Source organism: Argiope bruennichi, chromosome X2 (assembly GCF_947563725.1).
Source record: "Argiope bruennichi chromosome X2, qqArgBrue1.1, whole genome shotgun sequence".
In the NCBI taxonomy this organism is placed as follows: domain Eukaryota; kingdom Metazoa; phylum Arthropoda; class Arachnida; order Araneae; family Araneidae; genus Argiope; species Argiope bruennichi.
The window spans coordinates 9991579-11001829 of NC_079163.1; the positions used below are offsets into that span (position 1 = coordinate 9991579).

General features: G+C 29.1%; 5 protein-coding genes across 9 annotated transcripts; 4 read left to right on the plus strand and 1 right to left on the minus strand.

Annotated features, from left to right (window-relative positions):
• The first annotated feature begins 23194 nt into the window (after positions 1 to 23194).
• Positions 23195 to 71106, plus strand: LOC129960053 (tyrosine-protein phosphatase non-receptor type 2-like). 2 transcript variants are annotated; one of them, XM_056073102.1, is made up of 10 exons: positions 23197 to 23425; positions 32044 to 32140; positions 32434 to 32534; positions 32738 to 32836; positions 40948 to 41097; positions 42939 to 43148; positions 43953 to 44138; positions 46743 to 47080; positions 58148 to 58258; positions 70969 to 71106. In XM_056073102.1, the coding sequence occupies exons 1-10, from the start codon at positions 23369 to 23371 to the stop codon at positions 71012 to 71014; spliced, it is 1395 nt and encodes a 464-aa protein (XP_055929077.1). In that variant the 5' UTR covers positions 23197 to 23368; the 3' UTR covers positions 71015 to 71106. The 2 variants fall into 2 exon arrangements, with proteins under 2 accessions (XP_055929076.1, XP_055929077.1); XM_056073101.1 differs by lacking the exon at positions 70969 to 71106 and having other exon boundaries at positions 23195 to 23425; positions 58148 to 65864.
• A 1919-nt stretch (positions 71107 to 73025) lies between these two features.
• On the minus strand, positions 73026 to 79830 carry LOC129960750 (ubiquitin thioesterase OTU1-like). Its single transcript, XM_056074360.1, has 2 exons — positions 79688 to 79830; positions 73026 to 74452 (listed from the first exon to the last, which is right to left on the minus strand). Exon 2 carries the CDS (start codon positions 74442 to 74444, stop codon positions 73521 to 73523), a length of 924 nt encoding a protein of 307 aa, XP_055930335.1. The 5' UTR covers positions 74445 to 74452; positions 79688 to 79830; the 3' UTR covers positions 73026 to 73520.
• A 30818-nt stretch (positions 79831 to 110648) lies between these two features.
• On the plus strand, positions 110649 to 128956 carry LOC129960631 (uncharacterized). 2 transcript variants are annotated; one of them, XM_056074176.1, is made up of 4 exons: positions 110649 to 110883; positions 112087 to 112153; positions 117045 to 117097; positions 125111 to 128956. In XM_056074176.1, the coding sequence occupies exon 4, from the start codon at positions 125184 to 125186 to the stop codon at positions 126615 to 126617; it is 1434 nt and encodes a 477-aa protein (XP_055930151.1). In that variant the 5' UTR covers positions 110649 to 110883; positions 112087 to 112153; positions 117045 to 117097; positions 125111 to 125183; the 3' UTR covers positions 126618 to 128956. The 2 variants fall into 2 exon arrangements, with proteins under 2 accessions (XP_055930151.1, XP_055930150.1); XM_056074175.1 differs by lacking the exon at positions 110649 to 110883 and adding an exon at positions 111297 to 111616.
• A 6672-nt stretch (positions 128957 to 135628) lies between these two features.
• LOC129960454 (uncharacterized) lies at positions 135629 to 150670 on the plus strand. 3 transcript variants are annotated; one of them, XM_056073899.1, is made up of 8 exons: positions 135629 to 135716; positions 136078 to 137166; positions 140057 to 140132; positions 141993 to 142652; positions 145550 to 145627; positions 147312 to 147452; positions 149492 to 149587; positions 150533 to 150670. In XM_056073899.1, exons 2-5 carry the CDS (start codon positions 136180 to 136182, stop codon positions 145582 to 145584), a joined length of 1758 nt encoding a protein of 585 aa, XP_055929874.1. In that variant the 5' UTR covers positions 135629 to 135716; positions 136078 to 136179; the 3' UTR covers positions 145585 to 145627; positions 147312 to 147452; positions 149492 to 149587; positions 150533 to 150670. The 3 variants fall into 3 exon arrangements, with proteins under 3 accessions (XP_055929874.1, XP_055929876.1, XP_055929875.1); XM_056073901.1 differs by having other exon boundaries at positions 141993 to 142171; XM_056073900.1 differs by having other exon boundaries at positions 135633 to 135728.
• A 43181-nt stretch (positions 150671 to 193851) lies between these two features.
• Positions 193852 to 957682, plus strand: LOC129960585 (carbonic anhydrase-related protein 10-like). The gene is made up of 10 exons (XM_056074079.1): positions 193852 to 194239; positions 310820 to 310867; positions 430966 to 431102; positions 653356 to 653550; positions 761085 to 761186; positions 783043 to 783109; positions 890931 to 891085; positions 944483 to 944614; positions 951420 to 951462; positions 957027 to 957682. The coding sequence occupies exons 1-10, from the start codon at positions 194179 to 194181 to the stop codon at positions 957053 to 957055; spliced, it is 969 nt and encodes a 322-aa protein (XP_055930054.1). The 5' UTR covers positions 193852 to 194178; the 3' UTR covers positions 957056 to 957682.
• The last annotated feature ends 52569 nt before the right edge of the window (positions 957683 to 1010251 follow it).

Sequence of the window (1010251 nt, forward strand, 5' to 3'; positions counted from 1 at the left end):
AGAAACGAAACAGCGCACTTCGATTACTTGTTAAGAAAAGAAAAATCATTGAATGAGCGCTGAATCGGCACTAATCAACGAATGATCTCTTTAAGTAACATCACTATAGAAATTATAAATATAATAATTTTAAGTACAATTATGTCTTTGTTGTTGCTTATGACACTTGTCATAGACAAGCCGGTGACGAAGTCGGGGATTTTAAACCGAGTTTTAGCATCTATTGTTTCAATAGCACCATCTAGGGCCAAGAGAACATCTTAGCTACTCATGAGTTCGCAGCCTTTTTTCCCATGGCAGACCTCATTCACACATTCATTCATTCACTCACACACAGATCGTTATTTAGACCTGAATCAGCGAAGATCATTTCTGATCCAATACCCCCAGTAGTATGGTCTCGATATGGAGGATTTGTTTTAGTAACCAAACTCCCTGGGCTGTGACTACGACAGATTTATGTGTGCACCCGCCACTATGTACACTGAGAATCTTTGGCTGGCGGGGTGCAAATCCAACACCTTACCAACCAGGCTATCCCGGCCACAATACTATTGAAATTAAGTACTATCGCTTTTTTCAAAAGACAATCACGACAACTGAAAATTACAAATAGAAAATATTTTCATGTAATCAGTCGTTGAAACTTTGCCATCAAAACTGAACCGAAACCAAAAGTCAATGGGTATGAGGATAATGCAGCAACCGTTGCGAAATGGACACCTGATGACCAGAAAGTGAAAGCTGACATAATCCTATCAGTTCATCTTTTAATTAAGCTAAATCAAAAACTTCAAAACTTTACATGAACTCTGCACTAAATTAGAAAATATTTACCAGTCAAAAGGAGAAATGCGAATGCAGCGCTCTTGAAATAACTTTTCTTTACAAAAATGACTGATTAAAATATGAGTGAGCATATCAACGAATGCTTGTGAAGAAATTAAAGGAAAATGAAATCGAAATTTCTAATTATCTAAACACTATTCTAGTATCATACAGCATTCCCGAGTCAAACGGAAATTTCCGAATCGCCATTGAATCCAGAGATGAGTTATTGTCTACCGAAACACTGCAAATCAAACACAATTTTTTTTTTTAAATTCGACTTTCTACGATTCATAACAAGCTCTCTACACGAACTAAAGAAAATATGAATTTCACCAGCAAAATGAAAATCGTCAACCCTACACCGACGGAATAGAAAGCATACATAGCAATAGAAAATTCAAGTTAAAATATAACTGCGGAATTTTCGGACACAAAATAAAAATCTGATGCTGCATAATGATTTAAAACAGCAGTGCAATAATAGCGGAAATGAACAAAATAAATAGCTTTTGACTCTATGTTAAGTGTTGTTGACTCGCAAAGAAATACTTTCAGCCTTAACAACGATGCAATAAGCTTATGTGTTTTGACGAACATAAGTTTACTGATATTAATCCTATCGATGATTTTTTTTTTTAATTTTCAGTGGCACAACAGCCCCATGTGGGCCAAGGCCTGCAGTGCCAATATCTGCTCCTATCTATGATACATAGGTAAAATTAGCCATAGACAAAACGGTAAAAGCTCTCGACAAATGAATTGTTAAATTCAATATTCTTGTCGGAAATGAAATTAAAAGAATTATTCTTAAAAATATGTTATATATTCCTGACATAAAAATAATTTCATTTCAATTTCTAAAGTTACTACCGACAACTTTACTTTGAAATTCCAACGAAATCATGCTACTGTGATTGATTCTAAAGGCGAAATTGTGCTCATCGTTAAATGCTAAAAAAGGCTTTATTGTGAGATTACAATAGAGAAATCTGTCAATTGTGAAAAAAAATCGAATAGTGGTACCAAAAGTTAGGTCACCTGAATGAAAAAGATATGAAAAATTACAAGTACAGACCTTGGTATATGGGATGAATATTAAAACAAATAACACTTTGCCGGATTGTAAAGTTTGTATTCAAGGTAAACAAACTGCTACTTTTTTTTAAAAAAAAGCTGGAAAAAAAATTCAGAATTGTTAAATTTTGATTTGTGTAGACCTATGTATATCGAGTCAAAAGGAAGATTATTTTATTTTTCAACCTTTATTGATGACTTTTTCCAATTTGTTAACGTCTATTTCCTTAAATAAAAGGATGATATAAAATTAGCATTGTTTTGCATTCAAAGTTTACATCGAAAATATATGTTGAACCAACTGGATATGTTGAAATATGTTGGACCAATTTCCACCACTACTTAGTCGAAAAGTCTACTTAGTGCGCGTGCACAGGTGAAAGCAGAGCAGAATGAGAAAACCGGACATTGGTCAGTATGGCAAGACACCCACTCCTTCAATCTGGGCTCCAGATGAAATTCAGGGCTGAAGTAATAAATTGTATTGTGTATAAAAGAAATCGTTGTCTTATCCATGGATTACAAGATGAAAACCAAACCCCTTTCCAAAAATTATTCGGCAAAAAGCCAACTGTGGAACATTCCCAAATGTTTGATCAGAAAGCATTCGCTTTAAATAAGCAAAGTCAAAAGGACAAATTTGATAGAGATCAACCAACTTTATCTTCATTGGCTATTCCGAAAAAAACAGTGTTTACAAACTGATTGATTCTCAAATTCAAAACTTAATAGCTAGCAGAGACGTAAAATTCATAAACGGATTTGAAAAATGAGGAATTGTGAAGAACTATTTTCTCCGGAAATTGAACCGCAGAAAAAACAACACCTGCAGCTAAAAGATATAAAAAGAATCCCAGCTCTGACGTCATCGTAGCGACTCAAGAAGAACCAAACAGTCAGAGACACGGAAGAAACACACCCAAAGTCGAATGATCAGATAAGATTCCTCTTGAAAGAAATTTATCAAAAGAATGAAAAAAGTTTAAGATATAAACAAAGATGACACAATCAGTATTGACGCTCAAAGAGCTCATGGCCAGCCTAGAAAGCAATATAATATCTAGGAGGAAATCGAAAAAACTCAAATCGCTTTTGAGTACTTCAATCCATCTTTGAAAGAAGCTTTGATTTATTTTTTGAAGAATGGCTTCAAGCCGTGCGGACAGAATACAATGGACTATAAAAGAATCGAGCCTGGAGGCGAAACGACCCAAGGATAAAAAAATATAATTGGTTCATAGTGGATATTGCGTACCGAATACACTTAACACCACTCCGCACCTCCGTTTCTAGAGCTCATGTGGCCCTTTTCCGGTTTGGTATAGATGTAGGTGGACTTTATTAAAAAAAAAAGAAATTACACTGCAATCAATTGGAAAGAAACATACAAATAACAAAATACGAACGCATAAAACATGACAAAAAATGATAAACACTAAAATGAAAAATATCTGGAGTACAATAAAACTGGATGAATGAACATGATAATGTACAATATGAGTGAAAAAATAAAGCAATTATAAAAATTTGGTAACTGAGGAGACTTAAGGATATATTCTGAATAAAATGCGCAGTGTATTAAATAATACGCGGAAAAATTGATATGGTTAACCTAACTGGAATGATTCTTCATGATCAAATAGGAATCTAATCATGTTTATGATTCTTTTATTAGAAGATGAATTATTAAGGCCTCTTTTGCACCAAAGACTTTCTAGTGAAGAGGAAGGTTTTCGGAGGTGTCATGAAAAAGAAAAAGGGCAGGATGTCGCAAAATAGATGGGATCGTGGACTTCTCCACAAGAGCAATAGTCATGAATACAGCTCAGTAATTTTGCTTTACGAAATTATCTTATTACTAAAGGATACTTGACGTCGACTATCCAGAATCATTTGCTCCTTTTGCCATACCTAGTTCTCTCAGTATTAATAACCTAATGTTCAGAAAATAATTAAAAAAATTTTCAACTAAATTTTATCTCAGCTTATATGAACGGTGACCCTGATGAGGACGTTTTTATAGAACAAGCTGATCATTTCATTAATCAGAAATACCTGAATTACGTCTACAAACTACAAAGATCTCTCTGTGGAATGAAACAGGCTGGTAGGCAGTGGTTCTGTAAGTTAGATGAAAAACTTAAATCTTTCGGTTTAAATCTTTTATCTTCTGTTAAACGAGTTTATAAATGAAAGAACATTAATGGTAATTATTTATGTTGATGATTTAATTTGTTGCACTAGTGATTTAATTTTACATTTTGAATTTAAATAATTTATCAAATGAGTTTGCAATTAAAGAACTGGGAAAATTAAATTTTTCTTTAGGAATAGAGTTTCTACAAAATTAATATGATTACCATGTCTCAGAGTAAATACATTTAAGATGTCATAGAGAAATTTGAACTCTAGAAATGCAAGATGCTAAGAGATTGAAAATATTTTTGAATCCTAGTGTCAAACTAACTACAGGATTAAAATAGAAGTAGAAAAGGCTGAAATATCATTCTACTTTTATCAATCTTTAATTGGATTATTTATGTATTTAGCTGTTTGTACTCGCCCTAAAGTTTGTCATGTTGTTAACTATTTAAGACAATTTTATGAAAATCCAGGCATACTTCACTGGATAGCTGATAAAAGATATCTAAAACAGATTTTTAAAAAAATTAAATGGTACAAAAATGGTGATTTAATTTTCCGTGCTACAAAAAGGCCTTTATTTGGTTTTGTAGATGCTGAAGGGCGTCATATATTACAGAAAGAAAATCTTATAGCAGTTGTGTGTTTAAATTTGCTAATGGAGTCATTTCATAAGAAAGTAAAAAGCAATTTGTTTTGCTCTTTCCAGCTCCAAAACGGACTTTATTGTACTGTCTGAATGTGCCAAAAAATTCTTTATTTACGCCGTTTCCTAAATGAATTGCATGACTTAGCAGATGAAACTCTAAGTGTTGTGTTTTCTGAGAGCCAAGCAGTTCAGAAATTTGTTAAAACCCTCATTTTTCATTCACGTACTAAGCACGCTGGTTTTCGTTGTCATTACATTCGTAAAGTTTATGAACATGTTGAAATAATAAAAAATTATATTCCAACTTATCAAATAGCTGTAGGCATTCCAGCTAAGATTTTAACATTTCAAAAGCACTACAGATACTGTAAATCAATTAGTGTTAATGTCATTATTTTTTTATTACTGTTTTGTATTTTATTTTTGGAAAGTTAATCACGAAAGGGGGATTTTTGGAAATAAAACGCTGCTTACTTTCCTTCTTTCTCTTTGCTTAATATTCAACCTATCATGAACAACTGTAATGATGTCATATGTACGATAATATTATGATGCGATACATAACTGCGTGACGACGTAGGTATCCCATGATTTCGTTGCCACTGTGAACCGTTAAGATGTATTTTTATGTTCTTGTAACCGTCTTCATGTTTGTGACATTATAATTGTCTGAAGTTTATGTGCTCAAAATAAACGATGATTTCAGCTGTTTCTCATCTCTATAATACACTCTGCTATTTCCCCTTCGATTTAGGTAACTGTTTAAATTCTGTTAATTCATTTTTCACTGCAAAGTTTTAAATGTATTTCATCTTATATTACTTAAAAATTTCTAAGTATTTTGCAACAGAAACTAAAGTACTTTCGATATTTCAAATAGTGTTTGTCCCTTATTTAATGACATTGGAAATATTTGGCATTGAGTAAAGAATCATCATTATTTTTAAAAAATTCATTTAATTCTCATAAAATAAGAAATAATTGAGAAATCTAATTTCTGAAAAAGTGAGAACCTAAAATAAGGAGCTCATAAGGAGTTCGAATCATTCATGATAGAAATACGTTGAGAAATATTTAAATACTGGAAGATTAAAATCGAGAGTTATGAAGGGTAATCATATACAAAAAAATATTATTTCAAAATAGTATCACTGTTTTGGACATCATATATCATTAGATAGCTAAAGCCTAATACCAACTGCTATACAACGAAGAGGGTCAAATTAATTTTTTCTCATCCAGTAATATTATGCCTAAAAATAAATTATAATCAGGCATATATTAGCACTTTTTATTGAAGCATTAAAGTTATTTTGGATCCCTTAATAAGTAGCTGTATTTGAAACTGCACTACTCTAAAATGCTAATTTGTATTATATTGCAAATAAGTGTTATTCCAGGAAAAAAAATCACAACGGTTTGTTTTCCAAAATACTTCTTTTGGAGAAAGAACTTTTATAAAATATATTATTTTGAAAAAAGTTAAGGAGCTATTTAAAAACAAATTGAATGGGGAAAGGCAAGGTTTATTTTATCGCAGGAAAACATCCAAACGGGGGCCACCATAGGTATAGGGATTCGAAGCTTCACATATTTTGGTTGATTCTCGCCGACCTGATGGATATAGAAATAGTGTGGAGTCAGCTATTCCCTACAGATGACGTGACGTACCTCCTACAGGGTGAGTTGTACTGTAATCGATGATCGTTCTTAAGTTCCAACCATGGTTTTCGCCCATGCCATCGTGGCATTTCGATTATTTATCAAATATGAAAGCCTAAAGGCAGGACGGAGTAGCCACTTTTGGTTACTACAGAAAAACAAAAAAAAATTTTTTTTTTTTGTAATTACAAAAATGTGTTTTTACGTGTCAATGAGCTATGAAAGTTAAACAACATTTATCTAATGAAAAGGCTAAACGATTAGAAAGCCAAATAATGAGAACAGAAAGCAAATAAAAAGATTAACGGAAGACATTATTTAAATGATGTACACTTCCGAGTATCTGGTTCGTGACTATCCGGCTTAGTTTTTCAAAAACTAAAAACTGTAAGTTTTGACTTTAATCATAGGGTTGTGTTTTCATATCTGTGTATCATTTATCAGTGAAAGATAAAATCAGTTTGAGTCAATTTTCTCAAGAATTAGGCCTAATATTTACGTTAATGTTTTGTTTATGTTTCCTTCATTTAAGTGTGGTATTACATAATTTATGTTAAGATGTGAACAGTTTATATCCTTTAACTTACTTTTTCTCTAATAAATTCTTGAAACATGCTCTGCAGTATATAACTACATATAAATTATCAATACAGAGGCTTTTATTTTAATTCGATAGATTACCGTCAACGGTTTCTCTGATTCATCGTGACGTGGTCACGTTCACATTTTACGTGGCTTGAGATAAATAAAGGGCTTAGTACTCAATAGGAAGTGAGAAAATGCATATTATAAAAGTGAGTTTGGTATAAAAACTTTGTCTTCTGGTATTGGTGGGCAAAGAAATAAGTTCATAGAACTCCGGCCCATCCGGCTTTTTTGTTATTCCATCTGCCCTTCTGCCACATTAGGATACTCGCAAGTGTACATCTATAGTAGATATCGTCTGTAAACTTTTATCAAACATTATCATGATTTATATAAACATCTGACAATAGTCAGGAATTATTTTATTTTATTGTCAAATAATAAATTTGTTTTTGATGAGACAAGAATTTTTTCTCTGTTATCTTTCTGAAATGATGAATGTTATTGAGCAAGAAAATGCATTTAATTTTGTTTTCGTAATAAAATTTCTGCTACAAAAGCATATCAAATATTGGCAAAAGTCTTTAAAGACGATTTTTTATCAAAACAACAGCATTTGATAAGCGTAAAAAGCTTAATGTGGTCTTTTGAAGGCTTTTTTAGGTCGATTTCCATCACCAGATGTAGCGAATCACAAGTCGGTCAGAGCGACGTGTTTACACATTTTGTTACCCAATATTTCTATGGTAGGAATGAATCTAAATTTTATGCATGCGCTCTAAAGATTTTTTTCTAATGTTTTTCTTGCTCATAAATAAATCAGAAACGATATTAGAAAGCATGCTCATTACGTAGTTAGTAATGATATATGGATAATTTCGCTCACACTTGAACCAGATTTTCTATCACAGCTTTAGTAAACTATTTTATTTCGCAAACATTTTTTTCGGGAAATCAATCTATTTAAACAAGAAATAAACAGGAAATCATATATTTAAATAAATAAAATGTGTCGCCTTTTTCTGAATGATTTTGCATTTATTGTAAGACGAAGCAATGTGAATAATCTCCATTAGGCTTGAACAATATTTCTTTAAGATTCAAAATATTGTTTTATTTTTGTAATCCATTTTTTTCTGTTTTACAAGTTTCATTTGAATTTTCTAAAATATGTGAAGTTAGGAAAGGGCTTAAATACACAAAGAATCTATTACATTTACATATACAGAGTGACCCCCAAAAGTAGAACCATTTCTAATTTCTCTAGATATAGTATCTAAACATATACTACCAGCTACAGAATATCGTTACTGCATGTACCAAGCAACAGGAAAGGAATACTGAACCAAATGTCCTTTGAGAAAGGACAAGCTTCTTTACAAAGAGAGGCATAGTTTCCACTGCATTTTACATGAAGTCTGGAAGCTTTAAAAAAGGAAAAACGTGTCAGGTTATTTTGGACTTAAATATCACACAAACAATTCAATAAATTAGCCAATATATTTGTACAATGATAGAAGTCGGGAGAGCTGCAGTTCCACGGCGCCTAAGGACAGGCAATAATTACTTGTAAAAATTTATTTTTGAGGTGCTTTAGTTTAATTTTTAATTTTCGTGGATTAAATTTCTGAAAAGCTCCTGTAAATGCGCTTCTCAATAAAAAAAAAAAAAAAAAAACTCGAAGATGCTTTCCCTTTCTTTAAAGACGTTTATTGAAAATAACCTCTTTGATTACGACCATCTATAGCGTTGATAAGTCATCCGTCCCCTCCGAAGTAAGCAGTTTGTTCTTTTACGGTTTTTGCCCATATCAACCCTAGAAGTGGCTTTGCATCACAGAATTCAGTTATTTTGAAGGATAGATTTTTAAATTAAATATTATAATATTGAATAAATTATAAGATATTTTGCTGTACAATTATTCAGCAAATTAAACAAAATTTCTTCGATTTTATAATTATTTATATAGATAATACGAATAAAACGATGCACTGCGCTTATTTTGGAATTTGAAAGTTATTAGAAACTCAATAAATTGTTCGAAATTTGAAACTACGATTTTAATTCTTTTAAAGCTTGGAAACTATAATGTGAACTTTGTTTTCTTTTTATACTTCTAGATGATCAATGTTTGATTTTTTTTTTAAAAAAAGCTATTTATGTATAATATTTCAAGAATATAATTGTTAATAATTTATTTTTTAAAATTTCCACATAAATCTCTGTGCATAGCAATGGATACACTCTACCGCTATTCTGTAGATTAAAATCATAATAGAACGCTTTAATATTAATATACTTTGTAAATATTATTATTCTTAACATAGTTCGAAATTTTTGTGACATAAATAAATAGTAGCGCTTTTTATTATAGTGTTAATACTTTGAATACATGTTGAAAATTTAATTTTTTTGCTAAGAACTTGAATAACTTGTTACACGTGCCGCATTTATTAAAAATTTTCTTAGAGTTTTGTACAAAATCTGCAACCGAATTGTAATGAAATATATATATATATATATATATATATATATATATATATATATATATATATATATATATATATATATATATATATATATATATATATATATATATATATATATATATATATATATATATATATATATATATTTCTATGCAAACATTTTCTAAAATGCAAATAATCATCAGATTTATAATAGATACGGTTTATTCAAAACGATATATTGTTGTAATAATTGCATACATGTTAATTCATGATTGTAAGTCAGTACAATTGGTAAATTGTTTATAACTACTATTTTTCAGCGTAATAGTACATTTTTGATAATATTACGCTGAAAAGTAATTTACTCTGTTTCTGAAAAGTTTTTGCTCTTTTTGCGAAAATATCATTTTACAGTTTTTCTCTGTATGACATTCTCGATATAGGTCAGCATTCGCTATAAAAGAATAGTATTTTTATACTTATAAAATGATATAAAATTGAATGAAATTAATCTTACTCATTCGAAACTGCTAAAACTGCTTCTTTTGCTTGAAACAAAAAATTGCTCACTTCGAAATGCTTGAAAAAAATCACCAAAACATAACTCATAAAATGCTTTAAGCCGTCGCTGATTATGACATCTGCTGGTCGAAATCTTCTAACACTGTGGAATACGACACAATTCTATAGGGCAATTGTTTGAAAGCTGAAGTTAAAAGAAAGCTGAAAGTTAAGCTGAAATGTTTGCACGAGGGAATTAAACCCCCAAATGTTACTGGTACAACAGTTATACTAGTCCGTAAGCAAAGGTAAAAAAATTTCTTGTGCAACAGTTTGGCCTATAGGCAAAAGATTGAAGAATACAGCTTTGTATAGATATCGTAGAATGCTTTATTACTTTCTGACCTTTTAATAATCTTTTGTAATATGTATATTATCCCTGAAAAATACCTTGAGATTCGTTCAAAAATCGGTGAGAAGTATGGAAAAACGGTCTGTCAATAAATTTGCCTTTTAATATCTCAGAAAGTTTTAACGATAGAAACATGAAACGTTGTGTCCTAATAGAAGAGTGTAAAATATATATAATTTGACTCATTGGCAATTTTTTGCTATGAGGGCCGTATAAAAATAAAATTTTTGTAACATTTTATTTTTTCTTTCTACAGAAGACTCAGTTTTTACATACATTTAGGTATCTTGTTTGATGAAACTTTGCAGCTGGAAGTATATGTCTAATTGCAATAGTTAAAGAAAAACATAATTTTGGTTGAGGCAGAGTGCAGGTTTGAAGACATAGACGAGACGTTGTATTTTTAATTCTCTTTAATATCCATCTCAAGAAAGCAATTTATTTACAAGCAGACGCAACGTGACACAAAAGCAGAAGTAAGAAAGAAGCGCGAAACAAATGATCACTAGTCTTATATAACATAGGATTTCCGGCCACGCGCCGATGGAATACGTTTTGACCTCTGATAAGGGCAAAAGTATAACTTTCATTTGATACGCAGTACTGATGGCGCATTATTTTTATTATTTTAAACCGAAAGGGGAATTGGATCACGAAATAAGAGACTATTTTAGAATGAAGTTACGATGGGCTAAATTAAGATATAATCTTGGAAATTAATTTGGATTAAATTAAGAGTTATCATTACATACATACATACATACATATATATATATATATATATATATATATATATATATATATATATATATATATATATATATATATATATATATATATATATATATATATATATTGTTAAAAAAAGAACCACTGGTCAGAATGAGCTAATATTTCATTTGAGAAAGCAATGAAAATTTATTTTGCGAAAGTAAAAAATAGTTCAGAAATTTAGCAATAGATGGCATTGTACTTGTTTTAAGATGTTACAAAACGATTACTTTAAAATATATGTTAATTTTAAGATACTAATTAAAAGATGTGACATGTGCATCGCACATTATATTTCTGATTAAAAAGCGTTGAACACGCTGTTACTTTTACTCTGCGTCTGAGAAGGTATTCATAACTCTATAATTGAAGGATCTGGCTCTGTTTTTTTTTTTTTTTTTTTTTTACCAGGATGGTTACTGTCCGTCAATTGCATTGATCAATTGATGAAATTCCGGACATTAAAGGATTTAAGAAGTGGCTGTGATCCGATGATTGCATCCGGTGTGAAGAATATGACTGATTAATTCGAGGAGATGCATTCATTTGGCGAAGAATGTACCAGAGGGTGAGAAACAATTCCTTCGATGTCAGTGGAGATGCAATCACAACAATACTGGACGCGTCAGGCAGTTTTTTGGAAACATCCACTGTACATGGGACGTCCCGAATTTTAGACATCCCTGTCAGCAAGGTTGGTTCGAAAAATTTTACGAAACTTCCTGCAATGCTATCCATTCAAAATTTCACATGTTTAAGAGTTACCTCTTACTGATCTACCAAAATGTGAGCGTTCGCTCTGCAATTTCTTGTTCATATGGAAATGCACAATGCATGGCCATGAAACATTTAGTGGAAAGCTGAGCTCATTTCCATCTCTAAAGTACTGTCAATACTCAAAATTGCAGAATATGTGCGAGAGAGAATCCGTTCCAAATGTCTCCATTTCCTCTTCATTCTCAAAAAGTTACTGTATGGCGCGAGTTTATGGCAGCATTTATCGTTGAGCCTTTCTTTATAAAAGAAATTCGCCTTTTGGGTCTTGTAACCTGCATAGTTAGTAGGATGTGTTATGAATCTAGTTTGCGCAATTAGCTAATTTCAGTACTGCAACAGCGTGGATGTTTGCTTAGCACAATTTTTATGCAAGACGGTGCTCCTCCACACACACACACACGCACACACACACATATATATATTCGACCGACAAATTCAGAGGGGTGATAGTGAGCATCAAGGGGATAAAGAATCATCATACAACGTGGGGTCCCAAACGACGTTTAATAGGTAAAAATCACAAAAATATAGGGAGTAGGAGGACTGTTGGAAACTGTAAAAAATTAATAAAAAAAATAACAAATGGTGTTTTAACTATGAATTTTTTTAAGTGAAACAACATTCTTAAAAAAAATTTTTATGTTGATAACATGCGGATTTGATGATTTAGGGGGTCGTAAATTATTGAAAACGAAAAGTAATTTAGAAACAATATTTGCAAAAATATTAAATCTGGAAGAAAAATAAAAGCTTGAAAATGTAAGGAATTTTATATTCTATAATATGATATATATAAAGCTCAATGTGTGTGTGTGTGTGAGTGAGTGTGTGTGTTGGCGCTCTACAGGCCAGGCCATTTGACCTACAGCTACCAAATTTGGTACATGTATACCTTAGAGGTCGGGAATGTGCACCTGGGGTCCCTTTTTTGAATTTTTAATTAGAATTTTAATTATTAATTAAAAACTAACTTTCCCACCAAAAACATTTTCCATTTTCCCCACCGCCAAATGAGTAAGGCTCCAGTTTTTTTTTTTTTTCTTTTTTCCCAACAGTAATGAGGCTAGGGTTACCATTTTTCTGCCGATTATTTCAAAAGATTCTGTTTATTTTCTTAATGTTTTATGCATTTAAAGTTAAACATAATTAATTAATAGATCTTTCAGATTCATTCTGAAGTATTTTTGAATTAAAATAACACAGAATAAAGGAAATTAAAAATGTCTAATTTGCATAGCGTTACCCCAACTGGCGTAGAAAAATTCACGCATTTGCGTTACCGTAACTGGCGTTAAAAATTCACGCATGCGCATTGTGTTCTGATTGCTGACAATATTATCAACGGATGCGGAGTTGATTTAAATTATTTTTAGGTTAGTTGCATGCTTTTGTAATTAAATTGTATTTATGTTAGTTATATATTCTTTGTATATGCTTATAGTTTTAAGTACATCCTTTTTAAGTAGTTTTTTTAAACCTGTTTTCGACCAATTATTTTAAACGATTCATTTTATTTTCTTAGTGTTTGATGCATTTAAAATTAAACATTGTTAATTAATCGATCTGTTTATGATGAATCTGAGAAAATTTTGATGACAAATTCTTGAGATATTACATAAATTAAGAAAGATATTCTTTAGTGCCCATAAAGTTTAAACGCTCAGTGACACTGTTATCATTAATCATATTATAAAAAAATGCTTTGTTTCAGTAAAAAATATTATATATTAATTGCAGATTCATTCTTTCCACTTTAATTTAAAAAAGCATAAATTCTAAGGGAGTTAACAGAAAATTAGAGAGATACATATTACGTTATGACTGAAGGCCTTTATAATATTATGAGTGAATTATATGACAATCAAAATTTGAAGTTTTAAAATATTTTGATGAAGAATCTATTAAAGTAGGAATTGCGTAAAATATTTAATTATTAAAATTTAAACGAACATTAAGATTGGCGAACCAGCTGGTCGCCAAAGGCGGCTAGTATGATATAAGTGTGTAGTTTGAGAACTGGGGAGTTTTAAAGATTTTCAACAAAAACTAAAATGGAAACCAGAAAACATCGCTGCAACATCAGTATTGATGCTAGCAGAGATCGCTGTCAAATTCAAAACATAAATTCAAACCAAGTATAATAGGAATTAAGTAGATTAAAATTTAGCAGAAAACATAGGGTCGTTTATTCAAGGAAAATCGCAAAAACAGACGTTGAAAAGACAATGTCTGGCGAAGAGAATGACCCTATGAATGCGAGGATTATGAACAAGGTAATCCAGAAGAAGAAGCCTTCTCGTACGTAAATTTTTCATGCGTTCGAGAAAAATAAACGCAGCTAGCAAGCATTCATTAATGAGCATTGCAGAATTGCTAGTCGTTGAACTTCATTCGCAAACAACAAGTCAAATTTCAACTAAATGTGGTGGTGTAACATCATGCATTAACCAAATGTTCTGGCGTGCAATTGTCGGTATTCCCTGCAGTAAATCCGAAGGAACGTGCTGGAAGAAAACAAGGTATTTTGTGCAGCTGATGCGTTCGGGCAGAAGATACGGTCCCCATAGATGACTCTGTCCAGATGTTAATATCAAACTTGTGTTGTACATTCAACGAGATAGTGACGTGGGGATTTTCGAATGACCAAAGATTCGCATTGTGCGTGTTGAAGACCTTTTCTCGTAAAGCAGGCTTCATCTGATAATAGAACTCTAGCAGAAAAGTATGCATCTTCCTGTGTGGCATCAAGCATTCAGTGTGCGAACTCCACCCGATTTATGATTTTCATTGAAACTCGTTACCTCCGACTCTATGTTTTCTGGTAATTTTTTCATCTACTTAATGCCTATTATCCTTGTGCAGAATTTATTGTTCGAATATGACAACGCTCTCTGTGAACATTGGTACTGATGTTGCAGCGATGTTTTCTGGTTAACATTAATTTTTGTTGAATATCTTTAAAACTCCCCAGTTCTCACACTACACACTTATAACAAATTATAGAATATAAAATTCCTTACATTTTCAAGCTTGTATTTTTCTTCCAGTTTTAACATTTTTGAAAATATGGATTCTAAACTACTTTTTCGTTTTCAATAATTTACGACCCCCATCATCATAATCATCAAATCCGCATGTTACCAACATAAAAAAAAAAAAAACTTTCAAGAATGTGTTTTCACTTTTAAAAAATTCATAGTTGAAACACCATTTGTTATTTTTTATTAATTTTTTACAGTTTCCAACAGTGCTACGACTACCTATATTTTTGCAATTTTCATCTACTAAACGTCGTTTGGGACCCCATTTTGTATGTGATTCTTTATCCTTGTTAGAGTTTTGATTCTTTCCGGTGGGGAAAAGTGAAAAATCTGTTCCCCTAATCAGGTGTATTTGTGACGCCGACACGGCGACATGTACATTCTCTCTCTCTTGTTTTTGCACTGTGTTGTGCTTGTGTGGTAGTTTAGAAATGTCCATGTCCATATATGTGTGAAAATGAAACTTATGAAAGTTTCAACTCCTGCTTCATCATTAATGGAATTGCCATGCACTGACTGTACATCGTGGTGTACCCTGGGCGTGACATGTTGAAATTTGAAAATTGGAATTTTTTTGGAAAGCACGACAATTTGGAAGAAGCGCAATGAGGAGCTGAAACCAGAGGTGGGCACATTTTTTATTTGCTCTAAGTTTTTTTAAAATTATTTCTTTTAAAATTGATATTAATAGATTAAAGGAAAAAAGGAAAGGATTACGAACTATCTTCACGAAACATTGAACTAAAATAAAAAATGCTTTAAGTAAAGAAATTTTTAATGAATATACAAAAGAAACAAAACTTAATGAGCTTGAGAGTTTAAAAGCTCAGCTCACGGAAAAATTAAAGGATTTTTTTAGCTTGGATGACAGTATTCAATTAAATATAGACTTAAGTGAAATGGCAGGCGAAATTGAGTTATGTGAAGACTACAAAGACAAAGCAATCGATCTATCATCTAAGCTAGAAAGACAAATAGAAAATTTGAGTGATATTCCACAAGTAAAGACAAACAGTCCAATTACAAATAACACGGAAAATGTTATTCTTTAAGACATCAAAGTGTTAATTTAACGAAATTAAATATACAAACCTTTCTGGACGATTGCAATAAATTTATAGACTTTTCGAATTCCTTCGACGTCGCAATTCATAAAAATGATTCATTAACAAAAATTGAGAAATTTACTTATCTAAAAACGTATTTTGGTGGAATTGCCTTAAATGCTGTATCGGATTTTCATTAATTGAGCAAAATTATGATGCGTCGAAACAGTTATTAAAAGAAAGATTTGGCCGAACAGATATAACCATATCTTCTCACATGCATAAACATTTATTGATTGATTCTTTAAAAACTTGCTCAAATGTAACGGGCTTAAGAAAAATGTATGATGCAATAGAAACCCAAATTAGATCGTTGCAATCATTAAATGTAGCTACAGGTACTTATAGTAATCTATTGTTTCCTGTAATACTACAAAAGTTTCATGAAGAATTAAATTTAAATTATAATCGCCAACGTAAGGCAGGTGAATTGTTTGATATAACTAATTTAGTAGAATTCATAAGAATTGAAGTAGAATACAGGGAAGCTTTGTTATTATTAGCAAATCCAAAAATTTCTGATGCAAAAGAATATTCATTTAGAAACAAAACTGATCAAGGTTACAAAAATAGATATTCTTCGCATACGAATGCCTTAACTACACACGCTGACTCATTTCAGCATAAATATGAATCAAATTGTAAATTTAATCAAAAAAGAAACTATTATCCTTCTTCAGGTGACAGACTGAGTAATCAAAAATGTATCTTTTGTACTGAAAAACACATGAGTCATGATTGCTCACTTAATATTAAAGAAAAGAAAAATCATTAAAGGCTAAAGGAAAATGCTTCATATGTTTTCAAAATCGTATAAGAAAATTCTGTAATAGTAATTATCAAAATTGTAAGCTCTGTGGTTCTTTTTCGCATAATTCTTTAATTTGCGAGAGACCACAATCCGAAACCGAAACTAAGAATATTCCCCCCTCCAATAGAAGTAGGGACTTTTATCTCTAAAGAAAATAATACCGCTTCTACCATGATATCTTTCAGCACCGAATCAAATAGAAGAAAAAGTAGGGTCCCTGGATCAGTTTTATTACAAACATTTTCTGCTTTAATGAACGGGAAAAGGGGAAGGGCGCACTTGCGTTGTATGTTGGATTGCGCAGTCAATAAATCCTTGAACTTGTAAAAGGTGATCGAGGAAATGGAATTGAAAACAGTGAGCAAAGAAGTTTTGGCTATTCACACTTTCGGAAGTGAAACCGCAGAGCGTCATGTTTACGATATAGTGAAGATTACGTTAAGGAATGTGCAACACCCGACTCGGTATGTTGAAATACAAGCGGTTGTTTTTGACTCGATTACGTCTGCGAAAATTCATACTCCATCACAGTTTATTAGAAACATAGCGTTGGAACAGGTAATTGAGTTAGCAGATGTTAGTACTTCTGAGAGGATTGATGTCTTGATTGGTTCGGATTATATTTCAGAGGTTTTAGGCGAAAGGAATATAAGGATTGGTAATAGATTGATTGGAGCTGATAGTATTTTCGGATATTTACTACTGGGAAAGGAGATGGGAATTGATTGTAAGGAGATATCTGCTAACCATTTGATCGTCGAGAGTGAGGAATCGAGCTTTGATAGGGTAAAAGATTTGTGGTTATTAGAAACGATTGGGATAAATGTGGATAAAGAAGTGTCTCTATCAGATAAAGAAACTTTAAAATCTTTTGATCAAAATACGTTGTATAAAGACAAAAGATACGAAACTCGTTTGTTATGGAAGGAGGATAATAAAGCATTAAACAGTAATTATGAAATTGCAAAACGTCGTTTATTCAGTTTTAAAAAAACATTAAATAAAAACAAGGAATTATTTGTTAAATACGACGGCATCATTAAGAAACACTTAAGGCAAGGTATTATAGAACGAGTAGATTTGAATTTAGACCAAAATATATACACAGGTTATTTTCCTCCGCATCATGTTGTTGTGCGAGAACGGAAGAATAGTACAAAGGTTAGGATTATCTTTGACGCATCATCAAAGAGAAAAGGCGTGTTATCGCTGAACGATTGTTTAGAGAGGGACCAAACTTAAATCCTGATTTACTTGAAATCTGTTACGGTTTAGGTTACACAAAACTGCATTTAGTGCAGATATTCAGGGCCCCCTTTTAGAAGTAGGGATCGCCGAGGAATATAGGCAATTTCTGAAATTCTTATGGGTAAAATGAGATGGTCCTAATCTCGGTTTCAGCCCTCACAATATTGAAACATTCCAATATAAAAGAGTCACCTTTGGAATAAAATGCAGCCCATTCTTACTTGCCGCAGTTATTAAACATCATTTAGAAAATTTCGAAAGTGAATATGAAGAAGCGTGTAAAATGTTGAACTATTGGTACGTAGATGACTTAGAAGAGGGCACTTCAAGCGTTTCCGAGGCTATAAAATTGAGCAAAGAAATGATTTACATTTTAAGTCATGCCAGCATGAATCTTCGAAGATGGACTACGAACTCCCCAATTCTACATGAAGCTTGGGAACAAGCTAATGTTGATCGCCGTGAAACATCCGAAGAATTAGGTGTGCCATTACAAATTCTTGGACTAATTTAGGACAATATCAACGACAACTTTACCACAGACATTCATCAAATTTCTAAGATGAAGGACAGTAATCTTTCAAAGCGATTGATTCTGAGCATCTGGGGGATGCTGTTTGATTCACTGGGAATGATAACCCCTTTCACTGTCAGAATGAAGTTGTTACTACAGAACACCTGGGAACGGGAGCTGAAATGGGATGAACCACTACCGCCGGACATTCAAGAGACATTTCTGTCATGGCTGGATGAGGTAAAAACTATTCCTCAGATTTCTTTGCCTCGTCCTTACTTCCTTGCAGAGACTTCAATGGATGAAATCCACATTTTCTCCGATGCAAGCCCAAAAGCTTATGGTTGTGTGGCCTACTTCAGGAAAGTGACCAAAGGGAAGATGAACTCCAGTTTCATAGTGGCGAAATGCCGCCTAGCTCCATTGAAAAAATTGAGTCTGCTCAGACTCGAACTCATGGAGCTCTTGTTTCTGCCAGATTAGCAGAATACATAAGACGAGCATTTTCCTGGATTACATCTGACCATATCTTCTTCTGGTCGGATTTGCAAATAAGCCTTCATTGGATAAAAAGAGACCTCCTACGATGGAAGGAGTTTGTGAAAAATCGCGTACGAGAGATCCAGGAGAAAACCAACCGAAACCAGTGGAATCACTGCAGTGCAATGACTAACCCCGTAGACAAGCTAACCCGAGGACTGTCTATCCGAGTGTTAGTTCAAGATGATGTTTGGTGGCATGGTCCAGTCACTGGTTGTCTAACCGAGATCTATGCCTTGACAACACGCTGAACAGCGAATTCAACGAAGTTGAAGCAGCAAACGAACTAAAGAAAGACTATATTCCAGCGAAGAACCTAGTAATGACTGTAACCGGAACTGATTGTGATGATTTTCTCGATAAACTTCTCAAAATCACAAATGACTATGTAAAACTGATTCGTATTATTTCATATATTTTAAGATTTTCAGCTAATTGCAGGTACCCTCAGTCAAGGACTGTAGTGCCCATTACGGCTGATGAAAGGATTCAGGCAGAAAACCAAATGGTTCAACGTGGTAAGTTTAAAGAGGAGATCAGAGATTTGAAAAGAGCTAAGAATGTTTCAAAGGAAAGTAAACTGTCAACTTTAAATGAATTTTTGGGTGAAATGATATTATAAAAGTGGGAGGCAGGTTAAAAAATTCCATTTAAAATCTTTATTAAAAATATCCTGTTGTGTTACCATCGAATCATATTTTAACTTACAATATTTTAGTGCATTATCATAAGAACTATTTACATTTGGGAGCACAAGCTTTGTTGTATTAAGTACGTCAGAAATTTTGGCCAATCAATGGTGAACATAATTGTAAAAAGATGATATTTAATTGCATTACTTGTGTGAAAAACAAACCTGTTTTAACATCCCAATTAATGGGTGATTTATCAGCTGATTGTGTAACTCCTAATCATGTATTCAATATTACTGTTATTGACTTTGCTGGCCCATTCTTCTTAAAATTCAAAAATTAGAAAAAAGGTATATTGAACAAAGTTTATGTTGTAATTTATGTGTACTTATGTACTAAAGCCTTACATCTTGATTTCGTAACTGATCAAACATCTGACTGTTTTATTGCAAGTTTAAAGCGTTTCTTTGGAAGGAGAGGTAAATGTACAAAACTTCTTACTGACAATTCCACAACATTTGTCGGTGCAAACACAGAACTTAAAAAGCTGTATGATCTTGTCAATTCACGTGATCAATATTTAAGTGAATTTTCAATTTCAGAATCTATTGAATGGAAGTTCATTCCACCTAAATCACCGAATTTTGGAGGTATTTGGGAAGCCGGAGTAAAATCCTTTAAATTCCACTTAAAACGTGTACTAGGAAATCAAAAACTAACTCTGGAAGAATTTCTAACAATTTTGGCTGAAATTGAAGGCGTCCTAAATTCTAAACCTCTTACTCCGCTATCTACAGAATTCGACGATTTTGAAACTTTGTCATCAGGTCATTTTTTGATTGGCAGACCAATTAATGGAATTTCCGAATCATTATTAGTTAACTTAAATGAAAATCGATTATCAAAATGGCAAAAAATTACAAATTTTTCGCAAAATATATAGAAAATATGGAAACGTGACTATCTTTGCAGTTTACAACAACGTTACAAATCGAAATTCAAAAAAAAAAAAAAAAATGATGTAAAACTCGGAACACTTGTTTTCTGATAAAAAATGAAAATTTACCTGGAACAAAGTGGTTGTTAGGAAGAATTACTGAAGTTTTCCACAGTAATGACAACCAGTCGTCAATATTAAATTACCAAATGATAATATCCTAAAACGAAATGTTCGTGGTATAGCTTTTTTACCCTATGAAAATTAAGTGTATTAATGTTAATGTTATTTGTTTTAGTTTATACCATATATAATGGAAATTAATAATCAGAATTGTATTTGTATTTATACTAATTGTATAATTTTTATTATTGTGAATTTATTGTTTTATTGTAATTACAGTATGCAATTTTATGAAGGTCTTCATCCTGGGGATGGATGTTAGAGTTTTGATTCCCTCCGGTGAAGAAAAGGGAAAAAAATCTGTTCCCCTAACCAGATGTATTCGACACGCCGACGTGGCGACATGTACATTCTCTCTCTCTTGTTTTTGCACTATGTTGTGCTTGTGTGGTAGTTTAGAAATGTCCGTGTCCATACATGTGAGAAAATAAAATCTATGTAAGTTTCAACTCTTGCTTCATCAATAACGGAATTGTCATGCACTGACTGTTCAATCCTCTTGATGCCTACTGTCACCCCTCTGAATTTGTCGGTCGAATTCGATTTGTTGGCGATATGACACCAAAAAAGGCCAGATTTCTCACAAGTCACATGGCTCATGTTGCGTACACTTGTTTAGACTAGAAACAAGCGACTAGCTTCCTCCATTTATATCAGCTCTATGGAAGAGATAAAAATCCCTAATACCTACGCATTCTTTTCAAAGATACCTAAGATTCCCTTTCCTAAGTCTATACGTGCCAAAGAAATCTCTATCAGAATACCTCAGTAAAATCGTTCAAGAAAATTTTTTCTTTCACTTTGCTGTCATGTTTGGATGTACACAGATGTGTCACTTTATCAGCGATGTCCCCCGTGAACAAATTATGCCCCCCGTGTGAAATAGATTGAATTTTATTCCAGAAAAGTTTCTTCTTTTCGGCCACTATTCTGCGAAATTATGCTTATAAATATATAAAATACATAGCCGTAACTTGGGGTAAATTTAATGTTGGAGTTTGACAACAATGGAACCTTTAAGTAACGATTTGGACTCTTACTTTCTATTGTTTCCTACGAAATAAATCAACTAAAATTAAAAAATATCAGCTTTAATTTTGCATTTAAAATAAAGTCATAAAGTAAATAACGGCAAAGATTAATCTCAAACGCCTCATTCTGAACTGATTTGGTGTTTTTCCCTATACACCCTAACCCCTTCAGAAAATATCCGTACCTACGACTATATTCTTGAGCATACCTTCACTAAAATGTTAATATGTATCCACCCCTGTATACAGTGTTGTATAACATGGCGAAATAACATTAAAAAAAAACCCTTCATATTATTACAAAATTATTGCATTCTTCCCGGTTTCAATATTGAGGAAAATATATATTAAGAAAATATTATGAAGTGTCATAAATAGTTACTTGAGTATGGATAATAGAAAAATCGGAAGATAACCCCTGTTGGTGAGTACGAGTCGTAAGTGCACTTCAATTTAATCATACTTAATTTAATCACAATAGATAATTCAGCGTTGACGACGAACTAATCGATCTTCAAGCATCAGATAATTCTAATCAAGATTTTGAAGTAGTGAAAAAAGTGTGGGTGGGCAATGGAAAGTTACACAATGATTACAGCAAGTACTCCATTACATTCATAACGGCCAGACAAATGTCACTGTGGAGAACTACCCCACATAGTTGAAATCTTTCGAAATATTCCACTTATTTTTATACTTTAAACGTTTATATCAATATTTCTAAATTTCACAATCCTTTTCTAATTAGAAATTAGAAAATAATTTTTAGACTCCGAAAAGAATTCGGAAATCTCAAACTGGATATTTTCAAAACGTCCCCAGATTCCATTGCTTCTTGCTGATAGGGCTTGTTGACTTCATATTTGCCATAAGCATTCAGAAGCAACTGCATTCTTTTTTCTTTCATTAGCTTCTTCACATCTGAAATATAAAGTAAGGAAACAACAATCTCCCTCTTTTTTTTCTGGTGTACCGATGTTTGCCATTTTTTGCTGGATTATTTCCAAAGTTGCCCACTTTGGGTCTATGGGAGTTTTCATTCATTTTTAGCTTCCGAAGACATACAGACGAACAGAAACATTGCAATTGAACTCCTTGTTCTTTAACTTGAGCTTACATTTTATTTAAATTTAGTTTAAAATGTTAAAAAACAAAACTAGAAATGCAAGGACGTGGAATTTGCCCTTCAATATATTGCCAGAAACTTTTTCAGACATGTTATTTAAAAGTATTCCTACTACTATAAGGGTTATTTTTTTTCATTATTATTAGCTATGAATACAACTCAATTTTACTCGAATAACTTCCTGCTCTTTAATAAGTGTAGACTTTTAATAATTCAACAATTTTTGAAAATGGGAAAAACAAATTTGATTCATTGTGAAGAGAGAAATTTTTGTGTTTGATTGATTTTATGTAATTATAAAAGCTGAATACACTATTTTATCTGATGGAGGTAGAGTTTTACGAAATAGATAGAAAAAACGCCTGGAACACTATTTTCCAGGTAAGAAAAATTCGTAATTTCTTATAAATAAAAAAATATTACGAATATTAACATTTGTCATCATAAAAACAAATGTAAACATTTTATTTTATGTAACGAAAGATATTTCTTCGTTGCATGAACTTAATTGTAGCATCTAAAGTTAGTATTATCAATCTGAAAGTAAAAGTAACTGGCTGATAATAACCGAGCTACCTGCTTTTTAAAGCATTATGCCCGAAAGTTATTAAATTTATTGTAAATCCATCACTGTGATGTATATGAGTTTGACAATTTGTTTTTATAATCGCATTTTCGAATGCATGAAATGTCTATTGAAGATTTTACCATTTACTATCCGCATGTTTTTAATTTTTGAAATAAAAATAATATGGCAGAATTCAGAAATTTTTCTAAAATTGTAGAAATATTGTTTGAGACATAGAGTTCAATTGGTGATATAAAATGTTTTTAAAATTATTACAAGCGAAACGTTCTTTTTTCATCCTTAATGTCTTTCCGAATTTTGAAAATCTTTTATTAAATTGTTTATAATTAATAGAAATATATTCTTAAACTAGAAAGTATGAATACTAGATATGGAAATTAAAGAAAAGTACTTCATTCTCACGAAAAATTGTTTTTTTTTGAAAAAATCAATCATTTTTGCATTTGAAAAGGAATCTGTTGAATAAGATATACTATTTGAAATGGTGTTTGGCCGTGTAATACAATGAATTTCATAAGCATTCCACGATTAAAATCAATATCTCTTTTTGAAACTACTTCATTTTGTGTTGGTAAAAATTGATTTGCTTTTCTTATGGTAAATAGATATTTTGATTTACTGTTATATTAAAAGTGACAATTACTGGTAAGATCTTATAATTTCCTTGGAATGTCTGAAAAAAATGAATTTTAATTTTTTATTAATTTTTGATGTGTTTCCAAATTTTTCACTTGAAGATTTTAAGTAAGTGAAGTTTCTCATTCATAACTTTTACCAAAAGAAATGCGATTGCTACATTGAGTGTCCCTATTGAAAAGAGCGAGATAGTTTTGGTATTTGATATTTTATGAAATTTTGTTTAAATATCTTCTATATTTTGAGGTTTTTGTTACACGATAAAATATATTGGACAAATGTAAAATGTAAATATTTATATGATTGAAAAATTGCATTAGTTGTGAACACTATGGCATTTTAATTGCCAATAGATGTGCACATGTGCAGCTTCATATTAAATTTATGTAGCTGCACCTGTTGAAAAATTTAGGAACATTATTTTTGTAGTTTTTTTTTCTTTTTTTAAAGTTTGAATTATTAATAAAATGAATCAAAATCATTATCATATTAATTGTTGTTAATTGAGTGTATTTTTCCAAAATTGCATACCATATTCTATATTTTGATATTTCCTCTTTATATCTGTTACATTTTTTATTAATTATTATGTACTGAATTTTTTAAAACTACTTTATTTTTTTGCAATAAACATTCAGTATTTAAAAGTTTTGAAATAATATTGGTTAATATGAATATTGAATAACACTCAGATTGTACTTTGCTTTCTGTTGCAGTTCTGTTTTAAATTTCAATTTGAATGAACATTTTTTTTTTTGTAATTAAATGATTGTTACAAAAATTTTATATCCATATGTTGTGGCTTCTAATAGTAGTACAAGAAAATATCATTAGCTGGGTCCTTCTTTCAGAATATGACTACACTTATATAGGTGGTTGTGATAAAATATTTTTCTCCTCCATAATCCTATAATTATAGCAGAACTACTTATCATTAAGAAAACTATAATATATTCCAAGTCTTGCTATGAATCAGAATAGATCGTATACAGTTGTATTGATTTCATTGCATAAAATTGCTACAAAGATGCATCTCTGTGCTATGAAAGATTAAATGCTATAGTGCCTTCATAATTGCATTGTTGGAATTGCCACTGTTTCTGAATATTTAAGTGTAAAAAACTGACAGGGTATATTGCATCATGAAAGTGCTTAAATTCGAAAATCATTTTAAGAGTCTTAAATGCTTAATTTTGAAAAATGTCTTTAAAAAGTGCTTAATTTTCTCGAGAAGTACAGAGAAAACTTTTGTTTTGTTTTGTTTTCCTACTCATTGAATACAATAATTGAGAAGCATGATCATAAAATCCTATTTATTGGATGTATCAATAAAAAAAAGACAAAAGAGAAGAATTCAAAGTAAGAATCCAGAGTAAAATAAATCCAAGGATTTCAACACACATTAAAATAAACACTAAATGAGCTCCCCCTCTCCACACTCTCTCTTTCTTCAACAATATGCATTACTGTTAATTTAAATACTGGAATAATTATTTGGAAGAGCCAGTATGAAATGCATACTGTGCCATACTTGTTGTGACTCGAAAAACATTCAAGCTGCAAATTTTAATGTTTTAGATGTTGAAGAATTTATTTAAATTATTCCTGGCAAGTGTAAGAAGAATACTCGGATTTGGCTGATAACAGAAAATAATTATACAGTAGGATGAATTTGGTGCAAGAAAGAGATACATTGAACATGGAAGAAGCTACTCTAAAAACACTTACTGTGGTTTCTTCAGTACTTCATGCAATTGATAATCATTCTCATTAATATGTCATTTTGGAGTAATCTCTTAAATAACCTATTAAAGTGATTTTAACTATATTATATTAAATTGTAATTAATTGAGGTGTATAGTTATGTTAATCAAGCACTTAAAATCTAGTGCGATGAGATTTTAATTTGAAGCCATTAGTTCAATTATTGCAATTTCTTTTGCTATCATTGAACTTATGTTTGTTCTTTAATATTCCTATATGCTACGTTTTTTCTTTAATATTCCTATACATTTGAAAATTATTATTTGTTGGTCCAATCTTGCTAAATTTTAGTTTTTACAAAGGAAAAAAACTGCTAGATCTGGTACTTAAAGAAATATAATATATAATTATATTATATTTATTATATAAATTTAATTTTAATAAATTTAATATTTTGTTATGTAATATTAAATAATAATATATATATATAAATATTTTTAAAGAAACAACAAAGTTTTAAAAAACCTTTATTCTTCATGGTTCAATTTCTATTATTTTATAACAATTTTTTCTTTTTATAATTCTGACCCCCCCCCCCCAAAGATTTCTCTTTACATATAAAGGTTTACTCTGATTGACATAGCAATGTGCCATATAAACCTTTGAAGGTAGGAGCAAAGAATTTGGGAAGTTACTTCTTGGGTATTAGAGGGCCACTAAGAATGGATCTTCCAAAATTTTATTTAGAAGTTTAAATAAAAACAAAATTTTACATGTTTTCGCCATAAAATCAAAGCATATTATTATGCAAGAAGTATTTGTATACCATTTTAAAAGTTTTTTTTAAAAAAAGCTTTTCAATTATACCAATTTTATTTGAATGAATACAATTTTCTTTAGTTTTAATAATTTTTGAAAAATTAGTTTTGGATAGTATTTGTGACAATGATTTTAATTATAATGAAATTCGAAATAATATCATTGCTTTTTTGAATCATTAAACCATGTTATTCTTGATAAAAGAAAAAAAAAGCCTCTCTTCACTTTAAATAATTTTTTTTTTAATGTGAATTGAATAAGATTCTTCATTTGAATAATACAATTTTTTATATTGTCCTGTACTGATGAAGTCCTGTTCTGAATAAGATTCTTTATATTGTTCTGTACTGGCTTTAAAAAATACTTGAACTGGTATTTTTTTTTTTATTTTCATTTAACTTATATCTACAGAGCTGGCTTACTTTATGTATTTATTTCGATTATTTATGAAAGCTAGGAGTTGTTAAAGGATTTTCACTTCATAAAATGTATAATCATATTTGTCTGTAATTTTTTAAAGCTAAAATAAGATTATTTTTTTTCATATGGTTAAAAAGCAGGTTTTTAATTACATTTTTAGAATATTAAATGTTTAATAAAAACATTACTAAACTACAGAAATAAGAAGAGATAAAATCATTTTTTTTTATTATCTGACCATTTCTGAATGCTGCTATTCTTTTCTATTAAAAAATGACTTGAGAAAAGCCAATTTAGAACATGATTGACAATTTTGCCAGTCTTGTGATGACAGCCAATTTTGAATGCTTTAGTTCTTAGCTTTATAAGACTGTAAATTTAAATTACTAAATATAGTGAGTTAGTACAGGAAGAAATTTATAATTTCCATCCTAGCCATGTCGAATCTTATTTGCTGTTGCTTATATTTTCAGAAATAATGTATCCATCTAAATGAACTAGTTAATTGTAAGAAATGTTGAAAACGATCATAGATCTTTATCATTAATCTTATAAAAGTTGAGATAATTTTTCAGTATTGATAGTTTTTCCACTTTTATGATTTTTTTTTGTTAAAATTAAAAAGACATTTGTTTTTCATGAGAAATTATAAATGTGTATTACAAAGTCATTGTGCAAGTATAGAAATATTAAAACTGAAAGAATACACATTTAAAAATTTTAAATAATTGCAGTAAAAGCTATGCATTATTAAAAAAAAAAAAAAAAAAAAACATCCTATGCTTAGAAAATATGCTGGTTTATGTATGTATGCAAGTAGAAAGGTGGTTAATTATTTTGGATAAGGTGCTTAAAAGTACTTTATTTTTTGCAGACATTTCTCACTATGTACCCTGACTGAGAGTAATGGTGGTTTTAAGTTGATATTTGTAATTTCATTTTTAAAATACCTTTGAAAAATATAAATTTTATCTGATTCTTTTATTATGTTATATATTTATCTTCAGATGAAAGAGAAAATTTTCACTTACGAGAGGTTTCCAATAAAACTTAATTACGCATTTTAATAAAAACATAATTAAATAATTACACATTTTAAACTATATTTTCTAAAGTAGTACATAGACTTTAATTTTGTTTGAACTTTATTAATAATGAGACTAAAAAATGTTCCTATTTTAGACATATCACTATTTTATTAACAATATCTCAGATACAATTGTATAATATATTTCAAAGCTGCCATATTTCTACTGAGAAAATATTCCCAAAGATAAGTTAAGAATAATTTTTATTTTTGTTCATACAAGCATAACATTGAATTAAACATTCCATTCTGATTAAATTTTTTAGTTGTTCTGTATTGAGTTGAGTTTTCTTATTTTCATATTAAAACCACATTAAAAACCTTATTGTACACATTCACATTAAAACCATTATTGCTAAATTATTATTACATAATAGATATCACAATACCCTCTTTTTATAAGAATTAAAAGTCACTGTTTCAAATTAAAAGATGGTTATAAATTAAGTCTATTTGCCTTCTTTCTGATTTGAGCTGGGTGATGTCTGTTTGGGACACCAACAAGGAAATTACCCAGGAATTTCTTTATTTGGGATGTTTACAATAGGTATATCTTCAGTAAGAAAATCATCGGTGGATTGTTAAATATCAGAAGTAGAAGTTGGATCAATATGTTAGGATTCTGTATCAGAGATGCTGATGGGCATAGGTTAAATAGAAACTTGAGATGTGACATGCAAATCCTTAGGAATGAGAATAATTGATATTTAGGGCTAGAAGAGCAGGCTGGATAGATTTGATCAATATGTGCAAGTTATCCTCTGTTGTTTATTTTGATCAACCAAGTCTTGGAACCTTTTGGCTGAATTAATTTACCGTGAATCCACTTGTTCAGAGGATTGCTGTGGGATTTTACCCTAACATATTAGTCACAGGATAGACTTTTGTTACTGGTATGAGCTCTGTCAAAGTATTTTTGACTCATTTTTTCGACCTGCTTTTGCTGTACACAGATGTAATAACTGCAAGACAATTCTGATGGGATGCTTGAGAAACAGCTCTGCTGGAAATAAACCAGTTGTTGAATGAGGTGAAAATCTGTACCAAATTAAAAATGTGTTTACCTTGGCATTATTGTACTACTATCATTAGAGTCAAATTGCATCTTACTTAGTAAATTTTTAAAAGTCTGAATGGTACATTCCACTTGACCATTTGATTGGAGATGATATTATTGGAATATGAGTCTATAAAACATCCAAGGATTAATAAAATGTTCTGAATTCTTTGGAAATGAACTGAGACCCATTATCAGAAACTATATCTAGCGGTAAACCATACCTGGCAAATAGTTGTTGCAATTGTATTTGCTGCTGATGTAGATGATATTTTTGCCACTTCTAACCATTTAGAATAGCTATCCACTACTATCAAATATTTAGTTTGATCTTTCATTGCAAAATCTAAATGAATACAGTCCCATGGTGCCTTGGGCATGCTCATGGTTGCTTTGGTGTGACTGGTGGAGGTTTCGCTATAATCTGACAAGCTTTGGAATTAGCAGATATGTGTTAAATATCTCGGTCTAAATTAGGCCACCAGAAATATTTTTTAGCAACAGCTTTGATCTTCATAATTCTAGGGTGAGTATTATGAAGCAATTCATGCAAATGTTTTCTATCTATCAACAGATAATTCATCTTTTCTGTTGAAATATGGCTTAAGAACATAATTCTTAGTTTTGGATGGAAAATCATTCTGAGCATATTTAATTATGATTCCCAAAATTTTATCAGCTCTAGATGTACTATAGTCTGTATATTTTCTGTAGCCAGTTCAAAGTCACATTTTCTACCTTGTTGGTTGTCTGGTACCAGTAATGCAATAGAAAATGTGACCTTGAACCACCTTCAGAAAATACAGACTATAGCAATGTCATCGAATGTTGCAGGTAATTCTGATAAATATGAAATCGTGTAAATATCTGATGGGTGCACCTCTTTGTTTAGGTCTTCATTGGGCAGTTTAGAAAGAGAATTCAACATGCAGATTTGCAGTACCTTTTTTATACTTGATGGTATAGTTATAAAGGAGATAAGAGTAATGTCCATCGTTGTAAGCTAGCAGTAGTCATGGTTGGTACTTCTTTTGTGGGAGAACATATAGAAACCAAAGGTTTGTGATCAGTGAATAATACAAAATTTCTTCCAAAGAAATATGGATAAAATTTTTTGTGAACAAAAATTATTGCTAGAGCTGCTTTTTCAGCTTGTGAATAGTTGACTTCAGTTCTTTGATAATGTGCGAGAATCATAGGCTACAGGTTTTTCACATTTCGAATGTGGGATAAAATTGCACCCAAACCAATTGACAAAGCTTTGCAAGATATTTGTAAAGGAAGATTTTCTTTATAATGAGCCAATACAGTATCAAATGTTAGAAGTTGTTTATGCTTTTCAAATACTTTTGCTGCATTCTTTAGACCATGTCCAGGGAATTTTTTTTTCAGAAGGTTGTAAAGGGTGTTCCAAAATTAACGCAAGATTTGAATTTGCCACCATTTCTGCAGGAAAGTGTTCACAACCATTTAAAAGAAAACACTATTTTACAGCTGATAGTTTAGGTTTAGTAAAAATGGAACATTACATGATGGAACAATGTGTTTTCGTTATTGAACAATGTTTAAAAAATAATGAAACTCTGACAGCCATAGTTTGAAAATTTTGAAAATTGGCCTACTAGATCGTGTGATATAATACCACTGGATTTTTTTATGGGGTTATTTGAAGTCAAAGGTCTTTGCGAACAAGCACACATGCATGCAAAGAGGAAATTCAGTGCAGCATCAATGAAATTCAGCCACGTTTATGCAAAATGGTCGTGGAAAATTTTGATAAAAGAGTGCTATGTGCCAGCTACGCCGTGAAGGCCATTTGCCCTATGTGTTATTCGATATGTAACCCTATCCTGTGTACTTTATGATTGAATAAAAATATAATAATTTATAAAAGAAAAAAAAACTTTGTTTATTTCGTTCAAATCTTACATTTACATGTTGTTCTATCATGCAATGCTCCATTTTTATTAAACTATCAGCTGTCAAATGTTTTTTTAAAAGGGTTGCCAACACTTTACTGCACGAATGTTAGCACATTTAAATCTTGCGTTAATTTTAGGACATCCTTCATAAACGAGATAATCAAATAGATGAATTCTTTATGAATTTAGAGTAATAGTATAATAAGCCTAAAAATGATTCAAGTTGAGTCAAGTTTTGTGAAGTTTTGATCTTTCTAATTGTCTTTAGTTTCTTTTCACTAGAATGAATACCACTTATATGCACAGTTATATGCTCAAGAAATTCAAATTTCTTTTGAAAAAATGGTACATTATATTATGATGCATTATATTTTTATAATCTTGGCACTACAGTCTCTATATAAAATTACTTGAACCTAGCAACTCAAATTCTGTAACACTTCTTCAGAAATAAGTTCTAAAATGCACGTATTCTACCTTTAATTCTATATTTATAAAAAACAATAGTAAGATATAAAGTTGGTGGAATGTCTCATTGTATGCCTGCTATATATTATGGAAGCAAGCTCATGTCTTAGAATTTATTCTTAATTAGGGACTGATATAAATTTCGTTTTTTTCTAAAAGAATTTGAATATATGAATAAACTTTAAGCATCTTAATTTCGTTCAGTTTCTGTATGATAACAAATCTAAAGTTTAATGCTTTTCTGAAATGTAATAGATTTTAGTATAAATCTGAAATAAAACATAATTTTGCTTTTAGGAAATAAGAAATGAGTCCAATAATTTTACGTACATCATAAAAGATGCCAAAAAGTTAGAGAATAAGAATTTGAATCGATATCGGGATGTCAATCCATGTAAGTATATTTTTCTCATATCTCAATTTTCTTATAATGTGCTAATTTGTGTTAGTGCATAAAATTATTTGGTGTGCTAAATTATTTGGATGCTAATTTTTTGCTGCTTCTAACCATAATTACACTTTTTTTTGTTAAGAAATTTAAAAAAAAAGTAGATATTGAATTGGTATTTCAAACTTTCCTTTTTATGATAAGCAAACATTTCTATATTTGAATCATATTAAGTATATCTTTATGCAATTTTGATTAGCATGAATTTATTCAATTAACATTTTTATCCCTTTTCCCAGTTGATCACAGTAGGGTTCGTTTACAAAGAGGTGATAAAGATTACATCAATGCTAGTTTAGTTGAAGTTCCATCTGCTGATAGATCGTATATATTGACTCAAGTAAGTTGTTTTTAAATTTTTATTTGTCATTTAACAATTATTTTCACTTATATTGTCAAAAATTTTTTTTTGGTAATGACATTACTTTTTAAAATGAAATTTAAAAAACAAAATTAATGTAATTTTAGAACATAAAGTGGTATACAATCAAATGTATTGTTTCTTTTGTGCAGTAACAAAGTTGTTTCCGTGTATTTTACTAGGGTCCACTGCCTGTAACTACAGGTCATTTTTGGTTGATGGTATGGGAGCAGAAGTCAAAAGCCATATTAATGCTGAATCGTATAATAGAAAAAAATACTGTAAGAGCATTTCTTTGTTTTATTTCAACATGTAAACATTATTTTGCAATAATGTTAACCTGTGTATTAAAATGAATTCTCAATTTTTTATGGTAAATATATAGATGTTTTCTAAATTTATATGATGAATTCTATAAATATTTACATATAATTCTGTTAAACAATAATCATTTGCACAAACGTTATTAAACTTACAATTTCCAGGAATTCTTGTGCATGTTTTTTTATATATATCTAAAGTTTTTTTTTATCATTTAAATTATTATTTTAGAAGTGTGAATAATTTTAACAAATAATTTTAACACTCATTATGATTATACTACAGATTTTGCTTTGGCAGTTAAATTTTTATCAAATTAAGAGAATTTTGATTGTTTATAAATTTTCAAGATAGTTATTAAGTGGTAAATGCTAGAAAGATCATAAGTTTTTTACTTTTTGATAAATTTTTATGTAAATTTTAAAACGGCATTTTAATTAAAATTTTTAATCTCTCCCCCCCTTTAACATTATTACATTGAATTGTTCTGAATGCAATTCTGAAGCTTAAAGTAATTTGAAACATAAAGTGAAGATAATTTTATTAGTTATGTCTCCTCCCTATTTAATTTCTAGAAAAGTAATGAAATCAATTATCCCCTGTAAAATTGGACGATTTAAGCTCATTTGTATTTGCTATTTGTTTCTTTTCTGAAAATTTGTGTCTCTTCTGGAGTATTCATAGTGAAAATATCTCCAAAAAAACTTCAATTTGTCTTTGACTGTCAATGAATATATGATGCTATCTCATGATCTAAATCTGAAATAAAACCAATATTTTCACCTCTTAAAGAATGAGAAGGGATTAATGCATAGGGATGCTAGTGATTCTGCATCATCATTGGGTGAACCTAAAGGCTGTGGATTGCCTCTTGGTGCTCGTTTCATATATTAATCATGTATAGATCAAGTTGAGTATTTAATTTGAAATTTACATATTCTTCCTAATTCTTTTGAATTGATGTGAGGCAGATAGGATAGAGTGTTTGATGATTTCCTTTCGATCGTTGAAAAGAGCATTTTAGGATTGTAAATGAGTGTTGAAAGAAAATTTTTAATTTTGCTGTTTTGACAAAATCCATTGTGTTATTACAATATGTGTGTGAAGGGCAACCATACAATGAGCTTAGCCTTTTAATTGCTGAAATGAAGGAATGACTAACTAATTCCAAATGTAAGAAGATGTTTAGCATCATGAAAAGTGCGTAAATTTGAAAACAATTTTTAATCACTTTACAACTGCTCAATTTTGGGAAGCAGGTCCTTAAAAAGTACTTAATTTTCTCAAGGTGTGCAAAGAAAAAAAATTTCCTCAGACGTTGAATAAAATGAATCGTAAACAGTAATAAGTCTTTGTTTACCATATATATCAATAAGAAAACTGACAAAAGGGAAGAATTGACTGATGGAATTCAGGAGAATGAACTTTTTTTCCCGCTCTTTCTTTCTTCAACAATGGGCACCGGTATATATTGAAATATTGGAACATTTATTCTGAAATAGTGAAATATTCCCAACTTGTTGCAACTCAAAAAATGTTGGAATTTCTTTTACTTTCAGTGTTCTAAGTAGTGAAGAATTTATTTTGGTTATGCATGGTAAATTTATATTTAATCCTGTATGGGTTTCATAAAGAGTACATAGATTAGTTCCGATCGACGAAAAATAAGAATAAAGTATGGTGTGCAAAAGGAGTAGATACATGAGACATGAAGTTGTTCTAAAAGTGCAGAAAGATATGTATGAAATTTAGCCATTTTTATTCTTATTACCTTGAAGCCTCTTTTGCATGTTACACATTCAATTATCGTTCTTGTTAATATGTTGTTTTGAGTGATCTCTTGAATGGTCTTCGAAAGGGAATTTATTGTGCGATTATTTACTGCTATTGTAATTACTATAGTCAGTTGTGTGAAATCCAGTGGGATAAAAATTTAATTTGAAGGCATAAGTTTTCATAATGGCAATTTCTTTTGCGGTGTACTTTTTTTAAATATCCCTATTTCTTTGAAAATTATGGTTTGTTAAACCAGTCTTGTCAAATGTTAATTTTTATTTAAAAAAAAATCTCCTAGGTCTGATATTTAAAATTTAAATGAAATAAAATAAAATTTTAAGAAACCTTTATTTTTCAGTAGATCATTTTTAGAGGCTTTTGTACATGAATTTTTTTGGTTTTCCAGTGATATCTTTTTCTCAGTATATAATGGCTTGCCTGGTACTGACAGAAAAACACACAGCTTAAACCAATAAGTACATGAAATTTAGCGCTAAGTTACTTTTTGTATGTTGGAGGTTTACTAAAGGTAGATTTTGCAAGATTTTAGATAGGAATTCTATTAAAAAATTAACAAAATTTTAGCATATTTCTGCCATTACATCAAAGAATATTATCGCATAAAATTTTTCACACCTTCTTAAAGTTTAAATATATGTATTACAGAGAGAGAGAATATTTTTCGAAATACTTCTGTGACTTGGGTTACTGTTTATTACTTCGCCTCATTTACTTTGATAGCCTTGGAAAGTTAGCATTAACTGTGATAGTAATAGAATGATTTTCACATTATCAACTTTCAAATCTGACACTATAGTATTTTGATAGATTTCATCCAACAGAAGAAACAAATTCGTTGTCAGACTGTGTGTTTGTAATTATTTAGTTCCAATAAAGAGACCAGATGCTGACCAGTTCCACAAAGTGGAAAGTCAGGATTGCCACGCCACCGAGAAAACACAGGGGATTTAAAAATCGGGAAAATTTCAGGGAGATTTGATCATTTTCATAAAAACTGGGAAAATACAGCATGTATTAGTCTATTCAATTTATGAATACACGATAATACTGTCAGATTTTTGTCATTTTAATGTTAACATTTGAGTACTTTTATGTGTAAATTTTTTAAAATTGTACACATAAGGAAATAATTATTAAGGCAAAGAAATTATTGGGTTATATTTTTCTGATTTTAAATTTAAAATTGTTAAAAATCTGTCAGCATTATCTGGTATTAATTTATAATACCAGATAAATAATCAATAAAGATAATATACCAGATAATAATATTAAATTAATATTATCTTATAAATATCAGGTAATAGAATTAAATTAATTTATAACACCGTTTTCTGAACTAATCATAAATGGCAATTGATTAATTATGGTTCTTTTGTGTTAGGGAATGATAGAAGTCCCCCCCCCCTCCTACCGCCAATGTCTTACGAAAATAATTTTTTTAGCCCGTTTTTGTCCAATTTAAAGATTTTTTGAATCTTCATTGTGTTAACATATTGATTTTATTCAATTTGCTTTTAACTGAGAATTTCTTTGTAATAATTATTGCCTAAAGATAATGTTGCAAATCTAAATAAGATAATACTGCATTCAATTTCTAAACAAATATGTAATCATTTTTCGAATTCTCATATCATATTATAATATTCCGAATAAAATCTGATGGTTTTTTGGTCAAAGATTAAAATTTAAAAAATAATTAATTTTTTAAATATATATATTTTTAAATTTTTCTATAAAAATTATAATTTATTATATAAGACATAAAAAAAATCCTGTATGTAGAAAATACTTGAGAAAATACCACCAGGAGAACCGAGAAAACGGGGAATTTAAAAAACGACTAAAAAGCAGGGAGAATGCAGGGAAATTTGAAAGCTTTCATAAAAGCCGAAAATACAGAGAAATTTAAGTTTCTTAGTTATTTTTTTCCCATCGAAAAAATGCCGATCTCTAAAGATTGCAAGAATAAGAGATCGTAGTCATCGCTTCAAAAACGAAACAATACCATTCGCGAGTGTGTAATGCGGAGACTCGCACCTTTTCTACTTTCCCCCTTTTTTGTATAGATCAGTCCAGTTTCAATTTGTGAGAGAGTTGTTATTTTTCCATAAGATTTCCGAATTGCAGCTGATGAGCATGCGCGAGACTTCTGTAACTGTGTGAAAGATTAGAATACTTTTCTCTGACTAGAATAGCAACATTCAATCTGTGGACGCATTGCGGTGGTATTTAGTCATTCACACGTGACTTTGTTGAATAGTTTGTTTATCATTTGAGAAATTGCAAGCGTATTCAGAATTGTACAGATTAAAAAAAAAAATCAATCCCGATTTTTCTGAAAAAGGTTCGAGAAGTCCCACAAAATCCGTTTGTTGTGTTCTAATGACTTTGTAAGAAAATAATATGCCTAAGTTATATGCAAAAACAGGCTCTTATTAGTCATGCCAAAAGAAAAAGAAATAAAACTGCGTGTCAGTTCGAAAAAATCATAATTAATATTAGATTTTATATCTAAAAGAATGAACGAGAAGGTGATATGTGAAGTCCGAAAACGTCAAATTTAATGTCCGAAAATAAACCGATTTCAAACTTCTTAGTTCAAGAACAATAATTTAAAGCTGAATATTTATGGGCATTAAAACTTGTTGAGTCACATTCGTCCTTTAATGCTTTTAATGATATATCGGGAATATTTTCACTGAAAGTGAAATATCTAAAAATGTGCGTTAGGCCGTACAAATATGCCGTACCTTATTTATTAAGGATTAGCTCCATGAAACCGATAGTTGAAAAATCTGCAGAAATTCATGCCCAAATATATGAATTTGCAAAAAGGAATGAATAAAAAAATGTAATTTTGCTTTGTAATTTTTTTTTGTTAAGTAATCATTAATTGATTTGTATCATGGTAACAAAAATGTTTTGTGTTTTATTTCACCCGAGTCCATAATTTTGTGCGACTTACAATTAAAGACCATGAGAGGTAATATATTCCTCCTCCCCTTTGCGTATAAATTTTGTCTTCGATAATATGTAAAAAAGATAAAATAGATAAGATAATATGTAATAGATAATGTCTTCTAAATAATATGTAAAGAGAAATTATTTTTTTTTGTATGTAAATAGCAAAATTCTTTTAATATGTTATTATTTCAAATAATGTTAAATTGTTGCTTCCTTTCTTGCTTTTTCCACTTCTTTAAATCATATTGCATTATACATAGCATGCTAGTGCTATTTTCGCATTTCCTCGTATCTGGAATATACGTAAAAGAAAAACACAGGGAATTTTTTCTCCAGATTTTAGTGACAACCCTGTTTGGACTCTGAGAGGTCATCAGTGTCTTACTTGATACCTTCAACAGACTAAATATTTTTAAATAATTTTTTGAATCAATCTTTTAGCCTTTATAATTCAATACTTGTACATCATTATGTTATTGAGGAAGCTAACTCCTACATGAAGATTAGTAATATGAGTTTCTCTTAATAGCAATATTCTAATTTTATGCTGTTGAGAAATAAAATTGAATTTTTTAGAGTCATATGGTAAGTGTATTCTTAGATTCAAATGTTTGACGTGGTTACCTGTCTGTAAATTATCTTCATTGATGACAGATGATGAGCAATAACGGACTTTGCGATGGAGCTGTTTCTTTTGAGTGCATATAATTTCAGTTTCTCCTTAAAATGTTTCTTTAACCCATCTAAACATCTTTGTCTTGTTAGTTTTCTTCGGAGTTGCATGGACATTAATTGGAATACCAGTTTCTTTTTGATATCTACATTGAAACGGAACTTCAGTTAACCCTTTGCCCTTGAGGCCGTTTTCGCGCTGACAAACCAGCTACTCGAGATGTTTTGTAGCGCTCTTATGGAATATCTTACCTCTAACTTAAAATGATTACACATACAATTTAGCATATAAAACTTTTATATTTACTCACTTTATTAATCTTTAAACCTATACGCGATATTTTAAATGTCTGCTGAGTTTCTAAAACGAAATAATAGTTATCGCCGCGCATCGAATTTCAGCACCAAACAAAGTGGTGAGTGAGAGTCACCTTTGACGGGCAAATACGTTAATACTTGAGCAACGTGGAAAATTTTTGATGATGAGAAGAATCTTTGAAATAGACCTTATATTAACAGCGCAAATAAAAGAATAGGATAAATTTTTCTTCTAGTACTTGCAAGTTCGTGAAGTGTTTTTCAGTGATATGCAAATTTGGATCAATGATCAGAATTTGTATGTCATTGAATTGAATCGAATGTTTAATCGCCTCTCTTACATATATGCAAATCTGCATTAAAAAAATGATGGTGGGGCGGGGGTTACGGAAAAGGCTCAAATAGTACGCAAACAAAAAGGAATGAAGGGAAACTATTGATCGCAATTATGTATGCGAGAATGGTTGTTACATCACCCTAAAGATATCTATTTTATTTTCACAATTTAAAAAAAAAATGTGCCTTTGTTTTTGTTAGCTGTTTCATTTTTGTTCCCTTGCATCATTATGACGACTGTCATTTCTGATAGTTAAAAAAAAAAAAAATGACTGATATGTTGTTTGTTAATGAGCCTGTTGATCTGTTTCATCAAGCATCCACTGCAATGAATTCTGATTTTCGGATTAAACTTTTCCTAACGGTATAAATAAAGTTTTTACATGATTATATTTTCTTTGTGAGAAAAATTAAACTATTTCTTTCATTTTTGTCATAATTTTTATTTTAGCAAAACTTTTTTAGTAATTTATTTTTCATTTATAAAATTTCTTTTAAATAATAATTCTATAATATTTTTGACACTTTTTTATACACAATGTATAATATTTTCAAACACTTTTTGTTTGAATTTATTTTATTTTTCTTCTAATCAAATGCATTTTACTTCTTTGTGTTTGTGTTCCATATAATACGGGACACAAATACTGAGGAACGTGAATATTCCGTTAACACTACGGTTCCATAAGCACTACGGAACGTTAATATTCCCTATGTTCATTATAATGGCAGTGGGAATATTACTCATTAATTCTCTTAATTCATCGGATTTTCAGTAATTCCAATATTTTCATTATCTACCCTAATCATTCATCTCCTTATCCCAAGCACAAATCTTTAAAATGAAGACAATTCATGCAACTGCCATCGAAAACAAGAATATTGAGTCATGGCATTATAAAATCATTAATTGTTCTGGAACTTGCATGTAGATATTGTGAGCCAGTTAGTGCAAGTTCGTTCAAACAAGAGTTTCTCTTAACTGCATTTGCTGCAAAATATCCCACCTTTAAAGCTGCAATTTTCGGTTGCTCATCCAGCAGTTTGGAGTATTTGCAGTATTTATCTAAAAATTTACCTTAAATGTTCCCAAATGTTTTTTAATGTGTGTCAGTTTTAAAGTTTGCTTTAGTAAAGAAAGTTTCCAGATAGATCAGTGCCGACTTTTCAGATTCTCGTAGTTTGACTAGTTCTGCAGTTCTCATCATTTTGCACTATTATGTATCGTAATCAAAATTTGAGAAATACAAATTCGGTCTAGAACTCCATTCTTTGATCTCTGCATCTATTTCTCATTTGAAGAGGCAGAGGAGGAGCACGTACACTTTCATTAGCAACGTTTTACCAAAATCTCAAAACTAAAACATAGTTTTATTCGATTCAATAATAACGTGATGTGCGAAAGCCAAGCGCATTTACATAAATTTAGAAACGGGTCTTCATTAACATAAAACAAAATTCAGCATATTAAATAATTTTATGTAATTGTATTGGGAAAAAAAGTCGTGAAATTGTCGTGATCTGTTTAATGCACTTTTTTGTTTTTCTTTAAGAAAAGATCACTCATTTAATGAAGCTGGATTAAATTAATAATTTAGTTAAAGTTAATATTTATACTAAATTTCCATTTTTTTTACGTGAGATTAAACTTATTTTGAATTCATTTTATGATACAGATGTTTGATTGAGTACTGATAAATTAACATTTAATGTATATTAATTACTTATCAAGATTAATTTTATCACAAAGCTTTGTGAACTTGTAAAAAAAGTATATAATTTGACATTCGTTGTAATATTATTGTTGCCTGATCTTCATTCAAAATTATGAGGTTTATTCCTATATACTCCCATGTAGGTAAAAATGATAATTTAACTAAATTTACATATTTATAAAAGAATCAAAAGTTTGTGCTATAATACTAATGTAACTTCTTAGAAATTATATGGTAATTACTTTATTTACTGTGAGCATTATTTTCAGGTGAAATGCCATCAGTACTGGCCAGTTGGTAGTGAAAATGGTGGCAGTGATGACTTAATTCTGCGAGATGTTAATTTAAAAATAACATTTTTAAGTCAGAAAAATGAATCAAATTATGTTGTCAGAAATTTTCTGATAACTGATCTGGAGGTAAGTAAACCCTAGAAGTAATCTTTGCTTCTGTTATTTAGAAAAGTTGTTTCTATGTTTATATTCATCAAAAATCCTTTGTGAATAACATTTGTCCCCCCCCCCCAAATTAATCAAATATTTAAGTCTATAATGGTAAATCCATGCTCCAGATTTGACAGTTTACTTTTAGTTTTACATCAATTATTGGTTAGTTTTATAGCATTTACTTTTCCTTGAGTTATAAGAAATGGTTAAAAAAATATTTTATCAAGCTACTTGTGAAGATAAGATGTTCTTTAGATGCTTGGAAAATTTATAAGACAAGAAAATCAATATTTTCTTTGTCTTTTTACAAATTAAATTTGAAAAAGTATACAGCATGAAACAATACATTTTGACACTATAAAGGACAAAGTTTGTAAAAAATATATGATTCATATTAATTCTGTAAATGCTGTAGATATTTTGACACATTTGAAAAATTAGCCTTTTGCAGCAAAATTTGATTAATCAAACAATGATAAACACTTTAAAAAAATGGTCTTATTCTTATTGTGGTCTTTTTGTATCAATATATAATTTCAAAGTTCGAGATTTATAATCTTTATTCAACCTCAATGATATACTAATATAAAATCTGCATGATTTTAATTTGATTGGATCTTTTCTGTGATAGATTTTTCTCTTGCTTTCTGATGTACTAAAATTTTTAAATTATCTGATGTCTTTTCCAGGTGAAATCATAATATTTCAAGAACTTAATTATCTGTTAATTGATCAATTGTAATTATATTTTCTCATATGATACATGCTATCTAGTGTTGCATTTGAGAAAGAAAAAAATGATTAAAAAATTCCTTTATAATTAGTTATAAATTATATTAAAGAAAAAGGTTATAACAATAAAAAAAAATTAATGTATGCCTTTCTATTAATAATATTCAGTAATAAAAATTTTAATCAAAAATTTGGACGCCAAAAACAAAATTGTAAAAGTGTGAGTTGTCAATAATAATACTATAAAGAAATTCAGCTTCGATGAAAATTATTTGAAAGGAAATTTTGAAATGCTTATTAAAAATTAAAATGAATATGTATAAAAGTCGTTTACTTTGAATATTTCTATTTATATCTCTCAACTTTATTTTGATGTCTGTATTTTTGATGAAAGATTTATTTACAAAAGAAGAACTTCTGCATTTCAGTTCATTATTAAAAACTTGTTTTTAAAAATTAGTTTCATTTTTCTCAATTACCCAGCTAATATTATGTAAGAACAGTGTTTTGTGTTATTTTTGATGGTTGTGATTGAACATGTAAATACTCATTTTGTTGACAGCTTTTGTGAATTGATACATTTTTGAAGTTGTGCTAACTGCTGTAAATTTCAGAATTTGTCATAATATTTTGAAATAATAATAAACAGCCTTTTCTATTTGAGGTATCTTATCTTGAGGTATTCCAGGTCAGTTAGATCAAAAAGAGGGAAAAGATATGTTTGTTATGCAAAAATGAAAATATTAAGTAATGTTTTCTTTTTTTCTTAGCTGATTTTTTTTCTTCCCACTTTCCTAATATTATTGGCTTTTAATGTTCAATTTTTTTTTTTAGCCTTTGCTCTTATGTGAAAAGTTTTAAAACCATCTTTATATTTCAATCAAATGAATTATTTTCAAAATTTTTAATTGTGCATAGAGTTTTAAGAGAATAATTAATTTTTTTGTAGATTATTTATTAAGTCTGGCTACATACTTGACAGAGTGTTAGTTCTTAATGCTTGCTAACTTAAGATATGGATAAAAATTTATTTTAATAGCAAGTATTTGCTTCAATGGTATTTATTCTATTTTTATTTATAGAGTGAAAATTCAAGAGAAATTCTACAATTTCATTATACAACTTGGCCAGATTTTGGTGTTCCTGAGTCTCCTGAAGCATTTTTAAATTTTCTTTTCTCTGTTCGTGCATCTGGTGTCTTAAATAGTAATTATGGTCCTCCAGTAGTTCATTGTAGTGCTGGCATTGGACGCTCTGGAACTTTTTGTTTGGTTGATTCCTGTCTTGTTCTTGTAAGTACATTTATTTTTTAGGATGATTTGAGTTTTGTTAACATTTTTTTCTTAAACTTGAAAAATTGTTATGATAGAATTGCCTTTTTGTTATATTATTTGCAGATGAATATAAAAATAAAGTGCATGTCTTCATTTTTTGGAGCATTTATTAAGTGATTGGTCAAATTAGCAAGTTGGGAAGACAAAATGATTTATGTGCATGATATTTTTTTTATAATGAACACATTATCTTATAAAATTCTTCTGGAGATAAGTTATATAGAGTTGAAATATCCATAACTCATTCCCTGGATCACTTGATGGGTGATGACATTCTTTATCTTAACTTTAAAGCATTTTTCTTAAGAGTATTAAAAAGTTTAAACATGCTTAAATTTTAATATTTCCTCTTCCAGAACATTATACTTTGTAAGTGATAATGAATTAATTTGTTTGAAATTCATGTATAATGATTAATATGTATATCTTTTCATGATAGTTCTATTCTTAGCATTGATCAATTGTAAGAGACTAATTTGGAATTAGTTTTTATGTTGAGAGATACTTTTCTTTTAGGCTTTCTTGATTTATTTCTTTAACTTTCTTTTATTTAAGGCATTTCAAAGGATATTGAAATGTTAAACACATATACAGCCTAATTTTCTCCCATTGTCAGAATTCTCTCCCCCCCCCCCTTTTTTCTCTCTCCTTAAAGTAGAATTTAGTGTGTGATATTAAAATAAAAAAAAAATCATATTGGTATATAAGATAATGGATTATTTCCAAATTCTATTATTAAATAAATTTATTTTTCCTTTTTAGATTGAAAAAAATAATGACCCAAATTCCATTAACATCAGACAACAGTTATTAGAAATGCGCCACTACCGTATGGGGTTAATTCAGACTCCTGATCAGTTAAGGTTTTCATATGTAGCCATTATAGAAGGTGCCAAAAGAGTGCTGTCCATGCCTAATGTGCCTTCAGGAAATGAAAATCTATCAAAAGTATGAGAGGATTTTATTTTCAATCATTATTCTTTTATTGTAAGATTTCTCTATTTAATTCTGAATGATTTTTAAGAATTTTCATAACGATGAATTGAATTTGTAAATTTATTTCCAGATTTTAGAATTTCTCTATATTGCTTGTTGGCTTTTCTTTTTCCTTCAAAATGTCAAAAATGCTAAAATATTTCCAATATTTCTAATTAATATATTTACCTATTTGAGGGTTCTATTATTTTTTTATCATTAAGAAATGAATGGTCAAAGTTCTATCCTTTGACAATAAAATATTTTAGATTAAATAATTTTTCTGCTTTTTAATTTTCTCGAAATTAGTGGGTCCTTGTATATCTCATTATTACTCAAGAAACTTTACTGAATCCTGTCCATGATTTGTGTCATATGTTATTTCTCATTATCATCAAGAGTATACAATTGTTACTTGGTCCATTTTCTTCTAATGCATTGAACATATGTTTATTTATAATTGTAATAGAAAGACTTTACCGCAATTGTTTTTTAAATATGACACTCTTAAAGTCCTTTGAGGGATGTCATTCTTTTCGAAATCTTCAGAACAAAGATGGCAACTCAGACTAGATTTTGCTATTTGTAATTTTCTCTTGGTTTTTTAGAATAGAAGAAACAGGAACCGGTTGTTTTCACACGTATTTGAGTGTCCAATAAAGAAGCAAGGTACAAAAATGCACTAGTGGACATTTAAAATCGGTGAAAAGCATTAATAAAAATAGACCCCTTCTTTCAGTTGTAAATTACACCATGAAGAAATGTTATGCTGATTTTTCTTGAATATATTCAGTAAATCCAATTGTATTATGCACAGTAGAGTAGGTTTTGCGAAATGCGAGAGCAGTTTAATCTTTCCTTCTGCTTTTGAAAACGTAAAGAAATAATCGATCTTTCTGAGGAACCGTTGCTCATGTTTTTGAAAAAGGAATGATTGAAATTTAATGATTTGGTTTTATATGAGCTGTGAAGTTCTTTATTTCATTATAGTTCCATTCAAAATAAATTCAGATATAACATTTGAAAAAAAAATTCTTTTCTATTTTTGAATTATTTTTCTTTTGATATACTTTTAATCTGCAAGGAAGTGTATTAATAAATCGTTTATATTCGATAGAAAGTTCTTACTATGGTCACATGTTTACCAAAAAGTTTCTGAGAAATTGAAAAGTATTTACGTTTCCTGGAATAGGCATAAAGTTTGTTTTTCGATCAGGAAGAAGATTTTCAATTTTTTTTTTTTTTTTTTGAAAATGTAAATAGAAAGAACATTTTTGTTTTCAGTTACCAAAACGCAAAGTTTAGAATATTAATTAACAGTTAAAAAAATTAAATGTTACATAAAATTTAAATATCCTGGATTAGTATTAAAATTATCGTATTTCTTTTTTATAAGCTAAAGGTTTATTGTAATAAGATGGTACTCCTCCTCACTACATGATAGCTATAAAACGGTGGTTAAATGCAAAATTTCACAACAAATTGATTGGCATTTAAGGATCTGGAGAAAATTCATCATCTGATTTGATGCCTCTTCATTTTTATTCATATGGTCTTGTGGTGGTAGCTTCATAAGCCAGTTAACAACCTCCGGACACGAGTGATCACTTTTGTCTAGTGGTTATGTTACGTGGCTACGAACCCTAACGTTGCGAGTTCGGTCCTTTGCAACTGAACCACGACAGTCGCTTGCATTCGTCTATATATAATACACCTTATGTTGGCAGATCTTTGTGACAATTTCAAGTAGTTTATCTTATTGTCACAAATGATTTACTTGATAGAGTGTGAGCAAGTATTGTTAGAGCAATTCAACTCTCTTTAAATGTTGAAGGTGCAAGAAGAAATTATACTTCAATCAATATGTGAATTTTAATTAAGATTTAATAAATCCATTATCATTTTTTAATCCTGCCTTTTAATAACCTATTATGGTATGTATTATCCCTGAAAAGTAGAGTCAAAAGGCAACTAGTCATATGTGAAAAAGTGGGCTAAATGAATAAATTTTCTTTTTAATATCATCGCAGATTTTATAGATACATGAGACTATAGTGCATAGATGTTTGTAAGAGAATTATTTTTCTAATTGACACTTTAACACCATAGCAGCTGTATAAAAAAAAATTATTTATTAAACTTTTTATTATCAGCTTCTATAAAAATGAAAGTGTGTTCATGCAAGCGTCTACATTATGTAGTGAAAATTTGTAAGTAAAATTATACGTTTAGGTGCAATATTTAAGAAAATAAATGCTTGTCTACTTTTTTGAGATACTCTGTGTATCAATTTTGCTAGTGTTAATATCTCAAGGAAATCAATCATGTACAGTAGCATGTAGTCCAGTCAAAGCATTTATTTAATAAGGAAGAAAATTAATTTTCAATGGAATTGCACTTATCCTAATTTTAACAAAATCTTGGGAAAAAATAGAATCTCAATACACAATGTAGAGTATAGAAAATTCCGACTTATTCTACAATGCAGTTTTGTCTTATTAATCTATTACTAACATGTTATTATATATTTTTCATCTCTCACATTTTTAAATTTCTGATTTATTATTTTATTTCCAGACACACAAAAAAATTTGCTTTTCATCTGAGAACTGCAACATAACTGAAAATACTGATGATTCAGATGTTTCACCCCCTCCCTTGCCACCCCGTTCTCGCAATTCTGATGATTTATCTCCATCTATTCAAACTGATATTAACAATTTTTCTGAACTTAATGGAGATATTATGAATAGTGATTCCAGTTTGTCTAGCATGAAGCAAAGTGAATCAGATGCAATTATAAACTCTGAGGAAAATAATCAATACTCATGCAAATCTCGAATTACAGATGAAGAAATGAAGCAGTCAATAACTGGAACAAGTTTTAACAGTTCTGTTTCTCCTGCGTTGGAAAGGTATTTCATATTTTTATTGATCACTTTTTTCCTTGCTCTTTGATTTTTTTTTTTTCACTTTTCATCTTTTTTATGTTTAACTAATGAGTCATTTTCACAATTGCATATCTTTAAATTTCCATAATGAACATTTTGTATTTTATTTTTTTACTAGCCGTCTTTGACGACCAGTCGGTTCGCCAATCTTAATGCTCGTTAAAATTTTAATAATTAAATATTTTATGTAACTCCTATTTTAATAGCTTCTTCATCAACATATTTTAAAGCTTCAAATTTTGATAGTCATGTAATTCATTCATAATATTATAAAGGCCTTCAGCCATAACGTAATATGTATCTAATTTTCTGTTAGCTCCCGTAGAATTTATGCTTTACATTAAAGTGGAAATGGTTAAATTGCAATTAATATAAGAAAATTTTTTACTGAAACGAAGCATTTTTTTAATATGAGTACTGAAAACAGAATCGCTAAGTATTTAAACCTTATGGGCACTAAAGAGTATCTTTCTTAATTTATGTAATATCTCAAGAAATTTACGGAATTACATAATGTTTGGTTTTAAATGCATCAAACTCTAAGAAAATAAAGAGTCGTTTGAAATAATCGGTCGGAAACATGTTAAGCCTTCAAAACCAAGTCCGTATCTGTTGAAAATAGAGTTGTCAACAATCAGAACACAATGCGTATGCTTGAAGTTTCAACGCCAATTATGGTAACGCAAATGCGTGAATTTTCTACGCCAGTTGGGGTAACGCTACGCAGATTAGAAATTTTTAATTTCCTGTATTCTGTTTTATTTTAATTCAAAAGTACTTCAGTTCTTATGGTTAAGTACTTTTTCAATTTGAAGTTATTGCAAGCTAATATCCCCCCCCCCAAAAAAAAAAAGTTTTGGGAGGAATATTAACTTGGTTTCTGGTTCTCGTCATTGTATACCCCTTCGTTTAAAATGGCGAGTTCTGCCTCGCGTATGGAATTATTAAATTTTTAATTTTAAATCTGCAATTAAATGAAAGTATTAAGTAATTTAAAATAAAAAAATCACTTGAAAACGCATCATTATTTCAAATGCCCTTATATTATTCTAGGGATTAAAATAATAATAATTGTCATAAATAAGATCAGCCATCTAATTAGGAAGTAAAGTAAATTCGTATGTCAAAAGGTTAATGTGTTATTTATGAATATTCTATGAATAATTATTTTAATCATCTTTTTATCAAGACATCGTTATTCAAAGTCTATTAAAAATTGAGGAGTATCTGAAATTATATAGTTTTTGCCGCGAATAGTAATTGGAAGGAAAAAAAAAATATAAACGATACATTCCCCGATTACATAGTCGTAATATTGAATGCAGAGTCTGGAGAATATAGGTAGTAATTTATTTAACAAATTTAGTGTATACTTGAATAAACTCTTTTAGTGTAGCTAAAAAGCTACCATATCACAAATATTTATTTTTTGTCGTCAATTGCAGTCGATAATATTTCTCTTGTGCATTAATGGTTGCCTGATAAATTAATTAGATCGCAAAAGAAAACAGATATTCTACTGTTAAATAAAATAATTTACAATTATACAATTTACTTACTCCTGTGATTTATAACGAATTTACATAATTTGGCTACAGCAAAATAACTCTTTTTAGCATGCATATTCACAAGAGTGTATAAAAAAAGTGTTTTATTACATTTAGTTTAACCATTTACTAGATTTTAATCAGACAATTCTCATGGTGAAATGAATAAAAATAATTTATCGTTCCTCGTTACCGAGGAAATAATTAGATAAATAAGATGATGATTAATTTTAGAACTTGAATTTGAATATGAATTATGGAAAACAACTCTATCTTCCTATTCATGAATATAAAAGCATCATTTTCTCTAATAATCCCACTGGCAAGTAATCGAAGTGCCCGCTCAAAACAATTTTTTTTTCATAATCTATGATAAAACCTTAGCCGAAAGACAAAGATTAGTCGGGAAAATGTGACATCTTATTCACTTGCCAGCTTATTGATTATTCTGCTAAATATAGTATAAATTATATGCTGAACGAACATTATAACATTTAAATCAGATGACAGAAATTGGAATTAACGTCGTCGACATTCATCGCATTGAATTCTTAATCGATAGATCAAAATTTTTCGACAAAATGCGACATACCTTATGTCTTATTCACTTATCGCCTTGTCGGTTATATTTTCAAAAGTAGTGCAAATTAAAAGTTTGATGAATGACATTTGAATCAAATGTCTAAAAATCTGTGGATATAGTCTTCGACATTCATATTCAGTTCATAGTCGACAAATTGTCGACAGAATGCGATATCTTATTCACTTGTTGGATATATTGCCAAAGCAAGTGCAAATTATAAGATAAATGAACGACATTTCAATTAAATGTCAGAAAATCTGTAACGTCTTTGACACTCACCGCATTGAATTGACACTCACCGACCAAAAATTGCCTGCAAAAGGAGACTATCACCATGTCGATATCTTATTCACTTGTTATTTTGTCGGTTATATTGCTAAAAGTACTGCAAATTATAAGCTTAATGAAAGACATTTGAATCAGATGTATGAAAATCTATGAACTTAATGTTTTCGACATCCATTGCATTCAGTTCCTAGTCGGTCTATCGAAAATTGTCCGTAAAATACGGCATAGTATTGACCTACCACCCTATCCATTATTTTGCCAAATATAGTCAAAACACTTTAACCGTTACTTGGATATTTCGACTGTTTACAAATATTAACTTTAAGGTAGTTTTTAAATAATCATATTCGATAAAGCGCAATTCTCCACAATCATTTTGAAACAGTGAACACTTCTGCCGACGAAACTCTCAATTTCTCGCCGACGGGGGGAGGGGGCAATCCTCCCCCCTGCTACCGCCGCCTCTGTTAGATATATACATTGGGGTATTATTGTTAGTTTTCTTGTTTTAATGGAGTTTTTTATTTTATTAAAAGTTGTTAAAAATCGTTTTTTTCCCCTGAAAATATTTTTTAAAGCTTAAAATTAAATTAATCATTAAGACTTTTTAAAGCTTTTGATGATTTTTTTTATTGTAGTGACAAGTAATACATGTGTTTTATAAGTTAACATATAATTGTTTACTTCTCAAATTACTTATGAACTTTCAAATAAAATATTAATATATTTAATATAAAATTAAATTTTACACCAACTAATTCTTTTGATAAAAAAGAATTACTTTCACAGCTTGTTTTTTCACATTAAGAATTGTTTTCATTTAATATAATGTAATTCATACATTTATAATTAATTTCAATTCAATCTGCAGAAATAGTAATAGAAAACACAAACAAAAAAAAATTGCACACTATTTGAACCATAACATTTTATTTTCAGAGAGACAATAACAAAATGCATTTTGTTTTCCATCTTTATTATATATTTCACACAGACAAATGAAAATTATAATATTAAATAAAGTTAAAATACAAACTTATAAATAAAAGTTAATTACAATATTAAAAGAAACAATTGTGATAAAAGTCAATAATAAAATTTAAAATCAACAGAAACATTCATTCATCCAAAATAAATATTATGTTATGTTAGAATATCTAAAATAATTATTTATACTACCATTGAAGTAATACAATATTCTACATTAATTAATCAATTGATTTTACAAGGTATGAAAAATTGATTTAAAAACAGTAACTTTCCGTTACTTTAAAAAAAAATTTTAAGACATTTTGTAAAAGTTGCATTCATTTATAATTAAAGATTGTGTATAACTAATGACATTTAAAAATAATAATGAATATTAATTGTTTTATATATAATCTGATGTTTTATAGATAAACAAATAAAAACTACATTTTCTAAACCTATATGAGCATGCAATTCATATTGTTTTACAACTATATCTAACTTTTTTACATAATATTTTAGAACAAAATATAAGTTTAATTTGCTTTAATCTACAGTCATGATATATGTAATTCAAAAGTAAGTTTTATTATTCATTAGATGATTTTAAACTTTTTTTATAAGAGCATAATAACAATAAATCTCTCAAGTACTTTGTAAGATTTTGGTAATAATTATTAAACATTTCTAAAAAATTTACCTTTTACACTCCAGTGGCACTTGAATAAGTTCTCCTGTGCTGGTATTAAACGCTTCTCTAACTGTTAAAAACTGATTTTCTTGAAAATGTTTAGCACAGACCTACAAATATGAAACAAATATTAGGCCTAAGTCAGATTTTAAAAAATATGTATGACATATAATCAAAAAGACGCAGAAACAAAACATTTTAAATATTAAGAACAAATAAAAAATGACTATCAGAAGTAACAATAAAACAAAGAAATTTTTTATTTAGCTCAAGCAAACAATACCAAAGTAATTGAAAGCATAAGCAACTAAATGTAGAGTAAACAAAAATGACAGAAGATAAATGGAAGTTATACATAATTTAAAATGTTTCGCAGTTCAAAAGAATTATTTAACTAAAAACTGTACCCAAAAAAATCAAACTTACCTTACTATATTTAGTTGGCACGAAATTGTCCCGCTTTATTGCAGAGATCCATGCTCGTCTAGTGTTTTCATCGCTTGGAAACGAAAATACAGAAACATTGGAGCTATTTTTTGTGTAATTACTTTTACAATTGGGAACACAGCACGCAGTATGCATCTTTATTACGATAAATTAAAATTAATATGAAAAAAGATCAGAAAACTTTTAAACAAAGCCAATAACACATTACCCGTACTTCAATACGACAACGACTACCGTGACTAACCGCACCCTTTTACACCACTTCTTTCAGAATTTTCTAGAGAATTCATCGAACCTCATGACGTCACGGGCTGAAAGCGATGGGAGTTGTGAGGCCTTATATAACGAAGGTCATGAACAAACACTAAGAAAATAAATAGAATCGTTTGAAATAATCGGTCGTAAATATGTTAAGCCTATCCTCTTTAGCGTGGGAAAAAAACTGAAGCCTTACTCATTTGGCGGTGCGGAAATGAAAAGAATTTTTGGAGGGAAAGTTATTTTTTAATAACTAAAATTCTAATTAAAAATTCAAAAAAAAGGGACCCAGGTGCACATTCCCGACCTCCAAGGTATGCATGTGCCAAATTTGGTGGCTGTAGGACAAGCGATCTGGCTTGTGGAGCGCCAACACACACACACACACACACATTGAGCTTTATATAAGTATAGATAATTTACCTAATTAAATTGACACATGAAATAAAGATTGATGAGTATATACTACCATTTTTTGTATTTCTATAGGCAAGTATGTGATAGTTACAACTTTTAATGAACTACAACTTTTAAATTATTCAAATTTATTGAATTACATGAAGTTTTTTGGGATGGAGTATAAAACATTTTTGAGGCTTTATTAAGCTTTTTTTTAATGGATCGGACAGGTGCTAGGTCGCAAATACATTAGAAATGTACTCCCTTGTCACTTCATTTAAATACAAAATCTTACTCAAGAAAACAAGGAATAGGCTATTTCACAGCAGACCTAATAAGTACTTGGCTTAAAGAAGCATTTTGATCTCAACTGGCTGAAATCTTTGTTAAGTTAAAGTTCCCTCCAAAGCTTTATTGTATCTCACACAGTGTAACTGTTTAAGAAAGAGCACTAAGTAGTATTCTGTATTGAATTGTTCTTTGTTATGGTCATTAGTTTGTAATGTATTGTTGCAAATATATAATGTTGCTTCCCAGCACAGTTAGTTCCATCGTAGGAAAGATAGTTTTACAGACAGTTCTATTGGATACTAATCAGATATCTGATCAATGATCCTCCGGATTCGGCGACAAAATGGATGATATTGGAATCTTCAGGAATTCTGTCGATAGGACCAATAGGAGGCGAATTATGTCTGTAGTTTGCTCCTCAAGCTATAAAAGACAAGCAGTCCAAGTCGAAGTTAGTTATATAGGTAGAGATGAGTTAGCGATGAAATAGTTAGAACAGTCCAGTGAAGCGCAAACATTGAGTGGAACTTAAGTGATTAGTGGATTAATGATTAAGCCTTGCATTGAGTCTTGGAGACAAATATTGAAGCAGCATCGAGTCGTGCGTTGAGTAGCTAGTCCTATAGTTGTGAATAGGCAATTGATTGCAGCTAAAGTGAGGAGACAATGGAGAATGGCGGGTGTTTTGAGACACCTTAATGAATAGTTACGTGGATTCTCTCACCTTGCTGAGTTATGTCTGGCCTTTTTGTGTGCTGTGGTGGTTGTTGACTACCGATCACTGCTTGTTGGTTGCTATTTGTTCTAAGTGCTGCTGTATATTGCTTGTGTAAATATAACCGGCACTTTTCTGCTTCGAATTTCCATTAATTGATGTTAGAATATTTCAGCTGGTCCATAGTTTTGCAGCTGGACATACATATTTGTGTGTCCACATCGAACGATTTGTTTTGTGTGCACCATTGTATTAATCCCAAACAACAAGTTTGCATTTCTGCAATGCATTTTCCGTGCCGAATGCTTCGGAAATGTTGCACATGGTAATTTCAATGATTTCATATTCATTGACAGTTTCAAAGTGGAACGAGAAGTGTTTCCAACTGGTAGCAATGTCATTGCTACTACGGACGACGCAAGAGCTAAGTCTGTTATTTTCGGATCGAATTGTTTCCAGAATCATTCTAAGTAGTAACGTGTTACCAGTTCTTCCTGGCGCATTTAATAAAATTTCACCAAACCCATTTTTGACAGTCTGCATTATTAGATCGTAAATGCCACTTTGCTCAAGCATTAACTTAGGCATATTTGATTGCACCTACAACAGAAGATCACCGCTGTTATAATTTTCTTCACGACGCAGTTCTATATTGAACGAAGTAGCAGCAGGCCCTGGCGTTTCTCCAGCTTGAGGCAATTTAATTTTTCCGGCACCGCAACACATTTCTTCCGTTTGTCCATTAAATTTCAGAACCGTGAAATTAGGAAACATTAAAGTCATAGCACCGATGAAACATACCGGTTCAAACTGTAACTTTAATCGATAATTATCAACTAGGTTATACTAATGGAGAATATGCAAGGCGATTGTAATCACTGAGCATGAAGTCGTATTTGACGCTGATCTGTTTCTCGTTGACATCTTTCAGCAACTGTTAGCCTTTCGCGCTCAGATCGAAGCTGATCGAAAGCTGCGTATCGTGATCGCTGTGCTCGCAATCATGCATCCTCGACTGGCTGCATGCCGCTATGTTACTTCCTCGACACGTAACTGAGTCAGTCTTTGTCTGCTTCGCTCGTTTGCTGATGCTCGTTTTTTCTCATTTTGATTTGCAATTTCTCATCACATTGCTTCCGCTCTGCGAATACGACGACTTATATTTGGTCTTTTGCGAGGAAGCACAAACTAAAAAAACAAAGAAAAAAACTAAGCAAACCAAAAATTAACTATTACAAAAAAAAAAAAAAAAAAAAAAAGAAAAGAAAAGAAAACCATATCAAAATATTTCAATTCAAATCAGTTGACATGGTGCAATTCCGTCGCTAATTGCACTGAAAAATAAGGGGGGAAAACACAGTTAAAAAAAACGAAGTTGGAAAAAAGAAATATATATTTTAAAAAAAATGAACACTATGGTAAGCCGCATAGCTCACTTCCATTGCATTGTCACACGAAATAATGAAATCAAAATGATAATAATTCGAAATCTATGAAAATTCAATTTAACAATACAATCAGAAACATTAAAAAGGCTTGTGTTGGGCTTTCGTCCAACAAATGGCATTGGTTTACAAAAAAAGCTTGTTTTTACTTGTCACAGGTATACCATTTATATAACAGGTATATAAAATTACGAATACAACGTTGTTTCAAAATTTCAAAGCAGTTGGCGAAGAACTTCGGAAGATGTAAGATTTTAAGCAAACGAATGTTTATATAATTATTCATGTAGATTTATTTCAGAGTTTAATATATTTTAACAAAATTTAGAGCTGAATTTGGAAATGCTGGCCTTTTGCTTATTAATCAATTTCATTAAAAGCATTGCTGAATTTGTGATTATGTGAAATCTGTAATTGAGCTTTAAGAAGAATACTTTTCAACCTTATCTATTAACAAAGTAACATCTCTAAATGATAAGGATAATTTGATAAATGATAGTTTTGATCTGATCTAATCAAGTATAAGAATCATGCTCTAATTTTTCATATACTTTATAAAAATATGAGTAAATTTTATTGCTTTTGAGTTAGTACTAGAATTTTAGATTTATAATGAAACTATTGCTCTCTCTTTTTAAAGAGAGCTTACTATGAAACATTTTGAAAAATAAATTTAAAATTATATAAACAATGATTTTCAGCTGTGAAGTATGTTTGGCCAAGATAAATGTTTTTAAAATGGAAATTATTCAGATTTTTATCAAATGTGTTGGATGAAATTAAAAATGTTGTATGGTGCCTAAATATATATTTGTGTTAACTTTATAACAGGCAATCATTCCTTATCCTTTTGTTTATGGGCATTATTAAATATTGGTACTGGTACAGCAATATTTACAACAGCCGTATCAATATTTAATCAGTATTTCATTACCCTTGTACACTTGCCAGCTCTGTCCGAATTGCCCTTTAAAATCCCTTCCCTATTTTGTTATACCCCATAAGTCAGGAGATTTCTTCCTGCTGTTGTTTCCTCATTGCTCCATAAAATCCCTTCCCTACTGCATTATATTCTATAGGTCAGAAGATTTCAGCCAACTATTTCTCTAATCAGTGTTGGTGCTACTGAGTTTTGTAAGCTAAGTTTTAGTGACTGTTTTTTAAATTTTAAGCATTCTTAAGTTTGTGGAATTACCGAAAACGGATTGCTTTTTTTCCTTGTTCCTTAATTTTGCAGTATTAGTGTTGCCATATCAATTATTCTGATCTTAAATGGGGAAAGCTGATCTATATCAGAATTTCAAACAGAGAAAAGTTGTATGATATTTTCCGAAATTATTTTTCAGTGTAATAATATTGAAACTATGTTACTCTGAAAAATAGTAATTACAAATAAATTATTGGTTATAAGCATGTGTTTAGCTTATAATTGATTATTAATACATGTATATCAAATTCCTATTAAACCATGTCCAATATTACTTTGGTTGAATTATCTGATAATTATTTGCATTTTCGTAATTTTTATAAGTAAAAATAACTTTTTTATTATAATTGCCGGTTATATGCAAAACTGAAAAATACAAAGCGTATTTCTCAAGAATGCAATGAATAATTAAAGTACTCATCAAAAAAATTACATTTTTAGCATGCATTCTAAGCATAATAATGTAGTGGGAAATGCTATTGTTTATTTATATTGCAAAAGGTTTGAGCTATGTTAAGTTTAAAGGTATATTCGATTTTGTACTCGGCATGTTAATATTAACACAATCAGTTATGGTTTTAGTCAGTGGAATAGCAGAACAGTGCAACCAATATGATGTATAAAAGTAGCAGTAAACATTTTTAAAAAGAAATTACAAGCAATTATAATCTCGAAATATTCTACATAAATAGCTATCTTGCCTATCAAAAATTGATTATCTCGAAATATAAAAATAAAATGAAGTTCACATTTTGCAGTGCCTTAAAAGAAATAAGCTCGTAATTTCACCTATCAAATAATTTATTTTCAATAATGTTCACATTCCAACATAATTGTAGTTCATCTTTTTCATTGGCTTATTCGTATTATCTTTATAAGTGATTATACAAAACGTTTCCAATTTTATAATGTGCCAAATAATTGTACAGCAAAATATCTTATAATTAATTCGATAGTGTTGTATTTAATTTAAATCTTTTCTTCACAATACGTGAATTCTGTGATACAAAGCCATTTCTAAGATTCATATAGCCAAAAACTGAAAAAGAACAAGCTGCTTACTACGGAGGGGTCCGAATGATCCATTAACGCTGTAGATGGTGGTAATTAAAGAGGCTATTTTCAATAAACATCGTTAAAAAAAGGGAAAGCTTCTTCGAGTTTTTATTATTTAGAAACTGCATTTACAGAAGCTTTTCAGAAATGTAGTTCTTGAAAATTGAAGGTTAAATTGAAGTACCTCAAAATCGGATTTTTACAAATAATTGCAGCCTGTCTATAGGTGCTGTAAAACTGCAGCTCTCCCGCTTTCTATATTTGTATGAATACATTGGCTAATTTATTTAATTTTGTATGTGGTATTTAAGTCCAAAACCAAGCTGAATAATTTTTTTTCCTTTTTAAAGCTTCCAATCTTCATGTAAAATGCAGAAAGGGAAATTATATGCATCTCTTTGTAGAGAGATTGTCTTTTCTCAAAGGATTTCCATTTGATTCAGTACCCATTTCTTATTATTTCTCACATCTTGTAGCAGGGCCTTTGATTTTACCACAAGGTCGTTGTGAAGTAAAGAAGTTTCTGTCATAAATATAGCTTTAGAAATGGTGGGGAGTGGGATCAAATAATAATAATTATAAGGTTGTATAAATTTTATAAATTATATAAAGTTGTTTAAAGTTTTATAAACAAAAATGAAAGACTACAGGGAAATAATAAGAAAATTTTATTTTTAAGTTCAGTTGTAATTAATAATTGCTTAGTTGTAATTTCATGCCAAAACTTGTCTATATCATATAAAATATTTATAAAATTAATAATTAAATTATTCAAAATTAATTTTTTGAAAAGCAAAATTTAAGTTTGAGTGCCTCTATGGCTATAATGCTCCAGCTGCCAATGTTTACAAGCTAACAGAACTTTTGAGAATAGATATTGTTAGTCTCCAAACAATTTCACAGAATGGTTAAATCTTTCCTAGGAATGATAAGAGATAGAATATTCTAGAGTTAGGTTATGTTGGATTCAATTTTGATTAACTTCTAGCCATGTCTTTTGTTTGTGCATGAGAAAGACTTAATTTTATCCTCGTAATTTTAATCATGTATATGTAATGTATTTGTTTTATATTTTGTATGCCAATGATTTTATAAGACTCTATTTTTTCAATAATAAATAATTTATTCTTTTCAGTTTGACTGAGCTGAGAAAACGTGTACGTAAAGAAAGGGAAGAAAAAACTGCTCTGATGGTGCAGAACATTAAGAAAAAGCAAAAAGAAGCTGAATTGTGGGAGAAGAGAAGGTCAATTATTAAACTTTCTTTAGGTTTAGTTCTTATAATTGGCATTGGTTATTTTGTTTATAAAAATTATTCAAAAAGTTAAAATTCACTTCCATTTGTAAAATTATTATGCTTTATAATACACTCAAGCTATTTTTGTTACTTAATAATGACATTATATTTTTCATCTGTGAATTTATAAATATATTTTAACTGTTTCATAGTTGCAGTGAATTGTGAAGCTTAACAGTTTAATTTTTTGCAAACTATGTTCATTCATGTTTGCAAAGTTTCATGTACAACATCAGCATTTTGATTTCAGCTGAGATGAACAAATCTGTATAATCTATCTGGTACTGTGTAAATGTTTTTAATAACTTTGTATATTCTTTACAACTAAGTGATTAATTGAAATAATCACATAAATGTATAGTATTTATCTTTGTTGCTTGATGAATAAATTTTCTGAAAATAATAAGCATCTGGACTTTAGCTTGTGATTTGTTTCATGCATAATAAAAACTGCATGTTAAATTTTTGTAGTATATAAGGAAATTGATATTGCCTGTGATATGTATAGCTTTGCTCCTCAATTAACAGTAATCTTCAAAATTAGATTGGAGATCTGAATAAATATAATTGTAGGACCATGATTAGCATTCTTTTAATAAGTTAGCTAATCTAAATCCATTGCTTTGAATGTAGATTGCATTTCAGTTGTTACTGATTTATATTAAACTGTTTCTGTAGTTGCTGCATGTTTTGATCTGAATCTAAAGGTGTATTTTATACTAATGGAACTATTAATTTTGTAAAAGAATTGCAAGGTGATGTGTATTTCGACTTTTAACTATTTTTTAAAAATCTTGAATTAACAATTTCATCATGAAATGATATCATCGTCAAAAACTCTCAGTATAAGCTCTTCTATATATAGATATTTGAGAGTACCAGCTCTCAGTATAAATTCCTCTATATATAGATGTTTGAGAATACCTGCTCTCAGATTTTGGATTTTTTTCTAAAGATTCTCTACACTTTCTGAAATATTTATCTCTTAATTATAACATTGCAAAAAAGGTATTAGAGTTAAAAAAGTTATATTAAAGACAAATATATCATTAAAAACTTTTAGTTCATGGTTTAACTATTTGTCGCATGAAACAAGGTAACTTTTCAAAACATTAACCAATTTATTATAAAACTTTAAAGTCGGATTAAATCTTTGAAAAGATTTGGACATTCTTTTTGAATTTAATCACTCAGTGTTTTTATGAGTCTTGAGAAATAGTTTGTTCGTGATTATTTCTGATTCATTTTATGGACAAATATTTTAATATAAGTAGAAAAAAAATTGAAATCTGAACTAATAAAAATTTGTTGTTTTTTTGTAAACAGGGGGCAGGGAATTTAAACAGATAAATTTAAATACTTTATAAAAAACTAATTATAACCTAATTTTTAACTTTTTGCTACATGAGAAATTCACATTCATTCTCATTTAACTTGCCTGTCCGAACATTTCTATGATCTTATAAAAATCGATGAGTTTTTAAATCGCTCTCTATTGAGCTGAAACTTTTAGCTGTTTCAAATCGAAATCTATACATTTTTGTTTGTTCCCTAATTATGCAATTTTAAATGTGTTTTGACTATAGCATTAAAACAAAATATTATCATTTTTCAAAATGAAATTTGGATTTTTAAGTTGAAAAAAAGATTTTAATTTTCGAAATTAAATAAAAGATTATATTAAATATTTTTTTTAGTATTATGAATAAAAATTTGTGTGATTCAAGGAAAAATATAATGAAATTAGAATTTGAATTTTCTTATTCATCTAGATTAAATTAATAAGCGAGGTGACAAAATCTGAGGTAAATGTAAAATCTTTAAATGAAAAAACTGAGATTTTTCTTTGAATATTTGGTATTTTATTGAATTTGTGGCATTCTTTCTTCTGATAAATAGAATCGACTCTGTATATCTTCGATATGTTGCAAATAACTTCAGTCCGGCTTTTGAGTTCAAAGTTAACTTTATAACTTTGATATTTGGAATTGAGTGGCAGTATATTTAATAGATAGATATTTTCGTGAGTTGTATGGAATATGCAGGAATAAGGAGTTAATTTTAATTTATAAAATAATGATGTCAGTGCCCTAAGATTTGTTTAATCACAATAATTCACAGAGAAAAATATGTTATGAATCTTATGGTGAAATGTTTTGATAAAACAAGATGCTCTACACATCAAAAAAAATTTTCTCAAAAAAGATAGCCTTAATGGTATCTGAAATAATTTATTTATTCACCAGATTTGATCTCAAGTAATTTCTTTAAAAGGTGTAATAATTGTCCCATTAGTAGTCCATATTAGTAGAAATGGCCAAAATTTTTTGTTAAGTCTTTCATGATGACCATAAACTATGAAACATCAGTTGCATAAAGTTTTCTCCCTCTATGAATTATGTTTTCTGTCATAAATTTTTATGTGAATATTTCAAGTTGATTTTATGCTAAGTCATACATATCTTGATCATAGTTACAAATTCTAATAAAATTGCTGTATTTTGTGCCATTAAATTGTTATGAGGTTTTAGCGAAACTGAAGATCGTTTCCACGATTTCTGTAGAACTCTATCAGTGTTTTGCTATCTGTGTTTTTGCATGCATATTTTGTGAGTGTATACATAGTTTTTCATAAAGGTTTGTAGATATTAATTTAAAGATACTTTTCAAAAGAAGATCCCTTGAATCTTTTTTTTTTTTTCATGAGTAAATTGATTATAAAAGTTAACATATATAAATGTGTGTTCAATTTGGCGAATTATTGAAAACCATTCAATGTTCAAGAACTTAAATGTCAGTTGTCCTAACTCTAATGAATATGCTGTTTTCATTTCTAAGTGGTGACAGCATTGTCTGCGAAGAATAAAATGAAGTTACAGTGAAAGCATTAGTTGAAGTTTGTATTTCAGTATGCATAAAATTGTGTAGTTGTTAATATGTGAACTTGTTTCCTTACCCATATTTAAATGTTATGCATGTGCATGCAATTATTTAAAAAATTTCTTCATAAACCATAATATTGTCCAGATAGGGTAATGTTGTTATTCTGAAAGTTTTGAGGTATCTTGCATCTTTTAAGTTAAAGAAGCATGTGTAAGCAATTAAAATATTATGTATATGAATTCAGCAATTGGATGATGTATGATAGCTGATTTCTTAGTTTATAAAAAATTTCGTAAGTGACATGAAAAGTAGCATCTTTTCTGTTAAAAATCATTTTTTAATTTCTTTAAATTATATTGTCATAGTAAAAAAAAATAATAAATTCATGTGTTTCGGTTTGAGTTGTAATTGTAGCCATCAGAAAGTGTATTTCCTTCTCAAATATTTCTAGCAAAAGATTTTGAATGAATTTTTCGAAAAGATGGAATAATCTTGCGATTTTTTTAAAGTTATGTTAGTGTTTTAATCATTTTTATGTATGCAGTTTTGTATTAGGCTCTGTTAATGCTTATCAAACTTGTAGTGTCCAAATTCTTACTTTGTTCAAAATTGGATGATTTTTCTTCTTGAAGGTTAAAAAAAATAATGTATGAATGCTAAACATCAATGTTTAATGCACTTGGAATTAGCTCTCTTTGAGAAATCTGAATTTAGAATTTATAGTTAAAAAAATTACGATTTTATATGTCAAATAAATAAAATTATTAGATGATAAATTGCTTCTGGGAATAAGCATTCATTTAAAATTGTAACTAAAATATAATAGCATATTTATTTAGGAAATGAAAGAAAACTGAAGATGTTGTAAAAAATTTTCTAAACAATTGATAAAATGGCTAGAAACCTTTTTTCCCCGAAATAGTTTGAAGTCCGAGTGAAGGAGATCAGTGTGCATATTAATAGAATTGAATGATAGTTGATAAAATATCTTTTTCTGGTTTGAGTAATATATCATTAATCTCGCTCAGATATGTCCTCCTTTTATCACTCCCAATATCATCTTTTATCTTTTCTTGACATTTAATGGATCAGTGAATCATTTGATGGCTTGTAGAATGGGCTATTATCTGGCAAAGTAATTGTCTAAAAAACAAAATTTTGGAAATCCATTAAAAAATTTGGATTTTATCGTCTTTTGTGAGAATTTGAAACTGCATGATGGCATATTATTGCAGAAGGGGAAGTATGTGAAAAATATTTAAGCATAATTTTATTTCGGTGGTTAGCAATAATTCACATTAAAACGCGGACATATTTCATATAGACACTTTGGTTTTTCTAAATGTATGGTAGGTGTATTTTTTTTATCAACCAAAAATAATAGATGATTATTGATTTATTTAGTTAAAAAATCGTTTTATTGTTTTATGTTGACTTTTAAGACATATTATGCAACATTTCTTTTTAATTTATGACAGATTTTACTTTATTGTCAAATATGATAAATCGAATGAGTGAAATAAAATTTATATATTACCCATTGTTAATGCTGAAGCTGCACAGTTTCTTGTTTGTAAAAAAATGATAATCGCCTGTTGCTGAAATGTAGCCCTTTATTCAAGTTATGTATAACAGTTTTTTTTTTTTTTTTTTTTTTTTTTTTAAATCTGTAATTTCAATTTAGTGATTTAAACTCCTAAAAATTTCTTAAGCTCCAAATCTTTTATTATCCTTATTTTTTTAATTCTCGCAGCATTGCATACATGCTTCATAAATTCATTTTATAATTTATCATAATTTTTTAAAACCATTATAATGCTATTTGATATATTTTGTGATGTTAGTTTATTCCTCTGTATCTTTGAATCCCTAATGCAGTTATTGTATAAATTTATTGTTTTTTCTTTTCTTTTACTAGCTTGAGTAGGATTTTTGCTATGTATTATTGCTAAATGTTCTTTGCATTAAATATTTGCTAGTGTTGCAAATTCTGTATTGTATTGTAAAATTTATTCTTAGTATGGCTTTTATTCTTAATATGGTCTCTTATTACTTTACATTTTTTAAAATTTACTTTTGGGGAGCTATTTTAGTTACAAGTATTTTTTGAAGCAATGTCTTAATTATTTTTCTGCTGTGCGCAATATTTTACCAAGTTTTTAAGTTTCTTTGCGTATTTAAAAAAAAAATAATAATAAGGTTTTTCTTGCAACTATTGAGCATGCATAATTTGCATAATAATACATAATTAAATGCATTTTTAAGATCATTTTGACTTGTACTCCAGATGTGGGAAGTGTTAATAATTGAAATATACAAATTAATATTTTTTACTAATTATTAATATTAACCATACGATCTAAAAAATGGACACCTCAGATTAAAATTACTCTTTCATTTTCTTAATTTGTCGGATTTTTGTTACATAATTTACAAAAATAGTCTGTGTGGATTATGTCGTTTTTAAAAGAATATGATTATAGAGATGAATAAGATGGTATTGTACATGAATACCATAAATCATTATTCAATATTTTCCAAAGTTATTAAAATAAAAAACGAATGAGTATTGTGTGAGAGAAAATTATTTCATTAATTACTGTCTCATTTTCATTTCTTCATATCAAGAATTTTCTATCATATACAAACAAAATATTAAATATATGCCCAGTTTAAAATGTTTACATACTAATGATTATATAATTTTTATTTACAATAAATTGAATATTTCTTTACACAGATAAAGTATTTTTCATCAACATCCTGAATCTACAATAATTTGAATAAAATCTGCATTAATAATTAATGAGATTAATGCAAAACAATCTATTTTATTTGATAAATTCCTTGTAATTTGAAATACAATTTTTGTACCTTTTATGATAAAATAGCTCAATATTTTTTTTTTAATATGCAGGGGTGTTTGTGCTCCGGGGAAACCCCGGAATTCCGGGGATTTTGAACTTCGATACCCGGAAATTCCGGGGATCGTCGTTCAAAAGGAAGTAGGAATAATAATGAATTATTTATTTTGATCTGGGTAATTTTGTTTGCTTTGAAAGCAGAAAACGCAAGGTCAGTGTGTGTGGTGAAAACTTTTCCTTTCTTTCTCCAAAGGCAGTGATAATGCGTGAAAAGGGGGAAAAAACTTCTTTTTTGTTCTTTCCTTTTTGCTAGTTATGACTCATTCCCCTGGTTCTCGGACATTCTCTTCTGGATTCTTTTCGGCAAGTAGGCGCGGCAGAAAAAAAAGGGAGAGACTTCGTTCGACCAGATGTGCGATCACGTGACCTGGGTTCAAAGGTCTTAATTTTGCAAAATTAATGGTTATTAATTTTGCAAAAAAAGTCATTCATTGAACTTTTATAATTAGGTCTTTCAATACTTCATAATTGTAATTTTTCATTTCTCCCCCCCCCCTTCGCGAAACTCCAAAATGTCGGTAGTAAATCCGTAAAAGTTTCAGGGGATTTTTTGGGGTCCCACAAACACCCCTGAATATGATCATTTAATGAGCTAGCCATTTTTCAATAAAAAGTGTTTATTAATATATTTCTTTCTTAGAAATAATATATATATTTTGAGAAATAAATTCATTGTATATTTTAAACTTTATAATGTTTGTCTGAATATAAAATGTGGAAATCATACATCTAAGCTCCTTAGTAATTACTATTGGGATTTTATAGTTATATTAATTTAGAGCAGTAAAATTAATGGGCTTTGATATCATTTTTTATACTCAATGATAGATAGTCTGTTAGAAATAAAAATTTGCATCTCTCGACATTATTTTTAAAATTTATATCTTTGTTTTCACTCTTATTTCATCACTTTTCATCTAGAAAATTCAGTAATATGTTGAAAGACTACTACGTCATACTACTTTGCAGCTCTGGTCTGATTCTTCCCCTTTTCTTGTCCGCTATTTTTAGTTTGAGTTTCATTGTTATGATGGAAACGCATCTATTTTAAAATACTAATTTTCTTTTGTTAGAAGACCCTTATCAAAAAAGATGTGTCAGCATTTTTAAAAATAAAATAAAAGTTTTGAACTACTTAGGAGTAAAGTTGCTTTTTTAAAAGTGTATTTCAATTGTTATTCTTGAGAAATATTTTTTGTGGGATTGCCCATTTCTGAAAGGGTGAGCTGCCACTGTTCATACTATCATTCATTATTTATCTGGCAAATTTGTCTTATCTCATGTATGAATTTTTATAGTTTTATAATAAATTCTTTTAGAATGTTATGCGTATTATTTATTTTACTAACATCTTATTAAGATTGAAAGATATAAATAACAAAAAAGCCATCAAAACCCACAAGTTTCTGTGAAATTACTGAGAAGGCAATAGTAAAATTTTGTTCTAATTTCTGTTATGAGAACGATAACATAAGGGTGTAGGGCGATTTTTCTCAAAAATTAAGCATTTTGAGAACCTTAGCTTTTATAAAACTGTATTGAAGCAGTCAATAGACAAAAAGTGCTCAGTATTGCTGACAAAGAAATATTGTTTGTATCAGAAATTGGCATTATTTGCAAGAAACTAAGTTGATTTTCAATTTATGTGTCATTTTGATCTGTTTTGGATAATTATTTTACTCTTATGTTTGAAACCAGGTATATAAATGCAGTTGAGAAGCACAATGAATAAATATTTTTCAAACTCATTTAGTGTCTTTTATTATTCTAAAATTCTGATGTTGTACATTGTCAAAATTGGTAATTTTGAGACCAAAAAAAGTTTTGTATAATTTATATACTGACAGTATTATGGCAGGTTCGATTATAGTTTATTTTTGCAACCCAAAATTAATTTAGCAGTAATTTTTTTTCATGTTGAATTTCTAAGAATTTTTTGAAAATATAAATTAGTATGTATGCAAGTTTTATTTTCAAAAATTCTTGATATTATTTTTTGCTTTAACTCTATACAGGCCGAATTCAGATCCAGATGTATTGTAACTTCTTTTGAATATTTCACTATTTAATGTTTTATCTTAAGATACAAGTCATTAAAATAAGTGAGAGAATTTTTTTATATGTAATATTTATGATGCTCCGTTCCATTTAGAAAAATTGACCACTTCTGACTTAAGCTCATTGCACTAGACATAAAAGTGGAATATAATGATGATCAGACTAATCAATAAGCAAAGTAACTAGAAATTTATTTTTCTCTGTACAGATATGAATTCAGTTGAAAATTTGTGAATTTAAATGTTCAAGAAAAATATTTTTGCTATTCCCCCTCCTCCCGCAAAATAAAATCCAAAATCTTCAACTGCCTCATGGTACTCTACAAAATAGCTTATACAGAATATATTTTGCGCTCATGGTACCAAAATTGTTTCTTTGATGTTGCTCTAAGTCGTCATTTTTCCAGTGCTACATTCAACTTTCAATTTTTGATCCTGGCTGATGTCTATTCTTTATTCCCCCATGTTTGTAGTTTTTTTTCTTTTTTTCGATGAAACTCTAGATGAGTGAGTTGGTTATCTTTTCTCTGTGCATTACAGGATTTAACAACCATCCAGTCACAAAAGCCATATTTAATGTAGTAAATATGGCTTTAAACAATTAAATTCTACTATCATATCTTATTCCGAAGTTGTGACGATAGGTACTCAATATTTTATGCAAATGCTAACTCCACCCATACCAGGATAATATTTATGAATCAAATTTGTTTTTTTCTTTATACACTTTTTTTTTCTTTTGTGGGTGAGAATATGAGTTAATTGATTGGACGGAAAAAAAATCACAAAACCGTTCCATACTTATCTGTCATATTTGTAATCAATTTATAGATAAAATATTTTCCTTCAAAATTAAGGGATTTATGTTTTTAAAATAGAATGGAATTCTTTCATTGTGGTAATGGGTAATTTAATGCATGCCCACACTCAAAATAATGACAGTTTATTAAATTACAGTAGACTCCCGATTATCTGCGCCTGCTGCACTAAGTTTTTTTTTGCTTCCAAGCAAAGAGAAAATGCTTCAAAAGCAAGAAGCAAACACAAATGACTGATTTCTTCAAAAAGGTGTAGTTTTACAGTTATGCTTTTGTAATTACATAATACATTACAGTATTAAAACAATACATATGTATTAATTTTTCTGTGTATCCTTGACGCCTCGTAAGTACAAAGCACTTTTCTGTTTTCATTAACAAAATGCATTTTAGGTTAGTTTTGAGTGATATACGAAAATATTAAGCGTTAGTTAAACATTTCCTGCTGTTTATTTGACGTTTTATTGTACATAAAAAGATTTTTCAAAGTTGGAATGACTGTTTTCTCTTTTGCTATACCCGTTTTTAGCTTTTTTCGGATTATCCGCGGCGGCCGCACCACCCAATTCCGCGGATAATCGGGAGTGTACTGTATATCCAAGGCATTTCTTTGTCATGCATTATTAGTTATGAGGACCTTTTTAACTGTGTCTACAGTTCTTTTTTAAACATTTTGAGCTATTTTTCAACATCGTATGAATTCTTATATTGCAAAAAAAAAAAAAAAAAAGTACATTGCCTATTAGAAGTCTAGATCATAGTTTACATTTTTGATAAATCATGTCTCAATCATAAATGAACATTTTTTTTTCAAATTAATATGAATGACATTTTCTTTTTAAACCAAATTTCAGTTTGATTTTCCTAGTTGAGAATTCTTATATGAGATGTCAACTATGACTGCATTTTGAATTTTCTCAAGATTATTACTTTGGGCGACTATCAATTAGTATGGTAGATGAAATGAATTTTGATAGTCAAGCTTTTAAAATTGCAAAAACATTGCATCGTATCAACAATATGGCAATTATATATTGTATCCTCAGTGCTTTCGTGGAAAAAATGTTGTTTTCTGGGATGACCTGATCTCTTTAAGAAGCTATGATGGATAGCTTCAAATTATACAAATACTCTTATTTCTAATCACCAATATAGATCTTTCCAACAGCATCCTAGACGTCAGCAATTTCTTTCCGTTCTAAGATTTTATTTCACTTTAAATTTTGTTAAATTTCGATAATTTTTTATAGCTATACAGAGTGAGAGAAATTCTGCTTTTTGCAGATCTAGCTAAACTCGGATATTCTTTGATTAATTTGGTATATTTTTCATGTAATAAAAGGGGTTATGTGAAGGTGTATAAAAAAAAAAATCCTAGATCTGATGTATCTGACGAATTTTAATATTTAGTTTGTCAATAACAAAACTTAAACAGATTACACAACAAAGAGAAATTTTTATTTCCCGCTTTCTTTACATTAACAGATTTGTTAAGTATTGGTTTGTTCTACAAATTTGATGGTTTTTATTTTTTAAAGAAATGATTTAAAATCTTTTTCAAAAGTTGCCACTTATATTTCATTAAAGAAAAGAAAGACATTAACAACTGATCAATCATTTTAACTTCAAGACAATATGTTTTTAAGTTTCTTTTTTAAAGCTAGGAAATTAAAATAGGAAAAGCATTACATATTGTTGAAAGTAATGAAGAGTTTTGTTGAAATTTAACTACTGATAACCATTCTCCCTGCTGTATGCACTAGGTATTTTTTCAGTCTTTTTTAATCACATTTTCTGCTTTTGTGTGTGTGTGAAAGAAATTATTAGAAGTCATGCTTTAAAAAAATATTTCATCATCAGTACTTTTTTTTTTTATGAATTTACTGTAGATGATTGTGAAAGTTTGTTTAAATATGGTATTTAAAATTTTGATGCAATTTCAAACAGTAAAAATTGATTGTTCAGAATATTGAAATTCCTCTCCCCTTCAATTTGCTTAACATATTATTTATTGAATTTTCATATAATAAATCACATTTACTTGATTGTAAAATGATTCTGAAATTAAAGTATTATGTTTTTTATGTGTGATAATTTTTAGTGAAAAAAACCTTTTTTTGTTTATTGAATCTTTATTTTACTATTGAATCAAATATTCTGAAATGTATTGAAGTTATTAAATAGTCATTATTTTAGATAATTTAAGGCTGAGAGGATTTTCATTTTCTGCATAAACATGCCTAAGATAGATGGCTTAAAACGAAAAACTGCTTCCCGTACTAAAGAAAGCTAGTTTTATTACATTTATGCCTTTATATCTTGAGGCAGTGCAAGCAATCGCAACTTATTTACATAAAATTAATGCATTTATTTTTTTGATAATTTAAAATAGATCTTTTTACAAGGCACTCTTATTGTTTAAATGCATTTTAAATTTAATGTTTAATTTAAAAGTAACAATTTATGTTTCCTCGATTTATATTAATTTATTGACCTTTTGAAATATATCATCGAATTGATAAATATATGAAAATTTCTATATTCCTAAAATGAATAGTGATGCAGCTTTTAATTTACAAACTAAGTTGTATGGTTTTATTAAAAATACAATACAGCAGCATACAGCTTTCATAGCATTTTCTTTCATTCATTATTTGATTATTTTTTTATAATAGCTTTTAGCAAATTATCTGCTAGTAGAATTAAATTATTGCTTATTTTCTTAGTATTTGTAAGCTGAAAAGCCATGCTTTATTATATTGGTATCACAGTACAATTTTTTCTTTTGTTTGACTGCAATAAATGCATGGAAATTAAAATAAAAAATAATACTTAATCAAGCTACCAATATAAGCTGATTATAAAGAATACTGAGCGCTATTTGATTAACTACTACATTTTCTACAAACTTAACATTATTGAATAATGAAATCATTTCTGTGGTGCAATTGTTGGTTTTAATATCTTTACATTCAAACTGTACCCTTATAAATGATATAAAAGTACTAATTTTATCTCCTCAGACTAGGTAATTTTTTTCATTGTTTGTTCAACTGTTATAAAAACTTTCAAATTTATGGGTTCTATTAGTCCAGTAATATCCAAGCATTATTTTTTAAAGGACTGAGCCAATAAAAATTTCTCAATTTTATTATGGATTTCTGAAGGGAAAAAAAGTAAATCTTTAACTTGTTATAACTAATAATTTTAAACATAACTTTAACTTGTTACGTTTAAAATTATTATTTATTGCATTCAATAGCAATTAAATAAAACATTCATCTCGACTATTTATTTCATTGATTGACAATTTTTATCCTTGTTTTCTATGAATTTAAAAAATGGTATTTTAATATTAACAAAACTTTTCATAGTAGCAAGTATATTTTAATGGCAAACAATGAATTCAGTTTTACTAGTATAGGCATATTATATATATATACACACACACTGAAGCAGGACTTTTAAAATCGTAGGTTGGAACCTAAGATTTCGTTAAGAAAGCATTTCTGCATTGAAGTCTTATTTTTTAACTATGGGTCACCGTCAAAGTTTGATAGAAAAGATTTCAAGCCAAAAGAATTGGTTGATAATTTAATTTAATACAGTATAATACATAAATATGAAGATGCAAGGAAAGGTACATGATTTTAAATATAAGAATTTATAATTTTTTTTATCATTTCTACACAATTTATACTTTTTTTTTTTGTTAATTGCCAAACTTTTATTAATAAGTATACTTGACAAACTCATTGCAAATGAAACTCTTTCTAATCTTTATTCAAATCACATTCTTTTCTTGGCACTTTTTTAAACGATTTTTTTTAAGTGGAACAATTTGCTGTGACTTTATGCAGAATAATAAAAAAAAATGTGTTCAAATATTCTTAATCAACAATTCACAATGTATTAATATAATTTATATCTGAATTTTTTTAAAAATTAGTAAATAGTTTTAGTTTTCTTTTTGACAGGTTGAAAAGAAAAAGAAGAATGTGTTTTTGGAAGCAAGCGAGTTGATTTCCTGGTAACTAAAATTCATCTTGTGGTATTAATAAAATGTATGTAATTGTTAAATATGTAACGACTTTTAAATAAAAGTTTTTGTGATACACTGACAAATGTTTATTCAAAAAGTCCATTTGCGTGTTCTTCATCCTAACTGCTTTTTGAGACTTCAATCTAAAAAACAAGCAAGTTTATGAAACAGTTTACTCTATTAAACTGTTGATATGCAAAAAAGATGGAGTTTTTATTTATGATTTATAGAGATTTACACAACTGTGGATGAATATTTAAATCGTGCAATAAAATTTTCCTATTGTTTTACAAGAAAAATTATATACTATTATTAAATAATAAAATACAGCAGTTTTAAATTTGACGCTTGCTTGGTTTTAGAAATTAATTGCAGTGCATGTAATATCCCAAATTATTTTAATGTTGAAGAGCTCAAGGAATAGCAGAGATTAAACCTAACAGATGAGCTGGGATATTTTTTATACGTGAATATAATTTTCATATTTTTATACTAAGTTGCATTTCTCCAAGCTGCTCATGTGTCATTCAAAGTTAGGTTTCTTAAACTTGGACTATTTTCAACGTCTCATTTCAGGTACAAAATTTAACAGCAGAAAATTAAAAAAAGATCAAATTTTATCTAAACTAAAATTTTTAAAATGCATTAATTAATCATATAAGTTTTGGAACCCTTGTACTAACAGAAATGGAAGTCTCAAAAAAGAAACAATTTAGCAAGCATTTATGTACAGTCAGTGCTGGAAAGAGGCATGCATGTTATTAAATGTTCCATATAAAGAGACTAGAAGTAATTTTTTTTATCAAATTGATACAAATACTCCCTTCTCCCAAAGAAATAAACAAATTTTATGTTAAAAAATGAAAATTGCATTAAATTTATTAATGGGTTTAAATATGTATAAAATTAAACTAATAATTGCAATTTTTTTTTTACACAAAAAAATTACCTGCAAGAATTCCACAAGCTACTCCTTATTAACACTAGAACTACTTACTGACTAGTCTGATAGTTCCAGTGTTAAAGCCCAGGTCATACACTCTTTTTCTCTCTCATGCTTTTATTGTAGAATATTATGCAAACTTGAATTTTTAATTAACAAATTAAGCAATAAATTTTTTTTATAAAATACATTTTCTGAACTTGATATTATGGCAAATAATTAACCATTTTATTTACATTTCTGAAATAATTTATATTAATCATTGATTTTAGAAATTATAAACCAGAATTATTGTTCAAAATTTTATTTCAAATAGTTGAGCAAAAATACATTAATTTTGTACACTCAGTGGGGAACATACACAACCATAAGGAAATGAAAGTTGTAAAAAAAAAAAAAAAAGTCACAGAAACAAATGCAATAATAAAAGAGATTCAAGCTAAACCATACAGTTATACAATCAAAAGGATAAAATTGCAACATACATGGCAATTATTTCTAAATTATGAATATTTAAATGTATAAAATCCATCAATGCACTGCAATTTAAGAATATAGGTGAAATATTTTATGGGTTAATATGATTTTATATCACTTTTTACATACAGACTGTAGATATCATTTGTTAGGCAACAAAATTATAAGTCAGTACAGTTACAGTAATGGCCTACAATTGCTTAAGTATGATACTCATTTATTTTATCTTAAAAATATCTTTGATATTAAGTTCTGTAAAAGTTTTACTCAAAATAATCTAACAGTTTGTATTGAGAAGCAGTCCAACAAAATGTTTCCCAGAATCACATGCACGATTATAAAAATGAATTTCAGTCAAGGCAAAATTTCTTAAATGAAAATTAAGTTTTGCATTGTATTGCAAAACTGAATTTTCATTTAAGTTTGTCTTTTTATCAGTAATGAAAGTAACTTTATGATCAACAGTATTGTTAATAAGAAGATTCATAAATGCAAGTAAAAGCAGAAAACTATTTATGTATGCATATAATTGGGATATTAAAAGCATGCAATTTTTTTAAAAAAAACTTATAATTTACAGATTTCATCTAATTTAGATTTTCTAGCCTTTAGCAACAAATTTTTTTTAGGAAAACAGGAAGACCTGCCTAGGTTCATGACTAAAAATTCAATTTTCCCTATTGATACTTAATTTCTGATAAAAAAGACATATTTTAATTACCCACAATCTTGTATAACATCAAAGCAAAAAGACATTAGCTTTTATGAAGTAAGATTTCAGCTAATATATTGCACTTAATCAATTCAGAAATCAATTTACAAAAACCAATACTACAGCCGTATTAAGTAAAAATATTCAAACAAATTTGTTCTTTATAGGAGTAACAACTATAAGATAAATCAAAATACTACTAATAATTTCAACAATTTTTAAGTAAGTGCTTTGTAAACTAATATCTAACATAACATTTATAAATCCGAAATAAAAACTAAAATGTATCAAAAATGATAAATAATGAATCAATCACAAAATGGAATGAAAAAAAAAAAAAGTGAGAAACAATGATTCAAAATTCGCCAAATTCACAATGTCCAGTGACACGAGCATGCTCAGCAACTTGTCTCTCGCCAACAAATCTTTCTTGACATATTTTACAAAATAAGGTGAAATTTGTAATGTCAGTAAACTGACGACTTGATTTAGCTTCTCTTGCAATCTCTAGAGCCATTTCCATAGGTCTAGGATCACTTGCTGGAAATACGGTTTGAACAGTATTACCAAGCTCCAAGACTAAAGGATCATAATGAATACCATCATATATAAGAAAAATTCGGTCTTCAAAATGATTGTTTTCCCCAAAGCGATGGGCTATTAAGCTCATAGTATCAATTGCCACTATTTCCAATTGGAAATGCTCACACAGAATTGATAATTCAATAGCTCCACCCCAATGAGCAGGATTTTTGATCCATTCACAATATTCTTCATTCGGTTTCCCAAGAAAGGCAGTAGTGTACTTTACACGATTATTTGCAACAACTTCAGAAATAATTCCTCGCAAACTGTTACTTTTTTCAAAATCCATAACACCATGAGAGAGAATAAAATAGACGCTAGTGAAAAGGCATGAGTTATTTGAGGGTACAACATGTCTCATCATTATTCCAGATTGGTCGAATACAATCTCATGCAAAGACCTTTCTCTGACAAAAGACAATGGACTTTTAATTTCTTCAGACATTTTTTGACATTCAACAATCAGAGTGTCGCCAGATTTAATGTCCAATTCACATAACTTCAAATTATCATTTTCAATAATCAAAGGCTTCGGTGGATACCCATTTAAGAACTTCATATTCTCAGGCTTTAACTGTGTTAACTTTGCTACATTAGACTTAAGTTCCTCAATTGTACTATCATATGTTAACTCTGTTAATGTTACAGGACCCTTTTCAGTCTTGCATCGGAGGATAAAATGGTTAGATGCCATTTTTTTCTCTGCAAAAAAGTTATTTGAAAGATATAAAATATTGTTACTTTTACCAAAATAAAAATGTTTTAATACTAAAAACACTGAAATACAAGCACTTTTTTAAGCAGGGAAAAAAACAAACCCTAATTTACAATTAAAAGAAAATAACTGAAGATGAATCAGTAAAACGATCATTTCACGACAAAAATTCACTAAAAAGAAGGGGAAAAATTATAATTCAAAGTTAAATATGTGAAAAATTAAAGAAATATAATATGGAGGTAATATAAAAATCTTTTAAAAAGTACACCTCAGCAAGATAGATCAAATTCTTTTTAATCGATTAATATTCAATTGAATTAGAAGCATAAATTTCTGTATATTTTTAAAAAATTATATCCAAAAAGAACACATTTTAGACACCTGTGTAGAAAAATTAAATTCTAAAGAAAAAAATTTATTTTATCATTTTTCTTAATTTTTATCTAAATTAGTCAGTTACATCAGTCTTTTCAAGAAACTTTTTTTAAAGACTAATATATATTTAAAAAAAATTAAAATATATTAAAAAAAAGATTTTTGCATTTCTTCCATAATCCAGAAAAATAAAGTAAATCACACATTTCAAAATGATGACTTTTTAACTTGAAAATCTGACTAATGGGCAACAGGTACAGGTTGAAAATTACTTAGGAGATCAGGAAAATATTGACTTCTTACTCAAAAAAGGGGGGGAGGGGCAACAAACAAATAATAGAACATATTTAGTTTAACCATAGAAGTGAAATGTAAATAAATGGGATGCTGAGAGTTAATAGTTTAAATTTTTCAACCCATAGATATTTATTTATGCTCTCATTTACATTTCAGAAACACATATAGATTAAAGTTCATCATAAAAGTAAGACAGGCTCGGGAGGTATAAGATCTGAATTTGTTAGAAGATATAACTATCACTTTTTATACAAAGAATACAGAATCATTTGATATATAATTGTAAAATTGAAACTGAAGAAATCACTAATTTTTTTCTTATTCTTTAGAATTTCATGGACATAGTCCATTTTTTAGCCATTGTCAAAATTTCTTTCTCCAAGACACAAAGAAAGCAGAACAGCAAGCTCAGTATTCAAGCAGAAAGGATGAAAGAGAGAATTTATATTTTGCATATTTTTAGAAGAAATTTTCAAACCTTAATGTTTTGATTCCATAGGAAAATTAAAAGCCTGCACAGTTCAAAGTCAAAGTTAGTGATGACAGAGTTTACGTGAGTAGAAAGTTATTTTTTGAGTAGCTCATTTCATATTATATATATAAATACTTGTGCATGTATGTCTATGTGTGTAAGCATATTTTAGCAGCTGTGTGGCCAAATAGAAGAATCTTTTGAAATTTTAAACTCGATTTATTTCATTGCAGAATGCATATTATGAACAAAGAAGCAATGAGATACGTCAGCCTACATAACGATACAAGAGCAGAAGAGACAAAAAATTTTCCATTTAACGGTTTTACTATGAGATTTTGATAGGGATTTCTTTGACATGTGTAGTCTTAAGAAAAGGAAATTTAGGTATCTTTAAAAGAATGTGGTAACATTAAGGATTTCTATCCCTTCTCTCGGAGTGAAGGAAAATGCTGAAATGAGCAGTTTTATAGAGCAAATAGACAATTAAATAAAAAGTGGAAATTGATCAGGAAATAAGAGAACATTTTAGAATTAAGTTAATATATGGGCTGATTTCAAATAAAAATTAGGAAATTAAGATTTAAATTAGATTAAAAGATATTATTATATATATGCATATATAAATCATAATGCTAAAACAAGTAATAGTATTCACATGCAAATAAATCCTTTTTAGGTTAAAAGGTGATAATAACAGCCAATATTCTTTAGTCTAGTGGCAACTTATTGCACACACAATCCATTTTTCAAACTTTTATTCAAAATTACCAATTTTTGTTAAAATAATATTCAACTAACTGATGATGGGAAAAAATTAAAATGAATTTTATAGCATTTAATTTTTTGCAGAATAAAGAATTATGCTAAATAATTTTTAATCTCATACTTACTGCACCCCAGGGCCCTCGGTCAAGAAAGCATATATAGGCACTGTAGGCCTTGGCCACATGGGGTGTTGTGCCACTGAGTTTAGTAGTAGTTAAAATGTAATTTTAATGTCATCTGAAACAAGCGAATATTACAACTCCTCATCTTTCACTATAGACGATTTCAACATTAAAATTTTTTTAAAACATGAATAGGGGACAGTAGGAAGGAATGGGGCACTCACATTTATGTCTAAAAGATTGGAAACCATTTATAGTTTGTCCATTAGATAAAGCAGCTACAGTCCCTTGCATGATCATAAATGTTACACCAACTATAATATTATTTGTGTTTAAAATAGGAAACCCGATGTTAAATATATAATAAACTCAAAGTTATAGTTTTGACAAATTAACAGTTTAAATTAAATTTGAATAACATTCTTTATGCAATATGCAATTTAAAAGAAAATTTTGCCATAAGAGAAATGGGACATGCTCAATTACATTTTCTAAATAGCTGAATATGCTAATGATTAAAGTTTTTAATTTTTCTTAATATTGTTTAATAAAATTAGTTGTTGGGGTGTTACAATGCAATAGCAAGTTGATAATTTTAAATTTATTACAATATATAGGTTAGCATACATCATATTATATATAAAGCACAATAAACAACAATGAAAAAGCCAAGCTTCCATTGACAACAACAAAATAATAATAATAATAAATAAAAAAAAATCCATTCTTTTTCAAAAATTTATTTCTGAGCACCAATGTATCTAGACATATTTCGTTATTCTTTATTTTTGTTAATAACTGTATCATATAAAGCATGAATACATACTGTAGTTCATTCAGTATCATTTTGCACACAAAAAAATTAGGATAAAGTGAAGAATAGTGTGCTCCCGAGTTTGTCGCCAATATTGCAACCCATCGGAATGCTTCTAGCAACCCTAATGCTGTTTTGTTTACTACTTTTTGCAATGGTTGAGTTGTACATAAACTATAACTATATTATGAAAAATATTAAATTAAAAGTTTATTAAAGAAAGTCAAGCTTATAATTAAAAGTTATTTTCTTTCCTTTTTTTTAATATGAATAAAAAACAGAAAATATTTATTCTTTAGCAATTTTTAATTGTCAGTATGCGTTTTAAAAAATCGTCTGCATTCTCACTTTAAAAGACAACTGCAATGCAATTCTTTGCTGTTTTCGTAATTCTTTTGGTGTTCTAACTGTTGGTTCCCTTCATAATTTGTTATGTCGGCAGTTTTTGTGAACCTGTATATATATATATATATATATATATATATATATATATATATATATATATATATTTTACGAGTTGATGAAGTTAGGAAAGGATGTTTGTTTGAAATTTTGTATTGAGAATGGTTTGATATCGAACTGGCAGAATGGATGAAGGGTGAGTGGAATATATTTTTTTTATGAGTTGATGAAGTTAGGAAAAGGATGTTTCTTTGAAATTTTGTATGGAGAATGTTCTGATTGCTTTTTTTCTCCATTCTTTCTTTTTTTTTTTGGTTATGTACTGTTTCTGTTATCCACACAGTCCTTATGTTCAATGTGCTAGCGAAGCCACTAGGTTCCTACTCCCGCTGCTAGCGAAGCAGTAGGATGTTTTTTTTAAGTTAAAAAATTCTGCCCGGGCAGTATGGGAAGGAAAAAAAAAAATACTTATCAGTAAAAAGTCCTAATTATATGGCAGGAAATGTAGCCATAACTGACCCGCGGAAGTATTTGTTTATTTTGTCCGTCATCTTTATTGGTAACTTGGCACAGCAGGGGACACACTATAATTCACTTTTACCAAAAATTATTTTCTACCCAACATCTTGTTCACCACTTAATTACAGTTAAGGGAAATTCTAATATAAATACAATAAAGTAATAAACAATACAATGAACATTAATTAATGAAAAAAAATGAAGTTAAATTATAAAAGTTATTGATTAAAGCTTTTGTCATTCTACATTAAATAGAATTACTTATATATATATTTTTTAATATAAAAATGACACGAATATGTAACTAAAAAGCACCCAGAAAGAGAAATATATATTAAATAATAACATACTGCAATCAATAGAAATGTTTGCAAAAGAAGTTTTCAAGATGTGGTAGCACCAATGAAGATTTTAAAATCAGCTTATTTGGCATATACAAAAACATAAATTATTAAATGAAAATGATATAAAAACACAAGATTTATTAATTTTAATTTTCTTAAACCTTGTCTCATTCCTCTGTTATACGTATCCCATACCTCCCCCATATAAGGAAGGTTGTGGGACAAAAATGTTACTTGCTATTTTACAGTTCTTGTTTTTAAAAAAAAATATTAAAGAATATTGTGTTAGAATACTATAAAATGCATTCTTTAATTTACTAAACTAGTGAATCAAACATTTTTTTGTGAAATCCGTTTCATTCCTCCCTACTTATGTTTAAATTCTATTACAATGTTACAAGTTATGGCATGGTCATTTGAAATGTCTTAGTTACACTCAGAAATTATTAAGATATTTTCACTGCCTTAAGACATTTTCACTGCAATATATTTTTCATTCAAGATAAAAAAATAAATAAATTCGAAGCATTTATTATAATACAAGACCTTCGCAGGAAACACGGAAGTGAAAGCAGTTCTTTAAAACAGGCATTAAATTAAATTACATTCAACTGATTTCATTCGATTTCTAGATATTTTTTGGAAACAAATTAAAAGCAATCTCTTCCAAACGGTACCGTACTCAACACAGCAAGAAATAAAATTACACCTTGATGAAATGAATCGAAATAAAAATCAGTTGCTTATCGGCACAATAAACAATGCTTTATGAACAATTATTATACATTAACCTGTTTCATTACAATTTTTAATAAATGCTTGATATAATAAAAAAGTAATAAAATCCATAATTATTCATACAGCCATTTTAAAATTTACAACCAACTGGAATACTTACAGACACAATTTACACACAATAGAAAATTCCGTAATTTATACGGCAAATATAAGATTTCAAAGTAGAATAAAGAAACAAACAAATTTAACTAAAAATAATTAAAACTAAATAACAAATAAACAAAATAAACTCTTTAAAATTTATATTCATATAAGTGTTTGATGAGTCGATAGAGATAAATCAAATACTGGCAGAAGTAAGAATTTACCTTATATGATAAGAAATGTAGAACTTAAGCAATAGCTGCTGCGTTTTAAATAATAAATCTTTTAAAAGACTGCAAAAAAAAATTTCAGTATTTACAGTATCACTAAATCATTTATCATTACACTTCTTGACTAGAATCGATTATTTGATCTGTTGAAGTTGAAGTACATCTTTATTGAGCTTAGCATTTATAATACCATCATATTCTGGAACTAGTGGATAAAAAAATATTATATTCTGAATTAATCTGATTTCAATATGAAAGTTTTTAAGAGATATAACTATAATTATTCATGAGATTTCTGATAATCGCACATTTCCTGAGATTTTTAAAAATAAATGTTTTTGCTTTTATTTTCAAATATCTGCTCCAAATAACTGTTATTTCAATCACCTTTTTAATTGTTAAAAAGGTTTTAATAAAAGTATGTAAAGTGGTTTTAAAAAATTTAAATAATTTTCATTTCTTTTTATTACACTTTTTTCAAACATTGTGTTTTTAGTTCCATATACCACCAATAAATAGCATGGGCGCTTATAGACAATGGCAGTATTGGAAACTACAAATAAAGAGATTGATCTATAGATATAAATGGATAATAGGGTTAATTTATATTCAGGCGATAGTTATGATATGATCGGCATCAAATGAAATTTCGATGATTCTTCGTATTTTGGGATATTACTTTGAAGCAATAAGAACACAAATCTGTTTATTTCCCAACGATCGAAAGTAAACAAACTTGTTACGTGAGAAGCCATGATCTATCTTCACATCTAAATATGGCCGAAGTCCCTTTTGCATTCAGGTATTAATAACAGATTTAATGAAATATTTCAACGTGATTTCAAGCAATACTTCTTTAGTTCATTCCAACGCATCGAAGTCCCAACGTATAATTTTAATGGTTGGTGTTTCGGAAAACTCCCCATTTACTTTTTGAACCCATCCCATCAACATAATTTTCATTTATATGTCAGGTTTTTATACCCATGCTATATCAGATAGGTCATTGATTGTTCTCAATGACGCATTTTCAGTTCTGATAGCATTACAAAAGTTTTCCTCTAATCTTTTTTCTCTTATCCACAAGTTCAGAAAATTGTTTAAAAAATCTAAATCAAATAAACACATTGTTCTTTTTTGGATCTCAATGTATTCTAAAAGCTCATGGAACGAATAGACAGATTGTGTCTCTCATTCTATTACAAAATATAGCCCAGACGTTGATTGGATTGCACCGGAAGATATTATTTTCAACATCAAACAAAATTAAACAGAAGGAACCCATATACTATTTTAAGCATAACAAGCACTTTGAATACTTGGAGAAATTCCAGATATCAGAACCATAAAAAAATGGACAAAGAACAGAAGGGAAGTTATAATTTAAGCAGGAATTTTCAGCAAAGCATTAATAGTACCTAGCTTTTAAATAAATTTAATCTTTCGAATATTCCAATATGTAATACATGAAAATGCAATTAATAATTTTGACAATACCTTATTGCTCGAGATTTTCAATCATTCCGCTATTTCTCAGAAATAAACTGAGTTTGAACAATTCAGCAACCTTCACATTCAAGGAACTTATTAGCTCTGGAATAAACTGAGTTTCAAGCATTTAGCAACCATCAGATTCAAGGAACTGATTAGCAAAATATTTGAAACACAAAATCCCCATAATTTCCTTATAAATTTTTTTTGTCACCTATTAGACAGAACTAATGGGAATGCAGATATGACAGCTTTTGTTGCTGAGAATCCTAAAACTTCCGTCAAACAAACAATCAAGTACATTAGAAGATTGATGCATATTCTGTTTCGCATTTTCTAATTAGAATGATAGAATTTTGGGCTTTTATTAAGAAAAATTGATTTCAATGAGACTTCGTATAAATTTTCTAATATATTTCTTCTTTGTATAATTTTATGGAAATAAATTGCATTTTTTGTCATTGAATGCTGAGAAAAAATTGATTGTGAATATTATTTGCATCATCTGTAAACGTTCGTTAAATTTGTCGCTGACATTGGAAAATAGACAATATAATTACCATAATATATTAACATATTTTAGCTTTATAACTATTTAGCTATTTACACTTGCAAGTTAAAAAATTCCGCAAAGTTTATACTGATAAAAAAATCACTGGACTCAAGAAAATTTTGAAGTATTCTACCCCTGAAGTTTGCTTTAACAATTATAACAATTGTTTTGAAAAAAAAAATGTTTTTTTTTTCTTTTGATATTAGTGGTTTTTGGTAATCAGCTGATTTGCTTAGATTGGTAGTTATCAAAATTTTTAGTAACTAGTTTTGTGTAGGACGTAATAGCTTTATTGTCCAAGTATTTTTAAACATTAAATTTTGATAGATATCTAGATGGTATTATTTTAAAAGCCTTACACCGTTCTTTTCATTATATAACGCATCTCTCAAATTTTCTGCCATTTTACATAAAATTTGAGCATTACACTGAAACAGACATGATTAAATTAATTTTCTTGCTCAGGCTAAATATATTCATTGAAAATCTAAGGATAAAAAGTAGAATTATTCAGCATTGAAATTTTGTGGGTACTACAGAATATGCTTCATAATTTCAAATACTCAGAAAATTATTGGTTTCTTTCATTAAAATGATACAAAGAATAGCTAGCACTGATTAAAGAGTCGGTATAATTTTTAAAAAGATAATTTCCGTAAAATAATAAATAATTGAAAAATAAACCTAATTTCAGAAATAATGTGGAAATTAAAATAAAAAAAATATTACAGAAGTAAAATGAAAAAAATTAATTATTAGAAAAATAAAATCAAGAGATATAACTAGTAATCATACTTAAAAAAAAAAAAAAAAAAAAAAAACTATTCAGAATATATACAGGGTGGTTATAAATAAAGTTCCACTTTGAAATGGTCATAAAAGGAAAACTACTGGACCAAATGTTATCAAACTTGGTAATAGTTTAAAGAAGCACATGGGAATTTCTTTTCCGACAAAAAAGTTCAAAAACTCACAACCAGGATAGAAATGGCGCTGTATGCAATATTGTTAAAAAAATAGGACATGAAGACAGCGGTTTAAAATGTGTTTAATCATTTTTGAAACGTGCTTGCAAAGCATGTTCAATGAGTATTGTCTCGAAAAGCACTGTTTATGGTGATAATCTGAACAATTTGGCGGAATTGAAATATGCGATACACCGACATGTGCGTAACATTACTCCCGATATGCTAAGACTATTGCTGAAAATACAGTAATGCGATGTAACTTGCTTTCATAAAATGGTGGACGCCACATTGAACATGCTTTGTAACACGTTTTAGAAACGGTTAAATACATTTTTAAATAATGTCTTCCTTCATGTCCTATTTTGCTTAACAATATTGCATACAACATCATTTCTTCCCTGGTGGTGTGTTTTTGAACTTTCTTTTTCTTTTGGTAGAAAAGAAATTTCCATGACCTTCTTTAAACTATTACCAAGTTTGATAACAGTAGTAGTCCAGTAGTTTTCCTTTTATGACCATTTAAAAATTACTGTTCCGGATATTAGAAAGGATTATGTAGCAGAAACCCAATATCAAATGCTAAACAATATCATAATAGATATGCACTTGTATGTTTAAATGATAGCTAATAAATGTGATTATGGGGGTATGAAAGACGAACAACAATTATGTAATAAATAGAATTCTCGATTAAAAAGCACAATGATACACTGCAAAATTAAACAACTGGCAGAAGTTGTTAACGATAGATAGCGATGCGAGTGGTTTGATTTGGCTTAATTATATTAATGCCCCATTTTAAAACAACACTAAGGATATTTTGGGATGGAACTCGTAATTTTGAACAGCGGTCAGATGATGAGGACGCACCTCAACTGGTACCTTTTCTCCATACTTCCCCATCATACCATAGTGATTTTGGTGATAGTGACTTTAGAAGATATGGTCAATCGGAGATGTCATGTAACTTCTAAATTATGTGAAAGACCCTGTTGAATAACAGCCATTACAGGAATATGCGGTTTTGAATCTTTATAAGGATACTACAATTCAAAAAATTACAGCGTCCTTCACTTTTAATCTCATTTGCGAAATTCTATCTTTTCCTCTCTCTCCTTGAAAATTTAGTTTGTCATTGTTTTCTTTTCTCAAGCAGCCATGCTGCCATCGTTTCCTTTCCTTAAGCAGTCAATCCACGTGAATTTTTATTACACAATGTTTATATAACGGATCCATCTTTTGCATATTTGTGTTGCCTGAAACCCATGGATGTTTTTATTTTTTCACTCAAATAAACAATTTTGCTAATTTTGGAAGTCGAATTAAACATTAACATCGTATATAAAAAAGCAAAGTGATTGGTCTCCTCAATAAACTTTGAATCCTTGTTGAATAATTTGAAAATTATCAGTTCTTTTTCAGCAGGGGTAAAAATACCAGTTGTATTGAAGTTTGACATTCCTTTCTTCGAAATTTTAGTGATTTCAGAGTGAATTCATAAATAATGCTTTTCATGATTCTAGCTTACTTAATTTTTTTTTTAATGACAGAACATTATCTAGTGTTGAAGTGATTTAAAAAATACATTTTCTTTTTGAAAGTGTACTCCTTTCATTTAATATATCAAAAATATGTGCATCTTTCTTATTCCACTTATTTTGAAAACGAGTTAATAAATGTTATCGTGTAAATTGCTCATACAAAAAAAATTATATATTCATACACGCCATTTCTTTGATTTTTATTGAACAATTATTTATTTCTTTTTTCGCTAGAATTAGGTGGCTGTGCTATAGACAACTGATTTTATATCCATTTTTTAGATGGAATTAAATAAAGAATATGATAATTTTTTTCATATTCTCTCTGTTTGAAATCTAGTTTTCAAACATGGATATTAATGCATTATTCTTTATGTATTTATGCATTGTTCTGAAATGCAATTCCTCTAGAATAAAGTATCATTTCTCGATTCCCTGCATTGTTTTGTAGTCTGGACATCAACTTAAAGAAATAATGCACCGAGTAAAAAATACAGCCTGATAAGGCTCCTATGAATTTTTAAAAATATTTTATTATAAATAAAGCCTCCTGAAATTCTTATAACATTACAAACATTGAGATATTTTTTGAATTTTTATCTTTTCTTCATACGCAGAATGGGGCATTCCTAATAATTAAAGCAAAAATGATAAAAATATTGCATCCATAAAGATACTGAAATTTTTAACTTAAATAAAAGTAAATAATTGAAACTGATGTGGAAGGCACTTTAAAAAAAATTTGAAATCCCAGGTAACTATTTAAAGATGAAACAATCTTAAACTGTTCGAAATTTAAAGCTATGAGGTCAAACCACTTGACGTAAAAGTTACATGGTATTTACGACTGCGCATATCTTCGGAAGTTTTATCCACATTCGAGATGAGAATTGTTTGACATCAATGTTCTTCGGCCAGTGTTTGTTTACATGATTCAGATCTTTCGGATTTAAATAATTTTGAAAATTTCCGGTGCAGATGTTAAAAACTTATATTTAATCTGAATTCTGTTACATTTTTATGTCTGTACGTTCTCTCTTATTTTTTTTTCCGTACTTACGATTTTAATTCTCGTATCTAATTCCTTCATGATATTTTTTTTTGTTCTGAGAATTTTGATTTTTTTGGAGCATACTTATGTATAAAATTATTATTAATCTGCAATACAGCTTCCATCCACTGTTTGTTACATAGTAAGGAAGAAAGTTTTACAGATAGCTAGAATGGATGCTGAGTCAATGATCCCCGGCCATGGCGACAAATCTAATGGCCATTTGACGACAAAAACGAATGCTCTTGGCAATATATCTATTAGTACTAGAGATCGCGATTTCTCGAACATTCGAAGCCCTGTCAAAGGAACTATATAAGTGTAGGCATATACACGAGAGTAGTAGTCTCGTTATTGTTTCTTTGAGAGTGCTGATCTCCAAAGAGTTCTCCCTGAACCCTCTGTGATGCTGTGGTTGTTTAATAATAATTTGCTGCTTGCGTGCTGTGGATTTCTGCTAATTATGCTTTTGTGTACACTTCATCTGTGTTCACTAAACATATTTCCGTGCTTTCTTAATGAATATATCAGCGTTATTCGTTATCGAGCTTGTTCAACTTTCCACTGTACATTAATCCCCGGGGAGCACCTAGAAATGAGGATGAGATGCTTCCGGTATGGTGGTGGGATGCTTCCGGTATGATGGTTGGATCTCGCCACCCTGGAGGACACACAAAAAGGTGGGGGATCTGGCTCCTCCCATCGATGAAGGGACGGAGAAGGATTGTACCGCGGCCGCTGATGCCCTTAGAACTCAACCGCAGTTCTCGCCAGTGTTGCTGTTTCGGCGGTCCGGTCATTCAGTATTATTTATCCGAGTGCCTTAGTGCTGGTCGGAGAGTCAGTGATATTACTTTCCACTGTGCATTCACCGGATGGGTGTTCCATAACACTGGTATGGGGAATGGAATCTGCAGTGTGTGGTACTAACGAGATCTCAAAAGAAGACAGTTGAAAATATAGATCTGATCGCTTCGTAATCCAAGTTAAAGAAACTGTGGAAACTGAACAAGAGAAAAGACTAATAGAGATTCAAGCTGGACAGGAAAAAGTGCAAGCAAGGATGGAACAAGGACAAAACGAAATTAAGGCACAAATGGAGAGTCAAGTGTGGTGATTTTTTATTTAGTTAATACTTATCTAGAAAAATATATCTAAACACATTGAATAGCTTTTTAATTAAAATTTCATAAAATAGAACATTTAAGTAAACAATTCACCACAATAAGAGTGAATATCATTACCTTCTTTTAACAATTAAATTTTTTTCGTGTATAACAACAACCAGGTCCTCAATCATAGGATCCAACATGGAAAAATTCTAGTGAGGCTCCGTAATGATCGGAAATGAATGACAAATACAACTGATTGTAAGTCTAACGTTTATGTACAATTAGATGGTCAAATTATTATACAGAATAAAAGAAATGTATTTAATGTACACGGTTTAGCAAATGTAGCTAAGAAAATAATATCTTAATGTAATGAGTTTCTTTGCAAAATTAAGCAAACAAATATTAACCATTTAATTGTTTTATTTTCTTTACTATCTAATAAGATGACACTTTCTATTATGGGAATATTTTCTTATTTTGATTCAAATAGAAACCCATTGAATACTTGACTTATCTACGTATTCGAAGTAATTTTAATATAGAATTTATAAGTAAGTAAGTAATTTTAATATAGAATTATAAATCGACGCACGTATGGCATACAGGGAAAACAATTAAGCAGTTAGACAAGAATTAAAACATTTCTGGTCGCATCTTATTACGAGTTCATCACTCGTCAATCCATGCGGACAGGACATGAGGGGGCACAGTCATTAGCGGGCATCTTTTATATGGCACCAAATATCAAATTGGTCTCTTACTTACTCACAAATATTTGGATAATTCAGTATTACATCCAGGTGGGTTTTTCTATTCGTCAACGAGGTCGAGAGACATCATCATTATAACTTAGAGTGCTAGCATCTCTATTGCCTTTTCACTTGTCCAGCAGTTTGATATTTCATGTGTACATGACCGCCAATTTACATCTTTTATTGTACTGGTCATTGGTTAGAGAACCGAAACAGCACACGCGTTGGCTTAAAAGTCACCTCCCTTCTCCATCACAGAGGGGTCCTTTCGAAGGAGTTGCTGGTCTCTATGCAGTTCACACCGCGAGGGGATCATTCCGGGATTCTTGACCGCTTTGTACTACTCGGCACATTAGTTCATACTTCCTCTGACGAATTGCCGATGAGGATTCTCTGCATCACGCGGCCATGTGGGGAAGTTCACATCGAGTGTTTGACGAGGGATGTCCAGTCCCTCAGTCGGATAGCCAGGAGCTAGTCCGCCTTTTCGATTTCTCTCACCTTTCCCAGCTACCAATCCTCCTTCTTCTCCTCATCGCCACTCCTTTTCTTCAGTTTTCTCTTTTATGTTCGCACACTTAGCTATTTTTTCTGGTCACCACGTCAAATTTCTCCACTCCCATTGGAACATTTTTATTTTAGCAGCTTTGGCGATATTGGTGTAACCCTATAAAGGAACTTACGTCTTACTTCTTTATTTGCCGACTTCATACAGACAGCTGAAAGTTCCTCAGAGGGTGTGGATCAAAGGACCTGACGTAGCTGTAATCAAAGACAGTCACCTCTATAACATCTCAGCTAAATGCGTCAGGGAGGAGATAATCAGACGTTCGCGTAAAGCTATACATAATTTTAGCTGGATAGGAGGTCTAATTCTCAGAGTGACTGAGAATTTGGTTAAACACTCTCAGAAAGGACAGAATGTCGGTTTCTTAAAAAAATTACAACAATTGAAGGAGAAAACCAAATGAAAATAGAAATACATAATTTTACCAGAAATCAAAAATCATTACAAAAACACATCATATGATGAACACATTTACCAAAACTTTAGAAAAACATACATTATTTATATCATTATCACGAATATTTACAATATCAGTACCATCCAAGTTGGAAGAATTAAATAATGCGTTAATTGATTTAATGGAAAAATAGAAGACTTCCAAATTATGAAAAGTGAGATTAAAGAAATAAGGGAGAAATGAAAAAATAGATGTTTAGGGAGTGACAGGAGAATTTTAACAGATGATCAGTGGTACAGAGGATAGAATTCGCATACTCCAAACTAACAGTGAAACCTCTGATCTTAGCTGGCCGAAAATCCTGGATTATTTTCAAGACCCAGTTCAATATGGTGGACGGATTTTGAGAAAGCCAGTCAACTTGTATCCTCTGTCCATCGAAAAGCAATGGGTATTCTAAAAGGAATTCAAGCTGATAAACTGATGATTCTGACGACGATTGAGAAAGCACTATAATCTTGATTCAGAGATAGCCGTTTCATCCAGTTTTACAGAGTTGATCTGAGGATAAAATGATAGTAACCAGGTGCAAATCTTCAAGAATTAGCCATTGATGTGGAACTACCATTGAATGGGGGTTAAGTTGACTATCCTATATATGTTTCTAAACCATCTTTGCAAGAAATAACTCGTGAGCATTCTATCACAACACGATCCTGGATTCTTTGGGACTCCTTAAATCTTAAGGATGATGTTTTATATGCAAATGAGAGAGTGACGAGGGAATCTCTTTTTGATGGCAATTAATTCTCCCGAAGAGGAGAATTCAAAAAGCTGTGGAAAAGGTTAATGACGGTGCAAGTTGAGGGTTTTTTGGCATTTTGGAGTCATAGCATTGAGAAAAACTGCAGAGTGATCTTACTGGGACTTCATGTTGATGTTGAGAAATGGTGTACAAAACGTCATGCTTGTGTAGCTAAAAAATGATTTAAAATCGCTTATAGTGCTATAATGAGGGTACCCCTTTCGAAATAATGACTTCAGTCATTCTAAGACTTTCCTGGTAACTTCAAAGGGCAATCTGTACGTTCAAATGCTGATTGACTATTTTGCCAAATAACCAGAATCAATACCAATTCCCGTTCATGAAGTCTTGACTATAGTTGAAGAATACGTTCAAAGCCAGATTTCGAGCCATGGTGTGCCGATTATTACATTGGAATAAAGTATTAAATTTTAATTTTTCGCTTCTTTTGAGCTCTACAAATTTCTGAAAACTCTAAAATTCGAAAGAGACAGCGTTACATGCTGAGTCCGATGGCATGATCAAAAGATTTATTGAATGGCTTTAATTCATTTTTTGTTATTTGTTCCAAAGAAGCAGTCTGATTGGGATATAATTTGCTACTTTTTTTCCTAGCCTTTCGGAGTGCGACCCACAACGTGACTAGATGGAATTTACATAGATGTTCTTTAGTCGAAAGTTGCGATTGAACTGTAATACCCTCTTTAATAGCCCGAGTGATATATCTTCCTCGCCAAATAATACATATAAAATTTAGAGGCACAATCGAAAAGAGTATACGAGTTTGCTAGAGAAGCGAATTAATCTGTTAAATGAATGAATACGGACTCATTACAATATCCACCAATTTAAGGAAAGTAGTAAAGCCTGAATACAATATTCGAACAAGTGATAGAGAGGTCTGAGCTTGAATCTGAAGCAGAATTGGGATGGATTTAGATTATCGTCAAGAACCTGAGCGATGTTGTCTGCAGAATTCAGAGGTTATCCACTGACAAGACAAAATTTCCTCATGAATTGCCTATCTCTATATCGAGCTATGGTAAAGAGACTGTCTGCAGGTCAATCTTTGAAGAAGGGAGAAATGCTCCGAATTTGTAATATTTTTTTCCAGTGAAATTATTTTTATGGCAAGGAAGAATGTTTTACAGATAGTTCTAATGGATCCTGAATGGATGCCTGGTCAATGCCTTCCGGTATGATGACCATTTGGTGACTTTGACGACAAAATTGAAGGACCTCAAATATTCGAGAATTTTGGTGATATCTCGATTAAGAGAGAAGATACAATATATTTCTAAAAGCGTTTTTGTCATATCTTGGAAACTATAAAAATATATGAAGACAGAGCAGAAATCAGTCAGTAATCGAGTTGAGAGAGAGTAATTGAATTCTCTCTGAGCGCTTTGTATTGTTGCAATCTACCAATTGTGAGATGATGTTTATTGCTAGCACTGTTCTTGTATACTATACTATGTCTGCATTTTACTACAATGTATTCGTGCTTTTGCGTAGAATAAAGCTTCGTTTTCACTTACTGAGCCTATTGGACTTTTTGCTTTACCACCCACAGACGGACTTCGGATATTTTCCTTAACAATATTAGCATTTTAAACCAAAGCTTGGTGAATGAAATATATAAAATTTTAAAATCTGAAGTTAATCTTAGACATTCCATCCATATAAGCATTCCATAGGCAGGAATTGATTTCAAAACATCTTATAGATTAAATATGACACAGCATAAAAGAATAATATTGATATTTTGTTTTTAATTTCAAAATTTTAATTATTAAATTAAATAAAATGTGATTTTTATCGTATAAAGCGATACAACAGGAATTTTCTGTTTATGTCCCTTTTAGATTCATGCATTTCGAGAAGTATACCCTTCAGATTCTCACCTTCTATTAGTGGATACGAGTGTCACAATCCAGATGTTTCCAGAGATCTTTACTCCCTTTATATTTATTCTTTTCTATGGCTTCTGTTTTGGCTGTCCTTTTTTATCCCTCGATGACAAGTGAAGAAACTCTCCATAAGAAGCTGTTACTGCTCTGTTTGCGTTTTGCTTCTCACGGACCTTCAAAAATTCCCCATGTTAGCTGTGTATGGCAAGCCATTAGATGAGTAATACTTTTCGGTCTCCAATACATCAGTCAGTCAATATTCCAGTTTCTGGGCTGGTCTGCTCACACGGATTACGCAAAAATGTGAAACTTCCAGGGATTGGCGTTAAGGATGGTTAGCTTTCCGGAAAGTAGCCCTGAGCGGATAGCTCCCAGTTACCATCAAGGTGGGTATCGAAGCTAGGAATGCCCAGAGCCCCCTCCCACTGTTGAATTCAGTGATAGATGGTGCTGTCGGGGGTCTGAAGTTTTGTTATATTTGAATAGGTACGTTTTATCAGTGTCAACATCTAGATTCTTCTCGTATCTTATATTTAAATTTTTTAATGATACTCTGAAAACTATGTTGCCCATTTTAATTCAAAAAACAATTCAGAACAATAGCTGGTGAACTAAAACATATCAAGAAACATTTTTCTGGTGACTTTGTCGAAGTTTCATCGGCTGATCAGACTAATAAAATCATGCAAGTAAGGAACATCGGAAGTCATGAAGTGTTAGACATCCCTATGAAGTGTTAGACATAATTCTTTCAAAGTTCCTCGGGGAATTATATTTCAAAGGGATTTTCTAAACGATTCTAAATCTTCGATAAGAAGTCGTGAAATAATAAAATGTAAGCTCATTGGAAAGAATCGAAATTTAACATGATGGAAAGCTCTTACCAACAATGCTCATTAAATTAACATTTAATCTGTCTATCCTTCCCGATATAATTCTTTTCCTTCTAAGTTCGATCTTCTATTCCAAACCTGTTCCGTTGTTACAATTGCCAACAATTTGGTCCCACAGTGCTAAGTTGTTAGGGACAAGCGTTCACCTCTCCGAAATCTTGTATGGTAGTAAAATATCCAAAGATTTCTCTCCAAAGTGAGTAGTGGAAATCATCCTGCTTTCTCTAAAACCTGTTGCTGTTAGATTCAAGAGTGAGAAATCCAAAATGTGAGTATAACTCAAAATCTACCATTCTCCGAAGCAAGTGAAAAAGTCACCAACAGAACCCCGATCCATGGTAAATTTTACTCATATATCTTAAAACTTCATCCAGATCTACATATATGCAAACTGAATTATCTCCTGTAAGAATACCTACTACTTTAATAGGGGATGATGTTAATTATATCTTAACAAGTACAAACTGTGGAGGTAGTAGATCATTTCAGTATACTGAGGTAAATTCTTTATCTATATAGTATTATGTCTCAATCTACTGACATTTTCCATCACATCATTTCAGACTCCATCATCTTATAAGACAGTCTCTGAACAACGGGTTTCTCTTCCTGTTCTACCGAAGATCAGAAATCCATTACCAAGTACCTCTTCAAAATGCTCAAGTAAGAAGGAAGAGAGAGAGAGAGAGAGAGAGGTCTGATGATGTCCTTTGATGTAATCCTTTGATGAATCAAGAAGAGTAAAGATCTTCTCAAACAATTAAAGAAACAAACCTTAGCATTGTAAGATTTTACAAAAAATAAATAACAATACCTGAAACCCAAAATGTGGTGATGATTCTCTCAAGGCGCAAGTATTTGTGAATGATTCAATGCCTGGGAGTATTATTCCACCACTCACTCCAAACATCAGTCAGCTATTTTTGTTTTTCTGCGTCTTTACTTTCTTTTTTTTTGCCACGGGAATATGGGCACAATTCTTGAAACTGTCGTAGAGTGAATAAGAGAAATTCTGATCTCAAACATATTAATTCTTACCAATCTGCTTCCATTGCTCTACAAGAAACATTTTAAAAATCTAACATCACTCTTTTATTACACTATCCATAAAGCTAATGTTGGCGAAAAAGTTTCGAGAGGCACCCTTTGATTGCTGTTTGCAGTCTTTACTTACCATCAAACACATACATTGATCAGCCTAGTCTAAATAATCTTGTTCCCCACCCCCTAAGCTTTTCATTATTCTGGGTGATTTTAATGGACACAATCACGTTTGGGGGAAACAACAACGTTAACTTCAGACATCGTCAGACAGAACAGTTTTTGGCCGATCATAATCTTTTTATACTTAACAATAATGAGTAAATTTATTTTCATTTACCGACAAAAAGCTTCATACATTTGATCTAACAATATGTTCTCCATTCCTCTACTCTCTTTTATGCTCTGGATAAGTTATGTAACATTTACCATTTCCCCTTAATATTATATAATAGTAGACGTCATCGGTCATCTACTACTCCCAGTTCTCCCAGATATAATTCTGATGCAACTAACTGGACCAAATTCACTTTATTAGCCAATATTGCTGAAATGGCGAAAAACATTAATATAGATACTGAAATAGTCGTAATTACACGGGTTTTGATAATTTCAGCGAATTCCTTAATCTCTATAACTTTTATAAAATTTATAAAGCAACGTAAAGTGTGGTGGAAAAATGATTTTCAGATGTCATATAAGATGCATAGAAAAGCCTGGGATACGTTCTGCAGACACTCCACTACTGAGAATTTCATTCGCTTTAACCAAAATCAATTCTAGACGGGCTAAAAGATATTGTTACGAATCTGCGATGCGGCTTTCCAGCATAGTTGGTTCCATGGGAGGTCCCAGAGCTTGGCGACAAACTTGGCGATCATTTGGCTACTTGGCGACTTTGGCGCCAAAATAGATTATACCTGAAACATCGAGAATTTTCCCGATCCGTCCAGTAGGAACGGAGATACGCCTCGAACGTTCCTGATTGGTTAAGAGGCTTCTAGCCCCGCCTCCTGAGACCTATAAAAGGAGGCAGCTGCAGCGGAAAGAGCAGTCGTAGTGGTGAACCAGTGGTGAATTGAGTCGTGGACCAGTGGAGTCGAAGAGTAGTCGGAAGCGACGGTGAAGAACTCGTCTTCCAGGGACTAGCAGAGCAGCGACGGAGTAGAGCTGCTGTGTATACTGTTGTATGCTGCACGTCTCGGCTGAAGATAATCGTCTTTTGTGCTGTATATAGTTGTCGTATTTGTGATGTCCTGTGTGTCTTCGTGTAAATAAACGTCGTTGTTTTATTTTCTACTGCTGCCTGGTGATTGAGCGTTCTTCACACCATATAACCCCCACTATCCAAACGAACCTCGGAAATTTCATAACAACATAGTAAACGGGATTTGTGGGAGCGATATATGAGCTCCATCAGTGTTTCATTTTCGAGCAATAAACTTTGGAATAAAGTGAAAAAAAAAAAAAACAGCATCTGGAACATATGCGAGTCATAAAATTCCGATTTCATTTAAAAATAATACTCCTGTAAGTTCTTTACGAAACACAGCTAACTCAGTAGTTTCGACTTATAACATAAGTCATCACATAAGTAGTAATAATGGCAGTATAATTCGATTTCAAAATCATAAAATTTTAATGGAAAAGCTATAACTAAAATTCCAAACTGCAACAGAAGCCTCGTATAACAAACTTTTTTAACACTGTATGGACTTAAAACTTGCCTCAATAGTGTTCACAAATCTTTAGCTGTGCCCGGTACTATAAGTTACGATATGCTTAAACATCTTTATGAAACTTTACTTAAAAATTTACTCTTTTATAGAATAAGAGTAAATTCCCATTTCTTCATTTATACATAAAAGCCAAATTCCCATTTCTTGGCAGGAAGCAACCGTTATACCCTTCCGATACTTGGTAAAATTCCCTCGGACCCTTCTAACCAAAGACAGTTGTTCATACAAGCTGATATTAAAAAACTGTTAATAGCAGACTTATTGTACACAATTCAGAATATAATAAATTTTAAAACATTTTTCAAAGTGGTTTCAGGCGAAGATGATTAACTATGGGCAATCTTTTGACTCCAGAAACTGATATGCGGAATGCTCTCCGTAGAAAACAATTAGCAGCAATTTTCTTTGATATTGCAAATGCTCATAACACAATATGGTGCTTTGGCATCTTGAAAGATCTCTATGACTGTAATTTAAGACGAAACTTGCTGATCATTACAAAAAACTTTTTTGAATTTGAGGATTTTCGGAGATAAGATGGGTTCAAAATTTTCTTATTTTTTCTTTACAAGAGGAAAAAGTGCCATAGGGAGATGTGCCGACTGTAACTTTTTTTGTTCTAAAAATTAACTCTACTTTATACCATTTGTGAAAGGTCTTTTATCGTCGACGATCTCTACATTTCTTGCATTAGGGATAATATGGCTTTTATTGAAAGACAATTTCAATATGCAATAAATCAACTCACAGCTTGGTGTAATAAGAATGGATTTCCATTCTCTTCGGAAAAACCACATTGTACACATTTCTGTAGGCAACACATCCATTCTGAACTAGAGATTCATCTGAAAGGGAATTCTATTAAAGTTTTTGATAAGGATACATTTCTGGGTATGATTTTTGACAAAAATCTCATGTTTGCTTCTCATGTAATTTATTGAAGAAATAGAAGATCTCTGAATATATTAAAGGTTCTTTGCAGCACCTCTTGGGGAGTTAATTGCTTACCTCTACTTTGCATCTACAGAGCAGTAATTTTATTGAAACTTGACTGTGGATGCAGTATTTATAATTCTGAAATGCAAAATATTCTCCGAAAACTAGATATTGTCCACCATACAACTGTTACATTGTGTTTTGGGGCATTTCGAGCCTCACCTGTACAAAGTTTGTAAATAGAATGTAATGAGCATTGCCTAAACATTAGGAGGCAGATATTGTCTCTTCATTTTTATTTAAAAATCTTATCAAACCCTGGTCATCCCTTTTATAATTTTAATCAAAGGCAGTTTTTATAACGCCTTCAGGTTGCTAGACTATCAATAATACTATCATTCTTTGAGAGAATGTATTTCATACCTTCAGAACTATATCTAGAGAAGGTGCAATAGTAGTTTCTCAGCAGTTTTTCTCTTACTCTCTTGGAAATCTCATGATATCCAATACTTGAATCCATTCTACATTTTAGCTAACAAAACATTGCAGATATCATTTATCAGCAAATCTTTGTTGATCATCGTCAAAAATACATTCACTTCAAACCAATTTTTACTGATAGTTCTACTAATTAAGATCATACTTTTTACGCTTGCATCGTTTTAAATTCTACAATAGCTTATTAAATTCATTCAGTTTTTTTTCTATTTTTACAGCAGAACTAATTGTTATTTTAAAAACTTTATCACTTATTTCAGATTGTTCTGCTGAATATAATATATACAGATTCATTGAGTGCTCTGGATTTCCTTTCATCTTTACATAGCCATGCCTTTCTTTTCAATATTTTAGACTCGTATGATAAACTTACCTGGAAGAGCTCTCAGTTTATTTTATGTTGGATCCCTGCTCCTGTGGGAATTTTGGAAAATGAAAAGGCTGGCATGGCAACTAGATTACCTACTACTTTCTTTCTAATCCAGATGCATCTCCGGATTACAAGAACTATGTATGTCGTAGTTTATATTTCCAGTGGTAAACTGATTGGGAGGCACAGAATCGTAATGAGCTTCATACAACTGAGCCTACGATAGATCTCTGGGCCACATTACTAGGCAGAAAACTGTACACCATTTCAACTAGGTTGAGGATTAACCACATCCGATTCATCCACTAGCATCTGCTGCTGAGGGAACCAGTACATTTTTGTTCAATTTGCAATTGTTATATGTCTGTTTTAAACATTCTTGTAGAATGTCCACGATTTACTTCACAGCGTTTAATATTTTTCAGATGTCTCGCCTTGATTTGAGAGAGTCGCTTTCCAAAATTTTTCTTGTTAATATTTTTAATAATTTTAAATATATAGGTTTTTATAACCATATTTAAACTTCAGCTGAGCTTTTTAATAGTGTGTCATACCTAACATCGTCATTGTTTCTTTCTTTCATAATTGCAATTTTTTACATTTTTAGACATTTAGATTTTATTGACATTCTGTGTTTCGATTTTAGTATAAATTGCTATAAATATTTTAATACCAGGAGTTTGGCGCAACTTAGCCAAGGAGGGCTTTTGTGCCAGAAAAACATAAAAAACTCAAATTCAAGAAGTATAGACGACAATACTAAATTTGAATACGTCCATAAGAGAGAAATCAACAGCTGTTGATACAATGATTGATAGAAATAATATATCTTGAAGAAACTTACAAAAAGTTCAAATCAATTATTTTCGTGATAGAATGCGAAAATCTTATTGCATCAGAAGAATAACAGCGAAGATTGTATTACTAAAATTGCCACAATTCGAAGCACCTCTAATCAGCATTAAAGAACAAGAAGATCGGATCGTTTAAATTAAGGAACAAAATAGCAGTAGCGATGATTACGACGTTAAAGTACGTTTAATGGAGACTGCATATGCATTTGTTTGGAGTATAAAATATCTGCAAAGATTTTTTTAAGCAATTTTTTTCTATAGAGGCACAAAGACAGTGCAAAAGAAAGTTTAATTAACTGCTCATATATTGCACAGTAAAATTTTTTATGCAAAGGGAACGTGATATCAATCAATGTCTGTAAGAAATCTAGTTTTATATATACTAATATTTTAACACAAATTAATGTTCTCATCATATGAAAATCTCCCCAGCAAGCCTAGTGATCATAGATGAGGCGTATTATTTATATAGACACAGCGATATCTTTTACGTTTCAAGTTTTCCTTTTTCCCAGAGTCTAGGTCACAGCTTTATTTTATATAATTCAGAGCTTTTTATTGAAAATACATTATGCCAATAAGATATTGGGATTTCTTGGCGCAAGAGCTATACTTGCCTATGCTGTGACAAATATATGGTGGATGTATAGAAACAAGGCAGTATATAAAATTTTTGAAATTCTTAAATATTTAAGGTTAGTATTAAGCACAATAAAATCTTATAAAATCCTAAAATAATAATAATAATAATAATAATAAAAACAGCAATCGCTATTGACAAACCTCATGAAAAGTAGTTAGAAGAAGGAAATTGTTTCAAAAGTGTTAGGGAATGTTCTCGATTTAATCTCAAAAAAAAAAAAAAAAAAAAAAAAAAAAAAAATTAAAATGAATAAAGAAAAAAATAATTGTTCATTGCGATCTTTTAACTTGGTGTCATTTAAAGTACTTTCTCTAAATTTACTTTTTGGATAATTTAACAGTGTTATTATGTTATATTTAGTTTTTAATCAGACTTGACCCTTCACAATAAGATAAACGTTTCTGGAGATTATGTTATTCATTTATTTGTTTCTAGCGACCTTTACGACAAGTTTTTTGGCAGAATTGATGATTGCTGGGATTTTCAATTAAATATTTTATGTAACTTCCTCTTAATTATTTCCTCAGCAAATTATCTTTAAACTTCAAATTTTGATAGGCATGTCACTTGTACTATTTGAGAAACTTTACACCGTTCTGTTTATTGAGCTATGCATCTCTCAAATTTTCTAACATCTTACCTAAAATTTGTATCTTCATTTGAAACGAAGATGATTAAACTGGTATTAATGCAAAAACATTCTTGCAGATATTATTTAAAAGCAGGCGCACAACAAAAAACTTTCATCATTGCTTACTTTTAAGGTTAAATATAATTGTAAATACAAGAACATTTCAAATTTCTTTTTCTAAAGCACACTTAAAACAGAAACCTACTCATCATAGAAAAATAATATTTATTCTTTCATCATCAACAATGGACGAAAATTCCTGGATGAAGTATTTGTAGCAACAATGAAAAGAATTCCAGTTCCTTTATAACAGTGAAATAGCATATTGTTGTAAAATAAATGTAAAATATTTTAAAAATTAATTAAAAATTGACAAACAACAATTAATAGGTATCGTTTAAAAGATAATTTTTTGAATTTGAAGATGGTATAAACTTTTTTTCTTTTATAAGACTTTCAGCAATTATGAGAAAAAAGCGTCAAAATTTTATTTAATTTTCAATTAATTAAAACTTGAAAAAGTAGCTCTAAAGTGCGCATTCCCACTTTCCAGATCATATATGTGCCAAATTCGGCAGCTCCACCTCTTCCATTATGCCTGCTCCCATGAAATCTTTTCGCCCCCGTTCAGAACCTATGATTTAACGCTATGACCTATACTGCCCAACAAACACACACACTTTCATCTTTATTAATAGTAGAGATAATATTAATTTTAACTAAATAAGTTATATTATTGTAAATTAAATTCGCTTCATATCTAACCAAAAGAAAAATAATCGTCGACTAATATCATGCTTTTTACTATGTTATATTCAGAAAAAAAAAAAAAAAAATTGTTCAAATACCAATGCATTTTCTGCGCATTTCTTTTCATTGCATGTGTGTAACTAATACATTTCTTGGTCTTTATTTATAACTTATTTTTTGAACTTAGGTAAAATTAAGTTGGAGAATTTAAAGTTGATTGATATAATTAAATTAATATTAATCATAAAATGTACGAATTAAAATAACTGCTGAAGGCGGCCAAATTTTAACAAAAGCAATGTAAAAATAGAGAAACAAAAATGTCAGTCGCCCCTTCAGGAAAAAGAGGAAGGTAAGTCATATCACTGACTCTTCAACCCGCCTGAAGGCACACGGATAAAATTACTGATTGAGCAGACCGCCGCAAAAGCAATACTGGCGGGAACTGTGGTTGAGTAATAAGGGCCATTACAGTCCACGGTACGTCCTATCATCTATGGGAGGAGCCAGACTTCCTCTCTTCGTGTACACTTCAGGGGGCCAGAACCACCCACCATGGCGGAAGCTTCTCGTCCTCATTTCGAGGTGCCCTCCGGGGGTAATAAAAGAGGAAAGTAAGCATGTCTTTCTCTCTGCTCACTAAAAACAGGAATATTACATTTTCCACCAACTGTTTTCCTCGAAAGAATATTCAGAAATCTCTTCAGTAAGATTGGGGCTCTTTTGGATTTACCGACAACACTACAAATGTGATCAGATAAATGCTCTTACAGATATAAAAAACTTCAAAATCGCTTTTACTGTATAACAAATATAAAAACTTAAAAAAAAAAAAAATCTGTTATCAGTATAGTAAAGAAAAAAAAAATTTTTTTTTATCAAAAATTTGGCGATCGAAACAAAAACCACAAAAGCGAGAGTCGTAGATAGAAAAGTTTTGAATAAACTGAAATCGTAATCACATTAATAATGAATTTTAATTTTTATGCCTGTTGCTAACTTTTAAAAAGTATTTATTTGAAATCAAAATGGGTGAATTGATCACCTTTGTAATAAAATTTGGCAAAACCTATCTAGTGAAATGGAAACCTTACAGTTCTGTTAGTATGAGTTCAATTGGGGCAACTTTAGATTAACTTAACCTCGGACAAAAGAATTTGATGGAAAAAAAAATAAAAAGACCATTTCAGACAAAAAAAAAATCGATTAAAAAATAATAATATTTTAAAATTATATATAGGTTACAAGAAAGAACATTGAAAACAAAAAGCAACGTGTTTCAAATATTTTTTTTTTTTGCTTTAACCGTAAAAGAATATTCAATAAAAAGATTTTATGCAAATGAAAAAGATATTTATGAGAAAATAATTTCGTCAATTTTAAGCTGGTGTAAATACCACTGACGGGCGATAATAATCTCCAAAATAATTGCCGAAAAACATCAAAATTTCAGTTAATTTAAAAAGAAATAAAAAAAATCTATTAAAAACTTAGAAATTTCTTTCTTAACGCACATCTACTATGCAAGAAGCAATTCCGTATCAAATTTCAAGTTTATATACCTAATAGGTACGAAAATTTTGTGAAAGTGATGTTGGTTTAGTTTAGTTTAGTTTAGTTATATTAACGTCTTGTTTTAAAGCAATACTAAGGCTATTTTGGAACGGACTTAGCAGTTTTTAAACACGATCAGATAATGAGGACGACGCTTGACCTATCACCCACCTCTCCGAACTTCTACACCACACCAGCGTAAGGACGTCTGGCCTCGACAGATTTAACGTGCGCCAGACCCACTTACACGACGATTCTTCTGTGTAAACGGATGACGAACGTGAAACTCTCCAGTTCCGAAATCGAGACCTTACCACCAGACCACCGCGGCCCACACCGCTATTAAAAAAAAATTTCAAGTGATTTTTTTTTGTTTCTATAAAAGGTGAAATATTAATTCATAACAAAGCTCGTTCTGGTCATGTCTCAACTTCCCGAATGGGAGAAAATGTTGAAAAAATCCATACACGTGTTTGAGAAGACGGATGAGGGCCATTGAAGAAGTGGGGATTCTCTTGGAGCTCGATTTAACGAATTTTAACGGAATATTTGGGAATAAGAAGATTCTCTGGGAAATTTGTGTCTCGGGTTCTGAAACCAGCAAAAAGAGTATCGAATAGAAATATGCTGAGTATTAAAAGAACAATTCCACTTTTTTTTTGTAAGATTATTACTGGTAGGAAAAAGGTTGGATCGCTTCTAGAGCAGGAGAAGCAATTTCACAGCCACAGGCTGTTTTCTTAAATCAGTCGGAGTAAGAAACTAGAACAGAGTAAAACTGCATTTTTCTAAAATATTCATTGCAACCAAACAGAATCAAGTGAACCTTCTTGGTAGACTTAATTCGAAGAAAGTTGCTTTATAATTACCTAGCTGGAAAAAAAAAATAATAATCCTGCTTTAGAAGAAGAAAATCCTACTCTGACCAAAGAAGCATTACTCCGGGGTTATGGGGGGCGGGTATCACCTAACATATAAATGATTTTAGCCATTACACCTGAAATAACATTATAAGACAATGAAGTAAATTTATTTACAGGATAAAATAATAAATTCAAATCACGTGAAACTTTAATTATTAATCTTTGTGACATCCTTTGGTTCTGTTTACCTTTTTAGTCATTCTCAAATAATAAATTTTAAATTGATAAGAAGATGAATTTTTCATTTTGGTTTGAAAATATTTCTTTTGTCGCTATTTTTGTAAAGAAATTTTTTTGCAGCTCTTCAACTTTCAAAGCTCTAGAACTTAAGGTATTTTTTTTTAATATATATATATTGATAGATTCAACTTATGCATCAAACTTCCTTCAGCTAATGTTTCAAACTTATTTCAGCCAACTTTTGTAAAGAAAACGAATTTAAATCCATATTATCCTAATTAATTCACTGGTACAAATTAATAAGAAAAGTCAATAAATTTGATATTATTGATATAATTGATTTGATAATATTTGATTTAAAATTTACTAGATATTTAATTAAAGTCTACTTTGTGTAGTTCCAAAAGATAGCCTATATATATTAAATAATAATTACCCCCCCCCTGTAGTTCATTAAAAAACTAGTTACTGATTTCGAAAATTTTCATTTCGTATGAAAGCTTATGAATTTTAGATGTATCATGGATTTTAGGTGTAGGGGGGAAAAATCCGATGGTACACTCCAATCCCACTCATTTAACTGGTTTCACTAATTTTCATTTCATTCTGAAAGCTCATGATCTATGGATGCCTGTCCCCTTCCATTTTTTAAAGTTATTACAAAATAAAACTTTCATATACCCCAGCCTCATCAATTGGACAGATTTCGCCAATCAATTTTGCCTCTTTTCGTGCACATCTGATTAATCAGAATGTTCTACGTTTACTGAGCAAGTATAATGTAAAATGGTACTTCTATTTCGTCGAATAAGATAATAGTTCATAAAAAGTGGTTGAAATTACCAAATGAATGCTAATAATATCATGAGAGACCAATAGGACTTAGAAGATGCTTAATAAATGTAATAATTTATAATTGTGTATTAAATGGTGAAAAAAGACTTTAAATATAAACAAATTCCCATAATAGTTTTGTAATACAGTTTATGTTTTCTCAACAGTATTTCAATTAAACGGGTCCTCAGAGAAACAAGAATTTTTAATAATAGCAATAATCACTCCAAAACGAAATAAATTGTTCCTACTCGTAGTTTTAACTACAACCGTTATATATAGTTATTCACATTTTAAAAATATTTCGGAGAATCAATCCCTAAAGCTCCAATCACTAGTTCGATTTCGTTAATTTTTTATTTCATTTGAAAGTTAATGACATCTAAATTATCTAGGCCACACGATCCTTTTAGTATCGTGGACAAAAAACTAGTCACCCAAAAGCAATTATTTGAAGAATTAAAAAAATTAAAAAAAAAATAAATAAACGTTGACTGAATGTGAAATATTGAAAAAGGGGCTAACTTTTATAATGAGGAATTATATATCTATAAATTAATTTAGATACGGATACGAAACCAAGTTTCGTATTGGGTTTTTAAAGATGAAAATTGTAATTGCGGTAATGAAATTTCATACATAAGTAATATGGTTTCAAAAAACGAATTATTCTAAAAAATATTCACAATTATTTAGAAATTCCAATAAAGCTAACTGGCAGCAACTGCAAAATTATTTTATCGTATTAGAGACTAAGTAGTGAATCCAGTCATTTACTTATTCTCATTAAATGAATTTCGAATAAAAATACATTTTCATGAACGTGCAAGTGCATTTTTCTTTTATTACAAACAAACATCATCTTCAAAAATCGGGTAAACTATTTAAATATCTAAATAAATTGTTTATTATTATCTTTATCTGTAATCAATTCTTTCAGAGTTGGAAACAAATGAATTCAATCAATTCAAAAAATCTTTCTAAACTAATTTTCTTTTGAGAATAATTCTTATCGATTAAATCGAGTTTCTTAATAAATTAATCCTTAAAATATAAATGACTTAAAAGCAATGAAACAAAAGTTTTAATTCATTTTAATAGCATTTAACCTAAATGAAAGTTCAGTTAGGTTAAATGCTATATAACCTAATTGTAGTTTCAGTGAAATGAAATGAAAGTACAGTTTAGAGTTGTTTCTTTCTCTTTCATTTAAATTATGAGCATATTCATAATTATTTAAATTGCGACTTAGTAAATCAACTTCATTATTGATATTTAAAGTATATTTTAATGATACAGGTAAATCATAATCTTGTTTTGTTACTTTATAAGTAAGCCTTTTTTTTATTTTTAAGATAAGATTTTATTTTTATTTTTCCATCAATTCAGCATTACGTTTTAACTTTTAAAATCGATTCAATTTAATTGTCATTCCATTCTGTTCCGCTGTTAATTACATATTCAAATTATTTACACAAAACATAGAATAATATATATATATATATATATATATATATATATATATATATATATATATATATATATATATATATATTAACAGCTTAGAGATTCATATGTGATCAACAATAGCACATGCGATTATCATTATCATTTTTTAATAGTATAGCAAGTCATGCTGCATTACATTAAGCGAATTTTTTTGGAGGGGAAAAAAAGTAATATTCTGTTTAAAAATTGAAACTTCCTGATTACTTTAATGTTTGTTTTCAATCCTTAAGTTTATTGAAAAATTTGCATTTTGCATTTTAATTTTTTAGTATCAATTCATGGAATCCTTAATTGAAATCATTTTTTAACACATGATATAAAAGGATTAAAAATACCGACTCATTATATTAATTAATAATGCTGTTTCCAGGAAAATATTAAAATTAATCGTTTCATTCGAAAATTCATAGTCGCCATTTTTCCTTCAAAAGATGGACCAGAATAGTAGATTTTGATGGCGCATGTGATATCTCCACACTCTGGCTTCTTCCAGTTCTTCGGAAAAGCATCGCTATTGGTCTTCACTCCTCCTACGCAAGCATCTGATTGGTTCTGAAAACGTAGGCTTCAGTAGTTCTAAAAGCGGCGTGGGCTGTCGGCACGTGCCTACCTTTCGCTGTATAATTATTGATTTTTCGATCGAAATCCAGCAGGCGGTCGAATTTGACGCAACAGTTGCTATGGAAGATTATCTTCGGTTGCGAGGTAGAAAAAGTTGTTATTGAGAGAGGAGAATTTCAGGCTACATTTTAGTCGCAGAAAGAGAAGGATTTCAATTCTATCGATTTTAATGAGAATGATATGATTTTGAAGGAATATGCATGAGAAATCATGAATATTTAATTTTTATATGATGGGAAACCACATGATATACATTTTCGGTGGGTATTTTCGTCTGAGCAAAAGTTAATTTATGAATATTCATAATTAGCTATATCAGCGCAAATACAGGAAGCATATGAAATACTTATTTGATAACTGAAAAGTTACTTTTTTAGGTTTTTATTCCAGATGAAAGTAATAAGCTTATATTTTCTTGGAATCTTTTTTTTTTATATTATTGGTTAGAAATAATTCGACGAATTATTTATTCACTGGATATATTTATTTCTATGTATTCATGAAAAATGCCATTTAATTTTATTTTTTAGTTATGCATCGCCAAAAGTCTTTTCAAATTCAAATATTTTTCTTCATCGTTTATGCCAGAAATTGAAAACTGTCTAAGTAAATTTATTTGGATAGGGTATTAGAATAAATAATACAAAAACTATTTACGAATAAAAAATACAAAAATTAAGGAAACGTAAACATAAACGCAAAACAAAAAGAAATTATAAATGAACAAATAAGAACAAATCATTAGGGAATGTTGCAAACAAGTTCTTAATGCAAAAACATTAAAATTTATTTAGATAGTTAGAGAGTCATTAATGCATTTCTATTAAAGGTAACAATTATATGTTTCAGTTCTTTTAAAAACCGACAACTATAATCTATCCACATTGATAGAAAAGAATACTATGTAATTAGCCTCATCAGTCCTCTCTCGATAAATAACATAAATAGTCTGTCCGAAGAGATACTGAAATTTAAACAAAAATCAATAGTTGCTATGAGTTTAAGAGGTATTGTTGAGATTTGTTTATTTCAAAATACTCCGTCTTTATTTATGCACCATTTCCATCGTTTCTTCTAAAGCTGGTATAATTTTTTGAATCTTTTTTTTAATTTATTTTTTTTAGATACCATGCAACTTTTGCTCTGAATTTTTCTTTCATTCTTTTAGTATTTTAACTCGTCAATTTTCTCCAGATGAGTTTCAACTGTGGGTATGAAAAAATTCATGGAGGGAAAACCTGCTAATTTGGAGAATCATACCAGTTTCAGAATTTTTTTTTATTGACATTTAGATAACCTTAAAGAACCTTCTTAGAATCCCCCCCCCTTTTTTTTTTGAGATAACATAATAACATATAAGTTTTGCTTTGACTTTTTCTTTCATTCTATTATTATTTTAAATCGTCAATTTTCTCCAGATGAGTTTCAATTGTGGGTATAAAAAAATTCATGAAGGGAGAACCTGCTTATTTGGAGAATCATACAAGTTTTAGAAATTTTTTAATCGACATTTAGATAACCTTAAAAAACCTTCTTAAAATCTTTTTTTTTTTTTTTTTGAGATAACATGTAACTTTTGCTCTGAATTTTTCTTTCATTTTTCTATTATTTTAATTCGCTAATTTTTTCCAGATGAATTTCAACTGTGGATATAAAAAAATCCATGGAGGGAGAACCTACTAATTTGGAGAATCATACCAGTTTTAGAAATATTTTTATCGACATTTAGATAACTTTAGATAACCTTCTTAGAATCTTTTTTTTTTAGATAACATGTAACTTTTGCTCTGATTTTTTTTCATTCTTTTATTATTTTAAATCGTCAATTTTTTTTCGGATTTAGAAAATTTTTATCGACATTTAGATAACCCAGAATTCTTGACTAGTTGCGGCAAGCTTTATTATTTTCCTCATCGATCAAGAGACAAAATGGATTGATGATGCAGTGAGATACTTCTTCAAAATTATGTGAAATGGGCTTTAGCTGAAACCTAGATCTTCAGTAATTACGTGGACATTCTGACAATGATTTGTATGAATAAAACACATATGTCCTCAGCGCGAATTATGTTCATTGATGCGGATTAATTTAGTTGAGTTATATTAACGTTCCATTTCAAAACAACACTAGGGCTGTTTTGGGACGGACCTCGTAATTTTGAACCGCGGGCGACACCTTCGCTGGCGCCTCCCTTCCAAATTTCCACACCACACCAGCGGGAGGTCGTTTGGCCCCGACGGATTTAGCGTGCACCGGGCCCGCTTACACTACGGTTCTTCAGTGGAATCAGAACTCAAGTCTGAATCCTTCTGATTCCGAAGCCGAGACCTTAGCACAAGGACACTGCGGCCGCAAGTGATGTTGAATTTTTATGTAAGAGAGGTACCCAAAAAACTCGGGAGTCATGTTTCTTTGGAGGGAGCTTCTATTACAGATTTTTTTTTCTGCTAGAAGAGCACAGAGCGTTTCCTCTGCAAGTTCACTACATCAAGAGGCTACACTTGAGAACGTTCTGTTTGTTTGCAATGAATTTTTTCTTCAAAGCAGTTTTTGTTTACTCCTCGTCGAGCCTGAATTTCTCTGGTTTCCAAAACCGAAACTTTACCATTAGGGCAATGTGGACCCCCTCAATTTTCAGATTGCTATTGATCGGTGTTCAGCACAATCTGAAATGTCTTCATTCATGGTATTGGGACTGCTAAAATAATCCTTTCCATTTGCCTGTTGTGACGTTTAAAATGTTTCAGTAAAGAGTTCTGCCACTTTTAAGCCAAATTAAAAAAAAAAAAAAAAAAAAAAAAAACACCCGGGATACTTTTTTTTTTGTGAAAGTTAGTTTTCTGTTTATAACTAAAAATCCGGAGCCCCCGAAACTTTCTCGCATTCCCTCGCATAAAGGTTTTATCCACCACATAAAAATGTGTACTTTGGGTAAAGCCTCAAATGGTAAAGCCGTTGCACTGATGAACGACAGTAACGAAATATTTGGTGTGAATGTAGTATTTTTGCAGAATCAATCGTGAGAATATGTATTTTCAAAATCTTTTCGACAGCCAGCCGATTGACCAAATTGACAAAAATTAACACATTCGATTTAAGAAAAACCTGAAAATGGTTAAAATCTTTTAATATCTTATATTTTTGACTTACACAAAAACCAATGCCCAAGTTGATGAATGTAAATGAGAATTTCAACACTCGGAAAATGCACAGTTTGAATTTGAAAGTTGAATAATTTATTTGATGTAAACATGAATTCTTGTTCATATCATTATAAGATTTGTAAACTTGAGAATATATATTCGAATGGATGCCAGCAATAAAATTTAAATTCCTAACATAAATTGTTCATTATTTATTAATTATATGTTATATTTATTACTAGGCTTCTAATGGAAATTTTTTGATTTTGCAAATAAAGAATGGACTTCCCCAGAGGAAGTTTGTGGAATTGAGGGGCCTGGATTATGTCTTCGGTAATGAATTCAGTGGCCTTAAGAATCCTCAGGCTGTTTGAATCATCCAAATGATTGCCACATTTTTTTAGTATGATATTATTATTATTACTAACATAAATCATTCATTGTTTATTAATTATATATTATTTTTATTATTACGCTTCTAATGTAAATTTTTTGATTCCGCAAGTAAAGAATGGACTTTCCCAAAGGAAACCTGAGGAATTTGAGGTGCCTGGATTGTGTTTTTGATAATCAATTCAGTGACCTCAGATATCCTCAGGCTATTGAATCATCCAAATAATCGCCAGCACCTTCTTAGTATGATATTAATATTATTATTAGCATAAATTGTTCATTATTTATTAATTACATTTTGCTTTTATTATTAGGCTACTAATGTAAATTTTTTGATTCTACAAGTAAGATTAAGACAAGACTATTAATTTATGGATTAGTCTTTGAGTCCATACTTTGTAGAAAATGTTGGCAATATTAAGGAACCCAACCTCTAAGGTATATATGCACCAAATTTGGTATCTGAAGGTCTTACCTGTTGAACGCCAGCAAACGCACACATACAAGCATGCATGTATATATATATATTGTAACCATCTTTTTTTTATGCGTTGCCAAAAAAGAGAAATTTTTGAATGTAATTCACTTTATTTTACTCGGGAGGCATATTTTGTAAATGGGAAAGTAGATCGATATTAATATTTACATCGCGACGCAAGTGTTAAGTGAAAGTACTTTTTCCCTGAATTATTTTACTATGAGATTCTGATAACGATTTCTTTGCCTCATGCAGTCTTTTTAAAGGGAATCTTAGGTATCTTTGAAAGGAATGCGTATAAGGATTAGGTACTTTTATTCCTTCGCTCGGAGCATGAGAAATTACAATATTCATCAGTTTTCTAGAGCGCCTGTTAGAAATAATAAAATGAAATAATGGGATTTGGATAAGAAAATAAAGGAAAATTTTTAGAATGAATTAACAAAGGGCAAATTGAGATAAAAATTAGGAAATCAATTATGATTTAGATTAGATTAAAAATATTACTGTATATAAATGTGTGTGATTCTAGAGTGGTGTGGGCACTGATTCCAGAGTGACACTGTGGTTTGGATAAGATAAAGTCCTATTTAATTGTGCATTAAAAATTGCGAGGTTGCCTACAAGAATCTTTCACGCCGCTTCTACACCGAATATTAAACTAACTATATCGAATCAGAATGAGACAGCAGAAAATTCACTGTAGTTTTCCATTTTGAATCGAAAAAGGAATTTAGAAAGAAATATCATTATTAAATTAAGATATTTAATTTTATCATAAGAAATTAAAAAAAAATATCATTACAGACACACACACACACATATTTGACTTTTGGTTAAGTATGAAAAACTTTTTACATGGTAGGATTACCAAGTGTGTTTTATTCAAATTATTAATTTCTGTATGGCTGTGAAGATTGTCAAGAGACTTATTTGGGATTTCAAAATAATAGTTAAATGCATTTCGACTGAAAGTTTAGAAAGCAACTTTGTCTCATGGCATGCGAGCATAATCTTGTTTATGTTTCTTTAAATTATCATCTATGTAATTGTAAGATTTATTTCGCTGTATGGATTAATTTTTTTCAAATTATCAAAAGTTTATTTAGATAAGGTACTTTTTTATGTGTTAAAAATAATATATTAATTTGAAATTTTTTAAAAAAATTATAAAAATTTGAAGTTTAAAATATTTTTTTTTATATTTTAGATATTTAGAAATTATTAAATATTAGATATTTAGAAATTGAAAGATGGCCATGAGGGAACTGCTGTTACATCTTGGGAATAAAAAAAATATTTTAAAAAACGTATTTTACTTATTTAATACGTTATTTAACATGCTGCTTATCTGCGTATTATGCGTAACATAACATGCTGTTTTTTAAACGAACATAGTGTGTTATTACCGAAATCATCACATCAATCATCAGAAAAATAAACAGGTTATATGCTTTATGAGTTTTCTAAATAGAAATAATTATCTTGTAAGTGCGTGCAGCCAAAAAGCAACTATCGCTATACAGAGATTCCAAATGCCTTCAGTAAAGAGGAATTTCACCGGGACCAAAGGGAAATATCATTACATACAGTACTGTTGTATGCAGTTTTCACTGTATTTGCATATTTTCTCTGTTCATTGTTGTATCGTTATGATTTATGCATTTTTGTTTCGATTCGTATGCTTTTATATTTTAATATGATGAAGTATTTTACAATTTTCTCTTTTTTCTCTTAGATCTCTCTTTATCCTTTTCTTGGCGCATCACAGCGAAACATGGCGCTGGCGCATGCTCTTGGGCAGCCAAGTCAAGCTGAAGCTGACGGCCATCTGTTGATTCTGACGAGCTGGTTCGTGATAGCAGACCTGAAAAGCTGATTCGCTCCAAGATTAAATATTTAATATAAACAACCACACTCTAAGCAAGAGTAACTTTGCTGTCAGCGTTGCTTCGTTTATTCATTTTATAGAAAGAAGATAAACAGCTAAATACAAATTCTGGAGTCAATAGATAGGATTGGAGATAGCAGTAGCTGTGGACAATGAAGTATGGTACTCTTATATTCTTTCAATTCCAATATTTATAATGCTAGATTAAATTCTGAATCAAAATTCTTGATATTTAGTTCTATTTAACTTAATGAGCAGTCGGTTTCCCCCTGCAAATTATTAAAAAAATTTATACCATATATAGTACTTTCCATTAAAGAATGTTTGATGATTAAATCATTGATCATTAAATTACTCATAGAAAAGAGAATTCTCTTTTACATCTTCTATGTATTTTTTTTTTTTGCTAAATTTTAGAGTAATTCAAAGATTCAAAATTTAGTATTTCTAGATAAGTTTTTTTTTTCTCATTTGAACTAGGCTAGTGTTTATTATTTCTTTTAATTTATCTAATGTACATATGTTACTGAAAACTGTTGTTCTTTTGTATTGACTTCATACTAGCAATTAAACACCAAAAACGCCCTCGAATATATCACGGTTTATGATAATAAATGTTAAAAAAAAAAGCATTATTCTACTGGTTTATTCGGCGATACTTCTGATGCTGTGGATGGTCGCCAAGATGATATCGCCAAGTCGCAAATAAAGCGATCGATATCTCACCGATGTCGGCAACCCAGTTGTTTCCTCCCAGGGAGCATCATCATCCGCTGACATCTTGGATCTGGATCAGTTTTTGCGCATTTACTTTGGCAAACAGTTCGGTAAATGTCTACTCTGGCTGTAATACGATTTTGTACTTCTGCTTTGGTATAAAGTTCCATTTAGTAAGTTGTATGTTAATTAGTAAATTAATTACTTATATAATTAAAAATATTTTTTTAAAAAAATAAATTACTCCTATAGTAATAAATATTTTGTTCAAATATATTCTTTTAGTTCTTAATGATATCGATAATTTCTTTCATTATATTTTAAACATTTAGTATTATTTAGTTAAATCGCGTTCTATTCTTTAAGTTTTATTGAATAAATTTTTCCTGAATTATTTTCACTTATTTTTTATATCAATTGATATTTTCCCTATTTTTTCAATTCAAGTTTCGGCATAAAACTGACGCTAATGGTGACGACAGGAATGAAAATTTAAAAAGTTATTATATGAATCAAGTACTGTAAAAATGTCAATATGAAAATGCAAAATTGTGTTTACATTATCTCTGTTCAGTTATACATCTATGTCATTTTTAGGCTTCCTTTGTTCATTATAATAATATTTTTATGTGTTTCTTTTCAGAATTTAGGTTGGAAATACTCCGATTGAGGAGGGAAAGAGGGCTAAAATTTGCATTGAATCAGAAGATGTAAGTTACATTTTTTTAAAAATCTTTTGATTATGTATTTTCATGAAAATAGAAAAAAAAATCCTACATAATTTTTTAAATAAAAAAATAGCAATCAATATCATTAATTTTATATTCTGAATATTGCTGAAGTGTTTATACCAATTTAAAAGAAGTATTAAATACGGCATTTTTACAGGATTGTCTACAAATAACAGTTAGATTTAATCTGTTGATACAATTATTTTTTGGACCCAGAAATTGGAGACAATAGCATTCATAACTTTTGTTTACTCAAGATATAAAAAAATGACATTTTCTTTTTGAAATTTCGAATTGTAAAATATTGTGAAATATTTTTATTGTTATGTAATTATTATTAACAAGCACAGGCGTTTTTTTAATCAATGGATTTGAACAATTTTTGTTCATGAAATGCAAAAGTTCAATGAATCTCCCAAAACAAATTTCGTATAGTTTAAAAAAGTAAAGATATTTTCAAGGTTTTCATTTACATTATCTTCTTTACTGTTATTTAATCAATAAATGAAAACGTTCTCTTACAAAAAAATTTATATGGATCAGGCCCACTTCAAAGCAGTGCAATCCATGTCTAAGTAATTTCGCGTAAGATTGAGATGCAAAAGTAGGTTGAAATAAACAGAGACTCTCCTATAAATTTTAATTCCCAAAATAAAAAAAAAAATTCTTCTTGCTAACTTTTCTACGTTTTTTAAAGTTTTTGTAAAGGTGAAGGGATTTTTCTGAATGAAGGAGTTTTTCGAAATAAAATCTGAAGCTAACAAATGAAGCAACAATAGTATATTCATCTAAAAAGTTCTGAAAAATGAATTAAGTTTATCTCACTATTAAGTAGAATGTTTCAAAACAAGTAAAAAATGAGGATAATTCCAGAAAATCCTGAATTTCTAATTTTCTTAATAGATAGATATGAAGATACATTTTGAGAATTCCTTCATTATTTTCAGAAAAGGGTATGAAATGAATGTTAACCTAATTTCGCCATTGTTTGGTTAATTCAATTTCGTTAAAGATTAACATTTTTTTTAAAGATTTAACAACATAAAAATATTTTCTTCGAGTTTTATGAGATGTATAGGCGTTGCATAGATAGTTCTTTTAAGTAATTTTTTTACCCTTGTTTAAGAATATCTTTTAATTAGTTTATATAAGAAAGTATTCAATCTCAGTTCATTAGAAATGCAAAGTATCAGGTTGTGTTTGATTTCCTCAATGGATCCATATGCTATTTCAGTTTGAAATTCTTTCATGAAAAATTTTCGTAAAATCTATAAATTCCAAATTAATAATAGTAAGTGATAGAGAATTTTTTTATAGGTAAAAGAAATTCATCTGATTAGAGGAAGAAGAAAGATTAAATACACGATTGTTAATTTCAGAATTAAAGAAAAATCTTTTGCAATTTTTAGTATTTAAAAAAAAAATTAATTCAACAATAAAACTTGAAAAAAAAAAAACTTTCTGTTTTATTACTTTTCTCAAAAGAAACAATACATCGGAAACCGATTAATGTGATAACTGTTAATATTAATATTCACTTTATATTACCAAAATTCTCTCGCACCGAATTGATGTATTAGAATGTATACAAAAATTTCATTTTCGATTGATTACAACATCGTGTAATGTTATCAGTTATGAAGTAGAAAATTGAGCCGTTTGTCATTTTAAACAAGATATTGGCATTCTTGGAAATCCATGCTTCTCTTCTAACTGAGAAAACATCTGAATTTTCCTCATGAGCTGGGGATTCACATTCTTATGTCCGGTCAAAAGCGATTTGGATTGCAGAAATCTGATGAAGAGACATACACTGTTTCTTGCGATGAATTGCAAAAGCAAAATGGATTTAAAAAAAAGGAAAAGAAAACTGATTTGAGTGTTTAAAAAATTGAAATTCTTAACTGGTAGGAAAGTATATCTGAGATGACTTACAGTGCAATTGAAATTTTCAAGGATTTTTCTATTGAAAATTTTGAAAAGTCATGAGATTTTTGTGAGCAAACCACACAATAAACGTTAATAATTCCAACGAAGACAAATGTATTAAAGAAAGCCCACCAACATAAATCGAAATGTGTCAAGCGTTTGATATTTTGAAACGTGGTGTGCGGCATTGATCAATAAGTTTCAGAAAACAATACCAGTAAGAAATTTATATAAGTGAATTATTAAGGAATAATTGTTAATAATTAACAATTAACGAATTTTTTAACTGTTATATTTGAAATAAATTATCTATATTCCCGAAGCGTTATTTCCCCCCCCCCTCCTTCCTTTGATCTGATAAAAATATAGTTGATTTTACCCAATTTATTGAATGCTATCAACCCATGAATATTATCAAAATTTTTTGTCCCGAAATGATCATATTAAGATGTAGATACTGTACATCAATATATACTGAATGTCAAATAAAACTATTTTTAAAAATCTATAATTCTCAAAGGTTAATTTTGTAAGAGTGATTGGATATCTAACATTCTTTTGGAATATTATATTAAGTTTCTTCCTTCATGAAAAAAAGTGATAAACAAACTGAATAAGAATTTATCATAAGAATATATTCAATTTTTCTACAGAAAAAATTTAAACATCAATCCAAATAAATGTAAACGGCTTTACTCTGCTATTTCTTTCTGTGGAATAACAGAAAAAGTTCTGGATTGGTTAACGAAAAAAAAAAAAAAAAAAAGGATATATTGGAAGAATATATAGTTTAAAACGATGAGAATAACTGACTTAGAAATTGGTAGGAAACTATATTGAGAGAAAAAAAAAGTAATATATAGAGATGAAATTTTTCAGACTTGAATCACTAGTCATAAATTGTTAATAAATGATTTCATCAATATTATAAGATATTTTTTAATGATTTGCACTGCTTTGAAATAAATATTTCATTCCTCTTGAGAAAAATGGTAAAATACACATGAAGAATTTTTCTTTTTAATTAGCTTTGTTAAATGATCTATTGAATATGAATGAATGATATTGGTATGGTGTGGAAATTTGGAGAAAAGTGGAAGCTCAATTGTTGTCCTCATAACTTGACTACGATTGAAAACTGAGTTTTACATTAATTTTATAAAACAATATTTAATTTCTGTGTGTGCATATTTTTGCTTTTACTCCATGTATTAAATGTAAAAATTAAAATCTCTTTAGAAAGAAACTTAATATTAACAGTGGCAGAAATGCGCGAATAATATATGCGATGAACGAATGAACTAATTTTAACTTTTCGGCATTTTCCTGCTATAACTCCTGAAAATATTTTGACAAAATGATAATTTTTACATCATCTTATAATTCAAAACATTATCTGTTTAATGATATGAATTTTTCGGTATGCAAGTTTTTTTTAAAATTCTAAATCAATTAAAATATACCTTAAGCATGTTTTGCAGCAATGAATTTCATTGTTGTTGTGAAATTGAAATCGTTTTCATTGTTGCTACTAATATTTCATCTTGGCTTTTTTCCCATCGTTTCTGAACAAAATAGAGGATTTGGCTTCTTTTTCCATGTTGAGTAATTTTCAGTATGAAATATGGTTTTAATAAAATTTTGTTTTCTTACAATTAAGATTTTAATTTCAGAATTCAGTTATGACGACTGCTGTCTTTTTTTTTCGTAATATAATTGGATGTATAAATTCATAGGTAGAAAATGAAGGACATGCATAGCAAAATGAACTAAGCGATGTAAGGTTTCTAAAATGGGATGAGTTATATGTATCAATGTTTGAAGATTGTCCTGAGGAAGCCATTAAGATATAATTACACACACACACAAAAATATTTTAAGTGAAATTTTTAATAACCATTAATTCTTGCGAATTAACTGGTCCACATAGACGGACAGTATTTCAAGAAAAAAAGGAGAAAAAATTTGCTAGTTATTTCACTCTAAGTAGTTGCATTTGTAACTTATATATAATCAGAGATCTTTAATAATTACCTAGATAATAGGATACTGAACTAACAATCAAAATTTTTTTATCCTCTAGAAAGCTTTTGCGTTAAAAATAGTTAAAACTTAAGAAAAAATTATTTGAAGTAATAAATAAAAATTAACCAGTTTAAATATATTAAAACAAAATCTTTCTTATTTTGACGGAATTTAATTCTCCTGATCTGCTAATAAGAATTTATTAAAATAATACTTTATTATGTACGATGTTTTTTTTAATTAAATCTTATTTCCGATTTTTTACTTGTTAAAAACCCTAGGTTAAAAAAGGAATTATGGATTCGAAACTGAATTTCAAAATTCTTTCCAACCTTCACAAATCAATGTGTGTGCATGTGTAGCACACACATTGTGCTAGGAAGCTTTTTTTTCTCACCTAAAGCAGGAAGTAGGGTCATAAACTTTCCACCCCTCCTTTTCCCATTGAGGGAGAGAGGTGCCGTTTTTCCTTTCCGATGGGACCCCGAATGATTATTTGGCGGGAAAATTGTATAAAGTAGAAAGCCAGCTTTTAGCGACCAGATCAACATAAGCTTTGTTCTATAAAGTACACTGTGATGCCATCTATGAAAATCGGGAATAGCTTGTGCAGTGGTCTGATATGATCGGTTTGAAGAAGGGATTTGATGCTTAGATATTTAGTATATTTTATCTTTTTCACGGACAGACTACCTTTTCTGTCGAAGGTACTAGAATAGCAAGTTAATGTGAGGAATATCGTCTAAAAGTTGCACTAACAAAATAATTTTTTCCCCTCAAAATGTAGCTTTTGTATGAGTTTCCTTCTTCAGCCTGTTAATTTCATTTGTTGTTGCATCTCTTGTTTTATTTGTAGATTCATTTGTTGCAAAATCTACTTTTTATTTTCATTTTTTAACTTGAATTTTTTTTCTAGCCTTTTCCATGCCAAGTGATGAGATTGTTAATATCCTTTCTGGCATTTTGAAGGTAAGTAACTTGCATCATTTTGTTACAAAAATAATATATAATAATAATAATATATATATACACGCACTATTATCATTGAAATAAAAATCACTTGGACCAAAAATTTCATCATCAATTAATTCTTTACGTTAGAGTAAAAGTAGCTCACTCCTTTTAATTTCTATCAATGAGAAACAGAGATTTGTGCATTTCACTATGTCTCGTAAAGAATTTTATTACCTGATAAAATATCACTAATTCCACATAGTAACTTACTGTTGATGTGTATGATTTACTAAGAAACCTTTTTTTTGCATTATAACTTCACAAAGTATTTTCATACCCTGTCTTGCAGACAATTTTCTAACTCAGTTTATGTTATCAGTTTTTACTAACACTGTCTAACTCAGATAATTTTCTTTTATGCTAAGCTATCTTAAATTACAGAAATTTGTTGTTTTCAAATTTGCGATTTTTTAAAGCTAGAACACGAGGTTGTTTATTTTTCTTTCCATTGAGATCTTGTTAGCTTTTACTTTCTGTCCCTTTATATTTTAAGCTATTAGTAGTTTTTCTCATATCTATGACTTAGAATATTTTATTTACTTATTATATGTTATATAATTTTTTCCATGTAGAATTTTTAAAAAATATAACCGTATTCTGTGGACCTCCTAAAAAATCTCATTTCCATCAGCTATTTAACCACTTCAAACTCTAAGGGCGCCTCACCTGACAGCTATAAAGAAGTTCGTTGTGCTCACACGGGGCATTTAATTAATTGGTGTTGGCAAGTGACACCATATATTCAGTTGGTTTCAACTTTGCGTAAATGTTTAGGCAAAGCGATAAGCATCCTGAATATAATAGATAAATTTAAAAAAAAATGTTCACAATTAGTGACTGTGGCAAAGTGAAAATATTTATAATTCGTGCATTGGAGACATATTTTATTGTTAAATACTTACCCAGTGCAATAATTATTTTTTAGGAATCTTCCTTCAGAAAAATTATGATACATTATACTAAATTAAATAATTGCAAAAGTCGAATCTTATTTGTATTTATCAGCAATACAGGCATTTAACTGATTTTTAAGACTTGTATACTGAAAAGAAAATTGTAGGTGGCTTTTATTTGTAAAATGTTGTTAGAATGAGCAAAATATTATATTAAGAAATCCTGAATATAATGGATAAATTTAAAAAAAATTGTTCACAATCAGTGACAGTGGCAAAGTGAAAATATGTATAATTCGTGCATAAGGGACATATTTTATTATTAAATGCTTACCCAATGCAATAATTTTTTTTATCCGAATCTTTCTTCTCAAAAATTATGATGCATTATACTAAGTTAAATAATTGCAAAAGTCTAATCTTATTTGTATTTATCAGCAATACTGGCATTTAACTGTTTTTTAAGACTTGTATACTAGAAAGAAAATTGTAGGTGGCTTTCTTTTGTAAAATGTTGGTACAATGAGCAAAATATTATATTAAGAAATCCTGAATATAATGGATAAATTAAAAAAAAATGTTCACAATCAGTGACAGTGGCACAGTGAAAATATGTATAATTCGTGCATAAGGGACATATTTTATTATTAAATGCTTATCCAATGCAATAATTTTTTTTATCCGAATCTTTCTTCTCAAAAATTATGATGCATTATACTAAGTTAATTAATTGCAAAAGTCTAATCTTATTTGTATTTATCAGCAATACTGGCATTTAACGGTTTTTTAAGACTTGTATACTAGAAAGAAAATTGTAGGTGGCTTTCTTTTGTAAAATGTTGTTAGAATGAGCAAAATATTATATTAAGAAATCCTGAATATAATGGATAAATTAAAAAAAAAATGTTCTCAATCAGTGAGAGTGGCACAGTGAAAATATGTATAATTCGTGCATAAGGGACATATTTTATTGTTAAATGCAATAAAATGCAATTAAATGCAGTAATTTTTTTATCCGAATCTTTTTTCTCAAAAATTATAATGCATTATACTAAGTTAAATAATTGCAAAAGTCTAATCTTATTTGTATTTAATAGCAATATTGGCATTTAACTGTTTTTTAAGACTTGTATACTAAAAAGAAAATTGTAGGTGGGTTTTACACCCAGAGGTAAATATACTATGGCTACACGAGAAGATATTTGATATTTTCTGTTAAGGGGTGGTTTTTATTTGTAGGTGTGCATAATTGATATCATATATAAACACATTGTTTATATATGATAGTAGCTAAAATCAAGTGGGCACGATATCGCTGTCAATTCTGATAAGTTTTGGCATCCTAGCCATAAAATTTGCATAATCATATCCTAAGTAAATAAACAATGCATCATACAAGACTTGTTGTGTTGGAACTTAGATATAATTTTAAGTCATGGAAAAAAAAAAAAAAAGACAATCCTGTCACTCTAGATTTTCTAAAAATAACACTGCCCCTCTTGTAGACTCTGCTGCTGACAGCTACCTTTCCAGTGTAGGCATGTATGTCATAATAGCAGATCATAATTTTATGTAAATGCTTGAAAACTATTAGTATTTGAAATGAACTGATCATTGTTTAAAATGCAAATTTTAGCTGGCTGCGATTTTGCATATTCTCAAATTTATTTTAAAATGTCAACCAATGATTATTTTACACATATGTGTCTTTTTTACACTAGTTTAGAAACCTCTTGATAATAATATGCGCAGTATATGTTTTTGTTAATGATTCTGTAAGAGATTTGATTTATTATAGAAGATTTATTTTATTTTTTTATTAACTGAAGTTTTAATGAAATTAATTGTAGAAACTGTTATTTGAAAGTTGATCAATCTTCATTCAACTCGTGATTTTCTTTTTCCTCTAAATGATCCTTCCTATTCATTTTTGCTTAAAATTTGGTACATTCAGGGACGGATTTTGACAATATGAGGCCAAAAGCGCTGAAATATTTTGAGTTCCCTCCTGGAAAAATTATATTGATGACAAAAAAGTAACAGAAAATGAATTTATTTGAGTTTTTAACTTTATCGTCATGCTTATTTCCTAATATCATTTTATAGTTTGAAGGCAATTCCTGTATGTTATTTAACGCATCTATAGTTATTATTTCTCCTCAGTTGTACAGAAAATATTGGCTGACAACGTGGGAAGAAAATGAAATGACGAATAAAAACTAAACAACTATCTTCACCTAAACAACTGATTAAGGATTACATTTTATGGTACCGAAATTGTCTGGTGAAACGAAGTGTAGTACTTGATATCCTTGATAAGGAGCTAAATTTCACATCCCATGTTCAAACTTTCAGGGAAATATACAATAAGGCTTTCGAAGTTCAATGTTTACCCACATGTAGAAATTCTAGCCCTCCTCTCGACGACAAATAGCCCATTTATCCCTCCTGTCTACACCCCATTCATTCTGGCTGCCCGATCTGGGCTTTCACAGCGAAAAAGAACTTGAATGATTGTTCAGGTTTCAGAGAAACGCAGAGATAGGAAAAGCCTTAAAGGTTCCCCCATTTGACAATTCATGCTCAGTTTGGTAGAAAACACTTTATCAGTTGGCAGAATATAAGTAGCCCAATAATAGTAACCCAACAATAGGCAAATTTCCCCTTTTCGATCCAGGTGCAGGTTCTAACAAAAGAAGGTCCCTCTGAGCTTTCAATCTCTACAGACCATGTGCTTGTGCAATCTTTTGTACTTACCTTTCTGGCAGTTACTAAAAGAAGGGGAAAATGCATATATTTACATCTTCTCACTATCCATCATACAATGCATCTACTTTCTAACCGTTGATGCTGCTTCTAGTTCTGTAAGAAGGAACTTTTACTGTAACGACGTATATTGTTTTAAATTTGTTGCTCCATCCGTGATTAGAAGCTTGAAGTACATCGATACAGATATGATTATAGGAATAATTATAATACATTCAATTATAGGAATAATTATTATATACATAATTATGAGAATAATTATTCTATAGAATATCTTTATAATCAAATGGACAAATAATAACTTCATAACAAAAATTTGTATTAGTTTTTTTTTTTTTTTTTTTTTTTTTTTATTAAAACAGAACAAAACGAATTCGATAAAATTCGCTTTGTCTCGAAATAGAAACTTTATAGCCTTTATCAATCATATGTTTAAATAAAGTCATAAAATCAATAAAAAAAATAAAAATTGTAAAAAATCATTTAAATGTAATTTAAAAAAATAACAATTATATTTAAAAGTCAGAGTAGCTATAGGCTTTATTTTCGCATTCGCTCTAAAAAATTTAAAATTCTTTTCAAAAGAAGAAGAACAGCGCTTTAATTCGCTAAAAGTGTTGTGTGGAAGTTTGGTAAGGGGGATTCCAGCTCAGGTGTTGCCCTCGTCATCTGACCGCGGTTTAAAATTAAGAGTTCCGTCCCAAAATAGCCCTAGTGCTGCTTTAAAACGGGATGTTAATATAGCTAAACTAAATTGAAACTTAATTCGCTTAAATAAAAATATTTGACAAATTACGAATGTTAATCTAATCACGAAAGTCAAATAAAGAATAACCGAATAATAACATTTTAAACCGAATAATAACATAACCGAAAGAATAACATTTTAAAAGTCACTTATAATATGTTGTCTTCTTTGTAAGTATCGAATCTTTAAAAAAGTAATAAAAATGTATTTCATTCGAAAATTTGTGTATTATTTTGTAATCAAGTATTCTTGCTTATCAAAAGATATTCTTATAAAACTTTATTTTTCAAGAAGTTATTAATTTCAACATTCAAGTAGAAGAAGATTGAAATTTTTTGTTGAAAGATAGAAATTTATTATTTTAAAATCTTATTTAATGCACGTTTGTTTTTCATTTAAAAGTAAAAAATTAAAAATGCATGAATTTATGTTGACAAAAAATGTGGTAATCTAAGATATAAATCAATACCTGATGAATCTTTAAAATCATTTGAAATTGTTCATTTTCACATATTTATGATGTCATAAATGTAAGATATTTTTGCATCCAAGAATTAATATTAAATCTATTATTTAACAATGTTTTTATTCCATTTATGATGATTATAAACAATGTCGTAAAAATTGCAAATACGGCAGATTAATGTTATGAAATTTGATTCTTTTGTAAAAAATCTCGAATGCATAAAGAAACAACAATAAATACTAAATATACAAAATTGACCCTTTTCTTGTTACAAAACGTAGAGCTCATTTTGAATTAATTATAAGTAAGTATGTTTGTAAAATTAAATAATTATAATCCTACAAAGTATTTATTAGGAAAAAATTCCATTCTTCATTGTCTTTTTATATTCTGTAAGTGCAAATCTATGAGCCAATGACTAAAATAAATTAACTTTCCACAAGAACAGAAACTCACCGTCAGGTTCAAACGTAACGACTATTAATAAAATATTACTGCACCGAAATGGATTTGTTAACTTTTATTTGATATTTTTTGTAATTTTCGAAATTTTCTTTATATATTCTTACATTACAACAAGGTAGAAAATAAAAAACAGACAAAAAAAAAAAGAAAAAAAAAAGAAGTAGCATTTCAGTGCCAAATGAAAAGCAAAGCAATGTTCAAGCATTACTTCTTGGTTTATTTTTGCATCTTTTCCATTTATATCTAATGTTATAAAGATACTGGCGCAAAGCTTTCATTCTTTTGAAGTTCATTGTTTCTTTAAAAAAAGTAAGCAATTTTTTCAAAGAAGTGGCTTTTGTTTCCTTGATATGAGAATCATACACAGTTCACCTGATAACACTGCAGTCAAATTCAATCAATTCATTAATCAATGTTTTTTTAGAAAAGCCCCTTTCTTTGGATGAAGCAGAATTTGGATTAATGTCATTTGCTTCGCAGCGAATCTTTTAATGGCACAAACAGTGTAGCTTATTTTTATTAGCGAGCCGTTTTGAAGCAACACAAAGGCTGTTTTGGGGCAGCTCTCGTAATTTTGGACCACGGTCAGATGACGAGGGTGGCATCTAACCTCCCGTCTCCTCTCCAAACTCCCACACCAAACCTGCGGGAGAGCCTTTAGCTCCGACAGATTTAGCGTACACCAGGCCCGCTTATGCAACAGTTCTACGGTGGAATTGGGTATCCAACCTGAGCCCCACCGGTTTCGAATCCGAGACCTTATCACCGGGCCACCGCGAACCTCAACGGCAAACAGAAACACCAGCAATTGAACTGGCGCATTTCTTAGGATATGTGACAGGAATAAATAATTCCCAGTTTTCGGCTTTTTGGTCACAGTGCTTGATTATAATATATAAAATATTCTTAAAAGCGTTTTTAACTTTTGAAGTTGTCTATAAGCAATCAATATGCAATTACCAATTATAACGGTCCAAAACGAAATGACAAAACACACACAGAAAAAAATTTAACTTAAAACCATCTAATGGAATGGAAATAAGGGTCATAGAATTCAGGAAAAGCGTTCATCTTCCTGTGTATCACCCCTTAGCGAAGTACAATTGTCAAAAAGTGGTGGTCTCAGAATCCTGAAAAGAATAGTAGTTAAAAGATGCTGATTACAAAGCATAACAAATTTAAAATAACAAGCTTAAAAATCATTTTATTAAGAACACAATTGGAGAAATATTTTCTTTCCGTATTTTGTTGATTTATAAAAACACAATCTTTAGTGCCTTGTCCTTATAACAGTATATAGTAACTAGATGTATTGGAAGTAAAACTATGAACATAGTACACTGCACAAAACAGTACAATATATAACATATTGATAATACAATGTAGTCAATTCACTCCAACTTAATTTAATATTAAAAATTATAGTTATATCAACTTGATACACAATGGCGTATTTTGACAACTTGAGGCCACAAGCGCTAAATTATTATGTATCCCCCCTTCTAGGTAAAATTATATATATATATATATATATATATATATATATATATATATTATATAGTAAAAATCACAAGTCGTTGGAATGATAATTGTTTGCTCTTTAATTTTGTAATTAAATAATTTTTATACGATAATTATTTCCAAAGTTATTGGCGAAAAATTGAAGAAAAACAATAATGTTTGTATTATTTTTTATTTGATTGTTTTTAGGAATAATTTATTTTGAAAATAAAATAATTAACATATAAATGGAGCCTGGTATCTCGAATGTATGATTTTTAAGCCGCTGAATGTGCTATTCTCTGTTTCGGAAATGTTGTTGTAACAGGCAAATAGGCAGATACATGTATTTTTTTAAATTTATGTTATAAGTATGCATTATCTTGTACATTACGGTGAAACGCTTTGCGAAGGTGGATGGACTACTTGAACTCAAGCTCATGGACATGGGAGTTGTATGGGAGAAATGTGACTGACAATGCCATTACTTAGAGATAAAATGAAACTAATGGATGTGTCTACAGGAAAAATAAATGCAAATTCTTATTAAATAAAAGGAATTAGAAAGTAGTAATTATATTTATATTATCGAGATGGTGTCTTTCGTTACATTGTTACATCTTAATAGAAAGATGTGTCAGTTCATTGGATTAGAAGTGAACTCTTTATTATATTTTTTATATATTGGTATCAAGATTAATTCATAATGCCATGAATCTGTGGGGTATCCTGACTTATTTCCATAATATTTTAGTCTAATTTGTTTTCCTAATATTTTCGCCTAGTTTGTTTTCCTAATTTTTTTACCAATTTTTTTTATCATGAACCTTAATTTTTTTTAATATTTATCTTTTTAGAAGAACTGCTTATTTTTAAAAAAATGTTCGCAATTTAAGATAATGTATATTCTATAAATGCAAGCTGAGCACTTTGAAACAGATTTTTCTCATTTAATCTTTAATTTATTTAACATTTTATGCGAGTCTTTTTTTCTTTTTATTTAACAACAAATCATGTAAATTCCAACATAAATCCTATTTGCATATAGCAGTGATTTTTTTTAAAAAAGCAAAACAAAAACACAAAAGTGTTTAACAATACTTTAAATTATTCATTTTCATCTTTTTCAGGTAGGAGCACTTTTTAAGCTGAGCAAGGAACTCATATACAGTCAAATTATCTTTGTTAACTACTGACAGCTTTATGGAGAACCCATTGCATACACAGAATGCGTTATCTCTTAAAGAACTTACACGGCGTAACGCTGCCATACTTTTATGGCAACAAAACATCCACTTATTACCAAAGTTCCATCTTGGGAAGGAATATTTGGAATTGACAACGAAAGATTGGAATAGATTAATAAATAAAGTGAAGAATAAGATACCTGAGCTTCAGTTAGTTCGATCCGAAGCAAAAGAAGTGGAACTTTTTATAAAACCCATTTGCTTCGAAATAGTAAAATGGGTGAGTTATAATGACTTTAATTTTTTTCAAAACTGTGCAGATTTTGTTTATTGTTTGGATGTGCTTAGTTGGTCCTCAGAAGGAACTATTAACTATAAGAAAACAGCCGAAAACTTAGTGCGGTTGAAGCCATTTGACCGTCGTTTCCTTTACGAATATGCTTGCGAGTTTTGTTTGGAAGATGAGGTTGAAATCACATGGAAAAATTTAAGTGATGAAGAAAAGGCTATGTATAGTGAAAAAATGCAATCTAGAACCCCTCAAGGCCAGATACTTCACCACTGGACTAAACATTTCGATTATGAAATGGAAACGCATGATATGATTTTCTCCGCCTGCTATGATGCTGCTACGAAAGGTAATCTTGTAGCTACACAGTATTTTTTTCCAAAATTAGAGAATGACCAAAGAAAATTAACTGTTCAAGTTCTCCCAGGCTTGGCAGATGGATATAGTTTTAGCCTTCCCATTGAACCTGTTTATTGTTCACTTGGACATAATCGGGATATTTTAGACTATTTATTAACTCGGTTGACTTTTGAAGAATTTATGGAGTTTTTTGAAACACATTACCAAGATATTCTTAGCTGTTACACAGATTGGAATCGACAGAATAAGTTCTTTAAAATTTTGGAAAAAGTAAGGTCTTCACTTCCACCGGAGTTTTACGCTGATTTATTATCCTCAATAGTTGGCAATATGGATACACCAGTGTATAACTATCAAAGTTTTTTCAGAGAATTTTTTTTAAAGAGTCCATTGGCAGATGGAACGTTGGATTTAAAGACACAATGTCCGCAGACCTTTTATTTTTCCGACCTTTTTCTTGCTGGTGACATTGAAAACATTGTGTTTGTTCTTAGAAATTTGAGCTCCGCTACGAAAGAGCAACTTTTCACTAGTGATTCGGGGCTTTACATTTGTCTTGCTCTAATATTCAAGGATGAATGGGCTTTACTTCAGTTATTTATCACAGAATGTAAGTTATCTATAGATGTTAGATCAGAAATTCCCGAAAAATTTCAATTATATATTACTGAAAAAAATTACCATAAACAAATAATAATTTTAGATACTAAATTGGAGAGATTCTTTAATATGCTATTACCGACTGAGGAAATTGATCACAGTAAGCAAAAATCGGAGGAAGAAAAAGAGAGTCCAAAATAAAAGTCCAAGTTTTGTCCAAAATAAATCGATTTTGAACTTTTTAGTTCAAGAACAATAATTTAAAGCTGATCTTTTATGGGCATTAAAACCTGTTACGTTACATTCGACCTTTAATGCATTCAATGATTTATCGAAAATATTTTCACATATGTTCACAAATAGAGAAATAGCAAGGAAAAAAAAGTACTCTAAGTCGCACAAAAATGTCTTACAATATTTGTTATGGATTAGCTCCGTTTTTTCAACAATCACTCAAAAAATCGCTAAACAATAAAAAATTTGTAACATCCTTGATGAAGCTCACTAAAATACCAAATGTATCTTATTGCAAACTATTGAGGTGAATAACCAATAGAGTTTCCACAATATTTCAATATTTTTAAGGCATACGGCTGTTTAAGAATTGTTTTGAGAATTTTAAAGAAATATCAAATTTGGATCTTCAGTTACTTTTACAAATTAGTATGGGTGGATCAAATGTATATTTAAAAATTTTAAAACATGTCAAAGAACTTTCGTGCGAAAATGACTGTAAATAACTGTTTTAGACCTAGGTGCATATGGACTAAACATAATCCACTGAATGTTTCTGTATGAACATAAATCTCGTGAATCGAAAGTAGATGTTATTCTAAGAGCAATGTATAGAATATGTATAGATAGTCCAGGTAGACGTGCCGATTTCCTGTAAGTTACTGGTTCTTCTCACTTTTAATTGAAACTTGTTCTTTCCACTGGGTAGAAAATATCACTGTTTGCGAAAGTACTCTAAAAGTTTTTGACAACATAATGAAATACATAGATTTCAATAAAGACTTTTCCTGGCTCTATCACAAGTGATAACGTTATAAATGTTGTTAATATTCTTCAGCCATTTTTTAAATAAATTCAGACATCTGAACTAATGGTGCCTGTCTTATGTGGAAATCTTTTCATTTTTGTTAAACAATTAATAAAAACATAGTTAAAAGAAATATAGTTGAAAAAACATATTCAACTCTTATTTTTGACAGAACTTAATGATCCTAAAAATCTCTGGCTGAGAAAAAAAAAATGCCGATATTGGAATAGTGACTAACACTGAACTTTATTCCTAATGAAATTACTGAAACTGAAAAAAAAAAGACGATTTTAGCAGAGTATTTTATATTTGTGAAGTGATAACGTAAAGTTTATCTACACATCAAGTTTATGTAAATATTTCTGAATGTAATGTGATGTAAATATTTGAACACATATCCAAAAATTTTGATGTTCATAAAACTGCATTTTATTTAAACCCATATTTATTGAAGAATCTTATTTTTTCCTCTTATTAAAACTTAGGTGTATTTTTATTCCGTTATAACTAACACATGAGTGCTGTTTGCGCATTTCCTCTTATTTTGCATATAAGTATAGGAAAATGCAGGAAAAACACAGGGATTTTTTCCCCAAATTTAAGCGGCAACCCTGATACATGTATGAGATCTATTTCTTTAACTATTATGTATAAAATTTATTTGTTTCGAGTGGATATGATTAAATCTTAGCAGATGAGTGCAGGTAAATAACCGGCCAAGTGTTTTTCCTGCCACCGACTCTAATCTGTGAATGAGGAACGGCGCCAGGAAAGTAGTATTAATAAAAAGTTTCTTCACTTTTTTGTAATAGTTTTTTTTTTAACTGTTGTGGCAAGTATTCAAGTATTATTAAATAAATGTATAATGTAATTGATATTTCTGTATGTAATTGATATTTCTGCATGTATTGATATTTCTGTATGTAATTGATATTTCTGTATGTAATTGATATTTCTGTATGCATTGATATTTCTGTATGTAATTGATATTTCTGCATGTATTGATATTTCTGTATGTAATTGATATTTCTGTATGTATTGATATTTCTGTATGTATTGATATTTCCGTATGTAATTGATATTTCTGCATGTATTGATATTTCTGTATGTAATTGATATTTCTGTATGTATTGATATTTCTGTATGTAATTGATATTTCTGCATGTATTGATATTTCTGTATGTAATTGATATTTCTGTATGTATTGATATTTCTGTATGTATTGATATTTCCGTATGTAATTGATATTTCTGCATGTATTGATATTTCTGTATGTAATTGATATTTCTATATGTATTGATATTTCTGTATGTAATTGATATTTCTGTATGCGCTTATAATTTAAATGCGACTGTATTATTAAATAAATGTATAATGTAATTGATATTTCTGTATGTAATTTATTTATGCACTTATAATTTAAATGTGATTGTATTATTAAATAAATGTATAATGTAACTGATATTTCTATATGCAATTTATTTATGCGCTTATAATTTAAATGTGATTGTATTTGAGTAGAATTTAGTGAAATAAACATGTTTGAAATGATTTTCTTTGTATTCTTATTCTGTCTTCTAATTTATTTAACTTGATATTTTTTCACATCGAAACTTGGTTTCCACATGAGTGATTATTTCTTAATCATTATTTTGTGTCTGAAACATGCACTTTGCATCTTGCCCTTCTTAAAGTCTTTTTTCAAAGATAATTTCTGGAAAAGAAATCTACAATATTTACTTTATCAAGGACATTTAGATAATACTTTTAAATGTTTGCTACAGTAAAATTACTTGAAAAGAAGTGGGCTGACATTCCATAATAAGTTACCTAAGATTTAACTAATTCTGTTTTTACTTGTTTATTTCCATTAATGTATGCATGAGAACTAAATTTTTTTTATCAGCGACGAGTGTCTGTTTTACAGTTTTTTTAAAATCTTAAAAAAAAAAAAAAAAAAAAAAAGCGCTTTTTTTTTCAATTTCTTGGAAGCACAAATACATTTGGAAACTTGATTAGTTAAAATGAATTGGATGCCTACTGGCTGTCAGTGACATATTAACTATCCCTATACTCACATGAAACATTGAAATTTACGAACTTCTTCATTTATTGGTAGTTTCGACATTTTATTTCACAAAATTTACTCAAAAGCTTTTTTTTCTTATTACAGTTCTAATCACACATTTGTATTATTGTTGAATAAAACTAAGCAAATGTTGGTAGAGAATTTTATTTCAATTCAATTCACTCTTTACTTTAAAATTATTCAATTCCTTTAGATAAAAAAACAATCTGTAAATGAGAATCTTTGTATTCCAGATACAGATTATTCATTAGGCAAAATTGGATTTAAGTCATCTAATAATGTATTTAAAAGAGTAGTAAAAAAAAAAAATCATTTCTAATTTTCTAAGTCATAATACCACTTTATTGGTATAAGAAGCTACACAAAATTTTAAATTTGACGTTTATGTATCTAAGTATGTGTTAAAAATTAGTTTGTGGAAAATTCATATTTTAAAGAACTTTGCAGTGATTTTATGTAGAAAAATTCTTTTCCCTCTCTCCTTTAAAAGTCCCATATAAAAGCCAGAAAAACATTATGTTGTACATACAGATATTTTTAAATCACTCTGTTTTTAGAGACTAATATTAATATTTTAAGGCCCTTTAAACATTTAATGGGAGCAGAAAGATTGATATTTTCTGTTGGGTTTTAAGGGTATTTTAGTATAAAAACCCTAAACATGATTAAAAAAAAAACTTGAAAATTATAAAAAGAAAAGAAAAAGAAAGAAATTTTAGTAAGAGTGAAAAAAATAATTAAAGTTGTTTTCCTTTCTGTTTCCTTATATGACAAAAATTTTTCGGAATATATGTTTTAGAAAAAGTGATTCGATTTATTTTCTTAAAAAAAATCTTTCTTAAATATTTAATAGCTTTTAATATTCTTATTTTCTGTTTACAAATAGAAAGTTTTTTTTAAAAGTATTCTTACAATATATTTTAACTGTCCTATGAAGAAATACATACGTTTTCCTCAGCATCAGGTAAACTTACCATTATGTTATTTTCCCTCCTTCTCTCGAAAATTCACACTTTTATAAAGGTTTATAAAAGCAAATACAGAAATATTAACAATGAATTTTTTAATCTTGAGTTTTGAGTAGGTTTTTAAAAATTATTTGGCCCATCATCCAACAATAATAATTTTAAATTTGTCCTCAGGTGAAAAACTCATAAGGAGATTTTTCTCAAATTTAATATTCTGTAGATAAAAAAATAACATCTAGCTCAAATGTGTAATATTTTTCGAGCTGTTTATCATCGATTTTAAAAGATTATAATATTTTTCCAAGAGAATATAAATGAAAGTTCAAGTAATCATATTTATTCCTGAAACAAATTCCCATTAATGAGAAAGGCCTTTAGAAGAATAGAGAGAGAACAGTTAAAATACCATAATGAAATTTTGTTTTAAAAACACATATTTGCATTAAAATATTGTTACAAATTTGTAATGTTGCTTCCCAGCACGGTTAATTAAATTACTGGAAAGACCTTTTTACGATCAGTTCTGTTGGATGCTGATCGTATGCCGAATCAGCTATCCCAGGGCTTAGTGATCATTTGGCGACTTGGTGACAAAATAAATAATACTAGAATCTTTTAGAATTTTGGCGATATAGCCAATAGAAGCTGACATATGCTTGATTGTTACAGAACTTTCTCTGCCCGGTGGGAACTATAACGGGCCGGTAGTCCAAGCCGAAGACAGTCATGTATAGAGTCGTCGAGAGGTTTACAATCGCATAGCGAGTCGATGGCGAATTAGTTGGATTCAGTGCAGCGAAGTGCAAGCGTTGAGTGGAGCTCAAGCTAATGGTGAATTGAGCTGCGTGCCGAATCCTGGAGTTTATTATAGAAGCAGCAACGAGTCGTGGGAGGAGTAGCCAGTCGTATAGTAGTGAGTCGGCACTTGAATGCAGACAAAGCGAGGATACAGTAGAGAATTGCAGGCGTTTGGAGAGACTGTAGATAGTAGCTACGTAGATTCCCTCTTCCTTCTGATTCTGTCTGGCTGCTTTGTGTGCTGTGGTTGTTATTATCACAGATTATTACTTGTGGGCTACTGTTTGTTGTAGTGTTCTGCTGTGTATTGAGTGTGTACATCTCCGCTGTGTATTTGTTATGTGAATATTCGTTTCTTCGTATTAATTAAAGTCCTCGTTTGTTACTGATGCCTGTTGATTGTATTACACCATACACCCATTACAAACGAACTTGTTGACTCTACGGACTTAGTGGCCGAAGTTCCGCAATAATATAATTTAATATCTCTTTGTATTCGGTTGGTCAAGTCTTACTTTTGTTACTAAGGAATGTTTTCTATTTTTTTTAAATTTGGAGAACTCCAGTTGACCGACCAACTGGGAAGCATTTACTACTCTTTGTAATAGATGCAGAGGGGCTTTTATTGGGTGTGGATTGAACAGAAATAGTTGCACCACTCCATCTAACGCCTGCATAATTACCAACAATACGCAAAAAAAAAACAACTTCTTAACTGTCAGAAGATTTTACGTTTTGCAGTCTCTTCAGAAACTTATTTAGTTCACTTAGGAAAGATTTATGCTTTCAGTTTGGCAATAGTTTTTGGCATTTTTCTTCATAAAATTTTTTTATTGTCGTCAGGCACGTATAAAACCAACAAAAATTCTCCTGTTATAGCCGAATCAGTCTCTTCATTACTTGCTGGTAGGAAGTTTCTAGAAGGGGAGGGGGGAGGGAGGGCGATGAAAAATGTATTCATACTTATTTTGGAACGATACAGGTGGGGAATTGCTTGGGGCAATGTCCCAGCGTTCAAAAAATAATATTGGCTCTTACAAAAGTGACTGTATAATCCTGCAGGATATGAAAAGCATGCACTTTTCGTGTTTACTATGTATAAATATTCATCGCTTTTTACTGAACGTATATTGTCGCTAAATAATGTAATGTCCTCTTTCTTTATAATTTTTATTAAAATTCAATGTTAGCAGAAACAATTTAGGAGTGGCAGAACGATTGTAAGTTCCGAAATTTTCTTCTCATAATGTTTTTCTAGCTGCGATGCCACAAAATCTAAAACTTAAAAACAAACAAACAAACATCATATGCTTTGACGCGACAAAGAGCCTCATATTTGAAGATGCGTACATGTACTTAAGTAAAGTTGCTCCTGATTTCGGAAAGCTAGGCACCTCAAGTGTTTCTAAATCAGTCAGTTGTTTAGGTACTGGTTGTAATTTTCATATATTAGTAAATATATTTTGACATAATTGCAAGCCTCCTTTTAAGCTTCTTTGATTGCTTGTGTTGTCTGATAACATCATAACACGTTAAAAAATTAAAGTAAATTGATTTTTGTGGTCTTTCAGAATTTGATGACTTGAATTCCATATCCAGTCTTCTAATGGCTTCAAATACATGGAAAATGCATAGTAAGTGCTTACAAAGATGTTTGCAATTACGTTGGAGTATATTTACTGACATATGAAAATTGGAACCAGTACCTAAACCACTGATGGAGAAAGAAAATGTTATGGTACAGTGTTTTCAGATATGAAGATGCGGGTGAAACATTTAGCAAAGCTTTTATTTCTTCATCCGTCATAAAAATTTCTGAATATCCCTTATGATTAAATGGACATACAAAAGCTTAACTAAAAAGGCTGGTAACTTTTTATGTATGATTGTTTAATCTGCCCTTTAGTTATAATAACTGCAAGAGGAACAGCATCAGCTGAACAAGGACATAGCATGAAAGTAATGTTGTAATTATCAGTGTCTTTTGTAAATTTATCCTTTAACTATAAAATTCATGATATTTAGTTACTTTACAATACTCATGCTATTATCGGAGAAGAATTCCAGAAATTTTGAGATTGGAAACGCTACAGCTGCTTCCGCTATATTTAAGCCGTGGTTGTGTGTGACAATAACTGTAATAATAGCAAATAACCGTTTCTCTAATAAAGATATAAAATACATAAATATTTTCCGTAGAGGATTTCATCAAATTATTATTGTTCTACTGAAATATTTGATAAACGAGCGTTTTATAACAAAAAAACTCGCATTTGCAATGCGTTTTTTCATTTCATGAGCTGTTAAACTAAAATTTAAATCTAGAAAATCATTTAGAACGGAGAAAAATTTGAAGGTTCAGTGAAATGTATACTTGCTAGAGATTTAATATAATTATAAATAAACAAACAAAATGTTATTAGGACCTTTTAATAGTTAAAATGAACCTGTTTTTAAAAATTTTAAAAACTCAACAAATATGAAACGTCTCTTATGAATAAAACGAAATAATTTTATTTCTTTTACTTACAAATAATTCATTAGAATGAATTAAATTCTTTTTTTTTTTTATTTAAATGGCTTATTTTCATTTTAAAGGATGAATTAATATAAAAAAACTATTTAGGAAAGAAATTTAGAGTAAATAAGATACGTAGGTAATCCAAAAAGTGAATTCTATTTTCCCCTTTCATCGCTAAGAGTTGAACTAAGACCGTGGGTGCCTGGTGGTAAGGCCTCTGTTTCGAAACCGGAGGGTTTCAGGTTCGAGACCCGATTCCACCGAAGAACCATTGTGTAAGTGGGTCTGGTGCACGTTAAATCCGTCGGGGCCAAACGTCCTCCCCCTAGCGAGGTGTGGAAGTTTGGAAAGGGTTGTCAGCTCAGCTTTCGTCCTCGTCATCTGACCGCGGTTCAAAATTACGAGGTACGTCCCAAAATAGCCCTAGTGTACGTCCCAAAATAGTTAGTGCTTTAATACGTAACGTTAATATAACTAAACTAAGCTAGTTGATTTGATGAGAGGATTTTGAATCAGTAATCGGAAGCAAATGTTCGCATTCGAAAATTTCGTTTGATAAAAATTCCAAAAAGATGGCCTTAAGAGTAGGCAATAATTGCACATATTAATAAAAGCCATTAAATCGACTAGTATATTTGATTGCAATATATTATCAGTTTCTGAACAGTGAGAAATTTTTGAACACTTCTGAGATCGACTGTACAAGGAATATTAGAGAGAAACATCTACTTTCGTTTCAATAATTGAAGACTTCTTTGTATTCTAAGAAACATAATGTTCAAATTAATTTTTCTGAAGATTAAATAGAATCATCTCGATAAATGAACCAGTTAATGCAAATTTTTCTCATTTACTTCAGATTCGACCAGAATTTGAAACTGCTTGAATTTGTTTTTTTTTCTTCAAAACAGACTGATTAATTGATTAGATAAGCGTACTGTTTTTGAAACAACACGAGTGCTGTTATAGACGGAGTTAATAATATCTCGCCGGTACTGAGATAACCAAGGATTTCACTTGAGCTGATATCCAAGCGTTCAAAATTTCGCACCAAAAGACGATTTACTCACGGAAACAGATTCAACGCACACCAGAACTTTATTCAAGGTGAGCCTTCAAAAGAACCGGGTTTCGAACCCCCAGACGTTGAATTTCTAATAATATCACCAGACTATCACAGCTTCTTTATTTAAAACAGATTTCACCTATTAGCCATTATTTATTGTGCATATCTTTCCCTATAAGTTTCTAATGCTAAAGTTACATAAAAAGGGCTAATTGTGCTATTATGACCGTATTAATAGATATAAGAATCTGATTTAATTGAATATGCTGGATTTATTTCTTGTTTTCAAGAGAAAATAAAGGAATGTTAGTGTAAGACTTTATTATTTTGATTTCAACCGATGACAAAGCCGACAAAGATGGCATTTCTTCAAATTCACATCGCATTTGCTTGAAGAAATCCAAGATCGGTTCCGAGATATATATATATCTGTATCCGAGAGATATACATCGATTTATTTTAAAGAAGAATTTTAAAAATATTGATTTGGATATTCATGCCCATATCATCATTTCATATATCATTTTTCATATATCACCCTATATCATTTGGATATTCTTATCATAAAATGGATATCCATGTCCAGCCTTAACCGAACACGAAATTCAAACTTTCTTCTGCTAGTTACTGCAATCAGCCAAGTTTGGAAAAAAAAATCCTCATTATGATAACGAAGTGAAGAGAAGCAAGAATTCTATCTATATCTACCAGTTTTCATTGAAAATTTCTTTCAATAATATCCACACTTACACAGGGAAGTGTTCCTTTTTTAATTTTGCAGCTTTCCGACAAGAAGCGTATTGTTCTCAATGATTGGTGAGTGACGAGGTAATGGCTTTTAATATGCTACTAGATATTTAATGAGTATCTACTGCGCAAGCAAAATGATCTTCTAAATGTCGTATTATGCGTTTCGTCATTTTAAATTCTTAAGTAGGCTTTCGCTAAAATATCGAAAATTTGAATTTAAATATTTTCGAATAAAAATGAGTGCTTTGGTTTGATGTAATTTAACGAAACTCATCATGATTCAAAAATTTCGATTTTATATTTATTTACTGCTGCTGTTTAGTATTGAATTATTCCAGTAAGCTTAACATTATGTCGATAAGTCTGTGAATCTTTCCTTTTTAGTACAATTACTTGAATAAATAATCCTCTTGTATACCTTTTCCAGGTACTCCTTGAAAAAGTACGGTGTATGATATTGCTTTCACCTTTGAAAACTACTTGTGAATAATCTTGCCTTTTTTGAATTCAGTCTCGATTTGTAAAAGCTATGATTGAAACCGTAAGTTCCACTTTGAATCCATCGGCAGATATTTTTGTTCCTGGCAAAATTTCTAACTTAAAAGATGTAATGAACAGTGATGAAATGAAAAATATTTCTGCTCCTTTTTGGACAATTTCTAAAACAAAGGGTATTAAGAACTACACAGTAAATCAAATGAAAGAAATTGCTAAGCAGCTGGTTAAAGATTATTTGGCTGAAAAGAGAAATCGAGGAGAGAAAACAATCACGAAGCAAGAAATAATTAAAATCTTTGAAAGAGTGATATTAACTAGCAGTTGTAAAGTTAATCCCAAGATCATACCCATTGAGGATCATCTCTCAACGTTTCCCGAAGTGGGAAAATTGAAGTACATGGGAGTGGACATCGAAGCAATCAATTATTGTACAGGGAAATCGTGTACTTTTGACTTGTCCGTCTTTAAACCACCGAAGCCTTCCATATTTCTTTCCTCCCTCTATGGATTGTATCGCCACGAGCAAGCTACTCGACCACTGCTTTCGTTAACTTTGCCACCAAGAAATTTAGAAGACAATTTGTGGTCTGTAACTCCAAAAGATCTAAGTTTATGGAATCCGAATTGTGATGAACCATGTAGATGTCCTCCCATGTTTGGATATTGTATGCCTCCGAGCGTTTTGGGCAATCTTTTCAATTTAGATCATAATTGCTCAAAAGAAGGAATACACTTCTGTCGATATCCTCCTTCTTCAAATGGAAATGAAAGCATATTATTTGACACGAAGCCTGACTGTCCCGTAGAAATGGAGCTACTCGAGGACTGTACCGAAAATGAAAGCAAGGGAGAACTTAATCTGGAGTCTTGTTTGGAACAGCTAAAAACTATTGTTTCTGGTATATGCGATTTGATTTCAGCTGAAACTACAAAGAAGCCAGAGACTTCATTTATAGATATCGATGAAGTAACTGAAGATTATAAGGTCAAGTTTTGGGACACTGATCCATCAAAATTCGTAAGTATTGTTTCTCTTGATATTATACAGCAAGATGCATAAGACGGTTTTAATTGTTATAAATAAAGTTATTTAATATTAAGTTCGTCTGTGCTAATAATAATGAATAACACAACTATTTGTCTAATTTTCTACAGTTTTTACGCATTTATAGGTATGAATTGACATGCGTCTATTTATATCCTTCTGTAGAATTCATCATAATTATACGAAGATTCAAGGGTTGAATCCTAGTTTAGTGTGCCTCGAATTGTCGCCAATATAATGCAAAAAGCAGCGGATAAACTTACTAGCAACCTTTATACCGTTTTGTTTACTTTTTCGCTTGTTGAGTTGTACATATATTGCAATAGTCTTGCAAGAAATTAAAAATTGACAAACATTCATTAAAGAATTAAATTACGTTTTAAAATTGAAAGTATTAAGGCTAACAAAACATTCAGTGTTATTCTTAAAGTGAACTATGAACAGATAATATTTATCCTTTAATTCTTACCGAGTTATTCTTATTAAAATTGTCTGTTTACGAATGTTATGAGAGCAGAAAATAAAAACTAAACACCTACTCGAGTTTTTGAATCGCTTCCTTTCAGTTTTTCATTTTAATATTATCTTGCCATTCTAACGGAATTCATTTCGATCCGTTCTTTTCGTGGATTACTCATGATTATTCGATTAGTCTAAGTGTTCAATAATCTGTCTGATAATTGGTATAATCAAATATTATGAGGGATATTTTATTTTGTAAATTCGATGTGTACGTTTTGAAATATATATATATGGCACTTACATTACCGAAAAGTTCTGCTGCTTTTTTTATGGAAATAGTTTCCTGTTCAAACTGAGTTATTAAATTAAGTCGAATTAGTTGAATCGAGTAAGTATTTATTTCTTCAAACTCCTTTAGAAAAGCATCGGTCTATAATAGAAAAGTTGAGAATGATTGCTTTCGTTTTTCTACTTGTGCTGTTCTTGCTCTCAGAATCCTTGAGCTAGCGAAGAAACTAAATTCCCAATCCCACTAAGATATTTTTAAGTTAAAAAAAAAAAGAATTCTACACTTAGCTTCGGATGCTAGCGGCATCGCGTGTTTGAATTTTGCTGTCGAAAGTACAGATAGGTTAAGCCGGTTTGTAGAATTTCGTTATTCGGAATTTAAAGGGGATTCAGCAATTGTGATCCATAAGGATTTACAAAGTGTTCTTGGGTAAAACAATCGCTATCAATAAATCCAAATTCTTATTAAAATGGCGAGTAGCTGTTTTATATTTATGATCAGCAGTCTTGATTGACAACTTTGTTTTGTTGCATCCTTAGCCGAAATTAGAGGCGCACAAAATAAGGATTTTAGCGATTCCAAGTTTATTAAACTGTTGGAAGAATCTCTTGTAATATTAAGCCTCTTAATAGAGAAACTGAAATTCAGCTCGCTGAAATGACGGTATCCTTACGAATCTTAGTTGCATTGAAATTCCATTTAAATACCACTAAACTGCCACATATTTTTTGTACAAAATCAAAACAAGATCACTTAAGTTATTTTCTAAATACTCGCATTTTCTCGTATTATAACAGAATTCACTTAAAATTGTAATGTTTCGATAACGCTCTGCCGTAATCTGTTTTTCAAAATGCAGATCAAGCAAAAATTCAATCATACAAGTAAAATTTTCGAAAAATGAAGTATTTTCAGGAAATTTTTCTCTTCACAATGCATGCAAATGTACCCCACAGCAAACAAACTCATTGTTGAAGATTCAGATTCCAGATTTGCTTTCTGCGATATGGGAATCGATCGCTTCAATTTCGTGCATTTTACAACGTGTTTAAGTTTCATTGGTTGGTGATGGAATTAGAATTCTTGTTGGGAAAATCTGCCTTATTTTTTTAGTTTGTTTTAAATGTTTAAAAGCAAACAATGTAATCTTCCTGAAACTGTACCTAAATTGACTTGTATTTCAAAGAAATCGTTTATTGGGATTTTTGATATTTCAATGCTAACTTTTCTCATCCGGAAATTTAAGAAAGATCAATGAAACTAAAGTTCCACCTTCAATGGACTCGTTTTAAATATACAGAAATGCTGTCTGCTTTTCTCTTAAAGTATAATGAGCATTGTAAATTCTTTAGCTTTTTATCAAGTATCGCATCCAAATACAAAGTAAAGGTAATTAACACTAATTTTATCTAGAAAACTAGTATGGGAAAGTAGTGCTTACTTTAAAACACATCATGCAATCTGACTATAAATGAAACAATCTAAAATGCCAAACAGCGTTACGAAAATTCAAATGTAAGCAACAGCAGTGCATGAAACCTCAACAGCTCTCATCTTCAAATAGTAAAAGTACTGATCAAGTGCTTATACCAATCTTTCTGTTCTAATTTAATAGCTCATAGCCATACTCGCAAATATTTAGATTCCAGATGGAATAGCGAATCACTTGAAAGATTTCTGAAGTTGTTAAATATCCAAACCTGTCTCCTGTCCATGTCGGTTAAAAAATTAACATACTAGACCGGAACAAAAGTAAGCCTTTCTATCAGTGAAGCAGTTTGAGGCATGACCTAATCGTGCAATACTACTGAAATTAAACGGTCTTATAAAGGTTTATTCGTTTTATTGTGGATTGCAAAGCTGGTGGAAATAAAAAGGACACTCCAGCATTTTTTAGCTAATGTCAAATTATTGATGCATCTTCATGTTAAATCGGTGAATCTCGAGTATTTCTACTAGTATTTTGAGCAATATAACCTTCACTCAATATTTTGAGCAATGCAGCCTTTTGAATACTTAAAGTACGAGTAGTTTAAAATTTCAACTCGCATTTTGAGCAATATATAGATATATATATACTTGATTTTGTTTCATGTCAATATTTTCTTATAGGTACGTACAGATGAAATTCTGGAAGACGATAACTGTCACCCTCTATTAGAAATGGACTATCCTGAAGCAAACGAAGGTAAAGTGTTGAAGGTGTTGGGAGTTTTTGTGTATGTCTTTATATCTGGTGTTCTCTTCGCTTAAATTTAATATGAAATGCCCGTTTTGTGTAATTTTAATGTAGATTTTAATTGCCGTATTAAGGATTATTTTGATGCGACCTTTATGAATATTTCATACTGATTGAAATTATGAAGCTCAGCTATGACAATAAGATTCAACAAGCGAAACAGTCGACTGTCATCTCTCGACTTGCCTCTGATTTTAAACCAAAATTTCATCAACTGGTGGATGATTTCAGAATGACACTGATAAGGCCGAAACTCTCCTATTTTAGAATTCAGAATTGATTTTATTTGTCTCCTTTAGTTGCAATATCGGTGTAGGTATGCAAGATATCAATATAGGTATGCAAGATTAGGTTAATGCACTGTGTTATTCTATTTCGAACGGATTTGAATTTTCTTGCAGAAAACGCATTTGCATCCTCATTTTTATTATAAAAGCCTAAATTGTCAAATGAATGCAGAAATCGGGTTTTGCATATGATTATTTAAGAAAATAATTGATTAATGAAACTTTAAATTGAGATTTGTGAATCTTAATGTACACTAAACTAGTGTTGTAGTTTGCGGATTTAAAGTTAAGTCTAGAAAATGTATGAAAGTCGCATTTCGAGGATTGTTCTCAATTTTATTCTTCTTTCATTTCTGTCCTTTAGAAAGATTAAGACCCATGAGATGCATGTGAGCTGGGTAGCTTTTGCATTTAATCTAGATTGTTGTCTTGGTTATAATTTCATTTCGAATGCTGCAGGTACTATTGCATTGCTTTTGCTTTGTAACCTATTATACCGATTGTTGACGTGATATTCATTACAATTTCAGTTTCTCCCATTAATAGTATGCATTAGCGCAGTGAAAGTAAACTTTAAAAAAATTAAAACACGAGAAACTTTTCAGTCGGATTAAAAGACCGCGAATTCTTTGCAAAAGTGGTTATAAAACCATTAGCGATTTGATATAAGACTACGAATATTAATTTTCGTAGTTTACTATAAAATGTGCTAAAAGTTTGGTAAAAGCTCTGGTAATTTAGTAAGAGCAGGTTTTAAAGTTTTACCGTAATTCCATAAATTAGTCTTTTGTCTTACGTTAATGCTTAATAATCGAGTAATAGTTGACCATTTTCAATCGCGAACATGGGTAGCAGAAATTGTTTTTATCCATCGGATAATCGGATTAAATGCATTATTTTCAAAAATCTGAATTGACTCGGCTCTAAAAGGGGGTTAGAACACACTTAACTGATTACATTGCCAATCGCGTACTTGATAATTAGTTGACCTTCTCTCTGTCCCGGATATCGCATATACACTAGAATGTAGATCTGAAGAAAGTCTAACTAGGTCGAATCGGATCCATTTTCACGTTTACAGAAACCTAGTTAAATCGTTTCTGCATCTCAATGACTCTTGCGATGTAGTTACAAAAGGCACTTCAAGCTTAATTCGTATTGCTAAACAGTACGTGGATATTTATCTATTTAATTGACATAGATAGCAAACAACGTCATGCCAGTATTGCAGTTCTTAAATGTTTTAAAGTAAATGTTCTGCAACTACGTTATTTTGTTTGTATACAAGCGAATTCCGGAAGTCTACTTTTATAACTCAATTCTTCCTAAAACCAATTGTATATCATATTCAATTGTAAACAATGAAAGTTTTTGCATAAGAACTAAGCTCGGTTCTTGTAGTAATTTGAATCGTAATTCTGAACAGTTTTATTATGACATCATCGGTCTGTTAGATTCTATTTTATAAGTTAGCAAGGTTTTCATCAAATTTCTTATGTATAGAAATGATTTAAAATTTCAGGAGTAACTGCAGAAATAGAAGAAATGATCCGAAGATGCTTTTCGCCCGACAGCAAGAGGAATAGTGCTAAGCAGTCTGAAGTCGATGAAGGAATTAACACGAGTTTCTGCGATCCTCCGTGTAGTGTCTGGTGTCACGACAGCCCGAAAATCGAGAGACAGGATTCTATCTCAAGCAGTGTAAGTGCCAATATCGGCCTACTTACCGATACAACAGATTTTTTATTGAACGCGTGTAAAGGGACAATAACTCCAAATGGAGAAACGGGCTTAGAGTCTCATTTCCACAAGCGAATTTTCAAGAGATCTTTCTCCGCTAACGACTGTGATCTTTCATACGAAGAAAGGTACAAAATAAATTCTACAGTGCCACACTCAGCTACGTCTTCCAGGGAAGATCTTGAATTTTTGAGAAGGGATCCCATTAATTTTTTTAAAAATCTGCGAAAAGGCGACTCCTGGAAGGACAGTGACAGTGGTATAGTTTCTCACTGGTCATCTCAAGAGGATATCGACATTTATTCAGACATGAGAGGAGATGGATCTTATTTTGAACATGATCATGCTCCTATGTGGTCTCTCTTCAGTTCAGAAGACAGCCTTTGGAAACCTTTACCTGAATGCTCCCAAGATCAGCATTCCAAACTTATGCCCAAAAGAGGTAAGGAATGACCTCTCTGTAGAATGTTATGTGAATACTTTTCCAGGCTTCCAATTAAACTTATTAGAATATGTGAGAATCGGGGAATTTCTAGCTTTTGTGTATTAGCCGAAGCTTCAGCGATGTTAGTTAAAATCTTCTAATTCTAAAGCACTTTAGTTTCGCATTTAAATTTTAACGATCACTCACGATAAAGTATTTTGTAGCTTAAAAAACACCACTTATCGCAACACTCTTTAATAATGAGCAAGAATGAACAGAATTTTTTCAATAAAGAAATGCCCGATTTTTTTCGCTCTTGGGGTAAAATCGCGACTGCTTTTTCTTGCCAGATATAGGAGAAATTGAGTTGTCATTTACGAAAAACGGTTTTTGCCTCGCTTTCGTAAAACTTGCATTTTTAATTTAAGTGAAGATTTGAGAAATTTCTTCGACTCTTATTTCCTAAGTGCAGAACAGAACATAAATCTTTCCCAAAGTATTTTGATTTTTCTCGCTTTAAAAATTGATTTGCCTTCGTTGGTGCTGTAAAGTTTTGCTAAATGCTTCTGATTTGTAAATATACAGTGTACTCGAAAGCTGTTTCAGCAAAAGGAGAGATGTACCACCAAAATGAACTATAGTTAGCCCCACTTAGCCATATCTGACACCATTTTTTCCTTCCAAGGTAACCAGCCTCAAAACGGGGCAAATTTTTAGGTAAACGTTGGGTAGAATATCAGCTAATTGAATTACGATTCAAAAGTATGGTAACTAAAAGTGCAAGTGTTGAATCTTCTGTGCTTCAGATTGCCATGATATTCTTGCCATTAAGATAACATGGGAACAGCAGATATTAGAAATGCAGTTTTTAGCCGTTAGCTTTAATAGTATAATTGTTTCATTATTTGGGGTTCAGTAAGTCTTTGTTTACTTCAGAATATTTACTGCTGTCGACAACCGTGTCTTGGTTTAAGACAATCTTCGTGATTTCTCGCGGGACAAAAATTTGCCACGAGCTATATACATCCTTCGATTGGCTGACGAGATCTTAACTATTAGATCATGTTTTACTGGCATAGCTTATCGCGGTCTTCTTGGAAATGTTTGGTCTGTTGCAGGCTGCTTCGCAAACCACACATAAGGGTATGTGTGCAAACCACACACAAGGGTATGCATTATACATTACACATTATTCACATGCTTAAGGATTTAATTGTCGAACTTCAATATTGAAAATCGTGGACAAACATTCATGACCAGTAGCTTGGTTTTCTGGCTCAGCTGAACTAACTCTTGCTATTTCTTTTTGGAGTGATGAACTTGTAATATAATGTATACAAATTTCTTCAGTCTAACATCTCGTCTCAAGAATCTTTTTTGTAGCAGTCGGGATACGAGTCTACGAGACCGTGAGCCAATCTTTCAGTTTTGTGAATCGTGCAATGATGCCCTTGGACGACCCTTTGGGGTTCTATGTTTTTTTACTTGATCCTAGTTGAAAATTGCAAGACGACTTGATTAATTATATTAAACTTGATGAAAATGGAGCCATTGTGGCCTAAAAAGGTTTCGGCTCCGGAAATGGAGGGTTTTTGCTAAATCGGATTCCAGAGAAGAACCACCATGCAAGCGAGTCTAGTGTTTGTTAAATCTGTCGAGGTTGACCCCGACGGATGTCCTCCCATTATTGCAGTAAGATAGTTTTCAGGAGGGTGGAGCAGTTCTTTAAGTATCGTTCTAACCGCGGTTCAAAATTGAGGTCTGTCCCAAAATAGCATTCAGTGTTGCTTTTAAACGGGGACATTAATATAATTAAACTTTATGAAAATGGAATAAATACTTGGATCACGCTGCTAATATTGTTCGTTTTGATGAGTATTAGCACTCGCATCCCGTCTCCATCCGATTTACGAGCTCTGTATGAAGCTTGCTGAAATTTTACCTTTCAATCTTTTTCCAGAATACTTCTGATTTAATGAATCATTTACAACCTATTTTAATGTTTTGGTAAAAATATGCGACTTGAGAACATCTCAAATAACCGGGACTCAAAATTTAGCAATCCTTCTGAATCTTTAACCAAACTATTCTTTTAAATTAATCAACGTGTTATAAATCTTACTTTTACTCGAAGTTTCCAAAATTTACTTGCGTGCGGGTTTTATGCAATTCCTTGTTCCTCTTAAATTACTTTTTAAAACTTTTAAAACCGATGTTATTCTTTATCAATCGCTTTATTACATTTAACACTTCCTGTACTTTGATTTTTTTTTCACTTATTTATGAAGAGATTATTTAGGAGAAAATTAATTCGTATGACCATTTTTCATTATTGCCGGAATCATTTTAGTTTCTATATAAATTTTTAAATTGCAATGAATGCCCAACGTTAAATATCTTTTTAACGATCATTAAACCATCGGTGAAGGCATAAAACGAACACAATGTAGTTCCCTAATTTCAATGAATTTCCATTGCGGTTGTAGTTCCATTTCATATTTGCATTACTCCTTCTCGCAAATGTATTCTGTTCCAGTATTCTTTGGGAAGGGGAACTTACTGCACATTTCTATTGTATTTTTTAATGTATTGCTTATCTGCTGCAACTTCGTCTTTTTTCCTTCTAAATGACTAGTCTTAAACTTAATTTTCTAAATTGTTATTTTCGTGGAAGTGCCTTCAAAATTCAACATTTTAAAAGTAAGATCTGCTACCCTGAACTTGCAAGGATGCACTAGATTACAATAAATTTTCATAACTTTATTTCTTGTACCTTGCGTTAGTCTTACAAATTTGTATGAATCAATTGTGCTGTATAACTTCAAGTGTCGCATGAAGAAACCTTTTTGTATTAAAAAAAACGCAATTTTTGAATTGAAATGTTTAGAAATATAATGCTAGAAATTTTATTTCAGTGCGTGATCTACGACGTCAAAGATCAATGAACTGAACTGAATTGTATTTGACAATGAAACTAGCATTACCAGGCTACGGTAAGTAGTAAAGAATCCTTCATGAGTTTCGAGAAATTGAAGTATTTGTTCTTTAGATGTTGAATTGCCCTCTTGTTAGAAGGAATGGATTCTAGAATATTAATGAGCATTATCCAGGATTCTTAACAAAGCTATTCTTAGAAATTTAATAGAATGATTATAGAAAATTAGTTTACTTTTGAAATTTGAAAATTCCTATGAAAAGAATTTTACTTAGTTGAGCGAATCCCTGTTTACTATAGCAGATTGTTGAGTTAAAGCTTCTGTCAAACTCGCCGGAACACTGAATTATGCTGTTAAAAAAATGGATCGTTGCCATAATGGGCGAATGCGGAATTTGTGAAACTGCATGTTGAAACTTCACAAATGTGCAAATGTTAATCTTTTTGCAGAGATTAATGCATTACGAGAAAGCACATTACGAGACAAAAAAAAAAAAAAAATCACGTGTCACAAATCAAATTGTCATTGTTTCACGCAAGCATAACAAAACATTAACACTGAATATCTGGCCAGTTAATGAGTGATAACTCGTATCAAGAGAACGATTTATGCTACACTAATCTTTTTACTATCAATTACTCCGGTCTTTCATTCTCGGTTTAAACGATCGCTTTTCAAGGTTTTTACATTTCAAATATTTGGGACGTATACTGCCTTATGGGCCTTATGTAATGAATGTATTTACACGGTTGCATTCACCATTTTGGAAAATCGGCGAAGATAATTTTCTCATTAAAAAAAAAAACTTAATGTCTGAAAATTTTGCTTTAAGCATTTGGCGAACTTAACATTTATCAACTATCATTACGAGTTATAAAAATTTGCTTACGATTTCTTGAATATTTGAAATCTAAATGTACAATTGATTCTTTTATATTTGTGTATTCATTTATGAATAAGTTTGTATTGCTTTAAAATAAAATGAATAAATAGGCTTAGAAGATTTAAAGATGGGTTTAAATATATCCCGAATAATTTTGGGAACCAAGTTTTCTCGGATTTGTCTGCAATATTTTAAACGTATATCAACATTTGAGACTTTAAAGTCTCCTAAACTCTTACTGTACTCTAAAATCTATCCATTGATACTTTATGGTTCTGATAACTATCGTCCAGTTTTAATTGAAGAGAACGGGGCTTCGAAATCTTAATACAATGTATGTACAAAATGATTTTGTAGCATTCAACTTAACCTTTTGCAGTCAAATGTCTTATCTCAGCCACCATTCAAGACGGTGCATCATTTTGACATTTTTATTTCTTAATTTGAATTGTTAAAAATGCCTACATAATGAATCTACATTATTTTAACATTTTTCAGGGAAACTCAACTTAAAGTAGTTGCATGTATTTATTTGGTGTAATAAACGGGTCATGTATTAAGTGAATAATTATACATAGAATTCTTTCCGACTGAAAAGGGTTAAGTATCCCGATTTGTTCGAATTGCATTTTGATTATTTTTCAGTGGATTGTACACTTTTAAATTAAAATTGAGAATTTAAAGGTCCTTTTTAAGTGTTTTTAAATTTTTTCATTAAATTGTTATATAAAATATCTTGTAACTCAAACTATTTAACCTTTGTAAATTTCCTTAATGTATCGCTAGTCTTTTAAAATGAGTGCCACTCATGCTTACAGTTTATGTTGAAAACTGAAATTGCAAAAATTATATTCATAGGGTTCTCATGTGAATTTTGTACAGTGTCTTGTTACTGCTGTTTACCATTTAAAGGTAAAGCAGTTTGTGGAAGTGCTGAAAGCGAAGCTAGCTGCTACGACCACTGACACTTACAGCTGTCCGTATGAAATACCATAAAAAGTAAGTAGTTAAATGAAACGTATTTGATTAAAGCAATTCTGAATTTTACCCGTTTCTCATTGAGTAAAATTGACTACATTCTGTATTGGATTTGTATTTGCATAATTTTTTAGACTGTTTTGAAAATTTGCTTCGCAGAATGTTTTCTACTTGCCAGTGTGGTTGTTAGGTTTGAAATTCATTGATTAGTAAAGTGGTAAATTCCAGTAAATTAACATCTCATCGCTTGCTAAACAAAGATTAATTTATCAAGTGGGATCTTTCTATAATCGGCAAATAAACGTTTCTTTTAAAACCTCTTTAAATATAACGCATCAGAAATGAAAAGTCGATGTTTAATATCGGGACACAACGTTATATTTGATACTAATGGTGAATATATAGGGCTAGAACGTTTACTTAATTTTCTTGCGATGGAAAAAATACCGTAGTTTCCAGTCTTAAACTCACCCACGGCAATTTGAAGTAAATTGTTATTTGAAGATTTTTCATAGATTTTAATTTGTTTTGAATATAAACGTTAATTTATTACGACATCTGAGACTTTATTCGAATTTCAGAATTTGTATATTTAAATTGAATTGATCCCAAGTTTCTACTTTAATTCAAGACTGTTCATCGCATAAACTTTGAATTAATGGTTATTTATTACGAATATTACCATTCATAAAAAGAATACTTTTAAATTCAATGGAGGTGATCTCTTAACGCAATTGCCTTATTTATGTCTATCCCTACACTGATATAATCTTCGGATCATGAGTAATGCAACAAATTGATTTTTTCGGTGATTTTCATTGATACGTGTTATTTTATAAACCACTGTTACCCGAATTCTGAAACGAACATCTTGAAGATTGTGTATATTACTTTTTCTGTACAATTTTCGTGCATCTTGTTTGTCGCAGGCATTCTTACAGAAATTCATTCTGTGCTATTAACTCGCGGATGTAAACAGTGATGTCATCATAGACTATCTTATAAGCACCCTAATGACTCTCCCTTTCAAGCTTTCTCAAATTAAGATAACCAAATCGCACCTGAGTGAATTAGTTTTCCTTTAAAAAAAAGGTTATTATCAACTCTCTAGAAGACGTGTACTATTAAACTATTACTCTATTTTTATTATAAATTTAGGACTTAATCCAAAGCGATTTTCAACAGGAGATATGCCTTTATATGAAATGAACTTCCAAGTACTTTAATTTTCCTATGCGAAAGGGATCGTGGCTTCACTGTCGTGTATTTTGGTTTATTTTCAACTGCGCACGAATCTCTTGAGGTGAACACTTAAAATGTGTACCCAGAAGAATATTAATACAATTTTCGTAAGACAATAATAACGAGGATGAATGTTTTTTAAACTCGTAACAAAGCAAAGTTAACATGCTATAAGAAGTTTTGCGCATTAAATCTTCGGGTGCGGATGAAATGTTAATTTTAGCTCGAACATTCGAAACATTATCTTTTTTGAATTGAATTCCATTGGTAGGTTCCTTTTTAGGTTACGTCTTCTCGTAGAATAGATGGACATCAATGTAACAAACCTATAAGTTCCAAAAATTATCCAACTTAAACGATTCCATTTCTTTTTATAATATTGACCGTTGTAGAAATTTATCTAGAATTACTATGATTAAAAAATAGGTCACAGTATCTTAGAGTCTTGCTGTTTAGTTGTATTTTTTAACTGTACAAATTAGCTTGATAGTTTTGTCAAATCTGTCGTGTTCATACTTAATTTTCCCTCGGTTATGAAACGTCATTTTTTTTTGCTTCGAGCGCCCTTTCATTAAACAAAGATGATTTTAATGAGAATGCCATCGGTTTCGCGTTGATACTCGAACGAAAAATTTGGAAATTATGCATATATTGATGTACGATGGGTTTTGGAGTTGATGATTTTAACGAATTCAAAATGTGGCAGTTAAACAATGTACAGCTTAAGCAACCTTTTTAAAATTCAAATATTCTATTTCCTGCAATTGCTTCTTGAATTGCTTATATATAATAAATCGGATATGTTCATATTTTAATAGGTTAGATCGGAGTCCTGTTGCTCTTAGCAGCGGAAATTTTACTCGTGCATTCGTTTACAGAGGAAGTTCATTTGCGATTCTTTTCATGATGCGGTGGTAAGTATAAAGTTTTTAAAAACTTTATAATTATACATAAAAAGAAGACGTATTTTGAACGAATTGTATTCCTTGCAAGTGTGAGTGAACGGAAAAAATTTGTATGTTGCAAGAATTTCGGTCAATATGAAAGATTATATCATAGAAATTGTTCTCGGCTATTTAAGGATTTCTTTAATTTGGGATATTGCAGTTGACTTTGGAGTAAGATAACTTCGTGCAAGAGATAAATTCTTATTCTTGCACTTGTATCTAGCCCATGCATCTGGTTGACAAGAATTTAGGTACTTGCGGAGGAAAGGCATACATATCTCATTAAGATTCTTTTATCATAGAATCATCATAAACGTGCTCATACGACAGCAGCCAATTTCAGTGTTCGCGACCCGTCGATTGAGACGGACGGAACAGCATGCAGGAGCAGTCTCGGGTCGGAAATTTAGAAGAATCATTTTTAGATTTCTATTAGAGATCGAATACTTCTTGTGGCCTTGTTGTGAGTTAACGGACTGTTTCTTTCTTGCACTCACACCTGTGAATTTTTTTGCTTAGTGATAAATAGAAATGGGCAAGGGTGAAATTAAGTGTAAGGAAAATTTTTGTAACGATACTTTAGAAAAAGCAGCACTCTTAAATTTTTAATTGTTTTACATTATTAAAATGTAAGGGAATTAATTGAAAGCCTGAAATTGTAAAAGAATAACGAATGTTTCATTTCGATTCTTTAATATTTGACAAAACAGCACTTTCTCTAACTTAAAGGACAATTTTAATTTCCCAAGAGCAAAATAGTATATTTGAAGTTTTCCAATCATTTTACTTTCGAAGATTTTTAAAGATAAAATAGAGCAAGAGTGGTCTTTTGTATGCTTTTTATCTTATCTATGAAACTGGATTGATAATTATCTAAACAGATATCTGTATTAAGTTTCGTATTTTTTATAGATTAGACAAGCTTCAGTTACAAGTGAAGTGATTTTATCTTGTAAGTGTGGAAATTACACAAGATGAATACATTTCTTTCAAGAAGATGGAAGATTTTAGCAGTTTTTAGAAATGGTTTTAATTTTTATGTACTGGACAAAATAAAGTTTAATTTACAATAAGTCTGTCTTTCATTTAATTTCGGAATTCCCTTCATTCTTATAATTGATGCTTTAAGTTTTATTTGACGATAGAACATGAACTCAGCAAGGGCAATTTGTTACATAAGCTTATAATCGGGTTTGTTTACTGGACGTCAGGCTCATAGGAATTTCAAATTCTTTATGTAAATAATCTTCGGCTTCTAAAGAATGAATAATAAAATACGATAAACTAAATGTGGGAGTACCAATATCAAGTTCTGAATAAATTTTACATGAAGAAAAAGGCTGGAAGGTGGTCTGTAACCCATGATAGCGAATTGGTAGTCAGATTAAGCAAGTTTGCTCATTTTTTAAATATTTCCTTTAGAGTATTTTACAACTGCAACTTAAGTTCTATAAATTTCTTATGCTCTAGTTATTGGAATAAAATACTCATTTCTTACGAGTTTCAATCACTTTATTAACACAAATCGCAGCACAAAGACTTTCCCTAACACATGAAAGGAACATTAACAGAGCTATGCCTTAGCATTTTTAACATCGCATCATGCTGTACTTGAATTCTGACATCATGGAAGACCAATCAGATTGCCAAGAGATCAGAGAAATAATTCAATGGCATCACAACGGAGTATGTGAATCAGATGCTAATCGAGGGAAATTATGATCAAGACCTATTTTTGTCTAATTCGGCACGCAAGTAATTATTCCCGAGTGACTGCCACAAATATTTCAAGAGCTGGCTCGAAGTTCCAAATAGAAAGCGATATCGACTATAAGAATACTATAAATGCAGTCAGAATATTAATATGTATTATATCGACGACATATTTTCTTTCTTGACAAGCTCAACTGAAATGGTTAGGGCATATTAATATGAAATTCTTTAGCAATATCTTGTCTGATCTCGGTTAGATCAGATATGAAATGGGTTCTCATTTTAATCGTTTACTTCACAATACTCTTTTTATTGACAAAATATCGTTGACTCTCCTTTCTCCCAATGCACCATTTTAATAGAAATATATTGCAATGTTAACTTCACATGATTATTAAAGCCTTAATTCTACCGCCAGTGTTTCTGAATTTATAACCATCCTATGCAAATTCGTGGGCTGCAAAACGAATTTTAGAATTGTGCTGTTTACTACTGTCAAGGCAATAAGCCTTTTTAATTTCTAAAGCTTTCTGAATTAGCTTCTGTAGTGAGTGACTAGGGTACCCAACAACCTAGAAATTTATAAACATAAATTAAAATATTTGAGATTTAGCGAAGGTCTAAATATAAACTTCAAAATTATGATTATAATTAGCCCAAAAAATCTACACAAGTGATAGATTTAAAGAATTAATCTACCTCTTAAGCGTTTGGCAAATATTTCTAATGAACCAGAAATCTGAGCCATAGAATTTGCTAAACATGATTCTGAGGGAATAACTAGCATACATTCGCTTGTTTCATTATTCGAATTGTTATCCGTCAGGCTTTAATGAAATGTTCTCTTCAGGAACCATTAAAAGGTTAGAAAGTTAATATTAATATCTTGCTCTGAAAACTGGTGGATGGCAACCTCAAACTCCTCATAACTGAAACAGATTATCAATGGAACTTACTGGGCAGCAAGATCTTTCATTTTCCCTTGTTTAACGTTCACCCATAACTTACTTCTCTAAGGTTTTTATTTACCTTCAGTTGGTGAAACATTCTAAGAAAAATATCTTGTAATGTTTTTTTAATGGATGTCGTGGATATCTTTCTAATCTTGTTGCTGTAATTTTAAAATCGGTTGAAAAGCTTAGCCTACCCTTCGTTTCAGAAGGCAATAATAATGGACGGACGTAGCAATACTTGCAAAAAAAAAAGTTGAAATTTTTTTTGTACTTTTTCAATAGAAAGAAATAATACTGCAGCAAGGAACGTCTCTTCTAATTCTTTTTATGCTCCACAAAGACTATTAATATACCTATCGCCCAAGATGAAGCAGATTTTCAGTAAACTACCTTTTAGTGTTCAAAAACTTGTTCCGATTGCTACATAATTTTAAGAGCAGAGATCTGATCAAAGCTCTCATAAAAAGTGGGTCTATTATACATAAAATATAGTATGTAAAATGCATTAATGCAGGGTTGTTCGAAATGCTGACCATTATAAATCATTGAAGGTTGATAATGCTGGTTGATGAAATCGCACATATCGGTCGACATAAGGCGCATTCTTCAATGACATGTGTCACACTATTTGCTAGTTTTTAGTTGCAAGAATTGTTTGCGGTGTCTCCTCCATGAAATTCTGGTGATTGTAAAGTGTACCACTTTTTTGAAATTCAAAATTTCAAATAGACAAAGTTGTCGCTATGCTCACATATTTGTTGAGTTTTAAATTGAAAAATAGATATCCCGAGATATGCCGATAGCTAGAATTTTTTGTCATAAACGTAGATTTTCTATTTAAAAAACGCAAGTAGAAAGAAAGTTTTGGTTTACAAGTTTAAAAAATATATCGTGCAAAATTATCGATTTTTCTCAAAAGGTCTATTTTTGGCTTAATTTGCTCTTAGTCTATTTTATTAACAAATATCTTTGTAATCATGCAAATACAAACTATCTCAAAATTGAAATATGTTCCTTAGACCCAATCTATTTTTGGACTCTTAACTTATTTTTTGGAATGAAACTACATTAAATTTTAAATAAAGAGATTATGATTGATATTTTTGAATATTGAATAATATTAAATATTTATGGAAAGTAAATTGCTTTTTCGTGTTAATTACTAGACTATTGTAGTTGCAGATGTGGTGTGATACTTCGTTTCAAATTTTGAGTAGTACTTTGTAGCCAGTAATCTGGATCTAAGAACATACTTCGCTATTTGAAATCCCAAATGTGCTTAGAAAATTTTGTAATCTATTTTGAAATAATTTCTACTGCTTGTAAAAGAAAAGGAATTTTTAACTACCTTAATCTCTTGCGCTGTTCCATGGAATAGTTTTAGCTTTTGTTTTCTCTATTTAGTTTTGATCAGAAGGTTTTATTACCGTTATAGACTGCCAAGTAATAAGTTCCATATAGTTCTCTTCCTCAACACTAACTTTAGGCAGTTTGAAGACCTTATTTGGTCTTAAGTCTGTTTGTTGAGCATTTTGTACCTTTTACACTCGAGTCATTAATAATTTTTCATGAGTCAAACAACACACACAAAAATTTTTTTGGGTATACCATAAAAGCTTTTCTTTGTGGAGTCAATTAAACACTAAGTTCATCTTCTGAGTACAAGAGTCATTGTATTATCTTTAAAAATTGTAAAATTTAAATGAATCTTGGATGACATTTTACATGGCTGGAACATTTTGAAACATGGGGCTGGAACCAGTCATGCAATATATAATTCGTTAAATTAGATTTCTCATTGTCAGATGTCTTGTATGTAAGATGTTTCTATGGTTTCTGCGTATCAATTGTTAGAGGTATTCTCCCATTAGTACAGAGTGGTGTATATATTCCCTAAATATTTTAGATCTGTGCTCAGCTTAACTATTTATTGCTGTGCTATTTTGTATTGAATTGTACTCAATGACTGGTAAATCTTGACAACATCTTTAGCAACTTCTTCCTGCACGACTAAAGAAAGTAGGCCCAGAAGTGAGACCAACGAGAATAACTTTCACGAGAGGAAGCTCGTTTAAATGAAGCTATTAAACAGCTGCTTGAATTAGGGTTTTAAGGAATTTTCGAGCTATGAAATTAATTCATTACACGTTCCAGTATTTATTGCCTTACAATCAGAGTAAGAATTTAAATATCTTACTCATCAATGCAATTTTCTTCCATAAATTTTAAAATTGATGCTACAATATCTTTCTGGAACCACTGTCTGGAGTTTTGAGTTCAAAATATGTTGAAACTTGTTCTTAATATCTTGACAATATTTCGTTCTTTCATAAAAAACATTTGATATCATTTACTATCACTAATTGATATTTTGGCATAACTTTTAAATCCCGCAAAGGAGCACCTTTTAGATCAGCTAATATCATACTGGGAATGGCTCTACGCTTACATGCTAAAGAAAAACAAGGTAACATTTCTGGCACCTATGTCCAAGATAGCGGAAAAGTGAGATGACTTATTAGAGTGTAGTTATTCGTCATCTCGGAAAATAATTTTTTCACTGTCTGAGAAAGTTGTACTGCAATATAAAGAATAAATAAAAAAAATTATTAGCTTAAATGATGAGATGAAAAATTTTAAAATATGCTTATGTGATTTTTTCAAAATTAAGATTTTAAGTAGAAATTAGGACACTTAAATTTTACATGATTGATATACTATTTTTTTATTGTTGATCAACATCTTAAACTATATTTTTTAACATGAAAATTCAATTCGTATTCTTTTATTTCAATATGTCATTTTCATTAGGCAAGATTATGATATTTCATTATGAATGAGTCATATATATGATCTTTTTTAATAAAATTAGTTCAAATATTTCATAGTTTTCATATTTTCGTTTTTCTAAAAACCGGCTTAATTTTAAAAAATAATAATAAAAAAAGACATGTGTAGTGAACATATTTAATCGACAATTATTTTATCAAAAATTAATAATTTTAATGCTAATCCTGTATAACTAAATTTTATGATACTGATCTATTTTTTTTTACTGTAAATTAACATTTTGAATGTTACATTTTTCCTTTTGAAACAACAAAAATTTCATTTCTATTAATATTTTTAAATTAAATGTTTACGTTTCTGGCAAAAAAAAAAAAAAAATAATTGGACCTTTTTCAGGAGATCTAAATATTTTTCAACCAGACCAAAATATTTTTTTGGTAAATATGTAACCATAGTGACAACATTTGTCGAAATCAAATTTTGAATTAAAAAACTATTTTTTTATACACCTACTGTAGGGAAATTCAATGTTCCTACCTTGATTATAACTATACTTGCTTCAAAAATCCACCAAGATAACTTTTAATTTATTCATAATTCAAATGAATTTTAATATTAATTAATAAGTTACGAAAATCGGATGTATATATTTCATTATTTGTGGACGAATTACTCAATACAAGCTTGTATTTTTAGAACTTATAAAATTTTACATTTGAAGGAAAATATCATTTTAATATCAAAGGATGAATAGTTTGATATCCTTATTTGTAGCTTAGAATTTTTTAAATTATTAAAAAATTCTAAGAAGTGATTTATTCTGCCTAATTTATGAGTTTTTCCTTAGAATATATATATAATTTTTTGGGAAAGAAAACTTGATTCTTAAATGTAATTGTTAACAAATTTGTTTCTCCACTTTTGTATTACAAGTGGAAATATATTTGTATAGCTTTGGAATCTTGCTGGCTGATTATATTGTAGGGGAATTATAGTTTTGTTTTTGTGTTGTGATGTTAGAGTTCGGAACATGGATAATTATTCTTTGAAAATGTTTTTCTTTTCATGAAGGAATTGTTTGCTATCGATAAAGCACGGATTTCCGAAGCAGTTCCAAACCTTACTTTTGTGAATGCTTTTAGAGGTTACTAATGTTTTTAAAAATTTTATGAAATCCCAAGAAAGTTTTTTTGAAGCAATCGTAAAATTAATGGTATTGCTATCATTTTTTTTTTATTTATCATGGTTTGTTTTGTTTGTTGCCTTTTTTAGGGTTAACGAACAAGTATTATTTACAAAGTGTGTGTCTGAGAAAGAAAATAAGAAACTTGAAATGCGTTGTTTCATTTTACCTTCTAGCCGATAGATGGCTGTCATGTTTGGTTGATGCGAATGACGGATGAAAGCGATCGATTGAATGGAAGGAGAAACGCTCAAACTATTGAAACTCTTCCACATCTACTTGCAGTTGAAAAAATAAAAATCAAAAGGTTGAAAATGTGAAGTGATTGCTGAAGACTCTCTATTATAAAATTTTAAAATCTTTTTCGAATTTATTTTATTCCGAGACCGGAATTAGAAAAATTCTCTTTATTTTGATCGTCTGAGGTCAGACGATTGCCTTCCATCTGTATAAAACGAATCTCTCATTCAAGCAATCAAAGAAAATTTTATCCATACCTTTCAACCTTTTAACTAGCTTTTTTCTACTTATACCTCAACACACAATCGGTACAGTTTGTTGATTTAAACATGGAATTTGTTTTTGTTTGGAGAACTTGGACTTTTTTTCAGACCCCCCATACCATCTTCTTCCAATAGTTGTTTCCATTGATTAGTGCTGCCCTCTCTTGTTCAAATGGAAAATCAAACACATATTATCTAAGTTTAAAAAGGCAATAACAATTGATCTTGTATGAAACTACATCTTTCTTTTCTCCGAAATAATTTGCTATGACTAATATGGTTTGCTTTCCTTTCTGAAAATTTTAATTATTAAATTATTGAAATCACTTCCTTTAGTCATTCATACTTGACACAATATAAACAGGAATATTTATTTAAAAAAAATTTAAATTGGAAGGGTCATTACTTGTATAAATCAACGGAAATTGCTTTCAAATAATTGCATTACGCAAATAAACACATTTCTTATTTATAACACTCTTCAATCTATTCCTTCAGATTTTTTAAATATCAAAATTGTATAACTGACTCTTACAACTATTTTTTTCATTTAAATCTCTTTTATTGAAATAATTAAATTTTTTTCCCGCCAAGAAATGACTTCCAGTTATCGAAAATAATAATACAGAGAAGAAATTTTTCATCAAAGTGGTATACACTTCTTAAAAAGAGTATAGATATTGGTTAAGGAAAAAGTGGAAGTAATTCTTTAATATCTACCCACCTAAAACAATTGTGTAGAACATTGCATTAATATGTTTTGCTGTACGTCTGCCAAAACATACAAGATTAAAAAGGATAAAGATTGGTTATCCAAAGTCCTTCTATTTTTTTAAAAAAAACCAAAAAATGCCTCATGGACTATTATAGTTATCTTCTGAAATGTCATTTCTCTTAGAAATTCTTTACATGAAAATTATTCGCTGAACTTCATAGTCAATAGGAGAAACTAATAATAAGAATAATAAAAAAAGAAAGTTGATATAAAGTTTTATTAGACGAGTTAAGATGAAATTCGCACGTGGAATGATATTCACTCGAATTTTGTTATTTTCGTACCTTAGATTGATAATTGAAGAAATTCTTAAGAAAATTATATTCAGCAAAAAGGTCATTGCAGACTGCTGACTGCTTCATTTAATGAAAAGGCAATCTCAAGATCTTCGATGTGCATTTTGGCTTGATGAGTGTTTAAAGTGGAAATAGAATAGTTTATGGAATTCGGAGGGAAGGATGATGACTCAGGGATCGTCCTGATGCAATCATGATTCAAAATTTAGGCTTTCATTTTCAATAGTCGTTATGCAGGAACTAAATGTCGGATTAATATTATAAATGGACTAAGTATTTAAAAAAGAAAAACTGTGTTTTGAGGAGAAAATATTCACGTGAAAAGCAATTTTTCCATTTATTGCATTAATGGGAGGAAAAAAAAAATGAAAATTAATGATTCGAAGCACAAAAATGAAGCAGAATTAGAGATGATGTTGAGCTGCCCTTAGTCTAGCAGGATTTAATATTTTTTAGCTGAGATTGATATAAAATATTTGCAGATAAATTTTTGGTTAAATGAGGTGATTATAAAATTCCTTGCTGATATATGAAGCCCATTAGATTATAAAAGATGACTAAAATCAAAATGACGCACTTACAGACCGGTAATTCTAATTTTACAGAACGGATCCAAATAAAATTTTCATTTGTAAGTCATGCAGCTGAGGCTCAAGTCTAAAAATAGTTTGAAATTTTACTGATAGATGGCGCTTTGCTGCTAAAAGCTATGCAAGTGAGTAACTTCTGTAACTTTGTTCTAAAAGAAATTCTACAGTTATAACAAATCGTTCTAAAAATTAAATATTGAAAAATGCAAACGCTATTAAACTTAAAATGCGTGAGCTAAGACATGGTAAAAATGCATAACCTTGGCTTATTATTAATACAGGAAATCCACATGAGATCCGGGAAAAAGATCAGCATTGAAAATTATAGATCCCACTATAGTTATGGAGACAATAAAGATCTTTATCATTCGAGTAGTGGAACAGAAATATTTATAAAAAAATTCCATCCTCTAACATCAATTAATTAACTAACCATTAATTAACGTAGAAGCTACCATAGCATTTATTAATAAAAAATAATAAATTAATTACATTAACCTAAAATCATATACATCAAAATTTGAACACCTAAATGTTTTACCTCTGACATAGAAAACCTATCACAAATGAGTCCTATTCAAATTATCTTTGGAGATCGAAATGTTCATTATGCGTCATGGAATAATTACCATAACTGTGCACGAAGAAACACCTCAAGGAGAATGGCAGTTAATTATGAATTAGAAATTATTGCACTAACAAGCCCACAAAATTTGTAGCTATAAGTGATGCCGCAGCAGACATAGCAAATGTAAAAGACTTTTTACTTTCATATGAAATTATCCCACTACTTGAATTGAGCTCTAGATAAAATCCGTTGGCTGTTAACTTTATTTTTAAACACCCACTGCCAAATATTTTACGCAAAAATAAAATCAACTCGAAAAAAATTCAAAAATGATCTCCCAAATTGTTATTAATCCTACTAAAATTAATAATCCGGAAAAAATAGAAACTAAGGCCCAACAGTTCGAAAAAAATTATTAACTCTAAAAACAAAAATTTTACTGAAATAAAGAAAAATCAAAATTATACAGGTCTTAAGCTTAAAAAATTTAATTTAGAAAGAAATTATGACGGGAAAATTTTACTAGAGATTTCGTAACTCAGACAGCAAAACAGAAGTTAATAGGCTCAATAAACAAATTTAAAAAACTAGATCAATAACTCGAAAATAGAGGTTTTATTATCTAAGTAAACAGGGGAAATGTAAATATATCGGGCTTTGAAAAACCTTTCAAAAAGGAAATGAAAATGATAATAATAATAATAAAAAAAATGAAAAAATTTCGGTTCTTAGCTGTCCAACCAAAATTACACAAACTGATCTTAACACAGATTTCCAGGCTAATAACTTCAAATTAAATTTAATTTAAACACACTTACTCATGAAAAAACAGAAATCAATATCAAGGAGAAGGGCTGATAAATTTAAAAACACTCAACTTAAATTGTATACATATAATGACCTCCTCTTACCGACTGAAATTTTATAATACACAAATGAACTCAAAAGTAGCAAACAAAAATAATCTAATAAAAACAATATCAACTTTTCAACCAGAAGAAACGGTTACAAAATCACAGCCAAAGTTACTCTTAACTCAGAACTATGGAATAGACAAGACAATTTTTTTCAATCATCCTCGCTCATTCCTGCAATCGGCCACGCTCACTTCAAGTGGTTCCATATTAAAGATTCAGATTGCTGGTTGCAGAGAAGTGAGTGATCCCTGCATTACGTTACTAGCTGCCCACGTATCACATCTTTTCACTTTAACAAACCATCCAGGACCTCAAACCAATCTGGTGGAATAGCGTAAAAAAATATCCAAGATCATAACTAGAAACCTACTACAGTCCCTCCAGTATAACGAAGATATCCCAGATGCTTTTCCCAGATCCTAGTCCAGAATAATATGCTTCATCGATATCCCTAATCAAGCCCTTCTTAAAGCAAATTAAACTTCGCACCAAATTCCATAAACTCGTTTTCTTTACTAAACAGTCTTTTTTATGGTTGTATTGTGCATTTTATAGCTGTTATAGTGATTTATTGTGTATTGAAGTAACCTTTAACAGTTTTTTTTTGTTTTTCAAAAAAAAAAAAATAAAAAAAAATACCGCGTATACCCATTTAATTGATAGGGATATACATTGGAGAAAAGAAAGAAAAAGCGTTATAAGTCACCGTTTTATCACAATCAGGAAGCATGAACTGAAGAAATCTCATTAAAGCTTTAAAAATCCAAATACTTCTAGATTGCGTTAACGTCAGGCAGTTTTTTTTTGTTTTCTGGAAGCATAAATTTTTAATGACACGATGTTATCCAAAGGTCCTCCTACTTCCAGAAAAAGAAGAAACAATTTAGATAAATTTGGTCCGATTTTGTAAGAAAAAAATACGTTACATTTTGCGTAATTAATGGTACATCACTCAAAACGGTACGTACAAAAATTACGGTATATTTGCGTTTTTTTTTTTTTTAAATCGTCATCCGTTGGGGAATAGAGTCAATAAGATAAGTTTTAATTGATATATAATTATTTAGTCGGATTACACTTGAAGTTAATATTTCATGGAATTTCTCGCCTACAATTATATAAGCTTATTCATTGCCATTTAAGAAATACACAAAATAATTTATAATTTTATGAAACAAACTGCATCATAATAATTATATTGTCTTCATCTAAATAAGATGTAAAATTTTTAATATTTAAAAAAATTCTTTATTATTTAAAATTAGCTAATGTACCTAATGTTGTTTAGAATGAAGTTTTTTCTTTATTTTAACCAAAGAAAAATAGCTTACTTCCTTAGATAACATAAAATCTTCGTTTAAACCTTTTTTTATATTTCAATATTCTTGAGTGAAATTTGAAGTACATATAATAGTAGAGATTTATAACAAAAGTTTAAGTTCCTACATATCAAATTTATTTTTGAAAGATATATATTATAAATAACATATGCGAGAAAGAAAAAAAGTATTTGATATTATGGTTCGAAGGAATCGAACCATAATATCAAATACTTTTTTTTTTAAGTTTAAGTTAAGTAAGTTTTAAGTTTAAGTTAAGTTTAAGTTCCTACATATCCTATATATTTTTTTATTATTAAAATGCAAAAATCGGTTGTACCAAACAATTTAAAAATATCGCAACGTCTCGAAAAATTACAGACTGTTCAAATGATTTTCAAAAACTAAAGAAAGCCAATATATTATTAGTTTTCAATGACCTATATTTAAAACCATGATGACCGATATATCCCGTAAGGTACAAGACATCGATCGTCGGTGACATTCTTAAGTTAATAATTAATTTTGAAGAATAGTAGAAAATTTAATTAGACGTTGTTAGTAGCAACAGAAATATACACTTACAATGTGAATATGTAGGCAACCATTTTGATGGGGAATCTAAATTTCTCGACCACTAAAACAAGAATCACGTTTAGAATAAATTTATAAGTTAATGAAACTTCAAGACAATTTTTATATTAAAAATAAAATTTTCATTATAAATAATCTAAAAATTCTCCGTTTCCCAAGTTTTAGTTATTTTAATTCAAATTTCTTAAGAAATCTTGGACGTTGTCATTTGTTTTTATTGGTCATGTTATAACTAGTACACCAGACTTTCTCCACACAAAAGAAAATTATTGATAACACTTTAAAAGTTATTTGTTTGATTTTAATTTATTTAGGTGAGATAAGACCATTTGTCGGCTTTCCCAGAGTATTAATGCTCTTTTGTTCTCTATTGTGGCTATGAAGAAGTCATGCACCTTGCAATGGACTCCAGCCACGTGGGCATTGAGGGAAACGAGCAGGCAGATACTCTTGTCAAAGAGGCCAGAGCAGTAAATCCCACCCTTCTATTTACTACTGCTTTGGATGCTAATGCCGTGGCAAGGCAGAGGCTCTGTACCAATTGAAAGAAATTCTACATGACAAATCTAAATTACAAAAGAGACATCACAACCACAATTGCAAGTCTCAGAACAGGGTACTTGAGGGTCATGAGGATCATGCCTGATGGTTCCAGATTCTATGAATGCAGACACTGTACAAAAGTACAGCTGGACCCGGAGCATATTTTTAGCTGCCGTTCACCCATTTCAGTTCGCTTCAAAATAGACATTGACTGCACCAGTGATATTCTTTATTCCAATAAAGCTGAAGATGTGGCCAGGGTTGTTCTGCATGCTTTCGGCCCAATCTAATTGTCCCCCTCTTTCCCTTTTTTTTATTGCACTTGTCACACGACGACAACAACAACAAGACCATTTGTCTAGAAAAATTGAGACCTGCACATCAAACCGATATAGATATTATATTATTTGGAGCAGTTCTTATTGCTTATAAAAGACAACAGAGAAAAATTCAGTAACGTAATTGAAATGTATAAAGCCGCAAAAGTGATATCAGCATTTTCTAGGATTGAAATAATTGTTCAATTCTTAAAAACTATTATAGAAATTCAATGTCAGATGAAATGGCATGTCATTACTATAGGTGGAACAAGAATAATTAAATGGAATGATGTATCGAAGGTAACTAAAGGATTTTCAGAAACATTTGGCAAAAATTTATTTAGTTTTTTTTATTTATACGTAATTTATAAACTTTTCCTACGTAGGCATGCATTTGAGATCAATTTAAACATTATTTTTTATATCGCTTTTAATAAGCAGAGTATTTTAAAAACTGAAAAGTAATTTTTTATTGATTATGATTAAAGGTTTTCTTTTTAATTTTGTGAAATATATCAAAGTATCCTGTTATTTAGAAATTAAATTTGTCAAAGGCTTAAAATTTATACTTTGAGTTTTTTAGAATTCATGCTTTGTACTTAAAATTATGATTTATTCAAATAGTTTTTTTATTCTGTATAAATTTCATTCTTCTAGGTATCCTAAAAAGTTTTGGTTTATTATGATTAATTCAATCAATATAAGGCAGTTTAAATTTTTTGAATTATAAAATAATCTGCCCGAATTTTTAAATGATGGGAATACGATATCAACCTTTTGTTTACCTTAAAGTACTTTATAAAATACTTTTAATAAATACGGTCCTTTTTTGTACATGATCTCCTGTCTTTAAAAATTCCAATTGTTAAAAAAAAAAAATAGAATAATTTTTAATACACTGTGGCCACCAAAGAAAGGAAAAACTACATCGATTATATTGGTATGATGATATAAATATTATATTTCTTGTTTTATTATTCTTACTTAATTATGATTCAACATTTAGATTGAAACTGATCATCATTTTGAACTGTGTAAGTAGATGAATACAATAAGTACTTATTGAACAATTCTAATTTAAGTAATTTTAGTAGGAAAATGCAAATTACTTGTTCTTTTATACAATGAATCGTATGCAAAATGGATAATATGCATCGTAAATATTTAAATTCAAGAATTATGGACAAAAATTTTGTAAATTCATTCATTGAACTCAAAGCATATTAATTTTCAACTAAATTTATATAGACTAATTAATTAGGTAAGAGATATCAAGCAAACGAGTTATTATGAAACAAAATTTCCTTTTAAACTACTTTAAATTAAACTATCGATTATGTCAGTATTATCAAATTTTAAAACTTCATAATTAGCAAATTGTAATTTATAAGTTCATATGTTACTTTCAGAAGGCCCCGAAGAACATCAGCGTCAGGAACCCCAAACAAGCTTAATTCGCCCCGTCTTAAAAAGGAGACCGAAATTCAAAATGTACACATTCAATCCGGAAACTGTACTAAGTTGAAATATGCCATTAAACATGAGCTTCGCAGATTCCTCTTGCCACAGTGTGTGCCTTAAAGCTACCCACCATCTGTAACAGGCAAAATGTCATCGTGCATGAAGACGGATACGTGGAAAATTTATGAAACATAATAAAATGATTTAAATGTTTTACTGTCCTATCTTTATAGGCTGTTTTTACACTTTTCTTAGTCTTTCTCTAGTATGATCCGGCAGCTAGTAAAATTTCTAACTGACAACGAATGTGTCCTTCGCAGGCAGTTTCTTGGTTACAGATTTAAGTCCATCTAGTGTCATCATATTTTGCAAGACTTCTAGCGTTCTAGAAAGATTGTAAACACCAAATATACTTGCCTAAAAACGCAACTCTCTTTTATTCATTGAGCGCAACGGTGAACTTTTTATTGGAGAAGTTTTAATTAATTATTACCCACTCAAGTAAACAGCCAAACCAAATTATTTAAACAGTGGCTTTCATGTATTTAGAATTTTATAACTTTAATTGTAATTTCTATTTATAGCCCGTTTACATTATTTTTAGGCGCAAGTTTCCATGCTATTTCATCGGGCTTCAGTTCAAAAAATGGTTCCTAGATGTCAGCAGTGTGGCTCCAGAGCTTGAGATACATTGCAATTATTGCACCAACGCATTTCGATCGGCCACGGTCGTCTTTTGAATTTGCCGATAATTTCTTCCAATAATCTTTCAGGGCTAACAAGATCTTAAAAGTCTAAAATTTTTTGCTTTCCCGAAACAATGAGTGCCAAAAATTAAATACAATACGATGTTACTTTTCATTTTTTACTCCTTTGTTCAAACCTTTTCTTTTGCATATAAAGTTGACATGTTTTCCTAGGCCTCCTCAATATCTTTAGCGAATATTCGCAAAACGTTTCAGAACATTATCACTTCATGCGATCAGCTTGACTCGTGCGTCAGTCCTTTGATTATTCATCTTTGAGCAATGTGTTTTTGTAGATGGTTGTAACGTTGAAAGTTTAATAATTACTCCCGAATGGGTGAAAGAAGAAATTGTAGCATTACTCCTTATGAACTCATTGAGATGTTCCTGAATCATGCTCGTTTCAAGTTGTCAGTCTGGCGTTCATTTGACAACGAATTATTTAGAATTTTTTCTATGCTTCAAGAATAGCTAAGTTACAATAATTTTTTCAATTCGTGGAAGCGAGGTAAAAAAAATCGAATAATGGAGAAAGATGATTTGATTTCTCATACAAATCTAAAGTCTCTGTTAGTAACAGAGATTTTAAATTTGTTGATTGATTCTATGACTGAGTTTTTAAAAGGACAAATTCCTTGTTCATTTACGAGGATAGAACCCATAAAAAAGTTTAAAACAGCTTCTGAGGAGTAACTATTCTGTTGGGAATATTTTATCACCAGAGTGGCAATGTATAGTGCATATTGTCTTACAGCAATTGCGCAGGTAGGTAGTGCAAGGTCTTAGATATGTCAAATGGATTGAAAAGGGTATGACGTTTGGAAAAGTATTCTCTTTTGTCTATATGACCCATGATTTCTTTTGTCTATATGACCCATCGTCCGCATCTGAAATTCACCGTGAAATCGTGATATTTTATAGAGAACAAGCAATGAGCAGATAACAAGTAGATAAATTATGTCGCTGTTTTCAATCTGAAAGAGAAGTGAAAAAATGCAATATGTAAGAGAGGAGTTAGTTCCTTCAACAACAAAAATGAACAAGGTGCGAATTGTAAAAAATGATTCAAAACGATTGATTGGTACAGTTGTATCAGAACCTAAACTGATCTACGGTACCGTGCAGCGTATGGATTTCGATTTGTTGTAATATTTTATGGTTTATGCTTGCTGGTACCAAATATGCTGTATGAGGAATAGAAAGCAACCAGAATGATGCAAAATTTCACGTTTTTCTGATAGCCACTCTACGTTAATCACATTGTTACTTGGGACGAAATTGATTTCATCATTTTCTCCCCACAACCAAAAGAGCCATTCATCATGGAATGGAAACCCACTCTCTACTGATAAAAATATGATAATTATGTTCTGGGATTCGTACTATGTTACCATGATCGAGTTTCTGGAGTGTGCACATATCGTTGCTGCTGATAGTTATTGTACTATTTTGACAAGGTTACAAAATGCTATCCGATGCTAATGCCGTGGAATGTTAAGTAGTGGATTTATATTTTTATATATTAAATACTGCTAAAAAATTTAAGATTTGTTGAAAAAGTTCAAGTGGGAAGTCATAAGTTACTTCTGCTCCATACAGGCAAGATTTGGCATCCAGTGACCATGACCTTCTTTCCGAAATCGAAAGAATTCTTACCTTTAACAAAGTTCTCTTCAGATAGCAATGTGAGAACAGCTATCAAGAAATTACAAAAAAGACAATGATATGATTTCTACAAAACCCTGTTAAAAAAGTTGAACCTGCGTTCAGATGAATGCCTAAATAGATTAGGTGATTATACAGAAAAGTGATTGGTAAATATGTCTACTAATTTCCTTTTGTATTTTCTGTATATTGGTCATAAGCAATTTATCACTGTTGTAATCATTTTTTGGATTCACCCTTATATTTATGAAAGACTGTAACAAGCGAAGAGATTTTACGAATTGATGCAGTTAATTTTCTCTAATTTTATAAATAAATTTGTTTTCAACCAATTTTCCTGCTTGTTTAAATTTAAAGATTACTTGACTTCAAAACAAGTTTTCGGGCTATGCAGTGTAGTTGTCTAAATACATGGCAATATAAATAAGAAATAAAATAACTATAGTATCAGTAACTATAGTAGAAGTTTCAGAAATATATGTATATATTTCTGAAACTTCACACACACACACACACACACACACACACACACACACACACACACACACACACACACACACACACACACACACACACACACACACACACACACACACACACACACACACACACACACACACACACACATATATATATATAAGTTAATCCGAAAGTCGAGAGAGATATATTTGATAATTTTGTGAAACATTTTCAAAATGTATATTTTTTCTGTACCGAACAGGAGAGGGAACTACTTCTATCAGTACAAAATTATGAACGACATTTTTAACGTTCTTGAAAGCAAAGCCTTTCGTCATTTTACTTTGGGTCAAGGTATAAATTGACTTAATTATTAACGGAGCCTGAATAATAGAAGGAAGATGCTAATAATTTAACAGGTCTAGTAATTAACATTTTTCTGTTTAATCGTTGTACAAGCCTAGGGAGAAGAATTTCTCCTTTCTTGAGTAATTACAAGAAGAAAATACTTTGTCAAATTGATGAGGCGTTGCACTTAAGACAAAAAAATTAAAAATAAAGACTCAAGCATTAATTCATCCATTCCAGCTTCATTTGTGATTTAACGAACGTCAGTTCGATGTACGTTAAAATTATGTTTCGGTTAGTGGCATCAAAGAAAAAGATTTTGTATGATTCCCGAGAATTAATTCCATTTCTATACATTTTGTTTAATTGAAATATTGCAAAGAAATAAGTCTGGAAGTTAAAATGGATTAATATTTTGCTTTCATATGTATTTATTTAACATACTAATACATAAAAAAATCCTACTAAATCAATGGAAAAACCTATTTCCAAAACTTCAAAAGGATGTCGTGTTGGAATTCTAGTGAATACTCTGAAAGTTTTCTATAACAATATATGGTTTAGTTATGAAAATATTTAGACAACAGTTCACTGAAAAATTAAATTGAAAAATTGCAAGTCAGTTTTATACAAAGCTAATAAAGTTAATAAGGTGAGATATAACTGTGATAAAATATTCATAGAATACTTTATTTAAAATACATCTATGGAACAAATAGTCAGTAAAATTTTATCAAACATTTTTATAATTTCTATAAACATCTAACAGCAGTCAGTTTATTTCATTTTATCGTTTGAAAATAAATTTGTTTTTAATAAGAATTTTCACTCTGTTAATTTTTCGAAAATGGCAAATGTTATTGAGCAAAGATTATACAATAAATCTTGCTTTTTTCAGTGAATTTCTGTTAAAAACACTTGAAGTGTTGCAAGAAAATTTCAGAAATGGATTTGTTAGATATAAAAAGTTTATTGATGATAGAGATTTCGTCGTAAGTGGTCCAAGATGTGGTAGATTATCCACTTCAATTCATGATGAAGATATCAATGTCAGAGAATTGCTGCTTGTGATCGTCGTCTGACAATAATAGACATTATTGAACAAGTTCCTGTAACAACAGGTTCTTGTCAAGCAATTTTAAAATATCACCTAGGGATGTTATACATGGCTTCTCGAGTTGTTCCAGAACTTTAAAATTGTTTTAAAAATAAGAACACGCTCAAGTAGCCCGAGAGATGCTTTCTAGAGGGGATTCCTTCCTTTATAAAGCGCATTATTACCGGTAATTAAATGAGTGATTTATTTTTTACGATTTCAAAGGTATAAGTGCAATCCTTCTAGATCATTCCGACTCCGATTTTTTATAAAAATTTCTAGATATTGGTGAATTTGTAAGGAAAATCCGGGCAATGCAGTCTATAATTTCTTTATTTCTTGGCAGTTGTATAACATAGTTCTAACATAATAACACTGTGCTTAAAAAATTGCAGTCGAGAGTTTAAATTCACGTCATGTTTGTCAAAAAGCACAATGTCTATCTCTATGTTTTTCCATATGCATGTGAACTCGATAACTCAGACGAACTAGACAAATGAAATTCGGTATTTGATTTTAATGACAAAATTGTAGATTTCTTATCTGTCTCGTAAATATTTATGTTTTTTTTAGAGGGAATTTAAAAATAAATGCCCTATTAATTTAGCTCGATTGAGGAAAAAATAACATAGATGAAACAGTTACTTTTCTCTTTTAGTTATATATTATATTATAGACAGAATGAGTTATTACTTCTAAATTGCTAATTTAATTCTGATTTTCATGAATCCTCCTATAAAATAGTTTCTTTGACATGGCAGTGTGATGTAAAGTAGAGCAAATGTAAAAAAATTAAAAAAAATAATGCAGATTAAGTAAAGACTAATAATAATAATTCAAATATCACGAAACAGCACCTCTCATCAATATAATTTATTGCAAATGTGAAAAAAAAAATTGTTTCGTGCTTGAGATTTTTTAAAAACTCATTTTGACTATATTTCCTAAGCTTGTTTAGTATATAAAATTTCCTTTTTTTTTTCTATCAGCTCTACTTTTTGAAATGAAATGTAGCGAAGCTGTGGAATGCTGAAAATCTTAAAGAATAAAGTATTCTTTGAACAGATCAGTCACATGAAAAGAATGAAAGAATATTAATATCTGCTGTTACATAGGAAGCCTTATGAAAAATGAAGGAAGAATAGGATTTCATTGAATTGGTCATGATGATGAGAGAGCTTCATGAACATTCATGAGAAACGAATGTGGATTTAAAAATAGTTGACTTTCCTTTTAGTCAGAAGGAGAGTGCACGAATTATCCTTACGTCCTGTATAGCAGAGACAAACGCTATCATTAGATAAGAATGTTCTCGCTTACATTCCTGGAGAAAGATATGCCATTGAGGAATTCTTAATCGAACGAGACAGAATTACGTTGTTCCGACAGCATATAAAGCTACGGATTGACCACGAAAGCTCTTGTTCAGGATAGTCTTTATTTTACATGCATGGATCAAAAAATTCCTGGAGTAAATACAAAAAAAAAAAAAAAAAAAGTTGGGGCGTTTTATGATCTCTACGCCATGCTTCTGCTGATGGTATTTGTATCGTTGATTTCACAAATAAGATAAAGGGAAATCTCTCTCTTTTTTGCTCTTGTTGTTAAGAACTTACTAGGCAATAACTAGGCGGAAAACTTTGATGATTGAATTAGAAGCATGGTTAACTGTTTCAGAGATTTTGGTGGTAATATCAATATAAAAATGCATTACTTGCACAGCCATTGACACCATTTCCTTAAAACTTTTGGCAATGCCAGCGAAGAACAAAGTGATGATTTCGACAGAAAATAAAGACAATAAGTGATCAATACCAAGGATTTGGGTTATGCATGCAATAGCACCTAACTGTTGGAATCGGAAAGAAGTCGATGGAAACAAAATTCACCAAAGAATATTATATAAAAGAAGATTTCGGAGTGGAATAAAATGATTTTTTTTTGTATTTATTCGATTCTTTTCATTTTTAAATTTTTAATTAGGCTATTATAAATTTACATGATTGTAACTGTTTTCTATTAACTCAAATGTTTTACAAAAAATATTAAGGAGAAAGGTTTTTTAATCAAAGCTTAATTTAAAGTGTTGGCATAAATAAGCCTTTTTTTTCATACTTTACAAATAAGAAGTGATGAGCAAAAATTAAAATTATATTTGCTTTCAACATATGAAATGCGCATTAAATCAGTTAAAAAATCCATATGTATACATTCTTATATAACGTTAATCCATGTTTAAATTATACATTGATATGAACCCCTTGATTATTATTAATATTGTTTGATGCTATAAAAAATTCAACTCACTAATTTTATTTAAATTTATCTTTTTATTTCCTTATATGAGAAAACTTATTCATTTCATAATGCGATTGAGTATTTCGGGTATAAAACATTCATTTCTTCCATGTCACTATTTTCAAGGTACATTGAACCATTGAGTTCTTTTAATGTTATTGATATAGCAGATTAGAAACTTCTCTCTTGAGAACCTAGCTAATCACTTGTGGATGACAAAGCGTTTAATCACATAATTTTTAATTAGTATAAAGATTAAATCACCATTTCTTTGAATTTAAGTCTTATGCCGCAGCAAAAAATTATAACTCGCAATTTTTTTTGAGATGCAAATTTAAATTAAAATATTTTTATTACAGCTTTATATTCACATTATAACATTCAAAAAATTTCGAAGCTTTCTCTTTGTCAGATGGATCATTTTGAGAATGATATTCTTATTATTCCAAAATATATCATGAAAATGCATTATTAAATCTAATTATTTTTTTAAAAAAGAAATCCTTTAATGCATTATTCATTTCTATCATTTATGAAATTTGTTTGCTCTGAAATATTCGGAGCATTTTTTGAAATTCATAAATTCTCTTTCTTTTTTCTAATTTCTCTTTTTGATTTTTTTTTTATGTCTTTGCTTTTCAGTCTTTCAAACTTTCTTCTACGGAATCAACTTTTTTTTTCTCTTGATTATTAGCTTCTTGCCTTTATTTTTTTAGAAACGTTATCATAGATGTTTATTTCATTCTTTGACTTAGGTCGGAATCCATTTTATTTTTGTATAAAAATGATATTCTCGAAATCATTTAAAATGATTGAATCATTCTGCCTTTGATTTCAACGTGCTAAAAATACTTCCCTTTTTTTAAAGCGAATTTCTGTGACGCATTCTTATGATTATACAAAAGTAGCTGGTACCTGGCGAGTTGCTGTAGCAGAAGATACAATTTTGGAAATATCGTTTGAAATTTGAATTAGTTATCTTTTTTAATTAGGAATGATAGAAAGAATGATATTTATATTCTTGTCGACAATGCATACATTCATTGAAATTGAATGATATATAAAGAAGAACTGTAAATAATATTTATTCTATTTTTTTCTTTATTATTTAAGTGCACTTTAGGGTACACACTATTTTTTACATAACATTTTTTGTTTTTCCATCTTCAATAATAATAATAATAATAATAAAAATCTTGGCTGTTTGACTCGTGAGCATCCAACATACAAATGGTCATGTGAAAAACGTGGATTTTCTAGGTTCAAAGCAATAAGGTTTCAAATTTTATCACAATCGGATGAACGGTACGGCAGGGCATAAAATAAACAAAAATTCATCTTTATATATTATATACTAGCCGCCTTTGGCGACCAGCCGGTTCGCCAATCTTAATGTTCGTTTAAATTTTAATAATTAAATAGGTTGAACCGGAGTTTAACCCCCTTCTTCGCCAAGTTGCGATAACGCGCCAAAGCTGGCAATCCTTATTATGCACTATAATTTTAACATCTGCTCCTTTGCTTTTGAACATTTCGCAAGACCGTTGTTGACGATTTTTAAAAATTGCGCCAAACAAATAGTTAAAATCCGGTCGTACCATTAATATTTTACGCAATTCCAACTTTAATAGATTCTTCATCAAAATATTTTAAAACTTCAAATTTTGAGAGTCATATAATTCACTCATAATATTATAAAGGCCTTCAGTCCTAACGTAATATGTATCTCACTAATTTTCTGTTACCTCCCGTAGAATTTATGCTTTAAATTAAAGTGTAAATGATTAATCTGCAATTAATATAATAATATTTTTTACTGAAACAAAGCATTTTTTTAAATAATATGATTACTGATAACAGAGTCACTGAGCGTTTAAACTTTATGGGCACTAAAGAATATCTTTCTTAATTTATGTAATATCTCAAGAATTTGTCAACAAAATTTTCTCAGATTCATCATGAACAGATCGATTAATGAACAATGTTTAATTTTAAATGCATCGAACACTAAGAAAATAAAATGAATCGTTTAAAATAATCGGTCTAAAACAGGTTTAAAAAAACTACTTAAAAAACGATGTACTTAAAACTATAAGCATATACAAAAAAATATATAACTAACAAAAATACAACTTAATTACAAAAGCATGCAACTAACCTAAAAATAATTTAAATCATTGAAAACAGGTTAAAAAAAACTACTTAAAAAACGATGTACTTAAAACTATAAGCATATACAAAAAATATATAACTAACATAAATACAATTTACTTACAAAAGCATGCAACTAACCTAAAAATAATTTAAATCATCCGTTGAAAGTGGTTGTCATGACAACAATCAGAACAATGCGCATGCGTGAATTTTCTTCGCCATTTAATTAACGGAAATGCGTGAATTTTTCTACGCCAGTTGAGGTAACGCTATGCAGATTATACATTTTTAATTTCCTTTATTCTGTGTTATTTTAATTCAAAAGTACTTCAGAATGAATCTGAAACATGGATTAATTAACAATGTTTAATTTTAAATGCATAAAGCATTAAGAAAATAAACAGAATCGTTTGAAATAATCCGCCGAAAAATCTTAACCCTAGCCTCATTACTGTTGGGAGAAAAAAAAAAACTGAAGCCTTACTCATTTGGCGGTGGGGAAAATGGAAGATTCTTTTGGCGGGAAAGTTGGCGGTGGGGAAAATGGAAGATTTTTTTGGCGGGAAAGTTAGTTTTTAATTAATAATTAAAATTCTATTTAAAAATACAAAAAAAGGGACCCCAGGTGCACGTTCCCGACCTCTAAGGTATACATGTACAAAATTTGGTAGCTGTATGTCAATTGACCTGGCCTGTAGAGCGCCAACACACACACACACACACACACACACACACACACACACACACACACACACACACACACACACACACACACACACACACACACATTGAGCTTTATTATAAGTATAGATAATAATTGTGCTATGCCTATAACCATCGCGCTGATGCAAGCGATACTTTGGCAGTTTTATCACAATCGAAAGAACGGTATGGCATAAATTACGAATAAACAAAACTTTATTTTTATATATTAGAAGAGAAGATTAGCCATACCTATTTTCTAAGATTCTTTGGTAACTAGATTTGTCCGAAATTCGGGCCTGAATTATTAACATCATCTGATGCTTTATAAATTGTGTTTCTGATTAGAAATTGATACCAATATTATTGGCTTCTTTCTTTCTCTTAGAAATTTTCTGTTTTTGCAGATTTTCCTTTCAGTTTTGATTCGTAAAGAAAGAAATATTTTCCTTTAATGAAAGCGTATGTATATTCTTTTAATGAAACCTGCAATGTGTTATCATCTGTGGTAGTGGACATATGGAACACATATTGCTACAATAAATGGTTTGGTAACATTATTTTTGTTATTTGCGTGTCTTTTCTTTCACTTATGTACGCCACTCCACCTATCGGATTTTCTTAATTAATTTTTTTTCTTATCTTAAAAAGAATCCGGTGGCTTATCGATCCTAAACCTGCAAACCGTTTTTTATTTTGCTTCATCTTCCAGGTTTTATAAATTTTTAAAGTTTTTATGGACTTTTTGACCACCCTGTGCTTAAATATTCTTATAAAAGAAATAAATATTTGAAAAGTTTTTTATGGCAATAGCATTGGGCATGTTGTTTGTAAAATTAACGTACTTACGATGAATTTGTGAACTTTGAATATAGAAATAATAGTAACTCAAACCAAAGTAAATACGTTGTTTATTCAAGAGGACTTTGAAATAAGAAAAAATAGATCGAAATACGATTTTTTTTATTGTTTCCTCACCAATATATATATTTATATTCAAGTAAATTTGTATTATAAAATGTATTGTTCAATAAAATGAAAATTTGAAAAGTCATGTGAAAAAAGTACATTTTAAAGACTTTTGCTCAAAATAATGTTCCTATTAGAATTAAATACGTTTGAAATATTCCATGTGTCTTAATTTTTGAGGAAAGTAAATAAATTTAGTCATGAAGATTTCGGTTAAACAGTAAAAAAAAATTGGGTTTGTATTTTTTGTTTCGAGTTTTTTTTAGATAGTTAAAGTTTAATTTTAGTTCAGGAAAACGAAAAATTCTTATGAAAATTCAAAGCGTGGGCATAAAAATATTTCTAATAAATTAACTTTTAATTGGAATTACAAAATATTACATATTTTTATTCTAACTTAATTCACATAAGATAATAAAAAAAAAGTCGAATAGAAAATTTTGAAATTTATATGTTTTAATTAAAACAACAACAACAATATATTTCTTTTGAAGGAGTTTTTTAAGGAGATATTCAATATATTTATATTTAAAAAAAAGGCACAAAAAATTCATAAACCTAAATGAATAATTCTCAAAAGTGCCTAATAGAGTCCACCGTCACCTTAATTTGCAAAGTATGTAAAAGAAATCGAAAGTATTTTTATTTTATATCTCCTAATTCAGTTCGAATTTATCGGAAAACGGAATTCACTTTGTATAATTATTGATAAATTCTTAAGAGTTCTGTTGAGATTGAAAAACAAATGAACTTGCACTCAAGTGAAAAGAAATGTAGAAAAATGAATAATTATCGATAATTTTTTTTCTGATTTTCTCTTTTAACCAGAAAACTATTACTGAATGATAAGAAATTTTTTTTGAAGTTTTGGGGCTATGCAGTGTAGTTTTCTAAATACATGGCAATACAAATAAGAAATAGAATAACTATAGCATCACTCTTATTAGGGGAAAAACATACTTAGAATGAAGAAAGAAAGTATTCTTTACAATGCAAGCAAACTAGATGGTTTACTTGTAATTAAATAAAATATATTCTTTAGAAACTATTCCATCGGAAAAACTGCTTGCGTTCCTAAAGTAATCGTAGAAATCTAAAATACAAAAAAAAAAAAGTTAAATAATGTCTTAATTACTTCTTAAGCACATTTACAGAGGCGTAATCAAAAATTCCTTTGATTTAAAATTTATTTGGATTGTGGCAAGGAAATGACACTGGATTCCCCACACCAAACTAGCTGCAAACTAGCTAAACAAAATGTTATATTAGAATCAATATTTAGATTAGAAGAGGGGATCTATGAGGCGGAGATGGATTTGCCTATAGTAATAGGAATACTGGCGAGCCGTTCGCGTTTTCCCACAAGCTGCATTGATTTTGGTTAATTAATATCCACAAGCTTGGTAGCTGTCGTTTGTTTAGCTATTGGCGCCGTCAGTTTAAGACCCCTGCTTTTCAATCATTTGAGTTAGGATACATATTTCAAAGCAGCAGCTGACTGACTGCACCCTACATTGGCATCACGTGCTGTATATTTGGTTTAATTTTCGTGGAAATGATTTATTTTGTTGTGTAAAAAAGGATTTATTTATTGGAAAGACTTATTTCATAATTGCTATTTTATGACATGCCAATATTTGTTTTTGTGTTATTAATTAGTTTTATGTAATTTTTAATGTCTTAATGTAATTTTAGTTAGATATTGCAAATATTCAAGAAATATCTGTCTTATACAGATAACTTTTTAATATATCGTTTGGACAAATAATTTAATTCAATTTAGACATTTGGCTGTTTGCGGTAAAGTAATGAAGAAAATCTTTGTCTTTTCTTAAAATATATCAATTTAATTTTATTAACGTTGAAATTAATAAGAAGAAATTCAATTCAATTTAAAATAATTTATTTTGAAGGCAAAAATAAATAGATCTGAAAAGCAGATGTTTGGAATATGGAAATGAAGTAAATAAATAAGATAATTTTGTTAACTTATGGCATTTGAGAGTCAAGACGTGTAAAAACACAATCAATGAAAAATGTATTGTTTTAAAAATTGCCATATTTTGACACGGAACGTTCTCTATCTTTCGGTGGGATAAATTAATTATTTGGTAGTTTTGAAATAAATGAAAACTCTATTTTCAGAAAGTAATTAAAATACATTTATCGAAAAATAAAATTCATGGTTCCGTGAATCGCAACAGCTTGCATTTAAAAACAATTGAACATTGTAATCTTATTACGTTATATTCTTTTTAGCCGAATAGCGCACATCTCGCATTTTTAAATAAAAGTCTCATTAAAATTGAGTCGTATGTAGTTCTTACTTCTCCTATGATTCATGCTTTAGATGAATACGAAATTTCTTTATTCAAACACTTTTAATCTGTTAGTAGATAGCAGATTTTATCAATAGAGCTTTTCCAAACATCTATGAAGGGATTGAAGATATCAAATCTTTATCGTGGATGAAAACTCATTACATTTGTGTCTCCTATCCATTACTAATTTACCATTCACATACCCGACTGCAGTGGTGCGGAAGCATAAAAAAAGGGTGCCAGTTCAGGCACTGTTTAAAATTGCGTAGTCTGTTCCAAAATAACCCTAACGTGGTTTCAAAATGGGATGTTTTATTAATGTAATATGATTCAAAGTTGCTGCAAGTTTCTCTGCAAGCCAAGGTAATTCCATTTCTATTTTTCAAAATCTGTATATTAGTTCACAATTCTCTTTTTCATTTTTTCCTTTATTTTCTTTTATGCATTTTTTTTAAACTTTTCATTTTCTCTTATCCTTTTTCCGTGTTTTCATTTCTTATTTATTACGTCTCCATGTTCCTTTTCAATTGTTTTTTTCTTCAGGTGAGTCCATAGGAAAAGGGAGATTTTAAATTTTTTTTATTTATTTATTTTATTAAATGAACCTTTGTTAAACTCTTCTCAAGGTAAATCCTTAGAAAAGAATTGATCTTTGAGGATACATGCTAATATTTTAAGCAAAAAGTCAAACTATTTGAATCGAGCCAAAACCAAGATAAATATTGCAAGTTGTAATTTGTTACAAATTGAGGCATATAACAGCTTCGGATATTTTTATTGATTAATAAAAAATATTGATATTAGAATAGAAATGACATTTTTAATAGAAATAACCTATTTTTTAACATTTAATTCATAAGCAAAATATTATAAGTAATAATCTTTTTGAAAAAATCAGCTAGCTTATCTTAATTCATATTTTACGAAATGTTTTTTTTCTTCTCATTAATTTACTAAAATGTAGTACATGCTCAAGGGCATTAACTTAACTGATGTTATAAGGTCTTTCATAAAAATCATATTTAGAGGAAATTCTGATTAAAATTTTTAAAAGCTCTGCGTATAGTGCGTAACCTATTACAACTAGCTCTGAGCTCCATTGTACTTAGTACCAGAAACTGAAATTCACTCCTAATATGCAAGATTTTTCAGTTTTAAGAAATAAATAGGAAATTCTACACAAATACTTGATATAAATAAAGAAAAATCATTAAATGTTTTGTACAAGTTTTATCACGACGCGTTTTTGCATCAGTACATTTAGATACAATCTTATTTTCAAAGAAGTGAAGTAGTTGTTATTTAAGAACAGCACAATCATAATAGAATTCGTTCGCTTTTCTTTCACACATTATTATTCGTTGCAAAACAGAAAACTTCCGCTTTTTTGTTTGTTTCTTTTTGTAGGGAAGCGTTGGCCTGATGGTGAGATCTTCGTTCTCGGAGTCGGAGGATTTCAGACTCGAGACCCGATTCCACCAAAGAAACGTCGTGTAAGCGGGTCTCGTGCACGTTAAATCCGTCGGGACCAAACGCTTTCCTGTTGGTGTGGTGTGTAGATTTGGAGAGAGAGATGCCAGCTCAGGTGTCATTCTCAGCATCTGACCACGGTTCAAAATTATGAGGTCCGTCCCAAAATAGCACCAGTGTTACTTTAAAAACGGGACATTAATTAAACTAAACCTTTTTCCCTTGTATTTGAAGATGTGCCAATGGAGTACATTTGCTATTAGTATTCAGATTTTTTTTGGATATATTTCATCTAAGATATAAATGCCAAGAATTTTTGAGAGTTATACGAAATAAATTAGAGAAGGAATTTGAAACGTTCTCTATTTTTCCCTAAATATTTATTTACGTCAGCTACCACATTTCTAATATAAAAAAGAGACAAACTTGGTTACTTTTTATTGTTCATCCAGCAGACATTTTTTTTATATATACTTCATCGAAGATACAAATGCCAGGAATTTATGAGAGCTATACGAAGCTGATTTGTGAAGGAATTTGAAATGTTCTAGATTTTTCCCTCCTAAATATTTATTTACGTCAGCTACCACATTGCTAATATCAAAAAGAGACAAACTTGATATCTTTTTATTGTTTTTCCAGCAGATGATTTTTTAATATGTACTTCATCGAAGATACAAATGCCAGGAATTTATGACAGATATACGAAGCAAATTAGTGAAGGAATTTGAAGTGTTCTCGATTTTTTTAAACCAGGTTTCCAGATTTTTTCCTCAAGCGTTCTTTTTTCCCCCCTCGATTTTATAAATTAAAACGTAATTTTTTTTCTAAATATATTTTTTTTTTACGTCGGCTACCGCATTGCTATTATCAAAAAGAGACAGATTTGATATCTTCTTCTTGTCCATTCAGTAGATAATTATTTATTACGATATGTCCACGGCCTTATAAATGGGAATCAATTTCTCAAATGCCTTGCTTTTTAATATTCTTCCTGCAGCTTCGCTTGATAACTTGCTAAATAAAACCCTGTTTCTCCATACTGTTCATAGGAGAAGTAAGGACGCGTGATAATCATAAAAATACAGATTATGGAAAGAATTCTTGGAATATCTTAAGATAGATGGCCAATAATGTTTCTACTTATCCTACGACTAGGTACTTCCCAAAAGTGATTTTTCGATCACTTTTTTTTCCCATTTTTTAAATTTATAAGATATCTGAAATGATCAAAAATACATCCACGTCACTTGTCATTCACTAATCACTTCTCAAATAAAAGAATTTTTAACCACGTAAGCAATGTGTGATGGCTTATGTTAGTTCCTTCTCAAATAAAGGAATTTTCTCCAGAAAAGTTTATAACTGATTTGAAATTTAGGCGTTCTTTGTTAATTAAATTATTATTTCATCACTTATTTTTTACTTATCATTCACTAATCTCATCTCAAATAAAAGAATTTATAATCACGTAAGTATTATATGATGGCTTGTGTTAGTTGCCTGTCAAATAAAGGAATTTTCTCCAGAAAAGTTTATAACTGTTTTGAAATTTAGGCGTTCTTTGTTAATTAAATTATTATTTCATCACTTATTTTTTACTTATCATTCACTAATCTCATCTCAAATAAAAGAATTTATAATCACGTAAGTATTATATGATGGCTTGTGTTAGTTGCCTGTCAAATAAAGGAATTTTCTCCAGAAAAGTTTATAACTGTTTTGAAATTTAGGCGTTCTTTGTTAATTAAATTATTATTTCATCACTTATTTTTTACTTATCATTCACTAATCTCATCTCAAATAAAAGAATTTATAATCACGTAAGTATTATATGATGGCTTGTGTTAGTTGCCTGTCAAATAAAGGAATTTTCTCCAGAAAAGTTTATAACTGTTTTGAAATTTAGGCGTTCTTTGTTAATTAAATTATTATTTCATCACTTATTTTTTACTTATCATTCACTAATCTCATCTCAAATAAAAGAATTTATAATCACGTAAGTATTATATGATGGCTTGTGTTAGTTGCCTGTCAAATAAAGGAATTTTCTCCAGAAAAATTTATAGCTGTTTTGAAATTTAGGCGTTAGTTGTTAATTTAGTTATTAGCTGATTACATATTAAAGAGAAGGTATTCCGGTATACTTCAGTCAGCCCTGATTAATAATTAAAACTCAATCCACTCTTCTCTACAAAGAAACACTCAAAGTGTAGATAAAATACATTGTTAGTAACATAGTAATAACATTTGGTATAGTTTGAACAAAAGTTTTTATAAATTAAAACGTAATTTTATATTCTTAAAACAACAAAATTTTTGAGTTTTGATACAAATGAGCATCATTGCGCAGTGTAGAAATGAACAGAAATGTAGTCTTTTGGTTAGTAGATAGATACTGGTTATACGAAGCAAATAAGGGAAGGAATTTGAAATTTCCACTCCCTCCCCCCTTCATCTACTACGGCTACCGCGTTGCCATTATAAAAAAAAAGGGAAAGACTTGATACCTTTTACTTGTCCATTCAGCAAATGTAGAAAAGAACAGAAATGAAGACTTTTGGTTAGTAGATAGATCCTGGTTATACGAAGCAAATAAGGGAAGTTTTCACGTTCATATTCACGTTTTCCCCCTTAAACATTAATCTACTACGGCTATCACATTGCCATTATAAAAAAAAGGGTCAAATCTGATACCTTTTCCTTGTCCATTCAGCAAATAATTCTTGATTACAATATCTCTACAACCTTATAAAAGAGAATTAAGTCCTACTAACGTTAAAGAAAGGTTATAGTTAGTGGATAGTTCCCATCTTTTTCTAAAAGAAAGGTGCCTCAAATAGAGTGAACCGATTTGCAGAGAGAATATCCAAGAGTTCTGTCTAGTAACAAATATAGAACAGAGTCTATGATATGATAAATTACTGTAATATTTAGCAGCCAAAAATACAAAATTTCTATCCAGATGATGAGATAATTTTACTCTGGTTCTCAATCTGCACTCGAAAGCTAGAATAATCTATTATTAACTTCAGAAAATACCACAGAAATAATAACCCGCAGCTTTCTTCTCTCTTTGTCGCTGTCAGGATTTCGCCTAAACCCGTTATCTTTGCCATCCAGCATATCAGCCTTTGTTTCTTTTCGTTATAAAAATAATTTCTTTATCTCTTTATTGATCAGTAACTTGAGTCGATCTTACAACCTGTAAAGGAATGAAAAGGGAAAACCAATGTTTTAGTACCAAACAGAAAAGTTGCAGATAGGAGACATAATTGGATATGCATTCCGAATTTCAGATACATACGAAACTTCAAACACACATGTTACGTTACACACTTACAGACGTGCATTCAAAATGCACAGAAGACCATGAAGAAGACCACACAGAAAACGTGACAAAAATTCTGAGAAAAAAATCTATTCTTTCTTTTTCAGAAGTGCTGAAATCACATCTCTGACTGATGACATAATAAAGGACATTGCTCTGATACATTTGTCATGAAGGAACTTCAGAAAAAAATGAAAGTAATTTTAGTTCCAGAAAAAAGAATATTAAATGCTGAGATAAAAATTGTAAAATAAATATAAGAACTACAACTGACGTTCCAATCTTTATCATATGCATTGAATTTCAGATACGTCTGCTGAAACATTAAAGCTTAAATGGTTTAACAGATGGTATATGTCCAAAAAAGGAAGACTAACTTACGATTTTATTCCTAACCCAGAAATAAAAGTAAGAAGATATCATCCACTGGTAATTCAAATTATGTGAGGACATGGGCGATTTCCTGCATATTTCCAAATATTTGGAAGAATGCGGGAAAATACATTCATTTGTGGAGGAATCGGTACTGTTTATCATTATTTAAAGGAATGCATAGAAATTTCGGAATTAAGAAAGAATCTGAAAATTGAAAATGATGACTTATTTATAGTACTGATAGTACCAGATAATCTTAAAACTCTGAAGGTTATAATGTTAAAAATTGTCAGTTTTTTACCAACTGTTTGAAAGTTTAAAAGTGTTTGGATTTCTGTTGTTGTGAAGCGAGAATTTGGAGAAATATTGAGAATTTCCTGGAGATTTTCTTTAAGTGATGGTCTGTTCCTTGTTTAATAGGAAGAACGGGAAGATGAGGAGGAAGGTCAGTGATTGTTATAGCCGGACTATGCTAAAGGTAGCAGTCGACCACAATAAATTCTGTCGATATTGCTACGTTCAGTGGTGACGGGGTAGTCGACTGTACACAAGAAGAAGGCCGTTGATACGGTTAAATTTCCTATTTACAAGACATATCTAAAAATTGGAAAATGCAAAGCAAAAGGAATTTCATTAAATAAGTCCAATGCGAATAGAGAAGAATATAGTACAAAGTGAAAACAATGTAATATATAACGGGTGATAAGAAAATCATTCATTGCTGTATATTTTGATGGATCATAAAAGAAACCTTTCAATCAAATCAAATACAAAACTTTTCAATACAATCAAAAGTTCATTAGTAAGACGTTAATTACTTATGTAAAATATTCAGAATATTTTTGCTTTCACTGTTTACGGCAATTGTCGCAACATATAAAATGAATAATGTAAAAGGTAACATTGTTAAAGTGAGACAAAAAGTAAATTATGTCATTTTATTTTATTGTAGATTAACCTCTTCGCCGTCCGTAACGCGCTTCAAGCTTTCTTCTACAGTTTAGAACTTTTAAACGTTTAAAACGCTTTGTAAATGTTTAAGTTTTTATCTTTGTTTGTTCTAATATGTACAGAGATATCTGTACTAATATACTATAGTATACAGGATATATATACTAATAATATACACTAATATAATATAATTAGTACACAGAGATATATACTAATCTGTACAGAGAAAACAACACTACATGCGGCGAAAAACAGAAGACCGCTGGGAAAAAATTTTCGCGGACAGGAGAGGACGGCGAAAGGGTTAGTAATTATCTATTATTATAATATTTTTTCCCAATCAATTTAACCTAAATTATAGAAAAGAAACAGACTATTGATTCAACAAGAATATTTAGTTTAAATGGAATTTCAAGTAAATTGATATCATGCAAATAATAGTAGTAAAGAAAGAAACCAATTACGGTTGCAGAGGTGTAGTGATTGTAAAAATTAAAATCACAACTTTGAAGTGTTTTAAGTGCTATATTTTGCAATGAACCATACAATTTTGTGACATTTCAAGTCAGAATTTTTCAAGAAAGATATTATGAACTTTCTTTTACAAACAAATAATTCTTATATTTTTATTGTAGGAAAATAAAATAATGTCTTTAACTGAAAGCACAGAAAGCACCATTTTATCGTTGATAAATGTTGATGAAATATAAAGAAATTTACAAAAAATAAGTCTTTATTTATATTTGTAAACAAGCAAAATACAAATTAAACTACTTTTATTATCATCTGAAACAATTTGAGAAACATAATTTATAAATAGGTTTATATGATCCTGTTTCAGCCGACATTTTTTTTTAAAGTTATTTTTTAAATGTCTGTTAAAAATGCTTTTTGATTTTATGGGAAGCCAATTTCCAAATTATTAGCATAATAACTGATTTCAAATTTAGATAACTTTTTTTTTAATCTGGGATTGCTAATTCTATAAATTTTATTTACAAATGTTAATCCTTAAAAGACACATTTAAAAATATTCTAAAAACCGATATAACTTATGAGAAATTTGTATTTTGGAACTCAAAATGTTTACTTTAAATACAATTTGCTTTCAATCAGTTTTCCATGTATAAGGCTATTAAATTTTGCAAAAAGTCATTTTTATTCTTTTTCCTCCAATTCACATGCATGTCTACCAACGGAAACAGTTCTCGAAACATGTCTGCGTTCGCCGACTGCTATAGCATTTAAAGATCGTAGCTTTCTTACGTAAGCAATATTTGCAAGTATTGCATTCATCAGTGTCATATCTAAAGGTACTTTTAGACCTTTACATATGACAATGTACACGATGAAAATCGTTTTTTGCATTTCTTCTTGAAACAATATGAAACAATTTTCTGTGAAGTTTTTTCGTTCTATTCTGTTCGACTTATTGTCTTGAATTTCCGAAAAAAAAAATGTTTCACATATAGCCAAATTTTCTGCAGCATTCTTTTTACTCGAAAATGACTGATTACAAAACGAAAGAGAGAATCGTATAAGATGTAGAAAGATTGATATGATTTCAATTTCCAGCGAAGTTGTGAAAACTTGTAATGATAATGTTCCATTTTACATTAGTTTGGTTTAGTTACAAAAGTTACGTCCCGTATTAAAGCAACATTAGGACAGACATAGTAATTTTGAACCGCGGTCAGATGACGGGGAAGATACTTGAGCTGGCATCCCACTACACCAGCTAGAGGATATTTATCTCCGACAGATTTAAGGTGCACCAGCCTCGCTTACAAAACGGCGTGTCGCCGGTATCGGGTCACGAACCTGAAACCCTCCCGTTCCGACGCTGAGACCCTGCCACCAGGCCACCGCTGCCCCCATGGTTTATTAACACGATATATAAATGTGACGAACTTCATAATAGTGAGCTAAAATAAGATGATGGAAAATCTGTATTATTCGTGTTTTTCCTACAGAAAGAAATTTAATTTCTTCAAATCTCTGTTTGGTCTAAATTTAATCTATCAGTTATTACCTTAGCAAATAGTTTTTAGCATGCTTTTTTACAAAATGAGCTATTTAGGGTTAAAATATGATAGAAGTCTGCATATGTAGATGATCTGGGGGAGGGTAGTTGTAACAATATTTAGAAAAACATTTCTATTTTTAAAAATACCAGTGATTTCTCACTTATAACTGCTTATTTTTATAATAGAATTATTCATTTATGGTATACAAGAAAAGAAACAATCGGCAATTTTGATTATTTTAGGATAATAAAGATTTTTTTTAAAAACAAATCAGCTGTTACAATATTATTGAAAAATATTTTTTCTTTAACATTCTTTTATTATTGAAATAAAAATGACATCTTTTAATCATTATTATTTGATATAATGACAAATAAATGATATCAAGTGGTTTCTTGAAAAAAAAATGATAAAATTCTTTAAAGAATCAATATAAAAGTCAATCTTTAACAGAATTACACTTGAAGCAAATAAATGACAGGTGATTACCCCTCACAGATTTGAACATTAAGTATCACATTCATTTTTCATCATCAGAATTGATTAGCTATTTTATTTTCATGCCATGGATGTGGCGTATTTTGAATGCTAATACTTCCACATTCTGATAAGCCAACTTTCTTACTTCCAGTGGAAGCAATCCGTAGTCCACATTTCAGCAAATATGATATTTTCTCTTCTTCCGCAGATGTAAATATTAACCTTGCTTTGCATATCCATAAGTAAGATGAACATTTTGGTTTTTCTATTAATATATTTAAGCAGAGACAAGCAGATGAATATTGAATAACTCAGCTGCATTTCTAATGCTTAGTATTTTTCTCTAAGACTTTGATTGTAGCTAACTCCTGGGGCCATGGTGGTCTGGTGGTAAGATCTCGTTTCGGAACAGGAGGGTTTAGGGTGTGAGACCCCAAATCCACCAAAGAACCGCCGTGTAAGCGGGTCTGGTGCACGTTAAATCCGTCAGAACTAAAAGTCCTCCCGTTGGTGTGCTGTGGAAATTAGGAGAGGGAAGTGCCAGCTCAGATGTTGTCCTCGTCATCTGACCATGGTTCAAAATGAAGAGCTCAGTCCCAAAATAGCCCTACTGTTGCTTTAAAACGAAACGTTAATATAATTAAATTAAACTGTAGCTCTCATATACTTCTTGAGTTTTTGAAGGTCATTCAGATTTCCTTTTATAGTTTCCTATAAAATCCCTGATAGTTTAGTTTCTCAAAATAATAAAATAATTGGATAGAATCATTCAGGTTTCTAATTTTTCTGTAATCACTTTTATTTCCTCTATTAAGTTCTCTGTCTTGTGATGCAAATGGATTGGATAATATCTGCTATACATGTGTGTTTCCTTTCTACTCTGTCATCTTTTTTGTAAATGATAGTTTATTTTTCCTTCTTCCGACCAGAAACTGTTATTTTAATAAGAATAAAGTATTTGGCATGACATCCATTAAAGCAGAAAGTCTAATGACACAAATTGAAAGACGAGGAAACCCCATGTTGCAACTTGCCACAGAATTTTTTTACAACCTGCCCAATTGTATGGTTTCGAACATTTATATTGATTTACAAAAATATTGCATTTATTAAAAAAAATAAAACTGTATTATATAACCTGATGCATAGGAAAAATAAATAAAATTTTTCTACGAGATCATTTAATTTATCTTAAATTAAAATTTAAGAAATATTTTTTTTCCATTAACGAGCTAAAATGGAGCATGCTCACACAATTTTTCACTATCTGTTTTGGCAGGGTACTCACTGTTCTTATTTAATAGGCCCAGTCATAAAACTCATGATTAATGAAACCTCTGATTAAAAATTTTAAAAATCATTGCATAAAGTGCGTGTTACAATTTACCTCTGCTACAAAGAGCCCTTGCTTTAAATGTTTCCTCTGTTTTTCTCTTGCTGAAATTATTTTATACAGTTTTACTAAGGAAAGCATATCTAGACGGGAAAATATTTTCTAGAGAAATTAAGTTGCATCTAATTTCTAAAGAAATTTTCATATATCAAAAATATATTTTAAGCATTTTTAAATTACTCTTTATGATTTTATGGGTTTAATTTTCAACCAAAAATTGCTTTACCAATGGGGCTCTTAAAAAATATGATTTTAAAATAGAAAGCGTCGGAATACTTATCAGACACCATTTACAACATATACCAATTAATATATCTTAAATAAATATATTAACACATTGTTACGAGATTTCTCGTTTTTAGCAGGCTGAACGTTGTGGCCGTGTCACGAGATATCTCATTTTCTTGTTTTTTCTGCAAAATCGATACATAGCTAACCAGAGGCAAATATTTGACACATTAAGGGCCGCAAAGAAATTTGTAAAACGTACTCCCGGGACAACATGTTTTTTGTCAAACTTGTACATTCTAAAATCACCATAATTTTGTTATTTATGAAGCAATAACAGACGGACATGCAACACGAGAAAACTCGTGAGCGGTCCGTAACAGATGGGACGCGAAACACGTGAAAACTCGTGAGCGATCCTTAATGGCATTAAAACAAGATACTGCTGCAAATCGTGTCGAACACCATTGCACAAGGGAATATGCTTTACAAAATATCACACTCTAAAGCATTATTTAAGTCTGTGAAATAAATAATAGTTAAAAAGTAAATAATCTTACATAATAAAAGCATGTATAAAATATATAATAATATTTAAGAATACTTTATGTAAATATAATACCAAATGATAATTAAAAATGTACATATATACATCCTATTGCTTGCTAAGCATGCTTCTAGAACGTTAAAAAATGTGAGGGCCCTGGGAGTGCGCAGAGCGCCGTACGCAAAAGTGTTAACTTTGATGTAAGCAAAGATTCATCATATTTTGAAGTAAAAACGAACAAAACTTTTTTATATTTTAAATGAAGTTTATTAAAACAAATATGTTATGTTCAGGCCAATTTGTCATATTTTTTGTTAAACATCGTCCGAATAAGGAACAAATATGATATTTAGTAAAACACATGATCAACTGATAAACAAATTTTAGAAGGAATGAAACGAATAATAGTCTGAGACAACCTACCCGCTTCTGGCCTTATAATCTTTGAGATAGGCTAGGTTGGTGTGGGTTTTCATACCCGCCTGAGGCTGCAAGAGCAGTGGAATGCAAAGTAGCTTCGTTATTTTGTCCGTATCGTCCTCGTAATCTGACAGCGTTTCAAAATTACGAGGTCCTTCCCAAAATAGCCATAGTTTTGCTTTAAAACGGGACGTTAATATAACTGAACTAATCATTTGCTGGCAAACTCTTTACTTTTCTCGCCTCCGTTTGAGTTTACTTATGCTTACTTTTAGATATTCTTAAATTGCTAATTTGTCAACCTGGCAAAAATATACATTGAAATAAAACAGAAAAAAATAACGGTTGAGTAGTTCAAAGTTAACATAAGTTTTAATTCGTTTAAATTAAAAAAATTAATAGAACTGAAAGAAACATTGAGGAGGAATGAAATTGATATCATTAAGACATTAAAATTTTGAATTTTAAGGTGGTGAAAAAAATGGTTGATTATTTCTAGAATAATTTTCGCTGAAATTACTATAAAAAAAAGGTGATATTTTGGTTAATTTTTAATTAATTGAATACTGAATTAATTTTTAAAAAGTTAACAGCATTCTTTATCTTTTCTTCAATAATAAGGAAGAAGAATTCGGTTGAATTCAATCCAGTTGCTTAGGATGAGATGTTTTAGTTACATTAACGTCCCGTTTTAAAGTAACACTAGGGCTATTTTGGAACGGACCTCGTCATTTTGAACCTCTGTCAGATGACGAGGACGACACCTGAGTTAGCACTCCCTTCTCCAAACTTCCACCCCACACCAGCGGGAGGACGTTTGGTCCCAACAGATTTAACATGCACCAGACCCACTTACACGATGATTCTTCTGTGGAATCGGGCCTCGAAGCTGAAACTCAACCTGTTTCGAAGTCGAGACCTTAGGAAGAAAGGTGGAACATGCATACATAGCCATGATAACTTTTATTTATATTAAGATGAAAATAGAGATAAACGTGCCAATTAGCCAAAAAGCACGATGCATGATTTCTTACTACTCGACCACAAATTGTGATATTGCCTTTTGTTGTTTTGTAAGGCTAATTTCCTTTTTTCAAGGGAAAAAAAGATTCTTGTTGTAAATATCCTCCTTATTTTGTCACCAGCTCTAAGAAGTTTCCAAAATTGAAATATTTCATTTTATTTATATAACGACATTTTAACCCCTAAAATTTCTGAAAGGCAATGCAGCATTGTACAATTTTTTATTTTCTAATATCAGCTGTGAAATGTTTTATAACTGAAAGTAGGAAATAGAAGATTAAGATGAATAAAAATTGTTTTTAAACATAAATTTTTATTAATGTATTAAAAAGAAGTGAAAGATTTACCTGATAATTATTTAAGATGATAATTATTTTAGACATTAATACTATATGTAAATTGCGTCGTATAAATTCATTATGCAATAAAGATGAAGAAGATAAACGAGTAACATAAAAAGTTGCTATAAGACAGACATATTAACATTCTGTGTGTAAATTGTGTGACATAAAAAGTTTTACTCACAGAGACGAACCAACAAAGAAACACTACGTTTCGGACTATAGGTTAAACATTTTACTTTATCGTATTTAAAGTATTCCAATAAAAATTATTGTAATCGTCGAAAACTTCGACCAGGAGATTTTGACGAATATTCCCGTTTCAGATCTCCCTGAATCAGAAAAACGCATTTTCGAAAAATTTTTTTTCTGTCAATGTAAAGAATAAGTCAAAACTTCTCTGAGCTGGATGAATGAAATTTGGTATGCGGTCTTTACACCAAATCTGTAAATTTCTATTAAATTTTGAACGAAACCCTTTCACAGGGAGATTATCTGTATTTCTGTCTATACGTTCTAGTATTTGAAGTGTACAAAGAAAAAGTACTGTAATCGGCGAAACATTCGACCAAAAGATTTTGAAGAATCTCCAAGTTTCAGATCTCCCTGATTTTCAGATTTTTTTTTCTGTCAATGAACAGAATAACTCAAAATTTCTTTGAGCTAGAAGAATGACATTTCGTATGTGGTCTTACACTAAATCTATAGATTTGTATAAAATTTTGAATGAAATCCATTCATATGAAGATTATCTGTATTTCTATCTGTACAATTGCAAGTTAACGCGATAGTTACAAAAAGCAGAGGCAGATGGATAAAATTTGATGCACAGTTTTAGCTTCTAAAGTGTAGATCCAAGTCACATTTAGAATCAAATCTGCCAAGAGTTAGGTTGCACATTTGCATATATGTAAACGCGATAAATCAAAAATGCAACGATAAATAAATTTAATATGTGATATTTTTTCTATAATTGTAGCTGTATATCAAATTTTGTCCTCCCGCTGATGTGGTGTGGAAGTTTGGAGAGGGGCATGCCAGCTCAGGTGTCGTCCTGGTCATCTGACCGCTGTTCAAAATTACCAAGTTCGTCCAAAAATAGCTCTAGTGTTGCTTTAAAACGGGATGTTAATATAACTAAACAGAACTATATCAAATTTTGGATTCAGTCTGAACAGAAAAAAGAGCCCAAATGCATACTCAGCTTTCTTCAGTGTATTATATAGGATAAAGCGCTCTTATGCGAGAAAATAAAAATCTAAGAACAGATAGGGTTCACGGCTTCATTCTGCTATCCTAATTTCTATGTGGGAGGGAGGGGGATAAAACACTGATTAGAATGTAAGCGAGAAGATTTCTGGGTGGCAATTTTCTCTGGTTTAAAAATTATTTTTAAATTTTTTATCTTTAATCTAAAATTTATAATTTTAAATATTGTGGAATTCTGAAATCAATTTTTCTTCAGCTACGCTATCAAGTCTTTCTACTGGTAAAGAATCAAAATTTAGTCAAATTCATCAAAAATCTCAGTGATGAGCTCTAAAAATGCTAAAATAAGTATTATCACCTCAAACACACTAGTTTGGCAAAAATCCAAAATTAGGAAACGTGTAAAAAATCAATCACAAATTTACATTTTTACAAATTTGAAACAAGTCAAATTAAATAAAAATCATTCGAAAAACAAGTTTTAGAATTTATATATATTTTAAAAAAAGATTAAACTTGTAATTAAACAGGATTATACAAATAATAAAATGACATGTGTAAATCACATGCTCTAACAAAAACTCACCATAAAAACTAAGAAACATAAAAAAAAACCTGTTTCAAATATATTGATATTTTATAAATAAATAAAACATAAAACAAAATCTTTCCTTGATGAGGCTTACAAAATGAGACACACCTATTGCTAAAGTATAGTATCAGATGAATATTCTGCTTCGGAAGTGGTACAAATTAGAGAATAAAAAAGCATAGTTACTTAAAAGGCTCTGAATTCAATTTTATTATTAATTTTGATAAATAGAACAAAAATGGGAATGGATCATACATGGGGATACAAAATTTAACGTCTTAAATAACAGAAGAGGAACAAAACTCATGAACAAGAAAAAACTACATAAGAAAGCTTTGCAGGCAACGTCGATCAAATGAGCTAGAACGCGCTGTATGTCGGTGCTATACTTGGATTTTTGACCTAGGAACTCAAAGTATCGGTTACATACAGAGAGAACAACAGCTTATGAATGACGAAATGACGTGGACATCACTGGAAATGTCCATGATTTATGAATAATTTTCGAAGCTGTTTGTCAGCCCTTTCGTTATCTCTGCGACGCGTGCACAACTGTGTATGGCGAGAAATTTATTGTGAATTTAAAGTTATTGTGAATTTATTGAGAAAGTTATTGTGAATTTAAACGAATGCATTCTCAGCACAAAATGAGTTGAAAAATTATATAGATTTTCACTAGTTATTGTAATTATTGTCTTCGCGATTCTTCTAACTCATTTTTAGTAACTCGTTTGCTATCATGATGATGACTATATGATTCTGGCTTATTTTCTTAAACTTTCTAAATCTCCTAATAGTTCAGATATTGGATTTTGAATCATTCTGTATATACATCATTACACAGTGCTGAGATAAACCGAGACGTACCAAATATCGTTTTTTCTCAAAACTAGCAACTTCTTCAAGCAACTTTAGAATGTGATGTTACGTTAAGAATATTTATGTGTTAGTTTTTAAAATTTTTAACAAGATTATATCAAATTTTTTTCAGTGGTGGGAGATAAAAATAGACGCGTCTTTCTCTTAGCTTAAAACTCACAATGTCGAATCAAAAATTGCAATTTAAAACATTTCATAAGCTTTGAGCCATTCTTACTGAATATGTATCATGGCCCCTAATATGATTGTTTTACATTCCTTTCGTTATTAGAAAAATTTCATGTATATTTTTCCCACTTTTAAGGCACGATATTTTTTCACTGAATGAACATATTTCAGAACTTTGTAATAAAATAGGAAAGGTAAGAAGCATGTACTACAAGAATTGAATTACCGGATACCTAGCTATTAAAAATGTGGAAGAGATTATTTCAACTATCAAATCTTATACAAATCTGAAATTTTATTACAAAAGTTTTCCAAGAATTGTGAGATTACAAAACTTTTTTGTGTGCAGATTCCTATTTTGAAGCTGAATATTCGATTCGATATTAAAATAAATATTTCAGAGACGAGGAGCTCACTTTCGAAATGCAGAAGACAATATGAAGCAACGGTTGCAAAATTATTTGAAGGCCCCAATCAATGGCGTTGATTCACCGTTGGATTAGCACTGCGTTGTCAAAGGAATTTTGAGGCTTCTAAAAGCATAAGGCGAGCATCTTTAGTGCATGTGCGAAAAAATCGCCATTGTCCTTTAGAAAGCTATTTTGTAACGCGTTTCATCGACGTGACAGATCCTCAATGATATGAGTTATAGAATCAACATTCTGCCATTCAAAACGAGAGTATGTCATCAGGACACCGTCATATTTAAAATTGTGATCAATTGATGGTGAGATTATTTGAGACGATATTATGTTTTATCTGGTTTGGAAGTTTGAACCACGTCTAGAGTTGTGCCCCACTCTTAGGGGGACTTGGGCTTTGGAACCATAGAGTTACAGATTCGAGACCCGATTCCACCAAGAACCGTCATGTAAGGGGGCCTGGAACACGTTAAATCCGTCGAGGCCAAACGCTCTCCCACTGATGTTGTATGGAAGTTTGGAGAGGGGTTTCCAACTCAGGTGTCGTCCTTGTCATCTGACTAAGATTCAAAATTATGAGGTTTGTCTCAAAATAACCACAGTGTTGCTTTAAAACGGGACGTTAATATAACTAAAAATATTGAATATTAGATGGAATCTGGTTTCAAACCTGTCATTTCCCACCCCCCGCCAGAAATATCCACTTATTTTTGGTTAACGATCATGTTAACCACGCATAAATTTTGCAGACTATTTTTGTAAACTTCCGCCAGAAAAAGGTTGAAAGTAATAAGAAGTGTGTTCTGTCAAAAAGAGAAGTCAATAAATCAACTTCAACAAATTGAATTTCATCGACTCTTCTTTTGAAACAAATATAAGAAATGACCACTTCTTTCGACTGCTTAGCTTACGATGTTCAGATTTCTCGCTGTCCGTGGAAATCAGTCCTTTCTCCTAGCGTCGATTACTTTCTGTGACAGAATGGACAGATAGCTCCACTAGGTAGTATCACTAGAGGGCGCTCTATTAGCTTAAAGCGTTCCTCACGAGCTTCTGTTTCGGACTTCTCACTGTGCTCCGTGAATTCGGAAACTCTAGTTTGGTAAGCGAAGACCGTCAGAGTCACAGAAGTGAGCGACTTCGAAACTTCATTTCCAAAACTTTTGATAGTTTCAAAACTTGCCGTTCGCACAGTTTAAACTTGGCTGAAAGTACTGTTATGTCTTGTGGTATTATGAGTGGTTTTCTTTATTGAAAATATACGAGAAAATTATTAAAACACGAGGTTTCCAGGATCTTTTCTGAAGCGCGTTTTTTGAAAAGACATGTGCTAAATTTCGAGCTCTAGCTTTTAGGCTAGGATTATTAAAAAGTTTTAGCCGTATTTTGGGCGAAAGTTTTCAAGTTAACAGCCTACAGATGAAAAAGGGTGAATTTTGTTTACCTTTCATGCTGTGGTATGCTTTCATCCAAATTGATGGTAAGTTAATTTTTAAAGTCCTTTTTGATTTTTTATACGAATGTTTTAACGTAATTATTTAAACATGAGATCATAAAAAAAAATAAGGAAGATTCTGTAAAATTAAGTATCTTTTAGAAATATAATTCTGTCTTAATTTAATTTATTGGATGTTCTTCCGTACGTCTTTATAACTTAATACTCTCTTTTTGTTAGATAATATTAAAGTTTTTTTTCTTCTTATTTTCTTTTGATGATATGTATTGGAATTAAAAAAATTAAAAGTGATAATTTTTCCTTCTGCTTATTGTGATATAGATATAAATTTATAAAAGAAGGGAAATAAAATACAATGTTTTAATTTGTTGTTAATTATTTTTTTTTAATTTTTGAGTAAGTTGATAATTTTTGATTAGAAATTTTGAATATTAATGTATATATATGCATATATGCTACTGTTCTTATTAATTATGGTACCTGTTGAATAAGCTAGGGTGTTTTTTTTTTCATAGAATATGCAGCTTTCTAGCTGATAAATGTTTTTTCAGATTTTTTTTTTATGATACCCTCACAAAAAAAAATTGTTATTCAAATTTCACGTCATTAATAATATAGCTGAATATTCTTTTAAGGAGTTATTGATATTTTTACCTCTTAATGTATTGAATGGATATATTAATATTTTGAACCAAGGTGATTATAGGTTTGCTAATATAATATGCAAATTTTCATTAATTAATTATTTCTGTTGCAATTTACATTCTTAAAATACTATATTTAATGGAAAAAGGGTTAAAATTTCAGTGATTTGAAATTCTAAGTTTCAGAATTTGAAATGAAAATTTATTTGAAACTTGAAAATAAATTTTTATATCCTATTTTTTAATTTTGGGGATTTAATTCCTTCTATTTGACGAAAGGATAAAATTAAAAAAAAATGAATAAAAAAATTGCATTAGTAAACAAAAATAGCACCTAAAAATTATCTTTTATGATATATATAAAATTCTTTGTGTACAGAGCTCTAGCAATAATAAAAATTCGTAATTAGTTATAAAAAATTGTTACGATATTTAATAATACTAATAATAATTACCAACTGTACATTTAGCAATATTATTGTTTATCTAACTATTAAATAAGAATAATTTTAATTATAACCTAATAGAGACACAAGTTATGAAATTTGTTGTTCTCAGTTCTCGTTCTCAATGGAATTTAATTTTTAAAATCTAAATTTAAATTTTTACAATGAAATTATTAAAATTTAAATTTACTAAAATTAAACTTTAAAATATAAATTATTAAGACAAGGTTTCCAATATTTGTAAAAATAATAGTACAATGAAAAGGACCGAGAATGAATTTGAACGATTAATCCTTTCTTTGTCAATTCGAATTTATCAACTTTCACATTACTGTCAATCATTTTATTGATCTCAAATTTTTCTTTCTTCATTATTTGCCAAAATAATTCAGTTTTATATATTCGACTCTTTTCAACTTTTTTATACCATAAAAATTAATGTTTGGAACAAATGCTTGGTTTTTATCTTTGAGATCTGATTCAAAATTCCTCATAATCAAAATTCATATCCTGTTTTTGATGATTAGTTCTGTGAAATCAGGAAGTTGATTTATATTCTAAATTTCTTTTTTGTTTCCAAAATGTTTTAATGACTGTGGGTACTTATATTATAGCAAAAATTTCTTAATTTATTATCTCTGGATGGCTGATTGTTATTTCCACTGCTATAAAACTTTCTTGTCAGAATAGGCTTGAGAATTTTTAAATATTCTTTTTAATTTTAAAATGTTAATGATAAAAATGATAGAATAAATAATAAAATGATAAAATAATAAAATAAAATGAGGATGAAATGAATTAAATAATAAATGTAAATTTTGATAAAAAATGGAGTTTACTGAAATGTAGTTTTTTTGTTGTAAGTAAATTTGACTGATGAGCAATCCACAAAACATGTTTCTTTAAAAAAGTCGTGTTTTCTTTAAAATAAAGTTAAATATTTTAGAATTTTTAAAAATAATTTCTTTGTAAGTTAGAGAATTGAAATTTGAATCGATACAAAACATCAGTAAATTTGTTTTGCTAAATTAAAAAACAAACTGATTTCCTGATATTTTAAGGTGTATAAGACATCCAGCAATTGTTTTAAATGATCCATACTATTAGAAAAAATGATGTAACTGAAATCAGCATTAATCCAAAAGCATAATTTTTAGCAACTATTAAATAAATTTAATTAACGCCATGAAATGATAAGTCAAGATCATAAAGTTTCTTCATTGGTAAGAAATCTCGTCGAAATCATTTCAATCGAGACTAGAAAAACATGGCTATAATTAAATTTTTCTTCGAGTTATTTTGGAGTCAGAAAAAAACTTCCCACCTAGTCAATAAGAATTTAATTTTTTTTCATTCCATTCTAATTAGAGAGGTTTGTTTTCTCATCATCAGTTTAAATTTTTGAAATTTAGAAATTCCCCAACTCAATATAGATTAATCCTTTCTTTAATTTTATCAGCTCTCCGAATCATTCATTAGTTAATTTTGACATTTCGAATTCATTAAGTGTTTTTCAGTCATCAATAACATTTACATTTATATTCCCGACTTTAATCAATATTCCTAAAAGTTTAATTAAATTCTGCCCTGCCTTTTCCATCAATAAATATCTTACTGTCCGATTTTATTTGTGTACACTTCGGCATTTTTAATGGTTCTTTCAGGGTTGATTAAGCAGCTCTTACATCATAGACAAATACTTATTTAAAAGGAAAGATATTCAATTTTTAGCCAGCAGAATTGATTACTTTAAAAATGCTTAAAATTTTCACAAGCATCGATGATGTTTAAGAGCATTTAACTTGTTTTTATCAGAATTTTCCACTTAAATATTAAATTGATGAAAGCCAAAATCGTGACATTTTTTCTATTCTATAAAAGAACAAAATATTGATCAAAATTCTGAAGCCGAATTTCATAAAGTTAATTTCTTAAATAATCGAAATTAATTATAAAAGAAAATGCTCCATTTTGCAAATCCGTTATATTGGCGACAGCCTTCATAATTTCGACTGATGGTAAAATTAAAAGGATAGCATTTTGACCTTTATTTGATTCGCTAAAAATAAAGTTTTATAATGAATTAAAAAATTATCATATAAAATAACAAAATAGCATACCATAAAAAAATATATAACAGTAACGTAACTTATACTAGCAAGAATATTTTTAGGACCAGTTTTGAAGTCAGCTCACAATTTTATTTCGATGGTATATTTGCCAGCATTTGTTGATAATAGTTGTAAAATTGCAGAATCGAATATGTATTTAATTAATATTTATAAATGTTGATATATTATAATGGAAAGTATTTAAATAGTAAAAGCAAATATATATAATGATAAAAATTTAAATTAATTTATTTATAAAATAAAATGACTGAAAATCTTTATCATTTTTATCACAGTTAACAGTATTTTTTATAGATTTGAATCGGGTTAACAGTGAGAACAAAACCGACTGAATAGAGGGATTTTACATAATTAACAATTTTTTGAACATTTCATTTCACAACTGATTATGCAATGTAAATTTACAACTGCACAACCAGTTGTTAATTTTTGTCTACATCTGGGCATATACTTATATAATTCATTTTGGATAGCATTATCAACACTAGTAATTGTCACAATATATTTTTTTTATCCCGAATTCCAGTTAAAACACTTTACAGCATTATTTTTAATAAAAAAAACGCATGTTTAAGGAGGGATATTAAGTCAGTATTGAATAAATATTAATATATTTGCCATTTTTTTTCTTGAGGACAACATTCACTAAACTTTTAAATACTCTTTGTGCGCCATAATGAATTTCTCCTCCAAATGACTCAAATTCCAATGTAAGATTTAAAAAAGTATTCAGGAATGATATTATTATTTGAATTGAGTTACTTTATTGCTGTTTTACACGATGCTTTAAAGAAATTTCAGTGCGTATATAAAATAACTTGCTTTGAAAATATCCTGTTGCGAAATTTTGTTTCGGATAAAACATTTTTCTTCCATATTTCAGAGATCATAGCGGTTATTTGTTTTTTATTTTTTACTCATTAACTTAAAAAAGTTGAAAATGCTCCTCTGACAATTATTTACTTCATGTTTAGGCAGACATGCGATGTATTAAACAATTTATTAATGATTTTGTCATAATTGCTAACTATTAGAGATAAAAATATAAATATAGCGATGGAAAAAAATTAGGAAGAGATTCGTGCAAAGCAAATTTATTTAAAAATCTTTGAGGGAAGAATTTAAATATTTCATAAAATTATTAATCTGCAAATGCGTAAGTATGATGTTTTGCTTTTAAGCATAAGTTATTTCATAAGTTATAATATGGTTAAATTATTACAACAGCGGTATGGTTAAAATAAATTTTCATTAAAGTTCATGAAATAAAGTTTTAAAGTAATACGTTTTATCATATACTCTATGGAAAAGCCTGAAGAATTTATTTATACAAATATATCCATTACGAATTTTGAACGTACCGATTTTTATCTGATGTTAAAAAGTGGAATTTACTAAATATTAAAATCAGCTTTTAAATACAAATTTTTATTAGTGTAGTAACAATAGAATATTTCCTTACTTATTTCCCACCTTTTAGTCAATAACAATTTTCTCACAAATTCATCATTAGATGGTACATTTATAAGGTGTCCAAATTAAATTTCCTTAATATATTAGCTGATAATTTAGTTCCGAAACTATTAAATGCATCTTGAATGTGTGTTCTAGCCAATGAAGATACCCAAGTCTACGAAATTTCAGAAGTAGCGATTCAAAAGTGAAAATGTGATTACAAAATTGCGTTTTTACAAACACGAAACTAATAGTTAAAAAAGTGCGTAAAAAGTTGAAGTATAGAAACAATATAAGTCCAATCATTGCTTGATAACTTTTATTTTTTAATGCATTTTATTACAATTTTTCAAGTACAATGCAGTAAAACATTTTTGAAAGTGTCAGAAAAGACGTATTTCATTGCGTCTTATAAAATGAATGGCATTTTTTTCTGTTTAGACTGTGACATCTGAGGAGAAAGGTGATAAATACTTTCAAATGTTTTTGAATTAAATCAAATGATATTCTGTGAAAGGCGTTTTGTTTAAAACTATTCCTCTGCAATTTCAGAAAAGATCGAGAGACATTTTTTGCCCAATTCCTCGAAGGATCCTTTAAAAGCTTACAATGGTATACAGAAACCAGTCATTTTTGCAATAGAAAGTGTGATCGGGAATTTAAAGGTCCGTGAATTTAGTGACAGATACACGATAAAATGTACAACCTAAATTTTAATGGAATACTAATTTACAATTAATTGAAGTACAAAAGATTCAACAAAAGAAATAAAAATAGGAAATTTTTAATAAATATAAAAACTTTAATAAAATGTTTTTAATAAAGACGATTTTCTAGACTATTTTTGTTTACTTATGCTGGCAAGTTAAATTTAATTATGTTTAGATGCAATCTGTTAATTTTCTAGTAACCCACTTAGTTAGTTTTAAGTCTGACTATACTGTTAAACGATTAACTATCCATTGATAACAATGAGCAACTTTCAAAAATCGTTGTAATCAGTTTTGAAATTGTAAATTTGGCAATTTCAACTATATAGTTAATAAGTGTGACTCCACTTGAGCTCGGGAATCAAAGTGTAAGATTTCTTGCTATTAGACAATAAAATTCTTTTCGACAAGATTTAAAGACATTAGAAATTTGATTTTTGCAGAACAGGAGGACGTATGTTTTACGATATATTATATCAAGTAATACAACAAAAGAAATTACTTGTTGTCTAGCACTAACTATGTAATCAACCGAAATATAATTATAGAGAGGTGAGAATAATAGAAATTACCCTACCACATTTTCAACTTCAGGTAATATGGAAGTCACGGATACAATAACGGCTAGCATATCTCGCAACAAAACTGAAAGAAGCGGCGTCAAAAATGTCAGATATGAAAATGGATGTCACTCTAATATAATCCATCATTCTTGCAATAAAAAAAAGATAAAATGATTTTTTAAATGTTGAGAAATAATCGCGTTGTGTCATTGTCATAACTGTCTTAAATTAAATATGTGTAACATTACAGCTTCCATTTCGATAAAATATTTAGAAAAAGATCAATTTTTCTTTTATAAGAAAATGATGCATTGTTTGAGGCAGAAAAATGGCTAAAATTTGTTAAAAGTGCATGTTTGGTATCTGAGAAAATATTTTAGAAATATTTTTTAAGCTAACTTTTCGTGAACTGATAGAAACTGCCAATTAAGCTACATAGTCATCTTATAAAAAAATAAATGATATAGTATTTCTATGTCCGGTTACCGATACTGATTTTTGCCATAAAACCTGATGTAATTTGGAAATAAAAAAAAATGATTGTAGAGCTGATAATATGCTGGTAATCGTTGGAAAACCAACTTTAAAATATATGCATCGTGCCGTAAATTTTTAATGGTAGACTAAAATAAATTTCTAACAATCGAAAAAACAAGCTTACCTCTTTATTGAAAAAAATAGTTGCATATAAAATTTCATATTAATATATCTGGTTATCAATTTATAATTTTATATGAAAAACAAAAGTTTTTCGTGAAGGTTAAGAGATTTCAATGGGTTTTGAACTTCGTCGCTATATGGATCATCTAGTGAAAAGAAGGCCCATTTTTTATTTATTGTAGAGGGGCAATAAATAGGTTACTAATTTTTATACACATTGAAAAAATTCCAACACAAAAAATACCAAAACAAGAGAAGAAAAGGAACTTAACAACATTGGTTCAAAAGAAAAAAAAAATGAATTCCATTTGGCATACAAACATTATTTTTTCCGCACTGTGAGCCAAATTTGCTTTATTTTGTGGTTGATGATTAGATGTAAACTATGCAAAAGTTGGAATTTTAAAAAAGTATTTCATTTTTAGAAATTAAAAAATGTTAAACTCTTTTTTAAAAAAGCTATTTTTTAACCAAAAAAATGCATCTTATCATTGTATTCAATATTATCTCATCAAATTCTTCTTGAAGAATCCCAATAATGAGGTACCCGATTTTGAATTTTTTAAATTTATTTTTGGTGAAAATACGTATTCTCAAATAATTGTGTAATTTTAAGAAAAAAAATAAATGTTTTCGCTTTTAGCATTTAAATTTTTTTAATAATAGCTTCGTAAATCCAGCACAAATTATATTAAGTGATACGAGTTTTGTTATTTTTTTTGGAGGCGTCACATCGGAAAAATGAAAGGGAGAAAAACGGATTAAGATTTCAACACAAAATGTTATTAAACACAGGTTCATTAATTTTATTCTATAAATGTGTTTTAATGCTCAAACACAAATTCAAACTATTTTAATTAGATATAAATCGGTAAAAAAAAAATCTTGAAACAAGCAAAATTCTCAGTAAGGTTTATTGAACAAAAACGTGTTTAAATGCTTGTACGGAAGATTTTAAATGACAAATTTTTTGATATGAAACAGAACTATATTGGAAAAAAGACTTTTTAATTAAAAAATTTTAATTAAAAGTTTTAATTAAAAATTAAGTTTAAATTTTTCTTTAGTGAAACTAAATTTTTCTAGTGACATCCACTGTGTCAGTCATTTTGGTTTCATTGACGATTTTGAGCTTTTTTTTTTAATCTGGTACTTTTCGATTTTGCGCCTTCATAATAAAATGACTTTTGACTTTCTTCTGACACTGACTTTCATAATTAAATAATATACCTTTCTGTTAGATCAAAGCATTTTCAAATTTCTCAGAATAAAAGTAAGCATTGAAAAAACTGACTTTTTCAAAAAATTTTCATGCTTGAAGACAGAAATTAAGATTGAAAGACTATTGAAGTAATCAAAATTACAAGCAAATAAAAAGTAAATAAAATATTTTAGAAAAGTGTTTTGTAGTACTTCACGGTAAAAAATTCGGTGGTTTAGTAATCAAAACATAAAATAAGTCTGAAAGACCCTAGCCTGCGATATTGTGTTTGATAAAATGATTTCGTATCATATTTGTCGTATCGTTTTGAAATTTTTGTATAATTAAGTTAACCTTCATAGATAATTTTAAACTTAAAATTCAAAAATTGGTATGGTTCTTCAATTTTAAGGTGCCAAGTTTCTGGAGTCAATAGTCGTGGCATCATCATGTCTTTCATCAAATGCCATGGCATCTCACTTTTTTGAGACTGAAGTAAAAAAAAAAAAAAAAAAAAAAAAAAATGTCTATCCGAGTATGTAAAGCGCCAAGGGAGGGGCCAAGAGAATCATAGGTTTTTGTACAAAAGAAATGCAGATTTGTTCTGAATTTTACTATTTGTAATCTATACTTATATAAAGCTCAATGTGTGTGTGTGTGTTGGCGCTCTACAGGCCAGACCGTTTGACCTACAGCTACCAAATTTGGTACATGTATACCTTGGAGGTCGGGAAGGTGCACCTGGGTTCCCTTTTTTTGAATTTTTAATTAGAATTTTAATTATTAATTAAAAACTAACTTTCCCGCCAAAAAATCTTCATTTTCCCCACCGCCAAATGTGTAAGGCTCCAGTTTTTTTTCCCAACAGTAATGAGGCTAGGCTTAAAATTTTTCGGCTGATTATTTCAAACGATTCTGTTTATTTTCTTAATGTTTTATGCATTTAAAATGAAACATTGTTAATTAATAGATCTTTCAGATTCATTCTGAAGTACTTTGAATTAAAATAAAACAGAATAAAGGAAATTAAAAATTTCTAATCTGCATAGCGTTACCCCAACTGGCGTAGAAAAACTCACGCATTTGCGTTAACGTAACTGGCGTTGAAAATTCACGCATGCGCATTGTGTTCTGATTGTTGACATGACAACCATTATCAACGGATGATTTAAATTATTTTTAGGTTAGTTGCATGCTTTTGTAATTAAATTGTATTTATGTTACTTATATATTTTTTGTACATGCTTATAGTTTTAAGTACATCGTTTTTTAAGTAGTTTTTTTTAACCTGTTTTCAACCGATTATTTTAAACGATTCGTTTTATTTTCTTAGTGCTTGATGCCTTTAAAATTAAACGTTGTTAATTAATCGATGTGCTCATGAGGAATCTAAGAAAATTTTGTTGACAAATTCTTCAAATATTTCATAGATATTCTTTAGTGCCCATAAAGTTTAAACGCTCAGTGACTGTTTTCAGTAATCATATTACAAAAAAATACTTTGTTTCTGTAAAAATTATTATTATATTAATTGCAGATTAATCCTTTCCACTTTAATTTCAAGTATAAATTCTACGGGAGCTAACAGAAAATTAGAGAGATACATATTACGTTATGACTGAAGGCGTTTATAATATTATGAGTGAATTATATGACTTTCAAAATTTGAAGTTTTAAAATATTTTGATGAAGAAGCTATTAAAGTAGGAATTGCATAAAATATTTAATTATTAAAATTTTAACGAACATTAAGATTGGTGAACCAGCTGGTCGCCAAAGGCAGCTAGTATTCAAATATTTAGGAAATCTTAATTTTGATATCGAATTTTCTGAAATGGCAAATTTATTATCTATTGCCAGATAACTGTCGCTTTTTCTTTTGAACGGTTTTTATTTTATTAAACTTTATTTTGAAGTTAATGATAGCTAATGTTTTGAGGATGATCGGAGAATTTTTAGCAATTGGCAGATGAAGAAGACGGCCTTTGAGCCAGTAAACCTCTTGACACTTCCATAACGCACACAAATGAGGATCTTTGAACTACGACAGCTGAATTAAATTTATCTCATGGTAAAAGTTTCCGAATATTCGAGTTTTGAGGATGCAATTTCCGAATCCATATTCTATCTCCATACCAAAGTGACTTTAAGGAATCGTATTCTTTTCTGCTGGAATATTGAGTTTTGGAGGGTTAGAGAACTTGATGAAGACTATATATTCTTGTACAAAAGTAAGAGCTGCAATCAAAATGAAAAATTTTTAACCAATAAATAAACCTAAACAATTTAGAAGAAATTTTTACTTTAGAATCATCTGCATTAAAGACATATTCTTGTAGATATTTGTAGTCACTTAATAAGTTTGAAAGATTCTCCTGTTTTTGAAATTTGTAACTTTCGGAAAATTGAAGTAGAATTATTTCTATAAAATTGCCATAGCAAGCGACTAAATGCTATATTTCATGAGAACTGCAATTTTGATATGTTAAAGGCTAAATTTTGATTTTCTGATTTGAAGTATTTAAAAAAATGCCTGATTAAAAAAAATATTTTTAAATCTCCCGTAAAATTGAAAAATATATTTTAAATTTCTTAAGCTATTACTAATTAAATTATTAAAATTTTATTGTTGTAAAATTCTCTTTAAAATGTTAATATTTGCATTAATAATCCGGCAAACTTTTATGAAAATCTATCGAATGTTATGTTTATATATTTTAGTTATCTTTAATAATCTATATTTAAATTAAATTGGTGCATCATTTACTTCTTAATTTATATAAAACTAAGAATTTTCTTAAAGGCTGTATAAAACAATTAATATTGCTAAAATTTTAAAATTATTCCAAGAACAATCTCATTAACTTCTCAATTTATATTGAATTTTCAAGATGTTATCTGCTGAAATCCTTGAAGTTTGGAACTAATTAATGATTGAATTTAATCACAAGTAAAAACTACAATAAATAAGAAATAGGTAATATCTTTGTTTCCAAAAAAAAATTTGATATTTGTTATAGTTATAATTTGAGATTTATTCATATAAAAATTAGAAAGATATTTTTGTATGCTAGAAAGCCAAAATCAATTTCTTTTTATCAAAATTTCCCAGAACGAAATAAAAATTCCATAAATTCAATAAAAGCATTTTTAGGAACATTTTTATTATTAATTCACTAAAAAGTAGATTTTATGTGTTCATTGTTTCTTACTTTATAATTTTTAATCTGCGCATCAGTTTTGTAAATAATATGGAATCTTGTAACTGACATTTTCTCGAATTCATTACCAGGTAGGACATTCATGTGGAATAAGGGGAAAACCGAATAAGTGAACCGAACTGTTAAGTTTAAAGATATTAAAATGTACCGTCATCTAGAATTCACGAATACACAAAAACTCAACTTTTAATCAGGAGGAAATGAGTAAAAAATAAATAATACAATTCCATCAAGACAAGCAAGAAATACACAAAGTTAAATAAAGGAGATTGAAAACCTCAAAATATTGATGGAAAAATTCTACTTATATCGGAACTTTAATAACATTTAAGTTAAAGGACGATTAAATATGTTATTGATTCTAGCTTAATTCCTTATATTTTGCTTATTCTTATTATTATCTTTTTATTAAATTAAGTATTTCCATTTTTCACATTCTTTTTTTGCCGGCCGCTTGACATCAAACTGTGACATAAAATTACAGTTGTTATCACATGATACCATACCGAATTTCGATGATTTAAATCATTGGGTTTACAAGTGCGAAAGTACAGACCGGCAAGTGGGAACCCTTTAGACGGATTTGATCCAAAATTTGATAAATATCTATATTTTAGATGCGAAACTGGCATACGAAATTTTATGTTTCTAGCTCGTTGTTTTGTAGTTATTTAGCTCACTTGTACTCACCAGATAGACTTTTTGCGATTTAATTTCGCTCAAAATTTGATAGAAATCTACCAATTTGATCGTATGTCCTATACCAAATTTCATCCCTCTAGCTCAAAGCGTTTCGATTTATCATGACACACACACACGCATACAAACAAAATGTCAAAAATGTGCTTTTAGGACACAGTGAGGTGGAGAGTCGTTAAAGGCGAATGCGTGTTGAGTTGTCAAAATCGAGATTTTTAGCGATTACTATACTTCCTCTGTACTTCGTACAGTAGATAACAAAAGCAATGAAATTGCATTGGGAAAAATCTAGTTGGGTTTTACATTAAATAAGACCAATATTTTTATATTGACCTTATTTATTTTACCGGATATTTATTAACAAAAAATATACCTAAATGAATATCGAAAATTAATAAGTTATACATTAACTCGAATTTTCATTGTAATTTGTTAACATTTCTCTTTCAAGTTTTCGATGTTTTGAGCATTTGCTTCAGCTTGTACCACGGAGTATTTCCTTTGTGGGTTTTACCTATTTTTGGAGATAAAGCTAATTCCTACTGGCTAAAATTTACTTGATATTTTTCTGACAATCAGACTTACGAATTCTCAGACTTTGCTGTAACTAGTACTTTAAATGAAATTGGTAATGGTTAACAAACCAATGGCTGAAGAAAGAACGACGACTTGGTGTAAATATATATATATTTCAAGAAAGTAAGGCTATATTTTGTAATGGTTCTTTAAGTTTATAGTTTATTAATCAATTAAAATTAAGATATCCTATGAGGAGGCGTCTGAAAACTATCTTGCAGTGTTTTAGGGATCTTTTTTAAAAATATAATAATCTGCATAATCAATGAATTCACTTATATTTAATTTTTCTTGCATCAAAGTATTTTTTGTTTATTGAAGAATCATGCTCATTTCTCCTAATTATGTTGACTTTTCTTCTTATTTAGCAGTTTTCCTTTATACTAATATGAATTGAAAGAGTGAATAGCTAATATGAATCTGATTATTTCTTCAAAAACGTTCTCTCTTATTAACCCGTTTTCTTCTTAATAACAACAAAATTTGATTTTTTTCCCTTGGAAATAATTAGAATGTCTTTTAAATATCATTGAAATGTGAAATTAAAAATATACAGAAGAGAAAAATATACTAAACTATCTGTTCCTTTATTATGAATAGTAAATTTAATAAAAATAGTTTTTAGGATTACATTTTTATTAGAGTACTAAAAAGTAGAAATCTCATTTAATTATTGTCTAATTTTCAGTCTTTACAATTCCTTATTATAAAATTATGGAATTTTAAAATATATTTTTCTTAAACTCATACCAGATGACACGTATGGAATTAAAATTTAATGACACTGACCGATTTACTAATGGCACAAATTTTTAAAAGCCTTAAAATATTGTGTTGTCATCGAGTACACTTAAGTATACAAAATTTCGAAACTAACTCATCAGGAGACGAATTGATTACAAAATTTCATTTTTGGAAACATAAAATAAAAAAAAAAATGCTTAAAAACTCGATTCCAATTTTCAGCTTGATCAACATGAAACTAAGCAAATTAAATTTTAAATGGTATTGTGCATACCACATGAACTCAAAAACACAAACCGTTGAAGATATCTTAATGGAATTTCTGATGAAAACTCCAATCTTCACAAATTATCGATTCTTATCATGGCTAAATGATGCATAAGAATCACCAGGTTAGAATTGATTTAGGATGATTGTTATAAAATTATAATGCTTAAATAGTAACTCGTTTAAATTTTGATGGCTTTCAGTTTAACCTCCATTTAAATAATTTCGGAATTATTTTTCTAGATAAGTTGCCGTATATGCAAAAATGTTTAAAAGAGTTTTATTTTTACTTAAGCTCAAAATGTAACAGCATTTCACAATAGTGTGAGAAAATTGTAATTTCACTGATCGATAAAGATCTGGTGCAATTCAAGAGTACTTTGGAAATTTTCAATTTAAAAAATCGTTTTGGACGAAGTGGAAAATTAAGTATATCGGATATTTTATTAGATGAATAAAATATTTTTGCTTCAATTTAGATGCATAATAAAAAGATGAAAGCATGTGAATCTATAAAAACTTGCTAACTTTGCTTTACAGCATGTTAAATTCCATGTCAAACGATTAATAAAAGTTCAAAGCGAGATAAAGCAATTAAAAATCACCTGTAGTCAAAGAAACAGCCAGCAGGATTCAGCAACAATATTTGTTCAGAAGCTATTGCTTGTAGTTAAAATTAAGAAGTGAATAGTCATTTTTTTTTGTAAATACTATCAAATTATATATCTAGTTTCGAAGACTTGTTTTTGTTCTTTTTTTCAGTAAAATGATTGCTTATATACTTGATGATGAAATTTAATGTTTTTATGACATCATAAATCGACATAAATACACGATGTTTCTACCACATGATTTTGAGTGCTGAATTTAATTTAATTTGCTGGTGTCAAAATTTTAACTGAAGCGTTTAGATTTTTAATCAGATATCAAATTTTCAATTCTGACATACTCCATCTCTATATACAAAATGGTATATCTTTTTGTTTATTCGAACATCCCTTGACAGAGTTGAGCATCAACCATGTTTTTTAAGGAGACGGTGTACTTTGAAATAATTAAAAATGGGCGAAACGTGAAATTTTTTTGTTTCCAGACCAAAATGTTAGTTTATATTCAACTAAAATAGCAGTGTAAAATTTATTATTCAATAAAAAAAATATTTGACGGGCATAGAGAGAAAATGAGTATATTTTAATGACTTTTCTCTAAAAGATATTCTAATTATATTTCAGGTGTCTTAATTTTTGAAGAAATTAAATAAAACTGATCATGAAAACTTAGGTTAAATATTAATAGAAAAAGGGGTATGCATTTTATGTTACGAGTTCTTTTAGGTACCTAAAATTCAAATTTAGGTATCTAACTAAAATTTCTCATAAAAATTCAGTTCATGAGCATAAAAATATTTTTAAAAAATTAACTTTTATTGGAATTACAAAATTATCATCAGTTTTGTTCCAAATAAGTTTTTAAAGAATAATAAGGTAAAAATAATGGAAAAAAATTACATCGCTTAGAATATTTTAAAAATGCATTTTCATTTTTATATTTGATATTTTCAATTAATATATTTTTAAAAATAATATAATAATATAAAAATAATATATAGAAATATATTTAAATATTAAAATACGATATATTTCGTTTCTAAGAGTTTTTTTATAGATATTTGACAGTTTATATTTTAATATACATACATAAAAAAAAAAAATTCGTCATCCTAAGTCAATAATTCACAAAAGTACCTAATAGAATCCACCGTTCCCTAATCACAGAAGGATTAAAAAAGGATAAAACATTTCATTGTGTTTTTTAACTAACTTTGAAACATTTCACCGCAGGAAAATTATATTTACTTTATTTCAAAATTAAAAAAAAAATTAATTTTTAGTGACACCAATTCCCTTTTCGCGTAATTATTCTGAGTTTTAGCCAACTAATTAACAATGAATGAAATACGTAACAATTATCTTTAAAATTAAATGAGACTTTTTTCACCCACAGCTATTTAATTACATCCATCAGTTGCGTGCCTTTGCTAATGTTAAAGCTGCTGTCTACGGACATTTTAATTTTTGTTTTTATTAAGTAGAGTAAGTACCTTTTATGTGCGTGTATAGGATTTAAGCTTAAATCAATCTCTTATAAAATTTTTGAAATTTCTTTTACTGTATAACATTCACTACTGTCTTATTGTATTTTAGACCGTTTAAATTTATATGTTGGCAGATTATATATATTTTTAATGATTGTTTTTTAGCGTGATCTTGCAATGGTATGTGTAATACAGGGAGGTTATAATTAAAGTTCTATTTTGAAATGGTCATAAAAGGAAAACTGCTGAATCAAATGTTATCAAATTTGGTAATAGTTTAAATTAGGACATGGAAATTTCTTTTCCACCAAAAAAAGTTCCCAAATTTACCACCAGGAGGGAAATGGCACTGTATGCAATATTGATAAGCAAAATAGGACATGAAGACATCGGTTTAAAATGTGTTTAATCGTCTCTGAAACGTGTTACAAAGCATATTCAATGTATGTTATCTCAAAAGCACTGTTTATGGTGATAATCTAAACAATTTGGCGGAACTGAAAGATGCGATCCACCGAAATGTGCTTAACATTCCTCCTGATATACGAAGAGCTACTGTTAAGAAAGCAGTAATGCGATTTTATATGCTTTCAAAAAGTGGTGGACACCACATTGAATATGCTTTTTGACACGTTTTAGAAGCTATTAAACACATTTTAATCCGATGTCTTCATGTCCTATTTTGCTTAACAATATTGGGTACTGTTCCATTTCTCCCCTGGTGGTGAGTTTTTTAAACTTTTTAAACAATTATTGATTCTTCCTAAGAAGTAAAAGCAGATTGAATTAGATTGTTTTTTTATGTTTTGGTCAATTTTTATGACTCTGTTATATATTTAATCATATCAGTATCCAAGTTATACTTTTTAAAACGTGTCGACGCACATCTTTTTTACCTTCCACTTCATAACTATACATTTGTGGCCTCATTTTTTAATTTTGCAATATTTAGAATTCAGAAATTTTTTCCACTTTTAAAAATTACCATTATATCATCGAATTTTCATTATTAACATTATATCCTCGAATTTTAATAATAACCATCCTCTCATTTTTATGTATAGGTACCCAGTTTGAAAAAACTAATGCGAAACTTCTCCAAACATTTCAAAAAGTTTGTTAATTCCATAAGATTATGTCCAAAGTAATTAGTGAAGCTGCTTTTTAAGATAATATTAAAAGAGAGGGTTTATATTTCCCATAATTCTCTTATCTGAAGTAATGTCGTTCGATTTGCAACGCTTTCAATATCCACTTCGTTTTACTTTTACAATACTTAATAAATCTGTAGAACAATATCCTAAAATAATCTTTAACCTAGAAATCCCATTCTTTTCCCACGGTTAATTGTATACTGCATATTTGAAAGTGGAAACTCTAATCAATCATTACTTACATACGTTAAATGGTAAGACTTAAAATGGCATGCAACGAAAAGCTAGTAGAGTAGTTATTAATTAGGTATTATTCATTAGGGGTGAAGGCCTTGAAAGTCGTTGAAAATAAAACATGTACTCGAAAACTGTAGAACGCAAAATCATATGCTTTATTTTTCTTAGGCATACAGAACCGATAACTTGGGTTTAACCGCTGCTATACCGGTTAGTTTCTTAAAAATATCGTATTCATTCTCAAGGAATTTTAAAACGTTAGTCGCCTAGAGCGATTCAGTTAAGTCTCTCGCGGGGCCCAAATCCGACTGTCAGAGAGGCAAAATGCAAACGCAGCCATAAGTGAGAATAGCAACGATGCAACTTGAGTAGGCCCTCGTATTGTCTTGGATCCAAATGTTAAAGAGCCTTCGATCTATTATAACATGTTCACTGTCATGAATTATGCCCGTGATTCGGACCACATGAAGATATGAAATAAACATAGGCGAATTAGCAGTACAAGCCTATAAGACAGATATGCATCTTTATGTTGTCAGAAGAGGCAAATTGTCAAACATTAAGAAACAATGAAAACTTAAAAAAAATACTTACAACCTATTATTCCAATTTTCCAAAATCAATTAAAATGCATTCAGAATATTTAATTAAAATACCATACCGCATAGTATAATGTAATATTTGATCCTAAATATAAATTAATAAAATTATAGTATGATATGTATATTTCAATCTTTTATATTGTATATCCTATATTTATATTTCAGTACTTATGCTATTAAATTCGTTTTAAAAGTCCAACCATAAATGATATTTAAGTTGAACGAGAAGAGTGGAGAATGTGGGAGACCGTTACCCATATTTGAATGACCGGCCTCCATGAAAGCATACCCGGACCCAAATCTGGGTGACGGGGTGATGAACAAGTTAACAATTCCTTTTCGGCTATCGGAAATTCAAACCCAACAATTAAATCGGCCAATTGATAAATTTTCATTGATAAAGTGTAGAATTATCTGCTAGTAAAAATGTTAACATAAAACGTTAAAAAAAAATTCAGATTTTCAACCTCAAATTCTTGTGGCTCAGTGGATAGAGCTTCAGTTTTTTTATCCGCCGCTTGCAGTCCGTACTCCAGGTTTTGAGTCCTTTTTGACAGACTGTACCAGCATTTATTATTGATGGTAAATGAATGTGCAGTCAGTCCTTGAAAAAAATTTCTTGAGAATTTATCATCGTAATTCCACAAAATTGATGTCGATAGAAGCGACTTAAGGGAGTAAGTTTATTTAGATTGAACAACTGACTACTGAGTTAATTAACATAATTGATTAATTAGTATCTCAAAACTTTCTCATTACGAAAACCGAGATTTTTTTAACATTCCGATATGCTATGCTTTTTTATATACATGTATCAAATTTTGTTCCAAAATATGCAATAATTCATAAGATATGATTAATATTGTTCGCTTGAAACTCCGGCTGAAAAGAGCCAATCCACTAAGGAATTGGCTCCACAATTAAGTAAATTTAAGCTTTTTAAAGCACCTCCTCCATAAAAAAAGCATTTCTTTCGTTTCTTTCCTTGATATTTCGAAAAATCAGCCAAATATTATTCAGACTGATCTTTAATATGATTTTCAATTCTAATATATGACTTTTCGTTCCACATTTAAGAACTTATTTACTTTTCAAAAAACTTTAGAGTCCACCTCTAAGGTTGAAACTGCTCCAAAGAAGTTTCAGTAATACCCAGAATTTTTTTTATTGTGAATGAAATGTATCCGCTTTCCAAAGTTTAAAAATGAAACTTTACCCCAGTACTATGAAGCTAAAATGTATGTCATTTTAATCCAATGAAATTTATTAGGCTTCTTTTTTAAAGGCGAAAATTTTATTTTCAAGTGAGAGAATTTTTAATCAAATAAAAAATTAACCAAGAAGTACTTTTGTTAAGAATAAATATATTACGCATTTGGTTTTAAATGGATTTAATAGAAATAAAATTTTAATAGAATGCCGTCTATTCCTTCTCGTATGCATCATTTACCTTTTCGAGAATCTGGGATTTCGGATAATCTTTATAACATTTATCGTTTATAAAATTTATACTTAAATTCATTATCAGAAAAATTAAAAATGACTCCTTTTTTAATTACTATTCTTCATACAAAAATGCCCTCTGAATTAAAAGTTTTTAAAAGTACAGTATACTTAAAAGAAAATTGTTTATTTTAGCTATTTTCTGTATATTAATGTTTAATTGATAATTCTTTATTATATGTTGGAATGTTGCAATAATTTTTTCGAATTTTGTATTAGGGATCTATTCGTCCGAAATGAAATTTATTAAACTAACCAATCAGCTGATAGTAAAATTCCAAAAATATTAAAATAACGTGATCGAGAGCCCAAATGTATACAAAATAACAGAAAGGAAAATTCTTGTAAATGTCTTATCCATTACAACAATTCCTACCAATACTAATTTATAATCAGATACAAATAATGTTTTCCGAAATAACTTATAAATATTTTGCATCCAATAATGTATCATATATCTTTAAAGGGTCAAATTAAATGTCAATTGTGAAATAAAAATCAACGTTGTAAGTATACTTCAAATATATTATATTCGTCGATTGAATCGTCTTTTATTTTGCAATTTATTTGTATATATTTCATTGGAGAGTAAAATCCAATTTCTCTAGGATTAGATGGAGCATTTTAAAATAGGATCTTAATCCAACACATAAGGAAGCATATGCTTCCGGCGATAAAAAATAGATCAAGTGAAAGACTGAACACCTTTACTAAAAACACCATGTTTATCAGTAAGATTTTCCACAAAACATTTGGACGCTGTAGACAACACAAAAATGGAAGATTTGGGTAAAGAAAAAGAATTTGGGATTAAAATTCTAACTTTCAGTTCATTTTTTTAATGGTGGTTTATGGAATTCTGAAAACTTCGTGTAAAAATTTATTTATCAAGTTATTATCGAAGATTTTATTTTAAAAATGCAAATATACTCGAAATTAAATGTATCTATCAATAGAAAAAAGTAACAGAACAAAATGTTGGCTATTTGAAAATATATACTATTAAATGTCTTAATATTACATTAAATTATAATTTTTCTAAAATGTAAAAGATTAAATACTTATTTAATATATGATAATTGATTTTAATTTTATAAGCAGAAAGAAAATAAGCATACAAATTCGATTCTATATATTTAGTTCATTCTATTTCGGAAAATTATCTGTGCTTCCTAATTTCTATTGATAAAATGATAGTTTCACTGAAAATTTCTTTTTTTAAAAAAAATTTCAAATTTCTAGTTCTTTTTGAAACGCAGTTTTTACATTAACCTCTTATCAAAATGGAATATTTTACTGGTGATGAAATGAAAAGAATCATTATCACCTACTTAATGAAAAGAATGCCATTTAGGGAAGAATTTCGTATATGGCTCACAATATATTATCAATCTCATTAAGAAAGGTGCAACATATTTGCACATCTTTATTCCTTACGTTTTTACATAATTAAGAAAATTATTTTCTTGGATTTTTTCATCGTGCAAAATTAAAATAAACCCTTTTACAAGTTATTTCTAAAGTAATAAACTAATAGTTATGGAGCTGAGGTGTATCGTAAAAATAGTTTCATTCATAGATAATTCTTCTCAAAACTGAGTGATGTATTTAATACGATTTCGAATATTTGTACATAAAAAGTTTGTATTTAAAAATGATGTTTATTCCTTCAAATGAAAGTTATGTTGAGAAAACAGCACATTTTAATGTCAGCGGACAAGTGGGATCTTCAACATTCATTAATTCTTAGCTTCAAAATATTGGAGTTGTGGGTTAATTCACTGCTTCTTTATTCTGTAAAAAAATCACTGCTTCTGTGAAAATATTTATGCTAATAAAATTAATTTTAATTTAAAAATTAAACTACAAGTTCATGCTAGATAAAATCTTTAATATTAATCTATTTTTTTTTTTTACCAACGTCATTTTAACCTGAATGAATGGCGTATTGAAAAAAATGTATATTTTGAAACCATATTTCTTTATAGGAGTCTGGTGGTACAAAATGGAAATCATGTTATTTATAATGCTTATATATACAGATTGGTTATAATTAAACTTCATCTATAAACAGCATCATACAACGCAAACGGGTGAACGGATTGAAACAAAATTTGGCATATAAACTATACACGATATGCGCTCACGGAATTTGAAAAAAAAAAAAAAAAAAAAAATTTTAGTTCCAAAATGTCTACCAGAGGGTGCCTTTTCCGGAAAAACAATTATTTTTACACAATAAACAACCAAAATGAAATACAGAAACAATATTAATATTTAATGACTAATTTCTGATCACCTTGCCATCGAACCATATTAAGTAAAGATAAAGAAAAAGTAACAGTACGCTGTTTGAGAAAAACAGTTCAGTTTGCAGAAACCAGAACAGATTAGGACGAAATTGCGCAAGAGGAGCAGTTGTTAATCATGTGCAGGATGTTGCAGGGAAAGGTGCTCCATGTGACCACCCTCATTCACCTGCAAAATTTCAAGTCGATGGACAGTGTGTTCAACACCAGATCGTAACTGATCCGTTTTGATGTTTCGCACATGAAACGTTATGGAGTTCTTTGTCATTCAATGTCTCAACAACATACCGTCATCATTACAGTTGGAAACATCGACATAAAAAATGACAATGACTGCAAACGCTTCTTACCCTTGCCAGTTTTGCACAAAGCTTTCTCGTCTTCGCAAGCATGCAGATCTCCATTTTTTTCCCCTAGAATTGATAGCTTTTCTTGGTTTTACATTTTATTAGTCATAATTCTTCTTCTGGATTGTTAATATTGTGTCTGTATTCTGTTTTGGGAGTTTATTGTGTTAAAATTTATATTTTTCCGGAAAAAACGCCCTCTGGTAGACATTTTGGAACTAAATTTTTTTTTTCGAAATTCCGTGAGCGCATCTCGTGCATAGCCTATATATCAAATTTCGCTGCAATCCGTTCATATGTTTGCGTTGTAGAATGTTGTTTATAGGATAGATTTAATTATAGCCATCCTGCATTTTAATCAATGTGTTCGTGAATACGCCCACGATGTTTACGCAAATTCTTTTGAGGTACACAATGCTACTAAAACAAGCAATTTGCACCTTAATTTATAATTTAGTATTGACTCTTTGATTTGTTAGGGAAACAAATGTTTAATTGATGAAAAGTGAAAGTAGTGGTGTTGGAATATAAACATTATTTTTGTAATTTAAAATAAAAGGATTGGTCATGTAAATTTTCAAACCTTTCACAGAAATGCGGAATGCATTTATGGAGTAGTTAACGTTAAATGATATAAAGGTACTAATCTTTGACGAAGAAAATTCTAGTACATTTCGATATGTAAAAATTTCGATTGTTATAGAAGCGCGTGGGACGGTAATCAAGAAACCTTTGGTTTTTTTTTAATGAAAATAAAATATTTACGTGCGTGAAAGATTGATAAAATACAATTGAATCCAAACTGTTGTCGTAATTTTATACCCTGTCAGATGTTTTAATTTTTAGAATAAAACAATGAGATTGAGAAAATGCCAATCTCATACAATATCATCACTAGAGCTATATAAAATTCCCTTCTTAAAAAAATAATAATTTTAAAATTTTCTTCTTAAAAATAATTTTAAAATTTGCGGTAGTTTTTTTTTCTTTTATTTAATCTGCTACATAGTAAAGATATGACACACACACACACACACACACACACACACACACACACACACACACGCACACACGCACACACACACACACACACACACACACACACACACACACACACACACACACACACACACACACACACACACACACACACACACACACACACACACACACAATAGTATTTGCAGTGAGATAAGAGGTGAAAAAGTGAAAACGAAATTCGTGTCTTTTTCCTGATAAAAGAAAAGCTTGATCTGGAAATTGGCTTACATTTGTTTCTGCAATCCTATCTTTACTGACCACCGCAAATATCTTCTAGAGACATTGAAAACTAAAAAAGTGAAAAATACGGGCATATCGGCGGATTAGGGTAGAAAAAAAGTTATTCGAGTGGAGTTCCGGCAGATCCGGGAAGTCGTATTTCTCTGCACCCGAACGATGTTTAGGCCAAACTGTCAAATGGTTAATTTTGGTCATTGAGAAAAGATGCTTGTGACTATGGAGACGAACGTTTCATAGACAATAATGCAGCAGAATGTGCAAACCGTCGTTGCTACCTGAAGCAGTATCGATAAGAAACATTTTAACGAAAATTGTAAAAAGCTATAGGCAAAATGAAGAATAAAGTATCAACGTATAAAATAACAGAGTTCACTTAGAATCAGTCTATGGGAACATGAAGAGATTTTCTTACGACATGTTTGTTGTTTATTATTTCTACACCATTTTCATGCAACAGACAATGAATAACTAATGCACTTGTTGAACCTTCATTCACCTCATTCAGTATGCAAATTATTGTCCTTTAATTACTTCTGAGATGACCATTAATTTTACTGGAAAATATTTGATTTCAAAGTATTTGTAGTAATCTAGATTAAAAAAACTCAAGTATGTATATGATGATGATAGTATTTAGTAATAAGTTTTCTCCAAGTAAAAAAAAATCATACCATGTATTTGATAAACAGTGCAAAGCACCTATTTCATTTCATGTTTTACCTATTGCGGAACGTTTAATTTTATCTATTTATCATTATAATTTCTATTTAATATGTTTTATTTCATCTACCTCTTAGAGTTTTTGTATTATTTATATGCCTGAATTTTACATAGTATCATGCTTTTTTCTGCATTACACGTGGAGTAATGTTTTTATTTATTTATTTTCCATATCTTATGCATATTCCTTTTCGTACACCTTTTGTGATACATATATTTGTGCAATATTTTTTTGGTAGCAGAATATACCCAGTGCAGTGCTTATAATTGATCCTATACTTTATATACAATAGATATTTTAAGCCTTTACTCTAGAAATTCACATTTAATATAATGGTTACCCCCTCATTTTGGAGTTCCTTATATGTTGCACTGTTTTTGCATCTTGATTTCTGTAATTCAATGACAGAGCAGTGGCATACGATTCATTCTCATAGAGCATTTTCGTTTTTACCGTTATCTTATTATCATTGCATAATATCTTATTTTTCTTTTATCTAAACTTCATATTAAGCCCTTAGTTCTCATATACTTTGTAATTCACATGTTGAGTAATATTTTTTAATAAAGTCCGCTTCCATATATACCAAATCATATTCGAATCACACGAGCTTTAGTGACAGAAGTGGGACCCCATGGTAAACTAGCGTAGGCTGAACATTACGGGTTCGAAACCAAAATACCCCTTAAAACCGCGCATTACGGGTTCGAAACCAAAATACCCCTTAAAACCTCGGTATTGTTACAAACCTGTAAAGTTGCTTCCCAGAACGGTTATTTGAGTCACTGGAAAGACGGTTTTACAATCGGCCCTGTTGGGTGCCGCGTCAGTGATCCATTTGGCTACGAATTTGGTGACTTTGGTGACAAAATAGAGAATGCTGGAAACTTCGAGAATTTTAATAATCCAGCCGATAGGAACTGAGATACGCCCAGAACCTTCTCGGCTCACCTCCCGGTAACTGTGAAAGGCCAGCAGTCTCAATCTGCTAAGTGAATCACAGTTGGAATCGTTGGAGTTGGAGTCGAGAAACGAGTTGTCGAGAGGATAACGAAGCAACGGCGGAGTAGTCCAGCGTTGTGTGGAGCTCAAGCGAATGCTGAACTACTGTGTATCGAGTCGTGGCTTATATTGTAGAAGCAGCGTCGTGTCGACTGTGGAGTAGTGAGTTGGCTGTTGGATACAGCTAAAGCGAGGAGACAGTGGATAATTTCAGCCGTTTGGAGAGAGACCGTAGAGCGAAGCTCCGAGGATCCCCTCTCCTGCTGAATTCTGTCTGGCCGCTTTGTGAGCTGTGGTCGATTACTACTTAGGGCTACTGCTTGCTGTAGTGTGCTGTCCTGTGTTCGTCTCGGCTCTGTATATTTGTCGTCTCTGTGTATTCGATTCTTCGTGTGTAATAAACCTCGTCGTTGTTTTCTACCAAAGGACTGTTTATTTCAGCATCGACCAACAAATCTTAAAAGAACCCCAGTGGAAGTAGTGATTTCGTAACAGTATGTTCCGAGTGCATGTTAAATTAACCAAGCCAGAGTGAGATTCTAGAATATAAGTTTTGAAAGTGAGGAGAATGCTTGGCTGTAGTTATTATTTATAGTTCGTATTTATCTCCAAGCGGGTACGCTAATATTTTACCAAACAATCAATTCAAACACACTTAGCAAAGTAATTAATAACTTACAGTGATATAAGACAAGTAACAAAAATAATTATTAAGTTAATTAGTTACGAGTTAAAGTTTCGACTCGAAAAAATAAAAATAGCTGTAAGTTTTTCTTGAAATAAATTATTGCAGTTCCTTGATGCAAAACTCGAAATTCCGCTTGTGGACAAAATGAAAGACAAACAATTTGATACTTTCTTTTCTTTTTAACATCACGGTATACAAGCGGAAATTGATGTGTATAAAATTCTATTGCAAGAGAATACTTGTTCTAAGTTAATGGTTTACACAGAACAAGGCGGGGAATTTATTTTTCTTTCATTTCCATATTATGAAAGAGAGGCTATATACTTAGTTTGTATGCATATTTGTATCATTTCCAGACGATGTTCTATTAAAAAGTAATAAGGGTTTCAACAAAAAACACATATTCCTTTTAATACTTTTTCTTTCTAGGTACGTAGTGTGTAATGGCACAGTTCTTTAACTCCCGCATCCAAGTTAATAGCCAAGTGATGATTTTTCTTTAAAGTATTTGTTTCTTACACGGCGGCTTCCAACTTCTTCCCATATTAAATTTTATTTTTCTTTTCCTTCCTTTTAGTCGCAATTGGATAGATATGTTCGCTGCAAAAATTTTAAATAATGTATAGTAAAATTTTAAAAAATGAGAATTAGAAAATTCACAAAAGTTTAAATACATGAAAACTGGTATTTCAGTTATTTTTTTTAAGGGCTGAGGCAGCCTCGTCGTAAGGTCTCAGCTTTGGAACCGGAAGGTTTCAGGTTCGAGACCCGATTTCACCGAAGGGAGAACCGTCGTGTAAGCGGGTCTGGTGCACATTAAATCCACCCGGGCTAAACGTCCTCCCATTGGTGTGGCGTGGAGAGGGGGGGTGTGTGTCGTCATCGTAATTTTCATTTTCAAATTATGAGGTCCTTCCCAAAATAGCCCTAGTGTTGCTTTAAAACGGGACGTTAATGTAACTAAACATTCAGTTTTGAAAAGGAAAGATTATTGCTAGCTAATAAAATATTTTTATAATTGTCTAATTAGTTAAACAGTGAGTATTTTTCTTTTGTTCTGAAGAGCGCATTCTTTTCAGGTAGATTCCTATAGGAAGACTTCCTACTGCAATGGTTCTCATGACATGACATGACTTTTGGAAAATTTCTTCAGTTTTTCATTGATCATGGTCATAGAACCCACAATCACTTTTCATTCAAAAGTTATTTAATATAAAGTATAACGATTTGTCCATGTTATCTTGTGAACAGGATAGTTAGAATAATTTTTCTTGGATATTAAATAGCTTGGAAAATGTTGTTAGAAATGTAAACTCGGATAATTTCGTATATGGCCCATCTCTCTCAAAGGCAGTAGAAATGGTGAGGGGTTGAAATTTTTATATCACTATAACTTTCATAATATTGAAAAAATAAATTCAATTAGCCAAATTAGCGCCTTATTAAGACAAATAACTTTTGTATTAAAAGTTTTTCGATAACTTCAATATCTTAAAAGTGAAGGGTGGGAAAAGTGATTTTCACGCACTCATTTTTACTGCTTCTAACATCAACATTTATGTTACTAGATAGTTACTCGGATGTAAAGGAATGCACCTTTGACTTCCAGCTTCGCGAGAGGAACTTTTTTTTATCCCAAACAGTTTTAATACATTACTAATGATGCTAATGTTTTCATAATGATACGAGGTCACGTTGTCATAATGGTATAGTGAGCTTCTTTACTAGCTTCGCTTAATCAGATTAACGACCGTTTTGTAGTTATACGGTGAATATTTCTGGATTGGATGGAGTATTTTCAAAGAGGATCTTAATTCAACCCCTAAGCTAGCATATGCTGCCGGAGATCAAGTGAAAGACTGAACCCCTTTACTAAAAACGCCCTGTTTATCAGTCAGATTCTCCACAAAACATTTGGACAATACAAAAAATCGAGATTTGGGTCCCGGCTTCTTTAGCAGATATGCTTTGGAATCGGGTGTAGAATTGAAACTTCTCTGCCTTAGAAACCGAGACAACAATATCAGGCCCATATGTATAGTAATGATTCAGTGAAATTAGGTTTCGAACAAAAAAAATCTTGCCGTTAGATTATCAAGGCCTCACGTAGCTAAAGCTTTAACATTAGGATAACAAGGCCTGTCGAAACTTTGCCACTAAGTACTTTTAGTTTCGCAGCCTAATACAAAAATGTAAATCTTACATAAAAATACTCTTCATTTATCCTCTTGATCAAATTAGAATTTTAATTAGGGTCGCTTATCCGTTTTTCTCAATTTCCAAGTCCCTTTCTTTATTTAATTTTTTCTTTCTATAATTTTCTATTAATTGTTAAGATAAATTAACTCACAATTTCTACTTTTGTTGAACAAAGTACATTTTGAAAAAGATATGCAATGGTTGATCTAATATTTATTATCTGGGTGTGAAATCAGAAGAACACTAAAAGGATCTCAAAATATGAACAAACGAAGAATAGAAAAACAATTTTGCTTCGTCGAGACTTTTCCACGTATTCAAGATGAACTAATACCCTTGTAATCGGATTATGAAGCGCAGCAGAGAAATTTTCTAAAACATGATACATTGAAATCAGCGAAAACACCTTACATCTAACACTTTCGGTAGAATAGGCTTTGAAATAAGCGAATACAATACTGAATAAAATCATTGCGTCGAATCTCTATTTATTAGAAGAACGAAAACTGAAGATTATACACTTCCAGAAATATTGTTGCAAGTTTTAAGACTTGTTTTGAATTTAGAATTTCTCGCTTTTAAACAATTTCCTTTGTATCTCTCGAAGTTTATAGAAAGGGAGTTTATTATTTTCACTTTTATAAGTTGAGCAAGAACTAAATTCATTAGCAATAAATTGTATAACAAAATGTAGCTTTATTTTGAAGTAAATATTTGATATTCTTAGGTATATATTACCACAAATATGCCAGTTTCAATATTTCATATTATTAGTTGCAGTAATTGTGTTAAATTAACCCTTTGTCTATCTTAATAATAGCAGTGAGCATGGCTCACTGCTATTATTAATATGCTCTAAATGGGCGTTAATTTTCAATTAACTTTGGTTTGGAAGTCTTATGGTTTAATTTCAAGTACTACAATAATCCTTCCGGAAAATGAGCCTCATAATTTAATTGAAAACTGCTTCTAATCTGTTTCAACTTTAAAATCAAATTTTTCTAACTTATGGTAAAAATAAAAATTGCAGTAAAGAAAGTCAGTTTCTATTGAGTACGCTAAATTGTGGAGACGATAATTATCTAAATATAGAGATGTTAAATATTTTTAAATTACGGTGTTGAAAGGGAAAAACAACGTTTCTACTAAATTAGAAATACTTTGTCGTTAATGTTATGATGAAGCATTCAATCGGTGCTTGTAATTTTGAAGTGTCACCGACAGTATACAGTAATCTAATTTATAAAAATGAATTTTTGTTTGTTCGTATTTTATGTGTTGCCATACTGTTCAACCGATGGCGATAAAACTTTGCCAACTTATTGCTTTGAGCCTAGAAAATCCATGTTTTTCACATGGCCAGTTGTATGTTGGATGCTCACGAGTCGGCGAGTCAGACAGACAAGATTTTTTTTTTGCTTAAAACGGAAAAACAAAAATCATTGTCTACCCTAAAGTATACTTGAATAATAAAGTTAAAAAAAATGGAATAAATATTATTTATACTTCTCTATTATGTATCATTAAATTTCAATGAATGCATTTATTTTCGATAAGGAAATAAATATTATTCTTTCTATCATTCCTGATTAAACAAGACAGCTATTTCAGATTTCAAACGGTATTTCCAAAATTATTTCTTTTGCGGCAGCAATGCGCCGGATACCAGCTAGTGGTTTATAAAAAGGTATCACTCTGCTTTGTGGTATTTCAAACATAAAATGAAAGCAGATTTATTCATAATAACACAAAATAGTAAATAAAAATCTATAAATCTTTCTATAAATCTATCAAAATATAAATCTTTGGTGTGAATATACCATTTTTTCTGAATCTATTATGAGAATATATATTTTTGAAGCATATTTGCCAGCCAATTGACATCAAAATTTGTCACAAAACTGCAAGTGTAGTGACAAGACCATATACCAAATTTTATATATTTACGTCTATGATTTATTGCGTTTACATGTTTGTGGCCTATTTTTGGCAATAAAGGGGGTATAAAATAAATTCCTTTAAAGATGTTCATCAAATAATTTGCTTAAAATCTTGCACATAGCCTAAGAAATATATTAGTTCCTGAACTAAAAAATAAGCTGTTTTTCTATTGTTCTTTAAATATTGGTGTTAGATTAATAATTAACATGAGATTTTCAATATCTTTAAGCATAGTGAGGTATTAAAACAGCTATAGAATATTTCTAAGTGAATAATTACTTATTCTATTGTTCAGTGACTGTAGAACATATTGCGAAACTATTATTACAAATTTGAACAGGAAATATACATTAATTTTAATTTGAGATTTTTCATTCAGAAACTCTACCAAAAATTAGAATTTGAGAAATTAGCATTTAGAGAGGTAAAATAGCATTAAAACATATGTAAAAATGCAAATATATAAATAAATTTCAATAAATGGACTTAGAAACAAAATTCAAATGGTTTTATAAAGAAAAATTTTCAAAAATTAAGAATATTAAATAAAATTGTTTCGTATTTTCGCAAAAAATGCATATGCATATTATAACGTTGAATTAACAGAGCGTAGCTAAGATTTAAAAAAAAAATAGCGAAATTTTATCTTCTAGATCGTTTTCAATTTCTGTGCGGGAACAGAGAGTATCTGCGAATACTTTCAGTAAGTCGATAGATCGGCGGTTTCCCATCTGGGTTGGTACCGCCTCTCAGAGGGCACTGGAGCCTTCCATGGGGGCAGTCGTGGATTAATTACCTTTCCTTTATCGTATATGGTTGAGCCTGTTTCATTTCGGTACCTTATTTACGGTTTAAGAAAAGGAATCGATTGCACATCTGTGCACGTGGCAATTTGCAGCTGATGTTAACGAAATTGGAATCCTATTCTGTTAGCAGCTGATGTTAACAAATTGTTAAAATTCTATTAGCTTCAACCGTTTCATTAATTATTTTTTATTTTAATTGTAATTGCTTTTGCGTTTAATTTTAGATCATTAATAAAATTTTTAACTACATTATCTATTTAGTAGTCTATTTATTAATTCTTGACAGTGAAGTGTGAGTAGAATAGCAATTTTATATTTTTATCGTCTGGCTTAAAGTAACTTTTCTTTCGAAATATTTATGGACCAATGTACTAGAGGATGCGGCAACTATAAAAAAAAAACATCTTTGTAATTTTTTTCTTGACATGTATAGCAGTCATATTTATTTAAGGATGGGATAATTATTTGGCTGCTGTGACCGTACTATCTATGAATATGTTAATGGATAAATAGATTAAATACATGTGTATAATATGCTGCATTTTTTAGTATTTGGTATGATTAACAGGGAGGGTGATTAGGATTTTTTTCTTGTAAAGGAGGAAGGGGTCTTAACCTTAAACCGGCTATCCGCTCCGCTTTGAGGCATCTGGAAAAAATCTGACTGACTGGACCGTCACAACAGCAACACTGGTGGGAAATGTGGTTGGGTCCTAAGGGCCATCATGGAAGGAATCATGGAGGCGGAGGGTTGTACTGGTCACTGCATAACCCTTCTTTCCCTTGGAAATTACCTCCTGTAATCGATGGGAGGATTCAGACCACCTTTTTCTGTACCCACCAGGGTAGCGGGAACCAACCACCATGCCGGAAACTTCTCATCCTCAATTATGAGGTGCCTCCTGGGAGAGGAGGCAGTGATCTAAAAAGGCCATCAAAATGCCTAAAAATGCTTTCAAAATGCAACGATAAGCATGTTAAGTCACCTGTTGAGAAGAATTTTGTTTGGACACAAAATTCTCTGTACTCACTGCTCATTTTACAGAGACGAAAAAATTGAAGTACAAAGTGTCACTAAACTTCGTCGCGTATTTTGTTGTTTGAATATTTCTTGCTTGGAACAAAATCAGTATTATGGGTGAAAGGCTGCGCCAGTTTATCCTTCGTATGAGTGAGACACACAACAATATCAGCCGAAACAACTTTAATTATTTTCTTTTACCATTTTTCGTATTAGATTTAAATGTTAGCTGAGTTTCTCCTCTCTAATAAAAGATCATCGTGGACAAATGATACTCATTCAGTTTCTTGTTTCGTTTTTGTCAGTAGCACTAGACAATTAGTGACACCAGTGACGACAATACTAATTGTCTTTGCAGAATATACAATATATATTTTATGCTACACATAAATAAGTTTTAAATTTGAATAGGATCTACAAAATAATCACAAAAGTTAATTGGAAAAATGCATTTTCTGCCGATCACTTTATATGTAAATGCTAGAAAATGTGGAAAGAACATATGACGATTGCGATACTTGAGTGGATGAATATCGTTATTGTGATTATTAAAAATTAAAATCAATCGAAGACTTGAATGTATGTAAATGTAATGCGAGTGAGATGTATCTTTGTTTAAGTATCAGTATTTTATTTAAAAAAATGAAGTGCTAATTCAGATGAAAATAATTCAAAAGTGCTCTCCTAATCTAAATGTTGAAAATTTCTAGATTCTTTCACATCATCGTACGTATTACTTCAAAATAGAAAGTTCGTAGAATAAATTATGTACTTAATGAAGAAAATGTCTCTAGAGATAGAGGAATCTACCTTTTACTAAATGAAATGTCGCCTTTCCGTTTCTCACATCTGAAGAATCGTTAAGTAAATCCTAATTTTTCTTCGGTCACAGTGGCCGGGCGGTAAGGTCTCGGCTTCCAAACCGGAAGGCTTTAGGTGCGATACCCGATTCCACGGAAGAACAGTAGAGTAAGATTCCACGTAGAACCTAGTGCACTTTAAATCCATTGAGGCCAAACGTTCCTCCGCTAGTATGGTGTGGAAGTTTGGAATGGGGATACCAGCAGAGGTGTCGTCCTCGCCGTCTGACAGCGGTTCAAAATTTCGAGGTCAGTCCTAAATTATGCCTAGTGTTGCTTTAAAATGGAGCGTTAATATAAATAAATGAAACCAAACTAAACCCGAAAGAAGTTTTAAGCTGAAACTAGTTATTTGGAAAGAAATCAGCATCTCCAACGATTATATGCGAGTGAGTATAATATTAAATGTAACGTAATATTTTTTAATCTATGGAATGAACATATCTGTTCTATAATAATTTAATGACTGAAAATAACAAATTGTGATGCTAAAATAATAAGGATGAAGGCCTTTTCATGTCTGAAATTGCGTTTGTGTTCTCTGAAAATCTAAAAATACTTTATGAATGGCAGGTCTAAACTATATAAAAAAAACTAAATGCAAAAATTTTTGATTTCTGTCGATTTATGCGTGAAATGTCATCAAAAGAATACATAAATTTAAAGCATTTTAAACTAGCATAGATTTAAAAGAATTGTCTTGATTTATTTAGTTTCAAGAATGCTTGAATCTTTACTTTGGTAATTACATTCAATTTTTATATTTAGAAAAGTTTTTTGAAAGATTTTCCAAGTGAATATTGTTATCAAAATATGTATACATGTAGACAAAATCTTCTCAAAATTTGTTCAATGAAGTTGTTTGAGATTAAACATCTTTTCTTGGCATATTTTCTCTCCCACTTAATTTTTTATTTGAACTGGAATTTAAGTTATTTCCTTCATGCTATAAATAGAATTCCATTAAAGTAAGGTTGATTGCAATTTTATTAACTTTTTGTAAATCTTTTATTTCTTAAATGACGAAGAATTTTAAATGTCTGCAAAGGAATTTTATTGATTCAACATAAAATTTTCGAACCAATTTTCACTTAACCAGTAGAGAAACCCCTACATTATTTTTTATTTTGTTTTCGATGCTCTTTCTAAAGAAATTTGCCATTATGTTTTGAAATTAAATTCAGAAAGTTTAGATTTAGTTCTTTATAACCTGTGGAAAATTGAAGTTCTATATCTATTTTTAGTCGTAATTTTTATATGTGTAAATATCCCAGAAATAGCACCGTATTTTATATTTTAAATATTTCTCAACTATGACAATGTCAAAAATAACTTTTATCTTAATAAAAGAGCGGCAGTTATTGCAAATAAAAATAATCTTATGCTTCTTTTAAAATTTAAATATTCATTCCAGCACCTACATGCTATTAACCATTTTTCAAGTATTTTATGAATAAAATCTATGAATGTTTGAAAATAATGCATTGTAATACAAGTTGCCTGAACTTATAAGTAAGAGACCCCCCCCCAATCAAGTTTTATATAAAAAAAGTAACTATGAGTTTCCAATGTTTTTTCAGGTTTCAAGAAATTTCGATGATTTAATATATAATATACGTAGGGGAGATAAAATATGAAAAGGACACACTAAGAGTGTACAATATTTTACAATAGCAGTATAGCCGTAATACCTGGCACAGAATTCTACCTTTTATTATGAAAGCGAATGCATCTATTTTAGAGCATCTGCAATAGTATTTGCCATTATATATGATAATATCGTCGTAAGTGAAGTTGAAATGTCAGATGGGCAGAATTCCACAGAAAATTTATTAATTTGTGTTTAATTCCAGCTTTCTTTCAGGAAACCTTTTAGAACGCTAAAGGTACAGGGAATGATATGTATCGAACAGAGTACATGAAAAAATTGAAAGATAGCTTCTTTTAAGCATTGCATCTACTGACTGAGATTATCTTACAGACTGAGGAATTTTAATGAGGATTGAAAATGAAAGTATCCTGGAGAACACGCAATGGAAATTTCAGTTAAAAACCAGTCATCAGGATGATTTAGTTCCAAACAAATTCTCAAAATTGAAGTTTATTTAAAGTAGAGTGGTATTCATTAATTATTGATTGATTTTATATTATTACCAAGCATATCCAGCAATGCAGAGTTGCCCGAGGCCAGGCCACGTAGCATTAGCAACAATTCATCAATCTTTATTTGCGACTTTCGCATGTGAACTGACATAGAGATGGCTTTGTGCTTATAGGATGTGGTATCTTTGTATAGTGTTCGCACATGTGTTATTTCGCAAAGAAAAATCAAAGAAAGTTGCTATCGGAACATTTTGTGGGATTACTTACATTAAGATGGGCAAAAAAAGTATTGCGAAATGGTAAAAAAAATTATAAACAATAAAAAAATTAATAAAATTGATTGCTGTCTTTCGTTCTTGCTTGGCACTTAAAATTGTAAAAACTGGAGAAAATCGACTGCTTTTCATTATTTTTTTAAAAAACTAAAATTTTTGTTCGTGAATTATAACAATAATTGTAAAACTTTTTAAAAAGAATAAATTTTATTTTACTGAAATTGGCTAATAGCTTTCCACTGTAATGTCTCTGCAAAGTAAACAAAAATACGTGACATTTCAGTGTGCAAGTTTTAATTCTTTATCACCATTATGATACTCCCACATTATCGATGAATGACAGTACTTTGATGCATGTACACAGAATGAATTATTTGGGATCTTTTATTTTCTTTAATATAATGTATTGCAAAAGCAAACCCCAAAATAAGTGTCACTTTTGTTTGCAAAGATCAAATGGTAAGAATACAGAAAGTAACAAAGCCTTAGAGATCCCGAAGAAACCACTTCAGCTATTAAAACGTTTTGCTTTAAATTTCATACATGCATTTTATTTTTTCTTATCACCAGATGATAGGTGGAGGTATAATTAATGTAAGTAAAATCAGTAAAATTCAAAAATATTTTATCAATGTTTCAGTTGTCATAAAAGTCAACAAAACGTATTAGAGAATAGGTTATATGCGATAATGTCAAAATGTCACTTTTAAGGTGATTATCAATGCCAAAGAAAATACTTAAATGGTACTGAAAGAAAAAAAAAGCAATTTTGAAATCATCAATGCCTTAATTAAATATTATAAACAGGGTATACTTTACAGTGTCCGAGTCGCATGTTTAAAACCATTTAAATAATTTATTACGTTTCTGTAAAATTATTGATAATAATGGATTCTGTGAATGAATATGATGCATTCTTTCCTATGCTGAAAATGTGATGTTGGAAATCGTGACACTGAATAACAGAAAACACTTCAGTGAACTAGCTTTAGAAAAATTTGAATGGCATGTTAATTTCAGAACAAAGAGAGAAAGACAGAGAACAGAAGCTTCAGGCGTAATCATTTGGAATATTCCGACCGCGAATAATGCAGAACCTATTCACTTTTATCTTTTAAAAGTGAATAGTTTGTTGATTTAACATGTATTTTCTCTCCCTAGAGGTTAGATTCTTATATAGATGTACTGAGATTCATATATTTTTCTTCGTAAAGAAATCATTTTCTCTAATTTATAAAAAAAATATATTTAGGCTTGGTATCCTTCCCTATTTGTGCTCAAGGCGCAAAATTCAAAGGAAGCTTTGATCAGAAACGAAGCGAAAAGTTTGGAAAGCTGGGTACAGGAACAAAATTATTGCCCGTAATAACCATGATATTTCATCAATTAATTTCCAACTAATCTCAGCAGGTGAGAAGAGATGGTAAAATGCCCTGCCAAACAAAATTCGTTTTATTTTGTCATCAATTCCGTTATTTATATTCCCAAAGAATACAGATATTTTATATTTATTCCGAAAAATGTCTGGGGCCGCGGTGACCTGGTGGTAAGGTCTCGGCTTCGGAACCATAGGGTTTCAGGTTCGAGACCCGATTCCACTGAAGAACCGTTGGGTAAGCAGGTCTAGTGCAAGTTAAATCCGTCGGGGACAATCGTCCTCCCGCTGATGCGATGTGGAAGTTTAGAGAGGGGGATGGTGCAAGCTCAGGTATCGTCCTCGTCATTTGACCGCGGTTCAAAATAGTCCGTCCCCAAATAGCCAAAGTGTTTCTTTAAAACGGGACGTTAATATAACTAAACTAAACCAATTCAAAAATGTCTACAAGTCTATATCTGAACAAAGATATATTACATAAATGACAAATGTTCCCTGCAATAATCATTTCCTTTGAAATTTCTGTACCAATATTTCTAAAATTTATTATTACTGGATGTTATTATTTTCAGCTGAATTTTAACCAGTTAAGTGCCTTCGACGTGTATACAAGTCAAACCAAATCTTCATTTTCTCGCTTTCGATGTGAAATTTTTTATTCAATAAAAATGAAATCTTATTCTCTTTACTATGATTTTTTTGCACATTTTACTATGCAACCATTTGCATTGCATTCGCCGTGTATATGCATCATCTCTTGACTTTAAAAAGGGGACTTAATGGACTTTAAACAATAAATTCTGTAATTAGCTGGTTAAAGTAAATGTCTTATAAACATATTTTGGATCTAAAAGACTTTGTAGTCGAAATGTTGTATTTAAAAGAAACAAGACAGGAAATCTCTTTATTGCAAATTGCGGTAGTTAGTGCATAACTAGAAATTCCGGAATTTATGGCATTCTAAAAAGTACAAATTTTAACCTATTATATGGGTGAAATAATTGTGAACACAATGAATCTTCCAGAACTGAATTACGAATCTTATTAATATTCATAGAAAGTATCAAAAATCGCATGAATCCTTATGATTTGTCAGGACCGCGATGGCCTGGTGGTAAGGTCTTGGTTTCGGAAACGGAGAGTTTCAGGTTCGAAACTCGATTCCAACGAAGGAGTGTCGTGTAAGCGGGTTTGATGCCAGTTAAATCGCTTGGGGCCAAACGTCCTCCCTCTGGTGTGGTGTGGAAGTAGAGAGAAGGTGTCTGTTGAGGTGTTGCCCTCGTCATCTGACCACGGTTCAAAATTGCGCTCCCGTCCGTACCAAAATAGCTTTAGTGTTGCTTTAAAAAAAATGGAATGTTAATAGAACTAAACTAAACCCTTATTATTTGGTATGGTGAAGAGTTTCAGAAGTGTTAATTCAGATGATGAATTCATGGGCAATATTTGGGAAGAACAAACTTCCAATTAAATAATGCATTCAGTTGAAAATTAAATTTCTTTTTATACAAAGGCCTTAAGGATGTGTGCAATGTTTATTGGTGTAATTTTTGTTTTGGAATAAATGTATTTAATTAAAGATTTCGGTATCAAACTTTTTATGACTGAAAGCATATGTCAGACACGTGATTGTTCGAGAAAGGAAGTGACGTGAGGGTATTATTTTCTTAGTTTTTGATAATGACTTTCCTTTTCTTCACATCTGAATGTAAAGTTCACTTTAATATTTTCCGTTAGAATTCGAATTGCGATGAAAAGATCCAATTCTTTTATTTGCAACAAGGAAATACAGACACTATTATGCTTTAAATAAGTATATTAAAAACACTTGTTCTCTCTTGCTAAAAAATTTCGACTATTGTTTTTCTTTTTAACTCTTGATAGTAACAAGTTTCTTTTGATAAGTAATTTCAATTCCGATAATTATGAGATGTGAAAACATAGCTTAACTCTCCAGCTACTTATCCCGTGGTTTGGAAATCAATCCATTTTCTATTGCATCCCGCGTTTTCCGCAGTTTAGAGTGTTTATTTTTGCGATTATAGATTTTTATTATATCATTATTATCGTCTGCATATAGTATCAGTTCACTTTGTGTGAAAAATATTTGAACTTATTTGAAAACATCACATCTAAGTAGTGATTTTAAAAAAATGCGCGGTAAGAGGGTTAATGTATTGATAATATAAACGAAACAAAGCTTTGACGTTTTTTTGAATAAGTTCAACAAATGAAATATGATCTAAGATTGATTCACTAATGTAATTAATTTTGAGCAATACGTTTAAAATGGGGAAAAAAGTTTCCCCAAATCTTTTCAGATTGGAAATATTTGACTAAAACTACCTCTAACAAATACAGTAATAACTGATACACGAGACTGGCATACATAGACTGATTGAATTTAATCATAATCCTTTGGAGAAATACGAGGTCGTGGGATGAAGCCTTTCGATAGATAGCGATTGTCTGGGACTTAGTAACAAGAAAAGAAATACGGTAACTCGCTACAAATACAGATCAAAAGTGGAATTTGGAAAACATGAACTTAATCATGAAGGAAACTTTGTTTTTAAGAGAATTGTTTCCCTTTTCTCAATTTCTGAAAATAGAAAGAATCTATATGAAGTTTGTGATATCTAGATATCAGTAAACTAAGCTGTGCTTAGTAAAAGGTTACATTTCTTATTAAATAATCCACTTTTTTTTGAGTAATATTAATATTTTGATTTAATTTTCGGGGTTATATTGGTAGAAAATTGCAGGGGGAGGTTATGCAGGGGGAGGTTAATAGATCCGATGTTCGTGATATTGAAATAGACAGAGTTGATATAAATGTGTGAAGCACACTTGGTGTCCCATGAAGAAACCTGTAACTAGAAAATTTAATTTAGAAATTTCCATTCTCGCTGAAGCAGGAATAAACATTTGTTGATATCGAATTAATTTTTCTGTACATTCTAAGAAAGGTAAATTTCTCATTGATTTTACATAAAGAATTTTCTTTAAAAAAGTGTTTCTACGCATGGAAAAAATAAACTTCTAAATACTTAGAAGTAGTCATAAAATATTACAAGAAATTTAAGGTAATAAGAGTAATTTTTGATTGAATTCATAATTAAAGGAAAAAAAATATTAACTTTAAAAATCTTTCTAAAAATGCTTTTATCTATGTATTAAAAAGAACAATAATATTTTTATCAAAGCTAACGGTCTAAATAAAAATAGCGTAAGCGTGAGGCGCAAAAGGTTTTAATTCAAATTTAATTAGAATTAGAATCACACATTTTAACGTAATGAACGACGCATAACGAATGTTCAGGATTTTTTTCTTTTTTGTAATATTCAATGCGGTTTTTATATCCTCCAAGTGCTTTACGCGCCGTTTTTTGGATTTTCAGAGTTTTAATACGAAAATTACATTTCCTTTCTAATGCAATGATAAAAGCTTTTTCTTAAAATAGATATTTATTATTTTATTTATTTTATAGTTTTCAATCTTTAGTAAGCTCATCATTATCCCTTTTTCGAAGAATCTGAAGGTCAGACTTTTATCCCTATAGTACATCTAAGCTTTATGTAGAAAGAAAAGTTGGTTTTACTGAATTGAAGTGTGAAACCAACTTTGTTTTACACGTAAGATGTGATTTATAAAATTTCATTGCGAAGAAAATTACCTTCAATTAATATTCAGATTTCTAAAAATATTTATTTTAATTCTACAAAATCTATATTTAATATTCTGGTTTACATTAAGAAATTATTTATTCTAAGAATAAAGATTTTAGTTTTCTTTTACCATTCTTAATTATTTTTTAAAAATAGTTTAAAAAAAATTTGTATATCAAAACCAAACTGCAAAAACGTGCGATTCTGGTAGAAAGAAAATGCAACTTCAATCAAATCTTAATATAGGAAAATTAATTTTTGCTTGTTCATATTTTAATCGCTGCCATACCGTCCATCCGGTTGCGATGAAACTTGGTCATCTTATTGCTTGCACTTGCGCAAGGATGATAGGCGTTTAAAAATTATTAAATCTAACATATAAAAATTAATTTTTGTTTGGTAGTATTTTATGCGCTGCCGTACCGTCGTTCATCCGATTGCGTAATGATCCGTTATATAATATATAATGTCTAACCTAAAGTGCTTGAATAATAAAAGCTAGAATTAGAATAAATAATATTTATACTTCTCCTTTATACATTATTCTATTTCAAAGAATGTATTCTTTGACGACAAGAGAATATCATTCTTTCTATCATTCCCAATTAAAAAAGACAGTTATTTCAAAAGATATTTCCAAAATTATTTCTTCTGCGGCAGCAACGCACTGGGTAAAGTTTATAATATATATTAAATTTTAATGAATGTAAGGAATTTATTCGTATAGTATACATTGTATGAAGTTCCTTATCATATTGCTAAAGTTTCAATTAAAAGTTAGTTCTTACACTGAAAAAATCGCGTTTAAAACTTTTCATTTTTATTATTTGCTACTTTTCAATCTTTTATATTTCATAATTCATGATTATAAATCTTACGATAAAAATTAAGGCGTCACTAGCATGAAATCATTAAATCAATACATAAATTGATAATTAAGGAATAAAAAAATGCTGGAAATATTTTTTCATCTAACTTTAACTGCAGCGCAACTATCAAAACTGCAGAGCGTTAGTACATCAGGAGTGAACAAAGGAAGCTGTTTACAGAATTTTATTATCATAAATCTATATCTATATCTATACTTATAATAAAGCTCAATGTGTGTGTGTGTGTGTGTGTTGGCGCTCTACAGGCCAGACCGTTTGACATACAGCTACCAAATTTGGTACATGTATACCTTGGAGGTTGGGAATGTGCACCTGGGGTTTCTTTTTTCGAATTTTTAATTAGAATTTTAATTATTAATTAAAAACTAACTTTCCCGCCAAAAAAATCTTCCATTTTCCCCACCGCCAACTTTTCCGCCAAAAAAATCTTCCATTATATCCAGCGCCAAACGAGAAAGGCTTGAGTTTTTTTTTCTCCCAACAGTAATGAGGCTAGGGTTAAAAATTTTCGGCGGATTATTTCAATCGGTTCTGTTTATTTTCTTAATGTTTGATGCATTTAAAATTAAACATTGTTAATGAATCAATCTTTCAGATTCATTCTTAAGTACTTTTGAATTAAAATAAAACAGAATAAAGGAAATTAAAAATTTCTAATCCGCATAGCGTTACCCCAACTGGCGTAGAAAAAATCACGTATTTGCGTTACGTAACCGGCGAAGAAAATTCACGCATGCGCATTCTGTTTTGACTGTTGCCATGACAACGTTATCAATGGATGATTTAAATTATTTTTGGGTTAGTTGCATGCTTTTGTAAGTAAATTGTATTTATGTTAGTTATATATTTTTTGTATATGCTTATAGTTTTAAGTACATCGTTTTTTAAGTAGTTTTTTTAAAACCTGTTTTCAACCGTTTATTTTAAACGATTCGTTTTATTTTCTTAGTGTTTGATGCATTTAAATTTAAAAATTGTTAATTAATCGATCTGCTCATAATGAATCTAAGAAAATTTTGTTGACCAACTCTTGAGATATTACATAAATTAAAAAAGATATTCTTTAGTGCCCATAAAGTTTAAACGCTGAGTGACTCTATTTTCAGTAATCAGATTATAAAAAAATGCTTTGTTTCAGTAAAAAATATTATTATATTAATTGAAGATAAATTTTTTCCACTTTAATTTAAAGCATAAATTCTACCGTTTTCAACCGTTTATTTTAAACGATTCGTTTTATTTTCTTAGTGTTTGATGCATTTAAATTTAAACATTGTTAATTAATCGATCTGCTCATAATGAATCTAAGAAAAGTTTGTTGACCAACTCTTGAGATATTACATAAATTAAAAAAGATATTCTTTAGTGCCCATAAATTTTAAACGCTGAGTGACTCTATTTTCAGTAATCAGATTATAAAAAAATGCTTTGTTTCAGTAAAAAATATTATTATATTAATTGAAGATAAATTCTTTCCACTTTAATTTAAAGCATAAATTCTACGGGTGCTAACAGAAAATGAGAGAGATACATATTACGTTATGACTGAAGGCCTTTATAATATTATGAATGAATTATATGATAATCAAAATTTGAAGTTTTAAAATATTTTGATGAAGAAGCTATTAAAGTAGAAATTGCATAAAATATTTAATTATTAAAATTTTAACGAACATTAAGATTGGCGAACCGGCTGGTCGCCAAAGGCGGCTAGTATGAAATAAATCTAGTTGAAAATCATTTAAGAATATTTATTTTCTCTATCAGAAGTTTCCTTTTGATTTTGGTGATTTATGACATGTAGTTAATTTGATTGCAGAATGGCCACGTTAGAAAAAAAATTGATTTAAGTTTTTAGTATTTACCCTTATGACTTTTGAAATCAATTTTCAATAAGTTTCAACCATTTTAATGTGATGTTTTTCTTTTTTTACATGTTTTGAAATTGATGTAAAATATGAATGCATGTTGCAATTCAAACTTTTTTAAACATTTTTTTTGTTTTGTAAGTTAAGCTACTCCAAAAAAGAATTTTCTTTTAATTTGAACTTATATGAAAAGTTTTAAAATTGTTTTCTTTATAAAATTAAGTTGAGCCTTGTTTTTCCTAACATACTATATTTCTTAAACATTTTTTTCGATTAACATGCCTTTCCATTTTTCTTAAAGGCAAATAATTTCTAGCCTTGGGGGAATATATTTCTTATACCATCTATTGGAAGTTAATTAAAAGAATAATAAACATTCCAGTCAGAGTTTGCATCATTAGTTTAAAAGATTAGTGAGGATGATAATTGACCGTTTTAACTTTTTTGCGGTTTTATCCTACAGCTCTTGCCTATGGAAATAAATCATTACAAACAAACAATTAAATATAACAACTAGTTATGGAGTAAAGATTTAGTAAATGATTGGCTCATCTTCTGAGCTGCTTTTTTTTGTTATTGGACAGAATTTCAGTTTCTTTCATTCGTAACCAATTTCAGCCAGAAAATTTCAAAAATAAATTTAATAAAAGTTTATTTAATTTGTGTAATAAAGATTTTAAGGATTTTTCTTTTCAAATTTTTTCTGCATTTTACTCTGTATTTAATAATTCCTTGGTTAAATATTAATTAAATTTCAGATAAATTAATTTAAAATTAACTGCAGCGTGGAGCCATCTGTAATTAACTGATAATCAAGTTCTGAAATTGTTAAAATAATACATTGCCATCGGGAACATACAAGTGTGTGAAGTTTCAAAGTTCTAATATATAAGAAAAATAAGTCAACTATCTATTATAAAAAATTCCTCTCAAGCATGCATGAAAAGGTAAAGTCAATGTAAATAAATTTATGTAAAGTAAGAAAAAAAAAGTAAAGGAAAATTTATGTAAAGTAAGAAAAAAAAGTAAAGGAAAATTTATGTAAAGTAAGAAAAAAAAAAGTAAAGGAAAATTTATGTAAAGTAAGAAAAAAAAAGTAAAGGAAAATTTATGTAAAGTAAGAAAAAAAAGTCAAAGCAAATAAATGTAAAGTATGTAGTAAGAAAATACAGTAATAATTTTAACATAAAGAAAAAAATAACTAGAAAATTTAATAAATTTTAAATAAATCTTTCAAGTGAAGTCGATTTTCCAAAAATGTTGAATTCGAAAGCAAAAAATCAAATGGGAGTTTTTGTGACTCATAGTTTTAGCGGGAGAAAGAAACAAGAACGAAAATATAATGAAGGTGCAATTAGTTTTCTATAAATACCTTCGAGAAAGATTAAAAAAATCTCTCATTTACAAATATCTCTAATCTAAAATCTCTTTAAGACTTTAAATAATTTTTTGTTAAAGAGAAAATATATATTCTTAAAAGGATTTTTTCTAATCTACTTATTTATAGGCAGAGAGCAATTTTTGTATTTATCTTGGTATTCTTATTAATAATTTCTCTTTTTCAGTTTCATTTTTTATACCAAAGAATTTTGATAGCAGAAAAGTTAAGCAACTAATATATCAACGATCTTTACATAATTCTAGATTATTTGTTATATTCTTTTTCGAAATCAAATATAATGACCTCCAAAATGTCCTATAATTGTGTAAAAGATTCTTGAACTATATGCATATAACACTGAAGAGTATTTCTAATTATTTTTTGCACTATCATAAGAACAAAAGTGTTTCGATGAAACCATGTTATGATGATGAAATAGATGATTTCAGTGTTTCGGATTTGATTCAATGTTTAATCCTACAGATTTGATATTCAAAATGTCTAAAGATTGATTTCTGGATTTTTCTATCTAGATAATTAATGCTGTCAATTATAAAAAAGGATTTCAAATTATTCAAACCACGCTTAATTATTGCTCACTGGAATATAGCTTTCTCCATCACTATTAATTAGTTCAGTTTCTATAAAAACACCAACAAATGTCTTGATAATTCTCTCAAAAAGTGACAAATATTTTAATGCTGCAGCATCCTATTCATATGTAAATTATTACACGAAAAAAATTTATTATCAGCATCAAGTCAATGCAATTGAATATTTTCTTTCGTGGGAAAAGTTATCCATAGAATCTCTATTAATTATGAGTTCACTTCTTTTTATAAAACTAAAATTATTTTTTGAATTTATCTCTTGATCTAAGATTTAAATTTTCTAAAATCCATAGGTTATTACACCTGGTCAGGGGTATGAGATGAAAATTTGTGTTCAGCTTCCACTCTGTCACTTTCCAATTTAACTGCACACATTATGAAAATGTTTCTTAGTCATGAACGTTCAAAATAAGAAGTATTCATAATATTAAAAATGCTCATCACTCTCTCAAAATATTTTTATACAAGTTTTTATTTAACGTACTACATGTTTGATGAAAAAATAGTTAGATAAATTATAGCAGTTCTTGTATAAGAAATATAAGAGCCGCAGAAATGCTGCCCTTGCGACTAAAGGGAGTCAGTCACGTTGGACGATTATTGCAATATCGTATCTCGTTTAAAATTTTCTTTCTATGCTTATTTATAAGAAAGTTATAGCCATTTGTCTTCGGTGCAATTGTTTTGAATAATCCTGTTATAGGTTATTTTCTGTTTCTAAGAAGATATTGCAATGTTTCTTTTCATTATATTCCAGCAATCTTCGATAGGTTTGGTAAATGGATGAATCTGATTTCTTTTTTACTTTTAAGGATACTCTGAAGGCAGGCAAATAATGCTTTCTCCACAATTTTCTACATGTATTCTCTATGAAATATTACTCAGCATAGAAAATTTTGGCATAAAAATTTGTTACTGCCTTCTGAAATCGTATTCGCAACTGAAATCTGTATTACTGGATAATGCTCACTATGTACGCTGAAAAGATTTTAGTTAGAAAAAGAATCGTTTTTATGGGATTGTATCATTATTTAAAAATTGATGCTTATGTTTCATTAAAATGAATCTCTATTTATGGAAACACGAAATTCTTTAAGTTTTTTTTAACAATGTTTACTTAAATATATCAACTTACGTTTTTTGGTTTTGGCAAAGTTTATTTAAAGAAAACACATTCACCAAAACTCAGAATATTTTGCCTCTATATCCCACCATGTGAGAATATAAAAGACTAAAAGTTTTTTTTTTCTACTTAACTTTTTATTCATTTTAAGCTAACATTCGTCTCTTGTGTATAAAATATTTTTGATTATTTTAGAAAAATGTGTTATGGCAGTGGAGGATACAAATTAGGAATTTTAATTTTTATGTTAAAAAAATACTATATATAGAGCAAAACTCTTTTATTACACATGCGATAAAAAGAATAAAAATTGGAACATAAAAATTATAACACATTATATTTTTGTCCTTTCTATGATTTGAGATGAAAAAGAATGAATATATACATTTTATATAATGCAATAAATAAATAAAACCCTGGACTTAAAAAAATATTTTTTGAGGTGTATTTAGTTATATTTTACCATAAAAAAATTACATCGTAACAAGTAGCTCAGCGTAGACAGTGGTTAGGAATTTCCTCTAGTTTATTTAATCTTCAAAACAATGCAATTAACTTTGTAAGAAATACAATTTAAAGTAGAAAAAATTGCATATAAAAATGGATCAGTAGTTCAATAAAGAAAACTGGTTTTCCAGATTGGATCACTGATTTTCCAAATTTGATGATCAACTTCTTTAAGGAAAATTAAAACAAAAATACTTTTTGGTTCTCAATTTTACACCAGAAAAAAATGTATGAATCGAAGTGAAAATTTTCTTCCTTAGTTTTTTTTCACATATAGTCGAAAACAAAGTAGCCATAGATTTTATCCTTTTTGAAACAGCATTTGACATTTTTATTATTCTTTAATTTCTTTCTTGTTCCAGTTACAAAGAATACTAGTAATTATAGCAGCTTCTCGAGTTATTCCTTTTGGTCAAGAAAATAAATTTAATCATTTAACACAGTCCAATTTAAGCAACTACTTGTCGTCCAGTCATCGCAATGTTTGGACAACAACAAAAGGAATTATTCTAAATATCTATTTCAATCGTATTAATAAAATTATTATAAAAAATTATAGCCAAACTGTTTCCTCTTGGAGCTAATAAAATATTCACTTGTAATTCATTTTAAAACAGAATAAGTTTTTCTATAATATTAAATGGATGATATCTGGAGGCAAAGATTTGTTCACTAAATCAGCCCCACTCATTTGAAAACTTAACTTCTCTATTTGCAGCCAGATAAAACTTCCTTAAATAATGATTTTACAAACTATAGATACATTTTTACAATGTAAATAATCTATTTTATATCCCAAATATTTAATAAAACTGAAGTTAAGATACAGAATCAATATACGCGATAGTTTAAATTAAGTCAATATCTCGTAAATCTAATTTTCAAGTAAAAAGTTTCTATATATTCTTGTCTTTGTTACGAAACACTGTATATTCTCCCAGATCCAGATCTCTGTTCTAAAAAATTTCAGCTCCTAAATTTACATTTGCGATTAGCAGTTATTTTTTTTTATTTACCTCTTGATAGTTTTATTCCGTTTTCAATAAAGTGAAACGCTCTTTTTACAACTAAAGAGAAATTTTGCTGCATTCCTAAGATGCTTCCTTCAAATTCAATCTGAAAATAGTTTTAGATTCTAACCTTTTTTAGGAGATTGCTTTTATTAGACACTGATGTCTCGTAATTAATTAGTGAAATATTTTAAATAGTGGAAAATTTCGTTTAATTAAATTAAGACTTGCCGCAATTTGCGATTAAAGACTGTATTTATAGGGATACACATAATAGAAACACATCTCTGAACAGTAAGGTTAATAGAGTAAGCATATTTTATTTGTAGCTGATAAAGCCATGATTGTGGTTTTTTTTTGTTATATACAAAAGAGATAGTCTACAAAGAAATATAGCAACTATATATTTGGAATTAAAAAAATCTTAGGGAAGTGATGCGGAGAAAGGGGAAATTGCTGTAACTTTGTCCCGATTTTTGGTATTAATTTTTTATTGAGTTCATTTATGTTTCCTATTCTGCTGCGAATCTTGCCCTTACACTACTTGGATTTGCTTTTATTACATGTTATAAAGTGCCAAAGCTTTTAATTTTAATATTATACATAATCGAAAAACAACTACAACAACAGCAGCAACAACCACCTTACATGGTCAATGGTACAACATGATGTTCCCTTCTGATCGGAAGTGTTGCATCTTTGATCTGGATTTATGAAAACACATTAGAGACAGTGCAAGTGCTTGCATATTCTTTCACAGTACCCCTTCCCACGGATAAAATTGCGGACCTTAGGTAAGACCGCTAATGTCTTACATTGCATAAATAAACAATACTAACGAAATATTGATTTTTAGAATTTTTACTGAATTTATCATGTGAATCTTGATGATTAATACTTGGTATGAGGTTAATCATTCCCCAAAACTGGATGTGTGGTTCAGACGTCTTTTTCCAAACAATTAAAATCAAAATTTAATGTAGAACCACAATTATTATGATAATTAAATACCAAATTTAATCTATTTTAGCCACTGTGTTTTTGAATTCTCAAGTTTACATGTTTGTGAACGTTTAGACCGACAGATGGTCCACTCTTTAATGGACTTTATTCCAAATTTGTTAGGCACCTACATTTTAGATATCACATTTGTGTACCTAATTTTATTCATCTAGCTCTCTTCACTCTGTAGTTATCGCGCTAACTTACATTCGGACAGATTTACTCTATATGGATTTCGCACATTATTTGAAAGAATCCCACAAATTGGATGCATATACTAAATTTAATCTGTCTAGCGCATAATATTTTTGAGTTTTTAAGGAAGCAGACATAATGACAAAATTGAGTTTTTCGAACTTAGGGAACTCCCAATCTCGAGTTCGAATTTTTTGACGATTGCAATCTTTTTTATTTTGTATATAAAGAAGTAAAAAAGTCTTTAATAAATAAGATAATTATATAATCCACTTTTCATTATGAGATTACGTTCTTTTAAACTATACTCATTAGTTTTCTATTTAATATCCGAGGAAAATTTTAGTCATATTTCTTGTTTTGAAAAATCTGTATCTTTAACTCATTTTCCTCAGAAGCCTAGTAGAGGCTCATGGTTACTATTTCGGCATATTTTTAATGGTAATTCATGATCGATGTATCTTTTTATTTTCTGGTATACAAATAGAAAGTACTGTAATCATAAAAAAAAAAAAAATTAAAACTTGGGTTTTTTTACCATTTCCTCGTTTTATATCTCCCTGGATCAGGAAACCCATTATTGGAATTATGTCTGTCTGTGAACACAATAGTTCAAATTTATAAAACAAGTTTATAAATTTTTGTCTAAACTAAGACGAAATCCACTATCTGGAAATTTGTCTGTCTATCTGTTCCAGTGAACATGATAAATACAAAAACAAATAGCTAGATAAATATTATTTGGTATACAGTTTTAACATCTAAAGTGTAGATTTGAGTCAAGTTTTGAAACAAATCCGTAGGAGGATTGATTTTCTGTACATCCGTACATTCGCGTTTTTGAGTTAATGCATATAAACGTGTTAACTCAAACTAGATAGTTCAGTAAAATAAATAAGATTCGGTATCAGATAAAGCTATGAAATTTTAGTATTATGTCACATTTGGTTCCAATCTACAGACAAAAAAATAAAAGGAACCAAAATACATTATTTTTTTTACTATACTAGAAGCACAAAAGGCTCATGAGCAGGATTCTGAAAATAAAAACGTCTGCATACGTGATGTTCACTCCCTTTCCGGGATCCACAATATTCATGGACTAAGGAAAGAGAATATCTTTTATAGAGTATGCAGGGGATCACTCCATTGATGTTATTTATTGGCAGCGACTCCTTCATAAGCCAGACACATTGAAGAAATTATAGTAATGAATATCAAAATGCACCTATCTATATAAATATTTATTTTGTGAATTTTTTTCGGTAGGGTCAAGTATCTAGAGTCAGTTACCTCTGAGTGGATTTCTCGTAAATAATCCAAAGCTCTTTAAAGTCTGAGGCATTGATTGTTATGATATATTTACTATAGCATAGAATTTAAATGCAAGAAGAGTTTAAGTTTTCCTTTATTTAGAGACTAAATACATTACAGAATAGTTAAACTCACCAAAATAACAATAGTTGTATTCGAAAAAATTATCTACTTTATAATTATAAGATTAAATCAACTGTTAGGAAGTTAAAAGTAAATAAATAAATATGTATTTTAATATTACGAAAATGTCTATTTTTCCGTAAAGAAAAAAGAAATGAGATTTAAAAATATTAAATGAAAGATTGCGGGAAGATGGTAATGATACTCATACAATGGCGATTTGAAAAAAGAAAAGATAATTTTCGCTAGCAAAGAGTGTGACGGCGGACGCGCCAAAGAATGATTCAACGTGATAATAAATGAAAGAAAAGAAAATGAAATGCCAAAATGCATAAAAGATGAATATAGATGGCACGAAAATGTGGAAGAACGTAGACGAAAAGAAGAATATGAGGGAAGACAACGAAAGAATAAAATGAAACATGAATACAAAAATTAAGCATTGAAGTAGGAAGTAGAATTTGCGAATTTCGATGCCAATGAAAATGTCGATAGCATGCAAATGAAGTAAGAACTTTATCATTTGACAGAAAAATTCTTTAAGTTTATGTCTAATTATGTTTGAATATTTGGCCAAACAAGGGAATGTATTAGAAAATAAAGACGTAACTCATTGGCTTGGCTTAAAAAATTACTAATTAATCGCCAAATAAACGAAACATTACTGGACCAAAATGTGAGTGTGCAAATGACAAGGTATCATCAGGAAATAGAACGTTGTTGGGGCTTAACAATTCTTTGAATAGTCTAAGAATTCTCGTAGATTTATGTATCTGGAATATTATAGAGATTTCGAATTTAATGATTATGATGCAATTAAGAACGTCATGGCAAAGGCATTAGGTAGGACTCGAAATTCCAACGAGAGTTTTAACAATTTTTTGTGCTGAATTTTGCAAAAAGAGTCGAGCTTCAAGCTTTGTATTTAAGGTTTTTGAAGAGTTTCTAATGAACTGAGAACAGTTTCGGGTCAACTTACATTAAAAGAATACATGAGCCTTGATAATGAGAAAATCGTTACTACGCACAGATGGTTTTTGTCAGCAGCAAAAGTTGCTAGAAAAGAGTTGAGGGTTGCTCGTAGATTGAAAAATGGATAGAATTTTGAGTTAAAAAAGCTTATTTTATGAATATTGTGAATTTTAAAGGATAGTAAATAAATATACTGCAAACAAAAACGAATAAAAATGCTTTTTTTGAAAAAAATATATTTTATCAATTTTCATATTCAAAGCAAGAACTTATGAACTTATCACTTTCAAATTTTGAATATATGTTATTTCAAATGTTATAAAAACAGGGGATAATTATTCTGAAATGTTTGTTTAGATGCACTCAATTTAGACTACAACTACTTTGCGAAATTTTAAATATGAAAATACTCGATCAGCCATAACTTTCCATAAATGCAAATATTTCCTTAATCATTGCTTTTAGTATAAATTTAAGTTTGCTATATAGAAAAATAATTTAAATCTGTAAATTAGATTTTTTTAGGGCGTTTATCTTTTTGTTGTCATTTTCATCTTTATCTAAATTATCGACGGCTTACGGAATCTCAAGTGAAGCTACATTTCCTGATTCATTTTTTTTTTGTATCGTATTGACCCAGGAAATGAACTAAATTTGCTCCATCGATAAACTGAAATGGTGCATTCAAAAATGTATCTCCAGACAAATTTCTCTTCAGACGTATTATGTTCGTGACTTTCTTCCCATCTTTTGATGAAATCAGTGAATATTTCTGAATATTTTAAACTTCGAATATTTTAATCTTTGATTTTTATTACATTCAGTATTTTGGATCACATCTTTAGCATATTTAACAGATCCATATGAATAATTTCAAAAGTCTGCCAGATTCATAACATTAAACGGATTGGATTGAAAGCACGTATATCTCATCTTATGAGAAAAAAAATTTGAACGATGCAATAAAATTCCTTTTTTTTTATTGAGGATCAGAAAATCAGCATTTTATAAACTAACACATTTTTTTCTATAGAATTTACGAACTTAAGAAATAAATATAAATTAAACATGTAAATAATTTTATTCGTCCACTGCTGTACCGTTTTATGACTTTAAAAACAACAATAAAACTGAAGATGAATATTGATGGTATTTTGTATATAGTAACGGATGTAATATTTATAGTAAATTGAGAAATAATAAACAATATTTTAAAAAACGGGGAATGCCAAATTCACTGTATAAGAATACAATGTAAAAATCATCAAAAGACTCTAAAATTTTAAAAGGCATTGTTACAGTCAAGTTCTTCTCAGACATAATTATTTTATTTCACTGGAACTACATTTCATTAAAAACCGAATATTGTGAAATACTGAACCACACTGTGGAAGCAATATTGAAAATTCTACATTGAACGATGTGGAGCAAGATTGCGAAAACAATATTGTAAATTCTATGTTTAATACTGCTAATCAACGTTATGTAAATGTACCTTCTTTATTTATCTATATTATATATAAGCTTATTTCTTTTATTCCTCGGCTAAAATAACGGAACAACCTGAATCATATCTTTATTTTAAATCATCATTCTAATTTAAAAGCATTCAATTTTTAATATAATGTTCAGTATCGTCCTTTATTTATTTACTTAAAGTAAAATATATTAATGTTGATTTTAAAAATGTTGCTAAATAATATAAAATGATTGCCTTTGGGAAATTCTCCAACCCAACTGCCATTCCAATATGTAAACATGCAAAAATTATTTTGTCAAGATCAACAATAAGCGATCGACGTCTTACAAGGATCTCTATATTCATCCTTTCTGAATGCTGAAATGTCTATTTCCATAAGTAAATCAAATATAAAAACAGTCAATGGTTTTGGAAAAATGATCAATTTCTTGGCATCCCATATATTTATTTAAATACGTTAAATTTTTAAAGGATATTTTTTTCTTAACTTTCATAATGCATTTCTGTAGCAAATATTATTTACAGGTGAAAAACGTTGTTTCATTTATTTCAAACTAGCCGCCTTTGGCGACCAGCCGGTTCGCCAATCTTAATGTTCGTTAAAATTTTAATAATTAAATATTTTATGCAATTTCTACTTTAATAGCTTCTTCATCAAAATATTTTAAAACTTCAAATTTTGATTATCATATAATTCATTCATAATATTATAAAAGCCTTCAGTCATAACGTAATATGTATCTCTCTCATTTTCTGTTAGCACCCGTAGAATTTATGCTTTAAATTAAAGTGGAAAGAATTTATCTTCAATTAATATAATAATATTTTTTACTGAAACAAAGCATTTTTTTATAATCTGATTACTGAAAATAGAGTCACTCAGCGTTTAAACTTTATGGGCACTAAAGAATATCTTTTTAAATTTATGTAATATCTCAAGAGTTGGTCAACAAAATTTTCTTAGATTCATTATGAGCAGATCGATTCATTAACAATGTTTAAATTTAAATGCATCAAACACTAAGAAAATAAAACGAATCGTTTAAAATAAACGGTTGAAAACAGGTTTTAAAAAAACTACTTAAAAAACGATGTACTTAAAACTATAAGCATATACAAAAAATATATAACTAACATAAATACAATTTACTTACAAAAGCATGCAACTAACCCAAAAATAATTTAAATCATCCATTGATAACGTTGTCATGGCAACAATCAGAACAGAATGCGCATGCGTGAATTTTCTTCGCCGGTTACGTAACGCAAATACGTTATTTTTTCTACGCCAGTTGGGGTAACGCTATGCGGATTAGAAATTTTTAATTTCCTTTATTCTGTTTTATTTTAATTCAAAAGTACTTCAGAATGAATCTGAAAGATTGATTCATTAACAATGTTTAATTTTAAATGCATCAAACATTAAGAAAATAAACAGAACCGATTGAAATAATCCGCCGAAAAATTTTAACCCTAGCCTCATTACTGTTGGGAGAAAAAAAAACTGAAGCATTTCTCGTTTGGCGCTGGGGATAATGGAAGATTTTTTTGGCGGGAAAGTTAGTTTTTAATTAATAATTAAAATTCTAATTAAAAATTCGAAAAAAGAAACCCCAGGTGCACATTCCCAACCTCCAAGGTATACATGTACCAAATTTGGTAGCTGTATGTCAAACGGTCTGGCCTGTAGAGCGCCAACACACACACACATACACACACACACACACACACACACACACACACACACACACACACACACACACACATTGAGCTTTATTATAAGTATAGATGACATTCTTGTAGCAAAATAATTTTAAAAAATGGAACAGTCATTTTCATTCAATCAAAGTGAGATGTAGAAGTGCCTCATATCCTAACTGCGTGTTTTTATTAGTTTGGGGTAGCAAAAACTATGCCGTAAAGGTTAAGGTTCTCCGATTCAAATTTCAAAGTCAATTGAGATGAAATCGCATGTTTGTAAATAAAATAAGCAAATATCGATTAAAGAAAGAATCGAGAGATTTAGTACAAATGGGAAAACATTTTTTTTTAAATTTTCTAACTAGGTTTGATTTTCGGAATATTTATAAAACTGAGAACTTAAAAATACAATAGCGGGAAAATATACCATAAAGTCATGGGGCTGTATATTGAAAAAGATGACTAATGTCTTATATTTTAAATTGTATCAATATTGTAAAACGATATTACGAAATAATGCCTTTCAAATTTTACAGTATTACACATTTTATCTGGTAGATCGAGTAAAAGAGAGCATAAAATCTTGAAAAGGAAGTACAAAATTGCTCATTAACGGATGTTTGTGAATGAAAGAAAAGTTCTGGTAAAGCCTCATCGCTATTCGCTTCGAGAAAGCATTACGATCCTTTACTACCTTGCTTAACTATTTTTTTATTAACTCCTTACTTATATACCAACATACATAAAGGTTTACTTTCTTTCATGGGAATGGGTGGTATCTTATAAATGAAATTGAAAGTAAATTTATTTTTTCAGATAATTTTTTAGTTCGTTTTCTTATAAAGTTGCTTCAGATAGATTGTTTTCACTTCTCAAAGTACATAATCCTTTTTTTCCCTACAACTGCAGTTAGAATCACAGGTTGCTGTACAAATATCCTAAAACTGTTGTTTTACTGAATGTTAGCATTTGATTTTTTCTCAAGTGACAGTTGGTTGAATAAAACAAAGCGATATGTAAAAAGGTGTTCATTTTCATTCAATATTCAACCCATTTGTGTCTTCCGTTATAATAATTTTTTTTGTTTGTCGGAACCACTGGTTTGAAAGATTAAAAGGGATAATTCTTAAATATTTTATAATATTTGCTTCATGTTTTCTTAAGATTGATTTTTTTTTTGCCCATTCACTGATGTGCTTTAGCTTTCAAACTTTGAAAACTTTTGTATTCTTGGTGATAATGCACTATTTTATTATTTTCAAACCTTAATAATGAGTTATTCCATTGATTTAATTACATTTTGGTTCCATCTAGAGTGTGCCAGTGAATTTTTGAAAAAAAATCAAGAAAAAAGCATTACGTGATTCCATAATGTTAAATAATTATTAATCAAAGACTAAAAAGTAAAAAAGAAATAGTTATATAAAATACTATATTTTTGTTCCCTAATTAAGAGGTTTTGAAAAATTGCTCTCGTTACATTTCTTAAAAAGCGTAACGATCTATAAAATATGATATTGAAATTTCATTGGTATCTGAAATGTATCTTAAAATTACCATTATTACTAGATTATTTAACTTGAATTTTAAGCATGATTTTGGAGTGAAGGCAGAATTAGACCATTTTTTTGTGGATAATTCTTTTTCAGTGTTCCTTTTTATACCATAAATGAAAAAAGAAAACCTTACGTTTCTAAATTAACAGCTATTTAAAAATTTGTAATGAAAAAGCATGTGCATTCAGAATTTACTTATATATAGAAATACTAAAATTACCTCTTGGTAGTTTTAAAACTGGATACATTATTTGTATAAAATATTTTTTATAGAATTACCATTCTATAGCGTTAATACTACATTAGTTTAATATTCAAGGACACAAGTTTTATTTTTTAGAGTAAAATTATTTACTCGTCTTTGCTTAAAGCCATTATAAAAGGAATGTTTCCTCCTAATTTAATTTCATGGTTGCAAATATAATTCTTTATTTGCGCTTGAAATTTTAAGCTAAAATTATTCTTTTATAAAAAGTGGATTGATAAACTTTTAGAGTACCCAAAATAGCTTAATTATTTAACCAAAACTTCAGAAAATAATTTTCTTTTTGATCTACACCATTTAATGCAACAATGCACTCTTTTCAAATATCAATGAAGAATTAAAGTAGCTGATTATCGCTTTTATTCTTGGATTAGCTGATTTTATTACAATTTTTTTAAACGATCTCTTGTTGGGATTTCTGTGAAATAAATCCCATATAACAGTTAATAGAACGGTTTAGATGATTTCAAGAACATGAGTTTGACAAGAAGCTGTTATGATTCATCAAATGAGACTTTTTTGTATTATGTAGCAAATGATAATGAAAAGTTTGACTTTTGTATGAAAACTATATAATGGATTTCATTTAGACGTTAATTTAAGTTACTAACTTTACTAATAGCTCTATCGATATAGATGATTTATTTAAAAAAAGCTTAACTTAATAGATGAATTCAAATCTATATATTCCATAAAATTTTCTTATAAATGCGAATAATTTTTTTTCTCAAGTTTAGAAGCATAACCTACAATAATCTTTTTTTCTTACCAAAATCGAATTTAATTCTTTTTCCCATACAAGGGAAAGGAAGAATTATTCCTCTTGATTTCCGGTGATGTTAGCGAGAAACGTGTCGAAGAACAAAGCATGATATAAAAATGTTATTCGTTACGCTGTTGTCTACGCTTTCGATTTTGCTTCACTAGCTCAACATAAACAAAAATTAATTTATCTGCTGGCCTTATTCTGGTGCCGTGTATCATCAACGTCAATAAAGCATTTTTCTTGGTATAAACAAACCGATAAACTAGGGGAATTTCTAAGTACAAAATATCAGAAAATATAAAAGATAGACTACAAAGAATACTAAATGAAAACTGAAGAAATGTACAGATTTCTAAAAGAAATTGGATGGAATTCAGAAAAATATAATATTACAATAGCTGTGTTGCCAACAGATAATTTGTTTCATATTCCGTAAAAGCAGAAATTGAAAACGTATTATAATAAGCCATTTAATAAATGCCAGAGGTATTTTCAGAATGATTTCGATAAAAATATTTTAAAAAGTAAATATTTTGGAATAAAAATTTCTGACATTATTTTATTATTTGAAAAGAAAAATATTGTTGACTTCTTTTAAATTTATTCGTCTTTCAAGATGTATATAAACATGTTGTAGGTTGAAGGATATGTTTTTGCGTTTTCCGAACAGAAATATTTCTATTTCATAATTCAAAAACGTTGCGAAATGCATGGTATTGAAATTCCTAGGTGCAAAATAAACAACATTATTAATCGAAAAGGGGAAAACTGTCAATCATTACTTCTATATGGAAAGAAGATTCCATTCGAATACCCCAAAACCGTATATACTGCTTTAAAGATTTCTAAAGTAATTCGCTGGAAAGCAAGATAAACCGATTTAAAAGTTTTTAAATACTATTGCAGAAACAATAAAAAAATAATAAACTAAGATTTACAAATTAAAAAAAAAAACTAGAAAGCACAATGTTCACCAGTTTTTGACGAAGCACGTGGCTCAAAGCAGAACAGTTTGCGGAACCCTCTACAAAAAACTATTTAACTGGAGATCAATGGAAATACCTTGTGACCCTTGATGAAGCATGGGTTTACTGAAATAGCTGCAGTAAAAATAGGTTTATTTATTGTCGAAAGCGAGAAGAAAAAAATGTACAAATCTGGTTCCGTCAATGTATAGGAAGTTCCTATAAGCGGCTTATGGTTGTCGCAGGGTCCTCTTACAATGGGAAGTTAAAAATAAAAAAAGTGTGGAAAAAATGTTAAAATGAACGCAACATACCAGCGATAGAAAGTTTAAGGTTCAGTATTTGCTGAAGAATTTGTTTTTCTTTATCCCAATGACTTTCAAAGAGTGAAGTGTCATCAAGATAAAGTTGCAAGTTACACTTCGAAAAGTATGTAATACTGCATTTCTTTGAAGGGGGAAAAAAAAAGAAGACTTATACAAACATTGCATATATATATATATATATTTAACATATACCTGTAAAATCCCCTGACGTTTTAGCTATGGACTATTGAGTCTCTTGGTTTGTTGAAAAGAGTTCTTAGCGCAAACCCACAAGAATTTATGAGTTCTGGAAAGCAATACAAGAAAAAAGAAAATCAATAAACTTGAAAATTTTACGAAAAGCTCTTCTATCATGGAAATCACGATGCAACCGTATAATCCAGGGAAGACGCTATCAGACAAATCATATAACCTTTACATTTTAAAATTATACGGCCCCGAAATCATTCTTAAAATGTGTAGACACCAGTATATATCCAAATTTCATTGCATCTGAAACTCTAAATTGTTTGTCATGATTGAAAAAAAAATGGAATCAGCCACTTCCGAAACTCGCAAAAGCCGAAACAAGCCCAAATCCTAAGCTAATTTTAAATTAATGTTACAGCACACGTACACATCGTTATATAAAATTTTATATTTTCTCAAAAGCAGATGGCATTGACGTCTAGTAAGGGGATTTAATTCACTCGCCGTGAAATTGTTGAGGATGCGTTTTTAAAAATGCTACAAAGATCGAAAAAAAAAAAAATCTACGTTCTATCTAGTATATATAATGAGCAAACTATTATTACATTTTTTTTGCACTTAGATTTTGCAAATTATTTTAAATCATTACAACACTGTGTGATACTTTTTTTATACTTTATTTTCTTTTTAAATTTTGAAAATCTAATAAATGATTTAGTCTTTCTCAAAGGCAATAAATGCACCTCGTTGTGCCAATTTTAAGAAGATAGACTAAAAAGAGTTAAAATAAAATAAATAATAGTTATACCGAAACAAATAAAATAGCCCATTCATGTCAACGAGGTAAATATCTAATTAGAGGACACAGAGTGGTCCAATTAAAAAATATCTGGGGAATCAAACACCTATTCACTGTTTAAAAATAAGATTTAGAGAACATTTTGCACATATTAATAAAACAAATTCAAAAGGTGAATAATTATATTTATGATGACAAATTCAATTCCTTATTTAAGAATAAAATTTTCAATTTTCGTTTTATATAAATATTTTAGATAAAAATTACATGCAATTCATTGCCCATTATATCTAATTTAAGCCATCCATTTAATTTCTTTTTTTTACAGAGTTTTCGTTGAATAGGAGAAAACCTAACAAGAATTTTAAATCTTTGAAACAAAACTCTTTATACAAAAACCCAGTCTAGTCAAACTTTGCGGTTGAATACTTCATGAGAAGTTTAAGTTTACAAAAAGAAGGAAAAAAAAAAAAAAAAAACTGGCGATAAAAGTCAAATTTGACAAGCACCAAAAAAGTCATTTGAATTTTTCACACACTTACGTGACGCGATATTGCAGCATTTTTAAGATAAGACACACAATAGTAAAAAAAGTGAAAAAACCTACTTAAGGTGCTTGCAAGTCTAATTAATCTCTCGTATTATTTACATTTACAGCCTGTAATTTCGGATTTAAAGCAACCAGGAGGGAAAGGTTTAGGTAAGAATTTAAATAACGTTCAGTAAGTGCGGAACTTTTTATGGGCTGTTAACGTATTTATTTTAGAGACTCTTGTCAGTAAGAAAATTGCCATACATTAATTACGCTGAAAAACGGCATGTTAAAAGGAAAATTTTCGTCTAGTGTTTTTTACAGCTTTATCAACCATATTTTTCTTTCTTAAGCATTGCAGTTTATTAAGCTTTGATGCATAAATTCTCCTGGAAATCTTTCTTTCGCTTACTGTGCGTATTAAAGAGTTGCGCATGGACTCGGAGGTGCTTATTTACGTTTAGCGAAACGCAGACGAATAAAAATTAGGTGTAATTAGGGTCATTAAAAAAACATCACTGTTTCTTTCTACACTAATGTTCTAGACATTCACAAAACAAATTTTATACAGTAGCTTGACATTCTTTCATGACTTGTTTTATTTCCCGGAAACACAAACTTTTTATAACTAAAGCTTGATTTTACATTTAATGTGTATAATGTTGAGAAATTTAGAATTTTTTTATTTGGGCTAAATATTTTATATAAATTTTATTGTATTTCCATTTTTAATCGATCTCATGCATTTAGTTAATTATAAAAAAAACTGTTTTGACCGACACGTTAACGAATTATGACAAGTAAATGAGAAAAATATTTTTAAATTGTGATAGCTGACAAAAAGATTTGGAAAACTTTTATTTATTTGTTCCGAATTGATAACTAAGCATTAAAATTAGTTTCTGATCTCAGATTAGATCGAGCTTCTTATTTTAAATAATTTCACGATTTCTTTAGATATAAATTATTTATATTATATGTCTTCAGTTCGCAAAAGAACTGAGGAAGTAAGTAGTATTTAGTTTTTAAATTAGAAAATAAAAATGAAGTTTTTAATTGCATAATTTAATTAATGTTCTAAAAAGTAGATTTTTGTTTTAAAATTTTATTACTTTTCCTTTTTAGTTTCTAACTGAATATCTTGATCACACAAAAGCCTGTTTTGTTCATTTTCTAATATCGAATGTATTCGAAAACGAAATTTTTGACGTATACATCGTTTAAAAATTAACGATTAAGGCTAATGAGTTCTCGTCGTGACGTAAAATTATAATTCTCTAACATTTTGAATTGCGTTAACAATATCAGCGGGAAACTGTTCTAATCGTGTTCTACTGCATTTTGTGTTGAACTTCATCTAATAGTGAAGCATACATTTTGAACCTTTTAGCTTCAATAACTGGATACATTTTGGATGGCAAAGCTAAATTTCTATATTTTGCTCGTATGTAAGCATTATTGTATTCACACAGAAGCACCAATTAATCACATACTCACGATTGTACAGATTGTTAGTCAGCCTTTTGTTGGATTTGGTCCAAAAATTGCTGTGCATGTAGAATTCTAGGAAGAAAAAAGGAGACGTTTTCTTTTTTAAATTGGCTTGCTGCATTTTTTTAGCTATCTTGAGTACATGCATACGGAGAAAGAGGCAGATAGATATCCATTTGAAGTATTTAGTCCCACATTTTTTCCGAAAGCTACAATGCTGAGACCACGCATCGAAATTTATTCTTCTATCATGTTATTAATTTATCTTACATCTGGATGGACATACACTTGCCAGAAAATGTCTGCTTACAAACGCTCAGTAGACATGTCTAGGTAGAATAAAAGTACATAATAGTGACAATATTTATCTTATTTACAGTATTTCTTGAAAAATTCGTTAAATATCAATAACAATTTCAGAAATATAACACACATTGTTTTAAAGTAATAGTAATAATAATTTAAAATTGTACGGAAAGTTATCAGAAAAAGTTTGCGTACAGATGAAAAAAAGTCTTAAAAATAGCTTCCATGGACTATCAATTAAACTTTAATATTTCTGTTTGGATAACATTTATATCTAAGAACCTATGTTATTCGTTTAGACATAGATTGGACTAGTCTGGTGGTTTCCTCAGATGAAATATTATTCCATTCCATCATCACTCTTTTCAGCATATCTTTCGATGTTATGTTGCTGAATCTTGCGTTCCAATAAGTCCCATAAAGGTTCGAGGGAGTTTAAGTCTGGCTATTGTGGCGGAGTAAGCAACTGATTTTTTTATATTGTACAACAACCAGAGGTTTATGTTCTGGGCTGTGTGTTTTGATCATTATTTTGTTGAAACCAAGTGTCATCGCCAGTGTTCAAATCTTATGCGCTCTGCTTCAAAATTTCTTTTAATGTATTCAAATATCCCATAAGATCTAATGTGAAGTCCATAAAAGTTAATTAACCCACTCCATTTGCTGCCATGCACCCTCAAATTATTACGGCACCTCCACCGTGTTTAACTGTAGGAACAAGATTTTGCTTCTCAAAACTCGTCCCTTGTTTATTGCATTACTTAGTATTGTGTATTATTCACGTCAAAATTTTAAAATAATTCGGTATTTCTTCATTTCTATTTGTCCATCCTTTTCAGAGAAGATAAAGGAAAGAAATCTCTGTCAATGTTATTAGAGCAACGAACACAATAGGTTGCTCATGTTGTAGATTAAATTTAGTATTTCTTCTACATAAATGATATATATTGTACAAAAAATAAAAATTTTGCAGTTAAAATACTCTTTTGAAATAAATATTTACTAATCCGGTAGTCTTGTGAACTTATATTTGGCGGATTAATGAGGACCTTTCTTTTTCGTTACTTATTCTTGCATTAGGAAGTTAAGATAAACCGCTCGAATTTTTTTTAAAAAGCCGATGTATTTATTATGTTCGCAAGTAAGCAGTTTACATTTTGAATTTTCGGAAAGTAGCGGAATTCGACATTCAAGAGATCTGAAACGAAAAATGTAGTATAATAAAGAATAAATTTAAAAAAAAATGAGCTACACTTGGAATGTATATTTTCAGATCTACATTCTAACTGTATTAACTTTCGGCTTCACCTCAGCATAATCTTGTTTATGTATAAGAACATTCGGAAACGAATTGCGATGGTCGGAAATTCAATAAGTTTTTATTACCACGGAAAATAGAAATTTTTTGGTTATGTATGGAATATTTTCAATCTGTCTCCACGAATAAGCTATTGTTTTTATTTAAAATTTATCTCCTAATTCTGTATTTCTATTTTTTAAATGCAATTTGTAAGAAAAAGCAAAAGAAACCGAAGCTGAAAAATGGATTTAGATCAAACCACGGATAGAAAAATATTTTACTTGCCTACAACTTTTATATGCGGAACATATTTCTCAAAATTATCTTATTTAAACTTTAATAATAGCGAATAGTAAAAAACAACAACAAAAAATCTGATCTAGACAAAAAAAAAAACCTCCTTAAAAAATTTCTCCTAAATATATGATGGATGACTATCATCATATTCGAAAAGTATTATAAGCGATTTTACTTTCTCGTATACGAAGTGTTCAAAGAGAAATTATTATAATCGTCAAAAATTTCAAACTCAAAATTCTGATTCATTTCCATGTTTGAGATTTCCCCTGAATCCGAAACGCATATTTTTGGAATCATGTCTGTCTACTTGTGAACATGGTAACTCAAAAAAACAGCGTTAACCGCTTAACTGTTAACTTTAAATGCAATTTGTAAGAAAAAGCAAAAGAAACCGAAGCTGAAAAATGGATTTAGATCAAACCACGGATAGAAAAATATTTTACTTGCCTACAACTTTTATATGCGGAACATATTTCTCAAAATTATCTTATTTAAACTTTAATAATAGCGAATAGTAAAAAACAACAACAAAAAATCTGATCTAGACAAAAAAAAAAACCTCCTTAAAAAATTTCTCCTAAATATATGATGGATGACTATCATCATATTCGAAAAGTATTATAAGCGATTTTACTTTCTCGTATACGAAGTGTTCAAAGAGAAATTATTATAATCGTCAAAAATTTCAAACTCAAAATTCTGATTCATTTCCATGTTTGAGATTTCCCCTGAATCCGAAACGCATATTTTTGGAATCATGTCTGTCTACTTGTGAACATGGTAACTCAAAAAAACAGCGTTAACCGCTTAACTGTTAACTTTAAATGCAATTTGTAAGAAAAAGCAAAAGAAACCGAAGCTGAAAAATGGATTTAGATCAAATCACGGATAGAAAAATATTTTACTTGCCTGCAACTTTTATATGCGGAACATATTTCTCAAAATTATCTTATTTAAACTTTAATAATAGCGAATAGTAAAAAACAACAACAAAAAATCTGATCTAGACAAAAAAAAAACCTCCTTAAAAAATTTCTCCTAAATATATGATGGATGACTATCATCATATTCGAAAAGTATTATAAGCGATTTTACTTTCTCGTATACGAAGTGTTCAAAGAGAAATTATTATAATCGTCAAAAATTTCAAACTCAAAATTCTGATTAATTTCCATGTTTGAGATTTCCCCTGAATCCGAAACGCATATTTTTGGAATCATGTCTGTCTACTTGTGAACATGGTAACTCAAAAAAACAGCGTTAACCGCTTAACTGTTAACTTTAAATGCAATTTGTAAGAAAAAGCAAAAGAAACCGAAGCTGAAAAATGGATTTAGATCAAATCACGGATAGAAAAATATTTTACTTGCCTGCAACTTTTATATGCGGAACATATTTCTCAAAATTATCTTATTTAAACTTTAATAATAGCGAATAGTAAAAAACAACAACAAAAAATCTGATCTAGACAAAAAAAAAACCTCCTTAAAAAATTTCTCCTAAATATATGATGGATGACTATCATCATATTCGAAAAGTATTATAAGCGATTTTACTTTCTCGTATACGAAGTGTTCAAAGAGAAATTATTATAATCGTCAAAAATTTCAAACTCAAAATTCTGATTAATTTCCATGTTTGAGATTTCCCCTGAATCCGAAACGCATATTTTTGGAATCATGTCTGTCTACTTGTGAACATGGTAACTCAAAAAAACAGCGTTAACCGCTTAACTGTTAACTTTAAATGCAATTTGTAAGAAAAAGCAAAAGAAACCGAAGCTGAAAAATGGATTTAGATCAAATCACGGATAGAAAAATATTTTACTTGCCTACAACTTTTATATGCGGGACAGATTTCTCAAAATTATCTTATTTAAACTTTAATAATAGCGAATAGTAAAAAACAGCAACAAAAAATCTGATCTAGACAAAAAAAAAACCTCCTTAAAAAATTTCTCCTAAATATATGATGGATGACTATCATCATATTCGAAAAGTATTATAAGCGATTTTACTTTCTCGTATACGAAGTGTTCAAAGAGAAATTATTATAATCGTCAAAAATTTCAAACTCAAAATTCTGATTAATTTCCATGTTTGAGATTTCCCCTGAATCCGAAACGCATATTTTTGGAATCATGTCTGTCTACTTGTGAACATGGTAACTCAAAAAAACAGCGTTAACCGCTTAACTGTTAACTTTAAATGCAATTTGTAAGAAAAAGCAAAAGAAACCGAAGCTGAAAAATGGATTTAGATCAAATCACGGATAGAAAAATATTTTACTTGCCTGCAACTTTTATATGCGGAACATATTTCTCAAAATTATCTTATTTAAACTTTAATAATAGCGAATAGTAAAAAACAACAACAAAAAATCTGATCTAGACAAAAAAAAAAACCTCCTTAAAAAATTTCTCCTAAATATATGATGGATGACTATCATCATATTCGAAAAGTATTATAAGCGATTTTACTTTCTCGTATACGAAGTGTTCAAAGAGAAATTATTATAATCGTCAAAAATTTCAAACTCAAAATTCTGATTAATTTCCATGTTTGAGATTTCCCCTGAATCCGAAACGCATATTTTTGGAATCATGTCTGTCTACTTGTGAACATGGTAACTCAAAAAAACAGCGTTAACCGCTTAACTGTTAACTTTAAATGCAATTTGTAAGAAAAAGCAAAAGAAACCGAAGCTGAAAAATGGATTTAGATCAAATCACGGATAGAAAAATATTTTACTTGCCTGCAACTTTTATATGCGGAACATATTTCTCAAAATTATCTTATTTAAACTTTAATAATAGCGAATAGTAAAAAACAACAACAAAAAATCTGATCTAGACAAAAAAAAAACCTCCTTAAAAAATTTCTCCTAAATATATGATGGATGACTATCATCATATTCGAAAAGTATTATAAGCGATTTTACTTTCTCGTATACGAAGTGTTCAAAGAGAAATTATTATAATCGTCAAAAATTTCAAACTCAAAATTCTGATTAATTTCCATGTTTGAGATTTCCCCTGAATCCGAAACGCATATTTTTGGAATCATGTCTGTCTACTTGTGAACATGGTAACTCAAAAAAACAGCGTTAACCGCTTAACTGTTAACTTTAAATGCAATTTGTAAGAAAAAGCAAAAGAAACCGAAGCTGAAAAATGGATTTAGATCAAATCACGGATAGAAAAATATTTTACTTGCCTACAACTTTTATATGCGGGACAGATTTCTCAAAATTATCTTATTTAAACTTTAATAATAGCGAATAGTAAAAAACAGCAACGAAAAATCTGATCTAGACAAAAAAAAACCTCCTTAAAAAATTTCTCCTAAATATATGATGGATGACTATCATCATATTCGAAAAGTATTATAAGCGATTTTACTTTCTCGTATACGAAGTGTTCAAAGAGAAATTATTATAATCGTCAAAAATTTCAAACTCAAAATTCTGATTAATTTCCATGTTTGAGATTTCCCCTGAATCCGAAACGCATATTTTTGGAATCATGTCTGTCTACTTGTGAACATGGTAACTCAAAAACACAGCGTTAACCGCTTAACTGTTTTGCCCGTATGCCACACGTGCATTGATTTATTGAATTTTGATAGTTGTAACAAAAAAAAAAAACCATTCATGACGATTATAGTTCAATATTAAAATAGAATACATAGATAAGTCAAGTATTCAATGGATTTCCATTTGAATCAAAATAAGAAAATATTCCCATAATAGAAGGTGTCATCTTATTTGATAGTAAAGAAAATAAAACAGTTAAGTGGTACTGATGAAATTCGGTATATAGACTTCATATTTCTAGATTTCTAAAAAAAATTGAATGAAATATATTCATAAAAAGTCTGTCTATCCGGTTGTCTGAAAAGAAGTGAACCCAATAACTAAAAAACATAATTAACCAGATAAAATTCTGTACACAGATTTGGCATTTAAAATGTAAATTCTTACAAAAATTTGAACCAATCTGTTAGAGTTGGCTGTCTGTCGGTCTGTGGTTTCGCTTGCATGTAGACGCAATAACTCAAAACCGCAATGACTTAAATAAATTGTAATGAGAACTGAAAGGAAAGATGAGTATTTTGCCTGATTCGTGAGCCTTCTAGATATGTCGGTGATATAACGCTGGTGAGTGAAACCTGTAATAGCCGGAAAATGTTAACATTAATGAATTTGAAATGATTACTTGGCATAGCAGCAAAAATTGGGTGTAAAAATAGTTTTATTGTGAATTCGAGATTTAATTCCAGCATTCATTGCAGGTGATCATTTATTTACCTCACGTCAAAGCGCAGCTATTTAGACATTTATGTGAATTCTTGGATGGAGAGCTGAAGGGACCACGGTCATTCCCCTGGGGAAAAAAAAGACACTGGTTAGTTCTGAGAAAGTACTTTATAAATTTCAAAGTAAACGAATTTAATAAAAACAACGTGAAAAAAATTAATCTTAATATCTTCGAAATATTGTCAATCTAAACAGGACATTGCGCTGATATGGATGAAAGATCCTAGATATCTCAAATGGAATCAATGGTTGGCAGGTGCAAACCGAGGTTTTGGTGATTCATTTACAAAAAATTCTACAAACGATATTGTGAAGGTATATATTTCTGTAAGGTTCCACATTAAGAAATATCAACCTGTGAATTAAGATCATGAGCACATTGATCGTTGTTGAAGGAGCGTGACGTCATCGATCTTGTGAATGAATGATAAGAGAAAACGTACGCGGGAGTTTCGTTGCAGGAGAATACTGATGGAAAGAGTCCAAGATCCAAAAACTGTAAAACTTTTTAAAGAATTTTCGAAAATCTTGATGCCACAGCCAACATAGATTGACCAGATAGATTGGATAAAATGTGATGTCTTGTCCTCTCCAATCACAGAAAACTTGACAAAAAAGACATTTGCCATTTCTGAAAGATAAAAATCTGTTGAATTTCATTTTTAAAATAAATTTTCCATGCCATATCCAAGCTTTCAAAAGATACGCCAAACTACTCGCAGATGGTGTAGAAAAGGTCTTGTTAGTGGGCTTGTACGCAGAGATAGCTATGTTAAGTCAATTTTGCTCTCAAAATGAACAAAGCCTTAATTTGATAAAAGAATCTGAATCTACGACAACATCTCTCATTAAATAATATAATTTCACACACCCTAATTGGTTATGTGTTAGAATAGGATGTGGGGGGAACTTGAATTGCAACCACTTTTTCGTGGTGAATTCTGGGCCATTCCATAAAAAATGGTGAAACCACCCAAAAAATGTTAAAATATACTTTTATCAAAATAGAAAGTATAAAATCATTTAAAATTTTGTGAATTATCCAGAAATGATTTTTTTAAAATTTAAAATATCACAACGTGTCTCTTTGTAAAACACTAAGAATCTTAATATTTCACAAAAGGACTAAAACTTTAGACCTTTTTCGTATGCTTAATATAGTACATAAGTTATAAAAATGGTAATTCCATCATCAGACCTGAAATAATGTATTAATTTGACACTATTAGAAACCAAAAATGTTGTGTAATTTAGGGATAAAATAATTTTTCCCCATTCCTTTTCTTCCTCAGCTATAAAAAAAGAATCCCTATTTAAAATTTATTTATTTATTGTTTCATCTTTGGGAGAATCAAAATAGAATGTAATTGTGTCTGAAGTGCGAGTTGAATTATCTTGATAGTACTGCCTCTTTTCGTGAAGAACATTCGATATATCTATTACCACTAATTTTCTGGCATAACATTTAAATTCTGCAAAAGTGTACTTGCTAGATAAGTTCCTGCCGTAGTGAATGTGTATCTACCCTTATATGCTGAAGAAAAACGGAGTAGATTTTCTGGCAACCATCTCCAAGATAGCTCGGAGATGAGTGTAGTTATTTATCATCTCACAAACTAAGTTTTCCCCTATTCTAAGAAGCTCCACTGCAATAGACAATAAATAATAGGATAGTTATTAATCTGAAGGATGGGTTGGAAATTGAAAAATGTGCTTATTTATCTATAATACAAATTCCTGGAAATCTATATTTTTCATGACAGATATTCTTTTGTTTTATCTATTAACAACTTAAACTTTATATTTTTGAACTCTTTATAGACTTCAGATTTGCATAGAAATTTTATTATGTACCACTCTATCTCCTTATGTAATTTTGATTATGCATGTCATAATTTTTTCACTATGCATGATATATACGGCAATTTTTAAAAAAGTCTTTTTAAGTTTCATTTTGCTTGTTCTCAAAATAGACTTTATTTCATAAAATAACAAACAAGATGAATCAATTGAACACAATTCAGTTTTGAAATAGCTTTTATTTGTATGATTATAAGATATTTGTTAATGAAAAATTAAGTTAGAAACATATGAAATTGTCAACCATAGATCTTTATTTTGAGAAAAATCGATATTTTACATACAATCATTATCTCTCTTAATTTTACATGGAATAGATATATTTTTTGTTAATTAGCATTCTAAACGTTAAAATTTCTAACTTTTAAACTTATTCTAATTGTAAACAGGAATTTACTTTCTTTTTGATTTTTTTCAGTTAAAAATCACATAAGTTATCTGACAAAAAATCAACACTTTCGGCAATTAAAGGACACCTAAATATTTTCATTTAGACTAAAATATTTTTTGATAAAAATGTAATTATAGTGATCACTTTTTTATCGAATAAAAATTTTGAATTTCAAAAATGAATAAATAAAAATAAAAAAATAAAATAAAAAATAAACGAATAATAAAAAAATGAATAAATAAATAAAATAAAAATAAATAAATAAATAGAAATAATAAATACATAAATAAAAAATAAAAAAATAAATAAATTAAAATAAAAATAAAATAAAAAAAATAAAAAAAATAAAAAATAAATAAATAAAATAAATTAAAAATAAACGAATAAAAATATAAAAATAAATAAAATAAAAATAAATAAATAAATAAAAATAAATAAATAAAAATAATAAATAAATAAAAATAAAAAATAAATAAATAAAAAATAAAAAAAATAAAAAATAAATAAATAAAAAATAAAAAAAATAAAAAATAAATAAATAAAAAATAAAAATAAATAAATAAATAAAAATAAATAAAAAACATAAAAAAAACATAAAAAAATAATAAAAATAAATAAAAATATAAAATAAAACAAAAAAATAAAAAATAAAAATAAAATAAAAAATAATAAAATAAAAAATAAAAAAATAAATAAATAAATAAAATAAATAAAAATAAATAAATAAAAATAAAAAATAAAAAAAAATAAATAAATAATAAATAAAAATAAAAAAATAAAATAAAAATAGATAAATAAATAAATAAAGTTTTACGTAATACGCCCTAATGGAAACCTGGTATCAGAGCAAATGCAGATGGCATTGGTAGTAAATGACAGCAATCTGTGTGTGCGATTGATCAAATGCATTATCGAAAAATATTGAGAGAATGAGCATAATTTTATAATGAAATTCATGGAAAATCCACCTGTAATGATGGAAGGGAGCTACTAATTCCACAAATGACAGTTAGGCTTGTTCCTCATGACAAACTGCGTAAAAACCGTTCAGAAGAAAACACTTGTAGGAACGGCAGCAAGAAAATGATGTCAAACTTTTGAATTATACTATTTATTAATTATTATACTAATTATTATTATTTGAATTATATATTAAGTAGGCTACTCTATGTAAATTTTATTTTTGTGTCATTGCTCATTATGCATTTATATTTGTGGCAGTCATTTTTAAGTATACAACTAGTCTTCAAATGCAGCTATTTTATTGAGATATTTTTGGCCTGGTGGTAAGGTCTCGGCTTCGGAACCGGAAAGTTTCAGGTTCGTGACCCGCTACCACAGAAGAACCGACGTTTAAGCGGATCTGGTGAATCTTAAATCCGTCGGGGCCAAACATCCTCCCACTGGTGTGGTGTGGAAGCTTGGAGAGGGGGATGCCAATTCAGGTATCATCTGACCGCCGTTCAAAATTACAAGGTCCGTCCCAAAATAGCCCTAGTGTTGCTTTAAAACGGGATGTTAACATAACTAAACTATTAAAAAAATAATTAATTTTTTTTCGCAAATATTTTTTTTTAAAAATTTCAGTTAAAAAAATTTTTTTTAGCAAAAAAGTTGTAACATATTTCAGACAGATATTCTTTTAGACTCCTTTTGTCTTCTCAGATTAACTTTTTCTAATTTCTATGAGTTAATATTTTGAATAAAATGCTAAAGTGTTGCTTATTTTGTTATGCTGAAAATTTTTCAGCTTCAGTGCTATAAAATTTTCACAGTTCTGATTTTTCAATTATGGGAAATCGCTTTTTCTTTGACGTCCATGTTTCAAATTTCCTGCGATTGAGCCTCGGGCGAACAGTAAAAAAAATATAAAAAATAAGGGAAAAGATTCTATTTCCGGTACTTTTTTGAGTGATAAAAATATGTATGAAAGAATTTTTTTTTCTATAAAAAAATATCGATCCAGAATTTGTATATAAAAATGGCAAGTATTTCCGGGTGATATTCTTTACCCGGATAAAATAATGTAGATGCTTAAAAATATCCCTCTAAATAAAGAAAAAAATATTCTACAGGGTATAAACTTCAAAGTGAAAAAAAAAAATCTGATTTGATTTTCCTTGGACAAAACTGCTAAGCGAAATCATATGTTAAAAAAAAAGAAGAACGTACTAATCGGAATTTTTTTTAACCTTATTTATACAAAGCATCTTAAAGTTTTCCTATTTGCAGCCTGAAGTTAGATCAATAAGCAAAAAGGGAAATAAGCAAATAAAGTGTAGTGTGTAATTAAGTAATAGCAAAATTTTAATGCTGTTCTTCGGTGAGCATTAATGCCATTTTTAAATTTAAAATTGTTTTTTTTTTTTATAAATTATTGGTTATTAATTTTCTCAAAACTGACTTTACCCGAAATTGTCATCGTATATTAAAGTCAAACAACCCAATCAAAATTTTTGACAGCTTAGCTTAGCTTATATAAATTGTCATCCTCATGACTATGATAATATTAAGATATTTTTATTAAAAATATTTCTTACCTATCGCTCATTTTTGACCGTTTATTCGCTTTCCGTCCTCTAAGAAGTACATCAACTAATTGAAAATTTTTGGTTCGCAATTTTCTTTCTGTGTAATACTCCGATAAAAATACATACAACAATTGCATATAAAATAGTATATATATTTAGAAGGTGATTTTTAATTGAAATTAAATTCTCATACAAATCATACTCAAATTTAATGAATTACGTATATTTTAAGTTTAGCATAGGTTATTCAGATTTTGTCCTCCTTATGCTCAATATCTATTTCGTTTCATTGAAGAATGAAATCTTAATAAGAAATACTATTAAAAAATCATATATTAGATATGACTTTTAAAACTATTTTATTTTAACCAATGTGATCTAATTATGAACATAAAATCACAGAATCGTTCTAGATATCATATTAAGAGCTACAATTTCAATCATAGCCCCAGAATGCGAGAAGCGATCATATTAATGGTTAGAAGATTTTATTTTAAAAATAAATCTCAAACTCCACCCCTTTTATTACATTGAATTAATAATCATTCCACTTTTATTCGCAAATATTTTCTGGTTTGAAAAAAAAAAAAACCCTTTCAATTGAATCACTTCCTCTACCCATGCTTCACAAAAAGAAATAATTTATTTTTGTGAATCATTCACGCTTGGTGACTACGGATTTTGAATTCCAACAAGGAAAACGGGGAAGGCATTTTAGGTATGCAAATTTCAAAATCAATTTATTTCTGTAAAAAGCAGAAGAATTTTTAATTGATATGGATTGCGAAAACGCGAGGGAAAAAATATGCCATTCAGTTAGTAATCAAAAATTTCAAGAAGAGCTCTAGAGCCGAAAAAAATCCCAAGGTTGGAAAAAATTGTTTTCTAAGATTCATATTTGTTCGCAATGTCTCAAAAGACAGGAGAGCTATGTTTTCACTGCTTATTCAAAAAAAAAAAAAATATTTGAAAACATAGAAAGAAAGCAATAGAAAACCCAGAAGGAAAAAAAAAGTGCATAGGTCTTTATACATTCAAGTGTCTAGCAGTACGTTATTCTATGATAAAATTTCAACGTCATCACAAATTCAGGTTGAGTTGTCAACTGTTAATAGGCACCCCTTTTTCATTTTTATTATGAATTCTCTTTTCTATGTTTGATGATTCTTTGCGCATTTTTTATGTCAAGGTGTTGAAATAATATTATAAAACGAAGTAGTCTCCTCTTTTTTCATGAATGCATGAGTAGAAAAAAAAAGTAGTCAAAAAGAAATTTACCAGTAACTAAACCAGAAATTAACCAACTTATCAGATTAAGCTTGGATTAAATCATCCTTGATTCACCCATGCAGTAAAAATCGAGTCAGAGCAGAAATCAATAGTTTTCTTTTTTTAGCTTCATGTAAAAACTGCAGCTTCAAAAAATAAACAATTTGCTATTACTTATCAAGAATATATGATTAAAGAAGTCATTCAATTTGATTTTCGAAAATAAAAGTGAATCAAGAATTCAACATTCTTTTTAAGAATCGATCTCGTGAATTGATTTCCGACTGAAGTTTGGCGCTAGAACCAATAAAATTCATACTAGATTATTTAAGTGCCACGAATGTTTTTAAAGTCAAAGACAAATTTTTAATCAAATTAAATGAAAACTAAATATGAAAGAATAAAATGAATCAATAAGTTAGTTCAATTATTTTAAAGCAATACACTATTGACGTTAGAAAATCCATTCTTTTACGAAAAAAATGTATGCAAAATGGGAAAACAACCTACACCACCAACAACAAAAATGTAAATAATTTCTTACTCTGTGCATTTTTTTTCCTTTTAGTTTTGTATTGGAACTTATCTGATTTTCATTTAAAGATAAACGAAAAAAAAGTGCATGGGGCTGAATGGTTTTAGAATGCAAGTATGTAACATCAGACAAAAGAAAAATAATTTAAAGGCAATATTGAAATATCATTATATAAATTAAATTCTATAATGGTACTAATATTTCCAAGATTTCATAAAATCTATAAAATTCTGCAAATAATACCTTGGCGTAACTTGTTTTAATACCATATTTTCTTTTTTAGATTTAAAATGTGTAACTATTGTATTTTTAAGTATTTAAAATTTTTTTTAAAGAATCCATTTTATGAATTTACAGATGATTGAGGATTTCTCGAAGATAAGAAAAACGATTATTCAAAGAAAAGCGCTCCAAAGTGTAGTTAATTTCATTATTTTTTTAGAAGAATAATGAAAGCAAATCAAAATATAAAAAATATAGCAATACAGTGCAGTTTATAAATACAATTTTTTTAGCGGTCATATTTATCGTATAGTTAGCTTACAGAATGTTTGTAGCAGTTAATTTATCTATAAATTAATTTATTATTATTTTATTAATAAAAACAGTTTTATTTTATTAAAAACTGAATTGTTCTATCAATAAAAATTCAACTTTGATTTGATTATAGGGGGTTTTCTACAAAAAAAAAACCTTCATAAGATATGCAATTAAAAATATTTATTGCTAACACACATGTTTAATTAAAAGAGAATGGCCAAAGGTAGATTTTACAAAAGGATTGAACAAAATGATAGATATAAGCTAAAAATTCTGAATTAATATCTTTGACGAGTTTTTTCAAACTATATCCTTTTGTATTTCTTTGTTGTAAATGCCAGCCACCACGCGAATACACCAGGAAAGTAATTACTACATTTCTTATTTACTTTTAGAAAAAAGATCCCCATATGGCAAACTCGATTATTTTCTTTCGTCTTAAGTGAGATTTAGCCATTGATGTATTTTTTAAAATAAAGCATGTGAAACTTCTGTTTTTGCAAAATGAATATATTCTCCAGGATTATAAGACAAAAACTATAAACTTTACAATCAACATTCAAAAGAATTTTTTTTCAAAATGTTATTTTCATTATAACTAACTCCGTAACTTTAGATTTTGATATTTTTCTCCCGGTTGCAGGTGTCAGCAATTAGGTTTGCCACTTTGAAATGCAATGTATTCAGCTAAAGACAGAAATTAAAATAACAAGACATGATTTGAAATAATGGGGCAAAGGAATGGGTAAATAAAAGGATGGCATTCAATACGTTCCCTCATGCTTGAAAGATTTAAATTTGACATTCTGTTTGCGCGTAATTGCATTAATTTCATAATGAAAGGTAGGAAAACTTCTAAGTTAGTAACAAGTTGACAGTGGAGGAAAACTACGAGAAACTGATTTGTCGGTGAATGTCGTAAGACATGTCTGTGTATGTATTAGCACTATAGAAAGAGTTCTGTGATTTCTGAATTAAATAAAGAGTTTTGTTATTACGAATATTAATTACTGGTGAACAAAACTAAATTTTACTCGAATATAATAATTTCTTTTGATTATATTAGACTATACCAAGATTATCTTGTACTATCACAATCCATAGATACGACAGCATCTGTTTAAATTATTCTTACTAAACTACACTTTTCTCAAAATCTTAATTTTCTGTAAAATATGTCGAAAAAGAATTGTTTCGAAATGAGCAGCATTCATTTCGATACCATACGAGTTCTCAAATATTCATTTAGATTTGGGATTGTTATGCCCCAGATACAAATATATGCAAATAAGACAGATCTGATGAACATAATTTTTTTTGAATCACTTAATTCTTTCTAAGGCTGTGAGGGAGCCATCGTGGTCAGGTGGTAAAGCCTCGGCTTCGGAATCGGAGAGCTTTAGATTCAAGACCCGATTCCACCAAAGAGCTGTCTGTTGTGTAAGCGGATCGTGCACGTTAAATCCGTCGGGGTCAAACATCCTCCCGCTGGTGTAGCGCGGAGGTTTGGAGAGAGCATTTCAGTTCAGGTGTCGTCCTCGTGATCTGAGCGTGGCTCCAAATTACGAGGTCCATCCCAAAATATCCCTAGTGTTGCTTTAAAACGGAACTTTAGTTTAGATTAGTTTAGTTATATTAAACTTCTGAAGTTGTGGGAAGTATACTCGCAGCCAAGTTATCAGTTTTTCCATGATAAATTGTTTTATTTTCTCTGATTAAAATTGATATCTCTTAATAGCTTCATAAACAAAACAAAAAACATTTATAAATACTTTTTCATCATATTGTGGTTTTGACTTTAATTCATATTATTTAATGACAGTGACCCTCCAGTGCTCAGTGCTGAAAAGAAAATTGACATAAGTACTTTTTTGATTAGACTTTTTTTTTTATCTCAAACTATAAAGAAATGTCTTGATTTGTAATTATTTATCAAGCAAATAAATTAAAAAAAAATGAAATTAATTTCCTCTAAAAAGCTAAATATGTTTATTAATCCAACTCAATCAAAAATATATTTCAATATAAGATTTCTTGGGGAAAAATGCTCATTTAAATGGTTAAAATAACTACAGTACACTTCCGAGTATTCGGCCTAATGTGGCGGAAGGACAGTCCGGATAACAAAAAAGCCGGATAAGCCGATTTTCTACGAACTAATTTCTTTGTCCACCAATACCAGAGCCGGCGTCCTGGCATAAGGGTAGCGCTTCTTCCCCGTGATCTGGGCGTCCTGGGTTCGAGTCCCGGTTCGGGCATGGTTGTTCTTCACCTGTTCTATCTGTGAGATGCGTGAATGTGCCTAACTGTAAAAAGGGGTTGTGCAAGCGAATGTGATGCGTGAGTAGCTAAGACGTACTCTTGGCCCTAGTTAGCGCTACTAAAACAAGAGACGCTCCCTCGGCTTAAAATCGCTAACTTCGTCTGCGAGCTTGTGCATGGCAAGTGCCATTACAAACAGCAACCAGAAGACAAAGTCTTTATATCAAAACTCACTGTTACAATATGTATTTTCCCACTTTTTATTGAGTACTAAACCCTTCATTCATCTCAAACGTGGGAAATGAACGCGTCCGCGGCCCTTTGAATTATAGAAGCAATTGCCGGTAACGTGTCGAGTTAAAATAGAAGGCTCTGTGCTGGTAGTTTATATATGTTTATATACTGCACTGCAAGAAATTATTAGAAAAAAAGTAAGTTAAAAGATATAAAACTATTCATATTTTAAGATGAATTCTGTACACTTCACTGTGGTATACTTAAAAAAAAACAAAACCATTATACATACACCAAGAACAACTTACGATTCCTGTACGTACTGTGCAGTTACAACAGCTTGTCAGTCAGGAGCAGCGGCAACAATTGAGGTCCGTTATACACTGACGAAACAATGGATAAAGAGCAGAACGCTGATCTTTTCCTTGCACACAACACGTAGAAGGATTGTAGCAGACGCCCTCTTCCAATGCTTTGCGTTCCTTAATTACGATAAAGAAAACTAGGCTGGATAGTCACGAACATGGTACTCTGGAATGTGTTGTATGTTGTTAGGAAGTATTAGATAATATAAAAAGTTTTTCTCTATATGATAGTGGCTGAATGACTAAGAGAATGCTCAAAGTTGATTTAATACCTGGTTCTATTAACTTGAAATTCGGAAACGTTTTCGCTTTGAGAAGAAATATCATTTTTAAAAGTTTATTTGCATTATTGATACAACTCTGTCTCGCCCGCTAGTGTGGTGCGAAAGCATAGATAGAGGTTGCCAGCTCAGGTGTCGTGCTCATCATCTGACCGTGATTCGAAGTTACGAGGTCCATTTCAAAATAGTCTTAGTGTTGCTTTAAAACGGAATGTTAATATAACTAAACGAAACTAAGCAACTCTATTTCGAAATAGAACATTTAAATATGTATTTATTCATATGTAATATATCCTGATTTTAATTTGGGAAAAGAAAAAAAAATCATGTCATTAAAAATTATCTGCTATCTATTTGGAAATTTATTATTTCGGCCAAAGTGATAGAAGTAATTTTATAAAATATTTCTCTATTTATGAATAGTATGCAAATCAACTTTTCATTCTTAATAGTAATGAATAATTCTGAGAAAATTCTCGAGACTAGTTTATTAATAAAACAAAAAGGAAATCTTTTCAAAAGGAGCCAATATACAACAACCATGGATTATAAGTCTGCTCTTAATTTATTATTTGTTCCTGTTACAAATGAAATATGTGTTTTGGTATTGTTATGGTATGCAACAGTTTTAATAAATTAGCGAGAAAAATGTTACATTAGCAGCTAATTCTTTAAACAGTCCATTGTCGGCCGTATTTTGACAATTGATAGGATTTTCGAAGTGTAATACTTTAATCATACAATAATTTCATTTCTGCTCTTATTAATACAGTCCATTAATCAAGAAACTGAGAAACGTATTATTCTATCGTATGCAATTGTTCCGCTGTTTTACTTCATTCGATATTTTTGTGCAAGAATTATTTTTCCAAAAAAATTAAAGAATGTAAAGTGACGCATAAAATCAAATTCTTATTATTTTCTACAACATAATATATATGACGGTATTTGCTTGCTGTTACGACATTTGAGTTAGAATTTAATTTATTTTATAATATATAAATTTTCTAAATTAGTTTAAAAAAAATTTATTATCCTGTACAATAAAGCCAAGATGCTCTCGCTTTGTGAATAGTTATATATTTTTTTGAATATTTCATTTGAACACTTTATTGGTGGAAGTGTTGGAAAACAGCAATGCAATTATTTATTTGTATGTGTGAATATCCTGATATGTTTACAATCAAAATTTGTCTTTCCCTTTGAAATGATTTCATTTTTCTTTGAACTAAATGCGCCACATGAAAAGAAAAAAAATTCTCGCTTTGTGAATAGTTACATAAGAAAAAAAAAAAAAATCTGCAACTAAGCATTTTGTATGTCTGCCAGTTTGTAAACGTGTTTTGTCACATTTAATATACTTCCTTAGGGAAGGGTTGTACCGTGGCAGGTGATGACCCTTAGGACTCAACCACAGTTCCCGCTAGTGTTGCTGTCGCGGCGGTCCGGCCATTCAGTTTTTTTACCCGTGTTCCTTCGAGGCTGGTTGGAACAGTCAGTGATATGACTTACCTAAAAATGGTATCATCTGATATCGTATTGAATAATATACTTATCATTCAATATATCCGCTGTCAAAGCTGTTTTGAGAAATTGATAATAAATGTGTAAAAAAATTCTTTACTGAAAGATCTTTGAAATCTTTTTTTTTTTTTCAAAAGGGCAGTATTTTGATAAATTTCAGTTAAAGTTCAATGAAAGAATCTATATAATGTCAGTCAGTCAATTCTTATATTTCAGTTATATTGTACTATTTATTCTTCAAGAATGTAAAAAAGATAAAAATCCCGTTATACATTTACTAGGTGTTTCTGTCCCTCGTTTTAAAAGTCTTTCTTGGTAATTTTTATGATAAATGTTTTTCCAAAATCTTGTTGAATATTTATTAGTACATAGATTTTTGAAACGTAGATACTCATTTTGAAGAAATATTTTATTTGTTCAATCAATTCATAAATTATAACGAAACAAGTACCAAGTAAGATGCAATCAATTAGCTTTTTACTGTTAGTTTTATGAGAAAATATATCTTATGTTAAATTTAAATAAATCAATATGAATTAGTTGAGAAATAAAAAAAATCAAGCCAATCATTTGATATTTATTTTTTCTTATTAATTAACAGTATTTCAGATTATTTCTTTTTGTGTAAAGTTTTGATCTTCTCTTAATTTCTTTTTTCCGCCTATTGTTTAAATAACTTAAGCACCTAGTTTTATGTTTGAAAATAAATAAATATCATTTGCTTATAATCTAAACGCAGTTATTTGGTAAAATGAAAAACCAAGCAATGGCTTGATTTTCATAACACTTTCAGCTTATTTTACTACTACTAACATTTTTTCAATCGTAAAATAGCGGAACTATCATAAAAATAAAAGAATAACATAACGTCAGAAAGGGTCATTGAGATGGTGTCTACAGTAAATAACGATGAACAAGCTAGACCTTCTCATAACATTCCTCACTTATAAGTATAAAGGATGTTGAAACAATAAAGGTCATTTACTTTAAAGCTTATCAATAGGCAATTTTAAGAAGTTATGATTGTAATAAATTGCCTTTAAAAAGACCGTGAAATGGATTCAGGAAGAAAATCTATGCATGCACCTCTTGACATTCTTGCAAGAGATAACTAAACATGTGCTATGATAATTAATCATAAGTCCCATTTGGTCTAGAATATATTGACAAACCCATGAGTTAGGGACTAGGGATAAAAAGAAAGTGTGATATCTTCTGTTGGTTAAGTGGCCTTGGAGCATCTAAGGTAGAGATGTCTTAGCTCCAATAAATGCATACTCGGAGTACTACGTGTTTCGTACTCGGAAAACTTTCAGGGAAACTGGGCCACATTTCGGATTTGCCTGTCAATAGCCAGTCAATCGCATCATGAAAATTTTTGCTGAAGTTTACATAGGTGTATCAACTTTTGAGCAATGCTGGTAAAGAGACTAGGCAGAGGACAAAACCTTTAATCTTCGTACTCTGATGTATTTTCCTCAGTCAGGCCATGAGTTAATTCAATAGATCATTGGTGGGCATCAAAATGAATATGCCAGGAGGAAATATATGCTTTTAGAAACGATTAAGGCAGACATTTAGGAAATTTTTCTTTCAAATAAAGTGTATCAATTAAATGCAAATTATAGGAATTATATTAGTTTAACATTTATTAAAAAATTTAATTAGTAAATTTTTTTGCATCTGTAAATTTTTTTGCCTCTTATAAGCTACTATTTGTAAATCAAAATTCATCGAATGAAAAGTTAATCAAAATTTATAGAATTACCATTCATGATGGAATGAACAACAATGAAATAGGAAATTTTAATTATTTACATAGTGCTTAGCTCTTATTTCATTTGAGTAGAAATGTAAGCTTTGTTGTTAGATAAGTTATTACTGAAGAGGCTCTTAAACATAGTTCACAGATGAATGTTATATTAATAGTAGAGCTTTCTTTTCGCTTTCTCGTTTCATAAAGTATAATTTGGCCGTATTTTGAAAAGTGATGAATTTGTTTCATAGCAAGATCAGCCTCAACTAACGTATTTGTCGATACCAGCAGCTGTTTGGTATCGACAAGGATAAGAGACTTATATTCGTTTTGACATTTCTTGACAGAAAAGAAATCGATGCGTTTTATGGCCTTGGAAATCCCTATGGAATGACAAGATTAACGAATTAAAGTGAGCGAATGGAATAGCAAGCTGTCAAAATTTCAAGTGACTAAAAAAAAATTAAAGTGAAATTAAGTACTTTCTTATTGTAAAGTATTTGCATTCGCATTTTATAAAGGTATTTTCCCTTGCATCAACTGATGCCATTTCATGCTGGATTCATCATTGATGCCATCAACTGATGATGATTTCTTAATGCTCTTAGTTACCATATTTAATGTCAGTGCTAAATTAAAAAAAATAAAAACATGCAAAGGATGAGATGGGCAAGACATGCTATTCGCAATTCAGATCTTTCTTTGAAAACCAGTTTGAAAACGGTAAATTTTATTAGATGAATTGATCGAGTTAAGAGGAATTTTAATGCTGTTAGGTTAATTAATTGTAGAGGTTTTGGTAAGAAAGGGCAGCGATGGAATAAACTCATTGAAAAGGTAAGGATCCATTTTGGATTGTCAACCTATTGTCGAAAATGCTGTCGATAATATTTAACAACGATGGACATTATGTTTAACATAATATAAATTTTGTAAAAAATTTACTCATTGGTTAATATAAAGAAGAATGTTTTATATAACGAATAATGATCAACCATAAAAATTTGAAAACTATAAGCCATATCATTGCTTCTGTCAGACCCTCCACCATCTAAGAAAAGGTTTTCTACCCAAGTTCCGTTAGAAACCGTAGGAATATTGCTAGCCCTTCTGTATCATGGTAAGCACCCCAGAATTGATTTTTAGACGAATTGGTCTTACTCGCCACCGACTCTCCAATTCATTACAGGGAAGCTCATTTATGTTGAGAAATCGGCTTTGGACTAGCGAGTAGAGTTCATTCTCTCCCATTTTCTCAAACCACTCGGTTATTATCTCTGGTTCAAGAATCGGTTCCTTATCACAATGGAAGAGAAATTGGTAGCTTTCATTTGCTATTGTAGAGAAAGCAGAAAATAATTTTAGTAATACTTTATAAATTTTTGCTTTCGGGTCTTGAAACATGAAACCTGATGGAAACGTAATTTATAAATATGAATTAAAAGCAAACATAAAACTTACCCGCATTTTTTTTGTATTGGATATTTTTTTGAAAAAAAATTATTCATGTATCGTAATGGCATTGAAATACTTATTTCCTTTGGATTTTTGGATTTAGGAGCGTGATGTATTACTCCACAAATTGTTGATCTTGTGTTTTTCAATCATCGCGCTTTACATTTTTTCGATTGACCTGGGTCAAGGAAACAGTCGTAAAATTATTTCCATACTTTTCCCTTGAAATAGAAATTCAACCATTTCTAGGCAGAAGGTAAAGGGTTGCATTACAATTTGCAGCTATGTGATAAACGTATAAGAGCACAAGATATTGCTTCCAATAAGAAAAACAACAACAAAAAAAAGGTCCTACCTCGAAATGATGACATGAGTGGTTGATAGCCTTGGTTTGGGAAATGGAGTAACATGAGTTCCTTATTCTATCCCATCAAACATATACCGCATTTGGGGGACATGATGCATAGTAAATCCGACACTGGGGGCATTTATAGAGAACTATGTCTCTTTGGGAATTGAGCGTATCATTTAGTTGACATTCAAAATTATGATGTTTGTCCCGAAATAAACCTCACGAAGCTTTAAAATTAGACATTTTTTATAATAAAACAAACATTATAAAACGTTTGAAGTGAAAATAATATAATTTAATAACATTTTAAAATATTAATAGATGCTAAAATTGCATGATCTCAACAATTTTATGCAACCTTTCTACATGATGCCAGGATTATGAAAAATCTTCTACAGAATTTCGCGCAATATCATTCTGAAACATTTTACGGTTTATTTGTCTGAATGTTTTAATGTACCTTTTCCCGATTTTGAAAGGTGTTGCTTTATAAAGGCCCAGGTATGTGTTGAGAATCTTCCGGTTCATTGATTCATTCTCGCTTCCCTCGTTGGCATAGTTATTATGGGGTTAAGCATTTCCACTCCGATGGCGGGACATGTTTCCTACGGAGAGTTTATATTGTGACCAATGATGACCATTAGAGATCAACCTTATTTCTCGTCTCCGTGCTATTGCAACCGAGGCCATTAAATTACTCCGGATGATTGCGCTTGGACTGGAGTAATTTCCTTTGTGGTACTTAAGATACATGCAATCTATAAACTTTTATGCTTATTTTTGAGGAAGAAATTATACTACAACCAGATGACCTTGAACCAGATGGCCTAAATATTACGTACATCACTTACTGAAAATTCTACACATCATCGCAGAACATTATAACCCGAATATTGTAAATCAAATTTACTGTTAATCCATTCAGTCGGAATTCAAAAAATAAATCTTAAATAACATAGTAAAATAACAATTGAAGGAATTTTTTTGACTTAATTATACATTATGCCACTACATGAAGTATGATACAACCCTAACCTGAAGGGAGCTTCCCCCTACTATCCTGGGTTTCTGGAGTAAAATGGATGACCTATCGTTACAATATTTAATGAGACATTGGGGTAGATGCAAAATGAACCACATTATGACACGGCCTATGCTTCCAACCCTCACTTAAGAGGTACGGTCCGTCTCTAGAGTAGAAGTGACTCAACCTCATACCATCTAGGCTGAGAGAAAGCATTTACTTTTACGAAATATTACAACACCATACTTCAGACACTTTCGTGTTATAAAGGATGTCTTATAAATTAAAATCAAATTTTTAGGTGGCAAATTAAAAAAAGTTAATATCTAATATATTGCGTATTTCCTTACAGCGGCTCTTAAAAGCAAAATACTACAAGGGATAAAAAAGTCGCCCCTTAAGTAAATATATTCAATATCAAATATAAGTATGGGTTTACATTTGATTTGTTAGATTTTTTTTATAAATTTGTATTATTTGCTATTAACCAATTTTTTTTTCTCAAATGAAAATCCTATAACCTTATAGAACGATTAAAACAATTTAAAGTAATTAAAACATTAATTTTTAGTTTATTTTTATGCTTCTAAAGGTTTATAAACACTAAAGTTTAATGAATATTACATTTTTTTCAAATTTTCAGATTAAAATAGTGATTTATATTTTATTCTAAAATTTCAAAAACAAAATGGGGAGCCTTGTAAAAGAATTACCTGATTGTCTTTTTTGGTCAGTCTTATTGATCTAGTCAGTGAATCGCTTGTTCTGCAAGTAAAATATTATTGCACAAACTAATTATTTAGCACAATATTTAAATAAGGCAAAAGTTACAACCTGACACTAGTAATTGGTAATATGTTCGTCATTCCATCTTGTGCCTCTCAGCTAATTTTATGTTTTGGATTCGAATAGAAAGCTCTAGTCCATTGAAGCTCATATGTAAATGAATGGCTCTTAACCATGACTGTTTCTTCTGTATTGTTAAATTGCCTACAAGTCTGGTTATAAAACTAAATGCGAAATTTCTTTAATCTAGCACTTTTGTGCTATCGTATTCGTATGGACATGGACGGACTGACATGCAGACTTCCTTTGGATGGACTGGGTCCAAAATTCGACGCAAACTTATAAATTGATGATAAGATCGTATTCAAAATAATATCCCTCCAGTTTATTACTTATCTCATTCATAGACCGGTGAGCATAGTTTAAAAAATATTTTTTAAGATTCTGGAAGACCTAAAGTATTAAGAATTCCCCTGATCTCGAGGTCAAGTTATTGCCATGGTTTCCATTGAGTACTTCGTATGCCAGAAATAAAAAAAAAATCGAATTTTTATTTCCCTTGAAATTTGTGTCAACTTTAAAATTTATTATGGAAACAAAAAGATGCGAAGCGAAACACCGATACAACAAAGTTTATGAACGTTCTTTAGTGAGGAATGAAAAAAAAGTAAAGTTTCAAAAAGCTGCACATTTGAGAGTTTTAATAGAACTCCGATATTTTTTCATTGAATATTCAGATGCTTTTTCACTAACTATTATGAAAGGGTACATTTTTTAGCTGCATAGTTGTATAAAAATACACAATTTTTTTTATTTTAATATGAAAGTGTGTTAAAAGGATTTTTAACATTCTATATTAAATTACTTAATAAAAAAAGGTTCTGTCTCATTCTAAAACAATTAGTATTTTACTGTATAAATTATAATCTAGTTGAATTGTGATGAAAAGTATCAAAATGAAGGAAAAAAATACACAGCAGCCATTCCATTGGATGTTGGTTGAACCATTCAAAACCACCCACAGTGTTTGTTAATCGATATCAGACCCAATAAGGGGAATGGTATCTGAAAGTTGTAACATCCGTGTTTGGTATTGAAATAAAAGACTATTAATCTCAAAAAGAAAAATTAAAATAATGAAGATATATGTATTAAAAATATCTGTACAATGAACAGTTGCATGTTAAGGTATCTCAAACAGAGCAAAAGTAAATAAAAGTACAAATAAGGATAAATATTATAATTTTCTTTTCAATTTGAACGGAAGTTTTATAATTCTACATAATTATGTAGTACACTTAAAGAAATACTTGTCAAAATTTCAGACCAGCATCTACATTATTTCAAAAAATAATTAAAACATAGAACGCCCGGAAAATACCTATAAGGACTATTTTTTTATGTACTTGAATTTGAAGAGAAAAAATTATTTTAAGACTATTGTAAAAGCATCGATCTAAAATCTCAGGTGGGTTTATATTAGTTGAGTTTCGAAAAAAAAGTGGAAAAAATTAAATTTGATAAAGGAAAAAAGAACTTACTTTGTGGTGATTAGATCTCGGAAAAAATTGAATAGTAGCGTAATAATCGCACGGTAATCGGAAAAAGCAGTCAGGCTTAATAATTGAGACAAAATGTTAGCTTCGAATTATTTTTTTTTTCTAAAAATTTGATCATCATCATAATACCATCTAAAATCTCAGAATAGCATTTTTTTAAAAAAGAATTTTTTTTCGATCTGCGAATTTGGGCAGATATTAAAGTATCTACTTACAGGCATTTTTCGGAAGTTATTTTTTTGCACAGATAATTTTTAAAAAAATAATGCAGTTGTAAATTTGAAATTCTTAGGAGGCGTTTTCTTCTGTGCAATGCATGCTTAAGAGGAATTACAAAAATTTCGCTTAAACTGAAACAAACAAATAAAACTTTTTTCAGCTTTCCACTTTTTTTAAAAATATGCTCCTGACTTAATTAAGCAATTTTAACGTTTAACGGCTTTTTGTATTGGCCTTTTTAATACCTATCATTTTCACATTTAACACCTCTCAGATTAATAGTTTTTTGTTATAACATTGGTTTTCCCACATTTAATCTCCCTACTTAATCGCTGCCAAACAGAATGATGTGTTTTGGATAGCACAGCCAATAATTCAACCAGTAAAACTGTTGTTATGCATTTTCCACATATCAAAGTACGATTTGATTAGACAAATACATCACATAGTGAGTATTTTTGTAATATATGAAATTTTAATGAGGCATTTAACAGTGGGTTATTGTGAACCATCGCTTGCATCTATACGCAATTTAATTCAGAAATTAAGGAAAATATGAAAATAATTGTCGTTGTAGAAAAGTTTGCAAACTAGTTGTTTGAATAATAGGAAACATATTTATTAAACACAAATAATTTTGAAACAACAACACGTTACTCTAATACTGCTTTAGGAACAATTAGTTTCGTTTAGTATAATTAAATTGAACTCCCATTTTTGAAGCATCATTTTCAGCCTCCGTCTTATAACAATGATGGCGCTTAAGCTGACATTCCCCTCGGCAAGCTTCCACATCACATCAAACGGGAGTACATTTGATCCATGATGTTAATTTTACAGTGCACCAACAAAATGGAGTTTTGATTGAAATTCAATCCCGAACTTGAACTTTCTGACATCGAAGCCAACATCTTACCACTACCTCAAATGATAGCTACTTTGCCTTTTAAGGTATTTTTAATATCTCATAGGGAAAATGAAAGGGTATTTGCTTGCCAAAAAACTGTGTTTCACTTAGATAAATAATTGTGACGAGAGAATTGCCGTAGGAATTATTCAGTCATTGAGTCTTAGAACACTATTTCCATCAAAATCCATCAATATTGTATTATCTGTTATTTACTTTTTAGTATTTTCACAATTGTTATAGAGAATGGTTTTCAAAAATAGTCAAATTCCTTTAATTTCCATTCTTTCCTTTAAAAGTGCACTCCTACGCTTAATAAATCTTTTTGAAATAACATGTTTACCTTTTTCTTTAATTTGTGTATTCCACTTTAAAGTTAATCTTCGATTTCCCTGGAAAGACAGCAGATACCTTGTCATTAAAAATCTCATTCTAGAGAAGAAACTGCACAGTAGAAGGATGGATGACACATGCCAAGAAATGATTTTTTGAATACATACTTGGATACTGTATTGTCGCTAGATATAATTTATAACAGTACTTTGGATGTTTGGTATATTTGGTGCTTCTGATTCGCTACTGCAATTGCAGGATGTTAATTCATTTGACTGATTTCACCAATTGTCAAAGGTATACAATATAGACTAATGTAAAGCTGTGATATTTTGGTTGGATTGGATTTAGACGCTGTGACATTAGTGTTGCATTGTTATGCAAATTTCCATTTACTATCATAAATTCCCTTGGAGACTACATGGGATTCCCGAAATTTTTCTAAGACACCCAGGACGGAATAATTGATTTAGAGATCATCAGAACAAATTTAGTTTCACCGGAATGGATATTTTTTAATTTTGATATAATTAATTGTTTCATTCACGAAGGGAGAGGAATACGATGGATATCGTTACTTTAAGTAAAATATAAAGCGACGTTTCCTGTCTATTTTTATAAAAGAAAATTCAGAATTCTTATAAAGAATAGCAAAAATGAAGAAAGATGTAGGTTATAAAAAGATAATGCGATTTATTACAGAACATTTTTCAAAATGATGGTAATTAAAATTACAGGCATTGCAACTTAAGATTATGTAAGAGAACTTATTATTATGTAAACGAAATAAATATATAACGATATCAGCAGGGCTCATAAAATCTGTGAAACAAGTCACAACACGGAACCTTATATATTAAAGACTGGACGACATAGTCGACATGTCGAACATGTATTATTATTACACATGAGAGTTTCTCGCTTACAAACAAAGTATAAAAGGGCACGTTTCGGTTGCATCTAATTCTTTCAATTCTAAGGTTCTTTCTTTTTGCTTTTCCTTCATTCTTTCTTTAGAACCAGTTAAAATGAACTCTTCCATTTGTACTCCCTTGTGATAATAAACTTGTCAAAAAGACAACAGCTGGAAGAGCTGATTTTGCCATCCACCTCGCTGGTATTCTTTTATTTAAGTGGGTGTTTATTTAAATAATAATTTGTAGAGATATCGCTTGAAATCAATCAAAAATAACTTATTGAACGTAATCATAATTAAACTCATTTGAAGCTCTTTTTATGCAATTAAATTGTTTTTACTATGCTAATATTTAATTAAAGTCAGATTTAAGGATAAGAGGAGTATACTTTTTTCTTTCAATTAATTTTCGAGCACTTCCATAACTAATGAAATCTGATAATAAAATATTGAAGCTATAAATTGGGTAACTAATATAAATCAAATTTTAATTTGCAAAGAGATATATTTAAAAGAAAAATCGCTGGCGTTAATTCGCACGCTTGAACACGCGCACGCACGCGCATACGCATAAACACGCAAGCACACACAATTTTCCTTCTCATTTACATACTCAGTTGCAAGGGTGATTTTTCAAAAACTCTCCTTTGAAGTGCCCGCTTAACATTTAAAATCATAAATATAAAATTTAAAGAAAATATAAATAATATAAAATTTCATACATTTCATGAACAAAATATTTAGGATGAACATTATGCACCTTAAAATATTTTGATTTGAATGAGCAAGAACTAAAATGAAATTCACACCTTTTGCACGCCCATGAAATTTCAACTTTTCTACTCAATGTCATTTTCCATTAGTTTTCTATATTCAAATCAAAGTGGGCCTGGTGGTAAGCCTTCAGCTTTGAGGCCGGACGGTTCCCTGTTCGAATCCCGATTCCGCAAATGAACCTTTGGGTAAGCGGGTCTGGCACTCATTAAATCCGTCGGGGCCAAATGTCTTTCCGCTGGTGTGGTGCAGAAGTTTGGAGAGGGATGCCAGCTCAGGTCCTCTGACTACGGTTCAAAATGACGAGGTCCATCCCAAAATAGACTTAGTGTTGTTTTAAAATAGGACTTTTAATTATAAATCCAAATGAATGCTTTCTGTCGTTTTGAGAACAGAAGCTCCGATTCAATCAACTATTATAAACTGTATTTACACATTTGTTGTCCGAAGAAGCAGAAGGATAATGAATAATTTTCCACCTCAATTTTTTCGTTTTACAGAAGATGCATTTCAAATTTCAGAATACCTTGCAACGTAAAAATACCTTTGAATTATGAGTAAAAAGAACGAAATCCGTATTAAAAAAATGAATGCTGTTTCTCCCTGCAGATTATCAAATAAAATAAAATTCTTTTTTAATTTGGGGAATGTGAAAAAAAATCTTTTTTTATATCAACCTTTGAAATTATATTTTAATATTACTCCCAAAACATTTAGATTACAGGAAAAGATTAAATATTTTTCTTTTCCTGATATATTTCGAAAGTTTTAATACAGTCCTAAAATAGATGTACACATTATTTGCTGTTTCATTTCTCCTTTTCATTTGCTTTATTAGGCATAGTTATTACTTTTCAATACTTTATCCGAACTTAATAATTAACCTGTAAACTGAACACAAATCTAAGACTCTATTTTCTTCTAAAGTTATATTGAAATTCAGGTAGAAAAGAATTTAATTAACTGAAAATATGAATAATTACTTTGTAATGTTTCTTTTTCTTTATTGAAATATCATTGAAAATTTTCGTATTGTGAAAAAAAAAATTAGAAACAAAATAATATTTATTAGAAAAGATAGAATAACAGAAAAAACTTTAATTAGGATTCACTGTAATTTTGCTTAACGGAAGATTGAATATGAGAAGAAAAGCGAAATAACTTTCTAATACTTTTTCGCTTTCAATCATCTCCGCAATGATCTTCAGACATGCAGCTAAAGCGTGTTTTCTCTTCTTCCTTTATTTTATTCTAATTACGCTTTGTTTAGGAATTTGGTATCAATTCATTCATCAATTCAGTAATATTTGGATTAATATCTTGAAAAAATCTGTTTCTGTTATACAGGGTGTCCCAAAAACCTTGACCGCGGCTTTTATTCCTGAAATATTGATCGCAGATATATACTGTAAATTACAAAGTTGCGTAAAAAAAGGTGCAAAATGTTATGAAATCGATTAAAATTTTCAGGTAATTAAACTTTAAAAAATACAAAATTTAAATTTTTATGTGTACCCCGTACAAAAAAATAATTCCCAGTGAGTAAGATGTGCCCCATCCTCTAATAAGGTCATGTACAAAATTTCAGAATTCTATCATGAACATTCTCAAAGATATGTTACAACAAAGTTGGAGAAGGATCAATCAGAAATTAAAATGCAAATGTTTACAGCTTGAGTGCAGATGACGAGACGCAGGAATGCATCATAAGAAAAATAAATATATTTCATATCTTTATTTTTAAATACAAATTTTAAAATCTATGCTTTCTGAAAAATACTTTAAAATTTTATATCATGAATGACAGAATACAACTTAAAAATAGCACAGTCAGTGAACTTGTAAAAAATCTTTTGTAATCTTTCATTAAAGTAATCTTTCCTTTATGTTAGCTTTCCTTTAAGTTATTATTCCTACACATTTTTAATACTTTTGAACCAATAAATAGTAAAATTATTTATTTATTCAATCACTACTTTCTTTGTTAATTTGTGTACGACCCTTAAAACACGAACATCCGACATGATTTTTTCTCTTTGTGAACTCATATCCAGGCTTCGAAAAGTGGTTTAAGTCACCATTTATGTAGTTTCATATCTTTGAGACTTTTTATGATAAAATGCTGAAATTATGTACATGACCTTATTAGAGAATGCGTCATATTTTACTCACTGGGAATTTTTTTGTACGGGGTCCGTATAAAAATTTAAATTTTCTATTTTTTAAAGTTTAATCCCCTGAAAACTTTAACTGATTTCATAGTAATTTGCACCTTTTTTTTACTCAACTTTGTAATTTACAGTATATATCTACGATCAATATTTCAGGAATAAAAGCCGCGGTCAAGGTTTTTGAGACACCCTGTATAGTTTTTTTCTTATCTTCCGAATTCTCAATCCATGTGTATATGAATCTTGAAGTCGTGATTTTAGATAACTTTCCTATGTTTTTCAGAATAATTTAAAATAATGAAAGTGAGCTATTAAAATATTTGGTGAGCCATCCTTCTCCCAAAAGATGGCAATGGGACTTTGTTCCTAAAATTAGAAAATATGTAATATTAAAATTATTTTTGTTTTTCGATTAATTCGCTTGATGAATTCCAACTGCAGTCAGAGCAATAGCATTCATTGTAACATATTCTTGTTGTGACTTTCGAGACTTTTTCCAACAATGGTAATGTCGCGGTGGCCTGGTGGTAAGGTCTCGGCTTATAAACCGGAGGGTTTCAGTTCGAGACCTGAACGTTAAATACGTCGGGGCCAAACGTCCTCCCGTTGGTGTGATGTGGAATTTTGTAGAGGAAGGTGCCAGCTCAGGTATCATCCTCGTCATCTGACCGCGGTTCAAAATGACGAGGTCCATTCCAAAATAGCCCTAGTGTTATTTTAAAACGTGACATTAATATAACTAAAACTAAATTCAACAATGGCAGAAATATGAGAATCGCGGATCTAAGATCTTCATATTACAAAATATCTACTATGTGCTCAGATATCGAAGGTGTGGAAATTTGGAGTCGAAATGTTCAGGTGTTACTCTTGTCATCTGAGTGTAGCTCAAAATTCTGATGGCCGTCACTAGTGAACGCTACAACAGATTCAAACGGGGCGTTTATTGAATCAATTAATCTCGCAATGTTTTTCAAAAAATTACCCCTTTTAAGGAACTGATTTTTATTAATGCTTCAAATTAAAATAAGAAGTTCACATTAAACAAGTGTATATTATTTTATTCATAAAAAAAAGGTATAAGCCATCACTTAACCTGAAACTCTCTTTACTAGGAAACAGTAGAGTAAGGGTTTCAAATTCTCGTAAATCTAGATTTATTCTTGACAGATTCTATTAAATTTTGAAAAGTGTCATATGCTATCTAATCGGCAAATCCATTCAACAAAATTTTTTCGTACAATTTTCAAACCTAAAGGCAGTGTCTTTTTTGAAAACGTATTCAAGATGTTTTACCAAGTAGCTCAACTCAGTTAAAAATGACTAGATACAGTATTTTACCTGTAAATGAAACCTTATCCCTATTTCGTAAGCGATTCATTGCCTGAACGGAAGTTAACGTTCATTTTTTTTCGTTTAGTGATAGTTTCTTGGTTGAAGTCACAGATTTTACCATTTTTCACCAAATATACGACTCTATTGAAAACTTTAAAATAAATCGAAATAGAATGCTAACATGACATGGGAAAAGTCTGCACAAAATAATATATTTTATCCTTAAAAAAAATCACGAAATATAATTCATATGCATGATATGAAAGACTGGTGACTAATTATAAAATTGTGAATAAGGAAATTCGGAAAATTGTAACAAATTCTTGGATGAATTAATATTGATAAAAGGAAAAAAATATTGATAAAAAAGCATTCCAAGAAGTTTGATAACTTTTGCTAGTATCGAATTATTAGATCTGTTTTAAGAAGGCAAAATTTTTTTCCAATACCTCTCAGGCAAGGAGTTTTAGAGCTCTATAGATTTCTTTGAGATTTATGAGTTTAATATACCTGGTAGAGAACAGAAAAGGTGAGGTTTCGAGAATAGTTGCATTGGATCGTAAACAACTGAACCAGTTTTGATTTCATTATCAGTACAGCTATAGGATGGATGGTCTGATGTCTGTGTCAGAGTAAATAGGAAAAGACGGCTTAACATTATTAGCAACTATTGCCTAACTGATTGCTGTTGTTATGCTATGAGAATTATTGACAGGCATTAATGTAGGATTCAAAGCCTGAAGCATCTAGATTTTTGCAGACTTTAAAAGTGTATTTCTGATTTTGTAGTTATAGAATTCGATTGGTTGTGGTTTTTTTAAAATTCTTTTTTACTTTTAAAGTCAGAAAAATCTTTTGAATTTATTACTCGATGTATTGGAATAAAATCATATTCCTTAATTTTAGAAAAATATGGATTTTAAGTGGAGACGAATCACAATCTTAATGTGTTGCTGTGGATATTGGTTCTTTTTTTCTTGTTATCATGTTTCTTGTTCTTGTTGCTGCAATTTGAAATGTAGATGCTCAAGGGTCAATGATTTGCTCACTTTCGGAATCTCATCAATTTTGGCTGAGATTTTCAGATCGACTTTTCTTGTACACTATCTCAAAACAATTAAAATTATATATTACTGTATTTTTAAGCATCTCAGAGTGATTCAGTTTTGAATTTTAGCGCTCTAACACTCATATAATAAAAATTTGATTAAAGAATTACTTATTATGAAGCATAATACAAATAAAAGTCTGAAATCCAATCAAATTCCAATGATTAAGCGATAAATGATACAATAACCGCCAAACAATAATTTGCTAATTAAATATATTTACAGTGTTTAAGGGGTTAGAATGAACCATAAATACTTTTGAAAATATAAATAATATTACTCCTTATCTGCTGAGCTATTTATATTCTTGCTGCATTCAAAAAGTCTGAATCTTCAATGGATGAAAATTGAAAACCATATTATATGTGACGCTTTCATCAGCAAATGCATTCTGAGCTTGATGAGAATTTACACCTTCAATTTTTAATAGTTCTAGTCTCTATATTTAATTTACATTTTTATGAAGTATTTTTTAAAAAGTTGTAAAATAATTAATATTCAATTGATTATATTCTCCTTGATTCTCGATCTTAAATTTCCCGGAATATTTACATTCTTTATTTCGACTTTCTTGCACTTCTTCCTAGAGTTGTCCAATTGGATTCCCAAAGTTATCGATTATTTTAGGTCCATGTATTGAAATTCATATCCAATTATTCAATTGTAGCTGTTTCGAATCATTGACATTGGAAATAGTAATATAATTTAATGTAGAATTTAGCATTTTGTTGACAATATTCTTTGAATTTAACAACTCATATAAACGTGAATACTGAGTGGGGTAATTTTTTTTTAATCGTTTCCATAATTGTTCGTGTTAGTTAAACAGCAAGGAAGAAACGCACAATTACCATCGTTTCAATTCCACACTTCTTTGTATTGGAATATCTAACAATAATCCTTTATCGTTACGCAGCTGTTTAATAATGCTTTACTTTCTAGAATTCATAGACATTTTATGTTCTGAACTACGAATTTGGCATATTTTGTTACTTAATCTCTATATAACAGGCAAAATGCTTACCAATTCCTCTACAAACCTAAATTTTATAGGTCTTCACTGTGAAGTGTGAGATTGTCAAGAATTTTTCCAAAATAATAAGTAAATTTTTAAGGGTATGAAATTGAAAAGACAACACTGTAGTTGGTAAGCAGTTTCGAAGCTGATTTCGGAGAATTTTTCTTTATTTCTAATCTAATTTAAACACAATGACCGAGCTTAATATAGTATATGATACATATAGATGTATAATAATTTTATCTTATATTAAACAGTCCTTTTGTATTATTCTTATTAAAAAACGCCATTATTTCTGAAATATAATGGTTTCAAATTTTGTTTCAGAAATTAACTATGTTATTTTGTCGGCTTTAGAAGATTAATTTTTCCTTTTAGCATTAAATACCCGATTTCCTTTAGCAACTTGAATAAGTTCCTGTACGCAAAAACATTTACCGCGTCTTGGTTCAATTTTCAGAAATAATTAAGGCCAGAGCTTCATTAGAATATTTCGATATTTACTTTCATCCTCGCATTTTCATGCGCTATTTTTACATTGTTGGGTATTTTTGGAGTAGAATGCTTTATTCTTATAGCACCTGCAACATCTATTTTCCATAATTTTCTTTACTTACCCTGAGAAAAATACTTCAGCTCAAATATCTTTCTGGATTTAGTCAGTGAGCTAATATTTTTAATTTTGCTAATTTATCACTAACTGGAGAAGCAATTTCGAACGGAAGTCTGTAATAGTAGCTGTTGGTAAACAAGCTTCAATAATTATTTTACCGCTTAGCAAATTTTCAATACTCATTAAAAATTTTCTTTTATCACAAGGAGTTCTCAACCACCTTTGCTTTTGACTTTTAGAAATTAATGAATTTTTTTGTATAATTTCATTGTTATCTGTGAGAAATATTCATTGTATTTCATTTTAATATACAGCACGAGTTCTTTTTCTGAGTACTTCTCAGAAGAATAAAGAAGTTTTTTGAAAAAAAAATTTATTAGAAGTTCATGAGCAAGACTAAAAAACTGGAAAAAAAAGATCATAGGAGGAAATAAAATCTGTTTCATCTCTGTCTCAAAAGTCAATTACAGAAACTGTTTACACATTTTTAGAACAATTGTTAAAAATGTTGTTGGTAAATAAGTTTCTATAACCATATTGCAACTCAACAAAATCCCCTTACTTATTAATATTTTTTTGTCTTGGGGGGGGGTGTTTTCAACCAGTTTCCCTCTAGTCTTCTAGAAAATAGTGATTTTTTTTTGTGTGTGTAATTACCTTGTCTCTTCTCTGAGCGATGTATATTTTTAATATGATGTACGAGTTCTTTCTCTGAGTACCTCTCAAAAGAATCGTGGTTTTTTTTATTTTGTCAAATGGTATTTTTGAGCAGGACTGATAACTAGAAAAAATAGCACAAGAGTAGATAAAATCTGTTTGTCTTCTTCTTTGTCTCAAAGATCATTTTACAGAAATTGTTTACACATTATTAGAACGATTTTGAGGTCTTTTAATTAATGTCTAAAATTTAAAAACTACTTTTTAAATGTTTAATTTGATAACCTTTTTTCTAGACTATAGTCTGCATCGTGATTTCCATGATCAAAGCACTTTTCATAAATTTTCCATGGATATTGTTTCAATTTTTTTCCATTACTTCTCAGAGGACATCAATCTTGGTAGTTTTGCAATTAGAAAGATCTCCTTTGAACAGATCAAAGGTACATAGCCTATAGAAGGAAACGCCAGGGACTTCGCAGAAATATGTTGAATTGTTATACATGTAATACCTGTATCAGTCTTCATTTGAATTGGACTCTCAATGAATGCAGTTGATGCCCCTCAAACTATTGAGTGACCAGAATAGTTACGGATAAGGGGGTATGAGACAACGTTCTGTTCAGTATCGGTCTTCATTTAGCAAACAATGCAAGGATACTTTTTGAAATATGTCTTGTCTCTTTGTCTTGAAGAAATTTCACTCTTTCAATGTCATTGAAAAAGAGAAATGCGTAATTCTTCTTCATATATAGACGTAAAACTTTAACATGATTGTACATTCAGTTGATTTTAAGACTTTATATCTCTCTTCTTAGTTTATGTTTCTGATTAAAGGAGATTCCTACGAGAATCATATATTCCTAACTAAAAGTTTCGTTGCAGTTTTTCTTCTCGTTTTCTATAGTAATGTGATCCAATTTTATTGCATGCTATGTCAAGAGTCGCAATGCATTTCCATTTATATCATGTTAAATAGTTTTTATACAGGGTTATATATACTATTTTGCGTTGTGGCTTTTTGCGGGTTATGGTAAACATTATGTTTGTCAGCTTATTAACGTTGTAAAGAAAATCGGCTATCAGAGATTTAAAAAATAGTCTGCTTAAATGATATTATTAATATTTTTATTTTAATTAAAGCAATTCAGACAGTAAAATTATTTCCGTTTATTAGAACTACAAATAAGCAGATATAATGCTTCAAAATATGATAGGACTGCAGATGATAAAATGTTTTATAATATTTTCTTTTACAAAAGTAATGTTTGCCTTAAAAAAATTACACATGAAAGAAGTTTAGTCCCGGAAAGAACCAGGTATATCATCTAGTTAATAATAAAGTTCTGTGATTCCTTGACCTACATGCCAAATTCGAATTTGCCAGTTTTTATTATTCATTTTCATCTCCAACTCTTTAGCTCTCATGCAGTATCTCATTACAGTATCAGCACTTCATAAAACTTTCAGACTTGGAAAATATTACAAATTAACAGGAATCATTGCATCTGAATTTTAAATCTCGTACATCGGACGTACCGTCATATTCCACTGGTGGTATATGACGATACCACCAGTGGTGGTTTAATTGAAATGACATTTCTAGTTTCCAAACACAGTATAAAATACAGTTGATGTCTTTTGTATTAGAAAGAAGTGAAGGGAAAAGAATTTTATGTGTATTGAAATAATCTCTTATTATAAGTTTAATGTATCTTTGAACTTTTAACTTCTTATTTTTTAACGTAACCAAACAGGTAATTAATGTTGCATGAAAAAGACATGCAAGGATTTAATTTGAATAAATTCTGTTGATATAATGTTCCAATATGTCGTCTTTTATTTTTTTTCTGCCAAGTTTTGTAAAATTAATAAAAATGATTAATATAAGTTAGTCGATTATAATGGTTTAAACTACGTAATAGAATTTTCAAAATTATTCATCCAGACTTTGAAAACAGAACGAAGATTTGAAAATGAATAATTTTCGTAAGCAAATACGTAATTATGAATGTTGACTACTGGATTTAAAGCAACAATCATAAGATAAATTCTAACATTATCATAAAATAATGCATCTCAATATGATAATGGAATTCTACCTATGAAATGCACACTTCCGAATTCTGTGTTAGAAAAAGTAGAATTAGTAAAGTTTTATGTATAAATATTAATGTAGGATTTTAAATTATTGCGCATTGATAAGTGTATACTTTCAAAAATATCTATACTTGCAATTTCCTGGGAGACAACTCATGCAATAACATGGTGAGAAAATAGTATGGTTTAATTCTACAGATTTATCTTACATTCCAGAAAGGAAATAGAAAGTAATAATAATAATAATAATAATAAGAAGAAGAAGAAGAAGATAGTCAGTCTATTAGACAAGCTACATTTGACGAAATGTTAAAATTTAAAAATAAAACATTGCTTTTCTAAATTTAATGAAAACGAAATTAAATGTTAAGCTAATGAATCTAATTTAGAAACATAAATGTATTTATTTTTCAAATTCATTTGGACGAATCAAACGGAAATTTACTATTTGATTGTTTTTTTTTTGTCGTTTCTGAAAATAGCTGAAATTCCACATCAATTCTGTAGCAGACTTTAAGCGAAATAAACCATTTAATCCCACTAACAATTGCCCATCCACAGTAATACATATTATGCTAATTAAGTTAATTAAAGTTAGTTTTAACTGTGATGAATATCCAAATGATCAGCCAAACTTACATTTATTCACAAAAATATATCTTTAATCATAATCTGACAATCAAGTCCTTCTAATATTTTTTAGATGTAAGATTAAAAATAGAAATCTTAAAATCATTTTCTAATTTACAATCATTTAAAAATGGGAGGGTTCGGTTTTTAGAATATTTTCCATTATATAAAGGAATTCAGCTTTAAATAATTTAAATTAGGCTAAACAATACTTTATTCATTCCAATATCAAATTTTAATGAGTTTCGATGGTATGATATTATAAATTATGATATTATTTAAAACAGGAATTAAATCTTCAACTGTTTTCATTTTCACAGAATGAATTCACATAAAAATTTAAGAAGATAATCGTCGAAACCAAAATTTCAGAGGATTTAGTACTTTTAAAGTGAGGATGATTAGAAAATCTTTAGATTCAATTACATTTTCTGTTTATTATTGTATTTTAATTCTATAGCATTGTAAAAAAAATGTAAAAGGATCAGTGGAAGATTATCAAATTAAAAATATATTGCTAAAACAGAATAAAATAAGTTCATATTGTAATTTTCATCCAAATTACAAGATATATGAGGAAATAATTATTCGTGTTCTATTTAAATCCTACTTCGTTTTTCCTTATTATAGTAGCATATCGCTTTCATCTTATGGGAGGTATAAAATTTAAAAATACCGTTTGAATATTACATTATTCGAGAATAATATGGCGTTAAGATAAAGAAGCATTTTATTTAAATTTCTGAATGAATTGCTAGAAAAATAAGAAAGAATTATAGGCTAATTATTATAAACCACAACTTAAAAAGACGATGAAAAATGTAATTTATGCAATTATTTTGATAAACTTCATCACTCATTATTGGGGTTATCTCGAAAAGAAAAAAATAAATCATGATTTGGGGATGAGTGCTATTTCAACGTCATATTGTATTTTTAGAAATAAAATACTAAACACTGGTCATTTTATCACAAAGGTTACTTGCTTTCTTCTTTTTTTAGTTTCAAGTACAGTTATAATATTCGGCTCATTTTGTTTAAAATAGTCTTATTAATAATAAAACTATTAAGAATATTAATTTATTAATAATAAAGTTAGAACAATTTTAAAACATTCCCTTATTAGTGTACTAAGAAAGTAGAAACTATTTTTATTTTAAATGTCTTATATTTTTTACTCTTTAGTTCCTAATTCTTTATTATAAATGCTATGGAATCTTGAAATCAACTCTTTACAAATTTCCTATCCGGTATAGCTAACGTTTTGATTAGATTAAAATAGGATACTGTCATCGAGCACCAAATTTCAAAGCTTTAGCACCCTAGGAAGCATATAAAAATCATGATAAATATGTAACAAGTTATGTCGTATAAACGTGTGTATTGTTACGAATCTCTAGGGTTGCTTAACAGCGCAATTAGTTTCATCGCAAAAAAGACAGTTTTATGGACTGCTCTGTTGGATGCTGATAGGATGTTGGATCAATGCCCCCGCCTTGTCAACCGTTTGGAGACGAATTCGGCAACAAAATGGAAGATTCTAGAATCCCCAGGTGTTTATGCGATAAGATCAATAGGAGGCGAACTATACTGATATTTGTAGAATTTTCTGTACCATGCGTCGCAAGCTATAAAAAACAAGCATACCAAACTGGAGTTAACTGAGTCAGTTGGATCGGTCCAGCGAATCGCAAGTATTTTAATTTATAAGAAATTTAAGCAGATACTTAGAGTTCATAAATACTGTAATGAACTAAGCTCAAGTGGCGGAATACATAGGAATTGGATCGGTAATACTTGACAGTAATTTATATTAATCTATTATTTTGTATTTCATGAAATTTGTAACTTTCGAAAGTTTCATTTTGCAACAAGGCCAATAGCATTATTCGACTTTCTTAATCATCTTGCTTGAAGTCCCCTTCAGCCCATCTGTCTAGTTGAAAAACAGCCACTGAAACCAGACGAGTAAAATATAAATGTATTTCCAAAGCTTTTCGAGAAGTCTCATTTTGACAAATTGAAATCTGTTTATTTTTCAAACAAAATGAAGCGCATTTCTTGATAAATTGAAGCTGTATGAAAAATAAACACTTAAGACAGAATTGTTAGAAGATTTGTTTCAGTAAGAAATGATCTGAAAATAAACCGAATGCACATTTTTCAATAGAAAAGTCTAGATAGAATTAAATGAAGAAGGCATGGAAAAAAAATTATTACATACCAATTTGTAATATAATCTTTCTTAAAAGTTTTTTTGAGTTTTATACCAGTTTACTTGAGGTAGACATATTTTAGAAATCGAATTTTATTATTTAAATTACAAAATTTTTAAAAATTATATTTTTAACTACTTAATTTACATTTCTAAAATTTTGTATAGTGCTTACATTTTTCGTAGTTACTGTAGATATATTTTATAAATGTGAGGAAAATGTGTAATGGTTTTCCGTTAAAAGTTTATGCATTTAAATAGTTCATGGAGCCTATATGCATTAATATTTTATTGTAAAATGTCTGATAAGTAATATGCGGCTTTAAAAAATAAATAATAGAATAAATATAATTTTTATTACAGTCTTTATGAAGTTATATAAAACTGATTTTTGTGTATTCCTCTCTTTAAAGTTCAAAAGATTAATATAAGAGATTACATGCTTATAAAATATTGCGAAAAATTTATTATTTATCTGAAAGTTATTATTATCTGAAATATTTATCTGAAGATGTTGAAGGAGGGTATTTTGAAATAATAGAATCGTCTGTTTTTATTAAATTCATTTTTTTTATTATTCTATACAATACAATAATTTAAATTGAAGCTTAGAAACCGAACAGTGCGGGTTTAATACTACCAAACATTGGTGAATTTATTAATTTCTGGTAATCTCTTCACATTCAGAAATTAATAGAAAGTTAAATAAATGATTGACAGTCTGATTATAAGAATATTAAAATTTTTCAATCAAATAAATGTGAGTACCAGAGAGCATATGTAATTTAGGTAGTTTGTTTGATACAGATAATTCTTTTAAGAAAGTAGATGATTGGTTGGCATTGGTCACACTCGCTTGACACATAGATTTTGCCGAGAATCCTCCAGTAGAAAGCTCAATTTTACTGATCTTCGTTGTAAGCACTTTAATTCCTTAGCACAATTTTACCTTAGGTTTTTTTATTGGGTGAGACACATCATCCAAACATATTCTTGTATATTAAAGATGTGGATATCATCCATGAAATTTAACTTCTAGTTTTAATACTTTCCGTCCTTTTCAGCTTTTGACTAGTTTCAACACAGTCAGTTACACTTTCTGCAACATCAAACTACATTTTATCTTACTGAGAAAATTTTAAGCTCTTTCGGCGCAGAATATTCTGCATCAGGATCTTGTGCCAGAAATCCAAATCCAAGAAAGTAGATGAGAAAGATGTAGCTGGCTTAGGTCAAAATTAAGTTAAAACTAAAATATTTTCTTTTGTGGTGATATAAATAGAAACTTCCTTTTTCAAGGAAGTCATGCATATAAGGTTTTTGACACTTAGTGGAAAACTGTTTTTTTTTTAATACCAAATTTAAAATAATTCTGCACCCAAAAATTATGTAATATAAATAAAAATGAGAAATTATAGATTTTTCATAGCCACATTGATTTACTTCAGTTAGGTTCAAAGTGTGGCGTGTTGAATTGAGCGATGACAGAGGATAGAACCTGGGACCTTGTGGATCGCAGACCAGTAGCATGACCACGATACAAAAGCAATTGCTCGGGTAGCGTAGCTGTTAACTGGCATATAAGCTTTTCACTACAAAAGTAAATCCGTGCCTAGTTTTCCGTTGCAATAGGAGCACCACAATACTGTGCACTTTATAAAATTATCGCATTGTAAAGGATTCACATTCTTCTTAATAATGCTGTTACTATAGGAAATCCGATGAAAAATCGGGAATATGGTTCAAAATTCTGTGCCAACATCTGAGAAAGAGATGCATTCAATGTTCTTTGAGGGGAACGTTTTTAACGATTTTGATATCTTTGTGTTGCATGAGTTCACTCATTAGAACACTGCGGATTTTTACTCTAATCATGATACTATAATTAATGTTGTCTGTTTTATCTGGTTTAAAAAAAATTGTACATCTACAAACATCCTTGTAATATTATTATCTTTTCGGCCTTTTTTTGGTTTAATTTAGTTTTCAACTTTTAAAGAGAAAGGTAATCGCCGATTACTTACAAATTTTTTCAAAAACTTTTCAAAGGTTTATGATTTTTGTGGAAAAAGTTTTTGAAGTGCTTTATATCTCTTCTTCCGTAGATAGAATTTGGTTCAATAACTAATATCCTTTACCTTTATTCTGGTTACAGTATAAACAGACAAAGAAACAAAATCATTTTGCAATCTTTTGAATGTAATTGTTTGTGTTATAAACAAAAATTCAAAATTTCAGAATGGATATTTGCCAGCTATAAAAGTGATTTGTATAGTTAGAGAGTTGTCAACCAAATTAACAGGGAATTATTGATATTCTAGAAACAAATTACTTTTTCGCCATAAACTATCTTAGGATGCTAATTGCTTAAAGCTTACCTTTCACTAGGCTACATGAATTTGAGATCATTAGCCTGAGTTAACTCACTTAGTGAAAGCTCTGTGGGGAGTTATTATACCTTCTCTTAATCGAATCTTTCTGAAAATATCAAAATATTTTGTGGCTTCTTCAGCCTTAATTATTGTTGCACTACTTGCTACTTTGTTATTTATGGTTGCTGTAGCCCATAAACAATCTTTGTGGGTGTTCCTTTTTCTTAAGAAATGCTGATGGCTTGTATGCTTTAATTTTGGATTTCTATCTTCTATGCAAGATAAGGCTTATATCATCAAATATATGTACATGCATTATTCCGATTTTTAGGCTATTTTTGAAATATATTTTAAATTTCAAAACTGATTTTTGCAACCTCAGACATTTTTCTACAGTGATTATTTACAGACTTTTAGAGCGAGTGCAATAAACAGTTTTAAAAACAAGTGTTTTAGATTATTAAATTAAAAATGATTGTTTAGATTAAAAAATAACTTGTTAGATTAACAATAATATAAATGATTAATTCAAATTAATTAGTTAAATTAAAAATTACTGGAAACAACTTATTATTTGAAATAAGAAAGATTGTTTTCTGCGTTTTACTTTATTCTTCTTCCACATACACAAAATCTAATCCACCTAAAAGAGCTAATGCTCACCAGTTTTTTAATGCTGAATTGCAGCAAAGGTTAATGAGCTGAAGCCTGCATTGTTATTATTTTATTATTGCTGATATATTCTTCCAGCATTATTTTCATTTTGTTTAAGGCATTGCAATTTTTGGTAGTTGATCGCTATTTGTTTCAAACCAATTTTAGTAATTAATTTCGATTTGAGTGTTCGTGAACATTATAGATAGAGAAGTTCTAACTGTAGGAAATAAACTTTTAATGTTACTATGTATTTACATCTAAACTGCGCTATAAATAATAATTTTTATTTCTTAAACAAACTGCCAATGTGCATGCGAATTTCTACTGCACTTTTATTAGTTAATCTGTGACAGTCATATAGTAGATATTATTAAAAGGATAACAGCCCTTCTAGACGGACATATATTCTAGTTTGACTAATTATTTCATATTTTTATTAGTTTCTATATTGTCCCTTATTACTTTTACAAGAGCATCAAATTTTAATTGTTGATTTCCCTAACTAGTTCTCTTAAATCTGTAAAATTATATTTAATCTTAAAATAATTAAAGCTTGGGAATATTTTTTAAAAAATTTAGATTAATAAAGTTATTTAGCCCCCATTATTATACTGTATGCAATTAATCTTTTTAAATGCCAAAAACATTTTCCTCTTGCAATTTTAAATTACGATTATTTTTATAATAAACTTTGCCTTTACTATTTCTTTTTTCCCTTTTCAATTAAATAATAATTTGCTTTTACATATTTAAATCTGTAAATAAATAAAAAGATTTCATAGACAATATTAGTTAATGCATATGTTTCTGAGATATAAAATGATTGTTCTTTATTATTATACTTTTCAAAAAAGTATCAAACGCCAACTTAATTATTAATATTCAAAATTATTCCAAAAGTTTTGATATGTAAAGAAATGCTTCATATAATAAAATATGGAGCAGAATAAATACTGTTTTTGCTAATAATTTTAAATGTCAAATATAATATGTAAAAACTCTCAAGCAGGAGTTTGTTTGCGATAAAAGAAAATGCAATAAATTAAATTTAAGTTATTAATTAAAGGTTATGTTATAGTTATAAAGGTAAATTTTTAAATGTAAAATTATAGAATTCCTTTTTTACAAGTTTATTTGAATGTATTACACACCATTTGGCTTTTAAAGGCATTAAAAATTCATTTCAAATTCGTTTTTTTTTTGCAAATCATAATAAACCTGTCATTCTTCTAAGAATCTCTTTACACGTTTTTTACACATAATTTCTAAAGAATTTGTCTAGAGCATATGTGTAGTTTATAATGAGATACAACGGATTACATAAAGAAAATACATTTTTCCAAATGATTTTACAAATGTTAAATTTTTTTAGAATATTTAATCTCATAAATTTATTTATACAGTCAATTCGAAAAAACGGAGCATTGTTCTCAGAAGCAATCTTATTGTATGTTACATTTTCTTTATATTTCTTAAAAATATTAGATCCGTTTTATTTGGCATTATACGAATAGATAAGAAAAGGATATAAGGAATGCCAAAGAATGAAATGATTACCCTTTAAGTATGTCTGACATTCCAGCCGATCGTAGGTGCAATGAAAAAATGCGTGTTTAAGTGAAGCAACTGATTAAGCTTCATCTTGTAAACTTACTTCGCTATTGATACCATCGAATTCATGCTCTTTATGTCCTCCCATCAATTACTTAATTTTTCACAACAGGACATGCGCACAGCAAAGGATATACTGGGTTAATAAGAAATAAATTTCCTCTTCCAGAGACCTCTGGAATGCGTTCTATTGATCCAAACGAGATAAAATTAAAATTTGAATGATGCGCTGGGTATTAATTAAATAAACATTTTTAGTTCCAAAATTCAGTGATATCAATGGTGCTATAACACAAAGGACATTTATTTGTATGTATTGAAAATGTAAAACATCATTTGAGTTACAGCTCAAACCTATTACTATTATTCTTTGAATGAAAAGAAGGCGGATTCCGAACCAATGTTAGTTACTTTCCTGCACATATTGCCTACGTTGTAAGATAATGCACTACTGATGAAATTGTTCTACTAGAACCAGCAGAATTCAGTTACAGCTTTAAAAGAATTCCGTCGTATGAAACGGATACTAAGAGCTCCAATGGTTCCACGTTCCCTATGCAAGATGATACTGAAATTTGAAGTAACTGGGCAACTTGGCATTCTTCCAGGTAGAGAACGGAAGTAAATCCTGTCTTCTAGCATCGGAAATGGGGCTACCGTGGTCGTTGAAGTGAATCACTACACGGTAGTGTGAGTGTACCAGTTGCTTCCCGTGTATTGGATGTGCCATATTCCATTGTACGAAAATTCTTAAGGCGGATTTTGTATTTTTATCCCAACAAAATGAAACCTGTACACTTATTGAAGAATGAGGCATCAAAACCTTGTGAAACTTTTGTACTTCAGTTCCTTGCGGGAATGGGGTTGACATCACTTGGTATTGGAATATTCTGTGGAGTGATGAATACAACTTGTGCCTCAATGGGCAAATTAATACCAACAATTGCCAAATTTGAATAGCAGAAAACCTTCACGCTATTCAGAAACAACTTTTATATTCTGAAAAAGTGACATTATGGCATGAGGTTTAGGTTACCTTTATCATTGAACCATATTCTTTTGAGAAGTTAACAGGAAATGGAATCCAAACAAAAAGCTTGGATGTCTTTAGGGCAACATTTTCATTCAGGATGGTGCACTTTCTCAATTGATCGTCGTCTCAATTGCTAAGATAGCATTTTACGGATATACGGTTGATCAGTCGTCATTTTCGAAGAGCATGGCTTGCTCGTTCGCCGGATATCACATCCTGCAATTTTTAGTTGTGAGATTTCCAAAAGGACGATATCTACCATCAAAGGCCGGCATCTGTGCCGGATCTGAAAGGCAGCATTCGGTACCATTCTGGCACACTTACTCCTATCATCAGTTGAAAATTTGGTTCTGCGATTAGAGAATATTGTCGTTCATGAATTAGGACATATTGAGAAGTCTTAATATTTTCTGTATTATTTAACGTTTACAAAGCGTATTAAATGCTTTTTGCGCATTATAAATGAATTTTGTATTAGTTTCTATTTAATAAATGTCAAGCGCACAATTGGAATGATCTATAAATCAAGCATTATCTTAATCAGACCATTAGAAAGCATTCTAGAGCCCTTTAACATGGGAAACTTATTTCTTACTAAATTTGTAAATTACAAGATGTAGTTTTTCACGACTGATGACACTTATGAGAGCAAATATGTACTATTATTATATACTTGTATTTGAAAACTTGTACACATGTTATTGGGCTTATTTTTTATGTCCATATATTTTAATACACATAATTTAATTATAGAGATATTAAAGCATGAAATGCATCTTACTTAGGCAAAGCATTTTCCGTACAAGGACTCATATTTTAAGTCCTGCAATTTGCAGGACGTAAAACTGCTTCAAACTTCTTTTAAAGCTTCAAACTTCAGTTTTTACATCCCGTGTCTTCTCTATCCAGTATTACTGTCTGAGGCAATATTTTAACCTTGCATCCTGTGTGGCTATAGATAAATTTTATTGTTTTCTGTAATACTTCTAATCAAAAGTTTTTTTCCAGTCTGAAAGATTATAAACAGAAATGCCAATTTTCAATTTATAATGTTTCTCAAAAGATTGTATATCTTGCATTTCCACTCTAAAAGTAGACTGTCAGGTTCTCTTTTATTTTGAATAAATCTTTTCTCATTGCAGGAATGTTTTGATAACACAAAAGTTGTCTTCAAAAATACTTCATCATTTATAAGAACTTTTAAACGAATGATATAACAGAATAATATTTATTGTTTAGGTTTCTTTATAAGTTCAGAGCTTCAATTTATCACTAATAACCCATCTACACGTATGTATAATACAGTTTATATGAATTATCTCGGGAAAATCCAATATTTTCCGAATTCTACTTTTAAAAGTGCAATGTTTGTTAGAAATAAAAAAAAAATGTTTGTTAAAATTTAGAAATATATTTCTTAAGCTCTAGAAGTGAGGAAAATTAAAGAATTCACTATTTGATTATATTTATTTCATTAAAAATTCTTCTAGATATATATATATATATATATACGGGTAGGAATTCACGATAAAATAACAAATTTATGAAGAAATAAATGAAATGTTAGTCACGAATAACTGTAGAATTTCTTCGTTCTGGTTCAATTTAACGGCCATTTTAAAAAAGGTATTTTTTGGAAAGATTTTCGCAATTTTAAAACTTGGTAAGATGACGATGAAGACAACTGAGTCCTTAACTTTTCTCCAAACTTTCAAGCCACACTAGCAAGAGGATGTCTAATCCTCAGTGGGTTTAATATACACTTATATTACCCAGTAAGGTGCGATTGTTTGTTAGATTTACGTATTAAATCTAAAATCTTTTGATACGAAGTAGATAGATACCGTACTCTAAGACAACTGTCGATCTCGTATTTTTTATTAATCCTCCGTCTCAGGAGTATAAAGGCAATTTATAACATCTAATGCAACTTGGTTGACAGTGGCTGATCATGTTTTTCAGATCCATATCTTCACTGGACTGATTCTAAGTGCACCTGTGAATGATTACTTATTCGAAACATAATAAACCTGTTTGAAACAAAGTTTCAAGTTTCTTTCAACCTTGAAATATTGTTCAATATGTTACACGTTTGCTTCAAGCAAAAGCAATGTAAATTCCATGATTTTTAAAGAACTACCTCAAAAATCAAGCCTGAAGGCTGAGACAATAAATTAAAGGAGTACATTTAAAATTTTGATTGTCCAAATTAAATTATATTTAATAATTATAATATACAGGGTGATTATAATTAAACTTCCCATATAAACAGCATCATACAACGCAAACAGGTGAACGGAAGGAACGCAACGAAACGAAATTCAACGAAATTTGGTATATATACTATACATGAGATGCGCTCACTGAATTTCGAAAAAAAAATGTAGTTCAAAAATGACTACCAGAGGAACCATATTAAGTAAATGTAAGGAAAAAATAACGTACGCTGTTTGAGAAAAACAGTTCAGTTTGCAGAAACAAGAACAGATTAGGGCGAAATTGCACAAGAGATGTAGCTGTTAATCATGTCCAAGATGATGTATTGAAAGGTGCTCCATGTGACTATCCTCATGTACCTACAAAATTTCAAGTCGATGGACAATGTGTTCAACAGCGGATCGTAGCTGATAAGTTCATCGAACATAAAGCGTTTTAGAGTTCTTTAAGTCACTCATCGTTGCAAGAGCGTCGCAACAAGATACCATCATCATTCAAGCCGAGAACATCGACATAAAACATGACAACGACTGCAAACGTTTCTTATCATGACTGGTTTTCCATAAAGCTTCCTTTTCTTTGCAAGCATGCAAATTTCGCCTTTTTTTCCCCTGGAATTGAAACTTTTTTCCGGTTTTACATTTTATTAATCATAATTCTTGTTCTGGATTGTTAATATTGTTTCTGTATTCCATTTTGGGTTTTTATTGTGATAAATTTAATATTTTTCCGGAAAAGACGTCCTCGGATGGATATTATGGAACTAATTTTTTTTTCAAAATTCCGCGAGCGCATCTCGTGTATAGCCTATATTTCTCGTGTATAGAATTTCGCTGCAATTCGTTCATCCGTTTACGTTCTAGAATGCGGTTTATAGGGAAGTTTAATTATAACCACCCTGTAGTTTGCGCACTCAAAACAAGTTGAATATCTCCAAAATTTTATCTGAAGCAAGATAGTCTGCCGAAAGTTCTTGTTTAAACTATGGAACATAATGAGGAATGAATTAAAAAAAAAACTTTCTGAAGGCAGCGAGGGAAGATTTCAAGTTCTAGTAATGGGTCCTGCTCAAGAATTAATTGTTTTTAATTTTATTTCAATCCGTGTTAACTGTTTTTAGAGCTGAATAATTTACATGAATCCCTAGTTTAAAAATCCCTTGTTTAAATATTGACAAGAAAAACCCTAGTTTAAATAGTGACAACCATTTTCTTGAAACCATAAATGATAAGCAAACTTTAAAATGTTAAAATGAATGAAAACCAGAATGCAATATAAAAATACTTCGTTCCTGCATGTTACTATCCATATTATTTCGAATGTTATTTAAAATATTTTATGTTAATATTTTGAGTAAATGTATTTTCAATTATATTGTTGTAATAAATTTTCTCTGAAAGTACCACCGCTTGATTAAATAATATTCAAGTTTTACATCTCAGGGCATTTAATTGCCCAAACTAGTTACACAAATATTATTACAAAAATGAAAAACTTTTGTGTTTTGTGAGCTATTTAAACGGTAATTAATTCAATTAGATAAATTTAATCTTTTGTGAACCAACCGGTCCCGAGCGTTTATAGGGATTTGTGATAAAAGGTCTATTCTTATAAGTTAATTTTAGGAACTAAAATTAATTAGCTAGAACTGGTTTAGAATTAATAAGCAAGTATTGAGTTTCGGATAAAAAAGATGAGTTTTCCAAAATCTTTTGTTTTTAAATTTCCATAATTGGCTTAAAAATACGACATGCAATTATATATTATAAAATTACATACACAAAATATAAATAAAAGTTAAATAGTGGATGTTAAATAATAAAGTAAATATTGTAATTAAATCAAAATATTCAATCTCCTCAAATTTGATAAAAATAAATAATTAAGAATCATTGCATTTAAGTGGAAATTAAATTAAGCTTATAAAATTGAAAAGATAAATTGTTATGTTAAAAATTATGAATAGAAAATTCTGGTTAATGTATGGGAAAACATTTGTAACGCAATATCGAATTATAATGAAATTATAAATTTAAATGGTTTGATGACTCTAAAAGAATTTATTTTGAAAGACTGAAAGTTGAGTTTTATTACTGACTGTTTCGTATTCAGTTATTCTTGACATGTCGCAATTTTAATAATGTATTTTCTTTTTTTATATGACCTTTCTTGTTGCATAACCGCCGAGTATTAAATTCTTAGTCAGAAGAAACAGCGATATAGAGCAGAGATTTGTATTTTTCTCTATAAAACAAGCTAATAATAGTTTATTACGAAATTGATGAACATTTTACTTAATTAGACCCTTATCATTCCATAGGATTTAAAACGGAATTCTTCCGAAACATAATAAATTTTAACTCTGCGGACCAGTATTCCATTACATGGAACACCTAATTTTGCTCGCTTCCAAAATCATTAAATTCTACTATAAACGAAAAACAAAATGTTTAAGAATCACTTTTTAACCTTCTTTTTTAGTAATACATGACAATTTAAATCAAGCTAATCCATAATTTTTAGCTATAGCATGTTACGTAAAAGCCTAATTTTTCAAGGAATTGTGTTAATTTTTTTCTAGTAAAAAGTAATTGTTAGAAAAATAATTTCAGCGTTATTTTGTTGGCTGTATATTAAACTATTTATTATGTATTTTTTAAAAATTTTTAATGGAAAACATACTTATAAATATTGGATAAAATGAGGTGTTCCATCAGCTGGAACACTTTACCGATAGTGTTACTCTGCGGGATGCTTTGCCGGAAAGAGAACACCTGTATCTTCATTTCCTGTTATCCCTTTGTCGTGGAAAATGAACTTAACTCAAGAAATAATGTTTGGGACGGTCAGAATTCTTGGAAATGAGCAGCCCTTACTATGGGTCCGAAATTTTGTGGTTTTCTCTTTCTTTCATCAGTAGCCTTGGTCATCTTTACTTAGAGCTGCGCGGAGTTTCGTGTTTTTTATTTTGAGTTTCGTTGACGTTCGTATTATATAATAGTGTAAATATTTTTAATGATTATATAATTATAGCTAATTTTATATTTGAAATACCTGTAGATTTTTTTTTGTAAATTAATTCCAATGAAAATGGCGTGGAGAGATCAACTCATTTTTTCCGGAAGACCAAAATTGCTTCAAAAATTGGCCTCCAATAGCGAATCTGAGTTTGTTTCTTTGTCGCGTATCTTCGATCATACTAAATTTGCTACGTAAGTATAACGTAATGTGTTTTAATTGAATTCTAGAGATTTTCCTCATTTTCGCGCTTTTTTTTTCTTTTTTTTCCCCCCTCATTCAATGTTCGCTTAGTCGCACTTTTCAGAGCTCCAGCGGCGCAGTGTTCCAGGTGATGGAACACTTTCAAAATCAAAACAATCTTCACGAAATTTAACCTGTGTAATCCTATAGGTCTAAATAGGTTATCCACAATATTTTTGTATGAGTTTAAAATTTAAAGGATAATTGGCCGCAAAAGGTTTATACATTAAGAACATATCTATCTATCAAGACTATCTATCTACGTAATTCTATGCACTGGCAGTATGAATTATCATTACTGTATTGAGCTAAATATCACAAATTAATGTAACTTTTATTTTAGAAATTATCTATGCTTATAATAAGGATGAAAGTATTGGTGCTCTACTGGACAGACTGTTTGACCTACAGCTATCAAATTTGACACATGTATACCCAGGAGGTCGGTCGGGACTGTCTAATTTTTTAAAACTTTTAATTAGAATCTTAATTAATTACAAATTAAACTAAATTTTGCCGTTTCTGAGCGCTAACTTCAGAACATATTACAGCACAAAATTGATTTTTAGATCACTTAAAGCTAAAAAAAGAAGCGTTTTAATAATGCCAATATTTTAACCTATAAATTCAGTTTCTATTTTAAAAAATTAAAAAAAAACATTTTAATTATATTTCCCAGCAAATTATTTCGCATAAAATGAAAATGAAAATTAACCTGTACAAGCACCTTATGAATACGTGAGAAAAATTAGTTTTTTTTAAATCAATGCTGCCATCACGTTGACAAAAACTCAAAATGAAAGATTAAGTTAACTCTTGGTGCAAATTGAACCTAAGAATTTATAATATTCAGTACGTGTTTGTATGAAATGGAATAAATATATTTATAGTATAAAATTAGTTATATTATTAATTCAATTTTATTTAAGGGATATATAGCTTAATATATATAGGATATTTTCTCTACTTAAGACTCGACAGCTAATTTTTAAAACTTTATTAACTGGCGTATATCCAAACAAATAGTCTAAATTACATAAATAATCCTATTTTATGTAGTTTGAATCAATAAATGTTCTGGCAAATTACGATTTTTAAATTTTTATACAGATCTTCTATTCTAAGATTCATATTCCATAAAATATTCTTATTTATTTTTTAAATAAATAAAAATTCAATAAAATATTAAATTTTAGATTCATTTAGAGGATTTTGCGATCCCCTTTGCAGTTTTTAAAAATTCAGATTAATTTCTTCACCAATTTTTGATTATATCTATTGTTCTAAAATTTTATTACCAAATATATTTATATTTTTATTATTTCTGGAAAAAAAAATTTAAAATACTCATAAACTATCAACTGTTTCGTAGGAGGAAAAATCTACTTTGTGAAAACATAAACTTAATCATTATGGACTAAAAAAACATGCATTATTATAATGGGTATTTATACAATAGAAAAACAATTCGAAACTCTTTCCACGTAGAGATATCTCTTGACAAATATTGTTCTAAATTTTAAATATTAATTACTTGCTAAATTACTCCGATACGCTTGCATCACCCCTTGGAATGCCAATGCCTTTTTAGACATGTAACATAAAGGGTTTACGTTATTTTTTAAAACTGCCCCATGAAGCAATAACTAATGTCTTCTTAACCATTAACTGGGAAGGAGAGCTATCTCAGACAGCTAAGGATGACTTTCGGTCACTTCTATACTATTCTCAATCGAATGGATTGACCCTGTAGCTACTCGTTTTATGACTTTCACTACACGTGCCCTTTTTCAACCGGTTTCAGCGGATGCTTTTTTAAATCTTTCACCTATTTCTTTGGGCGACGTATATGAGACCGCACCTCCCTTTTACTGTTCCATTATTGTACAAGGCTTAGCAGATGCCTTTAAAACTTGGTCCTCAAAATATTATCCAACTTAGTGATCCTCGTTATGAAGCAGAGCTTCAAAGACTTTTAAATGAAGCAGAAAGTGATTTTAGTGAAGAAGATAATTAATTGTACAGAAGATTTTTTCGATTGAAAGTTCGCATTCGACTGATTCTGTTTTGTATTTCAAATATAATTAATTTTTCGACTGATAATGCATTTTGAAAAAAATTCTAAAATACATTAATATAACAAGAGAAATATTTACAGAATTTACTGGCTGTTTTTATGCTAATGCTTAATCTGTATGTACAAAAGGCCTTTGAAAACCGTGTTACAAATGTTTGCAAATTTCTACATTGAAATGAATGCCGATAAAAAAAAGGGTTCAATTTAATCAATGTCAATTTTATTTATTTTTCATATATTTGTTGAATTTTAAGTTATATTGTTTTCTGTATACCTTTGTATGCTGGAAAATTAAATATGATTTAAAAAGTGATATGTTTTTTTCAAGAATATTATTAAAACGCAATTACTTTTTCCAATGATAATATATTTTGAAAAATTTCTAAAACATATTTATATATCGAGAAAAATATCTGCGGAATATATTGGCTGATTTTCATACTAATACTTTCATAAGAAAATTTGAGTGTAAAGAAAATGCGGTCTCGTAGACCGCACCTCCCCAGATAAGTCCTAAATTTTCATCTCCCCATTTAAAGGTTAATCAATTTAATTTTAAAATTTATGAATAAATATTTAAGCATTTTCTAGGAAGTCTATATAATGGATGAAAAGGTTATTAAAGCTTTCAGAAGTACGAAGATAAATTTCTGTAAATATATTAAGTTATTTGTTTTAATTCAGTTATATATTATTTTAATTTGTACTTTATGGCATCAGAATAATACTTATTTTTATTTGAATCATCTATGGGTTTCTTAAATCGAAAGGTAATAACTTAAGAATTCAAAGCAACAAGAACAATATTTCAACACAAAAGAACTAATTTTACAGTCATTGATCAAAGAATTATCATTTTTCATAAGAGTAATGTTTTTTGTATTGTATAATCTACAATTTAGTTTCTGAATTGCATAGTTACACTTTCAGATGGTGCTGCTACCTTCATAAATGACTCGATATGGTACAATTTCTTCTTTGTTTTTCGATGACGGATAAATGGCAGTCCGCTGATAAATTACTCTCGTGATATATAGAAGGTCCCGGATTAGTTTCAGATGAATTGATTTCCCTTTTTCATATTACTTTCACTAAATTCTATTCTGATTCTGAGAGCAATTTATTTACATTAAGTGTGAAAAAAATAAATTTTGTAAGATTTATGACCATTATTAAAGTCATTGTGAGGTGACAGTTTTGTTAACTCGCATTCAAACAAACTTAAACACTATGTTAACTTATTATAACTTTTATTTTCTTGATTTAATAGTTTGACTTTGTTCATTATCATTATAATCACCAAAATTGTAATTAAATTTTGAATGTTTATAATTTAATTATTATGTATATATAATTAAATTTAACCTATTCATAGCTGTAAAAAATGATATATATCCGTAATTTATGTCCATAACTATTCATCTGGAAGTTATGAGCTTTGTTAAGCTTCTTAATGAAAAAATGGAAGAACATTTATTGAAAGGAATTTTTAATTTTAAATTTGACACCAAAATTAATAAGTTCTTAATAATTATTAAAACCATTTGACAAAATGACATTGTAGAATAGTTTTATGAAAATAAAACTTATTTAATGTATCCGACTGGGTTGAAAAGATGCTTTTTCCAAAAAAATATGAATTTTATTTTATGATCTGAAAATAAAGTCCAAACTTTGTAGATTGTAAAATGGATTTTGTTTTTGATATACGTAAGATAGAACTATAGATACAGTAGTTTCAATAATACACAACATATAAAAATGAAATCGGAAACAGTAGTACTTGTAACCGAAAATGAGGAATTTATATTATTTTTACCGTAAAATTCTCCCAAATAATATTTGATATGTTTATATTAACTCTCTACCCACTCGCCGTAGTATGCTTATTTTTGGCATTTTTATTAAAAAAGCGTGAAAACTACATTTCTTTCCAGCGCATTTAGGTGAACTAATTTACAAGTACAATATCTAAACGTATTTTCTGAAGAATGGATATTTCACTATGGTTGATTTACGAGAAACACAATATCTCAAAATCAATTCAATAAAATTTCAGAAAATTTGGTATGCATGCATCTAAAACCTTTGAGGGTGTGATAGATTGCGGATTTAAGGTAGCTTTATTTAGACATGTTTTACAGACACTTTATGTTCAAAACATTGACAAATTTTGACAAAAAATTATTAACGGCCACGTCAAATGCTCATAAAAATTTTATTTATTAAAATAATTTTTATCTTGTAGACTGTTACATTTTATGTAGTTTGAGCTATATATAGGTGAAATAGAAATTAAATATTCCATAATTTTTTTTTTTAGTTAGTCTGTTTTTACTAGCATTGAAAATTTTGCTAAATTTTCATTAAATAAGCAGTTTTTTTTCAAAGGCAATGAGTGTATTTTTTCTTCTAATAGTGATTTTTCAAGTATGTTTTAGTTATTTGGTACAGTAAAAAGTGTTTATGTATCATTTTTTTTTAAAGTAGCCATCCGAATCTCCGTCGGATACCTTAATACGTTGACAATTTTTGTAAAGAACTTTTCGATATTTCAAAACAGTCTGGTAAACCTTAAACATGTCAAACCTCCATATGAAGGATACATTGAAAAAATGTTAAATGAGTAGGGAAAAAGTGATCTAAAGATTGAAAATTGAAATTTGGTGCCAGCTTCGACCCAAATTTACAGCTTTGAATAACTCAATGTTCAATTATGTCTTAAGCAAACATAAAGTAATTTCAATATGAGTAGGTTTCTTATAAGAAGAAGATCTTGGATGGGTGTTTAATGATTTTTATTGTGATACTGAGCAAAGACTGTTCTGATATAATATTAATAAATTGCTCTTTCTTTCAGGTGCTTTGGGAAATTGGGAAGAGTGGTGGACGTATGATGGCATATCAGGTGAGTGTTTTGATTACTTAAATTTTTAAAATCTACTATTAATCTATTTATATAATAAAGATAAGCAGAATTACCCAATACAGGTAATTATATACTAAATTTAAGAAATTGAAATATTTTTCAACATTTTGTTCAGTTGAATATAAGTGTTTAATATAAAACTAGCAAAAAGGTTTTATAAGAAAAGGTTTTCTACGAAAACGTTTTATCAAATTTTTACAGAGAAATCAAGAATGAACATGAGCAACAAGTGTTTTATAAGGGAAAAGAAAAAGAAAAGGCTTGAAAATATTTTATAGTATCTGGCAGAAATTTTTAGTTTCTGATGACATAAAAATTATCTTTGCATCCATTAACCTTAAAGACATAGAAGATGAATTATATTCTACATGATGCAACTCCTATTTTCAATCAGGAGTATTCATCCTGTTTATGAATTTGGTGACAAGAGATAATTGTTTGATGTAATATCTTTAAATATTTCATATTTTAAACAAACGAATATTTGTTGATCTGTTCGTAGAAACTAAATGAAAGAGAATTTGGTGAGTAGTTGTCCAGTGGTATATCTTCTTAACCATTAATTATTGCAGATTGAGAAATGATGCGAATGAAACTTCATAAAACTCTTTAAAATCAAGAGATATCCTGAAGCATTCGCTCTGAAATGTTACACTTAAATTTGTAAAATAATTTTAACCCCAAAATGGCCGTAATGGGTTGAGAATTACATACTCGCTCATTCTCTTCCTTTTTTTTTGGAAAAGTGGTATTATGGACTATAACAATTTCATGATGTTATGATTAAGAAAGAAAAATAATCGAAATAAACAATTACATTTGATTTATTTAATTGACATTCGGAATTAATTGTGAAATAAAAGTACATTTTCATGAAAAGCTCTAATAACAGATTTGTGAGAATGTGTAAAAAAAAACCCCGAAGAAATTGATTATTACATTTGAAAAATATTCGAGTAAACTGGAGGAATTTATCAATAATTATCGATACAACATGAATAAAGTTTGACAGTTAAATGTTTCAAATAAAAGTGGTAGAAGTAGATACTAGTAGAAATAAAAAGTAAATATCTAGTTGACGTTTTTGTTTATTCAGATAATTCAATAACTGGTGTCATAAATACTAATGAAATTTGGTTTCTGCCTTTTTTCCGTTAATTACTGTGTTGAATATTGAATCAACACATTTTTGGACCCTAATACATCTACAAATAGTTAGGGGAATTAATTAGAAACCACAAAGAAATGAGTTTGAACTAATTATTTAAAAACAACAGATAATATTGAGTAAAACAAATATAACTAAAAATATTATATATTTATCTCTGTTAATTTAAGAAGCATATATATCTGAATGAAGACAAAATTTCCAGAGGCCTTTCTGTGCAAGAAAAGTATTCGATTTTCCGTTATTAAAACAGCTTCAAAAATATTTTCGAACGAATTGTTTCGATATACTAAGGATATATTTAATATTAAAATTTTCTGATTCTTTTTTTTTTTTTATCTTTAACAAATATTTTACCCCAATAAAACCTGTAGACTATGTTTAAAAGAAACAGTTAAGAGAACATGCAAACAGTGTTTTACGTATTCGAATTTCTACTTTTAGTTTCTCAAATGTAAATCCATAAAATAATCATCGATCAGATGAATCGAAGCAGATTGATCTGAAGTTAGTGATGTTATCAGATATTCCAGCCCAAGAGTAAAATTCACAGAATTGTAAAATCAAACAGTGATTATTTCTTGCCCAAATTTCGATATCAAAAAATTGCTTAAATCTTTCGATTTCAAAGTCCCAAAGAACTCTGTCAGAATTACTGCTTTCTGTTCGTTGATATTTTTTTCATCGATAGATTTTTCAGGGAAAAAAATCGTGAAAAGAGAGATGAAACTCAAGTTCATTTTGTTGCTTCGACGAAATTCCTACGTTTTTATTAAAAGTTTATCATTTTTATGACGCGTCACATTTCGACGGTTGCCTCTGGTTACTTTCAAATATCCAAAAAAGGGGGGGGAAAGGAAAAGTCAAATTCGATAAATTTCATTTTAATGTCCTACTTTCTCACGGTACATTGCCCAACTTTCCCATTCGTCTCCTGATTTATTTTTATCGATTTCCATGTAAAAATAAAAGTATCAAACTAAGGATAAAAATGAAATAGGAAAAAAAAGGAAGGGGGGGGGGGTAGTTTCATGTGTAGATTCCAGAGTCGTTTGGCACTATCTGACTTTTTCGAAACTTCTGACGCAACTCATCGGTAGGCACAGATTATGTTGATTTTTTATGGTTCTTTGGTATTTATCGATGGCCTTTTCATGGTTTCGTTACGACATTTGCTTGACCGCCTCAGTTAATTTTCTTCGCCAACTCTTACCATCTTTTAGAATCTAAAAATATTCCATACATGAAAGGCTTCTTTTGTTTTATTTTTCTGTTAAAATATCTAGAGGAATAATTTAGATAAAGATGTGCTTCTCAGAAAAGCGCTTTATAAATCTTTATTTGATATCAGAAAGTTATATTGATTTTTCTATAGGAAAACAAGTATGCGAAAAGTACGGCTTTAACTCTTCAACGAATTTCAAGTATTGAACTTTTGTGTATCGCTTTGTTATGATGATCATATTTTTAAGTCAATATGCTTTTATGAATAGAAAAAACATTTTCTGAAAAAATATGTTGTAAAATATTAGCATTTATTTTATTCTTGGAAAATAATTAAAGAGAGCTTCCTTTCCTTATCGCGTAAATAATATATTTTTAAAGTATTCTATAATGAAAAACTCATCCTAAATATAGATGCTGACATAAATAAGTATCCAAGACATGTATAACTTAGTCTTGGTAAAAGAAAGTGCCACTATAGCTAACAAGATGCTTAATTTTTAAATTAATTTTTAATGGTTTGTTACTTATTCACATCTTACTGCCCTTAATCTTTTTGATATCGTTAAAAATTTTAAAATCTACTAGCTTTAGTAAATTTATTCTTCAAGAAAATTCGAAAACTTTTGATGCTTTTTTGCTATTTTTCATAACTTCTATTACCAGTCGATTTTGAAATTAGATTTCTCGAAAGTAATGAGACCGTAATGATCCATTAAATTCCACCACAATTCTGTGTACAGAATTCCGTAAACGGAATTGTAATCTCTAACGTAAGAAAAATTGGGCTAAAATTTATTAGTTTTTAATGTTCTTTTTTTTTTCTATTTCATCAAAACAGAAATGCATCATATGATAAAAAAGATTTAAAAAAAATTATAAGAACCGACATTTTTGAAAAGTAGAATGCCGAATTATCAACTAACTCGATTTTATAAAAAGAAGAAAAAAAAAATTATCAAACCGAAACGAATTTGCCAGGACCTACCCCACATCTAATACAGACATATGTAATTTCAATGTGAAAAAAAATATCTTGATATATTCATTACCGGTTGTGAAAATTTCATTTTTGTACAATTTAGAAAGGTAGCATTTTTTATTAAGCGAAAATATTACCAAAACATTTTTTATAAATATATTAAATTATTTCCTTGCCTGGTGAGAATGAACTGTTGGAAGTATTATCAACTGATTTCAAAACTCTTCTTGGTTTTGATTGTAGCTTTGCTCCTCAAACTAGATAAAAATGTAGCATTTTCTTTTTTAACTCTAGTCTTATTTTTCCTGATTAAAACAATCAATAATCGTACTTATTCTCTTTGCGAAAATGACATAAATATCTGTAAATATTTATTCGTATGTTTTCTCACTGCCTTTTTACTGAAAACAATGAAGAAAAAATTGTATTTAATTTTTAAGCTAGGAAATTATGTGCTTTCTGATTGATGAAATATTTCTCCTAAATGCATTCTAAATTGATTAAGCGTTTATATTAAAATATATTTGGTATTATTTAAAGGCTACAAACATACTTAGTAGATTAAACCTAACATATATTAAAATATCATCTCACCCCCACGGGAATTTCTTGAACTAACATGTTCAGATTCATGTAAAACCTTTTGCACATCATCAGGAAGCATAAAAATTTCATTTCTAGTGTTGTAGATAGTTTAAACAGTTTTTCATCTACTTCATTTGGTTGTGTTTTATCAATTTCTCCTTTCATTCCAACTTCAACCGTCCTGCTCTGTTTTCACAGCAGAAATCATTGCCATATTTCATGCATCTCAAATTTCTGATGATCCTTCTGACAATTACATCCTTTATTCAGACTCATTAAGTGTCCTTGAATCTTTAACATTGCTTAATCATTTCTGTCACTCATTGACGTTTGATACTCTTGAATTGCATGACCGTCTTACAAGTAAAGGATTCTCTGTTTTTTGCATATTCTGTTTCACGCTAGGATAAATGGCAATGACAATTCTGCAAGATCTACCATTGTTAGCTAAACTTTCCTGTTTCTGCTAATGATATTAAAAATTATAAAATCAGCCTTCGCTCCAAACGGCAAACTTAATGAGATTTCGAAAATTCAAATAAACTTCATTGAGTTAAACATCGTATTGACTGTTGCCCCAGTTTATCTTATAGAAAGCATGATACGAATCTTACTCGATTAAGAAAGGGCCGATCTCGATTCACACGTATGCTTTTGATGTTGGGGGAACCCGACCCTCGATGTACAGTATGCCAGTGCCCTATGTCAGTTCTCCACATTTAATGGAACACCAAAATTTTAATTTACAACGTATCTGTTTCTCTCATTTTTCCTGTATAATTTTAAGACATTCTTCAGAAATTTTCTTATCGACATCTTGTTATTTTCTTTAAAAAATAGGATTTTACTATTTTATCTATTTTTCTAAAATACATATTTTGAAAGTCGCTTTTTACAGATATTTTTTTTACCACATACCATAAAAGTTAATAAGTCACGACACACAACAGAATTTTTTAACAAGCGAGTAATGAACAAGCGTCGCCTGATCAAGAATAGGTTTCTTGCATATAAACTTCACCAAGTCAAATTAAATTAGAATCTAAATCCGTGGTTAAGAGATGAAGGTATCGATTTGGAAATTAAAGATGTATTTGAGAGAGCCAATTTTGAAACATTCCACGTATGAAATATTGAACGATGTGAATAAGTTTTATAAAAGTCATTAAATCCTAAGAGTAAAGTAAAAAAAAGTAATTAAATCATATAAGTCATAAGAGTCATTAAATCATATAAGTAATAAAAGTCATTAAATCATATAAGTCATAAAAGTCATTAAATTATATAAGTCATGAAAGTCTTTAAATCATATAAGTAAAGTAAATAGGATGGAATATTTATTCTGAACATAGAAAAAATTAGTTAAATTATGTTAAATAAATAGTTAATATTCGCACGCATGTGTCTTCATTTCGTATAAACATTGAATAGTTTACGTATACATTTCATGTTTGAATTATGTTTCGACTAATTCTTCTGTGTGGTTTCAATAAAAAGAAGTTGACATAAATCCACCAAAATAGGTTTTGCTAATTCGATTATTTTTATCATATCGACTCCACGTGAACTTAGTTCACTTCTACAGGCCATTTCGCCAACAAAATTATATCCAATTAATCTTCACACTGATTTGTCCTCATTTCGTGTATAGACAGAACAGTGTATGTATACAATTCCTTTTTGAATTGCGTTTCAACTAATTCTTTTACGAGGTTTCAATATTAAGAAATTGACATAGGCCCGCCAAAATAGGTTTTGCTAACTCGAGTATTTTTCTCGTATCAGATCCACGTGAACTTAATTCAAGACTATGTTGCCAACGAAGTTATGTCCAGTTTCTGAAGTGAATGAAATATATTTGTAATTATAATTCTTGACGCGAAAAGGAATAACTTTTATCTTAATGGAATCTTCTAGTCTTTTTTGAAGAAAAGTTTGGACAAAGTATTTTGCATTTTTTTATTGCAGACATACGTCTCTAATTAAATCATGGTCCCTACGATTCCTTTAAATAATTTTTGTAAATTGAAACAGCATAAAGAATTACTGAATTATTAATTATTTGACGTGTAGTAGATAGAAAAGCTGCTAACATTTAAAATATACATAGGATCGTTTCTTTGATGTCAAACATTGTTCTAGAGTGAAAAATAACTAATTTTATAATGAAAAGAATAATGCAATAAAAATTTGGATTATCTCTCCTGTCATTTCTGAATTGTTTCGAGCAACTTTCATGGAATTTTTCGCTATTTGATGCGTAAGAAAAGAATACCGAAGAAGACTCTTGCAGAAGCTACCGTTCTATTTTAGACGGATTATGAAAAGGTTGAATTATTGATATAATCATTAAAATCAATAACAGATGTTTTTGAGCAGGTCTTATGCTCATGGAACACAGAGAGCATTCTACCGGAAAACTGTGAACCCTGGTAGTGGCGATTAAATAAATTAATTTTTAAAATTTTAAATAGAATTATTATTATCTATGAACTATCTGCAGTTGCTATGAACTACTTTTTACTAACTTTTAACTAACTTCAAATTAGTTAAAAATGGTAACTAATATTTACCAAAGAAAATCTCCTGAAAATTAATTTAAAATATTCATTACCTAAGAAAAGAAAATTGTGGTTTGTAAATTCTTTTCTTTATCTAAAAATTGTTCCCGATGAATATTAATAGATATCTATAAACATTAGCAACGCATTTAAGCAGTAAATAAGATTCCGAACTAATGAAAAGTACTCGACAAAAAGCGAAAAAATTATTTATATTTATTAACTCATTTGAGATACTTATTTAAAGCGAGAAATGAATTGCTATCATGGAAAAAAAATGTTTTTTTTTTTTTTTTTTTTTCTGGAAAGTGCAAATGCATTTCAAAGTAATAAAACTTTGTTATTTTTGTGGAATATTCAGCTATCCATGATATGCTTCAGCAAACATTGACGAAATATTCCGCCATTTGATACTAATGGGTTAAAAGCTACTGGATGAAAAATTTATCAATGTTTCCTGAGTAATTTCTGAAAGCATAGAATCAAATTATGTTAAGGATTTTTCTTCAAATGCCGCGCTAATTTAATTTTGCTATCTACTGCATCTTTCACAGGAAGAAAAAGGAGATGATGCGACCTTACAACCGAAAAAACATACATTTAGATACTGTTTGGCGTCTACTATGTCATTACACACCCTAAGATTTTAATTTAATTATATTAGCGTTCTGTTTCGAAGGTACGTGATAACTATTCTGAGATGAATCAAGGATTGATTTTATTCCTCGTAGCAAAACATTTTAAATCTTTGTCAGAAATAGCCCAATTTCGACCTGAACTTACACATTTTCATATTTGAAAATAATGAAATATTAAAATATTTAATAAATTTTAGTTTTTAATTATTTTTTATATGCATATTATCAACTCATTAGTGCTTTCTTTCTCCTCGAGCAAAAAATGTATAAAATCCCACTATTTCTTCAGAGATCTTTCTTTTTCTTTTAAATCTATATTGTTATTGCGATTTTGATCTTTATTCAGTTTTTAAGTATTTAAGAAATCAGTTGATAAAAGTGACAAAAACCGCTAACCTAACCATATAGATTTAAAATTAAAAAGGATTTCTCTGAAATAAATAGTGGAATTTTATGCATTTTGTTCTAGAAAAAATGTAATACCCATAAAGGAGGGTTTGTTGAGATCAAGAACCATAAACCATAAAAAAAAAACCATATGCTAAATTCTAACAACCAAATTGAGTTTTGGATTCTTCATGGCTCCTCATGAAGGAGAGACAAACTTACCGAAGTCAGATTTCTATTCGAAATTTCACTAAAATCTATTTTTTCTGTCTTAAAATTACTAAGTTAGATTTCCTTCGTACAGCTTGTTGCATTTTGACTTAGTGTGCTAACAGGTTGACAAATATTATTCCAAGAATGTCTTGTTTTTGGACTCAGGGTGGACTAAAATGTAGAGGATCTTCAAAATCTAATGTGTGTCTTCCTTGAAGATTAAAATAATCATTTAGTAAATAATTTTAAAAAATAATAATTTGAACGAAAAAGAAAATAATAATAAAAATTCTTATTTTGAATCACACAGTAATTTGTTTTCGAGTTTCAATATTTTTCATAGTTCAATTATTTCTGCTTTATTTTCTATTGCCCCCCCCTAGTATAAATATTCCAATATTAAAAATACTTCCCCCTCTAAATTTTATTAAAATTGTATTAATGAAAGTTTCTAGCAAGCTTATTTAACATTTTATCTGCTATGGTTTAAGTCTGTGATTTAGATCTAATTAGATGAATCTCTTCTTTACTATATCTTAACCCTAACAGAGAAGATGTAATCTAATTCCATTGTAGGAATGAATTAATTAAATAGTAAGCGTGAATCATAAGCGAGTCACGCAGCAGCCAACAATATATTCTTTTTTGGAATTAAACACGATAAATATTCATGTCGTATTATTCAAATTTAATTCTTTTTATCGTTTAGTTTATAAAATTATTGGCATAAGATAGTATTCAACTGCAATTAAGCCTTATTTGTTTACTTTTGCTTTAATAAAACCTTAAGCATGTCTGAAACTCTGAAACACCCATTTTTATTTTGACATTCCTTTCTATAGTTGAATAATATAATTCCGTCAAGGGATGATTTCAATCCTTCAAATTATATTAAGAGAAATGAAGGAATTGCTATTAATAAAGGGTTTGAGAAATTTGCATTACTTAGTTCAAAACGACATCCTTAATGTTACGCTGATGGTCACTTGGGACGATTGAATTACCTTTACTGTGTGTCAACTCATTTAAGGATGGCGTGTTTAGTTTCTCAAAATAATAGCTTAGTTAAAATTAATAGGCTGTTATAAATGTCAGAAGTAACGTTTGGGAACGTATTACGTTATTGTTAAGTTTAAAATATTCTTTTCCACTTCAATGTTATCAAAATAAAGTCAGGCAAATTAATTTTACTACAATGTCTACCTTCATACTACAATACTAGGGGATTAACTCCCATAGATGAATTCACTTTGTCTGTATTCAGTTATAATTGTAATAAGAATGAAATCTAATAATTTTAGGTATTAGAATTAAAACCCGTTTTCCCATTATACATGTTCTCGTTCAAATTTATTTTCATTTCATTAATGTAAAGTTTTGAAATATGCGATTTTTCTTAATGTTATGAGCAATGCAAAATAATTAAGCCCTTGATCATAATTACTCCTTTTTAAATGGTTTCAAATGGAAATAAATTTAGGTTTAAGTATAAAAAGTGTATAAAGATTGTTAAAAAGTTTGAGAATTGAAGAATTCAGGAAAGGATTTAGAAATGTATCGTTCAACAATCTTAAAGCCATTAGACATATAAGGAAAAAGAAAGAAATTATCGTTATGCGTCGAATATAGCCGTTTAGTAAGATCACGAAGAAAAATGTTTATCCTTTATTTAGTATCGATGACTATTTGAAAGGAACCTGTTTATTTTGTTTTACGGACCTCGAGAAGTCGACAAAGCGGCTCACTAAAAAGCAACACTCATAACCCAACAAAGCTTGCACGAATTTAAAATTATTTGGTTTATGCTTTGCAACATATTTGAGTTTTTCAAGAAATTGATGGATTATTTTCTCCACCATGTTAAAATAAACTATATGCCTTTACTTTTAAGAAGACATGACAGTATTTTTGAATACTTTCGAAAATCGCCTAATCAAATTACGGTATGTTTCAAAATGCATCCGAAAATCGGGTATTATATTCAATCAAAATAAATGCCTTTTTGGCGATCTAGACGTAAAACAACTAACCAGTCTTTTATCTAAAGATATTGCATGATCGGATTTCGAGAAAGTAAAACTCTTAAGCAGTTTTCCAACTCCAACGAATGTGCTCTATATATGCAGTCTTTTTGAATTCTCTTCTTATTTTTAAAAGTTTCTTAACGCAATTTGCCGCCTAGCTGCACATTTTCAGCTGTTATTAAACATGCAGAGCTTCATTAGGGTATGAATCTTTCCATTAAGTAAGAAAAGTACGTACTTCTGCTCCAGTACAAGCAGTTTTCGTCCAAAATTCAAAAGGATGCCAGCAGATACGATATTTGAATAGTACTGCTGCATAAAAGTCGAAAAAGTCATAGTTTAAGTTTTTAGAATTTCGACAAAAGCAGAAATGATCTTCTTTACTATAGAAGGATAATACCTTTCAACCGAATGGGCTATTGACAAATTTTGAACAACTCTGAAGACACTTTACTGTTGTGGTAGACCATCATTCGCTCTCGTGGTTGAAGAGTCTGATAAATCCTCCAGAAAACTTGATGAACATTACAACTTCAAAAACGTGTTTTTGGAAACGAGTAAGAACTATAAAGATTCGGGTATTCTTTCTTGAAATTCAATAGAAGACAAAATATAGTCTAAATTTAATTGAATATATAAATTTAACTGAACTCTGGATGATGTACATCTAACTTGAAACGGAACAGAAAAATGAAAGGAAATTTTCCCAATTGTACGTTAGCTTATTATACTACTAAACAGGGTAAGATATGTTTTATTTCTATCTGTATAGTAGGTGGAGAAGAGGCTAATGGAACATTGAACACTAAGTTCCCTTTCTGTTCTGACGATGTAAATGTTCATTAGATTCATTGGATGATTTATAGGTCTATAAAAATCCAAACAGCCAGCAAGGCTGCCATTTCTGAAAGCTCGAATTTCAGACAGTTGATTTTATGATCCTAAACAACGAATAGTTTTCTACGGCTATGGCGATCTGGTATGGGTTTATACCCAATCAAATATGCCGGCCTTTGTGGAAGATATGAAAGAATTTATTTTTTTTCCTATCAGGTGCTACACCGTAGTGTAGCACCTGATAGTTCTCAGCTGCATCAAATATGATTTCTGAAGTGAGAAATTTTCATCCTTTCAAGATTCTATGCAGATGATGTACTATACAGATGAAGTAAAATGAAATAGAAGCCAGTCGCAAATAAAATGACACTGTGAGAAGCAAGATATTTATAAAGGACTCGTGTTGCATCCATATTATTAATTCAAATGTAGCTGGCAGCGAGGCATTGTCATTTTCAGAGAGGAATAATGCCGCACAAATCATCTTTTGCATTAGTCTCCTTGGCTTAATTGATAGAGCATCGAATCTGTGTTCGACTCCCACTCCTACAGTAGTCTAACGCATGAACTGGCATTTTGCTTCAAAAGGATATTTATTGTTTACTCATCTATTAAGTAATTCTACACCTTTCTTTCATATTTTTCAACGTATATGAATCGCAATCTCACGAAAATGAGGAAAAATAAAAGATCTTCTTTTATAAAGAATTTTTCAATAATTATTAATTACAAAAAGTTTTAGGAACTAAATAAATGCAAAAATAATTCTCATTTTATCAGATTTCAACTCACAATTCTTCTCAATTTCAGATTAAAAAAAATAAATGCATATTTCAAGCTTATTTAAATATGAAAATGGACAAATATAGATCTGAGTATAAAGGAGGTAACGCGAAACCTTAGTCTATTGTTGTTTATTTTTCTTCTGTTTAGAATTATAATGATATATGATGTAATACATTTATTCTCAATTGCAGCTCATTGAAGCGAACACGCGTTAAAGGAGATATAATCTATTTCCAAATACTTAACTTGCATATTATTTCGGAAAGAATCCTTCATAATAAAGGCAAATTGAAACAGTTGATAAACATTTTTGAAATGAAATAAATCATCATCTATTTTTTTATAACATTTCTCGATTTTTTTGAAATAAATAAATGAGATCACAGCCAGCAAAACAGGCACTAATCTTGTTTGTAAAAGAAAATCTCTCAATGAAGTCTCAGCTGCATATTTTTAATATTTAAAGATTCGATAGACAGAAATGATTCAAATTTTAAAACAATTTTCGGAAAGCACGAAGAAAAACTAATTTTTATTCAAAGAAATATTTTGAAATAGAAAAAAAAAAATCTGATAATTAAAAACAACTGTAAAATACTGTGACTGAAAATGTCAACCGAAGCTGGATTTTTGCGAACGTTTTACGGGTAAGTAGATTTAATCAGAATAAGAGAATCTCTTCCGTTTCAGCGTTGCATTATTCTTTTTTTATTAAATCGCTGATTAAAAATGTTATATTCTTTCGCAGATTTCTTAATTTTCTGTCTGGTTCATTCTGAATTCATTTATTCGGATCATTTTATTTGTTCTTTTTAAAGAAATAGCAGCCGATATTTTGGCGATAAATCCTTGAGGATTTTCTTATTTAGTTATTGTAAGAAGATTCTTTTAACTCTTCGTTTAGAAAAGAAAGGAATAAAAACTATCGATGTTTCTCATAGATTCGGTTAATGCGAAATGAAAGGTATGCACTTTTTCCGAGAATAATAACTCACTACTTATTAAATAATTTTATAAGTTTCATGACTAATAACAAATATTTGTATTTCTTTGAAAAAATGCATCTAGAGATCAATTTGAAATTTCCATGATGCATTGTGATGATCGACTTACTAGTATATTCCACTAAAAGACTATATTCGTTAGTACTACAAATGGGAGGGGGGTTTCAAATAAAATTTTTAATAGAATTTTATTACTACCAAATAAACAATGAAATTTAGATGCATCTAAAATCACCAAATGAAAAACAGATGAAATTTTATCTTCTGGTATATTAATATAAATTTCAAAATTTATCAAGCACTGACTTGAATGTTATTGAATAACAAATGAGCTCTTTATTCATTGCCATTTCTCAATGAATATATGTTATGGAACATTTTAAACTTAATTCAAATTCAAGAAAAATGAGCAAAAAAAAATGTTAAAAGAATAATTTAAGGCAAAAAGGTGATTATTCAAATTATTTCAGCTTTTATAGAATAATTCAAACTGTTAGGGAAATGTAAGAAACAGAAAAAGAAGTTTAAATCACATACAGAAACCATTTGAATGAGATTGAGGATACAAAGTTCGAAATAGATTTCAGAGATAATCATTTATAGTTCCAATTGTATACAAAGAACAAATAACAGCTAATGAATACTAAGATGATGGATGTGTCAATCTCATCTCAAAAATTTTCATCGCTTTGTAAAGGCCGGGTATTTTTAAAAGGATTCATCCATGCATATGCCTCAGAATTTGCATGGATGAATCCATGAATGGCAAGATTAATTGCTGTGAAACTGGATATATGAATGTACTATCCAAGCGTAGAGTAAAGCCAAATAAAGATTTTCCCCCTTTCTTAGTTAGTCATCATCATCCCCCGCCCCCGACCTTTATGGGAGTGTTATATCTGACTATCCGTGAATCTTGTTGGAGTTTCCTGTTATACTTTCTTATGTGATTCTAGCTTTTATGTGCTTTTTTTTATCATTTCTGGTGCTGTAAATTTCTTTTCGCCCTGTAATAAATATAGTTAAAATGTAATTATGTGCCATCGGAAAATGCTTAAAAATAGATTTATGAAAGAAAGGTGTCATATAGACTAAAAAAACTAAAGTACTATTTTTTCTTCGTATCTAATGCTATGATTCTATTCTGTTTGCGATAAATTAATTGATTTTGTTGAAAGATTGATTTGGTATGCTATTTGGAATAGAATTAATTTTTTTTTTGAATCATACAAAATTCTCATAATATTCAAGGATACATTTGTACAAAGATAATTTTCTAAATTTTAAAATTTACAAAAAGTATTCAGTATTATAATAATTTTGAAAATTGTTCATTAAAAATTACAGAAGCATCAACATTCACTTCAATCTAATTAGTTAAATTTTCGAAAACTTTTTGAAGACGAGAAACAGTGAGTATTGGAATCGCCCTTCCCTTCACCGTAAAAAAACGTAAACTTATCTTTATTACTTTTCCTTTCGTTATGAATATGGAACGCACTTTATGACTTTGAGTGTGAAAAAGAGTATTAAAATTGATGACCATCTTGTTGTGTGAGAAATAAGACGCATTTCGAAGTTTGCAAAAATTAGATTAAATACATTTTATAATAGATGAAGTACATTTACAGTACATTTTATTGACAAGATATTTTTTTTTTCATTCCATGGTGGTGAATAAATCAATTTCGTGCGAACATTCTTTCTGATACATCGATAAAAAATAGAGCGAAACCATCAAATTTTCTATTAATTTCATACTCGTTATAAATTTAATGAAGATTTGAAAAATAATATAAAGGTGACATTTTTAGTTACTTAAGTATACTCGGGCCAAATTTGGTAGCTCTAAAGCCAATAACAAGTGTACTATGCAAAGCCCCAAGAAATTCAATCTTTTAATTACCAGAAAATTTCATGTCAAAACAAATTTCAACAAATTGATTTTAAACTAATCGATCATTCACTAGGTTGCGTTGTGCTTAAGAAAATATACATAAATATATTCTTTTTATAGGTAATCTCAATTACGTGTTCATATACTCATTAAAAATAACAGAACCGAATTTTAAACGAAACAAAATATTTGTTTAATGATAAAAATAGAATGTCATTGTTCTAGATTGTATAGATTTTGAGATTCTATGCCGATTATACAGATGATTCATACGCCACATACCTCGCAATAAAATTCAGAAACTCTTAGTATTATACCATACCATGCACTTAAATATAGTTTTAGGATCAACCTTGCATCTAGAACTTTGATACACCGAAAGAAAAAAAATGAAAAACATTTATCCTTAATGAAATAAAATTGAAATTATACAAGATATTTGTTGTTAAATATTGCCCACTAAAATTTCTTATCCAATGGACATTGAACTAGAATTCCAGAGGTTAATTTATCAGCTACTCAAACGCTGTTTAAGCAATGAAAACATGTGATAATATATGATGTAATTTAGATCGTTTTACTCATCTAAAAATTGATCAAAAGTGTATTTCAATTAAATAATAGAGTATATAGCTACTGTACCATTCAACAAACAGTTGTCAATTATTGGACAGTGGACAACAATATTAATTGAGTGGAAGTAAATAAAAAAAAATGAAACAGGATGTAGAAATTTTGAGATAATGTGATGAAAAACATTTTTAAACACTACAAATTTATATACTGAATCTTCATTCCGCCACATCATTTTTGCAAATTCTCTTTAATTAATTGATACTCTCGAAATAGTATTTTAGACTGACACAATATTATCTAACATAATTTATTATATATTTTAAAAAATACACAATTAAATTAGTTTAATAGCATATGCAATAATCAAAACAAAACCACCTTTTTATCACTATTTCGATGCTTTTGTCAAAAATATATACATATGTTAGTTACTTAACTATATAATCGTAATGTAATAAATAACATTATAGAAGTATTAAAAAGAATGTGAAAAATAACTTGAGTTGCCCCAAATTGAAAAAAAAAAAGTTTCATAGATGTAATAATAACCAAGCGAATATTAAGGAAGAATCAGGTGGACAAAAAAAATAATATTTGAATAACTTCTCTTAATTGGCTCCACCCAACAGGATGGAAGGGTGTTTTGCTGACGAGATTCCGTTAATAGCGGAGATGAGAAGATATCAGTACAGGACTGGAGCATAAGTTTCTGTAACATGCTACTTCGCGGATCGTCATTAATGACAGGTTAGAATGGTATGGATTACCCCTGTGTAGATGTATCAGATGAATCTGCCTCATTTGTCGAGCTCTAGAGCTGACGAGAGGCTTGTAGTGGACTGCAACATGGAATTCATCACTGAAACATTACTAGGCAGTAAAATGGAAAATGAGGTCATTGCTTCAAAAGGTGGATGCCATTAGGGATTTTTATACAAAGCAATTACGGACAGGAAGGACATTAGGTAGGGCACTAGGTAGGTGTAACAGGAAGGACAATAGGTAGAGCACTAGGTAGGTGTTAGAGGAAGGACATTAGGCAGGACTCTAGGTAGGTGTAACTAGGAAGGCCATTGGGTAGGGGACCTCACGTCTCAGTGCTACTAAAGGATTGACAATTCATTGTTACACTTGAGGGTGTTGAGATGCTCCATACCTTCTTTTGCTCATGTCCCAAAACAAAATATCTCCAGGACACAAGATGATAACTCTTCCAACTCTCATCAACCACTATTACCTTATCAAACTTCAAATCTTCCCATCACCGTCAAAAGAAAAATAGCGTCTCAGTCTAAGTACCTTCATTTATTTATCGTGTTTCCAGAAAAAAAAAACTTCCAGTCAAAACTCTATTCTTAAGTGCTCAGCGACAGCTTTCAAACACTTTAACCTCACCAACCATGTCCAAAACAAATAAAATCGAATCTCAAGGGTCAATCAAAAATTTTGAAAGTCTTATTGGATCAGATTGGATGTAAAGTACAGATCCTCTGTTTAAAGTTCGATTTAAGACTGAGTGAGTTATTTGGAAACAGTTTTTTATATCCCTAATAGCACACATATATTGTACAATATTGTATGATATTAAACGATATTCGCAATATTGTAAAATATTGTTAAATGATATAATATCGCACAATATTGTAAAATACTATTGAATATTAAATGATATAATATAATATCGCACAATAATATGTAATATTGTAAAAGAGGGTGTGCTACTTGGGATAGCTAAAGAAACATTTATGAGTTATTCAAGTTTGGATTAAAATACGAGAACTAGCCATAAAAATCGTTTGGATCAAAATGTGATAAGAAATCTACAAAGAGTTCTAAGTTGGAGTATATTTTATACCTTATTGCTTCTGTTTCTCATTGCCCAACACTAGTAAAAAAAAACAAAAAAACTCCTAAGCGATAATTATCAGGGCTTTTTTCATTTCTGAGGAAGATCTATTCTTTTGAGAATTATAAATATTAGTTGAAGTGTCAAAAATTATTAACAAAAACATTATAAAGTGCATAAATCGCTCTGCGCAGAATTAAGAATAAAAAAAAATATTACAGAAGATCTACAAAACCACTGCATAATAAGTGAAATTTGCTGTAACAGTCCCCACAAATGATCTTGGTACATAATAATAATGTTTATTTCTATTTTCCATAAATGTGTGTGGGGATAACCAAACATTATTCTTAATTAGTGGTATTTATGTTCTAGTAATAATTTCTTTTTCTGCTAAGCTAGTTGCGCATGTTTTAAACAACAGCCAAGCAGGCATTTGTTTTGCATCTCGAGCGAGTATCAGCCGTTTTAAATTAGAAGTTCGAGATCAACTAAACTTTTTGTTTATTTTAAGAAATGAACTTATTGGATGCACAGCTTAAGAATGTATAGTTCAATTTCTTTTGGTATAGAAAATTTCAGAATATTATTTAAGAGTCCCAATGCAATAGATGCTATAATTGTCATAAGTTTGATAACTTAAAATCTGCACCTTGCTTCCTATTCATGAACTATCATAATATTGAGGTTTCCTTTTTTAGCATTTCGTCTGAATAACAATGATTAAAAATATGTTGCTACATTGATACATCATTTTTCGTGTTTTGATACTCACTTTTTATGAATCATTTTATGAACATGGGTATTTCCTTTAATCTTTCATTTTAAAATTTAATTAGAACTTAGAGAATCTGCAAAATCAAACAACTTGTATCGAATTTCACAAAGTTAATTTATTATTTTTATGTAGTTTCTAATCGCTGAATGTACCCATTATGGGTATATTTAATTAAATTGAATTAATTTATATTCTAATTCGTCATAGCATATATACAGATAAGAAAAATGTGTCTCTAAAGTATTATATTTTCTAAATGGTGGGAAAGCTAATTTTGTTTTAATTTTGCGCTAATAATAAATAAATATTCTCACATAAAAAATTTTCTGCAACTCTTATTTGGTGCAAATACTAACAATAGCCTCTTTACCAGTAAATATTATTCACACAGTTTGAATGAATATGTTTATAAATATTGTCTCTATTATTATAATATCAAATAGTGTGTTCAAACGGTTGTTTAAAATAATGGCATTTACTTTAAAGGAGAATGGTTAGCTTACTTAACCTACGATAGCAATCGGCATTTCTTTTCTTTTTTTTACATTAATATGTTTATAAATATAGCCTGCAATATTAACCCATTAAACAGTACATAGAAATGACTTTTTAAAATAATTATTTTATATTATTTTAAAAGTGAATGAAATGTTCTTATCTTCTAATGTCACATTATATCTCCTCAGCTGGGCTGATTTTATTCCAGTGTGTATCCCAACATTGGAAAAGTCGGCGGATTCTTTCTGCATGCATTTTAATTTCACATTTCTTTCCGTTCAACTCAATTATACTTCGGAAGCTTCAATCGGTGATTAAATTTTGGTTGTAACGTCCAAAGTATAACTACAAATTACAGTTACTTGGATTATGCAACCGGAGAGCGAGTAATTGAAAATAATTGAAAATTTATCGATGGAAATTCTACAAATAAACACACAGAATACTATAAAGGAAGGAAAAGGCGTCCTTGCCTGCTGAATTGAATGAAGAAAGAAGTTATTTAATTAGCATAGAAATGAAGCAATTAAATTTAATTCAGAAAGTACAGATCAAGAATGAATGTTTCTGCCCTGCCGGTGCTGCTGTCGAATACTCATGTATTGTTGCGACAACATTTGAATTAAGCAGTTTAAATTCATAAAAGGATATCTTGGCAATTCTTAAGGCATTCGGAAAATTAAAGTTCAATTACATTTCGCAATATGTCATCCTTCACCTTATTAAACTTTCGGTTTGAAACCGTCTTATTGGGTTTGCTCATGCATTGCTTAAATTAGTTACATCTGCCATGTTGAAGCTGCATATTTTGTGAAAATGGAATTCACTTAGAAACATGAACTGACAGTAAATTTCTCGATAAAATATAGATCAACATAGGGTTTTTGTTTTCTTTATAGCGAATTTGGTTGAACTCTTTCTGATATAAGTTAAAAAAATTGTTATAAAACAAAATTAAATAAATATGAATTGATCATTTCATTAATGATTCATCACTGAAATGTATTCTTTAACCTTTCATATAAAAAAATAGACAATGTTTAAAATATATTTAGAGTCTTTTGTTAAAAAATGAGAAATAAATTCTTTATTTGAGAGAGGCGCGCATTGAGTATACATTTGTAGAGAGTTCTTTCATAAAAAATGGAAAGTTTTAAATTGTTTGTTGTAATAGTTTCAAGAAATAATATCATAAAAACATATAATTTGAGATAGAACAGAAATTTAGGATATAGTATTATTATTTCAATTAATGCTGATAATTTCATTTCTATTCAAATAATCGAATCTAAAAGTATTAAACAATGAAAATATGATAAGAAATTTTCTGTAAATGTATTCTAAATATGACTTTTTTTTTCAACGGATAAGAAATGGATTGCAACTTAAAGATCAACAAATTTTGAAGCTAATATTATGAGCGAATATTTGCAACGTAAAACTCCTTACAGAAGAAAATAAATATTCTTGGTTACTGTAATCTAATTTCTGTTTAAGTGAATTAAAATGAATTTAAGATAACTTTAATCAGCATTTAATTCTAAATCTGGGACGAAAATTTTATTTAATTGTTTTGTATTTGAAAGATAAGACAGCTGGAATTAAAGATACTTTTCGATTAAATCTGGAGTTATATATACATTTTCAATAGCAACCAATTTAAGAAATTAAATATGATATGCTGAAATACCTGAAATTTCCTCTAAAGGTTATGCTTTCTATTTAAAATAATATATTTTTAAAACCAAATATTTTGTTTTATCAAACACTTAAGAAAACTACATTTAAAAAATAATTTTATAAAATGAATTTATGTAAAAAATTTCATTAATTTTAAATTACTAAAATTTAAACGAGAAAATCAAACCTAATTATTGTAAAAGCAAGACGACGTGGAGTTTTTGAATGGATGCATATTCAAACTTTTAAGTGTTTCATGTCATGTTTTAGAAAATTTTCGAGTAAGTTCGACAAATACCAGTTAGGAATGGAAATTTAAGGAATGAAATTAATTTAATTAAATGCAGCTTTAACGGGGATTTCCTAACTGGCACTTATCAGGAAACCGGATTGTTATAAATCATGCATAATATTTATTACAACCCGCAGTTAATGTAATCCGATGAATGTTTCAGGAATATCTTTTTTGAATGTTTCAGGAATTTGTGATAATCAAAACAACATTTGTAAATACAATAAGGGTATTCATACTCTGTTTATGAATTTATTGTATAATAAATATTTTTCAGTACATTATTTAGTTAGAAAATACTCTTAAATAGCTAAAAGTTTTTAAGCATTAATGAACTTTTTAATATATTTTATCTAGTCATTTTAAACTTTTGTTTACAAAAATAGGTTTCAGTTCAGAATCTTATATAAAGAAATTCGTATGTTACATACAGTAAAATGATGTGGATTTTCTACAATAAAGACCCTTAAGCTAATTAATTTAATGCAAGCCGTTAAAAATACGCTCCAAATTTATTCAGTATTAATAGTTTTAATTCCTAGATTTGCAAGCCCTTACCTGTGACACAAAGAAGTGAATAAAAATAGAAAAAAAATGACGAAGAACTGCTAATAGAAAAACATCTGAAAATAAGAAAAGTAAATGGCGAACCAGATTTATGTAGTGAAAAAATAAAAAGAAATTTAGTCTGAAAAGACGATTGATGATCCAATACATCAGGAAAACGAATTAAAGGGCCATAAAAGAATAATAATTATTTTATATAGAAACAGAAATATATGCTTCTTTTAGACAAGAAAGCCATTATTCATGAAAGGTTGTACGATAAAACATGTTTCAACAATTTTCTTAAAATTTTGTTTCAGGAATAGTTGTTGAAAAATGTGACAGCCAAATATTTCTATAAGATAATGTAATATGGAAATAATATTTGTTTCCCAGCAGACTCACATTTATTGCGAAACAAAGGTTATCATTTATTACAATTTGAACTGGTTTGGAAATCTAAAAAAATATTACTTCGGTAAAACAGTTTTTAAAATATATTCATGTACTTTGAAATGTTCAGTTATTTTTACTTTTCATAAGAAAAATGGGTTTAAAACTTGAACAATAAATGTGGATTATTACTTGAAAAATTTGATATTGGAAATTTGAAATATTAATCAAAAACCGCTTAAGGATAAAATACATCACTTAATTGTCCAGTGGAATGATTCTTCATTGTTAAATGAAAACTTCAGTCTTGAAGCTTTTTCCTTTGTCTAATATATAAAGACGGACGATTAATTACAATTAAAACACCGGCTAAAGCTTCATTGCATCACTACATTACTGTTTGTTATAAAAAATATTGATGAACATCAGTATATATGCACAAAAACAATAAAAATTTTGATAGTTCTAATTTCTTTATATCAGTAGTGCTTCAGTATAATCTTAAGGAAGTTGCAAAATGAGCGTAGGGAGTTCAGATGATCATAAAAGGAATATAACTATAACTAATCTTTTTCTGTGCTACACTACAAATTTGTTGATAGTTCAGAGTACATGAATTTTAAAGAAAATACATATGTATACATTTATATTTTTTATAATATATATATTTCTTCTCGTATCAAGAAAATTATAGTAATGAGAAATCCTATAAGGTATGTAGTCTAATCTCAATAACAGTATATTTCCATAAAATCAGAAGAGATCTTATGTATGAAACTACATTGCTGACGATATTTTTATTACTGATTTTGACTAAATTCTACTACTTAAAAAATTTTTTTTGGCTTAAATGTCATTTATTTACAGATTACATAGTATTCGTATTACTGAAAAATATTCGTAGAAATGTTAAATAATATTTTTGGATAGATGCAATGAAAATATTATGTTTAATTGAAATGATGTAGTATTTTTTCATTAAAAACAATGTATTGCAACGTATCATTAAAAACAATGTATTAGATTAAATATAGTTTCTGATATCAACGAGATCATTTCAAGTAGATCGAATAAAATACCTAAGCATATTTCTGAATTGAAGCAAAAAATTTAAATGTATAAAAGCCAACATTTTTCTAAGAAATATTAAACATAATTTTGAAGAGAATTTTGATTTCGCTAAGTTAATATTTATTGGTTTCCTAACCCCAAAGGATTATTTCGGGTGCAATATAGAGATTTAATGTGTTTGGCTGAAAAGAGCATTTGTATCAAGTAAAGATTGTAGAACCTTCAGAATAAAGTGAAAGTCTTGCCTAGGATTGAAGAAGTGTTTTAAAACTACGCAAAAGTAGTGAAGTACTCTGATTAGTTGGAAAAAATATACCGTTTTGAAGCTTTATGAGAAGTAATAAGAACTGCTTCTCGGAATTTGAAATCTTGGCTTGATGATGAACTAAGGTCAACTCCTTTGATTTCCACAGAACATTAACCAGTAAAAATCTGAAACCTTATGAGATTCAACTCTCACTTTACTTATATTAATCAATGGATATAAGTACAGACCAATAACAGCATACTATCTAAATGACCCAAGTCTGCTTTTCTGCAGAATTCTTTTTGAATGAAAAAGGAATATTATGTCTTTATTTAACATTTCATACCTTATTATTATTTTTATTTTTCCCGAAGAATTCAATTCAAAATAAAATAAGTTATCTTACTAAACCTGTTAAAAAAGTCTTTTATTCTTAGGTATGGAAAACGATATGCGATTTCTTACGAAATAAATAAGTTGATGAAAAAAAAATTTAACTCGAAACTACTAAATTCAGATTATTTTCAATTTTTTTTTAAAAAATCATATTAATTTTTTGTATCGAAAATACAGTTTACTACATAAGTCAAAACTGAATTAGCATTCGGATATAAGAATATGTATGAATCCGAACGAACAGCAGAGACAAGATGTATATTTAATAGATATTAAGATAGATTATTGATTAACCCTTTGCACTTGGAAAAGTATTTCGATGCATAATTATTCGCTTAGTACAAAGATTTGTTTATTGGTCTGAAAAATGAATATACACCATTGTTTTAAGTCTAATTTCTTTGAAAAATTAATCGATATTTTTTTACCATTCTGTAGGCGTCTTTAACAATAAAATAAAAAAATAAAACGTCAAAATAATTCAAAGTTTTGAATGGTAAGTGAGAGGCACCATCCGAGAGCAAAGGGGTAAAAGGCAAGTTTAATAATCACGAAGGTGATTATCTTTTTTCAATTTCTCCATAAATTAAAGGATTTTCGTATTTATATATGAAAGATGGTTTAGCAATTATGATAGTTTAAATAACCTATTGAACATTGACTTTCAATTTTAAAATGCATGGCTGTATTTCTACTGTAGTACGGTTGATAAATTACTAGATCTTTTATTTTATAAAGATATTTAAATAGCTCAAATCTGTTGCGAACTCTTTAGATAGTATTTACTTTCCTTATGTATATTGCAACTACAAAATTATGTTTAATATCTTCCGATTTTGCAGAGGTACATTCATTTCTTAGTTTAAGATCCAAGTAATAGTTTAGGATCGATTAGTATAAGATGAAGAGTTAAAATTTTTATCATTTAAAGAGTGGCATAGGTAAGAAATCAATTAGAATAAAAACAAAGCAAAAACTCTCCGAACTTTTCCAAAAAAGACTTTTGTTTTAGTGAACTTTCACAATATCATGTAGCCTTGATTTATTTCAGTACGTCAATAAATCATGCCTTTCCATGTCACTTCTATCCGAAGATCATGAAGCTTTTTCCAGACAAATAAGTAACATTACGACTTATAAATGGTCTTTCTTCCGAGTCTTTCAGTAAATTTAAATCTTGTTTTTAAACTTAAATTTGTTTCTCTCATCTTCTTGTTTATTCACCTCAGTTTCAATGACTTAAAAAATCAAATATAGAAGCCTGAGTCGAATTTCCAGTTGTTTAAAGTAAAATCTCTGATCTAAAGATGGATACAATTAATTGCGATCCACTAACATTTAAATTTAGTAAAGAAAGTAGTTAAATAAAATGATTTAAATCTCGATCTATTTATTTAATTATGTATTGATATTTCAAAATTAAATTACACTAGAGGCGATCAGATATCATACAGAATACACAATAAGTAATAATTAAATTACTAGAGAAAATCAGTTATCATTCAGAATTTATCATAAGGGGTGTTTCGATTAAGAAAATTATATTCCATTAAAAATGAGATTTGATTGGACGCTCAATTTTCTACGTCACACAAAAGTTTGTAATTAACTTTATTTTCATCAAGATTCAGATTCCATAACCAATAAAGTAATTTATAAGAAGATTCCATAACCAATAAAGTAATTTATAAGAAGATTCCATAACCAATAAAGTAATTTTCCATTTAACTCATGTTTTAAACGGAAGGGAACAAATGTAATAATTGATTGCAACTTGTTTAGGCACATACTTTGGACATATTTGTAAAGGAATGATGCTTGTTGAAAGCTGGTAAATACTCTTCATGCAGGACTTTACAAATGTCCTGAAGAGAAAATTTATAAACATTAAAGATTACTCAGAAATGCAGAAACAGTTGAGTTTTGAAATAGAACACGTGATTGTTAAAGGCATCTCTATAACAGCGAATTAAACAAAAAATCGATAAAATTTGTAATGCACAGATTAGTGGAATATAAATTTTTCATTGTATAAAACCCAACTGGATGTGTAGAAACTGGTAAAGCGTATAGCGATTCTATCAGCTTGTCCTTTAAACACATACTTTAAATACTCCAAAAGTTTGTTTTTGAACCGGTATCATATTTGTTAGTCTACGTGCGGTTTGTAAAGCTGTTATTCATACAATTGTATTAGTATACTATTGCGAATTTTAAATGCATTAAACATTTGATCCGGTTCATTTTTCTCTTTACTTAATTCACTGCCCCCGTTCCCCTTGTAAGGGTTTCTTTCACAGTATCAAACAGTTTGATATTTAATGATGAATACAATCAATCTTTTAAAAATGAGACTTCATTCAAATTGATTGAATCCGAAGCTAAAAGATACATTTTCTAATTACCAAGTATTTTTCTCAGCTCGAGGTCAGGAAATATAATAATTCTTGTTGTATAAACTCCTTGTGAACTAACTAGCTAACTAGTATGCTACAAGGCTTACAACCGTAAGTCAGTACACAAATGATAGTGAAAGAAATTTCAAATATAAAGGATGCAGGTACAAATGCAAAGAAAAATGGGGGAAAAGAAAATGCACAAATACAAACAAAAAATGAAAGAAAATTGCTCACATACTAATGGAAACATACAGTAAATGATAAAATACAATTGGAAAATCATGAACATCAAAAACATTCAAGTAAAAAAAAATATTCAAAATGTAAATACAAAAGGCATGCAAGTATATGTAGGCAATATTATGAAAATATTATTTCTCTCAAATGTGAATAAATATCTGTTTTTGATACATTTCTCACCTATAAATTTCAAAACATCAATATCTACATAATTCTCTTTTTATAATTTAAAAACTGAATTTTTCCTTTTTTTATAAACACAAGAGACAAACATTTTAATTGATAGTGAATGAGAATATTTATAAATTTAAGAAACAAAATATTCATCCAATATATACTTCTTTTTAATAGCTTTTATAATTAGTGAAGAGGATAAAATTTTTATACTTTTAGTATTATTAGACATAATATTTTCCATGATACAGTTTCATCAGTTCATATACTTTCATTTCAATTTAATGGCATAAAAAAATGAAATTTCTTTCACTGCATACTGACCTTTTTAGCATATTTTTTTAAAGTTAGATGTTTTAAAATAAAAAATATTTCAAGATATAATCAAAATTTTAAGTCATTGCGTCATAAATTTAACACGATCACTTTAATTAGTTTCTTTTATCCTTACTGGAATTAATGTTTCGTAATAGATCCGAGAGAAAAAAACAACACAAAACCTCTTTAAATCTCTATAAAAAAAAGGAACTTAAATTCCTTGACACAATAAAACACTCTTTAACCTTTACTGTCATTTTACGAATTTCTAATCAATTAGATGTCTTTCTATTATAAGTATCAGCGGTTTCAATGTAACAAATGCATGCTGAATTTTTGATACTTTAGTTATATAATGTATTTATGTACAGCATATTAATCTTTGGCGATTTATATTTTCAATTTTACACTTTGAAACATTTTCAGAGCTTTAAGTATGCAAAGACGAAGAAATTGAGGAAATGGTAATTGATAAACTGCTCAGTAAAAACCAGAAGAAAAACCACTTGTATTTATAATGTTCTGTATCTGACAGAGCTTTTCATAGTTATGCAGAATGCATTCGCAAAAAACAATTTTTGGAAAATTTGAACTGTCAATTGAATATAAATTTTCTCTTCCATTCTTTATTTACCTTTCACTGTCTCTTATAATTAATAATGTCTTGTATATTTTCCTTCACTCTTTTCTACTGCAATTTCAATATACACAATGTGATATTGTGTTGAAAAGCAAACCCAATATTTTTTTTTTATTATCTCTGTTAGATTTTCAGGCCTGTTTTCAAAAGTAAATGCGTTAAAAGAAAGAAATTAAAAAGAAATAATGAAACATTTCTTATTTTCGAAGATTTATAGAAATTGAAAGAACACATTAAGTTAAAATCTTCCATCGCAGCTTAACTTATTAAAGGTTACAGTCACCCAGAAACAACCCAGAAAGTCAAGATAAAATATTCCCTTCAAAAATCTGAAATGCCTTTTGAGAGCCTTCATTTCACATGTGTCTTCCCCCGTTCTCTGTATATCTATATATTTTTTATTTCCTCGATGTCTTTCTATTATTTGCCTCGTCCATTTCAACAGCAAGAGGTACGATCTCCTTTCTACCTATAAGCTCATTGTCCGAAGACTCCGTAAAGCCGCTCAGAAAAAACTGACCCTAGGTTTTGTTTTGGCGTAGGAAAGGATAAATCTTCTCATTTTTTTACTGTGTCATGCTCGTGAGGTTTATTTCATCTTTTTTTCCTCGCTGCAGACGCGTACGTTATTCCCTTGATACATTTCCTTTCTTTTACTTTGCACTTGTTTGTGAAGAAGAGTTTAGATTCGGTCGGAAATCATTTTCTCCTTTAAAACACGCTTTTTTCCCCCAGTATTTCTCAATTTTAAAATATTTTCTGCTGGAATTCTTTTGATTCCATTTTTTTTCTTCAAACAAATAAAAGACAACTTTCGAAAGAATATGTTTTTCTTTGAGCCCTTATATATATCTTCTGCTTCAATTGAACTTGTATTTGGTTTTCACATTCCCAACTCATTTAAAAATATCGAATAAGTTAAGAAAACTTTTTAATGAATAATAATTTGTTTATGCTCAACGTAATTAAAATTTTGTGAAACCTTATAATGTATAAATTTAAGAATTAGGTGATAGTATAAAAACTGGTTTCATATTTGAAGAGAATAAAGGAATTACACTTATAGATCTGAAAAATGCAGAAAATCGCGCTTTACATTTTAACATATGATTTAAAAAAAATTTTTCATCGCAAAAAAGGTGATTACAATTATTTGTTTATATTGATAATTGTGACTGTTAAGGTATAGGTATTTATTATTTTAAAAGCTGTTAATCAGTTTGCGAAGCATATTAAACGACTTATGCTTTTATTGAACATTTATTTAGATTATTATAACGTTTATTAGATGCTTATTAAAAGATAATTGGAGAATTATTTACTGCACATTATATTTACCTCACTTCAGTGCATCTCTTAACAGTTTGCTTTGATTCCAAATTTTATTTATACATCACATCACTAATGTTTGTGCTTAATTTTTTGAATGTTACTCGAATAATTTTTTTGGGAGGAATTTATCCGAAACGAAGTTTTATTGCTTTAAAAAAATGAAACATACGTGTTCGATATTGATCTGGAATAATTTTGATAGAAACTGTAGCAAAGAAAATTATTGCATTGAAGCTTTAAATAGTGACAAGAGAATATTGCATTTAACATACTTTCAAATACTCACTTTTCAATTCGTCTGGGTGGCCTTTTTTTACCTTCCTATTTTTATTAGGTGTAATTAAGTTACTCGGCTTGTATAAATTCTATTTCGTTTGAAAAAAAGTTTAAAAATTCAGTCGGAACTACATGTCGAAATGTGCATTTTTCAATACACCTGAAACTTTACACGAATACTCTTTTTCGTTAATGAATTTGCCACATAATAATGCTTATTTTAGAACAGAAAGAATGTACAATGTACATTCTTTCTATGATGTATTATTCTATTCTACGATGTACATTGTACATCGTGACAGAAGCGTTCGTAATTTTAATATTTCCATATACTTGCTGCATAAATATCCATGGAAACACCTACTTTCTTTAAAAAATGGCATCTAAAAATAGATTTTATTTTTTCCTACTATAAAAATGATATTCATATTTTAACTGAAACTCAAATATATCCATGTTATGTATTCAAGCCACATTATACTTTGAGTGCGTTATTGGAAAAACTGGTGCATTATTGGAAGATCAGAATAACATATTACTATTCAGAGAATATATATAGAAAAGGTGTGCCGAGTGCCTAGATAAAATTTGGACAAACATTCAAAATTCTATTTTGTATTCATACTTCTAAAATGTGCCGAAGAAAATACTTTGTAAATTTTTAACAATGTTTTTGACAGTGGAAAATTTTCTAAGAATACAGGTCTCAAAATTTTTTTAGAAAGAATCAATTTAATTTGGCTCACTTATTTCACGACTATTTATTTTGTTGTTAAAAATGTATGGCAAATGATGAATTCAATTCCTCAGATACTCCTTGGATCCAGTGTTTGCTTTTGTATTTTATGATTTCAGAAAAGAACGGCAGATAATGATAAAAAAGGAAAGTTTAAAAAAAGGAGCTGTTTTACAAGCTTATATCACTGCATATACTGTCTCCGAAAATCTTCACATAAGATTTAATTCCATAACTATTAATTCTAGATATATATGTAAAATTACATATATTATAAAAAACATATATTATAAAGTTATTGAAGAACAATAATGAAGTATTTTCGAAGGAATAAAATGTATCATATTATTGCATCAAATGTATGTATGTAAAATGTATCAAATGTATGTATAATGAATTTGTGCTATAGAGTAAGAATTTTCATCAGATTCAATTTTGTTTTGTGTTTTTCTTAAATCTAGTGTAATATTGAATACTATTTTTACTCGTAATCTTTTAATGTAAAACGATTTCAAATTAAATAATGTTTTTTCTATATATTAATGTATTTATGCTGTGTGTGTATTAATCCATGAATAAGATTTGAAAGAAGTGTTCGTGGTGCTTTTTATTTAAAGTAATTGAATATTTTTCCTACTTTGTTAATATATTTCTAAACGTAATAATAAATTAAATCAAAGAACATGTAAAAAATTTAGTATTTAATTTCAGAAGAGGTATTAGTAACTATTTTGTAATTCTCAAAAAATCTCACTTCTTTAATACACAAAAATTTTTGATTTAAAAGAATAAAAAGTAAGTATGGGGAAATATAAATATTTAAAAATAAATAATTAGGAATTTTTCTAAATTCATCACGCACACAATAAAATGTTTTAAGGTTTTGTTTAATGCTATCAATAATCATTTCCAACTTTAATAAAATAAATCTAAGATTAATTAAAACAGCACACATACATCTCAATACAAAATAATTAAGAAAAATATCAAATATATGTTAAAAGATAACAATAAAAATTTGATGATACATTTTTTTTTATCTATTCATACCTATATTTAGTATTTAACATTTTTCAAGAAGTTCATTTGTTATGAAACAAATATTTTAAATGGAAAAAATTCGAAAAAATCTTTAAAACTTAGGTCTAAAAATGGAAGACCTTTTTCCCTCATTTCAATTCCTCTCAAATCAATGGTTTTAAATGTATCAATCATTTATAAAGAAATACAAAAATGGATCTAAATCCAGACAGCATAATTGCAAATATATTTTGTGAAAATGAAATCCGTAAATAATTAATGGTCAAAAAATGAGTGGAATAAAGGCTCTGATTTTTTCCATTAAGATCAAAACGTTTCTAAGATATTTCCAGAATTATCATATTAAGGGACAAATTAAATTCCTTTGTATTCCTTTTAAAACTGCATATTTTAGTTACAATAAAGTCAATGTTGTTTTAGTCTAGATAAAGATTAAATAACTGTAATATTATAACATAGGACAATGAAAGAAAATGTTGGTTAGGCGTTAAATGACAAGGAAAAGAACTTGTAGTAACAAGTTAATGACTAAAGAGGAGGCTTTCCAACAAACGAATGAGGAATTCCTGCACTTGAAGATCACAAATTGTCACTAATCAATAAAGAAACTTCGACCTGGTGGACTGCTCATAGAAACTGCACCTGTGGCCGCGATAGTTGCTTTCGTCTGAAAGAATTCAGGATGATCTTAGTTTTCACAACTTAACTCGGAACTCGATAAATTCCTAGGTTATGAAATAAAATGTACAAATGCATCGTAAGTCGACAACCAGGTAATTATTCAAGAAATGATTGACAAAATAGTTATTAATTAATATTAATAGAAGATGTATTGGGATATCTTGAATAAAGCTAGATTAGACATCTAAATATAAGTAAACGTTCCGTATAGAAAGTCAGTATAGATTCAAATGGGCAATTTTGATACATTGTGGAGATATTAATATTTAATAAAATTTGAAACGCCTTACTGACTTATCAATACGGTAGAAATTATTTAGTTTTTTCTACGTCTTGTCATATTACATTACTAGGAAACTCATCACTAAATCCATTAAAATGGAATGCTCTGGTGATGTTCGGTAAAACCATTTCATCAAACTTGTTTTGTATAGTATTTCTAAAAGGTAAGCAGACTGTGCAAAGTTCTCATTGACAATTATCCTTTTTTCAGATAATCATTTTGAAGATAAAATGTACCCATAAACCAATTAAAAAAATCTTCTAGATTCAGAAATTGAAAGTAAAAATCTTGTTTATTGAGAAATCTAAACTTTAAAATAGGACAATGTTTTCTTCATTACTGCTTCGAAAAGTGCTTTTCAAAATTTTATGAGCTCAATCAGCAAAGAACGGAAATAACTTCACCACACACACAAATTGAGCGTATCAATACTAATCTCATTTCTCACCAAAACTTGAAACTTAGGATTTGAATAATTCGATGAATTAGTTTTGCTTGAATTATTTCATAATCAATGGTTTGATAAATCGTAAAAAGGCGGATGTAAAGTATAAAAAGATAAAATTCCAGAGAAGAAATGAAGCCTAAAATTTTTAATATAGCATTGTTATAATATTTTATACAATTTTAAACAACCTCTAAATGAATTGAAATATTACGAATCTATAGAAATAAATTCTTTTATGTATATAAATATAACACGGAGAGAAATACACTCAAAATATATAATTTTTAGAGACACGAAACTTCGGATTTTTAATCGATATAATCTTTTTCATCAGGTTGTTGCTCTTAGTAAATTCATATTTATGGTTGTTTTTAAATTAATTTGCGAATCATCACGCTTGCATTCTGTTTATTCAGTTCTATCTCTCATCTTTCAATGGAGTTTTGGTATTTTGCATTCAATCTGAGGGACAAATCCGGATTAAATATCACAAAGATTCTTTGTTATGTGGTGATACAGACGATCAATTATTACTTTTTCGCAGCTATAAATATTAAAAGATTAAATATATAGATAGAAATATCAGTAAAAACTTTACTCACTTTTACTCATTAGTACAAATTCCTTAAAATAATATTATAAAATGAAGATCGAGGATTTGGATTAATTATTCATTCGATATTTATTAATAAAGCAGATTTATTCATTTATAAAAAAATTGATGCTACCTTTATTGTGGAAAATAATTTAACCAATGAATTCAAAACGTTCGGATCTGGACATTTCTCGTATTGTTTAAATAAGTTATTTGTTGAGCTAGTCATGCTTTTAAATTCGAAATAATTCAGAAAAATGGAATAATCCACAATAAACAGTAAAACAGGTACTTTAAATTGCTTTTTAAATTGCCTTGGAAGTTTTTCTCAGAAAATCCATGAACGAAATTTCGCTGTTCAGAGGATTTTCTTTCGCCCGCTGATACATTAATGCTTATTGTCTTGAGCCATTTTTACAATATGTTCTATGATTTATAGTGGTTGGTATACATTTTTTTTGTATTTTGATATTTTGAACTTTATATTTATTCAGCTCTTTACGAAAGGAAAGAAATTACTTTATAATTTACTTTTAAATATAAAACAAGTAGATAATATCTCGATTCAATTTTCCGAAAAATAATCCAAATGACATCCGAATTCAATTTAAAAAGAATCAAGAAATATATTAAAAAAATATATTGGTATTGAATTATACCGTCTAAATCCATGATGATTCTCTTCTAAAAGGCCTAAGGTTAAAAATAATTCCGACATGTATACACGACATCACGTTCTACGAATTTTATTAGAATTATCCCTGAAAATAGTAGCAAACAAAATTTGCTATTAAAGGCTCCTGAGCTTGGCATTTTTAAATTACAAACGAAGTGTTTTTCTATTTTTCCTTGCCTTATTTATATTACTAACTTCATCACTGTATTGACATTTGACCTTTTAAAATTTTTTTGTATTAGTAATAAGAAGAGATACAGCTTTCAAACTGTATTTTCGCTGTACTATATCACAAAAATTATACAAAAATTCCTTTAAAAGGGTATTATATAAGTAAGCATAATTAATTAGAATTATGAAAACATTACAATAGCACATGGAGCTTTTAATCCCCTTCAGGTTAAATCATTAATTTTTAATTAAAAGAACACACCTAATGTTAAATTTTTTTTGTTCATAATAGCTTAGTCATTTTATTAATAATTAACTAAAGTTGTTAATTAATGACTTATTTGTATTAAGTTCAAGTTACCAAACCAAATTGAAAACGGATATGCATAAAAGAGCACGTTACTCCTGTGGAGTCAAATAGTATCAAAGTCCCGATAAGGGATGTCAGCAATATTAGTTTTTTTTTTAACCTTTCCTACATGTTATTTGAATCGGCTCCAAATGATTTTTAAGAAAAAAAATTCCTTAATACGCGACAATAGACTGAACTAGATAGATTTGAGGTTGGGTTTCAAGCAAATTTATTTTATAGAATATTTAATGACTTGCGTTTTTTTAGAAGCCAGTCTATTTGCAATGAAGCTTTTAAGGCATTTATTTAAATTCCCTTGAAAATACATACTTTCTGAACAGACGAAAAAATAATTTTATTTAAAAACTATAATTTAACCCTTTGCAGTAGGAAAAGTAATTCGAGGCATAATTATTCATATAATACAAGGGCTTGTTTATTGTTCACAAAAATAAATATATATAATTGTTTTAAGTTGAATTTCCCTGAAAAATTAATCCACTTCTTTTTACCACTCTGTATGTGTTTTAAACCATCAAAATTGAAAAATAAGTAAATAAAACATCAAAATAATACGCCGTTTTGAATGGTAAGTGACAGGCACCATCCAAATGCAAAGGGTAAAAAGGCATTAAATTTTATAATCACGAAGGTGATTATCTTTTTTCAATATCTCTATAAATTAAAGGATTTCGTATTTATATATGAAAGATGGTTAAGCAATTATGATAGTTTAAATAAATTATTGAACATTGCTTTTTCATTTTAAAATGCATGGCTGTATTTCTACTGTAGTACGGTTGATAAATTACTACATCTTTTATGTTATAAAGATATTTAAATAGCTCAAATCTGTTGCGAACTCTTTAGATAGTATTTACTTTCCTTATGTATATTCCAACTACAAAATTATGTTTAAGTATCTTCCAATTTTGCAGAAGTACATTCATTTCTTAGTTTAAGATCCAAGTAATAGTTTAGGATCGATTAGTATAAAATGAAGAGTTAAAATTTTTATCATTTAAAGAGTGGCATAGGTAAGAAATCAATTAGAATAAAAACAAAGCAAAAACTCTCCGAACTTTTCCAAAAGAAACTTTTGTTTTAGTCAACTTTCACAATATCGTGTAGCCTTGATTTATTTGAGTACGTCGATAAATCATGCCTTTCCATGTCACTTCTATCCGAAGATCATGAAGCTTTTTCCAGACAAATAAGTAACATTACGGCTTACAAATGGTATTTCTTCCGACTCTTTCAGTGAATTTAAATCTTGTTTTTAAACTTAAATTTGTTTGTCTCATCTTCTTGTTTATTCACCTCAGTTTCAATGACTAAAAAAATGAAATGTAGAAGCCTGAGTGGAATTTCCAATTGTTTAAAGTAAAATCTCAGTTCCAAAGATGAGTACAATTGATAGAAATCCCCTAACATTTAAATTTAGTAAATAAGTTACATAAAATTATTTAAATCTCGATCTATTTATTTAATTATATATTGATATTTCAAAATTAAATGAGACTAGAGAAGATCAGATATCATACAGAATACGCAATAAGCAATAATTAAATAACTAGAGAAAATCAGTTTTCAGAATATATAATAAGAATTGTTTTGATTAAAAAACTAATATTCCATTAAAAATGAGATCTGATTGGATGCTCAATTTTTTACGTCACAAAAAAAAATCTATAATTAACTTTATTTTCATCAAGATTCAGATTCCATAACCAATAAAATAATTTATAGGAATCCATTTAAATCATATTTTAAACGGAAGGTGAGCAAAGGGTTAAAACTAATATTTATTTTTTTCTCCAAGGGAGTTCATATAAATCATTAAAGGTGAGAGAAGAATTTTATTTCAATTTAATAATAATTAATTTGTTTAATGGAAAAACATCTTAAACATAATGAATGAGATACAATGCCTTCGATAAACAGTATTCTCATGAAATATTTATTTTTCTCAGTGTATTCAAGAAAGATAATCTGTCCTTGAGTTGATTCTATTCATTATAATTTGAAACTAATAGGCATAGGAAGTGCAAAAATGAAAATTACAGCCACCTTATCAATAGATAAAAGTGTATTTGTGTGTGGTTGTTACTGAATGAAGCTAAATATAGTTACAATAATAGTAAAATTAGCACATTCTATTAGTTATTTTCCACTTTTTTCATCATTCTGGAATCATTGTATATAATTATTGCACTAAATTTTGAGCAAAATCAGTTTTTAACTGTAGAAGGCATAATAACAAGAGTTCGTGAAGAATATTGTGGAGACGTATTGGTACTGATTATAAAATCATCTCATTTTCAGTAAAACTTATGAAGAAAATTTAATGATGTCATATTATTTAAGATAAGGATATTACTACTTTGCTCAGTTCGGTGCAAAGTTACTTTATGGCTCGGAAGTTCTTTGCACGAATTACTTTTTTCAATGCCGTAGTGTAAGACGTATTCATTGTCAACTTTTGTGTGTAATTTACACTCACACGCGCACGCACGCACGCATGCATGCACACACGCATTTATAGCTTATCTATACCGGATTATAATTTTATCTATACTTTGGCTCCTAAAGATCTACGTGATTTGCTCATGTTAATATTCTATATGGATATCTAAGTTGGAAAATCAGGAAATCTATAGAAGTGCTCTCAAAGATTTGTATGGAATAAAACAGAGCTCTTCAGAAGCTATATGATATAGAATAATATGAGTTTATTCTACCCGTTTGGACAAAGATGTCCAAACTAATTCAACCAAGTAGGTTCGACTTTGATGGAAAATTCGTCATACATCAAAAGGAACTGAATTCAGTGCTTTGTTGCTGCATGCGAGTTTGAAATTGTTGTATCATTAATACAAATAATAATGTATTATACATAAGAATCTTTCAGAAATTTAACTAATTTGTGATGAATTCATAATAAATTTATCATAAGCCAAAGAAAAAAAAAGGAATGCGGCAAATGAGTAGAATGGAATTAAAGAAACAATTTAAATTTGTTTACGTCTTCTATAGATCTAAGATATTGTATTTTGCGATGATTTTCTTGGTCTGAAAAGGAATTCAAAGATTAGATGCATGCATTTCTCTGAAAAGGGGCTTTTGTAATTTTCAACTCATTGAATGATTGCTTGAAAATTTTCGCAAGAAAATTTGAATCGTAGAATAATTTAATTATGATACATTTTCTCTCATTTCGGTGCAAAGTTACTTTATGTCTTGGAAGTTCTTGGCACGAATTATTTTTTCCAATGCCGTAGTGTAAGACGTATTCATTGTCAACTTGGGTGTAATTTACACTCACACGCGCATGCACGCATTTAAAGCTTATCTATACCTGATTATAATTATATAATCATGCAAGCTGAGTTTTCTTTGATAAAAACAGGGAGCTTCTGATCATGAAGATGTTCGCTTAGAGATTCCAAAAATGACTTCTGTCATTCACGTAGTTTGTGAATTGGCATCAATGCAAGGTTATAGTGTATCTGATGAGTATTTCATTTGTTTAAGAGCCACTGACATTTTTTAGACATCTTGGCCATATGGAAGCAGGTATAAACATTGTTTGAACTATTAATTGATGCCAAATGACTTGACAAATAAAACTGCAAAAAACTAATTTTCCACAAACTTTTTTAAACTATAAAGGAAACTTTATTTTCGGTGGGAAATTGCCCAACACTAGAAACACTTAATTACATGGAAACAAACAGATCTAATTGATCTCTAAGGTAATGAAGCAAGAATGAAGGCTATGTTTTTTGTCTTTCACTCTGAAATACGATTGCACTCGGAATTGTGCTTTCTTCATGAGAGTTTTCAAGACTCCTCTTTTTCCACACTAAAACTTTTCCTGAAAATTTCGCACTATTTTCTTTCTTCTATAATCCTCTGAATCATTATAAACACGTTTGAGCAGTGGAACTAATAAGTTCACCTTTGCCAATAAACCAAAAAAAATTATATCCTACCTGCAATAAATGCTACCGATTTAAATTTTCAGTCTCGTGGTATAAGGTTACCTTAAGTGATACAAAGTAAACCTGGGTTTCAGTACAAATTAATAATTTTCAAAAGAAAATATGTCATGAACTGAAGATAATGCTGCTAATTATGATAGAGATAAAAATTACTTCCAATGCTTAACGCCCTAGTAAAAATAAGTGAAGTGAGATCATCTATAGTTCAAGCGTCAAATATATTGTGCAAGCTAATATATTCAATTCAGTTATCATAACATTCGCATAATAAACTTATCTGGGTAAGTCATATAATACATAGTCTAACGCTGAGCTGCAACGTTATAGTCATTTCTCTACTGGATTTAATTACTTAGTTTAGAGGTCGAAGAAACACTCACAAACCTTTTACTATGGGGATTTTGATCAAGGAACAGAAATCTTCTGAAGTAATTAGAAGATAGTGTTCTTATTTTCCCTCATTAGCAAATCCCAATATGACTGTATGAGGCAGCAAAGTGAAATAACAGATTGAGTTATTAATGCAGATATGGAGAATGAAATTCTAATATTTGATTGATACTGCAATTGCACTAGCCCGCATACAAAAGTAAAAGTTTTTGTAATACGGTATTTGTATTCTCTGAAAGGAAAAGGCTAATGCTAAATTGGCATGGCACATCAAACATACAAGACGAAAATATAAATTATCTGTAATTTTGTTCAGATGTAAGAACCTATGATTCGAAATAACTACGTACTGTCTGCTACACCAACTTTCATTATCACCTGAATATTTTGCTCATTTGCGTCTTAAAAAAATTATGCTCACAGTACAATTAATCACAATTTACCATTGATTGAAAGCAAATGATGTTATAAAATAAACGAAAAACATTAAACAAGGATATTATCAATAATATAAATGCAAACAAATGTTTAATGCTATTTGCAGAATTTCGCAGTCTTTCTGCAGCAATATTATTCTAAAACGCAGTTTAATCCCATAAACAATAAAAGTATTTTTTAAAATAATGTTTTCAGCGTTTGCACACTTAAATAGTTTAAAATTTGCGCGAAGAATCAATTAGCAATCTCTTTTTCATCCTTTTTTTTCTGCACTCAAGAAGTTTTCTTAAGTCTGGCAAAGTAGTTACCGGCGGGCGAATTGAATATCTCATCGTTGAATTGCTTTTCTTTGAATCAACAGCTGGATGATTCGGCCCCTCTCCCGTCGGAAACGATACCATCTTCAAAACAAGGGAGATCGAATGGATTCGAATTGAAAGCTTTGCTGCAAAAGGATAGCAGCAAAGTGAAGCAAACGAAAGGAAAATGCAACTTTATAAAGGAGGGACACTAGATAAGGGTAAGCAGCCGCAGCCTTTCTTTAAAAAGCGTTGGGTAAATCGAAAGAGATCGGAGGAGACAAATTGTACCAGTTGTATTGTTGTTCTCTTCGACAGGGGGAACTAAATTTAAGAGCTCAGGGGGAATGATTCATTCACATACGCATGAGTAAACTGACACAACACCACTCGTTCAAATGGGAGAAAAAAGAAACTCCGTGTTATTTATTCGAAGAGAACAGTTTGAAATAGAATTGATCTCTTTTTGCTCTAGTTGGTAAGAGAAGAAACTTTCATGCTGCTACTCAATGTGCCGTTAAAGTTAAGTATATAGACTTGCTGCCAATGTGAGATATGCAAGTAAAGGGAAATTTCACGGATCGCCGATTTTCGGAAAGGAATTTTCAACGATGGGCATTCGTCACGGGAAAAAAAAGTATGACGAGAAATCTTCTTGAGAAGTTACATACTTTTCTCTTTGTCATCTACTTACATGGATCGCGATATTAGAAACCTTCTTTTAGATCGCAACGTAATGTTCTATAAACAAACTACAAGCAAGCTGGATGTTGTAAATTCCCAATAGTAGAAATGGGATATTTTCCAATGATAGGTATTTCGAAGAGGTAAATGATAGACGAAGACATAAAAGGCGAAACAGCAGTTCAGATTTTCAAAAGAACAAGTTGTATACATATTCTATAAAATAATATAAATTACATCTAGGGGAATAACATTTGAGGGCTATCAGTAATGATACAACTCAAGAAATCGTATATTCAGGCAAGCAAAAGAGGATTCTGGAGCAGTTTTCGGTTACCAATCGGAGGACCTCTGTTTGAGTTTAATTCTACCAAGTGCTAGCCTAGTGCACTTAAAAGCCATCGTGGATTAAATGTCTACTTACTAGAGTGGCATAGAAGTTTCGCGGTATGTTTGAGCTTAATATCCTCAGAGCACAGTTTAAAACTACGGTATTGAACCCAAGTAGATTTCAAACAGTTTCAAAACGGAATGTCATTTAATTTAAAAATAAATCAGTGCAAAAAAAAAAAAAACCCCAACTGTTTGCCTTCCTCTTTAAAAATGACTTCTGTCGTCCATCTCTTCAAAACTGTATATCTTCACAGAGAGAGAACGTTTAATATTGGGCTAGATTTAATTGAGATAAAGAAATTGCTTGATGGATCTCTCTTATTACAGTGGTACAACAAACAGAAACCAGATCTTCTAATCACTAAACTAATAATATTTCATGGCTCGAAATTAATTATTTGAAAGTGAGTTTAACCGTAATAGCAAAGATAAAATTATTGTTTTAATAATAAGAAAAAAAACCCTGAATAATAAAAAGCACGATTGTGTTATGATCCAGCCTTGATTAACGTTTGATAGTTTATAGGTTTGAGGCAAATTTATTAAAGATTTACCGTAAAAAGTTTCATATCATTCTTTAAGCACGGTTGCGTAACATCATTATATTTGTGAATTGCAGTTATTTAGAAAGGATAGTGGTAGCTCATGCTTTCTTCGGAATTTCAGCAAATTTCAAGATTATGAACTTCATTCTCAAAGATACTCTTTTCCATTAAAAGGATAAATAAGATGATAATGATAATTTATTTATATTTTGATTGATTTATATTTTCCTCTAATATTCAATTAGAATGTATTCTGATTTATGAATGTATGCCCCATGTGTTTTGATTTTCATAACAATATTTTGGATTCTTGAGATGGCTATGAACTCCACATCGTTTTTATTTTCTACATAAATTGCTCTGACACAGTTTTCCAACCCGAACATTCTTCAATGCTTGATTACAATTTCATTTGCTTGCCGATTTAGGTAACAAATCGAAAAATTCTGTATTATCCAATTAAAATAGGTATTATAATAGGGTTTGAAATTTTTTTGAAATGTAATCAGTGTAATCAAATTTGGAACAGCTTTCATTGGAGATGTAGTAGTCATTAGCCTCCCCTCTCCCCTCTAGCCTTGTTTCTGATGACAAATTTCATTAACTAATTCTGCTTTTTTATTTCCGGAAAGCCATTGAAAGAAATTCAAGCCATCAGCTGAAATATTCTATTGGCAGGATTTCTTTGGTATTCCATAACCTTTCTGAGAACAGGTCCAGGAATGCACATTTTTCTTGCTCGAAGCATATCGATACTATTTGAAACTGGAGAATATGTATTGTCTTGTGTTTTATATTAAACAGATTATGAATAATATATATATAAGGCAACTGTAGATATTACGACAGAATTCAGACAAAGAAATGGGGATTAGAGATTAGGTTATGGATTCAAGAACATTTAGATCTTGAATAAGTAACCCAATTCCATCCTTTGTCAATCCATGACTGCCTGGTAGAGGACATATGATACCAATAATTGGCATTTAAGATCAACTTTACTCTCTTTACAGGAACTCTGAATATATATAATCTCCAATTCTGCGGGTGTTTATGGGTACTCAGAGACGATACCATATTGATGAGTTAGAAATATTATTTAGGTTTAAGGCAATATTTCAATCATATATTTTTGTACACTCTTTCAAAGATATATTTTTGTCAGAATATATCGAATTTAATATATTTTTGTCGGAAAATAACGAATTTGATATATTTTGTTTATAAAATGTAGTGATATATTTTTGTCGGAAAATAACGAATTTGATATATTTTGTTTAGAAAATGTAGTGATATATTTTTGTCGGAAAATAACGAATTTGATATATTTTGTTTACAAAATGTAGTGATATATTTTTGTACATTTCTTTCTTTTCTTTTTTTTTATTTTGTTAGCTCATTTTTATGTCTATATTTTCTTTTCCATTGAAAACTAAAAATAACTTTCCTGAAACTCCTTTGGAAAACTTAAAAAAAAAAAAAAAAATACTGCTCCCCTTTGCATCTTTTATAGTCTTAAAATCTGAAAATATTCCCACTCCTTGATTCTGTTTTCTTCATTTACATTTTTTTCACTATTTTTATTATTATGATACATGGATAATAAACATAGCATATTATGCCTTTGATTAAATATATTATATTTTCTCTAATGTTATCTTCCTTTTGCTCTACATGCATTAAATATTTGCTTCCCTTTTATCTTTCGCGTTAAATTTTCCCCCTTTCTGAATGTTTCTTTTTCATTATTTTATTTGATTAAAGTAGTAAAGTTAAATCCAATATCCTACAATGATTTTTTCCTGACAATAACATCTGTGTGAAAAGCGTCTTTATGGATTACTTATCATTTATTTTCTTGAGGAGTGAATAATTCTTAGCGAATCTGTTGGCATGTAAATGAAGAGCTCTTATGATGGATTTTTCAAAATGACTGAATGATCAGTATCCCTCATTCTGGTTATGACATTTTTTGAAAAACAGTACCAAGCGGGGAAATAAGCTCACTTTACTATTCTTTCCAAGAAGTTGTCTGGCAATAATCTTTCTACACCAAATGAAATGCGGCGCTATTCTGGAATGATTTCGATATAAAAAGAAATATAGAAACGACATTCTTTTCATAATTATCTTTTTCCTATTTAGCGATTTGAATCACAGTTTTAAGATGTTTAAAACATTGTAATTTTTATCAAAAATTGTAATTTTCATCTAATTGCAATTTATATGTTTTTAAATTTATGGTGTTTGATCGCATTATAATTGCGTATAAATAAATCTGTGGTATTTATTCATACTAATACGCAACACTAATATTCGCAATAATAATCACATTATAATTGCGTATAAATAAATATTTGGCATTCAGTGAAGTAAATTCCTAGCTTAATATTTTTTTTAAAAACTAATATTTCAAGAAGTCAAGTCACGAATAATTCGCGTATCAAAAATTTTAAACTGAAAAAATTTAAGGAAATATAGAATTCAATACCTGCGAAGAATTTTTTGTTCCGAGAACAAAAGAAAAGCAAAAATAATAAAAGAAAGATGTTATAACAATATAAAAAATCTAATCTAAAAAGAAGGTACTAAAACATTAACAGATTTTATATAAATAACAAATATGTTTATTTAAAATAATTAGTACTTATGTCAGGCGTGTGGTGAACTGTTGAATAGATTAAGCATATGATGATAAATCATATAGATCAAAGAACTCGGTTTCAGTTGAAGCCTAAAATAAATATAAAAGAAAATTAAAGCAAAACTTTCATCAATGTATTGATTGGAGGAAATTATTTTTCCCCAAGCATTTGTAAAACAAAACCAAAATTGTAAAAACATTAGATTCAGATGTGAATTTTCCATGCAAATTGGTATTATAGTTACATTTACGATGTGTTTTAATTTATATACAATGAACTTTTACAGATTTATTTATTATGATTTTCAAAATCGCACACTTGAAAGATTTTGTTCCGACCAGCCTTTTATTTTATTTATATTATTATTTTTCTTTTTTTCTACACATGTAAAAACGCTTTTTAATAGTTTTCATACTTATTATTTCTTAGATTTAGTGTAGGTAGAAAATAAATACAATTCAAGTTTTTAAGAAACATTTAAGTAATACGTTACAAAATCACCAAAGGGAGTACCTCTATTTTTTTTTCATATTACCAGAAAATAGAGCTCGATCTTTTAAATAAATAAAGCATCTAAGCATTTTCCGGAAATTTACTTAAAAGTCTTCCGGAAATTATTACCAAATCGGGGGCTTTAATTAAGTTTATATTTTAAATAGTTATATAAAATTTCATCTTAAAAAAAGTACCTTCTATTAATATTCTTTATTCTCTACAGATAAATAATCTAAATAATACCAAATCTGTATATTTAAAATTATATTTCACATTAGTAATATTCTTATTCTAAGGATGAAAGCTTCAATTTTTATCTTATTATATTTTTAATTTCTTACCGTAATATTTTATCCCAAATAATAAATAATAAATAAAACTAAATTATAAAATAAATGTGTAAAAACCCAATATGATAGAAACACTCAAAGTAATATGACATCTTAATCATATTTATAATATATTTTTGATTTTATTGCAGGTTTAGGAATTTCTTTCTTATAATGTGGTCTTCTTAATGTTGACTCTATAATATTTTGATTTTACACACACACAAATCCTGTATTTATATGCGAATGACAGCATATTTTAAAACTTATTTTCAGTATTTTCTACTTTTATGTCTTTATTATACTTCCTGGTTAATGATATTAGGTTTTAATACCACGGTATTAAGGTAAAAATATTTAATCAAAAGAAATATCAGAATACAAATGACTATGATTAGTTTTTTCAGCCACTTTCAAATAAATTTTAATTATTTAAATATTTTTTTAGTAAATGCCTTTGTTCTTTTATTCGCGACTACTTCTTGTGAGTTTTATTTTATATAATGATAAAAAAAATAAATTCTAAAGGCATTGTAAAGAATCGGAAAATAAAGCTTTTGGTTTGTAAAGCATACCCCTATATGATTTTTTTCTGAAATTATGTTGCCATTTCTTTCATAATAAGTAATGCTTTGTACTCTGTGTACTTCATTATTAAATTATATAAATGCCTACATGTTTTTAAAATTCACTTTATCAGTGGGTCTTTGTTTTCGCTGCATTTTGTGACAATTAAGCTGAAATTACATTTTTAATTGCAGTTAAAAAATTATAGATAATTAGATATTCTTTCATGCTTCCCAATATTTAAAAAAATTTGTCTTTTTCATAAATACCGTAATAAAATATTAAATATAATAAAGCATTTAAATTCCAAGGGAGTTGTTAACCATGTAGTCCACTGAGAAAACTTTTTCCTTATTAAATTTTTATGAAATATTGGCCATACTCTTTGAAACATTTTGATGATATGAATTAGCAAATCATACGCGATTTATTTTTCAATCATTTCTAATTGCACATCTCATGTCTAGGAGTTTGTTTTTATTCTACTTCATTTTTCAACAAAAACTAGAAATCAAACTGCAAACCGCATACTTCATGAAGATAACCAAATAGCACAATGTTTTGGCACTTCAAAAAGGTCAAAGAAGGAACACAGCTTTTAGCGTTTTGTGAACTTGTAAAATGATAACCTTTCACTTGTCACAGTTCCTTTGAATGCAAGATTCTTTAGAAAATGGATTGTCTAGAAATAGAATCACTTTTTGAAGGCTGTCTGTACAAATATTGATTAAAATTTGCTGACTGAATCATTCTTCAGGCACTTTTCATGCAAAATTCTCTAGTTAGCATCTTTTCCGGTTAAAGAAAAATATTTTTATTTAAAGAAAAACATTTTTACAGTTTGACTATTTATTATTGGTTCTTCACGAAAATATTATCAATGGAAATGATTCAAGAGGACTGGTTTATTAAAAATGAAAAACTCAACAATCGAGATAAATTAACATGGTTAATTAATTAGAATTTGGGAGAAAACCAAGATTAAAAAATAACTCACTATGGTATGCGTTTTTCTATATGTGTATCAAATTTCGTCACAAAAATGGCAGTATTTCTTCATACATAATTAAGTTTGTTTGCTTCATACTTATCATGAGAATATTCAACCTAACAAGAACAGTATATTAAATAAATATTTGCTTGTTAAAAGTAAAAATCATATATTGCGGGGTTTTTCTCCCATTGGCATTTTAGTGAAATTAACCAAACAGAATTAATGAGAAACCAATTAACCAATGAGAATTAATTTGAACATTAATTCTCAAACTGTAACTAATATATGATATATTGATTGAAAATTTGAGCATTTCATTGCTTTTCAAAATATTTAAGAATCTACCTTTATGGTTGATCCCTACCTAAAGGTTTTCCAGTAATAACCAGAAATTTTTTATTTCTAATGAGAACATTGGTTTAATTATTTTTAAATAAAATTTTACTTCATTGGTAGGAAACTAATTCCCATAAGGTTATTTTAAGAAAATGGATTTATCAGGCTTCATTAAATGGAGTAAATTTTTTTTCAGTCAATAGTGATTGTTAATGAGATACGAAATTCATTAAACTGAGAAGTATTTTTTTTTGTTAATAATAAGGATATTACTCGTTTGGTTTGAAATAGATATTAACGAAACTTATTCAGATTAATAGAATGTGTTAGGATTTTAAATTACAGACATAAAAATTAATTTCGCGAAGAAAAATCGTTTGACGTTATCTGATTGAAGGAAATGTATAGACTGATATTTATAGTAATGAAACGATTCATCACTCTAATTAAAAAAAATTTCTTTCTTTTACTGGAATTAAGATTTTTTTTCTCGTATAATTAGTATGCCAGATAGAGCACTGTAATCATGAAATAATGTGAAGTCGAGATTCTATTGAATATTTAAGTTTTAAACTTCCCTGAATTAATTAAAAAAACACTATTTTTAGAATTATGTCCGCCCATCTACGAAGATGAAAAATCAAAAGTGGAATGACTTAGAACAATGAAATTCGGCCTTTACACCATAAAATAGATATATCTTGGACAGAATCTGAATATGGGAAATCATTATGTCTGTCTGTTCGACCATGTGAATTCGAACATGAGTGTTCAAAATAGGTTAAATGGATGAAGTTTGGTATAAAGGTTTATCATGATTTAAAAAATTGTATCACATTTTGGGCCAGCTTCATGAAATGGTTTATTGCTTGTTAATTTATCAATTCTTGAGTGATGAAACACACATACAACATGCTAGATTAGGAAATTTTGCATATATTTTGACATAAAATTTGTAGTTATGTGCTGAATTTTTAATTCAGTCAGTTAATGTCAAAATATTGTAATGGAATATCTTTGTTTCGATAAATGAATATGTCATGAAGCATACATCAAGATGTAACGAATAACCAGTCTGCTCTTTTTTTATTGTTTCAAATATTAGTAATCAATTGCAGCTGGGACACAAGCCCTGAGGACTTTCACAATCATAGGAAAACTCAACACATGAATATATTCATGGATCAGATATTTCCAATTTTCACATAAACTTTGCGACACTGGAACATTCATTTCGATTCTCAACCTTTCTCAATTCAATTCTCCAACCTCACATTAGATGCTTATAAAATATTTTTGGAGAATTATTTCATAACGATCAATCGATTAAGGAAAAAAAAATGTTAGGGTTTATGGGGAAATTTTGAAATGCCAATGAATTAATTTGGTTTACTAATTTGTTAATCTATATAAACCTCTCGAGCATTTGTCATCAACATCAGTTTTGAGAAGATGCGATAATAAGTTCTTGAGCTATACATATGTCCTATTGTGGGTTTTATTGTAAACGACTATACATATGGATGTATAGGAGAGTAAAATTTCTTTTATATCCTTTGGTAACTTTTATTCATTTAAAATATAAGCATCATGATCAATTCTTCATGTATCTGGAAGGACATTGTAAGTAATTTATTCGATATTATAAATGAAACCTTAACCATCATTTTTTTTTTGTTAGAAACAACAGTGCCTTATTTAAAACATGATTGTGTTTTTTTCCTTAACACTTATGATTAAATGCTGTTTGATTTCAAAGATTCTTTTTCAGTATTAAAAAAAAATCATAGAAATGAAGCTCAAAGGACATATGTACGCCGGATGAGTAGAGTAAGAGGTGAGTATATTGGGATAGGGGTTGTAAAACTTGATTGAGCATCAAATGATTGTTTTAGAATTCGATACATCTTCTGGAACTCCTAATACGTAAATTAATTCTGCGTTATTGTTTGAATAAAAGAGTTTCACCTGAATCCGATGCAATTTTCGGTCGGCTATCCCTTAATAACAGTATGTCTTCAATGAACATTAGGATTTCGAATAAACGTCTAGAAGTTACCTTCGAAGGTGAGTCAGAATGATTCATGGGAAATAAAAATTGATTCATGAGAAATATTTCTGTAACGAAGGGATAAGTAATCCTTACATCACATAAAAAGGACATGATACTGCAATTTTCATGATGGTAGTTGGCTCGTATAAGACAGAAAATCATGATTATGAAGTCTTTTGAATACTTAGCCATGATCAGTATTTTTTACCATTAATACAACATTTTTCAGGTGTTACTGAGTTAGATTTTTTATTATGTTATGATAATGATCACCTTTATAGAAGTCATACTGTTTTCCTATTTATTTTGAATTTACACTCACAGTCCTTCAAATTCAAGATTTCAAGGCTGCAAATTTCTTACTTTAATCTAGTTTCTAGTAACAAGACAACATGCCCTGGGTCTTCGAATCATTATCAAATTACACAATTAGAAAAAAGAAAGTAAAGCTGTAAAAATTAATAATATTAATTAGCCTTTTAACCCTAAAGATATATTAATATCAAATTAATATTAGTTTGGCAAGAAAAAATTTCAAAAATTCATCATTTAACTTTGAGCTACGTTTTTTTACCTTTGAAATAAATTTATGAGGTAAGAAATGAATCAGAAATAACGAAATCAATAATTACGATATAAATATTTTAATATGCTCTCATTTTGTGTTCTTAAAATTTAATCTTCCTGTTAATGAAAATAACCATAGACATTCAATGAGTTTTTTTATATTACCAGGTAATAAATGTGGCTACATCTAAGAATACCTAGAATTTACTTCTTACTATACCTAATATTCCTTTTTTTCCTTTACATTAATGTAGATCTTTATCTTGAGAGACATGGAACCACTTTTTATGAAGTAAATTCAGTAGCCCACATCCCAATTAAAGATAGACAATACTACCGCGTACTAGATAGACAATACAAAAAGTATATTTATAAAAAATATTGGTAGGGTTTTCGCATTTTTGAAACTATAATTGTCATTTTAAAAGTTTCTAATATACGATTTAAATATCGGAAGAAAAGAAAAATGTACCATGAAGTCCACTAATGACATGTATTGAGTTGTGTAATTTCTTCTCGAGAAAGCGGATATCCAAATATATTCTTCTATTTTTTTCACTCAATTTGTTTTTCTTCGATAATCTTTTATAGAAAGAATGAGCTGAAAAGGTGTGGAAAAACTCAATCGTTTCAAGTACTGAGAAACATCAAGTTTTGAAAAAAGTTATTCGATGTAAATGCGATGAAATTTTCGATTAGGTAATTTTAACAGTCTTTCTAGCAATATTAAAGGAGGAAGAGGTTGAGAAAGTTTCATGGAAGAAAGAAAAGAAGGGCTTTAAGAAATGGAATTATCGATAAATGTTTCTAAATGTTTGCACGCAAACGTATTCTAATCCTACCTGGTTTTTCTTACACATTTTTTCTCGTTGTTTGAAAGAAAATGTGTAAAGTAGTTAATGGTTTTTCATGCAAATTGTCATTCATGCAGATGAATAGTAGTTTTCGTTTGTCGCTTTCATTGCGATTTTGGTTTTTTTTTTTTTTTTACTATGGCTGACGAGAGATGCGAAGATAAATGGAATTTTCTTTAAGTTTTGAATTCAAAGTGTTTTTAAATGTCTCTAAACTTACCAACTTACTGCAAAAAAAAAAAAAAAGATTCTTTTACAAAAATTACTCTAATTTAAAAAACAACTGAATAAAAATTCTAATGTAATTTTGAATTCAGTAATTTTAATACAATAAATACTATTAAAAATGGGTTTATACTTCTTGGCTATCTTCCTCAACTAAAGAAGCAAATTAGAATTTTTTTAAGTATAAGAAGTGCGGAGCCCCCCCCCCCCGAAAAAAATCCCTTATAACTCTAAAACACTCGGTGGCCTGGTAGTAATGTCTCGGCTCGTGAGCCGCAGGGCTCAGGTTCGAGACCCGATTCCACAGAAGAACCGTCCTGTATTCCCAATTTTTCAGACTTTACAGTTTTTTTTCTGGAACATAAATTATTTAATAGTTACGTTTAAGATCGTTCTCTGTTAGTTTTTCCGGACCCACGGTGGCCTTGTGGTAAGGCTTCGGCTGTAGCCGTAGGGTTTCAGGTTCGAGATCTGATTCTGCCGAAGAACCGTCGTGTAAGGGAGTCTGCTGCACGTTAAATCCGTCAGGCCCAAACGTCCTCCCGCTGGTGTAGTGTGGAGAGAGAGCTGCTATTTCAGGTGTCGTCCTCGTCATCTGACCGCTGTTCAAAATTACGAGGTCTCTCCCAGAATAACCCTAGTGTTGCTTTACAAAGGGACGTTGATATAACTAAATTAAATTAGACTAAAAAAAACTCTGAAATGCCACATTATTTATTTTTGTATAAATATTTAAAATGAGCGAAGAATTTTAGGTAAAAATGGAGCATTAGGAATAACGAATGTACGAAGTTTTTCGCAAAACAATTGAAACTAATACAATTAATTATAATTAACTCGCAACAAGAATTAAACATTACTTTGAATGAAATAAGCCTGTTGAAAAGCAACGATTTAAACTTTAAAAGTTTATGTGAAACAAAAAATAAATGATTAAAATATTTTATTATTTAAAACTCTTATATAATAAGACTTGTTTCATGTTCATATAGACAGACTTTTGTAATAAATATTATATTCACTTTTTGTTCCAGAACTTTGAAACTTTATGCATTTATGTATTCATGCTAACTATACAATATTTTACTATCTTTAATCAGAGTTATAGTTTAATAAAGTATATTCTGCTGTGAATTTTTCAAAATCACCAATTTCTAATTCACTGCTGCCCTTTGTTGGAAAAGTGAAAGAAAAAAAAAAAAGGGGGGGGGAGAAAATTATTCGAATATGTTTAAAATTAATCGCGAATGTGAATTTCAGTTCAATAAACTCGTTTCGTAAATTTTGTTTCCTTTTAAAAGCAGAAATTACTTTTGTATTACAAAACATTTTTTAAAAAGTTTTCAAAACACATTTTTATTGGCTTGCTAACAAGTAGAATATTTTTGTTTCAATTATTTTTTACTTTTTTGTCATTAACTTATAATTATTGTTATTAATATTGCGGATATCTTGAAATCAATCTTTTTCTCTAACTCTCTACAGGTGGCGCCATTCATCCTAAAATCCAACTTATTGAATTAATTAACGCTCTATTAAACTAGGAATGGAAAATAAAATAAAATCATGTTTTAAAATCTTAAATATTGAATGAAATAAAATAATTTTAAACAGATAAATATATCTGTATGTTTTAATGAGAATTTATGTTTATGAATCAAGAATGATTTCCATTAAACAAATTCTATTTCCTTATAAATTCGATACTGAATGCATGCAGGAAAGTGTGGCGTTAAAATGGAATCAGCTGATAGCTACGCGATACATTTCAAACGAGCGTGCCATTTTATTTTATTGCCCATACTGCTTGTCATATTTTCATAGCATAATGTGCTGGTTAATGTTAAGTTATTTGCAAAGTGACGTTAATCACATGATTAAGACGTCTCGTGAATTGATTCAATTGATTATGTGATGGAAATCGTTAAGTGCCGAATCCTGAATGCTAAAGCACTTAGCTAGTAGAGTAATAAATAAAGAGAATTTATATTTATTTTGCTCTCGCATTTAAACTGCTTTTATGTAACAATTGAGCAAAAGAAAATATTTTTACGCTATTTTATGTATTTTTTTTTACTTGAACTGATGGAATTATGTAGTCGCTTTTTTTTTACAACCTTCTGTTTAGTTAGATTTCTCAGATTTTCCACGCTTGCGTGTACTCGTCGTAAATAATCATCGCTCAAGAAAAATGAAAAAAAAAAAAAAAAAATTAAGAAAATATATTGCAACTTTAATAAAAGTATGTTAAAAAACATAAAGAAATGTTATATTCTTAGCTGATCCCTAATGCATTCCTACCAATTATATGCTTTGAATGCGATTAGAAAGCATGAGTACTCCAAAATTTCGAATACTTTTAATATACAAATGAATAATTCAATTTCGTATATTTGTAATATATATATAAATGAATGGCACTTGATCTTTATCCTGATTTTTTTTCTTCTTTTTTCTTCTGTCTACAAGATTGGCAATAAAATGATTCATAAAATTTTCCTCCATTTAGATATTTTTAAAGTTTTTATTGTTAAATAGAGGTTTCATATTTAAAAATTTAGATATTAATATCAGTTTTTAATGAAACCACGAATGGAATTTTTAGCTCAATAAGAATTTTTATTAACTTGGAATAATTTGCCTAGATAATGAATGCTAAATATTTCTAAGCGTTATTCTTAGATTTTGATGTTTTCTATAAACTGATTCTTTGGACAGATCAGAATGGTTAGAATTCTCCTTTACTATCCTTGTATATTCACCTGGGGGGATTCCTCGTAATGGAGGATTAGAAGCTTCCGGTATGGTAGTTGGTTCTTGTCACTGTGATGGGTACACAAAAAGGTGGGGATCTGGCTCTTCCCATCGATGACGGAAGGTACTTCACAAGGGCAGGGTAGTACCGTGGCCAGTGATGACCTATAGGACTCAACTACAGTTCCCGCCAGTGCTACTGTTGCGGCGGACAGTTCATTCAAATTTTTCCGTGTGCCTTATGGCTGCATTTTTGATAACAGGTACATTTTGGTACAGGTACATACATGATAACCGGCTACATTTTTTGAATAGACACTCCAACAACCTAAATATGTTAAAGATACGAGTTTATTAAATTTTACAGGAAAATTTTGCTCCATTCTTTGCTTTTGAGAAATATTTTAATTCAATTTTATTGCTTTTTTCCCCAGATATACGAGTAATTTGTATCAATGCAATTTTTTTTTCTAAATTAAATTGCTTTTTGCGCAACTCTAAATACCACGAATATTATAAAAATAAATACTCCAACTTTTTCTAATGCTCATTCCAGAAAATTTTCACTCTGTTTGACATGTTATTTTGTATTGGTTCTAATGTAATGGGCAATCTTCTTCACAGATTCTCCTAATCAAAATTGACGGTTGCATTTCTCACCGAGTGTGTAAACATTGTTGGAGTCACTTCACATTTCCTTTAGAATATTTTCTTGGGTTATTCCGCAGATTGACTGTTTTGGCTCCATATTATTTTTCAAGTATTTAATTTAAACTCAACTTCTCTTAAATATTTCACTTCGTTGGGAGCAACATTTCAAACTAAATGTTTTTGCATTTGTGAGTTATACAGCCTGAGTAAAAACTTTAAGGCCAGTAAAAAATTTTGGGAAAATGGAAACATATAAACTGAGGAATTAAAATACCATTTGATTGATAATTATTGAGCTTAAATAAAAGTAAAAAAAGTAGAAAATTTAATTTGGAAATATTTTATTATTAGAAAATATTACAGAATACACAGATGAATATTTGAGCCTGAGTAAAAACTTTAAAGCCAACATAGAAAATAACATATAAGAAAAAAATTACAAATTCTTAGAAGCTTGTGTAGGAGCCATTTCTGCGAATTACTTCAAATATTCTTGTTTTCATGGATGAAACGAGTTTTTGACGTAGGGTGGGATCGGTTTTATACCATTCATCTTCGATAGTAGATTTAAGCTCTGTTGTTGATGAAAAATGTCTCCCATTTGCATAAACTCCTCTTGCTTAGTCACCCCAAAGGTTCTCGATTGGGTTGAGGTCAGGTGATCTAGCTGGTCATTTCACAGTTTCAACATTGTTGACTTGGAACCAATTTTTTGTGCTATTACTCGAATGGATCGATGCATTGTCTTGCTGATATTTCCAATTTTCTCCAGCAAGACATTCAGCATTTGGCAAAAGATGATTTGTTAGGACATTTTGGTATCCTTGTGAATTCATTCTACCTGAAACGAATGCAATTGAGCCCACAACATTGTAAGCAAAACAGCCCCAAATCATGAGAGACCCTCCACCTAATTGGCGCTTGGAGAATATTTCTTTTACATTTCTTATATCATGCCAGTAGAAATTCCAGCCATCTGGTCCATCCAAATTCCATTTTTTTTTCGTCAGAAAAAATAATTTCTATCCATTGGTTGTCCCAGGTCATGACTTTCTGGCCAAACTTCAAACGCTCTATTTTGTGTCTCTGCAGTAACTGAGGCTTAGTCAATTTTGCTGTATAAGTGAACCTTCCAGACCTTCTAATTGTGTTATAAATCGTTTTTTGACAAACTTTTAAACCTGTCGTCGGAATCAGTTTCCTGGTTGAGTACTTTCTAGTAGATTCAAGTTGGGAAAATCACGCGAGGACAAAGCTTTAGGTCTTCCCCCAGTATTCTTTTTACCATAATTGTCTTTCAATTTTAAAAAATCGTTGACTACAGTCTTTGATCTTCCTATCTTTATCGCAATAGCACGACTACTCATTCCTGTTGAAGACAAAGCTTCGATCTGTCCTCTTTCACGATCAGTTAACTTCTTACCCTTCGCCATCTTCACAAAGATCACCTATACTTCGAAGAAACGTATGACAAATATGAAAATTGCAGCGTTGTCACAAGCTAGTAGTTGCAATGGTAATTACACGATTATATTATATTTATTTTTAAAAAATGACCGGTGGGTTTAAAGTTTTTACTCAGGCAGAAATTTAACTTTTTAAATAACCACCTGTTTCTCATAATTATGTATTTACAAATTATGTTTATGGCATTTATTTCTTATCAATGAACTTTAATAATTAATATTATTTGAATCCATTTTATTTCATTTTACATTTTCTCAAAAATTTTTACTGGCCTTAAAGTTTTTACTCAGGCTGTAACAAGTCTTTTATTGACAACTTTATAATCTTATTGATAAGAAGATTTGAAAAATCATTATTTCTTTGATCAAGTATGAACTATTTTATTGAAGAAATTTTTCGTTAAGATTTGCTTCATAGAGTAAATTTGAAACATAGATCCATCTTTTGACTTAATGTTATAATACAGGTTTCGTATTAATTTATATGAATAAGGTTAAAGATTAAGAAACTGCAAGGAGTGCAATGTTTGATAGCGACGATCTAAAATGAAATTAATTTAGTAACTTTAATTCAGTACAAAACCCCTAAACCTTCTTTTGTACAGAGTTGTGATACAAATCTCTTGTTTTGAAAAAATTGTAAAATATGGGTCACAATTCCATATTTCTTTATAATTTAATGAATTTAATGGAAGAAAATTGGAGTCGTTTCGAATGATTTTAATTTCAACGTTCAAACATTCATAATGAGTGGTTTCCAGGCGTTTTCGCTTGAAAAATAAAAACTCCTTCAGCGTTAAATGATGCTCTCAATTATGTCTTTTTTTGGTTAGATTCACTTGAATGTTATGAAAAATGTTTAACATTAACGCTTTCAGTTTTATAACAAGAATTTAGTATTATATTCAGACAGAGATCGTTAGAGAAAAATATGATTAGAGAACAGGTGATGAAAATAACATGTGCGGGTTGAGGTTCGAACTCGCAACGTTAGGGTTCATAGCCGAGTAACATAACCACTAGACAAAAGTGGACACACTTCTCCGGAAGTTGTTATCTGGCTTATAATGTTACCACTACAAACATCTAAGTCAAAATACTAATCACTACACTTTAACACCACATTTGGGAGCTAGATGTTACAGATAAAGGATTTTATATTTGAATACGAGGGTTTGAATTTTAAAGTTTTTTTTTTCATTTCTAATGTTTTTATCTTTACCATTCCCATTGTTTTATCCCACTTTTCTGTCGCGAGACTCTTTTTCCGGTGTGTGATTCAACATGCTATTATCATCTTCAGCTATTTATGAGATATCTTGAAATAAAAATAATCATTTGTAGGATAATTTGGATTTGATCGGCCGACTGCATAAAATGGATATTAACCATAAATTCTATTAATGATTTTCCTAATTAATAAAGATTTTGATTTTAATCTCTTGCAGTCAAATGCTAATGCTGTTTATTTCTTATGATGAATGATTTTAATATCTGAAATAAACAAGGTAAAAAAAAAAGGTATGAGAGGTATGCCACTACTAAGAAAACAGTGGGGACACTTTTTTGAGCGTATTTCACTAACTAAAGATAAACAGATTTTAAAGAAGGTGCAAGGTTATGTGGGAAACAATAGTTGCAATTAAACTGCCTTCAAATGTTAGAAATGTCTTATTGTATTGTGCGTCACAGATTGATGTAACCTCAGACTAAAACAAGCCTAAAATTGTTCTGAATGAGTTTGAAGTTGACTTGTGCCAGTTAGTTCTCAGCGTAAAAGATAACGAACTTTCTATCCATATCATTAATCTTTTGCCCTCTACATAATTAGGTATGAAACTGTTGCTCTCGATTTAAAATGTGGTTTCAAAGGAGAAAATTGCAGCCTTTTAAAACGGATCGTGCATCAACATTTAATGGGCTACTATCAATGGCATAGCTAGGGTAAATGTTGCTCGGCTCATGGGGCAGTATTTTTTCTTCATCTTTTCATGTTTAATTTTAAAAAGTGATAAGAATACTCCAACCTTTTGCCTCCATGGCGTCCCCTAAGACTGGCTATCGGGCATGTATAACTTTTTCTCCCTCTAGGCCTCTACGTCACTAATTACTCCGCTGTTGTCTCAATTTTTATAAATTTGGCAACCATGCTTCAACTAAAAAGGAAATGAAAATCTCGGAATTTATCACACAAATCGTTCCGCAGTCAATATAACTCAACTAATTGAATCTATTTTTAAGAGGCTGCTGTGAGATCCAAACAACTTTTATAATTTTGTATTTCTTTCAAATAAAATAATTTTCTTTCTTTCTTTCTTCGAATAATTTTCTTCTGCGGTCTTTCGAATAAATAATTCTCTTCAACTGATCTTTCAATATTATTATATTGTCAATACAAAATTTTTCTGCTACTAGAAACATAATCTAAATAAGGAAAGAAATATTCTATTCACAAGCGTTGCAAGCTGACTGAAATGTGTAAGCCAATTTTTGATAATTTGATTATATAATGATTATTTTACAACGATATTATTTTTAAACAGATGGAAATCGGAATTTAATATTTGTTTTTCGTTATTTTTAAACGATGTTGTTCATTGCTATCATTGTTGTTTGATGGATATAATTTGTAAATGAAATGAATAAAAAAGAAAAACGATAAAAATGTTTTTCCTTACTTGATGATATCACCAGAGAGATTATGTCTTAAAATAGTAGTCGACTAGAAGAATGGCAGATGAATTTCGCATTCCAGCAATAAATTATTAATATTTTGAAGAGTTTTAAACAATTTTCTATTTTTAGTATCCATCTTTCGTTGGATTATCCTGTTATTTATTACAATTCACAGATCTAAACAAAGCTTTTAAGTAGCTGTCAAAACAGTTTAAACTATTGAATGCATTCTTTGAGAGAACCATTAAAAATGTATCTTAAAACATTTCCTCTATTTCATTTGCAATCTGGTAATGCGTTATGAATGCTCTTATTTTTTGAGAAAATGCAAAGCGTTTCGAATTGTTTAATTGGATAACTTTTAGTTTGGTAATTTTGAAAATATATATATTGATTAGCTGATATGGACCGGTGTTGAATGGTTCAAGACACGGTATGAAAACTTGATGCCTAATTTTCATGAATTGCATGCACATAAGTATTTTACAAAAAAAAAAAAAAAAATATCATTCTGTTTTATTTTTATACTAGCCGCCTTTGGCGACCAGCCGGTTCGCCAATCTTAATGTTCGTTAAAATTTTAATAATTAAATATTTTATGCAATTCCAACTTTAATAGATTCTTCAGCAAAATATTTTAAAACTTCAAATTTTGATAGTCATATAATTCACTCATAATATTATAAAGGCCTTCAGTCATAACGTGATATGTATCTCTCTAATTTTCTGTTACCCCTCGTAGAATTTATGCTTTAAATTAAAGAGTAAATGATTAATCTGCAATTAATATAATAATATTTTTTACTGAAACAAAGCATTTTTTTAATAATATGATTACTGATAATAGTCACTGAGCGTTTAAACTTTATGGGCACTAAAGAATATCTTTCTTAATTTATGTAATATCTCAAAAATTTGTCAACAAAATTTTCTCAGATTCATCATGAACAGATCGATTAATTAACAATGTTTAATTTTAAATGCATCAAACACTAAGAAAATAAAATGAATCGTTTAAAATAATCGGTCTAAAACAGGTTTAAAAAAACTACTTAAAAAACGATGTACTTAAAACTATAAGCATATACAAAAAAATATATAACTAACACAGATACAATTTAATTACAAAAGCATGCAACTAACCTAAAAATAATTTAAATCATCCGTTGATAGTGGTTGTCATGACAACAATCAGAACAATGCGCATGCGTGAATTTTCTTCGCCAGTTAGGTAATGCAAATGCGTGAATTTTTCAACGCCAGTTGGGGTAACGCTATGCAGATTATACATTTTTAATTTCCTTTATTCTGTGTTATTTTAATTCAAAAGTACTTCAGAATGAATCTGAAACATGGATTAATTAACAATGTTTAATTTTAAATGCATAAAACATTAAGAAAATAAACAAAATCGTTTGAAATAATCCGCCGAAAAACGTTAACCCTAGCCTCATTACTGTTGGGAGAAAAAAAAACTGAAGCCTTACTCATTTGGCGGTGGGGAAAATGGAAGATTTTTTTGGCGGGAAAGTTAGTTTTTAATTAATAATTAAAATTTCAAAAAAAGGGACCCCAGGTGCACATTCCCGACCTCTAATGTATACAAGTACCAAATGTGACAGCTGTATGTCAAATGACCGGGCCTGTAGAGCGCCAAAACACACACACACACACACACACACACACACACACACACACACACACACACACACACACACACACACACACACACACACACACACACACACTGAGCTTTATTATAAGTATAGATAATCATAATCTCAAAGCAATGGAATCACAGTAATGAAAAATAATTATTATTTGTAATCATAAGTAAGGAGGAATTTATATCTGGTTAGAGTTGGTGTTTTCCATTTGAGAATAATGTAAGAAGGAGAATATCAAATATTATATGATTGATATAAATTTAGTATGCTTTTTATAATATGGGGAAAAGCATGATTTAAAGCGTTCCAAACTGAACGCTCTAGAAATAGACGATGCTACTAACAGTAAATCAGAAAAGATATGTTAAAATGAATCCTGGAATGCGGTTCTAGTGGCATTCACTCTTTGCGGTTCATGTTCAAATATGACTCGCAATTCTAAAATGAGCATTGTTTTCATATTCTTGCCAAATAATGATTGTTATAAAAGTCATATAGTAGCAGAATCATTAATTTAATCTCGCTATTTTTTAATTTTACATTAATTTTTAGGAACTGTAACAATCTTATATTTTTGAACATTCGAAGGATTAAAGGGATCCTTACACTCACATATGTATAATTATGTATTTTATTACTTTTCGAATTAATCTGTGAGTTGGTAATTTCTCAAGTAGGTGATGTATAAGTTCGGGCAAATGTGGTATAAAGATGTTAGAGGTGGTGTGCCGTTGATTTGAGTAAAAGTAGCAAAACAAGAAACTTTATCCCATAGATTCCTCTAAATGGGCTCAGCGAGCAAGAGTCCAATTTTTGTTACAAAGAAATATTTATTCTTTGTGGAATATTTATAATCGAATGAAGAATGTTTGTATGATTAAGAGTATGTCACATAGTGCAGTTTTCCAATAATACAGTGCTTTTTATCATGGGCTAGTGGACATTACTGATATTCACCGAAAATGTCAATTACACCTGTTAAATAGAGTAAAAATTATTACATCATAATAAAACTGAATTTCTTGACCTTCAGTCAGAAAACTATAAACATTCGACTATAAATGTCTTCTACAAAATCCTTTTTGCAGACAAAACTTTTATTACTGTGGGCTGAGCTTCCTTGGAGGCATCCATAGATTGATTTCCTTGTGTAACCACTCCTGCTTCACTCAAAAACACACTGTCACTGACCATTTCATGCCATATATCTCTTGGGATCCACAGACTTCTACCAGAACGATTTTCAGTAATGTCACTTCAAACACTGTTCCCGTTTTTATTTGGGTTCGTCAAATAACTGAATGCCGAGGCCTAAATTAATCAAATTTCGGTAAGCATTTTCGAAATGTTCCATGAGACATTAAAAAAAATAAACTGACCCTTTAATTAAATTTATAAAACGAATTTATCTAGAAAAGCACCAGCAAAAATTACCTGGAAAATCCGACGATAAATCTGAAATTCCCATTTCCTGATCATACTTTACTGATTGTGTTTTAAAGGAAATTAAAAACAGTTGCCAGTGGTCTTTGCATGAATTTTTATGGGACTCAGTTTGAAAGATATAAATATGAATGCTTTTAAATATCTACTCAATAGAGTGGGAACGCTTGTTGCAAACTTCAAAAAATTATCCATGTCAAACTCTATGTCATTAAGTGTCACAAAATTCTGAAAAAAATATCAGCAAACATTTTCTATTGGAATTTATTGCTTGTATCTTGCAAATGCCAACTGTTGCTGGATTAAACTGTACAGCAATGACAAGTATACATATATAGTGTCCAATAATGTTCTATGGATGATTTTTTCCTTAAATATTTGGAAAAAAAATCATCCACAGAACATTGTTGGACACTATATATAAAGCATCAGTATAATACTTTTATCTTCATTGGTATTTCAGTTAGAAAAATTTGTACCTAAGTCGCTATTGGTCATGAACTTACCTTAAAAGCAAGATTTAGAGGATAATTTGCTCCCTTACAAATTTGAATGAGAGCATTATTTTGCACATATACATTGGCACAATACATCATATATTCAACATAGCCAAATGTACGGATACATAGTAGGTTAATGCGATTGACAAATGAAATATCTACTTTGATTAATCTTCCATATTTTATTTCCTCATATATAGTATGTTAAAAAAGCATTTATAAAATTTTCTTTCTTTTTTGCTTTTTATGGCTTTGATAGATGTTTGTTGCTTGATTATGTAATAAAAATTCATAATCAATATGCTTCATGGTTGCGAAGCCATTTCATTTATGAAGTGACTTTAGAGTCATGAGCATTTAATGATGCATTTATTGGAGACTTCGGTAGTCATGTCTTTTTTATCATTCATACTTTGAATAAATTATTGCAAAATATGTTTTCCGCATTCTTAATGCATACAACGTAGATTCGATTGGCTTCATGATCAGTTTTACTTCTCTGAAATGGGATATTTCAATATTAATCATTTGATATATGTAATGACTTTTCCATATGTACTTTTAGTGAAACTGACATTGACAAGCATTAGTAATCTTCATATTCACTGTTTCTAAAAGAATGTGCGCATCTGATTAGCTAAAGATTAAGTAAACTGAAAAGATGCTGGACAAAAAAAAAGTGTGGATTTAATTTTACAGATAATATTTCACGAATAATTTTACAATAAGCACTCGCCGTCTCTCACTCTAGTATCTCTACATTTCTGATATCTCTTAGAATAGTGGCCTGTCTTTTTGATAAGCAGACGTTTCCTTTCGTGCTATGAAGCCTGAAAAGGGAAATTCAAACATCCATCCTCTGAATCACAACATCCTTTGCACATTGCCAACGCTCTAACTGTTTCTTTAATGTCCTGAAGAGATAAATGTCACAAGATATGAAGTCTGAACTATACAGAGATTTTCAAGATAATATTTAAATACTATAAAAAGTCTGGTATGTAAAATTCAATACTATTGCTCATTAGCCGCTGAATGTTGACTCGTGTATGAAACATGTTTGACGCATTGTCATGATTAAAAAATTAATTTAACTACATATCGGAATCGTTACTGATTTTTCAAGCTTTATTGTTCTAAAATATGGACTCTGTTAACAGTTATCTAAGGACTGCTGTTTTGTATTTCATGTTCAGAAAAAATAGCCTAAATTCAGTCAAAAATCAACAAGAATCAATAAGAAAGTTTGGAAATCAAACGATATAGTTTAGAATTAATTGCTCTTCCATTGATGTGTTGGAAAAAAATAAATAAGATGCACGTTGTTAAATGAGAAATTTAAAGAAAAAGGGCGAATTAAAAAAAAAAAGGATTGGCAGTAAAATTATTTACTTATTTCTAAGTCTTAACACAAATGATGGAAGTCTGTGTGCAATAGTAGTACTATTCAATTAATATAAAAAACAAAACTTTTAAGCGTATCAAAATTAATCCTTATAATGCCTTGTTACATGGTACAAAACATAATACCTCGTGACATTAACTTGTATAAAGGAAAAAAAGTTCAATAAAATACTTTCAAAACTTGAGCTTAGCAAACACATTTAAAAGGAATTAATGCAAAGAATTCCCACAGATAAATAGCCCAAAGTAAATTTGCAATGTCACCTAAAATGGAAGAATAAAGAAGAAGTTCTTTTCTCCTTGTATCCGAAAAAGAAGTTTTAAATGTTTCTTTTAACTCGAGCATCCGAATGCGAATTTTTTTCCCCCTTCTTCTGCGAAAGGAGCAGTTCTTTATACTCAAACTGCAATTAATTCCAAAACAAATCTATTTCCGACATTTGTTTCAACCTCATGTCATAAATAACGTTTCCAAATCCAACACAAAAGACGATTTCAAGCACTAAAAATGTAAAGAAAGAGGAGAGGGACTAGGCTGGAATCGAATATACGGAAATATGTTGAAGAAAAAGAATTGAAAAGATGTAAAAAAATGGGAGACTTTAACGCCACCTGAACGAAAAAGTAGGAAAGTATTTCGCAATCGACCGTTGTTTTAAGTCACGTGGTTGGGGATTTTGATTGATGATTCCAGAGCGTAAGAAGATGTAAAAGGCTCATCTTTTTTTTTTCTTTTTCTTTTCTTGCTTTCACTCTCTTTCTCAGACACAGGTTAAATTAATCACAGTCTTAATGAACTTTACTTGACGTATTTATTGACCATTCTGTCACCTTCTCATGAAATCATAGTAACAATTCTTACTTTCAGCCATAAGAATGCATGCATTAACCATGGTACAAACTTCTGTAACTAGTGGTAAATGACAGCAAAGTGTGGGGAGAGAGTATCAAAATTATTTCTTGCGATGAAGCAACATTACGATGAAAAGCATTCAGCTTCCCATTTTTCATTTGGCTTTTCCTTTCTAATCGATTAATAAATAAAAATATTTTTATTTATGTATTATATGCAACCATTAAGGAATGCTAGGATCAGTATGTGGAATGTTTGGTAAAGATTAATTGCAGAATAACAAATGATTCAATGCTTATCCCTTTCATGATTAAACATTTTATCACAGATCTCAGATGTTTTAAGTTTGAGCTTTAAAATTTCTTTATAGGAATTTGAAAGTATATGTGAAGTATGATGGTAATTTGAAGTAGTATGTAGAGTAATTTAAGGCTATAGCTTTCGTTTCGCAATTGCAATGATTTTTTATATTTGAAATATAGGAATTTGAAAGTATATGTGAAGTATGATGGTAATTTGAAGTAGTATGTAGCGTAATTTAAGGCTATAGCTTTCGTTTCGCAATTGCAATGATTTTTTATATTTGAAATATAGGAATTTGAAAGTATATGTGAAGTATGATGGTAATTTCAATTACCATCATACTTCACATATACTGAAGTAGTATGAAGAGTAATTTAAGGCTATAGCTTTCGTTTCGCAATTGCAATGATTTTTAATATTTGTTTCCCTCTTAACCCCTTCCGGTAAAATGACGAGCTATACTCGTCATTGGGTTTTCATGCTATACTCGTCATGTGACTCAATTTACTGTTGAATATGATAATGAATTCAGTTAAAAATTTCTAGTGAACTGAACCTGGCAGCACTTTTATTACTTAAGTTGATATCATAGATCATTATCACATATTGTTTACAGTTAGATTGTGTTGGTACAATTTACGACCAAATTGTTGTTAGTCAGTGAACTTCATTTTTATAAACATTTTACATGAACATCTGTCTTACTAAAAGGAAAATATGTTATGAAATAAAAACCATAAGGAATAAGAGTAGTGTAGACTATGAAGATCAAGGTGATTGGAGAGATTCATAAAAATCAGAAGAAATACGTTTACCTGATACTAATAATGAATCTAATTATAATGAAATATTACCAAGAAGATAAAAATGCGCTGAGAGACTGATAAGTGATTTTAGTGAATGCTTTGGAGTCATAGACATATCATCAGAAGAATGGTTTTGAAAGGAAATAGATAACGTGCCAGAAATAATATATATAAAATGACGGGAGTGCCTGGCCTAAACAAGAAAACTAGGTGCTAATCCGAAATCATTTGAGGTATTTTAAGAAGTGCTGAATATGAACTTATGAATTACAATTATATCCACATCAATAACCTATTTTTATGCAATAAAAAGTAAGAATTATAAAATAAACTAAGTTTTCTTAAATAAGAATTAAATATTTATTTTATGCACCATTTTTCATTATTAAATCTTACTGGAAGAGGTTGACAAAATTATGTTTTGATATACATTTTCTACTATTATCAATAGCTTTCAAATGTCCGTGAAATAATGGAACTGTAAAAAAATATAGAATTTCAAAACCCCATCTTTATGCGCTTAATACGCTGTAGTAGCCATTGTGTTAAAATTTTTCCGAACCTCTCCGTTGAAAAAGGAATACAAATCTCTTAGTTTTGTGAACGTTTTCAATAATAGTCTTAGTCCGCAAACTGCTTCAGTTACAACAAAACTTCTTCTAGGAGATAATGAGATTTTAGTGTGTTTTCCTAAAAATTCAGGAAGCCTCGGTGAATCCAGTGATTATGTTAGTAAGTGAAGGGTTACCATCTCATTACTCTAAACATGAATAGTATAACACTGTTAATAAGGAAATGATCCTCCTGTTGAAACTGTTGATAGAACACGATGTTTACCCTTTTCTAGTGACATGAGATAATGATGCAGTCATTACAACCTATAAATCTTTACAGTCATTATGCTGTGTACTAAAACTAATAACTGAAGTGTGCAAAGCGTGACAAAAGCTCAGCAATACGTAACTAAAAATAAATAGGGTTCTAAGCGACTTTCAACCCTTCTACGTGCTCCAGAATTCACGTAGGTAACAGCTATAGTAAATGTCAACTAATTGAAAGAGCATCCCGTCTTTCTATTGACCAGCATTCCTCATTTTATGTTTTCGATATTACAGCGTATCCGTTTTGTGACCATGTGTAAGGAAGGGTTTGTTGTAAATTTTCATACTACCCTTTTCTTATTTTATGAAACGAAAATCTGTTTCGGTGACAGCAATTATTCAACTTAACAGTCATCCTTTCTGTAATAGCCTCAGTTTTTGAGATCTTTTTTTTAATGCTATTTTGTTTCTCTAGCATAAGTATAAATTATCTTGCTTCAATTTTGTTTCCAGAAAATTTTCAAAACCATCACAGATGGTAACGAATTCACTATTTTCTAATATATTTTAAACGAGGCTTTGAAAGAAATCTATTATAACTTGACTGTTGATGATCTGCTGTCTTTGCGATTCTTTCATGTCAAAAGCGTATTCATTTATCTAAAAATGGCGAGTCACTTTGATTTAGACTAGAAATAATATTTGAATATCAATGAAACAAGCAACATAATATTGTGTGTCATTGTAATAACATTCTTATAACCTTCGTAACCTTAAAATACATCCACAGCAATTCATACAAAAAGTAAAGTCTATTGACAGTAATGAGCAAACTAAGTATTTTACTGTGCCCGGAATTCTGTAGATATTAGAGATTCTTAAAGATCGAAACATTTGACCACTTCTTTTGTAGTACTATAAGCATTCAAAAACCTTAACATCTGCGTTTTAGGAGGTGTTAAAACAAATTCTTACATGACGAAATCATACCCGAATGAAAAAAAGCTAGATTTCGGAAATTACTATTTATTTATTACAAAAAGGTCTAGATTTCTCGGAATAAAATCTGAGAATAATCATATTTTCCTTAACTGTAAATTATGAATATTAGCTATTTTGTCTTGAAAAAAAAACAAATACTAAAACTTCAATATCAAAAGTATATAGAGGTTGTGATAGGGTATAAAATTATCTCACAAATGCACTGATATTTAAAATAGAAACTTTGCTCAATACATAACATGCTGAATACTTACATAGGGTTTCATGAGAAACCCTATGGTTTCGTTTAAGAATAATTGAAGCCTGAAGAAGCAAGTCATATTGATATCAGAACAGGGGGGCTCACGTCCAAATAGGAGGGGTGTTGTATAGGGCTCTTGCTCAGTGATGAAGTTAATGAAAAACATACACCATATAAGATGTACAACAGAAATTGAACGGAATACAAATTTACAGTATCGCATTATATTATGCGATATTTACATTATTAAAAATGTTTGAAGAGTGTATCGCTTCAGGAGGAACGGTCCTTTGAACATTTCTTTTATGTACTCTAAAGGTTTGAAGTAGATTTTGCGAACTACTTGCCGTTATTTGATCTGCCATGCAGTGTACAATTTCTAGTGTTGTAATTCGTGTAACTGGGTTGTTGAGCTGTTATAAGTTGGTATCCCATTACATTTGTGCTGCACACTTTATCTTTTGCATCTTTGCTTTTATGTTAGTCGCCGACAAAATAGCCCCCTGTTCCGACTCTATAATCTATAGTAAAAAAAAATTATTTGAATGCTTGGCGATCCCCCCTAAAATATTTCAAACGATCCTTCGGAATGCATTGTGCATTTAGAAACGAAAATATTCGGATCATCACTCACTTCGATTTCAACTCGTGTCTGCAGCACATGCGAAATTATAAACCGTGTTGACTCTTGAAAAGCTTTCTCCGTGTCAGTAGCATAAGTAATTCAATTACATGTTTACGAGGAAATGATAAATTTAAGTGTTTTAGAAAAAGATATGATTGTGAGAGTAAAAGCATGACTCCGATTATCCTTGTCTTCTGCAATCTCTTTGGGCTTTTTGGTACAACATTGTCTCTCTATGACAAAAAACTATGAATAGGAAGCGAAACAGTAGACTAAATTATCTCTTGAAGAAAAGACGACATTTGTTTGCAAAACAGAAGATTTACAACGCAACCAATATCAACGAAAAACGACAAAGGGTTGTCATCACAAAGCATATTTCTGCTTTCTACAAGATGTATCATAAAAATGGATTGGTTTTAATAACAGGCGACTAACAAGAGATTCTTTGATTACGCTGAAAAGCCTCAAAAACGATTTTTGAGGATTAAATATAACAGGCTTTGGACATTTCAAGAGACAGACTGTATACCAAATATAGAAAGACTGTATGGTTTGAGATGATAGATATTTTTCTAATAATAGGGTTCATGTTTGAGACATTTGATGGATGGAGTGGGGAGTTCGTTGACGACTCCTAAAAACTATCATAATATCTGAGGTAATTAAAAGAATTAACATTTTGATAGCATAAATTAATTTTGCTTCTCAGCAGTCTCAATAGCCTATAAAATCCATGATTAGAAGGTATCCGCTGGCATCTGGCCATTATTCAGTACTTCACATAAAAATATTAATCTGCTTTCAAATGTTTGGATTGAAAATAAACTGATGCACCATTTCTTAGAAATTAGATAAAGAATAAAGACACTGAATTGAAATAAATTTTAGGTTAGAATCAAAGCCTGTAACAAATTTAAAAGGCTGTGTATGATTAGTTAAATATCTTTGAGTAATGTTGGTATGCTTAAATGCTCTTTGCAGCCGTCTTTCGGATAATTCAGATATACTATCGTATTTAAAATTATGCTTCAATTCCTTTCAAAGTTTTATTTGTTCAAATCCAGAAATACAGAAAAATATCAAAATTTCTTTAAAAATAATATTTTAATAAATATTTCAAAAAAATTGAAGTAAGCTTTTGTTATGTGGTGATTACATTATGTGAAATTACTGATTTCTTGTATTCAAAGAGCTACAAAAATAGCCCGTTGAATCAAGTAAATCATTCGAAAATAAAATATTTAAAATTCTGAATTCGATAAATTATGAAATTAAATATTGAAAACAAAATAGCATTTTTAGAATGGAAAAGAGGGCTTTAGATTGTATTGTTTTGATTCAGAAATAACTGTGATTACTTAAAAATATTTTCTATTGGGTACTGTTATGAGTCTATCACAGGTGAAACTCTTGGTGATTCGGCTGTCTTGCTGCAATGATTATTCTTCATAAATATATATTTTAAGTTTATAATTGCTCAAATACATTATCAGCTATAGAAGAGCAATTAATAAATGAAAAATAACAAATGTATATGCTTTCTATTTCAAACTTTAGATGCAGCAATCTGAATATGTTTTGTGTCTGCTGCGTGTTTGATAAAAGTATTTTAAAGCACCAGAATTTTTAAAAAATATATCTTTCGTGCTTTTTGTATTTAAAATATAGAAAACTACACCAATTTACTAACTTTTGTTGTATTAAAACTGCGTTTTGTCACAAGACATTAAATTTTCATGTAATGAAAAAAAAAAAAAAAAAAAAAAAAAAAAAAAACCCTTAACAGTAAATAATTCCAAATGGAAGTTAATCGCATCGAATCTTCTTTCCTTTAGACAAATGAATTATCTAAATAATTAGACACGTTATTTTTTGTTAAATGATTTATTTTCGATTAAGATAGTTCAGTTTAAACTTAGGTAAGGGATTCTATTTGTCTGCACATCAGCATAACAAAATTCTACTGTATTCCATTTCATTCTTTTGAAAGTCTTTAGCAATCGAGGGGCCTTCCAGATAAGGAACCTTTGCTCCACCTCGGTTATGTGCTTGGAAATTGCACCGCAGCTGTGAAAGTCTGCTATGCTTTGCGAAAGATTGGCAATCTGACTGCCCTATCGCACTAATTACCCTTCATTAACGCTCATTGCAATTAGTAGCTGAGTTCGTTCAAAACATACTTTTATTCTGAATTATGAATTAGGCTTCATTTTTGTACTCTACTGATAATTACTGATTTATCTTTTGTAGCGTCATATGTAATGTTACATGAATCGGTAGTTATGTATCAGAGATGGCATGTCTAATTAATTTCGATGATGAAATCGATTGCTATCTAAATTATTATTTTTGTTGCAACCCTTAAAGATTTCTCTTGCATATCGTTTTAATCATGGAACAAATATTTACTTAGTCAAGACTCTGTCCATAATGTAACGCTTCTGATGTGTACTTAATAATGAAATTTCATTTTTATTCAATATTATGAAAGATAAAGGCAATTTTTAAATATGATTTTTAATCAAATTTTGACATTTCCCTTTTTATGCACATTTTTATTAGAACGAAGTAAACATTTTTTTTTTATTTATAATTTCGATTATACAAAATTTTATTTTGCATCTGCTAACTATAAAAGTAGAATTCTATAATATAAGTACATGAAAACCGCAAGAAATATTTTGTTCTGTTGTATTTTAACCGCTACAAAATATATTAATCTAGCAGCATGATACTAAAGAAACAGATCTACATCATTTTCCAACATTTCGCTAGATGCGAAGAGCGCCAAGGAATAACAGGAGAGATAAATCGACCCTTTGAGATTGTTGAAAGCAAGCATTTCTAGCGTAAAGGAAGAAACTTTGATTCTCAATTTTGCATATAGCAAGTTATAAATCAAATGATGCGATGAAGAAAATACCAGAGACTATTTTGGGCTAAAGATAATTTAGAACTCGCAAAAATTATGTGAACAGATTTAGCAGATCCTAGAGTTTTGGGTAAGACTGAGAATATTACAGGGATTTTTAAAATGCTCGAATCTTTACAAATTTGAATATATTGGATAATCATATTGAATAACGTATTTCTTACGGTATCATATTCTGAGCTAGACACTTTTATATTAATTATAAATCAATGAAGCCGAGTTTGAAATATTGACAAAGATGTCTTTCAAAAAAAAATCACTAACGCGGAAAATTATAATTTCGTATAATGAAAGATTTAAAAAGAGTTAATCTACAATATATTCAATATATATAAGCATCCAAATGCATTTTCTGGTCCATCACTCTTATATAAAGTCTTATATAAATATATCTTATATAAATAATATATTCTTATATATATATATATATATACAAGGATATATATATATATATATATATATATATATATATATATATAATGTAAAAGCATATTTTTAGCAGATTCGTGGCCGAAGAGAGGGAAGACACTTTTGAAAATTTTAAACTCGATTTATTCCATCCCGGGAGGCATAATTTATGTATAAGCAAGAAGCGACGACATACGGCAGTCCACGACATAAGCGAAGAGCAAATGAACGAAAAGAGCCCGAAATATTTTTCCCCCAGTGATTTTATACTATGAGATTTTGATAGGGATTCTTTGACCCAAGGTTGATTTAGGTAAGGGAAATAAAGGTAACTTTTAAAAGAATTTGCTTATCATAACAGATTTTTATCCCTTCACTCGGAACTTCTGAAAATGCTGATTAAAGCAGTTTTCCAGAGCTCGTGTAGCATTAATGAAATAAAAAAGGTGAAATTGAATCAGGAAATAACAGAACATTTTAGAATTAAGTTTATATGGGTTAGATTAAGATAAAAATTAGGAAATTAATTTGGATTTAATTTAGATTTAGAGATATCATTATATATATATGATTAAATATTTGTAAAAATTCTCTTTTAATATATTATTGAAACTTTAACATCCATATCTTTTACAGAAAAATCCTTTTTTAGTTCCTGGGATGTTTTACTTAGATCTTGCAAAATGATGTCCTTTTTAAAGTTAAAAAGAACAAAACAAAAAAAAAAAAAACAATCAAGTGTCATAAGCATTTTACGTAAATTTTGAATGAGTATTAGTACGGCCGTTATTATTGCATGCGACATCAATATGAATCTAAAAATAGGTCAAGGTCAGAAAGTTAATTTGATTTTAGTCACGAAATTTACATGAAGGAGTGTTTTATGAATTGATGCTGAGACACACGTCTAGAAGTTTGGTGATTAGTCTTAGAAGCTAGCACATCTTTTATAGATTTAATTTAATAGTTTCATATCTCATTCACACATTCACCTAATTACCTTTCAGAAGTTGCGTTGTCCTTAAATAATATGAAGTTACCGCGTCAGATGGAACATATGCAGGCGTCTTTGGTAAGTATAAACAAGTATGTTCGTGAAAGATAGTTTTAAATCGGATTCCAACTCCTTTTTCTATGAAAGGATTTGAATCAGTTTGGTTTGAGCTCTGATCTAAGATATACACTATTTTCTGATTCCTTTTAACCCTTTATTTATCAACGGCACTCTAAAGTACCGTTTAAATCCGGCTGATATCTTTACAATATAACTGTTTTTTGTAAGAACGTATTAGATTAGCGAAGAACGTATTATCAATAGAAAGCAGTAGATTTAGACTAAAAATACCATTAAAAATCTTTTATTATTATTTTGATTACTTAAATTATTTTAATTAATTAAAATTTTTTTATTTTTTATTTTTCTTGGGTTTTTTCTGTATCGAAACTTAAATAATGGTTCAAAAATAAATTTGGAAAATCGATGGCAAATTAATTTGGTAAATAAAGGATTAATGATAATAAACAGATGCAGTTCACTTAAATAATGAAGAACTGCATTTTAGTAATGATTATTTTACCTTTTGCTTCAGTTTTTATCATTTTACTTAGAGATATTTGAGAGTTTGTAATGCAACAGATTTAATTTTTAACTAAGAAATATTAGCATGCAAATGAGAAGCACTGATTGCTGAAGAGGCTTAAAGTTATGTGTTTTATCCTCTATAACGATCAATATCAAATACTACTCGTTTCAACTTCATAAGAGTTTCCTAAACAGTTTCAGAAAAATCTGAGCTTTCTAAAAATGGAAATACAATTGATACATTTATTCAAAGTAGGGCATTCGAAATACAACATAAGGCATAGAACAGACTTCAAAATAGCTTTATATGATTTTAATATTTTTAATTTCCTGTTTTAAGTTATATTATCAGTTTTCAATATCTGAGAATGATTTCATACATTTCAAATTAAACGAGCATATTGCATAAGAGGGAATCTTGAAGATGAATGAGAGTAATATCGTTTCCTAGCCTCTAGCAATCGATATTGATGCGAAGATTGCACAAGAGTTTCTATGAACAAGAACATTTTCAGAAACATCTTTGATACGGACAACATGCTTCACTGATTCCATTATTCGAGGTTTTGTATTCTATCACAGGTTTCTCTTTCATTGAAATATCAAATAATAGTTTAATTTGATGAATCGGCCACAAATCTAATTTGAAAATGAGTATTTACATTGTTCATTATGATATGATATTCTGAATTTCTAGATATACTACAAAGAAATGATTTGAAATTAAACCACAAATTGAAAAAATGTTTTAATGAAATAATAGACATAAAGAAGTGTAAGAATTTTTCTGCTAAAAAAGGGGATTAAACTACACAATAGCTGAGAACAAAATGCCACTTATCAAAATCAGCCGAAATTATAACTTCAAAAGTGCAGTTCTGACAAAGGAAATCAAAACCACAGGACTCAGAAGGACGTTACAGATTTCTGACTTTTCAGTGATTATTTATATGCTTATACATATCATACAGATGTTCTCAATGTAATTTATCAATTTTTCAGTTAGTAATCTCGTTTCCCTGTAAGTTGAACCTATAGTGACCATTTGTTTAAGTATCTTGTCCCCCTCTATTCGGTTATTACGTCACCAAAAAATTAAATACAGTCGTGTAGGATTTGACACCGTTGGGATTCTCTCTGGAGAACCCTGGATTGTCTGTCGTCTCTTTCTTTCTACCAACATTTTCTTTCTTTCTTTCTTTTTTTTTCCTTCCATCTTGTGCTCATCCAACTGGTTAGATAACTTAGTGCTATAGGCACCGGGGGCACAGGATGGCGTTATGTTATGCTAAAAAAGGGGATTTAGTATTAGGCTAGTATTCTCATCCCTTGATTTTAATTTGTCAACTGATTTCAGACAACCGTTTATGAATCTTCTGGAAATTCTAAATACAAAATTGAATTAAGAAAAGGTAGATTTAAGGGGAGAAGTATGGCGAGAGATAGATATTCTATATTTTTGACTGTGCTTTTAGCACTCGATTTCTGATTACTATACATGAAAATGGGATTGAAGTGTTAACAGCAAATATTACATAAGTAAGGAAACAAAAGACAATGTAAATGAGAATGTAGAATAGTATTAAGTGTAATGCTTGATGGAAATTCGAGATGACCGTGTGAAAATAAAATTGCTTCAAAATAGAATATTCAAATCAACTAATGTTTTAGGCCTTTGCTTTAAACGCTTGAAATTTTATAATCTGTAAATATTAGTGGAAAAATAATTTTCAAAGTATTCAGAATTGCTCCAGTGACACAAGAATATTTTTAACGTTTATAATTGCCATTTTGTAATATTTATCAATTGCAAGCAAAATGAATTAAACTATGAAAATTCGTTGAGCTACTTCTGATAGATTCAAATTTGCATCATTTCCTTTTTGTGAAATAACAAGCATGTTTTTTCTCCTAAGATTTTTTCCAAGAAAATATATTTTTTTAAACTTTGTAGTGCGACATATATTAAAACTATTTTTCAGATAATGTTTTATAAATAATGAAGAACATTGAAGTTCATCCGATTTTTATGTGATTCATATGCATTCAACTTCAGGATAAAGAGTATAAAGTTAACATCAAATTTCTTTGACCTGGCATTTAGTATTTCGAGACAATTGTGTGACATATTACGAATAAGGAAAATGTATGCGCTTTAAGGAGTAAATCTTTGTTAAACAATTTATTGTGCATCTTATATTGGTTGGAGATATATGATTTAATAGACGCACTGAATTTTTATTCCTTTAAATAGATATAACAAGCACCACGAAGGAAATTTTTATTTCAAACTATTATAGACAGACATCAATGTAAGAGCTTTATTTTATTTAGTAGTAATAGACATTCAAAACTGGGCGTTCAATAATTTTGTAATTCAAGGCATCCTTTTCATCTAAAATTCTAGCAAAAGGGGCTTATGCAAAATATTTGATAATACCAAGTAATTCGAGATAACTTTTTTCAAATAATGGATATTTATTTCTATAAGAGATATTTTTGCATCCAATAGTTTTCGCTATCGTTTTGAAAAAAAAAATCCAGTAAAGTTTTTACCCTTTACAACGTGTAATTTTACTTCAAACTGTATTGAAATTCCTTTGATATCTATCCATTTCTTCAAGCAAATAAAAAGAAGAAAACTCACACTGGAATTGCTAGTCCATAACAGATCTAAATATACAAATCCATTTGAGAATGCCTACTCCAAGTGGTATCACATTTATTCTCCACAGAGTAGTAGTTAATGTCTGGAGATAAAATTTATGTGTGGTTGCGAATGGATGAATGCGATTAGGTTCGATATGAGCCATAAATGTTATCTGTACTTTCCTCCAGAGCTCATGTTTTGAATAAGTAAATTAGGCAGGAGCTCTCAAACTCAAAAGCATTCGACTGTTTTGGATAAATGTGAAAGGACATTTCAAAAAATTATTTATCTTGCGTCAGATCAATAGCTGTAGTAGCCCACTCGAATAAAACCTAATGGTGACATTTACAAACGACATACTGTTTTAAAATTCCATTTTCGAAAGAAAAATATTTAAATGTGCAGAGCTTATTTTCTGTTTACGGAAACAGAGCACACTTCGTATTAGTTTCTCAGCTACAAATTTGCGGTTTCCTGCCCATGTGCTCATATTTATTTACAGTTTCACCCTGAATATATGTATAAAAAAATCAATAAGTATTGCATTGTATTACAGACAAGATGAAAATAATAAAAAAAAAAGTTGAATTCGTCTAGAAACAGCAATACAGCCCTTTGAAAATACATCAGGTTTTATATCTGCTTGCCATTGATTTCGGCAATCCACATGCAAAGAACAAGAAAGAGATATGAAGATCCAAAATCGCCATATCATGCAAATGACTTGAAGTAGAATTCGTTGTTGCCTCCAAATTGTGATTCTAAAAGACAGCAGATGGAAAGATATTTGTTTCACTTTCCACAAAGCAACTTTCCGCAAAATGATGAAGTAAGGCCGAAACGCGCATTAGAATTAATGCATTGACCAAAGGGCGAGTAAAAAAAACAAACAAACAAAAAAAACAACAATACAAAGCAACGTTTAAGTCATTTTTGCTGCAAGTTTATATATTAATATATTTCGTTTTCTATTAAAAATTCAATACGTATGTCAATTATTATGCATACTTGGGTATCTGAAAACGTCTGAAAATCACTTTTTCATTCTTTTGTGTAGACTGCTGCATTAAGCTTAGAAACATAGAGATTAGTCAACAATTTTCAACATGTACAAAAAAGAATAGGCATTTTGATAATGTAGAGCAAGATTAATTGTTTTGTCTAGATTCTTTAAAACAAAGTTTCAGACAAGTGCATTCCTTCACAAAAATGATAAAAAAAAAAAAGTTTTTTTCTGTTTTTCAGTGCATAGAAGATAAACCTTGTGCACAAAATTTGAAGTGGTTCCCTTTTAGGGTTACAAAGAAATGAGGTTGAAACATTTTGTGAGAAATATAAATAATTTCGATATAATAATCTAAACTTACCCAACAAGCTAGTTTTACTTGAAAGATTGCTTTTTCCAGTTTCTATAGTTTAAAAAATTGTAAGATCATAGTTTCAAAATTTAAGTGATTTATCTGAAAGTGTCTAAGCAAGAAATTTTTTCATAACATTTAATAACACCTGTAAAAAAATGCAAGATCATCCTTGAACAAAAGGGACGATATGGAAGAAGATTATACCGTCAGAGGTATAGACATAAGGAATTCGTACAATAATGAGTAAATATTAAATTTTAAACTCTGAGGTGAAAAATTTACTAAGTTTAAAACGAAGAATATGCAAACCTCAAAAAAAAATAATAAAGTCCAATGAAGATAAAAACAGAATATATGTAGAAATGCGATTTTAAAAAACTATTATAATTTATAACTTACGATGAGGGTTCTGGATCTACAATATGATAGCCGACAAAGCATTTAATCTCATTTGGACAGATGTTATATAATCGCACTCATCTCCAGGAATCGATTTTTTTATTACTAAGTGATCGACAGCTATTCTTCTACTTGCTGTAAAAAATTGATGATTAAAATGTAATGACTTTCATTACATTAAAAATATAATTATTTCGATCAAAAATGTTTGTGTAGTTGATTGTTCAATTTTAAATTTTTTCGATTTAAAATGTTTGAATTCTTCTAAGATTTAAAGTGATTAAAATCTAGAGTAATATTTTTCAGCAGTTTTAATTAGTAGAAAAATGGGAAGAATCAATTAATGAATATGTGACGAATTCTTACTTTATTGTGTAGAAAATTTCTTCAATAATGTCGAGTATTCCATCCAAATTTGAAATTCGTTATCAATCCTCTTTCTCTTCTTAAAGTTGGATCTATAAAAATAGGTTTCGATTAAAGATTAGGCTAGGTTAGTATTTTTTCGAAGAAATATCTTTGAGTGAAAAAAAGTGAGCTGTTCGGTTCTATAAATAGTCCAATTTTTAAGTTTTGAAGAAGGAATTCCCTGAGATATACTTTTTTGGATTATGGTCCAAAAAATCATTCTGTTGCTAAGAGGTAAGCTGACATGCAGTGTGGCTGATAAAGCCTTTTCTTAAAAATTTTGTTTATTTCTTGCTAACCTTCATTTTTAAGCTTTATAAAATGTACAATTTATAGTTAAATCTCAAAAACTTTCTTTCTCAAATTCAAAAACTTTGCTTCTCATTCCAAAATCTTTTGCTATTTGAACTAAAATTGAAGCTTTCTCCATAATGTTATCATACAGGAATAAAATGCGATTTTAAAGGAAAACTTTAGGAGAGAAAACAAACACTGCTCTTTGGTTAATGCTCAAACTTTAAATGAAGATGCATTATTTTTCTGAAAACAGGTCTATCATTCTTACAGATTTCGTCATTTTTAGATGGATACTTTTGGTGGTGCTTTTTTAGTTAATTTTTTTTTAAAATCTAGTAACTCATAATGTTATTCTTTCAGCTTTTATAGTGTTAATATTACTATCCTGAAGAATATTTCATTGTTACCAATAATTTTTTATATTTCCTACTTTTATATCTACAATAACTCATGCGTTTCAATTAATAAACCTTATAATTGTAAATTGATTATAAATTTTCCAAGTAATAAAATTTTCCAAGTTCAATAAAAATGATCTAGCTTTTTAAAATTGGTTTCAACACAATTTCTCAAATTCTATTGTATTTCAAAAGTTTATTAATAAAAGAAATAAGAGCAAGAAAGAATATTAGTAACAGAATAATGTTAAAATAAACTTACACAGTATCGAGTGCTTTGAAAATCACGCTTATTGTCTAGAATTGAATGAGGAAAAACTACTTCAAGAGAATTTAATTAAATTATACTTCTTTTACCAAATTTATTTGAACACAACTTTAGAAAAGAATCATATAATTAAAGGACATCTGTGCAATTAATTTATAATCCAATTAGCTTTGTACTTAATTATAATTTTGTAGTAGTAACGGAAAACAAGAGTTTTGCTTCCAAAAATATACTTTCTGAAAAAAGAGATTACATATCTAGTCATCCTGCATTAGAAAATGTTAAAATGTTCCTTCTAAACTACGATAGGAAGTGGGAGGGATGAAGACAACACATATGGAAGCACTAAGTTTTGTTTATGTGCTTAGTAATTTCTCATTGTGACTATCCTTGGTCACACAATGGCATCCATTTCAGAACTACGAGAAGCATTGTCTTAATGGATTTTGAGTTCGTATAATATTTCACACGAAGTTGGTGTTAAGAGTTTTTGATGTATCCCAATTACAGGAAGTAGTTCATATGACTTTTGCAACCACATGCGGATTGTTCATGGATTTATCAAACATGTATTAGTAACTACGAGAATATTTCAATGAATATTGCTCAAAAGATGTTGTTGCCCGTGTGAAGAGAAGTCATAGAGAGCAATTATTACGTACGGAAATAAAGCATCACGCTTCCTTATGTATAATGGTCTGTTTCTTTCTGTTCTTCTCTACAAGGAAATTATAAAAATTTATAATGGGTGAAAATGTTTTGATTTACCTTGTATTCTCCTTAAAAGTGAAACTTGAATGCTTGTGAATGCGAAAAAAAACTGATGTAAAATGCATGTATCATCTATAAATACAGATATGACACAGAAAGAAATAATTTTGATCAGAATTCTTATAATGAAAAATATCATTAAGCTTATAGCAGTGTGCATTACAATTTTATGTTCAGTTTTTTAAGTTTCAAGCTTGTAATTTAATATAACATCAATTTATTTGTGACTTCTTGTAATTCTGCAAAAATTTATTTTTCACTTCTGCTTCCACTTGCGCATTTTCTATCTTCTTCCCAAAACTCAGGATGGTTGCATAAAATCAGGTTCCTAGTACACAATTTAATTGTGTTGAAATGAATTTTGTCTAACGATATTCAGTACTGGGTAGACTTACTAAAAGTCAAGATAACAAAGAGTCGCTCTATAAAATCTGAGAAAATCTAATCTAACAACTTCTAGATTAAAAGTACGGTTAAAGAGTCACTTCAGAACGAGGGAACCATTAAAGGGACGCATTAATAGATGCGCAGTGCATTATTGGATTTAAAGACACTATTTCCGTTGTTTCAAAACCCACACTTACCTCGAAACGCCCCAATTAATTTTAAGTTAAGTGTCACCAAAGTCATAAACTTTCTTATGGAAACGAAAGATTCTGATCTAACAGTGAAATCTGAGTGGAATGGCGTACTTTTTCAAGTTCATTGCGAATGACAGGAGGACAAAAAAATGGCTAAATAAAGGTTGAGATGATTTTTGTAAAGATTCAATGTTTAGAAAGTGAATATAAATTCAGCTAAGCATTAAAGGACTATCCCGGAATTTATTTTCTTATGGAAAACTACTTTGTAGTTATGCTTCTAAAACTAAACGAAGGGGAAGATGGAAGCCATAATATACTTATTTTGTGAAACAAATATTATAGCTAGTTTGTAAATGTTTTTAGGAAAAAATTGGTTTTGGACTTGAAGAGATTTAAGAAAAATGGATCGTACAATGTTTTTCGTAAATCATGGTGACGTAGCTTTATGAGAATAACCGCCACCGCCGGTTTTAATTATAAAAAAATATTTAATAGAATTGACAAAATAACCATAAACGTGCTTAAGCAATTTGTTTAAATAAATAATCGTTTTGAATGCCATTTAAATTCTAAATGAAAAAGTTATATATCTTATCATTTTTTAAAAATTAGAATGTTTAAAATACATATGTAATCTTATGTTTTATCTAAGGCATATATAACGAGGTGATAAACTAATGCTATCGTCATTATTTAAAAATGTATTCTCATATTATCAAGAACGGAAGTTGGTAAGGCAGGTAGTTGTGTTACAAGAAAAACGACGGAAATATTTCTTAAGTGAAGAATATATATATTTTTTCTTTTTTAAAATTGCTTACTTTTTCCCAACATTTTCCAATAAAATGCTAATGTAAAATATCGATTTAAAACTAAGATCGTAATGCTTTTATGTTAAACTAAATTCATGATTTTGGTTTTTATACTAATCAGTGTAAAAGATGCATATATAATGTTATCAAATTTCTAGTTTAACGAAAATATTTCATTTCAAAAAAGCATATGTTGAAAGCAAATATGCTTTTCAAAGATATGAGAGTATATACTCTTCTCTACATATTATATTCTTGCTTCTTATCTATTAGTAACAGCATACATGAAAACTCCTTGAACAAGATTAAAATCTTTGCTGATATGTTTGATAAATATTTTACATGGTACTAGAATCCAATACCGAACGGAAATTTCTTTTTCAAAAATGATTTTGAAATGGATATGTCTATCTACATCGTTGATATTTTGTTTCTAATAAATTATATAAACAGAAATTGCGCATAATCTCACATTTAAGTGATTAATCAAGTCTACACATTTTTGAATATAATCATTTATTTTTTTGGCCATTACAGCCTATATATTTCTCTTCTCAATAATCTCCAGTTTATTACAGCATGTTTCTACAAAATATACTTTGCATATCGTTGTAGACCCGACTATTGGATGGAAGAAATTTTAATGCATATCTTGTTTTCTTTTTCTTAAAAATGGAAATAAAAAAAAGGATTTTGTTCTCCGTCGAATTGGAATTCTGTATTTATAGTGTCGTTTTCAATAGACTGAAAGGGAAAAATGAATGAAATTTATACTAAATAGAAAATATAATGCTTCATAAACTGAATTATTCAAATTTTATATTTAATATATACTTTCCAGTAAAAATACCATATTATTTAGCTTCAGAAATTCTAAAGAAGATCTAATAAGAAATTATGCTAGGTATACAGTTATCGAATAAATGAATTTATCGTGCTTCATTGTGCTAGATAGCATCCCCCGGAAGCAGCACCTTGTCATTGAGGATGAGAAGCTTCCGGCATGGAAGATTTCGTGTGTCCACGTCGCCCCTGTGGGCACACGAAAAGCTGGGGGTCTGACTCTTCCCATCGATGACGGGATGTACTTCCTTAGGGAAAGGTTGTAACGTGGCCGGTGATGGCCCTTAGGACTCAACCATAGTTCCATCCAGTGTTGCTGTCGCTGCGGTCCGGTCATTCCATTTATCCATGTGCCTTCGAGTGGGTGTAAGAGTCGGTCTATGACTTAAGCTAGATATCAAAGTCGACAGATATTTGTAACAAGCGCCATGATGCAGTACAGTGTGCAGCCTATATTGAAATAGAATATCCCTAAAGAGACATAAGTTAATACTTCTATATAGGAATGTATTTTTTCAAAATCAAATGTACAGTATTTTTGTGATTTAGAATGAAGTTATAGCCATATATTTAAAATGTTGAAAGGGAAGTTTAAAATAAAAAAAAATGATGGATCATAAATATAATGCGATTTATTGGTAAACATTATTTGGTAGAATAAACCATATCTTTAAAACTTCTTTGAAATTTATACAAGACTCCATATAATGCAGGAAAAAAATTGGGGATAAACATAAAAGTTTGTGCATATGAATTGTGTCGTTCCTATAAACTAAATTCATCCACTCTAACGTTTTAAATTTTCGATGAATTAACAGATTTGCTATCGTTGTTAAATAAGAAACTTAATTTTAAAATATCAATTTCAATTAAAAATGATTGAAATCACTCTCAATTTTTCAATGTATAAAATATGCAGTCACGTTCTTATACATTTTTTATACTTTTGAATGGAAACAAGTAAAAATTTATTACGACGATTCTGAAAAAATCGAAGTTTAGAAAAGTAAATTTACGAGGTCATAGAATTCTTAAATGAAATATTTAATTTAGCTATGTACTTTCTCATAATGAAAACACCGGTACTAAAAATAATACATAGAAAGAGTAAAACAAATATTTATATCCGTTTTCTTCTAATTTTATACAGAAATATATTTTCAAAACAGTGTTAAAAGAACTGGAACTAATTATTTCTGCACAATGCACACACAACATGTAAATTAAAGGAGAAGCAGAATAAAGGTTACTAGATATAAAGAAATATTCTGAGAAATCAGAGATTCCTTTGAGTTTTATGATTCTTTGATCACCATGCATGAAATTACTTTTGATATTACTCCTTAGAGAAAGTTTATTTAGTAACACTTGAGATTTTTAAGCTTGTGTAGGATTCAGAATAATGATTTTAGGAATTCTATATTAATACTTTTTTATAAATTTACTTCCAACGATTTCAGAAAAAAAAATATTTTAATTATTTTGGAAAGTAATTTTAACAATATCAAAAGTCTATTAAAGATGGTTAGAGGCTGAAATTCAAAAAATTAATTCGGGAGTATTATATTTATGTTAAAATATTGAATATTGAAATTTTGAACTTACCTGAATATTAAGATAACCATTATTTTCAACATTTCTTTAAATCTTTATATGAAAAAGAATTCTGTATTATATATACAATAAATTTCTCATATTTATCCAAATATAATTAATCTAATTTGACTTTCTGCTAATATACATTTAATCGAGTGACTATTTAGCTAATTTCCTTTCTAATTCAGACTGATGTACAATTTTTCCTTTCTTAATTGATATGTATTGGACTTACTTTTCCTTTCAAATGATTTCAATTAGAAGAAGTTTTTTTTTAATGCATATTGGATTTATTATTGTTTAATACATCTCGTTAATAAAACGCTTCAAAGTTTTTTGACAAATTTCAATTACAAATATTCTTCCGAATTTTAGTAGATTGGTTATTAATTTCCCAGACGTTGATTATATAAGAGTGTTTCAGTCTTTACATATATTTTAACTCAATTTTGGAGGTAAAACTGATAATCTTTTTACCAGTTATTTCATGAGTAATGTGTAGTATTTCTTCAAGTGAATATTTTAATTTATTCATTATATGCAAGTAGTTTTCTGTCTATTAGGTGATGAAATCACTATTCAAGAATTAACTGTAACTAAATACTTTGAATAATTATAGAAAATATCGATATATTAGTAATAGATTCTTGACTTTTATGTTTGAGATTACTAAATTTGAGACCAGAAGTCCAACATGTATATGCGCTTGAATGCATGTACAATTAGTTGGGATTGTGTGTTCTTCTTCTTTGATGTTAAGTTTGAAGAGGATGCCGGTCTAGAAGTCTCTCTCGACATCTGATCGAGATTCAAAATAATGAAGTTCATCTCAAAATTATTTAGATTTTCCTAAATAAATAAGCTAAATAGCATTAGTAAGTTATATAAATAAATGTCAGAGAATCTGTAAAAATATCGCAAAGTTATTTCAAAATGTATACAAGAAATTTATAATTTTCTTTTTTTATTAATTAGTTTGAGAGGCTCATTCGGTTTTGTTTCAATTAGTTTCTGGTTTTTTCGAAAGATGTTATATTAATTAACCTGGTGAATTTATAAATTTCGATGATCCCACAATTTTATTTAATTGTTTGCTATATAAAATTTACTATACAACTCCATACAGAATAGTATGAAACCTCTAAAAACTTATTTATGATTTCCAAGTGCGATGTTTTGACATATCTAGAAAAGTCAGGTAAAAAAGAGTTAAAGTTTCCAAATAAGAAAGAAAATTTGCACCAGTTTCGATTCTTCCTGCAAGTAATTAGCTGAATGGGAGACGAAAGATGTTCTTCTCTTGATTGTTATGTTTAATGCTCATTTTACGGGAAGAAAAGGGAAATGCGTAACATTTGGCAGCAAATCCGCGTTTAGTGCACAACGTAAATGGAGATTCTAGGCCGAATATGGGCGGTAATCAAACTGCTTTATGGTAGAAAGAAAGCAGTTGAGACTGCAAATTTCATTAGGAATAAAAAGTTTTTCTTAGTTCTAGGGATATATAATAAGGTGTTTTTTTTAATTCACAGTTTTTCTGCTTTTGTTTTTTAAGTTTATCTCTTACAAATACGATATGAAGCAATTTGAATGAAAATTTGCTGTCGACGTCAAGATCAAGGGCAGTTTTAATGTTTGTCACATACATGTTCTTAATTCAGAATCTTTAATTTTTTTAGTTAATTACTCTTTCTGATAATATCATTTAGTTATTATCAAAAACTCTCATGAGAATGCTTTTTTTCCCCATCATTTTTCTATCCAGAATGCAATATTAAGAGATATTTCAATATTGAAATGATACTATTTCCTACAATTTTCTTAATTCCAATTCTTTGACTGTTTCTGAAAAATGAATCAAGTGATTATACTCAGATGATAAAATATTTTGAGATAAAAAAGTAAGATGATAAAATATTTTTACTAAGCTTAGAATTTTGACAAATGGTGCAAATGGAGAAATATCCCAGGTCAATCACTGATTTACATTTTCTGATAATGGCATTAATTTTATATAAAAATTGTTCCCCTAAATCCTAAAATGCCCCTGTTTTTGTTCTGTTATCAAAAGTTTTCATTGCATTTATTTTTTAACTTAATTAATTAAAGTGTATCAAATACTCAAAATAAATCTTTTAACTGTCATGGGGATGTAGATAATAGTAAAACAAGATTTTATATAGCAAGCTACGATCGTAAACGTAAACATGGGCGTAATGGAGAGTTTTCAACTTCTACTCACGTGTTAAGGTTTTCAACTACTGCAATCTACATGTTGACTTCAACCACGACTGCTACATGTTGAATTTACAAAATTAATATGAATCAATAAAAGTTTCATGAATTGGGTATCTGTTTATTATATCATGCCTTTATTGTCTAGTAGTTCTTTTTTTAAATAGAAGTGAGGAAGGGGCTTGAACTCTGTTGAGTACAAATATCCTGTTGGCAGTGACATGTGTCCTAGAGTAAGAGTATTCGTTTCCGCCTGTAAAGCTTGTGAAATACCGAGCTTTCCCCAAAGTGTTCGGCAATGCTGAGTTAAAGAAAATGGTTTCCAACTTGAAACATATCCTATAATTGTGTAATAATGATAAACATATAAATAATGTTTCACCTTATTTGCTTGTACTATTTCCGTTTCCTCACATATCTAATATATTTTTTTTTCTACGTATGATTGCAATAATTCTTTACTATATAATATCGTGTTAATCTACTATTCTTGGTCTCCTAATCTTAATTTGAACGATAAATTCAGATTCTCTCAATATAATATTTTCGTTCAAATATGAAAATTTCATTCAAAATTAATTTAATGTCTTACATAATGAGCACTTATAATGAATTAAGTATGAAATGACGCAAAAACTTCATTATTTGACATTTATTTTTCAATTACTATAATTCCCTTTTTTACATTTTCTGTATGCTTGTAAATCGAATTTCCAGGTTGAGGCAAATAATTCTATGGTAAATACGGTTTGAAAAGGCGAATACTAAAAGTAAAATCTCAAATGATGTTTTAGACAAATGGATTAGTAATTAAAAATGAGCCAGGAATTTCTGTTTTCTGACCTTTGTTTTGAAAGTTCCAACAATGAATACAATGTTTGCTCAAGAACTTTAAAAGTAAACACTTTTATGCATTTTGCTTTCGTTTTGGTTGACAGCAAAGATTTCAACCGCTCTCAAACGATATCAATTGTTGATTAATTTTGTTTTGTGAAACCTTCTTTGCTTCATGGAAATTTAACATTTATAACTTTTCTAAAGTTTAAAAGTATAAAACAGTCATAAATTAGAAGTAACTTCAATCGTTAACAAAAGAGACACAACTCCGTCTTTATGCTGTGTAATTAACTTCTCTACTTATGCTGTTGCACAATCCATTATTCTTACACTTCAAAGGAACACTATTATCTTCTTCCGAACTTGCATTAATAGAACTACAGCTTGTGTTCACAAGTAACTTGATTAAAATACTCGACAAAGATAAGTGGATGGCCTTTAATGAAGTACTCTGATAAGATTATCTGATGGCTAATTGGACTGAAGTCCAAGCCATCCTTTCACTTTAGGGTTAGCCTTGGATAGAGTTCATCGCTTCGTTTCGCATCTTTGTTGTTCACTTATTATGAGGTCGAAGTTTACATTGTGTTATTTTAAGTTTAGTGAATCAAGATTTTGTCTAGTTTTTTTTTTCGACAGCTATTGTTTAGCCAGATTTTACTAGATTGCTTGTTTAGAGATAGTTCACACTAAGCAAAGTCTTTTTGGGAGTATACCTATGAGTTAAAATTATGAATTCCTAACCTCAAACTCAAGCAACTAATTAATTTCAACATTCCAAATTGTCTCTGAAGAATGAGTATTTAAAACTGGGCTGAATTTCCAAAAGACACTTGCTAAAGCAACGAAACTCACGATAAGACATTTTTAAATGCGTCGTTTGAGTTGAATTCTACAGATGAACTCATTCTCTACTGTGGCATAATATTTTTAAATGGATCATGGCTGTAAAAGTAGAACTGAAAAAAAAATTAGAAACACATGCGTGGATATGAGAGAATCACCCCTCTAAATAAAAAACATATAATATATTTTCCAAATAAAAAAGGCAGGCCCATCAAGTAGGAAGAGTCTAACTTTGATGAGCTTTTCTTTGTTTAACACACTTTCTAAAAGAAAATCTTCACTTTGAATGTTTTTTAGATTAAGCAAACGTAATTTAATTTCAGTTAAAAAGTCTCTAAAACAGCATATAATAGCATTCAATCGTTGCATAAAGTTTTATGAAAATGTCTTTACTCATCGCAAATGCTTTTAAAATAAGCACAGTTCAACAGTATACAGAAATAGAAATGAAATATCAAAAAGTAAGGATTTTGTGTAAGGATCAACAGTATACAGAAATAGAAATGAAATATCAAAAAGTAAGGATTTTGTGTAAGGATCAACAGTATACAGAAATAGAAATGAAATATCAAAAAGTAAGGATTTTGTGTAAGGAACCAGTATTCACTTATCTTAATTCATTATGGGACATATATCTTGTCGTTGTGGGATATAAAGAAAGATGCTTTTAAAATGGAATTTATGTACGACAAGAAACCGATAAGACAGAATATCCGGAAAAAAGATTTAACCAAAATCTATTTTCTTTATGCCTATCATTTTTCAAGAGTATTGCATAACTATTACATGCCTTTTATCTAACGTATAAAATTTATTTCTCTGTAAACGTTTATAAACTTTTATATCTAAAAACAGAAATGCCACTTTTGTTATTTAATATATTTTTTTTTATTATTTAGGTTATTCTTTTGTGAATAAAAATCTTAAACAATATCTTTCTAAAAACGAATTCTATTCCATCCCACGGCAATTGAAAATAATATATACAGAAAATCTCTAAGAAATTTCCTTTTAATACTGCATCAGCGATTATGATTATTTATTTAGTTCGTTTTTATGCAAATAGTCTTGAATTTCTATATCTTTTAAGAGATTAACTTGCTTGATAAAACATCTAAGCATTTGAAGGAATCGGAATTTATTCAGTTGTATAATTTGATATTTTAGATTTTTTCTCATTCTCGATTTATTGCAATTTTTCTGATTATATTTGCATTTTGAATTTCTATTAGACTATCCCATAAGTTCTTTTCCTTCTTTACTCTCTCGTATATAAAGTATACGGCGAGAAAGCATTGTAATCGACGAAAAATTCGAACTCGAGATTTTGATGAATCTTCATGTTTCAGATCTCCCTGAGTCCCCCCCCCCCCAAAAAAAATACATTTTTGGAATTATGCCTGTCTGTGAACACAATAATTCAAAAATGCTTTTGGCTGGGCAGATGAAATTTGGTACATCGACTTAACACCAAATGAGTACATTTCTATCAATTTTTAAACGAAATATATTCAGAGAAAGTCTGTCTGTCCAGTTGTTCGAATACAAGTGAACTGGGTGACAAAAAGACATAGAGTTAAATGTATAAAATTTGAAACTCAGGATTACTAACAAAAATTTAGATTCTTTATAGAATTTTAAATCAAATCTCTTAAAGAATTGATCACTTGTCGACCTGCGCTTTCTTATTCAAGTGAATACAATAACTGAAAAACGCGTGATTTAAATAAATGAAATTTGTTATGTGATTTTGTGACTACAAAAGTGTCCAAAATACATATTCGATTTTCGAGGACTTGTGTATTAACCTATGGCAGGGATTCATCGCCAAATATCGCACGATAAATTCAATAAAAATGCTAGATTCAGGAAAAAAATTTAAATATGTTGTAACTATCGGTCGCCAATACCATGGCTTTATTCAATATCCACAATTTTATGCACCTGAGGGGAATAATACCTTTACTAGGCATTGTATCAGAAAGTTTTCTGTTCAGTCGTTCCTGCTGATTTGATACAAAATAAAAATAAATGATATTTTTTGCTTAGATTGATTTATTGCATTACATCTGAATCGATCTTCTCTATTACTTTCTCTCAAGAAATTTCATTACTCTCTCCTAAAAATTACTGAAGCCTTCAAAGTATTCCTAAAGGTGCGATTTTATTTCGCTTACATTTAGGAACTTTATGCCAAGGACAGAAATGTTTAATGACAAGAACAATCAACAAGGTCTAGGAAGTACGGAGGATGCGCTAAACTATCCCAAGAAACTTGTAAGGGCTTTTCTCTGAATGTCAGTTCAATATGCGTTTTTATATTGTCGTGATGAAAAATGACGATTCGTCGGTTATTGTCCTTTTTCTGCTACGGCAGCTTTCTGTTGATCACGTTGACCTTGAATGGATGGCTTCACCTTGAGGAAGGAACCCTTAGCAGACTACACATTTCCAGTGGACAAAAGAGCTTACTACGAGTGATATCCTGCGTTCGCGACAGTTGAAGATCCGTTTTCCTCAGACCAAGCGCTTTTTTGTTGCACATTGTGATGCAAAATCCAAGTGTGGTTCTCTAGTGACAAATTTCTGTTAAGAGCATACCCTTTCATATCGCTGGAAAAGCAAATTGCGCGCGAGTCATAAGACCGGTCTCCTTCACTATGTGTAGAACCCAAGCTTCACATCGATTGGTACAAGGGGTGTTCAAATGAAAAGGTACGAAACAACAGTGTGGGTATAAATGACTTTATTTAATATATACACCATAGGCCTGAGCACAACGATCCGATTGATTAAAGAGCCGAAGGATTCCTTGCTCCCAGAATTCCTGTGACAGTGACGAGACCCAGTCCTTCACAGCGTCCTTGAGTTTACCGTTGGAGATGAAGCGCTTCCTTTTCAGGGGACCAAACACATGAAAATAGCAGAAGGTGGATGGTAGAGCTGCTCCCACTTGAACTTGGCCAGTTCCGCGTGTGTAACCTTTGAGACTTGTGGACGCAGTTATCATGGAGCAGAACCAGATCCTTCGCGAGTAGCCCCATTCTTTTGTTCTTGATGGAACGTAAGCTTCGGAATGTCTCAAAGTACGCATCGGAGTTAATGTGAACGCCATCCTGTCTTCATATGCACTGCCACATCAGTTGGACGGCTCTCTTTATAAGAGCTCTGTTCTCTCCTGGGCATGCTCCGATCTACGCCGGAGACTCCAATCGCATCCCTAGATATCTCGCTACATTCTCCCATAGCGGCATAGGCAAATATGTTAACGGCTACGTTGTTACGATGTTTCGTACCTTTTCATTTCAACACGCCTTGTATATCCCATCCTGATCATGTGATTATGTGCCCTTATCCTGGGAATGTTAGTGTCATCTGCCATCTCGCGCACACTGTATAATGGATTTCAGCGAGCATGGCCTTGATAAGGTACATAACCGCCATTGTAGAGATATCTCTTTAATCAAAACTGCCAGCTTTTAATCTCAAGCGAAATGCAGCCGGTCGTAGTATTGTAGCATTATCTTTTCCTTTTTTTTAAAGCAATGAAGTATAACATGCCACAAATGCTTACATTGTCTATCCATATCGAATTCTGTAGAAAAAAGTTTTAAGAGAGGCTGTGTCACCAACACTTGACACTGTGTACACTAAGAGAGTTCTGGAAGAACTGAAAACGATGCTTTGGATGACTAATTGGTAAAATCTTCATGTTTATATAAACATTTCTAATATGGTGTTAAAGTAATGTATGGGGCATCCTAATATTTGGTCTTTATGTAGAAACGGTTGAGACAATTCCGACGAGAGGAAAATGAAGATTTCATTTAATTAAATATATAACTGTTTTTCTGCTTTGAATGAAGAAATGTCTATATCGTTTTTAAATTTGATACAACATGGAAAAAAATAAATGCTTGAATATATCCTGATCCTTTCACAAATCTTACCGGATCAAGTACATCCTGAAAGAAAAGTTGGTATTTGATTTTATCAGCAATCTCGAAGGATCAAGTAGGATTTGTTCTAAGTATGTGTGAATGCTGTTTGATCCGTGGAATCTCCATTTCTTTGTCGAATTTCAATTGTGATATTTCTTCTTTCAATGAAATTAGACTTATTTCTTTTCAGAAAGAAATATATGGCTCCATATGTCATTTATTTTCAAAATTCAACGGTGAATAAATATCAAACGAATTTATAGATTTGAAATCTATATCAGTCATGAAAATTTATTTACATACACCTGATATATAATCTGGAGGATAAGAATTAATTTTTACATTCTGATGAATCATTTTCGTTGATGTAACCACTATATTAGTTGTTAAAATGTAAGAACTGTGGAAGGGATAGATTTTCTTAATTTTATCTAATTGATTGATTGTAGTGTAATGAAACGAGCAGAAATGCAGACCTTTCATTCATTATTAAGTGGAAAATAACTTTACCTATGCAACTAAATTAACATACTGTTGGGTAGCTTTGTTTTCATTTAGAAGTGCTTACGCAATCATTTGTTTGCATTCCTGAGAGATGATGATGATTTGATAAAGAAATTGAACCAGTCGTAGCTGATTTGATAGATTTATTGTATTCATGCTCAGTTTCGAAGTTTTGTGGAAGCTGTATTGGACTAATCTTGTTATTGTTAAAGCATGATATGTTGAAGACAGTACAAATGAGGCAATACAACATTCTCTAAATTTCCCAGATAAAAGCGTTGACATCTCTTATTTCACACTTTTGCATTATACTACACATGTACGAAGGCGAATAACTCGATAGATGTAACGAACAATAATTACGCACAAAGTGGTGGACTCTGCCATCATCACTCTCTTCGGTGTGTTTCTAAACAACTTACCACAACAGGTGAAAATGTAGCGATTTCTTGGATTCTTCTTTTGGAAAAAATATTATCTATAAACATTTTAGCCATCCATACGAAGATAATTCAGGATACTCCTCTTGTAAGATGAAGACTTTATTTTTCATTTTCAATTATTAACGAGGAACAGCAAGAAGCATAGAATTCAGAATGACACTTTCTTCGGTATGATTCTAAGCAACTTACCATATCAGAAGAAAATGTAACAATTTCTTGGATTCTTCTTTTAGAAAAATATTATATATAAATCTTTTAATCAACTATACGAAGATAATTCAGGATACAACTCTTAGAAGATAAAGACATTTTTTATTTTTCATTTTTAATGATTAATGAGAAACAGCAAGAAACGGATCTTTTTCATAGCCGTGAAACAACTTCATGATTTTTGAGAATATTAGAATATTTTCTTTTTATTTTAGAGCATAAATTGAGTGTGATAGCTGTTTTAGGATTAGAAACTCAATTGCCTCAGTACTTAGTGAACTACTTCAATATTCTCAACTTCCGTTTAAAGAATTTTTTAACCAAAAATCAGTGCTTGCTCTTTGCTAAATGACATTACGGAACAACAGAAAACCTTCCACTTAATGATGGGAAATAGAGTATAAAAAACTTTTGATTAATTTTCGCCATTAGGAAGCTTCTGGTGAGCCTGGTAATGAACGCCTTTTAAAATAAAATATAATTTTCAAGCGTCAGTTTCACGAGAATTTTTTTTAAAAAAACGAGCTACTTATTTAATTGATGCATTGATTATGCACATGAAGCTTTTTTGTCAACATTTTAATTACCAATTTATGACTTTCCGACTTCTTCATGCTTTAGGCTCTGTTGCATTTAAAAGACAACTTTTAATATTTGCTTAATGTTATTCTGTTTAAATAATTCTAGCATCCATTCTATTACGATTTATATTGGGTTTCTAATCAATGTTACATTAGATAGCTCTTAAATATTTTTAAAATGAAAGTACAGGAACCATTTTTGAGTGAAACATTTCTATTTCATTATAGAAGGGCAATCTAATTTCAGAAATACATTCGTATTGTTTTATGTAAGAGCAATTCCATTTTCTTGAGCAATCGATTTTTCAAAATGTTGTCAAAGAAATAGCTTTTTTTAGATGACTTAAAATATGTTTCAAGCTGTATTTCCATTTGTAATCCGTAATTCTAACACAGAATAGCAAAAATTATAGCATTTGTAATCCGTAATTCTAACACAGAATAACAAAAATTATAGCATTTGTAATCCGTAATTCTAACACAGAATAGCAAAAATTATAGCATTTGTAATCCGTAATTCTAACACAGAATAGCAAAAATTATAGCATTTGTAATCCGTAATTCTAACACAGAATAGCAAAAATTATAGCATTTGTAATCCGTAATTCTAACACAGAATAGCAAAAATTATAGCATTTGTAATCCGTAATTCTAACACAGAATAGCAAAAATTATAGCATTTGTAATCCGTAATTCTAACACAGAATAGCAAAAATTATTATTATTATTATTAATACACTGATATTTTAAGACGAAAAAGAACATTATTAAATCAGATATTTCCAAAATAAAATGAAAAAAAAAATAGAATTCGTTATAAATGGAAAATGAAGCCTTATTAGGTTGAATTATTTAGAATAAATATCTTCATAAAATAAATTGAATTATGGAATTTAATGCAAGATTTGGGAAAAAAGGATTTAAATATGTTTATATACATATAAGTCTTACACTTCTGATAAATACACTTACTGATTACACTTCTGATGTTAAAGGGGATAAATACAATTCCTAATTAATTATCTCGTTGAAATTATTCCTTATTACATCTTCTGTTGAACTATTATTATTTTAAAATCTTCTTTTAGGATTGATTTGAAAACTTTCAAAATATTTCACTGGTACTAGTATGTGTTAATACACATTCATTATAAAAGCAAATATATTAGAAATTCGTGCATGTTTCCAAATCAGTGTTGGATTGAATGAACATATTTTCCCCTTTCCAATTAGATAATGCATTGGCAAAAATATGGGTATTAAAAATGTAATTTTATGAGTTATATTGGCTTTAAAAGAGCGCATTAAGTGATATATATATTTTAAACTAAACAACTGAAAGAACTGAAAAGGCCATGTTTATTTTTTTTCTGTTCTTTTTTGTTATATTAAAACGATTGAATTATTTCTAAAGTCATAAGAGAGGGTTCTTTTTCTATTTTTATGTTAATTTTGTTTGAAAAAATGCAAAAATAAACATTATCATAATAAAAGAGAAGCAAATGATTTGTCATTAACTGTACCAAAAATAACCATAGGATTGAAAAAAAGATTACTAATATTTTATTACTGTAGTGCCTTTCTGTTATTCGCTCTTAACTTTTTAAAAGAATGGATTAATTCTTAATAATCCTATAGAGTCAATTCAATAAATATAATAAATTTCTAACATTAATCGAAAAGGTATTCATTTTATTTCACAGCATGTTATTTAATACAAAGAATATTCTTTGGAAATTGTTTTATTCTTTCTTTCGCATTATTTAATCTGAAGCTCATACTGCAAAAGCACCAAACAACTATTTACTTTTATTTCTTAGAAAATAGTATCAGAAAAAAAAAGAAAAAAAAAAGAATAACCTTGCGAAATTTATGCTAACTATTGTTTTCTTGCTTATGTATTTAAGGGAATTGCTTGTATTTTTGCTGTAGAATTGCTTGGAATTGCGTGTTTCATCCACTAACATTTACTCTTGAAACCACGTTGATATATAGTTTCGAATAAAGTGATTTCAAAACTTCAAACAACCAAAATAAGTTTGATTTAATTTCCATAAAACTATTTACTATATTTCTGTGTTGGTAAGGAAAAGAAATTTTTTTATTGATAATCTTATTTTCTGAAAATAATTAGAATTTATAATTAGGATGATTATGCTCTTTCCTCACAGCAAGTAGGAAGTAGTTAGCATAATCATACCATAAAGAAAATGACATGATCATTTTCTGAATGAGCCAAATGTCTGAAAAATTATTTTGTTTTTCAAAAAGATTTTATACATCAGCTGAATTTTTTATGAGAGATTTGAATGGCTTGTTGAATTCATGTAATATTTCAATTTTGATAATATTCTCTTGTATTCGAGTCGTTTCTTTTTGCACTTGTACTAATCGATTTATATAATTTAGAGTATTCGGGATTTTTATCACAATTTTTTCTCTCATTCCATGTTTTATAAAATGATAACCGTTTAGTTTAGTTACGTTTTCTTGTATCCTGTTTTAAAGCACCAAGAAAGTTAGGACGGATCTCGTTGGAATTGTGGTGAGATGACGAGGACAACACCTAAGACGGCACCCTGTCACTTTGCACGACCGCACTCTGTTCCTTTGGGCCTTTGGTTGGGATGCGGTTAACAAATAATATTTATAGTGCATTTTCCGATTTTTTTAATTTTTTTAATAAATTGTGAATACTTTGATAGCACACAAAGTGTATTTGCACTCATTTTAAATAAACTTTGACCATCAATTTTGTCTGATTTTCAAAAGCTTTCCATTTGGTTAGTTAAACTTCCTGACAAAAAAATGTTATAATAAATGTGCAAATATTTCAATTTAAACATTCGAGATTTAAATATTGATCCGTTTTAATGTTTAGAGTTGTAATAATTTATTCATTTTTAGGAGTTTCGGCGAAAGATATTTTTAATATCCTATTCTGTTTATTTTTATGCTTCTAATAGTTGTAGCAAATAAGGAAAATTCCGTCAAACAATTATCTAAACATTTCTTATTGCTCACAATCGACAAATGTTAAAGCTGGACAAGATGTGTCATTTGATCTAGTAACGTGTCTTCTATAAATATATGCAATTTGTGTTTGTAACTTTGTATAAATTTTCATATGATCTTCTTATTTTCCAATGATAATCCTCCATTTTTTCTTTTTAAAACAATTTCTAACATTGAGAATGCTCGGAATATAAGATTTTGAAATAAAATAAATAAATAAATTAACCCGGAGATATGCAATTAAAAATATTTTGGAGGTTATCACAATAAACAAAAATGTTGAAAAGTATCAATTTCATAATTCCTACCTTTATCTTTTTTTTTTCATTATCTGATTCGATCATTTAACACTGGAATTTTGAACTTTTCTTAAAATATAAATGGAAGAAATAGTCCGGCACATTTGTCGAAATATCAATGCAAGATTACGATTTTTCATTTTCATGTACCTATTTGAAAAGAAAATCAAAGAAAAACAATTATGTATTTAATGCTAACGCCAATTTCTTTGATTAAATTTTCCATCAAACAAATCTCAGATATACCCAATTAAATTTCGCTTTTTTATTATTGATATATAAACCCTAACACTGTATGATTCGATATTTCATTACATCGCTTTTCATATGTTCTTTCATTCAAAATGAAATTATCAAATATCCTGATAAACCTAAATAATTGATGTGAAATAAAAAATATATCTTCATGCTTGCTTCTAGAGCAGGGTAAGATTGATGGCTGGAAGCTTGATATGAGCGATTTTATTTAATTTTTTAATGTAGTTTTCATAACAAGTTTTCACTAAACGAAAATTCATTCAATTTCATTTTCGTTGAAACTGCTTTTATATTAATTTTTTTTTAAATAGAAGGAATGGAAAAAGGAAAATTGCACTATGCAGTTTTAAATTTAAATTTCATTTTTATTAAAATTGATTAGTAGGATATGCTCCATTCAGTGACTTATTATTTCATTTTATTTGTTGATATTTTTTTCTTAATTACATTCTTAAATTACATTCATTCGTACATCATTGAATAAAATGCTTGCGAATCGAATATGTTTGTCGAATAGGTTGTTCACTTCTCCTTTGCATTTAGTATTACACTTATTTTTAAATAATAATTAATATCATAAATAACTCATTATAATTCTAGCTCAATATAATATGATCTATTTTATTTCCTGTTTCTTATTAATGGTATTTTCTCCCTTCTACTATATATATATATATATATATATATATATATATATATATATATATATATATATATAATATATATAGGGTTGTTTATAAAGTCCCGGACCCATTTTGATGTTTAATAACTCATAAAATAATAAAGATAGATTTAAATTAATAACATAACTGGTTAAATAGACTCAAAAAGTTTCATGACCCTTGTCAATGAACTTCCACGTGTGCCCCCTTCGTCGCAGGAGAATATCAAGTCGATAGTCAATTTCACTCCAGGTAGCGACAAGCATGTCGGCAGCCACAGAGCCATTTGCACACATTATGACGATTAACAATGCCAGAAACATGAAAGGATGCTTCATCGCAGAACATTATGCTCTTCAGAAAATCAGCAGCATCTTCTATCCTCCTTAGCATATCTGTTGCAAAGGCCATCCTCCTAGGCCTATCGTTCGGTTCCAAAACTTGAACAATTTGAACTTTGTATGCATGCAGTCTTAATTTTTTCTTAATAACCTTGTACACCGTCGAAATTGGGATATCCAATTCTGTTGCCGCTGATCTCACAGATATTCTAGGACTGTGTAAAAATGTCTCTCTGACACGCTCAACATCAAAATCACTTGTGCAAGGACGTCTGGAACGTTTCTTATCTTCGATACTTCCAATTTCTAGAAAATTCTTTTTCCACCGCAAGATGCTGTTTTTGGATGGAGGATGTTTTTGGTAAATTCTTCTGAAATTTCTCTGTGCTTGCACTATCGATTTCATTTCTATGAACCACCATAAAATCTGTGCTTTCTCTTGTGGTGTATGCATTCTCCTTAATATCCGCTAGAATAAAACATTACATACAAAAGTACTACATAGAACAAACACATCAAAAGTAAACATAACATTGCAATAGTTGCCAAAAACAAAAGAGAGAAAAATGCAATTAATAATCAGACAATATTTAGAAAAGTACAGATATTTAGACTGGAAAATGAAATTATCTGAAATTAACCACACGTGCAGACGATATTTACAAAAGTAAAAATATTCAAACCTGAAAAGGAAAATATATGAGTTATTCCATCAATAAATGCCATAAGTTTGTTTATATCTTTATTATTTTACGAGTTATTAAACATCAAAATGGGTCCGGGACTTTATAAACACCCTGTATATATATATATATATATATATATATATATATATATATATATATATATATATATATATATATATATATATATATATATATATATACGCATTATTTTTTCTTGGATTTTTCTCTGCTATAATTTAAGAAATAGCATCACTGCTAGGAGGTGCTAACGAATTATTATTTTCTTACTTAGCATCTATTCCTCCTATTAGAATTCGCCTTGCAAAGTGCAATTTCTATAATTTTTAGCGTTTTTTGAAATTATTGATAATTGAGAGTTCAGTTCAATCTTCCTTTCGAAATGATCTGTACTTGAGAGAATGATACCTCAACAAATTTTTAGTTCATGCACAGTCTTTGTACTTGCTTAGTTAATGATAAGAGTGCTACTATGATAGAAATCCATAAAAAAATATTTAGAAGTAAAACTCCTCTAAACTGCAATTTTATCACATTATCATTTCTTCTACTTTCCATTACAATTTCTACGTGGATGAAAGATTGACAATTTATTTGTAATATGTATTAGAGGTGAATGAGCCAAATTGAGCAGTTCATGAAGACTCGTGGGCAGTTTTCAAACATTCAGTATTTAGAAATGCAGAATCAGAAAGCACTTAGACAACTTTCACAAGATGAATGAAACTGAATGCAAAACAGAAAAATACATGTTATTTATGTGTTGATAATTCCCCTTTAGAAATCACAATAATTTTAATGTATGTTATTTAAAAAAGAACCAATCGCACGTGATTTATCAAGCACAGAACATTATTTTTGTAATAGATTTTTTATTAATACGATTCACTGCGAAAATAAAATAATGTCAGCTACAGCAACTTCCATTGATGGCACTTTAATTTTTCTGCGGCTTGAAGTTCTGCATTCTAAATAATTTTTTTTCATCCCACTTATCTAGTTGAAAAAGGATGCTACAAGCCCATTAAAAATGACTAGCGAAATCTTCGTTGGTCATTATGAACGATTTCTTTTTCTTTTCCTTTTCATTATGAACTTTTTAGTTTCTTTTCTACTTGGCCGCTATTTTCCAAACTAATTACCTGCACTTGTACATTTTGAAGAAAGAGTTAAAAAAATGGCAGCATAAACGTTGGGCGATTTGTTTTAATGAACAGAACGCGGTGTTAATTGGACGTATCAGTGCCGACATGAACTCTCCCACTGAATTCTCATTTCGCATTTAGAAATGGATCTCCTACAGTTGACGCACGGTTTTCAAATAGAGATATCTTCTTTCTTGTTAAAGCTATTTAAAAAGTTCTCAATTTTATAGTAGGAGATAAAATATCTTCTAAAACAAAGTCAGCTATCCGAGTTAAAAAGATGGTTTTTTTTTCGTTGTCATATTTATTTTATTTTGTTTTTTCGCTTTTAGCGTGATTAGAAGAGAAGTCCAATTTCTCTTTCACCTTCGTAAGTTTTTATGTTCTCGGATTCTCCCCAAAAAGGAATATTAACTGAGGATTTCTTCTGAGATTTCAGACTAGTCAAAGACATAATTTCCTCTTTTTCTTTTTTTACTTATTCTGTTTTTTTTTTATTATTATTAAAGGCCCCCACAAGCTTCAAGTTACATGCATTTTTTTATATTTTTCTTTCTAGTTTTTTTCAAAGCCAAATAGTAAAATGATGCAGTTTATTTTTTGAGAACGAGAGCTAATTCACAACTTTCGTGCTTTCTGTAACTTTATCGATAGTCACTTGATAAGGAAATTTTACTCGAAGATTATTAACTAAAGCAGAAAAATTTAATCTGCTAGACATTAACATTTGTTTTCCTAATTAGATTTCTGAATTTGTATTCTCTTATTTCTTACGAATTCGAAATTTCTTATTTCCTTGGATTCTTGGATATATATATATATTTTTGTTTCTGTGCTCTGTGAATAAATTCTTTCGAGTACAAGGTGAATATATAAAAAAATACCGTAAAAAACCGTAACTGTACTTCCTTTCGGTTAAATCATTTTTTTTAAATGGATATATTGCGAAAAACTTCATGCAAATTGAGTCTTAACTGTGTTTAAAATTGTTTTATTTTATTTTTTTTATTTAGATAAAGTTCTATTTTTTGTGGAAGAATAAAAACACTTTTAATGAGATATTACTGGCTCTCATTCTGTATATTTATTTCAAATTTAAGTTTTAAATAAATATTGGCATAAAAAGGAATAATCTTTTTTAAAAGTAAAAATTTTCACAATTATAATTCAATGACTGCATTTAGCTTCAACTAAATTCTAGTTAAAAAAAAGCAATAAAATCTCCAAACATGAAAAAATATGTTGTCTCTCTCTACTTGAAATATTGTTCTCATGATCTGAGGCCTGGCAAATCTAGTCTGTAATAAACCATATCTCCCGTCATGGAAATGCAATTATTCGTTGTTGCTCGAAGGGACTCGGAATGATCCGATCTCTTGCGTTAAATGTCGGCAAATAATCGGAGATCAAAGTAAAGTGAATAAATGAATGACATACCTCAGTGTATTCCAACGGCATGGATTCTGTGGGGGTAGGGCGGGAAGAGTGGGGTATCACAAATCACAATACGCAGATTCCACATTGTGATGTTTAAGAAATTTTGTATTTTTAAGAACTTTATTATAGAGTGGAATAATTAATTAATTATGGTGTTTTCGGTTCTGTAAATTGCACCAATTTCTATGATTGAAGTGAATAAGTGAAGCGCATTTCATTCGTAAAGGGTTGTTGCCATTATTCAAAATTTCAGCATTGATTTAAATTTCTGTTTCTTATTTGAAATTAAGACATCTGCACATTTTTAGAGCATTATTTTGGTAAAATATATGATATGGAAATACCAGAATATGATTTTTTTATTTTCATTGAATTCATGATAAATCTTAAGCTATACTATTTATGCATGCATATATTATCATAATTTTTACAAAAACTTTTAAATTGTGCTGTTTTTTGAAGACATTTTCCAAAAATCCAAATATGACTAAACATTTTAATTAATTCAAACAAACAAATAGGCTAAACATTTTAATTAATTCAAACAAACTTAGCACATAAATTAACTACATAATTTAGATTGGAAAATGTATTACGATTCCCAAATTCCATTGAAAAATAAAGGCATAGAGCAAATTTTTGATGTTTCTTTTCAAATAAAAGCACTAATGAAAATTATGTGCGTAAAAATTTAAAAATGAAATAAAATAAGTGTAATTCTATATTTAACTGCGTGGAAAAAATCGCTCATAAAATTTCAAATTAAATTGAAATATGTATTTTTAAGAAAGATAAATTATAATATCTTGATTTATCATGTTTGAAATAAGAAAATTAAGCCTAAAATATAGTATGGAGAGAAAGGAATTTATAAATTTGAACTCACACAAACATGCACACACAAAAAATATTTTTTATTGACGATTATTTATTTTACTGAAAGTTAGAATTAAATTGACATATATTTTTATTGAAAGTTATTTATAAAAAATATCAAAGGTTAGTTCATGATATAAATTGAATTGAAGGAAACTGTCTAACAATGGTGTATCGGCAAGAAATGATTCACTCGAGATAGCCCGAGATTTACCAAGTACTATATGCTCTTTGGGCATGGCCGAGGGGATTGTGCCCCTATTGGATTGAAGTGTCCAAATGCTGTCTTTGTGTAATCCGAACAACTACACACAGGCTACGAGAACAAGGCTTCAATCTGCTGATCAAAAAGTACTCTAATAATAGATCATTTAATTGTAAAAATTCCCAGAAATTTTCTTATTGAATATATGAATAAAAAATATCCTTTAAAAATTAATATAAAATAAATATAAAAATTAATATTTTTTCTCTTTAAAAACATGAAATGTGTTTTGGTTTAATAAATTTATAGGTGGTCCCGTTACACTATTTTTTTTTTCTTATTTAAAATTATTTTTTCCTATAGGCAATCCAATAGCATCCGACGTTAAACATTAATAAACAGTTTTCAGGGTTTTTTTTTTTGTTTATTTTCTACTCACCTAATTGGAAACTTCTCTCCGACAACTGAATCGGGATCATTAAGCAGCGGAAATATTTCAGTAATCCCCTTCTTCAAGAAAATCTGATTTTGAAATAAGAATTCAGATTTTGGCTCATACGCATGGTTAAAAAAATTCGTTTCTCAGCGATTTCTTGTAAGTTTTCTATCTTGAGAGCAATGTGGTAGATTTCTTTACTTCTAGTGATAAATTCTACATCATCCTGTAAATTTTAGATTTCTTTAGGCGCAGGAATTAAGGTTAATAAATAATATATGATGGTTTTAATTATGTCTCAAATGAAAATAAAAAGTCTGGTTTTCATCACTTAATTTTTTATAATGTAATATTTCAATACAACATTCGAAAGGTTTTTTTTTTTTTTTTTTTTTTTTTTTTTTGTACTTAGGCAAACGTTGTTACTTATTCACTTTTTTTCCCAATACGTCTCATACCATCTTTTTATGAAAAGTATCAAAACTGAATATCCTTTTAGTAATTTCCTCATTCAAACTTTACGTTTCCTTTTTGCCAACTACTGATTTCAATGGTATTTTTTTGGAAAACAGACTACTTTGTCATATTTCCCACGAAGAGTTAAAATTAACTTACTTCAATTAACTGTAAGAAATAGTACCTAATATGTTCCAGAAATATACGAGGTCTCTTCAAAAGATATCTGACTTGAACTTTTTGTAAGCAAATTCGTAAAAATATTTTGTGCCAGGCTTGAAAGAAAACTTAATTTAACCACATTCATGGCATAGTTTAGCCGAAGTTGGCTCTTGCGCCAGTAAAACCTAAACCAAACAAAAGAAAGAAACTCTGATGCGTATTTTAGATTTGTAGCAGCTGTCATTCATTTGTGGAAAACGAGTCATATAGAGATAGGCATGAGGAGTTTCATTTTCAAATGAGGACTGAAACGGTTGAGCAACGCTTCTGTGTTAAATCTTGTGTAGAACTTGACGATTCCCAAGTGTAAACGCAAGATTAAATAGGTTTGCATGGGCAATGCATTGAATATCATGAAAATAAACGAATGGAGCACAGATCATCGACGGAAAGGAAAGCGATTTCTGGGATCGCTTCAGCATCCAAACAGGGCTTGTGGTAAGGTCTCGGCTTCGGAATCGGAGGATTTCAAATTCGGGACCCGATTCCACCATCGGGACCAAACGTCCTCCCACTGGTGTGGTGCGGAAGATTGGAGAAGGATTGCCAGATCAGGTGTCGTTTTCGTCATCTGACCGTGGTTCAAAATGACGAGATCCATCCCAAAAAATAACCCTAATGTTGGTTTGAAATGGAGCGTTAATATAACTAAACTAAATTAAACTCAGCATCCAAACATGAAATCATCATAGATCAAGTAAGGATCTTATTGATGCAGAATTGTCGAATTACGAATATCGAACTTGGTGCCGAGGTGAATATTAGTTCTAGATTTAAATATTAATACTAGATTTTGAAAATAGAATCTTGGTTTTTGCAAACATTTAGAAACTACATTTCATGACACTTTTTTTTTAAAAAAAATATTTTGCCGGTGAAGGGAAATTTTGCCATGTAATAAAATTTGGCAAGATTTTGTGTATTAACCCTTTGCACTCGAATGGTGATCCCATTCAACATTCAAGATGGTGCATTATTTTGACATTTTATTTTTTTATCTTTTAATTTTTATTAAAATTACCTAAAAAAATGGTAAAAAATTGTGGTAAATAATTCGGGAAAATATAAATTAAAACAATTATATATATATATATATATATATATATATATATATATATATATATATATATATATATATATATATATATATATATATATATATATATATATATTTTTCAGAGAAAGTCCTTGTCTTAAGTGAATAAATATGCATCGAATTACTTTTCAGAGTGCAAAGGGTTAATCTGTCTTTTGTTTGGATGGTTTTCGAAAAATTTCCACAATATTTTTGAGAGAGTAACAGTTAAATGTATCCTCTCAGTAGTATTTCCCATTTTGCTTGTAGATGAAACCATTTCGAATAGAATTTTATGCAAATAAGAGGTAGTATGCTTGTTAATATATTAGAAGACTGATATGGAGTTTTAAAGAAATGATGGAGGTCTTCCACATTTATATGTGAGGAACGAATACTATCCTTTTCAAACAAATAAATCTAATAAAGATTTAGTTTTTGTTGTATTCTAATCTTTATATTGCCAGTTCCCTCATCCACTTAATTAGGAACCGCAAAAATGTTATTTTCTAAGGCGTTCGATCTATCGTCTACAGCCAAAAATTTCGTTCAAAGTAGAGATTAAAGCTTTCCTTTTTTCGTTCGTTTTTTACCTCGATATCTGTTGTTTTTTCCCTGAGATATAATTTCATCTTAACATTTCTTTATCGAACGTAATCGTATTTTTATTTAAAACTGACTAACATTTTCTTTACAACTCTTTACTTTTGTGAAAAAGGATTATTTTTTGGTGTATGACATTTAGAGCTTAAAGAGGTTAGATGAAATAAGAAAACACTTTTCCGTTGTATTTCAGTCCTCACACAATGAATTTCCTACGTCATTTGCAAAAACCATTGTTTCTAATGATTAAAATATATTTAATAAAAGCATAGCTTTATAACCCACTTTTATTAGGGTATTAAATATAGAAACTTTTCCCCTTAATTTCTAATTTTCTCTCTGTAATTTGCTATGCATTAATATAAATATTATGGAATATTGAAAGTAACCATTTTAATAATTAAATTAATAATTAATTTTAATAATTAAAAAGTATCAAAATTTCTTAATATAAGTGAATTTTTAAAATAAGAAAAAGCGGAGAAAATTTCAAAAGCTTGTAGACTAGGAAGTAAGTGAATAATTTATTAAAACGCTCCAATATTTATACACACATAAAACAAGTAAATTTCAATAAATAAAAAAAATACTAAAAAATATTCAGTTAATTCGACTTTAGTTTAATACAGACTTTTATCTTTATAGTAAGCTTCCTTAAAAATTATTTTGTTTCATTTAGCTAAATTGAAAGACTTTCAAAAATCTGAAATTCTAAGATTACAACTCAATTTAAAATTGATCTAAGAACATGATGACTGCTTAGTTTGTAACATAATCAGCATTTTCTGCTAAACGATGTCCAGTAAATACAGAAAAAAACCAAAGCAAATATTATCTGGGTTAAAAAAAACTTTGAAGGCAAGAAATATAAAGAATCGATGCTGTTATCGATTAAATATAAATTAACATCAATAAGTCTACAAGTCTTATTTGAAGTCCTAATGTAAACAATTTGGAAAAAAATATAATGAAATTCATTAATTGATAAGATTTTCTGCTCAACAATGAACTGCAATTATGATTTTATGAATAATTTTCTCGTTATTTTTGGGATTCAAACTTTTTTCAAATATCAAATATTAAAGCACAGCACATCACCTAGAGCATGTGATTTATATTGCTGGAAGCAGTGGATGATAAGAAATTCAAAATGTCAATTTCAAAAACAATTATTCAAAGATTTAATAAGCCCCAAGAAAAAAAAATTAAAGTTGAAAAAGATCAAAGTATAATTTAATGGCCAAAGATAATCAGACTTTTTTAATTCAACTCTTCAATAAATTGTTGAATTTTCTGATATTGATTTAACTTTCGTGCTTGTTAGCTTAATTGGCCCTAAATTAATTCATGTGCTGCAAAACTAAATTATATTTCCCTTTAACTAATATAGGCTGATTTTTCAATTCTTTCATTCCTATTTTTTTAAAAAGTCTACGTGTATATTTAGTTAAATTATCCCTTTTGTAAAATAAAATATCTTTACTTTTTGCAGTTCGATTCTATTGTTCCATGTTATTTGTTATAAAAACTGCTGGAAATTTTAAAATACGACCTATAAAGTGAATGTAACATATATCCCCGAAGCTATTTTAATTCGATGTTTTCCGCTGACTTAATTTCCTTTCTTTAGAATGTTTTACATTAAGGGATCTCTTTTAACTCGACATTTTTATGTAGCTGACAATCACTTGTACGCATCTCTTGAGACATTCTTTATTGCTATATCTTCTGTTTTATATTTATGAAATAACTTTCAAAATAAAATTTTCAAATAATCGTTTTGACTGTATTTCTTAAAATATTTCTTGGAATTATATCCATTTAAAAGGATTGTTTAAACTATAATTGAAAGTAAAGACAACTATTTTGAAGGTATCTGTATTTAGCCCTGTGGGATATTGGCCATATGCATTTTATACAATTTGAATTGATAAAATTAATAAAATATATTAGAATATCACAGACAGGCTATATAAGAAATTTATGAAAGCGTAATGCGTAATACGTGAGAAAAACCAATAATCGTTTTGCTTTTTGAGCAACAAAATTTTGAAAATAATTTCTAAATTTTATTTCACCTCAAAATGTTTAGTGTTTGATGACAATTTATAGGCACTGTATCATTTGTTGAATCAACAAAATAGAAAAAATATTGCATATCCTTTTGAGCCATAGTTACAGTTTATTAGTAAATCAATTAAAATAAATTTTAATTAAATGATATTAATGAGTAGTATAAGTAATGTTTACAATAATTTTTAACTAACAAATTAATACATATATTTCCTATGTTATTCATTCGTAACCATATCATGTTGCTATACAGGAACATATAACAATTCATCATTAGGTTAAAAAGAGTTAAACAGGATACTGTTTTTTTATTGGGGGAAAATATCGCTTATTGATTCCGTGCTTTATTTATCGCTGCTGTCGCTTTAGATACAGATAAATTGCAAAAGAAATTACATAATAAATACTTTTTATTTAATCTAAATAAACTTATTCTATTCTAAAATAATAAAGCCCTGAAATAAGTAATAAAATCATTACTTACTGGCCTTACAATATAAAATTTTTAATGCACTATTTCTTATCTTTCATTAATACTGTTTAATTTCTCATTATATAGAAAATATAATTTCTCATTATATAATAAAAATTGAAGTTACTTTTTAAAAATCTCTGAAACAGTAAATTTTACATAGCTTGGACATGGCATTTTTAGTACTTTGTTGTTGTTGTTTATAATGGCCCTTGTCAGGGACAAGCTCGCTAACGAAGTCAGCGATTTTAAGCCACGGGAGCGTCTCTTGTTTTAGTAGCGCCAACTAGGACCAAGAGTACGTCTTAAGCCGCGGTCCAACGGCCGGATGATCTTCACAGATGTGGTCATAAAACTGTCACCCTTCCTTCGTGGTTCCACCCCCGCCTGTTGCAGCGGACCCACGACCAGAGAAATCTTCAGACGGCACGCGTTCCCCTTTCGATCGCTCAAAACCCTCAGTTTCTTTGACTCCCTTCCCCCCCCCATAGCCCAAACAAATTTTCCGGTTCTTTGATGTTTATCCATCTACCGACATTTTGCGGGAAGCTACAGGCGTACCACGGGCGACGGGGGAGTGTGGTCATAAATATGACATCTGACCCACTGGGGGACTACACTCCCCCGTCGCTCGTGGTACGCCTGTAGCTTCCCGCAAAATGTCGGTAGATGGATAAACATCAAAGAGCCGGAAAATTTGTTTGGGGTATGGGTGGGAGGGGGTCAAAGAAACTGAGGGTTTCGAGCGGTCGAAAGGGGAACGCGTACCGTCTGAAGATTTCTCCGGTCGTGGGTCCGCTGCCACAGACGGGGGTGGCACCACGAAGGAAGGGTGACAGTTTTATGATCACATCTGTGAAGATCCATCCGGTCATGGGACCGCGGCTTTACTACTCACGCATCATATTCGCTTGCTCAACCCCTTTTTACAGGGGGGCACACTCACACATCTCACAGATAGAACAGATGAAGAACAACCATGCCCGAACCGGGACTCGAACCCAGGACGCCCATGTCACGGGAAAGACGCGCTACCCCTATGCCAGGACGCCGGCTTTTAGAGCTTTTATAGTACAAAACTCAACACCGTACATATTGCACTGATGTATATTTTAATGAAATACTGATTTATACGGTTTGATGTTTCACTTGGTATGCTTGTAGCTTAAAAACACAGTTTCTTTGTTTACATTCGCTCTTGCATTTTTGGTGTCAAAATAAATATCTTATAAGTTTTTGATTTATTTTCCCCTTGTTTCATTAAACTAAATTCAATTCCATTTTTAACTAAATTATTCATATCGTGAAAAGTATTTTAAAACGTCCTCTACCATATCAAAATGTTAACATATATTTTATATAGCCACTTAAACAGTACAATTACTGTGATTTCTAATCTATCATAAAATGGAAATTGTAGTTGAACTTAAATTAAAATTTTTTTGTTCTATTTACATTTCTAAACCATGACAATAGTTCTGTATCGAATGCATACATAACCGAAATCGTAAAACAAACCAAACCCGATTTGTTCAGCTGTAGAGTAGCGAAGGGTATTTATGCCTATCTTTGGAGATATAACAAAGTTAAAATATCATATTTTTAGTTTTTCGCGTTTTGAAAGTAAAATGTGGCCGGAAGGCCAAGTCAAAATACGATAACCCGACGTTATTTTCACTTTCTACATTAATGTTGTTCAAACGCAATAATTTTAAAATATTTATTTTATTCTCACAGAATAAACCGATTAAATAAAAAGGCAGATAGCCCAGATATAAAAATAAATTGAAGCTTGTTCTATTTGCGTCAATGATTCTTATCTTCAATGAAGATGAGAAAGAAAGTCTATACTCATTTTTTATTTTAAAAGAGTAGATATTTATAGACAGTTAGGTAGATGGTAATTGACAGGTAGGTATACCACAGTAGGGTGTAGTCTGTATCTATGCCTTTTAATAAGCACCTGATAAATGGAGGTGAAATTTCTATTGATTAAAAATTTACTTCATAAAATTATTGTTACAAATCTGTAACATCATCTACCTGAAATGTTAATCTTATCACTGAAACGAGAAGTTTATTGATATTTTTCATGAATGTTGAATGTATAATTCAATGCACCTGACCCTCAAAGACACTAATCATGTTGACAAACTTGACGATCATTCGGGCTAATTTGGTTAAAATTTTGGAAATTGCAAGAATTATGGTTCTATCTCTATTAGGACCTGATATTTGGAAATTCTTATAAAAAATTCCATGCAACCTCTCGCACCACCGATACCCACCGGATGATTTCTAAAGTATTATATCTGAAATTAACATTATATTTGATAGCATTAAAAAAAGAATCGATACTTTATTTTACTAAAATATATGTTTTGGCTTTGTGACACATTTTTGAATTGTAATATATAAATAAATGAAAAAAAGGAAAGGTCGCTTCTTATTATTTGTCATAAGGTTATTCAGCTGTAAATAATATCATTTTAACTTATAGAAATGTAAAATTAAATATCGTTGACTTATAATCTAAATTTAGAGACATAAATATGAAAACAAATGTGCATAGTTATTATTTTATGCTTAGTGAATTTAAATTAGTTCTTAGTGAATCATTGTTAAATATAATGTACACTTTATCATTTTTATTTGCTTTTGGAAAGAAGATTTTTAAGAAAAATATATGAGAAGAAAAGATATCTTATAAATTTATTGGCAGAGAATTAATACAGCCCAATATTTCATGAAAGAAAAATCGTTAATAACGCATGTGTAATTATACTTAAATTGGACTGTCTACTATACCCTGACAATGGCAGAATATTTATAAAAAAAACCTCTTGTATTTCAGCTTTTTGTATATGGCTATGTTAAGAATCTATATTAACTATCTGTCTTACTTGTTAACTGTCTTGATTTTATATGTATTTATCAGTCGGAATAAAAATATTTATTTATTGAAAACAAACTGTAATGAATTCTTTTTCTCTTTTCGTAAATTTAATTTTATATAGTCTATACGATTGTTTTTAGACAATCGTTTTTCAAACTGAATGAAGCTTTTGACTAGAACAAGTATATCATTAAAATAACAATTTTTATTTTTTTAAACGTAAGTCTTCTTTTAATAATAATAATAATAATAAGTAATAACTTCTAATAATAAGTCTTCTAATAAACATAAGTCTTCTAATAATTCTTTGAAGTCTTCTAATTTTCTTGAAACTGATAATTAACTGAATTGTGTGTAACCTGCAAGCTGATTGTACCAAATTAAGCTAAGCAGTCTGAAAATTAAAACATTCGCAGTTAATAAGACCTAAATTCAAGACTTTGTTTTATAAAATTTATTCTTACCGCTATGATTGTGGGTTTGAAATGCCTATAAATTTGTGTGTAATGCCCTTATCCAAGCATAAAAAATTATATGATGTTCATTAATCTGTTAGAAGTAGAAAGAATGATCTTTTTGATATTCAGTTATCCTCCTAATAGGAATAATTTGTCCTAATTTGAAAATAAAGTGTTCAGAAACATTACGAATATTTGAAGTTTTTATTTAGAAAATAATCAAGTGCATAATAAGTGATCATTATAGAGCGAAAGGCAAATATTTTAGAGAAAATAGTCATTTTAAATTGGCCACTTGTTAATTTATAATATCTAAGATGATCCGGAAATCCGTCATTTAAATATCTGTAGAGAAATGTAAAAGATACTTCAAAAATGTGTTAATTTTTGAAAAGTATGAAAAACTTTTGATTAGAGACAAACAATTCTTGTTTGGAAACTACGTGAACAGGGAGAAAAAATGGAAACTGATACTTCTAAGATTGCCAATTACGAGTAATAAAAGAATTCGGAAATCAAAAGTTAAAAGGTGATTCAGAAAAATGGATTGTACAAGATTTGTTGGAAAAATATTGTAAATTTAGTTTAAACAAAAGAAAAAAATAACAAATTTATAAAAAATATAGAAGCAAGCATTTCATTGGACATGGAACTTTTTATATTAATCTAAGAGAAATAAAGATATCTTGCATGTTTTTGTGAATATATTCCAAATTACCAGTTGAATAACCAAGAATACGTATTGATGCTAGAAATCAGCTGATGTTTCAAGAAGCAAAATTTAAACCGCAATAAGAGTTGTCGATTTCGACGTCACAATCCAAGAATCTGATTGAGACAATTAATCCATGGCGATTCCAAATTACCTCCATCGTATTATTCATCATCGTTAATGCCTAGTATTGTTACTCTGAACGAAATATTATAGGGAATATTTAGATAATATTCAAAACTGATTTATTTACATATTATCTGAAGCTTGTATAACAGAATATAATAGCATTTATATAACCGCATCGTTTCCAGATTTTGGAGCAACGCCGTGGGCATGTCCTTCCTGCTAATTATTGTTTCGCATTCGCTCTGGAACAGAATTTTTGGCCAAAATATGAAGTAGGGGGAGTAAATTTAAACGAGATTGGCCCCGATTTTCCAAGCGCTATTTCAGGAGGGCAGGAATATTCGAACCTCCAAACGCAGCTAATTAACGTGAAATGTCCCAGGGAGACTGGCGAAAAGCTAGGTCTTAATCAGGTTCTGACGCTTAATTCCTCATCACATTCAGATACCAATAGGGAAATCAACTCTGGTTGCAGTGGATAAAAGACGGGGATGGAGATGATGGGGGATGCTAATTTTCCATTCCTGGAATTTACCACCTCACTTCATTAAAGAGAATTCCGTTTCATAGTATTCCAACGGCAAGTGGCCAGAGAAAGGAGACAGTCCTGTTTCAAGAGCACTGAAGGATTTATCACCTTCTACAGTTCTGCCATTAAAGTTCGCTTGAGATTCGGCTGCTGCAAATCCCGTCGTCTTGTTGTATTTATTCTGTCTAAGCGTGGGGTTTTCAGTTTCAAGCATCTTCTTCTTAAGAATTTCATCTAAGGATTAATGACATTGAAATCTTCAGAGAGATCTTAATTCCCAGATGTACGCTTTAAAATTTTCTGATAAAAATTATCTAGGTATTTTGACAGTATATTTATGGCTGCAGAAGTTTGAAAGTTGATTCTATTCGGTATTCCTAATAAAATGACTTGCTTAGTTTTTTTTTTTTTAAATTTCAAGATGGCACTGCAGTAAACGAAACGTTTTGGCTGATTCTGCATTTACAATATATACACACAATACGGCACTGTATACTATATTCATCTAAAACCTATTTGCTATCATGTTTAAGGCCCTAAAGTCAGCTATAATAAAATTGGCTAGAGAAACGTTTTTGCAAGCAACAATCGAATAAGACAAAAAAAAAATTATTTTACTATTGGCTACTGATCAAGTTTTGATAATTGGCAATGAGGTAAGCAAGAGAGTAAGTCTATTGTTTAAAACCTGGTTCAATGGATAATTAACCTATTTACATACATTGCTACTGAAATATATGCGAAGAAAAGCTTGTATGCAGCTGAAGATATAACTTCATGAGTTTGAACAACCAAAGAAATCTCTTTAATTTTTCAAAAAACATGTACCAGTTAGCTTTAAAATATGTACCAGAGACATTTAAGGGTGTAAATTATCCGAAGTTTTTGAAAGACAACCTTTTCTTAAGAGTCAAGTTTACATCTTTAAACTGCAAGAAAATAAAACTGTATTTTGAAAATACGCTCGCAACATCTTTTGAAAAACTGTGGTAATATTTGGTTAGCAAAAGCTGCTAGGTGAAAACAGAAGAAGAAAGAAAAAACGGAGATTACGATTGAATTAAAAGTAACTATTTCTAATTAAGTACTTCGTATCATATGAAAAGAATCACACGGGGAAAGAATTATACTAAATTTATACAAAAGAGAACGTTGGGATGAGCACAAGAAAAGAAATTCTTCTTATATAATACATTTTTTGAAATCATTGGGAGATTTAAGTAAATTTGAATTTTCAAAAATTTCGTTTCATGAAGTTTATAAAGCTTGTGAATTACAAATTTTCATTTTATATGCTGATTGGGTACCTATTTAGTTATGCAATGGCGGTCTTATATTATTAATAACTTTTTATTCTGGAAATGCTTACCAAAGAGCTGTTTACGATGTTTCATTAATGAGAAAATAGTAAAGCATCAAATTAATTTATTGGTTTAAACAATTTTAATTGAATAACTTCAATCAACTTAGAATCCCTTTGATTTAACATTTTTAGTTCAGCACTCTATTTTATTTCAAAAGAAAGGCTAAGCGAAATATCTAAACCGTGTATTAAAAAAATGTTTAAAATTTATAATTTTTCCTCTTCTTTGAATTGAATTTCAGAGTACATAAATATTTTTTTCTTTATGAACTGCTGTTGGTTGTGCTCTTTACATGGGAAAATATTGACTTTTATTATCAAAACATACATGCATGAATGAACATTTTACAGGGAAACGATCTTATGTTTCCCATGGGAAAATTGTAGGCTGATTTATCTTCGAAATTACAATGACAATTCTAATAAAAGCAGTTATTAAAAACATAATTTATTAGTCTGCTAAAAATAATTTTTTTTATTTTAATTATATTTTTACTTCTATCCTTTTATTTATTATTCATTATTATAAGAATTACGGGAATATATCAATTAATTACTCTCAAATTCAGAATAGTACATTTCCATGGAGTATGAGATTAAATTCAATTATTATTAAATGCGTTATCGACAGTTAGGGTCTTAAAGTATTAAAATAATAATGTATAGTGATTGAAAAGACGCAACTATACAAAATATGGGAACTCTAACACAACTAGAATATTTAATTAAAGAATTCCATCCCGGCAAACATGAAGCAAGTTAAGCTAAATAAAATAACATAAATGAATGGAATGAAATAAAACGAATAAATTAATCAATGTATTTTCTTCTGATAATTCGAATAAATATACTTTATCGAGAGTTCATAGAAAACAGTTACAAATTTCTACAGATTTAATTCTTTTTAAAATTTAACAAATTTTCAAGTTAGCTCGTCAAAATGGAGACATAATAAACATTAATTTTCACAGGAAGGTTGGTAACTTCCCATAACAAGATTTTGTAATAATTAAACTACTTACTTTTGCATAAGGGAAAAATATCTTACTTCTTTATTTTCATCTTTTGATGTGTTATCTGTATTTGAATCTACAATACTTATATACATTTCATTTCAAATTTTAATTGGTAATGCATCGTTTCACAAAATGCTATAAAAGGAAACTATCATAGATGGTTTGTCTAACCACTGCTAATATCGTTTTATAACAATTCATAGAAATATGGAATTTTTATTAATTTACTTCTATGATAAATCTATTCTCAATGTTCGAATTTTATTGTATTTATGTTCTGATTAATTTTATCAACAATAAATACAAACATACTCTTAGAGCGAAATGTTTCTGACAGGAATAATTATTTTGAAATATAAATAAAGAACGGATAAGTTTATTAGGAGCAATACAAAAATGTCGTAAAACATATGCAGAAAGTTTCAAAAACAATTTTTTAATAATCGAGATTTATGATAGTTGAATACGTAATGCCGCCATTTATGATGGAAGATCTTTTTCTCTTTATGCTAATGCTTGATTTACGAAATATTTTGGCTTAACTTCACTCATTTTTTTTTTTTTTTTACAAATTCATCTGAGTGATAGGGAAAACAGAGAAGTACTATTTTTAAAATCCTAAACAGCGATATTCTAAAGGCATCTACTGCAACTGCAGAAAATACAAATTCAACGTATCGGTGTAAAATACGATGCCTGAAGGTATTATGGCCACTTTTATTTTAAACTAAAATTATGATAGTCAAGACAATGTGGAAAAATGTGTGATAATTATTGCTGTCTATCTACATATTATAAATTTCAAAATTTATTTTATTTTTAACTAAATTCTGTAGAGTCTCTCATTTTTGAAAATAATATAAACAATGAAGATAACCTCTTTCTCATTTTCTTCAATAAATATTTCAGTTCAGTTTTATCTAAATTAAGTGAACGTAGAAATATCAAGAAGGCACAATTTCTTTAATTTTATAGAAAGAACTTTTTATTTATATATGAAATAATTAAAATATAATAGTAAATAATCCTCCTTTCTTCCAAAATAAAAAACACCCTAAATTCTATTAAAAATTCAAACGGCTCAAAAGTTTGAAATCATCGCCAATAGTACACAACACAATAGGACTAAACAAGTCTTTAAACGAAAAGTTCTTGAATTTTTGAGGAAAGCATCACAAAGGTATTATAGTCACAAGGTTTCTCTACAATTAATGAAATTACTTGTAATTCAAGTAAGAACCACATTTTTTAGAGAAAATTAGTCTCATAGTAGTATTGAGTAGCATTAAAAATCCTACCAGGTTCGTAGTAACACTTCTTCAATTCAGCAGCTATACGAAAAATGTGGGAACTTAAGAAGTTAAAATATGAACTGCCACTCTGAAAGTTATCCAAATGAAGATTTCTTCATCGACATGAAAAATTAGCACTCTTATTTAAATTGGCGCTCTGCAATGGATTATTCTTCGATGTGTTTTAAAGACATCAAGAATCTTTTGCGGTTAAAGTTTAAGCTAACACTCAAATCTCTAACTGGCAGTATTAGAAAGCATTGGATGGTCATTATTTTAACGCTATATATATCACTTATAGAATATGCTTCGTTATTATGATATTAGTGATATTATTAGTTATTATATCACTATAAGAATATGCTTCGACACAGCACAGCATCTTTCTAATTGCTTGTTACATATTTTTCCCTTCAACATTTTGTATTGAACAATCTATTGATGCAAGCTAACGTTTAAAATTCAAAATTAAAATTCTGATTCTTTTAAAATTGTCTTATTTTTCATACTTATGCTACATAAGAAGAATGGTTTTTAAATGACTACTAAGATTTTCTATAAAGAAAAACGGATTTAATGTTCAAAATATATTTAAGATTTCACAATTTTATTTAAGTAGTAAAATACATTTTTCTACTTAAGTAAAAATGAAAGAAAAAAATATTTAGAATAATCTTACAACTTTCTGCTTTAACTCCCGTGTGCAATTTTGTCAGTACGCTTCCAAAAGTAATTCCAGATTATTTTGTCTCTTGTTTATCACAAACTATCCACGCAGACAGGAAACATAATGAGGAGGTCACTTAATTTAGTTAAATAAACGTATCTAGAGTTGGTGAATATAAAGCAGCCCCGTTCAAATACGAAGTCGAAATTGTTGAGAGCTGAAACTCTTTGCAAACAATTATTTAAGCTCTTCAGTGAATTCGGGAATCGGAATATGAGCTTGATTTCAAGCTCAAGGATAAGTTATATTATTATATACAGTGTTTCGTACTCTAATTGTCGTTGAATATTTATGATTTTTTTAAACCTTTTCGGTCCCTGTTCAACAATTTGGACATGGGGAAATGTTTTAACATATTTAAATTTCCCTTCTTCATATGAAATTCTAAAATTAACTGTACAACTATCAAATGAATTCATAAAATGAAAGTACATAATAAATATGCACAATATTTCATATATATTTCGATAAAATTTCACTTTATATTGACAAGATCGGGACTAAATGTCATTGAGTAACAAGTTTTAAAATTTTAACTTAGAATGTTTAATGCACAACATGTCTTGTAGCATTCTTACTGTCGATCAATCCTAAAGGCCAAAATCACTAATGTCTTAATATAATGTTTATGCTTGGAAAAAAATTGTCTTGAATTCTAATTTTCCATCATTATTTCTACTTGTGAGAATGATAACAACAATACTATGTCTCATTCTTTGTTTTCTTTGCATGTTTCTCTTTCAACATAACCCCAAAATTAGCGTGAATTTCCACTGAAGCACTTTTAAATCAATCAAAATATTTTGCTAGTAAATAAAGGTGCTAATTATTTGTGTTTTGGAAATTAAATCGATGCTAACATAATCAAATTTTATCATACACAAGAAAATGTAATGAAAGATTAGAGAGATACATCTATACAGAAACTCTGTTTTTAACTTTTATAAGTTTAAATAGCTTTGTAAGCATTTTGCAGCTATCAAAATTGCACCATGTATATTAGAGGAATTGTAATGACTATTGAAAGAATTTAAAATGTTGAGAACTTTTTTGCATGATTAAAGGATTGCTACATTTATCCTTATGTAAATAATAGTGCTTATCTACATAATAGTGTTATATAAACGTAGTTTAATTTTGAAGCACTAAAAATATCTTCATTCATAAGCAATTTAAAAAAATTTAATCCTAAGCCAACATATAAAATTTGAGAATTATTTTAGAATAAAAATATTTCTTTAGATTAATTTTAGTAATATAATCCGGCACAAAGGCTATTGAGCGCGTGTAAGTATTTTCAGAAAAATGAATACCGTTTAGAAAAATGCACTAATAGAGTAGAGAAGAAAGATAATTCAAGTTCATTCTTTTTTACTCATTTTAGAAACATATACTTATAAATAGATTAGTGATGAAAGTGACTAACTGTCATACACTAAAGATCCTTTCATGCTATAAATAGATAAAATTATGCAAAAGGATCCGCAAAATGTTTTGTATTTGCTTGAAAGTTGCCTAATCTATGTTTCATATTTAACCCTTATAGGGCATTATTCCGGGGCATTGGCAAATAAATTTTTTAGGGTTATATTATGTTAAACTGATGATTCAAATACTAAACCATCAAATGTTCGTTGATTTACCTTTTAATTTATTAAGCAAGCTGTGGTAAATATGCTTACCAGGGATCGTACAGGGAAAATTGAAAGTGGTAAGCATACTTACCACTGAGCGTGAAGGGTAAAAATATTATTAAATATTCATTGGTAAGCATACTTACCACTCTGTTGTAGGTAATTTAAAACAACTTTATACAGTTTTTTTTAGTTAGAAATCGTAGAATTCAAATTCAGTAACGTTTTACATTAAAATTTGAAGCTCAATTTGCATTTACTAGACTGGATAGGCTGATTGCTACATTACATAAAAATAAAGCTTGGATATCTGATGCAATTTTATTAATAACTTCTTAGCCAGGTTTTGCTTCGAGAAATAAACAAAAATGATATAAACTACAGTATTTAAGTAATAAATATATCAAAATTGAAGTCAAAATATGCATAAAATAATAAACAGGAAGATTCCGAATTTTAAGAAATTCCAATTGCATCAACAGTTTTTGTTAATTTTTAAAAAGGAACGTTGAATTTAAATTACATAAATTAATAACAAATAATGATAATTAAATATATGAATATCTTTGGAAACATAAAGAACACAACACAGTGGTGTTTCATGCCTGAAAACTTTTTCAGGAGCTAAAATTTAATGACAAACGCTGGAACTTAATGTCGCTACGAAAATCCTTACATCGTGAACGGGCAGTGATAAGCATATTACTACTTTTTTGTTTAAATGATATTTAAGTATAGACTTAATGTATTTCAGAGCTATTAAGGCAGATCAACAGAATTCTAAGCATCTGATTACCCTATTTATCATTTTAAAATACTTATAAAAATATTTTAGCCCTCTTAAAAATAATTTTATAGGTGGTAAGAATGTATACCAGAGAACTATAAAGGGTAAAGAAAACTTATAAACTTATGAAACGTCAAATACACACTTTTGTGTGTAAATAAGTTCGAATTATGAAAGCAGCGCTGAACATGAACTATAATGGTTTTCTTAGCCTTATGATTACTTTGACGTATAACTTACAAATAATTTTAATAACATTTAAATTGTAATAAAAGAGAGTAATCAATTGTATTCAACGAGTTTCTGCAGACAATTTGCAGTCCTATTGTTACATTTGCCTAAAAGCCGTACTGTGCATTAGTAAAAATAAAATAAACTGTTCTTTTCCTTTTGTTTTTAGTTTAGCTTGCTTTAGCGTGAACAAAATTGTGATGAATATTGCCACTCGTAACTCATTCTAGTCTTCATCGTGCATTTGTCACTTCCAACAACAAGGGAAAAAAAGAACGTAAATTAGCTCATAAATCTGTCTCATCCGCGCTGAGAAATTTCTCAAATACCTTCCCTCCTTCCTCTCAAATCTTCTTGGACTATTGCTGCTATTCAAGTCATTTCTCATTTTAAGAGACACTTAGAGGGAGGAAAGTTGCTTTAATACGGATTTTCAAGGATATAAATAACTATATCTTATAAATTATATTTTTAAATCATTATTTTGTTGTGTAAATAATATTAAGTTAGAAGAAATTCTGGAATTAAAAAAATATCAAATGTATTTTTAGCGTTATATGAATTTCAAAGATTTTAAAAAATTAACCCGTTAATCAGTCATAACTCATCAGCTGATCATTATGCCGGGTTTACACTCGGCCAGTTATAAGACAGCAGGTAGGCAGCGCATGCGTAGAAAGGGACTGATTTATGTTCGCCCCAATTATATAAGATAGATTCCATGCTTGATTATAAATTGTCATTTTGGCGTCTCTGAATTTTCCTTTTAACTGCGTATCGTATTAAAATGATGGATACTTACAGAAAGAAACATGGTAAAATAAAAGAAAAGGGTGAACGTACTTAAATTTGGTTGGTTGGTTGGTTGATGGAGTTTATTGGCGCAAGAACCATTTTTGATTAAACTGCGCCAAACATACGGTGAGATTAATCCTCTTTTAAAGGTTTAAAAATTTCTTTCTAAATTGCATCATTTTCCTGAGCTTGTCTACCTGTAAAATCTACAAAACGTAAGAGCATGGTAAAACAGAATCTAAGAGTTATTTAAGATTCAAATTGAAAAGTAAAAGCTAATCATTTTTAAAAAGGTAAAAAGGTGGGGATGGGGTACTTTATGAAGAATATCTTTTAATTTAATTTGATGAGAGTGAAAGCAGCGAATTCGTTCGTTGTTAAATTGTGGACATTCTATTAAAATGTGAAGAACCGTCATAGGACACTGACATGCTGTACATCGGGGTGCGGGTTCCCCCAACAGCAAATGTTTATGTTTGAGCCGTGTATGGCCAATTCTTAATCTGGTAAGAATGGTATCAATTTTTCTACTAGGCAAACAAGGCCAACAATCGATTAGATGCTTTATTGTTTTAAGTTTATTTGCCTCTGTAAGATCCCACTGGATTTGCCATTTGAAATGCAAACTGGATTTAACGTGGTTTTTTATTATAGAAAAGAAATTGCAAATAAAAAACAAACAAACAAAAAAACACTACATGGCATCAGCAAGAAATGTCGGAATTAATTTATGATAAGTGATCAATTTTTTCGCCTAAAAATACCCCGCCAAATTCTACAAACGCATACGCAGTAAGAAGGGAAAAAAAACAAACAAACAAAAAAAAACAATACAGCTGCATGTTCTTGTCCCCGTCAGTACAGTTATTTGGCATGGATCGAACAGCATTTTTCAGCCTTTCTACGCATGCGCTGCCTACTGTCCGTCTTATAGCTGGCCGATTGTAAACTTGGCATTAGGCTATGCTGCAAAAACTACTTATCAAGAGATGGTACACTCATAAAGGCGTCTTTTACAAATATAAAAGAATAGCAATCAATGCAAAATATTAAATAATAAAAGTATATTGAATAGTTATTCTTTATCTGAATAACTGACTCATAATAAAGTTAAAAAAAAATTAACTTTTGCTAAGTCGAGCAAATATCAAACTTCTTTGCTGCCGAAAATGCCGTAAAGCCAGAAAGATAAACCAGTATAGAAAATGAAGAAGATAATGAAAGTAATTAGTGAAGTGCCGTTTTAATCATACGCGCGACGGTATGCACAGCTATCATTTAGGCATTGGTTCTGTACAATTCAGTTATAATCTTGAACTGAGTCATCCGCAACAATATATTTCATTTTCGTTGATTTTCTATGATATCCTAACGCATTCCACTTAAAAATTGTTGTCCTAAACGCAAACTTTAAATTATTTATAATATAGGACATACACAAAATCTCTATACAATTTTAAGGTTTTATTAAGAAAATAAATTGTTGGGTAAATCTGCTGAAATTAAGACAAAAAAATCATCAATGCTGGCCAGGATGTCTCCAATATTTGGCCACAAATTGTAAATGTCCTGATATATGATATCTTTAACATAGCCTCACAGAAAAAATCCAATGGAAAATTCTTTATTGTAGAAATTTTCATATTTAGTCGTGTAGTTTCATAGAATATAAAAATCCGTTTTTAAAACAAAATTAAGATAAACACTGTGTCTTTTTTTAAATGAATATTCGTCTTTAGGGTATTATTTAACATGCTTCTCTTTAATCAGTCATCAAGCACATAAATTCATTGTGATTACAAACCTTGATAGGGTAAAACAGAATAACGTGTATCATCCACCGCATTTTCGGTTTTTTTTGGGGGGGGGATTATAAATAGACCCTAGGAACATCATATATTATCAAATTATGAAAATTGTGCCGTGAAAATGTTTCAAAAAAAGTGTTGCTGGCTTAATCTCAAATGTGTAGTGTATTTGCAACTCAAATGTACTAGTTACCACCGATAATGAAATAAGAATTAGTTTTGCAGATTATTACATGACCTAAAATGCGTTTAGCTTACATAATATCTTTTTATTTTATGATCGAGTGATAATATGAATGTGATACTAATTTGCAAAAACCCTGTGAATGAAAATGTTTTTATTTCTAGATAAGACTGCATGACCAGAAATTTTCAAATAAGTTTTATTATTATAATTTTTTTCATTTATTTTTTCTTTTACTTTGATGCCTACATTAACTACTTTTAAACTTCCAAGAATTCTTCACCATTTTTTTTCATTTCTTTTACAGGGCCTGACTTTTGGGGTCTTCTGAACCCAGAATGGAGCTTGTGCACGAAAGGCCGGAGACAATCTCCCGTTAACTTGGAGCCAGAGCAAATCCTGTTCGATCCTTATCTGCGACCACTGAACATAAGCAGTCACAGGGTAAGAAATCTTAATAAATGAATGTATTGATGTAATTATAAAATTTTGCAAAAATATTAGCTCAATAATTTACAAGTGGGAAGAATTGCTTTCGTTGACATCCGACTAATGCCATTTTCATAATTTCATGCAATTTTGCTGTAAGTTTAATGCCATTTTCCATTTAATACCATTTAAGTTTAATGCCAATTGTATTATATACATTAACTGGCATATGAAATCTAATGTTAACTTGTGTTTCATTTTTGTTATCAACACATTTAAAATACTTTTTTCAAAAATATTTTTTATTTAATGTGAAACTCTCTGACAAATGTAATCAAATGTCAGTAAATGTAGTCAAATGTCTGCGTCCTGATTTTATCCTGCACGAATATTTGTCTTTTCATTTTCAGAAATTTCAGGATGTGAGTTCTTTTCATTTTTTTCTTCTCTAAAATTAGAGAATTTAGAGCACCATCCATTCAGGTTGCACTAAGAAAAAGAGCAAACAATATATTAGAACTATTCTGCTGTGAGAACGCCTGGTATGGAGTTTTAACTACTGTAATTGGAAACCATTAAAAACCATTCTAAAATGGGAAATCATTAAAGACCATTCGGTCTTATAATGTTGAATTCTATTACATTACGTTACTAAGTTGTGTGATTATTAGAAAGAATGTTTGCTATCTATAAAATACATTATCGTTAAGAAGCTGTTATTATACCATTAAGAACCGAAATAATTTTTCCATTATTCCTTCCTTATTTCAGGTATTAAATGCATCGAAACTATAATAGAATTTTGCAAAAAAAATGTTCTTGTAGTTAAATAACCAATAAAACAAATCCTATAATTTATATAAATTACGTCCTGTAATATTGAAGCTATATTAATATTATCTTCCGTTATTCTTTGCTTTAAATACTCTGGCTTGGTATTGTTGAATGAATTGCATGTGATACATAAATTAACATGGAAAATTGAGCAATTCCATCTGATACTCTTTTATGAATAATGTTATTAAACTTTGTTTCAATAATCATTAGTATGAAATATTTTAACAAATTTATAGATGCCATATCACACAGACAACGTGCATTCTTCTCATGTATGTAAAAAAAAAGCTGTATCACAAGTTGATTCTAAATTAAACGTACAAACATGCAGTGTGGATTGAAAGTATAAAAAAATCGTATTCATATGAGAAAGAATATCGGAAATATCTGATTGAAATAGAAGAGACCTGGAAAAATATATGACTCAAAACAGTAAATAGCACAAATAATTTTATAACAATAATCGAACTTTAAGATAATTCAGCAACAAACGTAATAGTATCTTTACAAATTTTATACTTTTAGCAACAATACATAGTTGAAAGTTTTTGATCTATTCATCGTTTTGTATTTTAAAAAACATGAATGGAATATTGCAAATATAAGAACTTGAATTCCAAAAGCATGTTTTTCGAAATACCTGTTGCCATGGAATGCTCCGAAATCTCACATATTTGAAAATGAGTTCTGAAAAATTTCATTCTCCTTATTTTTTTTCCAATGGAAATCGATATATTCTCACAACAGTTTGTCTCTTATCGTAAGGTGCATGGTACATGTATGGGAATATCTGAACTCTGGGAGCAAAAAGAAATTTATAGTTCACATAATGGATAGAAATATTTGAATAACGAAGCCCTATTTGCCCACATGGAAGAAGAAAACTATTTCTTTTGGATGGAGTTTCTTTTAGAGTTTTCCAATGTAAATATAAATTAATTTTTTATTCGCTACTTAGATGAAGACTTGCGAGAATTATATTAAAATCTGTAATTTTGAAATGCAATTCATATCTTTTAATGAAGCATTATCAATGTAAATTTCTCTTGATGGATTATGAACATAAGTTATAATGATATGAAATTTTTGTTCCGTTTTTCTTAAAAACCATAGTGGGTTTTGGCCACGTCATATCGATAAAATAAGATATGATGTTTTTCGAAATCTTATGTAAGATTTAAATATTACGTGCAGCGTTCGAGGTTTTCTGCAAATTCTAGGCTAAAACAATTAAGCATCTAAAAGAATTTTCTTTAATTTATTCCTATAAATATTTCTTCTTTTTCACTAGTTTCCTTTTTTCCCTACATTAATAATTCTTGTGGAATAATTATAATTCTTTATATACAAAAGATTCTTTTTTTGTAAAATCCGTACATGCACCTTTTAAAGGGAAACTTCCAATCCATGAAATGAATATGAAGCTCAAAGTAAACAAAATTAAATGATCCACGACGTATTTTACAAGTTCATGTTATAAAAAGAAAATATAATAACGATAAGTGAACTTTATTGTCCTTCAATTTCAATTGATCGATTATTTCAAAAATGTTCATCTTATCGCATCCAGTATTAAATACAGAAAAAGCAGCTCTTTTAAAATCTACATTAGGTGATTTTTTGTATTAAATCTTATTCTAAAATTGATGTGAACTTACCTAGGAAATAGTTTTCAAAATATCATTCAAAAACTAATTTTTATTGTTTTAGTGTATATTTACAAATGTTAAAAAATATCTATCTCCAGAATTTAACGTTAATTTTACATAAGTTTTTACGAATTTGTAATGTTACAATACGTTTAAAAGTTTTAAACTCCATTATTCTTCAGTGTGTAGAAAAATTAACCGGAAGAAGTTTGAAATTTGAGAAATGTTTTTATAATCTTCTCAGCAGAAATGAATAATATAGTCACATTTGGGAACTTTAATTCTTTCTTTACCTTTATTCTGAGAACATTGTTTAACCAGTTATATCATGCTTTCTAGTGAAACTAGGGAGCTTTAATGATTTATATTTTAAGTAATCTCTCCTTCTGTTATTGTTTGTCTAATATAAAAAAAATGAAATAAATTCCTATTGATATACATACTACGAATCTTTAAGATCCACTAAAGATGGTTTAGATGAAAGCTGTTCATTTAAAATTAAAACTTTTTAAGTGTCTGCAAAAATAATGAAAAAAGACCAAATACGCGAAAAAATATTTGAAGCTTTAATTTCAGAGAAAAAGTAACATAGAAAAAATAATTTTTTCTTTTAAATTTGAAAGTGTTGCATTTGAAGCATTTAATGCAAGAATAGCTCCGAAAAATATTGAAACTTCTTTGATATTTTTATAAACTTTCTCTTAAAAATGCTATTATTAAGGAAACAATTAAATGGAAAATGTTTAACATGTAATTAAATATATGATATGCTTATATAATTTACATTTGGAAGAAATTTGTTGTAACAGGAAATTTCATCACTCTTATAAATGTTAACGGAAAGTACCCACAGAAACAAAGATTATACATTTTTAAATTGGATAATTAATGGATGATATGTACTAGTGATATATATTTTATATATAACAGTAAGTCCACTAAAATGAATAAAAAATATATGGCCACATATTCCACTTTTTGTTTTTAATTTGCCATTAAAATAATACTCTTTAGCATTTAGCCGTCTTTCGTCATGCAACCAGTTAAAAGACAGCATTAGAAGGCAAATCCTTTAAAAGTTATTTCAAACCAAATATCTTTTGATTGCTTTTTATTATTCTGGAGGACAATTTTTTTCTAAACTTAGCTTCGATTTTGCTTGCTGCAATCTTTTTTCGTCTTTAAAAAATACCTTGAAATAATTGAAAAATGTACTGTATAAACTGTTCACTTACCATTTCAGATTCTAGTAAGTACCTAAAATACTATTTTTTCGCTAAGCGACAATCTAATCGCTTATGCGCTGTCCTGAAAATTAGATTTTAATTTCATTTGCATTAGAAAAAACTAGTTAACAGAACTAACAAAGCATTTAATGTACTAAAATTGAAAAAAAAAAAATGTTGTCAAATGGAGAAAATTGCAAACTAAATTAATGAATCATCGCTGAAGTTTATGTGTTTATTACAGAAATGAGAAATAAAAATTCTAATAGCAGAATAACTCTTGGTGTTCTGATGGAAAACATATTCTAAATTAAGTAATAAAAATAATTTCATAGATTTCTATAACTTAAAAATTTGAAAAGAAACACATTGTTTATATAATTGTATAATATATATATATGTATGTATGTATTCTGCTTTTGATAATCTAATCTGAGTAAACACGTAAATTTATTTTTAAGAACATCGTCAAATTATTACAAATATATATCGCCGTAAAGATGACCATTCTGGTTCGCTAGGAGAGTATCTAACCAGGCGCAATTTATTTATCCCCACCAAGAATATTTTGAAATAGTTATGTAAATTCAAATTTACATATAAGAGGAAATATTAAACAAAAATGTTTTGTAAGAAAAAAGCTTTTGTCATTTTACATAATAATTTCTTCCCAAGTAGTGAAATAACCAATAACTTCATAAAATGTTCAAGATATGCATGTTGTTTGTTCACATCTTTTCAAGAACCTAAATAATAAAAAGGAAGGTAAAATGTTTCGTCATGAAATATAACTGAAACAAATCAGTGTTGAAAATTTAAAATTTCTTTTAATAAGAAACCAAAAAGTGTATAATTTAATATTATTGAGATCATGTGCATAATTGTAAACTGTTTAATTTATAAGATAATTATTTTGAAAATTATAATTACATCAGATGACTGGAATAAATGGTTATTTTGAGTCATTTGAAATCAAGCAAAAAACTTCCAAGTATTAAAGTGTTGTTAATTAACAGACAACATTTAGAATACAGCCGATTGTGAACAGCTTAAAAGTGTATACAATTCTTCGCTTTTTACCTATATGTGTAGGAATATAATGTTGATTTCTAACATCTTAATGGACGAAATAATTAGGAGTGTATGAAAATTAATCATGTATGAAAATTAATCATTAAATGCTTTCAAAAAACTTTTTAAAAAGATGTCTTGCAATATTTCGGTTTTTTGGAACGAATTTTGAAATTTTCCTGTTTTATTTTTAAAGCATCCAAAGATTTTTTTCTTTTTTTATGGATAGATTTTGATATGTTTTTAAAAACCAGGAATTATGTTGAGTTTTAGTTTACGCAATTGTGTTCAGGATCTATATATATTTTTCATTTGTCGTCTCAGAATTCATCCACCTGATTTTGTATTATTTCTTGGTTACCTATAAGTGTGACCCAGTGAAAAAATATCTTGAGCAAAATGTAACGTAAGTTCAAGAATGATTCGCATTTCGTTATTAAGAATATGTTAAGAGATATTTGTCCGATGCGATAAAATTGTACATTAATGTTAACAAAATATTTAATACATTTAGCAATATTCTTGATACAACTTCTCAACAAATATTCATGGATTTATTATATAACTAATAAAATAACGGAAAATAATTCTTACAGTGTTGTTTTATAGGTATTAAAGAACTTGAAAGAACTCATTGTGTTACATTTATCAGAACATTGCCTTAAACTTAGAATCCTTGGAGCTTAGAAAATAATTTGAAATTTTCAAGTTATTTAAGATGATTGGAAGCTTATAAAACCAACCATTTCAAAAATAAAAAAATACTAATTAGAAGCTGCCTATCATGCTTTGTGGAACAATTCGCTGTTACGATTTGACCTTCACCTTCATTTTCAAAGATTATCTTCATTTACTATCATTTTAAAGAGATCAGAGCATCATTCAAAAAATATTGTGAGCATTGAGTTTTCATCGTTAGAAGAGTTCGCCTTCATCAAAATCATATCTAGTGAAATAGGAAAATAAATTAGAAAAGGAAGCCCTGACAAACTGAATTCGTAACGCAAAAATGCAGCTGAAAGAAATCCTTCAGATTTTCAGAATGCAGCTTTTAGAACCACAGCTTCGAATAGTCCTCAATTCACTCTAAAACCTTTCGTACCTTCCGCTCAATACAAAGTAATAGAGATTATAACAGAAAATTATGAAGTTTTCTGTCTTAAAACAATTTGCTTCAATTTTCCATTGATCACAAAAATTAGAGGATATTTCAAAATGAATATAAAATGATAAAACAAAAGGAGCATTTTTTTTGTTAAATAAAAAAATCAGCCCTAAGTTTTGTAGTATTCTTTTCTCTTCCCCTCTAATAATAATTTTAAAAAATGCTTCTTTTTTATTACTTGCTTCTATTTTAAAACTCCCCTCATTTTTGTTATTTGCGCATTTTATTGCAGCGCAAGCACTAGAGCACCATGTTTGAAATTGATTCCAATTTTTTTTACTCTTGACCTCAAAGATGATTAAGATGTTTGAATCATAAAAGTATTTAGTAGAAAGATAGTTTTGTAATAAATAAGATTATCTAAACTTACTGCTATGGTTTGATGAAATCCTAAAGGGCTTGAAAGTTTTGAAGCACAAAATGATCATCATCCCTTGCGTTATCGCCAGAGTGCGTGTGAAATTTGAGCCTAAATACTCCAACGCGAAATATCTCTTTCACCCTTTCTGATAAGGCTATTTACTTTTTATTTTGAATGGGATGAAGCCGCAGAATTAAAAAAATGTCTCCAATAACATCGTCCGATTTCTTAGATGAAAATAATAACGAAAATGACAAAGCTCTTTTTCACCAGAGACCATGGTTTGTAATCGATAGCTATTCGCGAGGTACTTACACTTAAGTGCGAAAGTATCAGCTATCGGATCTTTCTATAGATTTCTCAGCTATTGTAGATGAAATTCTGAGTAGGACTCAAATGACTTGCCAGAATAAAATGTCATAAATGAAAGAATGCCAAGAAATGTTTTGTAGGATTGTAACAAAAATAGACTCCATTAATCAATCGTAAACTGCCGCCCTGAATTCTTTCTCCTTTTCATTTCAAGTTTGGTTTTTCCCCCAAAACTGTAGAAAGTATCAGGCGTAAAATAATATAAGTGTTAATTCAATCGGCAACTGTTACAATATTATCACAATTGGCTTAAACTTTCTAAATTTTCTTTTATTTTTCATCACATGCTACTTCTTTGATATATTCTTTCATGGCTTCTTCAATAGAACTGTAAAATTGGTTCTATTAAAACTGGTATATCTCAATGAAATAATTACTGACATTCATTTCATTCTATATAAAATTTTCATTCAAAGATCAGATATATTCTTTCATTAAAAAATTGCATAATTTTTCTGACTAATTTTTAATATTTACATGGATTAGAATTATTTTACAAGAATAATGGTACTTGAAGATTTAAATAGTTAAGAAAATTATCTTTGAAATTAAATTTTCTGATTTGTTAAAAAATTGGAACCTGTTTAAGTAAAAAAATAGAAAGTTTAGTAATTATTTAACTTTATTGTTGTAATTTATTACCTATTAAAGAATCCTAAACCTTATATCACTTTATTGCTGTAATTTATTACCTATTAAAGAATCCTAAACCTTATATCACTTTATTGCTGTAATTTATTACCTATTAAAGAATCCTAAACCTTATATCAGATTATGATTCTACTTTCACTACACCTTATTTACAAAAACATATTTCGTTCTACATTTTAAATTTTTTTCTAATCAGAAAAAAATAGAGATTAGACTAAAGTATACTTACATTATTCATATATATTATGTTTAATTAAGTCAAAAATTATAGGTTTCATCTTTATGTGATTGACTCTTTTTATTTTTTGCTTTGAAGTTTTGCTTATAAGCTTAAATAAGGTTTTTTTTTTTTTTTTTTTTAATGAAACAAACATTTTTATAAGTAGAAACGTTTTTAATATCTTACGCATTCTTAAGTAATTATAGCAAGGTCATTAGTTCCATAATGAAATTATTTGATACATATTATATTAGGGTAATAATATACCTCATAGAATCTTAAAATTACTGAGAAATATGTTGTTTGCAAATGTTTGATACCAGGAAGAACGGATTCTTATCCCATACAAGAGGAAAAACAGATCCTCATCCCACACAAGATATTTTTTTCAGTTAGGCGAAAACATAAATTCTTATGAAGCAAATCCGTCAACTGCGAGATTGGGGGTTGGCCTTAACTTTAACCGATCTTAACCAGGACTTCCACCTCACAGTAGGATAAATAGTTTCTGGGAGCAGAACCAAAATCAAAGCTGACCTACACGTGTAAGGATTTGTTAGTAATTTGAACATAAACAGAAACACATTAAAAAATTTAAACATGCTTTATGTGATTTTTTTTGTAGCAAAGAACTGGCTTCTCTTCATAAATTGGGTAGATATAAAGTGTCATGTACAATTTATGTACGGATTTGAATAAACATATATCTTGGGTTTCCTATTCTTGAAACACGTTTGGCATGGCTTAGTCCGACGCTGTTTCCGCTGCGTAGGTGGACTAAGGAATCTCGTAGGTGAAATAAGGAATCCGGTCTCGTGAAAAATTGTACAGTTGAAACGCCAACTGCGAGTTAAATCCAATATCGATATTTGTATAAAAGAAGTTTGTTTATCTGTATTATATTTATGGTCAAGATTAACGTAATCTGACTGAAAAAACAAATTCTTTCTAAATTTAATAAAAGTTCATGCGACAGGAAAATATATTTGAAGCATGGATTTATCCTTATATCTTTAAGAACATATTTGTATTAATTTTCAGGAATAATCAATATTTTTTAAACGATAATATATATTTGATTTATACGAAATTATTTTAATTTGATCTTAAAATACATAGGACGGTTATGATACTTTAAAACCCGATGAACCCCAGAGATCCATATTAATGGACTTGATTGTATAAATTAATATTAAATTTATGCAATTATGACAAAGTTTTACTAGCAGAAAATAACTGTTTAAAATATCTGCAATATATTTATAAACTAATTATGGTTCAATGAACAATATCAGGATTAAATCAATGTGTATTTGAAGAGTTTGGAAATCAAGTTATGCAGAAATGTTGAATTGAATTAAAAAAAAAAAGATGAAAAAACACAATAAAAGTCAAATTACAAAAACTTACAAAAATGGTAAAAAAATCAATTCTTCGACATCCTTGGTCCAAAATTTGACACAGATCTAGAATTCCAGTCATAAAATCGCAAGCCGAATTTCATTTCCTTAACTCTCTACATGTTTAAGTTATTATGTTCATATAGTGCTCATGGACAGATATATACACTTTCTCTTACATAAATTCATCCATAATTTTCTGAAAATATATAATTTTGATTTAAAGACACATATATAATATTTTCTAATACTAAATTTCATTTGTCAATTTTGTAGCGTTTCAGAATTATCATATTGACAAATAGGTTTTTTTTATTTTTTTTTTATTTAGAAATGTCAAGAAAACGAGTAGTTTCATCAAAATCTCGAGGTCGAATTTTTTGACGATTGCCAGTTTCTCTTTATGAGAAAAAAGTAAAAATTGTCTTTACTTTTATTAAAGAAAAAAATCTTAATTCATAGTAAGACATTGAATTTTTATTGCATTTTAGAAGAATAAAAATAGCAATATTTAAATTTTTTAAATGTCTTTAAAATCGATTACTCGATTAACAAGGTAAATAAAAAAAAAGTTATTTATTTCTCCCTGGCATGTGACGTGAATGATTTATTAAAGTGATATAAAGAAAAAAATTGCAGTACTGAATGCGCTAAACTTTCCTTCTTACCTTTTAAATTTTAACTTAATTTTAAAAAAAATTAAAAACATCAAGAAAAACGCGGAGTGTAAGGGGAAAGAGAGCAAAGAAGAATGATATTTTGTGTTTTTCCCTTTGGTTAGGGATAGGTTGATCTCATTGCTGGCCTTAGAAGACTGTTTCTCCACAGGTTTTTTCCCTAATTTAGTGGCACTTCACTATACTCACTGAACATAGATAGATACAGTTATTCTGTACTGGAAATCTGATAGTCTATAATTTTAATTTCGACTCTCCGCGATGATTAAGGAAGTGATAAAAGAATTTTCTCTTCTTAACTGGGATTACAGAATGTGATTAATGAATGGTTTTTTTATGCAATTTGCAAAAATCATAAATTATTAGGAAGAAAAAAACAACAACATAAATATTATGAAGTAAACTAATGAATAATATTTTAAAATAACGTAGGGTGTGTTGCAGCTCTGAAGTTCAAATTAGCGAAATGTCAATCATTGAACCCATACATTAATAATATTAGGCTGTCCAGGGCAAGATAAACTCTCACTTAGTTTATTTCACACTATTCATATTTTCTGACGCTAAGGATGCTACTAATTTGTTACACAACTACATATTAAAAGCTTGCATAGTGAAGACACTGCCGATATTCCGTTGTCTGTTAGTCGATTGAATATATTCTCTGACTTGTAATTTTTGACGTATGAGTTCACGATTAACAGATAAAAAATTTACTTATTCTTTACTATACAAGGCTACCTTAAACAATAGACATTTTACAATCACTCTTCATATCTTATTCTTATTAATATTATATAAAAACCAAAGATTTTTTAGCATTTTTTTGATCTGATCAGGACAAGCAGGGCAAGTTGAGGAAATCTTATCCCAGATATATTTTATTGTGTTTTTTAATATTTCTATGCAATTTTATTGTTTATTCCACATGTTCTTCTTGATAAAAATAATCCATAGACTTTTGACAATATTTCAATGCGTATAGACATAGAAAAAGTATTTTAATCAGTTCACCAGTGAAATATTTGGTCCAGAGAAACACAGAAAGTTATACAAGGCCTTTTATAGAGGCTGAGGTGCAAAAAGGAAGGGTGCTATTAAGAAATTGAATTTTGGTTTCTGTACAAAAACCAAGAACCTCGAATTCTTAATGCTTAGTTTCAATTTCAACAGGAAATATTGTGTACTCCTTCGTACGAAGAGATCTATTGTGAACCCCCCCCCCCAGATGAGTGGGTAGTATTGCAAATGTCACACATGATAGCAATAAGGATTATCATTCTCAAGCTTTGGAGGAGGAAACATTTGTTTCTAATTTTTGCACAGATTGTGAGTTATATTGATTTGTATGAGTTAAAATTTAAACATAATAAGCCTTTCATTACACAATATTCAAGAAGAAATATTTACCAATGTTTACTATTATTAGTGCATTTTTTTTATATATTTTAAGAGTAAAATTCATTCTTTATAAGAATGTTATCATTCTGTGGTATTAGAGTAAAATCACACTTCTACAATATTTTTTTAAATAACAAAATAATTTTGGCAATATTAAAATAAAGTTTTATTCAACTCTGTACAATACAATGAAATGTCTTTCTAATAATACATGCGAAGAAAAATATTTTCCTCAAAGACTAAATTTATTAAAAGCATGCCAACTTATGTATCGTAAACTTGCCCTGGCTTCCTCAATCTCGATTTTTTCAAATAATATTTTCAAAATATCAAATTACGGTACTCACTCCCAAAAAGTTTTAATGATAATTCTGTTTTTAAAACACGAAGTGCCTTTTGTTCGCTAGAGGCCGTGGTCGCCTGGTGCTAAGGTCGTTAAACGTCCTGGAAAAACGCCCTCCCACTGGTGTGGCGTGGTGTGGAGAGGGGAGTGCCAGCTCAGGTGTCGTCCTCGTCATCTGACCATGGTTCAAAATTAGAGATCCGTCCCAAAATAGCCCTAGTGTTGTTTTAAAACAAGAGTTTAATATAACTAAACTAAAACCTTTTGTTCGCTAATATATTTTGAGTATAATCTAAACAACAACTCTAAAATAAGAAACATACGATTTATATTTCAACAGTAAAAAAAGTAATAAAAACAGTTTTTAAAAACATGATTTTATTAGTATTAAGAAGAATAAAAAATATTTTAATTAATCTCAATTTTTTAGGCTTTGACTTCTAGTTCCTCATTATAAATATTAGAGGCGTTAATTTTCTTTTCTGAAATCTTCTAAGTAGGTCTGCAGATATTGAAATAGTTCATTATCATCAAGAATACACAAGTGCACGAAATTCTAAAAATGTAGCTTGCTAGAAAGTGAGTTAAAATATCGATTCTAATATTCACTCTTTATATATATTCAACAAAAGTGCTGTAAAATACACGACTTATCAGAATATTAAAGTCACGTCATTTAAACATATATATGAATAACAACTAACAAATAAATAAGTAAAACATATACGGATAACAAAATTTATAAATATGCTTAAGTTGATGGAAATATATTTCTTAATCTGCAAGATGTTTTATTCTTCGAAAATATAAAACATTTTTCGGCAATTTTAAATAAGACAAAATTATCATTTTTTTTATATTTATTACGGTAATAATTCCCGGTCTTCATCACAAAAACTCGTTTTCCTTCCTGACGTGAAAAATACAAGGATGGTAAAATATTATCACATTTTTTTGAATACAGAATATATATTTTGGAAAACAAAACCGTAACAAAATTATCAATCATCATGGTAAAAATGAATATTTGTCTTTACTAATTCCAAAGTGAAGAAATTTACGATCTGAGAGAAACAATTCTTTATCTTGAAATAAAATGTGTTGAAAGAAAAGAAATGCCACGTTAGTTAAAATTTGAGGTTACTGTGACTTAATGTGATTGATGTGCAATAAAAAAACCCACTAAAATTCATAAGATTAAGTAAACAACGATCATTTATCAAAGAAATGCGAGCATTGGAAATGAAAGCCAGAAAACAATTTGCCGAAACAAAACCTGAAGTTCAGTTGAATGTTTTATAAATGAATATTTGATTTTAACTGCAGATAAAGTTTTTTAAAATATGCTGATCAATTATTTATACGAAAAAAGTGAAAGCACTAATAATGCAAGAGCATTTATCTTATTATTATATATTTTATATACAGACCTATCTTTCATATTAAATATAGACAACTTAAATTGCAGTCACAAAATTAAGTAATTAATTATAACGAGCGATTGCATTAAAAATCCATCATTTCAAGACCATTTTAATCTCATAACTGTATTTTTTCACCAAAAATTATGAAACATTATTGTTATTATTATTTTGGTGATTACGGTAAATAATTCTAAACCCTTGATTAAAAGACTTGTTTTCAAATTCTCAAACAAACGCTGAAATTTCTTTAGACATAAATAATTTTTCTTCATGAACTGGAACGAAAAGAGCTACGAAGCTTTGTATATCCTTCTACTTGCTTAGAATTACTAAGTTCCGCAATCGTTAATAAAAATAAATTTACTTGAAACATTCTGGAATAGAATGCCACGACCTGTAAACTTAGAAAAAGCAGTATAATTTTAAACATAAAAAAAACCTATTATCCAGTGCCGGTAAACATCACAGGACTACAGAACTTGGAAATAATTTTTAATACTCACACCATAATTTTACTGAACAGTTTAAAACAATGAGCCCCTATTGAATAAATTACATACTCTAATCCGTCACATGTAGTCTTCCTATCAAAGGGGCCAGTTCTCTGGCTTAGTTTCGTTCAGTTATACTAATGTCATTTTTGAAAGAAACACTAGGGATATTTTTGGACAGAACTCTCAATTTTCAACCTAAATCAGGTGATGCGTACAACACCTAAGCTGATACCTTCTACTATCCAAACTTCTCTCGCTGTCAAACTTTACATCATGGAAGAGATATTTAGCCCACGACATCAGATTTAACGTGCGCCAAGTCCGCAAACGCAGCGGATCTTTTTGAGGAATCGGGTTTTGAGCCTTCAACCCTCCAGGGATAAGGCCAAGACTTCACTACTAGGACACTGCGACCCGTCAGCGCTATGGAAAAGTGCACCAGTAGCCATAAATTAAGGGATATCTATATTTTTCAAAGTAAAAGAAAATTTGGAAAAATTTTATGTATTGAAGGACCTAAATATAAATGCAAACAGTTCTAAAGAAGAAATATAATATGGAAAATAACAAATGTATTGGAAAATAACAAATTTATGTAGAAGAAATACAGGGTATAAAAAGGAAACATAACAAAATCATGTTTTTTAGAGGAATAAGCAAAATCATAAAAGGTCTTTGATTCATCTGATTTCATTAAATCTTAGTAAGGTTATGTACCTATCTCTCATTGTAATACTTACCTGCGATCCATTGCGCAAAATCTTAACCAGATATGAAAATAAGAAATATTTGTAATTTATGACAGTCGTAAATTTTAATTTATTTTAAATGTAAATTTATTTATACATTTATGCACTTTTCTTAATTGACTTTTAGGAACGCCATTATTTGCTCAGTTTATTTGCTGGTTATTTTTTTATAACTTAATATAAGGAGAATATATATCTCATTGCTAAAGTGCCAGTATTTAAGCAAATATCTGTCTTATTCTTGGTATGCTCATCTTTTATACCTTCTAAGAAAGACCAGATTCAAAGAAACACAGCTGTCTTTAATTGAAAGCTTTAAGATAACAACTATTTCGTTTTATGACTTGTTGTTTCAGCTTATTTCATCCAATAATTTTTAATCCCTTTGCTGTGACAATGCATCCAAAGTCTCTGAGCAGCAAACTTTTATCATGATGCAGTGAAAAGTTTTATAAAAACTCTACTTTGCTGTTTTAGCATAACCCATTATTTTCCTTATGTTAAAAATAATTTCAAAATATAGTTGTTCTAAATAATTCTACTTCTTTTTCAAAAAAAAAAAAAAACCTTTACGTATGGAATAAAGTTCTGTTTTTAATTTTATAAAATATTCGGAAAACAATAAAATATTTACTTAAGAAGTTTTTACTTTTAAAGAAATTCCGGAAGTTTTTCGTACAACCAAGCTAGTACCCTAAAATCTTTCGAGATTGTGCATTAAATCGCTAAATGTTTTGTCTGAGAACGAAAAAGATCTCAAAGCGTCATGCTTGTTTTATACTTTTTGTACATCATCCTGTATTATTTTAGTTATAAAACTTTCTCATTTGTAACTTTTAGCACCAAATTCCCATATCTGTCATGTTTTTATTCTATACCCTATTTGAATACATGGATTCATTTTATATAATTTATATTAACGATTAAAAATAAACTTTTTTCCATGCTAGAGGAAAAGAAATATCCTGAGCAATTTCGGAGAGAAGCGAAAAATAAAAGAATAATGTGCCCGAAATAAAATATTTATATTTAAAGGTTGACTGAATTTCCTCCCGATGAAAAACTATGAAATACCCAATAATTTTCTAGAAGGAAAAAAAGATTGCTCACTCCCGCTGAAGAAATGAGCAATTTCTCAGGAAACTTTCCCTGGGGGGAACCTTAAGTTGAAACAATCACTCATAAATGCCTCAATGAACAATAAATGATTAAAAATAATTTTCAGAAATTATTTCCAATTTCTTAAGTCTTACATATCTCTTCAGTATTATCGAAAAATGCCTCATACAAGCCAGTTTTATTTTTTTTCTCCGCTCTTTTACAGCGGTCTTTACCATTGGTTAATATCTTTGAAATCCACGCAGGCCGATAATTTTACAGGAATATTAATAAAAAATACAGACAAAAAATCTAACAATAATCGATCTTATAGTCGTCCTCTTTATGAATTTTTGCGTACTTAAGTTAATTACATTTGGGGGCGGTGAGCGTTAATGGACGTAGTGTAGCGAGATAATGAGGCTCAGTATGAAAAATTAGATACATATATGTATGGGTGGGCTGTTCAGAAAAAAGCATAAGTAATCCCTTGGCAGATGGAGGTTATCGGCAGGCTAAACAGAATAGTCTTTAACATGGCACGCAAGTATCAAGTTCTTGCTTAACTGCTGTTTGCTGTGTGTGATTCGATGTAATCATATAAGTCCATTCCACTATTATGAAACATTCCAAATGCCACATTCTATAGATAATATTCTGCTTGTTGTAAGCATTCATTTTCAGAACGAAAATACAAGCGATACTTTGTTCACCCCATCAATCAAAGCATAAGTATCAAATTTTTGCTTAGTTGCTGTTTGTTCTATATCATTCGATGGAATGATAAACTTTATTGAATCCTCCAGATACCATTTCAAATGTCATATTGTACATCGGTACATAGTATTTTATTTATTCTAAACATTGGTTTGAGGAAAGAAATAACATTAATCTTGATTCACATCATTAATCAAAATACAAACATAAAATTGTTGCTTAAGTGTTTTTGTTATATATTATTCGATACAATAATATAAGTTCACTGGAGTTTCAAGACTCTATTTCAAATGTCATATTATAAATTGAAACATAAATTATTTTTCTAGTGTGAAGAATTTGTCTTTAATACGCTGAACATGATTTTTCTTAAACTTTTAATCAATCCAGCATAATTCTAATTGGTTAAGGTATGAAATTTTGAATTGCTTTAGGATTTGTGATTAAAATGAGTGAATAACGTTTAAAATTTAAAATATTTGAAATCACTATAGAAAAAGATAAAAACATTGATTATAGATTCTGCAATGAAATTTGAGTATATTGCCTTTTCCCTATCTAAAGCTTTCAGAGGAAATCCAAATACCTCGGCAACTCTCCACTCAGTGTCATGGTTATTATTAATTGTTATGTAGATTGTAGTTTGCTTGAGTGATATGGAATTTACTGAGATTTTTTTGAGAACAAATGTTGTAGTGAAGTTTTGCCTTTACTTTGTCCTCGTTACCTTTTGATTATATGAAAGATTATCTATTATTTTATACTTATAATTCAAAATTTTAAAGACTATTTATAAGGATAAATACAAAAGGGATTCACAAACTGTTCAGTTGTTTGTATTCATTTGTAATGGGACTATATATCTTAAATGATTTCGTAGTTTATTTAATTTGTTTAGATATTAATGATGTAGAAAAAAGTTACTGTCGTGGTAAAATTTCTTTATATGCCAACAAAGCATAATCATCTTGAAGTCAAGCAAACATATGTTAATGTTAGTTTTGATGAATTTGCAACCATGGCTTAGTTAATAAGTTATATACTAATATTAGATTTATTTTCTTAATAAATTTCCTTTAAAAATATCAACCATGTTTCTACGACTAATGAATAAAGGGTTTAGAATCCTTTACCGAAAATGGTGAAACTCTACTTTGAACAACTTATTTTCTTAGTTTTACTAGTGAGGTAAAACTTCATAAGCTATTACAATAATTCTTAAATATTTTTAATTTGGGTCTTAGTATATCCTTCATAAAATGAAGAAATTTTCTAAAAAATACTTTTAAACGTACATCTCTGAATTTGACCTTTTTTACCATAATATAGAGAATTATTTCGCCAATATGTAAAAGTTAACCTGCGTCTCATAGAACTTGATTTACATAAAGACCTGCTATGTCAGTAGGAGAAAAAAATTTGCTTAGAAACAAGCATTTGAAAATGCATATTAAGAAATTGTATGATTTTGCAGTAAAATTACTATTAATTGGCATCCTAATAGTGCGTGTGAAACTAAAAATTCATTTTTTAAGAAGAATTTTTTTAAGAGTAGCATTCTTACAGTTTGGGTACTGCTTTCTGATTTATTCGACACATTGAAAAAGAAATTGCTTCTATCCTTATTCCACAGTTAAGTGCTCATTAAAATTTTACATCAGTTTCACCTTCTTCCGACTGTATCTTTAGCAACACTGAAATTCGGTAATACTTCTTATGACTTGAAATAAGAATATCTCTAAGATCTAGACGGATATTCTAAAATCAAATATCATCATCTAATTTTTTCAATAAATTTAATCTTTTTCTATGAAATGTTCTGTTGTTTTTCTTGAAAAAAAGAGTGCAATAATTAATTAGGAATGACTTTATTTGTAATATTCATTTTAAAGCCCTGTTAAAAATTTATCAAATGTAAAAGTTTGATCACAGGATAAAATCAAAGATCGATGTTTAATAAATGTATTCTTAATAAATAAAATAGATAATATTAAAATCTTGTCGTCTTAGAAAGAATAATACATTTAAATATTAATATTTTTCTAATTTTGAATCTCAATGACTCGGTTTTTGGATGCAACATTTTTATCAAATTTGACAAAATACCTGACATTTCCTTTAAATACTGTAGATAATTATAATATTTTTTGAAAGCAACAGACGAAATTTCCTCAGTAAGGTTACCTTATTTCTAAAATTAAATAAAAAAAATTAATTTATTAGATGGGGTACCCTCTGCCGATGAACTTTCCAATCATATTTTAATATATACCATAATATTAAATTAAAAAAATATTTAGCCCGTTCACTTCAGACACTTTTAAAGTTAGCTGATATTCAAATCAAAACACTTTAAAGGAGTAATAAAAGTTTTAAAAAAGTAATTAATTTTCCATAAAAATTTTTTTAATTAATTTTCCATTAAAAAAAGTAATTAATTTTCCATATACGTAAGAAGTAAAGCCCATGTGGTCTGATTTTCATGGTCAAATTTGAGTTCCTTCTAATAAAAACCATGCATAATTTAACGAGTTTCCTCTAATCTAGTTTGAATTTTTGATTTTTTTTTGGTTCATTAACCTGTTAGTTACTATGATCCCCAATAGGGGATTTTGGAATTTTACATACACTATTCGGCGGCAAAAACATATTTAATACGCCTGACAGATATATATCAGTCAATACTGTGTGTAGCAGAAAATGTGTATTCTGTGCTTCGTTTGTTTATAATAAGCGAACGAATTTGACATTCATCTGTAAGTTGAAAGGAACAAAATTGTCATATTTGAAACACTATATTTTTGGTTTGGATTTTATATTTTAATGAAATGTGTAATTTAGAGGTTATAGTAACATTTTGTTACTTACTCAATCTTTTTTATTGAAATGATTTTTTTGTTCATTTTGCAAAGATGTCCTTTTTTAAAAATAAATATTTTCAAAGCAAAACATAATTTGAATATAATGATACTGTTTCATAACTTTTTTGTGCACATACATATCCATAACTGAAATGTAGAAATTCTTTAAAATCTCGAATTTTAAAGATCTTGACGGTTAAAATTTTTTTGGATACTTCGTATACGAGAAAGTGTAGTTTATAAACTATAAAAAATATCTCAAAGAAAGGGGATTAGTTATTATAATTTCTGTAACAGCAGGTACAGACCCGTTCATTTAACTTCTTGTTGATATACTCGGCGTTGTTTGGGGATAAAAATCCTTCATACATAATATTTTTAGAATGAAAATTGTTATTTGTATAAAATATTATAATATAAAAAATTCCTTTAGCGTCTAAAATTTTTATCATGTGTCTTAGTTGAATTAGAATATCAATTGAATCAAACCACCATAGAAAAACACCTAATGCTGATTCTCCCCTTAAGTTATTAAAATCTGTTATATTAGTATTGCAAATTTTGTTCAGGAATACTAAAATATAACGAAAGGTTGTCTTCGATTTGAACGATTGAGTTCTACTTAGTTTTAAGATTGATTAAATCACTAATTGAAAAGCAATAAAAACATAGTTGAAAGACATATTAAAATAAAGTGAAATTAAAAAAAATGAGTGGTAGAGTAGCTCAAAGTGTAAAAAAGAAATGTTTTGTTCATTTCTACTTAATCGAATATTTAATTGTTTGTGTACCTTAAAAAGTGAACAGTATTCTTTCTCATGTCTTGTATAACAAATATGTAAAATTTGGTTACATTTGGCAAAAGGGATGTGGAGCATACATACATACAGAGCCATAATAATTTTTATTAATACAAAGTATTCATTACAGAAAGCATTAAAATAACTTATTTTCAAAAGATTTCTCATTTATGGAGGCTTCATTTTATGCTTCAGTTCTTATCTCAGAATTTAAAAAAAATTCTAAGATAAGATAAAGAAATTGAGTCTCATAAATACCTATATATAATATAATTAATACGATGAAAATAAAATTTTTCTTTATGCTTGATTAAAGAGAATTTATAGAAACTTAAAATATGGAATAATGTAGTCCTTTTTAGTATAGGATGAAAGGCTCTATCAAATATTTAGAAAATATGTGCTGTTTCCAAATAATACTAAATAAAAAGTAAAAAAAGTTCAATACTTTTATTTTAGCTATCAACTAAATTTGTGATATTTAAAGACAATTATTTATTTTTAGAATTTTTTTTGTCTATCAATTTATAGACATTCTGCTGAAAATACTTATTTTAGACTGCGAGTTGTATGGAAATGTATTTGTCAATTTTTTATTCCTTATTTCAATTGTCAGTTATAGATGTCTTATTTAAAATCTATATTGTTTGAAATAAGTGAAAGTAAATTTCATTTAAATGTAAGCGTGCATTTCTATCGAATGCCTAAAAAAACTACCACTTTTCGATGTGATCATCACTAAAAGTCGATGAGAGCCTCTTGCACACCTTCAACTAACAAAACGTTAAACTCAGGAACTTCATCCCCGTATAAGCTGATTGAATTTCAACTTAGAAAGGAAAATTGAACCGTTCGGCTTTTGAAAATAGTCTTCTAATGGAAGAACGTAGATTGTGCCATTTCACGCTTCTAATCATCGGAGTTAATAGGAATGGGTTAACACATAAAAATTTCATATACGGATGTAGCAATTCATTTTCTACTTGGATTTAAGCTGAAATTTGCATTCGAAATGTGAAATTAAATGAATTGGCTGATGAAAGGTTTATTGTGCCCTGATAAGGGGCCACATCTTGTCTGGCGTAGAGCCCCGTCAAGCAGATATCGATTCATTAGCAATTAGGAAAAGACCCCTTTCGATAACCATCCAGTCTGCAATGTGTTTCCTTATCATCAAAATCAGCGTAGAGGCGTAATTGACTCGTCTCTATCCTTTGTTTTCCATTGTACATTAGACTCTCGGAATTCACAGAGAGCTTTTGTCATCAAGAAATGCTCCAGATATTTCCTCCCACATTATTCTTTTGATGCGTGGTGGAACATCATAATAATCCCCTTTACATTTTCCCAGTAATTATGACAATTGTTCTTTTCTTGACGTTACTATTTGGAAATTTTATATTTGTTAGATGACGCCTTTGTGGATTTCATCCAAAAAATGACACGATTCGATGCCTGAAAAATAAGTCCCAGATAATTTGAAACGATGATTTCTGCAATCAAATGCTTATAATCTGCAATCGAAGAATATACACAATCAGAAAATTTAATGAATTAGATGAAAAATAATTTGATAGACGATTAATTATCATATTTAATAGCATTTTAGTAAATGGCTTTTATATTTCATTTTTATTTACTCATTGCAAAATCTAATTCCATCATTCCAAAAAGGAGTTTTATGTTATACTTGGGAAGTTAATTTTTGATCATTTCCCTTTAAGAAGACTTTTAAAATTAAATGCTTATAATATGAAACCCTAAGAATTAGTCAAATAGTTCAGAATTTATTCACAATAAGAAAATTGAATGAATTATGTGAAAAATAATTTAATAAACGATTAATTATCCCATTTAATTACATTTTAACAAATCACTTTTATATTTCATTTTTATTAACTCATTGCAAATTCTCATTCCATCATTCTAAAAGGAAGTTTTGTATTATACTAGAAAAGTTAATTTTTGATCATTTCATTTTAAGAATTCGGAAATCAAATGCTTTAATCTGCACCCTAAGAATTAGTCAAATAGTTCAGAATTTATTCATAATCAGAAAATTGAATGCCTTATGTGAAAAATAATTTGTTAGACGATTAATTATCACATTTAATTACATTAACAAAATACTTATATTTCATTTTTATTAACTCATTGAAAAATCTCATACCATCATTCCAAAAATTAGTTTTATATTATACTAGGGAAATTAATTTTTTTTCATTCCTTTTTTTTTTTACTTTTGATACAAAAATTGAAAAATAAAACTTCGCAAGTATGAGGAAGTTAAGAGATTTTGTTCAAGAAAAAAGCGAAAAAAAAAAAAGTGAAAAAACCCCCGATATTTATGAGAAATCGTTTATACGAAATAGAAGTTTTTAGTTTTAATTACATTAACGTCCCTTTTTAAAGCAACTTTAGAGCTATTTTGGAACGGACCTAGTAATTTTCAACCACGGCTAGATGATGAGAACGACACCTGTGCTAGCACCCCCTCTCTAAATTTGCGCACCACAATAGAGGGAGAACGTATATGAAATAGAAAGTCAGCCTATTCTAAAGTGTAATCACAGTTTCATGTTTAAAGCAGTATCTATATAAAATAATAATAAGCTGAAAATAAAACAAATATTTCCTTTAAAAAAAGTTGAAACTCAAAAAAATTCTTAATTATGTAAAAAATATCACATATTTTTAATCTTTACTGACGACAATTCGTTTTACGATCAAAACAGACTATATTATGAGCACACCGTGCTTGAATGATTTGTATCTAACAAATATTTTATACGAAGAAAATGTGCAGTTTTTAATCACGATTTTACGCGTTCATTTATTTATATTATCAACATATTTATTTGATGATGAAAATTAAAATGCTCACAAAACGTGTTAATGATACAACGAAAGATAACCAATTTCGGGCGAAGTTGTCATTAACCAGGTTTTAGCATAATTTTTTTAAGAACATTGCAATTTATTTTTCATTTTCACCCGTTTATATTTTTTTATGTAAATGTAAAAGAAAATGATTAAGACCTAGTATATAAATTTTTCTAGAATGTAAATATACCTGTCAGTGAAAATATTTCTTTATAGGTTAAATAAAATTCAGTTTTAGCAATTTCTAAGACACATGAACAAAGTCTGTCTCGTGCATTTTAAAACCCACTATTTAAAAAAAAGTGCATAAAATATTTTGCACAAAAAAGTAGAAGAAACCCAGGAGAAGCAAACTCAGGGCTTTAAAGTCAGCTTTATAATATGATTATTCCTCAGACCTTCTAAAAATGAGTTCTTGGAGAATGATGGATTGTTGTGCTGTGATACCATGTCCATATATAACATTTTAGATAACGTTCTGTCAGGTTATGTTATGTTAGTCTATAATATGTCTTTGTTTTTCATATTATTATATGTTGGGTATAACGGATGACATTTTTTACTAAATCAATATATCAAGAGAAAAAATAAACTTCATCTTAATGATTGGATTTCATTAAATTTCTCACTTATTGCATAGCTTTCCTCATAAACTCTCTCATTTAGTTGCTTAATATTTTAAATATGCCTTATGATATTGGAATATAATAAAGAAACATTGATAACATTTTCCAGGATGTTTCTTCAGCTCATATCCTAAATTTAAATGCATGTGGCAACTTTTATAACAATGAATAAAAAAATTTGCTTTTTTGAAATATTAATAAATTAATCTAAAAACAGTTTGTGTTTCCAGGAGCTGAATAGCCTGTTCAAATGTAACAGCACATCCTTTGAAACATTGAATTTTGGAATGATAGAATCGTTTCAAAACTATTCTTTAAAAATAAATGTATATGAGGTTTTATTTTCAATATTTTATATACGACATTATGGATATAAAATATAAATACAAGAACTTCTTCGTGCGAAGAAGTCTTAAAAGTAGCTACTGTGTCGCAATTCTTTTCCCGCAAACTATTCTCAACTTGTTTGTAAAATGCGTCATTTTCTTCGATTTCAATTTTTGAAATGATATTTTATTACCCACTAGAAGTTTATTTTATCTCTTCCTAAAATGCGCCTTCAGAAATTTATATGAAGTAAGTAACGGTATTTCTTTATGTATCTTATTTTAATTCTGTATTTTGAAAGTCTTTTACAAACTGATAAATTTTCAGTTCCTCGGGATCTATACAGAATAAGAAAGAGGGCAAACTTTTATTTTAAAATCCTAGACATATATATTATTCTAGTAAAACTTTAAAATTTACCACATGAAGAATTTTAAATTTTCTCGAAAATCTTCATATGTTATATGTTGGCTTCATAAATGTTAGGTACAATAAAGCAATAAACATTTTTTCCATTGTTACGTGAATTGATTGTGATAAAAGCGATAAAAATCGAAATTTATTTTTCAAATTCAAAATCTAATCTTTCAAAAACTTTTCATTCGGTTTTCCAAAAAAAAAAAAAAAATCAATTCAAGCAAAAACCGAATATTTTTAGTACATATTTGTTTCGTAACTGACATTATGTAAAAATTACACAACATTGTCACATGGACATCATACTGCTTTCCAGGATGTCTTACTTTGCCACTAGAAAATATGCCACTATTCTGTTTAAAGTAAAGATATCTAAAGTAAAAAACAAATCAATTCAAGCAAAAACCGAATATTTTTAGTACACATTTGTTTCGTAACTGACATTATGTAAAAATTACACAACATTGTCACATGGGCATCATACTGCTTTCAAGGATGTCTTACTTTGCCACTAGAAAATATGCCACTATTCTGTTTAAAGTAAAGATATCTAAAGTAAAAAAAAAAAAAATCAATTCAAGCAAAAACCGAATATTTTTAGTACACATTTGTTTCGTAACTGACATTATGTAAAAATTACACAACATTGTCACATGGACATCATACTGCTTTCAAGGATGTCTTACTTTGCTACTAGAAAATATGCCACTATTCTGTTTAAAGTAAAGATATCATTAAAAAATTAAATAGATTTTTCTAAATTAAAAAAAAGACATATTGAGGGAAAGAAATTTCGAATGGCATAGCTCAATCGGTTGTAAGACTATAGTTTGAGTTTGTTTGAGGTTTTATGACGCAAGAGCCATAATGTTGACCATACTGCGCGTTGTAAGACTATTGGTGGTGACTATAAAATCACTGATCAAAATATTAAAATATAAAACGTTTTGTGTTGATCCATTGGTTAGTAATTATTTGGTATATGTAATGTTACATTTCTCCTAATGCAATAGAGACGATTTTGCCAACAAATGGAAAGTTCGTCAATTGTAATCTAAACAATACGTGGATACTCTACCCTAATTATAATTGTTTTAGCAATTTTATATTATTTAACTTTGTAAATCAATAAATATTTGATATATTAAATCCCAGTTACTTTAGATATTATTACTTTTAATCCCACTGACTTTTGGTCAAAGAGTTTCATTTGAATTCTCCCATATTCAGTAGTATTTTATACAAAATTATTTTAATGTCAACAGTTGATCTTGAATGAATTACTAGCGGAACATATTATTGTGAAAATCATGATAAAATTGATCTTAAAAATCTTTAAATCTTTATTAAAAATATTCATTTAAATCTTTATTAAAAATATATATTTAAATCTTTATTAAAAATATTTATTTAAATCTTTAAATCTTTATTAAAAATATTTATTTAAATCTTTAAATCTTTATTAAAAATATTTATTTAAATCTTTAAATCTTTATTAAAAATATTTATTTAAATCTTTAAATCTTTATTAAAAATATTTATTTAAATCTTTATTTAGACAAGTTCATTCAGAAAATTGATATGTAGGGTATTGTGTGATGAAATTATAAGTATTCTTAATGGGTTTCTTATATTTTTATGAGTAATCATAAGGAATGCAACAATATATATATCAAGCTCATTAAAGATTTGACATATGTTATCAAGTGATACTATTTAACAATTTAAAAATAAATGAGTTTTGGCATTTCAAACAATTCTACTCTTAATAGGACTAATACTATCAATATAAGCCCTTCTTTGAATCAACGATGTTTATTATTTCTCCTGATAAAGTAATTAAAACGTAAAAGAACTCTATTCCTATAAGTAACTTATTAATACTATCTATGGTGAGGGCTAGAGAGGCTAGAGAATCCGTCTCCATGGCTAGAGAGTCCGTCTACGAAAATTAATAAAAGAATAATGTAATATTAAAATTTAATTATAAAAGTTCAAAATCTTGGTCGTCATATTTTAATAATAATTAATTATTTTATTATGTTATTTCATAAATAAAAATGGAACGCAACGACCATGGAAAGTTTGTTTTTAAAATATATAATTAATGAATTAAAATTAGCTATGCATATTCTATGTAGCATGGCAAAATAAAATGAAACATAAATCAGTTACTTAATATAACAGCCCTTTATTACAAATTCTTTTTATGCATATTTTCCTTTATCCTCAACATTACAGCTTTAATCATTTGCTTGTAAGACATACAACACGAAAACATAACTTGTTATTTTTTGGAGTCAATTTTTTCTTATAAATTACTTCGAATTCAATCTTTAATAAAACCATTATTATAAATATAATTTTATTAGTCTATTGAAAAGAAATAATTAGTTTTATGTTAATTATTTTCTAATTTTTTTGCCTTTAATTTATAATTTATTGTAATAATAGTTACACAGTATAGAAATAATTTTTTTTCTTATATCACTACTAAATAGTGCCTTTTATTCGGACTCGAAATTTAATTAAATTAATAACTTTGTGATAATGAAGTATTGAAAGCATTAAATTAGTTATCTGTACCCTGATACCGAAAATATAAAAGTATACAAAATTTTATTCAAACACATCAGGAAATGAGTGTGAAATTCCTTACAACATTTCATCTTCGCAATGATTGAACAAATGAAATCAATGTAACAAATCAAATGCAACTTTGCAAGAAAAATTGAGTTAAGATGATTTATAATTAATAAATTTCCTCTTGACAAATTCATTGTGTTTGTTATTTGATTAGTGGTAAACGTAAAAACTATTTTAAAATCAGTTTATTAACAATTCTTAAACAAAATTTAGCCTAAAAATTCAAACCATATTGATTCAAATTTTATGCATTCTTGTAAATATCCTAACATAATCGTGACTAGAAAATTCTGTTTGATGATTAACTTGTATAAGACCAGTGCAAGAAAAGAGTTTTCTTATCCTAAAGAAATTGACATTTTAGATTTTTTTCTGCTATCTAAGAAATATTCTCTTACAAGAATGATTTAATTTCAGCATTTTAATTATTTTCTGAAATCCTCTGAAAGTTAAACAGCGAAATATGATAAAAATGACTACAATGTACACATAGTTTATATTCTTTTCCCTTTTTTCTTATTTTTATTTCATAACTTCAGATTGAAAGAAATAAAGCAGCAAAACCGTTAAGAAATTCTAATTATTTATGCATTTCGAATATTTTTTCCATAATCATCTCGAAAGATTACTAATGTAGTGTGGTCTCTTTCTACATGTTTTTGATTCTTTGATAGCATTGTTATTAGTGAAATTTATTTCTATGTTTTAAAACACCTAAAGCATTTCCAAATTCTTATTAGATTTTTTTTTTTTTGCGTAGTTTCTAAGATCTTTATTCTAAATTTCTGAAAACTGTAAAAAACAAGAGAAATCTCATTACTACTTATTTCTTTCTTTTAATATTCCGTAAAGCTTTTTTCTAAATATTAATAAATTCTTCCTCGTAATGATATAAATGAATGTCCTATTTATGATATTCTTCGTTCTAATATTTTTAAATATTTACTTCAATGTTTAATCTTTTCCAATAATTTTGTTTGATCAATAAATATATTTATTGCTGATATAGATATTTCGCATGCAATTTATGCTGCTTTAAGGTTAAAATAGTGATTAATAATCAATGGAATAGAAAAGTTACAAATTATTTAAAACTTTGAATTAAATGATATTTTACAAATATTTATTATCCTACTTGTTATCATTCACGAATTATTCATTTATATAAACAACATATTACTATTTTTTAGTGAACATAATCAGGGTATTTATGGGCAAATTAATAATAAATTTCGCAGGTAAGGTAAGAATTAAGAGTCTCACCTTTAAATTCTCTTGTTAATAAATTGGGAGTTCACCATTCTTACCTTTCTTCAATCATCCTGTTTTAAGTGTTTTAATAGAAATTATATTTAAAAATGTTGTAGTACGTAATATAATATGCATTACAACAAGCAACTTAATAGTTCCTTAATAAAGAATTCATTATGAAATACGATTAAAAAAATCAATATAATAATATTGCAAGAAAATACCAACGCCTTCTTTATTCCCATTAATAAATAAATAAACATGTAAATAAGTACTAAAAAATAATGAAATGAAATTCAACCACAGAGTGTACAAAAGTTTTGGGGATTTGATAAAAGAGTAAAAGCGTATATTTTTCATCTTACTAATTATAGACGCACAGAGTAGATAAAATATTTCTCTGAATAAATGCTGAAACTTGCCATTTTTGGAAAAAAAAATGTTCTATATTATTTTCACTGCATAGTATTTTAAATATCATTATTGTGGTTTGATCAGTATTTAAATATCCGTGTAGTGTCAAATGAAAAAATAAACACTGGTATGTTCTGCTGATTTCCATTTTATAAAGTATGCCTCCGTATTTATTGTATAATCATTTTACATTAATTTTTTATGTTTACCTAAATGCAATCGTTTTCTAAAGCTTCAATTCCAAAGGAAGGGAGGGTGTGAGAGAGAGAGCGAATTGCCTTCAGATAGAGATTTTTGCATTGATGTGAGATAGAGATTTTTTTTATTGATGTGAAACATAACATATAAAATTAGAATTGTTCTTGTGTTCCTATAATATTGCTTCATGTGGTAAATTGGACAAATTGTATTTCTATGAGACTATCTTGTATGAATTCTTTTATTTCTTTTTTGATTCTTAATACAATTCAGAATTTTCTCAAAAATATAAAATTAAGTGCATACATACAAAAGAGTGTTTAATAATTCTTTAACTATTCATAATACATACACTGATACAACATGCAGTGAATCATCTGCAATTCAAAAGACGTTATTTTCATAATTTCTTCAATTTTTTAGAGTATTATTTTGGATAAAGATGTAAAGATAGAGTGTGACAACATTGTCAGAAAAATAAGGAAATTGTATTTCCGTATTTTTCAAATTTGTATGAATCAGATGAAAATATAAAGATTTCTTTCAATTTTGTATTCTATTTTTATCCTATTCTATCAACTGTATTCTATCATAATCCGTTGTTTGCAAAGTAAAATAAGTTACATTTTTTAAAAAAAAAATTATATTCGCCCTCTGAATCAGCACTTTTTATGAAATTTCTATTTGCATCTTTAAATATTTATTCAATGAATTCAGTCCTTTTTTCATATATACTTTTTTTGGCAGTAAATAAGCTATTAACCATTTGTTTTCGGATGGTGCCTCTCACTGGCTATTCAAGACGGTGCATCACTTTGACATTTTATTTATTTATTTATTTTTTAATTTTAATTGTTAAAAGTACTTACAGAATGGTAAAAAGATGTCGATTTATTTTTTCAGGGAAATTCAATTTAAAACAATTTTATGTATTTATATTTTGGCGTAATAAACAAATCCCTGTATTAAGTGAATGATTATTCATCTAATCACTTTTTAGAGTGCAAAGGGCTAATTTTATTTATTAAATACTTTAAAATTATATTGATCTTGTAATGCAAGTCAATCAAAAACATTCGATTCATAACAAGACATAGACTGTAGTTTACAAAATGTGTAGAATTATAACTTTATGTATTCAAAGAAGCCTTAATTTGACTATTCAATCATTGTAAGTTTAGTGATTATCATTACAAAACTTCATAGCATCAGACATTAATATCTTGATGTTAGGTCAAGAATAAAGAAATAAAAGTGGAAATTCTTAATCAATTGTAAACTGCATTTTTTGCCCACAAAGAAAAAAATATTGATTATTATAAAGCGATTATTAAGCTTAAGAGGCGTTAAAAAATCTTGTATTAACTAAATGAAATAAGCAAACTGAAACAGAGCATAAAGATGTAATTTGAATTTAGCTGATAAATTCGTGCGTAAACGGTTTTTTATATCTCACTCTTAATAGCAGCAATAACATTAAAAAAAACTGGTTTTTGAATCCATCAAAAAGGACTTTAATTCCAACTTATAATTTCACTGCATCTAAAATATTGTTAAAGAATGGCAGTTCAAACTTGCAAAGTGTAATACAACTACTGAAATACTTTAAAAAAAATATTTCACTTCAAATTATTCTTTAGCTTCCGTTTAAGGAATTCAAAGTTTATTTTCCAAAAATATCAATAAAAGGAATAAAAGTTAACCTAAATTAATTTTCAGCCCTCATTATACTTTTAATTAATTTGTTGCTCATCTAAGCTTTGAATGAAATAAAAAAAAGAAAAAGAATAGATATTTTTTACTAATGAGTGTTTCGAAGAATAGATTATAAACGAAAACAGATACTATATTTTCAAGAATAGATTATAAACGAGTGTTTCGAACAAGTTTTCTCCTTCAGAAGAAAATACAATAAAAAATTTTCATTTATTACTTTTGAGACATTTAGATAACTATGGAAAGATTTCTTTTCACATAAATGTTTAAATATGATAAATAATAAAAATAGTAAAGAATATGAATCTTTGGATGTTTTGGAATCCAATATATTATAAAATTTAAAAGAAGCATTTCATTATTATTCTTAACATGCATTAGCGCTCTATGCGAGAGACGTTGAGGAATTGAACTTTTGTGTTAGCAAAGAGTTTTATATAATACAATTCATTCACACTCATTTTTATAATAAATTTTGTGTTCTCATTCAATCCATATAAAGCATCATTAGCAGGAATCCTAGTTCATATAATTGTTTGCGATACTGCCTTTATCGATCATGTAAATTTTAAATATTTATTTTATTATTTTCAACATATTGAATAATTTAGTTCTTGAACATATATGAAATTCTTTTCTTGTTGAGCTATCAACTTTTTAAATACACTTGTCAATATAATTTCCAAATATAAATAGATATTTTTTTTTACATTAGCATATAAAACTAATTTTTGAAACGCTTATTTTGCTAATACGACTAGCCACGTAATGAACAATTTTTATTTAAATATTGTCTTGGATCATTGTCATTGATTGGTTGATTTGTGAGGCTTATAAGTACAAAAGTATAGCCACTCATATGGCTATAGTAAAACATATTAATAGCTACAACTTAATTTTTTTTTTAAAGCAACTGAAACTGCTAAAACCTTACATACCTATGTTCTTATCTTCTTGACTGTGAACACTTTCTCCTTTGTATTTTGTTTTTACTATAATGAAAATGCAGGTCTTGATTGCATCTATACATTTAAATGCATTATTTAAAACAAATGGAATGTTACACCATTGTTCCACTCAAATTCTGGTCTTAGATTCTTTTAATGTAATTCTATATTTCTTAAAAATTATTTTTCAATTTTTTTTCTTCGTATCTCTCTTATGCTCATTAAGATGCCCTCATAATTATTTCCTTTTCAGTAAGAGTCAAAAAGCATGTTTCAGTCGTTAGATTCAAAAGGAATGTAAAACAGAAAGCAAAAATCTATTCCTTACCTTATTTGTCGTTCACTGCATCTTTCATAATTGAATTTGTAAGATGCATTTCGTTGACATATATTTTCGAGGAAGTAAAACGGGGAGAAGGCAAAAAATATTGGTATTAAAATATAGAATTGTAAAACCACAAAAATATCTAAATTAGAAGAAAGATTGGTCAAATAATGAAAAAAAAATCCCACTGTCAGACCAGTACAATCACATAATTTTTCTAAAACAGATTATTCATTCCACAAAATCATCAAAACATCATTGTATAAGATTCTTTTTAAACGCCGAAATCGATTTCATTTTCATTGTCAGATTCATAACTCCTGGTAGACTCCTCCGAATGCTTGCACATGGACGTTTATCGACAAGACTCATCCATTAAGTAATGTTACTACTAATGATCAGAGCTTCGAAAATTTAATAAAGCTCTATGTATGCAATTCATATAAAACTGATGTATTAGTTTAAATAAAAATGATTCATTATTTAATTTTTAATACTTTTTCAACTTAAAATTCTATAATTTGTTTCTTGCTGGTAATTAATTAAGTAATTATGGTACACAAGCGAAGAAGGACAGCAGTATCAAACAGTTTGCACTTTATTGCTATTAGTTACTTGATAACTGCTTTTTGACAATTTATTGCATTAGAAATTTCAAAACTAAAAAATGATTTCATCGTGTTCTCTCAAAATGATTTTAAAGATTTTTTTTTCTTTAGAAAATGCTGCTGAATAACAGATTGAAAATCCGAACCTTTAAAGGGATTTTCATATTAAAATTGGTAATATTTCTGAATATATGTCAGAATGGGCTTCTTATCTTTTGGCATAGGGAAAATTATTGTACCTCGGGTCATTTTTTTCTATTATGCGATAAACACTAACAATTTACATTTTTATTGTAATTATAAGTATCATAATTTATATAGGAAATATTCAACTTCAAATTGAATCATTTATAAACAATAAGATGAAGATAGTTAATTTTAAAAGGAAAAATTGTTTGCATACAAGGTGTTTCACCGTTCAAGATACTCTTGTTATCTGTGCTGATACTTGGTGCGATGAAGAGGAAAAGAAAATAAATTCATCGAGATATCTTCATGGATTTTTAAAGAAGGATTCAGCACTGATAGGGTTGAATGCGGTTGTCTTTGACAAACTTGTCTTTCTTGATTTTCCATTCAAAACTTTTCTCCTGTGGCTTGACATTAATAATTGCAACTATTCTCTTCCAACCGTTTTTTCTTCGATTCACTTGACAAATCGAATTGGATTACTGGCTTTGCAAGCAAGATTCCGAGCTCTTCTTCATTCATAGAGTTCAGCTTTGTCACTATTTATATATTCTTCGAAGCAGAGCTCTTCTTTTTCAGAACGTGCATTCTTGTATTATACTGAACACTATTAGAATTCCTCTTTCCCCGACATTTTTATAGTCACCTATTGTCGATTAAATGTTATAAATTTAAAATTAAGTAACTTAAAGTTTCTTAATGACACTGTAAATGAAATTTTCTTTTCTTGTTGAGCACACACAAATCAATTCTTTTAATTTTATTTCTCGTTCTTGGTTTTTTATGGTATAAGCCTGTACTGAAAGACTAAAGATACTTTGTTTACACTTTTGTAAACGTTTTCAGATGTATCCTTATCAATTGTCAAAAATCTGTACTATTTGTTACTTACTATATGGCATGCGAATCTTCTAGAGTGTATATTCTTAAATCTTTAAGTTATTCGGATTTATAAAATGTCTACCACAACTGTCGGCATTGGTGAATAACATTTAATATAACTGTTGTATGCAGTTTCATTGCTTAATATTTGAAACTTATGGATGAGAAAATTTTTTATCACTTCTAAGGCTAGTTTTGTCAATAAAGGAACTTAGCATTAAAGCATTTAAAATTCTCTCGTTGATTGACTCTCCCCTTCTCCAAAAAAATGCAAAAGTTCAAAGCCTCGATACTCATACATGAATCATATTATCATTTACACTTCTTAAAAATATTATAAATATGAAATTTGAAGCAATTTGTTGAAATAATACGAGTAAGGAAAGGAAAAAAGTTACTGAAAAATAACTGAAAGTGTCAGGAAGTTAACATTCAATATATTGCTAGGTTCACAATAATTTTTCGTATTTTGTTAATGAGTGAGACTACTGCCATTTATTTTTTCTAACAAATTGATTTTGTGTGCACTTTTGAAAATATTTTTTTTTCTTTCTAAAAATTACCATCTTTTAAATTTTAGGAAAAATGTCTATTTTTACAAGATTTATAAAATAAAATTTCAGATTTATGTTTAAATCTAATTTTGAGTAGCGTTTTTTGATAATAAGCAACTAATATTATTTTACTATTAACTAATAATGAATCAATTTAGTAAAATAGCTCAGAATGACTTCCGTAAAAAATTATCTAATAAAAAAATCATTATCAATTAAATTAGGTTCAAATTTATACTAAACGAGATGGACTGTGAAGAATTTAAGAGCTTTTTTTGAATTATTTAAAATTTTAATGTGTTACTACTTGAAAAATTGTATAACTTAAAAGTCATTTTGACTAGATACTTAATCAGAATTCTAAAAATGGTTGGAGAAAAATTAGAAAGAAAATGAGTAAATAAATGATTCCTGTTTTATTAAATTACTTTTTCATTCAAAAAATTATCACCAATCATTTCAAAGGAATCGTTTATATTAATTTTGAGCGTTTCAATGCGATTTCATCATTATAGATACTACTATGCCCATGGACAAACCACAGTTTCATCTAAAGATTGAACCCAGACAGGTATTGATCCTGAGAATGTCTAGAATTTGTTATCAGGCCAATAACATCCGTGGAATGCATGCATGCAGAGGTTGTGATTTGACATGGTTTGGGCAAGTATGGGTATTGGTGGCTTCACCGATGTTCACAAAGCGTCTCAACTGTCGCTTTTAAGTCTTGTGACTTGTGTGAGGTTTGACGATGATATTTCTACAGTATCTTTTTTCTCAATGCTTGCTTCTATGTATTCTGATTCTGCTTTCATAGATTATATCTTGAATTCAAGGTTTACTTTTCATATATCGGAGACATTATTTCCTAGAAAATATTCATCGGTATCGCTCTACTTATCGAGTAGGAATCGGGTGCGTTTAAGAGAAAATTGCAGTTTCATCTGATTCCCCTCATTTTTTCAACATTATCTACTTATTAAATAAATTCAAATATCACACATCTCTTTAATTGTTGTTTTTGTATTTATATTCAATTGAATAATGTTGTCAGATACCCAATTCTGAAGGTTTTAACATTCTCACTGACTTCTATCAATCGCCACACACAATTTAAAATTATTATTTACCTCTGTTATTTCATTATTTTTACGGCATTTTCCTTGTAGTTTCTTAATCTAATGACTTTTTTTCTTTCTTCGTTATTTATGAAAAAATAAAATCATATTTCCCTCTTTTTTCCATTTTTTTTTTTTGTTTAATATTCGAGCATGTATAATATCGCGTTTCAAGAATTAAACAAGACGTATACGTGACAAATACAAAATAAATCTATTTGTGTTTCTATAAATTTGATTGCGTCGTTCGGAAGTTTTTTTTAACAAACTTATTTTAATTCTTTTAGTTGACTTTTTTCTATTTAAATTTTCTGAAATATATATTACTTAAAATATTATATTTCAGCAATTATACCGACATCGAAACTATTTGTAAAGCGATGCATGTGAATTTCTTTATTTGCCCATAATGGCTTAGATTTTTTTCTTTTATCAATTGAGTTGAAAGTTCCAAATAATTTGGTAAATTATTTTAATTCAACTTATTAATATTCTATATTTAAATAATTGTTTCCTTTATACAATTCGTACAAATATCGAAGACATTTCGTAATGCTACTATAAGAATAAATACTTCATATAACATTTTAAATAAAATTATGCTCTTTCAAAATCATTTTAAAGAATGTTGCAGCTCAGCTAAAGTTATGAATTTTTATTTGATAGTTCCTATTTGAGTTTCATTTCAGCTATCTTTAAAGTGAAAACCTTGTTTACCGCTCTCTAGTGATGTATTAGCGAACTAAAGACTATGTCATTTCGCTTGAAATGGGATCGAATAACTCGACGAGCGCGATTAATTAATTAAAATTTTGTCCTTCGGGACAGAACAACTGACCTATGCAAATGTAAGATCAATTAATTATCATATTATTACACCGTGGTACATGAATAGCCAATTTTCGCCTTGCATAAAATAGCACTGAATGTTTTCGCTCAATTGAAATTTGCTACAAGGAAATTTCGAAATTTCAACTCATTGATTGCCATAGAAGTGCCCATTACGCACAAGTTAGAATCAGTCAATTTATATAATAAATATATAAACTTAAAATGCACCGTCCTTAGAAATGGTGAAATTTTATCTAATTTGAGAATGATTTGGAAACAACTGAATTGGTGTTTTCATTAAAATAATCTTAAAGGTTACATATAAATCATACCATCAAAAATATTGAGATCAAAAGCAATCTCCAAAAAAAATGTCTTTGAACCATATTTCCAGGCGACACATTTAAACAAATTAGTTAGGTTCAGTTATGCAATTCACATATGGTATGCGATGTTACTATTTCAATTCAAACTAGGTTCAAATTAATAAAAAAATGTGTTCATCTTCTTATAGACAAAAATGTTAACTAAGCATGGAGATAATAAGTTGAAATGTATATTACGACATTAATATGCATGTAGAGTGTTTTAATATTATATTTCTAATATCGAGTAATTTGGAATCAGTCAATTTACATAATAAATATGGAACCTGAAAATATACCGTCCTTAGGTGAAATTGTACCTAATTTGAGAATGATTTGGAAACAACTTAGAAAAGGTGTTTTCATTGAAATAATGTTTAAAGTTAGAAATAAATAAAACTATCAAAACAATCGCATCAGAAACAATCTCTAAGAAAATTTCTTTAAACCACATTTCCATGCGAGACATGTAAACAAGTATCCAATTTTGGTACATATAAGGTATTTAATGTCAACATTTCAATGCAATCTAGCTTCAAATTTAGAAAAAAAATGTGCATATTTTCTTATAGACAAAAATGTAATCAAGTATAGATGTAAGAAGCAGAAAAGTATACAAAGACTTTAATATGCATATAGGGTGTTTTAAAATTATATTTCTAATATCGAGTGTACTTAATCTTTATTTCTATATAAAACATCACATCGTCACATTTTTCTTTAAGTAAATTCTAATTTTTTAAGTATGTTATATTGAAATGAGTTAGGGGCGTGCCTGTAATTTAATGCGGTAATTTCAGCAATCTGCATATGATTATAATTAAAATTAGTTTTCTTTTTTAATTTTTTTTATAATCTTCGGTCATTTATATAAATCCCACGGTGATCTAGTGATAAAGTATCGTCTTTGGAATCGAAAGTCGAAACCTAGCTCCAGCAAATGCCCGTCATTTTTTTGTGCCTAGAACATCGTCAAACCTGACGGATACGCTTAAATAACATTCAAACATAATCAGATCATGTATACAAAATCTAAATATCTTAAGCATTTCTTGGTATACAATTTTTTAGTAGGCTATACTATTACTTTTACTTACTAACTGTTACTTATTGTTATTTCTTCCCGTCTCGATGAATTTTCTCAGTAGTTGGCCGTGAAAATTTTTAAATAACATACGCAATCTTTATCATTCGGATTAATTTTTTGTGATTGACGAGTTCCGTATTATATTTATTCATTTTTCCTCTATTATAGGCTTCACTACAGTTCTTCTTGTTATTTCATATTTTTACTTCTAATTTCTTCATATATTTGAAGAAAAGATGATCTTTGTGATCTTTCAAAATTCTGTTTACTAATCCTCTTATCTTTGGATGCAAGTTTCCTTAGCATTTTAATGAATGAAGCAATTAAACTGCTTCTAACCAAAACAATCAACTCATGCAAATACGCCACTGTAAACAATTTTGTGATAATTTTATACGCACAACGACACGTATTAAACATGGTAACAATGTGGATTGCTACAGCTTCTGTAATTACTTATTCTCTTTAACTACAATGCCGTGTTTCGTAATTTTCAGGGTAGTTTCTCTTCTAAATGATTTTCATTTGTAGAAAAGTCTCTTTTACCCATATTTTTGAGTTATTTAAGGGCATATTAAGTGTGAAGTCATTCAAATTCACATTGGTATCTTTTTTTTTGAAAATATAAGAAATTTAAGACCTTGTAGCATCCCTCAACATGTCTGCAGGCAATATTTCACTTCGTAGATGGGAATTAATTGTTTATGTTATGAAAATTGTGTTTGAAGGCTGCACAAGAAACGATTTATTTGTGTAGAATTCGAAGCATCAGAAAATTTTTAGATATTTGTATTATGTGTTTAGGGATTTACAGGTATGATATGCTTATAATTCCCTAGAATTAGCCGATATTAAAACATACTGATAAGTTTTATTTGGGACATCTTAACCCCTTAACCTACGATTTACATTCCATAAGTTTGGGCCGAAAACGTAAAAAAGATCGTACTGACTTCGAGCCATTCCACGTTTCGGCAAATCGGTCCTAAATTGTACTCGTACGACTTACGGAATGTAAATTCTGTGAATAAGACACAACAAGTTTAATTATGGGGGATATTTCATAGGTAATTACTACCTGATATAATAATTGTGGTAGATATAAAAGAATTATTATGAATCTCTAAAATATAGCACAAAGAAATAACAAAAAGTTAGTAATCTTCAAAGGTATGATTTGTGGAGGGGGGCAAATTACAAACCGCTACCGTCGTACCACGGTGATGCCGTAATATTTATGTTTGGATCCATCATTGTACTACGGGATATGCCTGTAGTTGTAGGTTAAGGCGTTAAATGATGATAATAACTGGATATATCAAAATTATTTTTTTTAAATATTTATTTATTATTACATTTTTTCTTGACGGAAAATTTACGCTTTTGTTTAATTCAGAAATTAAATACTCAATTTGTTTATCATTGAAATTATGCAATTAGTGTGCATGAACCTGATTTCCTTTAAACAATTACAATGTCTATAAACTTTTCATTATATGTTACAGTTCCTTGCTATTTTAGACGCTAAAACTGTTCATTGTTTTCTAAGGGTCAAAATTTGGCTTAGTCTATTATTCCTAATGCATCTATTTTTATCATTACAGCCGTCTTTATTAAATGCAATTTTCTCTAAAATTTTAATTTTTTAAAGACAAAAATTATAATATTTCAATATAGATATTAATGATTTCACTGTTAAGTACAGTAAAAAAAGTTTACTTTGCAATCCATATACATAATCCCTGAATTGGCTAACGTCTGACAATCTGTTGGTATACTATTATGGAAATAAAGCATTTTCAACGTTTATTTTTTTCTCATGATGCTATTTCTTCTAAGATTGATGTTGTAAGATTTTATTTTATTCTTTGTTCAAGAAATTGTGAATGTTTTCCATCTGTTTTATACTTTTGAACGAGAAGCCGAAATTTTCGCGAAAAGAAATCCAGAAAAATGAATAACAATAAATCGTAATTTAACTACTGCTGTTAGAAAAGGAATTCAGCTGTGTTTCGTTGCTATGGGACTTCATCGGAATGTTTTAATAAGAGCTCGCAGCAGAAATCTCGCACAAGTAGCGCTGTTTTCTCTAAAAGGAATTTTTGTTTCATAATGATCAGATGAAGATTGGCACATTTATTAAGCCTTTTATTTGTTAGTAAAGTATTTAGGTTGAATGTGGGCAGCCAGGCATTAGAGATAGCATTGTCCCTTTATTTGCAATCATAACAAAATTAAGAGAAAATCTTCTTTAGTTGACTTTTACGTAGAAAAGGAAAATTCTGCATTCGATCACAGACTAGGAAATGAACAATTTACTATACACTTAGTGGTAAGAAAATTTAACGATGACACAATTATGGTAGTTAAAATAAAAATTAATAATAAATTTGCTGTGGATAATGACGAACAACTGTTGATATCAACCGGAGTTCTTGTTTGTTTTTCTTAAAAGCTGTATATATGAATTATATTTTATAATGTCTCCTTCTATCTGTAACGCTATATAATATTTAAAGATTTCAAGTGAAGCCCCAAACTCTGGGCGCAAGTTATTTGATCGTGTCTAAGGCGTTATATGTCACACGAAATGATAATTAAATTAAATATTCTAAACAAATTACACAAACTGTGTATCATGTCAAGCAAAATTAATGAAATACGCATTTACAATAGAAAGAGCGTACAGTGGAATGTAGCCGTACCGAAGTCAAAAATAAAGATGACGAAGCACAGAGCATTGTTGACAAGTGAGTCCCTCGTTTCCGAAACTTTTAATTTCTCTGACAGTACTAAAATACTAATTTTAACCACACATGGATTCAAATTAGAATTCATATGATTTATGAATGTATTTTAAAGAAATAAGGCGATGTCTCAGAATTTCGGGTAATTAAAAATTGAATATGATTTTATTCATTTTTTTTTTTAATAATGGGCAATTTTTCCACTTAATAACGTGTTTCTGATTTTTTGACTCTACACTATTGTGCATATACACATATGGGGCTGCTACTTTTAGATCATGTTTGTTCACATTCTTTATATGGAATGTTTTAAGGAAATGACAAGGGAAATCAAAGACATAAATTATGCCAAGAAAAAGTGCCGTTAAGCTTTATTTACTCTTTCATACGTTTTGTTATTCTTTAGCCACATTTTATACCTCGAGAGAATTATACGATTAAACGTTCAATAAATGGTTTGTATGCTTTTTTATTACTTTCTAATTTAGATAAGCGTAAATTAAGATTAAAATAGTGAATTTAACCAAATGAGCCTAGAAGGTGATCTCAAAGTAAATATTATTAAGTTGTCTCAAAAGGTATAAAAGTTTCACAAAGTGTTTTTCGAAGACGAAGTTTATTTGGAAGAAGCAGATAAAGATAACAATGCTTTTCACTAAATTTGAATGTATTCATTAATAATTTCCTATCGTATATGTGAGAATTAGAAAGCTGAAGAACATCTGATGCTCCAGGAAAACGTCTAGAAAAGATTAAAGACGACTTTAAAAGGATGCTTTGAAACTTAATGAATTAGCTGGAATAAATAGGTAAGTCATACATTATTATCTCTTGTATTAAGTTTATTCAATACGAAGCAAAGCCTCGTTTCAATTCTTCCCTTTGTAGAGGTAAGTTTTAAGCCTCTTAAATTAATTGAAACTGTATTTTTCTGGGACTAGTTGAACAGATGCAATTTCAAAATTTCACTCCCCTAGAATGCAATCTTTATTCTCAAATATATATTTTGATGTAAAATACTCAGAAGCAATATATCATCTAGAAGTTTCCACCACTATAACGTTTAATTCGGTTGTATGCATTTTCAAAGACATGCTTGGCTAAAGATGTAATTTAATTTAGAGATAGTATTAATGCATGTAATATTACATCATCTAAAACAATACTTCAAATTATTTAAGTCCTTTGATGCAATAGGATCCACAGTTGTTTTCAGTAAAGATTCGGTAATCATTAGTTAAAGTAAATTTAAATTGACATTTTTACCATGCATGTTTTTCAAAATGCTAATTCAGATTTTTTTTCGGTTTTTAGTTGGTGGCATTAAAATCAAGACGATGATAGAAAAAGTTTGGTATGCAAGACCCAGATGAACCAATGAAAACATGCGTCACATACACAAGCCTCTGAAGGTGATAAGACTACTTTCAAAGTAAGAACAAAAAACCCATACAAAAATGAAGCCTGATAAAAAAAAATACTTTACTAAGCCTTCAGATGGATGGAGTTTCACTTTTAATTATAAAGTCTTGCAACGATTACGGTAAATAAATTTTTATAAAAGGAGAACTGTAATGTACAAATAACTGTTTTGGGAATAAATTAATGTATTCATTTGAATTCAGTGGATACAAGTTCTTAATTTTGATTAAAAAAGCTGAAAGTTCTTTATACCTCTCTTATAAGAGATGTTTTTCAGTGCAGTTTTCTTAATAAAGAAGAAAACATAAAAATACATTATATTCATCATAATATCATATTTATATAAAATCCAAATAATTATTCAGCATTTACGAAATTGCTTATCAAAAAAGAAATAATAATTCATTTAATCATGGACAAATGGACAATAAAAGTCTTTATGATCTGTATTTCAAACACGTTACTAAGAGTTGTTATTTTCTAGCATAACACCACTCCACAAATTCTGGCATTCTTTAAGGGTTTAGAGGTTCATAAGAACAAGTTAAGATTTCCACTGTATTTACTATGCATCTCGTAGAATTTCGGAACAGAAAACTGCGAATTAATTTGATGAATTTTTTCAAATATTTGTTCAATTTTGCTTATTGTTTCAATTGAGGTTAACAAAATTTATGATTGTTATAAAATATATTCGGAAGATAATGTATATTGGGTTTAGAAGTATGTAATTATTATTTAGGAGATACTTAGTATTAAAAACCAATTTAAGAAGCACGGAAGGAATGTGAAAATACATCATTACCGTTTATTAAAGGGGAAAGCGGTATGTATTTGAGTATAATGTACACAACATTGCAATACTGCAGAGATTGTAGAAATATTTTAAATGAATGGGCCATTTTGTATGGAGGATGGAAAAAAAATCAGAAACTTTTGTAGAAAACTTGAACTTAAATCATTTTGCTGTACATAGTTATTATATCTATTTGTTGAAATTTTATTATTTGTTCGTACATTTTTAACAAATTGGAAATTCATTTTTAAAGATTTTCCAGTACCTCACTCTATCTTAAACAAATGCATAAAATCATTTCTTAAAATGCAACTGTTTTTCAGAAAAAGCTATTGCATTGTATATTTCAGTATTTGTAAAGTATATTTCAGCTATTTATAATTATTCGAATATATGATGGCGAATGTTATATTAAAGTAAGTACGAAATTTTTATGTTGGTAAATTTCAAAAATTTTTAATATATTAACTTATAAACTTATATTTTGGCCATTTAATCACTCAAATAATATCATCTAAAAACTCTATAAAAAAGTATAAATTGTGCAAGTTGGGTATCTAGTGTTTACGCAAAATGTATAAAAAGACAGGATCCACTAAAATAGTAAAAGAGATCAAGGCAAAAAAAAGTGCAAGGAATGATTGTAAAATCGGTATAGAAAAAGAATTATTTGAGCGAAATAGTGAAAAACTTGAAACCGAATGTGTCAGTCTTAATACTCCGTTGTCAAATTAATAACTCAGGATTGATTCGCTGTATCCAAAGAAAAAAGAAAACATACTTCTCTAAATAAAATATGACAAAGCTCTTGATGTTTGTAAGAATGCGTCTTTCAAAGGATTCACAAAATTGGAATAGTATTGAATGATCAGAAAAAATAATCGAAGCTTTTGAGAGCGCTTAAAAGTCTGTGACGATGATCTGATGAATTGCTTAACGAAATGAATATCTAAGAGAATTTGTATACTGGTCGACCGGTTCATTTGTTAGCATGGTAATGTCCCAAACACATGTCGAATATTGCTAGACATCAATTTTCAGAAGGATTGGTTATGGTGCCGGTGTGATGATCAGAATGTAAAAGCCTTAATTTCGTTAAAAATTTATGATAAAACAGAAATCGCCTTTTGGAGATTAAATTGGGTTTTCCGACGTTGTTTCTCTGATTTTTGCGAGAGTCTAAGATGATTGGTAAAGGATCCATTAAAAGATAACGCAGATATTGGTTCATAGGATGAATCAAAGACTAAAAGTAGTGACTAAGCCAAAAGCGATTTAGATAAATATTTAATCCATGGTTTATTTTTTTTGAAAATATTCGATTGCTTGAATAATTTCGAGCAATAAATGGTATAGAGTTAAATAAAAATATCCTATTGTGAAATATTCGCTGATGCTATTTGAAGTTTCCACGAAATGAATAGGAATGAATCAATAATAAAATTTATATTAGTATGTATATATAGTAGTAAAAAAAAGAGAATAAGTTAATTTATGATTCTAATAATCTTGAAAAATGCTGCATCTGTTCTAAATTTCTGATTACTTACATTTTGTGAAAAATTTATCCGAAAACTTCTTATTGCTCTAAGTCTATAAAAATTAAATTCAAGGAAAAGATATCTTTCAACTTTAAAACCATGTTGACTGCATTCTCATAAGAGGTCATCTACATATTTGTATTTGCATTATCTACTCATTTTCCATTTGTAATCCCCATTTTTTCGTCTTTTAAATAATTCGGCGTAATAATGAATTCAGGTCTCAGTAGTGGATAATAATCGAGGTGGAAGGAGAGAATCAGGCGGGGCCTGGTATTAACCAGCTTTTAATTAAATTAGGTAACCCGTACAGAAAATGTATATATACTTTTGAAAGTGCGTCGAGGATATACCACTGAAATATTACCAATTATATGGTGTAAAAAGAACACATTTAATATAATGCGGGAAAGTGCGAAATAGTCCTAATAAGCTGAGAAAAATTGTTAGAGGTAGGAGGGGGGGGGGAGGAAAAAGAAAAAAGAGAAAAAAATCTCTCAAAAGATAAACAGTTGCGGAAATGATGGCAGAAAGGAAGGCATGAATCTTTAGGTATTTGAAATTTTCGAGTAGTTTATAAGATAAATATTAGAAAGGATATGCAAGGTAACATATAGAGCAACATAATCAGACAGATAAGGTGCAGGTAAACCTGATTAAATGCCTAAAAATTTAAACTGATGCCACATAAGGAGATGCAGACGAAACATTATATTCCTGCTTCGAACTTCTAATGGATCCAAAAGTTAAACAAAGAATAATAATAAAATACATGATGGGAAAAATTTAAACTTATATATAACTTAATCAATTGATGAGAAAAATAAAACACATAATTTTCGCTATGTTAATATATATATATAATATGTACACAGCTATTGAGAGAGATATTGTCACGCCTTATTTAAAAAAAGAAGTTTGGATTCCTTTGTCTGAGCGATAGCGTCCCTTGTGCTTCTATTTTTAAGGCTTGGCGTTTTAGGGGAAAAGCACTTCATTATTTCAGAAATAAATCAAATGTTTACATAAAAGATATATGAAATTACTCAGCGTACCAAAATTAGTGGATATAAAAAGTTAAAAATATTTTTAGAGTTTAAAAATAAATTTATATTTAAAATATTTTTAGAATATATATTAGATATTGTGTGAATACTCTATTTATATCTAAGGATGGAGAAAATGGTGGAAAATGAATTCATTAAAGATTCGTCAAACTCTCGAGCTCGATTCTTTTGACAATAACAATACTTTCTCTTTGTACTTCGTATACATAAAAGTAAAAAAAAAAAAATCTTAATCTAAAGCAGCATTGAAAGACGTGCTTTGTTTTCTATTCCACTCAAGCTAATTTTTTTTCTTCTTATTCTTTCTAACCGTTCTCTTTTAAAGTTACGATGTAGTGTAAAGAAAGCGAAAATCATGCTAATTTGATTCCTTCTAATGAATGCTGCTTATCATAAAAACTATTGAAGAGAAACGAATAGAATTTGAAACAATGATATTGTAGATCTTATTTTTTGATTAGCGTTAAATTCCAAAAATGTTTCACTTATTAATTTAAAAATTTAAATATATTACAGAGCATACACTTTTATTCTTATAAATGCTTAACTTTTGTCTTTACATGTTTTTAAGTATTTTAATATAAAAGAAGAAATATTTTCAACTATACATTATGTCTTGAAAAGAAAGGAACTCTCATCTAAGATAAAACTTTTCATATTTTCAATTGTTTATAACTCATCAATCATTACTTAAAATTTCAAGATGTTCTATGTATGCCAGTCATTTTAATCTGTAAAATTACCACATGCATGCGAAATGGGTGGTCATTATTTCAAAAATTCGAGCTTGTGCCAATCTAAATGTGACGTCTCCTTGCATGCAAACTATTTTCTGTACTCTCAGAGGCCCTATTTCTATGTCGTCAGGTATTTAAATTTTATTTTGCGATAAAACTTTATTGTCCAGCTTTAGCTTTAAAGAATGTAGTAAAAGTTAGTAATAAATACCTTTCATACCTCTTGCTGGAAGTAATATTTTTTTAACAGAGAACCATTATGAATGCAATTTTTGAAAAGATCCCATTTTAAAATTAAATCTCAATTGGATTCAATAATTCATAGCTTAAATAATTTGAAAAGACAAGTTAGAATCAAATATAATTTAGTCTTTTTGAAATATTTTCAAAACTGGATCTATGCAAATATATTTATTGAATTTTTATATATTTCAATAGCTTGGCCACTCAAGCTTTACTAAATAAGTGTTGCCCTTTTTAGAGCAATAAATAGATTTTATTGGTCTTTTAATGTCGCCTGAAGAACTTCTATTGTTCGAACTTAAGTTTTATTACAAATAGTAGACGATAACACAGTTTTATCGGAAATAGAATAGCGTTAAAAATTTTGCATACTAACTAATAATTAATACACGAGAAAACAAAACTGCTTTTACTTTTGGAAATATCTTACTTTTGAAAACCTGCATATTAAGCAAGTGTCTGTTCAGAGGCTTTTAAGAAAGAAAACCATTGTTTTGTTCTAGTTATGTAAAACCACCATATATCAGGATAAATGTTGATATTCAGACTAGAAGAATGAGTTGGAACTAAGGTACATTAGAGAGAAGACAGTTTCATGTGAAAATGTCATTAGTTACCAAAGACTAGAAAATTTAAGCAGGCACTGAATTGAAAAGTCCTGTCCCAGTAGAAGCTCATGAAATCCCTAATGCATATTTTATGTAAGACTGTATGTTAAAGAAAAGAAAGAATTTCTCATACATGTTAAAGAAAACCGGATGAAATTCATGAAATATGAGAAAAAAAACGAGCCAATTCATTTGATTGATTTAATACTGATTTCATATTCAAACTTTTCAAATCGTTCAAAAAGCTTACAATTACCTAAAACAGTTAATTAAACAATTAAATAACTCATAAGAAACTTTCAAAATACTGATACAATAAAAATGCCTCCATATTATTTATTTTTATTCTACTAACAAATCATTATTAAGAGGGATGTGATCCAAAGGCGATTGAGATGCAGTTTCCTTTCATTGTCCTACCGCCAAGTGAATAACTTCAAACAAGCTAATTACTGAAGTATGTAAGAATCTGATGTGTGTGTTAGTCGCTCTGTCAGTTGTTTCTTGTTGATATATATTCACGAGCCAGCTGTGATAAAGATAGAACTAAAGTGGAACAAAGCAATTCGGTTACTCATAAATTTATCTCAGTCCATGGAGCTGGGAGAATAATAAAATAGGAAACAGTTACCAGAATATTTGTTCAAAATAAGCGAAATTTGCATAAGAATATTGTATTATTCCATTTATCTTTTGTCCCGGCTTAAGTGCAAAACAGCTCCGGTTTGGGCACAATTCATAAACAAGTGAATATCAATGTATTTCATTTATATAAGGATATTCTTTGCTCTCTTTCCAAACATTTTGTTTATATTTAGTTCTTTATTTTCAGCACAGGGCTGAGAAGGCAACTATATATAGCAAACATTATTAAATGCATTTCCTTACTGATGGACAGGAATATGTCGGAACTTTATTCTTATAAAATTTCTGCATCTTTTTGATTTTTATATTTCGAATTAAAGGTTTTATTTAAAACATTTCAATAGGGGGTGATATTCTAAATATTTTACTTGATTTAAAATTCATTTCACACCTGAAATTCAGTTTATAATACAGTTAATTTATTAATATTTTTGAAAAACCATGAAAGCCATTTTATCTGATTTTTTTCATGTAATATAACCGATAGTTTAATTGCAGTATCAACTACATATTTATTTCCATTTTAATTCTAATATTATGCCTGACATTCGAATATTAGTTTGAAGTTAAGAAAAACAGAAACTACTTCAGATCGTAATATCACAAAGGACTTTATTACGAAAAATGTGACCAAAGAAAACTTAATGTATAAGTATTCCGTCAATATAAATAAAAGGCATTGTTTTAAATTTAATTATTTCATCTTATATTCATTCATTACTTAGATATGTATATTTTAGAATTATTTCACATTTTATAGTAAGGCAAAGTACAAGACCAGAAATGTCCCACAATATTATAAATGGTGATTATAAAGTTCTTTCATTAATTTTAAGGGTAAACTAGGCAAATTAAAACAGGTTTACATGGGGATATGTAGCTGGACTTGTCGTGCATGAGAGTTAGAGGAATAGTTTGTAAAATGCAAAGTACAATATTCTATTTAATTGTTTTTTTTTCCTTTCCTTTCCATCTATTTATTTCTTTTTTGTCGGTATCAAAAGTTCAAGTCATAGAGAATCGTCGATTCAAAATTCAATTTCATAACGGATCTGTTGTTTGGATATGCGTTAAATTTGTTTTCATAACTCAAATGCTGGCATTTTTGTTCGATGTAAAAGTTTGAAGGGAGAAATACAATTTCAGGTGTCATAATAGGAACATAAATTGTGGGCCCGATATCTTTTAGAGCTTTAATTATGGGACATGAACACAATGAGTCGACTTTTTTTATTACTTTGGATTCGTCAGAAGGCAAAAATTTCAATTCCACGAGAACAAATTGTTCTTGAATGTATCTTAATATACTTATTTATCGTTTTATAGGTTACTCTTTTATTTAGTATTTCTTTCATCACTTTTATTTAATAATCGCTATAAGTTATTTCAAAATTTCTTTTCTTAATTTAGTAATAAAAATATGAAGAAATTAAGATTTGCATGTAAAATAAAGAAAGTGATTATCAAAAATGTTGATATAATAGGAACAAAATTCTTGCATTGGTTACTAAAGAATGATCATGAATGAGAAAAAAATATTTCTTTTACCAATTTTTAAACGTGACTTTGAGAAAAAAGTGGATTGTGACATAGTAAAATTTTCCCGTGAGAGCAAAGCTGAAACGATAAAACATCGTAATCCTAAAATTTACGTGCATATCTCTAATAATTTTTGAAATATTTACAAAAAGAAAGAAAAAAACTGTCAAATTCCCACTGTCGAGCGGTAACAAGTTGAAAGGCTTGCATGTTGAGGGACCATATATTATTCCTAATTGTTTCTATCGATCGGCTCATCGGGAAACAGGAATTTTAAATATTATTGAAAAATCGCCGTTAAATAATTTTCAGATCAGATGATTTTAATATAAAGTAGAATTTATTTTCTTAGCAAAAATTAAAGTGATTTAATCAGTTGATATAAAAATTAAAGAATAGCATGTAGAATTCCTTGTTAAAAATAGTTAAATTGTTGAAATGCGATCAAATAATTTACTATACTTCAATCCTTATAAAAATTTAACTATGCACATCTAGCTGTGCCAGTTGTGGATATTTATACATTTTTAAATAAAAATGAAACTTTGATAATATAGTTTAAACATTTTAGATTTCGCTTGACATAAGGATTGCAAATAAGGGAATGACCACTGCCAAATTTATAAATAAAAATAAAATATATTTCAAATTTTACCTTGCATTTAAAAAAAGTATTGTTTAATCAAGGCAGTAAAAAATGATTTTAATTTTTATTTGCTGAAGATTATTGGAATTATTCTTTTATTTGTTCAAATACGATCTTATATTTTTCTGAACATTTTTGCAAACTAAGATAATGTAGCTGAGAAAGGTTTTGATTATTGAATCTAAATTAAATAAGAGTCAACCCATTCCCACATGGACTGAAGTGAATAAAATGTATCTGTTTCGAATCCATGTTCTGTAGTCCATATTTCGAAATGGACCCCATCTATAGATAGCTTCATTTTAGAAATATGGACTAGAAATACCAGATGTGGTGTCCATGAATTTTTCTCTCTTGTGACGAGAATGTGGACATCGTTTCTTACAAATATATTCCATTTTATGTACATTTGTTCTCAACATATAACGTTATTACACGAAGATAACCTAAATAAAGTTTTAAAAAGGCAAACTTTATATATTTAATATAAAAGTACATTTAAAATAATCTATGGCATATCCGTAGCTCGTATCTAACACAATTCTGTTAATGGCATGCAATTCTCACTCTTTGGTTTTGATGTCTGTAGTCGGGCTTGAATGCAAAGCTTAAATATTACAAAGCTCATTTGTAAATGGTCGGCCAGTTGATTCTTTTCTTGTTTTTGACTTTTTGAAACCTCTATTGTGATTGCATTGATGGCTATGCGTAATATTGTGTCTGTACTGCAAGTGATTACTGTTGCTTGAAATATTAAAGATTTTTTTGTTAGATAATAGTAAAAAAAAAATATCTAATTCGTCTTTTGAACACTGACCGATTAAATATCAAACTGCGCATAGGATTTCAGTTCTGTTTTCCTCATTTTAATTTCTTTTTTAGTTTTAAAACTGCATAACAAATTTGATATATCTAGCTTGTTTTTTTTTCTGAGAAATCTCATTTGATACCCAGACTAAGATGCAAGTAACCATTTGACAGGGTTGGCCCAAAATTTGACTCAAATCTTTGAATCTTATGTTAAAATCTGATACAAAATGTCGTCCATTTTGCCTTATTTTTATAGCTATTGTGTACACGTGCACATAATAAAGTAGACGGACATAGTGACTTCTCTTATTTTGATTGAAATCTGATTCAATAGTATGATTTTTTTATAAATATAAATTTCATCGCCTAATTTGTTACATTATTTAATTTCAATTTTCACGGGGAAGTGGACATTATTCTAAAAAGTTTTTTTTTTCGGTTTCAAGAAAGTCTAAAACATGAAGTTTCAGTCATTTCTCGGAATCAAATTATTTGTAGATTACACTGCTGTGTCTTTGCATACGAAAAAATACAAAAAAAAAATAATAATAATAAAATAAGGAAAATAAATGTCTTTCGAAAATGAACCTTTATTTCTGTTATTTAAAATATTTACTTGTTCTATTAATGTGATTAAATATTGCTGAAATCTCTTAAAAACAAAAAGTCTAATATCAATTATTAAGAAAAAGTACTTTTCTGGGAATTTCCGATCTGATTAACAATTACTTCGACCAGAAAATAGAATTTCCTGCTTAAAAGTAAAGACTGATAAATTCATTGGCTTAAAATACCATTAAGCGCATTAGTTTCTTTCCAGTGAGGTTACATTAATTTAAAAACTTTCGAACCAATGCATGCCATTCACAAATAAAAATCTCTGTGTTTTTCTGCAAGGTTTTCAGTCTCAATCAAACATACAGGTGGATTCTAAAATGTTTTGAAAAATAATGTAATGCTTAGTTTTCAATTAAAAAAAATTATACATTATTTTGAATTTTAAAATGAAGGTTAATGTTAGGTTAATTTTCCAAAATGCCGGAAGAAAAAAAATTAAAAAAAAAACTGAAGTAAATACCTTTTTTAACTTTTAAGGAACAGAGATTTACTTAATGTATTGCCCTTAGTTTTTTTTCCCCTTTCAGATGAAGTGTTAAGCGATTATAATTAATTCTATTTTTAAAACACCTATAAATTTTGGAATGAAATTCGATCGCATATAGAAAGAAAGGATACCTGATCGAATTATTATTAATTAGCTATATTAACTAACTCGCTTAATCAATTTCAATTTCTATTTCTCATGAAATGAAACAAATTTCTTGAAAAAAAGTTTTAAAAATTTTAAAAATACCATTATTTCTAAAAATATTATTTCCATTTTAAGATGTAAATTGCATACAAAAATGGTGTAGATTTATGAAGTTATAGTTTGAAATTATATTAAACTGGAAATTTCTAAAATGGAATAATAATAGAATAAAAAAAGTATCCACTGATCTTTTCTTCAAATAAAAATAAGATATAATATAAATATACATTACCATCTGAAAAACCTTTATATTTTCATCTCTTTTTTTAAATTTCTGAATTTGAACTGTTCATGGTTATTTTTTATTAACTAGTTTGATCTTTAAATCGATGATCCATTCAGTTGGAGATTATAAACCATATATAAAAAAGAATCAATATTGACAGAGTTTTCTTCTAAAGCCTTCCATTTAAAGCTTTACTTGCTGATCCTCTCGATAAAAATAGCTCACTGTGGATTCCCAGAAGTAAACAATTTCGTTTCAATCCCCGACTGTCTATTTTTAAAAAAACTTGTTTATTGATTCTCTCAATTTTGTGACAAGTGGCGTTCTTCACATTCACTTCATTCTGTTAATTTCTGACATTTTGAAGTTACTCACTCAAAATGGGCAAAATTAAGAAATTATTCAAACCCATTTCATTCTGTCAGTTTAGTTTTGAATTTTTATTTAAAGGACACAAAAAGCCAATGTTTAAAGTAAAAATGATAAAACTTAACGTTTGTCGGTTTTGAAGTCTAAGAAATAATTGAAATTCATTTTGAATCATTGTAATACAACAAATTATTTGTTATGCTTCAGATGTTTAGATTTTCGATCATTGTAATTATTTAAATTTTATCCATAATTCAAGATTGCATTACTTTACTGTTTTTCCTAATTATGTTGTAAAAATAAAGTAAACTTACTAAATACAAAAATACACTACAGTTTAAAAAAATCAAATAATCCAGATTCAAATTTTAACAATAATATCAACGTCTTTAACATTTTTTTATTATATTATATGGAAAAATAGAAATTATAATATTCTTTCATGAAGAAATTTTTTACCAAACAAGTATAATATATCAAGATAATAAGTACAGATGTATATATTTAAACTTTCACTGTGAAATCTGATTTAAAATAACAGTAGAAAGAGTTTTCATATTTCAAGAGTTGTTTGGTCGCAGTGGCCTGGTGGTAAGGTATCGGCTTCGGAACGGGAAGGTTTCAGGTTTGAGACCCAATTCCACTGAAGAGCGGGTCTGATGCACATTAAATCCGTCGGGACCAAACGTCCTCCCGATGGTGTAGCGTGGAAGTTTGGAAAGGGGGTGCCAACTCAGTTGTCGTTCTTGTCATCCGACCGCGGTTCAAAATTACGAGGTAGGTCCTAAAATATAGCCCTAGAGTTCCTTTAAAACGGGACTAACTAAAATAACTAAACATCAGGAGCTTTCAATAAACAAAACTAAAATTAATGCTCTTCAGCAGTTCTAATGAATAGCAAAGGAGTACCATTGAAATACGACTTTACTGGTAAAAAATCTCTCAGTAGTTTCTTTCTTTATAAGCCATTTGTGTACTAAGATCCAGAAACCAAACTTTTTTTTCCGTATGGCTTTTTTCTTTATCACCTTGCAATATTTATGCTCTAATCTATTGACTTTTTATTAATTTTTTTCCCTTCACGCACGATCAATTCCTTACTTTTGATATATATCCAAATATCTTGTTCAGTTCTCGAACGGTTAATCTTGAGAATTTCTTTTTTTTGTTATTCGAAATATTTTATCTACAAATTATGGCAATTTTTCTTACATGCTCCAAGTTTTGTTATACTTCTGCAGATATTTTATTGAATCTCTCCATTTTCATTTTTCTATCTTTCACATGCCTTTTTCCTACTAATTGTGTATTTATATTTTTAAAAGAATTAAAAAAATTAGAAATGAAATGATCAATGTCAAGAGGCTTACAAAACAGAAATTCTAACTTTTAAAATTTGTTCCTATGATTTTTGAAATAACTATGGGCGTATCTTCTGTTATAAAATTGATATTACTCTAAAAAAACATGAAGAAATTCTTTATTCTTGAAAAGGCAACTGAGCAAGCGTATAGGTCGAACGAAAAGAGTGCATAATACGTTTTATACTTTTTTTTTATTTTATTGTTTAATATGTATTTTATTATATCAGATTATTCAAGAATAAATTTCATACTCAACTGTAAAACACAACTTGATATTAATTATTAGCTGACGAATTCCAAAATATTTCTACAAATTGGCAATATTATTTTGTTTCCAGTATGAGATGTGTCTTTTCCTTTGATCATTATTCCGTCATCCTTCGATTAAATTTGTTTGCCAAATTATACAATGAAATTTTCAAATAACATAGAAGATTTTTGAAATGCAGGCTTTTAGGTGAATGGTTCTTACTACTTGTTTTCTTAGTTTAATGTATAACTCAGGCCTTCTATAACTCGCCTTTTTACCTTCATAAAATTCGAAAATTATTTTTCAAAGAATGCATTTTTAATCTTTAAGCTTTCTGTTTGCTGAACTCAACAATTTTCTCATTCGGGAGACTTTTTATTATTCTTCCTTATTCTGTTTAAGCCATATTATAAAAAAAAGCCTCTCTCTATAAAATTAAATTAAAAGACCGGTTATTAGGTGATATTTGAGTAAGTTTCAGCTGCTTGCTTTTCTATCTCTGAATACATATAAATAAATATAAGAATAAATTGAGTTTAGAGGAGAAGAATTTGATGTTTAGAGGAGAAAATAAATGACGCAATGACAAATAAATTAAGAAGAGGTAATACAATGCACGGTCTCCACATAATTCGCTCATCTACAATATTCAAATAATTCAAGAGAAATAAATAAAGTAATGTTGAAAACAATTAATGTCTCTACAAGTATAATATAAAATAAACATTTATAAATATAGACTCGTTTTGAATATTCAAATAATTGAAGAGAAATAAATAAAGTAGTGTTAAAAACAATTAATGTCTCCACAAGTATAATATAAAATAAACATTTATAAATATAGACTCGTTTTGAATATTAAAATAATTCAAGAGAAATAAATAAAGTAGTGTTAAAAACAATTAATCTCTCTACAAGTATAATATAAAATAAACTTTTTATAAATATAGACTTGTTTTGAATATTCAAATAATTCAAGAGAAACAAATAAAGTAGTGTTGCAAACAATTAATTTCTCTACTAATATAATGTAAAATAAGTAAAACTTTTGTATAATATAGACTCGTTTTAAATAAAAGAAGAATATTTTATGATTTTTAAATCGGGTTCGTGATCGAATTTATTTTACTTAAGATATCAGTTTATCCATTCAAATGTGATGTATGATTCGTGATTTGTTAAATTTAATTAGTTAATATTATATATGGGCTTTATATAATTTCATTCGTTAATATTTATCAAATTTTTGAAGAATTTAAAAGATTTAGTAAATCGATATTTATTTTATGACAATGATCTTTCTAAAACTTTCATATTCATCATCTAAAAATATTGTTCCGACGTATTAAAATTGAATATGTCCCAAATTATTAATATATACAACAAAATGTATATGTTAATAATTTGTGTCAGATAATTTTTTAGTGATTTAGTAGACAAACGAAGCCTCAGTTGTTTGAAATGATAATAAATATTCCGAGTGTTAATTGCTATAATATTAAGATTTACAGAAACATTCCGGATTTAAATTTCTAGAAATATAAATTTCAAAAATAAGTCACATAAATTGAATATAAACATGAAATTAGCTCTTCAAAAGCCCAGGCTATTTTGTCCTTCTAATATGTTTCTCTATTTTTCACTATTATATTGTCACTGGTGGATAGATGAAAGACATTAGATGCTTTGAAAACTCGCTGCCTTGAGATCGATTCTAACTAACCACCACTATTCAAGCAGATCTGGGGAGCCGGGAGTCAAACTTCATTTGTTGTTATGACTAGGAAGTTCGAAGTGTGTTTTGGGGACTCAGATATCATCCTGGTCATATGGCCACTTTTCGGAATTCAGAATTCTGTTTTCAATTAGCCTTCTTGTAGCTTTAAAACAAGATGTTAATTAGGAAATAAAATGAAAAATATTTTATTAACCGGTGACTATAACTAAAGGTATAAATCATGAACTTTTTCCTATCTAAAAATTAGGCGCAGTTCATCTCGAAGGAAGGTCTAACATTATATAATTTGCAAAATTTCATTCTGTTCCAATTAAAGAGAATCATCTTTTCCGGGTGTGGAATTGATTTCCTATTATAATCTTCCATCAGCACAGAAAACTTATAAAAATTATATAATTTAGACTTTGAACATTTATATTTGTCTCTATTTTCTGAATAATTCTCCCACACTGTAAAAGGTTCTTTTATATTACAGAAAGTAAGATATTATAAAATTTTAATTCCGCTGACTATAAACGAATATCTTTATATAGCAAATTCAAGAAGCTTTTACAAAAAAAAATAATAATAATAATAAATAAATAAATAAAAAATAAAAAAATATATAGAAATATTTAAGATTTTGTTTCTGGTTTATAAAAAAAGATGGGTGTTCTTAATTCACCATAAAACGTAAAATAAAGTTATTTTACTGATAAAAAAAACTTTATATATAAATCTCTGAATAAGAAAATATTTTGAATAATTAAAAGAAAATCTTTGATTAACTAATTTTTAATCTTTCTGTAATTATTAATTCTGTATTGTAAAAAATTCTGCATCCTTTACTCATAACATTAAATGTACCAACCTCTTTTATATCTATATATCTAGTATATCGCTAATCTCTTTTCAGTCTCGGAGACTGACTGATGAACAGTTGTTCAGTTTTGACGAATAAAGTAAATGTAACAAAGAAGTCGGTAGCTAAAAGCCATTGAGGAAGCATATCCAACAATAGACGGTACCCACATTATTTCATTAGCAAGACAAAAGATGCATATTCTTTCGTTATATTTTTCGGAGAAAGGATTTTTTGCTCAATTATCACGCACGTTTCTTTTTATCATTCCATGAAAACAGATAATATACTCATAAAAAATGCATTCTTCATTTTAAGTGTCAGCTACATTTATAATAAAACAAACATTTCAACGATTTTTTTTCTATGAACTTGTTCTTCACTTAGGAGTGAATTGCGGGAAACATAAAGCTAGATACGCTAGCATTAAAAAAATTATTCCATTTTATGTTAATCTATCGAAGATGTTTTGGTTTTCTGCAGAAATGAAGAATTATGATTAACTTTCGTGTGAATCAGAAACACTTGATAATGAAGTTGGGATAATTCATTAGTGAATTCTGCTGAAGTGAAAACAAAATGCTCTTCTCAGAAAGTAAATCAGCTTGCCTTTAAATTTCGTATTAAATGTAAAATGGGTTTTATTAATTCAAGATAAAAATCGAAGTGTAGTTTGGTTGGTCTCTATTTAGATTGTTAGCTTGTTTGTGGCATTTCAAGAGGAACTGCAGTCTGGAATATCGTCGCTATTACAATGAAATTTTTCATTTTTATGCGTGAATTTTGATGTACGACATTTTTGATAAACGAGATAAAATTCGAAACGCTGGTGGTATAAAGCATTTTATGCAGTTAGTAACCATATCACATACGGAGTAGATATTGCTAACTTATACAAATACTACGTATGATTAAACTTTTGCGCAAATTTGACATGGTATTTTAATATAACAGTTAAAGATATACTACTTTTAAAGCACTGAATTGGATAGACTATAATATTTATCTGTGTTTCTGCTTGTATAAAATACGTTATTGGATATAAATCTAATATTCTGATTGGACAAAAAAGACGATGAGAAGGGAAAATTTAACGTTTCAATTTTTCCATAACCGTAATATTTAAACACGAAGAGTTTTATAAACTGATCACTCAGGTGCTCACTCAGATCACTTAATACTCTCTCAGGTTCTCGTGGACACTTCAAAATTACTTATTCATATTTCATGAAAAGGTATTTATCAGTTCCTCACAAGGGGCTATTTTATTCTGTCTCTGAAATCTGTTTTTTTAAAAAAACTACAGTCATTAGTCATGCGTCGATCATTTATAAAATTTAAGAGCTTCATTCTTGGTTAATTTTGCTTTAAATCTCGTTACATTAATCATATTTACATAAATTTTCTTATTAATGAGAAGGAAATAAATTTTGAATGCTTCTTAAAACTTAAATGCTTTTAACTTTATCTTTGAATGACAGAAATTAAGGGGATTTGACGACAATTTATTTACTTAAAAGTTGAGTTTCTTAATAAAGCGAATTTTTTTTCATCGATTGCAATAATTTCAGACGCTGTGGATAGTATGGAGGTCAAATTACAGTCTACAAAAAATAAATTAAATAAATAAATAAATAAAGAGAATTCAATGGAAAACCGAAGGAAAAATCTAAATTTTACAGTTAAAGGAAGGGCCGTCACATAACTTCAGAACGATGCAGAGATTTATTTGTTACCGTTCTCAAAATAAGTCTCTTTCCCCTTTTTCTGTTCTCTCATAACAGCGAAAATACTGTAGGTTTTGAAAATTATTTTGCTAAATAATCTTTGTTTTTAGTATAAGTAGTAGCTGAGAGCTATATATAAAATAAAAAGTATAGCCAGAATTTAAGCAATTTGATTAAATGACAGCCAGTGTTTTCTTTTATAGGCAGTACCCAAATCAGAAGGCAAAACATAATCGCAGGAAACCTATCAAGAAAGAAAAATAATAAACTTAGCCAAAAAGTTCAGAAAGATAAAGGAAACTTATATAAACAGAAAAAAAACAAAGATTAGCATTTAAGCTGAAAGTGCCAGAAGGGAATGTATTAATCGGATAAAGTGATGTTTTTTCTTGATGATTATGGTTTTGACGTTTTAGATAGTAGTGTTCAAGAAATTTGATTGAATTATATTTTTATTTGTCTTGAAAATGGATATACATATCCGTTACCGATGCTTTGCCTATTTTTAAGGCAAGAATGCATACCTATATTAAACTTATATCCATATACAGCCTTATTTATAATTTTTTCTTATTTGCTAATAATACATTTGAGAGAAAATTATCGATACATTGTCGAGATCAGTCTACTAACTATGTATTAAAAATCTACTAACTATGCATGCAAAATATAAATTTGTATTGTTATGAATTTGCAATATTTCTTCCCTGCCCTGTTAGTCGTAAGGTAAGGAAGATGTTTTATAGATATTTTAGAAGATGTTAATTATATGCCAAGTCATTCACCTCCGCCCTCCGACCTTGGCTACAAAATCTGCAACTTTAGTGATAAAAATGAAGAGTCTCGAATATTCAACTATATCTCTGTTAGAAGCCGAAATTCGTAGATCTTTCTAGAAATTTTTATCACTGGAACAGAGACTATGAAAATGTGAGAGAGCACAAACAAATCACACCAGTGAATTCTCTCTTGTAAGTGCGATTACGGAGCAATTTTTTCTTCCGCACTGTATTGTTATTTAATTCGCTGCTTGCTTGAGTGCTGTTGACTTTTTCTTTCTGTACGCGTATGCTGCGTTTAGCTATTTATACTTCTTGCTTTCTTGAGGAATAAAGCATCGTTATCTTATGGAGACTCTTGGATTTTTGTCGTACACCCACCGGACGGTTTCTTTATAACAGTGTTAATGAACGCCTTTTCTCCATTTTCAAACTATAAACTAAGAAATGTTTGAGTACTTAATATATTCTTAGAATTCTATTCAATAGTTTCGTTATTACATCAAAAAAGTCATTCATGTTTAGTTTAAAAATTCTGATGACCCGTGAAATATTTAAAAACCAGAAACGACGAAATTCTCTATTTTAAGGATACAAAACATAACCATTTTAATTTTTAATTCATCCAAATTTCATAACTTACGCTGAACCTAATTTAGAAAAACAAATTAATTTCTAAAAAAATATTTATTGCCCATTAACGAATTCAAACACTCATAAATAGGAATGGACGTTGTTTCACATAATAAATAATAATGCATCTGATGCGAAATTTATTCTATAGACAATAAAATCCCTGAAATTGTCTCTTGCAACTGAAATTAGTTACGATTTGATTACATAGATGATATTTCATTTTAAAAAATCAACACGTTATATGAATTATATCGAGCACGTTGTTAAAATGCGCATTTTTGAAAAAGGTTAATTATTTTTGTTAATCAGCAAGGAAACAGAGGATATGATTTGACGAAGAATTTTATTTATCTAAAAAATGTAAAAATTATAATTCAGATCAGTCCTGGCGGCATTTTTATGCATTTAAATTTTAATGTGTAGGATTTCACGCTGAAATTTTAAAAAGCAACTATTCTTTTTATTCTATGAGTAAGAAAGGTCAAGAAAGGACATCATGTTGGTTGTAGATAACATTCTATTTGTTCTAAGCCTCTAAATTGCTTTCTTGCAGATTATACTTACAGTAATGAAGTAGATACTATAAATAAAGAAATTTAAAGTTTTTCTTGCATTTGGATTTTTTTTCATAACTGGTTGCTGAAATGTTTTATGTTCATTTTCACTGGAATGTTGCAAGTAATTAGCTACTATTTCTTCACTAGATAGTGCCCTTTAATTAATTTTTAAATAAGATAAATTTTCTTGTTTTGAAGACTCGTGAAGTACATGTTGGCATATATTGCTATGTTTAGAATTATGACCAGCTTCCAAGATCTACTTTTGTAGTAGAATCGAACTAAAATCACACTGTAATAAAGTGATGTTTGTTTCTCGACGCCATATACCAAGTGTACAGGATCAAAATAAAACGCGTTCGACCCATTGACCTCTATTTTCGAAGTTATATTCAATTATTAATCAATTTCTATTTAATTATCAATTTGTCACTGAGAAAATATGTTGTAGTTTTTTTTTTTTTTTTCATTTGAGTGTTTATTACAGCTGATGCTGTTAGAATATAGCCATATTCTTTGCTCTTTTGCAAATAATTAGAATTTTAAGTTATACGGAAAATATTATAAATTTAAAATGCATTGAAAACGTATAAGCCCTATAAACCAATGTAATACGAAATATTTTCATAGTTTTATCTAACGATAATTCGTATAATCGTTTAATTGTAACGTGTAATAAATATTTGCCCTTCATAAATATTTATTTTGTTTTATCAATATTCTCTTTTTTTTGGAAGTAAATAGTAAGTTTAGAACAGGCATAATTTAACAATCTATGCGACCTTGTCAAATTAATTGCTTCTATTTTCTAAGCAGAATATGACGGACCTCATACTTGATGAATATCATTTAATGTTTGGATGTATAAAGAAAAATGAATCAATGTCTCCTACAAATTGAATCACCAAAGATATTAAAAGGGCAAGGAGATGTAACTGTTATTACCTGCATGCTTAAAAATAAAGATTTTGAACTTTTTATAAAAATAAAATACATTATATGCCAACAACATTTTTTAAAACTACGCATTGATGTCAAACTTGAAAAGGCGTCCATAATAAACCTTGCTTTTTTTTAATAAGATACCGAAGTAATTATTTAAAACATAATTTATCAAACCATGGAAGTTTGATAAACTTTTCAACTTTTCAATCTTTATAATGGTACTGGATATAAATCTGTGCTTTAACAGATTAAACATTAAAATATAATGGGTTTTATAAAGGATTCGAATTGAATACAATTTTATTTTTGAAAATTTATCTTGTACTCTTTGCTTCACTTTTATGAATTCCAAAACTTTTTGAAAGACCTAATTACCATAATCTTTTTTAAAGAATTGACTTTCCTCATTTTTATAATGAAGTAATTTTGTAATCGATTTTTCATTCATCTTTTTCACTCTTTCGTTTTTTCCTTTCAAGAATTAAGTGTGTTTTTGATCACAAATTATTTTTTTGATATCTTTAGTACTTGATTATCAATAAATCAAATGAATTTATTAAATCTTGATTTCATATAAATGCTGCTACCTGTAAATAAAATTAATAAATCCAATTTATGATACAATAATATTTGTAATAATAATGAAAGAAGAAAATAATTATAATTAAAAATCAACTATTCAGTGTGCTAATAAATGTGCTTTTCCAAAACTTTTTACTAAATTTAACCTTTACAAATTCAGCGAAAGGTGTTAAAGATAAATTTTAGATACTTTCGTGCATGCAGGATTCGGTAGAAAAACATTTGTACATTTCACAATTATTTTCAATTTTCTTTGATTTATGCACATTGAAATAAACGAATTAATCCGTTCAATTTAAAATTACTTAGAAAAATCATTTCATGTTGTTCCAGTTTAGGAATCTGGAAAGAAAACAATGAAATTATTCATACCAGATTTGCCAAATTGTACTGAATTCGGAAAGCCTTGGACCACCTCTTTTAGAATGAAATCTCTTCTATACTTCTTTTGAAAATGTCTTAAAAATTCATTAAAACTATTAGTAAATCATGAACCTCAAAAATATGTTCAAGGATTAAGAATCTGGAACGGTTAATAATTTTTAATGGATTATTTTTTAGAGAGTATAATATTTATTAAGGACAAGAAGAGCAATGAGAGATCTCTTACTTCTGCCAGATCTGAATTTTTAAAAACAGAAAACTTTTACTTCAAATTCGCATCAGTTTTGAATGGATTTAAAGATGTTTTTACTACATAAGAACAATAAGAATACTATCATATGATATTTTAATTGTTTTGAAATATAGATATTCTAATTGACTGATTGAAGTATCAAAGCTTTTATATTCAATTTTGAGGTACAATTAAACTATACGTCCCTAAAGAAAATGAAATCCACTATTAAAGATGTCTACCACTATACGAGATTAGTTACTATTTATGAATAAAATTGGCATTATTTATGGTTTGTTTATGTCAAAAGGAATCCAGTTTTTATAACATATTTTTTCTGCAAAAATTATGGTGAGAATAATTAGCAGTTGTTTTCAAGATCCCTTTTTCTTTCTCAATTTTCTTTTATCAAGAAATTACTTTTTCTTTATATTCTAATTTTTCACTTGGTTTCTTTTCTTCAATAACTCCTAATTTACTTCTTTCAAATCCATTAAAATGTTTGCTGTTGCGTAAAGCTCGCCACATAGCCAATATTACTGGCATGTCATACTTGTTTCTTTTTATGCATATGTATTTTTCAGTTCTTCCTTATTTCTCCTATTTATTATATTACTTCTATAACATTCCTTGTCATTCGAATCCTTTTGTCAGGTGTCTTTGAAAGAATTTATATATTTTTGCATATCATAAATGATTTTCTCCCTAAAGAGAAAAGTAATACATATTTTCTATCATTTATTTTAAAAGTAGGGTAATACACATTTTCAATTTTATTTGTTTCTCTCTGGTATTGTATATCACAATATGTCTTTCTATTTATGCTTCTTTGTGATTTACAATGGAGAAAGGTATATTTTGGTCACAGAAAGAAAAAAAAATGTAATTTGTATTTTTAAAAATAATAATTTTTTTTAAAAAATCCATTATTATCACAAATAGTTTCTTCAATTATTTCTTTCTATTTATGCTTCTTTGTGATTTACAATGGAGAAAAGTATATTTTGGTGACAGAAAGAAAAAAGAGTAATTTCTATTTTTAAAAATAATAATTTTTAAAAAAAATCCATTATTATCACAAATAGTTTCTTCAATACTTATGCTTTGATGGTTAAAATATTCTGTTATTATGACTAAAATAAATTTGATAAAATTATTTTAAATACTCTTTTATTAGTGTTCGAAAACACAAAAATTTATATTTTATTTATTTCCCGTTCTTTATTATTTAAGAATCATTACTATAAATATTATAAATTTTATAACAGATTATTTTCAAATTTACGGCCATGTGGAGTAATAATAATATCTTTAAAAGTTACTGATTAACTCATAATTTAATTCTTTAAATATTAAAGTAGTGTATTATCTCCAAGAACATATAAAAACACAAAATTTCATAAATCTAACTCATCAGAAAGTGAGTAAAACGTCGATGCTGATATATTTCATCTTCTGAAACTTAAAAAAAATTTGAACAAAAAATAAACAAATGAAAGTGTTTTAAAACTACATTTAAATTAGGTTCAACAGCTAAATTATTTGATTTTTTCTCGTATGCGCTGGTAATAGTGAGTTTGCTTCAAGAAAACTTTTATTGCTGAATTAATAAATAAATTTGTTAAGTAATTCTATCTTAAAATTTTCTCCACTATATTATTAATTCTCTTATTAATTTATTAATTCAAAAACTATTTTTGCCGAATTAATAAATGAATGGTGTAAATTTATTAAGTAATTCTATCTTAAAATTTTATGAATTTATTTTTTAGTTTACTATTTGTTATTCATTAATAATAATATTAATAAATTTTCTTACAGTCACTTAATTTATCATTATATCCTTTGTTATGATATTTGCATCTGGAACCGCCCTCAGCAATTCTGCTTGAAAAATCTCATTCAAATATATTTTTAAAAATAACAGAAAATAAATTTTAATATTCGTTTATATCACAAAATAGCTGGTTTAACTAATGTCGTTCCTAATGTAATTCGATGCTTTTAATTATTTTGCACGAACATTATTAAACGTTGCTAAAATTTAAATAAACACTAGGTAGGATACATTAAAGCTTAATTTTAATGTGTCGTACCTGTTATCTTTCATAAGCGTTGCTAAAACTAACTATTTTTTAATCAGGATCAATATTTTTCACAAAGAATCTAAATTAGCGCTATTACATCTTAAATATAGGTGATTTTAGTAAAATATAATCTAATAGACTTGGGATACTAATTTTCGATTGTTAGTGATTTTGCTTTAAAATATTTTGACGACCAAAGCCATGTTAAGTTATTTACAGCTACTGACTAAAGTTAGTTTATCTGACAGCTGACTGTGAAAAATCAATGGGAGAAAGAGGAAAGTTTTATTATACTTTGTAAGGAACCATATATTAATAATAAAATATTTCTGAAACCTTTATACTAACACTTCTAATATAAACGGTAAATATTTCTGTCAACTGAAACAAAACTTTTGACAGATAAAACAATTTTGCTCTTAAAGTTTTAGAATATTTTTTATTTTCCACCAAGCCATACATCATGAAGTATAAATGTTTCAAAAACCTTGGCCGCGGTTTTTATTTCTTAAATATTGATCATAGACATATACTGTAAATTACAATGTTGCGTAAAAAAAGGTTCAAAATGTTATAAAATCGATTAAAATTTTCAGGGGATTAAACTTCAAAAAATACAAAATTTAAATTTTTATACTGACCCCGTGCAAAAAAATTCCCAGTGAGTATAATGTACCCCATCTTCTAATAAGGTCATGTACAAAATTTCAGCAATTTACCACAAAAAGCCTGAAAGATATGAAACTACATAAATGCTGACTTAAACCACTTTTCGATGCTTGCATAGGAATTCGTAAAGAGGAAAAATCATGTTAGATGTTCGTGTTTGAGGGTCATATACAAATTAACAAATTAAGTAATGGTTGAATAAATAAATAATAATTGTGTTATTTATTGGTTCAAAAGCATTAAAATTTATTCAAATAATAACTTAAAGGAAAGATTACGTAACTTAAAGGAAAGATTACTAAAAGGAAATATTACATAAGTTTTTGTACAAGTTCATTGACTGTGCTATTTTTAATTTATATTCTGTAATTCATGATATAAAATTTTAAAGTATTTTTCAGGAAGCATTGATTTTAAAATTTGCATTTAAAACTAAAGATATAAAGCATATTTTATTTCCTTATGATGCATTCCTGCGTCGCGTCACTGCACCGGAGCTGTAAACATTTGCATTTTAATTTGTGATTGACCCTTCACCAACTTTATTTTAACATATCTTTGAGAGTTTTCATAATAAAATTCTGAAATTTTGTACATGACCTTATTAGAGGATGGAGCACATTTCACTCATTGGGAATTTTTTTGCACGGGGTCTGTATAAAGATTTAAATTTTGTATTTTTTTAAGTTTTATCCCCTGAAAATTTTTATCGATTTCATAACATTTTGCACCTTTATTTACGCAACTTTGTAATTTACAGTATATGTCTGTGATCCATATTTAAGGAATAAAAGCCGCGGTCAAGGTTTTAGATACACTCTGTATATTATTACCATTATATATTTCAATAGCCATAGCAAATTCATAAATAACGGCTGAATGAGAGAATTAAGCTTTAAAAGTTCAGTTGAATTCTGTGAGCTTGTTGAAAGGCTGTAAGAAAATGCCATGCAAATGGACACATTTCTTAATGGTTTATTTATTGGTAAGCTGGAACTTGTAATAAATCATAGAAAATTAAGAAAACAACTTCTAAATAAAACTCTCGGTAATACACTAAAATATAGGATGGTTTTATTTTGATTCTTCATTTATGATTCATTATGAAATATAAAACCAATTCCTCTCTAATTCAGTATCATGTAGAGCCAATAAAAGTCATTTATATAGAATTATCGCCTGTACGGAATGCTGTATATTTTGGACTAAAATTCTTTTAACTCTGACAAAAAGCGTAAGTAAGCTTGAAAGTGAAATGAAGGAAAACACACGAAATAAGGAGAGAACCAGTGGGAGTAGTCTCCTCTAAAACTTTCTCTCACACTTACATGGTGTTGGTTACTTTCCAAGTGCCTTACATGGTACTGGTGTACAATAGCTACGAAATATTAACCTTTGGAGTGGATTTAGCATTTTTACTAAATCTATCGTGTGATTCTTGACTGTTTCGGAGATTAATCCCTGGCATAAACACTAAAGTATCCGAAAATTATATTTGTGTTTTAGACTCTTTTTTACCAAACGATTGAAACCTGAATGTGACGCAGAACTACACTTGTGGGCATAAAATCGCAAACCAAATTTAATTTATTTAAATCATTAAATAATTTTAAATAATCACGTTTACATATTTCTTAAAGTACATACCAAGAGAAGGTCAACCCACCGCTGGATTTGGCTAGAAATCTGTTGCTGGGTGTCTACACTATAGATGATAAATCCGTGTACCGAATCTTATCAGTCTTACTCTCTTCATTTTGTAGTTATCGTGTTAACTTATATGCGTACAACCGGACTTCCTCAGAACAAATTTTACTCAAAATTTGATAGAAATCTGAAAGTTTGATGTAAAGACCGTGTACCATATTTCAACCATCTAGCTCAACTCGTTTTTGTGTTATCTTTGTTAGACGGAAATATTCCAAAAATGTGTTTTTTGAACTCGACGAAGTCTAAAAGATTTGTCAAAAGCTCGAGTTCGAATTTGTTGATAATTACTATACTTTCTCTATACTATAAATATGAGAAAGTAAAGGGGATAATTTTTCCAAATACAACAATTTGTGTAAATTAAAGTTATGAGAATATCCCTAAGACTAATCTAGAGAAAAATGATTTAATAAAGGAGCAAAGTTTTATTGTTTGCAGTAATTTTAAATGAGGTATGTAGCATCAATCATCAACTATTAGGATTTAAAAGAACAAAATCTGAAATATTTGGAAAGACTTATAAATGTGTTAAAAAGTCACTTTGAAACAAAACCATAATAACAGTGTTAAAATAAATAGGTATGAAATTCTTTTCTCGTTATGAATCGGTACATGCGATATCGAAATGGTAGCTACTTAAAATAGAAATTATTTTAAGATACGAATTTTTTCTGATAACTGAAAGACTTTAAAAAATTAAAAAAAACAATAACAACAATTAAAACAGTAGTATTTGCTTGAATAATTTTTCTTAAAAACTTAGTTGAGAGAAGTACTCTATACTTTTTGTGATCATAACTACGAATGAAAGCTGCAATGTGTTTAATTGTACTGAAACGTTAAGCTTAGTTTCCATCATTTTATGTTCTATTATTTTAAGCATCAAAGTAAGCCATATCTTCCAACAAAAATCCTGCCCTCAAAAGTCATGGCATTTATGCATGACTGCAGAACTTTTATCAAATAAATGGTAACTGTCAGAAATTAAAAAAAGAATTAATAAATAATTATTTAAATTAATTACACATTGAAATTTTACGTTAAAACCTATTTTTCAAAATATTTTTATAACAATTTTATTTATTAACCTAATTTTCAGGAATGAATCTCATTTTGTATATTTTTTTTTGAATAACCTGAAACTATAAAGACAATTTAAAATTATAATTTATATACAGGATGTCCCTTCAAGTTGGGGTATGATAACTACTTTCTAAAACAATAGAAATATAAATTTACTTTCTGTTGGAAAAATGGTGTATGTGTCAATTACCTACAACTTCGAGACTCTTGGTTTAATTATTTATCAATTTTTTTCTTTTATTATTTGATGGGTAAAGTTCTCTTTGAAATGAAAAGATGGATTTTTCTGAATTCACATCCTGGCAGAAGAAAGTTGTTGAAAATATACTGTTATAACGTGATAATTACTTTTCATAACTTCAATAATTAATTTAAAATTGTAAAACTGCTCATGTACTCTTTAAAATATGCTCTCTATACAGATTTTTTTTTTATTTTGACTGGCAGAAAACCATAAAGTCATTCAATTTTGAATTAGCATATTCCATGCGAAGGTGTTTAGATAAAAATCCTAATTTCGTAATTATTCCCATAAGTTATTAGCAGTTCAAATATGCATTAAAATAAACCGATATAAATACTGGAATGAAGAGTTTTAATAATTGCATCATGTTCAGAAAATAAAATGCACATTAGAAACAAACAAATAACATGGATCTCTGCATCAGTTAGTTCTTGATATAGCTTTAAGTGTTTAATGTTAGAAATATTATTTATGAAATTATTTTGCCACTCGATGATTTGAACAAACCTTCACAAAAAATACATGGGCCTTACACTAAATCCATTCACTGAATTTAAACATTTTATTCCGCGCGAATTATCTGAAATCAGTTGCGTCATAATTAGAATTTTTGTTTGAAACATTATCAATGATAGATAAGCTAGAATTAGATTCCAAATGATTTAATCAGAGGAAAAGCTTCATTACTGCTTGCTTGAATAATTTATCTAATACAAAGACATTTTCTCGGATGTATTAGATAATTAAAACGCTGTTCACCAACCAAAACCAGGACGAGTAGTTTAATAAGCCCGAATAAAATTGAATTCCTAAAATATAAATTTTTGCAGGACAACAAGTAATATATTATTTGATTGACGACCAAATGTTCTGCTATTTAATCTTGTTTTGAAAGCTGATGGAAGAATGCGTTTACGCAGAAATCAGAAATTGCGCTGAAGTTCCGGATTCTATGTGTTGGAATAACAGCTGCAATCACTTCATCTGACCAATTTTTCACTCTGCTATTCGCTGTGTTATTTGACCTTGTTTTGATAGTTAAGGTGATTTCGTCCTTTTTATGGCCCGCATGAAGCAAAAATTTTTCGGAAAATATTGCTTCATACCCCAGAACTCCGTTGGCTTCTGAATTTTTATAGTAATATTAAGGTCCCATTTATTAATCGTAAATTCGTTGATATTTTATTGATGGTTCTCATAAAAATGTGATTTATTGGACTCAACTTTGGAGTTTTTCAACATTTCTTTTTGGCTGCGCATTACTTTATAACTCCCCTTAAGTTATTTACAATTTATTATAGAAGAAAAAAGAAAAATACCTCTGAAACTGACGCACACGGTCTTTCACGTTCTTCCAAATACATTTCATTAAAAAATTTTATCTTCAAGTAATTTCATGAAAAATGTTTCGCTTAATTTAAATTAAATTACATTTTATCCTGAAAAATCATTTCAATAAAGTGGAGACAAAACTATACTCTTATACAGGGATATTTCTAAAATTAAAAAAAGCTATTGAACTTTTTCATCTAATTATTATTACTCTTATAGTATAATAATTAGACACATCATGTGTTCCTCAACATAATTTAAATAATTAACCAAGATACTCATAATTTTCTTAGTAAAATTTTAAAACAAACATTTTACATGGAATTAGATAAAAATTCTAAAGAAAAATTACACTTTTTTGTCAAATTAAAAATCTAACGTTAAATAAGAATCAATCAACATTAATCATAAGGAAAATGATAGAAAATGTCATCATAAAAGCGGGAAAAATAACAGAAAAAATATAAAAAGGTAAATTTAAATTCTGTTTGAAAATTAAATTCATATTTCTTCGTAAAATACTTCAGAGCGAAAATGAATTGCTAGAATGATAATGTTAAGGGAACGGTGGGCCCTATTAGATACTTTTACGAATTATTCACTTAATGTTATGAAATTTTTTATGCATATGATTTAAAATATAAATACGTCAAATTTCTTTAAAAAAATATTTTAAAGCAAAATATATTATTTAAAAAAATTAAAATATGTAATTTTTAAAAATTTCAAAATATTCCTTAATTGACTTAATTTTTAATGTTTTCTATTATTTTTTTTCTTTTTTCCCAATGTAAATTTATTTGGAACACAACTCTGTATAATTTTGTAATTCCAATTAAATGCTAATTCTTTAGAAATATTTTTATGCACACTTACTGAATTTTTATAGGAATTTTATGCTTTTCTGAACTAAAATTGACTTTTAACTATCTAAAATAAATCGAAACATAAAATGCATATCCTATTTTCTTTCAATGTTTGACCAAAATCTTTACTATAAATTTCATTTCATTTCTTCCAAAATTAAGACATCTGGAACATTTCAAAGATATTTAAATATAATTACAATTTCATTTTGAGAAAAATCATTAAGATATCCTTTTTTCCCTCTTAACCTTTCAAATATTTATTTTACTGAACAATACATTTTATACCATTATTTTAAGTGAATTTGAACATATATTTTGGTGATGAAACAATAAAAATAAAAATGCATGTTTCTTGCATTTTTGCTTATTTCAAAGTCAATTGTCCCTTTAAGAAATTCTAAGCCCATTGCATGAATAATGTTGAACAATGATATGCAAAATGATGCGTCGAAAAAAACCGGTACCATTTGTAAAAAGCTAGGATCTTAAATGCCAATCCTTGTAACATTTTTCAACAATAGAAACAGCATCGCGAAGAAAGAATGAAAGAGTTTCGCAAAGAACAGAAAACAAGCAAGACCGCGAAAAGACAGGAAAAACGTTTTCTGTGTTTACAAGTCCGGCATCAGCGGTCAAGTGTTTTCCATCAATAAACTTTTCAAGCAAAATTCATATGAAACATGTTCTTTCGACAAAGGAAGCCTACTTTTCTTTCAGTTGTAAGATGGCAGGTTGTTTGAATCATCCTGATACCCTCACTTTGACAACTTAAACTAGTTTACGAATACAGCAAATAGTAATGCGATACTATTATTTTCATGGATCGCAGTATGGTTTACGAACAGATTTCCGACGGTTATAGATTTTGAGATGACTTGTAAATTTTAATAAAGCAAATAGCATATGTAAGATGGATTAATACATAGACTGTGGCTTCAAAACAATACTGGACCGCAAGATACATTGCACTTATCTTTGCACATGGAGTTTCATGGAATGGTTTTCAGAATTACCATTTTGAATTACCAGAATTTTGTCTAATGTTCAATGGGAAATGATATTGTAAGAAATGCATTAAGCACATTACAGCTTCAAGTAATCTTAAATTCGTCAGAGAGAGGCATTGAGTAAGCTGACATCATATCTGATAAGGCAAAAAAAAAAAAAAAAAGCCATCAAATTATAAAAGTACCTTTACTTTACTTTTCGTTGTAAACCGAACTTTTTAAAAACTGGGCTATCCCTATACTCGACTTCTTAATAATGTTTCTTATTTCATTTATGAAGAATAACTTATGTTTTTCGATTGTAATATCCTGTTCTTACATTGAGTATTATTTGAAATGTTGAAAAAAAGGAAGGCACTGAAATCAAATATCCCGTCATTTTAATTTGATTTTGGGGATTTTCTTTCTCTCGTATTCATTTAAACGAAATAAAATGAATATCTCAAACAAAACGGAGAAAATTCTTACCATTTTACATAATTTTCCAATTCACTGAATCCAATTTTAGTAACTTACGTGTTCCAAAAAGAGATCTGTAAATTAACTTGTGTTCTTAACAATAAAAAATTTATGTGTGCTGAAAATGAAAGTAAAGAAATAATTCTCGTTAAGGAGTATATATACTTTATAATTTTGATAACATGTATTTCAGTACATTGCTCAATGTTTTCTGACTTTAATTTTAGAATAATTAGTAATATACAGGGTGATCAGTAAAGACCATTTAAGCTCTTGAAATTCAAAACGATGTTTCATATACCGGCGTGTACTAATATTAATGTGACTGTACTTAATTTATTGAAGCATATTACAGTGCCCCTAGCGGCGAAATAAGGAAGTTACAAAAATTAAGAGATCGGTCAAAAGTGCCATTAGATAAACACACACTGAACCATAATAAATACACAGAGTAAAGTGGCAAGGGCTTATCTGCAAAATTGGTGAAGATATTTGCAATCAAATTTGAGAACTAACCGTGACTTAAAAAAGGGATAATTTTTATATTCTTCAGTGAATGTCGACTCATATCAAATAAGGTGGTGGAAAACTGAATTTTTTTGCTAAATTTTCGAAATTTTTTAATTTGTTTTCGAATTTATTTAATTTGTCCGTGTGTCGACCAATACATGTATTCTCTGGTGTGAGTCGAAACGAGACGCATCCAGCGAGGCTAAAAAATATTTAAAAATTATCGAACAAAAATGGTACCGTCAAGTAATTATATAACCATTATTAATCCGTAATTTGTAAAGAAAAATTGTATTCCGTAGATGAGATGTCTTCTTAAGAAATATCGCAGCGAGAAGAGTTGCAATTAATTCGCGAAGTGAAGGAAAGGTTGTGCACCATGTTACTGTAAAAGGAAGTTTTTCATGATTAATGCTAATGTAAAAGCAAAGGGCTTTTGTGCAGTTCAAAGTGTCAAAACTGTTTATTTTTGCTAAGAAAACGATTGTAAAACGCTAAATGCATAAGTTCTGTGAAAGTATCAAACTGGAATTTTTTTTAATTTAAAATATAACATTTAGATTCAACAGTTTATTTACGTGTTCTAATGCTTAATCTTTTTCCTATTTCGACTTCTGACATTATTATTTTAGTTAAAATGTTTGATTTTAAAACATTGCAATTTTGTTTTAACGTAACAAAAATGTTTTTATTTAACATCCATTATCATTGCATGACGAATGTTGGCATTTGCCTATGTAGTTGAGAAATAATGATATATTTGGTATATATCAATATTCATCGATGTATATCGGCCTTTGTCAAAGATCGATCATTCACAAATATATATTTATATATATACACAGTGTCACAAAAAGTGAACGAGCAATTCCTTTCTGCGTCAAAAAATATTCTTCCAGTTATAAACTTATGATAAATAAAGCGGGTAACTGTGTACAAACATTTTGACTCTTTTGCAACTTAATAATAGAAAGTTAAAATACTACATTTTTGTACGACCATCATAGTGTAAAATTGTCAAACAGCAAAATGTAAAAACGATACAATTAATTAATAATACATTTGACAATTAGAAAATAACATTTCACTTTTAGAATAAGTAAGTATGTAAAAAAATTAATAAAATGCTTTCGTTTCACTATTTTAATGTTTTAAGAAAAAGTACATATAAAATTTTTTGAATATTTGCAAGATGTAAATTACATGATGTTATTGTTTACTTCCTTTAAATGTAGAAAACTATTTTTTTGGCAGCTACAGTACAAAAATAAATGTAAAATAATTTTAAATTTGAGTTTCATTTAAAAGAATACCGCAATAAACAAAATGACTTTCGAAATATCATTTCCCAATGGAGCAATTACCTTATTTGGTTAAAAGACACACCAATTTTTTGTTAGTGCGCAAATCAAAAGTTTCGAAATTTCAATTAATTTCCTTTTGGATATTACACCAATATTATTAAATAAAGATATTTTCCAAATTATTATTCATTATTTAAATTCATAAAATAAATCTTATTTTTTAACTCACAAAATATTGCTACGCTGATTGAAATATAATACCGATTTATTTATTCAAATATTAAAGAGCATTTTGATTTTTTTTTTACTCTTTTTAGATTTATCTGGAATTCTTTAAGGTCATAAGTAATTTTCAATTTATACTTTCTAATTTTAGCCGATGATTTGAATTCTTGAATTTATTTTGAAACGGAAATAACATAAATATATTTTTCCATTTCAACATGTCCTTCTTTAAGAAATTTTGTAGAAAGACGGTAAACACTTCACCATTTTTATCAATGTAATTTTCTGGAATTCATTTGTTGCAACCATGTTCAATGAAAAGATAAACCAAAAAATTTCCTAAGTATCATTATTCATTCTTTACATCCGATATTTTCAAAGGATTTTGCGAAGTTATGTATTTCTTAGATATGTAGGATATGTCAGGTTAAGAGTAAGATTTAATTTTCCTTTTTAGATTTTTTTTTTCCCTTGAGAAACAGGATAATGTTTACAATTATTCTTTATAATTTTCATCGTGGGTTTGTTAGAAACATAATTTGTATGTATTATGAATAATTTATTAAATAATAGAAAGTAAAATTAAGTCTAGGATTAGAGTAGAGTCCTATTCCTCTAATAATGCGTATAATTTTATGTCAAATTAACAATAGACATTGATATCTACTTATATGATATTTTTTTACATGTAAAAGCTGGTTATTAGTAAATATTCAATATTAATTGATACCGAATATAAAAGAAAACAAGAAAACTGATTTCTAGGGTAAATTATGATGCTGAAAAAAGAATCTGTAGATTGTGATATTGATTCTTTTCCATAGGAAACTAAATTTAGTTTAGTTATATTAATGCCGCGTTTTAAAGTAACATTAAGGCTATTTTGGTATAGGCCGCGTAATTCTGAATCACGCTCAGATGAGGAGGATGACGCCTGAACTGAATTCCCCCTCTCCAAACTTCCACACCACACCAGTGGGAGGACGTTTGGCCCCGACGGATTTAACGTGCACCAGGGTCGTTTACACGGCGGTTCTTCGGTGGAATCGGGTCTCGTACCTGAAACCCTCCGGTTCCTAGACCTTACCGCCATGCTACCGAGGCCCATAGTAAGAAACGGGGTTATAGAGATGTAGAGAATAACATCTCGAGTCATTCTTCAATGAAGTTTCTGTAAATATGCATATTGTGATCTATTATATTGAAAGTATTAGAATGAATGAATATCATTCGCTTATCTTAATGATTGATGGAGTTGTCACGATAATCAGCTGAATTTAACAGTTTTAAAGATTACCAATATGACTAAATCAAAATTTGTTTTGGTGGTTAATGATAGTTTAAGATTGCAATCACAAGACTATTACTATACAACCACCATATTTATCTACATATTGAAATAAATGAAATCAAATACTAATTAAATTTTTTTAATCGAGATTTTATGCTTTTAAAAAATAAATTTCCTTTCAGAAAGGTTAATTCTAATAAAAATTAGTAGAAACGAAAGACAATAAATTTTGTATATCATATAAAAGTACATAATGAATGGAATCTGAGCACAGTTTCGCAAACATAATTTCTGAAAACTTTTATTCATTTGTGAAAATAAATATTATCTTACAAGAACTTTCATGAAGCCATATACATGATAAGGCACATCTTGAAAATAAATAAATTTTTTTTAACTAAAAACTATCCATAAAATGTACGCCCAAATTTAAAGCTTACTCTAAAGATATTTCAAATAACACACATAAAGTGTGAATAAGACTTTATTCCAAAAATGGCCTTAGTCAATATATCGCAAATAGAAAACATTTGTGTTAACACAAATTATCTCAAATTATATTTGTGTTAAAACAAATTATCTAAATTATCTCAAATAATATCTTTCCTTGAAATATTAATATAAAATCACAATTTTTAAATCTTTTTGTTTAAAAGTTGTTTGAAAAGTTAAAAACTTGTTTGAAAATCAAACTTTTAAAACATTTACTCCTTGTTTTCAGATAATAAAGATTTTGCTTTAATTCGTTCCATTTTCGAATTAATATGTGGTATATTAAACGCGAACTTCTTATTTCGAAATAAAGGAAATAAGAACTGTTATAGAAATGCCTAACTATAGTGAAGTGCTGTCATTTATGACTCTTTGCAGCTGTCCTATTAATGAATCTTGGAAATTTTATCTCAAAAACTATATACAATAAAGGTCAAATAATTTGCTAAAACATAAATCGTCACGTATATTATAGAAAAGCTCTTCACTTGCCCGATAACTTAATTAAGAGCTCTGAAATGCAAATATCGCAGTATCTGTTCATTGTCATAACTACATTACTAATGACTTCGATGAGTTAATACTTCAAAACCAAAAGGGCAATTCCCCATCACGGTGAAATAATGATAGCATGCATATGGAAACGGCTCATGATGTTTTATCGGAAATCATATATTTGCTGTCAAGAAAGCATGACAGACAACATATGTATTGATTTTTCGAGTTAACTGGCTAGTTATTCTTATCATGAATACAGTGAAATGGTTGATTCTGTAGGTTGAAGCAGTTGCTCGCCAAGACAGAGATTACAATAACATGCATTACGCTTCTTGGTTGAGCACATTCTGTTGCAAGGGCAGTTATCTATGTTTATTTGGCTATTTAGGAGAATGAAAACTAACATCATTCCTTCTGAGTTTGATGAAACCGTGCAAAACCCTTGTCTCAAATTATACCGTAATCCATCACTCTGCTGTACAAGAGCAGTCTGGCAAGGGAAATTTTTCTCCATGTAGGGGATTTTTTTTTTTATAAATTGCATGTTTATCCGTACACTGCAATTCAAATGCAAAGGATATATAAGAAATGGGCAGAGACAAGGGAATTGGTGAAACTTTATAATGAATACGAAGGATATACAGCCGAATTTCTTGATGGAGATTTTGATGGAAGATTGGCAACTATTTAACTGATGATGGGTATGTAACAAATAAATTTCTAATAATTTGGTTTTCGGAAACTCTGAAAATCTACATCGGATAATTTGGTATCTATTTGAAAAATACGGATTTAGGAAGAATCATAGGACGAATGACTTATGAATTGTAGCTTGTTTAGACAACTTTTGGAGAATATTGAAATGTATTTACAGGATTTCTACATTCATTACATTCTGCTGTATCAATGAAAGGCTTTTAAACATTAAATTTTGAAACAGCTGGTAGAAAGCTCTTTAAAAAGCATCATTATTTCTTAGCTATGCTATGTAAAAAAAAGACTACGTTTTTTTTTTTTTTCTACAGACACTGGTACTTTGCTTAAGCTTCAGAAATGATACAAATTTACAGCTGAAGATATATAAAATGCAAGCTCATTGAAAAGCATTTAAATAATATCCATTAGACGGATCAGGGGTTTCTTTCGTATCTCTTGTTGGAGAGAGAGAAATCGCTTGCGTACTCGATTATTTTCCATCTTCATATTAAAGATAACTTTTCTGCCAGTGGCAATATCTATTTAGTGAAAGATTTTAAGTTTAGTAGTGTCTTATGCACTAATTATTCACTTTTAAAATGATCGGCAATGAATTATTAAATAATAAAATTTACGAAAAAATGTTCAATGAAACAAAATGAATTGAAATCAATTGGGACATTATTATTTAAAACTCTTCCCCATTGAAATAACTTCCTAATTATTATACATATTTTGTAAACATTTTAGAACAGGAAGGCTCGAAGAATATTTCACAGCATAAGCTCAGGTTTCGTCCTCGTCATCTGACCACGGTTAAAAATTACGAAGTCCGTCCCAAAATAGCCCTAGTATTGCTTTACAGAGGGACGTTAATATAATTAAAATAAACTAAACTGTTAGTTTATCCGTTACACATTTACGGAAAAATCTGTTTCCTCAATAGGAGAGTTCTCAGAGAATAAAGTAAGAGTAATCCCGGAAGCTTGCCATAGCAGAACTTAGTCCTCCAAAAGGAATTAGGAAACTAAAAATGAAATAAAATACTCATTTTGAATCCCATAAATCATAAATTACAATCTGCCCAGATGCTTATACGCTTCTGCAGCATGCAGTTAATCATACTTAATGAAATCGATCAATAATGATTGATCTCAAGTTTTAATAAAAAAAATCAACATAAACTAAAGCAATGTAATTTTCACAGAAATCAATGACCTAGCTAAAATAGCAATTGATATATTTTAAATACGTTTTTTATTATTTTATAAAGTTATATGCTTTACTTGACAGCTAGAAAACTGCTAAAATTGTATAATTACATTCAAAATTTTACACTGTTTATTCATTTAGACAACTGATTTATTACTTTCGAAATATACGAAATACAGAGAAACTATTGTAATCGTCAAAAAATTTGAACTCGAGATTTTGACGAATCTCTACATTGTAGATCTCCCTGCTGTCCGTCCGTCCGACTGTCTATTTATGACAAAGAAAACACAAAAACGCTTGGAGTTAGACACATGAAATTTACTATATAGTCTTTACACCAAAAAAAAAGCAAAATCTATTCAGAGGAAGCCTGTCTGACCGCCTGCTCTAATATAAGTTAACTTGATAATTATAAAACGAAGAGAGCTAGATGGGTAAAATTCGGTACACAAAATTAACATCTAGATTGTAGGCACTTATAAAATTTTGAGCCCAATCAACAAGAGGTTTAACATCTGTCCGTCTTTACTAGCAGATGCATGTAATGCTACGAACTTATGACTCAAAAACACAGTGGCTTAAACATATCAAATTCAGTACGTGATTTTGCGACTACGATTGTAGTGCTGTATAAAATTTTGGTTTTAATCGGCTGTGATAAAATGCATCTAAAATACAAATTCGAATTCCGGAAACTTTAAAGAGTATGGGAGAGATAAATCGACAAAAAAACCGCCAATGACGACAAGATGGATTCAATAAAAATTCACGTCAAAATTAAAAAAATCTTAACTAATGCCCTGCAAGTCATTCTCTGTCTTGTCCAGGGTCCATTATTTTTTGCAGGGATGGAGATAACGTCTTTATTAGAGAGTTTGTGAGAAAGTATTTTGGAGACCACTCCACTGGTTAATTACTCTTGATTATGTCGATTTCCGCTGGAAATATACCAGCGATTATTACTTAATAATTACATATTACATTCCTTATAATGCACTTCTCACTAATAGCAGTGCCTTCAGTCGCTTTTTTTTATCCCTCATACATACTTTGAAGTTATATTCATTGGCATTTTTCAGACTCATTTGTTAATTACGTGTTTATGGCACCATGATCAGATTTTTTTCTTTATAAAAGAAAAAAAAATCTTTTTTTTTATTTAAGTGTAGAAAAAATCCTCATCTTAAACATATTTATGTTTTATATTCTGCTTCAGGGTCTAATCAGCAGAGATAATGAATGGGCATCAAGTACTTCTTTTAAGGTTTTTTGTAGTATTATTTCTTTACTATTAAATTAAGTAGTTAATGGCTAGGAAATGGTGTCAATCCGAGTAAGTTGTAGTGCGTGGAGATATATTTTAAAACATAAAAAGAAATAAAAATGAAATTTTTAACTTTGTTTTTGTTTTCTTCTTTTGAAGCACCTGATTTGTGTATGGTGTCTCAAATGGTGGCGTGGATGATATCCCTGAACTCCATATTATATTAATTACATTTGCTTTATGTATAGAAACTTACATAACTTTGAATGGTATTCCACAATCATTGTCTGAATGGCAAATGTTTCAAGATTAATCGGCATGATAGTAGCCAACATTTCAGTGGACTCGTATACTTCCAAGACTGGAGTAAGCTTGAATTTAATAACGGAAGTATAGAATAATTGTATTCTGAGTTGGTCGATTTGGGCGGAATTAGAATAGACTAATGGCTTTATAGTTCATCAGAATAATAAATTGAGAGCAGGCGAACACATTTCAAAGTTCCAGTATTTTCTTAATCGTTTGATTAATACGATTCTTTCTACCAATGGCAGTTTTCCGGGATTTGATGTGTGCAATTATGTGTAGTTTGCACAATTAGACTCACTGAATAGAAGCCCGTCCCAATCAAGTATATTTCCTTTTGCGAAATTTCCAGTCATGGCGAACACCTGCCAACACCGCAATACAATCGAGCGCAAACGATATAGGCCAAGCATTCAGTTTTGATACGGAGAGAAGCTTTGTTGAATGAAGCGTAACATCAATATATTTTTCATTTAAAAAATAGATTAGGTTTAGTTATATTAACGTCCCGTTTGAAGCAACACTAGGGCTATTTTGGGACGGACCTCGTAATTTTGAACTGCGGTCAGATGACGAGGACGACACCTGAGCTGGCACCTCCTTCTCCACACCACACCACACCAGCGGGAGGACGTTTGGTCATGACGGATTTAACGTGCAACAGACCCTCTTACACGACGGTTCTTTGGTGGAATAGGGTCTCGAACTTGAAACCCTCCGGTTCCAGAGCCGAGACCTTACCACCAGGCCACCGCGGCCCCCTTTAAAAAATAGAAAATCTTAATTTAAGCATTTTGATTCTAAATAATTTCTAGATTTTTCTCTCCAAATAAAACTGTACTTACACTGGAAAATAATTTTGCTTTTTTTTCCTTTTAATGAATTATATCAAGAATTTTGCTTCATTTAATTTTTAATAATTTTTTTTTCTTAATTTTGATACATTCAAAATATATTAATAATATATTTAGATTGTGTTGAAAATCTAGAGAAGTACATTTTTACTAACTGATTCTATATTCCGACTACATTATAGGGGTAATCTTAACCAATAAATGACCAGAACATAATTTTTAGGAATAAGATCAGTATTAATAGTACATTTCTTTCCTGTATGTTTTAAGTAAGCATTATCGTTAGTTACATCTGTATATACACAAACAACAGTTAGAAAAAATTAGTTTTTTATTTATATGTAGCTTTAATATATTTACAAATATATGTAAATATTATATATATATATATATATATATATATATATATATATATATATATATATATATATATATATATATATATATTACTATAAATAATATATATTTACAAATATGTGTAAACTAAGAGCTTAATTTAACTATTGAGTTTCTATTTTTTTTTTTTTTTTTTTGTCATCACACTATTTTTTCTTGTTTTCCAAATTTAGCATATGTAGGGAAAGTTGGGTAGCAGCGCTTAGTCATTTTATATTAAATAAGGTGATTAAATGGTTTTATATAAACTTTAATTTTTATGCTCTTTTCTATGTATGATGTCATTCTTAATACATTAAATGTTTCTGGTATTATTTTTACGTATGAAATAAATATCGGCAGCTTTTTAATATCATCTTAACAATTTTTAACTCATTTTTTTCCATTTGAAAAGTAAACAAAGGATTAGGTAACACAAATACATAAATTAATACTCTATTTATATCCATCCTATTTATATGCCTTATAAAAATAATTCTTTCAGTATGAAACTTAAAAGGATTATACGACATTCTAAAACCATTAACAACATTTTATGATTATGCTTACATGGTAAAACTTTTTATTTTCTTTGTATGTGGGAAAAACGATGAATTATTTATTGAAAGAGAAAGCACAGTAATAATGACGATGGTCATGTTATTGTTCGGCTTAGGATTTCATCTGAAGACTACACGCTACTGTCATTTGATTAGAAAAATATTTCCTGAGACGAGGAAGTACTTGACGTTTTTCCTTTGTAGATAGAATATCGTCCATTTATATTATATGTTTGAATGTTCTGTTGGTTGAATAATATTTATTATTGTCATACTTACTCATGCTAATAGTTACGAAATATAATGCACCTTAGCTACCTTTTTTATTTCTTTTTTCATACTTGCGAAATACTTCTGTTTATTTCCTTTTATGAAAAATTTATATATTAAAATAGGTTTCAAAAGCAAATTTTTTTTATTCAGCAGGATTTATGTGTTCCTATGTAAATATATAAAAAAATGTTTAATGAATATTTGTGGCAATCGACTATTGATTATGATAGCTGAATATTAGAAAAAAAAATAGATTATAATTTGAAAATAGGGATTCGATAACTAAGCAAACTAACTTATTCGAATAATAAGCCGTAATTTTTAAATGAACCCTTAAAATTATAAATTACAGACTAGTGTTTATCTTTAATCTACAATTTAATTTATAAATGCACTTAAGACATACATGTTTGTCTTGTTAGAATGTGTGGCAATGTAACTCTTGGAAAACATAAGACATTGGATAAGTTTGAAAAAATTGAAACAATAATAAAGTGCAATTGCTTTCAGGCATTATTTATCTATAAAATGTAGTTAATATTCTATATGGTTCCTGACAGTCAACAAACATAATACTTATGAATATTTTTCAGTTAGCAGACAGAAACAATATATAAAATATAACGAAAAAAAACCAGCCTAATGAATAAATGCAAATCTTCAATTATCTTTTAAATGAAAAAAAAATTATAATCGCCATTTTAACTCTACATTGGAAAGTTAATAACACTTTTCGTTTTCTTTGAAATTAAATCAATAAAACAGAAAACTTTCGAAAATTAATTCAGGTTTTATTGTTTATTCAACATATTTAAGCACAAACCCTTAAAAATATGAAAAACATATTGTTAAAATATAATTAACTGATTTCCTAATTCATAATCTAAATATTTCTGTTGATTCAGCTGTCTTACATATTTTTTAACAGAAATGATAGCATTGAAATATGTAGATTTGATAGCTAAGATTCTGTAGTGTAAGTTGCCAGTTTATCAAGTATCCAGACCAGAGCTTTTTTCTTTTGTATTGCGCATCTCTCGCCTTCAATCTTGTGTCGCATACAAAGGAAACTAAATGAAGGATTTACAAAATTCAAGAATTCAGCAGCCTTCTATAGAACCACCCACTTTTTTTTGCAAGAAAAACATATAGAAATAAAAGTGCAGCATTTCTTTCTCTTTCAAAAACAGATCAATGTAGAAAAACGCGTAGGGAGCCCTGTTTCAAAGCAATAACAGAGGTTTGGATCTTTATTGAAAGTCAACTTTGTTCCTAGAAATTTAATAAAGAAGGCCAAAAGTTTGCCTTTTCATTTACGCTATGAATGGATTGTATAAATATTTGGCTGAAGTTTAAAGATTTACGAAAGAGGGTTTCTTTCCATTTTACCGATATTTATTTCTTATACTTTATTTTGTTTTAATGGATATAGTTTTTCTCCTACGGTATCGATTTCAGATATTTACATCCTTAAGATATGCAGGTTTCTTCACGAAATGCACAGAATATTTCACAAAGAGATTAAAAATAAAATAAAATAACTTAAGTTTAAGCTGTTATTTAGATGTATTTGATTATTAAGACGCGCCAATTTTTTCATAGGAAAATATTTTTCCTCAAGAGAAGAAGAAATTTTCTTTTGAATTCCATTTGAGTATATAAGAAAATAAGCATATTTGCTACTCGATTCCCTACTTCAAAAATATTCTCACCCTATTTATTACATTTTCTCTTTGATCCTTTTACTTTCTATGCGAAAACATATGTACAAGCAAAAGGTCTTGAAAAGGTTTCAGTCTTTTTATGTTAGAGTTATTTATTCTATCTATTGTTTCTCATAGGAATTTTATATTTCGGGCTAAAATTAATAATGTTTTTTACAATTGAAAAAAGCGAATCATTCATAATTGTGAAAAATGAATTTGAAAAGGGAACAGACAGTTATTTTGGCTTTTTTGCAATCGCTATCAATTTAAATATTTTATTTTCACATACCTTAATGTCGAAAAAATAGTTTTACTTTCAAATTTATGATTTGGCGACAGAAATGTGAAAATCGTTCTCAAGAGTTTGTAGAATCTGACAGCAGACTATTTTTCAAACAAATAAAATAAAATAAATCGTATATTTTATTTTGTGCAAATAAATTGGCTAATTCAGCAAACTTGTGTCCCTTTCGCCATTTGTCTCATATAGTTATGTTTATTCATATGCTTATCATTACGTACGATTGGTTAGCCCATATTAACCCTTATCGTGGCAAGATTGCCTTTTTGAAGAAAAGCAAAAAAAAAAAAAAAATGTATATAGGTAGCTTCTTTATGCTATAAAAAACATTAAAAAAATATAAATAAATAGTGTAATAAAAATCGTTTAATAAAACTAAGTTAAAAATTATTTTATAATGATATTTTTATAAAGTTGTATGTATGGTATACTGTACAAAATGAACATAAGAGTTAAATAGTAAAACTTACATATGCAACAACACTGGGCGTTGGTTTGTAAATAAAGAAACTTCTATGAAAACACTAATAAGGAATTTCTATATTTGATTAAATGATTCTTTCATATTTAGCTGTTGCATTAAGACCATGATGCCAGATGTGGATCATGTAAAAACGTTTGTACTACTTTGTATCCTTTCTCAAATATTTTCAATGACTCCATCTAGAAAAAAATCACATTATAAAATTTCAAATATGAATGATTCAAAAATTTATCAAATTTAAAAGCAACCCATTAAAATAAATTAAAATTAATTGGAATCAAAATAACTTATGATTGATAATTTAAAAAAATAATGCATTCTATAATTCTAAATTCATTATCTCCTACAAATTAATTCTGACTATCATCAGTTCTAACGATGTTGCGATTTTAAAGCATAATTTCCGTCGTAGAATATGAAATGTTGGAAAAAAATTGATTTTTTATGAAAACCCATTATTGATTCTCTATATGGTGCGCACTTTTTAAAAATAGGATATATACTTTCTAAGAGTTTCGATTAATTTAAAAGAATCGTTAAATTATCTAATTATTTCAAATTCAATTGCTCCATGACTGCTTATTTCTTTAATTTGACTTTTTCTATTCATCGAAATAACTTTCCGGAAAGAAGTAAAAGGCTGAAAAAAAATTTTGTTAAAAAATATTTCGCAATCAATAAGTCTAATATCTAGTTTAGGCTTAAAGAAAGCTCGAGGAAACTTTTTAGAAGAATTTTGCTGCTAAAAATAAAATATTTTCTAAACGACATCCTTTTTTACTAAATAGACACGATTAATTATTATTATTCATTTATAAATTTAGCTAATGTTATTTCTTATATTTCCATCGTAAGCAAGAAAAAAAATCACATGTATACTAAATATTATACCACTACAATAAATCGCTTCAGTTCTGTATGAAAAATGTTACTTATTTTTAGAAAGAAAAACAACTCTCGATGTTTGATTTGTAGAATCAATATTAAACATATCATGAAAATAATAAAGTTTAGTAGAGGTGCTTCAAATAATTTTCGTGGGCTCTAATATTGCCTTGCGACTCTGAAGAGCACTGAAACAGTAACTTTAATACGTAATACAATTATCTACAAAGTAATAAAATGCTCGAAAAATTGACGTTTTAATAAATCCAATCAAGGGATTCTCATATTATTATTTTTTTCGTAATTAAATCGTATTTGGCTTTTAATGTGATATTTCTTTATTTCACATCTTCTTAAAAGCTTATAAATAACTTCAAATTTCTTTCTTCTCCTCCATTTAAAAAAGTAGTGGAATGTCATATTTTATAACTGTGCGAATCGTTGAAGACTATTTTGTTATCAAGGTGAATGAGGTGAATTTTTATAGAAGATGGTATATCATTCATTCTACAGATTTCAATTTCACATAAAACTGATTTTAATGAGGATGGAGGCAGTGTAATGATTTTCACCTAAAACTTGAAAATATTGCTTGTCTTCTTAAACTAGCAATTTTTTTTATTGTCATTGCATGGGGCTAATATTTCTAGCATATTAATATTTGATTAAATAAATGGTGAATAAATTTAATACGGATTGCTCAAAACTTAGTTATCTTTAGGAAAGAAAGGAATCGACATTTCTTATCAAGAAAACAGAATTAAAATATATAAGAATCAATGAATCGAAAAAGAAAAAATATATATTATTTTGCCGACGTAATATTGCGGTTTCGCAAAATGACTTGTCGAAGTATTGAATTTTCTCGGTCTTCCAAATGATTATAGGTAAAATAATTCTTCATGGCAATCCAGAATAATGCATTCAAAAACTAAAATACATCCGAAAAATGACCCACGGAAATACTTGTAGTCAAATGAAAATCGATTTGGATTGAGATTACCCATAGCTCCGGTTTTCAGATTTTAGAAACAACGAATTTGCATTAGGTAATATATATATATATATATCTTAAACTTGGTTCAGCGTCATATGTGGTATATTAAGTTTCTAAACTGTTACTATGCAAAGCTTACTATTATAGCCTAAATTTCTAAAATTTTACTATGTATTGCTTAAGTTTCTAAAATTTTACTATGTATAGCTTAAGTTTCTAAAATTTTACTATGTATAGTCGTCCGAGTTGACTTTTATCATCTCTTGCAATTATTTTTGCCAAATTTTTATTAAATTTTACTTATTAATAAAATGTCGTGTTAAACTCTACTTTAAACTTTATATTAAGTCAAAATTAATATGAGTGTTAAATTGAATCCAGATTTAGAAACAAAAATTATATTTATACTTTTACTAACAGGTCGGAATTTATAATTTTTTACATTTATGAAAATATCTGACTGTTGTCATAGCAAAACATTTACAAATGTTTAAACTCTTTTTGTAGTATCAATAAATATGATAATGAAATGATGGAATCGTACAAAAAAAAAGAATTAACATGTTCTAATCAGTTAAAAAATGCGCCTTTTTGTACAATTTATTTAACTTCGCGTTTCATGTTTATAAGGATGGATTATTTTAATTGATATTTAACGCACTTCCTGATGTTCAACGGTTCTAAAATTTCTTGAACTTGTGCATTCTTGATGGCAGTATTCTATTTTAATATTCTCAAGCTCTAATTATAAGTTAATTTATAAATTCAATAACAAGAGGCGTCACGTGAAAGTAAATTCAGAAAATGCTAGACTCGCTAATATTTATAATATTGGATTAAAAATTAGTTGAAAAGAATTTAAAAAAATTGATTTAATACTTTTAAATCAATTTTTTTAAATTCTTTTAATTAAAAATAATTTAAATAAAAATGCTCTACTCTTTTATTTACTAATAAAAGGTCACTAATTTTTGATACTTAATTGGTAACATAAAATCGTCTTTATTCTTTCTTCCAATCGAACAAAGATTTTGCCGTTTCTGGAATAGGGAAGCCCCCTTCTTCTAGATATGCAGTCCGCATACTAGAGACAATTCAGAACCGTCCATGCACCATTAGTATACTATCTACCGTTTCCAGTTCAGCAGGTAATTTTCAAAGGGCTATGAGTCAAATTGACTTATCTTTTGCAAAAGAGAACAAAGAGGGTAGTCAATTTGACTCCTTGATTCCGTCCAGCATTATATAAAAGTAATCAATTTGACTCCTTGTCTCCATTTTGTTCCCTTTGCATCTTTGATCTGATTTAGCTCAGGGTTAAATAATTTGCTAATTAAATTTTTATTTAGCAAAATGGTGGAGAATGTGTTATAAGAAATTTTAATCTTTCTCAAAAAACATTGGAAAAGAAAATGAATACTTTATAAGCTGAAAAGTTTTTACTTTGTGGTCGAAAATTTTCATTATCAAGCATTATCAGGATAACAGCTAAATCCTTAAAAGGATTACTTATAATTAATTTTTTCCCGGTTGGTCTTAATAGATAAAAGCAACTAATAGGGTTTTTTAATAGATAATCTTATGATTCTTATGCAATTTATAATCGTCTAAGCCAATACTATTAATTTTTCTTTTTACAAAACTCTTTCAAATTATTATTTTTCTCAAACACAAGCAAAATCTTTAGATCTTTAGAAATTATTCGTTTATTTAACCCATAATATTGTAATTATTTTATGATTTATTTTACTTGATTATATATTAATGTGTTTATACGCTTATCAACCAATTATTTTAAGTTTTATTATTTTACCTAATATTTTTTTCTTTTAATTCTCATGGGGGTAATTTTTGTAGTAAAAAAAGCAGTTCATGAAATTTCGAGTTTACAACATTAGAAAAGTGTATTTAATTATTATAAGTGCATTTAATACTTTTTGCTATCTCTTTTGCTTTAGTAATTCTTAGATTTTGTGCTAAACAAGTATGTTTTATAAATCTTTTGGTTTTAAAAATGGCGAATTCATCTTTACCGCTTTAAAGCCGACCCTTTTTTTTAAATGTTTTCCATTTTTAAAAAATTCCCAGTTCTTACTGCAAATTCAAGTCTGTGTGAAAAAAAAAAGATTTATGCGATATTTTTTTAAAAAAAATGTAATAAGATATTTTATCAACTTAAGGAAACACTCGAAATTCAATAACTTTTAAATATACACAATGCTTGTAAAATATTCTAAGATAGCAGTGAACAGTTATTATTCCTTTGATATTATCTCAATAAAAACTTTTCAACTACAATCATTCAAATTCAATTGTTGAATCAGCATTCATGCACTACAAATATATTATTAGATCATTGAAAATTTAGTACACATCACGGTAAAGCTGAATTTCAGAATGTTTTATTTAAATCACTATATTACTCAGGATTTATTAATGAAATGCCACATTTTCTTCAAACAATCGGAACAAAACAGTAACAAATATCAAATCCTAGAAGAAAATTCTAAAATAGGAGATAGCATTCCTCCAGAGTTTTAAATCTGGTCCAAAAGTATTAGCTACTCAGTTGGCCAAACGCTTCAATTGAACAATTTTCTTATCAAGAAGGGAATCTATAGCCAAGAGAAAGGAAGAAATATAAAACTTTTCCTTGCTTCCAAGTGATTTAGTTACACAGGTCATCATTTTGGAGCAACGTATGCTCCCAAATAGAGCAGTCTGGAGTGACCAACAAACCAAATAAAGCGAAGAGAAAGTTGAAGCTGGACTGGATTGTCATCGCGTTCGACATATTGCTGACCCAAAGTCCACTCCGGTAAATGCTGACTTCTCTGAAATATTTCTTTTTATTTCCTTTTCTTACAATGGTTAGCTAGATGGTTTTAGTATTGATAGGGGTGAGCGAGAAAAGTTTCTGACTAAACAAAATCGAAAAGGATAGTTGGGTGGGTCTCAGATGAACAGTTTCGGACTTCATCCGGTTACTAGAAAATCAAAGGCTTTCATTTAAGTCAGTGAGGTGGAAAAAAATGACTTCTCCATTCTAAATGCACAAAGAGATAACTAATAAGTTTTCTTCATAAAATAATTTTTCCCTTTGAAAGCGAGATAAATTATTCCTTATTAAGTTCTTAATTTTTGATAATAGATTCTTTTAAATTTGTGCTAAATGCAAAATTATTAAAAACACTACATAAATATATTTATCGTATCTTCAATAAAGGGTTTCTTCTTCATTATTTCTGAAGGGCATCCAGAGTCAAGAAATACGTTCTGTTTCATTTTAAGTTAACATTATTCTATTTTTCCTCCTGAGTTCACAGAGAAAAAATATATATTGAAATTTGTACTAAATGCCAAATTATTAAAAAACACCACATTAACATATTTATCGTATCTTTAGATAAGGCTTCTTCTTCATCATTTCTGAAGGGCATCAAGATGCAAGAAATACGTTATGTTTCAAGTTATCATCACATATGATGTTAACTTAAAATGAATTAAATTAATAATGAATGAAATTGAATTTAAATGAATTAAATTGATAATTTGAATTTTATTCACATTTTTTAAAAAAAATAAGATAGATATTTTGTGAAAATTGAAATAGAGCAAAACTCTTAAAGCAGTTAATTGAAAAAAGGACAAACGAAATAATATCACAGTATAAGTAGAGTTTGGTTTTTGAAGAAGAATTTACAATTAATGTTGTTTAAAAAGGTTTGCAAATTAGAAGTCTTCAGTTTTTCAAAAAGGATTAGATAAAAGTTTTAGTTTTATATTATTTAAAGATTTTACAGCATATGTCACGAACATTCTGTTAACATGACTTTAGCACTATGACAAAAAAAAACTACTTAAACTTAATTTTATTTAATTCCCCATACTTTAGCAGCTGCAGATTTTGTAAAAGTAAAATAATTGTTTTGCTGATCTCTGTAATTATAAATTCGTGAGTTTTGATGAAAGAATAAACCCACATGCACACTCCTGTATACATGTAGAATCGTATTTCCACATATAAGAAGAAAAAAAAATATTGAGATTAACATTCTAAACAGAATGAAGCGATGAATTTTAGAATAAATTATTTCCCTTTCGAATAGCTTTTGAAGGTTGTTCCCATTTTCAAATGAGAAAGATAAGATAGTTTAACAGTTTTACCAGGAAATTATTCCCTGATTTGAAACTGATTGTTGTAAATTGCATGATGTAAATTTTACTCCCCATATAGATTTGATTCCAAAGTAGAATCTGCTCGAAAAGGCATTAAAGAAAAGATTAGACTACTCTGTATGCCTCTTCCCTAATGTCTTCAGCATAACTAATAATTCATTTCTTCATTTACACTTTCTATATTACCAAATTTCCTTTGATAAAATATTTTCTTATCGTTTTCCTTTTTGAGTTTTTAAAAAGGCATTAAAAATAAATTGAAGCTATTCTTTTGAAATATGTAGATATTTTTTGTATGGTTAATTGTATACTTCTCAATGCTTCTACATTACTTTTGAAAAAATTGAGAATAAGAATTTTTTTCTTGGTTTTGCAAACAGTATTTATTTGGAGCTATAACAAGTCTATAAATTACAGCATCCTTTCAGGCAGCGTGTTTTGATTATTTATTAACAAGCATCACTATTATTTTTCTTACATGGCCTTATTTATTTTTTTATAAAAATAATTCATATGTTAAAATATTTAGATAAAAAAATGCAAATATTTTTTCTTCTAAATTTTATACAAATATATATTCCCTGTTTTAAGAGAAACCATTTGATTTATATCCTGTAACAAAAACCATCTTTCTCCTTTTAGGAATAGTATGGCTTATTTGATTAGAGTTGAACTTATTTAATAAAATTGTTTCAGCAAGTAATTAACGAAATTCAAACAAACTTTTTTCTTTGCATTTTACTTTTTAAAATCATTAATTCAAGGCCAGGGTGATCAAGAAATAAGAGGAGGTGTTCGGAGCCCTGTAGCATGTTATGTGCTGGATGAAATATAACAAAATTTGGCCACCATACATATTAAAATATGCAGTTTTGATATGTAAAGAAAAAAAAAATAATACCAAAAAACGCCAATAGAAAAAATTCTGGCACTGAAATCGAAAACTTAATCACGTCATTTTTATATACGGGTATTTTGTAACACAATATTGAGGATAAAAAGAAAGGTTACGGTAATTCAAGTCATTCTGCAAAAATTCGCCCGTCGATGGCTTTGTCACTACGTGAACGCGCCTTATTAGTCAAGCTGTTTTAGCAGCTGGATGAAAATGCCAGTGCTGCTCTTCATGAATGCCGGCGGTAAAAAAAGTTACGTAGAGGACCGATGACCATAACTAACGAATAATAGTTGAAAGGCTTGAAGCAACAGGAATTCTTGGGGCGCAATCAGGCCCAGGGCGTAAAGGTATCAAGTAGGAACAAGTTGAAAAAGTTGCCACTGCCGTTTATGGATCAGGCGATAGCTAATAAATAGGCTAAAAGCAGTGCACGTTCAATATCACGACAAACAGATATCCTGTTCTCTACAGTGCAGAAGATACTGCGTAAGATCTTGAAATTTTATCCGTATAAGATAACACCCATTCAAGAATATCAGGGGGCAGAAATACCCAATTTCAGTTTGCTTTGAGATTTTTGGCTCGATTGGAAGTGGATGACGAATGACCGTGGCGGATATTATGAAGCGATAAAGTTCACTTTCGTTAGAACAGATGAATAAATGTCGATATGCTGCGAGCCACCAACGAAAACCTTTCAATCCACTTCCAATCGAGCCATAGTGACAACGCTATCGAAGGGCGAATTTCTGCAGAATTACTTGAATTCCCGTAACCCTTCCTTTTATCCTCGATATCGTGTCAAAAAATACCCGTATATGAAAATAACGTGATAAATTTTCGACCGCAGCGCCAGAATTTTTCCTATTGGCGTTTTTTGGTACTAGTTTTTTCTCTTGACAAATCGAAACCGCATACATTAAAATGTATGATGGCGAAATTTTGTTATATTTCGTCCAGTACATAATACGCTACAGGGCTCCGAATACCTCCTGTTATTTCTTGATCACCCTTTATATTTACAAGTGGGGAGAATTGCCTATAATACAAGGTTCAGATCATCATCCTCAAATTAAAATCTATTGCTAAAACTATTTTCCATATATATTGAAACGAAGAGAATTACTCTTTTAAGAATGAAGTCGTATTATCTGCTCTTTGCATGATATTCAAGGCCTAGAACACTGAAGAACTTTTCTTGAGACAACAAAAGCGAGGAATTGTTCTTACAGTATGAACTTATTGATATGATCGTGAAAACAAGAGAAGGGATAGTAAACATAGAATCTGATAGCAAAGAAACAAAATGATCACTATGGTAATTTTTGATTTCTCTTTAGGTGATCTTTCATAACTTTTTGCATAGCATCTTAGCATATTTTTTATATCCTTTTCTGAAATCGGCTTCTAATTTTGCTGTTGCTTTTTAAATTAGGCCTTTCATCCATCAGTAACTTTTAAAGCATTTAGTTTATTGTAAAAATTTAGCTGGAGATTTGAATTGGAGTATATTTTCATTTTGCGCCAGTTTTTCAGAAATAATGTGATCGCAATTAAATTTGTATCCTTAACTGTAAAATATTATAAGATGTATTCATGAAGACGCCTTTTCCCCTTACTACCTTACTATTGTCAGTAAACTGATTTCTTCAAAAAAAATTCTAAAGTTCAACTGAACTGAAAATCAAGAAAGGCTCCCTTAATTTTATAAAGGTAAATGATGAAAAGAATGCAATAAATTCTTATCAAAAGAAAAATCTTAAGTTTACTTGAAGCTAATGTTTGATTTAAAGAAAATCGATGGTTATGAAGTTATGTAGAATGTAAATTTTTGTTTATGAAAGGACATATTTACTTTCAAGTGTTTTTGAGTTCTATGAAATTTCTTACTATTATATTCATGTTGTTTTCAACGTCTATATGCAGAGCTGAATTATTCAGTGGGTTGAGCAAGCAACCGTCTATAGTCCTCAATGTTTTTCTTTGCTGTATTTTCAAAGTAATTTACTATGGTGCTTTCATTTAAATTGCAAGGGTCGTATATTTGAGTTTATTCAAATTTAATTTAAATTTTGTGACTATTCTAACAACACTCTTAATTAATTACTTTTTTCAAGTTTTATATTATGCTGCTGTTATTTCTAATTTATTTTTTTCACATAAGCATTTCTGTTTATAATAAATTGAAAGTAGATGGTATTAGGGTATTTATATACATGTCGTAAACTTAAGCTAAACAGTTGCATATTATCTAACACATTTTGTACGTTCAATTTAATTGAAAAGTGAATGCAATTTTTTACTTTAAAGAAAGAAAATGCTTACTTGGCACAAATATTCGTTTTCCTATATGTGAATATTTTTTTCATCGCATTTCTGTTAAAAATTGCAACATTCCGTTGTTCAAGACAAATTTACATATAATTTGATTTTTGTATATTTTAATATTTACTTGCACTAATAAGTAATTTCTTATTAGGATTACTTACAAACGTTTTGATTTCACCGTTGTGTGGTATCAACTGTTTAAATCCCTTAAAGGATTTTAATTTTGAAATTCCTCTTCTACTGTAAAGTTTGATTCGTACAGCTCCTCCATGACCTTCCAAAAGAAAATTCAAGTCTAATAAAATTAGCATTGATTATATTAAACTATTCATCATAATTAAAAGGAAAAACTTCCAAAAATAGAAACACTGCATCATCGCTTTTCTAGTAACTTTGTTTAATTCTGCTTTATTACATTTTCCAATGTTTCACTTGAGGAAAAAGCTGTTCCGAAACTTTTGTTTCACGTTAGGATAATCACTGACTTTCAAATCAAATCCACGGGAGGATTGGTTTAAAAATTGATTCCTTTAAGTGCTCCACACTTCAAAATTCATTAAACCGTTTTATTCTAAGTGATGGCTATTATAACAATCACTCTCTCTTTACGGAAAAAGCAAGGAAGCTATCGATTTCTTCGAGAAAAAAGCTGCTTCTAATAGATTCTAAGATAAATAGAAAGCTTCTGCAGTCCTATCTGTATCGATACAAACTGGAAGAACTATGTAAAGTTCGTTGCTCAGCTAATTATTGAAGGCATCGATTTTGAGGCACTTATCTTTCGGAAGCACGCTTCTGTAGAAGGCAAAGCCCAATAAATCTTTTCCTCTGACAATCAAAGAGGCAATAAAATTTAATCAGTTTTATGGAATGCCCACTTTGAGACATCTTGCTCGCGAAAATTTTCTGAGTTTTTCCCCGTTTCACTCCCTCTTCATGTTCCCTTCATTGCATAGATACATGAATGTCTATTGATTTTGGTTTTCGCTCTATTTCTTCTTCGTTTTCCTTCCTTCCTTGAGATGTCGCTTACACTGACCGAAAGTTCGCCATCTTTGTCCAGAGTCCTGTCACTCACAAGAAACAATACTTTGAATTTCATCCGATCTAGCGATGATGGACTGCTTTAAGAGTAAGGAACATTTTTGGTCATGTAGCTGCAAAATAGTTTCAGGTATTAGCAAAATCAGTCTAAAATACCATATTCAAAATAAATTTAAATAACAAAGTAGTTTTAATTATCATAAGTAACTTTCGGAATTTATTTAAGTTTCGAAAATAATAAATCTGTAAATGTTACATTTTAGGGTGTTATGGAAGATAAATTATTTTTTGGGTTGATATGTAATATTTTTTCCCGTCACTTAATTTCAAACATAAAATTAATGCTTCCTTAATTCTAAGATAAAACCATTTCTACTTTAACGCATTTACTACTCTGGGTTTTAGCTTCCCCAAGCCTCCCCAGGAAGCACAGTTTGTTGCACAATATTGTACAATATAGTTTGATATTATATGATATTAATCAATACTTCACAATATTATTCAATATTGCGAATATTGATCAATGTCTTACATATTGTACGGTATTTGTGTGCTACTAAGGTCAGTAAAGCTACTGAATAAACGAAAATGAAGGAATTACCAGTTCCGAATCGCGTGAAAGCTACAATTGCGTTTCTCAAAATCTCTTTGTGCGTTGGACGTTGCCTGAAGACTCGCGACGCTCTATACGAAATATTTTTGTAATAATCATGATTTGATCTAATTATCTTCGAACCGTCGTTTGAAATAATCGTATATAAATATGTATAACTTCTATAACCAAGGACAGCTAAGATGATAAAATATAAAAAATAAAAATCATCTAAATCACACGTAAATGATGTTTCATCCTTTTTATGGGGCTACGGAAAGTTAATAAAAAAATTTCCTTAATTTAATGATTTGAGTTTTATGGCATATATATCGATAATTTGTGATTAAAATAATTCTTTTCAAATACAAGTATTTTAAATTAAATTTGAATCATATTTAGGATTACGTTTTTCAATTGGGTGACTAGACTTGACCCTTTTGACTTCCTGATATTGTCAATATGACTCGTTACTGATTACCGATATTTTCAGTATCAGCTCAACATAATATTCTGGCAATTAATTTAAAAGACAAGGCAATTTCCTAAATCAAAAGCAAAATTTAGAAAACTATCTGGTATCAAGAAACTGTACCAGCATAAACATAAGTTTTGAAATTCGTCATTGTTGCAAAATTATATGTGAACGAAACGTCTTTCACTATATCTATATGACCTAATTCCTTTCACTTCATTTTCTATCTCATTTCTTTTGTCTGACATTTGATTGAGTACATTCCAGAAAACTATTTTAATTTTTGGATTTGAGTTGAAAATTTTATTGACGATGTTATTATTAGTTTTGTCATTTGATACGCGATACTTTGCATACTCTTTTTGAGAAAGAAAAATAGTTTGTTATAGTAAAAGTTAAAAACAAAGTTAAAAATATCTACTGTAAGGATTCTGTAGTCGGACCGAAACTCTCAAGTGATTTTCTATCAGAATTGGAGGTAACTTACTTTTGCCTAAAGGGAGAAAAATTAATTTAATATTCTACAACAAGTTGGAACACATTCAGGTAAAAGTGAAACTGAATCGAACAAAATGCTAAAGTATTCATAAATGCAAATCATCACTAAAAAGAATATTCTCCATTAATTCGAACATTTTGATGCTAACATCATTCACGTTTGTGTTCCATATTTTTCATAAGTTCTGGCGGCTGAATATAAAATTTATTTGTTACTCTTTACAGAAGTATATAAATCAGTTATCCCTGTTGAAAGAAGGTTCTCTATTCAAAATTTAATGATGCATGTATCTGAACAGGAGCAGAAAATACAATTTCGTTGCAGAATTCATCAGTGTACAGCGAATTTTAAATTGCACTTCACACTTTATGCGTAAAATTTTTCATACCTCTTGAGGTATGTGTAGAGCTTAGGGGTTTTGTATTTTAAACCAAGATCCAACACAGATCCACCGTGTATGATTTCTTTCCCTTTAGGAAAATATAATATTAATAGCAAAAATAAAAATTCAGCTTTTAAACATAGGCATTTTTACTAATATATTGATTTTTGAATCCAAAATAAGGATAAAATGTGAGGTTCCAATTAAATTACTCTGCATGAATTAAAATTTAATCACATTCAAAATATTGTTTTATTTTTAGTGAATATTAAAGAATTTTTTATGGGAAATTCACCATGCATTTTTAGTGAATATTTAGGATTTTTTTTTAATATGAACTTCACCATGCCTTAGTTATTTTATATCGCCGCTTTCATCAACTCGCGTTTTTACGATTTGATTTTGATTTCGTTAATTTTGATGCAAATTATTTTCCTTTTTTTTGGAAAGCTAAAAAAATCAATATTTTTTTTAATTATTTTCTATTGTTTATACTTTAATATATATCATCGATCATTGTTATAAATATATTGGAATAAAAAAAATCTATTATGTTCATATTCAGTTCCAGATAGTGCCAATCGTAAAACTGCATTTGTGCAAAATTTAATAATCATAATGCATAAACAAATTAATATAAAGTTGATTGCGAAATTTCGTTTTTACAAACATGAAGCTTATCAAGTTAATTAAAAGTTTGCAGAACCGTTGTTTTCATTGACTAAGACGATGTTTGGTTTAGTTACTAGAGATTAAAAAAGTTACAAACAGTTGTGGGTTTTTTTCTTATGAGACGTGACCTGTTTTAGCGAATAATTTTAAAAAAATCGTTTTTTCATTGACTATCAGTAACATTTACTTCAAAATAAGGCTTGATTATTTTCAGTTATAATGACATTTAAAACAGATGATCAAATTATGCAAAATGTTTGATTACATGAAATGACCATGTTAACAAAAGAAAACAATGTAATCGATTTTTAATTACTTTGATTTTAGAAACCAGCTGATAATTAAATACAAAATAATCGTCCCTTTCCATTTTCTCTACTTTAAGTACGTGCTATTCTTAAAATATCTCAATGTTGAGAGAATCTCACATGTCAAAATAAAAATACAAAGAGAAAAAGGATTCTCTAACCTTACGGCCTTATACAGTGTTTCAGTGCAGTTTTAGAATATTTTTGTTTTATTATATTTATTTCTTATTTTTTCTAGTAAACCATTTGAAAACAACTGAAAAATGCTCATAACTGAACAAGTTATAAGAATTTCAGATGCAGCAATCACCTAAATTAAATGATAAATTCTAGCTAAGGTGCATATTATCATATTCGCTATATATAAAGTATATTTAATATGCTTAACATTTAAAAGCAAGTTGTTTGGTAGGTTTGGCCTGTAAGTTTCTGTCTCTTTTTTAATAAAGATGATTGCGTGTGTGTGTATTGGCGCTTTTCAGGCCTAGACTATTTGACCCAGAGTTCCAAACTTGATACTTATATATTTCGGAGGTCGGAAATGTGCATCTAGAAAATATTTTAAATTTTAATTAATTAAAAATTAAGTATTTTATGAAAGCAAATGTTGAATTTATATAGTTCATAAAGATGATCTATGCCTCATCTCTGTTTCAAGGTTATTCAATTCTGTGGAAGAAATTTCTTGATATTCCAGCATGGTACAGTAGAGACAATGTCCTCTGTGCGTCGAGTTGATTCTAAGAAAAGAATAAAACACTTTGTACAAATGTAAATACTTAATACCTTTAAACCATGAAAGCATACTTGAATTATATTCGTGATACTGGCGAGAAGGATTTGATACATTTTATTTTGTTATCCATTAATGAAAATGCTAGAACAAATTATAAATTGCATGTTTCAGTTTAGAACTGATGAATACACAACCTAAGTGATATCGTTGAAACGTCGATGTTTTACAAAAATATCAAATATTTGTTTATTCAATATCCTTAATTTCTGAATAGTTTTCTTCATAAAACTTTTTGAATTTTGCTTATGACCTTAGTTTTTGAAAAGTTACATCAATTTTTATATTTGAATAATAATATGTTTTGATGCTATTTGCATCAATAATTGCGATTTTCTGAAGTTCTAAGTTTTAATGGAATTTTCCTACAAAACAGAGCAAATTAAAATTTAATGCATATTTTTTGTTCAAATTTGATACAAAGTATTCTCAATATGCTCTAGAGTTCTTGAACTAGAGAATAAGTCATCTGCTCATTTATAAATATTCTATAGTTATCTTAATGTTTCACAATGCGAAAAAATTGAAAATTTCATATTATTTATCAGTCGAATATCAGTATTTAAACATTAGAAAGAATGAGGGCGTTTTTTTATTAGTTCAGGAACCACAAAGTATATTTATTAAGCAAATCATTAGATAAACTTTTAAACTACAGAATTTTTCTTTCATGTCTCTTTTTATCCAAATGCAACATTTTTTCAAATTTCTAAAATAGTTATTACATTTTACTGGTATATTTTGGTTTTGTTGACGTTTTTCCAATCTGTTTTATGCAAAAATTCAAAAATATTATAGCACTATAGAGTTTTTTCAAGAACAACATCTCGAATGTATTCACGTGCGTTAAAAGCAAATTAAATCAATTTATATGCAATTTGAATTAAACAAAGTTTACAGTAAAGTATGTAAATAAGCCAAAACGTATAGTCAGTTTTCACACATTTTGACAAAATGGTAAATTCAGGAAATTATTTCAAAATATTTGTGGTCAAGGTCTATCTAGTTTTAGGAAATTGAGGGTTTTTTAATTCTATCACTTAAAAGATAAATATTATTAGAATTGTAATTGTTAGAGATAGCATAATTTTCTGAATATTCGCATTTAGTGTCTGAGCCATGTACATTTCATTATTTCTCAACATAAACTATTTTTCATATTTCAGTATTATGTGTTTTATCTAAAGAAGTTTGCATCGTGCTCTTTCATTTTATAAGTACCTTCCAAATACAAGTACTATTTTTAAAAGTACCAAATGACTTGTATAAATTTACAAAACGAGCCATTTTAAAGTAACTCCTATAAAATGTAAAAATAAATAAATAAAAAATAAAGACATCAAAGTTCAGTTATTGATTTCTGATAGAGGAAAAGCAGAAAAAATGATGAAATGGAAGTCTAAGCTTTTGGACTTTATGTGAGTATATTTTCGGATTGACATTTGTATGTAGTATCATATTTCTGTGCTCAAATATATTTATGGGTATTCCTTATTAAGGTGTTTGCCAATCTACAATATTCACACATTTGCTTCTATAGTATCATCCACCTTATCACTGAATATTTCCCACGCGGGGGGCAACTCGAAATGAGAATTAGATGCTTCCAGAATGGTGGTTAGATCTCGACACCCTGGACGGAACACGAAAGACGGTCTGGTTCCTCCCATTGATGGCGGGACATACTTCTTTAGGGAAGGGTTGTACCGTGGCCGGCAATGGTTCTTAGAACTCAACCACAGTTCCCACCACTGTTTCTGTTGCGGCGGTCCAGTAATTCAGTATTTATTTTCCGTGTGCCTTCGGGCGTGTAGGAGAGCAGTGACATGACTTATCACTGAATATTTGGAGAGCATGTAACATTTTCAAAAGGGTATTCATTTTGAACCATTTATTAAAAGTCCAATTATTTTTTAAAAAATCTCCTTCAAATAGTATTGAATATTTTGTTTATTTTTTATTTATTTATTTATTTTTTGCATAACAGAGGCAATATTTGACTTTGCAACATGAAACATAATTAGAAAATGTTACGCCTTTAATAATAATGCAAAATATTATTCTATACAAACCAATACATAAAACACAAATTGTAACTAAAATCTAATAATCAGCACATTTCCTAATGGAATAGTAATATAAAAAAATCACTTACTCGAGAAAGTATTTTGCAAACTTGCTTACTTACGACTTACTCCCACCGGAAGGCATCTCAGATATGAGGATAAGAAGCTTCAGGCATGGTGATCGGTTCTCGCCACCCGCGTGGGTACAGAATTGGTGTGAGAACGACTACTTCCTACCGATGACGAGACGGGAAGGGTTTTTCCGAGGCCAGTGCTGACCCTGAGGACTCAACTTCTGTTCCCGCCAATGCTATTACGTCGGTCCAGTCACTCAGATTTATCCGTGTGCCTCAAGAAGGGTCGAAAAAGTCAATGTGTGATTAGTTACTATTTAATATACATAAAATTATATACATATTTGATGTCCATAAAATTAAAATTCAAGGTTAATTATATAACACAAAAAAGGAATTATACATAATCGATCCATTTTTGGAGTTTTACGTGGGTGAAAATAACAAAACAAAAAAAAAGCGCAGTGTTAAAAACCAAACAGTTATCAAATCAATCGGAGATATGGAATGCCTTTAAAAAACGTTAGAAACATAATAGTAAAAAAAAATTACTATTCTAAGAATTTTAATATTAGCATATTAAGCCATAATTTAACGTATTAAACCATTCAAATAAAGCTTCAGGAAATATTAAAGACTTCTAGAAACAGCATGTGAAATTATTTACTTAAATATACGAAGCGAATCAAGAGTTAAGAGTTTCATTATGCCTTGGACGTGAATCTCGAATTCAAAATTGATGGATGAAGGATAAAGTCACGATTCTGTCGAAGGTAATCCAGAAATTTACATAAATTGTTGATTACCGTGTTATGTGCCTGATATGTATGTTTCTTAATGTGAATTTGAGATAATTTTGAATATTCCATCCCATAAATGATATATCTCTATGTAAAATGATAAAATTTCTCAGTGTGCATAGATACGATTAGAAATTATTAAGTGCTGATTTCTCAGGTCTAGCTTATTTTTAACATAGTACATTTCTACTAAATCTATCATTATTATTATTATTATAAAAGTTTAAAAACAAAATATTTTGGTGTATTAGAAAATATATGTTTCTTGACTTTCTGCTTGGATGATTGAATGAATTTGAAAATAAATAAAGAAGCATCAAAACTGCAGCTAAAAATCATTATAATTTAGCTGGTACCCGGCCTCGGTGCTGCCGCAGAAGAAATAATTTTGTTGATATCGATTGAAATTTGAAATAGCTATATTGTTTAATTAGGAATGATAGAAATAATGATATTTATTTTCTTGTCGACAATGAATACATTCATTAAAATTAAAAGATATATAAAAGAGAAGTATAAATAATATTTTTTCGATTTTTTTTTAACTTTATTATTTAAGGCTTTAAGGTAGTCAATATTTTTTTATTTTTTCGTTTTCAGCAAAATCAAATAAATTTCTTGGCTGCATCTAGCTACTCGTGAGCATCTAGCATACAACTGGCCATGTGAAAAACATGGATTTTCTAGGTTCAATCTGCACTTGAAGTGATTGACCTTGCGCTTTGCTGATTGTCATCGAGAATGTAAATCGAATGAGGAACTGCAATCGTTTGAAATCAAAAGAACAAAATTCAAACAAAAAGAAAGTTCATTTTTATATATTAGATATAATAATTTTACTATGCCTATAGCCTTTGCGCAAGTGCAAGCAATAAATTGACAAAGTTTTATGGCAATCGGATGAATGGCACGGCAGCGCACGAAATGCGAAAAAAACAAAATTTCATTTTTATGCATTAGATATATAGAAAATTTTCTTCTAGTTGAAAAATGCAGATTTCTAAGGAAGTCAAACTGTTAAGAACCACTGAAATTAATATCGTGAGGCTATATTTTAAGTGTCTTTACATTATTGTTGTATAGCAAAACTATGCTTTTATTTGTTTAATTTCTCTAGATTGTCAAGATTATCATCGACATTTGAAAATAAAATATTAGTTTAAAGAAAGTATTAATAATAGCGAAATTAAATTTTCAGGATATAAAGCATTAGTCACTTTGTCGCTCTTCGGAAAAATGAACTATAAAATTGAATTCCTAGGAGGATTTATTATTTCGAAACTAATATCAAAGATATGGAATAACCTAACGAAATATCAATAAAGATAATCATTCTGTAAAAACGAAATACTTAATCCAATACTTAACATTAAATTACCCTCTTAATACAAAAAATAAAAAAAAATCCACCGTGAAATATTGAAGGTGAATTTTAATAAAAGCTTTTGTGGAATCGTTATTTTAGTATAGCCAGATTAAATATTAAAGCAAACGAACAGAGTATCTACTTGCTTTTAAACTTTTCACTTTCGAAACTAATTAATTCTTTTACCGATCATCCGATTAGTTTTTTTTCTATGAAAATCGATATAACTCTGATATTTTATTGAACAACATCTTTTACAAACAATATATTCATATATATAAAAAATATCACCAAGTGTCTTTTAGAAACTATCTCGGAAATGGTTTTTCTTTATGCTAATGACTTGGAAATTACAATACTCATAAAATATCCCAATTTCAATAGTTGTATTCATATTTGCTAAGAGAGCTGTAAAACTTGAACATTTCATCTGTTTATACTGTATGTTGCTGTATTATTTATGTAATTCTTTTGTCTTATCACTTATGGCGAAAATCTAACAATTTTAAAAAAATGTATTTATATAATTTATAATCTAGTTTTTATGAAATAATCAAGTATGCTAAGTAAATAAATTAGAGAGTTGTACTTTTGACAACCTCATTATTATTTTTTTATTGACTTCATTTAAGTTTTTATTCTGTTTCGAAACTTTGCTGGTGCCCAGCGCGTTGCTGCCGCAGAGTAAATAATTTTGAAAATATCGTTTGAAATTTCAAATAGCTATCTTGTTTAGTTAGGAATGATAGAAAGAATGATACTTATTTTCCTGTCGACACTGAATACATTCATTGAAATTGAATGGCATATAAAGGAGAAATATAAATATTTTTTTTTTACTTTACTATTCAAGTATACTTTAAGGTAGACAATATATATATATATTTTTCCGCTTCAACAAAAACAAATAAATTTCGTGGATGTCCGACTTGTGAGAATCCAACATACAACTGGCCGTGTGAAAAACATGGATTTTCTAGGTTCAAAGCAATAAGTTGCAAATTTTTATCACCATCGGATGAACAGTACGGCAGAGCATAAAATACGAACAAACAAACATTCGTTTTTATGTATTAGATAAAATAATTGTACTATGCCTGTAACATTCACAAAAGTGAAAGTAAAACGTTGGCAAAGTTTTATTACAGTCGGATGAACGGTACAGCAGATCATAAAATACGAACAAATAAAAATTATTTTTTTATATATTAGAATATAAAAGACTAAAATTTTCAAATTTAACATTTGCATTATTTTTTTAATACTTTCAAGGATGGTCAGTAGTACGGACGTCAATAAACCTCTATACTCACCTCTCTCGTCATCTCTATAAATCGAATATTTAATATGGCATCATCACAAAACTGGTGTTGATGGAAATGGTTCTCGGGGGCAGGTTTGTTTAGATAGATAAATTGATTTACTGGGATAATTAACATAGTAAATTAACTAGTATCTCGAAATTTTCGCTTTACGTTAAACAATTTTCTCCGCTAAATCGATTGCTAGTCTTGAAATAAGCTCACCAAAATTTTTGTAAAGCTCCTAATGAAATTTTGGAGAGTTGTAAGTTTTTAAAAAAACGACGCTTCCAATGTATGAATAAACAAAGCTTTCGGTGATATCATCGAAACTATTATACACTTATCCAATTTTTTTGGTTTTCATTAAAAAATATAATTTTACTTTAAAAATAATGAGATAAATTCAGAGAAAAAAGGATAACATTTCATTTTTACAAATTTTTAAGCACACATTTTAGAAAAAATGTATTGTGACATGGTAAAATTTTTACATGAGAGCAAAAGTAAGATAGTAAAACATCGGAAACTTTGAAGTTGTTGCATATGTGAAATAGTTTTCAAAATATTTGAAAATTCGGCTCATTTCTTACTCTCTAGCCTTGTCACTTGTACCTATTTATTGAGGGACTGTATATTATTCCTAATTGTTTATATCGATCAACTCATCGTGAAGCACGGATTTTAAATGTCATTACAAAATTGCTGTCCAGTATCCATATCAGATAATTTTAATATAAAGTAAAATCACTCTGCTTTTCAAAAAATGTCTATATAATTAATCAGTTGATCTAAAAGCTAATGAATATCAAGTAGAATTTCAAACACTTTTTTTTCAATCGCATTTCAACAAAAAGTAATCATTTTTGTTGAAATGTGATTTGGAAAGAAATATTTAAATTTTATTAACTTTTGATCTTTATAAAAATTTAATTGTCAATGTTTAGTTATGCAAACAATGGATATTGATAAATTTTTAAATATAATTTAAATATTTTTGAATTCGTTTCACATAAGGATAATAAATAAGAATATAAAGCTGCCAGTTTAAAAATAGAGTCAAAGATAGTTTCCAATTTTTGCTCGAAATATTACAAAAAATATTTTTTTAATAAATATAATAAAGAGAATGTTAATTTATATTTATTTTACATACCTTATTTTTAGGAATTACTCTTTTACTTGTTCCTCAAATACACGTAATTTTAATTTTTAAATTAAGACACTATAACCCAAAAGATCTTAATCATTGAATCTAAGCTAAATAATGGTCAACTATTTTTCACAAAGACTGATCGAATAAAATTTAACTTCATTTTTTTTTTTGATGGAAGGAATGAGAGTCCACGTTTCGAACTGGACCACTTTTATGGATAGCTTCATTTTGAAAATCTGTGTACTGATCCAGCAATGGTCTTTTGCCAAATTTCCTCTCTTGTGAAGAGAATGTGGACCTCGTTTCTTTCAAATGACTTTCTTTTTATGTCTATCCTGAGTCTCAATCAGCCTTTAATCTTTACTGAATATTTTATTTTATACCTCTACAAAAATTGTCCTTTATTCACTTATGTGAATTAGGTTCAGCGTGATTAGCAATAACATCCATTGTCATTCTCATTCAAAACAGACAATAAAACACTTGTTCTCACCCAGTAAGATTATTACACGAATATTACAAAAAGAAAAAAAATAGATTTATTTAGAAATCATCTTGAAAGTGAAAAAATAGGATGTCGAAAACACAAAAAATTCAGCAAGACAAATTCTCTAGTTCCTCTATATCACATTTATTTTTCTCAGAATTTGTCTTCATTTTGTTTATTTTCATTATTTTTTCAATATTGTGTTTAAATGCACTATTACACTTTACGACTGCTGGTTGGGTAAAATCTCTAAACGGGTAATGGGTAAAATCTCTAAACGGGTAATGGGTAAAATCTCTAAAATCAAGTAATTGTATTTTGCATTTTCTCTATTAGTATAGAAGAATGGCATTAATTTTTATGGATAATATATGAACTTAAGATATTGTATATGCTAATAACACTCTCCATTAAGCACGAAAAAAATAAAGGTATAGCATGTATTGTATATTCCGAGAATCACACAAAACTCTCTCTATAAAATTTAGTATCAAAATGCAAGAGTTAGGAGATTGAAAAATGACTCCATTGACGACAAAAATATATTTTAATCATGGATAAAATTAGTTTACCTATTTATATCCCGATTTAATTAATGAGAAATTTTAATTTTGTATTGTTAGATAGGGTTCATGTTTAAAATGGTGGAAGAAATTTCCACAGAAATAGGAACCAATATTTAATTAATTAAAACAATTATTTTAATTTGTAATTAAAAGTTATTAATTTCTGCCTTCGACTTCCACCTACTGTTTATTATGGGAGATAAATTTTTCACGTTATTGAAATACAATCGTAAAGAAAATTTATATAAGGAAGCTAATTAACGATATAAAGCATTACTTTTAAATATCACGGGGATATAAAATGTTAATTTTATTGCCACATTCGTAGATGTAATGGTATAGTGTTATCGATGTAAAGATAAAATATCCTTCCAAATTTAAAATTCATTTACTGTGTTTTGGACACTTTCTCGGTGTTGAATCTTTAGCAAACAACTTTTGTTCAGTAATTTGTGAGTAAACAATTATGAAGTGAATTAATTCTGTAAAGAGGTAAGAATTATTTTGATCACAACAGTAAGATAAAGTCAGGACTTCATTTCACATGATTTCAGTTCCAAAATATTTACTCTGAAAAGCCACCTATCAACTTTTTCCTGTTTTGCCGATACCTCTTTTGCAAAACTGGGCAGAATTCACTAAATTATGTTGTTGTCGTCAGGTAAAATCACCAAGTCCTCCCAGAAACTTTGTAGGTTTTCTATCGACGTGTGTGAATTACACAACGAACATACTGATTATCTGATATTGCTGGGAATGATGTAATTTTCCTCTTAATTGTGTACTGTGGCAGCGAAATGACAGAAATTGCTAGTGACTCAGCGAGGCTAGCTGTGAGCAAAATTTGGGATGGTTCAAGAATTCTGTTCAAATTCATTCTGGATTAGAAATTAACAAGATGAATGCCATACTATGGCACATTCTTTCAAATGGATCCAAAGGATGGTAATCAAATATAAGTCAATAACAAAATATAGAAGATTTATCGATATATTTGGGTTAAAATAGCTCACACTGAAGTAATTCAGTAAAAATTCTTGAAATCTGTATATTGAGTGGGGGAATGTGACAACATACTGAGTGCTATTGAATAATTGAATTTTTAATGCGCCTTGTCCCATTACGATGTAGAAGTATGTTTTCGCATATTCTGTACAATAATTTATGTTTAATGATTTACTTGATCTTCTAAGCATTTCTCGTATTCTTATACAATATAAAACAAGAGATAATGAAGGTAATAAAGTCATCTAGCTGAAAATATAATGTTTTGGCTTTGGGGATAAATACTCTGGATCACTATTTTTTAGACACAATTATTCAGGATATTACACAAAAATAAATCCCTTTGGTCAAGGTTTTTATACTTTCATTTTCGGTACTTCTCTCTTTCCAATCTCTGAACAGAAATGAAGTCGTTCAATTCAATAAAGTAAAAAAGGGGATTATGTCAGAAAAGTTTTAATTTGTTATAAATTTCTGCAAAATAAAGTTCAAAGAACACTAAGAATCTAAATACGGAGCAAAGACAAAAAGTGCTGAAAAAAATAAACTAATATTTATTTAAAAATTAAGTAAATATTACTTAATAATTACTTAAAATTAGTAAAGATGTTGTTAATATAAATAATTGGTTTTCAAATAATTATTTGTTTGAATGAATAAACCAGTTATGTGGTGAAAAGCAGAAGAAATTGTAAAGTAAATATTTTATGCAATAATCTACAATATAAATAATAATTAATATATTTTCTATGATAAGTTAATGTGCAGCTTATGGTACCAAAAAATATATTAACGATCTATTGTTGACAATTAGAGCTTCCAATTAATTCCTTCATGTTATAAACCAGCTATCAAATCTTAAATAAGCATAATGTAAAATTTAAAAACATATAAAGTATTTTTTTTACAATTATTCATTTAGACTCAATATTTTAAATTGACACTATCGCAAACTCAAAATTTTGATAGTGGTGACTAAGTGGCTTTTAAGTGAACGAAGACGACATGTTGTGTTAACATGAATCTTAGATCATATTCACATGGGAAGGTTGTCACCAATTCGACTGACAGCGAATCAGCGCTGACAGGAGGCGGGGCATATTCACCTGGTTTCGATTTTACGTAATTTCGCTCTCTGAAGAGATGAATATCGTCGCCAAAATATCAAGAAATTAGTTGAATAGTTTGCATTATTTGACATTAAAAATGATTCAAGTGCAGACAAAACCTAAGACTACTGAATATAAGAGAAAAATTTATATTAAGTATTTATCAAGAGATAAATTTGTATCAAGTATTTATCAAGAGATAAATTTGTATCAAGTATTTATCAAGAGATGAATTTATATCAAATGCCATTTGTATAGTGATTCTAAGTATTTTTATTCATAATGCTTTGGAGTGCCAAAATGAAAAAAAAAAAAAAGCTATAAGTTGGCGATTAACGTTGGAAATATACTTTATAATAATTGTAATGAAACATTTGCTAAATCTTATCCAGTGAAACTTTTTCTTTCTCCCTTCCTCTTTTCGAAAATTTCATTAGATTAAATTAAGAGAAATTCATTAAGATAATTTCATTAAATTAAGAGAAATTAATTAGCAGATGTGGTGTTTTATTTCCATTTGTCTAGAATTCAAGACCTTTAAAATGGATATACTAAAAAGAAAATTATAGGTGTTCTGGAGTTTAAAAATACTCTTTTTCTTCCTCAAATTTCTATACAGAATGCCAAGTTTGCAAAATAAACCTTCGCTTCCTACTTTAAAAAGTGTTGCATTCTTATTGTAAGCTAGATATTTACATATAACCACTAAATACACTCAGTATATGTTAATGAATAATGAGTTTTCATATTTATTTATTTCTTTTATGCATTGCAGTTGTTATTGAGATTATTATCCAATAAACATTCTACTTTGAGAAAATTATTTCGTATTCATCATATTTATCAATGCGTAATCAGTTTCATATTTATTCAGTGCTTTCATGCATTGAAAATGGAATTAAGATTATTAACCCCATAAACATTCTAGTAAGTGAAAATTATTTCATATTCAAATAATTTCAGGGAAATACTGTCAATGTCTTTGCAATATGTTAAATTCTGGCATATATTCCATAAATTCATTTAATGCTATTGGTATTTAGTTATCATTACATATTAATGTTCCGATATGTGATGCTTTAACTATTGTGTATCAATTATACGTAATAAGTGCTAAGATAATTAACATTTCAGTGTCGTCAAATGTTAAGTTAATGAAATAAAAAAACTTCTGCAAGTTAAATTGTATAAATTCATACTTATTTAATGTAAATCGTAATTTTAAAACTTAATCAACAGTTTATCATATATTGCCTATCAGTGTCTTAGAGACCTGTTCAGTAATTACACAGAGAGCTGCTAATTTTATAAATTTTCGTGAAATAATGTATGTTTGATATTTCGCTTATAAAATGCAAGTAGTTTCAGAAGTTAAAAATAAACAACACCTTTAACATTGAAATGATATTGAATGAATTGAATGTATGTAAGAAAGGAGGAAAAAAATAGAAATATATTATTTTAGTTTGGTTAAAAAGATCCATGAAAGTCTATTATTGAATTTAATTCTATTTTGAAACATCTTATTGTATTTGAAATGTCAATAAATTGACTCATTTCTGCATTCTACTAGTCATACTTTAAATTCTCCTTCCAGTCCGAGTCACTGACCACTGGTTAAAATAATTTAAGCCTTTTTTTAATCCTTTAAATTCATTATATTTGATATGAAGTGATATTTCCAATATTTTATTTTCTTTTAAAATGAATTTCTTCTGGATTTTGTTTATTTTGCTATGCTGCTGCATTTGCCGCAGATCTTATAACATTTCTTTTAGGATACCCATCATTAAAATGTTGCTGTTTGCTTTTAGATTATTCTTTGTTTCTGTCTTAATATGTTCTTTAATTTTTTTACTTTCCCGTATACGAAGTGTACAGAGACAAAGTATTGGAATCATCAAAAAATTCTAACTCGAGAAGAATTTCCATGTTTCAGATTTCTATGAGTCCGAAACACACATTTTTGAAATTATATCTCTCTGTCTGTGAATACGATAACTCAAAAACACTTTGAACTAGATAGATTAAATTTGGTGTATGGAGTTTACACCGAAATTGTAGTTTTCTATCAAATTTTGAACGAAATCCATTCTGAAAAATTCTGGTTGTCCGACTTTCCTAGTACAAGTGAATATGATAGCTGTAGAATCTAATGGTATAGGATACATAAATTTGGTACACTGGTTTAGAATCTAAATTGGAGCTTGTATCAAATTTTGAATAAAATCCTTCAAGGGGTTGACCGTCTGTCGATTGGTATTTTTGCATGCATGTGAACTCTATAATTTAAAAATATAAGAAGTTATATGAAAGAAATTTGGCTCGTAGACTTATAATCTAATGTGTAGGTCGTAGGATTATATGAAATTTTGCAGGAAATCTGTCAATGGATTGGCCGTCTATCTCACTGCTTTTTTTCCATTCGTTTAAATACAATAACTCAAAAACGTAATGAATTAAATAAATGTAATTTGGTATGAAATCTTGGGACTACAAATGTTGTTCTGTATCAAATCCTGGTTTCAATTGGTCAGAAACATGGGGCTAATAATAAATATCGGTTTTCCGGGATTTTTAATGAATCGCATGCCAAGGATAAATCTCCAAAAGAATAGCGAAAGATTGAATGTTAGATTCAGATTCTGACCAAAAATGTCTAGATTCACGCCAAACCTCTATATTTCGTAACTATTGTTCCCCATTGCCATGTCAGGCATCCAAACATTTTATGCGGGGGAGGGGGCCAGGTTGTTCAAACTCGAAGTTATATATATATATATATATATATAACTTCATATGTTTTTTATGTCTCTACTTGTGCTCATAATTTTTTTTTATATTTCGATAATCATAATAATATCCATAATTACTTCTATGTAAAAAGTTGAACATTTTAATATTTTAGGAGCATTACATAGTATATTATAAATTCTATGAGATTTTGCGCATTCTTAGTTTCACCTTAGAACGTCAACAAATACTCATCTTACACAGAATGTCTCTTTTTAAATGATAGCTTAAAAAACTTTTGCTGATGACCATGATAACTTAAATGAATTTGATATTATATTCTAAAGAGATTTGTTATTATAACAGAGCATTATTCAGTTTTTTTCAAGTTTTTAATGGAAACTCATTCTTGCATTTATTAATTTCATTTATCTGTGAATCTTCATTCGAGTAATATTATTCTTCCTCAACCAAATGTGATAATAACAGTTTAAAAGATATTTGCATTTTTATGACAAATACTAACGCCAAATATTTATATCATAAAATTGAATCAATATTGCAATTTTCTTTTCTAGTATTTACCAAATATTTGATAAAAGTAAAAGAATATGAACAATTATGGAATATAATTATTTTCTAATTTCAGACTTTTTCTATTTTATTCGCTTAAATTAATAACAGTTTTAAACAACAAGAAAGAGACTCGAATCAAGCTATAAAAATAGTCAAACAATTAATTAAAAGTTTTTAGAAATCCTATTATTTTAAACTAGGCTTTGAGTTTTTGCTTGCTTTAATAATTAGGCTTCGCTAAGGGATTTAGAATAAAAATTCCTTCTGTATCTAATGAGAAAATGTTTAAAATCTTTAATCACGTTTTTAAATCGTAACTCGGTTTCTTTTTTTTTTACATATTATTTTGGAAATATTTTACCGCCTTTCAGTTGCAGCTTCACAAAATCTAGAATCTTTTAATTTTTTTATGCAAATTTATTCCAAAATTTAAGAAAACGCCAAAGTGTATAAAACTTGACCAATCCTTATTGTAAATCCTGTGAAGAATATATTTGTAGCTTTCTTTGTGCAATTCATTTTAAATTCATATATTTCAGTCTGGTTATGTAATTTATAAATCTTCGTATTATGTTGCAAATTTTGTTATTGAAATTTCGTATTTTAATCTTCAGAATCTGAGTTGAAATTCTGTTAGAAAAATAAATTCATTTAGTTTCTTGTTAAATATTTTCATTTCGCCAGTTTATAATGAAAGGTAAATTCTTAAACGAACTTATCACCGAATGACTTTTTTGCATTAGAATACAAACAAAATCTATGTTTTGTTCTTATTATGTATTATAATGATTCAATCATATTAATCTCGAATCTCTCATCGATTAAATATTTGCCAGGGAAATAATTCACTCACATTCCTAATGTTTACATATAATGCAATACATTTTATTTGAATCTTACTGAATATATTTGAAGCTGCTTAAAAAACACTGTAGACATAAGAATAAATTATTATTGAATCGTAACATAGCAAGTAAAATTTGTCTGCGTGTTCGTTCAGTCAGTATCTGAATATTTCTTAGTCTTTATCAATTCAAAACAATTAATCATTTCTTTTATCTTTCGTATTCAACCAACCAATTCTTTTATCAAAATCATTGCATGTACAAGAATTATGTACGTTATTTATTGGTTGTAGCCAAAACCTAAAAAAGGGAAATGTTACAGTTTCCTATGAAATAATCAGATATTTATATATAATGATCCATAAATTTGGAGGGAGAAGGGAAATTTTTTGCAAAAATGAATTACAACTTGCGCGAACAAGTGTTTGCTTTCGGGGTTTTCGCCTATTAATATCTTTATAATTCATAATACGGGATTCAGAAATGCAGTGAATATATCGATTATAGCTAATAGAACTCCCTCTCGATTTCTAATTTCCCTCACTTACTAATGGACCTCTTAATACTATAGTTGCCACAAAAAATATTGAAGATATCATTCCCTTTTCTGTGTTTTACAGATGACAGCAAAATCATCAGAAACTGCGTTTGTATTTGCAATTTCGCAATTTATTTTCAGATTTGTTGCGTAATTTATAAGTGCCTTTTCTTTTTCCAATAACACTTCCTTCCTCTGTTGATTGAGTAAATGCATCTGCAAATCTCGTGTTATATTTGTTATTACATAAGGAATTATATTTGTTATTACAAGAGACTCAAAATGGATTATATGCTTTTCCATTCATTCGATGAATCAGGCGAGAAAAATGTTGAGTTGATATCCGGTTTTGTTGTATAAAGTACAGATAATAGCTTGAGATTCAACAATTATCTCTTCTCAAATTGTTCGTTATCTACAGCTTTGATTCATTTTAATTTTGTATTTGTTTTTTTTAAAGTCTCATTAAAAAGTAAGAGCTTCTTTTTAATTTAAGACTGATAATAAGAGTATACATTTTCATTTTAAGTACTTCATCGTATATTTGTATTTAGATTTAAAAATCTAATTATTTTCGATCCAGGTACATTTTTTTAAATCGTTATATTTTGAAATTCTATTCATGTTTAACATTTAATTTTTATTGGTGTTTATTTTCCAAATAATAATTCTGCTGTTTCACTTTCTTACATGTTTGTAGCAAAAAAAAAAAAAAAAAGGCTTAAAGCAAAATGCACTCAATTAATTATAGAAAATCTCATCGTATATACGTTATAAATGCTGCATGAAAAGGTAAAAAATATGAGTTAGAAATGTATTTATTTAAATGAATGGCACGAAATGATACATACATATAATTAGATTAAAAACACATCGTGCATGCTAATAACGAAGAGCAGAATTACGGATTAGATCTAAATAATACGCAAGTAAATGTAAATGCAAATGTATTATGGTTCTTAATGACTTATATTATTTCATAGTATATTACGTATTCTGAATACATCAATTTTTAATCATGCAACTGCTATTTTTACTATTAAAATATAAAATTGATATTTTTACCGCTTTTTAGAAGAATGTTTCGAACATTATAGCAAAAGATACATAAGTTGAGATTTTAAGCTACTGTGTGAGATTTTCATACTGTCCTATCTTTAGCATATTCAAACTTTATTGAACATCACTCCACACCCATGATCCACTCAAAATCTTAATCAGTTGAATGAGCATAGAATGGAAGCAGCAAATATTGAAAGACGTTCAATTGAAATACAAATGCAAAACTAACTAATAAATATACAAATATAAAAATGATAACGGAACAAATAAAAACACATAGAGCAAATAAGAAATGCGCATACAAACGAAAAACGAATAAAATTACATTTTGAAATTGTTATTCGACATATTTTCTTCACTAAAGTGTTTACAGTGCTGAAAAATGGGATAAAAATATTTTATTTTATTCATACTTTTTATTCTAAAATAGTTCATTCGAAAGAACTTTAAAAAAAACCTGGTGAGTATGTTTTGATGAAAACTAAATATTTGGCCAAAGAGAAACAAATGCAAAACAAACAGTTATAAACGTTCTAAGTTAAGAAATGAAAGAACGTTTTCAACTTATTTAATCTAATATGAACTTCTTTTCTTCCTTCGTATCTCATAAGATGCAGGCAATAGTTTTAAAAATTTAAATGGACATTTTTACATTAAAAGTAAAGTTTACAAACAATTTTACTTTAGGAAAACATCAATAGTAATATCAGTTAGATTAAATGTTCGAATTTCTTTTTCAAACAACAGATTGCCTCAATTTTCCTCCAAATGAAAGAACATTTTTCCTGGCACCAATATTAAAAAAAAAAGAATAGATTGCATAGTCATAAGGTTTGAAGATATTTACAAGAAATAAAATGACTTTTTTATAATATTTAAGTAACATCTGGGTTCTTAAAAAAATTTCTGCTATAAAAAATATTCTTTAGATCCGCTTTAAACTACATTTTATTTCTTAATTTAGACGATATGTATAAATGCAGTGCATATTTCAACAGATAAATTCAGTAGTTAAAACGTTCCATCAAATTAGTTCTCAAAAATTCTTATCAAATTGTTTAATACAAATTAGATAAAAATGCATATCTTTTTTTTTTCATTAAATCATCATACCTTTAAATAATCTTGATATCTTTAAAGCGCACCAAAGCACAAAAGACGATAACGTAATAAAGAAAACAATTTAAGAATATACTTTTGGCTGAAAAGTATTTTAATTATTTTTTTAACTAATCTGTATTATTTTATAAGGCCGCTTTTTGAAATATTAAATGGATTAGCCAGAAAAAATATATTTCAGACATTATAGCACAAAACAATAATAATTTTTTTAAAGTTATATATTGTTTAGATTATTTATCTGAAATGATTTCAATTTCAGTATGAATGTCATTGAAAAAAGCTAAAATTTCCTCCATCATTTAATTTTATTTAAGTTTTCCGAAATTTCGGTCTTCTACAGAAATCTGAAGGTTGTTGTTTTTCTGAAAACTATATTTATAATATCGAAAAACTAAGTTTTTTCCAAGATCCCTTACTAATATCTAACGAGAAACATTTCCAGCCTTAAGTTGAAATACTGACACATAATTCAGAACAAAATTTGAAAAGCAATTTATCAAGATAACATACTGAAAACAGAAATTCATTGAATAATTAATTTATGTTAAAACATTGTTTATTGCACAAAATAAAATAAATCTACTGAGAAATTTACATATTTTGTTAGCTGATAACAATGAATTAATTGTATCAGCATCTTCCATTTTGCCAGAAATAAAGTTTAAAAAAAATTATGTTTATTCAGTTTCATTTTTTTCTGTTGCATTTCAGAAACTCAAATTAAGCTTGACTGGAGATAATGATAATGACTTTAAATGATCTTAAGGAAGTTAAATAAATTTCGAACGATTTCCTTAATGCATTACAAATTTTTATACATTATGGAGTTAGTAAGATAAATATTTTCTATTGTAAAGATTGCATATTGAGCCTAATGCAAAAAACGAAAAAGATGATGCATTTACGAGTTTCTGTAAAATTATAAAATATCTCGATGTTTTGAAATACATATTAAACTCAAAATTATTAAAGGTTGTTAATATGTTTGCAAAGTGTCGATAATTTAAAAGTAAGAATGCTTGGAAGCATTGAAATGAATGATTTTTATAAAAGAATATGTAATTTTTCTAAAATTAAAATGTTTGTTTGAATTAATATACTAATAACCAGACTAAATATTTAAAACTTACAACCTTGTTTAGATTAATTTTGTTTGGATTAACATGAAGCTTTAAAGATACACTAAGGATATTTCAAGACTGACTTCGTTATTTTGAACATTGATCAAATAACGAGAACGGTTCTTGAACCAAAATCTCCTCTTAAAATGTTCTCACTACATACAATCTCATAACCATTAGATCTCATGAAAAATAATAAAATCCGAATTATTTTTCAATAAAAGCGAGCGGGTGAGAACAATAGGAATATAGTACTGTTTAAAATGCTAAGTCTATAAACGTTGGAGAAAGAAAATGCTCTTTCTTGTTTAACATCCAAATGTTTAACATACTGAAAGCATCCAAATGTTAAGATTAATGTTTAACATCCAAATCAAATGCCACGATTACAGCAACTTCTATTAAACTGTTAATACTCAGTTAAAAGAAAAAATTACCCCCCCCCCCAATAGCTTAACTGTCAATCATATAAAATATGATTGTTGTAAGATGTGATAAATGAAATTTAATATTTTAAATTTAAATTTAAAATTTAAAATTTTTTTTTACTAAAATGAAATTACATGTCTATCAATATTAGCTTAACTGTCAATCATATAAAATATGATTGTTGTAAGATGTGATAAATGAAATTTAATAAAGCCATTTTTCATTATTTAGTAAGATTTCGGATGTAATTGAATTATCAATCAAGAAAATATATTAAACTTAATTAAATTTGATTCCAGCGCAAAATTGCAAATATTTTAAACTTAATTAAGTTCCACCTGCATAAAATTGTAAACCTTGGATAAAATTATGAATGCCTTGTATGGCAATGGTAAATAATAGTTACAAAATATAAATCTTTGTTTTGAATCTAGCATTTTCCCTGAATCTGGAGTGCAGTCTTTCTCGCTTAATCCCTCGTACTTGGTTAATATGTATTTTGGAGGCACTTTTAGCTTCCAATTTAAAGCAAAATATGACAAAGTGTGTGGTTGTCATCATAAGATTACAAATCAAATTACATTTATTTAAGTCATTGCATTTCGGAATTATTGCATTTGCATACACATGGAAGTATAGACTGAACCTTTGGTAGATTTGGTTCAAAATTTAATTTAAATCTACTCGTTATATGCTAATAAAAAGTAGTTATGTTTTTGAATTATAGTGTATGATTTCTTACAAAAATAGAACAGCATGCAAAATAGCATTCCTGTCTACTTTATATGCGAAATAGCATGCTGGCCTTTGAATTATTGTCAGCGGCATGCGAAAGTAGACAGATACTTAAACCTCGACGGATTTTATTTAAACTTCGATATAGATCTGCAGTTTAGATGCTAAAATGAATAATCCATGTACCAAATTCCATGCATCTTTCTTTTTATGTTTTATAGCTATCGTGTTCACTTGAATTCGGACAGCCGAAAGACAGAATTTTTCTGAATGAATTTCGTTCTTTGATAAAAATCTGCAAAGTCACATAGCAAATCTGTATACCCCACATACCAAATTTCATCCATATAGCTCACTGTATTTTTGAATTATCATGTTTGCACACATATACATCTAGTCTAACAATGTTTTTTCCGGACTCAAGGAAATCTGAAATGTGGAGATTTGTCAAAATCTCGAGTTGGAATATTTTGACGTTTACAATACTTTTTTTTAAACTTCATATACGGGAAAGTAGCATTGAAGCAGCAGGATACTACTTTTTAAATGAAAGTAAACATATCAATATATGAAAGGTTTCTTTGTATCGTCCATTTTATTTTATAATCAGAATTTGAGAACGCATTATTCAAAGAAGACAAAGAAAATTATTTTTTAATTAAATGATTTCTTATTAGGGAGAATCTTTTTATTATAATATGTAAAAAATTCTATACATTCTATACATTATTCTATACATGTTACAGTTTGTGAATTTGTGAATTTTTTGGATTAATTCAGGATTATATAGTGATGGTAAATATCCTGTATAATATTAGTACAATGGATAGATTTCGTCTCTTACTCTCTCCATTTTTGAATCTTTCGAGATTTACAAAATTCAAAAAGACGAATTTATTCTTGAGGAGAATATTAGCCATTTTGAGAAAGTGGAATGCCTGAACTTATAAGAAATTAAATTAAAATAATATAATAATGTTATTAAAACTTTTGTTTAATTCTCCAATAATATGAGATTCTCTAATAATAATTATAATGAGATGAAATATAATAATTGTTAATAATAGAAATGTCAACATGTTTTTGTCCTTTTAACTAATTTGATACGGAAATAAATTAGAAACAGCTTAGATAAATAAAAATTACTTTAATTAGACTGAACACTTTATACTTCAGTTCATCATCAGTTCAACGAAATCTAGTCGATATAGAAATTAAAGTTATTAAATGACTTTTTTTTACATACTCTTCCTTTTCTTATATTTTATAATTAATAAATTGTAATTTTTTTGTAGAATATAAAGCTTTAAGTAGCGCAAAGTAAATTTTCTAGTATTTAACCGAGGAAATATTAAACTTCTTAGAAAAGTAAATAACTGAAGTCAGTGTAAGAAAACAATTCATAGGAAATTTCTACTAATTAATTTAACGCAATTAAATTGTTTGACCTGAAATAAAAATAATGAAAATTAAGTATTCACGATTTGTTAAATCTAAATAAAACTAGGCTTTTAATAAGTCTCAATAAGTCTCTCTTGGGAATTTACTGGATAAATACATTAAAATTGGCCCTTTTAAATGAAGTTAATTTGATAAATTTTCTTGCTTCACATTTTTTTTATTTTAAATGATCAAAAGTGGTTTGCCGAGTGATCGATAGTATTTAGTTTAAACATTTTATGATGTTTTTCTCACTTGAAATTTTTTTTTTCATCTTGTTTACTGTAAGAAGAGAAGCTCCTCATTATCGGCGCTTTCTGTTATTTTTTATTGATGATCTTAAAATAGATTTAAAAACCGAAATATTAATTTTTCCTTTTCATAGTCTTCATTAAGCTATAAAACAAATAAATATGCTTAAGAAATGTTTATGTACACGTCCGCTATATATCTTTTTAAGACAATGCAGGTCAAGAAATATTTCTTTTAATAATCATGAAGTAGAAGCCTTGAAAATACTATGCCGTGTACTTTTTTCTATTAGATAAGGTGTTTCGCTCGTTGATATACACGACGTGAAATTCGGAAATCATTTATTAATAAACTAAATTCTGTTTAGTTGAATATTATTCGGAATAAAAAAATGGCTTTAAAATAGTATTTAATTCGTGATAATATTCGGAAAACAATTTAATTTTTTTAACATTTTTTTTTTTTTTTTTAAGTTTTGCACTAGCTAGTATTGGCAAATTCAGTTTTTAGAGATGAATAGAGAAATAAGTTTATAGATACATGTAATTTGAATTAAAACGTTTTCTACAAAATGTAAGCAATAGTTTAAGAATATATCAGTAATCAAAAAAGAGAAAGGGAGAGAACAGTGCCTAACACTACCGATTATTTATCTGCAATTATAAGATCTTTAAATAAAGAAAGAAAGCTAAATTAAATAACATATCCATAAAATTAATAACTAGAAAGCTGACAAACAAACAGCTTCGAACAAAATGGCGAAATACATTTGTTTCGAATGTATTTCGTGAAATTCCAAGTTCTTAAAAATTTATATTCTTCTTTGTAAAAACTTTCATAATCTCATCCATATTTGACAAACGATAAAAATTGTATCAGGTGTAACTTATTTTTCGAGAAACGTAAACTATTTCGGTTTAGTTTAGTTATATTAACGTCTTATTTTAAATCAACACTAAAGCTATTTTGGGATGGACCTCGCAGTTTTGAACGAATGAAGAGAACAAAACCTGAGCTGGCACTCCCTCTTGAAATTTCAACACCACACCAGCAGGAGGATGTTTGGACCCAATTGATTTATAGTACACCAGACCCGCCTTTACGACGGTTCTTCATGGGAATCGGGTCTCGAACCTGAAACCCTCCGGTTCCGAAGTCTTACCAGGCTAAGACCTTGCAACCAGACCACCGCGGCCTTAAAAATTTCGGTTTGTCGTTTCTGAGGCCTTAGTTTTGCCATCTGATAGCGACATTTAATTCAGTAAGTTTCTACCAATGTACCTTCAAATTAATTGAGCTGCTGATGGATGGTTGTTGTTGTCCTTAAAATATTTCAAAAATATACAAAACCTTTGAAATCCTATTATATTGACAGATGGTTATTCTCATCTGAGAATATCTATGTTTCAAACGAAATCTGCTTTTTAAAAAGTTCATGAATTTTATCCCATGATAATTTTGATTTAACACCGATATATGAAATCAATTTTCAATACATTGTTAATATGTCATTCAGGAATGTCAAGCCGATTTTCTTTACGTTTAAAAAGGGCAAAGAAGATGTCAACAATTTTTGAAAGATACATTTATGGATTATCAAGCAGAACTTATTTCGATATTTTAAAAATTATCGGCTTACTCTTTTGTCATCAAGTGCTTATTTAAATTTGTTTATGGCTTAATTTGCCTTCCATAAGTTATTTTGTTGATCTCAGTGAAAATTCCTTCCGCTGGTTTAGTGCAAAAGTTTGGAGAGGGGGTGCAGGCGTCGTCCTCGTCATCTGATCGCAGCTCAAATTTACGAGGTCCGTCTCAAATAACCTTAGTGTTGCCTTGAAACGGGATGTTAATGTAACGGAACTGAACTGAACACAGTGAAAATTCAGCTATCCTCATTAAAATCACTAAAATTAGTTGGTAAAAATGTTTCTAATCACTCCTTACGAAAATCAAGAAACATTAGTAGTCATTTTGGTTATTTATATCACAGCATTTTTCAAACCTTTAGCACAACCTTTAGATTTTTGAATAAATAGACTAAAAGTCTTAAAATTCAAATCGAAATCAGCGAAGAAATTAATTGAAGGATTGTCACTTCCTTTGAATTTTCAACATTGAAGTTACAAAATGTAACTGTCGTTTCTCTGAAGTATGTTGTATATGCTACTTAGTAATTAATTTCGGATAGGTTAGCATCTCCTTTGGGAGGAATTACGATTTATTTCATACTTTGAACTGCGATTAAATGATGAATATGAAGCTTGGTCTAACTTTTCATTCTCTAGACATCCGCATCACTCTCATTTGTACATGCTTGACCCTGGATTGTAGATTTAACGTGTAAAAATCCACATACATGGCTCATTTTCAATGGAATTGCGTCTCGAACAGGTAATCCTGTTGTCTAATAACTGACACTACAAGCCAACGCACCTATAATTGTTTTTTTTTTCTTTCAGGCAGAAGTAATTAATAACCAGTACACAAATATACCGTTTTAAATGTGTATTTCAGTTGATAGAATCTTTATGTTGCCATTTAAAACCATTATTTTGCAAAAAGAATAACGCGCATCAATACATTACAAAGTAGTTAATGGATACTTGACATGTTTTGCTTAAATGTTTTAACGTATTAAAATTTGTTTCTGAATAAGTAGGCTATAGTTGTTTCTGGCATCTCTTCTAATGGATGCATTTTTCATTTTTACAATAACCGTATAAGTTTAGTGCAAAAAGGTAAAGGTAGAAGCGAAAGTGATGTCCAGGGTATACTACATCGTTCCATTTGCACATAGGCAGACGTAATTACTGTTTATATACAGCCATCGTCATAGACAGCAATTATGTCATATACCAGACACTAGCATCGTATTTAATATATCGATGTGTTTCAACCCTAGATCTTAGAACAGTTGATATAAGATATCTGCTCAGTTCGAAAAGCTAAGATTCTTTTAGCAATGCACTGATAACCACATTTCCAGGGTCGCTTCCCAAGGAAATTGTAATAAGATGATGTATGAAACTATAACAAGCTAAAGGCAGAGCTGCGAAGATGAATATTGTGATGTTTTCTTTCGTCAATTTAGCCTTTCAAATATGCAATGCCAAGAAAATCATTACTGATTAAGATTTTGTAAAAAACGCAACAAATAAGTAAAACATATTAATAAGAAGTAAAAAAAATAATTAATTAGGTTTTCAAGTAATAAATTTCATAATATTTTCACCCGCCCCCCTTTTTCCTTTGGAATGAAACTACTTAGTGTCCAAATATGGCTCCAAGAAGAAACTCAGCCATTTTATTTATAACATAAAAGAAGGAATCGATTAAATGGGAAGTGATATCGATACCAGGCGAAAACACTTAACGAGCGATATTTAAATCTTTCAAAAGGGCTATCGGGAGACAGCAATTTAACATTGCATCTCTAGCCGTTACGTCCATGGATTTAATTATCGAAAATGATGGGAAAACGTTATTAAATACCTCCCAACGATTCATTCAGCCTCACAAAGCGTTAAGACTACAATTTCTTAAATTGGATCCACGCATTAAAAACACTCCGAGTACGAAAACTGCATCTTTACGAACAACTTTGTTTATCGTGCAGTTCAGATCTTGAGCCTATTTCATTGGAATCAAAGATCGACTTATTTATCTTCGGAAGCTATAATGAGGTACTTTATCTTGTACATACACTTTAGAATCGAAAGTAAAATGTAAAAAAGAATTCGCTCACAAAAAAAGAGTTTTTACAATTGTTCAAGTTACTGAGAAATAACATATTCCCACTTCAGTGAGAGGAAAAGAAGTTCGTCTAGGGTGCTCACCTTTATGGGCAGATAAATTAATTTCAATTATGCTCAGAGGAATTTCAGCTTGATGTAGTTGATTTATAAAACTGTTATTTTTTGAGACTAAACATGTGTATGTGTATGGGGGTGGATAGGGGATTTAATACATTTTTTAAATGTCTTTGAAAATCATTTTGAATTTTAAAATTTCTTTAATTCAGCAAGCAAAAAGTAATTTACCCTTTTTTATAGGGTAATGCTTATGAGTTTTTATTATCTTCAAGCTGCCAAATTCATGGTGCAAAAAATATTCAATAATCTGAACAGGGCAACTTAATTATATTTACGCATCGAGTGTAATGAGATTGCGGACACTTTGGCTGAAGCAGGAGCCAGTGATGCCTTTGCTCCTGTTGAAACTCTTACCTACATAGAAATTTTCTCGGGAGCTAAAAGTCAAAATAAAACCATTTGGCTTGTCCCACCAGTACATCATTGGTATAAGAGTAGTCGTCCAGGGGGCACTCTAACTCTTGATTGTAGTAGGTAGGATCAGACTTCTCTTGCTTGTTTTCTCAGTGGGTACCTTGGAACTATGAAAAATTCTGTGGGTTCTAAGCTCTTTAAAGTCTGTCTCAAGTGTTTTTCGGAAGAGGCTTCACCTGATCACATTCTTATTCGTCTGGTACTCTCCAGGCAGAATCTTAGTGACTATACATTGTTAGAATTGGACTTCTTCAGCGTGCACAATTTCATAGACTTGATATAGTTCTGCTGTTCTTGAGGATGTGCAACAACAACAATTATATTTTCGTCCCAGTTTGAAGCAACAGTAAGGCATTTTCAAGACGGTTGTTGTAATTTTGGGTTCTAGTCAGATGATGAAGACAACACTTCAGACGGCACTACTCGACAAAGTTTCACTTCTCACCATCTGGAGAACATTTGGTCCCGTCAGAATTAACATGCAATAGGCCAGCATAAAAGGTCAAATTTGACATTATTTACCTCTTGGAAAATAAGGGTTCTCCAAAAATGGGTTTTTAAAAAATTTTAATCAAATATTTAATTGAAAATTAATCGAAATTTTAAACTTTTCCTTCATTTTTATTTTCGTGCATTTTCCCCTAATTTTAATAAATTTTTAAAAACATCTTTAAACTATATTTGAAAAATAATTTCATTCTCTTATTTACTGTGCTTAAATACACGGGCACTGGAGACGATTCTAACTATATTTTTGTTTCTATGCTATCTTTTACATGTTATTGTGAGTAAATTTCTAAAAATTATATAAAAACCAATTATTCAAAGTAAAATAATTATCCTAATTATATATGTTTCGAACAAGAGGTACGAATTTCTTTAAAAAACAGTTTTTAAAATATCTGTGATTTCATTTAATTAATGATACCTAAGTCAATTGAACTGTATGGGAAAAGTTAATTCCAACAATTGCTAATAACAGCTAACTATGTTGTTTATGAAACAATAGGAAAAATTTATTGTGAATGATAACTAAGATTTTCTTTATAATGTTGTATAAATTAACTTGAATCAATTTATTATATCTTTATTTCTTATTATACTTGCATAAAGCACTGATAAAAGGATATTATAAAGTTTTCAAAAATATCGTTAAACATAAGGAGAGGACTGCGTTGAAAACTAATATTAAAAAAAGAATATTATACGACATTTCTTATAAAAAAAAACTGAGATTTTTTTTTTAAATATTTCTTTCGCCTGATTATTTTTTGTCTCAAAAAATAATTTTGAGCTTCAGAATATTTTTTAACATTAAATGACTTTTAAGAAGATTATTATTTTAAATTGTTTTATATTATTTGCTACTATCATTAACGCAATTTTTATGGCTAATAGATCTCATTAATAATTCTCTTTTGGCCTAAATTCCTTTTTTAAAATCCTCAACCAATGTATAAACATTTTATAAAATGGTTTTCAAATCTGAGTGCCATTAATGGCTTAGTAAAATAAAATCGAAAGCAACAAAATTTCAGATGGTATTTTCAGAGACGTATAACAAAAATGAAAATTGGAGTAGTTTTAACTTTTGAATAAGCTCTTTGTCACTGGAAAATATTTATTTGAAACACGAAAATGCATTTAATTCGAATTTTTATTTCTTCTTCGTGGTTTATACTCAATAAGAAATACAATTTTCAATACCATATATGATTAAAAAATTTTTTATATAAAAAGATACTTTGAAATTCGAATTGCATTCATCAAAAAATACAAAATTATAATTTATAAATTTTGAAAGTTCTTTCATGAATCACGGATATTTCAATTCCGACGTATAAAAATTAAATTTAGTTTTCCGATTCCACTTATTTTTCTTAAAAAACAAATAAACAACAAAAGCTTAATAAATTATATATATATTTTAAAAGCTTAAAACAAAATATAATTGATAATGTTAATCGACAATTGGTAATCGTTTTGATAAGAAGAGGTATACAAATTTAGACATCAGCCAATTCAATATTTATACAACAATGCTATTTAAAACTTTAGATTTCTTTTACAGTCGGATAATATTAGTATATTAGAGAATCTTTCTTATCAGACTTACGAATACTGTTTCAAAATCTCCAGTTGGTGCTCTATGAAAAAAAAAATCCTTGGAAAAAAAGGAATTGTGGTCTCATCTGTAAAAAATTTCAAGTTAAGAAAATACTCCGAAAACTACTCATAAATACAAGTTTTTCATAGAAATTTTTAAAGCTCTTCCCTTATTATAAAATAATTCCAGGAAAAATTTTTAATATAAAGTAAAGCCGATTAAAATGCAGATATACAATTCTGTGAAACATTTGTTATAATAATAAAAATAATCTTGAAGAGAGCAAATGTTTCTTAAATAAAACATGTGTAATAAAAATATTTCAAAGGTCTCTTAAAATATGTTTTTTTGCTTTTCATAAAGTACTTAAACTGTTTTAGACCAGAATCATTCAGAGAAAATTTAATGAAAGAAGTACTTTTCGTTTTTTATGATTAAAAGATTTATTGCTACGAAATGTAGGAGAATAGCCACAAGATAAATTAAATTTAAGTTTTAACAGTAGAGTTTCAAAAATGTTTTAAAATTTGTTTAGAGTTCACTATATTATTTTGTAAAAAATTTATACGATGAATGGTTCATTTTAATTTTGAATAAAATATGTTCAACTATAGAATATTGCATTTTGTATCAGTTAATCGCTGTTTAAATTATTAAATTTTAGATTTTAAAATGGCTTTTGAAAAGATTGATTAGTTCTTCTAAGCTCTTTATTTCATAAACTATATAAAAAATATAAGCTTTCTGATAAATTATAAAATTCTTAATCCTGATATAATCTTTACTATCAACTATTCATTTCAGAATAAGTCATATAACGTGAGTTCCGCCGGTGATTTTACAAATTTCTGAAATGATATACGATGAAGTACAAATGTACTTTTCTGCCAGTTCAGTGAAAAAAGCGTCACTTTTGGAAATGATTTATGATGGTGAAAAATGGGTTTTTTTTCGACACTTCTAAGAACGACTATAGTGATGATGAGTGGCGTAAGCTTTCACAAACTTTTTTCGTAAACGAGTAAAGATAAAGCTGTGTGCTTATTTAATTACAATCATCAATGAAGCGACTGATCGTTCAGGAGGCTAAGAGGGCTTAAAATCCAAAATATATACGATCTAATACTTCTTCTTTTGACAAATTGTTTCTGGTAAATGGTCAATAAGTTCCTTTCTTTTGATAAACAAAAAAGAAAAACTTTGTGAAATAGGAGAACTATCCTGAAACTAACAAATTGGGTTTGACTACCAAACTTTCTATCACAGCTTTTCTCAGATAAATTTGATGAGATGTTTTGACTGTTTAAAGTGATTATGGTAATAATGCGCATTTTCACTATTAACTACACTACTGTAGACGGGTTACTTTTTTCTATATACAATGCTCTACGTTTATGAAAAATGCTGGAAAGGGTGATATAGATAATATTGCTATGATGCTTTGCCAGAGCTTAGTGAGCATGTTCGGCAGACTAACCTGTGAATATATTCTCCTAATTGCGACATTAACTAGGTAATTTTTGTCTATAATGCTTTATATAATATTTTACCAGAATTCAGTTGATCATACTTGTCAGAGAAATATGTGAATATGCTCTTCTTATTGTTCTATTACAAGATAATTTTTGTTTATAATGTTTTTCCAGAGTTCATTGAGCATGCTTGGTAGACAAATCTATGAGTATTGTTCTATTACTGGGTAATTTTTGTCAGATTATTTTACTTGTACTGGGCACAATCAATGATAATGAAACATTTTCTTTTGTTTAACGACGAATGAAACACCCCCCCCCCCGTCCAATTAATCTTTCTCCAAGCGAAGTAGATTAATGTACTTTCTTTGATTAAGAGTAATAGGTTTATACTGGATATATTGATGATAAAAATGTGAAATTGTAATACTCTATAGGATTGACGTACAAAATCAGAACAATGTAGACATCAACTCATTATAAAAACGTCTTATAAGAGAAATACTTATGATGAATATTATACCATAATTTTTTTATTGTGTTCTACTTCATTATTGACGAAGTTATCAGAAAACTATTTGTATCATTCAGCTCCTAACAAACCAGTACATTTCTAAAACATCTCTCTTTTAACTATTTGATGCTTAATTATTTTTTCGTTTCATCATTGCCATCGACATTAAAAAGTAATAGAAGTTAGTATTCTCAAGTTTTATTTATGTAAATTATTCTACTAAATGATTATTCTATTCTATAGACATTTTATGGTCCTTCTTTATGCGCGATATGCATTTCGATTATAGCGACGTAAATAGTATAAACATATATTTTTGGCTCTTTAACAGACTATAGAATAATCACAAAGAAAAACTGTTAGATGTTTACAACTTTTAGGAAGAAGGAAAAATAGATATGGAATGTATTGCGAAATGTTTTTCATGTATTAGCAAAGGAAAGCGTTTTGATAAAATTTTTTAATTCATTTGGAAATTCCATTCATAGGGGGGGATATTTTTAGAATTTCAGATAAAAGAAGCTCGAGAATATTATTATTTTTTACATACAAAGCAATATATTATATATTTTCTATATTTCAAAGTGAAGCCTTCAAATGCAAATTTGAAATGGAGTAAAAGAAATAATTTCTTATTAAGGTTTTGTACATCAACCGTGTTTTCGTGTATTTACGATAATCAAAGGAAATTCAGCATTATTGATTATAGAATAAAAGTAATCTTTCCAAATCGCAGAAATATATTTTTTTCAAATGTACAATTTTTGAGTGTGAGAAATAACTTACAAACTAAAAACCTTCTCTAAGAAGAGATTTTTTAACAGAGAAAGGTTATAAGCTGTTGGTGATTATAATTAGGGTAAAATATAGCAAAACCTCATTTTTATGCTTCTACTCATTGCTTTGTTAATAAGTTCTTTAAAAAATGACTACTGCTTTTTGCATGGATTTCACATTTTTAAAAAAATTCTTTTAATAGTTACGATAATAATTTGTCATTTTAAAGTTTCTAGCTGATGGGCGATATTTTATCCATGCGTTTTCTTCAGAATTTTCCATTTACTTACATATTACTAAGGTTCTTCAGTACGTATACAACTACATTTTCTGTACATTAAAAGTTAATTACATAATTTTTTTTACATGCCATTAACTTGTAGCAAAAAAGAAAATAAATTGTGTTAAAGAATAAATGATCTTGAATATGATTCCATGCTTTAATTCAATGTAATTGTTTGAGCTATTAATGATTTATATTATAATAATAACCACTGGCTTATATTATAATGCTTAAATGAGCCTTGGGCATTGATGGTATTTGCTTATAATTTAAGAGAATACTTTCTATTTCTTGCCGTAAACTAAATCGTAATTAACTATACAATGGATTATAGCTGAGGCTAAACACTTAGGAAACTTATTCATCATGTAAAGTTTTTCAATATAAAAAACAACAAATTGATTTCAGTTAGATAATTTCGAAAAATTACGAACCGAAACCTCTAACTGGATTTAATCCAAATCCTTGAAGGAGTTTCAAATGTGATGAGTGACATTTTGTTTTTTAAAAGTTTTTGTAGAAAGCTTTAGTGAGCGTTGTTCTAATATGCTCTGAAAGAGCTCAAACTTTTAATTTTTTATTTAATGAAAATGGATGGTATGTTGTTCTTTGAGCATGAATTTGCATGAGGTAAATGAATTACTGATGCAGCATTGAAGTAGTATTTATTAAATAATCTCCTTGAATAAAAATAATGCTCATTTATTCAGATGTTAAATTTTCTTTCAAATAAATCAATCTAACATCCGTTTTTTTTTTCGTTATCACAGCTCATAATAAGAAATAAATAAAATTTGTATTCTCATAACACCATTGATTACTGAATGTAATTTGCAGAAAATACAGCTATGCAATGCATTCTTCGTGTTAGATGTTATGCATGCATAAAATACTAATTAAGTTTTTTTTTCTCTATTGGAGCTTCTACAATCATAAACAAATTTCACATAAAACTAATTGGTCTATCGTAGAAAATTCGACACACCATATCTCTAAAAAAGGGATATTTTCTAAGAAAAAAATAAGAAATGTATTAAAGACATTCTCATTTCCTTTTTATAATCTATTTTAAGCTTCTAGCTGAATTAATTCTAATTGAATTGAATTTGAATTTCGAAATCAATTTTTTTTTAAATAAAATGTTATTTTATGTTAAAAAGGGAGAAAGAGGCACAAGAAGTGCATTATGTATTTCTTTTTCAGAAAGTCAGCGTTACTATTTTAGATATCGTGGCTGCACTACTACAGAAGATATATACTCCTACAATAAATGCAAAACTGAATTCTAAGAGAGTGTTTTTTTGTCTTTCCAAGAATTTCTGTTCTTCTCATATGTTTAGTTTTGAGCTATTAGAAGTACTCTGTTACTTTATCTTTAGAATATGCTCAAGAATTTCATTGTCGCAAGAAGGTTTCACAATAGTACCCATTAAATTGTTATGGAATATTCCACTATTTTATTACTCACATGCTCAAAAAAGTGCAGAATATTTACCAATATTAATGTAAGGAGCATGTTACTAGGAAATCACTTTTATTAAATATTACCATACTTAGCATCTTATTAGAGTTATTTAAATGATTTTCCTTTTTTGGGAACTTAAAATACTGTGAAAGCCGTCTCTCTTAAAATAGAACTACATTTGAAGCGTATTATTTCTCTATTTAATTTAAAGGTATTTTACGCAACTGATTTGCTGATTAGTTAGTTGGTTGATTTAGTGTCCATGAGAAACTAAAGTGGATCATTAGAAGAAGCAACAGCTTTTGCAATGTCAAGTACCTTATGTGAATAAAGTTCACTTGTGATGGGGATCTAATTTAAATGAAATGGAGTACTTTGTTATAGCAGGTCATTCATATATATTTTTAGAATAAGTTGAACTTTGGAATAGATGCTGTAAAATGGGGTTTTAAGCTTTTAGACTTGACAATTTTCCTGGAATAAATATATTATATTGTTTAGATTGCAAAGTCTTTTAATAGGAAATAGAAATTAATTGAATCTTTAAACTTTAGAGCCTTATTCAGTATTATTTGAAGTTTGAAATTACTTATTCAGAATTAGGTAAAATTTTATATTCTTATTCAGAATTAATTAGAATTTGAAATTATTTATTCAAAATTAGGTAAAATTTTATATTCTTTTCAGAATTAATTAGAATTTGAAATGTCATATTTAGTCACGTACGGATTTAGTCTTGTATGGATATTTTTTTTGTCTCTCAATATATAAGTAATGTAGAGCTTAGCCAAATTTAGGCCAATTTAGACAGAAAACATTACAATTCAAGTCTAGAATTTGAGGATAAGCCAGTATATTTCAGAGATTGTTTTTCAAAGTGACTTTTTGACTGAGAAACGTACAAGTCATTGCTCAATGAAGTTAAATTTTTGGGTATTGTTAATTATAATTGCATTGTTAAATTTTTCAGGATGAAAAAATGTAAAGAAATAAAAAAAAAAATTCAAATTATTTTCTGAACGTTTATTGTTTATTTTTATTTCATATTTATAATTTGCACATACCTTACAGGTAGGATTTAATATTTATAAATTTAAACATTTTTTAGCATATGTACGTAATTTTTAAAAATTGAGTGATTATTCTAGAAAAATTCTTCATTACGGTTTGAAACGATTTTAATCAGATTGATTAAAATTTTATTCTTATATTATTTCAGTATTTTAATGAAGTTATTTGCATTGCTGCATCCATTCCTAAAATAATATCCATTTTATGAAATAAATGTTTTATTTATTATATTTCATTGCAAAAAAATTCGATTTTTAATATCGAGCTGTAAATTATAAATCAAATCATTTAACTCCTATTTGAGATATTTTATTATGTTGACATATTTGCTAATAAATGTAATGTTTTAAGTAAATGTAACATTTTACGAATATAACAGTAGAATAGATCATTATGGTTACTCTACGGAACATGAATATAAATTTCTATTTAGTGAACATAGCATTGCTTTACGAACATTTTTCAAATGGGATTTCAATATACAAAATTGAGGAAAGTAAAAGAATACCGTTAAAACAACTAAGGGAGTAGATTTAATATTATCTATGGAAGGTGTATAAATCTGTTAATGGAAATTCAATAAAATTTACTACCAATGAAGAGAGTATTTCTGATATGGTTTCATTGAATTTTTAATACTTGTAGAGTTGGATGGAGGTAAGTCAATTTTTCTACATATTTAACATTTACACAGCATATATATATCGTTTGGGAACACTTTCGCTGTATCAGCGTATTATGTATTTATGCAGATGGGACTTAATTCCAAAATGTCGAATTAATTATCTTCATACTACAAACACAGGAGAATTAAAATCTCTCGATATTTGTAAGGCAGTAACTCATTCAAGAAAACACATAGCAGATCATTTAAAATTTTCATTATCACTTAAACCACAATATTTTAATCAACTGAGATCTCAAAAAGTTATTTTCTGCATAGTGAGATATAAATTTAATTATATTTTGAATTAAAATGATTCGATCGCGTGTAATTGTATTAGAGGGAAGCGAAATCTTAATCTAATTGATATTTCAGTATCGAACTGCAAGCAGCGTTAGTTCGAAATAATGCTTGAAACATTTGAATTGTAAAATTTGGCACCTTTCATTTTGTATCTATCTACATATAGATGCAGATTTGGATGTAAAAATAATATTTTTCAGAAGAAAATAGCATTTGTGTACACAAAGTAATTAAAAGCATTGATATCAATTATGAGTAAAGAAGTAAATGAATTAATATAATTAAAAGATTTCATATATTAAAAAATGGCTTCAAAAATTTTTTATAAAGATAAGTCTAGTTATCTCAATATAAAAAGCATAGAGAATTTAAAAAATAAATTACTCTTTATGCCAAAAGCTGTTATCTGTTATATACTTAAATATGATTTTTTTTATTTGTGTTAATTGAAAATAAATTTGAAATGTCCCGAAAATGCTGGAAACCAAAAGTATAGCTCAAAATTACCTTTTCATCTTCATTATTAAGGATCATAGGCTTAGTTTTATCTTTTTAGTTGATCATATAAGTTTGATAATTTTTAACAGAAACAGTTAAAAGTTAGCCAACCGTTACATGTTTGTATTTTAGTTAGTTCCTCTTTTTAAGCATTTATCATGATTTATTGCAATTCCGGTAAGTAAACAAACATTGTCATTTGTTTTATAATTAAAACTATTCTGCGGCAGCAAAACTAATAAAACTAACTCAGGCAGCAAAAACAAGCTTTAACCCTTTCGCGGGTATTCAGAAGATTACTTCCCACCTACATGATTTTACAAAATACACTTATAGGAAACATAAAGGAAAAAGAAAAAAGGGACCACTACATGTGTGCAGAATGTGATGTACCCTTGTGCCTTGTAATATGCTTCTCATCTTTTCATGGAAAATAACCATCATTAATTTTAATTTGCTTTGTGACTGTAAATTACTTGGGAAATATACTTTCCACCCTGAAACGTAAATGCAAACACAAAATTCGGAAAAATAAAATAAATTTCCTTAAATGCTATTGTTTAATTATTAATAAAACATAAAAAAGAGGGGAAATTCAAAGGAGAAATAAATGACCCACGAAAGGGTAAAATAGTGATTCTCAAATTTCTATTAGTTAAAATTACAACGGCCTTTTCAGTTTCTATCGTTCCTTCACTTAATCTTTTTCGCAGAACTTGAAAAATCTAATTAAAAACTAAACTTTATAAATTAAAATAGTGTCTTCAAAATCGTTTATTTAATGTTTCTCAGAAAAGGGAAGCACATTTTTAAGAACAAAAACCCTTCTTTCCATATAAGACTGAAAATCAAAGCCGTCGCTCTTATTTATATCTAAAAGAATAATTTTATCAATTTTCGAGGAATTTTTGCCATTTCTACTTTTTCGTATCTGTCTAAAAATATATTCTTTGATAAAATTATTTACTAGAGCCATTTTTTAGAATCTAAGAATTGGTAGTGAATGTAAAATTTAATTACAAGTGCCCAGGCTCCGATTTTCATTGAAGTGCGTGTAAAAGTACTCCTGCTTCTAAAGAATTTTTTTTTTTTTACCTTTTAATGCTCTTCTGCTCAACAGTCTTTCAAAAAAGTTGTATATATTTTTTTTATTTTACTTTTAATATGAAAAGGTAATTTTAAGGAAAAGATGAAAAAACTGTACTTTTATATTTCTTATTGATGCACTGAATTTAAAATTTCTAAGAACGTCTTTTCCCGAAAATATTTACAAATCAAAACAAGCTCGCGGTCCCCTCAAATGAACTAGTTTTATTGCGATGTTAAAAGGTGCGGTTTTTTTTTTTTTTTTTTTTTTTTTTTACGGTAAGGAATTAAACCTTAAAGTTTTTTTTTCCCTTAACCAAAAAATTAGAGGATGCATAAAAATATGAAATAATAAGATTCAGAAGAACAATAAGATTCAGATAATAACCTAATACTAGGTAATAATTAAAGCCGTTTTGAAAAGTTAAGCTCAGACAGTTTGCTATCATAATCAGATATGGGATTTTGTATGCCTGAGTCATTCTGGCTCATTAACGGCTTTATGTTCATCATGAATATCGCATTTAAGGAGACAGTAGACTTTTTTAAGCTTTTTTCGAACTTATTATTTAGAATTATGATATATTTCATATCTTATTTTGGTATACGTTGTACACTGAAATGTAATTATAATAGATAGTTGTAAGAAAGTTGTGGAGTAATTATAAAGTAATTATTTCGGAATAATTATCAACGTTGCTGTTATTGAGACTGGTTAGATAATTTAAAAAAAAGACATTGTTTAATGAATCCACCAAAATAGAGATGCAGCCCTCACATAAATTGTAGCCTTATTTTTGTTTTCATACAATCATTTCACATCGAAGAAACAGCAAAATCTACAAAATGTGTTCCCAATACGTAAGGGACCCAAAATAAAATAAAGAATTATTAAAAGGTGTGATTCTATTGTTGCCAGAAACTTCCAGTTGCAACCCCACCAATCAGAATTTAAGAACAATTTTTTCAACTGTGTATTTAGTTATCTAGAAAATGATGCATTGAAGAATTTAAGAAAAGTCTCAAGTATTGATTGATTTTGATTTTGAGATATCATGAATAAAAAGGAAAACTGACTTTTTTGGTGAGTAAATGAGCAAAGTTTGAATATCATAATTTCTTTACGAAAATGACTACATCGACGTACGTCAAGAAAATATTAAATCAAAGAATAAATAAAAGAATTCTGTAACACTTTATTATTCTGAGAATTGCTATAGTTGCTGGCATGGAAACAGATTCAGACTAGAAACATCTAAATAAAGTTCCTAATTTTCAATAAATATGATGAACAACTTAATGTGATCACATTGTATATATCTAAAAAATAAAAAAAAGCATACTAAATCAGAAAGTATTAGCAAGAAGTAAGCACCATACTTAAGCAAGAAAAAAAGAAATATTTGTCTCAAAATAGATCAGAAATTATGGATGAAAGGTATATTATAGTACTATAATCATCATCTATATTATAGTATAGTATTATAAGTAATCTTTAAAGTAAATATGTTGTTAGTATATCAACATTAAAAAAATTATTTTTTAAGAACCTGGAGGTCCAAATTGAAAACATAGAATTGTGATTCGCTGATTTAAATAATCAAAGCATTTTAATTTTTTAATCACGGTCAATATCTGTTTTAATTTTTAATGAATGTTTATAAATTATTTCATTTGATATGCCTTATAGCCTACTTTAAATATTTTGACAAGATATCATTTTCCAGATTTTAGTATAATCATAAAAGTAATTTTCGGACACATTTTTTTATTATTTTCATTTCATTATTGATAACCATTTTTAGCAAATCTAGCACAAAGGTAAGGAAATATTTTGGGTACATTTTATTTTCGAAAATTTTTTTAATGATCTTTATGTATTTTAAATCGTTGAGAGTCATCTGATTAGTTAAGCTGAATATACATACACCATTGTATGACTATGTTCGAAACCTTACGAATTTAAACTTTCTTTTACAGAATACTATTTTGGTTTCAAATTTTTATGATGGAAGATACATATTGACAAATATAATACAAAATGATTATGTATATATCAGAAAGAAGCAAATGAATCGATCTATTCATTTATTGTATCATTTTAACGCTTTAAGATGAGTTTTTATTTATAAAGTACTAAAACCATGACATTAAAAACTGTAAAATTCTGTTCTTTATAACAATTTTAGCTTATAATTAAATTATTTATTTTACTCTTTTCTGGGCTTTATGTTGTGCTAATAGCCCGTTTCCAGTACGATTGATTTTGTAGGTTATGAAACACTTTATAATGACTGGTTTCAATTATTAGAAATTTATTAATTATCTATTCCATTGTTTCATTTTACTTTCTCCTTTCCATTTCACAGACATAATCCAATGCAACCCCCTTTCAGCGATGCTGTAAAATTAATCGATTGGTAACGAGAGAGGAGAAATGTGGTCATGGACGAACTGTTTAAACACACTGATGTAACGTATTACAGCAAAAATGATTCGCTGAATGGAATTGAGAACCGAAACAAATATTTGTGATAACCAAATTATTTGATGAAATCTTCTATGCCTTAAGGGAATTTCATTGCTGAGAACATAAATTAGAAGAAGAAACAGCTGATGGATTAAAACTTGGTAAACAGAAGGTTAGATACGGAGCGCTTAAGTCCTCAAGACATATCAACACGATATGGATGATGAGAAACAAAATTTAACTCAAGACGACTCAAATTGACGTTAAACAACTTGCATATGTATCGATTTCGGTATTTTTTTCAAACTTTAAATACATAATGAAAGTTCAAGTTATCCAAACTGTTCCCTAATTCGGCTGCTTTTATTTTATCTTAAGCTAGATCTAATAAATGGTAGATTAAGCCAGGTAAACATATGGTACTTATTTAAATTCACGATCATTGAGTTTCAATACGTTTCTCAAGCTCTGATTTATTTCTATTTTGGGATGGTTTTTGAAATATAAAAGGCATATTGAAAGCTCTCATTGAAATTATGTCTCGAATTTTGAGGATATTCAGACATCTTTCGAAACTGCATTTAAAATTTCTCAGTATGAATGAATTTTGTATTCCCGTTACGAGCAATGGAGTCAACTTAAGTTAACGGTATACACCAGATGCGCCTCACTTTAATTTCCGTATCCATTGCATATTCACAATTGGAAGATGTGTAAGATAATGCGTAATTAAAGTCACATGGCATACTTAATTATGCTTTTCATATGATTGCGATCATATATGAACCAAACGTAATGCCACATGTCCTCTAACATCTCAATAAATTGATATTCTACAGTTCTTCCATGTGTCTAATTGTACATCATCTTACACGTCCTCAAAAACGAATTGGAATATCTCTCTGATGTGCATCATATAAGCATGAATTCATTCTTTCTCAGATGAGGATTTCTTTCACTTAAAACAATAAAATACAAGCTTTAAATTTTTTATAAAAATTAAAAATAAGGCCATATTATAAATTCCATGTATATTTTCGATATCTGAATCTTTATTCTTCTTTAAGATCAACCTTTTTTCGGTAAGCTGCGATTAAATGCATTTGAAATCCAAATTGGCATACATTGTCACAATATATTTATTTCCTTCCCGAGGTTCAATTTGAACATTTAACATATTAATGAAACGAGAGTTTTTTCAGCCTATCTGCATGTACATTAAGAATAGTCATAATTTTAAAAGAAAATGTTGAAAACAGACTCAAAATTTTCACTTTATGAGTAGTAATGTACTCTTAAAATGAATTGTATTATATGAAAGAAAATTGAAATTGATTTAGGACCAAATAATAAACTAAAAATCTTACCATTCTCTGTTATACAGAATCTCTTAGTTTACATTCAAACACATAATTAAAAAAAACTTATATTAATTTTTAAAAAAATGTTCGTCATAGTCTTTAAATTTATTGCTCAAACTACAAGTAATAAATAGTTCTAATAATTCTATTCTTTTGAATTTCTATGAGCTTCATTTGCCAGTTAATTTATCTTGGCTAACAACAATCTGGAAAAGAAATGTGAGACATTCAAATAAGAAAACATTAAGAAAATAGCATTTCTTTAAAAGATTGTCATCTTTATGAAACAGAATACTTAATTTGGTCGACTTCTTATGAGGTTTCTCAATTACTTTATGATGAATCAACTGCTTTCACAAGATTGTCTTGTTTCCCTTCAATGCTTTTATAATCATAATATTCATCTTATTTTTAGAAATTTAATTCAGATTTATCAATAACTGGAGTTTTAGCTCTTCCCTTAACCAGTAATTAACCAAAATTTGAAAACTTTATCTTCATTTAAAAAAAAAATTGTGTGTGAGAAGTAGTTATTTGATGTTGAATAATTTTCATGCACGACGATCTGTTGACTATTAAATCGTATAATAATGAAAAAGAGCGTTTCTGAGGTGAAGTCAGTCACATTTTTAGATGTAGTTGTTTTAAAATTCTTTTCATGATTTAAATTAAAGAATTATTTCTGGAAACAAGTCTTTTTCAGCCTGAATTCTTTATTTCCTCTTAAAATTTGACAAAAAAAAAGGTGGACAGGATGAATTGATTATTTGAAGGATGATTATTATGTTCATACTGAAATATTTTCACAGCTGAAAAAGACATTTTTTTCAGGCATGGATCTATGCCTCACTATTAATTGACAACTCAATTCTGTACATTTCAATGACTTTGTCCTTCAGTGACTTTTAATTCTTCTTTGTCATCAGAATGTTGTCATCAGATTTTCACTATGTTCATGAAATTACGCTATTTACTAGTATGCAAGAGAAGAAGATTCTCCTGGTCACTTAATCTAGCGGGACGTTTATTAATTCCTTGCACAGATTTTCATTAAGAAATCAAAAAGTATAACAATTCCTAATTAAGGCATGGCTTTAAAAATTGAAAAAAAATGCCTTTGGTTTCTTGTCAGGACAAAGAAGCTTTACAGTTTGAAAATGATTTTCATCGTTTATGTTTTTGAAAACGTTTGAATGATTAACAAACTATTTTAAGCCCACTTCAACAAGGAGATGCTTTGAATAAGTGTTTCATTTTTTTTCTCATTTTGCTGAAAGGAAACCATTAATAATGCTAAAATTACTACTACTAATGAATGATTAAATTCTAAGCGTTCACATAATTGTAATTACAAAATTTTCAAGACAGGATATAAATGTTCATGAATGTATTATATGTTTCGATTTATCAAAAAATTATCTGCTCAAACTCTTGAAAAAACATGCAAGCCGATCAATCGATTTGGCTTTTAGGCTATGGTAATTTTAGATATAACGTTTCATTTTAATTGTTGAAAGAAGTTCTCGATACTTTGAAGTATTTTACTTATCTTTTCAAGATATAAGCATAATCAAAATCGGCATTGTTAAAATATTTATCGTCTGTATTTGAGGAGGGGGTTTTACAATATGTACGATTATTTTCTTTTAGAAAAAAAGGCCTTCGTAATAATATACACGGAAATCAAATATAGAAACTGTCTTTAAAAAATTTGCTTTATTTGAATGAGCAAAAAAAAAAAAAAAAAAAAAAAAAAATGAAAAGAATCAATTTCATTTCTTTGGAATAATTGCCTGAAGCATTTTCTATTAAAGTGAGTGAAGCTCATGACAACATCAAGTTTCTCTTTCATTTCCAATGCTTCTGTGTCGTTTTGTTTGCCTTTCATTAGCCGTAATCTTTCTTCTTAGAATTTATATCCCAAGGAAATCTTTTATCTTGTTTGCCATTCAAAGGACCGAGTTCCTTCGGAGGAAATCATTGATAAGATTGCGAAAGAGGAAAATTAAATTAGATTTCACTAATCAAATTTTTAAATTTTTGTAATTTATGTCTCACAATGAGTGTAATTTATTCTGAGAAATTCCCATCCTGGATTTTTTTTCTCTTTTTTAAAATCAGAGAATCCTATTATGCAGTAGATATTAACTAGGAAGCGCATCTGCAAAATGCTGAAAAGATTTCAATAATCGTTGAAGATAGGAAGTAAAACAAACGATTATTGATGTGATAACACTTTGTATATTATACTCATTATCATAATGAAGAAAAAACCTTTATATACATTATTTATGTTATTTACTTATATATTGACTTTTTTTATGCCATTTATCTTCGCATTTACACTTTTACAATGGGTTAAATATTAAATAGTCGTTTTAAAATTTGAAAACCTCTCAACTAAAGTTATTAAATTGCAAGACATTGTAGCTTGTGAATGCCTCTGGTGACATTTAAACATGTCTACCCCTCGTTTGTAAATAAATCTCAATATCACACATTCGGTTGTAAACATGATAAAGGGCAGGGGGTTAAATTACCATTAGGATTATTAGAAGGAAAATAACTAAATTATTAATGTAATGTCTAGGTTTATCAACCAGATAGGAGATAATTTAATTTATAGTGAGCCCATTTTGTAAAGAATTGTGACTTATTAGCTAAATTACATTCGTATCCACTTTAATTCGAATTGACATATTCAGTACATGTGATATTCAGTCCTGACAGAATCTGCTATACTGAAATACCCTTCTGTTTTACAAAGATCTATCCACGAAAGTAAGAAATGAATCTGAGCAAATTCTACGCACTCAGTTTTCTGAAATATATTTCTCTTAGGTGTATTAAAGCACAAAACGCACAACAATGTTACTATTGCTGATGTAAAAAATGTATTACTTATGCATTTGTAGGTTTTGTTATTTACTCACTAATTAAATTCTATGAAACATTATAGAATATGAGATAGCAAAACAGAAATATTGTATAAGCTTTATAATTCTAATAGTTACTATGCAATATCATCAATGGTTCTCCGTGATTCTTAATTCGTAAATGGACATACGCGAAATGTTAACAAAAGAGTATTTTATCGCTTAAATTAGTTGTTGTTACTGAGCAAGAAATATGTCGAAAGAAAAGCATAGATACTTTATCTTTTGTTAACAATTGAATAATAATTTGAATAATTCTTGTTTATAAAAAAATAATAAAAACAAGATCTTGGCATTTCATCATAAAACTTTTTTTGGGGTCATACTTAGGAATTCTATATTATCTTTAAGAATGAAAATGAAAAAAAAAACGATCACTTGATTATTTAAGGGTTACGAAAAGTTTCTATAACTAAAAATAAAACGTGAGTGTGAACTGTTGATGACAGTTGAGCTAATTTTATTACAAAGCAACTTTACTTATAAAAGTGTTATTTACCCAGTTTTTAAAACTAATTGTATATATCATTAATTTTGTTCCTTTTGCTTCTAAAGACATTATTCGTAATATTTTATTAAACTGGGAAGCTAATAAAAACACGGAATAAATTTTTTTTTATTATTTACGAAATAATTGGAGCATCAAGTCAGCATACTTTCTATAGAATGATAATTTTTATTCAGATTAAATATAGTCCAGTAAGTTCAGTTAAAATGAAATACACGTTTCTTCCGAATAATTTTAAACCAAAATATTTTTTTACAGAACCTTTATTCATCTCATTCCGTTTCATTTTTTTCCACCTATGAGCCAAAATACCCTCAATCGCGGGAAAAAAATTGGGATATATATACTAGACCTTAACTGAAGTAATTAAAGTAATAAAACGTAAGTCATCATTTTTTCCAATTTAAATTCCTCAGTCACTAGGCCCACCAAGGTAAAATGCAATTTTTTGTACCTCCTTCCCTTTAAAAAAACATGCGAAACAGACGACAGAATGTTGGTGACTTTTAAGATTTCAATTATAATAGCGCAAAAAGGGTTTCTACTTAGAAAAAAAAAGTTAGGCTAAAATTAGTTCGAAGAAAAATACTCTCCTTATTGGTTTAATAAGAAATGGCGCTAGAATCATGCCATTAGAAACCGCTATTTTCATGGAAAAAGTTCAAAGAAAAAGTATGATTTCAGATTTAAAGTATTTGATGTTGTTGTTGAAACAGAAAAAAAAACTATCGTTAGTCAAAGACAAATATTTTTGTATAAGTAGTTCTGTTGGTGTATGCATATCTTTAATGAAAAGGCTGATCTGTCTTTTATCAGGTATGCCGTACCAGTAAACTGTAAGTAATCTTTTGGAAATAATATATGTAACGAAAGAAATACACACGCAGTACACATAATACACGCAAAGAAACGGATAAACCTCGTCTAAATATAGCGAGAGCGAGGTTACATTTTTACTCATAAGTTTATAAAATAATACTTTTTCACTGAGATGCTTCATTCGCATTTCGCAGTAGAGTTCTGGAGTCGTTTTGAAATTATTCTAAGATTATTTTTAAGCCATTGCTAGCAAGGTGCAGAGTAATGGCGATTTGACAATACATCCTGTTTACTGAAATAAAAAAATGGGGAGCTGATGTATTTCTGAAATGAAGTTAAAAACAATGGTGACGTTCGATATTCTTGTTGTTGTTGTTGTTGCTAATCTCCATGGCCTGACTTAGACCAAATCCAAAAATCCGTTGACAAGAAGAAAGTCATAAACGAGGAAGGGAGAAGAATAAATTTCTCCCCAATGAAGTCCTAAACAGTCTAGAATATGCTCAGCAGAGGCCTGATATTGGCAGCATTTCGGACAAAGAGGGTAAAATTTTTCACCCTGAGAAAAGAAAAGACATTTAAGGTGGCCACTGGCAAGGCGCGACAGGCAAGTGTTGGTTTTTCTATCACAAGGATGAATTAAGGACTGGCCCGGCTTATTGGCTCTATACCAATCATGAGTAGGCGGAATCATCCAATTCTTCTTATTTAGGAATTTCGCCTGAGAAAATAGTTCTAAGTATGTGAGCTCAGCAGAAAATGAAGTCGCTAGGCTGCTTCCTTTCTTTGCAAGCCTGTCTCCTATTTCGTTACCAACTAAATCCACATGAGATGGGATCCACTGGAAATCAATATCATGTTGCAGAAGCTGCACTTCCCTCCCCATGAATCGGTTGACAAATGATCTCGATATTCTTTACTTATTTTGTCTTAATTTTATTACTGGAATTTACATCCTTTATGAACCGTCTCTTCCACATCAGGCTTGAATTAAAGCATTTTAAATATAAAAAACGAATTGTACTTGGAGAATTTAAATGTGGATATATTATTTAAAGGTGTCAACAATTCTTTCAAAGGACGCTTTCTTAAATAAATGTAATAATCTTACCTAAGTATACAACTGCTTTTAACGTTAGGTAGGTTTACCATGAATTGACATATACCTATTTCCACACAATTAGCCATTTTGATCATTTTCGGTATTTAATTAGAAAAAATATAAATTGACCTATCTATTATGAAGTTAAAGTAGAAGAAGCTCTTATATTTTCAATATATTTATTGAGGTGTGGTGTGAGGAAAAGGCAGTTCCTTTGTGTTTGTTTATTGAAAAAGTGTTAGTTTTCTAATCTAGGTCGAATCGAGACCTTCTATTCTTCGACCATCATCTTCTACTATAACATCGATTCTCACGTCTTCTAACTAACAACCTCTAATAGCTTCTATTTGACTGACTTTCGCCTTTGTCTTCTTGCTTCTTGTATATATACACATTTCACTAACGCATACTTATTTCTATATTTATACCTACATCTATGTGTCTCCCTATGAAGCCATTACAATTTTAAATATAAATGTATGTATTCTCAACAATATGTATTCGAATGGTTAAAATGACCCCTTCGGTAAAAGTAGGTTTACTATATACATTCCACCGAAACTAAAAAAAGAAAAAGATAAGATTTGCGATTATATGTCTCATAAAAGTAAGTAAAAATGAATTAAAATATTCTTATAAAATACAACAATAGTTTTCTTGAAGAAAATTAATGAAAAGTTTTCTCAGAGGGGTCAAAATGACCCCTTGGTAAACCTAGTGTTAAGAAATTATAAAAATATCTTTATATTGCAGAAAAGCATAGGCAAAATTTAGTTTTTTTTTATTATTTCAAAGTCCCAGATAAAAACTGAAATATCTACAGCTATAGCTCACTATGGAAGTATATGTTTGATATTTTAAGGAAATTCGGAAATGTTTGGAACAGTCAGGACGGCTTTATGCATTTGGCAGTTTCATGAGCAGAGAAAAAAAAGCAACAGCCTATAAGAGTTATCTGAAAAGAAGAGATTATTCAAGCAAAACAAAATCGGCGAAGTAGAAGATTTTATAACAGAATCGAAATCTCCTTCTGAATCGATATCTTTCCCTTTAAACCTTGAATTGGTATCCCGTTTTACATCTTATCACATTGGCGCTCGAGATAAAAATCTACTCGAGCAAGAAGAATAAAGCACTCGGGAGCAGACTTCTAAAACAAAAGACAAAAACAAGGAAGAATGTGTGAATGATTGACAAGGGACACGGCCAAAAAAGTAGTTTTAAATTGGACATCTTGATAGACGACACCCTATGTCATTTGGCATAAAAGAACGCTGAAAGTGGAATCCCTCGGGGGGCGCACATGACGATTGCCAAGGTAAAAGAACAGTGGAAATTGAATCTTTTGTGACGAAAAGACGATTTGTCTGAGTTATAAAGCAGAACTTGGGGGAGGATTTCGAGTGGGATGTTATACTAACCGAAAGGCGGCATTTCTTTGAGGGTCAATTGAAATACCCTCTTTAACTAATGAAACTAGAGATTCCTAAAGAATTTGCGAAAAGGGGAGTTTGCTTGATTTTAGAGCGCCCTTAAGCTCTTTCAGCTAAAAATATATGCAGAATAAAGAGTGTACAATTTCCATTTTTTTTCAAGAGGTGGTACATGCTAATTTTAAACAAAATGAAAGAGAAATATAAATAAAAGTTAGAGGCAAACGGGTTTTTTTTACACTCTATCTGCAATTGCATGGAAATTGAATATTTTGTGACAAATAAGCAATATCCTTGAGCTGTAAAGCATAACCTACAGATATTTAGAATGAATGGGCCATGGTTCTTACATGAAAGCCAAGTTTCTTCAAATTTAAATTGAAATTCCTCTTGTAAATAAGAAAACTGTAGATTCTTATTGAATATTTTCAGAAAAATAAATCCAGCCGTAAACAAATTTCATTATAGTGCGCTATAAATGTCTTTCAATTTTAAGCAAAGGCAGAATAAAGCATCCTAGTTTAACAATTTACATTATTCAGGAGAAAAATAGAGCTCTTTATTCGCGAACAGTGAAAAAAGGAAGATGTGATGTTATTAATTTTTTACCAATTTACTGCAAACTATGTTTTCAAATCATTCAAATATAATTATTTGAATTATCAAATGCGTAATGGCACCTCAAATTAATTTAGTTTTAAAATCCAAAATGTAATTAAACACATTTTGTGATAAAATACGAAGTTTTAATTATGATTGAGGGTTACTAAATGCATCAATTCTTCCATTGTTTTCCATTTTATTTTAGTCCATTGAACGAAGTCGCATTGGTTTAAAAGGAGCTGAGACTAACTTCCAAAACTTTAAGGTAATGATTGTTTACAGAAATGACGAAGAGAATGCAATAAAGGAATGAGAGACTCTTACGCAAGTTGTTGCCAGCTTTGTTCAATTGAATTGGGAACTCCCCCGCTTCTGCCTTTCAGCATTTTTAATACGATTAAATAATAGAGAACAGAAGGAGCTCGGTTATTTTTTATTTCTATACTTCAAGTACATAATCAGTAGAATAGTTTAACCCTTTGTCGATATGTTTAATAACAACCAATTAGTATTCAAAATTTTCTTCGAGGCTTTAAGATTTTCTACGAGTATTTGAAGTCTGAGAAGTATTTCCCCCTTGTTGTTTTCAGTCTGCCTCAAGCTAAATTGAAAGAGAGGACTACTTCAGAAAATTATCGCAGATATTTTTCATGTAAAGGAAAATACCAAAAATTCACTGAATATACATATTTTTTTCCTATTGAAAGTCATCATTTAATTTAATAAAAAATGAATATTTTATATAGTTTCTTATTTTAAGAAATTCACGTTTAACTAAAGTCATTATTTTAATTAAAAAAATGAAATATCGATGTTGCTACATTTAATACAGTTCTTTCATGGTCACATACTCTGAAATAACAGTTGATTGGTTTAATAATTTAATTGGCTTTAAAACTGAAAATTTACAAGACAAGTGAGTTTTAAGTGAATTGTTCTGCAAATTTAAAAAATAAAATTTGAGAGTATTAAAATCCTTAGTAGGTTTTAATAATAACTATATTTTAAAGTATAAGGAAATTGATTTTGTTTCTTTTGAATTCTCTAAAATAGATGCTTGATGTAACGAATCATTATTTTCTTTATTTGTGACAGAGAATATCAAATATTAGAAAAATGAATCTTTTTGTGAGTCTAATGTTGTCCAGAAAATAATTAAAGCAGTGGGCCGTCGTTCTGCATTCTATTCCACCTCCCCCTTTATCTTACTGTTTTGTAAATGTATCTTATTCCCCTTTCTCTATCTAAGTAAATAAGCATGTAAATTAATAATTGAATCAAACGAGCATCAAAAATAAATTAGCTCCCCTTTCTGAAACTGATAAAGAAAAAGAAATCGAAAGCAAATTATTCCATACTAATTATTTACATTTTCTCAAAGATATATTTAGAACTCTTTTTTTGACATTCTGGTAAATTTTAATAAATATCCTTCATTTTAATAAAGAAAAACAGTGACTAATTAATTTCTGTTCTTATTTCGGTGTAATGGAAATATAATCATGTATGTGTATTTTTGTTCAATATCTCCTTTGATAATATTTTTGATTAAGAAAAAAGTCTTGCTACACCGAAAATAAATTGAAAATGTAATTTAAAACTAAGGTTCTTTATTATCTCATTCGTGTACGGAGATGAGAAAAAAGCTTTCTTATAAAAATTTCTTAAAAACATCCAATGAGAAGTTTGATATAACTATTTTCATTAAGAAAGCACAAAAACAGAAGACTGAAATATAATGATATTACAGGATAAACAGCTTGAATGCTTATCATTGTAATTGATTTAATTTATAGATAAAGGGAAATATAATCGCCATAATTACTCAATTTATAGGATTAAATGTTAAGGAATTCCTCAAAAGTATCACAAATATAACAGCTAATATACGCAAAGCTGCAAAAATTGCCATTATTTGCAGAAATTATATATTTAATATCAAAGCCGAGGTATAAATGAATGAGCTGGATTCGAATTCATGTGTTTCAAACTTGATCGTTTCTTCCTCTTTCTTTATATTTTCTTAATATTTATTAAAAATGGCAAATGCTTGTAACATATGAAGTATTTTCATATCCAAAGGGTGATTGAGAATTACAAATTAAGAAACATTAATTTCCTGCAATCAAATTCGCGAGGAATCGCTTTTAAAAATAGAGCCATGAGAGAGTCTTGAGCCATGGTTTTTGAAAGCCCAAATATTTCAATTAAGCATTCTTATTTTTAGTACATTCTTATTCTTCAGTACACTCTTATTCTTCAGTACATTCTTATTCTTCAGTACATTCTTATTCTTCAGTACATTCTTATTCTTTCCTCTTATGTAGATTTCATTGTCTTATAGACTAAATACGAGCAAGTTCTCTTCCCTCTACTTTTATTCATGCCTACTCTTGAGAAAATTTTGTGTTCAGCTTCGTCATATAAGAAAAAAGTTACATATGCATTTTGGAGCTCTATATCCATCAGTAAATCTATTTCTTCGATGTAAGGATCACATACTAAATTTAATTTATCTAATTCATTGAGAATTTGAGTTACCGTTCTCATATAAATAAACTGATGGTTAGATTCGAAATGTATCCTTTATTTATATCTATAGATACGATATAGAACGAAACATGTTTTTGGGCAATCTAAATCACAAAGAATCAACAACAATTTTTGACTGTCACAATACTTTCTTTTTGCTATCATCTGTGAAGAGAAATAAATAAATTTAAAAAAGAATCCTTCTAGCACGGAAGGAAATTCTACGGTCTTAACAGCAGAGTCATATGCTTAGTTACTTCCATACACAGTCACCCTTTTTTCGATCAAATGTATAGAACTTACCCTTCTTTTATTTATTTCAATATTTTTATAACCAATGACGATCGAAAATTTATACTGACACAGTCTTCAAATCATTAGCAATTAGTTTATTTCAAAAATAAATAGAAACAATTTATCATATCATGTGATTTAGATTCTCAAATAAACTCAATAAAAAATAATTCCGAAGCAAAATGGGTTATATATTACGAAGATATTTCGTGGAAGAGTTAACATTTACGAAAAATTAAATAAACACGTTCAGGGATTCGTTTTCATTATAGTTCATTACTTAAATCTTTGTCTTCTTTCCCTCTTTAAAGTAAAATCTGTGTCGTGGGAAATAAGATTGCTTTCGAATTTTATACATTATTTTTATTATTCTTTACAACACAGATAGATTAAAGTGATACAAGTCACGCTGTAGTAGATGCCTTGAATTCTTAACTGAACTACTGCATAGATAATCCTAAGGGAAAAATGTCTTTTGCAATAAATTAAATTAGCTTTTACTCAATCTAGTGTCTTATGAATGGTAGATAATGATGTTTTTTATCGCATTAAATTGAAAACCTCTTTCCGTGTTTTTGAGGAAAATTAAAACCTTGTTTTTGATGAAATAAAGATCGGTTTCTACTGATACTACTACTGATAGGAGCTCATTTATTTTAGAGGTTTCTTATACAACACTTTGTGTCATTATAAAGAAACAAACTATTTTGTTACACACTCTATATCATTATAATGATACAACTTAATTTGTTATAAAGATACTTTGCATCATTTATTGTTTTCCATCTAAATTTTGTATTTCTGTTTTGTATTTGGTCAATTTTCAGTTGCATAACCTCATTTACTCAACATTCGATTAGATAACGAATTCAAATAAATGAAGTAAGAGGAGAATTTTGTTAAGTTGTGTAGGCTTAGTATACTACATATGATGAAGGTTTTATTAGTTTCAGAAGGTACCTAAGATTCTTCAATGTCTGTGAGTTTTTCGTAGTGAGGCTGGTTCACATCTATATTGCATGAATTTAAGTCTCCGATACCTCCAACTTTAACAAAAAAAGAAAAAAAATTTTGCCAGTTAAAATGCCAGTTAAAAAATATACTTTTTTTTCTAAACATGGCTTATTCTAATCCATATTGAAAGCCACTATTTGATAAAAACAATCTAGGGCTGGAAATTCCGGCGCAGGAATATTTTCGAGGAAAAATTTCGATTGGTAACAAAAAATGAAATAATTGGGCCTTCATTAATGTGATTAAATTAAAATAGAAACATTCCTAATGAATTCATTTATTGTATTTGTATACACGCAGCATTTTTTAGAAATCAATTATGAAAAGAAAATATCTATTCGTTTATTGTATTTGAATATATACAGAATTTCTTTCTAAACTAATCAAGAAAAGAAAATATACATGTAATCAAATTGGAAATTGAATGGAGCTCCCCTTTAGTAAGTTTTTCGGATTTTGCGGGGGGGGGCAGTACCAGAGCATGGATGAAAAGTCACCAGTTAAATGGATATAACAATGTTGTGATGTTGAGTTACCTTCTTTCCATCATGTGACGTGCATCCTATGGGAGAGGTTGGGACGAGGCTTTTAATGTTCAGCAGAATTCCAATCTCAGTTATCCACATTCCACCTTTGCGATAGTGGTGATTTCGTAAAATCTAGAATAACTCGGCAGTTCGAGAAGAACACCATTTTGGTTTATTTCGTTTCTCAGATACATTGCTACGTGAAAAAGAGTAAAAATTGTATATTTGTGTGACGAATTTCGAAAATAGGCCCTAAAGTTTCAAACCTAATAAAATCATGAAAATATCAAAACAAGCACATAGCATTTAATCTTCTTTGCTTTAAAACTTCTCAAGAACGAGCATCGTAATTCGTTGCATCGATATCCAATCAATCGGCACACCTGATAGCATGATAAGTTGTGTTCAGTTAATTTACACTCCTTTGGGTCTAAGTGGCGTTCTCTGTAAGGAATTCGCGATACATATCAGTGCCTAATGTTTGGGCATTTGTTTTTTGTGTATATCTCTTTATGGTAAATCGCGATTTATATTTTTCTAACTTTCAAGCTTTTATACATTTCCAAAGTGAAGACACATCGCCCAAAATAAAATCTTAAGAGGACTAGGTCAAACACACATCGCTATTACAATGGAAAGTCTTAAATTCTTGATTTTTTTCAATATTTATTTGCTTAATCTACCAACTGATAGATTCATCCAGAAAATATCTTTGATAATTTAAGGAGTAATTAAATTAAAGAATAAATAATAATTAATATTTTTTCAAAGTTAATTATAAAAAAGGTTTAACCCAAACTTTTATCAAAATCATTTAACATTGTTTTAGTTTCTTCAGTAGTTTTACAAAAGAGAAGTAAACGAAAACAATAACTATTGATTGGTATCTGATAACTATTGATTGATGTGAATATTTTACAAATAACTTACATTCCGTACTGTTATTCAACCAATGAACATATATTTATGGCATTATTTTTTATTTAAAATCCTACTATAACAAATATTAATGAACTATTTTGCATTGTAAGTAGTTTTACTCAGTTCATTTTATGTTTCTTATGTTGGATTTCTTAATCGATTTTTCATTCACTTCCTGATATACTTGCGTTATCAAACTGTGTACACTTAGGTGTTTTCGGTGATAAAACACTATTTTAATATTTTAAAAATTTAGTTATTAGTTAATCAATGTTTTTAATTAAATCTTAAGTGTAGGAAAGCTAGATAGGGAATTTGAGGAGAAAGGGTTTTGATATTACATATCGTTTACAATAATTAATTACAATGAAAGTTTTAAAATATAAAAAAAATGGATAAACAAAGAAATAATTCTCCTCTTTACTATTCTGTTTAGGCTCTTATTATTACTCTATATTCTCTTTCTCTTTTTAAAGTGGAATTTTAAAAACGCTTTTTTTTCTTCTTTAGTCATCAAACCATTTTTATTCAGCCTATTCCACACTGAGTAGAATTATTCAATATTGCTTTTATTTGCGTCACGATTATCATATATTGTATTCGAAATCTTGTATAACTCTGAAAAATTTTGCTAAGTATTTGAATTTTATCTTTATTATTTCAAGTATCCTATTGAAGCAAGTTATATCGTAAATTCATGTAAACAGAAAAAAATGGCTGAATTACATTATAGCAACCAATGTTATCAAGTATCCATTCCAAAGAAGTACACCCTTTTACAAATAAGAAACATTTCAGTTATATTCTTGGAGGTATTTTATTGTGTGTAATCTTATATCAGCTATTCGACGTCTAGTTTCCTTTATTTGTAAAAGAAATTGTGATTTAATAAATGATCTTAGAATTAATTGAATAATTAAAAATGTGGTTGTTTAAGAATTATTAAGAGATTGTAACTTCTAAATGAATGTTCAGGAAAGTTAAATTTGACATTCTAATTCACAGCACTTTAAGAATTCGGGCTTTGCTAAAAGTAATTTTTAACTCAGAGTTTGATTAGTATTTCGGTGATTATGTTAGCGTAAGAACGTATATATTATATGAAACAGTTCATTATTTTTTTAAATTGTCGATTGTGTAATTATTTCTAAAAGAAACAGACTTTTCTTTGTTTTATGAAAAGTAAAATCGAGCTTAATCTGTTTAATATAGAACAAAACGACGAATGTGCCGATGTGTGTGTGTGTGTGTGTTTTACGTCAGTGGACAAAATGGAGTTTCTGAAATTCACCGCTAGATAAAAACTGCAAAAGAAAAATGTATTCGCCATGCCAATTTTGTCTTTATATGCCCGAATAATGACATTTTATTTATCATGACTTTAATATATGTCTACATCATATTTTTATTTTTAATCGTTGCTTAAAATCTAAATATTTTATGTTTAATTTTTTTTTAATTTTCTGAAAAAAATATGATGAATATTTTTGAAGACCGTTTGATGAAACCTTACGAAGTGATATACCTGAATTTTGTCTATCGATATGTTCTTCCTTGTATAATAAATCATACACGAAAGTCAGTCGACTTTGATCACCTCCATCAATGCGTAAAGATAATTTTTAAAAAAAAAGACAGTCCATTCATTTAGCACCTAATTTAGAGATTTATAATCTTTCGATAAAGCTCACATCTCTTATATTTCGACATTTGTTTTTAAAGTTTTTTTTTTTTTGAATAATTTTATTAGGTGAAAAACCAATACTCTTTCTCTAACGTGTAAGATGAATTACTTTTTCAGTCATTTTGTATCATTTCCTACGAGCTGTGGAAATGAATTGTCTTAAAAATTATTCCAGACTTTTCTTGGATAATGGAAAAAAAAAAAAAAGAGATGCGATGTGAAAGTAAAGCGATTTAATGTCTTTTTGAAGTATGACTTCACAAATTATCAAAGAGTTCGACCTATGACTCTCTAATTTTTTATTTTTAGAATTTTTATAAAATTCAAAAATTGAACAAAACATTTTTAATAGCCTGACAGAATAATAGTTTACTTAATCAGAAACATCCTCTAATACAAGCTTTTATGTTTATTACAGGAAAGAAATAATTTTATTGATGAATTATTTGCTATTCTTCAAATAAAATAATTTTTTAAAAAATCCTGCGTGAATTCGGAATTCTTTAAAAAGAGATAGTAAGTTTCATATTGAGTTGAGTTCAGTTCAGTTCAGTAGCAAAAATAAGGTGCAGTGGATTTTTTTTTTTTTCCCCTGAAAAATGTTAAAAAGCAAATGAACGATGGAATTCTGCACCCAAGAAAATGTTATGAGTTTTAAAATAGAAAAAAAATATTGCTGTTCAATAATCGCTTAATTTATGAACGAATTTTTTAAATTAAATTTTCCTAATTGGTGTATATTTTTTTGATAAATGAAATGTTACAAGGATTGCTATGCAAATATTTATTGTTTGTTTCTTATGGCACTTGCCACTGACAAGCCCACTGTTACGAAGACAGCGATTTAAGCCTGAGGGGGAACGTCTCTTATTTTTTATAGCAGCGCCAACTAGGGCCAAGAGTACGACTTTGCCACTTCACGCATCACTCATTCGCTTGCACAACCCCTTTTTACAGGAGGGCACATTCACACATCTCACAGATAGAACAACAGAAGAACAACCATGCCCAAACCGGGACTCGAACTCGGGACGCCCAGATCACGGGGAAGACGCGCTACCCCTATGCCAGGACGCCGGCGCAAATATTTATAATATGTATATTAAGACTTTGATTTTGGATTTTATGAGGAAATTAAATATACCTTCAGAAGTTGAATATTTGTTCTTGGTCTTTCATTAACATGTTTCCGAAAATTGAATTAAATGCTTTTGAGACTTTTTTTTTTTTGTTATAAGAATAATAAGAATACGTCGCTTTATTTTCCAAATATTAAAGATACAAGTACATTAGTACAAATGGAGGTAAAAATGTTCTATCACACAAAATTTATTATTAAATAAAAATAAACAATCATCTCTACACACTTCAATAAGTTTATTTTGTTGCAAATGACATGCAACGCATTTTCATTTGCACTAACAAGTTTAATTTATATATTGAATCAAGAGTATAAAATGACATGTGAATGGATAGTGGGGGGAAAATAATTTTCTAGTAGAATTTCCACAGAAAAATTATAGAATAACAGGTACGAAATTAATATTTAGAAAGTCCTTTGCATTTTTTTTTTGAATTTTGGTTTTTTACACAAATTTTCATGTGTTTGATTGATAGGGAGAGCAATTAAAATTCTTTTATCTTAATGTAAATTATGACAATTGTTTAATCACATAAATGGGTTTTAAAAAGGATTTTAAGTCTTTCTCAAATAAAACGATAAGTGCTGCCAATGTCAGTCATTTTTTTCTGATTGTCTGCGAAAAGAAATTACTAAAAATTCATTATGTTTATTCTTTATAAACAGATTTATCCTCATTTCAGAATGTTATTACTCCTATTTCGTATTTTCTTGAAGCAAATAACGTATGGTTGAAAAAAAAAAGGCGGCTATTGTTTTTTTATAAATAAATACACTTAAAATCTTAATAAGAATTAATAAAACTAAATATTGCCGTAAATAAGTTTTTATTCAAAAAATGTCCACTTCTGCTGAAATGTAAATGAGATTAAAGTTATTTGTTTTATATAATCTGAAAATATTTATATTATTTCCATCCCCATCAGCGGACACTTGGAACATGGAAATGAAAGCCAGGCATACTCTACTTCAAAATCTCACGCTGACTTATTTACCTATGAACACGTAAAATCATTAATGATCGGCGTAAAGATGAATAGGGTTAACTACTACACTACTAGCGTAAATGGGAAAAAAACTCTTTCGAAAGAAAAAGCTTTTTTTTTTTTTTTTTTGTATTTTTGAAGCGTTAAAATGCAAAGGGCCTCTGTTTTAACATCGAAAAAATATTTATTTGGATCGTCATGTTAAACGTTACTATGAACACGAAAAATCTCAATATACTTTACCACATATTTTTATATAGTGCTGCATAGTATTAAATTATTTGAACATTATCAGAATATTTTATAGACAAAATTTAAAATTCATCGGTGAAATTCCTTTTCTTGAAACTTTAAAAGATAGTAGTGTCTCATTTTTAGTGCAAAATCTGCATATAGATCATATAGATATCAATAGTTCTGATCATTTTTTTAAAGTAATCAGTAAATTCTTTCGATTAAAGTATTAATAAGAGTTTAATGATGCAGTATTTTTTGTTCATTTTCCAAAATTAAAGTAAAAAGAAAACTATTTTTTCTTTTGAAAAATGAAGCTTTTAATCGGAAAGAATTTGATTTTATATTTTCCTGTTGTAGAACTTATTTCGCTTCTTTGTTAGTAAGAGGAATAGATCTTCAATTGTGTTATATAAACAAGATTTTGTCGCAGTTACTTATTGCGGTTTCGGAGATTTTTTAAGAGGCATACAATATAACACTTAATTTACAAAATAATTTTTGGTGCTCAGAAAAAAAACTATGAAACCATAGTGATTCGATTGTAATTTCTTATACTAAAATGTAACGATGGGTTTACTGAATTTCCAATCAATTCCCTAGTAATAATTCAGACCTACATCTCGAACTGAAGTATATTACAATGGTCGTAAATGCGTGTGACCGCACTCAATTAACAATGGCAGAGAGCGTTAAACTGTTCCAAGAGGGATGATTATGAAAGCCATCATTCACAGGTGAAGAATTTGTAGCCGTCATCAAGGATGATTCTGTGGATGATGAGAACTATAGCGAAAATTACACTGTTAATAATGAGCAACTAGTGTCGAAATTAGATGGCACAAATGCTTTAGAATTTGGCTTATGCTACAACTTCGCTTCATGATTACACGATTGTATGATAACGTAGGTTTCGATATATTTACCTCATTACATCAATGGTAAATTTTAATTTTGTAATGCGAAGCATTCACATAACATTTATAATTTAATAAAAGCTATCTAATTCTCTAATCTGAAATATCTCCCTCGTTCACATATTCTATCAGAGATTCATCCATTGTTTTTTATAACAAGATTTCAAAGAAACAGAAAGATTATTAAACAATTGGGAAAATATACTTATCCTATGTTGAAACCCTTTATTAAAGCAATTTTCATAGAACAGATTTTGTCATTTTTACTGATAAACCTAACAGTAGTTTTCATTTATTTTGCATTTTATTTACCATTTGAATATATAAAGAATTTCACTTCAATTTACAGACATCACATTGTAATAGAAAAAGAACTATTTAATTCCCATACTTTCGGAAATAAAACCTTCAACAATTATTTGCATGAAATGTGAAAATGTTCAAATATAATATGAATTTTATCTCATTACAAAAAGTTCTTTCTTAATTAATTTTTAAACATCCAGAACAGTATGCTCACATCTCGTCTCGTATGAATGCCAAAAATGTTACAAAATATTTGGTATCTTGTGAAGCTTGCCTGCGCATAATTTAATCACATAAATGGGTAATATTCATAATAGGTAATAAATATTCGAAGCTACTTCAATATAATTAAAAATTATCGATATATATATTCTCTATTCTCTGGGCCTAAAATATAGAATTTATTCAATGTAGAATTAAAAGCATAACTAATATATTTCGTATTACGAAATACTAATGAGTCAGTTCGTAAAATTCTTTTAAGTTCAATATTGATTCTAAAGCAAGATTTCAGTGCAAAATAAAAATTGATTTTGATGGAAGATGTTTCTGGCAGTCAAGTTATTCCGGGTTTTTTCCATTGTAAGTAATGTAAAAATAGGATCATTAGTTGTTATAATTTGCTCAGAAAAAAATACAAAAATAAAAAGCAAATGACAATTAATAATTTAAATGTTTTAATTCTAAATTTTAATTTTAAGGAGTATAACTTATTTTTTTAGAATAAGCAAAAAGATAAGATAAAATAAATGCTACTAAAGATAATTATCACTTTCTGTCTTTTTAGAATGCTTTCCAATATCAATACTTTCTTCATGAAATTTGACTTAGGTAATGTATGTTATATATACATTAAAAAGAAGTTAAATTTTTATTCAGAAATAACATATCATTTTTACATTCTGAAAAAAAAACTGTTTTATAAAGCAATGTTTCAAATATTTATTTTATATCAACTTCATCAATATAAACATTTCTAAATATTTAGATCACTATTTTATAACAAGCACAAACACATATTTAAAGATTCTGCTTAAACGTTGTTTATAAAATCATTTGGCGAGTTTAAATTTGCAATGGAAATTAAAGTCTCCATTCGTTTTTTAAAACAGCAAGTAATTTCGAGCTTTAATATCGAATATTTTTCAAGATAAATTTAATTAAATTTTTACATAACTTTTAGATAATTTGGTAAAAGAATTGCTTAAAATTACAAAATCTATTGGAATTGGAAAACTTATCTTAGTAAAAAGGGTTTTTTTCAATGATATTTCATTTCTCTTTTCATTGAATAAACAAAACTCAAAGGATTATATCAGTAGGAAGTTATAAAGCCGCAATAATTGCAAGAAATGTATTTCTTCCTGTATTTTCTCAGAATCAAATACTTCAATTAAAGATGTTGCTACATGCTTATTACCGTACGTCAAATACAAAACGATGTAAAGCAGCTAAAAAAGGCTTATATAATATTTTAATTTGATTAAAAATAATTAAATATCTTTTAATTTTATTATTCGATCATTAAAATTTAATGCCCATCAGAAATCCATTTAAATTTAATTTTATATGTAAATTTCACTTTTTTCCCTGTACGGAACACTAAAATTAATTTATTTCTTAAATTCATTCAAATTACAAAATTTCCAGATCCAAAATTCAAACGAAATGAGTACCGCATATTTCTTCGACGCTTGCCGTGGATTATTGGCAACTGGAAGATAAACGTTTCTCTTTATTACTTTTAGCATACAGAATTCAAAATCAGTCACGTAGTTGCAATTAACGAAAATTCTTTGACACAGCTTTCTGCCTTTAATTTATCAGGCGACACATTTGCTACAAAACTAAGGAACAGAATTATTCAAACAGGCCTTATATGAATTGAATATTTACAGTACAAAATGCAATTCCAGCATTATCATTTGTGAGATGAGTCCATTTAGATGGCAGACTTTGCATTGAAATAGCAAGAAATCAAAAATTATTTAAAAGAATTAACATAAATTATTTTATATAGTATTTTAGAATTTTTCGCAAAAAATGGGGACTGTTTTTTCCCAAATCAAACAAAAAGAAAACATTTGAGGCGCTTTCATGTTAGTTGACTTAAAAAAATTGTATTCTCTCAACTTTAATAGGAGAAACTAGGAATTTCAAGTTTGTTAATCTTATTCTAATTATACTGAAACACTTATCTTTAATTATACTGAACACTTGTTAGATCTTAATATTAAGTGCACATCAGTCGATTTTCAGCAATAAGTAAAGTATGGATAATTTTTTTTTACAGTAATTACTAACATTTATTCTTGCTTAAAGTGAGAATTTACTTAACATTTTAAGTAAACAAAATTATAATTTCATTTTAAAAATTAGCAATGAGCATTCATTCAAACTTCTGTAGTGGGAATTTGAATCTGTAGTTCGTTGGCAAATGAATGACTCTGTTGATTTTCTAAATAAAATCTAACTTGATTAGGAAAATAAGCTTTCACAAACAAGAAAATGTTATATATTTTAATGAAGCTTTTAATTTAAATTTCCACATAAGGTTTTTTTAGATGTACCCAGTCTAAAACTATTTAGAAGGCATCCCCCCTCAAAAAAAACTTATCGTTTGTTTCCCTAAGTATTACAACTAAACATTTACTTCCAATTATAAAGATTTGTTAAATAAAGACAGCAACTGTGTTAAAAGGTTTTGGTTTCTGTAGAAACTTTTAATAAAAAGTAAAATTTTTAATGGCTCCTATAGAATTAAAAAAAAAACAATAAGTAAAATATTTATCGTATATATACCACACAAAATTTTACACTAAGCTCTAAAAAATTGAGGAATGTGCTGATTTTTAAATTTAGAGACATAAAAAATTCCGATGGAAGCTTTATTTCATAAATACAAATTTACAAGTCATATTTCATAAATACAAATTTTCATAAAAACAAATTAAAATGTTTATCTTATATTCTTCTATTTAGACATAAAATTTCATGCTACTTTCTAAAAGAATTGCAGAAATCTGAGGATTTTTAAATTTAGAGACTTATAAAAAATTGCGATGGAAGCTTTATTTCATAAATACAAATTTATTCAGTATAGAAAAATGGTCATATGCAAACATTCGTCTAGTAATACATCATACAACCATCATGACGTGAAAGAAATTTGCTAATCACGGATAACATTATTCACTTTTATTGGTCAAAAGTTGCAATTTCGATTTTGTAAATATGGGTATCGAAATATGAGAATATGAACATTTAAGATATCACAAAATAATAATAAAATAGCAAACAAGAAAATTATTTATCTTGCATTTGTGTAAGTGATATTAAGCCTTCCGAAAAAATGAAATATTTCATTAATGAGAAAAGTTTTGAATTATTGATGATTTATTATGCATGTAATTGTAATGCTGGCTTAGTTTCAGAAGAAAACAAACGTCCTTTTTCAAATTCCCTGTATCCTTCTAGATTGTGTATTTGTAAATTGCATGCGAATTAGCGATTGCAAGCTACTGAACCTTTATTTCTACGAGGATAAACAAAAGCATAATACAAATAAAACAAATGCTGCCCTGAATGTTCAAGTTATCCTCGAGCTAGTGTACGAACAATCAGTTCAGACCAGAAGATTACAAAAACCGAGAAGTACAAAGAATATTTTAGAGTAATAGCTGGTATTCATGCAGCATTCGTAGACTCCATGGAGAGCTACAGTTTGACCCTGATTGATGACTAAAATTTTTACATTTAGGTTAGGTAGAACCAAACCCTTCTTTCTTCATAAATTTAATTTGTACAGATAATTCTTGAATTAATCGCGATGGGAAAATCCACCGTCAAAACAACCACTTTTTGAAGATGATAATCCATTCTTACTACTGGAGGTTGATCATCAGAAGTAATTTTCTGTTACTTTGCGTTTAGTCCCATTTTGTACAGTGAATGGTGATATATATTTAGTTAAAGGATTTTAAGTTTGAATTGAATTAAGAATTTCCTTTGGCAGTATTGCCATTCAGTAGTTGCACTTAGATGGTGATCCTTCTTGCCACACGTCAACTGGTCGATGGTTAAATGCAGGACTTCTTGACAGGTGGGTTGGTTTACAAGAATCAGTTGAACTCCCTCCGGGATCACTTACCATCTAGAAGTGACTCTTCTTGACTTTTATTTATGGGGATTGTTTACGTTCTTTTATGTATAACATGCTTCTTAGAGACGCAACAGGTATTTAACAATTAATTCAAGAAGTGTGTCTTGATGTCACAAATGATAAAGTAGATCACGTGTACCTAAATATTATCAGAAAAATGTTTTATATAGATATTGGTGCAATTAATAAATAAACTCTTGAAGTATCACTTTAATTAATGTTTAATTAAATCTCATTAGTAGATTTAGCTAGAGCTAATAAATGCATTATTATTTTCTTATTCTGTACCTAAATTAATCTATTGTGATATGTGAATTATTCTTGAAATGTGAAAAAAAAGTAATCTATGTCATTTAATTTACATTTTAATATCTTAGCATATTTTGAAGATCGAAGCATACAAAATTTATCTCGTTTTATATGAATGTAAAATAAATCCTTTTTTAAACGGTTTTTTTTATAAATCTCTTCAAAAACAATTGTCTACGTTATTTCATGAAACATCAGTATATATACAATTGCAATATTTAAGAAAATAAACATTTGTTTCCCTTTTTAAGGACATCCTTTAAATCATTAGAATAACGAATGTGCATTTGAAATCAATATTGCCTGTTTATTTGGAAAATTATCTTAACTTTCAAATTTGAAGTTTCGTTACAATTCTGGTTTCCAATACTAAGAAAGGATTAAAATAAACATAATTAAAAATTCGGAAAGGGAAATTTATTGAGAGAAAAACTGAGGGATTTTAAAATTCGTTAATTAAGATCGTTTATGTTTCATAAAATTTATATTATCTGGACTGAAAAGTAAGGCAAACAGGTAATAGTGAATTCTAGTGAACAGAGGCTATTTTTGTTATCCAAATATAAAAATAGAAAAATCATTGCTCATTAATGCTCTTACGGCTAAAATTTTAAAAGATGGTGAATGTTTTGTTCATTAAAAAGAAGATTTATTGATTTTCTTTGAGTATATATTTCTTATATCAATAAAATAAATTTTTATAATTGCAGTAAAGAAAATGATTTGAACAAACTAATATTTGAGGTAACTAATTAGTAAAACATTGCCTCTAATTTACAAAACAACTAGTTTATGAAATATCTTCTTTATATATTTCCTTCAAATGTGGAAATATACTGAATAATCCTAAAAAATTATATCAATTACAGCTTGAAAAAATTTGTGATATGACATTAAAAATTAATTTTTAAAAAATATTTGTAATGTTTTCTTTATTACAAAACGTTGCTTTTAGTTCAAATTTCCTTTTACTTTAATCGAATAAGAAATATATGAAAACTGAACAAGAAAGATTCAGATGAATTTTCCAGAGATTTATTCAATAGGATTTTCATACATAAATCAGAAATAATTTATTACCAATTTATACCCATGAAGATTCCTATAAAAAGAATTCCATTTATATAAAATAATTTTCATGATAAGAATAACTTATAAAATAATAATTTCTTACTTAAAAAGGATTAAATTTAAAATAGTTCTGATTTATTTATGAAGAAATCTCTGAGGAAGTGCACTTTCCTTTTCATTCTATGCGTTTTGGATTCATCAAAGAAATGCTTCAATTTATTTTTGAATTCTAATCCATTTTATCATTAAACTGATGAGAAAATTCTTCATTTGCATTACTAATGTGAATGAATTAGTCATAACTATTGTTATTTAATTTTCTCTGCATTTCGATGCTTTCTTTTCACTCTTATTCAACATTATTTTTTTTTAATTAAATTATCACGAATTTCGGAGAATTTTTTGCCAGCAAGTACTTTGCCAGCAACAGATCAATATTATTTTGTAAACTTTAATCTCATATAATATGCAATAATCTTTATTAACATACAAATTTGCATTAGAAGCTGAAAGAGGTTTCCATACAATTGGAGTTTATTTGAAAAAGTATAAATATTATTCATGATGTTCACACATCTGGGTAGGTTCATACTGAATTTTTTTTAGAGATAAAATGAGCAGCAATGGCAGGAGAAAGCAACTTAAAAGCGCTTTGACCAAGTATATTTAATAATTCTTTTACCTATTTCAAACAGTGTAAAAAAAAATATGATTAATGTTATGCGAAGAAAATAATTTATCTTCATCGTTGCCAAAAGTATGCGAGTTAAACTTGCTACGGAACAGTGAAATTTTTTTAACATTTTTCAACAGAAATCAAATCGATAAACATTATGTTTAAATTAACTTTGAAAAAATTGATTAAAAATCTGATAAAAAGAGAGTAGTATTAATTGGATGATAAAGATGAGTTTTTGAATTTTAAGATGGAGTAAAAACAATTTTTTGGTTCATGAAAAACGTAAAATTTGCCCCCCCTCCTTATTTCACTCCTTTAAAGGAACGGTATAAACTTTTTTAAAGCACAGTTTATTCTTATAGGTGTTCAGAACTATGCGTGCCAAACTTCGCTCAAATCCCTTTAAAAGTGTGAAATTGTATAAGATTGATAAGTCTTGTCCAAAGCAGGGATGGGAATTAATTATTTAAAAATATTTTTAACATCATTAAAATAAATTAAATTTATTCCATGCTGGAATAAAATAAATAATTAATTTAATAAATAATTTAAATAATTAGAATGACCGCAATAACCCGCAGAACACGGCGAAATTTCAGAAGAAAAAAAAATCTAAATATTAGTACTCACCCGTGCTGCTAGATATATTGGCGGGTATATTTAATTGGAGGGATTGTCTGGTCCTAATCCTGACATCTATAAATAAAAGATATTACAAGTAAAGAAAATAAACACAGACAGATAAAATAATTCCTGATTTATTTAAGATATCCCCGGGAAATCCAGTATCGTCATCGATCTTGGACAAGTGCGTGGTCCAAGATCGATGACGATAGACTTCATATTGGTTATCTATATTGGTCAAGATTTAATATCAATCCAGGTTAACTAGAATTCTAGTATTAATAGTTAAAGCCCTACTTTCCGAAGTAATACCAGTTAATTTGACAAAGTAATTCAAATCCTTGAATCCAATACTCTACTAATTCCAAAGTGCAATAGACCTTGGCATGAAATTTTTGATATTTTGCCTAGATAGTTATTTGCCTAATAGATATTTTGTCTAATAGAAAGATATAGAGGTAGAATTCCAGTCAGAGCATTCAGTGTCTTTGTTGATTCTACTCTATAGACCCAATTACATTTTAAAAAGAAAACTCTTTGTATAATGTACTATAGTCTCTTTATTGCTCTACTATCGGAGCGCCGCCACAGGCGCAAGCGCAATTGAGCAAAGCTCTTTTTCCATCATCACTAGGTACCAAAGATTTAAAGTCCTCTTTTGCATTCTAAAATCATTACGTACAATTCTGCTAGAAAACTTCAGATTCAAAACTTTTTGAATCTGAAGTTAATATATTTGCAATATACCTCAACTTATTATTTTTATTCATACAACTATTGAATGCAGTTTGACTAATCAAAATTCCTTACTTGTTTAATCCATTAATAAATTCATTAATGGTTGATTAAAATGGTTTAATTAATAAAAATTTTGTCTCTTTCATATGTATACATTATTACTACTATCTCAAAATTGTATATTTTCTCCGTTTCGGCATGTGTCTATTATTAAGTTCTCTATTATGCCCTGAAACTGAAAATTTCATTTGATTAAACAGATCAAACATACAAATACTAGGATCAAAATGCCCCTTGACATAATACATAAAGATCTGTGGCGATCCTGCTTCCATCAAAATGACTGTATTCGAAAAACTATTTTCCTAACTGCGCACCGGAAGTACGAAGCAGTTATCTACGATCAAGCGCGCAAGCTGTGCGAATTAAAAAGATCAATTTCCGGTCTTTCACAAAATCTGTTGTCTGTCGATGTGTTAGCGTTAAAAATTAAAAGATGTTTATTTTTATATAAAAAAAGTCGTCGCTCATTCTTTATGTGTGGATGTAACTTAACTATCCCAATTTGCAACCTTCTCCACTAAAACATCCCACATTTGGTGACCCGAAAAGTGAAAGGATAACTTTCCCAGTTTTCTTTATGCATTAAATGGCGCCATAGCGCATTTCTTCCTAATGGCGGTAAGCGTATCGTTGAATATTGTTTCTATTTTCACAGCCTAAATAATTTCCATCGGAACTTCTGTTATATAATTTGGATTAGCATTTTCATATTATTTACTCTGATTATCAGTATATTATTTGTATTTTCGTATTTCAAAGCAGTTTTGTGAAATTATATTTATAACGTGCCTTTGATTTCTTGAATAAAACATGCCAGGAGATACTCCAAATTCCGCCAACAACGACGCAACAGTTTCTCGTGTTGGCGTCAAACTTCCGCCTTTCTGGAAAGCTAACCCTGCATTATGGTTTGTTCAACTTGAGGCGGGAATTACTGCTGACGATACAAAATTTAATCATGTTGTTTCTGCCGTTGATTCTGATATTTTGAGTTGTGTAAGCGATATAATATTGAAACCTCCTGATACTGATAAATATCCAACATTAAAAAAACGTTTAATTGAGTTGCATTCTGAAAGTGAAGCTTCGAAAATACGTACGCTGCTACAAGGCCTAGAACTTGGCGACCAACGACCATCTCAGTTATTAGCTCGTATGAAAACATTGGCGGGCGATACTGTTGGCGAGCCACTCTTAAAATCTCTTTGGCTCGGAAGACTGCCAAACAGCACACAAACTATTTTAACTGCTTTGAATGAAGATTTAGCTGGTTTAGCATCAGTTGCAGATAAAATAAATGATTTGGCTGGCCATTCAAACATTAATTCCGTTACTCCTCAATCTTCGAATAATCAAATAGCCCAACTTGAAAAACAAGTCGCCCATTTGACGACTTTAGTTGGCGAGCTTACTACAACAATGCGCCAATCACGCTCTCAAAGCAGAAATAGAAATAGACCTTTTAAAAACAGTCGTAGTTGCTCTCGTGATCGCTTAAAAAAATATAAAGAACCTGCTGATGGCATTTGCTTTTATCATACAAATTTTGGCACAAAAGCAAAAAAATGTAGTTTGCCTTGCTCTTTCAAGAATTCGGGAAACTAAATCGGCGGTCGTCCACTGGCCTTGGCCACGATCGCAAAATTAATAGAATTATGCTGGCCGATAAAGTTAGTAAATGGAAATTTTTAGTGGATACAGGCGCAGACGTATCTGTTTTACCAAACAATTATGCTCCTAAAGCTGATTCCTCTAATGAATTACTCCTCTTAGCTGCTAATGGCACAAAAATAGCTACTTTTGGTAAAAAACGCCTTACGCTAGACTTAAATTTACGGCGAAATTTTACTTGGTCTTTCATAATTGCAAATGTGAACCAACCAATTATAGGTGTTGATTTTTTAAAACACTATAATCTTTTGGTTGATGTCAAAAGTGGTTGTTTGATTGATGGCATAACTAAATTAACCACTCAAGGCAAATATACAAACACAGATTCATTAACTTCTGGTATATCCATTTTGCTTGGTGATTCAGAATTCTATGACATTTTATCGCAATTCCAAGACCTCACTAATCCATCTCAACCAACAAAAAGCAAAGTATCAACTAAAATACATCCCTTTATTGAAACAACTGGTCAACCAGTATTTTCGAGACCTCGTCGCTTATCTCCCGAGTTTCTAAAAATTGCACGTCAGGAATTTGAATTTTTAATGTCTCAAGGTATTATCCGCCCTTCTAGTAGCCCATGGGCAAGTCCTCTACACATGGTGAAAAAGTCTAATGGAGAATGGAGACCGTGTGGCGACTACCGTCGTTTAAATTCAATTACCGTTCCTGATAGATACCCAGTTCCTCATATTCAAGATTGCACTCAAATGTTTTTCAATAAAACCATTTTCTCCACCTTGGATTTGATCCGAGCTTATCATCAAATTCCTATTAACCCAGCGGACATTCCAAAAACAGCAATCACAACCCCATTTGGTCTTTTTGAATATGTTTATATGCCCTTTGGTTTAAGAAACGCGGGACAAACCTTTCAACGTTATATACATCAAGTTTTGTCAAATTTAGATTTCTGCATTCCTTATTTTGAAGACATACTGATTGCATCAAATAATGTAGAACAGCACAAACAACATTTAAAAACAGTATTTGAACGATTATCTCAGCACGGATTGAAACTAAACCCTTCAAAATGCGTCCTTGGGAAGCAATCGGTAAAGTTTCTAGGTTGTCTAATTACATCTGAAGGCGTGAAACCTTTACCGGAAAAAGTTCAAGCCATTTCTGATTTTCCCAAACCTCAAAATATATCTGAGCTAAAGCGTTTCTTGGCCATGCTCAATTTTTACCGTCGATTTTTGCCTCATGCCGCTCAGACTCAAGCTAGCCTACACGAACTTTTAAAAAACTCTAAAAAGAATGATAAGCGACTTGTTCCTTGGACTGACCTCACTACAGAAGCTTTCGAAAAATGCAAATCTGATATTGCAAATGCAGCTACTTTGAACTTCCATTCACCTAACCAGCAATTATCTATCATGGTTGATGCTTCAGACTCAGCCATCGGATCTGTCCTCCATACAACTACGTCTAATGGTCAACAACCTCTAGCATTTTATTCCCGAAAACTTACGCCCTCAGAACGTAAATACAGTACGTATGATAGGGAACTTTTGGCGATATATGTAACTATCAAACATTTTCGACACTTGTTGGAAGGTCAAAATTTCATAATATTTACAGATCATCGACCTCTTACTTTTGCTTTCACCAAAAAATCTGACTCTTCTTCTCCAAGACAACTAAGATACCTTGATTTCATTGCACAATTCAGCACCGACATCAGGCACGTATCGGGCTCAAAAAACGTTGTAGCTGATACCTTATCTCGTATTAATGAAATACAGTTACCAAAAATAGACTTTTCTGCCATGGCGGAAGCACAAGCATCTGATGAAGAACTTCAGACTATTTTGGCAAAGAATGAACTGTCACTTTGTTTAAAACCTCTCTCAACCGACCCCAATTCATCTAAACTTTACTGTGATGTCAAGCAAAACAAAATTAGACCTTACGTCCCAGAAATTTTCCGAAAGAAAGTTTTTTTATCTTTGCACAATATTTCCCACCCAGGTATCCGTGCCACTAAACATTTGATTTCAGAGAGATTTTTTTGGCCGTCCATGCAAAAGGGCATTTCAAATTTCACCCGTTCATGTCTAGATTGCCAAAAATCTAAAATAGCTAGACACACCAATAGTCCTCTTAAATCTTTTCAATTACCTGCAGCCAGATTCGATCATGTTCATCTAGATCTCGTAGGACCTCTTCCACCTTCAAACAATTGCGGATACCTACTTACCTGCATAGATCGTTTCACACGATGGCCTGAGGCAATTCCCATTCCTGATATTTCTGCTGAAACTGTTGCGCGTGCATTCATAACTCATTGGATCTCACGCTTCGGTTTGCCTTCAATAATCACGACAGATCAAGGACGACAATTCCAAAGCAACTTGTTTTCTTTGCTTAGCAAACTCTTGGGTGTCCAAAAGATCCGAACGACCCCATACCACCCAAAAAGCAATGGAATAGTCGAGCGATTCCATCGATCTCTTAAACAAAGCCTCCGATGTCATGCATCTACGAAATGGACCGAATCAATTCCTTTGGTTTTGCTCGGACTCCGAACCGCATTAAAAGAAGATCTACAGTGCACATCGGCCGAACTAGTTTATGGCTCAACCCTTAAACTACCATCAGAATTTTTTGAATCCCCTTCAATTAACGTCGAGCCTCATGAGTTCCTAATAAATTTACGGACCTTGATGGATCAACTTAAACCTGTTGCTACTGCACCTCATGACACCAAGAAAGTATTCGTTCATCCAGCTCTGGACACTTGCTCACATGTGTTCGTGCGCCACGATGCTGTTAAAAAACCTTTACAAGCGCCATACGATGGACCATACCTCGTACTCAAACGAACTGATAAAATGTTCACAATTGAAAAGAACGGCAAACAGTCCACGATCAACATTGATCGCTTAAAGCCTGCGTTCTTCGAGAACTCTCACCAGTCCTCTGCACCAGCAATATCACCACCAGTTGCAGTTCCGACTTCACCAAAACCAGTGCCTGAACTGTCTCCATCGAGTCCTGTGTCACCTACAAATTCTACTCCAGTACCTTATGTGACCAGATCTGGCCGACGAGTTCGCTTCAACACTCGTTACCTCTAACTTCAGTGCCTGCTGCACTACTAGAGGGGAGAGTACTGTGGCGATCCTGCTTCCATCAAAATGACTGTATTCTAAAAACTATTTTCCTAACTGCGCACCGGAAGTACGAAGCAGTTATCTACGATCAAGCGCGCAAGCTGTGCGAATTAAAAAGATCAATTTCCGGTCTTTCACAAAATCTGTTGTCTGTCGATGTGTTAGCGTTAAAAATTAAAAGATGTTTATTTTTATATAAAAAAAGTCGTCGCTCATTCTTTATGTGTGGATGTAACTTAACTATCCCAATTTGCAACCTTCTCCACTAAAACATCCCACAGATCTTTGAACGACAGATTGGATAATTTAAATGAATATTCCTGGTTTGTTAATACAATTTTACCTATATAAATCGATATTATTCTCATCTATTGCGACGTTTTGTTTTAAACCACTCAAATCTGATCAATAAACAATATAAAAATGGATATATAGTTTAAAACTGCATGTTTGGTTAAACCTGAATTCTAGCTGTTATGATACCTAGTTAAAAAATTTTATTCATCTACGAAAAATATTAGGCTGAAAAAAGTCATAACAACCGTTGTATTGCAAGTTATGAAAGGCCTTAAAGAATGCTTATTATTTGAGGTGAAATTGAGCAAGCAGAGGTAAAAAGAATGGAATAATAAAGTAGAAAATATTTTCATTGATTTTCGTTAAAAATGCTCTTTTGAAATTGGAATTCTAAATTTTTTTCTTAACTTTCTTACAAGAACTTTTGGGAGCTTTTAACGAACATTCTCTTGGATAATTAAATTTTATATTTGACTTCGTTTGGTGATATTCAGATGAGAAGTCGGGAACCGATATAAAAAAATTCCATATTTAGAAATAGCGATACGATAAATAAAAGGGAGTAGGAAGTTCTTTCTTGTGATTTTTTTCTCTTCCTGTCCCTTTGGGATATGATCTCCTGTACAATAAAACAGCAATTTTAACGAGAAAGAAGTTGTATTAAGCTAAAGGGAGAAGAAAAATATGGACAGCATAATGTTATTCTCGGTTGTGTTATAAAATATCAATTTCCAGGCGTAGAAGAAATAATACCATTCATTAATTAACGTTGTAATTAATGAGAGGTATAATTAATATTTTGAATTTTTTATTCAAATAAACAAATTTTTATTAAACATTTATTTAATTGGGTCTTATTTCTTTTATAGATTTGGGTTATGCAAATGACATTGGGAATGGTCATTCGTATAATTGCTATCTGCTAGAGTGTTCCTAGCAGTAACTGTGAAATAATGGTATCTATATAAGCCCATTTTTAAATAATCGAATAAATATATGCTTAATTTTTAAAACGTCATACGATATAAGGACATCTTTTATGTTAAGTAACAAGAAAAGGCTTTTGAATACTAATTCAAAAAAGAGGTAATTGTCTGCAAAACGTCGTTGCCTGAAATTAAGGATTGAATCCTTATTTCCATATTATTGCCTTAAAAAGAAATGCCATCATTAAAAACTCAATCTCTAGAGGATTAAAGAACCAAGGCATACATGTATGCCATTATGAATTTTTGTTCTGAAATGGTGTTTATAAAACCGATTACATCAAAGAAAGTTTAGGCTTTTCCATTTAATCAATCTGTAATATCTATATTTATATTTATTTTGATTTTTTATTCAATGCCTCAGGATTCTGATTCAATCTCCAGCTCTAGTAATTTAAATGAAATTAAAATGCTTGCATTTAACTTATATTGGAATGTAGTTTATATATAGAAAGCGTCAATATTTTCTAAACAACCACTCACCTCATAATCCTCTGAAAAAAGAAGAAAAAATATGCGTAGGGAGTTTTTTCTCATTTTTAAGATGAAATTTCTATTATCTGCGTAGGTACGAAACGCGCAGTAAAAGAATCTTGAAAGAACTCTTAAAGAGAAATGAATACATTTTTTTTTTTTGAAGGGAGAGGGAAATCCCACTTGTGAAATATTAAAATGAACTGCAAATCTAATTTTAAAAAATGACAAAAGCGTCGAATTCCTTGCATGTGTGAAAAAAAAATCTTATTTGTCAATATCTACTTGAGAATCAATTTGTTATTTTCTTTTACTGTAGAATAATCGAGGAAAACATATCCATTTGCATTTAAACTTAAAATACAGATATATTTACTTATTTAAGTGAAATGCTGTATCACTTTTATGTATCGTCTTTATTGTGGCGCCTTATTAACTTTAAAATGTGTGTGATATTTTATATTCCAATATTTACAAACAGTATTTCGTGAAAATTATGACTTTTAAAGGAAATCTAAAGCTTAAACGATTGGCCATAGAATCGATATAAACTCTAGTTTAGCATTTCAAAAGAAATGTGTGTATATCATTTATGATTTCAAGAACTAAATCTTAGATTATAATAACAAAAGACTGTTTTTTTTTTTAATGTTACTCAGTATCACGATTTCTTTTACAATAATTATTGATTTTATTCAACCTTAACGCGGTAATTAAATTTCTATTAAATAATAAATTTACTTTTAATAGCTTATAAATTCGATATACGTATTTGAATCAATCGATTTCTGCTCTGGCTTATATATTCATGTTCATTCATGTTTCTGAAGAAAATTTGGGAAAAGGATGCAATAATCCTTTTTGAATGGCTTCAAACTTCTGCGTGCTTTTCCTTTAAATATTACAAAGAATGTGGAAGGACTGACACAGAAAATCAGTTCCCATATCCCCCTCGTCTTATACTTGTATCTATTTGTTTTTGAGACAAATAAACCATGTGTTGAAAGCACTAATTACGAACTTTGAGGAAAAAGTGAATAATATGCGGATTCAAAATAAGTTAACGAAACTCCATAAATCATGCAAATATTGTGCAAAATAAAAGAAAGAACTGTTATATTCAGAATTAAATGCTGATCAGTAAAATTTGCTACTGTGTCGATTAAAATGATTTCTTCATTAGGATTTCGTTTGGTGATGATCTAATCTCACTTCCTCTAGTGTACCCATCCATTTGCTAAAAACTCATTAAAATAGGGGAATGTGGCATCTTTCACCACTGAAAACTGCTTAAGATGACTTTTGGTAAATGACTGACTTAATCGCAACATATTAGAGTAAGGTGCCTTTCAAAAAGACTTTCAGGAGAAACTGGCGTACTTTTGAGTTTTATTTGGAAGTAAACATGCAGCTACCCCAGTCCGACCAAAAAGAGCAATTCAAAGCTAAAATATTAAGTTAGCCTACAAATTTTTGAATAATATTGCTTAAGATAAGTAAAAAGGAAAGCTAGTAGAGTGAACACATAACCTTCTTCATCCGTTTCATATTTCAGCCATATATTTACTCACTACAATAAGAGGAATCTATTAGTTTAATTTGATATATTCATGGCTCTCCAAACAATGTTTATGCTCCAACTCATGTTTATTCAATACTAATTGTCAAATTAATTACGGAATTCCAAATTATACACACTAGTGAGAGGGAATCATACATTTATTTGCATTAATGCTCAACGTCCTTCGATATCACCTCTTCCATTACTATTCTGTTTAAATCGGGAGAAGTGAATCATTATTGCCGAATTAGGTTTTTTAATTACTTAACAATTACACGTTTTATCGGTTTCATTTATTTTGTTTTATCTGTTATCCGTTTTATATCTTCACTTGGCATCTGTAATTACACTGATAACAAAGTTGAACTATATATGAAACAAAATAGCCTAGGAAAATGCCCGCTGAAAATTTTCCCTGTTTGGATCCTATCCAATTTTTTTATAAGCACCTGCGAAAATTGTTGTTTATTCTTCCATTTTAAAAACCACTGAATATTTAGAAATGTATTATCACACAAGTTCTGTAATCTGTAACTGGACTGTTTTAATAAAAAACTTTTTCTTCAATTAACTGAATAATTTGTTTTTCAGTAGTAAAGTTACTGATAATGCAGGGATCAAGCTCAAAGTTCGAAATGTAAGCGGGCCTGGCACATGTTAAATCCGGCGGGACCGAATGTATCATTGGTATGGTGTGAAATTTTGAAGAGGATACGGTCAGCTCAGGTGCCATCCTCGTCATCTGAAACCGGTTTAAAATGACAAGATTTGTCGTAAAATAGTCGTAGTGTTTCGCCAACAAATCGGAGCCTAAACGTTTCGAGCAAACCATTATTATGTTTTCGCAAATGTTTACTGTTCAAAGCCTGCATCAAGGATTGACTCTGAAATGCTTTCGTTTTAAAAGACATGAAAAAAATAATAAATTGTTTTTTGGAAAATTATTATTTGGTGTAGACGAGTGTAACAAGCTTTTGTTTTTCGCTAAAAAACATCATAGATCTAGATAATTTGTGCAAACATGAATTAAACTAAAGCATCGGCATCAAGTCAATATTAAGTACTCATTTTCTGATTAAATAGCATATAAATTACAAGGAAAAAGTACGATTAAACTAATTAAAATAAAAGGTAGAAACTCTATCTCAGTTGCAAAAGCAACGAGAATCTGAGGGAAATAATATTTTATAATGAATGCCTCCTTCAAGTAAAGGATGGCTAATCACCATCGCTCATGAACGGAGCATCAGCTGCTGAATATAGAGAAGGTGTTCAATTTAAACTGAAAAGTCTACAAGTCATTTGATACTACATAAGATATTAAAGGAAACTGTTCTTTATTGATATCGCAAACGAGAATGTTATTTTAAACATAAAAAGCTCATTTATTACTTTACACTACTCCTATCAAATTTTAAAAATAATTTATTCATTATTGATTTTTATTAACCCTGAAATATTACGTTAATTTATTACAGAACAAGGAAAAATTTACATTTATCCTCTTGCACTTCAACTATTTTAACGTGTTTACTAGATATATTTATACTTATCAACCTATAATGTGTTATGCATTCAAATCTTTATGAAAGACATTATGAATAAGATTCTACATTTTGAGTCAGATAGCAAATTAAACATATGTAGAGGCGAAATCAAATTTCTTAAATGTCCAAAATTCAGTAATATGAAAAAACTACAAAAAGGCATTCATTACTTAAATCAGGCTTGTCCCAAAAATATATACATATTTCATAAATGACATTCTAAACTGAAATACCTTTCACATATTTTCAGAAATGATTCAGATGTATTTTCAATTGGTTTATTTGTTTTTGTTGCAAAAAAATATTTTAAAAAACTAAAAACTGTGTAAAATTTAAAACGAAATGATAGCCATCTCTCCCATAAATGTAGACCTGATCTGAAATCACTTAGAGATATTATTTAATAAATCCTTCTTTTCAGCTGATGATTATTTATTTACCTTTATTGAAAGTATTCGCCGTCTGCTTTCCTGGCTTTCAATGGTTTGGAATAATAGTTCGACTTGTTTTCGGCTAATAATTGATGTTTTTTTATAAATTCGGCAAAATACCAATAGGCAAAGGGATTTCAAAACAGGAGATCATTAAAGTTTTGGATTTAAAACTTTTAGGTAATCATCCGGAAGATATATCTAAGATATTAAAGATATCTTTAAATTTGGTTACAGAATTTTGCATAATGTCGACAAGTGGTCTAATAAGAAAATACCTGGTCGACAAAGTATAGCATCAATATGCAGTGATAGAATATTCTAAGCATAGTATTTAGAAAAAATATGTCATTGCGACAAATTACATCCACATTTGGAGTGTCAAAAATACCATTCACTTAAAAATACTGGAATCAAAACGAATATCTTTCAAGAAAACGTTAAAGAAACCCTGCTTAAGAGTACAATATAAAGCTTGACTTTAAATTGGCCAAAGGAAATGATGTCTTATAATGATAAATGGTGTCAATAATGTTTAGTGATAAGAAATAGTGGAACTTCGATGTACCAAATGGATATTTATTTTTCTGGCATGATTTAAGAAGCCAACCAAGAAGTTCTTTTTTTTTAGTAGACAGGAAAATGGAGGATCAGTAATGACTTGGTGTGGGTTTTGGATTTAATGGATAAGCATTTTTTTGCCATTTGTAGCAAGAAAATGAACTTCCAGGACTATCAGCAAATATTAGAGGGCCATTTTATTCCATTACAGGATTTGCTGGGTGAACTCAGCTGTGTATTTCATAAAGACATGATACCTATTCATGTTCCGAACTCGATAAATATGTGGTTCAACATGAATAATATCAATGGCATGGACTTGCCATCGCTTATTCCGCACATAAAGCCATTGAACAACGTATCGGGACATCCAGTGCGAATGGTATTCGACATTGGCCGCCAATAGTTTCCGACCAAGGACCTTAAAGTAGCAATAGAGCAAGCAGGGTTTGAACTGTCCTCAGAGGGGATGCAAAAATTAGTACTTCCAATGGAAGACCGTGTATTTGAAATGCTTAAAAGTACTGGAAACACGTTAAATAGTAACATTTGTAACTGTGTTCCTGAACCTTAAGTAGAATTCATATTACAAATACCATTTATAACTATGGTATGTTTTTCCTATTTTATGTTTTTCTAGACAAATTCCTCATTTATTTTTTTTCTAATAAATTAACCTTAACCTCTTTTTCTCGTAGTATTTATAATTATACACCACTGAAAAATTTTTTATCCATTCTTATTTTTTACTGTACTGTATTGCATGCTTTTGTTTATAATTTTTGGACATAATGTCTATTTGGTGATAACCAATGGAATGGAACGATGTGGTAGCTATTAAATATAGCAAGCACTAACAATTGAATAATAGATTTCATCTTAAATTTTCCTCTGTTTATTTTATTATATGTTGTCTTTAATCGTTGACAAAACAGATATTGATTTTAAATCATTTAAATAATGTAATATCTAATTTACCATTCTAGACAATGAAATATTTTCTCATTTAATATTTATTATCAAAAATTACGCAATTTATTATGAGTATATAAACATGTGACATTAAAAAGTGTTACATGTTTATATACCCATTCATATTATCCGCTCTTCATTATTAGCTGTTTACAGAACTCGCTTCTCCATGAATTCAAACTTGATGAAAAAAATATGATTGCTATTCGAAAATTACATCAAATTCTCCAAATCTAAACTTTTCCCTCTATTCGAAGAACAGTTAAATATCCATCTTTGTTTGAATGAGGAAGTCTGCATTTCAAAATTTCATAAATGATTTACGAATAACCTTAAAAAAGTAAGTAACCAAACGAATCTTTAGTCATGCTCTTCTTTTACATTAAGAAAAGTATTTTTATTAAATCCGTTTGTTACTAATATTTTCTTATTCCAGACAAACTTATATCTGTTGCCGGATATTTATTTCATACTCAGTTGCCTTAATGACAAATGCCATAAATGGGATGCTTTCGGGGCATTTGGATTTAAAATATTTTTATTCAAGTTTATCGAACTTCATTTAGCACTTACTCTCTCTTTTGCCATGCAAAGAAAAAGCAGAATTCCCCATTCAATTCCTAACAAGATTCGCATTTTGTTTATGCCGCCCACTCTTCAGAGGGCTTATTTACAGAGTGAAATCATCACTTTCCTCTCGCAATGCATTCCTTTCATTTCATCCAGTTTAAAGCGATTACTCAGCAACTTTAAAGGAGAGAGAAATCGAGTTAGCAACATAAACGGTGGCGAGCAAAAGGGGGATTTTTCTTTGAAATCGCCTTCAGTTATCGTCGTCTTCCAACGGAACACAATTGTCTGTTATTTGTTTGAAGGAAAATGCGTCAGAGAAGACTGCTGCCATCCGGAAAATCGCATGTTTCCGGCGGCCTCAACTCAAAGGTGTTAAATTGGTACGGCTAATTAAATTGCAAAATGTCTTTAATTTCTGCCTCTTCCAGTGAGATGAGAGAATTTTAAACTAAATAAAATAGCAAGATGGAGGCCTTAAAAGACACAAGCTGGAACAGAGAGAAAATCAAATATTGTGTGGGTTTAGAATAATACTACACTTGACAGTGATTCATATTTTATTAATGCTATTCTTAAGCTTTGCGATTATTTTTGGATTGATTAATTTGGAATTAATAAAATAAATTGCAAAATGTCTTTCATTTTTGCCTCTTCCAGCGAGAGGATAACATTTTAAAATCACTGGAATAGCAAGATGGTGGCCCTAAAAGACATAGGCGTGAACAGAAAGAAAATCAAATAATGTGTTGGATTAGAAAAATACAACATTAGACAGTGATTCATATTTTATTAATGCTGTTCTTGGTCTATTAATGCTATTCTAAGCTATTATTTTTAGATTGATTAATTTAGAATTAATGAAATTATTCACTTACACACTTTCTATCTGGCTAATAAATTTTAAAAATTAATATTTTTTTTTATCTTGCGGAGTGAAAATGCTATTTTTGAAATGTATTTCATGGTAATATTTACTTTGATTTTGAAAAATATTTAAAACCAGTTAAAATTTAAGTAAATATTTTCGTTAGTAAAAAGAGTACCTTAAAAAGTGGATTGTTTGAAAATAGCTTTATTTATGAATAATCATATTGTGTTAAATAAGTTGATTGCTAATCTGTTATTAAGTTTGTGGATTTGTAGTTAAATTTTATTTTTTTAGCATTCATTTTGCTTTAAACTTCATAAATTAAGATTTTCATTCTGAAAAATTGCCCTCAATAATTTTTCTTTAATATGCAGATGTTTATAAAAAACTCAAATTTTATTCTTTAATATTCAATGAAATCCAAATACAATTTTAGAATAAATAGGTAAATATCAAATATGGCAGTGCGAAATTGGTTAGATTTCTAACAAATTCTTCGACTAAATAATAAAAAGAAATCTATTAAGCTCACTTTTTATGCATCAAAATTGTTAAAAAGTGTTCAAGTATTTCCTGTTCTTGAAGGAAATACTTGAAAACTGGCATATCTGGAAACATAATAAAATGCCTTTAGAAATGAAAATTTTTGATTTACGAGGAAAAATTTTATTTCATTCCCTGATATATTTATTAGATCTGAAGTACTACGGATAATTTTAAGGAATTAAATATTCCTCAGGGTTGAGATTTTTTGCCTATAAACCTGTGCAATGGATATATTCAATTTGAAGATATTTTCTCATGCACTGAATATTAAGGATCCGAGGAGTTTCCTTTATAAAACTTGAAATGTACATTACTACGTGGTAAAAATATTACTTTGTACGACAAAAATGTTCTGTCTGGACAAAATATTGCAGTAGCTTATTGGGGATTTGTCTGATATATTGCGATTACTTCATTTCATTTTCCCAAGGGACATTTGAATGTTTCAGCTACAGTTTTCTCTTTGTTGGAAGACGGTTTCGTAGTGATAAACATCGTTATTAGCATACAGAAAGAAACTTGCCTGAAAAAAGAAATTACTGCACATTTAATCCAAGCATTTTATAAAATGTTTTCCCATGCTCAGTTTAGTAAGATGATTCTGATAACAAATTCTACTATAAAAAATCCATATGAGATTTTATATTTTTCTTTCAGCTAGATAAAATTGTTCCTTAGAAATAAACTAAAGAAACAATGTGTTTGATTTAAAGTGCTCAAATAAGAAATACATTTGTTTATAAAACTTTGTATCAAAAACAAAAACTAGATTGCTCTAAGCAGAATTAATAATTCTGAATTTGCACAATTATAATTGAATTATTTTTCAAATAGCATTCATAGTTTATATATTTAATGACATTCCTTTAATGCGATTCTAATCATGCTTAAGAGAAATTAAGCGCATGTTTTCAACAAAAGTTTTAATGAATCGTACAAAATAAGACACTATTTGATAATTATTTCTTAAGCTATGTAATATTGAAATTATTTACGAAAAAGTAATTCAAATTACTCTTAAGAAAATTTTGGACGAATTGTGAATTTCCTTATCGAAATGGACATTTGTTAAAAATTCTTCCTACATTTTAATGCATCTAACGCTCTTATCGTAATATTAAAGTTGTTTTAATAGAAATAGAAGTTTTTACTAGTTTAAATAAAAATTTTGACGTAAACATAATGAATATATTTTTAAATGCATTTAAGTCAACTTTGATCATTTTTTTCATATTTTAATCTGCCCTTTTAGAGTCAAAAATATTTTCAGAAGTATTATTCTAGTGCTTAAAGAAAAAAAGATATGTGCTTCTACAGACATTAAATTATGCAGAATATATGATGTTTAAAGATATCACAGTCAAATTATTATTTAATTATACATTTCTGTTTCACAAAGCATTCTTTTTTATTAAAAAAATTATCCATTTTCCTCAGGTTGTCCTTAAACCTAATATCTAAATCAACTTATTTTCTCTAAATTAAACTACACTAATATTTTATAAAATCTAATCTAAGAAACTCTCGTTTTCTAAATATGAGTTTGTTTTTAACATTTACTTTAATTTAAAATGAAATATTTTTCTTGAAATAACAGAAAATACAACAAGTGTTCAATCATTCAATGGAAAAAAATTTAATTGAAACGATCACCTATACATTTTTCTTCAATCGAAAAATGTAATTTTCATTTAAATATTCGCTGTTCATTACTGAAAGAAGGTAAAAAAAAAAATGCCATGCAGAATCAAGAATTTTAAACATAAGGCGTTTTTAAAGAGCAATTCAAATAGCACTAGTTTTGAAAAGTTTTCAATGGCATTTTCTCGTATCATTAAAGCATCGTTAGAAAGGCTAGTAGAATGAGGGTGAAAATGGGTAAATGTTGCAAATACCAAAATGAAAATGTAGATAAAAAAAAAAGAACAGTTAGAACAGCAATTAGGATTGTTACAGTAGCGACCTCTTTACGCTCTGTTTAGTACTACTTAGAAAAGTACTAGCCAATTTCATGCTTACCACATTATAAGGCATTACAGTTTTAGGCAAGAAATGACATTTGAATTTCTTTGACGCTTACATCATAACATCACTATAAATCTGCAATCTATAACGCTAGACATCCTGAATATCAGATTGTTAGTTTCAAGTTCTTAATGTAACTATATTGCAATGAGGAATCTCTCAGAGGAATCGCATATTAAATAAAATTATTGTTAATGTTCAATGCAGTTTTTATACGAACAAAACTGCTTAAAACACATAAAAGCTAGCATCTATATAATGCTTAGTTAAAAATGCTTTCTAAATAATTTTTTTTACAGGCATGTTAAGTCTTTAACAATGATGAAAAAATACTAACTAGTATTATATATAATCTTTAAACAAATGAAAAATGTCTAATAGAGAGGATGCCGCCTTTTAAAGAGATAGATAAATGATACAACAGAATAAATGACTCCACGAGCAACGACGGGAGCAAGACCCCTTTCACATACAAAGAAACCAATGTTCGATTAATTTCGCTCTTGTTATTGTAGTAAGATCTCTCTTGGAACAAGTAGTGATAAAATATGACAGGATTTAAAAACAATTTTGATCATGGGATGTTTGTTTAATGAGGTATGGGAGGATGCTTTCGATGAATAATGCCGGCAAACATCTCTATCTCCATAAGGAGGAGGATTGAGACATGGCTTCTGAATGTCTCCTGAGGCAGTGAGCTAGGCAAAGCTCGATGCATAGAAGAGGCAATCCGAAAGCTGAGGGAGCCGCAGCTGCCAGCTGATGCAAGCGAAGAATTATTTCCCCCTTTCCAAAGAAAGAAAAACCGAGGCAAATTTAAAACAGCTAGCTTTTCTTTTCAAACGAGACTCATTTTTTCACTTACGTTTCGTTTTTAAATCCTGTGACACTACACGGAAATAAACCCTAACTAACAAGGCTGAACCATCGTTTTATTTCTTTCCCAAGAAGAATTGCCTTTTCATTTGGATTTATTCTAGAGAATTGCACCAGGTGTAAAAAGATACTTAAAAAATTGTTTTTGTATTTAAAGCGATGTGAAATGTGAATGATTCGAATCAATTTTCTTGCAAGCTTTCAAACAATTATTTATAGCAAGAGAGACTCTAATGAAATAAAAGCCTTATTAATGAAATCTTTGGAATAACAAACGTAAAAATGAGGTGTTTCAAAATTACATTACTATATTATTTATTTAATTTATCATTTCCCATTAGTAATTCACTTGTTTATATCTATTTATTTGTACCTACTGTATAATTGCTACAGTAAAAGCATTTTAATGCACATTTGGTTATTAGGCAGTCTTTAAAGATAAATGCTGAAAAAGTATTGCGAACATTTTTGACATTTTACTTCACATGTACCAATTATATAAAGGACGGATTATATAAAATTTATCAAATACTTTGTTGGATTGAAATATATTAATTATAAGTATTCTTTAGATGTGTATATAGGATTTAAAATAAAGATCTATGAAAGATTATTTTTGTTATGGAAGTAACCAAAGGAATAAATTTCATATATTAAAAACTATTTATATATTTTATTCAGAGTTATTTAAAAATATGCTATATACATTACTGAATTATTACAAAAAGTTCATTATATTCTGTTAATTTCTTTAACGGTTTCGTTTAAGTTTCATTCTTTTTCTTCTAAAATTTTCTTTACTCTCAATTGTGTTCATTTATTATTTATTTTTAGAACTAAGTAAAATTTTGATAATTTTCTTACTAGGTAATATTTTAGTCATATTATTATGTGTGAACATACTTTTTATAGTTTAGGAATTTTAATTTGGGTTAACTATTTTCTCTTCCATGTATTAATTTTAGAGATAACAGATTTGGTTACGATAGACTTGAAAGTATTTAATTTTTGCGAAATTCATTTGCCATAGTCCATTAAGACAGGAATTATTTTCACAGAAAAATCAACACTTATAAAAGTAATTTCATAAACGCAAACTGGAAATGCTTTTAGTATAAATAAGTGAATTACCTCTTATGACATAAGTAATTAAGGAATATGTTATATCAGTGAAAGTAGGTCAAGTAGGGTATTTGTGAACTTGCTCTGTAATGAATAAAATATCAACTTTTCAAATTCATTATTAAGTATAAAAACAAAACTATTCAGCATCAAGATAATTTAAATGAAATAAATAAGTACCTTATATCTTATAAATAATAAATATATGTTTCGCTGTTGAATTTTGATTAAAACCATTTTTTTACTATAATTACGATGTTTGGGAAGTACTTATTAATTTAAAATTATTCATCATCATTTTGCATATTTATAAAACAGCGCATATCGCCACCAATTATTATGTTACATATTTTTATTTCATATTTTTACAATAGTTGAGAATATTTTTACGTTTTCGTAAATAAAATCCAAAGCAACAAAAAAATCCAAGAAGAATTATCAATACAGTTATCTATAACGAGAAAAATATATTTCTTTACAATCTCAGACGTGTCATTCTTTTACCTTCTCTCTTCAACACTTCTTTAAAGTGCACACATCTCTATTTTCTACTTATACTGACCATTTTGCATGCATCTTGCATTTTACAGTGAATCGATTTAAGCGTATTCTGCGGCTTGCTACTAATTTGAAAGCATTTTGCGTAGGTGAAATGTGATGGCATCTACGTGTGAAATAGCTTAAATAGCTGTCGTCAAGGTCTTCGATTTGCCCTTTGCGGCCTAGACATTCTGAAAACATATCCTAGATCAAATAATTATGTATGATCGCTTGTATCTTCAGGAGGATTTCCAGATCCCTAGAGCCGTCCAATCATATCTTCGAAACAACGCAGTTATATCTTCCGGATATACCATCTAAAGCAAATGATTTCTCCCTGTTTAGAGAAAGGAAATGTGTAAATTTCCTTTCATAAATCCCCAAAAGTTTGTACATGGGGTTGATTTTTCTGTAGTTGTTCAGTTTGTGGTCTGTTCAGTCTATGTCATTTCAGAATTTTATTTTAATTTTATCTGCCGGTATATTAACCTTTATCGCATATTCAAGATATGTTGTTTAGTTAATAATTGATAGTTCATTAGTACTAACTTTAAATTTAACAAATAATACGAAGAATTATCAAATAGTTTATTGTGGCAACAATAATCAAAATTTTAAATAAGCGATTTGAAAATAAATAAAATAATTCCTTTTAAGGTAAACACTCGTGAAATTTTTTATAATAAGTATTTCTGGACAGAAAAACTTTTTCCAAATTCCAAATTCTATATAATAGTATTGATAGATTAAAGGAATTAATTAAAATGGTTCATTAATTATGAAAATTTTTTTCTCATTTTTACTACTTTCCACGTTTTGGGATAGATGCCTTGGGACGAAATAAAGTTACTATTCCTTTTTCACAAAGACTTAATTCTAATTTTGGAAGATATGAAGTGAATTACTGAGTGTTGAATCAATTTTTTTAGTTTTCAGTGAAATATCCTTTTGTATGAATTTTGTCTCGAAGCTTTTTCCTCTAATCTAACAGACAGTATTGACTTAGTAATAAAGTAAACTTGAAGTAATAGGATTCAATTATTATATCTTTATCATTGATTTTTAATAAAATTAGAGGAAGTTAGCTGTTATCAAAGTAAATATTTTATCATAATGTGCCTGAGATCATGAAACTGTTAAAATCTTTATTAGAATATTTGCAGTCACTCAAGATAAATCTGGAAATTCTTCGTTTATGGAATTAATTTTCCAATTTTGAATTTAAAGAAACAGATACAATTCATAACAGTTATAAATTTTTTTCAATCATTACAGTTTTAAAAAATGTCAGCAACAGAATTATAAATTATAGGTACTATAAACGTGTCTGAATTTAATAAATGTGTCTGGTATTATTTTAAAAACATTAAATAAGTCACAAATAATGAAATTTTAAACTATACCAGTTATCAAAATATGGTGTGTTTTTTAATCTAAAAAAAATTATTTTTTCTTAGAGCTTTCTTTAGAGCTCTAAGCAACTAATAAAAGGAAATGATCAGTCTTTAATAATGCAAAATGAAATCATACTTTGTTAAATCCTTGATATAAGTAAGATTGCCTGAAAGTTAAATATGATTCATAATATCATAAATAACATCTAATTCACTTCTATAGAAGATGTAAACTTTAAAAAAATTTTCACAAGTTATAAACTTCTAATAAAATAAACTATATTCAAAATTTATAAACTTGATTACTATAAATATTCTTGGAAAATTATGCCATCCAAGATAAGCAACATTCAGAATAGAAATATCCTTTCACCTCATTACTTAATCTCAATAATTTTGAATTGCTGATCCGCATTATAGTAGAACTAAAAAATACACTGATGTACGAAATGCGATATGATTTAATATTAAAAGGTATACTAATTAAGAATTTCGGCATTATTTGATTAACTTAAGATACCATATAAAGGTAGTAAAAACATTATGTTTTATTTAATGAACAAATGATACGTTTAAAGTTTGCATGACTATATTATTGTAGAAGGAAAATAAATAAGCATTAAGACAAGCAGCATAAATGTAAAACTTTGCTCATATTTTTCGAACTATAAATTATCACAAGAAAATTTTACATATCCTCTGTATTATTTAATCAGCCGTTATTTCTGCTTCAGAAAGTATTTTATTCATGTTCTATTTTTCTCCATGCAATATTAAGCATTATCAGAGAAAACTTCCGTTACTATTTTAAAGTATTGCGTTGCGCTTTTAAAACTTCTCAACTTTGTAAAACAAGTTTCACATAAACGAAATTCATTCTGCTTTCCTTAAATTCCTAGATAAAAATATTTATTACCATCTTGAAATTTTAAAAATTGTAATAAATATATTTTTTGATAAAAAGCCTTAATGAAGCAATGCGACTGAGCTAGCTAAAGTTATAGAATTAATGCCAAAGCTAAAGGCATGCAAAAACATTTGATACGTACATTAAGTGTATTTCCCTCTCAGAATTTTATATAAAATTGTTTCATGAAGACTACAAAGATTTGTTTATTATTCTGTTCGCTATAATAGAAAGCCATTCATATTCAGAAAAACAAAACGCTGGAGGGTTCAAAGAATGTTTTTCATTGTGAACATTTATTGAAACTATTCTTAATGCAAGATGTATATGATGCTTTGAAGCTCTAAGAAGTGCGTCAAAATAACGTAAAACACACATTTCTTGATATGATGAATGACCTAGCAAAATTGTGAATGATGCGCAGGAGTGTTTCTATGAATTATTAAATAAAATATTTTCAATTGCTCAGACCAGTTCCATGCGGACATTTTTGGTGTTTCCTGGAAAATGGAAAAATTTGGTATTTATGAGAAGACAGACGTACATTATTATAACTAATATCATTGCATAGGAACAAAATGTCTTTTCCAGAAGTATCTGGCTTCCTTGGTAAAATTCATTGGTATATAGTGAAAATTACGAATGTGTTAGAATTGTCTTAAGAAGAGAAGAAGCAGACTCCGCGAATATTATGTCTGTTTGCCTATTTACCATCCTAATCTTCCTTAATATCGTCCTTATATTCAGGCATCTTAGAAGCACCATCTATGAGTTGCCCTGAAATCATTCTTGTCCTCACTATGAGAGCTTCTGTTGTTATACTGCAATTGTAAATGACAGCATCGTATGTTCTAACTTCTGTTCTTTTTTGGTAACATAAATTACTTATGTATGGTGATCGTTTGAGTATTTTCTGTCAATATAGATAATTAAATATTCTTTTTGCATTTTTAATATCAAAGCAACGAATGTGCTAGAGCCATTTTAAGAAGAGAAGTGGCAAACTCCACGAATACTGTATCTAATTGCCTATTTGCCATCCTAATCTTCCTAAATATCTTCCTTATATCGAGGCATCTTCGAATCACCATCTATGAATCACCTTGAAATCCCTCAGGTCTTCACCACTAGAACTTTCATTGCTATACTGCAATTGTAAATGCAGTATAACAATGAAACACATCGTATATTCTAACATATGCTTTATTTTGGTAGAATAAATTACTTATGTACGGTAATCGTTCGTTTGAGTATTTTCTATTAATATAAATGACTAAATATTCTATTTAAATTTTTAATATCATAGCATGGTTTTCATAATTGTATTTCATTTTAAATGATGTATTCAAGAGGGAAAACTTTGATTTTTAGGAAATGCCGTATCTTCAGTGTCGCTTTAAAGCCGTAACTGGACACATGAATTTCTTCATGCGATCATAGGCATGAAGTCAAAATGACTCCATTGTTATTTATATTTTTTCCCTTTTGTAAACAGCATTGGAATTTATTTTGGAAATCAAGTAGTTACCAAAAATATTAAAAATGCTAACTGTTATAATATTAAATGTTGGAAAGATGTTATAAGAAAAACACAAACAATATTTTAATGAGTATTTACTTCATTTAGATATTACGGAATTACACTAATGTTAATAACTGTTAGAATTTAACAAACAAAAATGAAGAATACAATATTTAAAAATATTATTAAAAGACTATTTCTTTATTCTTTTTGCATTATTCAAATTAAAAGCAGTTTCAGAAACATGGAGGCAATGACTCCATAAATAACAACAAAAACTTTGAAAAAGAATAATTCTGTTATAGGCAAGTGTTCATACTTAAGACTTTTGCCAACATACTGCTGAAAGAACAATTTGAAGTTACTGAGAAGATGATTGCATTCAAGAACAAAATACCACGTGATAATCAGAGCTGATGAACAACGCTGAGTCAGTTTGACTCCCGTTTCCAGTTACAGGTTAAATGTGGTTCATATTGTATAAAATAAAACAATAAATTAAAAATGTTCTTAAAAAATCAAATTATGTATTAATTACTGTTTTAAAAGAATGTGACGCGGCTTACAGCAGAAAGAAATCCTCAGGAAAAAACTCAATACGGGGAGAATAAATGCTATTTTTGTCTTAAAACAAATCAGCTTTTTCAGGAACATAAAAGAGATAAACCGATTAGTTTGATTAGATTAATGAAACATTTTGGAGCTAGACTAAGATGCGAAAAATCTTTGTTTGTCTTATATTATTTATAAGATGTTTCCTTAAATATCTATATTAATGAAATCATTTTTGGCATTAAAGTTTAGAAATGTTTTTTATTGGAGTATGATCTTTAAGTGTATTAGAGAAACATTCAGTTAATAATACTGTCGAGTAATGTAATAATATCTCGAAGTTTTCAATCAAAATATTTTTAATCTTTTATGAAAAACAATTTTTAAGTTTATTTACATTTAAAACATACTCATATTTCAAGAAACACACCCAATTTCAAAATTTATTAATATAAAAAAAACATATTTCATAATGAGGCTGTCTTTTTTGCAGCTGTGATTTAAATTATATATCAGGCTAATTCCATGTTTCTAGTTCAAATACTTCAGCCATTCAGATAGATTTTTTTTTCTTGGTCATTGAACTTTCTATGACTATAATGTTAAAATATCATGTATAATTCACATTTCTTTTGCTTCATTCGAAGTACAGTTCTTATTTCTACTTTTATTTCTGAATTATTTCGTATTTAATATAAACCCTTACTTTTCGCCGTTTCGATCGTAAGTGATTTTTTGAAAAAGAAATTTTCATCCATTTAAACGAACTTTGAATTTTCAATGTCATTTGTAAATTGTATCGTATAGTTTGAAGGTTTATAATAAAAATACTGTACTCACTTTCATATTTACTGAAATAATTATTTTTAAAATTAGAAATATATCTACTTATAATTGTAATCATTTTATGTGTTAAAATTTCTTAGTTAATTTGTTAAATATGATCTAATCATTAAAATTCTTAAGCATTAAAATAAATCTCGACTGTCATTCGTACTTTTAAAATTATTATATCCCCGTGTATTTGTTATAAGACCAGTTTTTTAATTTAATTTTTTGTAAAGTTAAATTTTTACTGTGGTCTTATTAGCTCAGAGTTAAACATATTCTACTGTATTATAATGAATCGCAATCCACCGAGTTTCTGAATCTTGTACTTTGTATCTCGTTTCTTCATTTAAAGACATAAAGTTAATTCTTTGTAACATACACAATTTATAATATCCTTCATGCCTATCAATGTAATTTAGAATGATTAAATTCTAGATCAGGTTGCTTTGAATCGCATTTCTGCTATATTTTTATTGTACTTACATTTATGACAAAACTCAGTTGACTAGCAGCAGAATAGCAAAAAATTTAAGAAAAACTAAATAGAAAAAAATTTACACCGAAAACAAATGCATAATTATTTTACAAATTAAAATTTATAAACGTAATCCTTAAACGGAGGCAGATAACCATAATTTTCTAAAATTTCCCAGAGATTAAAAAGCTTGGTAAAATTAAAACCCATATATAATTTTTATTAGACCTTTATATAATTTTTATTAGTCCATTTTTCTGTATAATCTGCGCTATCAAACCCATTATACCAACAAACTTTTATATTTTGCCTTTGTATAATCTTCATTCTTTGGAAGCAATATTTTTTCGTGAAGAATAAATTTGCTCGGAATATTATATTGTCATTAATAATCAAGCTCGGGAAAACTTTCTGCTCTTTCTCCGTTTTTGTCCCGTCATTGATTTTTCTTATATCATTGATAAAGGCAACGTTCGGTTTCAACTGAATTTTAAACGTTTATAATTGAAATGTCTAAGGTTTTCAACGTTCTAGTGCATCAGAGGATATAAACAGCTTTAAATAAGCTTCTTATATGTCTAAGTAAACTAAGAGCTCGGAAATGGAAAAAAACTCACCTAATGGGTTATTTGTTTTTTTTTCAGCTTTATTCCACTGTCTATTTCTTTTCTTTGACATGAAATTTACACATATTCTTCATTTAACCATATTAAGTGTTCAATAGTCGATTCTAAATTAACTACACTGATTTTTTCTTTATTTTTCTATATTTTAATAATAGGTCTAAAATATAGGTATAGGTATTTCTATAATAGGTTCCTTTTATTGGTCTATTTTTTCTTTATTATTCGACTAGCCGCCTTTGGCGACCAGCCGGTTCGCCAATCTTAATGTTCGTTAAAATTTTAATAATTAAATATTTTATGCAATTCCTACTTTAATAGCTTCTTCATCAAAATATTTTAAAACTTCAAATTTTGATTGTCATATAATTCATTCATAATATTATAAAGGCCTTCAGTTAAAACGTAATATGTATCTCTCTAATTTTCTGTTAGCACCCGTAGAATTTATGCTTTAAATTAAAGTGGAAAGAACTAATCTTCAATTAATATAATAATATTTTTTACTGAAACAAAGCATTTTTTTTATAATCTGATCACTGAAAATAGAGTCACTCAGCGTTTATACCTTATGGGCACTAAAGAATATCTTCTTTAATTTATGTAATATCTCAAGAATTTGTCAACAAAATTTTCTTAGATTCATCAAGAACAGATCGATTCAATAACAATGTTTAATTTTAAATGCATCAAACACTAAGAAAATAAAACGAATCGTTTAAAATAAACGGTTGAAAACAGGTTTTAAAAAAACTACTTAAAAAACGATGTACTTAAAACTATAAGCATATACAAAAAATATATAACTAACATAAATACATTTTAATTACAAAAGCATACAACGAACCTAAAAATAATTTAAATGCAGTCCGCATCTGTTGATAATAATTGTCAACACAATGCGGAATTCAGAGCACAATGCGCATGCGTGAATTTTCAACGCCAGTTACGTAACGCAAATACGTGATTTTTTCTACGCTAGTTGGGGTAACGCTATGCGGATTAGAAATTTTTAATTTCCTTTATTCTGTTTTATTTTAATTCAAAAGTACTTCAGAATGAATCTGAAAGATCGATTGATTAACAATGTTTAATTTTAAATGCATCAAACATTAAGAAAATAAACAGAATCGTTTGAAATAATCCGCCGAAAAATATTAACCCTAGCCTCATTACTGTTGGGAGAAAAAAAAAACTGAAGCCTTACTCATTTGGCGGTGGGGAAAATGGAAGATTTTTTTGTCGGAAAAGTTGGCAGTGGGGAAAATGGAAGATTTTTTGGCGGGAAAGTTAGTTTTTAATTAATAATTAAAATTCTAATTAAAAATTCGAAAAAAGGAACCCCAGGTACACATTCCCAACCTCCAAGGTATACATGTACCAAATTTGGTAGCTGTAGGTCAAACGGTCTGGCCTGTAGAGCGCCAACACACACACACACACACATTGAGCTTTATTATAAGTATAGATTACTTATTCTATAAGTTGAACATTAAATATATTTTATGCCTTTTTAACAAAGACTCAAAATACTGTAAAATATTTTCACAGTAACTTTTCCTCTCTCTTTTATAAATTTGTATTATTTGTTGTTGTTCCACTATCCACTTCTTCTTAAACAAGAAATTTACAAATATTCTTCATTTAAGCGTATTGCATTAAGTGATTAATAATCAATTCATAAACAAACTACACTACATTTTTTTTTCCTTATTTTACAGCATTCTATTACTTATTCTATAGGATGAAATTTAAATAAATTTTTATACCTTTTATGCCTTTTTTAACAAAGACTCAGAATGTTGTAAAATGTTTTTACAGTAACTTTTCCTCTCTTTTATAAATTTGTATTTTTTCTTGTTTTTCCACTTTTCAGTTTTTCTTAGACAAAAAATTTACAAATATTCTCCATTTAACTGTATTGAATTAAATGATTAGTAATCGATTCATAAATAAATAACTAAATAAATTCATAATTGAATTAAGTGATTAATAACGATTCATAAATAAATTACACTGGATCCCCCCCCCCCTTATTTTACATTCTATAGGATGAACATTAAATATATTTTATGACTATTTAACAAAGACTCAGAATGCTGTAAAATGTTTTTGCAGTAGCTATTCCTATCTCTTTTATAAATTTGTATTGTAGACGTAGAAGAAAGTATAGAAGCGCCAAGTCTCGTGCCACTTGCACTTGATAAAGGAAAATTCTTTCTCCTGAGTCGAAAAAATAACAACCAAAAGGCGTGCGGGAAAGGCTCAATGACTGCTCTCCAACTATCCTATTAATCGACATTATGCGAGGAAGGGCACAAAGGGACTCCGCGTTCACTCAAAAACCTGATTAAACGCCGATGCTGTTTTAAGTAGCCGGAACGCCCTTGTTTTTCTAAGTTCCCACAACGACCAACTGCGCCAGTTCTGGAAGGATCAAAAGAAAAAGAATATTTTTCTCTGTACAGTGTTGTTTTCTTAGAGAAATCATCTCTCTTTTTTGTTTTGTTTTTTTGTTTTCACTCGTATTATTTTTGTGTTTATTTTTATATGTATGAAGTTTCGTACGTTTTTAACATGGTCAAACAACTGAATAAATCCATTCAACAACTGCATGGTGAAAATAATAAAGATATTGCACTATTTTTTCAGTTCGCTGTTTTTCCGCCTAAATTAATGCAATGTGATAAATTTTCACTACCATATCTAAAAAAATAAGATTTTTAACGAATTTTCGCAATTGGAATCTAATGCAAAAAAAAAAATCTGATTTTGGACAAAAGTAACGTTTTTCATAAGTATAATGCGGTCATTAATCTTGAATTAATTTGGAAAAATTTATACGTAATTTGAAATTAATCGAAATAAATCAGAACCGCGTACTCATAGTTTACTAAAACTTCTTTAATGAGTGAATTTAAATTATCTCAATATTTTATTTACTCATTTTTTTTACCTTCTTCATATTTTAAAACAATTCTCTTCAAAGTAAAAATCGTAATTTTCAGATCTACACTTCTCTTTATTCTTTATGGTACTTATCAACCATTTGTAAGCTGTTTCCAATTCGATACATTAAAAAATACATTATTTAAAAATAAAATTTTGCTGCGATTGAATTGAAAAAGAAAACTTTAAATTGAGTGATTAAACTTTGATAGCTTAATTTTTTGGTGTAAAAATCATTTTTCGGATATAAAATAGGCAATTCAGAGAAATTCATATACCATATGATCCTTTCTACAACTTAAGTTGTGTGCAATATAAAATTTAGAAACGTAGAGAATAAATAGGAAAACGCATGAGAATAAATAGGAAAATGCATTTTCTCTTATTCATTAAATTTTCCATATTTCCAAGTGGCAAAACTTATCATTAGTTATTACTCTGTGAAACAAAGAATTTTCCTACTGTGGGTAATTACCGAAATGAAAAAATAATTATCCGTATATCAAGTCGGGGAATCTCTTTTCGTTGTAGAACAGGGAAATTCATTAATTTTAGAGAAAAGAATTTTTATCAGTAATTTAGAGCATTTGATAACAAATGTGACGAATTAGCTTTTAAATACTTCTATATTGTCAGGAAGATCCAAAAAATAACAGGTCACAAAGTAGCACTGTACCAATTTTATTAACTCTAAGTAACTCGTAAAATGCAGGCGGAGAACTCATCTCACTGCTTGTAGAATATATACCTTTTTCAGAATACTCTGAAATTATAAAGAAGGTTATAGAAAGTTCTGGAACATTAACAAATAATAACAAGAAATTAAAATTAAAGTTCAACCTTTAATGTAATGTGATGTGACTTGGCTGGGATTCGCATCCCCGAACTTGTGCTTTGCAAGCGCTTTCTTTACCTCTGAGCCACGTTGACTATTGCAGATTTTCCTTTTGCGACAATATTCATTTCTTCCAATTCAGTTAACTAAAAGATTTTCTCAAAAACACAAAAAAATGCATATAGAACAATGAACTTTTACTCATAAATATCGTTCTAGCGTGGATGAAATTGAACAATTAAATAAAATGTTAAGCACCTAGCATCACAAGTTGGCATTAATGGAAGAGGTGAAATGGATTTGCAGATACTGCAAATAAATACAGGTACCGCCCCTTGTAGTTATTGCATACAACACAGAATAAAGAATCAAAATACACTTCTTAAGTTTCGTCGAGAGGCTAGAATTGTCTCTTTCAGAATTGAGGCAAAAGAGAATAGTCATCGGTCAGTGCTAAAAGAGAGACGACAGAAGATGGAATTCGAGGGAGATAGAAGAAAAGCAATATCGAAATGCAACGAGTGCAAAAATAGACATATATTTGAACGACTCTCAGAATAATATGAGATACAGTAGTAAAATTTAACTCTGGGTATTTTTTCTGTAAGAACACATTTTCTTATTTATCACTGTTTATTTTGATGAAAAAAGAGTTGAATCATGGAAAACTAAGAAGAACAGTCTTCGACAGGTATCAAAATCTTAAATATAATTTCAAATTCAGTTTCAGGAATTAAACATTTTACCTTATTTTAGATACTGTGCAGAAATACTTAAACTGAATAAATATATAAATGTAATTATTGAAAACTATATTAAAGGGAGATTTGCTACATTCACTAATATTGAATGGATCTCTAGCATCGGCCTAGCTTTAGTGGTTCGAAAAGCAAATAAACAATCAGTATGCAATTTTAGAATTTTAATAAACAGTAGGAAAATCACATATAGCATTAAATGAATAGGAATCATCCTAAAATTTTCGTTAACTGATTTTAGTTTTAGAAAGTATTTTATTTTTATTATAGTACAAAAAAAAAAGATAGCTTTTTTTTTCAAAAATATAATGTATAACTTCGGTATTTAAATATAATCATTCAACAGAAATTTAAAACTTTGAGACTTTCATAGTATAGGGTAAATTTAAAATAGATATTGAATTTCAAAATAATAAAAAAGAAAAAAGTACGAAAATGTGTCTGGGATCCTGATGGTGTGTATGTAAAGCCTTGATAGTTAAAATAATTATTTAGGGTTTAGTGTTTTGTTTGCTTTAGTAATACCTTAAGTTTTAATATGCATAACAAGAATTTTTTTTTCCAAAACAAACAAATCCTATTAATTTTAATAATGTATTTCTTTTTCAAAATGATTTTTCAGTTAACAAAATGCTTCAAACGCCTTTCAAATTAAAAACATTGTAAAAAATGAATTAAAAACACTTAAACATTTTAATATATTGATAATAAAAGGGTTCCATATATTAAAAATATAACACTTGCGATAAAAAAGTAATATCTTAGATTTTTTTTTTAATTTGTTTGAATATAATGAATTTATGATATTCGAAAGCGTTGCTGTTTTTGTAATTTAGTGGATAATTTATACTACAATAGAAGAACTGTAATATGTAAATATTTTTTTAATAGTTGTACTTGAAGTATGATTTACAAATATAACTTAAAAACTTTTTTCAAGAATTTTTTTTTTCATAACATGTGGATTTTTTAAAAAATATTTATAATTTTTACTCATTTATATTGTAGATTCCTTTGTGCTTAAGAACTAATACTTACTCTTTTGATAGTATAAAAGGATATATATATATATATATATATATATATATATATATATATATATATATATATATATATATATATATATATATATATATATATATATACAATATAATACACACACAAACACACATGTAATGATATTTTAAAATCTAATTTATACTTAATTAATTTCTAAAGTTTTGTCTTAAATTAGCTCATATTAATTCATTCTAAAATATTCTCTTATTTCCTGATCCCATTTCACTTTTTCTATTAAATTAATGCAACAAGAACTCTGTGAAAATGCTTTAGTCAGAGGTTCCCACACTCCGAGTGAAAGGATAAAATACTTGCCAGCTAAGCATAAATTCTTCTAAAAGATCCCCATGATTCCCTTGCCTGTGATTGACACGTAATTGAAATCTGTATTAAAATCTCACAGTATATTTTCACAGGGATAACATTTTCATTAGCTTTTCCTCATTTCGTTTTGTGTTGTTCTACGTTGTGCTCGTCGCTTCTGCTTGTACATAATTCGTGCCTCCTGGGATGCAATAAATTGATTTTAATAATTCAAAGTCTTCTTCTTTGCCTTCGGCCACGACTCTGCTTCAAAAATTATGCTAACATATATATACACAATATAAAAGGAGCAAGTATTAGTTCTTAAACTGTGTTTAAGAACTAAATTGGCTCACCATAAAAAGATGAATGTAACAAACTTACATTATTGGCAACTAAGACAGCATGAATGGTTTACAATTGAATTTTTCTCTCGCTTGATCAATTTTACTTTTTTTCCTAATATACAAGTAGAAGAGTGTCAAGGGACGAGGAAAGCAATCTATCACGATGGAGGTGTCACAGAAAATTTCAATATTTCCTCACTGAGAATAAATAAAATCTTCCTTTACTGAGAAAAATTTGAAACGATCAATTCTGCTTTCATAAACAAGGAGATCAATTTACTAGCCACAAATAAAAAAATGAATAAGTGTTTATCATTATATAAATGTGCTTTTAATATCTAAGAAACCGCTTATTTTCGCGCAAGTGGGTGTTAAGAGCTCTCCCCCGGAAATTGTAGCGGGTTATTGCGCTAGAATTCTGCATCGCAAGTGTCAGCTGTTATGATGGACCAATTTACTAATTATTATCTCGGTATTTATTAAGACTATATTTATAGCTCATTTTCAACAGTTTTCATCGTCTTTAAGCATAGAAATGTGCATAATGTTTCATTACGTAAAGAAATGTTTGACGTCAGTGAAACAGTATTCCTTTATTTTCATTCACAGCGATAGATTTTTTTAATGATAAGAAGAAAGGTATAATCTTAGGTAATCATTAAGGTAAAATCTTAGCAAGAGAACTGAGAAAGACTTTAGGTAATATCTGCGGTTTTTTGTTTTCTCTTTTTTATTTTCAGCCAGGTAAAACTATATTTATTAACGGTTTTCAGCTAAAACAATCATTTTAAATGCTTATTTTTAAATAATTCATCAATAAGTCAATAAAAAAATTTCTTTGAACTCAAAAATCAGATTCGCATAATCTGAAATCAGTTAGCGTTTATTAATGTTGAAGATATAAGATTATTCGAAATTTTAAAGAAACTATAGACCATTTGAAAGTTTTTATTATTCTAGTTAATGTTGAAAAAAGATTAATATTATTGTATCTTAGCATTCAAAGTAGAATACCTTTACGATAAAAAAAATATAGCAAGGATCTGTTTCTTAGAACTGGGTATAAATTGATTTCTTTTTTTCTTTTCACTTTTTAAAAACATCGATGTTTTGTTTCAATTTTTGGAAGATTTTTTTGAAATTTATTCGCGATTTCAAGATTTATCAAATACTAAATCATAATTTCGTTTGCTGTAGTTTATAAAGAAAATTGAAAAATGTAGTAATGTACCCTTTTAATTCTTGTATAAAAAAAACTAAGATAATAAATTCTTAATGCATGCAAAGATTTATCATTTATATTAAAATAAACACGACATAAAAACATAAAGTCATTTTCTCAAATAAAAAAAAACATTTTATAAATTTAGAAGTTTGTTTGCCATAATAAATAAAAACTTAGAAAATATTCCAAATGGTAAAAAAGTAGCTTCAAAATTCAAACACTATTAGTGATTGAAATTAGCAGAAATTTTATCAAAGAAATAAATTAGTAATTTTTTTTTTTTTTTTTTTTTTTTTTTTGCAAATTTCCGAAATTAAATCAATTTTTAAAAAATCGTACAAAAAAGTAAAATTATTTTTATAATTTTTCAATACACCTATATTCTTTAAAATATTTAGAAATCTTTGTTTCAGTGATTTTAATTTATTATTTGAGTGGGAGAGTAATAAGTAAATTACAATAATAGTTATTTGCGGTTTATCACAAACTCTTACGTATTATTTTATGATAAAAATGATATAATCAATATTTTTCAATACTTTAACTAATATGAATAATATAGAGATCAATAAGATATTTTCTATCAATACATCAAAATAATGGCAAATTTATAATAAAAATAAAAATTTGAATTACTATAAGCAAATCTGAAAAATGGAACTAGTAAAATTTAATCAATAATTATTGAAATATAGTTCATGTAATACGGAAAAACACGAGGTTATTGTGTTATTTTTTGGAGAATATTCTAGAAATATAAAATTATTCAACTCCCTAAACTTCAAAAACAACAAGAACACATATAAATATACACAAATAAAATCCTTTGCTTGTTAGAAAATAAAAAAGTTGCTGTGAGAAAGATTTCTTTCTTTCAGAAACATCTATCTAATCTCCATTTTTCATGCAAGCAAGATTTTCGTTTTAGAAAATTCCTGTCTTCTTGAAGTTATGTGTTTCTTTCTCAGGTGCATATTTGATTTTTTGTCTAAGTATATTTCTACAGAGGAGTCATTAACAAAAGAATTCAGTGTATGCATTTTTCTTGCATATTTTTTCTATAAACTTTAAATCTCATTAAACAAATATAATAATTTCTCTGAAATCAATTTTATTTTTTATTTTGTTTATTGTCTAGTACTTATTTTTTCATTACAATGGCAGTCAATATTGTAATCCCCCCCCCCCCACACACACATTTTATTTTGCAAATGCGACTGAAGATAAGCGTTAATTTTTAAAAAAATGATCCAATAATAAAAATTTATGCTAAAAAAATTACAACTTTAAGCGATGAACATTTGTATAATTACTCACCATCTACCAAATTACAATTACTGAAATTTAAATTCCTGCATTTTTAGATTGTAACACTAGTAAAATGAAAGTTGAAGAATGAATAATTCTTTTCCCATCTTTATTGTTACTAAAAACTTTGAAATGAAATTTCCATGTTAAATAAGAAAGCAAAATCTATGCTCCCACGGCCAAATCGAACAGTAAATAAACTCTTAAAATTTACGTTTAAAATATGCATTTTTATTTCAGCTCATGAATTTAAATGGGACTTATTTTTAAAGATAGTCAAATAAAATAAACCAAGCTCTAATGGTGCCTTGCAAGAAAATTTTATAGACGTTTCAACCAATTACTCTAACTGAAAGAAATAAACAGATGAGAATATGTTGCTCTCCTACTCAATAGAGAGATGAAAGATGTTCCTATATACCGTTCCCATATATATATATATATATATATATATATACAGAGAAAGAATGATATAGATAAATATAACTCTTATGATCGAAAAGAGGACTTACGGAAATCAAATTGTAAAAGATCAGGGCAAGAAATGCAATCTATGACTTTCATCTTCTAGAAAAAAATATACTCTTTAGAAACATAAAAAAATCACGTTGCCAATTTCAAACCTATATTAACGCACGCTTAAAATATTTTTTTTTCTTTTTCCTATAAAGAGATAAATTTATATATATATATATATATATATATATATATATATATATATTCTGAGAAAGATTTTTTCGTTTCTTTCCAAAGTATGTTCATCTCCGGAAAATCGATCATTCCTACAGTCGCTGAAATTGTCGTCAAAAGGTGGCTTTAAGGCACCCAATGAAATTTCGAGCGCATAAAAAAATGAAAGTAATATAAAAAGGCTAGAAAAGAGAGCTAAGTGGATGAAAGTGGTTTCCTTTTTCTTTTAAAAGAGTAAATTTCAGAATCATTGGAGCGATTTTTTTGAGTTGTTCTTTATTTTCTCTTTTTAACTGAAGTTCTACGAAGAAATTATCACTGATCTTAGATAAATTGAGTGAAATTAGACCAACTCTTTTCGAGGTCTATAATAAAAGAGTATAACCTTTTTATATCACTTCAGCTCAACCGATCTTTCCTTTGTGCATCTTAAAAGCTGATGTAGGATCGGTTGCTTCTATGGTATTGTATTATAATATTACTTTCATTTTCGCCCTTTCGCTTGACTTTCCTATATGGGTATAAACTATGGTTTTCACCAAAATGTCTTAAGATTTTAACTACTGAAAAAATGTTGACATGATATAAAATAGCTACCAAAATTGTGAAGATCTTTAAAAAAAGGTACACTTTTAGATTTCATAGCTCACAACAGTACTTATATTTACATTAATGTTACAAAATTATGCATAATTTTGAAGATAATGTAACCAAAAATGAAATGTATTAAAATTTATTCACTTATCATCATTTTTTAAAGTTATAGCTATCTAATTAAAAGTAAGAATCAAACTTATACTATATTTAAATGCAGCTAATGATCATGTGTAATTTGATATCTAAAAAGGTGAAATCATGTTATCAGTAGAATTTAGTTTTTGAAACCATGTTTTGGATCTGAGAGATCATGTATCATTAATGTTCGTAATTAAGTTAGTCGCTCTTTTTTAAATATTCTTCCATTTCTTGAGTTTATTTCGCCAATTTTTTAGTATTCTTTTGTTTAGTTAAAACGCAAAAAAAAGAAGAAGAAAAAGAATGAAAGAAATTGCTCAAAGAACTGTCTGGACACGCTCAAAAAATGCCGTAAAGTTTTTCTTCTGCATGAAAAGGCGTCAGTTATAATAAAAGCAAGAAGAAAATTGTTACAAATTTTGCTAAATTCGGTATTTCTAAATTTTTAAAGAAGTATTAAGTAACCCAATCAGTAAAATACCAAACTGATAACGGCAAGATAGAGTTAGCAACACAAAGTGATGTTAAAATAATTAAAAGATTGATATTTTAATGCAAATATCCATTATAAGAGTTATTTTATTAAATTCTTGATTATGTTATCGTGAAAATGATCAACCACTTTATGGTATTTTACTCATGCTAAAATTGCTATTATATGCTATCAAATTTGAAAAATGCCTTTTTTTTCAAAAGTTTTCCACACTTTTGGCCAATATTATAAATTTTCTAAACTGTACTTAATCAGTAATTAATTCATATACATATTTTTCTGAGTTTTTAGTTTTTAACTGTTGGAGAAGAATCTGAAAATGAAACTTAAATGAGTCAAATGAAACTTAGTTCATAAATCTTTTCTGTATTTAGAAAACAATACAATTTCCACAATGTAATTGTCAAGAAATTAAAAGAAATCTTATTCATTTTCATTCAATATATAATTATAAATACGTGTTCAGTAATTTATTTTTGGTTTGAAATTTTCTATTCTTTTCAGTAGTTTTAAATGTTCTTTATATTTTTTGAAATATATCCTTGTAATTCATTAATAGTCGATTAAATAAATGTTTTCTTTGTTCAGTCTAATATCGTTAACTTTCCTAAAATAGGATGAGAGTGGTCAAAGCGTATTGACATGGTTGTTTGTTTACATAAACATTCAACTAGCTTTTGACTTGCCACTAATGAGCGTCATGCTTATGAAATGCTACTTATGTTTCTAAAAAAAAAGAGTGCAAATATGTCTAAAGAAACATATGTGTTTATGTTTTTATTTTGATTCAATTTCTAAGTTCTAAGCAAGAAGTAAGTTCTTTACGTATGGAAAAGAAGAAAAAAAAAGTTAGTTTCTATCAAGTGCTTTATCCGTTAATATTTTCCCATTATGTTCACTAAATAGTGATTCACTTTTGTTATTACTCATATGCTTTTAGTAGTATGGCCAAATTTGGCTTTAGCGCCCCCCCCAAAAAAAAACAACTAAAACAACCAATCTGTTGTTATTTATTACTCAGTGACTATTATTGGAAAAAATATGCAAAAACCTGAACGAAAACACTTCATGCGATAAAAAGTTATGTTTTTTATAAGTCTAATCAAACGTAATCTAATCTTTATAAGCGTAATCTATAATCAGTTGATCTATTTGTAAAATAAACTTTAAATTAAAATTATAATATCAATTTTTACCGCGAAACTTCATTTGTATAGTTGTCAAACAGTTTTTATATTATATTCAATTATCTAATTGTTTTTGACATAGCATTCGCATTTTCCATTATTTTTTTAAATATATAATTACGCCAATCCTGTTATACTTTTCCCGTAACATTTTTTAACAATTTGCCCCATAGTATTGTGATAAACATTTCTTAATAATAATTTATCTTCCATTACAATAAAAGAATAATTTATTTATTATATGGGGAATATAAAGACATAATTTCGAGAGAGACTGCCAAGCCCATCCCAGAGACACATTCGATCCGCGTTTTCTTTTTCCGTCTAATCCTGGCGACCATTTCTCATTTTTCTTCCGTCCCAGGCAGCAACCGTCTCTTTAGGTAATGGCCCATTTATTCAACGACCACTCATAGCACTCTCGTTTTCACGCGAGAGAAAAACATGCATTCCCCAATCCTTAATTCTCCTCGCATTGTTTTCTTGTTGTCAGATGAACAACGCAGTTTGAGATCTCTCCACATCACAATTTATCTTCCCATGACACTCCACTGCTTCTCAAACAAACCCATGAAAACAAGTTGTAGATTAGCCTATCTCACGTGCTCTAAATACGCTTGCTGAGAGGTTGGGTTACGAAGAATTGCATGAGATCCATTGGTGTGATAAATAGAGGAGAATCCGCGCGTATTGTGGAGACGAGTACTATTTTTCAATTCATGAAGATGCTCTTAAGAAGAGGAGCGTGCAGTAAAGTAAAGAATTTCATCTTTTCAGGGAATGAAATCGGGATTTCAATCAGCACAGTTCAGCTATTTTGTAGTTTTGCCAAATATTTTATCGGTTTCTTTCTTTATTTAGAATCGAAGAATTTGCCGGAGTAGTTAAACATTATCGCGATAATTAACTGCGATTCTATAAACAATGCATATGCAAATTTCTTCTTCAAAAATGTATGCCGATTATATATAGAATTTTTAATAGAAAATCCAAATATTTAAATGGATGAATAGTATTCGAATACAAACAGAAAACGGAAAAGCTTTTATCTCACAAAAACTTTATCACTCGCTAAGTAAATGAAACAAAATTTCGCGAGTAAAACCATTTGATATAACAAAGGTAATATTATAAAAAGTGCGCAAATACCAAATGGTGTATAAATTGAATGATTCATTCTTCAATAAATATTTGAGTTAGAAACTCTGTTGTAAAAAAAGGACTCGCCATCTTTAATTGCTGTATAAATTAAAGAATCAATTTTTGATCAGGGTAATCTCTATCCTGGGATATTTGAGAGCAAAAATATATTTGAATATATTTCTTGAGGAAAAAGAATGGAGTTATTTTCATTATTGAGAATTTTTAATTATGGAAATCTTAGACTTACTTATTTGCCTCCGAGTTTATCTAGACTGAGTAGATTATTATAGTTTTGCCAATGCATTTAAATATTTTAAATATATTTTAATAAACCATCCCAAACATGCAGACACAACTTATTTGCAAATAATGATTTTCAGTTTTATGATGTCGTCTTGTTAAATCTGAGCTGTTGAATGACTACATCAGGATTTGAAACGCTTACTCGTCGGTTCAAAATGAGTTGGCATTCATCTAATTGTTTATATAGCGAATAGAGTTTTGATACGTGAAGCTTGGGAAATATTTACTTTAATTTGTTATAATGCTTTTAGTTTTGATGTACAAATTTGTAAAGTCCGATTACACTCGTTTTAACTGATTAAACGGGAGGTCAAATATCGGATTTAACATCCGAATGTGAAGCTCCATCAAAGATTATTAGATAATTAAAGCCTCCTAAAATTTGGTGATACGTGCTATAATTATAAAATAAATAAATATAAATAATAAACTTAATAAATATGAAAACTTGTTCAAGGACGCTTTTCAGTCAGTACATTAAAAAAGAAATATTATTTTTTATCAATAACCTGGAGGTCAAAACAAAAATTACAAAATCATGAGACAACTATAGAAGATTTAAGAACATTTTAAATGGAATCTTGTTTATAATGAAGTTTAATTTTTACTTAATGAATGTTTGGAATCTTTTTATTTCTTATGATGTTCACTGCGACTTTATGGTCTTCTCTTATCGTTTTCTACTACATGACGACTCGCTCTTTTAAGATTTTTATTTTCTCTACAAGGCTATTGAATAAAAAAATTACTTCTCCATTTTTATGCATTGATAAAAATTTCTTTTATGCATCTATTTCTGTGTAGATTTTAATGCATTCGCCAAATAATTATCTTCAAAGTTCTTTCTTCGAACTACTGATAGTAGAATAACTGATAGTAGAATTCGGAAATTTAGCCTAATAAAACACCCAAGCCATATTTAACAATAGCAGATTTTACAATTTCGTGCAATGGGTACCTCACCAAATTCATTTAGTATTCATGATTTTTAAGAATCAATATTCTAACTCGATCATAATTAATTAGTATTCAAATGGAATATTCTTATTTTAATAATAATATTTTAGTTCTTATACTCATTATTTCTTATCTTCTTTTAATTAAAATATGTTGGTTTGAGCAAAACCGTAAAAACAGAAGATAAATATTTTAATTATATATAAATACTTTAATTATTCAAAATTTGCAATACATTTTAACTTTTAATATATATCCATGAATTTTCCTATGATTGCATTTGCTATATACTATTGTTTGATACAAGGACAAAAAATATCAGTGTTTTTTTTTTTCTTTTACTATGAAGGCAATTCAGCACTTATCTAATCTTTTCATTTTACCATTCATTTATCGAATTTAGGGTTTTATTATGTGCACCATTTTTCTGTGTAATCTCCTTCCTTAGCTATGCAATTTTTTTCCAACTCAATAAATATTCAATAGGTCTTCCAATTAAAAGGTTTGTGATTAGTCGTGAAACCATTTTTACACTGCTTTTTATATGTTAAAATCTGAGAAAACTCGGGCATTTTACAAAGCATTCTTGAGCAACCGAAACAAGTGAAAGTCAAGTGGAGCTAGATGCGGCCTTTGATGAAGTTTTCTAGAGTTTCAAATTTCATCTTTTTGAACATTTCAATAGTGTAAAGAGCTTTGAACTTCTCGATTCGCAAAAACACTGTTTTACGTGACCAACTACAGAAATTGAATCACTGCTCGTTATTAATCTTTGGTGTAAACTTCTAATGATTTGTTGGCAACAGAAGGGAGAAAAATGGAGGAATCAAAATCAAAATTTCATGGAATTATTGCAATTAAATAAGCAATGATAGAAACACACTGCAAGAAGAATTATGTCGAAATTGTTGATAATTTTGAACTTGCCTTTTTATAATAAAAAAAGCTGTTTAAGAATATATTTTAGTCTATTATACATTTCAAAATTCAATATTAAAATTAAAATGCAATCTGAAAATTAACATTTCAGAAATTTACCATTTTATGAGCGACTTGTATAAATTTAATATTTAATTAAATTGATATATTATTTGATAATTAAACCTTCAAAAATTATTAAAATATTATAATATCATAGATAAAAATAACTGTATTAATGTTTAGAAATCTGGTACATTAGGAAGGGAAATAAAAGTTATTTACAAAACTCCATCTTTGTAAATATGAAACACGATAAGTTAAGTAAAAATGTTTAAGAAACAGCAAAATCATATAAATATAGAAATTCTCTGAACATCTATTTGCCGAACGGAATTACCTATAGAGTTTTTAAAAAAAATCAGTACAATAATTGATTTGCATCATAAATTTCTAAAGCCTTCATATGATGCGATACATTAAAATATAACTACTTTTTTCGCTTCTAGTATATTCTGAAATGGTATCTAACTTCTGTATGCACGCTGTTTTATTTGAAACTTAATTTATCGTCGTTGTTCTCTCTGCGATATGCACAATTGATTTCAAAAGTCAATTGACTTTGTACATTTGGCGTGATCGAGTGAGTATTAAATGAATGCTTTTAACTCTTATAAATTTTTTGTTGATGGTAAGATAAATTTTTTCTCGAGTTATTCACCTTTATAAACTAACAAAAATAATCCATGGTTATTTTTACTTCTGTTGTCTCCAAATGGAAAAATAACGAAACATATTTGCTGAGAATAAAGATGACCAGACTGTTCACTTCAGTTTTACACTAGGCAATAAAAAGGTTAAAACCAAGCCTCATCAAAGAATGGTTTAAACAAAGTCAGATTTCGATATTAATAATTAATAGCTACATAATACTAGCAATATTTTATTTATGTAAATAGCATATTTTTTTTTCTAATTTGATATTTTAAATGTATTGTTTCTTTCTGTCATCTCTTCATTCTTAATGCTGAACTTTAATTAAGTTCTAAGAAACATATTGTATTTCCGTTCATCATTTCATATCTGCGACTGCGAGTTTCAATTTTCTTTCTTTATTTCTTATTCAAAGACAGTTTCATCCCCTCCTTTTTTTTTACTCTTGTCATAATTTTTGAATGCCTTAAATGATTAATCATATGCTGGTTTCAAAATTTATTTCATTTTTGAAAACTTTATGTCCTTCCATGCATTCATTTTGTTCAACTAGCTTTGACAGCTCCGAATCCTCACAGCCATCTTCCCGTACCGTGAGAATTCTAAGAAGAGATTTTCCTTGTCACAAATGCTCTTAAAGTTTCCAGTTAAATCGCATAATCTTTCAAATAAAAGTACCATGCAAAAAAGTCTCAACTTAATCAAAGAAATTCAGACTTTCCGAAACTCTTACTTCAGGTTAGAGTATACTTTTCCCACTTCAAAGGATTGTCCCTGTAAATCTCACCTAATGCCCCTCTCTCGAATGCCTAAATCTCCCTTCTACAATTTGCTTACAGTCCTTCCTATCACACCCTACCTACATTCTTGACAATGGTAATTCTTGTCTTTACATGCAAGCGAGTTCTTGCAGAAACTTTTCGGTACCAACGCGACGAATGTCAATGCAAAAGAGCTCGTGTTTATTAACCTGCAAGCAAAAAAAGCCTTCCAAAACTGCATTTTGTCTTCTTTCGCCTTTATTTTTCTCCCATGCATTTTTGTCTTTTATGGACATCAGTCGAGTATTGTCAAGCTCCCTTTTCCCCTTTTTCCTTATTTTTTTTATAAACTCGATTGTGTAAATTCCGATACAACTCTTTTTTCTCCCTTAGATTTTATTTCTTATTCTTTGATATTTTTTATTTGTTCATTTCCATGTAAAGAAAGGAATGACGATACAGTATTATAAAGTGGGTGGTGCAGAATTCGAAAGTTGCTTCATTTATAGAATTTGAAATATCTGATTTCTGTACATACAATTTCTTTCAAAATGAATTTTTGCTTAGTTTGTAAATATATGAAATAAATATTTTTTTTTTTTTTTTTAGAATTTTGAGCGAAAAATAAATTATTAAAAAAAAACCCTTTACATTTGATTCTCAATATATTATTTAATATGCATTTATGCTAACTTTATTTTCATATTTCTTCACTTATTTTTTTCTGTTATGATTCATGGAATCGACAGTTTTATTTAAAAAAACTTTTTTTCATCTCTCAATAATTTTGTTAAAATACTGAGTTAGACCCATTTATTCCACATATTATCAATTATTTTTTAGAAAGGACACTTTAGAATGTAATAAAATTATTTCCGTTGATTAAGAAAAATAACTGTGAATAGATTTTTTTTTATTCATCTTTATACATTTAATTCATCGCAAAATAAAATTTCATCTTAATTAAAGGCTCTAAGAATACTCTTGAGGAAAATAATAAAACATGCGCCAGATTTTTACAAACTTTGGTTCAGAAATAAAAAAAAAAGTGAAGATCCCGTTGTATCCATTAAAGATTGTTTTATTAAAAGTTACATTTTGAAGCCTACTTTAGAAATTTTTAATATTTATTTTATTTAGCCGAGGAAGATAGCAAAAATGTAGTTTTCCTAAAATTCGTAAAGACTATATAGGGTGTGAAACCATATTTTTTCTCTAATTCTTAAATGTATGGTTTTTATAAGTTTTCAGAAACATATATTCATTTCGTTTAAATATTGTAGATTCTGAAAAATAATAGTTCTATTTTAAAATTTGTTTATTTGATTAATCATTTTCATTTAGTATTATATACAGAAGAATACAAGCTTTTTTTAAAGTATTTATTATGAAAAAATAGATGTAGCGCCAACAAAAACCAAATCTTTAATGCAACAAAAATAAATGATTAAAACCAATTTGCAAATAGTTGAGAACAAATTGCACTTATAATTTAAATCCAAAAGGCATACTTTAATATCATCGTGAAGATCCAGACGCACTAAAATTGCACTGAGGTCAATTGAATGGCATGTAACAAGTCTAGCTCTCTATTATATCTGCAATTGAACCTGGGAATGTAGGGTCAAATCATTCTACAAAACCGGCATGAAGGTTTTATTAGAACATTCAAAACCCCAGCAAAATGTGAAAATATGGTTCCAGGAATCTCCGGTGAATCCAGAAGTCAAATCAGTAATAATATCAAGAGAGGCGAATTTCTCATCCAATGATCAGAAAATTTTTGTACTATCAGGAATTATTGTTTCATCTACTATCAACTTCTTTTCTCCTTCAAATTTGGGATTATTCTCCAAATTATTTAAATTGTTCTTTAAAACGCAATCACGCACACACAAGCGCGAATCAAGGTAATGATCAGCTTAAATGGTTGAATAAAATTAATTAAAAAAATACATTTATGAATAGAAATCATTAATTAAGTATGACTTTGAAGTTATCAAACAAAATTGAATCTATCACAGGCCTATAAGAGTCCCATTTTTGTGTTTCTCTTCAATTTAAATTGCAAATGAATAATGGAGTAATGAATGAGCCCAATGAAGTTCAAAGAAAGACAAATTTTCTTTCACTAAACGATGATTACTCAAAGTCTTCAAAACATCATTCAAAATCGTTCTTTTATCCTAGTTAACGTTGTGTTTCCTTTAGCATATATCACTTAAAATGAAGAAAATTTGAATATAGTTAAACTACCAGTACGGACAGTGGAAATAAAACATTCGATTATGTTTCAAAATTTATTATGTTGTCTTTAATCAAAAATTTCTTTTATAATGCAATGAAGAAAGCAATAAAGGTTAGCATTTTAGCACGCTCCATATTTTGCCATTTTATTTACCACACATGACGCGGATCAATCATTTTTGACCTGCCGGTGGAAGTTTTCACTTTGAGCTCCCCTCACACGAGAGTATGAAGCATGCAAAGTTGAAAAGTGTCAAAATACATTAAAGAATACTGAAAAAGAATATAAACAGTTGGAAAGTATTTCGCTCTTATAACGTGTTCCTCGATGAATGCAATACTTCTGCAAATGTCAATAAAACCAATCTCCAAAAAGAAGCAAATTCATGCATTTTAACAATTTAACAATGCTGTAAAAACAGAGAATGCGGATGCTTCAGTCTCCAGTCTTGAAGAGAACTACGTTACACTGATAATTCAATTATCAAGAGTTTCTCAAAGACTCATTTGATGCGATTAGGATTTTAAACTGAATCGGCAAGGGCAATCACAGTATGTTTAAACATCAATCTGGAAGGCCAAATACACCTCTATATTTTTCAGAAGGGTTCTGTGACCGCTGAAATCTAGAGAGAGATGAAATTCATGAGGATTACGTCCATCAGTTTCGTACTGTTGTTAGTGACTTCATATTTTTGGATGATTACATGCTTCGTAACTGAGAGAACCTGATCAAAGACTTCCTTAAAAAGATAAATAGCTAACACATACCGTGACCTATTCACTCACCTGATTTGAATCCTATCGAAAATATATGGAATAAGTTCGGGAAACAGCTTGCAATTTTTCCGCATTCCCCAAGCTCCTTTCCTGAATTGAAAATTCTCTTTGTGAAATTTGAAAGTTTTTGAGCCCACAATATCTCCGCGAGTATGGGAAGTCGTTGTTCAGATCCTGGCTGTTCAGAAGTGACCACCTATCTGCAATATCACTTTTTTATCTCATTTGTTTCAATAAAGCATGATTTCGTCTTATGTCCAATTTTCTTCCAAGCTGAAAATAATAAAAGTTATTATTATCGTATTTATGCATTGTGTTTCTTTTAATTTTAAACCATTTTACAATTGCATTTTGAGCTTCTCACCATTCTAACTTAGACACCTTCATTATTCTCATAATTATCAATGATACTTATCTTTTGAATTAATGATTAGAATTAAAGGGAAAAGTCTTATTTCTTCTAACCAATGGCCTTTCTTAAAGTCAGCAATTCTCTTAACCCTTAACTGGGGAGGTGTGGTCTGTGGACCGCCACCGATGGATTTTCGGTCACCCCTATTCTACTTGTAGCTCAGTTGAATGGATTGACCCTGTAGATTTCTATTCTGTGACCTTCAATACATATGCACTTTTTCAACCGATTTCAGCGGATACTTTTTAAAAATAATTCAGTTATTTCTTTGAACGCGGTCTCTAAGACCGCATCTCCCTGTTAGTGTCCCGGTGATAAACAAAGCTTAGCAGATGGTGCTAAAATTGGGCTCCGAAATATCATTCAATTTACTGATCCTATTATGAATAAGTGCTCCATATACTTTTAAATGAAGAAGAAAATGATTTTAGTAATGAGGATAATTGCACAGAAAAGTTTTTCGATGAAAGTTCGCATTCAACTGATTCTGATATGTATGTTCAAACATAATTAATTTTTCTAGTGATAATGTATTTTGAAAAATCTATAAAATATATTAAAATTTGTAGGTTGATTTTTATACTAGTTCTTAACCTGTATGTTTAAAATGCCCTAGAAAACCATATTATGAAAGTCACACAAGCCGATAAAAAAAAGGCCAATTTTTATTTTTTATTTTTCATATAATTGTTGAATTTTACATTACATTTTCTTCTATATAACTTCATATACTGTAAAAATAAATACGATTTAAAAAGTAAAAAGTAATATGTTTTTTCAGGAATATTATTTATTGTAACATGCAATTTGAGAAGAAAGTATATGTTCCAACACATTTTTTTTTCAATGATAATATATTTTGAAAAATTTCTAAAACATATCTATATATCAATAAAAATATCTGCAAAATTTATAGGCAGTTTTTCATACTAATGCATTCATTAGAAAATTTAATTTTAGTGCAAATGAAAATGCGGTCTCGTAGACCTCACCTGTGAAGTCCTAAAATTTCACCTCTCCAATTAAGGGTTAAAGAGCATTTTTTCAGTGATCTCCGAGTGTCCCACAAAGCCATTAGTAAATAAAACAGGGTATATTTGCTTTGTTTCCCCAGAAGTTTGTTGCTTTGTTGCCCATCTTTAAATCGACACAAATGCGCCATGGAAGTTAATGTCAGAAGAGCGTCTTGAAGGCTATTTTGAGATTTTGATATTCAACAATAATTAGAAATGCGTGTTAATTACAATTGCATTGCCAATTGTTCAGTTTCGCAGAATTAACATATATTTCTAATTATTAAACGTACTTTTTATAAAAATCCTATAAATTTGGTCCATATTTTATTTTCACGATAGAAACAAACTGAAGTATATTTTCATATAGCTGATTATTTTTTTTATTATTTATTTATTTATTTATTTATTTTTTTGTTGATCAGTGTAATTTATCAAGTATAAATTCCATTATTTTCTTATCCTTCACTACATTTATTATGTTTTGAGTTGTTCAAATTAAATTAATAATAAAGTATCTTCCCATTCACAAGTTTCCTGAAGTCGTTAGTTTTCAATTCGGTCCATCAAAAAAATTTTTTTAGTTTTTTAAGGTGTTCTATTATGAAAGCATTTCGGTGCTAATCTATATATTTTAAGAATGTACTGTTTGTTTAAACGAAGGGAAATGCTTAAACGATCTTAGCAGTTTCTTGTTTCTAAGTTCTTTTTTTTTTCTTTCCAGTACTTACAGACATGATTACAATCGGTATTATATTACATAATCATGTTATTTAATTTCAAAACCACTTTTCTACTTTCCATATAACTTTGTAAATATTAAATTGAAATAATTTGTTAATAATTTGAATCAGCTATTAATTAAAGAGTTGGAAAAAAACATGAAAATTGTTACTTAAAGATTCTTTTCATTGAAATTTATTTTACCGGTATTTTCATAACTTCGTTATTTATTTCATATAATAATCGTTTTCTAATAACATTTAATGCCTGTGCTTACTATCAGCTGGTCATTCTCAAAATATTACACATAACAGCTGTCTTTTACTTATAAAAATTATATTTCAAAATCAAGCAGATGAGTCGTGTTATTTATGCTTCTATATAATTAAAAAGTGTAACAATAGCTCACATTTTCAATTTTTAAACCGTGGTAATTTATTCTGAAACCTTTCTTTCATCAGGGAAACAAATGAGCATTTTCAAAATTAAATCCTGATAAAAATTAAAACGATCTCCTATTTGTGTTTATAGCAAAACCGTTTTCTTTTGCTCTTTTAATCTCTCTCCTCAAAGGAAAGGTGAGCTCAGCGTGTCGTGAAAATTCTCGTCCTTTCAGCTGTTAAAACAAAACGAGCACCACCATGATTATCTTATTTCCCTCTAAAAGACGGCAGCCTTCCTCAGATGGCACATTCTCAGCGCTCAGTTGTTGGGACTGAAGCGTCTTAAAAATCAGCCCGGAGATGTTTGCGAAATAAATACTTAGACTTCGAAAATTGCAGCTGTTGAGGATTGCAAGTGAAAGATTAGCAAAGAAGAAAAGAATTTTAGGAATCGAAGGGTAAACAAAGGGGGGCGAAAGTATAAAAGGGAGAACGTAAGTTCGGTCGTAGGTTGCTACTTCACAGAGAATCTTAGATAAGTTCTTCAACACATTCTAAATAAAATAGGATGGCGACCATTTTCTTATCAAATAGGTGGAATCATGATTAAATTTATCGTGGGAGACAGAAGATGAATGAGCTTTTAGAGTAAATTTAGAAAATGATTTAGATCTTCCTCAGTAAGTTCAAACGAATTGGAATAATCTAATTAGCTGTGGTAGAAATACTTTTAATTCCAAGCATCATTAAATTATTCATTTCTGTCAATCAATGTATTAAATTTAGAATGGTGAAATGAGTTGTTTAGCGTGTGTAAGCATTGTATTTGTTTAGTACCAAATAGATTTGGTGAAAGCATTTTCAATGTATAAATAATTTATGTCCAGCGTAGGCTTTGGTTAGAACTCGTAAACAATTTGTGAGCGCCAAACATTGCCAAAAAGCTCAGGAATGATAGCAAAGCTACTTTGAACTGGATAATTTTGTTTTATCTAATCCAACTGAAAGTTGTGATTTACGTCCTTACTGTTTCTTATTTTAAAAATATACGACAGTTATTTCTTAAGATAAATACTAACACTTCAATAACTGATTGATAATATTAAATGCAAATGAGTCTAAAAGACAAGTAATACTGTTGAAAATATTTTCATTCACGTCAAAAATATCATTAAGTATGTCCTGTAACGATTTTTTTCTATAAATGAAACTGCTAACTTAGCAGTTTCTGAAATGATATAGGAGTAATTCTCAACTAATGTAAAACATCATTTTTTTATATTTGCATATATTAATTATACGAAAAATGCTGTAATTATAGAAACTGGACAGTCTGGATAATTCAAGTTAATTCAGTCGGAACTCGACAGAAGTTGTATCCTTAAAAGTAATTTTACAGATGTTGTCAATATATTAGATACTTAACAAAATAAAATGTCGTAATCGACATTTTGGTTATTTTATTCATATAAAGAAGTTTCTTATAACAGAAGCGATTTTTTCATGCATTGATGTGATGCGAAATTATTTAGATATGGAATTCCAATTGATTTCTTCATAAAACAGTGGCATATGCTTAAGGGCTAGGGAAATGGGTGCAAAGGTCTAATATTTGGAAGGTTTCTGGATGGAATCAAAGACCTACAAATAGCAGGTAGGTCATGCGTTCCACGGATGTCTGGAAATATTTTGTAGGCAATGCCCATCTTAATTCCCTGCAGAGTGTTGTTCCACATTTCGAATTCACTTTGAGGTATTTTTGTTTCTTTTTTCTATAGTGTGATGTTACATGCATCGCAGATGTGTTCTATCACTTTCAGAATAGGGACTTGAATGAGAATAGTAAAACTCGGAACTGGGAGACATTTTTCTTTCATTTTAATGCGGCAACTCAACACTTGTGTGGAACAGCCTTATTTTAATGCAAAAGGCCAAATTATTTATCATGAAATCAAGACATAAAATGGATATTCATTGTCAGAAAAGATAAGCGCATATTATTAACCAATCGTGATTGTTTGTAAACATACTAAAAGTCCAAATAAGTATCAGATAAACAAACCCAATAGCATTTTCTCGACGTAGTTCGAACGAAACTTGTGTAACCACGCTACTTGCTCTAAGTCATTGAGTATCGAGTGTAGGTGTTGCCATACTTTAGTAAGATGCAATAATCTAGTGTTGTCATCAAAGGAATTTGAAATGTTGTTAGATTTTAAAGCCTAAGTTTTGCTACTTTTGTTGCTAAAATGAGAGGCTGATACTTGTTGAAAGTACAGTAATGAATATGGGTAATACTTGCTCGGGATTTGCAACAATATCTGATCATAGGTGATATTCCTATGGATCTTAGGCATACGTATTTTTGAAACGAATATATTTCAGATGCTTCTCAATATACAAAGTAATATTCGTATGGATTTTTGTAATAAAAATTTTATTGCATGACTTATTTTACTAGATTTAATACTTGTTGAAAGTACAGTAATGAATATGGGTAATACTTGCTCGGGATTTGCAACAATATCTGATCATAGGTGATATTCCTATGGATCTCAATATACAAAGTATGGATTTTTGTAATAAAAATTTTATTGCATGACTTATTTTTCTAGATTTAATACTTGTTGAAAGTACAGTAATGAATATGGGTAATACTTGCTCGGGATTTGCAACAGTATCTGATCATAGGTGATATTCCTATGGATCTTAGGCATACGTATTTTTGAAACGAATATATTTCAGATGCTTCTCAATATACAAAGTAATATTCGTATGGATTTTTGTAATAAAAATTTTATTGCATGGCTTATTTTTCTAGATTTTTTTAAAAAGTTTTAATGCATTAGCATATTAGTATCTTCTAAGTTAAATCTAAAGCAGTTTTTATCTTTCTTTCCCAAAGATGGTTTTTTGCATCAGTCGATCAGAAATATTTCAGAGAACCGAAATAAATTACCATTATATTTATTTTTTATTTTTATATGCTACATTACATTTTATTTCAATGTTTATAATGATTGCTAAATTCAAATATCGAGAAATTTCAGATTACAAATTCATTCATAACAAAAATTATTTTAATCGGGATCATTTCAAGAATACTGAATGCAATAGGAATTTATGGTGCTCAAATGAATGCTAAACAATGCATTGACAAACTCGAAACTACAAACTATTTTCATGAAAATTATTTGAACATGAAACATTTCAAATATATTGCCTATAAAAAAATGGAAATTTCTATGAATTTCCAGGTTATTCCAATGCATATTATTTTTTAATTAATTTTCTATTTTTAAGGAGTTTTAGAAAGCTTCAATAGCTATGAAAAATAACATACTAGAAAAACCTAATTTTTTTAATGTAGCATTTTTATGCTTTTATAAGTAACATAATTTTTTAATGTATTAAAATTGAAAAATAATTTTTATTACGATTAAATATGGTGTATTAATAAGTTTTTCCCCAAATTATTTAGAAATATATCGGTGAAATAACAGAAGATACTGAATTACCATTTATAAATGCGAAAGAGTTATATTGAAACATGCGAAATATACCGGAATTCTTCAGTATATTCTTGAAGAAAGTTTTATCGGGTACATTTTATAAATTTTTAATGCATTAAAACTAAAAGGAATTTCAATTGGAACTAAATTTCGTGTATAATAAGTTTTTTCCTTAAATTATTTAGAAATATATCTGTGAAATAACAGAAATTACTAAATTACCATTTATAAATGCGAAAGAGTTATATTGAAACATGCCAAATATACCGGTATTCTTCAGTACACTCTAGAAGAAACTTTTATCGGGTACCCTATGCTAATAAAATCTACACTTAATGATCAAACAACGAAATTCAAGTATTCATTCTGGAGCTTAACAACAAAGCGCAAGAAAAAAAAAACATCTTTCAGCGGAGAAAGAAGCTTAAATTTTACATGTTTATTTTCTGTCACAAGAGAAATTCTTTTGAACGTTATCGTTAAACATATTGAGAATTCTGGCTTGCTGATCTTCTGAATAATTAGGCCATAAAATCTTTTCTCTGGCTTCCAAAATCTAATAATGTTTCTTCTAAGCATAATGTTATTTTAACCCTTTTATCCCGTTAGTATCTGCTTTATGAGGAATAAAGTTCGTTCTCTTCTTTTATCACTGGGGATTAGAAAGCAGAAATTGCGGTCTGTTGCTCTTTACATGGCATTTTGGTTTTAGTTGATTCTTCTGTTGTAAAGGAGTACATTAGAGAATACAGTTTTTTTCTACTTCATTCATTTCAATGTTTTGTCTCAAATTGACTCTTATAAAAACTCAATTAATTCACTTTAAAGTAAATAAATACCAAATAATCATCCAAATGCATTAAATAAATGTCTTTTGTCATGATCTCCATTCTACCTTAATAAAATGAAAAGCACGAACTAAACTTTTATTGGTCCTAATAACGAAACCTGAAGGTACTCTACCTACGCAAATGTATTAATATTGAAAGATATATTTACTTTGAGCTTTGAGAATAAGCAATTAAATAACTGCTTATAAAGATAAATAAAAATTTAAAATATGGAAATAACGAAAGTTAGAAATATATGCATAATAATGCATAAAGTAATGACTTTTAAAATACTCATTATTCATTAAGATCAAAGTGTTATTCCCTTAGATTCATACTGTGGAAAAGGATTCATTAGAGGCTCCTAAATTCAGCAACAATGTTTGGTTTTGTATTTGAGAACTGAGCGAATTTTATTTGGTAAAATGAGATCATCAGACAAGTGGAGTTTAATACTCAAGCCTAACAAACATTTTTTTTTAAGTCAGTGCAGCATTTGAAAATATAGTTTGGGGTTACTGGTATGAATTTACCCCTATTAAGAATACATTTGGAAAATAGTTTATTTTATTTTACTGGTCATTTTTGTTTAATTCTAATTCTTTAATTGTATGTTGTATATACATATATAACTATAGGGTGCCTTAAATGTGCGGTGCCTTAAATGGCCCAAAAGTATGTCTAAAAATTTACAAGTATTACTTACAGCGTGCATTTCTACCACTGGGGGGGGGGCACCTCATAAATGAGGATGAGACGCTTCCGGCATGGCGGTTAATTCTAGACACACTGGCGTGTACAGAAATATGTGGGAGTGGGCTGCCTGCCATCGATGCCCGGACGTACTTCCTTAGGGAAGGGTTGCAGCGTGGCCGGTGATGGTACTTCGGACTCAACCACAGTTCCCGCCAGTGTTGCTGTTGCGGCGGTGCGGTCATTCAGAATTTTCCGTGTGCCTTCGGACCGGTCGGAGCATCCGGTTATAGATTACCTTATACATTTAAAATGCTCATATTTGCTAAGTTTTCCAGATGTAAAAAGAAATTTCTGTTATTTATGTATTGATGAAAAAAATTGAAGGAGAAGAAAGCAATCTTAGATAAGTATAATTTATTTTCATTGTATATCACAGACTATAAGGACAAGGAACAGAATGTAACAAGAATGTCACATAGAGAATCTAGTCACAAAGAACAATGATCCTGCAACGAAGTTCTGTAAAATGTTTTATCATCAATAATATGAAAAGGCAGCATGTCTTATGAAGCTGAATATCATTTTTAATATCGACACAAATATTTATCAGCTTTTAAATTATATCATAATTTATACATTTGATATTAAATTCAGTTTCTCTAGATTCTATTATTTTAAAATTATTTTAAATTCTTGGAGGATAAATAATTTTCACATTCAAATAATAGGATGCTTAATATTCTAGAATCTGCTGTTATGGTAATATAAAATAATCTAAATAAAATTTTCATATGTTTATTGAAATAAAGGCATTCTTTCTTGAAATTCTTTTATTAACAACATTGATAAATTTTATATGAATCTTATTTAGAAAAACAGTTCATTACACCCTAATTAGAATTTTTAGCTTCTGTCTTATATCGTATTCACTTTTCATTAAATGTTCTAAAATTTCTATGATAAGAGAAAAATGGTTTACTTGAAAGTGAAGGAGGGAAAAGAAATTCCAAATTAAAATCAGTTTCCTTGAACTTTTGTTAATTATTTACTGTTGCAAGCATTACCTACTTTTCCCTTGTTACATAAAAAATATAAAATGTGGAGTAGAAAAGTTTTAAGATTTTTTTTATTAAAAAAATTGACACTTTGGAATTTTTATTTTGGAAAAGTATAGGCTTTTTGATATTATAACCTCGGTTTCGCCTTGTATAATTTAAATGCCTTATGTGCAACAAAAACTCTTAAAATCATCCTGAAATTCCGTAAAACAATCCGTAAAATTAATTTTAAAATGTTTACAATGCTCTAATTTTTATTATTTTTTATATATATAATCTTTTTCATATTGACGAGGGGGAAAAATTTCTAGGGTTATTGAATTCAAAATATTAATAGTCGTCTCAAAGAAAAAGAAAGTGGAAGAGTATTATTTTTATGAAAATGAATAGAATGTAAGTCTTTAGAATTTATTTCAAATGTAAAATTTATAAATGATATAATACTCCTTGAATTTCTTAATATACTTCTAACAAGAATATAAAAATAGTAGAAATGATGTATGTACTATGAAAATAAGAATTTCAATACCAGTAATTAAAAAAGTTTAAAAAATCTTGAACAAATAATTTATAAAAATCTTAGAGAAAAGGCAAGTAACTAATTAAAACACATTCCTCTCATCTGTAACACAGTTCATGAGTTTTTGGAATATTCCAGTGGTCTGCAGCTGTTTTTAAAAATCCCAGTGCTTGAAACATGATACATGACAAATAAAATTGAAAATATTTTTCTAGAATTAATTGTCTTGCGTATTCACTTGATTTTAATTTTTTACTTTCTTAAAATTCTTTCTTTAAAACTCTAATTTATATTTCGAAGCTCAAGAAATATATCAGAAAATGAGGTTAACATATAATCCTTTACATGTTAACCCTTTAAAGGGCCATTTTTTTCTTGTCATATTATGTTAAAATATTTTTAGGCTTGAAATTAGAATAAGAAAAGGGATTCATTTAGCTTATTAGATAAATTTAATTTGATTAATTAATTAATTAAACTTAATTAATAATTAAGTATCAAATCAAGACACATCATTTTGTGTAAAATAAAGAACTAAAGCATCTAAGTTTCTGTCTTTCTAAAAAAATTTGTCAGAACTTATGCCAACCTACATAAATTCATACAAAGATTGATAAATTTGGTGGGAAGCATACTTCCCACGGCCCTAGAAAGGGTTAACGCAATCGAAATTTTTTTTCAGTTATGTGGTGGACCGTTTTTAAAATCGAATGGTAAATGTATTGAATTACGATTGGTTTACTATAATATTTAATAATCAATATTTTTACTTGAATAATGTGTGAAAAAATTGAAATCAGAAACATATACTTTTCGATTCCTATTGCAAACTTTTTCATTAATGCTGACTTTTTAAATACCTGAAATGATCGCGGATTTGACTAAAAGCACATATTTAAAACTTTTTCCATTTCTTATTTCCATTAAAACGCTGATTTATTCCTTTATACAGAACCTTTATAGACTTGAAAAATATTTATTTTTGCCTTCATGGAAAAAAGGCATATTAATAATAACAGTAAAGAAACAAAACGTTCACAATTTTGGCAAACTTGTAATTTTCTTTCTCTCATGTGTTTTGTAATGGTGTAAGATATATTCCCAAATTTTTGAATTCCTTAAAGTTAGTGCTCTAATTAAAATTAAAAGTGAATTGCAGAGTATCAATTTTAAAAAGCTGAGTATTAAAATTTGCTATATACTGAAGAAAATGTCTTTGAATTAAATTAAATTTTCATTTGAAATATTAATATATAAAGTAAATTAAATTAGTAAAATAAAGAACCTAAAACAATATCTAGAGAGAGGAAGGTAGCCTCATTTTTAATATCTACACATTCTTTAATGCACAGTGGTAAGGAATTCATTTAAATGAAAACAGTATTAAAATTGTTTGTAGCTTATTTATTATGGTAACATGTAATTAACGTTTTAAAAATGAAGTTTAGATAGGTAAAAAATAGTGCATTCATTTTTTCTCTCAATAATCTTTTCATGAATACTCCTTCAACTACACGTTCCGAGTTTAGGGGTGTACTGGGGTGAAACGAAGAGTTGAATGAAAGAAACTCGTTTTCAAATTGGATCAGCATTTTTAAATTAAAAAAAAAAATGTTTTGTTTCTCAAATTCCGGAGCATACATTGTATGAATCTAAAACCGATATATTGCACACTGTTTTTTTTTTAAATTTGTTTCTTGACATATGATTAAAAAAACGTAGCCTAGTTTTTGTCTTTTTTAATCAACAAATAATGTCTAATTTGTTTTTTCTCTTGATCTAATTACTTATTATAACTGCTTTCTGAGCTATTCTAATTCAGACAACTATCTATGGTTCAACTTTCATAATAGTTAATTCATCTAATCTTATATTTAAATTATTTTAACAAATTGTAATCAAACGAATTTCCTTATTTAAAGTTATAATGTTATACTTTACTTATTTTAAAAAAGCTCAAAAATTGTTGGTCTTTTAATAAAATATTTAATTAATGATCTAAATAACCACTTGTTCATTAACTGCAGTTGTGTAACACTTTCCCTTGAAAATGATTCCAGAATCACATTTACATCATTGCAATATAATTTGCCTTTTTTATGGCCCAAATATTTGATAAAAGTAGAGAATCAGATTGTTGGGTTCATACTGTAATGTTGTGTTGTTGTGCATTTCATTAGTCTCTAATAATTGAGGATGAGAAGCTTCTCGCATGTTGGTTAGTTCCCACCACCCTTGTGGGTACACGAAAAGGTGGGAGTCTGGCTTCTCCTACTGATGACGGGACGTACTTCCTTAGGGAAGGGTTTTACCGTGGCTGTTGATGGCCCTTAGGACTCAACCACAGTTCCTGCCAGTGTTGCTGTTATGGCGGTCCGATCATTCAAGTTTTTCCTTGAGTCTTCGGGCGGGTAGGAGTAGTCAGTTTATGATGATGGTCATTTCATTACATCTATGTTTGATCTACGCTTCATCAGTTACATCGTTTTTGTTACTTATTTCATTGACAACGAGATTCCTGTAGCAGTCGTTTTTTCAGTTTTCTACTTCCTAATCGATTAAAAAATGAGTCGTTTCTGCATTCCGGACCTAATTTTTCGTTTGGATCACTCTGATTATGTAAATTTATTTATACCAGATTTTTTCCCTGATATATATTATTGGCAGGGTATGAAATATCGGCATTCTTTAGAATACATAGGCATTTCATAGGTCGCTGGTTAATGTTAGGCGAACTATGAAATATGAGAACTATGACAAGGTTTTCTCAGGTATTTTATAGAATGCTTTATGCTATTTAGGTGAAGTTTGAAAGAAAAGGTCAGGATAACGCTATTATATAATTATGAATATCTTTTTCCTCAACTTTATAAACATGGCCATAAGAGATATGAATTTTTTTGGCTACTACAATTTGTGCATATATGTGCATTACTCGTTTTATTTAAAATACGCAACAGGTAGAAGAAACGGAAATCACCGAGGTTAACATGTCACTATCTTGCTGGTTCTTCCACCATCGAATATAATCGCGTCCATGATTTTTGAAAAACGCTCGTTTTCTTGTATCATGGATAAATTTCATACTTTGCCGGTTGGATATTTGGCATTTTCCCGAATGTATAGAAATTGTGTGAAATGCTAATTTGTTTCATACATTGCTAGGTGAGTCCTCGGCATTTTATTAAACATCTAGATATTCTATAAAATGCCGATTGATGGTAACATATATTTATATAATCTTTTTCTTATCTTATTGTAATCACTGAGAAGAACAATAGAAATATACGTGACAAAGAAGCATACCAGAAATTTTAAATGTGTGAAAGTGAATTGAGAATTAGGAGAAACACTTCATAACAGACAAAAAATTCGTGTGTTTCTTCAATAGTCCCAACACTGCCTGGAAGTTTTTGCTACTCTTCTATTAAATACTTCAATAACCTTTATCTTGTTTGCACAAGAGTTAATTAGTTTGTTATGTAATAACATTCAGATCATATTGTCCGTTCATTCGATGAATCATAGAAGTATTTAGTTTACCAGTGTCCTGGCATAGGGATAGCGCGTCTTTCCCGTGATCTGGGAGTCCCGGGTTCGAGTCTCGGTTCGGGCATGGCTATTCTTCATCTGTTCTATCTGTGAGATGGATGAATGTGCCCCCCTGTAAAAAAGGATTGTGCAAGCGAATGTGATGCGTGAGTAGCTAAGACGTACTCTTGGTTCTAGTTGGCGCTACTAAAACCAGATACACTCTCTTGGCTTATAATCGCTGACTTCATCAACGAGCTTGTCCATGGCAAGTGCCATTATAAACAACAACCGGATTTAGTTTTACTGTTTTGAGTTAAGGAACTCATTGAATGAAGTTTTTAGTTCATCTGTGGTGATCCTTCTTTTATCAAGATGACGTCGCAGTTTAAAAAAATATGACCGATGATGTTTAAAGACGAAAATGAAAAAATATTAATGCACAGATTTCAATTGTGAATAAATGTTCATTAAAATTGCCACGCATCCATAATAAAAAGATTCGTCAGATTCAAATTTAAAAAAAAAACTAGATGGAATTTTGCATTAAAAAATAATTGAAATTACAAAATATACTTTAAAGCTTGTTGAAGAAACTGGAATTCCTATTTACTGTATGGAAAATCAATTTTCAGCTATTTATGGCTCTGAAAATCTGATAATATCTGAAATCGAATCGATATCTTGATCTGAAAATCTGGTAGAATCTCGAACAAAAAGAATGATGATGATGATATTTCATTTATTTCAATAGTAACTTCGTATTCTCACAGTTCAAATTATTTATTAAATATTTTTTTAAATTTTTTGATATATTTATTGGAATGTAAGAGACATTCACAATATTAAGGAATTCCAAATTTTATTTTATGATAAATAACGACTGAACAAATAATAAGTAATATTCTGTCTGCTCTTGGACGTATTTACTTCCATCATTTTATATAATTGAGGAGGTCTTAAAATTGAGTGAGAGTCGTGTTTCCCATTTTCAGATTTCCACATTCTAAACTTAAGCAGCGCATTGAAATATGGTATCTTTTATACGAGAGCAAACGAATTTAAACGTATGCATAGGTAGTAATTCATTGAAACTACAAATATTTCTAATGCTATTGAAATAGAATTTTACATTTAAAAAAATATATTGCTGATGTTGTCTAAAGGCAAAAATGACTGAACATTCACTCACAGATGATGAATAGATTTTCATTTCTAAATATAGAATAGATTTTGAATAGATATTCTGTGAATAGATTTTCATTAAAATTGCTACGAATCTGTAATAAAAAGATTCGTCAAATTCAAATTTATTAAAAACTAGATGGTACTTAGCATTATAAAATAATTGAAATCACAAAATATACTTGAAAGCTTGTTGAAGGGACTGGAATTCCGGTTTACTGTATGGAAAATCAATTTTCAGTTATTTATGAATTCAGTTCCATTTCTAATAAATAATTAAATTCGATTTGTGTTCGATATTTATTTTCTATTTATATCTATTTTCTCTAAAATAGGATTTACTTTTCAATATTAGGAAAAGTCATTTGAAAGAAAACAAATTTAGCATATTTTACCAATAAATACACAATAACAACATGATATCTCGAAAGATTTTTCAGCTTTTAGGGTAGATAAAGTGTACAGAAACGACAGAACGTGAAGTGGCAAAATCACAGGGCCGTCACTACATGGGATATTTATCAGTGAATTAGGTAACAGAGACGGATACAACTCGTAAAATTTGCAAAAGAAAATGTATACAAATATCATTAGGGTAACAGTGCAGTTACATGAACAGCAATTATAAAAATCTTAACATAATAGGGAACAATGACGTGGTCAGTAAGACGTTGCATTAACAACAAACCTTTGAAGTAGTTCAAGTAAATGTTCAAATGACTCGCATTCAGAATAATACACGCTTTACTTATCATTTTTCACGCAATTATACCGTAGTGATATTAGGAATGTCTGTTCTTTTAAATTTATTTTATGCACTTCTTTGAGCCCTCTTCTGTTTCACTGTTAGTTTTTGTGTCCTAATGAAAAAAACATTCTGTGTGCTTCACCTACCTTTAAATATTTTAAATAACATTTAAATAATCCTTTACACGTATTTATAAAAAAAATCCTTCGTATTCCATAGGTATTTTTGTTTTGAACTTGTGATAGTAATTTCGTTAATAATAAGCAGTATTTAATGAGTATTCATTTTCACTGACTGTAAAATATATTGTACGAAATCTTAACATTTATTTGAACTGCAATTTCATTGCTAACAGAGCAACAAATATTAAGATTTTTTTTTGAGTAAAACAGCATTTTAAGCGGTTGAATGTTTAAACTCGTTTTAAAAGCAGAAATGTGAATTACATATTTATCAGAAAGCAGAGTGACACAATTTAAATTAATATGTGGAATTTAACCGCGTAATTACTTCTAAAATACTCCAAGTAAAAAGTTGCAGAGAAAAAGCGTTAATTATTACTCAGATGCTTCTTCTCATTTTATTTCCAGCTGCTTTCTTACTTACATTTAAAATTCAAGTAAGTAAAAAAAACTTTTAATTTACAACAAGAATACGTTTAAATACACCCACAAATCTTGAAAACTTACAGCCAGAATATCAGCAGGTAAACATTATATTTTACCTGTAATGTTTCTCTTTTATATTTAATAAAATCCTTTAATATCAGGAATCACATTATTAAATAATTTTCCTTCATTCTGACAGAGTCATTTAACTTTTACTAATAGTTTCTCAGTTTTTAGAAGCTAAGACATGTTTTAAGATTAAATCTTTGAAAAACATATTTAAAATTTTGGATATTAATATTCATGGCATCATTTATTTCACTGAAAAGTCCGTAATGTTATCCGTGAAACGAAAATCGTGAAATGCTCTAACTGAAGTGTTATTCTATTATGAAATTATTCTCTCACTTTTAGGGGCTATTATTGATAAATAAAGTTAATTTTTTCAGTTACTTTTATATCAAGGCCTCATAAAAATGTTGCAGTATCTAATTTATCGTTTAATGAACTTATTCTGGGAATTCGACTTTTCTTCATTAGCTTATAATTATATCTTCTATAACAGCATCAAAATTAAATAAACGAAATTAGCTTTTCTTTTTCTATTTTTAGGTGAGCGGCATTCTTTCAAACACCGGGCATAGCGTTGCTTTCCGAGTGTCCAATCCTCAAACCAGTGTTCCAATCAACATCACTGGAGGACCGCTGTCATACAGATATCGATTTCATGAACTCCATTTGCACTATGGACGCACTGATGACAGAGGATCAGAGCATACAATATCTGGAACAGCTTTTCCTGGGGAGGTAAGATTTTCATATAATTATTTATTATATACCGATCACTTATACAAGAATGGAAGTTTTCACAGTTGGTGAGAGATGTAACTTTTGGGTCCAACATCAATCAAAACTGGTGGAACCATTATATGTCGACAAAGTGTGTCTAATATTAACGTGGCCTAATAGTTAATTTCAAAACATTTAGATATATATATATATAGTTTCAAAATGAAAAATGCTTTAAATGAGGTGAAGTGTTATATTTTCTGTCATTTGAGGCAATAAACGTATACCTCAAAAAGTTATAAAATCTAACTTTTTTATATAGTCCCCGATCCTCTAAGTGATATTTGGTAGAACAGTTTTGACACAATAATATTTTAAACAAAAAAAAATTGTTCTTCTGAGACTAAAACCGACTGATTTTTGGAGATTTGAAAATACAGGGTGGTTATAATTAAACTTCCCCTATAAATAGAATCATACAACGGAAACGGGTGAACGGAATTTCGAAAAAATTCTTTAGCTCCAAAATGTCTACCAGAGGGCGCCTTTTCTGGAAAAGCATTAATTTTAACGCAATAAATGACCAAAGCGGAATACAGAAACAATATCAACATTTGTTGACTCGTTTCCTATCACCTTGTCATCGAACCACATTAAGTAAAGGTAAGGAAAAAATAATAAAGCTGTTTGAGAAAAAAAAGTTCAGTTTACAGAAACAAGAACAGATTGGGACGAAATTGCGCAAGAGCAGTAGTTTTTAATCGTGTCCAGGATGATGTAAGGAAAGGTGTTTCATGCGACCACCCTCATTCACTGCAAAATTTCAAGTCAATAGAAGGTGTGTTCAACAGCAGATCGTACGGATCAGTTGTGAGGCTTCACACATGAAGCGTTATGGAATTCTTTAAGTCATTCAACGTCGAACAACACACCGTCATCATTACAGTCGGAAACATCGACATAAAACATAACAATGACTGCAAACGTTTCTTCTCCTCGCCAGTTTTGTGCAAAGCTTTCTCGTCTTCGCAAGCATGCAAATCTCCACGTTTTTTTCTAGAATTGACAGCTTTTCTCGGTTGTACATTGAATTATAATTCTTGTTCTCTATTGTTAATATTGTTTTTGTATTCCATTTTGGTAGTTTATTGTGTTAAATTTAATGTTTTTTCGGAAAAGGTGCCTTCTGATGGACATTTTGGAACTAAATTTTTTTTCAAAATTTCGTGACCGCATCTCGTGCCTAGTCTAGATACCAAATTTCGCAGCAATCCGTTCATCCTATCTCGTTCAATTTGGGTTGTTTAAATCGGATTATTAAATTGATCGGGATATATTGTATATTTGATCACCTAATTGCTTATTTTATTGCCTAATTGATATTTATTCATAAAGTTTATCTTTTATAAATCTATTCATTCCAGAACTATTGAAAATTGTAAAACTTATTTTAATATTAACAAAGGAATGAATTTAAAATGTCCCACAATAAAAATATTAATACAAAATTATCCCAATGCCGAGTAATTGCATTTAAGTAATGATATAAATTAATAGCATCCTATCTCGTTCAACTTGAGTTGTTTAAATCGGATTATTAAATTGATCTGATTATATTGTATTTGATCACCTAATTGCTTATTTTATTGCCTAATTGCTATCAATTCATAAAGGTCAGCTTTTATAAATCTATTCATTCCAGAACTACCGAAAATTGTAGAACTTATTTTAATATTAACAAATGGAATGAATTTAAAAAGTCCCCCAATAAAAATATTAATACAAAATTATCCCAATGCCGAGTAATGCATTTAAATAATGATATAAAATAATATCATCCTATCTCGCTCATTTTAGGTTATTTAAATCGGATTATTAAATTGAAAGGGTTATATTGTATTTGATCGTCTAAGTGCTTGTATTTTCAATTCTATTTATGTTGTGTTAATTTTTTGAGAGAATTTTACAGTTTTTAAATATCGATGTATGTTACTTTGAAAGACCGATAATTGCCAAATGTCGATATTCTCCGGTGAATGTCAGTATTCGTATAGACGCCATTCGACATTCACCGGATGGTAGGATCGAATTGACGAATTTGACATTCTCTAATTTCAGTCTTTCACAATAACAGATATATTATATAAATTAGATTTCGCATAAAAAGTTATCTTTCTTGGTGTAGAATTACGGTAGTTAAAGCCAATCTACCAAAACATATTTCGAACTCCGATTTTACGTTTTTAAGTGATATTTTCTTGATATAATTACGAAACCGCCTTTAAAATCTAAAAAAAGAGTATTTGAAAAATGTTGACATGAAAGCATCCAACCATTAGATTTTTTTCTTCCAAAGCTTATAACCTAGGTTGAACATGATTTACCATTTTATTCTAGGCATACTATATAAAAATTCGATCCTTCTCATTAAAAAACAGTAATCGTAGCAACTCAAAAGAGTTTTAGTATTTCAACAAAGATTTTCAATTCAAACTAAGCAAGTAAGAATAGTCTTGAAGCAACTACAATCTTACAATATTTTGTAAATTGTCCCTGTAGCTTGTGCATTATTTCCCATATTCACATAAAATTTCTTATCGAAACTTGTATTTTCATAACATTCTGCAGTTTCCCTTTTGTTGACACTTATTAATAAACATTTATTAAAATTAGTGAGAAGAGAACATTCAAAGGAAGAATAACTCCATCAGATCTACATTGAACAATAAACAGACGTTTCCTTAACTTATTGGTATTCAGCTCAAAGAATATCTTCCGGGTCTTACAAACAGTGAAAGTGAGACAGAGGATAAACTAGATTTCCCGTACTAATGCAATTACTTATTCGGAGAAGTCTAGCTGAGAAAACCATTCCTGAAGAATATATCCTCTAAAGAAAGTTAACGCTCGAAAATTTAAAGCTCTTCAGCGAATCTAAGAAAAATTTGTAATGTTTCAGATAAAATATCAGTTACATAAATTACGCAGTAGAAAATCTATGCGTCGCGTTTACTTTATTTTTTTCATTTTATAAGAGTAAAAATAAACTGAATTACATTAATAAGTTTTTTTAGCATAAATCTTATCACGATATTATTTATCTTATAGTTTAACGTTAAAGCAAAATTGAAATTTCTTTTCTTTTGCAGATTTAATCCCGAGAGAATTAGATTCCTTTTCTTAAATGTAAATAGAAGCACTACACCCTGCAAGATGCATACATTAAATTTTAGACTTTTTTTTCTGCTTTACAGTTGTAGAAGTAAGAAAGGAAATACATTTTGCAGATGCGATAATTGCTTTTTTTAAATAATCGAAACAATAGTTATTTCTTATTATTTTTTTTAAATTGCATAAGTAATCATAATAAATCCAAATTTCTTTCATATAAAGGCTAACATTTATTGCTCGCATACTCTTAGTATCTATCACTGTGGGGTGGCCTCCCAAATAAATTATAAGAAGTCGTCGTATAAGTAAGTGGATTCTCGCTTCGCTATAAGTACAGTAGACTCCCGATTATCCGCGCCTGCCGCACAAAGTTTTTTTTTTTTTTTTTTTTTTGACTGATTTTTTCAAAAAGGTGCAGTTTTACAGTTATGCTTTTGTAATTACATAATACATTACAGTATTAAAACAGTACATATGTATTAATTTTTCTGTGTATCCTTGACGCCTCTCGTAAATACTAAGCACTTTTCTGTTTTCATTAACAAAATGCATTTTAGGTTAGTTTTGAGTGATATACTAAAATATTAAGCGTTAGTTAAACATTTCCTGCTGTTTATTTTACGTTTAATTGTACATAAAACGATTTTTCAAAGTTGGAATGACTGTTTTCTTTTTTGCTATACCCGTTTTTAGCTTTTTTCGGATTATCCGCGATTTTTGTTATCCGCGCCGCCGCGCCACCCAATTCCGCGGATAATCGGGAGTGTACTGTATAGCATTTGTAGGGTGGTAATGAGGCCCATCCTGATAGTGGGTTGTGCTTCTATTGGAGAAACTGCTACACAGGCTGGTAATGACTATTTTGAAACTGACCATAGTACTTACAATACTATTCGCGATGGCCTATTATTCAGAAGCGCCGGACGACTATGTGCCAGACCGGAGGCGATTTTGTTGACTGCGTAATTTTTTAAAATCACTATATAGATGCGATGTTTGCTAATAAGTTTTCAAATATTTTTCAAACAGAGTGAACTGATACTATATGTTACATGATAATAATATGATATAGTAAAAAACTGTAATCGTAAAAAATAAGCCCTCTAAACTACGAAAAACGTTGGATGCAATAGAAAATGGACTGATTGCCAGCACGGGGAAATCGTGGGATAAGCAGCTGGAGGGTTAAAATATTCCTAATATTTTTAAAAAATTTGGATAGTTAGATAAATTAGATATTTCTTATGAATTATTAAACATCACTAAGAAGCAGAGGAAGCTAAGAACATTTTTAAAATAGAAACTGGGTATTAAGAAATTTTATTTTATTTTTAGACGAAATGTAATGTGCCAATAATTTGATGTTCAGAAGTAGAAGGAATATGTAGAAAATCTTACTCCAGTTTGATTTTCGATTAACGGTTTTTAATTTATAAGGAAAAAAGTGATTTAAATGAATAATTAAGAAGAAAAAAATTAAAGCAGAAAATTTACTTTAATAATATTTAATAATAATCAAATAAATAATTTTAATTCATAGAAAAATGAATTTTTTGTGAACTTTGTAATAAATTTGGTTAATTAAGATTGGATATTTCTTAGAATTATTAAACATCACTAAGAGGCGGAAGAAACTAAGAACGTTTTTGAAAATAGAAACAGGGTATTAAGAAATATTATTTTATTTTTAGACGAAATGTAAAGGGCAAATAATTTAATGATCATAAGCACAAGGAATAGATAGAACATCTTACTCCGATTTGCAGTTTTTATTTTACATTTAATTAATAAGAAAAAGTGATTTAAAAAAATTAAGAGAAAATTTAAAGTAGAAAATATACTTTGATAATAAACAAATAAATAATTTCAACTCATAGAAAAGTAAAAGTTTCGCTCAAAGCAGAGATCGGAACTAAAAAAATCAAATTAGACCTAAGAATTCACATTCTGGTAAAGATTTCGGAGCAGGAAGCTTCTTATTCGATTGTATCGGTGCCTTGGAAACACTACGTCTCGTTTTACGACATTTAAGGCTGAAATAGGAAGACTAATCTGGATCTTGATGGCTACAAACGGACTTCGTTTATGGAAAGTCGATTAATTGTTTCGTTTATTCATCGTTTACGAACAACCTGGTTGTCCGATAGAGCTTATCCAATTTAGATTTGGTTGGCTGTAATGTGAAGGGCTATTGTTTAAGAATTTACTCGAACGGGCATTTATGCTGTTCTAACAATGAGAGAAAACCAATCTTTAGAGAAAGTTTCAGTAATTTTCTTTCTTACATTTACTTTTCATTTTGATTCAACAATATGAGATAATTATGAGATAACAATATAAGATTCAACAATGAGATTGAACAATATGAGATAGTTATGAGATATCAATAAGAGATTCAGCAATATGTTTAAAAAATATCAGATAATTATGAGATAACAATATAAGATTCAACAATGAGATTGAACAATATGAGATAGTTATGAGATATCAATACGAGATTCAGCAATATGTTTAAAAAATATCAGATAATTATGAGATATCAATATGAGATTCAACAATACTAGACATTTCTTTCGTTTCTATCTGTTTTAAGTAAATGAATGAATAATATCTAAAGTTTTAATTCATCTTATTATATCAATACTGCGCATCATTACTGCCTTTTACTATCTTAAATTTAAAAAAACATTTTATTTGCAAATAAAGGCGAAAAAAGATGAAAAATATAAAAATTTAAAAAATAATCATTATTTGAAAAAAAATTATTTATATTATTAATTTCTCAACAAAAAAAAAAGTAAAAATTTCAAAAGATTGAAAAATTATAGCAGATTTTAAACTCCGGCCAGGGGAGCGGTGGTCTGGTGATAAGACCTCAGAACCGGAGGGTTTAAGGTTCGAGACCCGATTCCACCGAAAATTCGTCGTGTAAGCGGGTCTGGTGCAGTTTAAATCCGTCTGGATCAAACGTCCTTATTTTACAATGAGTGTGGTGCGGAAGTTAAGAGAGGTGTGCCAGCTCAGGTGTCATCCTCGTCATCTGACCGTGGCTCAAAATTATGAGGTCCGTCCCAAAATAGCCCTAGTTGCTTTAAAACAGGACGTTAATATAAGTAAACTAAGCTCAAACTCCATCCTCCGCTCCCAAATGTATAAGTAATGTGAACTTCCACGGAAGGGGTTTCACTGTAATAAATATTTTTAAAAAAAGTGAATAAAATTAAAAAGTAATGGTATAGCTATTTTACATGAATACCTAGCATAAACCTAAGAAAAAATGTGCAAACATAATGTATTTCCTTTAGTATGATTTCTAGTGAAAACCGTAGATCTGTGCAACGTCAAATTTAATTTTTACGTTTCTGAAAACAATATGCAGAATGATACCACTGGAAACGAAATAAAATAAATACAATAGACAAAAATAAACAGAATATAGAATAAACATGTATCTCACTCGAAAGGCGAAGTATTATTTATATAATTCCTAGATTATAAGTAAAAATTGTAAGAAAAGTAATTTTATCTTAATTTAATAACTGAAGAATCACACACAAAAGAAAAATTCTTCAATTGTCACAATTATTCTGTTTTACATAATTTTCAAACATTGAATTTGATAGAAAAATATGAATAAATACCAGAAAAGGTCGTTCATTGCAGCAAGGAATGATTCATTTCAAATTCTTAATTATTTTGCTAAAGTTTTCAACTGTTATCATTAACAATTCATCATAGGGTTTTCCATTCAAATTTTAAATTTTATTAATCTACTATATAATCTTTCCAAGAGAGGAGAAAAGGGTGATGTTATTTTATGAATATAACCACTTAAAATATTTATTTTGTGTAGATTAGTAAAATAATTTTCCTTTAAAAGTGCCGCCTAATAAAAATTCCTTGTAGCCCGCAGGTAAATATAGAATTAATTAATAAATATTTTTCTTTTAGAGCGACTTGAAAAGAATTTTTTAATCATCTTTAATTTGAATGCTCTGAGATATTATTTTGAATCTATCATTTTATCATCATTTCCAAATACGATGTATTTTACATAATTTATATCTAACAGTATTTCTTTTTAAAAAATATTGTATTTATTTATTTATTTATTTTTTTTTTTTGAAAATCAATCAAATTGAATTTAAGATCCCAAATCAATATCTTCGAAAAATATTTTGGCAGGGCATAGATCTTATTAGAATGATAAGCAGCATTTTAATTACTGCTTTTTTTGTATGACTAGTAACGTCAAGATACTTATTAATTTTGAAAATCATTTTCCAGAACAATGATAAATAAACTAATATATGAAATAAATCCGTATCGAATGAATTTTTGAGAAACTGCGAAGAGTTTTTATCAAAATCAGAAACTGATTCAAGACACCAAACATTTTTTGAATATCATAAAGTGGAACATCATAATTTGACTTGAAGTTTTCACGTATCGTCTATTTGGCTAAAAATATTCAGTGGATCCAAAGTTTAATGTGCATTTCTATAGCGAACGTGCTGCAAAATATCTATCTATCTATCTATCTATATATATATATATATTAAACATGAAAGGATCAAAATGGATAGTTATAATCTTTGAAAAAAAATATGAGGAAAGTTAATATTTTGATCAAAATTTTCTTAATATTTTAATGAACGATATTAAAAAGGATTTATCCATTTAAGTTCACAAATCTTTTTGCAAATTTGATATAAAAAATTAAACATCAAAAACATGTTTTACTTTAGTATAATGAAACCTAAGATCACTAGCAATGCTGACTGTGATGTGAAAAATAAGGCATCATTCAGGTTGGCCATTTTCTTGTTTGACAAGACACAAAACTCTCAAAGTGATATGTCAGATATAATAATTCTGTTCAAGTGCCCTGGAGAATAAGTCTTTTGAAAAGACTAGGATACTTGCACATCTTAGTGCTTTGAAAAAACTATTTCCTTAAAAAATTATATTATCTCTTTCCTTGATTATTTTTGTATTAATACTGAAAATATATGATGGTATTATTAATGATCTTACGGTCCTCAAGGTCTCATCTTCCTAAGATACGAAAAGTGTTACGACCCCTAGATATAGTAGTTACTTTATTTCCGTTCTGGCTTACTCTGCTTATCAGTTTCTACATTTTACTTTCTTTCTACTTACCAATGAAGGTAAATGAAAAGCTGTGTTTTCGAAACACCGGCGTCCTGTTTACATCTATTCTTTTAATGAGTAGCAAAATACTCAAAGTGTTGATCACGAATGGTGACCTATAAAATGATGCAACATTGTAGTTACCGGTATATCATTGTCTAAAATAGTCACCTAAATAATTAATCAGGTAGTGTTTAATCTGAAGGGTAATTTTTTTCTGAACGTTCCTGAAGGAGTCGGAGTTCCTGAGACTCTAACTATTATAGTAATAAATGTCGAAGCTCAAAAGGGTTAAATTGTATTTAAGAATTTTCCAATTTAGCATCAAGAAAAACAAACGTAAAATTTAAAAGTATCAAAACATGTCTAGTGATAAAATAATTTTCAAATTTTGTCAAACAGCAATATTTCCATTTTTTGCCATTTTCAACACATAAAACAAATTTACGTAATCAGATAATCATACGAATAATAATAATTTATTCTGCACTTTTATCTAAAACTATGCCTTTTCCTCTTTTGCATATGCTTCAAACTTAATTTAAGATAAAACATTTTAATGTGGAACGCTCTCCTAAAAAACAAAAAGTTTTACCATGTAGCACTGCTAAGTATCAAGCCTCTGATTGAAGTATACATTTAATACAAGAACAATTACAAAAGATAACGCATTTGATCCAAAAATACTAATGTCGCTACTTCTTTTTAACCACTTTAGAATCAATGCTGACAGAGCAATATCAATATAGCATAATGAGAAGATTTTAACTAATGTCTGCTCTTGATGAAATTATTGAAATCATATGACATGGCACTCGTGTAAAGCAATCATCTATTAATTGTGCAAGCTAGAATGAGAGAATTTCCTATTTTTTTAAAAGAGAAATAAGAACACACTAATGAAAGGAAGCTGATTTTTAACTGAATTTTTGGCTTGAAATTTTTATGCAATGATGTTCACATATGTAAAGTGATTTTTGCATAATTCCAACGGGGTTTTTTTTCAAGTTATTGCTGTAAATATTTATATTGTGTATTTGAAAACACAGAAATTTTTATGTGTGTACCACAAAGCTGCCATCTCATATTGACCTTTTGAATCTGTAGTTTTGCTTTGATTTTTTTTCTCTTGGTAAAAGATCCTGAAATGAAGTTTGAAACGAGATATTAGCATGGATCATCTGTTTCTTTTAGGCTGACAAAAATGGATTTTAGATCATGAAATTTTATTTAATCTAATGATCTCATCATCATAGTATGCTTTATTGAAGCAATTTCAAAGTAATTCTTATTTCTTATGATCTGTTATCTGAGTTCCATGAATTTAATAATATCCAAGCATTTTCAGGCAACAAATCTGACAGTCAAAATCTCGAAACGAATATTTCAAATAAGGAAAGGGTGAAAAAAAAAGAGAGATTATTTCGCTCTACGAATTAATGAGTACGAACAAATTTGGACAAAATCTTGTGAAAAAAGTTATGAGATGAAGAAGTCACAGAATTTTTTCATCATAATTCATATAATATTTTCTCAAAATATCATTTATTGCGCAGCTCTTTGAAAAGCACAACCATTTCTTATAAAATCCACAAATGAGCCATTAGTGGAAATGAGGAAAAAAATATTGCTTTCGGAAGGTTATTCTTTTGCTTTCAATTTCATGATAAAGAATACTTTATTAGTAGATACAAATAACGAATACAGTTTATCTGCGACCTGTATGGGATATTACTAATATGATCTCTAAATTTCTAATCAATTTAAGAGAATATCAAATTAAATCATTCATTTCTGCTGTGGTTGCAGTTAATTTTTTTTTCTTTTTATATGCAGTCAAAACAAAGTGAGTTACATCATGTCCGGAAAACAATTGTATATCGTAAAATTAAAAATTTATCCTAGCTCTTTCGAAGTCCATAGAAATTTTACTGATTTTGAAGGCAATTCTAAATAAATGACTTACAATACAAAATAAATTATTACTTAGCAAAAATTAGTTAAAAATTTCATAGAGCACAATACATTTTTGAATTGCTTGCTTAGACTGAAGCGAAACTGAAAATTACGAAACAAAATATGAAAGCATTTCAAGTGGAAACAACCTCTCTGCAGCATCCTAAAATGATATTCTAACCAAGTGAATAAAACTTCAGAATATATTTTCATACCAATAATTCCATCTATTTTAAAATGCTGAACGAGTCAATTGCTTGAAACTGTTATGTTTATGATAAATAAGAAACAGAACTAAGTCAAAAATAATTCAAGTATACTATTACCATATATTTCATGATATCACCGCTTATTTTATTATGTCACCTTTTATTTAGCCTATGTAACACGTCTTCTCTAAGCGGCTTTGCCTACTTGTCAAAATGTCAGCACTTGAACAGCTAGTATTTGGGATCGATTCCTAGAGTGGAGAAGTGAGAGGTATTTTAAAGTCTACATAAACTTTTTCTTATCTTCAAGAGTATGTCTAACTCTATTTATTCGATTTTTCTTATTCAGTTCACTAGATATTTCCTTTTATAATGTATATTAAAGTGAACATTATCTGTATCTGTATTAGATAATACAAAATTATAATCATAGTTAATAATCTGTGTTTCTTTTAGGTTATTATTAAAATTTCGAGTATCTTATTTTGTAAGAAAAGGTTATAGATTCATGACAAAAGTATATTTCGAAAAATTCTTCTCCATAAAATCTATTTTAATGTCGTTTACTATATATCTTTCGTTGTTTTCGAAGGGGAAAAGTCTTTCTTGTATTAGATTAATATTAAAATTCCAAATATCCTATTTTGAAAGAGGTTATGATTCATGACAAAGTATGCGTCGATAAAGTCTTCGGCATGAGGTCTATTTTAATCTCGTTTCTATACATCTTTCGTTTTCACTGGAAAAAACTCTTTCTTGTAACAGTTAATTTCATTTTGTGTGAAAAAATTCTTTCTTTATTTAATTTATGTTAAAATTTCGAATATCCCATTTTGAAAGAAGTGGTTATGATTCATAACAAAACATGCGTCGATAAAATATTCGGCATGAGGTCTATTTTAATTTCGTTTACTATACATCTTTCGCTTTCGAGGAAAAAAATTCTTTCTTGTTTCGTTCATTATGCTATACTTTCTTCTACCTCTACAAGGTATGATCGCAAGTAACGCACCGTTTTTTATGATTTAGTTGAAGGAATATCTGCGGTAACACATTTAAAAGCTGTAAATGATAAATTTAAGGAAATGAGTCATTTTTTAAACATTTTTCTTCCAATTAAATTTGTAGATGAAATCTTTCATGCTAAAATACGTGTATTAATTCAAAATAAGAAGACGATGTGCGGTTTAGAGGAGGAAATGAATGCAACCTAAAAAAATGTTCAATTAGATTCTAAATGATATTTGCAACTACTTTGGTCAAGCGAATGCGACTCCATGCGAATTTATTCCATTTTAATTTATCTATTTACTTTATCATATGTAATATGTTAGTGAATTCATGTGGAATACTTGTAAATTGTAGAAGAATGAAATCAGTTATTATTTATTTTAATCTATCAGGCTTGTGATCATAAGAATTTATATTTCATTGTTGTTATCATTAAGCAGCGAGCTTACTCAATTAAGCGAAAGTAAGAAGATTATCTAAGAGTTTTCGGGGGATGGTAATAATGTAAGTAAATAAATTTCGCCAGAAAGCGAAACAACTAACGTAAATGTTAAAATGAATCTTTAAATGTATTTTTGTTTTTCAACAACTATCTTTGTTTCTAAACAATGTATTTTTATTTTCGAACAACTGTCTTTGTTTCTAAACAATGTATTTTGTTTTTGAGCAATTAAGTTGGATTCGTATTGCATGTATTAGTGTAACAGAAATGCAAGTGTGTCTTATTGACTTTTGGTTAATTACAGTTTCCTATGATAACTATTACTTTGTTTCTATGCAAATTTCGAATATTTTTCCACTTCGCTAAAATAATTCGTCAGCATTGAATTTATAATAGAAGCGACTCTGAATTTATTTTTACGAAATTAGTAATTCATCTTGACTAAATTTCTATATATGTAATAAACATTTTGCGTGGAAACTTTGTATATCTTAATACTAAAGAATATGCAAAAGGAGGAACATAAAAATATCCTTTCCTGAACTACATTCACTATACTTTATTAGAATCGTGAATTTCATCATAGTATATTCTATTGAATATTTTATATAGAATTCTGTGTACCATAATCCTTAATATATTCTATTGAATATGCTAAGCTCCTGCGCATATTGTTACGGATTTATTACTTCCGTTCGTAGGGATTCTTTTAAGATTTGATGGTCGATGTAGAAAGAAACAGTCCTTTAGTGGAAAACAACGACGACATTTATTAATACAAAGGACACGAATACACAGACTACAAATTTATACAGCCGAGATGAAGACAGGCAACAAATACTAGCACACTACAACAAACAGTAGCTTACAAGTCGTAATCGTAGAAATACAACCACAGCACACAAAGCGGCCAGACAGAGTTCATCAAGGGGAGGGGATCCTCGGAACTTCACTCTACGGTCTGTCCAAACTGCTGAAATTCTCCACTGCCTCCTCGCTTTAACTGTATCGAGCTGGCGACACAGTACTACACGACTGGCTACTCTTACAGGATTCGATGCTGCTTCCACAATGAACAACAGGACTCGACACACAGCTCAATTCAGCAACAGCTTGCGCTCCACACAACACAGGACTATTCCGGCGCTGCTTCCTTATTCTCTTTACTTGTTTTCGACTCCAATTCCAATTGCGATTCACTGTATCTTAAGACTACCATCCTTTTATAGTTCTCGGGAGGCGGGTCGAGAACCTTCTGGACCCATGAGGCGTATCCTGGTTCCTATTGGAAGGATCGTTAAAATTCTCGAAGTTTCCAGCATTTGAATGAATCGTGCTCTGAAGCATTAATCCAGGTTTCTAACAATATTATGTAATGGTAATTTTCACGAAATGAAACCAACATTTAACAGTTCGTTATGTTTTTGCTTATGGCAGTTTCAAAATGTTTTTATTTGAATCATAGCGTAAGAAGACATGCATCAAAAGATTTCCTAATATAAATCAGCGATGCATTTTAAGGAGAAAAAATATCATGTGGAAATAAATGAAAGAAGATGACATTTCGAAACTTTTGAGCTTTCTCTATGAGAAATTCTGTGTAAAAAGGAAATGGGAAGAATATTGTCATTAAAAATGAAGTTGAGTTATATAAGTTTTTGTCATTGCAATTTCAGTTCATAAATTTGGAAATAGGAAATTCAATATAGGTTTATATTCAAAAAGACGAAAAACGAATTTATAAATCTGTTTATAACAATGCGTAAAATGAAATGCATTATTACAGAAAAAAAAATGTTTAGAGAATAAAAAAATTGAGATGTAAAAAGGAAAAAAAAAAGAAGAAGAAGAAGAAGAAAATATGAAAAACTAAATTTTAAAATGTTTTAGAAACGGTACCACAAAACTATAATGCAAATTTCTTTAAATAAAGAATGTTTGTACTATAAAGTTTTGAAAAATTTCCATAAAACATCAGAAAATGATTCATTATTTTCAATTAGTTAACATATGATGTATTTAATAGTTTTCTCATTACTTTAAAAAAAATATGATTATAAACGAATTGATTCGATAACATATCTTATGATTTACTATTATGAGCTAAACTAAATATTAATAGAATAAAAATAATAATGAGATGCTTTCATATATTGTAAATGTTTTAAATTTCTAGATTATCAAAAAACTCGTCATATTTTTATCCTTTCACAGTGCTTCTTGCCATGTCTGTAAAACATTTTCTACCTCATCATTTTTAAAAACATTCTTTAATTCTTCATGCATAAATTCATTCATTCTTCAATAAATATTTTTATTATAACATTCATTATGAATTGAAGACATTATGAGACAACAGGTTTCTGTGCCTTCCCGTGAAAATTTTACCCTTCTTAATTTTAATGTATCCCATATTGATCCATTTTTTTTCTCTCCTTATACTGTTGTTATGGGTCATAGCAGTCCTCATCGATCTATTCTAGAAATGCAAATGTTTTTGTAGCAACCTAACTAGTTATTATATTTTTCTCTCCCACCAACAATCACAAATTGCAATGAAAAAATAAACATGATATCCAAACTTTTTTGAACAGGTTTTACAAAATTTAAATAATCCTTTTCAATATCATGAAATCGCCGAATTTTGAGAAATCAAATAAAAGTACAAAAAATATAACACTGATTGAATCTTCCCATTATGTTATTCTATTCTATTTAATTTATTATTTATTATTTTTATTACTTATTTATTATTTGATATTATAATCCCAGGGCATAGCACATGCATAGATTATTATCTATTAAAATTTAACTGATATGAATAAGTCACTTTTTCTATTATTTAAATTCTATATAGCATTACATAACATGATCAAACGGACAAGAAAAATTTCAGAAAAGTTGGTATGAATACATACATACATATATATATATATATATATATATATATATATATATATATATATATATATATATATATATATATATATATATATGGAAAAGAAAGATAACTTAGGTCTTTTTCAAATGGTTTTAAGGGGAAACAAATATCTAAATCGTTATTTTTTCTCCGCGCTTCTTTAGTTCAGACCCTTTCTGCAGTGTTCTAAAAAATTATTTAATGAATCTACTTCATTGTAAAATTTTAAATTATTGCCTGTTCCATTTGAAAATTTGTGGTGAGATGATTTCATAGTTAATTATAAAATCTTAGTTTAAAAACTTTTTCTCACAGAAGTCTATTATATTTTGATTGAAAATATTTTTTCAGTAGCATTTAGGAACTATTTTCTTAAGAGACAAGAACACTGTATTTAGGATAGAAAATTTATTGGTGAGACATATTTGAAGGAACATGCAATAAACTGAATAAATATGCGTATCTAAATACTCAAGTCAAAATTTCGATTCATAGTAAAATTCATATTCCAGATATTAATTTTAAGAAATATAAAAAAAAATGTCCAGCAATGCGATATAAAGAATCAATATTATTCGAGCAATAAAATAATTGCTTTATAAGGAATCAATAGCTGACTTTCTTAACTTTAAAAGTTTGGATGCAGATTAGGCATACTGATTCTTTTCCGATTCTTTCGAGCATAAAACAATTTCATTTCTGGATACTAATAAGAATTGTTCGTATAAAAAAGACTATTCTACCCAATTTTTTGTGCAGCAAGAAACATTTTAGCAGAAAATGGCTTCTTCTTTTTATTCATTTCTTTTCTTTTTATACAACAATCATAATAGAATCTCACGCAATTTTAACCATATTCAAGAAAGAAAGAACATTCACAAGATCACAAGAAACAGCAATAATCTACATACATAGTTTGAAGAAATAATTTACAGAAAATTCAATGGGAAAATTGACACATATCAGCGAAATATTTGCTGAAAGTGGCCTAATTCCGCCAAATTGAAATTAACTTTATCAATTTGTATTTGACATCATGTAGAAGTACGTTAGAAACGCATGGCAAATTATTTGGAATTTAGCCAATGACAACTGCAATCTCAAGCATCAATGCTTTTTAGTTATTTACAATTCATATATGGTTATTTCTTCTCCGAATATTCTCAGATGCAGGAAAATTCGAACTCTTTGTTTTCATACTTGCCAAATTCAATGAATTCATCAAAATTTAATATTTCTAACAAGCTTTTTTTAATCTGCTTACAATAGCTTCAATTCTTCGTTTGCGGATGTTTTGAGTCTTCTAGACTGTTGTTTGTTGTGGACTCGCAGTCATCGTTTATAAAACACTTCGAAAATTTCTGAAACTATTCTAAGATAAAATGCTAGGAACAAAAGAAATGAGTTTGATATAAACTTTTTTTAATGATGAACAATACACAAAGATGTTACTTTTTGTCACTAAATGATTTGATCATAGTTTAACCATATTTCTTATGCTAATGCTTAAAATCTTTTTACAATGTCTATGAAAGAAATGTTAGTTTTGTAAATCACAGGTAAATAAATTTTTTTATTGCTATCTATTAGCATAAGTCAGGTATTTACTGAGATTACATATGCTTCCTTCCAAGATAAATTCATTTCTGAAATGTTTTGCAATGGCAAACCAACACACGACCGTAGTATAAAAGTTCAGAAAAAGAGCAATTCCCTACAGTATGACCTAATAAATACCTCTTTTTCCAATTTATCCAACATGAAGAAATGGATGCTAATATCAGAGGCTGAAAAGATGTCCCTTTTATGATTCTATTTTTAAGATATTCACTGACTTAACAAGCGACTTCGCACACATACCCCAAATTACTTTCCTGTCTTGTAATAATGAGATATTAAAGCCATTGTAAGAGCATTGTTAGCACCTGGCGAAAACCTTGACATCATTTTCCGCTTTTACTTCTAATAAACGCCCAATCATATTGGAAGTTTCTTTACTTTCTTTCCAAATTCTTTCTTCAAATGATATCGAGTTCGTCATTATCTGCATTTTGATAAGCAATATTTTAAATGAATCAGTTGCATTACTTCATTTATTCGTAATAAATATCAGAGAATAAAATTGTTGAAATGATCAGGCAATATTGTTTTATAATAAATGGTTTTCCGTGAAACTAATGATACATATTCAGATAATGTATTCTGACCTCAACGTCATCTTTTATATGAGAAAGACAAGGACAAAAGACTTTTATGAAGTTTAACCCTTAACTGGGGAGGTGAAAATTTAGGACTCAACTGGGGATGTGTGGTCTACGAGACCGCATTTTCTTTATACTCAAATTAAATTTTCTATTGAAGGTAATAGTATGAAAATTAGCCAATATATTCTGATGATATTTTTCTTGATATATAAATATGTTTCAAAAATTTTTCAAAATATATAATCATTGAAAAAAGTAATTGCGTTTGAACATACCTTTTCTTTGTAAATTTCATGTTACAAATAATATTCTTGAAAAAACATATTACTTTTTAAATCATATTTATTTTTCCAGTATACGAAGGTATATAGAAAACAATATAATGAAAAATTCAACAATTATATCGAAAATGAAAAAAAAATTGACAATGGGTAGAATTGACCATTTTTTTTAGCGACATTGGGAACTTATGAACTTTCGTAGCATGGTTTTCTAGAATATTTTAAACATACAAGTTCAGTATTAGTATTAAAATCAATCTGTAAATTCTGTACATATTTCTCTTGTTATATTAATAAATTTTAGATATTTTTCAAAATACATTATCACTAGAAAAATTAATTATATTTAAACATACATCTCAGAATCAGTCTAATGCGAACTTTCATTGAAAAAAATCTTCTGTACAATTATCCTCATCACTAAAATCACTTTCTGCTTCATTTAAAAATGTCTGGAGCTCTGTTTCATAATGAGGATCAGTAGGTTGGATGGTATTTCGAGGGCCAAGTTTTAGAGCCATCTGCTAAGCCTTGTATAGTATTGGAACATTAAAAAAGAAGTGCGGTCCCACGACGTCGCGCAAAGAAATAGTTGAAATTTTAAAAGAAGAAAAAACATCCGCTAAAATCTGTCAAAAAAGTGCATGTCTATTGTGCACACGTCTAAATGTGAATAGTTTTGAATCGGCCTAAATTTTGAATAATTGCTGAAATATTTTTCATTTCCAGTTTGAGTTGCTAAGCAAAATGTTCGAAGTAAGGCTTACCTATGAATGAAAGATTTGTCTAATAATTTGTTATGTTTGAAATAAAATAACGAATTTTGCTGTTGAATAGACTTCTGAAATTAAATCAAAATTATCGAAGCAAATTAATAAATTAGAACAAGAACTTTCCTGGGAAGGAAGGAAACTATTCAAGAAATTTTAAAATTCATAACCATGTAGCCTGCTTTGTAGACGGAATAAAATCTTACAAAAATTTATGATACATCGATATCTGAATTTCTTGGAAAATTCTGATATTTTAAATAAAAATTAGAATTCATTTCGAATGAGTCATAATACCATTCCTGCACTCAAGAAGCTTATAGAATTTATAACAGTTGAAAACAAAATTATTTTTCCGGTATTACTGAACAATAAAAGAGCTCTCAACTCTATTAAATGGAAACAGATTAAACAACCATTAATAAATTATAAGACACCCAAAGTAATTGTTCTATTAATTGACAGCTCTCTTCCAAATAGAAATATTAAATTATCCAAAGGAGGTCAGTGAGAATACAGAATTAGTTCTTCTATAGGATCTTCTCTTTAGTCATTAGTCGCCAAAGAGATACTAAAATACGCTTTTCTCAAAAGAGGCTCTTTTGTTCAAGCATATGCTGATAATATTATAATAATTATCAACGCCTCCGAGTCAAATTATTTGATAAATGTCAGCAAAAGTTTATTACAAACTTTAGAGATGAGGGCTTCAGAATATAACTTGAAATTAAGTCAGATTAAATCTAAATTTCTTATGTTTAAGAATAGAAAGAACATTACACATTTCCCTAGTATTTTATTTTACTGTTCCAGAATTTGATGCTTAAAGCATTTGAATATGACACGTTCAATCCTAACATATTATTTATTCCTTGCTTAGAAAATCGGTAATTTTTTTAAAGTGCTTCAGATCTCAAGAACGACTTGAGGCCCTCGACCGCAGGTTGTCAAAGAAATCTGCTTAACAATTTTTAAGAAAATCCCGTTTTACAAGGAAGAAATTTGGCGCGAGGACATGACAAAAATTAAAAACAATTTATTACAGATTCAAAAGCTACCTTTATTGTCAACAACAAAAGCACATCGCATCCTTCAAACGAAGCTATATAGGTACTCCCTGGCTACATTTCATTTTACATGATTAAGGAACATGTTTCAAAAGGATTGCAGAATTTTCAAACTATCAATAATATTCAAATTTAAACTGAAGGCAAGATGAAAATGATGAATCTTTGGCAATGTTGATGAGGAGAATTCGTATTCCTAGCATAAATGAGTCCTTTACTAGTCCTCAGTTTTGTCCTTCGGTGGCCTTCAATTTTCTTTGGTAGATACTTTCCTACTGGACGGGATCCATCTTTTCTTGTTTGGCTTCGAGTTGGGCGGAGTTTGGATCTTGTATTCTACAAATTATGATTATTTGAGAAAATTTAATGAAAAGTCAATAAAGAGAAACATGTTTCAAAAGGATCACAGAATTTTCAAACTATACATAATATTAGAATTTAAGCTGAAATCAAGATGAAAATGATGAATTTTCGGCAATGTAGATGAGGCGACTTTGCATTCGAAAGGACCTAGCATAAATGAAATCGTAACAAGTCCTCTGTTTTGTCCTTTGGTGGCCTTCGAATTTCTTTGGTAGATACTTACCTATCAGATGGCTTGCTTCGCGAGGGTCCGTCTTTTCCTGTTTGGCTTCAACTTGGCCGGAATTTCGAAATTTGTATTCTGCGACTTATGATTATTCGAGAAAAAAGTTACGAAAATATGCAGTTGGAGTATGTTTTTATATTATTCATCAGGAATTTTTAGTGTTTAATTTGACTAAGCAACATCTATCGTTATTAATAATTTAAAGGGCATTACCAAGAATTTCCGTCACTGATTTTATGCATGGAATCCTTTCCAAGCAAAAAAACTATAAACATGCGTAAAGAACAGATTCCTATACTTAAAATTATGTGTCATTGCTCACGTCACAGAAAAAAAATGGTACAATTGTAAATTTTATGTAATAAATTTCTGTTGGGAAAACGAAATACTTTTGCTAAAATATCAAAAGTAAATTTAATTAGGTATTATCTAAAGATAACCATTTATTACCTATCTTATAAAAAAGATAATGTGGATTCTTTATTAAAAGATGATATGGGAATCATTTGAACTCCTGGTAATGAATTAAACAGCTTTCAAATTTTCCAACCACCAGATTTTAATATTTTTGTAGATTTTAATATATTGTATATAAAATCAATACTTATATAATACATCCTCATTAAATGAATAAACGCAGTTAGCAGAAAGTTTACATGTTAAACTTCAATAAGTACCCATTGAAATTGAGCAGTCTCAAGAACATCGTCGCAATAAATGGGCAGTTTCGATACCAGGAGGTTTACAAAATCTAAAGTAATAGTTCCTTATTGAAATACATTTTATATATTGGCATTCCCAAAGTATTAACATTTTCTCTTTTAACACAGGTCATGAGTCAATGGGACCTCGAAACCACTTAGAGGATAGAGGGATTAATTTTGATTCCGTTTAAGATCCGCGTGTATGTAGAGCTGCTGCATGTCAAAGGTCAGCATCTTACAGCTTGGGGATCGAGTAAAAATTTCAAAGCGAGTTCTGTAGGGATATGCTTAATGTTACCCATCAATTAGTGGAAATTACGGGATCACCTGATGTCTCAAATGGATTATTAATTAAACTAACCAAAATGTAGAAAATATTAAATTTGTCTCGATTTTCTTTTAATCTAATTTATTTCTAATAAAATGTTATTACATTTTAAATGAGATTTCAGAAATATCCTTTCATGCCGATTTATTTTTCATTGGGTCTAAATAGATATCATCACTAAACTTTCTATCGAGCGTTCCTGTTAATTCTCATTTATCTTTTATCTGTGACTTTAATTCTTCATTTAGTGTTTTACTATTTTCTGTTAAGCGTCAAATTAATTAAGCAATTTCTAAAAGCACAATTTTATTAGTGTGTTAAAAAGTATATTTTATAAATTTAATATATATATATATATATTTACTTTTTACTCTTTAATTATGTATAAAATCAATATTTTTACAAATTCACAAATAAGTTGCTTCATGTATATAAAATTAAAACATATTTTTATTAAAAGATTAAAGGATAATTTTTTTCTGAAAGCATTAAAATAATGTATTGCGATTAAGGAAGCGTACATTTTAAAAATTTCAAAAGCGGCTAATCACATAATGACTGAAAATTTAATTATAAAACCTCTTTCTTACTATGGCGAATTGTGATGAGCGAGGATAGAACCTGGGACCTTGTGGTTTGCAGCCCAGTAACATGACCACAATACAAAAGCATTTGCTCGTGCGGCGTAACTGTTAACTGGCTTATAAGCTATTCACTACATTACAAACGAAGAGCAAATTGAATTAATGCAAATGGTATGGAATAATGCTTTTTAATTATGCAATTATCTCGTGGTCTAAAAGCCGGGTATATTGTAGAAATGTAAAATATTGTAATAAATAATGAATTTGTAATTTTCTGTCATAATTTGAGGAAAAGAAGGATATTTCAAACTCTTGAAACTTTGCTGCATATTACTGTTTTCTCCCAGTGGTTCTGCAGTTTCTCTATGTTAAAATTAAAATTAATTATATGAAACAACCGTTGCCAATTAATAAAGGTATCATGAACCTTTAATCAAGGAGAAATATTTATCTCGGGGTATTTAATATTTTTTGTTCCAAAAATAAATAAACGTATATCATTCAAATGAGCTTCGATTTTTTTCTCAGAATTCTGAAATTCCGAGAAACATTCTTGAAAAAATATTTCTCAGAATTTTTTTTTTCAAATTTTATTTTTATTTTAAATAATACTCAAAAGGATTTGATTCTCAAATGTAGGAGTATGTTATTTTAGATTTTTTTTTCTATTTTCATTTTTGAGTCTTCAAAAAGAACTAGTTTTTTTCCCCCAACATAAGATTTGAAATTAATTGAACAAAATATTTTAGCATGAAAAATTATATTTCATTCCAAACACGTTGAATTCCCAAAGGATGATTTTTTTCGAAAGTGTTGAAAAATTAAAATTCCAGATCATTAAAAATATTAGTTTTCGTTTAGTTATTTCATCCTTTTTTATCACCCCCATCTGCCATTTTAATTTTCTTCATTGAATTAAATGTACTCATTGAAAAATAAACATAATTATGAATTAAAATAGATATTTTGTTATCATGTCTTCTTTACATTTTTGATATGCATCTTTAACTATTTTGTGACCTAATTTATTTATTTCTGAATGAGTAAACAACTAAATAAATTTATTTTGGGTTTCTAATCATAACAGAATACTAATTATCGAACTACTAAATCAATGTTTCGATGTACTTATTAATTTACATTATTGTAGTCATTTTTCGTTTAGAAAAGTTACAAGATTAAGTAAGTTTATTCCTCTTTTCTTATATTTGAATTGATCAGTATTAAATTTTAACAACTTACTTCTCTCAATATATAAAAAGCAGTCACTGAATTTTTTTTTTCTCATAGCTATTATTCACAAGAATTTCAAATATCAAGTTTGTGCATCAGGGAGGTAAATAAATTCTTTTATTGGCTTTTCTTATTTCGATATTGCAGCAAATATGTTTTAATCTAAATGATTGCTAGAATATTCCATTCAAAATGCCCAGAAATCATCCTAATAGCCTTTGTGGATTACATTCATTTTAATTCAAATACTAGGAATATTTGATGTTAACGATAAAGATTCACCCCTGCCACCCTTAAATATCTCATGAACTTCATTGTTAATAAAATTTTGAGAACACTGAATCACAAAACAAAAGCCACCTTACGAGCGTCTCAAACCTCGAAACACCTCAGGTGGGTTATCATAAAGAATTTTGTTCTTCCCAATCAGCTGCAAACTTCGAATGACCGAGCATTCACTGAAAGGAATATTGGTTCTATGATTTACACAAAATAACTCCCAATAAGAGCAACATATTCACTAACCCCTGGAGCAGTTGCACTGTTCAAAATGGGCATTTGGACAGTTAACCATCATTCATTACTATTTCTGTAGCTCCAGGATAAGCAAGAATCCATTTAATAATACAGCCGATTCTCATAACCATGTTGGATGAGCTCTCCATATTCGAAGTAACCATATTATCCCCTGTCATTCATGGAATGGTTAACAATTCCAACTCAATTTTTGGAATGAGACCCTGCTACACAAGGACCAAAAATTTGTCCTCAAACATTGCAACTTCTCATCTTCGTACTCGAGATAACTCACAAGCGAAATTTTATATTATATGCTAAAAAATGTCTTTGATTATTGCATCAAAAGTGTATTTTATGTGGCATAATTTTGCTTCGATTAAGAGTTGAAAGATGGGAATAATAACAGCAGCAGTTCACATGAATTTCTGTCCTTTCTTTCGAAACAGTTTGAAAAGTTCTCTCAATTTAATTGAAGGACAATAAATTGAACTGAAAGGTAAAACTATTTTCATATGAGTTCAAATGAAAATATCAAATTTATTATTATCATTCTTATTAACTCATTTTTATTCCTCCCATTTTTATATCGAAGAGCTCTGCTACTGGCCTTTGGAAATTACCCTTGGTATCTTTTTCCCCATTCTTTTTCCAGTATCTAGGTATTTGTATATGCCATAAAACTCTATTTGTGGGCGTCCAAAGAAAAACAAAGTTCGTAAACATCTCTGTTCCATAGTCAGCAACGTGACAAACAACTCACCAAGTTCACAACCGCCTAACCAATCGAAAATTCCTTCCGCCGACCCCGGCCAAATCAATTGATTTATTGTATCGAGGCGGAACAAGCACAAAATCAAAAGACTTAGATGACCGTATGGAGACAAAATGAAAAGATTGTCTTCCTCCCACTCTCTCCGCATCTGACACGAAAAGCTGTTGTATTGGAGCTGCAAATATTTTCGGACAAAAAAAGGACAAATATTCCAATGTATCGGAGAATTAGAGTAATTCCCGGCTCTTCGGTATTTGTACAAGGATGGGTTGTTTCCTATTTCTGTTAGAAGTTTGCATTAAAGGACTTTACCGTTGCCTATGTAACGGCATAAAACATTAACTATTTTTGTAGGAAATGTTATTAAGGAAAATTAATGGCTTTCATAAAGTATAGAAACATTTAATAGGAGAAGTAATTCATCTTTTTTTGGAATTAACTGGTTGCATATTTGGCAATATAATTTATATATCTGATTTTAATGGAATGATTATGTAATACTAGCTATAACTTATTACTTTCTATCTATAAAAGCAATTTAAAATTCTGAGACAGATATGTTCGGGTTGTGGCAATCTGGTGATCTGATTTTAGTGTTGAAAGAAGGAAGTGTATGATAGCGATTTCATTTTGTAAAAAAAATTAATGTCTCTGTTTTCGTTAGCACTTTATAGAGCATAATTCCGGTTCATTGACAAATACTTTTTATAGTTATATCATGATAAACTGATGATCTAAATACCTAATTATCAAAAATTCGTTCATTTGCCTTTTAATTTTTGAAATAAATGATGGTAAATAAGATCGTTCAGGGTAAACTGAAAGTAGTAAGCATACTTACCACTGAGCATTAAGGGTAAAAATATTATCAAATGTCCATTGGTAAGCATACTTACCACTCTGTTGTATGTAATTTAAAACAACTTTATACAGTTTTTTTAGTTAGAAATCATAGAATTCAAATTCAGTAATGTCTTACATTAAAATTTGAAGCTCATTTTGCATTTGCTAGGCTGGCTGGGCGGATTGCTACATTGCATAAAAATAAAACTTGTAAATCTGATGCAATTTTATTAATAACATCTTAGCCAGGTTTTGATTTAAGAAATAAACTAAAATGATGTAAACTACAGTACTTAAGTAATAAATACATCAAAATTGAAATCAAAATATGCATAAAATCATGAACAGAAAGATTCCGAATTTTAAGAAATTTCAATTGCATCAACAGTTTTTGTCCATTTTTAAAAATGAACGTTTAATGTATATTACATAAATTCAATAACAGATAACGATAATTAAATATAAGAATATCTTAGGCATAAGGAACACAACACAGTGGTGTTTCATGTCTGAAAACCTTTTCAGGAGTTTAAGTTCCAGCATTTGCCATTAAATTTTAGGTCGCTGCGAAAACCCTTACACCGTAAACGGGCAGTGGTAAGCATATTTACCATTTTTATATTTAAATGATATATAAGACTTGATGCATTTCAGATCTATTAAAATATCTCAATAGAATTTGAAGAATCTTTTTAATATATTTATCATTTTAAAATACTTATTTGAGTCCCCATAAAAAATCTTTTACATGTGGTAAGAATATATGCCACAGAATTATAAAGGTTTAAAAGATATACAGAAAATTGGAGTGTTCTCACCTTTGACTACTGTTCATAGTCACGACGTCCTTTTCCAATCATTTTTAAGACAAGATATTAAATGGAACAAATTATATAAATCAGATAGCAAGAAGGAAATGCTCTTAAACATTCTTTTCATATGCGAAAAAGAGTCAGTACTTGAAAGAAAAAATCACTTGAAAATTGGGTTTCGATATTTAATGAATTTTTACCCTTCTGAGTTCCAAGGACATTTTGAAATTATTTATGCCTGTATGTGGACAAAACAGCTGAAAATGCAATAATCTAGAAAAATGAAATTTAGCATATAATCTTTATATAAAAAATATAGCCTGAAAGAAATTCATGATCAAGAATTCTGTGTTTCTTCCCACCCGAAAGCATGTGAATATGATAAATCAAAAACAGAATGCCACTCTAGGGATTACATTTGACATATGGTTTTATCATTATAATACTAAATCTGTAATAAATTTTAGAAAAATTTCATCAGTTGATTGTTTAGCTGTCGTTCGATCTTCCTATTTAAGTTCGTATGAAAACGATCAATCAGAAACAAAGCAGTCTGAGAAAATAAAATTTGATGTCTAGCCATGTTTATCTGTTTGAATTTCGGGATCAGTAGGTCAATGATCAATTTGATTCTCTCAATAAAGAACGTTTCCTATTGTTAAAGTATAAGTGGAATAGCTGGAGAGAATAATATCCAATGAAATTAATTGGATTTATTAAAAAACCTGAGGAAATTCGAAATATGAAACCAGGTGCAGTTAATTTGATCCTATCAACACAATTTATGAAAACTATAGACTGAATTGATTTTACACAAAATCGAAAAAAGTATGCGGATTTCCGGATATACAAATTCAATTTGTGGAGAAAAAGAATAAACTTTCCTCACATATGAATACAATTTAGAGCTCCAAATTAGTTTCAATAGGTAGTTCTTATTGAATTAATATTGTTTCTGCAATCTTGCATCTAAATTTCTTACGGGCATCAAATGAACTAGAAATATTTTTAAATAAAGCGCTTACGATATGATATTCTAGTAAAGATGTTGATCCTTGCATCCACATCTTTACTATAATTAGACATTCAAAATTATTTTGACCTTCAATAAACCTTCAGAATTATTTTGACTGCGAAATATAACACAGAAGAGTACGAGTGATTCGCATTATATAACTAAGATGAATAAAGTGATGCCCTGAAAGCCATGAAACCATTTTCTCTTCAAATGATTTGCCTTGTGATAAGATTAGAAAAAAATGAGATATATTATTAATACAAAGTTAGATTATAGTCAAGTTATTCATCTAAACCTCTCATGTATTTATTTCGAAATCAATTTTATAAGTTTATAAAAGCGCGCTGCAATACTGTGTAAACTCATAAACCCCGTATTCTTATCCTACATTCAGTATTCTTGGAAATAATTTAATTTGTATGATGAAATTAGAAAGTATTTTCTTTTGAAGATACATAAAGGAACAACTGGATAAATAAACTACCTATTGCTTATATTGATCATTCCATGTACAGAATGGAAAGCGTAGTTATTTTTTAAACATTCAATAAAAGGAATTTCTGCTGGCAGAAATCGTATCGTTGGACTTTTTAACTACAGTAAAATATTTCCATTTAAATTATCTTGGGAATAGAGTTTCTTAAAAATGTTCTGGAATAACATTTAGTTAAAAAAGTCTTGTGTAATAAAATTTTTTCTCTACAATAATTTGTTTGTTTGATATTATCATATATTTAATTCTGAAGATACCAAGAATCAATGCTAATATATAGTTTACAAAAAGCTTATGCACTAAGCTAAACGAAATGTTTTTTTCAAAAAGGCGAGAAAAGTGCTTGTAATTATATCTTTTTGTTCAAATTCAATTTATTATAACTTTTACTTTTTCAGCGTGTTGCTTTTATCCATAAATTTCGCCCAAAATACTATGTCAGTATTGCCTTATCACTTGATTCAGGTATTTCTTAATTTTACTCTCCATTTCTATAATATGATATTTACCGTAGAAAAGTGCACAGTTTTTCACTATTGGAATTTACTAAAATATCACCTATAAATATTCATCTAATCGTTCATTAAATTTAATTGATTTAAATATTATTTTAAGACTACTATTAAAAAATGTTTTTTTTTTTTTTTTTTTTTTTTTTGCTTTTGAAAGGACTGTTAATTCTGTTCAACAATGTATATATTATATCTTGCACGATCTTATTCTCGAATATAAGGGCTAATAGGGAAGCTAATAGGAAAATTGCTGAAACTATACAAGTCCTAGAACCTTCAGGAAGGATTGATATTTGTTTTTTCATATAGAAGTGTATCAATTTAATAAAAAGATGAAAGTGTCTTGATGAAAGTTTTCTGTCATTTAATCAGTGGCTGATGTTTCAAAACATTTACAATAATAAAATTGCAATCTATTTAATTTAAAGGCTTTAACTTTGTTTACATAGCTTTTTAGAAAATTTTCTCATTTGTAAAAATTCTTATTGCTGTAAACTCTAAAGAATTCTCATTATATTAAATTATTGAAACTATGCAGCATAAATTTGACTTTTAGAATTGCCAAAATTTTTCATCTTCTTATATATGGATGCCTTGTGATATTTTCAAAAACTTTGACATTTTTTACATATCTTAATTAATTATACCGAAAATTTTGCATTTTAATTTTCTTAAGCATTTTAATGCATGCATTTCCTAAAAAAAAATTATGCGTTCTTTTTACCTATACATGCATGGTTTGTAGCTTCCTTTCTTTCACTTTAACGATACATTTCTTAGCAAATAGATAAATACGTATACAATGAGGCGTATGGAGACAAGAAGAAAAACGTTCTAAAGCATTCTATAAATCGATTTCGAATGTAAAGCATAAAATAAAAGATAAAAAAAACGGGAACCAAATACAAAATAAAGTAAAAGTTTTCACTTTTAGAATGAAAGAAAAAAAACAATGAATCTCCAGGAAGGGAAAAGAGTATAATCCGAGCAAACTGAAAAGATTAAAAAAAGAAAAAAGAAAGAAAAAAAATATTCCGGGTGTGGGGAGGGAAAGAAACCTGACAGTGAGAATTTTTCACCATCTGTACAGATCGTTAGATAGAATGCTACGGCCGCTTTACTAGATCTCAACCCACAATCAAAAACGCTGTTACAGATAAAAAAGAGAACATATCTTGAGATAGAATAAAAAGAAAGAAAAATCCAAAGATTCTCGTATTATGTAGGAGGGGGTAGCCAGAATGTAATTTATGGAAATGGGAAGTAAAACGGTACCTTCTGTCCTTACGGTTATTGCTGACAAGAAATTATCAAAGCAGCCAAGTCTTTTTCATGCTTTCTCTTCTTCATTCCGCATCTTGTGTACCGAATAATCTATGAAATTTTTCCTTTCATTTTTGTAAAACTGTCAAAATTTAATGGGTAACTCCAACTTCAAATATTAGCTTTATTTGCATGGGAGACATTTAATAATTACAAATTCTCTGAGCAATGGCTAAGCGTTTAAGAGGCTTTAATGCTCTAGGTAGTAAATATTTTATTTTTAATCAGTGTTTTATTTTTAAACAACTTTGTATAGTTAAAAAGTTTTTTTTTCAATTTAAATAGCTTACTTTAGTTAAATATAATGTTCTTAATAATTCATTCTTTTGTTTCTAAACAGTTATCTCATCAAATATGCCAAAACTATTACTGAACCACTCTCAAACGTAAGACCTTCAGTAATTTCCCTTCGATTAATAAATTCAAATCATTTGATTTGATTTTAAAAATGATAGTGAATTATTAACAGTGTTGATGTTATACAATGTTTAGGGTTTTGATATTTTTATGATGTTATTTGTAAGAATTGCACTCTATACTATGTCATGTCACATGTTATATCAAATTATACAAATATACACAAAATCGTTAAATAGTAGTTTTTCAAAGCGTAAGAAATTATCTTTAACGACCATATGAAAAAGAATCCTGTAATCTTATTCAGAAAATAAAAAATATAGTTCAGATACCCTTTCAAATCCCCTTGCTATCCTATTAAAGTCCTTTCATTAATACACATTAAGAACAGAAAACCCTCTAAATTTCCGCCTCTAATTTCATAAGGGTTAAAACTCTGAAGACAACATAGAATGAAGAGAATAGGAGAGTTTTACAATAGATGATCACATACTAGGTTAAAAAGTAGTCGATGTACGTAGTGGAAATCACTTTTCAGATCCTAACCTGTGAGCAACTGTAGTTATCAAAAACTTTTCAGTACAAAAGTTGTTAGTTATGATGAAGTGATAACTCATACATTTTTAACTGTATCTCCGACTACAACCATAGTGATGTGAAATTTTACCCTCCCGGGCCTTTACAGCCCTTTGAGTTAGATGGTCCATTTACGAATTCGGTGTAGACTTGCACATTCTATGCAACAATTAGTCGAATATTTATTATGTACGGAGGTATATATATATATATATATATATATATATCCCAAAAAAGTGGAACAAGCATTTATTTTCCTAAATATTGTACATTCACATACACTTGCAATCACAAATTTCCAATAAATAAAGTAGGCAATTGTTTGAAAATACTTTAATTTTTTTAGAGGTTGATACAATTTTTTTTTAAATACATTTATATGTGCCCCTTGTATTGTAAAAGTGTCAATTAATAAAATACTTCTGCTCTCTGCTGCACCATGCACACAAAATTTCTTCATCTATGCATCCAAAGTTTCACGTTCCTATCTTCAATTTTTGCACAGATTCGTATTTATTTATTATGTCTTTTTAAAATTTAGCTGTGCTTACCGTAAATTTTAAGGGAAACACTTGTTGCATTGAACTTTCCATATGAGTTTTCATTCTAATAAAGTTTGAGAAATTGAATATTTAAGACATCTAAAAGAAGAAATGGAATGCCAAAAAAATGAAATTCTTTGCTTGCAGTGTGTGTGATATTAAGTCTTAAGATTACATATTTCAATAACAAGAAAGGATCTGGACTGCTAATAATTTTCTCCAAATGATTATCATAATGTGGGACTGGCTGCAGAATACAAACATTAGCGTTTATTATTAGTCCGAACGGAAACACGGAGATTGTTGCGTTATACAAGTGGTACAGAAATTGACATTTTGATCAGGTTTCAAGTTAATCTCATGCTAGTATACGAATAGTCAATTCAGAATTCCCCATGACTCACTGCACAATTTTTCGAAGAGGCAATTGAAAACTTGGTCCAACAAAACAATAAATATTTGAATTTTCATGGTGTTTTCGTCAAAAAGTAAAAAAGTGTATGCTTAACTTTTAGTATTAAGTTCATTTCCCCCTCTACTCTTACATTCCTTATTCCTTACATTCCTTATTAAATTCCTCTACTCTATTCATTACACATCTACACGTAGGATTATGGCATCTTTTCATTTTTGTATGTATGCAATACATAGATATTATAATTGCAGGTCATTAAATATGTATTATAATATATATATAAATATATATATACAAAAGTATTAGAATCAAGTTAATAGGAAAAACAAAAAATCAAATAAAAATTAAACCAAAAAAATTATAAAAAATATAAAAAAAGAATCCGGCCTGAAGACTTTTTCAAGGGTCACCCTCAGGCAGGGATTCAAAGAAAGGGATTTTTTCTGTGAGGAAATACAGACATTGTCTAATAATGATTCCTCGTGACCCGAAAATCCCCTGAAATTATGCTCAAGAGATATACCATTTTAACAGAAAGGAAATATAAAACAACAAATTAGAAGAAATTAACCATAACAAAGTAAAAATAAAATAACAAAAATAACAATAAAAACAAAAAATAGCACTAAAATTAAAAACGAAAAGGCCAGTACATTTTTTTATTGTTATTTTTGTTATTGTATTCTTACTTTGTTGTGGTTAATTTCTTCTAATTTGTTGTTTTATATTTCCTTTCTGTTAAAATGGTATATGTCTTGAGCATAATTTCAGGGGATTTTCGGGTCACGAGGAATCATTATTAGACAATGTCTGTATTTCCTCACAGAAAAAATCCCTTTCTTTGAATCCCTGCCTGAGGGTGACCCTTGAAAAAGTCTTCAGGCCGGATTCTTTTTTTATATTTTTTATAATTTTTTTGGTTTAATTTTTATTTGATTTTTTGTTTTTCCTATTAACTTGATTCTAATACTTTTGTATCAATTCATCTGTGTTTTAGAAGTAGCTGCAATTGCGCTCTCTAAATACTATGAAGTTCTTTTTTGGTTTTAGTTTAAATAGGTTATAAATTTTAGTTGCAATTTCGAAACTGTTTTTGTTTCGTTTTCATTTTAGTTTCGTTTTCAAACTTTTTCTTACTTAAGATTGGTTACTTATATATATATATATATATATATATATATATATATATATATATATATATATATATATATATATATGCGCGCGTGCATGCGTACGATTGTGTGTGGGAACCTTTGCAATTGTTAGTATTCTTATGAGGAATCTGTGGAAAGTAACTGAATTTGTAGGTTTTCGCTTCTATAGGAAAAATAAAAAAGAAGTTCACTTTTATTTTTCTGAGCCTAACATTAAAGTATTAGATTTTCTTTCAAGAAATATCTATGGACCCAAAACTCTCAATAGATTGAGCTTAAAATTATTTGCATCTCAAACATATTTCATGGTCGAATTTGTTAGAAATCTGAACTAGAGTCGCAGAGGAATGTGTAAAGTTTTTGTTTAGTGTCTAAACAATGGAAGAGATATCCTGGCAGCAGCTTTAATGGGTAGAAACTCGGTATCTAACACATTATTTGGTATTTGTCATGAACCAAATACTAACATAGTAATGTCTTTGAAATCAGACAATAAAACCATACCATCATTATTGTAGTCATCGACTAGTAGAAAACTTCTCAGGCTGTATCTAAAAGCTATTTTAAGTTCCTCCTCAAAGTAGGACCTCTCTCAGCAAACAAAGAAACACACTGAAGCATAATTAATCACCCATAAGGCAAATGGGTTTCAGAATGTTGGAAATGGCGATTGAGTTGTCCGAGGTTTGAAACAATCGAAATTAGAGTTTTGAAGCAAATATGCTTGATTAAAGTTTACGGTATCGGCCCACTTTTGGAAGAATCTTTCATAACGCCGCGTAATTACAAAAATAGTCACCCAGATTAACAAAATTGGATAGGAATGACATTTACAACAAAGAGATGGTCTTAAAATATTTCGGCTGATTAGACTAAATCTAAATCAAGTCTTGGAATTATTGATTGAAGCTAATTAAAATTTCTGAGATGCTGCTTTAAATGAATATTGTAATTAGCAACGAAATCTTTGAAAGAACGGTGATCTTTCATGTTATAGCAAAATAATCATCACAATTATTATTTTTTTTAATATTGAAGAGCTTAGAAATGATACTTTCGTTTTGTAAAGGTACATTCTTTTACTTGAAACTAACAAAAATTAATTAAAAGCATTATTACCTATTTTTTTTCCTTCATTTTTACTGTATCTCCAATTTAAAAGCATGTTTTATTACCCATGAATGAATAGCATAGCTTAAATTTTCTCCGAATAAATATGTTCGTTTTAGCTTTAAAAAATAAATATCAAAAATTTTATTCTTAAACAAAAATTTTAAAAAAACTTTAATGCCATGAATCTCATTAATGATCATTAATTTTGTAATTTAGCATATTTATGGATTATTTTTTTTTTATTTCAAACCACTCAATATTTTTGTAATGTTTGAAATTATTCATTATTTAAAAAATTAATTACTCAGCTAATTATGTAAAATGCAAAATTAATTATGAAAAGTCTAAAAATAATTACAACGCACTATATACATATATGTATACATTCTAAAATGATGGAATTTATTCTCATTAGTAACATCTGCTATAGGATTCTGGGGAATTTGTAATAAAAATAATCCGGAATTTTTCGGTCTATTTTAATACTTGGAATTAAGTAACTTTCTAAGGGATTCATTCTTTTCATGAATCAGTTATATTTCGCTCTTGAAATTATATAAATAATATAAATATTATAAAATTATATAAATATATTCTTATAATTCTTTGAATGTCAAATTTTGACTTTGTAACTTTCAAAGGCATCTGTTATAATAAAAAAAATTTCCTTTATAGATGTACATTTATAATTAGCTCGACAATGTGAAAGTCTTGCAAAAGAAGTGAATATTTGATGAGAGATTATTTGAATTATTGTCTATCATTAAAGGAGTTCTATATTATGAAAATAAGAAGTTCATTAAGGCAAATTTCTTTCGAAACTGAGACTTAAAAACCAGCAGTAAATCATGACAGTAATTTATAAATTGCATTTATTTTTATTTTTATTTATTTATTTATTTTGCCAACCAATATATATATTTTTATGCCATATAAAATATAATGTTCCTAGATCTAATGCAAGATTCCTTTGTATAAGATAAAAGTTTAGTTGTCTTTAAGTACTCATAAATATTCAGTTTTATTTCATTTATTTTTTAAAAACCAAATAATAACCCAAATTTTACATATTTTCACTAATATATAACTAGTATGCATGTTTAACTAAAATTGATTTACTATATTTTATTTATGAGGTAATTTTTTAAAACTCTCATTTTTTTTTTCTTTAGTATCTCTGCAGAGTTCAATTCTAATTCAATACATTATTAGTAGCATTATTAAAAATAGAGATTAAATTTATTTCAGAAACCTTAGGCTCAAACCTAACTACAGTATAATTATGGAAAATATCGGGATGATAGAGTAAATATTTTTAATTTATTTATTATGTCTTTTTTAATAATTTTCTATTTTTTAAGACTCTTTATTTATCTGACTGAAGACTCTTGTGTATTATTGTAAAATATTTTGAAACAGAAACCTCTCAATCTTTATATAGATAGATTTTAAAGTACTTTAGCAACGCTTTCTTTTCAAATTTCAATAAATAATGCCAAAATAGTCATGCTGTGTTGTCTTTTGAGATTATAAAATTATGGCACCTTCTTTAATAATGTCAAAACCATAATTGTTTGTTTTTAACATTTTCTTACTTATCCTATGTTTTTATATAATTATTTACATAAATATACAGTCACAAATAAGATAGTTAATATCATTTAATGTCACAAGCTATAACAATACTTTCAATGTGAAATCCGATTGTCATTCTATTTACAATGAAGCAATTTGAAAGCCACTCTCCAAAAGTCCTCTTGTTGCGTTTCGACGACAAAGAAAATTGAAAATACTATTTCTGTCCTCCTTCTGGTTTATTTGATTGACATTATACAAATCTTTTCTTGACTTTTTTTTATCCGCTCCATTCTAACAACTGTATTTTTTTTTACTTTATTTTTTACAATCTTTCCCCTTTTATGCGCATGTCCTATCGTAAGCTATTGTTTTATTTTATTTATGGAATCATAAGTCAATTACTAAGATTATATTATTTCGTTAGAAGAATAAACATAAATGTATATTTTTTAACATGTATATTGGAGTTATTAAAAGTACTCAAGCGATAATTGTGAAACGGAACATACAATTTACATACACATGTCTACAGAATGGTTTCGAAATAATCTTTTTACAAAATTTGATTAATCATATGTTCAAAATAATTATACTCACAACAGCATTTTTTATTTTGTTTTTTACAATCTGTCGCCTTTTATACTTAGGTCTAATCGAAAGTTATTGTTTTATTTTATTGATGAAATCATAAATCAGTTATTAAGATAAATTTATTTTCGTTAGATGAATAAACAAAAATGTATATTTTATAACTTGTATATTGGAGTGAGTAACAGTACACACGTGATAATTATGAAAATTTACCTACAATTTATACGCTCATGTCTACACATTGGTTTTGAGATAATTTTTTAAAAAATTTGCTTAAACAGATGTTTAAAATGATTTTAAAATGCTGTTAATTTAAATGTTTAAATGTTACAAAAAGGATTTTGTAGAGAATAATATATCTCAAACATTAAAATGTATCTACGCAACACTATTTACTTTTGTATTAATGGACATCATTGCCGATTAATATTAAAATTTATTACCTTAAATATAAAAAAGTAATTAAGTTTTAAAAATGATTTATAGAAATAACCTTTCAAACATATTTTTATCGCTTTAAAATATATTTATAAAGATAATAGTTGTATGAAATATGGTTTGTATTCATTTTATTATATAGATTATACAATTTGTTCACTTATTTTCGAAATATCCTCAAATGCTTTATAAAATATTGGTATATGTCCAGAATTGAATAAATTCCATCTATAAACTAGAACAAGTACTTATGTTTCTGGAATAATCACTAAATACATGCATGTATTCATAGGAGTGTATCTTGTTAAAATATTACTTTAATTCAAAAGCTCCTATGTCTATGATACGCCAAATGTTAAGCTCAAGCTACCTTTCATTAGTTTTAAATTGTTATGCATCACTTCATTTTCTTAGTGCATTTATTCTCTGTTACATGATCTGCGCATTTAGGAATTGATTGATTATGCTACGGGTTGTCGAAAAGATTTACTCTATTTAAGATTGATAAGTTCCTGAACCAAAAGTGGGAGAGCGCTTTTTGTGATATTCAGATGTTAGAAAAGACTTCCCATGAACTATACCCTGTCTACATTACTCTAGTTTATCCTAGTTCATTGCATCTCAATTTGAGTGTGGGATGGCGATGAGTTTCGAAGAAATTGCAATTGCTGCTTGAAATATTTTTGCTATAACCAAACTTTATGTTATCACGAAAATAAGTTGTTTCTGAGTCTACCAATAACTTATGGTCTATTACATATAAAATATGATACTGTATAGTTTATTAGCAAGATATCTTGTTTCAAAATAGGTGTCTTCTTTTTCTCAAAGAAATAATATTTCAATTTCTGTTCATACATTAGAATTTCTGTTTTGAGAATCAATTCAAAATTTTAAAGATTTCAAAAATAGAAAATAAAAATTAACAAATAAGTAGAAAGACTTCATTGAATTAAAATATTGTTTACAACATACAATGAAGAAAGCCTTTTTTCTAGCATTATATTCAATTAGTTTATAAACAAGCGATTTTCTTCAATGTGTAATAAGAACTTAAGGCATAATTTTAATATTCCGATAATATGCTCTGCAGGGTAATTTTTAAATTGTATTCTAATTTAATAAATAATCCAAAAATAATACTAATGATGCTAAATCTTAGAAATTTTGAATGAAATTTCTCAGAATCATTAACAAATGAATGTTATTTTTCCTATTGCTTTGAAGAGAGATAAAAATAATTTTAATTTTCTCTAAATATAATTTCTCTAAAAATAATTTAAATCTCTTAGGTCGTTAATATTTCAATTACTAAAAATTCCACAAAAACATACATTTTTTAGTTATAAAAAGAATTTTTTCAAATTTGTTTTTTAGCTCGAAAAGTTAAATCATTCAATTAATACTTAAAAGTGAATGAAAGCCCCGTTCCGACTGCCCGTGAACGTCTGGAGACAAGCATATTTTGCCCTCTTTCCCCTCTCTTGTGGTTTTCCGCGGCTTTTTGACATCTGTTAATTTTACCGCCATTTTGCGGGATGCTCCTGATCGACGTCCACAGACGGGAGTGGTCCTACAGTGGATCAGATGGCAGATTTACGACCATATCTGTAAAGGCAATAGGCCGTCGGAATGAGGCTTAATAAGCAACCAATATTTGCAATATAATAACTTTCAAAATTATTACTTGCAGTCCCGTCTTGCGTAGAAGCATTTAGAATAAAGCCAAATGGCAAGGTAATATGCATTTGTGAAACAAGATCTATATTTCACTTTGACGTTCTATGTGACAATTTCTGTAGGTTTTTTTTTTTTTTTTTTTGTCACTTTCTTCCTGAATTCTTCAACGTGAGTCCCAGCAGAAGTAGCAGAAATACATTGAGGATACCTACACGTAATAACTTCCCATAATTAATCTAGAAAGTAATTTTTTTTTTCCTTTTTCTTATCTTTTGTCTTTCTCTGACCTTTTTCACAATTCTCCACATAGTTAGTTAATGAGTCGACTTACATACCTATATCATCGTTGCTTTACTAGATAACGTAGGTGGTAAATAAGAGAGTTACAAATTGTTGTTTTGAAACAGCTTCTGGGGAATCCAAATTTGAAACTATGCTGTCTCGAATACAATGACGAATCTCAGTTTCAGCCAGCACGAATACATATGCCCCTATATCTTTACATTTTAAACATTTATTATGAATTCACAGCGAAAATGTACAACAATTTCAAATAATGATAATTCAGAAATCAATATGGAATTTTGAACAAAAAAATTCACAAAAGAAGTGAAAAGCAGTCAGCATTTGTTTGCACATTTCTAATAATATATGTAACAATAAACGATGATTTCTGTATTATAAGCGAACATTTTTATTAAAAACAAAAGTACAAATATCAAATAATGGTCAAAGTATTGAGATATACGCACGTATTAATGTAACATTGTGATGTATAAAATTTGCTAATGAAAGTAATAATAATAATGGTAAGTACTTTCAAAGATTTTTCCAGAGAATCTATTAAGAAGTCATGGTAAGAAAGACAGAAAGACTTCAGCACAGTCTCTTAACTCTGCCTCATGAATCCCTGTCATGCATGAGCCCACTCTTGACGCAATCCCGTTGAAAGCTTTCTCACTTGCCGTGAAAAGGCATGCGGTAGTATATAAATGACTCTTAGATGATGACAGAAAAGGTGGTGTTAACATGCTTCGTAAAGGCTTTTATTATTGTCGGAACAGATAACTGAGAAGCGATTATTCAACAGAGAACCTTAGCAAACCCGCAATTTTCTACTGCTTTAGAAACAAGGAACAACCCAAACAACTCTGTTTTTTCTCGACATTCAACAAAACGATTTAACTTTCTTTTAATCCTTAATGGGATAAGATCAAATTTTATTAGACTTCTGGCTGTTCCCTTTAATAATAAGTGTTATTGCACAAATTCCACACTTTTACAGTTTTCTGTTTATATATTATTACTCATTATTTGCTTTTTGTGCATCTTCATATATTCATAAATGTACTGCATATATGTATATATTTATACACTTCATATATGAACACATTTGTAAGTCATTTATCTTTTCTGTGATTTGATATTCTATTGTGTTTTATGCAAATATACTTTTTTCCTTACCATTTATATATATGTGTGTGTGTGTGTGTGTGTGTGTGTGTGTGTGTGTGTGTGTGTGTGTGTGTGTGTGTGTGTGTGTGTGTGTGTGTGTGTGTGCGTGTTTTATTTTATCTTTTTATTATTTTATTATATTATTCATCAAGATACATATATTCACTTTATACTTTATCTTTGCTTTAGATTTGTGTGTTTTTATTTACATTTATATTTTTAAAAATAATATCCTTTTCATTTAATTCCGTATACAATTGCAATTCAAGTCTTCCATTTTCAAAGGCAACTTTTTTCTCCATTTCAGTTCTTGATTGAGTCAAGATCTTGATCATTCTAGACACAGGTCTTATTCTCTGTTCTTCTTTAGTGCTTTGGGAATGAAGGCATCTGGCAGATATTTCCATTATGTTTAAAAATAATTCAAGATAAATTTTCCTAGAATTTATTTTGAATGATATCATTGCGAAATTCCTGTAGAAACATTTCGAAAACTAGTGAATAGTGTTATTTAAAGAGTAGCAGATGTCACAGCAATAAAGCTGGTTGTACTTCTGGTGCATATGAGGATTAGCAAAACATAAAAAAAGTTTTCAATTATTTTAATATCGATGAGGTGGTGAAAGATCTCAACAAATCTGTTTATCGCTACTTAAGGGTGTGTGGGAGCTTTCATTTATATAGAGTATATGAATTAACAAAATATTACAATTCTAACGATTTGTAGAATTGTGTCTATCTTGTAGATAATATTTGTAGAATTGTTAAAAAATGTTTACATATTGTTATAAAATGTATTGTTGTTCATGATGCCCAATCTACTGCAATTTAAATTAGATACTTAATTTATAAGTATGTAGTAATAGTTAATATACATGCATTTAGCATCTATATTTGCGTACCAGTTTCTATGCAATTCAATTCAAATATTCAAGTATCAGTATATATCATACCTTGAATATTCTCGAATATGCAAGTCCGATAAATATTAATTTGGGGAAAGTCCTTCATAATTTAGCCTTTCTAAGAGAATAATGCCAATATCTTTCAGAATCTTAATGCTATTTAACTTAAATGTTTTTTAAAGATGCCCTAAACTTTACATGCAATAGAACCTGAAATCATCGCAGGTATTTCTTTCTTTATAAAAGTTTTCATTTTAATGACATACTTATTCATTGCAAATTCTTATTGGATGAATGTCATATCTAAAAATAAAATATTCTCCACTCGACTTTTACTCTATACTTCCTTTTAAATGCGTTAAAATAATCCGAGTAAATATTGCGAAGCTTTGTTCATTTCACACCATAATAAAAAAGAGCTAGTGCAAAAAAAAAAAAACGATTTGACTGTCTGTTGATAAGCTGTTTGCAAAATCTGACAAGGATCTACAAATATGTAGGTAAGGGAAAATGTGATAAATTTCATCCATCTAGTGCATTGCGTCTTTTAGTTATTAGGAGTCTTCTTGACTTAACATAGTAGATCATAGCGTGAATCTAATTTTCTTTATAGGTCCCCGTACCATATTTCATTTATCTAGTGATATTTCTCCTTTCTAGATTGCATTCACTTGAACTAACAGACGGATAGATACGCAAACATAATTTCAAAAACATTTTTTTTTTCTTCCGAAAGGAGATCTAAGCCTTGGAAATCTATCTCGAGGTCGAATTGCCTTGTGATTAAAATATTTTTCCTTTATTTATCGTTAGCGACAGTGAAAAAGACTGGATTTGATCTGATTTGCTGAATCATTCAATTTGCTTTTTTATTTCAATTCTAAATGCATCAGCAATTGATGTATAAACCTGCTCTTAGATTATCATTTTCTAATTTAAACCTTTGCAATTCTAAGAATAAGCTGACTAGCCAGAATGCTGCTTTCAACCTCAAATAATTTAAAAAAAGGGGGGGGGGATCGATTTTCATTGCATTGTTACCTGCTGTTATATTCATTTGGCATGAATGTTATTAATAATGTAATGACTAATCCCATTTTCCAATTTAAACAGAAGTTTCTGGTAGAAGAAAGAGTTGGCGATTTATAGAGAATATAGATCTGGTTATGTATATCAATTTCAAGGAAAAGATTTTTTCAAATGGCATTATTCAAAAATAGAGACAATACTAAACATATTGTAGCGGAAATTCCATCCGGTGGATGGACATTCCGACCAATTCGGCATTTTATCAACAAGCGCAAAAGTATAATGCACAGGTAACAAAATGTAGCAGAAGCGTGCACAAAATGAGTACTTGCAGAAATCAACAATACGCACGTAAGCAGCAAATCGTTATTAAACTACAGCCACAGTGTAGCAAGAAAGTTCGCCCCCCCCCCAGATAATATTCGAATTCAATCGCCTAATTAGCTTCGGATCTCTAGCCTTTATAATATTTCCGTGACAGAATATCGAATTTTCAAAAAGGATCGACGGGTTCTAGGCTTCAAATAGAGATATAGCTATTATTCTTGCATTTTCTTGATCCACCATTAAGAATATCTGTTAATCCCTCTATTCAGCGATGTAACTCACTTTGCAAGAAAGCAATATTAAAGATTCTCAACAATATATATATATATGTTACTGCCAAAGCCCGAAATACGGTCAGTTCGCGAATTGGCCGGCCAATTTGCATTTTGGCCAACGTTGCTGTAAACTTACCGGCCAATGTCCAATTTTTTCTTGATTTCGGGCTTTGGCCGGCCAATTCTCGAAGTGACTTGGGACGATCGGCCAAAGTAGGAAGAAAGAAATCAAGAGCAGATTGTTTTACACACTGTTAAAAATGAAGTATTTAAAAATGAGTACTTCTGTGTACTTTTTTTAAAAAGTACAATTGTTTCAGAAATGAGTTCAAATATAAGTGATAAGTGGTTAAAAATAAGCTTGTAATATATAAAAATATGATTTCGTGTTATTCTGTTCTCATATTAAAGCCATAACAGAAATTATTCAGTGAACGTATATGCTGTAACAACATGATAGCGTGAAGAAGATCAGATTTGCACCCTTCAAAAGGACAAATTATATCTTGAGCAAATGCTTTGCGTATCGTGTATGAATACAAAAGCAAATTGAGAACTCAATTTTTCAACTACCTTTAATGGTGATCCTTAGGTCTATGGAGGAGAAAACGACTAATGTTAAAGATCCAAGATCACATTGTCTCCCGAAATATCGCTTCAAAAAATGTGAAATTTTTGCAAAGGCAAATAGCAAATATAAGGGCTAATTAAAATAAATATGAAGGAAAAATAGTTTTGTTTTTAATATTATTTAAAGACATTTCTTTGTTGGCGCCATCTGTCGAATTTTACCTACAACATTTCCTTATTTATATTTTATACATAAATGTCATTACATTTATTTCAATTTAATCTTAATATTGTTTTTTCCCTTGTAAAAAAGGTTCGTATTTTATGAATCAATATTTCAGAAGAGAATGCAATCTGGAAAATTTATCAATAGGTCTATGCGGCAGAAAAAGACTTAAGATCAACCTTAAAACATTTCTTGGAATACATCTGTCTGGTGCGAGTTAGCCTAGTTGGCCGCGCATTGGGCTGCAGATTAACCGATCTGTGCTCGAATCCATCTGGGTCCAGCCATGTCAGTTGAGTTTTCTTTTTGTAAATTTAGGTTTGCATAATTTCTGAAGATTTGTAAAAACACATACTCATATTCAAATTCCTGTACGTATTCAAAAAGTGAGTACATGTATTTCTCAGATTTAAGTCTATTGTATTCGGAACTATTATAACAACATGAAGTACTCAAGAATGAGTACATTTCACTTATTTTTAAGTATTCTGTTTTAATAGTGAATTTTACTAATTTCAAAAGATGGAAGCAATTACGATAGTGATAAGCAATCATTTATTACAACAAGTTGAACTTCCATGGTATTTCGAATTGCATAAGCGCTGATGCTTCCTACATTTACAGATATTTGTTCCGCACTTGGTATTGCAATTACATCTACCATTATCACATCGAACTTTGGTCAAGGATTCCCAGCCACTTCGCAAAATGGCCAGCCAAAGTAGAATATACAATATTAATTGCAAGTACTTCGGACTTTGGCCAAACCTCTTGGCCCAAACGCGAATTGGCCAGCCAATTCGCGAACTGGCAACTTCGGGCTTTGGCCGTAACATATACAAAAATTAAAACGTATTTACTGAAGCCGAATTCAGCCGATGAATTCAGGTTTAGAAAAATTAACCCAAAATGTCACTGCACTTTGAAGGAAAATAGGTAATAAATTTTAGGTGCGACTTTATAATGCCTGAAAAATTATGTTTATAAACTTAAAACAATATCAATTTTATAAAATTCTTCAAATTGCTATCGGCCATTAAATTGCTTTCCCATATAATATCCTTATCAGCATTACAGTGTGTTGAATTTCAGTTGCTCTATAAAAGAAGTTGAATTACGAGATCTTTTGGCAAGCGTGTAAGGGTTGTCACTCTCAAATAAAATCCATAGTTAAAATTTCCATTTCTTGTTTTCTGTGTAACAGAGAAAGTCAATATCCTTTTTTTTTTTTTTCATAAATTTCTGATCAGCCCCATAAACGTTATTAAGAGCGAATCTTCTTGTGAAAACGTGAGTTCAAATATACTTTTTACATAGTCGAAGTTGAAAGGTGATATTTCAAGTCTTATAGGAAAAATTCGTAAATCCGAAAGTGTCCGGATACTTTCGATCACATAAGAGTATTTTCTGTAACATATGAAATCATTTTGTGACTTTGAAAAATCATCCTCGATAGAAAAACAAAATTGATGAGGGAAAACTATAAAAAAAATCGAGGCTCAAAAATAAAATAATTTACAAAAAGTTTTTTTTTTTCTTGCAGACCTGCGTTATCAATTTGAAAAACAAAATTTACTCAATTTTGAACGGCATTCATCTAAAAAATAATAAGTATTTAATTTTTTTTTTCATTTCTTTCAATGCAATTTTCCAAATTTTCTATTATATCAACAACGAGTGGCAAATAACAATTTTTGACTGTTGATTTGTTAACCCTTAACTGGGGACGTGCGGTCTGTGAGACCGTAGGGATGGATTTTCTTTCACCCTATTCTATTTTTAGCTCAATTGAATGGATTGACCCTGTAGCCTCCGGTTTTGTGACCTTCAATACACGTGCACTTTTTGAACCGATTTCAGAGGATGCTTTTTAAAATAATTCAGTTATTTCTTTGAACGCGGTCTCTAAGACCGCATCTCCCTGTTAGTGTCCCGGTGAAAAACAAAGCTTAACAGATGGTGCTAAAATTGGGCTCCGAAATATCATTCAATTTACTGATCCTATTATGAATCAGTGCTCCAGACACTTTTAAATGAAGCAGAAAGTGATTTTAGTGATAAGGATAATTGTATAAAAGAGTTTTTCAATGAAAGTTCGCATTCAACTGATTCTGATATGTATGTTCAAACATAATTAATTTTTCTAGTGATAATGTATTTTGAAAAATTTATAAAATCTATTAACATACCAAGAGATTTATATACAGAATTTATAGGTTTATTTTTATACTAGTTTTTAACCTATATGTTTAAAATGCCCTAGAGAACCGTGCTATGAAAGTCACACAAGCCGATATAAAAAGGGCCAATTTTACCCATTGTCAATTTTTTTTTATTTTTCATATAATTGTTGAATTTTACATTATATTGTCTTCTATATACCTTCATATACTGTAAAAATAAATATGATTTAAAAAGTAACAAATAATATGTTTTTTCAAGAATATTATTTATTGTAACATGTAATTTGAGAAGAAAATGTGTGCAACAACGAATTTACTTTTTTCAATGATAATATGTTTTGAAAAATTTCTAAAACATATCTATATATCAAGAAAAACATTTGCAAAATATATTGGCAGTTTTCATACTAATAAAATTCATTCATTAGAAAATTTAATTTGAGTGTAAATGAAATGCGGTCTCGTAGACCGCACCTCCCATTTAAGTCCTAAAATTTCGCCTCCCCAGTGAAGGGTTAATAAACAGAACTTTTTTAACTATGTGTAATACAAAGTGTTAGTTAGGCTAATACAATATGAATAAGATTATTGAAGACATGAAATTGGTCCCTTGGTATTTTCTTTTTATATTAATTTCCACATTTGTTTCTTTCATATTCTTTTGTACACTTTTCGCAAAAAAAATATTGAAGAAAAGCGTCGCGTTTGAGAAAAAAATTAAATAATTATTTTTAAAAATTCTCATTTCGTTATAATTAAATAATTCTAGAGCTATTTTTTATTTATACGAAAAGTACGGTCTAAACTTGAAATTAGATTTGAAATTATCGACCTAATATCCATCATGTATGTGGGACTGATGCAAGTTAAATCTGAAGTAGAGGTTCAAGTGTCCCATTGCTGTTATGCTATGAAATTTTGAAAAAGAGTGTCGGCATCGTCAACTGACCCCGGTTTAAAATTACGATACCCGTTGTAAAATAGTCTTCGAATTACTTCAAGAATGAAAGAAATAGAAACTGGATACTTAATTCAAGCTGAAATAATTAATTAACTAAAATAATTGATTCGAAAGTTTGAAAATATTGAGTCGTGGCAAGGATTTCCTCTTAATAACGGAATTTGTTTCCATTTGAAACGAGATCACAAGAGGAAAATTCTTAAGAAGTCTTGCTATAAAATGTGTTTTCAGTGTACACAGTTAAAATCACAGTATACAAGAATAATAAAATTAAAACATCTGTATTCTGAGCTCTCTATATAGCGAAATATTTAGTGTAAATGCTCCAAAATTCTTCAGCAGTCTATTCAAGACATGGATTACGCGGAAAAAAAAATAGTTTCAGAAACACCTATAGATGGCGCTGTACAACAAAAAATAGGATGAAAAGACTCCAAATACACATTTTATTCGAACGCATCAAAAGTTCAATCACAAGGACCTTAACGATGCAAGGGAAGATGTAAAGTCTATTCTGGAGACATCTTGTTCAACCATGGATCGTAATGGATCGATTGAGATGCTTCTCGCATACAGAGTGATACTTTTTTCCAAATCTGTCAAGGTTACCAGACGTCCTCGATAAGCAAGATCTTTTAAGTATAACCAAAGTCAAAAATCACAGGGATTAAGATGTGTAGAACGAGATGGTTGGCGCTTCATCTTGCAGATAGGTAATTGAATCAAGACATTGGCGCTGTGACATTTGGTGTATAGCAAAATTTTTGAGCCTTCCGGTCCTTTGCGCAAATTTTCAGGTCGACAAAACTCTCGAAGTGCAGCTGCAGCATTTCCTTTGTTTTCATAAAACAACTTCACAAGCAAAGCGCAAAGCCATCACTAATAAGAATGACATTTTCCCAGCTTTATCCCTTTTATGCCTAGAACAGTAGCAGCAAAGCAAGGCAAATGTTTGTGCTTATAGAGCGAAATTGCAGCTACAATGGCAGTGACAGTTTCTTCACTTTTTTTTTTCCTATAAGCAATAGAAATTAGAAAGGAAATATTCCATAAGGCATGTTTTATGTGTGATTATTTTTGTTTTTTTAGCATATTTTCTTTTGTACAGCGCCATGTATTGGTGTTTCTGGAACTTTTTTTTCACTTAGTCCGTTTCCCCTTGTCTTGAATAGTAAGTTCAAGAATTTTGGAGCCTTTACACTGAGTAGTTCGCTGTATAGAGAGCTCAGAATAGGGGTATTTTAACTTTAATCACCTTGTACCAAGCACCATTCTAAATAATATAAGAAAGTGAGAAATGTCATTATTTTAATACGTTTGTATAAAATAATTTCATTAAATGCACCATTTTACCATAATACATTTTAGAAATGAGTCGCTCTAGAGCTCTATTCTACAGTACTATTTTAATTGAGTAGAAGATGGTAAAAAAATCTCTTCACTAAGAGTTTGTAAGTAACTGATTTCCCCAGTGTTATTCCTTAAAAACAGAAAAGAGCGTCAGTTCTGACCTTTTGCAGCCAAAGAAAGGCGATTCCTTTTGACGCCTGACTTTTCATTTTCAGGCACAAAGAATTGGATTGACCAGAAACAAACTTTCAACTCCACATTCTACAGAAAAAGAATTCTTACATTTTAGAATCGCTTTATGTTCTTCTCTAGCTAATTCCCCAAAAAGTCGGTATAGAGAGGAAAGAAACCTAAAAAAAGAAATTGTACATTCAATTTGCTGACGCAAGTCTACAAGGAATATGCGTGAAAAAAAAATTACGCCGAAAGCAAATATATTTCGAAGGATTTATTCTCTTTCAGAATACGAAAATGCGTAGTATTCTTTATGAAAAGAAAAATTATTTTTCGTGTCAACCTGCTTTTCTCTTTGACAATGTAGTGTTATTTATAGTTCGTGTCAACATTTCGTTTTTCAATCGCTTAAGCGTTCTGTGTAATCTTTTTCATTTAAAATAAACGGGCCAGAATCTTCTTGAGGTAATTGATTTCATTTTCGAAATATCAAAAAAATTATTAGTCGCATGAAATTGATATCGAAAGATGTTTTTAAAGACATGGGGAAAAAAGGAAGATTTTTTTTAAAAATATTTTCCAGCAATTGAAAAACAATTTCATTCAGATAAACAACTTTTCATTCAATTTAATGCGATTAAAGAAATGTTATTTGATACAGAGAATACATTATAATCCAGGACCTCAAATAAAATATTGGAGGTATTCTGAAGTAGGCGTAATCTATATAGAAAGGAGCCCGGAGAGGGAAATTAATTCTTTTTCCTATTCCCAATCCTTATATATTTTCGAAATCCTTACTTATTCGGAATAAATTAAAAAGAAGTGCTTGTTTTTAGTTTTACATCTTTCAAGACTCGTTGTAGTTTTAAATGGGCAATGAATGGATATATTTGCAAGGAGTTTCACTGCTATTTATTTTTCTTTGTAAAGAACACAATTTAAAATTAAATAATGTGATACAAAAATGGTAAAAATATACAGCATTGGAAAAGAAAATGAGTCACATCATGTTTGCATTAAATTTTCTAGCAATTTCTCAATTCAGTGGGGGGGGATAGGAAATAATTGTACTATAACATCTTTGCGAGATTAGAGATTTCCCAAGGACAACGGTTTTATTCTTTCAATGAGGTTCAGTAAGAATTTTCATTCGAGTCTCTATTTTTGTGATCTGTAAATTTTTCTACTTCAGGAGACACAGAAAAGAAAAGATGGTGGGAAACTAATAGGTTAAAATGTCTGTTGTATCCACAGGAATATGCAATAGTATTTTTTTTTTAAAAAAATAAAGTGATATATTTGTAGTTTATATATGATGCAATTATATTAATTGCATTATCACGCTTCTTTCTATGGTTTATTTTTTCTGCCTGTAACAGGATTCGAATGAGAAGCTATAGTATCACAAAATTCATATGCAAATGGTTGCCTCTTGATTTTTTTTTTCTTTAAACTAAGTTGACCTCATGGTTCACATTTTGTGTCTGTATCGCAAATGAATACTGTTACTGAAAATATTCAGAATGTAAATTGATATTTCAGTTATTTACAATAATAAAAACACGTGTTATGGACATAAATTGATTGAATGGAAAATTTAGCACATGGTTACAGTTTCAGTGCCAAAACTACATACCACATCTCTTATATCTAGCTTAATGCGTCTTTGAGCAACACTATCGACAATCTTGAGTGATAGACTAAAGTGCAGTCAAGATTTGATAGAGTTGGTTCAAATTTGATACAGATCTTCAAGTCTGATTATAAAACATTATACCAGATTTCATCCAACTAGTCTTTTTTGAGTTATCGTGTTCTCAATCACGTTAGTCATATAGCTCCCTTTATTTCCATTTATTCAAAATCTGATAAAGCACTACACTTTTAATGAAAAGACTACATACAAAATTCCATTGCTCTAACTTGCTCCATTTTCGAGTTTCCTAAATCTGACCCAAATTTGATATGTATCTTTAAGTCTGATGATAAAGCATTGCACCAGATTTCATCCATCTAGTCTTTTTTTTTTAGCTATTGTGTTCTCAATCACATTAGTCATATAATTCCCCTTATTTGATTTAATCAAGACCTGATAAATTTTCTAGTAATTTTTCAACTTTCTTCAATGTAGTCTTTTTGGTGAAAAGACTACATACGAAATTTCATTAATATAACTTGCTCCATTTTCGAGTTTCCTAAATCTGATCCAAATTTGATATGTATCTTTAAGTCTGATGATAAAGCATTGCACCAGATTTCATCCATCTAGTCTTTTTTTTTTAGCTATTGTGTTCTCAATCACATTAGTCATATAATTCCCCTTATTTGATTTAATCAAGACCTGATAAATTTTCTAGTAATTTTTCAACTTTCTACTATGTAGTCTTTTTGGTGAAAAGACTACATACGAAATTTCATTAATATAACTTGCTCCATTTTCGAGTTTCCTAAATCTGATCCAAATTTGATATGTATCTTTAAGTCTGATGATAATGCATTACACCAGATTTCATCCATCTAGTCTTTTTTTTAGCTATTGTGTTCTCAATCACATTAGTCATATAATTCCCCTTATTTGATTTAATCAAGACCTGATAAATTTTCTAGTAATTTTTCAACTTTCTTCAATGTAGTCTTTTTGGTGAAAAGACTACATACGAAATTTCATTAATATAACTTGCTCCATTTTCGAGTTTCCTAAATCTGATCCAAATTTGATATGTATCTTTAAGTCTGATGATAATGCATTACACCAGATTTCATCCATCTAGTCTTTTTTTTAGCTATTGTGTTCTCAATCACATTAGTCATATAATTCCCCTTATTTGATTTAATCAAGACCTGATAAATTTTCTAGTAATTTTTCAACTTTCTTCAATGTAGTCTTTTTGGTGAAAAGACTACATACGAAATTTCATTAATATAACTTGCTCCATTTTCGAGTTTCCTAAATCTGATCCAAATTTGATATGTAACCTTAAGTCTGATGATAAAGCATTGCACCAGATTTCATCCATCTAGCCTTTTTTTTTAGCTATTGTGTTTTCAATCACATTAGTCATATAATTCCCCTTATTTGATTTAATCAAAACCTGATAAATTTTCTAGTAATTTTTCAACTTTCTACTATGTAGTCTTTTTGGTGAAAAGACTACATACGAAATTTCATTAATATAACTTGCTCCATTTTCGAGTTTCCTAAATCTGATCCAAATTTGATATGTATCCTTAAGTCTGATGATAAAGCATTGCACCAGATTTCATCCATCTAGTCTTTTTTTTTAGCTATTGTGTTTTCAATCACATTAGTCATATAATTCCCCTTATTTGATTTAATCAAAACCTGATAAATTTTCTAGTAATTTTTCAACTTTCTACTATGTAGTCTTTTTGGTGAAAAGACTACATACGAAATTTCATTAATATAACTTGCTCCATTTTCGAGTTTCCTAAATCTGATCCAAATTTGATATGTATCCTTAAGTCTGATGATAAAGCATTGCACCAGATTTCATCCATCTAGTCTTTTTTTTAACTATTGTGTTTTCAATCACATTAGTCATATAATTCCTATTATTTGATTTAATCAAAACCTGATAAATTTTCTAGTAATTTTTCAACTTTCTTTTATGTAGTCTTTTTGGTGAAAAGACTACATACGAAATTTCATTAATATAACTTGCTCCATTTTCGAGTTTCCTAAATCTGATCCAAATTTGATATGTATCCTTAAGTCTGATGATAAAGCATTGCACCAGATTTCATCCATCTAGTCTTTTTTTTTAGCTATTTTGTTCTTAATCACATTAGTCATATAATTCCCCTTATTTGATTTAATCAAAACCTGATAAATTTTCTAGTAATTTCTCAACTTTCTACACTTTTTGTTAAAAGACTACATACGAAATTTCATTTATATAACTTGCTCCATTTTCGAGTTTCCATTTCCACAGACAAAATTTTCATATAAGTGTCTTTTAAACTTCAAGAAGGTATAAAGCATGAAGTTTCAATAAATTTACGGAATCAAATTATTAGACAATTGCAGTGACTTGTCTTGTATTCTTCGTATATGAGAAATCAAAAAATAAAAATTTATTTCTAATTAAATAAAGAAAATAAATGTTAATTTGGATAATGAATTGTTTCATTATCATAAACATTACCCGTACTCAGTTATTTTACCAGATGAAGTCAATTGAATTTTCTTCTGTAAATCAACTTTATTTTTGAAATTTCAAATCACGAACTTGTTTTTATTCTATTGAAGTGACTGAAATATTCTTGAAATCTGAAACTAAAATAAATTATGATTATATATAAGAAATAACCTCTTAGATTAATGAATTTATCTATCTGAAGAGTAAACATTTCAACATGAAAATAAAATTTCCTCCATTATATAAAGACTGCTAAATTAATTTGCTTAAAATGCCATAATGCTAATTAGTTTTTTACCATTGAAATAAAATTTGATTTAAAAATATTAGAATGTATGCATTCCATCGACGATTAAAGTCGTAGGTGGGCCGGATCAACCATAGTGTCGGATTCGAAATATTTTGAACGGTAATGAAATGCTTAAATTTCTAATTAAGAAAAGTGCTAATTAGTTGTAGTTTGATAATGAATGTTCCTGCTGCGGATAAATCCTAGTCATGTTTGATTAAATTTTTTGGAATCTCAGTGAAATAAAATGTAAGAAATGTAATTGTTGCTTTTAGCAATCGGAGACTTACTTAACATATAGTCTTTAGTGTGTTAGCTATTTTCAGGCGGAGTTTTAGCGTAACAAAATTAACTATAACTGAAAAATCAGAGCAGATTTTGGAACGAAATTTAATATATATTCTATAACTGAAATAATTATATAATTAAAATAAAAAAATATACATAAATTCTATAACTGAAATAATTATATAATTGGAATAAAAATATATATATATATAAATTCTATAACCGAAGAAATAGAGCGAATTTTAGAAAGAAATATAATATTCTTATATAAAAAAGCATATCGGACAGAATTATTGAAAAATCTCGATCGTTGTAATGGCAAAATTCTGACATGCTAATTAATGAATACTAATTAATAATTCTTCTGTTCATCAGTTTTTTGATTTAAATAAACCTGTCATCTTAAGTAATTTCCATCGACACCAGTTTTTAAGATGCGATAATAAATAACAAATGTGATAATGAAGTTGTAAAGGTGCCCCATTCTTTTTCTTAACGACTGTAAAATTACTAGAAAAACATAGCACAATATAGGAATTCAGTATTGGATATTATAATATAAGTATATTTACACTCTTCCAATATTGTAAAACAATATCATAAAATACTGTTTCTCAAATTTTTTAATGTTAAGCAATATAATGGACTACTTGGAACAAACATCAAACAAATCAAGTTAAATAAAATTACACGAATATGCTTTCTATTTAACCATCGCATCACTATAAAGGAAATAAGTGGAAATAAAAAATAATATGGATTATTTCAGCAAAATTACTTTTTGGCCTTGTAAAGTAATTTTCATTTAAAAATATTATTTACTAATTTAGCTATTTCGATTATATGACAATCCATTGAAGCTATAATATTGTTCATGTTTTAATACAGCGTGTATTCTAAGAGTAAACATCTTTCGCTATGTGGTCCTTTTGCATAAGATAAATTTTGTATAATCATTTCACTTGTATAGTATTCGCTTCTGAATCTGAAATTGAAATTCTTAGCAGGTTTTTTCACGATGATTTTCATCGAATGGCTGATTTAAATGCCTCATCTAATTCGAAGCGGTATTTTCTTCGTGACAAGTTTTATTTTTGAAGTTAATGCTCAGGAAGTTGCATTTTTCGTTCTTTATTATTTTTGAGGCAATAAAAGTTTCGTGGATCGCGCTTGTATAAATATGTCTTCGGTAATAAATTCCCATGGAAATTAGAAGACACCTAAGGACAGAGCAATAAAATATATTTTCGTTTTCGCTATTTTGATATAAAATAAGAAGAGAAAAAATATGAAAGAAAATCTCATGATTAACCTCGGATTCTCTAAACCAAATGATAAAGCAAATATTTCAATACTTAGTTGCTTAGATGAATGTTAAATTCATATGAAAAGAAAATCAAATATAAAGGATGAAAGGATATGGAGGATGAAAGCATGACTATTAAACTAATTCTCATTCAGGGCCTGAATTTTTGCTCATTATTAAGCAAATTTTGCAAACATATATTAATCGAATTTCAAAGATGATTTGTTTATCTTTCCATTATTTGTTTTTGTATCCCTTATCAATCAAACAGGATCCATTTCTGGTACACTGCTATTAAATATATTTGAATGAATTGCTAGAAATATACATTAAGTGTTAGAAACATATTCCTCAATTCTTCTTGATATTATTTCATATGTGAAATGCGATTTTTTTGTTTCGAATTAATGCATTTCTTCTTTTAATTATAAATAATTTTTACTTACAATAAAAAACATAGATTTAATAACAATATATCGTTAAATAATGAAGTTATGTTATTGTCTACAGTTAAACAACAGCAAAAGCAGATAGTATATAGAGCAACGAAAAAAGATACATTTTCTCCAGTCTTTTCAAAAGGTGTCATTATGAATTTACATTTTTGAAAACCGCATAATAGGTGAAACACCAGCATTTAATGAATTTCATATCTAATGAAATTATGAATACAAATTCAAATGAAATTGGGAATTCAAATGAAATTATAGATACAAATTCAAATGTAATTGTGAATTCAAATGAAATTATGAATACAAAATCGAATGAAATTATGAATACAAATTCAAATGAAATTGTGAATTCAAATTCAAATGAAATTGTGAATTCAAATTCAAATGAAATTGTGAATTCAAATGAAATCATGAATACAAATTCAAATGAAATTGTGAATTCAAATGAAATTATGAATACATAGTGAAATGAAATTATGAATACATAGTGAAATGAAATTATGAATACATAGTGAAATGAAATTATGAATTCAAATTCAAATTACATTTTAAATACAAATTCAGATGAAATTATGAATTCAAATTCAAATTACATTTTAAATACAAATTCAGATGAAATTGTGAATTCAAATAAAATTATGAATACACTTTAGCTAAACGAAGTTTTTTACAATGTTTTATAACAATGTTTTTGCAATGTGTTAACAGTTAAAAAACGCTACAGAGAAGCTGTGACATCTTTTTGTTTTACTCCCACTGAACTCACTGCGAATCATAAAGCAGCATCTTCATTGATGATCAATTATCTTTTTCTAATATTCCTTAATTAATTGACTCTATTTTAATTTAAATGTGGAAAATAATAGGTATTAATCTTACAAATAGTAAAAATGCTGAAGAAAAGATGCTTCATTCAGCATTACCGAACTATTATAACGTTTCTGAAACGATACACTCAATGAATTCACAGTTGCTTGAAAGTATATAAATGTTAACTTATATTCAGTAATAATTATTCAATGTGTTTTGTCCTTCTTTCATTTTGAGAAAACAAAAGTTCGCTCAGTATAAGCGGAAAAAATTGTAATTTTTAATAATAATAATTTTAAAATTTTAAAATGAAACTCCTTTCAATTTTTCTTCCCTTCTTAGTGAATTTATCAATGTAAATATGATAGTTAAACAGAACAAACATTTATGATCTTAGTTGTACTGATGATCATATTTTCATCCTCTATTTTTTGTTTAGTTATTAAAGAAAATAAAATTTATACTTAAGTATATATGCATGTAGCACAATTTTAATAATCTCAAAAACACATAAAATCATAATTTTAAAACATGCAAGCCCAGCATATTTATGAACACTAAACTAAAAAACGCAACTAGATATATCAAAGAAAATTTAATGAAGTACTTCATATCAGGTAAGAACTGTGCATTATTCTTAATAATATCACTGAATTTAACTATTTTCTAACTGCAATAGCAAATATGAACTATCTTTTGTGAAAGAGATTCCTTTCATAAAACCTTGCATTAAACAATTAATTAAACTACTTTTCTGTATTAATTTTAAGCCCATAAATTAAGCGTAATTGCACAGTCCTGTTCAATTTTTTCTATGCTTGTAAAGAGGAAATTTTGCAATTGATTTTTTACTCACTTATTGATGATTTTAAACTGCTCTCATTTTTGTTTCTCAGTAATAATACGCTATTTTATTATTTTCAGTACTTTAATTAATCCATGGATTGTCTTAAACTTCGATTTCATATAAGTGATAGTGAAATTGAGACAAATTGATTCAAGATGCTTTTATATTCATAATAACGTATTATGAGCTGAAAAGAGGAGACAAATAATAAGAATAAAAAGTTATTCTCTGTAAAGTATGCTTAAATTTTTTTATTAAATTTATTTATTTAAGATTGACATTATCGACAAAAATTCTTTGAAATGTTGTCCTGCTATTAAATAATTTTACTTCACTTCCGAATAAAATAGCTTACCTCACTTGCCACATCCTATTTCTGCAATAGATGACGGTATTGAAGTTTCAATTTATCCTAATGATCGCCCTTAGAATTTCTATGGAAGACTTCGACATCTTCAATTTTAGGCCCGCGTAAAAAAATAAAAAAGTTCCTCCCTTTTCTTGCTTAATGCTATTACTGAAAGCTTCCTTTTCAAATTCATTTAAATTTAACGTTTCTTTACTACAAGAATTTAGCTTCAAAGAAGAAAAGAAACATTTTCTGTTGGATGCATAAACATTCAAGCCGCTCCCTTAAGAAAACTCTGGCAAAACCAACCTATTTCCGAAAATGTTTAGAGAATAATACAGGGGGAAAGAATTCCGCGGGTTGATCTAATAATGGCAAGTAAATTAATTAAGTTCGTGAATAAATGAACTTACCACAAATACTTTCGGCTAAAAAAACATTTATTTTTCAAATAAAATCCATTCTTTATAAATTATATCGAAACCTTTATACAAACCTTTTTAGAAAACATACTAGTTGATCTTCCGATGTTGCAAGAATAAGCTTCGTTTACTTGTAGTTGCTTTCATTGAATATTTCAGAAAGAGGCAAATTTCTACTCTTTTTTTTAAATATTAGCTATTTTTATTTTTTATATATATATGCGGAAATTTGACAAAAGAGCCCCATTCTCATCAATTTCCATTTTTTTTTCATATTTAACCTAATTTAAACATTTGAATAAATTTCTTACGATTTCTCATTTAACACCTTGACTGCTGCGCTTCCGATGTTGCAAGAATAAGCTTCGTTTACTTGTAGTTGCTTTCATTGAATTTTTTAGAAAGAGGCAAATTTCTACTCTTTTTTTAAATATTAGCTATTTTTATTTTTTATATATATATGCGGATATTTGACAAAAGAGCCCCATTCTCATCAATTTCCATTTTTTTTTTCATATTTAACCTAATTTAAACATTTGAATAAATTTCTTACGATTTCTCATTTAACACCTTGACTGCTGCGTGGGATTTCTCATTTAACACCTTGCTGCAATTTATTTTGGTTCGCCGGTCACCGGTGAACCCAAATAAATTGTACTGTAAGAAATTCTGTACGGCAGTCAACGTGTTAATTAATTTTCGAAAATAATTTTGGGAAACGTACATATATACTAAATGTAAATATTTTATAAATATTTCCTTTTTTATTTTACACTAGCAACCTTTGGCTACCAGTTAGCTAGCCAGGATTAACTGTTGCTGAAACTTTTAGTTGCATTACATTATTTGCTTACATAATTCTAAAGCCTTACATTCACTTACATTATTTCAAAACCCTTACACAGTGCTGTTCATCGGTCTTTGCTTGTTCCTAAATTTCTGTCTAAATCTTTATACATCTAATGATATCACAGGAAAAGCAGCAGGATTTTAAACTGGAAGTACTTAAAAATGTTTCCACATTGTATGATTTTGAACTTAAACTATAATTTTAAGTACAACAAAATATAAAAAAAAGAAAATTGAAAGCATAACTCATATTGAAATCTACTCCACATGGAAAAATAAACCGGATCTGCATATCTTGATCACAACGATGGCAAAAAAGGCAGAATTAATATTAATAGCAACAATGCAAAAGACTTGAATTTCAGTTTAACAATGAAATATCTTGTTGAAAAATACGCTTAAAATATTTAAAAAAATGATTAAAAATAGAAAAAAATTGTACGGCCAAAATTTGATATCTTTGAAAATATATATTTTTTTAATTTTAAGACGCTGTAAAAATAATTTTTGTACTGTGATAAATTTACAAGTTATCTGGAAAAACCTCAAAATTATGTTTTCATTTTTAATTAAAATTCAAATGAAAATTTAAAAAAAAGAATAGCTTTAAGGCGTACATTCCTGCCCTCTAAAGTTTGTATGTACCAAATTTGGCAACTTTAGATCAAACGGTTTGGTCTGCAGACATACCACCTACATAGATACACATTCATCTTAATTATTAGTCAAGATAATTTATTAATAATTTTCTAAACGAATTTCTAGACGTGAACGTATTAAATCAAAATTTCCAAGAACTAGACAGATTCAATTTAACCCGAGGTCCTTACACAAATATTTTGGATTTCTAAGAAAAATTTGAGGAAATCTGTCAGTGGGAAGTTTGTCTTTTCTGCTGCTTGTGCACGATAACTCAAAAGCATAGAGCAAAAGGGATGAAATTTGTCATTTTCTGATCAGATTTATAGGCGTTAATTATATTTTCAAGCGATACATTTAAGTTACCGATTTAGTCTCTCTATTTATTCGAGAACATGTAAACGATATAAATCAAAAGCGCAAATTAAATTAAATAAACACAATTTGAGATTCAAATTAGAATTGCGTCTGATTTTAATCGAAAAGGAAGTTTTTCAGAAGCATTTTCATTACACTACACGATACATTCCAAGTATATATGCAGTGTGAAAGCGTGAGGTGCTGACTTATGCTTTAGAACAAATGCTTTAGAATTTTCTGTCTTTCCTATTCAATGTGGCTTCAGTTTCTTATAGCATTCTTTGTAGCATTCTTTCATGAATTTTACTATGTGTTTTACTCTAAATTTCTGATAAAAATATTTCTTCAATTTATCATACGTATAAAAACAAAGTTAAAAAACTTATTTTTAATTTTATTGTTGTCTAATTTTCAGTTTTGAATGTATTCATTTTTTCATCCTTATATAATAGAATCTTTTCTTTATAAAATAGAATCTTTTGAATGTATTCATTTTTTCATCCTTATATAATAGAATCTTTTCTTTATAAAATAGAATCTTTTGAATGTATTCATTTTTTCATCCTTATATAATAGAATCTTTTTTTCTCTCTTATTTATTATCCTATGGTATTTCTCATATGAAATCAAAATGAAATTAAATAAATTCTAAAAATATGTTGTTGTTTTTCACCTGGAACACACAACATTTCAGAAAGCTAACACATCAGGAATTAAATGATAATGAGCTTATAAAATTCCCACAAGAAATTCTTTGAGTTAAATAAAAATGTGTGAAATGTGAACAAGGTACGAATGATTAATACGCAAGCAATAACAGGAAATATTCATAAATTAAGTTAATTTATTTCAGTATAGAAATCCGTCAATATTTGGAAGTGTTCACCATTATTATTCTTGTATATCCAATAAAATGGATTGATCGAAATGTGAATACCAATACGGTTACCATTTGGAATTGAGGCCTAAATTGTCTTACTGGATACACTTTTTTTTCTGAATGTTGCTGGTTTATTACAAGGACTGTTCAAAGGTACGAAACGACTCTGTGGGTGTAAATGAAGACTTTGTTCAAAGTATACACCATAGGCCTGAGCAAAACGATGTCATTAATTAACGACCAGAAGGCTTCCTTGTTCCCAGAATTCCTGTCGAAGTGACAAGACTCAGTCCTTTACAACGTCCTTGAGTTCGCCGTCCGAGTTGAATCACTTCCCTTTCAGATGTTTTTTCAGGGTACCAAACACATGAAAATCGTAGGGTGACATGTCCGGGCTGTAGGGCGGTCGGTCAAGCTATTATCACTTGAACTTGGCCAGTTCCGCGAGTGTGACTGGGGACGTTTGGACGCTCGTTATCATGGAGCAGAACCACATCCTCCGTGAGTAGCCCCGGTGTTTTGTTCTTAATTGGACCTGCGTAGTTTTCGGAGTGCCTCACAATACGCATCAGAGTTAATTGTTCTTCTGTGCTCAGTAAATTAAACAAGTAGCGGACCTATCACGTTAATTGGACGGCGCTATTTATAAGAGCCTCTGCTGTCTCCTGAGCATGCGGGCGCCCGCGCATGCTCCTATCTACGCCGGAGACTCCAATCGCATCCCTAGATGTCTCGCTACGTTCTCCCATAGCGGCATAGGCAAATATGTTAAGGCTTACGTTGTTACGAAGTTTCTTACCTTTTCATTTGAACACCCCTTGTATAAACATCATGCATCATTTATTGTTGTTGAAAAAAATCACTTGGGTTAAGTTCCCATGCATGCGTGCTCGCGTCGTACGCGTTTGTATAGAGGAAGAAGTTCGATGATACCTCTTGGCCCTAATAATCTTTCAGAAATTACTTCAAAATAGAGGGGAAACCTCAAACTGCAGAGAGTAACATTCTTTATTTTCAAATATATCTTGAGAGCATGGGTAAGCGGATTTCTATTGCTGTTCAGGTGAGCTTAACCAGTAAATGCAGAAATAATTCAATTAATTCTCACGTTGATTCTCTCTCTTATTCATTTTACACGTGATATATTTGAATGAATTTTATTTTCAAATGAAGATTACGTCTCCGAGTAATTGTAATTAAGACGACTGATTGAGCCATTTGTTACGAAAAGCATGACTTCAGTGAAAGGAATTTTAATTTTAAAAATGCAAAATTATTCTATTAATTATTATAAAGAATCATAAAACGTCTTATTATTGTCAATATTCTTCATTTCTTTTTATTAATTTCAATCATGAATTCTTTATAAATAACATCAGTCGTTTACCTATTAGTTACAAAATGAGTATCAATGTAGAAATGGATATAGGTAGTAACATCAGACTCTAGCTCTTTCACAAAAGTAGTAGCGGTATCTTTGCAAACAGCAACATGAACAAGTAGAAGTTTATAAGTACTGTTAGCATCGAGAAGATAAATGTTATTTAAGTTAATAAAACTTGCATGTTAGTTCAGTAAGAGATAACGAGCAAATTAATGAACAATTTAGTCGACGATTAAACAAACAAAAATGAAATCGTCTGTGTTTTATCTCTTCTTTCATTTTCAGTGGAATGCTTTCCATTCTAAACCACTAGTCGTTTAATGGCCTCATGATATACATTAGTTTCACCGAGCTATTTGATTTCAGTTGGAAACATCACGCATATGGCAGATGAAAAAGGGTGTATTTTCACTGCTCAGAATAGGATAACAAGTATTTTGATGCTATATGTCATGCAAGGTTTCTTTTATCACACAACTATATGTTGCATGAATTTATTGCATTGCACCAAAAAGATCATCAAAGTAAATCAATACAAACCTTCTTTCAACTTTTCAGCAAATTTATTTTCCAACTTTTTTTCTAACTGGAGTGCCGCTGTTGATTTTTTTTTCTTCAGACACATGCCCTAGCTTCTAAGAACTAAATATTGCATAAATTCTGGAATATCAATTGGAATGATGAAATCAATTGGAAAGTTGTATCTCTAAGAAAAAGAGTTAGTTTTGGTAACTAAGGTTTTCCGACAGATATCATAAAGGCGGCAGATTTCTAATAATATTTTAAAAGAAAGATTTAAAAAAAATATATTGGCTTTAAAATTATTCAACTGATTATTTGATAAATTATGGTAATATGATGACAATGCTTCAATTTCGTGGTCTAATTTAAAGGTATTTCTAATGAAGATTTGCTATTTATCTAGAATTCATCAGGGGAGGGGGGAGAGAAATGATTTTACTTTAGTGTAGTGTGGAAATTTTATGAAGACAGTACGATCTAACTTTGGTTTTAAAATTATGATTCAAAGTTTACAGAACTTTTTTCCATAATACTAGCACAATTTCGAAAATTCTAATAAATGAACTATTATTAGCAGGTCAAGGAAATTACATTTGCGGACCAAGCAATTTAAACGGATTATAGTCTTACGTTTTATTTTGTTTTTGTTTTTGTTTAGTTTTAGTTATATTAACGTCCCGTTTCAAAGCCAGCCACTGTAGGACTATATTTGGGACTGACCTCGTAATTTTGAATCGTGGTCAGACGACACCTGAGCTGGTACCTCTCTCTCCAAACTTCCGCACCACCCGTTATAATCTTACAAATGACAATTGCCAGGGTATGAAAGGACTTACCCAGACGGAAGAAGTTTTTCAGAAAATCCTTATGGAATCCTAAGTCAGAAAATCCTTATGGATTAGGTAAAATACAGAAACGTCAGCAAGTAATTTGATAGAACTAACTGAATAAGACCATAATAGTGGAAATAAGCGTTGCTTCCTTTTAACTTATGTTATAAGGAATTTGGTATTGAGAAAAGTTTCAATAAATTCTAGGATATGATGATTCGGCAAAAACAATCTAAGTGTAAAAAAAGTTTAATTATATCTTTCTAATTGTTTCAGTGGAAAATCAAGACAATAAGATATTTCAAAAGAAAATATAGATTTAAAATAAGTCATACTCTTTTAACAATGTTTCTATTTCCTTTAGCTTAGATATCTGAAGTCTTTTTAAATTCCTACTGTTCATACCAGTTTGTCGCAAAAATTTACCTTTCTAATTACATTTAAAGCATGCGAAATGTTATAGTTATATGTAGATTAAACATAATCTAAAATTATTCAAAGCATTATATCCATTGCAAAAAGAAATAAAATCCTTTAACCACAACTTAATGCTAAGCATAAATAAAATCGCAATAAGAAATAAAAATCTCTTCAATAATGAGAAACCTTGATACTCATATGAGTCTAATTATGCACGTTTCGGTGCTTTAACACGACATCTATCGCTAGAAATGAAATTTTTATCAAAGACACCTTAAAAAAAGGGGGGAAAAAGAAGGAATATTTTTTTCCCTTGCTGGGAAAAAACTCTCCCGAAAATCTGTTTTTATTATATACCAATTTCTGTTTTCATAAGAAAGTATTATGCAGCATAAGATGTGCCTAAAACTTCCAATATTGAACATGTCTTGTTGTAAATAACACATGACATACTAATATTTGAAAATGTAGAGTTATTACAGTTTTCTTTCAAGAAAGAATTGCGTAGGAGTAACCAAGAAATAGAAGTACACATATTGGCCGGCTGGAACGTGAACTAATAATCGTATGAGAATACAAAATAGTATCTATAGTATCATCAAAAGTCCAGAATTCCTGAAAGTAACGAGAACGAAGAAATGAAAAAAAAGGGAGGGGGGTGTCGCTTTCAGCAGATGAATATCATGTATAAAACCAAAAGATATGAAAATAGAAGATTAAAAGAGAAAAAGGTTCAATAGTTAAAATCTATAGATATTTATTTATTATTTTTCGACGCAGGAATTCCATTTTTATGATGAATCTTAACCAGCTGCGAACAATTTGATTGATGAATAAAGTTATTTTCTTCTATTAATTTTTTTATGAAGAATTTATGGCACTTATTATTATGTGGATTATTACAACTATTTGATGGATTTTATTTTCCTTTGTTAATTAAATAATCGGTATTAAATTGAATACCCTCCCAGATTCCTTCTCAGCTTTTAGAAAAATTATTGTTCCGAAAAAGTACTGATATATTTTATAACTTTTTGAAAAAATTCGTAACGGAAAAAAATTTACTGTTATGAATAATTCATAATGTATGTCGTGTTCTATTGAATAATGTCACACTGAGAGAAAAATGTTTTATGAATTTAGAACTTACATAAAATGTTTTTGATTGTCAATCTTGATGAAGGCAGACATTTTCTTTATAATTTATCTTCAATTTTTTAACACTAATATTAAACTAAAGATTAACTAAATTAAAATTAACTAAAAAAATAAACTAAGAATTAAAAGTTAACCATTATTCATGCAGATTAACATGTTTGCATCGATGACAATCTTGATTTATGGTGATCGTAATAAATAGAAATTAAATAGTAGTTTCAAAGACCAAAAATCATTCTCAATATATAGTTTAAAACGTAGAAAAGCTAAATTTATTAGAATTTTTAAATATTCGCAAAAAAAGCAGACTTCAACGCGATGACAGAGCGCAAAGTTCAAAATATAATAATTTCATGAATCTTTATGAACATACATTTCGGGAACTAAATAATATTAAAATCAAAACTATTACCTAAACTATTACTAAACCATTGCTCAAAATTTACAAACAAATATGAGAATTGTATCAACTCAAAAAAGAAAAAAATTTCGATGAAGTTGGTTTGCGTTGAATGATTATTGGAATGAAATAAAATTAAAATTTAATTGAATGTGCTTTTTGAATAGATGAGCTTTATGATTTGAACATTTGGTTACAATTTCAACTGTCACATAGAATACTAATTATTTGAATTAACTTATTTATAATCGTGTTAGTTAATTTAAGAGTTGCATATCATCCTTATAAATAATTATCGCGTAAAATGGCTACGCATGTTTAGTTTTGCTTGAATTTCATTTATTTGACATTATTTTAGATAGTTTCATTGGCTATTTTATTACATTAAATCGTACAAATTGTAGACTAAGTACTATCACAAACATTGACTCTCTGATTGACTTTCGGAAATAAATTCACTTTCCTGTGAATTTATTTCCAAAAATATGTTATCGTTCCTATGAGTGACTTTGTTGCTTTTAGAGTTTAGTTTTATGTTTATAATTAATGTAATAAAATCGACAATAATATCAATACACAGTAAATATTATACAACATGTCTCAGTAAGGTAATGTACCAAAAATAATATTTTTAGTCAGAATAATGATTATGGAAATCGTTAATAACAGAAACATTTTTTGTATGCCAGCTGTTATATTTATCGTAACAACTTGAAGCAATAATACTTGCTACCTTAGTGATAAAATTATTATTCTATAAAGATAGATTTATGTTATGTTATCTCTAATAATAAACATTTAATTTTATCCTGAAATATCCTTTTCAAAAATTATGATACCCCATTAGCACAAATTTCCTTTTCCTATCATAATAAATTTTTTTTGTCCTGCTAAACTTACCAAGAAAGTGAAAGAGTGATGAATTGGATTGCAAGCCATTCATTTGTATTATAATTCCATTATTTTCAAGGATGAAACAATATTGAACTTTTAAGAAAAATCCAGATGTTTATTTAATTGTTAATATTTATTTTGATTATTAAACGTTACTTAAGAAAAGCTCGTAAAATGTCATTTTGAAAGAGTTAAATGAGAAATTGAGCTAAAAATTATGGTGTTTAAAGTAATTTGTATTTTTTTTTCTCCAAGTAAATTACTGTACTTAGTAAATTGGACATAAAGTTCGAGAAAAGATCCGAAATATTTCACTATCATGCAAAAAAGTTCGTTTTTGTCATTTCTTTATAAATGATACTCGATAATTTATTCTTATTAATCATTTTTAATAACTTTTATTAAAATTTTATAAAAGTACAGATTTAAGAGGCCAAGCAATATTCATATGAGTTGCTTTAAAGCATTCAATGCGAAAATTACTGATTCCACAGGTTTATTCTATCACGTTTTTAAAACTGCCTCACGCGTTGCTGAATATGTTTATTTTCCTTTCGAAATAATATCAGTAAAAATAATTAAGAATTTTCTCGTTCTTCAAGTTTATTGTCTCCCTTATTGATTTTGAGGATAGTTTCTAAAATTTTTGCAAGGGTAATTTGAACCAGTCACTTGGAAAATTTCTTCGTTTCGAGAAACAAAACTTTCTCTAAAGAATAGTTTCTGCAAATTAGAAACTTAAGAACCGATTTTACATAGCCATGCATTTTTATGCTAATTTATCTTCCTTGAGCAAACACAAAAGGAAGCCAGCACCTTCCAAAATACATATCGAAGCTAAATTAAAATATTTTACAAAATTCTCAGTCCATTTCAACGACAATAATAGAAATCGATTTCCGCCTTTCTGAAAACAAGTCATTTCAAATCATTAGAATATTCGTTGGCATTTCTTTCAACTGCAGTAAGTTATTTTGAGTTAAATATACAGCATTTATATTTCGATTCTGACTTTCAAATCTTATTTTTCGAGTAATTTACTAAATCATGCAAGAAATGAAAAGCCGTATGATATTTGCAATCATTTCTTTTTAGTTTCACTTGCTATGCTTTCGCTTTCTTGATTGCCAGTAAAAGAATGAAACCAGCCGTTGTTACAAATGATTTTCATAAACCGGTGTCTAAACGAAACGCTTTGTCAATAATACAATTTCCTGTAATTTATATCAATGAATGTTAAAGAAGTTTTACGAGTGTTTGCTCGGTCGGAGAATTTCGCCTGAAAATCCGCTAATTGAATAAGCATTCGGTTTATTTCATTTATTGTGAAACTTTCTAATATTTTTTACTTCATTTTATTTTGATGAAGCAGAAAATGTAACATGTTAAGATTCTTTATTGCAAATTAGTGCTTGTTCTTACAAGTATCATTAATAAAGGCAACATTTACTATTATTTATTTATTTTTATTCGAAAAAAGTTGAAGCGCTGATGGAACACAAAATACAACTTTTTAAACGCTTTTATTTATTTTCGCATTTTTTATGTTTAAAAGATGGAATTTTATCATTGATATTTCACTCATTCCCTCACTTTTAGTAGTTTATAAAGTTATTGTTTTCAAGGAAAATAAAACATTCAAAAAATTCTAGAGCTCTTTATCACTAATTAATACGTTAATTTAGCTAAAATTTTATTTTACACATGTACTGTCATTCAAAAATATTACTTTTTAGATTCCATAGTAATTATAATCCTTAATTATGAAATGTATTAAAGGGTAAGCTGAAAAAGAAAAAAGTAGCCTAAACAAATTATTTAAATTTCTCTTGTATTAGTGTAATACAAAACTTTAAAAATATTTTAAAGAAATCAAGACATAATGGAAACACGGATGGAATTTTAATACTCAATAAAAGTTAAAATACAATATAAATGTGATTAAAATGTCATTTATCTATCAAATTTAATATCTCAAAATTTAGGACTTTTACTTTAACATTGAAATTTTTGATAAATAAAAGGTTGGAAGCAAAAAATTAAGAATATTACAAGAAAATATTTGAAATCTTATTCTAAGAATAATAATATTTACTCATTTGAACTAGAATGTTTAATGTTTTAGCAGAATATCAAATTTATAAGTTACGTATGTATTAGAACATTTATTCTTAAAAATTCAAGAAAATAGAAGTTAAAACTCCGACAAGATAAAATTTTATATAATTTCTTTGGAAAGAGTTGTTAACTTCAAGAATGTCATCAGGTAAATTATAGTGGCTTGCGCAGGGTCTTAGAACGCCAGATAGAGAGAGGTTGATCCCTGGCAAAAGTGTGCATTTTTTAATTACAATAAAAGTTCGATTGCTTTCACTAGGAGGTTCGAGGAAGGAAAGTTTAATCCCATATAATGAGTATTATTCCAAGAATATATATATTAAAAATTAAAAAAGAATGAACAAGAAACATATTTTTATCTGAATATCAAAAGGAAAAAATATTATGTTTAATAAAAGTTTAGATATCAAAATAAAAATCATAAAAAAATATTTGATGCCGAAAAAATAGGAGGAGGATGCAAAACTACAATGAATAAATATTCTATGAATCAAAATCTTCAAACATTTAATATATAAAAAATTAAAATGCACAATAAATGTGATGGTACTACAATTTATTTCGAGCGTTTATGTTCATGCTTCACGCTTTTAGGAATTTTATTTTGATCTCCAATTATATATATATTATTTTAAAAGTCACAAAAGCAAACCTATGAAACCCGAAATCTCAGATTTGAAATATTTCGTAAAACTTTTATGATATCAATAATATGATTATTGAAGAAATACAGAAAATTAAAATTGTGTTAGATAATTCTACAAATGGTGCATGTGTGTGTGTGTGTGTACATGCACGTTATTTCTAAGTGGAAATTTCATGAGCATATGAATAAATAAAATGTATTTAACAGTCATGAAAATTCAGATCATACATTTGTTAGTCATCTTTCCCAAAAAATTATTTAACTATCACTTTCTGCCCTACAGTTTAATTAAATTAACTCAATCCATGTTGAATAATTACTTTGTAATAAAAGTCCATTAGACATAAAATGATCAGAGCTGCAGACGATTAGTAACGTAATCGCTTGAATAATTTACGTTAAAGCTGAAAAGATCATTTTCACTTTCCTCAGCTTAATTACACTGGAACTAACGTAATGTTAACTGATGTCATATTGTGAATCCTTTAGTGATGATGAGGGATCGCCGGATTCACTTTTCTTTACTGATTACTGATTATTGAATTATGGATTTCGATCAAGTTTTTTCAGTGCTACGAAGCTGCTTTTTATGATGTAATTTAATGAAATGAAAAATTGCAAGATAATGTGCAGACTCTTGATATTTGTTTGATTATTTCAATTTTACAGGACTAGTCTGAGATTTATAGAAATTTAAACATTAAAAAATAGGAGCATTCGACAATGTTGTTGCAGCTTTTAGTACTGATTAATATTTTGTTGCGACAAGTCTTAGTCTAGTTCAAAGAAAAAAATAACTTTCTGCATGTGTTTTATTGGAGTTCCTAAACAAAGATTTAACTGATTCATTATGCATTATAAATAACTGATACAAAGTTGAAATTATAGCTTCAAAATATGAAATGAGTGCTTGTTTTTACTGTTTTCTCAAAATTGATAATAGCGCAATACTGACACGTAAAGTTGTATTTAATTGGATAAATATAAATCTATATTGCAATCAGTCGCTAAAGGATAAACATAAATATAATTTTGTTCAGTTATATTTATTTCCTATCCAGAATTATCTATAAAATGATTCTGAGATGCATCTCGTAAATTCTGAATTGTAGCCAGATGATAAGAATGAGTCCTGACTTAATAATTCTCCATGGCTTAAGAGCAAGTAGAACAAAAATATAGGCCTCATTCGGAAAGTTAAAATAATCAGATTTTCGACAACTCCAAAAACATAAAGAGTTCAATACTTATTATTTACTTACTTATTATTTTTGTGTCTAGTTTAATAGTTAGATGTGTTAAAAATCCTTAATGATTTCCTTAGTATGAAGCTTCATTTAACCTATTAGTTTTTTATCAGCCTTAATTGAAAAATATATTTGCACAAAATTCAGATTCAAGGACATAAAAATATTTTCCAAAAATTACGAATGCATAAAAATATTTTTCAGAAATTAAGAAGGAAAAAAATATTTTTCAGAGGTTTGTGCAAAATTATCAAACTGGCCAAATATCTTAAATCAAGTTTTTTCCGCTAGATACTATATTGCCAGAAGTTCAGGTCTTCTTTTTAAATAAATATTTCCTCTGGTCTTAGATTTTTTACAATTTCTAAACTTCCTGTCAAATGCAACTTAATTTTTAAAAAGTTTTATTGCTATAAATTATATTATCATATATTGTTTCTGTAAGAAATTATACATTTTGAGAGATTATCTGGAGACAGGTGGGCTTTCATTGTACCCTATAAAAATGTTCATTACTTTCAGCTCAAATGATATCGCTTGCTGTAATTTCAATTACAGAATACAATGATTTGCATTGCGACTGTCAGAATGTATGTCGTGAATGTCATGAGAATATATGTCACATAAAAGACTTGAAATGATAGGATCCAAATACATCGTATACACTCTATCGTTTGAGCATATGATAGAAATCAACTGATTGAAACACTCAGTGATTAGTTCTCCATCAACCAGAAGTATGCGACAAACCACTAATTCTAAATTAAACATTTCATAATCAATCAGTATTCCTACTTCCCTTCATAATAGGTGTGTCAAGCATAATACATGGAAACACGTCTGCTACTCAGTCCCCGAATCTAATTCGAATGAGGTCGGTGCAGATATTTAAGTACATGTTTATATACAAGGTGATCAAAAAATAATAGAAGGTGTTCAGAGCCATGTAGCGTGTTATGTACTGGACGAAATATAACAAAATTTGGCCACCATACATATTATAGTATGCGGTTTCGATTTGTCAAGAAAAAAAAATTAGTACCAAAAAACGCCAATAGGAAAAATTCTAGCGCTGCGACCGAAGACTTCATGTCATTTTCATATACGGGTATTTTGTGACACGATATCGAGGATAAAAGGAAAGGTTATGGGAATTCAAGTCATTTTGCAAAAATTCGCCCATCGATGGCGTTGTCACTAAGGCTCAATTGGAAGTGGATTGGATGGTTTTCGACGGTGGGTCGCAGCATATCGACATTTATTCGTCTGTGCACATGAAAGTGAACTTTATCGCTTCATAATATAAATCACGGTCATTCGTCATCCACTTCCAATCGAGCCAAGAATCTCAAAGCAAACTGAAATTGGGTATTTCTTCCCCCTGGGATTCTTCAATGGGTGTTATCTTATACGGATAAAATTTCAAGATCTTACGCAGTATCTTTTCCACTATAGAGAATAGCATATCTGTTTGTCGTAATATTGAACGTCCATTTCTGGTAGCCTGTTTATTAGCTATCGCCTGATCCATAAACGGCAGTTGAAACTTCTTCAGCCTGTTCATGTTTGATACCTTTACGTCCTCGGCCTGATTGCGCACCAAGAATTCCTGTTGTTTCAAGCCTGTAACATTATTTGTAAGTTAGTTATGGTCATCGGTCCTCTATGTAACTTTTTTAACCGCCGGTATTCACTAAATTCAGCACTGGCATTTTCATCCCCCTGATGAAACAGATTGACTAATAAGGCACGTTCACATAGTGAGAACGCCATCGATGGGCGAATTTTTGAAGAATGACTTGAATTACCTTAACCTTTCTTTTTATCCTTGATATTGTATAATAAAATACTCGTATATGAAAACGAAATGATAAAGTTTTCGATTGCAGCTCCAGAATTTTCACTATTGGCGATTTTTGGTACTAATTTTTTTTTTCTTGAGGACTCGAAACCGCCTACTTTAATATGTATGCGGGCTAAATTTTGTTATATTTCGTGCAGTACATATAACGTTAACATTTTACAGAGCTCCGAACACCTTCTGTTATTTCTTGATCACCCTGTATTTTATGTATAATTCGAATGCTATGAAATCTAATTCAATAATATGCAGAAAATGTTTCCTGAAATTTACCTTGATATGAGCAACAAAAAGATTTTTAGCGTGACTTTTAATTTTTGAGTCTTACTTCAAAGGAAATTGATAGTATTGCTACAATAAAAATTTCGGTGTTGGATGATGAAAAAAATTTCACGAATTCCTAATATTTTGTTAAAAAAGGGATTGGTTTGAATTTCATCGCTTTTATGAATAAATAACAGTTATTATATCAACGTATAAAATGAATGGAAGCATTCGATGTTTTTTTTTATGGAAAATGGATAGCATATTTTTGATTGCTGGTAATCACACAAAATAAATTTTCAATTTCCCTTTCCTTTCCTGTAATATTAAATAAGCAGGACAGTATTTTTCATTCTGTTCCCGCAGTATCTCATTTAAAAGAGAAATATAAACTTATTCTTATTTCATTTATATCTTTTAATGCGAAATGTATTTATCCCCTGGTGTTTTTCATTGTAACAGAGAATGTGAGAACTAGGCAAGATGAAAGTTTTTCGGGAAATATGATAAAATATATGTTCAGTAGTTGAATAGAATTAACTCTTCTAAATAAGGAAAAGAAATATAATAAAACAGTATTTTCCTTTGCTAGGATTTGATTTTTTTTCTTTCTTACATATATTGTGGAATCTCCAAAAAATTACTTCATTCTAAAATTACTCATGAAGTACCTTCCCACAAAGCTATATATTTGGCAAAAATGCGCCTACATGCAACGTATTCCAAATTCATTTTACTATTCACCGTATTTTAATCGAATTTTTTGTTTCTAATTCTTTTCGTGCTCGTTTTTTTACCTCGTCTTCCTTAAAGTTACAAGATTTAGTGGGCGAAACATACCACCCAAATATTTTTAAATTCGTAAAAGTGATTGGTTTTTTATATTTGCATTTAGCACTTTTTTCTAGTGATATTTAACATTTCTCTTATTTAAGTTTCTACATTACATTTGATTTTTAAATTTTCTTGAATCATAAACTTTATATTTTATAATTTGAAAAACTAAAATCCTCTCTTATTTTCATTGTTATATTTTATGAGGCTTTATTTTCACAATTGTGCTTCATATTTTAATGAATGGAGTTTTTAAATCTACTCTACTTTTACCATCTCATTGTCGCTGTATAGTTAAAGTGGCTTTTGCACAAAAAAAAGCCATATTTATTAAACGTGCCAGGTTAAACATTCCTGAACTCCCAATGTGGTTGTTTTCTAGTGTTAAGTTAATGAGTACGATTAACAGGTAATACAAAACTGTTTGAAAAACTAGAAAAGGTTCATTCTTTCTTATAATAAAATTATATTTGCTAAATTGTGAAAAAGATATTAAAGCAATATTATTGTTTATATTTCCTTCGCTGTGATATTTTTCTTTTAATCCAGATACTATGGGTTTATCCGACTAATAATTTGATCTCATATGGTTCAAAAACAACCTTTGCAACCTTTAAACTTGTCAACATAATTACTCTAAATCCGTTGAAACCGAATATACTCTGCGTGTCTGCACGAGTTTGCACACCTTGAAACAGCAAAGAAGGGAAAACAGGTTTAACCCGAGTATTCAGACTTAAATCCAATAATATGTACTGCAACGTACTGAAAAGTCTCACGCAAACATGAAGCAGGAAAAAAAAGGAGAATTTTTCCGGGTTGGTGTTCATGGGAAATCTATAACCGGCATTATTTATTTGCAGTCCAGTCTTAGATACACAGATATAGTTGTGGGAGATAAAATACGAAAATAGTGGGAAAGTATTGATCATGGCTCTATGGATATAATTACCGTATCTGGCACATTAATTCTCCTCCTCTTCTTTTGACGCAAATGGCCATGGGAAGGGTAGTCGCAAATGATATCTGGGTGCTATTCATAGATATTGTAGAACTATTCTTTCTTTTCAATTCTCAATACATGAACTGGAAGTTCGATGGATTCCGTTGAACTTAGAGATGCGATTCATTTGTTAGCATTCCAAAATAATTTTTGTTAAAGATTCAAAAGCACAGAATTCAATTTCTGGATCATTGTTAATTTTTCAAGAGCACGAAATAATATTCCTTATGAAAAGGATACAAAGAAATAGAAAAATATACATATTAAATATCATTAAACATTGTATTCTTTCTGTAATTCGATGTATGAAAATATTTGTGAAAGAAATATTTAAAATTAAATATTTTCGCAATTGTCAATATTTGTGCACAAACCGAACTTTTTAGAGCATGTCAGCAAAAAAACTACATTAAAGCATTGGAATCAAGGGAAATATTTTGCAAAGATCCGAAAATTCTGTTTTAACACTTTATGATTTGCAAATCCTGAGTTAACTCGTTTCGTCGTATTGATTTTTAAAACTTGACACAAGTGTCATGTTTACAATAACGCTCTTGGATGAAATGTCACGCCTCAACAGAAAATTGATCTTGCGCGTTCTTTAGAGTACCGATATAGTTTCAGGCGCTTATAAATTTAATATATAAACTGGATATTGTTGAATCTGAATCTCTTTAATTAAAAGCTAAAAATGTATACTTCACTTTCTATCCATTTGCATGCAATTAAAATTATTTATTCATGCAATATAATATTTAATAATCTATCATATTAAGAAATTCTGGAATTCAAAAGGGGCTTCGAATGGCAGGGTAAACATTACAGAATTCTATCATCATTCGTGATCAAGATTTTATATAATCTTCAAATTTTAAATGGCATTTTGAGAAATCGAAATCAGTCTTGATTTGTAGGTTAAGCTTACAGCACAGTAAGAACAACACAAACGATTCATTGTAGTACATAGAGTAATAAAAATATTTTTCAATAATCTGACGAATTTTTATTAAAAGAGTATAAGCTCATAAAACAAAGTTAATTAAATTATTTTATATATATTGAAATTAGTTTCTATCCAATATTGTTTTGACCACAGAAAGTAAAACATTGCAAAAACTTTGCGAATATTATGTATAAATGATATACTATGTGTGATAGGAGAACTGTTTGTTGGGTTCATGCAGCAAATTAAGTTTGAGCTCCTTTCCTACAGCGAAACTGTTATGTAATTCTTTAGGCGAAATTAAATTAAAAACTACTTTTTTATTTCGTCGTAGTTTCAATTTCGTTGAAACCAAGCCTATTTTATTCGCATACATTGATGCTTATCTAAAGAAGAAAGATATATCAAACGCTGTATAATAATGACAAAAAAGTATACCGTTTGAAACTGCATGTGTAGAATTTTTGTTTGCAAATGATAGCCAATTATCATTTATATGATTATATGAATCAAACATTAATAAATCATTTAATTACCTAGTAATATTTGGCTGAAAATGTGTGGGCAATTTTTTAAAGATTTTTTAAAGTATGTTGATTTACAGATTAAATGACATCATTAAAATGCTTGTAACAGACATGAAGATCTCTATATCTACACTTTTTCCATCAACAGCTAGCAAAATTTTTTTACATTTATATAACAGTTCTTTTTTCGAAATGCATATTTCGGGAAATGGAAACTAATTCGAAAATATTTTCTTCCAAATTTAGTTACATTACGATTAAAGTTTAAGAAAAGTATTCTAAATATATGAGCCTAAAGCAGAAAACTGTCTTAGCAATAAACAGACGCAATATAGAATATACTGAAATAAAAATATCTCACAATTTATGTGATGAATCATTTTGAGTAGGAATAGTTTAATATGTTTTCCGATCCTGTTCGATTTTCATCGTCCCCTTTTTTTACTATTATGTTTCTATAAGGGTAAATGTGGAATGACATCAGATAATACTACTATTGATGACTTGACGACAATTCTGAAAACCTAAGATGTTTTTTATTGCTTTTATTCAGCATGCTATCTTTCAAAAAAATTCACTCGGCTTACAACACTGCCAAACAACTTGTCAAAATTCATCAAAATATATAAGAATCCTGGGTTTATTTTTAAAAAGAACCCTAATAATACAGGGAATTCAGGGATAGAAGAGTTAAAGAATTATACTAGATCAAGATTCATTTTGTTTTCAAATTATTTCAGTTAGCATTATACGTAAATTACGTACGTAAAATACGTACCAGGCAAAATTCAACTAAATATTTTAAAAATCGCTTATTAAAATCATACTTTATTTAAATCTCCAAAGAAATACTACGCAATTTAAAGTAATTTCAGTTTTTAAATTTACAATGTCTGCAAATGAGACTTTATTTTTACTTTCTGGTATACGAATTATAGAGTAAGTATTGAATCTTTAAGTAATTAGAACTCGAGATTGAGAGAAATATCCGCATTTCAGACCTTTCTGAATTCGAAAAACACATTTTCGACATTCTGCCACTCTGAATGTGACAGAGTTAACTCAAACTTTGGTATGCGGCCTTTACACCAAATGAGTAGATTGCTACAAAATACGCTAAGAAAAAATTTGTCTGTGTAGTTGTTCGAGTAACATTTTACTTTATACCTACAGTATGAAGAGAGCTAGATAGATAAAATTCTATACACAGATTTAACATTTATAGAGTAAACACATATGAAATAGTTAACCAAATCTAGAGGGTGGTTGAATGTTTATCGCTCTGTACTTTCAGAAACAAGTAAATGCCTTAAAAAGGCAATGAGTTAAATATATCAGGTTCAATATGTGATTTTGTAACTACAAGTATATTTCTGTGACAAATTTGCGTTTCAATCGTTTGGAAAAAAGGATTTTGAAACTCTAATTCAATTTTTGGACACTTTTAACCACATGTCAGGGGTTAATTGGCAAAACACCTCGCCAATGATCTCACGATAGATTCAATAAAAAATGCGCCACTACACTCCAAATGTTAATATTTCGTAAATTGTGTATGTCAATGCCATGCAAGGCTCTTCTGGGATAACCGCTTTACTATAGAGTAAATGAGAATGTTTTGGAAAATCACTCCCGATGGTTTACATAAAAATACATAATATGGCTATTAAAGCAATCTCCTCAAATCCATATAATTTTATATATAAATATTGTAGTTACCTATGTCTTGCTATAAAATGATATTTACATTTAGGTAGAATATGTGGCAACTATGCAATGTACTTTCAATTAAAAGAAACGAAGTTTGATGAACAAAGCATAATGAAGAAGAATTTTCCTCATAGATATCAATAGCAAAATAACAATAAATAAATTCAAACACACAGCTTCTTAACAATTTTCGAAACAAAAATGAAACGAGTCGGCGTTTTTAATTTCATAAAAAAAAATGTTTTTTATGAAAACCTCAAAAACATCTGTCGAGAGGTTATCAGGAAGTATGCATATACTCAAGAAAATTGTAGGATAACATCAGTTTTCTGTGAAATAATGATATAATTTAATTCGTGTTGTAAGAAAACGCAAGACAAGAGATGAAACTGCAAAATTTCTGCATTTTAAATTCATCTCGGAATGTTGTAATTTTAGCGATGAAAGTGAAACTGTGGTTTCATAGTAGCAAATGATATTTGTGTCAGCCCATTTCATGAAAAGATTTTAAACTGATTGCCATGCCTTAGATACACATTGTAAATGACTGCGATGTCTGAACGAAATAACTTATTCAAATCAGAAACTTGTCGAGTACTTAATTGATTAGAAGGAAACGAAATACATCCGTAGTAGCGGGAACTACAAGAGCAGCACAAGATGCGATTTTCAGAAAATTGAAGACCACAGCAAGTCATCATACTGTTCATAGAGAATAATCAGAAAACAACCATCGCTGCAAAAGAAATTACTGGAAAATTTTTCACTTCTCTTATGAGTCCCATTTTGCGAAAAATAGGTGACTATCCATGGAAGGAATGTTAGATCTGAGCATAGAACATAGAATATTATAAATAGATTTGAACACAGGATTGAAAGTAGAAGAAAAATGAATAAAATAGAAAGGATTTTCAGACAATAAAATAAAATAAATATGAATTATCAGTAGCTAGAAAGCAAATTAGAATAGCAATTTGAAACAGATTTAATTTCTCAATAAATATAAACATTTTCATCTGAGCAATTTTACTTACAAGTACATCTCAACAATTCAAAAGTAAAGAATGTAAAAAATTTTAAAAAAATAAAATAATTGTTTGATGCTTTACCTAGGAAATGTACAAAATGCATCAGTTTAAATGCCAGTAATACAGTTCAATTGAAAAGTTGGCTATACTTGTTAAATGCGCCATGCCAATTTAGCTACGGAAAACCTTGCTTAGTTTAGAGATGTATAAAGGAAATGCCATTACAACAAAACAAAATGACATTACGACAGACAAAATGCAGTTAGATATCATATAAAATATAAAAGGACATTTATCAGGCCACTACGACATGCCAGTTGAATCTATGAAAAAGAGGCTAATTTAAAAATAAATCTCATGTAAAGCAGGAGATCTTATATTCTGATTAAAGTTAGAAAATCTGCTGAGATTAAACAAAAAAAATGTCCAAATTCATTAGAAATCGACTATTCGGGCGTGATAGTAATAAATTAGGATATTATCTGGGAGTATCATTCTTATCCAAGTCCCTCCTAAAACGGAGCTTAATGTCGTTAAAGTAAATCAAACAAAATGAAATTTTGTAATAAAAAGACCACAAATGAAAAAAAGGAAACAAAAAATATTATTTCCATTAAACACCGCGAAAACGTCTATTCCAAAAACGAATGGATCTAGTTATTTTCTTTTGCTTTCTTTAAATATTTATTTTTCCCTTATATCAAAATCATTGACCTTCTACTTTAAGGGTCACGGACGCCAGAGATGGAATCAGAAAAAGTCTGGAAGTATATATGTGTGTAAAGAAAAGGAGAGAAAAAGAAGTACACACAAAAAAATCAAATTCTTAATCGCTGCATAATGTGGGTTCCTAGTTTTGGTCTTCGAAAAAGAAAGAGAAAATCGTCTGTTGATAATAAAAAAAGAAATGAAAAACGAAAAAAAATCCCCTAGAAATTCTCTTTTATTTTTTTTTTATTTTCGGGTTGAACTTTTTTTAATTCTAGGACCTCGCAGAATCTGATTTTTTTTTATTTAGCTTTATTCCATTTTAAAATTACTTTCGCGGTTTAAATGTTTTGTTTTTCTTATAACATTCTATCGTCATCGCCATTTTTTAAAAATAACAGGCGTTCCTCAAAATAAAAAAAGTTAGACAAAAAAAAGGAAACATTTTTTGACTAATGCAAAAATGCAATTTTAAGCAACGAACCAGGTGAGCGCAACGCATGAAGGATTCGATTAAAATCTTTCACGAACAATAGACAGAGAACGTTCCGAGGTTAAACCGCTGATGTATGTTTAGCCAAGTTCAGACAGTTGTGCAATTTCAAAATGTAATTGCAACTCCGTATTTATTGAAACATTTTTCAAAACACTTATTCTTTGGAAACAGACATGTTCTGTACAAATATTAAAACTAAGCGTGTGATTCATAAAATTGTTTTATGCATTAGAGAAGTTTAAAGAAAGTTTTCAATCACTGTATTTTAATTATTATGAATAACCTCTTATTGCCATGTTACTTCCTTTGTTCACCAGTTAAATAATGATCATTCTTATCAATTATAAGAATTTCGCCCATTTCTTTTATTTGAAGTTTGTTTATTATAATATACCTTTTTAACATTTCAATCAAGATCGACACATTCAGGTTTTCATTCATAATCTGAGGCTTTCGGATACATTTGACTATGATATTTTCTCTTATAACAATCACAAAATTATTAGCAATATTTTAAAAATTATTTTATGCTTATGATCCTAGTGGTTTAAAGAATAGATATGTCTGAGGAATATGAATCGAACGAAACTAATTATTATTTAGAATCCGTAATTATTAAACTAATTATGGATTCTAACCTCAGTAAATACTCTTAATCAACAGTTTCAAAAGCTGGTAGACTTATGTGCGTTTAAGCAAAGAATTCCCTGAAAATCCTTATGAAGTCAATCTATTCCCATATTGAAGCTAAGTCAGACTTCTACTTCATATGCTACCTAACAGCTCCAAGTACTTAATGCTTCAACTTATTGCAAAAATTTATAAATGTAACTTCATTTCTATTTATTCCATCATTATGAGTCATTTTAATTTCACTGACCTTAACTCCATCAATAACCTCTATCAATGACGAACAAGAACTCATCAAAAATCTTCAAACTGAGCTGAAATCCTCATTCGTTGCTTCACCCTCTCCAGACATTATTATAAAATAGTTATATAGAAAAAATAATGAAAACATATTAAATTTTAAAAGAAATTTACAAAGTCAAATTTACAGTCAAGGAATGGAAAATCATATGCCTAACTATAATATCATACAATGAGCGAAACAAAATCCAGCCGAACAAAGAAGAAACTGCTGAGGGCATTTTTCGAATTATGATTTTCAAATAATTCAGAATTGATGTTAAAAAAAGATCATTACATTATAAAGAATTTGTTATGTGTAAAATGAAACTTTTCAGTTGTATATTAAAATATTAATATTTCGTGTTATCCTGAATGAGGAATTTGCAATTGATAATATGATGCTGCAGTTTTTTTTAATTCAATAAAGTTAATTTCGGGTAACTAGAAATTCATAATATTAATTGAATGTTTTTTTTTTCATAACTGGTATCGATAACGAAACCAATACAAATAAACAAAGAGTTATTTCTTTCCATTATTAAAATGTACGAATGCACAAATATTTGAAAAAGAGGCAAGGATTTGCGAGATGCCATACATTAAATTTACTTTAAATGACCCAAAATAGGTTAAAATAAAAGAAAAGCTTATTCATAAATTTCTTTCGTGGTAATTTCTCAATTCATTTTTTCTAAATTTGCAGTAAAACTTCCCGTCTTTCATTTTTAAATTTTAATTTTAAACTAACACTTCCGTACGAATGAGAAAGAATTTAATGTGTTTTTCTAAGATAAAATAAATGATTAACGTGTAAAGATGGTCAGACTTCTAAGTCTAGTTATAAAATAAGAATTCGAAAGATTTTTTTTAACAAAATTATTTTTTTTAGATTTATATAGAAATGATTTATGATCTTATGTTGATGAAATTATATATAATTTATATTTAAAGTCCTTCCAAGATATTACAATAAATCTACGTATTAGATTTTGTCATCTTTGAGATTATCAAAATAAATTTTATCTTACGATGGCACCAAATTTTAAAGAAAATTAACATGTTTACATAGAATATTTCTTGAGAATTAAATTTCAGATGAAATCAGATATTTATTCTTTAATATGTTAAAGTCAAATTTTTCAATGAAATAATTTTTTAATTAATGGAGAAAAAGATATAAATCATGGGCTCACATAAATCTCTTATTAAATATTTTTTTTCTTTTAATATATCTAGTTTAAAAGTATTTTTAAAGATATTTAAACAAATTATATTCTAACATTTTTGTAAAAAAATATTTTGTAAGATTTAAGTCAACATTTTACAAAAAAGGTTATAGAATCTTCTAGCCCTTTTAAAATGGAATCCTCAGTTCATACATGTGGAAGATCAAAGATTAAAGTAAATATTATCAAATATTCAAAAGGAACGAACGCATCATGTTCTTAATAGAATAAACCCATTTTTTATAAAGAAATCGTGAATAGTTTTTATTTCATAAATATTTGCTTTGCGAGGAATTTTCTACTTAATCCCACGCACACCTCTTCACTGTATCAGTGCACCATTATAGTTTCAACTATTTAATTTACATCCGGTGTTATAAAATCAAGGCTTTAATGATTTTTCAGGCTACTACATTCTCTTATCTAATCCCTAATTTTTCGTAAAAACACGGAACGAAACACATTGAAGAGTAAATGACTCAGATTTGAAAGGAAGTTAATAAAAAAATAGCCAAATTGAATTCCACAATTTTGAAGTAAAATTTATTACTTGTTTTATGTTTAATATTATTCCGCATATAGTAAATATATATATTAATATATTATTCATAGATAATATTATATTTATATATTAATCACAGATAAAAAGAAAAAAAAGATAAATAAAAATTCTTTCTAATTTTAGTTTTTAATTTCTATTTCTATTTATTTATTTTAACAATTTTAAAAATTCCGAGGCTATTTATTCTCTTAAATTCTTTGAAATTGAAATTAAATAGTGGGTGTGAAAATAGAGCCTAAATATAGATATTAAAATAAGGTTTTTTTCCGTTAAATATTAATTAAATTTCAAAATGTAAGCATAAAAATAAACGCAGTGAACAAAGTTCATGTGATGTAAAAAAAAAAACCTTAAATCAATTCATTTTGCAATTTACCTGCTATTTCAGAAAAAAAAATCTTTTTAAGATGTAAGAAAACTGATATATAATAATAAATCAATTAAATAATTTTTTCTATAAAATCTTCAATACCTTTTAAAGCAGAAATAAAACCTTTAATTTACTGAATAAATCTTATTCCATTCTGGCTTTAACTCATTATTAATGAAATACTTCGATTTCGCTTTTTTTAGATGTTTTTATACGATAAACGATATAGAGTAAATAAAATTATTTTTAGCTTTATTAAAATACGAATATAATTATTCAAATTCACTTTAAACGGAAATTGGATCTTTTTTAATTATCTAACAGACTTAATAATTTTCAATTAAAATTTCAAAACACTCGAATAAATTGATCTAATAAAGCTTTTACAAGCTGAAATGGTATTCTATGATTTTTCTTAGATAAAGGAAAATAATTTACGACTGAATTATCTTTATTATATTCAAAATACTTTATTTCACTTTTGAAGTTTCATAATTATGTATAACATACAAGCTGGTACCCAACGCGTTGCTGCCGTAGAATAAATAATTTTGGAAATATGATTTGAAATAGTGATCTTGTTTAACTAGGAATGATAGAAAGAATGATATTTATTTTTTTATCGATAATGAATACTTTCATTAAAACTGAATGATGTATAAAGGAGAAGTATAATTACTATTTATTCTTTTTTTTAAATTTTATTATTCAAGTATACTTTAGGGTAGACAATATTTTTTTGTTTTTCCTTCATAAAAAATAATTATAATTCTTCGCTGTCCCACATTGTGAGATCTAACATACAAATGGCCATGTGAAAAACAGGTAATTTCAAGAGTTCAAAGCAATAAGTTCGCTAGGTTTTATTGCCATCAGTTGAAGGCCAAATAAAAATCCCTTTTTATATATTATATAAATAAGAGCGACTTTTTATATAAATTATTTTGGTAAGTAACCACTTAAATCAAACGGTATAGTGCAAGGAAAAGGACAAACGTTTTGTAGGAATAGAAAAGGTGGAGAAAGACCTCGGAGGATTTTAGTCAGCTCTTTATTTTACAAGAACATTAAGTAAATGACTAAGAATTGCAGTAAAGCATATAAGTGTCTGGGGTATTCTTATTTTTGGACTCGTCACATTTTGATTAATTAATGAATGCCTTTATAGTATCAGTTTAGGAAGGAATATTATATTGAATTCCGTACTTCACTTTAGCCGATCTCTGTGGGATTTCAGCAATTTATTTTTATTCATTTATTTAATTTCATATGTATTTACTTGTTATAAATTATTTTATATGGTTTTTGCAATTTGTAATTAATCTTTAAAAATCGGATTCGTATTTTTTTAAAATCTGAATATATACATATGTATTAAATTTAATGTGTATGTAATAGTTGTTTGTAAAATAATTTAAAATAACGTTGTGTGAAATTCATTTTTATCCTTTTTCTTATATTTACAATTAATTTTATTTCAGATTTTTATGTCCTAATATTTTTTATGTAGTTTATAATATTTAATCATTTATTTCTATTCCTCCATTTTTTTTTCTACATCTTAGTCAATTTTTTAAATGTCGTAATAATTTCCTAGAATTTCATTATGGTTTTTTTTCCTTGCTAAGTAAATTTAACCTCTTTTTTGTCACATCATACTCTATTTAGAAATCTACCTTCAAAAAACTCGATTAAATCTTTTATTTAGGTCTTTTTGATTTAGTTCGCTATTGAGATTATTTAATTATTGCCATTCAGTTTCATCTTCATTAAATCTCTCAACAATATTTATATTAATAAAAACGAAACAAAAATATAGAGTAAACTATGCATTAAATTGTTGAATATGGATAATGCTGTGATATTCTTTTTTATACAAAATCATTTAAATGCCAATTATATGCTAAATCAAATATGTGTCTTCGTTCTGTAGACAGAAATTTTTCAAGTACAATTTACAACGCATATTGAAAGCCTATTAAGATTGAATAACTTTTCAATTTTTTATTGAAATTCTTAGCTCGATTTGTGAAATTAATACAATAATACATAATAGTATGAATGAAAATCTACTTGGGTTATTAATATAAAATGCAAAACGATAACAAGTTGTAGGTAATATGTGAAAAGTCAAATATTTCTGCTTTCATAAAAAGAAAATATCTATATAGTCTATAATTATCAAACGTTTTTAAACGATATTGTACGTTCTTGAACATTATGTATTATGAAAAAGGAAACATAAAAATTCAACAGTAAAATTTTTAAATGATTAATCCGGAGCGTTGTTACCATCTACTTCAATAACCGAACGATGGTTGAATGGTCCACATTAAAGTTGTGGCATTCGAGTTGTCAAGCTTTCGTCTCCTTCCACGGCTGCCCAAATTGCCTGGTCGTCGAAATCCGATGGTTGACCTCTCCCTGGCTTATCTTCCAAGCTACTGCAGCCAGATTTGAAACGGGCAAACCATTCCCTGCATCGACTCTCGCTGATTGTGCCCTCACCTTTAGTTCGGTTGCCATCGCGAAATGATTACGCTGCTTTCTATCCTTTCTCAAAATGGTACAGCATAATAGGACGAATATGAGTAGGTTTATAACCTAAAAGAATACTTTCATTCATAAATTTATAAAATATTGTAAATTTTTATTAAAATATAGCACGTCAAAAAGCGTCTGATAATTATGCACCAACTCAATATTTCAAAACTATTGTTAATTAAAAAGTTCTTCTCTATTATGGCAGTCTTTTGAGCACAAAATATTGTAAATACCTTTGAAAATTATTGTTATTTAAAAATATTTACACATAACACAAAGCTTCAAAAGGTTTCATTGCAGATGTTATTGAACAATAAATTTTTAGAATCTATTATCCATTTCACATGGAATATTCCAGAACTTTTTCGAAATTTTTCGGTCAAATTTTTTATTGCATTTGGAATTTCATAAGCATCATAATCGTTGTCTTCTTAAGTAAATTATGTTTTAAAAAATCTGATCAGAATGCAAAAATGTACCGCGATGTAGATGAGAGGTTTGATTTAATGTTCTAATCTGACTATGTAGTTTATACGCAAGTTTAAACAATTTTAATTCAGATATATTAATAAAATTCAGAAAAATTTCGAATCATTACCAAAAACTTCATGGATATATTATCGGCGAAGCTGCTTAGTTCGAAAACGTGATAATTTAAAGCAATATTTATTTTTAAAATTTCATCTTTGAGTGTCAAATAGTCAGCTACATTTTCATTTCAAGAGTAGAAAAGTGTTATTAATTAACCACTTTGTATTTCAGTAAGTTTAATTAGCATCGAGAAATGTCACTCAAAATGAAAAACGCGAAATCCTTGAGACGCAATTACGAAAGATTTATTACAAGTTTAAGAAAATTCTCAGATTAGCTGCTTGTATCTGGCCGATAATTTACGTCTTTTTCTAAATTCATATGAACAAGTATTAAAACTCCTGCGATTTGATACTAAGATGATAAATATATACTTTTCAAAAAAAATTTTACTCTCCATGAAACTGTTCTTATTAAAAATTGTACATGGAAAAATAATTATTATATTTTTAAAATGATGTTCAAAACAAAATGGAAAGCAGAATATTTATTTAAATTCAGAAAATAAATTTTTCAATATTTAATCTTGCAAAAAAAAGGCAAAGCTTGGTGTTTTCAATAAGTAAATTTCAATGCTCATATAACTAAAATAATATCATGTTCAGGTATCTTACTGAAAATTATAAAATAATTTTTTCAGACAATTTTTAAATTAATTGAAATTTTTACAGTTGAAAATCTTTTGACTATACAAGGTGTCCAGTCTAATTATGGCCCAGTAATTAATTTCTAAATCTTTAGAGATAGCCATAAAGTTAGAAAATGCTTTAAGGAAAGGAAACAATCATATTTTTATGTTGTATCAATCAATAAATGTTCTTCTAAAAAAAATTCGAAAGCCTAAATTTTTATACAGTCCCCGGGTTCTATCAATCATATTTTCATATTTTTAATAATATATTTTTTTCACAGAAATAATATTTTAAACAAGTAATGTGCCACAGGTAACTTTAAATTTTAAACAAGTAATGTGTCATACTTCTGCGGCTAAAACTAACCGAATAATGAAGGTTTCAATATTATTATTTTAGACGAATTTAAATGGCCGTCAAGGGAAAACGTCTGCTAATCAACTCACGCAATTCCTTGAAGTGGCCGTTGTTTGGCCTAAAATAATGAAATATACAACACCATTATTCTATTAATTTGAGATGCAGAAGATATTATTTTTAAGCTTAAATATTAGAGTATCAAGAAACTTTTACGGAATATGGTTGATAGAACTGGATGACTACAAAACTTTGAACATTTATTGATTTTTACAACAGAAAATAGATTTCTTCAGGGTATTTAAAATGCTTTTTAATTAGTAATATATTCTTTTCTCTAAAAATCAGCATCTGGGTCATGATTAGAATAGGCATCATATATTCTCTGCATCAGAAACATTTTCTAATTTATTAAATCTTGTTTAATTAAATCCATTAATTAAACTAAAACAAATAATGATTTTAATAAAACTTCTATTTAGATCTTAAAATTGTATGATAGTTTATAATAAATATAAAAAATACTATTACCTACGCCCAGAGAATGACAAAATCTTATATATCTAAACATGGTAACAATCCCTAAAGAGAAGATGTCACGTATATCCCTATGTAATCATAGTGTATTTACTAAAATTTGTATTCTGAGTAATTTTTCCATTTGAAATCTATTCATGGCATCAAAAATTTGACTTACCAGAGGGAATTTGAAAGTATACACTTTTAAATATGTAGACAGTCCCCTACAAACATTTTAGACACTACATCTTTTAGTCTATGTTGCTAGAATTAAAATAGTATTTATTTTACATATACGATGATCGATAGCAGAGAAAAGCTAAGTAGTTCCATTTTTTTTCCACGATTGTGCGTAAACCATTCAATAGTGTCGAGGAGCATTTTCAACTACTAAAACAAAAGATTCAGTTTTATAGGAAACACTTCACATAAGGTCCATGAAGGCTCTTTCTAATTTATGATTTAGGAAATTTTTTTATTCTTTATAAAATTTTAATAAAAAACAATTTATTGTGTCTATAACTATATTGAGAAAACTCTGGTTATAAGGCAGTTTTACCAAAATGTAGGAAAAAATCTTAGATATAAATGTTCTGATAAATACAAAATTAAAAATTTTGATCTGTACATCAATGGTTTTAGAGGTTTGATTACTATATTTTCTGCTGCACCTCATTCTTTCCCAGTATTTATTACCTATAATTTTAAGAATGATGGAAACTTCAAATTTCCATCAAATACTAAGTTTTTCAAACAATCGGCTAGAAACTTAAATTTAAATTCAAGTTCATCTTATTTTGAAAATTTTTACTGCCATTTAAAATTTTGTATTCTTGAATACGTTCTTAACTATTAAGAAGAGGATATTGAAGAAATGTATTTAAGTTAGTAATCATAAAAAATAATTGTTTTCATAATTGGTAATAGTTTTCATGGGTACAAATAATATTGAATATTCCATTATAATGCTATCAATATTCAGAAATCTATTCCATCGTGTTATACGAATTCCATTCAACTGTAATGTAATCGAATAACTATATTATGTACTTAATAGTTATATATTTATTTTATAATTCATGTTTCTTCTAAAATGTATATTTAAAAAAAAATTCTATAAATTTTATTTTAAAAATACAAGCAGATATTTGAGGTGCAGATACATAATTTCCTATTGAAATCTTCATAGAAATATCAACTAACTAATTAATTTGGAATATCGTAAAAAATTCAACTGCGTGACATTTTATATCATTGCTAAATTGTAATTTAGTTCAATGACAAGATAATTAACTCATCTATTCAATATAATTTTCAAAAATTACTTTTTCAATTCAGAGATAAGTTTCTCGAAATCTTATTTTCAAGTGTGTATCCTGTATGAGCAATTTCAAATTTTTAAATTGTTATTAATTAAATCCATCCCTGAGGTATTATTTCATTTCTTTAACTAATGAAGCCTTAGAAATTTGCAATTTTATTTTGTCAGAAAAGTTGAGTCGTAATTCTCCTATCAAACAAAACTACAAACGTGTTTTTTTTCCTTAAAGAATCATTGCGAATCATTTTCCTTGATAATCACTTTCTGAGGCCATTTGGAAAAATGCAGAGAAAGAAGAAATTCCTTGAAATACATTTTTCATACAATATATGAAGAATTTTAAAGATTTATAAATAGAACATCTTAAATTTTCTTCAAGCTTTCTAATGGTTTTTATTTCATTCAAAATTTTATTTTCAAGTGTCCTTCCAATAAGAACAATTTGCATTTTTGAAGTTGACATTAATTAATTCTATAGCTGAAGTACTAATTCAAGTATTCAGTTAGTGAAGATATAAAAATTCATAACACGATGTTATGGGAACGGTTACAGGTAGTTTCCTTGTCTAATGATACAATAACAGTGTTTTTATTTTATCCTGTCTAACAGATAACACCTTTAATCAATTCGAAAAGTTTCTTCAAAGTCGTTTAGAAAATTGCAGGAAAACATGAAATTGCATTTAAATATTTTTTTAACATTTTATATGAAGAATTTCAAAATATTTGAATCAGATCAAATTCCGTCTTCTCACCTTCTGCTAACATATTTCCGTGAGAAAACTAAAATAATTTTTTAATGTATAGATATAAGCAGAATAATTTCCTTTTCTTGGAAAAAGAAATTGAAATTGTATCAGAGAATATGTTAAAAAAGATCATCTAATAAGCAACATTATGATGATATAAAAAATAAGCTAATTTCTCAACAGATTATCTCAAATTTCACCTCACTTTTCTTAAACACTTTTTTTAAATTCATTTACAGAATACAATCAAAGAAAATATCACTATTACAGTATATGTATATTTCTAAACGAAGATAAATCAAATTACTGATACTGTTTTCTAAACAATTTCAAATAATCAATCAGCAATGTAATTTAATAATAAACCATAAAATATCTAACGACTTTGGGGTTTTTTTTCTGTACTGCAATTCTGGTAATTCTACATCAAACATTAATCATTACTTCTAATTTAAGAAACAAAACTTCATAATTTTGAATATATTCTTTTTATATTTATATACTTTTAAGAATTTATTGATCTCCTTTTCAAGATCATTGAACTTCATGCCAAAGTACATAAAGAATGATTTTCAATTTCAACCATCTAACAGTATCTAACGTGATAATGAACTCTTTAACATAGCCATTGCAAGTAGCAGTATTCCACTTTTTCGTTGATTTAAGAAATAGTAGTTGTGCATCCTATGGTTATCGGTCTTAATAACCTTCTTTAATGAAAATAATTGTTATTTTGCTTAATCCGATGAATAGGCAATTGATGAAAAAATTTATTATATTATTTGGACCATTAAATGAGCTGTTGTCAAAGACTTTCAAATGTATTTTTACAATTTTAATTTTATCTCCAAATTATGTATTAAAACGCATAGTTCCTCACGAAAATCTAACAATGAACGATGCCAATCTACGAGCATTGTGTGTATATATATAATGTTCTTTTATTCTTAGGGGCTCATTTTTTGTTGTCACTTGTAATTTCTACCTGTTGTTAATATTTTGAACAGAATAACATTCGGAATTGTTACAAAAAAGTTAAATTTAGAAATGTCTACTTATATTGCCACGCTACAAGATTATCATTTTCAATCACATTGTATCATTCCAGTGAAAAATTGGCATTAACACTCCATACTAATCAATGAAATGATGATTACTATCATTATAATTATGCTAATATTATTTTTTTTTCAATTTCCTTGGGATCAAAATACAACAAGTGTTTTTTCAGGGTAATAACTTTCATGTTACAAATCGAATTTGCTTCTCACTGGCTGACAATTACAAACTCGAAATATCAGAAACAGGCTTATTTTTTAAAATTTTCTATAAGTATAAATTTTCTATTATATCTTATTGACTGAAATATCACTTACATTTATTTATATAATGCTGTTTCCCATTACATATAACTTATAAAAGTGAAAGCTTAAAATAATTCATCTATTATGCACCCATTTTCTTCCTTTATTTGTGGTAAAATTTTTAATTGTTAGGATGTAATATTTTTCTACAAGGAACAACTACAAAATTAGTGGGTCGTTCTGAATGCGTTATAAGCAACGGAATACCTGGTGTAACTATTATGCTTTAACGCTTCCAGATCGAAATTCCCGAATCAGCTCTTATTCGGTACGTATCTTCTGTTGATGGCTTTTATAAAACTTTCAAACTGCTCAGCATTAATTAAAACAATTACCATGGCGTTTATCGAAGTCTAACAAATCCATCACATAAATTCACCTCATTATTGACGAATTTTTTGTCTAAAATAATTAATTTTGTGATCTCTTTACCATATCTCATTTCTAGTTTCCTGGGATGAGGGAGGGTTATTCGATTTTCCGATAACACTCTGCTCCCAATTAGATAAGTTAAAAGAGGTTTTAATGTAGTTCAAATGATTAATTAGCTTCCAGAGGTGCTATCGATGAACTTATTCCTGTTCGGGATTTTCGACAAGGGGCAAATGGAAATGAAACGTATGTTCTCCTTGGATTCATAATTCGTTCTCCCTGTGAATTTCATTAAGCTTAGGAAGTTTATCTTTCATTGATTAGAAAGACATTTAAATATATATTGTTCAAGGCCTATTTTTTTAAAAATTTTCGCAATATTTTACCTCAAAAAATTACGTGAGTTAGTTTCATTGGGGATCTGTAAATAAATTCCAAAGTAACGATCAACAATGATGTACTTTATGAAAGTAATCTTCTTTAACCAGTAGTTATGTGTAACTAAAAATATAAATTTTAAATTGAAACATATGTAAAAATAAGTGACAGACAGCCAAAGAAAGATTCAGATAAATTAATAAAGCTTTACAAAGAAAGTTATAAATTTCAGTAATGTGAAAAGATTTTAATTTTCCTGTTTTAGAAATAAAATAAATATGAAATGAAAGAAAACTTTTTCAGAATATTGAAAGTAATAAGATTTACAGAGGGATTAGACTCTTTATAACTTCATCATGATGTAAATGAAAATGAATTTTACGAGTTTCAGGAACAGTTACTTAATTATTTTCCACATTTCACAAGATAAAACAAATACGAACACGAATATACACGGCAATCACTTAGAATACAATTTAATAATGGCCCCCAATCAGGATCATAGAGAATATGCCTTGATGTTAATAAGGTAGCGCAATCTGTTGTATCAAAGGGAAGATAGTAGAGCTATGTTACCGCTACATATTCAAAAATCTTTCAACAAAAATTTCTACTTTGAATAAAACTATCATAATCCTCTAATATATCAAATGTTCAAATTAGATTTTCTGATTTTCGAGTAATTCTGAAGCATATAAACAGAAATTTACTAATGAAGCAAAATGAAAAGTGGATTTTTCTTGAACTCTTTTTTCCCTTTTTGAGTTTTTGATCATTAGAATTGAATTAATTATGAAACTATTCATGACATTTGAAGAACATTCCACAGCTCTTTCGTCTGCTTTATCTTTGTGAAATTGCTCTTCATTGAATAGAATGAAGCAATTCCAAAGTGGCCTCTTTTCTGTTTAAGTTGTGGATAATTAATAAAATTATCGCAGTATTACTTTGAATTCGTATTTAAAAGAACAAATAATTCTCTTAAACTTTCAGAACACATAACAATGATTCGAGAACAAAATGTACTAGGGCATTATAAAGAACGGAGAGTACTCAAACGTGTAACATTTCAACCACAATTTTTTATCACTGCTACAAGTTTACCAAATTTCTTGATAAATTGGTCTGTGGTGTGAGTTTCTAAGTGTTCTGATACTATCCAAGCCTGTATTTTTTTAAATGCTCCTTCAAAATCCACTTGAATCGTTTCAGATATCGCAAAACTATATATCTCATGTTCTTCAGGATTGAATTTGTTAAGCGATATTGCAATTCATATGTTTTTTTTTTACAGGAAATAGCCTTATTACACACGTTTTTAACATTCGTGAACATGAATTTAGTATTACATTTTTTTAATAATTTCAGATGTGCTAGAGTTTTCGCAAGTCAAAATGACCTGGTGGTTAGGTCTCGGGGCAAAAGGGTTCTAGATTCGAAATCCGATTGAATCGAAGAAGAGAAGTGTAAGTGGGCGCGGTGCAAGTTATAGGCATCAAGGTCAAATGCTGTCCCGATGGTGTGTCGCGGAAATTTGGAATGAAAAATTCCAGTTCAGGCATCATTCTCGTTATCTGATGGGTTAAAAACCATAAGACCTGTCCCAAAACATGACGTTAACATAACAACATAATTTTTGCTGCTTCAAAACATGACATTAACATAACCAAATTAAACTCACTAAATATTCGAGTTCAGGGATTTTGTGCATTTTCGTAACAATATGTTTTTGAATATATTTATAATTCAATCGTCATTTATATCAGCCTAAATTATCAGACTTACGTATTTAAATTTTGATACCATATTAAAGGCACCATCTGCAGTGAGTTTGAAAAAAGAATTGAATATAGTTATATTAATAAATGAAGCTCTAAATAGAAACAATTGAAAATAATTGAAATAAAAAAAATCTACCATTTATTTTACGAATGAAAATATGTTTACTTAAGAAGAATTAATTTAATACTGATTTTGTTTGAGAAAGTTAATTGCTCCAGGCAAAATTAAAATTTGTACATAAACAATTCAGTTTTACTTTCGAAATGAAGTGCATTTCACGAAGTTGATTCAAGTTTCTGTCACAAAGTATTTAAGAGATCAAAATTAACTACTGAATCATCACCAAGCATGTAGAAATTAAATCCACCTATGAATGAAACATCCATGCATCACCCATGAATATTGCCAATTCAATATTAATAGCCTTTTCTTCTCCAGAAAAATAAACCCTTATAAAGAGCTTGCACCCACATTAGGATGCAAGCTCTTTGCAAGGATGTTTTCAGTTTTATTCTAAAGAATTATACAGATATATTTTTAAAAAAAAACCATTTAAAAATACTCACAATGCAGAAAAAACATAATTATTGCAATTAATTTAATTTTTTTTCCATGTATCATAAATTCGAACTTAATAGATGCGATTTTAGAATAATTTCTGAAAAAAACTCTTCATGAAGTATAATTAAATATACTCTATTTCTTAAGGAGCTATAAATTTTTTGTACGTAAAAAAAATACCCAAAATGTTTTGCAAATGTTTCGATCAATAAGTACCGCAAACACTTCTCCACGTTCCCTCTCCGATAATTAGCTCATTACATGAAAGTCTGTGCACGCAAATCTGTAATTGCAAACAACTCTCCAAGTCTGAGTGGAAAGTAACCAATCAGCAGCTGAGTAACTCGATTTCCAAAATAAATGGGAATTTTTCCTTCTAAATGTTTGTTTTTCAAAATTCATTTTAATATAAAAAAGTTGCCCGCTTTAAAATTCTCCAAAAAAAAAGTTGGAAATAAATGCAAATTTTAATCTGCTAGTAAAGCAGTAAGAAGCGACAGAACGTATGGAGATAACTATATAATGAAATCATCGTCGTATCTTCTCTTAAAAAATGTCTAAAGTTAGTTAGAAATTAGCACAAAAACGTATTGTTTTATTCTTTCAGTATAAAAGAATTCTTTAGGAAAGTAAGACAACCAAAGAGAAAAATTTACACTTTTTTGTTTTTTATGCCTTTATATATATCAAGAAAATAGGTTAATATGAAAGTCTAAATCAAATAATTCATTTGACTTTTGCTGTGACATGATAGCTGAGGATGAATCCTGTTTTCAATATGTAAATTAAATATCAATAAATAAACTTTTTGTTGGTTTCTCAGTCAAATTCCAAGAATCTATTTTACTACGAATGAAAAGAAATAATCCAAATTACAAATTTGTGCAATAATAATTTTTGCAATTGAAACCTATTCCGTCTTAATTTTAAGTAGGCACTATGATTTCTATAGCTTAATTACTAATTAATTCATATATGACCCACTGATTCCTAATAATATGAATTATTTTCCTCTTTGATAACTTTTGATTTGTGGATGCATTTTGATATAGTAGATGCTCTAAGTAAATGGGAAATGCCATATAAAATGCTGGGGATTAGCTTGATAGTTTTTATTTCCTCCTCATTTATGCTGCTTTTGATATTCCCTGGTTGAATTTCAAGTCAAACAAAAATGGAATCTGCAACAACTTTTAAAGGAGTATGAGATAAAACAGCACGCTTCTGCACTTAGTGAGACAAAAACAAATTACAGCTAAATGATAGAAAACACACACAATTATCATCATTATTGACTTAGGGTGCCAATGGATATTCATATTTTACTCATTTGAATTCAATGGAAAATGGAATCTGGAGTAAGACAGCGTTTGGAATAAGACAGCGTAGCCCGATTCTGTAGCTGGTTAGCAAATTCTAGCAGAAATGAATTACTGCTAAATGTAAGTAACACACACACACACACACACACACACACACACACACACACACACACACACACACACACACACACACACACACACACACACACACACACACACACACACACACACACACACACACACACACACACACACTTTCATCATCCAATATTTCCGCTGTTACGAAAAACCAGCGATAGAGTCTCTCCTAAACTTTATCGCATACTAATAAAGGTGAATTTGTGATTTAGGCGTGTTTTTCCCAGCCGATTGAAGCCAAAATTTGACACCGAACTACGATTGTAGTTGCAAAATCACATGTCAAATTTAATATATTAAAGTCATTGTGTTTTTGAATTATCGCTTTTACATGCTTCTTCTGAAAGTACACACCGGCATATGTGTATTCTCTTTTTAAATGTAGCTCAGAATTTTATAGGTGTCTACAATATAGATGCTAAATTTGTGTGACGAATTTTATCTCTCTAACTTTCTTCGTATTGTAGCTATTGCGTTATCTTATATTCGACCACCCGGACAGTCAGACTTCCTCTGCAAGGAATTGACAAAAAATTTGATAAAAACCTACAAATTTATAGTAAAACCATATATCCAATTTCATCCTTTTTTTAGTTAGACATTTTCTAAAAAAGGTGTTTTTCGAACTCAGAAAGGTCTAAAATATGGAGATTCATCAAAATCTCGACTTTGAATTTTTCGGCAATTACAATCATTTCTCAATACTTCGTATATGCGAAAATAAAAAGGAATAATTTCTGATTCGGTTATTCTAATACAAGATTTTTCAAAAAAACGTTCAAAATTTGGAATCAAATTTTTATAGATTCTAGGAATATAGACGAAAAAACCGAAACGTAGAAACATAAAGAAAAACGATGATTACAGAAATGATAGATGTGGCGTTTTCATTAAGGATCTTAACACCCTCCCCATAATCGTAAAACTTGGAAATATGGATCCATGTCAAGGCGTAACAAATCCTTTCAGTTGCCGCTCCCCTTGCGACCTTTCCTCCGTCTACATTAAATATAACTTATGGCGAGACTTTGTCATCTGATAGATTCCTGTCACAGTGTTAATAATACCGGCGTGTTTTCCATGCTGGTATTTCCTTTCCTCGCTTTTTTTTCTGTGGGTAAAGGTGGGAAGTAGAGGAAAAGGACACAGAAAAAATAAATAAAATGAATTACAGAGAACATTTCCAGACCTCTCAATCATGGGTGGTGGAATGACTTCTTTGCGTAGCGACTTCAGAAAATAAATTCAAAGCAATCAAATTGAACACGGACGGAACGTAGGAAATGGCGGGACTTTACGAGCTATCAAACTAAGGAAAAAAATTCTTTTCACATTTTTTTGGACCCCCTTTTTTTTTTTTTCGCCTTTCTGCCAAACAGTTGGATGTCATCGTCGGAGATTTTTTTTTTTTTTTAAATTATCAATTGATACATCTGAATGGAGTTTTTCCCCCGCCGAGGAAGTTAGGTGCCCCTTTGCCAAATTTTGAAACCCTATCGGATTTCGAATTTATTGTTTTTTTGCGTCAGTTAGATACATTCTTGAATTCTTTTTTTTTTTTTTTTTACAGTTAAGAGGAGAAAGAATATGTCTTATAAGTGCTTCTAAAGATCACGGGTAGTTGGATGAAAGATAAATTTTATGACTCTCGTTAATTTTCTCGAATCTTTTGCACTTTATTTGAAAAAGAAACATTTATAGTAAGATGTGTTAAAGATCCGAGTTAGAATCATTCATCATAAACCGTAGATACTCTGATCAGATGGAATTTTTAAATAAATATTTAATTAACTGTTTTCTCAGTCTGAAATCGAATTTCTTTAATCCCTTGCAGAAAGTTATACTTTTAAAAAAATTCGCCTTTAATAAATGTGACAGTAAAATATTTTACATCTAATTAATTTTTTCAGTTTCTTTTTTCTGACAAGGGGAGATGAAAATGTGTTTTTTAATTATGAATATGTATTTCCCACCACCCCTCAAGAGAATAGAATATTCCCAAGGACCCTTCCGAGACTCGTATTATTATTTGCTATGTTTCATTTATATCGAAAGCATAAAGTTTGCTATTTAGCTCATTTTTTTATATTTGGAACCTATCTGTATCTGTGATTGTAAAAGAAAGATTTTTATCATTAGTATGCTTCCGTCTTCTGCTATTTCTCTAAAGGAGAATATTGAATGGTATTACCTAAAAAGGTTAACTTTAATGAAAATTAACTAACTTTCCACAGCAAATATTGTTACATGATTGAAAATAGGTCATGCAAATATAAAAGAAATGATAAAATTTCTTTTTTATAGAGAGGCCCAATGATTAAAAATAAAAATCAGTCACATTTCATTTTTTCTTCTGAATTACTGAAGTATTTATAAAAGTTTTTACTTAAAAATTTTTTTCAATGATGCAAGTATACAATAATTGATTCATTTGATAATAAATATAAAAATTACTTTAAAATAAATAGATTTTTAAGTGATTGATGTTTTTTATTGATTTGCATGTGGAATGAACTTATAAATACGTCCATCAACAGCAAGGAAAATCAGTTCAACTTTCTTCTGTAATAAATTTTATAAACTTATTTCACTAATTTTAAAATTACTATATTTATTAATGTGAAAGACTTTCAATATATTCATTGAAAAGGTATCATAAAGAAAAATAAAAGGAAATTATTATATTTTGTTTAATATTTGACAAAGTATATAGCGTTCAGGTTAAGTACAAACTACTGAAATTGAACAACTGTCAAATTCAAAATGAAGTAAAGCAAGAATTCAACAATATACATAAAATATATTGACATTTCAACTATTTCAAAATGGATGGTCTTATTTTTTAAAAATTTTAATACATATTTCATTTTTTTTAGAAAAAAAAACTATAAACTTTTCGGCTTGACAGATTTGTTTACTAATAACAAAGTAATTTGATAAAATAATCACAACAAAGTAATATCAGTATTGATATTATTGATTCATGGTGCTATTAAAGATATTATCTTTTGAAAACCTGTGTTTCTCCATTCAAGGAGTGGTAGTCTGTCGTCGAGTTGTTTTTGTGGATTTATTTATGACATAAATTATAATGGAATATTTTACATCATGTTTAACAGAAATTTTTCATTTTTTTTTTAAAGATAATGCTATATTTATGGATGAAAGGCAACTATTCTTGTAACTGAATTATTTCTGAAATTTTTATTGCTTGCTATTAGCTGTGATGTATTTTTTATCAGATCAGCATGGAATAAAAATATAAAGTTAATCCACTTTTATTCATTGTACTGAAAATGGATAATTAAGCCTCGCATGAATAAAACTTTGTCTGTTCAGTTCCTGACCTGAAGGAAGGCCCATTTTTTTCTTTGGCTCTTTTTCAACTCTTTTAATGCGATTTTCGCTGGCCACGAAACAAGTAAAGGAAGGAAAAATCCTCGTAGCTAGATACCATTCTCAAAACATAAATCAGATTTTTGCTGACTGGACTACAGCTTTCCCCACATCCACGTAAAATGTCCTTTCGGAGTGAAAATCTGCAGAGTAAAGTTAGTATTTGTTACGAGGGGACTTCGCTACGAGCATCACTGAATTCTGATGAATGCAAAACATGATTGAAGAAAAATGTCGTGTAATGTATTTTAAAGAAGTATCTTGGAAGAATTTTAGAAGTACTTAAACCTAGATTACCTATGTAAGAATAGAAAGTAAGGATATGATTTTAGTGTAATGCCTTGATCCAAATACTTATTATTATTTATAATTAATATTTTGAATATGTGGCTTAGTAACACGTATTATTTTTTTTTTCATTTTTTAAAACTATTTAACTTCCAAGAACTATTCACAACAACTTACTGAAATTTTTGAAAAAGAGGTTGTTGTACAGATATAGAAAGACATTGGAATACTTGGCTATTCTTTACCAAAGTACCATGAATCATCTGCCCTAACTTTTCAATAAGAATCCTTTTTTTTTAAAAATAAGAGCCAGAAATGAAAGATTTGATCATATGGAAATCTCGCAATCAGAATATTCAAAGTAATTTTACAATATATTTTCATGTTCATACTGGAACAAAACAAATTTCCACTCTTATTGCTTCACTGGCCATATAATTAAATATTTCAGAATTCTAATAATATTCTTATTATTGTAATATTTTGTCCTAAGTCTTATAAAACTTATGTTAGATATATTTTTAGATACCTTATATTTAGATACCTTTAAAGGGACTAACTTATTCCATACAACATCGTGCATTGTATGAAATTGTGGTCATTCACCAGTTTCTGTTTTATAATATGTCTTGCTTATGTATAATTTTAATTAATAAGAAATTTGTTTACGTTCGATTGTCAATTTTCTGAAGAGGGAGACAGAATAATTGTTTTTTCTGACCAGCTGACGTTCTTAATTAATTTGTCTTACTTCGAGAGCCACTGACTACATGCCTGGGAGTCTTCCATTAACAGATGTTTGACTAAGTCATCGAATATGCAAGATCATTCACAAGAATCTATGGAGATTAAATAATCTGGTAAATAATCATTAAAATTTAAGATACAGGTTTAAATCTGTCGATTTATAGAGCATCTGTGCCAATTATAGGAATTTTGAAACGAATAAGGGCTTCTTAACCATGACAGCTAGAACTTCGTCTGATCCAGAGTCTATTGAAAATTCAATAAATAAAATACAATCATTCCAATGTAAATGTAAGGTTGATGTTGCTTCGTTGATTAAGGGACTAAAAACTAAATAAATACAAAATTTTACCCAAAGAGCTATTTTTATTAATGCAGCTTTGCGCATCAATTGCACTGAAAATTATATTAGTCACCATTTTTTTATTCAAAAGTAATATATAATTAATTTTAAAAAATAATCATTTCTCTATGAATGATTGTCAAAAATTATATCTTTTGGTCAGACTTGTTGAAATATTTGCTTTTTAACTAAATTTACTACTTGAGAAATCTATTTGAGTGAAATTGCTTCAAGAAAGAAAATTTGTAATATTTTTTTAAATTTGTAGCTTTGAGGCCTGCAATCGGGTTTCAAAGTTATGAATTTGAGCTAAGCCATACGCATGACTATACTAGGATCAGTCAAAAGTTAATTGCATTGGTTGAGAAAACAAAACAGGATCAAAATTTTATAACAATGGCACTAAAGTACATGCAAAAATTACTTTTCGACGTAACTATCTCCTATTTATACATTTTTAGAGGCGTGATTTAAATTTTTTATACCTTCTGCAAAGAATATCCGTCCACTGCCCAATAATCATTGTTGGGTTACATCTTTCATCTCGTCATGCGAATGATATCGTGACTTTAAAAGTTCTTATTTCATGAGATCGAACACATGTTACAAAGTTACAAAGTGTCATCTATCTTCTCATTTAAACTGTGTCTGAAAATCCCTCGTTAGTATTCCTGCGTACGGCCTCGCATTCTCATGCAGGAGAACAATGCATTTCGAAAGTTTATTTGACTGACGATCTATAAGTGAATTTCGCAATCTGTTTAGAATTTCAGAACAAGAACGCAATATCCTTCGGGATGAATTGAGTATGCACGTCACTTTCTCTGTCGAGGAACAGCGACATCATCACCTTCCTCTGAAATGGGAGATTTCAGACTTTTTTTCAAATCCAGGGGAGGGAGGGAATGTTTCTCCTCAGAGAGAAATGATGAATCCGAGTCTCATTTTCAGTCAAATTTTTGTTCAAAAATTTCTTTTCTTCAGTTTATGATTATTTAAAAATGCAAAAATATTTTCAAAACACTTCACTTTATGTTCTTTCATCAATAGACGAAGATACTCATCAAGTAAGGAGTTTAGGGATTTTAAGATGCTTCACAATAAACTTATATACCGAATTCTGTGTAAAATATCCTGTTCATTTGCCATTCTGCCTTATGTTCCCAACATTGCATTCATTTACCGAAAAATTATTACATTTATTTACCCGATTCACTTACCCAGTTTCGGTATTTGGCGAAGTTTATACTGTTTCTTCCTTAGCGATAGCTATAACATCGATATATTCGTTCGCGAGAACGTTACATCATTTTAAGATGGTCTGTTGTGAAATTGCATTTTTGCAAATACATTTTGGAGAACTGCCGATAAATTTCGGTGCAGATATACCTTTTTTTGCTTGCAGAGAAAACTGCATGCATTTCCATTTCGAGTTCTACAAGCAGCAGCCAAGACTCTTTCAAGACTGAGTAGCAAACATACTATTATCACCTCCTCCCAGTCGCTACACTAATGCTACACTAACTACACAAAAATTTTACCATTCTTGCCACAAAGTTTTAATAAAATATCCTTTTACCGAGATTTTTGACTGACCTACGGACATACCTTTTCAGTATAAAGGACATTCGAACTTATGGGCAAAATTTTAAAATGTGGTAGATTACATTTCTTTGCATGGGAATTTATGGCCGCAAATGATCCATTGAGACAGCAACATAAGAAACAAAAATAAAAGACAACTTGTTTACTAACAGCATCGTTAGTATCCGTTTCTACATAGCAATGCTTATTTTAATTATTCAAAATTGCATTCATCATTAGTGATACAGGCATGGAACTGTCAATTTTTAAAACTATTTTATTAATAACCTGTTCAATCGTGTTTATGAGAAACACCAGGCATCTTTGAAATTTTATTGAAATTACTTAATTGACCTACCAATCATTCATTACTATTGGCGAGTTCAGTTTTGAGATATTATTAAAATACTGTTGTCAATAAATTATGATTAGTTGTCAATAATTATATCAGTAAATAATTTATGTTTACTTTGATATTTATGTATTTTATTTATGTCTGAACATATCAGTTTCGTCCAAGCATCCCTTAACAAAGAATGAATGCTGTATTATTTACTTACCACTATTTAAAGTTTTGCCTATGAGTTCTGTCAGTTACATTTTGAATTAAGCTCTTCTGAATGACGTGAAACTAACAAAAGTTAGAAAGCATCGACTTAACAATTTCATTTTATCGAATAAATATGTCTTTTAACAGGAACATTGATCGGTGATTCATATTTATATCATATTCATGACTGCCTTTATTCAATTAATCTGCAAAATTTAATAAATGATTAATAAAATTATTTAAATACTATATTTTTAGTTTGTGAACGAAATTGATTTGTCAAGAAAGTTTATTTATATAACTCATTATTTTTAATAAAATACTGTGTTCCAAGTGACTTTTTTAAAGAATTTTTCTCATATTTATTACGCTTATTTACAGAGATTTGCCCATACTTTTGGCAATAAAAAATTATACAGTTTGAAATAAATTTTTCTGCTTCGAAAAATTTGCTATCTTAAACCTGTAATGTAACAATTTTTAGAAGTTCTTTGACAGTAAACAAGTCATTGATTGTGAATGGGCTTCTCGTGTATTTTCTTCACGCTTCTGTATGAGGTAAAAACCTCATTCGGTGAGGTCCAACAGGCCGGTAAAAAAACGCTCCTTTTATATCTTGGCAATGGCGGTTTATAAATAACTCTCTGCTACAATCCGAATAAGTAAGGAAAAGAAGAAAATGCGAATTTGGTTCATCGTGGATCGGATTCAAGCAAACTCTCTCTACCCAGTTATCCTGTGATGCTATCTCCTTCATTTTTGCACGGAGAACTTGTCATTGGGAATCTATCCATCGATTTATAAAACCTCAAGTGATACGTGACACGGATAAGAGACTAAAGAGCAAAACTTACCCCTGGTTGATAAATTTACTCATCCGCGGAATCAATTCATTTCCCAAGGATTTTTTTTGTGTGTGGGTGTGTTTGGGATTACTTTGGGATTTGCCACAACCATAACGAAATAGTACTGTCGGAAAATGTATATTGCAGGAATAAAAAAAAATTCAAGGATTTTCTTTTATAAATATTGCAAGAAGGTATTTGTAAGTATATATAAATAAAATATTTTTTAATTAGGTATTATTTGCAAAATATAAATATATTATAACATATGAAAAGCACACAGAAAAAATTTGCAAATCTCAGAAATATGCCAAATCTTGTCATTTGATAAATCCCAGCCAAAATCGTTTAAAAAAGGGGAAAAAATCAATAATTTTGCTTAATTTTTAATGGGATGTTTCTTGAACTTCCTTTTATTTGAGATTTATATATATATATATATATATATATATATATATATATATATATATATATATATATATATATATATATATATATATATATATATATATATATATATATATAATAATTATTATGAAGAATCTAAGAAACAGCACAGCAAATAGACAAATTTTTAATTTTTACTGGTATGTTTAAATTAAAAACAAATATTCACGAGAAAATTGTTAAAATTATTGTATAATGGGATTTAACGAGAAAGAACTTTATAAAAAATAAAAAAAAATTATCTTAATCATCTGAAAAATCTTTTTGAATTAAAATATTGTATGAAATCTATTGCAATTAGGTAAAACAGGAGTATTTTTTTTTTAATTTTGTCAAAACATTTCTTTGATCCCAGATTTAAAAGCAGAAAAAGTTCCCTGTTTTGAGGATGGAGCTTCCCCGTCACCCAGCCCCTAAATGTGAAAAAAAACCTTAAAAAGTTGTAATATACTTATTAAGCAAGATATAACTGAGATTTATAAAAATATTGACGATTAAAATTTCTAGAAATTATTAAATGAGATTTCAGCTTTATCTGCCACAGTTTTACTAGATAAACGCATTTTACAAAAAAAAAAAAAAAAACCGAGTAAAATATTTAATCAACTCTAATGAGGATATTTTTCGAATATTAGAAAACTTCACCAGAAAAATGTAAAAGACCACATTAAACTGCCAAAATTAAATTTAAAAAAAAGTATTTGCTTTGCTTCAACCAAAAAATTATCTTGAGAAAAAAAATTATTTTATCATCATTATTTTTATTTTTTGTGATATATATTTTTACAGGAAAAATAAGCCTGATTCTAGTTTGTAACACAAATTTAATTATTAATAACAAACCTATATACCTACATCATAAAAATATCGTTGGTATAGCTTGTTTTATCAGTAAGATATAAACTTTTGAGATGTGAAGTCTCGACTTCAATAGAGATTATTCTTCTGCTGTCATTTCCTGAAGACCCAATGCATGTTTACCGAAAAATGAGAGATTTTTTTAGAATTTCTACTGCTTTATCTAATTAGTGCGGTGATTTTTACCTAAGGTAGAACCCATTTGTAAATTTTTAGACGTCGATCGTGTAGTTATCCATATAAATTTGTAACAATGCATGGAGCTCTATGGCTACCAGCTCTTCCGTTGAAATAATATCTGTCCTTTTTGGAATGTTGAGTTATGGACTGATTGTTCATACACTAACAATGGGGTAGCTTAAAAAATAAGCAAAAAAGCCCAATTTTGCATCATATCATTCATTCTTCGCGTTACTCTCCAGGAAAATCAAGATCTTGTAATTTTTAATCGCTAAGCCATTCTGCAAAAACACTTCCTAGAAATATGCTGGGAATTCGAAAAATTATGTTTGTATTCTCTTACAGCTAGATCAGCATTGTGATTTTATAGAGCATAAATAGCCAGCACATCCAAGCGTTCTTTGTTACTGAATGTGTCATTCTTTCAGAAAACACACAAGTGTCAGTAAAGAATTTATTTTCTTGTTCGGCATTCCAATTCTTCTCTGAGATATCTCAAATGTTCAGTTTCCTTCTTGACAAAATCAAAGTTGAAACTTTCAACCAATCAAAGTGATCAACATTAGGAATGATTAATTACTTTTTGAAGCCATGATGATTAAATGATGTAATGCTAGAAAAATATTTACATATGAAAGTCTTTCTGTATTGAACGGACTTGCACTTCTGGAAATATTTTCATCTAAATTTAGGATTAGTCCCCCTAAATTAAAAAAAATATGCATTTTAAATATGCAAAAATATGCAAATTTTGCAGACAGAGTCGCTAAAATACTTTGTGAGCATAGATGAATGTAAGAGAAACATTTTACACAATGACTGTGTCCACTATTGGGATTGCAGAAAAATATAATTTCTTTAATTTTTTTTATTATTTTCCCCTACATAAACTAAAGTCTTTCCATACATGTCCCATCTTATTTAATGAAACTTTGGAAGTTTATATTTGAATGCCATATTTAGAGAATAAAAATGTGTTCAACTTTTTTGGTTCACCTGTCTATTCAGAGTCTGTAGGCAGTAAATTTGCCGTTAACGGAAAAAGGGCTGCCTTTTTCGCATTATCTGAAGATGAGTTCCAACTGAAGAATATTAAGACAATTAAAAATGATAGAAGAACCATAGAAATTCTAGTCAATAAGATTACTATACAAAAATAGATGGAATGACTCCTAATTGATAGCGTTTAGTTAATTATAATTGAGTTTAATGAAGCTTTTTTTGTTGTAATAGCGAAGTATCTGCAATATTTACAACATGAAGATTCGCAAGCATTTTAATACAAGTTTCATTATCATGTAAATCAAATGTTAATTTTTATAAACAAGGAAAGAAACTTCTTTGAAGAAAATCAATTAATTTCCTTAGAGATAAAATACCTATAGTTTAGAAAGAATCCGAGTCTATAGCATTTCGAGTTTACTGGAATGCTTTCAAAAAATTTCAAGGATACATTGCCGAGTTAGATTTGAATAATGAATGCGTGATATCATTACAAAAGTTAAATCGAATACAAAAGCAAAAATAAATGCACCTGTGAAAGATACGAATCTTTTTTAATATGATGCGTATATCTTTTCAAAATCCAGACAGAACTCAGAGCCTTTTACTCCGAAGAACCGTCGTATCAGCGGGTCTGGTACATGTTAAATCCGTCAGGGCCAAACGTCCTCCCACTGGTGTGGTGTGGAAGTTTGGAGAGAGGGGGGCTCCAACTCAGGTGTTGTTCTCACCGTCTGATAACAGTTCAAAATTACGAAGTCCGTCCCAAAATATCCCTAATGTTGCTTTGAAACGGGACGTTAACTTAACTAAACTAAACTAAACCAAACCAAACCAGAGCCTTTTACTTCCGTAAGTGTTAACTTTTCCTATCTTACATATCAGATAATGAAAATGTGATAAAGCCTAATAATAATGTTGATATAGACAGCTGTGTTTAGAGAGCTACTTATTTGAAAAGAATAAAGATGTAAATGCAGGAATCAAAACCATTCCAAATGCTATGGTGAATGGCAGCAATAGCTTACTTATTTCAAAGAAAACATTTATGGACTACTATAATGATATCTTTATGCTTTCTATTTTCCTTTCTTTCATTTCTTATTCCAACATATAACGAGAATTGATTTTGTATGCCGTAGATATAATCCCTATCCTTGAAATCTAATTTTCGCCAACTGAGCAAAATGAGTTGAAATTCATATGAAAAATCCCTTACAATCCACAAAAATCCCTTACAGTTACAATGATTTCCTATGCATAGATAAAAATAAAAAAACAGTTATTCCCTGTCCAGGAATATGGTTGTTTGTACACTGAAAGGTAATGCTATTTCAAATACAATAAATTTAGGTGTATCCAAACTTTGACCTACAATGCATGAAAAGTCAGGTAGTCCCCTTTTTCTTCGCAAAAGACTAGCAGCTGAAAATGGCTTAGATTACATCAACATGAGGACAGCATATTTAAATGTCATCATTTGCCTGTATTTTTTATCTCCTAAAATACGAAATGTTAAAGCATTCTGTATCAGTTTTTGAGAAAAAAAATCAAAGCATTATTTTTGTTCATGATATATTTTCAATCCCCTTTCAGGTATGTAATGATTATCAATATTTCACTGGATCACAAGAGGTATAGTAGTATCGGCAATGTATGTTATAAGGAAAAAAGAACGCAGGAAGTTTTAATGAATTTCTTTAATATAATATTTTTGTTTAGCTATTGGCTTCAAGTCTCCAGATAGTTCACTAATGCACTCTGCATAATAATTTGTTGTCCTTTTATATCATGCAACATTACAATTAAATATTGCCAATAACTTTCAACATTTATTAGCTTTTTTAAAAAAATAAAGCCAGTAGTAAATTATAACTAATTAAAAATGCAAGTCAAAAATTTACTACAAGTATTAATCAAAAAACAATGCCTACCAACAAATTTGAGCTTTTATTACGGTTTGGGACTTGCATTCGTAAAAAAATTTAAAGATGGTAATCTTACTGTGTGGATAATTCCTGATTAGTTCTCGCAAATAACAAATAATCATAAGATGGTATTCTGCAAAACAGTGTTCAAAATGGAAATGCATTAAAAGCATGTTACAATGGATCCATCATTGCTCGTGAGATCCAGTGTTTACAAACATTTAATTAAGAAGGAATTTATATTTATTATAAAAGTGAGGAGTTAATTATGTAAGAAGTTTAATTTTTTACATTTTCATATTTTAGACTAAAAATATTTTCTTCTCAGTAGTTACGTCTTTTCAAATGTATTTTGAATTTTATATAAAATTTACAAAAAATATATTTTAATTATTTCATAATGAGAATCGTTATAATTATTATCGTCATATAAAGATAATTTTGTTGTAATGAACTTGTGAGATAAAATTTATTACAAAAATCTATTAGCATTCCTTTATTACAATAAACAATAGAAACCAATGTAACTGTGTGATTTTATTTCATTTGTACTCGTAACAATACTTTTTTTTTAATGCTATGGCCTATGCTGGGTTACTTAGAAATTATTTTTTAAAATAATGAAATTCCAAATAAATAATAAAAATTAATTAATGGCTAGTGTTTAAAAAATTTATACAAGGGAAGGACAATTTATACAAGGAAAATTTATACAAATGAAAAGGTACGAAACGTAGTAACAACGTAACCTTTAACATATTTGCCTATGATTCTGTGGGGGAATATAGCGAGGTATCTAGGGATGCGATTGGAGTCTCTGGCTTAGATCGGAGCATGCGCGGGTGCCCGCAAGCGCAGGAGAGATCAGTTGCTCTTATAAAGAGTGCCGTCCAATTGACGTGGCAGTGCATGTGTAGACAAAATGGCGTTCACATTGCAAAATTCGGCAATTGAGTAGCAGCGGGGCGTTCTCCCATTTTTAATAGCGGAAGGTGTTACACCGGCCGCTATTCATCGTCGGATGCTCACCGTATACGGGAAAGACTGTGTGTCAGACAAGTCAGTGAGAAAATGGAATGCCCGTTTTCGTGTAAGCCGTGAGAGTTTGGTTGATGATCCGAGACCAGGTCAGACAAACACAGTTGTCACGGCCTATCTCATCGACAAGGTGGACGACCTATTGAGAAGTGATCGGCATGTCACATTGCGAATGTTGGGGGTGAAGGCGTATGTCAGCCTTGGAACTGTGTCGGCGACTGTTCACGACAGGTTGCGTTATCGGAAGGTGTGCGTGCAGTGGGTTCCGAAGCAGCTGACCGACCAGCACTTCAACATCTGCTTCGGTATCATGAAGACCCCGCTTTCCTGGAGCGGATCGCCGCAGGTGATGAGAGTTGGTGCCATCACTACCAGCCAGAGACAAAGCGGGATGGCATACGTCGTCACCCCCGTCTAAAAAGTTCAAAGTCGTGGCGTAAGCAGGCAAGGTTTTGCTCAAGTCTTTTTCGACGTCCAAGGTCCGCTTCTTGTTGATTTCCTCGAGCACAGAAGAACCATTAACTCCGAAGTGTACTGTGAGACACTCTGAAGACTATGCAGGTACATCAAGAACAAAAGAGCAGGGCTACTCACAGAGGGTGCGATTATGCTCCATGATAACACGCGTCCACACGTCTCCAGGGTCACACACGCAGAAATGGCCAAGTTCAAGTGGGAGTAGCTCGACCATCCGCCCTACAGCCACGACATGTCCCCCTGCGGTTTTCATGTGTTTGGTCTCCTGAAAAAGCATCTGAAATGGAAGCGATTGAATTCGGACGGTGAATGCAAGGACACTGTGAAGGACTGGATCTCGTCACGGCCAAGAAATTCTGGGAACAAGGAATTCTTCGACTCGTTAATCAATGGGATCGTTGTGCTCAGACCTATGGTATACACTTTGAATAAAGTCTTCATTTATACCCACAGTGTCGTTTCGTACCTTTTCATTTGAACACCCATTGTATTGCCATTAGCTTTTCTTTATTCAGTACGATTATTTTATGCTATTAAGAGTATTTAAACAAAATGTTTTTAAAAAAAACGATTAAATGTTTTTCCTATTTTCCATGTTTTTTCGTGATTCTAATGAAATGAAGTCCTTTTTATAAACTGTGTTTATTTTTCCTTCTGTAATTTTTTTCTCAGCAATCACGGGAATAAACAAGTATTTCCTTTTTACAGTTGCAAATCTATGGATACAACTCAGACTTGTTCAGCAACTTTTCGGAGGCATTAGCACTTTGCAGAAGTGACAGTATAGTAGCTATAGCAGTGCTCATACAGGTAAATATGCTTTATAATTCATTGTAACATTACAAATGTTTTAATTCATAAATAAATAATCTTTAAGGATGCAAAAAAATTAATGCTTAACGTTTCAGACTTGCTGAATTTTAAAAACATATTTTTTAGAGTTAGTTTTCAGTTGTGTTATGGTACTGCTTATTCATACTTAAAAATTGTAATTTTGGATTATCTTATGTATAATGAATTTTTCAGTAGATTTATGCACCTAGAGTTTTCTGATTTAAGACAGAGCTGTGTAGTCTTATAGTTAAACAAAAACCACGTTTGCAGTACAAAAAGAAATACCTAAGATTGAATAACACGTAAGCATTTTGTGAAATAACACAGCAGCTCAACCATTTAAAAGGAACGGTGGCCCAGTTAATTTAGCATTCTTCTTCGTAAAAATTTTAAGCCAAGGTTTTTTCACAGAGATGTTATTTATGTCATTTTAAATGGTATCTTAAAAATCTCCGACATTCTACTGTAAGTTTCCCCATTTTTCAGAAATAAGAATGTTGTTTCTTAGCAACCAGTGCATAGGCTACTGACGGTGAATTTTTAATCTGGAAAAAACTATGGTTAAAATTTTATAGCTATGATCCCTTCAGTAAGGGTCTAGTGTGACTATTCCAGTTTTTTCTCCAACTAATAAGCGAACTTCCAAGTGGAAAAAGTGAAGTGATATGAGGTGTTTTCACTTTTTCCTAGATTACTCGAAAACCTCCGAATTATTTCTAAAAATAGCTTCTATTCATTTAAATATCCGGAAACATCAAATATCAAATTCAAACATCCAGAAAATGTAGAAAATGAAATTCTACCGAAGGAAATTAATCCGAGTATATATTTTGCTGAAGAAATATAAGCTCTAGCTCTAACTGAAAGTCCATTGATTTTTAAATTTTTTTAAATGTCTTTCTTCTGAAAGACAACGCATACAGTCAAATAAGTAGTGTAAAGAAAGATGCGACCCAACGATATATATTTGATTATGCATGTGTATATTGATGTTCCAGAACACTAGTGTGGCGTGGAATTTTGGAGAGAATGTTCCCATTAGTTCATGCCATATTTAAAGAACCACTTTTCAAAATTATGTGTTTCAGGCCAAGTAAATTTATACGTAGTTTCAAAACGGGGCTTAATATAAATATCTTAAATTATTTCCAGGTAAACTTACCAAATTTGCTTCTGTTTCATAACTAGAAAATAAAAAAGGGATACTGACAGAATATAAAGAACACAACGAATTACATGTTATATACGTACCTTCTATAATCAGTCCTACAAGTTTTTGTAACAGCATTTACTTTCGCGAAGGCTGTTTCAAGTGTGACTGCACAATTTGCATTAATAATGTTTGAGCAACTCCTTTATATAAAAGTAAGGGAAACTGTTTTATCATCCCATAAATACTAAATGACTTCCAAAGTAGTGGTGAGATTGAAGAAGTTTTATCCTTCATTTGAACCTCAAATTCATCATGCCTGGTACTGATTTCAAAAATATTATTTAGAATGAGATACGAAAAATATCTGTGAAAAAAATTTTATACTATTTTATAAGTGTTATCTAATATATTATAATATATAATATAATATTAAGTGAATGGAAAGTGTCATGTTTGGAAACTTCAAGCATTTCCTTTTGTTTCTATTCATATTAAAACCTAGCTGTAAATTTAATAAGATAAACCGGTAATGATTTAAGATAGTTAAATTCTCTTTTAAAAGCTACATAGAAGCTATTTTTGTGTTAATCACGTAATTTTGAACAATGATCAATTAAATACGGTGCAAAATAACTGCAATCCTCTCTCAAAATTCCACACCTTATTACTGTTCTGGCTCTTCTGCACCAATATATATGTACCTAAAATGTATACATTTTTCTGTAGAATCTTAATTTACTTATTTGACTATGTGTGTCGTCTTTCAGAAGGACGACAAACTGTTTTGGAAATTTAAAAGAAAATAAGTGGAATTTAAATTAGAGTTAGAACTTATACTTCTTCTGTAAAATATACAGTGTTGAAATTCATTTTATGCAGAATTTCATCCTCTACAGCTTTTTGTTCAACCAGTTTTAAAATTGAAATGAGTTGCTTTGTAGTAATTTATTCACTTTTTTCCACCTAGTTGCTTAATTTCACCTCACAGTAGGGGGAAAACTTGGTACAATCATACTGGACACTTAATGAAGCGATTACGTTACTAAACTTTTAACCATAGTTTTTTTTCGATGGGAAACCTCCCTTTACCAGCTTACACCCAGATTTCAAAGAAACAGCATTTTTACAAAAACAGCAACAAAAATGGGTGAATGTACAACAAAATGTACATCGCTTTTGAGGCATCATTTAAAATGAAATAGTTTACGTTTCTGTGACAAAAAATCTTGGCCTAAAATTTTTTCGAAGAAATATACCCATTTTTTTGCTAGAATTGCAAGACTGAGAACTTGGCTTTCAGTTCAATGAATACAATGAATAAGAAACCATTTTTGAATGGCGATTTTGTGAAATCTTATTTCTAAATTAAAGCCAAATTATCCATTCCAGGTACGATAATTTTATGGAGGAAATATAATCATATCTAAATATTTATATTGTTAAAAAGATAAAAATTCAGATTTCCCTGATATTTGATTCTGCAATAATTGCTATCCATAATTTACCTGGCCTTCTACTTGTAGTATTGATAATTATATGGGAAAATAATACCTTGCATTGGTAATTATATGAGAAAATAATACTTTTCATTGGTAATTTTATGAGAAAATAATACCTTGCATTGGTAATAATATAAGAAATAATACCTTGCATTGGTAGTTATATGAGAAAATAATATCAACAGAGTTAAAACAGTTACTCTTTTTTTTTTCAATCTGAATTCACTTTGTAAGTTAATAACGTTTTTATATGTCGGAATACAGCATTATTAGATTTGTCTTTTCAAAGCGCAATTTTTAACAAGTTTAGAATGAATTAAAAAATAGCTGATTAAAATGACTTCTAAACATTTGTCAAGTATTGGACGATGATTTAGAGATAATTTCCAAATTTTGTAATTTTTCCCAATTGATTGATGTGGAGTAGCTGGCGTTGTTGATCACGATTAATATTTTCCGTTCTTGTTTGCAAGTTGCTATATTACATATTAGCCTGAACAATTAGAGCATATTGAATGCAATACAAGTTAGAAACTAATTATTATGAGCACAATTATACAGTGAAATTTGTATCTACCGATACTTTAGCGACCTACATAATATATTATTATAGACATAGTTTGAATATATATCGACATAGTTTGAATATACAAAATCTTTTTTTGAACATTTTATAAGAACTTCAAATAAAGATTTTACTAACAATAAGTAAAAAGTATAAAAATGTACAAAAAAGGAGAGAGAGATTATAGAAAAAAAAATTATTGAGAAAAAATCATTTAATTTTGTTTGTTTACTTTTTGATGCAAATGACATTTGCATGTACGTGTATTTCAGCCCATCTAGCGAGTTAAGATGTACGTCGGAAACATTTAGCACTGTTACAACACAGCTCTGAAGTGTTTTAATTAACAATATGTATTCTCAACAGAAATTTGAGCTTTGCTTTGAAAACAGTCAGCTGATTTTTCGTCATCATTATGGTGGCATGGAAATAGTATTTATTGCTTGTGCCGTTGAACAATGACACATTAATGTTTAAGTTTCTTTTTCTCAAATCTTTTGCATTGAATAAAAAATATAGATATGTTGAGCTATTGGAAACAATAACAAGTGTGGATAAATTGTCTACACAATCTTTCTCTTCTTCAAAGATTCCATTGAGATCACAATCCATTTGCATCAAAGAATCAAGCTTTCACCCAACAGTTTGGATCGTAGATACTGTTTACCCTATTTCCGGAGACTTAATCACATGAATTTGATTGTGTCTCTTGTCTATTATCCAGATGGTAAACCACATTCTGAATTAATTTTTTTCGATAGTATACCTTGAAACATTTGATAATGTCTGAATCTAATGGTTATAGTATAGAACTGTAGTTCTGGTGACAAACGCTGTTATGTTTTTAAAATCCGGGGGAGGAGATAAGTGCAGCTTCTGACAACGTCAAATATAACAGCAACATTCTTTTTTTTTTCTCTATCAAATCAAGTAGTCAGTTTTGAAGATTCCAATCGTCATCCAAGGCTTCTTATTTACCTCATATTAGAAAATTATTAACACCTTTATTTAAAGCACATTGGTTTCGCGGAATTTCCATTGACTAGTGAGTTTAATTTATCGGTTTCAGTACTATTTGAACTTAACAGGACTCTCAGATTCTACTTCAATTTTTTCTCACCTTTACAATTTTCTCCTTTAAAGGATGTTGTTTTATTTGGCGTTTATTTATAGAACAAACCAATTTCATCCTTCGAGTACACATCATCAAGAAAATTACAAGAACACTTTTTTCGCTCAAGAACAAATCAAGAACATTTTTTCCACCTTCTTTTTCATTCTAGGATACGGTATTAATAACTGGAGCTGACTTTTGTACATCTGGGATAGTTTTTAAAAGAATTCCTAACCTTCAAGATATGATGTTAGCCATCCATTTCTGGCTTTAAAATTGTTACAGCAGAGCAAAAATGAGAAACATCTCTATTTTTCAGAAATCATTGGTTTATTATTGGACCTGTTTTGTTTTCTCATTATGTGAAACAATCTTAGGTTATCTATATCAATGTGATCATTTACTTCATCTTTAAATACTTATCCCTCGATATCCACTTTGCTTCTTTCCATCTTTTATTCATCATCTTCAAAGTCTTTTTTATTTATTTATTTATTTTTTTTCAAAAAAGTAGCGGTTTTCAACTGCAAAATCCTATATTTTTAGTAGCATCAACTTGTTTCAGTTCTTGATCAATTTACGAAGTGATTTTTAAGTTCTTCAAATACCGATGCTTTTCTTTGACCCACCACATTAACACATTAGAAAACTAATTTCAAGGAAAATGTAGTCAGTCCGAAGTGAGTGGTGCCCAACCTACGAATAAAACAATTCGACAGTTAGCACTTAGAGAAAGACGCACCATCCTAAGTGCCCTCCTAAAACAAGTTGGACAAAGGTCATCTGTAGAGATTTAAACTCAGTACATGCATCAAGTACACACTTTCCTCACGTTGGTGATTCGCATAGACTAGGCTGCCCTGAAAAGACACGGAGACAAACTTCATATCTATATCTAATTGAAGTGATGGATTAGGTTATAAAAGGAAATAAATCGACAACAAAGGAAGGAAAAACTACAAAAAACTGACTTTTGAAGGACTAGTTTGCATAGACTAGGCTGAAAAGACGCAGAGACAAACTTTATGTTCATATCTAATTGAGTTTATGGATTGGGTTGTACAAGGAAATGAATCGACAAAAACGAGAAACTACAAAGAACATTTTAAGGACTGGTAGTCTTTAATTTGTATATTGCTGATTCCATAAACAACAAACACATGCGCCTACACTAATCATTACTTTCCTCTACCCCTGATCCCCCTGCTTAATAGAAAATGGTGAAAACAATGAAGATGCCAATATTTGGAAACTGAGACGATCACCTTTATTTTGTTATCCCGCATTTCCGGAAGATTAGGTGCCGTTTTCAAAAAAGAAAAAGAAAGATTACATATATTATAAGTTTTTTTTAAGAAGAAAGATTAATGTTCTAGACAAATGCATTTAAAAAATGATTATTACTTTAAGAAAGCTCAAATTATATATATTAAATGGGAATTTTGTTGGCACCGTAGGGAAATACCTTTATAGACACTGCAGTTATCCCCAGCTCTTAGTGTATATAGGATATCTACTCTAATCATCTGTCCATGTCTAGTTTCTAAGCTCTTAAAATTAGGCATATACAAGGTGATCAAAATTAAAACACCCCTACTCTGAGCTCTCTACACTGCGAACTACTCAGTATAAAGGCTCCAAAATTGATGAACATACTATTCAAGACATAGTTAGACGGATTGGATGACAAAAATCAGTTCCAGAAACACCGATAGATGGTGCTGTACAATATAAAACATGCTGAAAAGATACAAATATTCACACACACACACACATAGAACCGCACATATGTGGAATGGAATTTTTCCTTTCTAGTTTCTATTGCTGAAATGAAAAAAAGAAGATAAAAAAGTGAAGAAATTGAAACTATTATTGTAACTGCAATTTCGCACTGTAAGCACAAAAATTTACATAAATCCTTGGTTTCCTGCTTCTGTTCTAGGCATAAAAGGGATAAATATGGGAAAATATCATTCTTATCAGTGATGGCTTCGCTCTTTGCTTGCGAAATTGTTTTATGAAAACAAAGGAAATGCTGTAGCTGCACTTCGAGTTTCGTCGACTTGAGAATTTATGCTATAGAGCGGCAGGTAACAAAACATGCTCTAAAATTTTGCTGTACTCCAAATGCAACAGCACCAATTTCTTGATTCAATTACATTTCTGCAAGATGAAGCGCTTGCACACATTGGACTCTGGTACAGCAGTTTCTTCGACAACATTTTACTGATGATAGAGTAATGAGTCGTGCGTTGCCGAAAACCTTACCATCTCGTTTTACTCATCTTCATTCATGGGATTTTTGGCTTTGGGGAAACTTAAAAAATCTTGTTCATCGAGGACGTCTGATAACCTTGGCAGATTTGAAAGACAGTATGCGTATGAGAAGCATCTCAATCGACCCATTAGAATCCGCAGTTGAACAAGCTGTTAAGCAATGATAAGGTCTTTGTGATTGAATGTTTGATACGTTCGAATAAAATATGTTACAAATGTGTATTTTGAGTTTTTTTTCAGCCTATTATTTTGTTGTACAATGCCATCTATCGATGTTTCTGGAACTACCTTTTTTCGCGTTATCTGACTCCCCATGTCTTGAATAGTGTGTTCATTAATTTTGGAGTCTTTACACTGCGTAGTTTGCTGTATAGAGACCTCAGAATAGGAGTGTTTTAATTTTGATCACCTTGCACTTCGGGATGAAAAAATGCTAAAAATGAAGTAAAGGATTTTTTTATGCGATTTTAATCCATAAATATATTGCTGAAAAATAATGGAATTAAATTCTAATGCAACCCTCAGACGACAGCAACTATATTTAACAATGTAGTTTTAACACTCTCACATGAATTAAAAGATTCCCTCGTATTACGACTAAAAACTGAAAGATTCTTAAAATAAACGAGGGCACATACAAATCTATTTCAGGGGACAATTATCAGATTTTGAAAAAGTGCAATGTTTAAACTAAATTAAAATTGTCATTGCAACTTTCTTATTTTCTAAACGTTCAACCGAAAAGCGAAGAATATTTATACAGCTGACACTCAAAATATAACTGAAAATTAACATAACTCCTGCGATTGACACCATGATGAAAAAGCAATAGCCTTTCATTAAAAATTTAATACATTAAAAATACGGATATAATCAACAGCACGAAGAACTTTAATTAGAAATCACTTTACCGTAATAATTTCTCGAAGTGGCTGCCCTGGAATGAAATACAGAAATCCACCCCTGAATAAACTCTTGCTGTACATTATGTAAATTTTTAGTTTAATAGATTTACAGGCTATCAGAACACGATTTATCAATTTTACTGTATACGTGCATTCTCTTTCTTAGATTTTTTAAAGGATTCTCAAAGAAAATTATTTTTAAGACTGTATCCTGACGATCGTGGGAGTCATTCATAAGGCCTCGCTATCCAATAACGTTATAAAGGAACAAGAAAAGTAAATGTCTGAAAAGATGAGTGTGTAGGCGGGAAACATATCGAAACTACATTCTCGATGATACCATAGTAAAATAAATTCTTCCGAAAAACATATAATGGTAGTAATAAAATAGTTGTAAGCAGACGAAGATGTTTCATAGAAAATAATCTTCCATATTTTTCACAAAACATTCACAGATTGTTTTTGTGTTGTGATTTATGGCACTTTACAAGTCCGCTGACAGTTGTCTTCATGCATTTCGTTTACTCATCCACAGATCGTAATTTAGATCTGAAACAGAGAAAAATCACTTCTGAACCAGTACCACCAGTGGTATTACCCTCGACATGGAGGACTTTATGACTACGACAGATTTATACTTGCACCAGCCATCACACACACGGAGAGTCTTCGGCGGGTGGGGCTTAAACTCGAAACCCATGGGATGCGAATCCAACGCCCTGCCAACCAGGCTATTCCGGCCTTGACAATAGTTTTTGTTTCAATAATGGAAATTCAATAAGGATACATCCCACGTTTTCTTAAAATGCACCATGCTTGAAATACTGAATCCTCAATGACATTTAATATTCCGAAATAGCAGTTCAGTAGCATATCTCAAAGAACTATAATCTTTTATATTAGATGCTTCTTTAAAATGTCAAAAAAATATTGGAAACAATATTTGCAAATGGCCATTGAGAAAAGTTAATGAATATTGCTTTATAGCTTTTCTCTTATTCTGAGAGCACAAGGAGTAATGCCAGGTAATTTTATAATATTGAATGTATTGGAATATTCTACATTTACCGGTTTTCAATTTACAGAACATGAATGCATTCGAAGCGATTGAAGCACTTTAGTAAATCTTGGTTCAGGTATATTGTCCCACTGCCGGAATGCTTTCATAAATTAAGTATGAAAAGCATTCATTGTCCACACGTAAATTTAAAGCTGTTTTTCTAATAAAAATTACGCTTATGTTAAAAGTATTTTATGCTTTTGAAGTGTCAAATTCTTGCTTAAGTGTAGGGGAGAATATTATAACTTTGAACAATATGCTGTGTTAATTTTTTTACTGACGACATGCATTATTCACTGTTCTGTCGCTAACCTTTCTTCTATTTGATATTGTGCTTATTATATACTAGCTGGTACCCGGCGCCGCAGAAGAAATAATTTTGGAAATATCGCTTGAAATTTGAAATAGCTATCTTGTTTAATTAGGGATGATAGAGGGAATGATATTTATTTTCTTGTCGACAATGAATACATTCAATGAAATTGAATGATATATAAAGGAGAAATGTAAATAATGTTTATTCTATTTTTTGATTTTATAATTCAAGTATATAATAGGGTAGACAATATATTTTTTCCCGTCTTCAGTAAAAACAAATAAATTTCGAGGCTGTCTGACTCATGAGCACCCAACATACAACTGGCCGTGTAAAAAACCGGAATTTTCGTGGCCCAAAAGTAATTAGTTGACAATGTTTTATCGCCATTGGATGAATGGTGCGGCAGCGCATAAAAATACGGACAAACAAAAATTCATTTTTATACATTAGATTTTAAAAGGACAAAATTTTCAGTCCCTTTAGTTATTTTTTAAAAAAAACCTTATATGGCGACCAGTAGTGCAGCTTGTACAACAAATCCTGACGATACTGCTACGTTCAGTGGTGGCGGGGTGGTCGGCTGTACGCAAGAAGAAGTGCAGCTTGTGTATTGTAACCTAATTCAAAGAAACAACCATTCTCCAAGTCAAAGGTATAACCATTGTTCAAATCAAAGGTCTAATTGATCGGGAAATATAGAAATTTTGGTTTGGACTTATTATGAAAGCAAACATAAATGAGAAAATGAGATTTAATCATATAAAAACATAAGATAGTTCATTTTAATCGAAACTCGTTTTTATACTGAAAGATAAATTATTTGCAGGATTCCATTATTTTTAAAGGGTTCTTTCCTTTTAAAATATAATCATTATTCTACTATCTAATGAATAAAAAATCTTGAATCAAAGTTATAGTTTAAAACGATTTATCATCATCTTCAGAATTCGGAAGTTTTATATTTGCCTTTTTTGTAAAAGCAAAATTTGTTTTAAGTCCCTTTCATATTTTGCTACTACCCCCTTCCATTCATCGTTTGACTTCAAAGTTTGTAAGGCATCTTTGACTCTCTAGTTTACTATACTCTTTCATTTGCTTTTGGGTCTTCTTTTGCTTGCTTCTTTTCTTTGCTGAAATTTAGAAAAAAGCCACATACTTTCAAGGAACATATTTGATGAGAACGATGGTATTTTTAGAGTAACAGGATTTTCACTGAGGATCTAAGTTTGTGGCCGAATTATTCATGAGATCTGGATGAATCATCACCCTGTCTGTTACTTATGAAGAAAGAAACTTATTATAAGCAAAAATGACCGTATTGAAAGGAACAAAGTCTATAATTTCGAACTCTTCCATGATATTATTTCAAGGAATAAACTTCATAAAAAGCATTTCAGTCAATATATCCCCATTATATAAAATTTACATCTGTTATCTGTGGTTAACATACATTTTTTTCATTTACAGCATTAAATATGTTTAGAAATTGCCAAATAAAACCCTGTTAGGCTTTCAATAATTGAAGCAATAAGGAAAAATCTTGATAATCATGCTGTTTTTTGCCGTCTGAATAATAGGAATAGTTTTCGTTTTGTCAAAGAATAACCTAACAAGTTTCTCATGACTTAGTCAGATATGATTGATAAAGTGCTTAAAACATGAAGTAAAGTAGTCTCGTTTGAATCATTCAGAAGGGCTGAAAAGAAATTACACCGAGTGGAATTTCCATTTAACATGAATAATTTAAAGTTCACCCGCAGATATACAAACAAAGGAGGAACGCTATTATCTAAGGAACTTACTGCAGTTATCATTGTTACCAATGCTCCTCTTTCACCAGAATTCATCTCACTGATTTTCTTTTTCACTTTCGGGTCCAGACCTTTAGACTATTCTTTAAATGTAGTTATTCTGATTTTATCTCAATTCCACATGTGAGAAAGTAGGAATTCATGACCTGAAAGATCTTTTTAAAATTAGAAAATACAGCTGCTGATGTTTCGTTTTTGAAGGCTGTGGCTCTAGTTAAGCTTATTGCTTGAGGCTATCTAAAAGGGAGCTTATAATCGAGGCCTTCAACCAAAGTCGTGTGGCTACCGTTTCTTTGCAATTTTATTGACAATGCACGAGGAATTCGCCTTCTTTTTTATTGGCAACGGCAAACGCGTTGCTTGAGATTTCTTTACACCAAAATGAATGTTAGCAGCTATGATTAAATAGTCTTCAAACATAAATTCCTCAACCTCATTAAATACGGTTTCGGTTTAGCAAGACAATAAAAGTATTATAAACGTTACATACCCAATTGCTTTATTCGGTTCAAATGAAAGCTTGAAGTTCACTTCTTTATCTCAAATTCCCTTGAGGCCTTTCCAAAGTCTGATGCTGAATTGTCTGAAATTTAGCATTTAGAAATCAAAATATTTAAATAACAATATTTTCCATCAGCTCATTCGGCTAAGTTATGTGAAGATAAATTTTTTAAAGTTAGTTCCAGGAAAGAAATAATAAGACATAGGATAATGTAAAGCAGTGTTCTCATTTCAGGATTCTTAAAACTCTATTTCTCAATCATTTACTTTGATTTAAATTGTATTTGCAGAGAGAACATTTCGGAAAAAAACGATTCCCGGGATTTTCTAGATTTCAATAAATTCGCATCCAAAATACCTGGAACAAGCGAGTAGTATTCAATTTATACAATCGAGTTTTTGTAAAGTCAAGAAACAAATTTTCCTTTGTTTATTTTTGTTAAAATACTAGAAGATATGCTCGTCTAGACCGGCTGTTATTCTGTTAACAGTACCTAAATCTAATCGTCACAGACTAACAAACGAACGTGGTAGTATTTCGTGCGCATTGGTAAAATGTTTAAGAAATAAATATATGTAATGATATTTTAAACTCTTAATTTAGCCCATAGTAAAATATTGTCTTATTTCTTAATCTAATTCCACTTTCGGTGTAATTAATTACTATGTAAAAAATAAAATCGTCATCAGTACTACGTATCGAGTGAAAATGATACTTCCGTTGCCCTTCTCAAGATCAACACATGTATTGAATTGGCGTATGGCCGGAAATCCCATCTTATATAAGACTAGTGATCATTTGTTCGTCCCTTTATACTCTCTTCTTTACTTCTGCTTTGTGTCACGCTGCGTCTTCTAGTAAATAATTATGCTTTCCTGGATGGTGGTAGAGAGAGAAAAAAACAAAATTAAAAATACAACGTCTCGTCTATGTCTTCAAACCTGCCTTCTGCTACAAACAAAATAATGTTATATATATATATATATATATATATATATATATATATATATATATATATATATATATATATATATATATATATATATATATATATATATATATATATATATATATATATATATATATATATATTATTCTCTAGTAGTAAATATACAATAACGTTATGTGTTTTGCTTCCTTTCAATAAGATATTTTTTATCCATGATGTTCAAGGAAACGTAAATCAAAACTAATCACTAAAATCAGATTAAAACGAATACTGATCCATCAACAGATAAAAATGCAATTGCCGAATAAGAAGTGAAAAAAAAATTGCTGAAAGAAAATATTAACGATAACCTTTAATTTGGTAGGTGAAAGGAGAATATTATGAGTAAGCATAAATATTATTTATTCATGCTTAGGTTTATTTGCACTCAAATAAATCGGTTACTTTCATAAAAGAAAAGCCCTCGTTGAGTTGTTTGACACAAGAAACAGAAGTTTGGATTTGCGCAATCTATTACGGAGCAGATAAAAGAGGCGGCGATACTTTAAAACTCCGTCCAGGATAGTAGAAAGCGGTAGATGAATATAAATACGATTATACTTTTAGGAGGTAATTGACATTTATAAAATCATTGTTGAAGATATAAATTAAAACATTTTTTATTTGCTATCCTTATATAAGGGATAATCAAAATTCAAATAATTCAGAATATGATAGCCAAATGTGTTCTGACAGATTCCTTTTTTGAAATAATATCTTTTAAAAGAGAAATGTTGGAAAAATAAATCATCATTGAGCTTTGATTATACTTCAAATGAATTTTAACCATAGATATTCAGTACTTTTTGACCCACAAAACCAATTCATACAAAAGCTCAACGATTTCAGTTGGTTTATATTCAAATGGAAATTCATCTAATCAGACTGCTACGAAATTTAATGACAAACATGATTATTCTGATTTATCAAATTTAGTGACTGCGTTCTCGAATAATCTAAGCGCCGGCTTTGAAATTGCTCATTTAGTTCAAATACGAAATTGTAATACGCAACTGTAAAACGTTGGCAACGTTGTTCATTATAGTTGAAATTGTAGTTGCATAATTGACATTTAAAAACACAAAGGTTTTAGTGATTAAAGAAAAAATATTTTGAAATTCTTATATGCTTCCGTTTCTTTTCATTTATTAATTTCTAATTAAAAACTGTTATGAATGTAATATATCAATATTTTTCTGTCAATCACTTTTTATGTTTTTAAAGTTTTAAATAAAAAATGTACTTGAACATCGAAGCATTACACCTATTCCTTAAATCCTAAAAAACTGTAATTTAACATAAAAGTATTTCCTCTGTTTCTTGATTCACAAAAAATGTACTGAACATCAAAGCATTTTCTCCTGTTCCATGATTTATAATAGAGGTAAAATCAAATTTAAACGAATGGTTCATAATATTAAAAGTTCTTTCTTCTTTTTAAATTAGTTCAGGAGATTCACATTATTCATCTTTTTCCATGTCTAAAAATTCTGTGTTTAGTAAAAGGAAAATTTGTCAAAAATTCAGGTTTCCTTTTCAAAGAAGTTTTGTTACTAAGTTTGTTTTTTAAGGTGCAAAAGGGGTGCATCATGACAAATAAATCTTATGTATAGAAAATATAGAAAAAAGTATTCATTGTTATTAACAAAAGTAGTTATTGTTATTAAAAAACGAATTGATAAAGAAATACTTGGATTGATCAATGATACTCTAACATACGGTTGAAAATGTGTATAGTGAAGCCAATCAAAGAAAATACGTAAGAAAACTGTATATCGCCGAAAGATAAAATGGTTTGTACAAATTAATTGCACAAGAACAATTAATAAGAACAGTTTGTCCTATTTTGTAACATATATCTGGACTGATTATTTCAAAGAAAAACACCGAATGATGGTATCTAAAGATCAAAGATAGCTTGATTGTGTTGTTGATGAGAGGGCTAGTTAAATGACTCCAAATATGTATTGATAGATGCATGCATATTCATCACTTCTCTAAGACGAAAATTCTAGTTTGAATCGAGAATTCAGCAGTTATAAGTTTGTTTTTTGAACCGAGTATTCAAGTTTTAAACACCTTGAAATAGACGTGATATTTTGATACATCTGAAACTCTTTAATTTGTTTCTATTTTTTATATGAAATTCAACGGCTTCTGACTAAATTTAACAAGACTTATCTAAAAACTTATCAGTGAATATAAACTGAATCACTAAAAAATATATATAAGCAGTCAAACAGTGCAAAAAGTTTTATTGCAAAAATATAATTTATTCTACTCTTAGAAATATAATAATTTTTGTAATTGAAAATTTTATAAACTCTAATAGAGCAGGAATTAATCCAAACTAAATATATCAAAAACAGCGATTTGTTATAGTAATAATGCGTAAGACTCAAATCGAAATAGATTTAACTTAACATCTTTTCATTCATATAGGAGAAAAAGTAATTTATTGCAGAACAGTTCGGATATATGTAAAAAAAAATAAAAACAACAACTTAATAGATGAAAATGTTTGAATAACAATGATAACACTGGAGAAATATCCATATTAAACTAGGCTAAAAAAGATAATTAAACTAAGTTATATTAAATAGTTGCATGTAATTCTATCTATATAAACGGTAATGGTTTTGAGTTTTATGAATTTACTATTACTTTATTGTTATCATTTTGAAGTTTTCCATTTATTATTATTGAGTTATTCAGTGTATAAAGACCCCAATCATGGAACGCTGCAAACTGCATTTTCGGCATTTATTGCTTTTTTTTTTAATTTGATTTGAAGAAATCTACTGCCGAAGCCCATCAGACACTTTTAGAAATATTTAATTATAAAATATTAATATTAATATTAATTTAGAAAATATTTTGATTGATATGTGTTGCACCTATTTTTCTCAATAAATGCCTTTTTAAAGCGTAAAAATGATGAAAATATATGCAAGCACCTAATAAATCTTTTAAATCTGAAAGACAAATTCGAAAAACATTGTTGAATTTCCAACATTATTCATAATGAGAATTGATGCTAGAGATTAATTTGGGCATTGATACAATGTGTACTTGAAACCTATTTCGGTTAAGATATAACTCAAAAATATTTTTGCATCATCTGTGTTCCTTGGGTAAATTTAAAAGCGAACAGATACAGAACATAGACAAATCGATACATCAGTGCACAAGATGTATCTTCTCTCTTTTCTATGTCTTCTATTCTTTTTCGGTGCTTCTTGAGCGCACTCAACAACGAAAGTGCATTGGACTGTACGTTATGTTGTATAGTATAAGAGAAAACAGTGAATTGTTGTCTTCTTGTAACAGGAAAACTATTCGAAAGAATTCTATAAAATTTGGAATAAAAGTATAAGTCGCTGTTTTTTCCGACTTTTCCTTTTTTTTCTTTTTCAGGATCAGCTTAACCTTTGCTTCTAAAGATTTATTTCTACGCAATATCAGAATTTAAATGTACACAATATCAGAATTCAAAACCTACTTTCAGGTTTATTTCGATTTGATTATCGTATTTTTATCGACCTTTTCAGAATTTGGACATTGAAGGTAATGGTAGATTCCGCTTTTGATTAGACATATTCTCCCTTCCCTAGGATGCAACATCAGAATTTAAATCTACACGATATCAGAATTTAAAATCTATTTTTAGGTTTTTTTCGACTTGTCAACTTTTTCAGAGTTTGGCGATTGAAAGTAAATGATATATTCCGCTTTTGATTTGACCCTTTCTCCCTTCCCTAGGATACAATATCAGAATTTAAAACCTAATTTTAGGTTTATTTCTATTTGATTATTGTATTTTTATCGACATTTTCAGAATTTGGAGATTGAAGGTAATGATTGATTTCACTTTTGATTAGACACATTCTCCCTTCACAAGAATAAAAAAAGGCTTTACGTATTTTTTACATAATTCTAAACTATATGTGCATGAGGTTACTCTTTCTCGTCAGGAATTCTATGATTTGTAAATTCATAAATAGATACAATTGAAATCTATAAATGGCATATGAAATGATGGATTTGATTCATAAACATTAATTTTCGAAGTAGCTAATCCTGACAAAGACTCTAAGAATTTTCTTGCAAAAGAAGCATGTTTAATTTATGAATTTATTAGAAGACTTTAATTTTGAATGAAATACATGTACTGCAACCTAATCTTTGTCATGCACCGTTTAGAATAGATTTAATAAATAATCAAATTTGTCACTGATAAATCAATTCATTGAAATTTTAAAATTTAATAACTACTTTGTTAATTTATCTTTAAATTGAATGAAATGATTGGATTCAATCAGTTCTTGGTAATTCTTTTCTTGAAAGTAAATTTTAAAATGTTGACCACAATTGGCTGACGATTATTTTTATAATTAACTCGTAAATGATTTGTATGTCCCGGATGTAGAATTAGTTAAAAAAGAACAGGATACCTGTGTAGTTTTGTTATTTATTATCACATCGTCATAAAATTGATGTTGATAGAATTTATTCGAGGGGGCAGATTTGTTCCAATCGACGAATTGATTAACTGAGTTAATAACCATAGAAACTGAAAACTTTCTAATACGGAAAATAATATTTTTTAATAATTCCATCTAGCAAAAACTTTTTATGCCCTGTATCAAATTTTCTCATATTTTATATGTAAATGTGTTTTATCAAGATTGCTATAAAATGCTACATTTAATACTATGAATATCATACATGCCTTAAAGGAAACATTTTTATCGTCCTGCAAATGTATTAGAAATAGCATGGACAACATTCAGAGCAATTATTGAAAAATCTAATAATACCTTCTGTCATTTTTATACGAGATATCGTTTAATGCTATAATTTCAACACATTTTCATTTTTCCAAAAAGTTTGGTTTGAACAGCTAACGAAGAAATCCATCCTAATTTATATCCAAGTGAGTTGTGTCAAGTCACAAACAACAATAAATAACGAAAACAACTTAATCTTCAAGCAATTTAGCCTCTGAATATTACTTTTAATTATAATCATGCTTTGACAAAGAAACTGAACAAAGTTTCGGATGCCAAATATAATAGATTTTTAAATGCATCACGAAAATGTTAAGTTCAGAGAAGTGAAACCATTCATATTTTTTTCTCACTGAGCTGTCATTAAATGCTGTCTAACTCTAAAAATAGCTATTATCATCCATCATCAGTATGCAAAGTAGTTCTTTAATCACATTCTAATTAGAAATTCGAATTGCTAAAAGTTCCGTTGAAAATGGAAACACAGGGGATTAAGCATACTCAGAACATTTTAACTTGAGATATGCGTTTCGAACTGTTCAAGAATGAATAATTGTCTGAATAAAAATATATGGAAAATTCACAGATAAAAAGATTAGACACCTTTTTTCTCCCACAGAAAGCGTGCTAATTCATTTTAAGCCTCCGTCGTCTTTGAGAGAAATATATCCCTTAATTAGTCGGAAAACATTGAGTTTTAAAAGGGCCGAATCTATTAGCATATCTGCCTTTCACTGGAAATGGAAAAAAGTTGCGGATCAGCCAAACAAATGCTATTTTTAAAAGGAATCTACAATCTCTGCTTCCTTTGCTTGCACGGCAGAGGTAGCTATTCATAAATCGAAGCATTAATCCGTTTTAAAAGAGAAATATTTTTGTATTTCTTCGTTGCAGGTAAAACATTCAAATTTATTAGAATGTTGCTCTAACAAAGTTATTTTAAATTTGTAATATTTGCTCTTATTTAATATTCTTCCTGGAAATATTATTCTTACCAAATTGCTCAATTCCTTTTTCTCTAAATGTAAATTTCTTTTTTTTTAATTTTAAATTATTTTAATTGACTTTTTCTTGTCATTATTTCACTTTGAAACATAAAAGTTTGTATTAATTTCGATTCCTTTATATTTCAAATTTTATCTAAATTAACTTCCTTGACGCTTTTATTCTAATCAAAGCTACTATTTATTCTGTAAAGAAAATAAAGATTAACATCATATTGCTAAAGATATAAATGGTGAGTGAATACTTTTTGTTATATGCCAAATAAGTTGTCATATAATTTATAGACAGTCTATCTTAATCTTTACAGACAGACTGTCTTAATCTTTCTAATTAACTGACTGCATTAATTGTAGTTTACAGAATGACTGTCTTAATCTTTTCTGTCTTGTCAGACAGATAAAAAGTGTTTATTTCAAACATCCATTTCTCAGTACATAACGTCGAATTTTCAAGTAAATAGAAGCTTTTAGATTTTGCTTTATAATCATATTAATTATTCACATCTCAGAACTCTGTATTGCTTTTTACAACTCCTAATCAATACACTATTATCTCATTCTCTATTTCACATATTTCGTTATTTTAAGAAATCCAAATACAAGATAATCTAATTTCTGGAAATTTTATTCTTTTGAATTTACTTTGTTTATGCAATTTTAAAATATTTTCATTTCAATCAGGTTGCTGTGAAAGCACTAGCTATCATATTAAATTTTATCATTGTTATATATATATAAAATTCTCTATCGAAATTCTCATTTATTCATCATACAATTGCTATAAACTCAAACATACAATTGATAAAACTCAAACATTCTGCTCGCAGTTTCGTACAAATATTATTCTTGTGAAAATCAAGAGATGATAGCTGAGAATTATTCTTCCGAAGTAAGTGCTATTCTTACGAATATTCAAAGCTGTCATATGAACATCTGAAATTCGTTTCCGGTTGTCTTTTGACTTATCACATTTCGCCATCAACATCACATACATATAATGTTACAATGTTTTAACCTAAAACCGCATAACGATACATATTTTCGATATGTATCACATGTCACATGTCTCACAAAACACATATCTGATATGTATTTTTTTTGTTGTCTATTTATGATTTGAGATTCCCCCAAGCAACGACTCAAACATTGTGGTTGTACAATAAAACTATGAAATAGATTTAAGATGTTTTTCTGGGGGCGTGAAGATACTAATTCACTTTTAATGTTTGAGAAAAAATCGAAACTACCAAAATACAATAACATGAAACAATTTATGTGAACAAGAATATGGAATTTTATTATACAAGTTTAAGAAATATTATTCCGGCATAATATTTATATATCATTAATACCAATCCCAATATTACATGACAATATTCTACATACATAATCGACAATATTCTACATACATAATTACATAATCGACAATATTCTACATACATAATTACATAATCGACAATATTCTACATACATAATCGACAATATTCTACATACATAATCGACAATATTCTACATACATAATTACATAATCGACAATATTCTACATACATAATTACATAATCGACAATATTCTACATACATAATTACATAATCGACAACGATTATATTTCTAATTCCTTTGGCAAAAGATATTTCTGAGTTAAAAACAGTTTCAATTTTGATTTTAACCTATCTTATAGTCATTTTTACTTTATTAGCATTCTTTCTGATCATAGTTGCAGCTGAGAATTGGGAAAATATGTCTCTCATGAGGAAAAATACCGTGTTCCTTGTAGTTTACAAAATATTTAATGATATTCCGGATAGCCGATTTAAGTAGATTAAATTATCATAGTTCAATATGGTCTCTTGAATCCGATAATTCACTACAAATAACAGTTTCATTAAAATTATCAGTGTAAATGGCAATACCATTGATATTTTCCATTGTGTTGAGATTATTTTGTTTTAAATTTTCTTCCGAAGTCAATTTTTATATCCATTATAGATTGTTAAAAATTAATTGTGAAACTATAAAAAGATATTTCGCCCTATTATTGGACAGCTGGGGACTGGGAGGTAAGGTTCTGTCTTCGGAACCGGGGGGTTCTGGTTCGAAACCCGATTCCACCGAAATACCAACGTGTATAAATCATACAAACATTATATTTTTTAAGAACATGATTGTTCGCATAGAGATCTTAATTGTCAATGCCCCTTTATGGACTACGGTAATTGCAAGTATAATTTTATAGTTAAGAATATAACGAATAATTAATTAACTATGTATTTTTATACTTTAACATTACTATTAATTATTTAATAAGCTGTTAATTATCTTAATATATTGCTATTAAAGGGACCATTTATTATATAATTAATTACTGAGGAATTATGAAATTATCCGTCGGGAAAACTGTGATATAAAATAAGACAGTATCATGCATAATAATTGTCCTACTCAGTAGGGCCACGATGGCTTGGTCTCGGCTTCAGAACTGGAGGGTTTGTGGATCGAGACCCGATTTTACCGAAGCACCGACGTGTAAGCGGGTCTGGTGCTCGTTAAATTCGTCGGAGCCAAACGTCCTCCCACTGATATGGTGTGGAAGTTTGGAGAGCGGCATACCAGCTCAAGTGTCATCCTTGTCATCTGACAGTGGTTCAAAATTATGAGGTCTGTCCGAAATAGCCATAGTGTTGGTTTGAAAAAGGGACGTTAATGTAACTAAACGAAATTCACCGTTCTGTTTCCTTACTCCAAAAGCATTATCAAATTCCATTTCAATAGTATAAGACAAAGAAGAACTATTGTATAGTTAATTATTCATTCATGATGAAAATTTCATAGTTATGCTTTCAAAATTAGAAAGTTATTTTATTCAGTGTATTGGTAGCAAGCTTTAATAAAACACAATTTGTAAGAAACAACTTACTCTTTATCGGTGTTTATTGATTATTTAGTCAGAGACAATTCATAAATTAAACAACATTTCGTAAAATAAGTTGCACAACTGAATAAATCGGCGCATTCTATTACCCAAATATGAATAAAATCCTATTTATACACAGTTACTTAATCGATTTACAAAATTATATCAAAACCTGACGATTCAATAGGATGAGGAACCAGCTGGCTTATTAATGAAAGCTCTATTTACTTTCTTCTGCAAATCATTTCTGCCGATGATCATTTTGTCCCTTAAGAGTATTTTAATCATCATCAAAATAACGTAATTACCCCTGCGAATTTGATGCTGGATGGAAAGAACATTCCCCAATGGAAGCATAAATCCGTTACATTCTTGCATTTACAGCAATATTCTATAGAAATGTGGTTTCGAGAGACACGACATATTCTCAAGTTTTAAGTTTTCTGCCGACTGTTAAATACTTTTAATCTAGCGTCATTCTGCTTTTCTGGTGATTTAAATAAACTTTACATAATCTTCTAAAGCTTCAAGTTGCTTGGAAAATCGCCTAGCCCGTAATTTAATCAAGTACGTGTTTGTAAATCATCAGCTTGGACAAGCACCTTACAAAGAAAGAGCTCTCTTTTCGTTTATTAAGCACTTAAGACTCGTAAAAAAAGTTATTTACTTGAGAAAAAGAATCCTTTTCTCTTGCTCTTTCAATTAATGGATGGATTTATTTTCAAAGAACAAGTTTAAATTATAATATGGGTCATTATTAATCAGAAAAGTATTTAATCACCGAAAAATGATTTATTCCAATTTGAATATTTATTATGCACGCTGTTGTTTAAGTTTCATTAATTGATCCTCGCTGAATTTGATTAATAAGAAAATGAACAATTGCAAATTGTACTTTGCTTAATTAAAGCTTTTTCTTTTTTTATTTTCTAGATAGGGAATTTGTCGAACGACGAGCTACGTATTCTAAGCAGTCAACTGAGCCAAATCGTGTACAGAGGTAAGTAATAAATGAAAATAAATATTTCATTTTTTTATGTCTTTTTCTACAAAATTTCCATCATGCTCACATTTTCTATTTGATTTTATTTTAATGCAAAGGCATTCAGAATTTATTGGCGATTGTTTTCTTTAGATACATTATTATTACATCTGACGCTATTTTAATTATATAAGGACGCAGAAAATTAAATCTTCCTCCTCTAAAAGCTAAAACTTTCATTGTTTTTATAAACTAAAGAATTTTTTGAGTGTTTTCCTCAGGGATAGGAGAAATTAATTATCTTGAAATAACAGAATAAATTCAAATCAAGCTACCTTAAAATGTTGCTTTTAATTGCCTTGTAATAAACATTATTTTATTTAAGCTAGTCTTCCTTATAGGTTAATCATATGAGAAAAGGGTTTTACTCATCACTTTCAGCTTAATGAAATTTTTATAACTAAGCCTGGTGATTTTATTCGTAAATGCCATTTAATTCTCTAAATTATCTTAAATCTTTAGCTCGTTTCGTATTACTTTTAATACAAAATCTAAAATGGCCGAATTATTCATTATAGAGGAATTATGAGAAGTATGATTTATGCTTCATTTGTTATCAAAAGTGTTAAATGAGACGAAGTTAACTCTTTCATGACAATTTCTACGCATAAAAATAGAATTTTCCCTTATGTCTTTGATATTTTACTCTAAAAACCCTCTAGGGCCATGGTGGCCTGGTATTAAGGTCTCGGCTTCGGAACTGGAGGGTTTAAGGTTTGAGACCCACCATCACCGAGTTACCACCGTGTAGGCGGGCATTGTGCACGCTAAATCCGTCTGGCCTTGGGCGTGTTGTGGAAGTTTGTAGCGGAATGCACCAGCTTAGGTGTCGTCCTCGTCTTCCAACCATGGAACAAGAGTGCGAGGCCCCTTTCTAAATACTTCTAGTGTTGCCTTAAAAGCGAGACGTTAATATAACTAAGCTAAACTTTCCTTTCGTGATAATTTTTACTCATAAATACAGAGTTTCACTTATTTCTTCTGAATTTTACCCTCAAAATCCTTTATTTTCTTGAATTTCAAAAGTCATAAATTATCGTTTCCCCAGATTAATCTATCTTGGTAAATTTTTCATTGGTCAATGAAAACAAAAATTGAGTGTTTTAATCCTATAACGAAGGTTAGGGCAGAGCGATCAGGTAATTTTTATTTCAAGACGTAGAAAGCTGATGTAAAGATTTTGGAAAATGTTGAGATGATGAAGGAATCTCATTAAGTGATTAACATTGTAGCATATTAATTAACAAAATGCAAGCTTTCTGCTTGGTCGTCCATTCTTCTTGCTTTCATGCGGTACTGCAATCTACGGTATTTACAGACCGTTGCACCACTAACTAATCAAATATTCCGTTAACAGATTCATCACTTCAGATAAAGGAAAGGTTGTTTAACATGGCCGAGCACATTTCATATCTCATGCCTTTGTAAAGGTTGGGTGGAAATGGATCTTAAACCGTTGATAAAGAATTAAGTTGTATACATGAATGAACACATTTCAAAACATATAGAAAAAGGACGTTCTTCTTAAATATTACGAATAAGAATGCAAAAATAAATGTAATTAGATAGAATTGATGATTTTTCCAACAACAAAAGCTTTTTACTCAAATGATGAACCAGTGCTGAATCGTTTGCAATGGAAACATTAGTAAAGAATTTAATGAATACAGTGACATTTTTTTGGCTATATCTATTTGATTGCTAAAGAAAAGTATTGCACTTTATGATTTAAATGCAGTGATTTTTGAAATTTAAAGCTATATACCTTTGTATTAAATAGTTGCTTCTTACATTTTTATTTGATCCCACTGGGTGGACACCTCGTAATTGAGGATGAGAAGTTTCCGGCACAGTGGCTGATTCTCTCCATTCTGGTGGGTGTAGGTCTGTCTCCTCCCATCGATGAAGGGGTGTATTTCCCTAGAGAGGATTGTACCGTGGCCGGTGATGCCCCTTAGGAATGAAACACAGTTCTCGCCAGTATTGCTGTTCCTGCGGTTCTGTCATTTAAGTTTTTCTGTATGCCTTCCTGCGGATTAGAGTAGCTAGTTTGTGATTATATTTTTATTTGAAAATTAATCTGATATTTGGTAATTCAGAACGAATTTATTTTCAACTGTTTCTTTTTCCGAAGGTCCTCTAAGTGATAATTACTTCTTAAAACAATTTTAGGTATTTAAACAGATTGATTTTTAATTTTTTTCACACAAAACATTTCGTAAAATACTTTATTGAACACCAAATATATCATGTACCAAATAAAGCTAAAGTATTAATTAATACTAATAAGAGAGTTGTTTTGATTTATGGATTATCTAATCTTGTTAAATCTAGATTTTATGTCGCTTACATTTCAAAAAAACATTAAAAAAGTGAAATAGGTTTAAAAATATTTCTATAAAGCAGGAATCTTTTTTAAAACCTAGCCTTATTTCAAGGAGCAAAATTGGATGTTATTATGCAACCTGCCGTCATTTTAGGATCTGAGTTTCAGAGTGTATTATTTTCCTTACCAATTGACACATGTCTCACATATAAAATAAAATTATTAATTTTTGTAAAATGAGAGATAAAAATTTATCTGTAATGTTTTAAGAAAAAAATTTGTTTATTTAAATGTATATCGTGGAATTGGTTTTTCCTATGACATAACTGCATACAATTATATTCATTTTATCAAAATGACTTGATTAACAACAATTTGTCTAACAGTAACTGGTATTATAAAATTTCGATATTATTTTTAGACTTGCATTAGATTTATCAGACAATTTTAATAGCAAGGAAATGGAATCGTTTATGTAAACTAAAAAATGTTTCAAAAATTCTCGTCTTTCAGCACATATTTGGATTGGCATTTAGAAATACCGAAATCCGAATTTTGTGCGTAGATGTCTTACAGCAATCACTTGTCATTCATACAGAACAGAATTCTCAACTTGCTTCACATGCTGTTGCTCATTTGCATTCAGCGAGGTATTTCTGATATCGGTCACGAATTTAAAGCCTTAGAAGATTCTTTTTTTTTTTTTTTTTTTTTTTTTTTTTTTTTTTTTTTACCTTTCTGCGTCTTTTCTACATATACGTTTACCGGATTCGAAGTAAAAATTTCATTTAAAAATTCTGAGTTTAGCGCTGCTACAAGTAAAAAACTTAAATTTATATTTTTATTATTTAAAATAAATGTAAGTCGAATTTAAATCAACTTGTTATAAATCATAAAATGTTTTGTATTCCGAGCTTTTAAAATCCAGAAAATATATTAACAAAAACGTTATTATATGTTGGATAGGATATTGCACAAAAGAATAATTTTTAACCCCTTCAAAAACTGCGTGACCTTATGACATTCTATTTATCTGATTACACTAAATATCAAGGTAAAACGAAAAATTAGTTTATGGAACATATAATTCTAACAATGTTCAAAATTTGTATCTTCATATGCCATTAGCTTGGAGAAGGGGTGCCAGCTCATGTGCCCTCCTCGTCATCTGATCGCGGTTCAAAATTACGAGATCCGTCCCAAAATAGCCCTAGTGTTGCTTTAAAACGGGAGATTAATATAACTAAAACTAAACTAAACTTGTTGAGTTGAAATACATAATTTTAAATCATGACAAAAAAGACAATATTAGATCTTTTAAAAACTCTTGTAGACTCTGCTGCTGATAGGTACCTTTCCAGTGTCCACATGTATGTCATTATATAATGTGTCATGGTGACATGTATGCCATCTATGGCTGATAATTTTTCACAATTAAGCAGTTCCAGATAATGAATGACACCATCCCATCATCTCTTAGATATTTGCATAAATGTTTGAAGACCAGGTCTTTGAACGAAGAAAAAAATAAATCACTACAATGGAAGCTGAATCTCACCTTCTACAATGTGGATGAAGCCATTTTTCCACCTTATGTATACTGCTATACCATCACAATCAATAAAATCCAGTTCACTGATAACATCATCATTATCTTAAAGCTACTTTTGTTGCACTTGGCTTTTTTACTACTGGTTCTACTCTCTGGTGTGACGTTACCGATATATCGGCCAACTATCTCTTTGCCATTTATTTTAGCTGCTTTTTTTCCCTAAAAGAGTAGTACTATCTTTTTTAGATTCAAAGTATGTTCTTTTTTTATTATAAGCAAATTTGAATGTTGTTCCTATAGTCTGTCCTTTAATAAAAAATGCATATCCTTGTACATCAGTAATACTCTGATTTTTCAAAAAAGTTCGAATTTTTAGCACTAACGAGTGAAAAAAAGATTGTAGCGAATGGTTTGTAAATATAATTTTTCTATCAACACGCAACTAATTACTTGGAAGGCATTAGAAATCAAAAACTGTTGTCGTTATATTTTTAGATTGGCTTTGATTTTTTCTTTCTAAAATTTAGGTTCTCTGTGTGAGCTAAAAATTTATAGCATAATTTTTAAAATATTTTTCCACTGACTAACATGCAAAGATGCAACTTTAGAACCCGATTCGAATTCATTACTTTCCGATTTTTCTTACCTTTTTTTTTTTCTTTCCTCCTTAATGAATATATTCCCTGATAAAAGTTAAAGACTCCGGGATCAAGTTTCTGGCTTGTGTGATGCGTCTTAGGTTTCACCCTCCTCACTGATTAAAATTTTAAAATCTATCCCCAAATAATTCTCATATCACTTCAAAATACGATTTTAATTTAGCAAAGTAATCATTCATTTCGATGGATATTGACGCATAAGTAATTTTGTACGTAGGTGAATGAAAATTAATATTTTCTATTTTTGGTATTTAAATATTAATAAAAATATTTTTGAACTCAAATATCATTTAATTAACTGCTATAAATATGGAAACACAATATCCATTTTTCTCAAATTCATTACTAGATGATGTTTATCGTATGTAAGCAAAATTTAATTAAATTTACAAGCAATTGTAGTTCAGAAAATATTTAAATAATGCATTGTCATTGAAATTATGGAAAATATATATGTATAAAAATTTACAAATTCTAGCCCATCAAAAGATGAGCGAAAACTTTTTTACAAAATTCTATCTTTACAAATATGAAAAAATAAAATAATGGAGTTCTTGGACATTATAAAAATTCGAAGTTTGCAACATTAGGAGATCTTTTTATAAAAGAATAATTCATGTCACAAAGATCTTTATGCAATTTCTGAAAAAGAATGAAACTGTAGCTATCAATAAATATTTCTTCTGTTTATGAGAAGATTGTTTATTTATTTTCCACTCGGAAAAATCTAAGCAATGAACTGTCATTTGTCCTTCCTCCACAATAATGATTAAAATGAATTCAATGTTCTTATTTCAAATGTAATTAATTCCGTGTTTAGCATAATATATCCTCTAAGATTCGAATGCACTGAATGTCAGTCGCGCAATTGAAAAATGAAGTTTTAATCTGTATAATGGAGAATGGATTCAAATTGAAAATAAGAAAAAAGACAGTAATTACTCTTCTTCATGTTTCGTCTTGTGAATTGAAATGTGCTTAATTCAAATCATGGTTGTTATATCTCTTAAGCAAACTGTATAAATCGACGTAATTTTTGAAGATATATGCATGTGACGGAAGATGAAATGTTACTTTCATACATTTTTACTCACAAATTGGTTATTGTACGTTTCTTATATCTTATTTTAGTTACTTTTCAATGACGCTTCATTTATGAATATGATTAGCAATCACAGTGAGTAAAATAATAATAGGTATTTCTTGTATTCTCTTCCATAAAAAACATAACTGTCTACAGACAAGCTAACTTTTAACTGAAACCTCTGAAGAGTTAATAATAATTAAACGAAAAAGTAGATTATTTGTTGAAAAAATAGTCTGCAATTATTTCCAGCTATGTATTCGTTATCTGTTTTGTTTTACACTCAAAATTTATAATTTGTTTTTCTGATTAAGAAGCAAATGATAAATGGTACAGAAGAAAATCGTTTATTATTTCTTGGTTTGCTTGTGATTCAGGTTTTTGTTTTCCAATTAAAAAACGTAAAATGATATTTTTTAGTTAAAATGATAAAAATAATAATAATAATAAAAGCATTCTTTAAAAACACAATTTTATTAGTGTACTAAAAATAATTAATTTTTATTCCAATTATTATCTACTTTTCATTCTTTATCTATAAATCATTATCATAAATATTTTGACCTTTAAAATCGATTTTTTTTTTCAGAAATTCCCTGCCATCTGGTGCCACTGATATGAAATAAAATTTTAATTTAAAAACTCAATTAATTGATAATATGCCCTGGGAGTAGTAAAATGGCGCATTGTCATGCAGGAGTGACATAAACTTTCATGAGTATGTATGCGCAAGTAGGAGTAAAAATTCGATTCAGTTATCTTTCGAAGCATAAAGCATATGAAGTGAAGCTGATAGATAAAAGTAAAGACTCAAAATGAGTTAATTATTACTTATCAAAAATGCTTTTGAAACGTGAATCAAAAATTTTAAAACCGTACTATAAAAAGTTTTTCTTGAAGTTTAATGGCATTTCAGCAAATTTCTTTATTATATTTAATATATAAAAATTCCCTTTCCTTTAGCTAATTTATTAGAAATGTGAAACGTTTTTATAATAAATAACTAAAAATTAATTGAGTTGAGCTCGAAAAATATTACACATAGTATTATCATTGTACAACTTTCTATGCTTTATGTTTCTCTGCTCGATATTGATTGATGAGATATGTACAATATTTATAAGAAATTGCCAAGTACAGTTGTCACCATATTTCGTAGGGATTCCGTCTAAAAATATTTTCTATTACCAATATGATGGTAACTAAATTATTTACATACCAAAATCAATATATTCTAACAATTCTAAAGCAAATGAACACGATTTGATGAAAAGTAACATCTATGTCACACTAACACACTGTCATGATTTAGTTTAGTTTAGTTATATTAACGTCCCGTTTTAAAGTAAGAGTTGGGTAATTTTGGGATGGACCTCTTAATTTTGAACCAAGAACAGATGATGGGGTTGCCATCTGAGCTGGCACCTAACTCTCCGAAATTTCGCACCACACGAGTGGGAGGCCATTTAGCCTAGGCGGATTTAACATGCACCAGATTCTCTACGACGATGGTTCTTCGGTGGAATCGGGTCTCGAATCCAGAATTCTTCTGTCCCGAAGACAAGACCTTATTGCCTGGCCACTGTGGCCAGCACACTGTCATGGAGAATCCAAATAAAGAAAATAAGTGAATAAAAATCCTTACTTATGTTCATTTTGAGCATGGTCAAATAAGTTTTATTCATAATTTTCTGAAGAAAATCATATATATATATCTATACACACAGAGTGATAGAAATATATATGCCCACACGCACACACACATACATACATATATCATATGGATGCACTTTCTTGAACGCATTTCCATGGATAAAGCAGTTTAATAAATAAGTCAATAATAATTCCTAAACAAGCATTGTTTCCCTTCATGGTCTGGTGAATACAAATAAAATCGCTTTCATTCATGACAACTGTGCCGAAGAAAATTGTTTCCATCCCCAGTAAATAAATTCAAAAGCATTTCCTTTTAATACCTTATCGTGTTACAAATGACTCTCCATCGCTTACAGCAGGCAGCTAAGAAATCCACACGAGCGCACTGACTCCTGATTGATGGAAGGAGCGTCGCCCCACACGAATGTCCGACATGTCCACTCGGTAGAGGTCACACTTGTACAGAGCCTCATTAATCAACCGAGGGATCCTCTTAACAATCGCGCTGTCTGTAACACGTTTCGGACCTCTTCATTATTTTACACTGTTTTATCACAGATATCAGTTTACTTAATGTAGTGGAAGAAAGACCGTGATTCATTTTCTGTTAATTTAGTCATTCCAAGTGGACATATTTTTATAATTGCTAGAATAGAAGAATAAGCCGAAGAAGTAAACATCTGCGGGAATAAAATTCTTTTTTGAAATCCTGAAGGATTTGTTTTCACTTAAAAATTGAAAGCATAATAATGCCCTTGATTTATCTTCAAAACTTAAACTTCAGTTATTAAATGTATCTACATTTTTAACACAATCTATCCAAACTACAAAAAAAATTTATAAAGCGGAAAAGAAAACGTCAATCAAAGAAGATCACCAGTTTGTACATCTTTCTTTTAAGCTGTTATTCATTCCTATTTAATCTACTGGATGACAGATTTGTTAGCAGTTTAATCCGTCTACATTACTTTAATACAGTTAGTTATAATTTCTAAATGAATGTACGAAATCACCGAAATTGAAATTTTTGTTAGTATATCCTGTTATTATTTGCTTACTTTATATTTCTCTCTAAACGGAAATAATAAACACCAACTGATGATTCATTAACTAATTAGAAAGATCATTATTAATCAAGATTTTATTTTTATATTAATTTTCATTAAAAAAATCTTTACAGGAGGTTTTAAATAGTTTTACTGAGAGCATTTGGTTTTCTGAGCAAAAGAAAACGAGAATTACTGTTCACTAAACTGTACTATTAATAAATAATCAATCTGAAAGAATTCTGTGGGCCGCGGCGGCCTGGTGGTAAGGTCTCGGCTTCAGAACCGGAAGGTTTCAGATTCGAGACCTGATTCCTCCGAAGAACAGTTGTGTAAGCGGGTCTGATACACGTTAAATCTGTCTGGGATAAACCTCCCCCCACTGGTGTGGTGCGGAAGTTTGGAGAGGGGGTGTCAACTCAGATGCCGTCCTCGTCATCTTACCATGGTTCAAAATTACAAGGTCCATCTCAAAATAGCCTTAGAGTTGCTTTAAAACTGGATATTAATATAACTAAACTAAACTGAAAGAACTTTGTCATCCGAGTACTTGAATGTTTGCTTTTCAAATGGCATACAACTGCATTTGTTGTTTGTAATAACTTATATGGTGAAATAGTTATTACATTTATATTATAAAAAATTTAAAACGAGGGAAATAATAAAAATTGCTATTTATACTAAATTATAAAACTCGCTACATTAGCTTTTTTATGATGTTTTACTTATTATTGTGATTTTTTCCCCAATTAATTCCACTCCATCTCTAAATATTTATAATTGAAGAAGGCTCATAATCAACAATAAGGTACATTTTTCTGCATGCAAGTAGTAAAAGAACCTAGTAAACTGCTTTGTAACTACTTCTATTCAACATTTTAAATGGCATTTTAATTGTTGGTGAAAATTATTATATTTTAACCCTTTATCTAACAACAATTGCGACGAAAATCCAATACTTAAAATGGATGAAAGAGTGTATTTCTGCCGTTATTTTGATCTGGTTTTTCATATAGATTTTTTAATTACTAATAAAATTTAATCTAGTTTAAAGATTTATATATTTCACTAATCATTGTTAAAAAAATGAGTTTAACTTAATTTTTGAATTTTTTTACTTCATTTATAAATTTTAACTTAATTTTTAATGCACGTTTATAACATAAGTAATATGCAAATATTACAGACCTCTATTCACTCTTAAGATAATGAGTAAAGACGAAACCTCACTTTAAAAGAATTAAGAATCTTAAGCTCAATTTAGAATGAATGAAACCTCATGAAAATTCCAAATATGTTTCCGATATAAGTTATCTGAAAATTGCAAGATTTGCAGTTATTGATACGAGTCAAATGAAGGGTAGCTTCCTAATCTGCGAATAAAATAAAATCTTAGCCATCACAAATGAACAATCAATTTTACAGCAATCAGAGATGTTAGTGAATAATGATTAGTTGTCGAAACTCCCGAATAATTGAGCAAAAGTATAAGGATTAATGGCGGCATGTTAATTTACTTGATGATTAGATTCCTTTCGTGGCTCTTTTACAGCATTTTAATCGTGCTCTGATTACTGTTAGAAGGGAACTTAATCTGTCAGTCGACTGAAAATATATGCAAATATACAAATCGTGTTGTTAGCGTAGAATCTTAAAAAGAACAAGAAACAGTAGTAAAGAAACGTAACATGAAATGTAAAGATCACGCATGACTGACATCACTCAAAGGGTTCCTAAAGAGAGAGAAAAGAATTGTATTACTGATACTAAATGATTTCGAGAGATTTTTCCCAAACTGTAGTTTGGTCTATGTGTGTGGAGGGGGGGGAGGGCCCGCTCCCAGTTGCGTGTGAGAGATAATTATTTCGAAACAAAAAAGGAAAAAAATGTGAATACAATTGACAATATTCTTGAAAGGCAGGTGTAGACTTTGCGTAATAAAGGATAAATATCCATTAACAGGCATGGAACGCCATTCCCAGAGGCATTGAAAATGAGTAAGTAAAGAGTTGATTTTGGAATGTTGCAATCTGGGTGTGCTTATTTATGCGTGTAAATCCTTTTCTACATATTTTGTTAATATCATTAGAATTAAAGGGTATTATATATTTTTTAAAAGTCCTGAAATCAAAAATCAATCTTTAATTAATAATTTCGTACTGCATCTCTTTCAAATGTTGGAATTCTAATTTTGTAAGCTCTTCTCGAGGGATATTCTACTATTTTTAATCGAATGATATGAAGGAAGACAGTATTAAAAGTGCTTAAACCGTTTTAGTTTTGGATATTTTTAAAACTTTCAATTACGTCCTTCTTCCTTTAGATTCTATTTTAATTCTATCTTTTATGCCAATGCATACAAAAAAAAATGCCGATCGTCAGTTCTATAGAAAAAAGCTAGAATGATGACGTTGATAACCCGCTCCCCACCCATCAAAAAAGGTAGTGGGAGCTGAAAAATATGTACAAACAAAAATTTAGTATAAGTCAATTTTATAAGAATGGTTAGCATTCTAATAACAAGAATCTGAGTTCAAAATTACTTTTTTCCAAAATTACTTCTGATTATTAATGTTGAACCTAATTTTGTTCGACATCTTATAAGAATAGATACATATCCTTCTTTCTAACGCTATATTTCCTCTTCCAGAAAAGCTTCATCTTGCAAAGACGGTCTGAAATAGTGCATTGTTTTGCCTCTAATTGACTTTTCAAAAAACAAATCAAAGAGACCCTACGCTATCAAACGAAGAGCAGCTCTATATCATTACAGATCCATACCCTGAAAGAGCATTTTGTGGGAAATTTTCTTTTTAACCTCAAATCACGACACTTATACTTTCAGCCATTAGGATTAGTGTTTACTAATGTATTCTAAAACCCTCCGCGCTTTTGTGCATGCGTTAAGATGGGTTTAATTCGCCATTATAGGGTTGACAGGAAAGATGAAAGGATATGTTTACATTTAATAATAAAGAAAAGTATTACTCGTGGACTGAATTAAAATAAAATTATACAGCCAGAAACGAAACGATACCCACATACACGTGAAAACAAATTGAACGAAATAGTATCTAATAGGGCAGAAATCAAAGTCAAAGAAAGGCGAGAAATTCCAGAAATGTGCTTATCCTTTCACGTCTCACCCCTTAGTCAGATAGAATCGTCGAAAAGTGGTCGTCTCAGAAACTAAATGAACAGTATCCAGATTTCATTTTTTTGCATCAAAGAAAACCACCTGCAGCTTATCAGGAAATAACTTCTTTACTGGTTGTCACAAACCATACTTATGCAAATTCTAAACCCTCTATTTTGAATCTGATTAATTAAGAAGGTTTACTAGGAATTGTCTGCTAGGAATTCCTAGTGTGGTACTACAGATGCTTTTCTTTTAAACATTTAAATCAATATTCCTTTGAGTTTCTTTATTGGAGTACTTTTCAACTAATGTTAATTTCGAAACGTTTCTTTTATATCTGAAAGTATTTTGCAAATAAGTATTTTTCTTTTTTGAAATTAAATGTTCATAATTTGATAATAATATTTTCCAGTTCTGATATTTCAACTTAAAATTTGGCTTCAATGGCTTAAACTTTTTCCCTGGCTTTCATGTTTATACTTACAAAGTAGCATTTGACCAATAGATATATATTCATAAGTTTCTGAAACTGTAAATTGCCTTCTATACTTTTGCTTTTATAGCGATTAGATTCGGAAAAAATATGAAAGAGTTGAAATATTTTCTGAATCTCTAATATACTATTAAAAGACATAGTACAGGTCTTCTATTTTACTTTAAGAGGCCTTATTTGAAAAAAAAAACATTACTAAAAGAGTTTCTATTTATTAAGAAGTATTCGTTTTGTTCACAGTTATGCAGAAAGCGATCCATGGCTTAATAAATTCACTAGTAAGGAAGAAAAAGCGTAAAGGTTATACATTGATAATGGGTATTTAATACATTAACAATAGTTTAAAAAATGATTCATAATTTTCTATGAAGAAATTGGCCACCAAACTACATCTGTTGGTAACCTAGCAACAGCTATTTTGATAGAAGTGGAGGAATTGCTCTATATAATTTCATCAAAATAAGTGGAGCAAAAAGAACATCATCAGTATCGCCTCGAGCAGACTCAATATAGTATTTACTGAATTCAGGATACTTTTACGTAGAAAAAGATGTATTTAATAAATGATTGAATATTTTTTTTCTTCCGTCGGCACAAGAATTTAATTAGTGATGAACAAAGTAACGATCAGCAGATCTATAAGCATATAACTTAAAACTAGTCTAAAAAGTTTAATTTTATTTGATAGTTTCTTAGCAGCATTTTCTTGAGACTTTACAGAAACATTTTTAAAGATCCTAAAAGGATATTTTAACGGTATTCATCAGCGGAGGAAATTTAATATTGCATCAAAAGATATTTTTTTAGAATGCTTTCGAAAATATTTTATAGAACAATAATTATTTTCTAAATTATTTCCTACCTTTTTATCCGACCCGGTCACGAATGCGACAATTGCTTTCCCTGCCACTGAATCTGGTATCTGTCCCCAAGTGCCAGAAATGTTATTTTAAGTTCGAATTAATTTATATATAGTATTTCCTTATAATAGGAATTTACCCACATGGGGGGGGGCGCCTCGTGATTGAGGATGAGAAGCTTCCGGCATGATGGTTGGTTCTCCCCACCCTGGAGGGTACAGGAAAAGATGAGAGTATGGCTCCTCCTATCGATGACGGGACGTATCCTTAGGGAATGGTTGTACCGTGGCCGGTGATGGCGCCCTTAGGACTCAACCACAGTTCCCGTCTGTGTTGCTATAGAGGCAGTCTGGTCATTCAGTTTTTAACTGTGTGCCTTCTGGCGGGCCGGAGAGTCAATGACATGACTTACTTATAATAAGAATTTTATTTCCATTTTTGATTTAATTATGGTTCGGTCTAAATTTGCTTTATTCGTTCCTAATTCCACTGCCTTTTGAAAGAAAAAAAAAGAGTTATGCTTTCTTCATTAAAGAGTAATAAAAAATTCTTTCAGAACATAAAGCTATTTTTTTTATTTATTTAATCGCGTAAGTGGAGTCGGGATTCGAAATGGCTCCGCTTTGTTCATTAGCTCTGATTATCATGTGGCATTTTATCCTTGAATACAATCATCCCCTCAGCACCTTCAAGTTATTCTTTCAGCAGTATGTTGGCAAAAGTCAAAGTATAAACACGTGCGTATAACCGAGTTATTCTTTTTCAAAGTTTTGTTGTTATTTATGGAGTCATCTACTTCATGTCTCTGATACTGTTTTAATTTGAATAATGCAAAAAGGATAAAGAAGCATTCTTAAAGTAATATTTTAAAATATTGTATTCTTCATTTTTGTCTGTTAAATTCAAACAGTTGTTAAGATTAGTGTCATTCCGTAATATTTAAAAGAAGTAGATACTCATTAAAAGATTTTTGAGTTTTTCTTTCCAACATTTAATAATATAACATTTAACTTTTTTAATATTAATATCTTTGATAATTATATAACAACTCTCCAGTTACGGGTAAAGCATTCAGTTCAATATATTAATTCATTATGACTTGAAATGTTTAAAAGCATATCATAAATCATAAAAATCATTATGATGTTTCCAGTATCAACATGCTTTAAATGTAACTCAGGCGAATGATACAAGGCCGAATCAGCAGCGAGTGATGATTTTTTTTATAGCAGTTATAAAGAAATTTCTTTTCAAAATCACATATAAGTTTGGGTAGATTCCTTTTCTGGGGCAATATTTATTTCATTAAAAATAAAAATTTTGAAAAAATCCTGCAAAATTTCTTCTTTAAAGAAGGCTTTTACCTTCTTGGAATCTTAGCTCATAATTATATTCATAATTACAATTGACTGTTCTCCAGAAAATATGAAGAAATTAAGGAAGTTCGTATTTTCTTATTTTATTTCTTTAGATGAGCATGGCAGATATAAGAGTCCCTGAAATGTAAACAGTTTAGAGCTCTGATTAGGAGGAATGGGTGATTTATCATTAGAACAGTGGATTAAAAATACAACAAAATAAAATTTCAATCATTTTGCTTAGTTTAAAAATAACACACTTACGAATTACAACGAAGTTTATTTCTCTCTCCATTATCTCTGGTTTGAAAATGCGACAAGATTTTAGATTCATGTTTTCGCTGCTGATATCGTCTCTCCCTTTAAAGTACGCATATTCTTTATAAACCAATTGGGATATTTCATCAAAGAAAATTATTATTAAATACTTAATTAATTTAACTTAACTATTTTCCTTCTCAAGTTCGTAGCTTTTGTATTTCTTCCACTGGAAGAAAAACCATTATCTATCGTGCGCCTTAAATGACAGTTATTGTAAAGATAGACTTTGCCCTACTTTAGCAACCAGCACCTGAATGAAAGGGTTGTCTCTAATAATATTGTCATCAATTAAAAACAGCCCATGCGCCAGCCTTTCCAAAATAAGATACGTTCCGTCATTAGAGTTGTAGATAACACAGCAACATCAACATTAATGTATCCCTAGGACTACGAAAACCAGTATACTGAGGTAGGCTACTTCTCCTCCAAGTATTCATCGATTATAAATGGCCCGCTGAGGGATTTCTGAGTCATTTCACTCTTCTAATTTGTAAAGCGAACCATGTTTAAAGTATTTCAGGGTAAAAAATTTTGAAATATGCATATCACTTTTCTGCCCATTTGTGAAAAAGAATTTCTGTTCAATTCATTTTTACAAATATAGACATTGATAAGTGAAACCTCTTTACTAGTCTCTTCTATCATAGCACCATTCGGTCAAACACGAAATATCTATGATTATATCTCTGTTGTGAGAACTAGTACTTCCCTAAGCATTATATAGTTTAATTTAGTCTATAACAGCAAAAAGATAAAATACTAGAAAGCTATGAAATTTGCAGCCACGCTAAGAGAGTTTTACAATCTCATAATTTTGAGCTAAAGGCAGATAATTAAATATGCTTTTTTCTGTACTTATTAAAAATTTAAAAAGATAAAATATTGTAAGCTATGGTAACTCCAATCATCAATCTATGCAAATCTACTATCACTTTTAAAATGTCTTCATTTCAAAGCAATCAAATAATAAACTGCCCGTAGTTCTAGCAGTGTTTGAAAGCAGCTCTATCAAACAATTGATATAGTTGCTACGTTGAACAATTTAGCAAACTTGGCAAAATATTCCTTATCGACTAAATAAATAGGAGCAATCTAAAGCTTTCGCATAATAAATATTTTTATTGAAAAATAATTTATGAAGTCATGAAATCTCTAATAGGAGGAAATTTGTGCTGTTAAAACCCCACATGATAATGGCGTCATAAAAATTCGCAAAAAAAAAAAAAAATCATTTAAATCGACAGAATTACGAACCTCTTTTGAAATGATTAATTGCCGTAATTTCTTTTGACCTTATGACCAAAAAGATGAAAATTTTACTTTGTACTTACTTTTTCATTCATAAGTGATAGTTAATTGGTAGAATTGTATAAAACAAAATGAAGTGTGATAAATTGATAGGTTAAAGAATATATATATTAGTAGCAGTAAATCATTCAAGTTCGTACAAAGTAGCAGTACAAAGCAATAAATCATTTGATGAATAGATGTTCGCATTCGTTTTGAGAGTTATTATTTTTTTTTCGAGTAAGGCCGGTTAAATAAGATATTGATGATATGATTAGAATTATATTGTTGAATGAAGCAGTTTACTACATTCTTTCTACGAGATTTAAGGAGTGTTATGCTTCCTTCAATTCTTCATTACTGGTTTTCAAATTCATATTTTTGTACACCTTACTTTTGGAAATAGAGATTTTTTAACATTTTAAATACAAAAGTTCAAAAGCTATGATTAATCCATTCTGCAGTTTTGGCAGTCAATGATTTCAGTTTTAACTGAATTCAAATTAAAACTTTCAATACTAATTAATAAAGAATTTATTTGCTCATTTTCTTTTTAAAAAAAATAGAAACAGAGAAAAGAATAAGGATTTTCTAATAAAAATCAGGGAAAGAAACTAAGAAACTACGGATTATTTCATTTAGATTTTCTGATGGAAAAATATTTTAAGGTTATATTATATATATATATGAATAATAATTTACATGATAAATTTGTTTTCTATAATTCTTGATATCTGTTGTAGCATAATATCAAAATGAATAGCATATAATTGCATATTAAAAATATGAAATCCCAGTATATTGAAATCGAGTAAAGGATATTTATGTTGGCATTAATAAAAACGTCAAAGTTTTAAGAAAATTATTTTCCTGTTATTTCTTTTTTCTCTTTTTTGTTTCGAGGCATCGACCAGTTAAGAAAACTTAGAATCAATACTGGACATAATTCTACTAGTAAATATTTTTTATTTTAATTTTTACTTATTTTATTTACTTTTCTTTCAATCAAAAAAATTAAAAATCAATTTTATTCTTTTCCATCAAAAGACTGATATTTCTCCGCTAGTCGAATAAATTTAATGAAATGCCACAGAATGTCGGCTTCCATCGACCACTGTCGGGTGTGCTGTAGACACGCTTAGGGAGGGATCCACTCACTCACTTCATGTCACTAAGCTCTCAATTAATCAATCACTTTTTAGTGGTTTCTGGTGAAACATTCAATCTTTAAATTGATGAAAGGCGGTAGATTCATTAAAAACATTTTGTTAAAGAATTTATGAGAAGAGATTATCATTAAAAAGGAAATTAAAACTCAAAGAAGACTACATTTCTTTATCTTTAATTTTAATTAAAATTTATATCTTTGTGTTTAACGTTTATATATAGTTACAAAATACAGAGTCTGCTAAAAAATTGTTAACACTTCATGAAAGGTTTTTTTTTTTTTTTTTTTTTTTTTTAGCGTTAGTACTGAATTTTATTATTAATTTAATGCAAGATGGCTAAACTAAACTGAAGACATCTAAAAAATGAGGGGGTAAAGCTCCGGTTTAACTGAAAGTATCTAAATAAACTTTCAAATACGTGTTATGTAAGTGATACGGTCGGAGTTTACGTTGAAAAAAATTGTTTACAATTTTGCTAAAAGATGGCGCTGTAAGGAAATAAAAAAGAAAGATAACAGTTCAAGAATCAAAGTATATAAGAAAATTTTATTGATTTGACACTTGCATACTCAGTGTGCATGCCTGTCAACAATATTTTTACAGCGTACCACTATGTTATCAAAGATTGCATGCAGCATATCCATAAGAATGAGGAAACATGGCAGACGAATCTGGTTATCAACTATGCTCCTTAGTTAGATGACAAATGCGATTAAAAGAAACTACAGCCATAAGTCACAAGGGTTCAGATCACCATCCACGAACTCTGGGGAAGCCAATCCGCCTCTTTGCGTTAACGCTGCGACAGCATGGTCTTCAAGGTGTCCATATCTTTCACCTGGGTCAATGATCAGTGTCAATGCCATTAATATTATCTTTACTTTTACAACTATAAAATATAATGTTTGACGTCACATGTTACAGACATAAGAGCATCGACATCTATTAAAAATTTACCATACCACATATTGCAACCCTAATTCAATTCAATTTATAAAGAGTTAGGCACATACCACCATTTAGAATGCATGTAAATTTCTAACAGGTTGTGGATTTCATTATAATCTCAATGATGAAAAATATCCACTTATTCTTTGCATACAATTTTGCTTTCAAACTAATGCAAGCATTGGCTCGTTTTTTAATTAAATTAAGTTACTGGATTATGCAACAATAACTTCAAAGTGCAAATATTGAAACGTAGCTGAAAAATTTCTGCTATTACATTTTTCAAAATGTGTTACTCTTTAATTAGAAGTCTTTTAAGTACGACTTAGAACGTAAACAAAATATTGAAAGATAAAATTTTCAATTTCAAACCCAAAATCCATAAAATATAGTTAGTTCTCAGAAGCGAAATTTTTTTCACTAAGCAATGATTTGCATAGAATAAATAATTGCTATAGAATAAATAATTATAACTTATGAATAATACAGTGATATAATCTCGTTATATCTAAAACATATGGACATATTTATAACGTATTTATATATCAGTTAAGTAATATGAATTTTACTAAGCGAAGTCACAAATAATGTGAAAACTAAGGTTAGCTAGATTTCTCCTAAAATGGGTTGCGTGGGTTAATGGATAGGGTGAGATAGGGTAGGGTGGGATAGTGAAAAGGCAATTTCAGCAATTGACTACCGAAATAGACTGGAGAAGTTCATGTTTTTACCTTAATAGATTTGGTTGGAAGGCCTCATAGGTTCTGAAACCTATTCATTCATTTGAAATTCAAATCTTTTCACTCTTGAGAGGAGTCGATTATATAGAATGAATGTTTGGCTAACCATTCTTTGAAAGCATTAGCATTTCCAATCTATCTTTTTAGAACCTGTTTACTCTTTTATCACAGAAAAAACCTGTGTTGAAAACTTCTCATACTATTTTTTAGATAGTTTATCAAGAAAACCACGTTCTGAAAAACAGAATTGTAGATAGATATTTCTGATAAATCATATATTAACTTTTATTTATAAAGTTTGAAATAAGAAAAATTATAAAAGCTTTTGGATTTTATAGGCAAAATTTTACTAGGAAATGATTTATTTCAATTCTCATCTGTCTTCTCAGTTCTATCTACTCTCAATTTTTGAATTTTCCATCATATCTAATATTCAAGTTCTGAATACTAAAATACAGCAGTGGTTGCTCTTATAACATTATCTATACTTATCTAAAGCTCAATGTGTGGGGGGAGGGGGGTATGTGTTTTGGCGCTCTACAGACCAGACCGTTTGACCTACAGCTACCAAATTTGGTATATGTATACCTTGGAGGTCGGGAATGTGTACCTGGAGTCCCTTTTTTGAATTAGAATTAGAATTTTAATTATTAATTAAAAACTAACTTTCCAGCCAAAAAAATCTTCATTTCCCCACCGACAAATGAGTAAGGCTTCAGTATTTTTTTCCCCACACAAATGAGGCTAGGCTTAACATTTTTCGAACGATTATTTCAAACGATTCTGTTTATTTTCTTAATGTTTGATGCATTTAAAATTAAACATTGTTAATTAATCGATCTTTCAGATTCATTCCGAAGTACTTTTGAATTAAAATAATACAGAATAAAGGAAATTAAAAATTTCTAATCTGCATACGTTACCTCAACTGGCGTAGAAAAATTCACGCATTTGCGTTACCGTAACTGGCGTTGAAAATTCATGCATGCGCATTGTGTTCTGATTGTTGACAATTATTATCAACGGATGCGGACTTGATTTAAATTATTTTTAGGTTAGTTGTATGCTATTGTAATTAAATTGTATTTATGTTAGTTATATATTTTTTGTATATGATTATAGTTTTAAGTACATCATTTTTAATAGTTTTTTTAACCTGTTTTCAACCGATTATTTTAAACGATTATGTGTATTTTCTTAGTGTTTGATGCATTTAAAATTAAACATTGTTAATAAATTGATCTGCTCATGATGAATCTGAGAAAATTTTGTTGACAAATTCTTGAGATATTATATAAATTAAGAAAGATATTCTTTAGTGTCCATAAAGTTTAAACTCTCAGTGACTCTGTTTTCAGTATAAAAAATCATTATAAAAAAATGCTTTGCTAAAAAATGCTTTTCATTATAAAAAATGCTTTGTTTCAGTAAAAAATATTATTATATTAATTGCAGATTAATCATTTCCACTTTAATTTAAGGCATAGATTCATAACAGAAAATTAAAGCGATACATATTATGTTATGACTGAATGCCTTTATAATATTATGAGTGAATTATGTGACTATCAAAATGTGAAGTTTTAAAATATTTTGATGAAGAAACTATTAAAGTAGGAATTGCATAAAATATTTAACCATTAACATTTTAACGAACATTAAGATTGGCGAACCGGCTGGTAGCCAAAGGCGGCAAGTATATAATATATTTACCTAAGTCCCTGAATCAGGTATTCTTGATGAAGGTAATGGTTAGATTCGAATAAGATGTAGACTGATTTTTCGGAGAAATTCATTTTAAAACAATTATATCTATTTATTTTTAACAATAAAAAAGTCTTTGTAATAAATGAATAATTATATATTAAATTACTTTTCCGAGTGCCAAGGGCAAATGCTGCTAAGTTAGTATAACAACTGGCATTATAAGCTGGTAACTCTCCCTTTTTTTAAGATTCTAAATTGCATCAGTTTTGTCCCGCGGCGTTAAGTTTAACGAGTAACATGCATGCGTAGGCAGTGGAACTTTGATGGAATAAAATTTGAAACTTTCAGCCCTCTAGTCCTTTACCACCAGGCAAATGGTGCTGCAAATAACAAACAAAATGTGTGATTTCTTCTTATGATCAAAGTAATCTAGAACACGTATGTCACTTCTGAAGCTGAAGTTTGACTTCATTCAGAAGGTTGATTTGCTGGAGAGTTTATAGAAGAAACTGACCAACTTATTTTTATTCATTTGGAGGAGATTCAGAAAAGTCTCATTCAGAAAAGGCTTTTTTTTTTCGTCGTGTGACTATTTTAAGCCAAATTTTGAGCAGTAGCTTCTGAGAGTAAAGACCCCTGAACACCCGAGAGCAGAAGTCTGACTTCAATCTCAAATGAAGATAGCACACACCACTCTCTTACACAACCCCTTTTTACAAGGGGGCTCATTCACGCATCTCACAGAGAGAACAACCATACCCGAAACAGGACTCGAACCCGGAACGCCTATATCACGGAGAAGACGCACTACCCCTAGGCCAGGACGTCGATGTGCATTCTAATCTTAACGAACATTCAACTATTTAAATATAAATCGGGTTAGCAATCTTGAATTATTTTCATTAAGGGAACCGAAAAAGGATAAAATCCAAAACTATCTATCTCCTCTTCAGACTCCTCTCGTGGCACTCCTATCTCATTTCAGTCCACTAGACCACTTGTAAACTGTAAAGTAGAACAAATCTCTGTAAAAATATAACGAATAACAGTTTAGTAAAGCTCCAATTATTAAAATAACAAACTTGATTTGCTTAAAGAATATGTGATATTTCAATTAAAAAGTGAATAGTGGCTGGGAATATCCCTTCATTAATAAAAGCATATTTTTCTTCGGAATAATTTATGTTTGCACAGATAATGACAATAAAGTCTTTGAAACGCACAAGGCTCTTGTCAAATATTTGTCCTCCAACAATTTTGTTACTTGTGAAAAGCAAGTTTAAATAATTCATTAAAATTTTAAAGCATGGATGCTCCACAAATTCGGTGTTATTCAAGCAACGGCAACTATGTATGATAACAAGAAATCCTTTGTAATTATCTCCTAACTATGAATAGTGTTCGTAGCTCCACACGACAAAGGCATTACAAAGTCAATTGAATCATTTGCTTTAATAATTACTGGCATTTACTGAATGCACTTCCAATCAAAACACTTAACCATGCGCTTCGATTGGGTAAATTTACCAATTCTCTGGTGTATGCAGTCACTACTAACATTATAAACAATCCCGAACATAATTTGTCAGCTATAACAAAATTTATTTCCTTTTTTATGCTCGCATGTTATTTATTATGTGTGGCTGTAAACTGAATCTAATGGTCAGAGGTAACTAATAAATATTCAATTAAATATTTTCACAGAAATAATTATATCAAAATGATCTCTGAAACAGAATTTACATTGATAATATAGTGTGTTGCAAAATCATTGCAATCTTATCTTAAATTATTTGGAAGGGCATAAAAACTTTAATTCTTGATGAAAATTAATTTAATTATTACCTAAATCGAATTATTTAGAATAAAGAATTTGAGATGTAATATGTAGTATTAAATTCTGTAGATGAAAGATATTAATAAATAAAAAATTTCACCCTTAAGAAATGTTTTTTTTACTGAGCATCCTTTCATCAGGAACTGATGAAAAAAATTATTTTTTTTTTTTAATATACATTTTCTGGAGAGCTATAAAGTTGAAATTGTTTTTATCTTAAAAATGTTCTGCTTTTAGTCTTTAATTTATAATTCATTATAATAAAAATGCATTAATCTAGAAATTAAATTTTTCCCAAATTTAAAAACCTGTCACCTTTAGAATGGAATAAAAGTTCAATTCATTGTGAATTGGTAACTCTGCTTTAAAAATATTGAAATTGTTTATTGCTATCGTTTATTTTCAAATATACAAATGGACCAAACATTAACACATCAAGAAATGAGTAAGGAATTTATTGCACAATTTCATCTTTCTCAGCCTGTAAGAGCTAAATTACAATACTTAATTTTACTGAATTGATGTTAAATCTGCATGCATATTTATGTTTTATAAAAAATTGAAATTGTGTATGTTCATATTCAGACATGTTGTGGTTTAAGGTTTAGATGCCTTCTTAATTGATAGATTTAAATCTGAAATTGGGTTTAGAAAAGTTGATTATTTGGATCTCAGGAATAAAAAAATTATTAAAATAGCTTTTTTAAAACACGCTTTTGTGGATGTACTAAAAAGCCAATTATTTTTACTTTAAGTATCTTTACTTTTAGCTTTAAATTTCTAATCAATCATCATTATAAATAATTAATGAATTTTGAAAAAAATTCTCAAATTTACTTACAGATGATACCAGAGGTATGGTAAAAAAATCTTAATTATTTTAATCTATTAGCTGATAATTAGTGTTAAAGAATTAAATAGCGTATTGCCATCTTCTAAACACAATCATGCAAAATTTCAAAACTCCATCAATTACAAATTTAAATCTTCAAAGATAAGAAACACATGAAATGAAATAAAAGTATGCAATAATCAGAGGATTTATATAAGTTGTTACTACGGATACTGGTAAGGCATCTGTTTTGGTGCTGGAGTAAGTAGATTTAGTCTTAGGGTCTGCAAAGGAGGAAATAAAAAAATTAAAAAAAATGTTGCGAATTCATTTTTACGTTACGTTGGATGTGGAAAAGGTCATACCCGTCCTTCAACGTTTCACCAAGTTTTAAAATAAATCTCCGGTTACTTCAAATAGGAAAATAATACTAATACACCAAAACATCATTTTTAAGCAGTTGAGATAAGCTAAATTCAGGATATACGTAGTTAAAAATAATAAAGTATCACGATTATCTTATTTGAAGGCAAATTAAAAGGCAATGGAAATTGCAAAAAGGGTGGGTTTTTTTTTTTAATCCTTTTTCAGGAATTTAACGAATAATAAGTTGCATAAATAAAGATTTTATCCAAAAATAAATTAAAATAAGTATAAGCACTTTTAAAATTGACTATTTAAATTCAACACTACAAAGAGGCTAAACAAACAAACAAAAAAATCGCATGTGGTTCTTATGATGATAATTTGAAATTTGTTAAATTTGTAAATAAATATTTTATTTCTTCAACGGTTAGCTGTAATTATTTGAACAATATATTCGTTCTTTATATAAGACTTTAATGTTTATTTGAAGTTGACGGTGTCTTAGTAAATACTTGAAAAAATGTAATCACCTATTTTTTCACATTTTTTTAATAAATAATTTTTTTGCTGTAATTTATCGAGTTCTTGAATTTCTTAAGTTTCTTTTACATATATCAGGGTTTTTTTTTAATATTAAGTACTCGTTGTTTGTTCATTTTTTTATTATTTATTTATTTATTCGAACAATGCTAAGCATTTTTGAAACTTAATATTACTCAAAGTATCCCCTAACGAATGATTTTTTTAAATAAATTTTCACATAATATATTTCACTATTTCATAAAGTTTTATCTTTAGAAAAAAGTTATTTCGTTATATTGCTTTCTGAACCGAAAATTATTTCATATAGCTTTGAATTCATTCAACTGAATACTTTCAATGAAAATAGTTAATACAAGGAAGAGTTTTCGATTTTTTTTAAAAATTAGCCACAAGGCAAAAAAAAAAAAAAAAAAAACTTAGTTTAATAAAACTTTGACTTAATGAAATTCATACAAAACAAAGTTCAAAATTTTCACAAATTCTTAACTTGAACTCAGCTATAAATAAATAAATAAATCACGCATGAGAATAATTGCCATAATTATTATATATCTCCTACGTTTCCCTGCCCCTCCCCCCCCCCCCTCCAAAAAAAAAAAGATTAAGCGTACTTTCAACGTATTGTCAACAACTAAGTATATGTGTGCAACTAAGCTCAGCGAAGACTTTTCAAATGCCTCCTTTCAAAGTCCTTTCTAAGCAATGCCTAAATCTCCTCCCCCCTCTTTTTCTTTTTTTTTTCTTTGAAATAACATGTTTAGAAATTTTACGATCTAGAAATAATTTCATGAATTTCTGTCAAATTTTTGTCCCTGTATTTATAGTGTAAGCCTTTCGCGAAATAGAATCTTAGTAAAAGTTGTATAAAAATTGAATAGTATTTACAGAAATTGCCATAGTATTTGGCAGTGTAAGTAAAAAGGACATGACCTATCTTATTTTCAAACAAATTAGATTTTCAATTTAGAATAGGTGTTCTTTAGGAAAAATAAAAAAAAATATTTATAATCATTTGCAAGATAGTTACGAATTTCAATTGCCATGGACAAGACATACAATCAATAAATTCTAATTTAAACGAAACCCTGAAATTAATTTGTAGCGAAGTTCCTTTCTTCAGGAAATGAACTTTCCACCCTTTCACGTATTTTAATATTCAATTAATTTCTCATGTTGTTAATTTTATTCTACAAAACATCTAGAAAAATTAAGAAAATTACTACTTGGAAAATTTAATTATAGTGAACAACCGTACAAAGGTAATTCAACATCCGCGATGTAGAAGTGTATTTATAATTTCAATGAATAAATGATAAACCTCACGTTTCATACAATACCGTTATCAAAATAATTAAAATGAACACTCTGTATAAAAGGAGACCGTTTAATTAATATTGATAATTCGTTAGATATGTGAATAAGAAAGAAAAATGATTAGTTAATAAAATAATAATTAACTGTTTCTGAGAAATTTCCTTTTCAGTAAAGATTGAATGAAACACCCCTTACAAAAAGTCCTGGCGTAATAATTTAAGAAATTGTTAACTCATCAAAGTAATATTTCAATTTATTGATATTATTTGATCTGGAAAAAAAGTGTCATACCTTTCTTAACGAGCAATTCTCGTAACAAGTGATTCGCATACAGAGTAAAACAAAAATTTTAACAATAAAATTATTACAATTTTACAATTACAATTACAATTTTTAAAAAAATGAAAAAAAGTTTATGAAATAATAAAATAAATTAGATTGAAATTAATTCTTTGGAGCAAGAATTTAAAGAACTTTAGAAATCTTTAATACATATAATATATTTTATTTCTTTAAAAAATTGCAACATATTTTCCATTAAATTCATAAAACAAAATAGATAGTCTAATTGTTTTCGAAATACTGTAAAGAATCTTCAATGTATATTTTAAAGGTTGCTTTGTAGAAATATAACAATTCTTTTAAAAAAAATATTGTATCAACTAAGCCTTGTCTCCCCTTCATCAATTAAAAGAATTAATTAAATACAGCATTTTTTATTCAAAAATATAGAAAAGAAATCGGAGAACGTTCTGAGGAAGCATTTATCCATATCCTTTTAAAAAGAAAAGACGTTGATAAATGGAGTTTTCCAAAGACACTTACGATTAAAACAGCTTTAATAAAGACATTTCTATAACATACATAATAAAAAGCTACGTTTTAAAATTTTTTAGATTTTAATCATTTTTTTCCATATTATTTCTCTTCTCTGAGTAAAAAGAGTCCATATACCACTACGTTTTTCACGAATTTAACAAACTTTTTATACCAAGATTGCTTGTAGTTTTACATTTTAAAATAAATGATATATTGCATTCGTTTTTATATTAGAATGTTATACAGAAATACTATTTCTTACTCTAATTTCTTTCACTGTAAGAAAATCTTAACTAAAACAACTTGGTACTCTTTTCCAACTTAAAAATCACTTTATTTGATGACCGATTTTCTTGAAAGAATTTGACATTGATAAATTGCTTCGCAATGCAGCCGATATTCTAGAGTAAAAACTGTTTCAATCCTTTTTCACCTGTGTCGATCAACGTGGCGTCTGTAACCGCCACGCTATTTTTGCTGATTTGTCTATTTTGAAAGTTTCCTCATGGAGTTTTTAGCTACGTTTTCTTAATTTTAAACTGTTTCACATATTTTTACTCATATTTTAAACTATGTGGGTCTCATAGAAAATATATGCTTAAACGTACACTGAATTCACACAAAAATATAAGACTAAAGCTTATACGTAAAAACTAAAAAAATCTTGTACAAATTCATTGTAAAAGTTTCCTTATGATACTTGTTGCTATCTTCCTTTGTTACCTAAGGCCGCAGTGGTAAGGTCTCGGCATCGGAACTGGAGGTTTTCAAGTTCGAACCCGATTGCACCGAAGAACCGTCGTGTAAGTGGGTCAGGTGCACGCTAAAAACTTCGGGGCCGAAAGTCCCCCGCTGGTGTGGTTCAGCAGATTGGAGAAGGGGTACCAGCTCGGGTGCCGTTCTCATCATCTGACCATGGCTCAAAATTACAAGAGCCGTCTCAAAGTAGCTGTAGTGTTGCTTTAAAAATGGGAGGTTAATATAACTAAACTAAACTAAAATCCTCGTTACATAAAACTGAATTGTTGCTTACTCGCTAATCGTGTCAAGGCGTTTGTTTGTTTTCGTTCTAACAAATATTTCCCTCTCCGTAGAATATCACTATGAATTATGTCACAGTTTTTTCTGTTTCATAACCCTCATTACAGAAACTTCATTTCATATAAAGACATTTTTTTGTCCGTTCTTGGATTCGGAAATCCTCTGCGCTTTTGCGCATTCGGCAGGATGTGTTTATTTAGTCAAAATAGGGGTGGAAATTTAAAAAAAAAGAGGAGTTTGTTTACATTTAACAATGAGGTGAACTCGAACTATCCGCCGACTTGAGAGGGATGAAAACTGTAGATAACTTGCAATACTGTGGATAAAAGTACTAATTCACAATAAAATAGTTTTGGACAATTTTTATTTATTGCAAGGAGTCTAAACATTAAATTATGATGAACAAATGGAAGATTTGTGTTCTTAAAATTTGATCATTCGCTTTTTTACAAAAAAAAATATAGATTATTTTTTTTTATGTTAAAACAAATTTTTGTTATTGAATTTCTCAAAACATTTAACAACAGCTGATAATTTCGGTCGCATTTTATGATATTATATAAAATATTTTTCATGCCACTCCTGAAAGCTTTTTGCCACTTGAATTAGCCATATAAGCAATCAATACGCAATTTTGAGTAAAAATAAAATAATATGGTAAGAAACGACACGATACTGACATATATGTGGAAAATCTGAACGAAAAAGTTGCTAATGGAGCAAAAATCAAGGTCGAAGAATTCCGGAAATACGCTTATCCTTTCGCGTCTCACTCCTTAGCGAGGTATAATCATCGAAAAGTAGTAGTCTTGGAATATTGAAATGAACAGTATCTTCAGTCACATGAACCAAATTTTCTAATGTGGATACATACGAGTAACGTGGCAAGAATATATTGTTAAAACAATTTTATTATGATCTAATATTAAGTTTTGAAGAAACTTCGATTCAAATAAGGCACATATTAAGAAAATTATTTCGTAAGCAATAATTACTACGTTTGTATTAAATTTATCTAGATATTTTTCCTTCGACCTTAATAGCTTTTCGACATTGACGTCTGGTATCTTATCTTTCTTCATCGATATAAATATTAATTAGAATTTTATTTGTTTTTCCTATTAATGAGTTTTTCAATGTTATATTCAATCACTTTTACTGTACAGTTCGCAAAAAAATGTATCTAAATGTTATGCGCAATCTCGATCTAAATGTTACCCGACTCTCTAAAACACCAGGAAAAATTATCAGTAAACTGAATGTAATATTTGTTTACGGAAATATCATCTTCAAATGAAAATACGTAATTACTCGAATTCTTCAGTTTAAATGGGAATAAAAATTTTCTAGATTAAATTAGCTAGAATCCGTATAAACCTTTGCCGATAAAACAAGTGCTAAATGAAATATGGGCGGCTGAAATTTTAGATTCATTATGTTACATGGAAGTTGTCGGTTTTTCAATATATCATAAAATGCAATGGATTGATTACAATAATTCTTGCGTTATACTACAGGATGATACAAAAATAACAGAGCGTGTTCGGAGTCCTGTATCGTGTCATGTATTGGACGAAATGTAACAAAATTCGGCCTCATACACATTAAAGTATGCGGTTTCGATTTGTCAAGAAAAATAATTAGTACCAAAAAACGTCGATATGGGAAATCCTGGCGCTGCAAGCGCATAATGTGTGAGAAAAAGAATACATAACTGCCAATAGAAAAAGTAAATAACAACTCACCAAATACCAATGAAAAACGTTCATTATATCAACTTACAAATTTAGATCAAGGTGACCACCAGCCTTGTGTGACAATAATTGCATGCAGTACACGAGGTTTTCGACGATGGTTCGCAGCATATTGGCATTTATTCGTCTGACATGCAACGTCTTTCAAATAGCCCCACAACCAGAAATCACAAGGATTCAGATCAGGAGACCTCGGAGACCAGTTCATGAGAAACGCAGGACTAATTACTCTAGCATCTGTGAAATGTTGCCGCAGGTCATCATCCTTTACCCGAAGTCCGATGTCCGTCCGCGCACCATCTTGCATTAAAATGGTAGAATCGATACAATTTCTTTGCTGCAGTTGAGGTATCACAAAGTTCTCGAGCATATCGGCATACCTATCGGAATTGACAGAACAAGTCACTAGTCCATTTCTACCAACTTTTTCATAAAAGTACGGGCTGGGATAAAAGAAGCAGTGAACCCACACCAAGCTGTGACTTTCGGCTAATGTACGGAGATCTGTTGTATCAGTCCAAATACGGCAGTTGTGTGTGGTATGGATTGGAAGGTTTTCGGCGGTGGCTCGCAAAATATCAGCATTTATTCATCTGTGCAAATGAAACTGAGTTTCATCGCTTCATAATATCCGCCATGGTTATTCGTCATCCACTTCCAATCGAACCAAAAAGCTCACAGCAAACTCAAGTTGGATATTTCTGTCCCCTGGGAGCAATTCTTGAACGGGTGTTATCTTAACGGATAAAATTTCAGGATCTTACGCAATATCTTTTGAACCGTTGAGAACGGGATATCTGTTTGTCGTGATATTAAACGTGCACTGGTAGTACTCTGCTTATTAGCATAACGGCAGTTGCAACTTCTTTAATTTGTTCCTGCTTGATACCTTAAGTCCCCGGCCTGGTTGCACCCCAAGAATTCATGTTGTTTCAAATCTTTCGACCGTTCTTTGTAAGTTAGTTATGGTCATCGATCCTCTACATAACTGTTTTAACCGCCGGTATTCAAGAAGAGCAACACTGGTATTTTTATTCCGCTGATAAAACAGTTTGACTAATAAGTATTCATGTAGTGACAACGCCATCTATTGGAGAATTCTTGCAGAATGACTTGAATTCCTACAACCCTTCTTTTAATCCCCAATATTATGTCACAAAGTATCCGCATTTGTAAATTAGATAATACCCGTATTACAAAATACCCGTATATAAAAATGACGTGATTAAATTTTCGATCGCAGCGTCAGAATTTTCCTTATCGGCGTTTTAGGTACTATTATTTTTTCTTGACAAATCGAAACCGCATACTTTAATGTGTATAGTGGCCAAATTTTATTATATTTTGTCCAGTATATAACACACTATAGGGCTCCGAACATCTCCTGTTATTTCTTGATCATCCTGTATTAAACAACTGCATGACATAAATAAAAATGGATGGATCTTTCAAGTTTAAAATAATATTTCACATTTTCAATTAATAATTATATTTATTTCTTAAATTACTGAATAAAAACATATAAAATTTTGACACCCATCGACAAATCAACAACTGAAACACCGCTGGTCAGAACTTCAGCCATTTCTATATTTCTGTCAATACAAAAATAATCTAAACCTCACAGAATAATTTCATTTCCAAATTTTCGAGGGACCATTGCTATTTAGCAAATGGAATAGCTTGGGAAAATTAAACCTAAAATGAAACAGAAAATCGAGCAGATCTTGGAATATTAATTTAGGCTTATGATTAATGATTTGATTTAACATGTTTCTTAGGAAATATTTAAAATCGAAATTATTCGAATTTGATTGTATTTGGAGAAATTTTTTTACATGATAAATCAATATAAATGACGGTATAAAATTAAAACAGTACACTGTTAATACAGTAAAAATGGATAAATTAGCAATACTATGGATGAATAAATAAAATAATAAATGTCTAAATAATAATAATATGTAAATACATTTTCTTACTTATGAATCTTTGTATTAAATCAAAGGGAGTGATCTTCCTGAAACTTTCTCGCATACTCTTCAAGAAATGTCTTAGACCTTAGAATTTCATAGTTTTAAGTCATTGCATTTACAAGTTACTGCGTTTACATGCATGCGGAAATACAGACCGACAGATAGTCAACCTTTTGATTTGATTTAAAATTTGATAAGAATCTATATTTTAGATGTTAAACCCGTGTACGAAATTTTATCAGTCTAATTCTTTATGTTTTGTATTTATTGAGTTTTCTTATACTCGAATAGCAAGACAGACAGATTTCTTCTGAATGGAATTCTCTCAGAATTTAAAAGAATCCTTCAAATCTGGTCTAAAGTTCATATATCAAATTTCAACTGACTAAAAGCGTTTTTGAACTATCGTGCTCAAAGTCAGACGAACGGACTGACAGACAAACATACGTAATGCGAAAAATGTATCGAACTCATGGAGGTATGAAATATAGAGATTCGTCAAAATCTCGAGTTGGAATTTTTTGAGGATTATAATATTTCCTCTATATTTCGTATACGAAGAAGCAAAAATCGATTGAAGTAAAAATCGATCGAATTTTTCACAGCTGACATAAATTTTCGTTTTGTGAAAAATGATACGAAAATTGTATCTGATTGGTTAAAAAGTTTTTCAACAGAATCATATACATATTGTTTTTCAGCTTCTCTAAAATAATTCTGATAAATTACATTACTTCAAACTAACTGTTTCAGTTTTTCAGAATATTAGATTATTCTTTCATATAAATGAAATATAAATAATATAATGAAATTCAGAGTCACGGATCTTTGCTAAACCTGGATAAATCGATAGTAAAAATAAAATTTTAAACAGATATCTCAAAGGTTTAAATATGAATAAGTGAATAAATATAAAGAATTTTCGTTAATAATTAATTTCTTTGTTTGAATTTTCTCAATTTCTTCAATTAATTAACAGGAAAAATAGAAATATGTAATTTAGAGTTCATATTTTCACAAATGTTTTGATCTTTCGGTGCTCATTTTTTAAGAATTGCAAAAAGGCCAAAGTTTAAATTAGCGAATAAACTAACAAAATGTATAAAGTCAAGTTAGAATTATAATAATGTTAGATATTCGATAATAGTGTATATTGCGGTAACACCTTAGATTTTTTTTTTGTGTATATTCAGATTGTTTATTCCAAATTACCGAAAGTTTCTATTCGGAAGGTTCTGGATAAGGCAAATTGTTTATTAAAAAAAAAAAGTAAACATTGGAAATTTGAAAATGAAATAAAGATAAGAATGAAACCTACCCATGCCTTCAGAGATTTACATTTATTTAAAGAAAATACACTAATTAATCAAATAACACATTTTTTCTGGTTTCAATAACTGTTTGTAACCTGCAATAAGAATTGTCTTTTTTGACAAATCGTACACTTGTCGCTCCTCATGACACATTTGACTCATAAATCAAAATATGAACAGAATTTATTAGAATTCGTTTAAAATTTTTCCATGGTTTTTTTTAAAGATTGTATTTTTTCTAACCTTGGATTCTTGTGTTATGACCTTGACTTATGAAAAAAATAAAAATTAAAAAAAAATTTTTGAATTTAAAAAAAAAGCTGTTATTTTTTTAAATGTTTCATTTTCTTTAGAAAACATATTTTAAGATCAAAAGTTAAATTTTTTCTTTATGCTAAAAGTCGATATATATTTCTTCGGCCAACTCGCATAATGAAAAGATACAAGAAAAAATATCTCGTTTAAGCCTTTTACATGCGTTATTCATGTTACTTCACAAAATTTGAAAAGTGTGCCTCCCTTTGGGGATTTTAGTGGAATCCACTGATCCATAGAAACATAGCTTGTATCAAAGAATTAATCATACGATATTTTTAAACCTCTTCACTTCATCTGACTCAAAAAGCCATAAAAGTGTATGCTTGACGCCGTTTGGAATTTTACACTACACTGTTATCAACAACATAGATTAAATATAGTAGACTAGCACGAGAGATTTGAAGCTATGCTTGACTAAATTTAAAAGTGACTATACCTACTTCAGATACTTCAGTGATCTCTTCATTCAAAATCATTCAAGATTAATGGGATAACAGTCTCCAATCCTAAAACGACATTTGTCACAAATAGCTTCAGCGTAATGAAGATAAACAACTATGCATAGAATGGTATAAATTATTCAAACAGTATATTATTAGCTTTACATTTCAAAAATCTTATTTTACGTATTCAGCTGATTCAATGTTTTTCATTCAAGTAATCAGATAATCATTTTTTTTTCACTTTGAAACTTTTAATTGTACTTATAATTTTTCTTTTAATTTCACAATTCCAGAGTGTGTGTTTATTACCTTTGAACATTTTCTTTCTCGGGCTCAAATGAGTTCCACTTGCTTAGGTTTTTGACTTCCTCAGTGACAGTTTTCGTACCTTAATAATAAGTTATTATAATTTCGAATTTAGGTGAATGTCCAAATATTTGAATGAAAAAGATGTTGCAGTTTTAAGGTGAAATGCTTTAAAGGTCCAAAATATCAGCATACTTAGGTGTAAATAGAAAAACAGATAGTTTCGTCACCTTCATATTAAAAATTTTTATATTAAAACTTCAAAAATAAAACATTTTATTTACTGAAAACATCTGCATATGGCAGAGTACATTTATTAGAATACAATTCTTTCTGTAACACTGACTTTTCATATCCCTTTTTTTTATTATTTTAAGCTCTTCAGAGAAATTTATTTATTTCAAGATCTCAATTTGAAAAACGTTTACCAATTCGAACCTTGTTTCCAGGATCTCTCCTAACGTGACAGACTGTTTATTTAAAACCTTCTCTTACATTCCTTTTAATCTTATACAGTAAAATTGCACTATTTTTTTTTTTTTTTACATTTCAGAGATCTATGTAATTTTTTTAAATAAAAGTAGAACAAAATAGCGTCTCTTCTGTATCAGTATACTATAGAATCCCTAATCATCATTCTGTTTTCATAGCACCCCCTGAAATTTCAAAACACAAGCTAATTATCTATTATATTTCAAATGTTTAGTTTTCTGAGTTACTTATACGTGATGCGCTTTCAATATTAAAGCTGCGCACTTGATTCTCTTCTTGAAATGCTATGTTTTATTTTATACTGTTATTTATTTTCATCTACTGATATCTTCAAAAACTCAAAAAAAGGAGCTGCTGTAGTTTGAAATAGATGCTTTCAAAACAACGTGAAAGAAACTCTCATTATCTTCAAAAATATTTTAGGATAATATGCTTCATTTCTGTATCATTCAATTTATGTGATTCAGTAAATCCCAGTGAATCTTTCTTTATTGTTGCTGTTAGTTAATGAAAAGCTGTTTCAAAAAGTTATTGATATCAACAAGAGACAAAAAGAATTTCATTCATTGCTTCCGATTGCAAGTCCAATTTATTTCTTGTTCGAGACGAGCTTAATAGTTTTGAACAGCTGTTAGAAATGAGAACCGCACATTTTTGAAAAGTAAAATGTTGCTAACTTTTGACTTGCTAAGTTTAGACCAATGATTAAATTTAATCTGTGTATTATGAAGTCGAAACATTACAGTTAGATTTTTCCCGCAACAGAAGCAAAAGGTATTTTTCTTTTCTGTTGAAAATGAATCATAGGATTTCTTTCAGATGTATAACTTTTTCAAAATTGCAATTTTAAGATTATCAGATAGAAATAAATGTGCATTAGAAGAAATAATATTTCAATTTAGTATTTATGTTACTTTCAGTAAAATGAGAAGTGTATCTCTAGTAATCCCATTCTTAGAAAAAATAAAAATTACTCAAATAGGAAAAGTTTATACCTTGCTCCTTGCAATTATTAAATCATGATATAGTATCATCTATATCTAGTCGATAACTTTATATATAATTTTATAAGTCGCAGTGTGGAGCTAAATTAAGGTCTCAAATCATTATCATTCAAAGTACCTAATGAAATATTTTCTTAGAAACATTGTTATCTATTAATTATATCAAGAAAAACACATGCACCATCTTATAAAAGCGTACTTGATTCCATAGATAAGGATTTCATCAACCCCGTGGTAAGGTGTCCAGTATGAGGTCGATGAATTTCAAATTCGACGATTCCACTAACCACGATTCCACCTCGATAATAGTGTATGTGGTTCTAGTGGGCGTTACATCTGATTTCTAAGGTACTTATTTTAAATCTGAAGGTTTATGGAGGAAAGTTCTGGCTCAAGTGTCACTCTCGTCATCGCATCGCGACTCAAAATGAAGAAGCCATTCCAAAATTGCTCTCTTATAGATCCAAAATAGATTGTAGTTGTAATTAAACTGAAATAATTCAAATCATTGAAAAGCAAACCATAATAATCTTGTACAACACGTTTGTGTCATTTTCAAGCAAACGGCAGCACAAATTAAATTTAAAACGTGTACCAAGATTTACGTTCATCATTTCAATCTCAATACAATTATAAACATAAAAGATTATGATCTACTGCAACTTTTTTCCTTTCATTTTAGCCGAAATTCCAGAAAATGAATTTAAACACTTACTTTTCCTAACATAGCTGAGTGGTACAGAATGTGCATTGAATATACTATATGTTTCAAATTTATAAGTCGATTATTTTCTCTGATTTATTATTTTTTTTAAACTAAACTAATGAAAATACTCTATATTTTTTGGCTTATGTGTCTTCGAATGTTAATATTTGGAACAAATTTATCAGCTGCATAGCTAATTATCTCAACAAAAAACTTCTTTGCTTCAAATTAAGATATTAATTTCTGAATTATGTTTTCGTATAAAATTCTTTTCTAAAATTGTTTACACATATAAATCAACTGAAACTTTTTTGATCGATTTTAATATAGAGCTGATACACCTGAACGAAAATATTTTTACTGTTCTTCACATAAAGAAAAAAGAGTTAATACAAAGGCAAATAAGAGTTCATCGATGTTTTTGTGACATAATTAAAAAGAAATCGATAATGGATATCCTTTGAAAACTCTAAAAACATCAAGCAATTAATGACGTTCAAAGCATTTATAACACGAAAAGCGACCCACATCCCTCCCCCCCCATCGTCTTATCCTCATTCTGCATCATTACGGTAAGAAAAGGTCTGATAAGCCTCGTCTTATTCTGTTGCTTAAACATGACAAGAACTATAAAGGTCTTAAGTTAATTAAGTTGCAATTAATCAACCAGTTAATTAAGTGTGATTAAAATATGCCCGCAACTTATGTTTTTAATTGTTCGGCAGCATTAGTGACTTGAAAAAACTTTCCCATCCTTTGTCCTTTTAAAAAGATGAGGCGCAAAGTGTTGAACGTTTTCTTAAATATGTGTCTCAAATCTTGCGTTTGATTTTTTTTTTACAAAAATGTTTGATTTTTTCACTACTTTTTAATTAATTAAAGGTAAAGCTTGTTATTTTAGTAAAGACTTTGTGAGTAAATATAAACTCTTACAACTCAAGTAATAATTATAGTTTGTCTCATTTAGATTTCTCTTGCCTCTGATGCCTCTATTTATCAAATAAGGCTGAAAATTACTATTAGGTGCTTGCATGTATTTTAATCAACGACATCTATTGGTAAACAACCGAAGTATCTATATAAACGACAATGGTGTTTAGGTTTTATCACTTTACTAATACTGTATTGTTATCATTTTGAAAGTTTTCCATTTAGTATTATGGAGTTGTTCAGTGTATAAAGACCCCAATCATGGAACGTTCGAAATCTGCCGAAGCCATCAGACACTTTTAGAAACTTATGATGATGCTACTCCGTCATATCCCAATAGTCGGTTTTGGTTTCAACGATTTAAGAGTGATGATTTCGATGTCAATGACAAAGAACAGCTTGAAGGGCCGAAAAAATTCGAAGGCAATCAATTGTAAGAGTTATTGGATGAAAATGGGGACACGTTGTAGAAAATGATGGAATATGTTTTGATTGATATATATTGTACGAATTTTTCTCAATAAATGCCTTTTTAAAGAGAAAAAATACATGCAAGCACCTAATAAGTTCAAGACAATTAAAAGATTCACGTAACGTTTTTATACAATTTAATCGAATAACAATTTTAAAAAATCCTTACAAATGTTGTACTTTATTTTAACGTACAATTTTGTGACTTGCAGTTGTTTTAAAGCATAATTCTGTTTACTTATCTCTGAAGTCACTTAGTAGACTTAAGGCAAACCAAAGCGTGACTGAGAAGTTTCATTTGACCGGAAAATGTTATGAATTCTAAGCTAGTCATTCTTTTGACCAGCGTTACTCAAAAACTATTAGAAGTGGTAGGCGATTCATACTAAACTGCCCATTGTGCTTAAGTTGGCTAATGGAATTTTTTCTCCAAAAGAAGCGCAAATATGAGCTAGTTACCCCTCGAAGCTCTGAAGGAGATTAGTGTACCTTCATATAGAAAAGCTCAAATCAGACTTTTAGGTAAAGCAATATATAGGTAATACAATGTCATTTCTACCAGTAAAAGTTTTAACAATCCCTTTTTTGTACTAGTTTTCCTTTTATTCATTTTATCATTTTTAGTTATCCCTTTTCATCCTCATCCTTTATTTTTATTTTTTTATCCTTATTTAAGTCCTAGATTCATGAAATGGGTTTGAATTTAAATGGCATCACAATTTTTTAAGAAAGCTTTACCTATATCTAAATAAATTCCCCTTTCCGAGTTTTTTTCTTTGAAAGGTGTGAGTATGATGACTTCTAAATATACACAAATTACTCTTACAATTTTTAAAAATACACAGCTTCATACATTTCGAGGAACTATATATATTGATATCTACGATAATCTTTAGCCAACAAAGGATTTAAATCAAAGTGGACTTTTGTACTATTTACCCTTTTTAACGACATTACCAAACTTTTTTTTCATTTAAATTAATCAGCTACATGGTTTAATTGTTTGAAAATTCTATGCCATTTAAAAGTTCTTCGATATAACTAATATATCTAGGTACAATATATATGTAATTACAATTTTTTATTACTCCTGGATATTCAATATGGTTTCATTTTTCGAATTTTTCGTATCTTTTTTTCATATCATATAGAGCCATGTCGGCTACTGAACTAGAGAGATCTAAGTTCGAAACCCTATTCCACCAAGATTCGTTGTGTAAGTGGGATTGGTGCAAGTTAATTCAGACGTCGAGAATCAAACATCGTCCCAATGGCGTTGTACGTAAATTTTCATAGGAAGTGTTGGTTCAGGCATAGTCCTCGTTTTCTGTACAATTATAAAAATTGCGGAATGTATTCCAAAATACTCCTTGTATTACTCCAAAATGTGATGTTAATTTAACTGAGCCATATGCATAACAAATCGCATGCAACAAAGATTGAAATATGCAGATTTGAAGGGTTCAGAAATTTTTTGCTAATAATTAGCTGCTGAAAATAATATAGCATGCAAAAAGCAAGATTCGGTTTTAAAACAACGTATTACATTGTTCATATATAATTCATATAAATATTATATTTTTCAAGAACATCATTATTCGTATAGAGATCTTAACTATCAATGCCCCTTTATGGATTACGGTAACTGCAACCATAATTGTATAATTAATTACATAACGAATCGTTAATTAACAATGTATTATTTTTATTTTTAATATTACTATTAATTATTTAATAAATTGTTAATTATATTACTATATTACTATTAAAGGGGCCATTTATTATATAATTAATTGCTAAATAATTATGAAATTAATCGGCGAGAAAATTGTGGTATCAAATAAAATGGCTTCTTTCATAATCACTTTCACACTCATTAGAGAGATGAATGCTTGCCATGAATGGGTTCAAATCTATTGAATACTTTTATTCACACTTTAATCGATGTTCATTTCTCCTGGGAACTTTTTGAAAGATATTCATATTATAAAAGAAAAAAGAATATTTGTTATACGTCTATATAATTACACATTTTTGTTTTTCAAGTGCATGAGAAGTGATTTATTTGTGATAAAATTTCTATCAGTCTGTTACAAAAGACTCAATCAAGATTGGGTCTAGCGTGGTTTCGATGAGTATGCTGTCAAAGTATTTCCTGAATTTCTTTTTTGCAACCCTCAAGATTTCTTCCGACTTTTCCATTTAATGGAAACCGGCTGAAACAAAGCAATCCTTCTGAAGGACCCTTCAGACCTAATTTTATGGCTTCAATTTTTGGTGCTTGGAGAAGGAACGGATGTTGTTCTTTTACAAAGAAGAATACTAAAGGTTGGCAAATGGCATGACTCCTAATGGAAAATGCTTGTCATGTTTGCAAACTTTTGGGGACCTCGTCCTTGTTTTAAAATGCTAGTCACATTCTTCAAGGCTTTTAAAAAGGACAGAGCGTTTAAGTAGAAATGTTGACAGCGTACACAGAGAAAAGGAAACGAAGAATATTACAAGAAACAGTTTCGTCTCTTATTCATTATTGGGTAGACTTAAACACTCATAAGGTTTATCATAAGACAAATTATTTATGAATATGTAATGCATTAGAACCGAACAAAAGATAAAGCAAAAATATAATTTAATGAAATATTGAAAATAAGTTTTTCTTATTTAATTCTACGAAAAGGATATAAAGCAGCAGAACAGACATAAAAGACAGTCAAATTCTACATTTCATTATTTTAAATATTATTCTCAATTGTCGAAATATGCTACCTGTTTCAAAAAACCCTTGAAATAAAAAATAAAATATTTTCTTGGCAATACAAATGTGAAAACGTTTCATATATGATAATGATTTCCTAGAAATTGATTTGGTACTTTGCATTGTCTTTAAAATACTTTGCATTGTCTTTATTTACATATATTGCATTCAAGAATAGTTTATGACGAATTAATATTAAAGTATATTCTCTATTATTCCACAGACGATTTATCCACAATCTCAAAATGATAAATAACTCAAATCAAAATGAGGTTGAGAAAAATGAGGTTTTAAAACAAAAAAAAAATACCAATTCTTTGCAGGAATGTTGTATTTTGTTTTTATTATGTATGTATGTTACTTTATGTATATTACAAAATAAAGCAGAATGGTATTTTTTCAAAATTCAATCGTTTTCTATAAGTTTTGAAATTCGATTCCTGAATTAAGTTTTTACAGTAAATAGGCAGTAACATTTTTAATGTAAATCTCTGCAATTTCTTTTTGTAAGTGTAATGGGATTTTAAAGAAGTTAAAAATACAGTACTACTTGTAATAATACAGAAATAAAAAAGTATTAAAAATATTTTTCTATATAATATTTGAATGTAACACTTTTATAAACTGTTGCTTTACTTTGCTATACTTTGAACTATTTATTTTTCATAGTTTCATATAAGTTTGAAATTTCAGATTGAAATTTAAAACATTTTCCCTTAAAAATGGTATGTCTTTATCAATTCTCGTACCATTTTTTCTTCTTTCAACTTCTGATCAATTCCTAAATCTAAATCTTTTTATCTAGAATTTGCCGATACGAAAATTTAAAAACTAAGTGAAACTTATCAAGCAATTTATTTTTATTGTCTGTATCATAGACCTTTCGGATAAAAAGACACTAAACTATCGATTGTTCGCATTAAAGATTGATTGCGCGATTCGCAAGCACTCAAGCAAATAAGAATGATTTTGATACCGTTTAAAAAACTCTAATCGTGATTCTAACAGTATATCGTACCATCAATGCTGTAATTTTGCTTGATGAATTTTATCACTGACTTGTCTCTGATTTTGCTCAGAAACGATAATTTAGCATTAAACCATTCATTAAGATTTGTGATTTAAAAGTGGTGTAAAATTCAAACTACAACTTTCTGACTTACTCGCTTGAATTTATCTTATCGTTAAACATACGTTGATAGTATATCGTAGTATGTCTTACATAGTGATTAGCTTATTTTAAGGCATGAGGACATAAATTATGTAAAACTCTTAATGTCACCTTTGGCACTATTCGCAGTAAATATTGTGAATTTCCTTTATTTATTTTTTTTTCCACTTTAGTAAAGAACGTGAATTCAGTACCTAAAATGTAAATACGATATATTATTTCAAAGAAAAAGCTTTGGAATAGATATTTAGCAAAATAGTAAAAAATGGTTTACATAAGCACAAACTACTTACCTAGTATCAAAATAATTAAATACTTAAATAAAATTTTAAGTAATTTTTTGATTGTCACGTAAAGAAGACCTAAATTCTTGTTATACGAAGAAACACTTTTAGATTTAAAAGGAGACGGCTTAAGATATTTAACTTAAAATTGAATTTCATTTGGTTCTTCTATTCGCAATTTCATTTATCTCGTAAGCTATCACTCGTCTCATTTGCTTCTTCAAAAAAAAAAGGACTGTGAATAAGTTTTAAAAATATTTTGATTTTTCTTTAAATTCACGGGAAAGAATTCTGAATAATATATAACAGATAAATCAGGAGGAGTTTTCAAAAAAAAAGTTGTAGCTTTCAGTTTATTATTATTATTATTTCAAAAAGGAAATGAATTCACAATAGTTCACTGGAATTTATCTTAAGACACAACTACAATTACTGATGTCATAAAAGTCAATATCTACTTCTATGATTCCAATATTTGAACAAAACTTAAAATAGTCTTTATTCATCAAATATTAATTATATTACTTGAGTTTCAATTCTTTTATCAGATTTTTCTCAATCACCTCTAATGTATAATTCTTCTAAAGTTCTGATCAAGAAATATTATCTAATCACTTTCTCACTATCAAAAATTGCTCTTTAAATATCTAATTTGAATCTTTTTGGTATAAAAATCATCCTAATTTTCAATTTTGAGCTAATCTTGTTTTACTCGTTGTCAGTTTATAATTCTTGAACTTATGAGGATGATGGGTTCTATTAAGCACTTTTGTGAATTATTCTTTTCGGCTGATGAAATTATTTATTAATACGTATGAAAATATAAATACACCAATTATCAATAAAAAAACTCTTTAAAATAAATGTATTATTTAAATATATCATTTTTAGAAATTTCAAAATATTCCAGGTGGTTTAATTTTTTTATTTTTCTATTATTCTTACCTTATTATTTTATATAAATTTATTTGAAACAAAAGTGGACAAATTTTGTAATTCCAAAGAAAAGTTAATTTTTAGAAGTACTTTTAAACACGTACATTGAATTTTCATAAAAAATTCATTTTTTTCTGAAATGAAATTCACTTTTAGTGATCTAAAAGAACTCGAAATATAAAATACATGCACAGATTTCTTTTATTGTTTGACCGAAGTCTCATTATCAATTTTATCTTATTTCTTCAAAAATTAAGATACCTGGAATATTTCAAAGATATTTGAATACAAACAGAACAACGATTTCAGAAAAATTATTTAAATGCACTTATTTTTTCTCTACACCCTACCAATATGTATTTAATTCAACAATATATTTTTATAATGCCATTTTAGTTCAATATAAATTCATATTTTGGTAATGAAACAATAAAAAGAAATTTTAAATCAAATAAAAAAGGACAAAACTATGAAAGTCCATTATCTTCTTAAATGATTCAATATCTGCTGTTTTTACATGAAATTGGTGCTTTGTAATTTTATTCGACATCAAGACATCCTAATATAGAAATAATTCGAAATTCAGTATTTTTTTTTTTTTTTTTTTTTGAATTTATGAAAGCCAACATCGTCGTTTCTATCTAAATAAAGTTTCTGGTGATTCTTTAAAGATATCAGATATTGTAACTATGTGTTACATTATTTTTTTGTTATTTCTCTCAAGAATTTGTCAAATAATGATTAAATATTTATCTTTCTGAAGCCTCAATTAAAGGATTATAATCCAATTTTGATCATCATAAAATAAACAACTTCAGAAATATATTTGGGTATTTAGGTCAGTTATGATATTTGGGAAAGAATTTTGCAGAAATTATAATTTTCTTCGCTTTAAAATGTTTTAGGGGAAAGAAAATAAGTTTATCATTCATATAAGTGCATAAGTTCTGGAGTGTTGATTAAACAATTCCTTTCTTTCCTAGTTAATTTATTAATCAGTCATAGTTATAGCAACGTTCATAATTACGTTGGTTCCTTCCCAATTACCTCCAAATATATGAGATAACCGGAAACATGTATTCTTATCTGATAATAGTAACGACCTGATTTCAAGAAAACATATGCGTAATGATACGAAACTACTTCTGATTGCCTCAGAATTTATTTTACTCCCGGATCCATGTATCCCAATGTACTATTTTTAAAAATGTTTTTTCCATATATATATATATATATATATATATATATATATATATATATATTCTATTTTATGGGACATCGCATTTAAACTCTTCTAACTATTTAATACTTTTGATTTAGAGTAATTTATTATTTTCTATCTGAAATCTGGCCAAAAAGTTGGAAAAAAAAGCCATTATAAAAACAAAATGAATGAATGTTCTGAAACAATGTTCTGAAGGAAAGATGTAAATTTTAAAGAGTTACTTTAAAATGAAGAAGGTCTAGTTGAACAATTCAATAGTATAATTCCCATTTTAAGTAGAACGTTCACTCTCTCATGCAACTAATTTTTCTAATTCTAACATTTATGCTGTCTGAAAACTTCTAGCCTACTATAGAATATGAAAGAATATCTATCTCTCAGAAATTGTGAACTATCATTAATTCTCAAAATAACTTTTGATTTAGTCACACTCGTGCTCTTCAAGCCTGTCACATTCAGTTGACTACCATCAACTCCATCTGTCCTTTAGACAAACGACTAATGATCATTCATTTTGTAACCTTCAACATAAGCAATAAGAATATACATATTTGTTAAAAAAAAGTCAGTTGTGGATAATTTGAGATTATTTTATCTGTTTGCATAAGCCTGGTTTCTTAATGAAGTCAATATCGTCATCTTCAAATTTCTCTTTCGGCCATATGTTAGTGATGTGTTTTCGCCCTTAAAGTCAATTTCTTGTTTTCCTCTATACTCGACGTTATTCGATATCAAATCATTAGTAACAATATACTTTCAGATGCGAAAATCATCACGCTTCCAGATCACAAGGTATATTCTTTAAAAATATCGGTTGTTAATTTAGCATAAAATATTTAAACTTTATTGGAGAAACAAGGCAGCTATCGTGTTCCTAGACTTAACATCCCTACTTATCATAAGCTCCCTAAGATTTCACCGGTGCGTACAGTAGTGTTCCCAATTACTATTTCTGGTCTTATACAATTTTTAACGTTTTGCATCCATTTGCAGTAAACATGAATCGTAAATTTACTCAATTTCCCTTTTTTAATATTTTTTCACATTTTTGCATACGTAATAAGTAGAAAAAAAATATCTCAATTTAAACTCCAAATTTTGGTGTATCGTCATAGTTTCAACACTTCTGAACCCAAAAATATTTTTCTGTGGTGTCTGCCTCTCTGCGAAATCTATATTTCAAAAAAAAAAGTGAGAAGCAAGACTGGTAAAATTTGATATGTGATTTTGCCACCATTTGCAGATGTTTGTCAAATTTTTCATCAATGTCAGTCTATGTATAGTTTATATGTGTTCCCGTTTTTCTCTAAGTGAATATAATCGCAACAAGGGAAAAAATCGCGAATTTACCAAACTCTCAACAAGGTAAATGGATGAAATTTGGTATTGGATTTTTGTCACAGACTTGATAATTTGTGCCAAATGTTGAACCAAAAATCAAAGTGTTGACATCAATATGTTTATTTGACTGTCCGTCAATATGTTTATTTACGCATTTTTGGGAACGATAATAGGAAAAGCCAACGAACTGCATAATGAAATTTAGCATGTGATCATTGCACCAAAATTGTGGATCTGACAAATTTTGGGCGATGTTAGTGAGAGGGGAGATGTGCAAAATGTAAAGTCCATTTTCTTCATTATTCCTCGAAATCTAATACAAAATATGCTATATTGCTTTAGTATTCCAGAAGTTGGAAGGAAAAAACCTTCATCAGATTGTTTCGGTTATGTCTAATTAAATGAAAGTTCATTATGAGTGTATAGTAAGTAACTTTTTAAATTACAATTACACTTTTATACTAACATCAATTTCAGAAAGAATTTTTTTGGTAATAAAGAAAGATAAAACACATTAATATAATGACACATTATTGATCAGACGGTGCATGTGAAATGAAAGCCAAGTTTATTTTAGTATAATTAGAAATATGTAGTGTAATTGAACACCACTTTCCAAAGTTGTGTTCTTCTATCAATGAGCATTTTTATTGTTGAAAGTGAGTCTTTTTATATTTGTTTTTTCGTTTTTTTTTACTTTGATTTGTTCTTGCTTATACAGAAATATTATAAGTAATTTAATCAACATCATTAAAATTCGGTGAAACCATATTACATTTTATATTTCCTCGAGAGTTATCAAAAAATAAGGTTCGCTTTTGTGTGTTTTAATATGATGATAAGAAAACCGAAATAATCAATCAGTCTTCTCTAAAATTCATTGTTTTCACTAAATTTTTATTAACTTAATGGATTAAATTATAAGCAGTTTCTAAGAAAATAAACAGTAAAAACTAATTAAAATATTGCTTGAAGGCATTTCAATAGCTAATGCATTCTATTACCTAAAAGTTTATGAAAACAGCGCAAGAAACAACATTCTATAATAATAGAATGATATCTGAAAATTAATAATAATTCTTTATAGAGGAAAAACTACTTAACAATAAACTAGCGACAAATTATATTTTTCATCAAATGAGCCCCAAAGTAAGATAAGGACGCGTTTTATTACTAATCTCTAGTCATCTAACTCAAAGACCATAAAAATTTTCATTGGCTTGTCATATCGCTTTTCTTTTTTCTTTCATAGTATAATAAAAGCAAACATTTTCAGGTGAAAATTGCACTCCAAAAATATACACAAATGTTAATAAAAAAAAGAAAGAGGACATTTTCCTTTCCGTTGCTTTATCAAAAAAGGAAAAAATAAAAAAAAGGCTCTTATCTTCTGCAAGCATATTTTTCAATAAGAAACTATCGAATGGGCCGTGTATCATTTTCCTCTAATCGCGTCAAAAAGTCATGCTGGAGGGTTGCACGGGTCATTAGGCCCTGTTGGTGAGACGAGGTAAATCTCTATTTGACCGACAAAATGACGTCCCTTCCTCTTTCCCATTTTCCACTTGAGAGCCCTCGACGCGACTTTTCCACCAACAAGTTAACTGAGAAATGTAACTGCCGACAACCAGTTACGGATTTCGGTGTTCTCATCTTGAGATCGAAAGATGCATAGGCTCGGATCGAATTCCAAATGACGACTGATATTGACTTCAAATATCTACTAGCTCTCTCTCTATACACAAACACGAAAACTCTGCTGCGTTCGACAGAACCTCCTGATATGTCATTTCCCTGATAACTTCAGAGTTGACTCAGGAAGTAAGATATCCAATCACGTGTTGTAAAAGGCTGTTAAAGGCGTTGCATTCCAGCTCTTCACAGCCAGAAATTGAGGAACACGATCCCAGCATGCAACACCCATAAGTTATAAGTTCACGTAGGTCTTTTCAATGGGGAAAAAATTCTTACCAGAGTGTTTATGTATGTGTGTATGAAACGTTTTCCGATCCATTTACATATAAATCGATTTCTGTTCACGATTTTTTTCAGGTAGATTTTTTTCTCTTTCCCGTTTTTTGATAAAGAATATTATTTCCTCGAATGTTCGAGGAGTCTGGCCTGAAAGGGCATGCCTGCCGAGATCGGAACGTTAAAAGAAATATGTGACGATTTATCCAAAAGGAATAGGATCTCGTGCGCGTATAACACGAGAGAAAGTTCCCAGATGGAGAAAATTTTATTCCTTTTTTTTTCTCTCATATATATATTCTTTTCTTTTCTCTCACATTCTCTCTCTCTCTCTTCACCAGAGATCTGAATTTCAAAATTTTTGGCGTCTCGTTTGCGCGAAGGAGAGAAATATATATATGACATGAACTTGTGTCCCGAAGTTTATTCATCGATCTTGAAGAGACAGGCGAAATGTGGTTTTCATTTATTTTATCGACTCTTTCTTTTATCTTAGGAAGTGTCAGGATATCATGCCTTTAGTTTCGAATTCAAGAAATACGTTTGCATGTATTTCCTTAAATAGAAAAAAAAAATTTTTTTAGACTTTATTATTTCAGAATTCGTTATGAGAGATCAGATTTCCTTCAAATTCATAAAAAATTTTCCTAGTCTGCTTATATTAAATTATAAGTTGATTAAGACTAAGTTCTTTATACCTCATTTTCTTCACACAAAAAAAAAATATTTTAAATGAATATTTTAAAAACAAAAACACAATACTGTTCGTTTCAGTGTACTAAGACTACTACTTTTCGGCGATTTTTCCTCGATAAGGGGTGAAAAGCGGAAGGATGAGAGCATTTCTGGAATTCTTCGTCATTCTTTGAACTTGATTTCCACATTAGATTCTTCTTTCATTGTTGTTTTCCCACGTGTATGTGAGTGTCGTTTCGTTTCTGACCGTATTATTTTAACTCAAATTCGCGTATTGATTTTATATCGTTAGTTCAAAGGACAAAAAAAAAGCTTTCTAGATTAACACAAGGAATATTTTATATAATATCATTAAATGTCACCGAGATTATCAACCGTTGTTAATTTCAAAATGTTATAAAAATTTAATAACAAATAAAAATGAAGCGTTTTAAGACAAAAGAAAATTATTGTCATTTTGTAAAAAATTTAATTATTAAATTTTAAGAACACAAATATTCCATTTGTTCGTCATAATTTAATGTTTAGGCCTCTTATAGTAAATGAAAATTGTTTTAATGTATTTTATTGTGAATTAAAATCTTTTCTCCACAATGTTATCCTTGATTATTTCTCTTTATAAGCCCCCTAATAATCCGAGTCCACTTTATTATTAAATGTAAACATTTCCTCTTTTCATCTTTCCTCTCACCCCTATTTTTACTAAATAAACACACCCTGAAGCATGCGCAAACGCGTGAAGGATTTTCAAATCCCTGAAGGCAAACACGAATATTTAAAACACGGATATTAAAAAAAGATACAAACTTTAAGTTGAAACCTTTTCAAAGTTAATATAAAACTCAAGAAGAGTTTTATTACGATTATGTAATGAGAATTTGTGATTATTTATTGTCACTATTATTTAACGTGCCAAAAATTTAATATGAATCAACAATAATTAGAGGGAAAAAGCTATAATTGGTAAAATCTTATTAATCATTAATTGTCGTTAAAATCATGAAACAGCTGGTTCCAAAATCAATGCATTGCTTTACTTCTAATTCTCGAATATCTTAAAAATATGCAAACACATGCAGCATTTTTTTAATTTCGAGTGTAGCTAGCATTATTAAATTGCTGAGCTGAATGCTAAACACAATAGTTCTAGTATGACACGAAAACAACTAACACAAATTCCATTTATTTCCAATGTGACTCTGTGCGGAGATCTATATGGCGATCTATTCTATCGATATTTTCAAAAGCATTCACTTGAAAAATAAATGTACAATTTTGATTGATTTATTTAGATAGAAATCCTCTAGTGAAATTAGAAGGGATTTTTATAGATGAGCTTCAAGCATTTAAACAGATTTCAGGAAACGAGACCCCATTCTCCAAACTTCCACATAATGCCTCTGGAAATCTCTTATTTCTAGGAATTTAGTTTATAATAGATTGGTGCACGTGATATATTGTTTGCAGAAATTTTATAATTCTGAAGGTGAGACTCTGCCATCAGAACACATGACCTTATATCGTTTATTATTGTTATTATTATTATTGTGTACTTAAATATGCACCGTTAAATTCAGATAATGTTTTGAAAAAGATCATGAACCGTAGAATGAAGGAAATTTCTTTAAAAATAATGCTTATTTAATTCATCTATTCAGAAATTTTTTGCCAATTTGATAATTTTTTTATAATTTGTACTGCTTAGTAGATTAATTCTATTATATATTTATTTTTCATTTTGGCCGAAACTTAAGTCAATCGTGGAGATTTCATTTAACAACTCACAACAATTTATTAAATAATACGAATTTATAACCTCTGTTTTGAAAACCTCCGATAAATTCCAATTATTTGGCCTCTTATAGCGTAATGCATCTAATATATATTTCTCTGTGATTCAAAATGAAGGAAATGATAAATTGGAAAATGCTTGGAACATTTTGGGTATCATAAAATGAAAATATATAAAGATTAATTTCTTTAAAAAATATATGGAATTTTTTTCCTTTTCATAAAATTAGGCATTATTATTATTATTGTGTACTTAAATATGCACCGTTAAATTCAGATAATGTTTTGAAAAAGATCATGAACCGTAGAATGAAGGAAATTCTATGTCTTTGGTCCATAGATAAGCAAGCATATTCCAACTGTTATAGAGAAGGCTGCGAGAAATAATCGATCAACGTCTCTTGTCTTGGACCGTGCGAGACATGTTGGATGAGGCTTATGTCATTTCGGTTAGACAACCAGAATGATTCCCACGAAAGCTAAATACGATTTGCCTTACAATCACCATCTGCGTAAACGACGCCAACAACTGTTTTCAATGCAGAATAAAATCAAAGAGTGGTACCAAGAGGCATTTCTGAAAAGCTGAAATAAAGAAACTGCATCGAATTCAAAGATACATCATAAAGCTTGCAAAAATATAAAAATATTTAATGTATTCAGAAAACTAAAAAAAAAAAAAAAAAAATCATTAAACTGCCTTTTTAGTTATGAATATTCGAGCTCCCTCAGTTTATTTATTACTCTTAATATATTTATTTATTACTCTTACTGTTAATATTCTTGAGAAAGCATATGTATTATTAATGTGATGTATATATGATGTGCCACTCAGATTAAAAGTTGGAATTCTTAGGAATAATAAGAAATAGAACGTGACATCGAAACAGAACGTTAAAACACAGCACCTTGTATCTTTGCAAGTATACAAGAAGTAGGATATCCAGCACTGTGTATTTGTATTTAAACTACTCTATATGTAGCAGTTTCGCACAACTGTGCTAGGAACAACAGACTATAGAAAAATGGTGTCCATAACTATTTATCGTCAAAAAGTAGTCATATAACTAGCATGATCTCTCGATGCTACATATTGTGTGTTGCTACTTTGTTCTAGATTTTGCCTAAAATTTGGAACTTCTAATGGTCTATTTATACATGAAAATATACCTTTTTGATATATCAAATCAAAATATACCTTTGATTTGATATATCGGCCATGATATATCAAAATATACCTTTTTGATATTTTCATGGCCGATTCTTTTATGTTTTCATTTAACACTTAATGATAGATTGACTAAAAATTTCATTGAATTATTTTATATAATTAGATAAATAACCGAAAATTATTCTTAATCGTGTCATTTTCGAGGACCACAAAAAATAATTAAGGAAAAAAAATTCGCATAGTTTTTAAAACTAGCTGTCTTTGGCGACCAGCATTTTCACCCCGTTTATTGAATTTTTAGGAAAACTATTAATATGAAATGTATGTTTTGAAATGTCCTCTTGTTATTCGATAAGACTGAAAAACGTGAATTTAATTGAATCAGTCAGCTACAAATTATTGCACGTGAAAATTAAAATTTATACATATTGCAAAGTAAAAGCGGCAACGAAATTCCTACTTGAATTGAGTAATGTCCGAAGAAATCAATTCCTTTTTATCTTCATTTTAACATTGATAAAAGCACGGTATTGTACGCTTTGATGGATGAGTTTGAATTTTGTCATAGCATCAAAAACATTGTTACTGATATTATATCAAGTATTTATTTAAACCGAAGAAAGAAATTGTACTGAATTAAAACTGATGGGATTAAAACGGTATTTTTGTTAATTTTAAGGTAAAGTAAAAATCATTTTTATGAGATAATAGGTTTGGAGAATATGAAACAATCATTTCCGTAAGCAAGTCATAGTAATTACCCATTTGCCGACAGTAAGCATATCCACGACTCATGCGTAATATTAGGACCCTATATCTAATTATATGGCCCTTTCTCTGAAAAGGGATCATCTAATTGCAGAGATTGTTTGGTACAATTAGATAGCAAATGTGAAATTCAGGTGATCACGTAGTAGTCAACGCGTTAAACCTATTTCCGTGCTCGATTAATTAACAATTAATTTCTATTTAACGCATATTGATATGATCTTCAATTCATTTACATCTTCTTTCCTTTGAATGATATGAGTATTCAACGAGTTATCGTCCACGCATTTCTTATAATGATTTGTAGCTCCATTCATTAGCTAAGCGAAGCATAGGATTTAGTGCAACTGGATAAACGTTCCATTCCTGATCGAACAAGATATTGAACGTTATCTCCATGTGGCTGTTCGATGTTCTGGATACGAGTAACAACATTTTCTGCTAAGAGTGAGGAAACTGTCTGACACGTTTGTGTAAGGCGTTTGTTTATATTTGATTGTTGCCATTCGAAGATAATTAATAACAATTTCTGTAGCACACACATTTTCGTCTTATATATACAATAATTTATATATAATATTAATAACCAACCACAACACTGGCTAAAATTTCTTACAACTGAGTTTAAACACAGTCATCGCAATTTTCTTTGCTTTTCTCTTTTTTCTTTATACTCATGGAAGTTTTAACAAGCTATGTGCAAATTTAGGTTACCTTTATTCAAAGTTGTACGAATTAGAAGGCAAAATTAAATAAACGCTAGAATTTTACAAATATTTCTCAGAAAGTACTCACAAATTGATATATGAAATTATTTCCGTGTTTGAATTACTTTTGGGTACGAAACATTATTTTTATTTATGAATAAAAAAGTCAGATGAAGGGTTATTGAAATTCACCTTGGGTGAGCTTGAAAAGTATCCTTGCGAACAAGATACCCACTGGAGAAGGAAAAGAGATGACACAGAAGATATCAAGTATCAGGAAGAAAGCCTTAATTCGACCGTTGTCTTCGTTTTTTATATATGATGTCTTTTCGAAATAAAGCTACTTTTCTGCAAAAATTGGCTTTAATTTTACGATCCAGATCAATTTAGAATTTTTTTTTTTTAGGAAATGCTGCAAATAAATTTGATGCAATATACGTAAAAGATAACGTAATTGACCTTATTTAAAACGTAGCTTCGCAAAAATATATTTGCCATTATTTCTTTTTTATACTTTTTCCAATAGTTGTAATTACATACATATTCTTTCGATTTTCCTTTTAATACAGGAATATTTTAATAATTAATTTGCTTTCCAGGCGATTGATCTATTTTGGTTTAGGAATTGTATTTTGAAATATTAAATTATTCTTTTCTGAAGTATTTGTTCGTACTTCTTGTGATTTAATTTTGTAAATACCATTTTCTATATTAAAGTTTTAATATAAATTTTTAATTTAATGAATTACATTTTTGATACTACTTGTTATTTTTTAAAATGAAATTTTTTTCTGAGTTTGCTAAACATTTAAAGCAAGTATAGAGGAATAGTAATATTTATTCCACGGAAAAGAGCTGGATCGGCTACCATTGGATTGCACTTTAAAGGAAAGGGGGGGGGGGGGTCGTATTTCAAATATGCAGCTTAAGTTCTGTTTCATTAGTTCCCTACTAAATATATTTAATGAATTTTTGAATAATTTTTAATTAGAAACTAGTTTCCCATTATCGTAATACATAATGATGCATTCATGTTTCTTGATTTTTATAGAATATTTATAATGAAACTATCCCCTCCCTATAGTAGCATCCAGGGATTTAAGGTACCAAGTTGCCTATACAGCAGCACGGAACCATGATCTGTTTTCTAACAGACCTTTCCGTTCTCGACCCAAAACTCCTGCTGTAGGAAGTACACCGATCAATTCTATCACTATTCCTATACTCGCTACCTAAGAGAAGCGAGAAACCATGTGCATGACGTCATCCACGTACTCCTGGTGTCTTAAGAGAGTTTTCGAAAGGTAACTGTAGCAATAAATTCGAATGAAAAAGTCACAAATGATCCTTCTCCTGATGATGTCGTGTCCGCTTTATAACGGAAAGGGGGTGCAGCAGCTTCTGAGGGTAAAGACTCCTGAGCACCCGAGGTCAAAAGTCTGACTTCTAGCTCATATGAAGACGTCACACACAATAGCTTGCACAACCCCTTTTTACAAGGAGGCTCTTTCACACACCTCACAGAAAGAGCACAGGGTAGAGAGCAACCATGTCCGAACCAGGACTCGAACCTATGACGCCCAAGTCACGGGGAAGATGGGCTACTCCTAGGCCAAGACGCCAGCGTTCCATCTCTTCACAGCATTAAATTGGTTCTTTGTGATTTACCTCTTAAGTTTCCAACGTTTCCTGTGGTTCCTAGTTCATTAGCTCATTATGAATGCCATTGGTTAACTAGAAAACCTATTTCAAAATGATGATGTTTCATCTCCGTTCTCTTTCTGACATTTCTTGTTCTCATAGAAGACAATGAAAGCATGACTGTATTTTTCATATTTTTTCCCCCTCCCTTTCCCCATTTTCCTCAAAACGAACAACTTTCATCAGAAATATTCTGTTCAGAGACATTTGTGTTACCTCCATGAATAGTTTTGAATTGTGTTTAATTAAATATAATTTTTTTTTATCCTTGCAAATCTCATCCTCTACAGATGGTCTTTATTGATTTCAGTTTTTTTTTTTTTTTTACCTTTTATTTAGTTGTTTCATTTATTTTTCGTAAAAACTAGATAGCTTTCAAAAAATATCCAATGAGAATATAAAAGAGTAAAATAAAAATCAGAAATAAGCTACAAATATGTCTGGAGGTTAATATTTTGCTCAAATGAATTATGTACAGAAAATGTTCTAAATGCATTTTCCTTCTCAGAGAAAAATGATAAAACATTTGGCTCAATTACCAAATTATAACAAAACAATGTGTTGCCTTAATCTATACTTATAATAAAGCTCAATGTGTGTGTGTGTGTGTGTGTGTCTGTGTGTGTTGGCGCTCTACAGGCCAGACCGTTTGACATACAGCTACCAAATTTGGTACATGTATACCTTGGAGGTTGGGAATGTGCACCTGGGGTTTCTTTTTTCGAATTTTTAATTAGAATTTTAATTATTAATTAAAAACTAACTTTCCCGCCAAAAAATCTTCCATTTTCCCCACCGCCAACTTTTCCGCCAAAAAAATCTTCCATTATCCCCAGCGCCAAACGAGAAAGGCTTCAGTTTTTTTTCTCCCAACAGTAATGAGGCTAGGGTTAAAATTTTTCGGCGGATTATTTCAATCGGTTCTGTTTATTTTCTTAATGTTTGATGCATTTAAAATTAAACATTGTTAATGAATCAATCTTTCAGATTCATTCTGAAGTACTTTTGAATTAAAATAAAACAGAATAAAGGAAATTAAAAATTTCTAATCCGCATAGCGTTACCCCAACTGGCGTAGAAAAAATCACGTATTTGCGTTACGTAACCGGCGAAGAAAATTCACGCATGCGCATTCTGTTCTGATTGTTGCTATGACAACGTTATCAATGGATGATTTAAATTATTTTTGGGTTAGTTGCATGCTTTTGTAAGTAAATTGTATTTATGTTAGTTATATATTTTTTGTATATGTTTATAGTTTTAAGTACATCGTTTTTTAAGTAGTTTTTTTAAAACCAGTTTTCAACCGTTTATTTTAAACGATTCGTTTTATTTTCTTAGTGTTTGATGCATTTAAATTTAAACATTGTTAATTAATCGATCTGCTCATAATGAATCTAAGAAAATTTTGTTGACCAACTCTTGAGATATTACACAAATTAAAAAAGATATTCTTTAGTGCCCATAAAGTTTAAACGCTGAGTGACTCTATTTTCAGTAATCAGATTATAAAAAAATGCTTTGTTTCAGTAAAAAATATTATTATATTAATTGAAGATAAATTCTTTCCACTTTAATTTAAAGCATAAATTCTACGGGTGCTAACAGAAAATGAGAGAGATACATATTACGTTATGACTGAAGGTCTTTATAATATTATGAATGAATTATATGATAATCAAAATTTGAAGTTTTAAAATATTTTGATGAAGAAGCTATTAAAGTAGAAATTGCATAAAATATTTAATTATTAAAATTTTAACGAACATTAAGATTGGCGAACCGGCTGGTCGCCAAACTCGGCTAGTAGCTTAATACAATTTGACATTGAATATGCACATTTCAAATAAACAATCGACACTCAGTTTCACTAAATTGACAATCGAGTCGAAATATTCAGCTATTAAACCAGAATATTTAGATAATAACATTTCCATAATCAATTATATATTTGCCATATTCTTTACAAACATTTGTATTCAAATCGTATTTAAAATTCCATCATCGAATCGTGTATAACTTTTACAAGTGAATCATCAATGTTTCATTCAACTTCAAAGCACATAATAAGAACACTTCTTTTGAAATGTTTATATCTCTTATACTTCTTATGAAATGAAATGTGTTCTTTGTTGAATGACTTACGTTATCTCTCTGTTACTTCTTATGAAATGAAATGTCTCTTATTCTTTTGTTTGAATCATATGATATCTTTCTTTTATTGTGCTTTACATTTCAATCATTGGAGAAAAAAAAAATTCTTTTTTTTTAATCCATTGTAAAAAGGGATTTCCATATTATTCATAAACTCACGATAATCTTCAGTGTTCTATTTTGCAGACATCAAAGAATTCTTAGTTTTTAAAAAGGAAAATCATCTAAGATTTGTTTTTATTTAAAATAAAATTTGTTGTATTTAAAACATTACGTCTCATTTTAAGTTTAGGAATTTAGTCCTTGGAGAAATTTTTATTTTTTCCCGACATCGAGATAAACAAGAAAAGTTTAATTGCTTAATTCCAAAAATTCAAGGTGTTTTTTTTTTCAGTACTAAATTTTCACTCATAGAGATTTAACTTAACAGTATCACTATAATTAATCACAAATATACATAAATGAATATTTTAAAAGAGCATTAAATGATCATTAATGTACAGTTTTCTGTAATAAAATCTTAGGTTGCATGGTTGTTCTTATGACTGAGAGTCTTGTGTGCTCCAAAAAGTATATTTTATTTTTTTCGAATTTTGCGAAATATCATAATATCCCCCCCCCTTTTTTTTTTTTGGTTTTCCACCAAAATGCCCTCAAATGTTATAAATAAAAATAATTTTGACCTTTTTCATAATTTTAAGTGAAATAAATTCAGAATGGTACAAAATTCAATAAAAATGAATCAAATCTTGGATTTTCAAAGTATGTATAAAATCTTGATGTAAGGATTTGTACAACTAATACTATTCTTCAGCAAAATATAAAATCATTTTTTTTACTACACAGCTCCGCCTATTGTATCTAAAATCATTGCATCATTAGAGTATTTCTGCATCCAGACAGCATACCAAACATACTTCTTTTCAGAAAAATATAAAAACATTTCCTTATTTTTTTATACACAGCTCCGCATATTATATCTAAAATAATTGCATCATTTGATTATTCCTGCATCCAGATAGCATACCAAACATACTACTCTTCAGAAAAATAAAAACATTTTCTTATTTTTTACTACACAGCTCCGCATATTGTATCCAAAATCATTGCATCATTTGAGCATTCCTGCAACCAGACAGCATGCCAAACATTAGGCGTGTTTGTCGGTAGCAATGAAGGCATTCGGAACATTTGTATAGAATTAATTACAATCAGCTGCAATGCTTCCATTGTTAATTATTTCATGGTAAATCGGCATTCATTTATTGATTGTCTAATATTGGTTCATCAAGCATTCAAAATTCATGTAAACTCATCTGTGATTTAGTTTTCCGGCTTATTAATTGTATTCTTCATTTAAGTATAAATATTATTAATCTTTAATTAAATTTATCTATTAGAAACTTGAATGTAATTAAACAATCATTTTATATCCAGACAATTTATGCCGTGTCTCATTAGCTACAATCGAAACTGCCCAAGCATTAGTTTATTCTAATGCTGGAGTTTTATTTTCCTTTGAATCGAAAATTATTTTTCATTGCTGGAAGTAATGCAAATTTTTTTATTACGGCTCAAACATCCTCTTCATCTGAGTGTGTATATTAACCATATAAAGACGATAATTTTTACAATATTTCATAGTGGCGTATTCATTTATACCATTATTTCATTTTTTCACTTATACATGATTTAAAACGATTGTCTTTGCTCCGATGGCTTTCAGAGTTTTACATTTGTGGCAGAGGTGCTAACTTGATTTTTGTTTCTGATGAATTGCTTGAATTCCAGCTTTCCTACTACTTCAGTGATTGCCTCTTACCAGCAGCAGTCATGAAAAGGCGTCACCTTTCTATCTAAATAATTTTCTTTTCAATACGTTAGCACAAATAACTGAAATGTATGTCATTACGAATTCAGTCTCCTCGTTTCGTCTGTCTCTCTTTAAATTCAATAATTTTTCTCACTATGAACAAATATTTGCATCGAAATAATGAAACTGAGAGACTTGTCCAAATCAAACCCAGCTCTTGGACATAAAAATTATTGTTTTGTATTTATAATTTAGAATAAGGACTTCATGACTTCACTTCCTAAACTTATACACCTATAAAAATCATCTGACATTGATTGAAGGTAAGTGTAAAGTGATTAATATCACTTTACGTTTTTTCATCATTTCCCAATGGTTTTCAAGTTTCCTAATTTTCAATGCAAATAAAATCTGATTGGGTCTGATCTCATAATTATGAATTATGGTCAGGAAACGAAGAGGAAACTTTGAAAATGTGATATTAATCTCTTTAGTATCGTACTCTTTAGATTTCCAAAACATTTTAGTAGTAAGGCTGGGTATTCAATGAGATAATAAGTGCCAAAATTCAAGCATTTATGGAGAGGATTTTACTGATTTTTGACAGATATTGAATTGGAATTGTTTAAAATTTTGAGAAGTAGAAGTCTGAAACACGGGGAAAATCAAAATGACACACATCCGTTAAGGTTATATAGTAAAACTGATAGTATTGAGTCTGTATGGTGGGAAGTCAACAAAAATTCGAGGTTGTTCATTGAGTTTAATCTAAATTCATCATGACAGTTACTTATCAAAACGTGACACAGTCTTGTCATCTGGACTTCAGAAAGAAGTATTAACTATAATTTATTCAAAAGTAATTGTGATTAAATAATTTCTCTTTTATTCTTTACCTTGAGTGAAAAATATCACCATGAGATGTTTTAATTCTTATTTTATACTATCCGCCTTTTATGATCTGCATGTTCTCAAGAATTTAGGGTTGCATTTACAATTTGGAAGCATGAGCTGAACATCAAATCGTGTTTGTATCAAATTCGATAGTTGTAGGTTTAATGATTTTTGTTTTTAAGCACCAAAATATTCGCGCGGATACACGTTAGTTTTTATTATTACCTCGAATTAGATGTGAAATTCAAGTGAACGATAAAGCAACAAAATTTCTTTGAAGAAAGTTCTAGTTTTTCAAATACAATTTTATGGATATTTTAAATTCAAATTTCTTCCAGAATAGTTACAGTTTTTTTTTTCTAGACAAAAGTTTTTCATCTTAAAAATTCCCATTTGGAAATTGCAGAATTTGATAATCACAACTCATTTTGTTAATCCAACTTACTTATTTAAAAGTAATTCCAATCCTCATTGGATTATTTTGTAAATGTCACTTGTACAGTCACCGTTAACTAATGTGGATCAGTTTGTAGCAGTCGTAAATACTCATGACTAGACGAGAGAGACAAGGCAATTACTATCGTAAAATTTACAGCTTCCATGTATTGTCTACCGAATAAATTGAACAAATACCTATGAATCTTAGAATGCAAATTTATATCCTTTTTTGCAAAAAAGGTATTATTTTCATTGCAGCACTGGAAAAGGTATTTTGTAACCATTTATTAAAGAAAAATGATTTAAATAATACATAGATACACAGAGATACTCTGAGATTATGAATATTATTACATACTCCCGATGCCTCCAGCAATCTTTCTCTCCGAAATCGCAGAAGACTTCAATAAAATTGTTGCAGAATTTTTATACTTGCTTAATAAATCCCAAGATAATTTTTTTCAGTATCTTATCTAAACACAACTAGGTTTTATCAAACCCATCGGTGAAATATAACTCAGTCATTTGTTACAATACTTCGAAAAATAAAGCATAAAATAAGTCTGCGAAAAATGTTTTAATACAGTCTCTTAGCTTCGAGACAGCAAAATAAATCATTTTATTTGGCCGTAAAAACGCGAGACCTTTTTCTTAGCAATCATCGTAAGACAACGACTTTGTTAAAATACGTTGGATGAATTGTGGTTATCGAATGAATATTCTGGGTAAGATCCAATGAGACATGGAATTCCCTTTGGATAAGTAAGCAGGACTGACAAAATTAAATAACTGGCTTCAGTAAAAGCTTCCACCCCTCTTCCTATAGGGAATGGTAGAAAGGGAAATGTTAGAAAATAAGCAAAAGTGATTGGACTGGGCTCCCTGGAGCTATCTGCAATGCTCGCGTATTACATTGGAGGCTTTTTTTGCCTCAGAATATTTGTCTGCATTTATCTTTGAATAGTTTTACGCATTTGCTACGCGAATAGGAGAGAATTCCATGGTAAAATGGGGTATTCTCATTTCTGAAAAAACCATTTATATTGAACGTATCAGTCTCATTTACTAATTCAGACAATGATTGACTAAAAACTTCTAAAAGAAATTTTTAAAAATTCTTTTGACTTTTAATGTAATTAGTTTAAAAGCCTATTTAATTTTTAAACCATGCCATCTATCATTATATTCATAAGTCTTTTCATTTTTGTATTATAAAAACTTTCCAATTCTAAAATTCATCCAAAATGATATTGCTTACACAAATATGCACACGCTTTTTTGTTTAAAAAACGGTTTATTAAAACTTCATGATATTTCTTGTTAATTTAATCGCGGATTCTATTAATTTTCTTTTTATCTGTATAGCTATCCTTAACATTTAATGTATAAACTCTAAAAGTTTGCAAATAGATATATTTCTAATCTATTTACTTAGTAATATGAAATGTAAAATATTCTGATTTCTTTGACGAGAGTAAAAGCATGAAAAAGTCGAAAAAGACAAATAATTAATAAATCCGTAGATTAAAAGCGAAAGACTGCCTTCTTATTTTCATTATCACTTATAATAAATTTCTTAGATAACTGATGAAGAAAAATGAAGATTATCTCAGAAAAAAAAATCAATGAAAATTTTATTATATGGAGATTAAACGACAAGGAAGGATTAGTTTAGTAAAAAAGATATATATATATATATATATATATTAAATTAACTTCTTACTTTTGTAAAATAATGACATTAATTCATGTTTCTGTGTTACAAAAATAATTGATTTTGAAATCCGCAGCGAATTTTTCATTTGCTATTTGAAGTATTTTATAGCAATTAGATAATAAGCGCATTTATTTTTGCAATGCGACTCTAGATAGACATTATCATAATAAGGTTTAATGCTGAAACTATACAGATTTGTGCGAAAGTTTAATGTCTAATAGTGAATATGTTAATATTGTATAATAAATCTTTAGAAAGTGTAAGTAGTCTTTAAAAAGTCAATATATGCAAAACGTGAAAGGGTTTTAAGATTTTTTATTTACTTTTTTGTTAAAAGTGATGAAGAAATATTCTGAGACAAGTGATTAAAGAAATAAGCATTAAAAAAATCTGAGCATTCATTGAGTTTTTATCCACATCCTATCTCATGGTGATTTATAATTTACAAATTTATTATATTTACTTCTTTAAGAAATCTTGATCGGTGTTTCAGCCAGTTTTTCGATTTTTTTTCATTAACCTTTTTTTCGTCATTCAAGACACATAGAATTTTCTTTTAAAATTCTTCTGTCAATTTTTCAACCAAGCGATTAATTATTCCCAGCGGAACTTCCTATATTGAAAAGCCAGAAAAAAATTTGATGATAGAGGATGTTTTCAAAAATGTAACAACATTCTAAACCTTATATTTCAAAACTGCTCTTAGAATTTTTCCTCCCATAATATTTCACTTATCGGTGGTTCAACTAGCATTTGTTGATTGGTACTAATCCGGGAATTGTACAGTTTTTATCAGTTCTCCCGTGGCGTAGTGTGGAAGTTTGGAGAAGGGGTGCCAATTTAGTCATTTGACCACGGTTCAAAATTATGAGGTCAGTCCCAAAATAGCCCTAGTGTTGTTTAAAGCGGGACGTTAATCTAACTAAACCATACCACATGTGAAGGTTGTCATAGTAATCTTCTTCACAATCAGTCTATTAATATCTTAAGCAGTTCTTTTAAGCATGGAGGATTACAGCATTGAAAAAGAATTTGATAGCAAAATTTCAATTCAAGGCCTAGAAGAGGAACTTATTTCTCACACTTAGTCCAGCCATTAGTGACAGAAAGGAGTATTTTAAATCATATTCTGTTGTCGTTCTTATATTTTTGTGATATTTACTATAAATCTATGGTTTACCCCCCCCCCCCCAAAAAAAAAAATTAAGATTTTTTTATAGTCAAAGAACATGAAAGAAATTTTTCACAAAAAAAATGTGTACATGTGCATGTGTTTTTCTTACAACTAAAAAAAACTCTAAAGTTTTGGTACAATATCACTCCATACTAAAGTAATCCACTCAAAATTTTCATAAATTCTTTCTCTTTTTAATATTACCCGGTTTTCATGAGAAAACAATTCTGTAGTAAGCATTACGGTATAATAAACTGGTCTATTTTTGTTCCGGTCTATTGTTATAGTTATATTAAATCCCATTTTGAAGCAACTCTGGCTTATTTGGGGGTTTTGGAAGAGGAGTCGTCTACAAAATCGTATTTATTACGGTCCCGTTTTTTTCTTTATTTCTTGCAGATCTACTTTAGTAGCACAAAGTGCTCTACAGTATAATTACGGTATCTTCAGGATATTATGGAGCTTTCAGAAACCTCATAGAAATATCGTACAATAGCCTGTTCCAATAAAATGCTCCCCATTTCGTGCTTTTTCCCATCTCAGCAAATAGCTTATATATATTAAATGTGTACATATAAAATGTATATAATAATACATATATATGGCTTGTATATATTAGATTCCCAATTTACATCAAGAAAACAGCTATTCTGGAACAGACTTTGTAATTTTGCACCATAGACAAATAATAAAGAACGTAATTGAACCGGCATATTTCTCTATAGACTTTCAAATCACTACAAAGAGAGTGTTTCTCTCCTCCTTTAGCATGGCTTGTGTGGGCGAAGTACTACGTTTTAATGATGGAATTCTCCGGATGCAAAGGTAAAGCCTCTACTACACCAAAAACCCTTTGAAATTTGTCATAGAATAAAATGACTTTGACAAGAAAGTATACAATATTTGTATATTTATCACAAACACAGGGAATGAAATAACGGTTTTACAAAGCGATTGCTATTCAAAAAGGAGTGCAATGAAAAAATATATCATCACTTGTAATTTTGCATATGAATGCATTGACAATGAAGTAAATAAAAAGAATGCTGTTTACTTTACCATTTCTTCCCATTTTTCTTCGTCAATATGCATACAGTTGTTATGTCATTACCTGGGCTCGATACAGTCGTATGTAGGTGAAAATTTATTCTCTCGGGCAATTTATTTTATAGCAAAATCAAATTATTTGGAAATATATGCAATTTGTTTCCAAAAACTGAAATATTTAAACTGTTTCAAAAAATTTTAAACTTCTAGAAAATCAGAATAATTTATTCAGACGACAGTGCGAGGAGAAAACAATCTTCTGTTGGAATTATTTTTTACTATCACTTCGCTTAAGAAAATCTGCACTTCTTTCAATCAATTCAGTGTGCAAAGAAGAAGAAATCTTGTTTTTAGAGTATAGAGCTTTATTATGCGATTATTCACGATTTAAATAGTCTTTTAAAAAGTCTTTTTTCCACATTAGAATTTAGATGCATTAGCAAGCATTTTAGTCTTGAATAAAAAATGATGGTTGAGATTTTTATAAGACTTCGTAAAAAGGAGAACTTGAAGGGGAGAACTGAACATTTTCTTTTTTAACAAAATAAAGTCTTCTCTTATCTTTTAATAAAATAAAATATTTTTGTAGATTTTTCGGAAAAAAAAGGTGAAAATATTTGAAAACATATCTGATAGTTTCGACTACTTTAAGAACATTACAAAAATTATAATTAGCTTATAAAATATTAATTATCATATTTAGTCTTGAGTAATTTTTTCATTGTTTTTTTTTGTTTGTTTGTTTGTTTTTTACAGAAAACATTTTAAAATTTCAGCAGAAATGGATTTAAAAACATTTAACTTATGTAAATGGTATTTCTTTAGAAAAAATAAATTTTGGAAGAAAAATAATCAAAACTTCTTAGTTTATGAAAAATAACTATATACTAAGATTTCATAAACTCTGTAAAATAGCAAAACATATTTATTTTTGTTCTAGTAAATGTATTATTTACAGCTCTTCGAACGAATTCTGCAGTCAATGAAATTAAACACCTTTTTTTATTTATTTAAAACTCTTGATTATTTATTTATTTCAAAATACTATACTTTTGTACTTTAAAAAAATTATTGAAGGCATGAATATTTTTTTAGTTGTCCACATGTTAAAGCATTTCATTCATTTATTTTGATTCATAAAGTTTTAAAGTTTTGCATTTGCTGTGTAAAAGAAAGCGAAGGCACTAATTATCAAAGATAGTTTATTAACATGAATGTCTTTAACCATCATTTTTCTGTGGATTTGCTTAAGTTTCGTTCATGTATTGGTAAAATGTTTAAATGTGTCAAGTATTTAAATTAAAAAATTGTTAAGTATTAAAATTTAAAAATGTTCCGATGCTGGTAAAATGTTTAAATTTGTAATAACTCAGAATATAAGAACAATATAAAAAATAGATGGTATTAACAAAATGCTGCTTTTTTCCTTGTTATTATAGTTGAAAATCACTATTAAATTTCAATTTATAATTTTTTAAATAGTATTGATAAAAATTAAAGATGTAATACTTTTTGCTTTTTATTCAGTCTGGATTTTTCATGGACTAAATAATTCTTCTTGTAGAATATATCAAAAACAGTTTATATATATATATATATATATATATATATATATATATATATATATATATATATACTCTTGGACACTCCTTGTATCCTATTTGCTTCAATTATGCTATTATTTATTTAGAAAAACCGAAATATATTTATTTTCGAAGTGTCATTATCGCAATTTTTGATTCAAAATACTTAGTTTTTGCGTGAATGCATTGTTTAAAAGAAAAGACATCCACTTATTTATACGAAAATAGAGCATCTGATTGTTATTGTAAATATTTATACACTCCATTTTCTCTACAGTCTTCTTCTTTTATATAAGGGCAAATACACAAGAAACTTTCTCAAACATTCAAGAAGAATGTTTCAAGATTCTCAAAACTGTTTCGTTCAAAACTTTATCACTGAAAACCCCAACTAAATATCTATTTATATATCCTGTAGTTACATTGTGAAAACTTTGACTTACCAAATTCATTTCTCCACAAAAATATTTCATTCAATTCTGTGGCTGGTCTCAAACACAATACAGTTTGCCTTGCTTTCGAGCAGCTCGCAGTTTAACTTAGCCAGCTTCGCAAGAAATATTCCTTTCATGGTAGTCTTGGGAAGAAAAAATTCCCTTCTATAAGTTATTTATACTTCGGGGGGAATTTTCCTCCCAAGTACCCGTTTCCTATATTTTCTTTTAAAACCTCGTTGACTTTTCCAATTTCCAGTCATAACCACCGTGTTCCATTGTTACTGTGTGACGAAATATAGAGAGCCAATAAGGCCCGCTGAAAATTGCTTAGTCGCCGCCATGACGAATACTGTTTAAGCCAAGCTATATTTACTTTTTCTTTACGATATATATAAGGATAAAATATTCAAATGGGTTTCTATGCGTCTGAAAAAAATATCCCTCACATCGAATATTTGATGGATATTTCTTCACTTAAGATATGAAATAAGGTCATTTAGGATTTACTGTATGAAACCAACACAGCATAGAGGATGTTAATAAGCTTCGCTCACACTGCAGGGACTCTTTCCTATTTTCCATAGCTTAAAGCATCATTTCGCGTGAAGAACTCGAATATTCTTTTTGTTTTATTTTTCTGCTCCTTTAAATAGAAAATCGAGAAAGGAATTTTAAAAACTCGAAGGGAAAATGAAATGAAAAATAAGTTTTTTTGTGTGTTTGCATTCGAAATTAAATTTAAGTACACGCTGACATTAGAAAAAGTTGCGTCACTTTTCGTAATATGTTTTCATTGTTTATCGCTGTTTGTTAAAACGTTCATTCTTTCAAGGAATAAAAGGCTGAAAATAATCAAGCCAAAGTTAAACAGAAACTTTTAGAAGTTATAGATATGATTGTTCATGTTTAGAATTATTTCACTACTGTTGATTATCACCAGCACTTGATTCCTAAGAGAATATCTTTTTGTTTCGATATTTATATATTAAAAATCATCTATTAGCTTTTTACGTTTATTCTGTAATATAAACACATTAAAAGTCTTTAAAAATAATTTTTTCTTTATCATCTTGTTTCATGCATTTTACTCTAATTACTCGCTCGTGATTTAAAAACCTGTTATTTTATTTTGTTTGAATGGATGCAAATGTCAAATATACATGGTAAATTATTAAATTATTAAACGGTAAATTATTAAATTAAAATGGAAAATTATTAAATTAGTATCGTGTATATTATGTCAAATATACACGATAATTAAGAGTAGGTATTAAATTTAATTTCCTTTCGTCTTGATTACCAGTACTCTACCCAACTGCATTAGAAAAATAGAATAATTATAAAATTTTAATAAATATAAATGATTTAATCTGAATATTTCATCATTTCAAATCTTACTTTACTGACGGCTCCAGCACTTCTGTTGTGGAATTCGCAACAAAATTAATATAAATCGCACACAGCAGCACATTTGGCATTTTAAAGTAACTGCTGGAACTGTTAGTGACGTATTGTGTTTTGTGACAACATGTAACTATCATATGTCCTTAAAGTTATTTACAGAGCTATGGAATTAACCTATAGAAATGCTTAGAATCACTAAAAATGTTTTTTCTTACTTGACCTACAATATTTTAATAGAACAGTGGTGTTAGAATATGTTTTTATCGCAGCTTCAGAATACAGATAAATTAGAACATACTTTAAAATAAATCTAAATAAGAAGTATTTTTAATTTCCTGAATTAATATTGATTAAATAAATGATACGCATGTTGCATTTACGAATTTTAAATTACACGAAAAAAATTATTCTAATAAGTGCAGGAAAAGTTTCCATTAAATACAGAATAATTCAAAACGAAGCCGTTGCATTAAATAAAATGCTGAATTCTTTTCTTCATCATTTAAATAAATTTCTTTTATAAAACTTCAAAACTAATGCCACACTAAGACATCCCTCTCTTATTAGTTGGATAAACTAAAGAAAAAATATTGCTATCAGGCAGTTTATTACTTCAAAACTGTACGTCGTACGAACACGTCAAGCTTTAATTAGATAAGCTAAGGAAAAAAATACGTTTCAGATTTTTCCTTCGAAATTAAATTAACTTATTGAACTTTAAAAATGCATGCGCATTTGCTAAATGCGTATGAATTTAACAAATGCGCTTACATTTTTCAAACTGTTTTGAAAAGTTATGCTCTTCTAAGCTTTTTATTACTAAATAGAAGTCATCTGACTTAGAACTGTGCTCTGATTACGACTAAATAGAAATATTCTCTCAACACTGAAAATGAGTTGTTTTTATAAATAATTTATTCCTAATTTTTCGGTTTAAATTAATTAAGATAAGTAGTTTAACCAAATATGGCTCTTGTACCCTTAAACCATAATACACCAATCAAACCTGGAATAAGCAGTATTAAATCTTTCCTATTATTTCAATCAGTTTTTAGTGGCAACCAATGCTTATCAATTAGATAAAACTGTTGAAATGGCAAAATCAATGTAGCGTAGATGGCTGTAATAACTGTTTCAGAATCACTGCTACTGGCAAGAGCAGACAACTATGACTTAGATGTAGACTACCGTCTCTGGGATCAGGGATCAACGCTCGATCAAAAAGATCTACCATGTTTGTTAAATGATTATCGTGGTGGGGAATTTAGGAGTGGAGGGCCAATGTAGAAGTTTTCCCGATATCCTATTACAATTCAAAATTACATGATCTGTAACAGAATCACTCATGCTGTATAAAAAGGGGAATAACTTAAGCTAATTGTTAGTTGTAGCTATGTGAAGTGTAACAGAGCTTTTCAATTTTTTTTTCTCCATAAAATTCAAAACAAGTGATGAAGTAACAATTGTCATTGTAAATCTTTACACGTGTAATTAATATTTATAAAATAGATTATTCTTCTTATAATTCATACACACATTCATCGCAATTGACGATAATCAATTAAACATTTATCTTTATAGAAAAGAGTATAGTTATCAAACAATAAATTATGTAATGTTTTATATTTCTTTTATTATATTGATATATACATTTTTTAAGTTTATTTTTTAACTAATTCCATTTTTAAAAAAAGATTTTCATATAGATAGACGAAGATATTCTTCGACAGATTAACTAACTACAATTTAAATTATAATTTGATGTCATCATCAAAAGTTTTTTTTTTTTTTTTAAGCAGTTCATTTTACTCAGACGCCTTTCTCTGCAAATATGCAGTGTAATTACATCAGGGGAATGACCAAAACAATAAAAAACTGTTCAAAAATTTCTTTTCTTCATTTTTTTTTTTTTTTTACCATTTATAATCATGCATAAGCCAGAATCCTTTTGATTCGCCAATGAATGTTTGCATGAAAGCGTTTGCATGAGCGCTTCGCCAGACAAACGTTGATAGAAGCTCTTGCACAAAAAAAAATTGTTTCATCACTGAATAAAGATTTATTCCAATCTTGTTCAATTTGTAATTGATATTTTTTGTCTTAATACAAGCATTTCTCTTCATTTCATGTATTAATGACTGATTTTAAATAGGGTTTCCTTTATCCATCTCCCTGCTTCATTAAGCCTTCAACATATTGTCAATGAACTAACACACATACCAGTAATTGATGATTATCTCTTAAGATATGTACTTGCCTTATGAGAAGTCATTTTGCTATTTCGAACAAGAAATGTATGGTCCGAGGCATCATCTTATGTTTGCGTCCACGTTAACTGTGCTGTTTTGGAAAAACTATAACAAACGCATTCGGCTGATAAATATGCTTGGAAACACTGGATTTTGGACTCCATTGGGAACAGTAATATCCCCAGCAGTCATAGAGGCATGCTGACTATAGATAAAAATCCAATTCATTTATCTAGGAATGATATCCATTTTTTTTTTTCATACAAGGAGAATCAGACAATTCACACCATCGGTTGCTTCTAACAGCAAATGAAACCCAACTGATGCGAAAATGCTCTACATGTAATAATCATGTAATTACGTCAATTTAGATTAGTCAAGCCTACCTTCCTTTCATTGACCCCCGGGAGGCACCTCGAAAAGAGAATGAGATGCTTCCGGTATGGTGGTTGGATCTCATCACCCTGGAGGATACACAAAAAGATGCGGGATCTGGTTCCTCCCATTGATGTCGGGACATACTTCCTTCGGGAAGAGTTGTACCGTGACCGGTGAGGGTCCTTAGGACTGAACCATAGTTCCCGCCAGTGTTGCTATTGCGGCGGTCCGATCATTCAGTTTTCTTTATTCGTGTGTTTTCAGGCGGGTCGGAGAGTCAGTGATTTGACAAATTTCCTTTCATAACACAATGCAGTTGAAACCGGTTTCAGGTAGGAAGTCTCCTTAGAAGAGGAGTTTTATGAAAAATACATCTTGTTCCAATTAATTTGAACAGTTTAGTACAATATACTTCATTTCAATTTATTCTTAATAACAATCATCGATATTGTAAGGTATAACTGAGAAAGCATTTAGGTTACTAAATAAACAACTAGAAAAACGAGTGAAGCGCTTTCAAAATAGCACAGATCGTACTAACTTAAACTTAAGAAACCACAGAAATACGGATTCATCAAAAGATTCATTGATAAGAGCCGATCCCATTATGTTTAATCTTACTCGATACATTTCAATGAGCCGAGAAACAAATGATATAAAATTAGATGAATTCAGTAAATGATTTAATTAAGCAATTGTTGTAAACCTATGAATAAACATCGAGGCAATAAATGTCAGAAGTAGAATTAGGATCTTTACTCAATATTTACGAATTCGGTATTCGAAGGTGAAACTATTTAAGCAAACCACTGTAGAGACACGTACGAAAGTAAATGTTACAGGAAGAGAGATAAATTTTCTGTCGTGGAAGCAGACTGTTTAAATTCCAGCTGCGAAAATGCCGCGAAGTGGATGAATAGTTTGCGCATTTCATAAAAGGAATTTCAATCTGAAACAGAAGTCTTCTTTTGGGTGAAGATTAAATTTATTTTTGAAGGTGCATTCTTTATTTCTTAGTTTTCTTGAGACTTACTCAAGTTCATACTCAAGATGAGAGTAAATAAGTCTACAACTCATTTGTGACAGATTGCATAAAAGAACGTTTAATGCTAAATAATTCGGTTAGTTTCCAGAGGTGTGAGCTTTAGCCCATTCAAGGGAAACACATCTATCTAACAAAGAAAAACGAAGAATTTACTGAAGAATGATAGATGGGCACTTTATATAAAAAACAATATTTTCATTTCAAAAATATGGCTCTTTACAGAAACAATCATAATATATCCCATTATGAGTGCATCTCAGAAATCTCAAAGAAAGCATGCTTTCAGAAACTCGGTGCCAATATGTGGATGCATGTCATTAATTCTTTTACTTTTTAAATCTGGAATTGTAATTCTTTAATTTTTTTTATCCTTTTGTGTTTTTATGACTTTATTGTGTTGTACTATCTTTATTAATTGCGTTTCATTTCTTGTGTTTCATTTAGCATGTTTGTCACTATAGTTCAGTGTTTTGACTCTTATCCCATCTTAATAAAATGTTTATTTAATCGTAATTAATTACACTTGGTTGCACTCTATTTTTATATGGATTTGATTTTCCCTGGTTTCTAAGAGGTGAAAGAAAGCTAATGTAAAGTATTTTCATAGAAATATGTATCCTATTTTTTTGTTCAATATAAACAGAAACTTGTATTGACCCTTAGTGCAAAAATTCTAATTCCACCCTATAGTACATGTTCGTTTTTATTTTGCTATGATTTTGATTCAGGATTGATTTTATAAAGCTTCCTTTTGAAGGATTTTATGATATTAGAGTTCTGATGTCTTATGTAACTGGTTTTACTCAGCGTTTAAAAAATGAAGTTGTTGTATTTCTTTTTATTCACTTTAAAGATCTTTTTAGACAATTTGGTAATTCATTCGAGAAATATTTGTACAATCTTGTAGTCTTTTCTTACTATTCAATGCATTTGTCCCAATTGTCTCGTTGAGAAACTCTTCTTTTCATTTAATTTTGTTCTTCTGTGTCAGATGGTGTATGAGCTTTCTCTTCAGTTAGCTGATGGATTGATTGTTTATTTTTCAACAATGTAATTTGATTACTACCTATGTTTTCGATGATGTTTTTTAGTTAACACGTTGACTACCGCAATTCGCGCCTGTATACCTCTATATAATTATAATATATAATTGACCCTCTATATAATTGACCTATCTATATAATATGACCTCTTTCTCTTCTAAAGTCTTTTAACTAGATAGATAGCCTGAATACCAGGTTTGGGTCGTGGCAGCGAATTCGTTAATATTTCAAGGATTAAATTAAGCAGAATCGTTTCTTGTGTCTACGTGTAGAACGGGCTCTCTTCCCTTCAATCTGTCGATTGGTGTATATTCTCTCTGCATAAATCACTTTCACAGTTGGTAAAAGAATAAAATTAGATCAAATTCAAAAGTCTTCATCACCCTTCATAGCTAAACCTGAAATTTTTATAATGACAACAATCTTTGATTCATCTGTATCCTAGTGAGTCTGTTAAAGCGTCGTCCTTAGATTGTCCTTACTATGACATAAGATGAGTGGCTCACAAATGTTTGGCCATGAATTTAATGGTTGGCTATTAATATGTCAAGCGGAACCCGGAAATTCAACATTAGATTCCTGACTTCCCATTCGTATATTTGGACGCATCGGGGGGGGGGGGGGGATGGAGGAAAGCAACTAAACAGTTAAGGGTTTTCTAAAAACAGGATGTTTCAGGAATCATTTTATGAATAATTTTCAAGAAATTAAGCCAAAAACATAGAATACGCTTCATTCTACATAATAATGAGGTACTGTTTTCCACAATTTTGAGATTTTTATAATGATTTATAGCGCACACAAAATCAGTAAATTTGAGTTTTTCCCAAGATAAAAAAATATTTATATATTTTTGTTCTCCATTTATTCTTTGCCAAGTTCATAAATTCTTTGCCAAGTTCTCAAATTCTTTTAAGATGTTCTTTTTAATATGCTCAAAAATGTTAATTTTGAAGTCTCGCATTCTAAATTTTTTATTTATAAACAGGTAAAATGAGCTTCAGAAACGAACAAATTTTTAAAAAAAATAAGTCAAAGATTCAATTGAAACGTTTCTGTAAAATAAATGCTCTTGTTGCAAGCTATTCAACCTCTTTATAACTTTCTATAGAAATTGATTGCTTGTGGAGACGGAACAATAATTTAAAAGTGCTTTAAAATGGATCTCGGCATCTGTACAGAAAAATATTTCATCCTTCCTGTGTTACTAAAAAAGAGGTCCACTAAAGCCAAAATCCTTAAAATGAAAATAATGGTCCAAACAGACTTAATTAAATTGAGAGCTTTCGCGTCAAGCAAAATACTAAGTACAACCTCGTAGTCTAAAATAATCGGAATGAAAGAAAAATTCATCTCAAAAGAGTTATTTAACGACAACCGATCGAACTTTTCAGAACGGCAGTGATAGAAAAAAGGGATAATAGCAATGTAGTTGAATAGATTCAGGGGTAACTATTTCCCCTCCCCCCTTCTCTCTTTCTCTTTCATTCCTTAGTAAAATGTGGCATTTATTTTTTTAACAAACCTTCCTTGTTTAAGACAAATGTAATTGATTGCGAATGCCAGCTGTGGTCTTCCACTCTATTGAATCGAAGCTAGCAAAATTATTAGTATACTCAACTCAATTTCCCATTAGAATAATTTCTGCGATTTGCGATGTCTGAAATGACCGATCTGTACCATGATGCTCATTAGTTCTGACGCAGTTACTTTGCGTTAAGTCAAATTGAAACTTTTATTTCTTCAAAAAAATAACACTGAAAGCTAATTTACTGTAACATTTCCAGTTACGCTTTACATTTTGATAGGAATATTTTTTCACTCAATCAATAAAGCATAAGAGAAACTTCATTTAAGGTAAAGGGAACATATTTAATCAAGAATTATAAATTCGATTATTTGGTTAATATTCACTTAACCAATCTAGAGCCTGAAATATAATTTTATGCACCGAGTAATTTATAATCCAACGTTATTTACATACCATGGTAGTTTAATTATTTAGAAAAAGTTAATTATACTTAGAAAATGTTGGTGCATGTTGATTGATGATATAATGCGTATAATGGTTTTTGCATGCGCCTTACAGGAATGAAAGTTCAAAATCAGAAATAGCAATAATAACTACAACGAATGATTAATATTTTATTGTCACACAATGCAAACTGTCGTTGAATGTATTTCTGTCTGAACGCACCTTATAATTGCCACACATTTTAGAGCAATAAATAATGAATGCCGAATTTATTATTTTTTGACATCAAGATATGCAAGAAATGACAGCATATATCAAAGTCACTGTGTTCAGTTTTAGAGTTTCACTTGCTTAAAACTTCTCAAATGCTTTTTATTCCAAATGTGACTATAATATGTTGCCATTAATTACTTATTCCATATATTTATTATTTAACAACATTGTATATTAATAAAAAATAACAAAAGCAGGTTTCATTGATTTGAATGCCCAAATTCAAATGAATCCGTGATCATTTGACATTTGCTCATCTATGACCATTAACAAAACCGTTATCTAATAGTATGCTTTACAAATTAGTTAAGCATATCATTTATTTGTCCTAAGGAATGCACAGTTCTTAAATATTCTTACGATGTGACCTTGTATCCCAACGCAGTTAGTTCCATCATAAGAAACACAGTTTTGCGGACAGCTATGTTAGGGGCTAACCGGGTGTCGAGTCAATAAGCCCCCGGGCTTGGCGACAAGGTGCATGATTCTAGAATCTTTAGGAATTTTTGCGATATGATCAATAGGAGACGAGTTATACCGATTGGAAGGTATAAAAAGCTGACAGATCAGGCCGGAGTCAATCGTATAACTAATCAGTGACGAATCCTTTGTATCAGTCCACCGAAGCGCAAGCGCGGAATGAAACAAGTGATTTAGGATCATGTCGTACGCCAAATCTTGGAGTCCAGTACTGAAGAAACATCGAGTCGTGTGCTGAGTAACCAATCGTGAGTCATATATTATAGAGTACAGCTAAAGCTAGGAGCAGTAGAGAATAGCAGGCGTTTGGAGGGAATTGTGCATGACGTCTCTCTCTTCCTGTTGAGTTCTGCTGACCACTTTGTGTGATGGTGTGGTTGTTTACTACCGATTAGCTATGTGTGGGCTGTTGTTTATTGCTTGTGCAGGTCTCGGCTGTGTTTTATCGTCTGTGTATTCGTGATTTCCTGTTAATAAACGTCTTTATTTGTTATTGAGGCCTGCTGAGTTTGACACTATACACCCTCTACAGCGAATCTATCAAGTCAACGAAATTTTATGGAGCACTTTTCCGTAACAATTTGATGTCAGAAGAGGGATTGCGGAATTTTCGTGAGGAGAATTTTTTGTAACAATATATTATTCGCATTATCTTCTGTTACTTCAGTTAGCCGCATCTGTATTTTCATAAATTATAAATGTGATTATCATTTCAATTTACGTAAATCATTTCTGTCAACACCTAGTTCTTTTTGGAGTTTTGTTTTGACCTGCAGATTTTAGACAAAAGATTATTTTTTTTACTTTTTAATACACTGATAAAGCCATTTTTTGCATCAATTTTTTTTATATTTATACAATTTAGGGTTGGATGTCTAGTTCTAATGATTAAAAATTATTGGGCCACTAATGAAGTGCAAACTAGAGCGCAGAAAAAAAAACTATTTTTCAATGTTGTTATACCACTGAAAATATTGCGAAACGGAGAAAAACCTCCGCCGTTCTCGCATGGAGTTTAAAATACGTAAAAAAATGCAAAAGTAGAAGGTTTTCCGTAATTATTAAACTTCTTTCTATCTTTTTATTACAGCATTAACTGTTATGCACTCAAATTCTAATAGAAATAAAACTGATTGACCAGAATCCATCTGCAATTTCTGATTACACATTCTCTGTGAAGAAGACAGAAAAAAAAATACATGAAATTACTTCCATGTGCTTTTCCTTTTTAATTCCAAATCGTCACCATAATTTTGACGGGTCATATTGTCGATGAATTACTACAGTTTGATGCATAGGCATAGTTAAAAGTTATTTGAATTTTTAAAAAAAAATTAACTTCGTTTAATTTTTATGCTAACATATAACAAAAAATAAAGTTCAAATCCAGATTATAATTTGTAAGCCAAGAACAAATAGTATGAATGCACTAAGTAATAAAGATTAAAAAACTTTAAGAAAATACTTCAGTTATAATTTTTTTTTTATTTTGTATTTGAAAATTTACTTTTTGATCCAGCCAGATAGTGTTTGAAAATTTGATTTATGGAGCGACGTTTTTGGCCTCAGTTTATACAAGCTTCTTGGAGGTATGTCTAATCTGCTCTACCCTTTAGATTTTGAGCAATATGGTGTGAAGCCCCACTTTAAATTTTTCTTCTTGCTGTTTGGAGGGGGTGATTTTTCAATGAAAAAAAAGGATCAGTGAAATTCTAGAGAAAATTTTACATTAATTTTCCTTCAAGTCAACAAGAACTCTCGTGAAAAAACAAAAATGATTCAACATTATTCCAAATGATTTTGATCTGAAACTTCTGATTCTTCTTTGCGATTGATTCACTCGTTTTTAATATCTGTCTAGTTGATAATTCTCTAAATTATATTCTGTTATATCCTGAGTCATGATTAGCATCATATTTTCAGAAAGGGCAAAAAAATGCATTGTATTTGTTCACAGGGATTATAGTTTAAGGTAAGTTTTCAAAAAGATGCAATAACAGTGTCTTGGACGATTTCAAAGTAAGTTTTTTGTTTTGAATTTGGATGATTTCAAAGTAGGTTTTTGCTTTGAATTTCGACGATTTCCAAGTAGGTTTTTGTTTTGAATTTGGATGATTTCAAAGTAAGTTTTTGTTTTGAATTTCGAAGATTTCAAAGTAAGTTTTTGTTATAAATTTAATATATCCTAAGCACTTTCTTTGCTATTGTTAACCATCAAAATTGTAACAATTTATCAGCATCGCGGAGAGCCAACTCATCACTGCATATTACACATTTTACTGCAATTTAGACACTTAAAACATGCTTTTGGTCCTTACTGAATTATTTCAGTCAATATAGAGACTAAGATCAGTAATCCTTGAGTTTCTTTCCCAGTGACCTTTATTCAAACCATCGAGTACCATCTTATAGGAAGAAAAAGTGAAAATGTGCAAAAGATTTAACATATAAAAATATTTTGATAGATGAAATGTCTTCTTAAAGATCTCTTAACATCTTTTACTTTGTATATTCTTGGTATTCTTTCTGAACCAACAAACTATATTTTAAATATGAATGGGGTTTTTTTTCAGGTTTTACCATACAAAGATAAATGAATTGAAATTCTTTGAAACCCAAATAACTTTTTACTATGCATATACTTCGAACTATTAATATGCATCGGCAATATGATCCAAGAAAATTATGGTAATGATTAGAAAATAAAAATTTCTTATTAAAGTAATTTCGTGTATTTTTTATTTACTTTGCAGGGAATATGCAGTCCGAATGTATAGAACTATATCAATAAAATAAATTTTATTACTTTTAAGAAATTGAGTACTTAACAGCTAATGTTTTAATGAAAAAAAAATACTTAAAAGCGGAAATTAAAAAAAAAATGAAGTGATGAAAATCAATCGATTTTCGCTACTTTTTATGACTTTTAAGCACCTTGCGTGAACGGAAGATATCAATCAATTTTATTAATTATTTTCTCGTTACATTCCTCGGCAATTTGCAAATTTCCTGTAATATAATGCCTAGAAAAAATTCGTTTTCTTTTTCCTGCTCAACCTAATGTATGTATGCTATGTACAGACTTTTTTATATTGCTTTAATTAAAGTAATTAAAAAGAACTTTAATTACTTTGCGGCTATTAATTAATTATTAATTTGGACTATTAACTAATGAAATATTTTTGTTTTTTGCCTATGTATGGGTAGATTAACTGTTAGAATTTAAATGTCTTTTTGATGTATATTTTATTTCACTCTCATTTCATGTTTGTTTGTTTGGATCAACCATAAAACCAACCAGACTAACCAGATCTATGACATATTCATGTTTTCACAAAATCCGCCTGGGCCAAAAGGTGTCTACCATCATCCGTGCAAGTAGCATAAATGTAAACCCTATTCGTTCTTTTCTATCTAAGATAGCATTTCGTGTCCATGGTATGCCTTATTTGGATGACATTTTAAAACATTGCATATAATTTTCAGCGCTTTTGAATAAAGTATGTCCGTACAACAAGGCCAATTCCGCTATCATGGGAATTTGTTTTGCGTCTTCATCAACGAAAGTTCAAATTTTTATGAACATAAATTTAGTAATTTGACTCTTTTCTGTAGATGCAGCAAACTTCAATATTTAACTCTAGGAAAAAGAAATGATGACTGAAGTCAGACCGAACAACATTATCATGGAGCTAACTTCCTATTCAAATCATAAATAACAGAATGAAAGTTGTTTATATTGGTTCATTAATCTATTAACTCTCACAATACCCATTCCTGTGCATATATATAACTTATCTGGCCAAAAATTCCAAAAAAATGCCAGTTAATGGGTTAATTTTGCTCTAAAACTAAATAATCTTAAATAAAAAAAAATATTTAAATTTGCACATTCACATAAAAATAATTTATTCAGTAGTCATGAAACGATAAGAAATTTTAATTAAAAAGAATACAACGTTTGAAAAGCAATATAACGAAATCTTAAAATGTATTAAAGTAGTTGCATCTGATATACTGTCCCCATATTAAAATAATAAAAAATCGTTGTATAGCAAAAATCAGGCATTATCATGCAATAACAATATAAAAAGATAAACGTATGTATCATAAACAATTATAGCGAATAGTTTAAAGGATATTAAAAAGAGAAAAAAAATTCTTGTGACAAGTATTTTAGTAAATGACAACTACTTGCCAATTTAGCATATCATTCATAAAAAAAACAATAAAGTTCGTGCCCTGCTGTTTTGTAGAAGCAAATATAAAAGAAATAACTTTTAGAAAATTATATAAAGTCAAATTTGTCGTCAAAATTTATCAATAGAATATAAATTTATTTAAAATATTTCAAATAAATAGAAGTTCTAGGTGAAAAATTCTATAGACCACAACCCCATCTTAACATAACCTGTCGATAGTTGTTTTCTAGAATATTTTAAAATGATCAGTTTTGCAAGGCACTACAAATGAATTTATTTAATCTTAAAATCCAAAACTGATCCCGGCAATATCATCTTTTATAGACGCAATCTTTATGCAATATAGAATTGACAAATATTCAAAATACATTCTTTACATTACAACAAATATTGCGAACTATAGATTATCATGCTAATGTCAAAGAATAGAAAGCTAGTTCTACAGGAAGTTATAAAAGTAAGCAGTTAAAGTTATTGGAAAAACAATTAAAATTAACAATTTATTGCTTCTGGGTATGTTTGGTGGGTGGTTAGATATCTCCAACGCTCAGTTTCCTTTTATACCCTGTTTTATCTAAATCATCTTGGAACAAAGATTATTATGCTTTACGATTCAGACAAATGAGAATTAAGAGAAGCGACTTGAACAATCCTTTGGAGGGTGCAAAAACTATTTTATTCGATTCTTATATGTTAATGAACTAAATAACTCACAAATAAAATGAAATTAATGCTTTAAATTTTTTAGATAGATAAGTACATAGTACAATGTAAAAATTATAATATTTTGCTTTTACTAAATGATTAATATCTAAATCAAATAGGACATTTATTAAAAAAATGGATCTAGTTAGCTTCTCAGAATTAAAATATATAATTTCACCACGAATTCTAAGATTTTGGATCATAAAAAGTAAATGATATGCATATTTTCTATGTACAGTTCTTAACAAAAAAGGGAATGCATCTATAATTCAAATATTTATAATCGCATTTTAAAAAATTGGCGTCGATGGAAATAGCGCAAAGATACAAGTTTACTTAGTTCCAAAAATTGATCAAAAAATTAAATTTTATATGGTTAATTATTTAGTATTGTTACGGATCTTCAATTCCACCACTCCGTAAAGTCACCGGGTTTGCTTTTAGTGGGTTTATGGTGTGAAAGCACAATTAGCAGGCCTCAGTAGGAAACAACGACGACATTTATTTAACACGAAGACACTAACACAAAGACGACGAATACATAGATGACAAATATATAGGACAGCACACTACAGCAAACAGTCGCCCACAAATAGAATTCGACTACAGCACACTACCAGGCCAGACAGAATTCAGCAGGAGAGAGGATCCTCGGAGCTTCGTTGTAAAGTCTCTCCAAACGGCTGAAATGCTCCACTGTCTCCTCGCTTTAGCTGTATCCAACTGCAGACTCACTACTACACGACTGGCTACTCCAGATACGACACGACGCTGCTTCTACAATAGACAACAGGACATGGCACACAGTACTTTAGCACTCGTTTGAGCTCCATACAAGGCTGGACTATTCCTTCGTTGCTTCGTTATTCTCTCAACGACTCGTTACTTATCTACGACTCCGACAACGATTCACTGCAGCTTCAGACTGCCGACCTTTTATAGTTTCTGGGAGACGGGCCGAGACCTTCTGGGCCAATCAGGCGTATCGTTGGATCGTTATGGATCGTTAAAATTCTCGAAGTTTCCAGCATTGTTTATTTTGTCTCCAAATGGTCTCCAAGTTTGTCACCAAGTTCTGGGATTACTGGCTCGGCACCCGAGCAGCATCCAATACAGATGATTGTAAATTGGTCTTTCCGGTGATAGCACTAACTGTGCTAGGAAGCAGCATCATAGGTTTGTAACAGTATCAAAAATTTCCCATTGACAAAACCAAGATTTTTTACTAATTAGATTTGATATGTAATTTTCAATACGAATGTCAAATTTGGTTTCAAATTTTGCAACAGTTCTTGAAATAGGTTTAATTTTGTTTCTCTAAAACTCCACCTAAATAAAACAAAACCATTAAGAACAGCATGATAAACTGTTTTAGGTTTGTTAAAAGCAAAAAAAAAAAAAAAAAAAAGCTTCATTTTTTTTTTATTGTTTTTTTTTTCACTGTCATTTCAAAAAAATTAACTAACTCAGATTCCTTTCTGATATCAAAGTTCATTTTCAAATTTTAAATAATATGCAATTCTTTGATTGGGAAATTGATCATATCATTATTTTTCAAAATATTTTAGAATCCATTTCTGTAGTTTATACCACCATAAAGACACTTTCATTCGTTTCAATAACATCCAAGAATCTTTCCTGAGAATGAAATATAGCTCTACTGCTTTTTAAATGAAATTTCACCTCATTGGTAAGAAACTAATTCCCGTAATGACATTGCAGGCCAATGACTTTATCGTGTTTCATTAAAAGCGGGACATTTTATTTCCAGGCGGAAGCGATTGTAAAACAGATAGGAAATTCATTAAGCTGAGAATTTTTTTCTTTACATTGAAGATATTACACGTTTGGTTTTAAATAGATTTCAACAATTTTAATCAAAACATTAGAATAAGGAAGTGTTAGCATTTTAAATTACAGAACATAAGCATTAATTTCCGGAAGAAAATTCACTTGACGTAATCTGGTTGAAAGGACTGGATACGGTTGATATTTATGATGATGAAACAATTTATCACCTGGAAGCGCATTTTCTTTCTCTTTTTTTGCTAAATTTAATACATTTCTGGTTTCTTTTTCTAGCATTCAAAGTATACAAGGCAAAACATTGTAACTATTAAATACTTTGGTCCCGATATATATTGAATCGCCATGTTTTAAATCACCCTGAAGATTTCTTCCAACATTTGAACCCAAAAATGGAACGAAATAGAACGATGAAATTTGGTACGTGGTCTGCACCCCAAAAGTGTAATATTGTAATACGTTTTGGACAGAATTTGTATAAGGAAAGTCCATTCTAACACGAGTCTCTGATAGCGGTGGTTCAAAAAAATCTAAATAGATGAAATTTGGTACAAGATTTTATCATAAGTGTTATCAACGCTTTGCCATATTATCAAGGTATTATCATAAGTGTTATCAACGCTTTGCCATATTATCAAGGTATTATCATAACCGTTATCAACGCTTTGCCATATTATCAAGGTATTATCATAACCGTTATCAACGCTTTGCCATATTATCAAGGTATTATCATAAGTGTTATCAACGCTTTGCCATATTATCAAGGTATTATCATAAGTGTTATCAAAGTTCTATCATCCATGATAAATTTTGAGCCAACCCTGTCAAATAGGTGATTGTTTGTAAGTCTCTCTATTCCTGAGTGCTCAAGCGTGGTTGTTCAGAAATGAAATAAGCTTGATACATGAAATTTGTATGTAATTTTGACAAAAAAAATGCGTTATTTGGAAGAATTTTCGATTCAGTTAGTTAATTCCCAATTCGACATTAATTTCTTTGATAAAATAACGAATACGTCATTTGCTCTTTTGAATATTTCAAATAGCATTAATCATTTGTGACTCAGATATAAAATATTCGAAGTCACAGTAAAGCAAAAAAAAGAAACTATAAAGAAAAAAATAAAGCTCTATTAATTGCCAGCTCAGGTGTCGTCGTCCTCATCATTTGACCGCCGTTTAAAAGTACGAGGTCCGTCCCAAAATAGCCCCAATGTTGCTGTAAAAACGGGACGTTAATATAACTAAACTAAACCCGGAATTAGTTCTTTGGAAGTGTCATAGTAGATACTTGAATTCTAGAAGCGCCTTTTCTTTTTTTGACGACTTTACATTATCTTATCATCTAAACCAATCTAAAATCATCTAAACCAATAAATTCCATATCAAGGTATTGGAGTCATTTCAGAAAATGGCAATGACATATGAAAACTTTTTAAACTGTATATAATCTCACATCCAAATATATATGATCTCACGTTGCGCTATGACTTTCATTACTCGAAGATGCGCAATACATTCTAATATTACACCAAGTCAGCATCAATCAAGCACACTTTTGCATTGTAATAAATTGACATCTTTTTAAAAGCCAAATAAATAGCTTTATATCGCTGATCTGATTTATTTTATTGACTGAAATGTACCCGCTACAATTTTTTATTTCACTAACTTGATTTTATTGAAGCTAAGAGTTTAGTTGACTACTACAGTTACGTGATAAGAGTTAAAGAGATAAGATAAAGCTCTGTTCATTTGCATAAATTTTGTTTATTTTACAATAAAATAAAGTAATTAAATCTCTTCTTTATTATTTTCTGAGTGATGAAATATATATTAATTCAAAAACATTATATATTATTTATTACAACATTATATATTATTTTCAATGGAGTTTATTGACTCATTGCACACGCTGTTTAAATCCTTCCATGTATTTCATGTTCATTCTGATTTCAAGCGCTGCTATTAATTCTCCTGTCCATTTCAATCACTATATTTTCTTCATCTGGGAAAATTATAATTCTCATGTTAAATTTGAATATATTCAATATATAGTTCGGTGACATAAATTAATTCCGTTCAATTTTCACTTTTATCAGGCTTCATTCTAACTAAATAAATAGCTAAACTTTTAATATTACTATTATCAAATTCAGCACATTTTCTTTTAAAATTAAGCATTTGCTGAAGATAAAATTCCAATCGTTAAAGCAAAAAATGTAATATTTTATGTATTTGATTTGTGATAGGAGAAGCGATATTTGAAATTCCTAGTCAAGGTCTGTCTTCTAAAAGTCAATCTTAAAGTTCACTAAGAGCTTAATTTTTGTAAATTTATGAAAAATTAAAATTATTTGAACATTTTTATTTATGTCATGATTTGAAATTGCCATAACAGATTAAACCCTTAAATGCATATTGTTGCCAATTGTCTAAATCCAGTTCCACTTAATTTTATTCAAAAACCTGTTCATAACCATAGACAATAAATCATGTATGAAGAAAAAAGTTGACATTACTTTTGGCAGGTAAGTTATATCGTTTTTTTTTTTTTTTTTAAACATTTGAATGTGGTGGGTATGACGTTCAGTGTGTTACTTGAAGAGATAGTTTCTGTTGTCGAGTTCCCTATAAAGGAGTGATTTATCTAACCAAATAGTTAAAAATACTACTTCTCATGTATTGTCAGGTAAACTATCAAAGTTTGATGTTGTATTTGAAAATTATATTGGATACAAGCTAGATTTTTGGTAAATATTGTATGCTGTCGAAAGTTTACGTACAACTTTTTACAAAATAAATATACCATACTATTGCCTGCATTTTTTAAGTATCCTATGACTATTTTTTATAATAAACAATTTTTTTTATTCAAAACAAATAATCATACATTTAAGGGATAAACCTCTTAATTTTAGGCCACATATGATAACGACATTTCTCCATATAGTAATACACCAACTTTCTACACCACGTAAACCTTCGGCCATTGATTCTATGAATGTTTACGGAAAAGTTTTATGTTTAATCAGATCCAGAATTCTAATTATCTCTTCTCTTTACGGAATCTTAATTATCTTTACGGAATCTTTACATTTCTTTTGCATCTAAATGAAATAAAATCGATTCTTTTAACTATACTAAGTAACATCAGATAGCGAAATGAACGTGTTTCTATATCTTTTATTTTAATGAGCTCTAAATATTTTTAAATTATAATTTTTAACCATTTGGAGCATTTTATAATATCCTTCCGATGCAAGTGTTATCTATGTGTCGAAGCCGGATGCTTACAGGAAAACTATACAAGAATAAATCTGATTTTTTTTTTCACCTCGGAGGGGATCCGAGAGCCCAAATAAATACCCAAATGCATTTTTCTTTGTTTTGTTTTCACGGGGATTTTGCGCTCTGAGGGGGAAAAAACTTTTTCTGCTCTTCTAAGCGCTGATTTCGACGGTTTCCAATCCCAATACTATTCCGTTTGTGCCACATTTACATATTCGAAGGCAAACACTCGTCAGAAACAAAGAAAAAAATCTGCATGTAAAACCTGCACGAATCAGGGTGGAAAACCATGCAAAGAAAATACTCTCCTTGCCATCCCCACAAACGTATAATTCAAACGTGCATCTTTTCTGGGTTTTCGGAATTTTTATTTCCATTTTTATTCATTGTGGCGCGATTTCTCCTCTTCAGCTTTTCAGTCGAGATTGATATTTGACACCGAAAACGTCGCCAGACAGAAATAATGCAAAATATTTTAGATTTTAAATTTTGTTATTATTTTTTATTTGGGTTGCTTAAAAGATCCGACTTTTTCTCCACCAACGCAGAATAGATAGTATTATGCTAAGTTTCTGTTCCTTTGAATAGGATGATTAAATTTCTAACAAAAACTGAAATATATACCATTGCTTTCTGTCCGGTTTTGGAATGGCCCTCGCATCTATCTTTTATTGCAAAGATGTATTATTTATTTCTGTTATTGATATAATATCGAATATTTGTAAAATTATTTTGAAATACAAAATATCATTATATCAGAGGCATTTTATGTAGTTTAGAAAACGATGTCAGCAGATACATTGCTAAATTCGGACCTTTTAATTTTAGATAAGTCATTGTATTTTGAACTTTTTATAAGAATTGTCTTTTTCTTTAATCAAGGAAAACAAAAAAATATCTATATAATGCATCGAAAATTAAGTGATTTCTGTATTTCTTTTAAATATAATCGATACTGTCTGACTCTTTTATAAAAGAAGCCAAAATTATTTCAATGAAAAATCACTAATTCAGTGCAAGACAACTCATCAAATTGCCCAAAATGATTTATTGAAAGCAATTTTCAGAAAAATATTACTCCTGTAGCTGTTTCAATTATTATTTTATAACGGTGTTCATCTACAAAATTTGGATTTTTCATCCAGAAAAATAAATACTTGTATCGCATCAAAATTTAATTCAACTCATGCACAGTTTAATATCTAAATATCATCATCAAATCTACGCATTCTTCTATTCTCATTGAGTAACGATAATTACGTTATTATTCTGTGCAGCAGAAATTTTATACTGCATTCGCCAATTTATTATTTTTTTAATATAAGGACCATTTCTGTAAACATTTTTTCATGCCATTCCTTTTCAAATTATCATTTCTTTTTAGAAAAATGTTTCTGGATATGCTTTTTCAGGTCATTCGGTACTTAACTCAAATCTCAAATAATCAAGAAATTAATATTCTTATAAAATCAAAAGTTCAATTTATTTAATATTTCTGAATAAAAGTTCAAAAGAGTTGTCAGAAACATAACATAAATATAATAGATAGATGAAAAAAACAATTATTTGAAAAATAATTCAATTCTTTGAAATTTCAAACTACGCCAACTTCTTTTCCTTCCTTTTACGCCAATTAATTGTATATGTATATTTTATTTATAAGCCTGTAATCATTTCCCTCATTATAATTTACTTTGTGTGTGTGTGTGTGTGTGTGTGTGTGTGTGTGTGTGTGTGTGTGTGTGTGTGTGTGTGTGTGTGTGTGTGTGTGTGTGTGTGTGTGTGTGTGTGTGTTTATTTGAAAATGCACTTTCATGAAAGTCAGTTTCAGCCATTTTACTTTATTTTTAATGTATTTCTTTCGACAATTACCAGCATTTTCAAAGTTTAAAATTCATTTCAGTTTTAAATGGTACAGTATGGTGTTGTTTTCATATAAGGCAAAAAAATTTGAAAAAATTAATTTGCTTTAAGAAACAAAAAATAGATTTATAAAATCAAATATAATGACTACTTGGACAATTGAGAGTAAAAATAACTTTTAAAGAGAAAATACTTAATAGCTTATTCGCATTCTTCGTACCTTGAAAAATGTAAATGGGCATGGAGAAGTATAAAATATCATTCCGACTTTGAATGTATAAAAAAAATAGTAAAATCTAGCCAAATAAAGTTTCTAAATGATGTCCGCTCTTTTATTGCATCCATTTATTAAAAAAAATAGCGCATTCACCGTTTTGAAATGCCACGAATATTTATTACTACAGATAATCCTGATACTCGATCTTTTACAGTTTGACAGCTAAAATAGAGGCACAGGTTGGAAAATATTCATTTAATCATTCTGTCGATTGTACAAAAGAAGCGAATGCTCATTCAGCTTGAATGGCAAAATATGCAAATCATCCACGACAGTGTTTCGGTGAATGGTATAAGGAAAACATAGTTGACCTTTTAATATTTTTGATACATTTGTGAATTCGATATGCCAGAAAAAATGAAAGGCGAAAAAATAAGGACTTTCTGAAGAATACAAGAAAATCTTACTTCGGTTCACCTAGAAATTTTTAATCACGCTTTAAATAAAAAGTGATTTCTCTCTTTCGTGTACAAAGTGTATTATTTTTCATATTTTGGACTGTAGATTCTTAATTCGTCGAAACTGGAGTATTATTTGTAAAATATCTGAACAAATTAACATCCTTTTGCATTGCCTGATTTTGTAAATCAATTGGATTTTGCTAATTTCGCCTTATTTCTTAATCACAGTTTTATTTGCAGTTAGTTTACCTGGAATATATTTCATATTTACATAGATTCCTCATTAGCTAGAAATATATGGAGTACCAGGGTTTTTTTTTCCGTAAAATTGTTTTTTTTTGTTGTTTTTTTTTGGAAAAAACTGATTATATATGAATATTTTTCAATCTTACCTATATATGAACTGGTCATTTAAATAAAAAAAATTCATGAATGCACTTAGTTTAAGATGTTATTCGAAACAATCTGCTATATTATTGCATTCATTTTACAGTTTATTTATCATTACTTATATTTTGGAACTTTAGTTTTACCATGGTGAAATCGTATCCGAAATAGCGCTTTTTGACATTGACATCATGAGAGCAGACAGAAAAAGGCTCTAATAGTTATTTATAAAAAAAATTTTTTTGGGTAAAATTGTGTTTTTTAAGAAAAGCACCTATGTAGATAAACTTAAAAACCAAAAATATTAAATATAAATACATAAATAAAAAGATTAAGCAAAAAGCTCGAACACCGAGGACCCACAACACTCGTGTGTGTGTGTGTGTGTGTGTGTGTGTGTGTGTGTGTGTGTGTGTGTGTGTGTGTGTGTGTGTGTGTGTGTGTGTGTGTGTGTAAACTTAAAAAGCAAAACCTTATCGAAAAATAAAATTTGATCTAAATCGTTAGAACTATTTAAATAAGTAAAATAATATTAAATAAGTAAATTTATATACAAACAAGAATTGCTCGTTTAAAGTTATAAGATATCGGAGAAAACGAATACAATATTGAAAATGGGTGTCGACATATTTTTCAGATTAATATTTAAAAAGAAATCGTTTCAACTATTGAGGTTATATTTAAAATTTAGAAATAAATAAATGAAAAAGAATCCGAATTAAAAAGAAATTCTAATATTTAATAGAAAAAGGCGAAATAGAAGAAATCTCATGAACCTATAAATTATGTAAAATTTCCAAAGAAATTTATTTAAGGTAGGGAGCATGTAAACAAGGGCAAAAGGTAAAGGCATTTGACAAATTATTTAAGAATATATAAACTGAAAAATGCGAGTGCCAGGCTCACGAACTGGTTTTCTCCATAGGTACAATGTGTGACATTCCTTGAATCGATACATTTCACTCTAGGTTTTTTCCCCAACATACGAAGCTGCTTCATATGAAATTGAAAAGATATTTCCTCAGGAAACTTGTGGTGTTGACCTGAATACTAAAAATATATTTCAAAATAAATAGAAATTTTTCTGATATTTACCGTTTATTCCCTACAATAAGAATTCTATAAAATGGGAGGAAATCAACTGATAAACTTAATCCATTTAAATAAGATGAAAAACTTTATAATTAACTGTATTATCTGATTTTAAATATTTTTAAATTGATATAGGTTATTTCTAAATAAGATTACAATTCCTCATTTAAGAAAATTTAGCTAAAAATGCTTAGTTAATTTCTTTATCCAAATGAATGTCCCATGCTTTTGAAAGCACCGAATAGGTTAATTTTTATTTTTTATTTTTTTTTCGTTTAAAAACTTGTTTTTGCTCCACCTTCTATCCCAAAACTCTTCTCTGAATCAAAAATACTGCAGGTATAACCACATTGCGAATATATATTTCTCATTATTACTCAGTGTAGGCAATTGTTTTTCATCAGGAAAATACCTAAATAAATAAAAATCAGATTCATATTTTCTGTTAAGCCTTTGAAGAAAATTTAACATCGCCCATTGAAGCATATTTGTACGGAATATATATCATATATAGCCGAAACTGTAAATGAAGCTAATAAACGTTTAAATTGATATCATTTACCATACAGAGACTTGTGAAACACTGCTCCGAAGGGATATCATCAGTACCAGAAGTAAGATGCATTTCATAATGTGACTTTCATGGCTTGGAAATATTTGTAAAAACGATATTAAATCAATAAAAATGAGCTTTATATCTTAGAGTTATTGATTAAGAAAAACTACATAGGTATTACTCGTAATGAAATTATATTTTCCTTAAATAAATAATGTCAAATTAAATATGTTATAAATAAAATTGTTCAAGTGACATTTATACAAGATAAAAATTCACTTATTATATTAAAATTTACTTGCATCTTAACCATTTAAAATTTAATAGTGTTTAGGCTGTAAAAATTATTATATATATATCTTTGTTCTTGTTTTAAGACTAACAGAGTATTTTTTTTATTTTTTTACTTTCATTGGAGACAAGGCATCAGGAAATAATCAATCAACGACGTGAAGAATTTTAACTTTTCATTTATTCATGTTTGATTTTTTCACAATCCAATAATATTTCCATTTCTTCGAAACTACTATCCCGCGGATGAACAGATGTATAGTAGATATGTATTAAATAACTAAAACATAGTTATACTTGTGATATAAATGGAAAATCCTTTCATATCGAAGAGTTCCTTTTCTAATTCGTTAAAGAGACATTTCGTTCAGTATAACAGTAAAGAGATAAGATGTTGGTTTCAAGCTAGTTAAAACATTTTTACATAGTTTTGAAATCACAAAATGGAAAAATTCCAATGTTTTGAAACATATCGAAATTTGAAATACTGATATTTTTAAAGAAAAGGAAAATAAAAACTTTTCAAAGATGAATTGAAAACAAGGATTAATTTAAATTCCAGTGAATGAGTTGACATTTTCGTTCCTAGAACGTACCTTCAATAATATAAAAAAAAGGAAAATAAATAGGAATGTAACAAAATATTGACTTGACGGCAACAACTGAATTAACTTTAATTTTAATTATTAATCTCAATGCATTCATTTATAAAAAAAAAAAAAATATTATCAGGTGTTTTTCAGCATAAATTTGTCCTAAAAATGTCAGTCTAAAAATTTTTAAAAATTTGACTCTTTTAATCTTTAAGGAAATACTAATTTGCTATATATTGTTTATGATTTGTGACCTGAATTAAGACCATTTAAACCCTTTTGAAAAAGTACCTAATCGTCGTACTTTATTCTTGGAAATATTAAAAATTTTTTAGCTTCATAAAGTGTATATATAGGTACTAGTATGGTTCAGACTATTAGTAAATATATAAGTAATTCTTTATTATAATGATTAACTAAATACATTTTTATTCAATCTAAAATATTCCAGTTAAAGAATATAGGAAACTTCTCAATTTCATTATAATATGTATTAACTATAAGCTAATGATGATGGAAATTCAAAATGGATTTTTCCAGAGACAATTCAGCCTATTGCAGTTGTTTAAATAAAGGGGTTGACTGCTAGTAAGTGGAAATAAACTGTGCATAAAACAAGTTTAAACTTTTTCTACTTCTAGCATAAAAAAAACTGCAAAATGTATATCATAAAAGTTTTCAGTTGCAATACTTACTTGTTATTGTTTCATCTTGATCCCATTAACAATAAAAAAAAATTTAGGTATATAATTATTATGCACTACATCTACAAAATAGGCCTTTTGCCTTAGGCCAAGATACTTTCATTTTAAATAAATGCATTTCACTTACCTGAATTTAAATTGTTGCTATGAATAATTTAATGTCAGCTAAAATAGAACATTAATTGTAATGGTTCAGAACCAGAGTGAAACATCACAAAATTTTACTAAGTTGGGCAAGGCGTCATATCCTATAAATATTGAAAATGCAACATTCGGGAAATGTTTTATCTTCCTACAGCAGCTAAAACTCTTTTAGCCCTTTCTTGTTTTTAAAGACAGAATGTTTTCTCTTTCATTATATTTAATTGAGTTCAGCAAAATTTGCATTGATCCATTCTGTGTACCAATATCTCAGTTTTCTTTGATTATGACAATAATATATTTAAGAAATGTTCGATGTTCCAAACTAAAATCCGATTGATAATTTTATAGGCTCTTTAGAAGTGATTCGTGAGTCATTCGGCCAGTAAATTTGAACAGTAATCACACGAACGGAATGGCATTCCATTTCTAAGTTCCCATATGATGACGCGCTTTTCTGCCTTTGAGGAAGTTTATTTAGTTGATTTACTTTGTTATCATACCTATTTAGCAGCACATAACTTGGCTTTTGCATTCGATTTCAAAACCAAAAATTTTCCAATCGACTACTTCCTCCCTACCGAAATCTGAAAAGAGCTCATACGTTGTTCTCTGTAAAAAGTACATATCAATGAAGGATGAAAGCATATTGTAATCATTACGCCTAGTTTCGCATGAATGAAATATATCTATAAAAGAAAAAATGGTGCTTTTATTAAAATGTGGAATGTTCATTTTTTTTAACTATAGTAGATATGGAGTTTCCAAAGTGAAATCCCAAAAGGAGTTTATCCTTTGCCCTCTTGAAGAAGTAAATCGCAGTCCGGAAACATAGAAGGCACATCGTAATCATCCCTCTTCTGGAATTGTAGCAGAAAGGATGCAAACGTTGAAGCCCTCGAAAAAGACTTCCGCCAAAAAACTACAGAAAAATAAAAGAACATATACTATTTTCCTTTTCTCCGAGATTCTCCTTGCAAACCACTGAATCTGTTTTGATGTCAATTCCACAGTTTCGGCCCCGGAATTCCGGGGAAACTTGAGCCAAAACGGAATTTCCTGGGACACAAAAATAAGCAATGGTATAAAACTGAAAACAGAAATACACTTCAGGTTTTTTGTCTTGTTTTTGAATTTTAGGTCCAAAAAATGTAGTCTCCCTTCGAGTCCGTCTAAGTTTGCCGTTTAGATGTTATATTCAGACGGAAATGGAGACGCCAGGGAAATATCAAATTCAAAAAAGTTGAGTCTTCTGTTTTTCTAAAGTAAGAGGTCGGAGAACTACTGGAATAAATTTTAAAACAATCCGTTGCAGCTGCTCATTTTACGTTACTATGTAAAATTGCAGTTTTGGAGTTCCATTTCCTGTGTTTTTATTTTTTCAGGAATAAATGTTTATCTTTTAGATACAGGCGCTCAAAATCACATAATTGTATTGATATATCTTTTCTTGTGCTTGAAGTAAAAAAATAAAAATAGAATGTTTTCTTCTATTACTCGCAATATTTCAAAGTTGTCATAAAAATGCTATTATAAAATGTATCATAAAAATGGAAATTATCAAGTTTTCTCAGAGTGCACCGGATAGAATTTTATGAAATAACTGTTTTATAAATTTTAGACCTTTAAAAGATCAAGAAAATATTTTATAAGCAACTTCCATCATCTTGCCATGAAAGAAAATGTGGAAAAGGGTGCTTGGTTTTGAAACAATTTGAATCAGAATTTCTGCATGATGTCCTAAGAATCATGTTTTAATGGATATTCCATGCAATTTCACGAATAAAGAAAGAAATTGAAAAAATGTTGAAACCACTCAGTATGGTTGAAATTTAGATGACTATTTCATATATCAATCAACCGGGACCTTCAATAGAATATAAGGTACACTAAATATATAGTTGTTTAGTGTACCTTAAGTTGTACAGTTGTAATTTCAGAAGAGAAATTAGAATGCCTTTAACTTTAAATTATCTTTAAAATATGATTTATTTTATTTTTTTTATTATTATTATTTCAGTAACTTTTTCAAATCATAGATGTTTCAAATTTTTTTTTAGTTCAAAATTCGAGAAAGGATGACAAACAAATTCAATACAAACAAAAATTAATTTTCTATGAGTTTGATTTTTCAAAATTATCAATTTTTATTTAACGTCTGGTTTTATTCTTCATAAAGTACTGCACTTACAAAAATTCATTTTTCAAGCATTGTTCCTCATATATGAAAGCATCTACCGAATAAAACTTTTACAGCAATTTTCAAATATTCCAAAATTAAAATTAGTTATATTTCAAATTGATATCGATGCCCAGTAAAAATTCTGGATGGAACCAAATAAATCTTTCCTAACAAAAAAAAAAGTCATTACTTATAATGAAGGAAGTTTGTTCCATAAAATGTTAATTATTTATTCCTAAACTTTTCAAAGAGATTATATGGGGCCGGGATAGTCTGGTTGGTAGGGCTTGGACTCGCATCCCTTGGGTTGCGAGTTTTAACCCCGTCGGTCGAAGACTCTCCGTGTGTGTGTGTGTGTGCGTGGTGACTGGCGCACACATAAATCTGTCGTGATCACAAAGTCCTCCATGTCGAGAGCAATACCACTGAGGATACTGGCTCATAGGTGATTGTTCTTTGATTCAGGCCTAAATTACGATCTCTGGATGAATGATTGAAATACGGGAATGAAGTCCGCTCCGTAAAAAGGGTTGTGATATGTGAGTAGCTAAATCGTACCCTTCGCCCTAATTGGCGCTACTGAAAAAACAAGAGACGCTCATTCGGCTTAAATCGCTGACAGATAACTGTCAGCGGGCTTGTAAAGTGCCATAAGTCACAACAATAAGAAATTATATATAAAGTACCTACTATATTACTATAAGTGGAATAAGGGAACTAGTTTTATAAGAAAAAAAAATATTATTCAAATTATTACGTTGTAAATTTATGTAATTTCAAAGGTGTATTAATGATTCAACGCCCCATTGAACTGCTTCACGCCTTATGATCGCTTGGGTAGGCTGGAATTTTCAATGGTTCTAAGTAATACCAGGCTCATATTCAAAAAATATTTTTGTATTTAGTTTGTCAAACTTTAGATTTTTAAAAAGTTCTATGAAATTAATAATTCTTGACTTTGATTGGTGTACAGATATCACACATAGGGATGATTTTCTTTGTAAGATGTTTTAAAGGACTTATTTAAAACCAGTTATGCAGCTTTGTCGAGCAATCTCTTGCATTTAGCACTTTATGAGCTCTGTAAAGGTCTGAAAACAATAAATGATTTATCTGAATTTTCAAATAATTAATAATGAGATTCATCTTTCCATATTAAACTATTGTACTCTGTTGTAAGTAACATATTTTTTTAATTTCTCTCATTGTGCCTCCATGATGAAATATTTGAATTATTAGCGCTTTTATACATTTTTTTACAAATTGTATAAAATTTAAATAAAAAAATTCGGAATAAAAAAAATGTTAATGGCTTGCAAATAAGAGAGGAGATTAAACTGGTGAAATGATTGAATTGTTTTGATTATTTGATTTGTCCGTTTTAATTGGAGAAATGTTTAAGTCTTCCAATGAATCAAGACACAAAAAAAATCAGGACACCACTCCATACTAATCCCAATAATATTACTGATAATAATGCTAATACATGATATCAATGATTCTGATTCCATTGAATCAGAATCATTAGTTTCTTACGCAGCTGGAAAAATGTGGAACGAAGTTTTTATCGTAGTTATTTTTATTTTTGATAAAAGAAACCTTGTCGAATTGATGAGAAAGCTTTATAAAAAGATAAAATATTTTATAAAACCTTTATTTTATTAGTGTACTGATAAGCGCATTTCTTATTTTAATATTATCTAATTTTTGGTTTTCTATTTATAATCCGCTATTATAAGTATTAGGAAAATTTTGTACCATATGCTTCCCCTAGTACACAATCAAAACGAATTATTTGATCGATTAACTAATAAATAAATTCTGAATAGTTTAATGTCATCAAAAACACAAGTGTGCTAAATTACAAAACTCTAATCCAACAGCATCTGAGAGAATCTATAATAAATTTTATCTTTACAAATAATAAACAAGTCAAGTCAAGAAAAGTATATGAATATAAGTACAAATATAACTTTAAATATTTAAAAGCCATAGATTTTAGGTTGAAACTATATGCTATATTCACTTATGGACATTTTTAAACAAACGATACTAAAAATTATATCCATTTGAATCAAAATTCAAATTGCCTATAAATGATGTTGAAATAATAAATCTCCATATTCAGAATTTTGCATGAAAAAGTTCGATAATACGTTTTTCAAATGAAAAATAGATAACTCTTATCGCAGTAAATATTAAATGTTCAATTTCGAAGAGCGGATATACTCAAGTAAAAGAGAACTTCTCAAGAATTGTCAAGTAAAAGAGAACTTCTAAATCGTCGGCAGGAGGAGATGACAATTATGATGTATGAATTTATTCATACAGCATATTTTATACCTGAGAATGCAAGTGCTCCATTTAATTAATAACTACATTTTAAAATCATTCTTGCAATATGTTTATCTTCGGTTTCCTTATATCCCATGTTTAGTAATGTTGTACTCTATGATTTATTGCAATATTGTGCCTCCGTGGCTTCAAAATAATCCTTGGAAAATCCAAAACTGTAAAGATGAGATGGAAAAGTCCATGCTAGGATAAAAGAACTATATCTTTCCCGATCCAGTTAGTAAATCGCAGTCTCACTTCAGATAGTATTGAATGGACACTGAGACTGATATCATATTGATCCTGCTGCTACTGCTATACTTAATCAATTTATTTCTCAGCCTAGTTTTTTAAAAACAAGTCTTGGAAATGGGATTGTGCTGCAAGGAAACTCGAGATTTGCTGTATCTATGACCATTTAGTTAACTGTCTTGATTCCTTCATCCAGCATGCACTTCAATATTTATTACCTTGATTTTTGGATATGATAAAAGGTTAGAGATATCTGGCTGTAATATTGGTAGTTTTAGAATGTGATTTTTCAAGAATATTGGCTCTATTGTCAACAAGAATTAATATTCTTTATTCGACGACTGTGTTATTATATCATTAACAACTTCCTTTTATGTGACTGCATGCTTTAATGTGTTGCTATGATTGATATTGCTGTCCATCAGTGCATTCAGATGTGATTGATAGATGCGAAGAATTCTGATCTTACCCTATTGCCTGTTTCGAAGTCGTCGGTGAAAATTTCTGAGCTGGTGCTATCCATTTAATTGCTGTCTCAGTCTTTTAAAGAGATATTAGACTAGCGCAGATGTAGAGAAAGATGTTTAGACAACACTATTGCCTTTCTCTCCGGAACTTTGATTTGAATGTTAGAAATTTTTGGATGACCGGAAGATGGTACCTAAAAAGAGCTATTTGTTTCACATCATATTCAAATTGAAGATATTATGGTGTGAATTCAAGTACCATTTGAAAGGCCATAGGGGATGTAGTGTGATAAGATCTCCGAAGCAATAACAGTTTCTTTTTCAATCTCTCATTTCAATTCAAATATTATGCTGAAAATCTAGGTGTCAACATGTTCACATGATCAAATATCACAATCTCGTTTATCACCTCAAATTTGTCCAGCTAATTTGCTAATGATTTGAAGGAAATGACATACTTTCGCACCTAGGCTGTGGGTGTAGAAATATGAATTTAATTTAATATCGAAATGACCTAAAAATACTTCGGTTATTTTAATTCTCAAAGCATTGATGGCCGGAGAGTGAGTCTGATAAAAGGAAATAGCTGGTCTTGCCAAAAGAGATGACTCGTTTGATTGCATTAGTCTATTTGCAGAATTGCTCTATTATAGTTGCAGTTCCTAGTTTTAGTTATTTTCAGACTTAAACATTTTTGACAATCATGGAATTAAATACTAATTCTGGGTATGTGTGTTGATGGGTCGCTATTTTGAGTATTGAAATTCATTATCTTCAACTAAATACCAGGTTTCAGGAGATAGTACACACTCCCAGTAGGCAAGGTGTCAGCTACCAAACAGCAATGCACAGCATTCCTCTAATAGCATATCCGATAAAAAGGAAGAATCCCTTTTAGTCTGTCGCTCTTTGTAATATATGTCATTTATCCGATTAACAAAGCAGTGCTATCTGATAATATGATTAAACAGTGACATCTTATTTCATCTCATAATATTCATCGAAGTCGCAACAGTTAATGCAATAATACGATCACTATTCTGTCTCTCCTCTCGGGGTTAATACAATTAACCTTTAAAACAATGTAATATTTAATCCCTCAATGAATTCCTCTGTATTAATTGTTGTCAGATTTCTAATGTAGTTTTATCAGTAGGCTCTCTCTTTCCGATATATCACTTATGACCAATTTTTATCTCCTAATCTTAATTAACCTCCTAATTAGATACCTATTCTTTGGAGGCATTTATAATTACTCAATCCATATAATGAACACCTCAGATATTTACAATATCCACATGATTTATTTCTTTTAAATTAGGTGCGACTTTGATATAATTAGTAGTTAATGTATTAAAAATACTGGAATTCTATCCACGAGTCATTGAGTGCGAAGGGATTAAAATATGATTTATATGCTACCTTAATAAAAGTTTTTTTTTTTAAATAAGAAAAGTTATCAGTTCATGATAACTCATTTTTTCAACCAATCACACATCTAGGCAAGAATATGTTGTAAAGTAATTTCATCCCATTTTGATAGCGTTTTTCAAGTTCACGGCTAATGTTCTTCAAACCCAGTTGCTCATGCAGTTCAACTGAAAGTTATTGAAGGGAAAGATTAAAAATGCAGAAAAAGAATTTTAAAAAAATGAGCAAAAAAAAAGAGAGTGTGCAAAGAATGTGGATGAACCAATGATCTACTTATTTGAAAAATCAAAGAGATTTTCACGAATGTTTTGCTTAATATTTTGAACGAAAACGTTCAAAATATTAATTCAAATAACAAAACCGAAACAAAAATTCAAATAACAGTACTGCTCAAAGAAAAAAGTCTATTCATGCAGCAAATATTTTAGTTCGAAAATAAAATAATTCATCTATTCAAAGTTTAATCTTATCGATTTGAAAACTTAAAGAAAATATTCGAAACCATGATAAAAATAATAGATTTAAAAAAAACTGAAACTGGGCACTGTTGTACATACTATACAAATGAATTTTTAAAAACATTTCCACTTACTCAGATTTAGTAAATAATTTGCTCTTCTTGTATTTCACCGTCGGCGATTCATTTTTGGGATGAAATTCCAGAACATAACTTTCTGTAAGACAACGTATTAGAATTTCGATCTAATCTTATCCTGAACAAAGATTTGTATCTCAAAGCGAACACATAAACTTTTACTCACGCAAAATCAATGATCACATGTGAGTAGTTTTATTTATTTTCCAATATATGAAAGAACCTTTTTTCGATACGATGCGTAGGGACTCAAGAATCACATTTACGGGGCGAAAGAAACAATCCTATCCCAAACACGTATTTTTCTGGGAAAAGTGCAGGAATTTCTTTCCTTTCATGAGAAAGAGATCAAATTATTGGTGATGAAGATAATCTTCCGAATTGTTAGCTAAAACCTCAAAGTCAATTTGTATTATTAACTGAATTTATCTTAGAAATAATTTTCCAGCGATATAATATTTTTATTTGTTTCTTTGAGCAAGAAGATTTCAAAAATAAAAAATGTGTAATGCATGTTATAAAAATACCTTGGAACTCATTAGTTGAATTTCTATTACATAAAAAAGTTTTAAAAGGGATAAAAACTAGAATCATGGTATTGTTTTTTTTAAATTGTTACTACGAAACAATTATTTATATAAATACATCTCAGGTTTCATCCATGATTAAAATTAAGCTTTTAAAGTAGTCGCTATCGGCTTTGAACTATCCAATTATTCATCTGAAATTTGTGTTCCTTTTTCGAAGGAACATAGTGCGAAATATTTATTTGTAATAGATGTTTCATGAAATTTAACAATGTATTTTGAACGCAATTTTCTCCAATCATTGTTTTACCAGGCTTCTGGCATCTCCATGCGAAAATTTCCCATGCTTCTTTGTTATTCTTCTTATTACTGCCTTAGTATTTGTTTTGTGCAATGTTGTCTTAATACGGTACTTGACGTGTTTGTTATTTTTCACTATTTTGTAAACTTAATGCTGATTAACTAATACATTGTAAGTTAAACAAAAAGTGTCGAAATAAGACTCATCAATTTATGGCTTTCCACTTTGGCTTGAATGATCTGACTTGTACTCGGACGGTATGGGTCTTTCTCTTTGTTTTTCGCTGCTAGTTATTATTGCAACGTTAAAATAAAATGGTATACATCAACCATTTCCCTTCAACATTTCACTGATTTTCATCGCGTTTTTATTAAAAAAGAGTTACGGAGGTTAATTTCGCTACTAAACCAAAAAAAAAAACTGCATTTATGGGCTAAAAATGGAATTTCAAGATTTAATGGAGGTAGGGGTTGATGGTAGAGTTCATACGTGGAGGGTTTGAGGATGAAGTGGGAAAATTTGTTCATGTCTTCGAAATACTTTTATGAGGTTTGAAAAAATTAAAAATTGCCGGCTTGTAAACATAATAACTCTCCTCAAAAATGGAAATAACCTGTACTGTTCATACTTAGAAGAAATTGCCGTCATCAAAGCTAGAAAATGTTCAACACGCTTAACCCTTTGCTTATAGTAATTCGATGCATAATTATTCACTTAACACAAGGGGTTGTTCTGTAGCTTCCAATTTTCAACAATCATAATTGCAAAATAAATAAATAAAGCATCAAAATGATGCACCGTCTTGAATGAGGCCTGAAAGGCACCATTCGAATGCAAAGGATTAAAAGAACGTGATGAATTGTTCCTAATATTCCTTGGTCACACAATGTACATCGACATTTATGAGTCTTGCACATTTTTACTGCAGGAAAAAATAAAAATGAAAACAATTTTAAAAATTAAATAGAACAAATAAAAAGTGAGAAATAATATTAAATAAATAATAATGAAATAAGATTTAAAATCGATGAATTTGCATATACCATTTATTTAGATTTCAAAATGTGGTAAATTTTCATATGTGTCAAAACTTTCAGAAAATCCTGACATAATTCGTTTTCTAATGACGATCGCATCAAGAACTACATTGCAATACATATCAGAATTAAGGATATTAAAGCTTATGAATTTGATTTTTTGAAAGAAAACTGTGGTTAAATTGCCTTCGAAACTTAATATAACAAAACTTGAAACATCTTCTTAATAACATCTTATTTATCTTCATCAAATATTTTAAAAAATTAATTGAGAACTAAAATTTAAAGTCTTAATTGCTTCTTTTACATCTGAAGTTGAAATATGTTTTGTGGATATTTAATATTTCTAAATAAATTTAGATGGAACTTAAAAATATAAAACATTTCTAAATAAGTTTCGAAATAAAGGGATTTATCATGTTACCAGAATGTAAAAATGTGGTTTGGGAATAATGCATGATGACAAAGTACCTTGTGGAATTTTAGAAACAGTTCATGGTGGATAAAGTCGTGAATTAATACGTTAAATGCCTGTCACCCATATTTGGATGACAGCAAAAGTTCTCATTCTGTTTATAATTCGATACGATTTGAACACGCCTATTATTAGTTTATATCTCCTTGTTTTATCCTTTTGATGACCGTGTGAATCGCCTATGATTCACACCTACCATCCAATTAGAAACTCTTTTCTGCGCTACATTTAAGAGAGAGTAAAAAAGTAAGCATCTTATTTGATAGTGGTCCGGATCATAGGCATGCTTCATGACAACGAACGCGTCAAACATTCTATTTTTTGTCGTTATTGTTGTTCAATTTATAATAAACTACTTGATGTAAAGTTTGCAACACTAATATTTTTAAAGTAAAAATAACTTTTGCATGAAAAGTTATAATCTATAAAATACATGAAGAAATCTTATTAATTAAAATTAGGACATCATTTGAACCAGAGAATTTTTGCAAACACGCCTATACCTAATTTTCTCCATAAATTATTAATTTATTAATATTTTTTATATTAGTGCTATTATATGTTGAAGTATAAAAAACGTTCCAAAGAACATTTTGAGATGACTAATTTCTCATTTTTTATTAATTGGTTTTTCGTTAGATGATTTTTTCTTAATAAAAAATATGAAAATAAATTAATTGAATAATTTTTCCTGTTACGAACTGATTATTATCTGATTTCAAGTTTCCTTTTAGAATTTTACTTAAGTAACAGCTCTTGCTCCTCAACAATATGAAAAATTTCATTTGCTCGTGATAAATTTACTTTCCTTGCATTCATCTGACTTTCAGAAATTGACGGTAAGCATGCTTATAAACATCGTTAAAGCACTACTTTAAAAGCAATAAAAACACTTCAATACATGCATTGAAATTAAATTTTTAAAGATAGTGGTAGAGTAGTTCAAAATGAAAAAAAATTGAGGTTTTATTAATTTTTAATTAAATATTTAATTAATGTTTGTACTATGGAAAGTTGACAGTATTTTTTCGCTTGTCTTATATCATAAGTGTGAATATATGGCTGAATTCGGTCTAGTTGTTTAAAAGATACGGAAGTTGAAACAAACATGCGCATATACAAAGTTGCAAGGAATTTTATTTATATTAAGATAACAAGGGAGTTTTTAATAAATTTTGTGCAATGTATCCAGCTTTGTACACATTTCAACGTTTTTATTTTTAAAAACTTAAGCACATAATATTACTGATACCATAAAATATCAGAACTACTTTTCTTTATATTTGAGAATTTCCTCATATGCTGCCCAAAACGCTAAATTAGATTTTTTCCAGAATCCGCGTCATACTAGATGCTCGTTGTAACTTTTCTAATACAAGTAAGTGGTATCTAGAGGATGATTATTTTACCCCCACTTTTAATGCAATAGCTTTTTTTTTTTTTTTTGCTTGGAAACACAATGACTTTGCAGCTTGTTAGATGTCTTCTCCCCGCAAGGAACTATGAGCCTAGAGGAAAAGATGAGAAAACTATTCACTGACAACTAAAGTAGGCCAACATTTGTTGACCTCAATTCAGAGGAACGCTTTATCTCCTGTCTTTCTTTGATGTGTCTGAGAGAGGACAAATGTTCTGGTTGAGTCATCGATTCATATACTTCTAGTTCTACCTTTGTTCCCAACTCCTACAGGAGCACAGAAAAATCGTCTGTTCTCAACTTCATGCAAAAAAGAACGTGTTTGATATGTATTTTTTTTTCCTGTGGGCTCTCACTTACCGGGTTTTTCCTGCAATAATGATGTTCTCCATATAATAAAGAAAAAAGGCAGATGCATTATTAACCCTACGTAATGCCTATATTAAGTGCTTTGTATAAAAACAAACATTTTTTCTCTGTTGGATATTTGAAAATGTTTAAATTTTAGCGCTTCTGTACTATTTAAAGATATTTTAAAAAGGATATTTATTTAAAAAGGATTTTAAATGGCATTAATTTATAACAAAACATCGTTTTTATTATACTTCGTGTACTTTTAAAACATACAGGAAATATAAAAAGAAATGTAAATATTATCGTTTTGTTGTGACAATTTTGTTCTGCTTCGTTCGATATATAATCGCTTCATATTTCTCTCCCAACAATTTAATATTTTCTCACATCAAAGCAAATTATATCAATTGAATTCGATTATACAAATATACATTCCATTATATATAGAGAGAGAGATATATATATACATATAGTATATATATATATGTATATACATTTATTAAATAAATTTCATAGATATAAAAATGTAAAATGAGTAGCAAATCCGGATCATTCAAGATTTTAAAATATTGGAATGTTTAAATGAATCATAAGCGGATTCCACTAATAGTGCCAGTCTTTTATATAAAGAATGTATAGCTAAATTTGCTATTTATGCAATTATTTTATTCTTTATCAATATTTTTTCCCAGAAATGCATTTTTCAAAGTATAAGTAATTCTTATTATTACGGGGTAAAAAACTAAAGAAGGCGATTTAGCACTTTTCTAATAAAATGCAATTGGAAAATTGTCATAAAGCTGAGATTGTAAAGAAAGCAACAAAATTTTTGTAATTTTGGTTATATAAAGCTTAACAATAATCAGCATATATCTTAAAAATAATTTTTATATCCAATATTTTTTCAGCAATAAACCAAAGTTTAAATTTATAAGCTTTTATATTTCATTTCTCATATGAATATATTTTTATGTAATTAATAAGCAGTTCATCATTCCCTCGCATGTAATTATTTTATGATTAGTCTACAAATATAGATATATTATGAAATTAAACATAAAAAGAACGTATTAATATATTATCGAATTAAAGTATATGTTTCCAGTGAAGTTCTGTTTATAAAGATCTCGATTTTAACGGATCTTCACTGCTTATTATCGTTTACAGTACAGAGAAAAAAATGCTTCATTACTTCTTCCAAATTAGTAATGAAATTTTTAATCAGAGTTGGTTTGGTGTTTACTAGAGAAATACAATTAAATACCAAGTGCAAAAATAAAGTCTAGAGATGCAATTCATGTCCATGTCATAACATATGCTTATAGAAACCCATACTTGATTAATGCTACAATCTATGCATTCAAAATTCACATTCAGCAGTTTCGCTCTTCGTTCACAAAGAAGCAATAGTTTCATTTTGTGAAAATTACAGATAAACGTATTAGTAACCTTCTCTATGTGTTGTTCTGATAAAATCGATGCAAAAATTTCAAATGCTATTATCCGATGTATACATGATTGTTTGTTCTGCACAAATATTAAAATAGGAATGAACTCAAAAGATCTCATTCAAAAAAAGAAAGAATATATGTTAAAAAGGGCCATATATAAATGTTTTGGATGATAATTTTCATTGATGGAACTATTCATCTATGCATAATATCAAGAAAAATAAATTTTATTCCAAAAGATTGTATTATCTTGCGAATGATAAACATTTTAGAAAAGTAAATTCGTACATCGTTGAATATTTTGAGATTAACATCTAAATTCAATATAGTAAAAGTAAAGCATTTTATCACCTTAACTTTTTTCTATTTTTTCAAATCAAAAACAAATAGTTAAATAATAATGTAATATATATAATTAATATGTAATAAATTATATCATAATACCCAAAATATATAAAAAATATAAATTTTCGTTTAATACATTTTTTCAGTTTTATATAAATCTATTTTTGTAATATTCAGTTTTATATTTTTACATTTCATTTAAACATAGGATAATTTTATTCTTTATATTAAGCTCCTTATTTGCTTCGTTTCTACTTCTTTAGTTAGATGATTACAGCAATTATTATTGTACGCTTTGGAAACTATAGATCTCAGTTATGCCGAACTACATATTAATTGCTTGCCAATGAAAAAATGACACAATTTTACTGCACGATACTCAAAGAAAGTTTTTTTGATTTATTAAGAACTTTTTCTTAAAATAGGAAGATTTCCAATTATTTAAAACGTCCCAAATCATCTCCACGTAACTGAAAGTTCTATAATGTTTATCTATTGAGTATAAAAATGTTAAAAGATATTTTAAAATTTACTAAAGCTTTGATAATGAAGTCAAACCTTATAATACGTTCTGAACACTCAATATAAGTAAATTAGTTTCATTTTACTGTTATATATTATATTGTTGATTCTGCGTTACTTTAAAAACAAACACAGGGTTTCCTATTAATTCTGTCATTTGGCATTTTATTCGTTATCCTTTTGATTTTAATCAAGTATAAACTCTCGTTAAAGTGATGTTCCGATATAAAAGATGCTCATCATAAAATATATCAATGACAAGGTTTATTTACATAAAGCGTCCCATTCATTTTTGACAACCAGCTGAAGTAATCTGTTCTAGACTTTCTCGTATATTTATACAATATATTATGTATTTTTTTATTATCTTCGCAGAATAGTGATGAGAATCAAGACTGAATTTTTAATTTTTTTTTCCTAATAGATTAGGTTGAAAGCTTGTATTTTTGACTTATCACGTTTCTATACGCATGAATAGACACACCAATTTTCAGTAGAATCCAAAAAGATACTGATACTTCCATTTGTCTAGCTTGGTATGCTTCAGTACCAAGTATCAGTTTACTTACTAACTGAAAGATAAACTTACTTCCCTCTGAATTCTTCGTATGCGAAACAATAAAAAGCCTTCGTGTTATTTCCATTGCACAATAGAGGTTTATTTATTAAGTCGTAGAATTGTCGATCATCCTTTGTAAAATTTTGAAATTTTCGACAGAAGATAATTGCATAAATTTCCTAAGACCTTTAGCATAAGTCTCTTAAAGAAAGTTGCTTTTGAGATATAATAAATTTCATAACAAGCTTTTCAATTTATTTCCATTACGACATTAACTTTTTTTAGTATGTATTACATTAACTTTATTACGTTTTCAATTTAAAAAAAATAACCTTCAGAGAATGTTCTTCATTTATATGAAATACTTACTATGCTCTTATCTGTCATTCTTTTTATCGTTATTTTCAATTTATTTTATTTGAAATATTTGATGGATTTTGTTTATCGTGGAAATATTACGTAGACTCTTGCTTAGAAACATAAATTCTAATGCTATAAGAATAAAAATATTATTAGATAAATTTCATATATTAAATACGAAACACTTGAAAGAATCTTCATATCTTTAAAACATTATTGTGATAAGCAAAGAAATATTATTTTACTTCAATAATACTAAGGAAACTTTTTATATAAGCATATTAAGGGAAGGAAAAAGACAGCAATATTTATTTTATCTGATATATCTCACTAACCGAAATATCTATATATGAGTGTCAGAGATAATACAAATATGTTTAGTGAAAATTCCTCACATTCTATCAAGAAAACTAAGTTCCCTAAAGTAAATAAGTTGAAGCAGCAAATAATTAGAAGATAAAACATCTTAAATCATTATTAGATGTGTCAGAAGTTTCTTACGAAGTTATATCTGAAGAAAGTCTGAAATGAGTTCACATACATGAGTGGTAATAAAGAAAACTGCTGTGAATGTTTCCTTTCTTGTAGATGAAAAAGCATAATATATTAAGGCTCTACAAATACCAAATTTATTACGAATAGCATTCATAGAAAAAAAAAGTCTGACATTTTCCAAGACAAGCTATATGTTTTTTTTTCTTGGGTGAAGGATTTATTATTCTATGTATGAGTATAGGATGTTCTGAAATAAAATGTCATGAAATATTTTTTGAAAATCAAAATTCATCTATAATAAGATATTTAAATGGATGAGGTATAGTTCGAAAGAACATAAAAAATGTAAAATGTAACATAGAAGAATATAAAAAACAGAATTAGTATAAGACTGTTACGTTTCAAATAAAGCATGGCTAGCTTAAAATATTGAAAGATATTCTACAACATTGTCGAATATTATATGATAGTATACAACATAATGCTATGCAATATTGCGAATGTTGGTTAGTAACATATAATATTATGCAATATATTTATATCTTTGTGCTTTGAGGGAAAAGTTGATGTTTATCTTTATTTTTTTCAAAACGGATTATCGATAAAAAAAATATATCTGCCTCTTACCGTAAAATATAATTGAATATTTCAAGAAGCAAACACTATTATACAAAGTGCTTATTCTTAACTTTTTGTTAAATATCTCAAATTTAGTTTAGATATTAAATTGATTTAAATAAATCTATTACAGATATCGATTTAACAGTTTGATTGTTCGTCGTTCAGTGTTTTTTTTTTTTTTAGTAATAGTCGTTTTGTAATATTTTGTATTGTATCGTCTTCATTTATTCATCAATAGACATTTTGTAATATTTGACAACTTATTAAATGCCTATTTTTATTATTTTCTAACATATACGCGCAATGAATGCGCCCTTTTTGGTATATGTCTAAAAACGCTCCTTCAGTATTCAATGCTCAAAAGGAACTGTGTTACAATGGTAAATATTTATATCTTCAATCACTATAATTTCTTCAGATGATCGTTTGCGATCATGGCCTAGGTCACAACCTTACAGAATTTTAAATAAAATTCTTTTAATGAATATAATAAACAAGATGATAATGAAATATCAAAATTTATGATAAAAATAATATACAAAAAAAGAGCAAGATCACAATTAATATTAGTGTGAAAAAAATCGAAAAATTAATGGACAAAAATTCTGAAACACTTTTTTAAGCTCTGATTTCCCCATTATAGGGCACTGTTGATCCTATACAGCCTGGTAAGCATTAATCATTTATTTCATGCGATATAACCATTATCGTAGACATTTAGACAAGTCATTTAGGCCTTCACTAAGCTCGGAATGAATGAGATTATTCGAAGGAAAAACACATAATTTTACATTATTTCAGCTAAATCCTGATTAATTATGAGATTGTGAATTCATGTTAAGTTCAAACTGCGCATTCTATTAAATATGATCCTCTGAAATATTTTATAATTAAACTACAATAACTTATACCTTTTGTAAAGAATATTTAACATTTCTAGGAATATTCCCTGTAATAGCCAATCGAAACATGACATTCTAAACTGCTAATTTCATGCAGACTCTTATTTTAGAGTATCGAAATCTTGTATCTGATGAATCACATAGCGATTCTTACTAACTTAATATTATATTTGGAATTTTGAACTACTCACAATGCTATCTTCAAATGTTTCCGTTTCTATAACTTCAAACGGTTAGTTAATAGGAAGAATTAATCTGTCTGATGAACTGTCAGTTTCATCTGTTAATGATAGTAAATAAAACTAGCCAGTAAGGAGCAGACAATTATAAGACAATCTTTAGGAAACAAATTTCCAGGAACTTTGAATGCTTCCAAAATTAACCTGATTGGTAAAAGCCTCATAGCTGGCATTTTAGATAAGAATTCGACGATTCACTGAACAATCTAAAACTGGTAAATAACTACTATAGCGTTGAAACCACTTTTATTTTCCAATATTTTAAATAACTTCAGAAAATAATTTATTTCTGTTCTGATGCTTCTATTATTAATGGAATTTGAAAATTAGCCTTTTAAATAAATAGCCTGATAGCAAATCTCTAGTTGTAGAATCTCAGAAAGGCAAATCCAAGGCCCGATCCTGCTGCAGATCTGTCTTGTGTGAACATTAGATTTGATAGGAGATTAAGCTCTCTGAAGTTGATGAAGTGAGCTCTTGTTGCCAGTTTAGGGGAGGCTTTTGTCAAATTCTGTCACATTTCAGATTTACAAGACCTGTCTTAATTAATCCTATATAGCTTTAAAACTGAATTTCCGCCCAAACTGATCACGTTGCTTTGAAATAAAAATCACATTAGTTGGTTCTTTAAAGCTTTATTATTTAAAACTTCCAACGCTACCGACGAGATATCTCATCTTTCAGATACTTCGAATTACAGGTTTCTGTGGGCTAGAATTTGTCTCTTATGCCAGTTTAGATAAAAGTAAAGGGGTTCTTCAGATATGTATTAGAAAGTTCAACCTATCTATTTACTTTTATCTAAACTGGCATAAGAGACTCATTTTAGCCCACAGAAACCTGTAATTGGAAGTATCTGAAAGACGAGATATCTCGTCGATAGCGTTGAAAGTGTTATGAATTAAATAGTAAGTAATGCAGTAAGTGATAAATTATAACTTCTCTGATAAACTATGAAAGATTATTCAAAGTGATAAAAAAAATTTCCGTTTTCGTAAATATTAGTCAGCTAAGCTTTTTCCGATGTTAAGCTAAATAAATATTTTTTATTATTACTGACTGATTATTCTTTTTGCTTAAATTTCTTTTAAGATTTTCTTCAATGTTTAGCTAATAGCTAAATAGTAATAAAATCGATATCATTATCCTTATTGTAGTCTGTTCTTTATTTAAGGAGAAGAAGTTCCTCTTCATCATGTGTCCGTCCTAGGCCTTTTGCCTCCGACGCCTCAGTTTGTAACTTACGAGGGCTCATTGACTGTACCTGCATGCCATGAATCAGTGACATGGGTGGTGGTTAACAGGCCCATTTACATCACCAAACAACAGGTGAGTAGAATATTGTTTTTTTTTTCATTCATAATAAAAATTGCCTCTTATAATATGAAAAGTAGGGTCATTTATTTGTCACACGTCTTCGGACCAAGAGTAGCTCATATGATCTCACAGCAAATTACATCTTAACCTTGGAAGTACATACTGGAACCAACAATGTTACCTAATTTTTCAGTAGAATATCAAAACTTCTTTCTTGATGATACAATTTTTTTCTTGTTTGTTTCTTCTAGACATTTTCAAAGGCAAGCGATTTATATATTGTTCTGTTATAGATAGGTTGATTAGTATTACATTTAATATAAATGAAATTTTAATTTTGAAGAAACTGAGAAATGTGCTTGAATATAGAAAATGATATTCTAAAAAAATTGTGAATAAGTTCATCCATTCGTGAAGAATTCGAAAGAGTAGAAAAGCTTGCTTAGCTACAACATGAATAATTTCCACTTACAATCTTCTTATTAATTGGTTAGCATGACCTATGTAGAGCAATGACAAAAATGTTTCCTCAAGAGTTTTTGTCTTTTGAAAATAGTCATTTAACCAGAACTCAGATTATCTGAATGTATAAGTATTGAAGAGACACCACCTTATTAAGAGAACTATCTATGAATTATTGTAAACAATTTCTTTATAGAGGGTAAATCCTCATATTTCGCCAAAAGTTGAAGAAATTCAGTGTGAACGTAGTTTGTTAATGTACAAGCAGTAATATGCCTATTTAAACGACCACATTAATGAAGAAAAAATGTGGAATAGCTTTTTTTTACGAGAACATAGGCTTCTTCTTCCATTTCAACGTCTCATAGCGTCATATATTGCTAAAATTAGAGAGACAAGTTATCTGAAAATGCCACTAATTGTGCTCATCATTTATAAAACTCTTTCATTCGGTTGACATTTTTAGCTCATCTGGTGTTAAACTATTACTTGAATTTTTTTAACCTGGACACCTTGTATTGGGTGAATTCCATATAACTCGTCTCAAAAGTGTGAGTGAACAAGGTTTGTTAACAAGACTCGTAATAAAAATCTGACTTTCTTAACACATGGTATTAGACCCTCGGGAGGTATTAGACCTCATAATTGAGGATGAGAAGCGTCCGTTGTGATGGTTGGTTCTCTCCGCCCTTGACGGAGCACGAGCGGGTGGAGTGGTTGCCTCCCATCGACGACGGGATGTATTTCCTTAGGGAAGGGTTGTACTGTGGCCGGTGATGGCCCTTAGGACTCAATCGCAGTTCTCGCCAGAGTTGCTGTCACGGCGGTCCGGTCATTCAAGTTTTTCCGTATGCTTTCGTGTGGGTCAGAGTAGTCAGTCTATTATTACACTGCTGTCATCATTTCGATACTTCATTTTGTAAGTCTACCAACGAAAATTTTTCCTGCTAGTTAAAAAGGATGTCTACTTCTGCAAATATTAATAGTTTGTTACATATCAATAATTAACATTCTTAGTAAGTAAGAAAATAAACAAAATATTTATTCATAATTCTCATGAAATCTTCCTAAAGATTATTTGTTGTGCATTCACGGTTTAAATATTGGTTGATTCAAAATGAATTTGAAAAATTTTTTAATTTCACCATACGTTTTTTAAGGGTTTTTTTTACTTCTTAAATGTCTACTGAAGATTTTTTATAAGATATCTCACCTGCAGATTTATTCAAGACTTCTCTAAATCTCTTTCAAAAACTGTCGGTATAGTCCAGAAAAATCGTACGAGCTAATTTCTCTAATCGTAATTGAAAGAGCGTTTAATTTTTTTTCGAATCAAACATATCATATTTCAAGTAAAGCGGAAACACTTTAATTGAATTTATGGTAAATAAAATATAAAATAGAATGGTTCTGTTTAAAATTAAAATTTTAGTTCAAATTGCTACTAAATTTATACAAATAAATTTTCAATTAAACATTCGCTTTCATTAAAATATTTTGAAACAGAAAAGCTAAAGCAACATTCTCTGCCTTTGATATCAAAGTATTTGTGTAAACTTTAGAGGTTGTACTATAAGTGAGTATTAAAAGACATTAAAACTTGCAAACAAACGATGGGGAAAACGAACAAACGATGCGCAAGTTCCACTTTTGGAATTTTCGGGCGACAAAGGTCAGAATTAATGCAGTCATGCTTATTTTACAAATGGGCTTATTCAAAGAAGGAGCATGCATGTGTTGGAAGAGTTTATTCCACAACTGAGAAATAATCATTCGATTTCTCACTCGGTAACTCTCTATCTAACTTCAAAGAAAAATTGTGTAAATTTTCTTCCCGAGAAACTTTGTCATATCAAAAATGTAAAACTTGAATTCTTCAATTACTGCCATCAAATTGTAAAATAGGAAACAATTCTAAAGCATGTTTTGAACCAAATGCTAAAAGCATGAACATAAATCATGTACAAAAATATATTTAATAAGATGTCTAAGAAATATTTTTCAATAGATTTTATTATAAAATAAATTATATTTTTATTATAAAGAACTTCTTAGGGCATCTTCTCCATTATTGCAGTTTGTTTAATATTGTTTAAATTTCTGCTTATTTTGACTACGATTTCGTTAACTAAATTAATATCCTTTATAATGTATCAATCAACTATTTTAACATTCAAAAATTGTCCTCATCCAGTACCGTAATTGAAAACTTTCAAAAGCTTTAAGCTAAATATTAAAGAATCTAAAAAAAACACTTTTGAATCTGAAACTAATGCTGTACAATAACACTTAATTTATTTGAAAGCGTGGCTCAATATTTGCAATATCTCAAATCTTATCAACCGTAACCTTGATATTATCAATAAATAACAATAATTTTTTTATTGATAGGTCTTCAACATTTTTCAACAACTAGAAAAAAATTTTGTTTTATAGAAAATCAAGATGCATATTACATTAGACTTTAGAATTCCTTAAGAGTCTTTAAACGATGCATGTAAATTGGGAATACTGATATACAGTTTCGGTGCCTTAATGCTTCTTGAGCCTGATTCAGAATTGAAAACCTTATTTCCTCCAGCTTTCATGTATCTTCAAAACTTACTTTAAATACACCCAAATCAATCAAAAATTGATTAATTTTACGTATTTTAGCCTAATGTTGAGAAGATATTTATGACAGAGATCGAGTGTAATAATATACGGAGTTTTCACTTTAATCGTAGTCCACCAGCTAATTTCTAAATTGTTTAGAAATAGGTATATACTTCAAACTTGAAAAACGCTTAAATAAAGTAAAGAATTATATTGTTCCAATCAATACATTTTATAATGAAAAAATTACGAAATTTCAATACAATTTCCAGTTTTCTTAGCCATGTTTAGTAAAAAAATTGGCACACTTTCATAAAAATATCTTCAATTTTTTCACTTTCCTACAATTAAAACTGACAGAGTTAAAAAGAATACCATATTTTAGACTATTTTAACAGATGAATTCTGTGGCATGAAGAGCACTTTTAAAAGATCATATGCAAACCGAAATTATGCGTTAACGAGTTATTGGGTTTAGATTTCTTTCGGTTACTTGACATAAATAGAGTATTACTTCTTGAAAATATTGAGAAAATTGGCTATAAATTCGGGCAAAGCTGGTACTTTACAGATGATACAACTGCTGCGCATTAGGCCCCAAAAATGTAGAATAAAATCATTCTTAATCATCATAACAAATCATAGAAGAACCCAGAAATAATATTAGATAATAATTCTAGTAAAGTAACTATGGATACTGTTGATCAACTTTTGAATAAGTGCAAGTAAAAGGCAAAGAAAAAAGCATCGTGGGATTTTATTTTAAAATTGTTCTTCCATTATTTTTGCTTGCAAAGCTTATTTTTTTTATTTTAATGTTTATTTTTTGGACATCAGGAAATATCAATATATTGAAAACAAATTTACCAAATGGTGGTTTTTTGGAGAATTATACAAATCCTAAACTGATTTGTATATTCATTCAAGTAAAATACTTAATGGTTTATAATAAACTTTCACTATTACTTTAAGATTGCATGATTTCGATTGAGCCCATTAAGAAAATTATCAAAAAATGTTAATAAAGGAAATATGCTGTAAATAAATTGTAGAAAATATATCTCCAAGCTCCATTTTCCATATTTTTATCCAAAAAAAAAATAGAAAGGAGATAAGATTTTTTTAATATTGTAATTCTTTTTTTTTTATTTAAAATACAAAAATTTTATATTAAAATATTTATTGAATTAATTTTTGATCATATCAAAGTTAGTTTGTTAAAGCAATTTTGATTCATTTCAAAGCAAAACATTTTTCTGAAAACATGTCGAATACATGTAGGTTCCAGGAATTAGTGTGCAATGTCCAGATAACATTGACTGAAAGTTATATTAGCTTAATAATTGCAAACAGAACGGCAAGGTTAATCTGACAAAACACACAGCTTTGAGTCAACTGGAAAACATGATTAAACTCTTCATTTAAGTAATCTTCAAATTTTGCAATTAAATAGGGTTTGTAGGTTTTGTAAAAGTATTTCCCAGATTTCCTGCAAATCGTTCTTATCAAAACGAGTGTACTTTCTAGAGGCCATTATGAAATTAAAAATAAAGTTATAGCATTAACTGAACTGATTTTAGATACTTTTTGCTGAGCATTTAAAATATGATACAGTTAAAAGTATGAAAACGATAAAAATGGAGAAAGAAGAAGGAAACAACTTATAATTTTGAAACAGGGAATTTTTGTTTCAGGTCTTGGGCAATAAATAGATGATTAAATCAGAATCTTCATTATCTCCACTCTTTGAAGCTCTATAAAAATAATTTAAAGAACGAAAAAACATTTCAAATTGGATTAAAGAAGGAATAGCGGCGAATTTACTCTGAAAATCAATATACATCAGAAAAATTGCCCAACCTTAATCGAGAATTAAAAATGATATATTCCCTATAATTATAAATAAATCTTGGTTATAATATAATTGGAGATCTTTCCTTTGATTTTTTTTTTCTAGATATTGGTGTAACATTATGTGAAAAAATAATGCTAAATGCATTTATTTCACAAAATATTCTTCAGATACTGAAAAACGATATATGATTTAAAAATGATATATACAAATATTATTGTATTTAATTTTTGTATAACACCACAGGTTTATATTTGGTTCTTAAATTAATAACGATTTATTCATGTTTTGCTGGGAACCACAGTGATAGTCAAATTTGTTTCTTTAAAAACTCTTTTATATGCACATATACGTGGCTAAACAAAATGTGATGAATTGCTTATTCTAAATAAATATCAAGATTTTAATTGCCAAGGCATTTTAAGCATATTTCATAAAAACTTTAATTGAACGAATGATGATTATTTTATTAATTAAGAGAAAATTACTTCTGAGCAGTTTGTTTCTAAAACATTTCTATACAGAAGCAGTTTTGAATACGTAATCAAAATATGAAAGCAGAGAGTGTTATTAATATACATTTGATAGTAAATACATTAGAGAAAAAAAAACTAAAACTGTCATTACGTTAAAAAAAACTTTTCCTAACTGTTCTTCAGTTCATATACAATGATTTTAGTAATCTTAGAGAGTGATAAAAATGTAAGAATGCTTTTACGCATTACATGTATATATCAGTGCATGGCCAGTAGATATTTCAACGATATTACCATAAGTAAAATCCTGAGATATTTTCTAAAAAAAGTTAATGAAATTCCGCACGAAATCTTTGAAAATATTTCCTTTATAAAACTTTGAATATATATTGGATTAAAAGCTTTTCGACACTTATTTTTAAAAAATTCCAGCCTCCTATTATTATCATTCTAATTCAATACAAAAGTCAACTAATGTTTATTAAAAGGTCAGATTCCAGTAGATTTATTAAAAGACCTTGAAAATTTCCATAACCTCCTTCGACGTAATTGCATTTGTGACGGTTTCTTTCAATATTGATGGGATGCCCCGCATTGTCATGGTGCTTTTAGGGAAGTTCTTCATTCATAAACTGTTATAATGGTACTGTTGGTGAATTTTTTTGAAAGTTCCAAGCACGAACTAATGGTTACAATTAATATTATGAGTGTGATAGGAAAGAAAAATATAACTCCATCTCATTGGTTTGGTCCAATGTTGAGATGAGATTATCTAGATAAAATAAAGCAAATCTATCTTTGCTGCCTATATATTTCAGAAAAATGTCTAATGAAACTCGGAAAAGCCTACCCAGTCATTTATCACGATTTATTGATGAGCCTGTACTGCCTTGAGATTCATTTCGAAGAAAGTGATTCTTAAAGTTTTTCCTGGGAAAAATAAGTAAAATGAGTGACTAAGGTTGGCACTGACAAAGCAAAAAGTATGACAGACAACTACAAGAGTATGACTGCCTCTGCAGATGTCACAATTCTAATGCGTTTGGCATCTATTAATACAATTATCTTTCTTGGCGTCTAGACTATTGTCACTTATCTTGTCAACGCTGTAGATATCTTACCAGTGGAATTTGAATCTGTTGTAGGCATTGCCAAATTGTGAGGAAAATTTCCGCATTGTGTCTGTTTGAAGCTAGGAAATAAGAAATGGTTATGACACAATGGTTTGAAGATGGGCAGATAGGAAAAAGCTTTCTCATTTTCTAAAAGAAATGGCAGACAATCTTTGAAGCATCTCTCCTGTACATCTGTGAATGCTGTCCAGGTTTTAAATAACTAATGCTATTCACAGTTGGTTCTGTATCTGAAATAAAGAGGTTTCATTAATTTAACTAATATACGGCATTTCCAAAAAAACATTATATTATATTTTTCAATTATTCAGTTTAATTTAACTATATTTTGGTAAATCAGGAGCATAAATAACACATCAACACTTTCCATTTTTATTCTTTTGCTGAGTCTTTGGAGTCTCATGAAATTTATTCTATATTTACTAACTCCCTTTTACAATGAACAGTCATTACTTCCTCCAGTGCCTCCAAAAATATTTCACATGACTTTGTTCCCTGACCTTCACATGGCTTTGTTCCCTTTCTCTTATAGTTCCTCATGAGTATTTTAAAGGAATAAATTAAACGTTAAATCTGGGAATATTATTAAACTGTAAAAAGTAACCTTATGTAACACCATCTTATACTTTGATACGTTTGAGTGGTATAGCACTGTTGTACAGAATTTTCAAATATACTAACTCCTGGAATCTAAGCTTTTTCGTTTACAAATGATGTATAGATATCTACATGACTGCCATCGCAAATAAATAACTCAGATTTAAAAGTAAAATAACTAACAGGTACTCACTCAAGGTTAACATCAGCATTTTACAACTGACTACAGGCACTTCTTTCGAAGCGAGGAAACCACTAGAGAATATAATTATTTAATGAGAATTTTCTTCAGCGGTTAATTTAGAATTCGAATGTTACAATTTCCCTCGGTCTCTCCTATGTGAATGGGCTTCAAAATGCTTTTTTAATCCCTATGCATTAGCTCTTAAACCTGTTCTCAAAACAACAATAATTAGTCATATTCTTTTGGAGACGAAAGATCTTCAGATTTATTCGCCAACAAGGTGTGTAGCAATGAGAATGGGAGAAACGAAGATACATGTGTCATAACCATTAGTTTTTTAGAGTAGAGGGACAACGCGAAAACAAAATACGAATTTGCGCTTTGGACTATTCAAAGCTAAATAAATATGCCGAGTTAGGCGAAACGTTAATGCTACGCTTGTTTATTTGTTTTTTATCATCGATTCGTCTTTTAAACAACTAAAAAGTTTTTAAAACATCGCAGATGTATAGAAGAATTAACAACTATAAAATGTTAGTAATTTTAAGGTGCGTAAAATATTAATGAATACAAAGAAAGAAATCCTGAAAATTCTGAAAGCAGAAGGGGAGATCACTTCTGCATTAACCACATCAGAACTAAAATAGAATCTAGTGAAGTCTTGGAATTTTTTAACGTTTTGTAGAATAAATGGTAGATAATACTTTTATTTGAAGTAAAATGTCATCCAGATGCCTTTATCATCAGTTGTGCATTTCAGATTCACCATATGAAAGAAACGTCCGATGGCATAGTGCCAGTGTTCGTTGGCACATTGGAGGCCATTTTACTATAATGTGTAGGATGAAACAAATGTGTAATGATTTAGCTGACTTTAAAATAAATACGAAAGAAAAAGACTTTAAAGTAAATAATCAATATCGAATAATGCAAACATCAATATCGAAAACTGAGCCACAATTTAAGAAATTTTGAAGAAACTTGATTTATTTGCTATCATAACTATTTTATCCGCTTTAATTTAGATCGCAGAGAGGTCGCATGACCTTCAGTCGTTAGCTACTACATACTTTCAAATGCTAATTTCAACCCCAAGAAACTTAACTCAATTGCTTATAGATACTAACCAGGCTAATTTTGAACAAGCATTTATCTGCCCTCAGCTGATATATGAGCGCTCTAAAATAAACCTCCGTTATTAGCCGCACACGTGTTTTCTGTTTTAATCTACAGTTGCTAAAATAAAATTCTTTAAATGAATACTGAGAATTTGTGTTTTCAAAACATCTCCAATGAACTGATTGTACTGACATACAGTCAGTTATAATCAACCTGTGTCGCCTAAGCCTTACAGGCCTGCAAAAGAAATAGGGTCGAAAACAGTGACAAATGACAAAAAAATAACCGAGACAAAATTAATTATTCATTCTAACATAAAAAAAAATATCTAATATATTAAAACAAAAATAAAATAATCCCTTTGAATGAAAGTAACTCAATTGGTATTATAGTATTAACTATTTTGATATTCCACGAATCTTTGAAAGGCAATTCAATAAAAGTTATAAGAATAGGGTACTGTTTAAATTAATATAAAAAAGTATCGCAAAAATGAAAAATAAGCGGTATGTATTATTTCTGTAAAGCAATAAATAATGATAAATTCAAAATATAATGAAGAGCTCATTTCATGTTGATTAAATCTCTATAATCAGAGTTATTATTCATATTTTCTAAAAAGCTTTTTTAATTACTAATTATTTTTAGCCCGGATGTTATCTAACAAGGTCAATAGTCTTCATTATATCTTAATTACACGCACGCAAAAAATTATATTAATTTAAATTTCAAAAACATGTTTATAGGTATTTTCTAGAGATATACTTAAAAATGATTCCAATTAATATGTAAAAGAATTTTTTTCCTTTACTTCCGAAGATTGAATACATTCAATATACGACTCAGCAAGTGCCACCTAACTATAATTTAACGATAATGGCGATTTCCGAGGCCCCAAAGACAATTTGAATATCCTAAGTTAATGCGCACTTTATTTTTATCAAAGTTGCTGAAATTCTTTCTTTTCAAAAAGCATTTTCTTCAAAAGAAGCACTTGCCATTAAAAAACATAAATATCATCTTAACTTAGGAGAAAAAAACTTAAATGTGTACTTAAAGTGAAATAATTAATTACGGAGACAGGAAGATCCTTTCAGGCCCAAACCAGGCATCTATCTACAGGAAATACCTTTTCAACTCTTCTCGAAAAGAGAGACGTTTCGAAAATCCGTCATCTCAACATTAGCCTGATAATGAGGCTTTTCGAAAGAAAAAGATGTTTGTGGAATTTCCTTTCAAACATCTTTGCTGACAATTTTGACCGCAGCCAGAATGTAATTTTTATGAGGCCAGAAGGGACACATTACTCCAAGGAAAGATAAAAAAGATTGAGATTACCTTTTTATTTGTTCGGCGGGAATTAAACCGCCTAAGGGTAGGTTGAGAATTGTTATCTGCAGAAAAATGTTATTTTTAGCCAACCTTAAATAAAGCTTATTCACTTTTAAAAGCCCTCCACTATCCAGGCTAGCACAAATTTGTCGTCGATTAACGAGCGAAGTAAAGCGAAAGCATTATGATGGCGTTTGAATGACTCATAAATCTAATTACAGCTTCGGGGCGGAGAGTTTCAAATATGCATTAACAACAACTTACGATGCTAATGTAAAATCTCTTTCATTTGCTGCTTTATTATCTTTCCCAGGGGTTCCGCAGACTTCTTATCGTGCAAAAGAGGATCTTAAATGAGTTGTTTACATTTTGATGTTATTAATGACGAATTAACGAAATAGAAATTTTTACAAAGGACTGAAGTTGGATTACATAAATCCGAAGCACGTTTCTCTGAAATTTCCACTTCTACTTGGGAAAAGAAAGAAATCAGTGGCTGATGACTATATGATGTAAACGTGACGAGCGAAAAAGTAAAATTATGTTTTATAACGGCACTTAATGGAATGCCAATACGCAAGTAAATAAAAGAATTTCTTTCAATATGTTCCAAGTAGCACATATATATTATACAATATTGTTCGATATTAAATAATATTCTCAATATTGTATAATATTATTAAATATTTTATTATATAATATAATATTACACAATATTGTATAATATTGTACAACAGGATGTGCTACGTGGGGTATACAACTTTTAATGTTCAAATACTTTTATATAAAATATCACTACACAGAAAAAAAAATCCTCTTATCCACTGAAATTTTATTTGAGACAAAAAATATTATATTAGTTACACCAAATTGTTTCTAAATAGCTTTCTGGAAAGTTAAGAACTCAAGGGAACAATTTTTTAAAAACCGCCAAACTCCAGTTTTTCCCCTGGGTTATTAGAGATTTTTTATCAAAAGATGCAATTTTCCTTAAATGCTGAAATTGGTAACTCGCAGCCAAATAAATAAAATTATTTAAATTATCTGCAATATTTTCATTTAACAGGAACTGCGGCTATGTGTAAAAGCATAATTTTTCATTAATAAAAGGTTAACTGCTACGAAAGCTTCACTAAAATTTTCCTTATGCGTCATACTATTTCTGAAGGAAACTGGAAGAAAATTTATAAAGTTACATGTAAATCTATAGCTTCACACTTTTTATGAATTTTCATTCATTTAAACTGAAATGTTTAATGTAATTTTCTAGAATAGGAAAACGAACAACTTCATGTAAGTATTACATACTTTCCAACTCCGTACATAATGCGTTTAGTTTTATATGCGGAATCATAACTGAATCAATTATCTTTGTACACAAAATTTACGAATAGAGATAAAAATATTTTTTTGTAAAATTTTACAAATTTAACATAAATTTTTACATAAAAAAATTAAAAATTTTATGTAAATTTATTAAGTAATATGTTAAGACGAAATTCGAAATCAGCTCATGTGCATCACATATGTTGCAGAATTTCAGCATTTAGCAGATAAAAATATGATAGTTGCCGTTATGCAAAATTCCAATTTTTATGAAGAAATAATAAGAATATGGAACTTTATGTTTTGTTAAAATATATCCGCCTAGATCTTTCTCTAAATCTTACGTCCATTTTGTTTCATTTTGATATACGATAATGACCATAATAATAAACTTTTAATTTTTGTTATTTTTTATTTTGTAACTGAAAATAGAGAGAGCAGCATAACAATAGAAAAATCGCAAGACAAATCAAAGTTACTCTCTGTTAGTTAAACACTCACAATGTTCTATACTATGTCAACATTTTCTTACGTTTGCAAATATTTGCCATCATTGGTAAATTAAAGCTGAAACTCATCTTCTGACAAGAAACCTCTTTGATGAGCATTCTTACAAACAATTGCATATTGTACAAATATCTCTACATATTTATAACGCTATATTCTGTACAAATATCTCCACATATTTTTAAAGTTATTTTCTGTACAAATATCTCCATATATTTATAAAGCTATATTCTATAAAAATATCTCATTTAAAACGCTATATTTGTCATAGTAGGAATAGGTTCTTTCTTCCATGTATTCTTCATGTAAGGTAATGTAAATAAAGTCAAGTAAGTAATATAAATGCATCATAAATAAAACAGAAAAATATGATTAATTACTACGTCTTCTACATGGCATCTGCGATATACATATACTATTGTCACCTTTCAGCTTATCAGAATTCTTAACAGAATTCTCTTTAAAACTCTCTCAAAGGTACACTAATTTTTAAACAAGGCAAAGAAGTCGTCTTGTCGAAAATTAAAAGTAACTTGTGTACGGTTTTCTTTACCTTAGAGCACGCTGTAGTTTTCCGGACGTTTGCTTGAATATATTAAAATAATTGACAGTTCAGTCAAATTTCCATTCCATGAACATTTTCCTTTAGTTTTATTTCCTGTGATTTTAGCATTTAGATTGAATATTTCCTAAAGGCATTTATGCAAAGAAATAGGAAAAAATTACTTTTCTCGGAAACTGAAGCCCAAATTTAGAAAGACAATCTTGAATTGACTTAATCGGATGCATAGCATTTCCTTAATTTTGGACTTACCAAAAATAAACTTTCTTGGATATTGCCACCATTTTAATTGCACTAAGATAACTTTATTAAACTTCTTCAGCAATTTAATTAAAACTTAAGAAACTAAAATTGTATTATTTATTTGTTAGTTTAAAAAATAACCGATCTTAAGGTTTTCATAACAGAAGTTTTAAATATAATTTAGGTAAAAAGAAATTTCTCGAAAGTCTATTTCCATGTTTATGAAATTCGGACAGGGTTTTGAAACTTCTGGATAGCATATTTTTTTTTTCACCTCTCTTTGCAGGTTAACTATAAAACATGATTTCTTTCTGCTATTTCACACATGCCACGAAAGTTTACTTCATCTACCAATTTCAAGTAAACGAAACTTAAAGTAAATGTTTTTCACTTAATTTCAGCTTCAAAAGTTAGCGACTGAGTCACAATTTTTCATTTCGCTCCTTCCTCCTAAAATTATCAGTTATTAGTTTTACTATAAAAACTGAAAGATTTACTTATTTCATTTTAACACATATTGCTTCAGATCATACCAAGTATCAAATGTCGCAAGAAATCTCTCTGAATCAGAAAAACGCTCGTTTTTCAAAGCACCACGTCATACGAGTGAAAAACCAAATATCTGAAATCTGAAGCAATTTCTCTTGACCGGATATGGAGCGGGGCATTCAAAAAAATTTTTTTTAAGCTCCAAAAACTGACTTTATGTAAATATCCCCCTTTCGTATATGGGTTGAAGAGTTAGAGTAGGTAAATATTGCTGAAAAGTGCTATGATAAAAATAGAAGCCCGATTTTTTTAGAAATTTTGCAGGTAAAGCATTTTATTTATTTAGGGCAAATGTAAAAGCAAAGTTTACTATTTGAAGCTGTCATTTGAACCATCTACACCAAGTGATACGTCTAAAAAGTACATTAACCAAAGTTGAAAGGTTAGATTCTTGAAATGATTTATTCAGTTTATTTACAGATATTCTGAAAACAACTCTAGAGCTTATTATTTTATTTGCATTTAAAAAGCATAGACTAAATTTAATATTCAAATTTAAAGGGAATGGCTTCATTTAAACTACCTATATATTTTAAACAAATGAATGAAAGAGTAAAATGTCGCAACCTCTTATTAGTCTTTAAAAATGTATAAAAAGGTTTATATTGTCTGCAGCTCGTATAATTTTAGCAGAACCACCTTCAAAGTCCCTATAGTAACATAAGAATATATTGCATCATTTTATTTGTCTGATTAAATGAATCATTGAAATTGAAAATTTTAAACTCAGATGATTTTTTTCTAGAACTACAACACAACTTCGACAAAAAGCAACAGTTACAAACTTTTGTTGGAGCATTTAAATGTCTCAACAATTTACCTCTAAACTCAATAGTGATTAACATTTTGCCTTTTTGAAACGTATTTTGAATAATTTAATAAAGAATAAACAAGAATATTTACTTTCTACATCTCTTATTTTAAAGAGTAAAGTCATTAGCAAAGATATTTTAATTAAAATATGATGTTTCCAAATCATTACATTTGAACTTTAAAAAATAATCTTTCAAATTATTTTTCCGGTATTCATTGCACTTATTTACGATGAATAATAAGTTTAAAAAAACATTCAAAATAGGATTAGTTACTTAGCTGAAGATGAACAGATAAGTATTTGAATTATTTCATTAAAAACATGATTCGACAAAAACCGCACGAGTTCTTCAATGAATTCTACAGGGGGGAATATGATATGTTGATCTCTAAGAGAGATGGGAAGAATCAAGTCGAACGATGATAATTTCTCCCTTCCTTTTTCCCCATAGTTAATTGAATTTTCCAGTTCAAAATCAATCTGTAAAGGTTCAAGAAGAACTTGTTTACTTGAGAATTCTACAAAAAAAAAATCAAGAGAGTGATCGATTTTTGCCGAATCAGATTAAAACTTTTCACTAATAAGCAAAATTCAAACATAGTTCATTCATTCAAACTTGCTGCTTTATATTGATTATTCAGAATATTATTGCTTTCGCTTAATTATTTTTCTTGGTTTTTATCAGTATATTTGGAATCCTCTTTTTTGTTGAACAGCTTAAGATATCTATGGTTCTCATTTTTCAATTTACTTAAATGTCAGAGAATACGAGTGTAATTATGTGAATACATAAAATCTTTTTATAGCTGATCCAATCTTTTCAGCAAGATCCTTTTCAGTAAAACCCTTAGAGTTGGTCCAAGCCTATATATTCATTCACTAAAGCCTATTTTCAAAAGTATCATAAAGAAAGAATGCATTTCTTTTATTCTAAACACTAGATAAGCTAGATTTTATGTATAATAGATAAAGAAATTATAAATTCTTTATATCGAATACTCACCTTCGAAAATAATTTCCTTTGTTCCTCAAATGTTCAACTTTATTCACTCCAAATTCTGTAAACAAATTCATTGTAATGGCAATTTATTCATCTTGCATTCCAAGAAAAATATTTTTATTCGAAGAAAAGTTACTATTTAAGAATTAGCAACAATACTAAAGAAGTTGTTCATAAGTTCTGAAATTTAAACTAGGACCTCCTTGACTAATGATTGTTGGCTTCAGATTACAAATTTTTAGAAATATATACTATACATCTTTTTTGAACAGTAACATTTCCCATCTTTATTTTCGCTGCAACAATGAATTAATATTAAATATGATCTATGCATGACCTTATATATATTATAACCATGTAATATGAAAAAACTGGGAAAAAGTGAACAATTTATTATTCTCTGTGTCATGTATTTTGCTTCCTTTTGTTCTGAATAAAAGTTATCAAATACAGCTTTTTGTAAGTGGGTCCCAATTCGCCCCTAAAATCTTATTGCCCAATCAAAAATTATTTCTTATATCAAACTGTCATACATTATTGTTCAAAACCTTAAAGAAATATAAAAAACATCTGATGGATTCGATTAACATTTTTTCCTTCTTTTGATTCTTTTTTAGTGAGGCATTTAACTTTGTCATAAAGATTTCAATGGACATTTTTTCTTTTACGTGAGTTTGCTCTGTTTAAAATGCATATTTTCCCCTCGTCTATTCCTTCTGACAAAACAGTTAATTGTGTGGAATTATATATAACAAGAATTCCTTACTCCTTTCAGTCATGAAATGCAACCACATACACACACACACACACAAAAAAAAAAAAAAAAAACTTCCAAAGTATTGACTTAGAAAAAAAATTACTCATAAACTTCATAGGCTCTAATCATTTCTTTCTTTTTTTACAAAAATTGTCACCAACGCTCCATAGCCAACAAGAACCTACATTGCATTCCTTCTCGAAATTTAATCTGTCTAATTTTGCTACTTTATTAACTAACAACAGTGTGGTTTAAAAAAACGATAGGGATATGATTAAAGAAAATATATCTTAAGCATCCATACAAGATACAGTAAAATAAATAATGCCACTATGCAAAAATAAACAGATATGTTAAATACAAATCATTTATGCAACTATCCAAATATGCACAATTTAATTTAATTTTTAATATCCTTAATTTAAATTATTAATATTATTTTGCTTTGAGTATCGAAAAAGTCTCTACAGTCAGTTAAATTAATTCTTTATTACTGTAGAATAATTTACAATGCTCTAAAATTTATTTGAGAAGTTTTAGAAATATTTACGAAGTTTTGCAGCATTCCGAAATGTAGAAGTGTCCGAAAATATGTAAGAATATTTTCAAATGTTTTGCAGTTTTAACCTTTAACCTTTTAACCAATGTTCAGAAATATTTTAGAATATTTTCAAATGTTTCGCAATTTTACCCTTTTGCAATGCTTTAAAGTTTCAATTCTTTCTGCAGTTTTTTTACTATATTTTTAATCAGGTTCTGGTTATAAATATTAACTGTCCCAATTATTTTGATTTGAGTTAGTAATAATTGTCCCAAGTTTCGTTGAAATCGGAATGTTGACTTAAGATGGCATGTGGAACATACATATATATACAGTGACTTTTATTCACATTAAGTTACGCTTTAATTATTTTAAACATCCCTGAATTATATGTCAATAACAATCATTTTAAAATACTAATCTCACGATTTTTTGCAAATATTTTGTTTTTAAAAAGTCATAAATATTTTCTTCCTATGTAAGTAAATTTTCTGTTCAATTTTTTTATTTTAAATCTCACCGTTTACAAACTTTCTTTTAATTTTCTACTTTTCAATCAAAATGAAATTTTTATTATTTTCCCATGCTTTCAGTTTTAGACATTAATAAACAATTTTCTCAACACAAAAAATCTGGTGTTGAAAAACTTCAAAGCTTATGAAACTTAAGTCCTAAAATTTTACATTTTACGTTTACGTATGAGATTGAACTCCATCTAATAAGGTACTTTAAAGAGATTCAGGTCTTTAATTGTTTTATCTATACTTATAATAAAGCTCAATGTGTGTGTGTGTGTGTGTGTGTTGGCGCTCTACAGGCCAAGTCATTTGACATACAGCTATCAAATTTGGTACATGTATACCTTAGAGGTCGGGAATGTGCACCTGGAGTCCCTTTTTTTGAAATTTTAATTATTAATTAAAAACTAACTTACCAGCCAAAAAAATCTTCCATTTTCCCCACCGCCAAATGAGTAAGGCTTCAATTTTTTTTTTCTCCCAACAGTAATGAGGCTAGTGTTAACATTTTTCGGCGGATTATTTCAAAAGATTCTGTTTATTTTCTTAATGTTTTATGCATTTAAAATTAAACATTATTCATTAATCCATGTTTCAGATTCATTCTGAAGTACTTTTGAATTAAAATAACACAGAATAAAGGAAATTAAAAATGTATAATCTGCATAGCGTTACCCCAACTGGCGTAGAAAAATTCACGTATTTGCGTTACCGGAGCTGACGAAGAAAATTCACGCATGCGCATTCTGATTGTTGCCATGACAACCGTTATCAACTGATGATTTAAATTATTTTTAGGTTAGTTGCATGCTTTTGTAAGTAAATTGTATTTATTTTAGTTATATATTTTTTGTATATGCTTATAGTTTTAAGTACATCGTTTTTTAAGTAGATTTTTTTAACCTGTTTTCAATTATTTAAATTATTTTTAGGTTAGTTGCATGCTTTTGTAATTAAATTGTATTTATGTTAGTTATATATATATTTTTGTATATGCTTACAGTTTTAAGTACATCGTTTTTTAAGTAGTTTTTTAAACCTGTTTTCGACCGATTATTTTAAACGATTCATTTTATTTTCTTAAAGTTTGATGCATTTAAAATTAAACATTGTTAATGAATCGATCTGTTCATGATGAATCTGAGAAAATTTTGTTGACAAATTCTTGAGATATTACATAACTTTAGATATTCTTTAGTGCCCATAAAGTTTAAGCGCTCAGCGACTCTATTATCAGTAATCATATTATTAAAAAAAATGCTTTGTTTCAGTAAAAAATATTATTATATTAATTGCAATTTAGTCATTTCCATTTTAATTTTAAGCATAAATTCTACCGGAACTAACAGAAAATTAGAGAGATACATATTATGTTATGGCTGAAGGACTTTATATTATTATGAGTGAATTACATGACTATCAAAATTAGAAGCTTTAAAATATTTGATGAAGAAGCTATTAAAGTAGGAATTACATAAAATATTTAATTATTAAAATTTTAACGAGCATTAAGATTGGCAAACCGGCTGGTCGCCAAAGGCGGCTATTATTATAATAAATTAAATTTCTCTCATAGAAAATTTTCTTTGCTAGAAAATTGTGACTAGTAAATAACAGTTTGAAAGTTATAAAGTGATTGAGATCAATTTAGTAAAATACCTGATAGTTTTTACAGACCGCCTTCTTTCGCTATAATCCCACCGGACTCAAATTTTGGAATTAATAAAAAAAGCATTAAATAATTCCTCAAAATCCTGCTAAAGATCTTCTGTGCTGGAGCAAAACATGAACAATCAAGGAGCTCTTTTCTTAATAAAATAATAAAAGTGGGCGTCTTCACCTCAATTCGTTTCAATTCATCTTTTTTGAGCCTGTTGACGACAAGCGGCTTTTTATTCAGGATTTTAATTTCGATGCGGCGTTTTTATTACTTCCTCGAGATCAGACTTAAACAAATGATGGGATATGGTTTTTCTATTTTTTTATAATTTATTATCATTATTATGGAAGTTTTTTACTGAATGATAATACTTAAATTATTAGAGAAGCATGTGAAGAAAGAACCTCTTTGGCAAAAGAAATTATTAATTAAGACGTTTATACAGGAGTTTGCTTTTTAAAATTTAATGCATTCATGAATTTCTGATATTCTATTTTAATATTTGCATTAATCCTTTTTCACAAACTTTCTTAAAGAAAGGCTTTCAAAATACTTTACACAATGCTTTGACGACTCCTGTGGGTACACGAAAAGGTGGGGGTCTTGCTCCTCCCATCGATCACTTGATGTATTTCTTTAGGGAAGAGTTGTACTCTGGCCGATTGATGGCGTCTTGGACTCGACCACAGTTCCCGCCAGTGTTACTGTCGTGGCGGTCCGGTCATTCAGGTTTTTCAGCGTGCTTTCCGGGGGTTGGGTGTCAGAGAGTCAATATATGACTTACACAATGCTTTGTAAATGTGTGCATTTTTCCAAAAGCCTTCTTTGTTGCTTTAATCAGTCTTGTAAACTTACGTATTGATTTCTAAAGTGAAACTAAATACCATTAAATTGTATTATAGGAAGTTTTCATTCGAATCATCAATCCAAAAAATTTAAGAATTCTTTTAATAATTTCTCTAAAAATGGGGATTCCATGACAAACATACCATTTATTTACTATGAGAAATATTCTTTCTATTATATAACATTACTCAGTTGAAAATATAAAATTTTCACAAGTTACATAATTTCTTCAGCGGCAAATCAAGAGTCCAACTGAATGTGGAAATCAGAAAAATTATCGTAGGAATAATATTCAAATCAAATTCCTCTTGATTTCAATTTTGGATAATTAATAGATATGCAATTTATTTAAATCCAGAGGTAGATAATTTATAATTCAATGTTATCTAAAAAGAGAAAAAGGCTACATTTCGATTTCAAATGCATTCAAGTCATTATTTTTCATATCTTAGAGCGTTGCTCACTTACATGCCATTCACAACAAACCTATTAAAAGCTACATAGAACTAACTAACTGACAAAACATTCCTGATGCATGCACTAAAATCTAAGAGACAGATTACACACAAGCTATAGTCAATATTTTAAAATGATGTTTTGCATAATTTATTTTGACAGTATCATATATAATTCAGGCATGCTCATTTCCTCAATTAGAATTTCTAATTAAACTGCCTTAATCCCATTAGATGTTTTTCTAAATTATCTTAAATTAGCTTTATCTTTCATTAAATGGTGGTTTATTCAAGAAGCATTATAGTCGTTGAGATTCTTTGATGTAAAAATAGATAGGGGGGGGGGGTAAAAGGTCTCTGCAGTATTCGTTAAAGCTGATTCTAATATTAAAATTTCACTTTAAGCATGCATTGACGATATTGCCAAAGAAAATAATTTTTTCTTGTCATTTCAGAAACCATCCTTTTAACTTCATTCTTTATTCAAGTGATACTTCAGGAGGTTATCATGACAAAAGAAAATTTAATATCACATTTTTCCCATTAGATTCTGAAGACTTTTTAATAATATGAACCCTTTAGAGAAAACGAAGATTCATTATTCTTGAATAGGAATCAACTTTCATAGAATAATACATTATTTAAAGAGTATCTGTTTTAATGGTATTAAATTTTCCGTCTGAATAATAGAATAATAATATTTATTACTCTATTATTTTTGAAACTCTAGAAATAAAAAACATGAAGATTCATGATAAAATGCCATGTCTGAGACAGAAATAAGAGCAACACAGTTTCTTTCTATGCAATCCAATTCCTTTAATAGTTAAAGATTGCAGTATTCCTTGCTATTCTACAGCTGAAGTTTATCGCATAAAGCTTAAAATTTATTACTTTAATTAGTTTGTAAATTAATCTTATTCTAAGAAATTTATATAGATAAAGCCTTATTTTTTATCTACCCATTTTTACTATCAGAAAAACAATTTACTGATTAGTGTATCATATTACTGAATTAAATACTTTTTCCAATACTTTAAATTTCATTCCAAATATTTTTATCCATTTATTTTCTTTGTTTGATTAAAAGATCTATATAAATAGTAATCGTATAAAATGATACTTTCCTTTTTATTTGTATTATAGAGAAATAAAAAACATATATTGTTTTAATTCTATAAACCTATGAGTATTAAAGTATTGTACTGATAAGTAAAGATCATAAAGACGATGTCAAAGTAATTCAAGAATATCATTAGGCACCACAACAGATGTCAGTTGTTAACTCTATGAATACTAAAAGGTACTAAACGCCCGTTCAATGAAACTACGGAGCCCGAAACCCCTCGATATCATTGCGAAATTTCCTCCTCCTTTCTGGACTTTGATTAAACACTCATGGCGTGTGCTTTATTCGTAAGAATCGCAGGCCCAGATGGGTTTGGAAGACAGGGAGGTTTTCCTGAGAACTTTCAAAGGATGTCCGAGCATACATTTGCTTAATAGTCATCAATTAAGCAGGGCCTTTTAATTCATGATTAAGATTACTTGATTAAGATTACTTTATGATTAAGATTACTTTTAAAATTACTTGCTGTTATTGCGATTCTTGAGAGGGTAAGGGAATTTTCTTATCTTTGAAAAAAGAAACTATCGCGTTCCAGTATTCTGAGGTACTAGAAGTCGAATAATCTTAGGAATGAGAGGGTTAAACGTTATAGCGAAAGGACAAAAGTTCGCCTATCGGCATAAACAAAAGGTGAGTGAATCGCACCATTTATTCCATCCCAATTATCTGCTGCAACCGCCTTGAACTTTCCTTAAATTGCGCCTGGGCTAGGTTCAAAGGAAATAGGGAAAAAAATGCATTCAAACAAGACCCTGAAACTAAAGAAATTTTTGATTTCTTTAGATTTGAAGTGGTTTTAATTTCAACGAATTGCATGGTCTTCGGAAAGAATTCGCATCTAATATTCAAATAAATTTTATTGATGAAATCACTTTTACCTAATTTTTATTACATTTTTATTATTTTTAACTTTTTTTAGTAGTTCAAATTTTATTGTGCAAAGTGAGCACTTGAAGTTATTTTTCTTGAAAAAGAATTTCAATATCTGTTTTAGTACTATTGATTTCTGGATGGTGCTTTTCTTTTTCTTATAACGTTATTGAATTTTTTTGAAAAGAATTAATTAGTAGTGGTGTGTCTTTCCTCTTTATTCCAAAATAATGGAAAAATCGGTGGTATGCTGTCAAAAGTCTTAAAGCAACACGAGAAGGAATATTGATCAATATTCAAAGAATAACTATCTTTAAAATTAAAATATAAGGATTTTCATTTTTTCTCAAAAGTAGTATAGTTCTACATGATGAGAAAAAATCTAAAGGTCCTCTTTTTAAAATAGTTTAAAAAGAATTGATTCGTAATTAAAATTTCTTTACTAAAAAACTTATCGTAAAGTCAAGAATGTTGTAAGAACTAGTTTTACTAATTAATTATTGAACGCTATAAAAATGCATTGAGAAAAAACAAAAATAATATTAATGCATGTGTGGATCAATGTACAGTATTATCTGAAATAATAATCATTATAATTTAAGGGTAAAAAAATAATCATTTCAGTGAAGTCAATAAACTTCGCTGAAAAATCAAATTAAGTAAATAAAATGCCAAGGCGTTCAGAATTTTTCTCTATGAAATTCTTATGTGTATAAAGAAGAAAACCTTTTTTTTATGCATAATTCAGATATTTTAGACTAAATTCATCCTCAAAGATTATTTTTAAAAATTCTTAAAAGTACTTTTTGTCCTTTAGAGTATTCTGAAATTCTGAGACATTTCAGTTTTTGTAAAACAGTCATAAAATGTACAGCTCTATTTCGATAATGTACTGTATTCGACCCATAAATAAATATCTTACTGATATTTATTTAACAATTAACTTTTAAATTTCTTACGTCATTCTTTCCGCTTAGACTCGTCCTTAGTTCAGTCTTTCCGCTTAATGTATCTGAATCCTTTTCTTATTATTTTGGGACTATGTATGCTAAAATATAATCTATTGATTTTTCTGTTTTGAATGCTATCAATGACTCATGTCAGTTTACCTCAGATGAAGAATAAACTGCTACAAAAGTTCAAGCATTGAACGTTAAACTATTGACATTCCTTGCTGTCACTCCAGCGGCCTTGTGGCAAAGATGAGGACTCAAGATATAATTGGAACTCAATCTGTAAATGGCGAAATTGATGTTGTGGTATGGAAATTAGGAGAGGCTCAATCATCTTGCTTAGGTTCAAAATGTCAACGTTTCTACTTTAAAACAAAACGTTAACATGTCTGAACTGAACTAAACTATTAATCCTGTGTGTGGAAGTTTAAAAAGGGTAATACAAGCTCTAATGTCATCCTTGGCATCTGATCATGATACAAAATAATAAGAATCTTCTCCACTTTAACCATCTTGCAGCTACGAAGCGGGATGTTAATCGAACTGAACTGAGATAAACTAGCTACTAATTCTGCATGCTATCGAACTAAGTAAAGTGAAACGAAGATGATAGGATTACTTATTATTTTTTATCCTAGTGAGAAAAATCTTAATGATTTTCTGTTGCAAATACGTTGATGGCACTTTAAGCGAACTGTTTTAAGCAGAAGAGCAGAAATGAATTTTCAACATTATCGTTCCAAAGTTACCGTCATCAGACATCAACTCACGAGGGTATGCCTATCTCTTTGTTCCTCGGAAAAAAGGAACAAAAAGGTTGCGCAGTAATTGAAAATAAATGGTTTTACGGAGCCCCAAATCGTTATGAATTCAGAAAAAAAAATAAGCTAGCGAAAATGCTTTTCCGTTGAGATAAAAAGTTTAAACGGCCAACGTTTGTATTATCAATACTTTTAGATTAGTTTTTTCTTTTGTTCAGTAAAAAGCAGTACTGGACTTAAACATGGGATGTTTCATAATTTTATTCCGTAACAGATACTTTTCCATCATTTTTTTTTTCTATTGAAAACTATCTAATTTCTAAAAAGGAAACATTAACAAATAGATTCTTAACGTTCTGAAATGGAAAAGTATAACTCTTTATCAAAATGAGACATTCATTCATTTCATATTCCTTCCAGACTATAATGATATAACTATATATTATTTTACGTAAATATCGTTTCAAAAAATTTTAAAAAGCATTTTCAAATATGTTCTGAGATTTTGATAAATTATGTTCTCTGTCTTGAATAGTTATTGAATTTATTCTGTCAATTTATCAGCTCTGAACATTTAGCTATATATACCTTTATCTAAATAAATTACAAATGTTTCATCTTGATTATTTGACATACATGTTAACGATAGTAGTATAAAACAACTCTTTAAAAAATCGAATTGAAAAACACAATATTGAAGTGTAAGCGTTGCCTTGACAGGAATATCATTAATTTTCATGATGGATTATAAAACCCTGCAGATTATATCCCGGATGACGGTTACTAAAAGAATAGAAATCATAGTCATAGTTTCAAACGGTGCAATAAGCACGAAGCAAACATCACATAGGCCTTAAAATAATTTTTGAGGAAATAAAAAAAGAATTGTTTTTAATCGAACACAACAAATTAGATAATAGCTTCAATGATCCAGATTCATAACACAATCTTACTAAAGTTTCATTAGAATAACTAAACTTTACAAGGTTTAAATTATGAACTATGAAGTCGGGCAAATTGTTTCAATCTAAATCACTTGCATTAAATTAAAAAAAAAACAGTCACTGTCTTAAAATTTAGTTTAGTTTAAGCAATTAACGGTCCATTTGAAAGCAACACAAAGCCTATTTTGCAACGGGCCTCGTCTTTTTGAACCTTGCTCAGATGGTGAGTTCGACACCTGAAAGCTTCTAAGCTTCCTTGGCGCTTCACACTTTAAACGAAAATATTATAAAAAGTGATTTAAATTCGAAAGGATTTGAAAATTTCTTAATTACTATTGAATAAAAGTATGAGAGACAATATTATTTTCATTCTTAGTTAACTCATGTAATTATCTTTCAAATATTTTTTAAGGAACTCATTATTTCAAGAGATATTATTTGAAATAGTGGTCCTGTTTAGAAAACTTGCAGATTCTATGCTAGCTCTCATAAATGACTTGGCTTTGTGAAGCTAATGCCAAGCCATTTATACTAACAAGTTTTTATAAAATAATATTTTAATATTATTTTATTCTCTGCTATAGAAAAGGTCTTTGAATCATTTTGTGAGCAATAAGATTGCAATCTGAACTGCTATTGAAGCGCTTTGAGAAAGAATGCAGTTCCAACTGCATTCGATTCCTTGCTGATCGATCAGACGCATGCATAATAAGTACATTAAGTACATGCATCAAAACATTTTCTTCTCTTTACAATTTTCATTAAAAAATTTTGAACGGTTGAGTGCATGCTTTCTGTTCTATTCAAATCAGTTAGAGTGCCGCTGTGGCCTGGTGGTAAGGTCTCGGCTTCGAAAACGGAGGGTTTCAGGCTTGAGAAACAATTCATCCGAACTGTAGTGTAAACGGGGCTGACACACGCTAAATCCGTCGGACTCAAACGTCTTCCTACTGTTGTGGTGTGGACACAGACAATCTATATTAATTGATAAAATAATTAGATCTATCATATGGGGAGATAAAAGATTTTTTAATGAATCTTTTCTTCCTAAAAAATATTTCTAAATAGTCTGTCTCTTATATGTTTGAAAATCTTAAGAGTAATAAAATAAATTTGCCGAATATTGCAACGAAGCTAGCCACATGTCTCCGTGGCTCGTTGATAAGACATCGGACTGCGGGCAAAGAGATTGCTGGTTCGATCCTCGGGAAAAAATTTGTTATTTATTAATTTATTTTCCTTTCAGTTCTTCCAGAAGTTTCTGGAATATTCAATTATTATAATTTCCTTAATCCTTGTACGTCATTTCCTTTTCAGTTAGTTCTAGGAATGTTCTAGAACATTCTACATGTATATATAAGAGCTTGATTTGTAGTAACCGAGGTCTTTGGTTTACTTTAAATAAAGTGATATTGTTCAAAAGTGTTCTCTTCTTAAGCCTATAAACGTGACAATATTAGTACCCTTCATGTTTTCCTGCAGATGGATATCTTGGAATTTATATAGAATATATATCAGAAATATAAAAATTCACTGTTTTCAACTGCAGTATTAACGAAAGTCATGCAGAATTTCTTTTTTATATATATTTGACAAACATAACAGATTATATAGCTTAATTAAGCTGTTTAATTAATCATGGAAAGTTATTTGACCTTTCTTGAGCTGCTAGTCTACTGCAGAATATTGGTAGTATTATATAAAGAATTTCCATACGACTTTCGAGAAGGGAAACAGCAGAGTGCAAAACTCTATCTTATGTAGAAAACTGATGATCAATTACGATGCAATTTTCTCTCATGGGTTGTTGCATTTTTCGTCGGAGCTAAATGAGTTGATTTCTTTCGCTGACCAGAATATTTAACAGCCTTTGTAGAAAAGCGGATTCTGAGGACTATGAATACTTTTTCGAAAATCTCAAGAAGCTTTGAAACAGAGAACAAAATATCACATTAATTATGCGGCAATGACACAAAAATAAATTGTGTCATCTTTTCTGTTCGTTAACGATCGTCTTTTATGTTAGTACTTTCATTTATTCTTCACATGAATTTATACCTCTTTATTTTAAGCACGCAAAATGTAAACACTTTATACATACTAAATTACCAGCGTTGAATTCTTCGTTCACTGCAACATTTCTCTTTGGCAACTTTTGAAAACCAGACTTTACTTTTATCACATAAAATTCGAATGTTAACCAAATCTTTTCTTCTTTTACATAAAACCAAATATTTCTTACTAAGTTTGCTAAGGGCTAATTTATCTTATTTCATGTATACTTACATCTATATATGAGCATTCTAAAAATATCTCCATATGTTGATGCTGTTTTTATTCTCATCTCATTGAGAAGATTAAGTATAAAAAAGAATCTTTCTGTTGAAAAATATAATTCAAAATTCAATACCGATTTAAAATGTCAGAGTAAATATCTCAAGCTAAATTTCATGTATTTAGAGATAGTTATCATGTTTGATACTCCTTGAAGCAGATAGGCAGTCTTCTCTTTGACGAATATTTGACGCACATACTGTAATTAAAGTAATAAGATCATTCCAAATTTACACTTATTTTTTTCGAATTTGTTTCTAAAGACTAGACGAAACGATATTGAAGTTCGACCATATAAAGAGTGAACTTCATTTTTTTTAAGATTTGGTAATGAGGATATTCAGGTAATTGCAACTAATGCAAAAAAAAGAAAGAAAAAAAAGATTTGAGATAACTTTAAGGCGCATGAAAAAGATAATCATTCATAGCTTTCATCAATGGTTCTGTTTACTTTGTGCCATATCTACATGCAATTTCATAAAAAAAAATTACTTATTCCTTATTCAGGAAAATATTAAAATTTCTTTTTTAAGAAAATCCCAAATTTTCCTCTTTCTTGTTTGTAATATGTAGAGCTTTGACCAACTATACAAAACTCACAAAATATGTGAGAAATCATTAGCATAGCATTATATTAGTTTTTTTAAAAAAAATATTTTGAATACTTAAGGAAATACGAGCAATTTTAGTAAATAATGTTAAACTACTCATTTGCGAAAAATAGCATATTTTTTTTTGCTTTTCATCAATTTAAAGACCAGGAATATAAGGCAACTTATGTAAAAACACCGGTTGAATACCATTAAGATGCAGAAAGATATTCGCATTGCAAGGAGCTGGTTTTCATCTGGTTCCCTATTCTCTTTTGCTGAGCTCTAAGAGAAGTTAATGCCTGAGGGATTTTTCACAAATTCCTAATTTTTAATTTGAATCTTTGAATAGTTTAAATAATTTGTATAAATGTAAAAAAATATGTTAAATATAATTGCATACTTAAAAATAAAGGACCTAATTTGAATTACAATAAATTAGACATTATAAATAACAGTAAAATTTATTATCTTTATTCACAATATCAGGGAAATCATTAGAATTGCAATATTGTGTCGATTGATAATTAAATGCATCCAGATATCTTCATGCTTTTCGTATCTTATGTCAATTACTAGTATGAAATAGAATAGATTATTATTCTATGATGAAGGCAATATTGTTGTTAAATTCGAAGTTCCAGTTCATTCCACTGGTTTTTTCAGGAATAAAGACATACAAAAAGATCCGAAAGCCGCAATCTTACAAGTCTTATATAAGAAACTCTCAATGAGTTTCTTTGAAAAAATCGACAATAGCGATAGCATTGCATTTAAAAAAAAAAAAAAAAGTGAAATGTACGACCCAGTACTTCCTAAGAATGCTAAGCAACCTCGCCCATCTCCTACATATCTAGGACATCACATTAGCTTTGACGCTGACTTGATTGACTCTGGACCGATTTTGCCGAAATTCATTCATGTAAATTTTTCTTCTGCTTTTTTTCATGTGTATTAAATTATTGTCATATTTTAAGTAAATCCTCATATTTTTTTTTGCATATTTACTTAATAAGCAATCTCATTGCCATGTTATTATTCTATTCACCTGTTATGACGGGAGGTTAAGAAACTTGAGTTCAAGCACTCCGTGATAATCCCCTCAAATTGGCAAAAAATGATTCTACTGGTATAAAAGATTTGAATTGGCCCGTTGAGAATCCAGACCTCAAATGTATACAATTCTAATGTTTTGACAAATAATGTGAATAACAAAGCAAATTTTACTATTACCTATAGTGCTAATTTACAGTAATATATTATATACTTTTATTGAGCATGGGAATTTAGCACGTTTTGAGCTTTTATACAATTAAATATAACTATTTAAAAATTCAATTTGAAAAAAAAATTAATTTACGGAAGAACTTTAAGCATGTAGAGTCTCTTACAGTTCATCATAAGAGAAAAGAACATCTGAAAATGAATGTAATGCTGATATATTTGAGAATCTTAGCGGTATTTAAATGGAATTTTTATATAAGATGTCCTATATATGAAATTATGCAAAGTAAAGAATTCTATACTTTGTATATACTCGGCTAAAAATTATTTACTACAAAATCTAATATTTCCTCGAATGTTAAAACTATGTACTAAAAATTTTAATACAATGTTTTCTAATATTTTGCCAAGTATTCTATAAAATAAGTTTCGTATATTTTTCTATAATAAGTTTAAGTAAGTTTCGTATAAATTTTATACGTAAGCTTAGTATATTTTTCTTCATATATTTTCGTATTATTATTTTATTTCATATCGTCGGAAACTCTGTACGTAGTAAACAAGGAACATATGGAAAAATTGGGGATTTGATAATAAAAAATATCAATGTCTTCCGAATATACGTGATATTTTTACTAAAATGCCTATAAGAATTGCAGGCATTATTCAAAACCATTTATAAAAGTTTAAAATCATCATCATCTTTTCATGATACGGAATGATCCCAATCACTTTCTTCTTCACCAATTACCGGCCGATCTCCTAAATCACCTCATAGCCGGATATATCTGCAATTATTTTCGAAAGAACTTATGAAAAATTTCATGCATTTAAGGTGCGGTGTTTCTAAGAGATTTATTTGCAGAAAAATCAGCTAATGTTTCTGTTGAAGTATTAGTGTTAAAAAAGCATTCCGAAATTCAACCATTCATCTCATTCCGTTTCTGATTTCTTATGTTTATATACAAACAGACAGACAGACAAACATACCTAATTCCAATAAAGGAGATCAAGAATGTGGATAATAATCGAAATCTTGAGGATGCATATTTTTTAACTTTTGAAATACTTTCCTTTTGTGTTCCTCTTAAATAAAAAAGGAACAAAACATCACATTCGTTTTTTATATGTTATGTCAATAATTATTTTTTTCTTTTTATAGTAGCCTTTCACATTTGTTTCAGTGATTGAACTCTATCATCCATGATAATTTTAAATCATGATAGTACAAGGGCAACTGCCTCGTGGCAGACCATACGATCACATGAAGCAGCTCGATAACATTTATTTCTGTCCATGAATGTGTTCGATATGTTTCACTTTGTTTTGAAAATAATTGCTATTTCTTATTCCAAAAACTCCACTCGACTGGTTGAGTAAATGTCATTTTTAAGCAACGAACTAGAGTAGCCCCCTTCTGGAATTCAAATGGCAAATCGATGATGAAACTGAATGTAGAATCCAGTAAGCCTTTGTCTCTTGGACTCCCTAGTGGATGGAAAATAGTAACATTAACTTATATCCTCCCTAAAAAAAAAATTCAATACTTAAAATAAAAATAAATATGTTAAAATATTCGTGCAAATAAATGAAAAATAAATCCAATGAAATTTAATCAAAAAGAAACATTTTGCTAATGTTGGAAATTCTTAAAATCAAAATAGTTTTCTTTATTATTTTTTCTTAGTCGAATTGAAGATTACAAGCAAAAAGCTTGTGCAATTAAAATCATTCCATTCCTAATGGATATCGTCTTGGGCTATCAGATTCTCTTCGTTTCTGGAAATAATGAAGCAGAGGATTATTTTATGCAACTAATTACTTTAAAAATCGCAGCAAACATTCTGTCGTATCTAGAATTGTGTGTTAAAATATCGAGTAAACAAAAATCTTCAGTACAAAAAAAATGCACATTTTTTTCATGCAATTCGTGGTAAAAAAGTGTTTTTGTTAATAAAAATGCATTTTTTTTTTTTTTGAGTTTTTGTAATAAGATTAAAAATCAAAAGTGTTTAATTTAGTCCCAAGTGACACAAAAAATATCACAAATAATCACTTTGACGAATAAAAAATATGTCTTAAAGCACTAATTATTAATTTTAAAAAACCTTTATTACACCACACTAATTATAATTAATGCTGTGTAATAAATACTTAAGATTATTAATTCTAATAATGCGATCTATCAACTATTTCTTTTCACTAAATTCTGCTTAAAAATATTAGTTTTAAACTGACCCCCCCCCCCAAAAAAAAAAAGATTTGCATTCAAAATTATCTAACATTATTTCTATTTCAAAAAATAATCAAAGTATGCTTAAATCGCAAAAAAGCTAGCAATCCCTCGGCGGACTTTTCTCAAAGATACATTATTATAGTTTACAGTTAAATTTGCATAATCCCTTTATCTGATATTAAAATCTCGTAATATATACCTTCGGGTAAAACAGTCAGTACAATAGACGGAGGAGACAACACAAGGAAGTTAAAACACTTTTAATTAAATGATATCCATTTATCAAGAGACAAAGAAATATCCTAAGCAACTCTTTACTTCCACAATGTACGAAAGAAGTAATCTTGGTGTATTTATTATCAAGATGTTATGTTTGTTGTATAACAATAGAAAAGATTCACTTTTAATCTCCATTCAATCCAATAATGCTTTCCATCTTCTTCCATTTGGTCCGGGAATGATTGTCTTTTATTGAACTTCAGATCGAGACTTTTGATCCGATGATGAATGAGATGAAACAAATTCTGGAAACAATGTCGGGACCACTCCTGGGCACCACCAGCGGAGGCAGTGAATGAATTCTCTGGCGTTGTTTTGTTTCCGATGATCGAACGACCGTGTCTGAAAGGTTTTATTGGACATCGTATTAAAAATGTTGGACGTAATGACGAGACATAATGATTTTCATTTTCATTTATTATCGCAACATCGATAAGATTAGAGAATGCCATTAAAGACTGAGAGTTTGAAGGTGGATTTTTTTAAGGGTCAAAATGCGCTTTTGTTGACTCGGAGAGGAGCTGAAACATTTTTCGTGTACTCGCACACAATGCATCTCCTTCACAAGGCCCCATTAAATGCATTTTTACATCGTTTTAAAGACGCTTGCCTTTACATTTAACTCAAGATAAATTCCTTGTTCTACTTTCATTGTATTTGTTCCTTTTTAAATCTCCCTTTACGTTCAAATAGATTTTTTTTCTACTGAGAAATCGTACATCTTAAAAAGAAAACTTTGGATGAAAATGTTTGAACAATTAATTTACTATGTCATCTTGTTCGTGTTTTAAATAGAATTATTATTTTCAATCGTTATTGGCCGAAACATGAAGAAGAAATAGAAAATTCGTCAAAAAGAAAATTCTTAATTCAATAAGAGAATGGCTTATTCTAGTTGATATACGCGGTTTAAATTTCTTTCAACTTAAAATGCAGAAAGCACTGGAATTTTAAACAGAATTATTATTTCAAATCGTAATTACTGAAACACGAAGGAGAAACAGAAAATTCGTCAAAAATAGAAAATTCCTAATTCAATAAGAGATAGACTCATTTTATTTGATATACGCGGTTTAAATTTCTTTCAACTTAAAATTCGGAAAGTACTGGTAGTTTTTAGTTATTCGTATGCAAAATTTTCTCTGATATTTTGGATACCAATATCGTGAGAAAAGCAAATATGTTTCAAATAAGCTGTAAAAACATGATCAACGAAAAATTATTTTTCTCCCTCAATAATAAATTCGATTTGCATCTGATGTTGTGAGTAGCTCTTTTTAATTAAAATAATTGTCCTAGAAAATTTCCTATTTTTATTTCAGATTATTAGTAAAAAAAATCATTGTTATTAGTGTAAAATTGCCATAGGTGATTAAATTTAATTTTAAACTTTGATATTATAAAGTAAAACTAGATTGATGACACTGTTTGGCTTTTAAACTAAGCCAGTTATTAATGTTCCATTTTAAAGCAATACTAGGGCTCATTTAGGGCGATTCTTGTAATTTTGAGCCATGATTAGATTATATCAAATCAGGAACTCACTCTCAAAACTTTCACCATTGGAAAGAAATTTCACCCTCCACATCAGATTTAATGTGCACAAAGCCGGCGGGTCTTTTGTGGTTATCTCTCCCTTCCCGAAGTAGACACATTACAATCGGGGCATGCGATCCTAATGAAAAATGTAATAACATAATATATAATTATATAATATATGATTATATAAACTTTTATATAATCACAGATTAATTACATACTTTTATTTAACTTGACTGACTTCCTATCTAGAGAGGTATATACTTTTATATACTTCCGATGGAAATACACTATTTTAACATTTTTAAGACTTAATTATTATTAATTTATTGATTTAATTAAATTTTGAATCATCTTGTAATGAATTCGAGAAAAAAAATCATTTCAAGGTTCTGAATATTGACAATGATTTTCGACATTAGATTGACATTCGACATTTCTTCACATCTAATTGTGATATTCGGTTTTAGACATAGAGCCCTCCAGTCTTGGCGTTACAACGAACCATTGCGAAAGAAAAAGGTGGGACGAAGCGAAAATAATAATTTTAATTTTACATAGATTCGTTTTTTATCTTACATAATCCTGGTTTGCTATTTCTTAGTTAGTACAGTGCTCAGAACATTTAACTATTTTTTTTTCGGTTGCAACTAAGTATTGTTTCAAAATGAACTTTGGTTAAGATCCCTACGCACTTTTACAATTTTTCCCCATCTCCTTATAAAACTTGTACTAATTTCACTCTTTTAGATTGATCTCAGCTCATCCTATTCTTTTTCTAAACAATAAATCTTAAAAAAGATCGCACTGAAACAAACTCAGCCAGGATCATTGGGGATAGCGGAAAAATAAATATGCGTGTTGTTATTTTTTTTTCCGGTAATAGTGATATACTAAAATGTACTCTCTGTAAAATCCTATTTTAATGAAATTACATAGAAAATTTAGACTGTAATATTAAAAATAGATAATAAGCCCATTAATTCAGTTTTCAATAAACCTTAACTAAGCTTCCATGTCTATCAAACTATAATCTAAAATAAATGCAGGTCTTTATTATGTTTCTATTTCCTATATGTTTCATCCTAATACGATATTTGCTTATGAGATAGATTATTTCATAAAACTTTTGCTATTAAAACAAAGAAAAATTTGCTAAGTAAGCACTGTAGCTTGATTTATCTTAATCCAGTTTCGATATTGTATGAGAACTACATCAGGCAGACCACGTGATTCTAAAAAGGATAAGATGATAGAATCAGCAACGAAGGCGGTCAACCACTCTCCAAAATTCGAAATGTCACAAAAAGTGCAACCTTATCAGATTTAAAACAGAGAAAATGTGACACACAGACGAGTCTATATTCACTTCGGAATCTAGACTGAGTCAGATGACGAATCGTATTCTTAGCTTGGGAGAAATTTCACCACACAGCCCAGATATTTCAAGACGATACCAATCATTAAGGAAAGGACTTAAATTGAAGTGGAAAGACAAAATGAATGAAAAAAATCAAATGAATGTGCATTATTGATTTAATGTATTTCGAAACATTTGTCTATAGATATCCCATTCTGGCAGACCTGTAATTGCCACACATATTCCATAGCTATAAATGGTAGCTTTATTCATTTTTACTGATATATAAATGGCATCTATTTTTTTAAAGTTTCTTTTAGAAAAATATAATGTATTTGAAAACTAAATACAAATTTTGTTGTTTTGTAACTAAATTCATCTGTACGCAGCACGATTTAATATGAACAAATACCACGATCTGTTACTGAACATCCATCCCAAATTCAGGAGGCCTAGCTCAGGTAAGAAAATAACACTTCAGATATGTGACGCTGGCAGCGAAAAGATTCAGTCATTTGTATGCACTTCATTTTGAATCTCTGAACGCAAGGCATGTCTTCTAAAATATAAGCCGAAAGTTAGTTAGCGAGTTTTCTGTGTTGGCGCTTGCCAATACGCTTGTCAGATGCTGAAATTAAGATAAGAATTAACTTTCTCCTCACATACGTCTGAAAGAAAGAAATTAGAAATCACGATCTTCATTCATGAAGTCAAGCAATTTTATCGATTGTTCGCAATTTGAGAGAAAATTTCGAATATCTAGTTAAAGGAGCTTTTATGGTTGTAGACCTAACACAAGAAACGTGATAAAAAAAAAGTATCATATCGTATCAAAATCATTATACTGTAAAAATATTTTAAAGGCAAACATGAACAACAATTAAAATAACATGGCTTTAATAATTTCGCGGAATCATGAACATGAAGTTATATCTATACGATTTAAGTAAAACTTAATACAGCCGATATTAACGGCGAACCAGCAGGTCACCAAAGGCTACTAATTAATAATATGAAGATAGGCCACAATTTTCTTCTGTGCCGTGTGATACGCAATGAGGAAGACTATCTACTAGTCTTTGGAATGTTAATGAAAGAATTGCAAATCATTCTTTAACCCTTTCTAGGGCCGTGGGAAGTATGCTTCCCACCAAATGTATCAATATTTGTATGAAATTATGTAGGTTGGCATAAGTTCTGACAATTTCTTTTTACAAAGAAAGAAACTTAGATGCTTCAGTTCTTTATCTTACACAAAATGATGTGTCTTGATTTGTTACTTAATTATTAATTAACCAAATTAATTAATGAATCAAATTAAATTTATCTAATAAGCTAAATGAATCCATTTTCTTATTCTAATTTCAAGCCTAAAAATATATTAACATAATATGACTAGAAAAAATGGCCCTTTAAAGGGTTAAAAAAAATGGTAAACTTTGCCATCGATGTGAGGCGTTGTAGTCAAGCTGGAATTCGACGTTCTAATTCATCCCACAAGCGTTTATGGGATTCATTTCATATTAATAACTCGTGCATCTGCAAGGTAACCAAAACATATTGTCTAGATGCCTTTAATTTTATAGTTCGTATCAAGTTTTTATTTAAATATTTGTGCAAATGGAAATAATGTAATAATAGTAACGTAACGGAATTTGTAAATCTTATTGTATTGCTAATACTCATATTTCCTAGGATACTCAGTGTATGTACTTTTAAAGTAATGTATTACTAGCGCATTCTTACACATGCAGTAAGTTTTACATAATTTGTTTGAAAACTATGCGAAATTTGAAATGAATAATTTATCTTCCCAACTATATGCGTGTATTTTTTAGGAAATTACATCTAAATATTGTGCATAGGAAGAAAAATGCATGATAAAAAATTTATGCCATTATCGTCTTGCTGTGGAACTGAAAGAGCTCGAATCCTTTGCTACTTTATCAACTTTTAATCGGTCTCCTAAATGCTTGTGACTGTATTTTTTCTCTGAAATATGAGTTCATACATACTTTTTTCATGATTGAAATTCAATAGAAATTCATCTCGCCTTCCGTTTGAAATTCGAAAAAAATGTGTAAATCCACAAGTGTCCAAATATTTTTGATTAGATAAAGTACCTTTCATACTGCGAAAGACATCTAATGTCATTTGTTATTTATACAAATGTCGTATTCCGCTATTGGGAACCCGAATTGTACACATTATGTAATATACATATTTCTTTTACTTAATTCATAGATCAAGAAACACCTGTAACAATCACTCTTTGTGTTTGCGAATTGCATGCTCTGTTGGAAAAAAAGCATTTATTTCTTTATGCTTAATTTGTCTTAAGTTTAGAAACAGCCTCTCTATACGTACGAGTTTCTAGAGCAATAAGGCTTGTGTTCCAGTTAAGGTGTTTATTTGTAAATTTTATTTATTTAGGAATAGAATCAATTAGTCTAAAAAATGTTAAAACTACATTTGCAAAAAATGACAAATGTATTTAACATGAAAAAATATGTGCACAAAAATAATGCAAATAATATTCATAAACAATATAAAATAATATGGTTTATAATTTTTGTCCGAATTTCAAAATAATAACATCGTTTTAAGATTTAACGTTTTATGAGTATTTAATTCAGAAAGATTCATAATTCTTAAAGAAACATTGCAGTAATTATCCAGATACGTATATACAATCCTCTAAAATAAGATCATTCTCATATTTTAAAAGCCTATTAGAAGTCTTGTAAAATTGCAGTGAGTTCATCCAAATACGTTTTAATTGGTAGCTTATTTTGTCGTGCCTTGGATTTAAAACATTATGAAATTACTATCAGACATTTTGCAACAAAATATATTATAGTTTCGCATATGCGGTTACAGCAGGTACGGAACAGAGGAAGGCCTCTGAGAAGCGGAATGTAATCAGAAACGAATTCTTTCATAATATGTATTATAGACTTGCATAAAACTCTAATACTAGATATTCCTGCTTATTCTCCATATCTCATAGCAGCAATTATTGCAGTAGTGATCACGACAACCATTTCGAAGGAGCTATTTGTTAACAAAATATACGACCAAAGATTTTTAAAATAATTTACAAAAGTGGCATCTGTAGTATCATGGACTGACTATTCCCACCCGCTCAAAGGCACACGGAAACACTTGAATGACCGGACCGCCGCTACAGCGACACTGGCGGGAATTGTGATTGAGCCCTAAGGGCAATCAATGGCCACGGTACAATCCTTCCCTAAGGAAGTACGTCCCGGCATCCATAGGAGGTAGCCAACCCCACCTTTTCGTATAGTCACAAAACTGGCGAGAACCAACCACCATGCCGGAAGCTTTTCATAGTCAATTACGAGGTGCTAGTTAATAATTCGATAATATGTCTGTCATGTCTTGGCTTAATACCCACCTATTTCCACATTTGAATGAAACGATCTATCAAAGAGAAGAAGGATATGATCAGTTAATTCAAAGCATTTTTCAGCATTTAATAATTGTTATATCGTTCTTTAAAAACTGTTTACGTTAAAACTTCGTATGTTCCATGTTTGCAAGGATGGAAATTCTAATAGATTTTTCGCCCACTTTTTCATATACTAGGGTTATAAAAAAAGATTCAGAGATTGATTCCTGAACGACAATAAAATATATCAATAATTTTAGAGTATTATTTTGTAAAATTGTTTAGTTGAAAAAAAATAAAAAAATCATTTAAAACTACGATGAATATCATAAGAAATCAAAAAATTCCTAAACGATCCTTATTTAAAAAGTAAAAAACATTATAAATATGATTATAACTTAAGAGTTTTTCTGTCTGTGCCTCACACTTTGCAATTTTCGACATGAGGGTTTCCGATTTAGAAAATTATTTTTGCTTATTAATATAGTGATACTTTCTTTTTAGTTTTTATATTTACTATTCCTCATTCTTTTCAGTATTTTTACTTCTCATTTACTAGTCCTATAACAAATATTTCAAACAGTGAATCCTTTAAAACTTTTCTACTCCTATCTCTCCCCGACATATCAAAAGTTATCAAAGCTCTTTGAAAGAAGAATGTGTAACAGTCCAGATATGCTTTCAGGGAATTTCAGGTCAAAAACCGGAATGTTTTTCTAGCATACATTCACGATAACATTTCGTTTAGAACTTGTCATCAATGACATCTCATTTTCAGGGAAAGAGTGGGTTAGATACTAAAAGTGCTGACTCTAATCGTGAATTTCGCCGACATAAGAAACAAATATTTTTGATAGTATTGATTACATAAACGCAATCTTACCATGAAACCTAATATTATTTGCCAATGAATTTATTCTCACCTGAGAACTGTAAGATTGTATTGCATTAAGGTTAATTGCTGCGTCATATACTATAAACCCATTTACTGCCAGAGAAATTTACAGACGCTTAATTTTATAACAGTTTCCTACGAGGTATCCCGTAAAGGGTCGTGAATAGATTAAAGAACTTTTGGATGAAAAAAGGGCCAAAGGAAAAGTTTGAAAAGAATTTTGAAGAATTCATAATGTAAAAAAATGGAATACAGAAAAAATTCGATCCATACAAATTTATCTTTTTGACTAATATAAAATAATATGGAGCTATTTTTCTTTTAAAAAAGAATTTTTCTCCATGCCTTTATTCTACAAAACTTTAATACGAGACCATTTCTTTATAACTAGGCGAATGTAAATTTTGTCACTATGTCTTTTAAAGTAAAGAGTAACATTACTTAAACCAATTGCTCATCACTCATGTGTCTATGAATAGAAATGAAAACGAAACATGAATGCTCAAAATTATCTTTCATAAGGTGCTGAACTAAAAGGCCATGCCATAATTAATTAAAACATTGTAAAAGTGCAAAATATAACCTTTTATTGTATAAATACTACATTTGAAAAGTACAGAAATTTTAAGGAGGTTTCCTTTAAATAAAAAATTATAGTAATTCAGAATTAAGCATTCCAATTTTTCTGGAAAAAAATTCTGAGTTCTATGAAATTTGACTGATTCAGCTAAACACATATTTCAAAAAAAAAAAAAAATGGCAGAAACTTTTCACTTTGAATACTAATAATTTAAATTATATTTATTCGAATCATAGTAATTTCATTATAATATTATTATGTTTAGATATTTATATATGCATTTTATATCATTCTAGTCTGTGTAAGTAGAAATTATAAAAGACTTTATTATTTCTGCTCACACCGAACTTTATTTTTTTATTGGAATTTATATTGTACATTTCCATAGAGCCCAAAAAATGTTAGAACTTTTTGCAGTACAATTAAAAATGTATTTCTGCGGGTTTGCATACAATCCTTTACAATTAATAGAATGAATCTTAATTGAGGTCGATATTAGAAAAATAATTATTATTCGAGAAATTATAACCAATTACAGTTCTATTGACCAACAAAAACTACTATTATTACTACTATTGGCCAATTTGGCCACCTATTATTACGACTATTGGGTTACTACTATTATTGGCCAAAATAAATGAAATGAATGTGATAGCTAAAAAAAAATTAAACGGATAATACAAATGGCAAATTATGTTGATATAAATTGTGATTATAAAATGTGACATTATAAAAGCATCTAACAATTTTTAATATCCACTGGTAATGTGAAGGTTCGAATCAATTGTAGAATTCACTTCTCTTCATTTCTAATATGTTAAGGGCCAAAAATTTATCTCATCACATGAAAATGTATTTGGTACTAACATTCTGAAAGATCATTCCGGATTTCATTAAGTCTAAAATCGTATTTCAATATTTAATGTTATTGAAATGATAACTTATTGTAATGAACATATTGTTTCATTTCGAATAAAAGTCCAACAGTTTATTTTTATCTTAATACTAAATATTTTATGTTAATTAAAATTTCAAATTATGTACGAAACAAGACGAGTGGAAAAAGATTTTCGAAATAAAAAATTTCATTAATTATTAATGAAAGTTCTTTTCTTAAACGATTTCTTTTTCCTTTTCGAAAATCATCAGCCTCACATCCGAAAGAATTTCACGATTGCATTTGAAAATAACATAGAGAAAACTGATGACGACAATAATAATAATATCATGTTAATAGCAAATTCGAAATTAACTTCTACGACAAAACACAGATGAATAAAAATACAAGAAACAGAGATTGTTATTTTATATTAAAAAATATTTTATTTTCTAAATTTTCTATAACTGTAGTAGAATGAAAAAGAAAAATTTCATTAGTTAAATCTGAAATAATGAAGTGTCATTTTAACTTCAGATTATCGCCGGAAATGCTTTTGCATTTCAAACAAAGATAAATCTAAAATACTCTTTGCAAAATCATTATAAGTTTTGATTTATAGCAACTAATACTACCAAGATAAACATTCTGAATTTAAAATAATTTCAAATTTCCTCAAAAATTTTATTTTAACAAATATGTAACACTGTTTTTCAGAACAAGTGTACTAAAATTCTAGTTCAAGTATTTCAAATTAGGATAAGGAAAAAGAAAATAACTTTCAGATATATACTAAAATATTAATTGAATTGCTTTATTGATACGTCCGAGTCGATCACTTAACATTAAAATTAATAGGTGATAATAAGTAAATTAAGTTAAGATAAATAGGAAGAAAGCTTTAAAGTGTGACAAAAACCAAATTTCAAGATATGAGCTTTTTTTTTAATTTTAAAAAATGGTTAGCGGAAAAAACCTTTAGTTATTTTATTATAATATCAAAACTCTCTTAAAAAAATAACCTGAGTCTGAAACAGCAAATGAGCAATTATTTGCAGTTTTGACCGAGTATGAACTCTTTCGCCACGCTTTGTGAAAAATAATGATTGTAAAAAAAAAAGCGAGAATTTTTCCAAAACTTAAATGTACGCAAGTTAACATTTCTTAAGATATTCATTCTAAGAATGGTATATTAATTTACCTTTTATTACGTATAAAATATGGCAAATTTCTTTGCATAATGAGGTATCGTATCTATTATTATTCAAAATTTCGGGTTTGAATTTCACCTTCAGAACATTCGGTTGTTTTCGTTACATTTTTTTGTTGTTGTTATTACATTATTTTCTTGTTCAAGAATAAAATTTCAGTTACTTTCGCATTGAATGCATATAACGCAGCAGCCATTTTATCAGAAACTAGAATCAATTTAAACATAACCTAGAATTGCCAAATTAACCTCATTCTCAGATTTCCTAATAATTAACTAATGATTTAACGGATTATATTATTCTAGCGGTTTTGCGGTATTGCTATCCCGTTATTCAAATCCACGGACGAGACGGAGGAGTTTCATTTAAGAGAAGAGCGACATCTATGTTTCACGGCATTTACTAAATACGATTATTATTATAGGACGTTCAAGGAGTTTTTCTTGGAGGTATTAGTTAGTTTTCCTTAATAATGCTTAGCCAAAACTTAGACTCGTAAATACGTATTTCGAAACAGCATCAATAGAGGTCATCGATTTAAAGAAGAAAAGAGGGGTCAAATTCTTTAGTGCAAAATACTTTAGAATACTTTTATCCCCTTAAATTTTATATTTTATTTTGTTACGACAACGTTCGCATTGATGATAGATAATATTCTTTTAAAAAAATTCTAAAAAGCATCACTCAATGGAACCTGTAGCAAAAAAAAGAAAATAGTGTCTCAAATGTTATTTTGAGATAGCATACTTTTCGAATCATTCTGTATCCATTATGATATACCCAGAAATATTCTTTTTTCGTTTGAAGTGAGATTTTCCAGGAACGGGTTCAAAACTTTGCAAAAAGCTTTTTTAGCTATGTGTGGGTAGATTTCAAAAGATTTCTAGAAACACATTAGCATCCTTCTTCGAATAGAAAATACAGCTCTCGTTTCTTACATTATTCATATTATTCGGAGAACTAAACTACGAATTCGTTTCATTTTCTCACAAAAACTATAACACTTTTCACCGATGATGTTTGATTAACTACATAAGCAGGAGACACTTTTTAGACAATGCCCAACTGTCGTAATGTCACCACTTGTAATACATTTCTTTTCCATGTTACTAGCCAAATAAACGAAGGAAGGCAATTAGCAAAGACAAATCGCAGGTTTCAGAAGATCTCAAAAATAATTCTAATTACATCCGTAATAATAATTATTTTTGCGGGCTTCTAAAAAATAACTCTAGTTACATCATTCCGTAACAATAATTATTTTTGAGGGATTCTGAAAAATAATTCTAGCTATATCATTCTGTGACAATAATTATTTTTGCGGGCTTCTGAAAAATAATTCTAGCTACATCATTCTGTGACAATAATTATTTTTACGGGCTTCTGAAAAATAATTCCAGTTACATCATTCCGTATCAATAATTATTTTTGAGGGATTCTGAAAAATAATACTAAAATTTCTTCAAAAATACTAGAGAAAAATAAAATCTTCCCAAAAGTTATATACAGTTTTAATTTCGAACCTATGACCACACCATAATATAAATATTTAGCCTATTAATTTGCTTTAAGTAAATTTTGTTAAAGCATTTTATATTAAGAGTGAGTAAAATGTTTTATATTTAATGGTTCGCTATATTTTCATTTTAAAAAGGCAAGTTTTTAAAAAGTCTGTCTTTTGCTACTCTTGGAAAATGTCTCTTTAAGTCATATTTTTGCTATTGTTTCTATAAATTCGAAATATTTCTTTTGCGACAAATAATTTTTATAGTAGAAAGAAATATATAGAAATTATAGAATATAGAATATATTCTAGTATTATATTATATAGAATAATATATTTATAGTATATAGAAATTATAGACAAAATATTAAAATAAAATGGAAGTAAAGCTATTAAATAATAGTTACTTTCATTACGTAATATAAAAACTGAGTAATTACATGTCACCTGTTATAATGTTTTCTGGTGAAAACTAATGTATTAGTCATTGCGTTTCAGTTAAGGCTGATGTCTAACATTAACAGATAAGTCAATAGTAAAATTATTAAATAATAGTTATTTTCATTATGTAATATAAAAACTCAGAAATTAAATGTAACCTGATCTAAGGTCTTCTGGAGAAAACTAATGCTTCAATCATTGTGTTTCAATCAAACTAATATCTAATATGATGAACTCATTTTGTATAAACTGGAACATGCATCTCAAAATTACCTTAATCCATAATTAAACAGACATTAAAACATTAAACATTAAATTAAATTAATTAAATTCATGACAGAAAAAATTGCACAAATATTCTTCCATCGAGTCTGAACTACTCCATGCAGATTTTAACAAGAATATTATTCTTTAAATTAAAAATTAATTAAAATTTAAATTACTTTGTTAAATTAAGAACTTGGGTATAAAGTCTTTTAAACTCTGCTAGTCGTACCAGGTATTTCGATCAATTGACTACATCAGTTGTACGAAAATTGTTTATACTTTAACCAAGTGGTTTTACGACAGACAGAAACCAAGAACATTACAAAACATTGATTTTTCCTCTGTTATAACAGAAGAATTTCAAATGAAATTTAGGATAATTAGCACTCTTTTTTTTAATAATATGCAACAGTCGGTAAAAATTTATTTTTAATCAGGTATTTTTATGTTGTAATTTTTATATCATACATTTTAATAATTTAATAGTAAAGTTATTGATACTTTGATCTTAATTAGAATACAGGTATATTAACCACATCGTAAACAATGGCGAGTCTGGCTCGCGCATCGAATTATTTAATTTTTATTTTTTAATCTGCAATCAAGTGGAAGTATTAAGTAATTTAAATTTTTAAAAAAATCAATTAAAAACGCTTCACTATCGCAACTGCCCTTAAAGAAATTTAAATAGTAATAAATGTCCCAAATAGGATGTGTCATCGAATTAGGAAGTTAAGTAAATTCGTAGCTCAAGGGGTAATTTCAAATTATAATTTTACCCATTAAGATTTCGTAACGTGTATAAATATTAAGGAAATATGTGCTGTATATCATTTATCCAATATTCTACCAAAATTAGTTTAAAATTAATAGAGGTAACTCAGAAATGAAAGGAATGAACTCAGAAAAGAAATATAAATACATTTTTTGTAACTAAAACTATATTTATAAAAACAAGCTTCTTTCTTCTTAAAGGATGAAATACTTTCGTAAATGAAGAGTAAATAATTTATTTTTTCAAAATTTATTACGAATTCAAGTATTATTATTATTATTAAGAATGCATTGTCTGTTAAATTTTTAATCAAATCTACAAAAAATTTTCCTAAATAGAAAATTAAAAATGATTTTTATATATTATTAAAAATGATTTTTAGATATTTTATTCGCTTATAAAGCTTATACTGTATATAATATTACAATTCAGTAGGTTAAATAAATTTTTAGCTTGTCATGTGATTCCATATTTGAGTTTGAAATATATCTTTGAGAGTAAGAAAATATACTTTGTAATATATATAAAAACAGAGATTCTTCTGAACAATTCTCTTATCGAAGCAAATTTATACATTCTTCTCGATTTTCGATTTTCTTAAATCCTACAGCAAATCCTATCTGCTAACAGAATCAGCGCAATATTTCTTCTCCGTTGAAGTGCGTTTTGTCTAATATTTGACTCGAGATGTTAAAAGACTAGTTGAACAGAATTGCGACTGATAAAGTTTGAAAGGAAATTCGAACTGTCCTTATTCAATAATGATGCATATTAAGCAGAAGCTACACTTCATTACTGATGCAACCCCTTATTTAACTGAACAAATAATTGTGCCGAAAGATTCTGCTCGATTTCTATCCCCATCTTCATGGATTGAGTGAGCTCTAAATACTCCGTCGAAGTATGGAATATTAATGAATCCTTGGCCTATTGTGTTGTGCTATTACACAAGATAAGTTCCCTTCGAAACCAATTCGCCGGAATGTATATAGAAGGCCTCGGAACATTGTGTAAGACTGTTTCATTCCCATGCGTACAAATGTGGAATGTTTGGTGTTTAAGTACGCTAATATTACAGTGTGTGGGTGCGTGGATAGACATTAAGGGTTATGAACAACCCTATCCGGCTCAATCCATAAACTGTCCAAGTTCCGCTTTAAACCTGATGATGATGACTGCCAACCGAGATTTTAGCTAAGATTACCATCCTAAATACTAAGCAGTGCGTGGATTGAAATCCCTGTGCGCATGTGCTGTCTCCACTCATAAGCTGCGAATGAAAACAGTCGTATTATTAATTATGACAATGCAGTTGAATATCTTCAGAACTAAATATTTTTGTTGAGTTTTGTTCGTTTAAAATTTAAGCCGTCGTTATAGATTCATCTCCGCCGTCTTAATTTTTAAAAAATTCATATGTGTGCATATGCATGTTAAATGTTAATCATCAATAAAAAAAATTCCGGGTTTAACGAAATAGATTTATAAAAATGATAAAAGATATCAGTCTTCGGTTTGTCTGTTTCTCAGTTAGAATAATAGCGAAATGATAAATATTAACTTAATTTTTTTTATTCACTATAAAAGTTTTACATTGAAGAGCTAAACTAGATACTGCATATATAATTAATTAAATGTAAATAATACTTGAGATCTAATGACTTATATTGCATGATTTGTTAGACAACTTATTCCAGTGACTACATGTTCATTCATATGATTTATAATTTTTTACTGAAACTTCTAAAAACTTTGATTTGAATACTGAATACTGAGCGGTATTTGTGGAATACTTGGAAATCATCTCAAAGTTTAATTATTTGAGGCATTTATGAATTTCTATCAATAAAATTGTATTCAAAATACTTCTCACGGTTTTCTTGTAAGATAAGAGGCATTGTTAATTTTTTTTTTCTTAATTAAAGCCATATCTTAAATTTCTGTTTTTCCCCCTCTGCAATTGTGATGAGGAAAATAATAAATCGGTGCCTGAACTATTTTATTGCATTTAAAAAAATAAGTAATAGATTTATATACATTTTAAATTTCTCTCTCTCTCTCTTTACACATTGTTCGATTTCGTGAAAAATAATGTATTATCAATTTATTGCAAATTATTAAGGTGGAATATCAGAAAATTATTAAATAGCAAATGCGACCAATTTATAACTTAATTTTCAGTAAAACACTATTTTGAATTTCTTCCTTCGAATGTACTCTTATCATGTAATGAAATAGTGAGTTCTTAACTATTAAATTACAAGCTGGAAGATCTATCCAATATTCTCACAAAACTGAAATTTTGATGAAGAAAGCAGTAAGTGTTTTCTTCTTTTCTTTTCTATGCATTATACCCATTACCTCCATGAGGTGTCTCAAGTTTCGAAACTAAAAGCAGTGCGACTCAGCAAGTCGGTTCTTGTTACCCCTGGGTGTACAACAAAAGTGATATTTCCTGCTTACCAGCCTATCACCAATGTTGGAAGTGTCTCCGTAAAATGCGGCTTGTATATGGGCCACTCATAATATACAGATTACAGAACCCTTATTACTGGGGTGATCAGTTATCCATATAAATCTGATGGTCATAATGTCAGGTGGTTAATTTTGTTTGGCTATATTAACGTTCCGCTTTAAAGTAGCATTATAGTAGTTTGGGACGGACATAGTAAATTTGAACTTCGCTCAGATGACGAGAAAGATACCTGAGCTGGTACCCCCATCTAGAAACTTCCACACCACAGAAGGGGGAGGACATTTGGCTCCGGCGGATTTAACCTGCACCAGACCCGCTTACACGACGGTTCTTCGGCGGAACTGGGTCTCGAATCTGAAACCCTCCGGTTCCGAAGCCGTGACCTTACCACAAGGTCATCGCGGCCCATAATGCCAGGTGGGGTAATTTTTCAGGAATTCTTTTCTCTTTTAAATCATTTTAAAAAAAGATTTCAGTTCTTTCGACTGCCCGTGGGATTGTCTAATCTTACCTTCTCCCGCAAGCAATTTATATGTTCATCACTCGAGTGGTGATTAGAGACCTCTCAGAGTTAGCATTCAAGGAAAGGGAGATTCTATTGATAGAATGGTATTACTTATGATATCTCTAACTCCAACTTGCATCTAAGAGAAAAACCTCTACTTCTTGTGAAAAATCGCGTGTACGTATTTCAACTAATTCTTACAATGAAATTTTGTTTCCAAGATACTCTGACTTGCACTTTTTCAAACTAATTATTCGTTACCTATAACGAATTTTAACCCAAATAATACAATCAAACATTCCAAAAAAAATTCTGTAGTAGTATGCATAACGGATTTCAAAATCAAATTGATATGGATTGCCTCCATTTTTACCATCATTTAAAGTAAAGATGTCTCGTGCATATCTATCATTCTGTGCAAAAGCAATCCTAAGGAGTACTCCTTTAAATCGCTGTATTTCAGTATGCTTATCTACCGATGGAATCATGTTACAGATTGCCAGATCATTTTAAGGTTCCAATCTAATTTAATTATTTTAAATATTCTAACATAATTAATCATTTTAAAAATCTAATAAAAGCATTACTGCCCAGCTCAAAAAGTAACCAAATCATGTAATTTGAAAAAGTAATCGTGTTACATAACACATTAATTAATTATTGATCTTAATCACATAAAAATTTTAATGAGCAATTGTTGTCAAGGATAGGAAAATTTCTCTGGAATATTATGGAGAATAAAGTAAAATTCATTACAGAATGTCAGTCAGAAGCAGTTTATTTCAGAATAGTTGACATCCTGCCGTCTACAACTAAATGGGGTATTTCCTGATGATCGTACGCAGGGTAAATAGAGTCAGGTAATCATTATAGAATTCTGAAGGTATGTCATAAATTACGTAACTACGAAATTCTATCATGTCAGTGATATTAGTTAGAGTCAGTTAAAATAGCTTTCTCATAAGTTTCAGAATTCACCTACAAACATAAATATATATGAGAAAGAATATACTTATTTATAAATTATGACTGAAATTTACAAAATATGATTGAAATTAATATCAGGTATCTAACCAAAGAAAGACTTTTCATTTTTAATACACTTTATTTGATTGGAGAATTTCAAGTTTAGATGAAACGTCGTAGATTACCCTACGGTAAATCACTATCCTGTCATTGGAAGTCCTAGAGCTGCTTTAAAACAGGACATCAATATAACTAAACTAAACTTAACGAAATATTCTTAAGTAGAATAGAGTTTGATTTTATATTTCCTCAAAAAAAGTTCATCATCAGCGCTGAAAGGCTTAAAATTTAGTTGTTTTTCAACAATTCCTCTGAGGGATTTGTAAAATTATTTCATGCATGCTTTAGTATGTTACTTTTTCATGGGCTTAAAAAATACAAAAAGAGTATTAAGAAAGAAAATTTATGTGGGAAGGAATTTAATATAAAAAAATTTTAAGATATATCATTTTCTGCGGTATTCATTTAGTTATTAAAAGGAGTCCGTCTTATCACTAACTATCACTCCTCCGTTTTCATTAAAAAAATTTTTGGAAGTAGCACTATAAAAGTACTAAAAGTGTTTACCTCTTTGCTCTGATTGAGGTGGGAGATTACATAAGAAAATTTATAGATTTTGAAGAAATAAATGTGTTGCTTCAAAACATTTTAAATGAATAATGAAAAACAATGATGCCACGCATGAAAAGTGAAAAACATACTCTGGTTTCTATAAAGAACTATCACAGAATCGCAATTTCTTTTCGCTTTGCTTATATTATAAAATATAAAATATAAAAATATATTTTTCTAAAAAATCTTTTTATAACAAAATAACGATGCATTTGTAATACCTTCAAAACTCTGAGCAGTAACTCTGATTATTCTAAAATTTCTGTTTTATCGAATATTGCAGAAAAGTTAAGTATGATTTTTCCTCTCTTGCCGTGCTTATTTAGATAATCACATTGGTGCTACATTTTAAGCTTCTAATTTCATATGTTAGCCAGAGTTTGTAAGTTAGTTAGAGTTAGTAAGAGTATTCCAACAAGCTTATTTGATTGAGTTTTACTTATAAATGCACATCATTTTGTATGTGTGCATGTGTGAAAAGCAGAACACTGCATAAATTCGGAATAATTTACAGAACTAATTAATTTTATCTCAACTGCAGCAAGCATATTACTTCTCTTTAAAAGCTCATTTTTACTATTACATTGTTGCAATAATTTACCTTTCTCTCATACATCACAACTAATACCTCATATAATAGTGAAATAACAGACAATAGTCTTAAGAGATATTGTTAATAAGCATAGAAGTAATTTTAAATGATTGAATTATTACAATTATTTATTAGAATAAAAACATGTGGAAAAAAATATTATGCTTTAAAATAGCAAATGGGAGAAAAATGAGGGAATTGACACCTTACAAAGTCTGCTTTGAAATTTACAATAAACTATTCTGTGCGTTAACCTAATTGAATAAAAAAAGATGTGACGGCTCAAATTTTGTCATTGTTTCCTATTTCCTGATGCTGAACTCTTATTTCGTATTTCAATATTTCCATCCCAAATCTCTTTTTCAGCTATTTGCTTCCTTATAACATGCACCTGTCCAGGTACTATATTTCAACTCTGATTAATAAAATGAAGCTCAATAACATGCCTCTTAGCTATTTCCTGGAAACTGCTAGAAATGGCTTCAAAAGAGTTGTTACGTAGAAAAAAAGATTTCGCTGAAACACACCCAAAGATAATACTACTTATGGGAAAAAAATCCAAACAGATTCTCCGTGATCTGTGTTCCACTAGAAAGACTAAGAGCCTTTCCACACTGAGACAAAGACCATCCAGTTGGAGGAGGAACGAAAACTTAATTATGATTCTAACTCTCCATGTCACTTTCTTGTAATTAAAGAAAATACTGACTCTAACAACAATCTCTTTTCGATTATTACACAAAGAAGGTAGATAGAGTTTTTCTTCTTTTCAAAAATAAAAATTTAATGAGATTTTCCCGCTCAGAACTTCATGTGAATGACAGCAATATTTTTTTTCCCCTTCCATGGGTAAAAAATATTTCGAAAAATCTCTTTTTGAGTCTAGATGAAGGCAAATGAATTTTTCGGTTGATAAAGTAACTCTATTTTCTACGCTCAACATATTTTTTTAGTGTTATTACCATTGAGCAGCAATGAAAAAAAATTAAATCATTTTGGATGTCACAAATGAAATTTTTTGCGCTTGAAATTCTGTATGGTCTATGCTAAATTAGATTTCTTGTAGCAAAGTTTCCTTTTAACAAAAACAGGAGCCTCTTCTTGATCTTCCTTTCATCAAATAAAACTGCTCACAGAATTATTAGATAATGTGGAAATAGGCTATTCTTTTATGATAGTCTCCAAGTTATTTTGTCAGTTAAAAGAAATACGCATCAGTTGAACAAAACATCCTAAATCGAAAATCAGAGGTTATATAAATGTTTTTAGTGTTTCTGCTTATTAATGCTCAGATATCTCAATAAAACATAGATCAATAAAAAAATTTCTGTTTAATAAATAATATTGACAAGATTATAATTTAGAAGTAATAATTATAAGTAAAAATTTTATTCAATAAAAAATGAGATAATTTTTAACTACTGTGGGAACAGATTATTAATTTATGACGACACCATTGCATGCTTCCAAATTTTTCATTCGTCCCCTTTTATCATTTGAATATTCTTGAGCAGACACAAAATCTGTGTTCCATAGCTTACAGGTTACCAAACTTTTAAGGTTACAAAAAGTTAAAGTTGCAAAATCCTTACTCTATAACGTAGATTTCTTTGTTTACTTTTTATAATCATATTATTTGAATGAAGTTGTATTTAATAAAAAAAAAATCATAAGCAAATTTTTCTGGTTTATAACTTTTTTTCAGTTTACTTCACTTGTTTTGTTTTGCTTTTTCCATGTCTTTTATTTATTATTCAAATTTGCTTTTAACTTTTATACAAAAAATAATAATTAACATAAATAATTTATCCCTATTATTATCTTTATTATCACTTTTAAATTAAATAAATATTTTAAATAATATATATATATATATATATATATATATATATATATATATATATTGTATCATAATCATTGTACTGCATATGCACGATCCTGATATGTATATATACATTAGCACCAACTCTTTTGAATATAGAAAATATTATAAAATTATTCGCACTTTGTGAATCTTAGATAATATAATACCTTTTAGAAATATGGGGTTGACTTCGAAAGCCTTCATGAAATAGGATGAATGATAATCTTAAAGAGCACCCCTAACTTGGAAAAATCTATGAGATGTTAAGATAAAAATTTCCGAAATATTTTTAAATAGAATGTGTTTCGAAAGTGGGTCCAAAGATGGAAATGAAATTATATAAAATACTAGCCGCCTTCGTAAATCTTAATGCTCGTTGAAATTTTAATAATTAAATATTTTATGTAACTCTTATTTTAATAGCTTCTTCATCAAAATATTTTAAAGCTTCAAATTTTGATGGTCATATAATTCATTCATAATATTATAAAGACCTTCAGTCATAACGTAATATGTATCTCTCTAATTTTCTGTTAGCTCCCGTAGAATTTATGCTTTAAATTAAAGTGGAAATGGTTAAATTGCAATTAATATAAGAAAAAAAATTTTTTACTGAAACGAAGCATTTTTTTTTTAATATGAGTACTGAAAACAGAGTCTCTGAGTATTTAAACCTCATGGGCACTAAAGAATATCTTTCTTAATTTATGTAATATCTCAAGAAATTTTCCACAAAATTTTCTCAGATTCATCATGAACAGATCAATTAATTAAAAATGTTTAGTTTTAAATGCATGAAACTCTAAGAAAATAAACAGAATCGTTTGAATTAATCAGTCGGAAACACGTTAAGCCTTCAAAACCAAGTCCGTATCCGTTGAAAATAGAGTTGTCAACAATCAGAACACAATGCGCGTGCGTGAATTTTCAACGCCAATTATGGTAATACAAATGGGGGAATTTTCTATGCCAGTTGCGGTAACGCTCTGCAGATTAGAATTTTTTTTTTAATTTCTTTTATTCTGTTTTATTTTAATTCAAAACTACTTCAGAATGAATCTGAAAGATCGATTAATTAACAATGTTTAATTTTAAATGCATCAAACATTAAGAAAATAAACAGAATCGTTTGAAATAATCGGCCGAAAATTTCTTAAGTCTAACCTCTTTAGCGTGGGAAAAAAACTGAAGCCGTACTCATTTGACGGCGGAAAATGAAAAGATTTTTTGGCGGGAAAGTTAGTTTTTAATTAATAATTAAAATTCTAATTAAAAATTCAAAACAAAGAGACCCCGGCTGCACATTTCCGACCTCCAAGGTATGCATGTGCCAAATTTGGTAGCTGTAGGTAGAACGGTCTGGCCTGTAGAGCGCCGACACACACTGAGCTTTATTATAAGTATAGATTACTCGAAAATAATCATGAGGTCGATATGGAAATATTTCTATGGAGTAAACTGATTAAAATCACGATGACTGTTATTCACGATTTAGGAAGCAATTTTCAAATAAAACAATATCGTTGCCAAAATGCTATAATTTTTTTTAAATCTTTTATCTATCCATTGAGTATAACTCTACTTGCAGTATTTATAGTATATATTTATGTTGTAACTTGATGAACATTATTTAAATATAGGCGACGCTTGATTTATCGAAACAGGCTTCCAGAAGCAAAATCGTTGGATAATGTTTTAATTTATTAATAATACCATTCAAAATATAATTTTGATAGCAATTATATTTTGTTAAATATGTTTTGGGAAGGTCTTTTTAAGACTATTTATCGAACTTTGAATACATTCACTGACTAAAGTTTTTTCAGTTTTCAAATAACATGTTGGCAAAGCAAAAAATGCTCCGATTAACACCTTTCATTTCATCTTAAAATTACCTTTTTTCGATGAACAAATAATCGAAAATGATTAAGAGCCTTTCAGCATATTTTTGCTTCAATTTAAAGAAGTGAGACAAACATTCTTAATTATGTAATTCTTGAATGATAAAAGAAATTTGATATATTTTCAAAAATAAACGAAACGTTATAAGTTCTAATGTATTCAGTATGAAACCTATTTATTAAAATTCCTCATTTATTGCAAATATTAAAATATATATTATAATAATGAATGATGGTTTCTTGTGTCTTGTAATAAATTAAAGTACAAATTAGTAAAGTAAACTCATCGTACAGGAAATTGTTCTTTTCTTCTGATTTCGCGTCCTATTATAGGAATAAAATTGAATAAAATTTTATTTAATTGAGATCCTTTTTTAAAAAACAATAAAATTACAGAAGATTTTTAATGCTAATGCTTTTAACGAATATTGAATGTAGGCAGTCACTCTTAAAAAATATTAATAGCTTGGTTCTTCCATTGTTTTTCATACTATATCATTGTTATAAACACTGTACTGCAATATTTTCATTTGTTTTCTTGTTTTTGTAATATAACATCCAAATAATAATCCAATTTCTAGCTGAGGATAAACCGAGTCGTATGTGTCTTTCAAATCTTAGATAAAGAAATTGATTTTTTATAAGCTTTGCGAATAAGTCTATGCTTTTTATATTCAAAGTCAAAACTTTTTCCTTAACTTTTGATATCTTTTTCTTGCAGCTTTACATCCTGCGGAAGTTGATGCAAGGTGACGAACGCAATCCTAAAGCACCCCTGGGCAACAATTTCAGACCTCCCTTGCCTCTCAATCGACGAGCTCTCAGAAGCAACATAAATTTCATTCGTCAGGACGTAAGTCATCATTAATAAATCGATATGTATCGTCACCTCTGTTTACAGGCGATACGATGCTCTCCTCTGCCGCCTCTACTTTATCCGATCCACTTTTTCAAGAAAAAATAAAATAAGAAACCTACCAACCTTCTTCGATATATTCATCTGAAAACCTTTTTTTCCCTTCCTTTCTTCCTTCCTCCTTTTCCCCATGCTGTTTCTTCAGCTTTCGCCATCTACTACATCTCTTTATAAATTAGATATAATCTGGGTTAAAGAAATTTTGTTGTAAAAGAAATGCGTTGTTTTCAAACAATAATTCCAAGGATTTAAAGGCCTCCCTTCGATAGAAAACCGATTATCCCTTCCGAGAGAGTGCGAAGCGAAGCAATTGATCTTAAATGACGGCGGGTCGTTTCGTGGACGAGATTTGTTACGAGCCTCACTCGATTTCAACAAACGGAATGCTTGAAACCGTGGAAACGAATTATTACTGCCTAGTGAATTTCACTAGAAAATTTGGTCGCTATTCTTGTTTTGAAAGGATGTTTCCAAAGCAGGATCTCCTTGACTTTACAAATAGAAAACAATCGCTTGTTATTTTCAAGTAAAGCAAGGAAATATCATTTAAAAACGAGACTTTACTTTCAAAAACCAAAGATTAAAATTTTATTTAATATTACATAAAAATGATAATTATATTTTCGTTTACATTTCGAACAAACAAAGACAAGAACAAAAAATTTTGTTGCTATTCTTGTTTTGAAAAGATATTTCGAAAACAGGATCTCCTTCACTTTATAGATAGAAAACAATCGGTTGTTATTTTCAAGTAAGACAAGGAAATTGCATTTAAAAACGAGACTTTACTTTCAAAAACCAATGATTAAAATTTTGTTTAATATTGCATTTAATATAAAAATGATAATTAAACTTTCTTTACATTTCGAACAAGCAAAGATCAACATTTCTTTCAATTTCAGTAAACAGAATATGTGAAACCTAGAAACGAAATAAAACTATGCCTGGTGAATTTCACTAAAACTTTTGTTGCCATTTTTGCTTTGTAAGCCTTTCTAGGAATAAAATATTCTTGGCTATCAAAGATACAAAATAATTAGAGCTAATTGTTGCTTTGAAGTAAAGAAAGGAAAAATCGTCCTTCTAAAAAGAATTTACTCTCAAAAACGAATGCCTAACATTTTCGTTTAGTGTTTCATAGAGAACGATTGTTAAACTTTTGCTTACAATTCATAAGCGATTGACATTTATCTCAGTTTAAATCAAAAGAGTATTTTAAACCCAAGAAACAAATCATTACTCCAGGCTAAATTTTGCTGAAAAAATTCGATCACCATTCTTCTTTAGAAAAAAAATGTTTTCAAAGGAGAATATTTTTTGTTATTAAATATCGAAAGTATTCAATTGTTATCTCCAAGTAAATTGATAAAATTAAAATTCATTATTTAAAAAAGCGTTTACTTTCGAAATTCAATAATAAAAATTTCGCAGTAAGTAAATTTCGTTAATGTAAAATAATAAAAATGTATTTCTTAAAAAGGAGTTTACTTTCAAACAGTAGTAGTTAGAATTTCGTTAAACTATTCGTAAAACTATGGTTAATCATGTTTTTTTATTATTATTTTCATTTGCTCATATCCAATCTCTCTCAGTATTAATCCAAAAATTCCTCGACACTTAGGAAGTGAATTGTTGTTCCATTCTTAATTTCATTAGAAAATTCTGTCAAAAAATTTTGTGAGCAGATTTATCTTAATTTTTAACATGGAAAATCATTATTTCCTATTTTCAAATAAAATAAATGAGATATTTTTCCTAAAAATAATTTAATCATTGCGTTCATTTACAAAAAAATTATAAGTTTCAGATTACAGCTCCTTGAAACAGGTAGTTAAATAAAGTTTTCACTTTCGTTTATTGAAATTGGAATTCTCTTAAATTAAGCGTATAAGATACTTAAATTATAAATTTAAGAAACTCTTTAAACAGAATATTTTGAAGCATGCAAAAAGATTTAAAAAATCAGCAAAAATTCAAAATGAAAAACTGCCTTGGCTGTCAAAAATAGAATATATCAATATTATTCATCTTTCCAAATAAAACAATGGCTATTCGTCCCCCCCCCCTCAGAAAAAAGAGCTATTGCCTCACTTTTACTAATAAAAAACCTTAGTATAATGACTAAACCTTAGTATAATATTGCGTACTTTTTAAAATCGAGACTTTCTAAGTTTTAACAAAATATTTGCATAAAGATCACGAAAAGAATTAAATAAAAAACTATTGGTCCAAGACAAATTTAAAAAATATTTTTTAGTAGAATAGTCTTGAATACAGAAATTAAAGAATACTATTTGTTACTTTTGAGAAAAGAATAGAAAATTGAGTTCTTAAGTAAAGTATTTAATCGTCATTTTCTTATATCAAGAAAATGAAAATGAATGTTCTGTTTGACGTTTCATGTAAACTATGATTAAAATTCGTTTTCAATTTAGCTGAAAGAAATTGAAACTTTCTCGTTTTCAATAAACGAAATTCTCAAAATCTGTTAAGCTGAATTCAACTTCTTCTTGAATTTCCTTGTGAAATTTTGGAATTTCGGCTATCATAGAATTGCACTTTTTAGACAAAATTGCTGTGATTGATTTAAGATATAAAGTACTGGATTTTTTCAACTTTAATAATAAAGATATAATTCGTATTTAAATATTTCTTAAGAATTTTTTACCTATAAGAATTTTATTGTGTAAAACACCGCAAGCAACTTGGAACCGTAAAATGCTCCAGATAAAAAAATTAGTGACATTATTTTTTTCTAGCTCAGATTATTTTTAATTACCCCTTTGACATGAAAATGAGACATTTTTCCATTAAACTGCTTTTGAAAAGGTTACTTCAAATTATAAATTTAGAATAATATTTACTTTGGCATTTCAAAATAACAAAATTTATCATCAGTAAATCTTATTAATTGATATAATTATATTGATAGAATATTATTTAATAATGATTATGAATGTACAAATATTATATCTTCAAATAATCACAATGCTACATACAAATCTAGTCAGAAAGAAAGAGAAGCATTAAGTGTTCAATTTCTTCCTCTCAAATAACAAAGAACGCATAGAATTAAAAAAAAAATAACTTGAAAAGAAAATGTTGTTGTTGTTTTTAATGAGACAACACAAAAATAACTTAATAAATTGAATTGGAATTTAAATCTAATTAAAAGAATTGAACAGGAAATACCTTTCGACTTTTAAGAATCTGGATCAAAATTCAAAAAATTCTATTTTTAATAAACAGACAAGTGAGATTTGAATTACAAAATGAAACTCGGAGAACGCTCCTCGTATCAAGAAGTTTTTAACTGCGCCAGATGGGATATTTTGATCCTGTTCATAATTGATATAATTTTATTGATCGAACATTATTTAATAATGATAATGAATGTACAAATATTATTTCATCATATAATCACAATGCTGCTGACAAATCTAGCCAGAAGGAAAGTGAAGCCTTAAGTGCTTAATTTCTTCCTTTCAAAGAACACATAGAAATGAAAAGATAATTTGAAAAGAAAATACTGTTTGTGTTTTTTTTAAATGAGACAACACAAAGCATCTCAATAAATTGAATTGGAATTTAAATGTAATTAAAAGAATAAAATAGGAAATACCTTTAGCGTTTTAAGAATCTGGATCAAAATTCAAAAAATTATCTTTTTAATAAACAGACAAGTGAGATCTGAATTACAAAATGAAAGTTGGAGACTGCTCTTCGTATCATAGAGTTCTTAATTGCGTCAGGTGGGATGTTTTGATCCTGTTCACAATGCCTCATCGATTAGGAGGAGGTTTAGAAGGGAGCATTTTTGGAAAAACCGTAACTGTTAAGGGATGGACAGAAGAAAGGAATCCTCTTTTCTTTGTTTTCTCAGCGTCTCAGACAATGAAGAATTCGAAATGAAAGGAACGCCTGATTTGGATGGAGAAGAATACAGTCAAAACAGTTGAATATGCAGCTCAGTTCTACTCCTGTCTTTTGTACCATTTTATTAATACTAAAAATAACAACCATCTTTGCATTTTATTGATTTTTGCATCTTTTTTATATTCCTGTTATTTTGTAAATCAGAATGTGTAAGTTGATGCAAAATATTTTAAATTTATCTTCCGATCTCAAATATCGTTTATTTTTAGATTTTTACGCGGAAGTTGAACAAGGCATAAAAATAAAAGTCGCTTTAATTTAGCAATAATTCTCACTTGTATGAAACATTTGTCAAAAGCCATGAATGCATTATAGATTGTCTCTGTAGTTCAAAATAATTTAGCTTATGATAGATTAATGATGAAAATCAAATGAAACAGAAATGTATTTGGAAACATTAATTATACACAGCTCATATATTACAGCTATCTTTTGATCTTCAAATACATAATACCGAAAATAAAACATATACTTTATTTCATTCTCTTCAATAATAAATTCCTTTTCATGAAATAAAATCTGTAATCCAGAAAGCATTTATTTTGGCAGTCACTTGATACTGCAGGTTAACATTAAAGTGTTAAAGTAACAGAAATTATATCCTGTGATGAGTGGAAAGCCTGATAAACACTGTGTAACTAACTCATGAGTTAAAAGTGAAATTTCAATATCTTAATTCAAGCGGTTAGAATATGTTTAATTTTAAGGACACAGATAAACTGAATGTATTTGACATTTGAGATTTCAAAAGAATAAAATTTATTAACTACGACAACAAAATTAATTAATTAAGTTTAGAAGCGCTTCAGAATTTTTTTTCTCATTATATTTCACTTATGAGTGCTTATCGACTCTTCAAATTAAAAAAAAAATTCCCTTAGTGATATTAAAAAATAAAATTTATCCTCAATAATCTTTCGTAGTACTTGATTTTAAAAATGAATGCGTTCAACCGCCAACAAATCTAACAAAAAGCGTGGACTGTTTTTAAGCCAGTTTTCAATAAAGTATTTTTTTATAATAAAATAAGGATCAAATAACTGTAAACACTTTAGACTATTTAAAAAATAAAATTAAAAAAAAACTTTTCAAATAAAATACTTTATTTTTGGCTGTTTTTAAATCTCATCCATAAATTTCGTAAATAAAACTTTTTATCATAATTCTGATTTTTTCCCCTGGTTGAAAACTCCTACATTTTTATTAAATACAAGTGAGATCAATTTTACACTTTGAAAGAAAATAAATGTTCGAAAATCCAGCTCTTACTAAATAGTTCAACATAGGGAGCAGGAAAATAAGCCAAATCAAATGCACCCATTTAACTACTTTTTAATCTTGAGAGCATATGCTCAGTTTAGTTATATTTTCATATCGCCCTCCCAGTTTGAAATAACTCAAGGACTCCTTCAAGAAATACCGTGGTAATTTTGAGTCGTGATTAGACGACGTCTAGTTCAGCACACCTTTCGTCATGTTTCCGCGTTTGGTTTGGTTATTTGGGGAAAGCCTTGTAACTTTGAACCGTGGTCAGATAACGAGGACGAAGCATAAGCTGGTACCCTCCCTCTCTAAGCTTCCACACCAGCGGGATTGCGTTTGGCCCCGGTGGACTCAATGTTCACCAGACCCGCTTACACGATGGCTATTCTGTGAATAAAAGTCTCGAACCTGAAACCCTCCAGTTCCGAAGCCGAGACCTTACCACCAGGCCACCACGAGCTCTCTACGGTTCCGCATACAACAGCAGAAAGAGTCAACCCAACACGGAGCTGGGTTTCGAACCAGGAACCCTACGATCTCAAGTCTAGAAAACAGGAGCACCACGGCCTAGAAAAGAGAATTTGAGAAGCATTAAATGTGTCTAGTTGTTTATCTAAAATCAATAATATTCTTGGCATCCAGTATTTAATAATTCAATTTATTTCAAACTAACCATATTTTTTTCCAATACGAGAAGAACATAGTTTTCATAATTTTACTAGTATTTTAAACTTATAAATATTGTTTAAAATTTAATAAAAAAGTAAGTTTAAAATTTAATTTAAAATATTCACTATATTATTTACAGAATAGGATTCCAAACAAGAACAAAAATCTTTTGTTGCACTTGAATCTAACACTTCTATTATTTTCTTTATTTTTTTTCTTATAAAATGTAGAAATTATTACATTGATGCTTGTTTTCGCTTATGTTGAATTCTACCTCTCTTTTTATCACATTAAAAGGTAAACAAGATTGTACAAAGCTAAATTAAAAGGTTCGCATTCTCAAAAATAAATAATTTAAAGGAAACTCCGAATATTTAAGGAATTGGCTGCATTTATGTCGGGCTATCATTTTCATCTGAAAGTATGCGAATATCGGAACCGAAATCAAAGCTAATCTTGCGTATTTTGTCGATACCTTTTAAAACGTTTTGTTAAAGATGTAAAATACAATAATAGTTATTTGACATGTTTAGGATTGACATGTTTAGTTTCACTTTTAGAAAGCATTAGAATATTTAAGTAATACATTTTGTCAGTTTGAGTTAAGCTACATAGTAATCAAAATATTCAAATTGCAAGCATGGTTGATTCTATTTAAACTATGGACTCAAAGCAGAGAATAGCGGATTTCATCAGCACGTTTCATATATGTCGATATTGATTCGCTCAGTAGTGGCGGCGTGGTCGGTTGTACACAAGAAGAAGCACGTTTCATATCATAAAATTTACATGATTGAAATAAGGCAATTCATTAAATCATTTCAAAACTAGCTAGTTATTTCTTTGCATTTTTAATTGTTTTTTTTTCTTTTAGGGCAAGACATGTCCCAGTATGCGCAGAAATATGCAATATCAAGGTAAAGACATTTTCTCTTTAAAATAAAATTATATGCTGAAGTGAAAATTATTGGAATCATTTAGAATCACAGTTCAACATAAAATTGATCTTATCAAGCATATATTTTATCTCATCTGCTGAATACTGAAAATAATATTCTTGTTTTAAAGAAGAAAAATATCTTCATCACGAAATCATATATTAGATAAGAGATAACATTCATTTTAACAATTGTATTTTAAATATGAGGTCAATAAATACTATACAATATATAGAATGTCAACAATCATAAATTTTAATAAATAAATGACCGTAAAAATTTTGACACACAGCAATAAAAATGTCAGCTCTTATAAGTTGCATTAATTTATGAATTCTGTAATTCTTAGTAGGTGCAAGAAACTATAATCATATGTAAGCTAAACTTGACGGATAAAATTTTGTAACTTATTGAAATCGATTAATTATTTTTCTCCTGTTTGTGTGTGTGTGTTAAATTTGACAAAATTAAAATGCTTTTGAAATGCGATATCTCCATCATAAATCTTTGACGTCAGCTCATGAAACGGCTAGAAACGTAATCGTAACTTACATACAATCCATTGTAATGTTATTGTTATGAGGCTTAAGATTTTTTTACTCTTTTAGAAGTGTCGATTTTAACATGAGCACAATCTGCCAAAATAAAAATGAAAAATTAATTCAAATTACCGAATTAAATGTGGTATCTTTCAAATGACTTCATATTGCACTTACACAGATAGTTGAATAGTATTGAGATTTCAGCACAATTCCATATAATGGCATTTTGCGTACTATTGGAAATTTCATGTTTTCTATATAAATGTTGACAAATTTTGAAAGGGCAATTAACTTATTTGGGCAATAGCTATTCTTGACCTAGCCATCATACTAAAACAACATCAGAGCTACGTCAAAATTACTCAGCTCTAAAAATAATTTATTTATTCCCATAACACAGAATCTTGATTTTCTTATTCCTAATGTTAATTATAAAAGTATTAGTGTTTGATGTAATCGACTGCATTTAAAAATAGGTACATTTGAAAAGTTTCCTTTTTATATATATAAATAGAGCTCTTTACCTTCCAATTATTATCGTTTCAAATGCAAGTACAACAATGATTCATTCATATAATAAACAAATCTGCTTCCTTTTCCATTTGATAGCTCTTTATCCTCCCTTCAACTCAGCAACAAAAAGTTGATGACAGCTTTCATTTACTTCTGCATTCTCTAAATAATCTAAATACAATGTTCGTAAATTCCTCCAATCTTGTAATTAAAAGTAACAGTCATGAATTCGAAAGCTTTGAATATGAACACAAATTGTGCATTTTGGTCTGTTTTAAAATAACGCACATAATAACTTCAAGGCATCATTGAACTTAGAATTCAAAATCTATTTCTCTTAAAGATTTGTTCAATGACTTATTACTTTGAGGAACGTTTCACATAAAAAGGCTAACCTTTATATTTAAGCTACTATATAGAGATAAACAGAATAAATACTGGCTACCCTCTCGAGTCGCCACATTTTCAATACCTAATTTCTAAATCGCTATAAATACTCGAATTTCTAAATTGCTAAAATATTTGAAAATGAGTGTATTATTCAATTATCATGATTTGAAAAAAAATTCTAATTACTGTGTACTGTTATTGTTCACTGTATACTATTATTCACTCTGATTTTGTTAGCTTCAGCTTCAACTTAATAAAGAGGTGAAGAGAAACCTGAGAAATTAAATATTTAAGACATCTCAGAAAAGTAGTGTAATCTCGAATAAGAAAATAAAATTCTTTACTCACAATGCTTTGCGTGATATCAAGATGACTTACTTCATTAACGAGGAGAGTATTTGAATATGGATGATTTATCCTGAATATACTTAAATCTAACTGCACATGCATACAAATACTGTTAGAAGAATGTATATTTGCATAAGTGTCGAAGACATTCATTTTGAATATGTTTTGTAAGTATAGTAGTTTAATTAATGTATTTTTGGCCATTTTTTAAAACTTTGTGAGAGTTAGTAAATGTATAATTATTAACTGATTCCGCCGTTTTAATGATCTATTATCATAAGTATATTATCCCTGAAAGATTTGCTCAAAACCCAATCTGAGGAATGAAAAAGTAATCAAGTCAATAAATTTGCTTTTTAATATCTTTGTAAATTTTGTAAATAAAAGCGTGAAGCTTGGTTGTGCATAGATGAATGTAAGGGAAGTATTTTACAATTTGAGGGACGTATAAAAATTTATTATTTCCGACTTTTTATTAATAATCTCCTCAGAAACCAAAGTACATTTGTACAATCAACCACCTCATTTTAAAAAAAACTCTGAAGCTGGAAGTATACATCGATATGAAATATTTAAGGAAATGAAAGCTTGTTCCACGTTTTTGGGACACCCTGTATAAATTATCCACAAAGAATTAAATATTTTTAGCAAATTTAATTTGTTAACGACTTTTTACGTAAACAATTACATATAAAAAGGTAAAAATTTCAATATTCTTTTTAATGCAATGACTCAAATGACACATCAAAACCATTTTAAAGTATATAATTTTGTGTGTGTATGTTAAACCTTTACAATCCTTTGAATAATAATAATAAGCAACATGTAATCAGATTAGATCAGGTTTCAGCACTTACAACTATATAATATTACTACAACCATTGCTCAGTATACGATCTCTCTCTCTCAATAAAATAACCTTTTAAATTAAATACATGATTGAGTACGTATAAAAATAATGTCCAATTAATTTCCATATTTAAATTATCCTCAAATAAATTAAGCATCTTGAATATTTATGTAGAAATCGTCTATTACATTTTCAATTTGCTTATCAAGTAATTTACAATTCTGAATACGAGTTGAAGTATTTGAAAATAAAATGTGTTTGTTCTCACATTCAAGTGAACTACAGATGTAATAAATAAATCTAAAAACATTCACATGTAGTGATAAAATAAACATATTGCATGTCAATTGCTTCAGTTACCCAAATTTTGCCGAAGGAACTCAAAGACCAAAAATAGTTATACAGATAGGCCGTATTCTAATAATCGAAATAAAACTACCCAAACAGAAAAAAACTTTCCAATTATTCAGAGATCCAAAGAAAAGCGAACTTTTTTCGTCAAAATCTGTCTGACTTTTTGTGATGCATTTAAGAAAGAGGTAATATATTTCAAGTAATTCAAGCGGAAATGAGTTCTACTTTCGTACAAAAAGAAACGAAACAATTCTCTGATTCCATTAAAGACAAATTTAAAGTGGAGAAGAGTAATTTCTTTTGTGATGAGTTGAGAGAAGCTGTGTAAATTGATGTTTGAGTTTTTATTTTTATGCTCGGAAATGGTAGCTCAAACCTTGAGTTTTTACTTTTCTCCGAGTTTAAGTTAGGAAAGACTCCTTGAGAATTAGTTCAGCAAGAGTGAAGTGCTTCAGATCAGTGATATTCACTAGTATTTCTATGTGCGTGCACTTTTAGGGCGTTAAAATTATTTGAAATTTACAGCACTTAATTTCGAATATTTTAAATTGATAGAAATCTATTCTTAATTTAGATTATATTTTATTACAACTGTGCTTCAACTATAATTTTTTTTGAAAAACCATTCTTGATATAGTTCCTATTAAAGTAAAAAAAAAGTGTTTAAAAAATCCTAGTATAAAAATATAATATAAAATAATTGAAAAACATTATGATGGAGATATCCATCTTCTTGCAAATTTACATGTTACGCTCAGTACAAAATAAATAAAATAATAATATACCTTTGTACCATTTTTATCCCTGATGATAATTAAAAAAATACAATTATTATTCTTATTTAGACACAAATGAATTCCACATTTAGACCACATGAGATTGTAGAATAGCCTTTGCATTTAGGGTATTTGCACCGGGGTGACCCACCTACTTTTGGCCAATCTTCAATGTCCCTCTCTTCTAAATTTCTTGACAAAAAATAACATAAAATAAACATATAGGAAAAGACATTTTCGCCGTACATTAGAAATTAAACAACTGCATAGTGATGTAAATTTCTGTCACATGGTTTTGAGAAGATTGTTTGGAGTATTCGATTTAAATTGCATAAAAAATATCACAAGCACAAAAAACAAACCTTTATTCCATTCATTATCGTTTTTATTAGCAAAAAAAACTCAGGTTAGTTATAAAAAAATATTCTAGAGATCGTACTTTTTTTCCAATCACAACAAACAGCGGATTGACAAGTTTAAACCTGCTATAATGATTGTGACATTTGATTTTTTTTTCTACTGCTACGTTCTTTATTACGCAATAGGCGTGAAAAAAGTTGCGAGCAGCAACCCATTTACAGTACACATGTTTTGAGTACAATTTTTTGTCCACTAAACGTTATGATGGGAATTTCCATCATCATGCAAAGAAGGTTTCATTAAAATGAATGAAAGCGTTAATACTTTCAGCTCGTGAGTGAACTTATTATAGGAAAAGATGACAAAATTATGATGTTGCATGTAGTTTCATAGAAAAATAAATGTTTTTTTAAAAATTTTCAAGTCGCAACTATCAAACATTTTATGGATTTCAAAAGGTATTTGTCAATTAATCCTATACTGTAACTGTTATTTACTGTTAATCCTATACTGTATAATACAAATAAATTAATCCTATACTGTACTGTAGAGAAGTTTAAAAACTAACTAACGTTACAGCTTCCTTTCTTTTGACTCTCAAGAGTTATGATAGCATTTAAATGCAATACTTAATTCTCTAACTTTTCAGCTTTCATCAATGTTGACCTCCTTTTACGGAGTATTCAATAAAAATATAAATTTTACTGATTTGCCCTATAAGAGAACAGAAAAATGATCAAAAACAATATATCTAAGCTCCAAGAAAACTGTGAAGGTAAAATACCAATAAATGCATATCGTCGCTGTTTTAGCAAAAAAGACGTATGTAAATAAAACTACATTAAAAAAAAATGTATAATATTTTAATGTAACAACTGGAATCACTAACATTATATGGTACTTTGTGACAGCATATAACAATCACATAACACACGCATCCATTTGACAACACCTAATTGCATTTACCTAAACAAGTATTCTGCATCAATAAAGATGATTTGGTTAATTTGACATATGACATTTTGATATAACTGTGACGATACGACATTTAATACCTTTAGATATCCTCTGCAATACTATCTGAATGGGTTAGGCATCGAATCCCACTTCCGAAAAGGAGAAATTGCTGCATTCTTCTTTCAGGATCTTATACAGTCAATAGTTCTAAGGCTTACATTTCCATGCTGAGTTGCTCATTTTTAGCATCTTCATATGTAAACGATTCTAATAAATTTTATTTCTAGTGCATGGAATATGTAGTAATGCTCCTTTATCTCAAAAATAATTGTGAATAATCCGTGACTCTGATAATGTTTTACTAATTTTTAATATGGATTCATATTGGACAGACTTATAAGGTTCCGATTGCATATTATGGATTGTAAATTAATGATTTTTTTCTTTTTCTAGCTAAAAAATGGACCACACCTGCTCCTTGATTGGAAATTATATCTGCACATGAAATTGTGATCTTTTGTATAACCCAGATGCATGACACGGTGCTCTTTCAAGACCCAAAAGACGTCACACCAAGAGCTAACGATGTTTCCAACTGAATGTTTTAAAAAAGAATCCAAACACTTATGAGCATGCGTTTATGCATATACACTCAAATTATCTATGGTTTGTGTATATATGTATAATTGCACTCAAAGAATAGAAACCTGAATGTTTATCTTCAGTATTTATTGACATATGTTTTATAAAAAGTAAATTTGCGCATTTCTAATGACTTCTCACCATCAATCAGACGCTCAGTATTTTCTAAATTAGAAATCATATCTTAAGTTTCTAAAGAGATTATTATGTTGAATGAAATTACAACAACTGTATAATTTTAGGCTTCCTTAGCTTTTAATGATGATTTATGCGGCTATTAGAGTTTAATCAGTTAGTATTAATCCTTCTTATCTCAATCATTTTTAGCTGCATTATTTTATTCCCCTTTTTTCTGTAGATTGGAATGTTGTATATACAACCTATGGAATACTATGGATAATTATTGATGTCAATATTTGTGTATCATTGCTGTAACCCTAAAAAATTGTATTCCGATTGGAGCCAAATGAATATGTGTTTTATACAAAATTAGATGTAATAAAATTAGGTGTTAAGAATCCTGCAGCTTCCAAACCAGTTATTCACCTTGTTTCCATCATTATTTAATTACCATTACAAACCATTCTTAAAAAATAAAAAATTTTGGTTAAAATACAAATTATTTTCTTTACACATCAGAAAAAAGACATTTATTTATATATGCCATATAATTTATCCGCATTGGTCTGGTTTCTTTATTTTGGATTTGCTTTATAATTACGTTAATAATGCATGATAAAAATGAAAATTTCCTTTAATACAGTACGTCAACTCTTTTAACACATGAAATAAATTGAAATAAAATGTTGCAGAATAAGTGAAATCGAATATAACTCATAACCAGTAGTTCTTACACTTTTAGTACTAAGGTTTATACAAAACTTTTTTTTTTGTTTGAAAAACCGGTTTTCGAATTCAATATTTCCAGAAAACTGGTATTAGCCGGTTTTCGAATTTTTGTCACAAAAAAATAGGGAAAATATTTAATTTAATTTATATAAAATAACAAAAAATGAAATCAATATCAAAGTCAAAATATTTAAAAAATTAAGGATTACATATACATATTACTTACACAAAATAACGAAAATTGAAACAAAATTTCAAATAATATTTATATTATTTTCACTTATTTTAATTTCCCCTAAGAAAATGGGATTTTAAAAAGCATAAAATATCTACTGAACGGTGGCTAAATCTTGTCCTTATTTTCGACACAATATTGCTTGAAATTGAAAATACTCGTTCACCAGCTACTGATCTTGGTTTTATAGTTTTCATGGCATCAAATAAAAAAATCTGTTTTTTGTTCTTTTATTCGTTGTCTTAAATAATGAAAATTCAACTTTCAGTGTCATTGGATTAGTAAGTTTTTTTCAGGGTCTTCAAGAAACTTATGAATTGATTTTTCCATGGCTTCTTTTAAAAAAGCATTACTCTGATAAGAATTATCTTTTATTTGCTCTTCATTAGAATCTGTTTCCACATAAGAATTTGGAAATATTCTTAGACAATATCTTTTCAGGTAACTTAATAATTTCGGTTTTTGAAACTAAAGAAAGTGCACTAGATTTCTTCGCTGAATTAGAAATGTTTTGTGGATTTTGCAACTACAGCGAAAGTGTTGCTAATTCTACTTGACTTCTTTCTCGAATTATTTCTTCTAAAGCATATAATAATTTCAAACTTATTTCAGTGATTAAAGTTTTGGTTTATTTAACAGAAATTCAAATATACCTTTACTTGTTAATAAATTGGCATCCAGTTGCCCTAAGCCTTCAGCTGCTGGACAAATCGGTCCCAACCGAAAAAATTCATTTTTTAAGAGAATATTCAGGCGTTCCGGAAAACCGGTTTTTTAAATTTAGAAACCGGTTTTCAAATGTGACAAATTTACACTAAAAAACCGGGTTTTTTAAAAATCGGGTTTGAAAAACCGTCAAACCCTATTTAGTACTTGTAATCCATTTTCCTAATTAGATTTAATCGTCACACATACAATAATTTTTGTTGAATTTTCCCTCATTCCTAAGGGATTTTTTATCAATATACTTTTTTTATATATCTATATTTAACTTTCTTTTAATTTTTTTGTAATTTATTATATCTTTTTTTTTACTCTGTTTTCTTTCCATTCCTTCTTGTTTTATCCACATAATATTATACAAACGTTATTTTACAATTTTGTTTTACTCTCTAAAAATATTGAGTGATAAAACACAGCACAAATATAAAATCTAAAACATAAATATTAAATAGATTTACTAAATTAATCGCTCGTAGAAATAGTATACATGCAGTTAAAATACTATCAAATGTAACGACGCAATTCCAGATGCAGTGTTCTAAATAAATTTATAATGATTATGAAGAAATTGACGCTTTTTGATGAAATTGACGGTCTTCATTTTGGTGAGGTTTATTGATCAAATGAATATTAGAGCATAATTTATTTTAATAAACTCAGCCATATCTACTTAATTCAATTTATACAAACGTTCCTACGAGTAGATAATGCAAACTATCACACTGGAAGAACCAAATAAGAAATGGCGAAATATTCTGTTCAGCTAACCAAACCTTACATGAAATATTTATTGTGTTTATCTGATTTCCTTCTGTGTAAAATTAAATATATGACATATATTTTGCTGAGAAGAATGTGGAATTATAAATACAATAAATGTAAGGTACGAACTGACCCGATTATCAAACAGAATGCATTTTTGTTGAATAATCACCACAAAATTACTCGTGATAAGCATTGAATAGAAAGATCCATCAGAACTCCTGTTAATTAGACCTTCAGATAATTCCAAAAAATTAATAATCTCAGTTCATAAATCTATTTCAAAGTCTCAAAAATTTACTATATCCGTTTTAAAATTGATTTTATTTCATGTAAGTGAAATAAGTTTTTGAATAAAATAAACCTGCATTATCGAAATTGAACAAAAATATGAATTAGAAAGAAAGTATATTTCATGTCACCCTGCCTATTAAGAAAAAATAAATTATATAAAGAGTATTGCTGAAATCACTAAAAGTTATATTATTCGAAATGTATAATTGATCTCACATGCTCTATCTCAAGCCGTGAAAGTAATTTGCTTGCCAGACATTTCAGAAAACTATTAATTAAGTTTCAAAAAGCTTAATGTATGTAGAATCAGAAAGTATTTAAAATCGGCTAACATCTGGAACTGTTTGAATTGAAAATTCTCCTAATTAGCGAAGGATATTTCCATACTTATTTTAGAATATTAATATCAGTCGTCTTAATTTATCTTGCTATGGAATATTTATTTAACTAAAAATTTAATATGATTCATATCAGTATTTTAATATGCATCGTAAAACTAAATTTATAAAGCATTGCTTGAATTCACTGTGCATTAATTCTTCAAGGCATTTCAAGAAAAAACATTTAAAGTTATACTACACACTTTAAAAAAATTTCATTTATTTTCTCAAACATGCCATAAAATCTATAAATTTTTTTAAATCGAAAAATACTTATTTAGCAAAAGTGTATTTTGCCACCTGTTAGAAAATTTTTCAAATATTGAAGCATCCAACGCTCTATTTCAAATCTTTTAGCTTTAAGAACATTTCTGTAAGACATGATTGGACTCATGACGCTAATTTACTCTGAAATGAATACACAATAAGACAGTTTCTCAGAGAGAAATAATTATTTTACAAATTGGAATGGTACACTCAGAATAAAATAGGCAGATTTCCAATTTTTAGACTACTGACATCCTTTTCAAATGCGGAAGAATTTGGAAATGCTGAAACTCTCATATTCCACCTTTAAATGTCCTCCTTAGTGATATTATCAATAAATAAATTATATATTTCAACTCTGTGTGCATTGACTTGGGAAATAATATGGCAATGGTTATTGATACAACTACGTAAAGATGCATTTTGATACAACTATGCACAGATTTTTCACACCAGGACACTCATATATGGCTTCGGATAAAAACTTTGACTTATTGACCAAACGATGCAGTATGTGAAAAACCCTTAACTCTTAATGAAATCAAAGGAAATAATGTAATGCTGCTTCAAAAAGTATTAATTCAAACTTTATCATCAGAAGGACAGAAACAGTTATGGTTAATTTTTGATTACACATTAGTTTGCATTCTATTTCTCTGGATCCCGACATTACAAAATTTAGTTTATCTTATAAATACTTTGGGGCGCATCAAAAAGTAAATTTAGGAAGAAGTTAAAACTTTAAATATTTCAAATTTTAAATTGCAGCGAAAATACAGTGGGTAGAGAAAACAAGACAAGATTATCTAAAAATGCATGATGAAAATATTTGAATATATATTATCTGCCTATCAAAGTTTTTATTTAAATCTCGTTCATGAGGGTGTTGATGTTGAAAAAAATGCAAAAGTCTAGAAATGAAGCTAAATAAATAAATAATTAAACATGTTAATTATGGATAAAGTTTTGTCCAATTTTTTTCTTTGATAACAGAGAAACTTTTCATCACAAAAATGGGAAACAAATCACAACAAAGAAAAAAACAAAATTTGGGAAAATATTAATCACAATATTTTAAAAATTTACCGACAAATTCTGAAAGTCACACTTGAACGACCTTCAAAAAATTAAATCTTAATGCTAAAAATCTTTTGAAATTTACAGATAATGCCCTTTTTCTTAAAGTGGTCTTTGAATGGAATCTTACAATATTATTCTAAATGTTTCTATTCATCATCATGAAAGTTAGACAATCATCCGAATTTGGACAATATCTTTCTTTTTCACGCGAGTGCAAAGTTTACCTTTTAAGAATTCTAGTAATTCGGGTTTTCTTTCCTACAAAATATTTTGCTATTTAATAATATTCTTCCTCCCGTTTTGACGAAAACTATAAAATTTTGTTTCTTTCATACTCCAGAAATTCAGTTACAAGCTGTATAACGTGAGAAGGGAAAAAAATATACAGAGGTCTTCAAAATTCTACAATGTAATAGTAAGAAAATTGATATAAAATGAAACAAAAAGGATCGTCAATTCCTAACGTTACTCATAAATGATAAAGTTTACAGAATGAGTTAATTATATAATAAACTAAAATTCTAATATAATGTAAATGTAAAAAATACTCTAAAATAAAAAAATTATTCACTCCAAAATGAATTAATATGTTATAAATTATGCAAATACACATATAATCTTACAAATGGAGTAAGTATTTATACATTATAAAAATACACCCTAATGTACTTGCCATTAGTTATCTCCTTAAGATTATATAATTACTTATCACTTTATATCTGTCACCTCTTCTTGAGTGTTTTCAAAGCAAAGTAATGTCTAATATTAAGAAATAAATGGAAAATCATTTTATATATAAGTTTTCCTAAAATTCAGTTGCAAATGGTACGTATCAAAAAAAAAATTCCATAAACTAAAACACTGAAATTTATAATCTTTTGCTTGGATTTTATTTAATAGTAATACAAGCTCATGATTTAGTAATCAGATTAAATGTATAATTTTGTGCTTTGAAACTACTTTACATAAATTTTTTAAATAAAAGCTGTATTTTTCAAACTGCAAAATTATATTAAAGCATCAAAAAGATACTCGGTATTTCGGAATTTAGAATTTAAATGATTTTTATTCAATTAAAGCGTTCTATTATGAAAAAGATCCTTATATTCCACTCTACAACAGAAATATGTCTTCAATACATTTGTTGCCTCTTTAAAACAAAATAGCTTTATTTTATTAAAAATAATCATGAAATTTCGTAGTTCTCCCGTCAAAAAAAATTAAAAAGGTTTTCAGATTGAGCTCATAAATGATATATAAAAATTTACTCAAAAGCCACTAAATATTAGTCCATACTCAGAGAAGTCCTCATCCTCTTGCAAATAGTCATTTTCTTTCATCACAATTATTTTAATGAAAATTAAACTAAATATTATATTTCACAATTAAATCTAACAGCACTTTATTTCAATCAAATGAAGTTTCTACACAGTATTTGCTTTGTCTTAGGAAACAGGTTCAAAATCTTGGAGGTATGATACCTAAAAGGACACAAATCTTATAAATATTTTGTGAAGCATGAAAAACATTCAAGGATACAACGCTTGAATTGAAACGAACTTTTAAGGCAAAATAATGTATACTATAAAACCTTCAAAAAGTTTATTTGACATAGAAAAAATATTAAGAAAGAGGTCGAAATTTAACCGATCGCATATCATTGCTAATTGACATAGAAGAATATCATAGTCGCTTAGAAAAAGAAAATTCAAAGAGAAATAAAATAGGCCTATAAAGAAATACAAAGATTTTGGTAAAACCTTAGATGGAAATTTTTGTTTAACGATTTTTTATTTATTTAATATAAAAAATATTAAGAAAGAGACTGAAATTTAGACGATTGCATTCACTGATAAATGGCTAAAAGAAATATAGACGCTTAGGAAAAAATAATTCAAAGAGAAATGAAATAAACCTGTAAAGAAATATAAAGATTGTGGTAGAACCTTTGACGGAAAATTTTTGTTTATTTGACATGAAAAAATACTAAGAAAGAAACCGAAATTTTGCTGATCGCATATCATTAATAAATGGCACAGAAAAATATCATGGTCACATAGGAAGAAAGACACATTCAGAGAAAGAAATAAAATTGACCTATAAAGAAATACAAAGATTTTGGTAAAAGCTTAGATGGAAATTTTTGTTTAGTGATCATTATAACCTGCAATATGAAATCGAAATAAAGAAATACACAATACTTCTAAAAGTGTCGTTTAATGGATTCCATCCGACTACAGCCAGGTTGGATATTCCTTAGAGCACAAGATAATATCTAGATTTACAGCTCTAGTTATTTCATATAGTCCCTTGCAGTTACACCGAAAAATGGCAAATAGGAGAAAAATTGTTTTAAGTTTTTAAACTTTAGAAAACCGAAAAAAAACCCCAATTTTTATAAATAGGAGTACAAATATCAATTTTATACAAATTATCACATTAAAATTAAACTTTATTTGAAATAGTTCTCCTAAAATAATATATTTCTTTAAAAATATTTTTAAAAAAATACTAGGAAAATATTAAGTGGTTTTCTATGGTAATTTTTTATTCAGTCAGTAAATGTTTAGTTAGTCAAATAAATGTTTTAATAAACTACCAAACTTAAAATATAAAAGATTAAATATAATTCAGTTAATCACTCTAAATACTGTATTATTTTGTCTTGTTATATCAATGGTTCTTTTAAAATCTTAAGTGATTTATTCTATTTTGTTTTTTTCTTTGTATTTTTCACTTTGGAGTCTAAATATGTAAAACAGTTTAAAATCCAAACTTTACAAAATGCACAGCATTTTTAAACTGCTTTGAATTAAGAATGCATAGCATATTTAAGAACTGAAAAATGCTTAAGCTATGTTTCGGTATAAATTTTTGTATCTAATAATATCCTACAGCTTGGCCAGCATTGGCCCTTGCGCCATAAAACAAATCAATCAATCGATAATAATACCATAGTCGATAAAATTATTTTTAAATTTATTGACAGTAATGAAATTGATATTGCTTTACAATATAATATCATTTCTTTCAATAATATCTATTGCTGCAATATTAATATAGCTTTAGTTTCGGCAGTTCTCGGAAAATACTGATGCAGCGTAAATTAGCTTTCATATGCATATGCTACTTTTAAAAACTTTTGGTGCAGTTACTACAAATAGCTTGCTATTTATTATTCACATATGTTTTATTGCGGCACGTGCAATATGTACATTTCCGTTTTATGTTGCTATAAACAGACATTCTTCAAGTAGCTAATAATCAGAAAACGAAATGCTCACTATTGGCAAGATCACTTAAAAACAATTTGTGAGCCATTGAGAACGAGAACTCATTAAAAACTATTTCTTTTGAAGTATACTTCATTCGCTGTCTTTGCCTTTCACAACTTTGATGCCGTCACTCCCCTTGGTGCATGTGGGAAAAACAAACTTTTTTTACAACAATGTTTCTTGATATAAGGTATGTATGTAATGTTAATATACATACCTTATTTAGAGACTTCTTGCTTTGGCCATATTGACCATAAACGAATTCTCATCAAAATGAAAGTGTAAGATGCTGATGCTATCAAATAATTCTCTGAAATTGTGTGAAACACATTATAAACGCTTCTTTCTTTGACTTTCTCATATGCCTCTGTTATCATAAAAAAAGCTATGTCACTATTTCGAATACTTAGCAAACTTGTAAATCGTCGGAGAATGCACAGTATACATTATTCTGTTGAGAAACTGCAGCACATTAACTTCAATTACATCTTTTCCGAATATTACTATATTGGTTGACAAAAGCAATGTTTTATCCATAACAGTTCTTTTCAATCTGAGGTAGTGAAAATGTACAGCGTTGATTCCGTTTGATTGCAAAGATTATTCATCTAGCATTTGGCATCATATTGTGACTAAATTAGATATCAGAGAGAATATAATTCAGATCTTGCATCAATAAAAAGCGATTGTTGCCTCGACAATGCTTCGAATTTCTCGCAGTATATTTCACTACTTAAGATTTCCTCTACTCAAAATGCCGATCGCTGCAAACTCTGAGTATGTAGTAGAATATTTTATTTTTCTCAGAAACATTGTGGTATGTGCAACAAAAAAAATTATTAAAAACGCGATCCTGAGAAACCCGTTTAATTACTAATTTAATTAGAGCTTCATAACCATGCTTGATCCAACACCGCACCTGTTTTTATTTATGCGGCTAATTGTAAAGAACTAAATAATTGATCCAGAGTTAATTCTCAGAATCGTTCAGTTCTTCTTTCCCAGTACATCCATATTCTTTAAGTACGGTCAACAAGTCTTGGAGTAAGGATTATATCTCGTTGCATAAAATACTGGACGCATTCCTTTAATGCAGTTCAAGTTTCATCACCCATGTACTTTACTTGAATTAAGGGTAGTGCCAAGGTTACATATGCACTGTTGTTGATATCATAATTGAAATGTTTCCCCTCGTTGCTTTTGTCTTTCTGTTTTATCATAAAACTGCTGGGTTTTCTTTCCTCTTTCTGATACCTTGGCCTTCTTCCAGACAATCAAATTACAGTAGACCAGCAACAAAGGGAAGAGAAGACTAGTCAGCTGCTTTTCATCTGTGCTTGGAATGCCCATTTCATCCATTATTATTACTGAAATACAGCACAAAGTAGTACAATATGCTTGGATAGCTCTGGCATAAATGTATTCTAAAACTCTTCCGAGAATTGATCCCTTACTATATACACTGTCCAATAGTTTATGAATTCCCCTCTTCTTACAAAGATAATCGATCCAAGGTAGCTCATCTGCTTGTGATAGGCTCGATCCAAATGAATGATGATATTCGAAAATATTTCTTTTTCACAGCTGCACTTAAAAACACTTTTATATGCATGACTGAAACTATACTAATATCGTAAAAATAGCAATCATTAAAAAATAGAATCATTGGAATAATAGGATAGAATAATCGGCAGAATATAATCATTGAGTAATAATCATGTATAATAAAGTCAAAATAATTACATTATTCTATGTTATTTTGAAAGAAATAACTTGAATGACAACTATTTTTATAAATAAAATAATTTATATTGAAATTTAGCCTAAATTTTACTCGATACTTGAAAATACTTAATTTATAACTATGTTACAAATACTTAGCTCAGAGAAATTTATATATTTAGTAAAATTTCGACTTTAAACTATGTTACATATTTCCTCTATAAAGTGAAATGCACGAAAAAGAAATTAACAGATCACATAGGCTTCTAAGAGCAGCATTGATAAAGTGAAACATAAAGTTGGACGGTATCACTGATTATTAATTAATTATAGTATAATAATTTATATAAAACATTTATTTCACTGACATTAATATAAAAAATTACAAACACAAATTCTGGAACATGCATGTTGAAATAAATGCCGCTGTATATTTTGTTAGTGTTTGGATATGTCAAATGGGAGTTGTAACTAAATAATAGCTCAGTTTTATTTCAACTCTATATGAATTATTAGATAAAAAAAAACATTTCATTTGAAAACACTTCATGATTTTATTCTATTTGAAATCAAAATCACTTCAGACTATATAAATAATCTGGAATTCACTATTTTTCTTCCTATGTACCATATCATGAAATAACACAAAACATATAATAATAATTTAATATTTCGAATGATCCATTAAGTAGTATTTCATCCTTTACATTTCTATATCATAATTTAATAAAACATTTGTTTGACTCACTTCAGTTTTTAAAAATATCACAGAAAAAGATTAATATTTTTATTTATTTTTATAAAATATGTTATTGCAGAAAATCTATGCTAAATACAAGCTTCAACATAATGTAGAAATTCATATAAAAATTAACTGCTTGAATTTTAAAAAATATATATCTTTGTAGCTTTTTTATAAGCAAACTACAACCGTTTTGTGGTTTGAATTTTTCTAAGGATCCAAATAGTAAGGTTTCTAAGGTTTGAAGTTTCAGTAGGAGACATTGGGAGTTGGGAGTTTTAGACTCTAAGTTCCTTCCTATCCTTGAATTCAAAGGAGTATTTGACCAAAGTATAAAAGTTTTATGATTTTTTTATCCTATTTTACCTAATTGCAACTAACTATTATTGAGGACAGAAAGCACGCTCAGTTTAAAGCGATAACTTATAAACAAGCGTAGCTTGTATAATGCGAATAATCTCTCATACAAAATTTTGGCACATTTTATTCCGCAAAAAATATTTCGTTCCTTTTGCTCTTCAAATATCATAGGTTTGCTGTGAAAATCCTTAACCGTTCTTCTTTTTTTTCTTATAAAACCTCCAATTAGTGTAGCTACATTTAATCTTATTTCCATCAACATATCAACATTATTTGCTTAAATATCTCTTTCTTTTGAGTGAATAATCTGGCCCTAATTTCGTAAAGATTTTAATTTTATGCATGTAGCGATTCATTAAATGGAGTTTATGAGTGCATATTGTTTCAATTATTGTAGTTTTTAATATCCGACTGTTTCATGTACTACTTTTTAATAAAGAAGTCTTGTCACAGCGACGCAAAATTCATCAGCGTTTTTTTTTTTTTTTTTCTGAGTGAAACGCGCTAAGAAATGTTTCATTTTCAGTGTGTAGCTTCAATTTTATTAAAAATTACTTTAAATAGAAGATTCTTCCTTTAATTTAAAAGGAATTTCTCAGTCATGCAGGCATATTTATATTTTACCAAAAGCGAAAGAAATGAATTAATTAATTCTCGGTGCATCAAAGAAGTTCATTCGCAGTTCATAAGATTTCCCTCAAACATCTTTTTTTCTCCCTATGTCTCCTGTAGTATGATTAATTCAATATTTTCTGTGAAAAGAGTATATATAATGGGCCTATTGTATGAGCAATGAGTGTAATAATTCAAAATATGCTTCAATATCCATATCTTTCTTACTCTGGTAAAGAAATGAAATTGAGCAAATTAATTGCAGATTCTTTTGTTGTAAGTAGAATTTTACATTTGCTGAATATATATATATATATATATATATATATATATATATAAAGAGAGAAAATTTAGCTTTATTAATTGGTTTTCATAAATAATGTATTCAGTTAATCACATTTTATCTACAAGTATATAAAACCACAAATACAAGTAGAAACTTACCATTCAATCAGACAGAAAAGTACCACAATTTCAAACAGAAACTAAAAAGAATTTTTTTTTCAGATTTATATTCCTTTTAATAAAGCGTTATTGATTATTTCAAAAGTTTACAAGTTACCCTTATATACAAAGTAATAAGGAATTGTAAAAATATTGTTAGTAATAATAAGTAAGGGAGAAGCGTTGCTCATTTGACGGATTGTATCTTTGACCCTTTAGATTGTATTGGTAACTGGTAACAAAATTTGGAAATTTGTGTGATTAGTACAAAGATAATCCACAAATTGCTTAGTTTAACATGTTGTTGTTTGAAGGTGCTGAATAAAAGTTCTTATCTGATTTCATTGCTGAAAAGTAAATACTACAAAAATTATTTTTGGCGTGATAAAAAGTTTTGATATTGTTCAGAAATGATATTAGTATGTGCATACCACAGATAGACTAATAATATTATGTTGTTCAAACTCTGGTTTTTCTATTCCTAACCAAAAATTAGCTATATAAATTTAAATGTGAAACTGTACTATGTTGTATTTTTGACCACCGTGATGTGTTGTCACTTTGACCAGATCAGGGGTATAAAGCTTCTAATTTGGTGGAAACTAGAAATATTTCATCCAAGACAGTTTCTCAAATTATGAGATAGTTGTAATTTTCAGTGACCTATCTCTATTTGACCTTTGATTATATGGTTATTGCAAGTAATTTTCATTCCAATCGGAAAACACATTGCAACGGTGGGTACTAAATTGTATTAAGAACTCTACGCAATTTTTTTCAATTTCATTCCTATGTGGATTGAATATTTATTTTTGAAAAAATGATGAATTAAAATATAAAATGATGAATTAAAATAAGTTTTAAATACATTTTCTACAATCTGTAATTATATATACGAAAATACATAATATCTTAATTCAAAGTAGTTTAATCTTCAGATTATTTTAAAAAAGTCAAAGGCATATTTGACCCTACCAAAAGGAGATCACAAAACAATAATTTATATAGTTAGGTACGTTTTTCTATTTACTACAATTACTTCAGCAATGCGTTTCTTGATTAATGAGTTTGCCGTTTCCAATAAAAAATTAAACAAAAAACAACGAGAGTGGTTTCTCCGAAACGTTTTTCATGCTCTATAATAAAAGCGTTATATCCCCCTATATAAGAATTGGGAACTTTAGATTAGGCCGTGATCATCACGAGTCAGATTCCCTTACATGAGCTTTGGTGCTTCGTAGAATTGTGAAAAAAGCAAAATATGCATTTGTATTGTTTTTTTATCTATTTATCGAAAACAAAATTTGGCACAGAACTGCAATTTTAGCAACAAGATAAAAAAAATCAAATTTCGTTCAGCTCAATTTCGCTTCTGCGTTATCTCGTTTGTGTAGGAGAACGAGCATACTGACAGATAGTAAACCCTCAGACAAATTTACTTTAAAACTTGTTAAAAATCTACACTTTAGATGTAAAAAGTGTGTACCAAATTTCGTTTTTCTGACTGTTTATGATTGGTAATTATCGAATTTACTTGAATTCGGACAGAAAGAAAGACAAGCATTTTATGAATGGATTTCATTCAAAATTTGACCAAAATCTATCAATCTGTTGCAAAGACCACTCCCCAAATTTCATTATTTAATTCAAAGTGTTTTTATGTTATTGTGTTCACAGTCAGGCATAATTCTAATAATATGTTTCCTGAGCCAGAGAGGTACGAAATGTGGAGATTCGTCAAAACCTCCATTTCGAATTTTTCGAGGATTACAATATTTTCATTTTATATTCATCGTATAAGAGAAATTGAAAAATTAGATCCTTAAGGAATTGCCAACTGCAGAGATACAGTAATTATAAGCCCTCTGCTGGCTTTCTGAAAATGATGATAGATTTTTCAAAACTGTGAAGTTGACTAAATATTTCCCTCGTTTATTAAAGTAATAAATAAATTTTGAAATAAACGTCTGCTGCTGCAATAAACGACTTATAAAATTATCTTATTGTTTTATGTAACTAAAAAGCCTTTTCTCCTTTATGTCTTTTTCATAATGAATCCGGGTTAAAATTGCAACATTCCCGGTCAGAGATATATCGTTATGTTGTACCTTTGACCACTATGTAAGGGTTTTTAATAGAATTGGAAAATTCTAACGGATGGCAGCAAAAACTGATCACCGAAAATCAGTCAAAGGTACAGCATAATATTCGCAAACAACTTGATAAAATAAATTCCATGGAGTTTCTCAGAGTATAGAACTGCAGGATACCTTTCAGAGATGAGTTTGTGTCCATTATCCATTCTAGGAGGAATTATTAAACAATCTTTCTAACTCACAGACTGGATCTAGCAAATGAGTAAGGAAGAACTTCCAAGATCTCTCATTCGTTACATTATGAATTATTTCCTCGATATTTATTCCCTTGATCGAAATATAATAGACAACGGGATTCTGCATTTCCTTCATTTTAAGCTCTTCTTCAAATCTCATATGTATTGTATCATTTGCATGTCAAAATATTATACTTTATAAACTAATATCTTGAATTCCACCCAGTGTCAATAAAACTCCTTTCATATGCTACTAAATCTCCTGAATTCTATCCGGAAAATTTGGATTGCCAACTTGGTCAACTTCGAAATATTCATACAAGTGATTTACAACATACAGATGCGTAAACTCAATAAATGGGAAGTTGGATTTTCCAAAATTTATTTTATTTCAAAATCTAAGCAGTTTGAACTTCTTATTTTGACATATTTCTAAACAAAAAAACAACGTCGTTTTAACTTTGCTATTTAAAGCCTGAAACTTCTGCCAAAATAACAAAAAAGACGAAAAAAATAAAAAAAAATGAAAAAAAATTATAAGCATAAAATATTAAATTTATAAGTAAACAAACCCATGAATCCTTTTGAAGGTATTGTTCATTTCACAAATTATCCAACTTCTCTTGCAAGCGTGAAATATATATTGCTGACTCAAGGGTTTATTTTGACTGCATTAAAATGTTTAAAAAAATGAAACTGATAAAATAGACAATTCAAAGCTCGTAATCTGCAATTACCCTGGATATTTTGTTTTCATTAATGATTTATAACTAAAAACTTATTATTTGATGGTTATTAGTAAATTGATCTGATAATTCTTTACTACGGTAATGACAGTATATTTATTTCAAGGCTTATGAAGCACGCCATGAATTGACAAGAAATGTAATATACGGTGACATTCTCTTATATTTTAAGGAAAATATTTTAACATGCTCATTAAATGTAAATCAACCTAAGTCGACCAATTCTTCATAAAGACTATTTGGTAGCTGTCAAATTAATAGTTGTTTAATATAAAATGATGGGTAGTACGTTACATTTGAATCTGCTTTGCTTATATAGACATATCTTACTGAGATTTGCATGTTTCTAATTTAATTATTCAAAACATTCATACCAACAGTTGACAACATTTCTGTTTAAAAGCATCTTTAAAGTTTATACAGCAGGGAAATTTGCATTCTAATGTGTTGATATATTTATATCAGTTATTTGTAACATATTTGTAACATTAATATAAAATCACTTTACAAGTGCAGTGGTGCTAATTTGTTAAAATCTGTAATATATTGTTCATAGTTGAACAATCTTTAACACAAATTAATATTAACCACACTAAATGCATGTATAAAAGTGAATAGCTTTTAAAAATTAAAAAAATATTTGTGTGACATTTTATACCCAACAAAATTTCTGAAGTCAGTGACGATTATTGAAAAAAGTGAGAACGATGTGAATTAAAAGTAAGATATTACATTTAAATATGATGTACTGTAAAATCCACACTACATGTGGGGCACTTTGGTATCGCCATACATAAGAAGAACAGGCTATAGTCCTATAGTAGGCTTGATGGAATGCAGTTTATTTTGGATCTGCAGATCCCACGCCAATTGCGAAGTAGAACTAATGTGATTAGTTAAAGATCTCTTAACATCGCAAAATGTAAAAAAGAATGAGCTAGTTCCAATAGAAATGTCCACATTACTTGATACCCAGCAAAAAATGATTTTGAAGCCCTTATTTTACAAGAAATTTAAAGAAATCAAAATTTGTATAACTATCGGATGCATCCGATTATAGTATCACGAAAGTGTTTCCAGTGCATCCGAACAGTTGGCGCTCTACAGGCCAGCCAGTTCGATCTAGAGTTACCAAACTTCGCATATACATACTTAGGAGAATGAAAATGTGTACCTTAAAGCGATTTTTTTTGAAATTTTGATTAGAATTTTAATTAAAGATTAAGCTAAATTTTCACTTCTTCTGCAATAACTTCCAAAAATATTACAGCATAAAGATGACTTTTTACATCATCGTAAAGTTCAAAAAATTATCTTTTCAATGATATCAATATTTTTACCAATAAAATAAGCTTCTACTTTTGATGATTTTCTTTAAAAAATATTTTAACAGTATTCTCCAACAATTTATTTCATACAAAATAAAACCTAACCTACACGAGCACATTACGTGTGCATGGAAAAAATTAGTTTTTATCAACATGTTGCCTTCTCGTTGCAACCTAGAATAATTTTCAGCACATGTCAGAATGTAATGAAATAAATATGAAATACGATATTTTCGAAAGCAATAAATGTAAAAAAATTTTCTGTAACCTTCTAAAATATCTATATTATTATTTCAGTAATTCAGTTTTATTTAACGCAAACATGGTTTAATGTATGTAGGATATTCACTCTCATCAGAACCCAACCGCTAACTTCTAAAACTTTTGTAATAGACATATACATCCAATAAAAAATGGTCTACATAAAGGGAATAATTATATTTTATGTAATTTGAATCAATAAATGATCTGATGAATTGTGAATTTTAAATTTTTATACGGATCCTCTGTTTTGTGAATTTTATTTAATAAAATATTCTTGAAACACTAGTATTTGAAATAAAAATTTCCACTTTTTGAGACACAAATTGATTGAGTTATAAGAATTTGAACATTTCTGTGCTATAAAAACACGCGATTTTAGACCTCTTGATCTAGATTAACGAATATATACCAATCAGAACTCGGAATTTCCGCAAGGTTGATTGGCCTCAAATACCGAAACTTTTAATTATCTTATCTTTAACTGATATTCAAAGCTTTATAACTCGGTCAGATTTGATCGCAGAAGATTGAAACATTAGACTGTCAAGATTATTTTAAATAATAGGATTCATATGACCTAAGGACTATATAAATTTTAGACTTCATTATTGTTTTCAGAAATACATTTATTCACTAAAATAAATTGAAAATATTACTTTTCGTTTTTAAATCCTTTTGAAAGTAAAAGTGAATTTTAGGATGAATCAGAGAATTTTTAGTTGGATATTTCTTTGAGATATTGCAAAAATTATTTTAAAAAATATTCTGTAATATTTATAAATCTTCAATGCTAAAAACTTCGATTTTCTGTAGTCACATTTTTTTTAAAAAAAAAACCTATTTGGTTTCAACAAAAATTTATAGAAGTTATTTGTATTGAAGTTATTGAAGTTTGCATTTACTGAGGTTGAATGAAACTGAAGTTATGTTTTTCTTTTCAATTTAAAGCTCAAATTTTACGGGAACTGAAAAAAGAATTAGAGGTGCATTTACAATAAAGAGAACAGCACAAGGTTCTATAATAATATAAGTTATATTATTATCAAATTTGAAGTTTAAATATGTTTTGCTGAAGAAGTAATTATGAGACCAAGTTACATAAAATATTTAATTGAAAATTTTAGCTAGCATTAATTCTGACGAACTAGTTGGTTACCAAAAGCGGCTAGTACGTAATAAAATTAAAGACTGAAAATCGTTTCTAGAAATATTTGAACATACACTTCCAGGTGCATTAACGATATGTTTTGCGTCAAATGTATCCGTTACAGCACCAAACTAAACAGTTCTCCTAGTATTTTCTTATTTTTTATCACAAAACTTTCTAGATGATGTTGCCCCGCGTTGCATTTACATATTTCTGACAGGACTCTTTTTTTTATCCTTACTTGCAAGAAACTACCTTAACGCATTTAAAAGACATACAATTTATCGTTGAAAGATGCCTACAAAATCGATGCGACATTTTTCTTCTTCCAGTTTCATAAGTCTCTGGATTTGTCCCTTACAGCCGTTTACTTATTTATATTTAACTTTACCTGAAGCTTTAGGAATTGATGTGCATGTGGTTCATATCGAGTTGAATATAGTACCTACTAGATTTGCTATTATTATCCTAAATCGGAAAAATTAACTGCCTTCAGAGATAACTCATAAACATTCTCTCATCTGATAAGCAATAAGGATAAGCAAAGGTTCACTCTAAAATACGAAATTTTTTATATGTGTGATCATTAAAATGCATATTATAGTGAGTGGTGAAATCTCATTTACTGAATCTCGAAAATCTTTATCTTGAAGTACCCATAGTGAGTTATGATTATCTCATCTTTCAATATGCTAAATGGGGGTGTATTTGATATGATAATGGGTAGATGATCTTCGAAATAGGTTTTTTAAAAAATCCTCTACCTATTCTATTTTAAAACCATTATTTAGAAGATATACAATTCGCGTTATAAGGAAGCTTCACTTTAAAAATACTTGTTTTCATTGAATATTTGAAATGAATGGTCAAAAAAATAAAGCTGCAAACATATTAAAGCATCACATACCGATCTTTCATTTTGCAGGCTATTTTCTCTTATCAAACATTAATTTTTAATTTTGAAATTAATTTTAAGTATTTGTGTAGACATGAAGACTCTCTGATAGAAGCTCACGTTGTTATTCTTATCGATAACATGATTGCCGAAAATAGGCAGTTTCACCTAGCATCATAGATGTATTTATTCCATGATGGAAGAATTGCTCAGATGCTTTTAAAGAATTTATCATGACTATATTTTTTTATTCTAATAAAGGCAAGAATGCCATCTTAAATACATTACAATTGATCGGAAAGACACTTTAAATTTTATTTCATTTTTTATAAGAGCTGAAATTCTTGATATTTTTGTTATTTTATTCGTATTCAAGGAAATTTCGCTCGTTGCACTTTAGTTTACATGGATAGATTTTTTTATAGTTAACTAAGTTACCTTAGTTTGATTCTATATATATTTATATAGTTTTGAGATGAGATATGTTTGGCAAAGCATTTAATAATTCTTAAACATATATACAGAGATTATATAGTTCTGCCATTATTACCATAAATTACAAGACATTATTTTATTAGTTTTTATCATTTCTTGTTGTGTTATATATATTCGTATTTTGTGATTTGTTTGTTTCTTTCAAATTGATTGCTGTGTAATTTTTTTAAACAAAGTCCACCTACACCTATACCAAACCGGAAAGGGACCATATGAGCTCTAGAGACGGAGGTGTGATGCGGTGTTAAGTGTTAAGTACCTCCAAGCCTTTCGACTATATACAGCTATTACTAACATCTATATTGAATTATTCTAAGGAATAAAGTAACGGACATCCATAATTTTTGCAAGAACTTTTCACAAATGTTGCAGTCGTTATATAGATGAGATTATACTGGTCCAATGTTGAGCTCAAATACATACGATTTTGGTTCATTGTAAAAAAAATCGCCCACGTTGAAAGTCAGTGCATGTTATGGTTGCAACAATTATAATAGTATGATCTAAATCTCTTATTAATACCAAATTTATCTTGGGAAAATCTTTCCATTTATCTCATGTAATATCTGTTAACGCATGCTTTATATGTTCAATGTGTTTTTGTCTGTTAGACGCATTTATTAGAGATTTCTTGATTCTGCGTATTTCTTGTTGCTTATTCTCTCAGTGTTCAACACTTGAAGCTGTTGATGGTACCTGAAAGCTTTGATAAAAATCCTGAAAAAAAAAAACTTTCACAAGCAAAGAATATTTTTGGGCCCTCCTTATTTTACATCTAGATTCGAGAATGGTTTTATTTGTCGAAAAATACAAAAGTACTTCTTTCGAAATTCTATGAACGTATTCTCCTCAGGACTCAAACAATATACATTTGTGTTACGTAATTGTAAAGTAGAACAACAGAAGAAAACAAAAAATTCTTCTAAAAAGTGGATTTTCTATCGAATATGTCCATAATAAGATTTAATATAGATTGTATGGCGTTCGAAATATTTGGTTTCTGGCGCTTCTAAATCTTCTGGCATTCGAAATATTTGGTTTCGAATGCCAGAAGTGTGTTTTAATATACATTTTATGTTAAAGAGGCATGCTGGAGAGGGGTTTATTACATTTCCAAGCAGGGTCTTGAAAGGGACCAGTTTTGTGCCGATCTGAAATCTAAATAATTACGTTTAATTATATAGAAAATAAAATGGGCAATAATTTTGGCAAAGTTTTATCGGAAAAAAAAACGAGGAATTTTTCTTTTACCATAAAAAATAGATTAAAACAATAAAAAAAAATCAAATTCTCATGGCCAGACCTTCTTTTCCGCACAAGATATTATCTCGGTCTTCCTTTGGATTTTCTTCTTGTCTTTGAACTCCTGATTGTAAAATGTTTCTATTGAAAATCAATTTGTCGACACTTTCCCAATTCGGTCCAAAATGCTTCGTCAGTGATTTTGTTTCATTCTGGAGTTTGCGATTAAACCTAGAGTCGTGATATTTTTCCCCTCTTCACAACTCTTTTTTTTTTTTTCACCTCAAATCTTAAAAAGAACTCTCCTTGCAAAAACAGTTTATCGTTTTGTTTCGTTATAATAAAAAAATAAAAAACTTTTTGTTAGGCGAATTCGAAACGCCAGTTTACATGTTTTTGGCATGAAAATTCTGCTAGTTTTTTTCCAATCATAAGCAATATAATCTGTCCCGAGTTGAAAAGTGAATGCTTTACTTTTTGAAAGAATTTCTTCATGTTAATTTGGTTCAACTAGGAACACAATTTTTTTTTTCAATTTGAACAAATATTTGACCCATAGAAATAAAAGAATATCCTGGATTAATAAAAGTGAACTTTATTTTCTTAAGAAACCTGTGAGTAATCTTAGCCAATCAATATAGGATCATAAACTAGAATGCGATGCTTTTATTTTAACCTATACATGCATCAGCTACATATGTGAGGATTGTAACACTTGTGAAATAGGTATTCTTCACTTCTGAAATAAGGAAGAAGCATGGGAAATGTTTGGATATTCATGTCGCCTGACCAAGTTTATAAGAATACATTATTATTGGCCAGAGGAATTTTCAATGAGCTGAATATGATAGGGAAATTACTTAGGTACAACTACCTATTATTAGGTCAAAGATTTTTTGTAAGACAACATTTTTTTGGTTGTTAAAGCTTAAGGTAAGTAGCTCTTCTCTCTTTTCTCTTATCAGAGTATATAAAGTTCAATCTTAAGTATTTGTTTTGCATTAGCCTTACCTACTTTGATTCCGTCACTTGTTTTCAAGCATTTCGAACAAATATCAACGTGTTCGCCAACCAGTACTGAATCTGGTGTTGAATCGGGTTTTGAGGCACCCAAAACTAACTGTTGTTGATTCTTCTTGGATTCTGGAACTGTACAAAGCCAAATCTTTTTTGATTTTCAATTTACGCTAAGAAAATTTCTCCCTTGAGTCTTACTACGATAACAATACAATTAAACGTTTTTATGAAAGAAATCGTAGCATTTTTTTTCTTGGATCAAATGCCATTGATCATCGATCTCCCCCTCTTTTTTTCTGAAGGCAATGATCCTTCAATAATGAAGTTTTTCGCGTTAAACCAGCGCTGATACCCCAAATGCTATTTCCTAAAAATGTTGATCTACGGACAATAATATTTGCTGACTTCATATTTGATCGTATTAGTTACTTTCCTCTCCCTATTAATGGCTCGTGACTTCCTTTAGTAGTTCGATGAAAATAGCAAGAATGTTATTCAACGAGTTTCAAGATCGATGCACTTTTCTTTTGTTTGTCGCGATGAGTATAGAAACTTATCTATGTCATTTATATATTAAAATCAGCGGTACGTCTTTCACAAATGTCCGTAGTTTCTTAGAATTTTCGATAGGGTAGAACCTATAATATAAATATTTTTTTAAAAAAATATGAAAATAAGTTGGGAAAAAAAGGCAAAAATGGATGGGTATGGTAAGAAATTGCTGAGAAAGAGTTAAAGAGAAATAATTGGATGAACGTTGTGAAGAATATTGCCGTGTTATTTTTGACATTAAATTATACAATAAATTATTATGTTCTTATTACTATAAATTTTGTTAATTTTATATGTCATATATACTTCTGTAATTTATTTGGCGTTGATACATTTTTCAACTATTTCATGTTCATTATATATCATTATTGTTTGCTTTTATTTTATTGCTTAAAATGTTTATTGTAAGAAAGAATTTAATTTTATGTTCAAAGGATTTTTTTTTTATATTCTATAATAATTTATTTTTTACATAATCTGCACACATTAGTTACATTTTCGAAAACTGTTAATTTAATTATCACTGTTAAATGTTAAAGAAGAAATAATATAAAAATGAGTATGCATGAGATCAAACTTCACCGTTTACATAGCATTGTTGCACGAATTCATCTGCTGTTTTTAATACGGATACACAATGGCCACCACCAAGGGTCCTTTTTCCCATCCCATTTTGCAATCGTCTTTACACCCAATTTTACTCCTCGGGGGGGGGGGGGGTAATTTATTCCCCGAAATGAGGATGAGATGCTTTCGGCATGATGGTTGGATCTCGCCACCCTGGAGGGTGGGAATCTGTCTCCTCCCATCGATGACGGGACATACTTCCTTAGGGAAGGGTTGTACCGTGGCCGGTGATGGCTCTTAGGACTCAACCACAGTTCCCGCCAGTGCTGCTGTTGCGGCGGTCAGGCCATTCAGCATTATTTATCCGTGTGCCTTTGGGAGGGTCGGAGATTCAGTGATATGACTTACTCCCAGTTTTATTGATGAAAAATAAATTATCATAAACATTTTGCCATATCTCACTTCCACCCAAACGGATCTCTTAAACGCTTCCATATCTTAGGAAGAACTTTTTCAACATTTACTACTATCTATTTCAAACGTATATAGTTCCGAAAAACAAAACTCGAATTCCTCTCAATGTCTTCATTGCCTGCCATCCTCAGTGTTCTCATTGCTATTCAACGTCATCATCCCCTGTGTAATAATGTAATAGAGTAGATCTGAAAATATTTTTGATCGCATTGTTTATGTTTCTTTTAAATAAAAGTCCTGTTTTTTTTTGTTTTTTTTAATATGCTGGTTGACCTTGAGCCTCCTCGGCTGCATTGTGGAACCGAAAAGAATGATTTCTATGAAACCATCGCTGCTCAGTATCACTCAACGAAAGAATCAAGCTCTTAAGAAGTGGATTTTCCAAATGTCTTGGAAAATAATACTTTGAAATTCCAAACGATCAAAATCCTTAGTTAACATTCTGGATTGCAATTATTTGAAACAAATAATCCATCCAAATTAACCGTTTTGTATTTGAATTTAATATTAGAACCTTCAAAAATATTGTTTATATCAAGTTATTATGTTATTTGTTTATAAGTTTTTTACATGTATTATGTTATCTTTTTATTTGAATTGTATTGCTTGATCTTACATTTTAGACCGTTGGGTGTTTGTAAGTTTCATAGCACTAAGCATTCAATAATACAAGATATATGGGAAGGATGCTTTGGAATAGGCCTTAATAGACAAACAGAGTTTTACACAAATTCTATTGCACAAAAATTTAAGCCATAAGCCAACTTATTCCACAGTCTGGTTTAGTGAGTATTCATTTTCTTTTACAAGAGATTGTTCTTCAAAAAAAAAAGATAGGTAGATCATTTTCTATAATGCTATTCAGATGATTTTTTTATTTATAAAGAGGTATCAATTGTTACTCATTATTCGATATAGAAAAAGATAAAAGTTTCAGATGTTCAAAAAGTTCCATTTTCACAGTTTCCATTGGGCGAAAATGAATATGAAAAAAAATACAAGCCGCTCGTTCTATGCTGAATTTGAATATTGGCCAAAAGTTTCCAAACAGAAAAACTCAGTAATAGCAAAAATTTCACAGCCAGATTTATTCAAAATATAGTTGGTTATGTCTCTGCAATGTAAAAAAATGCATTATTTTGTTTCCCTACGTTGATGATGGAGGGGATGTATGAACAGTTATGGGTGTGAAAGATTTATGCCATCTTTCTGGAAAAAAACATGAAAATTCTGAAAAACATTTAAGAAATGTAAATAGATATAATAATGATTAGTAAAAATAAATTTCATATCTGGTTTTCACATTTAAAAATTTAGAATACATATGAGCAAAGTAACATTTTTTAAATGCAATTTCTTGGTAAATATTTTACAGAACTGCTAATGTTTGAAATGACAAACTACTACTGCATGCAATGCAACATTTAGATGTGTACTTAGATGACATTTGTCATGTGACTATGCCATTATGAAAATTTACTCCATTTATCAAAAAGTATCAATATATACCTCCGATTGCTCTTTGTACTAATCTACTTTGCTAAATAAATATGTAACATATAACGATTTCAATTTTTTAATGCCTCTCTCTGACCATATATTAATGCTCATCCTTTTGTCAGTTTAAACTCTTCAACGTCTTTTGAATGCTCGTTTATTTAATGCAATACTCTGGTCAGAGAATTAATATTTGAATGAGTAGTAAACATATGGTGCAAAGAAGAGGCATTAAAAGTGGAATTTTATCTTTTTATAATACTTAAAAGAGACTTTCATAATCCGTATAAACATTGATTCACAATATTACTTGCATCTGATTCAAATTAAAATAGCAATGGTTATACCAAATGCGCACAAAGATATTTGAATAACTAGCTCTTATGGTTCTAGCTCTCTAATTGTCTGCAATTCCCTAAACAATGTCATATTCCATTTATACTCTCAGGAGAAATCTTTTATTAAACTTTGGGAAATATGAAATTGAAGCATTCAGTTTAAATTTACCATAAAGTTCTGTGATCAGCACCTTCTAATCGAGATTCATTTTGGTCATGTTCTTCTTAGATGAAGAATCTTTGCGTTCATTAAATATATCAAGTCTATTGAATCGCAGAAATAAAAAAATAAATATATTTGTTTTCGATTTTTGAATGTTACTAATTAGAGATCACTGACCTAGAATTATCAAATCTGTCACAAATGTACATAAGGTGGAAACAGCAAACAAGTTGGAGCGAATTTTTCAGGACATTATTAAAAATTTTATTCATTAAGAACATTTTTGGTGATTTTCCATTATAACTTTTTTTAAATATGATTCCCTAAAAATAATTTTTTACTTCATCTTAAAAATAAAATATCAGTTAAATTTAACTAATTTCATAAAAATTAAATGCGGTACAGTTTTTGCCCTAATTTTAATAATGTATTAATAATGTATAAGTTTTAATAATGTATTCACTCCCCATTTGTAACAATATTTTCCAGTGATATAATGAAATATAAAAAAATGTTTTCATTTCATCAAATCTTTAAATCGTATCTTTTTCTTCTATTTAAAAATATGGTATAAAAATTATCCTCAGTTTTAATACATTTCTTAAAAAAAGATTATCTTTTTAATGATGCACGTTTTATGCTGATGTAATGTCTCTAATTTCACAAAATAGTCAAAAAATCATTCTTAAATTTATTTTTTGAAATTGCTTTCTTTTGTTATAAGAAAGCGTAGTTCATTATGATTACTAATTTAGTAATATATCCAAATTTTTTTAATGTCCGAAATTAATTTATGAAGATATTTTTCGTAATAAATGAAAAACAGTTTTTAAAGCCTATCTTTTTTTTTTTTTTTTGGTAAAGATTCTTAACCTTCAGCTATGATCTTAAACCTTTTGTAGCAAGAAAATCTTTGGAAATTAGCCAATAATTTCACCTTTTCAGATTTTTTTTACAGTTTTGGGATATTACAGTTTTTTTTCCTTTGTAAGTACACAAAGTAGCTTATATTTCAGGATTATACTTGTTACGCGATATATCTTCTATACGAATGAATGATCCAGATAATTGCCATGACTTTCACACTTTCTGGATATATTTATTTATTTATTTATCGATTAAATGAAAGTGTTGCTTATTTTTAGAGTAAAAACTTCTGTGGCAAGTATTTGATGTTATTCATAAATGGATTATAATTAAATTAACTGTGCGTTTATATTCATACAAAGAAGTGTGTAAATACATATTTCAGTTTAAATGAGAATCACATAGCACCCAAATAAAAGATAGTTTTCATAATGTATATCACTCATTTTAGAGATCAGTTTTCCAAACATTTTAACTACTGAATATAAAGGTCTAAATCATTAGCTACAGTTAAAGGAAAACGTTTAGCACAATTTATTCTGCTTCAAAATTTAGTTCAAATACAAATGCATTTCTTGCACTCTGTTTTCTTAATACATTTCTTAACGTTTTATAGTAATTCATGTATTAAGCCTGCCAAAACTTAAATTTAAAAACTTTAAAAAATTATAGTTAGTTGACATAATTAAATTCATATTGTTAATTTGATGGAGTGACAAAACAGTCGCCAAAAGTAGTCATAATTACAGTTAGTTAACTAACGGTTTACATATGACGCTTCCAAAGCTTTTATTTTAAAAACAAGTTATTTTTCTATTTTGATGGATGTGCTGCACAACAGAAAAGTCATCAAGTGAAATTCATTTAAAAAGTGTTTCACTTATGTTTTGCTATCACTCAGCAACAGCTCAAATTTTTAAAAATGGTCTGAAGCTAGAGTAGCTGTTATGATCTACATATCAGGTAGTTCTACTTTTTCTACTTTATCTGAAAAGATTACTTTGTTGTTGGTTGCATCAGAAATAAAAGAGAACACTAATAAATCTTCATCAAAATCTCCATAAGGAGTACTTTGTCGAACTCAATATCTTTCCAACTCTCAACTGTAGGTGTAACTTTTTCAGAAAAAGGGTTTTCATTTTTATCTTCAACATGAGAAAATCCAGTCTTCGACAAGCAGGTTGAAATCGTTGACTGAGTGACTTGGTGCCACATGCTATTGTATTACCGAGCAGATTGATGATTGCTGGTTTTTCTCTTAACCTTGTTTCGATATATATTCGTCGGAAAGTATAATCAATGCTAACAACATTTTGTGAAAGTGTTTAAAGTTTTCATTGATGCTTTCATTAACGAATTGTACTAGAGTATGCATGATTGGAAACCAAAGGAGTGACATTTACGTTTTCCATCAGGAATCGAGTTGCATGTGGTGCAGTTTTCAATATGCCAGAGTATAGTGAAGCTCTTTTATTTAAGTTAGCACGTTCCATGTTTGTAAAGACGGAATTTTGTATCGATTTTTCACCCACTTCTTTATATGCTACAGTTTTCAAATTTCGTACAATTGCTTATTTACGATGACATTAATATTTTCAAATCTTAACTTTCAATTTATAGGTTACTTTAATTAAATTCTTATTTCATAATAGTGGCGTCACCTGGTAATGAATTTGATAAAAAAATTGATTTCAAAATTTTGTATCGTTTGTAATAACAAATTATAGATTAAATAGTAAAATAATTAAAATCAGTGAATTTTTACTTTTTTATACACTAATAAAAGTATATTTTAAAATATAGAATATTTATAAATTTATATATACTTTTTTAAGCAATTTTTAAAAAATCGCTCTTGTCTTCCAAACTATCCCTTTCATTGTTTTTCCACGAGTTTAATTTTCACCTTTTTTTAAATAATATGGATTAGTTGATTTCCCAATCATATATAGCAATATCATCTTGGGACCTTCCTTATCAGTGCCAGTCAAAAGTGTCAAACGCTCTTTAATTCTCACCAGCAGTACTTTTCACCGATTTCTACATTCAAATGAGGACTACATTAAAAAAACTAAAATCATTTCGCTCACGTTAAAAATCTTTGTGATTTCGATCACTAAACATCTGTGTCAAATCGGGTTTTTTTCTATGAATTCTACAAGCCATATGAGCGGAAACACATTTCCTACAAACATTTTTAAATGCAATTTAATTCCTATTTTTAAAATTATTGAGATTCTCGCTATACTCGCTTTGAAATTTGTTTGTCTTTTTAAACACATTCTTTTCTTTTTACTTGAATGAAAAACCCACTTTAACACACATTCATCAATGTCTGAATTTTCTGGTCACCACACTATTTGCACTCCAAAACCCTCAACCTGCAATGTTTAAAATTCTACCCTTATTCTTCCTGAATTTGACAGCGTATTCGCAATATCTCAAATTCTTTAGCGATGTTAGAATTCGTTTTTATTCCTTTTTCAAGCAATTCTTTTGCCTACACCCTGAAATTTCTACTTCACAAGTGAGAACTTGGAAAGAGAAATATTATAGAACCTATAGTTTTCTTAATATATGGCTCTAATGCTACCTTTTTGTTAGATCGGCGAAAATCCTTGAAAAATTCTTAAAAGTTACACCTGATATTCTACAAAACTGAGAGAATAAAAGAAGTGTCCGAGTATCTCAAACCTGCATGCTAATAATCACTAACTTCTACACTGACCCTATTTTAAATAAAATAGACTTTATAAATCCAGATATTTAAGTATGTTTTCATTTTTAACTAACTTTATTAATATCAAATTATGGACGATACATTAACAATATGATAGTAGAAAATTCAATGTAGAAAAAAAAATTCAAATAAAAAAATTTCAAATTAAACAAATTCACCTGTATTTCTAGATGAAAATATTTTTTAAATGTCGAAGTGTCTTTTACAAGACCGAGATGGTTAAGCTGCACAGTTTTTCTGTTCTAGGCCTCAAACTTAACTTGTGGAAATAAGGTTAGAACGGATACCTTTTCAAAATACTGTAGGTCCGAATTTGAATTCTTTTCTTTGAAGCTGATAACTGAATAATTGATACTCATTTTTAATGAGATAATGATTCTTGGTAGATAATAATCAGTAAATCAAAATTTGTTAAAAAAGATGATATTTCCAATTGGATAAACGTCTAAATAAGAACAAAAGGTTTCCTTCATAAATTTTCAAAAATTTTATTAGTTTATTCTAGAAAAATGTGAGGAAAGAAACAAACTATAAAATATTAAATTATCTACTTTCGTGATTGATTCAAGCATATTTTTTATCATAATATTCTATTCCAGTCAATTTCTTGCACATAAATGTAAAAAAAAAGATTATGGTTATTCCTTATTATTTTTCAAATTTTAAATTATTCTTATTTGCTTTGAATGCATTAAGCTACTAAATTTAACCACCGATTGATCAATATCTTATAAAATAAGAAAATTTTTGAAAACAGTGTTAATATGGTTGGAAAAATTGTGTGTCTAATGTATTCAATACTGAGAAATATCAGGAGGAAAATAGAGCTATATTTGTATCATTTTTAGCTAGATAATCAAATTTTAAAAAAATGGTGCGCTTCAACGATGGTGAAAAGCTTTTGGATAAAAAAAAACTAATAACGGAATTTAAATTAAATCTCTAATTAATTTATCTGATATCGGCTACTCTCGGAATTTGCTCATTCTTTTCCATCATTTTTTTTTCTACTTTTCTAATGAATAAAAAACCTTTATTCTTAAAAACCGTTTTCAATTATTTTGAGCAAATTTTTTGATTTCAAAAGCAATCCCATAAATTGAATTCCCTGTTTTTGTCCGTAAATCAGCCCTCAGGGAAAAGTTTTTAATATATGTTTTAAGATCTTGATGATCCTGATTACACTGATAAGAAATGTTCCGAAAAAATTTAAATAGAATTTTAATGATTTCATTGAAGCAGGCAATAAAATATTTAAATTAATATTTTGAAGATTTTTTTTTCTTTCTAAATTATACGCAATATTTTTATTATTATAAATTAATTAAACGGTAAAAGCAAAAATATTTATACAAGAATGAAATTAACCAATCTCATCAATGAATGCTCTTAGTTTCTTTATTCATTAATTAAATCGAAAAATTTATCTTCATTTATAAATTAAAAACCCCAAAACCATTTAATATTGATGGTTGGATCTCTAACAGTTTGCCTATACGCTTTTTTTTATAAGTAAGATTTAAATATGCATGCTCGTGATTTCATATTTTCATCAAAATACTCAATGAATTTTAAATCCATAGTCTTCATTCTGAGTTTCAGCTTTCATGGTTAAAGAGAAATGGGCATCTTTTTATGATTTACCAGTTTAAATTCTAAGAAAAATAGAAGACATTATTCAGTAAATATTTTACTTTATTTCTTATAACAAGTTTATTTATTATAAATAGAGATAATTTTGAGGCAAAAGATTTATTTTATGATATATGAAACTTATTCATCTTGCACCACTTTTGAACTTAAAAACATCAAACATATCACAAAAAAAAAGATTTTTTTTTTTACTACTTTATGCATCAAACAGCTGCTGCCCCCAAATATTTTTTTTTTCAAAACTGAAACAAACCAGTTTTCCTTTACAGCTTTCTCAAGAGATGAAAAAAGCTGGAATCACAAGTTAAGAATTCTTTCTCGCTATTGTTTCAGAGCAGATTTGCTGTTAGCGAACTAGGGAAAAAAACCGTAGACAAACATAATCGCAGAGAGAGATCCAAAAAAACGATGCACTGGCATGACATTTTTATAACATAAGCAGATAAACTTAAAGTGGTCTCCAGGAAGAAACCACCATTTTTGTGAAACACAAACCTGCGCAAAAAAAAAAGGATAAAAACATCCCACATCGCATTTTTATCACTTCACTTCACTTCTTAACCTTTTCTTCAACAACTGAGAAATTTATCACGTCGATCCCAATCTCGTTTTTCCTACTCCCTTTATAAAAAATATTTCCAGTATCTGAAGTATTGCACAAGTCTTAGGAAAAATGTCTTCTTTATTTTTTTTTTCTTCCAAGAACTTAACGGAGGGGTGATAAAAAATGATTCTTCACAAAAATGTTAACTTTCCAACGGCGTGGAATTGTTTTTAGAAGACACTTTGGTGAGACTCGTATAGCTCGTAACAATTTCTCAGGTAATCCTCTTAGGTAGGAATGGTGATAATAAGATTCAAGTTCAATATCTTGAAGACAGTAAACATATTTCTGTATTTTCTAGAAAATTTTAATCAAACGTTTTTTGAAATATTGTTGACTAGTTTTTTTTTTTTTTTTTCCTTACCCAAGATAGGTTTCATTATTTCGGGAAAGCACATGTAATATAAAAAAGTAATAAAAACAGTTTTTTTAATACACCTTTATTTATGTGCGAAAAAGTAGAAAACTTTTATTTTTAATATTTCTCTATTCTTCGGTTTTTGATTCAAAATTTAATGGTATAATTATTATGAAATCTTGAAATATGTTTTCCAGATTTATTACCAAGTGGCGCCAAGAATACGGAAACAAGTGTTAAAAAAATTTTTAATTTCTGAAGCTCCAGGAAGTGATTGAAATATCGATTATTATATTCCATCATTACAAACTTCGAGAAAGGCAACTAGAATAAAAGGATAAAAATGGCATTAAATCAAATATTTCAATCATGTATTTGGTTTCTATAAAAAATAATACAATATATACTGTAATAAAAAAATTCCATAAACATTGCAGCAAAATTACTGATGTCTCCTGATTAAATGGCAAAATATTTTAATTCTTTTTATTCTCAACAGATGAATATGATTTCTAAAAAAAATGATCGATTTAATATTTGTAAAATACCTAAAATTTCTCTATGTAAATTAGAGGACAGCAAATATCATCAATCAGGTATACAATCCATATTTATCCAATCTGTTTAAAAACGTAATTTTCTGTCCGGTCATTAATGACATATTTCAGATTTTGTATTACAGTGCTTTTGAGGCTCTTATGCAAAAAAGTAATATGCAATGGATTTGAAAATCGAAAATGTTTCCGTAAGTGCCAGTTACTAGAAAAAACACATTTGAAACCAATAAAAGAATAGAAATTTCTCAATTTTTCCTACCTTATCTTTAAAATCATTGAACTAACAGGTTTAAAGGGAATCAGTCTCTGTTTCATCGAATAATTTAAAGTTCCTGATATTTTCAATGCAACTCTTTCCAACCAAAATTTTAATTATGCAAACGAGATTAATGTTTCTATATTGTTCTTGCTGCATTTCAAAATTAAGGCATCTTACAAAGTAATATTTAATTTTATTTGGGATCCATAAGCATCAATTTTAAGTATTAATTTCTCTTAACCATTTATAAGTAATTGAATTTCATAGTTGTGCATTTCTTTTCTCTGATAGAACATTACTAAGTTAACTTAATTTGTTACATTATAAATTATTGTAATTAAATTTTTTTCCATATATACTAATTTATAGGTGACAATAACAAACAATGATTTTAGATTATGATAATTACAAACTCTTCAGTTTTGAAAAGTGAACTATGCTAATTTCTCAGAGTTTAATATTCGTCGTAAAAAGTTACAAATTTCTTAATTGGAAGGGTAGGTGGAGAATGCAAAAAAATGCTTAAATTTTAAAAGTGTGGCAATACACTATTGGTCAGAATATTTTGTTTTTCTTATGGAAAAAGTCATTTCAAACTGAATCATGAGTTTTATATGTCCCATACAGAAAATACATATGATCTAAGACCAAATAAATTTCATAAAAACAAGATTTTTTATAAATGTGCCACAAAATAATTGTTCTTTATTTTAAAATATATTTACTTTTTCTCTTTAGTTTAAAATTCATTACTGCAAATATAATTAAATTCTTAAATGATATTTTTTTTAATTCACTATCAAGTAGTGTCTCGTTTATAGAATCAAAATTTAATTAGATTGGTTGATGGTAATAAAGTTCAGAAAGTATTAAAATAGTATATTATGGAGAACACGCAAGTGAGCAAAATTTCAAAAGCCTGACACACTGGAAAGTAAGTGACAATTTTTTATCTATACGAGCATGAAATAAGCTAAGTCAAATACAATTGTGTAAAAATTATCAAATGAAAATCATGTTTGAAGGAGAAAATTCACTTTTATATGATAAACATAAGTCAGTGTCATTTCAAAATTCAAAAAGGGAAAACAAAGACGAAAACCCGGTTAAAATTCTCAAAACGCGATTAGATCTTACGTGGTATGTACTGTTGGATTTATTAGGTTACTGAACTCACTCCGTTACTCTTAGAAATGAGCAAAATAAAAGAAAAAATTAATATCAAAGTTATTTAAAAATATTAGTTACTATAATGAAATGTTTCTACTTTTTTATGATTCAGAATTTATATTTATTAAAAATATTTAAGTCACAAATTCTTTTATTGAATCTAATTCTATGTTCAAGAATACTTTATTAGTAACTTATCCATATGTTTCCTATAAACATATTGCACTATTGTGAATAATTTGCAACAAATCAAATCGAGGCTAAATAAAAAGATGAATGAACTTATCATTGCTTACACTTTTAGATGCTAACAGAATTAAAAGGTTACAAAAATTAGATGATAACTGGATATAATTATGATAAAAGGAATATAAAAGTAGAGAAGATTTCTTTTAAGGTTTTTTCCCGCATCTATATAAAATCTACGCTTTTTAAATACGCTATTTCTAACTAACTTTTGTCTTGACTCCTTAAACTACTATATAATTTACACAATTCAAAGAATGTTTCAATTTCAGTGGCATTGGGGCATTTTTTTAGAATACATATACCACTTATATCAGTGAATAAGTATACTAATATTGTCTGTGAAAAGAGCGGTTCCTCGGTGGTGCTTCTGAACGGAGTTCTACTCCAAGTCATTTTCGGCCGGTGCCTTATCACTTACAGAGCCATCTAGTGGTTCATGTAGTAAACTATTCTCGAAATTAATTCTGAATTTGTCAGAAAGAAAGTTTTGCGTCATTTTCATTCTTTCTATACAAATATTATTTTTCTTCCTCCATTCTTTTACAAATAATTGATTTTAAAATTTTTCCTGATTTCTGTGCTTTCATGTCTATGCAGAAGAGATGTTTTTTATCAGCATAACGAAACAATCACTTCATTATTCATTTCCATTCGATTCTGTGTAAACTTAAAAATTAGTGCTATGGATTATAACAAGTATAGCATTTCATATTCATGTTGATAAAATGCTAGTTACAATAAAAATCATCTGAAAGTTCTTTATTCACCTGTAAAAACTAATAATGCTCTCTCAATTATTTAAAACAAACAGATATTGTTTCCTAATTCCTTATCTAAAGAAAATATTTTAAAAAAATTGTGAAAATGTTTTTCAGTTTTCTGCTAACCCGCATCGATTTACAATATGTAACAGAAAAGCCTCAAATAAGAAATTTATAAACAATTGATTATTTTAACATTTTCTACCTTGAGAAAAGAATAAAATCTACGAGTTTTTATTAAAGCTATCGGGTTTCAGCTATGATCCAGTACATTTTTATTGTGTTCGGTTATAGGTTTTCCAGCAAAGATTTGCAATAAAATCTGCCGTAATAGCTGCAAAAGTCTTACGTTTTAATGGGTCATTGACGTTGGCAGTTTGGCCTTAACTGCACTCAACTACAAGATTGCGAAAACCGGATATATAATCTTATAATCTTTCCATCTTATAACAGATCGTTTTAAAAGTAAAGTCAAGTTTTCTGCAAGAAATATTCTATACTTAAAATATCATCTTACAAATAGTTATATTTGATATGCAACTTTTTAACCCTTTGCACTCGGGAAAGTAATCCGATGCATAATTACTCATCTAATACGAGGACTTGTTAATTACTCCGAAAAATAAATATATATAATTTTTTTGAGTTGAATTTCCCTGAAAAATTAATTTAGATCTTTTTACCATTCTGTAGTCGTTTTTAACTATCAAAATTCAAAAATAAATTAATAAAACGTCAAAATGATGCACCTTCTTCAATGGTGAGTGAGGGGCACCATCCGAGTACAAAGGGTTAATAGTTTTTAAGTTAAATCATAATGTATAGAGAGAGGGAGAATATGTTGATATATTATTTTTATATTGTTTTATTATGTTGTTTAAAATCTTTAGGTTTTTATAACTACAATAAATCTTTTTTTATAGTTTTGTGCGATCTTTAGTAAATGAAAAGTAACAACTTCATACTTTTTATATACAACTTGGATGGGCTAATATTCTCTCCTTTCATTATTTCCTGAATAATTTTTTAAAAAACGCACCATCCTTTGTTTTTCAGCATTTTTGCTGTATATTTTTAAATTGCAATTTTAATTTTAATATTCAACAATTTTATAATTTATTTAACTTTTGTATGCATGTTATTTTCTCACAGTTTATTGCATTTAGTATTTAAGGAATGATTGTTGCTTATCATGATTGCCGAAAAATTAAATTCAATAGATATCCTTTTTTAATAAAATAATGAAATGGCTATATTGTTGCAAATCATAATTGCAGAACCAAAAGAAATAATTTATTTATTGTAACCTATTTGTATTTTATATCTCGAAAATGTAAATGAAGGGGGATTCAAAATAGTTCCGACAAACTTCAAAAGTAAGGTAAATAAATACATCAACATAAAATATCTTTGATCAGGAAACGTTCTAGAGAGCTAAAATGAATTGGGTAATCCAACAGTAATTTATTGGTGGATTACCCAATACTCAGAGACTGGAAGAAGGTATTGCTACCTTGAAATGGCACACCTGCATTTAGTGCGAGAAGTTATTACTGCATTAGCATTTAGTCCATTTGTATTAGAATCTGCACCTATATCTAGTGCACGCCTGTATTTTATGCAAGAGGTAATTAACGAAACGGAGAAGAAAGAAACTTTTGTACCTTGAAAGATTTTCAAACAGACATGTACATTAATACCAAAGAGCCAAGTTATGCATTTACATCGGAAGTTCAGGGAAATTGCGTCTTTCACAATAACAGACCACAAAAGGTTTGATTTTCTACTTTTGTAAGTTTTTTGATTGAAATTTTTACGAAGCCCACTTTTACAAAACTTTCGATGAAAATATATAAATAATAATGAGGAATCACTTTGGAAATCTTTCACAATGCAGAAGCACTATTTAAACCCATTTCCATTCATTAAATTCGTGTCTAACGTCTCAGAATAGCTATGCAGCTACATTCTACATCCTTTATTGGAGTCATTTTTCATGAATTGCCTAGTTCTCTTTAGATCAAATAACGCCACGAGCATATAATATCATGGACAATATACTTTAATGCAAAAGTGAATTATTTTAGTCTTCCTATTAAAAAAAATTTTGAAACAGGGAAACTGAGTTTTTCTCAATAAGCCACTACAAAAAGGATTGATTGTCTAAAGTGTACTTTCATAAAAATTTCACTGAAAATATGTAAATGATAATGATGAATCACACTGTAAATTTTTCACAATGCAGAAGCACTATTTAAATCCATTTCCATTCATTAATTCACGCCTCAGCATAGCTATGCAACTACATTCTACATCTTTGATTGGAGTACTTTTTCCTGAGTTGCCTAGTTCTCTTTAGATCAAATAACGCCACGAGTATATAATAACATTGACAATATGTTCTAATGCAAAAGTGAGTTATTTCAGTGTTACTGTTAAAAAATTTTGAATCCCTGGAAATGTATACATGGTTTTACACTCTGATTCTCAAAATGAAAGAAAATATTTATTTAAAAGTTTCATCATAATTTATTTCATAAGAAGTAATTATTTCTGAAAGACGCGTATTACTATCTCAAACAGACGTAAAAAAATTCTTAAACTTTATGCATTTAAACCCTAAATGAAGAAAAACATTCTTTAATCTTTGTAAATTCATTTTTCAACTTAGCAGAGTAAAAAACAAAAATCCAATATTGTATCGTAAAAACTACTAGATTTCATTATTTGATTTCCGCCTACTATCACTGAATTAAAAGTTCACAAAAATTTGATATTTTGTTCTATTCTAAGCGTAAAACTCAAATCACCCACAATTTAATTATCACCCACAACAAAAAAAGTTTGTTTAAAAGAAATGAAATTATTCGATAAGGATTAATTTTTTTCAAACATTTATTTAAAACAATATTTTAATCTCTACGAACTGTTGATTTTTGTACGCTTGCTTTATCGTTGTTTTTTCTTTTGAGCAAAGATCAACAAAAGATCTTAATCCTCTTATTTATAAAGCTTTTGAAATGATTTACTTTTGCACTCAAACAAGGTTCAGGTATTTAAGAAGATAGTTCTTGATGAAAAGGGATGGGCCAGTTTAGTTAGAGAACATACAAGGCTTATTTTTCTGTGCCGTTAAAATTTTGTTGTAACAACAAATCCTCCCCCCTAAAAAAAAGTTCTTTACGTGTTTTCATAGGCCTCGCCATGAGTTCATTGTTCTTATAAACACTAATCTTTCATAAAAGAAGCTCATATTACATGATTCTTTTCAATACAATTTACTTTTTTCTGAAAAAAAGAAAGTGTTTTATATATTTCAACTTGAATAATTTTCTTAAACTGATAGTCTTTTTTATCAATTTTATAATTGTTTAGGTTGTTGTTGTTGCTTATGACACTTGTCATACACAAGCCCGATGACTTTTAATGCTTTTCACCACATAACACATTTCAAGAAAGTAAACAGAAAGAAATATTTGAAAAGAAAATATATTGTTGTGAATCTTTGCCATTTGAGATAATTGAATAAAATTACCTATGACGAAATTCTTCAAGGTCAGCAATAATTGTATTGATAGCATATTATCAGGGGCATATAGCTTAGTTTAAAGTACCATTTTGAATCGATATGAAGAGTATTTTGGTGGGATCTCATAATTTTGATTTGCAGTCAGATTACGAGGGTGATCTTTGCATCGGCAATCCCCTTTCCAAACTTTTGCACCATACCAGCATGAGGACAGTTGGACCACAAATGAATTACACTAATAATATATTGCCAAGAGCATTTCTCTTAGTTTAACATCCAATCTTGAATCGATATGAGGAGTATTTTGGTGGGGATCTCATAGTTTTCATTTGCAGTCAGATTACGAGGGCGACGTTTGCGTTGACAGTCTCCTTTCCAAATTTACGCACCATACTAGCATGAGGACAAATGGACCACGGAGAATTTAACATACACCAATCCCCCATTCACAAATCTTTGGTAGGATCAGGTGTCAAACCCATAGCCCTGTAACTACTAAATCGAGATTGCTACAATCCCATCACATCCATTTTAGGAGAAAAGAAAATATGCGCTTAGTCCAACAGTTTTTCTTCTGTATTATAGTCTTCATATGCCTATTTTTCTATTGATTATTCCCTGATCAGTGATGATATCATCAGAATAAATATTGCATAGAAAACTACGTGGGCTATCAAGACCAAGACGCGTATGAGAATCTAAATAAAATACATCTTTCAAAATCTACTGTCGGTGTTTCTAGTATTTTTAAAATAAAACCTGGATAGCAATTTGAGTCATACGGTTAACTGTACTAATTACTACAACATTGCAATTTTTAAAACTGAACAATCTCAATGACCTTCTTTGAGAAAAGATAGCCTGATGGTAAAGTCTTAACTTCAGAACTGGAGAGTTTCAGGTTAGAGACCCGATTCCACCTAAGAACCGTCGAGTAATCGGGCCTATTGTACGTTAAATCCGTCGATGAAAAACGTCCTCCTCCTGCTGGTGTGGAGTTGAAGTTTGGATAGGCGGGTGCCAGCTCAGAAGTCGTCCTCGTCATCTGACCGCGGTTCAGAATTACGAGATTCATCCCAACATAGCCTTAGTGTTGCTTTAAAACGGGGCGTTAATATAACCAAACTAAACTTGAATAAAGATCGTACTCCAACTTTTTTCAAACCAATTTCTTTCCGAAAGGCTAAATATTTCGTATATTTTATTTTGAAGAGTTTCCATAATTTTTTTTAATATTTTGGTTACATTCGTAGCTAGTATAGATATAGAAGAAATCTGTATTTTAACTGAGCTTTTATTTCTCAATAGTAAAAACCATTTTTGTTCGAATTGATCTGTCAAAAACACAAAGAATCATGCAACTTTAGAAAAATTAGCTTTCATAAATTAATGCAATCTAGCATTTTAGAACATTGTAAAAACCGAATTGTCACATCATGCTGAAAAATGTAGCACTTATTCAAGCATTTGTCTCCGACGGCATATTTTTCAAAAAAAAAATCCGAGAACACAGTGGCAAAATACTCTCCATTGTTACGGCAAAGGGAAATTTCTCGTAAAATAAGTAAGCAAATAAATTATATTTTGAAGAATTTCCTTCCAAGGGAAAAATCGTTTCCTAATTAGCCTTTTTTTTTCCTTTCTTTTTTATCATGCAAAAGAGAAACTTCACGGATGCTTTGATAGTAGAAAGCCCCTAAAACGAACTGCATTGTGAGCAATTACAATTAATTACTAGAGGAGAATAATTCAAAACATATGCCTCGAGCGAAATCAAATGGTGAACTTTCTTCGTTGAAAACCAAAGTGGAAAACGAAAGAAGAGCAAAAAAAGCATTTCAAAATCTAGTGATAATCACGAGTTGTAAGTTTTCTTTATTTTGCCTCCAGCCATTCTATAAACTCAAGCAGAAGAGCTGCTTTTAAATCTTTGAAGCAGAATTCTGCTCTCACTACAAACGAAAGCTTCCGCATTTAGACATTTTTTTGATGAAAGAATACATTATCTCTTTTATAATAACAACGATCTCTTCACTGGCCAAAAAAAAAAATATTTCCATTCATTTTTCTTGAATTTGGAAGAATCATCGGTGTTCTTGTGAACATTTTATCAGCGCCCTTTTTTGAATCATCACGGTGGATGATTCCATCCACGCAGTTAAGTATTCGAATCAAGTGTAAAGTGAAAGGAGTCATAAGTATTAGAACCATTGTATTAACCAATTGTCAAATGATATATGTCATATTGTTTTATCTAGATAGTATACATATCAAAATATCTCATAGATTTTGACCTTCAATCTAAACAAGGAACTAAACAAGGATATGCTATACATAATTTCTGACATTTTCTACTATTCACCTTCACTTCACTTTTTGCAATAATTATCTTTTTGCCCTTCTTCTTATTAGATATTCAAAATATAATTTTAAAAGATTTTTTTTGTTCTTCATATTATTTATAGATTATTTGCGCCTATTTTTTCTTTCCTGGATTAGGGCAAACAGCAAAAAAATATTGGTAGATTCTGTTAATCAATTTTGAGTTACAAAGATAATTCATATTATATTCTTGCATGTATTTTGATCATTTTTTCACTTTAAAAATTGAATTGAGAAAAATTGGTACTATATATATCAATCAAAATATGTTCCATCATTTTCTACAACATTTTCCCATTTTCGTCCAATAAGTCTTGCAATTGATTGTCTTCGTTCGTTTTTTTCATTCGTTTTTTTTTTTTTTTCTTATTTTGTCTTTCGGCTGTTTTTTGATATTGACATATGAATCACCACTCTTAAATCGTAGAAACCAAAACCGAGAACTGGGATATGACGGTGCAGAATCGCCATAAGTTTCTAAAAGTGTCCGATGGGCTTCGGCAGCAGCTTTCTTCAAATCAAATAAAAAAAAAAGCAATGAACGTCGAAAATGCAATTTGGAGTGTTCCATCATCGGGATCTTTATACACTGAATAACTCAATAATACTAAATTGAAAACTTTCAAAATTATAACAATAAAGTAATAGTAAATTGGTAAAACCCAAAACCATTGTCGCTTATATAAATACGTCACATGTTTACCAATAGATGTCGCTGATTAAAATACATGCAAGCCCCTAATAAATTAAGCTCCATTTGCATAAGAGCGAGAAAGAGGCTAGAAAAGCATCACCATTACTGTGGTATGCAAGTGGCCATTAGATACTGTCGAAAAAAATTAGAAAGAAGGATGTGTTGTAGGTAACGTCTTTATTAATTGATAACGAACGTCAATACAAAAAAAAAACTCTTATTATGTGAAGTGCGAACAGCATTATTAATTCTTGATTTAAAAGAGTTTCAGCAGTTCGGATTTATTACGAACTGAATCAGTTATCCAAAATAATACATGCTAATTTCTAGTATAGCCTGGGTTTACGATAATATTCACCCACGTTCTTCCAGGAAATATTCCAGGCGCTCCATTCAGATATATTTCAGCGTACCTTTCCTTTTCAACCCAGATTTAATCCCGAAAGACTATCATCTCTTCCGGCACATGGAGAGATAGTTTGTGTCATATCATTTCAATATTGATGATCCACCCCACGCTGTTGCAAAAGGATGGCTTCAATCCCTTGCCAGAAATTATTTTGAAAAATAATTTCAAACTTTATAAAATATTATGATAATTGCTTTAATATGAATTATTGAGGCATTTGTAATTGCCTTTATTATAATGCTTTATTGAAAATTATTGTAATGTTGTATATTTTAATATGCGTAGAAAAATTACGGATCTACAACTGTGTACCATTGATCACCAAATGGAGTTTATATTCCTAATTACTCTCTTAGATACAAATTAAGATAACAACATCGATTAATTGCGTTTATATGTATTAATTGGTCTATCAATCCATGCATCCCCAGACACGAGTTTCATTTTAGATATGAATTGAAACAGATATTACTTTTTTTTACTTTGAATAAATGGAATACTTTGCTACTTCTAAACTTTTATAATGAAATGTCTTGTAAACATCTAAGTAAGACATTCATCTCAGTTCGTAATGTAACGAAGTTAATATAATTTAAATAAAACATTAGTATCTCCAAGGAAAAGGTGATAAATTATTTAAAAAAACCTAAAGTCTATACAATAGAGCAAGCTACGAAAATAACGTCGACAAATGTAGAAAATTAAAAACAAAAAATTATGAAAATCAGTTTTGACCAAAAAAAACATTTTCTTCATAAAATAAGTGAAACGATAAATTGCCTATCAAAAAGATTTGCTCAATAATAATAAAAAAAAAACATTAGATTGAAAGACCAATAGTTTAAAAAAAAATTGTATTTATTTAAATTGAATAATTAGAAAAAAGTTCATTAGTAAAAAGAGGAATAAAAAATCAAAAAAATAAAATGTTAATCTATTAAACATGCATGACATCCTTTGATAAAAAAAAATATTGTCGGCAACAAGTATAAAGATAAAAAAAAAAGTAAAATCAAGCATGCGAAACGATATGATGCTAAAAGAAAAAAATGTGCTAAAAACTCCAAAAGGCAGCTCACGGGAATTAGATCTTGAAACTCGTCTAATAAGAGAAATATTTTAGAGAGTGAAAAGATCTTTTTTTATTCAAAACAGTAAAAACAGAATTTTCAAGAATCGGAAATTAAATTGGAGTTTCAATGCCTTTTTTTATGTTGGAAAGTATGAAAAAAATTATTTCAGATGAAACTCAAACACAAGATAAAAGTAATTAAGTAATAATATTTATAATTTCGCAAATCTAAAACCATTAATACAGAACTCTCAAAAATTCAAAATTTCATAAGCAATCAATGGAAACAATGTTCTATCTATTCTATCTATTTTTTTCCAGTGAATTACAAAAAAATACATATCCCATCTTTCAAAAGTTATTATAATATAAATACAACACTAAAATCAGCAAATTAATATAAAAAGGATTCTCAACTAAGGGATATTGGATCATTCAGCTAAAATTTAGAATATTATAGGAATTCCGTGTCATTTTTTTCATTAAGTTATATTAAAATTTTGCTGTAAACTTTTGTGCATGAAAACCTTTCCTTTTACAATGAAATTCAAAATATCTCTACTTAAAATTATTCAGTTTTCGTACCTTTTAAAACTGCTTTCGTACCTTTTTAAAGCTTTTCTCTCCCAGCTCCAAAGGCAATAACTGAGTTGTTCTGTGTTGTTCATTGGTTCAAGAGCCTTGCACCAAACAAATGGTAAAATAACAGAAATATCTTAAATTTGAGAGCCTTGGACTTGAGTTATTTGACATCTCATCATTCCGCATGGAATCTGAGAGCCAATGATCCAGGGAAAATGTCTACTTCTTAAAATTTTTGAGAAGGACGAAAAAATTATTTTTTCTGATTTAGACCCTATAATTTTACAAATAAGTGTCTCTTCAAAATAGCATTTTGCAAAACACTTTCTCCACCCCTGATATTATACATAATTAATTTTAATGGTTAAATACAAAAAAATAATAAGACAATGGCACTATAGGAATATTTTTAATTGATATTTATCGCTAACATTAATGTCTTTTAATTACATTGATGTCTCTTATACGCCTTTAAAAAAGTTTTATTTTTAATGCATTTAAAATTATAAATAAATCATTCTTTCTGGGATGTTCATAAAAGCTGCAGCCTGACACGCCTTTAAAGGTTTTAGTACTCCACACTGTCTATCAAAGTCAAAAAATATATCCCTAAATAAACTTGCATGGGTTTGAAAAACAATTTCATCCTCATCGTCATTACATAACCACATTTCCAAACTTACTGAGTAGATGCGAGGCGCTTAGATGGCTGCAGTGGCCTGGTGGTAAGGTCTCGGCTTCGGAACTGGAAAGTTTTAGGTCCTAGACCCGATTCCACTGAAGAACCGGCGTGTAAGCAGGCCTGGTGCACGCCAAATCCGTCGGGGCCCAACGTCCTCCTGCTGGTGTGGTGTGAAAGATCGGAGAGGAGAGTGCCAGCTCAGGTGCCATCCTCGTCATCTGGCCGCGGCTCAGAATTACGAGGTCTTTCCCAAAATAGTCGTTGTTTGCTTTTAAATAGGACATTAATATAACTAAGCTATACGCTTGGACGTCGTCCCACAGTACAAAATCAGACACCTCTGAGATCTTATCCGCACATTCATGCCTGTATTTAACATCGAAGTGACTTTGTAGATTAATGAAATGAAGATAAATTTAATTTTTAATTCTATCTACTTATGTATTCTTTCATTTCTAGTCTTGAAATTTTGATCGCTCTTATATTTCATTGTGTTATTTTTACTGCGATACTTGATTTTCACTGCCTTGCAACTCTTGCCAGTCATGGAGTTTCATTTTCAACCATTGTATAGCATTCTTGCGTTCTTCACTATAAAAATAAATTTAACTTTTTAAAAAAATTTCATTTTTCAAAAAGATTTCAGACAGAGAATGTAAGGTAAACGAGGGGATCTATTATTTAAATAAATGACAGAAATCTGTTTAATTGTGTGGTAAATATGGTCAATATGCGAAAAATACTAATTTCTTTTCTTAAAAGACCTTTTAATCGTTTCTTTAAATATAAGTATATATCAAACAATATCATTTTAATCTTAGATTGCACAAACTCTTAGTTTTTACTATCTTTAGTTTCAAATTATACAAATGAATAAATGTATGAATGCAAAGAATTTGAAATTGAGTTTTCAATGAAATCTACTTAATTAAAAACATTAGTTATTTTATTTATATTCATTTCATCAGCAAATGCTGTTTTTTGTTTCGTTTTTTCATTTCAAAAATGCATTAAATATATAATTTAACAAATATTTGCTAAATTAATAAAAAAATAATATCTAAAAAGTAAAAATAATATATAAAATAATTATACAAAAAAAATCTTGTAATAATGAAGAAATTAATCATTGCAACATCGATAAAGGAAAAATATGTAACTATCTGAAAATACTTTCTAAATCTCGTCTGAATTGAATTCTTGGAACCAAAATGTCAAGAATGCAAAATGAAAATACAAAAAATGCACATAAGTACGTAAATCAATCTGAGCAAAAGAAATGTTCATATGCATTTCCAGTCTTTTCAGTAAAATTCAAAAGATTCATAATCAGGATGAAACAAGGAGACTGCATTTATTACATAATTTTGAAGACAGCTATCAACATAAACATGTTTATCAAGATAAATTATGTTTGAAAAGCTTACATTCTTTCCGAAATAAAAAACACATTATAGAACTCTTTTATTAATTGCATAAATCTCCGCCTCTCTTCAATAAGCTAAAGAAAAGATGAAAATCAATAATACTCTAATTACCAAGGGAAAAAAAGTCGAAAAGTTGTTGTAATAACTTTTAAGAATGTTGACAAAGAGAATTTTAGTTTTTAAAACTTCCGCATGTTTAAAATAATGTTTCGTTACACTGTAATGCAAAAATGCTCTCGAGAAGCCTCAAAACAAAATTTTAATTTGATTACTTTGTTTATGGTACCTTAAAATAAAAATAAAATATTCCCGTGCTCAGATTGATTAATACTACTCTTAAATAAATGCTTTACTCGAAGTGTCTCGTCGTTCAGTGAAAATGATCAAAAAGTGATAAGGTTAATAATATACGCATAAAAATATAAACTACAAATGTAAATATTTATGCATTTTAAACATCAATCATATCGAAAATGGTGGAAAAGTATTATCTATCTGATGATTTTATGCATACTAAATCTTACAAATTTTTCGTTTTAATCTCGGATTTACAATTACTAAATCTAAAAAATCCAACCTTTCTAGTAATTGTAATTATTATTTGCCATCAAAACTATTCTTCTAGTTTGAATTAATTCTTTCTGAACAAATACATTTTCATTTTCTTATATTAATATGTTATTAAATTTAGCTATTTGCATTTTGACTGCTGTTTTCATCCAACAAAAAATGATAAATAACTTTTAAAGAGGAGATTTAAATAACAACAAGAAACGTGTTAGGAAATCTAGTAATTAAATTATGAAGTAATTTAATTTCCTTTCCAAATTCATATTGCCTTTGATACTTTATAATGCGAAACTTTCTGTTTTTAGATATGAAAGAGTTATCAATAAAGAAGTGAAAAAGCGCTATTCACTTCTGCGTTGCGCCATTACTTTAAGTAATTCACTTGAATTGATACACAAGGCCGCGGTGGCCTGGTGGTAAGGTCTAGGCTTCGGAACCCGATTCCATCGAAGAACCGTTATGTATGAGCGTCTGGTGCACGTTAAATATTTCGGGGCACCAAACAGTTTGGAGAAGGGGTGCCAACTCCGGTGTCGTCCTCGTCATCTTACCGCTGTTCAAAATTATGAAGTCCGTCCCAAAATAACCATAGTATTGCCTTAAAATGGGAATATAACTGAGCTAAACTAACTCATTTGATATCTAAATATACAGCTATTTAACTGGAACCGTGTCTGACTTCGTACATTCGATAACAAGAGTTGATATATAAGTATAATAGTTCGAGCAGAATATATACACATACCTATTTCTACCAAATGTAATCGGTAGATGTAAGTCTATCTTGTCAATCTAAGCCGGATCGGATTGAACTAGACCAAACCGGAACCGACTATGTAATCCGTTACTAAGCAGAGTAATTTACAGACTATATGTGAAGAAGCACTCATAATAGTGAACCGTCATATTTTTCGGGGGGGGGGAGGATATTAGAATGTAATGTAATATAGTAAATGCATACATGTTCGATGAAAATAGGTTCATCTTCAAATAAATGTGTTTTAAGTAATTCATTTCCGTCGAATCCAGTTTTTATTTAGTTCAATGAAACATTTAGAAAACAGAAAACAATTCCCTAACTGATATTTAATAATATACTAACAGATAAATAATTATTCTAAGTCTATGAAATTATTAATTCGATGCTAATGAAAATGATAATTTACAATAATCTATTTTCAGCACTTTTAAACATTTTTACTTTCTTGTTTCTTTTTTGCAATAATGAAATTGTACAATTGATTTTTCACTCTCTTTTTGTAGTGTTAGAAATGTGAATTTTTTTTCACTTATGTATTCTCGATAAAAGTACGCTATTGTAATATTTTCAGAACATAGATATATTTCAATCCATAATTTATTTAAATTTTGATTTCATATAAATGGTATCACCTAAAAATGTATTTCAGAAACAATTGATCTCTAGATAAAATAAATAATTAAAATAAAAAAATAAAAAATTCTGTTCTTTTGTGTATTAATAGCAATGTTTTTAAAAACATTTTAATTAAATTCATTGTTATTAGTAGCATCTATTTTTCAACTTATCACAGGACTTTGCAGTAAATGCTTTATTTTTAAGAATTATTCATAATCTCCTCAAAGATATTTTCTTAAATTGTGTATCGAGACAAAAAAAGAAATTCTTTTTCATGCTGTGCTCTTTTAAAATCCAGAAACTTTGAGGAAGAGATGTACTTCCATAGTTTGAATTGAAGCAGTATTCTCATTTACATGAATGGTTTTATTATCACAGAATATTCAACTTACCTTAACGATGTAGGAAATTTCCGATTCAATTCTGCTGAAAAGGATCTTCTTTTTTTCTTCTTCTTTTTTTTTTTTTAATTTGAAAGATTTGATTTCTTTTGCGTAATTGGTTCAAAAAGTAAGGTTGCAAATCCTCTGATAGAAAAGTTTTATTCACAAAATCAAACGAATTCACAAATGTCGAAGGGTACAGTACATATTATCTTTCACATAGTCACCATGATTGATGAAGGATTTGTACCATCAGTAAACCAATCTATCGAAACTGGCACTGAAAAAATCAAGGTCCAAGAGTAGAGTCACATAACGACGGCTTCCCGATCTTCGACAATGGTTCCGAAAAACAACCTACCAGGTGCTTTTTCAATAGTCTAAAGAGAAGGAAAATCACATGGCGCGAGATTCGGACTATAATTAGTTTTCTAATATATTCCTTTGGGAACGCTTCACCAAATTTTATGTAATCTAGGCCGTATAAGGTCGGGTTTTTCGGATACTTTTCGAGGGCAATTCCATTCTTTTCCAACAAATTACATTATTACAATTCAAACTGCAATAGCTGACCATATATCCGTTAAAGCCGCCATTTTCTAGAAGACATTTCGGAGTGATGCAGCACTAAATATATCTACCGGTGATGTTTGAATATTGAGATTGTCAATTCTATTTAGACACAGAAATTAATTCTCATGGGAATTTGTACACCCATGAGAGCTTTTACTAGCGTACTTTTTGATCCACGTGCAAAAAGTAAGATTTTGATTTATCATTTTAAATAATTGTTCAAATAACTCTTAATTTTTTTATATTTTCTAGTCATGAGATTTGTTAGTCAATTGAAAAAGCAAAAAAACTTTATAATTTTAAATTAATCCTTTTCAAATTTAAATTTTATGAAAGTATAGTGTTGGATTCCACGGTGGATATGCTTGATTAAATTTATCAATTACAATTTTGGATTTACACATTTTTTAGAATTTTCTCAGGAGGGATAGATGAGCTACCCTTAAACTTCGACCATATACTTAAACACGCATTTTAGAATAAAGATTCGGTCACGAGGAGGTGATTGACCGGAAATTGGTGAAGAAAATAATATTTTGAGCTCATCCCGTTTCACAGAAAGCGGATAATAATTTAAAACTTTCACCACTGCTTTTTTTTTTTTTTTTTTTTGCTAAGCATAACATTTGTTTGTAAATATAGCATAAAAGAATATAAAAGATATAAAATGGGCTTTTTTATATCTCAATTTCTTTCGCAGGTGTTTTGCTTATAACATACAGACTTTTACACTAATTATACGAAACCAACAGAATACGTTATAATATGCCAACACAGCATTGTATTAAAACACGAAATATGTGCTTCGAGTATTCTAAGAAATATATGTTTATGCAATTAGTTTTAATGCGTATGTGGGAAGCATAGGAAACCTTTCAGAATTTCAAAAACCAGACACTAAATTATGTACTTAGAAGGCATGCATAAAAATTTCACTTTAAGGTGTATGTACACACTTAAAACTTCGAAAATCGTTCAAAATATCGATTTTTTTTTATTGCTTAATAATGTTCTCTGATTCCTTAGCTTTCAAACGATACCAAGATGTTGCCAATATTCCAAATATTTCTCGAGTTATAATTATTTTTCTTGAGGTGCTTTCATTGAAAACTCTAGTTACGGTGTTTTTAAAACTCATTTTATGAAGAATGATATTTTTCCACTATGTTGCTTCATTCAAACAATCATAACTCAACAATAAATGAACCAAATACAGTTATTTATATATCAAAATAATCTGTATGAAATAGCGGATGTTTTGTGCCTCAATCAAAGTTATATTTATATAAATACATTTTTAATAGCTGTTTAAAAGTTAAAATTACAGAAAAAATCTCGCTTTTTCTATTCATCGTTGATGAAAAAATCGTTAAAAAAAAACTATATATTTTTATAACTTGATTGAGGCAGATAACATGAAGACTAATATTAGGCATAATTTCCTGCTAGAATTGTGTGTCTGTACAAATTAGAATTTAAGATATCTTGTTTCAAAAAATAGGCTAATTAGCTCATTAAATATTATTTAATTAATTAATAATTAGTGTAATATGGTTGTTACTCACTGAAATGAGTTTAAACATATATTAATAACCTACTGTGAAAAAACTGGATTTTTAAAGTTAAAATTAAAAAAAGAAAATCTTCAAGTGTGTACGTACACCTTAATACTGTTAAGATTCAAAAAAATGCTGGCATTGCATTTATCTGATTTTTCATTGTTCTCTCAATTTTTGCGGTGTTTTAACAATTTTCTTAGCTTGAATCTTCGTTAAAGTTTACTGAATTATATAAAAATTAAAAATACGCTAAGCATTCTGCATACTTATAAACTAAGTACATAATTTGCAATAAATTAGCATATTAAATGATAGAGAAATTTTATTATGTTATTCACATTATTAGCACAAACATTAGAATTGTAACTTGATATACACTGTATAATTAAAAGCCCTTTATACTTTGTATATCCTCCAGATGTATCAATTACTAATATAAACTAGGGCCACATTTTGGTGCATTGAGGGTGATTCTATAAAGTAGTTCAACCACTAATTTTTTAAATATTTTTACAGAAATTAATCATTTTCTGCCTCATGTATTCCTGATTTGTCTTCTAAATTCCGTGATAACCGAATCCTCCTTGAAAATTATGAATTAAAAATATTTTTAATTCATGGTTGATATAAATATGGTTGAAGTTCGAGGAAAGTTCTTCTGACTTTCTGCAGGAATTCGAAAAAATGCGTAAATCCTAAAGTGCCGGGAAACTTTTGTTTATATAGTGAATATCTAGGCAATAGGAATAGGGAGACGACAGTTAGGAGTTTCATTATATATCTTTCGTGCTCAAATACAAAGACTGAATATAACTCAAAAATCCAGGATAATTCAATAAAATGAAATTCAAATGTGCTTTTTTTTCTGTTATTACATAATTTTTTGAAAATTTCTCTTTTTCAGCGAACTATTTTTGATCTAAAATTATTATCCTAAATCAAAAGCAAAAACAAAAAAAAATAATTTTATATACATATAATTACATTTAAATGACATTTTCTTCTGAATAGGGTGACTTTCCTAATGAATTCAAGCAATTATTTAAAATTCGAAAGTTTACTTCAACTAGCAAGAAAATTTCAAATAAGAATTCACATGCATATTTTGCATCGAATGTGAAACGTGAGAACAAAAGGTTAAGAAGGGAGACCTGTAAGTCTTTCTCATAACTACTGAGCGGATACTTTTTCGAAACTCAAAATGCCGAATTCTTATTTTATTTTTATTTCTAATATTCATAAATCATTCCTAATCTTCTCATCATATTTTCTAACCAGAAAAACGAGTAGGAAAAAAATCTGCTGCAGAAAACGAAGTTTATTTGAATTCTAATATTTCTAAGCAAACTGGAGGTTTTCCATTCCAAGTACAGTGAGGAGATTTCGCCAGAAAGAATCAAGTCAATTTGAAAGAAAAAATAAAATCGATAAGGATTGCGATAGATGATAGAAATGAAATGCATTGCTATATTCGAAACTAATAAGCGGAAATTGGAAATGTCAAATCTCCAAGTTTTTATGAATGTTATAAAAAAAACTTTAACTTTCAAATTTGTTCTTAATCTTCTTTAAAAAAATTTCTTAATTCGAAAAAAATATATATAATTTTAGACAAGTGGCTTTTTAATTTTTCAGGAAAAGGTAGTAAGAACATCCGTAGGAAAGGCATGGTGAAATAGTTTTGATTTCTGAGGAATCAATAAAATATGAAACTACAAAATCATATCCTAGACCCATGGATTTGATTAAGAATGGCGAGAAGTTTTGCCAGGAATTCTTGGATTCAAAACTAGAGAGCGAATATTTTGAGGAAATTTGAAATGGCGTGTTATTAAATTTTAAAGAAGTTTAGGAAAGCCTTATTTTTGAAAACTATTCCTAATTTCTCCTAATATTTTTTTTTTTTGAAACTAAAGGTCTAATTGCTTTAGAACAAATCCTTTTCACATCTAACTTCTCAAGAAAAAATTAAGTGTTACCATAATAAATACATGAAGGCAGCGTTCGCAATTCGGCTAGTCCAGTCCAATTAACTTCGAATCTAATCAAAGATGCCTTTTCAGATCAAAATGTCGAATAAGGAATGCTATATGATGTGGCAAAAGTAGTAATACCTGGTAGTCCTTTAAGTAAAAAAAGTATAAAGGATGGTAGTGTGATATCCCTATGGCTGATTGGACAGGTTTCTCTGTTCACAAAACGTGTAAGCACTTACAACTCTTTCAACTCTTCTACCTAATGCACTTGCAACTTTTAGTCATGAAATAAGCATCTAGAAGCATAGATCGGCAGCATTTGTGATAGTGGAGAGAAAGAACGAGGTGCCTCCATCTGTGGGTCTCCCATCCTAAACTGCCAATCAGTTATTTTATACAATTCAATCTCAGATATTGGTTATTATTGTTGTTAAATTCTTTGTGTAAGTTGCTACTCAAGTTATCCATTCTTAGTTTTGTCAAATTTTTATCCTAAGTTTAAAAAAAAAATTATATTTATGAGTTGATTTATTTGAAATCTAATATTTCGAAATTAGGTAAAAGCAATATGAGAGCAATTTTGGTACATAGTAGAAAGCAATTCGGAATTTTGATTCATAGCGAGATTAGAAAAACGATGCCTAAAACTGCGTCCTTTCTCCAAACTTCTACATTGCACTATGCAGAGGACGCTTGAACCAAATCTATTTAATCTATATCATACCCACGTACAAGGCAGATCTTCTATGGACAATGTTTCAGAGCTATAGCCCAAACGATCGCGAAGCCAAGACATTATCACAGACCATCGCTGCCTAAGAAAGCTATGGTTTAGTTAACTATATTGACGCCTGATTTTGAAGCAACACAAAGGCCATTTTGGGACGGACTTCGTAATTTTGAACCTTGGTCAGATGAGGAGAAAGACACTTGAGCTGTAACACTTACTCCACATTTCCGTACTGCACCAGCTGTAACAAGTATATAGACTGATCAGTTTAGTCTCTGAATCTTTATCACTACGATATCTTCCTTGGGAGTCGCTTGAAAAGTGCATTGCATCAATAAAATTGTGTTTCTGTTTGAACTGAAGCAAATTATCAGTCGTGAATCTGAAACCATCCCAATGCTTCTTATTTCATACTTTATTCGCATGTCATCCTTTAAGAAAATATACGCTTCTTATAAATCTTATTGCTTGCATTTTGTAAATGATAAAATGTAAAATGAGTCTTTTATTTCATTAATGTGATCTCTTTAAAATAAATATAAATCACATTTTCATCAAGGATAATCTTCGTTCTTATTTTCATATCATCTTCAGATTTTTCCAATGAAAAATCTCAGATTTACTTCTTTTAAGCGATCTTCATATTCAAACTCTTCAAATAGGAAATTTTACACAGTTTCAAACAAAAGAACTAGATATACAAAAAGAAAGATCTAAGGGATTATTAAAATATACATAAATGTAAAAAATACAGCATTCTCATAACTATTTCTTTTACGTTTTGCATTCGATTATTTAACCCTAGGCCCTTCAGCAAATTTTTAAAACAATGTGCACTGAAAGAAATGAATGAAAACATTTATCGAAATATCAATCCAAAATTACAAATTTTGATTTTCATTTCGATATTTGAAAAAGGCACGAACAAGCAAAAAAAAAAAAAGCAAATAATATGTACAAAAGTTCTTTAAACTCATTTTCTTATCCATAAATAAACATTAAATCTTTTTTTATACGTTATTTAAACCCAAAAAAAAATATCCGGAAAGACTTGAATAATTTGTGAGAGA

Bases quoted from the DNA above. Each gene is read 5' to 3' on its own strand.
- LOC129960750 (XM_056074360.1), bottom strand. From the start codon at position 74,444: ATGGCATCTAACCATTTTATCCTCCGATGCAAGACTGAAAAGGGTCCT.
- LOC129960585 (XM_056074079.1), top strand. From the start codon at position 194,179: ATGAAAAAGGGTGAATTTTGTTTACCTTTCATGCTGTGGTATGCTTTC. The intron at 310,868-430,965 runs GTGAGTGTTTTG...TTTCTTTTACAG, and splicing joins GACGTATGATGGCATATCAG to GGCCTGACTTTTGGGGTCTT. The intron at 891,086-944,482 runs GTGAGTAGAATA...TTTTTCTTGCAG, and splicing joins TTTACATCACCAAACAACAG to CTTTACATCCTGCGGAAGTT.
- LOC129960454 (XM_056073899.1), top strand. From the start codon at position 136,180: ATGATTGAAACCGTAAGTTCCACTTTGAATCCATCGGCAGATATTTTT. The intron at 140,133-141,992 runs GTAAAGTGTTGA...TTAAAATTTCAG, and splicing joins CTATCCTGAAGCAAACGAAG to GAGTAACTGCAGAAATAGAA. The intron at 142,653-145,549 runs GTAAGGAATGAC...ATTTTATTTCAG, and splicing joins CAAACTTATGCCCAAAAGAG to TGCGTGATCTACGACGTCAA.
- LOC129960053 (XM_056073101.1), top strand. From the start codon at position 23,369: ATGGAGGTAGAGTTTTACGAAATAGATAGAAAAAACGCCTGGAACACT. The intron at 41,098-42,938 runs GTAAGTAAACCC...TTTTATTTATAG, and splicing joins TTCTGATAACTGATCTGGAG to AGTGAAAATTCAAGAGAAAT. The intron at 47,081-58,147 runs GTATTTCATATT...TATTCTTTTCAG, and splicing joins GTTTCTCCTGCGTTGGAAAG to TTTGACTGAGCTGAGAAAAC.
- LOC129960631 (XM_056074176.1), top strand. From the start codon at position 125,184: ATGGAGAACCCATTGCATACACAGAATGCGTTATCTCTTAAAGAACTT.